Source organism: Caretta caretta, chromosome 9 (genome assembly GCF_965140235.1).
Source record: "Caretta caretta isolate rCarCar2 chromosome 9, rCarCar1.hap1, whole genome shotgun sequence".
NCBI classification, from domain to species: Eukaryota; Metazoa; Chordata; order Testudines; family Cheloniidae; genus Caretta; species Caretta caretta.
The window spans coordinates 19,401,945-20,555,377 of NC_134214.1; the positions used below are offsets into that span (position 1 = coordinate 19,401,945).

Consider the following 1,153,433-nt stretch of genomic DNA (forward strand, 5'->3'; position numbering starts at 1 on the left):
TGAAACAAGTTTTGGTTCTGTCTTTTAGTCTATGCTGTTATACTAACTACTGAATTGTGGCACAACTGAAAAGACTCAGCTTGATTTCTGTTCTGAGTGATCACTTTGAAACATAGTAAAATTACTAGTAGTTCCCGTTTTTTTTAAGAGATGGGTAATATATGTGTAAAACAAAATCCCTCTGCCCACAGAACATATACTGAGTCTGGGCAAACCCTTTAGCGGTTTTGGAAAAGTTAGTTTTGCATAATGTTTTATTACTCTAATTTATGCATGTCTCAGTTCTTCTAGGACCAGCTGGGAAGTGAAACAGGCATGTCAAAAGATCGTGCTTAAACCTTTTCTTATGGTATATTTGGCCTAATCAAAAGCAAGGAGCACTAGAAATTCCACGTGAAAGTTTCCAGCCCATTATCATAAACCTACATGATTGGGATGAACTTCGGAACAACTGTGTCCCAAACTTCTGACTTTGTCATTAACTTCAAAGGGAGCAGGATTGAGCCTCAATATTTTTTCTCCTCTGTTAACATCATGCTGCCTGTTTCCCTTGTTCTCTCTGGTAATTGAAATATTGCACACACCCCTTCTTTTGGTGAGGACATAATAGCCCACCTTCATCAGCTGGTCTTGTTAAGAGTTGGTATGGCAACCCCCATTTTTTCATGTTCTCTGTATATCTATATCTATATATATTATTAATGTATTTTACACTGCATGCATCTGATGGAGTGGGCTTTAGCCCATGAAAGCTTATGCTCAGATAAATTTGTTAGTCTCTAAGGTGCCACAAGTACTCCTCGTTCTTAGTTCTGATTCTGATCTCACACTTATTGGAGTTACGCAGGTTATCAGTGGGTGTAACTAAGATCAGAATCAGAGCCATTATGTTATATTGTCCTAAAACCCATGGGAAAGTGTTTAACTAGGAAGCCTCTTACTCAGAGCTAAGAAGCCTGCCCCAAGAGCAGGTCAAGGCTACACAGTGGTAAATACTCTGGCAGATGGTTTATGCTAGATTGCTTCCACCAGTGCTAAAACAGCTGTGAGAGAATATTCAGCTGTAGTCTAATATTTTCAGTGAACACATGGCTATGGAAGCAGAGCCGATTTTTTGCTTAAATGGCCAATTCAAAGAATAAAAGGATTTGACTGATTATGTAGAAATGTAACTTCAGAGATGCTTTGTTTCTCCACTTGTTTAGGGTGGAGGGATAGTTCAGTGATTTGAGCATTAGCCTGCTAAACCCAGGGTTGTGAGTTCAATCCTTGAGAGGGCAATTTGGGATCCTGGGCAAAAACTGGGGATTGGTCCTGCTTTGAGCAAGGGGTTGGACTACATGACCTCCTGAGGTCCCTTCCACCCCTGATCTTCTATGCTTTCAATTATGAGAATCTTTTAAGGGAAAGGAGAGAAAGTGTTTCAACTTTGACCATATTCTAACATCCCCACCAAGGTCTGCACCTTAGGTCACAAACTGCAGTAAGAGTACAGTCTATTTTTAAAGGGTTAATAAATAATTAATAGATGTTTTTAAAGATGTTACAGGCATGAATAGTGTTCGTGAAATAAGTAGAAGGAATTCAAGTTAGTAATAAGTACAACAATGTTGGGGTTCATTAAACAACAAACCAAATGACTGATCAAGGAATAAAACTTTAATAAAACAAATGGGAGGGTGCCTCTGGTGAACTGCTGCACACAGCCATGTGGTATTCCCAACCCCTGCCTTCAGGGCACATCTCCAAATTCTTGTATTCATAATACTGTCCCTTATGACGGAGCATCTCTAAATTATAATATTCTACAAACATCTCTACAATAAGTAGAGCCAGTGTAAGGGACTGCAGAAGACTTTGTTGCAGCCTAGCTAGGGAACTTCCGCTTTCTCGGAGCCACCAGGTTACCGTAGGACATAAAAATCTGGCTATAACCAGCTTCAGGCCGGTTGTCTTTGCCCTGCATGGCCCTTTGCCAGGTAGCAAAAAACCCCTTTAAAAAAGTACCTAATTATATATTCATGAGCTGTTTCTGTGCACTGTTTATTATGGCTCGCTGGTCACCCCTTTGTCAGACTCCGTCCTAGGCAGAGCTCCGGTGCGCTGGGTTCCCCGCCTCCATGACAGCAACGCTTGGAGTCCCCGTTGCGGGTGTGTCACTTACCTTCATTAAAGCCAATAACTCGCTGCCTTGCTATGTGTAGGCCTCGTTCTTTCAAAGCACTCCTAATAGGCTGCGGCCTAGCACAAAACAGCTGGTCAGGAATTTTTTGACAAATCATTTTTTTCATCAGAAAATGCTGGTTTGTTGAAACCAAACTTTTCCGTAGGAAATGCTCATGCTGATGAATTTCTCAGCTCAAAAAAAAGAAAAAAAGTTTTGACAAGAAAAAGCTTTGAAATTTTTGAAATGCTTCATTTCAAAATTTCTAGAACAAAAAATTCCAGTTTTCTGGTTTGAACTTTTTGTTTTAAAATTTAAACCAATACTGCTAAATGAATAAAAAACAAATACTCAAATTCAAACGGAAAATATTTGCAATGATGGACATGTAACATTCTTATTGACCCAACCTTTTTTTTTTTTTCTTCCAGATTTTCTGTTCATGAAAATTTGTGAGATTTTACCATGTTGTCCTAATTCAAGACAGGAACATTTCTTGAAATCTCAAAAATGTTTCTGGGAATGGAAAAAATGTTTCATGCCCTGCTCTAGCTTTAAGCAACCTATTAACCGGAGCTGGCAGAAAATTTCTGAATTTCAATTTGTCAATGAAAAAATGAGAGGAATTTTTCACAACAGTTTTGTGCAAAATTTTCATCCCATTTTTCAACCAGCTACAGAATTAATCTTTCCACTGGCTTAACTAGGCTTTGAATCAGGCTCATGTCAGCAAACCAAAAATAGAGCTTGTGTATTTTCAAGCAATGATTAATACATTGAGTTGGATTTGAGTTTGTTTTTAAACATCTTTTAAGAAGTTTTCCATGCATAGTCTGAAAATCCTCTCTGAACTTTCACAGCCATTCCAAGAGCAACTGTATAGCTGTCAAGGTTCCTTCCCCACTCTGAACTCTAGGGTACAGATGTGGAGACCTGCTGGAAAGACCCCCTAAGCTTATTCTTACCAGCTTAGGTTAAAAACTTCCTCAAGGTACAAACTTTGCCTTGTCCTTGAACCCTATGCTGCCACAACCAAATGTGTTAAACAAAGAACAGGGAAAGAGCCCACTTGGAGACATCTTAGCCTCCAAAATATCCCCCCAAATCCTACACCCCCTTCCTGGGGAAGGCTTGATAAAAAATCCTCACCAATTTGCATAGATAAACACAGACCCAAACCCTTGGATCTTAAGAACAATGAAAAAGCAATCAGGTTCTTAAAAGAAGAATTTTAAATAAAGAAAAAGTAAAAGAATCACCTCTGTAAATTCAGGATGGTAAATACCTTACCAGGTAATCAGATGCAAAACACAGAGAATCCCTCTAGGTAAAACCTTAAGTTACAAAAAGACACAAAAACAGGCAAAAAGAAAAGGAGTACTTGTGGCACCTTAGAGACTAACCAATTTATTTGAGCATGAGCTTTCGTGAGCTACAGCTCACTTCATCAGATGTATACCGTGGAAACTGCAGCAGACTTTATATACACACAGAGAATATGAAACAATACCTCCTCCCACCCCACTGTCCTGCTGGTAATAGCTTATCTAAAATGATCATCAGGTGGGCCATTTCCAGCACAAATCCAGGTTTTCTCACCCTCCACCCCCCCACACAAATTCACTCTCCTGCTGGTGCTAGCCCATCCAAAGTGACAACTCTTTACATAATCAAGTCGGGCTATTTCCTGCATAAATCCAGGTTTTCTCACATCCCCCCCACCCCCATACACACACAAACTCACTCTCCTGCTGGCAATAGCTCATCTAAACTGACCACTCTCCAAGTTTAAATCCAAGTTAAACCAGAACATCTGGGGGGGGGGGGCTTTGTTGCAAGGATAAGTTCCTGGGTTAGTGGTTCTGTTGTGTGGTATGTGGTTGTTGGTGAGTATTTGCTTCAGGTTGCGGGGCTGTCTGTAGGCAAGGACTGGCCTGTCTCCCAAGACTTGTGAGAGTGTTGGGTCATCCTGTCGGAGAACACACACCACACAACAGAACCACTAACCCAGGAACCTAGCCTTGCAACAAAGCCCGTTGCCAATTGTGCCCACATATCTATTCAGGGGACACCATCACAGGGCCTAATAACATCAGCCACACTATCAGAGGCTCGTTCACCTGCACATCCACCAATGTGATATATGCCATCATGTGCCAGCAATGCCCCTCTGCCATGTACATTGGTCAAACTGGACAGTCTCTACGTAAAAGAATAAATGGACACAAATCAGATGTCAAGAATTATAACATTCATAAACCAGTCGGAGAACACTTCAATCTCTCTGGTCACGCAATCACAGACATGAAGGTCGCTATCTTAAAACAAAAAAACTTCAAATCCAGACTCCAGCGAGAAACTGCTGAATTGGAATTCATTTGCAAATTGGATACTATTAATTTAGGCTTAAATAGAGACTGGGAGTGGCTAAGTCATTATGCAAGGTAGCCTGTTTCCTCTTGTTTTTTCCTACCTCCCCCCCCCCCCCAGATGTTCTGGTTTAACTTGGATTTAAACTTGGAGAGTGGTCAGTTTAGATGAGCTATTGCCAGCAGGAGAGTGAGTTTGTGTGTGTATGGGGGTGGGGGGGGATGTGAGAAAACCTGGATTTATGCAGGAAATAGCCCGACTTGATTATGTAAAGAGTTGTCACTTTGGATGGGCTAGCACCAGCAGGAGAGTGAATTTGTGTGGAGGGGTGGAGGGTGAGAAAACCTGGATTTGTGCTGGAAATGGCCCACCTGATGATCATTTTAGATAAGCTATTACCAGCAGGACAGTGGGGTGGGAGGAGGTATTGTTTCATATTCTCTGTGTGTATATAAAGTCTGCTGCAGTTTCCACGGTATACATCTGATGAAGTGAGCTGTAGCTCACGAAAGCTCATGCTCAAATAAATTGGTTAGTCTCTAAGGTGCCACAAGTACTCCTTTTCTTTTTGCGAATACAGACTAACACGGCTGTTACTCTGAAACAAAAACAGGCATATACATTCCATTCAGCACAGCTGTTTTACTAGCCATTAAACAAAAGGAAATCTAACGCATTTCTAGCTAGATTTACTTACTAACTGAACAGAAGTTCTGAAGAGCATTCCTGATCTGTTCCTGGCAAAAGCATCACATAGACAGACAGACCCTTTGTTTCTACACCCCCTCCAGCTTTGAAAGTATCTTGTCTCCTCATTGGTCATTTTGGTCAGCTGCTAGTGAGGTTATCTTAGCTTCTTAACCCTTCACAGGCGAAAGGGTTTTGCCTCTGGCCCGGAGGGATTTTATAGTTCTGTATACAGAAAGGTGGTTACCCTTCCCTTTATATTTATGACAATAGCCAATAAACCCATCTATAGAACATAAGAATGACCATATTGAGTCAGACCACTGGTCCACCTAGCCCAGTATCCTTTCTTCCGACAATAGCCAATGCCAGGTGCTTTTGGAAGGAATGAACAGAGCAAGTAATCATCAAGTAAAAAAAACTAATGCAGTCTTGGGATCCATCAGGCAAGGTATTTCCAGTAGAGATAAGGAGGTGTTAGTGCCATTACACAAGGCACTGGTGAGACCTCATCTGGAATATTGTGTGCAGTTCTGGTCTCCCTTGTTTAAGAAGGATGAATTCAAACTGGAACAGATACAGAGAAGAGCTACTAGGATGATCCAAGGAATGGAAAACCTGTCTTATGAAAGGAGATTCAAAGAGCTTGGCTTGTTTAGCCTAACCAAAAGAAGGCTGAGGGGAGACATGATTGCTCTCTATAAATATATCAGAGGGATAAATACCAGGGAGGGAGAGGAATTATTTAAACTCAGTACTAATGTGAACACAAGAACAAATGGATATAAACTGGCCATCAGGAAGTTTAGACTTGAAATTAGATGAAGGTTTCTAACCATCAGAGGAGTAAAGTACTGGAATAGCCTTCCAAGGGGAGCAGTGGAGGTAAAAGACATATCGGGCTTCAAGACTAAGCTTGATGAGTTTATGGAGGGGATGGTATGATGGGATAGCCTAATTTTGGCAATTAATTGGTCTTTGACTATTAGCGGTAAATATGCCCAATGGCCTGTGATGGGACACTAGATAGGGTGGGATCTGAGTTACTACAGAGAATTCTTTTCTGGGTGTCTGGCTGGTAAGTCTTGCCCACATGCTCAGGGTTTAGCTGATTGCCATATTTGGGGTCAGAAAGGAATTTTCCTCCAGGGCAGATTGGCAGAGGCTCTGGGGGTTTTTCACCTTCCTCTGCAGTATGGGGCATGGGTCACTTGCTAGAGGATTCTCTGCACCTTAAGTCTTTAAACCATGAGTTGAGGACTTCAATAGCTCAGACATAGGCAGTGGTTTGTTACAGGAGTGGATGGGTGAGATTCTGTGCCCTGCATTGTGCAAGAGGTCAGACTAGACGATCATATTGGTCCCTTCTAACCTTAAAGTCTATGAATCTAAGTGATCCATCCCTTGTCACCCATTCCCAGCTTCTGGCAAACAGAGGCTAGGGACACCATCCCTGTCCATACTGGCTAATAGCCATTGATGGACCTATACTCCGTGAACTTATCTAGTTCTTTTCTGAACCCTGTTGGCCTTCACAACATCTCTGGCAAGGAGTTCCACAGGTTGACTGTGAGTTGTGTGAAGAAATACTTCCTTTTCTTTGTTTTAAACCTGCTGCCTATTAATTTCATTTGGTGACCCCTTGTTCTTATATTATGAGAAGGAGTAAATAATACTTCCTTATTTACTTTCTCACACCAGTAATGATTTTATAGACCTCTATCATATCCCCCCTTAGTCGTCTCTTTTCAAAGCTGAAAAGTCCCAGTCTTATTAATCTCTCCTCATATGGAAGCTGTTCCATACTCCTAATCATTTTTGTTGTCCTTTTCTGTACCTTTTCCAATTCCAATATATCATTTTTGAGATGGGGCGACCACACTTGCACATGGCATTCAAGATGTGAGAGTAACATGGATTTATATAGAGGCAATATGATATTTTCAGTCTTATTAACTATCCCGTTTCTAATTATTCCTAACATTCTGTTTGCTTTTTTTGACAGCTGCTGCACACTGAGTACATGTTTTCAGAGAACTATCCACAATGACTAAAAGATTCTTTCTTGAGTGGTAACAGCTGATTTAGACCCCATCATTTTATATGTATAGCTGGGATTATGTTTTCCAGTGTGTATTACTTTGCATTTATCAACATTTTGTTGCCCAGTCACCCAGTTTTGTGAGATCCCTTTGTAATTCTTTACAGCCTGCTTTGGTCTTGACTATCTTAAGTAGCTTTGTATTGTCTGGAAATTTTGCCACCTCACTGTTTACTCCATTTCCAGATCATTTATGAATATGTTGAACAGTAAAGGTCCCAGTAGAGACCGCTGGGACATTACACTATTTACCTCTCTCCTTTCTGAAAACTGACCATTTATTCCTACCCTTTGTTTCCTATCTTTTAACCAGTTAACGATCCATGAGAGGACCTTCCCTCTTATCCCATGACAGCTTACTTTGCTTAAGAGCCCTTGGTGAGGGATCTGGTCAAAGGCTTTCTGAAAATTGAAGTACACTTTACACTGTCCACTAGTTGATCCACTCAAAGAATTCTAATAGATTGGTAAGGCATGATTTCCTTTTACAAAGACCATGTTGACTCTTCTACAAATCATGTTCATCTATGTGTCTAATAATTCTTTTCTTTACTATAGTTTAAATTTTTCCCGTATAGAAGTTAGGCTTACCAGCCAGTAATTGCCATGATCGCTTCTAGAGCCTTTTTTAAAATTGGAGTTACATTAGCTATCCTGCAGTCATTTGGTACAGAACCTGATTTAAATGATAGATTATATACCACAGTTAGTAGTTCTGCAATTTCACATTTGATTCCTTCAGAACTCTTGGAAGTTGCCTCCAAAGGTTAGACTACTAGAACCAACAAGCCTCCTACTGGAGATGGAGCTGTTCACCCTTTTTCAGAAATGTCCCTTTGTGCCCAGAGAAGAATTCTCTCCTTGCTACAGCATGTAAGATCCTTGTAAAGGACATTCTATTATACAGCTGAAACAAACTATTCCTTTTTCCCGCATAGGCTTAAGAAGAGACAGACTGCATTTGTACTGTATGCTAGGGGTGTGATTCCCCTGTATGTGTACACATACTCAGTCTATCTCTCCTTGAGCTAGAGTAAGTATAAAGAACAGCATAGCCACAGTAGCACAAGCAGCAGCAGCGGAGGAAAGGCTGAGCCATGGGTGGGTATGTACTTGCCATTACCTGTGCTACTGCATCTACAATGCTATTTCTTCTACTCATGCTAGCTCAGTGCAAGCTGGCATAAGTACATGTACATGAGCAGGGGACTCACACCCCTAGCTTGAAGAGTAGATGTAGGCACAGACAGTAAAGAAAAAGTGTTACAAGTTCTTATCTAATGTAATTTGAATGAAGTGATTAGAACTACACCAAGGATGAAGCTGTCTCAGAGCCACTAAGACAAATATACACTTAGTGTTCCATACTTACCTATATCCAAGCATATACAATAAGTATTCCAGGCCAGATTCTCAGCTGGTGTAAATCAGCATAGCTCCATTGAAGTCAACTGAAGCTAGATCCTGGCCTGGAGGATCCTGGAGGATCTCTCCTTCTACATTCCAGAGTCCTCCCCACAAATCACGTCAATATGGTAAGACCAATGTAGCCTTGCTGACATTGGTTGCCAGCACTCATCTGCCCTCTATGTCTTAATGGAGGAGACTACATAAAAACCAATTCTGTAAGGTGCTGGGATCCCTAAGCTTTCACTGAAGTCAACAGGAGTTGAGGACACATGAATTTTGAATGAGGAGCTCAGGCCCTGGCAAAATCAAACCCTAATACTACCTCAGGTGTCATTAACTTTTCATGTACCTTTCGTGGGGATCATCCTCAGTTCAAGGGGAAGCCTGTGGCTTAGTGTGGCTTCCTTAAACTTGGTGGAAGCCTGGCCCTGAGTGCCTTTACCACTTAGCCCATGGGATAGGTGTTGTGTGAAGGGTGAAAGTGGCCCTGCAGAGGAGGGGGATGTGACGGGTTGGGTCACAGAGACCCCCTTGGGACTGCCACATGATGTGCTGAGACTACCTCTGAGCCTGTTTTCCCTGGCAGCTTGGGACTTCAGTACCCTGTCTTGCTGAGCCAGACATGCTAGCCTGCTGCAAATACAGACCCAGATCTGAACCATGTCCTCCAAAAGCTGCAGACTTCACTGAAGATGGCTTAGAAAGTGTTCCTGTCTCTAGCACCCAGATACCCAGTTCCCAATGGGATCCAAACCCCAAATAAATCCATTTTACTCTGTATAAAGCTTATACAGGGTAAACTCATAAATTGTTCACCCTCTATAACACTGATAGACAGATATGCACAGCTGTTTGCTCCCCCAGGTATTAATTACTTGCTCTGGGTTAATTAATCAGCAAAAGGTGATTTTCTTAAATATAAAAAGTAGGATTTAAGTGGTTCCAGGTAATAACAGACAGAACAAAGTAAATTACCAAGCAAAATAAAACAAAACCACGCAAGTCTAAGCCTAATATAGTAGGAAACCAAATGTAGGTAAATCTCACCCTCAGAGATGTTCCAATAAGCTTCTTTCACAGACTAGACTCTTTCCTATTCTGGGTCCATCACTCCCCTCCCACCACCACCCGTAGTTGCTGTCCTTTGTTCCAGTTTCTTTCAGTCATCTCTTCGGGGTGGAGAGGCTATTTCTGAGCCAGCTGAAGACAAAATTGAGGTGTTTCCAGGTCTTTTTATATTCTCTCTCTTGTGGAAACCCCTTTGTTCTCCTGTGCAAAATCACAACAACAAGATGGAGTCTGTAGCCACCTGGGCAAGTCATATGTCTATGGCTGATTGAGCTTTTTGCAGGCCGATGCCATTGTTTACATGTTAGTTTGAACATTCGAGGAAAGCTCAGATGTGGATTGGCATCTCCCAAAGTCCATTGTCAGTTAAGTGTTTCTTGATTGGGCACTTACTGAGAATAGTCCTTTCTCAAGAAGCTGACCAAATGCTTCACTGAGGCTACTTAGAATCAAACAAGTACATAGCCAATATTCATAACTTCAAATACAAAAATGATACACACATACAGACAGCCTAATCATAACAAGCAAACTACAACCTTTCCATAGACACCCTACTTGGCCTCCTCTGTACAAGACCTGGTGCAACCCTAGGACCCTGGTTGCTACAATGATCTATACAGTCACAGTTCCTGTCAATAATGTCACAGGGGGAAGCATCTATGATACCTCAGGAACATTGAAACCTGGGTTTCCACATTTGTGTGGGCTGTGAGCTAGTCATCCAGCAGTGAGCACTAATATAAAATATACAATATGGGCAGCCTCCAGTTCTCTGTATTACAGTTGATTGAAAACTTTCTGTCAAAACTGGTTTTCAACAGAAAACTGTGTTTTCATCTAAATGAAATTATTTTTGCAAAAATTGTCTGCTTTCCTTGGAAAATGTTGATATTCTTAATTAAAAATGAATGCACCCAACCTAAAATATTTTGATTTGGATATGCTACTGTGGTGTCTCTAAGGAGTTGAAATTTAGTTGCCTCATGTCCCCATTCTCCTCTATGAGCCAGGCTTTCCAACCAGACTTCATCTCCCATGATGCACAACTTCGCCCTCACCAAAAGGAAAGGCCCTGGTGCATGATAGGTGATGTCTATAGAGGAGAATGGGTGCATGAGGCATCAGAACTATCACTCCATAAAAGCACCATAGAATTTCTGAATCAAAAAGTTTCAGGTTTTGGCTGAAACATATTGGTTTTTGATCTTATGCAAAAGAAAGAAAGAAAGAAAGAAAGAAAGAAAGAAAGAAAGAAAGAAAGAAAGAAAGAAAGAAAGAAAGAATCCCATTTTCTGACCAGCTCTACTCTGGATATTTCTATTTTCCTTATATTTTATTGAAGCTGCCTGTTGTCAATAATAACAAGCCCCACAGGATTGTAAATTTTCATCCCCACTTTCTCAGAATTTGCTGCTATGTTCCCAAAGAAGGATTCTGTCCTTGCTGCAAGCATTTGAGGATCTTATGTACATGGTAGAACTAAACACATTTTTCTACTGTGAGCAAGTGAGCTTCTAAACTGTGTATATACCTTCCATGCTTTAATTCACAGTGAGCACAATTCACCATGAGTAAACCAGTCAGAGAGGTTTATCCACTGACAATGAAGTCAATGGAATCCTCATGCTCACAAGGGCAGTATTTGGCAAAGAGATGCCAAAAGATCCTAACTAGATTAAATGTTGATTTTAATGGATGTCATAGCTTTGTCTCCTGGACATTCTCATGTTATTCCCTTATTCTCAATTGCCATTGAGCCATTGAGTGACCTGCGACAAGACACTTTATTTCTGTGTCTCTGTTTCCACTCCCACTCTTTGTCTATTTAAGTTGTAAATTATTCATGGCATGGTTTTCCCCTTACTATGTCTTAGTACAGTACCCAAAACAATGGGACTCTGCTGTCTATTGAGGCTTCTAAGAACTACCCTCATGCCAGTAATAAATAAATAATTATTATCCGAGGTTCTCAAAGCCATAGTTGTGTTCAAACAAAACATCTACACACCTGAAAATGATAAAAAAATTAAAATAAAGATTAATTCTTCTGTCAGTTATGCCTGTGAAACTTCATTGTTTTCAATGACAGCAGAATTTAGCCCCTAATGTTTAAATGAGGAATGCCCCTGGTTTTGTTGTAGTTACCAGAGCTTCATTTGGAGATTATTACCCAGCATTCTGGATTTCCAGCACTAATTATTGGTTTGTTAATCTGTGCTACACTGCAGGATTTATGAATTCATTGTGCCTCAGTTAATTCCTTCTCTATTAAAGCCATTTCTTTATTTGCTTTATTCATTTTTTTCATACTCACCCAGCAGTTAGGTTTTTGAATCAAGATTCATCTGCAGTGTCACTGCTGGTCAAGTCAAATATTGAGTATTATACAATAAATAGGAAAAATTAATATTTGCTTGCCTTTTGGTCTTTCTCATTCATACTTACCAAATTAATATTTTGTATAGAATTTTACATTTGGACAATACGATCGCCTATGATCTTAAAAGTTAAAAAGCCAGATGGTTTTGAATTCCGGTAATCCTCAGTCGTGCTCAATAGAATAGGATTTCTAGTCATACATTTACTAATTATCTCTGTGCAGCACTCTAGGTAAATTTTGACACAAGCACTTTAATAACGTAATTAAAAATGTATAACAGGATTAAAAATGAATTTAAAAGATATCATACAAAATTTCAAATTTGGAATACATTAAATGACTGGATTAAGGCACACAGTTTTAAAGGACCTGTAGTTAGTAGATTACAGGCATGTTTTGGACACTACTAAGACGTCATGAAAAATAATGCTAGCTTCAAATCAAGGAAAAAATAGATCTCATAATCTCCTGGGGATTCATTCATAGAGAGAACACATTTACTTTTGTTAGTATTTAGCACACTCTTGGTATCATACAAATAATGATCATATTTATTAATGGGCACGAGAAGGCAGTAGTAAAGTGGAATAAAAGAAGCTATTAATAATTTAGAAGTTGAATTTGAGGTAATGGAGAAAGAAAATCAGCTGTTGGAGTGTTTTCAGCATGCTGTTATGCCTACCTTTCATAGATTCTTGTAGTTATGTGGTTAATCCATATATTCATTCATGGTTAATCCATGGTTAAGGTAGGTCATTTGTGTACCCTGTTGCTACTCACCAATAGTATATTCATCCTACTTTGCTTAGGTCATGTACATTGGTGTCATTTAGCAGGTGTGCAACCCCCACACAGCGCAGACTTCCTGTTCAACACTGCACAGGGAGTGGAAGGGGCAGTGTAAGGATGGACTGTGTGGAGCATCTGCTTCTGCACAGATTCTTCCATGTTCTTCCTCTATCTTCAGGGAGCAGGTGTGTAAAGGTCCACAGAGGCTGCTTCAGCCGCTGGGCTGACGTCGCTTCAGTACAACAATTCTGCAGACTTGGGGAGGAGGGTCTAGATTGGGTCTAAATTCCCATTTTAATGTCAAGGTACAAAATTAGTAAATAAGAACTGGAAGGTTTGATGCTGCCTTCTTTATATACTACTAACATCCAGTATCTCCTACAGGAGCTTTAGGTGCACAGGAATGGAGGATCAGAACATGAAAGATAAAATAAATAAATGAAGACAGATCGATTAAGCGCTGTAGCTATTTATAGTTGGAATATTTGAATATGTATTCTTTAAGTACGCTATTGCAATGTAGACTCCTTGAGAACTCCCTTTATAATTTTTAATAGGTCAGAAAGGTCTATTTAGGGAAAAAATAAGCTGTTTTTAATTCTGCCAGCTTTCTATCTTGGAGCTGCCCTTCATCTGTGTATGTAACTGCTGTGTGAATCAACAGCAGTAAATGACCCTAAGCCTGTAAAGTCACACCAGGGCCCAAATATACAGAAGGGTTTAATTAGAAATTGCCAATGATAACAGACAAACATCTGTAATAAAACATCAAAGACAAAATGCATTTCAAGTGACAAGTGACAAAAAACCCATGTATAATTTATAATATTACTTAACATGCAGAACATCTTAGTTATTCTATTACCGTTTCCTTCCTTCGGGTGTCTCTTTGTGCCTGGGTGCTTTTTTGTACTGAGCAATGGCAATTCACTCCTTCTTTTCAGAATGTAAATGACTGAAAAATCCCTTTGTAAAAATACTTATCTTGAAACACTGGCTGAAACAAAAACCCAATCATTGTGCAAGTGAGATGGATTCAGTCTTTCCTGACTCTGAAAATTTGCTCCAAAGGCTCTTATATATTGCCAACAAGTCAGTTTTAAAAATGATGATCCAATAAAGATTCTGAGGAAAATTGGTAAAAAAATAGTACAATGTGTTTCTTTAAAATGATTCCTTTTCACTGACTTATTTTAAATTATAACATTTTGCTGCGAATGTAACTCTTGTGAATTTGAGAAATTAGTAGCTCTTGCTAGGACCAGATGCTCTGGAAATTTCCCACATAGGCACCAATTCAGGAAATCATTTTAAGCCAATGCTGAGCTATAGGAATATCTTTCAGTTCCATGGACTTCAATGGGATTTAAGCATATGTTTAAGTGCTGTCCTGGTGGTTTCCTGAATTGGGGCCATATTTTTCTATGTAATTTATTACTAATCTCTGCTCATCCTACCTTCCAAATCACTGGTTTTGTCAAGCATGGATCTCTATAGTATCTAAGCACAGTTATTTTTTTAAAAATCACGTCTTGGTTGTCTGCTTGAGGGAAAAATAATCTTATAGTGTACATAAGGTGTAGGATGATGGGGAAAAAGAAAATGGTGTGCATGACAATAACTCCTTTCTTGGGGGCCAACTTTCTCAAAGCTCGGTGTCTTGTGTTCAGTTCTAATATGAGCTTAGTCTGATCTCCAGCAATAGGGTGTTTCTCTGCCAGAGGCCCTCTACTGAAAATGTCCTTCCACAGCCTCGTGAGAGATTTATGCTTGTCTCCATCAGTAGTGATAGTGTTCTGCAAATCAAAGTGTTCTTAGATGATTGCACAGAGAGAGGCGGTCCCAGAGGTAGCCATATGCTATTCCACTGAAGACTTCAGAAATTAAGACTAGGACATTAGACTTGATGAACAGTTTGATGTGGAGCCAATTCAGACCACAGTTATCATGTCACTGAGCTGTCTTTCTCAATTCAATTTTCTACATGGCTTATATGGAAATACTAAAAATCAGGCCAAAACAGGACTGTAACCCAACTTCCCTCCCCCGCTAAAAAAACCCCTAAGAGGATGTTTTTCAAAATCCAGGGTGGGGTGGGTAGGTGTTGCTAGAACCTTCTGCAGCTTTTCAACCCAAATTCCCCTAATAACATTTGCTCAACAGAGAGTTTAAAACAAAGAACTATAATATCTTCAAAAGGAAAAAGAGGACATTAAAAAATGTGATACAAACCTTCAGCAAATGACAAAAGTCATTTCACATCTCTGTGCCTCTGTTTCTCCTTTGAGTGTCTTGTCTATATAGACTGAAAGCTCTTCAGGTCAGGTTAGACTGTCTCTTACTATATGTGTGTACAACGCCTTGACCAATGGGGCCCTGATCTTGGTTGGAGCCTGGAAACCCAACTGTAAAGCAAACAAACAAGCAAAAATAAATAAATAAACAATAGCCTTTGAAGAAATAGATACAAGCAGAATAAATATAATCCAGTTCCTAAACACCTGATATACTATTAAGAGTGCCAGCACTCTCTCAGCCAATACTTCTTTAGTAGCTCTCCTTCCATGCACAGTGCTTGTTGTGTGGGTTCTCTGATAGCTCTCTCTCAATGTAGAGCTTTGCTTATATGGGTTCTGTGTCAGCTGTCTTCCTCCATGTGGAGCTTCATGGGCTTGAGTTCCCTGAGCAAAGTCCATGACTCATTTTTATTCTTCCACCCTTACCTACATGGACATGGGTCTACCAGATACAAGCTATTACAAAGGCAACAAACAGCCTCTGTGGGCTCCAGAGAATCAATCCCAGCCATGCAGAACAACACCTCCTCCAGAGGAAACTCACTATAAGGCAAAAGTCTCATCTAAATTCCCAGATCTCCTCCTAGACTACTAAACCAGTGTGACCTTGTAACCAATCTGATTTTGTAGCTCAAGCCCAACTCCATGAAGCACGCTTTAGTTGTGAAGAGCACAGTCAGCAAGACTTTCCTAAAGTCACACCATTAGTTAGAATAATGATAATGAGACCTTCCTGTACCTGGAGGGGAATGCTGTAACACAATGTGAGGAAAAGAATAAGTCTAGATCTTGGAGTGTTTTTTCTGAGGGATATACACAGGGGTCTTCAAAGACTTCTGGAAATAGAGGCTTAACAACTCATTACTTTTGCTGCTCACCAGGGAAATATTATCTAACCAAATAAGTAGGGTTAACATATAAACATGAAAAATTCTCTCCTCTGGAAATCTGTCATATACCCTGGCCTGATCAAAAAAATATCACCACAACACAAAGTTTTTATTCTAGCTACATACCCAGTTCTTAGTTAAGTCAGACATCAGCCCCTCACCACATGTGAAATAGATCTCAGCACCTCCTTCTCGGGAAAACAGTGATATTACTGTATCAGTAATATTATACCTGTTCTGAAAGTTGCAGAATTGACTGAACCATAAAGTGGTTCATCAGGCTTTATATCTCCTTATGTTAAGGCTTAAGATCAAGGGCCAGATTTTGATACTTCGATTTGCAAGTACGTAAGGAGAAGGGGGAGTGCACAGAAAAGCTCCCTCTGCATGGTACATGCAACATCCTATTACAAGTGCTATCCCTGTTCCTGTAGGAGCTTCAGTAGGTGCCTCTTGTTGGAAAATGACGTTCCAGAAAGAGTGAAAGGGGCTGGGAAGAGCTCAGGAAAAAGTGCCTCCTCCACCCCCTTCCAAAGTAGGCTGCACCATCACATCATCTCCATGTGCACTTGCACCATTCAGGAAGGGATTGTGTCTCGGGGGTGGACAACCAGAAATGAACATTGGGGGATATTATAAATACAGGAAGTGCAACTTGCCTTGTCCATTACTCATGCCAGTGACTAAATGCCATGCTTTGGTCCCAAACAAAACAATAAGGATATATGTATAATAAAACAAAACTCACTTAAATGCTTCTCAAAGTATAAAAATAGCCCACTGACCTTTGACTGAGTTGTTATTAAAGGTTGTAATAAAAGTAGCCACATAGTGTCAGCTAGACGGCAGATGTGTTTTGGTTGGTTGGTTGTTTTTTTGCCAGCTAGCTGAGTACACTGGCCACACAGTGATGAATTACACTGAAGACTTCTTGTTTTCTTCAACAGCTACAGAGTCAATAAGAACATGACTGAGCATAAAAATCTGAAGGTTTGTCCCTTCAGCAACACACCTTTGCCACCTGTATAGACAGTCATCCTGTAATACTGCTGACACTCGGAGGCTTGCAATAATTTCCCCTGAGATATACCATGTGTTAGAACTCTGCTACCTTGTCACAATGACTATCCATCATGTATAGCTCAAAGTTAGTGATTTTCTGTTAAATCTGTATGTTTGTTTTTTGTTCGTTTGTTTGAATTCATGTGCCCTTTCATGATAGGTGTTTACATTCTGCATATGGATGTAACTAACCATTTGTTCTCCTGTAAAAAACCTACATACAATAAATATTCGGTACAAAGTGTATATAAAAAGAGATTCATATAAAATTAGATAATCTGAAAATATGAAGCTAAAAAGGAAAGGAAAGCACAATGTCACAGCGTAAGGAGACACAAGCAGGAGCTACATACGACAGGCTGGATTTTTAAACAAGTTCAGCTACCATTTGGGAGCAATGGGAGCTGCTGGTTGCTGAGCAGTTTTGAAAATATGGATGCTTCAAATAGGTTTCTAAAAGGGAAGTGAGCTCTTTTTTGAAAATCCAACCATGCAATGATTGGTGCTTTGTAAATACCTAAAATATATAGCTTAGATTGTAGTATATTAATTCATGATTTAAAATACTTAAAACTACCCTGAGAAAAGAAACCATGCTAAATATTGTGCAGAATATTTTTGCACTCTGAAGATGAGGAACCATAGATTGTGTCTAACATTTTCAAAAATGGGTCCCTAAAGTTAAGCTCCTAAATCTATGTTTAAACATTCAAATACAGGGTCTGAGTTTTAAAGTGCTAACAATGAGCAGTACTGATTAAACAGAAGGGAAAACTGGCCCTTATATTCTAAACAAAAAATACAGTTCAGAAACATAAAGCAGCAGATGATCAGATAGGTGAAATTTAGAATGAAGAATTATTCTTCTTTAATCGATAGGTTAATGATAAAGAGATAGATTTACAAAGGTATTTAGGCACCTAAAGATTAAGATAAGCACATAACCTGTTTAGGTGCTTTTGTAAATCCCACAAGGTGTCTAAGTACTATTGAGGTCCAGATATACCTTGTGTTTGGAAGAAGAAGGAGTAGATTCTTGATTTATGAAGAAAGGGAAAGAATTCCAGTTGTAAGGAGCAAGATGGAAGAAAGTAAAAAGATGGGAGTGGAAGAAATGTGTGGCAGATGGCATAATAGATATTAGAGTGGGAGCCTATTTCCTTGCATTTTACAGTGTTAAGAAAGCTCTGAATCAAATTAATTACCAATAATTATGACAGATTGCATTTCTTGTTCTCAGTGGATAAGACTCATAAAAAGGCTCGGCCCGTTGATACATATGCCAGTGTATACCTTCTGGCTTCTTTTTTTCCCCTCATCCCCTTCCTTTTCTTCTACAGGCCTGTAGGGTAATGCAGCGCCTAGAAATATGCCTCTGCATGGTGCTCCTTTAAGGAACAATATATTTTCCCTGGAAACATCAAGGCTATAATTCTCCAAAGTACTGGCGTCTGCAGGTCATAATTCAGGAAATGTTCTTATACCACATAAGTATGTTTCCTTTTCTTATTTCACCTTCAATAGAAATAGCTGCACATTTACTTTCTAGTGTTTGTCGTTGATGATAATTATCCAGTAATTGACCTACATGGGAGAACTATGCTTTTATATTTGTGTACAGCTAGTAGTTACTTAGGGTTCTTTATATTTCTGGAAAACAGCTATCAGACTCAATTTGTTTCCAGACCCATATAGAAATCCAAACTCAATTATAAAGACACATAAGAGATAAAAGTAGTATTTAATCCTGAAATATTTGTAATAGAGTTAAAGATTTAAATTAAGCTAAGTGATTTTGAGGTTTGCAATTTGGGAAGTAAGAAAATGTAATTAACATCCTAAGTGTTAATGGACTATATCTTGTATGGCTCCTGACTGGCAGTCAAAGATACGTACTAGATCTAGGAGAACTGGGAGAGCACTAGATAGTAGCCTTTCTTTCAGACTGTAACAAGCTTTTTGAGGCAGGGACTGTAATTTATTATATGTTTGTATACTGCATAATGCCATGGGACCCTGATCTGGTCAAGGTCACTGGGCATAATATTAATTAAAAATATGCTATAAACTCAAATTAAAGGAAATACTTTCATTGGACCTAAAGAATTCTGGGAGTTCAAGGATTTAGGAGTTGAAAAAAGGGATCCTCAAGACTCTCATAGGGCCCAAGGATTCTACCAAAGCTTTGTTTTTTTAAAAATTGATGGTGAAACTAAGTTTATATGGTCTGTATCATGCCCTGGCCACATATGGTTGTTTTAGCTGGGGAAAGGAAGGATTTCTTAGCCTATCCAGTAAGCTAAGATTAGTATTTTGTCCCACATCATTAGAATGAATATACATGTCTGTCAACTTCTACATCCAGCCTTAATATATATTGTTTTATGGACTTTACCATTTGATCCAAATTGTACAATAGCTAAAATTATTTCATATGGGTTAAGGTTAATTTTGCTATGTATTTAAGCTTAATCGTTAACAATTTCCTGGCTGATGACAGTAACAAGGGTCATAAGCCAAACTTAAGCCATGTCATTGCACTAAGAAGCCTAGAGAAAGCTAATTCACCAGTTAAATTAGGTTTCAGAGTTTCCAGCCTACTGGAAATCTGCTTGTATAAAAATCAGACTTTTAGCCTTAGTCATTTGGGTGACTAGTCTTGCATAAAATTAGCCTTAACTGAATATTCAAACTAGTAATGCTCAGGCTCTCAAATATTCTTGGGAAACAATCACAGAAGGATTGCAAAATACAATGAAGTTGAAATTTTCTTTCATATCTGAATGAACCTTCATTGAAAAAGATTCCTGTGTTATGCTCTTCTCTAATCTGGAGTACTCCTTGCTGGTCAGATCCTATTAGATTGTGAATGGGAAGATCCATTGAAGGTGTTATACCTAATTTTTTGATACTTTTTTTACGTGTTTACTTACTTTTAACTACTTACAACTTTTAAATTTATTTTGATGCAGTTAGATTAATGTCCAAATAATGAAGGAGAAAGTTGTATTTTCACTATTAGGTTGACTTTAGCTTATGGTAATATTTATGTCTGTGCAGAGGCCTAAAATCAGCTTACATTCCACTCAGGGCCTATTTTGAGCACTTAAGTGGTGCATTAGCCTTGAGTTGGCCCTCTGCATGGGGGTTAGTTTTGCCCAAAGTGAATGTCAAGTATAACTCAGACTGAATGTTATGTCACTAAGGAACTAATTTAAATTGAAGTATCTGAAAGCTCTTTAAAGATGCTTCTGAGGTAATGCCTTCATGTTTTTTACGAAATATGTTTATCAGGCATATAGTACGTCCATGTAACTATTGAACCCTTAACTAAGATGACGACTTAAACTAACACCATTCACAGACGAGAAGGCAGTTCAGAAATCTGGCTTGAATTCTTTTGAAGTTGTGGGTCAATGTCTTTCCATCTGTCTTTTCATGGCTAAAAATATAGGTTGTATAGTTAAAATGAATTTCAACATCAGGAAGCTAATCTAATACATTCTTAGGTCTCAGTGTTTCCTTTCATATACCTAGGTGCATTTTATAGCATCTCTTTGACATCCACCCGCTGTACTGCGCTTTCATGGAAGTAAGTATTTGGGCATTTTTCATGGTATGCAGTGAATACACAAAATAGCTTATACACTCTAAGCTCCAACAGTCATTTTGGCAGGGTTCTTCTGGTGGGCAAAGAAAGCAGAGTTAGGCCCCATGGGACTGGATTTGCATCATTTTTCCAATATTATGGATACAGATGGTCATAGAAACTAACCAGTATTCCCAGAATAGGGAATCAGTGGTAACAGTTACTTACTTTCTTATTGACTATTTCTTTATATAAATGAATTTATTGCAAGGTACAGTGCATATAAATATATCTTTTCAGACTTGCTGTAAATATATAATCAGAAAAATGAGTTTGCTAGTCTCAGCTCATGTAGTATTGATCAAATCTCTTCCTAAAAAAGCAAATACAATTTGATACAAGTTGCTATCTATCTATGCCTAGGAAAGACAAATGAATAATCAGCAGGGAGACCACATTTAAGTAATAAGACACAGCAGGACATGCCATCGTTACGGTAGACACCCTGAAGTGTCTTAATGTGATTATAATGTGGCTTCCTTAAACAAAACAATTATAACCATCTTAGGTAATATATTATTATCAATATTATTCAGAGTTAACTGTAGATCTGAGCAAATACATTTTTATTACACAACTTAAACATTGTAACATGCAGTTTTATAAGACATTTCCAAAACCAGTTTATCAAAAATCATTTCAATCATTATATTTTAAGATGTCACCTTAATTGAAATTTACAGCAGCCACACTATATGAAAATGATATTTAAAATACCACTACTTTTTATTAAAAGGTTGTTTAATTGTATTTACATAAATTATGCAAGTCCTGCTTTGCAATTACATATCTGTCATTGACACAATGTTGTATTTTTCCCTCTCACACTCCCTCACCACATGGCAGTAAAATTTAAAAACAGTTTAAATGAATTATTAGTGGCAGCATTATTTTCAAGACCCATTGAAGCTAATTTGAATATATTAATTATGTTTTCCTGAGTTAATAGTTGCTGCACTTGTGTTCTTTTCACAAATGAGAAAAAGTAATAAACAAAATATAAATGCACATATTATTTTTAATTCAATTTACATTTCTTTTCAGGTGAAAATGAACTTGTTAAGGTCAAGAATACAGTATTTACTTTCCTTCTGCATAGTGAAGATACATTTTTATGTCCTTCCATTTGCTTGACATTATTTACCTTGCTCCCAAAGTAGCTTGTGGAGATTTATGTTTATAATTTATGTTTATAATGATTATAAGGTGCCCAAATATTGTGATACTGGGGGTCACCTAAGATAGCTAGAACAAATCCTTTGGGTATTTTGCTTCCCAGATTTGTGTCTGGAAGGATTAATATGTGAAGTGTGCCTGGGGGCATAACATAGTCCTTTACAGTTGCACCTCTAAAGCCACTGAACTTAGGCTATGCAATGAAATTGTTGCTACCTGGCTTTTCAGATCTTCTTGGATTCTGCTGGTAACACACATAGGTGCACTATCTCTCTTCTAACACTTTTTCAAAGTAAATTTGGCCTATTTGATCCCCTGTGCAATGGTGCAAGGTACCGCTGAATGTGGACCTGTGTGATTGACATACCAATGTAGTATATGTTATTATAGGAACAGCAAGGAAGTTCATTCAACATTCATATTCTTTTTTTTGCTATAATTGTATTTGGAGCCCTGCTATTTTTAATTGGTATTTAAAAATCTATCATCCATCATTTTAAAAATACACATATAATTTGTTTTTTAAAATTGTTTATTTTACAAAAGATGTTTTTAGAGTACATTTAAACCATATCATTTACCCAAGAAACATTAATGGCTCCATCTTTTGTGCCAATACGCTTCTGAGAATTTTTAACACATATATTCCAATATGTAACCACAAGACCTTAACAACTCCATTTAGATAATAACATTAATAACAGTAAGGACCAGCTCCTGATGGATTTTCCAGTCTCAAGCAGATAGATGGAACTCATGTATGGTATATTTCATTTATTAATAACAGCACAAAGATGTTCTTGAAGTTGGCAGACACAAAGCATCAAAATGAAGCTGACATAACTTCCAAATGGCCAATGATTTAAAATTTGGAGAAAATAATAAGACAACTTATTTGCTGAGACCTTCTATGCTTCTGTTTAGATTTTTCACAGCCAGTTACTTATCAACCTAATAGAAATGCTGACATACACAGCCTTAACTTCTGTATCACCAGTCACTGCTCTAATCTAATTGATTTGTGGCTGTTTCCTTGGATGAAGATATAGAGCAGATGTACTTTCCAAAGTATCTTCACTTCTCCTCTAGAACAAAGAGGGTCCCCCAGGAGTGTTTGTGTTTACATGATTCATATAGAGTTTTATGACTTTTGTGTGCTTGTTAAATGAAAGTGCATCATATTTTATACCAACTTTACTGCTCCCTTATGAAAAGTTAGGGTATTTTCTGCTGATGGTACCCTTCAATGACCTCCATGCACAAAAAGGTAATTTTACATGTACTCACTCTCTTTACTTACATTGTGGTAGCAGCAGTTACTGTGTGGTATGTCAGGCAATTCTGTTGTCTTGTTTTTTTAAATACCTAAATTACTATGTAATATTGTTGAACATTTAGTGCCACTACATAATGCTGTATTTCCCCTCAATGTCTTGATTTGCAAATAACTTCAGAAAATAGCAGTACAGCCATGCTGCATTTACGTTTTTTCCTCTTCATCCATTTTCCTCATTGTGAAAAAAAAGAAACTACTGTATAGAACTGGAAAATGAAAAGCTGCAAAATATGCTCAAAGAACAAATATAATAAGAACAATAAAAACAACAATAATAACTGAATAGTGTTTCACGTAAAAAAATCCATTCTTTACATCATAGCAAGGTTTCCCTTGTGAAATAAAAGTACAATTTTGTCCTGATCCTTCAGTCCTTTCTTAAGCCAAATTCTCTCCGAGTAATAAATGTGTCTAGTGGTGTGGGAGGGCTTGCCTCAGAAAAGACTGCAGGTTCAAGCCTTTTAGTATTATACCCATTATAATGTGAAACTTCAACCACCATGCCCAATATCTGATGGGCATGGCTGATAGTGGGAGCTGTTTGTGGTTCCATGATCATGAAGTCCAGTCAAGGATCCGTTTGGCCCCTGCTTCAGTTTAGGGCATGAAGTTGCTCTAAATTACATCAGGATTGCAGTGGCCCAAGAGGGTTTCCTCCAGCCAAGAATTGATGAAGCACATTGGGTTCTGGTCATGTATCCTCCCCCTGGGAATGTTTGCAGCACACCCCTTACACCTGGATTTATACAGGAGGTGTCATAGCAGCTAACTCTGCTGGCCTTATGCCAACTAAGTACTTCCCATACTGGCACAAACTGGTTGTTTTCCAGATCCAGGATAGAGCCCTGAATCTTTCAAGCTGTAAGATGAAACACTCCCAGTGACGTTGCGGGAAGTTTCATGTGTGGTGAGGTACACTTCCAGAATCAAGTTTCAGAGTAACAGCCGTGTTAGTCTGTATTCGCAAAAAGAAAAGGAGTAGTTGTGGCACCTTAGAGACTAACCAATTTATTTGAGCATGAGCTTTCATGAGCTACAGCTCACTTTGAGCTCACGAAAGCTCATGCTCAAATAAATTGGTTAGTCTCTAAGGTGCCACAAGTACTCCTTTTCTTTTTCCAGAATCAAGCCATTGTTTGTTTATTTTGGACCCAGTCCTGGAAAGACTGGAAAGGTCCTTATGTTGTATGAGTATCACTGAATCACAGATATGCAAATATGAAAACCTGAAAGATATTTTATGAGAGAGACAACATGAGTGAGGTAAAAATTTTTATTGGATCAACTTCTATTGATGGAAGAGACAAACTACACAGAACTCTTCTTCTTGTCTCTTCATCCAACAGAAGTTGGTCCAATAAAAGATATTACCTCACCCACCTTGTCTCTCTCATATTCTGGGATCAACATGGCTACAACAACACTGGAAAAGATATTTTATAATCATGGGGGGAAGAGTGGGGGATGTAACAACATTTATGAATGTTTAAAACATGACGCCCAAAATATTTGAAGATTTGCCCATAAGGAAAGTATTCTATAGGGTGATTCCTTTGTATTTCTTGCAAGACTACAATATTTATAGACTCAGAACACATACTCTCTCTCTGAAATATATATTTTGAATCACATACATAAATACATTCCACAATCTAAGCAAGTGAGAACCCCTTTCTCAATTAAACCTCCTTCAGAAATTCTTTGTACTTCACCAATTAAGCTCATCTTTTAGTTTTCTTCCAACATTGAGTTATAAAGTTCAGTAAATAGAGAATGCAGAAATATAACAAGGATAGAGAAAATAGCTTCCAAAACTATTTTAAAACATTTTTAATCAAAACCAAGCAATAATAATAATCAATTTGTTTTATGGTATTTTTCATTAAACTTATATTTATTTGGAAAATGCATTTTTATTTTCCTCTCCTTTGAAAATGCCTGAAATGAGTTGCTTAAGGGCAATCAATAATTTAAGACACACAAATGTTCCACTCATCATTTTACTAGGAACAAGGATATTAATTATTATTTTTTTAATGTGAAGGTTGTTAAAAGTGATAGGCTTGTTACATTCACTAACAACTTAAAAATATGGCTCAGAGATGTTTTCATTTGACAGTATCTGTATTGAGAAAAGGAATCACATTTCAAATATTCTGGGATCAAAGGAGGTGGGAAATGAATGCAATCATGTAAGCTCTAAATTGGATTGTTATGGATTATTTTATTTATGTAAATATTGGTAGAGGAACAAAATTCACTGATATTGAAACACCTTCTACACAAAGTTGTTTTACAGGAAATAACAGCAGATTGTAGTGATGGAAGATGTAGTAGGGATAAAACTCTATATCTGCAGCATAGTGCTTAACAGCATTTCCACCCCCTCCCCCAAGTGCGCCATGTCCTCACTCCTCCTCCCCCACCCCCAGCCTCCTGCATGCCACGAAACAGCTGTTTGTGGCAGGCAGGAGGTGCGGGGAGGGAGAGGGAGGTGCTGATCTGCGGGGCCCACCAGCAGGCAGGAGGCACTGGGGAGGATAGAGGGAGCTGATAAGGGGGGGGCGGCCGGTGGGTGATCAGCACCCACCATTTTTTCCATGAGGGTGTTCCAGCCCTGAAGCACCCATGCAGTAGGCGCCTATGGTCACACTCCTGGGCTGGAGTTCCAAACATGGGTCTAGGGAATGGGACAGGGTCGGTTACAGCAGACCCTTTGACAATATTTGGAAGAAAAATTGATTATTGTCTCCTGGCAAGAAATAATGGTGTCATGCTGCACCAGCCAAGTAATTCCAAGGATCAGAGGAAAGTGCAGTGAACAGATTGTACTTAGTCTCATGAATTCTGTGTCCCTGGAGGTCGATCTCTAAGGATACAGGATCATGGGTCACCAGACCTGAAGACAAGAAAGATCCACTAATAATTTCCATAAGATCTGGTGTGCCCATCGGCTGAAGGGGGGGAGGTGCAAGGCATGGGCTACCTCAACATCAATGAATTTTTCAGCAGTCCCAGCATCAATCAGGGCCCATTGGAAAGGGATAGGCATGGCCAGAACCAGAATATGCATCTGCATGGGAACTGGGAGATGCGTGGAAGCCCCTCAGCCCTCAGTACCTGTCTGGGTGGTCAGTCGGGAGGCAGTACTTGAGTGGGGGAAATTAATGGTACCCAAGCCAGCTCTCCTTACTACTTGAGCTTGTGCCAGTTGTTACCCAGCAGTTTTCTGATTGAGCAAGAGGTGAGGGTGTATTTGGATGCCCTGCAAAAGAAAAACAAATTTTCACAACATTGTTGCTCCTTTTCTCCCAACTCAGGTCAGTCTTCATTGGCTCGGAGCTAGTGTATGGGGCTTTGGTTCAATGTGCAGTCATAGGGGTGGACCTGTGCATTTCTTCTCCTCTTTTCTCTCTCAAAGTTGGGAATCAATGTGGAGAGCTAGGCCAATGAAAGCATTCAGTTGGGAGGAGCTCTTGATGCGAGCCAGCTTGTTCTTCATCACTTCACTCAACCCCCACCAGAACTGGTGCAATTGGGCTGCCTCATTACATTCCACATCTCCTGTCAGTCATTGAAAGTGAGCAGTATAAATAATGGTGGGTCCCTGCCTTTGCTGAAGCTTCCTCAGTGCTGTTTCAATGAAATGAGCTCAATGCAGGTCATCGAATATAGTAGAGAATGCTTGCAAAAGAGTCTCCCAAATGTCAAAGCTGGGCTGCCTTGCTCCAAGAGGGGCAAAGTCCACTACAGTGCTTCCCTTGTAAGTAAGCTTACCACCAGTGCCATCTTCACCTGGTACCTGGGGTGTGTGCATGGACAGAGTAAGAAAAGCAAATGGCAATGGTTCAAAATCCTCTAAACTTCCAGCAATTGCAGTCAAAATGATCAAGTAGGGGGACTACAGGACCCTGTTCAGGTCCCAGTCTGAGTCTGGAGTGAAGCCACTTCTCCCTAGGAGCAAACAAGTTGTTCATGGGAAGAAACAAATTGTTCACAACTACATTGCAAGCTGAGGCATTTGGGTCCAATACTAGATTCTCAGTCTGGAGTTGGTTAACTTGTTCATGCAAGTCTAATGCCAAAGGGGACCATGAGGTAACAGCGAGCCCACCTTCTCCGTTCCAGCACTGTGAGGAGTGGGGATTAAGAGGCTCCAAGCAACTCTTAAGGAACTGGGATGTAAGCAGTCTAGCCTAATCATTATAGCAGGAGTTGGAGCCAGGAGTCGAGCAAAGGGTCAAAGCCAGAGTCAAAGTTGATTGTCAGGAGCAAGGCACAGAAACAGAAACCAGAGAGGAGGCCATGATCAAGTATGGAGAAGGAGAACCCAGGGTCTGGGAGCAGTGGTAGCAGCAAGGCAGGGTGACGAACAGGACAGGAGCAGAGTTGAACAGGGAATAGGGTTGGATGTAGATAACAGGAGACAGGTGAAGAGCAGAGTCTGATGCTGAAGTAGCAACAGGGAGTCTGCATAGTTGCTCAGACCAGCCACCTAAGCCATTTCCTGGCTTAAGTAACGTGTGTGAGCCAAACAGGTGCCCTAGGCAATAGGTGTCACAATGGCACTTTGTTTGTGGTATGACCTTCCAAGATTAGTAATGTGGTGCTTTATCTGTCTCCCTTGGTGGTAACAAGGGAGTCCTGGAGACTGAGGGTTCCCCAAACCCCAGGTTCTAGATTTGCCAAAACCAAGGACCCGCACCCTCGGATCCCTATCCCTGGATTCAATTCCCAGTTCCCCTACTCTGTGATCTTGTAGAAGCCACTTTACTGATCTCAGTTTCTTCTCCTACCCTTTGTCTTGTCTCTAGTTTATAAACTTTTCCTGTACTATATCTCGCTTTGTGTTTCTACAGTGCCTAGTGCAATGGGGCCCTGATTTTGGTTGGGGCTTCTAGGCACTGCTATTTTAATTGAACCCACCTGTACATTGATGTCCTGTTTGTATTCAGAGCCATATATCTCACCAAGCTTTGAGGTGTTTTTGAAACTTTGTTGTGAATTGAAAGAGAACAATCCTATGCAGCTGTTGGGGAAATGTTTAGGAGAAGTTGAAATTAAGGATTTCACAAAGTAAATGAAACATTTTGGTGCTCTGAAAAAAATTAAGGTTGTTTGTTCACATTATTTTCCAGTCTGTCCCTCTTCTACTGGTGTCTGGCCCACATGTAGAAATTGATGAGCACGCTACAGCCATGGCTAACAGAGCTGGGTTTTTTAGCTCATTCAGTAGACCTCATGCTTTAAGAACAAGAGTTCCCAGGTTTGACAGATATTGCAGCCACATACAGTATCTTTGGGGACCGTTGTATTAATGTATGAATGTTATGTCTGATTGTGTTCTATACCATGGGGGGGCAGTTACTACAGCTCCTACTCTTTTGGGGGGAGTAATTATGGTGAGTCTCTGAGACTGTAAACAATTCCAGAGTGGTATCACTCCTCGGAGTGCTTTGCATATACAGGTTCAAACTGGGTTTTCTAAAGACCAAGAGACAAAGAAAGAACTTGGGATATCTAAAAGCTGAGTTTAAACAGACTCAGAATCTTCCTTTTGATTCAGCAAACAGGACTTTTGGCCTAGGGTGGCCCCAACCTTTTCAGGAGAGTTGGAAAGACTTTGGCCTACCAGACTCTGCGTGTGGGAGACGGGTGATTCCTGGTACATTTAATGTGCATTTAAATTTGTTTATTGTTGTTTTTTATATGTTTTCTCTGATGCTTTTACCCTAAGAATAAATGTGCTTGCTTTGGAAGGGCTGTGTGGTAACTTGTAAATGCTGGTAAAAACTTTATCATTGTCCTTGGAAAGAAAGGAAAGAATCAGAAGCATCGCTGTAGAATATTGCAAGAAAGGCTGTTTCTGAGGTATTTCCTTCACAATAAAAATTTAAAAAATGCAAAGAATCTGATGATAAATTGCAGCCTAATCCTGCAAACCAACAGTTTCTGGTAGTTCAAAAAAGCTGTGGATAAACACTTAGGATAAGATTTTCAAAAATGATCTTTGTTAGTCCTACACCACTCCTTCTGAAGTCAATGAGATTTTTACCATTGACTTCAATGAGAGCATAGCTAGGCACATGCTGAGTGGTTTAGTAAATCCTGTCTCCAAATGTTTGGATGCTTGTCCAGATTAAACCATTCTAGAGCCCATCATTTTTGAGGTTTGCAGATAGCTAGCAAAAAACCCATTTGCAGACTTTATATATATGATTGTATGGCTATTGATTTCACATATACTACTGTAAACTTATGTGTAAATGGAATATTTTAACTGGAATTTGTGGTGGATCTTTTTTGTTTTGTTTTAGGAAATGTTTAGTAGAAAAGCATATCTTTATTTAACCAATATCCATTCCATACCCAGAGCAGTAATTAAACTAGTTAGCCTTTTGTGTTTGAGATTCATTTGATAAAAAACTTTTGAATATGTATATCCTGCATATTGAATTTTTGGCCAGTGCAGGCTGTTTGGCCAATGCAGTGCTGTCCGCAATAACATAAATTAGTGTAGGATAACTCCCCATGTAGACAAGCCCCTAGTTAGGGTAAATGGGCTTAGGTACAGAGCCACTACATAAGGATCTGAACTGATATTCTTAGTGCCTTATTGGATAAATAGTTTGTAAAATAAGTTCCAAGGCAGAAAACCATTTCTGAATTCATTCCTTTTTGTCCAACTGCACGGATGGGCTAACCTGATATAAAACTGTTCAGTGGAAAAAATTCACAGAGTGAAAGTGGTAATAAAATAAACCGTACATCTGTCTGTCTATCCATCCATCAACTCTATTTCTTCTTCAGCCAAAGGCAAAGAGATATAAAAGTCCCAACTATTGCCAAGTATTTCAGCAAGGGTGGTCAGCACATCTGAAGCACATTTACCATCTGTTGACTATTTCAGATTGAAAAGATAGCAGAGGAAGTAATCTAGAAATGTTCTACCTGTTACTAGAAATCAAGAAAAAACTAATGATATTTTATTTCATTTTTACTAAACAAAGACAACAAAAGGCTTTGAGGAAAGACTTGTATTGAATCTAGCAAGTTTTGGATCCTAGTGAGGTCCTTTTATAGAGCCTTTTAAACTTTATTATGAGCATTTCGGGTTTGAGCCTACACAGCCCAAGAGTGGAGTGGTGAATACGTAAGTGCAAGGTGAAAAGTGATGAACAGCACAGACTGTGCAAGAGAACCTGGCCCTGCATTCAAGAGAGTAAGTGGTGCTGCATGGCCTCCCGTTACCCCAGGCAGATAGCAGTAGTGAGGCATACAATGGGAACCCCTAGCAAAATAGTTCACAGAAACTTATGTCTTCTTAGATGCTTCCATTCTTCATTTACACCCAGACCCATTGTTACCATGCACATCACTAAGCCTGTAATTTTGTCACTTGTAGCCTCTACTAGTGCTCATGCTGGAGCACAACACCATTGTATAAAACACTGTGCAGAACACTAGGAATTTCAGGATCAAAATGTTAATGTTTTAGTGATGGCTTGATTAAGATAAAAACTGAATTTTCTTGGGCCATGTTCAGTATTTGCTTGTTGCATACATTCTAACAAACAAAAATTTCAAGAATGGCCTGAGAAACAGTACGTTATAAGCAAATGTTAGAGAACTTTTGCAGGGAGCAATTTTGAATTTGTAAGCCTGAGTCATCACCCCTGAAATCTGAGTGTAAGCATCATCCAGCCAGAAACTAAAAACAGTGCCTTGTGAATGATGGTCCTGACCCACCAAAGCACTTAAGCACATGTGTATATTTTTTTAAAATTTACATTCATTGAAGTTAGTACAATTACGCACATGCTTAAAGTTATTTACATGCTTATGTGCTTTCCTGGATTAGGTCTAATCAGAATTAACTCGTATATCTCAGATATGAATATGAAAAAATTGAAAGGAACAATCTACAAACCAAGAACTATTTAAAGAAAGCAATAATTTAAGATAGTGAATACATTCTAGAAAATTATAAGCTGCTTATATGGACAATCTGCACACACATAAAAATAGTCTACTTTTGATGAATACATTATTTACTGTGAAAAGAAAAGGAGTACTTGTGGCACCTTAGAGACTAACCAATTTATTTGAGCATAAGATTTCGTGAGCTACAGCTCACTTCATCGGTGCTTATGCTCAAATAAATTGGTGTTTATTGGTGCCACAAGTACTCCTTTTCTTTTTGCAAATACAGACTAACACGGCTGTTACTCTGAAACCTGTCATTATTTACTGTGTTATTTATTCAGCACTAGATTATAACCTCACAACATAGCTGTGAGGTAAGTATTGTAAAAATTATGTAATATACATTTACAAATAAACAAACTGAGGCACTGAAATTAAATGACCTGCCTAAAGTCACCAATGAAATTTATGGCAGAGCAATAGAACTCAGGCATCCTGACTCCTACTGCTGCACCTTAATTGTTAGAACATCCTGCCATTCTTCTTTATTTTGATTCCTTATCTTCCTGTGATTTAAAGTGGGTGGAACTAGTTTTATAATGTCTTGAAGAATGTGTGTTGTTCTCATCCTTATATTGTGTGTTTCTAATATGGAAACATTTTCCTTTAAGCTCAGGAATGGTAAAATGTCTTTTTTATATAAATCAACAAGACAGTAATTGCTCCAGTATGCTCTCTCCAAAACTGAAGGCATTTTAAGATTCTTTTGCTTATGTCCAAAGGCTTACAAAAGGGCACTGCTTGCTATCAGATAATTCTGACTATAATGTGCATGCAATATACAGAAAGTCCCACTCTAACTGCATATGCAGTAGCTGTTTATACTTTAACTAGTCAGGTTTTTGCAGTCAAAGTGTGAAATAGCTTTTCCTCTACAAAATTACTATTATGCCCTGCTCTCCACTAATGTGATTAAAACCTTGTAGTCTCATGTCTTATCTGAAAATTGAGACTAACAAGATGAGTTGGTGCAACTTGTCCGGTATTTGGCTGCATAAAAATGTCAGCTACTAGCACCCTACTTTAAAAAATAATACACAACAGCAAATTCACTGAGTGCAAACATGAAACTTCTTTTGCCGAAGGATTATATGTAAAAGGGTAAATAATCAAAGGAATGTTACAGTAGATTTATACTTTTCATGATGATCAAAAGCAAATGGGCACCAATTCAACAAGGAATATCATTACTATTTAAAAACTCAGGTTTTCAGCTGTAGATAAAATGGAAATGCCTCCTCCTCTGAGCTATGTCTAGTTTAAAATCCATTAGCTAATACTGCATGCCCTAAGGTTAGCAAGAGTAAAAAACTGAGGGTGGACTAGGCATTTCAAATGGGTTTTATGTATCCTCGGGTTTTATGTAGAATTCTCAGTTCTTAGATGGATATTGAAATACCTGGCTAATTGCTGGTACCACAGAACTTCTCCAAGTTAATCTGATTTACCCTACTCCTACAAATAAGGTTCTTGGCACCAAAACAAAATATCAATAAATTACAGACTAGGGCAATACCCTAGCACCAGAATTTAGCACTGGAGCCATAGTGTAAAAGAAAAAAGTGTAATATGAAGAGAGAAAAGAGAAGAACCAGTGAAAAGAACAACTCTTTCTCAAATGTATGGTTGATTTGTCCTGTGGACTGTGGACAGTCCTGTGGACTGTGGATCCCTTTGTCTCCAGGGGTTTCACCATCCCAACCCATTCAGGCAACTGGCATTCAGTGTGTTCTGAAAATGGGTCAGCAGCAGCTCTCTCACACACACATATGTTCAGATGACACAACAGTGCCTGAGACGGTGTTTTCTGGTTAAACAGGTTAAGGCAAAGGGGCAGACCCTCAGGTGGGTTAAAGCTGGCAGAGCTCCATTAGCCTAATTCTGCTCCCATTGAAGTCAATGAGTCATTGACTGCAATGGAGACAAAGTTAGGCAAATGCTGCACGCTTTTGAAAATCCCATCCATAGTGTCTATCATTGCGGTAGCCAAGCATTGATCAGTGGATCAGACACTTAATTTGACAAACAAGCCAACCGTTATACAAATGACATTTATGTACACAAAGGCTTAAAACTGGTGCATGCATAAATCATACACTGGAAAGTACAGAAAATGTCTTAGTTGGATAACTGCAGTTTTCAGCTGCAGCACTGAGCTGCCAATTTTTAGTGTGCAAATTTGATCAATTGAAATGTTGTTTAATGTTCTTCATTTAAAGTCTTCAATGAATTTTCTAGAATTATCCCAACATCTTTGCCAAGAAGCATTAAAATTTTTCAGTAAGAAACAGCCACATTTTCCATATTCAACTTTCTTAATTTACCATAAAGTTTAGTATCAGTACGTCCCTTCATGAAGCAAGTCACTCATATGTCATTTTTGTTTTATTTTTAGTTGTATTACATAATTCCAGCACTTACAAATCTCACTGTTTTCTGCTGTCTCACCTACCCTTTCATGGAATTGTTCTTCTTTGCTTATGAAATAGAAAACTGCCAGATTTAAGACCTCATTGCACTCAATATTTATATTTTAACAGATTGATTCTTCTAACAGATGTTAATGTAAGTGGTCCATCTTTTATCTCTTTTATTTCTGCTGTTCTATGAACAATGGAGATGGGAGCATTGATATTCACTTAATCTATCAATTTCCTTAATAGCACAAAAATACAGCAACACTTATGTCTTGTGCATTAGATACTAGACAAGCAACAGATATACAAACACAAAGAACACCCTACAACTCTGTATAGGCACCCATATACTTGCACAAAATGTAGTATTGTAGTATTCTAATTCCAAGTGGATATCTTATATGATTCACTAGTAAGTATCAGGGGGAGACAATTTCTGATAGTAGAGGGCTCTTTAATCTAGCAGAAGAAGGCATAAGAAGAGTCAATGGCCGGAAACCGAAGCTAGACAAATTCACGCTAGAAATAAGGTACACATTTTTTAGGGTAATTAATCATTGGAATGACTTACCTAGGGCCATGTTGAGTTCTCCATCACTTGAAGGCTTTAAATCAAGGTTGGATATTTTTCTAAAAGCTACAATCTAACTCAACCACATATTATGGTTTGATGCAGGAATCATGTGGTCAAATTCTATTGCCTGTGTTATGCAGGTAGTCACACTAAATGATCATGATGGTCCTGTCTGACCTTAAAATCTATGAACTGATGAGTTATTGGGGATTGACACTCTGAATGGCACGGCTAGTTCAATGTATCTGGTTTCTGGTGTAGAAGTATGTCCATTTTGGCAGCTGTATGTTCAAGATTGGTGGTTGGTATTCAGAGGGAAAATCTGCTTTATGAAAGAGAGAAATAGCTTTGCCTCTCCTTTGATCCCCTTCCCTTGCTCTCCTTTTTGTGCTTTCTTGAATGATTTTCCCTGTATCTGGAACTACCTTCCTAAATCTGTGCACGTAGGCTGAGCGTCTAATTTCCAAACTAATTGCCTTTGAGGACTTGGCCTGAGAGCCTCATCCAGAGCCCACTGAAACCAATGTGAAGGCATCCATTGTAATCAACTAACATTGTATTAGGCCCACAGTGCCCACTCTTTCCTTTCACAAATCCCAGATTCACAAACCAACACTAGTAATATTTCTACCAACCCATTCATTAAAAAGCAAAGCAAAGATGCTCTAATATAAAATATTCCTTTGGGTCTCTAAGTGCATTCGCTGTCTGATTTGATTGAGACTGTCCATTGTAAGCACCTAAGGGACAGGGATTATGTTTTCTTCTATGTTTTGTATTGTGCAGAACACACTGTTGCTACTTAAAAATAATGATAATACGGTTAATCCTAATACAACTGAACCAAACATTTAAGGTTCTGAATTATTCAAAAGTTTGTTTCTTTGTTTGTTTTCCCTACTTCCCAGACACTCCCCACTGCTCTCAATGCTCTTTTGAAAATCCAGCTGCTTACTTAGGTGCCTAAATGGGAGCTGTTGGGTGCTGAGTTCTTTTGAAAATCTGACCTTTACTGTCGTTCTATTTTATCTCTGAGTCTATGAGGCTTAATAGATTTTACCAGGCCCAAAACTTTACAAATGACACAAAAGACTGGTTTTACTAAAATTGAAAGACAAAACTTCAGTTATTTGCTTCTTGCCATTTTTTAATCAGCTTTCCCTGGTTGCCATTTTTTTTTTTTTTTTTTTTTTTGGCTGATGAGGCAGGGTGTTTTCATGTATCTTATTGCTCTTCCTGAAGTTCCCCAAAGTAATTTGGCTTCATGAACTGAAACTGGCCTAAGAGATGAAAAGAAGAAAACAGAACTCCAGGTTGTCATTTAAGAAAATAGCCTTGAGCATTAAAACATGTATGACTATACGGCTGTGCAGTGACATTTTAATTATGTCCAATGGCTTTTGTTGAATATGAATATTTGGTAAAAAGAACATAAATGTTCTGTGCTCATATGTGCAAGATACTATACTGTATACATGTAAACTAAGAATTAGCTGATATATAGACTACTAAACAAACACTAGAGAGACAAGGTGGTTGAGATAATATATTTGGTGGTTGAGGTAGTATCTTTTATTGGACAAACTTCTGTTGGCGAGAGAGTCAAGCTTTGAAGCCACACACAGCTCTTCACCTGGTCTGGGAAAGCAACTCCCAATGTCACAGCAAAATGCAAGGTGGAACAGATTGTTTAGCACAAGTAGTTAGCACATATTGTAAGGGACCAGTCAAGATAGAGTGGCCCGTTAACACCTCTGAAGTCATAAGATACAAAGTGGGGGTTAGAAGTTTACAAAGATGGTTGTAATAAGCCATAAATGTCTCTGTTCAGTCCATGATTTTTAGTGTGGAGTGGAGTAATAAATTTAAACTCCCAGGCTTGTCTTTTGAAAGCATTGTGCAGGTTTCCTTTGAGAAATGCTAGTAACACAACCTTAAATCAAATATCTCTTTGAGAAGCATGACAGCTGGGTTTTCTACTGCTGTTGTCACAGCACTATAGTATTATCACCTTTGTTTTAAAGAGTTGTAGAGTAGGAATGGGTTAACCAGTTCAGAAAAATACCATTGCACTGAGAAAACTTTCATCCACTTCTTTAGAAACAAAACTCAACCATAGGTTGAGAAGATTCTTAAATGCCTTTGTTCTCCCTCCCCCCCCACCCCCACCCCCACCCCCCACTTCTAATGTTTATCCAGAATTGGAACCAGAAGGGATAAAATATATCAAGAAAGGCTATTCCAGCTCTGACTGGCAAAGCAGGGTCCAGAAATCTTATGACAGGAACTTTTCTTGTTAGATACCCCTCCCAATTTTGCAGGGCCTAGAGATTAGGATAAACGCTGGAATTTCAGAGGCTTTTTGAAATGAAAACTCTGAACCTTTAAGTTTCATTCATCAATATTACTTTAGTGGATAAATTGTAGTAGAGAGGGATTATGCTTGTTAGTATTTCACCACAGTTTACAATGAGAACAATAATCTTTGTGATGTATGGAGGGAAAAGTGACTTCCAGCTGATAACAAGCTAAGAGGAGTGCAGATCCTTCTGGTTCAACCAGCGGTGAAAGACGAACTTTTAATTTGTCTGATTTTATGTACTGCTTCTGGGCCACTAGGTATTAGTTCCAGGGTGCAGAGGTGTATGTTCTGTAAACACAGCGAGAAGATTAGTAGTTTAAATCCATTTTTTGTAGTGAGGGTGGGGGTGGGGTCCAGTCACCAGTTAGCAGTCACAATGTTACATAAATAAGAAGCAAGATTTTATTGGATGGAATGGGGGTGCCTTATGAGTGGGAAACTTTTAAAGGAACTAAAAAGCACATGCTTTCTCTTTGACTATGGAAAAATACAACAATATTGCAGCCTATTTCTTCTCATTGCAGATAACCTATTTTAGTTCTTGCTACAATATGTGTGCATTAATCCTTTAATTTATGCATTTTAAAACTGTAATTGGCTCTTCTCTCTATCTCCAAAATTCCTCCCTGCCTCAGTGAATTTTATGTTGTCATGAAATTTCTTGTGGGGTTTATTTTTATTTATGTATTTTTCCTAATATCATGTATTGTATGTTTGTGAGAAACAGCCACCTGCTCCCACTGGGGAATAGAGTGATGCCTGGATGACAGATTCTAGAGAACACCTTGCAGAAGTTGAAAGTAGCAATTGCTTCAGACTTATTGCTTGTTACTTCTTGGTTGCAGTAAGTAGGACTGGCTGGAAAACAAGAATTCTGTTTTGTGAAATATTTTGAATTTCTGACATTTAATTTTTGTTCTGCAGCGGAATAAAGCTAGACTTCTTGCATTTTTTCACTCACACAAAAAGAGCAGAGACTTGAATGTCCCACATCCTAGTCTAACCACAAGGCTATTACTGGCTTCAGAGAAAGAAAACTGGCATTCGAATTCACCTTTGGAAAGTGTAGCTCTCCAGTTTGAAGGTTATTTGAGGAATTTGGGGGCTGAAGGTCACGGTTGGAAACTAGCAGGATCCGAAGCAATTCTAGGTTCCCACATTAAATGCTGAAATCTGCTAGCTTCACTCCACTATGAAGCAACACCTGAAGTAAGTGAGAATACAGAGACCTAGGAGAAAGGCTAATTACAACACCAGTTAGCCTATTATTTCAGCAATATATTGTACACTTCAGAGAGAAAAAAGTGAGAGAGGCTGAAGAACTTAACAGAGTGGATGGATCTTGGATCTTTTAATAGCCTCAAGAAAAATAAACTAACTGTGTTTTGATAGGAAGAACTATTTTTTCATTGTTTTTTCTGCATTCCAAATTTCAAAGCTCTTTGGAAAGTATCCTCCCCTCCCCCCATCTGTTTTGAAATATATCATTTTGCTCAGACATCTATTTTCACTGTTTCTACGTATCTGGAAGTCTCTTGTTTTGAAACTATGGGCTCAGAACAAGCAACCCAGAAGGTATCTGTGGGTAATAATGACTTGCTTGATTTCAAGATACATTTGTGAGCTGGAAGTTCTTTGCCTTGCTCAGTTTTTCAAGTGGTAAAGAAAGAACGGAGCCCAACGATGGCAGAGAAGTGCGATTGTATCGCCAGCATGTATGGCTACGATCTGGGTTGCCGCTTTGTTGATTTCAGGCCCCTGGGCGTTGGCGCAAATGGACTGGTTCTGTCTGCAGTTGACAGCAAAAGCTGCCGCAAAGTGGCTGTGAAGAAGATCACCATCAGCGATGCGCGGAGCATGAAGCATGCCTTCCGAGAGATTAAGATCATCCGCCGGCTGGACCACGATAACGTTGTGAAAGTGTATGAGGTGTTGGGACCTAAGGGAGCCGATCTGCAAGGGGAACTTTTCAAGTTTAACACGGTGTACATAGTCCAGGAGTACATGGAGACTGACTTGGCTCGACTGCTGGAGCAAGGAACACTGACTGAGGAACATGCCAAACTCTTCATGTACCAGCTGCTGAGAGGGCTGAAGTACATCCACTCAGCTAATATACTGCACAGAGACCTCAAGCCTGCCAACATTTTCATCAGCACAGAGGACCTGGTGTTGAAGATTGGCGACTTTGGGCTGGCAAGGATTGTAGATCAACATTACTCTCATAAGGAGGAGGGCTGAGAACCACTGAGGGATAGCCAGGCAGTATGATGCAGGAAACTCCACTAGCAATAAACGTTACAACCGGCTATAAAGATCAAATGACACTTGGGTTGGTTAACAAAAGATATACAAGGGGAAAGTGTTGGAATATTGAGCATGGAAATTTACTGCGCTGAGCTCAGCTGATGAAAAGCAAGTTTCAGTCAGAAAAGCGGTTTACTTCTGTCAACCCTTCTGGCTATCAAATGGAAAATGGGGCCTGTATATAGAGAGAGGGTGGCAGAAAGAATAACAAAGTCTGCATTTTCACTGACCATTTCCCTCTCCACCGATTGGTTCCCTGGATTCAAATTCAAACCCTTGGCAGTTACAGGAACAGGGCCTGGATCCTGTCCCAAAGAGACACAGTCACCCCACAACAGGGTCTAGCAGCTGGTGTCCTGGGGCACCCCAACGACCAGCCAGCCCCACTCCTCCTGGGTCTGCACAGGGATCTGGGCCATAGGGAAGGCGAGGGGCTTCGTCCCTGGGACCCTCACCCAGCTCACACAGGCCCTCAGCCTCTGAGGCTGCACCACCCAGGGTCTGACACCAGTTCTCTCTGTCTCAGGGTCTGGCCACCCCAGGAATGTCTCCCCATCGACCATCACCTTCCGCTCCCACTGGGGGTCCGAGGGGCCTGGCCCCAGGAAACTCCACACAGATATATAGGTTGGGGTCAGGAGTGGGAGCGTGTCCACCTCCCCACCCATCTGGCTGATGGAGACTATGGCCTTGGGACCCAGCAAGGGAGCTAGACACCGGGGCTTTTCTGCAGGGTCCCCTTGGTTCAAATCGCCAGCCTGCTCAAAGGCAGTGAGGTGGCATCCACACCCCCCCCCCTTAACTAGGGGCAGCAATTTAGTCTCGAGGTTCCCTGCGGAACTGGCCCCCCGGGATCTATCCCCACTCACCCTGGGGAGGTCCCCTAGGCCTCTCCGCCCCACCACCGCCAGTTCATGCTGCTGCTGCTTCTGCAGCTCTTTCTCGGGCTCTCGCTGTCTCCCATGGTCCTCTTGCTCTCTCGGACTCAGCTCCAATCCCGTCCGTCTCGATCCCCCGATGGGGAACCCGATCGTGAAGACCCCCATCTGGTCGGGGACAGGAGTCTTGGCGATGCCTGGCTCCCACTCCAGCTGCTCCCAGATCCTGCTATAGCCCCAGTTGGGGTCAGGAATCTGTTCCTTAGAGCGGTCATCCTCCTCCAGCTGCACGATTAACTCTGCTTTGGTGAACTTTCCAACGCTCAACCCTCTCTTATTGGCTAGTCTGAGATGAATTTCTGTCTGTGAGCAGATATTCTATTCTGGACCTGAGAAAAAAATTTCAAAAGTGACACATAGCCAAGAAAAGTTTTGGTTTTGACTAGTTGGTATTTTCTGGTGAAAAAATGTTTAGTCAAAAAATTCTTGACCAACTCTGATAGTCAGATGCTATACTCTGGGACCAGAGCTTAGTGAAAAATCACAGCTAGGAATTGTAATCTCTTACCATACAATGATGGTAGTCAAGTTAAACAGAAAAATTCTGCTTACAAATATTTATACATGAGCAAGAATGACTTTGTAGTGAAGATGCTAGGAGATCTGGGTTCAGACTTCCAGTATAACCTTAGAAAGGTCACCTCATGTCTCTAGCCTAAATTCCACATCTGTAAAAAAGGGTGATGATAATGATTCCTTTGTCTTTCTTGTCTATTTCAATTGTAAGCTCTTTGGGGAAGACACTGTCTCTTACTATGTGTTTGTACAATTCCCAGCACAATGGGGCCTCTAGCTGTTGTTGTCATGCAAAGAATAAATAATTATTATTAAAGGTTCTCAAAGCAATAACTTCCATCCATGGTTCTCTTCATACAAAACTTCCACCCCTAGCACAAGTGGGCTCCAATCTCAACTGGGGCCTCTAAACACTGCTCTATCACAAATAGTAAACTATTATAAAAATTATTGGCTCAACTAGTGTCTCTAGTATAACTGTGATTCACAAAACAAGAAATACATGTAATTCATGTCATATTAATACTGTGGACAGGTATTGTTAAAGCAAATTATATGAATTAAAATACTTTCAGTGGGGCAGGGTTTGTCTTCATAGTGTTTGTACTGTACCTAAATTCCACCAGAGCCTCCTATAATATAAATAATAATAACTTATATTCAGTAATAAATCATGAGAATGGTAAAGTGTTACCAGGTGTCAGCCGCAGCATGCCAATCAAAATATAAATCATAGCAAAATTATTGAAATTTCTCTTTAAATATAATAAGAGCAAACCATTTGTATGTCCACAGCACTTTTCATCAATGCACTTAAAACACCATGACCACATTTATTAATTTTGAAAACACTCTACTTTTATTTCAGAATAGTTTTTGGAATCTGAAGTAATTTTGTATAGCTGACATTGTGACATCATCAAGAACATAACCAAGATGTTGATCCTACAATGAGCTCTTTACAGGGATTTACTGAGCTCAGGACATGATTGGGAACCAAGGCAGGAGGGAAATGTTACTCAAGGATGGGGTTCTGTTACAGAGCTTTTCCTTTCTAGGCTATAGGTTTGAATCCTTCCAGATTCTTGAAAGCTGTTCTGTTGAGCATCCATCATTGTAGAATAGGTTAGACATCTAAGTCTCGATCCTAGTGGACTGTTGTCTGCTTTTCAAAATCACTGACATAATTGACACTAACTGGCAGCCTCATCAAGGAAGCAAAGATTAAATGGACACAGCAATTAAGCTACACTCTCACCCCTAAAGATTATCCCATCATACAGGGTTATAATGCACTGGCAAGTGTGGTACTGAGAAGTTTGTAGGTTTAACTCCCTGGTAGTCTGATACTTTTTAATGATCATTACGTGGAGTCCAAAATTAGACTCACGAATGAACATAATTAAAACAAGAAAATGGCTAATCAGGAAATAAATATAATACCCCTACTGCCGAGAGTATTAGAAATGCCACACTGCAGCTAGAATCAAGTCAGAGAAAATGTCACCTGAGCCATCCCTATGGCACATAAGTAGAATGTTATGCTGCTAATTGGGAGCCTTGAGTTCAAGTCTGGGAATTTGAATTCCATCTCGTGAACTATCGGATGGTAATCATATCGGAGCAGAGAGATGCTACTTTCCAATAGAGGGGCTACTAGCCACGTGGATCACTGAGAATTCCTTCCTGCTGAGCTACAGCGCGTTGGCATCTACTCCCAAGGATCCAAGCTGAAGTGAATTGTCAAAACAACAATTTCCAGCTGGCTAAAAGAGGGATAAAAATAGAGGGAGGAAAGAGAATGTTAAAGGTTATATAGATTCACATTTGCAGACCTGGAATAATGACAAGAAATTGGTGAAGAGCGTTAATGCTCTAACTAGGAATCACATCCTGGTGATTGGGTATTTTTCTAGTTCCTCTTCCTTGTATATTAGTATTAATTTGTTCCCTTTCATTTATTGGTTGCTTTATACCAAATGCTGGACACAGAAGCCAGGCTGTGTGCTGGTGATCTCCAAAGGGTAGCCAAGTGGGAAAGGAAACCTCCCCATAGGCCGCAGAACAGCTGCAAGCTGCACCTTCCCTGCTACTGCAACCCTGAAGCTACGATAGCCCATGTGTTTCTTTAGTCCCCATTCTATGGGAAGCAAGGGGGTTGTGGGAGGCTGGTAGAACTGTACAGCAGTGACTCTGTCAGCCTCAGTCCTTAGCAAATCCTTATCAGGGCTCACATTGTGCCCTAGCCCAACAATGTGAGATTGCACAGGTGCCCTAATAGAGGTGGGCTCCACACCACACGGGAAGTGTGCAATCTCTTAGCAGATCTCAAATCGTGCTGTTTCCATGTCCATATGAATACATATAGTCTTCTCCACTGACAACTACAATTTTTTGATCATTATAAATATGTGTACACACACATAACCATTCATGTATATGGCTAGCTTTGCAGAGACACACTAACTATAATTTTTGACAATGACACAGAACAACATTTATATACACTCTGTCAAATGAACTTTTTCCAAAATGAAACAGTTTAATGGTAATGAATTGTGAAATGCTTGGAAATCTTTTCAAGTTTCCTTATTATCCTTTTTTTTTTTTTTTTTGCAAATGAGCCTCTAATACTTGCAATTCTTAAACATTTATGGATAAACTTATGAATCTGCAAACACTTGCAAATTTCCCATGTGATCCTGTATCCCTGCATTAAACCTGATCTGGTTACTGCAAATGTCAAAATTATTTCTACTCTGCTGAATCAGCTTAAGCCTGTCATTGCATCTCAGAGAATGCAAAAATTAAAATGAATTTCTTGCTTCCAAGGTTTGCAACATGAAAAGCATGTGAAATGGGGTTTACAAACCTCATACTGACCATAGCAGAATAGATAGAAGAATCTTCCCTGCTTACAGGCAATCAGGCTGACCACACCCCCAGACAGCTGCTACAACTGGAGGCAAGCACCTACAGCTCTAACCAATAAAGGAAACAAACCCAGTCATAACAGAGGGAGAACAGAGAAAGAGAGGCAGAAAGGCCTGGAATAGCAGTGGGGTAACAGCCCTATGCCAGGATGCCTCAAAGAAACTGACAAGGAGCTAAAAGAAGGCTGCAAACTCTGGAGTTTAAGGGTTGATAGATTCAATTTAGGTTAAGAATATCTGGACTGATCTAATTGAAGTCAAATTGAAGGGGATCAGGGAGAAAGCTGGGACCTCTAGAGAGACTGCAGCAAGAGCAGTCAGCAGCATGTAAAAATGAACAGCACATGCACAGATGTTTAATATATGTCCTCCAGGGACTGTTTCCTGCCTTTTCAGGTAGTAGACTTAGTCTTCTCCACTGACCCTATAATCATTGATTATTCTTATGAAATACAAAAGAAAAGTTTCTTCTCAGGCCTGCATAGTGCTGATGACTCCAGTATGTTGGATTTCTTAGATGATGCCAACAGAAATTCAATGAATATGGCAAGCATAGTATATTGGAGCTGACATGTGTTATATAGAAATCAGAGGGGATTTTGATCCCAGGTACTAAGATGAGAGTTTTAGTAGAGATGAATGATCACAGAAACTCTTTTCCTGTCTAAATTTTTACAAGATATTCTTATTCTTAATCTGACCTCCTTCATGCATCACAAATGTAAAGTCAGATGTTTGATACTGGAAGACATAACCTACATTACTATAGAAGGTTGGGGTGAAGGAAAGGAGATTGATAAAGAAATTCACAACCTTTCAAAATAGCCTTGCAAGATGTCCTCCCTACTGGTTCCCACTCTCTTCACCCCAATTCTTTAACTGATCTCAGTCTTCCCCCACCCACTGGCTCCCATTTCTGTCTCTGGATTCCAGTCTCAGTCTCATTGTCCAGCCAGTTCCAGTTTCCCCATATCTGTCTCCCAGTCCTATTTTCCCTCTCCCCTTCTGCTCACCAATGTTCCCCCCACCCCCCACCCTGTGAGTCTGGCTCCTGTTTCCTCTGTATTTTAATCAAGCAGCTTCCTCTTCACACTCCCTGGACCCAGCCCGGGCACTATTGAGAGCACAGGAGACTTGTGGGCCCAAACACTCCTAGGACTGAAGCATGGAAAACAAGCTATTGTTATGTAACCCCATAGTATTGATTAAGTATTAGCAAAGTCTGAGGGCCAAGCAAGGAAGATAGCAGATCTAGTCAAAATTTCAACAAGGAAAATGAAGGGGGAGATTGCTGACATTGTGTTTCCTCATTTTTTAACCAGTTCTAGAATAAACTCTGTTTATTGGGACCAATATCCTACAGCCCAAGTAACTTGACTTGATGGGAATTCTTTGGGGAAGAGGGGAGAAATCCAACCCCCTGTGCTCTGGAGCTGCTTTGCACTAAAAATCTAGCTTAATAGATTCATAGATCTATGGCCCCAGACTAACTTCCACACCCCAGCTCTCACCTCTGTGAGATCCTGATTCAAGAAACCATCTCTATTCAGCATACTATTTTTGTTTATTCATATTACCATATGACTAGGACTCCTAGGTCCTGAACTGGGACCCCACTGTGCGAGGCACTATACAAACACAGAACAAATAGATAATCCCTGTCCCCAAAGATCTTACAATCTAAGTATAAGACAAGAGTGAACGGATGGAGGCAGACAGACAGATGGGGGAGTGCAAGGAAACAATGAGACAATATTGGTCAGCATGACAGACAGTGTCAAGAGCATACCAGCAGCCTAAACAAGGTTTTGTTTGTTTCTTTTTCATAGGCATTGCAGCAAAGGATAGTTACGGGAAGTCAATGGAACCTAGACGTGTGCTTCAATGCTGTCCTGAATGAGGGCCTAGGTATCAGAGACACACACCCTCGGTTGGTGGCAGTGAGATCAGCACAGAAAGAAATAGCCAACCAACAATTTCAGCATTTGGCTGGTGCTACTTATGACTGCTGCTTGCACTGTGTATCCTCACTCAAAACCCAGCACTTTCTGGTAGCCTCTGGTTGCTTTCTTTTGCATATAATTTTAGTCCATGTTACATGTGCATTGGTATAGGCAGCAAGCTGAATTAATTTCACTCTGGAGTCCTTGGCTTGGCTCTTTGTCTTGTGGATTCCAGGCCTGCTATTTTCATTCTAACATGAGCTGGGTTGGGGGAAGGGGAAAGTATACTGATTTTCATTGTTCTGAATAACGCTGTCATTCTATTAAATGTCAGGGACTTAGAAAGCAGTGGAGTTACCCCATATAGAAAGGAAGTAATCATAGAATCATAGAACTAGAAGGGTCCTAGAGAGGTCATCTAGTTCTGTTCCCTGTACTCATGGCAGGACTAAGTATTATCTGGACTACCCCTGAAATCCTTGTTTGTCTAACTTGCTTTTAAAAATCTCCAATGATGGAGATTCCTCAACCTCCCTTGGCAATTTATTCCAGTGCTTAGCCAGCCTGAGAGTTAGGAAAAACTTCCTAATATCCAACCTAAACCATCCTTGCTGCAATTTAAGCCCATTGCTTCTTATCCTATTCTCAGAAGTTAAGGAGAACAATTTTTATCCCTTTTCCTTATAACAGCCTTTTATGTACTTGAGAACTGTTATCATGTCCCCTCTCCGTCTTCTCTTCTCCAGACTAAATAAGCCCAATTTTTTCAATCTTTCCTCATAGGTCAGGTTTTCTAGACCTTTAATCATTTTTGTTGCTCTTCTCTGCTCTTTCTCCATTTCATCCACTTCTTCCCTGAAATATGGCACCTAAAACTGGACACAATACTCCAGCTGAGGCCTAATCAGCACAGAGTAGAGGGGAAGAATTGCCTCTCATGTTTTTCTTACAACACTCCTGCTAATATATTCTAGAATGATGTTTGCTTTTTTTGCAATAGTGTTACACTGTTGGCTCATATTTAGCTTCTGGTCCACAATGACCCCCAGATCCCTTTCTGCAGTACTCCTTCCTAGGCAGTCATTTCCCATTTTGTATGTGTGCAACTGATTGTTCCTTCCTAAATGGAGTACTTTGCATTTTTCCTTATTGAATTTCATACCATTTACTTAAGACCATTTCTCCAGTTTGTCTAGATCATTTTGAATTTTAATCCTATCCTCCAAAGCAGCTTGGTATCGGTACTGCAGTGGTGAATTAGGCCCACAGTCTTTCCATACCCCTGTGGACTGCTGTGTTTCTGAGAGAACATTGAAAAATGATAGATTCATAAAGAGAGCAAAGGTTGGGAACTTCCCTTTCATTTGACTTGATAATTATGAGCGATTCCACTCTGCCATGTTGGTAAAAAACCTTGAGATCCTGTGTGGGTGAAAGGAAATATATTAAAGCAAATTTCTTTCATTCATTCATTCGTTCATTCAAAAGTGCAAGCACCTAAAATGCTTTTGGGGAATCACAATGCTTGAAAGAGTAAAAATATCAAATATTCAATTAATTGTACCTCTGACATTTTTTGTGTGTGAATATTTTATTCCTCACACCGTGATTCCTCCAACTTTTATCGCTCAGATGAATCTGGGTGACAGAAACTGTATTTTACAGTGCTACTTTGGAGGTTTTCCCAGTCCCTTGGATGTCTCTTTTTTTTTTTTTTTTTTTTGTGTAACGTACCTAAAGAAAAAAATGCATATTCTTTAACGTTATTTAGGAGTTCAGGAGCAGTGGCACGAGACACAGCAAACAGAGCTGAAAACAGGGGAGTGTGAGTGGAGAGCTGTTGGGGGAGAAGGGAGGCAGTCCCATGTTCTTTAGGGGCAGTGAGTGAGTCTTTGAGAGTGTTAGTTTGGCTTGCTGTTCTGTCTTCTGTTTGCAGAGGCTGGCAGGAGGTCTTGTGTTGTGTTGATCACAGGGGAGCCCTGATTAGGGGGTGCGGTTCTGTAATGAGCAAGTTTATAAAGGCAGCTAAGCAGAGGCATGGGAGCCAGCAAACAGAGCTGAAATTTGGAGAATTTGAGTGGGAATTTGTGGTGTTCTGGTGTGTGTGTGTGAGAGAGAGAGAGAGAGAGAGAAAGAGAGAGAGAGCTGCTTAGGAGGGAATGCTACAACAGCTACAGAGGTAACAGTGGTAGTGACCCAAGGAATGAAAGAGACAATGAAGATGACTGGATGTGAAAGCTGCGGGATGTACATTATCCTGGAGGGGGTACCTGAAAGGTGCTTCATTTATATGAAATGCCAACTGATAGATCTGATGAAAAAGAAGAGCTGAGGTTTGGAGATGCAGGGAGAAAATATGGCTGACGTTCAGAGAGGATTTGAACAGATGAATGAGGGAAGGAGAGAGGAGGCCGAAGAGAAAACTCAAGACTTGCAGATGCATGATGTACCAGAGAACTGTGAGGGTCGATTGCTGGACAAGGAAAGTGGCCAGTGGAAGCATGTGACTTTAAGAACAAGCCAGAAGAAAAGACTGGCTAGCAAAGAAGAAACAGAGCTGAGGAACAGGTTTGCTGAGTTGAAAAATGAAGAGATGTGACAGGCAGTAATAGAAGGTGGGAAGGCACAGAAGAAGAGAGGAGTGGCTAGTCCTAAAAGAAGAGGGGATGTACCAACGTAGATTGCCAGAGTTTGGAGCTTCAGGAGAATAGAGGATGACTCTCAGAAGATTGCAAATGAGAACAAAATACAAGAAGATTTGCATACAGAAAGAACAGGAGGAAGGCTGGAAAATTGCACCAACACCAGGAAGAGGCAGGTCTATGGGTTTAGGGACTCCCTATTAAGAATAGACAGGCCTGTCACCAGAGCAGATCCAGAGAACAGAAGGATGTGCTGTCTACAGGAAGCTAAGATATGGGATGTACGTCCTGAGGCTGAAGAGGATCCTAATGGGAGCCAGAAAGAATCCATTGATTGTCCTTCACATGGGAACAAATGATACTGCTAGATTCTCCCTAGGATGCATTAGGGAGACTATAGCAGGCTAGGGAAGACACTTAGAGAAATGGAGGCTCAGGTGATCTTTCAGTGAGATTCTATATGACCCTAGAGGAGGATAATGAAGGCTAGACAAGATTATGATGATGAACAGATAACTCATGCAATGGTGCTATAAGGTCTTTGGGATGTTCAACCACTGGGAGGCATTCATAGACCAAGGACTGTCTTCATGGGATGGACTCATCTTGAGTAGGGAGGGAAACAGATTTCTGGGATGGAAGTCACCACAACTTATTAAAAGAACTTTAAACTAGGAATATAGGGGGAGATCATTGGGAGATGCTCATGAAATTTCCACACTGATTCTAATATTCAGCAGGAGAAAAATCAAGTAACAGGATACATAAATGGAGAAAGGAACAACAAAGGATAGGCAAGTGGACATCAAAAGGAAAGACTGGCATTAGTATTGGCACTAATAGTCAGGCAATATTGGCAGTAGATTGACTCTACCTAGTCAGGTGAGGAATCTGGGCAAAGTCAAGCAGAACCAACTAAGATGTCTGTACATCAGTGCAAGGAGCCTGGGTAACAAAATGTAGGAACTAGAATTACTGGTGGAGGAAGTGAAACCAGATAACAGAAACATGGTGGAATAGTAGGCATGATTGAAGAATAGACACTGAAGGGTATGTACTGATCAGGAAAGAGAGAAATAAAGTAAAGGTGATAGAGTAGTGTTGTATATTAATGACTAGGTAGACTGTAAAGAAATTAGAAGTGATGGAATGGATAAAACAAAATCTGTTTGTGTCATAGTGTCATTTAGAGAAGAAAGCTAACAGAGGCTTCCACAGAGACAATGCACAGACCCCAAGGATCCAATTTGGATATGGATAAAGACATCTTTAATATTATTAATTAAATAAATACTATTGGGAATTGTGTGATTATGGGAGGCTCTAATTTCCTAGATATAAATTGGAGAGCAAGTGCTATTAATAATAGTAGTGCGCTTCTGTTCTGGACATGACAACTGAAAGTTTTCTTCTTCAGATACTCACCAAACCAACAAGAGGTGATGCCATTTTAGATTTATAATTGGTAAGTAGCAAGGACCTCATAGAAGAACTGATTATAGAAGACAACCCTGGTTCAAGTGATCATGAGCTAATTCGGCTTAAACTAAATGGAAGGATAAACAAAAACAGGTCAGTAAGGCATTAGACACAATTTCACATGGGAAATTATAAATTAAATTGGAGAAGACTGGGATGAAAATGAGAATTGAAAGGGGGTAAGAAAATCATTAAAAGGGAGACTACAACAGGTTATGCTGAAAAGTAAACTGTCAGGCTGGAGCAAGATTCCTACTGGAATTCCATAGCGGTCTCTCTTGGGACCAATCTTATTTAACATTTTCATGAATGAGCTTGGCACAAAAAGTGGGAGTATACTAATAAAAATTCTGGAAGACAAAAAGTTGGGAGGTATTGCCAATACAGAGGAGGACCAGAATATCATACAAGACGATTTGGATGACCTTGAAAACTGGAGTAATAGAAATGGGGAAAATATAATAGCACAAAATGCAAGGTCATGCATTTAAGGATTAACAAACTTTTTTTTTTTTTTTTTTTTTTTGCTATAAACTGGGGACATATCAGTTGGAAGTCACAGAGGAGGAAAAAGACTTGGGTGGTTTGGTTGATCACAGGATGAATATGAGCCACCAATGTGATGTGGCCATAAAAAAGGCTAATGTAGTCTTAGGGTGCATCAGAGGTAAGATATTTCCAGTAGAGATAGGGAAGTCTTATTACCGTTACACAAAGCAAGAGACCTCATCTGAAATACTGTGTGCAATTCTGGTGTCCCATGTTTAAGAAAGATGAATTCAGATGAATTCAGACTGGAACTGGTGCAGAGAAGGATGATCAAATGGGGAACCTACCTTCTGAGAGGAATCATAGAAGTGTAGGACTGGAAAAGTTTAAATTAGTGTAAGTGGTGGATCCTCTGTAACTTGAAGTCTTTAAGCCATGATTTGAGGCAGTAACTCAGCCAGAGGTTAGGGGTCTATTACAGGCATGAGTGGGTGAGGTTCTGTGACCTGCAATGTGTCAGAACTCAGACTAGATGATCACGATGGTCCCTTCTGACCTTTAAGTCTATGTGGTATACCGTTGCAGTTGTGCTACTGTAGAGTTGTACTTTAGCCACTTGCTACAGCAACCAAAGGGGTTTTTCTGTCGCTATAGTAAATCCACCCTCTTGAGAAGTAGAAAATAAATTGACAGAAGAATTCTTCCATCAGCATAGACATGTCTACACTGGGGCTTAAGTTGGCTTAATCAGTTCCTTGGGGTGTGAATTTTTCACATTCCTGAGCAATGTAGCTAGGTTGAATTACATTTTAGGTGTAGCCAAACACACTTCCACATTTCTATGATGTAGGTAGGACTTTAGTTCCTTGAACTCCTTTCAGAAATCAGACATAAGTTCTTTATGTAAGTATCCAATAGAGGAGGGAGAAAAGAATCCCAAAAGCAGCATATAAACAATTAAGGTGATTTTTGAAGACTCAGTTCATTTTATCTCCTCTTCTCTTTTTATACTTTACACAATACACTCTCTAGTCTTTGTATTGTGTTCTCAGCCCTGTGGGAAAAAATATCCCATTCTGACAAAAATATGCTAAGCCACTAATTTTCATTTTGTGGGCCTGATATTTTTTACCAGGCCTGTAATTTTGCCGGTGCACCTGCAATTAATTATAGATGCAAAACTGGAGGTGATCTTAACTGCAAGAGCCAATACTTGCATTTTGATGACTTAGTATCTGGCTGTGCTTATAAATCAATATTCCTACATCTGAATGTTAGCATTTGTGTCTGCAATTGCTTTCTCAACTTGGCCCCAGAAAATTGTTGGCTAGGTTGGGTCCTTTTTGAAAATTTGAATTTAAGGTTCTTGGTATAGGAAAGTGCACATGAGATGAAAATAATCAGTATTTTGGAACCTACCACTACATGATTTTTGGTCTTGCCAGCAGTGGCAATCACTTCAAAGCTATGGATTCTGTGGACCTCCTCCTGAGAGCTTCTGAGCAACCCCTACTCCCTTTGGTCCCAATTCATTGTTGCCTACGGCCCCTTTGCTCAATTATAGCAATAGGTTAAGGTACCTCCAATTCATATCATAGGGACAGGAAGCTGTTCTGCCCACTCTACACATGCCCAAAGAGAGATAAAGTCTTAGAGGCCTCAGTCTGAGGGGCACTCCTGGAGTGGACGATGGAAAGCGTGGGGTGAGAGTCAAAGGTGCAGTTACTTTGAAACTGTGACATATTGATCTGACCATTTGGATAGTAGATTTTATGAGAATTCTTTATAATAGTATTTCTGTTCTCCCCTTTCTGGTTTGAGCTCCAGAAAATCTTTCAGATGAGATGGTGGGAGAGACCCAATTTCCAGTCTGTGTTGTGCTGACTAGGAAAAGCATCTTCAGGGAGCGTCAAAAAACACTACCATGTTTTAGACTGCTAATCTTAGCTTGCTTTGTGAGATGGGGCATTAGCACATTTATATGTAGATGTTCAGAGTACAGGTTTTCATATCTGTTTAATATCTGTGCAGCTAAAGCATCTCTTGCACATCTGTTTCCACCTTAAAGGTGGAGTCTGTTTGTCTGCCTGGGCTGAAATTTTAAATAAGTGGCCTTTATTCACATGTAAATAAGGAGTTTTTTTCTGCAGCAAGCCTGCAGGAGTGGACATCCATAAGAGTATGCAGCAAAAGAGAACCTGAGAATAGTCAGGAGACAGGAGGAGATGGGGTAATTGTTAGATGTATATTTTGGCAGCCCATAAATGTGATTTAAAGGATTGGGAATTTACCAGTTGATTAAATAATGTTCCATCTTTGATAGGGTGCATGTTGTGTAGGGATCCAGAAGAGAGGCAACTTAAAAGCTTCATAAATTGATGTAGATTTTATATTGTATTTCCTACTTAGTATTTTGTGGCTGCTTATTCGCAGTTCATTTTATAGACTGGCTAGAAAAATGACTCCTCAGATCCTCTCTGTTAATCTTTCATGATCATTTTGTTTTTATGTTAACCAATTCTTATAAAATATTGCATGCTCTTTATGTGCTTTAAACACGTTCAGCTTTCACTCTTGTTTATGTTGACACCAGAAGGCATTGCTAGTAATGCAGCCTTATTATACTGTGTGCATATATATACACACATCAGTTATTTCTCTTTATACAGCAACAAAGAGAAAAGATGATCGGTTTCCCAGTCATATCACTTAACCCTAAAAAGATTTGTGTTCTCTTCCTGACTCTACCACTAGCTTCCAACATGATCTTGGACAAGTCACATAACGTTTCTGTGACTCAGTTTCCCCAACTGTAAAATAAGGAATACGATACCTACACACAGGGCATTGTAAAGTCAAACCAATGAGTGTCCAGAATGTTACAGTTCTCACATAGAATACAGTGTATAATTGCCAAGTACTATTACCGGTATCTACAGACTGCAAGACATTTAATTTATAACCAGAGGATGAGTTTTTTCATAAAACACAGTTAATTGGTCAGCATTGCTTGCTTTCAATCCACTCTTCCATTACTGTGCTCTTATCATTAATTACACTGGGTTTTTTTCGATTGTGAAGCAGAAAGAACAAATAAGTAATAACTCATAATAATAATAGCTTATTTTTATAAAACATTTTTCATCAGTAGATCTCAAAGTGCTTTACACCAAAGGGAGGTAAGTATGATTATCCCCATTTTACAGATGGAGAAACTGAAGCACAGAGCATGGCAGTGACTTACCCAATGTCACTCAGCAGGTCAATGGTAAAGCCAGGAATAGGATCCAGGTCCCTGAGTTCCAGCCCAGTGCTCTAGCCTTTAGGCCACACTGTCTATCCATATCTGACAAATATTTAATTTCATAACTTGGAGTATCAGAATGAAAATAAGTAAAAAAGAAAAAGAAGAGTGAATATTCTGGAACGAAAATCTTGAAAATAAAATAATCTTCCAGGGAAACCTAATCATTTGGGATTTTTAAAGCTAATTTGGACAATGCATTTGTGCATGTATTGTAGGGGGAAATCCTGCACTGGCAAAAGGAGGGATTAGAAAACCATAAAAGCTTTTCCCCCTTTTTTTAGTTTCCGTGACTCTGGTTCTATGAAACATGAACCCAGTAACTCCTGTGTGCAATTCAAACCTAGATATGTGACATGGAAAACATCTTTCCTGTTCTTGTTGTTTGTTGTTGTTGTAACCACTATTTTCAAATCCCATAACACCCAATTAAAGCCATTATGAAGAAACCAAGCCATGAACTATAAAAAGCTCAAGGGGCGGTTTAAGGCTGGCAGATAACTGTAAGTGGAGCAATCCCTCTTGGTTGATGTACCAATGAGGAATCTATTTCCCTAAGTGGTCTTGTCAGAACCTTGTTACTTCCAGAATTGTCAGAATCTGTTCCAGGATTATTTATAATGGAAGACTTTGCAACCAAATTTCCATCTCAGCTACAGTAAACTGCACTACAGCAGCTGTACCCATACAATTAGTTGTATTAAATAATGGTCAGAGATGGATGCTAAAGCTGTCCTTTAAAATGAAGACTTCAAAACTAGTGAAGTGGAATGCAGTAAGGTGTGATTAATTCTCTGGCAAAGATTTTTCTTTATTAAGGCTCTAATTAGATTTTTTATATTTCAAACTGTCAGTTAATAAAAATATTAATATTTGATATTTATCTACTGCCAAATAATAATAGCACACACTAGCCCAACTCTGCACTGGGTTAGACTAACATTTCTATGATAAACTCTCTTCTGGAATTATAGTTTAGTTGTTTTAATTACCGTTGAGCTTCACCATGGCATAAACTACGTCAACCTAGTTACAAAAGGGATCACTTATATAGGTGCAAATCTACTGACTTCATCATCATTGTTATTCTTACAATAAGTGTGTGGCCAGGGGATCCAAATCAGGGTCTTATTGTGCGTGGTGTTGCGCATACCATAATTAGAGATGGTCTCTACCCTGCAGAACTTGCAACCTAAACTGACAAGACAGATAAAGGGTGGAATGAAGAAAGTATTCTCCCCATTTTACAAAGCTGGAGCAGCAAAGACAGTGAGTGACTTGCTCGAGGTTATCCAGGAAGTCTATGGCCAAGCTGGGAATTGAACCAAGATCTTCTGAGTTCTAAACCAGTGGCTTACCAAGAGATCATTGTTTCTAAGAACTGGAGTAGATTTACATACATATAAGGGAGAGGAGCTTCAGAGCTTATAAATTCGCTCTTTAAAAAAATGTTTAGGATAAACTGCTCCTTAGCATGAACTGGTGGCATTTGTTCGCTGGGATTTTTATATCCCAAGTGTAAAATTGTTAGCTTCTTTGAAGATGAAAAGAAGCTGTTGTTTATTCTGAAGAGCTGCTGTACAATAGCTACTTGTCATCTGTAGCAGAAATGGTAAAACTGATAAAACATTACAGAAATCTTCTGGTTCCAAAGTCATATTACACCTGAAGGACTTGTGGTTCCATATGATGGCAGTGGAAGTCATATGCTTCTGTTTGATGTCCCGGTGATTTCTTAGCCCTGGTCTACACTAGGACTTTAGGTCGAATTTAGCAGCGTTAAATCGATTTAAACCTGCACCCGTCCACACAATGAAGCCCTTTATTTCGACTTAAAGGGCTCTTAAAATCGATTTCCTTAGTCCACCCCTGACAAGTGGATTAGCGCTTAAATCGACGTTGCCGGCTCGAATTTGGGGTACTGTGGACACAATTCGATGGTATTGGCCTCCGGGAGCTATCCCAGAGTGCTCCATTCTGACCGCTCTGGACAGCGCTCTCAACTCAGATGCACTGGCCAGGTAGACAGGAAAAGAACCGCGAACTTTTGAATCTCATTTCCTGTTTGGCCAGCGTGGCAAGCTGCAGGTGACCATGCAGAGCTCATCAGCACAGGTGACCATGATGGAGTCCCAGAATCGCAAAAGAGCTCCAGCATGGACCGAACGGGAGGTACGGGATCTGATCGCTGTTTGGGGAGAGGAATCCATGCTATCAGAACTCCGTTCCAGTTTTCGAAATGCCAAAACCTTTCTGAAAATCTCCCAGGGCATGAAGGACAGAGGCCATAACAGGGACCCGAAGCAGTGCCGCGTGAAACTGAAGGAGCTGAGGCAAGCCTACCAGAAAACCAGAGAGGCGAACAGCCGCTCTGGGTCAGAGCCCCAAACATGCCGCTTCTATGATGAGCTGCATGCCATTTTAGGGGGTTCAGCCACCACTACCCCAGCCGTGTTGTTTGACTCCTTCAATGGAGATGGAGGCAATACGGAAGTAGGTTTTGGGGACGAAGAAGATGATGAGGAGGAGGTTGTAGATAGCTCACAGCAAGCAAGCGGAGAAACCGGTTTTCCCGACAGCCAGGAACTGTTTCTCACCCTAGACCTGGAGCCAGTACCCCCCGAACCCACCCAAGGCTGCCTCCTGGACTCAGCAGGCGGAGAAGGGACCTCTGGTGAGTGTACCTTTTAAAATGCTATACATGGTTTAAAAGCAAGCATGTGAAAGGATTACTTTGCCCTGGCATTTGCGGTTCTGCCTTTGCAAAAGGTTTCTGGGGAGGGCAGCCTTATTTTGTCCTTCATGGTAGGACACTTTACCACTCCAGGCCAGCAACACGTACTGGGGAATCACTGTAGAACAAAGCATTGCAGTGTATGTTTGCTGGCATTCAACCAAAATCCGTTCACGCGGTGGGAGGAGGCAAAATGCAACCTTGTAACGAAAGCACATGTGCTATGTATGTAATGTTAACAGCAAGGTTTACCCTGAAAGAGTGTAGCGACTGTTTTATAAAATGTGTCTTTTTAAATACCGCTGTCCCTTTTTTTTTCTCCACCAGCTGCATGTGTTTCAATGATCACAGGATCTTCTCCTTCCCAGAGGCTAGTGAAGCTTAGAAAGAAAAAAAAACGCACTCGCGATGAAATGTTCTCCGAGCTCATGCTGTCCTCCCACACTGACAGAGCACAGACGAATGCGTGGAGGCAAATAATGTCAGAGTGCAGGAAAGCACAAAATGACCGGGAGGATAGGTGGAGGGCTGAAGAGAGTAAGTGGCGGGCTGAAGAGAGTAAGTGGCGGGCTGAAGACAGGGCTGAAGCTCAAAGGTGGTGGCAGCGTGATGAGAGGAGGCAGGATTCAATGCTGAGGCTGCTGCAGGACCAAACCAGTATGCTCCAGTGTATGGTTGAGCTGCAGCAAAGGCAGCTGGAGCACAGACTGCCACTGCAGCCCCTCTGTAACCAACTGCCCTCCTCCCCAAGTTCCATAGCCTCCACACCCAGACGCCCAAGAACGCGGTGGGGGGGCCTCCGGCCAACCAGCCACTCCACCACAGAGGATTGCCCAAAAAAAAGAAGGCTGTCATTCAATAAATTTTAAAGTTGTAAACTTTTAAAGTGCTGTGCTTAAAGTGCTGTGTGGCATTTTCCTTCCCTCCTCCACCACCCCTCCTGGGATACCTTGGTAGTCGTCCCCCTATTTGTGTGATGAATGAATAACGAATGCATGAATGTGAAGCAACAATGACTTTATTGCCTCTGCAAGTGGTGATTGAAGGGAGGAGGGGCGGGTGGTTAGCTTACAGGGAAGTAGAGTGAACCAAGGGGCGGGGGGGTACATCAAGGAGAAACAAACAGAACTTTCACACCGTAGCCTGGCCAGTCATGAAACTGTTTTTCAAAGCTTCTCTGATGCGTACCGCGCCCTCCTGTGCTCTTCTAACCGCCCTGGTGTCTGGCTGCGCGTAACCAGCAGCCAGGCGATTTGCCTCAACCTCCCACCCCGCCATAAACGTCTCCCCCTTACTCTCACAGATATTGTGGAGCACACAGCAAGCAGTAATAACAGTGGGAATATTGGTTTCGCTGAGGTCTAAGCGAGTCAGTAAACTGCGCCAGCGCGCCTTTAAACGTCCAAATGCACATTCTACCACCATTCTGCACTTGCTCAGCCTGTAGTTGAACAGCTCCTGACCACTGTCCAGGCTGCCTGTGTACGGCTTCATGAGCCATGGCATTAAGGGGTAGGCTGGGTCCCCAAGGATACATATAGGCATTTCAACATCCCCAACAGTTATTTTCTGGTCTGGGAATAAAGTCCCTTCCTGCAGCTTTTGAAACAGACCAGAGTTCCTGAAGATGCGAGCATCATGCACCTTTCCCGGCCATCCCACGTTGATGTTGGTGAAACGTCCCTTGTGATCCACCAGAGCTTGCAGCACTATCGAAAAGTACCCCTTGCGGTTTATGTACTCGGCGGCTTGGTGCTCCGGTGCCAAGATAGGGATATGGGTTCCGTCTATAGCCCCACCACAGTTAGGGAATCCCATTGCAGCAAAGCCATCCACTATGACCTGCACATTTCCCAGGGTCACTACCCTTGATATCAGCAGATCTTTGATTGCGTGGGCTACTTGCATCACAGCAGCCCCACAGTAGATTTGCCCACTCCAAATTGATTCCCAACTGACCGGTAGCTGTCTGGCGTTGCAAGCTTCCACAGGGCTATCGCCACTCGCTTCTCAACTGTGAGGGCTGCTCTCATCTTGGTATTCATGCGCTTCAGGGCAGGGGAAAGCAAGTCACAAAGTTCCATTAAAGTGCCCTTACGCATGCGAAAGTTTCGTAGCCACTGGGAATTGTCCCAGACCTGCAACACTATGCGGTCCCACCTGTCTGTGCTTGTTTCCCGAGCCCAGAATCGGCGTTCCACAGCATGAACCTGCCCCATTAGCACCATGATGCATGCATTGTCAGGGCCCATGCTTTCAGAGAAATCTGTGTCCATGTCCTGATCACTCACGGGACCGCGCTGACGTCGCCTCCTCGCCCGGTATCGCGTTGCCATGTTCTGGTGCTGCATATACTGCTGAATAATGCGTGTGGTGGTTAATGTGCTCCTAATTGCCAAAGTGAGCTGAGCGGGCTCCATGCTTGCCGTGGTATGGCGTCCGCACAGAAAAAAGGCGTGGAACGATTGTCTGCCGTTGCTCTGACGGAGGGAGGGGCGACTGACGACACGGCTTACAGGGTTGGCTTCAGGGAGCTAAAATCAACAAAGGGGGTGCCTGTACATCAAGGAGTATTTCAGGCAGGACTGCACGGAGGGTTCCAATAAGAAATGGTGCACCTAAGTTATCGTTGTTATTGGAACAAGGAGGTTAGCCTGGCCTCTGATTGATACATGGCTAGATTTACCTTGCTGCACCTTCTCTGTGAGTGACTGCAGTGTGACCTAGAGGAATGAGTCCCCTAGACAGGGGAGGAGGCAAATGAGTACAAAACAAATCTGGTCTATTTCTTGTTTTGACCCACTCCATCTATCTTTTACATCTTTGGCTGGCAGCAGATGGTGCAGAAGGACTGCATGCCATCCACATCTCATGGCTGCTCGGCAGAAGATGGTACAGTACGCCTGCTAGCCATCCCCATCTCTTGCCTGCCTGGCAGAAGATGGTGCAATACGACTGCTAGCAATCCTCATCTCTTGCCTGCCTGGCAGAAGATGGTACAGTACGACTGCTAGCAGTCCGTATCGCCTGCCCGCTCACCATAAGACGGTTCAATAGGACTGACTGCAGGACTAAAGAGAATGACCTGGTCAAGTCACTCCAAATTTAGTCCCTGTGCCCATGTCTGCCCAGGCGCTCCTGATCGACCTCACAGAGGCGACCAGGAGCACCTCAGACATGACGATGACGGCTACCAGTCGTACTGTACCGTCTGCTGCCACAAGGCAAGGGGTTGCTGCTACTGTGTAGCAATGCCGTACCGCGTCTGCCAGCACCCAGGAGATATAGGGTGACGGTTACCTGAGCGGGCTCCATGCTTGCCATGGTATGGCGTCTGCACAGGTAACTCAGGAAAAAAGGCGCGAAATGATTGTCTGCCCTTGCTTTCACGGGGGGAGGGAGGGAACGGGGGGCTGACGATATGTACCCAGAACCACCCGCGACAATGTTTTAGTCCCATCAGGCATTGGGATCTCAACCCAGAATTCCAATGGGCAGCGGAGACTGCGGGAACTGTGGGATAGCTACCCACAGTGCAACGCTCCGGAAGTCGACGCTTGCCTCGGTACTGTGGAAGCGCTCCGCCGAGTTAATGCACTTAATGCACTTAGAGCATTTTCTGTGGGGACACACACACTCGAATTTATAAAACCGATTTCTAAAAAACCGACTTCTATAAATTCGACCTTATTCCGTAGTGTAGACATACCCTTAGAGCTGGTTACAGTGTTAGTGGCATCTGTTCCATTGATCTTACAATACGTTTTCAGTAAAAGTGTCTCCCCTGGTGCATAAATCAGAGTATTTCAAACACATCTGAAATAGCTGCAGCTACAACATGGTGTCAACCACAGTTTGACTTATTTCGATACATACACCATGACATTTACTCTGTAGTGATGTCAATCCAACCATGGGTGGGAGATGCTTTGTATGATTTATTTGCCATTTCAAAATATTTTATTAAGATTCTAAGCGTTTGGGGCCAACTATAATGGCTAAGCAAATTTTTGATTGTGACCTTTGTTATGCAAGTCTGATACAATCTCCACGGGTGTTACAAAAACTAAAAAATAAACAAAGGGAAAGATCCTCAGCTGGTATATATCTGCATGATCTCCATTGCCTTCCTTGGGGTCAGTGGAGTTATGCCAATTTACACCAGCGGAAGAAATGGCTCATTATTTGTAATGGAGAAAAAAATACATAGATATAGTAATGTTAGGTCAGAGCAGGATTTAAACTGAGAGTATGAATTAATGTAGCTTTTATTCCAAGTAACCCAATGGCTCTGTGGGACGTCCTAAGAGCCATTATCTGAGAAACTGGAAAGCTAGAGATATTTTATTTTGTTGATCCTTGAAATGGTATAATGCATTTAAAGTGGTGGTCCCCAAATGGTAACGTGCCCCCTATGGGGGCATGGAGGAATGTTCGGGGGCATGTGTGGGGCCTAGACCAGCCCCCACAGGAGGCAGGGAGAGAGTGCCATGCTTTTCCAGCCCCACTCCACCCTCAGACAAGCTCCATGCCAACCCCATTTAGCCCCCAGTCCTGCTCCACCTCCAGGCCAGATCCTGCTCCACCTCCAGGCCAGATCCACGTACAGTCCCACTCCATCCCCAGCCCCAGCTCCACTCTGCCCCCACCGGACCTCCGCCCTCCTTTCCTCTCTGCCCCCAGACCAGCTCTGCCTCCAGGCCCAGCTCCTCTCCAATCCCCAGTTCCACCCCACTTCACCCCAAGCTCCGCTGCTGAGCTGTGTGGTAATGGAGTGGGGGCATGAACAGATTCCATTAATGGCAGCGCTTAAATTCATCCAAAGCCCACCAGAGCAGAGTTCCGGAAAATATTTTCAAGCCTGTGGGAGCCCCGGCGCCTGATATAGGGCTAACGCCCTGAGCCCCAGTACCTACCATGGTGCTGAAGCTCGGAGCCCCAGCACCTCCCCCTGCGTGGGGCTAAAGCCCTGAGACCCCCAGCCCCACAGCTGAAGCCTAGGGTCCTGAATGGCACGTGGGAGGCTCTGGGAAATAATCTAAGAATTTTAGCCCTGGTTAATGGTAAGGGGGGGGAGGGGGCGACTGGAAAAGTTTGTGCACCACTGATTTAAAGACATAATATGAAGCAGCTGCAGTGACAGAAAATATTAGTTGTGGCTCACATCTTGGTTGTGAGTTAAATGCCATTATTATGTAGTTGGAAAATGGAAAAGGGATGAGGTGAAAAAAAAATTAAAAGTACAAGTCAGTCAGGAATAATTAGGAGGGTGATGACTGATGCCTTGATTCATGAGGCTCTGGTGAAACTAAAATTGGGTTTCACTTGTCGAATGACAGACATTAAAAATAGCACTGAGAACAATTTAATAATAAACATTAGGGCCAAAAAAAGAAGTGTTAGTGATCGATGGATTGAAAGACTAATAGCTTGATGCACCTCTTACACCACCAAGAATCTGGAGTAATTACATTGCTGCCTCTGGAGCTACTTTCGTTTTACTCTAGTGTCAGTGAAAGCAGAATATGGCCCGATATGTGCAATGTTAATGGAATCTGTTATGTGATGTAAGATGTACAGAAGTAGGAAAATTGTTAAATATCATATCCTTAAATGGCCACAAATAGGACTCTCAAACCTGGCCTGGGACTTTGTGAAAACACCCTGCAAATGCTACTTTGGCTGGGCAGTGAAATGTAGTTCCTCCTAATGTCATCATCACAGGAAGGGGGACATGAGAAGAAGGGAGCAGAGAGACAACAGAGCATGCGTAGGGGCAATGCAGCCCAAGTGGGAAAGGGGAAGAGAACGGGGGAAGAGAATAAACTAATCAGAGAAAATCAGAGGAAGGATGAGAAATGCTGTAGAAAGTGTAAAGAGGGGCAAAGGAAAAGAGGGAGATAGGGGGATAAGAGAGAAATAATTAGGAGAGAAGAGAGATGTTAGGAGGAAAATGGTCCAGGGACTAGGGAAGAAAGAGGGAAAGAAATGGAGATGCAGAACAATCACCGGCAAAAGTGGGTGATTCAGCAAGAACTAATTCAGGCTTATGGAAGGGTATGAACAACAAATAGGGACCATCATTTTGTTCTGTCTGTATGGCACCTTGCACAATGGGTTCCTGGTCCATGCCTTGGCTTCTAGGTTTTAATGCAATACAGATAACAAATAATAGCTACATTGCCAAATGTCTGCCTATAGCTCTCTTCTCAAGGGTTGCTACTGGGAAACACTGAAGCCAAAGGAACCTCCACTCCCACTACATTTCACAACAGGTTCCCATGGAAATGTTTCAGTAGGTGGGTCATGGATCCAGCATATAGAAATTTATCAATTGTTGGAACAGATTTCAAGCTGGCATAAGGCATGTTACTCCATAGATAATAATGGAGCTAGACTGATTTACAACAGCTGAGGGCTTGTTCTGCTATTTTCAGAGATATCAGATTATAAACAATTATTACACTCTTCAAAGCACTCAAGGAAAAATGTAGTGGAAATAACAAATGTCCATATAGAGTGAATCCATTTTGCCCCACAGTTCTGATTTTGTGAATTTTTTTAAATCGTTTAATTTAGTGCAAAGCTAATTTCCTTTTCTGCATTTATTTTTAAATTAATGAGTGACTCTTATTTCTTTTTACTCCCAGGTTATCAACAACAGCACATCCATTCCAAAAAAGGTTTAGACCTTTTATACCAAAGTTGTATAGACATGGAGGGATCACCAATGACAGGAATACTTTATAATTCTAATACATTATCTTACAAGCTGTCCGTTGCTGTCACTGCTATTGTCTAAACATTGTCTGCTTTGATTGTTTCTATTTACAAATTGTCCCTTCTGCACTAAAGTTTAAATATTCCCTGCATGTCTAGGTTTAATTTAATTAAACATCTTAAGCTTTTCAATAATAGCTGCCCTTTAAACTATAAATATATTGGGCCAAACCAAAGTCAATGGGGATTTTGTGTGTCTCTGTGCACAGAATATCATCAGTCAAATTCAAGATAGGCTTGTTGTATCATGACAGAGGTGGAGATCATGATAGCTATACCTCTCAGAGACATATAGGCCCTGACATGTGGATCATACCCCTGCTTCTCTTAGCTGACAAAAGCCAGGGAAGACCCCTAAGCCGGACCTGAATGAGAGCATTAGCACTGCCTATACAGAAGGCAAAAGTCTGGCCAGTCATCACTAGATCATTGATGGCCACCACTTGATTCCATGATCTTGCCAACTACTGGCCCAGCTCCAACCTCCCACTCCTGGACAAAGTCATTGAGAATGCAATGCAATGCCAAGGAGGCTCTAGTAACATCTTCCAACATCATTATTAATAGCACATCATCACCCTTAGCAGTAAGTCACCTTTATTAGTGCCAGTGCCCCTCCAGCCCCAGTCTCTTATGCCCAAATCCTCAAAGGTATTTAGGTTCCTAAGTTCCATGTAAATCAATGGAAGTCAGGAGACTAAATACCTTTGAGAATCTGCCTTGTGCTGGTCACTGGTGCTTAGGCACAGTGCAAACTCAGAGTACTGAGTTCTGTTCTTTGCTGCATTGCTTGGAGCCTATCTCTGTAGTCATTGTGATGGTAGGACTCCTCTGATGGTTCTAAACTGCTCCTTCAGCTGGCTGTGGCTCTGGCCTGCTCCTTAGGTTGATCACCTTGCCCTGGATCCAAGCTATGTTGAGCCTGCTCCCAAGCAGCACCAACACATGCTCTTATCTCAGCATGTATGTCCTCTTTCTCACCCTACCCCAGAGCCAGTCAATTGGCCAAGACTATTGAGATGACCTGCAGGCAATCCGCTGTCCCTGATCTGAAGTGATGTCCCTCCCCTCCAATGGGGAGGCTGGTTGGCAGCAGGAAGTTTGCAGTGGGTTTTCTCCTAGTTCTCCAGGGCCAGCTCTCCTTTCTGCATCTGCACACTTCCTCAACAACCCCAGGGAGTAGGATGACACTGTGGCCACACCACTCATCCGTGCTCATACTTCATGATTTCTCAGCAGATTCCCACACTGATCACAGATGCTGCTATCTCTAGTGCAAGACCTAGGAGAAGTGGATGGTACAGTACTAAGATGTATTCATGGCTCTTGGATAGATCCCAGAAAGTCCTGGTCTTCTTCTGCAAGAGCTTTTACCTGTAGAGTCCCGCATGTATAACCCTATCCCCTCTACTCTTCTACATATATGCAAGACCCTCAAAAGACAATGTGAGGCACTATGAGCTCCAGTGTTAATATGCCAAAGGCAAAGAGTTGTGCAGCTTCTCAGCAGACTCAGACAGCATCTTCACTCAGAGGTCCCAGAGACTAAATGAAATGAACTCATGGATGAAAAGCAGGTAAACTCAATCCAGGTAAAATAGGGATGATGCTGGAATAATCAAGAAGAAACCATTTGAAGAGCTAGCTGAAGTAATGACCTGCACTGTGGACATCTGTCATAAAAATAGCTCATTGTCTAAGGATTCTACTGTACCCTTTGGCCAAGATTTTGAGAGATATTTAGGCATTGTTGTGCTCAGTGTCACAATGCCCAACTGATTTAGGAGATTAAATCTTATGTTTAAAAGGGATTTAGGTACTTAGGAGTCTAAATCCCATGAACTGTTCATGGAATATAAACTCCTAAGTGCCTAAATCCCTGTTGAAAATTATATTTTGACTCCTATATCAGTTAGGCACTGCTGTGCTCAGCATCACAATGCCTAACTACCTTTAAAAATCTGTGCCTGTGCCTAAACATAGAGACTGCTACAACAGCAAGAAATGACTTCTTGAATTTCTTGCTAGTTAGGATATTGCTCCCATTCTTTTCTCTCTGGTGTAAGACCTGTGGGAGTAAAAGGAAACTATGGAGGAAAGGGATAGATACATTGAATTCTTTTGCTAAGTTATAAAAATTGTATAAATATTCCATAGAAGGCACTTTCTATCATTCCAATCCTTCATCTTGTCTGATCAGGAAGCCATAAATCCCACTGAAGTCAGTGAGAGACTTATATACGAAAGTACTGCAAGATCATGCATTATACGTTGCTCTGGCTCATATCATTCCAACTGTGAAAACAATGTTGACAAAAAGGAATTTTTAACTCGACTTGAACATTTGTTTCTCAGTATGGCTTGCATATTAACACTGGCACTTAAATCTAAGTAATCTGTGAATTCAAACCCCTCAGTGAGGTAAATCAACGGTGGACTTCAATCTTTACTGATGTCGGCTGTGGATAGTTTTCTGCAAGACTGACTCAAGTTGGTGAGGAGACATTAACTGAATGGTCTTTACTACAATGAAATGTGCTATAAGTGTGATTGTTTTAAATGGAAGCATTGATTCTGTACTTTATTCAGAGCACATTATTTTTTCATGTTAGTGATTTTCAACTTGCTTTGGGCATGAGCAGCCATGATAAAGTTGATTAATGAACAAATGAACATCCTCAAGGAATATTAGATCATAGCATCTCTAATATATATACATAGCACATCCATGATAAAAATCTGAGAAGCACTTGAAGCCAAAATTTTGTAAGTTTAAAATCAACTTTTTTAATGAAGATTGTACATTAACAGATATATCCATTGTCATTACGCTTGGAATAATAGTAATTGAGAGCCCAGAAGCACATTAGAATAAAACAATTGCATTTATTAAAAAATGTGAATTAGATCTATTGATATGTATCTATATGGTGCTGATAAACATGGGATCTAGATATTTACTTCCAGCTACTCTTAATTGAAACTACAATGACAAGTGCTAGTTTCAAATCACTTTCCAAACAATGCTAAATAAATTTCACCCATATTAAATCTCTGGGAGAATATCAAGTAAACACTCAAATAGTAAAACACAAGATAAAAGTGTGTAACTATTAGAACAAATGCCCATTGGCTGTACAAATGTAGGAGTCAAGACACTGTATCACTCTTTGTGGAAAATTCTGGCCCCATTGAAGTTAAAGGCAGACTCCCATTGACTTCAATGGGCCCTGGATTTCACCCTTGGCTTTTAGGAATTAACTTTTTCTTGGGTTTCCCATACGCTACAATTATCTAAATATGTATAAAGTGTTAATGGCTTAATTCTTCCACCTTTACTGATGTTGAGGAAGCACCTTACGCTACAACTCAGACATGCAGACATCAGTAGGGTTACTTGAAGAGTAATGTGATACTTGTGATAAGTAAGGAAAGCAAAAAATGGCCATAAATTATCATAGCTTCTGCTATACTAGCAAGTGTATAAGTATTGTGTATAATGATTCCAGGAATTGTTGCTAAAGTAGTAGATATAAGGACATTTTATAAACTTTTGTGATGTCTTTCAGTTATATGTGGGCATTGCTGTAAAGGTCACAGACTGCAAAGTTAAACAACAGCTGAAAAATGTAGTTAGCCAGTCACGTTATATATCAACTAACAATGAGTTATTGAGTCTTAAAATGTCAACTAAGTGCACTAGATGATCTGTTATGCAACTGCAAAAGGACAAATTCATCTCCACCTTAGAAGGCACCAAGTGGCTTATTGTACTTCAGAACCAGTTAGAATATGATTAGAAAATATTATAGTTTTGGCTGGTGAACTTGATGCAATGAATCACAGCTGATCCTTCCATCCAAATTGTGTTTCAAGGTGATTTTTTTAATCCCTTATTTGCTCATGACAGAATATAAAGTACTGAGTGACCTTAGCCACAAATTATATGTAAATACAGATGTATGAAGTCTGAGGAATTTGGAATAAGGTTTCCTCCATTTGCATGTTAGGTTATTGAGCTTTAGCAAAAATAAATAAATAAAAATAAACAAACATTGGAAATATTTTTGAGTTTAAGTGAAGTGAAAGGATCCTCTTTCACAGTTTCTCAGCAAACCTATCCCTTTTGAACATCAGTGGCCAGATGATGCATCACATTCTATTACATTGTGTCAGTTTAACTGGGTACGACACATAAATCCACCCATGCATTCAGGTAAAGAAATTAAAAAGACACATGGTGCACATGGAGAATTACATCTTCAGCATTTGTTTCATGCTTGATTATTTTTACTAGTAAATATTTTATCCAAAGTAACCATTAAAATGATTTCCTATGGAAAATTGCTTTTTCCAGTTGTCCACTTTTGAATCTTCAGGGCACCCATAAAAAGTGATGTAGCCTGGACAGCCCTCCTACACATTAACCCTCTAGAGTAGGGTTCATTGCTCCTGTTGCTTCCTAATGGAGATGCACCTGCATAAACACAGGCCAGTGGGTAAATGCCATAATTTGGCCACAAGTGATTTTTTTCTGTAGCCCTCTTACACAATAGTAAAAAGCAATATGATTTTCTTCTGAGAAGGCCAATGAAAGCATCCCAGAGTCAAAGCTGGAATTTCAACTCAGGAGTTCTTGGCTGTGAGTGCTGTGCTCCTTCCACCACTAGACCATGTTGCTTTTCCTCTAGCTGGCAGTGGTTATTTCTTTACTGGTGGTAAGGAATGTCTTGAGCTTCAGCTTAGCATGCTGAAGGAAACAAAGAATGGTATTTGGCAGAACACATTCACTCAGCAGATGAGCCCCTGAGTTTGAGAATGAAAGACAGGCTAAGGATTCTGCAGTCCCCAGGAATGATACATTAAACTGGGCAAAACAAACAAACAAATCAGTGGTTGATACTAGCCATAATCTGTTGCATAACTTTACCAGTCGTCTCTCCTTTTGGATAAACTGCAGCCTCACATGCAAAACCCAATAACAGGATGATGAGGTATTTTAAGAAGTAAACATACTTCCTTCGTTATGACTGTTGCTCTAAATGTCTAGTTCTAATCTTCTGCAAGAGCTGGTAAATGGTTCTTAAATTCCAATAAAAGAGAAGACTTGCTGATGCTGTTAGACCTGGAGCTTATCAGGGAAAAGAAAGAGCCAGCCTCAACTATTAAACCCACTTGCCAAGATGGAAACTCTTTTCCTTTAGTCATGCAGTATTTGGGCTAAGTGCACTGTTTTCCCATAAATCCAGCAAGACCCAGATTAGTTTTGCTTTGTTTTGAAAATCTACGGTTATTTCTCAGTGAGGATACTGCGTTATTTCTTGAGTTCTGGCATATAGTCTAAGGAGCAACCTACTGTACAAATCTTCCCGAAACAAGGAAGTGGTTGTGCATGTGATGACTAGATGATACTGCAGATTTAGAAAAGCTATGGCCTTAATTTATTTTCTTTTGTCATTTAGGGTCCAATCCTGAAGTTCTTTCTCAGGCAAAGGTCCCATTGACTGGAAGTCAAATCCAGAGAAAGACCTTATCAATAAAACACTTGGGGATTTAGCTTTGCTAATTATTCAGATAAGTCTCCCCATACAGTTTACAGAAATTGTGATAACAGAACTTATTCAAAAACAATGAAGAGTATTGTTGCTTAGTTTAGCTACCATGATATATGGTTAAGAATTTTACTCATAAATTCAGTACACGGTTTTCTCCACATTAAACCAGTTACAGTAATCTTATTTAATCATTATATTTAAAAATTTAAGCTATCAGTTCTATCCATGGATTTTATATTATATAAATTACCCTAAATAATAGAGTGTATTGGAAACTGGAGAGCAAATAAAATAAGTTAAATGATGCTTTATCTACAGTGAAGTGGCTTAAGTAAATGCAACTGTCTTGGTGTCACTGACCTAAATAGTACACATGTTCTAGCACATGTTAGACTTGGGGCCAGATCCTCACTGGTGTAAATCAATGGAGCTCCATTGAGTTCAGCTGAGGTATCCAGCTTATATCAGCAGAGGATTTGGTCCTTGAGTTTGAAATACTATGAAATGTCTCATGGGAAAAAATGAAGGGGCTAGTCAAATGACAGATCCTAGGAATGGGTAAAAATGTCCAATAGCTGATATAAAAAACTACACTGTAATTTCTACAAAAGCATATATGCCACTGATAACAGTAATAAATCAATTCATGAATAAATATCTAACATCCTTTTTTAAGTGGCATATTATAAGTACTCAGAGAAGGTGACTCTCTCTGGAGAGTGGCAAAATTAACAGTCCGCTGATTTTTTTATTATTATTATAATTATTTATTTAGGATGCTTTCTCCAATATGGATACAAAGGCAGATGTGGAAGAAACTTTCTAGTAACTGATATGGAAATGATCCAGCATGTTGTGAAATCATTATTGATTTCAGGTTAAATATGCTAAAAATAACAAAAACAACACACCAAATTTTAAATATTACATCTTTACCCGACAGCTTTTAAATCACAAATCAATAAAAAACAGCTTTCTAGATTTGGAGAAATTAAGATGAATTGAAAAAGATTCCAAGTATATATCAGTAACAATACCCTCATGGGGATGCCACACATTTGCCTCTGGATAAGTGGGCCATCTTCTGCACAGCTATTTGCAGGTTTTAAGCAAGGGTCATGGGTGATGGAACTACTGCATTTGGTGTGGGGGGGGGGCGGGATGCAGGAGAGAATGGTCTTGTAGTTAGAGCTCTGGACTGGGATTCAAACTATCTGGATTCAATTCCTGGCCCTACCACAGACTTCTTGCGTGACCTTGGGAAAATATTTCTGTGCCTCAGTTCCCCATCTGTATAAAGGGGTTACTTTTAGTAATACTTTTCTTCCATGCATTTCTGTCTTGTCTGTTAAGACTGTGAACTCTTATGGGCGCGGAGTGATTCTTATTATGTGTTCATATAGCGTCTAGGACAAAACAGACGCAATTTCAGTTGAGGCATCTAGGTGCTATGGTAACAGCAATCATTAAAAGGAGGATACATCCAGCACCAGGTTAAAAGGCACAAGGTGCCTCCATCTGGGGAAACAGTACCCACAAGAAGAGACCGGTCAACTTTACAGGGCTATCCTTAATGACTCATCCACACTAATAGAAGTGATGCTTGCAATCCAAGAGCCAATAGAACACACACACAAGGACAGTAAAAGCACAGTAGCAGTGACAGCCCAGCTTGGATGGCTGTATTTAAATTAACGAGCAGATTAAACTGGCAATAGAAAATTTAAATCTGGTTAAACAACCCTATGGCAAATATAGTAATAATAAAAATCTCACAAACCAACCTCTCCCACTTCATATGTTCATTGAATATGCCCTCTGCTAATCCCTTGCAGATAAGATTAACATCCAGCATACATTATCATTTAGCTGGGACTACTGAGCACTCACTTATTAAAAAAATATGCACAGAAGTTGCCCAGCTTTAGGTGGTAGGGGCCTGTTGCTATGGGTAAGGGACAGCAGTGATCAGGCAAGAGAGAGGCTGAACAAGCATGGAGATCTCCCAGGAACACAGTCTCTGTGTAGGAGTGATGTTGTGGAACTTTCTCAGATTTGTGACAGAAGGTTCCTCAGAAGGTTCCTCAAGGTTTCCATCTTTCTAGCTGGGGGGCAGGAACCAAGGTGCTTCTGAGAAGGGCAGGACCAGGCAGTACCTGCTAAGGATCTTTCCTATCTTTTTTTCTTTTGCCTGGTGTTTTCCCTGAAGTCTTTACCCTGAAGCTTGGGGCAGTCAATAAATACTCATGGACTGAGGGCCCTTGTCTCACCAGCAATGACAGTGCTGAGGATAAGCTGAGAACTCTGGCTGAGTCCTCCATTCCCCTAGGAGTTCCAGCTGATACAGATGTGTTCTTGTTGCTATGGCAATCAGAGCAAAAACAAGAGGTCCAGTAGTAGGCTTTAGGGCAGTTTCTGTCCTATGTCAGTGTTGCAAGTGAGGTGATAAAGTGTTTACATCGGCCCTCCTCATGCACTGTAGGAAAGACTGGCAGGGCTCACAAACCCCGTATGGGTTGCTTGCCTTTAAAAATTACTTAGTTCAAGTTGCTGGAATAACCTAAATACCAAGGGGGAAATATACACTGGAATGTAAGGAATCAGGCTTGCATCTTCCATAAACAATTGCAAGACTTCTGGGATCAATTTCTTGAAAAAATTACCCTTAGTGGCTTCAACCTGACCTTAGATGTTCAGGCACGCATTATCCTGACCTACTTCTGTAACTTATTTATGGCATACATTCATACAGTACACATGCACAGTAACTGCTTGTGTAAGCCACATGGTGATAGAGCTCCTCGTGCCATCCAATAACTCAGTTGACTCCTTAGAATCTGGAAGACGAAAGCTGGCAACCTGATATAGGTGTAGCATTAATCCTTTATTAATTTAAAATAATAATTAAAACTGGATCAATTCTGAAATATGATTTAGAAATTCCTGATTCTTTAGCATACGCCCTGGATCGAGTTGTCAGCTAGTAATGATATCAAGTCCTAGTCTGCAGAACTTCCAGCTCATAGTCTGTAAAAGATGTGGTTGAGTTATTGCTTCGTGCTGACATGTTCTCAGCTAAATCCTAATCTGAAATTTTGCTGAACAACCTCCTGCAGCCTTCAATTACCACTGCAGAACTTTAGAATTGGATCAGTGATGGCTTTTCTGACCAGAGGAACATGATGATGTGATTTTTATTGTACTCAGCCAGCCATGGAGTGCTAGGTTATACTGTAATGAGCTTTAATACTTGTTTTTAATTATAGCTTTACAGTAAGGTATAATGATCAATAAAGCAATGCCTCCTGCCTGAGTTTTATAAGAGATAATGACCATCATTTCTCTAGGAAGAACCACTGAATGGAAAAGAAAAAAGAAACACCATAAAACAAAACAAAACACCATAACCTAGCTGACCAAACTCACTTTACTTTTAAAGAAACAAAAGTTCTACAGTTTTCCCAGGTTTGCGATCATGAGTAGAGCTGGTTGAACAATTCGTTGAATTCAATCTTTTTTTTTTTTCCCTGTTTGCAAATTGTCTGCAAACAGGTCTTGATTTTTGCACATATTCTTTATTTGCCATTGTTCAACAGAGCTATTCCAGCTTTTGGGTTGCTTGTGAGCCAGTCTGCGGCAGAATTCATGTGATTATTACTCATTTGTAATTTGCTGTTCATGTTGTGTGATTGGTCACCCTGGTATCACGGAAGTGTTTCTCTTCCCTGTTGGGTAACCTAATTTTTATTAACAGTGCCTTATTAAATCCACTGTGGTTTTGAAACTCTCTAGAACAAAGAGGGCGGATTGGCTCAACTGCAGGAAGACTTTTGGGTTTTTTGGTTTTGTTTTTTTCTGAGAGGTATGCAGCACGGCCTGACAAATCCAGCTATGTGTGAGGCACAGCAGCAGCACCAACAGTGTCACAAGCATACAAAGCTAAATACCCATAAAAGGTCATCATCACCAAGCACGCTCTTTCTGAGGGCACATTCAGAAGGTAAGACAATACACTCCCCAATTACTGAATACTAGCTGGACAAATGCCCTGGTGCTTGACCTACTCTCTTTCCCCCATGTGAAGGCCAACGGCTTCTCAAAATGCCAAGAAATCCTTTTATTTCCAAAAGGCTATGTCAAATATATGTCCTGCACTAAACGTTGCAATTCAACAGCCTTCTGAGAGCTGTGAGGCTGGCGAAGGTACAACTAACCATAGGTATGTGGACCAGTGCTCCTAGCACTCACTGCATGTCTATCAGGGATCAGATCTGTACAGTAAATTTTTATATGGTCAATTGTCTTGTCTTCTCTTGTCTTGCCTTGTCCGCATTTCGAGTACCTGGTGTGGATTAGTGGTAGAAAAGCGCAGGAAAGAAAAAGCTGCGTGGGACCTGAGAAGAGAGGTATGGCTAATTTCCAATGAACTGTTTAAAAAGCAGATCCTCGTGAGCTATGGATATTAGGGAGGAATCATGGAGAGTTGCAATGAGGATTGTGGTTTGTACAGTATGTTGCTAATCATGAGTGATGAACACCAAGATGTTACATAAGGTATTATAACTAATCCCTGAAGTTTCCTTTAAAGCTCTCCCTAGGCTTTCAAGCTTAGCAGCCATTTTTTTATTTTTTTTTAACTGAGCTTGCTCAGCTCAACTGGCAGGTTTTTCCAAACCCTTCCATTTTAAGCCACCCAAAGTCATTCTGAAGTCAGGCTTCCCGTTTAGCTATAACAATGACTCTTCATATGAAAATGTTTCCTCTACATCTGAATTTTTTTACATAATATTAAAGGTGCTGCAAAGTTTATTCAAGAAATATTTATTATGAAAGACAGTTATGGTGCAAGTTAATATTCAAAATGCAACTTGCAAATTCCAAAGGTCTCAATCTGTAAATGCAGTCATTTAAAAAAAAATCTCTTCACATATTCATGTTGTAATATTTTACTCCTTATGGATTTTACCATGATCTGTCTCATGCTTTTTTTTCTATAAATATTGTCTGGCATCCCTAATACACTTCACTCTAAACAGATTTTCTTCATCAAACCAAACTTGGTGACTGACCTTCCTCAAAATAATGTACACATGGCTTGGCAGCAAGGGGACTATTCATGGTGGTAAGCACTATGCTCAGTAATAAGCTTTTGTAGGACTGGAGTCTTAAGCCTTAAAGGTAGCTCCCATTTGTCTCCCTAACCCTCGTCATTATCAGAGTGAATTGATACTTTTGGTATAATACCAGTTGGACATATTGGTTCAGTAAATACAGTAGGCTATATTACTAGTGAGCAACTTAAATCAAGTCACTGAAACTCACTAACGGAGCCTTATTGATAATTAAATGAGAACATTCACACAACATTGCCTGTATTGTCAAAGTCCTGTCCCAGAATTCACTAGACTCAATGTAAAATCTGGGATCGATTACCTGAGGTCAGTCTCTTCTCTGGTTGCTCCAAAGGCCTTCAAAGAGTCCTGTGGCACCTTCATTGAAGAGGGTGTTCACTCACGAAAGCTTATGCTCCAATAGGTCTGTTAGTCTATAAGGTGCCACAGGACTCTTTGCCGCTTTTACAGACCCAGACTAACATGGCTACCCCTCTGATAATTGACTCCAAAGGCCTGGTAAGACATCTCCAGGGCATTACAACAAATGCAAAATAGAGGCCTGTTAAGAAAGATAAATATATAGGCAGGATCCACATTGGGAAAGAGGGGCCAACAAAGCCAGGCGCTATCCTTGCACATGGAAGAGGATAGCCTTCTCTGTGGTTGCCCAATACCTTTGTGTTTAGAAGGATGCATGGACTCCAAAACTGAGACTTCCCCTAACCTCTCCTACCAGAAGGTAAATTTCTTATGGACATTTCTTCACTCATTAACCCAACCTGGCCTAAGATTTGGCTGCCAGAGGGTGAAATTCCTCAATGTCTGTTCATGGCTGTGTATACCAGCTCTCTGTAATGGATAGAATTAGAACTGCTTAACTGTGCTTTTGGAGCAAGAAGATCTACAGTTCCATCCCCAGTGGTATTGTTAAGTTACAAGTGACTATGGTGTACAGCATAGTGACAGCCTTGAAGCCCTAGGTGCCCTGTATGTTAACAACTAAGTTTATTTTCCTGTTGTGAAGTGACAATTGCTCATGGAGAATTGTCTGTATCTGTTTCATTGATTGAACTGGAAACTGTGTCTTTTGTCTCAGTTAAGTAGATTCTTGACTAGCAGATGTACCAGAAGTCCAGCTCCAGCAAGTTCATCTCAACAAGATGGCATCCAAATGAGCAGGTGCTCTGTCACTACCAATTCTGATCTCAGCTATACTGGTATATCTGTGCACTAACTCCATGACTACAGTCACATTACCTCAGACTTACACTGTCATCAGAGTGTTGCCCAAAGAGATTAAAGAGTTATTACGGTCGAAATCCCTGAAGCCTTCAAATTAATGCAGAATTGCAATAAAGATGTGAAACTATAAACAACCTACATTATGATTGTTAGAGAAAAGAAATATGAATCAAAGAAGACAGCATTACTGCTACATAAAACACTGGTATGATTCCAGTGCTGATCACCATGCATTAATTTTTCTTAGAACATTGGGAGACCCCAGAAATAATGTGACTCAAAACCTTAATTGACAAAAGAAATAGTTACTTTTACTGGATTAAAAAGATTACTTGAAGATCATCAGGACAAGAAAATTGATCCAAATAAATGTTACATGTTTGAACAAAAACGTTTATTGGATGTAATGTTTGCCAAAAAGTAATAAATTAAGGAGTAAGGAAAAAACCCCACCCTTTTAGGCAAAGCATAGTTCAGAAAAAAATATAATTAATATATGGAACCTGATATAGTGAAACTGAAGTAAAAATTCATACATTATTCATAGGCTCATGAATGGTTTTCACAAGACTACTACTATAGACAGAATCTGTCATGCCACTTTGGAAATGAATTAAGATAAACTGCCACCTGAGTTTGGAATGAGGGTATTCACACAGGGGTTTAATGTGGTTTAACTAATCTACTTCAAATTCATATCATTAGTTAATTCAGATTAATTTTCCTGGATGTCCCCATGTAGACAAACTCAAAGATGTTTTTCCATGCAATACTAATATCCACTATGCTGCCCAATATGATCCTTAAGCCTTTTCATCGGACAACTGAATATGAAGGCTATAAAATTTACTTTTTAAATCCATATGGTTCTTTAAAAGATTCTATGTGTGTGTTTTCACTATACAGATGAGTGAGCCACAACTGCAATATATAAATATCCTACTTCCTTTCCTCTTTGCCTCCAGGTTTGCATACACAGTTCTGCATATACAAGTTTGCATATACAGTTTTAGAGAAGCAAGTGCTGTCATTATGGAGTGGGGAAAATAATTATAAGTATGAAGAAAATTGGTTTTAGAGAAACATCAGACATCCCAAAGCTCAAATAAATTACTTATTGGTCCCAAATATTGTATCACATTAGCTACCTTGTGTACTTCTTAAAAAGGACACTGCCAGACTGGTAGGGTCAAAATCTGACCTGTACTATGTATAGAGGTATAAATATAGATACAGGCCCAGAGTAGACTATGTCCCACAATTGCTAACTCAATGTAATTTCTTTTGACATTTACTTGTTTTCAACAATTTACTTGATACACCTGCTTTCTTTATTTAAAAGTTAAAAAACAAAACAAATAAATAACCCTTCTACCCCAAAACATGCCAGCTGCCTCTCTGTCATCCAACAGTTCAATAACAAGTCGATCTGTGAACACAAACTATTTAGTAAGCAAACTGATTCCATTTCAAATAATTTAAGAATTTTTTTAATATAAAAAGCACCTTTATAAAATCTGCATAATAGTCCAGTTGTGAAGTGACTCACACCTAATATCTTAGCAATAAAATATTTCTTCCCACAATTGTGACCTAAAAATGTCAATGGTATCTACTAGCGGTTCATATGGTAATCATTATTATATACTGTTTGCACGATAGTAGCACTCCAAAGGCTACAATTAGGATTGGGACTCTGTTGAGATAGGTGTTATAAAAACACCTAGGAAGACATGCTTACTGTCCTGAAAAGTTTACAACCTGTTTTCATTGTGAAGTGTAATGGGGAATGTGTTAAATCTCTCTTTAAGACTGTGTTTCTCTTCAGTAGACCCTAGTAGCCAATCTACCTCTGGTGTAACGCCAATAACTTCAGCGGAACTTCATCAGGAATGAACGTAACTCTCTGTGTCAAAAAGACATTTTGTATTACCTTTAAATGTAGCTATTTTATATGACTGATAGATCTTTCAGACAGTACATTGAAACAGAGGTCCTGTTTCTTCTGCATGAACATCAGAAGCCTTGTCCATGTTAGAAATTGAGATGTGCTTTAAAACTCAGCCAAGCCCTTCTACCTTCATTTTACCTTAAGCCACTGTTGAACATTTTTTGTCTCCTGATGTGAAGCATCCTAGTGCATAGGGTTCAATACCAAATGCACCTTGTTAGATCATACTGTATTAGGAATTCAATACAGTTTATCTCTGTTCATACCAACCACTAAATCTGGTCAATCACTTTGCAGCCAGCAGCAGAGGCAGGAGCAGGAAGGAGCTTGTTTGATCCATTCATATCAAACATGGATCAATTCCTACATGGATTTAACATCAGGAGAAACCCTTTCTCTTGCCAAAACTGACATGGAATATTTGACCACTCTATCCTCAGATTTTTTCCCCAAAAAAATGTTTCCAATGCTGCTTCTTCCAGTTCCTCAAGTGATAGTAATGAAGGAAGTGTTAGTGTAGAGAGGGTTCCAGGAAATCACCAGTATCTTAAACACCATATCATCTAAAGCTGCTAAAGCAGATCTACATGAAACAGTGGTTAAAATGCCGGCAGCTACCAATGCCTTGACCACATTAGTGCCCTAATGTTGTTACCACCAGTGAGGCTAAAATTATGGTGACAACAGCGGGCATTTTGGGCAAAGAAGTCTACTTCAAGTAAGACCAAAGAGAAGATTATAAGCTCTTTGAGACCATCTTTTTGCTCTGTGTTTTGTTCTGGCCCATCAGATGCTCAGACACCATGTTAATAGGTGTGGCATAAAAATATATAGAGAGAGTATCCATATAGATAGTAGCCACTGAGTTCATTACAACTAATAATAACAATACCAGTGTTGCCAACATTAGTGATTTTCTTGCAGATCTTGCAATGTGCGGTATTTTTCCTAAAGTCCCAGCTTTTACAGACTTTAATGGAATTACATGATTTGGTGGGGTGGAGCCCCACCCTCTGAGAAAAGGGCTGAACCAGGCCAGAGAGGCTGCACGAACCAGCAGCCAATCAGTGAAGGCCTGGGGAGAGCCAATCAGGACCGGGAAAGGTCCTATATAAAGGCTGCCCAGTTAGGGAGTAGGGCAGTTTCTCCCTGACTGGCAAGGGAGGAGGACTGGCTCCTGAGTGGAAAGGTAGCACCGTGGACAGAGCAGTGCTGGGGAGCTCTGGCTAAGAAAAACCCCAAGCTGCAGGCCTTGCTACAAAGGGCTGAGCAGGTGCATAGGGAGAATAGTTTGACAAGGGGAGAGAAGGAGGGCAGAGAGGTTGCCGCTAGAAGGTCCCTGGGTCGGGACCCAGAGTAGCGGGTGGGCCTGGGTCCTCCCACTTGCACTACACCTGGCTGAGGAGGAGCATGGCCTGATACAGGCTGTGGCTGGCCCCTGCGACAAAGGGGCTAGACTTTGAGGCTGCAGTCGGCTGCTAGAGCTGGTGTAGATTGAAGACTGCTGATAACACCAAACCCCTGAAAGAGGGTGAGACCACAGTAGTGGGCACTGCCAGAGGGCAGCGTCCTGAAGAGGATGCTGCTGAGCGGGGAGCAACATGGGTCCCCGAAGCATCAGAGCAGAGAAAGGGCAAGGCAACACATGCAAAAGGTACTCCATGACTGGACAGAACTAATTCCCAGAGCAACAAGTGGGAGGTGCCAGCGGTGGTGAGTCTTGACCCTGTCAGACATGAACAGAGTATTTGGCCTATATTGTTCAGAAATGGATTAGCTTTGACAAAGATTTTGTGGGTGAGTTTAAATTCAAAATCTGTTCTTAAGCGCCATATGATTTAAATCTTATGTGGTGAACTGTTTTCACAAGATTTCCACCATTTTTCCCAGCATCATGATTTTCACTATTATTCTCATGGGATCTTGGCCATAGGCAAATGGGAACTGGAAAATTGTACCCTTTCAGAATTGGATCCAACCCTGAAACAAAATTGTGGTGGTAGAGATTCAAAGATGAAGACATGCAAAACTTGAAAGGTTTCAGATTCAAGGTTCTAACTTATCCTTGTATTCAACCTACATTTATGATGACTGTGTCATATCAGCAACTGTGTTGTTCTGGCAAAGGAACCAACAAAACTGCAGCTCAGGATCTTGGAGACCTAATGATCGTCTCATATTTTGTTACACTACTGAGCTAATTACATTTTTAAACAGCAGCTGTATACCCCTTTCCTCTTCTGGGAACTTAGATACACGTTCTTTCATTTCCAGCCAAACCTTCACAGTTCAATTAATCCCAAAGTATTCGAGAAACTATCTACATTTGCTTGAGTTGCGAGCAGCTTATTTGCTGAGTTTAGCAACGGGAGGCCTGAAGTCAATCAGTTCAGCTTTACCTATACATGGGAATGCAATACAGTATGTTATGAGTATGGGAAGGTAAATTGCCCAGTAAGGATGAAATATCTGATCAGGAAAATCTGTAGGTCAATTATCTCATTGTCTGCACATCAGCGGCAGAGCGTTGTAATTCATAGTATTTAGAATATTGCTCTGGCATTGTGGATCTGGGAGGAGGTTCTTGATTTCTTGCACATAATCCAACTTCAATCAATAATTATTCCCACAGCTGGATATTAACATGCATTCTCAGCTCAGGAGGTTTTCATATTCCATATTAGGAAATGTGTATCTGCGTGTAGAAGGGGATTCCAGAACAAAACATCCCACACATGATCTAAATTAAGCCAATGCAAGTTCTTAGTTTTTAACAAAAGTTGCATGTTCCACATACTAAACACTTATTTGTCTCCCTCTTCTTGTCTGTATTATTTATTAATCAAGCACCATCATTTCTTATTTTAAAATGCTTACAAGAATATACCACAACAGGGTTCATTCTCTATGAAGCCACCATGGGAACATCTCCCTCTTTCAGGCTTCTATTGTGTCCCAGCTTGATCCCCTAAATGCAACAAAGCAATAATGCCTCTTTCCTCTACTCTCCACATGGCTAAGCCAATTTCAGGTCACCAAAACACAGGGTATAAATATGAATTGAGATGGACTGTATAAAACTGTCTGAAATCCTCCTGGGGTTGTATACCTTTATATCTCTCCTTGGATTCACTAAATAGTCCTTTTTTTTGAGCTAGGTTTAATTGATATGGCCAAAACTCACTGCCTGGAAGTAAGGAAAACAACGACAAACACCCTACTGTATATTTTACAGCTAAGTCGTAACTGGAGAATTGCATTTTACGAGAGCTCCATAAAACCTCTTCATTGATTTCAGAGCTGTGAAATATACAGACTCAAAGTAAAAAAAAAACAGGAGTCATTTCCAGGCAATTGACATTTAGGGCTGGATTGTGCCTTTAAAATGCAGCCTTAAATAAGGAGCAATGCAGAGCCACACCTATCTCAAACAGATTATCTCGCTGGGCTCTGTATTGACTAGGGGGATTGAGTAGTTTGCATCTATTGTTATAGTCAGAGTTCACAATATATTACAGTCACGATTAGAGTTACTGCAGGTATTCACACAAGAAACTTTTTTTGAATGTGAGAAGAGCCGGAGATTCAGATTTGTCCAAGTGTAGTTTGAAGGTTGTGCTATACGGTGCTCTCGGGCACTCCTGGGAGCCCCTTGTTAAAAACCCCACCACCTGGTCAACATTTTCAAAACTTGTCTCCCTTAATCAATTTTAAGGCACTCACATAAAAGTGGCCAGACTTTCGGAGGTGCTGAGCTATCCAGGATAATTTCCTTTGACAACACCTCTGAAAATCAGGTAACTTAGCTTGGTACCTAATCATAGACATAAGTACTCAGATGCTCAAGTTTGAAAAATTCACTTACATCAGGTTTTGCCCTTATATTTTTCAGTGACAAAGTGTAAATATTTCCTGAAAGAGAAGCTTGATATAAGTTTGTTTGCCAAGTTGTCTTGTGCACTATCTTGCTTATGTTGAGAAGAGAGCAGTTTTGTTTAATCAGAAAAAGAAATCGCTAGATTCTTTAGATCTTAGCCTCTGATAAACACTGTGTCCTTGTATTTGCACATAAAGAGAAGAAGGTTAAGAGAGAAAAGTGTGTGGATGCCCCTTGTGGCTGTCTGCTGCATGGGAATCCAGGGAGGGAATGCGATCCCTACTCTATCTCACAGCTTTAGCGCCCCTGCTCAGAAGCAATTCATAGAGTGAGTGTGTGTGTTTGTGCATCTGAATTCATAGATGTGGGAACTAGAAACTGACTTGAATTGGATTCCGTTGTATACAGGGTTTACAATTTGGTTCAATGGCTCTAATCACCCCCGCTATACAAATTGTTCCAGCACACCTGCCCAAATTTCAAACTAAAAAAATTTTGTTGTCTCTAATTAAACAATTGGCAATAGTAGTATCAGTAAAGATAATGTCATAAAGGGGAAGGGAAACTACTTTTACCTAGTAAATACATCCCCAACTGGGTCACATTTAGCTTTTGTTGATTGTCAATAGGGTTGCCAATTTTGGCTGGACATATTCCACATGACATAATCTTTAAATGAAGATTAATCCTTAATTCCCGGAGACTCCAGGACAATCCTGGAGGCTTGGCAACTGTAACTGTCAAAGAAGTAGGTCTCAATAAGAAATCGTTAACTAACTAGTCCTATGATCCTGAAATGTCTTCTCCTCTCACATACATATTTTCAGCTTGTTAGAGTGGCAACATGACAGTAAAAAAGAATGGGGTGTATTTCTGCTCTTGTATAGTAAGAATCACATTTAGATGGTCTGAGTCAAGGTTTTATAGTCAGATAACGGAACAAGGAAAATGGCCTTCTTCTACGACTTACCAAATAATAAAAGGAAAATCTAAATAGCTAAGCTGGATATAAGGGACTCTGCAATGCTTCACTGAATATTAGAAAATATGGCTGATAATGCCTGCTTTTTCTTGGTCTCATGTCTTTCTAAATAAACAAATGACCAAATGTTAGAGGTGATCTGACTTTATACTGGGTGGAAGTGTGTGTTTTCACCATTATCTCCTTTACTGCTTCATATATAAATCCAAACTGGATAGCATCCAATTTCTCATCACAACAGCCTCTGGAAATGAAAGAGCCTGAATAGAGGAGGAGATGAGCTGCTTTAAATGCTTTTTCATAGTTTTTCTCACTGCTATGAAAGCGCCATTAGAAGCTGCAGCTTGCTTGTTTTCTGACTCTCTTCTAAAGTATTGAACATATAATTGCACTGAAAACCTGGGAGGAGGAAAGTATCATTGTAAATCAAATATGGAAAACACATTTTGTACTTTCTTGAGAAATGCCCACTCGATCATTATTTATTCAGAAGAAAAGGTGTCTCTTTAAAGGGGAGGGTGTGATTAAAATGTCTGAATGTCTATATATTTGAATAGATTAGTCCTTCATAAGCTATTGTGTGAGTCTATTTTGTACTGTGGAAGTGCTCTGCCTGTATTTTCTGCCTTAGCCACAATCCCCCATTACCAAAATATAACAAACAATTACCTTATTGCTACATAATTAGAAGTCTTATTTTATTACCTTTAACTGGCGTATTTACCTTTGCTGAGATAATGAGGTGGAGAAACAAAAGCAGCAATGAGGGAAATTTGCGATATAATTGTGATCTTGGATGCACAGGACATAGTGCAGTATATTTAATGTATGCGTATGCTGTAAGTGGTTCCAGAGGCTTTGGTCTAATATCTGATGTTGTCCAAAATCAGAGTCTCTCATCTGTATGAGAATAATTGTTCTTTGAAACAGCTGGACATGGTCTTAGACCTTGCTGTTAATGCATGTATGATGCCCATCCTGTTGGCAGACACACTGGAGACTGAAGTGAGGTGCTCCAGGGCTAAAAGAATGAACTGCTACAGCTTGAGGTAAAAAGCCAAACCTCTGTAGCTAGGGGCTGTACCAGCTCATGTCCTCTGTGGAGCGGCAGAGAGAGGGACCCATAACACACACACTCGCCCGTGGGTTACATATGCGTTTAACAAAACAAAACAAAAAATCCCCCCCCCCCAACTGTGGATTCTACATATTTTAAAACTCACTCTATTCTTGTTTTCTCATGGGATAGCCGCTTTCCCCAGGACCTGACCTTGTGAAGTGCGGCAAGCCGCTGGGGAGATACTTCCCACACTCTGTCGCAGAAGCCGCTGATGTCAGAATAGATCAGCCTTTAACCATGATCATATGACAAGAGTGAAACTCTGTGCAGTCCTGCTCCCTGTCATGTGACTAGGACCAGGCAATAAAGATCACTCTTTTTCTTACTCACTACCATGTGTCACACCATAATTCATACACCTAGGAATTGAGGGTGATGGGCACTTTTTGGGAGGCCCGCAGCAGCTTCCAGGATTCAATCTAGGTATTTGCATGGCCCTCATCACCACAGCATCTGAGGTCCTGTCACAGGAGACAAATATATATAATTCCCAGTAAGTTTAATGGGTATTAGATTTGTGCATTAGGCAGAGATTAGATTCTAGCATAGAGAGAGAAATGTGGATTCTGTGCATGTAAATACACATTTCTTTAGAGTCTCCTCTGTAACCATATTCCCTTGTCTTTCTGCCTGAAGTATTCATTATATCATGTAAAGATTAAAGATCCTAAATAGTTATTTTGAACCTCTGTCTGTTATATGAATGCTCCATCTCCTCATTTCCAATTTACTTCTGGAACCTCAATGAAAAATCCTTACCAGTTTATAATGAAGTAGATTCTTTAGATTCATATCCTGTGTAAATTTGTGAAGCCATGTATTTCAAATGGATTTCTTTCTGCAAGTGGAACACAGATAACATTGGCCCTCAAGTCTTTCTCCAGTTAAATCTGCATTAAAGTTCAGCGATACAAAAGTGGCATTTGCATGTGTGGCCTTTGTTTCAGAGATTGACAAAATAGATGGCCTTTCCAGAAAATGAAAAGTGACTGTGAAAAATGACATTGGGACTAAACACGGATTTTGCTCCCTCTTGTGTCAATGGGAGTTTCTCCATTTACTTTAATGGAAGCATAGTCAAGCAAATGTTGTACCAATAAAATAAAAACCAGCAGGATCTTATTAAAGGGAAAAAGGCAAAATACCACATTTATTGTGAATACAGAAAGAATCATAGTAAGCAGTTAGTTATAGTTATAACATTCCATTCAATCTCATATTTATTCACACATTCATTCATACAAACATACACACACACACACACACACACAGGTTCTGCAAGGTTGTTATCATAGTTACCAGCCTTAGAGTTGCTCATGCCAAGCCACTGGCCAGGTGGCCTGGACATGAGGAGGGAGCAGGGCCTTGTCAGATGCTCATCTGATGCTCCTGGAAGTTGGTTTGCAGAATCAGACCCCAAAGTTCTCACTTTTTAAAGTCTCCTTTTATAAGAATTTCTTCCTAGGCCAGTCTATGGGAATTGCTTCATCATGCTGTTGCTGAATCAATCAGCAGATGGCACATTCCTGACGGCTCCGTGCTGCTAGATGTTATCTTGTTCTTTGGTTCTCCCATTCTTGAGGCTGTTGGGTGGATTCCAGTCTGCCCTCCGGGGGTCCTCTGGTTATTTCCACTTGACGCCTTCTTCAGCCGATGGACGCTGGATTCTTAGGCTGGCACCTCCCTGATCATTGTTATTAGCCACACCAAGCATCCCCACATACATCCTCTATCTCTATTTTAATCACAATTGTTAATACAACAAAAGGGCAGGGAGTCTCTGGGTGCTGTTTCTGTTGTTAGAGTATTGCTTTGAGTCTCTCTCTCTGTGAATTGCTTTGAGAATAGACTCTGTCTTTGGATGTACTAACACAATTAGCAGCTTGCAAGTTTCACACATAGAGGGAGAGAAACAGTACCAAAAACCAAGAGACCTCTTAATTAGTAATACCCTGGAATTTAAACTATGGGGAATCGAACTCATTTGTGATTTTAATACAGAACTTCTTTAATATGATCCAACACCTATTGTGTGGAAAATCACTTGATTTTTCATTCTGCCTCATCAGTACAAATTTTGCACTCATGGGGTAAACTCCCAAAGCCCTTACTCAGCTTTCATTCACCCTGACTCATGTAAAATTCCTACTTATACCAACAGTAAATTTCACTGTGTAAGATAGGATGGAGTATAAATTATGTAGCCAGTGGTCCCTCTGAGATCTGTATATGGAGAAGTCGCTCCACTCATGGATCCTACCAAGCCCCCATGATAGGAAGAAGGTCAACCATCTCTGTGCAATTGTGCAACTCCCCATTAACCCTATTCCTGAACAGGTGAAGGGATCTCCACAAGTCTGTACCTATATGTGGGCAGACCACAGTGCTGGAACAAGAAAAGGAGTACTTGTGGCACCTTAGAGACTAACCAATTTATTTGAGCATAAGCTTTTGTGAGCTACAGCTCACTTCATCGGATGCATACTGTGGAAAGTACAGAAGACGTTTTTATACACACAAACCATGAAAAAATGGGTGATCATCACTACAAAAGGTTTTCTCTCCCCCCACCCCACTCTCCTGCTGGTAATAGCTTATCTAAAGTGATCACTCCCCTCACAATGTGTATGATAATCAAGGTGGGCCATGATTATCATACACATTGTGAGGAGAGTGATCACTTTAGATAAGCTATTACCAGCAGGAGAGTGGGGTGGGGGGAGAGAAAACCTTTTGTAGTGATCACCCATTTTTTTTTTCATGGTTTGTGTGTATAAAAATGTCTTCTGTACTTTCCACAGTATGCATCTGATGAAGTGAGCTGTAGCTCATGAAAGCTTGTGGCACCTTAGAGACTAACCAATTTATTTGAGCATAAGTACTCCCTTTTCTTTTTGCAAATACAGACTAACACAGTTACTCTGAAACCAGTGCTGGAACAGAATCCCTCTATTTATGATAAATAGTTCCCCAGTAGGTGGTGCTATAGTATGATTGTATATTGGAACTGAGAGAACTCTACATTTAGGAAGTGCTTGATGAGGGAGCACAGTATATGTGGAGGAGGGAAGGAAGCCTGAATGTTGCACTGACTTGTTGTTTTCTCGCTTTGGGTTTGCACAAAGCACATCTCTCACCCCATGGAGAATCACCCCATGGAGAATCCACTTATGAGTAAATACAGACTCAAACTGTATTAAGTCCTGAGCAGATCCCCATGGGGCATCTGCAGGTGAGGGAAGAACTGGCAGTACAATTCCATGAGGAAGGGCAGGGAGTGCAGAATCAGTGGCACAAAGCCCTGCCCGTCAACAAGTCCTTGAGACACTCAAGGCTCTTGGTAGGATACATCTTCCTTCAAATCCCTCCTTACCACTCACCTACAGAATCCTTAATGATCATATAACAATTGATTTTCCCCTTCTCTTCTCTTCTTTTCCTATTCCCTTCCCTACCTCTTCCCCCAATTAAAAATTATACAATCCATCTAACTTATAAAGCTAGACCAAATCTTTACCAGGTTCATTTGCTTGTATATCACATCTCCATCCCCCATCCTTTGTCTATAGGTTTGAAGCCCTTCTGGGCAGGCATTGTGCATAGAAAAGAGACAATGAGGCTGCAATCCCAATGTGGACTTTTGGGAATTATAATAATACATAAGCAGTCTGAATTCTTTATTTGTTTGGGTTTTTTTGAGAGGGCAGGGGGAGAATTCCATCCTCGATGGAATAACTTGGAGGAGAAACCACCAGGAGTGTTGGGGCTCTTAATAAGGACTTCAGGATTAGTGCTAGAAAGACAGACATTTGTAACGAGCTCTGAAAATTCAAAATGCCACAGAAGTGCTAACAGTTTTGATAATGATGCACAAGACAGTGCGGAATCTAGTTTGATTTTTCATAGCCATATTAGCTCTGCAGTTCAAACAATAGCAAATAATTTTGTATGTGCATCAGGACTTGAAGATGTTATGGGACTAGATTTTTCAAATCTGGATGTGTGCAGCTACACACCTAATTTATGCACATATCTAATGGTACCTTGTGCATTCTGTGTATTTGTATGTGAACATGATCACCAACCAGATGGCTTTTTCCACAAGATGGTCAGTTATACAATTTATGCACAAAGTCATAATATTTGCCTAAATTAGGCATGTACAATTGTGAGCATGAAATTATTTTAAAATCTAGCCCCCAGAAGTACTCTTGTGTAAAACGGTGACTTTTTCCATAAATACATTCCTGACTTTAAATACACTTTTTAAAAAATTTGGAAAGTGCCATTTTAATATCAGTTACATCAATTTCATTTTTTGAACATCTGGACAGAGTTGCCAAGGCTATTCTCAGAATCTAGTGGCCTGGATATGGAAGACATAGAACCTGGATCCAAGAGATACTGCCTCACTTTACTCACTAGAAAGGGTGTGTAGCTGTGGAAGCCAATGCAGTAAATAAAACGCTAGACAGGGATTTTTAAAATGGGCTTTTGTGCACAGATGTGAAGTTTCTTTGGAAATACATGTAGGATTCTTTTTTCTCTTGTGCTTAATTTTGGAATCTAGTGAGGAAACAAGGGAAATATTTATTCTTCCATCTGTACACCAGACTGTCTGAGTTTTCAACAAAAATCGCAAGCATTTTCAGGTGGAACGGTCCCCTGACACTCCCAGAAGCAATTAATGTTGTCTGTTTTTGTAAATGTTTTTCTGCCTATGCCTATTTGTCATGGGAACTATACAAATATCATTTTCAGGGTATTTTTCAAGCACTGACTACTTATCCCAAAGTTGCTGAGCGACTAAGAGATGGAGAGATCATAAAGGGTCTTGACATCATGACCTGTATCCATGCCATGCTGCTAATGAGCATTATTCCAGACATAGGCTAGAGTAATTTGCCAGCTTGACAATGCGGGAGCAAACAGGTAGGATGCGGGCGACCCATCACTGAATGGCCCTGTCATTTTCTTTCTTTTAATAGAAAAAAATTACTGTGGACCTCTGGGTATGAAAAGCCCTAAACTGATGTTATTGGCAGAGTAGTCTCTTCTCTAGCTGACAAAGCATGTGGTGGATATCAGTGAGCTAAGGAAGGTCTTTAAAGTGCTATAGGCTGGAGTTTGGATGTGTTCATGAGCGAAGAAAAACAGTATATGATAACATTTGCATTTACTACACTTTATTATTAGCATGGAAGCAGAGACAAATGGCATAAAAACAAGCAAACAGAAAAACACTTTCCTTCTCAAGCAAGAGAAATGGCAGGTAGGAAAGAGGTAGAGAAGAAAATAAAGGCACATATATATGTTAATGTTAGTGTTCACTGATTTTCTTGGCTGACTTCCAGACCACTTCCCAAACCTCCAGGTATCTTTTCAAAATGACTGACACCTAATACTTAGGCCAGCAAGGGAATAACCCTTCCTTATATTAAGATACTTGAATTGCACTCTGAGTATGGTGGGTGGAATTAGGGACTCCTTTCTGAATGCCTTGAAGAATTGTGATTAGCCCTGGAGCAAAGGAGGCCCATAGATCAGCAGTTAAGGCAGTAGCTTTTGTTTAACTAAGCCCTTCAAGGAGGTTACAAGTTTTGGGATTTACTATATTTAATTGTCAAAATAAAACAGACTTTTTGTGCTTAAAATATCATCTTAAATGTCACCCATTTTCATAAATTCACCAACATTTGCTGAACTTTTCATTTTCCTTTTGGACAATGACAGCAACATGCAAATTTGTCAGAAACAAAGAAAGGGAAAGTGCAGTAGTTGAAGAGAATGTGTGTTTGTGTTTTATTCCTAAATATTTAATAGTGCCAGCAGTAATGCACTGTAGTGTTTTGGCATTGTGTAATGTTTTGTTTGCTTGTGTAGGTATAACATGTAAGCAGTTTCTACACCTGAGTAAATCAGTCAGTTTGAGTGAGAGAGATGAAGGCAGAACAGCAATGATATGCACAAATCTCTGAAGAGACATGAACATTTTCCCTACATGCCCAATGTTTTTACAGTGTTCCTCAGGCTGAGTAGCTTGCTATCCAGACATATTCAAATCATGCATGTTGCTTTAGATATTTAGGCTTACTGTATAATGTCTGTGATTTTATGTAATGGTATGATGCCAAGGATTTAGGAATCAGATGCTTTTGGTTATTTTGCAAATCTAAGTGGATAATTACATCATTTAGCCTATATATCTGTCTGAGCAAATCAGAACCAGAGACACAACATGAAAACCACCTTTATTCACATAAAACCGCTAAAAATCATTTAAAACTATTACAAAAGTTATAAAATTACAATATATACACAAGACACACAATAAAGCAAAACACATGTTATACCAATAAAATAAAAACCAGCAGGATCTTATTAAAGGGAAAAAGGCAAAATACCACATTTATTGTGAATACAGAAAGAATCATAGTAAGCAGTTAGTTATAGTTATAACATTCCATTCAATCTCATATTTATTCACACATTCATTCATACAAACATACACACACACACACACAGGTTCTGCAAGGTTGTTATCATAGTTACCAGCCTTAGAGTTGCTCATGCCAAGCCACTGGCCAGGTGGCCTGGACATGAGGAGGGAGCAGGGCCTTGTCAGATGCTCATCTGATGCTCCTGGAAGTTGGTTTGCAGAATCAGACCCCAAAGTTCTCACTTTTTAGAGTCTATTTTTATAGGAATTTCTTCCTATGCCAGTCTATGGGAATTGCTTCATCATGCTGTTGCTGAATCAATCAGCAGATAGCACATTCCTGACGGCTCCAAGATGTTATCTTGTTCTTTGGTTCTCCCATTCTTGAGGCTGTTGGGTGGATTCCAGTCTGCCCTCCGGGGGGGGGGGGGGGGGTCCCTCTGGTTATTTCCACTTGACGCCTTCTTCAGCCGATGGACACTGGATTCTTAGGCTGGCACCTCCCTGATCAGTCAGTTATTATCCACACCAAGCATCCCCACATACATCCTCTATCTCTATTTTAATCATAATTGTTAATACAACAAAAGGGCGGGGAGTCTCTGGGTGCTGTTTCTGTTGTTAGAGTATTGCTTTGAGTCTCTCTCTCTGTGAATTGCTTTGAGAACAGACTCTGTCTTAGAATGTACTAACACAATTAGCAGCTTGCAAGTTTCACACATAGAGGGAGAGAAACAGTACCAAAAACCAAGAGACCTCTTAATTAGTAATACCCTGGAATTTAAACTCTGTGGAATCAAACTCATTTGTGATTTTAATACAGAACTTCTTTAATATGATCCAACACACATCTTAAGACAACATCAAACATGGATCACTAAAGCATCGTCATCACCAAGTTCACTCAAAATGTGGTTAACAACCCAGGTCATCCAAAAAGTGTCCAGGTTTCAAGTCAATATATAAAAAGCATAATCAATCTGCACCTAGGCCACAAAGCAGTGTGCAGAACAGCCCAAGTTCATCATACCACTCCACCCTGGGCCATTCTGTTCTATGAGATGTCAAAATAGCTTGTTTTGCCTGACCCAGCAAAAAGTTAACCAGCCAAATATGAGCACGGTATCTCACCTTGAGATCAAATTATTTCATCAGCTGAGACAAGAATTTGGACCCTCTGTCCATCAGGATTTCCCTCAGGATTCTGTCCCTGGTGAAGACCTTCATTAGCTCGCCCACTATTGTGGGCGCCTTCATTGTATGCAATGGGATGGCCCCAGGATACTGGGTGACATAGTCTACATTCACCAGTATATTCCAGAACCTGGACACACTCTTCTCCAGAGGTCCCATCAGGTCCGTTTCTACACACTCAAATGGTATCCCCCCAGGGCAAGTGGGACCAGGGAGCCTTGCACATCCCTTTGGGCTCTGTCAACTGGCATGCAGGGCATGAGGCACAGAAACTGTGTACCTCTTTGTGGATGCCTGGCCAGAAATACCTGAGGGCTACCCATTGCAGCGTTTTCTCTGTCCCTCAGTGTCTGGGCCAGATGTAATAGCACCCACCAGAACATCCTTGGAACTAATAGCTGCCGCAGCATCTCCTGGGTTTAGGGGTTTTTCATCACCCACTACAGTCAGTCATTGTGGATTTTGAAGTGGGGTCCCTGTGGTGTCTGAGGGTCCCCTCCCCTCACGGGTAACTATCTGTACCCAGGCACTACTTAAGGTCTGGTCTTATCGCTGCTCCCTCACAAAGTCCCCATTGTCTGTCAGCCATTCTTGGCCTATCTCATCTAATGCCTCCCTATCTTAGGGGCCCAACAACAGTGTCTCTGCCTGTTCTGAGGGACCCCTTGCCCAGGTCCTCCATCTCTTCTCAGCCCATGACCCTTCTACTTTCAGGCCTGAATTAGTTTCTGTGGGGCGGTTGCTGTTCCTTCACTTCCAGATCTCCCCAAACCACATCCAGTCCCATGCCAGAATTACAGGGTAGGAGAGGTTGGTCACTAGGCTGAGCAAGCACATTTCCTCATGGCCTTCTACTTCGTCACCAGATAGGGCTGAACGTCTCTATGGGGATTGCACTAGACTGTTCCAAACAATAGTCTGGCTCCACCCAGTGTCCACAAGGACTGTTATCTGGGTGCTGTTGACCTGCACTGGTAGCAGTAGCTTGGGTGAGCCCCTCTTCCGAGCTCAGGGGCCTGCGGTCCACACCTGGCCATAGATACAGTCCCTAAAGGGTTACTCCTGCCTGAAATACCCTTCCTATCTGCACTTGAAGCATTGGCCTTCCAGGGCCCCCATTGGTGTGCTCCTTCCTGGGACGATAAGGCCCCTGGGTAGTGTGTCTTCCTGTCCCTGGGGTTCTCAGTCTCTCTTTCATAATGCCTCAGTACCCAAGTTCTTCCCTCTTGTTGGAAATACCTCCCAGGGGGTTGGTCAGATCAGCAGTCCCCATTCTTCTTGCCTCACCCAGCCTCTGCTGGAATTCAGGGCTTTAGTACTGGGGCTTCCTGGTCTTCCCTTCTAACAGGACCTCGTCAATGCCCACATTCTCCACCATGCGTTACTGGTTGGCTCTAGGCCAGCAGTACCGCCTTATCGTGATACTCCAGGGCACAACACCTAATGGCAAGAGTCCAAAGGTCAATTTACCTGGCAGTTATAGTTTAGGGTAGTGTCTCCAACTGGCAAGAATCCAAAGGCCACCTTGCCTCGCGGCTATAGTTCAGGGTAATGTCCTCTATGGGTGAGAATCCAAAGGTCATTTTGCCAAGCAGATATAGTTTGAGGAAATGTCACCCACTGGTAAAAGTCCAACTGTTGCTTTGCCTAGTGACTATAGTTCAGGGTAGTGTTGCCCACTGATGAAGGGTGTGGATAGGAGAAACCAGGCCCACCTTACTCCAGCAGGTTCCAATCCAGGACCCTTCAAAACAGTTGCCCTTGCAAAGGGCTCAAGGCCTGATGCCTCTAAGTGCACTCCCTGGGTCACTTCCTATGCTTGTTCCAGTCCCTCTAATGTCGATATGGGTTAGACTTAGGGTCCCTCCTGTGTTCCCCTCCGATCAGTCTCCAGAGTCTCTTTCGCTAGCCACATAGAGTTGTCACCCTTAACTCACATGGCCAACAGGCTTCCAGTGGCACTTGGATATGAGGTTTGGTCCTGGCAGACCTTGGTGGCAAGAGACTGCTACACCTGACTGCTCTCCTCTGTCAGCCCAAACTGAGCTGAGTCACTTCCTTTTAAATGCTCTCTCCACTCAGAGCATGACCAGCAGAGTTGAGGAGGAGTGGCCTTTTGGGCCCAGAGCAGCTCTTTAACCCTCATGTCACTAGTATGGGATTGGTACACCCCATCACACACCCCTAAAACACAGAACTAGCAAGTAAAACAAAACAAACACAGACTATCAGAAACACAGCTAGTGCACGTAGCACATACCAAACACAGCCTCACTCTCAGAAACTCCCACAGTCCCAAGAGAGAAAAATCATTGGTTGGAACAGTAAGGACAATCAGGGCTTACAAATGTCCTCAGGCAAGCCAAGGTCTTGATCCTTTTCATACGGGTATAACACACATTGCAACGAAAGTGATATCAGATGTCTCAACAAAAAATAAACTTTAAAAAAAATCAAAATTCTTGGGTATCAGCAACTTCACCCATAACCTCCTTTCTTAAGTAAGCAGGTGCCTCAAGTTTCTCTGCCAGCTAAGCCATTGACTTTGCCATAATCCACCAAATATTACATTTTTGAGGGTTGTAAAACAAACAAAAAAAAGGAAATATGAACGCTGAATAGTATTTAGGGGGAAATCATTTGTGCTGGGTTATAATTAGCTAATAATGTGGCTGCACCCTAAGATCATAAAGAGGCAGGAGCCAATAATCAACAGTGCAGAAGTCATTTGCCAAATTCAATGTAATGAAAAACAAGGTAGAGTCATTGTGTGTAGCCAAAGGAAAGCCATATGATACCTTCATCATTGTGGCTTCCATGCTGACACTTAAATTCCTTAAATAAATGAATTTGATTGAGATGAGCCTGAAGCAATTCAGCCACCAACTTCTCTAGCAGCTAGCAAGGAAACAAGATAGGTCAGCTAGAGAATGGGAATATTTCTTAATTAGTGGTGAACCCCATAGAAGCCTAAAAACAGATGCTGCATGGCTAGAAGCTAGAGAGGCACTGACAATGATGGTAATGATGAGACCCATAACTACAAGGTTCTTTTTGAACAGCAGCATTGTCCATGGGTCCAGCCTCCAGATGGTTTATCTCAGCCCCAGGACCTCATAACGTACACAGGAAATGTTTGAAAATGAGACAGTCCTATCAGAATGTCATACAGAGAAAACATACCCAGGAAATGACTGACAATTCTGTAAAGTAGAATCAACACTAGAAATGTAAAAATGGAGACAAATAGAATTTATACAGTGTAGCTAGGCTAAACTAGGCTCAATATTTTCTTTGTAAAATACCTGCAAAGTAGTTCAAATAGGACAAAAGAAAAACAAACTGTCATTTTAATCTGTCATTCCATGTTTCAGAAGAGAAACATGCAAAGAATCAAGGGACAATTATTACCAGAGAAAACTAAATTACTGTACAACAATATTTGGAGAATGAAAAGCATCTTTCTGTCATACATGTAACACATTTTCAACATCATGAAGTGTTTTAAAGATATCATTCACAGACCATTGAAGTTAATACAAACCTGTTCATTGACTTTAACAGGCTTTAGATAAGACCCTAACTTCCCATCTTGACATAGGGCTTGTCTTCATTACAGAGTAAACTTGGGCTCCTATTTTGTTATCTTTCAGAGGAACAGCCGTGTTAGTCTGTATTCGCAAAAAGAAAAGGAGTACTTGTGGCACCTTAGAGACTAACCAATTTATTTGAGCATGAGCTTTCGTGAGCTACAGCTCACTTCATCAGATGTTTACCGTGGAAACTGCAGCAGACTTTATATACACACAGAGAATATGAAACAATACCTCCTCCCACCCCACTGTCCTGCTGGTAATAGCTTATCTAAAGTGATCAACAGGTGGGCCATTTCCAGCACAAATCCAGGTTTTCTCACCCTCCACCCCCCCACACAAATTCACTCTCCTGCTGGTGCTAGCCCATCCAAAGTGACAACTCTTTACATAGTCAAGTCGGGCTATTTCCTGCATAGATCCAGGTTTTCTCACATCCCCCCCACCCCCATACACACACAAACTCACTCTCCTGCTGGTAATAGCTCATCTAAACTGACCACTCTCCAAGTTTAAATCCAAGTTAAACCAGAACATCTGGGGGGGGGGGGGGGTAGGAAAAAACAAGAGGAAACAGGCTACCTTGCATAATGACTTAGCCACTCCCAGTCTCTATTTAAGCCTAAATTAATAGTATCCAATTTGCAAATGAATTCCAATTCAGCAGTTTCTCGCTGGAGTCTGGATTTGAAGTTTTTTTGTTTTAAGATAGCGACCTTCATGTCTGTGATTGCGTGACCAGAGAGATTGAAGTGTTCTCCGACTGGTTTATGAATGTTATAATTCTTGACATCTGATTTGTGTCCATTTATTCCTTTACGTAGAGACTGTCCAGTTTGACCAATGTACATGGCAGAGGGGCATTGCTGGCACATGATGGCATATATCACATTGGTGGATGTGCAGGTGAACGAGCCTCTGATAGTGTGGCTGATGTTATTAGGCCCTGTGATGGTGTCCCCTGAATAGATATGTGGGCACAATTGGCAACGGGCTTTGTTGCAAGGATAAGTTCCTGGGTTAGTGGTTCTGTTGTGTGGTATGTGGTTGTTGGTGAGTATTTGCTTCAGATTGCGGGGCTGTCTGTAGGCAAGGACTGGCCTGTCTCCCAAGACTTGTGAGAGTGTTGGGTCATCCTTTAGGATAGGTTGTAGATCCTTAATAATGCGTTGGAGGGGTTTTAGTTGGGGGCTGAAGGTGACCGCTAGTGGCGTTCTGTTATTTTCTTTGTTAGGCCTGTCCTGTAGTAGGTAACTTCTGGGAACTCTTCTGGCTCTATCAATCTGTTTCTTTACTTCTGCAGGTGGGTATTGTAGTTGTAAGAAAGCTTGACAGAGATCTTGTAGGTGTTTGTCTCTGTCTGAGGGGTTGGAGCAAATGCGGTTGTATCGCAGAGCTTGGCTGTAGACGATGGATCGTGTGGTGTGGTCAGGGTGAAAGCTGGAGGCATGCAGGTAGGAATAGCGGTCAGTAGGTTTCCGGTATAGGGTGGTGTTTATGTGGCCATTGTTTATTAGCACTGTAGTGTCCAGGAAGTGGATCTCTTGTGTGGACTGGACCAGGCTGAGGTTGGTGGTGGGATGGAAATTGTTGAAATCATGGTGGAATTCCTCAAGGGCTTCTTTTCCATGGGTCCAGATGATGAAGATGTCATCAATATAGCGCAAGTAGAGTAGGGGCTTTAGGGGACGAGAGCTGAGGAAACGTTGTTCTAAATCAGCCATAAAAATGTTGGCATACTGTGGGGCCATGCGGGTACCCATAGCAGTGCCGCTGATCTGAAGGTATACATTGTCCCCAAATGTGAAATAGTTATGGGTAAGGACAAAAGTCACAAAGTTCAGCCACCAGGTTAGCCGTGACATTATCGGGGATAGTGTTCTTGACGGCTTGTAGTCCATCTTTGTGTGGAATGTTGGTGTAGAGGGCTTCTACATCCATAGTAGCCAGGATGGTGTTATCAGGAAGATCACCGATGGATTGAAGTTTCCTCAGGAAGTCAGTGGTGTCTCGAAGGTAGCTGGGAGTGCTGGTAGCGTAGGGCCTGAGGAGGGAGTCTACATAGCCAGACAATCCTGCTGTCAGGGTGCCAATGCCTGAGATGATGGGGCGCCCAGGATTTCCAGGTTTATGGATCTTGGGTAGTAGATAGAATATCCCAGGTCGGGGTTCCAGGGGTGTGTCTGTGCGGATTTGATCTTGTGCTTTTTCAGGAAGTTTCTTGAGCAAATGCTGTAGTTGCTTTTGGTAACTCTCAGTGGGATCATAGGGTAATGGCTTGTAGAAACTCGTGTTGGAGAGCTGCCGAGCAGCCTCTCGTTCATATTCCGACCTATTCATGATGACAACAACACCTCCTTTGTCAGCCTTTTTGATTATGATGTCAGAGTTGTTTCTGAGGCTGTGGATGGCATTGCGTTCCGCATGGCTGAGGTTATGGGGCAAGTGATGCTGCTTGCACCATAACCTCAGCCATGCGGAACGCAATGCCATCCACAGCCTCAGAAACAAATCTGACATCATAATCAAAAAGGCTGACAAAGGAGGTGCTGTTGTCATCATGAATAGGTCGGAATATGAACGAGAGGCTGCTCGGCAGCTCTCCAACACGAGTTTCTACAAGCCATTACCCTATGATCCCACTGAGAGTTACCAAAAGCAACTACAGCATTTGCTCAAGAAACTTCCTGAAAAAGCACAAGATCAAATCCGCACAGACACACCCCTGGAACCCTGACCTGGGATATTCTATCTACTACCCAAGATCCATAAACCTGGAAATCCTGGGCGCCCCATCATCTCAGGCATTGGCACCCTGACAGCAGGATTGTCTGGCTATGTAGACTCCCTCCTCAGGCCCTACGCTACCAGCACTCCCAGCTACCTTCGAGACACCACTGACTTCCTGAGGAAACTTCAATCCATCGGTGATCTTCCTGATAACACCATCCTGGCTACTATGGATGTAGAAGCCCTCTACACCAACATTCCACACAAAGATGGACTACAAGCCGTCAAGAACACTATCCCCGATAATGTCACGGCTAACCTGGTGGCTGAACTTTGTGACTTTGTCCTTACCCATAACTATTTCACATTTGGGGACAATGTATACCTTCAGATCAGCGGCACTGCTATGGGTACCCGCATGGCCCCACAGTATGCCAACATTTTTATGGCTGATTTAGAACAACGTTTCCTCAGCTCTCGTCCCCTAAAGCCCCTACTCTACTTGCGCTATATTGATGACATCTTCATCATCTGGACCCATGGAAAAGAAGCCCTTGAGGAATTCCACCATGATTTCAACAATTTCCATCCCACCACCAACCTCAGCCTGGTCCAGTCCACACAAGAGATCCACTTCCTGGACACTACAGTGCTAATAAACAATGGCCACATAAACACCACCCTATACCGGAAACCTACTGACCGCTATTCCTACCTGCATGCCTCCAGCTTTCACCCTGACCACACCACACGATCCATCGTCTACAGCCAAGCTCTGCGATACAACCGCATTTGCTCCAACCCCTCAGACAGAGACAAACACCTACAAGATCTCTGTCAAGCTTTCTTACAACTACAATACCCACCTGCAGAAGTAAAGAAACAGATTGATAGAGCCAGAAGAGTTCCCAGAAGTTACCTACTACAGGACAGGCCTAACAAAGAAAATAACAGAACGCCACTAGCGGTCACCTTCAGCCCCCAACTAAAACCCCTCCAACGCATTATTAAGGATCTACAACCTATCCTAAAGGATGACCCAACACTCTCACAAGTCTTGGGAGACAGGCCAGTCCTTGCCTACAGACAGCCCCGCAATCTGAAGCAAATACTCACCAACAACCACATACCACACAACAGAACCACTAACCCAGGAACTTATCCTTGCAACAAAGCCCGTTGCCAATTGTGCCCACATATCTATTCAGGGGACACCATCACAGGGCCTAATAACATCAGCCACACTATCAGAGGCTCGTTCACCTGCACATCCACCAATGTGATATATGCCATCATGTGCCAGCAATGCCCCTCTGCCATGTACATTGGTCAAACTGGACAGTCTCTACGTAAAGGAATAAATGGACACAAATCAGATGTCAAGAATTATAACATTCATAAACCAGTCGGAGAACACTTCAATCTCTCTGGTCACGCAATCACAGACATGAAGGTCGCTATCTTAAAACAAAAAAACTTCAAATCCAGACTCCAGCGAGAAACTGCTGAATTGGAATTCATTTGCAAATTGGATACTATTAATTTAGGCTTAAATAGAGACTGGGAGTGGCTAAGTCATTATGCAAGGTAGCCTGTTTCCTCTTGTTTTTTCCTACCCCCCCCCCCCCAGATGTTCTGGTTTAACTTGGATTTAAACTTGGAGAGTGGTCAGTTTAGATGAGCTATTACCAGCAGGAGAGTGAGTTTGTGTGTGTATGGGGGTGGGGGGGATGTGAGAAAACCTGGATCTATGCAGGAAATAGCCCGACTTGACTATGTAAAGAGTTGTCACTTTGGATGGGCTAGCACCAGCAGGAGAGTGAATTTGTGTGGGGGGGTGGAGGGTGAGAAAACCTGGATTTGTGCTGGAAATGGCCCACCTGTTGATCACTTTAGATAAGCTATTACCAGCAGGACAGTGGGGTGGGAGGAGGTATTGTTTCATATTCTCTGTGTGTATATAAAGTCTGCTGCAGTTTCCACGGTAAACATCTGATGAAGTGAGCTGTAGCTCACGAAAGCTCATGCTCAAATAAATTGGTTAGTCTCTAAGGTGCCACAAGTACTCCTTTTCTATTTTGTTATCTGTAATGTGGCTCCCATTCACACACAAAATTCTCTACAGCTATTTTATCTTCACCCAAGAGGTCTCCCTGACACTCTGAGCTGCTGGTCTTTTATCAGGACCTCTTCAGGACCTGAAAGTTAAACTCAGTTACCAGGTCTGTAATGGCTGCCGAGGGAGAGAACCTCCATACAGAACCCCGCTACACAATCTTATCTTTTTGTGCACACTGGAGGATGGTCCTGGCTGGTGCCACCAGAATTAGAGACCTCCTGGACTTTAATCTCAGGGACTGGGGAACCCCTCAACATTTGGCCAGCACAGGTGGCTTCCCACTCTACGTGTCCCCTGTTGTGTGCTCCAGGAGGTGAAGGCAGCCTTGCCTCCTGCTTCTTCCACTTTCCTCAAGCAGGCCCTGTGGAATGATGCTCCTTGCCCACCCCTCACTACTGGCCCTCTGGAACTTGTCATTGGAATTCTGCTCTGTGAGCCTCCTTGGCTGTCACCATCCATGACATCAAGCTGGTCTGCATCTGAAGCACACTTAAAGGACATTTGTACCACAGTTGCCAACTTTCACGTGGTAAATAAGCACCCCGACTTTCACAATAAGCCCAAAATCAAGCTAACCCCATTACAAAACAAGGCCAAAACAAGCCAATCCCTAAGAACCCCAACACTCTCTGAATAGATCCCTCCAACGTGCAGTCTTGGACTGTGGTGGGCCCGCTGTGCACCCCTGACTCTCTCCCCCCTTCTCCCTGCTTGCCAGGAGCTGATCAAAAAAAGAAGCAACAAGCTACAAGCCAAACAAGCAACACACTACAAGCCAAAAACTAGCCAACAAGCCAAAAAGAAGCCCAATATCTGCATTTTTTCCCCCCCAGGTTTGGCATGTCTGATCTGTACATGCGTGTGTGTCATACCATCCACTTCCTTGTCCTCATATCCCACCCTGACACCAAGTGTCAGGTCCTGTCACCCCAATCCCTAGTCAGCAAAGTTGTGGAACCTCCTCTTCAACCTCCTCCTGGCATTGGCCAAGTCTCTGGGAGAAGGAAGCTGGATGGTGTGGGGATACTCTGTGACTATTGCAGCCTGTGACTAGTTGGGACCCTGTTGTGCACAGTTGCAAAACTCACAATATAGAAACTCTTTTATATTTACAAATATAGTTTATTCATACATTTAGCACAGTCACAAACACCCCAGTTTTGTAAGATAGATAGAGATACTACAGAATGTACAGCTACACACACCATCCCTCATAGAACAACCTGAAATGTTAGCTATCATCTTTCTCATCACCACCACCACCTTCCCCATCATCACTGGTGACCATCATTCTGGCACCTCCCAAGGACTACAGCTTTCTCTCCTACTGCCCCTAGGCTGGGATGCCACTTTTATAATGTGTTACGCTGACACCGTTATGTTCGATGCATATTCAGTAGGGGATTTTTTCCTTTCTCTTATTTGTATTTCCTCACCTCACTAATGTTGGAGAGTCTTTTTCCTATAGGTTAGTATATCAATTATCTCAACTTATTACATACGTCAATTCGTTACCATGGCCCTTTTGTGGTTAGTTATCACATTTCTTATTTCTGTCCTAACTGGTTATTTTGGTTCTTTCCAAGTTCTAAGTTGTGGCGTACCTGTTAAGTTTGAAAGGGTATGAACTTAAAGGCCCTATGCCAACCTGATTTAATACATCCTCTATGTTAAAGGATGCAGTCATACATGGACCTTATGCTTTGGCTCTATTTATCTAGGTGAAAGGTCCCAGACATAAGTATGCTAACTTTACCTTAGCTCACCATACAGGAGGTATGGCCTGCAGGTCCCTTGTATTACAGCCAAAATATACCCTAATATAAACCTATTATAATAAAAGAAATAATCAAACCTATAAGAAACTTATATATATATATATATATATATATATATATATGTATGTATAGGCAAGCAAGCAGGCTAGCCTTAAATGTATCTCATTTGTACATGTTATGTACGTCAGTTCATTGCCCGGGCACTTCTCTGGTTGAATTATTTACCTGTGGTCAGAACTTCCCTTTAAAAACTATTTTCAGCTTCCCCAAATATTTGGGGGTTTTCTGTTGGGCCGTTTATCTGTTCAAAGATCACAGGTCTCAAGCCTTATGCTAATTTGCTGAAGCTAATGTCTTACAGGATACAGGCCTGTAAGTTTCTTGCATTACCGCTGAATATAATGCAAAGCAGAATATAATGCAAAGCAGTAAATATGATGAAGGCAAGCTAGCCCACTGCACTACAGTAGCGGTGAATATAAAAGCAAACTAGCCCACTGGGCTACAGAACAGAGGGGCAGCCTAAATATTTTAAATCAGAATTTACTTCAGCAACTGGCTTATCACACAGTGGTGAAAATGAACTCACTGGGGGAAGGGCCAGAATAAGGGAATATGGGGCTCCGGACACATACAACTCTGTCACTCCCATCTTGAGTAGCACTGTTAGGGATTTCCCCTCCCAGAGAGTCAAGGATAGTGGCATTAAGCCCTCTTATTCCCCTGAAGAAAGGCAACATCATCCTTTCTTGTAGATGCCAGAGTAGTAGCAGGGTTCTCCTATGCTCCCCAGAGAGGTAGGAATGGCAGCCAGGAATTAGCCTATCACTCACACCAGTAACTGTCATATAGCTATGTCAAGGTTCTTTCCCCACTCTGAACTCTAGGGTACAGAGGTGGGGACCTGCAGGAAAGACCCCCTAAGCTTATTCTTACCAGCTTAGGTTATAAACTTCCCCAAGGTGCAAACGTTACCTTGTCCTTGAACCCTATGCTGCCACCACCAAGCGTGTTAAACAAAGAACAGGGAAAGAGCCCACTTGGAGACGTCTTCCCCAAAAATATCCCCCCAAGCCCTACACCTCCTTTCCTGGGGAAAGCTTGATAAAAATCCTCACCAATTTGTACAGGTGAATACAGACCCAAACCCTTGGATCTTAAGAACAATGAAAAATCAATCAGGTTCTTAAAAGAAGAATTTCCCTAAAAGAAAAGGTAAGAGAATCACCTCTGTAAAATCAGGATCATAAATACCTTACAGGGTAATCAGATTCAAAACATAGAGAATCCCTCTAGGCAAAACCTTAAATTACAAAGACACAAAAACAGGAATATACATTCCCTCCAGCACAGCTTATTTTACCAGCCATTAAACAAAAGGAAATCTAACGCATTTCTAGCTAGATTACTTACTAATTTAACAAGAGTTGTAAGGCTGCATTCCTGATCTGTTCCTGGCAAAAGCATCACACAGACAGACAGACCCTTTGTTCCCCCCCTGCCCATCCTGATTTGAAAGTATCTTGTCTCCTCATTGGTCATTTTGGTCAGGTGCCAGCGAGGTTACCTTAGCTTCTTAACCCTTTACAGGTGAAAGGGTTTTGCCTCTGGCCAGGAGGGATTTTATAGCACTGTATACAGAAAGGTGGTTACCCTTCCCTTTATATTTATGACAAGCTACATAGATGGGGCAGGCCTGCTGCACTCTTCTCCTCCTACTCACAGAGATCTTTGTTGGGGTTAGTCTTGAAATTAATGTACAAGACAGTTCCCGCCTTCAGATCTATTGTTTCAGGCTGTCTGCAGACTCAGGCAGTTGTCACTGTATCTGTTACACTGAAGTCTAATTTTCAAGGTTTTTTTGTAACCAGAAGAGTTGAAAAAATAAAGCTGAAATTCTGCAGTTATCACATGACTCCAAGAACTAGAGTCCTAGTCATGGTTTTATCATGTCCACGCCTAATCTGGTCCTGACTAGGCTTGATTCTCTTCTCACTAACACAAGGGTAACTTGATTTCAATGGAGTGTCTCCTAATTTACAGTAGTGTAAGTTATATCAGAATTTGGCCCACTATATTCAAGTTGCAGTGGGGGAGGTTTAGATTGGATATTAGGAAAAACTTTTTCACTAAGAGGGTGGTGAAACACTGGAATGCGTTACCTAGGGAGGTGGTAGAATCTCCTTCCTTAGAGGTTTTTAAGGTCAGGCTTGACAAAGCCCTGGCTGGGATGATTTAACTGGGATTTGGTCCTGCTTCGAGCAGGGGGTTGGACTAGATGACCTTCTGGGGTCCCTTCCAACCCTTATATTCTATGATTCTATGATTCTATATTTCTATTGATGAAAGAGCCATATTGAGTAAAACTACAATATTTTTAAGGGATACTTAAATTTCACCCCTAATTTAATTTTTGGAAAAAAAAAAAACAAGCTATTGGAAAACCTAACGTCAGTAAAAATGGTTCATTTTTTTTTAAAGACCTTCCAGAGAAAGGAGTTGTTTTATACAAATAAACATTCCTTTACAACATTTGAAACCTAAGGGTTACAGCACTAAGAACCTGAAAGTGAAAGGTCCAGATCCACAAAGCTATTTAGGTGCCTAAACACCATTGAGGATCAGGGCCAAACTGAAGAAAAGTGAAACTGACTACAGTGTTTCCCATTGTTCAGGCTAGCAAAAAAAAACAAAAAGCCAAAACAGTGGCAAATTGGATTTTTAAAATTGTTTGACTTTTAATAACTGAAGGTGGTTTTAGTACAAAAGTAAATATTATGTTTACAACATATGATTTCAAGGTAGATTGAAAGAGTCCCTTTAAATGCAGTCCTAGGAATTCTGTTTTTAAAATGCTTTCTGCAGCATCATGAGAAAAAATTGCTGATTATTTTAAATCAAAATGTATGCCACATAAGTGTAGCTGTTTAACACTGCTGTGTATTCTATCAGTTTCCTCTGTGATTTCTGCTTTGAAATCCTTTTCATTTCCCTCAGCTTGCACTGCTAATTTTAAAGTCAAGTCTGAACCTTCAGTGGATTATTGCAATAATCAGAGCATCTGAAAGCCACTAAATGCTGAAGAGTCTTACATTTCCATCAAGACTTTTAACCCTATATAGAAAGATTTGTGTTGTTTTTTCTGTGTTAGCTAGTGCTATAGATTTATTTGCTGAAAAACATGCTTGATATTTTTAACAACGGGAGAACAGGTTGTGTTTCTTGATTTGTAATTATTGGGTTAAGTTTGCACAGGGGATTCAACATAGGAGGCTCGGGTGGTTGGGATTTAGAAAATGTGTTGTAAATTGGAAATCAGCTTTTAGATGAGAAGGCATGAAGGATAAAAGGCAGGTTTCCGGGGACAAGTAAGTGTTTGAAATTTGTTGTGTCAGCTAAGAGGGAAATTTTGGTAGGAACTTTTCCTTGCTTACCTGCATGATTTTTCTTGGGAATTGAAAGTGAAAGAAACAGGAGGTTATCTGCCCCATCCTGAGAATATATGGCAATATTTGCTGGTATTATAGTGTGGAACAACAAACTAATGAGAGAATAAGAGATGTGTAACAGGCAAAAATGACACTATGGTTACCCTGACCTTGTTAATGATGGCTTCAAAAGTATAATTGTTTATTGCTATTTGTATATAAAACCCCATCATTTCACTTGACAAATAAATGGAAGTTTCTCTGATTATACCCATTTGATTTTTGCTTTGTTTTCTCTTGTAAGATTCATAGAAATAGAAAGGTCTCTTATTCATTCAAGTCCATCATCTTAACAGTGGAGGATTTTTCCCTGCATTAATGTGTTTCATAAGGAAGCAAACTTTGCTCAGTGATATACCTCTGGCTTCTTAATATTTTATTCTTCCTTTTTATTTTATTGCATGTTAACTCTTTAGTCAGTCTTTCATCATGTGCTTGGGAGAAGCTGATTTATAAATAAAATGATTATTTTTACTAATTCTGGAATGAGATCTCCCAGTAGCACAGTTGAGATTTTTGTATGGAGTACTATTAAGCCTAGGATTTCAGTGTGATTCCTTTTAAACAAAGGCTCCTCTTTTCATCTTCTGCCCCTCTCTCAGGGGAATAGGGGCATCCTGAGCGTGACCATGTTGCTTCTTGCATCGATGCATAGTTCTTAATTTGAGTCTTGGACACAACGGACTAACTAAATGGAAAATGTCCAACGAAGTATTGCTTCAGAGGGAGATCGATTCGGGGATCAACACGAGTTCACAACTTGCCCTGGCCAATAGGCTGAAGTAATTTCCTGACACAGGACACATATCTACCATTAATACCAGGAACTGTGTGTCTATAACAGCTCTGAAACATTGTCACAGACTTTGGGTCAAAGGAGATTTTTATAAGACGGCATCAGACGTACAGTATGCATACATACAGTTGTGACACTTGGCAAGGAGTCGAATGCTTCAAAAGGGGCAGGGAGGCCTGGTAATGAAGTGGGGGCATGGTTCCACAGCCCCCCCATCCCCACCCCAGCCTGGTCAACCACCTTTGCTGCCACTTCTGAAGCATGGCATGGAAATTTTGGAAGAAATTTGTCTCCTTGAGGCAGAATTGATCACAAATCCTCACTCAAGGCAGTGTGACTCTGAATTGCCCTTAATGCAAGACAGTACCTAAGAGGGACAACTGATCACCTAAGGGCATTAATAAGGCTGGAACAGTGAAGCCCCAAAAGTTTTTGAGGTTGCCATTGCACTGCTGTCCAATGATAAACTAACCAGCAAAAGCAGGCAGGTTCCCAAGAATGACCGAGGGCAGAGCAGTCCTTCCCTTAATGAGCAAAGGTCTCAACAAAGCTTCCTTTCTCCTGAATTTTAATTAGCAGCGCACGGACTATCTAAAGTATCTAATGGTTGTTGTCATTTAAATAACAAATAACTAGAAACCAATAATATTTGTGTAAAGCTGAATTAGCTGTTGAACAGGAGAATTAATGGCACAGTCATCTGTATTATACCTGATCACTCATTGCGGAATACATAGGTGTAGCCTTGGAAGGATTCGTCTTTTATTGGAAAATGTCGGTAAGCATCAATTTCACCACACAAACACATGAAAAAATATTTCCATTGATAATAAAAATATACATATAGGCAAAGTAATAAAAATGCTACTTGAGAACATCTTAGAGTTTGATTTAAGGATATTTACTCTGTATATTTTGCCATGTGATGTTGACAATTTCTGTTTTAATGGGTATAAAGATTTAATTATTTGAATCTCAACATCTACTGTCAATAAATAATTATTGTCTCCCCCCACAAGATTTCACACAACTGTGAAAGTGTAAATCAAGAAAAAAATTTAAAATGCTAAAAAATAATCAATTTGCCATTCAAATTAGAAATTAATAAAATAAATTTGCCAAACCTACATATGTGTTTGTATACACACACACACCAACAACTCAATTTATTAACTTCACAAAATAGAGCACACTAATTAGCTGGGTTCTTTTGTATTATGTTTGGCTAATAAGTTGCTATCATCATTATCACATAAGAAAGAAGCACCGTGGATGTAATATATGCTTTTGATGAAACTGATGTTTGGGCATTTCAAAACTTAACTGCTATTCAAATGTCAGGTTTGTCATTCCCACTTCCTATAAAGAGAAATTAGTCAAAAATGTGTTCTAAAAATTATTTTCTATTAATAATAATAATAATAATAACAATAATATTACTGTAGCACTTTGTCATGAATCAGTACCCCATTACACTAGGAGCTGTACAAATACAGAACAAAAAGACAGTTTACAATCTAAGTGTAAGACAAAAGACAGCAGATGGAGACAGACAGACGAAGTACAAGTGAATAAACATGGTAGTCAATGGTATCAGCTCAAAAGCAGCCTAATTCTTGTATAAATCAATAAATGGGTTTTTTGGTAGGTTAGTTCTTAAGAAAAAGGTGGAACAATGGACTGATGTGTCCTGGAAACATTATAAGTGTCTTCTAAATGCTCCCTCACTTAAAAATTGAACTTTGGATCTAATCTTCACGTTGGCTGGCCTGCAGCTCCCCTTGGTTTCAGATAGAGTTATGCGTGCTCAGCCCCTCTAAAAATTAGGCTCCTGGAGTGTTAAAGTAATAAGTAAGGCTGCATGAGGATATCCTTATCTGCCTCATTTAAGCAAAGTGTATTGATCACTGCCAGGATTCCTAAATTTGCACCTGAGTAAGATTTGATAGTGGTGGAGATGGGTGGGAGAGAGATGATATCCAAAGGAACTGGGAAATGTGCTGGCTGCAACCTGAGAGGGGAATGAATGTGGGAGGCAGTGAACTGGTCATGCAGACCCAGGAAGAAGAAACACCAAATGCCATTTGAAGGGACCACTGGGCTAATGTCACAGCAAGTGAATGGAACCTCATCTCCATCCCATATTTTCCTCCCTGTTCTGGGTCTCACTCAGAATTAGCCAAGAAGAAGTGGGGAAGAAGAGTCCAACACTGCCATGCCATGGGTACCATCATGAAAGAATGCTGCCTACAATTTATTATTTGTTTTCAAATATTTAATCTGGATACCTATTAGAAGCTGAATTTCAGTACAGCCCTAGGTTTAATGGGCCCATTTTTTACTGCATCATTTACAGTCCAGATATCATTTAGCTGAACAGGCGACAATAAAATTTTATAGATCCGTTTGTTTTGCTGAAGAAAAAACATAACTTCATGGAGAAAATTCCAATGTTTGTATTTTCCATTTTTCTTAGAATCCTTGTTATGGTGATGTCCATTACAGTAGCAGCTGGCAACCCCATTTAAGGATCGGGGACCCCAATATTGCTAGGCACTGTATAAACATATAACCAAGTTAGATATTCCCTGCTGCTGGAGTGTTTATAAAGTAGGTGTCAAAAGATGCAATGAGATAGGAACAGAGACAAATTAATATTTACTATCTTTGCTTTGTGAGTGAAACATCACAGGAAGTTATAAAATCATTTGTGATTACAGTTACATTTGAGAATGAAGTATTTATTGGGTCAGCAATAAATGAGCAATTTCGGGCAACTGTATTTATCATTCTTATCAGAATTCCAGGAACACTGACCCATTACATAACAGAAAATGTGGAAATGGTAGAGGTGCTTTATGACTTCTTTGTTTAAGTTTTCACCAAGAAGGTTGGTGGTGACTGGATATCTAATGTAGTGAATGACAGTGAAAATTAGTTAGGATCAGAAGAGGCTAAAATAGGGAAATAAGTTAAAAATTACTTGGACAAATTAGATGTCTTCAAGTCACCAGGGCATGATGAAATGCATCCTAGAATACTCAAGGAGCTGACTGAGGAGATATCTGAGCTATTAGTGATTATCTTTGAGAAGTCATGGAAGATAGAAGATTCCAGAAGACTGGAAAAGGGCAAATATAGTGCCCATCTATAAAAAGGAAAATAAGGACAGCCCAGGGAATTACAGACCAGTCAGCTTAACTAGAAGATAATAATGTGACAAGTAACAGTCAGCATAGATTTGTCAAAAACAAAACATGTCAAACCAACCTGATAGCTTTCTTTGTAGGGTAACAAGCCTTGTGGAATGGGGGGAAGCAGATATGGTATATCTTAATTTTAGTATAGCCTTTGATACTGTCTCGCATGACCTTCTCATAAATAAACTAGAGAAATGCAACCTAGATGAAGCTACTATAAGGTGGGTCCAAACTGGTTGGAAAACGTTCCCAGAGAGTAGTTATCAGTGGTTCACAATCATGCTGAAAGGGCATAAAGAGTGGGGTCCTGTAGGGATCAGTTCTGGGTCCTGTTCTTGTCAATATGTTCATCAGTGATTTAGATAATGGCATACAGAATACACTTATAAAGTTTGTGGTTGATACAAAGCTGGAAGGGGTTGCAAGTGCTATGGAGGATAGGATTAAAATTCAAAATGATCTGGACAAACTGGAGAAAAGGTCTGAAGTAAATAGGATGAAATTCAATAAAGACAAATGCAAAGTACTCCATTTAGGAAGGAACAATCAGTTGCACACATACAAAATGGGAAACGACTGCCTAGGAAGGAGTACTGCAAAAAAGGATCTGGGGGTCATAGTGGACCACAAGCTAAATATGAGTCAATAGTGTAACACGGTTGGGGAAAATAAGCAAACCTCATTCTGGGATGTATTAGCAGGAGTGTTGTAAGCAAGACACGAGAAGTAATTCTTCTGCTCTACTCTGCACCATGTAGGCCTCAGCTGGAGTATTGTGTCCAGTTCTGGGCACCACATTTCAGGAAGGATGTGGACAAACTGGACAAAGTGCAGAGAAGAGCAACAAAAATGATTAAAGGTCTAGAAAGCATGACCTATAAGGAAAGATTGAAAAAAATGGTTTTGTTTAGTCTGGAAAAGAGAAGACTGAGAGGGGACATGATAAGTTTTCAAGTATGTAAAAGGTTGTTACAAAGAGGAGGAAGAAAAAATATTTTTCTTAACCTCTGAGGATAGGACAAGAAGCAATGGGCTTAAATTGCAGCAAGGGTGGTTTAGGTTGGACATTAGGAAAAAATTCCTAACTGTCAGGCTGGCTAAGCACTGGAATAAATTGCCAAGGGAGGTTGTGGAATCTCCATCACTGGAGATTTTTAAAAGCAAGTTAGACAAACAAGGATTTCAGGGATAGTCAAGATAATACTTAGTCCTGCCATGAGTGCAGGTAACAGAACTAGATGACCTCTCTAGGACCCTTCTAGTTCTACAATTCTATGATTACTTCCTTTCTATATGGGGGTTTAGGTTGGGCATTAGGAAAAACTTCCTAACTGTCAGGGTGGTTAAGCACTGGAATAAATTGCCCAGGGAGGTTGTGGAATCTCCATCATTGGAGATTTTTAAAAGCAGGTTAGACAAACACCTGTCAGGCATGGTCTAATTAATACTTAGTCCTGCCTTGAGTCCAGGGGATTGGACTAGATGACTTCTCGAGGTCCCTTCTAGGTCTATGATACTAATTGAATATCATGATTTCAAACACATGAATGAATAATCATTTGCTCTATTTCTTTTTCGAGTCTTTGTTTCAACCCTTCCACACACCTGAAATTCTGTCTTTGACACCATCACGTGTGTACAGTCGAGGTATTTCTTTCCAAATATATCTAATAGGTACCCGAGCATAGCGTTAAGAGTCAATAAGCTGCTGAAGGTGACAGCTTTCTGGTGAGACATAAAACCAAACCCAAGTTTATGCTTGTGAAAAATCCCATGAGACTTTTTACAAGAGTAGCAGAGTGAGCCAGATGTCCAGGCTAAGTGGAATCAATTCTTATGCTCCACGTGGTATGCACACCCACATATTAATAATTATAAACCTTGAGGTGGCTCCAGCGGCAGCTGCAGCAAGGGTGATCCCTCCGAATTTGACTTATTTGGGTTCTGGAAGGCAGAACTGCTGCAGAGGCATGGGCCTTCTAGAGAATGGCCCAGGTCTCCCACTGACTCCCAGGTTAGGAGCAGATCCTCTATCATTCCACAGGGTTGTTTGGTGTACCCAGCAGCCTATCCTGCAGAGAGACAAACCCTACCCCAGTGAAGGAACAGATGCATAACGCTGAGGTTCAGGGAGATTAAAAGACTTGCGCAAGGTCAGACTGTATGTTAATGGTAGAGCAAGGAGGAGAGTTTTGACCCCTAGTACCGTGCTGTATGGGTCAATAATTTCATTTCAAAGGCTATCTTTATGTTAAGTCTTTCCAAACTCTCCTGTGTTATTTCAGGGTGACAGCAGTGTGGTGAGGAAAGTCACTCATCTATTTCTATTTGCTTATACTAAAATGATTTGTTAAAAATACTTCATAAACAGGAAATGTTGAGAGTTTGTTCCACAAATAGAAGAATCTGTATAGGATAAAGTGTCTCATACATTGCTGGAGAATTTTAAAAATAAGCAAGTAAATAATCATAGACCATAAAGATTGATTTTGTTTACAGTTATAATCCCTAGAAAAGCACAGTGCAAAATATGATTTGGATTTAGTTCTTATTTATATATTTGGGCAGAATTTAAAGTTGTACACAATTACTGGCACTTTCCTAAAATATGTAAATATTTCATTTGGGTTCCTCAAAATCAACCAGACTTACACAATGACATCTGACCTTTCATTTAGATGCTAATTTTCATGAATGGCCTTGAATTACTTTCACAAATAGTCACAAAAGTGACACACAGTGTCACTTTTTATTTACATTTTACCCCTGCCAAAGAGTAAAGTTTTAGCAGGGTTCTCGATCAATTTTTTTCTAGCTGACAAATCTCTTTGTCAGAATCTCTTTGGTGAAAAAAACGAAGTCCAAATATACCTTTAGAATATATTTCATCATTATTTTGCCTAATGGAAAAGCATGCGTTTTGATAGCAATCTTAAATTATTGCTGCCTTAGAGACAAATTCTTTGCTTTATTAGGGATTTGAACATTAGTTGATTAGTGGTGTAAATCCTGAGCAGGAAGAGCAGTCAAAGCTTGCATTTGGACCATTCATTTAATTCACCACTGAATAATTGGCAAGCATTTATTCCTTTAGTCATTTATTGTTTTGGGGGGGGGTGTCTATATATATATATATATATATATATATATATATATTCCTCTCATATCATGGAGTGAATTTGGTTATTTTTCATGCTTTAACTCTTTTTTTTTTTTTATTTAACAGACACGTGGCAATAAAACATATTAGGTTATTCTGTGGATGATATACATATAGTAAGAAAATTAAGGATTTGGGGGGAGGCGTTGTTTGTATTCAACTGAATCCACTTCTAAAATTAAAATTTACTTGGGAAAGTAAAAGGTTACCATATGTGTCTGATTTTTCAATGACTCACTGTCTATTTATGGTACCTGAATTATGTTGTAATATGCTGAGCTTGGTTCTAATAACACTGGAGGATCTTTGTGCTCATTTTTCAAGCAAATTTAACTGATTTTAGCTGAGGATGAAATTCTGGCCCTTGAAGAAAAGTACAAAAGAGAAATGTCTGTATAGCTTTGTGACTCTGTCAGGGCAGTAGAAATTATATTTCATTCTTCCCTTTGATTTGAATTTCATGGCTCTGACAAGGGGTTTCCATATATGTGTTTACAATCCATGACTAACTTATGCCTTTGTCTACATATGAGTCTGTACTGAATCACTTGTGTGCTTGCTATATGCCTCATTTTGCTGTCCAGAAGGGAAGGGGAAAATCATGTTTTAAGTGCAGGGCTGATATAAGCTCTTCAAACGCATAACTTTTCCAATTTTCACAGCCTGACAGGGTGCACCTGAGAGCAAAATTTGACCCTAAAAGTAGAGATTGTATCTTGTGTCTCAGCAATACTGACTGCAGGCAGCAATGGGCATGAGGAACTCAAGCAACTATTCAGTTAGAGAGAAAAAATGTTCAGCCTTTAGTCCTGTACAAGACCATGGAAACCACAGAAAATTGTTTTCTGCAATTTCTGTAGTTCAGCACAGGCTTTGGGGTATGATAGTATTTACGATTAAATCAGATGCTTGGAGATGAAACAGTCCAAAAGCAAATCTGCACGCCTTTTTTTGTTTGTTTTACATTTCTGGGGCATTATCCGGGATAACTATTTAGCCCTCCTGCTTCTCCAGAACTGACTACTTAGGTAGCCTGCCAGGCTATTGAAAAAGTATATTGAAATCCTGACTGGTAAAATACATTCTGAGGCAGCATCATAATGTTTATATGGATGGGCAAACTTTCCTCATTCCTACAGGCCCAATTCTTCTCTCACACCAGTGTGAATCAGGAGTAATTCCACGGCAACCAATGGAGTTACATTGATGTCAAACATGTATGATAGAAGAATCAGGCCTTCATGACTCTGCCTTTTCACCAACTCATTTGCCATAGACAGCTATAGGGGAATGGGGAAAGGCATCTGGGTAACAAAGCATGCAGTCTCCCCATGATTTTCCAACAGGGGAAACAAGTTCCTCTTCAGCAAAATTAGCAGGTGAGCATGGAAACTGAATGGCCCATGTGAGGAATTTTAAATGCAGCATGTGTGTTTGAAGTGCCCCATCTCTGCCTGATGACTGCTTTGTTGAAACCTTGTCAACCCCAGGGAAGAGATGGAGGCTTCACTGGACTGAAAGCCTGATCTCTTGAATCTCACACTTCACCCAGTTACTCCTGTAGGGAGCCCAATAACTTGTGTTTGGCTAATACATATTTTCCTGAAAGGCATCCAGTATACCTCTTGTGGAGCTGGTGCAGATGCATTTCCCACTTCCTCATCCCATTACTCGCTGCCTCAGATTGTCCCTAGCACTCACATTATGGGTTTAAATCATCCCTTAGACACATGGGCACAATTCCCATTGGATCTGATCCAAAGTCCGTGGAAGACCAGAAAAGACTCCCATTGACTTCAGTGGGCTTTGGATCAGCCCCACTGAGTCTCAGAATTCAATAGATGTGTCCTATATATTGAGGGCAGACTTGGGGCCTGTCCCTTTAGTTTAGTCAATAGTTTGGGGATGCAAGAGCATTGTTGTCTTCATTTCTTTGGCAAAGAACACACTTCAAAGGCAATTCTGTCTCAAGTGCATTTTAGCAGAAAAAAAACCATAATGCTACAGAGGACAAAAAAAAAAAAGAGTAGTAGTTTCCAACAATGCATTTTGTGTCACAGAATATTCTCATGCTAACGTCTTTAAAATCTAAACTGGAATGTGAAAATAGATATTTTTTTTTGAAGTACTGTTTTAATGAGGTGTTTAGTTTAGCACATTTAGTTTCTCCAAATCACCTCAAGGGGATTCATATGTTAACAAACTACCCAGCTATTGTTTATGAAATCAGTCTAGCACAAGCAGCTCATCGTGTGCAAAGATTTAAATGTTCCGTTGTCCAGGCCATTGCACTCTTTCATCTGCTATTGGTTATTAAAAATAAGCTCACTAGTTAATTTTCTCCATGAAAATAAAATAGCAGCTGGTTTCTGATTCCGTGGGAAAGGAGAAGGATTGAAATCACAAGATGACCTAATTTTAAGCAGTTGATGAAACATTTTAGGGTGGCAACAGGAATGAAGTGCATTGAAGAGGGCTTATGTTTTGAATGATAATGGTTTTATAAACATGACTTGATATATTTCAAATGTTTTAATTCGATTTTCTTAAATTAGCCAGGATTTGCTCCTGGCAATCAATAAACTGCTTTCATGTTAGGGATGCCACTTTACATTCTTGGAAATAAATAACTGGGAGGTGGGCATCATTTTTGGTAAATAAGGACCAATAGCATCAAAATCAAAGGGAATGCTTGCAGATGAATGTACTCCTTGCTATGAGTAAGGGTGGCAGAATCTAGCCCACAGAAACGACCATGCACATGTGACATTCTAGAGCTCCTTTTATCCTCTGTAATTCCAATTTCTAGGTAATTTAACCATTGAAATATTTTGTTTTATTTCTTTCATATTTTTAACCTCCTAGTTTAATCGCTAACCTAACAGCAACCTCTGGTGGCAGATAGATGCTGAGCTCTTAACTTTGTCTTTACCTAGTGTCTTACCAAGCTGGGAGAGCATTTGATTACAATATGTCTGCAGTTGAAATAAAGATTACACTATTTCTAGTTTTCCTCTCCCTCCCAAGAAAAATTATGTATATTAATTATGACAGATGGTCTTTTGTCTCAAACAGTGTATTGCATCAATCAACCTTCTGATGATTGTGTGGTCTCTAATAATTGTAGATTCATAAAAACCTGAATAGGTTCTACAGTGTTCATAAGAGTATGTTGTATCAAAGCAAGTATTGTCATGAAATCTTTCTTAAGACCCAGAATAAATGTATACCTCAGGGTTTCTCAGTGTATATTTATTAAAAGATCATAAATCACAAACAATAAAATTCATGTGAAAGCCTTCACACTGGCTAAAACGACCACCTGAGTTGTTTGGTTAGTTTTTAATTTAATGTAGTGCTCTGGAAAGTCATGAAATGTTTAGCCCTAGAGATTGTTCTCACATAGATCTGTTCCACAGATAAATAATCTATTTAGGTACATTACTATTGTATCTGAGTGCCTTACAATCTTCAATGTATTTATCCTCACAACACATCAGTGAGGTACAGAAGTGCTGTTATCCCCATTTACAGATGAAGAACCTACGCACATGGAAAAGAAGTGACTTGTCCAAGGTCAGACATGAAATCCGTGGTGGAGCAGGTATCTGGGTTTCCTGAGTCACAGTGGTATAATGCAGTGAGAACCAGAGTAAGCTTCATTACCCAACCCCATCAGCTTGCTTTATCTCTGATGAAGATGGACCAACCTTAGGAGGTGGGTGATAGTTAATGTTCTACACCAATTGAAATCTCTGTTGATAATGACATCCAAGGTGACAATTACTGCCACCTGCAGTATTGGTGTATGGGATGTGGCTATCTGTCTGCAAAGAACTGGACTGAGATCACCAATTTGTTTCAGATAGGCCATAAACAGCAATCAGATACAAGCTTTTGGTCACTAATGACAATGTCCGGATTTGAACCGGTAACAGAGGTCAAAGGCTTTGTTATGCCATTACCAATTCACAAGGTCCCTACCACCAACTCCCACTTAGCCTGAACATATGGAAAGTAGATGCGGATTGTGTGTAATTGTAAGTTACTAATTATATATAGAAAAGTTAAATGCTGCTATGAAATGTCATGCACAAAACAGGCTCTATGAAGTTACATGGAGTCATTATGATTATTACATATATATCACCATAAAGGCTGTGTAATGTACTGAAGAAGAAACCATAGATGCTGTTTTGTTTTGCAGTATGTAAATGTTGAACTAGAATGAGTGAAGAGATGAATTAAATGATCTTCCTTTGCTAGTTTATTAGTTACAAAAGAATGTGTTTCTTTTTGGATGCTGAATTTGTAGGGTCATATTATCCCCTTGGTCACAGAAGCTGTTGGTCACAGAAGCTGTGAAAACCAACAGATCCAGTCCAGGGTGGCTTGGAAGTGTTGCTGAGGTACCATAATTCTCATCCATAGTCACAGTTCAGGGCAACTGCACCTGTATTCCCTTTCTTTGGTCAATCAAGGGCACCCACTTTTAGGCTTTTGGCTCCCAGCCATCACCTCTCTTGGGTGGAGACCCATGTCTCTCTTCCTCCTCCAGGATTTTTTCAGGCTGCTCAGTTCCCTGCCTACTCTGTTATTCCCAGCCAGCCAGACTGACTAAACTGGCCAGCATCCATATTTTTGGGGTCTCTCTTCAGTGTAATTACCCACAGTTATAGGTTAACACACAACTCTTTCTAAGCAAACACATTTATTTTTAAGGTTTATTCTTAAGGCACTACATAGAAAACATATTAAAAACAATAAAAGAACCTGTTAATAAGCTTACCGGAGGTCGGTCTCTCTCTCTCTCACACACACACCCCAACTCCAGCAAGGGCTCAGATAGCAGCTAGTCTTCAGACCAGTCTGTGATTACAAGTTCATAACAGCTTCAGCTCAGAACAAGAACTCCCATGCATAGGTTAGTCAATAAAGGAGTCTTTGGCTTCCTAAAGGAGTGATGCTGCCAGGGGGAGGTTAGAAATTGGGAGCCCTGCAGATGGGGGGGAGGGATAGCTCAGTGGTTTGAGCATTGGCCTAACTAAACCCAGGGTTGTGAGTTCAATCCTTGAGGGGGCCATTTGGGATCTGGGGCAAAAATTGGGGATTGGTCCTGCTTTGAGCAGGGGGTTGGACTAGATGACCTCCTGAGGTCCCTTCCAACCCTGATATTCTATGATTCTATGCTCAGAGCCTCCAAGCTCATAATCTTGTGAGTCCTGTGGTTCCTTCAAGATCCAGATGTGGCTATTAGGGCAGGGATTTATTACTTTAATAGTAAGAAAACCCAATCTTAGCAGAAAGAATTCATAGGAAATGCCATGAGCACAACGAGCCACATGTACAATAGGCCACATAAGGAACAATATGGCCTTTAGAGTCCTAAAATGTTAAAGTCAGAAAGTTTGAAGAAGTGAGGTTGAATTTTCAAAAGAACTCAGTGTTGGCTTAACTCTGCTCCAGCTGAAGCCAATGCTGAAATTTCCATTGGCTTCAATAAGAACAGAGTTAAGCCAAAGCTGACAGCTTTTAAAAATCCCATCCATACCGTATAACTTGCACTAGGGAACATTTACCCACAATGTAGTCTATTTTTTTTAATTGCTATTAATTTTTGTCCACTTCTGCTACAAAATCATGCTAAATTCATCAACATTTTCCACCAGAAAGTCCACAAAAACAGTCCATGGAATATTATGGAAGCCAACTTTGTAGAATTCGTCAAATAAGAATGTGAACAGTGCTAAGAGATACAAATTCACTTTTGCTTTGTGGTCACTTCACACTGTACAGCAATTGGCACATTCTTTTTTCTATTCCTCATTAGGTCCATAAGCTCTTTCTTCTAAGGAAGCCATTAGACCCTCTTTCATTTAAATATTTAACCACACATCTTCAAGTCACAGATGCATCAGGGTATCTTTTTTGATAAAATATGAACTCTATTCCTGTATCAAAATAAAATTATAGTGCACTAATTTAATGACATAGCTCTTCCTTTATATGGTGTCTGAAAATAGGTCAGTAAGTTTCCAAATTACCCCAATAACTTCTGCTGATTGTGCTTATTTGTTCTAATTTATGAATAGATCTGGTTGAAATGTATCAGGGAATTCCCTGCCTCAGATTCAGAACAAGCTTCATTAGAACACCTCAGAATGGAAATTTTGTCTTGAGCACAAACACTTGACTCCAAGAAGGTCTGAGCTGCAGTTTTGTATAGCCACATGTAAAAATTATACATGCTGACACCAGCATCAAGAAAGGATTGTGGAAACATTTTCCCTTCCCACTCAGACTTATGATTTCAGCACTTTTCACCATCTGGTGAAAGACTTCAAAGAAGAAAATAATCTTGCAATGTTTAATTTTGCTATGTTTTTGGAACATTATTTTAATGATCTTTTATGTCATTAAGTATGATTACTTGTCCTCCAAGGAAGTTCCTGTTTACAGTGAAAGAGTATTGGAGCTTAGCCAGATACATTTTAAACAGAATGGTACAAAATACTACATTTTGTTATAAAAGCTCAAATACAACATTTACAACATGGAAATGCAGCTAGCATTTTGCATTCTGATGGCTTTCTGTTTTGATCTTATTGTAGTGTTAAATAAACAAAAATGAATTAAAGCATAATTATGAGTTAAATTTTACAGTATACCAAAGAAATGGAGGACCTAATTGAAAGGGGTGGTAGTGATGTAATTGTCAAATTGTTTCTATTTTCATATTGCTTATTGTTTCCTGGAGTCAGTAATGGCATAAGGCAAAATGTATTCCGCACTAGAGCTAGACAGATAGGAAGGAATATTATTCATGAACATTTTGTGGATTCTAATTAGAATTTTTTTGCAACAGCATTCACTAGCTCTTTCCTTCTCTTTTTTGTGGACATTTGTACTAGCAAATATTTGTTTCCAAGAATGTATGTAGAAGCAGAAAGTGTCACAAAATTTTATTTGCAATAGAAGTGTCATATAGCCATTTTATTTGTTTGTTCTAATGAAGGCCATTCTCTCAGCATTGTTTGGAGCAACTGGTGGGTTGGTGTTGTACAGCTATGTGAAAGATGATGGACACATAGGCAGTAATGTCAGATGCAAACTGGTATCCTGCCACACGTGTGGTATCCTAGCTTCAAGTTTCTCTTCCTAAAGCTGGGAGGAACAATGATGGCAAGGCCAAAGTCTGATAGGCTGTCCCACAAGGACCTCCCTAACTCTGAAATGTTTGCACATTGGTGATGCTGTGGCAACTCCCTTCACGTGGCGACTCCGTTCATGCCTTGCTTTTGGGTCATTGCTCTGTCAAATGTACTAAGCCACTGCAGCCTCTGTGTCAATTTTTAGTCTGTTTCCAGTGGCTTAATATCTCTCTCTCCATCTCTTTGGCAGAAGGATTTTTTTAAAAAAATCTGGGGGCCACTTTTATAGCAATAATACAAAGATTTCCTGCATTTCTAAATTGGTGGTTACCTATCCACTCATCCATTGATTTTTGAGTCAGCACCAGACCAGTTTTCTTATATTTATTGTGTAATATTCTACACTTTTCCAACAGGTAGATATTCCAACACGTAACAAATATTCGCATCAAACCCACTGAACTTCAAGTGTTCATTAAAGGGCTTCTTTCAGGAAATGTAGACTGGCAAATTCAATGAATGTGCATGGTAGATACAGTATATTATTGTATGTGGGAAAGACAGTCACCACACCAATGGACACTGGGCCTGATCCATCACAACATTACTCCAGTTTTACACTTGTAATTCCATTCAGTGAACTTACTATGACATAAAACTGGAGTAATGCAGTGATGACTTGGGTCCATGAAATTCTATAGTATATAGGCTGAGACATCTACCACAACAGTTCTTCTTATTTGGGACACAGAATTCTCAAAGAAGCAGTCATAGCACAAGTTCACAAACAGCTGCCAGGCTGAAATTTGTTTGTATAAAAATTCAGCAATCAACTTTGGAACCAAGAACAAATATGTAAAAAATATGATCTGTTCCTGGAAAATTCACACAGACAAAAGGGCTAAATCCATAGAATAATTTGAACATTACAGCCCATTCTACCCTCAACAACGTATCATTAAATCAAACATGACAATCAAATTCCTTGCATTTCATCAGATTAAGGGAATCTATTCTCCCCTTGTTGAATATGCATAGCTCCCATGAGCACAAATGAGACTTAAATGCATGCACTGGAGGGAGAATAGATTCCATTAAGACCCCAACCCTTACTCACATGAGTAATTCCTATGCATGTGAGTCAGTGAGACTTCTCATGCATGTAGGATTACTCACATGAGTACAAACTGCAGGATCAAGCCCTTAAATAGGTAATATCCAAATTCTAATCTGGGATTTAGCATTGACCACTATGCATAAAAAAACTACTAGCTAACAGAGCTGTGCAGGGGTCAGAAGGTTAAAGGACTTCTTCGGTCTTCTAATTCGCTGTTTGTTCTTCAAACAGCCTGTAGGTGAAGTTGCAGAGTGATGTGATGCTCTCCTTCCCCTCTCAGTGCAATGGAGCAGAGCATCTATAATAGTGCTACTGGCCTCTGCTGCCAGCATCTGAGTGGGAGAGAGAGAGAGAGTACTGAAAATGGGTCTCCCGACATTACGGCTTCAGCTAAAGGAATATTTAATCCTTGAATCTGACTTGGAGAAAAAATAATCTTTCAATTTTATTTTTAAATGTAGAAAGAAGATATAGTGTAAGGCTCTGTCCCCACTATAGTTACACTGCTGTGGCTCGCCCAGATTTATCATCAAAGTATGGCTAGCAACAACCATGGTTAAACACAGTTGTCTTTAGTACGCTTTCAGCTGTAGTTTGACGAGAGCCTAGATCTGAAAATGTGAGGATTGTACCAGTGCATTGGACTGACAAGCATACAGAAAGCAAGTGCATGTAAAAACATGAATAGAAATTAACAATATGCAAATTTTGCACTGCTTTAAGTGCTGCTATCTCTTAGCTCTTTATAAAATACTGTAGACCTCATTTGATCATATTTTTAGCCTAGGCAACTAATTTTTAACTAGAGAACTATTTTCTGTCTTATGTCATCTGCTCCCCCTCCACTGCGGGCCCCTCCACCCCTCGCCATATACAACAATGGCCTGTAGGTTTGAGCCAATAATCACAGTTTTCATTAAGCTAATGATGCCCAGAACTCAATTATGTGTGTGTTATGCCACACAATATGTGCTGCAGATAATGTAATGTGTGCTTCTTTTCATACCAAAAATCTCTTAGAAACACTGAGACCACAAGCCCAGTTCTCACAGTCCTGGGTTTACAATGCAGTGTACACATACCACAACAGCCTGAAGGTAAAACCATGAATCCATTGAAGTCATTATGAATTTTACCATTGTCTTCAATGGGTAGGTCTATACTCTATGGTCAGCCCAGATCTTTGGGATATGAGCTTGTGGACTTGGTGTTTCCAAGCCCATGCTTGAGTATCCACACTGCATTGTAAACCACAATTTTCCATTACCAGACCTAGGTCTGGCCATGCTCATGCTTCCATACTGCAGGCTTTTTGAGTCAGGTCTGCGATTTGATCTACATCCACACTGAAAAATGGCAGAGCTTAGACCCAAGTCAGAGCAGGACTCGGGCTCTGACCCATGTCCCTAGCAGGGTCCTAGGTCATAAGTGCTTGTTGATCCGAGTCAGACTGATTTGTGTGTGGATGGAAGGGGGCTTGGGCTGAAACCTGAATCAGAGTAGTGCAGTGTAGACATACCCAATGGGACCTGGACTTCATCCAGAGTAAAGAAGGGGCCCGATTCTCTGAGGTGACAGAGATCTGCTCAGCCAACAGAGGAGAGCCTAAGAAGAGCCAGTTATGGCTCCCTGCTTCTCTGCCTAATTCTACCTGAGCTCCAACCATGGCATTCAAGGAACCTAACTTCTAACCTACAACCACTAGCTACAGTCCCAAAGGAACCATCCACTAGCTGAGGATTACTGCACTGCACTCTGACACAGACTCTGGTAAATACCCTATGCTGTGGTAGTGCCCACCTGAAGAGATACAGATGTTTTCCTCTCCCTTAGCATAGCCTCAGCATCTACTCCATAGCCCATAACATAGCTGCTTCTCTCTTCCTCATCTGCAGTAAAGATTGGAGCCAGATAAAATTAAAGAGGAGGAAGGCCATACATGGATCATGGAATTTAGCCTAGAAAAGTTAAACTATATTTATAATAATTTCTTATTTATTAAATACTTTTGATCCCAATGATTGTACATACAGGATTCTCTTCACCCACTGATAAAATACATTGCCATTGTGTGCAGAAATGGCACGCAGAGTTTTTAGGAGTAGAAGGATAGTAACTACAATGAACTCTTCAATTTGATAATGGGCTTTTCAATCCAGCTGGAATGGAATGGCTGAAAACTGAAGCTCGACAAATTCAGACAGGAAATAAGGCATAAATTTTTAAGTGAGGGTAATTAGCTATTGGAACAATTTACCCCGGGTCATGGTGGGGATTCTCCTTTACTGTAATATTTAAATTAAGATTGAATTTTTTTCTAAGCTCTAGGAATTACTTTGGGGAAGTTCTGTGGCCTTCATTATACAGGAGTCTGACTAGATGATCACAGTGGTCCCTTCTGGCCTTGCAATCTATTAATGAGAATAGTAACTCTAATTTTCTGAGACGTAATCCAGTCAGGAGACTGGGGCTAACAGCCTTTGTCATAGAATCCTCAATGACCAAAGAAGTCGAGGACTTTTTTTATATATATCCTCTGAAAGATGATACCTCCAGTATCATTAAATCAATCATCAGCACCATCATGCTCACTATGGTGTTTCTTCAATATGAACAGTAATACTTTGGTCCTGAACCAAAGAGATCAGGCCAGTGCCCACCTATACATTACATTTTATCTCATTCTCCTTTTATTCAATCAACTTGAATTTAATCCAAGATACAAGTGTATATGGAGGGCATAATATCATGATCTCTAATTTAATTGAATGGGACAAATTCTGCTCTAGTTTACAGTACCTGGTATACACAGGTGTAATTATGGGAGACACTGCAGCTTCATCTCTTTCTCTCTCTGGCACCCATCATCTTCCGTATGTTGCGCATTAAACCTCTGTAACTGAGAGCGAAATTTGGCTGTAGGTAGATACCTGTTTGTCAAAACATTGCTGTTGTGTGATTAATGATGTGACCTTTCTTGCCAGCAAGTGTGTTTCTGATTGATTAGTGAAGATGAGCTCAAGTATGAAAGCATGCCAGTGTTAACCTGATACAGCCACAGGCACTGTGAATCAAGTAATTTTGTTTATTTTGAACATCCTGTTAATGAAAAAAATATTCTAATCCAAACAATGCATTTCCTTCAGCTCTCGCCACAACAGTATTGTGCTGCTTGAGAAGAATATGCTTCAATTGTCCCTGTTTTGTTCCTAAAATAGAAAAAAAAAAAGCAACCAAAAATTATTAAATATACTCCTTAGCAATTGTTCAGCTACATTCAGTGTTAATTATTCAATTTCTTTGGATTATTTTTTATCAGGTAAAAGAGAAGAGAATGGAATCTTTTCACTCCAATGTTCATTTCTCAGAATGCTGGCACAGGTGGAGCTAAGTTTCCAGAGCAAGCTGCAATGTGCGCAATAATAACTGCACACACAGATAAGGAGAAATATTTTCACAAAGGCAATCAGAGTGACTGTTGTAACTGAAGAGAATAAGGGGCTGTTTCTTTTTTATATGTGCATTTTGACACCTCACTAAGCACTCATTTAAAGACCAAACTGTGGCTAGCTTTGTCTAGGTGAATAAGAAGGGAGTGAGGATACAAGTAGGTTTCCCCAGAATGCACATTCATAGCCATGCATAGGGGTCAGCTAGAATGTGGCTGGGAAGCGGAGCCACTGCTCCATGTTAGCGCAGAGGGGGATGCACTCATAGCCTCCATAAAGGGGGGTAACGCCATGAGCTTTTAAGCAGTTCAAACAAATTCCTAGGCATTAACTTGATGTGCTGTGTACCACCCAAACAATCCCATAACTTTATTCTGGGGATTCCTCCCCTTTTCCTGTTCTTATTATCCTCTCGTGTTTTCTCATATTGTGCTCAGTTTAGGTTGTAGGGTAACATTTTCAAAAGTGCCTAAGTCAATTCCACAAATGACTAAGACACTTAAGAGTCATGGAACATAACTTCCTTAAGACACTAAAGTGCTTTTAAAAATGTTTTCTGGAAGCTCTTTTGAGCAGGGATGGGGTCTTGGCTGTCACGTAAAGCATCGTGTACATCTGTGGTGCTGTAGAGTACAGCTGTTAAAAAAAAATCATCATCTCAGCTGAACCAAGTTGAAGCAGAACTCCATCACACACACACTCTCCTACTTGCACTGATCTGCTTCCCCCAACAAGCCCCTAGACCACCTTGCCTTTAGGAGACCTCTTGGGGGTAATGATGCAGACTACCTGGCCACCACATCTTCTGGAGGCTGTTCAAGATAATATAGGTGCCTGAGTTCTGTTGGGAAGAGGGAACGAGGCAGGAAGGGACAAGTGGCAACAGGGACTGCTTTCATACAAAATAAGTTTTGCAAGGGTTTGTTTCAAGTTTACTTACTATCACAGGGAGACTGGCCCTTTAAGGAAAGACAGAGTTCAGCCTACCTTTGACAGAGCCTACTTGCAGAGGTGATACATCGGGGGAGCATTCGGAGTTATGTGCCCCACCAGATTTGCGGCTTGGCTTGTACTGAGCATACTCACATGGACTGAGCATGCTCAGTAGCACTGCTGAAGCTGGCTGCCCTTACTCTGCCCTCCACTATCGGCAGGCACAGGTTGTCTCTGCCTACTTGCTTCTCCAGGTGGACAGAATGAATTAAGCTATGTGACAGATGATCATGCAACTAAATGAGGCCTCTGGGGGGAGGGAGGGTTAGAAAAACAAAAGCCCATGGACAGTTGGGGGAGGGTGGGTGCAGGAGGTAGAAATCTGAGGTCTATGGATAGCCAGGGGAGACAGCCAGATGCTGGAATAGGGGGCAGGGCAGGCCTTGCATCTTCTCTGCTTGCTCCAAGAGTAGGAAGAGACAGTCCCTTGGGGAGGAGGTGCTGGATCCAGTTTCAGACTCTACACATCCCGAGGGAGAAGGACTGTGACACTTCTCATGGAGGAGCAACCACAGAGAACTACAGTCAACAGATCCTCATATCAGAGGAACTGGGCTCAGCTGGAGTCTGGGCAGAAGAGATTTTATTTTGACTCTGAGCAGAAAGAGACTTTATTTTGAGTGTACTTGGACTTAATAAAGGAGATCCCCATCGGAGGAATTTAGTCTTATAACTTTTGGACTGTTCTTAAGGAGCCCAGAGGATAGGGAAACTGGCAGGGTGCTGCAGATCCTAGGCCACAGGGGATGCTCAGGAGATGGCTAACCAGTTACACTTGCCATTTAAGGGTTCAGGCAAATCCAGAAGCCATGCAGAACTGAAGTGCTGTGTACTAGGGTGAACCTCAGCTACCAGCTTTAGTTCACAAAGACATGGGAACTAGTATGAGTAGGATTTGCAAAGCCCTAGTGTCTAGTAGATCAGACATGAATAAAGTCTGCTTATATAGAATTGACATTAATAAATATAATTCACCTGTAACTGTATTTGTTAGGTTTGATTTGATCTGCATTGTCTTATTCTTTATAACATTTTTATACTAATTTGTTTCTTTTGAAAGTGTGTATTTTGTGTCAGCTGGTTGTGGGATTGTGTGTGTATGTATGTTGATTTACAACTTTAATCTCATTATGTTAGTACATGGGAAATTGATCTGAGTTAGCAGCTTTTTGTTTTCAAGAATGGGAGTTGCACAGCTCAGGCTAGGGAGCCTACTTTCTATGAAAGGAGAAAGAAGAATGTGACAATTATAATGGTCTCTGTCAAGACAACTGAAAATATCACTGTGCCACATGATCATATTTCTGTCCTTGTCAGGATACCTTGGTGCTGGCCTGATTCAAGGAGAAATTAGGACAATCCTGCTGGAGTAGACATGCTGTTTTGTCAGTTACTAATGATCCCTGGTGAAGATGAGGGGAGGGGATTAAAGAGAAAACATGTGCCATGTTATGATACCACAGCAAATATTCCATTTATATGCTGTTTATATATGATGCATCACTTAATTATCGTTACTATTTATTACTTATTTTATTATGTACGTCATTGAGATATCTGCACAAACTTCAGATCAAACCCAAATAGCGATGTGCCTGACTGAGTTAGAACCACCTTGACAAGTCCTTCTATAGGAAGTGAGAAAGCAAAGAACCAACCTGTGTGTGTGTGGAAGGCCTAATGGAGGAATGGAGTAAGAGAGGAAGGGGAAATGACTAGTATTAATACTATTCCTTCAAAAGAAAATTCCCTTCCCCTCTTTTCCATACCCAACCCCTCCTCTCATCTTTTTTTTTATGGATGCTTTGCCTCCTCATCCTCTTCCCCCGACCTTGTCTATCCAATTGAAGACAAGGGTGCTTATGCCATATTCACCCTATGACGCTAAATGAGAACATCCTTAATTTACAGTCCGTAAAGTATCCATCAATTTCACTTATATTGCAACTGGAAGTTGTTGCACAGGAACCATGAAGGAAGTGCTTTCTTTGAAAAGCAAATGCAGGTGAAGTTGAGACAGTAGGATGTTTTATGAGTGTGAGCCTACAAAAGTCAAAAATAGATAGTCTTGATGAGGAGTTCAATGTATATCTTCTCTATAGATGTGCAAACTGTTTGGGTTAGTTCCTATTTTACCCAAACCCATCATTCAAAACTCGATTTGCACCTGAAACTATTTTAGAAGTTCAAAACAATTTCAGTCAAATCCTGTTTATTTGTTTCAGTTTCTCGCTGCCTCCGTATTTATTGGTTTCAGCTAGAATCAGGAGGAGGAATAAGGTGATACCATGTGAAGAGCTTTTCTTCTCAATATTTCTGACCTGATTGAAACCAGGAAATACTGGATCTCTCAGGAGAAAAAGCCTGTTATTCTAAGATTTCCAGTTTGATTTCATGGCCAAAGAGCTTCAGGTACATTCATACTGGGGGAAAATAAACATCCAAAAGTTTGGATTTCAAACCATCAAAATAGCTTGCAGCAACTTCTATAGGGGAATGGCCCAATAATTCTATTTAAACTTACATGTCTAACTCAAAAACGTCACAGGAATGAAGGGAACCCAACATCAATGTGAGTTCAGGATTCACAGCCTCTTGCAAGAGAATGCTCCCAGTACCCTTCCTGCCTTAGTCAGGAACAACAGAGCAGGCTGATTCCTTAGTCATTAATATCCTCCCCAGAGAACATAAAGTTGTCTCTTACAATGGTGTTAAATGGTATAGGTCAAGATTTTCAAAAGGGAGTAATGATTCCATGCCCAACTTGAGACACCCCCGATTTTCACAAAGTATTGAGCACATTGAAAATCAGTTGCCTTTAAGGTGTATCAATTTGGGCGTCCAAAATCATTAGTCACTTTTCCTTAAATTGTAAGTTCTTTAGGGCAGAAACTGTGTTTGTTTAGTGTCTAGCACAGTGGGGTCCTGATCCAGGACTGGGCTCTTAGGTGTTACCATAATACAAATAATAAATAATAATAATAATAGCTTTTGGAAATCTTGACCATTATCAATAGGATTTGTTCTTATTCCTTTCATTAGAGTTACATTTATCTACAAAGCATTACTAGTCGAATCAAAAGACTATGATATACAAATAAGGAAATTACTAGTAAATATTACATTATATCATGGCAATTTGGCCTACCTCCTTGGGCTCCATCAGCTTTAACAGACAGCATGGTCTTCAAATCCATGCAAATGTCTGGCAGTGTGATATCCAGCCCCGCTACCTGCTGGTCTCTCTTTTCTCCTTCCCATCTACAGAGTGAGATTTTGCCACAGAACATTCTGATTCTGACCCTGTGGAAAATATAAATACTGAGTTTATTTGAGTCAGAACCTTGGATTTCAGAGGTAAAGGACCATGCTGTCCTCCCTGTCTCCCCGAGTGGGTGGATGGAATTCATCAAGTTCATAACAGTCTGTCAGTGTGTGCTTGACTATTACCAAAGAACAGTGAGGGCAGCATACTTCTCTGTTTCTTTAACATGAAGTGCCTTGCTCCTGGTATCTATTGCGCTTGTGGCTTTTGACTTTTCCCTGCACCTATATGTATTACTAACTTGATGGATGAGGCTGCTCCATGGATTAGTGGACTAGCCATTTACTTCTGGAGACCTGAGTTAAAAATGTTTCTTAAGTCACAGGTGATAATGACTGTGATGTCCTCTCATCCTAAATTCCATTAGCACACATTATAATACTAGGTTTCAGAGGAACAGCCGTGTTAGTCTGTATTCGCAAAATTTCTGTGTGTATATAAAGTCTGCTGCAGTTTCCACGGTAAACATCTGATGAAGTGAGCTGTAGCTCACGAAAGCTCATGCTCAAATAAATTGGTTAGTCTCTAAGGTGCCACAAGTACTCCTTTTCTTATTATAATACTAGCACACCGTTTAATGCAGTTGTCCATCTATGCTCAAGAGATACCCCTCCCTGAATTAACAATGGCCTGGTACCTCAGAAATGAGGTGTATTTACAGAGCCGTATGGTGAGGCCTGCACAGCACTTGCCTCAGTAAAACCTGACTCCAGCAAGTGCTCTTCACCCCTCATTTTTGAGAGCTCTCCATTTTTAAAAAAGAATTATTGTGAAATAGCTCCAAAAATCCCAATAACAATAACAAAGTTTCAATATTTCTCTTTTTAGTCCGTAAAAAACACTTTCTTATGTTATAAAATATAGGTGCTTTGAAGGATAAACTTGTTGTTTCCTAAAATAGTCCTCCTGACTACATAAGCAAACAGGTGCCAGGCATTCGTCTTTCATAGATTCATAGATATTTAGGTCAGAAGGGACCATTATGATCATCTAGTCTGACCTCCTGCACAACGCAGGCCACAGAATTTCACCCACCACTCCTACAAAAAAAACCTCACACCTGTGCTATTGAAGTCCTCAAATCGTAGTTTAAAGACTTCAAGGAGCAGAGAATCCTCCAGCAAGTGACCCGTGCCCCATGCTACAGAGGAAGGCGAAAAACCTCCAGGGCCTCTTCCAATCTGCCCTGGAGGAAAATTCCTTCCCAACCCCAAGTATGGTGATCAGCTAAACCCTGAGCATATGGGCAAGATTCATCAGCCAGATACTACCGAAAATTCTTTCCTGGGTAACTCGGATCTCACCCCATCTAATAGCCCATCACAGGCCATTGGGCCTATTTACCATGAATATTTAATTACCAAAACCACGTTATCCCATCATACCATCTCCTCCATAAACTTATCGAGTTTAATCTTAAAGCCAGATAGATCTTTTGCCCCCACTGCTTCCCTTGGAAGGCTTTTCCAAAACTTCACTTCTCTGATAGTTAAAAACCTTCGTCTAATTTCTAGTCTAAATTTCCTAGTGGCCAGTTTATATCCATTTGTTCTTGTGTCCACACTGGAACTGAGCTTAAATAATTCTTCTCCCTCTCCAGTATTTATCCCTCTGACATATTTATAGAGAGCAATCATACCTCCTCTCAACCTTCTTTTAGTTAGGCTAAACAAGCCAAGCTCCCTGAGTCTCCTTTCGTAAGACAAGTTTTCCATTCCTCGGATCATCCTAGTAGCCCTTCTCTGTACCTGTTCCAGTTTGAATTCATCCTTCTTAAACATGGGAGACCAGAACTGCACACAGTATTCCAGGTGAGGTCTCACCAGTGCCTTGTATAACGGTACTAAAACCTCCTTATCCCTACTGGAAATACCTCTCCTGATGCATCCCAAGTCTTTGTGTAGTCCCCAAAAAACTTCACTCTTACGTAAAATAGCCCTTAAGGCAATTCCATCAAAATAAAGAGTGCTTATTTAAACTTGGAATCTGGAAGACTTGCAATGAAGAGTGCTTCTGCAGTACTGTTAAAAACTTTAAATCTGGATTTTGTGGATTAGCCAGTCAGTCCTTTAACAATGCTCTGTAATCTTCTGTATAAACAGATTCAAAATGTGATCTTGATTCCTTGTCAGGAACTCTTTTGTGTTATGTCAAACTAACAAAAGGTACTAAGGAATAAACGATCAACCTACTTAAAGCAATGAGAGGAGGAAAAAGTTCAGAAGGGGTTAAACTGAGAGAGAAAGAACATGCAGAGGTATAATAGATGACAATAAGATAAATACCAGGTTCATGCCAAGAAACTTCAGAATTTACATCAGGTACAGTTGCTTGTGAACCACAGACACTTAACCATTCACCTCAATCTGCCAGCTTCATTTTGGGCAATATGCTCTGATTCAAACTGATGGCAAGTATCTGAGCCAAATAAGTGAATATTTTTACTAAATGTTGTCTGTCATATCATGTTGTTTTGCTTTGGCTTCTTTGCCGTATGCACTAGTATGACGTGGTGCAATCTAACATGATGCGTCATAAGTGACTTAATGCAACATGACAGAAAAGCATTGCTACCATTTCAGAATAAACACCTGCTGAAAGCAGTTACCGAGCCTGCTGAAAGCAGTTACATAAGATGTGTAGCTTGGGTACCAAGAGAATATATTGTGCTTTGCTACATGTAAATCTCAGATATATTCCATAACACACTCCTTATTTTTTCTCTTTTACATCGCGGAAAGTCTCTCCTCTATATTTTTGCCCCAGAGGAAATAGTGTGTGTATAAAAAAAATCTACTCAAAATACAAATGGAGACACATAGGGAAAAAGCAAGTATAACAGAATGAAAATATGTGCAGTGCTGGCAGCAAATAATACAGCTACCCATTAGTAGTAATATACAAACAAACAGATTTAAAGAAGGGAGGAACCTCTAAAATTGCCCCACTCTTGACTTGGAGTGTCCAAGTCTATGGATGGAAGACTAAATTGGTTACCATACCCATTGAGGTCACTGATCTGAAATTGCCAACACTGATCAATGTGGTAACTGTCTGTGATGTGAATGCCTGTCCACTGGGAACTGGCTGTGACCACCAAACGCATGCCACATTTGCTATATAAGAGCTAGGTCTTCTTCTTCTTCTTTATTAAAGAACATACCTTTTTTAGGCCAAAAAACAGCCCTCAGATTGTCACTGACCTTTGTTGCACTCACTTGTTGATACTAGTGGTATCTGCTAATCCCAAAAAACTTCAGGATGAATTTTCTGTGCTGTGATTCTTTATGCCAGGTTTTACCAGTATTATTACACACTGAAGTGGTGGTGAACAAAATGGGCATGCTAGTGACCTTCGGCTCATCAGATCAGGAAAGTAAAAAAGAGATGGTTTTCAGAAAAGCATGAGCTTAGCTCACCAGGCTGTCTTCAAAAGCAATAAAATTGTTTTTGAGGAGGCAGAAAAGAGGTATGTGTAGGTAGAAGCAATGAAGAGGGCATTTGCTGTGTTCTTTAAATATCTTAAATCCTTTGAAGAATAACCTGCAACTGTCAGTGTCTACAAACAAGATTTCTATCCACAATATTTCCCCTTCCTTCCCAGGAATGAGAACATCACACCTGTGTATTATGTGCTGTACTAATTAAAAATTTAAAATGGGTATTTACTAATATGGACCTGATCCTACAGTCAGATCCATGCAGGTGCAGTTGTTTGTCCATACAAGGTTAAGGCTAAAGCTTGGTAATAGGAGAATGGCACTTTTCAAATTAATGAAAATTAAATGTTGCATTCATGTGTAGTGCATATATATGTAGAGCAGCCATGTAAAATTGTTACGAAAATTTACCAGCCTTGGCACAAACTACATTATTCTGCCTTTTATTACGATGATTGAAAATAATGAGAAAACTAAAGATATTTGACTCACTGATCAAAAAATACATAGTTGCCTCAAGTAAGCAGAATTTGCAAGACCGATTTAGAAAGATATAGATGAAGGGCCAAATTCTGCTGCACCTATTTACACCAACAGACAATTTGGCATATAGAGTCAGATTCTTCTCTCACCTGCTTCGGTGGAGTTACTTCTGATTTGTACCAGTATAAATGAGAGGAGAATTGGTCCCATATTGTGTTGGTAGATAGTCAGAACTCCTGACTTCTGTTCCCAACTCTGCCACTGACTATCTTCGGGCAAGTGGTTTGATTGCTCTGTACCTCAGTTTCCACATCTATACAATAGGGATGATGATGCCTTTCTTGCAAGATTGTTGTGAGGTGTAACGAATTCATGTTTGTAAAGTGGGTTGACGTCCTCCATTGAAAGACTGTGTAGTGTATTGATATTGTATGAAATAAGTAAAATATAAGGTATACAGACCTGGTTCAAGCACTTCTGAGGTCCCCTGCAAAGCCATGCATTTAGGCTCCTACAGCTGCAAGGCAAAAGTTTCACTGCTCAGCAGCCCTTTCCCATTTGCTGCCAACTGCTCTGAAATGTTAGGATGGGGTCTGGAGGGAGAGATTCAGTCCTGATGGGACTCAGAGGGCTGGAGGGGCAGCCCAAGAAATATATCCAAAGCTCATGTATGTGTTTCAGATGGGGCCAGAGGATCTTGTGAGACAGGCAGAAGGGGAACCTTCAGTGTGCCCCAGGCTAGCTAGGGCTATGATAAATGAGAAGACATCCTGATTTCCCAAATGGCTGAAGCTATTTTTACCACAGAGCTTTGTCAGCTCACAGCAGTTGGAACTCCACAGCATGCAGCAGTGAGGCGTGCACAGTAAACATCACACTAGCATTGCAAGCTGTCCCTGGTGGGGCACCACTCCCCCGGCCCCCAGCACGATGTGCACACACATACACAACAAGCCAGGGCCCCTTGTACTTGCAGGTTGTCAGCTTGTCTAAGCCAGCCCTGGAGGTAACACAGGCAGAATGAATATTAATGTACATAGTGTTGTAGTTCATAAATGTAGCATTCAGATAATCTGGGGTTTGGGCTTTTTGTTTTGGTTTTTTTGGTTTGTTGTTTGTTTTTTAATAACTAAGCTATACAATAGCATAAATTTGATAGCACCGCAGGCCAGATCCCGCAGTCTTTCCAAATGCAAACCTTCTTTTGACCTTCGATTGAAGTTAAACACACACAGAGGGATTGGGCAAAGCGGATTTTAATTTTATATTAAAAATGGGGACATTGTCGACAGTTTTTATAGCGAGGCCCTGAAGAGTTAGTTCCCTTGCTATGCCAGTCCAACAAGCTGGCAATCTATTTTAATGTAGTTATTTGATTCTGCATTCATTCTTTCATTCATTCATCTATTCAGTCATTCATTCAGACACTCGTTCTTTCATCCCTGTCCTTTTGCAGGAAGAGAACATAAGCCAGTAGTGGCATACTTCTCCACTGTTCTGATTTACACTGATGTCTCTGAATTTGTATCAATAAATCTCTTTGGCCCTCTTCAATCTAGCATTATCCCTCATTAACGACGAGGGTTTAAAAAAGAGATTAAAAAGATCAGATTTTTTTTTTAATATCAATTGTTGTGCCATGATTAAAGTGCTGGGGATTTGTTATTCAATACCTTTAATATTTATGGCTCTCTGGGTCTTTATAACTCATTTTCACAAACCAGCCATGATTTTTATGAGTGTGGCCCACTGGTTGCCCTGTCAGCGTTGAACAATACAGCCTTAAGGTACACTAGCAACAAGGAAATAAAGAAGAATCAGGTAATAACAATATTTAGCATGTAGAGAAAGCTTTTAAATCTTCTAGGTACTCTGCAAACTTTAATCCTCTGTGAGGCAGGTATTATTATTCATATTTTACAGATGGGGAGACTGAGGCAGAGAGATTAAGTGACTCACATAAGATAATGGAGAAAATCACTGCTAGATCTAGGATTAGAAATTGGGATTTTCTGGATTTTAGGCCTACGCTTAGGCTACTAGAGCACACCACAGAGTACTAATTTGATAAGAAAATATAGTCGTCTCCATCATTGTGTGGCACACTGCATTGGAAAAGAGCAAGTGTTATGCAAAGCACACAAAGTACACTGAATCTGCTGGCCCCTAGGTAAGCACAGAGAGATGTGCATCCTGATCTGGGGCTGGTGCTTTGCTACCAAAGTGGGCATGATTCAAGACAATAGAGGGCTACTCAGGGACAAATGGACCGTGTATCCAGTTCTCTTTCTGACCAGGCGTACTATCTACTGTAAAGAGTGGACATGGTCCAGCTCGCTGTAAAGTTGCACATCTGACTTTGCTGTTTCTACAGGACCTCAGCTCATTGTCTTGTCAAGAAGGTGTTCTGCAAAGCTGCCCACAGTGCTTGTGGCCTGCTGTGTGTTTCTGTTATCCAGCAACACTGTGTTGGTACCCAAGATCATGATGCCATGAGCCCACAACTAGCTGTGAATGGTGTGGCCTGTCCACTATTTTATAGTGGCTCTCACCGCACCATCTGGTTCAGTAATGACTTCCTTGGTAGTCCTCACTAATACACATCCCCCTGTATTGCAAATGGACACTGTCTCCATTAGACAGCTGCCTGCACCCTGTTGCCATGGGGTCTACTGTCCTATCATCACAGTTTGCTCCTGGATTTTGCAGCCACTACTAGCTACAATGCTTGCCAGCAGGAAGGAATGCATAGCATGGACAGATAACTCACTGTTGCTCTCTTCTGATGGACATCACTTCTGTTTGATGAGGGTCTGATAATTAGAGAGCATTCCTCTGTTGTAGAGCTTTTTGGAACCTGACTTTTCCCCCGTTAGTGCTTGGTTCCATTGGAAGAGGGGGAAGGGCAGAAGCAAGGGATGAGTAGCCCATTAACTGTGAAGAAAGAACATACAATTTACACTTTCTCGTCACTGAGAAGGAATAATTTACATAGAAATCATGGCTCTGTTATGTCACACCGGGGTGCGGAGAAGTTAACATACCTGGATGCAGTGGGTATGGCAACTCAAAAGTAGGGTGTGGCCAAAGGACAATCTCCAGGCTCCTCCCACTAATAATGACTGTCCTACATAGGGTGTTGCAGGAGGAGTACATGTGAAAGTAGACAGAGACTGCCTAAAAGTACCAAGCAGTACAAACTGTGACTTGAGCATGTGCAATGGAAGGCAGGGAGATAGCTTTTGATAGACACCTGCATTCCACTTGTTGCTGCATGCAACTCTTAAATACTTCTCTCTTGGGACCCCTTGGTCCTGCATTGGTATGTGTGGCAGCCCATGTGATTGCTGCTTTGGATGCATTTCTTCCACATCCCTTCACTATGACCAGTGCTTCCTTTATTCCAGAGCTTGCTTGGGCTGAGCACCAGCACCTGCTACTTGCCTCATCAGTTATGAAAGTAAAAAAAAAATTGCTTGAGCCCCAGCGCCTCTTTCATTACAAATTAAGCACTGACTATGATACATCAGACCTGGGATTTAATGGGAGCAGGAGCAACAGCATTTGAATGAGTCAAAGTATATTTCTGTGCATGCTTGTGTGCCTTGTTGGTGCTTTTTTTGCACTCAAGGGGACAATAGAACTATCTATGAGAGATACGTGGCAATGGTTGGGATCTCTCTATCACTCTCAGGGCCAATATGCACCCCTTATTCACATTTGAGTAATTCTTACAAATGTGAGAATTCCCACTGAAGAACACCGAAGCCAGCAGGGATTACTCACATGGCTAACAGTTGTAGGATCAAGCTTTCTCCTTTCCCATCTCTCTCAAATACATTTACTTAATGTTTCAGACAACTTGCAATAGACAGGTCCCAAACTGTGACCTTAGAAAGCATTTGGCAACATACTAACACCTTAGCTATCTGTTATTACAGGGAATAAAGGCGTTTTAAGAATAAACTCCATTAACATGCTCGTTTCTATTATATGCCCCCAAAACACTTCAGTTCTTCCCTTTGGAATAAAAGCTGGACACCTTTTGTATACAATTTAGAATTTTTCATGAACATGACCTATGTGTGTGGGGGAGAAGAATTCAGTCTGCAAAGAGGTATGTTTACTTACAGGTTTCAGAGTAGCAGCAGTATTAGTCTGTATTCGCAAAAAGAAAAGGAGCGTGGCAACTTAGAGACTGACCAATTTATTTGAGCATAAGCTTTAGTATCCCGTCACTAGATGTCTCTGTGCGCTGTTTAGAATTCCAGGCAGGGTGTGGTTCTTGGCAAATAAAGAAGAGAAAGCTGGAATTCAAGCAATGTGGAAGTAGGTTATTTTGTGGCTGAAGTTATAGTTTTTTTGTTTAGTAAACATCTCCTGCTTAAGAATAGTTGTGATTCCATATGCCATACCACTGATCTGCATTTGTTTGCCTACTTCTCTGTTCACTCGGTTCAGAAACCCAACATCATTTCAAATCAGTACCAGCTTTACAATGGCGCCATGGCACCAGGCCCATGCTCAAAAGGGGCCCCGGCCCAGCCCGCTCCACCTGTGCTGTGCCCGGAGAGCTGGCTCCTCTCTGCCCCTTGGCTCCTCCCACCACATACACTACTTGCTCCTCTCAGATGTCTGGCCAGGGCTTCTCTCTGCCCCTAGCCCTGCCTGCCGGCCCCTCCCTGGCCCCTCCCCACTGCTTGCTCATTTTGGCCAGCTGAGGACTCCTCTCTGCCCCCATCACTGGCAGGACGCTGCCAGCAGAGCTGGGGAAAGAAAGGAGCCCTCAACTGCTGCCACTCTGGGCCAGTGACTATACTCTTTGGGCTCCCCAGAGGCGGGCCTGCCTCTCCCTGCAGCTCTGCAGAAGCGGTAGGCTGGCGAAGTTGGAGGCTGCCTCCCCGCCCACTCCCCCCACCCCCGCCCATGCAAGGAAACGCTTCCTCCACCGCAAGCACCATCAGTGCCAGGTGGTAGGACTGGGTGGTGCCCCAGGGCACGGGGCCGCTCTGTGCTCCCAAGCTTCAGCACTGTGCTGGGAGGGGGGATCCCTGCTCTACACTGGTTCGGCAGGGCATGGGGGAGTGGGTCTGTGGGCAGGATGCTGGGATGTGAGGAGATGGGAGGCACTGGGCCGTGGGGGAGGTTTGTGTATTTTGGGGTGCTAGGCAGTGTGGGTCTGTTGGGGGGCGCTGTGTAGTTGTGGTGGGGGGCCTGTGGGGAAGGGTACTGGGCAGTGGGGGTGGGGGAAATCTGTGCATGTTGGGGTGCTGGGCAGTGGTGGGGTCTGTCTGGGGTACAGGGCAGGGGTAGTGGTGTTCAGGGCACTGTGTGTGGGGGCGGTGCTGAGCACAGCGGGTTCAGGGAGTGCTGGGTGTAGGGCAGGAGCGGCTCTAGGCACCAGCAAAGCAAGCATGTCCTTGGGGCGGCACAATTCCAGGGGCGGCATTCCGGCCACCCTTTTTTGCTTTTGCTTGGGCAGTTGCACTCTCGGAGCTTGGGGCAGCAAAAAACCTAGAGCTGGCCCTGGTGGGGGGGGCTGTGTGGTGCGGCATGGACCCACTCCCACGGGGAAGGGGCATGCCAGCAGCACAGGGCTGCGTGGGCCAGTTTGTAAACAGTGCAGTCACACTGGGCGGAGCGGAGCCGCCCTGGCCCTTCCATGCCCCTGGCCGGCCCCTGACTCCAAGGTCCAATCTCCCTGCGCCATGTTCCATTGCCCCCATAGGGGCCCACAAATATGTTCGGAGCCGGGCCCACAAAAAGTTAATCCGGCCCTGTTTCAAATACATATATTCTCCTACTTTAAGTGAATTTTTGTACTTCATTCTGTGACCTTGTTAAGGCGTTGCAGCTAATGGTTTGCTTCTATAAATTCAGAAGACCCCTGCCTTTTAATAGACCTACATAGGGCAATAGGCTGTTGATGTCAGAGAGCATTAGGGTTGCCAACTTTCTAATTGCACAAAACTGAACACCCTAATCCCACCCCTTACCCGAGACCACGCCCCTGGCCCGCCCTGTCCCCGAGGCCCTGCCCCCCACTCACTACATTCCCTCTCCCTCAGTGGCTCACTCTCCCCCACCCTCATTCACTTTCACTGGGCTGGGGCAGGGGGTTGGGGTGTAGGAGGGGGTGAGGGCTCTGTGGTGGGGTCAGGTTTGGGGTGCCGGAGGTGGCTCCCAGGCTGAGGCAGAGGAGTTCAGGGTGTGGGCTCTGGGGTGGGGCCAGGGATGACTGGTTTGGGGTGCAGGAGGGGGCTCTGGGTTTGGGGGGGGGGGCTCAGGGCTGGGGCAGAGGGTTGGGGCTCAGGGTTGGGGCATGGGCTTACCTCTGGTGACTCCCAGTCAGCATCACAGTGGGCGGGCTGAGGCAGGCTTCCTGCTTGTCCTGAGTCCACACTGCACCCTGGAAGCAGCCAGCAGGTCCAGGTCCTAGGCGGAGGCGTGGCAGGCGGCTCAGCGTGCTGCTCTTGCACACAGGCACCGGCCCCCCCACCCCAGCTCCCATTGGCCAATGGGAGCGCAGAGCCAGAGCTTAGGGCGGGAGTAGCGCATGGAGCTCTGTGCCCTCCCTCTCCCCTTCCGCCTCACACCTAGGAGCTTGACCTGCTGGCTGCTTCCGGGACACAGCATGGAGCCAGGACAAGTAGGGACTAGCCTGCCTTAGCTCCTCAGCACTGCCGACCGGACTTTTAACGGCCCAGTTGGCGGTGCTGACTGGAGCAATCAGGGTCCCTTTTCGACCAGGTATTCCAGTCGAAAACCGGACACCTGGTCACCCTAATTAGAGCATTCTGTTCTGATCCTGTCTGCTTTTGTCACAGTGTTGTCATTTGAATCTGGTGGATAATAAGCTTAAAAAATGATAATGAGATAACAGGCTATTAGAGATTTTTCAATGTCTCTGTGTTACTATAAATAAACGTACCTGTGAAAACCAGGGTCTCATTTTGCTGTAGGCAGGTAAGAAACAAAGAACAATATTTGACAGAGACAGACCCAGTTGAAAAATGTGGATCCAGGTTCAGATCCAGATTTCAACCCCCACAAAGTTACGGGGTTGTATGGATTTGGGGTTCCAGATTGTGCCATCTTTATTTTAATATTTAATCCATGTATTTGTAAATTGGGGATTAAATGTGTCGTTTTGGTAGGAACAGAAAAGCAGATCACCATTTTTACAGTTTAATTTAAATCAGTTTTGTAGGCAAGGGATCATAGGGACAGCAAAGGAAGAGCATCATTTCTTAGACTATTCCCAGTAGAGTATACCTGCTCCCATGCTGGCATTCTCTTAGAGCGACCCTGTTTGTAAACATCACAAGTATAACTCTTACATTCAGGCTTACCAGCCTGTAGAACCTGACATGTGAGGGTTTGTGTTTGTTTGTTTTTTAGGAGTCCTTATTCACCAAGTTTTCAATATGGTTTTAGTCTTAATCTAGTCATCTTTGTATAAAATGGAAAAAGGCTTTTGCTAAAACTAATTTGTTTAAGCATCCACAACCCTGTAATCCATATTTTATAACTAAATCTACATATATCTTAGTACTTTTATAGCCCCACCCCCCCCATTACTGTAGTATCTGAGTGCTTCACAGTCTTAAACGTATTTACCCTCATAACACCTATGTGAGGTAGAGCAGTGCTGCCTGTTATCCCATTTTACAGATGGGAAACTGAGGCATAGGGAGACTAAGGCTCCTATAGGAAGCGTGTGGTAGAGCAAGGGACTGAACCTAGGACTCAAAAGTTCAAGACTAAACCACTGGACCATCCTTCCTGTGAATGTGTTCTTCAGAGCTATACAGAATTTCAGTTTTATCAGCCCCTTTAAAATAACTTTTAAACAGTTAGAGGCCCATCAAAGTCACAGCTAATGAGAAAACAGAAAACATTTCACAGGAAAAATTCATGAGCTTGTTAACATTTTACACATTTTCTGACCAGATCTCCAAAAAAAGGAGTACTTGTGGCACTTTAGAGACTAACAAATTTATTTGAGCATAAGCTTTCGTGATCTAGTTACATTTTGAAATGTAGGACTTCCTTTTTGAGGGAAACATTAGGATCTAATATTATCTTCTTTTCTCTTTTTTCACATGCATTGAAGAATCCTCAAGAGATTTTTTTTTCTCTCAAAGCACACTAGATGCAGCCAAATAATGAAAAAATCAACTTCAAAACTATATTGGAGAATAAACAGCTCAAATTGTATTGGCTCCTATTTGTGGGGTCATAATATTCAGTACTTGTAAATATTTGGGTGGTTGTACTGTATTCATGAAATGTTTGTTCAAATTAGAAATTTCTACTGGAAGTGCATTACTTGTCCTTTGGTATTTTCTTTTTTAAAAGTTTCACTCATCCAGTTAGACCAGAAACAAAACATATATTTTGAATGACTGTTTTCTATGCTTTTCTAATACCAAATATTTAATATAATTGCTTGATACTTCACAATTACTCTATAGACTGTTAAATGTTCACTCATTATATATTTTCAACTACAAAATGTATTTACAAAACACAAGACTAGTTTTCAAAACATTTACTAAACAAAAAAATCAAATTCACCAAATGTTGTATTAGATTAATACTATTCAGCCAGCCTTAATGGTAATATTTCATGTCATGCATCAGGTTTATTCCTGGTGCAACTCCAGTTCTATCAGAGAAGTTACAGAGGGCTGAATTTGGCTGTAAGACCTATTAGTCTATGTTACCCTCTCCTTTGAATGATATTTATTTTTTCACATAGCATCCTGTTTGCCCTGTGCACACTACAGCTGCATATTGAAGCAGCACAGAAAAGACTTTGGGGATTTCCCTACAATATTACCGAAATCTCTTTCCTGGTTAGTATTCTGCACCACCGTCCCATTTAGCAGACATTTCCCCTTCTCCAAGATTTCGATAGGCTACATTTATCTGCATGGAGCAGCAATCAACATTTATTTGCCCATGTATTTATATAACTCGAATCTTTCTGTATCTACTGCCTCATTATTTGCTGTTCCTCCATCTGAAAATGTTGCTCTTTGTGCCATCATCCAAGAAATACCGTGTTTATGTGTGTGTGTGTGTATGCATGTGTGTGGAATATATGATGGTGTGGTGTGAAGATGTTAACAGTATGGTTGGAAAATGTTTACATTACTCTGGGAAAGCCATAAGCGTGTTATTTCTGTCAGCCCAAACAGAATCTAGTCGACCCTCTGTTTAACCCCATGGGATACTTGGTTTATGTCACATGTGTTACAATTGTGGATATGTTTGAGAGTTTAAAAAAAAAATTATTTGAACTATTTTTTGTATCCCTCCACTTGTAAAGCCAGTCTGCCTTTGAAACATAAAATCCTATTCTACAGACCTTGGAGGAAGAGAGAGAATATATATAACAAATACAATTTAGTAACTTCTAAAGGTGATCTAAAAGAGCTATATTATATATCAAGAGATCATGAATTTAGTGTCTGGTATTTTATGACATACCTAAGAAAAGAATTACAACCCTTGTACCACAGACAAACTGGGATTATTATCTTCTTTCCAGGAGTATAAAGCACCCATTTCTAGCCATGATGGTTTCAGAGCTACTGTAATTTACATCTGTTACTGGCCCAGAATTAATTATTACCCAACCTGCACCAGACCAGTATAATTTTGAGGGTCAGTTTCATAGTACGTGGGAAAGCAGAGTTTATATATAAACTACTTACCTCAAAAATGTTTTCCATATATATATATATATATATATGGAAACTCTGAAAATTGTTCAAAGATCTGGAAGGTCAGAAATAGATTCGGTAGAAAGGTATTAGTTGGCAGAGTACAGGTGATTCATACATTGTAAATGTAACTTATCACATATTTACCACGTGGATGATATCACCATATATATGTAGTATTATTATCCTAACACACATATGCAAACAATCAAAACTGGGGGCAAAATCCTGACCCCATTGAAATCAATGTCAAATCTCCTATTATTTACAAAGGTGAAAGATTTCACCCTGGGTCTCTTCCATCATTGATCTGGGTATTGTTTTGCTCTAATAATAATGTATTTCCAGAATGAAAGATGAAAAAGATCACTCTCTTGGAGCAAATTTTTCACACAGTAAGCCAAATTTGATTTACTTAGTACAGTGTTTCTCCACCAGAGGATTGCGACCCCAAACAACAGTCATGAAAAGTAATCAGAGGGATTACAAGGCATGTTGAAAATTGTATTACAATGTAAGGCATAGAAAATCCAGCTGCCCCACTCCCCATACACCTTTCCCCTCCAAGGTCAAGTATTTTCTGTCAACCTCTCAAAACACACACACAGATAAATTATGTAGGCTTATCATTGCTATCGTTGATACATTTTTTACGCTTACTTTTATAATAAATGTGAGGAGTCATGAAAATATTTTACTTTGTATACAGGATCTGAACAGATTGAGAAACACTGACTTAGTCTTTCTATAAATTTGTAAATTAAATATCCATTTCTGTCTGAGGCCAGTCTGTTAGTCATGCTGGCCTTCCTATCGTAGAACAGTTTGTTACCATAATCATACTGTTCTTTGTCTAATGTCTAACATATAAACTCTCAAAGTGGTTTTAAAATACAGCTCCCATATTCTGATGTTGAACCACAGAATGACTTGTTATAAGCCCCCAATTCAGCAAAGGATTTAAGCATGTGCTTAAATCCGTTGATTGCACTTAATCATTAAGGCCTCGATCCTGCTAATTGACATCATTCAGGAGAATCCCCACTGAAATCCATGGGGCTCCCCCTGGGTGCAGGGGCCTGCTTATCCAGAATAAATTGCAGAACTAGGGTTTCAGAATCTAGCCCCAAACCCATTAAAGTCAATGGAAAGACTTCACTGACTCCAGTGGGCTTTGCTCCAGGCCCTTGGAGACCAAAACATAAAGCAAAATTCAGGGGCTGTGAGCCCCATGTAAACTTGAAGAGAAAAAGGGATTGGGGGGAGAGCAAGTAAGTTTTCATACAATTCCAGCGACAGTCCCTGTCTATACATAGTCTTGGATGGATTCGATTTTTATTGTTAAATGTCAATAAATGTAGATTTCACTGTAGAAACAAGCTGATGAAAAAAATAGTTCCACCAATGATAATTGAAGTTTACAGCTAGGCAAAGTAAGAAAAATACTGCTTGAGAAATAATTAGAGTGTGATTTAAGGATATTTACTTTTTATATTTTGACATGTAATGTTGACTATTTGTGTCATCAAACTTTTTGAATCTTAACATCTACTGTCATTACATAATTACTGACACCCCCATTCCCAATAGTCTGACACCCCCCACTCAGAATTTCCCACAACTGTGAAAATGTAAATGGCTAAAAATAAATTTTAAAAAGCTTAAAAATCCATCATTTTGTGCACTGTGAAAATTTAAATTTATGAAAAGCTTAAAAATAAACATTGATATTATCCATCTAAGTTAACAAAAAAATAAAAATCTAATTCTGCCAACTCTAGCTGTATCGTATTTTTTCTGATGACACCATACCTAGAATATTGTGTTCAGTTCTGGGTGACGCAATACCAAAACGTAACATATAAGCACACTGTATGGGACTGATGGAAGCTCAGGAGCAATGATCCATGGGTTTAAAGGATTCATCTATTATGTGAGATAAAAAGAGTGACTCATGTAAAATATGTGTAGCTTGGCTAAACTACCATGAGGAGAGGACATGATATTGGTCTAGCAGTGTCTGAAGAGCCAGCACAATGGAGAGGAGGAATTGTCTGGGTGCTACACAGAAGTATAACTAGGATTAGTGGGATTAAAGGGAAAATACAGTTGAATATTAAGAAAAAAATATTTCCCAATGGAGAGAATATCTACACAGTAGACTACAATAGCCTCCTAAGGGAAATATTAGAAGCTGTATCATTTGACATCTTTGGATATGTTGCAATAAAAAACCCGCAGCACCAAGTTCAGAGCCTTGTTCAGCTGACTCAGACTCCTGGGGCTCAGGCTGCAGGGCTAAAAATTGCAGCATAGACATTTGGGCTCAGGCTGCAGCCCAGGCTGACAATTTCAGAGCCCCAGCTCCAGCCCAAGCCCGAGCCTCTATGCTGCAGTGTTTAGCCCCTCAGCTCGAGCTCTGCAAACCCGGGTCAGCTGACTTTGTACAGCCACAACCATGCTGCATGTCTTTTTTTATTGCAAGGTAGACATTCCTTAAATGCTAGAAGCATCGGCAAAGAATTAGAAAATATACTGTGGGATACACTCATACAGCTATAGATAGATGGATTGGGTAACCTAAAAGATCTTTATTTAATTTCTAATCTTTATAATTGTATGTACTTACTTTTAGGGGCTATTTCTATTCCAATCCCTCTCCATCTTTACATAAGATCAGTTACTACAGTCATGGGTTCACTAGAAATGCACACATTAGATAGGGTTGGTAGATAGATTCGATAAAATATAAAGATTGAATTCAGGTTCCATTTTATGGCCAGGTTTTGAAAATTCTTCCACACCAAGCAGAATTTAAAAAAATCCTGGTAATATATTTGTCCTGTACTTGTACAAAGTAGCTCAAGTACTGCTTTTCTGTAGGAGTCCAGCATTATGGTTAAAACTCCATAATCTGATCCCTTGAGATTTTTCCAAATATAATTCTTACATTCCAAATTGCCTTTGGGATAAACTCATTCAAAGTAAATCTGTCAGAAGGAAAATTTGAATGGGTTTCCCAATCAGATCCCAAAGGTACAGGCGGTGTCTGATTCCAACTGTGTCAAATACATGGTATTAGCAAAAATGCTGCTGCAAAACAGGATGTTTAGCATTGCAAGGGTTAGCAGCAGTAAGGCAATCTGGTGGCAGTGAAGTGGCCAGGAAAGCTGGTTAGTTCATCAGGGCCTTTAGGAATTGGAGAAATCATTAAGTTTGGCCTTTTATTAAATCCTCTGTGCTGGCCTTTTAATATTCGCAGCCTGTTTCCTAGATTATCTAAATCTTAGTTAGCCCAGTCACAATGTATTTCTGTTTTAAACACACACGATTGCAGCTTTACATTCTTGTTTCTCTTGGTATTAGAGACCATTCATCTTTACATTTCTCAGTGGTTTAAAAATGAAACATTTTTCTGAACCATTCATTCCAGGCTCACTTCATTCTTGAGTTCCCATCAAAGTCAACAGGTTACACTTCAATGGGAGCAGGAGTTCTATGTCCTCAGACATGCCTGCAAGTCACAGCCCTGCACTGGGGGCAGTGGAGAGCTGCACAATCCACAGAGAAGTATCAGGAGTCTTTCTCCGTACACCTGAATGTGCACCCTGGAACTCCAGAAGGCAGAGGCAAGGTGCCTACTGCTGCACCTGTTCAGGAAGTACATTTTCTCCACTTCCTACAGTTGGCCAGCTCTGCTGGCTGGTGCATGAGTGGGTAGAGCTGTGACCCAGCCTCCTCCTTGTCCCTCCATGCCTGGGAGTAGGGAAGGAGCAGTCACAGAATCAATCATAGAATCATAGAATATCAGGGTTGGAAGGGACCTCAGGAGATCATCTAGTCCAAGCCCCTGCTCAAAGCAGGACCAACACCCACTAAATCATCCCAGCCAGGGCTTTATCAAACCTGATCTTAAAAACTTCAAAGGAAGGAGATTCCACCACCTCCCTAGGTAACACATTCCAGTGCTTCACCACCCTCCTAGTGAAAAGTTTTTCCTAATATCCAACCTAAACCTCCCCCACTGCAACTTGAGACCATTACTCCTCGTTCTGTCATCTGCTACCACTGAGAACAGTCTAGATCCATCCTCTTTGGAACCCCCTTTCAGGTAGTTGAAAGCAACTATCAAATCCCCCCTCAGTCTTCTGCAAACTAAACAATCCCAGTTCCCTCAGTCTCTTAGTCATGTGTTCCAGTCCCCTAATCATTTTTGTTGCCCTCCACTGGATGCTTTCCAATTTTTTCACATCCTTCTTGTAGTGTGGGGCCCAAAACTGGACACAGTACTCCAGATGAGGCCTCACCAATGTCAAATAGAGGGGAATGATCACGTCCCTCGATCTGCTGGCAATGCCCCTACTTATACATCCCAAAATGCCATTGGCCTTCTTGGCAACAAGGGCACACTGTTGACTCATATCCAGCTTCTCGTCCACTGTAACCCCAAGGTCCTTTTCTGCAGAACTGCTGCCTAGCCATTCGGTCCCTAGTCTGTAGCAGTGCATGGGATTCTTCTGTCCTAAGTGCAGCACTCTGCACTTGTCCTTGTTGAACCTCATCAGATTTCTTTTGGCCCAATCCTCCAATTTGTCTAGGTCCCTCTGTATCCTATCCCTACCCTCCAGCGTATCTACCTCTCCTCTCAGTTTAGTGTCATCTGCAAACTTGCTGAGGGTGCAATCCACGGCATCCTTCATTAATGAAGATCATTAATGAAGATATTGGACAAAACCGACCCCAGGACCGACCCCTGGGGCACTTCACTTGTTACCGGCTGCCAACTAGACATGGAGCCATTGATCACTATCCGTGGAGCCCGACAATCTAGCTTGCTTTCTATCCACCTTATAGTCCATTCATCTAGCCCATACTTCTTTAACTTGCTGGCAAGAATACTGTGGGAGACAGTGTCAAAAGCTTTGCTAAAGTCAAGGAACAACACGTCCACTGCTTCCCCCTCAACCACAGAGCCAGTTATCTCATCATAGAAGGTAATTAGATTAGTCAGGCATGACTTGCCCTTGGTGAATACATGCTGACCGTTCCTGATCACTTTCCTCTCCTCTGAGTGCTTCAGAATTGATTCCTTGAGGACCTGCTCCATGATTTTTCCAGGGACTGAGGTGAGGTTGACTGGCCTGTAGTTCTCCAGATCATCCTCCTTCCCTTTTTTAAAGATGGGCACTACATTAGCCTTTTTCCAGTCATCCGGGACCTCCCCGATTGCCATGAGTTTTCAAAGATAATGGCCAACAGCTCTGCTCAGTCCCTGAGCTCCAAATAGCACTAGTACTGTAGTTGTGCCTGATCCTTACTCTTAGGACTATGCAGTGGGCACCTTTCTCCACCTTGCATGGTCTAGGTTTCTGCACACAGAATCAAGGAATCAGACAACAGCAACAAGTGTTCAGAGCACCAAGAGCACTCCTTTCAGCCTGCATCCTTGACCCAAAACCTCTCCCCGTATTTCTTCCAGCTTCAGCCACCATGATTTTAGATGCTGCTTCAGGTTGCATCTCTCTCTTTGGCTTTCCCAGTTTTGTCCATTCTGCCCTCTCTCTCTCTCTCAATCTCTCTCTCACACACACACACAAACACACACACCCCCAATACTCAGCAAAAGCTCCTTAGTGGGTTAACATATTCCTTTTTGTCTTAGGTAGGAGCTTATGCTTACAGTTATGTTAACTGAAGGGTGAGTTCACATCTATCTGTCTCAATGGAGTTTGAAGTCAACCCATAACAAGGTTTCACTCAGCTCATAATGTTACTCTAGAATGAGTAGGAACAAACTGAAGGCTAGATTTTACCTGGACTTTAGCTAAGTACGAAAAGAGGCAGCAGGGACAAGAAGCTTTAAACTGCTCATGTAAAGGATGGGCAAAGAGATACCACTCCCTTAACTTCCACACGGGGCAGTGAGGGGCAGAGACTAATTCTACCTTCCCGCCCTACACACCTTCTAGGGTACTTGTTTCATTGCTGTTGCCACGCTCCAGTGGGAATGCAATAAAAAGTCTTGTGTTACTGTATATGCCCAAGCCAATCACGTAGAGCTAGAGAAGTGCAATGTTAATGGAGCTTGGAATGTCAGGAGCCAAAATCCCTATAGCTGCTTGTTTAATGTATATATTTTTTAAAAAAATAAGCTATTTCCCAGGTGAAATTTATCACTGTTGAGTGATGCCAACTCCTATCAGACCCACTTATGTCAACATCATGCATTTACATGAAAAGGAAGTCAAGTGAAATTCCATGAGAATGAAGTTCACCTATTGTTCCAAAGGATTTAGAATAAACGACAAAGTAAAGAGCAATCACCGAACAGCTGAAAATGTCTGGAGATTCATGGCAGCGCTATACACAAAGAAAAGTAAACAAGCATGGCTTCATTACACAGTTCACTACATTCAGCAGCTGATATGCAATCCCTATTTCCTGGTCACATACAGTATCTCATCAGTGATTTCAGCCCAGAAAAGCCAATAAAATGAGAATGTATTTTGCCAAGGTGAAGTTTTTAAGAGTTACAATTTTAAGTTTCCTATTAGGGATAAGGTAAGACTTATGGATGATATACTGATGTAGAAATCTGTTTAGACAGTAAGGGGTTTTTTTGGCTTTAGGCTGAAATCAGAAGCTTGGTGTAAAGAAAGATTGTTAAAGGTTTTGCAGTACATAAAATAAATCCAACTTATATTTTCAGAGAACCCTCTGGCTGTATTAGAGATGATGACAGTGACAATGAAAAATTTTTGCTTATATTGCTTATATTATTTTCTCATTAACTTGAGTTTTAAAGGAAATCATATTAGTGCCTCCAGAGGATGAGCTATATAAACAAGGACTACAAATTTATCTGTGCATTAAGATAAATGCTATGGTAACAGGTTTGATTGCTGTGGATGCAATTTAAAATCCTATAGGGTGTATTATCCTGAGATAATCACACCCTTGACTCCTTGTATATATCATACCTCTAATCCTGTGGGGCTATGGCTACCAAATAATATCCCTTCCGCCTATCTCCAGATTGTCCTACTACAACTAAAAAGTATCTCTTTCAATTTTAAATAGAACACATCAGTTACGTAATTGTATTTTGATCACTATGAGCTGCAAGTTACTGTGTGGAAGCTGACATCTGGAAAATGTATGAAGAAAGATGGATCTACCCTATTCGATGGCAAAAAGTGGTTCAGCAACTCCCTCAATATGAAAAACATTTTTAATAAAATATTAGAATTCAACATGGGTCTTTGAAGTCAGATGTCATTTCTCTACCAGTGGTCAATATGTGGAATGAATAAATATCTCTGGTCTGACCAAGCCAGAGGGCCAAAGGTGGCTTTAAACCACTTTTATGCCACCTCCTCCCCCTGGTACCCTGGGGCCTTCCAGCTGCCAGTCTGGTCCATGGTGTAAAGTACAGCAGCCTCAAGGTTGCTCTGAACTACATTAACTGTCAATGATTTCAGGGCATCCAGGGATTGCTGGGGTGTAGAGATGCCTCTGGCCAACTTCTTTTCTTTTCCCCAGCCCCTTCTTTTCCAACTTCTTTTCACACATGCCCCACTCTGCCCATGACATGTCCCCTATGACAGGGCCTATCAGGGGCAGGTAGTGTAGGAATCAGTTATGCCGGCTCTGTGTCTGCTGATGACTCCCACACACAAGAATACCCAGCAGGGGAGATACTGCCCAGTTTCTGCCCCTTTCTGCCTTTGTCTATGAATAATAATAACAATCTAAGAAACTGAGAGTTAATGGAGGTGTGTTCCCCAGTCAGGGACTGATCCATAACTCTGAGCACCTGTTAGAAGATTCTCTGCTTCCAAGAGTCCCTTAAAGTGTGGTTCTGTTCTGAAAAGTGACTCTGCACAAATAGCATTGCAGGATTTCATGTGTACTTCCACCCCGGCATATCCAAATTAACTCTGCTCAGTTTACAGATAAAATGCATTGGTGGTGGTGTGCACGCCTAATTATGAACTTAGCGTTATATCTGAAAGCCAGCCAGTGCTCTTTCTGTCTCTTGTATCATTAGCAATAAAGATTCTGGAACTTAGCTGACAGTTCTGTTGTTGATGCATGGGGTCATCTCTCTCTTAAAGCCTGATCCATCCCCTACTGAAGTCAATGTGAGTCCTTCCACTGGATTCAATGGGAGCTAAATCTCTCCCTTAGCGGTGTAGGTTCTGCAATGCTAACATGAGTTCCCACCAGCAAAACCTGTTAGTCACTAACTCAGAAGACTTGACTCTCAGTACAATATGTGGGTAACAAAATTGTTGAGTTAGCGGGTAGTATATTTGCTAACATTTTTCCCAGTACACTATAATGTTATATAAAAGGATTTTTTTTCTTCATTTTGTATAGATTAAAAAATGGGATTCATTCAAATTCATCTCAAATAAAATGTTTATAGAAGTCATGTTTGTAGCCCCCATGAAAAAAAATGAGCTTGAAAGAGAATTGTCATGGTGCATACATGACAGCTGTTCTCACATCTCCCATTTTCCCCATCTCCAAGTTTCATTGATCTATTAAATGAGGTTTGCAGGTTAAAGGAATTCTTTTTTACATACCAGGTATATTTTGCTCTTTACAACAAAGTAAATAGCGCTTGTGGGAAGTGTACACGAAATACTGATACCTGTTCTACCTGTGAAAGAGCTGCTGTGTGTAACAGAAAGAATGCTACATGATGTGGTAGTTATTATAGCAACCACACATTTTAGCTGGTTACAGCTATAAATAGTTCTGTAACAGATCTTGCAGCTCATTACTCAGTGCAGATATTGTTGACCTGAGGTAGCTTTATTGACCTTTTATGCCATCTTTTCCTATTTTTGTTCTTGAGTATGAAGTAGTTGGATGCAGAGGCTTCTACATAGTTCTTAAATACCACGTTCACTTCTCTGTGTCTACAAAATTTGTAAATCCTTGCCTTTAATAAATTAAAGGGTGCCAGGCACCAGGACCCAGTCTTCCCCAGTTCATTTTGATCTCTCTTCATAGCCTTCATTGACTGAATTTTCAGTATTTGTTTTGATCTATTGCTCATTTCAACTGGGAGAGGGAATATTTTATTTTCCACATCACCATATAGTTTTCCACTTATGCTTATTCCATTATTATTGCAAACTCATGAAATTATTCCTTAATGTCCTTCAAGCTTTGCAACTAAAGATTAATCACATCTCACTCTCACTGGTTAAGTTTGCAAACAAGACACAAAGTTGGCAAAAGCAATAACTTTGCACATAGTGAAAAAAGGAACGTGTTAGGTATAAACTTCTACTTTTTTTTTTTTAGCCAAAATCTCTCTTCTCCACTTTTTCATTGCTTTCTTCATGGTGGACAGAGGGTCAAGACTAATCGTATTCTAGATTTCAGGCTTTATACTTTGTTCTATGTCAGCTTTATACTATCATCAGTTCTTTTTTTTCCACTAAAGTCCAACATCAAACCAAAAATCATTTTTTCATCTATTGTAGTCTGAGTCAGGAGACCTTTACACATTTTAGTGAATAACTGGATAATGCTATAACAGGATCTTCTAAGTAGATGAAGGTGACGGATTGTCGTAGCTTTTCAAACCAGAAAAGGAGAGATGGGTCACCAGAACCTTCAAACATTCACATGGGCCAGCAGAATGCTGCAAACCTCATTTGGACAAATTACATATGGGAACTAAGGAACAAATCAATTATCATCCTTGGTGGATTCAGTTCTTTTATTTGTAGTGTTCATAATCCCAACCTCCAGTATTCTACTTCTGATTTTGAGCAGTTTTACATTTTGAAGAAGTCCTTTTAATTGTAAGAAGTAACTTCCACATAAAGTGCTGCTGCTAATGCATTATAAACTTGGATTAGCTTAATTAGAGACTTCAGAACAAATTAATGATGTTTTAAGCACTCAAAACAAGCTAATTATTTTGTATCATATCATTGTTGCTGACATTCCACAGTCCTGGGTTTCTATAAGGTAAATATTCAATACAGTGCATGGGAGGTAAGCAGATTAAACTAACAAAATTTTTTGATTATGTTGCTTCAAAATGCCTACTTCCTATATGCAATAATCATTGCATACACATTGTTGGTCTACTTAATCCATAATTCAGTATTATTTGAAATGTTGCACCATGATGCATTTGGGACGAAGTTATTAATATGATGGCATCATAAAGCAAAGTTCTGATAATTTTTCTGTAATACTATTTCAGAAATGTTTTGCAATTTCAGAATTTAAATTTATGCCCTTCACTTTCTTACTACCAGCTTGTGTATATGTGTTTAACAATATATGTTCAATACTGTTAAATTAATAAAAATGAATATATATGACCTGATCTTCCAAGATGCTGAGCTCTCTCAGCTCCTCCTAATGCATCACTTTCCATTGATCCATGTATTGCAACTCCATTGATGCATTAACTCTCATTCATACGTTAGATACTGACCTGGAAGTCAATAGGAGTTGAGAGTACCCAGCACTTTGAAGGACCAAGCCCACAAAGTCCATATTTATTTTCACAGCATATTTATGGTATTGATCCAGCAACTTTCCCTGCTTGGGCAGACCCCATTGACTTGAACAGGGGATTTTCATGGAAACAGTTGCCTGGGGCCTATGTGAGCATGTCATGTAAATACCTTATGTAATGAAATATCTTCTATTTAGGTGGGTGCAAGGATTTCTGGCATCTTATTCTGATAAACTGTTCTACTTTCTTTGTTTTTCTCTGCTTCTCTTTGTATGTTGTTTATTTCTTCTTTACAATCATCTCTTCTCTTTTTTAATTCCTATGTTCTACTTTTCGTTTTCTAAACTTTTCATTTTTATGGCTCCTCAGATTATGGGTTCTCCTCATTCCTTCACACAAAGGGGCTCAAACACATACCCATGCACAATCCCTAGGAAAGGATTTCATTGGTGTGTTAGCAATTAGCGACCTGATATATGCTGACATGCCGTCTCTTTTATTGCCACTGGATATGATTTTTCTTAGATAACTGATTTTCATTAAAAGATTTTGGATATCTAAATGGAGTCTGACAAACTTTCAACTCTGCCGTGAACTGGTGCATTGGCCCTTGTCCACCCTGAGTTTCCTGTGCTGTTACTTAATATATTCCTTGCAGTGCTGGCTCCAAGAAAAAAACTCAGACTTTAAGGCCAGAAAAGAGCATCATGAACATCTAGTCTGTCCCCTAGCACATCACAGGCTACAGAACATCACTCACCCATTCCTATAAAAGGCCCATAACCTATGATAACAAAACAAAAAAGAAAAATGTACACATTTATCTCCAGCTACAAATACAAATGGCTGACAGAGTGCAGCTGCAGTCCTATTAAGCATGCATTTAGGTTCTACCCCTGGTTATTGTCAAACCAAAGATTATTAAGCCTCATTTAAGAGTTAGTGCCTTTAAAAGAATTCTTCTGAATGGAAGAATTTGTCTTAAATGAGGGCCTCTTAAACTGAAATTTAGATTGACAGATTTCAGCTCTGCAGTGACCTGGCTCTGGCCCTTTTCCATCTTGAATTTCCTGCGGTATCATCTTATCTCATCATGGCATGGTAATGCTAGCTCCATAAGAAACCTTCCATAGAAAATGAGAGTTCATCCATCTGTCTCTTCCTGAAAATACTCATGAATAATGATACATCACATCACTAGTCAGTAAAAAAGAAAACAGCTATTCCAGAAATGGGATTTTGATTTAAGTTTGGTATTGGGCACTTCCTTCAGGCTGGATTGTCCCAAGCCCTTACAGGAAGATTAAGGAGGCAGTCACAAAGATACTTTTTTCCCATTCCCATGCAACAGCAGAGTACAATTGCAGTTTTTGTGCATGGAGGCATGCAGGGACCATTCCCTCTATCCGTCAGAGGATTTCCAGAAAAGCCCAGTCTCTCCCAAAGTTCCCTCAGAGGAGATGCAATTTTATACCATTCTGCAAGAAAGTTAATCATGGGGTGGGTAGGAGAGGCAGCATATGTATGTATTTTACCTGGTTTAAAGTTTTCTTCTGATATTCCCAATATATGACCTTTCTGCCATTGAATTTTTTGGCTTGTCCTGTATATTTTTATCACAAAACAAATACTGACCTGCATTTACTATCCAGGCATAAATATTTCCTGTTCCACAAAACCAGCTTTGCAGCCAGCCCCAGTATATCTGCAGATGAAGCAATTACACCTTCTAAGCCTCTGATTGGAATTGTGAGCCCAAGAGAACACTATGAGTTAAATATCTGCTTATTATGATTGCACATTTCACATGATAGAGGTGATTTTTGTATTATGTTCTGGTACAGCATTCTCCACTGTAGTAAAGTCTCTAATAAATATCATATTCAGTAAGATTTGAAAACCATTCCTGTGAATGATAAACCTTACTTCATATAATCTATTTGGTGATATGTGTTTGATATGACATTATATAGACCAGCGGTGAATATAGCCCATTTGTTACCCCAGCATCTGCATCATGTTAAATATCTTGATTAGAATTAAGCACATTTTTGGGATAGGTCATAATTAAGTTTAGTCAAAAATTTTCTACTGAAATGGGGAGGGAGGGATAACTCAGTGGTTTGAACATTGGCTTGCTAAACCCAGGGTTGTGAGTTCAATCCTTAAGGGGGCCATTTAGGGATCTGGGGCAAAAATTGGGGATTGGTCCTACTTTGAGCAGGAGGTTGGACTAGATGACCTCCTGAGGTCTCTTCCAACCCTGATATTCTATGATTCTTTTCAACAGAAAATTGGGTTTTCAACTAAATGAAAATTATAACAAAGTATCTACTTTCCTCAATTTTTATTATTATTTTTTGTTGGGAAACTAAAAACCTGCAAATCAGAAATTCTCACTGGACCCAGAAAGTTTGCAGGCCAGCTGGCAGAGAGCACAGCTACAGGTGGGCTAGCCAGCCATAAAGAGAAACTACATGCAGTGAAGCAGCTATGTACCAGCTGTTGGGGGGAGAGGAAGATGAAGAGCAGGAGATTTGGGCTGGGTGGGGAGGCTTCAGAATCACACCAGGAAAGCCAACTTTGCCACAGAAAAATTCCAAAACATGGGGGAAGCACTGCAACACTTGTGTCAAAGCAGTTCTTTCCAATGTGCCAGATTAATGCCAGATGATACAATTAATATACCATCCAGTGCTTTTAAATTTAAAGATCAGATGGCTTCAAAACAAATCCTTGGATCTGAACATTTCCAGACTTGGGGGAAGTTTGGATCCAGGACTGAACTATATACCACTTGGGACCATTTCTAATTAAAAAAGGTATTCAGAGACACGATATTATTTGTAAAAATAGACATTGTTGGGACAACAGAACTTTATTCATGCTAAGTGCTCCAAGTAATACCAAGGAAACATCAGTAGAGCCCTGATCATGTCTACATCGCTGAGGTCTGTTGGATTTGTTTTAATATTTGTCTTTCAATTATCACCTTTCCAAAGAGAAAAACAGTTGAAGAGGTCAAAAGAGGATACTGATATACTCTGAATTAAATGGACTTGATTCTGATCCATACCCATTTCACACTGGTGTAACACCACTAACGTTACATGTGTCACTCCTGATTTACGTTGGTGTAAGAGAGATTAGAATCAAGCCCTATGTATGTTTTTTCTATTCTATCTGTAACCATGTCCAATGAAGGAGAACTTGCAGCTGCTCCTGCTGCTGCTTTCTGTGATCTGATCCTAATGACTTTCTCCACAGCCTTCTTCAGGAAAAGCAATCTGTTTGTTGATTCTCATTGCCAACTTCAGAACAATCATTTTGGCACCGTGCTATAATAAAAAGATACCCTTCTTGCCTCTTTTCTGCACCTCATCTATGCCAAAATGCACAGCACAAAAGTGGGCTGTGTTTTAAAAATCCAAACTGCAAACATGTCAAAAAGTAACGTTTGATCTGTACTAAACATAAAGGTACATTTGCTCATTTCACTGCAACCTACAATGTTGCAATTACTGCAACATGGTATAAAAGAGGAAAGAAGGAATCAAATGGTGAGGCAGAGAGTGGAAGTGTAGGTAATGACTTAAGCTCTAAGAGAATAAGTACTAAACCTGAGAGTGCATGCTGCAGACTTTTAGGAGGAGAAAAAAAAAAGGAGGAAGAAGACATAGAGGTCAAGTTCTCTGAACGTAAAAAAGGAATAGCTGCAACTTGGGCAGTAGAGATGGGGGAGAAAAAGGAAAGTGAATGTTTGAATAGAGACTGAGAGTGGCTGGGTTATTACACATATTGAATCTATTTCCCCATGCTAAGTATCCTCACTCCTTCTTGTCAACTGTCTAAATGGGCCATCTTGATTATCACTACAAAAGTTTTTTTCTCCTGCTGATAATAGCTCATCTTAGTTAATTAGCCCCTTATTCCACCTTTTCATGTTCTCTGTACGTGTATATATATATCTTCTTACTGTATGTTCCATTCTATGCATCCGATGAAGTGGGCTGTAGCCCACTGAAGCTTATACTCAAATAAATTTGTTAGTCTCTAGGGCGCCACAAGTACTCCTGTTCTTCTTAAAGTTAAACAAATTCCCCCCTTGTCTTCAGTAAAAAAGGCTTCATAAATTCAATCACCTCAAATATCCACTGGGAGGCAACAGGGGCCAGAAAACCTGAGCTCTATTCCCAGGTCAGCCACTGGCCTGCTGTGTGGCCTAGATAAGTCACTTGTTTCCCTTCTAGCCCTTTGTTTGTCTTGTCTATTTACTCTGTAAACTTTTCAGGGGATGACTGTCTCTCACTATGTGTTTGTACAACATAAATCTCAGTTGGGACCACTAGGTGCTATCATAATATCAGGTGCTGTGGTTTAGTCATCCTTGAAATGAGATCTGTTTGAACTATTAGTTATGAATAAAATTCAATACAAATGTATCCCCTTTGGAGGCTAGGGTACTGCTCACAAACCAGTCCTGATTTCCGAGAAACAGTTGTAGGATTCACCAAATGATTTACATCCTGTTTTGTGAAATGCTTCTTAGAATAGTGAATGTTTTAAATAGTTATTATTCTTTTTGTGTCTAAGTCACATGGCATTTTTTCTGTTCCTTGATTGGATAACTGAACAGGAGAATAATTAATAGAATTTTTGGCTGAATAACCAGTCATACTAACCTTCTTGACATCATGGTTTTAACAAATGTTTTATACATACCTACCCTGTACCCAAATACTCAAGAGTAACATATAATGTCACACCATAATTCATAGGGACCTGAACTCCATGTCTTTTATTCATGGAAACATTCCAAAATGTGTTTTTAACTGTTCATCCCGTTCTAATTGACACTTACCATAAAGATGGAGCTGGTTACATTCCATATTCTGGCACAGTAAGAAGAAAAGCTTGAAATAAGCACCTAGGTTGTCTTCTTCTGCACAAAAACATTCAGATGTGGAAAAAATAAGTAAAAACTTTCTATATTTTAACTCAGTTTATGTTAACTGTGGTGATGAAGGAGAGATTAGTGGCTGAAATGGGGGAAATGAGTGTGGAGTCTCATCTGTGCAGAGCTTCAGGATCCACAGCAAATCCCAACCTCAAAATTATTGATCTCAGGTCATCTGCATGAAAGTCCAGCTCCTCCATGAGGCTTCCAGAGTTCCCTTCCTAGCTGGCAGCAAGGTGGATCATCAGCAGTGTCAATATTACCACTGGGGCCTCACTAAACCTGCACATCAATTCCCCCAAAGGTAGGGACAAGACCTGAATCAGAATTAATGCTTCACTGAGCTTTTAAACATGATGGTCTTGATTTGCCTGGAGAAGATGCCAGAGAGAGCAGTTACTTCCTAGATTTGTCCTGTTTACCAAACAACCTCAGACCCTGAGAAATATATTGTTCACATCAAGTGCCCTCGATATACAGAGAAGAGCATGTTGCATAAATTCTATTCTCTTCCTTTGTACCCCCTTGGCAAAATTGCCCCCACTAGCATCCACAAACCCTTCATTCTTCAACTGCTATTTAGAAGGTACCACAAACTTGTATGAGAATGCCAACCAGGCAAAGGAAGAAACCTGAACCATGGTGGGAGGATGAGTATGACAAGTCAGGAGGATCAACAGTGATACCTATTAAATGCTCTCCTAGGTCAACTGAATTGTTCCCACATGCTAAGAACATGAAGTAACGTTCTGTAGTTTTTCCTTCAGTTTTGAAGGGGAGAAATCCTATCATATTATTTCATTTATCAGAACATGATCTACATATATAGAGTTGTTTTTTTTTAAAAAAATATTGAATGTTTCATTCCCTGCCTCCCACACAGAAAATTTCCTCCTTGACAGTTCTTTTTATCACAGTTTCTAGGACAAAATCAATAATTGATCATCCTTGTAATCTTTTGTGTGTGTGTTGTTCTAGGTAAAATTAAACCAGAGCAATTTCACACATTCCAGTAGGTGTTTTTTATCAATAGCGTATAAAAGATGAAAATCCAGCCAAGTAATTTTGTGATGTATCATATCCTGTTGTCCATTATAATGGTTTTGCCAGGTTTTTCTAATCTTCACAATTGTGCTTTATTACCCTCAAATTTGGTGCGAATAATTCTATTGTAGATGGCAATGTTTCCTGATGATATGAAGTGTTAATATTTATTATTAGATCTTCATAAATTATGTCCTCAGTCATTCATCATGCTCCATTTCCTGAGTTCAGGAGGTGATGAGGCATTGTTCTGAAAATTTCAGGAAGAAACGTTAAGGTATAGTGAAGAAATAAATGGTAACAACTGGCAAGATATATTTCAGAGGAACAGCCGTGTTAGTCTGTATTCGCAAAAAGAAAAGGAGTACTTGTGGCACCTTAGAGACTAACCAATTTATTTGAGCATGAGCTTTCGTGAGCTAAGCTCATGCTCAAATAAATTGGTTGGCAAGATATAGTCTATATCCACATACAGTACTGTGTATTTATACACATATGAATTTTGAACCTCATTTGTTCATGTTTCTGACATATCAATAACCAAGGACAAGATTATAATGCTTTGTCGCTCAGTATTACTCACATAAAAAATATAAATTTTCATTAAACACAGTTAATGAAGGGTTTGTTAACCATCTTGAGGTAAAGCTGAGAGCTATCCACTGTACTAAGGACCAATTTCAAGAAAATTACTGCTGTTATAATCCCCAAAATGAGTTGAAAAAGATTTTTCACCCCTTCAAGAAAAAAGTGTCACAGTATATGGGCCTATTAAAATTTAGCTACAAGATAGCTCTTGTGGAAAGGTAGTCATGTAATAATAATTACTACCAATTTCTGCATCAATCAAAATAAGATCAAGCTCCTCTAGGCTTACTATCAAGCGGTAGCCTCATAAAATTACTTACCGGTACTTATATTTAAGAATGAACATGTTAGTTGATGCTGCAGCAAAGTAGTTAATTAGAGTGGGTAATTATTTTGAGGAAATTACTGGCATAACTTAGTTGCCTGTCACAGGTGCTCAATTGCGGAGTCAATCAGTGATATGTAACTGGTATTTTTCCAATGATATGTTGAGCAGGAAACCACAGCAAAACTTCCATAAGATCACCATAACTGGATGCCAAAAGAATGAGGAGTACTTGTGGCACCTTAGAGACTAACAAATTTATTTGGGCATAAGCTTTCATGGGCTAAACCCCACTTCATCAGATGCATGCAGTGGAAAATACAGTAGGAATATATATATATATATATATATATACACACACACACAGAGAACATGAAAAAATAGGTTTTGCCATACCAACTCTAAGGAGACTAATCAATTAAGGTGGGCTATTATCAGCAGGAGAAAAAAAACCTTTTGTAGTGATAATCAGGATGGCCCATTTCAAACAGTTGACAAGAAGGTGTGAGTAACAGTAGGAGAAAAAAATTAGCATGGGGAAATAGGTTTTACTTTGTGTAATGACCCATCCACTCCCAGTCTTTATTCAAGCCTAATTAATGGTGTCCAGTTTGCAAACTAATTCCAGTTCTAAATGTCTTTCTAACTGATATGCTTTAGCTCAGACAGAAATTATGGGCTTGATACAGAAATTACTACCTTAGGTTCTATGGCCAGTGTTATGCAGCAGGTCAGATTAAATGATCAGAATGAATCCTTCTGGCCTTAAAAATGTATTGATCTGTGAACATGGCCCCATATTTCTAGAACTGGTAAGAAAAATACAGGAGAAGCAGTCTTTTTTATTATAATAAGAAAGGAATTTGATCAACATAGGATTAAAAATACAGGCCAAAATCTTCAGAAATGAGTTTGTAAAGTTAGGCTTCTAAAATAGGTAAGTAGGTTCCTATGGTCTGATTTGAGTCAATGGAAAGTGTAGAGCCATTAACTCAATGGCAGGTGTAGATGCTCTAAAAATCAGTCATTTAGTTAGGTGCTTAAGCATGAATTTAGGAACCTAATTTAAGACTCCTATTTTGAAAATCTTGGCTAAACTCAACTTGAAGGACAGACCTGTGCAGAGGACAGAAATTCCATTCTGTGAAGCATTTAAAATTTGCCTCTGTTCCAAATTGGAATGAAACCCCAAAATTTCAAAATTCTTCACAAAGGAAATTTCAGAAAAAAAAATAAATTGTTTTGGATAATGTTTTGATTTTATTTTGAGTTTTTATTTTTAATATAATACAATTTTAAAAAAAATTAACTGAAGTCACTCAAAAAAATGAAATTTTAATTAAAAAAAATGTTGAATTCTGATGTTTTTACATTGTTGGAAATCTTTTTCCTGTTTTAACTCCTACATTAAATTTTGGCAAAATCTACATGATTTCACAAGGCATTTCACTTTTGACAGAACTGCATTGTCAAGTAGAAAATGGCTCTGTCAAAAGTTTTTCCAACCAGATCTAATGAAGGGATTAAACTCCGCCTAGTCAGTACAATGGGAATTACCAATTTAACACAACATATTGTTTCTGTCTGTCTAAAGAGCAAGAATGGGGAAGAGGAGGGAGAGATGACAGAGTAGGTTGAAGAACGGCAGGAGAAGGAAGGAGGAAAAAATTATCTCTGTATTATGGAGGAGTACAGGACGATATTAATGCATAAGCAAATGAGGCACACGCATAGGGCTTAAATTCAGAGGAAAGGGAAACCCCGAGAGGTGCTGTCACCCTGTACGCAAGGTTACAACACCACTCACTCAATTTTGACCCTGCCACCCCTCCATCATAATGGTGGTCAGGCCAAACCTGAGCAGTGCTACAACCCTGTGCTCACTTAGGGCCAGTGATAGGTTAATCCCACCCTAGAGGCCTGTTTCTATAAAGTTTTCATTGCCATAAATTTAGGGTGATCACTCTGTCAATGAAAGGGGAAGCCATGTGAGCTGTCAATAAATACTTTAGTGTCCCTATACACTTTCCCATGATTTGTTTCTCCAATGTGCAGTCTAAAACTATATTCTTCTGATACTGTTCAGAGTTTACCCTTATACTCAGTCTTCCTCTACTTTTCTCTGACTGAGGCACATCAGTTGCTATGGAAACCATGATGCCATTGGCATGGCGGGCTTCACGATGTCCACTTGGGCAGCAGAAAGTCATCTGATGAAAGGGTTTCTCCTGTATACTATGCTGAGTGGAATACAGGCACTCATGCCATGTTATTCATGACCACATACATATAATGTACATCAGTAGTGATCCACAATCTGGCCCTCCAGTCTCAAAACTATAGCTGTCCATTTGCACTGACTATCAACTGGAGACGTGTTCCTTGTGTCAGGCCCTGCAATCTCTAAATAGAAGCGTCTGAATCAAGCACATTGCTGCAGGCAGCACCTCCTCAACTACCTCACAAAACTGTCCCAGCAAACCCAGGAGCAACAATGCTGTGAGCCAGCTGTTGTCCTTTATTTACTGCAGTTGCTCAGCAGCTCCTCTGCTGGCTTCCTATAGTACAGTAGTGGAGGGAGAAGAGAATAGCTTTGGCTGCTTGATTGTCTACATTCCTGCCAGGATGGGAGAGCTACAGGGATAGCAGGACAGGAGCTGAACTAAGCCGATGAGAGCGCTTAACAAAGGAGGTCTGTCTTCCCCAGCAGTCGCCAAGGAGAGGGAGAACAGAGGATAAGCTGAGAAATAACAACCCAGTACGGCTCCCTGATTCTCTGCCCCAGCTAGCAAGATCCAGCTACTCCAATTCCCCACCTTAGAAAATATCCCTCTCTGCTCTCACTGTACCAGGATGTGAGGAGGGAAGCTTAGGAGCCAGCCACACCAGCACCGTGTCCACTGGTGAAATCCCCATCTGGCGATCTGTGGGTGGTTCCTGCCAGGTCCACCCTTACGCAGACTCAAACTACGCAGCTGCGTCGGGCAATTTCCCAAATTTCCTGGTGCCCGACGCAGCTGCGTGCTGCTCCAGCAGCCAGCCCGATCCCCCAGCCGCCTGAGCCAACCAGGAAAGCTGCCCCCGCCCCTGCTCCGCCTCTTTCCCAGAGCCCGGTCCCTGCTCCGCCCCCGCCTCGCTTCTCCCCACCCCTTCCCCTGAGCTACAGCCTGCGGGGCTGCAGCAGGGGTCGCGCGCGTCCTGCACTCACCGGGCGGCGGGAAGTGGAGCGACCCCGCCCCAGCCCGCTCCGCCAGTGAGTGCTGGGGGGCGCCCCCCCCCCGCTTCTTCCAAGTCCCAAGGCTGGGAGCCACTGGAGCGGAGCAGGCTGGAGCGGGTCGGGGGTCGGGCCCATCCAGCAATCCCTGGGCGGCGGGAAGTGGAGCGAGCCAGCCCCAACCCCTCTGCTCGGCGGTTTCCCCCCTGACCTCCAAGCCTGCTCCGCAAAGGCCTGGGGCTGGCCCCCGCCGCCCCCCGCGAAGGCCTGGGGCACCAAAATGTCTAGGGACGGCCCTGGTTCCTGTGCCCTTAGTGCCATCTGCCAGCCAAAAAGTGCAGGGCAGGGAATCTGCTCCAAGTTGTTGACTGTGGCTCTTCGACCTTTTTGAAACAATATGTTTCGCTTTCAAGCTAAGAAATGCAGTCAGCGCTGCTCTACACACACCTTGCCCAGTCAAACCAGGCTAATAGTTGTTAAGTGTATATCTTTTGGGGCTTAGTGCATATTTATGGGCATCTTTAACTGCTTCTGCAATCTAAATATGAATGTCATCAACTGTATGAGTGTAAAGCACCTGCTCCTGTTCCCACTAACATCAATTAAAATACCTCTTGAAGTCCGTGGGGGAAAGACTCAGCCCATAATGTGCATAAACTGGACAGCAGTACGCTTCTCTTGAGCACAGGCTTAAATACATTGCTGCTGAGTCCTCTCTTTGTTTTGTAGTCAGCTCATTATCTGACATCTCTTAGAGGAAACACTGTTCATTGACATGAATTTCCTCTCCCAGAGACATGCTTTTCTATGCAGGCATCTCATAAGTTAATGTAACTCATTTCAGTTGAACATTTCCTGAACAGCGTGTTTATTTCAGAGAAGGGATATTTATTTGGGAACAGGAACATGCACTTATAAAGCAAGAAGAGTAAGACCTTTTAAATGCCTTGCCTGAAGCAATCCATCTCTTTAACATGTTTGCTCTTGAAACAAGTCTGCAAGGATTGTTTGTTATCATTTGCTGTTGGAGTTCTAGCCATTTAAGGGGCTTATTGGGCAAAACTGTGATCTTAGATCCACACATAGATCTACACAGAGTATTGAATGTTGCAATCCCAAACAAACAGCTAATCTGCTTGTGTTCTGCTATCCATCCCCCTCACAGCCAGATCTTCGGCATATTTGGCTGAAGCTCACTGACCTTCCTTACACAAGCACATAAATTCAGGTACAAACATAAATAGACTTTGTGTAGGTGATGAAGCTTCTTTGTAAATCCAACACCAAACTATGGGCTAAAATAGCACTTGCTTCCCATTTGCATCTTCTGTGAGGAGATTCTTAGGTATTAATTTCATGTATGTGTGGCCCTCCTTTCATCCCCTTTGTACAGATGTATTTCAGGCTAGCACAGAGCCCGCTTTCCTGGCGCACATTGGTGCAGCTTCCCTTCTTCATAGCCACTCTGCCCACTTATTTCGCCTGGGGACCTACTGAAGCTCTCTTCACGCATTTGTGACTGCCAATCAATTAAGAGATGTTGCTGGACCAAATTGGGATTTTCTTAAACCAAACTTTAACGACAGGTTGTATACAAGGAATACAAGTTTGTCTGAGTAAAGCATGAGTAAAGAATAAGGACCTCAGGATTTACTCCAAGTACATAAACCCATATGACCAAACTTCAATTAATTGATGTTTAGATGGGTCACCCAAATATATTCATTTCTTCACTTCCACCCTCGTTTTTTTGGTCCTGGGTGGAAAAAAAAATGTGCTCATGTAATTAGACACTCTATTAAAATTCAAACACATAAAGAGCAGAATTAAGAGTACATTGGTTACCACAATTCTGGCATTTCCTAGCTTCTTAGTGCTTCACTTTACAACCCTTAATAATGTTCTTTTCACGTAGCTTTTTAGATGGATTATAGGTATTGATATATGTATGCAATACATTACAGCAAATCTTGGTAATATGTCCCAATTGCTTCTATACCAGAGGTTTTGCATAATTATGGTCCTTTGTCCTCCCAATTATATGTAGCAGGGTGCCTATCTATTATTTGATAAGCAATCTTTACCAGATATTGTACAGGAAAAAAAGAAATCCCAGGTTTAACAGCTCAAACAAAAACAAGATCAAAATAATTAGGTAAAGTCCTCTGCACATGCACTACATCCTAATTACCAGCATCTGATTTGAGCAGGTGGGTAGTGCAAAATCTCCCATGTTCAAGAGCATAAGTCTTCATCCCTACCTTTCCCTTCCTCCAATAGCCTTCACTAAGCTTCCCTTTATTTCTGTGCCATACATTGGGTCTTACCGCTCAGCATGGGATATGTCCTCTGCAGAGTAGCCAGCCCCAACAGCTTAGAAAAATCAAGGATCAGACCTCTTGAGGAAACAGTAAGAATACCGGTAATTTGTTAATAACGGATGGAAATAATTTGGGTGTCACTGTGTTCTGTTCATAAAGGGCTAGGCAGAAGGCCAGATTGTGTGCCTAGACAGAGGAGTAAGAGGAAGTAAGACAACATTTGAAGCCTGCACACAGACTACCTGGATCTTGGATCAGTGCACGCAAGATTAAAGGGGGTGTCGCATCTGCTCCTTCCTGCAGGTGGGAGGGAGTGATAGTGCCTTGTCTCTGCATTCCAGCATGCCAGCCCACAGACCTGGGCCAGTACAGGGAGGTGGGTAGTTATCTATGGTTGGCATAGCCCAGCAGCAAATTACTACCCCCCTGAACCAAGGGAGGAGCAGGGAAGCAATTCAATGATTTGCAGTTCCTTCTCTGCATGCTCCTGGACAGCACAGCAATGCACTGTGGGAGATAATATATCCCTAAATATTTAGGGGGGAAAAATCAATCCCTCAAAAGAATAAAATCACATACGGGGGCAAAGTTAGAGAGGATCTGAAAAGGTGTGCAAGTAGGGCGGTACCCACCAGTACGTAGTACCGGCAAGAGATTTTTAGTGGGTACAGGGTACCGGAAAGACTTGGGGCTAGCCAGGGCTGTGCTCTACTCCTTAAAGGAGCAGAACGTGGCTCCAGAGAGCATTCATTCTTTAAATGGCTTTAACAGCACAATGCATATGTTAACAAACTTAAACAAAGGCTTTGTTTAAGTTTGTTAGCATACGTATTGTGCTGTTACGTTGGTCAGGAGTCATCAAGAGGGGAGGGATTGCAGGGTGGAAGGTGTTTAAACAGTGGTTTTTATTCTGTTTCACCCCATTGGTCTGAATTATCCATGACATCCATACTGCATCACATCAAGTCCAAATCATTAGAGGAATGCCTCCGCTTACACTGACCAGAGGATGTTTGGATTCTGATGTTAGCCCAGTTTTGCAGCCTTACAGATCAGGTGTTGTCCCCAGTGTACACAGAATTCTTCCTTGCAGCCAAACTAGTCTAACATGCATTTTGTTAACTGGAACTGGAGCAGCAAAACAACAAAAACAAATGCCTCATTTTCCAGCTTTGTAGGTGAGAGAACTATAAGTGAAATTATAATGCCGGACGCTGATGGCCTTAAACCAGCTGCCTCAGGAATCTGCCAAGAACTTTGCTGAAACTATTTTCCTCATCTTAGCAACGGAGCTAAGATTTATCACACATCTGCCCACCTTTATTTGAATGAAGCTCCTTCTCATCTGACAGCTCAGATATTGTCAGTTTCATCCAGAACAATTTAAAAACTTGGAACCTAATCCTGCAAACCTTTAATCATTTGATCAATTCCATTGAAGATAATGGGACAATTTGCATGACTATGGACCACTTTTGTGGACTGGTAAGAGTTTCAGGAGTTAAAGGAAGTTGAATCCCCCATTGAAATGCAATGTTTGGGTACAATACCATAAAGCAGTTTAGAATACAGTTGTACTTAAAATTTGTCTTTTAATAAGTCATAAATATGCTGAAATGGCTCCTCACCCAACTCCCATATTCCATATAAACAGATTGAATACTACATATGTGGGGAGAAAGTGACTAGTTAAGCATGTTGATGTTTCTATTTACAAAGGGGAGAGTTGGAGGGGACGGGGAGAGCGTAGAGGCCCCGGGGTGGGGGCAGGGCAGGGAGGAGTCACATGGAGGGTCACGTGGGGAGGTCACGTGCCCCCCCTTGTGTCCCTCCCATGAGTGCAGTACCAGCAAGAAATGGTTTCTACTTGCACCACTGGATCTGAGATGAGGAAGAGAAGAAAAAAATGTTCTACCAAGCCCCCAGACTGGTGTTCTTCAGTTACAAACTGAACAAACGAGCTAAATTCGGTGCCACTGAAAAAATTACAAGCAGAGAGACAGGTAACATCTCCCCACTGACAAAACGGTAGTATTTGGCATAGCAGCCCTTACACGACCCATTAGTTGCCATGCCTGGGGCTTGTGTTGAGGATAGAATCAGGGAACACCACATCCAGCTACCTTCTAGAACATGCCAAGCAATGAAAAATTGGAGGAAAAACCCTAGCAGCAAGGCTAATGCTCATGTGGGCATTTGTCATGGTGACACTGATGGTACTGAAAGTCTTATATTGTAATGATTGTTTTACAATAAAAATTACTCCAAATGCTAGGTCAGAAAATATGATTCAGTCCATCAAATCACTGTCAGCTGTAAATTAGGTTGACCATCCCTAGGCAATGTGGAACATAATTGGCTTTGCTCACTGCTTGTTTTATTTTTATCTGTTCTGTTCAAGCCAAAGTATTTGCTCACTTACTTTGGTGCAATCTGAGAGAAAGTTCACTGACTCAAAGATTTACTCACTATTTACACCCAAGTTAAATGGGCATAATTTGGATCTGCATTTGTAAATTTTCTAGTGGGTATCTTTGGTTAAAATAAGCTACTTAGAACTAAATAAAATAATAACAAAACCTCTAACATATGAATTTGGTGGGAGTCTCCTGCTGAAACAACCTTTAAATTGCAAGTTGCTATGTTGTTGTTTGGACTACATGTTACGCAGCTGGAATTTGAGGGGAGGGGGAATCTTCTTGTTTCCTTTCTAATCCTTTCCATCTCACATTAGCTTCAAAATCTGTTGTAACTGATGAGGAGAGGGGAGAAAATACACATATCTAACTCCTTCCCCTTGTTAAGGACTGCTCCTTTTAACATCTGCAAGATGCAACATGACACCTTGACTTTCCACAAAGCTGTAATACACTATGGTAAGATTATGATGTTGCAATGGCTTGAAATAACCTTTGGTAGATTTTAATGGTCATGCAAGACACTTGAAACCAGGACTGTCATTTCCATGAGTCGGCAACTTCTTTTAAGCCCCTCACCATATGTTGTGTTCCTTTACTCTTTGCAGTATATGAGGCCAAGAGTTTGGAGACTATCTTTGTTTTCCTAGGTGCTCCCACACAATACTTCCAGGCCCTGCCCTGTCAGGGCACAATGACTCCTAAGGAGAAGAAATTCATAGAAAAAATTAATATAGCCTAGATAACTTCCATGAATTGGGGGGGAGGATGATGTGTGTTACCCTGGACCCCACTGCTGATGCACCCACTGTTCCACTCACCTGCCCTGACTCCCCCTACCCCCAAACTAACTCTACAGCTTCTGGAGAGCCATCTTCAGGGTATGGGGAGCAAGGAACATGGATAAGGGAAGAGTGTGCAAGGAGTATCCCCCCACACATGCAGAGCTAAGGGGAGATATGATCTGACCTATGTCTGTCTCAGCCCTCACACAGCACATTATACAAAATAATATGGGTGTGGATAATAGCCCATAGGAGTAAATTAAATTTTTTTAAATACATTAGCAAAAATCAAATAATTCAAAAAGGATGGATGAACTGGAGATACAAGTCAGTTATTAAGAGAATAAAGAAGTAAAAATTCTTTATGAACTAGCTTTGTCTTAGTTTTACATACACTAGCAGATAGTGAAAACCTGAAGCCAGGAGCAAGAGGGTTTTTTTGCTAGAAAAATTAAGTGTGCATTAATGATCCAGATCTAGTGAGAATGTGCATTATTATGACTGCCACCATAGGCACAACTGTATGAAGCACACACAAACAAACAGAGTCATATACAAAGAAAGAAACCTGTTTTGAGGATACCTGCTTTATTCCATTCAGTGTTTTCTGATAGATTGGACTGGAAATGGAGCAACTGTCTGCTAAAACTGGAAGTCCAGCTCACGCAGAAGCTGTTGCTTTCTCTTCCTCCCAGCGCTGGGAATAGTGTGTGACTAATTCCAAAAGGCTGCTGCTGCTCTGGGATCAGCCTTCTGAGCTTCTAAACCTAAATTGCTCTGCTAGCTATAACCTTCTGAGGGTAACTGACCAACCTCAGCACTGAGAGAACAGGACATGAAAGCGCCATCTGGGGGAGCCTGAAGGCTTTTGCAGCAAACTGGACCTAGCATGATAATTATGGTGCCGTTTGATATTCACCAGTATTTTCAGAGGTTGGAAAACCCATGTTCTCACTTTACAATTAAAATCAGCTTGCACAAAGCAGTACTCTGGTGTTTGTGGTATGTGTGTGGGCTCTTTCCTTACAGCTCTCTGCTTAGGGTCCTGCAACATAAATAGTTAGCCACCCACAAAGCTGGAAGTGTAAACAGTGACTGTTTAACAGTGTCAATATTGTTAATTATTTTTCTGCAAGAGCAGAAAGAAGGGGAAAACACAAAGATCATCAGGGTTTCTATATCTAAATTGTGTGTGTGTGTGTGTGTTAATGACTAATTTATTCCTCTGTACAAACAAATAGAAATGATGCAGTTTTAAAGATGTTCCAGCAAATATACATAGCAAACCCATAATTCATGGTGTGTTTGATATTTTTGTAGTTTAGTACTATATTATTGCAAATATGTTTCAATTAGGTTTGCCATGATAAGGTTTTCATATGACTTTGTGTTTAGTATTCCAATGAAAGTCCTGTGGATTAGTGCCCCCTGAAATCTCTCTAAGCAGCTTTCCCTAAAACGAGCTTTATATGGATAATTTGTAAAACTGCATGAGATAAAACATTAATTATTGCTATAAAATAGAATTGCATTGTTTTGTGTAAGGCTAGTGTAATGTGCATTTTAAAAATTAATTATATGTTATTTAGAATGTTGATACATTAAAAAATATATAAAGAAATTTGAGAGGTGACACTGTTTTAAATTGTAAAATGAAAACCAGAATGCAAAAGCCTATATCCTTTTCTATTCTCTTTAATCAGTCCTGGTGGACCTAATTCTCCACTGCCTTGTATAATTATTTACACATGTGCAAGCTGAGTGTAAAATGCTGCCATTCTGACCCAGTAGTGCTTACCTGCTTTGCACAGGTGCAAGGCAGGGGAGAATTGGGAAGGTATGTGTGGCCATAGAATGTTGGCATTTTTGCAGTTCTGCTGCTTTCAGGAGTTTGCTTAATTTGGTTGTAGTTAAGCATACAGTTTCTGTGTGATTTTCAGTTATAGTTTTTTAACTGGACATTACTGAGCTGCAGGTCCTGTGTGTGAGTACAGGGACAGAGGATTTGATTTTGACCTCACACCACTGTAAATCAGAAGTAACTCTGCTGAAATGTGAAGTGGCTCTAATGTTAAACGGCAGGAAGGGAGATTGCATGTCCCAACAAAATAGCTGTCTGACCTTGCACATCCTCACAAATGAATGTATTTTACGTTATCAGTTTTTAACTAATTGACAAAAGGCTTCTGTCACGAAAGATAAAACTAACTGCCTGGATAAAGTTTAGTGGGTAGGAAACTGGACTTGGAGTTACAAGACTAGGGTTCTATTCCCAGTTCTGCCAATGAGCTCCTGTGGCACTTTGGTCAAGTCACTTCACTTCTCTGGGCTTCTGTTTCCCCTCTTCCCCTCCCGGCCTTCAACTGTCTTGTCTTTTTAGATAGTAGTCTTCAAGGCAGGGACCATTTCTTATAATGCAATTGCACAGAGCCTATCACAATAAGGCCCTGCTCTTAGTTGGGATTCCAGTGGTAAAAAAGTGACAAAAGACCTAAGCAGCTGTCATGGGCTGAAGCAGCTCTACCTAAGCAGAGCCTAGCTAGAAACACAGCAGCACTGAAAAAATACCTGACAGGGAGACACTATACAAGTGTAGAAGATATTCTGATAGTTAAATATTCATGTGGCTTTACTAGAGAAGTTGCTAAACTTAGGTCTCCTATATGGCACACTGGAAATTAATAACAAAATAACTGCTCTTGAAACTAATGAGCTTTGAGGTTCAAAAAACTTGTGAGAGACCAGAATCAGGCTCTGGGTGATCTCTTGTATGAATACAGTGCCAGAAATTTTTAGTACAAAAGAGGATGACCATATATGCATTCACATAGATATTTATTGACATTGAAAGATTTCTGGGGTTAGGGATGGCCTTTCTTATTCCACGTTTATAAAGAACCTAGCACAACAGAACCCTTGTCCATAACTGGGGCTCTTTGGCATTTCTATAATATACAATCAATCATCATGGCAAATCATTTTCTTGCTCCAAGCTGGCCTCTGCAGATGAGTGCTGCAGCTTGCCTGGTGCAAGAGATAATTGCTGTAAATTAATTCACTCATTTTGTAAACCAGAACAAAAGCAGTTAATATAGCAGAATATAATGGACACTGAATTTTCCCAGTTCTACAACACATCTTCTGACTTGAAACAGAGCAGGTATTATTATTGTACCGGTTATAGTCTAGCAGGGGGAGATCAGGCCAGCCTATGTTGAGTAGCACCTCCATAATCAGTGAGCTATCTTGGTTCCTCAATCAGACTACTCAAGGAGTAAAGGGCTATTCAATGTGAGTAAGCATAGCTGAGTCTGCCCCAGAGTCCTTTCAAAATATAACAGATATCAATGATTGCTGACTGTTCAGATGACAGATATGATATATTTAAGCTCTTGTATTTTAAAATAATATCTGGTAATTTCATTTACGATTCCATTGTATGTTTTATTTACACTGTTCCTCAGCAGTGTGATTGCTAAACCTTTGACAGTGCAAGACATAGTATGTTATTTGATGCTTGGGCACTGTATACCCCACAAATTAATGAATTATATACAATTTATTCCTTGGATTTTGAGATTAGTTAAATCAACAGATAACAGGATGTTTCATTTCTCTTTTAGAATAGCTAATAAATAATACATCAAAGGTACTTGTGCATTTCTGAGTTTGTTAAAACTTTTATAATACAGCATACCACTGTTTTTCATATATTAAGAATGCAGACTTTTTTTTGTTTATCTTTAGAGTTACCAACAATTATGATTCTTTTGCAAGTCTTACAATATTTGGTACTTTTCTTAAAGCCCCAGGTCCTGGAATCAGGTTATTACATAAGTATTTCAGCTTTAATTTTTTTAATGTAAGTTTCTAGCCTTAGGGTTGCAGAGAAAAGTTTGCAAATGTGAACCCTAAAGCTCAAAAACCAGAAGGCACTTAAACTTTTCTCTGCAACCATAAGGGCTAGAGATGTACATTTTGTATATTTGAAGATTTTAAAGCCAATCTCAAGATTCTGGAGGGATCTAAATCATGATTTTTGAATGCTTGTTGTTTAGCGTACTGTATTATTTTTTAATGTTGTTGTATCTACTTACACTCTGTACCTATTTTTCATGCAAAGTTCCTATTAATTTTGATTGCAATTTTGCATTTGTAAGGATGGAATGTGGGATCATGTACATTTCATTCCTTAATGTATAGTGAATAATGACTGCTGAGAGTGACAAACACTGGGCCTGATCCTCCATTTCAATCATCTTCTCATTAAATTCAATGGGAATTTTGGGAGCAAAAAGAATACAAGATCTGACCCCTTTCCCTCTCCCCACCAAAAACAAATAAACAAAAAAACCCATCAGACAACAGAGAAGAATTCAGTATTACTGGTTACTGCTTGTAGCATATGGGTATATGGACAAAATATTAAATGCAAGATTCAGTGAGGCTGGAAAGATCAGAGTTGAAAATATTTCATATTTTTTCCCAAAAATCTTAGAACAACCTTTTTTGGTGCCTGGTGAAAATTATTGCCGATTATAGGTATGTCATTTAAAATCAATTATTTTATTTTTACTTCCTTTGTCATTATGAAAGAAGTCATTCTTTTCTTCCATGATAGAGTTTCTTCCTATGAGCATGTCCATTTGGGGAAGTTCGTGAATCAAAACAATGGTTGCTCACATTAATCCTTTTAACAGAATGTCAAGGTATATATTATTTAAAATGTCATAAGACCAAGCAAATTAGTAAGCAAATACATTGATTATTTGAATAAATCTAAAACAGTTTTTCTCCAGTATCCTCCAATTTGTATTAACTTAAAGCACCTTCTTTGAGACAAGAAAGCTGGAAATTATTGCCTTTAGGTTTAAAAGTATTGTCTCAAAAGCATGATTATGTATTTAGGCATCGATTGCTAGAAATCTGAATACTATGGTGATTATTGTCAAATATTAGATGATATTCAAGGTGCTAAGCACTGTTTCTTCGCTCTTTTACCCAGTTTTACACCAGCATAACTCCTTTGACTTAAATTATTCCAGTACAAGTTAGGTCAGAATTAGTCAACCTCTCTTGATTTTCAAAACCTTAATGAGCTGAGTTGATGTCAGATCAGATACTACTGCCTCTGTATTCAAGATCAGACTCTACTATAACAGCTGTGTCATCAAGAACAAGAGAGGAGGGTGAGCCTTGCAGGAGAAGGTGACATGAGCATCTGGCCCATGACCTTCCATGAGAGATTACAATGACTATTCATCTGGCTGCCTTTGGCATGAAATATAAAGCCCACATCTACATCCTAGCTTTTAATAACTTCAAAGAGTAACTAAGTCTAATAGAAGATTCTAAAAGAAAGAAGAGGGAGAAATGGAAGAAGAGGAAAAGAGGGTAAATCTTATTACTTGGCCTTATTTAAGTCAATGGTGAAGCTCCAATTGACTTCAATGAGGCTAGGGTTTCACCTATATGCCGGGAGAAAAGGAGGAAAGAATGAGAGATTTAGTGTGTTTAATCTAGTTCCTTAGTCTAGTTGCTGACTTTAGATAGTTCTACTAAGTAGTTCAGACACCCTGGTGATTAACATGATATAAACACATAGATTATATGGATAGCTGGCCAAATAAGTGTTTTTTCTCACAATCCTCCCATGCAATATACAGCAAATGTTGGGCTGTTTCATGCCATTTACTCCAATGAACATTTGAAAAAATGTCACTTTGGCCACTGTCCAACAGGTCGTTTGATCAACTTCTTATGGGTCTGATACTGTACGCCTGAAACCAATAGGAATTTTGCCATTAAATTCATTGGGAGTAGGATCAGGACTGATCAAAGTAGCAATTCCCCATGTGTTGGCAATCCCTTGGAGTTCGAGGATAATTGTCTTCCAATAAAATGATTGCCGGTTATCGCTAGCAGATTGGCAGGTGACAAATGAGGCCTATCCAGGATTAACAGACCTTGTCTTAGTGAGGGCAGACATTTCCCAATGGAAGGGGTTGATTTGGACTGTTAAATTGGGCTGCAGCCCATTCTTTCCTCCTTTCCTTTTCCAAATGTGAGCTTTTCTTGTCATATGAGCAGCAAGTGTCTTTCTTCACACAGTATTCAGCAAGACAGAAGCAGCTTCTATCAATATACTTTGTAAAATTATTCATGTTATGGCGTAATGCTGGTGAATTGCCATGACATGATCTGTTCATGCTGATATTTCTAATTCTGGCAACTCTAACTCTAACTGATGCCTTGCAAATCTGTACTGTTGATTCCAGTGCATACTCTTGGGCAATCTCTATCTTCATATACTCAAATGAAGCAAAGAAAGTGGTATGCACAAAAGACAGATTTATTGGTGAAAAGCACACTCCGCACTAGTAGTTGCAAATAGAAATCACCACACTTAAAATAGATACTTGTAGAAATAATCTGATAGTACATGAGTACCCTGGGATGCTGGATGAAATCTTCTACTCGGAGGGGTCTGAAGATAACATTCCACATTGCCTAAGTATCTTAGCACATGAGCAGGGCAGTAGATCTCATTTTAAATCCTCTTCTTCTTGCCACTTTGATATTAGGTCAGTGGTTCTTGCTGTGGAAGGAATTTCCAAATCTACATTCTTCCTTCACACCAAAGGTGGCCAGATAGCAAGTGTAAAAAATCAGGACAGGGGAGGGGGATAAGTACCTATATAAGACAAAGCCCCAAATATTGGGACTGTCCCTATAAAATTGGGACATCTGGTCACCTTATTCACATCATCAGTGTTCAACCTAACTCAATATATCAGAATTTGTATTTGTGTTGCAGGGAATTAAAACTGCCCTGCTTTGGCTTCACCAAAGAAGATGCAGTACCTTGGCACAAATGTGGTTGCGGTTGACATGCTGCAGAAATCTCTATTTGGAGCATGAAAACATCTGAAGAAGCCACATTTCTGCATTATAACAGAGAGAGTTCATTATTTCCGGGAACACCCTAAGGGAATTATTTGGCTTTTGATCCATGCATGAAATTTTCCTTGCTGTCACAGGAAACTGTGTATGCATAACCATGACTGCATATTACCCTAATAAAGGTAAATGAGAAATTCACACATAAATTGGAGGGTGTTTTCTGACATTGGCCAAAATAAATATTTGGACACTTTTAAAAAATGTGGGTTGTATGCTGAGGTGGAAACAAGTAATTTATCTGTGCCTAATATAACAGAAAAAATATTCAAGACTATTGTACCATTAGTTAAAAATTGCTCCTGAAATGTTCACTAGGTCTGGATTTTATATATTATGTCCCATGCATCTGTTGACCATGTTAGCTAATTTTGTGTACCTTTCTCTTTCTTTTGTTTACTATTTTTTGTTTTTATGTAAAATATAAATACATAACAAAAGAAAACATGTATGAATATATACACAAGATGGAAGTAGCATATGAATAACAAAATTCAACATTCACTATTTGCAAAACCTGGAAGAAACACAACAAAAACAAGCAAACAAACCCCTGAACCCATAGAGGTCGTGCAGGATATTAATGATTAAAGTGACTAAATAGATAAATAAATGCAAACATAACCTATAAGTGTTGGGGACTAATATACACTATACTACAAAAGTATGCAATAGTTCATGTCTGACCAGACACATTATTATTTTTTCCAAGTATTTCTATTAGACAGAGTCTTTTTTTTCCATTAATGCCATAGTAGAGAGCTCACTAAGTCAGTCTGTGTATGAGGAAGGAATTGCAGATTTCCATTTTCTCAGAATAACTCCTTTGCTATTAAATAGTTACTACAATCCATTTCTTAATGTTATCTGGTAATATCACCTCCTCCATCACTCTTAAAATACACAAGATTGGAGAAGAAAAGATATTGACACTTAAACTTTTTGAGAGAGTCCTGAATGTGGTGTTCCAGAACACATGCATCTTTTGACGGGTATAGAGGATGTGCAAAAGATTGGCAAGTGGCCTCTTTCTTAAATATAATATTGCATTAAATAACATTTTGCATTCATAATTTAATGGTGTTGGCTGTTCAGTTTGAATCCTCACCATTTTCCCCTCTTACTCAGCTCTTTTTAATATTCACACATACCTTCAAATACTTTGCAGCAAACAATCCCTATGGCTGTAAACTGATTTCATGTAATTTGTCTAAGGGTCCCTGTGTGTGAGGGTTTTTTGATGTAAAATACATGAAAATTGTCCTTAAATTCAACATAAATTAGTTTAGGACCTGTAAATTAGTAGGTAATGTGTGATAACTTACATTTCTGTACCTTTGATCTCATAACAGAAGTACACTGCATGTCATTCTGCTATATCAGTTACGATGGATCTACCATGAAAAATATAGTAGATTGGTACTCTGTAGGGTAATGTGTAATTATTTGCTAATAACTGAATAATCATATAATTATAAAAATTATAACTTGGATTTCCAAATGGCCATTAGGGAACTAAGTACCCAAATCCTAAAGAATTTCAGTGCGGCTGGATACCTAACTCCCTTAGAAAATCCCAAGTTTATATATATTATGTATAATCAATATCATATGTGTTCATAAATATTTATATAATTAAACTAATCTGTGTTTGGATTTATAAATGAAATGTCAACCTAGATATCTGTACTGTAGAGTGCAAAGTGCAAAGAGAGCCTTCAGTTGAACAAGGCTGAAATAATCTTAATTTAGGGCTTTACCCAACTCCTATTGAAATCAGTAGAAAGATTCCCTTTAATTTCAGTGGAAGTTGAATTGGGTCCATAAGGTCCAGTTTTTCTCACCTTGAAGTCAGTGGGAATATTTACACTGACTTCAGTGGGTTCGGGACTGGAGGATTCAGTCCTTTGTGTCTGACCATATATGTCCCACCACCAGTAGCACAGTTCATTTCCACTTGAAATTGATTTGACATGTTGGTATAGTAGCAAGGAGATCTTGGTTTCTAAATTAGGATTAGACCAGTTTGTCTCAGCTTCTGGAATAAATGTTCTTTCCCGCAGTAGTGTGGATAAATCCCATCGGCTAAATTCCATCTGATAAATGAACTAAATAATGTTGAAAAAGCAGGTTTATACCATACAAAGTATTGAATGAACATGTTATGCCAAAAACATACTGTATTGTGGTTCTTCTTTTTCAACATCTTCACTAGAATTCCTCAGACTAAACTATCCATACATACATGACCCTAAAGCCAGTTTTCCCCTCTGAGGAAACAGAATCTATTTTAACTACATTTTTCTTAACAGAACAGACAAAGTGGTATCTTACAGGGCAAATGGATGGCTCAGTAATGGACTAGTAATGGGATTTGAATCCTTTTACCTCTTCCTCACTGGTTTGAATTTAGCCCAGTCTATAGTCACTAATGACATTAACATGTGGTTGCTGTTTTGTGGCCTGGGAAAAGCACTGGTGGTCTCCATCTAGGAATTTCTCCTGTAGCTGATCTCATTAAAAGTCATGCAACTATATTTCAATGGGAGAGGGATCTGGCCCTGAACTCCTAATGGAAAGATGACCGCAGCTTAAAATCACCATGGCAGTTGGCACTAACTGACACCTGTGTTAGCATTCTCAGGAGAGAACCCAAAAACTGAGTGGACATGGAGAATAAAGTGTGCTCTTATCCCCAGAGGTAGGTCCCTCCAGGAGAATGTTGAAGCACACTGCATGGCTTAGGGAAGCTTGCACTGTCCCTATGGTACCTGGTCTGTGGATAATCAGAGAACTCCAGTCTCCAAAGCTTTCCACCTGATATCTTTCCCAAGCACTTTTACATGTGGAATTTGCTTCACAAATTAATAAGCTTCGCAGCCCACTTGTGTCTTTTTTCACCTCCTCCCACTTGGGATACAGCATGTTCACTTGGCCTGATGAATCTCTTCTCAGTACTGCTCCCACTCTATGTCCTCTCTATGCAGACGGTGCCTGTGTAAGATGCATACCACACGGGTGGTTATAAGTGATTACTAAACAGAAATCCACAAAGACCCTGAAACACTGCATGTGCTTATGGTTGTTCCTAAATTACTGCTAAATAAAGATCTACACAATTCTTGCAAAGCCTAAGCTGCATGCTGGTTTTCCAAAATATAGAGAAAACTAGACAGATGATCTTGTATATAATAGTTACAGCAGCTATGAGTTTCCCTTGTCCTTGCACTGTTTATTGCGTTCACCCTGGCCACAGCTTGCTGGAGGGAGAGGAGACTATTAAACCTCGGAATATTTCTTTCTAGTCAGGCGGAGAAAGCTTGGTAGAAAGCTCCCTCTTTTTCCCAAGCATTGTCATTTATGTAGAGGATCTATTAAAAAGGGAACGAGTTGGTTTACACTGCAGATTGAATGAAGCACTAAATGACTGCATTAGAATGACTGCAGTGGGGGAAATGGTCGCATACAGTGGAAATGTAATGTTGCAATGGTACTTTTCAAAAAGGTGCAATCATTGTTCAAGTACCCTTCTCTAATTTGTCATAAAAGTTGTCCACGGCTTCTTCTTTTGTTTTTTTGTTTTTTGTTTTTTGTTTTTTTAACAAGGGGGCATTTTACCTGCTGCAGCTAAGGTGAAAGAATACGCTGCAAATAGATATCAGTCAACCTCCACACAAATCAGATCAGATGCTCTTTACCTGAGTCTATAGCCCTAGGACTGGGTTCGATTTTTGCAAGGAAGCAGCTCATTTACCAGTCAAAATCCAAATACTAAAAAGGGATAAGGGAAGGTCCCAGTCTAGGCTACATCGCTCTGCCATATTCTCCTGCCAATCCCTGAACACGGATCTTGTGCTGAGCAGGTTGTATGTCGACCAAACAAGCAGAAACATAAAAGCATTTCTGCCTTTCTTTGCTTGGGCTGAGATGTTTATGAAATGACCTCTGGGCGATTTCCATTTCCCTGTATTGAGGGGGAGATAAGGTTGAAATTCTTGTGCGGGGGGGGGGGTGGTTATCCTTGTTTCTAGTTCATCAGAGAGGTCGCTCTCACTGCGTTGGAACAGGAGCTAAACATGGATCTGGTAAGTATGATTCCGATCCCAGACGAGAAGTTCTCCTTTTCATAACAATCTCTCTAGCACAGGCTAGTCACAGCCGCTGATAAATAACATCGAATCCCCTTTTCGGTTAATTCGTGGCCGTTAAGTAGCACTTTTGCAGCAGGTCTGTCTGGGAAGGCGCCTCTGTCTCTCTTCTAAGGAATCTCCCCTCCCTCCTTGAAGATCCCCCTAGCCAAGCAGCGCGGAGTTGTTACCTGACACGCTGCTCCCCACGCTGGTTGATTGCCATCCTTAGCCTTGTGATTTGACTGCAGTACCCTACATCGAAATTGCAGACTTTTAGCATCTAGAACCCTAGGGATTGTCCTCCCCTCCTCCTTCCCCCCTCTGTGCCATTTCGCCGCCGGGTCGGTGCTGGGATAAAGCAGCTGGAGCCACCCACCCGCGGGACACGGGTAAAGGATACAGTGGGGCTGAAGGGAGATATCCCAGCTCCAGTGGACTCAGGGCGGATCCAGGCAGGGATTGCACTGTGTGACATCCTATCAGGAGGGGGGAAAGACATGCAGCAGGAGCAGCCCACCGCTAAACTCCTGGGGACCAAATCCTTTACTGCTGCATCCGAGAGGACTCCGATTTAAAATAAAAAGGGGGTGTCCTTGGAAGCTTCGACCCGACAGCGATTGAACCTGGGAAGATTTGGCTCACAACGCTCTGTACTGTGATACCGTAGGCGCCATGCAATGCTTATCTATTTGTATTCAACCACCATCCCCCCCTGCCCGCCCCGCCCCCACCTCCCCAATTCATCTGCAAAACTTGAGGGGAGAACCACTTAAACGGATTACAAGCCTTCTTTGGTGCCATTGCTGGAAGTTGCTGGCCGGGGGTGGGGGTGGGGGAGTGAAAGTACAAGGTTATGGCATTAGGGATGCAATACATCTTAAAGAGTTCGCCTGACGTCGCCTACCCTTTCAGAGCAAATCTCGGTAAGCTTTTAGCACTCCACATGGATCGGTGCTAACCGCGATCGTTTGCTACTTTCCTAATAAAAATCATTAGCGCAGGATAACTTCGCCTGATTTGCAGTGTTCCGTACTTGCAAGCGGCCTGTGAAAAGATCTATTGATATGGCAACGTGGTGTGGGCAAAAATACAGACCTTTTGTGAATGTATTTCAAACCCCAGTGCGTCGCTAAGGCAGCTGCGAAACAGAGACCCCTGGCAAGAATAACAGACATTCTCCTACAATCTGCTTCGGTATTTCTTCCCTCTTATTTCTTTAGAGATCTAATAAAACTGTTTTCACTTTCCCACTCCCCCCCACTCCCCCGACCTTTTTAGAGGTATCAAGTGCATTTCGCCTGACGGCTCCAGATTTTGCTCCTGCAAATAAATGATGCAGCGTTTTAATTAGCAAGTAGTGCTGCTTCCATATTGAATAAGTTTAACGAGCGCTTGAGATGTTTAAAATAACATGGGGGATGTTACTGATCCGACAGGTATGGGGAGCGGTCAGGGCGAGAGGAGGTGGTAAAGGAATATGGATAGCTCCTGGCCTTATTAGCAGAGTGGGCACTAGCCTCCTATTTGGGAGTCGACAGTGAGTGATCTGTGCTCCTGACAGCCGGGCTTCTTGCCTACTAACTTTTTTATACCAACCTGCTGCCTCTTCAAGGATTCCAGCCAAGCCTCTCTCCGGCAAGCTTACCTACCCACACATTTGGAGCGGAGAGGGGGACTTGTTAGAATAACAATAAGAAAAGGAGTACTTGTGGCACCTTAGAGACTAACCAATTTATTTGAGCATGAGCTTTCGTGAGCTACAGCTGAAGTGAGCTGTAGCTCACGAAAGCTCATGCTCAAATAAATTGGTTAGTCTCTAAGGTGCCACAAGTACTCCTTTTCTTTTTGCGAATACAGACTAACACGGCTGTTACTCTGAAACCTAGAATAACAATGTTAAAGGTTTGGTTTAAGGCTGCTGTGACTCTCTGGACCCAGGGGCTCGTGGCTTCCAGAAGGGATGGTAGATTCGCCACTTGCTTGGAGGCTCGCTTGCAACTCCCAGCAGAGGTGGAGGGCAGAATGCCATGCCCATTTCAAGTTAGGGAGCGAGCCCCATCCCTGGTGAATGTAGAGTGTGTCTCCCATGTATGTGCATGTCATGGGTGTGTGAACTGAAGGAGTGAAAAAAACCAACAACCCAGCCTGTGCAATAAAGTGTACGGGGTGGATTGCATCTCCCTGCCCTAGCTACGTTGCCCAGCGCTGGAAAAAATATATCAGAATTTAATCTTTGAAATGCACAGACAGGGACTGAGACGTGCATTACTGACCCAATAGCCCCTCTCTTGCTTAAAAAGAACTTCGCCCTGACAACCGATCTTGCCAGCTAAATTTCATCCAAGGGTAAATTTGGACAGAGTCTGGAGTCTCAGCTGCAAGGCGCTCCCTCCTTGTGATCTGTTACCGGCTGGTAGCTCTTCACTAACAAATAATCTACTCCCGCCCACACAGTGTCACTTTCCTTCGCCCCGGTTTCTCAGCAAAACTGTATTACCTTCTTGCTGCCTCTGTCGTGTAAAGATGTCAGCTGAGTTGTATTCTCTTCCCGGATCCAGTCAGCATCGGGCATCATTTTCTTCTCGAGCACACACACACACAAGCCCAAAGCCAGACCGAAAAATCTTGCGGCCGTTAAGGAGTTAAATCCTCCTCTTCGCTTTTGATGCCTTGCTCGGTGACAGAATGCAAAATGTGCCGTTGTTACCCAAGTGATTCCGGGTCTCTTCCCAGCGATTTGCTTTGCCTCCTTTTAAAGCTGGAAGCGAGCAGGAGGTTGTTGGATCCTGGGGAAGATTGAAAGCTTGAGTTGCAGCACAACAATAAAAAAAAAAAAGGGGGGGGCCGCTCGTGGTGCAAAGGGATCAAAGAGAGCGAAGAAATGCGAGGGGAGAGGAGCCACCTTGTTCAAGTCACCCAGGCTGGGGCTTCCCGAGCTTTCACGTTGGGACATCCAGGTGTGATGGAGAGCGGCTACCTACGGCTCTGCGTAAACTAATCAATTGGCTTTTTGCAGCAGTGTCTGTGCGCGGAGAGGACCCTGTCTGGGGGGCAGCTGCCCAGAGAGACACTTCTCCCCATGATCTACCCGCAGCACGAGCGCCTTGCTGGAATTTGCAGTTGGCAATCGGGGGCTCTTTTTCCTTGAGAGTTGGGGTGAGGGGACCGTGGCTCGTTTCTGGCGGCTGCTCCTTCCTTCCTCGTTCTTCTCGGCTTTCCCCAGTCTGATTATTTCCCACTCCTCCCCCACCCCACCTTCCCATCCCCCATCCCCCCCCCGGAAAAAAAAAACTGTACAGTCAGGGCTTCCCAAATGCGCGCCCCCGACCTGGTGCCAAGCGCGCCCCCTTCATTTGTTCCCCTTCTTGAAGCTCATTTTCATGACGTGGAAAAGCCTGATCCAGGGCAACAACAACAACAACACACACACACACACACACGGAGAGAAAGAGAGAGAAGCCCGAGATTCTCCGCTGTGATTGAGCCTCCCTCCCAACGATGTGCTGGTGCCCAGAGAAAGCAGCAGCAGCAGAGCTGGGAGCCTGCAGCAGCCCCCTTCTCCTCCCTCCTCCATTGAGTGTGCCAAACAGCCGCTCTGCATCCTAAAGAAGCTCATTGAGGGGCTCATTGCATTCCCAGCACGTTTCAGGCTTGCTTGCTTTTTTTTCTTTTTTTTTTCCCTCCTCTCCTTTTGCCTCAGCCTCAGCAGGAGTACAGAGAGAGAGAGAGAGAGAGAGAGAGAGAGAAACCAGCAATCCTTAAACTCGAGCTTTTTAAAAATTCTATTTATTTATTTATTTTAGATGTGCTAAAATCTCTCCTGCAAATCGGTAAGTACAAGCGTTCTGGGTCCTCTTCTTTCTGCCTAGCTTCAAAGACACCCCCACCACCATTATCCCTCCCCCCCCCCATCATTTTTATTATAGCCCTTGCAGAACAGAGAGAACTTAAGTCGCTATTTTGCAAGAGAGACAGAGAGGACTGACGGATACTGCAATATAGCTCTCCTTTCTCTCTCTCTCTCTCTCTCCCCCTTCTTCACAATTAGATCATGATTTTAATTGCACAGGATATTTCTCTTTTCTCCCCTTTCCTACAGCTGAGGGTTTTATTTGCAAGTTGATCCTAAGGATTTGTATTCCTTTCCCATTTCTGTCCCTAAATGCGTCTTTCGGATTTTAAGTTTGTGTGGGGAAAGGGGGTGGGGGGAAATTCTCTAGCTGTACATGGGTAAGGCAAAAGAAAAAGGTCATTTTTATTGATAAATTAGGATTAAAATCAACGATCTCTCTGGACATTTTCAATTGGTATTTCACTGACTCAAGAAGGGCTGCATCACCATTATTATTATTATCATAATCATTAACATTTATTTATCCCCAAACGTTTGAAATATCTGGCAAAAGGAAGGGGGGAAACTGTATCTTGGAGAGCTGCATCTCATTAGTACAGTATTTGTTTCCTTTGACTGGAGAAGAATGGTGTCTTCTTTTTGAAAGGTAGACAGTACAATAGATAATTTATCAGCTGGTGTCAAGGTATTTTTCTTCCACTTTCAGCTTTTTAACCGGGTCTCTTGGTTGGTCCTGGGGGCGCAAAATATAATAATCCAAACCAGGCTGAGCATTTCAATCCGAAATGCTTCTTTAGCTGTCACTTCGCCTTAGATCTGATGATCGCATGGGCATGTGCTTTAGAAAGATTAATCATCTCTAAATGCTTTAATCAGCTAAAATGACTAATATGTAGTATGTATTTATCCGATAATATACCAATAGCATTAATCCATCAGTGTACCTGGAAGTGGGAGGTTTTATTTTAAATCACGGTTGTTAAGCATTATTAAAGACACTGTGAGAATTTCTAAAGGAAACTGTTAGATCAGGGACATTTACAAACCCTGCAAATTCCTGCAAACTTCCATATAGAATATACTGAGCTGGTGCACTGGATATCGGACCATTGCAATCTAGCAACTTTGGGAGGGTTTTTTGTGTGTGTGTGTATGTGTATATCTAAAGGATGTAGCATGATGCTGGTGAAAGATACCCACTGATATTTTCTCCTGTAATTAATGCAGGTTATGATGTACACACAGGTAAGCCTGCAAATTAGTGTTTCTCTAAACACTGGTCATGTGGTGAAAAATATGTATATATGTAATACGCTCAGTCTATATGTTCATTTGCTATATGGTATGTGCATGCTGTTTTCATTATAGATGCCATTTACTAAATATCATAGGGGAAGGGAAAATATGGCATCTTATGATTAGAGATTTCTATAGCTCTTAAGTCTGAAACCACCCTTGAACATCAAGCACTGCTAGAGTTTGTTTTGAACGTCTACCCAAAAATTGCTGAACTTTCCAGGAGCCTAATAAAAGTCTAGCAAAAATGGAGTTTATTAAGAACAGTGACCTGACTAAATACTAAAATTCTGCATTCTTATTTCTGTTACAGTTTTGTAATCAGCCACAAATGATGAAACCTTCCACAGCAGAGACTCTTCATAAAGGAAGGATGTTGTGGGTAATTCTTCTAAGCACAATTGCTCTAGCATGGACTACACCAATTCCCTTGATAGAGGACTCAGAGGAAATTGACGAGCCCTGCTTTGATCCATGTTACTGTGAAGTAAAAGAGAGCCTTTTCCATATACATTGCGACAATAAAGGATTTATAAATATTAGTCAGATAACGGAGTCGTGGTCAAGACCTTTTAAACTTTATCTGCAGAGGAATTCCATGAGGAAATTATACACAAACAGTTTTCTTCATTTGAACAATGCTGTGTCTATTAACCTTGGGAACAATGCACTGCAGGACATTCAGACAGGAGCCTTCATTGGGCTCAAAGTTCTGAAGCGATTGTACCTGCACGAGAATAAATTAGACATTTTCAGAAACGACACTTTCCTGGGTTTGGAAAGTCTGGAATATCTGCAGGCAGATTACAATGTCATTAAACGGATTGAAAGTGGGGCATTTCGAAATCTGAGCAAACTGAGAGTCTTGATCTTAAATGACAACCTTATCCCCATGCTTCCCACCAACCTATTTAAATCTGTGTCTTTAACTCATTTGGACTTGCGGGGAAACAGGTTAAAAGTCCTTTCCTATCGAGGGATGCTGGATCATATTGGCAGGAGCCTGATGGAAATCCAGCTGGAGGAGAACCCTTGGAACTGTACCTGTGAGATTGTGCAGCTGAAAAGTTGGCTGGAGCGCATACCTTACACTGCCCTTGTGGGAGACATAACCTGTGAGACCCCCTTCCACTTCCATGGTAAGGACCTGAGGGAAATCAAAAGGAGTAAACTCTGCCCCATGCTGTCTGACTCCGAAGTCGAGGCCAGTCTGGGGATTCCTCAGTTGTCATCTAGCAAGGAGAACGCATGGCCTACGAAGCCTTCTTCCATGCTATCCTCCTTCCATTTCACTGCTTCCTCTGTTGAATACAAAACATCCAATAAGCAGCCCAAACCCACCAAGCAGCCCAGAGTGCCCAAACCTCCCCCTACATCCCGAGGCCTGTATCCTGGGCCAAACCAGCCTCCTATAGCTGCCTACCAGACAAGGCCCCCGATTCCCATCATATGCCCTACTGGGTGCTCTTGTAGTTTGCACATCAACGACTTGGGCCTGACGGTCAATTGCAAGGAGAGAGGATTTCACAACATCTCCGAGCTTCTGCCCAGGCCCCTGAACGCCAAGAAGTTGTACCTGAGCGGCAATTTGATACAGAAAATCTACCGCTCGGATTTCTGGAATTTTTCTTCCTTGGATCTGTTACACCTTGGGAACAACCGTATCTCCTACGTGCAGGATGGGGCTTTTATTAACCTGCCTAACCTGAAAAGCCTGTACCTGAACGGCAATGACATCGAGAGGCTGACTCCAGGCATGTTCAGGGGCTTGCAGAGCTTGCATTACTTGTACTTCGAGTACAACCTGATCAGGGAGATCCAGCCCGCGGCCTTCAGCCTCATGCCCAACCTGAAACTGCTCTTCCTCAACGACAACCTGCTGCGGACCCTGCCCACCGATGCCTTTGCGGGCACCTCCCTGGCCAGGCTCAACCTGAGGAACAACCACTTCCTTTACCTGCCCGTGGCCGGGGTGCTGGAGCACCTCCACGCCATCGTGCAGATCGACCTCAAGCTCAACCCTTGGGACTGCACCTGCGACCTGGTGCCCCTCAAGCAGTGGATCGAGACCATCAGCTCGGTCATCGTGGTGGGGGACGTGCTGTGCGCCAGCCCGGAGAACCTCACCCGCCGGGACGTGCGCTCGGTGGAGCTGGAGGCGCTGTGCCCGGAGCTGCTGCACGCCGCAGCCGCCTCGCCCGCCCCGCCCGGGGGCAAGCCCAGCCCCACCAGCCCCTGGGCCTACGAGCTCTCCCCGGCCGGCGCCGCCGCCGTGCCGCTCTCCGTGCTCATCCTCAGCCTGCTGGTCCTCTTCTTCTCGGCCGTCTTCATCGCCGCGGGGCTCTTCGCCTTCGTGCTGCGCCGGCGGCGCAAGAAACTGCCCTTCCGCAGCAAGCGGCCGGAGGCGGGGGACCTGAGCGGCATCCACATGCAGTGCCACCGCTTCTTCGAGGAGGGCGGCCGGGGGGCGGGCGGCGGCGCCTCGCCGGAGAAGGGCCACCCGGCGGGGCACGTCTACGACTACATCCCCCACCCGGTGACCCACATGTGCAACAACCCCATCTACAAGCCGCGCGAGGAGGAGGCGGAGCGGGAGGAGGGCGGCGGCGGCGGAGGCGAGGCCGGCGAGCGCCTGGGGGGAGGCGGGACGGGGGATCCGTTCGCCGAGCCCGGCCACCAGGAGAACAGCACCCACTACCGGACCTTGCTGGAGAAGGAGAAGGAGTGGAGCCTGGCCGTGTCCAGCTCCCAGCTCAACACCATCGTGGCCGCCAACCACCAGCACCACCACCACCCGGCCGGCGGCGGCGGGCTGGCGCTGGCGGGGGAGCTGGCGCTGGCGCCGGCCCCGCCCGGCTTCCCCCACGAGAAGAACGGCGGGGTGTTGCTCTTCCCGCCGGCCGGCGCCGGGCTAGACAGAGAGCGGCCGCCGCCGCCCTGCACGGTGGGCTTCGTGGACTGCCTCTACGGCACGGTGCCCAAGTTAAAGGAACTGCACGTCCACCCGCCGGGCATGCAGTACCCGGACCTCCAGCAGGACGCCAGGCTGAAAGAAACCCTTCTCTTCTCGGCCGGCAAGGGCTTCACAGACCAACCCCCCCCAAGCGAATACCTCGAGTTAAGGGCCAAACTCCAAACCAAGCCGGATTACCTCGAAGTCCTGGAGAAGACAACCTATAGGTTCTGACCAGAGAGCTTTTCTTTCCACCCCCCGCCCTCCAGTAGCGCCCCCGGCCCCCCCTTCTCCAGCCCCCGTGCAACCGCATGCTGAGAATAGAGAATACAGCTGTGTGCTCTCCCCCACCAGAGATGTGTGTGTTTGGAGGAAGGGCCGTTCTCAGATCATTAATCAATGAAGTGCCTTCGCAGACTTGCCAGCAGATGTTAATCATTATTTTTTTATACTGAAACTGAGACTTTGACTGTGCCATGTCTAAGGTATATTATTATTAATTATTATTATTATTACTACGGGGATCTTTGTATTGATCCTAACTAAGTAAATTCTATGTCTTTTTTTTTCCGTTGCAGTAAACTTTTTACTTTATATATATATTTTTTCCTGGGGGGGGGTAGGGGGTGATGGCATTTTGTGGCTTTCTTTCTTCTTGCCCATCATGGCACAGATCCTGTACATTTATTTAAAACAATCAAATGCAGTTTGCTGCATGCCTGGAAACTGCAAGAGGGAAAGAGGGGGGTGGGGCGGGGGTCTTATTCGAATGTTCTCTCACTCTTGTCTCTCTCTTTCACATGCACACACACGTAGACGCGTCCACGCAGCTCCCCATCCCAGCCGCCGGTCGGGTCCCTAGCCGCTCCGATCGGCTCCCCTTCCGTTCCGCTCGCCCTTCCCCTCCTCTCCTCTTGGAGGGGGGATTCCATTTCCAGTGTGAAGTCATCCGAAACAAAGAAGCCCATTGGATGTAACCACGTGGCTCACGCACACACACCTGGGGATGATCAATTGCACTTCATGACGCCATGAGTTTTTGGAGGACATCCGCACTTTCTTATTAAAACAGACCCATACAACTATACAAAAATAAATAAATAAATTACTGGGTACCTATCACTAACGGCTTTGTAGGAAGCACTTTTAATGTTTTCTCTCTCTCTCTCTCTCACACACGTACACACACACAAAGATACAAACAACAATGTGCATATATTTATTCTGTAATTTCAAGTGAATATAAATTGTAAAGGTAATGTTTAATCATTCATTGTACAGTGATGCGTCTGGTATAGCTTTCCTAATAAAAAGTTTTGAAAAAAATACATATAGATATATAGAGGATACAAAGCTTGAACCTAACATTTCAGTTTACTCTCCCCTTACCGATGATTACTTCTCTCACCTTACTCCTGAAAGCTATTTTATTAATCACCGTTCAGTGCACTGTGTGATGTTAACAGGGAAAAAAAATCTGTTCAACTTCTGCCACAGTACCACTTAGGACTTTAAAAAATCCAATTTGAAACCTGTTTTTCTTCCACATTGCACTGTAACTATGTCAGAATTTCTTTTATTTCAAAATAAGCAGCTGAATTAACCCAATTTCTTCTACTAATATTGCTAGTAGAATCTAAGTTCTGCTACAACCTAAGAGAAAATAAGGCATTAGTATTACAACTTTTCAGTGTTTAAATTCACATCAATTATAAAAGGAAATAAGTAGAGAGTGGAGAAAGGCTTAGATGTAAATTTGAATATTTGATACAATTGCGCTTGGAATGTTCTTTCCCCTCGTTTGAAAAAGACTGAAACAATGTGGGAAACTCAGGCCCAATAGCTGACATTTGCTGGGTCTCTCCCTTGCCTTGCTGCAATCAGACTAGGGGGGTCAGGCTGATTTTACAAAATGTGTGTCATTAAAATGATGCTGCAGACTTGCCGCGTCACCCAGTTTACAACCCACTTAGATCTGAACAAAACCAAAGAAAAACGGATTTTTCTTTTAGGGTACTGGCTGGTATCTTGTTCCTGGTAGATCTGGATTGACACACGGAAAAAGCCAAGGGAAAGCTTTGTGGTGGGGGGGTTTACACAATGTGGCCAGTAGATGGCGCCGGAACTCCAGCGATCGCAGCAAAGGCTGCAGCTGAGTTGTGCCGCCCGTCCAGTACTTTCTTCTTGGACTCCTGAGTCTGCCCTTAATAGCATGTAATCGTTACGTTGAATGTAATTCACCAGACGTCACTAATGCCTTACATCAAGCTAGGAACAAATTAAATGGGAATGTGAATGTCAGCTCCTTAGCCGTGCAGTTACGCAGGAGAGGCCCTGTCCTAAAGATCTCAACTAATGAATTTTATATAGAAATATCAAATCAAAAATATATTTTGTGTTAATAAAAACAACAATCATGGCAGTTTATCAAGGTAAATTGAAAAATGTTTCCACTGCATTAAAAAAACCCCTGTATCTAATGTTCTTGTCCCTTTGGGCATTTGTTATGGGACTATATGTCCATTCATAAGTTGCAACTTTTTGGATTGGGTGAGGAAAGAGAGCCTATGTTTGCATGGACTGATGTGCCACATCCATGCTGCTACATTCATGCCAGCTGCCCTGGTCAGGAAAGGCTGCTTCCCTGTCTCTTGTGCAACAAAATTATTCCACCCAGCACATTGTATTCCAATGGATTTAAAAGGCGGATATTCTCCCGGGATGCCCCTATTTACAGCTTTGGCAGGTATGCACAGTACTGGCTCTCTCTGTCTCTGAGTGTCATGTGGAGGAAGTAGAAAACATTTTCTGGGAATCAATAGTAGCCCTCTGGACCATAGAGATAATGGGGTGGGGGGAGAAGGGTGCAAGGGAACAGCTTCAAAAGTCTGTAAATCTTTGCATCACCTCCATATTATTGGTTAATGTTATGAACTGCCAAGTTGCCAGATCCCTTTATAGTATTGATGTTGGTTTCATTATTTCTGCATTCAGCACTAATCTGTTTTTAATGGATATTAAAAAAGCATGCAGGTATTTACAAAAAATAAACATCAAAGTGCAAGGCCAGATCCTTCTGATGATAATCATTATAATTCCATTGATAATGCTGCAGCATGCAGAAAATGGAGGATGATATGTCAGGTTAAAGTACAATCCCTGGTGTGACTGTTGCTGTATACATTTGGGGGGGAGGGAAGCAAAACCTGAGTGTTCATAAATCATATCAAAGTGTAAGCCAATCATTATAAATAATGTTTATATTTTATTTAAACTACAAAAAGGCAAGAGCATCTTGACTTAAATAGAGGTAGCAATTTCACCTGCAAATGGTGAGGGAATATATTTATTCAGTGGAAATAAATTTATTCTATGAGAATGGAATTTTGTATTAAAAGAGAGAATTTTTTGGCTTAAATTGAGTTATTTTTTTCATTGTGTAGGAAACATTATCTTGTGCATTATAAACTCTTTGAAATCAGTGGGGGGAGATTCTCGTGGAAGTGTTCAGAATATTTAACTGTGATATCTAATGTGTAATATGATGATTCTAATTTTATTTTATTGTGATAAGCTGTGGATGGGTGGATGGTAAAATTACTGTCCAGTTCAGAAAACGAAAGTGGGTCTATCCTATCTGATCTGGTGAAGGGAGACTATTCATATCCATCAACCTGAGTGAACCTAATTAATAGCAAAAAGAAAAGGAGTACTTGTGGCACCTTAGAGACTAACCAATTTATTTGAGCATGAGCTTTCGTGAGCTACAGCTCACTTCATCAGATATCTGATGAAGTGAGCTGTAGCTCACGAAAGCTCATGCTCAAATAAATTGGTTAGTCTCTAAGGTGCCACAAGTACTCCTTTTCTTTTTGCGAATACAGACTAACACGGCTGTTCCTCTGAATCCTAATTAATAGGGATTATTTATCATTATTAGCAGTATTATTCATAAAATTGATACTATTTGGAAGGAATGAAATAAAATAAAATTATCCACATTCACATAAGTGATGTTTAATGGAACAATATTTTAAATAAAAATACTTTTTTTAGCTTAATTCAGTATTGTATTGACAAGTAGTTGACATCAGTTTAATGTATGTGCTGATGCTCAGAATCTTGTGGTAGAACATTCATCATACAATTATTTTTATTCACTAATTTACTGTGTTGAAATTCTTCCTACAGGTGTAAAGGAAAAAAGGCCAGGTAAGTCACAGTCATAGCTTATAATAAATGTTTAGCTAGAAAGGGAAGATAACTAAATTTCAGGGTTCTTCCCCATTTCCCAGGACTTTTCACACAATTCTTACAAAGAAAATCCCACTTAACAAGAAGTGTTTGAGCCTGGGAAATAAAAGGTCTTTCCTACTGCATCAACAGAACAGAAGGTGTTTATTTCTAATGGTATGAATACTCTTCTCCTAATGCAAAATCTGAGTTCAGTAAAGTGTTCCTTCTCTAAAAGTCTGTCCTTGTAAGCCAAAAAAAGTGTGTTATAGTTAATATTTCAAAGGGGTCGTTTATGAAGGATTTCAGTAGAGTCGCTTGCCTGAAAACAGCCTTTTCAATTCAAGATTATGTCAAAGTACTTTGAACGAATATTGTATAATTTTATTATTTCTTTGTTTATTTTATTTTTTGATTGCAGTTCATTTAATTTTGAGCTAGAAATGTACAATAATGGTCAATTTAGTATTGTTAGCTATAAACATTTAAGTCAGTGGCACACAAAACTCACTAAAAAATGTCCTCCTGAACTACCATAGGTTTCTCAAGCTCTACTGCACGTAACCAAAAAGAAAAGGAGTACTTGTGGCACCTTAGAGACTAACAAATTTATCTGAGCATAAGCTTTTGTGAGCTACAGCTCACTTCATCAGATGCACTCAGTGGAAAATACAGTGGGGAGATTTATATACATAGAGAACATGAAACAATGCATCCGATGAAGTGAGCTGTAGCTCACGAAAGCTTATGCTCAAATAAATTGGTTAGTCTCTAAGGTGCCACAAGGACTCCTTTTCTTTTTGCGAATACAGACTAACACGCTGTTACTCTGAAAACTGTAAGGAGAGTGATCACTTAAGATGAGCTATTACCAGCGGGAGAGCAGGGGTGGGGAAGGAAACTTTTTGTAATGATAATCAAGGTGGGCCATTTCCAGCAGTTGACAAGAACCTCTGAGGAACAGTGGGGGGTGGGGGTTCAGCAACCACACACCACACAACAGAACCACTAACCCAGAAACCTATCCTTGCAACAATGCCCGTTGCCAACTGTGTCCACATATCTATTCAGGGGACACCATCATAGGGCCTAATCACATCAGCCACACTATCAGAGGCTCGTTCACCTCCACATCTACCAGTGTGATATATGCCATCATGTGCCAGCAATGCCCCTCTGCCATGTACATTGGTCAAACTGGACAGTCTCTACGTAAAAGAATCAATGGACACAAATCAGATGTCAAGAATTATAACATTCAAAAACCAGTCGGAGAACACTTCACTCTCTCACTTCAATCGATTACAGACCTAAAAGTTGCAATTCTTCAACAAAAAAACCTTCAAAAACAGACTCCAACGAGAGACTGCTGAATTGGAATTAATTTGCAAACTGGATACAATTAACTTAGGCTTGAATAGAGAGTGGGAGTGGATGGGTCATTACACAAAGTAAAACTATTTCCCCATGTTTATTCCCCCCCCCCACACTGTTCCTCAGATGTTCTTGTCAACTGCTGGAAATGGCCCACCTTGATTATCACTACAAAAGGTTTTCGTGATCACTCTCCTTACAGTGTGTATGGTAACACCCATTGTTTCATGTTCTCTATGTATATAAATCTCCCCACTGTATTGTCCACTGAATGCATCCGATAAAGTGAGCTGTAGCTCACGAAAGCTTATGCTCAGATAAATTTGTTAGTCTCTAAGGTGCCACAAGTACTCCTTTTTCCAAATACGGACTAACACGGCTGCTACTCTGAAACTTAACTCATGAGTGATATGTAAATTAGGGCTTGCTCAAGTAAGTAGCCACATTGACTTAAGTAGGACTGTTTGCGTGAATAGGGTGTACAAAATGTGGCCTTCTATGTGTAGGTGTACTGGGTGTCTCCATTCCTTAGCTGTTGTGAGGTTTATGGCTAAAGTCCAGCTTCCTTCAAGCACCTGACAAGTGTGAACATGATGAAGAATTGCAATTTGTCCAAAGTTGTCTGTTTTTCTAACATGGAGTTGCTTATATTGTTGGAACAATTAGAGCTCTGTGAATTTTCATATTTTAATTCTGAGAGTATTCAAAAGGTAAAAATAACCCTCTTGGGAGTATTCCCAAATTTGTTCCTGAGTGACACTTTCCTATAGCTATGAGAGTTTTCTAGTGAAAATGACCAGATTTTTCCCATGGAAAGATATGATATACTGTGAATTTGCTGAATACACAAATTCACAACTTTTCCACACTAAATAGCAGCTTTTTTAAGTAAAATGACACTTTTCTGTCTTCTGGTTTCAGGTACGTTTGAAGCAAGTCTGGAAATGATTTTATTTCCCCTGAAAATAGGATTTTTCAGGTGGTGAGAATTTCTTCACATAGCCCTGCTATTCCACCCTGGCTTATGCAACTAGGGCCTGATTTAGAACCGGTTGAAGTCAGTGAAAATAACCCTATTGACCTCAGTGTGCTTTAGAACAGACCCTTATACTGGATATCCACAGTGGGTGTCATCCTACTCCCATTGAAGTCATTGACTTCGGTGATGCAGTTTTGGGTTCAGTGTGCCCAGCTGAAGTCAAATGGAGTTCTGCCTGTATAAAGAGAAAGGGCAGGTCTGCATACAAACTTGTACCACTTGAATTAAATTACTTACCTAAAACTGATGATGTTATTTTGCTGTAAATCTCTGTGTGAACAAAAAAGTGGCTAAAGTCAATTTAGGAAAAGTTTTTTTTTACCAACAGACCAGCATTAGTCAAATTGATTTTAGCCATTTTTATTCTGAAATATGAGTGTTTACACGCACTTCTACTAAAATACCTGAATTGGTTTTAGGAAAGTGAAATTGGTGCAATTCAGCCAGCCTTTGGGGGTTGAGGCCTAATATCACAATGTTTATTAGCTAGCCAAGTTCATCACATAATGTCTGCTATTTAAACATTTGAAAATACTGTATTAGTATTGTTAGTACCTTATTTTTTTTACAGAAGTTGTGAAATTAAAGGGACACTGTCAATTAGTTTTTTATATAGTTTTTTTATTGGTTAATCTTCGTTTGTAGCACCCTTTAAGGATCTCAACATTTTCTTTCTCTCTTACATGTTTTCTACTTTAATTTAATTAAACTCTGTATGTGTGTGTGTGTGTGTATATATATATATATATATATATGGGAGATATTCATCACCTTGCAAGCGTCAGTAGCTCCGTTTAATCTTCTGTCTGTGCATGGATTGCATCAGGAGGACAACTGTAAGAATGGAATTTTGTTGGTTACTCGCCTTTTGCTGTGCTGAGAGTAGTAGGACATATTCACCGGTGTTTTGTCAAATTGGCAGTTATTGTGGTGTCTTTGAAAACAAAGACTGAGATCATTCCTTCTCTGGGAAAATTGGTGGAAGGAAGGTCAAGCGGGAGGAATGTCCTGTAAGGGTCCTCTCACAGAGTTCCCAGCAGGTCGTTCTGTTGGGAAAACTCCCAAGGACTTCAGTGGATCAGGCCTATATCTGGGTATGTTAATAGTTCCAATCTAAACTGAAATTATGCCTAGATACTACAGAGAAGCCTATGCAGAATCAGGATGTTGGGTTCTCCAAATAATAATAATAATAAATACATTATTTGTAAAATAACAGAGCACAATGATACATAAAACATGTCAACGGTTCAGAATCACACATTGCATTTTTAAGATAATAATTGTCACCTCACTTTTTAAAATTTCCTTCTTTTCCTAGTAGTAAATGTCTTTAAATATTCATAGAGCATTTCACATATTCTGTTAGTTAAAGAAACATTTTAATGTACCTAAGGGACAAATCCTCCCATGTCCTTCCACCAATTGCACAGGAAAATCCTGCTAACTAACTACATATGTATAGCATATAAGGTAGCACCCTTTCCAAAGAGAGATCCACTCTAGTGAATTTGGTTTGTAAGGGTTGGAGTTGGGCTTGAATATGGATCACTTTGCCTGAGATTCGTGATCTGTGCCCAGATATGGAGTAGGCAATAAGAGTTTATTTATGAACAGGGTTATTCTCTTTTTTTTTCCAGTTTCACCTTGATAGGAATTTTGTAGGTATACTGAAGTTAGTGGGTATTTTATGTGCTGAGGAACTGCAGGATCAGTTAATGGTATTTGAACATAAATAATTTAAAATGAAACAAATCTACCATAGAAGTAATTGTACTAGAGGTGAGATTGTTTACCTGGTAGGCTGTGCAAGTGTTTTTTTATTTAATTTTGCCAGCTATGTTCTCCATTATTATTTGCTATAAGAAATTTTGGGATAATTGGGGTTCAGCTGTTCAGGACTTACTTGTATTCATTTATTTGGTCTGTTTAAAACGAACAAACAAACAGAAACAGCCACACCAGCATATTTGTAGTATAACATGTAAATCAAACAACCTAACTAGTTTTAAGATGGACCTTGACAAGTTTATGAAAGGGATGATATGACTGGATTGTCTGCGAAAGTTGGGGATTGGACTTGATGGCCCAGGGGGGTCTCTTCTAGTCCATTGTTCCTATATCCTAACCAAGAAACCATATTTTTAAAAGTTTTTTTTTAACTTAGTGGTTCTTACTTTTTTCTTTGGAGATCTAAGGACCCGATTTGCATAGGAATTGCCACACTGGACCAGATTTGAGACCCATCTAGACCAGTATCCCGTCTCCGACAGTGAATACCATCAAATCTGACCCTTACTTTGGTGCCTAGATGCGAGCTGAATTCTTTTGAAAATCTGGCCCTTGTTATAGTTGAAGAGCACTTAAAATGTTGTCCCTGAGCTCTTTGAAAAACCTATCACTATGTTTCTCTCATGTTATTGGGACTGCTGTGCATGGGCATCCTAAAAATCTTCCTGACAGCATAACTGAAAAATACACACAATCCCCGCATTTTTCTAGATTAGACAGCATGGATTTTTCTCTGATGTAATTTTACTATGTTTGTCTGCAGTGTTCCATAAAGCCTGGTTATATCTGAAAATGGGCATAATAGGGTTGTTGTAGCTGTGTCAGTCCCAAGATATTACAGAGACCAGGTGGGTGAGGTAATATCTTTTATTTAGACCCAGCTGCTGCTGGTGAGAGAGACAAGCTTTTGAGCTTACACAGGAGCCCTTCTTCAGGTCTCTCTCACCAGTAGAAGTTGGTCCAATAAAATATTAAGTCACTAATCATGTCTCTCTAATGGGTATAATAGTCAGTCAAAGAAATCTGGCATGTAAAGACGCTACGGTATCTGACTGTAAACAGGGCAAGTGATGCCTAGTCTTTGCTAGCTAGGCAGCCTTCACTGAAAACATCTAAGGCTCTAATTATAATATGCACTCAAAAGCACCCACTAAACTTTCTGTCTTTTTTTCAATTTCCCTCCCATTTTTCAACCAGCAATGGTGAGAAATGTATGTATAATCACTTCAGAAAACCTTCTCAATTTGAACTCTAATGGACTGTGATCTTGCTGCTATTGAGGTCAATGGGAGTTATGCCATTAACTTGATGGGTAGCTGGACCAAGCTCTGACTAGTAGACAGTACCAAAATGCAAAATGTGAGCCTAAAAACAAAATTGTTGTTGAGTTATAAGACTCTGAAAGTCTCTAATGAGAGATAACATGGGTGAGGTAATAGCTTTTAGAGAAGTCGGTTAGGGAGTGATCGTTTTTTGAAAAATGTTTGCCCATGGGTGATAGGATGTTTTTGTCTTTTATCATTTTTCTGTGTGAGCTTATTAGGAGCATCGTGATTGTCTGGTTTCACCCACATAGTTGTTATTGGGGCATTTAGTACACTGGATGAGGTACCTCACGTTTTGATAGGCATGTGTAGGACCCATGGATCTTGAAAGGTGTGTTGTGGGGGGTATTGATCATCATAGCAGTGGAGATACGTCTGCAGGTTTTACATCTGTTGTTTTGGCAGGGTGTGGTGCTGCTGCTTTGAGTTGGTGTGTCATGGTCTGTGGGGAGCTTGCTTCTGATGATGAGCATGGTGAGGCTGGGGGCTGTTTGAAGGTCAGAAGAGGGGGTTCAGGAAAGATTTCTTTCAGGATGCGGTTCCCACTGAGTATGGGTTGTAATTATTTAATGATACCGCATATGGGTTCCAGTGTGGGGTGGTAAATGACAACTAGGGTTGTGCAGCTGAGGGTTTGTTTTTTCTGTATAGAAGCTTGTTATCTCAGGGTATATGGTATTCCCAAAATATCATAGCCCATTCCATGATGCAAGCTACTTCTCTGGTGAAGTGTCCTTGTTTGGTGAAGGCAGTTCCATACTTTCATCTCAGAGCATATTCTGTAATATCTGAGTGGCGGGCTGTAGATAACAGATTTCTTGATGTGTTTGGGGTGTTTACTGGATGTGAAGGTGAGTGTGGTGATCCATGGGTTTCTTGTATATAGTTGTCTGTAGGGTTCCGTTGAATCTGATTGTGGTGTCCAGGAAGTTGATGCTGGTGTGGGAGTGTTCTAGAGAGAATTCTAGAGAGAGTTTGATGGATTGGTGGTGGTTGGTGAAGTTGTGGTAGAAATCTATGAGGGAGTTTAGCTCATCTGTCCAAAGGATGAAAATATCACTGATGTACTCAGGTATATCATTGCTTTTGTGATTCATTTGTCCAGAAATTCTTCTTCAAGATTGCCCATGAAAAGGCTAGCCTATTTGAGAGCCATCCTAGTACCCGGGGCTATTCCCATCATATCTTGTAGATATTTGAGGCAGGCAGCAATGCCGTCATTGTGAGGGAGATGATAGCCATGGGGGCAATATAATGTTCTGAGGGAGTTTGTTAATGTTACAAGAGTTTCTGGGGGAAATCAGTTGTGTCCTGGAAAAGGACCTCTGTTTCTTAAAGCAGTTAAGCAGATTTTGTTCTCTACTCTGTGAAAAGAAACAGATATAATTTTTCAAGCCAAATTTCCAGGCACCTTCCAGTTTGTTTGTATTCAAAGCATTTCCATTTATCTATTCGGATGTACAGATGGGCATTTATAAATGTAAGTCGGGCAATGGTGCATCCAGTTTGCTCATGTAAGAGGATGCATTTTTAAATTTGGCATGTGCAGAAAACAAGCCAGTTAAAAATATGACAGTGCATGCCAGATTTTTTGGCAGAGTGGTGCTTTACATGTACAGACTCCATCCTGCAAGATGTATTACCTGGGCTAGCCTGCCTATGCACTAGTTCTGGTGTGCAAGCAGGCTTCATAGGGGAACAGCGGTAATTCCACATTTTACAATGCCTTGTATGCCGCCAGCACATCTGCAATCTATCCACAGTGTATTAGAGTATTCAAAGAGCTATATGGGATATGCTGGATGCATAGGCGGCGAGTTCTATGGGCCTGGGGTGCCTCGGCAGCAGGAATATTCCTGGCCTGGGGCCCAATTCCAGCAATGTTTGAGGCCGGATCTCTCCCTTGGTCCTGCCTTCTGCCCCCCGGGCGCTCCCCCCAGCGGTGTCCCCCGAGCGATTCAGAATGGGGCCCCCACCCATCACCGGCCTCGCAGCGGAGCTGAGCAGCTTCCTGCCTGCTTGCTCCGCGTGGCTGCCGGCCCCTCCCTGCGGCCCCTGCGCGGGGTGGGTCTGTGTCTACGCATGCTGTTCCCGCCCCAAGCACCTGTGCGGCCAATAGGAAGCTTCAGGGGCAGTGCCTGGGGGTAGCAGCGTGTGGAGGCCCCCTGGTCTGCCTGCCTAGGAGTCCCAGGTAAGCGCCGCAGCCTTCCCCCCCCCGCCGAGCCTGCACTCCCACCCATTTCCCGCACCCCCCCTCCCGACCCCAAATTCCCTCCCAGAGCCTGCACCCGCGCCCCCTTCAGAACTGGGCTCCCCACCAGCAGCCGCCACTCTCCAGCTGCCCAGCTCTGAAGGCAGCACCGTTGCCAGCAGCAGCACAGAAGTAAGGGTAGCAGTACCGCAACTCCCCCTACAAAAACCTTGTGATACCCCCCCCCTTTTGGGTCTGGACCCCTACAATTACAACGATGTAAAATTTCAGATTTAAATAACTGAAATAATGAAATTTATGATTTTTAAAATCCCATAATCATGAAATTAACCAAAATGGATTGTGAATTTGGTGGGCCCCTACCTATTGTATGTTAACATAGTGCAGCATTAAAGCACACTAATGAAACATTGTCAGGAATCAGGGCCTGCAGCAGAGCTAGTCTCCAGACAGCCTCCTCAGTACAGCTTGCCTGCCGCAGGCTTCCTGATTAGCCATGCCCCCGATTGCTTGCAGAGGCCAGCAAGCTGACTCTTAAGCCAGCTGTAGCTACAGCTTGCTGGCTTCTCAATGTTCATACCCACCGCTGTGCCCTTTACTGTGATATCTGGTTCCTGCTGCTCCTGCCTTTCCTCTAGTCTTGTCTCTGTCCTGCGCCTGCCTTGAACCTTTCCTTCCTGATACCCTACTTACTTCAGTTCCTGCTCTCCAATTTGACCCTGGGCTCTGGCTCCTGGCTATGGATTCCAACTCAGCCGTCAGCCAGGTATCTGATTTCTGCCTTCTGGTTTGACCTTTGCTTTGTCTCCTTTCTACTGACTATGGCTCTGACCCTGACCACTAGGTCCGCTGCCCTCTCTGACCACTAGACTACACTGCCCTTGTTCCAGTCAGCTGACACATTTAGTGTGTGCCAGCAGGATGCACTAGACCAATTAATGTGCAACATGTTTATGTGTTTTAGGAATCACACCCCCACCATATAGACAGGCCCTGAGTGTAGAGATGAACTTTGCAAAGTTCTAGTATGTTCAGATCTGTGGTTTTGCTTTGATCCAGTATAAATAGAGCTGTAAAGTTTGGATCGAAAGCTGAACATCTCCAGGGTTTGAATGTAATGTTCTGTTTTGCACCCATCTCTATTAGAAACCTTACATTCCTAGTATATGTAGGTACAGGAAACCTCTGAGGCATACGAGCATTTTGGATTCTCACATAGCAAACATAAGAGTGATAATAGCAATACATCACATCTCCCACTGCTTCGGATTTCATCTCCCTGGGTTCAGGGTGTTCTCCAGCCCAAAACATGGTAGCCTTTGAACTGGTTTTGTAACACTTAAAAATATGTATTTTAACATTGTGTGTTTATTTCTTCTCTTTTAATTCTAGGTATAACATTTGTTAGACTGCATTCCAGGTAAAATGGGGAAAATAAAATACTTGCCTAGTAAGAGGGGTGTCCTAGTTAATTAGGGGGAGAATTTTCAAAGGCATTGATATTGACTGTCAATAGAGTTGGGAACCTAAATATTCTTTGTACTTTTGACAATCTCCCCCTTAACTTTTGTAAAGAGTTTTGATTATAAGTGCTAAATATCTTGATTATTTAGATTGTTGTAGTGCCCAGAATATGCTAAATGCTTTCAAAAACAGAGGAAAACAAACTCCTTGCCTCAAGTAAATGACCCGAAGTGTTGTTATTTAGATTGAGTGACAATAAAGGTACCATGAAGCTGGTCGGTCAGATTGTCAGATGATGTATAGCAGTGGAACTCCATTGACTCTGCCCATTTATACTAGCTGAGGATCTGGCCCTTAAGTTGTGTTCCTTTTAAAATCATTTCATTTTCATTGTTGTAGCAATTGCACGCGATGTACTTGAGAGAATTCCCAATTCATGAAGGAACTGACCTGGACTCATTCAGGTCAATGGGAATTTTGTACTTGACTTCAGTGGAAGTTACATCAGACCCAGAGTTTTGCAGGATACACTAATGTGAAATGGTTCCCTAACTGTGCAGTGGTATTCAAATAGAGCTTACTAATAATAATGCTTGTGTAGTAAATTGAGAGCCGAAATAATGATTACAGTATATTTATAGCAATGAGATTTTTAAACAGATACTGTGGATGCAAGGAACTGACTAGAGCAGTGGTTCCCAAACTTGTTCCACCGCTTGTGCAGGGAAAGCCTCTGGTGGGCCAGGCCGGTTTGTTTACCTGCCACATCCACAGGTTCGGCTGATCGCAGCTCCCACTGGCTGCGGTTCGCTGCTCCAGGCCAATGGGAGCGTCTGGAAGCAGCGCGGGCTGAGGGATATACTGGCTGCTGCTTCCAGCGGCTCCCATTGGCCTGGAGCAGCGAACCACGGCCAGTGGGAGCCACGATCGGCCGAACCTGCGGACGTGGCAGCTAAACAAACCGGCCCGGCCCGCCCGGGGCTTTCCCTGCACAAGCGGTGGAACAAGTTTGGGAACCACTGGACTAGAGGTCTGATCCTATGCCACTGAATTAAGTCAATAGGAGATTTGCCATTCATTTCAGTAGGAGCAAGATTAGGTGCTATAACAGCTCACTTGGTTAATGCATTCATAATATGCTGCAGTTTAAAGGCAAGGCTGTAAGGTAATGTTCTTTTCAAGCAGCTCCCTAAGCCATCTACTTTAAATGATTTCTGATCACTAAATTGCCACGTGCTTTATGTTGGATTAAAAGTAGGTCACAGTAATGACAGGATTTGTCATTGCAAGTTCAGCTCCCATGTACTAAAGTCCATGGCATAATCTGACCACATACTGTGGCATGCATAGCAGTCTTTGGGTAAGTGTCACAGACAAAATGAGCTTCTCAGCCTTTAAATAGAACAGACCTTCTATTTCATAAAAAGAAAAGGAGTACTAGTGGCACCTTAGAGACTAACCAATTTATTTGAGCATAAGCTTTCGTGAGCTACAGCTCATTTCATTGGATGGCTACTAGAGTAGCATGAATCTGTCATGCTGCCAATCTGTCACCATTTGTAATGGTATTAGGGGGAGAAAAAAAGGGGGGAGAAGTGGATTATTTCATTTTCAGTCTTTTACTTCCTTCAGTGCAGAAAAAAACACAAACAAATTAATCACAGACATGAAAACAATTCCATGGGGTTTTAAAATATGCTTTATTTGATGAAATCCTTCTTTCAAGTTTTTTTGTTATGCTTTACCTTATTAGTCTGTCTGAGGGAAGCAAGCATCTTATGGGAAAGCAGTTTACAATCTGTTTTTACATAAATGTTACAGTGAAACTTTGTGTGATATTTAGCAGCCTTGTTCAAGTAAAATATGTCATTTCAATACAAATGTCATGTTTTTATGCAGAAAATGTGCTGAATGCATACTCTATATTTTGGGCAAGGAGAGTCATTTGCTATGTTTGTGTATATTTACCTAAGTGGGGACTGCTGCAGAAGGGGAGCAGAAAAATCTATTATTGTTTAATCAACTCATACATGTAAAATGGCACATCTGAGTGCAGTATCTCTTGGCTATGCAAAGTTACATCATTTTCAAATAGGCCACTTTTTTAGAGGGAAGCATCAGATTTATAGCACACAGTTAGATGAGTGCTGCTCTGCTGAGCACCTAGGGTACTCAGAGGGTTTGGTAAAATGGTGGGCTTGTCTATTTTCTTTGCGTTAAAGAAGATGCATAAACTTCCATGTCCTTTGGAGAACAGTTACTTTCACAAGAAGCTCAGGTTTTATGAGCCTGTTGACTATATTCTGAAATTTGCAAATCAGATAGTTCTGTGTGGTTAATTCTGCATCTCCCAAAGCCGGTATAAAGGAACCTGATTATGAGATGAAATTCACCTTTTTGCAGGGGCTCACAAACAAAGCCTATAGATCACTTAAGTCCTACTTAAATCCTGTTTTGAAAGCTTAAATAGTGCTTAGGTCTTGCAGGTGTACCATACAGAGTCGAATTAAATCCAATATAAATTTGGCTTAGAAATAAATTGTTCAGTTCAAAAATGCCTTGAATACAAGAGTCTTGCTGTTCTCTTTAATATTTAGAAAATATACAGTATGTTTTCAAGATCAAACATACAAGACCATGTTATTTCTGTAGCTAGACATACAAGTAATTAACCCATAACTATTTGACATATAGGACTAGATCCACTGCTAGTATAGATAAGTGCAGCTCCATTGACAGGAGTGGAGCTATCCTGATTTATACTGGGTGAGGCTCTGCCGAAAAGACATTTAGCATCAGTCTTGGTATGCCTAGAGTAAGCCCAAGGTTAGTAGAACTCAAGTTAGCAGACCCTGTGTTTGTTAACCTAGGGCTTCAGTGTCTACACTCATTTGTAACCCCAGATCAGGAATTGTTGAACCCTGAGTCCCAGCCTGGGGCTCCAGAATCTGCACTGCAGTATGCGGGCACAAGTCCAGCCACCCATATCCTAGTGTCCTCCCAAAATGTGCCCACTGTAGCCCTTTGTTCATGTTGCAGTGTGGGAAAACTTGAATGTCCAGAGGACAAAGAATGTCAGCTCATGGGATTGTGGGATACTCTTGGCAAACTCCCAGAGCATGAGTCCAGTGGTATTGCATCTACACTGAAAAGCAATAATAGGACTTGAACCTTAAGTCCCAGCTTGACTCAGGCTTGGATCCTCCATTTCCATGGGATCCTGGGACCCTGGGTCCGAGCCCTGGGTTAGCACTATTTGTGTGTAGACGGAAGTAAGGATAGACTTGAGCCTGAGTTTCGGTGGGCTTTCATTGCAATGTAGACATGCCCTCTGTTAGTGTTAATAAGAGTCTGTTTGTCATTCTCATGGTATGATAGCCTTTTGAATTTGCATTACATTTGGTGGGATTTTATGTGCAGCCATTAGTGTTCTTTGTTAGGGTGTTTTTATTTTTAAACAATTAATTACAAAGGAAGAAAGAGATGAAAGATTGTGGGCCAGATTCTCACTGGTGTAAATTGGCAAGTTAATGGAGCTGATTTACACTAGCTGAGATTCTGACCCTATAGGTAGCTATTCTCCCCGGACCACATTGGAGGTTGTTGTACTCATGGGAATGCAGTAAAATAAAGCTTTTGTTGCTTTGTTGCATACAGAATTGTAGAAAGTCAAGCTATTGACCAGCATGTGAATAGCTCATTAATCCTCCACAAAGAGTGTACCAGGTTTATGTTTGATTTTTTGCAAGACTATTCACTCTGACTTAACCCTGCTCATGTCCTTCTGGGTAAAAATAAAAGAAATGCAAATTATCTGATTCTTACCTTTTATAAATGTTACTTATGCCAAACCTTAAATTAGTTGTTAAAAAGTCCAGTGACGTTCTAGTAGAATACGCCATTGAAAAATTACAGGGATTAGAAATCGTATGATTTTTGTAAAGCAAGATGTCACCAAGGCTGGTGTAAAAGAATAATTTTTTGTTGTATCGTTTAAAAACATTTAATGACTAAGCAGGTTGTTGAGTATTGGCCTTTGTTGTTACAAACATTTACGTCATTTTTTTTTTTAACTCCTATCTTTAAAATAGAGTAGATTAGATATGGGTCTTCTGGCACAGGAGCTGAACTCGAAAGACTGCAGTTTTAATGGTTATAAAGGTAGCTAATGAGCAAAGAATGAAGTCTTCTGGGAAGTAACGAGAATATTGTGGGGCTAGTACAGAACTGAATGATATTCTGTATATGAACGTTGCCATCGTCTGTATCTGAACGCAATGCTTATTTTTTTCCTTTGTCCCTCTTAGGGCCTGGAAGAACCACCATTACACCACTTTCCCCAGATTTTTCAGTCTCTGATCTTCAGGCTAATGTTATGGTCACAAGCCATTATGGTACAAAATATTTAATAATGCAGTTTCGCAGGCACTGATTCACCAGTATAGCATCAAGTAAAACAAAAATATAATACCAATTAAAGCAAAGTGACATATGTTGAGGTGTAAAACAAGCCATCAGACTGTCAGTATAATAAAAGTATAATAAGAGTGGTATGTAACATTTCCCAGAAAAGAAGAAGAAAGATAGTCCTGTGGTTGGGGTGCTGGCCTGGGTCTTAGGAGACCAGTTCCAGTTCCATGCTCTGCTACTGATTTCCTATGTGACCTTGAGCAAGTCACTTACTCTATGTACCTCAGTTCCCCATTTGTAAAATGGGAATAATAACATTTCCCTACCTCACAGGGGTGTTGTGAGGATAAATACATTAAAAACTGTGAGGAGCTCAGATACTGTGGCGATGGAACCATTTAAGTACCATAGATAGAAAAAGTGAAAAAAAATATCTGCCATTTGTTTCCTGCTTTAGCAGGAGATTTTAAGCGGTGTGTAGCTTCTACACAAATTGTATATTGTATGAGTCTGAACTGTGTAAAATTGTGTGTGTATAAAGATGCATTTTGGGCTATGTAAAATATATGAAAGGATTCATATTGCTCTAAAAATATGCTGAAGAAATATAATATTGAGACTGAGTGGGAAAAAGCTTAGACATTTCAATAACATGGTGATGGCCACAGTATGAACCTGAATAGAATATAGAGCATGTTGGAAATTTTTTTCTTATGGAAAATATTGATGAAGCTGAAATATATGTTTTCATTAATATTTTCAGTGGAAAAGTTACAGTTCTTATCAAAAAAACTGAAAACCCCAAAACTGAAATTTTTGAGACTTTTGGTTTTCCAACAAAAATTGAATATTTTCGAGGAAAGCAAAATCTTGGTCTTTTTTTCATTTTTTTGAAAACGCTTTTTCTTAAAAAAAAAAAAAAATGTTTAATCAGAAAATTTTGTACTAACCCACGTCGAATTTTTCTGTAGAGCTACGATCAACATTACAAGTCAACTATTACCAGGGTGAGGGATGGGAAACTTTAGTCCTTTTGTGCTTTATGGCACCTGTCAAATCCATAGTTGGCAAAGGGCTTGGAGATGCAAAAATCTAATTCAGTGACAATGAATATAGATATAGTCAACGGGTGGTTTATGAGTGCACACTCCAACTGGATAGATGTCAGCACCTTCATTGACTTTGTCCCTTACTACACTGGATTATTACCAAGGTAAACTATAATTTGAACTCATCTTTCTTATATTCCATCTTGTCCCTATTAAAAATAATAATACACATAAGAAAATGTAAGTACGTGACGTGTAGCTGTAGGAAAAAGGCAGCAACGCTGGTTTATGAACAACCTTTTCAAGTGATAAGAAACTATAAAACCAGGAAGGGATTGAGCAGATGAATGACTTAAAACACCAACTCTTTTTCGTACATCTGCAAAGTCCAGATCTACCAGATATTGCAGGTTTTTATTGTTATTGACGTACCAGCATTCTTCTTTGACTGATTGCTCATGTGCATTCAACAATAGGTTTGCGTGCTCGCCACGTGCACTGGTGCCGGAAGTTTTTCCCCTAGCAGTACCCATGGGGGAGCTCCCCTAGCGACCCCTGGAGTGGCGCTGCTATGGCGCTCTATAAGGTGCGCTGTGCACTCCCCCCTCAGTTCCTTCTTGCCACTAGTGAAGGTGCTTTGGAACTGCTCTGCTCCAGCTCTCTGTTGAAGCTTTACATGTTTGGACTTTGCTTCGTTCGTAGTTAGTTAGTACCTGTAGTTTTGTTTCGTTTTTTTAAACGGTAGTACAGTTAGAATAGATAAGTGTGCCCGGGCTGGGGTATGCCCCAGGCTTTAAGTCGTGCGACACTTGCAAAAGGCCTATGCCCATAACTGATCTACACACTGACTGGTTACGCTGTCTAGAAACCCACCTCCGCGACGGCTGCAAAATTTGCAGATCTTTTAAGCCTCGGACCAAGAAGGAGCAGGACATACGGCTCTGAGCCATATTGATGGAGTCGGCCCTGACCCCGACACCGCTGCGCCACTCCGAGTCGGCACCGAGCACTGGGGCATTGATGTGTGGCGACCCAGCGGTGCCTTCCACCAGCTGGCACCACTTCCCATCCACGGGACACTTTAAAAAGATGAAGAAGAGATTTTCTCCCATCAAGACACTGCGGCAAGGCTGTGGGTGAGACTAGACCCACGTTGTGCAGCTCTCCATCCCCATCAACTTTGTGGCCTTTGATTCAAGCTGAGACAACCTCCCCGGATGCCAGTGGCCACATACTGGTGCCCCCTACGCCGGAGGCCCTACAGGCGGCTTGAGACATAATGTCTCTACCGATACCGGTTGCACCGACACCAGAGGTGCCCCAGTCCAGAGGCAAGCTGGCACCACAGTCGCCGCCCAGATGGTACCGCTCATGGTCGAGGGAAGGTTCCCGACGCAGTGACCGTACCACCTGCAGCCCACACCGGTCCCCGTCGACCCCCACCAGGTTCTCTGGCTGAGTGCCAAGTGTAGGGGATCCAGGCACCACTCCGTCTCGAGGGAGCGCGGACCTCAGGATCAGAGCGTGCTCCACCAGGACCGGGACAGATGGCACCGGAGGTCACTGTCTCTAAGAAGCCATCGTAGCCCCTTGTGGTACTGACATCGACGCTGCTCACGCTCTTCTCCCCGGTCGAGGTCCCCGACACGGCACCACTCCCGCAGCCCCAGGCGTAGATCACCGGCAACTGGCAGTCGCAGATCCGCCCGTCGGAGCCATTCGCGGAGCAGCCGTTACAGACAGTACTCCTACTCCTCCACGCTAGGATCACGGTCGTGAGCTCGGCACCACTCGCAACGACGTCACTCATCCCGATCTCGGGTAGCAGTCAATCGTATGCCAACCTGGCCTCCCTTTAGAGTTGACAGTTGGTGAGCCAGGCGAGTCAGGCGGGGCAGCCTGCTCGATGGTGCCGCCGCAGGTGCAGTGACACCAGGCTCCCTGGCCAGCACCTGGTACCAGTGAGCTCCGCGGACCCTGACGCAGCCCCAGGTGCTGGCTCGCTCGGTGGCTGGAGCCTCGGAAAGACCGTCGGCCGCCCTCTCTCATCCCCCCAGGAAGGGGTCAGTGGAGTGCTCTTCCCTAGTTCCACGCTCAGAAGGGGACCAAGTGTTGGGACCTGCAGCGCCGGTGGGGACACAGAGTACCACACCCCCATCCTCCTGTCCCTCAGGAGGACACGAAAGCCCACTAAGAACTTTTGAAAAGGATGGCCTCAAGCCTCAACCTACAAGCTGAGGAGGTGGAGGAGCCCTCGGACTCCCTCTTCAATGTCCTCTCAGCTACAGTGCTGGCTAGGGGGCTCTCCCTCTCCACGAAGGGGTGGGAAAGATCTCAAATGCCCTGTGGCAGACCCCAGTTTCTTTGCCCCCCATCTCTAATAGGGTAGCATGAAAGTATTTCATGCCCACCAACGGGCACGAATATCTATCTACCCACCCTGCTCCCAATTCCCTAGTGGTTGAGGCAGTCAACCATTAGGACCGTCATGGCCAACCTGCCCCTACCCCTAACAATAAGGACTCGAGAAGACTAGACTTGTTCGTTAGAAAGATTTCTTCTTCCTCGAGCTTCCAACTGAGGGTGGCGAATCACCAAGCCCTGCTGGGCAGATATGACTTTAACTTGTGGGGCTTAATGCCCAAGTTTGTGTACTCCCTCCAGGAGCGTGATAGGAAGGAGTTTAAGGCCCGGGTAGAGGAGGGCACAGCTGCCGCCAGAGCGGCCCTTAAGGCGGCCTCCAACACTGTGGATACGGGTGCAAGGACTATGGCCTCTGCAGTGTCCATGAGAAGGGCATGATGGCTCCTATTTATCTGGGTTGTCCAGTGAGGCACAGAACTCCCTGCAGGACCTTCCATTCAACGGCAAGGCCCTGTTCGCAGAACTAACAGACGTGAAGTTACACTGTCTCAAGGACTCCCGCACAACATTAAAGACTCTTGGTCTCTGTGTCCCGGCCCTGGCCAGGATCAAGTTCAAACCGCAGCAGACTCCCAGCCAGGCCACCCACTCCAAATACGAGTCCCCTTACAAAAAGCCAAGGGACTATAAGAAGCTCCCAGAGCAGCAGTCTCAGCCTGCACCCCAGCCTGGGCCCTCCAAGGGCAAGCAGGCAGGTAAGCATCAGTTTTGATGGGACGCCCGGGGACGACTTACCAGTTTGTACCAGGGATCCACCTGACCTGCCCTTCTCCAATCATCTATGTACTTTTCTCCCGGAGTGGTCCTGCTGACCTCGGACTGATGGGCCCTCAACACTATCTACTGAGGCTATACCCTCCAGTTTCTCTCTACCCCACCCACCTGCCCTCCCTCCCTGTCCTTCTTCAGGGACCCCTCTCGCAAGAACTTACTCGAGCAAGAGGTGAGGCGGCTCCTTCTCTTAGGGGAAGTGGAGGTAGTGCGGTAGAGTTCAGATACAAGGGATACTACTCCTGCTATTTCCTTATCCCAAAGGCAAAAGGGGGCCTCAGGCTCCTCCTGGACCTGTGAGGCCTGAACCAGTACATAGTAAAGCTCAAGTTTCACATGGTCTCTCTGGCCTCCATCATCCCCTCCCTGGATCCTGGAGACTGGTACGCCGCCTTCAATCTCCAGGACGCATACGTCCACATTCACATATTTGAGGGCCATAGGGGTTTCCTCTGCTTCATGGTAGGACAGTAACACTACCAGTTCACCGTCCTCCCGTGTGGCCTCTCAAGAGCACCCAGAGTCTTCACAAAGTGCATGTCTGTGGTAGCGGCTTACCTCAGGCGTCTTGGGGTCCAGTTTTTTCCCTACCTCAACGGCTGGCTTGTCAAAGGCAGCTTCAGATCACAGGTACAGGACCATGTAGCACTCTTCATGTCCACATGCACTGCACTGGGGCTGCTGGTAAACAGCACCAAATCCACGTTGGTGCCGGTGCCACAAATATAATTAATTGGCGTGATTCTCGATGCAACATCGGTGAGAGCCTCCCTCCCACTGGACAGGTTCAGCACCTTGAGGGAGCTCATTGGGGTGGTCACAAGGTTTCCCATGACGACTGCCAGGGTGGGCCTCCAACTCCTGGGTCATATGTCGGCGTGCATGTACATGGTTCATCACGCCAGACTCAGGATGCAGCCCCTTCAGCTCTGGTTGGCCTCGACAATCTCCCAGTCCAGAGACAGGCTGGACAAAGTCCTCACTGTGCCCGAACCCGTGCTAGCCTCCCTCCGCTGGTGGCCTACCCCAGGGAACATGCTCCAAGGGGTCCCGTTCAGGGGCTAGCCCCCGACTGTAGAGTTGGTGTCCGATGCATCAGACTTGGGGTGGGGAGCCCATGTGGGAAACCTCCAGACTCAAGGTCTGTGGTCTGTGCAGGAACTAGCCCTGCACATAAATGTCGAAGAGCTCAGGGCGGGCCGAATAGCCTGGGTGTCCTTTCGCTCGTGCCTGGCAGGAAGGGTAGTCAGAGTTCTCACGGACAACATGCCCTCGATGTTCTACATCAACAGGCAAGGCAAGGTCCGCTCCTCAGCCCTCTGCCAGGAAGCCCTCAAGCTGTGGGACTTCTGTATAGCCCATGATATCAACTTGGAAGCCCACCACTTACTGGGTGTCTGAAACTCTTGGGCGGATCGACTGAGCCAGGACTTCTCCTCTCAGCACGAATGGTTGCTGCACCTGGAGGTGGTGCACAAGATTTTCCGAACATGGGGCACTCCCCAAGAGGACCTCTTCGCGACCAGACAGAACTGCCAATGTCCTCGTTTCTTCTCCAAGGGGGTCCTTGGCACGGGCGCAATTTCTGATGCCTTCCTTCTGTCCTGGTCAGGTCAGCTTTTGTATGCCTTTCCCCTGATTCCGCTGATCAGCAAGGTGCTGGAAAAGAGCAAAACGGACGGAGCTTGCATCCTTTTGATTGCCCCAGTATGGCCCAGACAGCACTGGTACGGGACTCTCACGAGCCTGGCAATCATCCCCTGCGTGGCCATTGCCAGCCTGCCTGGACCTTCTCTCTCAGGACCAATGTTGTCTTCTTCAACCCAACCTAGCAGCCCTCCACCTCACAGCGTGATTGCTCAGTTGAAGTCATTGCTCGCCATTGAAGTCAGCGGGATCCCTTCCTTTGACTTCACTGGGCTTCGAATCAGGTTCTTGTTGATTACTGTCAATCTGCCTCACCCTTTGAAAGGACTGGAACAAATAGAAAATGGATGGAATGTTACTTCTAAATTAAAGTTGTATTTCCGAGTGTTAGGGGGGAAATTAACTTGCAAGATATTTAAGAAATCTTAGCAACAGTGGTAGCTTTTTGTTAAATTTCCTAAAATGGACCACCAGGAAAGACACAGAGATATTAGTGTATGACAGCTGTGCTATATAGAAAACTATCTTTGATGGAGAATGCATTTGATGAGGTGTAAATTCACCAGTTATCCTGAAATGAAAATTCTGACATTTGGCTGCAACCTATAGTAGTGAAGGGACAATTTTGTCGATAAATCAGATAGGGAACTATGCATGTCCAGGGCCTGATCCAGAGTCTTTTAAGGTCAGTGGAGAGATTCCTCCCAGAAAGCTAAATACAAGACTCATTTAGGTGTTTACAGGTTCTAGTACAGTGGTTTATTACGATATAAATACCACTGCAAAAAACTGCTAAATCTAGCAAATAAAATAAAAGTGACTGAGGCATATACAAAGGTTTGACATTATGAGCTTAAACTTGGCTGGAAAATGACAATCACTGATGAGATATACTGCAAATGATTTAGAAGGACGGGCAGAAGTTAAGGTACAACCCTATTTTTGGTGGCTGCTGATTTGTTAGATCCTGGAAGAAAGGTTTAGGGAGATACTGGTATAACACCAACAGAGCCCCAGTCGTTGGCGGGCGGGATTGAACCTGGGACCTCTGGAGCTTAGTGCATGAGCCTGTACGTCATGAGTTAAAAGCCAGCTGGATCTTAGCTAAGGCTGTAGAGCAGACTCATTAGTCTCTAAATGGTCTCGGTGCCACTAGAAGGGACAGAACACCACACTCAGGAGGTGTGTGGGTTGCACTGGGAAAATGTGGAGTCATTAGAAATGGAGGTTGGAGTTGTTCCAGGGAATAAAGCAACTATATGACTCAGTCAAGGTCACTTGACACATTAACACAGTGACTTGACTGGAAAATATTAAAATAGTGTAATAGAAATGTAAAAGGATTAGCATGGTTATAATAGGAGATTTTTGCTGATCAGACATAGATTGGAGTCAGTAGAGGGTAAAAAAGTTACATGTATGTTTGTCAGGAGCCTGGATGGCTCAAGGAGAAGGTAATGAGATTCTGAGTCTTTCACTTACAGATAACTTAAATTGTGCCTAGGTTGGTTACTGACTGAAAGTCAATACCATCTGAAAGCTCTTTGGTGGCCTATGTGAAATTGGGTGTCAGTTTTGTTTCATTCCCAACTAATTAAAAGCCTGGCTCTGAAGAAAATGCAGGTTCTCGGTGCCTCTGAAGATGAGGTCCTAAGGGTCTCAAGTTGGGCACCCCAAATCAGTGACTACTTTTGAAAAAATGGTCCAAACGTTTGATCCCTTTTAATTTGTGTTAATACACTTGAAAACATAAATCCATGTGGTTGAAAGGAACAAGTATTTGTGCTAGACTTCTACATTAGAAGGCTGTGGAGAGACTTAAAGATTGTCCCCTCCCCTCCATATACAAACAATGTAAATTGACACAGTTATATTTGTTGTGTGTTTCAATATATTTCTGATAACCCTCTACAAAAAATCAGTAGACCAGCATTGTACATAAAGGTGCAGTAATAGAGAAAAATAATCTATTATTATGTCTGACGATCAAGGGTCATCCAAAAATGGCAACACCGGCTTTTAATGTGGACTCAAAAAATGTTTGATAAACAGATTGATTTACAAGGGAAGAATGCAGTGTTTGAGAGAAACAGTAACATAGACTGAATATAGTCCTAGGAAGATGAAAGAGGAAGGGTCAGCAAAAGGAAACCATGTGGGTGATAGCAAGACACGTGCTGAAAAGAGCTGCATTATATCACTTTTATTCATCTTGTATAGTACTGAACTTAAAGGAGGTTGTATCATTTCCAAGATAGCTAGCATGGCTGATGATGAAGTTTGGACTTTAAACTCTGCAGCAGAACACTGAAAACATTCACAATTATATGCACAGATTGGGTTTATGGGCAGCTAGGTGACTCAAGCAGTTCTTCCTAAAGAAGCATAAGGTAATGAATCTAAGGTAGGAAAATTAGAACAGAGACCTAGATTTTCGAAAGCGACTGGTGCTTTAGAGTGACTCCATTTTGCATGTCCAACTTGAGACAAAGTGCTGAGTACCCAGTATTCCAAAATCAGATCCCAAATCAGCAGTCACTTTTGAAAATCTTGATTAGAGGGTCAAGCTACCTTCAAACTATAAATCAGATGTAGAAGCAGCCTGTGGAACTCTTCCTGCCTTTTTCAGCAAATAAGATACTGGGGAGCAAGGCTGAGGTGTTCAGAAGGGTTGTTGCCCATGGTTTTTATAGAGTGATCTGCAGAATACAAAGGCTGAAGAAACTTAAAAAAATGGGAAAGGATTAGGTAGTAATTGTGTATGAAAGCATAAATCAGCACTCGTTACTGAGCTGGTGGGGTGTGTTAGAGACTGGGAGCCAGGAATCTCTCGAATTCTCATCTAGGCTCTGATACTGATTTGTTGTGTGGCTTTTGGCAAATCCCTTAATCTCACCTCCCTGTTTACCAATCTATAAAATGCTTATCTCACTACCACAAAGCGGTGGTAGAAATGTACAGTGATCCTGCCTTAAAATGTATGTGGAATATTATATATAGCACTGTGCAGAATATTCACAAAGAAACTCCAAACCACACACAAAGTTCTAAACTTTTATTAGGTTCACCGGAAGGTTAGCATCAGGGAAGATCTGGATCTGACCTGATGAATATCGTGAGCAACACTGAAAGAGGAATCACACGCAGGAAGTTTTGGTGTGGACTGATCCTTTAAAAGCATACTGTTTAGCAAAGGAAATAAAAGTTCCCATTTTTAGACATTGAGGGAGGGCTAAATTAACTCACAGGGTCTGATCCTTCCCAGTAAGGATTCCAATGGGAATAAAGGGAGTTCAGCACCTCGCAGGATCTGGCCCTGAGATACTTCCAATGTACCTGGCTATAACCTAGAGCAGAATTTAGCTCTTTTTCATATATTAAAAAGGCAAGATTTGTAACCATTTAGGATTTGAGCTAGTAAAAAGTGGTGCCCGTGGCTGCTGCCCCTCAGAAGCCCTGTGGTACTCCCTACTCTATAGCCATGCGGGTTACATTCTGCTGAGAGAGAGCACATCCATTATGCCAAGTTTCAGAGTAACAGCCGTGTTAGTCTGTATTCGCAAAAAGAAAAGGAGTCCTTGTGGCACCTTAGAGACTAACCAATTTATTTGAGCATAAGCTTTCGTGAGCTACAGCTCACTTCATCGGATGCATCTGCCGTTTCCACAGTATGCATCCGATGAAGTGAGCTGTAGCTCACGAAAGCTCATGCTCAAATAAATTGGTTAATCTCTAAGGTGCCACAAGTCCTCCTTTTCTTTTTGCACATCCATTATGTGACTGTTCAAGCTTGTCTTCCCTAGGGAGATCCCATGAATCACCCATCCCAAATGCTATAATATGGAATCGCACCCAGAAAGAAAAGAAGACTATGGGTCCTAACTTAACAACCCCATATGAGCTGTGATAAGGAGCTCTGTCAGAGAAAAGAGAATGGTAAATTTCAGAGTAGCAGCCGTGTTAGTCTGTATTCTCAAAAAGAAAAGGAGTACTTGTGGCACCTTAGAGACCAACCAATTTATTTGAGCATAAGCTTTCGTGAGCTACAGCTCACTTCATCAGATGCAATGAGCTGTAGCTCATGAAAGCTTATGCTCAAATAAATTGGTTAGTCTCTAAGGTGCCACAAGTACTCCTTTTCTTTTTGAGAATGGTAAAGTCTCACTGAGGTGAAGATCCCCACTGTGAATCTTCAGAAAACAGAGATTGTTTGAGGGTAGGTATAAATGGATAACAGGTTACACCCCATCAAGAATTGCGGTGGAAAGATCCTCCTCACTCTGACAATCAGATGTGGGCCATACAATGCTGTGGGAGGGCTCCCACCCCTGTCCAGAGACTGGGTCTTGGAATCTGACCTCCACCAATTTCCCCAGGGCTGGAAGCGTAAGCCACTTCACAGAAAGATGTTTTTTTGTTGTCTGAATCTTTTTTTCCTCTGTTCTTGGAGCTGCATAGCCGGTGGGGACAGACAAGGGCATGTTTTGTTTTAGGATAGTAACTGGCTCATGCATTGTCAGCAACAGGGAGAGGATGTAGCCCGGGATAGGGAATTGCATTGCTTGAGAGCCAGAGATCTCTCAACCACGTTCCCCATCTTCCCCATATCCCTATTCTACATTCCAAGCAGCTCTATAACTTCCCAGCATGGAAGTATCCTGTTCATATTTATCAGCTTTATATAGCACGTCCACCTTTCTTCGAGATTGGTTGGCTTGCACTTTCGGCCTGGGACCTACATGGTATGGTAGGTGTGACCGGGGTCATAGTGGGGAGCCAGCTGTGGTCACTCAATTAGGGTGAACTGCAAAGAATGGGGCAGACAATCCCCATAAAGCTGGTGGATATTCCAATACTTAGATTCACCAAGCCAGCATATAACAGCTTCTTTATTACCTTTCTGGTTACTCAGAAGTCCAAATAACACAGTTCCCTAAGAGTGATCCATTCTCAGGCCTCCATTCAGGTACCCACGTCAAATATGATGAACATTTCTGTAAATCTTATTTCATCATATAAAAGAAAACATTCTACCAATCCCAAAGGATTGGATACATTACCTCCCAGGTTAATGAACGTTTCAGATCATAGAATCATAGAATATCAGGGTTGGAAGGGACCTCAGGAGGTCATCTAGTCCAACCCCCTGCTCAAAGCAGGACCAATCCCCAATTTTTGCCCCGGATCCCTAAATGGCCCCCTCAAAGATTGAACTCACAACCCTGGGTTTAGCAGGCCAATGATCAAACCACTGAGCTATCCCTCCCCGCCAAAAGCCCTGTATCTAATGTTCTTGTCCCTTTGGGCATCTTACCCAAATACACACTACAGCCAATTCTTATTAACTGAACTAAAATTTATTGAAAAACAAAAGAGAGAGTATGGTTAAGATCAGTATACATACAGACATGAGTTTAATTCATTGAGGTTCAGCTTCGCAGCAGAGATCGTGAGCTTTGTAGTTGCAAAGAGTTCCTTTGAATTCAGTTCATAGGTCATAGTCCAATGTCCAAATCTCGTATTCAGGGCATACCAGCATAATTGGGACCTCAGTCTTGCAACTCAGACTTCCCCTGATGAAGCCTAAGGGCTTGTCTACACTGGCAATTAACAGCGCTGCAACTTTCTCGCTCAGGGGTGTGAAAAAACACACCCCATTAACGCAGCAAGTTGCAGCGCTGTAAAGTGCCAGTGTAAACAGTGCTCCAGCGTTGGGAGCCACGCACCTCGTTGAGATGGGTTTTTTAGAGCACTGGGAGAGCTGCGCCGGGACCACACAAGGCATGTTAAAGCGCTGCCATGGCAGCACTTTAGCGTTGCCAGTGTAGACTAGCCCTAAGCAGATCTGAGATGACAGAATCAGGACCCCAGGATCCTTTATACAATTTCATGTCTTTTCACAAGCTGGAATTCCTCAGGGAACAAAAGGTAATTAGGATGACTTTGAAGGAGGTCCATCCTTAGTACTTAGCTATACGAATTAACATAAGGCCATTTGCTTGTTCCTCCACCATTCACAGTACATTTCAAAGAGAGATGAATACTGAGATATCCTGTGTTTACAATTCATTTACATGATAGGATGTTCTTTGGACCTCTGAATTATCAGAATAAAGCATAGACAGGGACTGTTGATCACATTGTCCACCCTACTCATACATATGTAAATACACAAAAACACAAACATTATCTCCCCACATATCTTCTGTGGGTTATTTATTTGCAGGATGTTTAACCCTTTCTAGCCATGCATAACAGTAGGCTACATGTTATTTTGGATGGATAGATTCCTTAAGATCTAGTTTAACAGGAGTATTCAAATAATTTTCTATTCTATTTTCTATTACAGTGTATTACTGGCAGTGTGTCTTTGCAGAACAGATGCGTAATAGGTGAAGACTGAGTAACTGAAAAGAGCTCAGGAGTCTTGACTCCCAGTTCCCTGATCTAACCACTATTCAATACACCCTCACTGGGAATATTCTCAATATACACAAATGTATATAACCTGAATTCACTTTTCTACTTATTGTAGCAGGAGACACTTCATATTAAGAGTCACTTACTGTAACTGATCATAAAAGGCTAGAACTCTAGCAACATTATTGTGAACCATCCTTTATATGCCTTTCATTACATACAGATGTAGATACCATTTACAACTCAAAATACATGCAATATAGATTCATGAATTATAAAGCAAATGATGCAGAGTAATGAGAGACATGTCATTAGTTTCTGATGTGGTAGCCAGAGCGGAATAAAGCAGAGCTTTTATTTACTATCTCAGCAGCTGTACTCATTCTAGATAACAGCACATCACTTTGCTTTACTCTGCAAATAGGAATAGAAACATTTCTTTGTAAGAAGGAACATGTTAAGAGAATAGCATGGCCCAAAAGGGCATAGGGCTGAAATTCAGGAGACCTGAGTTCTGTTCCTGGCTCTGCCTCTGGGTTTCTGGGTGACCTTGGGCTTCACCTCTCTGTGCCTCAGTTTCACCATCTATAACGTGTATAATGATACATCCTTTGTAAAGCACTTGGAGATCAGCAGATGTGAAACTCTATATAAGGGTTTCAGAGTAACAGCCGTGTTAGTCTGTATTCGCAAAAAGAAAAGGAGTACTTGTGGCACCTTAGAGACTAACCAATTTATTTGAGCATGAGCTTTCGTGAGCTACAGCTCACTTCATCAGATGTATACCGTGGAAACTGCAGCAGACTTTATATATACACAGAGAATATGAAACAATACCTCCTCCCACAATACCTCCTCCCACATCCCAGCAGGACAGTGGGGTGGGAGGAGGTATTGTTTCATGTTCTCTGTGTATATATAAAGTCTGCTGCAGTTTCCACGGTATACATCTGATGAAGTGAGCTGTAGCTCACGAAAGCTCATGCTCAAATAAATTGGTTAGTCTCTAAGGTGCCACAAGTACTCCTTTTCTATATAAGGGGTAAGGACGAATGTTTAATCTTGTTACAGGGTATGCTGGTATTTTATGGCCAAAGGGGGAAATCTAAGGGTCTAACCTACCTTAGTCAAGGAGTTTGGGGGCAGTCAGAGACCCAGAGAATGGACAGAGACTGCGTGATGAAGTAGTGATGTGGTAACAGTGGGGGTGGGGGAAACAAACAAACCAGGCTGTTGTTCCTTTTAGGGCCTTGGATCTGGAGCCTTGTAGTGGTGGGGCTAGGCTCCTCTCTCAGCCAACCAGGGCATGTTCTGGGAAGAAGGGCAGCATGTGAGCTGCTTTCCCTCCCCCACCTCAGAAGAGGGCTACCTGCTAACCTCTTCCTGGTCAAGGGGAATGAGGGGCTATGGGGTTTTGTTTTGTATTTCTTTTTTTCTCCCCCACTCTACTTCCAAGCTGTGGGTGAACACTTGAAAACTGCACCCCTACAGAGATACCTGGGGGAAAAAGCTCACTTTGTCATGAAGGTTTTGTTTCAAGTTTTGTCCGTGTGGGTGGCAGTAATTTAAAGCGTCAGCCAGGGGAAGCTGGGTCAGTCACATAACTTAACATTTGTTCGTAACGAATTAACATTTGTCTCTCTTGCTGACTGAATGGCTCAAGTATTAGGAATGGCTTAGGATTTTAAAAAACAAACACACCTCTCCTAGAAAACAGCACATACCTGAAAAGGTTACCTTTTTAACACCACTGTGCATACTAATGGAAGGGTTTAGGGTAGACAAGCCCTTAGCCTCCCCACCCGCTCTGTCTGCTGGCTTCAAATCTGGACCAATATCATTACTGTTTTTCATGGTTATTTCATGATGTATGTGAATAGCTGTTGGTCTGTCAAGTGTTTGTGAACAGCTGTCCACATCACAAAAAATACCATCATAATTTTGCACTGCTTGGTGCCATTTGGCTAGAACTGAATTAGCATGGAAACAGTTCTATCTCACCTTGAGTGAAATCCACAGCTGCTGCATGGGTCCTGCTTTAGCCTCGAGTCCCACACATACAATGTGCTAAGCCAAGAATATTGATGGAGCATTTTTCCTCTCAAATCACAATCTTTACATTAGATTACACATTTTACACTGATACTGTAATATAGTCAATATAACTCCAGTCTCACAGTCATTCTTATTGCTTAGTAGTCTCAATTTATAATACTGGGCATTAGAACTTTCTGCGATAAGCAAACAGTCTTATATTGAATAAAAGTGATTTTAACTTAAAAAAAAAAAAAGCCCACTCCTTTGCTGCAAAGCATTGGCTTTTCAGGGCCAAATTTTCCAAAACATAGTGTCCACTTATAAACTTACCCTTTGCATGTGGAATGTTCAGGACACAAATGATCAAACAGAGATTTTAAAATTTGGTCTTGCATGTTGACTGTGTGTTCAAAGCTGTTTGCCACAAATAAAGGCTATCTAGAACCACTCCTGAAAATGTGGCCCTTAAAGCTCTGAAAAAAAACTTTAATCCTGACCACGTGGAGCTACATTGCCGGAAAATTAGAGACACCAGGGTAAAAGTACCTTAGGTTCATCCACACTACAGCTTTCACCATTGCTACCACCATTTTCACCACTAGTACCACTGTACTAGTGAATTATGAGTCCCAACCTTTCCAATGCAGACACACCATTAGTGGCTAAGCGTAGTCAGACATTTTACTGTACCTCTGGCTTTTTCTTTTTACAGTGGAGAATCAATATAGCATTAAATAAATTGGGGGGGAGGGGTTCTGGTTGATGTCCAGTAACTTTGCCGCAAGTCAAAGATTAAGGTAGCGGCTGTGCAATTTTCCACCCACAGTTCTGGCAATAGACACAAATAAATTAATTATGATTGTCACATGCTCTAGCTACAATAATCTCAGTGCTAAAGGGTCATTCTCAAACTTTCATCTTCTGAGTTGCAATTGTTCAAGTCTGTTGTCTGCTCAAGGATGATCAGCCAGTTTTGAGTATGGAAGCAGTGACAATATGTACATTTTGGTCATATGCACTCTCCAAAAATTGAAACTGAGTGGAAGTTTCAATTTTGGGGAGTGCATATGAAATGCTTCATTTACTATAACCTCGCTGAGAGTCCATGGGATGTGTGAAGGTGCACATGGATTGACGCAGGCCTCCTAGTGATTAGGCAGGTAATTTTGTTGTTAATTGGATTAATGACTTCTTGGAGGTCACAAAAAGACAGAAGAGCATACCATGTCTGAGCACTCCCAATGGTTTTACATGGCCTTGGCAGCAGGAAGAGGACCTGATTCTGTAGAGGAAACTGCAGTGCACAAGAGGGAGGGAATACTTAAGAAAAGCTCTTGCATCTGTCTATACTGCCACATCCCAAGCTGCTCCACTGTAAAGGCTTATTTGGCGTTGTATGACATGTTCACATTCCACCCTGGAAGCTGGCCACCTACTGAGAATCCGTGGGTGGGCAGACGCAAGACCGTCCTCATCTGAAGGCCCCTCCCCACAGCCTAAGGGGAGGAACTACTGGACCCAGATTTCAAGTAAATATGGGGGACAACTAATGTCAAACAGGGACAGGAGTGAGGGTCACAGGGTCATAAGTAGGGAGTCAGATGGAGACACCAACCCCAGACAGCGCCCCTGGCTCATCGAAAGCATCTGGGGAGCCAGTGGATGCAGCCCAGAGAAACTTTGCCCAAATACATGAGCAAAGGGAGGAGCGGAAATAGGCCCCACAGTTGCAGAGCACCTCCCCGTCTAGCATCTTCCTCCTGGTATGGTGGCTGGTCACCTTGGCCAGTGCTAGGAGGAGGTTGACGAGGAGGTCTCATGACTTCATGGGGTCACTAATAGGGTATGCAAATATCAGGAGGCGTGGAGAGAAGTGCTGTCAGAACCTCAGAAGAAGGCTCTAGAAGAGCCAGAAAAGGGGCTGCAACCTGGCGCACTTGATGTAAATGTGTGCCAGGGTTTCCTTTACACTGCAAAAGGGGCAAGAGTCAGGGATGGTGGTGAACTGCACCAAGTACACACCCATGATCTCAGTCCCACCAAGGAGCAGCCGATTGATATCCCTGACAGGCCAAGGGACCAGGAATACAGCTGCTGAGGCAGAACAAGTGGCTTCCTTGGGGTCTTATTGCCTGGAACACCACAATACTTTGGCTGGAGACAGCTTTTAGGAGATCAGTTAAATGCTGTATCACAAACTGCAGTACAAAATAATAAAATATTTCTAAGTGAGCCTCTTGCAAAACAGGTGTATAATAAACAAAGATTGATAAAGAGAACAAAGAGCCCATTCTCTTGCTATAGTCACTAGCCACTACTTTCTCACTAGGCACATAATATACACAACTTTATGAAATCTGTATTGACCCATGTATTTATTGTGGCTGGACCCTTTTCCAGTTAAATGTCATGTCACTCTTACAATTAAAAAATACATCACCAACAGCATTGATAACTGCACTCAATATGTTTTTTATGTCCATTAAGGGCACACCTGAACAATGAAACTGACTCATGAGCTATAGAAATGGCTGACCAAGCAGCAACTTTGTTACAGCCACACAATTGACTCTAAACCCTTAGGCGGGAAGTCCTGGCAGCTGAAAAAGTCAGGAGCCCTCAGTTGTTTGCTGCTTCTCCTTTTCTTTCACTCAGGTACACCCATACAAGACATCCTGCAAGACTTCCCAACTGATCCACTGATTATTCATGCCCCAATGTCTATAAGGAGTCCTTCGCTACTGCCCATGGCAATTGGTGCCAACAGCCCTTCTCCCTAATTGGAAGAGCTACCTTCTCCCTAATTGGAAGAGATGGGATCATCCTGAAAACAAACCCTTATCAGCCAATATGAGGACTTGTTATTCTGTGTGAGGAAATGTGTCCCTGTCTAGCAACTGCTGCAGTGCTGGGAGACCTGGTAGATCTATAAGCTGTTGATCCCCTTTTGCCAGCACCTACTTCCACAAGATGCTCCCAGTCAGATTGTCTGGCATTCTCTATCCTTTTATCTACCTACCTACCAACCATCCATCCATTCGGGACCAGAGATCTAGTTTAAAGATTCTTGAGAGCTTGTCTACATGGGATATTAGTGCGGCAAGCCAGCTACTGCAGCATAGTAGCTTGCCGCACAGTAACAGCCCAGGTGGACACTGCTACGGCACACCAAAAGTTCCATAGTGTACTTTGATGTACTTCCATTTTAAACAGCAGTACGTCAGACCGCACTAAGTAATTTTTAATACACTGTAGCAGTATCTACGCAGGATGTTGCCACACTGTAGATTCACACCCTGAGAGTCAGACAGTATGAGAGTTAAACAAATTCAGGGAAGTCAGAGACCTGTGGCTAATGATCAGACACCTCATGGAGGAAATGAAATCTCCTCATGGCTGATGCCTCTCTTGGTTCTGACCACTGCAGGGGCCACAGCAATATTTTTGACCAAGGTGGAAGAGTGAGCTGGAAACAGATAAATGATTATTAGACTGTGTCTACACTACAGATTAATTCGGTATAATTTACGTTGCTCAGGAATGTGAATAATCCATGTCCCTGAGTGACAGAAGTAAGGCCCTACCAAATTCACGGCCATGAAAAACATATCACAGACCATAAAATCTGGCGTCCCCCCGTGAAATCTAGTCTTCTGTGTGCTGTTACCCTATACTATCACAATTTTATGAGGGAGACCAGTTTCTCAAATTGGAGGTCTTGACTCAAAAGGGAGTTGCAGGGGGGTGTCAGAAGGTTATTTTGGGGAGGGGTGGTATTGCCACCCTTACTTCTGCACTGCCTGCAGAGCGGGGCGGCCGGAGAGTGGCAGCTGTTGGTCAGGCTCCCAGCTCTGCAGGCTTCAGCACAGAAGTAAGGGTGGCAATAGCATACCTGGCCATCCTTACTTCTGCTGCTGCCTTCAGAGCTGGGCTCCCAGCCAGCAGCCACCTCTCTTCAGCTGCCCAGCTCCAAAGGCAGCGCTGCCGCCTGCAGCAGTGCAGGAGTAAGGGTAGCAGGACCGCAACCCCCCTTACAATAATCATTTGACCCCCCCCAACTCCTTTTTGGGTCAGGACCTCTACAATTACAACACCATAAAATTCCACATTTAAATAGCTGAAATCATGAAATTTACTATTTTAAAAATCCTATGACCATGAAATTGACCAAAATGGACCATGAATTTGGTAGAGCCCTAGATATAAGATAGACTTACCTAAGCACTGGTGTGGACAGCCGTATATTGGCGGGAGAGCATAGCTACCTTCTCTCATAGAGGCAGGAGTTATTAAGCAACTGCAACCGTGCCGCTGTAGCTACTGTAGTGTAGACATAGCCTCAGTCTGCTTTTACGTATTTTAACAAGCATGCATTGGATTGGATGACCAGGTCATTGTCCTTAAAGTGGGCGAGAACAGCATCTGCTCTATTGTTCAGTTCTTTTCGGGCTGTGTTTGTGAGTGTCTCTGGTCAAGTGCATGTACTGTCATCTCCAAGACATAGGGAAAGCCAAGATGAGATCCGTGAGAGCCCAGTGAATAATGCTGAGTCCAAGGATACAGACATCGATTAGTAGGATATCTACTGTGTTTGTATTCAGACTGACAAGACCTATGAAAGAAACAGTAAATTATAGAAACTAGGGGGTAGATGTGGGAAAGGAGTGGGAGGCTTGTCATTCCAAGCTGTCGGGGTTTGTGTTTTTATTTGTGTGGGGGAAGGAGAGGGGGTTGGAGGTAGGAAAACCGTGAGGACATACTTAAAAATTGAGGTGATCCAAAGTTCATTGGCCCAATGCTTGAACTCACTAATTAGATAGACCAGCCAAAGCCACTGCTGTTGCCACCTAGACCTGGAATGAGTATGAGTCAAGTACACGTGTGGAAGGCCAAAACTTTCCAAAGGACAGTCCCCGGGTCAGAAAGGAACAAAAAGCTCCAGGGAGGTGGGAGCAGTTTGTGCTGGAGTGTCAAGAGACTGGGAAGTATAGATAGTTTCACAAGACTATGATGTGGTAGTTCTGTTCCTTTCAAGCAGGTTGAAGGAACAGAAGCAACTTTACCCTGCTGGAGCATAGGGGGTGGGAGCAGGAGAAGTAAAGAACCAGAGCTTTGGGCCTTTAGAGTGGACCAAGGAGAGGGTCAGGGTGGCAGTGGCTTGAAGCAGCAGAGAGATCCAAGCACTATGCCTGCTACACAGAGATTGAAACAGTTTTACTAGTTGTAAGGGAAAGAGGAGAATCCCCAGCACAGCTGATCTTAGGAAAGACTAATTGTGAAGGCAGGAGCCAACAGCTGGGCGGTCCCTCCCCCCCTGGCCCCGACCAAAAGAAGATTGCCATTGTTGGATGGATACCATTTGATATGAGGAAGGCCAGGAGTCACTTTTCCTGCTGTGCACTACGGTTACCCTTCAGCTTCAGATGCAGGTACATGTAGGGTAGAGTCATTAATTATATATGGAATTATTAAGAATAATGAGAGAGATGACATCTCTAGTCTCTCATTGTATTCAGAGCTTAAGGCATAATAATTCAGCTTCTATTTATTCACTCAAAGGCTGTGCTCCTTTTAGAGAATATCAACACTTAGCTTTTGTCTTCAAATAGGAATAAAACAGAAAATGCTAAGAAACAAGCAGAGGTAAGTTTAGAAGGAGCATTTTTATTGATGTGATTAACACTGAAAACCTACTTCTAAGACCAACAACATAATAGCTGTGTGGTAACTCAGGGGACTGGATAAATAACTTTTCACCTTTCTTAATAAATAGTAATTATATGATGTTTTGTTTTCAGAGTACTATAGAAATTAATTAGACATTTCAAAGTGGTAGCTGTGTTAGTCTGTATCAGCAAAAACAACAAGGAGTACTTGTGGCAGCTTAGAGACTAAGGGTATGTCTACACTACGGAATAAGGTCGAATTTATAGAAGTCGGTTTTTTAGAAATCGGTTTTATAAATTCGAGTGTGTGTGTCCCCACAGTAAATGCTCTAAGTGCATTAAGTGCATTAACTCGGCGGAGCGCTTCCACAGTACCGAGGCAAGCGTCGACTTCCGGAGCGTTGCACTGTGGGTAGCTATCCCACAGTTCCCGCAGTCTCCGCTGCCCATTGGAATTCTGGGTTGAGATCCCAATGCCTGATGGGGCTAAAACATTGTCGCGGGTGGTTCTGGGTACATATCGTCAGCCTCCCGTTCCCTCCCTCCCCCCGTGAAAGCAAGGGCAGACAATCATTTCGCGCCTTTTTTCCTGAGTTACCTGTGCAGACGCCATACCATGGCAAGCATGGAGCCCGCTCAGGTAACCGTCACCCTATGTCTCCTGGGTGCTGGCAGACGCGGTACGGCATTGCTACACAGTAGCAGCAACCCCTTGCCTTGTGGCAGCAGACGGTACAGTACGACTGGTAGCCGTCATCGTCATGTCTGAGGTGCTCCTGGTCGCCTCTGTGAGGTCGATCAGGAGCGCCTGGGCAGACATGGGCACAGGGACTAAATTTGGAGTGACTTGACCAGGTCATTCTCTTTAGTCCTGCAGTCAGTCCTATTGAACCGTCTTATGGTGAGCGGGCAGGCGATACGGACTGCTAGCAGTCGTGCTGTACCATCTTCTGCCGAGCAGTCATGAGATGTGGATGGCATGCAGTCCGTCTGCTGCCAGCCAAAGATGTAAAAGATAGATGGAGTGGGTCAAAACAAGAAATAGACCAGATTTGTTTTGTACTCATTTGCTTCCCCCCCCTCCCCTGTCTAGGGGACTCATTCTTCTAGATCACACTGCAGTCAAGGTGCAGCGAGGTAAATCTAGCCATGTATCAATCAGAGGCCAGGCTAACCTTCTTGCTCCAATAAGGACAATAACTTAGGTGCACCATTTCTTATTGGAACCCTCTGTGAAGTCCTGCCTGAAATACTCCTTGATGTAAAGCCACCCCCTTTGTTGATTTTAGCTCCCTGAAGCCAACCCTGTAAGCGCCCCTCCCAGCGTCAGAGCAATGGCAAACAATCGGGCATCTGAGAGTGCTGTCCAGAGCAGTCACAATGGAGCGCTCTGATGGGGCTAAAACATTGTCGCGGGTGGTTCTGGGTACGTGTCGTCAGGCCCCCGTTCCCTCCCTCCCTCCGTGAAAGCAAGGGCAGACAATCATTTCGCGCCTTTTTTCCTGAGTTACCTGTGCAGACGCCATACCACAGCAAGCATGGAGCCCGCTCAGGTAACCGTCACCCTATGTCTCCTGGGTGCTGGCAGACGCGGTACGGCTTTGCTGCACAGTAGCAGCAACCCCTTGCCTTCTGGCAGCAGACGGTGCAATACGATTGGTAGTCGTCCTCATCGTGTCCGAGGTGCTCCTGGCCGCGTCGGCTGGGAGCGCCTGGGCAGACATGGGCGCAGGGACTAAATTTGGAGTGACTTGACCAGGTCATTCTCTTTAGTCCTGCAGTCAGTCCTATTGAACCGTCTTATGGTGAGCAGGCAGGCGATACGGACTGCTAGCAGTCGTACTGTACCATCTTCTGCCAGGCAGGCAAGAGATGAGGATTGCTAGCAGTCGTATTGCACCATCTTCTGCCAGGCAGGCAAGAGATGGGGATGGCTAGCAGGCGTACTGTACCATCTTCTGCCAAGCAGCCATGAGATGTGGATGGCATGCAGTCCTTCTGCACCGTCTGCTGCCAGCCAAAGATGTAAAAGATAGATGGAGTGGGTCAAAACAAGAAATAGACCAGATTTGTTTTGTACTCATTTGCCTCCTCCCCTGTCTAGGGGACTCATTCCTCTAGGTCACACTGCAGTCACTCACAGAGAAGGTGCAGCGAGGTAAATCTAGCCATGTATCAATCAGAGGCCAGGCTAACCTCCTTGTTCCAATAACAACGATAACTTAGGTGCACCATTTCTTATTGGAACCCTCCGTGCAGTCCTGCCTGAAATACTCCTTGATGTACAGGCACCCCCTTTGTTGATTTTAGCTCCCTGAAGCCAACCCTGTAAGCCGTGTCGTCAGTCGCCCCTCCCTCCGTCAGAGCAACGGCAGACAATCGTTCCGCGCCTTTTTTCTGTGCGGACGCCATACCACGGCAAGCATGGAGCCCGCTCAGCTCACTTTGGCAATTAGGAGCACATTAACCACCACACGCATTATTCAGCAGTATATGCAGCACCAGAACATGGCAACGCGATACCGGGCGAGGAGGCGACGTCAGCGCGGTCCCGTGAGTGATCAGGACATGGACACAGATTTCTCTGAAAGCATGGGCCCTGACAATGCATGCATCATGGTGCTAATGGGGCAGGTTCATGCTGTGGAACGCCGATTCTGGGCTCGGGAAACAAGCACAGACTGGTGGGACCGCATAGTGTTGCAGGTCTGGGACGATTCCCAGTGGCTACGAAACTTTCGCATGCGTAAGGGCACTTTCATGGAACTTTGTGACTTGCTTTCCCCTGTCCTGAAGCGCATGAATACCAAGATGAGAGCAGCCCTCACAGTTGAGAAGCGAGTGGCGATAGCCCTGTGGAAGCTTGCAACGCCAGACAGCTACCGGTCAGTTGGGAATCAATTTGGAGTGGGCAAATCTACTGTGGGGGCTGCTGTGATGCAAGTAGCCCACGCAATCAAAGATCTGCTGATATCAAGGGTAGTGACCCTGGGAAATGTGCAGGTCATAGTGGATGGCTTTGCTGCAATGGGATTCCCTAACTGTGGTGGGGCTATAGATGGAACCCATATCCCTATCTTGGCACCGGAGCACCAAGCCGCCGAGTACATAAACCGCAAGGGGTACTTTTCGATAGTGCTGCAAGCTCTGGTGGATCACAAGGGACGTTTCACCAACATCAACGTGGGATGGCCGGGAAAGGTGCATGATGCTCGCATCTTCAGGAACTCTGGTCTGTTTCAAAAGCTGCAGGAAGGGACTTTATTCCCAGACCAGAAAATAACTGTTGGGGATGTTGAAATGCCTATATGTATCCTTGGGGACCCAGCCTACCCCTTAATGCCATGGCTCATGAAGCCGTACACAGGCAGCCTGGACAGTGGTCAGGAGCTGTTCAACTACAGGCTGAGCAAGTGCAGAATGGTGGTAGAATGTGCATTTGGACGTTTAAAGGCGCGCTGGCGCAGTTTATTGACTCGCTTAGACCTCAGCGAAACCAATATTCCCACTGTTATTACTGCTTGCTGTGTGCTCCACAATATCTGTGAGAGTAAGGGGGAGACGTTTATGGCGGGGTGGGAGGTTGAGGCAAATCGCCTGGCTGCTGGTTACGCGCAGCCAGACACCAGGGCGGTTAGAAGAGCACAGGAGGGCGCGGTACGCATCAGAGAAGCTTTGAAAAACAGTTTCATGACTGGCCAGGCTACGGTGTAAAAGTTCTGTTTGTTTCTCCTTGATGAACCCCCCCGCCCCTTGGTTCACTCTACTTCCCTGTAAGCTAACCACCCTCCCCTCCTCCCTTTAATCATTGCTTGCAGAGCCAATAAAGTCATTGCTGCTTCACAGTCATGCATTCGTTATTCATTCATCACACAAATAGGGGGATGACTACCAAGGTATCCCAGGAGGGGTGGTGGAGGAGGGAAGGAAAATGCCACACAGCACTTTAAGCACAGCACTTTAAAAGTTTACAACTTTAAAATTTATTGAATGACAGCCTTCTTTTTTTTGGGCAATCCTCTGTGGGGGAGTGGCTGGTTGGCCGGAGGCCTCCCCACCGTGTTCTTGGGCGTCTGGGTGTGGAGGCTATGGAACTTGGGGAGGAGGGCGGTTGGTTACAGAGGGGCTGCAGTGGCAGTCTGTGCTCCAGCTGCCTTTGCTGCAGCTCAACCATACACTGGAGCATACTGGTTTGGTCCTGCAGCAGCCTCAGCATTGAATCCTGCCTCCTCTCATCACGCTGCCGCCACCTTTGAGCTTCAGCCCTGTCTTCAGCCCGCCACTTACTCTCTTCAGCCCGCCACTTACTCTCTTCAGCCCTCCACCTCTCCTCCCGGTCATTTTGTGCTTTCCTGCACTCTGACATTATTTGCCTCCACGCATTCGTCTGTGCTCTGTCAGTGTGGGAGGACAGCATGAGCTCGGAGAACATTTCATCGCGAGTGCGTTTTTTTTTCTTTCTAAGCTTCACTAGCCTCTGGGAAGGAGAAGATCCTGTGATCATTGAAACACATGCAGCTGGTGGAGAAAAAAAAAGGGACAGCGGTATTTAAAAAGACACATTTTATAAAACAGTGGCTACACTCTTTCAGGGTAAACCTTGAAAGTTAACATTACATACATAGCACATGTGCTTTCGTTACAAGGTCGCATTTTGCCTCCTCCCACCGCGTGAACGGATTTTGGTTGAATGCCAGCAAACATACACTGCAATGCTTTGTTCTACAGTGATTCCCCAGTACGTGTTGCTGGCCTGGAGTGGTAAAGTGTCCTACCATGAAGGACGAAATAAGGCTGCCCTCCCCAGAAACCTTTTGCAAAGGCAGAACCGCAAATGCCAGGGCAAAGTAATCCTTTCACATGCTTGCTTTTAAACCATGTATAGCATTTTAAAAGGTACACTCACCAGAGGTCCCTTCTCCGCCTGCTGAGTCCAGGAGGCAGCCTTGGGTGGGTTCGGGGGGTACTGGCTCCAGGTCTAGGGTGAGAAACAGTTCCTGGCTGTCGGGAAAACCGGTTTCTCCGCTTGCTTGCTGTGAGCTATCTACAACCTCCTCCTCATCATCTTCTTCGTCCCCAAAACCTACTTCTGTATTGCCTCCATCTCCATTGAAGGAGTCAAACAACACGGCTGGGGTAGTGGTGGCTGAACCCCCTAAAATGGCATGCAGCTCATCATAGAAGCGGCATGTTTGGGGCTCTGACCCAGAGCGGCCGTTCGCCTCTCTGGTTTTCTGGTAGGCTTGCCTCAGCTCCTTCAGTTTCACGCGGCACTGCTTCGGGTCCCTGTTATGGCCTCTGTCCTTCATGCCCTGGGAGATTTTCAGAAAGGTTTTGGCATTTCGAAAACTGGAACGGAGTTCTGATAGCACGGATTCCTCTCCCCAAACAGCGATCAGATCCCGTACCTCCCGTTCAGTCCATGCTGGAGCTCTTTTGCGATTCTGGGACTCCATCATGGTCACCTCTGCTGATGAGCTCTGCATGGTCACCTGCAGCTTGCCACGCTGGCCAAACAGGAAATGAGATTCAAAAGTTCGCGGTTCTTTTCCTGTCTACCTGGCCAGTGCATCTGAGTTGAGAGCGCTGTCCAGAGCGGTCAGAATGGAGCACTCTGGGATAGCTCCCGGAGGCCAATACCATCGAATTGTGTCCACAGTACCCCAAATTCGAGCCGGCAAGGTCGATTTAAGCGCTAATCCACTTGTCAGGGGTGGAGTAAGGAAATCGATTTTAAGAGCCCTTTAAGTCGAAATAAAGGGCTTCATTGTGTGGACGGGTGCAGGTTTAAATCGATTTAACGCTGCTAAATTCGATCTAAAGTCCTAGTGTAGACCAGGGCTTACACATTTATTTGGGCATAAGCTTTCGTGGGCTAAAACCCACTTCATCAGATGCATGGAGTGAAAAATACAGTAGGCAGGTATATATACACAGTACATGAAAAGATGGGAGTTGCCTTACCAAGTGGGGGGTCCGTGCTAACGAGATAATCCTCAGTCCTCACTTACAGACAGCCCCTCAACCTGAAGGAAATACTCATCAACAACTACTCACCACACAACAAAAACACTAACCCAGAAACCTATCCCTGCAACAAACCCCGTTGCCAATTCTGTCCGCATATCTATTCAAGAGACACCATCATAGGACCTAACCACATCAGCCACACCATCGGGCTCATTCACCTGCACATCTACCAATGTGATATATGCCATTGTGTGCCAGCAATGCCCCTCTGCCATGCACATTGGCAAAACCGGACAGTCTGTATGCAAAAGAATAAATGGACACAAATCAGATGTCAATGTTCAAAAACCAGTCGGAGAACACTTCAATCTCCCTGGACACTCAATAACAGACTGAACAGTGGCAATTCTTCAACAAAAAACCTTCACAAACAGACTCCAACGAGAAACTGCAGAACTGGAATTAATTTGAAAACTGGACACGGTCAAATTCAGCCTGAATAAAGACTGGGAGTGGGTGGGTCACTACAAAAACTAATTTCCCCCTACTGTTACTCACACCTTCTTGTCAACTATTTGAAATAGGCCACCCTGATTATATCAGCCTCATTACCACCACAAAAGCGATTTTTCCTCCCTTGTTATTCTACTGTTGAGAATAGCCCACTTCCACTTTAATTGAATTGTCTCGTTAGCACTGACCCCCCCACTTGGTAAGGCAACTCCCATCTTTTCATGTACTGTATATATATATATGTACCTGCCGAGTGTATTGTCCACTCCTTGCATCTGATGAAGTGGGTTTTAACCCAAATACGAAAGCTTATGCCCAAATAAATTCGTTAGTCTCCTTGGTGTTTTTGCTAATTAGACCTTGTAACACACCTTGAAGTTCAAGCCTGACACAAAATTAATATTCTAGGAGACTGTTTCATGACCTATAGGGAAAAAAGTTATGGGTCTCTGAGCAGTTCCTCCTGTACAGGTGTCTTTGTCACAAACCCACCTATATAACTGTACATTTATACCTTATAATTGGTACCTGTTTGGAAGTTTCAGCACAGGCTAAACATGGGAATCAACTTGGAGACTGAACTACTATCTCATTTTTCAAAGCATTTTGTCCAAGTCAGGGCTGAGGCATGATGGGGAAGCTTGCACTGTACCTGTTCTCTGTTTGTTTAAATGTTGAATTTCAGCATGCAGGGTTATCAGGTCAAAACCACTCGTGAGCTTTGGATAACAAGTTATCTGTGCATAACCATTTTTTAAATTAAAAATCATAATTACAAAAATCCTTCTAATAAAAATATATATGTAATTGTGTGGTATCAGAAGTGACACTTCTTTACCATATAAAGAAGGGACATACAATTACCATTTGTGGGCGTGTAGGAGAAATACACTAACAACTGGTCTTTAACAGTAGCCACGGTAGTCAGTGCCATGTGACTCTTGAGACTGGCACCAGAAAGGAAAGCTGAATCTCTTACCACCATATGTTTATTATAACATTTTGGTTCATAGCCTCTTCACATGATTCAGTTGCTTTCATATAGCTTCCTTTCGTTAACTAGGAAAAATTGTCCCATTTAGGAGCCAATTTCTGTGACCTGGATATGAGTGAAGGTCACCAAAGATATTTCATATTGGAGGTCCACATGATCATCTCTGGATCACGACAGGATCACTGTGTGATTGCTCTGCAATTTTTTTTTTAATATGGCCATTGGACTCTAACCACGGTCTCTTATCTCTTATTTATGTAATAAATATAGAAGCAATAATAAAAAAATAATCTGTCAAAGAAGAATATTTCAGGTGTGTTATCAGAATGGACTCTGACTCACCAGTAGTAGTTCGAGTGATTGCTCACGTGCATTCCATAATAGGTGTGCGTGCTTGCCATGTGCACCAGTGTCGGAAGTTTCTCAACCTAGCAGTTCCCATAGGGGAGCCCCCCTAGCGACCCCTGGAGTGGCGCCGCTCAGGCGCTGCGTGCTCCCCCCACCCTCAGTTCCTTCTTGCCGCCAGTGAAGGTGTGTTGGAACTGCTCTGCTCCAGCTTTGCTGCAGCTTCCCTCTTGGACTCTGTTAGTTCATAGCTAGTAGTACCTGTAGTTAGAAGTAGTTTAGTTTAGAGTTAGGTTAGTGTGCGTGGGTCTGGGCATGCCCTGTGCTCCAGGCTTTAAGTTGTGCAACACTTGCAAGCAGCTGATGCCCATGAGTGATCTGCCTGCGGACTGTTTACGCGTTCTGGGGGAAATCCATATGAGTGATTGCTGCAAGATTTGCAGATCCTTCAAGCCTTGGACCAAGAAGGAGTGGGACATTTGGTTCAGAGCTATTTTGATGGAGTCGGCCCTGACCCCGACACCGTTGTGGTGCTCCAAGTTGGCACCGAGCACTGTGGTGTTGGTGCGCGGTGACCCTTCGGTGCCTTCCACCAGCCGGCACCACTCCCTGTCCACAGGACACTCCAAAAAGGCTAAGAAGAGGTCTTCTCTGCGGAGACACCAGAGCAAGACCAGGGGAGAGACTAGACCCGCATTGGGCAGCTCTCGGTCCCCATCGGCCTCCTGGCCTCCAACTCGAGTTGAGCGGAGTAGCCCAGCACCCTGCTCCATGGGGTCCCGTTCAGGGGCTGGTCCTTGTCCAAGGAGCTGGTGTCCGACACGTTGGATCTGGGGTGGGGAGCCCATGTAAGGAACATTCAGACCCTACATATAAACGTCAAGGAGCTCAGGGCGGTCCGTCTGGCATGCGTGGCCTTCTGCTCGCACCAGGAGGGCAGAGTGGTCAGGGTTCTCACGGACAACACGGACTCGATGTTCTACATCAACAGGCAAGGCGGGGCCCTGCTCCTCTGTCCTCTGCCAGGAAGCCCTCAGGCTGTGGGACTTCTGTATAGCTCACGATATTTGCCTGGAAGCCCACCACTTACTGGGTGCCCAGAACTCTTGGTTGGATCGCCTGAGCTGAGACTTCTCCTCTCAGCATGAGGGGTCACTACACCCAGAGGTGGTGCACAGGATTTTTCAAACATGGGGCACTCCCCAGGTGGACCTGTTCACGACATGGCAGAACCGCCGGTGCTCCCGCTTCTTCTCGGGGGGCAGGGGGGTTGGGCATGGTTGAGCCCAAGGCTTAGCACCCTCATCTGTCAAGGTGTGCTTGGTGGCCATATTGGCCTTCCACCTGCTGGTGCAGGGCCACAAGGTGTTCTACCATGCCATGACTCGCTGATTCCTTAAGGGTTTGGATCGTCTCTTCCCATATGTTAGGTCCCCAGTCCCGCAGTGGGACCTGAACTTGGTGCTGACCAGGTTGATGGGTTCCCCGTTTGAACCACTAGCTAAATGCTCCTTGTCGCACCTCTCGTGGAAAGTAGCCTTCCTGGTGGTGATCACATCTGCTAGACGGGTCTCGGACCTCTGGGCCCTGACCTTTCAACCCCCATACACGGTGTTCCATAAGGATACAGTCCAGCTCTGACCATATCCTTCATTTCTCCCCAAGGTGGTCTCTGCCTACCATATGGGTCAGGACATTTTCGTGCCAGTCTTCTGTCCCAAGCCCCATGTGTCCAGTGAGGAGTGCCGCCTTCACATGTTGGATGTGAGATGGGCTCTGGCTGTTTACCTGAAACATATAAAGCCATTCAGGAAGTCCTCGCAGCTGTTCATTGCTTCGGCCAAACGCATGGGAGGTCAGCCGATCTTCACTCAGTGGCTCTCCAATTGGATCACCCATGTATTCACACCTGTTACAACCTGGCGGTAGTCCCCCCACTGCCGATTGTGAGGGCACACTCGACTAGGGTGCAAGCCTCGTCGGTTGCACTTTTGGCCTATGTTACCTAAGTTACCTTTTCTGTAACTGGTGTTCTTTGAGATGTGTTGCTCATGTCCGTTCCATGCCAAAATATTGCTCGGGCATGCAGTAGTGAAATCAGGAAGGCCAAATCACACCTGGAGTTGCAGCTACCAAGAGATGTTAAGAATAACAAGAAGGATTTCTTCAGGTATGTTAGCAACAAGAAGAAAGTCAAGGAAAGTGTGGGCTCTTTACTGAATGAGGGAGGCAAGCTAGTGACAGAGGATGTGGAAAAAGCTAATGTACTCAGTGCTTTTTTTGCCTCTGTCTTCACGAACAAGGTCAGCTCCCAGACTACTGCACTGGGCAGCACAGTATGGGGAGGAGGTGACCAGCCCTCTGTGGAGAAAGAAGTGGTTTGGGACTATTTAGAAAAGCTGGACGTGCACAAGTCCATGGGGCCGGACGCGTTGCATCCGAGAGTGCTAAAGGAGTTGGCGGATGTGATTGCAGAGCCATTAGCCATTATCTTTGAAAACTCATGGCGATCGGGGGAAGTCCCGGACGACTGGAAAAAGGCTAATGTAGTGCCCATCTTTAAAAAAGGGAAGAAGGAGGATCCTGGGAACTACAGGCCAGTCAGCCTCACCTCTGTCCCTGGAAAAATCATGAAGCAGATCCTCAAGGAATCAATTCTGAAGCACTTAGAGGAGAGGAAAGTGATCAGGAACAGTCAGCATGGATTCACCAAGGGCAAGTCATGCCTGACTAATCTAATTGCCTTCTATGACGAAATAACTGGTTCTGTGGATGAAGGGAAAGCCGTGGACGTTTTGTTCCTTGACTTTAGCAAAGCTTTTGACACTGTCTTCCACAGTATTCTTGCCAGCAAGTTAAAGAAGTATGGGCTGGATGAATGGACTATAAGGTGGATAGAAAGCCGGCTAGATTGTCGGGCTCAACGGGTAGTGATCAATGGCTCCATGTCTAGTTGGGAGCCAGTATCAAGTGGAGTGCCCCAGGGGTCAGTCCTGGGGCCAGTTTTGTTCCATATCTTCATAAATGATCTGGAGGATGCCGTGGATTGCACCCTCAGCAAGTCTGCAGATGACACTAAACTGGGAGGAGAGGTAGATATGCTGGAGGGTAGGGATAGGATACAGAGGGACCTAGACAAATTGGAGGATTGAGCCAAAAGAAATCTGATGAGGTTCAACAAGGACAAGTGCAGAGTGCTGCACTTAGGACGGAAGAATCCAATGCACCGCTACAGACTAGGGACCGAGTGGCTAGGCAGCAGTTCTGCAGAAAAGGACCTAGGGGTTACAGTGGACGAGAAGCTGGATATGAGTCAACAGTGTGCCCTTGTTGCCAAGAAGGCCAATGGCATTTTGGGATGTATAAGTAGGGACATTACCAGCAGATCGAGGGACATGATCGTTCCCCTCTATTTGACACTGGTGAGGCCTCATCTGGAGTACTGTGTCCAGTTTTGGGCCCCACACTACAAGAAGGATGTGGAAAAATTGGAAAGAGTCCAGCGGAGGGCAACAAAAATGATTAGGGGACTGGAACACATGAGTTATGAGGAAGGCTGAGGGAACTGGGGATGTTTAGTCTACGGAAGAGAAGAATGAGGGGGGATTTGATAGCTGCTTTCAACTACCGGAAAGGGGGTTCCAAAGAGGATGGCTCTAGACTGCTCTCAATGGTAGCAGATGACAGAACAAGGAGTAGTGGTCTCAAGTTGCAGTGGGGGAGATTTAGGTTGGATATTAGGAAAAACTTTTTCACTAGGAGGGTGGTGAAACACTGGAATGCGTTACCTAGGGAGGTGGTGGAATCTCCTTCCTTAGAAGTTTTTAAGGTCAGGCTTGACAAAGCCCTGGCTGGGATGATTTAATTGGGGATTGGCCCTTCTTTGAGCAGGGGGTTGGACTAGATGACCTCCTGAGGTCCCTTCCAACCCTGATATTCTATGATTCTATGATGCAGCCTTGCCTCCCATAAGTACTGTGGCTGGCTCTTCCCTGAGTCTTTACAGAGGGGTGGAAGTCTTTATCGCCTCCAGTGCCCCATACAGCTATATGAGGGCAGGGCACAATCTACCCCATGTTATTTATGGTGGGTTTGATTCTGAAACTCTTATTTACCTTACTCATACACGTAAATTACCTTTGTAGCCAAAAGAAAAGGAGTACTTGTGGCACCTTAAAGACTAACCAATTTATTTGAGCATAAGCTTTCGTAAGCTATAGCTCACTTCATCTTTTTTCTTTTTTCTTTTTGCGAATACAGACTAACACGGCTGTTACTCTGAAACCTTTGTAGCTAAAGGTATCAGCACAAAGAATTGCATTCACAAAGCTGCACATACATAAACAATGGTGATTTTGAGACAAATCCCACAGATTCCATACAGCATCATATATCCCATCAACTGTTTTAAAGCAAAGGACACATTTTGACTCTGGTGTATTTTTTCCTAAATAAATATGCCTAATTTGAATGAATTAATTTAATATAACTATGGAAATTACATACTCTGCAGATGAACTTCCAAAGGCAGATGAAATACTGGATGGGCTGTCACTGTTAAAAGTTTGTGAATTGAACAGAGAAGCATTTTGGCAATGTTTGTTTTTGATAAAGCTATGAACAGTCTAATTTACATAGTGATTTGCCCATGTTCACTTGCAATGATTTTTTAATGTTTACTTTTTATAATCATTGTAACCTGAAGGGATGCGAAGATATTTCTTGACATTCTGTCATAAACTGATAGCAGTTCAAAGAGAATATGAATATATAGCCACATGTTTCCTGAAATACTGCCCTCAAGGAATTTAGGAAACATTCTAGTATCCATCTGCAGAAGTGTGTCTTCTCAGATTCTTGTGTTTTATTTCACTGGGAACTCTGTGATAGATTTTGTGCAAAAACAACCTTTTATAACTATCCCCAGATCCTTCTAGTTGTTCAAAAATTTTGGAAAACATTTTCTTCACAATTATCATGCAATAATGATCATCTGGTGGAGTGGAGGGGAGGGATATTACTAATCAGAAAAAGTGTGCAAAAGTCCTCTGACTTGTCCTCGTCATGCTGCTGCTTTATAAATGCCATCTCTCCCACTGTGCATTACAATAATCTCGTGGCTGCTCTAAGTAACTCAGGCCCCTAATGGCCTCAAGGGGTTGGAATCAGGATCCCCATGGTCTAATGGTGTATTAACCACATGTCCTCTACCATAGCCCCTTTCCCCCCTCTATGCTGGAATGTGATGTGTGAGCCTCTGCATCAGCTTTAAATTGCTGAGAGGATTATACGTCAGGATACCTTCCTCTTCTATCTCCAGCAAGGTCCTACACAGGAGTTTACTAATGCCTTTGGCATGACGTTGCCTGACATAGCAATATCTCAATTGCCACACCCCAGTTTTAGGCAAAATCACACTGATAGGGATAGAGGATGGGCACACTTACAACCTATGTTTTAAAATAGTATTTTTAGTCTGGGACATTGTGGAGATGGATTAGTGGGTGCAGTCATTTGACCATAATGATTTGGATGGTAATGATTTGGAAAGGAGCAAAGCAGGGATCAGGGAAGACTCAGAGGATAATTATGTGGTTGGTGGGTGACCAGGACCTAGGCAGCTCTCTTAGTTGTAGGGAAAGAAAACCAGACTACCATTTGGCATGTTGAGAAGGAAGAGTCAACAGGCTTTGGGCTTCAGGTGCACAGGGAGGAAGTATAGCCACAGAAGACTCCTAGTAGTGTTCTTTGTGGAGAAGAAAGGTTAAGCATTTCTCCTCCCTAATAACATCACATGAAGGCATCAGGAGATCTTATTCCTTAATATCACTCTCATGAGCCCAAGTCCCCTGTGAAAAGGGAACCCTTTGTAGGCTACAAGGGGATCTCCATTGGTTAAAGAGGAACTACCCTCTCAGGACCAGAAGATGACTCTGTAGCAGTGGTTTTCAAACTTTTTTTTTTTCTGGTGACCCAGTTGAAGAAAATTGTTGATGCCCGTGACCCAACAGAGCTGGGGATGAGGAGTTTGGGGTCTGGGAGGGGGCTCAGGGCTCTGGCAGAGGGTTGGAGTGTGGGGGTGAGGGCTGCGGAGTGGGGCCAGGAATGAGGGGTTCAGGTTCTGGGAGGAGGCTCTGGACTGAGCCAGTGGTGCCAGAGAGGGGTCAGGGCTCTGGGCTGGTGGTGTAGGCTCTGGGGTGGGGCCAGGGATGAGGGGTTTGGGGTGCAGGAGGGGGCTCTGGGTTGGGGGGAGGCTCAGGGCTGGGGCAGGGGGCTAGGGTGTAGGAGGGGGTCAGGGCTCTGGGTGTGGGCTTTGGGGTGGGGCCAGGGATGAGGGGATTGGAGTGTAGGAAGGGGCTCTGGGTTTGGGGGGTTTGGGGCAGGGATTGGGGCACGGGCTTACCTCCAGCATCTCGCTGTCAGAGGCACAGCCAGGATGCAGAGGCAGGCTTCCCTCCTGTCCTGGCACCGCAGGCCATGCTGCGCCTCGGAAGTGGCCAGCAGGTCCGGATCCTAGTTGGAGGTGCGCAAGCAGCTCCACGCAGCTCTCGCCTGCAGGTACCACCACCGCGACCAGTGGGAGTGTGGAGCCGGTGTTCGGGGTAGAGGCAGTGCGCGGAGCCCCGTGGCCCCACTGCCTTCGAGCCAGACGTGCTGCTGGCCGCTTCCAAGTAAGGACTACTAATTTTCTACCAGTTGTTTTTACTGGCCAACCGCCAGGGTCCCTGGGTGCTGAGCAAGGTGACCCAGTGCCTTGCATTCCGAGACCCAGTACTGGGTCGTGACCCAAACTTTGAAAACCACTGCTCTATAGCTGCAAAAACCAGGAAACTCTGAATGCCTCTCAGAAGCAACAGCCACAGAGATAAATTTGTGTTGTGTCAGGCCTCAGATATGTTGCACTGTGACATATTAAACTTCAGAAGAACCACATTAGTTCTGGATATGTTTGTCAGCCTTGGTTGTTAACCTTTCAATTCCTTGCTTTTAACAGCCGGGATAACAACCTTATTAACTTACACCAGAATGTATTCAGAGGGATCATATTCTGCTACTTTCTTTCCTCATCAGACTTGGGAAAATGTTCTTTAAAATATTTGTCCTGGGGTGGTCTCATAAAAATATTGACTTAATTACCTAGCTTTTTATGAATTTTTTAAATGATATCTTTATTTATAAATCAATCAACATTCAGATGGTAGTGGCTCATTATGGCATCTTTTTTTCTTTAGTGTCAATTTGTTACATTTTCTATCTTCCAGTCATGTGTCCCAGTTTCTTACTGTTTCTGCTCCTTTTTCTTGTCTTTTCTTTCTTTCTCCCTCTTTTGCAAATACATGGTTCAGAAAATTATTAGAACTGATAAAAAATTTTCTGACCAGACTTTTTTAATGAAAACTTCCTTTTGGACCAAAATGAAATTTTTTACAAACTACCCCCCCCACATTTTGGTCATATTTTTTTTCATACTTTCAATGACAAAATTCTTTTTTTGTTTTGTTTTGTTTTTAAGAAACTTCATTTTGATGGGGGAAAAATCAGTTTCTCCCACTTTTTACCTCCCACTCCATTTTTTTATGCAGAAAAAAACTCTCTCACTTAAGCAAGCCAAAATTACTTGAAATAGTTTGGAAAAAAACCCATTTGTTTTGATAAAAAGAAATCATGGAAAATTTTGAACTAAACAAAATGTACAGTGACAGAAAAGATTTTCAGCATAATATATTTAGCTTTTTTTTTCTTCCCCTTGGCCAGTTCTACACATTTAAGTAAATGTACTTATCCTGTTGAGCATTTGATGTTAATCAAGCTCTCTCACTGTGGCCCTGACTGTAAGATCCACTATACTATGCCCTGGTCAACACTAGGACTTTAGGTCAAATTTAGCAGCGTTAAGTCGATGTAAACCTGCACCCGTCCACACGATGAAGCCCTTTATTTCGAATTAAAGGGCTCTTAAAATTGATTTCCTTACTCCACCCCTGACAAGTGGATTAGTGCTTAAATCGGCCTTGCCGGGTCGAATTTGGGGTACTGTGGACACAGTTCGACGGTATTGGCCTCCAGGAGCTATCCCAGAGTGCTCCATTGTGACTGCTCTGGACAGCACTCTCAACTCAGATGCACGATTGTCTGCCGTTGCTCTGATGCAGGGAGGGGCAACTGACGACACGGCTTACAGGGTTGGCTTACAGGGAGTTAAAATCAACAAAGGGGGTGGCTTTACATCAAGGAGTATTTCAGGCAGGACTTCACGGAGGGTTCCAATAAGAAATGGTGCACCTAAGTTATTGTTCTTATTGGAACAAGCAGGTTGGTCTGGCCTCTGATTGATACATGGCTAGATTTACCTTGCTGCACCTTCTCTGTGAGTGACAGCAGTGTGACCTAGAGGAATGAGTCCCCTAGACGGGGGGCGAGGGGGGTTTGCAAATGAGTACAAAACAAATCTGGTCTATTTTTTGTTTTGATACACTCCATCTATCATTTACCTCTCTGACTGGCAGCAGACAGTGCAGAAGGACTGCATGCTATCCACATCTCATGGCTGCTCGGCAGAAGATGGTACAATAGGACTGCTAGCCATCCTCATCTCTTGCCTGCCCGGCAGAAGATGGTACAAGAGGACTGCTAGCAATCCGTATCGCCTGCCTGCTCACCATAAGATGGTTCAATAGGACTGACTGCAGGACTAAAGAGAATGACCTGATCAAGTCACTCTAAATTTAGTCCCTGCGCCCATGTCTGCTCAGGCACTCCTGATCGACCTCACAGAGGCGACCAGGAGCAGACGGCTACCAGTCCTACTGTACCGTCTGCTGCCACAAGGCAATGGGTTGCTGCTGCTGTGTAGCAACGCAGTACCGCGTCTGCCAGCACCCAGGAAACATATGGTGACAGTGAGCTGAGCGGGCTTCATGCTTGCCGTGGTATGGCGTCTGCACAAGTAACTCAAGAAAAAAGGCGCGAAACGATTGTCTGCCCTTGCTTTCACGGAGGGAGGGAGGGAACGGGGGCCTGACGATATGTACCCAGAACCACCCGTGACAATGTTTTAGCCCCATCAGGCATTGGGATCTCAACCCAGAATTCCAATTGGCAGTGGAGACTGCGGGAACTGTGGGATTGCTACCCACAGTGCAACACTCTGGATGCTTGCCTCGGTACTGTGGAAGCACTCCGCCGAGTTAATGCACTTAATGCACTTAGAGCATTTTCTGTGGACACACACACACTCGAATATATAAAACCGATTTCTAAAAAAAGACTTCTATAAATTGGACCTAATTTCGTAGTGTAGACATACCCTATGTGTAATCAGGGTCTTAAATGGTGGTCCATTAAATGATGGTGATGAATGTGACTAAATTGGGGAAATTAGGAGGGGGAATAGCGAGCACTGGATTGGTTTTCATGGCAACATCTCTACATTTTCCTCTCTACCTGGTCATGACATAGTAGATGATATCTCCTAATTGTCATGTGCATGGTTTGAATGTAGTTTTAATGTTATACATGAAGTTTCAAGTGCTTCAGAATAAAAATGCTACTCCACGATTCTAAATAGAAGGAAAAAGTCCCTAGGACATTATTTAGAAGTAGCCCCCTCACTCTCTATAGTCTGTTATATAAAAAGGCATTGCATACATTTGGAAGGTTCAATTCATCTTCATGCCTCTTATTTTTTTTAAAAAAATGTTTGATTTCTAGATGTATTTTTTTCAACAAAAACACCTTCCCATACTTACGCAGTTTTTTGTTTCCATCTTCCAGTAGGGTACAACAGTCACCATCAGACTGCACAGATCATATACTCAATCTGACAAGATACATCAGATTTTGCAAATTCAGCTCCTGATACCCGAATTGAGTATGCTACATCTTTGACTTAAAGACTCCACTGTGCTTTTAAACATACGATAGTCAGAACAGTGTTCAAGCAAGAAAACCACAGAAGGAGCACAATGACAGCTTTTTGAAACATGAGCCATCTCAAATTGGTCCAGGTCAATGAGCCTATGGAAAGACAACATAAATGTACAGCTCACAGACTACTTACAGTTATGAAATGATTTGATGAGAATGGTGAACTTGGTGCCATTTGTTACAACTGCATGCCTTTCAGTAGTAGTGTTTAATCTCAGATTGCTCATTATGATAACCAGTATATTTCTGGATGCTCCTGCAAATCAACGTGATAGTGAGGTCCTGTTGTCTGAAGGATTTCGTCATAGGTAGTCAATGACCTGCTGTCAATATTATCACAAGATGTTACTCTTTAAGACTGTTAAGCACTCTTTAACTTACAACTCATAAGAATCACAAGATATGGTGACTGAATATATAGAGTGAAATCTCCAGTTGAGATTTTCATAACCAGCTGGGGGGCTTTCACTATACAATCCTCATTTATTTCAATAGGAGTTGGGTAGCTAAATTCCATAGGTACTGATCAAAGCATTATTTAAAAGTCAGTCTTCTTTTGACTTCAGCATGACCTGGATCAGGCCCATACTTGGCTTTGAAAATCTCAACATCTAAGTAGGAAAATGTGCAGTCAACATGTATATGTGGTCTGGCTGGCTTATACAGGTTTCAAATTAACACAAAGACTGCATGGTGTATATTGATACTAAGACCCCTGATTTGAATGTCTATGTTCTTAGTTACAATGAAAGTTCTCTTCTGCAGACTAAACAAGCCCAGTTCCTTCAGCCTCTCCTCGTAAGTCATGTGCCCTAGCCCCTTGGTTTTTTTTGTTGCCCTCCGCTGGACTCTCTCCAATTTGCCCACATCCTTTTTATAGTGGGGGGCCCCAAATTGGATGCAATACTGCAGATGTGGCCTCACAAGTGCCGAATAGAGGGGAATAATCACTTCCCTCGATCTGCTGGCAATATTCCTACTAATGCAGCCCAATATGCCGTTAGCCTTCTTGGCAACAAGGGCACACTGCTGACTCATAACCAGCTTCTCGTCCACTGTAATCCTCAGGTCCTTTTCTGCAGAACTGCCGCTTAGCCAGTTGGTCCCCAGCCTACAGCGGTGCATGGGTTCTTCCGTCCTAAGTGCAGGACTCCACTTGTGCTTGTTGAACCTCATCAGATTTCTTTTGGCTCAATCCTCCAATTTGTCTAGGTCATTCTGGACCCTACCCCTACCTTCCAGCGTATCTACCTCTCCTCCCAGTTTAGTGTCATCTGCAAACTTGTTGAGGGTGCAGTCCATCCCGTCATCCAGATCATTAATAAAGATGTTGAACAAAACCGGCCTCAGGACCGACCCCTGGGGCACTTCCCTTGATACTGGCTGCCAACTAGACATCGAGCCATTGATCACTAAATTATTTAAACATATCTCTGTAATTTTCTGGAATCAAGTCTAATTTTCTGGAATCAATGTTTCTATGTTTCAGCTAAACTTCTGTGCAATAGCTTGTTCTGCTAACTATTGGTGAACAACATGGATTGCATTCTGGGAGTTAGGGTTTTGAATTGGTAGACAAGCCTGGCTATTATTTGTCAGCAGTTAACTTTTTTCTGTTAGACTGTGTCCTGTCTGTTCCTTTGACTGTTCTATTTGTCCCCTTACAATTGAGCAAAAATTCTGTAGCACCATGAGCATGGTAAAATAAAAGATTAAAGTTAACAAACAATTTATCTGTTGTCAAGCAGACGATTTTTAAAAGTAAAAGCATTGAGCACAGGTACTTGGGGTTGATGCTATGATATATAATTTAAGTGTCTGAATGAGAAAAAGGTCAACTATCATAATTATCCCCAGGAAGGAGAGTTTTTATTAATGTTTAAGAAATTTAACAGAAAAGTTCAAATCACATTTCTAACTTTAGAGCTAATTCTGGTTAAACTGTCAGTTAGCAAGGCCCTGTATTAAATTATTCAAAGCTTCTGTAGCTGTTACAAAATCACCTTTGCAGAATGAGAGAAAATTGCCACTTTCTGGTAAGCCTTTGCATACTTACCGGTAATTCATTAGACTTCATAGTTCCTTGCTGATAAACCAAGAACATTATGCTAACTTATTTATTATTATCATACCCTTTCCCCCTTGTTTTCCTTATTTTCCTTTGTATTAAATAACATTTAAAAGGTAAATAAATAAATCTAAACTTTCATAAGGGGCCAGATAAATTTTGTTAGCAAAGCAGTACAATTTCAAAATACATCATTATTAATTCATAATTAGTATTGCTTAATTATAACTTATGCTAACTGCCATGATTATACCGTATTGCTCTGACATCTGGTTTGGTTTAGGTTAAAATCAGTGATTTAGAGGAAAAATACTTTTCTTTTTTTGACCTGTGCCTTAGGCTATGTCTACACTGGTGCTTATGTTGGCATAACTTATGTCGCTCAGGGGTGTGAATAAACCACCCCCTTTAGCGTTGCACTGACATAAGTGCCAGTGTGGACAGCACTGTGTCGGTGAGAGAGCTGCTACTGCCACACACTGAGGTGGTTTTATTATGCCGATGGGACAACTGTCTCCCATCGGCATAGGCAGACTTCATGAGATGCGCTGCAGCAGCGTTGTATGTGTAGACATGCCTTTAGTCTCCCTACCTCAAGACAGACAGACGTTTTTATTTGTTATAAATAGACTAATCAAATATACTCTTAGCTTTATATAAGAGTACAGGGCTCCTTTCTGAAAGTTGCATTGCTGGTACACCTAGAAGAGAAGAAGAGTGAACTGTTGGGCGTTTTCCATGTGCAAGACACCCAAAGAGGTCCTCTTTGGTGACTATCTGAATTTGTGTGGAGTTTTTTTAATTACAACTGTTGTAAGCTCATCAATTTTGTTGGTCTGATCTGGGTTATATATGTGGGCATATGGTAGGATATGACCCACTATTGTCACCCTAACTTGTGGAGGATGGCAAGAAGGTAGAGTTTTGCACGGGGGAAACACAAATCAAGTCTTTGATGTAAGATCTAGTGCATTGGCTATATCTAATATGTAGCAACAATAGCTGGCCGCCACTACAACAGGGACTGTATGTTGGAGAGCTGGACAGGTTTAGATTAGAAGATTGAAAGTGAGAGACAGACCAAGCCAGACTTTTCTACAGTAGAGGAGGCAGGTTCAGCCAGACCAAATGGATAACCATGAGTTTGTGGGAAAACCTTTTCAAAGGCCAAACCTCATGGCTATTTCTGTAAAGGAGAAGAGGAATCTTGGTTACATTACACATGAAAGATTGTAGCAGTGAACCGACTTCAACATTTGAAGCCTGCAGGGTTCCAGGTTTATTCTGGTCCCCACCCATAATGGATCCACTACCAACATAGTGAGAGCGTTTTGTGGGTTTATTTACCAATAAAACTGTTGTTTTGTTCAGAGGGTATCCATGTGTTCCTGGAGTTGGTTTAGGATAGATGCTTGGCGTAAGGACCACCACTCCAGCATTCCTCATTACGTTTATAAAAGATGTAGAACAGAAATCCTTCAAACTGAAGTTAAGGGGTAATTTTTCACAGGTGGGCTGTCACCCCTTGTTCAGAGCCAGGATTTCTGAAACCACTGACTACCACACTGTCCACTCTATAGGGTTAATAATAGATCATATCACTTCATTCAGTAAATGTTCTTAACGAAACAATACAAACTCTAAAAATAAATACTTCCCAATTTACTAGGTCCCTAGGGACCAGTTACTGTAGTCAGTATCATGCTAATTTAAGGTATATGGGAACTTCCGCAAAAAACAGGGTTGCCACTTGTATACAGGTGACCACAAAAGTATTTGCCACATTGCCTTAGGTCTGGGTTAGCCTTTCCCATTCTCTCTGGGAACCTAAACACTCCTGTTTGTTCCCCTCTTTGTAGGATGACTTTTTTATAATTGAGGAACCCCTGGTTCTTCTTAAGAGAGCTCCAGTTCAGCTCCTTATTTCCTGTGTGTTAGGTAAGAGAATTCAGCACCAACCCACCATATGAACAAAGTGCCCCCTAGATACTTTACATTGGAAAGGATCCAGTCTTGTGCTATACAAAATACGCAAAAAGAACGAGGAGTACTTGTGGCACTTAGAGACTAACAAATTTATCTGAGCATAAGCTTTCATGGGCTAAAGCCCACTTCATCAGATGCATGTAGTGGAAAATACAGTAGGAAGATATATATAGATATATATATATAGAAAGAGAGAGAACATGAAAAAATGGGGGTTGCCATACCAACTCTAACGAGACTAATCAATTAAGGTGGGCTATTATCAGCAGGAGAAAAAAAACTTCTGTAGTGATAACCAGGATGGCCCATTTCAAACTGTTGACAAGAAGGTGGGAGTAACAGTAGGGGGGAAATTAGCATGGGGAAATAGTTTTTAGTTTGTGTAATGACTCATCCACTCCCAGTCTTTATTCAAGCCTAATTTAATGGTGCCCAGTTTGCAAATTAATTCCAGTTCTGCAGTTTCATGTTGGAGTCCGTTTTTGAAGTTTTTTTGTGGAATAATTGCGACTTTTAGGACTGTAATTGAGTGTCCAGGGAGGTTGAAGTGTTCTCCGACTGGTTTTTGAATGTTATAATTCTTGATGTCTGATTTGTGTCCATTTATTCTTTTGCGTAGAGACTGTCCGGTTTGACAACAAAGCCCGTTGCCAACTCTGTCCACATATCTATTCAAGGGACACCATCATAGGACCTAATCATATCAGCCACACCATCAGGCTCATTCACCTGCACATCTACCAATGTGATATGTGCCATCATGTGCCAGAAATGCCCCTGTGCCATGTACATTGGCCAAATCAGACAGTCTCTACGCAAAAGAATAAATGGACACAAATCAAACGTCAAAAATTATAACATTAAAAAAACAGTTGGTATATATATACCTGTATTTATACATCTTCCTACTGTATTTTCCACTGCATGTATCTGGTGAAGTGGGCTTTAGCCCACGAAAGCTTGTGCTCAAATAAATTTGTTAGTCTCTAAGGTGCCACAAGTACTCCTCGTTCTTTTTGCTAATACAGACTAACACGGCTACCACTCTGAAACCTATACAAAATATGGTGTCTAGTTCAAGTAGCCACAAACTCCTCAAACATATAATCTAGGGGCACATTATATTATTATTATAATAATGAGTCCAACCTCCCCAGCCACTCTTTCAATGCCCTTCATTGGCACATTAGTTAACATTTTGTTCAGGTTTTCCTATTCCTGATTAACAATTTCTTCCTTCGAGTCTCTTTAGGTGGGTCTTGGTAACCCTTACACAAACACACACACACACACATGAAGGAACAATTATTGATTGTTCTTCCCTGGGATTACCCCAGATAAATGAGGCTAGCAATAGTGTAGATAAGAGGGGTGTGGGCGTTGCTTCAGAAAAGTGCAAATAAACTGGTAACAGAATTTATTGTGTTTTTTATGTCAGTGAATTCTACAGCTAAGAACAATAACTTTATTTTTGCTGGTCTGTGTTTTTGTTGTGCAGTTTGGTGTCAAGCACAGCAAACACCTTTTGCTGGAGATATATGAAACCAAGCTGGTTTTTTAAAGACACCTTTCCCCTCCATTTAATGTATCATAAACTCCTCTTTTTGAAGAAAGAAAAATATTTGGACAAGGTAGAAAAATGTGAAGGAAAAAAATGAAAGAAAAAGACAGACTTGACTGATGAGCACTTTTAGATACCCCCTCTCCCTCCAAAAAAGCTATTTACTAGGTTTCATTCTGAATACCCTGTGACATGACTATAAAACCCATTTTTTTTCTTCAGCACCCCTTGCATCCATTTCTGAGATCTATATCATTCAACCTATGTTTTAGTCTCTGTCTGTATGCTTACATGGCATTTTCAGGCTCAGTTTTTAGTTTGAACTTTCATTAGTCTGCTTTTCTGGTCTCAATTTATTTCCCTTTTCATTCTTTATCCATCTGTGTGTTATCTGGATTTTTCTGCTTTCTGTTTCTGGCCCACTGCTCCAGCTCTCCATAGCCTGTGACACTCTGATCAGAGACTCAGCTGGAGCATGAAGCCAAATAAGTTGCAAGACCATTTAGCTGGCATGCTGGGTTCAGAGCCTCAGTCACCCAGCAAGCATTTGATGAAGAGAATATTGTTGGCTGGTAGCTATAGCATATTGTCCTAGACTGACAGTCAATAGAACATTTTCCCCTCCCCAATTTGCTCATTATAGTGGCTACTGTGAGAGTCTGGGGCATTTAATATTAAAGAGAGTTGCTGTAGTTTGAATCCAAAGTACAGCAGCTCTGTATGAGGGAGAGGGAATTGTGATGGAGGGTCTTAAAATGAGAAAGTGGGCTGACATCTCCTCTAGCAAATAATTTGTATAAGAATATACTTGCACTGAGAGATTCATTGTATGGAAAGTGTAACGCTTCAACTGCTCAAGAATGAATAAGCCAGTCTTTAAGAAGGGGGTACAGCCAATTAGTTTATTTTATTATTCATTTATCTTATGTGACAGGGTCAGGCCAGATGGCTACAGGAGAGTGATAGAAGGTAGATATATTAGCCCCAGGTTAAAAAGGTCCCTTTTCCCTGGGTAAAGGTAACAGAGATGGTTCCAGAACAATCAGGAACTTTCTGGAAACAATTAAGGCAGACAGGGCGATTAGAACACCTGCAGCCAATCAAGAAGCTGCTAGAATCAATTAAGGCAGGCTAATCAGGGCACCTGGGTTTAAAAAGGAGCTCACTTCAGTTTGTGGTGTGCGTGCGAGGAGCTAGGAGCAAGAGGCGCAAGAAGCTGAGAGTGAGAAGGCGTGCTGCTGGAGGACTGAGAAGTACAAGCATTATCAGACATCAGGAGGGAGGTCCTGTGGTGAGAATAAAAAAGGTGTTGGGAGGAGCCATGGGGAAGTAGCCCAGGGAGTTGTAGCTGTCACGCAGCTGTTACAGGATCCACTGTAGACAGCTGCAATCCACAGGGCCCTGGGCTGGAACCCGGAGTAGAGGGCGGGCCCGGGTTCCCCCCATCCCTCCATCCCCCCAACTCCTTACTTGATACTGGAGGAGATGAACTGGACTGTGGGTTCCACCAGAGGGGAAGGTCTCTGGCCTGTTCCCCGATCCACTGGATCAGCAGAGGCTGCGGGGATTGTTCTTCTTACCTTCCCCATGCTGGCCAGTGATGAGGCTAACTGAGTGAATGCAGATTTGAGCCACAAAAGTGGCCAAACTTAGGTACTGCCGTGAACCTCTGAGGCGAGAAAATCTGCCAATAAGTGCAGGACCCACCAAGGCAGAGGAGGAACATGAAGTGAGCTGTAGCTCATGAAAGCTTATGCTCAAATAAATTGGTTAGTCTCTAATGTGCCACAAGTACTCATTGTCACATTTAGTTATATAAGTAAACTGAATATGGCTAAAACACAAGGCCTACACAGGCTGAGACCTGTAAAATTTTAGTGTAGCCATACTAAGCCATAGGCTTAAGAATGCTGCACATGAGTGGGTGACCCAGGAATAAGGTCACAAGGTTACAGAAAAGTGGATTACAATAGACTGTAATATATTGTCCAAGACCAAGAGATGCCCGATTGTAACAATCTCTGAATGTTTGAACCTGACCACAGGTGCGTAGATGCTAATGAGAATAAGAGGAACATAAACTATGAGAAAAGGGGATGTCAATATTCATGGGGTGTGGGAGTACAGGTAAGGAAAAGAAGGTTGATACCTTCATGCATATACATAAGGTGTTAGGTGTAGTCAGAATTACAATATAAAGAGAGGTTTCTGAGTAGCAGCCATGTTAGTCTGTATTCGCAAAAAGAAAAGGAGTACTTGTGGCACCTTAGAGACTAACACATTTATTAGAGCATAAGCTTTTGTGAGCTACAACTCACTTCATCAGATGCATGCAGTGGAAAATATAGTGGGGAGATTAAAGATATATAAAGAGAGATATAAAGAGAGTTCCCTGGTTGGGTACAAAGTGGGAAGATCCACTGGAAACCCCAACAGAAATCATCCCTCTACTGATGATCATCTGGTGAAAGATCCATCAGACTCTAGAATATTTTTGAGGATGTGAGTATGACTACAGTTATACCTCTTGCATGATTTTTTGTAGAATTTATATATGGATGTGTAATTGTAACTTTACTACAAATAACACTTTGTATTTATGAGTGTGTTTGTAGTCACAGTCCTTGGTCTTTGTATTCCTGGAGTCCAAATTGGAGACAAGGACCCAGAGGTGATTTTCACTCTGTTGAGCTTGAAACTGTAGCAACCAGTGGTATAATACAATATCATTAAATTCACTTCAAACAAAATACAAGGCTACAGTTAAAAGCAAGCTTTGTTAAAGAGCATTGAAAATCTGAATTGCCCTCGATAGCAACAAAGGAATAGGGAAAGAGCCACAAGATATAAGAGTTTTCTACGGAAGGAGTAACACTTTGTTACTGGTTTCAGGTTTAGAAGAATTTGCTTGATGTATGATGGATTTGGATTGTCCTGTAATAATTTATTAATACTGTATCTTGACTGGGTTATTGTAATGTTGGCTGTGTGCGTATATGGAGTTAATTCTATTGTAGGATCATCAGGAGAAGCACTCAGGCAGAAAGGTTTCAGAGTAACAGCCGTGTTAGTCTGTATTCGCAAAAAGAAAAGGAGTACTTGTGGCACCTTAGAGACTAACCAATTTATTTGAGCATGAGCTTTCGAAAAGCTCACGAAAGCTCATGCTCAAATAAATTGGTTAGTCTCTAAGGTGCCACAAGTACTCCTTTTCTTTTCTCAGGCAGAAAGGAGAACAATAGCCCTGCCTCTCAGCAAACACCCAGGACTCCTGACTTGGACCTTTTTCTCTTATGTTTGGTTCCTAAATTTGGTTTGAGAAGGATGTTGTAGGTCACTGATTTCACTGCTGGCCACAAGCTTCTGAAGAACAGCAAGTGCTGAAACCCAGCTGGACCTGATGGGGTAAGCATGGTGATCCACAAGGTACTGTAGGCCAGGACTTGGTCTAAGAGTAGGAGAATCACAGGATAAGGATTCCACCCTAAGGAGGTAAAGGAATAAGTGGGGATGAGCTAAGGGGTGCAGCTAGCCCTGTAACTGTGACTGTAGAAAGTGAACATTGATTCAAATCCAGGACAATTCAGAAGTTGGTACAGCTTCCTAGTGTGTATGTAAGCGTGCTGTGAACATTTTAAGCCATGTCCTCAGCCAGTGTAAATTAGTGCAGCTCTACTGAAGTGAATGGATTTATGCTGATTGATACCAGTTGAAGATCTGGTCCTTTTTGTGGCTGGCCATAGGCAAAAAACCTTTGTACTACTCAAAGTCCCTGTCTAGGCCATGATATGCTGATCTTGCTCAGTAACATTTGCAGTGTTACCAGCTCTGATGTTTTATTTAAACTCCCAGCTCCTGGAGATAAATGATTACATGAGAATCTCAGTGTTCATTTAATAAATAAATAAAACAAAAGTTTCTAGCCCTCATGTTTGCAGAGGCAACCTTGAAAATGTAACCTGAATAGTACTTAAAGGATCAAAAAACAGAAGGCAAATAAAAGCACCCACCTTGATTATTTTAATATCTGAAGATTTTTCAGCCAATCTCATGATTTTCAAACATGTGGGATAGGCAATAATTCATGTGTACAGTCTATGCTGAAGAAAGCAACATCGGGAGAGGCAAGTGCTGCGATAGCTGTTGTAAGTATAGTGGTGACCATGTCAATTAGACTGTCACTATGAGAGTGACTATACTAATATAGGTGGTGGGCCTTTTAATGTGCCCAGTGTCAACTAGAGCAGAGGTTCTTAACCTCTTTCTTTCTGAGCCTCCCCCGTTCTCCCTGCCCCCACCAGTGCCACAAAAACTGGTTTTCTGTGTATAAAACCCAGGACCGGTAGCAAGCAGGGCAATTGCTTGGGGCCTCACACCACAGGGGCCCCCATGGAGCTGTGTTGCTCAGGCTTCAGTTTCAGACTGGGTGGCAGGGCTCGGGGGCCCGGGCTTCAGCCCCATGTGGTGGGGCTTTGGCTTTCTGCCCTGCATGGCAGCCCCCCTGAAACTTGCTTGCAGCCCTCCCCAGGGGACCCTGGACCCCTGGTTGAGAACCACTGAACCAGAGGTTTCCGGCAGCTTGATCAGTCTGGGCTTGTCTACACTTAAAGGGCTGCAGCAGCGCTGCTGTAGCCCTTCAGCGAAGACATTACCTATGCCGATGGGGCGGCTTCTCCTGTTGGCATAGGTAACCCACCTCCCCGAGAGGCAGTAGCTATGTAGACAGGAGATGCTCTCCCATTGACATAACACTGTCTACACCGGGGGGTAGGTCGATATCATTGCGTTGCTCAGGTACGGATTTTCCACGCCCCTGAGTAACGTAATGATACCAACATAAATTACTAATGTAGACCAAGCCTAAGTGTGAGCTGACTGCTCATGCAGTTAACATCTTTGCTGTGCCTTTTCTCCTGACCTTGCTGCCTGCTGGGTGCTTACTAAATATTATAGAGACAGGAAAAAACACCGAGTCCTGGCACTGATGATTAATACCTTTCAACTGTGGTGTATTAAAAATACCACTGTTCCATTGTTAATTATTTTTCATCAAATATTTGTCACGCCTGAAGAATTTTAAAGTAATGAAAATTATTATTAATGCTACTACTAATAAAAATGGCTGAGAACCAGTTAATAAGGGCTTTGGATCTGCTTTGTTTCAGTAGCAGAAGAAGCACAGGCCCTGCTGGAGGACCATCTGCAACAAGAATGAGGCAAGTCAGAGAAAAAAGTAAGCTAGGGAGCTTTGAGGAAACAATGCAAAGGGTCAGAGCTGTGACTTCACCAAAAGGATTCAGTCAGAAACGTCTTTCCCTCACTCCAAAAACTGGGGAGGGCCTGGTTATTTCAGGTTTGGGGCAATAGTCACCAGAAAAAAAATACAGTGGCTTGGGTAATTATGATTCACAAAGATCCTTGAAATTAAGATTTAATAAGACATGTATCAAGCGCTATTTAAGCACCAGTTTTTGTTAAATCAAAGCAAGTCCTGTTACAGTTGCCAACTCTTGTGAATTTTATCTCACAAAATTTGATGTTTTTCTTGAAGTCACATCTTCTGGATGCATCTGGTGAGCCGAGAATCTTAGCTTTTATTGTAAAAGAATAATTAAGTATCTAACCCTCATGGTTAGGGAGAAAAGGTTAAAAATGTTGATCCAAGTACATCCTATGTGCTTAAAACCATTCTCCGCCCCCAGATACAGCATGATTTTTTAGCCAATCTCAGTTTTTGGGGCCTGATTCACAATTTATTAATGTTGGGCGTATTGTTGTTCTGGGGGTTGGGTGAAACCTTATTGAAGCTGGTGAGTGTGACAGCTGGCTTTCATTCAGGATAAATGACAGGTTTCAGAGTAACAGCCATGTTAGTCTGTATTCACAAAAAGAAAAGGAGTACTTGTGGCACCTTAGAGACTAACCAATTTATTTGAGCATAAGCTTTCGTGAGCTACAGCATGTGAGATGCATCCAATGAAGTGAGCTGTAGCTCATGAAAGCTTATGCTCAAATAAATTGGTTAGTCTCTAAGGTGCCACAAGTACTCCTTTTCATTCAAGATAAATGTAAGAAGCAATTAAGCTCCTTTGTGGAATAGATAGCTGAAACAATAGGTGCCAGCCAAAACATAGGCTACATGCAAAGCTGCTGAGGAATCTGAGCTGTGGGCAGAAGGATTTGATTGGGGCTGAATGCAAACACAGGATCTAGATAGTGTTGGATCTGTGTGAGAGAAGCAGATAAAACACCACAGAAGTGTGGAATATTGAAAATGGTGTTAAAATTAAAAGCTGTCACTTAAACTTATGAGGGTTTTCCTGGACCTGCTTGCAGGCTAAGGGGCTTTATCAGGAAGTGTGTGATCAGAGTCAGATTGTGGAGAATCAGTGAAGTGAGCTGTAGCTCACGAAAGCTCATGCTCAAATAAATTGGTTAGTCTCTAAGGTGCCACAAGTACTCCTTTTCTTTTTGCGAATACAGACTAACACGGCTGTTACTCTGAAACCAGCCTAGAATAGGTAGATTGAGTTGTACCTCTCTGTTTAGGGAACAGCCTGCTTTGTCTCTCTGTTTTAGGGTTAATGTGTGTTGTTGAATTCTAAGAAACAGCACACATTGCAACCTTCCACCAAAAGTACTATACGTTTTATCTAATTTCTCACTGTGTATGCCATGAACATAGCAAGGAACCCCAGAGAAGCACTTGTTGTATGACCCTGAGAGGGAGGTTTTGGGTAGAGTACTTTCTGGAAAGGGGCTTCAGACAGTAGGCAAAGAAACGGTTTCCTGATTGATTTCTATGGTGTTCTGGGAAAGAGGACTTTGTATGTTCTTTGTAAATAAACAGGATTGAATTAGAGAAATACCTGACTCCAGCATCAATTGCTCATCCTAACGGAAGCGATCTTCAAGACCCCAAATTAATTTTTGACTAACCACTCAGGCCAAACAGTATTTATGTATCTACAATTCACAACATAATCATCTGTATTCCTAATAATTGCTATAATCAGCCCAGCAGCTTTAACTAAAATGAAGGTATTATGTAACCTACAGGTTCAGGTTGTGTAGTTGTTTAAATGAACAAAGATCTATACTAATTATATTGCCTTTTACAGGAGTTTGAGCACCATGTCATTTTGAATCACTACTGCGCTCTTTGTGTCTTATCTTTTAGCTCAGCCACCAGACCAGGAAGGACAGGGCAAAATAACCCATAGCCCTGTAACCCATATTCCTCCACTGAGGGTTGCCCCCAATAAGAACACAGATCAGTGCTAATTATTTAATCAAAGGTCTGTACTAGTTATTTTGCACAAGGTGGAGGGGGGATTTGCATACAGGGCTGACAGAGGGGCAGGACAAGATAATCTGGTTAGGTGGCTCTCATAAACCATAGATGTCTGTTCTAATTTATGCTGATTTCAAGCCCCTAGGATTGGAGGAGCACATGGTTGGTTTGGTCAGTTTTGCCCCACTTCTCCTACCCTACTGATTGTATCTCAGCTATAGCTGAGGCTCTAGCCCTGTGTCTCTATCATTCTTACACTTTCCTCCAATGTAGTTCCATTTCCTGGTCTCTTCCTCTTGGTCCTCTGCAGTTTTCGTGACTTGAAAATTCCCTCATCCTAGCACATTTTTAGGATGGCTGAGATCTCTAATAGTTGCTAGTGGCACCTTAAAGACTAACAGATTTATTTGGGCATAAGCTTTCGTGGGTTCAAACCCACTTCTACAGATGCATGAAGTGGGTTGTTTACCCATGAACTCTTATTCCCAAATAAATCTGTTAGTCTTTCAGGTGCCACCGGACTCCTCTTTGTTTTTGTGGATACAGACTGTTTTTGTGGATACTACCCCTCTGATACATAGTTGCTAGTATCTACTAAATCTTCACTCTACTTGGGTAAATCCTCATTGTTTTCTTCTTGTCCCAAAGGGTTTTTCTTAACATTATAAGTCCTCCTGTGGACACTGTTATTTGGAAAAAAAGTGGCCTATTATCTGGTTTAGTTTAATTTACTTTGGAAGTTAATTAATGAAACTGACCAAAGGCTGCTCTTATTTCAAATGACAGTGTCCACAGGGAGAATTAAACCAGTGTAACTATAGTGGTATGAATCCACATCTTACTTTATACCGGTATAACTTCCCGTATAGACAGGTCCTCAGTCTCTTTCTGAGGCTATATCTACACAATGGACCTTTCAGCAGCACAGCTGTACTAAAGTCTCCCATGTAGCTGCTATATGCCGAAGGGAGAGAGCTCTGCTGCCGGCATAATTAAACCACCTCTACCAAGTAGGAGAGTGTCTCCCGCCGACATAGCGCTGTCCACACCGTAGCTTTTGTCATTCAGGGGGGTGTTTTTTTCACAGCCTTGGCCGACAAAAGTTTTACCAACAAAAGCACTACTGTAGACAAAGCCTTAAAGTCTTTTTTTGGTCCATGCTGACATTCATTGGGCTCTTGACCAGGCATCAGGAGCAACTGTAAGTGTTGCAAAGCCAAGTGATGGTTTTCCTGTACCATAAACCCCTTGTCTGTCTTTGTCATTGTATCCTCTCAATCTTTCTCTGTCTCAGAGTTCACCCATTTTAATTCCTGCTCTGCCTCCTCTACTTCTCACTGTTTCTATTATTCCTCCTTTCTTCTGCCTTCTTCCCATCTCCCCTCACACATCCACACCCTTTTTTGCTAAAACAAAACAAAAGTTTGGGCATCTAGAGGGGAATGAAAGTGATAAGTTGCAATCAGAGTGTTTCTGACCTAATGGTTTTCAGTTCTCCAGTGACACATTGTTGCTTCTGTTGGCCTAAAGCAAGAGGGCACCTAATTACAGCTCACCAAATAAGGTACAGTACAAGCTGCACATTTAAATGTCTCTGATGTGCTGCCAATGTGCTAACAAGGGGATTCCACAAAGAAACATTTTCCTTTAGGCTATGGTAGACCTCGTGTCCAGGCTATGGTAGACCTTGTGTCCAGACGCATGTACTCACAGCAAGGGGTGTGTGATCAATGGGGAATCTATCCCTCAGCCCCCTGCAAACAAACTCTCATAACCACAACCAAAGAGGATAGCAGCACTCCCTTTCTGGGCAAAGAAGTCAAGCTGCACTTTGATACTTGATATTCTGTTAGGAACGCTCTCCTGAGTGTACAGTATGAGAGTGTGGGGGATATGTTTTGAAAATACCACTCCTTTGGTGCAATCTATCTACTCTCTATGAAAGGGTCATATTAACTCTTTTGGGGAAGTTCTATGGCCTGTGTTATACAGTAGGTCAGATGATCCAATGGTCCCCTTTGGCCTTGGAATCTATGAATTTCGACTTTCAGAAATGTTTTTTTAATGAACCACAGGAATGAATCCTCTCTGACAGGGGATGATTGAGTAGTGTCAAGAGAGAGAGACAGAGTGAGTCCATCAGAAACAGCAACATCACCTTCCCTTCAATTTGATTGTGGAATTTTATCAAGAGGCTCCCAGGAGTCCTGAACCAGTTTTTGTGCATCTTCCTCATTAATTTTCCAACTTGTCATTAAACTCTTTGGGCCAAATTCATGCTCAGTATAAGTCATCTTGAAGGCAGTGGAGTTACAGCAGGGATGAATCTTGTCCATTGCCAATAATATATTCATTCATTCATATAAGCTACACTTTGAGGTTCCAACAGTACTGTTAATTAGACTCAGTTATCCACCTGGTACATTTAGCATATCTATTTTATGTCACGTAGAATCATTTATTAAAGAATGCCATTGCCCCCCCCCCCCCCCCGAGCCTTCCAGGCTAAGGACTAAAGGAGCTCCACAGACACTGCACCAAGGAAGTTGCAGAGCTTCCTGGAGTTTCAGAGAGGGCAGGGGAAACGTGGCTGCTGTGCTGTACCTCACTTTGGCTGAGTTCAGCTTGTCCTCCCTTCACACAGAGGACAGCTCGTCTGCCACGTGGGGAGGGGGGCACGACCCATTATCACCAAAGCGCTTTTTGTGCTTAAAGTTAATATGCACAATTGTTTGCAAGATTGGGGCCTTGGATTGTGTCTCCGTCTATAGTGCATGATAGGCTTTCAAACTTGATTACGGGCTTTGGGTGCTGTATAATAATTAGCTGAGCCAATAATTGACTTTTTTGGTTCAAGCTGAAACGATAAACCATTCTGTTTTGGATCAAAGTTTGGTTTTGGTTTGTTTGCTTTTTTAAAAGTTTGTTATGTCGTCTGGTGGGTTTTTACCCTTTTTCATTTTATTTTTAAAGAAATCTAGCTACATTTCTAAATGAAACATCTCAAAATGAAAAGTCAAAACGTTTGTTAGAAAACGTTTCAATGAGCTGTTTTGCCCCCCCCACACACTTTTATTTGGCTGAAACTATATGCCAAAATTGGCCTGAATTCAGGAATGGTTTTGTTTAATCAAAAAAAAAAAAAAGCCTAAATAAATAAAAATTCAACTAGCTCTTCCACTACCACTATGAATAATAGTAATAACAGCTCAAAAGTGCCTGAAATTATCTTGCAAAAATTTTCTACATTTAGTGTTGTTTTTTTTAGATCACTTCTTGACAGACACCAGACATGGAATATTTCTGTGTGTGTGTGAGAGAGAGAGGAAAATTGTGGCACAGAGCAGGAAGGTGTTTCAGCTTAAGTTACATCAGTAGTTAATGGCAGAGCTGGGACTAGAACCCAGGTGTCCCAACTCCCTGTCCCTTGCTCCAAACACAAGTAATCATTGCCTCAGAGTATAAAATGGGTAACTAGACAAAGAAAAATCTTCTACTGATTTTGAAATGACACAGAGGACCTGACTGGTGATGCAGAAGGTGGGTGGGGACTAGATTCTGCAGTTGACAACAGAGTTAATCCTCACATACGCACAACCCGGACAAAGCTTTCTCCTCTTGCCAGTGCTCCTGGGGTGGGGTCACTGCGCATGAGGTTCTTCAGGACTGACTGTAGAAAAGTGGTTAGCCATCTTCCTTTCTCATGAGCCATGACAGCACATTAACTCTCTATCTGCTGAACCAAGCTCCCAATGTTTGTTTCAGTGTTACAGCCATTGTTACAGTGCATAAGTTGGCCCTAGTTGGCAGGCTGCAGGCACAATGTACATTAAAGAGTGGTCAGTCATATGTACCACATTATTGATCAAAGTGGCACTCCAGTAGCCATTCATCTTCATCCAAAAGTGTTGCCACACCCAAGAAGTCACTATTGGAGGTACTTGAATAAATGCAGCCCTAGGGTGGACCGTAGCCAGCTGACAGGTTTTTAAAGGTGTTAAAGCTGTCTACACTAGTTTTAAAAAAATGTATTAGTTAAAGCATGCTAGCTAATACCTTTTAAACCACAGCCTATTTTCCTACTCTAGATATACTCACAAAGTTCCAACAGTTCCAGTCACTGAATGATCAACTCTTAATTCCCTAAAACCAAATTAGGGCACAGCAGAGTCCATGTTGTTCCAGTTCTCAGCTTCATTGATTTCTCAGGGTTTTTTAGGTTTCAGAGTAGCAGCCGTGTTAGTCTGTATCCGCAAAAAGAAAAGGAGTCCTTGTGGCACCTTAGAGACTAACAAATTTATTTGAGCATAAGCTTTCACGCATGCATGCATCCGATGAAGTGAGCTGTAGCTCATGAAAGCTTATGCTCAAATAAATTTGTTAGCCTCTAAGGTGCCACAAGTACTCCTCATTCTTTTTTCAGGGTTTTTTTACTGTCTCAGTCTATCTCTATCTGTAATCTTCCCATTCCTGCAGTTCAACAGTGCATCTCAGCCTGAAATGCTGGCTGCTATTATCCTCAGTAGATTTATGGAAATATACTCTGCTGGGGATTCTGAGTGGTTAGCCCTATTTCCGGTCCTCTTTTTCAGTTCCTGCTGTGTTGCTCATGCCCTCAAATGGCTTGGAAAATGTTCTCCAGGAAATTGATCCTGCAAGGTACTAGCACTGTGTTCCAAGTCAGGAAAGCACTTAGTCATAGGCTTGAATTGACTGCAGTGGGGCCACTGACATGCTTAAAGTTAAGCACATGCTTGCGTGCTTTGGTGGAAGAGTTCTCAGAATCTTGCAGGATCAACTCACGTTCAGCTAAAATTAAGTTATCCATCCAAAGAGATATAGAGAAACTGTTATGCCCTAAAGCAGAGCAAAAGGTTATATTTTTACTAACCCGAACAAAACTACTTTGAAAAGTCCACCTGAGCTTATACAACTAATACACAGGAAGTGTGTTACAATAGTACACACAGAGAGAGAGAGAGAGAGAGAGGGCAAGACAGTTGAATGGATTAGAAAAAGCCTGCATTTCCAAAGCAGTGAATCTGTGTGAGTGTTGACACTTTTAGACTGAGATGGATGGCTACTGGAGGACCACAGTGCTGTGCCTGTATGACGGATTCTCTTTCCTTTAAGTGCTGACTAGTGAAAAAGAGAAACGTTCCGTTCGGGCTCTGTGGGGAAATGCTTCACTTTTCAGTGGTTGCCACTAGGAGGTGGAATGTTCAGTAGACTGATTAAATAACACCTTTTAATTCGCAATGTGCAGTGCATTCAGCATGCACTGTAAAATACGTTTTACCAGAATAGACAGAAACTCCTGTTCTATAACTGAAATTTGATTTCAAAGGGAGGCTTCCGAGGGGGGGAGGGAGGGGAGGGAGGGGGGACAAAAACCCTTCACATGTCTTCTCAGTAAGAAAAACAAGTAAAAGTGCGTCCCCTACAAATATTTTAGTGCATTTCCCCCCCTGTAAGCTTTGCTCTTTTTCTCACTCTTCGGATATATATTGTGTCTTATTAATTTACAGATGATTCCTGAAAAAGTTTTAATGGTCAAAATCTTATTAGCTTTACAGTGTTGTATGCAGCGTTATTGTAGCCATGTTCACCACAGGCTATCAGAGAGACAAGGTAGGTGAGGTCCTATCTTTTATTACACCAGCTTCTGTTGGTGTGAGAGACAAGCTTTGGAGTTACACAAAGCTCTTCCTCAGGCCTGGGAAAGGTACTCAGAGTACATAGGTGCCAATTTCTCCTGGCGTCCGTGGGTGCTCGTGCCCTCCCACCCCCACCCCCGACCCTGCCCCTGCCCTGCCCCCATTCCAACCCCTTCCCCAAAGTCCCCACCCCAACTCTGCCCCCTCCCTGCCCCTATTGGACTCCTTCCCCAAATCCCCACCCCGGCCCTGCCTCTTCCCCGCCTCCTCCCCTGAGTGTGCCATGTTCCCGCTCCTCACCCCTCCCTCCCACAGCTTGTTACCTGTGAAACAGCTGTTTCACGGCAGCAAGCGCTGAGAGAAGTGGGGAAGGCGTGCTCAGGGAGGAGGCAAAGGTGAGCTGGGGAGGCAGGGTGGGGAGCTGCCGCTGGGTGCAGAGCACCCACCAAATTTTCCCTGTGGGTGCTCCAGCCCCGGAGCCCCCACGGAGTTGGCGCCTATGTCAGAGTGATGCAGCTAAATACAAGATCAAATGGACAGATTTGCATAAACAGGTTAGCTTGCAGCCTAACCTGCACAACACTTTCAAAAGATGAGCCTGGGAACTTAAATTCATAATTTTGCTTGACATTAAAAATCATGGTCTTAATAAAGACACAATATGTAACCCACTAACCTCCCCCCACTTTTTTGTCCTATGACTATTAGGGTGTTAACATGCCACTTCCTGTTGCATGATTCCTTAGAGTATGTGCTAATTACTTATGATACCACTGACTTCCTGAGGAAACTACAATCCTTTGGTGATCTTCCAGAAAACAGCATCCTAGCCACTATGGATGTAGAAACCCTCTACACGAACATTCCACACAAAGATGGACTACAAGCCATCAGGAATAGCATACCCGATATCATCATGGCAAATCTGGTGGCTGAACTTTGTGACTTTGTCCTCACCCACGACTATTTCAGATTTGGAGACAATTTATACCTTCCAGTCAGTCATGGTCACTCAATAACAGACCTAAAAGTGTCAATTCTTTAACAAAAAAACTTCGAAAACAGACTCCAATGTGAAACTGCAGAACTGGAATTAATTTGAAAATTGGACACCATCAGATTAGGCCTGAATAAAGACTGAGAGTGGTTGGGTCATTACAAAACCTAAACCTAATTTCCCCAATACTAATTTCCCCCTATTGTTACTCACACCTTCTTGTCAACTGTCCGAAATGGGCCACTCTCATTACTTCAAAAGTTATATTTCCTCCCTTGGTATCCTGCTGTTAATTGAATTGTCTCATTAGACTTGGCAAGGCAACTCACATCTTTTCATGTATTTATACCTGCTCCTGTATTTTCCACTCCATGCATCTGATGAAGTGGGTTCTAGCCCACAAAAGCTTATGCCCAAATAAATGTGTTAGTCTTTAAGGTGCCACAAGGACTCCTCGTTGTTTTTGCTGGTACAGACTAACACGGCTACCACTCTGAATCCTACTTATGCTAACCAACTGTTTGATTTTACATTTAGCTGTGAGTCTGAGTACCATCCCCAGACATGAGGAAGAGCTCCATGTAACTGGAAAGCTTGTCTCTCTCACCAAGTTGGTCCAATAAAAGGTATGACCTCACCCACTTTTACAGTGTGATTTTTAAATAGCTTTTTCCAATTATGGAACACTAAGTGATTTATAATGTGATGAAGGCAGAAATAACAGATAAGAAAAATGACGTTTAGATGAAAACTAATTGAATGGTGCAGCAAAAAACTGCAGGCATGTCACCTGACAAGACGTGTTGTCTTCAAGTTGTTGCTACTCTTCTACTTGTGTACAGTGATGTGAGTGATATCTCAGAAAATTAGAGACTAACCAATTTATTTGAGCATAAGGTTTCGTGAGCTACAGCTCACTTCATCGAGTGAGCTGTAGCTCATGAAAGCTTATGCTCAAACAAATTGGTTAGTCTCTAAGGTGCCACAAGTACTCCTTTTCTTTTTGCGAATACAGACTAACACTGCTGTTACTCTGAAACCTGTCAGAGAAAATTATTATTATTAATTAACTAGCCGTTCTCTGGCTGCAATACACATTCAATATCCATGGCAGTGTTGTTTGCACTGTTGTTGTACCCATGTTCACCACAGGCTATCAGAGAGACAAGGTAGATGAGGTTTTATATTTTATTACACCAGCTTCTGTTGGTGTGAGAGACAAGCTTTGGAGTTACACAAAGCTCTTCCTCAGTCTTGGGAAAGGTACTCAGAGTGATGTAGCTAAATACAAGATCAAACAGATAGGTTCGCATAAATAGGTTAGCCTGCAGGCTAACCCGCACAACACTTTCAAAAGATAAGCCTGGGAATTTAAATTCATAATTTTGCTTGACACTAACAATCATGGTATTAATAAAGACACAATCTGTAACCACTAGCCCCCCTCCCCTTTTTTTGTCCTATGACTATCAGGGTGTTAACATGCCACTTCCTCTTGAATGGTTCCTTAGAATATGTGCTAACTACTTATGCTAAACTATCTGTTTGATTTTGCATTTAGCTGTGAGTCTGAGTACCATCCCCAAACATGAGAAAGAGCTCCGTGTAACTGAAAAGCTTGTCTCTCTCACCAAGTTGGTCCAATAAAAGGTATGACCTCACCCACTTTTACAGTGTGATTTTTAAATAGCCTTTTCCAATTATGGAACACTAAGTGATTTATAATGTGATGAAGGCAGAAATAACAGATAAGAAAAATGAAGTTTAGATGAAAATGAATTGAATGGTGCAGCAAAAAACTGCAGGCATGTCACCTGACAAGAGGTGTTGTCATCAGGTTGTTGCTACTCTTCTGCTTGTGTACGGTGACATGAGTGATATCTCAGAGAAAATGATTATTAAAGTAACTAGCCATTTTCTGGCTGCAATATACATGCAATATCCATGGCAACCATTTTCAGTGCGAAGAGATTGTGCAATCTGCCTGAGAGTATACGTAAGTACCTTCGACTGATAGACTAGTTAACAGATAATGCAATAAACTGATAGGGGCTCAATATAAAGCTGGAGTTTTCAAGTTGAACCTTCAGTGCCAGAGGGCTGGAACAAGAGCAATGCATAGACGGTGAAACAAAGGGGTTTTGAGGTATGTGCTTTTATTCCTGGGTTTCAAGTTTCAGGAAATCCAAGCGTATATATCACACAGTAGGATTTGTACCGTAAATCCTCATTTTCAACTTCTGCGTCCCTGAGAAGTGCAGAGTTTCAATACCATGTTTCATTCTGTGTTCTTTGACAAAACCTTTAACCATACTGTAGATCTCAAAATGTTGAATGTTGCCTTGCAACGTTCCTGATTGATATATTTGTGGAAAGGGTTAATTGAGAACTTCAGTTAGGAACGGTTGGATTGTAATTTCTTTATTGCATTGAGCAATATGGTTTTCAATATAATAAAACAATTGCAGGCTGAAAATACAATATTCCCTGGGAAGCTACCAATGTTATAGTATAGAAAATGTCTGGGAAACCTATATACATATGTAAAATATGAATGTATTGTGCAGTTTATAAAAGTATCTTTGATTATATTTTGAAAATTATATTTAACTTTATCGTAGCTTTCACTTTCCCTTGAAGACTGCTGCTGAGTTGAGACTGGTCTTTCTAAATGAGTTAATAAACTACCTCTTCATTCCTATGACTGTGAAGTTATTGAGTGAGTGGGGGAAGGGCAGGGCACGTTACATGGAGGCTGCAGGGGAAAGAGCATCAAGCTTAAACTGTTCTGATGTCAAAAAGCTTTTCCCCCAGTACTGCTGATTATTGGAACACCTGTATAAGTGTTTTAAAAGATCAGTGCAATGAGCAGTACTACACTATTTCCACTGGCAAAACTGCATTTTGTTCTTATTTTAACTAAATAAAAGAAAGTTATTTCTCTGTGTTTAAGCCAATTTTGTCAGGTAAAATGCTTTTAAGCGAATGAAAAATGCAGTTACTGTTGCTGGTATATTGATCTGGAGGTTGCAGATGTTTTAATGAGTTTTATTGCTGGCATACAGTTAAACATTAATGGTACCATGTTGTTCTTCACATGAGATTGAGCAGTTGGCTGTGCAGCCTGAATATTTCAACAGTAAGCCCTGGTCCACACTATAGAGTTAGGTTGAAGTGGGGCAGCTTACATTATCTAACTTTGTAAGTGTCTATACTAAAATGCAGCTCCCACTGATGTAACTCACTCAGTACACTGACTTAATAATTCCATCTTCATGACAGACGGAGCGCTTAAGTCAATGTGGTTAAGTAGACTCAGTGTCAGTGTAGACCCTACATCAACTGTTGTTGCTTTTCAGAAGCCATCCCTCAATGCCCCACACTGACAGGAAAATCGTTGCAAGTGCTTCTGGTGAGGATGCGCATCACCAATACAAGCAGCATAGTGTGGACATGCAAAAGCAGTTTAACTACTGTGGTGACTGTACATTAATTTTGTAATATTGACTTGCCCTAACCGTTTGTCAATTATAGCACTTTTCCTAACTTTACCAAGTGGGCTCTCTGTCGCTCTGGGTATCTTGTCAGATCAGCTGGTACAGTCACCCGTGCAAATCAAAAGGTAAAAGATCAGCTATGCATACTAAAATATTAATACAAATTCTATAGATAATCATTTTGAATATTGCATACATCTGTGTCAATAGGGCATGCCTTGCTCTGCTAGTGTGGACTGTAGTAAAGAAAAATTTGAACATAGAAACTGAGTCACACAAGGGAAATGCATGAATTTTATACAGCAATTTTGCCTATAACCCCACCCACATTATCTGCTTTTGGTATTACAAGCTCATCTCTCTGTCCTTCTCAGTGTGCTACACCAATTTAAAATGACAGTAGTCAGTTCTGCCTTCTCAGAATTACACCACTTAAGTAATTACACCAGCTTAATTCACAACAGTTTCCCCTGACTTACTGATCTGTAACTTACACCACCATTTATGTCACCATTGATCCATAGTATACTTATTATTTCCACTATACATGGAAATATATAATAGAGCTCTTCAACATTTTTTGTCAATTTTTTTGGCAAAATACACCCTGACAACTTTTACAAGAAAACTTCACATTTTGTGGAAATATTGGGCAGTCTTTGTCCCTTCTTCCACACCCAAAACTGAAAACCAAAATTTGGGGCATTTTGTTTGTTGAAAACTTTAAACAAAAAAAAGTTCCTGGAAAGTTCAAGGAAAAGCTGAAAAGTGTCATGGAAAAATTTGAATAAAATTATTTTTTTTTGTTTCCCAGAAATTTGTCACAGACAATTTAAATACACTTCCCAACCAGCTTTAGTAACTTATTCTGTTTAATCGAATCTGAACATCAGAATATTACACTTTGTGAGGTGTGGTTGTATTTTAACTTCTTTGGGCAAAGGATTCATTCTTAAAGCAAATATTTGCTAGATATTTACTAAAAAGCACATTCCTGAAACTTTTTTTATGTATTTATTTTTTACAATGGTGTTTATCCGTGGCTAGATGGGGAAGAAGAAGTTCAGCGGATTAGAGATCTCCCTGATTGTCCTATTTTGTTTGGTGGTGATTGTAGCCTGCATTCTGGTGGCACTTTTAGCAACAGGACAACCTGGACTCCAAGGTAACAGTTACTATTTATCATGATTATTGTAGAACTCAAAGGTCAAACCAAGAATAGTCCCTGAATTTGAATTGCTCGAAGAGGGAATGTATTAGATTTGATTAACAAAATGAACCATGGCATTGACTCTTAGTCTAATCAATGCCCACTGAAGTTGATAGGAGTCTTTCTAGAGGACGATGGATCAGGCTTATAGACAAAATTCAAGCATGAGAGCATGTAACGCTCCATGTGTTTATATGGTGTCCTTCACAAAATCAATTCTTTTGTGTATAGATGGTAAACTCTTTGAGATATAGACTGCATCTCCCTGTGTATTGGTAGTGTCTAGCACTATGGGGCCCTGATGCTGACGAAGCACAGTGGTTTCTCCCTTTTTATAGATAATGTTAATATTTATAATGAGTAAAAAAACTAGAAAGATTAAGAATTTAAAGCAGTTGAAAGTAAATGCAACTCCTCTCGTTCCAATACCTGCACTGTGTATTTCTTTAAGTTACTTTTTTAATGAAGAAAGTGGAATTTCAATATTTTGATTAACAACTAATAGCTGTCCAAAAGAGAGAAAAAATTTAAGAGCTCTTCATGTGTTATGTCAGCGAACAACTCCATGGAATCGCTCCAGCTGATATACTATGTATGTATAATATGTACTGTGTAGAAATGAAAGACTTCAAAGATTTTGACCCATTCGATAACTGTATTGATAAGATGCATTAATATCTTATCAGATGATTAAATATAGTTTGGTCCTTTGATTTAAGTCTCCCCATGTTTTATACTTTTAATTAATTAGTTATATCATTTAGAATGGCTTGTAAACCCTAATTTGTAACTAAATGCAAACTGATTTATTTTTTCAGTGAGATTCTGTTGTGTGGAAGAAAATACCATAAAAGACAAGAGTTTTCTTTTAATGAATCAATAAATTAGAAGAAAATTTGGTTTAGAGTTAGGCTAGCATACAGAGCCAAATGTGCAAGGAGCCTCCGTTTTGACATGGCCACATTTTGCATGCATCCTCAGTTGCATGTGAAGACTGGGTAATCAAGCCCACAGTTTGTGCATGCAAATGGCAGTGTGTATAAAAGGAAGTGATAAATTCTAACACAAAGTGAATGTGCTCAGGTATTGGGAGTACAGCTGCTCGCGGCGGCAGATACTTGCATTTATTTGTATCAGCTTTTGGACGTGAACATATCAACCTGACATAGCAGTTAAAACAAACAGACAAAACCCCACTGTATAAGGCTCAAGTTGGAATAATATTTGTAGGCCTCAGTTTAGAACTTAATTAACTAACTAAATAAACTGAAAAAAGGCTACAACTTCCAATGGGCACATGCAACGCCCCTTATCCAGGAAAACCTGGATTTGTGCTGGAAATGGCCCACCTGATGATCACTTTAGATAAGCTATTACCAGCAGGACAGTGGGGTGGGAGGAGGTATTGTTTCATATTCTCTGTGTATATATAAAGTCTGCTGTAGTTTCCACGGTATGCATCCGATGAAGTGAGCTGTAGCTCACGAAAGCTCATGCTCAAATAAATTGGTTAGTCTCTAAGGTGCCACAAGTACTCCTTTTCTTTTTGCGAATACAGACTAACACGGCTGTTACTCTGAAACCTGTCACCTGGCAATGGAGGCTCTTGGACTTCTCAAGTTCACTAGTGACTAGAGCCCCACAAATTTAATTATAAAAGTATTCATGGAACATCTTCATATCCCTGGGATATTTGTGTCTCTGAGGATGCCCAAACTCTGGATACTGTGGAAGAAAGCATATACAGGGTAGGAAGCACATATAAGAGCAGCAGAACAATATCATGAACATGGACCAAAGTCTCTCCATTTTTAATACCTGGTGAATTTTAAATGAAGCAATGTGTGATAAAGGCTACAGGAGTTCTTTGAAACTTTATCACATTCTGCATCTTTATTTTCTGCCATAACATTTAAAAAAGTTGGGTATACCTAGGAAGAATTCTGTGCTGTCTTGCGTCTTGTGTAGTTATATACACCTGAGAGAAGTAGGTCCCAAAATGATTACATCAGAATGGCAGTGTTTTATGCCTACTTTGCTTAGAGGTACATGTTTGCACAAGTTTGACGGTACTGGGGAATCAGGCCTTTAGATTTAAATGATTTAAAAATGTAATTAAGCTATTTCTATAATTCAGCACTATTAATAATAATCCATTCATTTTTAACAGACTTTTCTCCAGACTGTCCAGCAGTAAACGTCGCAGAGAGAATTGACTGCATTCCAGATCGAGTGGCAACAAAGGTCTGAAACACATACATGAGGTTAATTAGAAAATGGGCCAAAAACAATGAAACGTGAGATTTGACTATAAAAACAACCTTGTGGACACAAGGAAAACTCAAGCCTGTAATCTGGGAGCTGTAGGATGGGATTTTCCAAAGCTCTCAGTGCTGGCTTACCTCTGTTCCCTTTGACATCTGGGAGTTTTGCTACTGATGTCAGTGAGAGCAAAGGTAGATCCACACTGGGTGCTTTGGAAAATCTCACCCGTAATATATAATACAACCTTGCTCTGCTGAAACCATTCCTTCCTTCATTATCTGAAATTCACATATTAACATTTATAATGGCACAGTCCCTGGATAGGCTGCCGCACCTTAAACCCTCTTCCAGTTCCCCTCCCCCTGAGTGCAACCTTTTCAAGTGGCAGGCTTGTGTCTTCACTTCTCTTTGGGGTGGGATCCCACAATCACACCACTCTCCAACAGGGTGTCCAGTTTACAACCCCTGTTTGCCAACTGTGATACCTAGAAAGCCCAGTGGACTTGGCACTAGCAAGAGATCCCCTTCAGGAGCCTGTAATCAGTAGCAATATGCAGTGGTACAGAAACAGCTTCTCCAAAACAAAGCATGATTTGTTTTGCCAGTGCTCACACAAAGGGTATTAAGATAACACAGACCTACATGCATACCATCTTACCTACTCTTGACATTCCTCTCCAGCCCCCAGCTAGACTTGATTTAGCCTTGGTATCTCCTATTCTCTTGGGAGCCAAGTTACAGCCTGGTTGCTGCAGACCCTGGCGCTCAGTCAATCTGAGTCAGCTTTTGTAGCAGCTGACAACTTCCCCCCACCCCCTCTGTAAGGCAGATCTTTTCACAGATCAGGGTCTTTTGATCATCTCCTTCTCACGGTCACCTGATTGGAACTGAGGAGTTCAGGTTGATATTTCAGGGCTATAAACCAGGCTAATGTGATTTGAGGGGAAGCTCCTTATCTAGGCCATTGTTTTACCCTTCCTGCCTATCTCTTTGACCACCCCCTTTGATTTGCCCTGCATTCAAGCAGGGTAGGATCACACAGATACACTGAGGGGCATCTGAAATTTATCAAAGGTGATGCAAATATTTTCCACTGCTCCACAAGCTACATATGAGATTTCTGAATCTGAATCCTTCCTATGTCATCAGATATCACTCAGAGCATGAATAAGGCTTTCCCTCTCTGTTTATTATGCTGCTTGCCAGAATGGTTACCTTGTTTTTCCTATAACCTAGCTTCTTTACAAGAATAGGTTGTTGACCTGTCACTGAACCCCCAACCTGGAGGATCAATGGACTGCTTTTCATCTAGTACCTACTTTTTGACCTATCTTCCGCTCCCCCTAGCTCAGTCATTGGAACATAGCAGTCTTCCTACTGTGTCAAGGTGCAGTCCCTAGGGCAGAATATTAACATCTGATTAACTATTAATCTTCTCAAGACGCATCAGATCTGCATCTTGTGTGCCACAGTTTGCTTCCATATCAAGTTTTTAGTCTCAATTTCTCTCTCTCTCTCTTTTCAGATGAGCACAGAGACCTTCCTGGTTAAGAATCTACTTAGATACTTTTCTTATCCAATGGAAATATTGTCATTTCAGTTTTTCTATCCTTGCCCTTAAACTCATGACTTTCACTTTTATTCCTCTTTAAATGATATGTTCTTTTCAGATAGAAGCTGGTGATTTGTATTTTCCTTCCTCCTGCCCCATCCAGTGGGATTTTTTTTGTATGTGATGGCTAATTGCAGCCATTTAAAAAAATAATCAAAATATCACTAACTTGAGAAAAGGAGTACTTGTGGCACCTTAGAGACTAACAAATTTATTTGAGCACAAACTTTCGTGAGCTACAGCTCACTTCATCGGATGCATGAAAGCTTCACGAAAGCTTGTGCTCAAATAAATTTGTTAGTCTCTAAGGTGCCACAAGTACTCCTTTTCTTTTTGCGAATACAGACTAACACGGCTGCTACTCTGAAAACTGACATGAGAGAATTCCCTGATGAGTTCCAAAGTTCACAGTTTCTAATGCTCTTGGTATTTGATAGCTTGTATTATACTATATGGTTCAATAATATCCCACAGGTAAACATATTGTACTCCCCTGTTCTTTCACTGGGAACAAATTGGTTTCCTATCTTGCTCAAGAAGTAGGGCACAATATAGGTGCAGTCATGCAGATTACTTGAATCTTTAAGTGGTACCTTTGATCTAATCTTCCCATGTTAAATGGTGCACTCATCCTTCAGTAGGAGATGAATGCATGCATGCAAGCAACACTTTGTTTACTGAGAGTCCCATGGTAAGTCTAGGGTTCTATTTTTTCCCCACTGTGATTAGAAGGCTCTGTTTGAAAACTAAATAGAAAGGATTTGAAAGGTGAGAACCAATGCTGAGCCAAAGATTTGGATGATTATGTTGTATATGTGATCCTTAGGCTTCTCTAAGGTACAGCAATTTTTTGATCTAATATCCTTTTAAATATCTCTAAAACTGGTAATAATAACAATATCAGAACAATTCATTTATTTTTCTATAGTACCCTAAAATGAAGTATCAGCAATAGTGTTGAATCAAATTTTTTGTATGAGAAATGTTTGATAAGGAAAGTGGCCTTAAAAGAAGGGATATGGATTAAAAAAATTTCAGTCCACACCCTTGAGCGACTGTGCAGACAGCACTATGTTGATGGGAGAGCTTCTTCTGTCGACACAGTTACAACTCTCAGGGAGGTGGAAGTATCTATGCTGATGGGAGAAGCTCTCCCATCGGCATAAGTTGCGTCTTCACTAAGCGCTCCAGGGGACAAGCGCTTAGTCGGTAACTGCACTTAAGTGAAGCAAGCTCAGGGAGAGGTTGAAAACCAACAGAGCAATTTAGATTCAGAGATGAATGGGAAGCCAGCAAAAGCAATGGAGCACTTGGTGATATAAACTCTGTTATATGGAATCAGGTCTACCTATCATAATGTTGCTGAACTCTGCAGTGACAGCTGAAAAGTATTCTAAAGGGATTTGTTAGATCTGGCTGGAAAACAGAAAACCACTTTCATAAAATGGTTTCCATTTTATTTAATTGAAATTTCATTTTTGTCAACAGAAAAGGAGGACTTGTGGCACCTTAGAGACTAACCAATTTATTTGAGCATAAGCTTTCGTGAGCTACAGCTCACTTCATCGGATACTGTATGTATGCATCCGATGAAGTGAGCTGTAGCTCACGAAAGCTTATGCTCAAATAAATTGGTTAGTCTCTAAGGTGCCACAAGTCCTCCTTTTCTTTTTGTGAATACAGACTAACATGGCTGTTACTCTGAAACCTGTCATTTGTGTCAACGTTTTTTCACCAGCTCTAGGATCTGTTAGGGTAGATGGGCTGTCTAATTCTGCTACTAATTTTCACTGATATTAGTTTAAAATATCAGTAGTGCACATGACCCAAGTGGTCAGTTACATCCGTACTGAGAAAAAATATGTAGACATCAGAAACAATATGAAGTTACCCAAAACTGCTTTTACTTACAAATGTATAGCGCTGGCCAGGCAATCTGTAAAGAAATTTATTTCTAACAGAAAAGCTATTCAGGCTAACATGCACACAGAGCTAGAGTATATGTTTATGTCACTGCATTTTATTTTTAGTCAAATGAAAACATTACTTCACTGAGGGTTTTGGGTTAACCTGAAACATTTGTATTTTAATTCAGCTACCAAACTGAAAAATTGGTTATTCACGCAACTCTACTCATGATTCAGATCAAAGAAACAGAGTTACAGACTTATTAGTTCACAATTTACTATATGATGTGGGCTGATTCCTATCCACCCACATCTTACAGTAAATTAGGAACTAATAAGTCTGTTGTTCTGTTTCTTGCTGAGAGTTTGTGTGTGATTGGTCCATGAACAGATGAGAAAATTTGTCAATTGCCAGAATTATTTGTACATTTTTTTAATTTTGGAAAGAAATATTACATTAATGGAAGGCAGATGAACAGTGAAATATTGTGGAATGAGTATTTCCTCATTTATGCTGATATCACTGTATTATTTAGCACAAATTTAACAACAGAAAGTGTTATGTTTATGTGAACTCTCCATTTAAAAAGTACAAGTCTTCCATATTAAACTATCAGTGGGGAAAGGTCAAGAAGGTTTGGAGTTTAGTTTTGGTACAGAAGTGCATGCAGATGTTTTGATACTTATCTAAACCATGAGTGAAACTATTGGATCTTCCTAAATGGGCTAGAAATCTGATTTAAAAAAAGCTTTCTTGACGTATTTCAGTATGTTCACTTCTGGTCCCAGCTAAAATTTGGAAATAAATACAAAAAATCATAAAAAAAAAATAGTATCCAAACATTTCAGAACCTTAAAAAAGTCTCCCTTGCAATGTGGTTCTCAGAATGGGTGAAGAGTCAGACTTCCTAGTTTTTCCTGAACTAATTCACTCATTTTTACCTTGGATCTAGAAAAGCCATTCTTTGCTTCTATCATGTTCTTATACAGTCAAACAACTATTGATTTCCCCAAAGAGGAGTGCTTGTGAATGGTATAACAAAATTTGCTGGTATTTGAAATACACATCATGCATGATTTTCATCTAGATGGTTATTTAACTGGGAATTGGTCCTGCTTTGAGCAGGGGGTTGGACTAGATGACCTTCTGGGGTCCCTTCCAACCCTGATATTCTATGATTCTATGATTTGGTGCTAATTGGTGCTGTTAATATAATCAAGTTCTCCTTGCCTTTGAAACAGAGCTTATGTACACTGCGTGGCTGTTGCTGGAATCCACAAGATGAAACACACATACCCTGGTGCTTCTTCTCCAAGAGTCATGGGTATCAAGTAGAGGGAGGTGTGAAGCAAACAGATACAGGTAAGTAGCAAGCTGTGCTCAAGCAGTAAAGTACATCCTTGGTGTCCAAGTTACTGTTAATGTATACTCTTTAACAATATTCTCTTTATATAAAGTTTTCCCCCATTGATGTGATACATTTCCAAAAAATCTGGTATTTTTGTTGCAGTGGCTGGGGCTGATCTCTGCCTGCTCTTTGATCTATCTTGAATTGTGTCATAATAACTCTGATTCCTATCCACCTTGGAGGTTCGGTTCCAAAAAATAAGGGATGTGTAAAACATTAGAATGTGTATTTATTTATAAATAACAAATGTAATGGCATCATCAAGGTGTTCATGTAGCCCATTATGCTTGTCTATATCAGTTACCTGCATCATGCAGAGGGTAGAAGTACCTACCAAGGCAGAATCAAGCTGGCGAAGGATACTTGCCATCTACCCAGAGCAGGGGGAAATGTGAAGCAGATTGTGTCCTGTTCCTGGGGCACTGCAATGACACATAGCCCCATGCCCAGGGTTTGTGGCAAAGCCATAATTTAGCCCTGAGTAATTCATGACATGGTGGAAACCCTTGTCCTTTCTTGCCCAATCCCCTTCACTTGTTACTCTCACTTGCTGCATCATGGGTAAAGTTAAATAGAAAGCTCCCTGGAGGAGGGGCCATCTAAAGGCCATCTCTTTGCATTTGTGCTGTAAAGTTCCATGCACCCTTTTGAGGTCTATATAAATATTTTTATATATGAACCTACCATGTAGATCTTTATAGTAATGTAATGATTTTTATAGTAAGACTTTTCAAAGGATGCACACCAAATGCATTAATCCTTAAGGATTCTATAGCAACTGTGAGATGTAGATCTCCTTTATGATAAAAGGTTTAGAAATCCTGACCCAAGAAAAGTTTAAAACAAAAACAACAACAACAAAAACTAGGCATGTTTAGTCTTGAGAAAAGAAGATTGGATGGAGGTGGGAGGGACCTGGTAAGTCTTCAAATACATTAAGGCCTGTTACAAAAGAAGACTGTGATCAATCATTCTCCATGTCCACTGAAGGTAGGACAAGAAGTATTGGGTTTAATCTGCAGCAAGAGAGATGTAGGTTAAATATTGGGTAAAAAACTTTCTAACTGTAAGGATAGTTAAGCACTGGAATAAGCTTCCAAGGGAGGTTGTGGAATCCCCATCATTGGAGGTTTTGAAGAACAGGCTAGCAAAGCACTGGAGAGTGAGGGTCTTGGTATCCTTGGCCCTGCTTCAGGACACTTCTAGATTTACATTTCTGTGATTCCATGGTGCAATAAAGCAACAATATAATATATATATATTTTTTCTTGTTAAGGTTTTATGGCTAAGTTAAAGAGGCTGCCTTCACCTTCCCTATTTGGAAATGATATTAACACTGTCCAGCTCACGGGAGAATATCAGACAACAAATCGCTTCCGGTTCAAGGTTACATTGTTTCTTATGCTGTTTAAGATTAGTGTTTTACACTGCTTCATAACACTGGAGAAGCGAATGGCAGAGGAGATTGGTAGTGTTTCCTTTTCTCTCCAGTCTCTGCTTGTTCTAATTCATCCTGAAGACTGTCAGACTGCTTTCCAGAATCATGCTCTAGCTGTTTTACAGCACACCACAACACTACAGCAATGTGGGAGAGGTAGTAAATAACAATACCATATCCAATTGGAATCTGAATAGTTAGGATTATTAGCCAAGTCTGTTTGACCAGGGCAGGGAAATTGACACTCTTACCCCCACTCTCCCCAGAGGCACCAGCTTCCTCATTTCCCCTGGGGTGCTCGACCCCGCCCCAGGCCCAGCTGCCCCTCCACCCTTCCCCCAAGGCCCCACTCCAGCCCTGCCTCTTCCCGCTCCCACTCCTCCCTGCCCCCTCTTCCTGCCCTGTTCCGCCCCCTTCCTCAAGCGCACCCCGCCCTCACTCCGACTTCTCCCCCACATCGCTGGGAAACGCTGTGAGGAAGGGGTAGGAGCTGATCCGCGGGGCCAACAGTAGGTGCTGAGCACCCACTATTTTTTTCCGCATGGGTGCTCTGGGGCCAGAGCACCCAGGGAGTCAGTGCCTATGCCCCCCATTCCCCTCCCAAAAAAGCACGGGATCTATAGTCATCAAAAGTCCTCTGCTGCTTTGTTTTTCCATCTCATTTGAAATGAAGAACTGGGTAGTGGCTCAAAAACAAATGTCTGAGAAATACTGCTATAAACTCCCCATTATTCCTAAATAAAAATTCCAGTGGTGTTGAGATTAAATACAGTCTAAGAGTAAATATAAATATGTTAACAACTGCATCATCTTCGGCTGTATAGGGTCAAGTCTGGTTAGTATTTAGAGGGGAGACCTCCAAAGAAAAATTGGGGAACTATAGTAAGCATTGTTGCTTATTCAGTGCTTAGCCCCTTATTCTGAAAGTCAGTACTGAACCAATTCCCCAACCAGCCAATGAGTTTCTAGAAGTGCCATCTTTTGGATGAGATATTGAATCCAATTCTTTATTACTTGTAGTCATTAAAGATCCCATGGCACCTTTCAAATATTAAGGAACATTAGCCATGTAGTCTTAGACAAATTTCTGGTAAAGTTCCCTTTTTAGTTTCAATCAAATACAAGTCATTTTTAATTTTTTGTCCTAACAATTGCAGACCTCCGCCAACACTAGGGTTTCCAGAGCATTCTAGAGGTCTGCAGGGAAAATCCATCAGCCTATGTGGAAAACTGGCTCTGACTGGCTGCCTTTCCCACTCCTCCCACCTCTTGGGGAAGCAATTACAGGTGGCAGTTAGAGCTCTCCCACATCCCTGCAGGAGTTGTGAGAGGTTTGGGGGTAGCAGAGGAGAGGGAGCTGCTGATACCATTTTTACAAGCGGGAAACTGGGAACAGAATGAGCTCAGCAGCTTATGGCATCTCTGCTCCCTCCACTCCTCCCTTCCTGTGAAAAATGGCTTGGCTCCCTTCTGCTCCTGTCTCCCCTTTCCTCTTCACTGCAACTCCAGACCTAGGAAAAGGGTGAAGAGCGCCTGGTGCTGTGCCACCCTCCTGCTTCCCACTTGGGCCTAAGAGGAAGATGAAGAGCCCCTCAGGTTGTGTTTCCCCCGAAGGTTGAAGCGGGGGTTTAATATCCCCTGGGGGGCTTCAGGGAAACACGTGCTAGGAGGCAATATGTGGGACTGGAGTGGAGCAGAGTTGATATAGGGCTGGGGAGCACAAACCTAATTGGTTTGGGGTTGGGGGCACAAATATAACTGATTTGGGGCTGATGGGGCCAGAATTAATTAATATGGAGCTGGAAGGCACTTGACTGATGGTAAGGTACTAGGGGTACACAATTAATTGATGGGGGGCTGTGGCACAGGCACATAGAGGGCTAGCGGCAGGATAGGGTGACCATACATCCCATTTGGGCCGGAGCAGTCCCTTTTTAAAGCCCTGTCTCGGCCGTCCCGACTTTTTTTTCAAAAGGAGGCATTTGTCCCGTTTGCTCTTGCTGACTTGATCAGTTGATATAGTTAGTTCAATACATATTGTGATTCAGGAAAATGTTCTAGTAGATAAGTAGAAGTTAATTTTTGGACCTCTAATAATTTAAATGTAACTGTTTAATCTGTGCAGATCACTGATCCTAATAAAAAAAGATTTGAAGTTCCTCATGAGAATGTAGAAGCTTTTGGTGGACCCGCAGCCTCCAATTTAAAGTATAAAGTCGATATCATTCAGAACCCTTTTGGTATCACTGTGATGAGAATGAGCAGCGGCACAATGCTGTAAGTAATTTTTGTGCTTTTTATAGATAACACTACAATAGGTGTTCACCCTGAATGCTCAAATCATGTAATAAAATAATACCTGTTAGAGATGGAATGAAGACTCCAATTAGGCCATCTAGTCTGTTTCTCTGCCACTCTAGGTTTGTTCCTTGTTTGTAGTACTACTTTGTCCAGTTTAGCTAAGGATCACATGTGCAGATAAGGAGGTGTGAGGTCTTTGGTCAAAAATACCCACATAACTGCACATTACTGACCTTTGTGGGCATAATTACATTCAATTATACACACAATCTGTGTACTCAGTCTAGTGATTTGCATGGGCAAATGTAATCATGTACTTTTGCATAGTGATTTCAAGCCTTTCTTCGAGAGATGTAGCTATATTTTCCACATTTACCTTTTTTATGTTGTTTTTAAATCCAGCTGAAGAATTTTCAGATTTGACCACAAGCTTGAACCAGGAAATATAGGAACAATTATATGCAACTTCCCAAGTTGCAGCTAGCATAACTTTTTGGACTATACTATGTGGCTGGACATTGTTGTCCCACTTTTGGAGTAACACCCTTGAGCTCTTGCCAGAGACAATTAAGAACAGATTCAGCAGTACAAGGAAATCATACCTATCTGATGGGAGGCCTTTAGAAGGGGAAGGGGACAGGTGCATCTTTTATCCCTGGTTGTTCAAAGGGAGATGGCTGGAAGACTCTTGCCTACAAATGCCAGAGTGTGCAGGACTGGTAATGAAATCTATTAGTTCTTGGGGCAAAGCACCAATTTTTGTTAACTGACCGATCAAATAATTCTGTAACGGAGATCAGCCTGGGAGATATCCTGAGGGCTTATCTACACTTAACATGCTGCAGTGGCATCGCTCTAGCACCTCAGTGAAGATGCTACCTAGGCTGATGGGAGGGCTTCTCCTGTTGGCGTAGGTAATCCACCTCCCTGAGAGGTGGAAGGTAAATCAGTGGGAGAATTCTGACCTAGTGCTGTGCACACCGAAGGTTAGGTCAATTTAACTGTGTCGTTTGGGGTGTGGAATTTTCACACCCCAGAGTGATGTAGTTATATTGACCTAATTCCTAGTGTAGACTAGGCCTGAGATCCATTTAAAATTTCTCTCCTGGCTGACATTAAGCCAGGCAGTGAAGAAGCTTCCTGCCACTTCAGGACATAGGGTTGTAATCTGAATGGATGGAGTCATAGGGACAGGGGTAGGACTGGGTAAGCGGGTAATGCTGGTTTAAGGAAGCATCCCCTTATTACAGGGTGTTTTCTTAGTATTGCAAAGGCTAGCAGACATGATGGCTTTTTCTGGCTAGACAAGAGTCCTAGCTTGGATACCATGGTGATGAGGGCTGTATCTATAAAGAGTAAGGATTCCTCAAATCTCTTTAAAAATAGATGTAAGTTTATTGGCCAGACAGTTAAAGTCTCTTATGTCTGTTTGCATGCATCTGTAACCATTGTGGTCTCTGTCCTCAGGGAATTACATATACTAATTACTTGCTTGGGCCCCAATCACTAAGGCATGTGGTTTGGTTTAAGTATGTGAGTTATTCAGCTGGCTTCAGCGGAGACTATTCGTGCTTCATTTTAAGCACATGCTGAAGTGCTTTGCTTGGACCCAGGGCCTGGTCGGACCCAAAGGAGACAAGGAAGTGTAGAGGGCCCTGCGACATTCCACATCAAGCTACAGAGCAGGCTTCCACAGTGGAGTGAGAATTTCTTTTGAACATAAAGCCAGGGGAGAGGGATTTTAAAAAAAGAGAGAGAGAGAGAAAATCCAGCCTTCATTATCTGTCATAATGAAGCAAAAAAAGGGCAGAAAAACATTTTGTTTCCTTTTCAGGTCATCTTCAAAGTGTCAGACAGAGGATGACACATCTTCACTGCCTTTTGTGTTCGCTGATATTCAGTTAATCTTTAACAATTTTGAGTTGGGTAAAGGCAAATTAAGGGGTGTGAGGAGGAGATGGAAGATGCAGAATTCTAAGTAGTGATGCAACACAGCCTGGATATTTCAGAGGAAGCTGTGAGTGCAGGAGCTGGAATTGTGCAACCAGCAAAAGCAGGAAATGTACTACAAAATATAATATTCATGAGAACATAACGGACCTCAAAAGTTCCAGTTATATCATCAGAAGGAACTAAAGGGATCGGTTTACATTTTGAGAGGCTCATTCAATTTATAAACTCTTTCTAGAGTTTTCTGGTTCAACAGTGTTACTCATTTGCTCACAGTAATATTTTGTCCAATATGTCAAAGGTTCAGGCCCTGAATCATGCAACTTCCACAGGCAAAACTCCCAGTCAGGAAAAGAATTTTGTTCTGTAAGGGGGTGCCTCATAAACCTTTGTTTTACATCCACATTAATTTATTTTAGTTCTCATGTATTAATTTGCTTTTTTTTATGTTAAAATATTTCACAGAAGATCTAAACAGAGCCACTAATATTCTTGGGTTCAGCAAAGCTGCGCTTGGTGCAGAACACAAGTGAAGGGCATGAAAAGATGGCCGTAAACTACTTTTGAACTCATGGTCCTGGCAGTGGATTGGTCCCTGGTGTAAATTTCATAGAGTTAAAGGCCAGAAGGGATCACCTAGTCCAGGGGTGGGCAAACTTTTTGGCCTGAGGGCCACATCAGGGTGCAAAACTGTATGGAGGGTTGGGTAGGAAAGGCTGTGCCTCCCCAGACAGCCTTGCTCCCACCCCCATCCACCCCCTCCCACTTCCCACCCTCTGACTGCCCCCCTCAAAACCCCTGACCCATCCAACCCCCCCGTTCCTTGTCCCCTGACTGCCCCCTCCTGGGACCCCATGCCCCAAACTGCCCCCCCGGGACCCCACCCCCTACTCTACCCCTCCTTCCCTGTCCCCTGACTGTCCCCCTTGACTCCTATCCACACCCCTGCCCCCTGACAGGCCCCCCGGGACTCCCATGCCTATCCAACTGCCCCCTGCTCCCTGTCCCCTAACTGCCCCCCTGGGACCTCCTGCCCTTATCCAAGCCCCACCCCTCCCCCTTCCACCCCCTTCAATGCAACTCAGAGCAGCAGGAGTTTGCAGCCCTGCTGCCCTGCCGGAGCCAGCTGTGCTGCCCATGTGGTCGCGTGGCTGTGGGAGAGGGAGGACAGCAGGGGAGTGGCCGGGGGCTAGCCTCCCCGGCCAGGAGCTCAAGGGCCAGGCAGGACCGTCTCACTGGCTGGATGTGGCCCACGGGCTGTAGTTTGTCCACCTCTGACCTAGTCTGATCTCCTGTATATCACAGGCCATTAAATTTCACCCTGATACCCCTATATTGAGCCCAATAACTTGAGTTAGATGAAGCTGTTGTGTGCCACAGGCAAAGAACAGGACAGACCGAGCTACCACCATTGCCTGAGGCTCCTGCAATTGCAGGGACTGAACTAGGTGAGGTATGCCCAGGTGATTGATGTCTAGACTGCAGAAGTTGGTTAAAAAATGTCCAAGGTTCCTGCCAATCTGTCCTGGGGGAAAATTCCTTCCTGACGCCAAATCCAGCGATCAGTTTGACTCTGAGTAATGAGCAAGATATACCAACCACGCATCTTAGGCTATATCTACACTACACACCTGTGGCAGTGGCATGTAAAGTATGCATGGCTACATGCTGCAGTGAAAAGCAAGTTGTGTCACACTGCAGCATGTAGATATACGTGTTAGTGATATCATGGGGGCAGGCAATGGGGAAAGATTAGCCTTTCCCCGCTGCCGGAGTCTCTTCCTGTGGCAGGGAACGGTTCCAGCAGAGGGGAAACAGTAGGACACTACTACACTGCTAAAAATAGCCGTGTACATGGAGAGGCATGATTTGGGTGAGTTGAGAGTCATGTAGGATATGTACCACATGTCTTCACTCTACTAGCCTAAGCAGTCAATCACTGTCTACATTGCTATTTATATCCAGGCTAGGGGGGCTACTTGTGTACATCCTCTACATGCCGCCAAAAGAAGCGGGCAGTGTAGATGTACCTTAAGAAAGAGAATTCACAGTATCACCTCGGAGCACTGGTCCACCTTGTCTGGCTTCCAGCCTCCAGCTGTGTAGCCTCAGGAGTTCAGGGCAGCTCTAACCTATGCCACCTAATTGTTCGCAAAGGAATCTAGCCATGTCTCCTCTCCCACAACATAACCTCTCTGCTGGGGGTGGGGTGGGGTGATATACAGCTGGCTAAACCAGCCCTATGTCCATAGGTGCGGGAACTAGGAGTGCTGCGGATGCTGCTACAGCCCCTAGCTTGAAGTGGTTTCCATTATATACAGGGTTTACAGTTTGGTTCAATGGTTCTCAGCACCCCCACTGTAAAAATTGTTCCAGCACCCCTACCTATGCCACCGGGGGATTCTCCCATACAGGGAACCTTCATCTGCCCATTTAGGGGAGCTTTCCAGCCCATTTGTGCCACCAGTGAGAGAGGGCAACAGCAGGGGCCGGGAGCCAGCCCAGTGCTTAATAAAATCACATATTATATTATAACTGCATATTATGGAATGTGCTTGTTACAAATAGTTTGAAGTTCTGAATTACCAAATTATATTGTTGCTGGGCATCTGCTGTCTAGGAAAAGCTGGTGCCAGTCAACATTGACTAGGTGATATAAAAATGTAGATAAAATGTGTTTAAAAGTTCTTAAGCCTATAAACACATTAAATACTTTGATCCCCCTTATTTTCTGAAAATGAAATTTACTGCCTAACTCTGAAATCCAGTAGTAGTAAGTGTCATGGCTAATGTGCTTATTAAATGAATCAAAGAATGATTACCTGTCAAAAGCTGGGGTTGTTATCAGTTATGAGTTGGGGTTGTTATCAACTCTTCAAATTTAATTCATTGGCTATTAATCTTAAACTATTATTAGTATTGTTTACCCAACTGAGGTTAAAATCCTCCAGAATGATCAATTCACCACTATTAAATGCACAATAGGCGGATTTAATATTCGATGAATGGTTGATGACTGCTTGAATGGGGGCATGGCGGGGGACTGTAAAACTAGTTCAAAGGGAATGTGTATGGAAAAATCACATGAATTAAACACTGCTGAAAGACTGCATAAATTGTCTTTCACTGTTTTGTTGCATTTACCATAAATACCCACAAAAGGCAGGAAATTCAGTTACAGCTGACTCCTGTACATGATTATCTAATCACAAACCATTGTTTAAAAAGGGGCAGCTCCTCAGCTGGTGTCAACTGGTGTAAATCCATTGAAATTCCTGGAGCTCAGTTGAGCTACACCAGATGAGGACCTGACTCAATAATTAAAAATAAAAATCTTCTTCTTTGGGGAAGGAGGATAAGGAGGGACCAATACTTGTGACTTGTAATTTACTTTTAAAATAAAAATAATTAGAGCTAGTAACCTAATAACTTCCATCATCTTTCATTACCGTAATAAGTCCCACCAATTAATAATTGAAACTTCATAGGCCAATAACTACCACTATTGTCCCAGACAAAATGCACAAAGCACTGGGCTAGTTCATTAACAGTACATATTTTGTTCCCATGGAATCATTAATATTTATAAAAATCTGTGAATATGTGGACCAGAACCTTACTGAAATCATTAAAGCTATGCCAAATTCCCCCCAGCTAAGGATCTGGTCCACAATGCCCTATATTACTGCACAGTATTGTCATGTTATATATTACTGACAAAATAGGGTAGAGGAAAAAATAAAAAGATCAAAATGAAAAGAGCCCAAACTCTGTCCATTGTACTGACTTATTTATGCATCATTTATTCTTAATTTCTAATACAAAGTTTAATATTCTAATATTTGACGTATACAAAGTACTGCTTTAACTATACCAGTATAATTAAAGAACTACCATCGCCCTAGTGTGTAAGCACTTATACTGGTATGAATTACTTGACTTGTGCCTCTTTTTATTCCACGCGGAATATAGGGCTGTCACCACTGCCTCTATCTTCAGGCAAGTCTACACTACAAATGCTGCATCAGCACAGCTGCCCTGCTGTGTCGCTGTAGTGCTTTGATGAGGACTCTCCCATAGACTTAGCGACTCCACCTCTGCGAGAGGCAATTGCTATGTCTGCGGGAAAAGCTCTCCCACTGACCTAGTGCTGTCTACCTGGGTGGTGAAGGTCGGTATAACTCTGTTGCTCAGGGGTGTAGATTTTCACACCCTGAACGATGTAGTTCTACTGAAGTAAGTGTGTAGTGTAGATCTGGCCTTGGACAGTCTCTTGATGTAGTCTTACCTTCTTCCCATGTCATTTTGATAGCTGTAAATTCTGCTTCTTCTGTGCATTTCCATGTTATGCTTGGTCTACCTCATCACCTCTTGCCCTGGGGGTACCCATCCAACGCCTGCCTTGTTAAGTTAGTCGGGCCTTTCCTCAATGTATTTCCAAGCCATCTTCGTTTGTGAGGGATTTTTGGCCTCTGATACTAAGGATTTGTCTAAGGCGTTTATGAAAACTCAGGTCTCCTAGTTTCTGTGCCATGCAGTAAGACAAATTTTACAATGGTGTTAAATATTCAAAATGGGATGAGCCGGCATCTCTCCTTCTCCCAGAGGTCTCTCGTTTTGCCAGCTATGTCTCAATAGCTCCCCAATATTTTTAATGTTTTAGAAATAAGGATGCAAATTGAATAGCTTAGCCGCTGCTTTGTCCAAAAATCGCGAAGGGATTATGAGAACAGTCTAATGGATTTGGAGCATTTAAATATCAAGGAGCAAAATTCCATTTCATAATCTATCCTGCGTAAGGAGCACACCAGGGAGGGAATTATGACTCTGAGAGCCATAAATCTGACCCTGACCTGCTTCAGATTTGTACCAGTAGTGAATCATTTCCCCCTCCATGACAGCATGGCTGCGCTGGCCAGCACAGCGGGGGCAGAACCACAGCTCTGCCCAATTCAAATCTCTGGCTGCTTACTCCATGCTCACCTGTGCAAGAAGGAGAATAGCAGCCCATACAGGTTGCTGTCCCTGTTCTGTACTTGGACCTCCTAGGTACATAGTCCATAGAGGGGAATAGGTTATCTGAACCTCAGTGGGTTAGTCTCTTCCTGGGGCTTGTGACAAAGCCCCTAGTGATAGCTTATTTAAGACTGTGGTCTGTACTCTTTGTTAAATATTGTTTTTGTTTGTTTGTGTTGTACTAAAAAAGAAAGAGCCCTAGAGGAAAAAAATCATAAAACTGGCAGATAATACATGTGTATTATGGAGACATAGCACATAGCTTTGCCATAGCAGTCCTTCCATGTATCAGTAAGATAATGTGGGTTTTTTTGTTTTGTTTTTTACACTGTTTAATCAGGTTCAATACTAGCATAGGACCACTTCAGTATGCTGACCAGTATTTACAGCTGTCAATCAAACTGCCCACTGGAAACATTTATGGAATCGGAGAACACGTCCACACACAATACCGGCATGATGTTAACTGGAGAACATGGCCCATCTTTACCAGAGATGCTTTCCCCAATGGAGTAAGGAATGATTAATTTATTATGCTTTGGTCTTAGCAAGTGGTTTCTGAGAATTAAGAGTGATTATGCATTAAACACATTTTAAAATGTTGTTAGTTTTTGCTATCCACGATGGATTGGATATTTCTTAAAAGCCAGTCATTAGCATGGTCTGGCTGAGCTTTTCTTTAAAGACTTGTCAGCCACACAATGCGGTTGCTAAATGCTAGATGTTACTAATTGGAAAAAAAGCCTCACAAAAAAGTTAGAAATATTTTGATTTGTATGTTTATTTGAAATGTTGAGAATCAGTGGGTAAGTTGAGAAACATTAATATGAGTCTTTAGTTTCAACTACTAAACTAAACAGATAACAATATGTTCAAAGAGGTGCTCCGTGCAAATAAAGATGACACATGCATTCTCAGTTTAATGACAACAGAGTTAAGCATATAATAGTAAAGTTTCATTTAGAGGCTGAATCTTTGCAAGGTAAGTCATGGATGTCAACAGCTATTTGTTTCCAGTCCTTATTACTGTCTGCCCTGAATCTTGGTTTCCTGGACACCCATTTTCTAATAAATATAACTGAAGATTCTTGCTAGCAGCTTTGAAACCCTCTAGGCTTTGTTCCAAGCTTTATTGACACTTGCACACAAAAGACGAACTGTACTGCACTTTCAGATTCCTGACCCACAATGCCTTATTAACTAAAAGGCTGCTGAGTATGAGTGGTGTAAAGTCAGCTGTGCCAAATAAAAGGTTCTGATTAAAAAAAAATGATATTCATTTTCTGATTGTCATTTTTTCTGACCATATATTCCCACACTTAACCTCATCTGCTCTTCTGGGGGTGTAGACATTCATATCTCACTGTGGTGGTGGTGTTTCTTGGTATTTGTTCTCCCTTACCATAAACCTTTGAACAAGGGGAAATGGCTGCAAAGGATTGTAAGCCCTCTAGTGAACTATTTGCAAATAAGCAGATAAGGATCAGATAGGTGTTGGTACGTAGACAGATTTTAACCATTATGGATCAACAGAAAAATAACTTATTAATGAAGGACTGCTTACTAATAACAAACATATCTCTTGCCATATATAAAATCTTTTAGGCTTTGTCTACACTGGACTTTTGTCAGTAAAACCTTTGTTGTTCAGGGGTGTGGAAAAAAAGACCCTCAAACGGCAGAAGTTTTACCGACGAAAAGCACTGGCGTGAACAGCGCTTTGTCTAAACTAATCAATATAACTTTTAATGAAGACCATTCATCATTCTGGCCCAATTCAGCAAAGCTCTGAGGCAGGTGCTTAATTTTAAGCACATGCTTTGCTGAATCAGGGCCTCTATTGAGTATTCAAACCTATCTCTTTGACTACCAGCCTTTAAGGAAAACCTTACCTGTTTGCAATTAGTTCAGATTTTGAAATCTGTGGTCTTGATCCAGCAGTTGTAATTCAGGCAGAGCTCCCAGTTGACTTCAGTGGGAGTTTTGTCTGAGCAAGGAGTGCAAGATTGGGTTGCTATACAGCTAAATTATGGCTGTCCTGCATGAGTATACTAGAGGAGGAGTCAGTGCATAGAATCCTTTCCCCCTCATTGCACGGTACAGGTGGCAGCCATTATTTGGTCACTTAGGCCTCAATCCAGAAAGGGACTTAGGTGTTGCAATGCTGAGCTTTTTAAGCACCTATACATTGCCTATGGAGAGAGAGATGCCTGAGAAGGGGATCCAGAAAAGCTAGCACACTATGTGGGGAGGTGCCTAAGCTATCCAATGGGAGATGCCGGTGAGAAGGGTGTGTCGTAAGCTCCACCTCTCTCAAAGTTTGCTGCCTATGTTTCCTTGCAGTCAACTGCTGGGAATCTCTCTACTGGAGTTAGGCGCTCTTGTGAGAATGGCTTAGGCTCTAAAAACAGCCTCAGTTCCTGCCTAGCTCCTCACAAAAGTATGTGTGTATGTGGGTGTTTATGAGGGAAAGGTGGAAGAGGGAAATAGTGGTCTCCCTATAACTTTTAATTTAGTGGCTAGGGTACTTATCCAAGATATGGGAGCCCCAGTTCAATTCTCCACTGTGCCAAGGGACTGTAGAGTCACACTCATTTTTTCTCTGGCCCAATAAACATTTTAATAGTTATTGAATACAAAATAGAACAACAGAAGATTGAGGGAGGCCCACCAGAGAATATCGCACTGTCCCAGGGTTAGGGCACTCATCTGAGAGGTAAGAAACTCCTGGCAGAGTGAGGGAATTGAACCATGGTGTCCCACATCCCAGCTCAATGCCCTACCCACTGGACTTAAGGTTATAAATGAGATTGTCTCTTTCTTCTCTTCCCCCCATCCCCCTAGCTTTTGTGTGTGTGTGTGGTTAGATGTGCTCTGAGCACATCTATTGAATCAGGCCCCACAGGCAAGACTGGCAGTGCAATGCCTTATCTCCACCTTGTCTGTGAATCACAATAAGGTTTAGGCATGAGAGAGGCATCTGGAAGCTCACTTGAGGTAGTAGTGCACCTGTGCACAGGCAGAAACTTAGGTACCTAGGAGATTTCTACAGTGGAAATGTAAATGTAAGTGCCTGGTGAGCTTAGTCACCTAAAGGGTTAGGTGGCAGATGAGAAGGAGTTTTGTAGATCACAATAGTACCTACATTTGGCCTTAGGCTCCTAAATCCCTTTGTGGATCTGGGCGTAAGGGCCAGATTTCAAAAGGTGTTGAGGCACCTAAAGATGCATATAGGTCCCTAGGAGTTGTTTCAAAAGTACCAGTGGAAATTAGGGGCCTAGATACTTTTGAAAATATCACTAGGCACCCAACTACCATTAAAAAAATCTGGTCCTAATTCTCAAGCAGAGGCAAGTGAAGGCCAGCCAGTACTGACTGCAGCAACCAGGCCATAGAGAGGGTCTGGAGGTACGTCCATGGCCCCTCTCTCACTGTTCTGTAGGGAGTGTAGCTACATCGGTGGAACAAATGTAGCAACTGCTTTCTCTAAGTATTATGTAGGACCAGCTCTGAGGCATGCCTGTTCTTCTAGTATGGTGGTTTAATTTCCCAAGGGATTTGGGTGGTGGTCTGAATTATCCTTCACAGGAAGGGAGAAAAGGGGATTTATGACAGACTAATTATGTTTCGGTAAAAATACGTGTCACAGGACTTCCTGCCCTCACTCTACCTTTCTGCTGCCTTACTTTTTCCATTATCTGTTTCCTTTGGAAGCTGGTCAGCCTTGCGGGAATTAGGTAGGAGGAGCTAATTATACACAGGTGAGGTCTAATTACTACAGACGCACTCTCTTTGTAAACCCACTCAGCAAAACCACTGTGACTCAGCGAAACCACAAGTCTTGATTTTGTTTTGCAAAACCAAAATCAAGGGTAAGGCATGTCCCTTTACACATTTCAGTGGCAGTTGGATAAATGATTCTGGTTTTGGTTAATCTCTACTAATTCTACAGCCTGCTATTTGCTTCACTTTGATTCTTGGTGGGTGGAGCTGTGGGGCCAGATCTTTACTTGTGTTAACCAGCATAGCTCAATTGAAATCAATGCAATTAACTGATTTCCTTTTCCTGAGGATCTTATCCACAGTGTCGTTTGTGCTGATCATTCTTTTGCAGGAAAGGAGGACGACTATGACAAAGTCTGTTATCAGTTCACAAGTTTTTTTTGTTGCTAACGATAGAAGAAACAAATATCGGTAGTCATGTAATTAAAAAGAAACAAAGCTCTCTTATTTACATTGAATACTTATGGATATATGTACGCCCTGAATGGCATGTGAAGTATATTGTCGAGTTGATGTGCACATATAGCTCACAAAAACATTATTGGGATGCATGCATACTTATCAAAAGGTCTGTCATGTCTGTCTACTTATTTTATCTGCATGTTTTAAGCAAACTGTCTGTGTACTGATTTTCCATTTATTGGTGAATAGAAAACATCCCCGTAAAGGAGAAAAATGCAAGAAAATAGGAAATAAAAATATAAGAAAAATTCAGGGGTTTTGTTTGTTTCTTTAGCAGGTATGATCAGCAGTTTCAGTTTGAATCTCTCCAGGAAATTTTCAAAATGTATCAATCTGTGTGCCTATTGGGTTTTAATTTTCTTCTTTTCCTTCTCTTTTATTTTAAGGGCACTCATAACTTATATGGAGCTCACACTTTCTTCTTGTGCTTGGAAAATAACAGTGGAGCCTCTTTTGGTGTGTTCTTAATGAACAGTAATGCCATGGGTAAGAAAGACTTCTCTATAACTATTTCTAACTGCTACAGCTTAACATTAAAAAAAAAAATTATCTGCTGGATTGCTACACAGTGAACCAAAAGTCAGTTGATTTAAAGGTCAGAATCAGGCATGCGTTTTTAGCACAGCTACACGTGTAAAACTTGACAGGAAACTGTGTCTTTAAAAATATCAAGCAGCAGCTATATATAATAATAAAGATAGCAATGTTAAATATACTTAAGGTGAACAATGGCTACTCTACAACTAGCTTTAGGATCACATATAAGGCCCTACTTCCACAATGTATTTGCCTATGGCTGGAGCCCTTTTGAAGAGTATAGTGCTCTGTGCAGGTATCTGCCCATGTGCAATGCATTGCAGGATCAAGGCCTCAATTGGTAATGGACAGGTCATGAAAGGATCATAGTGTTGCTTTTCATTAGATCAACATACACAACTATCCCTGCTTATCAGAACTGTCTAAGTCTTTTGAGAAGATGCATTGAAAATCTCATGAGAAACGGCTTCCTCACTGGCTTTCTAGAGATTCCCTTTTCTTTGCAAAGGCATGTCAAATAAAATAAAATCTGAATATTTCACAACTTCCATTTGGTTTCAAGTGATGATTTAGGATGTCCTTGTTTTTTTCTGAACTCATTTACTTATCCTTCATGCGAACATTGAATGGATACATTGACTGTTTAGCTAATGTTTAAACTTTCCTCTATAATTCCTTTTCTGACAGAATTTGTTCTCCAGCCTGCCCCAGCAGCAACTTACAGAACAACTGGTGGAATTCTAGATTTTTATGTCTTCTTAGGAGACACTCCAGAGCAAGTTGTTCAAGAGTATGTAAAGGTATGTTTATATCAGATGAGGCAGTACTGTAAATAATGTAGGTGCTGATAGATACTCTCTAGCATGATCACAATATATTTAGTCATTTTGTATTTGTTGTGATTATATTGCAATGAAATGTTTCAATGGATGCTTAAAGGCATGTAACAGTCTGTAAAGAGAGCGCTGCCCTTTGTTCCGTGGCCTTTTTCCCATAGTGTAAAGATTCCATTATCAATGACAAACCGCCAATGCTTCTCTAAACCTTCCGTAATGCTAATAACAACATTAGCCATTATTTTTATGTGGTTTCCCTTTGTTCAGATCAACATCATTTTCAAGGAATGCTCTTATATAACATAAAATGCCTTTTGAAAACTTAGGGTAGTTGTAACCATGTCACTCTCAGGATATTAGAGAGGCAAGGTGGGCGAGATAATATCACCTTGTCCCTTTTGAAAACTTACTGAGGCAGTATAGCCTAGTGCACAGAGCTCTGGAACTGGGACGCAAGAGTGCAGGGTGACCTCAGGCAAAGCACTGGACTGTAGAGTCAGTCTCCCTGTTTCTGTGACCCAATTAATATTTAGTTCAGTTATTTCAATTATTTAATTAAGGTAGAAGACTTCAATTGGAGAGATGGAGGGAGACTCACGTCAGAATATTCCATAGCCCAGTGGTTACAGCACTCACTTGAGAGGTGGCAGATCCCCATTCAAATTTCTTCTTCTCATCAGACAGAGGGGGGGACTTGAATCCATGGTGTTCCATATCCCCGGTGTGTGGAATAAAGGATATAAGGAAGGGCTGCCTCCTTCTTCTCCCCAGCTCTCTGTTTTGTGTTGAGTTAGGTGGGCATACTATGGGATTGGGTCCTAGATGCAAGTTGGCTAAGGACCACCTATCTTCCCCTGGTTCATGGATTGCTAGCGGATATAGGCACCTCCCTGCAGCCTGGATTTAGGCAATCATCTCTGTGAGAGGGTTGGGGTTTAAGATATGCCTCCCCTGTGGCATCTCCCACTGGTTACCTTAGGCAGCTCCTCCCCTATTGTGCTGGCTTTGTGGATCACATTCTAAGGCATCTAGGCACCTAACAAAGGGCTGGTCTATACTACACAGGTCGATGTAAGACATCTTTTGTTGACCTAATTACGTCAGTGTCTACACTACAGCCTTCCCCTCACTGAAGTAAGTGCCCTGCTACACTGACATAATTCCACTTCCACAAGAGGAGTAAGGTTTATGTCAGTGTAGTTAGGGCGACACAGTGTCAGTGTAGATACTGTGTTACTTGCATGGGCTATTGGCTGTCTTGTCAATTTCACAGCTCCTGGGCAGCTGGGCAGCTGGACAGCTGGACCCCCCCTCCTGGCTGGGGGCACTGCAATACTGAGTGTTGCAATGCCTAAGTCCTTTTGTGGTTCTGGGCCCAAGTTCTATTAATATTACTTATCCACGGTAATACAGTCCTAAAATCCTGACTTCTCATATGCTCCAGTATTTTAATGTACACTTGCTGTCCTTTCCATAGTGATACTTCTTCCTCTATAGTTTGTCTTTATGACTTAAAATCTGATATCCCTCTTCAATAATTAATTGGTTGCATCTCAAATCATAATTATTATTGTTATAATTTGTACTGTGATAGTGCCCAAAGGCATAATTCAGGATCAAAGCTCCCTATTAGGTATTAGGTGTTGTATAAGCACATAATAAAAGACAATCTCTACCCTGTAGAGCTTACAGTCTAGTTTAAGATAGGAAACAAGAAGTGACTGTAAAATTGAATAAGGGCTAGAGGGAGAGGGAAGATGAGTAATAGCTATAAGGATTACGTGGTCCCATAGTACTAGCAATATGCACAACTTCATTGATCCAAATAATTTAAGTTTGTAGTTTTTAAAAGTAAATATGGAAAAACTTTACAGTTGTAACCGCATAATATCCATTATGGTTCCAAGTGCTAGACATGAATCAGAGTAATTTATAAGCACTTTCAGAGAAGTAAAGAACTAGGGAATCCTGCACTGACAAATGACATATACAAATTGAAAATGCAAGGCCCCCTTTTTTACTTAATTTTCATTTCTTAACTTTCAGCTGATAGGAATGCCTGCAATGCCTTCATACTGGAGTCTTGGATTCCAGCTTAGTCGCTGGAATTATACCTCTCTTGATGAGTTGAAAGTTGTTGTAGCAAGAAACAGAGCAATTGGGATACCCTATGTAAGTAAAATATTTTTTTTGGGGGGGGGTCGATTGGGGATGCTGAAGCAGGTCAGGAATAAATCATAGGTTAGGATCTACTTTTACAGTCCTGGAGTAGTTTATTACAAGTTAGTTCTGGTTAACATATAGAAACTGCTGTTAACACACCTTATAGAGACTTCGGTATCTTTGAGGACTTTTAATGTTAGATTGAGAGTCAAAATTGGGGAGGTTACAGTTATTATTCTTTGTATTACAGTAGCTCAAAAGGTATGTCTAAACCACCTCCCAGACTGGGGCAAGAGACTCCGGCTTGCTGGGCTCATGTTAAAAATAGCTGTGTTGACATTTTGGCTTGAGCTTTAAAGCTAGGAATGGGGCTGGACTTCAGAGCCTGAGCCACAACTTCAGAGCACTGTCTAAACAGCTATTTTTAGTGCAGTGACATGAACCCCCTATGTGGACCTGGCCTGAGAGGCTCAGCAGTGTAGACATACCCTTAAAGGCCCCAGTTGAAATCAGTACCCGTTTGTGCTATTTTAAGACATGCTAAGAGACAGTTAGTGCCTCAAGAGATAGACAAAGGAAGCACTGTTATCCCCATTTTGCAGATGGGAAAGTAAGATACATGCTTACATGCTGTAGTACACCCAGAGCTAGCGCCTAGCATACTTGCTGCTCCTTTGTAGAGCGTCACTGAAGTGTGTTACACGGCACATTCCCCGTCACCACCCAGAGCTGTCCTACCTTGCAGTGTCAGAGACATACAGTCTTTACAGCTGCCTACTTTTGTTGAGGGATACTATTGTAAAGAGAGATCCTAAATGGCAGAGATGTTAGCACCTAACTTCCACTGAGTTTCTATGGTAGTTGGGTGCAAAACTGCCATTTGTACCTTTGAAAATCTCCCCCATAAATTTCATCGCTTACATGATCTCTGTGCTGCTCACAGTTAGTATGAAAATTAGCCAAAGTTCTTACTGTCTATCCATAATAAAATAACAAAAATAAGTTTACTCCAGAGTAAACAGAACATAATCATATGAAAATACTCAAGGCCCCAGGCTATTGTTTCTAATATACAAAATAAACTATGCTATCTTTCAGGAAATTCAATACACTGATATTGACTATATGGAGGAGAAGAAAGACTTTACTTATGACCAAGAGAAATTTAAGGACCTTCCTAAATTTGCTGTGGACCTACATGACCACGGACAAAAATACATTATTATACTGGTAATGAACTAATTAACTATTTCACTTTACCACTGAAACAACATTGCTATTAGAATTACTTGTACAGTGTAGTTGCATCATACATGCATTTGACTTACGTGAATTCAACTATACGTGCTTGGCAAAAAAAGAGAAATAACAATAACTCACAATGGTGGAGTACTGTACAGGAGTCAATGGGAGAGTGCTCGGGGGTCAATTTATCGCATCTAGACTAGACGCGATAAATCGACCCCCGCTGTATCGATCGCTGCCCGCCGATCCGGTGAGCATCTTGCCACGCTGAGTGTGATTCTAGTATTTAAAGATACATATTTTTCGTACAACATGGCCCTAAACGCAAACCAACTACTTCATCTGGTGCTCAGCCGAAGAAACAGCGATCTGTTCCAGTGCTGGAGGAAAAACTGGCTGTGCTGGACTTAGTGAGAGATGGTATGTCGGTGTCCAACGTGGCAAGTAAATATGGCTGCAACGTATCTAGCATCCGTGCCATCAAGATTCAACAAAGAAATTTGTCAAGCCGTGGCATCAAGTGCTCCAATAACTGCTAAGGTGACGAGCCATGATAAGAGTTTAGCGAAGAATGAAAAGGCATTAAACTTATGGCTGGAAGACATGAACTGTAAATGTGTGCCTATCGATGGCAACACGTTGCGAGAAAAGGGTCTTAACCTCTATGCGCTGTTGAAGAGGGACAGCCTTCTGATGAGAAGGAATTCAAAGCCAGCCAAGGTTGGCTTAACAGTTTTAGGAACCGCTTCAACCTCAAAAACGTGCAGACTACTGGTGAAGCTGCATCTGCCAATGAAGAGGCAGCAAAAGCCTACCCCGAAAAATTAAAGAAAATGATAGAAGAAAAGGGCTATCTTCTGGAACAAGTTTTTAATGCTGATGAGACTGGGCTCTTCTGGAAGAAAATGCCCAACCACACTTACGCTTCAAAGCAGCTAAAGACCTTGTGACTGTGTTGTTTTGTGGCAATGTGGCTGGGCATTTAATAAAGCTGGGCTTCCTCTACAGGGCTGCAAATCCCCGTGCCCTAAAAGGCAAGAACAAAAATCTCCTGCCTGTGTTCTCGCAATCAAATAAAAAGGCTTGGGTGACAGCAGCATTATTTCTGGATTGGTTCCCCAAGTGTTTCATTCCAGAGGTCAAGCGGTACCTCGAAGAGAAAAGACTTGACTTTAAAGTGTTGCTGATCGTAGACAATGCTTCTGGCCATTCTGAGGCACTCCGGTTTGTGCATAACGACGTTGAAGTCATCTTTCTCCCTTTTTTATTCTTTCATTCTTCCATCTCTCTCTCTCTCTCTCTTTGACTATACATGATTTTCGCCTTATGCACTGCCTTTAGAACCTAATCCCCGCGTAAGATGAGACTCCACTGCATACAATAATTGTTTATTATTATAATTTGTGTAGATTGTATGTACTGTATATATCTATTGCCTAATTCTGCCATGCTTCAGAAAAATGGAAGAGTTTACCAACTCTCTCTTGTGTTTATTTTTATTAGGACCCTGCCATTGCCATCTCCCCTCTCCTTAATAAGACTTCATATCTTACCTATGAACGAGGAATGAACAAGGCAGTGTGGGTAAATGAATCAGATGGACAAACAAAACTCATTGGAGAGGTAACGAGCTACTTATGGAAATTGCAACCCCATCTGTACTATGTGTTGTCATAGCAGATAAGGTTGGGTCACTGCGTTTGTTACAAACTCCATTTTTAAAATTTTCAGTAAAAGTAGCTGTTCACAGAAATTGTTTTATAAAGCTGTATCTAGGAATGTAAGGTGTATTCGGGTTTTTTTTTAAAGACTTTTATTTACACCGTTAGGTGTTAAAAGGGGAAAAAGTGGGATACAGGGGCGATTTTTCTGAGGCACAAAGGACAGTTTGGCAGCCAGCTGCTATTGATTTTTCAATGGTATTCGGACATCTGACTTCCATTCTGTGCCTTTGAAAATCTCCAGGATCATGGAACGTGAAAAAATCACTTAGAACCACCTTTGCCTCTTCCTCCAATTTGTCTCATGCTCATGCTTAGGGCAACTGAAGATTGAGCCAATTGTGTGCACAAATTGATGTTTCCAACTCATTACATTTTTTGCTTTAGGTCAATGGTAAGCAACTAAATCAACTACATATCAGGCATGTCAACATATTTTAAATAGTCTAAAGAAATAATAACACAACAAACTTTCACAGTTGTTAGCCTCTATCGCAAAAAGAATATGCATTTTTAAATTGCCTGCATAACTATTTACTTGATATATGGACCATTACATTCTATCAAGTCGATAATCTGGTTTTAAAAACTCCCTGAATAGGTATTTATATTGCAGACCCTAGTAATTCTGAGAGCTGTTTGAAGAAGTTGGGCTGATGAATCACATTTAAAACACCTAATTAAGCATTTACATGAGCCCATAACAGCTATGATGTGACAACTCTCATATATTTCTATGAAACATGTGCATTACTTGAAGAAAAGACAAATACCACTGAAAAAAATCAAAGGAAATTAAAACGACTCCCTCCCTCTAGCTGTTCAAAATGTATATAATATTAATAACAAGGAGTCCGGTGGCACTTTAAAGACTAACAGATTTATTTGAGCATAAGCTTTCGTGGGTAAAAACCCCACTTCTTCAGTTAAGAAGTGGGGTTTTTACCCACGAAAGCTTATGCTCAGATAAATCTGTTAGTCTTTAAAGTGCCACCGGACTCCTTGAGGTTTTTGTGGATACAGACTAACATGGCTACCCCCTGATACTCATAATACTAATGTTGTGATATAGGCTAGTGACAAATGTGATGCGAAATAAAGGACTGAATCTCAGATTTAGCCTGACTTTCTTTGTTTTTGTTGTGATTGGGTACAAAACTTTAAAATACAGTAATTGGAACAAATTTTATGAAATACATATGATAAAAATATTATTAAGGAGAAAAGAAATGTTTTGAAGTGAGGTTTTCTTGGTTATATAAAATGCAGTGTAAGACCCAGTATTGTTCTCATTGGACTCTTGCCATTCATTTCAATGGAAGCGGGATTAAAGGCCAGATTTCCAAATTTTGCCTAAAGGTATAAAATTGGCTAATCAGACTGGTGCCTAACTCCCATTGAAATCAATGAAAGTTAGATGCCTAACTTGCTTAGGCACTTTTGAAAATACCACTAGGTGACTCTCTGCATCTTTAGACAAGATACCTTTGCAGATCTGGCCCAAAGTGCTTGGAATGTATGTTATACTTATTCTTTCTCATTCTTTGAGGTCAATGCAGTTACACACACACAGAGTAAACGTAAAGTATGGCTTATTATAGTGAGGAAGAACAATTGGCTCAACTTCCACATCTAAATTGATGCAAGAACATGGATATTCTTAGATGCTAATGTTCTCCTTCACCAACTTAATTCTTGATGATTGTATTTTAGGAAGCTGCTCCCAGAAACCGGCACAAAGCTGCTTCAAGGGTTTTTGCACTATTATTTAAAAGTGCACTTCAAATGGAAGTGGACTGCCAGGCAAATGAGGCTGAAAAAATGTATGCGCACACAGGACATTTACTCTTGGCTTCAGTTCTGGCATCCATTATAGCTTCTTTGAAATGAGAACTGAAAGAAAAAATATAAACTACTAATCATTGAAAGTAGAGTTTGAAACAGTTTTGAAGATCGCCGTGTAATTTCCCCCCACCTCATTTGGAGAACAAAATATTCCATTGAGTTTTCTGAGATTCTTACAGGACTAGATCCAAACATGGTTCAAATTATGTCCTGGGGAGAATTATTAGAAACTAATGGAAATGTTTGAAATAAATTATAAAGCTAAATCTTTCTTAATGGAATAGCCAGTTTAACCAGTTGCTCTTTACTTTCTTACACTGTAGGTGTGGCCAGGACGGACTGTGTTCCCTGACTACACCAACCCAGAATGTACCAACTGGTGGGTGGAAGAATGTAAGCTCTTCTACGATCAAGTGAAGTATGATGGGATTTGGATTGTAAGTCATTCACCCTTTTTTTTCATATGAAGCTAGTGAGAGTTTAGGATGAAACATCTTTTCAATCTCATCTCTTTGTACCGTAGGGATGTTTCTTATTAAAAACTAAAATAAAAATACTACTTATTTCCTAATCTCTTAACTGGAGAACAAAACACATTGGGTGAAATCCTGGCCCCACTGATGCCATTGGACTTCATCCAATGTATTTAGTGTATTTATATTTATGGATGTTGTCACGGTGCATCTAAAGTAACTTGACTTTGTCATAACTGTGTAAATGGGAGAGGAAGCTTCAATGTCTGCAAAAAATGACGACGACGACAAAAAACCCTACCCTGCCAAAAAATATTAAAATAATAAAGGAGGGAGAGTGAATGAGATTTCTTGCCCTTTTTAATAACTCTTCCAAACCGGTGTTACGAGTGTTACAATGCTAACGATATTTTCACCTCTAGTGAAAAATGTGGTAGGCTGGTGAAAAACAACTTTTAACTGACCAAACTTGTTTTTTTATACTCTCAGTCTAGGAATGAGCAAACCAAAGTTTACTGAAGTAAATGGGAATCTTTCCATTGACTTCAATGGGCTTTGGATTATTAAGTACCAGTTTAGCTACAGTAAAATTCTCTCTCTAACACACACACCCTGACCCAGCAAAGCACTTCAGCATGTGCTTAACTTCAAGTTTGTGAATACTCCAACTGAAGTGTTTTGCTGGAATTGGGACCCCAGCCTCCAAACTTTGGCCCCAAAATAAACCCTCACTTCATTTGAACATTCAGAAATAATATTTGTTTGTTCTTTCTTTCATTATTTCACATTCCTGCATCCTGTTTTCTGGGCAGGAGTGCAAACAGAAGTTACAAGTAGTTATATTGCAGCATCCAAAATTATGCTAGGTACTTAAAGGGTCATTGGGTCATGCATGACCGAATGAAGGGGCAAAAAATAAAATCTGGAAGTAAGAAGCAATCAGGCTGACTGTTAACATGTCAGTGGGTGTAGTATAGAATAGCAATGGTAGTCAATCCACTGTTTAAAGAGGAAAATCCTTTTATCCATATTTGTTACTTTCAGCCACAGGGATTACTGGGAAGTGGGTTCTTATAAAAACGTTAAGCAACAATTTTAATCTTTCTCTTCCTTGCCCATAACAAGCTAGTACACTTCAGAGAAAAGAGTCTAAGACGTATTGCAATAATAACTAACAACCTTAAACTGCTGATTTCAAATTAGAATGGTTAATCAATATTTTCTAAATCAACAAATGCTATTTCAATTTTCTTGCAAATCAGTTTTTAGACAAATTTCTACCTGGCAAATGATATAGTTGTTTAAACTGGAATTGTGTATTTATTTGTGGAGATTCACTGAGAGTTAACACACTGCCAAGTTTATAAATTTGCTGTGTTCTTCCATGCATAACCTTTTGCATAGTGAATTTAGGGGTACATACAAAGCCACAGTGCTGTGATGTCAACTAAAAATCATGTCAGTCACCATCTATAGGAAATATTATTGAGGACATCTTTAACAATCTCGAGCTACACTGCAGATTTTGACAGACAATCACAAAATACCCTTCCTGACCCTTCGTCTCTCTCAAACTGTATGGCATGGAGCCAACACTTGTGCTGAAGGTACCATGAAGATTTATATATGGAAGGAAAAGGTTATCCTTAGACTTTGGTTATTCTTTCATGTTCCTATCTCAGGGTTCAATTGTGCCACCTTTATTTGCCTGTTGTAGTTCTCATGGCTAGATTCTGGTTGTTCTTTATGCAGGCACAGAGTGAAGAGAGGAGGCAAGGAGCTGCCTGTCAACACTGAAATAGGGCCAGCTAAAATTATGCCCCTTGCACATCAGTGAGCACAGGGCTGATTCTGGGATGTTCCTCCAAGGCAGGCACCTTGCAATGCATCCACAGATAGGTGGGGAAGGGAACTGCTGGAGCCATGTCTCTACTCCCATGTGCTGGCCTGTGGAGCTGGCTAGCCACATGGGTGGGGGAAGAATGCTGCACCATCACAGGGGATATCAGTTCATGATCCACTCAGCACGCCAAGGGGGCAAACTGTGATCTGCCCCAGTGGACCTTCTGGAGTAGTGAGACTCCATTCTGCTCGTCGGTGCAAGGCTCTGCCTTAGCTTTATGCATGTAGCTCCATTGATTTAAATAGAACTATTGAGATAGTGAAGTGGTCATCAAGGATTTACCAGGATTTTTCCAGTATTATGGGTTGCACCCATGCTCCACCCCTCTCTTATTTCCTGTTTGTGGGTGTACTGCTTTCCCCTCTCTGCTCTGTTAGGTAGCCAAATAAAGCCATGGGTTCCCAGCCTTCAGTACTGCAAGTAGAGTGTTTCTGTTATGCACTAAGCAGTCCCAGTACAAAAGCTGGCAGAGTCAAAGTTCTATTCAAAATGGGAAAGAGTCAGTTGAATTTTGATTTTTGCCCTGTTTGAGCTATCACCCAGTGAGGTATGCATACATTTCTGCATAAGCTTATTACTGTCTGATACTATATTAAAAATCAGCAAAAACCTTTTCTGATCGTACAGGAGGAGTGCTTAAAAGAGGGCAAACCACACATTTTACAGAGGGTCCTGTGTGTGTGTGTAGAGGATCTGATTCTCATAATCTAGAATTATATTTATAGTCTCTCTGCTAAGTGGTAGTAGTTGTTGGGACATTGTAGATCAGTCCTCTGATGGAGCAGAAATATGTGAGTTGCTATTTTCTTTGAGTAAGTGGTTTCTTTAACATCATATACCCACCAGTCCTTGAACAAAAATGGCCAGAAAGGGCACACAAATGCTGCGTCTTTTAGCCCAAACTTCAGTTCCTGGTTCTGAGGAAGCAACTCTGCCCCAAGAATTAACTCTATAGAAATTAAGTCAGAGACCAAACTGGCTTGTGTTTGTAACAACTGCTTCCCACCCCACCCCCAAGAAATGACATCACAAATACTTACAACTTCACAGCATTTCTTCAAAGACTGCACACTGGGTACTCAGCACATAAGGTCAAAACAAACCACTCCCCCCAGAATGAACAAACAAAAAACAAACAAAAAAAAATAAACAAAACCCATGTTAGATTATGTGTAACAGCACCATCTTCTGGAGACTACCACCATAATTCATTTTTAGTAAGCGGGAAGGTTAATATGGTGGCAAATTGTTCCCAATATAAATTGGTCTATAATGCTTTATGCTCCTTTAGTGTTGTGGAACCAGTTCCTTTGTATTCTGCAATCCCTTGAAACAAAGAGATGTTGCTTTTGAGCAATTTATGAAAAACAGACACTTTTTGATAATATGCTTTTAAGTGTCTGTATGAAGGTATTTAAAGTCTCACTTTAAGATTCCTTTACATTTCCAGAGAGTGGTGATGTGAATCAGGCCTTATATGTTTGCAAAATTGAGCCCTTTTCGTTGAGCCCACCTTTCTTCCATTTATTATTTTCTCACTTCTTGGATGTATTCAGTCGATAAAGCCTCACAAAATTGACCTATTCCTTTTTCAAGAGAAAGTACAAATGTAAAAGCAATTAACCTGTACACGCTGCTATTTAATAAGTCACAGAAACCTTTCCTTAATATACAGCGACATGTTAATATTTGATTTGACTACAATGTGTGTAACTCCAATTAATGTAATAGAATAAGATAAGATTATACATGGCCTGATTTTGACCTCACAGGCACTCATTTCACACTGGGGTTACTTTTTTGACTTTATGTTAGTTGCTTTGTATTTATACCAGGATACATAATATCATAGACAGGCCCACTATCTTTTGTATGTTGCAAAACGGTGGGGTTTATAAAAAAGATTTGTGTGCTTTGATTCAAAAAATTCTTTATGTAAGTTCGTGCCCAATTCTTTCAAATGTCCAGTGAGAGACAGTGCATTATGAAGTGTCATTCTGGGACTGGATCTGTCACAGCTTGAAGTGAAATATAATGTATACATACCATTTATATCAGTGGTTTTCAGCCTGTGGTCTGCAGACTAAGATTTTCAAAGGAGTCCACACCGGCATTTGAAATGTTTTAAGTGTCTGCAAGTAAAAAAAGGTTGAAACCCACTGTTTTATACTCAAGTATCAGGGGGTAGCCGTGTTAGTCTGTATCCACAAAAACAACAAGGAGTCTGGTGGCACCTTAAAGACTAACAGATTTATTTGAGCATAAGCTTTCGTGGGTAAAAAACTCACTTCTTCAGATCTGAAGAAGTGAGGTTTTTACCCACGAAGTGAGTTTTTTTCCCACGAAAGCTTATGCTCAAATAAATCTGTTAGTCTTTAAGGTGTCACCAGACTCCTTACAATTTTATACTGATCATGGGTGCAGTCTTGCAAATAAACAGCTGAGTAAATTTGCACAAGGTACTATGGAAGGGCTCACATGCATAAGTCTCTGCAGCATCAGGATCCATATTATTATGTGGATAAATGGGTATAATATTCTATCTATACTATCTATACCTTAGGTGGTGAGTCTTTAGTTAAACTTTTTTTCCCCTTTCCTAAATGATCCGATGAATAAAATATAAGGATTTCATTAGGGAAAGATATTTAAGCAAATCCTATCATAGTCTACATTTTTTTTTTCCAGGACATGAATGAAGTATCCAGCTTTATAAAAGGTTCAGTACTTGGCTGTCAGCAAAACAACTTAAACTATCCTCCTTTCACTCCCAGTAAGTCTATAGTTTTTAATCATATGGCAAAAATCCAAGTGTGTGTGAGATACAAGTAATCAATTATAATGAGATGAGGGAAATTTTTACTTTTTTTTTTTTATGTTTTATGTTCTAAACATTCCTAATGACAGAAAAGATGAGTATATAGTATGTTATTCTCAGTGGCTTAGGTACTGTTTCCAGAACTCCTGAAGGCAAATGGCTTTTTCCAGTAAAATGTTTAATCATTTTTCAAATTATTAGCTGCATTTGCTAAAGTAAATGTTGCCATTGCTTTAATTAAGTCTAGCAATAGTATTGATTTTCCTTTATCATTAATAGCTTTAGGCCTGTAAGCATAACTAAACTAGAATTCTAATGTTTTATCAAGCAATAACTTTTGTAGGCCTGTCGCAGATCCAATAGTTCAATAATTTAGGGTGAAGTTGTGCAATCTTTCCACATGCTTGTGAGCGGTTGCTCACAGGAGTAGTCCCATTGGCCTCAGTGCATCTGCTTGTGCAAAGAAGTGGTCAGCAAGGCGATGAAGGGCTGCACCATCTAGTACTTAGTGCAGAATTTTAGATTCGTCTGAAGGTAAAAAATAGCTTTTTTTTCTGATCACACATGGCTCTAATGAAAAGAGTGGAAAGATTTCACTCTGTCAGAGATACAGTTGTAACCTGTGTGGGCATTTTTCCAGTGCAGTATTTAGGAGGTGGGAAAATGGGAAAGAAACAAAGAGCAGGGAATGTCTGTACAGAGCTGATTGGCACTTTGCACTCTAGCAGAAGCAAGGGACAGTGCATGGCCGTGCTGCTCTGTGAGCAAGACAGGACCCAGACTGCATCTCTGAGAGCTTGCTTCTCCCTCCCTACTGAGGAGACCATGCACCTGTGCTGGAGAAAGAGTAGCAGCGGAGCAGTGGCTCTTCCCCTCTTAGCAGGATTTAGCAAAGCAAGTAACCCATGCAGGGAAATAAGGAAGCTCCTTATGCCTCCTTACTCCGCGACAAAGGCATGCAATCAAGGTGACAGTTAAGCCCTTACTGAGCTACAGTTCTAAGTGCCGGAAGGCAATGACACTGAAGAGAGCTGGTGGCTACTATTTAATATTACCTATAGAAATATGATAAAAGATTTAATAATTTTATGTCCTGAACAAACTGAATCAGATTATATATCAATTCACTAAACTCCACTCTGATATAAAAGCTGCATTTATAGAAGCGTTATAGGTAAATGGGTGAATTGTTCAGGGTTCGCATATTGAGTGCCATGAGGTGTAGGGAGCTCCAAAGCAGGAAAGTACCACAGTTTAAACACTGATGAATAAAGCCAGTGTACCTCAATCTAGCTTAACCTACTGTCATATGATGTGATATTTACAAGCACCCATAGTTTCATTCTTGAAGCACTGTGATGAATGTAAATACTAAACAAAAAGGGCCCCTCCATTTTGTTATGTATTAACATAAAAGATTGGAAATATTCAAAATAAAGGCGTACTCCAGTGTTGTCATATCATTTTCTAAAGGTATTCTTGATGGACTCATGTATTCAAAGACACTTTGCATGGATGCAGTGCAATCCTGGGGAAAACACTATGATGTTCACAGTCTATACGGCTATTCCATGACCCTATCTACTGATAAGTAAGAACTGCTTTCTAATAATTGTTACGTAAAGGTATACTAGGTGGCCTAAAGTTGCAAAAGTGATTAGTGATTTTTAGGTGCCCACCTTGAAACTCTTTAAAGGAGTCCGATTTTCAGAGATTGTTGAGCATCTGCCCTCTGGGAAATCAGGTCCTTCTATGGTTTCTGAAGCTGGGCATCCAACACTGAAGCACCAAAAATCACTAGCCTGTTATAAAATTTAGGACGACGTGGCCGGTTTGCTTGTAGAATTGGTTAATGAAAGGAAGACCCTGCATTACTATTTAAAGTTCAACTCAAAAAAAGTCTTAAAATTTGTGTTGTCTTTAAAAGTGCTAGTGAACTGCCAATTTTCAAAGTTGGTGTAATTTCAAGACTATTTCAATCAAGTTTATTTCAATTTGAAGAACAAATAAAGCCATGGTTCTAGTCCTGACTAACACAGCCTAATGGACCATTATCCTGGTAGATAACTGTCTTCACCTCGTCCCATTTTGCATCTAAAGTTTCCAGTAAGACACACATGTCCTGCATGACAGATTTTGAATTGTGGAGTGTTAGAATAGAGGAGCTCTCTCTCTGTGCTTTGTTCTCTGCTTCTTTAGGAAGTGTGGTTTAAAAAAATCATAAGTTTTCAACATTTCCTTTCTCCCTTGAAATTCCTACACTCAAACTGGTAACTAGTTAATGTGTTGGACCCTCAACTGATCTAAATTGGTGCAGCTCCACTGAAGTAAAGCCAGTATATTCAAGTTGAGTATCTGGCCCAAAGTTTAGTGGGCTAAACAGTTTCAGAAAGATAGCTCATTTGGAGTTAATATCAGAAGCTCAGCTAAAATATATCTGGCTAACTGGAAGTGAGACAACATCTCTGGGCCTTATTATTTTTATGAATTAATGAATTTTAATTAGCAATATGGAAAACAGATAATCTATCAGAGTTCAAGTACACTTACCATGTGGTATTAATTCCAGTTTCATTTAATTTTCAGAGCTATACAAGCTGTTTTCCCTGGAAAAAGAAGCCTTACGATTTCTAGGTCTACTTTTGCTGGATCAGGAAAATACACAGGACATTGGCTCGGGGATAATGCTGCTACATGGAATGATCTGAGATGGGCGATAACAGGAATGCTGGAATTTAACCTCTTTGGGATACCTTATGTATGACATAGTTATTTGCGATAACCCTTCAAAGCAACAGATTAAGAATTAACAATGCAATCTTTTCATCTAATTGCTTGTTATCTAATCAAAACCAATATAAATCATGACCTTGTTCTTTAAAACATAAATAGTGATCTGCAGAAGTCCAGAATAAACAAACAAACAAACAACCCTCATCTGCCATGTACAGCTTTACACAATTGGCTGGATTAATTATGAGGCTGTTGTTACTGATTTTTGCCCTCCTCTGAAGTATCAGGTGTAGGCCACTCCCATAGCTGGGTTTCTGACTAGATGGACTTATGGTGTGATCTAGTATACTACTCCCTATGTTTCAAGCTATCTGTCACCCTTTATTATTGTTTCATCTTCAGTCATCAGCTCTATGAGCTGACATTATACAGTGTTTTGCCACTGCATTGGCAGTGGGATAGGATTGCTCATTTATAAATGAATGAAATGGCCAAATTCCATCTTCAGGATTTGCATTTCTGTGATTGTACTGCGCTGCCATCTTGTAGACTGCTTAATGTTATTTATTTATTTCTTAATCATGTATTTATGGTGGCACCCACTGTGTGTTAATGTTTTCCAAACATTCACGAGTGGTGCTCCAAGGAGCTTGTGATCTAAAGACAACAAGATGGAGGTTAGGGAGAAGGGGAATCATAATAGCCAATTTAGATACAAGTCAACTTCATTCACTGTAAACTGACCGATGTGACTACAGGTTGCTCAGTAAAGCCCTATGTGTGCAGGTACAAAAATACTCCAATTATTGTATTTAACACCAAGCCACTCCTTTCCCCATCATGCCATTCTCTTCCCTTTTAATTTCCCACTAGTTCCTTCTGATGCACCTTTCACACTGAAATAGGAAAAGGAAGGTGTTTTTTTAAGATGGTGGACTAATTTCATAGGTGATGTGCAAGGTAGAGCCCTTCACACTTAGTTGGGCTCCATCAGAACTACTTGGAAAAATACTTCGTATTACTGCTACCAATGTGCAAAAGAATGTAAGGGTTCGTCTACATGGCCCTGCAGTGTGGACTACTGGGGGTGTGAACTGCAGTGCACGCTAAAATGTTTCTCTGTAAGTGCCCCATGTAGACTCTGCGAGAACTGAAAAGTACCTAGTTTGTGTTAACATGGTCTTGTTTGAAATGGGACTTAAGTTTCTTTATTACATTATAACAGTTGGGGTATAAAATTAAAACAAGTTTAAAAGACACTTTGAAAAATATTACAGCATTTTTTTTAAAAGGAGATATACCTGACATCCCACCTTCAAATAATAATCTTTGATAATGGCTGTGTGTTATTCAGAACAGAAGCCATTTGACAGCTTTGGGTCTGAGTAAGATCAGATCTGAAAGAAGAAAGATGTCAGGCAGAAATATGGTGAACACCTCTCTCAGGTTTGCTATTGTGACAATTAAGGATATGTTGATTATTCACTGGAAATTATACCTTTCACTTTGCATCTCATCTTTGTAAGATTGGTAGTATGCCAATTAAAAAATATGTATACAAGCATATGTGAAGAGATGTGGTATGCTGTGTAATACATATAGGGTATATACAGTTTTTTGACACATACACTATTTGTGTATAATTTTTTAGATTGGTGCAGATATTTGTGGCTTCTTTGATAATGTCACAGAAGAACTTTGCAGGCGATGGATGCAAGTTGGAGCATTTTATCCATTTTGCAGAAATCACAATGCTGAAAATTATGCGGTAGGTTGCTAATACTCTTACAAAATTCCATAAAGCTATCATTACATTACCAATTTCCTACTACTGTTGCATCAATGAACTTACAAGTAGACTACCAACATTCCGTGTCTCCGCTAGCACAACAGAACTGGAACAAATCCACTGTAATGTAATTGTTTCCATTGTCCTTAGTTAATATTTACTCAGTCATTGAAACAACTGTTGTCCTACTAACATAGTGTAGGCATTCTGTCTCCTGCATTCTAATACTCTGTTCGATTCGGTTTTCTGGTCGAAGTGAGCTATATAGTTCACTGGATTGTAGTTTAAATTTTACATTCGTAGGCTGTCTTAATGAAATTCTAACTCTAAAAGATTCCCCTCCGTTGGAAATAATTGTCTGTACTGTGCCAAGTTCACCAGTGGCCGCAGCAGCTGCAACTTCATTGTGTCACTGTTCATGTGGACTCCAATGGAGTTGCAGCTGCTTACAGTGGATTTGGCCTACAGTGTTCTCCACAACATGTTTCCTTCTTCATGACAACAATAACAATCCAACCTTTATTTTCAGCCTCAGGATCCAGCTGTGTTTGGGGCAGATTCTGTTTTGGTGAGATCATCAAAGAACTACTTGAACATTCGATACACTTTACTGCCCTACCTCTATACCCTTTTTTACAAAGCTCATACACAAGGAGACACGGTAGTGAGACCACTTCTTCACGAGTAAGTTCACTGATCAAAATATGCATAAACGGTATTTTTTGTTGGGAAGAGGGCATTCAGTGGGGCAGAGTTTGATGCTATTGTATACATCATATTTATACACATTTATAATGCAATAGCTTTTAAGAAAGATCAATCATAGATCATTTCTAGTTTCCTAAATTATTATCATTTGCTCTAACACCTGCTATGAACAGTATGACATGTCAGTGGTAAATAAGGAAATGGCTTTTTGGCTGCGCATTCTAGAAGTTCCATTTCCTAGCTCTTAAATTCTTTAACAAACTATTTCTAAACAGGAAATATATGAAAAATATGATTATAAACTAAATAAGGAAACATGGGAATGTATTTCTGGCATTTGCTAATTTTCTTCATATGGAGATAAAAACAAGGTATAGTGTTATAAATTTCCAGTGATCAGTGTTGCCATTCTTCTGTGCCGATTCTAGGAAATATAGTGTTACCTATGGCAATAAACAAACAAAATAAATACTGCTACTTTCTCCATCATTTAGGTTCTATTCAGATGAAGCAACATGGGCTATTGATCGACAGTTCTTGTGGGGCCCTGGTCTTCTGATCACTCCTGTACTGGACCCAGTATGTTTGATTATATATTAAAATCTATCTTATTAACTCTTAATTGAGCACTGACATTCATATGATTTAGGACTCAGTTTTGCCTCTAAACGTCACTGCATATCTCCAATATTTGTAACAGCTAATATAATGGAGGGCACCCTATTGTCTTTACATTAGACCATTTGTCTGCTTGGATTCTTCCATGCTGCAAAGAATACATCTGACTTCTGGCTGTTCTCCTTGTAGCTGATAGCAGATCTCCAAAAAGATGTTTTAACCAGAGTGAATAGGTTTACTAACATACACATGTTGACCAGATAGTTTCATCAAGTAACCAGTGAACCATGACCTAGTAGAGCGAACCTAAGTTATAGCTAAATTAATGCAGAAACACTTATGAATGTGACCATTCACAAGCAGGTAGATAAGAGGGACCAGGACATAATACAATTATTTGTCAAGCCATGTTTCTAAAATTCACAAGCAGCTTCTCTTCATCTCTTTGTAATTTCACTGGAGAACACCAAGATCATGGATTATTCCTGTTGCAGTGATGACCCTCATTAATTCAAAATTTCCCCTTTGGCCCTCAGTCTCACATAGGCAATCACGTTTTTCAAGCTCTATCATAATACACTTGTTAAATGTACAAAACAAGGCATATCTGAAAAGAAATGTCTGGTACAAAGTAACACAAAAGGAGACTTTGGGGTAATTGTGAATATCAAATAAGACATCAGTTTGCAACATGATATGATAGCAAAATGAGCCAGTGTGATTTTTGGGCTGCATACCCCACAAAGGTATCCTGTCATGGAGCAGTGATGTAACAGTCCCTTTATGGTTCTGATGTGACTTTGCTAGGATTATTGTATGCATTTATCGGTACCTCCATACTACTAACATTTTAACAAGTTGGTGGGATTCAGAGAAAAGGAACATTGATTAGGAGCTAGAGGACTGATTTATGAAGAAAAGTGAAAAGCAGGAACTGTGCATAGCTAGGCTAAGCAACATTTAAAAGGAGCTATGATAATAGTCTACAAACATCTGACGGTGTAGATACCCCAGAAAAATAATTTAGTTTGGTACAAGGGGATATGACTAGGAGAAGTGGGATAAGAGAAAGGAAGAATTGAGGCTAAATATCAGGAAACATTTCTGATAGTGACAACTACTGGATTGTGGGATAATCTACAAGGAAAGTGACAGAAGCCTCATTGCATGGCACATTTAAAATGAAACCAGATAGATCAGTAATAAGCCTACTTTAGGGCATAAATCTTCATTGCACATGGATGAACAAGGACATTTTTTTTCTATTCTAACTTCTGTGATACTGTGGAAAAAAAGTCTTATACGTTGATCAGACAATTAGAGAGAAAGGTCCTTCTTCATAAACAAAAAATCAGAACAAATATTATTGAAATTGTCTTGTCAGCTTGAAATTGTCACTTTGGAAATGCTGCTTTAGTTACTATTTGATTTATTTGTCTTCAAATATGAAAGATGTTTCTTTATTCTCATTTCAGGGTGTGGAAACAGTGACAGCGTATATTCCTGATGCAGTATGGTATGACTATGAAACAGTAAGTAAAAGCATATAATAATGCTGGGCTGAGTCCATGTCTGTGTATTCTTCTCAACATTGTCCTCTATGGATTGGGTTGTGATTGTTAGATGTGGTAGAGGAGATAAACATGAAGGAAGCAGAAAGTTGAGAGAGAGAGAGAAGGGAGGAATGGAGGAGAAGATGGAAGAGAGATAATTAAGGGAAGGAGGCAGAATAGACAGAGAGAAAGGAGAAGAGAGAGCTCGTAACAAATATTAAGCAAGGTTTATGTTTCTTCTACATTCTATACAGTGCTCTGAACACCACCATCAGTAAATAAATAGTACAATATAATAATAATAATAATTGCAGTCTTTTCTGGGCATTCAAACACTGGCATGTTACCCTTATTTCTAAAGAAATTAAGTTAACCACTTCTGTGCCAATTCTTTTGCCTGTTGGCTGGAGGAAGAAGGTAAGGTTCTACCCTATGCCTGACACAAGACAGTGTCTACTTTCAGCCTTCCAGGATGAATTGGCCTTCTTTTGTGTGTTGATCGTGCTGGAATCAAAAAGTAAACTTTTTTTGTTTGGTGTTGTAATCTAAGGTGATTTTCTGTGGTAGTAGGCAGACAGTGTCTGAATAGACATTTGTGTATTATAACTGGAGAAATCAGGAGAACTGGAATGGAAGCTCAGGATGTGAGAAACCATTCTCTGAAGTGAGTAATGTAAAATACCCATTTTCTCTTCCATTCCCATAAATTAGGGTAGAAGAGAAGTATGGAGAAAACAACAAGCACAGATGTATCTCCCAGCAGACAAACTAGGACTTCATCTGAGAGGAGGCTACATATTTCCTATTCAGCAGCCAGCTAATACAACATTGTACAGGTACGTTTTATGGCTGAGCCCTGTGATCACACTGCTCTGTAATGTGATTTCAGGAGTGGGCTCAGAATTGTCAGATTTCAAACCATTGGGTGTATCATATGGGAACGTCTGAAGTCCATTGCATCCTACGCTCTTTACTCAAGCTAAAGTCCCACTGTAGCCAGGGGTACAGGATCAGTACTTCAGTGGTATTTGGATCAGGTCCTGAAGTTCTACAGTCAAACATATGGCCCAGTTTGCTTGTCAGTTTGCACACACAGGGTTAAATTGTAGCTATGTCACAAGTCATGAGTAAGTATCAACACATAGTTGAGCTGCCCGAGGAACAGACTAGAAACCAGACTAAGACAGAGACTCTCAATCTGGTCTCTAGGTCCCCCTTTGCTTCAGAGAAGTGGGGGTAAATAGTCTTCACCAATTTGTCCCACTCCCTGCTAGCCCATATGTGTGATTAGCAGCACTGTGGAGAATACTGTCGTCCATCTCTACTACTGTTGAAAGGGATGATCCCTTGTTGCCCTGTCTGAATATGAAGGATGAGTTGCTCAGACTGATTATTGCCTGTGGGACAAAGTGCGGATGTTAGACTAAATTCCTTTCTCAGTGTATATGTGGAATAACTGATTGATACCCACGTAATTAAGAGGAAAAAATGGCCTGTCCTATTGAGTTTAGTATTTAAACTTTGAGATTGGTAATAGCTGAAAGCATTGACATACTTTCATGATTAATGAAATAATATGATTACTGGTTAATCACATGTTAATTTTGTGTAACGATTTTTAGTCCTGCCACACATTTTCATCCATTTCCGTGAAAATGAAAGGCAATTTATCCAGGTGAAAAGTAGTTTAGAGAAAATCTGTTCTGTTGTGAAATTATTAAAAGCTCTCAGCCAAAAAATGGTGAAAGGAAATCTGTAAAATTTTGTAAACACAAAACCTCAGTTTTTAACATGAATCTTTTGGAAATGAAAATTGGTAGCATCAATATTTTTTCAAGATGTATCAGTATAAACAATGTCTAGATATCTTTTATACTCTTCAGAGAAAGTCTTTCATTTTACAGCCGCAAGAATCCGATGGGACTCATAATTGCATTAGATGACAAGGAACAAGCAGCTGGAGATTTATTCTGGGATGATGGAGAATCTAGAGGTAGGCACATTAGATACCCGTAACATTTGAAGTATTAGTATATTTGAAAATAATGATCTTAATCTTTTCATTGGTTTCATGGATCAAGTATTTTATATTAAGCAAATTAGTGGTATAACTTGAAAATTATATATGTTACAACCAGGGGGCCCAGTCCTGCAAATTCTTACTCATCTGAATAGTTCAGTGAGACATTAGTGAGGGTTTGGATATGCAACCTCAAGTGGAGAAATGTAATGTTCTATTCACAGTGAAGGTGCTGAAAGGCTTGTTAGAATTGTTGTTTATTAACACTTTAAAAAATCCAAAGTTGTATACCACATTGCTGAGATATTTTTAATACACTAAGAGGTGAATTCTACTCTCAAATTATCTGTTGTAAATCCAGATTAACTCCAGTGGATGCAAAGCTAGCTCGGGTACGTCTACACATGCTGCAGTCACGCATCTGAATTACTGTGAACATACCCTTGGATATGGGGCTAAATACGGAAAGTGATAAAGTTGAGTGCTAAAAGTGAGGCATCTAAATCCATCTTTGATTGAAAATGGCCTCATTTTCAGATGTACTGAGCACCCAGTGAAGCCGATATTTTGCCCTATGTACTGAACTTTATGCTTTTGCTGTCATAAACAATCAAATATTTCATCACTGATAATGTTAATAAGCCTTAATGCCTTCTAGGGTTGTTGCTGTATTGTTGTTGTAGCACTTGTAGCCACTAATCACAGCTGAGGGTCCAGCTGCTCTGGATACTGTAAACACACACAACAAAAAGTAGGAGGATCTAAGTGCACCAAAGTAGCAGTTTTTTGTTTAATAAATGTGAATCAAAATAATAATTTATATATGTTTTCATTTCTATCAAATGGCCAACTCAGCCAAATAAAATATCTGAGTTTTATCCCTTTAAAATACCATAATGAGTCATGATAATGTTGAGATTAAAGCTAATTTGGAAAATAAAAGGAGTTTGGAATTTGAATTGGCTATGATTTCCAGAGGCGCCTAAGGAGTTATGCACCCAAATTCCACTGAAATTTAATGGGATCTGGGCACGTAAATCCTTTCTTTGACAATCCCAGCCTTTGTCCTTTTTATTATACTTTTGTTAGACAAACCAGCAAGCAGTTTAAACATTTATTCCAAAATGACTTCCTGAAGACCTTTTATTGCACACTCAGGCTTTTATTAAAAAAAGATTTAAGGACGTGATCGTTTTTATTGTTTGTTTGTAACCTGTTGTAGCACCTTATATATATGTAAAAAAGCTAAGGCTGTGGTTTATGGCATATGCCCATTAAAACTAATGTATTTCAAGAATACCTGGTTTTCAGGAAGTTCTGACCTTACATTTTTAATCCAACAGCCTCATGCTATCCATAGAGAGAAGGGAATAGCAAAAGAATTTGAGCATGATTTAGCCGTGCTGGATAAATTTAAGAAGGAATTTTACGAGAAGTGTCTCAACAATAAGGACTTATGCGTAATGGAGATGGTCAAAGCACCACCGCGGTGGTCAAGAATAGATTACACTATGTCATTCCACTTATGTTTCATCTCTAGTCCTGCAAAATATGGCCCTGATCCTGCAAACACTTGTGCATTTGAGTGTTTTTATACACAATTCTCACTGAGTGAAATGGAACTTCTCTTGTACATAAATGTTTTCAGGGCTAAGATCTAAAGGTGGTGGGAAGGTTATGTAGGATTACTCGTGTTAACTATTCTGATTTCTGTCTATGATTCTGTCAGGTACTGACTGTCTAGTACTGAAATTCATTCTAACCTCTATGTTCAGATAGTGTATATCTTTTGATCTGTAAAACTGTTGAATATATCATCCTTGACCTCTATAAATGTGCTCAAGTTTGAGAACTCAGAGAAAATTTAAATGTAGTCTCCCTAATAAACCATCTTCAAAAAGATTCTGGGATTCTGCTACTGTTCCCCTGCCACCAACTCACCTATTCACACATCAGTTTTTAATTGAGAGGGAGATGGGAGAGGTCCCCAAATGGTCCACACTAACCCTAAACTTCTCACTGAGTGGCAGACCTAATTGTGAGGAAAGACCAGAAGGTGCTGCCCATCTGATTCTCCCATTGTGGGACACTTGGCTGGCTACATCATCCTAACTTCTCTCTCAGTCCCAATTCAACAGTACTGCCATCGTCCTAGGAGGTCTGCCTTCCTTCATATACTTGAGCTGTGAAGGGCTCGGATTCTCTTCTGGGTTTCACTGCTGTCCCTTTCAAGTATAAAGTGCCCAGTCTACAATTCCCTACTATCACATTGTACTCTGTAAATATTAGCTCAGAATACTGAGTCTCTGTGTCCTGATATTGAAGAATTGGGGTAGTAAGGGGAAGTTTTTCACTATCTCAAGTAGGAGGGCACCGTGCTAGCTGGATGCCAAAAAGTGGGGTTGCTTGTGCTCAGAAGGATTATTGTATGATGATTTTGCTTTATATTGTTGAAAGTGTTTTTTAAAGATCTATGCAATAATAGATACGTATCCTACTTATAGAATCCAGCTCTTATTGTTTTGACTCTACCAATCCTGAGTCAAGCAAAACCTTTCAAACTGTCCATGCTCTTTTCAGTCTCATGAAACTCTGGGCTGCCTTAAAGAAAAAGCATTGTGATTTGGCTGATAATTGCTGCAATAAATATCGGATGCCCCTGGCAGTTGCTGATATTTCTACAGAGGGAACATGTTCATTTTCAAGATCTAAAATAACTCAGATTTTATTGTACTAATATTGAGAAACAAAATTATATGAACTGTTATGATTTTTTGATCATTTTCTAAAACAAGTCTTCCTAAAAGCTTATGAGTAGCAATCTTCCTTAGAAATTGTTCACAATTTACTAGCAACCACAACCTTCTTCATGTCTGTCTTTTTTTTTAAAATCCAACACTGAAGTGTTTAGTAGTCAACTCTTACATTTGCTGCCAGTGAGGTATTTTATTCCCTGTTTCATAACTACATTATGTAGAGTATAAGTATAATAGATAAACTCTTTCGATAATAGATAATTGTTCAAAATATTTCAAGGAGTTAGCTTTGAAATATGTACATAAGGTTAAAAGAAAGTGTATACAATCCTTCTGGCAAGTAGCATTTTACTTACAATGCAGATGAATATCAAGTTTAGGCTCTCTTTATGCCAATTGCATGGCAAGGAACAATGTTCAAATAATGTTATTACTTTTGCAAAGTCAAACACTCAAAAGTTAGGGAATATCAGCACTGAGATGGCGAGTACATACACACACACTCACACGCACACACACACACACACACACACACACTACACACTGCACCAGCTGCACATGCTGTTTTTTTCCCACAGGACCCCTGCCTTGTTTATATCCCGATTTGGTGAAGCACTTAACCACTTACAATTAAGCATTGTCTTTAAGCATGCTTTGCCTTAGAGCATAATGACTTTGTAGTCAATGTTTCCACAGGTTTGCCTTTACAACAGCTTTTTCTGTAATCATTCTTTAACATTCTGCTCTTTAAAAGGAATAGAAAAAGAGCATGCGTTTAAACCAGGTCAATATCCCCATAATGTAGGATCAGTTACATGAACATCAGGGTGTGCAAAAGAGTTTAGTAAATCTTCATTTGTCCCTCATTGGAAGCTATGCAAGACAGGAATTATGTCTTTATATCAGGTTTCAGAGTAACAGCCGTGTTAGTCTGTATTCGCAAAAAGAAAAGGAGTACTTGTGGCACCTTAGAGACTAACCAATTTATTTGAGCATGAGCTTCCGTGAGCTACAGCTCACTTCATCGGATGCATACCGTGGAAACTGTGTGTGGTTTTTGGAGGGGGGTGAGGGGGTGAGAGAACCTGGATTTGTGCAGGAAATGGCCCACCTTGATTATCATGCACATTGTGAAGAGAGTTGTCACTTTGGATGGGCTATTACCAGCAGGAGAGTGAGTTTGTGTGTGGGGGGGTGGAGGGTGAGAAAACCTGGATTTGTGCTGGAAATGGCCCAACTTGATGATCAATTTAGATAAGCTATTACCAGCAGGACAGTGGGGTGAGAGGAGGTATTGTTTCATGATCTCTGTGTGTATATAATGTCTGCTGCAGTTTCCACGGTATGCATCCGATGAAGTGAGCTGTAGCTCACGAAAGCTCATGCTCAAATAAATTGGTTAGTCTCTAAGGTGCCACAAGTACTCCTTGTCTTTATATCAGTTTGCACAGCACCAAGCACAATTGTGTCCCTATCTTGACTCAGGCCTCTGGGTGTTACTATAATAATAATTTAGCAGTCTATTGGTTTCTAATTGTGACAGAATCCTATGCTCAACTTGTCAGTAATGCTGCGTAATATCTGCACTGTGCTTAGAAAATGTTCATTTCTCTCTCAATATTTTAGATACAGTGGAAACTAAAAACTACGTTCATTACCAGTTTTCAGTTACCAATGTAAGTAATTTTTCATAATGTTATTTTCATTGTGTTCATTTTAATCGGTAATGTTTTCAGTTAATCAGAGCATCATGTTTTGTTGTTTGTTCATTCGTTTTTTTACTAACTTTTAGATATCATGAAAACACCCATATTTCCTGATAGATAATAAAATTGACATACAACTATTTATCAAGTAGTAGAACTGCAAGATGATGATTGCCTTCAGCTCTCAACATACCAATGGGAGTTTTGCCTGAGTAAGGGAGGAGATGCAGTTCTATTAAAAATGTAGTCGTTGGCTCTATAAAATGTATTTTAATTTATTTCTGCATAATTTTGGGGGGGGGTTAGACTCTAGATGGATATTCTGTCAGTAGAAATAAATGTAACTATCCCACATGTATTTGCTAACAAATAATACTTTTATTAGGACAGCAAGTCTATGATTTCTTACACATTAAAAAGAGTCATAAAGTCTGCACGTAAGGCTGAATGTGTCCATTCTGTGGGGATGAAGAACTAGGGTAGGGAAGGAATGTTGCATCTACTGCATCATTCACTCCTTCCTTTGACCCCACGGAAGCCCTTTCATGCGTTCTCCATTGGACTTGGGTCTTTAAAGGGAGTGGTGGGGCCAGGATCAGAGCTACTGTATACAGCATTGTCCCCCTCAATGCATGGGGATTCCAAACCTAGATAATTCTGATTGGGTAAGAATTAATTCAGGTGGTGTTCCTTTCTCTACTGTGCTGAAATTCACCCAGGGGAACAGCTGGTGGAGGGGAAATTCACAGGAAGCATAGGAGTGGAACCGTGAATACCTTCATAGATCTGATTATCATTTTTCTTTTCCTTATTCTTAATCTAAAGTATTTTCCCTACATCAGTGGTGTATAGTGAAGCCAATGAGCTGGCATTTTAGAGGTGTCAATTTTTAATTTTTATTATAAGGAGTGAATGTCAGCAGTTTAATTAGGCTGTCAGTACATAGATAGTTGATAGTCTCTTTTGTCTCTTCTAGATTTAAACAAGAATTTTTAGCAGCTATTTAATGGTTGCATTCAGTTCACTCAAAAAGAGAGTGAATAAAGTTAAAAAAATCCTAATTGTCTCACATAATAAGTCTGTATTATTATTACAGCTACCATGACACTGACTTGTATAGAATTTAACAGTATCCTTTCCTGGTGACTGAGTGGTTCTGGGGACAGGTAACAGGATGTAGAGCCTTTTACTAGTGTGTCATCTGTTTGATACTACCACAGCTCCGTTGTGACTGAAAGCTACTGACTGATGGGAATGTGATAGTGTAAATGTCTTAATGTTGATTAAGTGACATGAGTGGAGAAAGAGTGCACTAGGGGTGATTTTTTATGGTGTGAACTAAGTGGTCGCCTTGTTTGCATTCTTAGCGGAGAGGCCAAGGACCTGATGTGTGCAGAGAATAAATTATGTAACTGGTTCCTTCAGGTCATAGCTGAGATGCACTTCATAGAATCATAGAATATCAGGGTTGGAAGGGACCTCAGGAGGTCATCTAGTCCAACCCCCTGCTCAAAAGCAGGACCCATCCCCAATTAAATCATCCCAGCCAGGGCTTTGTCAAGCCTGACCTTAAAAACTTCTAAGGAAGGAGATTCCACCACCTCCCTAGGCAACACATTCCAGTGTTTCACCACCCTCCTAGTGAAAAAGTTTTTCCTAATATCCGACCTAAACCTCCCCCACTGCAACTTGAGACCATTACTCCTTCTCCTGTCCTCTTCCACCACTGAGAATAGTCTAGAACCATCCTCTCTGGAACCACCTCTCAGGTAGTTGAAAGCAGCTATCAAAACCCCCTCATTCTTCTCTTCCGCAGACTAAACAATCCCAGTTCCCTCAGCCTCTCCCCATAAGTCATGTGTTCCAGACCCCTAATCATTTTTGTTGCCCTCCGCTGGACTCTTTCCAATTTATCCACATCCTTCTTGTAGTGTGGGGCCCAAAACTGGACACAGTACTCCAGAGGAGGCCTCACCAATGTCGAATAGAGGGGGACGATCACGTCCCTCAATCTGCTCGCTATGCCCTTACTTATACATCCCAAAATGCCATTGGCCTTCTTGGCAACAAGGGCACACTGCTGACTCATATCCAGCTTCTCGTCCACTGTCACCCCTAGGTCCTTTTCCGCAGAACTGCTGCCTAGCCATTCGGTCCCTAGTCTGTAGCTGTGCATTGGGTTCTTCCGTCCTAAGTGCAGGACCCTGCACTTATCCTTATTGAACCTCATCAGATTTCTTTTGGCCCAATCCTCCAATTTGTCTAGGTCCCTCTGTATCCTATCCCTGCCCTCCAGCGTATCTACCACTCCTCCCAGTTTAGTATCATCCGCAAATTTGCTGAGAGTGCAATCCACACCATCCTCCAGATCATTTATGAAGATATTGAACAAAACCGGCCCCAGGACGACCCCTGGGGCACTCCACTTGACACCGGCTGCCAACTAGACATGGAGCCATTGATCACTACCCGTTGAGCCCGACAATCTAGCCAACTTTCTACCCACCTTATAGTGCATTCATCCAGCCCGTACTTCTTTAACTTGCTGACAAGAATACTGTGGGAGACAGTGTCAAAAGCTTTGCTAAAGTCAAGATACAATACATCCACTGCTTTCCCTTCATCCACAGAACCAGTAATCTCATCATAGAGGGCGATTAGATTAGTCAGGCATGACCTTCCCTTGGTGAATCCATGCTGACTGTTCCTGATCACTTTCCTCTCATGTAAGTGCTTCAGGATTGATTCTTTGAGGACCTGCTCCATGATTTTTCCAGGGACTGAGGTGAGGCTGACTGGCCTGTAGTTCCCAGGATCCTCCTTTTTTAAAGATTGGCACTACATTAGCCTTTTTCCAGTCATCCACTTGTTGGATGCTGTGGGGAAAATGTCTCTGTTACTTGTGATGCACCTGTTCTGGGAATCACTGCATAACCACAGGCTTATGTTCAGGGCTATCAATCTTCCATAGCCCTGAATCCACACACAAGCATTGCTGTTTTTGCATAAGTAATCAAAAGTTTATTAGTAATTAATATAATTTATTTAATAATCATTTACTCTTTGTGCTTACAAAGACATTGTAATCAAGGGCATATTTCCTGCTCTGATTGAAAGTCAATAAAGAGAGGTTAATTCATTGCATAAAGCTGCCATGTATCAATTCAATCAATAATGGAGAACATCTAGTTTTAACAAACAAATAACTGACATTTTATTAAACAGGTAAATTGCTAAGAAAATATAGTTCCCTGTTCAAGAATGCACCAACTATCTTCATTTCCCTAGTACATTTGTGCTGCAGAACATAAACTAGGGGTGAAATCCTGGTCTCACTGAAGGTAATGAGAGTTCTGCCCTTGACTTCAATGAGACCAGGGTTTTTCCCTACATAGTCAAGGTAAATACATCCGAATCAGAAATGCTCTCCTCCTCTCCACCGTATGCTTTCCCAAAGCGAATGTGGAGCTTGAAGTAAATGGAGCTATGTGGGAATCTGGTCCTTTAAAGTTTAATTGTTTTTTTTTAAATAAACAAAGAATAGTGAACCTCTGTTTTATTGATGGCTTTTCCCTCCCTTCTGAACTCAGACAGCTGGCTATACTCTGGATCTGATATGTGGGTTAGGATTGAAGCTGAGAGGGTTGGGTATTATAGCCAAAGATGGACAGATCATGGTGAGGTTGGAGATGCTGAGATTTATAGTGCATTTCAACCTTCACAAGAATGATTTTTCTGAGTGTATTTATGATTTTATGGTTGCAATGACAGCCAAAGTGCTATCCTGGTGGTTGTTCCACAGCCACCTAGATGATGATGAAGCCACTAGATCTCGTGTTTGTTTTCAATTCAGTGATTCAGTCAGTGGAAGCTGAAAGCACTCAGCACCTGACAGAAGACACTGACGTCTCTGAATTGGGTACCTGCTGTGACTGACTAGGGTTCAATCCTGTTGTATCAAAGTAAATAGGATATAAGTCAAGAGTGCCACCTCAACACTTCAGTGACTCATGTCCCTCATCTGCTCTTTCCTTATTTCTAAGAAAATAAATGTAAAAAAAGTAAAAGATAAGATTGAAGTACATTGTACAAATTACAAGAATGAAACATAGTGTTCATAATATAAAATTTATTTATGTTAAACATATGTTGCTTTATAGACCATGGTCTTTAAGAAATATCCAGTTAAAGAAGATACTAAGGGGAAGAAAAAAAAAGTGTGTGTGTCATTTTATAAATTGCATTGTAAAGAATTGTGTCGAAAAACAAAACATGACTCTTTCCAGTAAACTGTACAGACTGTGTGACAATATAATCTGAATATCTTGTCTTTCAGAATAGTTTAAAAATGAATGTTTTGCACATGAACTACATCGATCCAGACAACTTAGTGTTTGAGGAAATCAAAATCTTTGGATTGCCTCTTCAACCTACAATTCTTACTGTGTATTTAAATAGTGTGGTGCAGAATTCTCTTCATAATATCAGCTATAATCCTTCAAATAAGGTAAATAATATTTGAATTCAGGGACAGAACCATCTTAAAGAATTTTATAAACTTTCTTTCAGGTGGTTAATAGAATGAAGTCCTAGATGTAATCATGTATAGTAAATCTATTTTGTTGCAGAATTAAGGCACTTAAAGATACAATTGTGTTATGCTCAAGTATATAAAAAATGTATGCCAGTTTTGCTCTCAGACACACACTTACAACTCTCAGTTGCCAGTAGAAGTTGTGTATGAACCCCAGATGGCTGGATTTGACTTAAAGAGTAGAGTGTCATATTTGCACAAGGTAAACAGTATTTGACATTAACATCCATGCTCAAAGGGTCCCTTTAAAAACTAAAATGTGCGTGGCTCTTAAAGCTTCTCAGGCATCAGTGCCACGAGCACTCCTCATCAGGATGAGTTCTGAGTGGCGGCCACATGGCAGGTGTATGTGCTGAAGAAGTAGTCAGTTTAAAACCCCATTGAGCTGCCATTCATGACAAATCTCATGAAGGAACTTGAGGATCCTGCCACTGCTGTGTATCTGGTTTCTGCACCATCTTTTAACTATTACAGGTGATTGTGCTAAATTAAAATGATAGAAATAAGACAAATAGCCCCAAAATTGATTATACTAATTGTGTCTATGATTAGACCCTTAAATCCATATTTAGGCACCTAATTAACAGTGGTCTTATTTTTATTCATTATAAACTTCAGTGGAAGCTGTAAGTACTGAGCCACTTTTATTTACTTGCTTAAGTATTAACTTAGGTGCTTGTTATAGAATTCAAGTCTGAAAATTTTAGCTTTCACTCATTTTAAAAATATTAATAAACTAAGTATTCATGGGGTAGATCCTCAGCTGGAGTATGTTGTCACAGTTCTGTTAATGTCAATAGAACTATGACAATTTATACTCAGTGAGGATCTGCCCCTATATGGGTTGAAGACAACATTGGCTTGAGGTCAGTTTGAATAATTGTTCTTTGTTTAATTTTTGACAGGTTACCCATGTAACTGGGCTTAAACTTGAATTAGGAAAATCATACTTACTGGAATGGAATCAAGAGTTAAATAACAATGAAAAATTTAATTGTCACCCTAGCCCCAGCGCAACACAACAGAATTGTGAAGCCTTGAACTGTATCTGGAAGGTGAGGAAAAATGATTTCTCTAACAGGGAACAAGAGTAAAAAATTAAGAAACTTTTATCTTTTTCCTTATGGTTTGCTGTGATGAAAAAGATGGATCAAGGCAATTTCAGAAGGGAATTAGTCTGACAATTTTCTCCTTTTACAAGACTTCTTTAAAACAAGGGGCCACATTGTCAGCTCGTGCGTGATATCATAGCACTGTTGACTTCAATGGAACCAGGACAGTTTGGAACAGCTGGTATTTGACCAACATATATTAAAAATAGAAGAAGATGTGGTATTCTTAAAAGACAGGGACAAATAATACTTATAATTATGCAGAATAGATAGGACTTTATAAAAGCTTCCACATACAGCTCTTCCCCTGCACTTCAGCTCAGAGTGCCTTTTGCAGGTCAATCTGCCTTCGTCTGCCTTCGTCAGCAATAAAACAGGTTCTAATTAAAAATTAGCTCTACTGGAACATGAGATCTGAAGAAACCCTTGAACTTTAAGGAAGTTTTCATCCAGTTTTTAATTTAATGACTTGAATCTCTCTTTGTAAAATAGATCCAGACAGGATCAGCTGATATGAAGTTCTTCAAACTTGGGTGACTTTCTTTTCTGGATCTAAATCTATGCTTTAAAACTTGGATGCATCTCTAGCTCTGAAGTCTAATATTCACTGCAAGCCACTCCTGAGAACATAACAGCCATGATGGCTGATGTGTTTACCTCCAGTCACACTGGATACTTGTAATACAGCATCACTATGTGAAATGCTTTGGGATGATGAACATTTGAAAAGGCCTGTCTGTCTCTGTGTAAAATGAAATTTTATTCCTGTTCTGAGCTGGGACTTTTTTTAAAAAATAGAGACTCTTAATCTTATCAAATTGTGCATTGTGCAGTTGAATAAATCTCCACTGGGAATTGGGATGTGCCCAGCAAACTTATTTTCACTTGAGAACAACTAGACAAGAGTTTGAAGCTAGGTACCCAGAGGTGAAAGTTTACTGCATTAAGCCACATCAACAGATGCAACCACAGACTGATTATTTTTGGATGTTCATTTTCAGTTAGAGCAGGGACCTGGAAGTCATTTGCTGTCAGTTCTAGACAATAACTAGGCTATAACCCTGGATGGGAATTTTAAACATTTTTCTAGAGAATAATAATAAGAATTAATTAATAATAAAAGCCTTCAGGGAGCAGCCACCCTGATATGCCTCTGAAGACCAAAAGAAGACGGCGGGGACACTTGAAGATGTCCTCTTGAAGACATCCAATAGTAAGGATAGAGATCCCAGCACCATGTGGAGGAATGGTGTGTCAATTGTATGAACAGCAGCTGCCCAAGACTGCATATCTTTGTGGAATTAGGCTGAAATTGAAAGGGTGAGGTCGAACCATCCCCTCTTAATTTTGAATGGATTTGGGTTTCTATCTAAATTGTTCATACAACTTTGCCTGAACAGTATGAATGCATTTTTAATAGATGCAATATGCTATGGAGTTGAAAGGATTGATCGCTTCCTCTTTGCCGAACACTCTAGTAACATTAACCTTTTCAAGGAGCTCGACATGAAATAGTTTCATGTTAAAAATAGGAGTCTTGTGGAATTCTCTTTTAATAAGGTTTAAAATTCAGGTTCCCAAATTCTGTTTACTGATCTACAATATATTTGAATTTTCAGCCTGTCTCCACTGGTAATGGTCCATCCTGTTACTACCCTTCTGACAATGGTTATTCTGTCAGGCAAATTACATACACCTCTTCAGGTTTATCAGTGAACCTCAACAGAAATGGTAATTACGCTAACCGTGCTAAGGATTCTACTACTCCTATCAATATACTTCGCTTGGATGTGAAATATCATGACAACAATATGCTGCAATTTAAGGTAAATTCATTCTGAAATTGTTGTGAACTGAGATTTTCCATTGGTTAAGTTTTTTTTCTTATATAAATTATGTTTTTTTAAAATCAGTTGTCTGCTTTTTGTACATTGGTTGACTACCCTGACTTTTCCACCTGATGAGGTAGGTTTCTTCATTTAGCTAAATAGCTGTTATTTGGGTTTAAGCCAAATCCTCTCCTCACAAGAGCTTATGTCCTAGTTCTTATAACTTAATCATATGTAATAGTGTATAAGCACCCAAACAACCAATCAGAATTTGGAGAATCTTGAGGAACTTTATCATTGGGGTGTAAGTATTATGCATTAACAGTAAGTATTACTGTAGTTATGATAACTTTTGTGCTAATGACACTTATAAAACTATATTCTAAAAATAACGTTAATCAATTATTAAAGTGATCATATTGCATAATTGAATTCACCTACTAAGACAAACTATAGAATAAAGGGAACATAGACTTGGTATGTAAGCATAGCAAAAAACATAAAGCATTAACAAAAAACATATAAAGGTGGCTTAAAAGTGTGAAAAAGTGAAAATCCTCTTTATTATGTATAAAAATAAATTCGGGGCCACATTAACCAACAGTAATCTCTTGAACAAAACAAAAGATTCTTCAACCTTCATTGCTTCTTATATACCAGTCCATATATCTATTATTTTAATTATAATGATATAACTAAGAAAACTGATAGTGAAAGAGAATGCCTTACCCAACACACTCACACTACAATTCTTTATCTGTTTTAGCTAAATGTTTGTTCAAGTCTTTTAACTATATTGGTTGCATTTGGAAAAGTTTGTGAGAAATCTTCCTCTGTTTAAGGTTCTACCAGTCTGAGAGGTGTACCCTGTAATTAATATGGGGAATAGTGATTGAACTTGTAATATTTCTAAAAAGCGATTGAACTTTTAAGTGTCATCAATGTATGGATCGTTTGAATATTTTATATGCACTCAAGTGAACTGATTTCTGCTTCATAGATTTATGATTACAACAATAAAAGATACGAGGTTCCAGTACCACTACATGTCCCTAGCAGTCCTACAAGTACATATGAGAATAGACTCTATGAAGTAGCGATTCAGAACAATCCATTCGGCATCCAGATTCGACGCAAAAGCACAGGGACAGTTATGTAAGTGAATCCTTTTCTTTCTTTTTTTTTGCTCTAGGTAACATTTTTTATTTTAGGTTGAGTCAAACCATGTTAGCTTCCACTGTATTGTGCTAGGTGTATTACCTCTTGTTTTCTCCCCCTAGTGGTAGCAGTCAGACAATGACAGCCCCTCCTTTTGAGATATGCCTAACCATTGACCACTTGCCTCAGTTAATAGCCTAATAGACTGATTGTTAATGGACTGAACTTCTTAGGGCTAATAGCATTGAGGAACATCTCTTTTCCTCACCAAATGGCCAAGAAGTTTCCCTTATCACCTCACATAATTGGCTATTGTAAGTTTTAGATCTCGTGGTAGAGTGACTCTAATGACAGTATTTTATTTCCCTCTGCAATCCCATGTTTCAATTGAATAGAATAATTAGCAGTTTGCTTTTGTCTTTGGCATGGGTAATTGTTGGTTATGACAAAAGATGTTCAGCAAATCTTATTGCTTGCCTGGTGCTGTGATTTACTTTTCCCCTTAGCATCAAGGTTGTGATTGTAAGATATTTTTACTTGCAACTTTCATCTCTTGGTATGAGTTATGATTGATTGATTTTTGTTTGTTCTGTTTCTTTTTGTAAATGGACACCCTTTTGCTTACTTTTTGTATGTGCTGGGGGTTTTGTTTGTTTGGGTTTTAAGCAATATGGTTCTTCAGTAGGTGTCCCCCCACATCCCCTTTCCTCCAAGACTGAAACTTTCAGAACAAAGGCAAGTGGCCCTGACAGCAGTGGTCAAAATTGCCTCTTCCAATCAGTGCACTTTCTGCCTTTCTATTTGTTTGTCTGCATGTTAATACCAGTCAATAGGGTATTTTAACTTCTCCCAGGGAATTTGGTGTAGTTTCTCAGCACCTGCAGCAGTTGGGAAATGGGAAGATATCTGTCCAGAAAAAAGGCATCTACCTAAACATAGGCCAGAACTGATAGGGATTGGACAGTGGAAAGACCAGACCCCATCTTTCCAAATGGGAAGGGGATGGTGACTGATGCAGGTAGCCCTGATCAGTAGGTGTGGTTGTTTTGTGGGCCTTGTTACTTGCAAGGTCTTCAGACAGAACATAAAATTTGCCTGAATTTCCCAGATGTGAAAGAAAGTTGAAGTAGCCTTTTGAGACCATCTAAGCATTCCCACTTTTTACAACAGCAGGATTTCCTGCCCTAGGGTTAGGAGTTATTACTTGTCCTGTACATGTTGACCTGATACTATTCCAATATCTAGCCAGTCAGTGTAATCATTTGAGTGTGTGCTCTTTCATCATATGTGCTAGGTGGAAGTACCAAAAATGTTGGCTTATATGTGAGTAAATTGCCTTATTCTAAAGTACCACATCTTCTGGTGAAAATTTTGTTTGTTTGTTATATGTTGCTTTTTATGTTTAAAACACAACATAAGAGGCTAATTAATTAAGATGAACTATTATCAGAAGGAGAAAAAAACTTTTGTAGTGATAATCAAGATGGCCTGTTTAGACAGTTGACAAGAAGGTATGAGGATACTTAACGGGGGAAATAGATTTGATATGTATAATGAACCAGCCACTCCCAGTCTCTATTCAAACCGAAGTTAATGGTATCTAGTTTTTTTTCTCCTGCTGATAATAGCGCATCTTAATTAATTAGCCTCTTACTCCACCTTTTCATGTTCTCTGTATGTGTGTATATATATATCTTCTTACTATATGTTCCATTCTATGCAGCCAATGAAGTGGGTTTTAGCCCACGAAAGCTTATGCTCAAATAAATTTGTTAGTCTCTAAGGTGCCACAAGTACTCCTGTTCTTTTTGTGGATACAGACTAACACGGCTGCTACTCTGAAACATTAAATCTTTTGAATTACGGATGCTGATACAGCTGTTCAAAGCTGATACACACTCAAATGGAGAGACCTTACACCTGAGACTGAGACAGACCTAGAAGTGTAAGCACTGAGAAGAGAGGAGAGGAGATGTTTTCTATGTAATGTTGCTTCTAGAGCTGTTTTCTGGAAGATGCACATAAATGCGATAACTAAGGACTTAGTCTAATGCTGTATAAGTGTAATGGGGTACACTGGACCTTTATGGCAGGGGAGGATAACCCTCTTGGTCCACTACCCCGTTCAACAGTCTTTTCCCCCCAGGGTCGTACCTGGGGGACAGGGGTTTACCTTTAGTGGGCAAAGGGAGGAAAACGTCTCAGGAAGGTGCCAGGGATTGTGGAAAGCAACCGCAAACAGCTGCCTCTGTTCATGGTCTGAAGCTGGCATTCCAAAATGAAGAAGTGGGTTTCTGATCCCCTCCTTAACACTGAAGAATGTCTTGGGGTTTGCTGTTTGCGACTGTCGTTCAGACTCTGGCAGGGTTCTGGGAAGAGGGTACAGTACATATCAGACAGAGACTCTCCTCCTTGTTCCTAGCTGTTGCATTATATTAAAGACAGAGGAAAATATCTAAATATACGATTTTCATGTAAAAATTTTCCATTGTTGCTACAAGGGTGAAATATGTTTAAAAAGGGGAACAAAGAGGACCCTGGGAATTATAGCCAAGTCAGCCTAACTTCAATGCTAGAAACAAACTGGCACAAATTATTAAACAATCAGTTTGTAAGCACCTAGAGGATAATAGGTTTATAAGGAATAACCAGCAAGGATTTTTCAAGAACAGATCATGCTAAACCAAGCTAATTTCCTTCTTTTACTGGAAAAATGGCATAGTGGATATAGGGGAATCAATAGACATGGCATATCTTGACTTTTAGTAGGGTTTTGACAGTCCCACATGACATTCTCTTGAGCAAACTAGGGAAATGCAGTCTAGATGAAATTATTATCAAGTGGGGTGCACAACCAGTTGAAAGACCATATTCAAAGAGTAGTTATCAATGGTTTGCTGTCAAACTGGGAGGCCATATCCAGTGGGGTCCCACAGGGGTCAGTCCTGGATCTGGTAGTAGTCAATATTTCTATTAATGACTTGTATAATGGAGTAGAGCATGTACTCATAAAATTTGCAGATGACACCAAGCTGGGAGGGGTTGCAAGCACTTTGGAGGACAGGACTAAAATTCAAAACAATCTTGACAAAATGAACTGGTCTGAAATCAACAAGACAAAATTCAATAAAGATAGGTGCAAAGTACTTTATTTAGGAAAGATAAAATCAAAGGCCGAACTCTTAAATGGGGATAACTGACTAGGCAGTAGTATTGCAGAAAAAATCTGGGGTTATGGTGGGCCACAAATTGAATGTGATTCAACAATGTGATGCAGTTGTGAAAATGGCTTATGTATTTTGTAATACAATTTGTTCTTTTAAGGTACTTAAAATTGAATTGTAGTGAATGCTTGGCCAACCAGAAAAAACCCCATTCATACCATTCCCTAACCATTTGCTCTCCTGGAACTGCATAATTATTCAGAAGATCTATTATCAGATCATAATCAGATTAACAACAAAGAATGAATTGAATTACACTTCATTTGCAATGAATGAGATTCAAAAGTAGATTTTCAGCACCGGGCAAAAATCTGATATAAAAATAATGACATCTTCTTGTTGACTAAATCACATGTGGCACCAGGGGTTGGACTGTAGAGGGGGCAGATGGGGAAGGTGATCATATTGTTTCAAGCAGCTCCAGCAAAATAAGCTCTGCCATACATGTTGACAAAATGAGAGGCTACTTACAATAAATAGTTGAAACACCTCACTGAAATCGATGGCCTCTCAGAGCTGTTGTTTCAGGCTTTTTGCAAATTTTCGCACACATCTCTGCATCAGTTACATTTGGTTCACATTTTTAATGTGTTCTTTGCAACTGTAACAGTAAGAGACATCCTTTTTTTGTAAAAGAAAGGTGTGTTACTGGAGGACAGGATGGAAACTTCAGTACAGTATAGCGCAGTATATGGACATGTACTAGCTGTTTCTGAGCCCTGCATAGCACTGAAAACCTCTAATCCGCAATATTCTCTCTTTATTCTTTCCACCCTTTACTGATGATAATGGGATAATTCTCATTCTCTTTCAGTTGGGATTCTCAGGTACCTGGCTTCACCTTTAGCGACATGTTTATTCAGATTTCTACCCGTCTGCCATCAGAGTATATCTATGGACTTGGTGAAAATGAACACCCTATGTTTCGGCGTGATATGAACTGGAACACCTGGGGAATGTTCGCCAAAGACCAGCCCCCTGGTGTAAGTAGAAACAGATTTTGTTTTTTCTCTAAGTAGCTTTGCTTTCTTTGCTTTATATGCCTCTGGGTCTATGTAGCTTGCTATTCACTTAAACTGAATCAAGGCAGACACTTTTTGAGAATTTAATGTACAGTCCACTGAATTCTGTCTGGGGGTGGTGGGCTCATTTTGGTTATGGCTTGTAAGACAGATCCACAGATGTGAATGAGCTTCGACCATACAGAAACTGAGGAGGGGGCAAACGTGGCATTACACTACATTTGTGTTCCCCTGGCTTGGCGGGGAAAGACAAAAGGTGTGACTAAATATGCAGGCAGGCCCAGCATTGAGATCCCATATAGCTCTGTCAGTCCTGATTTGCAGACTTCATATCTCAGTCGTAGGCCTTTGAGTTGAGAGACCAGTTTTAGTGCTCATCCAAAGGTCATTGAAGTCAATGTAAAAGTCCCGTTGGACACTAGATCAGGCCCAGGAAGTACTGTAGTTTATGATATGGAAAAATGTGTTTCAGGGAATAGCTTATGGCCATCTCTAATCCTTTCTTTTTAGTTATGATCAAAGACCCTGATTGGAACTCAAGTCTTGATGCAGACCTGAACAGTGGCAAATGCATCATATGCAATAGTACATATGGTGATGTGAGGTTTGCAACCCCTATAAAGTGAACAATGAAAGTGGTAGCATATTTTTCTCAGAGCTGTCCACAGAATGGATATTTTGGTTCCCTTGCAGTTCTGAAAAATCAGAAAAAAATTGTTTCAGGTAGAACTTAAATTTTTTTTAAAATTTCAGCGAGTCTAAAATTGTGGGTTTTTTTTTTTTTTTTTTACTTTGGGTCAAACTAAATGTTTCGTTGAGCTGAAACAAAACTTCAGTTTGCTGAAGATTTTCTTTTACATTTTTTAAAAATAAAGTGAAAGAAAGTTACGAAACAAAAGTGTTGTAGACTGAAAAATCAAAAGGTTTTGTTTCAAAATTTTGAAACACATATTTCAATTTTTTAAAATTAAAACAATTCAGTGAAACTGACATGAATCTGTGAAACTTTTTGGTTTGCTGAATCTGCATTTCCCTCCCCACCCATCAGCCAAAAATTATAATCTACCTTCAATTGCTCTGTAGCATTTCTTTCCTATATATGCTGCTTCTCCACAACTCCAGTCACCACAGTTATAGTCCCCTAATCATTACAGTTTCAGCTATAATGCCTTTCAAATAAGAGAGTCACCAATGTGGATACTGATTACAGAACAAAACTGCTTGAAAATAGGAGTGCTTTGTACTGGGAAAGGTGTTTCATGTTATCAATAGTTATTCAGGGATCTACAGTAGTCCAATTTTTTTTTTACTCGATTGCTCTCAAACATTGAGTACAAAAGTGTCAAACTGTTGAAAATAATCTTTCTGTAGGAAACTTAAATATTTACCTCAGTCTGTTTTAGAAGTGTGTGTAGGCAGAGGAAGAGATTCTCTGATAATTCTTTTGACCTTATTTGTCCAATCATATATTATGATCACTATAAATAAATGGAAAATATATGAATATTTTGGGTATTTCTATAGTAGAAAATTCAATTATTTTTATTTATTTTGCAGTACAAACTTAACTCTTATGGTGTCCATCCTTTTTACATGGGCTTAGAAAATGATGGAAATGCTCATGGAGTCCTCTTGCTTAACAGCAATGCAATGGGTAAAAAAAAAAAAAAAATCACAATTTTTTTTATTCCTGAAGTGTTTTCATATATTGTGTCCTTTTCCTTAAAGAGTGGATTATCTAAACATTCTCTTTTTGCTTTCACTTTCTGGGTTTTCAGATGTCACATTCCAGCCAACTCCTGCTCTGACATATCGCACTATCGGAGGAATTCTGGACTTTTACATGGTGTTGGGCCCAACGCCAGAGCTTGTTGTTCAGGAATACACTGCAGTAGGATTGATATGATGTCACAATTAATTACATTTTTTGGTCTTGATATCTTTTATCATCAGATTTCAATACTATATTTACCCCTATTTTGTTGTTGTTAGCTGATTGGACGACCGGTCATGCCACCGTACTGGGCTTTGGGATTCCAGTTATGCCGTTATGGATACAAAAATGACACAGAAGTCTCTGACCTGTACGAAGCAATGAAGGCAGCCCGGATACCTTATGTATGTTATTCCAATTAAATTAGAGTTCAAACAGTAGCATACACTTTTTCAGACCGTCCCCTGATGAAAAGGAGAATAAAAACAGCCACTGTAGAATAGAAACTAGTGTATGCACTAAACTGTAATTAAACTTCTTTGTTTACTCTGAGTGAAATAACAATAGTGCTCTTTTTTCTTTTTATTAGCTAGACCTTATTAGTTGGAACTATTTTGTACTATTGTATTTCATATTTTAAAATCTTATTAGCTTATATAAGGCATGGTTGCAATTAGGAAGCCGACATAATTCAAATGTCTGTATATTCCTGAAATATGGATACACATTGCACCCGCTTTGGGATCAGTCCTACGTTCCCTGTGCTCTTAAAAGTCTTATTGAGTTAGTGAGAGTAACGGAGGTGCAAGGAATACAGGACTGGGTTCATGGTGCAGACAACTGGGGCACTGGCTAGATTTAGCCTTTTGAAGGCAGGATCGTCTTGGGCTGGGGAGTGGTGCAGCTGGCGTCCCTGTTAGGAATTTTTGTTAACTCCCTTGGGCTCCACAGATTGAGACTTTGATGCCATTGTGGAAATTATTTTGTACCTCCCACACAGACATGGCTTATAACATTTTTAAAAAATGCTGTGAGACAAACAGCTTTGGTACATAACTTATACCCCAACTCCCTTGCATTTTCTCATATAATTATCATTTGCATTACAGTACCACGTGCAGGCCCCAGTCAGAAATGGGGCCTCTTGTTGTGCCTAGGTACAATGGTATAATGTTATAGAAACCAGTAGGAAGGATCAGGAGATGGAGGAGGGAAAATGCAAAATATATTCTGTGTTACATTTTTCTACTCTAAAGTATCATTGAAGGACCGTGGCTGGGCACCCACACAAAGGGATCTTCAAAAGGACTCACCATAATGATCCATCAAGCTGAAGGTGTTTCTTCACTTTATGATGCAGATCAATGCATGACATGGAAGCCTCTCAATATGTGACCCACTGATGTGCATGTCCATTTTCCTCACTATTTCATGGCATTGACACCTACCTACCCACTCACCCACAATAAAAATGGGAAATTATTCTTCTCTAGTGTATAGCAAATTTTTCTAATATATAGCAAACTTCAGAATGAGTTTAGCTGATAAAAGGTCTAATTTCATAGTGATCTTGATTTTTGGAGTGTGTAGGTATGTTCATGTGACATCCTTTGTTTTAAGATACTGCAGCTTCCAATTTTACTTACAGAAAAGCAGCAGCTCTCTTAATTTGACTGCATTGTTATAAATATATACTTAGCAAAAATGATTATCACTTTACATCCATTCTTTTTGTGCACTGCAGGACGTACAATACGCGGATATCGATTACATGGATCGGCAATTGGACTTTACCCTCAGCCCAAACTTCACTGGACTACCAGCTCTGGTTGACAGAATGAAAAAGGAAGGAATGAGATTCATCATTATCCTGGTCAGTGTTGAGATCTCCTTTTTTCCTTTGCCATAGATCACCAAGCTACATACTTCACCTAATACTCTTGATGTGTATTAAATTGTTCTCCATACAAATGTAAAATTGTATTCTCTTTAATTTTAGGATCCAGCCATTTCAGGCAACGAAACCAATTATCTAGCCTACACAAGAGGTGTCCAGGAAGATGTTTTTATTAAATGGCCCAATAGCAGTGAAATTGTGTGGGGAAAGGTACTGTTTTTAGATTACTTGATAAAACCAGAGATGTTATTTCCAAATATGAATCATATTAGCATGGTTAAGAGGTGATTTGATCATGGTTTACAAGTACCTACTGGGGAAGAGATTTCTGATAGTAAGCAGCTCTTTAATCATCTAGAAAAAAGCATAAAACGATGCAGTAATTGGAAGCTGAAGCTGGACAAATTCAGACTAGAAGTGAGATGCACATTTTCAACAGTGAGGGTAATTAACCAATGGAACAACTTACATGGGACATGGTGGATTCTCACTTGAAGTCCTGAATTTAAGACCGGCTATCTTTGTAAAAGAGATGCTATAGCAGACACAGAAGTTATGGTCTTGATGCAGAAATAATTGGGTGAGATTCTTCAGCCTGTGTTATGCACAAAGTCAGACTAGATGATCATAATGGTCCATTTTGGCCTTAAAACTCTATGAATCTGACCTTGGAAGTAACAAAGCAAAGAGAACAGTAAGCTATTCCATAAGTAGGTGAGAGATCTTATTTTCATTGGTTGCCAGAGTTTTCTTTTAATAAAAGTATTTCTTTTAAAACTAAATTCCAGTAGCAAATTAAATAGGAATTCTCCTACAATAGCCATTTGTATGTCTTGTGCATGTTCACCCCACAGCATAGCTGCAAAAGTAAAGTCCTCTTGGGAAAAGATCTACAAATATTAGCTAAGTTCACTGACTGGATTCTGCTGGTGGAAGCCAGCTGCAGGCTTCCAGCAGCAGTATGCCCATGTGTAGCAGAATTGCACTGGAACAAGGTGTCAGCACCTCCGAAGCAGTTGGAGGGCCCATGTAACCAGAAAGTGGATAGGACCATCCAGTGGGAGACTGGGGCCAGGACACCTGAGATGCTTTGATTCAATCAGTAGCGTTGGCGCTGCTATTTAAAGTTGCCCTCCTGTTAGGGAGGTCAGTGGCACTATTACTTGCCCTCTTACAGGGTTAATCATCATCTGGTACAGCTGCAGACAAGAAGCGTGCAAATGTCACACCCATGTATCTGTGACCCAAACTGATCCCTCCAGCTCTGTGGATAGAGAGCACAGCAGCAGATCTTTCTGGAGGGAAACATGCAAGATATAGGTAATCATGGGGGTCAGTATAGCTGGCTGCTGAAGGGGTAGGCCAAGCAAAGGAGGAAATGGCTGGGTGATGGACAGCGTTCTGTGGATATGTCCCACTCTAAAGCCACAGCAATTTCTTTCCTATTTATAGCTGACTGCCACAATATCAACGTAGGCACTTTTCACTTCCACACTGTGGGATTATCCTACTGACAGTAATTTTCCAGTGCCATTGGCTTATTGAGAAGCCCTTGATCCTGTCAGGGAACTGGAGAGGCAGAGTAGGAAAGCTGGGAAGCAGTATGGAACTATATTGTTTCACAACGATGGCCATGACCTCTGGTGATTTCCCTGGGATCTGCATGGATCTGGTGGGATCTGTGGGCCTAGGTGTGTTTTGGGGCTGAGTCTTTAGTTCTGAAGGGGAGCAAAGTACTTTCCTACATTCTCTGTGAGATTTCCTCTGTTGGAGACATCATGGCACTCAGTGTGCCTTGAATGCTGTTTTTTTTATGTATTACCACAATTAAGCCTATGCCATGCGCCATGCAGTGCCATTTATATATTAGAGAGCCTAAGGGCTCGTCTCTAATAAACAAAACAGAAATAGCTCCATGTTCTAAGGAAGTCCAAATCTTCAGTGGTGGAAACAGAGCACAGAACACAATTCCTGTTAATTATATACCGTACTATGTTTGAGCTTGGTTCAAATGAGGTTCATGTTTTTCTGATGACAAATGGTGCGTCATTTGCAGCAGAACAATGAAAAAGTGAATCTGGTTATCCATCAGCTTTAGGGATGGTCTGCATGGAAAGGGTCATGTGTGGTGGGACATGGTCTCCATGAAAGCAATTAGAGATGAAGGGAGGATCAGGAAATCTTGTAGAGTGTGATCAGGGTATTTCTTTTGAGCAACAGCTGCTTTGTTTTTTAGAATTCCATCATAGTGCCTAAAACATAGTGTCTGTCATAAATTTTGTATCAGCCTGTGTAACTTAGAAGGATTGTTTTTTAAAATATCCTTCCTCTCATTAGGTTTGGCCAGATTTTCCCAACGTAGTTGTTAATGAATCACTAGACTGGGATACTCAAGTGCAGGTAAGTGTATTGCATTCCTATAATGATGTATTTTGATTGCTTAATTACATCTATTGGCAAAAAGAGGGGGGTATCAAGTTATTCAAGGAAAGTAGCAAAGCAGTTATCAAATGTAATCTATTTTAACAGATAAGGTAGAGACATAGAAAATGGGTAGCCAAATCTGCTATAGCCTCTAAGAAAAAAACATAAGACCATCTGGAGCCTTTTACAAGCTCCCGAACATTTTAAAGTTAGCAATGCTTCTTGTTCTAATGAGAATCTTTGTCATGCATTGTAAAAGGGATTCGTGTTGTGTCACTTTATTTCTTTCACAGTAACAGCCGTGTTAGTCTGTATTCGCAAAAAGAAAAGGAGTACTTGTGGCACCTTAGAGACTAACCAATTTATTTGAGCATGAGCTTTCGTGAGCTACAGCTCACTTCATCGGATGCATCTGATGAAGTGAGCTGTAGCTCACGAAAGCTCATGCTCAAATAAATTGGTTAGTCTCTAAGGTGCCACAAGTACTCCTTTACTTTATTTCTTGTTTCTTTATACTTCATTGGAAAAAATAAGTGTTTGCCTTGCAAATCTTCATGCAGTTAATAAAATTCAGTGCCCTAATGTGATGTTTGTTTCATTTAAATATTTTATAAAGCTTATCCTACCCCATCATGTGCTTAAGGCTCGACCCTGCGACAACACCCTTAGTTGACTTCAGTAGGAGTTCAGGGCAAACTACTTCTTGTGGGATTTGAACCCAAGCAAAATTAAGATCTACACTCAATTAAGAGTAAAATGGTGAACTAGTCAAAATATTAAAATTAATATGATAAATGCATATAATTTCAAAGCTCAGACCAACTATTAGCTATGAAGTCTCCCATGTATGTGGCTAGATTATAATCCTCTGTTGTCCTCACATTCATTGAGAACATCATATTTTTCCCTATTCAAGAATAGTCTCACTGAGTTTAAGTTTTGCCTCTCTAGGCAAATTATCTTTCTGAGCCCTAAGTAACCAGTATGATCAGATACAAACTGATAAAAAGGTGTGTGTTATCTAGGGATTAGAGCAGAGGGTAAGAACCTGATTTTCATTTACATTAAGTCTAGTTATGCCATTCTATTTCAGGGGGTTTATACTACTGCCCATCACCATAATATCTGAGCCATTGGTGCTCATTTATGCTCTGGCAACGTAAAGGGGTTTAAAGTGAGTGTACATTTCTGATCTAAGGCCCCTTGTTACAGCTAGAGTATTGTAAAGAAGTCTTCATGTAAATGCAAATGTCAGAACTTTGAGGTTAGTTTCCGGGCTCTGCACTGATTTGGAGTGGTGTTCGTCACAATTCACTCTTGACTTTCTGTGTCTCAGCTTACACATTTGAAAATTCCAGAAGTGGTTAAACTGTACTATGGAATACTGATCCACATTTATTTTTAAAGAAAAACCTAAAATGCATATTGACATATAGGCTTTCTTATTTTTTTATGTTTCTATTATAACTCAAAAATAACCACACCATTTCTCCAAGTGTTACAACCCATATAAAAGTAAAATCTTTTAGTCCATCAGCATGATAAGCATCACAGAAAATGGTGTTTATAGTTAGAAGTGTTCAAACCATTACCTAGGAAATCAGAAACCATGCAAAATTTGCATGGTTGGAAATCCAGTAATTCCATCTCAATAATACGTATCTTTCTCTCTACGTTGTCTGTTACTTTTACAGCTATATAGAGCTTATGCAGCTTTCCCAGATTTTTTCCGCAACACCACAGCTCAGTGGTGGCAAAGAGAAATAAGAGAATACCACGCTAACCCAAATCAACCAGAGAAAAGTGTGAAGTTTGATGGCTTGTGGATTGTAAGTGTATATATTTTCTCTGTTTTATAGCTAGGTTTTTTGTTCATTTTTGTTGTTTACCTTTGGTTTTAATAATTATAGGAAAATCTTGCTGAAGTAAAAAAGTATTTTAAATTACTGAAACTGTTTTTTAGTGTGTCTATGGGTTGGTTCTAAATCTTGAAGAATGTGGAGATGTGCCCGACTCTCAAAGTTCAGAGCCAGTTCTGGATCAAAACTTCCCCGAAGTTTGGCCTGTTCAGATTCGGGGTTTAGGGTTTGTGCATTATAGAGATGGGGCCAAGCAGGATGTTTATATTGCAGGTCTACACTCCCTCCAATTTGGTAGGGCTCATGTCCAGGGTTTTAGTTTGGACCCATTGAAAAATAACATATTGTCTTGATATAACTGTAGCAGATTAGCTCTATAACCTTAGTGGCAGAGCCCAAATTACCATGGAAACCTGCATGTTAATCCCACCTGTAAATTCAGTGGGTTTGCTTACTTGCTGCTGTGTGTTAAGGACAGTGGGTTGGAGAGACTTCTTCAGTTTGTGATGGATCTGCACCTGCCTCTCCCAGCTCCATTACAATGTTCTCTCATGCCATGGTCTGGTGTGGTTGTTGCATGTGGCATATTGTGCTCTGATATGCAGTAGAATGATCACCCCATCATTGCAGTAGAATGATCACCTCACACAATTATGAAGGCTACACTCTCCCTCAGCATAAGAAATGAAAAATATGGAAGTTTATCTGACTGACTTTTCCCATACTACCTTGTGCTTCAAAGAATTCCTTTATAAATCCAATCATGCCTAACTCCTTTTTACTCCCATTCCTCTCAGAAAGTAAGCATGAAGAAGTTCAGTTGAATTTGTTAGGAATATGTTACTGATGGTCAAAAATTAGCTGTTTTGTTCATACAACATTATCTGCTGAAGAGCAAGTCCTAACTCTTTTATTATTGATATATTTAATTTCATTACTTAATTAACATTATCTTGATTCCCTCCCCCTCTACCCCACCCCCATGTTTAAAATATGCTTTTAGGATGATTTTTCTTGTAAACACTTGAAGTCTCCCGAACAGTTTGCTACGACTGCCATTTCTGCAGGACAACTGCAGAACTATGCTAGATGGAGTGTTTTGTTTGTTTCTAAAATGGAATAGACATGCAATAGCTATGGGAGATATCTAATGTTAATATATTGTTGTCTCAAAGAAGAGAAGTGCCTAGGCATCCAGTAAAATGTTTGGTATCTTTCAATAATGCCACCCGTGTTGTATTTATTTAACCAGTGGACAACATAATGTAGCAACCAAGGCCACACAAACTATTACACGTTTTGAAGGTCAGAGATGAATAATTTAAAATGAGATCTATGTAAATAATAATTTATCTATGTACAAAACCTCTAATACATAAGAGTTTGTTTAAAAATTAGTCCAGTACCTTCAATAATCACCATGGGCCACATCTCAAAGATCCCATCACAGAATTTGTTATTTCCCTGGAGACTTTCTATACCTGTATCTATGCTTTCATTCTAGGAAGCAGGATATTAAGGAAGTTTCCCAGCAGAGACTCAGTTAATTTATTCAGTTGGCCCTCTGAAAAAGAAAAAGAAACATTTAGGCTGGGATTTCTCAAAATACCTAAGGAAGGTAGGGGTCCAAATTTCAGTGGGATTTGGCCACCCAACTCCATTAGAGTCCTTTAAAAATCACAGCCTTAAACTCTAAGGGCTGAGTTCATCTTGGGCTCTATACCAGTTTCTGCTGGCATAAACCCTTCAGCAAGATCCTGACAGTCTGTCACTGGGGAACTGCCACAAAAGAATGTGGCTGTAATCTCTGCTCTGCCAGAGTCATGCAGAAGGCGGAACACATACCAAAAAGTAGGCATTACTTGATAAGAAGAGAGGTGTCTGTGTTCAGAGGATGCATTGATCCACTGCATTAGATCATCAACCTCTGCAGGCAGCACTCCTGTGTAGTCCCAGTGACAAACTATAGCACCAGCTGGAAAGCACATAAATGCATATTTAAATTTAAGCCCTTTCTCACAATATCTGAGTGGTTAAGGCACTCAACTGGGATGTGGCAGATCACCTCTGTGTCTGATGTGGAACAGGGATTTGAACCCTCATCTCCCATTTCTCAGGAGAGGTGCCCTAACCACTGCGCTGTGGGTTAGGTTTGCTCAAGCTTTCCTGTTGAAACTGTTCCACAGTATATAAATAATAAAATAGGCATTGGGCCAGAGAGAGAGTCATTCTCATTCTATAGACAGGCCATTGGTTAGATCACTGATCTAGAATCTGGGAAATCCCCGTTCAAAATCCCTGTTCCAGTGACTAAGAAGGAGCTTCCCAAAGGTCTCTGTGAATTCAGAGGATCTGCCATGGAGGAAACTATTCTGTCAGTATCTTGGTAGCTCGGTTTGTCAGTAGATCCATTGTAACCTTGCATGTTCAGGGGGTTATAAATTGAGCATAAACAAACTGTTGCATATTAGATCTCAGTTGGGTGCATTGTTTTTCCTTTCCTTTTCTTTTTTTACAAATATAAATTTTGATCACTATCATGTCAAGAAAAGGTAAATTGGCTGAAACACTAATGTTAAAAAATGCAACTGTAAATGCTCTTGAAGGAGTTTTATTATGCATCTCTTTGCAAAATAGCATTTAATATGTCACATAATTGAAACAAACAAAATTCATTTTAAAATGTTCATTTTTTCTTAACGTTTTTAGGACATGAATGAGCCAGCAAGCTTTGTTCATGGAGCAGTTGAAGGCTGTAGAAACCAAGAGCTAAACAATCCTCCCTATATGCCCAGTAAGTATAGTAACTATCTTGTACTTCCGTAAGTGACTCTATTTATTGCATCATTCACTGAGACTTCATCTGGGGCCAAAATTGTCAAACTCTGATGCCTTATTTAGTAGCTAAATAAAAGGGGCTTGATTTTTTTCAGAGATTCTGTGCATACACAACTCCTGATTGCAGTGAGGAGATGTGCTTGCTCAGGATTTCTGAAAATAAACCCACTTTTAGTTAGGTGCCTACATAACATAGATTTAGAGGCCTAAGTGTCGGCATGTTTGGAAAAAATGTCTCCAAGCATTTTGATCAAACTGTCTGTAGATTACTTTGTTTTTCACATGAACAATGCAGTTCAGTTTCAAGTATTTAGAGAATATTTTCCCTACCTCCTACCTTTAGCAAAAGACTTGATTTAAACAATTCAATTTAAAAATCACAGAGCGTGGCTTGGGGAAAACACAGAATTCATAATAAAATAAATTTTTTCTTCATTCCACAGTTTAGAGACTTCAGGGTCATAGCTTGTACACTATTGGCTCAGTTTGTGCTAGAGCCATTGTAAAATATGGGACTTTAGCAGAGAATACCTTAACAAGTAATTATCCAGGAGGATATTTTCAAAGGCACAAAAAGGTCCCTTTGAAAGTTCTTTGTGCTGTTGAAAATTTTCCTCCTAATGTTCTACTCATGTAAGACTACTATCATGTTTACTTCTTCCTTCACTGCTTCCGTACACAGTGTCTCAATATTAATTTTTGTAGTTGTCCCTAGCTTAATACTTACAGATATTTTCCCATTATTCAGGTTATATGGATGATGTGGAGAGATGCTTCTAAAGATCTGCAGCATCCTCTGAGTTAAGAGATCCTGTTCATAAAGGCTGAGAACATGAGATTATTATAGTAATTTTGTAGCTCCAAATTAGTATACAGGATTATTGGGAACAGCTAGTATTCAAAATCTAAATTGTCAGAAAATTTAGAATGGTATTCTTACAGAAAACAAAGCAAAACAAAACCACAATGCACAGGCAGTTAAATATGGTAAACAATTTGGTATGATTTAATGATACAGATATTTAAACTTCCTTCTCATTAGGGTTGGAATCACAGTCACGTGGGTTGAATCACAAAACCTTATGCATGGAAAGCGAGCAGTTCCTGCCAGATGGAACCCCTGTTAGACACTATGATGTGCATAATCTCTATGGATGGTCACATACAAAACCTACCTATGAGTAAGTTGTTTTATTCCCCTCTCCTCTTGAGAAGCTACTCTTTTTGTTGTTCCACAATAATCCAGGCACCTCTTTACTGACAGTAATAGTTGGAAACAGTTAGCAACTGGAAATTTTTAAAAATACAACAAAGTATAAACACCGTCTCTGTAAAGTTTACAAACTTATTGGCCAAGTTTTCAAGGGCATACGCTCAATCCGATAGCTTTTCTCTGCCTGTCTGTCTTATATGTACTCAATAACTTTTGAAAGCCACATCCAATCAATTCCAAAATTTCAAGGAACATTCTAGGCATCAGTGAGAAATACCTATCAATTCTGGGGAAATTGAAAAACCAAAAGAGTGAAAATGCAGGGCACATGGAGCCCCTTTCCTCTGTTTATCAGAGCCACAGCTTTAAGCACCTCTGCAAGAGTCTGTAGACCAAAGAATGGGTTGATGACACCTATTAATGCCTTCCAGCATAGCAATACCCCTATCTCATCTCTGTCTATCCTCCCAGTAGAGATTAACATGTTGACACTCTGAAAGAGTTATCTCCCAGACAGAATGAAGACAAATAATTGTGTGAGGGGAAGGGGTTTTGTGGGGGGTGAAGTGCAGGTGTGTACACATGGCCTGGAGGGGGAGAATAGGAGGCCCTGGTGTCCGTGTGGAGGGAAAACAGGAGGAAGGAGGGAATGGTGAGTTCATACAGAGCCCATGCCATGTGGCAGGGGATAATGGGAGAATAGGGGCATACAGAGCCCTGGACATGGGGTAGTGAGCAACCCTGGTGTGGGGAGAAAGGGAGAATTGGGGCACATGCAGAGCTGCAGGCTCTGGGGTACTCTGGTGGAGAGGGGTAGTGAGGGAACACAGAGCCCCTGCCGGAGAGGGAGGGAATGGGGGACTCAGAGCCCCAGGCATGAGGGAGGGAGCAGAGGGAGTTGCAGGGACTCTCTTCAATAGAGAGAGATGCGAGGAAGGTACATAGGGAGCTTGTGGAATATGAATGGAAGCAAGGAGCCCCTAATGGAGGGAAGCAAGGAGCCCCTAATGTGTGCAATGAGCTCAGCCTACAGACTCTATGAAGCGTGTGACCCTCTGTTATTTTTTTACTTTGACTTAGGCAAAGTATGCTTCAAATTAATGTTTTGTGTCCAGCTATTTATATCTCTGACCCACCTTATTATATTTAATTGATACTCTCTCTTTTTTGTCTGCTCTTTGTTCCTGATTTGAAAGATGAATTGTTTCAAATATATAAGGAGCATGATTGATTGGTGATGTTGAGTTTAGCGGTAACCTGGAGACTTTTCTGGCTTTAGTTGTGTCACCAGCATAATATATTATGAGCTCAGTCTTCACAGCCACAGCAATGTTCTGACTTACTCTGGCTGGAAGAGTTTCCTAGACACCGTGCTTCAGCCCTCTCTTTAACATAGCTGCCATTTTCAGTTGCCACACTGAAATGCTCTCTTCCCACCCCAACCCTGCCATGACCATAACTTGCATGTTTTCTTTTGTGTCCAGGATGGACTGTCCCACAGAAGGGGCTGGCATAAAGCGACTATGGCAGCTTTGCCAGGAGAAACTTCAGTTGTGCAAAGCAACTGTAAATTTGACGCAGCCGGTGCCTCTTTATAAGGGCATCCTCAGTGTGGCAACCTTGGCAAAGGTAAACAGGGTGCCCATAAGCCTGGCTATCCTCTGCTGCTGTAACAGTCTTTTGGGGGCTGTTGACAGCCAGTGTAAGTTAGATCATTCCTGTTTTAATATTAAAGTTTGGACCAGCATAGTGTTTGAAGGGGTGTAGGATCAGGGTATTGTAAATATGAGTTAAAGCCACGTTTGCATTCCTTACTCCCACACTGGGCTGACTTTCGTATCCATGGGTATATTAGCAGTTGAAGGTAGCTCTATAAGGGAAGAGTGGGGGGAAATACCTAACAAATCACTGCTTGTATTCTGCATCCATTTTCAAGTCAACCCCATGCATGTGCTGAAGATGAAGAATTCACATTCATATGGCTGATTCTCTCACCACAAAAAGAAACACAGTCTAACGTGTAATGAAGCATGCTTTGTTTTGTATTTCTCTCTTTTTCCTCTTCATAGTTTCCTTTATAGTTTTTCTCATATCTTTCTGTTTCACACATCACACTTCTGAACCTTCTTGCTTGGCAGTATGTTTTTCATCTAACATGAGGTTTACGCAAAGGGCAGACCGAAAGGATCCAGAAACAGCTTGTAAGAGCACAGTTAATTGGAGTTAGAAGCTGGAAAATGTAACACATTTTTCATGCAAGTACCATACATGTTAAGGACAAATGGACTAGGTTTATGTTCTTGTCTCATGACAGTGTTTGCCTAGTGCTAATAGATGAGAAAAGAGGGAAAAGCTGTAGGCTTTCAAGAAGCTGGGATCTCTTTCCTATGAGCAGAATTTCAAGTGACACTGTTGTTGCTGACTTGCACTGTCTACTGGAAGAAACTAGTGTTCAGCCAAAGCAGGTATTGTAATAGAAAACCAAAACAAGCCTCTTTCAGAACCTTATCTGAAACCTGATCACCTGTGCTTTAAACAAAATATAGTCCTTTCCTGCATACTGTACTTTTCTATTGCTGAGTGTTACATCAATGGGAAACAGTCTTACAAGTGTGTGTGTGTGTAGGTACTGAGTGAAAGCTGTTTATTCCTGGAAAACGTACCTGAGATATTAGGTGTACAGTAAAGTAGCTTTGTATTTCAATATGCATAATGCATAACAGGAAGTTGAAAACAAAAGATAGATAATAATAATTAATAAAAATAGGTACGTACACAAGGTTTACAGTGTCTACACTCTGGTCTATACTAAAAAAATTACCTGTATTCCCAAACCACATCCAGATCACTCGAGTCAGTGACCAACAACTTTAGGTCTCTTTTTTTCTCCTGGCCATTTGACAGGTTGACTTCTTTCCTACAGCTTTTTTAAAAAGCATCCAGTCATACCATTTCCTTGGACAAACCTCTCTATTGCCTTTGTGTTCTCTTTCTAATTCTGTCCAGTCCATGACAGACCTTCTCTGAAATAACTGGAGGTCTTCCAGCAGAAACCTAGGCCTACTCAAAAATCTCTCTGGGAGATAGAAAATCCATATCTCCCTATCTTAGCCAGCCTCTCACAGCAAGGTTGATGACTCACCAGACCTCTCCACCTCTCCATAGCAAGGTGGGAATGGTGCTATTCTTTCTTTTCTCTGCAGTGACCATACCTGAGACACTCTGTCTCACTGAAAAAGTTTTCTCTCCTGTCAGGTGACCTCTGAAAGGTCATCAGGGAGAGTACTGAAAGAAGTGGTACTTTCTCTATCTGAGGGAAAGGATGGCAACCAGAGCACTGTCTCTGCTCTTAGCTATGGAGGGAACCAGCTGCACCCCTAGCTTCCTCCCTCTTATCCACTCACTTCTGAAACTCCTAGGACTCTCCTTCCTTTCCACCAACTCTACAACCTCCTTACCTCCTGATAGACACCTCTCATCTGTAAAATGGGGACAACAGCACTTCTTTACCTCACAGGTATGTTGTGAGAATAAATATATTGAAGATTATGAGGCATTCAGCTACTACCATGATGAAGGTCATATGAATACCTATATAGATGGATGGTACTCTGCCACCCACTCACAGAGGTCCATAGATACCCTTCCCTGCAACAGAGGGTTTTTTTAGCGGAAAAGGAGAATCAGTCCCCCATATTGCTATGCTAGGCTACAGAGGCTTCAGGCATGCAATGATATGGTTACTTGAGAACCTCAGCATTCATTTAAAAACAAATAAATAAGTTTATAGCACTTATGGTTGCAGAGAACATATGAAACCATTAAGACTAAAAAAAGGCAAAAGATCAAATTTATTATTTTTTGTAGATATTGGGATTTAAAAATAATTATTACGTCTTTACAAAATATTGTTTTTAAGTCTAGCTTTAGTCTAGCCTTGACAGAACAGCTAAGCGGAAGATGGTAGCAAGATTTTCTCTGTGTGTGTGTTCTAGCTCTAACTACTCACTCTCTTTCTCACTCTCTCTCTCTCACGGCCAGCACAGTTTCTCCAACCAGGGATTGTGTGTCACTAGTAATACCTAGAAGAATGTCCAGCTCTTGCCTAGCCAGCTTGAAGGAGCTGGAGGAGTAGAGAACAATAAGGAGAAGGGGGCGACAAGATGGCTGCCACAGGGCCTTGTGTAACTCATAGCCAGTGGGTATGTCTACACTGCAACATTCCCTTCCCCAATCCCGTGGGAGTGAGTCACAAAGCCTGGGTTCCAGCCCAAATAGGAATGTCTACACTTGCTATTTTCAGCCCCATAGTGTGAGCCCAAGTCAATCAACCCAGACTCTGAGACTCTCTGCTGTGGGTTTTTTTCTGCAGTGTGGACATACCTGGTGTATGTGGTGATCTCCTCTGTACCTAATCTGCAGAGGCTATGGGTCTGTTAGAACCTTCTGCTAGTGAGTTTGGCTCTTTGTCTAAAGTTGTAGAGACTTCTGATTTTTATTTCAGGAGATCCCTGATTCAGTCTCTGACATTGACCAAGAAGGCAGCTGTCATATTTGCTAAGAGGGAATTAAAGAGGTCAGGAGCTATAGGAGGAAATAGCTGGGGACCCAAAGGAAACAAACTGAGGAGGGGGCAGTGGCAGAATGGGAGACTCTATGTGGCAGGAGCCTGTGATCCTTTTGGAGAGGTTTGCAGATTACTTTCTTTTTCAATTTGTGTCAGTCCTTCCACACTTCGGTAAGTTGTATTCACAGAAACAAGCAAATCCCTCTCACTGAAATGTGAGGCTGTTATGAGTGTATGTACTTTTAGTGTGCCAGTATTTTACTAATAGCTGAGATATATCAATATTGTCTCTAGCACAAGTGAAGATGGGAACTGAACTCATTTGGACTGACAAAAGTGAGGCCTTATAGTAAAAAGTTTGAGAACCACTGATACAGTCTACTTGTTGGACTCTTGATTGCTTTTATTCACTCCTATTTTATTGCTCAGTTACTATGATGATTGCACCAGACAGATAATCCTTTTCTTTTGCTTGCACCAACCACTTAATTCGAGACAGCGTGCCCATGAGTGTGTCTTACCGAAGAGGATTCTGCTCTGATAACTGGAATCTGAAGCAGCAAAATTGTTTTGTGTCCTTCGGAATTTTTTTCAATTGCTGAATTTAATTCTTCAAAAGAAACTCAGTGTCTTGGTTTGAGTCCAGCCGTTTCACAATCACCCTCTCAGAGCAGATGCGATTTTCAAGTCACGTTTAAAAAAAAGAGTTTATCCAAGTCTGATATTACAGAAGATTATTTTCTCATTTGCCTGGCAGAAATTAGTTGTACACAGATTCTAATGACTTCATCCATATAATTTTTATATTGTGCAACCTTAATTGCTGCCTGGCTTTATCAGAGAAGATGGTCATGTTGCTATTCCTAATATAGTTTAATTTTAGATGCCATCAAAGGTTTTCTTGTCCCAACACATTCAGACTCAACATGCTGCATTTTCAACTGAGATACCTATTATGAGACAGCTACCAAGGCCATCTTGAGACAGTGCTCTGCATTGTAAACAAGATCAGTCAATCATGAAAGTGCTCACTCTGCTGCTCATTTACAAGACGGGACTATCCTCAGCATTTTGATCAACTGTTAAGAGAAGTAATTACCCAACAATAACCTAAGTAATTAAAGTAATTAAAATATGAAATAGCCTTTTTCTTCCAGGTATAGCTGTGATGGACTGCTTAATTATAGCACTGATATTGTTTTGGTCTTATGGTATATATCAAGCTACGGTATGTGAATTTGTCATTTTAAATGCAGGGCACTGTGTATACATTCTTGAATTAACATCCTTCACAAAAAATAAGAAATAATATTAAACAGGGAAATTAGTGAACTTTTTATGTAAATGATATGCATAAGCCTTTCTCATTAACAATTTATTTTCTCAGTTCCAAGACGAGAAATTCCTTATTATTATATGTTAATTTATTATATGTTAATTCCTTACTGAGTAATATCCTATCCTATTTTAGATAATGTCTGATCTAATGATAATATATCTAGGTTGTTTCATTTCCAATTCAATGAGCAAGCAAAGAACAGCATTTTTCTATGGGCCTTAATGACCTTAAAGCCCTTGGTAACTTTGATATTACCATAAAGAAAGAAAATATCAAGGCCACTTGAATTTTTGACTGAGTGGATGTTATATTTGGAAGTATGCCAGTGCATCACTGTCAATCAAGGCACTCACAGAATTGCTGACAGGACAGTAAGGAATTTCTGATTCTTATACTGTCAGTCAAACCAAAGTACAATTTGGAAATTGTCTGTAGACCAGTGGTTCCCAAACTTGTTCCTCGGCCCACGCCGCTTCCAGCAGCTCCCATTGGCCTGGAGCAACGAACCGCAGCCACTGGGAACTGTGATCGGCTGAACCTGTGGACACGGCAGGTAAACAAACCGGCCCGGCCCGCCAGGGGCTTTCCCTGCACAAGCGGCGGAACAAGTTTGGGAACCACTGCTGTACACGATAACTTAACACTGATGGGAATATTATCATTGCTTCTGAGTATTAAGGATAAAATTAAATGTAGTGATTTTTTTTCTGTTTTTAAAAGGTTTACCTGAACAGCAGAAATGACAAAGATAAATGATAGTTCATTCAAACACTTCTTATACTTGAAAATATGGTCAAAACATCTATTTAAAAATCTTAAATGTTCCAAATTTATTTTCTATGCCAGCATTAAGAAGTGCCATAGTAGTACACATGGGATCAATCAGAGTCAAGAAATAATGATGCAAAGTACAATTTTCTTATCAGGAGGTTCAATATTGCTTACATATATGAACCTAATGAATGATGTTTTCTGGCCATCATTCTGGAATGGCTTCAAGTTAGACTATATCATACAGCACCTGCACAATCCAGGGGCAAAATTCTGACATTTTCTCAGGGAAAAGAATGGGACAGGGGACTGGAGCTATTTCCTGAGCATTTTGCCAGAACAGATCAGACACAGGCAGGAGGACTCAGGGAGAGGATGCTTACTGCTGTTTCAGAAATTGAGAGCATTTCCTCCCCAAGGACCATCTACTTGACCCCACAAGGTGCACAGATGGATCAGGGCCCTGGCTAGCTTGACCCTTAGATAGCCGAGTTGTCTCTACTCTACCCCTAATGCTAAGGAAATGCTAGCTGCAGCATTCTTACTTGGTCTTGCGTGATACAAGATGGAAAGGTAAAGCAGAGATGATCTTGGTGCCTTTCATACTCCATATGGCAGCATCAAAATGTATTGCCCTCTGTATTGTGAAAAGGATTAGCCAAAATGTGTATTGCCCTCCGTATTGTGGAAAAAAAGTAGTCTTGCACCTCAAGAAGTTTATAGTCTCTATTCACAAAACTGGGGAAAGAAGATTAAACAGAATACTCTGTAAGAAACTTCAGGATTACAAAAGCATTTCAGCAGAATGAACCTCTAAAACATATAGGCAATCAGTAATTATTTACGCTAGCGTACTGCCTGGCGTTACTTTTTCAATAATACTTTCCTAAAATGTAAGTACAAAAGTACTGACAATCACAACCTCCCCTGTCTTAAAGATACTGTCTTAAAAATGAGTTCTTTTTATTTGTCTTCTGGTTTTTAAACCTTTGTGGTTTCACTCGGGTCACATTTTTTAAAGCTTTTCTCTGCAACCACAAGGGCTAAAAATGTACTTTTTTTTTTTTTTTTAACAAAAGCAGAGATTGTCACATAAGCATTTGTTTGTCAGAATTGGGTCTTTAAGTAAAATATCAAATATCACAGTAAAATCACAAGAGTTGGCCACCGTGGTACAAATACTTATTGAATGGAGCAGCAATATTGAAGTTCATTTTTATCAAAAGATGAGAAAGCTGGGGCTATAAAATCATATTCTTTGGATACCTGAGTTGTGCATTTTAAGTCACTAAGCAATAATTCCTAATATGTTACTGGTTCATGGAAGAATCTGCTGGCACATCGTTATTCAGGGATTAGAAAAATAATAGTATTATGCGTATATGTATATCACCTTTTTATTCTGAAAAACCCAAAGCACCGCACCAATGAAATTCATCCACATTTGATATGGAAAGGTGTAAGATTAATTGGTATACAGAGCAGTACACAAAACCTGGGGGGCAAGAGAGACAAAGGGCTTACCCTGATGAAAGTGACATGGGCTTATCAATGTCTGCAAAAAGCAGTCAAGATCTCTCTCTTTAAACTGGCATCTAAAAGTCCTGCATAAACTGTAAATTGCATGGAACTCAGTTTCTCTCTCTCTCTCTCTCTCTCTCTCTCTCGGATAAAGGGCTGAGCTGGGCCTTCTAGAAAGTTTAGGTATTTCAAACCTGAGTCTTAGACCCCCTAAATCATCACCAAAAAAGGCTCGAACTCTTGAAAAAAACTGAGGACAAGTATGCCTGTCCTCCACTTTACCATTGCCTCTGTCCAAGCTGTAACTATTCTGTGAGTAAACAAGAGACCTTAATCTCCATTCAGCAGGACTCTCTAGGCAGTGGCCTCCAAAACAGAGTTTCCATTTACGATTTTGTAGCACTCCAATTGTAACTTTTGTTTTATGTAGTTCATAGATTCTAAGGCCAGAAGGAACTATTTTCATCATCTAGTCTGACCTACAGTATAGCACAGGACATAGAGCTTCTCCAACATAATTCCTGGAGCAGATGTTTTAGAAAAAACATCCAGTCTTGATTTAAATATTGTCAGTGATGGAAAGTCCACCACAACCCTTGGTAAATTGTATCAATGGATAATTACTCTCACCATTACAAATTTGCGCCTTATTTCCCATCTGAATTTGTTAAGCTTCAACTTCTAGCCATTGGATCATGTTACACCTTTCTCTGTTAGATTGAATACCCATTATTATACATATGTTCCCCATTTAGGTACTTATAGATTATAGTGAAGTTAGCCCTTCTCTTTGTTAAGCTAAATTGATTAGGCTCCTTGACTATCACTATAAGGCAAGTTTTCTAATCCTTTAATCATTCTTGTTGCTCTTCTCTGAACCGTCTTATCAACGTCTTTCTTGACCTGTGAACACCAGAACTGGATATAGTATTCCAGGAGAGGACACACTAGTGCCAAATACTGAGGTAAAATAGCCTCTCTACACCTACTTGAGTTTCCTCTGTTTATGCATCCCAGGATTGCATTTGTTTTTTTGGACGCAGCCTCATACTGGGAGCTTGTGTTCAGCTGATTATCCACCTCAGCCCCAAATCTTTTTCAAAGTCAGTGCTTCCCAGGATAAAGTTCCCCATTGTGTAAGTATGGCCTACATTCTTTGTTCCTAAATGTATACATTTATATTTTGCTGTATTAAAACACGTGTTGTTTGCTTTTGCTCAGTTTTCCAAGTAATCTAGATTGCTCTGAATCAGTGATCTTTTCTCATCATTATTTACTACTCCCCCAATTTTTATGTCAGCTGCAAACTTTTCCCAGGTCATTGATGAAAAAGTCAAACAGTGTAGAGTCAAGAAACAATTCCTGCAGAACTTCACTGGAAACAGATGTGCTTAATGACAATTCCCTATTGACAGTTACATTTTGAGACCCATCAATTTGCCAGTTTTTAATCCATTTAATGTGTGCTATGTTAATTTTATATTGTTCTAGTTTTTCAATCAAAATGTTATGCAGTACCAAGTTAAATGCCTACAGAAGTCTAAGGCTATTATGTTAAGACGGTTACCTTTATCAACCGAACTTGTAATCTCATCAAAAAAAGATGTTACATTGGTTTGATAGGATCTATTTTCCAAAAACCCATGGTGGTTTGCATTAATTACGTAACCCTCATTTAGTTCTTCATAAATCAAGACCTGTATCAGCCACTCCATTATCTTACCTGGGACTGATGTCAGGCTGAAAGTCCTATGATTACCCAGGTCATCATGTCTACCCTTCTTAAATATTAGCACATTAGCTTTCTTCCAGTCTTCTGGAACTTCCCCACTGCTCCAAGGCTTATTACAAATCAGCAATAATGGTCCAATAGTCCTCAGCCATCTCTTTTAAAACTCTTGAATACAAGTGATCTGGACCTGCTGATTTAAAACTACCTAATTTTAGTAGCTTCCGTTGAACATCCTCTAGAGCAGCGGTTCTTAACCTTTACTGCAGCCTGTACCCCTTTGGTTCTCAAAATATGTTCTCGCACCCCTTATCAAAAATCATTGAAGTAGGTCAGTTCTTTAAACTTAGATATGTTTATAATCATTAAAAATGTATAATGTTAATAAATACGTAGGTTTGATGAAACAAAGTAGTTGTACTTACGTGCCTGTGCTTAATTTGTGTTTTTGATTATTTACCTTCTAAAAAAATCTGGCATGTCTCGCACCCCCAGAAAGGAAACCTAGAGGTTCTCTAGGTATACTAGTGGAATGAAAAGAGTGTTATCATCACCATACGATGACACTTCTCCAAATATAGAACAGATATATTAATGGATATTTCTGCCTTTTCTGCATTACTATTAATAATTCTACCATGTCCATCTAGTAATGACCAATGCCATTTTCAGTGTTCTTTTTGTTCCTAATATATTTAAAATACTCCCTATTGTCCTTAGCTTTGCTGGCTATAAATTTGTCCTTGTGTCCATTGGCTTCTCCTTATCAGTTTTCTACAGTTTCTGATTTCTGATTTATATTAATCATTATCCACTTCGCCTTTCTTCCATTTTTTATGTATTACTGTTTTTTTTTGTTTTTTTTTTTAACAGCTGCTTTCACTTCCCCTCTAAACCATTTTTTAAAACCAGCACAGCCTTATTCCTCAGTTGTGGGATTGTTACTTTTTAAGCATCTGGTAAGGTGTTCGTAAGTGATTCCCAATTATTATTCACATTTTTCTGATGAAATTCCCTCCCCCCCAGCTGATTCGACTCATAATATTCCCCCCCCCCCAGCTTTCTGAAATTGGCACATTAAAGCACCAAGCAGATATATTAGTAGTCTGAGAGACTGCTGAATTGGAATTAATTTGCAAACTGGACACCATTATTTTAGGCTAGAATAAAGACTGGGAGTGGATGTGTCATTACACAAAGTAAAACTATTTCCCCATGTTAATTTCCCCCCTCTACTGTTCCTCACACGTTCTTGTCAACTGCTGGAAATGGCCCACCTTGATTATCACTACAAAAGGTTGGTTTTTTGTTTTTGTTTTTCCCTCTTTCCTGCTGGTAATAACTCACCTTACCTGATCACTCTCATTACAGTGTGTATGGTAACACCCATTGTTTCATGTTCTCTGTGTATATAAAATCTCCCCAATGTATTTTCCACTGCATGCATCTGATGAATTGAGCTGTAGCTCACGAAAGCTTATGCTCAAATAAATTGGTTAGTCTCTAAGGTGCCACAAGTCCTCCTTTTCTTTTTGTGGATACAGACTAACACGGCTGCTACTCTGAAACCTGCCCTTAAAAAACAAAGCCTTTAAAAGTAAAATGTAATAGCCAGTCATAGACTTTCAGGTTAAATTAGATTTTTGTTACATCACATATAACTGATGTTCAGGTGTGTATTGGTGTCAATCTTGCAAGGTACTGAGGATTCTCAACCTAATCCATCAAGGCAATTAAGCACACACTTAACTTTACACATTTTAGTCCCATAAAGAAATTTTCTTGACATACACTTTATGTTTACAGCATTATGTGCAATTTCCAAGTCACTCTACAAATAGAGTAACACAAGCAGAGTATGAAAGTGTCTGATAATACATGACAAAGAAGTAGAAGATACTGGAAAACTTACTGTTTATCTTGGAAGAAATAATTACAATGCATTAGTCTAGTTTAATTACTATGGTAATTTAAGTGACTTGTGTGTTTTTACTGTAATTATAATGTCACTAAAGCTGTAAATTCTGCAGAAGAAAAAAAATAAACAGTGCCTTATTGAAGCAGCTGTTCAGGCTATTATTGTGCAGATAGCATTAGAAAGCAATGTGATTTAATCAGAGTAGCTTTAAAACTAGTAGTTTATTATTTTTGTATAATGATTCACAGTATGTGTTTGTTCACATTGTTACGTAGGATCATAGGAATTGTCCAAGGAGGTCAGACCGGTGTCCCAACTACTCTATCAGAACAGAGGCCAATATCTGAGACTTCAGAGGAATATTCAAAATGGACAGTTATGCAATAACCAACCCGGAGGGGAAATTTCTTCCTAACCTTGTCAGCTAGTAATTGGTTTGCCCTAATGCATCTGTGTTTAACATTGCAGCTGCTTGGGCTCTGTGATATCTTGCGGTAATGATCATAGGTTTTAATGCATTGAGAGGAAGGAGGCAGGATTGGACAGGCTGCCTCTGCTGGACAAGATGCAGGCACCCTCTTAACAGCCCAGGCTGGGCAGGGTCACCTCAGCCCACCTCTCCCAGCTGGAAAGGAGGCAGGCAAGACTGAAAAAACTAGATCCTGGGGCTAGCAGCCCTCCTTGCCCATCTGAAGGAGGGGAGTTGTCTTTCAGTTTCCTTAATGAGTGATTTTTGTCAAAAGCTTATTGAAAATCTCAATATTTTATACTTACCAATTGTCTTTTATCCATTTTTAAACCCCCCAAAGAATTTTAGTGGAGTGGATTGCAGAGGCACAAGACTTTCTTTGACAGAAGTGTAGCCACTTTTCAGCCTGAGTGGCTAGTAAAATTTCAGGGCCCTGGGTATATTCCAGTTGAAAGTGGAAATTGATGGAGTCTCGTATTCTCTTTGATGCAATCTTGTTTATTTTAAAAGTATGTATGAAGTTCTGCTTCTCCAAACACGGGAGGAAAAGAGCAGTTTCTTAGCTCACAGCCCCAAGACTCTTTAGCCAACAAACCCAAAAGCTATCTCTAGCTTTTTCAGGGTGACATTGTACTCACAGGCTACTTCTTGGCTTTCTTGCATTTTGCCTCTGTCTTTCTTTCTGTTCTTGTCTGTTGTTAGTTTGTGTTTTCTCTCACCCACCTACCACCCCCCCCCCCCCCAATCATGGATCAACGCCCAGCGGAGCCCCTGCCCGTTGTGCTAGTTTCTAGGTAGAGGCTAATTGGCTTTGTTTTAGGCGTGACAGCTTAACTGTCTCTTAGAACTGTCTTAAATAAAGGGTCTGTGCACAGTGCACACATTAGTTTGAACAAGGTTTTAACTCAGTCCACAACAATGTTTCACCCAGTTCTTGTCCTGATGTCATGTTTGTCTGTGAATGTTTTCAAAGTTGTCTTTAATTGTTTCCAGTTCACCTAATACTAGGTCACTGGTATGTATTTCCATAGGGACCGTGCATCACCTCATGCATTCAATCTTACAGATATTCACAAGATTTTCTTCCCTCCAATTCTCCTGAATTCTAGCTGGTTTTAATGTGAAATTCCATATTCTAGCGTCCTCTCTTTTGGCATTTACATTTCTGACTGTACCTTAGCTTTATTTGCACTTGATTTTCAGTTTTTAAATGTGCACAAGTACATCAGTCTGAATCATAATATATTCCAGTGCAAACGTGAACCCTTATAACTTCTGAAAACATTATTTTAATCTGGTTCTTATATTTATTCATAATACCAGTAACTACATGGTTTTAACTTAGATATCAAAATATAAGAAAATACTTTTATTTTCAAAGGATATATAAAATAAAATAAAATACTTTTATTTTCAAAGGAAACCTTATGTAATATATTTTTTATTAGAACAGTTTCTTCCACATCTAATTTACTATTCTTTGTATTTTCAATGTTAGTGCTTTACAGAGCACCACTAGTGAACGTGGAATTGTTGTCACCCGTTCAACGTATCCCTCTAGTGGAAAATGGGCTGGACACTGGCTTGGCGATAACACCGCAGCTTGGGATCAACTTTATAAATCTATAATTGGTATGTGGAAGCAATAGGATTTACAGTCAATTGATCCTATGCAGTAACTTACTTCTGGACACGTTTGTCTTTTACTTGCTTTTATTAGGCTTAGATCAGAAGAAATTTAATTGTAGGCAATACAAGCTGCTCAATTTAACAATCACCATTCGTGTTTTAATTGCTTGTTTTTTAACCTTCTCTTAATGGGTACTAAGCAACTCTTTAGAATTGATGTGCTTACAAAATAGACATTGGGCTTGATCCTGGAGGTTGTTGAATGCTATCAACTCCCACTGAAGTCAACTTCCCTTTCCCCCACAAAATGCCCACCCATTACTTTTAGCCTTTCCCTGTTGACCCCTGGCCCTAGTGATTCTTTCTTTCTCTCCCGCTCCTCGCCCAGCTGCCTTTATATGCTCCTGCTGAGCCTGCTGCCAGCATATCCTGCAGGGGGAAGAAGAACAATATGTCAGAGAAACTACAGAAATATATTTATTTTCATTCCTTTCTGCTAAATGAATGCTGCTGCAGGTGGCTATTAGAATACCAAAGAAAATAGCAGTAAATAAAGTCACCTTACTTTTCTTGCAGGTATGATGGAATTCAGCCTTTTTGGAATATCCTATGTAAGTTAGTGTTGTTACTACACATTTAAAACATCATTACCTAAGTGCAATAATCTACAGCTTTAAAATTTATTCTTTTAAACCTTTCAGACTGGAGCAGATATTTGTGGCTTCTTCAATGATGCAGAGTATTACATGTGTGCCCGTTGGATGCAGCTGGGAGCATTTTACCCATTTTCCAGAAATCATAATACCATAGGCACGAAGGTGGGTCATAGATTATTTTTATTATTTACTGTACATCAGTAATGTGCTTGGGCTACATAAGATATGAACAGCCCCAAACTTGAAGAGTTCACAAGCTAAAGAAAACAGATACAAAGTAGGGAGGACACACTGTGAAAAGAATGCTTGTTTTTAAATGTTGTCATCATTATTAACTCACTTATCAGAGGAGAAATAGTTCTAGCTAATGCTAGTATTTACATTCTGTGCACCGGTGCATTTCATTTTCAAAATGTGTTATATGGGAAGTTGAAGCTAGACAAATTCAAACTGGAAATAAGGTGCACTTTTTAAACAATGAATGTAATTAACCATTGGAACAACTTACCAAGTGGTGTGATGGATTGTATATCACAGGCAATTTTAAAACCAAGATTAGATTTCCTCTCCTCCCCCCCCCCCAAAGATATGCTTAGTTCAGAGGAATTAATATGAGGAAGTCCTAATGTCTGAGTTATACAGGATGGCAGACTACAATAGTCTCTTTTGGCCTCGCAGATTCCATGGTATTCTCTGATATGGCCTCTTGTCCCACTTTTGGTTCCTGTTTACTCCTGTGACCATTCATGAAGCTGTAAAACCCATATTTTGGGTGTGGTTTGCATCAAGATTCAACTAGGAAAAATTAAGTCTATTTGAACATAAACCTTCTGGAAATTCATGTTTTGCAGACTGGTTCTGACACAAAATATTTGTGACCTAGCTTTCAACTGATCTTGGAAAATTTTGTGCCTTAGTTAATTTAGTTCTCTTTTTCTCCCTCCCAGTGTTGGCCCACCAAAACCTAGTGACTCAGGCAACCAGTACATTGGTATTTAATGTTAGCTACACTGAGACATTGCTGTGAGGATACAGACTCTTAATTACACATAGGGTGACCAGATAGCAAGTGTGAAAAATTGGGATGGGGTGGGGAGTAATAGACGCCTATATAAAACAAAGCCCCAAATATTGGGACTGTCCCTATAAAATCAGGACATCTGGTCACCCTAATTACACATGAAACTTGTTTCACTGTGACTGATATAGAGCAATGTAAATGGTACTCTCATGTGCCAGCTGGGGCTACTGAGCTCATAGTGATTGATCCCCAGGGCTAGTATATGGTGTTTACACGGTCACCTTTCATGGGGCATTTGCCAAGAACTGTCGCTGGGTCCCCTGGGTGCTGCCTTGGCAGAGCTGCACAGTGGATGTGCCCATCCTGGCTCCCTAGACATGCTCTAAGTTGCTGCAGCTGTGGGAGTCCTTTGTGCGCGGCGTCACTGCCCACTGCATGCAGGTTTTACACCATTAAAGGGCCTGCATCCTGATTTATGACAATGAAGCCAGCATATTCTAGGATTGAAGCAAGCTCATACATTTTTTTTACTTGCATGCCTTTAAAACAAAATCTGCACCTACAATGCTCAAGTAAGGTTTTTGTTTGGTTTGTTTTTTTCCTCTCTAAAGTATACTTAATGAAGTAAGAATGACCTTTGTGTTCTCCTCCCCTAATAGTTCACAATTAGAGGACAAATCAGAACATGGAATAGTTTAATAAGATTGTAGAGGGAGAGTACAAATTTATTCTACTTTGCATATTCTGCCTCCATCTGCTACTGTTGTTAAAGAATAAAAAAAAATAATTGTGTAACTGTCAGACTGTTTTAGCTAAGGAATGTACTGCGGAAAGCTGTAAAACAAGATAAGTGGGAAAACAAAAAATAGAAACAGTACTTATGTCCTAGTTAGAACTTCAGGTCTAGCAGAGTCGAGCTATTTATATGGCATATATCTAATGGATTAAAGTCTCCTTTTTAAAAACAGTGTGCTTTATCTTGCAGCAGCACACCTTTCAATAGGCCTTTTAAAACCTTTAAAAATGCAGATTCAGGGTTATCATGTTGCTTCCATTCTTACCCAAGATATTTGCCAAGGTATTGTTCAGTACATTTAATAAAGATTGAAAGTGCTCCCTGACATCACCCATTAGTGCTCTTTTTACTTTTTGAAAGTCCTGAGTGCTGCCCTGGAGGAAAGAAGGATAATAAATTATGTACAACACAATGTGTCATACATTCAGGGGAGTTTGTATTAAATTCCCCCCCCCCCCCCTCTGTCCCCATGGCCTCACTAGAGTTTTCAAGCTTTTCTTCTAAGCTCCTCTAGTTAGGGCCCACAGTGACACCTACTGTTACTTAATGTCACTTTGTCCTTAGGAGAGAAAAGCACTGCATTTTAGGGAGAAAAAGAGTTTACATGACCTAGTCCCAGAAAGACCTTTTCAGCTAGGAATAGTTCATTATGTGGACTTTGATTCATGTGTTCAATTATTGATGCTACTACCACACAGCTCATAGGAATTTACAGTAAAAGTATAATATAAAGAAGATAGGAAACATGCATATTAGTCCCTATGTAAATATTACCAATTGTCTCAACTATCTTATTACTTCAATTTTTAAAAAAATGCTAGGCTTAAGTCAGGGAAATAGCTACAAAAGGTAAGGCTGTGAAAAATCCTTTAATATTACTCTTTGGCAGAGAACTGTTCAACCAAATGTCAAGTTGGTGGCAAGTTATTAATATTAGTTATTAATTTAGTTATTAATATTAGTTATTAATTTATTAATTGACAGCTCCCTCCAAAAAAAGAGTTGCCAATGGAAATGTTCAGGGAATCAAAAATATAGCCATTCTCTCAGGTTATAAAACAATAAAATACTACCAATATCATTGTAAGTGGCTGTGAAATAGATGCTTTTATTCATAATTGTGGGTTTGGTGCAAAAGCTGGATTTGAATCAATATAGATATAACCAGAGGTTATAATAATTGTAATTTAAATGTAATAAATTCCATGAAGAATCAGTTTCTCTCACTTCCTTGTGAAGGTCACTGCAATCACTGCCATCATCTAGGGCCAAACTTTCCAGCTGGCAAACAGTGTATGAACAGTGTATGTCCCCCAAATGCATATACATGTGTAAACAGGAACTTGCATGTGCAAATCAGGTAGGTTTTGCCTGATAATAATAATGATATTAATGATAATAATGCAAATCTCTCAGGTTATAAAACAATAAATTTATTTAGGATTTTCAGGAAGTGCTAACGTACCGTGGAGGATCAGGTCCATAATGTGCTTCTAAAATTACATAAATGAATAATTAAAAACAAGGAAGAAAGGTGAAAAGGGGCATGAGAGAGATTCTGCAGTTGAGTAACAGTTTCTTTCCATTTTTAGAGGCAAGATCCTGTGGCCTTTGATGAACAATTTGAAAATATTTCCAGAGATGTACTCAATATAAGATACACACTGTTACCCTATCTGTACACTTTAATGTATGAAGCCCACGTTCATGGTAGCACAGTAGTGCGTCCTGTCCTCCATGAGTAAGTATGACAACAGTTTGTTTTTTAACTTAAACTCATGAGTTTTCCTGAAATTAGCTCAAAGTGTACTCTTCTGCTTTTTTTTTTTTTTTTTTAATAAGAATGTTTATTCTAGTATTTAGGGATATTTGGTTCCTTTTTTTTTTTCGAGAGGGCAACCTGGTGGCATGTAATCCCACATCTTCAGGGGTAGCTTGAAGGTACTAAGTTCCCTCTCAGTTCCTATTGAAGGTGTCAGCAACTCATAGGCTTGGGTCCATTTCTTGTTTTTACAACCCTCCCTGGACTCTCGTGTATCTCATTGACCGTTATCTGTTCCTCTTCCTACTCCTTGTCGTCTATAGTGATTTCCCTCTCTCTCTCTTCATACCATCTCACAATTAGGTGCTACTATAATTCTGCTACTGGCGGAGTCCTCTTCTACATATCTCCGACCACTTTTAATAGTTTTCCTGTTCCTTTCCTTCTCATGGACTCTGTCTTAATTCAAATCCTAGCTCCGTGAGTCAGGCTAGAACCCATTATATGGCTCTATGCAAAACTCTAAATTTTGTCTCTGTGTAATGTGTGTCCCAGTTTTAGGGGTTAGTCTTTACTGAGTAGATGGGAGTGCTGTCTGTTTTAGAGGGTGGACACATGTAGTCCAAAATGTCTCAGAATGGTTAGTGATATTGGATAACTCAGTTTTGGATGCTCAGCTTGAGAAACCTTAAGTTTTCAAAGAGTGTGCGCTCAGCCCTTTCTGAAAATCAGGTCATTTAAGGTATCTCAAGTTAGATATCTGAACGCTGAGGTCTGGTGTCTACAGCCAAAGTTACACCAGTTTAACAAAAGACGTGATTTTTAAACTGATTTTGCTTATCTGGTGCAACTGTCTGTGTGGATAATCTTAAATTGATTAAAATCTGTAGTATTCACCTTTTAAGTTTACAGGTGCAGACTAACTCAATATGAGTTTCAAACTGACATAAGTGTGACCACACAGTGATTTGCCTGATTTGACTAAATTCTTTTAAAAACTAATTTAGGTTAAAATGTGTGCAGTCAAGTGACTGTATTCTCCTGAAAATCATGGCCATGATTATTAAAAATGATCATCAAATTGACCAATGGCAGGAAGATTGTACCAGAAGCTGGTTGATTGTTCTTTTCCCCCAACCACCTCTGATACTACTATTGTTCTTGTTGCATTTGTTCTGAAAACAGAATAGAGAAAAATTAAAAACAAAATAAAGATCACATTCTGTATTGTAAATTATCAATGGTTTATAAAGGGTTAATAGATTTATAATATGCTACAGATATGAGTTATATATCTTATCATTTGTTATATGCACATCAATAGAAGGTGTTATAGATGATTTTAAACAACCTATTGACCTGTTGGACTGTGCATATATCTATAACAATTGATTTACCATTTATTAATCATTCTTTAACCCTTTATTAACCATAATTGGTATGAATTGTGTGACCAAAAACCCTTTACATTAAAGTAAATGGTGATTGACTTAACTGTTCAGCTCCAGGATTTCCTTCCTGAGGCACTGTATCTTCTGGACATTTGACTGGGGATGGTGCTGCTCTGCTCTAAAAGTTGCAATCCAGCTCAAAATATCGCAAAATATTTTTTCTGGATTCAGAAACTTAGCATTATGGACTGAGAGACATGAACTATGTAATTATTGCAGTGTAATTATGTTTAAAGTATAGGACTTCCCTTGAGTTTTCAGATGTGAGTACATTTTGATTTTTGAAGGGTGGGGAAAAATAAGGAGATTGATCATTTTGTAGCTTTCAGCCTTAACTGACAGTAATATACTCTCTCCTTAACACTGGATTTTCAGCATCTATCAGAATAGATTAGTGAAGTTATCCATTCTCTTACTTCAGCATTAATTTCTGTCAAACACTTTATTATAGTTCTGTGGAATAATCACAATGAGGAAATTGAGTCACTGTTTCTCCTTTTACAAACCTTCCAATCCCAGCATTAAAAAATGTATTATAGGAATCATTTCCAAGTTTAGCAATAGATTTAGCTGGTTTGCTTCAGAATTTGTAGATACTTGGTTCTTACCATTTCTTTGGCCTCAAGATAAATGAATGTTTTCATTGGTGTCCTTTAGAGATGGTAAAATAGACTGAATACAATAACAACTGATCTAAATCTTATTGTCAAAATCAAACTGCATCCCAACTTTGTAAAGGTTTAAAAATATTAGGGCTAGACTGTGACCACGTTATTCCCTTTGATGACTATAACTCACTTGAGTAACTCATTGACTGCAGTGGGGCAATTTATGTAAGCAGTTGTACAACAACGTGAGGAAGAGATTCTCAGTCTGGCCCTTAGATAATATTACTATTATTGTGTTAAAAATGAAAGTGACTAGAAACCAACCTTTTTAGTTTCATGATCTAAACTACAACCTATATGAATAGTGGTACCTTACACTTCTATAATGTCTTTCATTGGGGATCTGTTAACCCTTGGCATATATGAATTGATCACATGAATAAGGAAAAGTAAATTAGATGTTTAAAATTGCTCATTTTTTAATAATCTGAGTTATTAAAAGAAGTAACATAAATAAGGTTGGGATGTGTGTGGTGGGGATAGATTAAATTTTTAACCACCAGTGTACTTTAAGAAGGAAACTCTCTTGAAAAGATTAATATCATATATGTAGTAATGATTTTACTGCTTTAAGGTTTGTGGAAGACAAAAAAACATGGGATGTATACAAACAATTTCTGTGGGGACCTGCGCTGCTCATTAGCCCTGTACTGGAGGTAAGAATTTAGATATTTAGTTATATATGAGAGTACTTTTAGATATACTTTTTTTTTCTTTTTTTTCTTTTTGCTTTAAAGAAGATAACATGTATGTGTTTCAATTCCAGAATGCTACATCAGTGTTGGCTTATATACCCAATGCACGCTGGTATGATTATTACACAGTAAGTAACATAAATGTTTTCTATTGATATTCTAACTAATAGTAAGAACTGTTAGCAGAATAATCTGCCAAAGGTGGTGGTGGAATTCCTCACTTTGTGTGTTTAAATACAACTTTACACTATACTTTGTTTATATTTTTCATGCAAACTACATCCCCAAGTGTTTTTATAGACTTAAGAGGTACAAGAAGGTGAGAGAATTAAATGGAAGAAAAACATCTAGCCAATAACAAAGAGAGGAGTACGAAGGTTGTGAAAATTGGCAAGAGATATAGACCTTAACATCAGCAGCAGAATTACAGTAACACATAGTTGTGAAATGGTTGTTAAATGGTGTGGAATGAGAGAGGGGAGGCCACTGATAGCTGAAGAGGAGCAGGAAGGGAAATAGATATTGACAAGGTGGTTGGGATAGGATATGGAGGCTTTTAAAACCAAGGTTTTGTTGGGAAATGACATCATTTTGGAAATGAAGCTCTAGACCTTGGATCCAATCCAGTAAGCCACTGAGCATCAATAGGAATTGAGGGTACTTGTCACCGTCAAGCTGCCCCTGTAGATGTCAAGATAGGAGTGGGGATTACAAGCCACCAGGTTCCCCCATAGAGAGATAACAGAACTTGTGTGCACAGTTAGGAAGGCTCTGGTCTGACCTGAATTTTCTCTCCGATTCTTCCAAACTATTCACCCAGGTTTGCAAACCTGGTCAAAAAGTTCACACTAATATGGTGTGTTAGCATAGTGTAACTTAACTTTGTTACAAAATTTTCACCCAACGCCTACTTATGAGTGAGCTAAAAGGTCAGGTGTTTGAAAGTCACAAACATGTTACATTCTCAAACACCTTTTGCCCCAAAATACTTCTGTTGATTTTTAATCCCTGAGTTATTCTATCTGAGGTCTTTGGCAAGAGAGCAGAAGTGGGGCAGCTTTAGCTGCATCTGCCTTCTGCAGAGGCAGGAAAAGACTGGGAAGAAAGAAGCTGGAGAGACAAATAGGCGGTAAAAAAGGCACCAAAATTGCAATTACTTTGTGGTTTAGCTCCTTGATCTGTGCCCCACTTTGTTGCACTTGAAAGTCCACTATTTTCAAATTTTTATTCCATATTTTGAAGAACATGGAAATGACAGCCCTATTTATACATTTAAATCAATATTTCTGTGGCAAAAAGTAATTAACATATTTAGGATCTCCTTCCTTGTTCATTTACATTAGTATGAATTAGAAGTAACTCAGTTGAAATCAATTTTTTTTTATAGGAGGAATATATTGGTTTCAAGGGACAGTCCTATAACCTATCAGCTCCTCTTGAACATATCAACCTTCATATCCGCGGAGGTTACATCATCCCATGGCAGGACCCTGCTAATAATACCTTTTACAGGTACTATGAAATTAACTGGAAAAGTTAAAACTGGTTTATTTTATTTTAATGGGAGCTCTTTGAAAGCTGCTTAGTGGTTTGGAACATTAAAGACCCAGTTAAAATGGCCTAGAGGACAGATTGCAGGTGAGGTATGAGATGAATTCGATTGATCATATGGTTGATGAAAATGAGAGAAACAGAGGGGGGGAGAGAGAGCCAATCTAGTCCAAGGATGTTTCTATATAGCTTAAATAGTTATGACTCTGGAGAAATAGACAAATAGTAATGTGTTTGCTGACAAATTTTTTTTTTTTTTTTTTTTGGTAGCCGACAAAACTCAATGGGACTTACTGTTGCTTTAGATGATAATGGGTTCGCTCAAGGTCAGCTTTACTGGGATGATGGGAAGAGCATTGGTAAGTTTTAATAGTAAATTGAAGTGAGAAGATTTACTTACATCAAGAGTAAAGTTTCCTAAATTGCATAAAGTTTTTTTCCTTCTACAGTTTTTAGGTTTGAATGTATAAAATGTCATTTTTATAAAGTATTTGATGTGCAGACACTTGTAGATACGTGTATTTCAGTATATACAACAAATTTGCAAACACTTATACATGTGCATAGTACTGTTGTATTCAATGGGACTATACATGTGAATATATGTACCTATACATGTGTTTGCAGGATCTTAGTCATAACTAAGATCCTGATAATGCTGTCCTATTAACCATGCATATGTGGATACCTGAACCTGCTCAGAGCCCCACTGAAGTTAGGGAACTCCATATGAGCACGGGGGTCTCTCCCATATGTATGCTATACATTTCAGGATCAGGGCCCACAGCTGGAAAGCTCTAAAGAACAGTGTTTGAAAAACAAAAAGTCAAGTTAAACCCATAGAACAGTACAATAATATTGATTTGTCTCAGTAAAGTCCTATAACATTATTGCTTTCTGAATTCAAATTTTTTACACCTTAACTTATGCCATTAGACTTAGTTTGGTATGTGTAATAAGAGAGATCATGCTATTTCCTCAGAATTTTGCAAAATCTATGGTAAATATAACCATGTGAGTTAAGAATGAAGTGAGAAGTCTGAATTGATTTTCCTAGTGTTAGTAAATTTTAAAAATATATCCATCATATCAGGTGTGTACCACACACTATGCACAATAAGTCTCCTCTGAGCTTTCAATTGCTCCTTTGGCATCCTTAACAATCTCAGTAGAAGTGCGCAGGGTGCTGTCAGCATGCTATGAGGTGCACTGAAGTATGCCAAGCTTTGAGTGACTCGGATTTGGAACTATTTACTATGTTCATAGAGTTAATCATAGCTTAATTAAATTAAACTAGCTTGCAAGGTGCACTTCAACCATCTCTCAGTGATCTGTTTTTCAGAAATCAGGAAGTTGCACTGACTCTGGTTATCTGCATTACCGTGTGGTAGTTTAGATCCCAATCTGAGGCTTATAGAGAAAATAGACACTGTTGTTTTCAAAAGAGACATTCCTATCCATCATGGTAACGTGTAAATGGATAGTGAATAAAGTAGGAGGTGGGGAATTGCTGATGTGCCTCGAAGGAGGCTCACAAATCCTTAAATCTCTGTCTGAAGCATTAGGAGCAGTCCTCCCCTGACATTTGGGAGATGACTGAGAAACAGGAGCCTATGTACTGATTCTCAGAGAGTTGTTAGCTTTACTTGTGATTTGAGGTCTCCAACTCCACAGCATGAGACTTATCAAAGGGAACATTAACGCTGATATGCAAAAGTCTTTTACAAAATATAGGGAGAAATAAGAAGCTGATTGACGCTCAGTCAAATATGAACTTACTGACCTGACCCTGTGCGTACTAAACTTCTTTCCCTCTGTCAAATGGGGTGGATAGAAATTTGGAACTTTCATTACATAACTTTGCCCCACCCAAACATGGAATAAATAGTCTTCCCCACAACTTTTTTTTAATTCTTATTGCTTATTGCAAATAGATTCTTCCTTTCAGTGCCCATCCTTCAGACACACTCTTCCCCTGGCCCCAATAGCCTTTTTCCCAGCACTTGCTTCGTTTCTCACTGAGTCACAGTTCTGTGTGATCCCCTCCAATCACCAGGCCCAGATCCAAAGGGTCCAAGAATCCTCTTCAGGTCTTAATCCAGGAAAGTACCAGAAGCATGTATGTCACTATAACTATATGAGTAGTCCCATTGAAGTCAGTGGAACTACCCAGGTACTTAATCCAGCCTCAGTCTTCCCTTGCCCTTACTGCTAATAATTAAGGCTAAGATTTTGTCACAGATATTTTTAGTAAAAGTAACAGACAGATCACAGGAAAAACAGAAAAAGTAATAGAAGCCATGACCTGTCCATAACTTTTACTAAAATACCCCATACAAAATGGGGATCTGTGGAACCCCACAGTACTTCAAGCGGGGCAGCTGTAGGGACTAGGAGCTGTCTGTAGCAGCTGGAGCTGTGGGGTATCCCTGCTGCCTGCAGCTCCAGGCATCTCCTGTGGGGGCTGGGAGCTCAGGGTTCCCCTCCACCCATGGGGGCCAGGAGTTTGGGTTCCTCTGCAGTACCCCGGAGCTGCCCTCCACCTCCTGCAGCTGCAGCAGCCGGGAGCTCGGGGGTTACCTGTCAGGAGCTGAAAGGGTTCCCCCGCTGCCCCCGGCAGCAGGGAGCTGGGGGGTTCCCCTGCCACCCGTGGCAGCAGGGAGGGGGCAACAGAGGTGGCAGGGGTAGCGGGTGGTGGGGGACCCTGCAGCTCCCGATCACCGCAAGCTGAAGTCACGGAGACCGCTGGAAGTCACGGATTCTGTGACTTCCGCGACCTCCATGACTAAATGACAGTCTTACTAATAATGATGTACCCATATGTAACCTGGGACAGAATAAACCAAATAAATTGAATTTCATTTGGCACAGCTGATACTTAAAAATAGTCAAACCAGGTTTTGAACATTTGTACCACTTTTTTTTGTTAAGATTTTGAATGTTGACTTTAGAAACAGAAAACTTTTAGAGCTTTTTCTCTGACTTAAACAACATATGTTTCCATTGAGGGTTCTAAGTGTGTTTATTATGGAAACAGTAGCATGTTTTACACATTAATACCAGAAATATATTTAGAATAATTTTTGTTTTAAATGGTCATGAATATTCACCAAAAGAAAATTATAGTGGGATACCTTTTACTCTACTGCTTTCTCATTACAGATGCATATGAACAGGGTGCTTATCTGTTAGAAACATTTAATGCAAGTCAGGTGGGTATCGGGTGACATCTTGTTCTTGTGTTATGTATAGGGGTTATTAACGCTTCCTTATTGATTTTCTCCACACTGTTCATGATTTTATAGACCTGTCATATTCCCCTCCCTCCCCACTGCCACATACCTTTAGTCATCTCTTTTCCAAAGTGAACAGCCCTGATCTTTTTAATCTCTCCTTTTATGCAAGCTGTTCCACACCCTTAATCATTTTTGTTGCCCTTCTCTGTTCCTTTTCCAATTCTAATACATCTTTTTTGAGACTGGGCAACCAGATCACCATGCAGTGTTCAAGATGTGGGTGGGTGTTCCATGGATTTACACAATGGTATTATGATATTTATTGTTTCATTATCTATTGCTTTCCTAATTGTTCCTCAGATTACGATTGGTGTTCATAAATTAGTGTTCAGCAAACTCAGATGTAAACATGGGGTAATTTCCTTAACTTTGGGTGTTATAACAGAGATCTTTATATCTTTTACCTTATATTTAGTGGTGGGCTCAGGCCAGAATTGATTACACTCAGACTTTCAAAGAGAAAGTTTGGTTCACAATCCAAACCCAGATCATGGTTCCTAATGTCACAGCTGGTCTCACTCTACAGTGAGCTATATCAACATCCCAGTTCTGAACACTTGTAGTTTCCGGGGGTGGTGGTGTAGAAATGGGAGTGAGATAAGCTGTTGTATTGAGATTGTCTGTAATTGCATTTAACATGCTATATTTTATATGAATAAATTGTAATAAATACATATTTAAGAAGTATTGTGAAGCTATTTTAAATACTCTGTTTGATAGTGAATCTATATTTCATAAAATTTATTTGCAAAACTTAAACATTTACATATGCAGAAATCAAAGTAACATGAAGGCTAATAGTACCATTTTGTCAGCTGCACTTTCGCTGTCATTTTACCAATCTATTTAAATGAGTACATTATAGCTCATCATCTCATGCATATTTTTAAAAGCAACATGCCATTAAACACACACATCTACAAATTCCCTGTGGTATAGAGAAAAGCAAATGTATATAAAGGAACTCATCCAACTTGAAATATAGTCACATTTTAAAAAAAAGTTCTCGGTGCTTTCAGGTAATATGCCAGCCCCTACATTCATATGCCAGTTTTTATTGTTTGCTGCTGTTGTAGCGGTAATTCATAATGCAGGGGGTGAAATGACTTATGGAATCTTCCCTCACATAACCTGAAGGACCAGACAAAATTGCTAACCCTGCACTTCCAGAGTACAGAGATGGCTCCTTTCTAGCATTATCTGAGGCACAATTCAACCCATATGTGGTGGGGAGGGGACGTGTAGTTACACAACTCAGACCCCCTCCACGCTGGTTTGCAGGGCTGAACAGCTCTGGAGCAGGGATAGTGATCTGTACACACTCCCTCCGAGACAAGGGAGTTCTTTGTCACCTTGTGCAAGGCTGTAATTGCACAGAGGAGCCCAGGATTTGGCCCACTGATTTCAACAAGAATTTTGCCTGATTAATGATTGCCTGAAAAGTGAATGAGCTATTTACATACAGATGTCCGTGGCAGAGCAGGGAATGAACCTAGATCTCTCAGATCCCAGGCTAGTACCCTAACTGGTCATTCTTCCTCCTTGGAAGAAAACAAAAGGGAAGTAAATAGATCTATAATTACACTGAAATTAATCAAGAACTTGAGGTTACTGATGTTCCAAGCCTTCCCTCACCTTTGGATCTGGATTTTACCTGTTATTACAGACTGTATTAAAAGCATGTGTATACTGGAGCTGGAGGAGTGATTTCCAGCTCGGGTAGACACCCCTCTGCTAGCTCTGATGGTGTTAATACACTCTGAATAGCTGTCTTAGCTGCAGCTGCACAGGCTGAGGGAGGGGCTAGCTGCCCAGAGTATGGACCTAGGTTTGATAGAGGACTGTGCTTGGGATCGCTAACCTGTCCTGCTGCCCATGCAGTCTCAGCAGCAACTATGCTGCCACTTTCAACACACTAGCTCAGTCAGAGCACAGCAGGGTGGATACGTCTACCCAAGCTAGAAATTAAACCTCTAGCTCTCCGATAGTCTCCTTAGTGGCGTGCGTGCAATCTGACCCAGCTGGAGCAGCAATGCCTCCTGGTGCTCTGCACGTGCGTTTACTGCTCCACTTCTCACAAGGGTGTACCAAGTGTTTCTTTCTCCAGCTGGTGTGTGAGGAGGAAAGGAGAGCCCAAGGCCCTGCTGCTTCCATGCTGCTTTGGGGTTGGTTTTTCAATAGGGATCCCTAGCAAGGAGCAGTGTACACTTAAGGGAGGACTGCGGTTGTGGCTGCCCTCTGTGAATGTACAGAAGGGAAGAGGAAAATGCTCCTTCTGCTTTCCCCCTTAATATTTAGTCCTACGCGGAGAAGCTACATTTTGATGCATATGTGTGTTACATACAGGTAGGTACCTGTTGCATAGCCATCCAACATAAGAAACACATAAGTGGGCCTGGAAAGAAGGAACTGCATGATTTTTAGTCTGATAATCAGGGATAAACGATCATACTTCAAGACACGTTTAGATGTCATAGTCAATGTGATGGCAAGTTGAGACAATATGAATCTAATATATTTTGTTGTCTTTTCAGAGTGTTTTAGAGATTAAGGTTTTGAACAATGGATACACTGACCCAAACAATTTAAAATTTGATGAAATTAAAATTTTGGGAGTTGTCAGAGGACCTTTAGCTGTTACAGTAAAACAAAATGGCGTGACAGTTCCATCTCTCCATAATGTCAGCTATGATGCTACAAAAGAGGTAAGCAGCTAATTCAAGGGTATTAAGCCATCTGCCAAATAATATAACCTTTCTTCCTTAAACTTGGCATTGAATCAGATCTCAGTTGCAATATTAAGTCCTATATTTTTTAATAAATTCAAAAATGTACCACTAATGAAATATTTGCATTGAGAAATCAAACAACCTGGAATTGTTGTATGATGTTTAGTAAATAATACAAAATGTAATCAAACAAGGTTTCAATTTGACAGGGCAAACAGGAAAAGAAAATATGACAGAGCGTATGTGCAATATGGCTAAGTTATTGCTGCAGTAAAATCCTTAATCTTTGGAAATTCCTAACTCTGAGTATTTGATTTTTTTTCAACCCTCCTAAAAGCTTATTTATGCCCGAAGAGAACTGAGAGGGAATATAGCATCTCCAACAAGTACTTACTGAGAAGCTAGATGGTTCTGTTCTTGCCACCCATTTCCTTCCTCCACCCTTCGCCTGCCCCTGTATAACTGTAAACCTTTTTTGTTGTGTTTTGTCAAATATAGGCTATATGCAGTTCAGGGCAAAGACCCTACCTCTATGGGTTAAGTCTTTGCTCCACTAAAGCCATTGGCAAAACTCCCAATGGGCCATGATTTGACCCTGCATGTTTTTGTGAAATATCCAACACGTTTCTTACTGTCTCATAAAATAATAAAAAGATGTCCCAGGACTAACAAATCTCCCCTGTGACTCTGTCATATGTATAATTATGGGGAAGAAGTCAGTATTAACTATAAATAATAATTGAGTCAAGCACTCCTAAATGCAATTGAAACAAATCCTGAGTATCATGGTGATCTTCAAGACACGTTCCTCTGAACTGCCTTTCAAATATAAACATAACTCCTGTAGCTGCTTTTAGGGTTTCCACTCTTCTGATGGAAAAATGCAAGGTTATCCCCACCCCCAGCTTATTCCCAAGGCTTTCTACAAAACTGTATCTTTTATTAAGTCTCTTGCCTTTCTGCCTTGCGCCTGAAACATACAAAAAAATCTATCATATTTAGCTGTGCTATCATTCCTTGGATGGGAAAGCAGAAATTCCTGTGCACAGGTGAAATCAGAATGGACTCCAAGCTTTTAAAAAGAAAGAGCAGGATCCTGATCTTTACAGGGTCCCTGGGAAGCCCATAGTTTGGAATTCAAAATCAGTGCCATGTTAAAATAAGTCACAGATAGTGCGAGAGCTGAAAAATGCAACGGCCTCAGGTAGATTTGTTGTTTTTTTGTTTCTGTTCAAAGCTCCTGCATATTACTGGCCTTCAGCTTGAATTGGGGAAACCCTACTCAGTTGACTGGTCTTCACAGGAGTCACTGGTTGAAGACAATGAAAAATTTAACTGTTATCCTGACTCAGGTGCATCACAAGAAAATTGTACTGCTCGTGGCTGTATCTGGCAGGTAAGCAGAAATGATTTGTGTGAAGCAAGAAATAAGGACACTGCTTTAATGACACTAACTTAATTTATCTAAACTAAAAGAGTTGCTGACTAGGGTTTTTAAGTATTTGATGAACTTGCAGAATTGTTTTAGCAACACAACAAAATGTTTGAGTGATGAAAATAAGTCTGACTCTATGGATCAAGGTTGCCACCTATTTTGGGACATTGTCTCTCAGAGGATCACTTGGCAGCTTGCTTATGCATGGAAGGCAGAATTAATCATCCTTACCACTTTAAGCATCACCACCACTATTGGGACTCAGGCTTTTGCCATTTTGCCATTGGGCTCTCTTTTTCCTCATCTGAAAAGACCAAACATAAAGAGGAAATCGGCTGACATCAGCACCCCCAAAGCTGAGTCTTGAGTAACTCCGAAGATGTGAACCTAAAGTTTCTACACTTAGTACCTTCTCAAGTGTCACTTCATCCCTATTCTATTTTTCTCTCTTTCCCATCCTTCTTTTTAGCTGTTTGATTCCAAGGTTGGTTAGGATAAGGAGGACAATGGTAATCTGTGTGCCAGGCAAAGATTTCAGTAGATTCTAATGGAAGTAAGATTGAGTCCTCAGTGAAAAGATCTTGTCGGTATGCTCAGTCAATGAAATTAGTAAGGAAATAAGGTGAATTCCCAGCCATTTCCTCCTGAAGAACAAAAGGCACTTCGTGTCATTTAGTGCTTCTTGATGTATGCTTGATTTCACCTCTCAAACAATGTTTGATTGTATACCTGTTCAGAGGAAGTTGCAAGAGTTTTTCTTGTTGTCATAATTTTTCTTTTTAATGGTGAGAAAAAGTGTATTTTTCCCCCATTCGTGTATTCAATAAAAGGTAGGCTTGCTTATCAAAAGATTTCAGACAGAGAAAAACCCTCTGGGCATACACAAAGCAAGAAAAAAATCTCACTCTGAAAATGAAAATATCAGAAAAAGACAAGGAATTTGACAGGCGGATTTAGAATAGTGACTGCTAAGCACCTGCATTAAATGCAGCATTCCTTGCCACTGCTAATATAATATCATTTTATAAACAAATGAGAGATGCTTCTATTAAAAATACACTTAAGAAAAGGAAAGATAAAGTTATCAAGCTCTGATGTTTTTTAAATGTAAATAAGTGATGATGAATCATAACTAAATCCCAGGAAGTTCTTTCTTCGTATTTCTAAACTTACTTAAATTCTCTGCATTGAAATTGTCAACTCAATGGGGTGTCCTCCTCCAACAGACCCCACTGTAATGACGGGAAGTTTTCTCTGATCTTAATTGCATAAATCATTGTGTTCTTTGTTAGGGTTCGTTTTCACACTGTTCAGCATTGTTGCAGTCACCTTTCCAAGCAGTTGTTCATGAGTTACCTGTTAAAAATGGGATTTTTCTGGAATTGTCTTTTACTGTTATTAAAATGAATGATCTCATTTACTGTTTTCTAATCTGCAATATGTTTTTCAGGTTGCCTCTAACTCCCTTGTGCCATCATGTTACTACCCAAGTAATTATGGCTATTCTGTCAGTAATATTCAAAACACCGCTTCGGGTCTTACAGCTGACCTCTCCAGAAATCTTAGTATCCCTGACCGCTATAGGGATCGTTCTCCCGCTATCAACACACTTCGCTTGGAAGTGAAATATCATGACAACAACATGTTGCAGTTCAAGGTAATTTCAGTCTGAATCTGTTGAGACAATCTATGCTGAGATTGGTGATGGTGATACTTTTTCATTTTTACTGAGCTGAAATGTGACTAGACCATACATGGCTACAGAGGAGAGTAGGAGAGAATAAGAATTGACCCATCTTTTGAATGGCCTATGTAAAGGCCGCCACATTTGAAACCCTGGTGCTCCGGGGCTCCCCATCAGATTCATCTTTCTGGGAGCAACTACATACCTGCCTCCTTCTAGAGAAGTGGCTCTCAACCTTTCCAGACTACTGCACCCCTTTCAGAAGTCTGATTTGTCCTGTTCCAGTTCACTTAAAATCTACTTGCTTTCAAAATCAGACATACAAACACAAAAGCGTCACAGCACACTATTATTGAAAAATTGCTTACTTTCTTATTTTACTGTATAATTATAACATAAATCAGTTGGAATATAAATATTATACTTACATTTCCATGTACAGTATATAGAGCAGTATAAACATGTCATTGTCAGTATGAAATTTTAGTTTTACTGAGTTGGTTAGTACTTTTTATGTAGCCTGTTGTAAAACTAGGCAAATATCTAGAAGAGTTGATGTCCCGCCTGCGTATCCCCAGGGATACGCTTACCCTGGTTGAGAACCACCGTTCTAGAGACTATTTCATTTTATTTTGTCTTATCATTCAAAGAGAGTGATCACGTTTTCTCTAAACTGCTAATGATGGCTTGCTGTGCAAATAAGTGGATCACACACTGCATTGTTTCGTACTGTTGCAGTAGCATGACATGCTGATTCCTGATCCATTTGACCTATTCCATATGTAATGTGGACATGTTGAATACTAGAAGTGGTGTGAGGTTCCATAGTGCTTATTCTCACCTCTTTGGGTTTTTTTTCTCAGTAAGCTCTTTTCAGACAGCTCAGTGTGTTAGTTGAGCTACCTAAGTTTCAACAAACACCAATGATGAACATAGATGTGCAGGGTTTTATCTAAGCACTGAGGTAATAATACATGAAGAACCAGTTCAAGCTGTGAGAAATCAGCATCCACAGGTGTAACCCGCATAAGGTGCCTCAGAGATGGCTCCTATTTGTTTACCTTATAAAGGACACAGGGATTGAGAGTGGACTCCTGTACATTATGTAAGGTGAACAAGAGCTTGAGCAAGGACTCTGCAGCCACTTACTTTTCACAGTTCAACACATGTGCAGCATCGTCTTCCTTAGCTGAACATTCTACTAGCTTAATTCTGCTGCCTTTAATCAGGCTGAGTAGTATCATGTTCTGCGACTCCTTTCATTGGGCCAGATTCTTACTCAGACTGAGTAGCACCTCACTCTCCAGTGAGCACTCATCCAGCACTCATCCAGTTGAAATCCGTGAGACTACTCAAGGAGTGAGAAACTGCTCAACAGAATTAACCAAGTACTGAAAATCCCTGTGCAAAATGTACTGTGTCTTTGTAGGATATGATAAAGATCTGAATTCAGTCTTAATGAAAGCCAAGTTTCATTAGAATACTCATTAATCAATGCCCCAATTAATATAAAAATGGTACACTCAAATGTTTGCTTGTATTAGTAACTAGTTGTGGAAAGGTCGTTGAACTCTATGTTAATACATATACCATCTTACCATGTATATAGCAATGGTATTAGGAGATTATTATGTTGGGAGCTTTGTATTTTTATAACATATTTGCAAATACATATCTCTAAATGCTTGTCATCTCAGTCTTTAAGTCAAAACCAAGGTATTCACTTTTAACCCAAAACATGAATTTAGAGGTAAGAAAGGTCTTCTACCAAATATTTTCCAACCTTTCATGTTTTTCTTAAACGTTGAGGGCTTTAGAGTGATAATAAAGGAAATTACTTTCCGTGAGCAAATTCTTTAGCAGAAGTAATCTGGAGGTTTTTACTTGCAAAGGGGCATAAAGAAAAACCCGCTTTTATGATTTTAGGGCTCCTAGTAAGGATCCCTAAGTTTTGCTCCTGAACAGGAATATCCTTACATTCTTTTTAAGTCAGGCCTCTTTCTAAAACATATCTTACCAAGTTTGTTCTCTTGAGATTGTTTTACCAGTGTGTTATGCTGGTGTCTTGTTCTCTGAAACAAGCATGTGTGGCTGTTTCTTTTGGACCCTGTGTATCCTAGATTTACAACGGGCCCATGTTCAGTACATTGGCAATTAGTCTCTCATCAAATATTCAATGTAAACACTTAAGAATAACTACCAGTTAGATACAAACACAAATTGAAAATATAGCATAAAAGAAAATAGTATAAATAGTTAAGCAATACATAAGTTATAAAAGTTGCATGTCTGAGCTTGTATAAAAGATGTTTGGATGTTTTATGGCCGAGAGAGGTATCATTTTTGACATTTTGGGAGCTTGTCACTAGCTGACAGGAAGCGGAAGCCTCCCGGAATTAGCCTTACATTTCACTTAATAACAGATGTAACCAAAATATAAGCAGGTGGTATTGCATTTTCTAAGCATGATGGGAATAACAATAATTGTAAGTACCTTTTAATATTCAGTTAACAGAGCAGGCAAATTGTAATAAACCAATATTATAAGAATTAATTATTAATTATTATTAATAAAGGTATTCTAATCTCTATAGAGGTCTATCTCTTAACACTGCCCTAATACTCTTAGTGAGTTAAGCCTGAAATCTTCAGGTGACAATTAACTGTCATTGATTATTTTAGCAGAAAGTCCTGCTAAAGTGCTTTATCCCACAATCACAAGCTACCTCCCACTTCCCACTTCCGCCAGCCTCCAACTATCCACTACTTAGCAGCCAAAACCTCCAGACTGGCCCCTGACATTGTCTACAATGCAGTTATTGAAGGCCAGTGCAGAAATTTTCTGGCATATTGAAAACTAAAAATGTAGAGGCAGCATAAATAAACTGTGAATTTAACATCAAAATAAACAACACAAAGGCTACTGTGCTGGTTGATTGTGTTTTTCATATGTAAAGGAAGCAGCCACACATTGCCACAAAATCCAGGAAAAAAAAGCCCCAGAATTTAGGTCCTATTTGTTGTCGAGTGCAGGGACCACAACTATAATGGTTGTTGTTACTTTCCCTATGATATTTACTTACATTCTTGAACATGACCACACACAGAAATAATTTTTTATTTCTCTTTGACTAAGGAGAACTTTTATTTAAAACTACAGTTGCAAGAAGCAGGTCTTATGTATTACACCTTCAAGACCACTGCCTTTCTTTTCATAGGTTTATGATGCCAACAATAAAAGATATGAAGTTCCAGTACCACTATTTCTCCCTAGTACTCCAACAAGTACAGAAGCAGGTCGACTCTATGAAGTGACCATTAAGAACAATCCATTTGGTATCCAGATTAGGCGCAAAAGCACCGGAACAATTATGTAAGTGAAAACTTTGTTTGCTATAGATGACATTTTAATTTTAACTTGTATGTTTGGTGGAAATCCCTGAGTACTGGCTTCGCCGTGGCACCTATAAAGGTGGAATAGCCTAACTGCCTTGAGTACAATCCCATCTGAAACACTAGGTATGTACTCGGGCAGCTAACCTGTCCCGTTGCTGGCATCGCTGCGGCTACACTTGTAGTTTTATCATGCTAGCTTGATGAGAACTAGCACAGGTATGTCTGTCTGAGCCGGAAATCACACCTGAAGCTCCAGTGTAGACATATCCTTAGAGGGAACATTATTACATCAGTGATAACATCCTCAAGAGCTTCCAGAGCAATTAATTCTCACTAAGAACTAAATCGATTGCAAAATATCATACTCATTCTCTAATCAAATTCAGAACAAAAAGAATGTGGTTTACAGATGCTGATTCTGAGCTGATACCTAGCTGAAAAGAGAGGCTATCCCACTGATGTTGGAGCTGTGGCTTAAACCAAATGAAGATAGCTAAACATTCTCCTTTGAGTGATAGCTAAACATTCTCCTTTGAGTGTCCATTTCACTGTAGGCGTATGTGCACCCAATGCACTTGCGTATGAGACTTCTGCCAGCAGTACCATTAGTCAGTATGTGTGCCCCTGCCCTTCTCGTGCATGGACCTGAGGGCATAAAAGGGACATGACTGCCACTTCCCTCTCAGTTCCTTTATACCATCTGTGGTGAGAGCTGGAGAGTTCTCTGTCGCTCTTGAGCCTCACTTAGCCATCTGTAAAAGAGATTTTCTGATTTTTGCATACTTCTAGTTCACTTCGTATAGTTACAGTTTAGTTAGTTAGCTCATGGTTTAAATCCAGGGGATTTTTGCATGGCAAAAAAAGCCAAAACATCTGTGTTCCACATGCACAGCTGTCATTGAGAGTTTCAAATGTTGCCTAATTCGTTTAGGAGAGGGACAAGTGGGGAACAAATGTCCTATCTGTTCCTCTTTCCCCACGAGGATGAAGAAACCAAGGAATTCCTGTCTTTAGTTAGTCTTCCTGAAAAAGCACCGTGTCCCTCTTAAGAGCCTGCCTCTGACCATGAGAGCAGAGCATTCCTCCACAAGGAGTGCCTCTCCGGGTGCCAGGGCTCCAAAGCCTGTTTTGGATGAGAAATGTAGATTTCTAGATCTAAGATCTAAGAAAGTTTAACAGATTAACCAAGAGAACAAAGAAAAGAATGGTTCCCCTATCATCTGTTATCCCTTCCTTGAAGGTGGGGGATTAGTACGTTGCCCTCCGGCTGCAGGATACATCCTTCCTAGCCACAGAAAGTATCTTTAATTCGTGGTAGGCAATATGCCTGTCAGCCTAACACATGTCCTGAGGGTGTTTATGGCAGTAGTGGCAGCTCATCTTCAACATTTAGGCATTCAGATATTTCCTTATTTGGATGACTGGCAGTGAGGAAGGAGTTTGCTCTCAGGATGTCCAAGCCATGTTGGTGTGCAGCAGGAAGGGCACAACCAGAGCTACTTATCCATGAAATGGAAAAGGCTCTCAGTCGGAACTGAGTCTCACCAGTTGTCACCAAGGAATCCAGACATTACGCATATATGAGATTACCTGCTATATTTGAAATCTCATGGTTTTCTCATCAGTTTTCTAAGGGGGCACTTAGCCTCCATCTCTGTGATACATCCACTGGTAGATGGGGTTTTCTGTCTTTTCGCATCTCTTGATGCCTCAGTTCTTAAAAAAAAAGGAGGACTTGTGGCACCTTAGAGACGAACAAATTTATTTGAGCATAAGCTTTTGTGAGCTACAGCTCACTTCATCGGATGCGTTCAGTGGAAAATACAGTGGGGAGATTTATATACACAGAGAACATGAAACAATGGGTGTTACCGTACACACTGTGATCAGGTATGGTGAGCTATTACCAGCAGGAGAGCGGGGGGGGGGGAAAAAACCCTGATAATCAAGTGATAATCAAGGTGGGCCATTTCCAGCAGTTGACAAGAAACTCTGAGGAACAGCAGGGGGGAGGAATAAACATGGGGAAATAATTTTACTTTGTGTAATGACCCATCTACTCCCAGTCTTTATTGAAGCCTAAGTTAATTGTGTCCAGTTTGCAAATTAATTCCAATTCAGCAGTCTCTCGTTGGAGTCTGTTTTTGAAGTTTTTTTGTTGAAGAATTGCCACTTTTAGGTCTGTAATCCAGTGACCAAAGAGATTGAAGTGTTCTCCGACTGGTTATGCTCAAATAAATTTGTTAGTCTCTAAGGTGCCACAAGTCCTCCTTTTCTTTTTGTGGATACAGACTAACATGGCTGCTACTCTGAAATCAATTCTTAAAAGTCCTCATTTGCATGTGCCCTGCTGTCTCTGATCCACTGCATGAAATTAGTTTTGTCCTGTTTGATGGTCTCCCCCTTTGATCTTTGAGCAACAACATCCTTATAATTGATGCTATCAGTGAATATAGTGTTTCTGGTAGCAGTCAGGTACAATCTGCCAAAAGGGTGAGCTTCAGACACTGTTAGCCAAGCCCCCTTTTAAGACATTTCACAAAGATAAAGTTTCTTTTAGGTCACACCTTGTTTATGTCTGAAGTTCCACCTCAATCAGATCATCAGTCTCTCTAACATCTCTTTTGCTTCCCCACGTCCCATCATTACTAAGCATACAATACACTGGGTTTAAAAACATCACTACCATTGAAATTAATATATAGATTAATTAAAGTTTCCTTCAGTTCTAAGAAACTTCTGAATACATATTTAGTGTTCATTTTAACTAAATTCCAGAGTGTATTCAATAATACCCAACTTCCTTGCACTCTGACACAGATAGTCTTCTAGCAGATTAAACAGTCATCCTGCACTTCATTAATAAAAGCAAATACATGGCTAATACACCAAATATTCTCTGTAACTTTCAAAATTCTCAGCCACTGTTGATATTTGTGTATCTTTCCAGCTCTTTACTGATGAAAGTTGGGTAATTCTTCTCTTTCAGTTGGGATTCTCAAGTACCTGGCTTCACCTTTAGCGACATGTTCATTCAGATTTCTACCCGTCTTCCATCAGAGTATGTCTATGGATTTGGTGAAACTGAACACGCTACGTTTCGGCGTGATATGAACTGGAACACCTGGGGAATGTTTACGAAGGACCAGTCCCCTGGTGTAAGTAGAGATGAAGTTTGAATTAGATTCTTTCCTAAGCAGCAATGATGTTCTTGGTACACATGACTTTGAGTTTTTTCCAGGGTGACTGTAGTATATTTTGTTTTAAAATAATGCAGGCAGTAATATTGGTGTATGATATGCCCTGTTCACAGATATCATTATCATTACAACAAACCAAAACTCAGTTTAGTAACAGTTAAGTTCCTATCAGGTAACTTGGGGTTTGGAAAAAAACTTCTCTTGAAACAGGTTATTCCATTTTGGATTAATTGCACTTTTCTCTGAAGCATGTAATATTTACCACATCTGGAGATGGGATAGCAGGCTATATGGGCCACTGATCTTATCTATGTCATGTCAATTCCTCTGTTTCTGAGGTGTATGTTGGTTTCTACAAGAGCTGAGCAGAATTGGAGAACTATTTTTGGCAGTACTTTTTGCCAATTTTCTCTCATCCTTCCCAAGTTCTGGAAATTTAACTTTTATTAACTTGTCAAGGTTTGATTATTTTGTTGAAGGCCACTTTGTGAAATACACTTCTAGCCTGAAATATTGTGGTTTTAATAGTTCATATAGACATGTCTTGGCAGCCGTTTTATCCCCTTTGGAAATTTGGCTTGTGTAGAGAGGACAAGGAGAGGGAGAGCAACCCATAGACAATCACTCTCACACGCCTAGTTAAAATATAGATTTTGGCCAGGTTTCCTGCGATGCTGGATGCTCGGAGCTCTCATTGGCTTTAATGGGAATTGCAGGAGGGTGCCCAGCAATTGTGAAAGCAAGTGAGATTGGGGCAGAAATGGTGAGGAACATAAGCACAATGGTTCCACCTCCAAGAGTGAGATGGGTTAGTACCAGGTCCTGCAATCCCAACAGCCCCGCACTACGTGGGCCACCCTGAGGCACCAAGATGTCAGCAGCAAGAAGCAGGGAGCAAGGAGAAGGCAATTGTCAGATCTCCCTGTGAGCAGAGCAGGCATGAGCTCAGATGGAGCCAGCCTCATATCACTGTAAGGCTGCTCCTATAAATGTGACTAAATGCTGGAGGACTTGGACATAATCCTGGGTGATCTTTTCTGGGTTAAAGGGGTACAAAAATGTCCACTCTTCCAAGTTCATAGTCTGGGGCTGCTGCCCAAGGTGGCCCCACTCTCTGAGAAGATGTAGAAGTGTGCCCGGGTAGGGCTTCTACCTGCAAACAGAAAGAGAAGTGGGTCTGTCTGGGGCCTCAAATGTAAATAGTAATTTCTATACACATATGTAAAACGACTAAGACTGATCACTAACTCAGCCTGACTTTAGAGACTAACAAATTTATTTGGGCATAAGCTTTCATGGGCTAGAACCCACTTCATCAGATGTATGAAGTAAAAGATATAGGAGCAGGTATAAATACATGAAAGGATGTGGGTTGCTTTACCAAATGTTAGGTCAGTCTAACAAGATCAATCAATTAACAGCAGGATACCAAGGGAGGAGAAATAACTTTTGAAGTTATTCCATGGGCCACTCTCTTTCCACTTCATTGGTTTTCTAGTTGTAAACTGCTGAGCTGTCATTGTTAAAAATGTGTGATAGGAAAATACATGTGTGGGTCATGTTATAGACTGTTACATGTTTCTCTCCTTTATATGCTTCTTCATCAGTCTAATGATGATATATCTTGCTGTCTTCTACCTACATAGCTGTACTCTCCTGACCTTTACAATTACACCTTTAGAACTTTTTGTATAAAACAGAAATGTCAAAAGGCCATTTGAATGTATCCATACAGTACAAGAAAAGTTCTTAAAATTTAAAATGTGGGAAAGGTATTTTATGAGAGTGGATTTATCAGTAGTCATTTAGGAATATTAGACCGTTTACTTGCCAGTAGAATGTTCACAAATATGTTCACCTCCAAAGTGAAACCATAACTTCTTTTTCTTGTTTTTGCAGTACAAATTGAATTCCTATGGTTTACATCCCTTTTACATGGGCCTGGAAAATGATGGAAATGCTCATGGAGTCCTCTTGCTTAACAGCAATGCAATGGGTAAAAAAAAAAAAAAAAAAAAAAATCACACAATTTTTTTTATTCCTGAAGTGTTTTCATACATTATGTCCTTTTCCTTAAGAGTGGATTATCTAAACATTCACTTTCTGCTTTCACTTTCTGGGTTTTCAGATGTCACATTCCAGCCAACTCCTGCTCTGACATATCGCACTATCGGAGGAATTCTGGACTTTTACATGGTGTTGGGCCCAACGCCAGAGCTTGTTGTTCAGGAATACACTGCAGTAGGATTGATTATGTTAAAATAAATTGTATTTTTGTCCTGTTTTCCATATCACCATGATTAAATAATGTTTTCTCCCCCCCCTATTTTACTGTTGTTAGCTGATTGGACGACCGGTCATGCCACCGTACTGGGCTTTAGGATTCCAGCTGTGCCGTTATGGATACAAAAACGACACAGAAGTCTCTGACCTGTACGAGGCAATGAAGGCAGCCCGGATACCTTATGTATGTTGATTACAGTTATAATTAGTGATGTTATTTGAATTCTCTAATCACAGGTTTGTTCTCTTGGGAAAAAGAAATGAGAAATCATTATGCCCTGTTCACAGATATCATTATCATTAGCCCAAACAAAAACTAAATTTAATCCTATCAGGACCAACTCTTGCTGTTCAGCCTGGAAAGAATGAAAGTCAGACATTATGGGGAAAGTCTGTATCATTCCTTGTCACTTTCCCATCACCTCCAACAGTGTTGATAAGGTTGTCCAACATACCATAAGGCGTTTGCTTCCATCTCCTACAGATTCTGAAGAGCAACACATTCTCTAACTTTATCCATATTGTGCCCTCATGCAGAACCTTAATAGTAGCCTCATATTCCCTGTATCCGTGCATCTGGCTGTCAGAATACATTCATTTGGAAAATTATTCTTCCTTAACATTGCTGAGATCACTGTTAAGGTTTCATGTAAGAGCAGAAATTGGATGAAGTCCACAGTAGGTCATATCCCATTACGGGCCCCCATTTGTACTTTTCAAGTAGTCTGTAAGGATGGAACCCACGTCTCTGGATCTAAAAGCATGAGCCTCTACTTTTTGAATTAAAGGACCAAGCACATTATCTTAGAGAAAGTAGCAAACTCATAAACCTCTATATGTGGTCACTAGGGGATGCATCTTTTTTTAAAAAAGCCATTGTGTGTTCTTAACTCAATTTACACTCTGTTGGTGGCCAGTGGTTTACTTCCACCTAATGTGTGGAAACTACAAATTGCAGAGCTTCCTGTAGCTGGGGTAGAAATCTGGTGGTGGGTCTTGTTATGGTCTTCACTATGAGTTTATCTAGTATTAGTTAACTTGAATTAAATAATCTGAGTTAAGAACACATCATATTGTCCAAGAGAAGACAAGGCCTAGAGTCAGATAAATAGCTACTGATGTTAGCATGGGTTATACACTTCTTCTGGGCAGGGAAGTTTATCCCAAATGTCAGAGGGCTACAGCAGTTCATCTCCATTTATGCATAGCCCCCACTCGTAACAATAACCCCAGTCAGTTTATTTACAGGATTGAATTCTTGACGTCAGGAGCTAACAGCACAAACTACTGCTTAAGTTAAAGGACCATAAAATTTTTCCACCGTGTCTAAAATGACAATTCTGGCACTACTGTTGCACCATACCATTTTGTTTTCATGGCATTCTCCCTGCATGAGAGAAAGCCCCAATTTATATCTCTCTTTACTTAACTTTATTAGCTGCTGTATAAGAACATTGTAAAAACATGTACATGGAAAACGGTGCTTCCTTCAAATCTTAAATTGTGCCTCTATATAAATATTTTGAGCCAACATCTTCCTGGTGCAAATCCACAACATTTATAATATGGGTGAATATGCAGAACATACCGATGAATCTAACCCAATATCTTTGCTTTAAAATACAGCATTTTGCCATTTTACCTTTGTTCAAGGCAACACTTCTTTTACTTTGATTGTTGTGTTTTAAATATTAGTTAGGCAAACTAATTCAGAAAAAAATAAGAACCCCAGATGTTACCATTTGAACATTCTGAAGTTAATCCAATCTTTCTAAAGTTCATTACGCCTTTGACGTCTAAAATAATTTCTAACCTTTTCTGTGTCTTGTTTTCACTTATTGCAGGATGTACAATATACAGACATTGATTACATGAACCGGAAGTTAGACTTTACTCTCAGCCCAAACTTTGCAGGACTTCCTGCTCTGATTAATCGAATAAAAGATGAAGGAATGAGATTCATCATTATTCTGGTCAGTAGTTTGGTACTTTTTTCTTTACTTAGTATACTTATAGATAGTGAAATACCATAATTCACTTAATGAATTAAATAACGTACATATTTGTTCCTTAAAATAACTGTAAAACTGGATTCACTCTGTATTTTAGGACCTACCCATATCAGGCAATGAAACAAATGATTATCTAGCATTCACAAGAGGTGTGCAGGATGATGTCTTCATCAAATGGCCTAACAGCACTGAGATTGTCTGGGCAAAGGTACTGTTGTGAGAACTAGTTTAAAAATGAGGAGTGGATTTCAAAATGACTGTTCTGAGTAAATTGCATTTTTTTTTTTTAAATTGAGGACTATCTTATGTGGAATCCTCGAGCTTTGCCTGCCACCCCTCTTGTTAAGTGTATCTGTGCTACCTCTGGGAGAGGTAATAGTGAGATAATTTAGCCTGTAGTGCTATCACTATAATAATGTTATTCAACTGTATCCCTTTTTTTCTTAGGGGAGGGGTGTGCATGTTCATAGAAGGAATTTATTTTGTACAGTGCTAAATGTACGTACACTGCAAAACATGTAATATTTTCTTTGCAGTTGTGTGTGCACTCTGACCTGCAAAGAGTACATTTTAAAAGCTGTAGTATGTCTCAGAAACTACATAAAAATCAATTCAGTGTAGCTTAATTTCTTTTCTTCCCTCCTTTCTCTTTAGGTTTGGCCAGAATATCCTAATATAGTAGTTAATGATTCTGCAGATTTAGAAACACAGATCCAGGTATGTACGCTTAACACTTCTACCAGTGTTCCCTTCAGCCCCCTCTCTCACAGTTTCTCCACCTCAACCTGCTCTACTTTCCTTCCTTCCTTCCTTCCTTCCTTCCTTCCTTCCTCCCTTTCTCTGGTTTTCCAGTTCGCTAATCACTCCTTGCACACCCCCACACCACAGATTTTCTTTTAATAGGGGAAAAAACCATGGAACTAAAATGACATTTCAAAAAGTCCCTCTGCTTGTGTGTTATATTCCTTCCACCCTTTTTCTTATGGACTTAAACTGTAAGATCTTCAGGGCAGGGGCTGTCCAGCACTCTGTATAGTACTGATGAGACCATGTTCCCAGTTGGTCTGTAAGGCTGTAAAACAAACTGTAAATAATAAATAATAGTTGTTATTAAATGTACTTTATATACTAGTCATCCTACACCTACACTTTGTATAATAAAAAAGAGTTGGATAGTGAAATCTTACAATATTGGGAGCGTTGAACAGCCGTAGGATTGTTAATGAGGACTATTACTAATCACATACAGTGTTGGCTATGAAATGCCCCAGCCATTCATATGGTGTAATCCCTAGTGTTTCTCACACTCCATTCATTTAGATTTTGGTTCCCCCTAATTGTACTGGTGCTGGATAGAATCCTATGGAAACACAGAGTAAAATCCTGGCTCCATTGAAATCAATGGCTTAGGATATGTCTGCACTAGAGCTAGGAGATGTAATTTCCAGATTCATAGAATCATAGAATATTAGGGTTGAAAGGGACCTTAGGAAATCATCTAGTCCAACCCCCTGCTCAAAGCAGGACCAATCCCCAGTTTTTTGCCCCAGATCCCTAAATGGCCCCCTCAAGGATTGTTAATTTCTGTTAATTTCCTTTGGTGACCCTTGGTGTTCGCATTGTGCGAAAGTGTAAATAACACTTCACTTTTTCTACACTATTTATGACTGTGTAGACCTCTATCATATCTCCCTTTGTCTTGTCTCTTTTAAGCTGAATAATCACAGTCTTTTTTTCTCTCTCTCCTTGTATGGAAGCCATTCCATACCCTTGGTCATCTTTGTTGCCCTTCTCTGAACCTTTTCCAGTTCCACTATATCTTTTTATTTTCCCTGATGAGGCGACCAGAATTGGACACAGTATTCAAGGTATCAGTGTACCATAGATTTATTTAGTGGCATTGTATATGTATAGTTGGGATTATTTTTTCCAGTGTGCATTACTTTCCAAAGTTGGGTTTCATCTGCCATTTTGTTGTCCAGTCACCCAATTTTGTGAGATCCTTTTTTAACTCCCCAGGCTCCTTTGGACTTAGCTATCTTGAATAATTCTATATTGTCTGAAAACTTTGCCATTTCACAGTTATTGGTCCTTCTCTCTTATCCCATGACTATTTAGTTTGCTTAAAAGCCTTTGGTGAGGGACCTCGTCAAAGGCTTTTTGAAATTCCAAGTACACTATATCGACTTGATCACTGTTATCCACATGTTTGTTGAGCCCCTTTAAGAATTCTAATGGAACGGTGAGGCATGGCTTACTTTTACAAAAGACTCTTCCCCCCAAAATTATCTTTATCCAGATTTGTTGCCCCAAAAGAATAGTTTTATTTTGGGTATCTCCCCCACCTCCTCTGCAGTGAAAACTGATGCAAATAGTTCATTTAGTTTCTCTGCAATGGCCTGATCTTCCTTGAGTGATCCCTTAACATCTTTGTCATCTAATGGCCCCACTGCCTGAATGGCAGGCTTCCTGCTTCTGATGTACTTACAAAAAATCTTACTGTTAGTTTTTACATCTTGAAGAAGTTGCTTCTCAAATTCTTTCTTGGCTTGCCTTACGATACTCTCACAATAAACTTGCCAGAGTTTGTTCTCCTTTCTATTTTCCTCTCTTGAATTTGACTTTCAAATGTTAAAGGATGCCTTTTTTACTCTAATGGCCTCCCTGTCTCTGCTGTTTAGCCATTGTGGCATTCTTTTGGTGCTCTTCCTCTCTCTTTTTTATTTGGATTATGCATTTAGTCTGATACTCTATTTACCTGAGACTATTTACTTTAGTCTGAGACATGTTAACTTGAACAGTTAACAAAGAATACGAGCTTTAGGATTGAGTTTCATACCGCTGTAGGCGCATATTAACAATAGATGTCTGTAGTTTAACTGCAATCTTAGTCAGTGGTTTCATTTGATTAGGTTGTTAAATCAGTTGAATACATTGATATCCAGCACCTGTGTCTCTTTTCATATATTGTATGTTACTATTTTAGCTGTACAGAGCTTACGCAGCTTTCCCAGATTTCTTCCGCAATTCTACAGCACAGTGGTGGCAAAAAGAAATAGTAGAATTCCACACTAATCCAGCTAATCCAGGGAAGAGTGTAAAATTTGATGGCCTGTGGACTGTAAGTGCATGCCTTCTCTTGTTTTGGTTCTTTGTTTAGTAATACCCCATGTAGGAGATTTGTTACTGGTTTCACACAATTCTTACTATTCTAAGAAGGCTTCAGTAACTTTTATGCCACTAAGTAGTTCATTATCTTTAATACCATGTTGACTGCTCCTTCATCTCAATGGCTGAGCCCACAATGAGGAAACCTGAGTGTTAGCCTCACCAATAAGTTCAAACACTACGTATCAGCTTAATGCTGTTTGTTTTGGGGGATCTGTACCTGACGGCCACATTTCATAATGCTTTCTGTGGGAGTTATAGGATCGGGTCTGACTTTGTGGTGAGCCAGTATAAACAACTGTGGATGAAATGCAAGTTAGCAAGAAGGTAAATCAGAGCACTAGTTCTAGCAAAGTAATCTAACACCTGCTCCTGCAAGGATATTTCCCAGTTGTGTAATCTTTGTGAGTCAATTTAGTGCTCAAAACAGTTGGGGTTAAAACAAATTGACTTCATCGAGTTATTGTTTCGTTGGGCACTGTGTAAGCTTCCTCCCATCACTATCAGTGCACATCCGTCCCTGTGGAAAAGTTAAATTTCAGGTTATGAAATTGCCCAAAATGCAATAATGTAGACCACCTAAACAATTCACGTAATATCTTTAGATGTGATGAGTGTACAATGTATATCCACATATACTAAACGGGCCGTATCAGTCAGCATTGTTTTGACAAATAATGTTCTCTTAACAACTCCTCCCAAAATCACTGCAAAAGATCATCTTGCTTTCTAAATAATTGTAGCCACCCAATGTAAAATATCTGGGTTAATGTATTATTACCATGAGGGAAAACCTGCTGTTAAGAAAAATCTGTGTTCCTGTAGTTTGTTTTATGTAAATGGCTGATATATGAAATTTTGGGGTTGAGTTTCAAAGCTGTCTAGGGGATTATGACACACACTAGTTTTATTGGAAGATATGTCTAAATTCCCTAGACTCCTTTGAAAATCACAACTTCAAGAGATTACAATATGTCTGGCTTTCATTTATAGAAAATGTTACTCTGTAGCCATCTCCTAAAGAAATATGTCAACACAGAGATTTCTGAGCTTATTAATGCAGTACAATAATGATATGGCAATTAGGATAAACACCATCAATATCATTATACTGTACTTTGACAAGCGGTGAAAAAATCTATTCCTGGTCTATTCTGTGTTTCTGAATCCAGCACAAATGTCTGTGTGTTAGCGCGTATAAAATGAATGACGGGGGAGCATTTTGGATGGATCGAGTAAAATATGCAAAGTGGAGCCTGTTGAATAGTAAAATGCTTGACTGGTGAATACAAGGACAGAGTTCAGATTGCAGTGATCTGTGGGGACATTTCAATGGGCATATGGCGCTACTCAGCATGCATATGGATAACAGAATTGGAGCTGTGTGAGAAACATGGAACACGTGCAGCTTCTAGGCTTAAAGAGTGCACCCCTCTGCCCTGTTTAGTGAGCTTCTCTCTTCCCCAGGCTGATTCAGAAATGTCACAGATGTACTCCACAGGGAGTTATACAGCCACGTCCATAGCTTCTCAGCCAGGAGCCTGAGAAGTAGGGGCCTTTAGTGTATGGAAATAAAATGCAAGTTTGGGGAAGCACCCTAATTAATTCAGTCAGAGCTCGGGGAGGCCAACAGCTAGTGGGGAAAAGAAATAACATTCGTAACAGCACAGCATTTGTCAGCAGAAGGGTTCTGATGAATTTTCCATTTGTATTCAGTTTGTGTGTATATTTGCTTCCTTGTTTGTAAGTAGGCATATTTTTCCCTTAGAATTCAAACGGGCAGATTTAGGAAACTTTAGTTCATTGAATATCTGAGTTGACATTGGTTCAGGACAAAGTTACTGAATATTTGTGTTCTTTTCTTAAATATATATATATATATTAGGACATGAATGAACCAGCAAGCTTTATTAATGGAGCAGTTAATGGCTGCAGAGAACCACTTCTAAACCACCCCCCTTATATGCCAGGTAAGAAATCTTGTCTGTAGTTTGCACTCTTATTACCACGTACATTGTTATTAAATCATACCCTGTGTCACCCAGCAGAAAAGATTTGTAAACTGGATCCTTTATTATTAATGATTCTCTGTGGGCCAAAAGAAGAGAGTTTATTTGGTCCAACCTTGCATAAAATATTCAGCATTAATTTATTTTTTCATATTAAAATCCAGGATTGTAAGCATCAATAATAATATTTTACTTAAGATTACTTCCTATGATATACTTTGGGGCTGTAGTTAAAAATCTAAGGAGAACATGCAAACTAAGGTCCCGATTCCGCATACTAAAATGGTACTTTTGTCGTGCGGACAATGGTAGTTGGTACACACTCATATCCAGTTTGTAATAATATTGTGGCCGTGAATTAGTACACAAGAGTGTTGGACGTAGATAGTATTTGGAGACAAATTCTCAAAAAATTGGAGTAACACCATCAAGGGATCCATCCTGCCATCATTCTACTTGAGGAACTACTGTTGCCAAATTGCTGGGAAGACATGGCCCTAAATGTTCTTGCCAAAATATATCAGGACACAGGTAGTTGAAAGAGGGCAGTAGTAAAGGAAAAATGGAGGTTTAAAGAGTGAGTGACTTACCTGGTTTCTTGTTGGCACTATGTTTAATGGTTTGACTTTTAATCTCCTCCTTGTTAGCTTTGGCAGAAAAGGAAAAAGGGCTGAATCTTGTGACCTTGTGCATGGAAAGTCAACAGTTCCTGCCAGATGGGACCCCTGTCAGGCACTATGATGTACATAGTCTGTATGGATGGTCACAGGCAAAACCTACCTACTAGTAAGTCATTTTCACTTTTTTATTCTCAAAAAACTAGTGTCTTTGCAGCCAGATGGTGGTCTCAATTACTGAGGTGTAAACCCTGAGTATTTTCATTGATATCAGTGGAAGTAGCTTCAGTGGCATAATTGAGCCTTACCCTTGATGATCTGCAATTCCATCATTAATAGTTTGTTGACTTCCATGGGCTTTGGATCAGGTCCAAAAAGCTGGTTGCCATTTTCTAATACCGCTACCTTGGACATCTGAAATGTGGTCCCAGCAAATACAGCTTTATTTACCAGGGTAAAAGATGGCCATTGAGTTTCTTTTTGCACGCCAGTGATACAGCAGGTCTGTAACAATTAAATTGCCTCTCCTGTTTATGTGCTTGGAAGAGAGAATGGTAATCCATACCAAAATATGAAACTTTTGAAGTTTGTATAACTTTAACTTGCAAAGCTCTTTGAGAACTTCAAATAAAAAATACTACAGAAGTGCAAGCGATTAGCACTGTTGTTAGTTCACTGTGTAGTATGTAATATAACCACAATACAGCATTTATAAAATGTTAGTCTAGTGTGAAAAATATTAAGGGCCAGAGTGTAGGTGTGCAAGACATTATGCCCCTTCTCCCACTCAGTCCCAGAACAATCTGAATCCTTGTGCTCCCAGTGCTTCATCCTGAGAGGGGCTGAGCACTTCACAGGTTTGTTCTGGAGAACGCTGATGCTGACTGCAAAGGCAGCAGCCCCAACTCTTTCCCCACTGGCAAGTAGTTCTGATCTAGGTCCTCATCCTAAATCATAAACATTTATGCACATAAGTAACTTTACTTTTGCAACTAATTCTTCTTAACTCTATAGAACTACTGACAGTAAATTTAAACATGTGCATACATGGTTACAGGATCAAGGCTTCAGAAGCTAAGAACTACGTTTTCCATAGAAATGTGGTCTCTCCATTTGATGTCTCCTAATTAGGTATTTTACAGAAGGGATTTTTCCCTATGATTGCCGCATCTAATGTGCTTATGTTTGTATTTTTGATATCAGTGCTGTACGCAATGCCACAGGGGAACGTGGAATTGTTATCACCCGATCAACATATCCCTCTAGTGGACAATGGGCAGGTCACTGGCTTGGAGATAACTATGCAAGATGGGACCAACTTGAAAAATCTATTATTGGTATGAGGAGTAACTTATTTTAATGGCCCTCAAGCTTCAAATCATCACAGAGGAAAAATGTCTGCTGAAGCACAATTGCTGCACTTAGAGTTAATTTTGTTTTTCGAGCTATTTCTGATGTTATCACTATTTTCGATATAGGGAGTAGCCCTGAAGCCTGAATGAACTTCTTAGGATTGCCCAGTGTAGAACAACTCTCCTTATTGATGAATAAGTAACATCTGAGCAACCTTGAAACATGTTAAGTTGTATCCAACCTGAGCTATTGTTTTAAACAAAATTAAACATCTCTTTGTCAGATAGACTAAGACAGCTAAGACTGGCTGTTCAGTTGATGCTACATGTATTTAAAAACACACCAATGAAGGTACAACGTAAGGAGCGGAAATATCAAGAATCTCCACATTAGCGTGACCAAAAGATCATAGGGCACTCAGAGAAGTGATTAATTAAGATCAACTGCATGAGCTTACCACAGAACTACAGGAAATCACATTTCCTGTGACATACAGCCCACGGTTCTATGCATATAGTACAAAATCAACATTTGGAAAACCACTACATAACCAGTGGGACACTGGCTAGTCTCCAGATGCTAACAGATATGGGAAAACTGCGAGGTGGTTTTGTACTGGGACATGAGAGAGTTTCAGTAAGAGAGGGACAAATCCTTGGAGCTTGAATAGGGATGCAGAACTCTTTTTATTGAGTCATCCAGACACCGGGTAATTGAACCATGCATAAGAGGCAATGGTATTTTTGCTGAATCACTGCAAAGTTGTATCAAGTGTCTAATTAGCTTCAGTGTAGGGGTGTAAGCTCCAACCTATGGCGCTTTCTCAGGTATATGGATGTAGAAACAAAGAGGGATCAGACCCATAAGGAAAACCCTAGAAACATTCAAGCTATGAGGGCTTAGGCTGAGGTTTATGTTGTGTTGTCATGTAAACTACCAAGAAAAGCAACTTTCAGTTGTTGTGTAAATTTGGATGATATCACAGCAAGAAAGTGGAATTGTGCCATTTTACAGTTTTGTATCATGGGGAAGTGGGACCAAGACAGACCTTGTCTGTAGGGAATCCCATCTGGCCCCACCTCCCCTTCTAAGAATCCCTCCTTATTTGGCCTGACAGAGAAAGATGCAACTGAAGAGTTTGTCTTATTTATTTCTGGATTTTTTGGCAGGTATAATGGAGTTTGGCCTCTTTGGAATTTCCTATGTAAGTTAAGCTATTAGTTAAAAACATTTAGAATAGGAATTTAATACCATTCTAATCATCTACAGTGTTAAGTTCTAATTACCTTTTACATGCTTTTAGATTGGAGCAGATATCTGTGGCTTCTTCAATGATACAACGTATGAAATGTGTGCCCGCTGGATGCAGCTTGGATCATTTTACACCTATTCTAGAAATCATAATGTGATAGGAACTATGGTGAGTTGACGGTTCTCTGTAAATTATATGCCACTGAGATTAGTCAATTCAAATACCATTATCTACAGTCCCTTTCCAAGGGAGTGCTCTGTAATAATGAAAGGATGATTCACCCTAAAGTAGGTCCTGATTGAGCATCCATGGAAATCAATGGAAACAATCCCATTGACTTCACTGGGGCTTGGATCAGAACCTACCTCTCAGTATCCATTACCACAGTATCATGCCTGCCGTTTGGCTGTCTGGAAGGGAGCTGACTTCATTTCCCAGGAAGCCAGCAGAGCAGACTTCAGCTATAACCAGCTTTATTTGGATTTGCTTTGGACCCACAAAGATGCATGCTTTACTTTACTCAGTTTATTGGAGTTCTCTAAATGTGCTGGTTTCCGTCTAAAACTTTTTGTTTGAACTTTAGTCAATAAAGCCAAATTCTGCTATTGGATGCCCACATGCATTTCCCTTTGACAGGAAGATGGGTACAAGAGAGATTTTACAATACAAAGAGTAACCCTGTTTTATCTTTATTTTTAGAGGCAAGATCCTGTTTCCTTTGATGAAAAATTTCAAAATATTTCCAGGGACATACTCAATACAAGATACACACTGTTACCTTATCTCTACACTTTAATGCACGAAGCCCATGTTCTTGGTAGCACTGTAGCTCGTCCTGTGCTCCACGAGTAAGTATTAAGCGTTTGAAAGCAACGCTGATACAGAATAACTGAATCGTTATGAAGCAGGAGTTGAGTCTTTGCCCAGTCATAAACCTCACGCATGTTTTTTTCCCTATGACCTGTATGACACTATGAGTACATTCCTTTCCATAGCCCTTTGTCCTTCTCTGTTCTGACTGGCCCTTCCCCACCTCTGACTAATTGGGGATACAGTAGCAGACAATCTGTCCCTTCCTGTAGGGAAGTGCAGTCTAGATGGCATGAGCTGAAAAAAGGGAGTTTATCCAGCTAATGATGCTCTTACAATGGCACATCAGTAACTTTAACCACCTAGAAAAATGGTGTTTCACTTCTGTATGGGGGCCTCCTGGCAAGTAGAATTGATTGGCGATAGTAACCTGACTGTGTGCCCAGAATAAAAAATAAGACTGAAAAGATTAAGCTGTGATTGACAATGTTTCCATTCTTTTAGGTTTGTGGATGACAAAAAAACTTGGGAGATATACAAACAGTTTTTGTGGGGCCCAGCACTGCTGATTAGCCCTGTATTGGATCAAGTAAGCATTTCAACATTTATGTTCTTTATGGAATGAACATTTCAAAGGGAGTTTATATAAACATTGATTTAAGTTTTAATTCTTATTATAAGTATGCTTTCCCATTTCAGGGAGCTACAGAAGTGAATGCTTATATACCCAATGCACGCTGGTATGATTATTACACGGTAAGCAACTTAATTAAGAGTGTTCTTTGTACAATAGACCTTTTTAAAGAATTGGATCCTAGAAGGTGCTGAGCACATCCTTAGAGATACTGTACACCTTTAATTCCCATTGACGTGAGTGCCTCTCAGACTGCACTCAGCAGCTTGCGTGGTCAGGCCCTAATATTATATTCCAGTTATTTTAAAAGACACTAAACTCTAATTGAGCACCCAAAACTTAGGAAAGGGTCAAATAATTGTGACCAGCTAGGACTGGTCAGATATTATTTGGCAAGAGTTGCCATTTTTAATAGAAAACTTTGATTCATTCAATAATATTTTGTTTGGACAGTTCTGCTGTCACCATTTTAAAATGGAACTGCTGAATATATGGAAATGCCAGAAAAGCAAAGGTGTTTCAGAGTGACTGTCTGGTTCCCCTTGGATAACACATCATTTTATTTTGAGTTTCTTCATTGCTTTGCCTAATTAACTAGCATTGGTACAATGAGATATGTGTGCATGTATGCACATTGCATGATAACAGCTAGCTCGTGCACCTGGTATACCTCCTCTTTGTCCTGTGGCTGAGGAACCTCACCTCTGAAGTGTCGATAGTTTGCAGTTAAAGCACCAGAAAAGTTTAAAACAAAACAACAACAAAACCAACAGAAAGCAAAAACCAAAGTACAGTGCTCCTTATGATATAACACATGAATCAAATCTTTACTTAAAGCTACAGCACAGTTTATTAACATTGCATCACAGATGGATTTGGAAATGGCCATATTTACGGATTTCCGTTAGTGTTTCTGTGAGTTAATTGTATAAAATGATGTGTATGTGCATCACTGCTTGACTTCCCAGGCAGAGGAAAGATGTATTGTACATTTGTAAGCATTCAACAGAATTTGTATGCCTTCCTGCTCAAAAAAATCTTCCTTTACAGGGAAAATATCTTGGAGTAAGGGGACAATTGCAGACATTGCCAGCACCTCTTGAGCATATCAATCTTCATATCCGGGGTGGTTACATCATCCCCTGGCAAGAACCTGGTCTTAATACCAATCAAAGGTAAATGAAGTAAATTGGAGTGTTTCCTTTAAAACAATTTTACAGTAATTTTTGAAAAACAATATGCTAGCTAATATTTTACCCAATATTTAACAATTTTCTACATGGGAATTTGAACTGATCTGTTAATTTGTAGCTTGGAAAGTGAGTGATGTTTATTTACTCAGCTTTTGAGACCTCAGTGAAATGGATGAGATTTTTATCCTTTGTAGGACCCTTATTAGCAATAATACAGTAAGAGAAACATATTTGTGTGTTTCTTTATTTTATGCTATGTTTTTCTTTTTAAAGGACACACTTGGCACTCCCCTGCTTCCAACCATGTTTCAGGGAGTTGTGCATACAGAACAAAGGCTGCATGAGCTTCCAGTTTGTTTGTTTGTTTGTTCTTTATTGTCTTTCCCCATAACTCCGAGCTTGGAAATTATGGCCGTGATCCCGCATCCCTTGAGTGAATAATGCTGATATTCATGAGTAGCCCATTGACTTTACTCACGTGTATAAGATTACTCAGATGAGCAGGAATTGGCAAGAATTAGTCCTAAATAAGAATAATATTGCAATTTCTTTTTAAGTACACAGTCCCTGCTCAGTCTAATGATGTAATGGAAAAGTATATTAATACTGAGAATCAAGTTCATATATTTGTAAGTGTGTGTCAGGGAATCCAGAAGTCAACTTCCAGTTGTCACAATATGTACAGCTGTGACTCCAATGAAAGGAGGAAAATTAATGAGTTTTCTGGCTTCCTTTTTATTTTGTAGCCGACAAAACTTTATGGGACTTACTGTTGCTTTGGATGATAACGAGGTCGCTCAAGGTCAGCTTTACTGGGATGATGGAGTAAGCATTGGTAAGTGTGATCACTTTTGGTATAATATCAAAGATGGGCTCCACTCCTGCAAGTGACAGCATACAGGTGAAACAGGATCAGGACCAAACTGATTTCAACAGTTAAAATTTTTTAAACTAAGATGTTTGACATATTAGGGGCCATCTCTTCAGAGGTGTCTGAAGGTGGGAGTATAGGTGGCTTTCTGCTCCCTCCTTCCAGAGGCTGATTTGTGGATGTTCCTAACATTCACCAGTTGGAACAGCCTCCAGGCTATTTGCTGGCCCCAAATGGTCAGAGAACAGTGTGCTCTAGCCACATTTCCTTTCTACTCTTTGCATTACCCTGAGTACCAACTATTCATGGGTGGGGGTGCAAGGCCAGGAGTATGTTGCTTTGATTTGGTATATAAACCTAGGGCTAGTTTGTACCCAGCCCTGCAGAGATGCCTAAGGCAGGTGAGTGCAAGGAGCTATCCACCCACCTCTTGAGTTATTTCCTAGATTTGTACATTACCATGAGGTCCTTTAATTTAATTTGAAATAATGAATTGCCAAAAATCCCTAAGACCTAATTATTTCCTTATTTAAAAATCTACAAACAAGTTTATTTTGAAAATTTGTGCAGAATTCTAGGTCTGTCCACTGAAATACGATAGTTCAAACTTGGAACAAATTTGTACACTAATTTAACTGTGTTATTTATAGAAATAGGAGAACAGTGACAGGTGTTATGTGATTGTTCGATTGTACCATTTAAACTGAAAACAGGAAAGAAAACTTAGGGACAGGTATTGGTTTTGTAAAAGTTTAGCTGCATTAATGTTGTTGTTTTATCTTTTTTTGGTAGTAGAATAGATTTCATTCTACCAATTTTTTCCTTCTTTTATAGACACATATGAAAATGGTCATTATTTCTTTGCAACATTTGCCGCAAACCAGGTATGTATTTATATATATTTTGTCATTTTAAGTTCCTTTTTTACCTCCAAATGAAAATTTTTCAAGACTCAATAGTTTTATTTAAAATGATATCTACAATCACTCTTTTCCCCCCATTCAACTGTTTCCCATTGTATCCATACCATTCATTGCAACATTCCTGCATGTTAATTATATCATAGAAATGTAGGGCTGGAAGGGGCTTTGAGAGGTCATCCAGTCCAGCCTCCCGTGATGAGGCAGGACCAAATATACCTAAAGCATCTCTGACAGGTGTTTGTCTAACCTGTTCTTAAAAACCTCCACAAATGTGGATTCCACAACCTCCTTTGGGAGCCTATTCCAGTACTTATATTAGAATTGTTTTTCTAATATCTACCTAACCTCTCTCTTGTTGCAGATTAAGCTCATTACTTCTTGTCCTACTTTCAGTGGACATGGAGAACAATTGATTACTGTCTTCTTTATAAGAGCCTTTAACATATTTGAAGACTGTTATCAGGCTCCCCCTCCATCATCTTTTCTCAAGATTAACTAAGCGAGGTTTTTTTAACCTTTCCTCATAGGTCAGGTTTTCTAAACCTTTTATCATTTTTGCTGCTCTCCTCTGGACTCCCTCCAATTTGTCCACTTCTTAAAATGTGGCACTCAGAAACCATACACAGCTGAGACCTCACCAGTGCCAAGTAGAGAGGTACAATCACCTTCTGGGTTTTACATATAACACGTCACAAAATGATTTAGGCTTTTTGTAACTACATCATATTGTTGGTTCATATTCAACTTGTGATCCACTGTTACCCCCTGATTGTTTTCAGCAGTACTACTGCCTAGCTAGTTATTCCCCATTTTATATTTGAGTGTTTGTTTTTTCCCCCTTCCTAAGTATAGTACTTTGCACTTGTCTTCACTGAATTTCATCCTATTGAATTCAGACCAACTATCCAATTTGTCAAGGTCACCTTGAATCCTAGTCCTGTCAAAAATTCTTTCAACCCCTACAAGACTGGTGTCATCTGCAAATTTCATAAGCATACTCTCCACTACATTATCCATGTCATTAATGAAAACGTTGAATAGCACTGGTCCTGTGCAGGAACCCACTAGATACATTCTCCCAGTTCAACAGCAAACCATTGATAACAATTCTTTGAATATGGTCTTGCAACAAAGTTTTGCACCCACATTAGTGTTTCAGCTAGACCGTACTTCCCTAGCTTGCTTGAGAGACTGTCATGGGGGACTGTGTCAAAAGCCTTATTAAAATCAAGCTATATTACTTCTGCTGCTTCTCTCCATCCACAAGGCCAGCAATTCCATCAAAAATGAAATTGGGTTGGTTTGGTATGATTTGTTCTTGACAGGTATTGAAGTTAGGCTGCCTGGTCTATAACTCTCCATGTCCTCCTTGTTCCCTTTTTTAAAGATAGATACTACATTTTTCCTTCTCCTGTCTTCTGGGACCTCACCCATCCTCCATGAGTCCTCAAAGATATTTGCTAAGGGTTCCAAGATTGCTTCAGTTAGTTTCTGAAGTACCCTGCGGTGAATTTTGCTGGGCCTTGGTGACTTGAATACATCAATTGTCTTGTGATCTGTGCTGGGAAGTTTGGATTAGAACATTCAGAAAGAGCAGCTCAGTCCTGGGAGGAACTGTCCTGTTAGGAAACAAACATTTTATGTTCCCTTTGTTCAAACATGATGAAGCCCAGGTGTGATAGGATAAATGTTCCCTAGCCCCCAATCAGGCTTCCTCTGGAGTAGTCTTATGAGACTGGGAGTGATCCCAATGAGAAACTTGCACAGTAGCTCCTGGTCTTGAAATTCAACAGCTGAAGAATAAAGCTATCAAAGTCGGGTAAAGGAAAAGGAGAATTACCAAGGATAATATCATGCCTGTCTCCTGTCTTATACTTCTTGGGATAATGAAAAACATCAGTAAGATGGTGAATGTGAAGTTTTTGCAAACTGCAGCAGAAACAATACTTGTTGTATGCCTGGAACAATGAATAAAAAGGCTGCCTCTCCTATAAGATATTTTTATCACCCAGGCACACAAAATGTTCTACATGCAATAAACTCACTTCATAAAACCAGTGAATAAAGGAAGACTGGAAGGCAATCGTCTACTTTATTAAAGCACCTAGTGAAAAATTTTCCAGATGGTAAGGAAAGAAAAGTGAGAAGAGGGTGGAATGGAGATGATTCTTATGGCTGAGATACTCAATTCCTTTTTGAATTCTGCCATTAGCCAAGAAAATAAGGAGAAATAAACATTAGAAATTAATTATGTCAGCTCCTGTTTCTGCAACTTAAATAAGGGTTTGTGCTACAGAGTACTTGAGGGCCAAATCAGACATGAAATTAGAAGATCCTATTCTATTGGCAATGAAATTGCAGTAGGTGTGAATTTGGCCCATGGTCCCTGGATGCTTGGTTTAAATTGCTGTACATTACTCAATTTGGAAGATTATCTGTGTTACTGTTTTGATATTACTACATTTGATTTTTCTCCTGAATTTTTGTCAATTTTTTCAGAGTACTGTTAATATGAGTGTGCTGCACAACAATTTCCTAACTAACACAAATCCTTTGAAATTTGGCTATATGAACATCTGGGGAATAGGAAGCCAACAGATTACAAATGTTACTGTCACTTATGATGGACAGACACATGTGATTACTAATTTCACCAGTAACCAAGAAAATCAGGTAGGTGAAAAATTTAAAGGTTTGGTTACAATAAAAATTCTAAAGTCTATTAGTCTGCTTGTTCTCAAGTACTGTTATAAAAAACCCTTCCTGTTTAGTCTATACTTCTGTGTATTCTCACTGTATGCATTTTAATGTATGTTCCAATAATTTAAAGTGCTGGATATAAACCCAAGACAAAGATATTCATTTTAGATTGAAACTGCATTGTTAAATCTCCCTGTTATGCCTAGGCAGTGCAAATAAGCTCTTCCAGGCAGGAAGTGTCGGTTTTCATTTTGCACACTCCTAAGCATAGCATCAAGGCTTACATAATGAATTACATCTCAAAAAACCTACATTAAAAGAAAGTAAAGAAATGCCAGAATTAAGGCTGATCCCACAACCTTAATCCGACCCTCTTTTTATTTGCATTATGATACAGCCTTTAATTACAGAATCACATACTGGTTTTCTCCAGGACCCCTGCCTCATGCACTGAATGGTTAGTTATTCAATGTTTCTCTTTAATCCTCCATATTCAGTGTGAGCCCTCAGGCACACCACCCAAACTCTGCACTGAATGCAAGATTATATATTTCCTCATGGCATTTCTGCGGTGCTGTCACCATGGTATTTGTGGGCCCAGCATCATACATACATTTTGTGGCAGAGAGGGTTAGACTCCAGTTCCTTAGGGAGGGAGTTGCAATGGTGAGTCCCCAACACTTCTCCAAATCTGGCCCCAGGTATCTCACACTGGACATCCAAAAAATGGAGGAATTTAGTGGCTCACTGAAAATGTTTGTTTAGGTGAAGACCAGTATCACACAGGAATTCAGCACGCAAGACAGGGATGGAATCGAGTTTTCCAGGATAACATGCAGCTGCTTTAACCATGGAACCATCCTTTCCCTTCCTCCAGTCTCCTGCCTAAACACCTTCAAACTTCTGCAATTCTGCAACAAATGATGCAGAAAATCTACAGACCTCATTCACATATAACCCTGATTAATTCCAATAGTACCATATATCTTGTGCACTGAATGAGGCAGAGTCCTGTGGGGAAAAAATGTGTGATCATATAGTCAGACTATATCATAATGCATGTGTACAAGTGGGCTGAATTAAAGCAGTCTTAATTCTGGCATTCCCTAACTTTTTAGTGCTGGACTTTGCAACCTGAAGGTTTTGGGGTAATATGGTTCTTTGGATATAATTTACTAATTTCAAGCAAGCAAGCAAACAAATTGGAAAAACAGAAAATCCATTATGTAGAACCATATGGCCTATAATTTGGATCATCAGCAGGGCTAGGACCTTTTGATCAACAGATTATTTGAGCTCATGGAGTAATTGTAGCAGTAATAGGCTCTTGTCCTCTTTTGTCAACCAGTCACTAAAGAGGGGGTGATACATATGCTTTGCCAGTGGATTTCACAGATAGCTGATAGCAAAGAAATGTAGAGGCTCAAGAATCCTGAATTCAAATCCAGGTTCTGTAGGGGAGTGTGTTTTAGTGGTTATAAAGTCTTCTGCCTCTGTGCACATAGTCTCTCTACTTCTATTCACCCCAACTGTGGACTCTATCTCCATCTCCTCCTATTGACTTCCCCATCCTGGCTCCTGATTCCCTGCATCCCCACTTACTGTTCCTGCCTCTCTCCTCAGTCTGTCTCCCCGCCTTTCTGGCTCCTGCCGCTCTGCTCCTATCTACCCCCTTCTTCCCCCCAGCTCCTACAGAGGCTCAGATATTAAAACACACATTCAGGGTTGGTAACTACCCCTTATTTGGATTTATTTGTGTTCAAATGACATCCCTGATTTAAGGCCCTGATTCAGGAAAGCACCTTAATTTTTTGTAAGCATGTTTTTAATTTTTAATGCCTGCTTTAGTGTTTTCCTTATGTAGGGACTAAATAAATCAAAGCTATTTGTTTTTCCTTTTAAAAAATACTTTTCCTCATATTAGAAATTAATAAAAAGAAAGTAGAATTCCAGGCATTGTGGATTCATTACCCTTAGATTAATTTGTCTAGGTCTAGTATTCACCAACCCATTTTCTGTGCAGTGACTGCTAGGTAGCATGCTTTGTTGTTTACTTATACCAGGCTGCTCTTGCTTCCTCTACAAGTTTTCATTTGATTCCTTTAATCTAACACCTCTCACAACTGAGCTAAGCTCTCTTTCAGCTCCTTCTTTTCTTATTTTCACTGACAGCCTTTGCTGCCTTCTGTTCATCCTATGCTGCTATCAGTCATGAGAAAATGCTTTCAAGGGTTCTACCCTTTCCATCTCTTGAACTACCTTTAGAAAACGAAACATTTTCATGCCACCTCTATACACTGTAATTTAAAATGGATCTAATCTTTCCTGCCCTCTACTTTTTTATAACTAGAGATATTTTCCAATGAAAATTGAGATAATCTCTCTCACGCTCTTCCCATATAACATTTCAAGCAATAAATAAAGTTCTCATGACTTTGAGAACTTACCCACAGCGCAGAGGCAGTTTCCAAGAGTTTTAATTAAAGCTAAGCATTTATTTAGGTTACAGTGTCCTATCTTCAACTTGAATAGAATCATTCCTTTTCTTGTGTTTAATCTTTGATCATCTACCTACCTTTGAACTTGAATGACTGTCCTTTCCTTGTCCCATTTCTGCTGTCACTCTTGCATAACGTTAACCTGATAGAATTCCACACAGGTAGGGCAACCTTTTTCAAACAGGGGTGTTTTTACTTGCTGTGTTATTAAATATAGCCAGTGGTACAGGAGTCTGGAATACCCTGGTGCACTAAATGTATAAATTTTCTAATTAAAATACCTTAAGGAGAAAGAGATACAACTTCTGAACCTAACTCTGATCTTCCAAACTGCTTATTACAATTAGACTGCATACCTAGTTTTCTATCTAAAATTGAGTATTAAGCCATAACTAATACTATCTGCAAGGCTGTTGTAGCTATGTTGGTTTCAGGATATTAAAGAGAGAAAAGGTGGGTGAGGTAATATCTTTTATTGGAACAATTTCCGTTGGTGAAAAAGACAAGTTTTCAAGCAACAAAGAGCTCTTCTTCAGGTCAAGAGAAGAGCTCTGTATAACCTGAAAACTTGTCTCTTTCACTAATAGAGGTTGCTCCAGTAAAAGATATTCTTCTTCGAGTGCTTGTTCACGTCCATTCCACATTAGGTATGCGCGTGTTGTGTGCACAAGTGTCAGAAACTTTTTCCCTTAGCGGCTCCTGTCAGGCCAGCGGAGCCCCCCGAGTGGCGCCACTGTGCCGTGCCTTTATACCCCTGCTGGCCCAAGCTGTTGTCAGTTCGTTAACATACCTATTGTGGACACTTAAGTCATTAGGTGCTTGGAGGCTTCCAGCATCCGCCCCGGGCCACAGGGCATGCTGCAGGCCCACAGCTTCAAGGCTTGAGCCATGTGCCGCAAACCTATGCCGGTTAGTGACCCCCACGACTCGTGTCTATGTTATCTGGGGGACAGACATCAAACTGAACGGTGTAGGATTTGCAAGGCATTTAAGCCTAGAACAAGGAAAGAAAGAGACTTTCGTCTAAAGCAGCTGTTAATGGTGGCCGCATTGCAGCCGCCGGGCCAGGAGCGCCCAATGCTGGCTCAGGCTTCCTCGGTGCGTAGTGCCCCAGAGCCGTCAAGAGACCTGGCACCGGCTAAGCACCGTCAGCCCCAGAGTGCCAGGCTAGGCCCCGGCACTGCTCGTCCTCCGGGTGCGGCTCCTGGCACAGCCGAAAGGAAGGTGTGGTCATTCCCCGCACAGGAGGCAAACTCCCAAGGTACCGAGCGCCAATAAGAGCGGGAAGGCCGTGGTACCGGTGCTGAGACTGGCAGTCCGGCAGCAGAAGCCCCACTGAGCCCAGACCTAAGTGAGCTCAGTGCAGACGATGGGCTCGAGAGCATAATGGATCGGCCCTCTACGCCTGGCACCTTTGAGGCTGCAAAGGACCTCATTGAGCTGTCGGCGGGTGCCATCGAGGGGTAAGCCGGCAATGGTGTGCCGCTCAAAGACACCGTCCCGGCACCGCTCCCGGAGTTGGTCCCGGTCGAGCTCTGACTCTGCAGACTCAACAGTTGCCAGTGGCCCAGAAGGAGGTTACAGCACCAGCAGTGGGTTGGCACAAAAAGCACCGGAAAGGGCATGCTGCTCTCCAGCACCACCCAGAGACCGGCACCGGGAGGAGTTGAGACGGCCCTCGCCAGAGGACTCCCGCAGACAGTCCTGGTCTAGGGAACGCCGGCACTGGTCCCGGTCCTGATCCTGGTCCCAGGGATACTGGTACCGCTCCCGCTCCTGCTCAGCCAGGAGCCGCTCATTCTCCTGCTGACGCAGATCGTTGGCACCGCCATGGCCTTCGCGATTGCCATTGCCGCAGTCCGGTGCCGACTCCGGCCGCTATAGCTACCAGCACTGGGCCCCTATCAGGAGCGCCAAAGGGCCCCATCTAGGGCAAGTTACTCGGTGCAGTGGTCCCGGTTCCTGCACTAACGCCAGACGGTGCCGGAGGCTACAGTATCCAGGCCTCCAGCATCCCCCCAGGATAAACGGGAGAGACTGGCACTGAGTCCGGTGCCGTCCCATGGACTCCTGCCCCAGCCTGAGCCGGAGGCCCCTCCCACGGGAGAAAGGGAGCAGGAGGACCAACCGAAGGGGGTCGAGCAGCAGCTAACCTCCTCGTCTTCCACGGATGAGGCGGAGGCGGGTACAGAGGTGTCCAGCCCTCCACCGATAGACCATAGAGTCCACCAGGAATTGCTGCTCAGGGTCGCCCAGAACTTGAGGTTGCAGGCTGAGGAGAGGGTTGAGCAGGAGGACCGCATGGTGGACATTTTGAGCCCTGAAGGTCCATCCAGAATAGCGCTCCCGCTCATTAAGACCATTCAGTCCTATAAGACTATATGGCAGACCCCGGCCTCCAGCGCTCCAACGGCCAAGGGAGTGGAGCGTAAATACTTTGCCCCTTCTAAGGGCTATGAGTTCCTGTTCTGCCACCCGAGTCCATGCTCCCTAGTGGTCTCCGCGTTAAACGAAAGGGAGTGCCATGGAAAGCAGGCCCCGGCCCCTAAGGCCACGGAGGCGAAACGCCTGGACCTTTTTACTCATCTGGGGGCCTTCAGTTGAGGATTGCGAACCAGCAGGCCATCCTCAACAGGCACAATTTCAACTCCTGGGTGGCAGTGGGGAAGTTTAAGGACAACCTCCAGCAAGGTTCCCAACAGGAGTTCACGGCACTGGTGGACAAGGGCAAAGCAGTAGCCAAGACCTCTCTCCAGGCCTCCCAGGATTTGGCAGATATGGTGGCTAAAACAATTGCATCAGAGGTGATCATGAGGCACTCGGCGTGGCTCCAGGAGTCAGGCCTGCCGCCCGAGGTCCAGAATACACTCCAGGACCTCCCCTTCGAAGGGTCCGGGCTCTTCTCAGACAAGACAGACACGAGGCTGCACAGCCTCAAGGACTCACGAGCTATGCTTAAGTCGCTGGGTATGCACACCCCAGTACCAGCCAGTACCAGACTCGCCATAGGCATGAGCCTTACCATAGGTGAGGCAGGGATAACAGGCGACGGCGCAACAACAATGGTAACAATAATGCGCCGGGCCAGAACCAAGGCCAGCACAAACCCCAATCGGGCACTAAGCCAGGCTTTTGAAGGTGCGCTCGAGGACAGCGTACCAGACCAGTCACCGGATCCATCCCTTTGTTTCCTGAACCGCCTGTCCCGTTTCTCCCGTGCGTGGTCCACCATTACGTCAGACCGTTGGGTCTTACGCATGGTGCGGAACAGGGATTTGCTGCAGTTCGCCTCCCTCCCTCCCCACCCCCCGTCTCTGTCCCTCTTCAGGGACCCCTCTCACGAGCATCTCCTAGAGAAGGAAGTCCGCTCGCTGCTAGAGGTGGGGGCGGTAGAGGCGGTGCCGCACAGCCTGAGGGGGAAGAGGTTCTACTCCTGATACTTCCTCATCCTCAAGGCCAAAGGGGGCCTTTGCCCCATCCTAGACCTGCGTGGGCTCAACAAGTTCCTGGTCAAGGCCTGGTTCCGCATGGTCTCTCTGGGCACCATCATCCCTTCCCTGGATCCGGGGGACTGGTACGCTGCAATCGACATGAAGGATGCGTACTTTCATATCACCATCCACCTAGCACATCGGCGGTTCCTACGCTTCACCATGGGCCAAGAACATTACCAGTTTGCGGTTCCCTTTTGATCTGGCTGCGGCCCCAAGGGTGTTCACGAAGTGCATGGCGGTGTGGCAGCCTTCTTATGGAGGCAGAGAATCTGGGTGTATCCGTACCTCGACAACTGGCTCCTGGTGGGCTGATCCGAGGCGGAAGTGCGGGGCCATGTGGAGGTGGCCTTGAGATTGTTCCGCGAGCTAGGGCTCCTGGTCAATGTCCCCAAGTCCACGCTCGTGCCCACGCAGACAGTGGAATTCATAGGGGCAGTCCTGGATGCGGTGTAGGCCAGGGCAAACCTTCCAGTGTCCTGTTTCCAGGCTATCCAACAAGCGGTGGCCTCCCTGTGCCAGTTTCCAACGACAATGGCCAGGTGCTGCCTGCAGCTGCTGGCCACATGGCAGCATGCACGCACGTGGTCAGGCATGCCAGACTGAGACTCAGGACTCTGCAGGCGTGGCTTGCTCAGGTGTTTCGCCCAGGCAGGTACACAGGGACCCCCTGGACTTGGTAGTGACAGCCCCAAGGGATGTGCTGGACTCCCTTCTGTGGTGGCAGTCCCAGCCTGTGGTTTGCGAAGGCATCCCCTTTGCCGCCCCACAACCGGACCTGACGCTGGTGATGGACGCATTCGACCACAGAAGGGGGACACACCTGGGGGACCTCATGACGCAGGGGTTGTGGTCCGGAGCAGAGCGGTTGCTCCATATGAATGTGAAGGAGCTCAGGGTGGTTTGTCTCACCTGCCAGACATTTCACACCACTCTGAGTGGTCACAGTGTGACAGTTCTGACAGACAACACTACTGCCATGTTTTATATAAACAAGCAGGGTGGGGCTTGTTCCTCGCCACTCTGTCGAGGCGAGGCTCTCCTCCTCTGGGACCTTTGCATAGACCATGCAATTCACTTTGAGGCTTATCTCCCAAGGGTACGAAACAAGCTGGCGGACTCCCTCAGCAGGTCGTACCCCATGCACGAGTGGACGCTCAGGGCGGATGTGATACTTTCGCTCTTCCACAGGTGGGGGTTTCCCCGGGTAGATCTGTTTGCCACCAGGGCCAATGTTCAAAGCCCGCAGTTCTGCTCGTTCCAGGGCCGCAGCCCAGGCTTGCTCGCGGACGCGTTTGCGATCCCGTGAAGAGAGGGCTTGATGTATGCCTTCCCCCCGTCCCCTTGATGCACTAGGTCCTGCTCAAGGTGCGCAGGGACAGGGTGGAAGTGACCCTCATCGCCCCAGCGTGGGCCCACCAGCACTAGTACACATCACTCCTAGAGCTGTCGGTGGAGGCCCCAGTAGTCCTGCCCCTCCACCGGGACCTCATTACACACGACAGTGGGAGGCTTCTCCACCCCAACCTATAGTCACTGCACCTGATGGCGTGGCGGTTCTGTGGCTAAATGCCCTGGAGAGCCAGTGCTCCCTTCCCGTGCTGCAGATTCTGCTTGGCAGTAGAAAGCCCTCTACCAGGGCGGCCTATATGGCCAAGTGGAAAAGGTTCACGTGTTGGTGTGAACCACAACAGGTGCGGCGGGGCCAGGCCCCAGTGCAGGCCATCCTGGAGTACCTCCTGCACCTCAAGCAGCAAGGGCTTGCCCCGTCCTCACTTAGGGTGCACCTGGCGGCCATCTCCACCTTCCATCCGGGGTTCTCGGGTGGCTCGGTGTTTTCCCACCCAATGGTGGGACGGTTCCTTAAAGGGTTGGAGAGGGTGTTCCCATACTCCCGCTCCCCAGTCCCTCCATGGAACTTAACCTGGTCATTTTTAAACTCATGGGACTCTCTTTTGAGCCCCTCACTACCTGTTCGCTCCTCCACCTTTCCTTGAAGGTGCCATTCCTGAGTGCCATTACCTCGGGCAGAAGGGTGTCCAAACTGAAGGCCCTCACCTCTGAGCCACCATATACAGTATTGCACAAGGACAAGGTGCAGCTCCGGCCGCACCCAAGTTCCTCCCTAAGGTGGTCTCCCAATTCCATATGGGCCAGGACATTTGTCTGTCCGTGTTCTTCCCGAAACCCCATACGGACCTGAGTCTTCGCAGCTTGCACACCTTGGATGTGCGTCGAGCACTGACGTTCTATTTGGAGCGCACCAAGCCTTTTCGCAAGTCTGCGCAACTGTTTGTGGCTGTAGCCAAGAGGGTGAAAGGCCTCCCAGTGTCGGTGCAGCGGATTTCGTCTTGGATTACAAGCTGCCTCCGGGAGTGCTATGAGCTCGCAGGTGTTCCGGCCCCGGCGGTCACGGCCCACTCAACGAGGGCACAGCGACTTCTATGGCGTTCCTGTCACAGGTCCCGATCCAGGAGATCTGCAGAACAGCCACTTGGTCCTCGGTGCACACCTTCACAACCTACTACGCGGTCAACCAGCAGGCCAGAGAGGACGCGGCAATTGTCAGAGTGGTCCTCTGAGCAGTTGTTCTGTGACTCCTACCCTCCTCCAGAGGTAAGCTTGTGATTCACCTAATGTGGAATGGACGTGAACAAGCACTCAAAGAAGAAAAAACAGTTACTTACTTTCTCGTAACTGTTGTTCTTCGAGATGTGTTGTTCACGTCCATTCCACCACCCACCCTCCTACCCCTCTGTTGGAGTCGCCGGCAAGAAGGAACCGGAGGGGGTCAGGCCGGCGGGGGTATATATGAACGGCGCAGTGGTGCCACTCGGGGGGCCCCGCCGGCCCGACGGGAGTTGCTACGGGAAAAAGTTTCCGACGCTCGTGCACGCAGCGCGCGCGCACCTAATATGGAATGGACGTGAACAACACATCTCGAAGAACAACAGTTACAAGAAAGTAAGTAATCTTTTTTTTTTACCTCACCCACCTTATAACTAATGCTGACAGTTCAATGGGAAATCTGTTTAAATGATTAGTTATCCTGTGTAATTTTGAAGTATGTAAACTTTAAAACAAAAAATGCTTTTGAAAACTTAGCCTTTTTGGTTCATTAGAAATCTGTATCCTTCCCTAGGCTCTTCCATTATACATAGTTTACACAACATATAATACTCAGTCATGTCTTTTAGACCAAGGTCCTGCAATGAACTCCAAATGGGCTTAACCTCTGTGGAGCCCTGAGTGAAAGCATGTCAATAAACCGAGGACTAGTTCCACAAAGGGGACTTAGACTCAATGTTGCAATGCCTGACATTTAGGCACCCTGCAGTCTAGTGGACTCTAGAGTCCCAAGTTAGGTACCCATGCTCCCTATACAATGCATGGGGAAAGTTAGGTGCTCTTCAAATAAGGATCTACAAAAGCCAGCAAACTGAATGTAGAGCCACCTAAGCTAGCCCGTAGGAAATGCTGAGGAGAAGGGTGAGCAATTAGGCTCCCCCTCCCCACAAAAAGGGAGCTAGGTATTAAAATCCAGGTTGGAGGGAGGTGCTACCCTCTGCTTTGGATTCTCAGCTCCAAACTATCTCCTGGAATTAGCTGCCTTAGCCATTTCTCACCAAAAAGGAGGAGGAAATGGTGGTGCCTCCTGTACTTTTAGCCAGTGGTTGGGCACTCACCAAGGATGAGAGCGACTCAGGTTCAATTCCGTCCTCTGCTTTATATAGAGAAAGGAATTGAATTTTGGGTCTCCACCCCCTGCCAGGTGAGTGCCCCAACCATTGGCCCATGGGGTGTTCTGAGATGGGTTTCTCCCAATCTCTCCTGTTGAAGTTATTCCACTGTGTGTAAGAAAGAGTCACTGGACCAGAGAAAGTGTGAGAATGAGACACTCAGGTGAGACTTGGGAGACCAAGGTGCAAGTGAGCTAGGCAGGAAAATGCTTAGTTTAAGAATCTTGTTGGGACGTACACATGAGCTGGGAGCCAGGCATCTAGACTGAGGCATCTGTGCATATGTTCACTGATGGATTTTTAAATACTTTAGACACTTTACTAATGAAAAAGTAGGCACTGAGGGGAGTTTACCAGTGGAAATCTATGTGCGTGGGGACTTCAGACTTAAGTGGCAGCTGAAGGGGTTTTTTGAAGAACTAGAATTTAGATTTTGGTGCCTAAAGTGACAGTTTGGTCACTTAAATCCCTTTGTGGATCTAGCCCCAAATCCTTAAGAATGACTGGGCTGGGCTTCCCTCCATTGTGATTGCTTATTATATACATATATGTGATTGTGTTATTATATACTCATACCCGTTTTCTTCCTTTGACCTCTTCTCTACTTTCAGGTGCTACAAATTGATTTTACTGAGAAAATATTCAGCATTGAAAAATTTACACAACTTACATGGACAACAAGCAATTAACCATCGGTGGGCAAGAGGCAGTTTTAAAGCATCTCCACAGGCATATTTTCATCAGCTGTTGTATTTTGTTCAGCTATACTAATAGCGAAAAAAACAAAGAACTAAAAAAGGTCTATTGTGCATAATACTGCACTAAGACATGTAATTTTGCCTGTGCCACTTAATTCTGACATGATTAGTACGTATGTTCACTTAGCTTGCTCACATGGATACCAGCTGATTTTGGAACATACATATCATATTAATGAAAACATGTTAAGATTTCGCTGAGATCTTTTGCTGAGTAATAGAGAGCTTAATTTTTGCAGGTTATTGAGGTGTCCCCTTTAACTAAAGCATTGCCTTGATTTGGGCAGGCAAGCAAAGCACCTTCCCCATATTAATAATGTGGTTCAAACAAACCCCACATCAAAGCTTCTTCTATCACTGGTGTTGAACATTTTGAAGTACCAGAAGAACCACAGTTCCCATGGTATTTCTGGTAAGGAGACACCATGGGAGGAGACATGTAAAGAAAAGTGCCCAAACGCTCTTTAAAACAAACGAAAAAACCAAGTCTGCAGCCATTAAAGAAAAACCTCAGAAATATGAACCAAGTGGCTAATTCATCACTGCAAAACAAGCTTTTACACTGAACTGGCTATCTCAAGTTAGCTGTCCTGCTGTAAAATCCTCGTGGAGACAATGTTGTAGTTTTCAACTTGATGCAGTGAGTCAGCAGAGATCCTAGAATAATAGTTCTGAAAGGTGGGAACTGCTACATTCAGCTAAGCCACTTGCTGATAACTTTAAATGGTTTCATTCCTCACATAAAAAAGGAGAGGGAGGGTTTCAGAGCTGCATGGCTGTCTATGACAGGTTTCAGAGTAGCAGCTGTGTTAGTCTGTATCCGAAAAAAGAACAGGAGTACTTGTGGCACCTTAGAGACTAACAAATTTATTTGAATCTATTTCCTTAAGTTAAATATCCTCACACTTTCTTGTCAACTGTCTAAATGGGCCATCTTGATTATCACTACAAAAGTTTTTTTCTCCTGCTGATAATAGCGCATCTTAACTAATTAGATTCTCACAGTTTGTGTGGTAACTTCCAATTTATCTGTGTGTGTGTGTGTGTGTGTGTGTGTGTGTGTGTGTGTGTGTATAATCTTACTATATGTTCCATTCTATGCATCCGATGAAGAGGGCTGTAGCCCACGAAAGGTTATGCTGTAATAAATTTGTCTGTCTATGAGCGACACTTCATTTTGATGCTATACATAGATGGCATTTGGCTGAGCTCCATTGCTTCATTGTTCCTCCCAGCTCAGGAAGGAGCCAAGTCAAAGGAAATTAGCAGAGCCCATGGGCACGTTCAAAGCTGCACTAGAAATCCAAAAGAGCTCAGAGCATTTTGGCAACTCAGATTGGTGGAGCTTAGTTTGTGCAGAGCTTAGAAGAGCACCTCCATCTTTTTTTCTTCTGTTCTCCCTTCCAATGAGGAGCCAAGAAGAAAGGGGAACAGAAAGTGTTTGTGGCAGTGGTGGAGGGGACTGGAAAGAGAGAAGAGCACCTTTTACAAGATTTCATCAATGTGAGGTATAAATATTAAAGAGCAACAGGCAATCATTGATTATTAAAGACCTTTCACAAAAAGATGATTATTAATAGCAGAGACAGTGCACTGTAACACTGAAGAAATGAGAGACAGTGTCTTTTTGAAGTCTAAATTCACACAAGGGACTTAATCATTGCAATGCCTAACTTTCAGGGGCCTTGCCAGCTAGTGGAATTCATAACCCTGAGTCAGCTGTGCAAGCTCCCTATATCATGCACAGGAAGATTCACAAAATCCAGGCTAAGCCCGACAGTAGGAAAAAGGGGTGTGAGCTAAGCCTCATCCCTCAGGGCATTAGGTGCTTATTGCCTTGTGGGCTCCACAGTCTCCTTGAGTTAGTTGTAAAGGCATCACTGCAGAGACCAGCCAGGGTAGGGGGAGAAAGTAGCAGCAGCTGCTTCACTTATAACCTTTAGCATAGGTACGGGCAACTGTTGACGCGCAGCCTGCCAGGGTAAGCCCTCTGGCAGGCCGGGCTGGTTTATTTACCTGCCATGTCTGCAGGTTCGGCCGATCGCAGTTCCCACTGGATCACTGCTCCAGGCCAATGGGGGCTGCGGGAAGCGGCATGGGCCAAGGGATGTGTTGGCCGCTACTTCCCCCAACCCGCATTAGGCTGGAGCGGCGAACCACGGCCAGTGGGAGCTGCGATCAGCCAAACCTGTGGCCGTGGCAGGTAAACAAACCATCCTGGCCCGCCAGAGGGCTTACCCTCGTGGGCTGTGTGCCAAAGGTTGCCAATCCCTGCTTTAGCCTAATTCATGGTTTCTATTTGTACAAGCCTGGTCCAGTGGCACCGGGACTAGCACCAAAGCTGCATAAAGATTTAAATAAATGGCCCTTGCCCCTTCCTCTGCACTCTGGGAGACTCTGTCTTGGTTAGCAGGGAATTAAGGGGGGGAATAAAGTGTTCCCCTTTGTGAGGGCTTCCATGTGGCAGGTGGGTGGGCAAGTGGCACTGAGGTAAGCCATTGGCCCCTCATCATCTGGAGGAAGAGATATAAACCACATCCTTCCAGCCTGAGCCTCCACCCTCCCCCGTCTCCCCCAAGTCCAAGTGAGTGTCCACTGCAGGTTCTCGGAGTGGGGGGAGCGGTCAGTTCCCTGATAAACCAGGCTCAGATGTGGACATCAGGGAAGGCATTGACTAAAAGAAACTGGAGAATCGGGTGTGAGATCCTAATGAGTGAGGCGACAATCCCATCTTTCACACCCCTTTAATTGTCATGCAAAAGCAATAGGATTGGACCAGTTGTGGAGGGGTGACTTGCACTGTACTGCCTAATACAGTATTGCCTAAAAGTTGTGCAATAAGTGAAGGTAATAAAGTTGTGACCTCTTTAAACCACTTTCCTTGCATCTTGTCTTTTTGCCTGGCTGTCAGGGACAAAAAGAATATTTGGGCTAAACATCAAGAAAAGCTTCTTAACGGTAATATCTGCTAGACTGAGGAAAAGTTGCCCAAGAAAAGGGGTAATGCTCTGGCCCATGGGAAATTTAAAACTAAACCCAAAAAGCCACTAGAAAATACACAAGAAAGAAACGGCGTCCATTGATATATGACCACCTGACTTGTATGATTCTATGCTATTGCTCCCACGTAAAGACACATTAAGGAGGCTTTTCTTTCCTGCTAGGAATCAGACACCTCAAAATAAAAAAATGTGAACCAAACATAAAAAGCTTGCAGGGTGACTACTTAATTGACATTTTCACTCTGGGCATTTCAAGTGCCTTTTTCTCTTCAACTCCTACTGGTACCGCAAACTTCCTTGTGGTAATGTAGGGGGAAGAAAAATGCCAGTCACATCCATTTGAGGTTCATCAACCTTTATCTACAGATTCAAAATATGATTGTCCTAGTCACAAACAGCTGATGAAGTGTTGCGACACAAAGAAGCCAGATATAAATACAGCTATCCACTTGCTGATAGTTTTAACAGACAGCATAGTTGGCACAATGGTAACATGACACTAATCTCTGACAGTTATCAAGCTTTAGGCAGTAAATATAGGGATTGAGCAAACCGTGCTTAACTAGCATGGCTTCACAAGGGTCTTACTTTGGTGGGCGAGTGGAATTCACAACCCCAAGTTAGGTACCCAAGCTCCCGGTACAATGTGAAGGAAGACTTCGGCACCTAAAAAAATGAAAGAGCGGTGAAGCTGATAGTAGCACTTATCAAGCTGAAGCTAGAAATTGTAGCAAATTGATATGGGAAGCAACGGGACACAAGGAGAAATCTATGGTCAACAGCGTAAAGGACAGTGGGGTCAAGGAGCGCAAGACTGAAGAGAGTTGGGGGTCATGAAGGGTTCAGTGAGGGTGAGTATTAAAGATCTGAGGCCATGGTACGCAAGTCTGGGGAGAGTGGGGGGTCGTGCAGGAGTCACAGATGATAAGTATGGCTGCTGGCAGGGTCACAGGGAGTCAATTAGGGAGTCTCTGGAGAAAGGGGGGTCATGTAGGGTTCAGTGGGCCTGAGTAGCAAGGCGGGGGAGTGCGAGTCAAACGACGGCATAGTGAGCAACAGTTGTGATAATGAGGATCACACAGGAGTCGGCATCATGAGGGAGTGGGGGGGGGGTCATTTAGGAAATGGCTGGTAAAAGTAGGGTCATGCAGGGGACAGTAGGGCTATCATGTCAGTGGGGGCACAAAGATCACAGAGAGCACAGCTGAGGGTTATGTGGGGGAGAGGGGTAGTTAATATACTGTTAATGCATGTCAAGGCAGTGTAGTCATGCAGGCCAACACTTGTGACAGTGAAGATCAGACGGTCACTGATAATACATTTGGAGGCCAATGGTGTCATGGGGGGGTGGCGTTAATGTAGTATCTGGAGGAAACGCATTGATGCAGGGGTCAATGTGGTTGACGAGCAAGCCATTGTGGTCAAACGTGGTCATGGAGAGCAATAGTTGTGATAGTGAGGCTCACATAGGGAGGTTACATCAGGTCCTGGCACTCAAGGCTGGTGGGGGCGGGGGACAGGAGAGAGTTACTGAGGGCCAGTAGCAAGTATGCACTCTCAGAAGGTCATGGATAGCAAGGCTGGGAAGTAGTGGGGTTCATTCGTGGGGGGTGTCACTGATCCATTTGGAGGCAAACACAGTCACAGAGGGGACATTTAGGGAATGGCTGGAGAAAGTGGGGGTCATTCAGGGGACAACAACGCTAAGTATCAAGTTGGTGGGGGGGGGCACACGGGGCATTAGAGATCAAGGCCAAATGTAGTGGCGGGGGTTGTCAATAAGGCTCAGTATCAAGGCAGTGTGGTCCACGAGGTGGCAGTGAGGGTCAGGCAGGGGGATCAATGATGTTACTTTTAGAGGCAGTCAGGGGGGTCAGTAGGCGAATGCCCGGGGTGAGCAGGGTCACTGAAGCTGAATATCATGTCAGTGGGGTCATGGTGAGCAAGGTTGATTGATGGTAGTGGGTGTCATGAAGGGGGTCAGCGAGGACCAGGAAGTGGGGAGGGGCTGGGGAGGGTCACAGGAAGCAACACTTGTGGTACTCAGGACATGGGCAGGGTCACTGCTGAGATGTTTGTAGACTGCCAGGATCACAGCGGGGTCAATAAGGGAGTTTCTAGCGAAAGAGGGGTTATGTTGGGATGTGTCAAAGAGACTAAGTATCAGGTCAACGCGGTCACACAGCATCATGGAGTGCAAGGCTGAAGACAGCGGGTGTGTGCGCAGTCATTCATTGGTCAATGGGCTTCAGTATCAAAGGGCTGGGGTGGGTGCGCAAATGAGGTCCTGGAGAGCAACAGCGGTGAGAGCAAGGATCACACAGGGGTCAGTGATGATAAGTTTGGAGGCTGTCAGGGTCACAGGAGTCAGTTAGGGAATTGCTGGAGGAAGCAACATCATGCAGGCGTCAAAGAGGCTGACTAGCAAGACAGTGGGGTCACATCGGGTCATAGAGCTCAAGGGCGGTTAGTGAGGGCCAGTAGCAAGTAGTGGGGGGGTCACACGTAGTATGACTGGAGGTGGTCATGCAGGGGGGGAATCACTGATAAGTTTTGAGGCTGTCAGGATCACAGAGGGGTCATTTAGGGAATGTCTGGAGAAAGTGAGGTCAGTAAGGGTGAGTCTTAGGGCACTGGGTCTCTAAAGGCTGCAGATTGTCAGTGGGATCACATGGGGTCATGGCAAGCAAGGCTGAAGGTAGTAGGGGTCTTTACATCAATGTCTTTGAGTTCTTTCAAATTAGTCAGAAGATCTCTGCCATGTTCTTTGAAATCAAATTAATTAATTTCTTCTTTGAGTGGGTTACTGATCTGGTGGATAGGAGAATGTGCTGGACATAATATACCTGGACTTTAGAAAGGCTTTTGATGTAGTCCCACATGACATTCTGCTAAGTAAGCTGGAGAAATGGGGGATTGGCCAAACTACAATTAATTGGCTACATAATTTGTTAAACAACTGCAAACACAGTAACCATTAATGGAATGATGTCAGCTTGGAGGGAGGTCTCCAGTGGGGTTCCACAGGCATCTTTTCTGGGTCCTGTGTTGTTTAACATCTTTATTAATGCCCAGGATGTGGGAATAGAGAACACAGTGATCAAATTTGCAAGTGACGCAAAGCTAGGGCGAGTTGACAACACTTTGGCAGACACAGCTAAAATTCCAAGTTGATCTTGATCACTTGGAGAACCTGGCTATCACCAACAAAATGAAACTCAACAAAGACAAAGTCAGGTGCTGCACTGATGGAAGAAAAACCAAATGCACAGGTATAGAATGGGAGACGACTGGCTTGGCAGCAACACTGCTGAGAAGGATCTGGGAGCTGCGGTTGATCACTGCCTCAACAGGAGTCAACAGTGTGATGCTGGTGCAAAAAATCAAACGCAGTTTTAGGCTGCATTAACAGAAGCGTAGCAGGCAAATCACGGGAGGTGCTAGCACTGTCCTACTGGGTGCTGGCTAGGCTTCTGCTCGAGTAGTAGAGTGTCCTATTTTGGTCACCAATGTACAGAAAGGATGGAGAATAACTGGAAAGGATTCAGACGTAAGCGTCAAAGATGATCAAAGGGATGGAATGAAAACCAAAGGAACAAAGGCTGAAGGATGGGTATGTTTAGTATGGAAAAGAGGCGATGAAGGGGGTACACGATAGCGGTCTTCAAATACTTGAAAGGCTGCCATAAAAAATGGAAAAAATTGTTCTCTCTTGCCAAAGAGGGAAGAAAAAAAGGCAATGGTTTCAAACTACAGCACAGCAAATTTAGATTAAATCTCAGGAAAAACTGCCTCCCTGTAAGAACAGCAGGCCAACGGATCAGACTGCCTCGGGAGGTTGTGATAACTCCTTCACTGGAGATTTCCAGAAGGAGGCTGGATAGTCATTTCTCTTGGATGGTTTAGAAACAACAAATCTCTTGGCAGGGGATTAGACTCGATGAATCTTTTGGCCACTCCCAACCCTATGATTGTATGATTCTAGCTAGCAGTGAGGCTCCATACTCACCTGTTTTCACTCCATGCATCTGAAGAAGTGGGGGTTTTACCCATGAAAGCTTATGCCCAAATAAATCTGTTAGTCTTTCAGGTGCCACTGGACTCCTCGTTTTTGTGGGTACAGACTAACACGGCTACCCCTCTGATACCGAGTACTCAGTTACTCAATCTGATAATATCTCTCTGCTTTCCAGATCTTCTTCACTGACAGTACTGCCCTCTGCTTCGTCACACACTTTGAATCTGCACCTCTGCTTTATCTGCAGATTGCACATTGGAGAAGAACTGTGCTAGTCTCTGCAGCTGGCAAAATCAGGAAGTAGTTTCTCAGTAGAAATCATGTGTAAATCACATTGGCACATGGCCTCAGTACCCACCCAATGGAAATATGGTGGTTTCAAATTGTTTTCAATTTGAAATATTGATTTCATTGAAACTAAAACTTGAGATACCATTTAAGAAAGTTAATAAAGAAGCAAACACACACTGATTAGAAATATTGACAGAAACCCCAGCAGAGCAAATTGATCAATTTTCCTGGCTCTAATTTTAAGCTGCAGAAATACATGTGATTTTCATAGGTTTAATAAAAATCTGTGAGTATTTTCACAGAGGAAAATTTTGTATTAATTTTTAGTGGCTGATTTTCTTATCTCAGAATAAATCAGGAATGTCTCTACTGAAGTCAATAAAATTACACTGGTGTAAAACCATCATAAAAGGAAACTCAGGCTGCCTAGTTCCTTTCTTACTGAGAAGTATCTTAACTTTGCCCAAGAATTGGCATGAGCTCATCTCTATACTGATTAAACTTCTCCCTAAGGTCAATATTTCCATTACAGGAACCTATGCTAGAATTACATATTCACTACCTACGATGTACGTGGCACTGGGTAAATATAAATACACAAAAATTATACCAGCCAAAAGGGAGGCATTTTGTGTGTGTGTGTGTGTGTGTGTGTGTGTGTATTTATATATGTGCCCCATATATGTGAATTCTTTCCTTCTGTAACCAGGAAGAAAAAGAAGAGATATGACCATTTTTGTACTGTGGTGAAAGTGTATGGAGGAATTACCCTTTGCAGACAATATATTCCAACCAACTTTCATAGAGTCATAGAATATCAGGGTTAGAAGGGATCTCAGGAGGTCATCTAGTCCAACCCCCTGCTCAAAGCAGGACCAATCCCCAATTTTTTGCCCCAGATCCCTAAATGGCCCCCTCAAGGATTGAACTCACAACAGTGGGTTTAGCAGGCCAATGCTCAAACCACTGAGCTATCCCTCCCCACCAAAACAAGTGGGTGAAGCCATTTGGTTAATGAAAACCAGTGCTCCAACTTTATTGAAAGCTCTTCGACTGCTTGGATTGTGGGTGGATTCATATCACTATCTGTGGATTTAAAATAGTTATGATGGACACACTCAGCAAAGGAAATAGTTTTCTTCTGCTGTATATTTATAAACTACAAATGTGGCCTTCATGGGTCATACGTATGTATGTAAAGGGCTAAATCATCCATACACTTCCATCACAGCATGAAAGTGTTTATATCTACCTTCATCCCCATTCTCATTACTGAAGGGAAGATCTCACTTCCCTTTTGATCCCTATATACAAATGATCTAGATATAATCTTTACTCCAGCAACTAGAAAGAGGAAAAGAACCAATCTGGTTACAAACATTTGTATGCTTATGGTGAAAGACTATGGCTGTTTAACTTGTTGAAGACTGTGGGTATCTATATTTACAGAGAAAGGTATGTATACAAAATACATATTCATATTCACATTCACATCTTCCCAAACATCAGTCTGAGTTTACAAAAAATATATTTTCAGGGATAACTGAACTTTTTTTGAGTAAACTACCAAAGTTAACAATCTGTGTATCTGCAGAGTAAAGGCTCAAAACAGCACACCCTTAAAACTTTTGTGTGAGTTTCGACTGTTCTCAGGAAAAGATTACAAAAATATATAAAATGTAAAAATTAAAAAGTATTTTCAAAAGCCTTTTGAGGATCGCAAGTATTTTTTTTAAAGTTGCTGTTATTTTCTCCAAAATCTTTTCCTGTCTCTCCTCCTCCCCCAAATTCCAATAACCCTCTGACCTTCAAAGTCAGAAGTTGCTTTGCAATAATTTACCAAGCTAATTTTAATTGAGAATAGCTTGGCTACATTATTTTGTTCCTCTTTCTCAACAGAGTGGACTCTAGCTAGAGAAAAATGTGTTACCCTCCCAGGTAAAAAAGTCCCAAGAGTATTGTCAGACTAATTGTCAATGGCAAAATGTTAGAAGGAAACACAGAAACATCCAGAAGTTCCAAAGCTACTCAGGAGAGGGAGTAATATAAAAAAGCTCCCTACCTTCCGAGTTCTCCAACTCTTATCGTTCATCACTCCCCCACTAAACCACTGACAAGAATTGCTACAGTCACATTGGAGGGGAGACAGAGGGCTCCTAGTCAAGTCCTATTTTTTTATTTCAATAAAAAAATGACTTTTATATGAGAATGAAGATGAAGGGAGGAGTTAAGTCTCATATGACCAGGCACCCCATCCCTTATTATTGTTGATGTTTGTATTTCTTGCTGATTGAAGTGGGAATGTTGGAAATGAACAGGGGTCCTTAAAATTCAGGGAGACTCTCTGTGGGCAGGTCTACAATACTGCTTAAGTTGATCTAATTTACATCGCGCAGGGTGTGAGAAAGCCCCCCTCCTGCCTCTCGATTGACACAAGTTTCACGCTGTCCAAACCAGCACTATGTCAGTGGGAGATGCTCTCCTGCCAATATAGCTTACGCTTCTTGATGAGGTGGAGTAATTATGCATATGGGACAGCGCTGTCCCATCAGCGTAATGTGTCTTCAGCAGCCATGCTCCAGCGTCACAGTTGCATCAGTGCCGATGCACTGTTGCAGTGTACACTGGCCCTGTGCATTGTAAGTCATTAGCCATATGCTATCTTATTCTTATCCCTGACTGAACTTCATTTTGGATGCATTGGGCAGGTGAAATTTCCTCTTTGGAAAGGTTATGCAGACCTTTCATGGTTTTTTCCCTGCTGGATGTCTTGTACCAATAGGAGAAAGGTGGTCTCGGGTTTAAGACCCATGCCCGGACCTTAGGAAAGCTGAACTCTATCCCTGGCTTTGCAACAGGCTGGTATCTGCCATTGAACAAAAGAGACTGGGATTCTTAAAAGCGACTTTGCTGGGAGCAGAGTTAGGCCAGTGCTGAATGCTTTTGAAAACCGCACTCTTTGCACTTCAATTTCCTTACCCATAAAATCTGAATAGTACAATTACTTGCCTACCTTACTGAAGTGTTGTCAGGCTAATTCACTGATGTCTGTAAAGTGTATACAAAACTTCAGATGAAAGGCATTGCATAAGCGCACTGTTTCAATATTTCATACTGTATAATTTAATATTCCAGATTCTTTTAAAAAAATTATTATTGAATAAAATAGCTGTAGCTTTTGTTTGTTTGTATGGCTACACTATAAGAGGAGGTAGAAATAGGGATTATTTTTAAAAAGAAAAAGTATTCCCTATTATAACAAAATAATTTCATCTACTCAACAGTCTTTTTTCAGCGTCAACTTTAGAAGTTGTATGTATAAATGTATGTATGTATACTGGATAATGAAAGAACAGCTTTTCAGAATATTTTCAGAAACACACAAAAAATTACATAGCTGACATTTTGACAAATGATGTATCAGACAAGATCTGGTCATGGAAATAAAGATGCTGGAAAGAGTGACAGTTTCTCTTCAGCTAATTGACAACATGGGAAACATACACATCAAAGGAAGTATGTTATGATATTGCTCTTGTGAATATAATCTGTCAGAAAATGCAGACTGTTTATTAGTTAGAAATAAACATTCATTTTAATCTTCAGCATCATACGGGCGCACTTTTGAGAAGGAAATGGAATATAGCTTTAAATCCCAGCAGCAAGAAGTGTTCACAGAAACAATGAACACCCTTTTGAAGAGCCTTTAGAGAGCAGTGATAAGATCTAAAAAGACAGCAATTTAAATATTTTTACAGCGCGGCAGCTTCCATATTTAACAGTTTAAACAGCCAAGTTTAAACAGCATATATTACAGGCAAAAGGATTATGGACATGTGTACACTACAAACTTAAGTTGACTTAAGTTAACATACAGCCACCACAGTAATTATGTTGGCTGCGTATGTCCACACTATGCTTCTTGTGTCAGTGGAATGAGTCCTCACTTGCAGCGCTTGCATCAGTGCAGAGAGCAGTGCACTGTGGGTAGCTACCCCACAGTCCAACTCACTGCAAGGTGTTTTGGGAAGGGTTTGCAATGTCTCCTGAGAGCAAAACATTCTTGCAGAGTGCCCGGGAACATGGCCGGAACGTCCCATGATGCAGTCTTCTCCGTGCACTGATTTCATCTGCATCCCATAATATTTCAAAGCTGTTTTCAAAAGCCTAGCAAGGTCACACCACCACCATCTCTAGAGAAGCATGGATTTTACACAGCTCTGCACTATCGTGGGGAGTGTTGCAAACACCATGTGCCTTATCCTGCAGTATTTCCATAGCCATGAGAGGAGCCATTTTGCGGAACATAGCAATTTCCTTCATTTGCGGCTGTGATTGTATGCGCCATCCTGCAGGATGGCATGGCAGCGATAAAGCACGGCCCCTGACACTATGTGGGATGTATGTGGCGAAGGGGCAGAAGGGGATAGAGTGGTGCTGGAATGCAGCTCTGGACAGGTGTTTCATCAGAAGGTCAACCAGACACCTCAGCATGTCTGTTTGGTCCTTCAGAATCACCATCTTCTGCTGTGTGTCATGCTCATTCTCCTGAGCTTTTCTCCTGCTGTTAATGTCCATTTTTCCAAAGAAAGCAATCCTCCATGCCCTCTGCTCAGCATCCACTGTTCCAGAGGCATGATTTTTTACAAACATGTCATTGTGCATTCTCTTTCTTCCTCTCCTTGTCTGGCTCAGACTCTCCACTGATGTGGAGGGAGAGCTGAAGGCACATTTTCAGCTGCAAAACATACAACGCACAGAGGCTATAGTGCAGACTTGCTATATTGAAATCACTCCCCTGAACCCATGCAAGGGTAAAGCAGTACGTTTTCATTTCTGCCAGGGAGTCATTGAATCAGTTGGCTGTCCCAGCCATAGTGAGTACGGCCTGGGGGCAGGGAAGAGGTGAGCTGGCACAATCCTTGGGGAACATGCCACAAAAAGAAGAAAACTGCTTTCACCAACGTAGTCACCTTGCACCAATAAGATCTATAGGGCAGGAGTTCTGAACCTTTTTCTTTCTGAGCCCTCCCCTCCCCCCCAACATGTTATAAAAATTCCATGGCCCACCTGTGCCACAACAACTGGTCTTCTGCATATAAAAATCAGGGCCAGCGTTAGGGGGTAGCGAGCAGGCAGCTGTCTGGACCCCCCCACAAAGCTACATTGCTCAGCATTCAGTCCTGGGCAGCGGGGCTCAGGGCCCCAGGCTTCAGCCCCATGCAGCGGAGTTTCGGCTTTCTATCCTGGGCCTCAGACAGTCTAACGCTGGCCCTGCTTGGCAGCCCCTCCCCCCCCACAAACCTGCTCATGGCCTCCCAGAGGCCCCGGACCCCTGGTTGAGAACCACAGCTATAGCGTATTAGTTGGCGTCTCAGTGAGAGGGCCTTCCCCAGTTAGATTAAGTACATGCCCAATCTCTTCCCACCTTGTTGACATAGACCTGTCGCTGCGTAACACCAGGCTTCATTGAACCCGTGGTTGGGGGGTTGCGATCACAGTTTTCCTTTTCCTAGATAGGCTGCCCTCCCAGACTAACAGGCTCTAAATGCACTGAGCTATTTGGTAATTTACAAGTGCCAGATACCCACCTTTTACAAAAATGCCTCTGCCATGTGAAGGTAAGTAATGGGGAGTTTGGCTGTCAGAGGTTATCATAGATGCCAGCCTTTCACAGGTGTTGGGAGCTCATCCCCAACCTCACCCCGGCTATAACAGTCCTTTTGGGAGCTTGCTTTCTAACATCATTATGTTTTGTAGCGCCCAAAGTTCTCGGTACAGAGTGATGTGCGCACATTAAACCTTGTTTCCTGACTCTTGCATTTTAATGTACCATTTTTGGCATGGAATACCAGTTGGCATACAATTTTTGGCATGTAATTTAGCTGTAATTCAGTGACAAAATATTTTCAAAGGGTCATGATCCTGACCAAATGCTCAGTAAATTCAGGGGGAGAAGGATGAACACTAATATAAAATGTAGATGTGTTATAAATCTAAGTAGTGAAAAGTATTTAAATTATATATTGTTTTCATTAGTGTCGTCATCTGCATCATTGACAGTTGGTGTGTGTTTGTAACCAAGGGAACGCTGTCTTCACTTATTAGAGCAAAAGTGTTAAAAGCCAGACCCGATGAACAGCCAACTGCAAACATCCCCGATGTTGCAACTCATTATTTTAATCTCAAAACTCTTGATATTAATATTTTTACTCAAAGCCCCATCTTGTGGAATTAAGTGATATGTAAGCGTCTCACTTTCTTTAAAAGAAAAGTGGATGCAGAAAAAAAGTATAAAAATGTAAAAAGAAAATGAGTACTTGTGGCACCTTAGAGACTAACCAATTTATTTGAGCATGAGCTTTCGTGAGCTACAGCTCACTTCATCGGATGAAGCTGTAGCTCACGAAAGCTCATGCTCAAATAAATTGGTTAGTCTCTAAGGTGCCACAAGTACTCCTTTTCTTTTTGCGAATACAGACTAACACGGCTGTTACTCTGAAACGTATAAAAATGTGACTCCCTCAAGGCTGAAAAACCCAGTCTAATAAAAAGAATCCCACAACTATTATTTCTAAAAATCTCATGATTTCTACGTGAATCTCACGATATTTTGGAGCCTGACTCATGATTATTTTTTTGAATTGCTTTGAGATGACAATACTGCATAAGAGTGGGAGAGGAAGTGATAGTTTGTTAACTGACTAGTTCATGGATTGTTGGTTTTCTCCTAACGAAGCACTATTTTCAGGAATATTTGTAACGCGGCCATAAAAACAAACAGTAATCTGCCTATGATGAACATTTAACATGCCAAGTTTTTACAAGTAGATTTTTTTTTTTGTTTACAAGGTTAAAGACAAAGTAGGTTGACAACCTTTAAACAAAACATGAGCGGAGAGAAGAAAAGGCTTTTACTGAGTTAAAAACATCTAAGTTTTTATAAATTAGAATAGCAAATTGCCTAAGCAACCCGTAACAGGGGTGTTACGCAAAATGTGCAGACAAGCATTGCTTCCACACATGAGTTATCTGCATGTGCAAAGTAGTTTATACACAGAGGATGGGGGTTTGCAGGGATTTAATATGATGCCCTTACTGTCTGAATCTAAAAATTCTGGTTCTTTTGGTATTTAAAATATTGGTGAGATACTGTGGTTTACAAAGAAACAATTAGGCAGGTATAAGAACTACTGTATAAAAAGGGTTTCAACTCAGGGTACATCCATCATAATGAATCCAAACTAATACTGTGATGGATTTGGAGCTGTTCTGCAAAAATAATGTCTAAATACTGCATGTTAGCTGAGGTATCAGGATGTTTACTGTCTGAATATGTGGAATATGACATGCTTCCAGGCCTGTATGCACCTCTGTACTTTTGTGGTGTCTCTGAGTACACAACCACAGGGGTCAGGCTTCGTACTTTACCTACCCGGGGTAGAATTTCAAATTTCTCCCACTCCTAGACCAGGCCCTGTGTATCAACAGTTTTTACCCTGAGGTTTGATCTCCTTCAGGCACTTGCAATTCTTCTCTTCTGTAATCTGTGATCAGTGGTATATAATGACAAATTGGCTTTCATACCAAAAAAAAGTATTTTCTATTTTAGCAGTAGGAACAAAGCTTTTATAGAATAAGGAATTTAAAACAAGTCTCTACACACGTCTATTTTATCTAAAGCCCTACCATCCTTTAAGAGGGACTTAGGCAGGCAAGCCCTATCTATGTCTTGTTTCCCCAAACAGCTCCCACCTCTCAGAATAGGAGCAGAGGGAAGAGAAGGATTTTACTGAGTTAAATATTTTTAACTTTTTACAAATTATAATAATATTTGCACCTATGGGGCAAATTGCCTAAGCAACCTGTAACAAAAGTGTTATGCAAAATGTGCAGATGTGCATTGTTTCCTTATAACTCTGCATTAGCTATTTGCATGTACAGGTGAATACAGGGTTCCTTTTTATCCTGGCCAAGTTATTTCATCCTTCCGTGTTCACAGGCCTATTCCTGCCCTGTTTTCAAATCAGTTTTGTACATTAGCTGAAGAGGAGGCAAAACTGCCAAGGAGAATAGATTCTGGCATTGTCTGTTAACAATTCTTAAGTGAGATGAGAGGTGGCTATTTTGCGCCATTCATTTCCTTCCTGCCTGTTTTTCAGGACAGCTCCCTAATGCAATATATTGATATAATAAACACCCCAGAACCCAAGCCAACATACAGTATTCAAGCAGTATTACAAAGCAGCTCCAAATCCATCACATATAAAAATGGTTACTAGCACTGAGTACGTTGGGCCAGATTCACCAGTATACTGTGTGTGCTTTGCAGGGGTGGAGGAGCCCATAACAGTCAGAGCATACTAGTGAATTTGAAATATGTGAAATAGTGGAAGTGTAAATGTATAGTTGGTAGCAGTTCACCTGTGGTGCTGAGGATCTTGTGCCAACCCTCTGTGACCCTTGAGCACTGCATAGGGAGTCAGAAAACTGAGCACATTCCCACTGTCTATTACATAATAGTTATGTGCAAGCCTATGGAGAGCTGGCATGGAAGGCATTTTTGGGCTGGCTGGTGGTGGGTCCAAAAAGATTCCAATTTGCACGAATACAATAGCCCCACATTCTTGCCATGGATTGAGGTGAATTTCACCTCCCCAAGCTCTCTAGCTCAGAGTTTGAATACCTGGGCTTTAAGTGGTGGGCAGGTAATGTCACCCCTCAGTAACAATATACACAATACACAACATACTTTGACTGATCCATTGATTATAAGATCTCATCTGAAAAAAAAAAACAAAGAAAAATACTAACAAATAACCCACGTGCCTCTCCAACTATCCACCCACACTATATGAGGCTGATTGAACAATTATTTCCTTAAAAAAAAAACTGAGTTAAAAGACCTGAAATAATGCAGTGAAAATTATATAGCAATTACCATTTCAAAGTCCATTCCTGCAGGGCATACAGATTTCCTGCAGGGTAGGACAATGCTTTGCAATAGAGATTCCCTGCAGGACTGAACTGTGAACTTTTCAGTGATTTCAGAAACAGATTGATAGAGCCAGAAGAGTTCCCAGAAGTTACCTACTACAGGACAGGCCTAACAAAGAAAATAACAGAACGCCACTAGCGGTCACCTTCAGCCCCCAACTAAAACCCCTCCAACGCATTATTAAGGATCTACAACCTATCCTAAAGGATGACCCAACACTCTCACAAGTCTTGGGAGACAGGCCAGTCCTTGCCTACAGACAGCCCCGCAACCTGAAGCAAATACTCACCAACAACCACATACCACACAACAGAACCACTAACCCAGGAACTTATCCTTGCAACAAAGCCCGTTGCCAATTGTGCCCACATATCTATTCAGGGGACACCATCACAGGGCCTAATAACATCAGCCACACTATCAGAGGCTCGTTCACCTGCACATCCACCAATGTGATATATGCCATCATGTGCCAGCAATGCCCCTCTGCCATGTACATTGGTCAAACTGGACAGTCTCTACGTAAAAGAATAAATGGACACAAATCAGATGTCAAGAATTATAACATTCATAAACCAGTCGGAGAACACTTCAATCTCTCTGGTCACGCAATCACAGACATGAAGGTCGCTATCTTAAAACAAAAAAACTTCAAATCCAGACTCCAGCGAGAAACTGCTGAATTGGAATTCATTTGCAAATTGGATACTATTAATTTAGGCTTAAATAGAGACTGGGAGTGGCTAAGTCATTATGCAAGGTAGCCTGTTTCCTCTTGTTTTTTCCTACCCCCCTCCCCCCCCAGATGTTCTGGTTTAACTTGGATTTAAACCTGAAGAGTGGTCAGTTTAGATGAGCTATTACCAGCAGGAGAGTGAGTTTGTGTGTGTATGGGGGTGGGGGGGATGTGAGAAAACCTTGATCTATGCAGGAAATAGCCCGACTTGATTATGTAAAGAGTTGTCACTTTGGATGGGCTAGCACCAGCAGGAGAGTGAATTTGTGTGGGGGGTGGAGGGTGAGAAAACCTGGATTTGTGCTGGAAATGGCCCACCTGTTGATCACTTTAGATAAGCTATTACCAGCAGGACAGTGGGGTGGGAGGAGGTATTGTTTCATATTCTCTGTGTGTATATAAAGTCTGCTGCAGTTTCCACGGTAAACATCTGATGAAGTGAGCTGTAGCTCACGAAAGCTCATGCTCAAATAAATTGGTTAGTCTCTAAGGTGCCACAAGTACTCCTTTTCTTTTTGCGAATACAGACTAACACGGCTGTTCCTCTGAAACTTTTCAGTGATTGTAACTCAGTGCCATTTCTCAAAAAGTGCAGCAGACCCATGACACCCCTATGATCCAACCCTGTGGGAGACAAGTACAGGCTCACAGCAGGAGTGTTTGACAATAGAGGCAGTGGGGTCAGCAGGAATTAGAACTTTGAAAATGCTTATTTATGTTAGAATAACACCAACAAAAGCATTTTTGAGCAAATTCAGCATATAAAGGGGCTATCTGTAGATATGACTTGTAAGAGAAACAAGTCGTCTTTAAGCCTCTCTCCCCTTCTCCTAATCAAAGCTGGCATCCCAGAGGTGATCATTCACCATAGATCTTCACATGAACAAGAATATCCATGTCCAGATCTCAATCCTTCCAAGAGAAATAGGGATAAGCCTCCTCTGCAGTACTGTCCCCGTGTCAGAGCCAGCAGAACATCCACTGTGGGCAGAGCAGTGGCCCTTGAGAATGGCCACACCATGGGAAAGCTAGTGCATCTCCAGGTTGAATTACCTTTTCCATAGCCCCATCTGTGCAGTTCCAGAAAGCGTGGTTAGTCGGGAACACAGAGGTCAGGGAGCCAGTGTGAAAGCCTCCAGTGTTTTTTTTTTTTTTTCAGAATCCATGCAAATTTGAGGTATTGGGCAGATAGAAGCAGCAGGTCTAGCTCTTGGTTTACCTGCTTTATACCATGCTCATCACCTTCAAGGATTATTTGTCCATTTACCTCAGCTCCCTACCTCCATGAACAGCACTATAATTCTGCAGAGGGAAGAACTGTGATGTATTCTTCTCTCCTTGGGCAGTGGGTTTACTTGTCTTTTGAACAGGTGGGTTGATTAGATAGAAACTCAGGTTGGCCTTTTAAAGCTTTCACAACCCAGAAGGATGGATTTTACACACACACACACACATACCCTAAGTGTAATTAAACCAGTTTACTAATTTCCTCAGTGTTCTACAGTTTAAAGTTCCACTTTAAAGAGGGCTTAAAGTCTCTCCTCCATGTCATTTTGAGTATTTTCTCCATGCTGTTATACTGGATATACAGAATGACATTCAGCTGCACATAAAGCCATAATAAGAAGATTCAAAGTGAGAGGGGGGAAATGGAACACTGAATGTGATGCACCTGGAATACCTATCATCAAAGCAACTGGTGCTTATCTTCTAATTGAAGATGATCCTTATTGATATTGTGGAGAGCTCACATCTATAAAGACTGTGTTTTCTCAAAGGGAAAATGAACCCTTATGAGTTAGAACTAATCAAAAACAGTGCCCTACATGACTCAGACATTTTCTGTGACAGAACTAGGACTTAGATATAGAGATAATGGCACATCTGCTGTGAATAGAAGCCTGACAGAAATAAGTTCCAAGAGGTGAACAAATTAGAACTAGAAACTTAAACTTCAATTGTACAGCAACATCAACTGAAATATATATCCAGTGATTTTAAGAATGATTTCAATAAGAGGTACAAGCCTTTGAGACTTGTATTTACTTACAGAAATATTAGATTATGCTATCCACAGATCTATGTGGGCTTAATACGATAAGTCAGTTTTCAACAGAAATAAATCCAACTCTCTTATCACTAGCTATTGTAAAGTGTCTCCCCTCTCTTTCTCTTTTGTGAATCACTACTATTCTATATGCTGACTATAAAATGAAAAAAATTGTTTTACTATCATATATGCTTAAAGGAATCATCATAAGGAATGTGAACATCTAAAAATATGGAAAAATCTACAAATCCATCGTGGAATCGTCAAAAATAGCCCCCTCTTTGCAATAATACAATACGCCTGGGTTTCATGAAGACATTCAATTGGGGAAAAAGAAAGCATGGATTGCAAATGAGAGGTAAATAATATTCAGACTATATAAAATAAAGCCAGATATGCTATAAAGATAAAAATAGAAAAGATAGGACATCCTGGGAATTCCAGAGATGAGACTGGCTCACAAGTTTCTTTTAAAGTAAATAAAAAGTTTACCAACCCTATAGATACAATGCCCATTCAAGTTTCCACACGTCGCTCCAGAAGAATTCTAGGAAGGAATGGTTTCAGAGTAACAGCTGTGTTAGTCTGTATTCGCAAAAAGAAAAGGAGTACTTGTGGCACCTTAGAGACTAACCAATTTATTTGAGCATAAGCTTTCATGAAAGTGAAGTGAAGTGAATGATGAAGTGAGCTGTAGCTCATGAAAGCTTATGCTCAAATAAATTGGTTAGTCTCTAAGGTGCCACAAGTACTCCTTTTCTTCTAGGCAGGAAGGCATTGTGTTTCCATGTGCAGGGCCAGTTAGACTGGCAGAACTGCAGGGTCTCAATGAGACAATGGTTTAGGGAGGAGGGATTTATTAGATTTATTAGGAACTGGGGAAACCTTTGGGAAATGGGGAGCCTGTACAGAAAGGATGGGCTCCACCTAAACCAAAATGGAACCAGATTGCTGGCACCTAAAATTATAAAGGTCCTAGAGCAGTTTTTAAATTAAGGGCAGGGGGAAAGCCGACGGGTGCAGAGAAGCAGGTGGTTCAGACAGAGACATCCCTTAGGGGAGGATCTACTAATGGAGATTCTCTATGTCCTAGTAAGGAGGAGAGGATGGAAGATAAAATACAGGTAGGATCTGATGAGAAACAGTCAAATGGAAAAAAAGTCTCATTCAATTACATCTTGTAATGGGAGACAGATGAAAAGTGACACATTTTCAAAGTGCTTATATACCAATGCTAGATGTCTAAATAATAAGATGGGTGAATTAGAGTGTCTCATATTAAATGAGGATATTGATATAATAGGCATCACAGAAACTTGGTGGAATGAGGATAATCAATGGGACACAGTAATACCAGGGTACAAAAATACAAAACAGGTTGTGGTGGTGGGGGAGTGGCACTATATGTAAAGTAATGTGTAGAATAAAAAATCTTAAATGAACCAAACTGTACCATAGAATCACTCTGGATAGCAATTCCATGCTTGAATAATAAGAATATAGCAGTAGGGATATATTACCGACCACCTGACCATGATGGTGATAGTGACTGTGAAATGCTCAGGGAGGTTAGAGAGGCTATTAAAATAAAAAAAAAACTTTAATAATAATGGGGGATTTCAGGTATCCCCATATTGACTGCGTACCTGTCACCTCAGGATGGGATGCAGAGATAAAGTTTCTTGACACCTTCAATGACTGCTTCTTGGAGCAGCTAGTCCTGGAACCCACAAGAGGAGGGGCAATTCTTAATTTAGTCCTAAGTGGAGCACAGGATCAGGTCCGAGAGGTGCATATAACTGGACCACCTGGTAATAGTGACCATAATATAATTAAATTTAACATTCCTGTGGCGGGGAAAACACCACAGCAGCCTAACACTGTAGCATTTAATTTCAGAAAGGGGAACTGCACAAAAATGAGGAGGTTAGTTAAACAGAAATTAAAAGGTACAGTGCCAAAAGTGAAATCCCTGCAAGCTGTATGGAAAGTTTTTAAAGAAACCATAATAGAGGCTTAACTTTAAGGTACAACCCAAATTAAAAAAACATAGGAAGAGAACTGAAGAAAAAAAAAAGCTACCGTGTCTAAACAACAAAGTAAAAGAAGCAGTGAGAGGCAAAAAGGCATCCTTTAAAAAGTGGAAGTTAAATCCAAGTGAGGAAAATAGAAAGGAGCAAATGAAATGTAAAAATATAATTAAGAAGGCCAAAAAAGAATATGAAGAACAGCTAACCAAAGACTCAAAAAGTAATAGCAAAACTTTTATTTAACTACATCAGAAGCAGGAAGCCTGCTAAACAACCAGTGGAGCCACTGGACAATTGAGATGCTAAAGGAGCACTCAAGAATGATCAGGCCATTGCGGAGAAACTAAATGAATTCCTTGTACTGATGTTCAGGGTAAAGGATGTAAGTGAGATTCCCAAACCGGTGACAAAGCTGAGGAATTGTCCCAGACTGAGGTGTCATTAGAGGAGGTTTTGGATTAATTGATAAACTAAACAGTAATAAGTCACCAGGACCAGATGGTATTCACCCAAGAATTCTGAAGGAACTCAAATGTGAAATTGCAGAACTACTATCTGTAGTTTGTAACCTATCATTTAAATCAGCTTCTGTACCAAAGGACTTGAGGATAGCTAATGTGATGACAATTTTTAAAAAGGGCTCCACAGGTGATCCCGGCAATTACAGGTCAGTAAGCCTGACTTCAGTTCTGGGCAAGCTGGTTGAAACTATAGTAAGAAGAAAATTGTCAGACATGTAGATGAACATAACTTGTTGGGGAATAGTCAACATAGTTTCTGTAAAGGGAAATCATGCCTCACCAATCTACTAGAATTCTTTGAGGGGGTCAACAACCACGTGGACAAGAGGTATCCAGTGGATATAGTGTATTTAGATTTTCAGAAAGCCTTTGACAAGGTCCCCCACAAAAGGCTCTTAATCAAAGCAAACTGTCATGGCATAAGAGGTCCTCTCATGGATTTGTAACCAGTTAAAAGATAGGAAACAAAGGGTAGGAATAAATGGCCAGTTTTCAGAATGGAGAAAGGTTAATAGCTTTGTCCCCTCATGAGTCTGTACTGGGACTAGCCCTATTCAACTAATTCATAAATGATCTGGAAAAAGGGGTAAACAGTGAGGTGGCAATATTTGCAGATGATACAAAACTACTCAAGATAGTTTAGTCCCAGGCAGACTGTGAAGAGCTACAAAAGGATCTCTCAAAACGAGGTGACTGGGCAACAAAATGGCAGATGAAATTCAAAGTAGTGCACATTGAAAAACATAATTCCAACTATATATATAAAATGATGGGGTTTAAATCAGCTGTTACCACTCAAGAAGGAGATCTTGGAGTCACTGTGCATAGTTGTCTGAAAACATCCACTCAATGTGCAGTGGCAGTTGAAAAAGTGAACAGATTATTGGGAATCATTAAGAAAGGGATGGATAATAAGACAGAAAATATCAGAGTGCCACTCTATATGAATCCATGACATGCCCACATCTTGAATACGGTGTGCAGATGTTGTCGCCCTATCTCAAAAAAGATATATTGGAATTGGAAAAGGTTCAGAAAAGGGCAACAAAATTTATTAGTGCTATGGAACGGCTTTCATATGAGGAGAGATTAATAAGACTGGGACTTTTCAGCTTGGAAAAGAGACGGCTAAGGGGTGATATGATTGAGGTCTCTAAAATCATGACTGGTGTGGAGAAAGTAAATACGGAAGTGTTTTTTACTCCTTCTCATAACACACAAGCTATGGGTCACCAAATGAAATTAATAGGCAGCAGGTTTATAAGAAACAAAAGGAAGTATTTCTTCACACAACACACAGTCAACCTTTGGAAATCTTTGGAACCTTTGGAAATCTTTGCCAGAGGATGTTGTGAAGGCCAAGACTATAACAGGGTTCAAAAAAGATAAATTCATGGAGGATACGTCCATCAATGGCTATTAGCCAGGATGGGTGGGGATGGTGTCCCTAGCCTCTGTTTGCCAGAAGCTGGGAATGGGCGATAGGGAATTGATTCCTTGATGATTACCTGTTCTGTTCATTCCCTCTGGGACACCGGCATTGCCCGCTGTCGGAAGACAGGATACTGAGCTAGATGGCCCTTTGGTCTGACCCAGTATGGCCATTCTTATGGTCCTCCTGTTGGTTTGTTTTTAGCAGCTGTTGAGACAACCCCAGAAGTGGGTGAGATCATTCCTCACAGTTAATTATGTAGTGTTTCTGAAACTGAGTGGAGTCAATCTGTGTATACAAAAAGAAAAGGAGTACTTGTGGCACCTTAGAGACTAACCAATTTATTTGAGCATAAGCTTTCGTGAGCTACAGCTCACTTCACTTCACTTCACTCAGCTAACTTCATCGGATGCATCTTTTTCTTTTTGCGAATACAGACTAACACGGCTGTTACTCTGAAACTTGTGTATACAAAGTAATTTACAGTGCAAATAATTTCCGCAAGGCATAACATTACCACATCTATGGCAAAATAGAGTTAGGTTCTTTTCACTACCACCATAGCAGTGGGATATGGTTGTAGGAGTTATTTGAGACCTTTTGTGAGATAAGCAGGGCGCAGGAATATATCTTTTATTGGACCAGTTTCTATTAGTGAGAGAGAGACAAGCTTTCAAGATTATACAGAGCTCTTCTTCAGAACTGGGAAATGAGTCCTTGTGTATCAGACAGTGTTCTTTGACACCATCAACCAAAGTTTTCTTTCCTCAAACTTTCAATGATGTAGGCTCAGATAATTGTATTTTACTTTGAAACATCTTTGTGTTCTACATGCACTAAAAAAGTCTTAAAAATCTGCATCCCTACATTTTTTTGTAATTTTATTACTCAAAAATGTCCCAGTGGTTTATCATTCTAAACAAACAAACAATCACAAACTTCAGTGGAAACCTTTAATGCAACATTTCAGGCTGGGATACATTTTTATTGCTATGTTATAAACCATACAAAATATAAATTGCTATTTGAAATGCTGACATTCTTTTCAGCCTATGTTATCTATGGATTATAGATCTCCCTAGTGGATTTGATGTTTTTGTCTAAGGAGTTAGATGGGGATTGAAATAAAAAAGTTCATGTGTGTATAGGAAAGAATTCCTGAGTTGAAGGCATATTTTATTCATAGATGAAGGATATAAAGTTTACGGAGTGTTTTCCTCAATCTCTATTGTATATATTATGTTCTCTAGTCACCATAGACTTAATCCAGCTCCCATTGAAGTCAATAAGACCTGAATAAGACTTAGTTCTGGACTCTTCTGATATATTTCCCATATATCATCATCTCACTGTAAGGAGTTCCTGCTTTTTTTTTCCTCTCCACCTTCGCCTTTGAGTACACTTTTTAACATCCATTGTACATCTGGAAGAGAAACATATGAGGAACAATTTGCTTTATTACATACAATATATGCCATATGTATTAAACATTTTATAGATTTATGCAAACTGTGGAAGAATTAGGGATTACAATTTGGAATTCTCTGTGCAGGCCCATCTTTTATGCACTTCATTTCTTTTGCTGAGAACTTCTGTTTAGTTTCCTGCAGGAATAATCACAAAATATTACTACCTATTCCTTATCCACAGTCATAATATGGTAAAAGTCTGAATGTTTCCCATCAATGGGCTAATTTGAAAGGAAACATTTATAAATTGTTTTATATGTTAAAGTATTATTTTTCTCACAGTCAAGAGTCTATGACTGATGATGAAATATTAGGGCTTTCAATGTCTTAATTTATCCATCATCTTTTCATAACAGAGTGTTTCATATCCTCCAGAGCCTATCATAAACCATGCAAAACCTACTTGAACTTATGTGGGTGGCAGTTAAAAATAACGAAAGCTTTCCAACTAACTTCAGCTAGGCATTGTTTTTAAATGCTTTCCACATACACTCAAATAGGTTTGGACTAGTTTAGGGTAGGCACAAATGTGAACAAGGCTTCTGTTCCAAAAAGAAGAAAAATGAATTACTTGTGCATGTTGAGAGCTTTTGCTGTATTAAAGATTTGTGTTCTTCTTCTGACAATGTATCAGTTTGTTTTCACATCACACACCATGCACAGTGGTAAGAAGGGGATCACATGAAGTATAAAAAAAAATGTTAACTTTGTAGCACAGGTGGGCATGAACTGAACCGCCAGATCTCAACACCTCAAACTTGGGGGATGTGCAAAATCTGAACCCAGATCTTCCTGGACTCTTACCTTTAGAATGCCCCAAATTAAAAAGAAAATTGATCCAAACACCCTTCATCTCTGAAATCGATACAGCTCCAATTTCTGGTAAACATACCTGCATCTTTCTTCTGAACTGCCTAAAAACAGGGGATGCCAATAGAAGAAAGTGACACAGCCTTTGCTGTACTAAAAGCACAGTTTTATCTCTAAACAGACACCTGAATCTTTAGTAGGTGAAGGCATTATCAGGCATTTGTGCAGCAGCAGGAATAAGAATAAGAAGAGGAGAAGGTAAGGAATTCTTCACCTATAAGGATATGGTATAACACACTGACACTCTTGCTAACTGATAAATGCAACAATTAAAGTTTTAAAGAGAGAAAAAAACAATTGTAATGGTTTTCTTGGCATCTTAAATAGTGAATAATAGTGTAATATGTTCTATTTAATTTACTTAGCTGTACATAAATAGCTGCTGGTATTATTTATTACACTAATAACTAACTAACAGGGGACCAAATGCTGTTTCTCTTACTCACACCAGAAGCACTGCTGTATGACCTTCAGCTGATTGAAATCAAGGCAGTATTTGAATTAGTAAAATAGTCCTCAACCAAAAAACAAAGAAACAAACAAAATTTTCAATCAGAAAATGTCAAAATGAGATGCTAACATTTTCAAAACATTTATCCATTTTTTTCCCCCAAACAAAACTGTCAAAATAGGATTTTGTGAACAATATTCTGTTTTGTTGAAACAGAGTTTTCCAATGGAAAACTATTTTGATGAAAATTTCCTATCCAGCTCCAGACATCACTAAAATTATGCAAACGTGTCTAAACATTATATAGAAAATAATCCTACATTAGTAGTGGGATGGACATCATGCGGGACTTTTTGATCTCTAATAATGATTGGTTGATTTTTATTTATAAGCAATGGGTTGCTAATGTTTAGCCACTGTTTATCTAATATAGATCAAGAAAATATAAAGTTGTGTACTGCACATCTCTCTACAACTTATCTAGAAGCTGCAGAACTAGAATTGCTACAGACAGTATAAAATTTTGAACAAAGACTTAAAGTTAGAACAAATTCTGTTCATCTTATTCACAGTAGTTGTTGCACTTTCTTGCATTATGTTCTAAAAGTGGTCAGGTTTGGGCTGCAGTGGATTTCCAGTGACAGCATATTGCAGATCCATGAACCTGCCACAGAGATGCCCCTGCCAATAGCTCCCCATGAGTTCCACTCATAGTTGTAGGTAAGAGGCACAAAGTAGAGAAGTCATTGGAGTAACAGTTTTATTCTGGTTTCTCTCTAGTTTTCTCTCTAGTTTTATTTCATACGGTTTTACACTGGAGAGTCCATGCCAATTTTGCCTGCAATCAACTAAAATTTATTTAAAATTCATTTTGGTTTGCAAGTCAAGAAAAAGGATAGAAAAGTGGAATAGGTATTAATGGAACCTTGTAAGACATCAATGACTGCCAGCAACCTTTACTTGATTGAAAAAGATTTAAAAGAACAATATTTTATATTTTCCCACATTTTTGTTTGTTTTTGCCAAGGACAAAATTAATTAAACTATAAAAAAACTGGGAGAATTATTATTACTTATCAGGAGAAAACTTGATAAAAATATATTAGATAAAGAAATTAAATATAGGGTACCATAAAGTTAAAAGTTTGATTTAAACCAACAAAACCATGGAAATTCCATGGTAAAATTGGTGCACCATCTTAAGTTCATCTAGTTTAACATAGGTATTATGACCTCAGAACAGGGAGTTGTCTTCAAAAACCATATGTGCTACAGAAGGTCTGTTCAAAATGTGAATCCCATAGAAGATTTAACTTGGGATCCCTTGTCTTTTGTCAGTTTAAATCAAGGTCTTACTGTGCAACAGTGTGTGATGTGTGTGGGTGTTTACACGCACACACACAGATAGCTAGCTAGCTAGAAATATATGTTAATCACGCTGCATGAAAGGGAAAAAACAGGATGGCAATTCACTATTTTCTGATGTGAACAATGACTGACTAGAAATACTGAGTGCAGTTAATGTGCTGCGAATAAAAGATGCATCTGAGTGTGAATTTTTGTCTTCCTTAATCATAAAATCCCTGTCAGTTGTCAAAATGTCAAGATGTTTTGACTTCACAACAAATGAGGAGGTTGAAGCTTATAAAATAGCATGAGAATAGGAATACAACAAAACCCTTGATTTTCTGTACATTTTTTCTATTTACTTAGATCAGGTATCCAAAAGTGCAAATGTCTGTCTTTTCCGTTAAATTATTCTCTGCAAGACTATGATGTCAGACACTTGTATTATATTAAATCAAGTATGTGTGTGTTTCCAGGGTGGTGGAAATCAAGTACCCATTGAGATATGGGGTTCCATTTTCACAGCCTAAACTTCCGATAATCACAGTATCATATGAAATCATCCACTTTGCATGTATGCGCAAAACAGTCCACCAACCACCAATAGACTGGTGATGTATTTCAGCATACACCTGTATAATCATGTTGAACCATATACCTGTATGCAAGGATAATACCCGCTCATCTACAACAGTGTATATTCAAATATTGTTTGCAATAACACATTTGTGATAAACAATGCTGCACCAAGTACGTATATACCACACCTAAAACAAATATACTTACTTATGTAAGGTTTCAGAGTAACAGCCATGTTAGTCTGTATTCGCAAAAAGAAAAGGAGTACTTGTGGCACCTTAGAGACTAACCAATTTATTTGAGCATAAGCTTTCGTGAGCTACAGCTCACTTTATCGGATGCATACTGTGGAAAGCACAGAAGATCTTTTTATACACACAAACTATGAAAAAATGGGTGTTTACCACTACAAAAGGTTTTCTCCCCCCCCCCCCCCCCCACACTCTCCTGCTGGTAAAGCTTATCTAAAGTGATCACTCTCCTTACAATGTGTATGATAATCAAGGTGGGCCATTTCCAGCACAAATCCAGGTTTTCTCTCCCCCCCCCCCCCCACAAACCCACTCTCCTGTTGGTAATAGCTTATCCCCAGGGTTGGATTTGTGCTGGAAATGGCCCACCTTGATTATCATACACATTGTAAGGAGAGTGATCACTTTAGATAAGCTATTACCAGCAGGAGAGTGGGGTGGGGGGAGAGAAAACCTTTTGTAGTGGTAAACACTCATTTTTTCATGGTTTGTGTGTATAAAAAGATCTTCTGTACTTTCCACAGTATGCATCCAATGAAGTGAGCTGTAGCTCACGAAAGCTTATGCTCAAATAAATTGGTTAGTCTCTAAGGTGCCACAAGTACTCCTATACTTATGTAAGTATATTTACTGGTGTTGTTACCTGATGATATACCTATAACAATAAATAACCACCTTTTACACAGTTTGGCACAGTGCAGGACTTGAGCAGGGTGGTTTTATTCCTTGTACACTTCTGACTGATAGAGCTGTGTGGTTCAGTTTGAACCCTTGTCTGAGAACAGCCTCAGGTCTGCACCAGCAACATCAAGTACCAACCCCACAAAGGAACTGGCAAAAAGCAGCAGTGCTTTAGCCATGCCCTTTCCCTTGACAACTGCCTTGACTCTCTGAGGGGAAATGATGGAACCAGATGCTGAGATAACACAAAGGGGCTGGTACAAGATTGGGATATGTCATGTTAGCTACACCTAGACTACATCTTTTTCTAGTCAATTCTAATATGAGAGAAACCTACTTAAAAGGGTAATCGTTTTGTATGGACAACTTTTAGCAAACAAATAAGCACAGAAATATGGTGTGTTTGTTTCGAGGTTACATTAGTGATCTTTCCTGCTCCTTGACTCATCCTTTCAAGTAAGACAACCAACTCTACAAAAATAAATTTGATACAGCTACTGGCAGCTTTCAGGGTGGTTTTCATTTGCAATCTAACAAACAATGGCTAACACAGCAGTGAGACTGCAAGCTTTTCCATGCAAGCCCACAAGGAATTGGTCACTAGAGTTTAAGTCTTTAGTGGACATCTTACTCTAGAACATTCACATTTTAATGCTCATTAATCTGAATAATGATTACAACCAAAGCTATAGAGTGGCTCACAAGAAATACATCACCAGCAAAGAAAGGGAAATAAAATGGCAGAAAATATAAGGGAAATTATTTTTCAGGGATTTGTTTGTTAGGTAAAGACTTCCTAGATGTAATAAGTAGGACATATGTACTAGAAAGCCCAGGTGGGCAATAGATTCAATAACGGGATGACATGGCAACACAACATGGGAATGAAGCATATTTACTCTGACATTTAGAAATAACCAGATCAGATAGATAGATAGATAGATAGATAGATAGATAGATAGGAAGGATCTGGTTATTTCTAAATGTCAGAGTAAATATACACACACACAAACTGATTTCTGGGAGCTGTTAGTAAATCCTAAATTCAGGTGAACAGAGGACAAAATGTTCAAGATCCCAAGTCTCTAACAGTATACTGGAAGATTTTAAGAGTCAAATGTACTCTGCAAAACCAGTACAGGGAGCTGATCCTGTAACTGCTACTGAAGTGAGTAGTCTCACTGAAGCTTTTCTGGCATCCACAGCTTTTCAAGTATGTCACACTAGAAGTCAGTACACCTGCATATCTAAGCTGATATTTTTCTACACTCACTGTTTTTCAAGTGTTTCAGGAACTAGAATAATTGATTTGTTCACAACTTAAGAAAAAAGGCTCCGTGTTCACGATTATCCAAAATCATGACTCCCTGTTAAATACCAGCAACTGTCCAAATACAGCATCTGACATAATGCTGTGTAGAAAACTGCAGACATGGAGTACTTAGTGATTTCATAAGCATACTTAACTTTGCTAGATATTTGTCCCTTAACTTTTTTTTAACATTATATTACAGGACTAAGTAATGGCAAATAGATATAGGTAGGACACAGTGCAAGTTAATTAAGGAACTGTTTGTGAAGGTCTAGATTACTTAATAACAATTTTAGGAAGGCTTTGGCAGGGCCACGCAGTTAGCACATGCCCCCATTCCAATCTCCTTTCCTCATCCCACTCCCTATTAGGGCACTTTGCAATGGATAGAAATTTCTCACTCCACCCTCAAGTAGGTTATCTTTCTTTTGCAAAATATTCCTGATACCCCTTTTCTAAGGATCCCATCCACGAAATCTAGCTGGTCTAGCTGCCTTTCTGCAAAACTCAGGCATCTCAACTTTTAAACTGTATTCACTCAAAAGGTACGTAATATCATCTTATGCTGCACAGAACATCTATTTGTAGTTAGAAAATGAATTTTGCCCAGATTGTCCAAAAATCCTGACAATTTTCCAGGGGAACCGTTTGCATGATCGGACTCTTTAGTTTGTGTATCAGAGCCTTAGTATATCATGTTCGCAAGTGAAGCCATGAAGTTCCATTGTAGAAGAAACAAAACATTTGTAACCATGTTTCACTTGCTGCTAGACTCAACGTAAGAAAATACCAGTGAATGTCAACAATTTGCCAAAAGTAATAGAGAAATGTAAATTAAATTAAAGAAAATATCATTCAGGAATCCTTACTAGTCATGGTAAGTATTCATAATGTACACTATGGGCCTGAATTTCAAAGGAATAAAGATGCAGTTAGGTATTTAATGGCATTTTTAGAAGTGCTTAATCAGATCAATTAACTCCCATCAATTTGAATCAGATTAGGTACCTAGTTGCATCTTTAGGTGCCTTAATACCTTTTGAAAATGTGACCCTATATTCAATTTTCAACTCTGAAGAAATCCTTTTGAAAGTGTAAAATGGATCAACATAAGATCGTGTGAACCAAATTCATTGATGTGTAACTCCACTGTAGTCAATGGTGTTAAAGAAGGCATTTAAGAAGATTCCCTTTGACTTCAATTAACTGGGGATCAAGAGTAGAGGACCTTCAAAATCCCTAGATGGTCAGTCTGTAATGGTGACGTGGACAGTACATACATTTATTGGGCTGGGATTATCACACACATGTATAGAAGGTATGCTACTGTTAGCTTTTTTGTTATTCTCTTTTCCATTTGTAATAGCTAAACAAGCACGTTTGCATAGCAGAATTAAGAATGCCTTTGTTTCAGTCAATTCTTTCCCCCCTTCCTTTGAAGTTACTTTTTAAAAGTTATAGCTTGCCCCTGAGGTTCAGAACTGAGATGGTGTCCCTTCAAAGACAAGTTAATGGAATGGGAAAATACATGCAGTACTTTATGAAATAAAAATAAATTTGCAAATATGCGCTTTTTTGCCACAAGAAGAACAAAATATTTGTATAGCAATGGTCAGGTTAAATTATTATTTTCACGGATAGGCTCTGATACTGCTGAAATACAACAAGAATAAAAATCGGTGTCTAATTCTATAACATCCCATAATTTCAACAGGGAGTTATTTACAGAAGATGTATACTTCTATTTGGAATACACATCTCCACTTTTCCTTATTGTTCTGGACATTTCACCCAGTAAACCATTAGCTTCCTCTGAGGAGAGAAGTAAATAGCACAATTTGTTTTCAAAGATGACTAGTGGTTTGTGAAATGTGAAAAAGTTCATGGTAAATGGGCAGAATGTTAGGAATAAATAAGAAAAAATGGGGCAGCAGAAATAAATCTTTTATGATGACTTCTTGTATTCATTTAAATGGGAAGAGTTCCTTGCTATGCCTACAGGTGACAAGAAGAAACAAAGATTGCTGGTTCCTGAGAAAATGACTTTAGTACAGAGGTAATTTCATAGGCAGGTTTGAAATGTAATCTTGTAAACTAAATTTAAAGAAAAATGTAGAAACATGAAACTTTAAAAACAATGGACAATTTAGTGAAATTATATCAACAAGGGGAGACACGGTATTTTGTAGCCTGTTAAACAAGCAAATTGCTTAAAACATGCAAGTAAATGAAAGAGGAATATAAAACCTATATCTCAGGAAGCTATAAGTCATATTCAGGCAGGAGCTTAATAGCCCCTATTGTAGCTGCTGCAAAACAATTTAGAATATAACCCTATTTTCACAAGGATTCATAACCCCACTTTCCAAAACATACACCTTTTCGAGGAAATATTCCACGCTTGCTTTGGCCCTAGGCGAGTTTTTCTCTTCATAGTTAGAATAAAATCCCATCTTTCAGGTGTTTGAGTTCTCAAGTTGAAAATTAAAAACAATATCTAACTAATACAGGACCTGATTCCACCAGGACCAGATGGTATTCACCCAAGAGTTCTGAAGGAACTCAAATGTGAAATTGCAGAACTACTATCTGTAGTTTGTAACCTATCATTTAAATCAGCTTCTGTACCAAAGGACTTGAGGATAGCTAATGTGATGACAATTTTTAAAAGGGCTCCACAGGTGATCCCGGCAATTACAGGTCAGTAAGCCTGACTTCAGTTCTGGGCAAACTGGTTGAAACTATAGTAAGGACAAAATTGTCAGACACATAGATGAACATAATTTGTTGGGGAATAGTCAACATGGTTTCTGTAAAGGGAAATCATGCCTCACCAATCTACTAGAATTCTTTGGGGGGTCAACAAGCATGTGAACAAGGAGTATCCAGTGGATATAGTATACTTAGATTTTTAGAAAGCTTTTGACAAGGTCTCTCACCAAAGGCTCTTAAGCAAAGTAAGCTGTCATGGGATAAGAGGGAAGGTCCTCTCATGGATTGGTAACCGGTTAAAATATAGGAAACAAAGGGTAGGAATAAATGGCCAGCGTTCAGAATGGAGAGAGGTTAATAGTGGTGTTCCCCATGGCTCTGTATTGGGACTAGTCCTATTCAACATATTCATAAATGATCTGGAAAAAGGGGTAAACAGTGAGGTGGCAATATCTGCAGATGATACAAAACTGCTCAAGACAGTTAAATCCGAGGCAGACTGTGAAGAGCTACAAAAGGAAAAGGAGTACTTGTGGCACCTTAGAGACTAACCAATTTATTTGAGCATAAGCTTTCGTGAGCTACAGCTCACTTCATCGGATCCGATGAAGTGAGCTGTAGCTCACGAAAGCTTATGCTCAAATAAATTGGTTAGTCTCTAAGGTGCCACAAGTACTCCTTTTCTTTTTGCGAATACAGACTAACACAGCTGTTACTCTGAAACCAGCTACAAAGGATCTCTCAAAACTAGGTGACTGGGCAACAAAATGGCAAATGAAATTCAATGTTGATAAATGCAAAATAATGCACATTGGAAAATATAATCCCAACTATACAGATAAAATGATGGGATCTAAATTAGCTGCTATCACTCAAGAAAGAGATCTTGGAGTCACTGTGGATAGTTCTCTGAAAACATTCACTCAATGTGCAGCAGCAGTCAAAAAGGTGAACACAATGTTGGGAATCATTAAGAAAGGGACAGATAATAAGACAGAAAATATCAGATTGCCTCTATATAAATCCATGGTATTGCCCACATCTTGAATACTGTGTGCAGATGTGGTTGCCCCATCTCAAAAAAGATACATTGGAAATGGAAAAGGTTCAGAAAAGGGCAACAACATTTATTAGTGGTATGGAACAGCTTCCGTATGTGGAGAGATTAATAAGACTGGGACTTTTCAGCGTGGAAAAGAGAGGACTAAGGGAGGATATGATAGAGGTCTATAAAATCATGACTGGTGTGGAGAAAGTAAATAAGGAAGTTTTATTTCTCCTTCTCATAACACACGAGTTAGGGGGTCACCAAATGAAATTAATAGACAGAAGGTTTAACACAAACAGAAGGAAGTATTTCTTCACACAACGCACAGTCAACCTTTGGAAATCTTTGTCAGAGGATGTTGTGAAGGCCAAGAATATAACAGGGTTCAAAAAAAGAACTAGAGAAATTCATGGAAGATAGGTCCATCAATGGTTATTAGCCAGGATGGGCAGGGATGGTGTCCCTAGGTTCTGTTTGCCAGAAGCTGGGAATGGGCAATATGGAATGGATCACTTGATGATTACCTGTTCTGTTCATTCCCTCTGACATTGGCCACTGTTGGAAGACAGGATACTGGACTAGAGGGCCCTTTGGTCTGACCTAGTATGGCCATTCTTATGTTCTTATTCACCATTAGTGTTACTTCTTGAATAGGCAGTAACTTAATGTGAGGAAGGGTAATGGACTCTGCCCCACAAGGACTTCATTGGGAGTTTGTCCAAGCAAAAACAGAGGCAAATAAACTGTTACTTAGTGGTTTAATTTTGCTTACTTTACCAGTAGAAAGGTACTCGATATTTTCCAGAAGGTTAATTGCAAGTATGTGTTTATCAGTGCAATTCAAGAGGAAGAAGCAGCACCAAACTTTAGGGACAATATGAAAAGGTTATCACTACACAAATCATGCCTCTGAAATATTGGTTGCTATCTGCTAATGGGTTTTAAATGGTTTGAATATGTCATGGCTCAGCAAGATTACAACATTCACAACAGAGTATACAGTAATTTCACTTCTAAGATCTCTAGCTACACAATCAGTTGATCACTGTTGCTATTCTCTTATTTTTCTTCTGCATCCTTGATCAGGACTCACAAATGAATGAGGACAGATGCAAGGATAGATTTTAAGGGACAGGCTGCAACTTTATTAAAATTTAACATCAGAAAGGGACACTAGCTGCCCACGTACCCACCCCAGGGATGTACATGGGTCCAGCACACGGTTCACAAGGCATTTTTCATGGAGTCCATAACTCAGGGCAGAGTTTGCACAGCTCACCCCAAGGATTCAGTGTGCTCTCCTGGATCCTCTCACTTTCCCCTTTGTGAAGGGGACAGAAGTTACCAAAAGAGGGACCCCAGTTTGCAAGAACTTTTCCCCATAGACCTGGAGTCCACCACTGAAATTGAATGTCTCTAATTGTCTAGTTGATAGCCTTTTAGCCACAGTGGAAACTAGACACGAGTTGTGATGACTTAATGTTCATACAATTCCTAAATTTTATATCTATTTAACCTGTGTCTCTATAATGCTATGAGGCATGTGAAAAAACCCCCATGAGGCCACAGTGAATTTTCTGTAAGGTAAAGATACTCTAACTTTCACAACCTTTCACTTTTCTGTTAGATGCTTTTCCTGCTAGAACTCTCTTTTAGACCCCATCACTTGAATTAAACCAACTGAAATTCCCTTAGTTTCAGTGGGCAAAATTTAGAGGTGATGTATACGTAAGTCAGAGCGGGGAGTAAGTTGCATTTTGGCAAGTAGCAGCTTTCATATCATCAGAAACTCGTTTTGAAAATATTGAAGGAAAATATTTTATTTATTTGCTGGAATATTCAGTAAGGAGATACACTCCGTTGCCGGTGTATGCAGTCCAGTACATGGCCACAAAAAGGGTGCACAGACCTGGTGCTAGTTTTCTGGACAGGGGTGTACATCTCCCTTTATGAATAGTATGAGTACATAATAAGCTAGCATATTTTGTTTTAGTTTAGAGCACCTGGTAGAAAAAAGTCCTGAAAAGGGACAGAGTTTTTAATTTCACCTGCAGTGATTAGTACCGTATTTTTCTTTAGTCAAACAGTAGACCATAATTGAAAAATTGATAGACATTTAAATCTTTTTTAATTACCTCTCTATGCAGCATTGAAAGAATGGGTGGTGAGGAGATGAAGAAATAATCAACCAGTCAAATCACAGAATGCTGGAAAGGTCAGATTCTTACAGCTTAAGCACTGTGATTTACAAGAAATACAAACACATTACAATTCAGAAACTGCTTCTTTTTGACAGAGATTTAATGAGAATGGAGAAGGAGAATGTAATCTGCACTCAAAGCAAACGTAATCTGCACTCTTTCTACAATGAGAATATTCTGGTCCTCTTTAAATGCCCTTCTATGTAGCAAACTGAGCCTCCTAATCTGGACCATGTAGTAATTTAATTGCTGAAGGAATGAAAAATTAGTGATGGTTTCTGTAATGTATGAGCACCTGTACATGAGGAAATGGACAAGACCAATCTTATTTTTATACACCAGACAATTATTAGCTTTCCTACACTACTGATCAATAGTGCACTTATTTGAATTCTTTCACCCTTATTAAGTTTGGGGCTCATCTTTATAGGCTGAAGTGGCCTCACACGGACACCACCACAGCTACTATATCTGGGTATAGCTAAATCACCCCTCTTACCCTTGAAAATGAAGACTATTGTTGGTGTTTCACCTCCGTAACTCCTCTTCTTCTTCCTTTGTTTCTACAGCTGCCCCCATACAGGGAACAGTCCTTTCTATGCAAATACTTTTCAGTAAAAATATAACTTCTCCATAACCGGCTGCTCCCTGGGAAAACCCACGGATTGCTGCCTATGTTTGGCTATGTAGGAGATAGAGTCACTGTAGTTTGGAAGCCAGGCACTGAACGTCCACATTTTATGATATTAGTGGCCTTCTGTATTATTTACATATTCATGCACTGTTTCCTTGTTGTGCACACTTTATTATTTTTGCAGGAGCAATAATAGATTCATTTACACAGGAGCTGGCACAGAGCAGATTGAGGAAAAAAGCCACAAAATTATTAATTAATTTTATGGTAGTGTTATGAGGTAATTGGAACAAAAAATAGATACGTCTATTAGCAGAGCTGTCACCTCCAGTATTACTCGTTGGACTGCTTGCAAAGTTTTAAAAGGAACGGGTGGAGAAGAAGGATTATGCACATTTTTTCACTTGATGGAGTTGCTATGAAGCAGTTTATTGTAAAATATTGCACGCTCCATTAACTAGCCCCTGCACAGATATGGAATCTCAAGGTGTACTATGCATCTATTATGCTCATTATAGGCTGGAGCAGAAGTCCTTGCACAGCTGCACAGGGCTCTATAAAAAGCTTCACTCTTATGTAGCTTACACAGAGCTTTGTCAAAATAGCAGCATTGCTGGGCTACAGGTGCTGCTAGTTCCCTGGTCTCCAGCAAAGAAAGATATCAAGGAGGATGGATCCGGATGGATCCAGATAGGGAAGGGCCAGAGTTATGGCATTGTCCACCTACAGTACCCTCCTGCAGAGAAAGGCTGGTGCATTCTGTTGGATGAAGCAAGTCACCCACTTCCCATGCACTATGAGTAGCCCTGGAAGAGACTATACTAGCCTAAGGCACTGACTTGCCAGTGCTGTTCCTGGGCTGTGCAATTCCACACTGCCCCTACTCAGGGCTATAACAGAAATGCCAAAATCTCACCCTGTAAGTAAATCCTTTGCAGAAGTCACAGTCTATCAAAAATGTTCCCAATGTTAAATGTACCAGGGTTAAATTCTGCTCTCAATAAGACTGGGGTAACTACTGAAATTAGTATAGATTTTTTTCCCGATTTACACTGATGAAACTGAAAACACAATTTCACCCCAGATCTTTAAAATAAAAAACTGTATTTTTCAAAATTCTCTGCTTTATATTTTGGGTTGATTTGGACTTTGGAGTACAAAGGTAGACTACATGAAAGAATGGAACAGAAAAAAATATAATTAGATTTTAGGTAACCGTGTTGGTACCCCAAAATATTGGTAGTAAAGATACTTCTGTAAGTGAACACAGCAATTGTTATGTTTTCAACCATAGCTTTCACACAGGCTTGAGTATCAGAATCTGTTTTTATTGACAAAGAATGTTAGCCAAGGCATCATTTAAAAGTACAATATGTCACTGCGGTTTAAATGGGCCAAAAATGTAACTATCATTGTAATAGAATTAAACAACTAGATAAAATTTATGAGCATGTGGGAAGTGACAAAAACATTTATTAACGAGACTATTCCTGTGAATGAATTGTATTAGGTCCTCTATCCTAGATTTGGAAGTAAGATTTATAGACGCTCATAGTTAATGAACCACAGACTAAAGAAGCGTTTCTCAGCCTTTTTAGATTGGTGGTCCCTTTTTCTGAAGTTAAAAATTTCCCCAATCCCTTTACATTTTACAAAAGTAACATAAAAAATGTATCAGTGAGAATGATATGCCTATGTAATTTATTTGTGCATGTGTTTTGAGAGGCTGACAGACAGTACTCAACCATGAATAGTGGGGGTATATGGGGAGTAGGAGAGCAAGTTTTTCTTTGTTTTTAATTGTAACTAAAGTTCAACACTTCATGACTACTCCCTCCCTGCTTCCCCCCACTCCATTGCCTTTAGTGACCTCCCTGGAGGTCACTGATTGAGAAGCAATGAACTAAAGAACTCTACAGTGCAAAAAAAAAAAAAAAAAAAAAGGCATTTGTTTTGCATAATACTATAATGTGGACTTTTTGTTTTGTTATAAATTCTGTTTTCTCATAATTTATACCCAAAACAGAGACAAACATATTCACAGGGCAGCACATCACACAGTTTTGAAGACTCTGGGTCAAATTCAATAATACTGCAAAGAGGAATAATGCCACTGATTTCAATGGAACTGTGACTGCTAATGCCAGGATGAATTTGACCCACAGAATTTATGACCATCATGCCATGATTTCAAACAGTATAAACTAGACAAAAATGAATCATTTAATCTATTCATGCAGTATCCTCAAAAACAAATCTTCACCCAATCTATTAACCATCATCTACTGTCTGATGATTATGTTGGATGTTTATAAATATAAAGGGGCACATTTAGCCTGGAGGAACAGGTGCAGTTCTCAAGGAGGTTTCTGGGACAGGCTGAGTATGTAAATTCAGTCATTTGGTCTACCCCCAACTCCCACATTTATGTAAACTCCACCACCATTTACATTCATTTTGTGACCAGGAGGAATTAATCCCTGCCCTATAGACCCTCTATGACACTTACAAGCAAGTAAAAAAGGCCACAGGAATACCCCCCATTCATGGAAAACCTCAGTGAAGGTGGATTTTTGGAGACAAAGGCTCTGGTCATATCAAGGGCAGGAAGCGGATTCCCCTCTATCCCTGTGCTAGCACATGGATGAACCTGGCCTATGATATCCTAAGTTACACAATTGTTTATGTCACCACTGAATTTGGCAAAGATAAATATGTCGTTTCAGTCACTTTTACATTGGAGGATGATGCCTTTTTCTGGTCAGGATTCCTATGTGCTAAGCTAAGCAGTACTGCTTACACTCTGTGAGTGGAACTAAAGAGTCTGGTTTCATCCTGTGTGAGTAGAGATGTCAAGTGCACACTATACAGACCCAGCCAGGAATATTTGCACTCATGGCTGTAGAAGGCCTTAGGCAAACAAACATGTTTCTTCCCTTAGTTCAAGAGTCAGAAGTTACTTTCCTGAAAACCTAGTTCCTTACCCCCATTGAATCAGCAAATGAGCAACTGAGGCTGCAGTTGAGGAGTAGGTTGATATGGCACAAGACTACGAAGGAACAATGGAACTAGATGTCAGTAGAAAAACTGAGGGAATAATCAAAGCTCAATAAAGAAAGGATGGTCCACTGGTCAGGGTGTTAGGCTTAGACTTAAGGGAACCAGTTTCAACTCCTTGCTCTTCTACAGACTTCTTATATTACCTTAGGCAAGTCACTTTTAGGGCCAGATTTTTAAAAGGTATGTGTACTCCTTTCAGTGCTCCAATACCGAATTGACTTACAAGCCTAAGTCTTACTAACCGTCAGCGAGACTTAGGATCATAAATTAGTTAAGGCTTAGTCTCTTTATGCCTCAGTTGCCTATCTGTAAAATGGGGGTAACAGCATTTCCTACCTCACAGAGACATTGTAAGGAAAAATACATTTAAGATTGTGAGGTAACCAGATGCTCGGGGGGCTAAATAAGATTCTATATATAGATGTGGAACCTAACCCCAGAGAATCAGACACAGGTTGATAGCTAACAAGTTCTCAAATACAATTTAGTTTTCCAAAACTATTTTTATGATCAGAGATAGAACGACTAGGACTGTAGGCTCCTTTTTTTTATTAGTGAACAAATACAATTAAAATTTGAAATATAATTTGAATTCAAATTTAAAATTTGAAATATAATTTTTTAGACAATTAAAGGTCAGCTTGCATCAAAAATCCACATTTTTTGTATTTTCAATGCGAAATATGATGATAGCATAGAAATTTAATGAAAAGCAAAATTTCTGAGTCAAGAAATAGCCCAGAAAGATACTACAAAAATATTGACATTACATTTTACTGAAAACAATTTTTCCTTTTCTCACAGCTTGAGGTCTTATTTTACCTGAACTACTTCACCTCTCTAATCCTATCCTTGGAGATGAAATTGAAGCCATCTACATTAGTTTATTTCTTATGAAACAAAATACTTTCATTTCCATTCATAGTTACCTTTTAACCTTCCTGGATGCACACACATTTTCCCCTGGTTACACTCTCCCATCTCTAAATGAAAACAGAAAATAAAAGGGAAAAAAAACAATAGTGCATGGTGAAATTACCTTTATCCTCACATGTGATGTTAAGAGAATACAGGAATAGTCTTTACTACCAGTTGGGTGAAAATGCTAGATTTACCAAAGATGGCTTATGAAAAGCTGTAAATTACTTTCCTTTAGGACAGCTTGGTTTTCTGCACCCCCCGATATTCTCAGCGTTTGTCTCTGCCACACGTTTTAGGGGTTTTCCACCTTTAAGCTATGGCCATGTAGGATTTATGCCAAAAGGTGCTGCTGAATCAGCACAGACCTTTGCTATCCTAAGCATCTCCTTTCCCTGCCAGCACTGTTTTAGGTAATGCTGGCTTATTAAGGGTCCCTTCATCAAGAGAGAATTGTGATGACATTGGCCACTGGGGGTGGTGTGTCTGGATGTATTTTACCATTCACCCTGGGATGAATACAGTCCACTGCCTCACTCTGGGTTTTATGCAGTTATGCTCCAAACAGCTGGAAGTGCATTTAAAAAAAAATCTTCTGAGAATTTAAATACATTAGACTAATTAAAACTGTTGTACTTGTTTTGTGAGGCTCACTCTTATCTACATGATAATGATTTTGGCCTCAGCTGTTTGAGAAGTGTCTGTGGGTGGATACGGAGAGTGATAGATTCATAAAATGCGCCTTAAATGACTACAAAAGGCTTGGCACTGCTTTGAATCATCCATCTACAGTGCCGCATTATTCAGAAAGTAATGCAACCCTGTAAATAATTTAAATGTACTTTTAAAATTTCTGAATGCTCCAGCATCTCCTCCCTCCCCGCCATATACTCAGAAAATTGATTTGACTATGACTAGACCTATGTTCTTAAATCGTGTAATGTTAATGTAGAAAAAGACTTCTGACAACAATGAAACTGGAAGCATTTCCAGCAGACTAGGCTTTGTGGAAATGAGATAGCAGTCTTCAAAGTTCCCAAGCCAAAGAGAGTCAGCTCGACAAGGAAAAAAGTATCAAAACAGGGGCTGAGGGTCCACACATTTTTTAAAAAAAACAGTAGCAAAGTTAGTGAAAATGGTCAAATAGATTAGAATACATTTTTCACTTAAGAAAACATCAAGCTGTCGTTTGATAGGAAAGTTGTCCTTTGATAGCAAAGTTAAGCTGAGATCATCATGAACAAACAGATACAAGATATTTTGAACTCCATAACAGTGCTACCGCATCTTAAGAACATGACATCTCTGGCAGTTGCTCTGATTGATGGCTGGTTTTGAGAGGGAATCATGAAGCAGAATGTTGACAGCATCAGATAAAAAGAAAAATCTTGGTTTTGGCTTCCTGACCCAATTTTTCCTTCCTTTTACAATTCTTCACTATATCTGCTTATGACAATATCATGCTCATAAGACTAGCAAACTTGAGGCCACTTGTTGCTTTCTTTAAGGTAGTTTCAGTACTCATACTACGACAATATCAGGTTAGTTCAGTGCTCACACAAATGACACAGCCTTAAGGGACATCCAAGGTTGCACTACAGTAATAATAAACAATAATTCCTAGTTCTTATGCATTGCTGCTTCCTTAGTTTGGCATGGAAAATATGTCTAAGCGCTGGGGTCTGAGAGTCAAACTTGCCTATTTAATGCATTCTCAAGAGCAGTCTGGACTGTTTCTCCACAGGGCAACATGCTTCTGAAAGATGAGCCGGACGATGCTGTCATATATAATGCAACTGAAGAGAATGTAATTACTTAACATTGCTTAAAAGGCTGCACATCAGAAAGCACAGGAAATATATGCAGAATATGAATATGCACAAACTGCATTACGGAGCAATCTAAAAGATATGCTCATGTTACTGGAAAATTTTGTTACAGAGAAAGATGGAAGCTAGCATAATAAAACTAAGACACCCATCCTCAGCAATCATATCCTGACAATTCAGGAACTGGCATTCCTGTTCATCCAGCAAGAACAGATCAAAGGCCTACTCTTCCTCTTGTTGAAACCAATAACAAATAACAAAACTTCCAATGTAGCAGTAGCAGGATTGGGTCACTGATGGAAATAACCATTTTTTATCCAGTCTTATTTATCCCCCTTAGGTCTGTGTTCCAGTGTGATCTCTAAAAGAACATAAGAGCTGCCATACTTGGTCAGAATATCTTGCCCAATATCGTGTCTCCTACAGTGGCCCATACCAGAGCTTCAGGGGTAACATACAGAATAGGGCAATTATGGAGTGATCCACCCCTGACTTCCACTGCTGGCTTCTAGTAGTCAAAGTTTTAGGGTCACCCCAAGCACGGGGTTGCATCTCTGACCATCTTGGATAATAGCCATTGATAGATCTATCCTCCATGAACTTATCCAGTTCTTTTTTGATCCAGATATACTTTGGCCATCACAACATCCCACGGCAATGAGTTCCACAGGTAATTGTGCATTGTGTGAAAAAATACTTCCTCTTGTTGCATATTAGCTTCATGGGATGTCCCCTGAGTTTTGTATTGTATGAAAGAGTAAACAAGATGATTCTTGTTTCCACATCATTCATAATTTTATAGAACTCTATCATATCCCACCTTAGTCATCTCCTTTCTAAGCTAAATAGCCCTAATCTTTTTAGTCTCTCCTCACGTATATCCATATATCCAACTCACAGTTCTACTAGTTTCATATCTTGGATTCTGTATTCGTTGATATATGGTGGTGGGGCACTGAGATTTTCAAACCTTTGCAGAATTAATGGAAGATAGATCCCTAAATCTCCCAGACTGCCTCAATTTTAGGTTTTAGCCAATTATTGACAAACAAAACTCTCTCATTCTGTTGCTATGGAAAGCACTTCAGATAAGGATAAAATTTTTCAGCTCCTATATACTTACACTTGATTTATCAGTCAAACTAAAAAGAGTATGTCAGAATTTGAGTGGTCATAGTATTTCAGTTGGCTCAAACATTAAAAGTTTTGCTTTATGTTCATTATTCTTTTTTCTGCCAAATGCTACTGACTCTATTCCTTATTTATTGCCAGTAGTTTCTGAATTTAGTGACCTCTTGGTCTACCTCATTAATTAGAGAAAAGCAACATTTTGCCATTGTCTAGGAATTGAATTGGAGGGGTCTTTTCCAAAATGAACATTTGAAATGACTCAGTATTTAACAGCAAGGAATACATATAAAAGATCTTCTCAGGCTACTTACATCTCACTATCACACTCAGATACTTCATTTTCAAGTCACCCAAAACAATTATGGAATTCTCTAAACTACCCAAGCATAGTCACATCCTTGCTGATCAAAAAGCAATGCATTCATGTTGCTTGTTTTCAAGAATCTAGTCTCACAGTGCTTGTGATTGTTAGTAGACTAAAATAGGTCGGGGAAGTCATTGCCAGTGCCCTTTCTGGAACTTCTAAGAGCAAAGCAACAATTGCAATGATAATATAGTCATTCTTGTTTAAATTTCTAATCATAGCTGCCCCTTCTGGTCATTATTATATTTTAATTAGAGGGACTATATGGTAAAGAAATATATTTTAATAAATATTTATACTCACAATTCCCTCTCTACGAAACTTATTGTTAAGTTTTAAGTGGGGCTATTCTAGATGTCTGGAGTAAGAAACCACTCAAGATGAATCCAAGTGGCAGAATATGGCCCTTAATATCTAGATGATATGAGTGACTACATCATCACTTGATGATTATCTGTTCTGTTCATTCCCTCTAGGGCACCTGGCATTGGCCACTGTTGGAAGACAGGATACTGGGCTAGATGGACCTTTGGTCTGACCCAGTATGGCCATTCTTATGTTCTTACAATAGCAGGAGATTAAGACATTCTTTCCTCTTCAATTTGAGCAGTCCCTGCCAATCACAAATCAGCAAAAGTTATTTTGTAGATGGCTATCACCACCTCCTGCTGAGGACATTACCTTTTGCACTGGCACAAAGGAAGTATGTTGGGACAAGACTATGGTTCTGTTTCCCTCAGTTCCCCCGCCATCCTCATACTAGTTTATTATAGCTAAGGACACTGAGTTCAATGATCAAAGTGAACCATTCTATACATGTTCTCAAGAGTGACCATCTATTGTGTGTGTGTGTGTGTGTGTGGAAGAGGAACAAACTTCCCACCTGTAAATGTAAACAAACTTGTTTGTCTTAGTGAGTGGCTGAACAAGAATTAGGACTGAGTGGACTTGTAGGCTCTAAAGTTGTATATTGTTGTTGTTTTTCTGAGTGCAGTTACATTAAAAAAAAACACCTACATTTGTAAATTACACTTTCAGGATAAAGAGACTGCCCTTGTATAAGATGAATTGAAAAATACTATTTCCTTTATCATTTTTACAGTGCAAATATTTGTAATAAAAATAATAATATAAAGTGACCACTGTACACTTTGTATTCTGTGTTGTAATAGAAACCAATATATTTGAAAACGTAGAAATATTTAATAAATTTCAGTTGATATTCTATTGTTTAACAGTGCAATTAATCACAATTAATTTTTTTGAGTTAATGGCATGAGTTAACTGTGATTAATCGACAGCCCTAGTTGTAATGCGAGTAATGTTCCTTCCATTGCCCCAGGAAGGAGTAAAGGGAAGTAGTAGCAGCACAAGAATGAGTATTCTCTTGTATTCTCTCTCATAGTGGTGATTCTCCTGGGGCAGTCAGTGAATCAAAGAGCATGGATGTGAGGGGAATATGTTGGGGTGGAGATCCCCCCCACCATCACCTGCTGGATAGCAAGTGAGTGAGTAAGGATAGAAAAACTAGAAATTTGAGAAAGGACCTCTTATAGATGACAGATGTTGACAGATCTGAGGAGTAGGTCCTGGTGAGAATACAATAAGGGTATAACTGTGATTTCTAAGAGAAATTTCCATTGAAAACTTTAAACTCTAGTGATGAGTTGATATTTAGGACAAATGGTTCTAGTCCCTCCTCTGGCATTGACTCACCATGTGTCCTTGGGCAAGTCACTTTCCCTCTCAGTGCCTCCTTTTTCCAATGTGTGGTTTGGGGACAATCATGCTTGCTGCCATTGGCCAAACACTTTGAAATCTACAAATGGAAAGCACTGTATTAGTACAAGCCTTTTCAAAAGTATCTTTCATAACAAAAAGGAGGCTATAAACTTTTTTACCACTTTAAAAAAATCAGCACAGACATTTACAGGATTAATCACTGTCATTTTAAAAAGTTTTAAAACTCCATTAGCAGAGTTTATAAGGTTCACATATTGTAGCAAATCTCTCTAAAATGTACCTTTCAACTTTCATAAGTCTTCTCAAAGACAGTATTTCCCATGGAGGTCATCAGAATAACACACATTTTGAATTCTTGACTTAGCTATTTTAGATAGAGATCTAAATAAAAAATTTTAAGAAAGGACTATTCTTAGCGTGAAAGCCTCTCAGTTTTAAACTCGTTTGAATCTCCTTTTTTTCTTAACTTCAAACTTTAAGAAAATGAAATTGTCCCCTGTCTAGAGAGTAATTACAGGTACAAAGCAGTTTTTGTGCACCCCTTGCTCTCCAGGACCTTGAGGTATAAGAGTCACAAACACTTTTGTGTACTAGAAACACAGTTACAGCCTTAACTATGAATCCACTAGCATGGATTTATGATATAGTGGTATGGAAGAAAAACATCAGTTTGATTAAAATTACCCACTTTTATTGAATTCTCTTATAATGAACTTTCTCCAGCAGAACAAAAATCAAATTATGGCAATCTAAACTCTTCCTATAGTGAGGAATCACTAGCAACATAATGGATTAATGTCTTCAAACTTAATGTTCATCATCTGTTCTGCTCTAAGTTATGAATGCAAAAATAACATTCCCCAAATTATACCAGTAAAAGTAGGATGTGAACAGTTTGAATACATGTATTCCTCTTGCTGCAATGCAGCATTGCTGTCCTCATGCTTCACATATAGTAAAATATATAATTCTAATATAATTAATTTTTTTCTTATGGCTTCACTATAAGATTCCCCTTTTCTGTACACAATATAGATAGGATCACAGATTCATAGATGAAAAGGTATCTTAGAAGGCACTACAGAGATACAGTGTTACGTAAATATATTGGCAAAATTTAGAAGCAACTTTTCTAACATGTGGAAAACAGAGATCATTTTTATAAAGGAAAAAAAATATATGCAGAGAAATTCTATTTCTTTTCCTGACTACAAGAAACTGTATAGATCCATTTCAGCCCTTGCTATTTGACTTTTTCCTGACTCTGTTTCTTGACTTTTGTGAATTACAGTACTTTGAGGATTTTAGAAATATAGTAGCTTGAGGTTTCTACAACCTGGTGAGCAATAAGTGACGTGACATTTAAAATATGATTTATTATATTCCTGAATTACACATACATTCATCTTAAAACTGACACAAACCTACAGGTTTTAATAGAATTTGTGTCAGCTGGTATAACAGTTTAGTCAAGAACATTAGTCTATATTCTAATACCTCTGCGTTTTGGTGAATTTCATTTGACACTGTCTAGTACTACAAACTTTGTAGAGGTTTATCTGAATGGGAATATATTTAGTAGCTAGGGCCACAAAAGCAGCCTTCTCTAAAAAATCCTCAGTTGTACAAAGCCCTCTGGTATCTGAAAAAAAGGGGAGTCTACCTTAGGTGAAATAAGAATCCAGATTTTTTTTTTTTTAAAAAGTAGCAACATGAGGTGTTTAGTCATCAGGGCCACATTTCCCTCCCCCCCACTTCTGATCTTGGATATAAGATTGTGACCCTCACAGAGCACACAATGCTACAGTCATCGGTCACTCCACATATGGATTGGGGTTAGCTGTGCACGTAACTACACCTGAAGACCATTCTCAAATATCAATGAATGTAGAAGGTGGTTGCTCAACTGCATCTCACAGGGATTGTGCTACCACTATGTTCTATGCTGCTTTCCAGTTTGTTTCTTGTTACAATACCAGGTTTGGCTTTCTACAGATCCATTCCTAAGTGATTTTGAATGTAACCCTGTAATGTAACCATGTAATGTGGTGTCAGCAGCAACAACGGCCAGGTTCAGTATCTAGGGGTTCATCCTAACATTACAAAACAGAACTGACTCAAGTCCCCATCCAATAATTTGGAAAACTAAACACCATCCCTGGGTGCCTCAACAAGGCAAAACTTCCCCACTCACAAGCAGAGTGTCTGTACATAACAAAATAAATGTTTTAATAAAAGGGAGAGGGAACTCAGCTTTAGTTTGGGAAAAAAAAAACATTGCAACAATGATTCAAAAGCACAAACCATAACGAACCATAACCACAGTATGTTAGGCAGTGGTCTTTGCCTCAGTTTCCCACCTTGTGGTGTGAAAGTCCGACCCACGAATGCCCTTTTAAAAAGGCACTTGCCTCTCCCTCTGCTGTACATTCACAGCTATCAGAGGCTGGCAAAGTCCCAAAATTCAGGAGTGAGTTCATGTGGGTTTGCATCCCAGCCCTTGGTGTGGGAGGGAGGCTGAGCAATTCCTCTGCTGTTGCCACTGCCCACTGTTTCTGCTACTTCTTGCCTCTCACTGTCACCTTTGCAGTGTTCGCGCTAACAATCTATGCTGCCATTTGACTACATCTCTCTGAGTAATATCATGCAAGATGAATTCAGAAGAGACACTCAAGCTAATAGTTCCCAGGTTTAACTAGAAGGAGACTGAGGCAAAGGATTTTCAATGAATGGCCCTTTACTCTGAAAGTCTCTTTCCCAGTTCGTCTGACACAGTTCACTGATCTTCAGGACACACTCTCTCTATATCTTTGAGGAGGAATGGTTTAAAATAGTACAATTGTGCCTAAAATTTTGTGCTCATAAGAGTTACTTGTGGGTGCAAAGCTAAGAATTTGAGCTTTTATTTGTCTTATTTGTGCTCACATTCAGATGCTTAGAGATACAACTGCTCAGATCTATGGCTATAGCTGAATTGTATGTACAATTTATACCAGCAATTCAACTGCAAGTGCAGATTTTGCAGTGCAAGTTGACCCTACAGTGAATGAGGTCTCCGACTGAAGAGTCACCTAGTATGTCATTTTATACTTCCACGTAATTGTGCAACCATCTGCAGTTGAGTCCACACGGAGAGAGAGGGAAAATATGCCTGGAGCTTTATTTTGATTGAAACTTGAATTTTTCCCTCCCAAGAAAATGAATGCATTGGAAAAATCTGAATCGTCAAATGAAACCTTTACATAACAGACGAGGAAAACAGATGCTTCACAGGCAAGAGGTACAAAGATGTCCTCACACACTTTATTTTGAAATGTAAAAGTATGTTAACTACAAAGTTGCATAACCTCCCATTTCTGAACACTATCACTGGGAAATTAAATCTTATTTTAAAATCTGTACTTTCTCTTTCTAATAAATCTCATTTAGTTAAAATTGTGACAGAATTAGAACTCTGTTGCCGAGAGTTAACTTGGGAAGCAAAGGTTATTTGCTGAAGCAGCAAAAAAGTAAACAGAATGTAACAATGCTATGCTGAAGCAGTATATTATATAATCCCATATTGGTATGGTGGGAATAGCTGTGTGCACCCTCTGATTTATGAAGTGCTATATGTAGAAACAATAACGAATAAAACTAAGAATTATTATGAATGATAGTTTCTATTTTATTAGCTTTTCATAATTATAACTTTATTAAATTAATTGGATCCTTGTTGCTTACACTTAAAACAGATCAATATATGTCTAATTTTATAAGTTTTAGTAACTTAAATAAACATTAAAATAGAATGATAAGGACAGAAAAAATAAAAAGCAAGATGTTATAAGATTTCAAACCTTCCTCCTCCCCCAATTTTTGTTTTTAAAATGGAATGATCATATACTATGGTAAAGTTTTATACAATTAGTGAAAATATTTGCTTTAACAATAAAATTTGACTCTTACCTAATCCCATTCTGAAAAGATAACTATGATGTTAATAATTAGGTTCAAATGTCATTGTAGAACTGGATCATATTAGAGTCATTCAAACTTCTGAGACGTCCAATGAAGTGAACTATAAAGTCAACTGCCTACCTAGATAAATATATGTTTAAAATATCAACTGACTCAAAATTTGTCTTTCTAGTAATTTTTTTCGATGGTCAATGTTACATTGATCTATTCAAACACAGGCACATCCAAATACTAATACCAAAGTATCATCCCTAAATTAATTGCATTCACAATCCATTAAAAAAGTTTTAATATTTCTAGTAACAGCTGATAACCACAGGTGTTAAATAACCTTACTTTGTAATTACAACTAACATACTTTGCCTAATCAACTATTTTTCAAGAGTATCATCATTTATCAACCTTAAACTGAGGTTACATTGTGAAAAGTGTGCCTAAAAAATGGCCCCTTCGTGCTCAACAGAACTGTTCCCTTTGTATATTTAGTCATATTTGTAGATTTCAGGAACAAAAATAAGTTTGTTTTGTTTTAAAACTACCCTTCATTCCTGTCATCTATCAGGGCCAATGCCATTAACAGAATGAGCTGGATTCTGTTCCTTCTCATGCATCGTTAAAACAATTTTAGAGTGAATCAATTATACCTAAGCAACACACTGACGGCTGCAGAAGTGTAAATTAGGGCAGAATTTGGCCTACAGAATCTTTATTAATGATGATTATAATCAGAAGGAAAGAACTCAGCTTGACTTTCTGATCCCAGCTTGAGTTATCAGGGTTGATATTTAGAAAATAGTGTTTAATTCTAAAATGATTTTTATATGCAATTTTGAGAGACTATGAGCATGGAATGGCATGTGCTTTCTCACAGTGTCACTTTTCAGAGCTCTACTACACTGTTATTTTGATAATCTGATATATGCAATCTGCAAGAAACACAGATTGTGCATCTTTACAAAAATGTGAAGCTTCGCATCTTCACAACTTTTCTTTCATCTTCCTAAATTTGATTGCAATCATGCTCTGACATATGAAAAAAATAATTCAATGGGACTGCCCACATTTGTGAAGTTACTCACGTGTGTGTTTGCGGGATCAGTGCCTTAGAACATTAGCTCAGAGATAAAGATAAAGTTTTCCTCTGTTTTGAAAAGCACCATGCAAAATATAACTAACAATATTATTAATAATACTTCTCTATATTAAACTGAGCAACTGTCAAGCCTAAATTACTAGCATTTTCTTACAATCAGGAACACAGTATCAAGGACATCATTCTTTTCTTCAGAGAAAACTAAATATCCCACACATAGAGGATAGAAAATTATTTTATTTTAGTTACTTATCACTGAGACTGTGTTTCTGAGATACCTGTGTCTCTACCTAGTCACACTTCATGACTGGAGCAATCATCTCAAGAAGTAGGTGGAAATGTCAAGTTTTATGACAGCAGACTTCCCTGACTGGAAGAGAAGGAGAATATAGGATCCTGCTCCAATGAGGTCCTAATATTAACGATCAAGGTATGCCCTAAAATTCCCTCTCACTTAAAAGTGATGTAGTCATGGCTTGGTAATCACTGACAGAATGGCTACTTTGTTGCTGTCATTACTGGAGGGGAACAAGAGAAAAATCAGAGGGACAGTGTTTGTCTGACAGAGGATCGGAGGATTGAGGTCCGATATTTATAGGTCCCAGGCTTCTACTGCTTTTCCTGTATTACCATAGACTGGAGGGGACTATGGAGGGGGAATATACCAGCTCTGTAGTTTTAACAGATGGCAGAAGTCTTGTGAAATAATGGGATAAACCAATACAAACACTAATTATGGTTCAATCTACACACACACACACACACACACACGATCTACCTTTTAAACCAAAGAATTTTGTTTGAAAGATCAGCTTACCTCTTTGCTAAGGAGCATATTTCCAGGATTCAACCTCACTTAGATGAAGTCATTTGTAATATTCATCCCAGATGGTCCTTTGTTTAATTTTGTGTCATTTCAAACCAAGTAAATTATGTGATTATGAACTCCGTGTACCCCCCCCCACAACATCCCATGAGCCTAGTTCTGTCCACAGTTATGTGGGTACACACATTTTGACCATATCGGGTGATGAACTGCTGTCAATTGAAGTCAGAACAGGGTCCCAGACATATTATTTGCACCACCTATGTGGTCATGAGAACCAAAGAATACACTCCTTTATTTGTGTAACTATGGAATAAACTTAAATTTACAGCTTTAACAACATATTTTATATTGTCACAATTATTATGGTATCTGAACACTGCACAAGCATTAATGTATTTGTCCTTACAAAATACCCCAGGAGGTAGGCATGCTATTATCCCCATTTTTCAGAAGAGAAACTGAGGCACAGAGACACTAAGTGACTTGCCCACGGTCATGCAGAAATGTTGTGACAAAGTAACGAATTGAACCTCAATCCTCTTTAACCACTGGGATGTCCTATCTCATCTGTATGCTTCCTACCAAGCCATCTCTGCCCCAGCATTAATTTTGACTTTGAAAATTTATACATTTTGAAACGAACATTGTAAAAAGAAAGAACAACCCTACCAAGTTCTTTCCCCCAGAAATTACAACAGCACAACATTGGGATATATATTTTTTTCCCTTGAAAGTATTTGAAGATGATTGTCATCTTTCAACAAGCTCTATTAAGTTAATATATATTTTACTTTCCAACTATTTGTTGAGAATCTGATTATTAAAAATTGGGTTGAACAGACAGAAGGATCATAAAACAGTACTTAACAGTTTTTAACACTCTCTACATGTTTCAAAAATTATTTTTTTTAGCTATGTCATAGAAAAGCTTTGTAGGTATGGGGGGTGGTGAGATGTCTATGCAATAGGACACAATGCAGTCATCCCCAAACCTCACAGTGCTGCTCACAACCATATCATGGAGAATCATAGAATATCAGGGTTGGAAGGGACCTCAGGAGGTCATCTAGTCCAAGCCCCTGCTCAAAGCAGGACCAATCCCCAGTTTTTGCCCCAGATCTCTAAATGGCCCCCTCAAGGATTGAACTCACAACCCTGGGTTTAGCAGGCCAATGCTCAAACCATATAGTTATATGTCCTTTACATGTTAAAAGTCATTGGTGCCTTTTGAATACACCTTATCATGAGCTTATGTTTATCAGATTTCATCTTATATCAAATGTACACAAGCAGTACACAAGACACTTGAAAACTCTAACTCCAATTTCCCTGCTTTTAGAATATACTGTGTTTTATTTTATTTGTTCCTTTCTTCGGGCATCAAATGGCCTGATATCTCCCATTGAAAGACTACAGCAATGTCAGATTTCAAGAGGTAAATCAAAACACAAAATGTGGCTAATCAGCAATATGGGTTGTTTGAAAACATCACAAGTAACCGGTTGGCTAAGCTTCAAAACAATTAACCTATTTCAATATTTTAATTAACTCATCTCAGGGTACATCTGTTTTGATAAAGTTATGTATCAAATGTGGCTATAAAATAGCAACATTTGCAGTTGCCTGAACAATAGACTGTTATTCAAAACTGCCAGAGATATTTTATTGTTTTTCATTATAGTTATAAGGAAATATTTTTTAAAAAGAAGGTGGGTGATGAAGGAAAATTATCTGTATCTGACGTTCTCTTAACACAGGAATACTTTTCTAAATACACATTTGCTCATGATTTAGTAGCGAATATCTTAAGGAAAAGGGAATGGTCTGGGGTTGGAGCTACAGTAATGAACATGGGGCAAAGTTTATTAAAAATATATATTTAAAAGTATGATCATTGTCTCAGGCCAAAGCCTAGCCCCAATCTGCAGTCTAAAAGAATCAGGCATCGTGTACTGTGGATATCTATGGCGGGGGAGGGAGGAAGAAGTCATGCTGGGAGGAGGATGCCTTTCTGCGGACCATGGAGTGACACTACCCCACCATGGGCTACTATTACAGCCATAAGACTATCCCTGGAGCTCCTGCGCACCCCACCTTGGAGAGGTAATGTCTTATGGATCTTTGTGGGCTTAGAACTGCCAGCCTCACTACTGTGCCTTGCTTGTCATGCCTCTAAATCTCTCTTGCCTGACAGTGCACCATAGAGCTAGAGTGTTTTGCAGATTGTCCCTACGGGAACCTCCCCCCTGCCAATCCTGCTTATTCTCATCAACTGGAATTCAAACTGATTCAGTTACTTATGGAGACCTCAGCAACTATGGATGTGTCAGTGGGACAGAAAATAAGGCAGCTCCATATACAAGAAAGGAACAGCATGAGGCCCCCAGTTGAGTAAAGAACAGATGCCTAATTTTAAGCATATAAATAATACCATTGCCGAGCTGTGGCCTGAGTGATACACAGCACATAAAGAAATAGGTCCCTTCTCTTCCTGAAAATCAGCATTGTGAGAGGAAAAGAGTAAGAGCTTTTTTTATTAATGTGATGTTTTTAGATAGATGTATAGGAACCACATATTAAAGGACTGGTAGTTCAAATCTTTACTGATATGGGCAGACCCATTGACTTCAATGGGACTACTTGGAGGAATAAGGACTACATGATCTGGCTCATTGGTACTAACCATGGCTCCAGTCCTGTAAAGAGTTACACACATGTTAAAAATTCATGCACTGTGATGGGTCCCACTGAAGTTACTGAGACTCCTCATGGTGCATGAAGTTTTTGTGGTATCGAGACTGATGTGTGTCCATTATCAAACTGGCTGTCTTCTTCATCAGACTTCCCAAGTTTTGCATCAAGAATGTCTTATCTACAAAATAATTCCAAGAGTTCCTTATGTTGTTTATATGAAATGTATTGAAAATAAAATATTACTTTCTTCAACATTGTCAACCTTAAGTTAAAAAAAAATTGCCCTCAAACTACTGCCTGCAGTGAAAACAATTCACACCTCATCACCACTAAAAAAAATCAAACATCTGCATTCATGTTAATCCAGCACCTTCCTTCAGCTATCAACAAATAGTTCTTCTCTTTTTCTTGGACCAAGTAATGGGGCAAATAGTAATGCAACAGCTGGCCAAAATGTAATTTAAAGAAAATATTCTAAGGTTTACAAGGGATTAGAAAACTACTGTGGTAGGCAGTGGAGAAGGGAATGATAATGTCATGCACATAGCAAGTTATTTGATTTTCAGTGGGAATGAACTTGGCCGTAATATCAGCAGAAGGAGATGGAAGTGGTAAGGTGCTGGCAGGAGTACAGCAACCCCTGTGGGGTGTCTGTCTACAACGATATAGCTATAACCACAGAGACTGAAGCAGGGACTGAATGGCTATTAGTTGCACTGAAGAAACTAATCAATGGGAATTATAAAGTTTAAAAATCTTCAACATGAAGCTGTCAGGTTGCTTAAAGGCAAAATAGGAGGAATAAAAACTGTGATGCGGGCAAATATTTTCCAGACTTTATGCAACAGACTAGTTAAATGCCTGGGGGAAATTGTAGTATGTCCGTTTTCAGAAAATGAAAGTAGTAAAAAACTTGAACAAACCATAACAGTGAGAACAGGAAAAGTTAAAGTTGGGTATGAAAAAACTCCAGAGTATTGTGTTTAACACAAAAAAAGTGCCTTATAGTATAACCATCTACGTACAACACAGAAACTCTGTACTATAATAGTGCTCCTATGATAGAGTCCATGGGGCAAAGACATTCCCTTACTAGCACCATATGAAAATGCTAGAAGACTTCATGGGCCACATCTTTGGGCACTAATAAGTTAAAGTGACATGAGAGATGGCCTGATTTTTCAGCCAGGGTTTAACTAGGCCTACCTTTTGCACCTCAGTTTTGCAAGTACAAATAATTATGGACTGTAGTTATCTGACCATGAATTGCAAGTTCAGTCAGGAACTGTGATGTCTAAATGGCCTAAATTGCACATACAACAATTTGTGCATAAATATTGCAGATGCTTGAAAAGAGATGCCAAGTTTAGAAAATATGGGCCAAATTTTTCAATAATACTGTATTAGAGTGTGCTGGTTTCATGAGTACACAGGCAATGTTGATGGAGGCGATTAAGATGCACAGGCATGTTCTACAAATGAATTACACGAGCAAATACCAAATCAACTGATCTATGATGAGCTAGCAGATGAAAATGTGACACAAGTAAAAAGGCAACATTTTAAAATTGAGAAGAGCTTAGGAAAATGAATTAGCAACTAATACTATGGTTTAATTTTAGTTTTCAATTTATAACAGTGACCTGGTTCTAGGACCTTTTCTCAATGTACTACTCTGCCTTGGGCCATCATCTCCAACCTTTTGATAATTCAAGTCTAGGTCTTTTTTCATTTGATGGCGTCTTGAGTCTGTGGCCTAGATCCACAAAGGACTTAAGTGTTGAGACACAGAGTGTCACAATGCTTAACTTTTAAACACCTAGAAAAATTACAAGAACACCACTGTGATCCACAAAACCTGAGTTAGATGGCTAGGCTCCCTATACAATGAATAGGGAGTGAGATGCCTAAGAATATGATCCGCAAACCCAGCACACTCGGCAGCACTCTGCCTAAGATAGCCAAAGGGAGATGCCAATAAGCGGGCTGCGTCCTAAACCCTGCCTTCTCTTGGAAATAGGTACCTAAATCTAGGCTGCAGGGAAGCACATTGCTCTGCTTGCAAACCATAAACTGGGGAAGATGGACATTCCTTTGTCTAACTTGAGCTTGGGGCCCAATGCAGCAGGTGTATTGTGCTCACAGGCCATTTAATCCCCCACTACAGCTGCGAATGGGGCAGCATTGAGGAGGGAGATATTCCTCCAACTCCTTTTTAACCTCTAGTCCAGTGGTTATGGCTCACTCTCTGGAAATAGGAAAACACTAATTCAAGTCCCTCCTCTGCCTGGTGACAAGGACTTGAAAGGGGATCTACCACCTCTCCAGTGCATACCACTGGGCTATGGATATTCTGATGTGGGGCTCTCTTAAATCTCTCCATTGAAGTTGTTCCACTTTAATTAAATAAGTGAATAATTTAACACCAACGGGGCCAGAGAAAGAGCAAGAATCACTCTATTGCCCAGTGGATCGTGCTGGGGATTAGGTGGAAGATAGGCATCAGGATGCCTAGAGGGAGGCAGCAGTGCACAGACTAAGAGGCAGAAACATAGGCACCTAGGGACATTATACTGCAAAAACGTAGGCATCAAGTGAGTTTAGGTGCCTGCAGGGTTAGGTGGAAGCTAAGCAGGGATGTGGTGGTTTGTAGTCACACCTGAAAACAGGACTTAGGCACTTAAGCCTGAGGGCTAGGCACCCAAGTGCATTTGTACAACTGGACTTTAGACACTTCAGAAATATTACTCTGATATTTTTGTGACTCCAATGAGCTCTTATGGGCTCACCCTTTAAGACTGCAAAGGACCTTCCACTAGTACAGAATGCTTGCTTAGGGATGTGAACCATGAACAGTATGTTTTGCCTGTTCTCTGTGAATACACTGACTTCTAATTCCTTTGGGATGCAACTCAAGGTATTGATGTTATATAATTATATTGTTTGCATCTTTCTTACCTGCTGGGTGTTTCTGCTTCTAGGTCTGCACTTCCAAAACTAGAGACAAAATGTTCAAGCAGTAACAACCACTGGAATTTGCTTTGTTGGTCCAGTAGAATTCAAGTATTTTTTGTTGACTTCCAAGGCTTTGAGCAAGGTTCATCTTTTTACTCAAGCTTTTGCTTGTGAAATGGAGGAAGTTGGATTTTTTTTTCCCCTGAGGGGGGAAATGAAAGATGGACTTTTGTTGCTTCATACTGGTACTTAATTTATAAATCTCAAAATGAATTAATCCCTAGGAAATTATCTGTGTCTTAGTTATTTTTTAAATACACATGAATTATTAGGCATCATAGAGGTCATGGTGTCAGGTGTACTATATAGATCATTTTATAATACACTAATTCCAGTTGCATTATAACTCTGGCCCAAGAACAACATTAACAGAGGTATGGTTAAGAGTTTAAAAAGTACTGACTGGAATTTAAGGCAATCAATGCTTGGGATCAGGGGATAATAAGAACTAAGGAGATCAAATATTTGTAATATTTGTGGCAGAGAGTTTAATGTAGCAAAAAGCACAGAGTCCCAGGGAGAAAGGAAAGCAGAGGTTTATGAAAAAGGCTTATTTCCGCAGCTGAAGTTGCCATGATCTTCTGTGCTTCAGAGCATAGTGAGAGAAAGGATATGAGCAGTGAGAATTTTTATAAAAATCAAAGTTCAAGAGATTTATGGTACTTATAGGTTTCAGTCACTTTATCTCTAGCAAGTGCAAGCAAATAAATAAAGCACAGGCCATTGTGCAAAATGGAAGCCCTTCTGGCAAACAGGAATGGCCAGAGCAGCCCATTTGTCTTGATTATTGGGTGCAAATTTCCACTCCCTTCCAAGATATTCTTTTGTGAATACCAAGGCCTGCTAATGCTAAGGTTACAGTTATGTTTTGTTATTTGCATTGCAGTGGTGCTTAACGGCCAGGGCTCCATTCTGGGAAACTTTAGAAACAACAATGGTCCCTGCTCTAAAGAACTTACAATCTAAGTACTGTATAAGACTATAAACAACAGGTTGACACCATAAATAGACAAGGAAGCACATGGAAACAGAGACAATATTCAGGTCTTTGACAGTTTAAACACATGAAGTTTTACCTGGAACTAGAGGTCAAGGACTTAATGTTAAAGAAGTCTCCTGGATTCACTTAAAATCGAGTTTAACTCTGAAAAGTTAGTATAAAATGGCGTCCTGGGATCCCACAATTGCCTTGCCATGATTCCTGTATCAAATGTGTTTAGAATGTTTTTGTGGCTACCTGACCTGCAAACTGAATCTGGAAGGTGAAAGTGAAGCTGGGTTTTTCACTTGTCCAATAAGGAGGCCTATTTATTGAGTCAAGCCCAAAGTATTTCATCCTTGAAGGAAGGCTATCCTTTCAGGCTCTTGGCATAAAGACTGTGTAGATGGAATGTGCTCTCCCTCACTGAAGCAGCAAAGGCATATGCTTGTCAACACTGGGTCTTTTTGCACAGGTGCACTTCCACCATTAATATTGAAACCAGGGAGGCCAAGAAGTGAAAATCACCTTTTATGCTAGCGCAGAGCATCTCACTAGGGTTTGCCTAATTCCACCTCCCTTGTACCTAGGAGGCCTCTTGCATGCTTGGTTTCAGTACAGTTATCCAAATAGAAAATCTGCCTAGAAAGGCCAGATATCCCATTTAAATTTTCTATTAGTTTACAAAACAATACATTTGGGATTCTTTTCCTCTTTCATAAATATTACACAAAGATAGCTATGGAAAAGCCACAACTGTCCCTATAATTTAAATGGCATCTTCTGTCCTGAAATTGGATGTGCTGAAATAAACCTTCAAGTTCCCCGCTTTCCATTGCCCTCCTCTACAAAATCACTGCCAGCACTGTAGATTCTGTAGTCCAATCTCTGAAAACCTTCCAGTCTCATATGTAAGGAAAAAGCAGTTTGTTTATTAAAATCCAGTTCCCATGTTGGAAAATGAAGTGTGCGCATTCCGCTACAAACAGGGATTAACAAACGTCAGGTAGACCGTAACTCATATTCATATTACTGGCATAGGTAAAGTCAGTCCAGTTTTCACCTTGGAACTGTTTATGTGTGTAAGTGTGTAACAGTGTGTATACAGGCTGAAAAATCTAGCACTTTAGTACCCACGTTTATACTAGTATGTTTTATTTTCCTGTGATTTACTAGAAAGCCTAGATACCTCATTATGGTGGTTTCCATTCTCAAAGACCACTTTGACTCAGGTTTTAAGTAAATCCCTCAGTTTAAAAGCATTGTGAGCACACACACAGTGTGCCTACTCCCTAGGCATATTTTCCCATGGTTTCATTGCTCTAAGTATTATGAGCAATATCTTCATGTTCTTCTGTTACAGCTCTCAAAAATATAACAAAAAAGATTTTGAAAGTTTCTTTGAACTTCATAAGTCAATGATTTTTTATATTAGAGCAATAAAGACCTCTGGGAAAGAACTTATTATGAGTACTGTGTCAGCAATTTTAGCTTATTACAGATGGCTTACTCCCCCCTTTCCACATAACTATTTAATTAATTTAAACTAAAGAGTGTATAATTTCCTGGCTGATAGCAGCCCTGAGCTTTTACTTGGAGTTTTTTAAACTGAGATTACAGCCCAATTTAGAAAAGGACTTCAACAAGGAAAATAATTCTTAAATGCTGCTGAGCAATGTTTGCAGTCCATCATTTTATTAGGAACTCAGCACCAGACCACATCTTCCAGAAACCATTTCTGGGAATTTAAACTGCTTTTAGTGTTATGTTAGACCCCAGAACACAATTGTAAGATATTGGTCAGTACGACACTGGGAATGAAATAATATTTTTCTTTATTAAAAAAACAAAAAAAAAAGTTGTAAATTACAGTTATACCCAAACAGTTATTCTGTAGCGATGATATGCCACTATGGAAAGAATATGGCTCCCCATTTGTTTCTTATTAATGGTGAGTATCCCCAGAATATCTACATACCCATAAGTATAGTTCAAATTATTTGCATTGGATTTCTGGGAGTGGCATGTGGCAAAATCCCTCGTTTAATACCGGATATCAATTCTAAATCCAGAGAAAAATCTCCAGATTCAACCTCTCTCTACCTGAAACATATTTAGAGACTATATAAAAAGAAGGGTTTTTTTTCTCTTTGTCTTATAATATGTTTCAGGTGCAAAGCTATTCTCAACACTGCTTGTTAGAATAGTGAGAGGATGGCAATTACCACTATTATTTGTACTGTAGTTGTACCTAGAGGTGCCAATTAAGGATCAAGGCCCCAGTGTGCAAGGTACTATATAAACAAGTATTAATGAAAAGACAGTCCCTTACCCAGAGAACTCATATTTCTAGGATTATGACAAGCCACAACAAGTAGATAACACAGACAAAAGCAAGGATGAAATAACAGTGAAATAAATGTTAAACATAAAAATCTTCACTCTCATCTTGATATCATAATACAGCCCTGCCACTCACTGACCTGGCAAAAGATTGTGCATCCTGTGACCCCATGCAACCTTCTCTGTACATAACCCATTTACTGGGACTTGCAAGTTGCTTGGAAACTTCAGAATCAGGCAAATTGGTTGAAAGTACAGCAAAGAACAGAATTATCAGACACACAGATGAACACGATTTGTTGGGGAAGAGTCAGGATAGTTTTTGTAAAGGGAAATCCTACCTCACCAATAGACTAGAAATCTTTGAGGGGATAAACAAGCGTGATCCAGTGGATATAATGTGTAGATTTTCAGAAAGTCTTTGACAAGGTCCCCCACCAAAGGCTCTTAAGCAAAGTAAACTGTCATGGGGTAAAGGGAAGGTCTTCTCATGGATCAGTAACTGGTTAAAAGATAGGAAACAAAGGGTAGAAATAAATGGTCAGTTTTCAGAATGGAAAGGATAAATAGTGGTGGCCCCCATGAGTCTGTACTGGGACTAGCCCTATTCAACATATTCATAAATGATCTGGAAAAAGGGGTAAACAGTGAGGTGGCAAAAATTGCAGATGATACAAAACTACTCAAGATAGTTGAGTCCAAAGCAGACTGTGAAGAGTTACACTGGGATCTCACAAAACTGGCTGCCTGGGCAACTAAATGCAGATTAAATTCAGTGTTGATAAATGCAAAGTAGTGCACATTGGAAAACATAATCCCAATTACACATATAAAACGATGGGGTCTAAATTAGCTGTTGCCACTCAAAAAACATCTTGGAGTCATTGTGAATAGTTCTCTGAAAACATCCATTCAATGTGTAGCAGCAATCCAAAAAGCTAACAGAACGTTGGGAACCATTAGGAAAGGGATAGAATCATAGAATATCAGGACTGGAAGGTCATCTAGTCAGGGACTAGGTCATCTAGTCTAAGCCCCTGCTCAAAGCAGGACCAATCCCCAATTTTTACCCCAGATCCCTAAATGGCCCCCTCAAGGATTGAACTCACAACCCTGGGTTTAGCAGGCCAATGCTCAAACCACTGAGCTATCCCTCCCCCCAAAGATAGTAAGACAGAAAATATCATATTGTCTCAGTATAAATCCATGGTACACCCACATCTTGAATACTGTGTGCAGATGTGGTTGCCCCATCTCAAAAGAGATATATTGGAATTTTAATAAGATTGGGACTTTTCAGCTTGGAGAAGAGATGACTAATGGGGAAATGATAGAAATCTATAAAATCATGACTGGTGTGGAGAAAGTAAATAAGGAAGTTTTATTTACTCCTTCTCATAACACATGAGCTAGGGGTCACCAAATGAAATTAATAGGCAGCAGGTTTAAAACAATCAAAGGAAGTATTTCTTCACACAGCACAGTTTACTTGTGGAACTTTTGCTAGAGGATGTCAGGAAGGCCATGAGTATAACAGTGTTCAAAAAAGAACTAGAGAAATTCATGGAAGATAGGTCCATCAATGGCTATTAGCCAGGGCAGGGATGGTGTCACTAGTTTCTATTTGCCAGAATCTGGGAATGGGCGACAGGGGTTGGATTACTTGATGATTACCTGTTCTGCTCATTCACCCTGGGACACCTGGCATTGGCCACTGTCAGAAGACAAGATACTGGGCTAGATGGACTTTTGGTCTGACTCCGTATGGCCGTTCTTAAGTTACCTGCTCTTTTAAATGGATTGAGAACTGAGATACTGAGAGATTAAAACCCAGATTTTTAAACATATTTAGGTGCTGCTCTGCTCAGTTTTGCAGCACCTAACTAATTTAGAATATAATCTTGCAATCCCTACCAGATTTACGAAGTAAAACATTGGTGAACTCAGGTAGAGGATAGGTATTGACTTAATCAGTTTTGACATGCAAATTTGACCTGGGAACTGTCATTTTCTCCTCAATGCTAATTATATAACATGAGAGAGTGAAAATGTGTGTTATCATTTTCCCTTTTCAGAAGCTTTCTAAAGCAAATATGCAAAATAAGTGTTACACGAGAAAGCTGTCACAACACAGCAAATACTTTTTATTTAAAAAAGTAGCCTACTGCCTCTAAATCACACAGCAACTTACTCCGGGGGCATTCTGTGTCACTGCGCATGTGCAGAATTCACACCCCCACAGATTCCTTTGCTTCCTTGCAGAAAAATGACTTCTGACTGGGAAGGGAAGGGAAGCTGCAAGAGTACTTATATGCCCATCTTTCTGGAAATGGTCAGTAGCCAATATAAATTGTGAGTTTGATTCCCCAGCCCTCACTTGCTCTTCAGTTGCCTGTGTTGTAACACTGAGCATATAAATTCATATATTTGTTAACTAATAAGTAGAAATTAAGCGTCAAACCTAGCTACATTACTATTACACAAGAGGGTCTGGGGATTTTCTCCAATGCTCCCCACTCTTATTTTCCACCCATTGTATTGTAATTTAAATAGATTACGAAAATAATTGAAACCAGAGTGATTGTATTGCGTTATTCTGACAAAATATGCAGAATTTTGCAGAATTTAAAAATATTGTGTGCAGAATTTTAAATTTTTGGCAGGAGTAAGAGTAATATTACTAGGAGTAAGAGTAATATTGTTGCATCTGGAAGTACTGCCAGCTAACAAATGTTGTTTACCCTAGTGGCTACAACTGTTTTTTGCTGAAGTCTGTTAAAAATCACAAAGACACACACACACACACACAAATAAAAATGTGATAATACATTACAATCAAAAGTATTTGGAGATCACCTAAACATAATTCAAATAAAAAATAAAGAAAAACTTTTCAAGGCCCAACAGATGTTTATGAAGTTTTTATAATCTATTTTAATAATTGCTAAGTGAAATTACATGTCTGCTTTCTTGTTAAATGAAAACTACTGCTTAACATAAGACTGTTACCATTAAATTTTAACTTTGAAAGGTGCAATTTAGCCAGTCAGATATATTCTTGCTTTGCACCCATAAGAAAAAAATAACCTCTCCTTACAGGCCAGATATAATAACCCTTAGTACAATAAAATTTGACTCCTTACTAAATTACAGTATCTTCTAGGATTGCAAGAAGAAATTTTCAATACTGCTCAAACTAGAGAAAAATCACTTTTCTTCATGTTTTGACCCACACAAAGAAATTCTATTCTCATTTTATTGACTGACTTCTACTTCAGTTTCAATAGAACTAGAGACCAAAATTCTCTAGTTATCTCAAAGGATAGTTACAGCATAAGGCAGTATTAATGTACACTTCCCCACATAGTCTTGGCAGTATGCTTCAACGCAGATCTCAAGGGATGATTTCCAGGTAATATACTGTCCATGCCTTTGTCTGTAGCCTCAAATTCTTGGTCTTTTGCTTCTACTTTAAAGAGCAAATTAAAGTCAACAGGAATTAGCAAATTTAAAATTCATGAAAGGACTACATATATAACCCCCACACCCTATAATCAGTAACTTATGGAACTCACTTCCTTTATATATCACTGAGGCCAAGATTTTAGTAGAATTTAAGGAATACTAGACTTCTATAGAGATAGAGAATATCCTGAGTTATACTTGATAGGATAAAAATAGTAAGTAATGTCTCAAAACATAAGATAGCCACTAACTGGCCAGGTTAGGAATAAGCTTTGCACAAAGGCAAGTTATCCCCAACAGACTATTACTGGGCTTCTACTTTCCTCTGAATTTTGTTATGAAAATCTATTTCTATGCCTAAGTCACAAATATTTTGAGTTTTGCTATTATTCATTGCAAAAGCACCAGGTTCACTGCAAAAGTGACATTTTCCCTTACATTCAGATTTGCAAATATTAATTAAATTGATTTTTAAAATGTAAATACTTGCAAACTGTTACTTTCACACAGTCTTCAGAGTTTGTGATGCAAACAACTTTGCAAAGCAGCTCTGATTCACTCTGCGTATAGGAGAGACTGTAAAATAGAACTAATTCTGAGGCAGAGTTTTCCTTTTCATGGAAATAAATGAGTAATGTACACCTTTTAAAAAAAACTATTCAACAATAAATACTAACATTGCTAGTATAATGTCATTTAAAAGTTCTGCAGTGTATTTGCAGATCCAAGGTTCCATTTTGTTTCAGAAAAAAACAGAGTTGCGCTGCCTCATGGAGAACTTGGGGACGTGCAATTCCTCAGGGAGGTACAGTTGTTTCTTGACTGGCCAGGTACGTAGGCAGACATTGCTCTTTAGGATACTGAAATCTGCTTCAGGCCAGCCAGCTGCTTTTAATGCCAGTTCAGGGAGGACAGCAACCAGAAGGACTCCAGTTGGTACAGACTTCTTTGTGGGTTATCCAAGGGGAAAGGAGGCTCCTTGTACACCCTCTCTTTACTGCCATGAACCCATGCAAAGACCTGTCAAATGCCCTAAAGGATATAATTACATCATTTAAAAGAAATGTATGCTATTAACATAACTTGCTTGACTGATTCACTCTTATCACACATTTATAGCAACATTACATTATTGAATACACTGTGAGAAGAACACTTGACTTGTTCCCCAATATAAAACATGATCTTAATCATTTCAGCAATATATGTGCTGCCTGTAAAGTCATGGACATTCTTCCCCAAATCTCCTACAATCATAGGTCCTGGAACTAGGGATAGTGGGGATGCTCTCAGCACCCCTACTATAAAAATTGTTCCAGCACCCCTGCCTACAATTGTGTGTGTTTATATACACACAAGTTCTATAAGAAGCTGAGGTTTAGAGAACATTACTGTTGTATGTTTCAGCGCTCAAAGGTCAGGAAAGGGCAAAGCTGAGGATGACCTTAATCTTCCAAAGCATTCCCCGGATACGCTGACTTGTTTTGTCACCTTCACTCATTCAGAATGCCTCCTCTTCTGGGTTCAGTTGACTTGGTCAACTTGGTAGAGGACACCAAGACCTCAGGTTCTGAATCTCAGAACAAAAAGTGTCTGCACCTCTGTTCCTCCTCTGATTCTCTCCTCCATCAAATGATCTACCCAGCTGTCACTTCAAAGATGTCATGAGCCCCTTACGCCTGAACACTTTCTCCTAACACCATCAGCATCTTTAGAACTCCACAGGTGCTGTTCAATCAGGGGGTCAAGAGGAAAGGAATTATCCACATAGCTCCATTTTTTAATCCCCTCTTCTCTCACCTTCACTTTTCTTTTCATTTTTAATGCTTGGTTGCTTCTTTTTTCCTGTGCTGACCATGAGAGAGAAGAGAAAGTGTGGCTCCACCAAAATGCATTCAACTCTAGATGAGAGCACAGACAGGCACCTCTTTAGGGTAAGAAACTTCACTTAAAATTTATTGTTCAGAATAAAGATCTCTTACTAAATATTTCATAAGCGTATTTATGCCTTAATGTTATAAGATTTAAAAAAAGCAGAGGATGAACTCTACTACCTAGATTTCACAGTGTAACTAAGGGTGCAATATTGTTTTTGAAACCACTTACCAAGTTAACCCCATTATTTGTCATTACACAACTATACCCTCTGTAGGTCGTTACTGGCAAAACACTGAGTAGAGCATAAAAGAATAGGATGGGATTGTCATAGGGAAAGTTAGGTTTTTGTTTTTTCCTTAATAGGCAAATCTACTTCCAATTTTGTAAAATTAAAAAAGTGTAATCTCAACAGCATAATAAAATGTTTTGTTTTTGATAGATTGGTTAAGTAGTATTGAAACTGTTATGACTAAGAATAGCTATTTAAAAAAAACATATCCGTATTTTGAAATAAAAGTTAGACAACACCAGGCCGGGATTTTTTTCCAAAACTGACAAAGTGCACAGTTTTTACCCAAAGCAAATATCAACCTCGGTAACACACACACACACACACACACACACACCCAAAAATAAGAAACCAAACCAGCGTAAACAGTTTCTTTTTTTCCATATGAGTACTTGCGGGGGGCAGGAAGGTGGGGAGACACAGAGAGAGAGAGAGAACAGAAAAGGAAACTTCACTGACTTTTGTACATTTGTCTAGTTCATAGGCACTTAGTGACGTTTTGGCCATACTGCAAATCCCTCAATATATGTATTGTAAACTTTTTACAAAACACTGTGTAGTAAAAAAAGTTGAACTGCTAGATTTCCAGATTGTTTCTTTATTATAGTTTTAGAAAACTTAAACATAAACATCGTTAGTATTATCCCTTTGTAAAGCAAAATTGTACCTCCCTGTTGCTCATCCCCAAACTGCAATGATATTTATTGACTATCCATAAGCAGTGCATGAAGAGAAAACTCTTGACCTACTGGTAGTTTAATTGCCATTGACATACACAGAAACTGAAATTTGAAAGTAGTTATCTTTTAAAAGCCTTACTACTTTTGTAATTTTTGCTTTTCTGAGCACACATAATGTAGGTCATCAGTTACCATTTTTACAGGTCCCGAATTGGGCTTCATCTTATCAAATTTCACTAGTTAAGCATAATTCCGCCTTACTATTGCAGTATTTAGCACTTATATAGTGCTTAGATCTTCAAAGCACTATACAGACGTTAGGTACTTCAAAGGAAGTTCAGTAGGAAAGACTCAGAATGCTACAGGAAGGTCACTCAGTAGGTACTACTCTTCCATTTAAATTAATGTCAATTAATGCTTCAGTGTGTTGTTGGATTTTGGAGGAGACAAAACCAAGGTCTTACACACTTGTGGTCTTCAAAATACAGTGACATTCTTGATTTTGCAAGTAGAGAGATTTTAGTCCAGTTACTAATCTACATTCCCTATGCAATTCTCATTTGGCACAGTATTCAGAACTTCCTGTCCTAATCCGTTGCTGGAAGGCACCTACCACATTTCACCCTGGTGGTGCCTGGCTGTATCTCTCTTGTGTGTGAAGCATTTCCCAATACTGGCAAAGAGTTGCACTCCAATGAGCAACACCATTAAACAAACAGGCTCCACTCCACTTTCTGAATGGATACATGGTAGAAAACAGGCACCAGTACACTGCAATTATATAGTGCAGGGATTCCTGATAATGTCCCAATTCTCACTCAAGTAAACTTCCCACTTACAGCAGTGTCTGATTTGTTTGAATATGAAATAGAAGATAAGTCCCATAATTTTGTTAAATAGTACAGAATTGCTTGGGTTGGGTTGAGCTGAAATTTATGGAATACTGAAGTATTTTACAAAATTATAGGCCCAATGTGGCATTTCTGATTTAGACAAACCAGTTAAAATTACTGGGAATTCCCTGCCTGAGGAAGATTAGAGCGTTATTAAGAATCACATTCTATAAATGTAAGATATTAGTTATTTAAATAGCCATTCATATTACATTAGACTAGTGCACTACATTAATGTGATGTGTCTTAAATATAGAAGAGTGTGCGCCAGTTCTTAAGCCTAGCAGCAGCTGCTGCTCAAAGCATTTGCTTATGGCTGCAATAGCTCCTCTGCCTGCTTGTTCCCAGCCTTGTTCCAGCCCTGCTCCTGCCTTAGACCCAGCCTTGCCTCATCCCTGGTAACCAGACTCTGATCCTTGTCTCTGACTTTGGCTCTGACCCTTGGTTCCTATTCCTGGCTACTGACTCCTGCTCCAACCCACTCATCATGACTCCTGCTCTAATCACTTGTCAGAACTGGTCATGTCCCAGTCTCTGACAGTTTAAGCAGCCTATTCCAGTCTCTCTCTGATGGAGATAGTGGGAAACCTATACATCTTGGGAGTCCAGTTTGCCACCTTGCAGGGGCGGCTCCTTTGGGTCACCGAGAAATCTTCCAGTTTGGGCGAGTTCCATGTATTGCATTCATCAGTTCTCATTGGCATCCCCAGGCTCATCATGCACAACCCATGCATCCACTGGTGGTCAGGAACAGTAAGTTTTGACTCCTGTTTTGTAGACACTCCTGTTTCCCAAGAACTGATCTGTGATCAGCAACCTTTTGAGGCTTGTTTGCTCCTCCAAACAATTCAGAGACATGGAGGGAGGATCAAAAGGTTACCCTGACAATCCCCACAACATTCCCAGTGGCTCTAGGGATTCTTATTAAATATAAGCACTATGCTGATGTATTTGATAAAAAGAAAGCCAACACCCTACTACCCCACTGACCTCCAGCAGAGGTTTCCTTTTGGGTGCGTTTACTCCATTTCCAAACCTGAACTACAAGTACTCCAGAGCCTTCTCAAGGAAAACCTGCAAAAGGGGTTCATTTACTCCTCTACATCCCGAGACGGGGCCCCAATCTTCTTCACGATGGAGAAAGATGGCTCCCTTTGGCCTTTGTTTGAATTACGGAACTCTGAACAAGATTACAATCTGAAACCGCTTATTAACAAGCTGTTTGAAAGATTCCACTCTGCCAAGATCTTCACAAAGCTGACCTCTGAGGAGCTTATAACCTGGTGAAGATCTGTGAAGATGACGAATGGAAGACTGCCTTTTGTACTAAGTACAAGTATGTAGTCATGTTGTTTGGGTTCCATAATGCCTCAGCAACCTTCCAGCATTTCATAAGTGACATCGTTAGGGACATGCTGGATCAATTTGTTGTCATTTACCTGGTTAATATCCTAATTTTCTCCTAAATTCAGGATTTCCATCATCAGCATTACCACCACTATCTTGGAGGGACGCCACCAAAACCCCCCTCTTCTCAAAGCTCAAGAAATGTGAGTTTGATAAGGACACAGTGGATTTCCTAGGATAGATCATCTCACCCAAGGGACTCACCAAGGACCCATGTAAGGTGATGGCAATAGTCAGCTGGGCCACATCCAATGTCAAATACAGGGTGCAGTGATTCCCAGGGTCCACCAGCTTCTACAGGTGATTTATTAAAGGATTCTCTAGCCTGGTTGCAAACATATCAGTGCTCCTGCAAAAGGGGGCCTGGTTTGCTTTGATCATAGAGGTTCAGTTGGCCTTTGAACAAATGACGGAGGCATTCACCTCAGCACCGATCCTGACTCACCCAGACCCCACCAAACCACTTATGATTGAAGCAGATGCCTCAAATTTTGCCATTGGTGCATATTTATCTCAATATGTGAGCCCCTCTGCAACCAACTCCACTTCACTCTCAGAAGCTAACCATGTCAGAATAAAACTATATTTTTGGGACAAGGAGTTACTGGCTGTCAAGGTGGCTTTTGAGGAGTGATACCATCTCCTAGGAGTCTGATTGTTGGTCCAAGTCCTAAAGAAACAAAAACCTGGAGAACCTATTGACTGCCAGAGGCCTTAACAAATGCCAGATCCATTGGACACTCTTCTCTCGCTTCAAATTTGTGGTAACATATTACTCAGGGACTAGAAAAGTGAATGCAGATGACCTATTGCATAAAGATGAATATCTCAAATCTGGCAAAGAGCCAACTGTACTGTGCTCTAGTTATCCATCTTTGTCAGTAGAATGATCAAGATCAGTCTGATGTCCTCCATCCACTCCCTGCTCCCCAGTGACCCATTCTCAACCCAGATCCCCCCAGTCCCTGAACTATGGAGGTACCTGACCTGACTGAGTTACAATTATGGAACAGCCTTCTCTATCTCAAGGGTTGTATTTATGTTCTGGAGGGACATCCCAGGCTCCAGATATTGAAACTATGCCATGATTTGCCACTTGTGGGACATTTTAGCCAGTTCAAAGATATATGGTCTCTGATATATGATATATGGTCTCAAGGAACTTCTGGTGGTCATGCCTACAGGCTTACATTAAGAATTACATAAGATCCTGTAACCTCTGCACCCTTAACAAGAACCCACAATCAAACCCCCTAGGTCTCCTCGAGTCTCTGCCCACACCTCAGCAGTCTTGGTCTGACAGAGTACAGGGTGTGAACAGGTGAGTCTGCACTTTGATCACTCAGATGTTAATTAGTTCCCCTTGATAAAACTGATGGGGATAATTAGACAATCAGGCTGGCTGGTCTGATAAAGAGGCAGGGAGGAAGCATCAATGGTTGGGGCGGGGAGGAGGGTGAGGGTGAGGGTGAGGGTGAGGGTAAGGGTAAGGGAAGGGAGGGGAGGGGAGGGGAGGGGAGGGAGAGACGGAGACGGAGACGGAGACGGAGATGGCGACGGAGACTAGGGCTAGTTGAGCTCAGTAACACGAAGGCCTGAAGGGAGGAGAACTCTGTTCCCCTGAGGTCCTGGGGAGAAGGCCAAAGTGCTGTTGGCACTGGCAATAGACTGTTGCACAGGGATTGTTGTAGAAATGGTGGAGGGAACTTAAAATAAAAGAATATGGTGAAGGCACAACCACTGGATTCCCTGCAGTTTCTGTGGGGAGAAGGTGGGAGAGGAGCCACACCTTGTAACAGTCTACTATATCATCAATGGACTTCATTGGAGAACTGCCATGATTCCAGGTAATCCTGGTTGCCGTTGACCTCCTAACAAAGATGGCACACTTCATTCCATGCCATACTGTTCCTACTGCAAAGGAGATGGCTCAGCTCATCCTGAAAATGTCTTCCAGGATCACAAATTACTAACAGGTGATGTATCGGATGTGGACCCCAGTTCATCTCCTGATTCTGGCAGGGATTTCTCAGACTCCTTGGCATCAAGTACTTTGCCTTATCCACCTATCACCCACAGACTAGTGGGCAAACAGAGAGAGTTAATAAAATCTTGGAGCAAACTCTTTGCTGCTTTCCGGGTTTCTATCCAGATGACTGCTCCCCACCACTGTGATATGCTGAATTTGTGTATAACAATGCAATCTATGCCCCGACCCAACATAGCCCATTCTTTGCAAGCTATGGCTTTCACTGCCCCACTTCCACACAGACGTACCCATCAGTTGCCTAGTACCAGCCACCATGGATTTAGCCACAGTGCACCAGGAGCTCAATGTACACTTGTAGTCTGCCAAAAAAGCCTATCAGTACCACGCAGACCAAGATCATCATGCTGCTCCCAATTTGGCTTCAGGGGACAAGGTGTGTCTCTCTGCCCACAACCTTAAATCAAGCCACACATCTAACAAACTAGACTACCAATACCTGGGCCTCTGCAAGATTACAGAATGGGGTAAACCAAATGGCCTTCAGGTTACAGCTTCCAGAATTCTTGAAGATCCACATCGTTTTTCACATCTCACGTTAAAGCCCAACACTGAGAAGATGTATCTAAACTGCTCCAACCCACCACTGCCACCCATAACTGTCCGCAGACAGGAGAAGTACTTGGTCTACCAAATCCTCGACTCTCTGGGTATTAGGGGAATGCTTTAATTCCTGGTGGACTGGGAAGGCTAAGTGTCTCCTGATAAGTGTCTCAGGAACGGCTAAAGAATATTAGATAGTGGCTTGTTGCTGTCTCTACTGCTACCTTGCCTCACTGCAGGTAATCTTGCTCTGATTTCCAGCTCTGATTACTGATTCCAGTTCTGACTGTTGGCTCTGAGTCTTGATTTCTGATTCCTACTCTGACTTTGGCCCTGGCATTTAGCCCCCTAACTCCTGCTGTAACCACTAGACCCAATGTCTGTCTCTGACACAGTCCTGTGCAGTGGAGATGACCAAGCTGGCATCCCCTCTGTACAGAAGGGAGTGAGCTGTTGACAAAACATTTGTCACTTAGAACTGCTTGGCTCTAGAATTTGTTCCCACTCCCCTCTTATTCCAAATAGCCCAGGTTTGTTGTGTGCAAAGGGCCTATGGGGAAGAACTGAAGGTATGAATATGATGGTGTGGGTATAATTTTCCCAGTTTTAATTATTTTACTTGTTAAATTAATTTTGTGATGGGAGGGGCTTTGTTATGCCCCTGGGTGCATTATTCCTTTGCTTTAATTTAAAGTACATATTTGTTTGGGCTCCTAGAGCTGTGGATGGTGGTCTGATTCTCCATTCCATTACTCCATTTTTACCTAAGTGTAACTCTATTGTTTTTAATGGAGTTAAACTGGAAAAAAACTGTTGTAACAGAATGGGGAATCAGGCCCAAAGTCTGTTTTGTATTTGAATTGAAATAAACAATTAATGGAATTGAAGGACACTCCTGCTTCTTAAGACCACAAGAGAAATTCATTTTGCAGATTTTTTTTCCCAGGTACAACCCTGCAGGTGTTAATATGCAGCAACCAGTATTCTGCACTGATTGCAATCCAAATGCATTCTATGTGATATTATGCAGCAACTAGGAACTTAACTTGTGCTACTAATGCACTTGTGAGGGAGCGGGGGACCCTCATTTTCCTTGCAGTACTAGATAAGTAGCTATGGATTTCCTTAATTTGACTTAGTTTCAAACGTAAAGTTTAAAGGATAAATAAGATTGCCTAACAAGAACATTTCCCTGCACACAGTCTGTCTAAGCATGCTAAAGATATATTTTACCTTAATTTAAATGGAGAATACTTGATTTGCAATCCATTTTCAGTGTGTGCTAAAAGCTATTTGGGCCCTATATGCCTTAATATAACTTTAGGTAAATTGCTTTTTTGTATGGTAGCCAGGTGCCCCTTATTAAAAAGAAAAACTAGCCCACAACTCAGCCAATAAGAATGCAAGAATGGCTTGGAATAGGATACAGATTTCCACTGAAACTGCATTTTAACATTGTTGAACACCTGCTGGTCCCTCAAAATAAATTACTGGCAGAGACTGTATTAGAGAAGTTGTGCACACCATATTGAATAATAATAACTATAATTTCATAGTGATTTCACAGTGAGCATTCAACATGTACCACCCAAGGAAACGATTATAATACAATCTGTAATTGCTGTTACTGTCCCCTACTTTGAATTTTGTTGCTCTTGATGCTACTATCGCATATTAGAAAAAGGTTTAAGTGAATGTTCCAACCTCTTCTTCCACTTTTGTTGCACCTCAATCAGGTTGACACATAGTCGGATTGGGATATAACCAATGATTGAGATTTGACCAACAATTAAGTAGATGGATCTCAGATAAGTGTAGAGAGGATTAAGACAGTATGATAAATATAATCAATTAGTAACATTGATATAACACGATACAATTACTGTATTTTTGTTGTGGCAAAAATATTTTAAAAATGTGATTAGAAAATGAATATAGAAAAAAACTTAAGAATTATGCAGGTGTCCATGGGAAGCAGAGAAGACTGTATTATGAATTTTAAGGGATCCTACTGCTCAAATATCAGACATTGATCGGAAAGAGGTGTCAATGTAAAGGACATGGAAAGATTGGTCTCAGGATATTAGAGTCAAGAAGGGTGAGGTAATATCTTTTATTGGACCATCTTCTGTTGGTGAGAGAGACAAGCCTTCGAGCTATACAGAAGAGCCCCAAAGCCTGTCTGTTTCACCAACAGAGGTTGGTCCAGTAATGGAAAGAAGGGTCATAGAATCCCAGTGAGGAAGACAGTGGTCATGCAATTACTTATCTCCCATTTATAGTCTTTTCATGAGGACAAGACATATATCCTGCAGATAATGAGAATGAAAAGAGAAATACTTTATACAGTCGCTGAACTTTTGGTTTTCCCTGATTTTAGTCTAACAACAAAGATCATAAGAAAACAATTAAGTGTCATTAAAAGGAATCTTTAGTAAAAAATATGAATGAGGCAATGTTGCTGCTGTAACCCTGCTACAAACAGGATTTTTTGAAATGACAGAACATGCTTCATTGGGTATGAAATAGTGCGCAGTTGTGAAGAGAAGAGAAGAGAAGAGAAGGTAGAGCTATATTTGGAACAGCTTTGAATTGGGCTGCACTTTCATTTCAGTACAGTGAAACCAAAACATTTAGACTCAAATGAAAGATTAATTGTATAAAACAATTATTTTCAACACTGAAGGATGACATTCTAAGTCTAAATATTTATATAGTAAGTTTTAATAACCACATTTCCAGAAGGGACGGGGGTAAAGTTATTTACATTCTGTACGTCTGTTACAGTGGTTGCCCACTCTTTTTTGTTCCGGGGTAGGTCTGATGTACACTAGTTTCATATACATGACACCAGACTGCCATTTCTGGTGCATTACTGTTTCAAAGCAATTCATCCCCACTTTCCCTGATTTCTTTCTATTGATCTTTCTACAGTATATTACTTTTTAGCTGAATTAGTTTGAGCTGCTGTTTAGAGTTCCAGTGTGACCCACTTTGAATCCTGTAAGTAAATGGAAGCAAATCCTGTTAAGCAAATGCAGAGTACAGCAAGACCATACTCTATGACAATGCTGATTTACTATTGCATGTGTTTGCTCTGTACTGAAAGACAGCAAAATATTTTTAAAAAATGAAATTGAATCATGATCTTAAATAGTATGCTAACTTTTCAAAGTATTGCAACCCAAACATAAAATAAAAGGAGCATACTTTTCAGGTACAGAAAAAAAAACGTATATAACATTTGCATACTGGGTCCAAATGCTGCATTCAGAAGCAATGTACATTTCTGCAGTAGAAAAACTGCATTATTACATTTTCCACATATAATTTTAAAAGGAGAAGTGTCTGGGCTACCTATATTATGGCTGGGTAAATTTAGATTGCTGAGAGCATCAACGAGGAATTATTTTTTTCATATTACATGGAGATATGGAAAGAAATGAAGAAAGCTTCATGTTATTAATTTTAACTCTGAACGCTTGTATTTTATGCCATCTTATTTAGTTAACTTATAAGTATCATTACATGACTTGCCTTGGATGTACACAATTAGCAGAGTTACAAGGTCATATTGAATTATGCACTGCCTTTATGCACATTGAAGCTTTAGGAGCAAATAATATAGTAAATTGTTTTGAAATGTATGCGTCACCATGACTTTATCATACTGTATCATCACCTCATTCTAAGGACCAATCAGTTGATCTAACAGAATTGGAGATACTATTAGTAAACAAAAGGTGAAAAGCTTGAACTGGATTTTTCATTTCAAGAATGCTAATAAACTTCTGAGTAGCACAGTACACAAGTCAGTGACCATGGCAGCATAGTAATTGGGCTTGCGCTGATATGCCTATAGGCCTAAACAATGTACAGGGATCGGCAACTTTGTTCTTATCTATGACTGCTCCGATACTGACTTCCCTGATACCGCTGGGCAAAAATCACTTAACCACCCTTTCTTTTTCCTCATCTGCAAGACACAGGTAAGTCTTAAAAGATATTTGTGAAAATTAATTACTGTTTTAAAGAGTTTGAGAAGAAAGCTGTTATATGGCCAGTTAGGTCAACTGAGTCCAGAGTGCATTGTGGGAGATGTAGTCCTTCAGTGAGTCTGGCCCATAGGAGATTATGTGGGCCTGAATGAAAATTCCCAGAAGGCAATACACTAGAGAAATGCAATCATTGATCTGACTCAAAAAGAAGCCTTTTGTGGCATCTCACCAAAATGAAACTAAGTCCTTTGATTTGAGGAATGTCACAATGTTTTGATCAAAATATAGAAATGAAACTGACATTTCCAAATTTAAGATTTTTTGGAATTTCAACTTTTTATACCATTTCAGGATGAAAAAACAAAATGCTGTAATATTGGAATCACCTGTGCAATGGAGATTTCAAATTTTGCTGGTTTGTAGTGGTATGATGGGTATTATTGAAGGAAGTTTAGATTGTTGCTAGTTAGACCCCTATATGCTGGTATTACTCTGCATGTGCTCTATGTATCCAAATGTATGACTTATTGGTTAGAAAGCCTGCTAAGGAAAAGAAGTATTTTAATTAAACTAGCAAACATAAGTTAGTCTAGTTTTCCTGTGTTATTATTCCAAAAGAATTCTGTATAAATTTTGTCAGTAGTAATGTGTGCATATGGGATCCACAGTTGCCAACTTTCACGCAGTAAATAAGCACCGTGACTTCCACAATAAGCCAAAAATCAAGATAATCCCATTTCAAAACAAGGCCAAAACAAGCGAATCTCTGAGAACCCGAACTCTCTATGTGACTAGATTCCACCCGCGTGCAGACTGGGACTATGGTGCTCCCGTGACTCTCCCACCTTGCCCCTGCTTGCCACTTGTTACTGCTTGCGGGGAGCCAATCAAAAAAAAGAAGCAACAAGCAACAAGCCAAAAAACTAACCAACAAGCAACTCACAAGGCAATTAAGCCAAAAACAAGCCCAATTTCTGGGTTTTTTTTTTCATGGGTTTGGCATGTCTGATGGGATCATGTATTTTTTATATAATATGCTGATGACTGGAGCACACACTCTCTCTCTATTTGTGCACTACTGTGTTTTTGTTTTAATAAAACAATGTCTCCCTAAGCAATGATTAGTACGTGTAATTTTCCAATGCAAACTTTCCTATTGGAAGAGAATTACTGAACAGCTCTCTCCTTTATACTACTTATTTTTCTCTCTTTCTGAGCTTCTTGAATAGTCTCCAGGGCTTTCTCTTGACTTGAGCAACATCAGCAGTGGATCAAACAAACACGAAGATTCTCAGAAGAAAGTTATCTAAGTCATATATCTCCTAAATTCAGATACCCATCCAAATAAACTTCAGGAAAGCAGGTAACTTGACCCACCAAGTATTCACCTAACCAAAACTTGGTTCAGTACCTTTATTAATAATCTAATTTTGAATGACGGGGCCTAGATAAAATGTTGTCTCATTTTTCAGATCCATTGTTTTAACACAAACAAATATACACTCTGTAGAAGGGAAAAAAAACAACATCCCTCAGGACCTAGCAACAATTTTTTGCTGGAGGGAAGTGATATCCTGGCTACACTGAAGTCAATAGAGCCAGGATTTCATCCATTGTTTCCTAATGATGACAAAAACTTTCTCTACATGCAAAACTTTACTCCATGTAAAGCAACTGACACATGCCCTATTCTACGTTATGGATCTCATATTATCTACATCTGGTCTGGAGGTGCTAGATGGCAAATATGGCATTAATGACTCATTCTCATGGCGATATGAAAGCTGTTGCATGCAATCAAAAGTGGTCAAATAATACAAGATGTCAGCAATCTCAATCTCAGCACCTTAAACAGACAAGCCATAACTCCAGCTCTCTGTGTCTCCCAATACTAGATTTTATGAGATGTTCTACCATTCTTCACAAGGGGCTAATGATAGTTTTAGATGGAATTACAAAGACTTAAGATTTGGAGTTGAGACAAAGTTTTAGGGCTTACGTGCTGAGCTCCTGCAGCTCCAGATAAAAACTGGAGTTCTGCATGCCCAGCACCTCTGATAACCCCTGTCCCCTAGGTTTTTGCAGTGAGACCAAAATTTCATATCAACCTGAAAACTGCGAAATTGCTTGTAATGTCCTATGTTTATCATCTCACACCATTTGCTATCATGATTTTCCTTCACAAAATACTAATTTGAAATGTTTGTGCTAGACAAGGAATTTAGTTAACACAGTGGTTCTCAACCTTTTCAGATGTTTGATTTGTTTGGCGTACCCCAAGGTTCACCTACTTAAAAACTACTCGCTTGCAAAATCAGACACAAAAATACAAGTGTCATAGCACACTATTACTGAAAAACTGCTTATTTTCTTATTTTTACCATCTAATTATAAAATAAATCTATTGGAATATAAATATTGTCCTTACATTTCAGTGTATAGTACATAGAATAGTGTAAACTATTATCTGTATGAAATTTTAGTTTGTATTGATTTCGCTAATGCTTTTTATGTAGCCTGTTGTAAAACTAGGCAGATATTTAAATTTTTTGATGTACCCCCTGGAAGACCTCTGTGTACCTCAGAGGTACGTGTACCCCTGGTTGAGAACCACTGAGTTAGCATATTTAGCTATTTGATTCCAGTGATATGTCAAGTTTGCTGTTCCAATGAAAGTTCTACTCCCCAGCATGAAATAATCAAGATGAAAGGCACTATAAAAACAGCTCAACCAGTTAAAAACTAAAGTGCGGTACAAAGATGCCAAATGCTCACTCTATACAAACACGCCAGACTAAGCCAGCTATAACTAGGCAGGCAGAAAAGAGCCAATAAACTGAAATCAGGTGTGAGACCTGCACTTTTCTATAGAAGTTCCCATGGTGTTTTAGCTTTATCATCATGTTGAGCAGGGGGTTGGACTAGATGACCTTCTGGGGTCCCTTCCAACCCTTATATTCTATGATTCTATGATTCTATGTTAAATCTATTGTACTTAAAATAGGATAAAAAGGGGTCATCGAATCAATAAGAAAATCAAGTGCATTGGGGAATCCAGCCAAAGATAAGAACTCTCCCTCACTTTCTCTTGGTATCTATTAAATTTTAAAAAAAGGATGTATGACTCATCACAATAGTCTGAGGCATCTTTATACACTAGCTTGCTCCAATCTCATCTGTCATTCTGTAAAAAGAACTGCACTGCTTCCTTTCAAATTGATGGAAATATCACAAAGCCAAGCTGAAACTTTTTGCTTCATTCAAACAACATGACTGTAAAATCCTGAAATTAAAGCTTCAGACCAAATGCTATTATCTCTGGGGGAGCCATAGGGCTATACTGGAGACAGGCAAGAGTAGTCAAAATGGACAGAGGTTGAGAAAGCAGCTAAAATGGCCAGGGAAGATTCTTGGAAAGAACTGGAAAGAGACAGAGTATTTGGAAGGCTCTTGGTAGCACCAGAAAAGCTTTCCATTCAGAACTGAAGTCAAGCTTAAAGATTTTCGGTCTGAAGCTGGATTTAAAAGTAAAGGCTTATTGTCAGATCTTGAAAGCATGACTTTCTAGGTCCTAAAAGCAATTCCATTTAGGTAAGTTCCTTTGAACCAGTTCAGAGTATGAGGTTTGTCCATCATATTGTTTTGTTTCACTTCTCATTTGCATTTCTTGTAAAGAAATGACAGGCATCCATGCAAGAATGGGAATCGTCCCAAATTGTCTTCCCCACTGTGCAAGCTGCAGGACTGGTTTCTGCAGCCCACATCTAGCACGAACCATGTAACTTTAGCAGATTTCTGCTACCCATCCCATCAAAGAGCCTGTGCCTCTGACTCAGCCCCTACACCCTGTGACTAACTCCAGTGGGTCCCCATTATCAGGTGACTCTGGCCTGCAAATACCACTAGAAGCTTCCTGAAGGGATCTTCCTCATCAGAGAAAGGGGGACCACGGAGTCCTTAAGGCTCTCTGAAATTCAAATCTCTGCTACGCATCAGGCAGAGGGGGGAATTCAACCTGTCTTCCCCATCCCAGGTGAGTGCCCTAACCACTGGGCTAAGACTTATATAGTAGTCACTACCACCGCCATGTCTTCACCCAGGCATCTTGTAAATGGCACCTAATTCCCCTTGTGTATTTAGCCTGGACCACCGCCTTCTCTGCCAGGATGATGGTGGGCGGATTTTGGCAAATTTGTGTCAAATTCACAAATAGTTTCAGGTTGACCATAACTGCATTTTTGGCCACTAAACAATTAAATTAAATAGCTAGACAAACCTTAAGCTAGACAAAGCCTGCGTGCATTAACTCCATGCCAAACTTGAAATTGAAGCCTTCACTCAGCTACTTGGTCTGTGTGTTAGTTAAACCACCACTGGAGCTGAGGGCCAAACTAGCTATTTTGACACTAAAGAAAAACCTATTTGAATTCAATTTATGGCCCTACACCCCTTTCTTGAAATAGAGTTAAAGTGTTAGCTGCTAATGCCTTATTGCCAGCAAAGGCATCTTGGGCCACATTTTCAGCTGGATGACACAGCTGAGCATACCTCTAAAATTATGCATGAAAATATCCAGTGTTTGTGTTTTTATTCTTCACTCATGTGTTTGTATTGGTCACTCATATGGACATGTGAGCAAACTTCAAATATTTCCATGCATAAAGTAAGAGTGCACAACTTTAAGGCTTCACCTATGCAAGCTTAACTTTGAAATTCTGGCTCCTGCTGTCTTCACAAACTAGTCTAATTCTACACAATGCTAGATGAAGCTACACTTTCCACATAGGGTTAGTGGTTTCTCCAAAACAAAACACAATTATTTCATAACTATTACTTTTTTCCCCATTACACAAGTCATTGTTTCACGATTTAACAACTATTTAATAATAAAATGTGCCCACAAAAGTTAGTTCACACTTTTCACATTTTTCATTTTAAAACACTTTGAAACAAGAGGAATAAATATACATTTGCAAAGGCAGCCAATATATTCTAACTATTTAAAGATCTGAGAGTGAATAAGTAATTAATAAATTTGACTTCTATACAACTGCGTTCTGTGGTCAAACCTTGACAACTCTGAATCATTGAGTGAAATAAAATCTGTGCACTATGCATAATTATCTTATAGAGCTGACTAAGAAAATTAAAATTCCTTTTTTTAAAAAGAAAAAATTAACCCTGCATGTAATGATATTCACTGAGTTTTCACTTACAGTCACTGCACAGGATGGTTCCAGATACAGTTAGAGACCTGGAGTAAAATACTGGCCCTGTTGCACTCAATGGAAGTTTTGCCATTGACTTCAAGGGGGCCAGGATTTCACCGTTCTTTGTTTGTTATAAAAGCTTCACATATGATAGAGTTGAGTCAAATTCTCCATATGAAAAAGTCCTATAGGATTTAATAAAGAATAGAATTTTTATGAATTTGTAAACCAATCTATATAATTTATACCAATATATATAAAGCAGATTTAAGATGGATTTGATGCTTTGGTGGTTTTTGTTTTCATCTTATTCTAACTAGCTACTTTTGTTCTCATAGGACTTTGTGCTGCAATAGAACATATTATACCCAGTTACCTCACAAAGAACTTACTTGTGTGTGTTTTGTCCTCTTATCAAAGTATTTTTCCCTCTGGAAACACCCACAAGTATAAATTAAATAGAACTACAACAAGACAGTGCTCTGTGGGGAGCTCATTCCCTGTCTCCTCTGAGTCTGAGAGTCTGACACTGACAGGGAAAGAAGTAACCCATAAAAGGAACTCTCATGTTTCTAAAATCATTTTCTCCTCTTGGTATAGCTCTCCAAAGCTCACATCTCAAAGAAATTACATTTAGAATGAGATAATGACACAGTGATCATGCTATGAACATTATCTCCTTGTGTTAGGAGCTTCTGGAGGCTTCCATGCTAGGAGCAGTTTGAATTTCGTTGGCAACTTTGTGGAACATTTTTTAAAGTAACAATTTCTTTGGGAACTCAGCATGTGACCAAGCAAGGTTAGAGCCTTACCCTTATTGAAGTTAATAGGAGTTTTATCTAGGTACAGGCTGTAGGATGAGATCTTTGAAGAGCTTCCAGGCTTGGAATGGGATTGCTCAGACAATGAATCTCTGAAACATGCAGGATGGAAGCTCTCTAATTCTAGAATTGTGTAGATTCTAGTTTAGAATCTACACAATAGAGAATAAAGCTCTACATTACAGGATGTTTGATTTAATTAGAAATGTAAAGGAATTTATGGCTTCTGGGTGATTGTCTTTTCCAAAGAGTTTTGTTGTTATTGACATGATCAAGCAGTACAATTGGCTGAATATTTTTAGAAGTAAATTCACATATATAGATTTTTTTAAAAAAATCATTTCTCTTTTACTATTTCATTTAAGAGGAACTGGTGTTAAAAGTGGAGTCTTTAGCTACTTGCTAGAGAAGGTAGAAGTAAGATAACTACATGGAGAAAAGGAGTACTTGTGGCACCTTAGAGACTAACCAATTTATTTGAGCATGAGCTTTCGTGAGCCACAGCTCACTTCATCAGATGTGTACCGTGGAAACTGCAGCAGACTTTATATACACACAGAGAATATGAAACAATACCTCCTCCCACCCCACTGTCCTGCTGGTAATAGCTTATCTAAAGTGATCAGCAGGTGGGCCATTTCCAGCACAAATCCAGGTTTTCTCACCCTCCACCCCCCCACACAAATTCACTCTCCTGCTGGTGCTAGCCCATCCAAAGTGACAACTCTTTACATAATCAAGTCGGGCTATTTCCTGCATAGATCAAGGTTTTCTCACATCCCCCCCACCCCCATACACACACAAACTCACTCTCCTGCTGGTAATAGCTCATCTAAACTGACCATTCTCCAGGTTTAAATCCAAGTTAAACCAGAACATCTGGGGGCGGGGGGTAGGAAAAAACAAGAGGAAACAGGCTACCTTGCATAATGACTTAGCCACTCCCAGTCCTTCAAGGTTTTAATACATGAGTGTCCTACTGCTGATTTTCTTATCATCAGGAAGAGTCACTTTATGCAACTTCCTTTTCCAGTAGGCCTTGTTCTCAACCCAAGAATGCCTCTCTTCCAGGTGGAAAACAAAACAAGAACACCACTGAGGTGGACCATGACAGTCTCTTAAATGGGCAGTACATCCTGTAACACTGACATTTTCCTTGAGTTTGTGTCACAAACTTTGAAATATTTTCCTTATCTTGCTGAAATTCGTATCCATATACCAATGGCTTCCCACCTCAGCAGTCACAATCCATCTTTAGGGACTGAGCCTTCCCTTTGAATTCAGTGAAAGTTGGAATGGGCCTTCATCATATTTACCTGCCTTTTAAATGTTTAAGGGTGTGGAATGAACTGGCTCAATTAGTCTTACTGCAGGAAATAGGAGCATACATTCCCATCCCCTGTCACTCTTGATGGTGCTTTATCAGTCTCAGGACTTGTCTCCACTGCTAATAAAAATGTGTTTTTAATCTCAGGGTAACTAATGCATGTGAGCTATCCTGAAGTAAAAAGATAATGAAGACAAGGCATTTTACCATAGGGTAAAGGTAAACTCACTGAGGTCAACCCCACCTGAGGGTAGAAAGCTGACTTTGGTGAATTTACCTCAGAATAAAAATAAAATGCCTTGTCTTTTTACTTCAGGATAGCTCATGTGTGTTAACTATACCCATCATAAAAGACTTTAAAAAATAGCAAGAACAAGGCCTCTGAATCCAATTAAAGACTGCCTTTCTGGTTGCTAACCTCTGAGACTGCATCCCTGTGCCCTACTATCCTATTAAGAATTCCATTGTTTATACTTTAATTCTAAATTCCCTGACATTTACAGTCAAAGCCAAAACCTTAAACACTATCATCAGCATACAGTGGTTTCTGGTATATGCAGTATCTACTGTATGTAGCCTCTTTTGTTCTTTTTAAGACACATTTCACCAACGTATTTTATCACACTACTGTTTTACTTGCTGAAATCTGCATAAGAATTGGGCAGAGTTGCCTCTCACTATAAGTCAAGTTTAACTTTCAGAAAATTACCTTTCTATTTTTCTCATGACTATTTGCATTTGTAATAGAACTCTTGGCATGAACAGCATGGTTGTTGATATATTTCTGGCTTTGTAATTACACTAGGAACATGAACAAATTTTGTTTGGGCCAATTTTAATAGCCTAAGGCTCAAAAGTTGTTACAGAATCTTTCTTGTACAACAAGAGATGTAATAAATTTGCTTGTAATCAGATTGAGAAATACATGTTAAATACAATCTTTGTATATCACAACTATATTGGTGTCAGTTAAAACCTATTAAGTTTACCAGTCACTATTTTCTCTCTCTCCCTCTCTCACACACACACACACACACACACACAGCTTTTGACTGACACCAATAGAATTGTGAAGTACAGATTATATTTAACACATATTTCTCAGTCTGATTACAAGCAAATTTGTTACATATGACACATAGGCTAATTATTCTCTAATATAACTCCAGCGATTCCAAGCTTTTTGCATCAGTGATGTTCTTCTGACAGTAGCACAATGGTGGATGGGGGTACTGGTGGTTGAGACCAGCCAAGCAGAAATATTCTGCACAGCCAGTACTCTGTGGGAAGGATTACAGGCCCACATCCTCAAAGGTATGTAGGCCCCTAATTCTCATTGAAATCAGTACGCCTGATGCTAATAGAGGTGTATATGTATTAAAGATAGGTGCTGCAGGATACATGCTTATGTGGATTCAGTGGCACAAAATCCTCACACATAAGAATTCCTAGCATATATTGTGGTTACTTAGGCCATATCTACACCAAAAAAAATAGGTCAACCTGACTTACATAGGCATGTAGCCACTGCATTTATTAAATTGTTTGTGGGCGCACACACGTGGCTCATTGTGTCGGGGTGCACAACCTCACCAGGAGTGCTTGTATTGATTGTATTGTCAGCGTCTGGTATTGTGGGATGGCTTCTGGAAGCCAGTAACAGTAGATGTACGCAATGCAATGTTTACTCTGACACTGTGTCAACCTCATTACATAGGCTGACTCTACAGGTCAGTTAAATTGGTTTCGAGATGCACTTACATCAGCAGGAGCCAAATTTAAGTGAAGTCTCTTCCATAGCTAGGTGGATGCAAAGCAGATTACTTCAAGTTAGCCATGTAGTGTAGACCAGGCTTTACTTTGCTGGAGGAGGACAGGGGAACACGAATTTCAGCCAAAAAGCATTTTTGTATATTTACACACTCATATCTTCATTTATCAGTTACAGCATGGACCACTGCATGATCGATGAGGCTGAGCAGTCTGTTACAATCATTCAGGGAGCTAGCTAGGTCTTCATTTATACTTTAATAACTTAAATGCCAAGGTTCTTATGCATAGTATGATTGTACAAAAAGCCAACTGATCAACAGCGCTGAGGGGACTACAAAGATTTTCGACAACCGGAGGAAGAGATATATACACTTATAACTCAGACAGGTTGTGAGGCTTGTCTAGATGTAGTGCAGTGCTTCATTTCTCAGTCAGCTCCCAAATATGGTAAGCATGTCTAAATGATTATTTTAAAATGTTTTAGTAAGAAAAAACCCACCCAAGTTTTCATGGTTTGCTTTGCAACTTAGTATTTTTTTATTTGAGAATGACATTCAGTAACTTGGATTCTTTCCACCTTTAGTTTTGGCTGTACAACTGATCAAGGTGGGGGGCGGGGAAGAAAGATCCCCCCCCCCCTTCTCGTAGTAAAGAGAGGCCTTAGAGGTGTTATACAAAAAGCTATCAAAATCTCTAAAACCCAGAGACTCCTAAAAACCTCTAAAAAGCACGTCTTTTCAGAACACATCTTTCTTCCCCTGCTCAGAAATTGAATAGGTGACCATTGTATTTGGTGTAAGTTATTGGTTAGTACACTGCAGTATGTACAGACAGGTAATTACAATATTTCCCAAATATAGCACATGCTGCCTGGCTTTCCAAAAATAGAACTTTTGTGCCTTAGACATGGAAACCCACACACACTTGCATGAAGTTCTAGGGGAGTCCTCTCTGGCCTTTTACTGAAACATTTTCAAAATTAAATTAATTGCAAAGACTTTGAATAATGTTAGTGAGGAAGAATGTAGGGAAAGATGTTGCTTCTTTAAATAAAGGGGGAAAACCCTTTTTACTCATGTTTTTTGTGCAGATACTAATCTCCCAAAGCTCTTGCCTTTTGTCTAGATCAGTGGGTAGGTCAGGCCCTACTTATCAAATAAATTATTTTCCCAAAAATATGCCAATATATATATCCACCTCCCAAAAAGGGGAAATCATGTATAAAGTTATGTGTGTGAACCAAATGTTCAATAGCATATTTCAAATTATCGCTTCATTAATCTCAGTAAGAGATGGTGGCAAGACTAAATTATTTCCCCCCCAGACTTTATTTTACTATCATTTCATCTTCCTACCATCACTCCCAAGGTGTGTTTCATAATCTGTTTGCGTCTTTATTGGGATTAATGATACAATTCACGAGAAAAACACAATGTTTCCCTGATATTTCCCCCTTTCTATTGCTAACATCTGTGTCTTTCGGTAGCAGTCTTAAACTGAAGGTGAGACTAAGTATTCTTTAGTTTGTGCTTCAAATTTTAATTCTCTGGATTACTTAGAGGACAATGTGAAAAAACATTGCTCAGGAATGGATTATAACTAACTCTGATTGCACTTTTTTTACTAGTTAAAAAAATCATTAACCTCTAGACTTCAGACTAAAGACTGGTATGCAACACAATCAAAATACAAGATAAAGAGGCACTAAGTAGAACTCCTGGGATCCTGCTCTGTGGGTTGCATTATAAGTATATAAACAATTAGCCATATGATTTTTTTTTATTAAGAGCTCATGTCTTTGAAGGCCCTTTGTCTATTGGTTTGATCATGGGTCTGAATAAGCAGAGCTATGGTCTAATCTCAGCTCTAACACTTATTTGCCATGTGGCTTTGGATAACTCATATTAACCTCTATGATACATTTACCCATCTGTTAAGTAGAGAGAATACTCACTGTACCCTCCCACGGGCGATTGTGATCTTAACTAAACTTTCAGTTTGTCCCCCAGTTATTGTAGTGGCACAAAGGAATAAGAGGGTGTAAAGTGTCCTCTATGCTGGCTACCTACATCCTGGGTAGTTACGTGGGAGGGAAAGCAGGATGCATAGAGCCACTCTGTTACCACCTCACACAGACGGGGGGAAGGGGTGACAGATTAGGGCAGAGACTTCGTGTTGACGCTGCTCCCTCAATGCCCCTGCTAGTGGTAGATGTGCTGGTACATTGGGGAAGCATATATGAAGCATACATGAAGCATGAAGCAGTGAAGCATACACTGAGTCTAGAGCTAGTGCACACTACTGTCCCCAGACCATCAGGAGATTAGAAAGCAGATTGGGACTTTGTCTCCCTCCTTGGCTGCCGTAGTGGCAGCCTAACGATGTGCCCTTACACAAAGCCCAAAATTAACTCTTGATCTAACTCTTAGTAGATATGGGGGGAGATTTTCAGAGGTACAAATAGCAATTTGCATCTAATTGTCGTTGACTTTTCAATGGAAGGTGGGTACCTAATTCCCTTTGTGCTTTTGAAAATCTCCCTTTCTAAAGCATTTACTTGCCCTCAGTTGGAAGGTGGTACGTGAGCATTAGCTATTCCTGATTCTTTCTATCACTTGGACTTTTTCTGCCCACAGAAGGTTTTTGAATTTCTTTGTCACACACAATGGGTGGTTTGTGAACAGTTTACTGTTATGAACGAGATAAAGCTATATTAGAGTTGTACTTGGGGAAAACCAACATTCACAATAAAACAATGGGATTTATGCAGAGAAAAAAATGTAAAAAGCAGTTGTGTGTCTAGGTTAAGTCACTGAAGTAGTTCATAAACTTTTACTTAGGTTAGGCCCTCCACATTTCATTGTGATCCAAGGAAGTAAGTAATTGTCATACTTTCATTAATTCCTGAGTGACGGTGGATGTGCTGAAAAGTTAATTTTAAAGATATCTTAAGTGTGGGCCTTCATGCCAGTTAGTCTAGTACCAGTTTTCCCAGCCTTAGTCTAGTACCAGTCTGATACCAGTTTTCCCAGCCTGGGTCTGACACACATCCTGTGTTTGTGTGTATTACTGGAGTACAATTGCCATGATGTTACAACAGTAGATGTTTGCAATGCAAGTGTTGTCATTCATTAAACAGACTTAACTAAAGTGGTAAATGCATGGCTGAGAATTATTTTTTTTTAAACCAAAGAAAGTTAAATGGCCAAAATCTGTTAACAGAGAGTTCAGGTTGCCCAATGATGTCCAATGGCTTTCCAGAATGCGTAGAGTGGTGAAACAAATCTCTGAAAGTCAGGAAGTACAAAGAGAAGGTAGCCACTTCCCCCCTCCCCTGTCACTACTAGTTTTCTGCAGACTCACAAAAATCACCACCTGTTTTCACCCTTAGACTGACTCAAATCTACATCCGAACACCACCCATGTTACTGATCACTGTTAAAATAAAAGCACACAGACTGCTGTACAAGATAGGAGTGAGAGGAGTCTCTTTGAAAAGGAAAATGTTGTATTAAATAAAGTAGTCCATCATAGGGCAGTATTCACCCAAAGTAGAATCAAGTATAAATATGAGTGTGAAGATGAATTCTCAAGCAATCTTTTGTACTACTGAGCAATAATAAAATACCAAAATCCAGTTCCATATTATTTGTGCCAATTTTTTGAGTACAGTAATCTGTAGCCTGAGTACAAATGGCTAAAGAACAGTACTGCCAAGTCAAAGCCATATGGACATTCTTGATCATCATCCTCAAGATAAGAGCTATGTGTTGGAGGAGAAAGAATCTGTATTGGAGGAGAATTCTTCTGTGTGTCTTCGTCTTTTGACAGATAGCTATATTTTTCCTCTTTTCCATTGAGGTTAGATCTTTCTACATTTTGTTCCTTTGAGACTCATCGAAAGAGCCAGGCATGTAAGGATATCAAGTAACAGGAGATAAAGAATGGTTCCAGCCCAGGGAAAAATCTAAAAATATACATGACTAGCTTCTTTGGTCCTTAATTGAGTAATACTATCATCCTGAAGTTGGTTGCATACAATAGTAAATGGCTGCAAGGTGCATGTCTTGAACAACTGTGAGGAATCTCCATTATAAATGTATTATCTGCCCCTGTGGTACTCATTGTGTTTTTTCAATTTAAACAAACACAATGCTAAAAACTCCTTGCGCCAACATTTTAAACACACTGGAATGGCAGAAAGCAAATGCTTTTCAATAGTAGAGCAGGGCCTTTTAGAATATGGTAAAACTTTATCTTTATAAGTGCTCACATGTGTTCTGTTTTCCTTTATGAAGCTACTGTATTGCAATACTAATCCCATAGTATGAAAAGAAAGTTCCAGAGCTTACTTATTTCCTGGTCAAATGCTCATAATTTGCAAGTGCTAAGGTTATTGTAAACACAAGGGGTCTAACACCTTGGTTTCTGTTAGGAAGATGGGCGAAATCATACACCCCCTATAGCACTTTGTACAAACTTTTATACACAGGTGTAGAGCAGAGGACAGCCGTCAGCTTGACCGACCTCAGGACTACCCAGGTGTTTTGGGGGTCCAGGGCAAGATCTGAAACTGAAACAAAATTACTACTTAGGGGAGACCCAGGCTGGGGGGTTTGGAGAACAAACCCATCCTATCTCACCCACAGTGGTGGCTCTTATCTTGCAGGGCTGAGTCTAGCTCACCACTCCAGCTGGGCTTGGCTGTCCCTCTGTCATGATGGAGGAGCAGCCAGGCCAAATTTGAGCAAGTAGTGTTGTGACCTAGTGTGCAGGATTGCAGAGCCACCCAGATCACAGCACCACTCACTTATGGGCCCTCTCAGGGTGTTGCTTGATTGGGCATTGGTTATGCTGATCAATTAGAAATGCCAATTAACACTAATTTGGTAGGGTCCTGTCTTGTGATCAGACCCAGAGGTATTAGATTTATTATGAGAATCCCGGTGTGCATGAGAGACATACAATCATGCTTTCTGGAACCAGAAACTTAGCTGTTTGCAGATTCAGGCTGTCATCATTCCACCAGTTGCACTTGGTCAGCTTTTTCAAGATTCCTCCCCTGCAATTATGAAATCTGGAAACAATATGTCATCTCTTGGCTCTAAGCCACTGTGGGTCTAAGCATGTGCCTAGAGGGCCTATACAGCCTGAGTTATTCTCACTTTCAAGAGAATTTCACCACAGATCAAATATTCCAGCCCTAAACTTATGAAATAGAAAATTGAGCACATGAAAGTGGAATGTTATAATAGAAACTATTTTACCATCTTTATTATTAACTCCCCCTCCTCCCCAAACACCCCTCATAGTGGTGTGACACAGCTATGCTAACAGTGGCTGTTCTCAACTTGTGCTGAGTCTGCACTTTAAGTCAAAGCACTTTCTTTGAATTACTTACAGAAGGCATATCCTCAGGCAGTATGAATTTAGCATGATATGGAAGCATGAAATTGTCAATTGTGGTACAAGGTCTGAAGTAGTAAGGTTGGATCTTGCCAGAATGTATTATTAAGATGACCACCACCTGGAATATTTATTTAGGAATAAACAGTTGTAGTATGTCAAAAAATCTCCCATTTAGCTATTATACAGTGCTTTACAAAAATAGGTAAGTAGTATCACACTCAAGAATGGAAACATAAATATACACAAAAATGTAGTCTGTGATGGTTCTCGGAGTGCCCAGGACTGAGAGTCACCTTGTTATCCTCCAGGAGATGGTGCTTAACTGGGTGTCATCTCCCTGACACCTCCAGCCTGTTAGCCACCCAATCAATCTCCTGTGGGCTATGCCAGCTCTCACTTTGCCTTGCAGGTCAATAGGTGCATCCCAGTCCCCAAGCCCTTTTGAAGCATTCTCCTATAGTGTTCATCCCCTTATCCACTGAAAACTCAGAGTAATACTAGGTATGCTATCCTGAAGTAAACAGTGTACACGCCAGCTCGAATGATTCAACTCAGGATCAGCTCCTTGTATAACACCAGAGAACTGAGATAAGCTTATAGAGAAAGCAATCATAAGTTTATCAAAGATCAAAACTGAAGAGATAGTGAGATTAATGGAAACAAAAGGATTACATATAAACCAGAACATCTATATACGCTCTCCAGAGCCTAAACTAAACTTACCAGGCAAGCCTCTGGTCCAGACCAGCCTTCTACACAGGCTAATTGCAAACTTATTTTCAAGAACATAGGCACGCTACCTGTTTACTTCCTAGGTGCAGGATAACAGGTAATTTCCTTGTCCCCTAGTTATAGCCCAGTAAACCTCTGAAGTGCACTCTCAGATAAGGTATTTTTCCTCCTGCTGTTCTTCTCTTCCTGTTAAATCTCACAACCCTACAGTTACATTTAGCTCAGACTAGTGATTGTGAATGAGACAATATTCAATTTACATTTCAATAGGTAGATGGATACACATCTCTGGTTTGGCAGGAAACCAGTTTTCCACCTCTGCTTGGGATTAACACCTTGATATAAACTATAAGAACATTTCCATATATATACATACACACACACAGACACACAAATTCTTACATAGATGTTACGACAATATGCATAACCATTGTGATACTGACATCTTTGAAATCCTGTATGACATTCTTTGGTGAAGAAACCTATATATCCCAGAATCAGGATATTATTCTAACCCCCTTGCCAGTTGACATTGAAGTGTTCATAGTCACAATCTGCAACAACCTAAACTAAATATTTGTCTCGAGGATTTGCAGTATAGCAACTATCATAGGAACCCTATTAATACCCTGCTGAAACAAATCTGAATGTAATTTGAACTCCATGGGGAATAATGCCATTTGCCTTCCTATTTACTGCTTCACTGTAAGTGCTCTGGAGTAAGACTTAGTGCCAGCCATCTGGTCTCACAATCAACTCCCAGAAACTGAATTGTTTTTTTTTTTTGCCTTTTCATTTTTATTACTGTTGCAGATATTAAGTCACAAAACTCATGTTTCATAAATAGGCAGAATAAATAACAGGCAAAATGCAAGTATTTTTTTTAATTGGTGATAATCAAATATTTTCAGAAGTCTCATTTTTGCCAAACAGGTCCCACAATACTTAGTTCTGGTCATTAATAAAAAAATGTATGATAAGTTATTTATGTAAGAGGAAACAATAAGGTCCCAATTGCCCCCTTGGATGGATTAGTGTAATATTTAATGAAGTTGATAGGAGCCAAGCATGTACTTCTGTGGGGACAATCGTGTCCTAAAATTATAGTATGGCTACCATGTGATAGGGCAATATACACTAGATTGTATGAGAAATTACACCAAGTATTTGTAATGCTCCTACTAAACCAATAGGTATAATGAAAGTAATCTCACCCAAATCCTTAGAATCATCAGTTACTTGTGAATCATCATTTTATAATCACGTTACCTTTAATGAAGCTTTCAAGGGGTAGTGAAAGTCATTCCTTTTGTGCTGTGAGTGGGGAAAGACAACATCCATAACTATTCCAAGTGCTGAAAAAATATTTGGACTGGAGGAAGGTTGGTAGATTAAAGTTACTGAAAGCCAATTCTATTAAAAACTCTATCTTTTAATCTTATCAACAATGTCAAATTAAATTTTCTTTGGAAACTCCCCTGGCATAGCAAGAGTTTAAAACTAGGGCTGGTTTCACTGTTAGTTATGTTACAAAAGAAGCTGGGGAACAGGAAGACAATATTGAGATTGGTGATGTACATTATAATATTGAAAGTGCAATCACGGAAAGTGATAGCATTGTCTGTTTGCCGATAATCTTAAAGCTTTTAACCAGGGGAAAGTTAGATGCTATGCAACACAGAGAAAGCTACAGGACTTTTATCACCAAAGCAATAAAGGATGCTGACAATTTGGAGAGTAAGTGGACTAAACTAGTAATACGCTTAAGTACCAACAGCAGATAGATCACGCAGTAGGGGATAAAGTAGACTGAATATGCACAACAGCAGAAATTTAAAAGATAGAAGCTTTAAAACTGGGAGAAATACCAAGTTTCAATAAACCAGAGAAATTACAAACTGTATCCATTTTCATCTGAAAATAATGGTGTTTCTTGTGAAAGAAAATGGGCAAAATATACCCTGACCTATATCCCAGGCAGTCACATTGATATCAGATTTTGGCCCAAAGTGCTTCAAAGTAGAGAATGCTGTGAGCACAAAAGTATGAAACAGCTATTTGAAACAAATCCTCATCTGCAGCATAGACAATGAACCACGGCACTCTCAAGATTATGAAAACCCCTCTACTGGACAAGGCAAAAAGTCCCTGAACTCCTCTTCTGCTTGGGGTATTCTAGAACTTTGACTTAGATTAATAAAACTGTTCATTACCTGGGACTATCTACATTTTAAAGGTCCATTCCCTAACAGGTCCCACCTCTCCCCACCCTACAATCTTTATAAGATCCTGGCCACTTAAAGGTACCATTGGGCTGCTCCACCTAATATTGTAGCTAAACTCGTCAGCTGAGCCTGTAACAGACTACTATATGAGGACCCCAACAAACGACCTATCATCAGACCTGTAAGGAGAGCTGTCAGCTTGGGACAGGACACCTCCCACCATCCAAGCCAAATGTCACATGTCAGCCAGCTCTCCCCTGCTAAAAGCAAAACCAAGATTACTTAGCTGAGAACGGAAATGATGAGAAGTGGAGGACACTGCTTCCAATCCCCTCACAACTGTCAGAAGTCCTGTCATGTGCATCTCCCTGACTGCCATTGCAACAGTTCTTGGTGTGCCTCCCACAATAGGCGTGCCTGTTTTACCACTGCCCACATTGAATAGGAGTGATTTTTCTTGTTTCGGCTCATGTATCTTTCTTACAAGAACCACCACAGCCCCCAGAACTCTCCCCTTCAAAGATAAAATAAATTACCCACATAATCTGTTTGAATCCCTATTAATCAATCCCCATTAATATACAGACTATCATATCAAGATGCTGGACTGTCACTGGAAACATTTTATTGCCTACAGAGTTCAGGAAGTACCAGTGTTAGAAGGGGTAATGATGCCCTGGACATTCTACTAATACAGGCCCTGTCTGCAGCAGACATACCCAAGGTATCTTTGAGAGAGCTATCTTGATCAATAGCAGTGACGCTGCAGCAGCATGGGCGGTAAGACAGGCTGTACAACAGCACCCTATGTATATACACAAGCAGCTAGCCTATGCTGCTGCAGATTCCTTGCTATTGGTATTAAAGCTAGCAAGATCAGAGCTAGCTTGGGCATGTCAAAACATGCTGCCGTCAGACCTCTGATTGCAAATAGGGATCCAAATACTTGCCCTAAATACTGACCTTTGGACCAATCTAAGGTATTTGTACATTTTATCATCACAGCAGGCCTGTGAGGTAGAAAAATACTATTATTCCCATTTTACAGAGGCAAATATTATTGTGCTCAGTGGTACCCATATATTAATAAATAAGCCAGAATGACCAATTCCTATATTTGACTCTTATAAACAAAGAACATGTACTGATGAAATATTGCATAGTAATTTCTATAGTGATAGCAAAACAGATTAAAAAATGGCTTGGTTGTGAAGCTTTGTCAATTTTTTTTGTACTAGGCTCTGAAGCTGTATTTCTCTCACACCTTCTATAATTGCTACTTCTACAGCTTGGCTTGGAGACTTAAGCAGGTCCGATTTATAGGCTGAATTTATGTAAATTGATTCACTAAATGTGTAGACTACAATGGATTTTAAAACAGTAATTAAAAATCCACACCAAAAAAGGCTATTAATTGTTCATATGCTCCACTACATAGACTGAGCCAATATATTATCATATCATTATCACTTGCCCGGCCTGCTTATGGGTCAGCAGAATTGCAGTCAAGGAAGAGCAGACACTGCACCCTCTATCTTGCCCCGGGGTAGCCAGCACTGTAACACTGAGAGAAGAGGGGTGAAGGTGGGTGGCATCATAGCACCACCCCAGCCTTTGCAGCAGGACAATAGGATGAATGTAGTAGCTTTCTCGTGCTTCCCCCTTCTCCACTCCAGGGCACTGCAGCTCTGCACTGCCCTTAACTCTTGGATATGCTCAACAGGAACAGTCTTGCCTTTAGTGACATGACTAAATATAAATGTAACTGAAGAGCTCAATCATACATGGCATCTCTAGTGCAGGATACTTTGAAGAGAGACTATGTTGTTTCTTTGTTCAAATAGCATTTACCAGTTGAGCTCTTTTCCAGCCAGCAGAGCTAACTTTGCATCATTAACTTGGTAGCAAGTAAGAACAGTGGGTTTAGAGTGGCATCATGGGTCCCTGCCTCCTGGAAGCCTAAGAGGGTTAGCATTGTTGTAAGGAGGGAGCTTTCCATACCTTCTCACTTTCACAGCTGAATTTCTCAGTCACTGTTGAAGAGCACTGTAATATTTATATGAAGCTCTGCCAAGCTTAGCTAACCCTTGTTAGTTTAAAAATTGGTGTGGACACATCATAAGGGCATGGTTTTCTTAGTGCAAGCCAGACCAGAAAGCCTAAAGAGAAGCTTTGCTCAGAATGGTCTCGCTTAAGACCAAGTGCACAGATAAAAAGAAAAAAAAGATACACAGTAAAAAGATACATCACAACAGAATTTTTAAAATATCAAAATTCCTATATAAGCACTGAATGAAACTTTGAGTTGGTTCTTAAATTATCTGAACAAGTTTATCCATCCTATATTTTAAGTTTATCCATCCTTAAGCAATAAGCCATGAAATATTTCTTGCAGAGTAATTACTGACCTTTGGAAAAAGTAACCTGCTGTGAGATTGGAAAAGTAAGCTGGAGGAACCTTCCTAAATTATAGGTTACACATTCAGCAAGCCAAAAAAAAAAAGTTTAATTTTTCAGCCTTAAGAAATTTAAGGCTAATCCTTTCGTCTCATAGTTTGGTTAAGAATTAAAGTTCTAGGATGTGTCCAGTTTTCCATACCAATACGTCTTCTGAAGTAAATACAGAAGCTCTATAGCTTTACTATAAGATCTTTTAGATTTACTACTACTCAAGTAGATCTCAACTCTGAAAAGGCACACACTTAACACACATCCTGAGTTTTAAGCATGGGCAACCCCATTACCTAAGTGCATAACTCTTTTTTCAGGATTGGGACACTATTTTGTAAAATGCTCTGACTGTTGAGAGTCAGATATACATTGAGCTAAAGCAATTCTACATTTGTCATCCATTACTCTAAAAAGGTAGAAGCTGTTGAAGACCTGAAGAGTGTGGTTGTACCTTTTTGAGACTATAAATTAGGTTCAAGTCGGCAAGGAATACAATATTGTGATGAAGCACCTGTAAATACCAGGAAGGAAAAAGAAGTGAAATGCCAGTGTTAGTCAATCAATAATAGATAAATATGTAAGAACATAGGTCAAGGGGTAGCTTTTCTTAATTGAAAAGAATGAAGTGATAAAGTATGGGTGAATTCTCAGGAAAACTATGTTAAAAAAGTAATATTTGATCCACTTTGTTAGAGCTACAGTCAAGGGTGACAAAGTCTTTTATAGCACTCTGAGACAAAAAGCATTAGCTGAGGTTTATAAGAGTGTCTTATAATGGAAATGTGGTCAGTCTTGAAGAGGCTGTTAAACTAAGATTACAGTAAACTGTGCTTCAAACTGTGTGAAGTCACAGGAAGTAATCAAAGCACAGTGCTCAGTCAGAAAAGAAATTCCACCAAGACATGTATTTTTTTTTTTTTTTTGGTAAGTGTGGTAATTCTGCCATTCTAGAGATAAGAGAGAGTCAGGATTTGTCCCATCAACATGAAATTGTTGCTACCAAAGACTTGATCCCATCTTTGACAATTGAGTACACAACTCGTGATCATCATCGAGGATTCTCTGTAATCCATGAAAATGGGCATTATGAATGTGAAGCTGTCTACTTTGGATAAAGACTATAACATTATGGGCCAGACTGAACCCATTCTTCTCAAATGTGAGCAACAGTTCACAAGAGTAGCCCCATGGTTTTGCATTGTCAGCCAGTTTGGATGACATTTGTTTCAGTTGAGAGGGCCATCACTACACTGATGCAGATCCCATGTCCCTCTGAAGTCCTACTCTGAGGACATAAATGCTGCATAGCCCACTTGTTGGTCTCTGGAATTAATTTTGCCCTTTCAGAAATTATTGCTTTGGGGCACTTTTGTGTCTGCCCTGCACATGAAACTCCCAGTAGAATCAGTGGGAGTTCTGTGAGAACATGGGCTTTGTACTGACTTGCATGTGTATGGAGATATTTGGGTAGGCATACCATAGAAACTGAAAAAGATAAACAAGCAACCTTCTAAGGGCTTGATCCTCCTTTCATTGAAATCATAGGAGATTTTCCATTTCCTCCAATCAGTTAGATTAGGCCCCAAATCACTAATGGGAAAAATACATACTAAAGAAAAATATTCTGAAATTATGGAGCATGGATATCTTTCAGAAGAAATTATACTGGAGAAAAATAACTGAATAAAAAAGTGTTTTTCAATATAAGTTTCTATTGTAAATTATCAGGTTTCTTGGGAAAGGTTGTTTTTAATTACAAATCTTGTATATTCACACAAGTTGTTGTGTATTTATCCCTCAACACAAATTGAAGATAATTACTAGATAGGATTAAATGTAAAAATTGGGTAACTTTCTGGAACCTGTAAGTGAACAGTGGTTTTTTCCCCACTCTTGCATCTGCAACAACACTCAGATTGAAAAACAAAATGATTAACACTAAAGTGTAATTTTTCTTCTGAGCTCTTAAAGCTGAAACAGTACATTAGACTGGATGAGATATTAAATGGACTAGATTGAGCATTAATGGACATTAGTAAAAACAGAAGTACTCTACAAATGGACAGTCATGTTGTACTCTAATGGAATCACATTTCATCACTTGTATCAAAACCAGAATAATTATAAGATGCTGTAAATGAAATGTATATCATTACAAGACAAATTTATTTTTATTGCCTGGTAATCCATATTTCATTTTTTAAAAGAGTAATCTTTTCTATTTTTGAATTGGTTAAGAGGGGAACTTAATTTTTGTAATAATCTTTATAAACTTCTTTTGTTGTTTAGCACCATCTCTTGATGAGTTTAATGTCTTTTCTGTTTATTATATCAGAAAATTATATTTGACTTTTAGCTGCAGAGTTTACATGGTACATAGAATTTTACTTCAAGGGAACATAGCATCTTTATACAAGAGCCATGTTTTCAATTCCCTCTGTGATTCTGTAATATCTAAACTGTATGCAGAACCTAGCAACATTTCTATGGAAAAGATCCAACAAATTGCCTATTTTCTCTGCCTTTCAATCTCTTTCTTTGTAATGGAATTAAGGCTGAACATCTGTGTCAAGGGTTCTTTCTGATGGGCTTCCTCTTTTAAGCTATCTTAGTTGGTGTGCCTGGAATGGACCATGCTGAGAATGCCACGCTCAGGGCAGACTGCAAGAAATTGGCAGATTGCAAGAAACTGGTGATTTATACTACAATTAGATTCACCAAACCATTAACAAAAAGAGCTTCTGTAGCACCACACTGGTTAACAAGATGACAAAATAGACCCCTTTAGGCATTCCAGCCCTTGGTTCCCACCCAGATAAATTGGTCTTATATAATAACCCCATTCACCATATACGAGATTCTATCAGTCCCAAGGGATCAGACACTTACCCCCCCATCAATGTGTATCTCAGATCTTCCCCAAATATCACAGTCAGCCAACCCTTTGTAAACTAAGAATTTATTAAGAGAAGAGAAGTTAAAATGGTTAAAAGATCATACACATCAAAATTATTGCAAGGTCCTTAGATCAGGTTTGTAGCAGTGATGGAATAAACTGCTGGCTTGCAAAAGTCTCTCTGGTAACTTGCAAAAGATTGGAAGGCCCTCAATCCATTGTTCAAAATACTCTTTAGTTGTAAATGCACAGTCCAGAGAATTGGAGCAGGAATGAGGCAGAATGGAGATGTCTCAGGTGTCTTTTACATCCTCTGCCACATGCATGGAAAGTTACTGTCCCAAACAAAGCCCAAAGCCCCTATAAATGGAGTCCAAGGTCACATGTCCACATCACATGGCCTTACATGTTTTGCTGAATCACAGGGTGGCCATTGGCTCCTTGCGGTCTGAGGTGTCCTCAGGAAGAGCAATCTGGAGAATCGATTCTTCTTAATAGCCCATCAAGCTTGAATAGTCCATTCACAATGGGTTCGTGAGACTGGATGTAAACTATCTTGTGGGTGTCACCCTCCCCACCCAAGAACAAACATTTGAGGTACAAATACGTAGCCAGTATTCATAACTTGAGATACAATGATACATGTAGGATAATCCTGGTTAAATCCTTGACAGATAACTTTTCCATTGACACCTTACATGATACATGCCCTTTAAAAAACAAAAAACCCTTTCTTCAAAGATCAGGTTTTCTAAACCTTTTAGCATTTTGCGGCTCTTCTCTGAGCTTTCTCCAATTTGACCAGAACTGGACAGAATACTCCAGATAAGGCCTTATCAGTGCCAACTAGAGCAGGACAAATATTTCCTGTGTTACATATGACACCCCAAAGTGATTTAGCCTTTTTTGCAACTGCACCACATTGTTAATTCAAACTCAATTTTTGATTCACTATAACCCCCAAAATCCTTCTCAGCAGTACCACCACCTATCCAGTCATTCCCCATTTTGTAGTTGTGCATTTGATTTTTTTCCTTATGTGAAGTACTTTGCACTTGTCTTTATTGAACTTAATCTTCTTGATTTGAGACCAATTCTCAAATTTGTCAAGGTCATTCTTAATTCTAATCCTGTCCTCCAAAGAGCTTGCAATCCCTCCCAGCTTGGTGTCATCTACAAATCTTAAGTATACTCCCTACTCCATTAGACAAATCATTAATGAAAATATTGACTTGTACTGGATCAAGGATTGTTCCCAGTGGGACCTGACTAGAAATACCCTTCCAGTTTTACAGTGAACCATTGAGAAATCCTCTTTGAGTACACTTTCAACCAATGGTGCATTTACGTATATTGGTCTAGATGAAACTATATTTCTGTAGTTTGCTTTGAGACTGTCATGTGAGATGCCATCAAAACCCTTATTAAAAAAAAAATCAAGCTATCACATTTACTGCTTCCGTGCCCCAATGCACTAGGCTGGTAACCACACCATAGAAGGAAATTAGGTTGGTTTGGCATGATTTCTTTTTGACAAATCCATGCTTGCTATTCCTTATAAACCTATTATCCTCCAGGTGCTTAGAAATTAATTGCTTAATAATTTGTTCCAGTATCTTTCCAGGTATCAAAGTTACGCTGATTTGCCTATAATTCCCCAAGTTCTTTGTTCCCCCTTTTAAGGATAGGTACTATATTTGCCCTTCTCCAGTCTTCTGGCACCTCACCTGTCCTTCAGAAGTTCTCAAAGACAATTGCTAACAGTTCTGAGATTGCGACAGATAGTTCCTTAAGCACCCTCTGATTAATGTCATCATGCCGTGCCAATTTGAATACATCTAAATATTTAACCTGTTCTTTTGGCCTGCATTCCTTCCCCTTTATGGTGAACATTCATTGTGTTAAGTATCTGGTTGCCACTAACCTTTCTAGTGAAGACTTGATATGAGTTATTCATTCTCCTTGCCTGCTAAGGAGAGGACCTGTACTATCCTTCATAGTTCTCTTGCTCCTAATATATTTAAATAACTTCTTATTGCATTTTATAAGCCTTACTAGACGTAACTCATTTAGTGCCTTTGTCTTTCTGATTGTGCCTACATGCTTCTGCTATTCTTTTGCGCTCCTCCTTTACATTTTTCCATGTTTCCACTTTTTGTAGGATTCCTTTCTGATTTTCAAATTAAAGAGCTTTTGATAGGAAGACTAGTAAGAGACATATATGGCTCTTTTCTTTGCATCAGGATAGGCTTCACTTGTGTTTTTAATATTGTCTCCTCAAGAAACTACCAGCTCTCCTCAGACTTTCTATTGAATTCAACAAGCTTTGGATCAGGCCCTTAGGAAAACAACCCAAAGAGGCCTTCTCCACATGGAAGCTGAGTAGAAAGTAGTACTTCTGTTCCCCTGACTGAAAGATCTATGTGGCCAGAAAGGGAATCACCTCCCCTGCCCCCCAAACACTGGCCAAAAGAATTAAACTTAGAAGCCATTTAAAAATTTGACCCAGGGTATCTTTAGTGAGGTTTTGTAACGCTGGTTTCTGCTAATACCATTAATTTACTTATTTTGACTAATTTGAAATATTATAGAAAATAAACTAGTAAGACAAAGCATTTCAGGTTACAACTGCAGATATTTTCTGCCTCTCTGGTACATGCACCATTTGAATTCACCCATCATATTCACCCTAAATTAAACTTTAGATTCTTATGAGTAGAAGTCCTAGCAAGATGGAAGAAGAAAGATTTATACACTAGCACTTGAGAAGATATATTACATTTTATACAAAACCAGAATTCCTTTTGATAGGAAAGGTCATTCAACACAGTCCTTCTGTCCCATGTTATTTATGCTTATGGGCCAGTGCTTTAACAATGGAGAAGAGGGGGAGTGGTACCATTTTAGCATACCGCAACTCAGTTACATTATTTGTAATTGATGCTTTGCGCTTTCTAAGACATATTTTTCCCCTTATAGGGCCCACAAAATAGATCCTCTTTGTTCATGTTCAGTTTCACTTTGCTGAGAGTAGTTGGCAGATAGATTGAGTAAGCACAATATGTTGTGGGTTTATTCAAATACCTGTCAAGGAGCCAGCAAAAAGTCAAGCAAAGGACACAGGGGTAGGAATCAAGTCAAGCAAAGGACACAGAGTAGCAGCCGTGTTAGTCTGTATTCTTTAAAACTATTTCCCCATGCTTATTCCCCACCCCCCACTGTTCCTCAGACATTCTTGTCAACTGCTGGAAATGGCCCACCTTGATCATCACTACAAAAGGTTCCCCCCCCCCCCGCTCTCCTGCTGGTAATAGCTCACCTTAAGTGGTCACTCTTGTTACAGTGTGTACAGTAACACCCATTGTTTCATGATCTCTGTGTACAAATCTCCCCACTATTTTCCACTGAGTGCATCCGATGCAGTGAGCTGTAGCTCACGAAAGCTTATGCTCAAATAAATTGGTTAGTCTCCAAGGTGCCACGAGTCCTCCTTTTCTTTTTAGAGGTGGGAATGGAAGTCAGCGGTGTGTTTTAATTCCTTTTTACTACATTGGGTTATTAGCTTAAACCTCAACCACAGGATGACACCATCTTGGCTATTTTGAAAATCATAATACTAAGGGTGCACAACAGCTTGAGATTACAGGTTAGACACAATTCTAGTCAAGGTTTCTTTCTGCAGGCACCAATTTTCAACATGAACCACAGTCAGTGACAGAATGGTAAGGTTTAGTGAGTCTTCCATACACGTATGCTAAATGGGAAAGGATGAAGCAGCACTGACTTCCTGTCAGCAAACAAGCAAGAAGCCATCATTTTTTTCAGCAATTTCCAACTGCAAAGATTTGACTGTGCCATAAGAGTTCAGTTCTTAACCAGTACTGTGCATTCCTAGCACCACAGGCTTAAACACCCTCATGCTATTCTGTATGTTGGGAATGTCAGTACAATCAAAGAGGTAGAAGTTCCAATACAGAGCGTATAGCTTGATGTTTATTTTAATAGGCACAAAAATCCCAGGTTTCAGAGTAGCAGCCATGTTAGTCTGTATTCGCAAAAAGAAAAGGAGGACTTGTGGCACCTTAGAGACTAACCAATTTGAGCATAAGCTTTCGTGAGCTACAGCTCACTTCATCGGATGCATTCAGTGGAAAATACAGTGGGGAGATTTATATACATAGAGAACATGAAACAACGGGTGTTACCATACACACTGTAAGGAGAGTGATCACTTAAGATGAGCTAATACCAGAAGGAGAGCGCAGAACCTTCCCAGGCAACAGCGTGCGGAGACTTAGCTGATCTTTTCGGGGTCTGGAGTTTCCTGGTTTCCAACCCTTTACATTCGAAAAACGACTGTCGCCTCCTGCTCTGGAGAGTATGTCAGCGTAGGTGGTAGTTCAGGAGAACCCCACAAATCTCAACGCAATGGAGGGCGGTTTGCTGCGAACCGTGAGGCGCAGCTATAATTTTGTTTTTCAACACCGAAGTGTTGGCTTCTCCCACAGCGTGTTTTCCAGCCCAGTCACCCTGTGGGGCAGGGCAGCAGATCCTCTTGGTCACCACCATATAGGTGGCGATCGGCGGGCACCGCGCGAAGGTTAATGATCTGTTGTTCTCGCTGCCCCAGTAACTAGACCAGAGTAGGAGGATCAGTGGCGAAACACGTCTTTTCCCCCTAAATGGTGTAGACTAGTGAGAGAATCAGCAAACCTCAAGAGGAGAGGTGCAACCTCCTTATCCAGCCGGAGCCCCGGCCGCTCGGGAGGAGACAACCCCCCCTCCTCAACGAAGCTGCTTCTTCCTGCCTCAACAGCCCGACTCCCCAAAGTAGAACACCTTAACCGCTCTCCTGCTGGTATTAGCTCATCTTAAGTGATCACTCTCGTTACAGTAAAAAGAAAAGGAGTACTTGTGGCACCTTAGAGACTAACCAAATTACAGTAACACCCATTGTTTCATGTTCTCTGTGTATATAAATCTCCCCACTGCATTTTCCACTGAATGCATCCAATGAAGTGAGCTGCAGCTCATGAAAGCTTATGCTCAAATAAATTTGTTAGTCTGTAAGGTGCCACAAGAACTCCTTTTCTTTTTTAAAAAATCCCAGGTAGGAACATAGTCTTATCTGCTGTTGGAAGTTAAGCCAGTCTGGGAGATGACAAGCTAGGTCTTGTCTAAGGAGTCACTTACATTGCTTATGCTTGTGAGGGGCTTCATGTGTCCCCATTTTTCCCTGCCTTTTTTTTTTTTAAGTAAACAATTTCTAACAAAAATCAATAGGGTTCTACCCACTGATACCCAGAACATTCCCTGAAGCTTTGAAATTGATCAGATCTAATGTTCTAAAGTTATTCCATTAGGCAAGACATATACACACACACACAGAGACCTGCCATTGAGTTGAGTGTAAGGCCTTGTTTTACTTTGCAAATTATTGAAAAGAAGAGGCATCAAACCAATTCTACTCAGGTAGAACACCATCTTTTGGAAATTAATTTATTTAGTCATCTTCTCCCTTTGTTTCTATGATGTAATTACAAAATAAGATGTTGGACATGTGTAAATCATTTTGTCTGTCTCTGAAAACTATGTACAAACACTATGGTTTTACTGCTTGCACAGTAATTTTTCCAGTTACATTCCAGCACCACACTTCCCTACATTAGGAAGGAAGACAGAGACAAGTTTCTGCTTGGTTTATGTATTACATATGTAATACACAATACATACTGTATGATTAATTTGAATAACTGTCTCATTTAGAACATAATGTTAGTGTCAGTCCAAAAGTCATTCATTATTTGGCAGGATTACAATAGGATCAATCTCACTGGTCAAAGATGAGGAACAGAACTGTTCCGGGATGAGAAACTCCCTCTTGCAAAACAAATACATGAAACTACAGTATTTGAGACTCATAGCAAATTCTTCAGAAGTTGGACTCAGATAAGCAGAGACAAGTATGGATTCAACACAGGGCTCCTGGTTTCTAATCTGGCTCAGTTTCTCAAATTGGCCTGGAGGCAGCTAGTAACTTCAAACACTATTAATACATTTAATCTTTCCATGTGTCAATGGAAATATTTACTTCCCTCACAGGGAGTTTTGAGGATTTGTTAGATAGATGTACTATGTTTTGAAGCTATAACATGATATTTAAGTGCTCATTTGTCTTCTTCGATGATTATACAAATATATCCAGATTCCTTTGTTCTTCGAAATCAGGCTGCAAACCTCACCAGCATAGACTACATTGTTAGATTCATTAAATGTGTGGACATTGCTTTAGTTGGAAGTACGGTGCTCTGTCATATTTAGATTTTTATTTCCTCTGTCAACTGAAACCAGGAAGTGTAAAAGTGATACCTAACACTTAAAGACAAAAGGACTAGATTATGCCATTTCAGCACATTCTTAAGAGGCATATGAAGTCACACACCACCCCAGGAAAAGCACTATGAGGCATTTTGCGTTAAAAATATCCATTAGTGAAGGCTTATTAGTATTCCACTCACCTAAATGAATCTCCTATCCCTATTCAATGTTTACACTAGCCACTTCCCCTGGGGTTTGCTGATACTATACTTTTCCCCCTGGGATCCATCCAGGCTCTACAGTTCTCTGAAATCCCAAGAACAGCATTCCAAGTTTTTTGTGAGCAAGGGAGCGCCACACCCTGTTCAAAACACATTTTACAAGGCTGAATCCGACCTACTTCCTGGAATTTAGCTTTACTTACAAAAATAAGTCAAAATGAACCACACAACATCTAGTTCAAGCTGGCTTCCAAAGTGTGGCTATGCTCCGGATTCGATCCATATTCTCACTTCTTTCTCTCTCCGTTTTTGACCCAGTTCCCCTTCCCTTTATAGTTAAGTGGGCTAATAAACCACCTGCAACAGTGAGTCAGCAAAACACTTGGCAATCTTGGTATCAAATGCTATCTGTTACAAGACTGCAGTGATCCAGACTGCAGCCAGGTGGTTGCAGGGTCCTTTGGGGTGATACTTCTGAGAACTGTACCTCAAATGCTTCCCTAACATGCGTAATTACTTAGATTGTAAGATCTTTGAAGCAGGGATTGTCTTTTTGTTGTGTTAGTACAGGGACTAGCACAGTGGGATCATGGTCTATGACGGGCTCCTAGTCACTGCCACAATTAAATAATAAATACTTGTTTACCTTTTGCTGAAGATCAAGATTAGTACTGATTTAAGAAGCAATGTATCTTCTTTAGGGACATGACCACCTGTACCAGGACTTAATAAGATTTGTCCATCTACATTTTTCTATGCCTACCTTAGCCATCCTCTGCTAGCAATACAATCCTATTTGAAGACATTACAGCTGTAACAAATAAGTTGCAGTATACATATTTTTACCAGACTGGTAACTGTTTCATATACAAATTGTTCATTTGCAATTTGATCAATTATATCTTAATCTGCTTTTTTACCCATGTAACAGTTAGAAATCAATTAAATGTTCTTTTGCTGAACTACCCTTCTCATTAAAAATATATTCCATGCCTAAATGGTTATCTTTAAAATGATATCCTTCCCACTTTGGTAACAATTGCTCCAGAACAGAGCAGATTAAGGATAAATCAATAGATTTTTCTTCTATGCTTGGAAAGTGAAGACAAAATTAAGAATAAATTGTCCTTAAAAAAATGTTGTGGTTTTGTCTCAAGTTTACAGCAAAGAATATCAGTTTGAAGAAATTTGATAATTTGTAAATAAGTTAACCCTTTTTAAAAAAATTAAGGTATTTAATCCCAGGAAATCATAAATCTAGATAAAAGAAACCTCTGAAAATTCATGCGTCTTGGAAGTTTTGATACCAGTCTGGGTACAACAAGGGTAATAGATTTTATATCCTGTTTTTATCTCTGTTGCTCTGCACTGACTGATGTATGTTCTTTCTGAAGATGGAGACTCAAATTAGGCATTCCTTTGCTTATATCACCTGTGAGTCCCAATCCAGAAGCTGTTCCCAGAGCATCCTAAAAAACAACCAGAGCAGACGGTGGTGCCTCCCTGTAGGGGCAAGGTTGCGGAAGATTGGCAAGGAGCTAAGTGGTGGACTGAGTCTGTGACTGGATGTAAGTGGAGGATGCAGGCAGTTTCAATGAACTTTGTCCGACAGACCCTGCCAAAAGATATTGTAGCCTAGCTCAGGATATTTTTGCCTGTAAATAAGTCAGTTTATGTAATAAGCATAAATCATATATATATTTAAGAATGTAACCAGCTGTTGACCCCATGTAACCCTGAGAAAAGCGCGAAGAATATAGCGCCGCAGAGGACTCACCCCCTCCCCCGACACACACACAGTGGAGTCCTGCCTGGTCAGCTGTCCCGAACGGCCAGAGTCCCCTGCAGCCCCTCCGCGCGTCCTAGGGGCTCCCTGCACAGATTGGAGCGTAAGTTCTTCCTTCCTTCAATAAAGCATAGTTTACTATTCTTAGGCCTGAGTGTCCTCCTTTTGCTGGTATCTTCCTCCCAGCCGTTGCAGGCACACTCCCTTTATGACTTTTAACCCAGTGGTTAGAACACTTATCTGGGATGTCAGAGACCCTGGTTCAATTCTCCCCTCCTCCTCCCCCCAGTAGATGTGGACAATGGATTTGAATTTGCGTCATCCCCTCCTAAGAGTGTGTCCTAATCACTGCTATGGCGTATTCTGGGGCACATGTCTCTTTCTCGCTGTTGAAGCACTTCTGTTGTATATAACTAATTATATGTGGAATGGCCCATAATGCTTGAGAATGATGCTATAGCCCAATGGTGAGGGCACTCGTGGGAAATAGGAAATCGAGGTTCTAGTCCTACTACTCCAATTGAAAGAGGAATGTCTAGTGTGATCTCAGTACAGTTGTTGAAAGTTGCAGTATGCAAACTCTACTGGCAAATGTAGAGATGTACCTACCAGAACCACTGGTAAAGAGCAGTGAGGCTACTTGCCTCATACAGTCACATGTCAGGACCACGCCAGGCCCCCGTACAAGGGCCAAAGGTGAAAGTTTCCTCTACATCCGCTGGTATCTACAGTCTGGACTTTAAAGATGTAATGTAACATGTAAATAGGCCCATCTGCTAGCTTTTAGTACTTTAACATTTCTGTGACTACCGCGTATCTTCATTATAATAAGACATGAGTCAAAGGGCCATCTCCATTGAGGGTCTATGATTCTGGAATGTTCTTTGTTTATGCCAGAATTCATCTGTGGAATTCTTCAGAGGGCAAGATTCAAAACAGAAGGCAGCCAGTTCACCCTGAATGGCTTTACTTGCTGTGAAGTAGGCAAAAAGAGGTAGGCAGACTGAAGAATCAGAAACTAAGAAAATGCTGGATAAACAAATACAAACTTAATAGACTAATACTAGAAAGCCAACAAATACAACTCCTCTCCACCCCCCTCCAGGTCACACACATTGAATGAACCTTGCACAAGGGATAACACTCAAAATGCTGAGATAGTTAAGACTGCTGAGTGCTCAGTGGCAACAACTTCTGTCTTGATGTGATAGCTTTTAGTAGGGGATGGTCTTATCATAAATAAGGAATAGTAGTGATTAGCTTCATAATGTAGCAATAGGATGGCAATGTCTGAAGAACCACTCAGTATCTATGTAATGGAGCTAATGCAGATCCACTCACTGTTTCTTAGCTCCTGATTGGGGCAAGAGTCCAGGTGCTTCTGGAGCAGATATCAGGACAGATGGCCTCATAGATTCAAACTTTAAGGTCAGAAGGAACCATTGTGATCATGTAGTCTGACATCCTGCACATTGCAAGCCACAGAACCTCACCCACCCACTCCTGTAACAGACCCTCAACCTCTGGCTGAGTTACTGAAGTCCTAGAATCATGGTCTAAAGACTTGAAGTTACAGAGAATACATGATTAACACTAGTTTAAACCTGTAAGTGACCCAGGCCCCATGCTGTGGAGGAAGGCGAAACTCCCCAGGGCGTCTCCCTATCTGACCCAGGGAAAAATTTCTTTCCTACCCCAAATATAGCAATCAGTTAGACCCTGAGCATGGAGTCATGACCACCAGGCAGATACCTAGGAAAAAATTCTCTGTAGTAACTCATAGCCCTCCCCATCTACTGTCCTGTCTCCAGTCGCTGGGGATTTTTGCTACTGGCAGTCACCGATGACCACATACCACTGTAGGCAGTCCCATCATGTCATCCCCTCTATAAACTTATCAAACTCATCTTGAAGCCAGTTAGGTTTTTTGTTTCCACTACTCCCCTTGGAAGACCGTTGCAAAATTTCACTTTTTGGTGGTTAGAAACCTTCACCTAATTTCAAGCCTAAACTTGTTGATGGCCAGTTTATATCCATTTGTTCTTGTATTAACATTGGTACTTAACCTAAATAACCCCTCTCCCTGGTATTTCTCTCTCTGCTGTATTTATACAGAACAATCATATCTCCCTTCAGCCTTCTTGGTTAAGCTAAATAAGCCAAGCTCTTTGAGTCTCCTCTCATAAGGTAAGTTTTCCATTCCTCGGATCATCCTAGTAGCCCTTTTCTGCACCTGTTCCAGTTTGAATTCATCTTTCTTAAACATGGGAGACCAGAACTACACACAGTATTCCAGATGAGGTCTCATCAATGCCTTGTATAATGGTACTAACACTGACTCTGTACTTTGTATATCCCAGATTTTATATGCAATCATTTATACCTTTAGCATATCTATTACCTGCTATTTCAAGTGGTCTGTGGCTGGGTCCCCCCCCCTTGGATGTCTACAAATCAAGAGAATAAATAAAATATTGGCAAAATTGCTACCAAAAAGCATATGCGGAGGGTGATAAATGTGATTTGTCTGATGTATTAGGGAAATGGTACATTCATATTTCAACATATTTATTACAAGGAAATATGGGTTGAGAAAAACTTTAGCTCCTATCAGCAGAAATGCATGATAAATAAACTAATTTCTCTAATGAATGACATTACATAATACGTTAGGGAAAAAGTTGCATTTCCTATTCTTTAACTTTTGTTGGAACAAGCAGGAGTATATACAAACAGAAATATGTGCATTGAGCTAGAATATGGGAAATAATGGTTTGGTCCAGCAAACCACTTAAGCATGTGCTTAATTTTAATCACTTAAATTAATCAGATTTAAATTTAAGCATGTGTTTAAATGTTTTCCTGGATTGAGGCCTAATGAAACATTAGCCACACAAAGCAGAAGGCCTTCACACCAAGCTCTTATTTATGCTTCATTAAGTTCCATAATTAATAAGATATACAAGAAAAATAGTAGGTGTGACAACATCCTTAGAGTCAGCATATTTTTTAAATGGTGACCACATAAAACACTTTATGGTTTGCAACTGATCCTCACAGTGATTTTGTAGGGTTACCATATTTGAACATTCAAAAAAAGAGGACACTCCATGGGAGGGGTATTTACTTGCACCCCCTCCCCTACCCACCCCCAACTCTGCCCCCTCCCTGCCCCATTGGACCCCTTCCCCAAATCCCTGCCCTGGCCCCACCTCCTCCCCTGAGCGCGCCATGTTCCCCGTCCCTCCCAGCCACGTGAAACAGCTGTTTTGCGGTGCAAGCACTGGGAGCTAGGGGGAAAAAAGCAATCACTCAAGAGAGTGCCCAACATTCACTCTCTTTCTTGAATGATCAAGTCTTCTTTGGGGAAAAATAATAATGACAAAATCCAGGACATTTTAAGATATTTAAAAGTTCCTCCAGGATGGCAACTTAAGAACCAAAAAGCCGGGCATGTCCGGGAAAATACAGACTACGGTAACCCTAGATTTTGTTTTGAAGAGAAACTTGCAAAGTTTCTATGCTCACTATTGGACTGGCCCTACAAGCATTATGCATAAGAATGGTCCCTATCAGATTAATCCCTCTGACCTCAATGAGATTGATTAAGATGCAGAATCATTAGCAAGAGTGGAGTGGGGGGGGAGTGGGTGGGCGGAAGTGCTGCTGATCTGTATTAATTCCCAAACTATAAAGGTAAATTTTCAGTAGCTGTGTTGGCAAGTTACTTGCAGAAGACCAATTCATTACAATACTTGAACTTGTCAACTACAGCTTTTTAACAAGCCAACCCACGCACCCACAATGATTCTCAAAAGAGCACTTACATGACTGGTTAAATTGATAATTTGCCACATTAGATCACTGAAGAGATTCAATGGTTCTCTCAAAAGATGTACTCCCTTAAAAACCTTTTAATGAGTCTATGTAAAGTTCATCCAAAAGACATTTTACAGGATGTCTTTATGATCTGGGGAAATTTAAAAATTGCAATTAATTCTTTGGATAAACATCTTTTGTAAGACAAGAGTCAGAACTTTGTTGTTTTTTGTATTGTCTAGAGGTACAGAAAGTATAGGGGTCTCATTGATTGAGAGCAGTAGTTCCCAAACTTGTTCCGCCACCTGTGCAGGGAAAGCCTCTGGCGGGCCAGGCTGGTTTGTTTACCTGCCGCGTCTGCAGGTTCGGCCGATTGCGGCTCCCAGTGGCAGTGGTTTGCTGCTCCAGGCCAATGGGAGCTGCTGGAAGTGGCGGCCAGTATGTCCCTTTGCCCGCGCCGCTTCCAGCAGCTCCCATTGGCCTGGAGCAGCGAACCGCAGCCACTGGGAACTGCGATCAGCCAAACCTGCGGATGCGGCAGGTAAACAAACTGGCCCAAGCTGCTAGGGGCTTTCCCTGAACAAGCGGCGGAACAAGTTTGGGAACCACTGCTTTAGAGAGATTAATTATGGTGGAGCATTGAGACCGTTGTCAAAGATGCATCAGAATTTGAGTTTCACAGATATATTGATATATTAAAAATATTTGGTACAAATAAAATTTATTAGTACAAATAAAATGTTGTACTATAAATAGATCAAAAAAATTTGTCTTTCAAATGCTGTTTGGATATTTTGTAACAAAAAGGAGTATTTTTACTCCATATGATATCCAATGTATATAAATAATGTTTACAAAATCTGATGACAAATCTTGTATTTGTGTTGTATTTTGAATAATCTGCTTATCTAGATGAATTCAAACAATCAAACCTCCTTAATAGAAGCCTTTCCCTCAGTGTAAGAAATATATAAATGTCCTTCCTAATGAGACCCTAAAGAACAGAACTTTATCAAAGAAAGTCAGTCATATTTCTTTTGTAGCAAAAGGAAATAATTCAGCACTTGTGACTGGTTTGAACCATATTTCCACTGTGAACTTCTTCATAGGATAGGAGTAGACAGATTTAGATAACGCCATATAGGTGCCTTGGGCTCTCTGTGCAATAAAGCTACACTGCCCAGACAATAATGTGGATCTGATGAACCAGCTGTCAAAAAAAAAAAATGGCCAGCCAGATCCAACTAAAATACCAGGATTGGATAGGGTACTGTTTGAACAGGTGCAGATGCCACTGACTAGAACACTGGCCACCTATTGAGTGAGAGTTTCCAGTTGGATTCGATACGGATTAGTCATACAATACTTCAACCAACTGAATCATCAATGATCAAGGAAAAACCATTACAGGAAAGTATGAATTCTACTCTGAAGTATGTCAACTCCGTTTGATTATTTAGTATTTATTTCCAGTGGAACAGTGACGTGTGTGTGACATATCAGGATCCTTTCATAATCTAACTGCAAGTCAATTATAAAATAAAATGCTAAGACTTTTCTTGAGAACTAAGTGCGGAAGGGACCAGCCGATCACCTAGTCTAGCCTCCTGTATATCACTGGCCAGCAACACTACCCAGGACTCACACACACTAAACCCAACAACTGGAATGAAACCAAAGTGCAATAGGGGAAAAATAGGAGGGACCAAGGCACACCAATGTCCAAGGCACCTGAAATGGCAGGGAAATAATTAAGTGAGATATACACAGATAATCTAGGCAACCAACTGCAATCCATGCTGCAGAGGAAGGCAAAACCCACCCAAGGTCACTGCCAATCTGGCCTGGGGGGAAATTCCTTCCTGACCCCACCTATTCTGATCAGTTAGACTTTACGCATATGAGCAAGAACCAGCCAGCCAAGCACATGAGAGAGAGAATGCTCAGAGCACTGATCCATCCCATCCAGTGTCCCATCTCCAGCTGTGGCCATCCCTGTTGCTTCAGAAGAAAAAAAGATCAAAAATGACCCCAGAACACATTTGGGGTGAGCCATGGGGCTGCTGCCCCCTGCCCATCACAAGCACTCAAATTTGTCCACTTTCTCTCAAAACTAATCAGCCTCCATAATTGGGATGCTGTTCCAGAACCTCATTCCTTTAATAGCGAGACACCTTCTTCTAATTTTCAGCCTGAATTTATTCATGGCAAGTTTATACTCATTTCTTCTTGTGCCAACATTATACTTGAGCTTAAATAAATATCTTCAGGAATCAGGACCCTGTTGCTGACCAGGCAGGAGAGCCCAACTTCTTCCCTACAGCAACCATCCCTAAATCTCAGGCAGAAACCCAGATTAGGATTAGCTTCAGTCCCATGGAGGGAATCTCAGCTGCAAGATTTTTTTTAAAAATAATATATTATTTAACCTTTAATGTGTTTAATTATTAGGGCTCCATGTCTGTCACGGCGGTCACAGAAGTCACGGATTCTTTTCGTTGCTTTCCATGACCTCTATGGTTTCTGCAGTGGCCAGCATCACTGACTCCAGGACTGCCCAAGCAGCTGGCTACAGGGCCAGCTGCCCAGGTGGCCCCAGGAACAGCCACATGGCTGCTGCCCATCTCTGCAGCCAGCCGCACCGGCTGCTATCCAGAGAGGTCCCCCGAGCAGCAGTCCTGGTGCCGCTGGCCCACCCCCCATCCCCAGCAGAACCCCCCTCCTGGCCGCTGGTCAACCTCCCTCCCAGCAGTGCCCCTCCCCCCAGTTGATGGTGTTGCTGGCCCGCTCCCCTCCCCACCCCAGCAGCGCTCCTCCATGGCAGCACTCCCTGGCCCACACACCCCCAGCCCCCCCCCCCCAAGATTTAGTCATGGGTATTATAGCATAAGTCATGGACAGGTCACGCCTGTTAATTTTTGTTTATTGCCAGTGACCTGTCCATGACTTGTACTATAAATACCCATGACTAAATCGTAGCCTTAGTTATTATGATATATGGCTGTGCTAGCCTTTGTTCTGGGTGCCCCAGGACCTCAGCCATTGTAGGTGGATGTGAGCTAGAAGTCTTTCCTAGGCAGAGGTCTCCACCTGCCTCCCTTCCTACATCAGCTCACATGGTCTGTTCACACCAACCACCCTATATACTTTTCCAAAATGGCATCTACTCTGTCCGGGCAATCAACCTCCATCTCATGCTAAAGCCATGAATACTGACTGTTTTCATGACTATGCCATGCAAGACACATGCCCATGGACTTGTTTTCCTTTCCCCTTTCCTCAGTTGGTGTGCCTGGCAAACACGGGCCTGTTACCCCAAGACCCCACTTTCCACCTCAAAATAGCAACTGGCAGTGTGATTCAGCCACAGTCTATGATACCCCATGCCATATTTCAATGAAGAAAATATTCTTTTGTGTGAAATGCAAGTGTACAAGACAGTGGTTACAGGAAGAGAAGTTTGTGTGTAATGTTCTTACTCTGCATGAGGTAGATATTGATAGTGCATGCCTGTAAAGGCACAAAGAGCACAGCTTCCTTGTAACATGAATTCTTAGGGACTGGTAACAGTGAATGCTTCAGGCCATCATTGCAGAATCCTATCTTTTTTTCTTCTCACTATCAACATGTCTGCAGGGGACATAAGTAAAATCTAAGGCTGGAAATTGCTCAGTGTTTGTTCAGAGATTATGAGGAATAGCTGCCCACCAGTATAGCTCACAACTCCCTTCCACTCCTGGAACACTGATACAAAACTGCAAAGCCAGACCAGGAATATAATACCAAACACCATCCCCAGAGTTGCAACGTAATTCCCACTCCACCCCATCCCATCCGCAGCCTCCAATGTACCACAGCATATGTTTCACATGCAGAAATCCAAATGCACCCACTATTTGCCATCTCAAAGGTTTCCCCAAGACTGGGAAGAATCTCAGTGACGTAAAGGCAGAAATGCATGTTAAAAAATGCTGTCACAGCCTCATTGTTCAGAATATTAACAATAACTACTTGCCACTTTTTAAATACCCAATAACGGGGTTCCACTCACTACAGGTGCTCCTCCTTGTGGGTAGGTCTGGGAACTAATTCTCACTCCATCTCACACTTCCTGCCTTCAGTTACTAATGTAGTGACCCCTCTCCCTCTCTTCGTGACTCGGCTGTCTGGCCAGGTCACTATATAAACCACCTCCTCCAGGATAACAAAGTCAAAGTGGACAAACTGTTCAGACACTGTTTAAGGAAGTGTTCTGTTCTAAGTCTAGGTCCAGTGCCATTTTCCAAGTTGCTGGTAGGGAAACCCAGACACTCGCACTACTCCATGTTCCAGCCCAAGGACCCTCTGACTAGCAACACATCTCTGTTAAATTCTCAGTTGCTGTTTCCCTGAGCTCCTTCCTACCTCCCTCTCTATCTCCTGGCCTAACTCTGGGTTTAATAATGGAGCTTTCTCTGCTCCCTCCCAAGGACTACTTACCCCGCTATGCCTCTTGTGAGACTCCCTAATCCAGGGCAGAATCCCAGGGTTTACTCTTCCCCTGGATCTCCTCCGTGTCCCTAGCTAACTCCCTTTTCCTTTAGGGAGTAACTACAGACCCCCTCCCTGTGCTCTCTTTCTGTTTTTATAATCCTATCCCGGATCCTCCTCCAGCTGGGCTTCATCTGCCATTAGGCCTTATCAGTCCCTGGTTCCCCTCCAGGTGCAGCATCTAAGTTTAATTGACCCCTCCTGGCCCACAATAACCCACTCAGTGCTTGTGTGGCATGGACACCTCCTCACATACCCCCACAACTATAGCACCTGCCCTGGCCAGATCCTTCAGAACTGCTGTTTTATCAGTAGCAGAATAGCTGGCAAACCTGAGGGGGAAAAAACAGAAAATATCTGATGAAATATTTATGGACATCTTTATAGAGATTTGCTCGAAAAAAGAAAAAATGCAGAGAGGTGGAGGCCGTATATGAGGACCAAGAAGGAATCCAACAAGGAGCTTTCCAGGGAGATTATTGCAATGACAAAGGACTGCAAGGTAGTTGTTAGGTAAAGCATTGCCATGCCTAAAGCCACTATGGAAAAAGACAAGGATATACAGGAGCAACTGTGACTTGCTTGTTATGGGTGTGGTGCACTGCATGTTGGTATCCTGCCACTGTAACTCTGGGGCTAGTTCTGCACATATTTCCAGAAAGGTTGCCTTCCTCATCCTGAATGTTTTTTGTCACTTCTGGTCATCCCAGGTATGCATAACAATCCTGTCCCACCAATCTGTTCTGGTTTCCTGATGTTGTACACTGTAAGGCTGCTCTGGAACCAGTCCATACTATCAATTGCTCAGTGCGTCCCGCTTCTTCCTTGTCCTCAACCTGGCTCAGCTGTCACCAACACCCTGCTGCTGAAGGAGTTCCTACTGTTGTCATATCATAAGAACACAAGAATGGTCATGTGGGTCAGAACATTAGTATCCTGTCCTCCAACAGTGGCCAATGTCAGATGCTTCAGAGGGAATGAACACAGAGGGAAATTATCTAGTGATCCACTCTTTGTCAGCAAGTCCCTATATCTGGCAATCAGAGACGTAGGGACATTCAGAGCATGGGGTTGCATCCCAGACCATCTTGGCTAATAGCCATTGGTGGACCTATCCTCCATGAACTTATCTAATTGTTTTTGAAGCCTGTTATTCTTCTGGCCTTCATAACATCTCATGACAACAGGTTCCACAGGTTGACTGTGCTTTGTTTTAAATCTGCTGCCTATTAATTTCATTGGATGACTGCTGGCTTTTATGTGAAGGGGTAAATAATGCTCCCTTTTTCACTTTTTTCACACCATTCATGATTTTATAGACCTCAATCATATCCCCTCTCAGTCATCTCTTGTTTTAGCTGAACAGTCCCACTTTTTAATCCCTCTTCATGTGGAAGTAGTTCCATTCCCCTAATCATTTTTGTTGCCCTTCTCTGTGCCTTTTCCAATTCCAATATATCTTTTTTCGAGATTGGGCAACCAAAATTGCATGCAATATTGAAGTTATGGGTGTACCATGGATTCATATAGTGGCATTACGATATTTACTGTTTTATCTATCTCTTTCCGAATGGTTCCTAACATTCTTGCTTTTTTTTTTGACCTCCATGGTATATTGAGCAGATGTTTTCAGAGAATTATCCATAATGACTCCAAGATCTCTTTCTTGAGTGGTAACAGTTAATTTAGACCCCATCATTTTGTATATATAGTTGGAATTATATTTTCCTATGTGCATTACCTTGCATTTATCAACACTGATTTTCATCTGCCATTTTGTTGCCCAGGCAGGCAATTTTGTGCAAAGAGTTACAAAGGGATCTCAGTCTGCTTTGGCTTAGCTATCTTGAGTAATTTAGTATCATATGCAAACTTTGTCACCTCACCATTTATTCCTTTTTCCAGATCATTTAAGAATATTTTGAACAGCACAAGGTTTCAGTGCAGATACTTAGGGGATCCTGCTATTTACCACACTTTATTCAGAAAACTGTCCAGTTATTCCTACTTTCCCCCTGTCTTTTAACCAGTTACTGATCCATGAGAGGATCTTCTCTCTTATCCCATGACTGCTTACTTTGCTTAAGAGCCTTTTTAAAGGGACCTTGTCAAAGACTTTCTGAAAGTCAAAGTACATTGTATCAACTGGATCACCCTGGTCCACATGTTTGTTGACCCCCTAAAAAGATTCCAGTAAATTGGTGAGGCATGAGTTTGCTGTATAAAAGCCGTGCTGACTCTTCCCAACAAATTGTGTTCATCTATGTATCTGATAATTATGTTCTTTACTATCGTTTCAACCTGGTACTGAAGTTAGGCTTACTGACCTGTAATTTCCAGGATTGCCTCTGGAGCCATTTTTAAAAATTGGCATTACATTAGTGTTTCTCCAATCACTGGGTACAGAAGCTGATTTAAATGAAAGGTTACATACCAAGTTAGTGGTTCTACAATTTCATGTCTGAGTTCCTTCAGAACTCTTGGGTGAATACCAATTGGTGTTGGTGACTTATTACTATTTAAATTATTAATTTGGTCCAAATCCTCCTTCATCAACACCTCAATCTGGACATTTCCTCAGCTTTGTCACTGAAAAATGGCTCAGGCGTGGGAATCTCCCTCACATCCTCTGCAGTGAAGACCAATTCAAAGAATTAATTGAAGTTGTCTTCCCTGAATGCTCCTTTAGCACCTCGATCACCTGATTGTTTGGCAGCCTTCCTGTTTTTGATTAACTTTATAGTGTCTTTTGCTAGTCGCTCTTCAAATTCTTTTTTTGGCCCACCTTATTATACTTTTACACTTTACTTGCCAGAGTTTATGCACCTCTCTATTTTCCTCAGTAAGATTTGACTGCCAATTTTTAAAGGATGACTTTTTTGCCTCGCACCCCCTCTTTTACTCTGTTGTTTAGCCGTAGTGGCATTTTTTTGGTCCTCTGATTGTGCGTGTTTTTTTTTTAATTTGGGATATACGTTTACTTTGGGCCTCTATTATGGTGTTTTTAAAAAGTTTCCATGGCTTGCAGACATTTCACACTTGTAACTGTTTCTTTTAATGCCCATTTATCTGGTTCCTTATTTTTGGGGCAGTTCCCCTTTTCAAAGTTATATGCTACTGTGGTGGGCTTCTTTGGTATCACCTTCTCTCCCCCTGCCAAAACGATGTTATATTTAATTACATTATGGTTACGATTACCCAGCAGTTCAGCTATATTCACCTCTTGGACCAGATCCTGTGCGCCACTTAGGACTAAATCAAGAATTGCCTCTCCTCTTGTGGGTTCCAAGACTTGTTGTTCCAAGAAGCAGTCATTACTGATGTCTAGAAATTTTATCTCTGCATCTCTTCCTGAGGTGACATGTACCCAGTCAATATGGAGATAGTTAAAATCCATTATTATTGAGTTTTCTATTTTTATAGCCTTTCTAATCTTTCTGAGCATTTCACAATCAACATCTTGATCAGGTGGTCTGTAGTATATTTCTACTGCTACACACATCTGCTCAGTGGTGCAGCTGGTGAAGTCCAAAGCCAAATTCATACCATTTTGAGTGCTAAAATACAACCTAAGCAGCCTCTGCATATTAGACATTGCCAGCATAGTGGTGTGGAGAGTTTTTGTGTCCACGCTTGCCGAAAGCATTTTGAAAATGGCACCAGACTGCCCAAAAAGGAAGTACAGGGCAGAAACAGATAAATCATGGGATTTTAAAAAAAATATTTGAACTAGCCTGAATTCCTCTATGTGTACAACAAGAAAAATCCCAGAATGCACACTACTTAGCAGCAAAGCAAAGGAACATAGCATACCATTCTAGAATGCCAGGCATAGGATACAGTCAGTTCACAGCAAACTGCCTGTGTGTGTACACAATGATGTGCATTGACAAAGGGCACACTATCCCGTGTGCATTCTATCACTGTGGCTTGCATAATGTGTATTACCTGGTTCTGCAAAAAAGTTCAGATTAACACCCCACCCTTCCTGTAGACAAGCCCTCAGTTTTTCATGATGTCTCAACCAGAATTCATCCGTGAGCCATGTTGGGTTTTTAACTAATACTAACTGGAAGCAAGATATCATAGGAACCGAAAGACAATTCTCTTGTTACTGTTACCAACATTGAACTCAATTTATGAAATGTGGACTACAAAATCTATGCATAGTCATGCATAGTGGAGTTGTAATGATAATTACAGCTGAACTCAGTAGTGTATCTTGGAGAGAAGAAAACAGATGGAAGGTTTGATTTTAAAAGTTCTCTCACACTGGCTAGTTGCATGCTGCAGATTATAAACAAAAAAAGTTAGATTACAAGAAGTCTAGAAGAAGATTTTGTATGGGAATTTGGTTTCAGCTTGGCTGTGGTTATCAAATTTTCCAAGGGTAAACTCTCCTCAGCCTAGCCCTAAGATTCAGCTCACTCTGCTGAATCCTCTCCCCCTCCATGATATGGACAGAGATATCAAAAGAGGGATCTCAGTATGCTAAGACTTCAGGTCTCCCCTTTTCCCAAGGCCCAAGATCCACCAGCAAAATCCCATGTCTCTTACTTCTGGGAGCTAATGAACTGTTCCTTACTTTGTGTTTGTACAGTGCCTAGCACAATGGTACAACATTCTTGATTGTAGTGTGGTTGAACCTACAAGCCCCAAATAAAATAATAATAATTGTAATAATAACTAAGTTAAGACTTGGATGTCACTCAGATTGCAAGACCAGCCATTACATGCATAGCTGCTTGTCAGTTACTTCTTTGGCATGTAAATGATCCACAGGAGACAGGATAAGCTTTTCTACTACTGTATCTTCACTCATAAGCAACACATCTACAGATAGCCTTGTTCATACATTATTACTGTGCCCATCAGCCTTGTAATGTTTAAAATAGGTGGAATACCGGTACATAAATAGTTTATATTGCCAGAAGAATACTGAAAAAAAAATTGCATTTTAGTGAGCCATGTAGGGACAACCCAGAGGGAAATTCTACAAGTACACCAAAAAAGAAACATTCTAATTATACGTGAAGTAATGGGCTTCAGACTCGTTGCTTGCTTCTGCTCATCTATGATTGAAAAAGGCACTGTGCGAGAGTGAAAACAGTCACTGCTGGGTTTAGTAACTTACAGCAGCTTAGCTTTAATGACAGCAAGATAAACAGATATCTTAAATCTAAGGGGCTGACCAAATATGTACATTAGGAATGGATTTTAAGTGAGGTTAGCTAACTGAATTATACATTCTTTGTACCTAGTTTCTTCTACCCTATTTTGTTTCTCAAAGTTCTCAAAAAATAACCAAGTTTGTGTTGCTAATGGCATAACACTTGAAGTTACAGTTTTGACATGCGGCTATGGAGGGGAAGGGGGAGAATCCTGGATATCTTAGACCACACTGGTCAGGTTTACAAAGCTTTACAAGTATCATGTATGATACAAGATGTCATAAATAAGTGGTCTTGCTAAAAGACTAATTGTGCACTAATGAAGATTTTGAGATTTCAATTTTTATCATGGTACAGTGGAGATTATGCTATGATTTAGAGTAGTAATGATCAACAAAATCCTACCCAAAAGAATTGGATTAATGAATACTGTTGGTGTGGGTGTCAAAAAGTTATGTGCTTCTATTGGCAGAAAGCCTGAAAAGGTTAACAAAAGAAATGGGGATGCAGCTCCAGCCTACCATATGTCTGCTACATTTCTGTTCTTCAGAAACATCTGTGTTTGTAGAGAACAGTTCCCTACATGTCCTGTAAATAGAGATTTCACAAACTTAGTTTAGATAGTATTACTAGTAAAGGGGAAATGGGCTTAAAATAATGCCATCTAGGTCATCTGAATTCTTTGGTGTTCCGCATATTGGTAGAGATCCCCAGCATGAAAATGCAGTCCAAACTTTAGGCAACGTATGCCTATGGAAATTCTCTTATTACAGATTTTACACTGACATTTATTTATCCTAAAATATTGCTGCCTGAGAAAAAACAGAATAAATTACAACATGAGGTTGAGTAGAACAGCATTCAAGGTGATACAGTACTATGGTGTTCCTGATAACACTATAACCATACAAGTCTTATCTCATCTGATCTTGGAAACTAATCTGGTTTGTTTGTGGCTGGAAGAGCACGATACTACATGCAGTCTTCTAACCAAAGATGATAAAATATTACTGAACATGAACACATTTTGTCAGTTGCACACATATTGTAGTGGATCTGACTTTAAAAAGCTGCTTTAAATATTACATTAATGAGCTTCTGAACTGTATTTCTTAAACTGGGTTCTGTGTATTGTGATGGTAGTAAAGACAAGATGCTTCTGGTTCCATTACATTCTGAATTATATACATATTCTAGTAGATTTATTTAAACTCAGTGTTTTTCCCTCTGTACGTGTAGCGAACAAATACAGAACTATACTGCTACTCTTTCAGATGCTAGAAGGAAACTAGTCTTGGACTCTACTCACCATTATAATGTTTAATATTGTGAATACATAGGAGAATGGGAAAGTTAAGTAATATCCTCTGTGACAAAGCTCTGTCCTTGCCTCCGTGGTTCCCGCATTTCCTGGTGGATTTCCCTAGCCTCAGGGGCTCACTGTGACCCTCCACGTAACCCTTCTCTTTCTAGAGACAAGGGTCACAGTCTACTGAGCCATTTTCATCATAAGCCAGAAAGGGGGGTGAGGAGAAGTTATCCTTCCTTGCACAGTCTCTGTTGTCTCCCAGTCTCAGTGATTAATCAGGGGGCAAAGGGTGGGGGGAGCCCAGGCCCACCTTCTACTCCAGGCTCCAGCCCAGGGACCCTAATAGTATCAGCTATGGTAGCTGACCTTTTAGAAACATGGCATGTACAATTCCCTGGGCTACTTTCCCCACAGCAGCCCTCACTTCCTCAAGCTCCACTTCACCCTTACCTCAGGGCCTCCTTCCTTGTGCCTGATATGGTGTGTACTGCTCAGTCTCTCCAACAGCACAACTTCCTCCCACAGCTCCTGACATGCACACCCACCTGACTAACTGGGAGGCTTTTAACTAGTTTCAGCCAGCCTGATTGGCTTCAGGTGTCCCAATCAACCTAGCATTTTCCCTGCCTTCTGGAAAGTTCTTAATTAGCCCCGGGGGTCTTAATTGACCTGGAGCAGCTGCCATTTCACTTATCCTGGTACCAGGGATTTGTTTAGCCAGGAGCCAATATATCTATCGCCCACTACTTTTATATAGCCATCTGGCCTTGCCCTGTCACACCTCTTACATTTTTCAGGTTGTTATATTCTTTTCTTGCTTGATTCTCTAGGACTGCAATGATAATAGTCACATATAGTAGTGGTTAGTTAACCTTGTGTTCAGCTGATTCTGATAAAAACTTTGCCTCTTTTGATCAGTAAGGAACAATGAAAACCCAAATAAATAATGCTTTCACCATTTAATTAGTGCAAACTCTCTTTCAGCTTCTACCTGACAATCCCAACCGCACAACTGGCCCATATAATTCAGCATCCTGCCCCTGATAGGAAGTTACAAGAAACTCTGTAGTAGAAAATTATGGAATAACCTACCTGTGAAAGGGTGAACTGACTGCTGGAATGCTTCCTCATGGCCAGGTGTGGTGGCTCTCTCCCCTCATCTGGTGCCCCCTTTTAATGGGCACTCTTTTCCTCCAGTGGTCCACCTCTTCCCAGGACTTGGCCCTCTAACTTGGTCATGATTTAAATTCATGCCTTCTGGGGTGGAGAAAAATGCCAACTAACCAATATCCAAGAACTTGTATCAGGTCTTCAGCTCCAACTTTGGGCCCCATGGTACTCACTCCTTTTTCTTAGACTTTCCATCATTGTTGTCCCTTTCTTCAGCCTCATGCCACCATTCCCCCTACCAGTGACTGGTAGGGGAACCCAGGCCCTCCCACTACATCACCAGGGTTCCAGCTCAAGAACACAATAGCAAGTAGCCAAGGGGTGTTTTGTCTATCTCCTTACTGCTGCCTCTCTGGGCTTCTTCCTATTCAGCCTTTCAGAAGCCTTCTTCCCTGCAACCTCTCTAGGTTCACCCTTCTCTCAGGGCTGGGATTTCCAACACCCTCCTCCGGAATCACCTAACAAACCCAAATCAAAGGTACAAACTGAAACCAACTTCCACCCTCCTTTGGGCACCCTCCTTTAATGATTCTTAAATTTCCCCTGCTGTTCTTCCACTGAACACCTCCCAGGACTCGTTCACTGGAAGTCTAGATCATCCTCTTTAATCAGGGCTCACTAGTGAATCCTGCTCCACTCCGAGTGCTTGCTTCATCTCTCTCTGGGCCTCTTAAGAGACTTCTCTATTCAGGAAAAGATCTCCCATATTTTCTCCTCGACCCTCCCGGTACCTACTCTCTCTAGTCCCAAAGAAAGAAAAGGAGTACTTGTGGACCTTAGAGACTAACAAATTTATTTGCGCATAAGTTTTTGTGAGCTACAATTCACCTCATTGGATGCATGCAGTGGAAAAGTGATGAAGTGATCTGTAGCTCACAAAAGTTTATGCTCAAATAAATTTGTTAGCCTCTAAGGTGCCACAAGTACTCCGTTTCTTTTTGTAGATACAGACTAACACGGCTGCTACTCTGAAACTAGTCCCAAAGAGTGACTAGAGATTCTCCTTGCTGCTCCCTTCTACTGTTAATTTCCTCTGCTTACAGCACTACCCAGACAATCTCTGCTGGGTTTCATCCTCAGCTAAGCCTGTTCCACTTTCCAGGGACAGCTTGGTATGTTAGACAACTTCTTAGGACCATACTGACCTTTTTGGAGCCTGAGTGGGGTACACATCCCATTACACTATCCTTAGAGATTTTTCTTCCTAACCATATCAATTAGTGGTTGGTTTATGTCCTGAAAAATGAGGGTTAATGGTGCAGATCTGATTCACATTGCCTTTAACGAGAGCTGAACCAAACTCTATACCTATTATACATTTTTTTTTATCTCATCCAAAACAACTATGGAACATTTTCATTACCATATAAATGTCTAATCCTTTTCTGAATCCTGCTTAGCTTTTGGCTTCTTGTGATATCTTGTGGGAATTAATTTCCACAGGTTAATTATGTATTTGTTTATTTTCATTAATTGTTTAATCTAGCTGTCTTTCAATTTCATTAAAAGTCCCTTGATCTTGTATTAAGACAGAGGGTAAGTAGAAACACCAGATTTACTTGCCATTATTTGTATACCTCCATTGTGTGCTGACTTAAATATCCCCTCTTTATACTAAACTGCCCCAATATTTTCATGCCCTTCTTATAAATGAGCCATTTGTGCCATTTACCACAATTAAAACAATTAATTTTGAGAAAAAACAGACTATTAAAAAGGAGAATTCGGAAAGGAAACCAAGAAAAAAGGAAGTAGGAACAACTGTGTCCCCTCAGTCTCTTAGTGTAGCTTAGGATCTCTATTCTCCCTACTTTTCCTCTGCTCGGGAGCTTCCACCTGGCAGTAAATCTTACAGATGTTACCAGCCAGCTAGAGTGAAATTAATGCTTAAGATCTACTGATGTACAGTCTTTTTTTCTGCAAAAATATTGGGTTTATATCCAGTATAAATCCTGGCTGGTTGGGGTGATTCAGATACATAGTTACAACAGAATCCTATGGAATTTCTAGGCCTCTGAGCCTGGTTTCTTTATCAAGAGAAAATTAAAAGGAAATTGAGAAGAACAGGGAAAACTGTAAAAATAAAGCAGGAGGATGAAGAGAAGAAACTTCTTCTGGGATACTGTGGGCCAGACCACAGCCTTCAAAAATGTCTAGCTGCTTACACAGCTCCAAGGTACATATGCATTTTACTATTTAGATGGAAACAGTCTTTACCGGAGCTTTAACACATCAATATTTTAATAGTACCAATATCAAATTAATATTGCAACAGATATGGATGTTTCAAGAAGTATTTTCGTTGCTTAAGATAAAACTTTTGCAGGCATATCTCCTTTCATCGGGAGAAGCTTAGTGAGGGACAAAATTCTAATAGGCAATACAGAATTAAGAAACAATAATAACCTTCCATCTTCCATTTTAGTGAGGTGGTTCCTTTACATGATTTTGGGCCACGAACCCAGGAAATAAATTACTCAGTGAGTTCAGCCTCTTCCTCAGCTCACAGAACTTCCATGAGCAAATTGCAGTTTCCTTAAGTTTATTCCATACTTGAATTTACAGGACGCATTTGTGTGTGCAAGTTTTAATCTATGCCTTTATCACAGATAGTTCACTGCAATTATCCGATAGTTTATCTTCAAAATTCAAGCTGTGTTGGTTAGTAGCGATCAGTTGTAGAAGCCACATATTATTGTTTCCACTTCCTGATTAGGGAGCATAACTCTTATTAGCCACGATCCTGCACCATTTAAGTCAATTGGAGTTTTGGCATTGACTTCAGTACTTGTAGGAGCAGGCCTATAGTCAGGAGAAATGCTTGGAGAACTTTCTGGGACTTCGAATCTCTCAGGGACAGTCTAAGTTACGAAGAGGTTCAGATAAACACAATTAGAGATTATTTTTTTAAAAAAAGCTTTGCTCAAGGAGCCGACTCTGTCCATAAAGTATGTAACCTCTGCATGTTACAGGGCAATGGCTCATGAGAACACCTTGCACCCTACCAGTGGCTGGCTTGGTAAGGAGTAGGAGTGGGTCTGATATATCCACATGCTTCTTAAATTCCAGACACTCCCTCCTCCAGTGAAAGTGCATTGGAGCAATGGAATGAATTGTTTCTTGTCTCCAATACAACACCCCAGCCCACAACATTTTCACTCAAATGTCTGCTGGGTTAAGTATTTGAACCTCTCATATTCTTACTGTGTTGAACATTGCAGTGTCATCTGGTACATATGTAAAACCATATTTCCTTCAGAGTAACTAAGTGCTGTTTGAAAGACTGAACTATTAGATACATTTCATAAAATCTTAATTCATGTTTTGAACAATTGATATGGTCAGATGCCACACCATGGGACAATAAGGACCCAATCAAACTTGCAACCACTGAAATTCCAAAATGAGAGCAAACTTATAATAAATTTAAAAAAATCAGGACACCATCTTTATACTAATACCATCACATTTTAATACCCATTAGGGATGCGTGGAACATGATCTCCAGCATTTTGGTGTTTCATGATATCACACAGGCCAACATTAAACATTGGACAGTTACTGTGGTATGCTACATCCTTCTGTACAGGATTGCTGGGAATGTTGTTTACATTTATTTGACCTGTAAACTGTGAAGTTTTTAATGATAACCATTGTATTAACACACCTGAAGCCTGATCCTACAACCACTTTGGCATGCAACTACTTTAGGGCAGAAGGACTTCCACTAAAGTCAATGGAAATTCTCATGTGAATAAAGTTGCTTACATGCCTAAATGCCTGCAGGATCAGGACCATCATTTTTATTACCTGCATGGAGATTTTTTTTTTAAAAGGTATCAAGATTTTCTCTCTTTGCGAGGGGGGGAAGGGGAAAGTAGCATGAAAAAAAAAGTATCAGGGAGGCTTTGTGCTGATCAGAGTACCCTGAACAAGTTAATTCATTTTCAAATAAATGGCAATATTTATTTACATTGTCAAGCTTCTTATAAGTGGATATTTAAACTATACCTGGCATGGGGTCCGCCGCACTCAGCTGTGGTCTGGGATGCTCTGTGGGGAAGTCAAGGAGAAGAAAGAGTGACCAATTAGATGTGAAAGGTATGAAGTAAGACACTGCTAATACAAAAAGAAATTATGAAAGTAATACATGGAATTTATGCTTGAGGGAGATAAAATATTAAAACTTAATAGTGGGTGTCAAATGTAATATTTTAATTGTTACATAGTAAATGGCTGACATATGTAGTAGTAATGAATAACAACACATTTAGATGATAAATGACTTGCTGAGGTAAAAAGGGTGTGAATATTAATATCAAGGAACTCTTACATTATGCAGTTGCCTTTTCCACGTTGTGGAGTCCAAATATATTGCATTATTTTGGAGAAGTGGATGGAATGTGTTTATTCAGATAATGCACAAAAGATCTTATTTCTATTTATATTTCTGTACTGTCACAGGGAACATACTCAAGGTTGATAAATCCAAACTTTGAACTAGGTTTTTCTTTCTGATCTTTCTATTTGCAAAATGTACAGTATTATTTTCATTTTAAGTTTATATATTATTTTAAGTGACTAACACCATGACTTAGTCTCCTAATTAAGGCCCTCATTCTGCAAATGATTATGCACCTCTTTAACATTAGGCCAATGTTTGCAGTACTGGGGCCTAAGTTACCTGATTTTTCCAAAGGGTGAACACCCAACAGTTCCTATTGACTTCATTATGGTATTTGTGTGTGTGTGTTGTTGTTTTTTAAAAAAAATACCTCATTAACTACGTATTACTATTAAGGTCACAAATATTACATCTTTTGTCAGTCAAAATATATTCTAAACAATATGGTTCTGGGCCATTAAGCTCTATGGGAGTTTTCACTGGCTTCCAATGAGCCATCAGGCCCCACATCCTTTTAATTTTAATAAAATACCTGAGACAGTTTTAGTTAAAAAAGCAATATTTTCAGTCATAAAATTTGCATATTTTCTGTATTATTTAAGGGCCCAGTTAATCTGCCATTGAAGTCATTAAAAAAATCTAGAAAACTTACATATTTTGGTAAACTGAGGAATATTTTACATTGCATGTATAAGATTATGTCTACTTAACCGTTTTTTCCTGGTTGCTTTTTTGGGGTGGGGTGGAGGTAGAGGTAGAATGTGGCCTAACTGAGTAAAATACTTTATAGGACTGAAGAATGATTTCTGCAATTTCTCCTCCATTTTGCCTCCTCTGCAGGTCAGCCTCTATCCCTACCTACAAGCAGTCTCTTCTATCTTGTCTCTGCTTGGGAGTGTCAAAAAGATGATCTGACCACTCTGATACATCCCACTTTGAGTCCAACACCTCTTCACCTAGTGCTTCATGAAACAACCAACTTTTCTCCATACATTTTGATGACAATAGTTTTTATTTCTCCATCCTCCCAAGCCAAGTTACAATAATATTCTGATCATAGTGTTTAATGCTACAGCTCTTGCCAAAAAATTAATTGCATTCATTGATGCATCAGAAACAAAAGCAGCATCTAAAGACATTTTCCTTAATATTGGTTTTATCTTTTTGCTTTTCACCAAGGTCATTGGGCTCAGATTGATTATTATGGATTGTCATAAATATAAAGGGAAGGGTAAACCCCTTTGAAATCCCTCCTGGCCAGGGGAAAGCTCCTCTCACCTGTAAAGGGTTAAGAAGCTAAAGGTAACCTCGCTGGCACCTGACCAAAATGACCAATGAGGAGACAAGATACTTTCAAAAGCTGGGAGGAGGGAGAGGAACAAAGGGTCTGTCTGTGTGCTGCTCTTGCCAGGGACAGAACAGGAATGGAGTCTTAGAACTTTTAGTAAGTAATCTAGCTAGGTATGTGTTAGATTATGATTCCTTTAAATGGCTGAGAAAAGCATTGTGCTGAATAGAATAACTATTTCTGTCTGTGCATCTTTTTTGTACCTTAAGGTTTTGCCTAGAGGGGTTCTCTATGTTTTTGAATCTAATTACCCTGTAAGATATCTACCATCCTGATTTTACAGGGGGGATTTCTTTATTTCTATTTACTTCTATTTTTTATTAAAAGTCTTCTTGTAAAAACTGAATGCTTTTTCATTGTTCTCAGATCCAAGGGTTTGGGTCTGTGGTCACCTATGCAAATTGGTGAGGCTTTTTATCCAACATTTCCCAGGAAAGGGGGGGTGCAAGTGTTGGGAGGATTGTTCATTGTTCTTAAGATCCAAGGGTCTGGGTCTGTAGTCACCTAGGCAAATTGGTGAGGCTTTTTTACCAAACCTTGTCCAGGAAGTGGGGTGCAAGGTTTTGGGAAGTATTTTGGGGGGAAAGACGCGTCCAAACAGCTCTTCCCCAGTAACCAGTATTAGTTTGGTGGTGGTAGCGGCCATTCCAAGGATAACGGGTGTAATATTTTGTACCTTGGGGAAGTTTTGACCTAAGCTGGTAAAGATAAGCTTAGGAGGTTTTTCATGCAGGTCCCCACATCTGTACCCTAGAGTTCAGAGTGGGGGAGGAACCTTGACATGGTGGCACAGTGGTGGGATTAACCTGAAATCATCTGAGATCCAGTTGAGATATTTTGAACTAGAAATACAGATTTTAAAAAGGAAATGTTTTTTTCTTTGGAAAGAAAGTCCAGAAAGCAGCTTTGAAACTGAAAGCAGCTTGGTTTCTCTCTGCTTTGTGGCCAAGCAGAGACAAAAGGGGATTATCTTGTGAATTGCAGGTTTTTTTGCCTGGAGGCAGGGTACTTAACTCCTGCAGGGAAATTCACAGTCTTCCATCCCAGAGGTTTTTTTTTTTTCTTTTCTTCCTAAAAGTAAATAGGGGGTGTGTGTTCTACCCATTTGCTTTTTCTTTGGGCTGGGTAAGCAGGTTTCCAAGCAGTTGGAGGTTTTTTGCTTTAATTTGGGCCCAGAGCAGAGACAAGGGAATTGTCTTTTTCTGTAGGCTGACAATCACTATCAGAGAATAGGTATTCTATTGCAGCACAGCAAAATTTTACAGCCAAGTTTTGTTTGTTTATTTCTAAACCTCAGGTGTAAAGTTAGTTAAAAACAGAGAGGTTAGAATGACCAAATCCTCAGCTCGACTACAGCTGGAATTAGCCAAATTTCAGGCTGAGGAAAGACAAAGGGAACATGAAAGACAGATAGAACTCATGCGGCTCGAGAAGGAGGTACAGGAGGCTGCCCACAAGAGGGAAATGGAGGCAAGGAAGCATGTGGAGGAGGAGAAGGAAAAAGAGAGGAAGCATGTGGAGGAGGAGAAGGAAAAAGAGAGGAAGCATGTGGAGGAGGTGGAGAGGATAAAGGCCCAGCAGAATATACCAACAAACCCTAGCAATCCTTCTCCAGGTACCACTTCCCATCCCAGAAAGTTCCCCACCTACAAGGCAGGTGATGATACTGAGGCCTTCTTAGAAAACTTCGAAAGGGCCTGCCTTGGGTACAACATCTCTACTGACCAATACATGGTAGAGCTGAGGCCGCAGCTCAGTGGACCCTTAGCTGAGGTGGCAGCTGAAATGCCTAAAGAACACATGAACAAGTATGAACTGTTTAAATCCAAGGCGAGAGTCAGAATGGGGATAACACCCGAGCAGTCTCGTCGGAGGTTCAGAGCCCTAAGGTGGAAACCAGACATGTCATTTACCCGACATGCCTACCACATTGTGAAACATTGGGATGCCTGGATATCAGGAGCAAGTGTTGAATCTCCAGTAAATTTGCCCTTCCTAATGCAAATGGAACAATTCTTAGAGGGTGTTCCTGAGGAAATAGAAAGATACATCCTAGACGGGAAGCCCAAAACTGTAATCGAGGCAGGAGAGATTGGAGCCAGATGGGTGGAGGTGGCAGAGAAGAAGAAAACTGGTCGCAGTTGGAGTGGAGACCAGAAGGGACCACCCCAGACCACACCCTATTACCGGGGGCCGCCCAAAGCCCCACCTACCTCCCAAAGAACCCTCCAGACCCCTTATCGTCCCACCACCCCGTTCTCCAGCAACCCTCCTCGCCCCAGTGACCCGTCAGCTGGACGATGTTTTAAATGTAACGAGCTGGGGCATGTAAAGGCCAACTGCCCCAAGAACCCCAACAGATTACAGTTCATTGCACCGGAATCACACCAGAGGTCCACAGGCCCAGATACCTCCCAGATACCCTTGGAGCGGAGGGAAACTGTGAGTGTGGGCGGGAAGAAGGTCACCGCGTGGAGGGACACCGGAGCACAAGTGTCAGCTATCCATGCTTCCTTAGTGGACCCCAATTTAATCAACCCAGAGATCCAAGTGACGATTCAACCCTTCAAGTCCAACTCTTTCAATTTGCCTACAGCCAAGTTGCCTGTCCAGTACAAGGGCTGGTCAGGAATGTGGACTTTTGCAGTCTATGATGATTATCCCATCCCCATGCTGTTGGGGGAAGACTTGGCCAATCATGTGAAACAGGCCAAGAGGGTGGGAACGGTCACCCGCAGCCAGGCTAAACAAGCCGTGAGGCCTAGCTCTGTTCCGGAAACTTCTATCAGGACCCAGTCAGAGGTGATGGACCTGGACCCCAGGCCAATGTCTGCAACAGCAGTAGTGGATCCAGTCCCAGAGACCCAGACGGAACCAGTCCTAGAACCGGAACCAGCTGAACAACCAACACCAGACCCCGTGTCAGCACTGAATCCAGTACTTGCAACCTCAACAACAGAGGGCCCCACCGAACCTGAACTGGCAGCAGCCGATAACCCGACCCAAGAGGCTCAGCCGGAGCCTGAATCCCAACATAGTGCACCAGCGGAGAGCGGTTCACAGTCAACAGAAACAGCTCCATCCCCTATATCGCTTCCAGAGGGACCAAGCCTAGGTCCACAATCCCATGAGGAACTGATGTCTCCAGCATCAAGGGAACAGTTCCAGACCGAACAGGAAGCAGATGAAAGCCTCCAGAGAGCTTGGACGGCGGCACGGAGCAACCCACTGCCTCTCAGCTCTTCTAATCGATCCAGAGAATTAAAGGTTTGTCAGTTTACAGCCCAGGGAGGAGACGACGCTGAGTGGCCTGAAGGTGTTTACTACGAAGGGAAATGTGCTGGTGGTGTGGAAGAGGTGAACCTCTCCATGACCCTTGGGCATATGCAGCGACAGCAGATCCAGGAGCTGTGCACTAGCTATGCGCCAACGTTCTCAGCCACCCCAGGACTGACTGAACGGGCATACCACTCCATTGACACAGGTAATGCTCACCCAATTAGGGTCCAACCTTACCGGGTGTCTCCTCAAGCTAAAACTGCTATAGAACGGGAGATCCAGGATATGTTACAGATGGGTGTAATCCGCCCCTCTGAAAGTGCATGGGCATCTCCAGTGGTTCTAGTTCCCAAACCAGATGGGGAAATACGTTTTTGCGTGGACTACCGTAAGCTAAATGCTGTAACTCGCCCAGACAACTATCCCATGCCACGCACAGATGAACTATTAGAGAAACTGGGACGGGCCCAGTTCATCTCTACCTTGGACTTAACCAAGGGGTACTGGCAGGTACCGCTAGACGAATCTGCCAAGGAAAGGTCAGCCTTCATCACACATCTCGGGCTGTATGAATTTAATGTACTCCCTTTCGGGCTGCGAAATGCACCCGCCACTTTCCAAAGACTTGTAGATGGTCTCCTAGCGGGATTAGGAGAATATGCAGTCGCCTACCTTGACGATGTGGCCATATTTTCGGATTCCTGGGCAGACCACCTGGAACATCTACAAAAAGTCCTTGAGCGCATAAGGGAGGCAGGACTAACTGTTAAGGCTAAGAAGTGTCAAATAGGCCTAAACAGAGTGACTTACCTTGGACACCAGGTGGGTCAAGGAACTATCAGCCCCCTACAGGCCAAAGTGGATGCTATCCAAAAGTGGCCTGTCCCAAAGTCAAAGAAACAGGTTCAATCCTTCTTAGGCTTGGCTGGTTATTACAGACGATTTGTACCGCACTACAGCCAAATCGCTGCCCCACTGACAGACCTAACCAAAAAGGAACAGCCAAATGCTGTTCAGTGGACCGGAAAGTGTCAGAAGGCCTTTAACAAGCTTAAAGCGACACTCATGTCTGACCCTGTACTAAGGGCCCCAGACTTTGACAAACCGTTCCTAGTAACCACAGATGCGTCCGAGCGTGGTGTGGGAGCAGTTTTAATGCAGAAAGGACCTGATCAAGAATTCCACCCTGTAGTGTTTCTCAGCAAAAACCTGTCTGAGAGGGAAAGCAACTGGTCAGTCACTGAAAAAGAATGTTACGCCATTGTCTACGCTCTGGAAAAGCTACGCCCATATGTTTGGGGACGGCGTTTCCACCTGCAAACCGACCATGCTGCACTGAAGTGGCTTCACACCGTCAAGGAAACTAACAAAAAACTTCTTCGGTGGAGTTTAGCTCTCCAAGATTTTGATTTCGACGTCCAACACATCTCAGGAGCTTCTAACAAAGTGGCTGATGCACTCTCCCGTGAAAGTTTCCCAGAATCAACTGGTTAAAATCGTCCTTGAGATGTGGAAAATATTGTTAGTCTTTATGTACTTGGTAGTATATTTAGAGATGCATGTGTCTTATTAACTCTGTTTTCCTAGAGCTCCAGGAAGAAATCCCAGCCAGTGTTTCACCCTAGCTGAGATTTGGGGGGCGTGTCATAAATATAAAGGGAAGGGTAAACCCCTTTGAAATCCCTCCTGGCCAGGGGAAAGCTCCTCTCACCTGTAAAGGGTTAAGAAGCTAAAGGTAACCTCGCTGGCACCTGACCAAAATGACCAATGAGGAGACAAGATACTTTCAAAAGCTGGGAGGAGGGAGAGGAACAAAGGGTCTGTCTGTGTGCTGCTCTTGCCAGGGACAGAACAGGAATGGAGTCTTAGAACTTTTAGTAAGTAATCTAGCTAGGTATGTGTTAGATTATGATTCCTTTAAATGGCTGAGAAAAGCATTGTGCTGAATAGAATAACTATTTCTGTCTGTGCATCTTTTTTGTACCTTAAGGTTTTGCCTAGAGGGGTTCTCTATGTTTTTGAATCTAATTACCCTGTAAGATATCTACCATCCTGATTTTACAGGGGGGATTTCTTTATTTCTATTTACTTCTATTTTTTATTAAAAGTCTTCTTGTAAAAACTGAATGCTTTTTCATTGTTCTCAGATCCAAGGGTTTGGGTCTGTGGTCACCTATGCAAATTGGTGAGGCTTTTTATCCAACATTTCCCAGGAAAGGGGGGGTGCAAGTGTTGGGAGGATTGTTCATTGTTCTTAAGATCCAAGGGTCTGGGTCTGTAGTCACCTAGGCAAATTGGTGAGGCTTTTTTACCAAACCTTGTCCAGGAAGTGGGGTGCAAGGTTTTGGGAAGTATTTTGGGGGGAAAGACGCGTCCAAACAGCTCTTCCCCAGTAACCAGTATTAGTTTGGTGGTGGTAGCGGCCATTCCAAGGATAACGGGTGTAATATTTTGTACCTTGGGGAAGTTTTGACCTAAGCTGGTAAAGATAAGCTTAGGAGGTTTTTCATGCAGGTCCCCACATCTGTACCCTAGAGTTCAGAGTGGGGGAGGAACCTTGACATGGATCATTTCAATTGCCGTGAGGATGAGGACTCTTTTGGAATACCATAGCTCCTGATCTTCTAGACCCTGACAACTGTCCAAAGTCTCTTCTGGTTTGATGAATAATTATTATTTAGATCATGGTAGAACCCAAAGTGTTCTAGCACTTTCAACACACAGAAAGTCACTACCCCAAAGTGCACAGCATCTGAACAAAGACAAGGGATTAGGATACAACATACTAGCAAAGCGATCTGCATGAAGCTAGACATATGTTTTATTAATTATATGTTGGCTTGCAAATTGAGTGTGGCAACCCACATAAACTTTCAGGTACTGATACAGCAAAGTACTTCAGCATGAAGCACTGGAATGGGTTACCTACGGAGGTGGTGGAATCTCCTTCCTTTGAGGTTTTTAAGGTCAGGCTTTATAAAGCCCTGGCTGGAATGATTTAGTTGGGGATTGGTCCTGCTTTAAGCAGGGGGTTGGACAAGATGACCTCCTGAGGTCCCTTCCAACCCCGATATTCTGTGATTCTATGTGCCTAATTTTAACAATCTGAGTAGTTCCTTTTGGTATAGTCCCTATTGGGACTACTCATTATTTATTATTTTACTAAATCAAGGCCTTAGTTATCCAGGAATATAAATGACAGTGCAAAAATGAATGACCTGTTCATACAGGTGAAACATAACTTAAAAACTGAGTATATGGACGTTTGGCATTATTGCTTTAAAAAACTGTCATCCATTTTGGCTGTTCCTCTTGAAAGCAAAACAAGATGTGCCGTGTGCTGTAAATAATTAACTGGCATTATTCTCAAAATAAAGAGCTGCCTCAGATAGGTCATAACTGTTAAAATAACAGTCCCATAAAACTACAAAACTGAGGTTTCTCCTGACTTTATCTTGGCAATAAATAATTTGATTAGTTAGCAGATTACATTTCATATGGCAGTTGTGGAATATTGTGAAATCGTGTGTGAATATTTGAGTCACGTCAAGCAGAAAAATACCCTTCGCTGAGAGCTTGGTGAATGCCACTATGAGCTTTGAGATTGACTGCAAGTTTGCATACAGTGAGGTCACAAAAGAGATAACTGTGAAGTTTGGCATTATGTGAACCAGTGAATATTAAATACACTAATATGACATTTAAATTGATGAACAATGTCTGTGTTTTATTTAAAAAAGTTTTCCATTTAACTTGCATATGCTGTCACAATTCCAAAGTGTGAAGGTTTGATAGGTGGATGGACCAATCTTTGAAAGATGGATGATGAACAAAGCAGAATGTTGTACAGCAGGGGCGGGCAAACTTTTTGGCCTGAGGGCCACATCGGTTTTCCAAAATTGTATGGAGGGCCGGTTAGGTGAGGCTGTGTCTCCACAAACAGCCAGGTGTGGCCCAGCCCCCGCCTCCTATCTGATCCCCCAACTTCTCGCCCCCTGACGGCTCCCCTGAGACTCCTGCCCCATCCAACCCCCCAGTTCCCTGTCCCCTGATGCTCCCCCCAGGACTCCTGCCCCATCCACCACCCCCCTGTTCCCTGTCCCCTGACCACCCCCAGAACCCCCACCCAGAACATTGATTTTTGAGAATGACACTTGTGATTATTTTCACAGCAACAGCTATAGAATCTACAGGAACAAGTTTTACTAATGTAATTTAACTATCATTGTATCTCTTATTTTTCTTCTACTGTTATAATTACTTTTAGTAATTAAGAGAAAACTGTGTTGACTAATCAATATGGTCTAACATTTAAAATTTCTCTTTGACCATTCTAGTTTCACTTCCCCAAGGCACAAACTTTTTGCCTTTGGAGGGTACGTTTCCACCACCAAGTGATTTAACCAAGAATCAGGGAAAGGACCACTTGGTGTTCCTATTTCCCCAAAATATTCTCCCAAACCCTTGCACCCCCTTTCCTCGGGGGCTTGAGAATAATATCCTAACCAATTGGTTACAAAGTGATCACAGACCCAAACCCCTGGGTCTTAGGACAATAGAGAAATCAGTCAGGCTCTTAAAAGAAACAGAACTTTATTAGAAAGAAAAATGGTGAAAGAAGCACCTCTGTAAAATTAGAAGGGAAGCTAGTTTTACAGGGCAATCAGATTTAAAACACAGAGGATTTTCCTCTGGGCAAAAACTTTAAAGTTACAAAAAGAAAACCAGGAATACACCTTCCTGTCAGCACAGAGAAAATCACAAGCCAAAACAAAAGTAAACTAACGCATTTCCTTGCTAGTACTTACTAATTCCAATGGAGTTGGATTGCTTGCTTTCTTGATCTCTCTCCAGCAAGTATACAGAACAGACAGACAAAAGCCTCCCCCAGCCCCCTGATTTGAACGTATTTTGTCCCCTTATGAGTTCTTTTGGTCAGGTGCCAGCCAGGTTATCTCAGCTTCTTAACCCTTTACAAGTAAAAGGATATTGTGCCTTTGGCCAGGAGGGATTTTATAGTACTGTATACAGGAAGGTTGTTACCCTTCCCTTTATATTTATGACACGCCCCCCAAATCACAGATAGTGTTGGACAGCCAGTTCCACACTGGCTGTGATTTCTTCCTGGAGCTTTAGGAGACAACAGAGTTAATAAGACACATGTACCTTTAGATAAACTACTGACTGTATAAAAACTAACAATATTTTTCACATTTTAAGGACGATTTTAACCAGTTGATTGTGGAAACTTTCACAGGAGAGTGCATCAGCCACATGGTTAGAAGCTCCCGAAATGTGTTGTGTTTCTGTTATAATTACTTTTAGTAATTAAAAGAAAACTTTGTGTTGACTAATCAATATTGTCTAACATTTAAAATTTCTCTTTGAACAGTCTAGTTAAAGGAAGAACACTCCAAAACAGATCTCTCCAAAGAACAGATTTTTCCCTCTGGTGTCCATTGGCAGTTCCTTTCACTCCTGAGAACACAGTTTGCCGTTTATAAAACTAACCCAAACCAAACCAATTTCTGAGGTTCAGAAAAGTGCCATTAAGGACAGTGCTTCCCAATCCATCTCCCTTCTCAAATGTGAGTAGTGGTAGCACCAAGAAAGCCATATATCCTCTCCCTATCTATCATATCTATGGTGATAGGTTTTTTTGTGGGGGGGAATGTGGTGGTATGTGCGGGAAGTGACCTCCTCGTCTGATAGCAATTGTGTGACCTTCATCCTCAGTCTCTTAGGTACCATCTTTTGGGAGTCATAAGGTAGCACATTTCTTCATTCTGGAATACGGGGGACATTCCTGAGCTTTTTCCAACTGTCTGCCCCTTTACAGATAAAAGGCAATCTTGCACATATGTTCCTGAGTTCACTGCAGTATAGAGGAATCTCCAATTCACACAAGATCTATCCGCATTGTTTGTTGCTGCAGGTACCACAGTATTATTTAATCAGTCTAAATGTTCCCCTTTTTACATGCAGTTTGTATACATTATTTGTCCCTTTGCTTATTAGCAATGCAAAGCGGCAACCTACAGGGAGCTTGGATGACATTTCAAATATACAATATATTCAATTTAGGAAACATTAGTATTGTTTTTATTGCTCCAATCCTTTACAATGATATCTCAGCTCACTCTACAGTTGTAATAAAGGGGAAAAAAAATCCAAGATCAGTGTCAACAATTTACCCTGATTCTCAGGAATCAAAGATTTAAGTCCCAACAGTGTGAACTTAACTCTTCAGCCTTCCAAGGTGAATACATTGAATTACAGTCATTTGGCTAGATCCTGAGTTGGTGTAAACTTGACTACAATGAAGGTACATACCCAGTCTCAGGATGTAGCCCACCTCCCTATGCACAACCTAGTAGCTGTGTCTAAATGGCATGATTGAGCCGAATACTCATGCTGCACCTTGCAATGTGTACTGCCTTGCCAGTCAATGGGACCATTTGTGCAGTAAGGGCTTGGCCTGCAACCATTTAAGTCAATAGGAGAGTTGATGTCAACTGATGCAGGATCAGCCTTAAATGTATCTCAGCTTCCCCAATGCAGTGACATTCAGTAGTACAGAGGTGGGCAAACTACGGCCTACGGGACCGTACTGCCTGGCCCTTGAGCTCCCAGCCGGGGAGGCTAGCCCCCGGCCCTGCCCCTGCTGTCCCCCCCCTTCCCCGCAGCCTCAGCTAGCTGCACCGCCAGCGCTCTGGGTGGCCTGGCTGGGCGGCTGCGAGCTCCTGCCGCTCTGATCAACATGGTAAGGGGGCGGGGAAGGGCTGGATAAGGGGTGGGGGTACAGGCTTTTGGCGGGCAGTCAGGGGACAGGGAACAGGGGTGGTTGGATAGGTGTGGGAGTCCCGGGGGGCCTGTCAGGGGATAATACTTTATCTAGTAAATTCCTATTCTTTTCATTTTACTTTTAGCCCATTTAATGGGTTTTGATAATAATTAACCTTTTAAAACTTTTCTTCTTTCTTCTGTATTGTGACTAATGAAAATCCCCAAACCTACCACTTCTAATCTGGAATTATCCCTTCCTTTCTAAATTATTGGTTGCTTATTTTGCATGTCTCAATCCAATTATTCAAATGACAGTCAAACTTTCTTTATCCTCACTATCATTCTAGAATCAGCCTTGTTGTCATCATCATCAATGCTGGTAATAATTACATTGCTCCTTCCAAAAGTACCCTTGAGTCCCGTCAATCTAGTACATTATAAACCATTATAAGTCAATTTTAAATATTCTTTTTTTTCTGCACAGTTCCTTGAGAGACTGTTATTGTCTCTGTTTTGCGATTTAGCAAATTGCAATCTATTTAAAACATTCCAGTTAGATTTAGATGTCAGAATAACACGACGACAGCTCAGCTGGGGATAAAAGTAATAACATCCTGCCTAACAGAGATACAGTAAGAATGTTTTTGATTGCAATATTAACAACCTTGACATTTAACCCTCTAGACACAGTTATCCAGAAACATTATATATATAATTAGTTAGGGGGAAAGAGAGAGATCCGCCTTACAAAGCTACTGTGAAAATTTAGTAGAACGGGGAAAAGAAAAGAAAAGTCTGTGCTCTCCTTTATCCTGAAGATTAAAATAATAGAAAAAACTATCCTTCCACCATTCAATACAAACCTATTCTCTCTAAAAATTCTGGAAGAACTTTCAATGTTATTGTATAGAGTATGGATAATATTATGCAGTTGATGGACTAATCATACACTCAGTGTGCAGTATATATATAGTACATGTAAGCTATGTATAACTAAGCCTTCATTATTTGGTTGGCAGTCTGAAAAACTTCAGGGGTGAGAGAATGGATAGATCATAAATACTCTCTCTGGGGTAGAAGTATCATGTGAAATACAAATGACATGGCTGAACATTCCTTGATACTCACCTCTGAACAGGATATTTACTATACAGTCAATATTTATTTACAGCTCTTTTACTAATCTGATCTACAAATTTGTTTTAATTTTAACGCCTGTGAAAATGCTGCTTTCATCCTCTATGTGCTTTCCAAATTGAAGGCACTCATAATTTTACTGATTATAAAGGAGCCTTGCTCTGTTTTGATAGTGTTAAATTACTATTTAAACCCTTGAACTTAATATTTACTGTTAATTATCAACAATTTATCTTTTTATATTTATGGGCCAGATTCACAGTGTAAAGTGGTGTAGCTCCACTGAAACTAATGGTTTACACCAGCTGAGGCTCTGGCCCTTATACATAGAAATGTCACACCTCCATTCCAATCCTTTTATCATCAGTTCCCAAATCTCTTTTCTGTTTATCCTGTACTTACATTGAAATTAGTCTCCTTTCATTTTTATTTCTGGTATTTCATTGTTAGTAAATTTTCCCTCCCTTGTACTTCAGTACATCATCATCTTCAAACATATTCACAAGGCTTTGACTTGAAATAGGTTGGTGGTACATGTTACATCACAATTTTCACTTCTTGCACATTAGCAGTGAGACTTGAGAATATTCTTGTTTGTTTTCCTTTTCTGACAGATGAACAAATAACCCTTGCCTACTAATTTTAATGAGTACCTCAAGGCTTTTTCTATACAACTCCTCTCAAGAATTTTTAATCACTGAGATAAGCACTTAGTTAAACTAAGAAGGGTTTAAGTATTTGGATTCTTGACTGATATTCCTCTGGATTTCATATTGAGTTAGAATCTCTCTCTGCATATCTATATATGTGACAATATAGGAATAAAATATACTTACAAACGGAGCCACCCTTGGGAAGTGAGGGGTGAAGGTGGTGTAAGGTGCACAGCAGTGTCTGGAAGCAAGCTAGAACTTGACTGCAAGTGCACTGGGGAAGCATGCTCACTTTATGAAAAGGTTTAATATCTGCCCCACCCCAAGAGAACAGCTCCAGTCTGTGTCTGGTGCATAGGGAACTGCAGGCCTTGCTACACCCAGAGAGACCTCTTCTGAATCATTCAATCCTTCTGGCAATCCTGGTGCTCCTTCGCACTTAATGGAGCTACGCAGAGAGGACCCCTACCTGCTGAGGGGGAGAGGGGGGGGCACAGAGTGAGGGCAGCAGCTTCAGCAGATGTTACTGAGCATGCTCAGTTTGTGTGAACATGCCCCGTACAAGCCAAGCAGCAAATCTGCGGGGACACATGCCCCTGCGTGCCCCTCCACGCGTCGCCTCTGGAGCTATGCTGATTTACAAAAGCTGAGAATATAAACCAATGAGTGCACACAGACAAATTATAACTATGGCTGTGCAAGAGTGTTAGGAGTGATGAGACTCTCTGCCTGCTTTTTTTCCTACACAACAGTAAACCCACATGGGGGCAGAGGGAAATTGGGGCAGCAACCGAAAGTGGGGCAACTATGTGACTCTTTAAAATGGCAGCTATGTGACTCTAACCAAAACAAATGGGATGGTTCCTGTTGGGTAAATATTCACAGGCAAGAATCTAGCAGCTGCAGATCTCCTTTTACAACCAGAATAACAAACAAAGAAAAGCTATTCTTAAACTCAGTCTTTATGGGACTTAATAGAGTAACTCTCTTAGTGAAATCAATTATTTCACCAAATAGCTGCCAAATCTATCAAGTTTTCTGGCATTAATACAATAACTACACTAAGAAATGTGCATACCCAGGCCAACACACAAAGAAGCATTTAAAGAATCCAAAAGATTAATGCAGTCTTTGAAACAGTTTATATTCATTCCTTATCTTATTGTATTGCTTCTTGAGGTATGGAACAGTACTGCATATATTTACCAGTACCAGATGACAGGCCAGAAACAGTCCTCGCTGCTGTTCACATCTTTGCACCACAACATATGGCAGAAAGGTCTCCAGCAAAACAATGCACTCAGTTTTCAGAAAATAAATACTCACATGCATAGAGTTAAGCATCACATACTTAAGTGTTTTGGTGGGCTGGGCCAAAGAATTTGTAATGTTCTTTATTTAATGACTCCCGTAACATTATCATGGTCATCATCTCTTTACAATTAGTATACCATGAGCCACGTATGAGGCTTAAAGATGCCAAGCAATTTTTCCAAAAGTCTTATTCAGTAGCCAGATACAAAAGACACAATCAAATATCCTTCTTGCTGGCATAACTGATATAGATGCTTTCACTGATAATTACCTGACATGCAGTGTATGTACAGCTGACATCATAAGAGACACTATTTTGTTAACGGAAACCTTGATAGCATTTCATGTGGGAGCAGGTTAAGTGTTATTAATATCACCTGTGATGCCTTTTATAAAGAGAAAAAAGTCTGAAGACAACTACAGTGCAGAAATGAGGCCATACCATTCAGGAAAACTGAAAGTGACTGTTCAGGATTGATGTTCACTATTGAATAGTCATTTTAGTGAAGAGAGTGATATAAAAAGCTACCTTCAAGCTATTTCCAGAAGGAAGATTCTTTCAGGGGTTTTATTACTTTGGCAGAGAATATGGTGGAATAAGATTTGTAAACAAACCTATCCTGGTTTTGCCCCAGAAAACTCAAGATTCACTTCCACCTATGCCCTCCATGGAGGCCTGGGCAAGGAGGACCTCTTCTTTATTTCCCCTCTCTTAAATAGTTTATGCCACCTAATGTTCCCATAAGGGTGAAATAATAGAGGAAAACATTTAAGGTAACACAATCCTCTATAGCCCAGACAATGTATACCGCATAAACTTATTATTGTATGGAGAAGGAATGGGCAAAGGCATAGCTTGATAAAATGAGAATCTTCAATTTATCACAAGAATACAGCCCCATCTAAAATCCCACAGTTCTTGAGATCTCAGTACCCTAAGAGTCTTGTGAGTCACTTAAATATCACAATATCTGCATGAATAAATTCATTGTTCCTGCAAGTTCCTCCGTGGAACATATATTATGGAAATGCACTAAAAATCTTGATGGTTAGCAAAAATAATCTCAATTAAAACTAAGGATAATGAACCAAAAAGTAAACAGAGAAAGTTTTAAATTTAAAAATATGTATCCAGATATTTTAGGTTATGAAAATTGTGCTTTAGAAGATGCTGATGATGGTGGGGTCATTCGACCTGTAGAGAAGACAGCAGCCTGCCTCCTGGTCTCCTTAACCCCAATGCACTAATCCTCATCAATTAAGGGCGCCCAGGCATCTAAACCATAACTTTCTCTCAGAAATTTACTAATTAGATGAGGACCGCCCCTTTTTGCTGTATTATGGATACTGCTGGGAACAACAGAAATGCCAAATAACCAAAGCCTGAGTATCCAAAGACAGGTAAGACTTAGAGATTGCTGGGTTTTCTCACACAGGACTTTGCAGATATGATGGACTTTCTAACTACTGAAACTTGACCTTGTATCTCAAGATACATGTGAGTGCTCTAAAGATGCGGAAGAAGTCAAAGCTCATTTGACCTATTTGGATAACAAACTACAAACTGCAATCTGTAGGAGGTTAAAGCAAAGAATACTTCCTTAAGGGAAAGACTAACCAGTCTTGAGGAGAAACAAGAATATCTTGAAAACAGAGCACATTGGAATCATTTGTGGATTTTGGGGATTCCTGGAGAGCTGGAAGGAAAAAAACAACACACTCTCTGAGGTACTGGGTTTGGATCACTGTTTGCCTCTCCTGGAGGCTGAAAAGTCTCATCGAGTGGCATGGGCCAGAATGAGAGAAAACAATCATAACCCCAGATCCATAATTTTGAATTGCTAAGATTTAACAATAAAGTTAAGCTGATGTTTGCCAGGAGGCAAAAAGGAACTGAAGTGCAAGTATTTTAAATTTTCTTTGTATCCAGACTTCCCTGTAAATATAAGCAAGATGAGAACAGCATTTAAAGGCATCAAACGAACTCTCAGGGGATCAGATATGAAACACAGCCTCAAATATCCTGCAATCTTCATAATGAAGATGACAGACGCTGTGAAATACTCCAGTACCCCATTGCAGGCTTGGCAAGCACTACAGAAATTGAGACCAGATCTCACGACAGGTAACAGGATGATCCTCTCATAAAGGAAAAGAAAATGAAGAGTATAAGCCCTGAAGAAAAGGAACTGTGACTGGGAAAACCAGGCCACTCACGTACATATATTTGACGTATCTGATATATTTAATAATGTAATAGGGTGTAATCAGTACCGATAGACAAGATATTTAGTATAACTTGGTAATTAATACTCTCAATATATTGATAAGCCAGCATAAGTGTATCTATATAGTCATAACTATAATACTCTTATTGCCTTATTTCTCCTTACATAATCATATTTAAAAGTCTATTTATTTGTTTATTATATATACATGATGTTGATATATTCATAACTGTTTCCTTGGATGTTATTTGTGACTGCCTATATCACTTAATATGGGCTCATGTATATTTATTTTTACATTTCTATCTATACTGAAAGTTTATATATTTATAATATGTGTATGGTAATAATATATTCATATCTATTTATTTGCACACATATTCTTTATGTCACTTCATGTTTACCCTTTTCATTAGTCTATCAGTATAAATATTTATATACCACGTGCACATTAGCATTTATGTACTATATACTATTACTTATGCATTCATATCTATGAAGTAATAGGTTTCATTCATTTATTTACCATGGCAGATGTATGTATTTTGGTAAATATAGGTATGTTTCTGGCAGATTCCTAATGGATTCATATTGTGCCTGGTGGGAGAAAAGGTGGGTGTAGGCATATGCCATCTGGGATCTCAATGTGCCCATATTGGAAGTCTGGGATGTTAAGAGTAATGGGGGTTGTGTATTTTTTATTTATTTCTTTTACACAGAAAGGCACACAGAGGCTGTCAATCTACTGGGCATCAATTAGCAGTGGAACAACCACATGAACTCTAATAAGGTTTAGTCCTAGAATATACAGGGCTTAATGAACCCTCCAAGACAATCAAAACTTCAAGGCATTTAAAAATCAAATGCATGCCACATAACTTACCTTCAGGAGACCCATTTAAGGAATGAAGCTGCAGACAGAATTAAAAATCTGTGGGTGTGATATGAACATCGCTTTTCTTTCAACTCCAGAAGCAGGGGAATAGTGATACTAATCCACAGCAGCCTAACTTTTCAATTTATTCAGTTGTGGTCAGATTCAGACGGCAGATCCATAATAATTGAAGGCATTTTCAATGCTAAGAAATTAGTTTTGCAGAGTGTATATAACCCTAGTGGTGGGAATGCATCCTTTATTGCAGAAATAACTGTTATTATTTCCAACAGAGCTGATTCCCCAGTGGTACTAGGAGGAGGAGATTAGAACGCTGTCAAGGATAATATCCTAGACAAAAAACTCTGTGTTCTAGGTGAAAATCTGAGGCTTTTGTAAACCATCTATTATCCCTACTAAAGGAAATTGCACTAGTGGATATTTGCAGACTGAAGTATCCTACAAAGCGTGACTACACATATTTCTCCATGGTTCATGCCTCCTATTCCAGATTAGATTTTTTTAATGGATGTCTAAGGTGCTAGCTTCTGTAGGTTTGGAGGCACAAGTAATATTGTCACCTTTGATCTTTCTCCCATTTCTCTTCACACAGACACTGGTCAAAGTGCTAACAGATCCTCAAGATGGAAGTTAAATGCACCTCTACTTAGAGACCCTAAATTTATTCAGATGACTGAAATATCCATTACCAACTGCTTGAAGGCAAATACAAATACTGTCTCCTCTACAACTTTATGGGAAGCACTGAAAGTTATATTAGGGGGAGAATTCATAACATTGAAAGAAAGAAAGAAAGAAAGAAAGAAAGAAAGAAAACTTAATTCTTTGGCAGAGGGGGTTACCAAATTTGAAAAAAAAAAAAAAAAAAGAAAGCCCTCAGAAAGATGAGTTGCTATACTCTCTCATTACCTCAAAATACAAATAAAATGAATGTATTGAATTCAATGTGAATTCTTTCTTAATAGAGTTAAACAGAGGCATTATGAATGAAGGGATAAAGCAGACAAACTCCCAGTGAGAAAAATTAAAATGGCTTCATCCAGTAACACTATATCCTCTTTACTATAGTCTTTCTGTACTAGAACCTAATGAAATTCACAAACAATTTAAAGACTTTTATGAATCCCTTTACACATTTCAAGATGAGTTCAATTCCAATCTATCTGACCAATTCCCGGATGGACTACCTCTAAATACATTGTTGCTACTACCTCAAACTGATTACATGGAGGAAGATATTTTTCTATTTGAAGCTCAGAAGGCAACTGGATCATTCAACTCAGGCAAAGTACCTGGGTGTGATGGCTTTCCAACAGAATTTTATAACACATTTATCAATCAATTAGTACTGATACTGTCAGAAATCTACAGTAAATATTTACAACAGCAATAATGTCACCGGATATGCAGACAGCGATAATTACCCTAATTCTAATAAAATGATGTGTAAAAATGATTTGGACCTAATTTTCTGATCTGGATTGATATTATTTACAAACTACTCCTTGTTCTAACAAATGGTGCTGTTATCTCCTCCACTTTTCAGTGAAATTGAGGAACACATCTGGGATGCCCTCTATTGCCGCTACTATTTGACATAGCCATGGAACTGCTAACAGCATATATCAGCCAGACATCCTCCGCTGAAGGATTTACCATCAAGATAAAAAGTACAAGATTAGTGGTTAATGTGGATAATGTTCTGCTCACTCTCAAAAATCTCTCTTCTTCAATTCCACTGCTACTGTCTGCAATAAGCTAATTTGTGAGCTACCAGGATTTTGGATAAACTGGAACAAGTCTCAAGTTGATTAATATTTCTCATAGACCAAATCCATCTCAAGTGCAATCATTCTACTTTCATTCATGCAAAGAGATAACGTACTTAGGCATCAGGATATGATCTGCTTTATCAAAACTAGTATCCTCAAACATGGATGATATTCAGAGAAGTGACAAAAGACATGGAGAAATAGTGTTCACCAATATATTTATTGGGAAAGGTAGAAGCTATTATTGATTAATTAAGGACTAAGATTAACATATATGTCTAACTTAATTCCACTTAAATTTCCTGCTTCAATTTTTATAAGAATAGAGTTATTCAATAATTCTTGTGGAATATGAAGATACCACAGATATCCCACAAGATATTTAATAAATCTGCCCCCTCTCTCCAAAAGGGGGGGGGGGATTATTTTGATCTGTATTTATATTATCTGGCTTTTCAATTAAGATTTTTAATAAAATCATTCTGTCCCTCTAACACATCCCAAACACCCAGTGTGATTTGAGATTGAAGAAAATTAGTTAATCTTTTGCTCTCTCTCTGCACTTCCATTTAAAAAGCAAAACAACAACAACAGTTGCTTGCACTTTTAAGGAAAAAGGAAATATTTACCTGCTCTTGGAGTGTTCTTCAGAAAATCAAGTCCATTAGCACTTCTAATCTCACCAGCTATCTTTCCATGCCAATCTAGAATAATCCCAGATTTAAATCTGCTAATAGTTCAAAACTCAGACCCACTTGACTAACCAGGGCATATTCATCTTAAAGATATTATTGAATGGACAACTTGAGTTGCCTTCACATATCTTCATAATAAATACCAGTTACCAAGAAACCAAGATTATTCTACAGTAAACTGCTACTCAAAATTATGAAAGGGCTGAGGAATTCTTGGCAGGTTACAAACATCACATCACTTGATGTGCACCTTAAAAAGTATGTGAGCCAAAAACATTTTGTGGGTAACACATACAATAGCTGAACTCCTTGATTTAATCTGACTATACCTTAAAAGAAAAGTGGGGGAATGAGCTAAATATCTCCCCTTCCTCTAACAGGTGGAATAATATTTGGCAAAATATGCACAGAACATCCAGTTCTCTGTTTTTGCATTTTTTTTTCAGAAAAACAATCTAATTAGATCGTATTGGACTCTTGAGTGATTGCATAAAGCTGGACTTGCCCCACATAATAAACATTGGAGATATGACAGCTCCAATGCAAACTTGTCTCATGTAACCTTTGAATGTTAAAGTATATCCATCTCTTGGAAGGAAGTGTGTGGTATTCTATCTTCCCTCTACGTCAAGCCTCTGTATTTTGGGCATTCTGGAAGATTTACCCTGTTTACGTAATGCCAGCTGATGGATGCAGTACCCTTATAATGGCCCAAAGTGTCATTTTACAAAAATGGAAATCTGCTATTCCCCTCACATTCTTTGATTGTCTAACTGAGCTAACCAACACCACCCTCATGGAAAAACTGACATTAATCTATAGACACACAAGGTCCAACTATGAAGACACTTGGACTTTCATGAGACCATTACAAACTTACTCCAGGTTGACTTCCGACGTTTTTGTTTTGTTTTGCTGGGTGTGGGAAAGAGTTGTTACGGAATTTTTATCTTCTATATCTCAGGAGTATTTAGTCTATGAATATTTCTCACTGAGTTATTGTTAAATCCATACTCCTGCTGTGTTTCCTTTGTCATTGTATTTAAGTATGTCTCTATGGATATGTTAAAACTTCTGAAAAATATAAATTAAAAAACGTACTGTTGATAAGGAACTGTTTTGGGGGAAATAAGAGTACTAGTTAAGTTGTTCTCCATTCCCTGTACCAAAAGTTACAGTCTTCTGTAAGAAAATGCTGGGCATGGGACCTACCATAATTAATCGTTAAGACGGACACAATCCCAGTGCCACAATCTTGGTAAATGATCCCTTAACTAATCAGCTGTAAAGAGGTAGTGAAATAATCACAGCCCTTTGCAAACTGTGTGGCATAGGGTCTTTACCTAAGCACTCTTCAGAATGGATACTGCAAATGTCTCCCCCTGGCTGGAGAATTCTTGATGAACCCTTGATGAACTAGCAGACTGAATCTCCAAACTTTCCTTAGGTGAGTCACTAGAACTCTGAAAGTACCAGTGTCTCAGGGACCATGTGAAGTGTGGGACTGCATTGTTGTGATCAGTTGGCAACACATTTGATTAAGCATTGATTTTACCCTTAAGCTGGCTGATACTCTTTGTGCTTCTCAGATCTCTGTAGGGCTCACATTTCTATTAGTGTAAATTTTTATTTCATATGATAGGCAATGTGGAAATGTAGGGCAGAGTGCCAAAGAGTTGACAAAAATCATAGAAATGGCCAAGAAACATTTTATGAATAGAACCCTCAATCTCCATTACTAGCTGAACTATCCATTCTGTATTTGTTCATTTTGCAAAATAAATAAGTGAATAAAAAGTGAAATGTGTCCTGTTTCTTAGAGCTCTGACAACCTGCCAGGTAAGCAACATTCTTTATTTGAAAACAATAAATTACCAGGTGAACTAATTTAAACTACATTACGAATATAAAGGTGAAGGTAAAACATGAGCTTACAAACAAATACAGTAATGAAATACAGCATCAAGGCAAGGCAGATTTTCCTCTTGCCATTTTTATATAAGGGATATATGTTATGTCATGTGCTGAAGATGTCCGGTGGGAACTGAAATAGGTGCTACCACTTATGGCACCGTTCTTTATCAGATAGACCCAGGAAATGTTGCTTTGAAATCACTCACCATGTGACGACTGAAAATCCTGACTGCTCTCATCCCTGATCCCCATATTAATTCTTGGTGCCCAGCAGCAGCCAAGTCCAGTTCTAGACTAGCCATAGTGTACAACTGTGGCACCCTTACTTATGCTGGTGAGATTTACTCACACGATTACTCCAAAGAGTAAGGATAGTCCACTGGTTTGGGAGCTAGCATTGGACTCAGAGACCTGGGGTCAAGTCCCTCCTTCAGTGCAGACTTTGTGTGACTATAGGCAAGTCATTTAGGATCTCTATGCCTCAGTTCCCTATGTATATAACAGGGCTAACAGGGGTGTTATGAGGATAAATACACTGGAGGCTATAAGGCTTCCTACTATGGTAATAGGGGGAAGGTAAGTACTTTGAATAGTCAGTCTTCATTGGGACCCTCATATAAGTAAGTATTCCACAGCTTGGCTTATGGTCATAAGTAGCATTTAATCAGTGGAACTACTTGTGGAGTAAGATAGTAATAAGGGTGTCAATCTGGCTGTTAGTAGCTATAGCAGCACTATCTTGAGCAAAGGCTAATATTAATGTTTACTTCAGAATGGAGAGAAAGAGGTGATATTGGTATCTGAACACGAATAAACACATATTGAGCCAAATCCTGAAGTCCTTACACACAGCCAGATTTTTAAAGGTGTTTAGGCCCTTAAAGATGCACATAGGCACCTAATGAGATTTTCAAAAGTGCCTAGAGACCAGTTTCTATTACTTTCAATGGAATTTGAGCACTGGGGCACTTTTGAAAATCCCACTAGACGTCTATCTGCATCTGTAGGAACCTCAATACCTATAAAAACCTGGCCCATACTGTTTCCTCAGGTAAAGTTCCGAATGATGGGGAGTTATGTTTGAGTGAGAACTGACTACAGACTGGGTAAGAACTTCAGGATTGGGCAAACTGTCAACACGTTAGGTATATTGAGAATATAGCTTGGTTTTCAAAGTAAACCGATTTTATTATTTTGTATTAAAATGACAGAAAATATTCAATAGGTTCTAAGAATTGGGCTAAATGGCCTGGGACCAACAGGCTCTGTGTCATCAAGATGACCTGATATAACATTTCCATCTAGAATATTTGATTAAAATTGTGGTAACGCATGTAGTTACAATAGGATCATCTGTCTCTTGGGAGCAGATTGTGAACCCATACTCACACAAGAAATACCACTGAACCAAATACCACGGAAACTGCTCATGTAAGTGCTCAGCACTGTTTAAAAAAAAAAAGTGCAATTCAAAGTCTGGGCCTTGGTTAGGAATGTTGCCACTTCTGTTCTGTCAAAGCCCAGATTCATCCATTAGCCTCAAGGAAAGTGGAAGCCCTCCTTGGAGACACAGCACAATGCAATGAAGGACACATTCAGCTGCTTCATCATTGTCCCTTTCATTGTTTGCATCAGGACCCACCCTGCTCCATTTAATCATTTCCCACTCTCTTATCTTAAGAGATGAAAATTAAAATACAGCCCCATATACTTAAACTAATAGATGTGGTTTTTGCATGGATTTAACAAATTATGTTTCAGCATCTCCACTTATTTGTCTGTATGCACACTACCTTCTTCCTTTCCCAAGTTATACTCCTCGCTGACAATGGCATAGGAAACATTCCATTTGAGAAGAGAGGAACATACTCTTGACTTTCCTCTCCTCTCTCTGCTGTGACATCTAACAGTAATTGCCCTGAGTCAAATTAGTTTTCAAGTACGGTTTTGAACTTCTCACGCTGCTAAGACAAATAAAGCACATTAATGACATATTTAGACTTGGAAGGATTAAATTTTTTATCAGTAAATCAAATAATTATTGTCTGACCTTTCCATCTGACTCCCAATAATATCCTGTGACTGAAAAAGTTTAAATAAATAAAAATAGACAAAATACTTAGAAACACTGATGTTATCCACCAAAATTATAAAAAAAATAAAAATCAAATTCTGCCAAGCCTACATATACTTTCACTTTGCCTGTTGATTACTGAATAATTTTGCAAAAGACAGCCACTTACCAGTTCCTAAAAATGCCCCTTTCTGGGATTTCACTAAGTAAAAATAACAATGCATACTTTTCTTTTCCTGTGGGTTGATGCTCCATACCTTGTTCATAATTTATATTTTTCTAATGTGCTGTAGAAGGTTGCTATGCATATTCCAGACTCACTACTCTAAAATCTCTTCAAAAGGAATGCTGAAACCTTTCATTTCCCTTTAAGGGATTTTGTGTAGAATTAATAATACATATTAATAATTCACATGTTCTTTTTGCCAGCTGGTGGATGAGCCGTTTCCCTAGTATTAATGATATGCCTTAATAATGCATTTTTTATGTTGCCAGCTAGTTGATGGGAAGTTTGCTTATGAAATAATACACTTTAACAATCGGCAATTTTGCTTTGCCTGTGGGTTCAGGAGCAGCAGGTGAAAAGACTCACTGTATGCTGTAAATATGTACTGTGGACTTATTATGGGAACCATTGAAAGCATTTACCTACCTAGCATCTCTTTCAAAGCTATTTTAATGTAATCTGTGTATGAATGTTAAAAATGCACACCCCAAATTGCAAGTGTTGGAAATTGCTATTACTCTCTACTGTTGGAAATGTACAACTTAAAATCTTTCTTGAGCTTCATTAAATCAAAAGAAGAGTACAGTGGAGGAATATAACTCAATTTTTGTCTTGTTCTTTCCTGTAAATATCTCAAGATATTGTTTGTAAATATGATTGTGTGTGGGGGGGGAGTCCTCCTTCTCCTTTTTTGCTGTATTTCAGATAAATTGCTTACATTTGTCAAAAAACTAGAGGTTTGAACTCAGGAGTTCCATTCCATGGAAACTCTGTAACCTTACAGTCTGCTCTGAGTATTGAGCATCAAGTTAATTATGACTCGGGATCACTAGTTCTCTCCTATTGTCTGCTTGCTCGGGTGAGGAATACATTATTTTGCCACTTTCTGTGCCGCGGCTTACTCTCCCATTCTGCACCCAGCTAGTTACTCTGGATGTCAAGTAGGGAGCCAGAGCTAGGGGTTCGTTTTTCTCTCTGCCCCACTCCTATTCACATGCTTTGAGTGGGGAGTAATGAGTGAGTAGCTCCTGTTGTCCTCCACATGGCCACATTTACAATCTGAGCAGGGGACTTAGGGGGCCTTTACTGCCTGAACGTCTGAATAAGGGCTGTGACAATCTAGCCTCTTCTGGGAATATCCTATCCATGTCCCATTGCACCAAAGGTAGGATATTGTCCAGATCATCACATAAGGCCCTGTTATAATTCACCCCTGTTCAAGGCCCTCCACACCACTTCTGTTGCACAACGCCATGATGGATTTAAATGGAGCTTAGCTTGTGCATGGGATCTCAAGAGTTCCCTTTGTACAGAGGTGAATTTGCATGAACATTCACTCCAAGGGCATGTCCAATATTAAGATTCTCTCTCTCTCTCTCTCTTTTTCTTTTAAAACCAATGTACAGAATGTTTCCATTCCCTTTCCCCCCTTGAGGCTTATCATAAACCTGGTTAGAAATGTTTCCTGTGCTTAATAGTTTCTTGACTTCCCCCCCCTCTGTTATAGTGCACTGCATTTTTACAAAGCATGTGATAGAGTTATGTATTGATTCTCTTTAAAGCTGGCTTATGAGATGGGAGACAGATTTTCATTTGCAAGTAATTTCAGGGCCCAGGATTCTCTCAGTACATTAATAATTATAAAAGCTAGAAACCATCTACTGAAAAGGATATCAATATATCCACCCTAAATAATAAAACACAGTAAGTTTAATTGCTGTTTAATTGCATGATCTTTAAGGTTGCAAGCAATTTTCAAAACATATGAAGAGGTAGATGCAGTCATTCCAGAAGGAGAATACAAAAATATACAAGAAATAAAAGGAAATTGTTTTATCTGCCTTTGCAGTTTAACTTCAATTTATTTTTTAGTTAATGATGACAACTCCCCAAAAATCCAAGTACTGAGTGATACTAGAAGTGTCATTTACAATGGAGCTAAACAGTCCTTTGTCTCATTAATCATGGAAAAAACTGACAATAGAAAAATGAGCTGGCAGAGTGTATATTTCCCCTGCAGATCAGCTTGATACATGAGTAAGTAAAAACAGGTATTGGTTAAAACAAAAACAAAGAAGTGAGCTAAGTTCAGCGCTTTGTTGCTAGGCAATAGTTCCTGCATTTGGTACCTCTTCAAAAAGAAGTTATAGAAGCTTTAGAAAGTCTGTTTTTTAAATAAGGAGGAAGCGTCAGGAATAGTTATATAATAGCAAGTCACTTACAAAGGAATTATTCTGTTCTGTTTGGATTCTTATACAGTGCCCATCACTGGTATCTGAGCATGCATCCTCATTCTCCAGAATATCTAAAGTATTTCAGCTACTTTGTTGGCAGCAAGGACTTACACTACTTAATAGTTTCTTCAGTGGCCCAGTTCTTTTGTTCTGTGTACTATCCCAGAGCTGAGCAAACCATCATTTATCTAGCAAAACACAAAAACAGCCCTTTTAAATTTGTGGATTATTCATGCACAGTTTAGGATTTTCTGAAACGTATTCATCACTCATGTTTCATATTCATATTTGCTTTCTGCAAATAATCGCTTTTTGCTCTGCCCATTAAAATGCCTGCCAGTGAAGAAGCTCAGTAAAATAATTGTGGAAGGTGCACCAGAACAGGGCATGGGCACAGATGAAAGGGGATTCAACTGTGTTATTTAAGCTAATATTCACAGGAAATATTTTCAAGTGTTTGCTCAGGTCTATGCTCTACTTTCCTCACAAATGTAAGTTAGCAGTTGCTATATTACAACAGGAAATCTCTCCTAAAATTCCAGATGGATTATTCAATGATTTCTAAAACCTTTTTTTTCAAAACTGGGCATCTAAATTGTACCTGCAGATGCAGATGCAGACAGTCATCACGTTGGAACGAGTGAATAATCATGAGGAACAGGTAATTGTGTGTCAATCCATGTATATTTCATGAGTGAAACTTTGGGTCTATTTGTCAAAATGTGTCCCCCACTATTTATATCAACAACGTAACTGCACTTAAAAAATATATAAGCCTTCCTGCAGAAATGACTGTTCTTATTGTGCACAACTTGCATAGTGAAGATACAAGACAGAAGCGAAATGTCTAGTGTAGAAGTGGGTTTTCCATACAACATATGGAAAGTATCTTGATGTAATTGTGATAATAGTAGTGTAACAAATATTCTAAGAGTTATACAGTGTTTCAGTCATGTGACCCCCATCAATACTTACCCAGATGTTGTGAATCAATTTGTGCCAAGGGCAAGCTGAATTTTGTAAGCCATTTTGAAAAACAAATAGGGAATCATAGAAGAGAAGTTATTTCTGAAGCTTAAAAAAAAAAAGTACAGCAAGAGCATTAATAACCATTAGAAGATGACTTGTCCTGAAGTGTGCATTATCCATCACATAAGTGGTGGCTCATTTAGGGTTCAAGCCAATCCTGAGCATCTGAGGCCCACCACAGTTTACTAACACACCAGGACCTCCAAAGCTAAAAGCATGATCTGTTACAGCATGAGCTAACCAACGCAGGCTTTGCAGCTGGGGGCTTTAACAACTCATATCCTCTGTGGGTCAGCCCAGAGGGGACCTATAACACAGTTGTTTGCACAATATCCCAGCTTCCTTAATACCCTGTCCAGTTAATCTTTGTCAACTGTGTGTAAAAACTAGGATTATATGCAAAGGGTTATATACTGCTCTGGGCATTTCACATGTGGACCAAGGATAGTACAGGGATCTCATGTCTTATTCTTCATGCTCTCTGTAATACATGGATACAGAGATAAGCATAGTTACAGATGTGGTCATTTTGTTGGTGTCATGCAGGCTCACCACAGGATTACTGAAATTCAAGGACAATGATTTGTAATCCCCACTACCAAACATGAAACTGGTGAACAAAGAAAGCAAAATTAGAAAACTACTATAAACATGTGAGCACTGATTAATGGCTTGATCCTACTTCTATAGGTATCAAACACAAAAATTCCACTGGCTCAGTGGGAAGAGATGGGCATTAATAGCTGTCACTGTTTCTAAAACAGAAGATAGGAAGAAGGTCTCTTGGTAAAGACACTGGAACAGCGCAGGGGGACGGGGGAGATTTGTGTGTGATTTCCAGCTGTACCACAGACTCCTTGTGTGATCCTGGGAAAGTTATTTAATCAATCTGTACCTCAGTTCCCCTTTTCCTCCTCTGCTGTTTCTTGTCTCCTTAGATTGTAATCTTCTTGGGGCAGGAACTGCCTCATATTATGCGCATACACAACAACGAGCACTGATCTCTGTTGGGACCTCTGGACACTAATGTAATACAAATTATAATAGTCAATATCATCATCCGTTGGTGATTCATGATCATTCTGAGCTGAATTTGAAAGCTGTCTATTGCTACATACCCAGTGCTGGGATAAGCGATTTCCTGTTTTTTCCAGTTATCCTCTCCTGACATGGAAGGGCACTGGTCCTTTTGGAGCATTTCTCATTTGTTTGCTGGGTATTTTCATTAAGTCTGAGCCTCTATTCTCTGCTGTTTCTTCAGGGTCAATATGTTATTATCCTAATGGGCTATTGTCATAATCAATTATCAGGCATCCTGTCCTACCTTCCTAACTATATTAATATATCAGTATGCTGAGTTCTGGTAGTGTTGTCATGTTACTCTCATCCATATGCATTCACTTTCATAATGAAGCCATCTCTCAGGCATGGAGATGGTTTTCTGCGATTTATCCTGTGCATCTGTGACTTAAATTGCATTCCTACTATATGGTTTACATTATTACATTTAAGTAGCACTAGGTTTCACCCTCCACCCCTTAATTTTATTTCCCCAACTAACTGAATAAGAATGACTTTATACCTAACTTTTGTGGCAAAAAGAGCAGCAAGAAGAATTACCTTTTAAAATGAGAAGGTCATTGGACCTTTGGAATTGAATGATCAGTGATATTTTCATGGAGTGCAGAGGATGGGAGCCAGATTACAGGGGATCAACAAGAGAATTGGAGAGGGGATGTGTAGGCAATGTGAATAGTCGTTATATGCCTCAACTTTGTGAACAAAGGGGAGAGAGAGGTTGGACAGAGGTTAGACACAGGTGAAATCAAGGAAGGTGTTCTTCAAACAAACAGGACAGAGAGCATGGTTTTAGGTAGGTCAAGAGGATCCAGGGAAAACAGTATCAAAGGTAAATATAAAATAACTGGTGGGACTGATAAGTTGAGTAAGGGAAAAGAGGCCTAAGTGGGAAAAGGAAGGGATAGATTGAAGTAGTGATGCAGTGTCTGGGTGGTTTTCAGACACTGGTGATCTCCTTGAAGTTGAGCAGGTGTTATGGAGAGTCTGTCTCAGTTTCCCCTTTGCTCAGCCAATCACCATTTAGCCATGCCTAGGAGTTTCGTGTTAGGACTCCAGCCAGGTCCTTGTTAGTCTGTCCCCGCTTGGGGAAATCAAGAGTCTAGCAACCCTAGAGAAGGAGAGAGAGTCTCCAATTACCTGGGTGGTTCTGACTTATTTGCTCTAGAGGTTTAAGTAACCCTTCTGCTGGGGTTGACAGGGGAACCCAAGCCCACCCACTCCTCTGAGTTCCAATCCAGGAGTCTGTATGAAGCAGTTGGAACCAGTTTATCCCAGTACCTTACTGCTTCAATGGACTGCTTCCTACCATGACTCTCTAGTAGGCTGTTTCCCAGAGTAATATTCTGTGATCCTCTTCTTCTGGAGGTCCCACTATCTTCCCAATCTGTTGCTGAAGGACCCCGCTCTCTATAGTTCCTCAGTTGCTCTGCCAGCTGCTTCCCTTCTGATCTGCAGTCTTTTTATTTTCCCAGCTGTTGCAGGTTCACCAGTCACATGTTAGCTCATTAGCAGCTGGGACTTCATGGGCTCTGAACATTCTATAACATCCATAACATGCAGATAACTGAAGGAGGAATCTCAGCAGAAATCTGTGATGGGGAGGGGGGCGGGGAGGAGAACTAATGAAGAGAGGAGATGTGAAGGGTAGATGGAAGAAGGGAATTCTTTCCAGATTATTTCAATTCCATTTTTCAGGATTCTGAGAATATGAGGAGGAGTCTGGGAAGAGGGTTTAAGGAATGTTCAGGGCAAAGAAGAGTCAGAGGGCCATGGCAGTTGAGAATACCACAAATAATGGAAGGAGAGAGAGCAAACAAAGATTAGAAATTTGGTGTTGTCTTAAGACTTTCTCCAAAGACTCTGAATGATGCAGGAGGAGAGCAGAAATAGCGAGTACAAAGACAGAACCAAGGTGGGCATTAGAGGCATAGCCAGCATAGTGCAGAACCAGAGTGAAGGGTTGAGAAGAAAGACTACAGAGCTGAAAGTAGATAGATTACAGATCGGTGTGAGGGTTGAGCCTGGATTGAAAGCAATCCCCAAAGGGTGAAAGGAGGAGACATAATGTTTGATATTCAAGGAGGTATGTAGTGGAAAATGGCGATGAATAGGGTGACCAGACAGCAAGTGTGAAAAATCAGGACGGGGGAGGGAAGGGTAATGGGAGCCTATATAAGAAAAAGACCCCAAAATCGGGACTGTCCCTATAAAATCGGGACATCTGGTCACCCTAGCTATAAACAATTAAACATGTGGCCCTGCTAATAACCTAGCTCCTTCCTGACTCTCTACACACCATAGTGGGTATATATTTGTTAGGAAACATCGTATTGTTACACAGACCTTTACATCTGCCTATTTCTTAGTCAGAAGTTGGCTGAATGACAAGTGGATTTATTGACAATCCACTGTTGCCCACCCAAAAGCATCAATATATTAGCTTCCCAATAGATATGAAGTATGCAGAGGGTAAGCACTGAAGCAGTGTGAAACAGTCTGAAAACAATACTAAAATATGCCCTAATCATTTTAGTTTTGCATGTCAAAATGACTATGAAAAAGGACCTAACTCAGCAGACAGGGATGCAAATCAGCATATTTTAATATAATTTAGAGACAAAAGCAAATATTACACCAAAATTGCAAATAAAACAAATGGTGGGTCATGTGAAATCACACAATGAAATGGCAACGTTGTCTTTGAAGGACACAAGCCATTGTGGATTTCACACAACTTCAGTAAGTACCTACACTTTACAATTCCACAAATTGAAAGAAACAGCTCACTTAAGGCAAATTTACAACAAGCCTGCTGCCCACGTGGTCTAGAGAGCCCAACAGACACTGAAGGTAATTTTAAAATGAATGAGATAAACATTGATCAAGGACATAGTTTACTCTATAAAACTGAGGAAACCTTCCTCCCATTTTCACCTCCTCCCCCTTGCCCCCAAAAGCAAAGAAGATACAGAAATGAAGTTTATGGAAACTTACGCTAGGTGGGTTAAAGTACCAGGTAAGTGATCAGTCAGATTCGAGAGGAGTCATTCAACTTTACGTGGATGAGCTTTATTATTATTAGGCCAAACCTTGTTGTTGTGCTTCAGTATGATGCAGAATATGCCCCATTATTTTTATTTATTAATTGTTAAATTTTGATGTTATGAAAATACCTAATCAAGGGTGACGCAGAAACTACATATCCCCTGGAGTAGTCCCAGGAAACACTGTCACTCTGACACACTTCTCTGAATCGCAATTCATTCCCTGATTCATCTTGGCCCGACATTAGGGGGTGTCAAGGTTCCTCCCCCACTCTGAACTCTAGGGTACAGATGTGGGGACCTGCATGAAAAACCTCCTAAGCTTATCTTTACCAGCTTAGGTCAAAACTTCCCCAAGGTACAAAACATTCCACCCGTCGTCCTTGGATTGGCCGCTACCACCACCAAACTAATACTGGTTACTGGGGAAGAGCTGTTTGGATGCGTCTTTCCCCCCAAAATACTTCCCAAAACCTTGCACCCCACTTCCTGGACAAGGTTTGGTAAAAAGCCTCACCAATTTGCCTAGGTGACTACAGACCCAGACCCTTGGATCTTAAGAACAATGAACAATCCTCCCAACACTTGCACCCCCCCTTTCCTGGGAAATGTTGGATAAAAAGTCTCACCAATTTGTATAGGTGACCACAGACCCAAACCCTTGGATCTGAGAACAATGAAAAAGCATTCAGTTTTCTTACAAGAAGACTTTTAATAAAAATAGAAGTAAATAGAAATAAAGAAATCCCCCCTGTAAAATCAGGATGGTAGATATCTTACAGGGTAATTAGATTCAAAAACATAGAGAACCCCTCTAGGCAAAACCTTAAGTTACAAAAAAGATACACAGACAGAAATAGTTATTCTATTCAGCACAATTCTTTTTTCAGCCATTTAAAGAAATCATAATCTAACACATACCTAGCTAGATTACTTACTAAAAGTTCTAAGACTCCATTCCTCGTCTATCCCCAGCAGAAACCAGCATATAGACAGACACACAGACCCTTTGTTTCTCTCCCTCCTCCCAGCTTTTGAAAGTATCTTGTCTCCTCAGTGGTCATTTTGGTCAGGTGCCAGCGAGGTTACCTTTAGCTTCTTAACCCTTTACAGGTGAGAGGAGCTTTCCCCTGGCCAGGAGGGATTTCAAAGGGGTTTACCCTTCCCTTTATATTTATGACAGGGGGGAAGGCATTTATAGAGCTGGTCAGGAATTTTTCAACCAAAACCTCTCTGCAAAGGGTCTATTTTGACAAATTTCTCATTTTGAACTTTTTGTTTTGCAAAAGAAAAAAAGTTTCAAAGTTCTTGAATCATCCCATTTTGACCATTTATGAAAACAAATCTGATTTTCTGGTCTGAACTGACTTTTCATTTTGAAATCTAAACTAAGTATAACAAAGAAAAAAAATAACAAATGGTCAAAATGAAAACAAGTGTCAAAATTATCAGAACAAAGCATTTCAATTGACCCAAACTGGAATTTTTTTTGGATTTTTCAGTTCATATAATTTGTTGAGATTGACATTTTGTGTCAATTCAGCTCAGGAATTTTTTTTTTGGAAATCTTGAAAATGTTCATGGGACAGAAAAACTGTTTCCCACCCAGCTGTACATCCCTATACCAACAAGTTACAACAGCCAGGCCACTGACTTGCTGCAGTTCCACTCATTCCCTCCCCCTCCCTGTCCACCTGCTGTCGATGGAGGGAGGGAAGTGCATGTTGTGAACACTGACTGTCTCCTACATGCCTGGAGGTAGCCTGCCTCAGGGACTGGTGTAAGTGGAGTGCTTGCTCCCCCTTAATCCCTTACTCAATGTGTAGTCCAACTCATGACCTAGCTCTAATTGAAAAATTGCAGGAGCAGCTGCCAACTGAATCGGAGCAAGTGTAACAGCGGAGAAGGGGAGGCTTATTTAAAAGAAGACTCTATTCCAATAGGCTGCCTACAGGGAGTTAACTGGAGAGACCAGACAAAATAAGTTGGCAGCATAGTCAAGATCCTTGCTTTAGGATCTTGTCCAAATGTAAAAAACTAGGTCCATGAATTTCCACACTGTGGGATTCTGCCTAACGTATCTGCTGAATAAAGCTGTTTCGTCACGTCAAGGTTGTGCCATGTGCAAGCAGACACCTGAATTAAGCAGATATTTTTAAACATGGTGTTCAGTCTGGGCCCAGGGGTTTTCTTTTATTTCAAATGACAAACTTATTAGGCTGTAATTGGGGCACGGCATCATTTAAGGAGTAAATATGAAATTACTCTACATTTCGGGCATGAGATGGTGAAATCTCTGTGCAAAGCCTGCAGCTGAATTTGGAGACAATGCCTGAGGACCAACCTTTGACTTAAGAGACCCTAGCTGCAGCAGAGCTTATTCTTCCCTGTCTTCTCTTTTTGGAATAAATAAGTAAGCATGGCGGCTCAGAGCCGTGTGACACTGGCATAAGGTAAGTAGCTAAGGATCTATGTTGCTAATTGGCAGCAGCAAATCTTTCTACTTTAGGGGATGTCCTGCCACATAAAATATTATAGCTTGAATCCTTTGCCAATGCTAAACGCATTGCAATATAAAGCATATTGTACCTACACAAGAATAGTTTGGGTCCAGTATGCATTATGGACCTGATCCAACACCCATTGAAGCCAGTGGAAGTATTTCAATTGTCTACAACAGTCTTTGATTGGCCCCTTATGCCATTTAAATATTGTAGTCATATGCTTGTACCAATACCACAGGCCATTAGAGTATAATTTTAAAGACAGAGACGCAGCTGAAGTTTGAATCTAGAATCAGACCAGAACATGAACTTCCACAAAGTTTGTTAGCAAAAAGGGTGTTTTGGACCCTCTGTATCAATTCAGGCTTATACCAGTGAAGGGTAAGCATATGGAAACTGGTGTGGATAAAGTTCAGAGCACTCCAATCCAAACACCCATCCTACCATCAAAAACCCACCAAATCCTTTTGGAGGTTCTGAAACATCCACATATTTTTTTAAAAAAATTCTGTTTTCCAACCAGAGCATGAAGTTGGTCAAAAAGACAATACAAAAACCTGTTCTTACATTTTTCTATCTGATTAGCTCATATAAAAAGCTGAATTATACAGACTTCTCCGAAACAAACATGAGTTCTGATCCTTTTGAGGTTCATCCATCATTCTTTAAAAGGAGGCACCCAATCTGCTAAGGTGCTAAGGAAGTTGATTCCTAAAAGAGACTTGAACTGCACGGTTTTTACGACTACAGTAGAACCTCAGAGTTACGAACTGACCAGTCAACCACATACCTCATTTGGAACTGGAAGTATACAATCAGGAAGCAGCAGAGACAATAAATAAATAAATAAATAAATAAAACCCCCAGATACAGTACAGTACTGTGTTAAATGGAAACTACTAAAAAAAAAAAAATAAAGGGAAAGCAGCATTTTTCTTCTGCATAGTAAAGTTTCAAAGCTGTATTAAGTCAATGTTCAGTTGTAAACTTTTGAAAGAACAAGCATAATGTTTTGTTCAGTTATGAACATTTCAGAGTTACGAACAACCTCCATTCCCAAAGTGTTTATAGAACCTCAGAGTTACAATTATTTAGCAATTTTTATTCATAGATCTCAAAACACTTTAGTAATGTTGGTTTGACAATTTTAGCTCAAATTAATAAATGCTAGTTTAACCATATGACAATGTTTTAGAGAAAACTAAGGCTCGAGTGTTAATTGATATTTTTCTATTTGTCAAAACAAAGTGAACGTTAGCATCGTTTAATAACATTGGGCATACATATCTGAGAGTTTTCCATTGAATTAGTAGCTCGCTAGAAGAGTCTTGAAAAGAATACTGCTTAAAATGAGCAAATAGACGTCACCACTTTTTCTTTTTTTGCAGAGTTTTACAAGAATAATAATGTTATTGTTAATCCCATCAGTCCAGATTTGAAATGAACCCTAAGAGCCAGCAACGGAGGGAAAACTTTGCTTTAATAAGGTCACGATGCTTATCAGACAATATGCATATAGAAAGTTAAATTCTTAGTCCCAGACAGTATTTTGTTTTCTGTCTTCAAAATGATGACAAACAACAAGGAGAAGAGCATTTGTGTCTGGTGAGCAGAACAAACCCTTATTTTTATAAGTATTTTTGACCCCTGTAATTATTCACCTGCACTTCATGTTCACACCTACTCAATAAAAGGCAATAAGTGCTATACACTAAACTCCATTTATCCCTTTTAATTTGCTTCTAACAGATACGTCTATAGGCATGGTAATTTTCTAGAGATAAATAATAGAGTTTGTGTCACAATCTAGAATGTAATCACAGCAGAGCCTGTTAATTAGAGGAAGAGGGGGTGGTATATTATAATCTGTCAAAGCCACTCCTATTCAACTAAAATAATTTGAAATAGGAAAATAAGGAGAAAATAAGGAGACTGAGGTCAATGGGAGTTTTGCCATTAAGTTTAAAGGCGTCACAATGTCACCCAATGGGTCATATTCATTATACTTGTTTGAATCAGAACAAAACTCTTGACTTTAAATTTACTACAGATTTACACCAGTGTAAATGAATGCAGAATTTAGCACTATATCTAGAACACTGCAAAAGTGGCCAAAATGATTATTATATTGGGAGAAAGAAAGGAAGAAGATCCATTTTTCTATGACTTCCACTTTGTCAATAGATTCATTGCATAATGAAGGCCAAACTATCGTGCTACCAAATGATCGCTGTTCTGGACTAAATGTATCAAGAATGTCATAGTTTATCAAGATAAAAAGGCACAAGTTATGCTCTTTGTCACACTCGTGATTACATTAAAATTCAGGTTTCAGAGTAGCAGCCATGTTAATCTGTATTCGCAAAAAGAAAAGACGTACGTGTGGCACCTTAGAGACTAACCAATTTATTTGAGCATAAGCTTTTGTGAGCTACAGCTCACTTCATTGGATGCATTCAGTGGAAAATACAGTGGGGAGATTTATATCATAGAGAACACGAAACAATGGGTGTTACCATACACACTGTAACGAGAGTGATCACTTAAGGTGAGCTATTACCAGCAGGAGAGCGGGGTGGGGTGGGGGGGTAGAACCTTTTGTAGTGATAATCAAGGTGGGCCATTTCCAGCAGTTGACAAGAATGTCTGAGGAACAGTGAGGAGTGGAGGGGGGGAATAAACATGGGGAAATAGTTTTACTTTGTGTAATGACCCATCCACTCCCAGTCTCTATTCAAGGATCTACAACCTATCCTGAAGGACGACCCATCACTCTCACAGATCTTGAGAGACAGGCCAGTCCTTGCTTACAGACAACCCCCCAACCTGAAGCAAATACTCACCAGCACAAACACACTACACAACAGAACCACTAACCCAGGAACCTATCCATGCAACAAAGCCCGTTGCCAACTGTGTCCACATATCTATTCGGGGGACACCATCACAGGGCCTAATCACATCAGCCACACTATCAGAGGCTCGTTCACCTGCACATCTACCAGTGTGATATATGCCATCATGTGCCAGCAATGCCCCTCTGCCATGTACATTGGCCAAACTGGACAGTCTCTACGTAAAAGAATAAATGGACACAAATCAGACGTCAAGAATTATAACATTCAAAAACCAGTTGGAGAACACTTCAATCTCTCTGGTCACTCTATTACAGACCTAAAAGTGGCAATTCTTCAACAAAAAAACTTGAAAAACAGACTCCAACGAGAGACTGCTGAATTGGAATTAATTTGCAAACTGGATACAATTAGCTTAGGCTTGAATAGAGACTGGGAGTGGATGGGTCATTACACAAAGTAAAACTATTTCCCCATGTTTATTCCCCCTCAACCCCCCACTGTTCCTCAGACGTTTTTGTCAACTGCTGGAAATGGCCCACTTTGATTATCACTACAAAAGGTTTTTCCCCCCCGCTCTCCTGCTGGTAATAGCTCACCTTAAGTGATCACTCTCCTTACAGTGTGTATGGTAACACCCATTGTTTCGTGTTCTCTATGTATATAAATCTCCCCACTGTATTTTCCACTGAATGCATCCGATGAAGTGGGCTGTAGCTCACGAAGGCTTATGCTCAAATAAATTTGTTAGTCTCTAAGGTGCCACAAGTACTCCTTTTCTTTTTATTAAAATTCAGTAGGGTGGCCTAAGTGTAACTGAGGGAAGATTTGGCCCTAGTAGTTTATATATTCATAGCCAAGAACCTTATATGATCCCTTATGCCTTGGGATATCCCCCATTGACATCAAAGAGATTCCTTATGTATAACATAAAAGAATTTGACCCAGTAACAGGAGGGAAGTAGTTGTACATATTTTGAACAAATGATGCAACTAATTCACTGTACATGCTGTCACTATTCTCACAACCACTGTACATCTTGGGAAGTCACATCTTATTATGTAGGTGATGTGTCTTCTAATGGGAAAGAAAAGTGGAAAGGGAAAAGTTATTTACCTTCTTTTCATTCTTCTCTGAAGATATTATCTTGCAGGATTCTGATTCCTGGTTCTTAACTCCTAAGTATTACTTTTGTAGAGCAACCCTGAATTCAGCACTTTCAATGGAGCTGATCGTTTTCAATAGTGGCAAGAGGAAAGGCGGATGAATGGAAGAAGAAGTGTTTGAAGAAGAGAAGTGAATCAGCCACAATATGGACCTATTTTCTGGCAGTGTCTTTGAAACAGACAATGTTCCTGGCTATGAACATACTCCAAATGTCTAGTGATAAGGAGGGAAACTTTTCCATTAGCCAGTCCTCCTGAAGATCCTCACGTTCCTCGGCAGTGGCTGGCACCCTATGTCACCCTCACATGAATGCCTTATATGTGATTGTTCACCCCAGTTTCAGTAGGATTTAGATGGCATACTAAGCACCTAGACATCTCATCTACAAATGGAGCTTTTATATATTTAAATCAATCACACCTTTATACCACAAGCCATAACAAGGAAAAAATTGCAAAACAACAGTTTTAACAGCTTGATATCAAAATTATGTTAATAAATTAAGTACATAAAATGAGTGCCTTTCACCCATAGGTGAAGCTTCTATAACATACAAAGAGATGCTGTCCATAACTTTTAAAAAAATGTTTACTGTGTATGTACACAACTTTTAAAATAAGATTTTAGAGTTTGAGTTTCCAAAATGTTTTCCTTCTAGCTGGGGTTGTTATTGAATAATATATCATAAGAATGCAATTGCTCTAATGATGTATCAGTGTAATACATCATCACAAACACACTATCATCCTGATAATGTATTGCTCAATAACATGGTAGCAGCTGGCAAGAACATCTTCTGAATCCAATGATGTAAGTTTTATTATGTTTGTTTAATTCACTTTGTTAAGAACAAGGAGGAACGGATGTTACTCGACAGGCTGAGAAAGTGTGTGTACATCTCAAAAGTTATAATGGAAATTGGCAACCCTTCAGTATCTTGATTTAGAAGGATAGGATTTGCTTATCAATTTTCCAGTGATTTCCAGAAAATCTCTGTATCATGCCTCCTTCTGGTGTTTCAGTAAGTTTCAAATTGTTGCTGCACATCTTGGCATTCAAACCACAAGTCCTATTAATAAGGAACTCCCTATACTTTCTTTATATTTGCAGTTATTGTTTTAATTACAGACTGAGCTGCACTTAGACTCCTTTCAGTTCCTCTCGAGTCCACCCTTTTGGGGCCTTTACCCTTCTCTGGGTGGAACCACATGGTCCTACCATTCTTACACTGGGTCTCTGGGCTGCAGGCTCCGTGTTTACTAATCAACACAACAGATCCAATTCTGTTTGTCACCTGTAAGTGCTTTTCCACCAGGAGCCTGTGACAGCATTGATCAAAGTGACAAAAACATCTTCAAAACAAAGCATTATTTATTCACCTGCCATTACACAACATGCAGAGTAAAGGGTGAAAACAATAAGGGCCTATACACATTCTCCCCCTTACCTAAACTTTAATCATTTCCCGCTTTAGTAACTTCCATTCAGCTCTGTTACTTCCATATTTGGCCTGGAAGTAGCAGACTGTGTTGATGCGGTCTGTTCTTCTCTCTGTGTGTCTTCCTCCCACCTCCTCTGAGGCTCCCCGTGGACAACCCACTCAATCCCCCTTCATTTTCTAGCCTGGGGTCCTTTAATGGTTTAGTATGCTCTTTGATCCTGGGCTCAGGCCTGGGAAGGGAAGTCCTGCCAGCCTGGTGGGAGCAAGGTAGGGGCATTCCCCAGTTCATAGCTCTCCACACAGTTCCCTTAAGGAACCTCATCTCTGCTGTTATTTCATTTCCTGTTTGCGTCTTCCCAACAGTTTCCTTTGATTTAACTCCTTGCAGTCAGGCAGGATAATATCAAACAGGTGAACTGAGCTGCATAAGATGTTTATAAAAAGTAATACACATAACTCCCTCATTCTCTACATACTCATTATTGCAGTAAATATGTAATTTTGTATTTATGTAATTAGGAGATGTTAAGATTATTGGAATGAGTGGATATCACAAAGCTAAGGATCTGGCTTCAGATTTTGCATTACATTTAGAAGAGGAAAGAAATGGCATTTTGGCAATGCTAGCTTGATGGACTAGATAGCACTTAGACTATTTCTAAACAAGGGGAAATTGGTGTCCCAGAATTACAGAACAGAGGTGGTGAAGTGAAGGATACAAAGGGCAATAGGGACAAAAAGAGATTGAATATGCAGGCTGAAGAAGAGTTGTGGAAAGGTACAGGTAGCTAATGAAAAAATCCAGGCAAGAAAGATGGAGCATATAGGATGGAAGGGAAGCAAATTGAGAGCCAGAGGGGCATGGAGAAAGGAGCAGATGACAGTAACCAATGCAGAGGTGATCAGAGCTACCAGTCAGGATTTGGCTGCAGGGACTGAAAGAAAACATACTGCAGAGGAAGTATCAGTGAGGATAAAGGGAATCTAGCATAAAAAATGGAGCCATGGCTGGAAATGTGAGCTACAAGAAGGCAGGTGGAAGGCTCTCTCTCTCTCTCTCTCTCTCTCTCTCTCTCGATATATGTAGCTTGTAGCTCACATTTCCAGCCATGGCTCCATTTTATATATATCTATATATATCTATATATATATATATATAGATATATATATCTCGAGAGAGAATAAATTGTGGGGAGAAACTACAGATGTCACTTTCCTTTATGCTGAGTTTGTGGCCTTGGCAGGACATTGAAGAAAAGAGATCAGAGGCAGTTGAAAGTGCAGAGGGGAGAAGGAGTAGATGTGGACAGATTGATTTTTGGCAGACATTTACAGTGCACTGATTTCTGAATTTTGGAGGACTCCTGATAAAGGTAGTTGGTGGATAAAAGAGTTACTGGTGGAAAGAGAGAAACAAAATAAAGGTTAAGCAATATTACAAGAGGTATCTTTTTAACCAGATCATTCTGATGTCATCCAAAGCTGACCACCTGTGGTAGTTGAAGAATAAAAATGATTTTTTAAAATAAAAATAGCTTCATGGTTGAATGAACTGTGACCGGGTGCCTGGGATGGACTACGCTGCAAGAATCCTAGACAAATTAGAGGATTGGGCCAAAAGAAATCTGATAAGGTTCAACAAAGATAAGTGCAGAGTCCTGCACTTAGGACGGAAGAATCCCATGCACTGCTACAGACTAGGGACCGAGTGGGTAGGCAGCTGTTCTGCAGAAAAGGACCCAGGAAAGGACCCAGTGGATGAGAAATTGGATATGAGTCAACAGTGTGCCCTTGTTGTCAAGAAGGCTAACGGCATTTTGGGCTGTATAAGTAGGGACATTGCCAGCAGATCGAGGGACATGATCGTTCCCCTCTATTCAACATTGGTGAGGCCTCATCTGGAGTACTGTGTCCAGTTTTAGGCCCCACACTACAAGACGGATGTGGAAAAATTGGAAAGCATCCAGCGCAGGGCAACAAAAATGATTAGGGGACCGGAACACATGACTTATGAGGAGAAGCTGAGGGAACTGGGATTGTTTAGTCTGCAGAAGAGAAGAATGAGGGGGGATTTGATAGTTGCTTTCAACTACCTGAAAGGGGGTTCCAAAGAGGGGATGGATCTAGACTGTTCTCAGTGGTAGCAGATGACAGGACAAGGAGTAATGGTCTCAAGTTGCAGTGGGGGAGGTTTAGGTTGGATATTAGGAAAAACTTTTTCACTAGGAGGGTGGTAAAGCACTGGAATGCATTACCTAGGGAGGTGGTGGAATCTCCTTCCTTTGAGGTTTTTAAGATCAGGCTTGACAAAGCCCTGGGTGGGATGATTCAGTTGGGAATTGGTCCTGCTTTGAGCAGGGGGTTGGACTAGATGACCTCCTGAGGTCCCTTCCAACCCTGATATTCTATGAATCAGGGCAGACAATCTCCCCAAACTGGTGGTTTATTCTATAGATTCACCAAACCAGCAGCAAAAGAGCTTCTGCAGTACCACACTGATTAACCAGAAACCGAACACAGTGTCCCCTTTAGGCATTCCAGCCCTTGGCTCCCATCCAGACAAAAAGGTCTAACATAGTGAGGGTTTATTAAAAGCCTAATTAACTATATATGAGGCTCTTACTAATCCCAAAGGATCAGACACTTCCTTCAGGTCAATATGTATTTCAGTTCTTACCCAAATATCATGCTATTGGCCAATCCTTAGTAAACTAATTAAAGATTTATTAATAAAATAAAAGAAGAGTTATAAATGGTTAATAGATCATACACATACAAAATTATTGCAAAGCCCTTGTAGCAGTGATGGAATAGACGGCTGGGTTGCAAAAGTCTCTCTGGTAACTTCCAAAAGACTGGAAGGTCCTCAGGCCATAGTTCAAGATGCTCCTTTGAGTTGTAGATCCACAGTCCAGAGAATTAGAGCAGTAAAAAGGCAAAATGGAGGTGTCTCAGGTGTATTTTTAGTTCCTTTGGAAATTTACTGTGCCAAACAAATCCCACAGTCTCTGTGTATGCAAAGTTACTAGCCCAAGATGGAGTCCAGGGTCACATGAGCATATCACGTGTCCTTACATGGTTTGCTGAATCACAGGGGTGCCATTGGCTCCTTGCTCTCTGAGGCATCTGCAGGAAGACCTGTCTGGATGGGAACATTTTTTTCAATGGCCTACTATGAGAGTGGAGTGTACTTAATGGGCCATCAACACAGATTTATATCAGGGCTAGAAAGCTATCTGGAGGGTGTCACTCAGGAAAAAACCCACATGTTTAAGATACAGATACATAGCCAATATTCATAACTTTAGATAAAAAGATAATACATGGATTTAACCAGGATAATCATACGTGTTAGATTGTAACTTTTCCATTGACACCTTTGTATTTCCACTGACAGCTTTGTATAACATTTGTTGCAATGGTATAAAAATGGTGGCCACAATGATACAAATGGTAATTTTTCTTATAGCAAGCACCAAATGAATAAAATGATATTTCCCAGACACAGATGGAAATGGAAGGCAGTTTAATGTAGGAGGCCATCTGAGAGGCTGAAATGCTTTTATAATAGAGACAACAATATGTAATAAGAGCACAGTGTCGCATTTTTTGTCTTTGTGGGCCGCCTTCTTCTGAGTTCTCATTTTGTTTATTGTTATGGAAATTATTGATGCCAAATTTTATTGCTGTGGCATAAATAAATAAAAAGTTCAAGCTAATCGGAAATAATCAAATGCAGCACTGGAAGATTTAGAGGTTATTCAAATAGCAATCTTATTGTTTAGAAAGCCAGCAAAGTGGGATCAAACAACAGGTATGTTCAATGGTGTGGACGAGTTAACTGTGTTTTTTGATTGAGATTAAAGATAACAATGTAAGAGTTCTGGAATTAGAGATACGACAGATCAGAAATACCCTTAAAGTCTCACAATAACTGTTCCATTATGTTACATCATAAGTGACACTGGAGAAAGAAGATCAGATTTCAAGAGGGACATATACAGAAGCATGTCTAGAGGCTTAGACCCTGAACGTGGTGTGGAGAGAAACAGCAGAGGCTAGATAGACACAAATTGTTGGCCTCACGGTATGTTTATGAAAGCTCTAGTTCTCATGCCTCTGTCTCTGTCCGCATAAACACTATATCCAAATGAGAAATAATCCAAAGAGGAAACTCAGTCCTGAAATCTCAACATATTTTTTTCCTTTTTCCATCATTGCATTGCTTGCTTCTCTTTCTTAGTCTCTGTCTTGCACAGACATGCAAACACCTCCCCCCGATGCTATTAATTAGATGTAGCCTTTGTGAAAGACAGCCTGACTCAGTGGACAAGCCCAAATTTTTAAAGGACCAGAGAGTTTCATAGGAGGTCACATAAACACCACCCTACACCGGAAACCTACTGACCGCTATTCTTACCTACATGCCTCCAGCTTCCATCCACGGTACATCACACGAGCCATTGTCTTCAGCCAGTCCCTAAGATACAACCGTATTTCCTCCAATCCCTCAGACAGAGACAAACACCAAAAGATCTTTATCAAGCATTCTTAAAACTACAGTGCCCACATGGGAAAGTGAGGAAACAGATTGACAGAGCGAGATGGGTACCCAGAAGTCACCTACTACAGGACAGGCCCAACAAGAAAAATAACAGAACACCACTGGCTATTATGTACAGCCCCTAGCTAAAATCTGTCCAACACATCATCAATGATCTACTTCCTATCCTGGAAAATGATCCCTCACTCTCACAGATTTTGGGAGGCAGGCCAGTCCTCGCTTACAGACAGCCCCCCAACCTGAAGCAAATACTCACCAGCAACTACACACCACACCACAGAAACACTAATCCAGGAACCAATCTCTGTTACAAACCTCGTTTCCTACTCTGTCCCCATATCTACTCTAGCGACACCATCAGAGGACCCAATCACATCAGTCACACCATCAGGGGCTCCTTCACCTGCACATCTACTAATGTGATATATGCCATTATGTGCCAGCAATGCCCCTCTGCCATATACATTGGCCAAACCGGACAGTCTCTATGCAAAAGAATAAATGGACACAAATCAGACATCAGGAATGGTAACATACAAAAGCCAGTAGGAGAACATTTCAATCTCCCTGGACATTCAATAACAGATATAAAAGTAACTATCCTGCAACAAAAAAAACTTCAAAAACAGCCTTCAAAGAGAAACTGTGGAGCTACAATTCATTTGCAAACTTAACAGCATTAATTTGGGCTTGAATAGGGACCGGGAGTGGCTGGCTCATTACAAAAACAATTTCCCCTCTCTCGGTATTGACACCTCTTCATCAATTATTGGGAGTGGACCACATCTACCCTGATTGAATTGGCCTTGTCATCACTGGTTCTCTACTTGTCAGGTAACTCCCTTCTCTTCATGTGCCAGTATATTTATGCTTGTATCTGTAATTTTCACTCCACGTAACTGAAGAAGTGGTTTTTTACCCACAAAAGCTTATGCCCAAATAAATTGGTTAGTCTTTAAGGTGCGATCGGATTCCTTGTTGTTTTTTATAAGAGGTCAGCACTCAACAGCTGCATTTTCTAAACACTGCCCTAAAGTTATTTCCAAATACTTAACACCGGGCAAAAAAAATCTTTTAAAACATGGACATCTCGAAAGGACAGCAAAACATTTTGCTAGTGGTAGGTGTTACGCTTTTAAACACAAGCTACTAATCAATAGGCTTGGTCCATTGCTAGAACTGGGTATGCCAGTCTAATCAACTTTTGAATGACATGTGACACCATTCAGATCCCAAACTTATAACTTCCTAGCAAATCTGCAACACAATTATGTGATTGTAGTCTCTTTTCATGTCACAGAGGTCTTAGATAAATTCTTAGGGCCAGATTTTAAAGGTATTTAGGGGCCTAAATATACAGAAAAGTGCCTCGTGGTATTTTCAAAAGCACTGAGAGATCTAATTCATTCAATGGGAGGTAAGTGACTAACTCCCACTGAATGAGTTTGATGTCTAGGCCCACATTTTTAAAGGTATTCGAAGGTGTTGCTCTGCTCAGTGTTGTAAGGATTAGCCCTTACACATCTGCACAAGCACCCTTTTATCCCCTGGCATCAGTGGGTAAGCAGGCTCCTCAGAGCTCTTACTTCCCCAAAGCAGACAGGAACTGTGTGGAGCCTTGTCTCTCCTTGCTCAACACACAAGCCAGCACAGCTATACCAGTTCACAGAGTTTCAGATACTGCACCAGGTACGGGCCTGGCCAGGCTTACTTCTTCCGCAGAGCAGGGGGCTGATTGCAGTTCTCTGAGACATAATCTGCTTCCCACAGTGGTCCAGGGGCCACACAACTACCCACTGCCCCTTGCTCAGGGTATTAGCAAATGACTGTCTAGCCTCAAGTATATATGGATTATTTAACGGCTAATGTTGGGTTTTGTTTTGTTTTCAAAATGCTGTCACATGCCAGCGCACAGCATAATAATGCTTAATAGCCAACCTTATTATCAGTGTACTGATACTCCAGATTGGATTCTTATATTTCCTCAGGAAAGGACAAAGACTTCCTGTAATTTATATCAATAGTGTCCCTTAAAATTGTATAAGGCATATCATGTGCTTTAATTAGAATTCCATATTAAATCAAATCAATTCAAAGGCAACTGCAATTGCTCAATGTTTCCTGTCAGCTATTCAGTTTCGAGAGTTGTATACATTGTACTTTACTAACACTGGAGAATACTAATTTTCAGAGAGCTGAAGTACTGCTTCTACATATCTATCACTTTATTTTTAGACATGACAAAGTCTGGTGCACCAAATACAGTGGGCCATGTTTGGCTTTTCTTAGCCTAAAACAAAAGCAGGGACAGATTGTGAATCCCTTACTTTGGGTAGCAACTTACTATGCAAGTGGTAATCAAACCAGCAGGACCACATGCATAATAGACTACTATTTAGGATAAACAAGGTCTTACAATCTAGTCAATAATAAGAGAATAGATTTAATACATATATATATTTTAAACTGTCACCAACTTATGTGGTGATCAAGACTATGTACTTATCTTCAGCCCAATCATTTTGGGTAGGATATTCAAAAGCATTCAGCATTGAGGATAATGGTAAAAAAACAGATTCATTTCAGTGGAAGTATGTTTAGGCCCAAGCCAAGTGCTCTTAAAAATCAAGCCCTTTCCTTGCATGTTACATCTCTTTTCTACAGCTTGTATGGGTCTTTTCAGATTGCTTGCTTTTAAGGGCAGGGAGGGAGGGAGGGTGGGTAAAGATTTCAAAAGCATTTAAGGTCCAGATTTTTAAAGGTATATAGATATTGCTCCACTCAGTGTTGCAATGCCTAACTGATTTAGGAGCTTAAGTCTCATTTTCAGAAGTGACTTTGCTTTGTAGGCTCCTACATCCTCTTTGACTTTCAATAAAACTTAGGCTCCTAAATTTCTGTCACTTTTGAAAATGGGAATTAGGCATTATAACACTGAGTGAAGCAACACCTAAATACATTTAAAAATCTGGGCTGTAGATACTTTTGAAAATTTTACCCAGAGTCTTTATCTTTATCATGCTGCAGGCATAACTTGGTGTTACCCGTTTAATTACTTAATGTTTACAATATGTTTTGAGATTTTTGAATAGAATGTGCGGAAGTAGGAAAAAACCCAAGAGAAGTAGAACCATTCTGTAGCAGAAAGGGAGAATGGATTACAGGGAGTTCCCCAAAAAAGACAAGATGGAGCAAGTAGGTAGCCTAGTCACTGCCCCCTGAAATATCTATGAAGGCTTTCCAGGTCTCTACAAGACGGCACTAGGTAAGAGTTAGGGGAGAATCGTAATCAGATCTAGATGGCATTCATATTTGGGTGTTCTGATATTTCCCTGCACACTAGAACAAGAAATATGAGTGACCCTCAAGTCTGAAAAATGTTTGATGTCCCTTCACTACAGAATTCCCAGATAAGTAGCACATTTCTGATAGCTTATAGAGGTTGAAGGTGACAAATCTAGAGCTAAAAGAAAAGGAGTACTTGTGGCACCTTAGAGACTAACCAATTTATTTGAGCATGAGCTTTCGTGAGCTACAGCTCACTTCATCTGATGAAGTGAGCTGTAGCTCACGAAAGCTCATGCTCAAATAAATTGGTTAGTCTCTAAGGTGCCACAAGTACTCCTTTTCTTTTTGCGAATACAGACTAACACGGCTGTTCCTCTGAAATCTAGAGCTAGTGATATAAGCTCCATATATGACAATGGGCCAGCTTATACTGTAAAAACAAACCTGCCTTGGGGCCCAGTTACAGCACGGTTGTCCTCCACCATTGATTAAAAATGTTTGCTAGTGCAATGTAGATATAAATGAGATATTTTAATCATTTCCCCTAATCATTTCTATTGGGGCTAAGGATGTAGATTGACTTGCGAGCAGAGTTAAAACATGGTATACGTAACTACAGAGAGAGAGCAAATTATATTATCTGAGACAAGGGACAACCATGCTAACTGGGATTGAACTGCAGAAGAATCCCACGTTAGATGATCCAAGGAAAGTTATGGATGTGTTTACACGTAACAGAAACAAATAATCTGATATTAATTATGGATTTGCTAAAAGACGAAACTTGACAAATTTGTTCAATTTCTTTTAAGAGTTTACTGTTCTGAGGGACAAAAAAGAGGCAGTAGGTTTGATAGGATTTTAAATTCAGAAAACTGGTTTATACTGTGCGGATAATGAATGCCTGAGCCATAAAATCAGCAAGAAAGATAGAGAGATACAGGAATGCATTAAAATATTTTCCTATTTACAAAAAGCCAGAAGTGTTGCTATGTGGCAACATTTGAGAGTTGGAAAGCGGTAACAAATAAGATATTGCTAGAGTCAGCACATTAAAATCAGATTTGTTTTGTATGTAAATAACCTGGAGGACTTTAAGTTTCCAGACTAGTTTTGATGATGACACAAAAATAGTAGCCTCTTAGTAAAGTAGAATAGAACAACGAAACTCAAGATGACCTGAATAGATTTGGTTTATGGGCAAAGAGAGAACACAAGCTGTTCAGTGCTGGCAAAAGTAAGGTAATGAAGCTGGGAACCAAAAATAAACACAGAGCTCATTGTCAGATACAGAGACCAGAAGGGAGATCTTGTGGTGGTTTCAGATAATAAAACCATCTGTGCAATAGTAGGAGGTGGTACATTGGACAAACGAAAACATAGCATAAATCAGGGAAGTTATTCTGGCAATATATATTGAAGATTCATCTGGAAAATTATGTGCAATTTTGATTACCACATGAAGACATTGCAGAGATCAAGCAGGTGCAGCTCAGAGCAATCAATTTATCCAGGATTTTGGGGAGGGAATTTGAGTTATGAGGACAGATTAGCCAAACTTGGCCTCTAAACCCTAGAACAATGGAATATATGAAGGATATTTGCTAATATATAGGAGATCTTGATGCCAATAAGATGTTCTTAAGAGCAACTGATTAAAACCTTGTATGCCAAGGGGTCAAGGATGAAAGCTGTAGGTACCAGCCCTTACACAAATTTAAAAAGAAAATCTTTATACAAAGGTTGATTAAATATGACACATACTTCCAAAGGCATCAGTATAATGAAGCAGCATAAATCACCCAAGGTAACTGGTTCAGTTAGTGAATAAATGAAACAACAGAGCTCTGACCTAGCTATTTAGGACTGGAGGAAAGTAAGAAGGGCTTCACATAGGCACACATGAACATTTCAGGGACTAATTCCCATTGCAAGTCTCTAGTGTGTTCTTACTTTTATAACAGTGTTACTTTTATAACGATCAGAGTTACTCATATTGGAAGAGATGGTTTTTATTTTATTTAGACTTTTTTTAGCACATTTTAAGCAGTTGCCAACTCAATCTCTTCACACCCAAAGTTTACACTGTGCTGGATAAAGGTGGCAAAGAGGCAAGGGATGACAGGAGAACAAAGATAAAACTCCAGACTGAAGAATCTATTCAGGGCCTGATCCAACCTTCTTTCAGGATTGGGCACTTCAGGATCCTACATTCTTGCAGGTTGAGATCATTTTATAGTAAAATAGTCCACTTGCTTATTTTTTCTTTTTATGGAACACTAGATACATAGTAAAAGCAGTCAATCAGAGGTGAGGTGTGTCTGCCCAGAATTGGAGTATTGTGTCCATGTCTTGTATAGATTAGTTCCCTCACTAGCAAGTTTCGGTCAGTGCAGGATCTGCTCTCATCCTTATATCATCAAAAATCCATGTGCACATGCAATCATTACCAGCACATGCAATCATTACCAGTAAAAGTCTTGAACAAATGTTACTTTTCAGGCTTTCTGAGAGCCTTAGGGTTGAGACTTTGGTTTCCTTCAGTTGATTGCTGCATTCTATTTTCAGCAGAGCTTGTGGCCTTGAAAAAGCCAGAGACCTTGGAATCTATTATCTCTGGTAAGAATAATCAATTTTATCCATCACATTTGAAATTTGGTTTCAGCCGCATGTTTAATGATGGCTTCTCAGTGTGAATAATACATGCAAAATACAAGGAAGAATACTTAAACCGAATCCCCCCACCCACAAAATAAATTAAGTGAGGTAGGTAAGTAAGCATTGCCTGTTATTTTATTTTTATTCACATTCCACTTAATCGATAGCAGTGACTTTTGAAAATGCAGTGAATGGCTGGAAGTTCTTTAAAGGAGCTAAGACTTATTTCTTGCTCTCAACCCCCTTTATTGCTACCCATGTTGGAATTATTAAGAGCCCCACTCTTTTTGAAAGCATGAGTCCTACCCAAAACACGAAAAAGACAATCATATTTTAACAAACACTAATTAAATCCTTACTTATACTATAAAAATATTAACAAAAACCATCCTTATTTTATTGTTAATGACTCATGGTATTTTGGGTGGGATTCCTTTGGGGAGCTTCAAACTTGACTTCAAAGGGAGCAGAGCTAGGCCAATCCTGACGGCTTTTGAGAATCCCACCCTTCTTCTATATTTTTCAACTTTTATCTGAAGCCCTTGAGAATGATTCATTCCCTGATCCTGCAAAAGTGTTTGCAGGATTAAGGTCTAGCAGTCTTGATGATTTCAATCATAGGAATCACCTACTTATTTGGAATTACAGAACATTTTCCCTTAAATGCACAGTACACGTAGAGGCAGGTAAGTGGCTTCCTTTTGAATTGAATTGTGCTATTTAAACCTTGCTCCATTCTTTAAAAAATAGTGATTTGTATTATTAAATATGTGAAATATACTGTTGCATATAGTACAGACCTACAACAGAAAGAATCCTCTTGACAGAATCTAGGTCTTTAACTTGTTTCTAGTGTAATCATTAAGGACTAGATGGAGACATTTCTACTAGCCCTGAATAAGGGGCGGCCTGAAGCCGCACTGCCCCAGGAAGAACCCTGGGAATTAATTGCTGTTTGGAGTCACAACTACTCTCTTAACTCACTACTTGCTTCCTACTTTGTTACAGTTCATTACAGGGTGCAGCATACTCTCTTTGCCACAAACTCCACCAGCTCCGCTGGCTGGCTCATTGAGGAAGGGGATGAGGTTCAACTATCTACTCCTCCCTCCATTTTGGCCCCACCACATCCACTTGTTCATGGGAGAAATAATGGCCCTGCAGGTCATTCTCCATTACACGTCTAGAGCCTCATACAGGCTAAGGGACAATCTTGCCTTACTCAAGAAGCAGCAAAGCCTCTATTCTATTCTATTCCAGAGACAACAGGAGAGTCTGGAATATTCTTCTAGTCCTGTAAGCATCCCGTAAATCCAATTCCACTGGCACTGAAGGAGTTAAACTTAAAACAAATAAACAAATTATTAGCCTTTCTATATTTACATAACAGGAGTAACAAAAATGTGACTGGTTTCAGAGTAGCAACCATGATAGTCTGTATTCGCAAAAAGAAAAGGAGTACTTGTGGCACCTTAGAAACTAACAAATTTATTTGAGCATAAGTTTCGTGAGCTACAGCTCACTTCATCAGATGCATGTAGTGGAAAATACAGTGGGGAGATTTATATACACAGAGAACATGAAACAATAGGTGTTACCATACAGACTGTAGCAAGAGTGACCAGGTAAGGTACGCTACTACCAGCAGGAAAGCGGGGTGGGAGGGGGAGGAGAGTGGGGGGAACCTTTTGTAGGGATAATCAAGGTGGGCCATTTCCAGCAGTTGACAAGAACGTGTGAGGAACAGTGGGGGGTGGGGGAAATAAACATGGGGAAATAGTTTTACTGTGTGAAATGACACATCCATTCCCAGTCTTTATTCAAGCCTAATGTAATTGCAAATTAATTCCAATTCAGCACTCTCTTGTTGGAGTCTGTTTTTCAAGTTTTTCTGTTGAAGAATTGCCACTTTTAGGTCTGTAATCGAGTGACCAGAGAGATTGAAGTGTTCTCCAACTGGTTTTTGAATGTTATAATTCTTGACGTCTGATTTGTGTCCATTTATTCTTTTAAGTAGAGACTGTCCAGTTTGGCCAATGTACATGGCAGAGGGGCATTGCTGGCACATGATGGCATATATCACACTGGTAGATGTGCAGGTGAACGAGCCTCTGATAGTGTGGCTGATGTGATTAGGCCCTGTGATGGTGTCCCCTGAACAGATATGTGGACACAGTTGGCAACGGGCTTTGTTGCATGGATAGGTTCCTGGGTTAGTGTTTTTGTTGTGTGGTTAAAATGTGGCTTATCTTTCAAACAGAGGACAATACAATCCCTGTCCTCAAGGAGAAACAGGTTTAGATTGTATAAAACTCTTTAATAGTTCAGAGTTAACTTCTATTCTCCATTGCTTTTATTCAGTCTTAGATAATTACGACTCACATTTGGGTGAAATTGACAGTGCCAACCCCCACCTTTCAAAAAAATCATGCGTCAGGCCCCCAAAATCATGAGATAAGTTGAAAAATCATAACATTTGTTAAAAAAACCCATTTGGGGTTCTTTATATTTGCCTTCTTCTTTTTGAGCCTTTAGGGCTCATGTTTTCAAGCTTTACTCCATGACCACCAGGGTCAGGAAGTTGGTTATATTAACAAAGAAAATTGAGATCACAGCTCTTTATGATCACAGGAGTCCAGGACATGGGGCTTTAAAGAACACAAAAAAATATTGAAAGACCTGCGATAAAATTGCAAGAGTTGGCAACAACATGAAACTAATTTCTGGTGCAGAGAGTCAGCTGAAATAATTCGGCACCACTTAAGCCAAAGGTTTTCAAACTGGGGGTTATGACCCCACGGGGGAGGTCACAAGGTTACTACATGGGGTGTCGTGAGCTATCAGCCTCAATCCCCAAACCTCGCTTTGCTTCCAGCATTTATAATAGTGTTAAATATGGAAAAAGCTTTTTTAATTTATAAGTGGGGGGAGGATCACACTCATAGGTTTGCTGTGTGAAAGAGGTCACCAGTACAAAAGTTTGACTTAAGCCCTAACACACAAGGTGCATGAAAAGGAGGGCCAGGTGGCAAACACTCAAGATGCCTGTGCACATCTCTATGGATGTGCAACTTGTCTCTGTATCAGTCAGTTTGGGAGCAGCATAGAAGGTCACTTTTGGGGTAATCCAGGAACACTCCAGTGATGGATCAGAGTAGATTCCATGGATCCATGTTTACAGTGTTTTTTTTTAAAACAAACAAACAATGAAATCCATTATGCATAGATAATATATGGCACTGGCATCATAGATATCAGCCTTCAATTTAAATTTCCTTGTATTCTTGTAGTTTAGATTTACTTTAATGCAGCTTTTTAGGTGTGACATTATAAATCACACATTCTGTAAGAATTCAAATGATGGGGTTCTGTTTTATCTGTGAGAGGATTCATCGTGATTGTTCATTTCAGCAATTTATACACCATACTCTATGTGCTCTGCAGTTTCCATTTTTTCTATTTTCTAAGTTTATTTGTGAACAGTATTGCATGTTAAAAAAAACATTTAAAAGTCTTGCATGTTATCACAAAAAACAAGCTCTGACTTTTACTGGAAACTGAATCTTTCAGAGAAGTTCAGAAGGGTTTACCTTCTGCAGAAGAATACAAAAATTTGGAAGTGGTCTAGCCTAACAGGCACTGTTTCAAATATGTCAATAGTTAATATGAAAGTTGAGATCATGTTATTAACCTTTCTCTATGTGACTTTTGATAAAAGCAGTTATCTCAATATTTTTTACTTGTTTAGAACCCAGAAATACTGGAAGTCTCAGGATGGTCTGATTTAGCAAGGTATCAATTAGTGGATATTTCCAGATTGGTAGGTTCAGAAAAGTACTTTGCACTATGGGGTACTCCTTCTGAAGTTTACCTGTCACCAGTCATCAGCTAGTAGAATACTGTGTCTTACAGTGTAGCTTTGTGAAAAGAGACATAACAAGTGAGCCCAGGGATAAATCAATCTAGCTGCTGGTTTTGAACAACTAACAGCATCTTTGGAAGAAAGATACAGCCTGATTTTCCATTGTCCCATGTAATCACTTAGACCAGTGCAAAGCTGGTAGAGAACCCTTCCATTCTGAATTGGTAGCATGTTACACCCACTTTGTACTGTGTAAATGACTGCACCAGGTTCAGGGCAATGAAGTACCAGGCAAAGTCCAACACAATTGGAATTTACAAAAGTTAAAGTCTATTGAAGAAATGCTGTAGCTCTCCAAGCAATAGGAGGAATAATAGCCCGGAAAGATGAAGGGAAGCCTTAAAATGACTCAAAGGGCCAAATTCAGAGATGAGGATATACCTACATTAAGAAAGCTTGTGTCTGTTTTCCAGTATTGGTGCAACTGCTAGTTTTTGCATAGACAGCAAAGTAGACCGACCTCAGGTATTTTCAACACATTCTTCTTTTCACTCATTCTTTTTCTGGCTTATCTCTACTTAGATCTTCAGTGTCTCTTACTACATGTATAAAATGGGGCTCTGATCATGATTAGGACCTCTTGGGCTTTACTGTACTACAAATTAAAAATAATAAAAAGAAAATACACAAGGACCAAGAACAGATACTTGAAGTACGTCTACAAATATCATGATATATTAAAAATAGTTTTAAAAGAACAAACTGACAGAGGTTTAACAAAAGCCAGTCTAGAACTAGTCCCCAAAAGCCAAACACAGGAAGACTAGAAAGCAATAATGTGTGACTAATACCATTGAAAGCGATAGCAATGTCCAAAATAATTAGGAACAAAAAAAGAGTCGAGGTGAAGCAGATCCTGTACTTTAACAAAGGGAGAATAAGGAAGAATGAACAGAATCTGGGCTGGTGATATGAGGGAACATGACACATTTGAAAATCTATACATAGCAGAAAGCAGAGTTTACTGGATGCAAAAATTAGCATGGAGAAAGGGGGTGAGAAGATATGAGAGTGCAGAGAGTGGGTGTCGTGGCAAGAAGAACAAAGTGATATAAGGATGGGAACAAGAGTCTGCTGGAAACTGGAGATTCTGTTTTAGGTCACCTTCCCCTAAATGCTGCTGAATCTGAATCCCAATTAGTTTCAATCCAACCCTATGTGTGAACTGTTTCTATGGAATGACATGTACTGAATCAAGACTGGTAAGTATGTGTCATAAATATAAAGGGAAGGGTAAACACCTTTAAATCCCTCCTGGCCAGAGGAAAAACCCTTTCACCTATAAAGGGTTAAGAAGCTAAGACAACCTTGCTGGCACCTGACCAAAATGACCAATGAGGAGACAAGATACTTTCAAAGCTGGGCGGGGGGCGCAAAGGGTTCTCTCAGTCTGAGAGTTGTTTTTGCCGGGACCAGAGCAGGAATGCAGGTCAGAACTCCTGAAAAGGGTTAATAAGCAATCTAGTTAGATATGTGTTAGATTCTGTTTTGTTTAAATGGCTGATAAAATAAGTTGTGCTGAATGGAATGTATATTCCTGTTTATGTGTCTTTTTGTAACTTAAGGTTTAGCCTAGAGGGATTCTCTATGTTTTGAATCTGATTACCTTGTAAGGTATTTACCATCCTGATTTTACAGAGGTGATTCTTTTACTTTTTCTTCAGTTAAAATTCTTCTTTTAAGAACCTGATTGTTTTTTCATTGTTCTTAAGATCCAAGGGTTTGGGTCTATGTTCACCAATGCAAATTGGTGAGGATTTTTATCAAGCCTTCCCCAGAAAAGGGGGTGTAGGGCTTGGGGGATTTTGCGGGGAAAGACGTTTCCAAGTGGGCTCTTTCCCTGTTATATTTGTTAGACGCTTGGTGGTGGCAGCAATAAAGTCCAGGGACAAAAGGTAAAATAGTTTGTACCTTGGGGAAGTTTTAACCTAAGCTGGTAAAAATAAGCTTAGGGTTTTTTTTCATGCAGGTCCCTTCATCTGTATGCTAGAGTTCAGACTGGGGAAGGAACCTTGACAGCATGTGATGAATTCTGAGTAATTAAAATAGAATTTTGTCATCAACCATCCTTCTAAAATTGTAAAGAGTGTAAACCAGGAAACCAAATTATTTCTTTGCACTGTATGTCCTCCTCAGCCATACATGTAATCTATACCATAACATTTGCATGAATAATGAAACCACCAAATTTTATGCCTTTTTAATAATTAATTCATAAATTTGGTTTTAAGTTAAGGATAGCATTTGTTTATTGATCATGATGCATTATCTGCACACTGGAAACTACTAAGCAGTTTTCATCTCCTGTGCTATTTCTAAATAATTCAGAAAGTAATCTCAGTTGTTTTTTTCCTCCATTAAAGTTTGCATCTTTTAAATAGAAGAGGACTTACTGACCTGTGACAAAGGGCCACATGTGTTATCCTCATTTCTCGAAACAGCCCCATTGAAATCAATGGACCTATTTGTGGAGTAAGGTATTACTCTGATGAGCAAGGGTATCTAACCCTTCGTTTGTATGCTTATTGAATGCTGTAAACTTATATACTTAGCACTGATTATACTACTAATAAAATATAGATGTATATTTTACAGCAAAAACAATACCCTTACAAATAGCTTTTAAATTTCTTGTTAAAATGCTATATTCACATGATAATCTCTTGTGATATTATTTGTTTCGTTTGCATTAAACTTGGAACACTTCTTAGTCTTGACAATCCTCAGCATGACAACACTGGTGAAATTCACTTCAGGCGTCTAAACTGAACAGCTAATTTAAATAAGCAAGAAATGATAACTAAGTTGTAGCACAAATCCACATTCATTCCAAAGGTGAATTATTTTGAAAGGTACAGACAAAAACTATTCAGCCTAAAGATTTACAGGCTTATCCAGGGAATATTTTAATATTAATGCTTATCTCTGCAAGGTTAGGTTTTATTTCCCCTTTCTATAACGGAGTGGGGGGAAAAGGGGTAGAACAAACAGATGACATGGTGACATTGAAAACAAAAGGGGAAAAGGTTTAGTACAAATGGAATAAAGGGCATTACACAGAAATTAATTAGGAATACCATGTAATTTCTAAAAGACTACTACAACTTTTAAAGTACAATTCAAGAGATAATAGAATTAGAAGGGACTCACTGTGGGATTCTACAGAATGGAGGTAAAGAACTACATCAGATTTTAGAGGAGACAAGTTGCACCACATGAAAAAATGAATAAGGCTGTGTTGGTCATGGCAAACAGTGGAGTCATGGGGACATGTGAAGTGGGGTAAATTGGATCCCCTTACAATAATTTAGACACCTTAGGACTACTTATATTCACTCATGTGATGTGTAAGGGACTCTATGTTAGTGGAAGAAGGCGTAAAGCATGCTTCTTCTAAGGAATTTTCACTTGCCATTGAATTGTAGCGTTCCTTTAGAAGTTGCGTGGTGCTCTGAACTAACTTATATCATAACTTACACCTTCTTCCTTTTTCTCAGCAAGTCAGTTACATCAACTTAGACTTCCTTACTCATCAGTAGATTTCACGTAAGTAGGCCTAAAGGAATCTAACTTAGTCTAAATCAGTGTAAAGGGTTATGTAAGAGGGCAGCAGTGGTTGCCTGAAATATCATGCCCTAATTGCAGATGTTCCTCCTGCAGCGAAAGGCTCACACTGATTCAATTCACACACAAAGATAGATGACTCTTTACCCCAAGCTGTATATTTAGATATAAAGTAGGTGGGAGTGGCTTTCTGGAGGAGAAGATCTATTTATAGACTGAGCTATCCTGAATTAGTGAGAAGGTTTTAGCTGATCTTTCGCTTATTGGTAATTTCACACCTCAGGAACTGGCATTTTGATTACAGTGTGAGTGCTTTATTGTGGAACAGGTTGGAAAAAGACACTTTTTCACAGATTTAAGTTATTATACTTCATACATCACCTCTTACTTAGGTCCATGGTGTCAGTGGATTTTTTGGCTTATTTTGTTTTAAATAAGAATCCTTACACGGAAACTTTTTGTGTATAGCTAGATTTCCTGGTAAAACGTTGACCAATTTCCCTGTGAACTTTGAGAGCTATCTAATTAAATCTTTGTCCGTACAGAAGACTAGTAGGGATCAGGAACTTAATGATGACACTCTGATGACCCCCAAAACACAATGAGCTATAAGTGGTTATTTCCCAGACTGGCACAACTCTTCTAACCACAAGGCATATTTTCCCTCATCTTGAACAGTTAGGTTGATTCTGTATTTTAGTTCAGTCACACTATGCCTGTGTCCAACTATGTAGGTAGGTCCAACTAACTACCTATATTGGTTTAGAGCAGGTCAGGAATTTTTTGGCAACTTTATTTATTTATTTTTGCACCCAAAAGCCCCAAACTGTTCATGGGAAAGGGTCAGGTTGAGGTTCAACAAGTTCACACGCACACAAAACTTTCAGAATTGTCAAAAAAGATCTCATTTTCAAAATGAAAAGTTTCATTTTTTTCATTTCAAAATGTCTTCATTTCAAAATTTAACTTAATTTATATGAAAAGAAGATTAAAATCAGTGTGAAATATTTAGGTTTGATAATATCAAAATATTTTGTTTTACCTAAATCAAAATTTTGTTCATTTGTTAGATCATGAAAGTTTTCAAGATTTTAAATTTTCATCTCAGTTCAGGGCAGGATTTGTATGTTTGTTTTTGAAATCTTAAATTTTCATGGGCTGTTGTGGCAGGGCTCACTCATGCCTGTCGCTGCCCAAGTCCACAAACAGCTCAGAGACTTTTGTCCTGGTAAAACACCTGGTATAGTTTATTTATAATATTAATTTTCACCACTTTTATTTGCTAAATAGCCTCATCTCTACAGTCCTAGAGAGCCCTCAGCTCCTATGGCAAGCAGGGAAGAGCATTCTCTCCCCTTCTCTCTTTCTGCTTTGCCCTTCTCCCCCATCCTTCCTGTGCCTTTTGTATCATCTGTCTAATGGCCTAATAAGCTTCTTAGTTCTCCTCAGCCCATCAATTAGGCACAGCTCTTCTTAATAAGGTCTGGTTTGGAGTAATTAATTAGAGTTTCAATGACCAGAGTGCTGGACCCAGTACTCCGTCACAGATGGGAAAACCATTTCCTGCCTGCTCCTACTTTGGTTGCCATTAACAAGTCAATATTTATCCAGTTACCACTTGATGGTTTCTCCAATGCCACAATTATCTCCCCATACACAGAAGAGAAACATCTGCAGTATATCAGAAAAATATCAGGGCAGATGGATGGTTAGATATACAGTATTTACCCAGTTACTAATATCAATAACAGGTAAATCGTGAGTTCAGGGATGGCCACTCTCTGTCCAACATACAGATTGCTAATATAGCCATTAGCAAAACTTCCAGGTGTCATATACAAACAATAGCCACATATATCTTATGCATGGCATCTGAGGTTGAGTTTTTCAGGTTTACTGGATATTCAAAGCAAAACTGTCGCACTGCAAGGTCATATGAGCTATAACGAAATTATGGCTTACAAGAAGCTTTGTACACCAAATACCACATTAGCGCAGCCCCTTCAGATTTTTATATTTGATTGCTGGAGCTTCAGGAGTTCAAGCATATAGGATAACGCCCAGGGGCACTGGAACAATTTTTATAGTGGGTGTACTGAGAGCCATTGAACCAAATTGTAAACCCTGTATAGGATGGAAACCACTTCAAGCCAGGGGGCTCAGCAGCACCCCCAGCACCTCTAGTTCCAGCACCTATGATAACATGAGATGTAAATTGGATTCGAAGCTTTCTTAGGGAGGGCCCGTTACCCTATTTTTTGTACAACACTTAGCCTTGATGAGGCCTTAATCCTGACTGGGAGGTCTAGATGCTATCATAGGAACATACTAAAAACCCTTTATAGGAGGAAGCTATGCTGAAACTCCCATCTCACTATGTGGTGCTTGATAGCGCTCTGCAGGCAGTATTGCGCTATGGAGAAATGATGGCTATCCCAACCCCTGGAGAACGGTGGTGGTGGTGGGGAAGGGTGCTATGAAAGATTTTTAGCATTCTAGCAGTGGTGCAGGGAGGTAGGATGCCCATATTGGGCATAATTCCTCCTTGGCACTAAGAGAGGATTGTGCGGGGCCATGGCATATGCCATGACTTTATAAAGGTGTAGTCACTGCTTACGTCTCTGTGCTCCCCTGCCTGTGCTGCCTGGTGTTCAGACAGGCAGGGCCAAAACAACCCTATGTAGATATATTTCCTCTTGGCAGATAGCCACCATCAGCAGTTCTGACCAGCCTTCACACCGTGCTGTCTTGAATTATTCCTGCAACCTGCCCAGGTGTACAGGGATGAGGAAAAGGATATTCCTGGATCCACTTTCCCACTTCTAGCTCACTCACATGGGACCATCTACAACTTTTCCCTATATGCGATGTAGTTCCTTTGTAGGATAAAGTGAAACCTTAGCTCTGAACATTCTCTCTGTTTTTAAATCTACTCCTCACTATTGATTTAGTATAGTGAATTATTTTCTAATAAGTGAGACTGAACCAAAAGCATTCCTAGGATATGAAGGGGCCTTCAATTAACATCCCATAATCAGAGGAAGTTACTTCATGTGAAGTTTCTACATTCAGGGTATTCTGTTATCTGAGAACATTGTGTATAGTGTACATTATAATGGAATGTCCTTGCCACACAGGCTTTTCCTGTAACATTGATGGATTCTGCTCTAGTCTTTCCCAGATACACTCCTTTTCTCTGCATCTGAGCAACAAAGGAAATGGGAAAGATAAAGCCTTACAATCCTGCCAAGAGGGAAGACAGCAGGAGAAATAGGAAGAAGCAAACAATGAAATAAAAACGCTAACCTGTAAAATTTGGCAGGAGTAAGTATGAAGTAGAATTCAGTAGCTCCTGTGCTACAATGCAAAATAAAGTTATAATTACGTGATATACAGCCACACAACAGAATACAATAGCCAGGCCAGTATGACTGGGTTTGATAGATACTGTGGTATATAATATACAGAACTAAACAGCACATCACCATCAGATTTATAAAGCATCTTTTCACGGTCTCTTCTTCATAAGAAACTTTCTAGTAAAAACACACAATAAAAGACAGAATTAGCATTACAAATACATGTATTCTATCAAACTAGTATAAAAGCATAAGGCAACATTTCTGTCACCATTTCAGAATCTGTCATAAATCAGTCCCAGGTGATAACATGTATGGGATTAGAGTTGTGGAAAACCCTAATACAAAAGTCCAGTCTAATTGTTTCTGGTCTGCTGATACCTGAACAAAGTAATTGTCAGAAAAGAGTGAATAATTTTTGCTTATAAAAAGAAAATCTGAAGAATAAAGGATATAGTTAAAAAAGAATCAAGAAACTGCTTTATCCCCCAGTATTTAAAATCTTTTTGAAGAATGGGCAGAAAGGATGTTTTAAGTTCCGTAGATCAGCTTTTCAGGGTCCCCCTGTGGTGCTGTTCTTCTGGGTTCATTTCTTTAGATCCAGTGTACCAAACCCAAAAGGAGCATATCTCAACAATTTCCTACATGGGACTAGATGTGGAAATGGGAGTGACCCAAAACCAGTGTGAAAACCTAGCCCCTTGAAGGCAAAGGAAAGACTCCTATTGATTTGAATGGGGCCAGGATTTCACTGCTAATGGTCATATAATTAAAATGCAATAAATTCCAGTTGGATCAAATTTAAGTAGGACTATCAACCAAAAGCAAAGGCCATATCCTACAAGAAGCTGCCTCACCACCAGCCAATAGACTACAACATAATTTATATGACTACTAAGTCTCTAAGGCGAAGATGAAATTTATAGTATTAGATCTCACATTGAAATGGAGCAAACTACTTAATGGTTTCTGGGTAGCTACAATATCCACAGCAGCCCCCAGGACAATGAGGAGCATAATCCTGACCTTGCTGGAACTCTTCTCAACCCAGGGAATGCATCACTTTGAAGAAGCTACATACATTCTGTCCTGACATGAGACACTGAAATCTGGAAACAAAACAAAACATCTGCAAAGATTCCACGAACGGCTCAGAAAACTGTGAAATCCCCCATATGCCATGCCATACTTTTATTAAAACGCTATACTATGTAACAAATTGAGTCCTTCCTCACCGAGTAAAATACAATAGTACCGTTTCATGTTACATGAGATACAGCAGGATTTACAATAATACAAAGCACAAGCTAGCTCCAGACCTCCTACTTGGCTCGGCCTTTGAGGCCTAACACGCAAATGCATCTTCAAAAGTCAAAATTTAATTAAAAAAAATTTTCAGCTCTGTTTGAAGTTCTCTTTGGAGGTCATAAGTCAATTTAGCTGTTGCATTGAAAATACTATTTGCTACTACTGCAATGGATTAGACTTTCATTTATTTTTTTTTAAATCAATGCCAGAATTTTTTAAATTAAAACTATATGCACATTAAAAATAACATTGAAATGGGATCATGCAGAAGGTGAAATTATTCCTTTACACTAAACCTCACAGATTATGAAACTAACATCTTTTGTGCATGCACATTCAAACTGTGTATTAATTAAAAATAGGTTGTTATATTAACATAATAAAACTCAGACAAGGATGGCAAATTATGGAGAAAGCAGAACAAAGAAAAATTGGGGTGAAATCCTGGTTCCATTTGAAGTCAATGGAAGTTTTACCACTAATGTCAGTTGAACCAGGATTTCACCCACAGAGCAAAGAAGTTATTAAATTATATTCACATATATAGTTTGTAGCATGGCCTAATTATGGGATTCAAAGAGAAAACAGAGAAACAAACAAAAACAAACAACTGGAACGCCCAGCTCTATTGTCCCATGTAAGCAGAAGAGAACTAAAAGTGGGCAATACACTGGTAGAAAGCATGGATAAAGGAAGCTGTCTGCATGCTTTTGCCCTCCCCTCACCTCCTGCCTCTGCACCCATGCACACACTGCTACTGCAAGAGCTTATGGAATTTCCTCCATGTTATATAAGAACTGGGGGGGTGCTGGGGAAAAGCTGCATTCCAGGGCTTGTTTCCTTTGTAAATATGTGGCTATGTGTGCAGAAGTTAATGCAGCTAGAAGCAACATTAACTAATCCACTATGCCACTATAAGGGAGCATACTTTATATGTCCACTAAATAACAGCATGGTTCCATCAGGAAACTGCCCCAAGACAGAGTGGATTGGGAAAGAGCACTCTGGCTTTTCCTGTAGATCCCTGAGGTTTGAAGTTTCTACTCTATAAGCAGCAAAGCCCTCTGTTTAAAGGAAGGGTACAGTGAGAAATCTTGGAGGAGAATTTTGTGAGAGTTTTAGGAGTGCTTATCACCTCTGTGGATTTTCTCCTTGTGGAGAACATCTAGTCCTATTTTAATAGTAGGGTTCCCAACCCTCCCAGATTGGCTGGAAGTTTCCTGGAATCGGGCTTGATCTTCTGGAGACTGCTGAAGTCAATCCGGGAGGTATTAGGCCACTAAAAGTCCGGAGGCACAGCGAGGCTAAGGCAGGTTCTCTACCTGCCCTGGCTCCGCGTGGCTCCCAGAAGCAGAGAGCAAGTCCCTCTAGCTCCAAGCAGAGAGGTGGCCAGGGGGTCTCTGCATGCTGCCCCTACCCTGAGTGCCGACTTCGCAGCTCCCATTGGCCGGGAACTATGGCCAATGGGAGTTGCAGGGGCGGTGCCTGCAAGTAGGAGCAGCATGCAGAGCCACTTGGCCACCCCGAGCCTAAGAGCCGGACTTGCCAGTTGCTTCGGGGAGCTGCCCAGTTCCAGACTGCATCCCAACTCCCTGCCCCAGCCCGGAGCTCCCTCCCACACCCAAGCTCCCTTTCAGAGCCTACACCCCACACCCCAACTGAACCCCAACCCCTGCCCCAGTCCGGATTCCCCTCTCACGCTCCAAACCCTTCAGCCCCATCCCTCAGCCCAGAGCCCACATCCCCTTCTGCACCCCAACCCTCCACCCCAGCCCAGTGAAAGTGAGTGAGGGTGAGGGAGATCAAGTGATGGAGGGAGGGGGGATGGAGGGAGTGGGGGTGGGGCAAGGGCATTAGGTTTCTGAGATTAGACAGTTGGCAACTCTATCTAGTAGACAAGGTAATTTAGGTTCAGAACCGAAGTGTTCAACACCTGTTTCATTCCAGGCCTCTCTTGAAAACTGTATCTGCTCCACTGCTTCTTAAATAATATCAGAGGGACGATAGAAATTACAAGACAATATACAGCATCTATATTATTTAGTTCTGTAAATTATTTAGGCATATGGCTGTTTAGAGAAATGCTCTAATAAAAAATTCTGACTCCATGTAAAATATTAAATAAGATCATTTTGTGTATTATTTTTAATATTTTTCCTTTCTGCAATTTTATTCATACTTGTAATTTGAGCAGACTTAAGGCACCATCAGGAAGTTTTCCAGCAGCCCATTAATTGCAATGGATATTAACAATCAATCAGCATCCTCAAATTGTGCCCAGAGTTAACTAGTAATGCATCCAAATTTATAACACTGTTATATGCTTTCTTTAATACAGATTAATATTCAGCAGCTTCTAAATTATGTCCCAGACCTAAATTCACAACCCTTGGACAAAGATGCACTCAAACATTATGTGCTGTGTGGTACTTGGATAATTACCATCCCTACAGAGAATGTTATATTCTAGACTAGCTCTGTGGGATTACACAGCAGTTCAAACAGCTTTAAGAGTAGTGAACAGTGTTGGAGAAACAGGCAGTGAAGACCGAGACCAGATTTCAGTCTATTTCTCTTGAGCCAAAACAAAGTTTACATCCTAGCCCTAAAACGTCGTCAGTCCCAGATCCTTCTGTATCATCTGATTGGTAATACTTGAGAATATGAGAAGACAAGTGTTCAGTATTTCCAACTCTCATAACAATGTAACAATATTAGCCTGTTGAATTCAATTTATCTCTGAAAACTTTGAAACGACATTCACTTGTGCTGCATAGGTCATATTTAATTTGAGTTTCTGAGTGCCATTATGTCAGGGATTACAGTCATTTTAATAGATTTGTTTTATAGAATTTTAAAATGTTGTACTACAATGCAAATCTAACAATTTTTAAAAAGCCAAATGAAGCAAAGAAACTACCAGCTGACTCGTTTCTTGTGACTAAACGAATTAAAGATGTAGTAGTGATATCTTGCCTCCTTTGTAATGTTAAGGTTAGTCAGAAGAAACATTGAGAAAGCCTGATTTACATGCCTTTTTCAGTGACCAGAGTTACACCAGTGAAAAGCCACTGTAAATTGTATCAGAATTATTTATTTTCCTAACAGTAGTACCTAGCTTCTCTAACCCCGATTGAGGTATCATTGTACTAAATGCTGTACAAAGTCATAATAAAAGACATATCATGCTTGAAGACAGTCTCACAGTCTTCCTGTCTTCCTGTATTTTTTATTTATTCTTTGGTCAATGATTGACTAAGAAGAATTTTTAGAAAACTTCCTGTACTCTTACAAATAAGCTACTTAATAACTTGGTTCTTTGCACACATAAAATACTTTTATTAGGTAATGATAATCATCTTATAATAATCAGATGGGTTGAAAAGAAATCCTATTTGGTATAAGTGAGCATACTTTTACTATAGTATTCTTTTAAAACTTACATGGGGATTACAGTACATATTTACAACCATTTTGTAATGTATTCCATGATCTCTGGAGGCTCCATTAGACATTCGGTTGCATTTAATTTTAAAATATACCTTTTTCCAGAGTATTTGAATAACTAATGAAGCCAAGCAATTTCATACTTCTTTATTAATGCAGTTATACGTTTGGGTTTTAAGTTAAGGAGACCTTGCATTTATTGATCATGATGCATTATGTACATGATGGAAACTACTAAGCAGTTTTTACCTCCTGTCATTGTTCTAAATAATTCAGAAAGTAATTTCAGTTTTACTTTTCCATCAATGCTTACCCCTTTTAAAATATGAGGCTGACAATGTATGCTGTATATTAGACATAAGTGGGTACTAAACAGCCCGTACTACAGAAAGTGCACTGCAATATATAATAAGGAATGACTGTACAATCCTCAGCTTTCATAATTGCAGATGCTTTTGAAGATTTTCTTCCACATTAGGTTATAACACTCATTAGATACTGTGATTATTTCTCACATTTCTAGGCTAGAAAAAATGCAGAGTCGCTAGAGAAGGTGGAAGCATAATTAAATACAGAAGGCCATGGAATGTCTTTTTTTAGGACAAAATAATGTAATAGATAGGTTAATGCAATAGCTTTCAACTCTAAATATCAAGATTCAAGTTAAGTTCACAGATAAAAAGGATGCAGGTGGTTTTCCACAAGGCCCTAGTTCTGCAGTCCATCCCTATTTAGCAAAGTAAGTGTGCTTAACTTCAAGCATCTGCTCACGTACCAAGGGGACTTAAGTATATGCTTAAATGCTTTATTGAGCTGGGGTAGTAGCGTCTAATAAATGTCTGGCATTGGCAACATCATAAAAACCTTCATGCAGTTAGAAATTTTTTGAAGTCTCTAAATAGTGACATCCCAATCCTTGGGGCTCTGCAGTGGTTTGACTGTGTGCAATCAAAAGCAGAATCAAGGCCTATGAATTCTCATAGATCAGAACTGAAATATATGACTAGAGCTTCATAGGAGGGGAGGGGTATATAGTATCTATTATATTCAGTGGCTGTTCTTGAATGGCTCTTTGTCTTTCCTTATATTTTAACAGGAAAACAGATTTTTTTTTTTTAATTTATTGAAGGCTTATGTTACACTGCTGGCTAGTTAAATTGTGAAGTATTTGGGAGAAATAAAAGAAGGGGTCAGTACATTTCTGAAAAGTGTCTTGTTAGGGTTTTGAATAACCACAGTATAATCACATCAAATCTATGTGGTAACTTTCTCATAACATCAACCCATATTACAAAGATCATAGAATGGAAATTACCTTATGATTTGGGAAAGTTCTTTATAGGCTATATCCCTTATTATTCATATTAAAACACGGGCATCTCAATTATACTTGGGGCCATAACTTTCCACTCTGACACTTTTATGACTCTATTCCCATGAGGGTTCAGGAGACATTTCTTGCACCTAATGAACCTCTAATTTAAAGTTCTTCAAGTTTATCCAAAATGACTTGCTGGTACCACTCTGAAACTGATCAGGAAAATTTTTCTGGACCAATTCCACCCTGTAGTTGGTACTGCATCACATGAACATTTGTCAGGCGAGCAGAAACAGGAGCAGACCCATATCATCATACATTTGCTCTGTATCTCCAATGCAGTTTGGCAGCAGGGAGAGATGACAAGAAGCTGCCATTGCCAAATCCATGAAGGAGGCTTACAGTATCAGCAAGGAAGTTCCCAGAGTGTCTCGTGTGTCACAGAAGACTCTGAAATGGCCTACCTTGATTATCACTACAAAAGGTTTCCCCCTCCACCCACTCTCCTGCTGGTAATAGCTCACCTTAAGTGATCACTCTCGTTACAGTGTGTATGGTAACACCCATTGTTTCATGTTCTCTATGTATATAAATCTCCTCACTGTATTTTCCACTGAATGCATCGGATGAAGTGAGCTGTAGCCACGAAAGCTTATGCTCAAATTTGTTAGTCTTTAAGGTGCCACAAGTACTCCTTTTCTTTTTGCAAATACAGACTAACACGGCTGCTACTCTGAAACCACCCGTGAAACGGTAGCACCACCATCACTTACCAAAAAAGGTAGTGTGGACATAGTTATATCCCTGTCCACAGGGTGAACCCATACCCAGCTCAGCATATATCGACACTTGGTGCACGTATGGGACATGTGCTAGCAGTACCTGGAAACGTGCCCAAGAAGCATGCATGGGTAGACATAGCCTCCAACTGCTTTTTTCCCCAGTCACCCAACTCAGCCATTGAAGCTAATATCCTGGTGATAGCTGCTCCCCGTTGGGCAAAAAGACCCATTTAGCTTTAATGGCTTGTAATCACTGGGCTTGTGTCTGTAGGGAAGTTTGCTGAAAACTGTCTTCATCAATTTCAAGGGCAGATCATCTAGTCTGACCTCCTATATAGTACATAGAACTTCCCCAAAGTAACTTCTCCCCATTACATTCCAAACCTCTATCTCAGAAATCCCACACATAAAAACACATCTGGGGGTAAAGATCTATATTTCCCACCAAGTACTCCCACATCTGTCACTAGGGTTTCCAGTCCTGATTGGACCCTGCATTAAAAGAAAATTAAAGTGGCAAAGTCAAGCACTGTGTAACCTTAACTCAGTCCCCTTGTGCATATGTATGATATTACAGACTTTAATTACATGATCACATACTATTTTTTCCACATTTCAGATGGACCACCAGAGGTGGCTCTGGTGAAGATGAGTTAGAAAGTGTTTGAGATGAGGCAGGGTTGGGAGTCTTTTTGGACAGAAACCAGTCCAGCCCATCTCATTCCTTCTCTCTTTCCCCCATATGAACGTCTGATCTATTGTCCCCTCCTCTTCACATTCTCACTCATGGGTCCTACCTCCTCCATTAGGCTGGAAAGCAGTATTAACTTCTGAGAACAGAAATGAAGAGGAAAAAGTATATTGCTGGCACCACAAAGTGTCAGGAGGAGAAGGCCGGCCAGTACAAGTTCTGCTTACTAGAGTGGATATCTTTCAGAGTTTGCAGACATGGCTAAGAGAAGGTTTGACAGGTAGAAGGGAGAATGCTTAAACCATCTGAACCAAGAGGGAGAGCTCTCCCTGCATTAGCCATAGATGAGGGAGAGCTGTGGGAGAGCTACTCTCTAAGGCCAAGGAGAGCAGCTGGTCTCCTCCGCTTTTAACAAAGGAATGAGAAGAATACTCCTCCAGCTCCCATTAATTTATTCAGTGGGGTGGCATCTTGTTTGAGGGAGGGAAGTGGAATTCTTGCTGTGTGGGTGGCTGAAGAAAGGGGATGAGGCCCTTCTTCACATATTTGGCTCCTCTGCCCCAGGTTAGAGGCCTTGAAATGAACAGACTTCACTAATAGATCAGAAACAGGATTCCTACCCCATCTTTGACCCCCATGGGTCATGTAATGATGTGTAAAGGGTACATATTTGGGGCTCAGTTGCACAAATCCTTGAGTGAGGTTCTATGTGCAGCTTCTCTGCTCCAGGAGAGTTCTGGCACCCTGTCTCCCAGGCCTCCACTGATATGTAGTGGAATCACCATCATTAGATCCACATGCTCCCTCTATGTGCCTGGCCAAACTGACTGGCCAGTGTGCAGTGGAGATGATCCTACCAATCCCCTAACATTCACTGTCCCATTTGGGACGCTTTGAGTCTCCAAGGGCTGGGACTGCAGCTGGGTCTGTCCCTTACAGAGAGGATCCAAGAGGTGGAGATGACTCTTCGCACTCTTCCCACCATCCTGTGCACACATGCAAGGGGCAATATTGCAATGTGATTTCTGCAGTGAATTCAGAAGAGAGTGGATTAAGGTTAATTCCCTATTGAGCAGGTTTTGACATCACTAATTAAAGTGTAGGAAGACAGCTAAAGCTTCTAGTATACAACCTGTAGAAGGAGCAGTATGATTTTGCTGAGAATAAGACATTCACCCTTGGGGTGCGGGTAATGACTGTAATGAAAATGAGAAATGATAGAAAATTAAACCAGTCTCATGAAAGCCTTAAATTTGTCATCTGTTTTCTCAGATGTTTTATTTCCATAATCTCCAGAAATGATGAGTGAGTGTTTCTTATTTCTATGCTGCTCTGGTACAGCACTAATAGCTGCTTAAAAGCATTATTACTAAAATACATTATTCCTAGCATATGTTACATTTCAAGCTAACCGAATAGTTAAGCTGCATTCTAGCAAGTTCTGTGTATGAATGGTTTTGTTTGCTATAAAATCTTTTTACATGCACCACCCAGAACTAGTAAATTAAGTAAATAAATTTTCAGGATTCAAACATTTTACCGCTTCCAATACTTTTGTAGCAATTGTCATTTCAGGCCGTATTTATTATTTATTAGTATAACTTCTCACTGTTTTTCATAAGAGATCATTAATATGAGGAGTCGATCAAAACCTATGCATGTACACTTCAATTAAATGCATCAGTATAAATGCATAATAATATTTTTAATTATTTTCTATGTGGATTAATTTAGATACAATAGCCATATATTTCTCTGAGACAGAATGAACCAATATAATTTTCTTTGGGAAAGGGAATTCTTTCAGTCTCACTGATCGAACAAATTCAGTACATTTAGTCTCTATAAAAAAAAAATCTATCCAGCCCATAATTTCCTCTGCAGTTGTGTAGTCCAGACGAGCTCCAGATACACAACAACTGGTACGTATTTCCAGAGGATAGGTCCCTACAGGAATGCAGCATCATAAAGCAATTTCAGAATTATACAGATGTATAAACATATCCCACCCTACCTGGGACGGAGTCTGTGACTACATCTAGGGTATTACCCATGGACACCAACCAGGCCACTGGGAATTGCATTTGGAGATGCACAGAGCTTGATGAATGCAACATACCTCTCCTGACATCTTAGCCAAGTGGAAGGGGAATAGAAAACAGGGAGGGCACTGTCACCATGGTTAACCTGCACTCCACTGGGGAGGCAGTGTTAAGGGGGCTACATAGCCTGAATCATTCTCCCACATTTACAGTTCTGAAACAGAGATCCTCAGCGCATGAGATGAAAAGCAACCTGTGGTAGACTGGTATAATGTCTGTACAAGTCTCTATCATGTATGCTCCTTCCCTTGACATTGCAACCACCATTTTTAAGAATGTGACCCACATTTTGAGTATGTAACACTAACAGCCTAAAAACATCAAGGACAGACCATGGAAAGGATCAGCACTAGTTTCAAGGTCTAGGGAAATTGGACTGAAGAGTCCGAAGGAGGGGTGCCAGAGAGGTGGTCTGCACCTTGAGATGCTCCTTAGAGGCTAGAGCTAGAAACAGTGTCTAGACTCTACCCAAATTGAGCTGGACTGGAAGTACATGGGTTCCAAAGGTTGGGTCCAGTTATAACAGACCACTGACCATCCACTACAGGAACTCAGTCAAGTCTCTAACAGGGCCCACCAGGCCAAAGATTTCTCTTTCCTCAGTGAGTTTTAAGGGATGGAGAGAAGAGGGATCTTCCTCTCTGCCCATACACTTAAACAGCACGCTGCATTCTCTGCAGCCCGAACACTAAGAAGAAAGGATGTGCTGAGAATAGGGAGCAACAATTCCTTGGAGTTGGACTTTTAAAACATTCTCACTTTGCTCTTGTGAGGCTTTCTGTAGGAGAAATTATGCTGGTGCACTGAGAATTTATATGGTCTTTCACATCCCAGATGGCTAAAAACTTTTTTGGCTGAGAAGTGCCTTTAACTAGGAAAATGCAACAATCCCATTTGTTCACTCATAGAGGCAGTTTAAAAAAACAAACCCATCACCACATACATATTGTGGTGATACAAATGTATTATTGCCCCATTGTGGGAACTTGCAGTGGGTCACAGATCATTATTTCCATTGGAAGCAATATCTTTTAGCCACTATTAAGTCATGCCGATATGGTGTATAAGATTTTTTTTGTCACAGTAGGAAAGCAATCAACACTATCAACCCCTTATAAAATAAACCACAGCACAATTAGAATGCTTGCTGCCACCAGATCATACCACTTAAGGGTTATATCCCCACTGTAGCCATACCTACCCATTAATGCTTGCATTTGGGGCTCAAACAGGACATGTAGCCAGAGGAATAATCCCTTCTCATTTGTATTCCTTTTGGGCCTGATCCAACACCTACTGAAGTGATTGGTAGATTTTTCATTGACTTCAATGGGCCTTGCATCTGGACTTCTATTCTCTGTACAGCACCATGTGTTAGTCTCTAAGGTGCCACAAGTACTCCTTTTCTTTTTGCAAATACAGACTAACATGGCTGCTACTCTGAAACATGTAGTAAACTGGTTGTTACATTTTGGCAAATGCTATTCCTAATTGTTGCTGACTTTGAGCCTAGGATGTGCTGGATCTTTAGAAAAGCTTGCTGCTGGCAGGTCTAATAGATATATTTTTATGCAGACTGGAGTCTTACCATGAAATTGAAGGTGCTGTTCAACGTTCAGAAAAGTAGTGCAGCACTTGTTATTAGCAAACAGCTAAATGCACTACTGACATCTGTTTGATATCCTCGTCTCCAAAGAGAACATGAATCTATAGACAAAAAGACTGCTGCTCAGCTTTACTGTCAGCTTATCATCCAAGAGCTGTCACTTAGTGTATATCCTTGAAATGCCCATGCAGTATGTACTCGCTATAACTTGTAAATTACAGTACCGCAACCATGTGTCTGATGAGAGCAAATGCAGAAACTGGAAAGAGTCAGAGTCTATAACAGAAATTCTCTATTTGTTAAGGGGCAAATGATTAGACGTGTTGAGTACTGGCTGAGCACTTTTAATGGCAATGGTTCTCTCCTTAGATGTAGCTTATAATTACTATGACAACTCTGCTTTGTTATTTATTTCATATGCTTCCTTACTGTACAGTCTACTGACTCTAGACAATTGGGGCTACATCTTTTCTGATAAAACCCATGTAACAAAATTGCTCACAATTGAAGTACTACTGAAAACATACCTTTTCATAGTTTTCCATGAATTTTGAAAAAACTATAATAATGCCTTATACACTGCAAATGCAGAGTAGCATAGAAGTCAATGGAATAAATACAGGTGACAAAATGAACGTACCCAGGTACAAACAAGATCTGGATTTTTCCCTTAGTGATTGATCCACACCATGTAGTACCAATGGAATTATAATCCTGATACGTTTTGAATATCATGCATACATCTATGCACCTAACTGCAAATATACACCCTATGATTCTTCAGCCTTATAAGTAATATATATTTATAATAATATCAGTTTTAGATAGATTACAAGAAATCAGCCAAAAAAGCTTGCAATCAACAGACTTAACTAAAAAAAATATTGTTGCATTGTACTAAGCTAACCGGAACCTCCTCACAGCAAGCTAGTTGTATTATTTTAAGAGATTGCATCAGAGCTGATAATGTAGTCACGTGGATTAAAAGTTGATCTTCCTATTATCTTTCAAATCCTAAACCACAAATGTTCTTACTGACTCATATCTCAGAACACTCATTTCATCATGGTTTTTATAATATCATTTGAAAGGTTTAGGACTTAGCATAATGAAAAGGCATGTGAGAGACCAAAAATGAATTATACATGGAAAAATTGCATATTAACTTGAAATGTTTATAAAAGTTTCCAATGTGACCTTCTCAGAAAACATAGAAAGTAGCCCTAGCAAATCTAAAATAATTCTTTCCCTCCTGAAGGGAAGCTTCTGTTTAACCCTCCTATGTGAAATGTTTATTGGGGGGGTGTGTGCGCATGCAAGTGTGCAAACCTCTAAGCATTCAATCTTTCCCAAAACTCAGACAATTTAATACACTCTGAATAGAACAATGTGTCTCAGTCTTCTTTTGCCTAACTAATCAATGCCATAGAGTTATTTAATTCCTTCTGCTACACTATGTATATGCTGCAGAAGAAACTTTATTTTATTTCAGATAGAAGGGATTATTTTTTAAACAAGGATTCCCAATCCTACTTGTTTTGTGCATTACCCATCTGACTGGATTGTTACCAGAAGTGATTTACCGATCCAAGAAAAGAAAAAGACGATTCAACAAATCGGAGGTTGGGTTTATTTTTAATTGATTTGCATTTGCAATAGCCATCCCATCTAACTCTAACTCTGTATGTCTTATTAAAAATATATATAAAAATAAAGGTTTCAGAGTAACAGCCGTGTTAGTCTGTATTCGCAAAAAGAAAAGGAGTACTTGTGGCACCTTAGAGACTAACCAATTTATTTGAGCATGAGCTTTCGTGAGCTACAGCTCACTTCATCGGATGCATGAAGTGAGCTGTAGCTCACGAAAGCTCATGCTCAAATAAATTGGTTAGTCTCTAAGGTGCCACAAGTACTCCTTTTCTTTTTATAAAAATAAAGGTTTGTCATTTGGCCAAACTGTGAATGTAAAAAAAAAAATTTTTAGTAAATGTTTATTAATTATATTAGTCAGAGCAGATCCCTGAGAGGCTCTGATTTATTTTGGGTTGGATATTGCACTTTGTACAAAAGTATATTGTACTGGGGAGAAGGGGAGGGAGGGATTTTTTTTTTTTTGGTAAATGTTATTTTATTTGCACAGATGGTTTCTACAAATCTGGTACATAATTGGTTGAATCAAGTGAGGTGAGGCTCTGTTCTCAACTTGATGACACTTCTGTCTGTCTGTAACATGATAACTTTTGAACACCACAGCTGATCAATTCCAAAATTCCATGGAAAGGCCTAAGCAGAACCCTATTGATTTTGGTGAACACTGAAAAGCCCAATTTCTGCTGTTGTAAATTACAAGAAAAGCAGCTCACAGACTGCCCATCTAGTGCTGCGTGCAAAGGGGATCTCTCTGGTGCCCTCTGCTTCTCCTTACAAATATCACAGGTAGCACCTTAATATTGCCCTTGACTGCTAAATTTGTCTCAGAATTTGTTATAGCAAGTAATTACCAATGTTATTTTCCAGCTTACCCAGGAAGCAACAGACCTAATAAACCTGGGATAAAATGATGCAGCCTGGGATTCTAACAAATATAACAAAGTTGCCAATTTCTTTACTAACTGTTTCACAGTATTTCTGATTGGTTGAGCTGAAATGCATAAAAGACTTAAAATAAAGGCAACTGTCAAAGAGCAAAAATGTGATGTGCAAAACATATGATACATTGTTAGGAACTTATTTCCAATGGATGCTTCCAATATTAATAATGAATGCTAATGAAAATGATGATTATCATGGAAGACAATAGGAATGACAGAGTAAAGTTTCACTGCACTCAAGATGTCCTTCATTCCCAGACCTTTGTATAAATTAGTCCTATATTTTATGTAACTTTTAAATACCATTTTGGAAACTTATTTTAATGAACTTGTCAGTAGTGGATGATCACATCCAAAAGAAAAAGCAATACTGAAAAGTCATATTTTTTTAAAGACCTTTTTCCAGTTGCTTGTTTTTTGCATATCATAGACTCCTATACTTTCTGTCTCAGAAATATTTTCACTATAGTGAATAGTTCAATATATGAAAAATTAGTGATTACAAAGGAACTTGAATGGCTTAAGAGATTGACAACGGAATAAACAGAACATTTCATTTCGAAGTTGTGAGTTCAAATGATCACAATTCATGAACCAATCAAAGCTGTTTGGTAGCCTATATATGAAGTGAATGTTATATATGAAATGAATACATCATTTCTGTTCTTTGTAGACAGACTTCACAAATCACAACCATATTTGGCAGGGTTACTGATAATCTAAGCAAATGGACCAGGAGCTAAATTTCATATCTGGGGAAACTTTCACTGCTATTTCCCGTGCAACACAAATGGACAAAGAATGTTTCACAAACCGATTTAACTGAAAATTGTTTGAGTGCTTGGTGCATGTAAAACTAGTGGGCAAAATTTCTCAGGTGTAAACACATCAGTGAAATTATGCCCCAAATGAATGTGCTCCCTTGATTACAATGTACCTTATGAGACACAAAGTGTTAGGGAACTTCCTATGATTTCCACCGGTGAATGTGAAATTCTTTTGATCCCAATTAGTTAATGGAGAGAGAAGCCATGTCTTTTGATATATTTACATTTTAAAGCAAACTGTTTATGATAAACATCACTACAGAACTTTGACTAATGTCGTGTTGGAGGTATTATGGTAATAACCCTATCAAAGCTTTGGATTCACTGCTCACCTTGATGACTGCTAAGAAAATAAATAAGGTGGAGCATGCATCTTTGATTTTCCAGGATCTGCATGGTGAAAGCAGACCACAAAAAATGAGTAAAGGGACTCATATTTCTAAGTAAATCTCCACAGTGAAGGGGCTTTTTTTGTTGTTGTTTTTTTTGTTTGGTTTGGGGTTTTTTTGGTAATTTTACCAGTTTAGTTTTGTGTACTGAAGGAAAGTTTATATTTGAAAGATTTGACAAGTAAACTTCAGAAGAAAATTAAATCTGCATTACTGATTTAGTCATTGAGAATGCAGCTTTGTTCTGTTTCAGGAAATACTAATCACTGATTAGTTAACAAGGGAAAATAACTCTGTATGATGGATGAGTTATTGATGATATATTCTCCATCTTCTGCAATAAACTGATTGTTTACCCACATACAGTGACTGAAGTAGTGCTCACTAAAGTCAATTACAGTTTTGCATTGACTTCAATGGGAGCTGGTTTGGGTCTATAGAGGAGATTAAAAAATAAAATTAAATAGATTTTTGATGTGCTAAAATTGAGTTATGAAAAGGGGCAAGACAGAAGAAAAAACTATGAATGATGAATGGGGGATTCAACACCTGTAATTTTTTGTCTAAAATTAACATATCAAAACAACAATGGAATCCTAAACAAAGAAATATCCAGTGAAAGGAAAACTAGCTAAGACTGTAGGGTTTTACAGTGCAGCTCTGTCCCTGGACAGCTAGTTGTTAAAAAGACAGTCATTAGTCCACCCAGCTTTAACGGTCCCTAGTTGCTGCACTAGTTGCTGTGTCCCTAGTTGCTGCACTTTTTTCAAACACAGGACTCATATAGGTCCTGATCCTAGAAACACATGCCCATCGATAATGTTAAGGACAGTGGGGCCATTGTCTTCCTTTATGAAAAGAAGGACAAAGGTTTTTTTCAACTTTTTTCAACGGTCCCTAGTTGCTGCACCTAGTTGCTGTGTCCCTAGTTGCTGCACTTTTTTCAAACACAGGACTCATATAGGTCCTGATCCTAGAAACACATGCCCATCGATAATGTTAAGGACAGTGGGGCCATTGTCTTCCTTTATGAAAAGAAGGACAAAGGTTTGAGACAAAAGCCAAAAATCCTTCATGTTTTCTGAAATTAATACACTGAGTTGTTGCCAACAGCAATATTTTTTTCACCTCTAACCTCTAACCCTTGAATACGATGTTTGTGCCAAATCATAAAATAAAATAATGAAGCTATCAAAAACTAAACCACATCAAACGAAGAGATCTGAGAGCATATGTTTGAGCACCAGAACTAGTGAATTAAGTAGTTTCAACTCATCTCTCAAGGGTCCTATTATTAAAAGAAAATAAATTACATAGTCATATCAAGTTATTTCCACACTTACCAGTAGTATAAATGGGGATTACCATGATTCCTGATAAAAAGTGAAGATATGAGATGAAGACATTGGCCCTGATTCTTTGTTGCCTCCAACCTGTTGTAGACATTTACACCGTGTAATATGAAGGTGTGTGTTAAATGTTTCCCTTCTTATCAGAGAACAGAAAAGGCTGGTGAATGGTTTAGTGACACTGTTCAATACTTCCATGAAGGAGAGCTTTATTTTCCAGTCTATAGCAAGTGTTTTTGGGTATGTGGCAGGTGTTGCAGAGGGACTTGCAGCTACATGGGCAGAAAGTCCCAGTGTAGATGTACCACACTAGTGTAAAATTGAGGCTGTACAATGGGAAGTGGGTAAATTGCCCTGGTGCAAGATCTATTTTACTTGCGCAGTGTGCCTGTATTTGGGTTTTGCACAGGTAATTATACATCAATGGAACAGGTGCAAATTACCCTAATCAAGACAACCTCTTGCCTTACACCATAAGAAAGCAGGAGCTAGGAATGCTCTAGAGTCCAAATGTTCTTTTCCTTGGGAAGTGAGAAGGGGTGACTGTAGCAAGGTGAGACTCACTGGCACGGTGCCTCCTGCTGGTCATCTTGGGAATTAGCTCTTCCAGCCCAGAGCACCCTCTGAAGGCCGGTGTCTTGCCTGCCTTAGGGCCCCCACTGACCCCAGTGCCCCTTTATCTCAGGGTTCTGCCCCAGCAGTACCCCCACACTCTGGGTCTCCTCTCTCTGGGAAACCCCCAATGCTCTAAACCCATCTTGCCTCAGTGGCTACTGCCAGTCATCATCTAACCCCCCGTTCACTGGGGCAGACTGCAGTGTAATGGCTACTCGTCACTGGCAAGCGGTTAGGACCAGTTGCCTCTGCCTGTTTCCCGGCTGCCCCTCTGCAGCTCCAGTACCTTTCTGGGCCTTCACCAAGGCCTGCAGTCTGGTGGTTTACCAGGCTGGAGCGCCCCAACTCCCTTTGCCCTTCCCCAGCACTGCTCTGCTTCGGTACCTTGCTCCCAGGCAACTAGCCCTTCCCAGTCCAGGGCTGGAGTGAGACTCTTTCAGATCCTGGCCTCCAGCCCTCTTGTAAGGGCCAGCTGGGCCCTGATTGAGCTGACCACAGCTCTGGCTGCTACTCCAATTAGCCTAGCTTTTCCCAGCCACAGCCCTCTGCAGGGCTGCTTTTACTATTGGCTCCCCCAGGCAGCCCTCTCCCAGGAATGTTTTAACCCCTTCAAGGCCAGAGCGGGATGACTACCCCGCTACAGTGACACATTGCCATTCAGAAGTATTCCCTTTAGAAAGTTTAGAGAGCCAAACCAACCAGCTTCAAGACCCCGATCTGTGTCCACAACTAGACATATGGTGGTCAAAGTGGGACCTTGAGATGAGCAGTTAAAACTGAGAAGAGCAATCACAGAGGCTCAAACAGGGATGTAGAGAAAAAATAAACAGCTGAAGTTATTGTTTGAGCTGGGTTATGATAGAGGCTAAATTTTTGTCACGGATATTTTTAGTAAAAGCCATGGAGCAACAAACAAAAATTCACGGAAGACCATGACACGTCCCTGAATTCACTAAAAATATCTCTGACAAAAGGGCAAGCAGGTTCAGCACCCATTGCTACTGGGGGTCCCGGGTCCCCCACCACTGTGGTGGGTGGAAGCTCTGTGATATCCCTGCCCATGGGGCTAAGCTGCTGCGGGGTCCCCTCATCCCTGGGGAGCTGGGAGCTTCAATGTCCCCCAGCCATGGCTGGACAGCTCTGGGGAGTACCCCCACTTCACTCCCTGCCATGGCCGGGCAGCTGTGTGTGGTCTGCTGGCTGCCCACCGTGACTGGGCAGCTGTGTGATCTGCTGGCTGCCCACCGTGGATGGGCAGCTGTAGGGTCCACCGGCTGCCCACAGTTGCAGGGTCTCCACACCAGGGCTGGGGCTGGGAGCTGTGTGGGCGGGGCTGGCTGGGATCTCCAGCACCAGGGCAGAAAATGTCATGGAGGTCAATGGAAGTCATGGATTCTGTGACCTCCGTGACATTATCGTAGCCGTAATTGTGATACTTAAAGGAATGGTGCAAAAATATATATAGCAATGTCAACCCTCCGTTAGATAGCAGGAGTGATAGACTACAGGACCTACCCATGGGATGGCAGGAATCTGCATGGGCTGCAGAACTCAAATATAAGGATATATCTAGTGTGTTCATCTCTGATTATTAATGTATACATTACTGCTGTCCAAGGGCAGCACTAAATAACACGGTCTGTTCCTAAGGAGTTGCAATGTATTTAACTGATGGGCATCTAAGGCCTGGGCTACACTGCAGAGGTGGTGGGGGGGTTTCGAACTAAGATATGCAACTTCTGCTACGCTATTCGCGTAGCTGAAGTTGAAGTATCTTAGTTTGAGTTACCTGGCCGTCCTCAAGGCAGCAAGTCAGTCGCGGCAGCTCCCTCGTCGATTCCGCTTACTCCTCCTGCTGAGGTGGAATACAGGCATCGATTCGGGGATCGATTTATCGCATCTAGTCGAGACACGATAAATTGATCCCCGATAGATCGATCACAACCCGCCGAGCTGGTGGGTAGTGAAGACGTATCCTAAGAATATCCCCTATTTTAGCTGGCTAACTGTCACACTGCTGAGTTTTACATCCATATAGCGTGTTAATAAAAGGTGGCTTGTAGTATTCACAGAAGATTAATTAAAAGCTATTCAAACCATGGCCAGGAAACTGGGATTTACCAGAGACTGTTACAGGTGAAAAGTGTCAGCTAATGGTTTAGGTGTCAAAGGAATACTCTACCACTCAGAATCTAGTTTAGGATTTATTAGCAAATACTCTCCTGTCACGACAGTGCCAGGTAAGTCCTCGATTAGATGGTCTTGTTGATTGTAAATGAATTCTGTTTACTCATGCTGCAGCTGAGTTACCTGGCACAAGAAAAGTTGGCTAACCAAACCTTAACATTGTGATCATGAGGTGCCTGTGTGACTTTTAAGATGGAAGAACTGGAAATATGTATCTTTTATCATGCTGCCTCTGTCTCATCTTCAAAGAAGGCCAGAGGTGACTGCTGGGATGAACAGCTTATAAAAATAAAACTCACATTTCACACCAAACAGATATCCTGAAAATGGCACTGTAGAGTCAGAAGGATGAGGACATGTGATGTCTAGCTCTATTATACACAGAATGTGAACAGAGCCCTGGAAAATGGACATAGCTGAGAAGTTAAAATATAAGACATATACATTTAAGAGAAGCAGACAAAATATATGGTCAGCAAAGAGCTGCCAACATGTGACGCTGACTTTCAAAAAGAGGTCTAATGATCTGAGCATAAGCCTGGAATTCCTCTGTTCCAATCCAACTCCCAGTGTGGGTTTGGGCAAACCACATCTACACTACCCGCCGGATTGGAACAATCAATTTATGTTTGATCAATTTATGGCGTCTAGTGTAGCTGCGATAAATCAATCCCTGATCGCTCTGCCGTTGACTCCGGAACTCCACCAGGGTGAGAGGCGGAAGCGGAGTCGATGGGGGAGTGGCGGCTGTCGATCCCACACTGCGAGGATGCGAAGTAAGTGATTCTAAGTTGATCTAAGATACATCTACTTCAGCTATGCTATTCTTGTAGCTGAAGTTGTGTATCTTAGATCTATCCCCTGCCCCCCGCAGTGTAGACCAGGCCTTAGTCTTTGTACCTTATTTTTCCCAGGTCTGAGATGGATACAACAACTTGGGGACTGGGGAGCAAACCTCATAGAGTTTGGGAAACCTCAGACTACTTCTATTTGAAAAACCTATTTGAATTTTGTGGAGTTGTTTTTTCCTGTTATTGAACCTTCCCCTTTAAAATCTGATTCAGTTAAATGAAGAAATATGCTCTTTGTGCTAAAGGGATGCCTGTGCTATAAAACTGGAACAACAGAACACTGCCCAAAGCTACTCTAGAAAAGAGGGTACCCTAACTATCGTACACACTCTGGGTGAAATCCTGGCCCTACAAAAGTCAGTGAAAGTTTTGCCATTGATTTCAGTGGGGACAGTATTTCACCCACTGTTCCCCCTTCCCCTCAGATCCCATCTTCTTACCAGTCTCTTTGCAAATGTTTCACTTTCACCCCTTATTTCCACACTGCCCTTATGGTCACAAATAAGAAGCAACTCAATAATACCTGAGTTCAAGCTGCACTTCCAAACCCACAATATTTGAGTAGGTTTGAAGTAAGCCAAAATGAGTTATCTCATCCCTAATAACAGTAACTACTTACAGGGGTATTGAGAGAATCAAATGTTTGTAAAGTGCTTTGAAGATGTCAAGTGCTTATTAATTATAAGTTAATTTGAGTAAGAATTATGCTTTGGTAAATAACAATAAATTATTAACATAGCTGAAGGGCACTTTGGAATGAGAAAACTTTAAAGAGGATTGTTGAGATTTATTACTTAACAAGCTTTGTAAAAAAAAGAGAAAGGCTGGTTATGATGCTCAGTGAACTCACACCTGAGGGAGATTCTCAGACACACAGAGAACAGAGAATAACTGTGCTATTCCTCCTTCTTGTTTGACTTTGTTTCTCTGTTGGCTTGCTCAGAGCTTGGCTTGAGAGAAAAAGGGCTATATTGCTGTTGAGAGCAGCTCAGATTTTAACATTCATATATGTGGGCTAGGAGTGTTTTAGAGGCAGTGCCTGAGTTCCTGGGAGAAATGGTTGTCCTGAATATCTCACTATAGGTGAATTCCTTCTGGAAGCCACATCTATTGTGCAGGTGGAATGATGGTGGCCCCAATATTGGTCATGACTGGCAAAGTGTAGTGAGGAAGCATGGTCCAATTGTTAGGGTGGCCGAGGACTTGGAAGACCCAGTTCATATCCTTGGTCTCCCATTGAGTTGCCCAAGGTTACATAGGAAGTCTCTTAGGGCCTGATCCACAAAGGGACTTCAGGCCTGGAGACACTCAGCCTCATTGCACCTAGAAAAATCACAAAAACACTACAATCTACAGAGCCTCAGCTAGGTCCAAGCTTCCTATACAATGCATGGGGAGAGTGTGCTGCCTTGCCATATGATCCTGAGTGCTAAGCAGGGAGCTGCCTGAGCTAGCCAATGGGAGATGCAGATGGAAGGAGTGTTTGCTAAGCCCTGTCATTCTCATGAATATAGGCACCTAAGTTTGGGCTGCAGGGAGGTACCTTGCTCTGATTACTAATCCACAACCAGCCACCCCTCTCCTGAAGTCAGGTGGCTTATGAACCTTAGTTGTTTCTTGAGGTAATGAATTAGCCGCCTTGCTCCACACAAAACCACTTAGGGTCTCACCTTATAACTTTTAGCCCAGTAGTTAGAGCATTCAGTTAGGATGTGACAGACCCAGCTTCAATTCCCCCCTCTGCCTCACAGGGAGAAAGAATTTGAAGAGGTCTCTCCCACTTCTCAGGAGTGCTCTAACCACTGGGCTATGGGACAATCTGATGTTGAGGGGATCTCCCTCCATCTCTTCTGTGAAAGCTTTTCCACTGTGGATAAATAATGAAACAGTGATTGGATCGGGGGCTGGACCTATGGTCTCTCACCTCCCAGGCTATACAGCCACTCTCTCTCTCTGGCTCAATGACTATTTAAGAGGAAGAGACCCCTTCTAGCAGAGAGGGGTGGGGATTTAACCTGGGTCTCAGACATGCTAGGTGAATGCAGTAACAGCTGGGCATCACCAGCTCCTCCTCCTCCTGCCAGATTTTGGACAGGAATCAATCCAGTAGGTGGCCTCTGAGCACCCCTACCAGATCAGGTGCCACATGTGACTTAGGCAGCCAAATACCTATGTTTGCCCAATTTGTAAATCACTCTGGGAAGAGGTAGGTATTCAGATACCTAGAGGGAGGCAGCAATACATAGGCCCAGACACAGAAACTTAGGCCCCGGGTGATTTTGCCCTGAAAACTTAGGCACTGAGTGAGTTTGGGGGTTGGCAGGAGTTTTGAAGATCACAGTGGAGCCTGAAACTGGGACTTAGGTGCCTAAGTATCTTTATGCACCCCACCCTTAGTCCATCTATGCTCAGATGCTATTGTAATGGGAGCCATCTGAGTGCTTAAGATAAGTGTAATTAAGTCCCAGTCCTGTATCAGCATCTGCTAGCAGAGACCCCCTGCATATGCAGAGAGTCTCTAGTGAAGTCAAAGGTCTCCACCATGGCAGTGCAGGATGGCATTCAGAGTAAGGCCATCTTGAGGCCCTGACAGAGATTCCCAAATCTGTTGCTCAGAATTAGAGAGAATATGCTGCACTGTGTCATTGCTGAATGAGTCAAATTTATAACAGAGCCAGCAAAATACCCAATAAATTTTTCCAGTTTTAATATAAAACTATACTTGGAAAGTCAATATTTTCAGTTGCAAAACAATTAGAACTATCATATTTTACATGTAACCAAATGAAACCATGAAAAAGAAGGATTTTTATACAGTGTATGGGAACAATCCAAAAGAAAAAATAATGCCAGTCTTCTGAGCGATGCAAGCCCCTTCAGCATCATGGATGCTGGATCTCCAGAGGGCTAACCACATGCAGTGCAAAGGCTGTCCTACAATGGAAATCAACTTTTTTTTGCAGTGGAGAGTGGAGGATGTAGTGGGGTGGAGAAAAGTTAGGTCTCTTCTCCTGCTGTTCCTACTGACTACAAGAAATCCCACAGGCCCAGAGCTGAAGTAACTGTTCTGAGGCAGGGAGATCAGATCAGATCGTGGCATCACCTCTGAAAAAAATTCCCTGGAAGAAAAGCGGGGAAAGCTTCTGTTTCCAGTTACCAATCTGCTGGGCAAGGGGAATTGGTTCCTCAATTACCAGACTATGGTGTTCTGGCTCCTATATTCAGTTCCCAGAAAGAAATAATGGGCTTTCTTTTCTCCATCTTTCTTCTCTGTTTCCTCACCTAGCTAGGTCCTTGGACTACTGTCAAGGTTCCTTCCCCACTCTGAATTCTAGGCTACAGATGTGGGGACCTGCATGAAAACCCCCTAAGCTTATTTTTACCAGCTTAGGTTAAAACTTCCCCAAGGTGCAAACTATTTTATCTTTTGCTCTTGGACTTTATTGCTGCCACCACCAAGCGTCTAACAAATATATAACAGGGAAATAGCCTGCTTGGAAAGTCTTTCCCCCCAAAATCCTGCCAAACCCTACACCCCCTTTCCTGGGGAAGGCTTGATAAAAATCCTCACCGATTTGCATAAGTGAACACAGACCCAAAACCCTTGGATCTTAAGAACACTGAAAAAGCAATCAGGTTCTTAAAATAAGCATTTTAATTGAAGAAAAAGTAAAAGAATCACCTCTGTAAAATCAGGATGGTAAATACCTTACAGGGTAATCAGATTCAACACATAGAGAATCTCCCTAGGCAAAACCTTAAGTTACAAAAAGACACAAAAACAGGAATATACATTCCATTCAGCACAGCTTATTTTATCAGCCATTTAAACAAAACAGAATCTAACGCATATCTAGCTAGATTACTTGCTAAATTCTAAGACTCCATTCCTGTTCTGTTCCCGGCAAAAGCATCAAACAGACAGAGAGAACCTTTGTTTCTCCCCCCTCCAGCTTTGAAAGTATCTTGTCTCCTTATTGGTCATTTTGGTCAGGTGCCAGCGAGGTTATCCTAGCTTCTTAACCCTTTACAGGTGAAAGGGTTTTTCCTCTGGCCAGGAGGGATTTTAAAGGTGTTTACCCTTCCCTTTATATTTATGACAACTAGTGACCTGAATGAAGCTGTCTGTCAAGGAGATTCTTCTCTTTTCAGGCTATTTGACATCATTTTTTCCCCCTGGCTGTTCAGCTGTCAGCCAAACATGGAAGCACCTGTCCTCTTGCTGGGCTTTTTCCCCTGAACCCCCAATAATTACATATGGCTAATAAGCTGGACAAAGTCCATAACTCTGCTTCTGGTGGAAGGGGGTTGTTTGAAATGACCACAGCTCCTCAGTATTGGCAGCAGCCTCCATGGCTAAAGATCCTGGGAAGCATTCAATTCCTGAGTATCTGCAGGGGTGATATTTCCATGTACAGGGCCCCCAAATCATTGTATGGTGTTATTTCTAAAAGGATGCATAACAGAGGTTCACTCTGCTTTGCCATTTTAGTTTGAACTTTAAACATTTCGATACATTTTAGGGATCTTTTCTTCCCTCAGTGCATTTTTCATGTAACTGACAGTAATAGTACTGGATGTCACACATTCTCCTATCAAGGAAAGGATAAAACCCTTTTGTGTTTTTACTAGATATTTTCAAAAACAGTAAGTGGAAAGGTTTTATACTGAAGGTAAATGGGGATTTCACTGATTTACAATTCTGTGTAGGTATCAGGTGGATTGTGCATTTATCTTTTGGGCAGTGTAGCTTATGGGCAGTGTAGCTTATTGGAGCTTATTTACCTTTCTCTATATGCTCACAGGAAATTATTTGAGACACTGGGCTATCATGGTTCTACAGAAAACTGATTATTAACCCTTGTGGTTCAATAGGAGGTTTTTCCATTTTTTGTTGCCAAAAGCTCAAATTTTAAACCTGGAATTAGTTAAGTTTTTCTTCAAGAATCTTCAAACAAAAAAGGTTACTGATGCTGATTGTTTGATGTGTATTACCCCATGCTGAATAAATGATGCCTTTTTAAGACTGTGGATTTTCAAAGTAAATGGGCTGTTGGGATGTTAGGAGAGGATAAAAATATTTGTATGAATGATACATGCAGTATATTCTAACAATTTTTAATCTATTTCATAGATACTAACGTCAGAAGGGACCATTATGATCATCTAGTCTGACCTGCACAACGCAGACCACAGAATCTTACCCACCCACTCCTGCAAAAAACCTCTCACCTATGTCTGAGCTATTGAAGTCCTCAAATCGTGGTTTAAAGACTTCAAGGAGCAGAGAATCCTCCAGCAAGTGACCCGTGCCCCATGCTACAGAGAAAGGCGAAAAACCTCCAGGGCCTCTTCCAATTTGGGGTCCCTTCCCGACCCCAAATATGGTGATCAGCTAAACCCTGAGCATATGGGTAAGATTCACCAGCCAGATACTACAGAAAATTCTTTCCTGGGTAACTCAGATCCCACCTCATCTAACATTCTATCACAGGCCATTAGGCCTATTTACCATGAATATTTAAAGATCAATTAATTACCAAAATCATGTTATCCTATCATACCATCTCCTCTATAAACTTATTGAGTTTAATCTTAAAGCCAGATAGATCTTTTGCCCCCACTGCTTCCCTTGGAAGGCTATTCCAAAACTTCACTCCTTTGATGGTAAGAAACCTTCGTCTAATTTCAAGTCTAAACTTCCTGGTGGCCAATTTATATCCATTTGTTCTTGTGTCCACATTGGTACTGAGCTTAAATAATTCCTCTCCCTCTCCGGTATTTATCCCTCCGATATAATTATAGAGAGCAATCATATTTCCCCTCAACCTTCTTTTAGTTAGGCTAAACAAGCCAAGTTCCTTGAGTCTCCTTTCATAAGACAAGTTTTCCATTCCTCGGATCATCCTAGTAGCCCTTCTCTGTACCTGTTCCAGTTTGAATTCATCCTTCTTAAACATGGGAGACCAGAACTGCACACAGTATTCCAGATGAGGTCTCACCAGTGCCATGTATAATGGTACTAAAACCTCCTTATCCCTACTGGAAATACCTCTCCTGATGCATCCCAAGACCGCATTAGCTTTTTTCACAGCCATATCACATTGGCGGCTCATAGTCATCCTATGATCAACCATTACTCTAAGGTTCTTTTCCTCCTCCGTTACTTCTAATTGATGCGTCCCCAGCTTATAACTAAAATTCTTGTTATTAATCCCTAAATGCATAACCTTACACTTCTCACTATTAAATTTCATCCTAGTACTATTACTCCAGTTTACAAGGTCATCCAGATCCTCCTGTATGATATCCCGGTCCTTCTCTAAATTGGCAATACCTCCCAGCTTTGTATTATTTCAGATCAGTCTTTTATCTTAAAATGCTTAGTATGAAAACAACGAAAGTGATAATGAAATATTCAGAATCAGATTTTTTTGTAAGGAAGGTTCTATCATTTGTTTTTTACATACTTAGAGCTATAAAAGAAACTTACGAAGTATCATATCAACTCTTCCAATTGTTATTTGCTTCTAAAGGCATTGCTAACAGACCAAATGTCAGATTTTTAAAAAGGTATTTAGGGAGCTAATACCCACTGAAATCAATGGGAGTTAGGCACCTAAATACTGGAAAATATCTGGCCCCAACATCTTACTAGGGGTCAGAATCCACTCCCATTGAAATCAACGGAAGCTTTGCTGCTGATTTCAAAAAGAGCAGGATTTAACCCTTCAGTGCAAGATGCAAGTTTGCTCAAGTAAGGACTCTCAATAGGGAGCTCAGAATTTGTTTCCCCATGATGTTTGGTGTTAATAGCAGAGCGTGCACTAATATTTTGATAGTTTCAGTTATTTATGAATTGTGTGTATGCAGTACAGGTATTAAGGTCTAGGGTCAAAGCTTTAAATTATAGTTTCTTCTGTGCTGAACAGAACAAATAAAATCTCAAATGTTATACTGATAAAAATCTTCTGCTTCACTTACTAAGCATCCCATCTAAAATACATGCCTGGTTGGTATAATTCATGATCTAATCAGAGAAGTAACATGACACAAAAGCCTATTTCCTCTGTGACAAATATAAATTGCCTTGTGATTTTATAAAGTATAACTAAAATGGTTTACCAGAGAATAAATGACACAGTAGATTAATGCACTGTTTTCCTTCACTCTTGTGGAGTGAAATCAAGCAATACAATTTACCAGAAACCATTTAAACCAGAGGATACAGAAATCATCATCTAAAACAATGGAAATAATAAAACCTAATAATGCTCTTCAGAAAGTATATTCAATAAGCTGAGATAAAGGTTACTGACACTTCACTGTAGAGATAAGGAGCTGTATCCTAATTTTGAAATTTCTAGACACTAGCTTTGGATTTTAAAAAGAAAAAAACCCACATCAATATGTAACCAGCTTCTCAGTTCATCTGTCTCTAACCTTGAAGGTCATGACAATAAAATGTGGTGACTAGCTGGTTTTTTAAAATTTACCACTCTGCTCGGCTTAGAGTTCATTAATGCATTATCTTGAGTATTACAGCTGCCTGATGACAGACCAAACAACCTAAATTGGCTGTTAACTCATATAGACTTGATGCATTCTAAGGATGGCAGCAAATTAAATGAAAGATCAGTGACATTATAAAGTTTAACTTGATAAAACATCCACCCAAAGTTTTTATATTGTTCTGTATTTTCTTTTCTAGTCAGGAACTTCGGAAAATGCTGCACAAAGAGAATATTTTGTTACTTGAAAATTATGGGGGGGGGGGGGAAGAGAGAGAGAGAGAGAGAGAGAGAGTGAGTGTGTGTGTGTATTGTAGTAATGCCTATGATTCCTAGTCATGGATCAGGATCCCATTGTACCCGGCATAAACATAGGACAAAAAAGACAGTCCCTGCCCTAGGCACCTTACAATTTAGGTATAAGACAGGAGATAACAGGTGGAGAGACAGACAGACAGACACACACAGACAAGTACAAGGAAACAATGAGATAACATTGGTCAGGATGATAAGCAGTGGTCTCAGCATACCAAGCTGCTTAACGGTTGTCAGGTTTGTTGTAGGCATCAAGAATTCCAAGAGTTTTAATGAGGGGATTTGCAGGAGGGCTTTGAGATTAAACAACTTCATTTCTATTTGGATGGATTCAAATTAAGAAGCCACACTTGAAAGCCACAAAACTAATAATACAATATAGAAATGGTTGGTGGAGGATGACTGTAGTTTATACATTTCTTCCGTGACTCTTTGCTAGTTTCTTTATGCTAGGGATAGTCCTGAAGAAAATTCTGAATCTGAACTATGGGGAATTATAGATCTATACCCAAACTGGCCCTTCTTTTTCTAATGGGCACACCTGACCCCTGAACTTTAGGAAAGTTTGAATCAGATCCGAACTTTGAATTTTGCATTGTTTGTCCCTTTCTATTTTATATGGCAGCACAAGATGATGAAAATGTTGTTAGTCTGGATTTGTATTTTGACTCTGATTGCTGTGAGCTGTTTGCTCTGCAGGAGCTGAAACAAACAAGCTCCTCAAAGCTTACAAGCTTTCTGATTATTCCTCTGGTGTGATCACTTTCCATCAGAAATGTGCCCCCTGGGTATACAATGAAGAGAAAATCTGAAGAAAACATTCATGTTTGCACCAGTGAACCAAAGATAAATTTGAATTTTTACAAGAACAAGAGCCAACAGAATCACCAAAATGAAGGTCATACTTAGAATGAGATCACTGCATCAAGGGTTTGTTCTGAATGTTATCTGTGTGTTTGGGGAAAATGTAGGAAAAGGATAAAACAAACATGAACTTGAACCAGTCAGTGCATTAGGTCCCAATCCTGAAAAGATTTATGTACATGCTACCTTAACTTTACTACCACGAGTAATCCAACTGATTTCAATGGCACTACGCTTAGAATGTAACAGCAGAAAGTGGGTTTAGCACGACCCCTCCTTCAGAACTTATATTTTGTTTTTAAGTACATATCTTCCAACAACTGGGATGAGAAAAGAACACCATTCTAGAGTCTGATTCTGTCATTTTGAAGGTATCTTTGTTATCAGGGCACTAGGTTTAATATTGCTTTTTCACCCATTATTCTAGTGTACAAACATATCTCGTATATTTGATCAGATCTGTGTTTCTCCCAAAATGGCCAGTGTTCATCCAAATATGTAGCCTAGCCATAGTTGTGTGTTTCTCTTTACTGTCAGTGTGCCTTACTGAGCATTCTAGGGACTGAACCTTAGTTATTTCCTCAGTGGAGAAAAAATGTGAACTAGGAATGAAGTTCATTTATGTTTATACTTGTCAACTGAGTGTAATTGCCCAGACCCAATGAGCTGATTAATGTTTTGTAATTCTCTTTTGTTCTGTAAATATATCAAGTATTAACTTATGCCCTACAAAATGTGATCACATGAGTCACCATGCATTTTAAAGAGGTGAGCGCCATGCAAGCCTAATGCCACCTCTGGATTCCCCTACATCAAGGGACACCTCCAGCTACCTCTTTAGGAGAGCCTTCTGGTGGATTTGTGCTGCCTCAGGATCTAGTCCAAAGAAGTTTTAGAAGATGGAAGAATTCAGGTGAATCAAAATATTAGTGGAATAGCTACTGACAATACATTATATCGGGGTGGCCAACCCGTGGCTCCGGAGCCTCATACGGCTCTTCAGAAGTTAATATGCGACTCCTTGTACAGGCACCGACTCTGGGGCTGGAGCTATAGGCGCCAACTTTCCGATGTGCTGTGGGGTGCTCACTGCTCAACCCCTGTCTCTGCCATAGGCCCTGCCCCAACTCCACCCCCTCCTCTGAGCCTGCCATGCCCTTGCTCCTCCCCCCTCCCCCACGAGCCTCCTGTACACCATGAAACAGATGATCAGGAGGTGCAGGGAGGGAGTGGGAGGCACTGATTGGCCGGGCTTCCGGTGGATGGGAGGTGCTGGGAGCGGAGCAGGGCGGGGCACGGGGAGGGAGGGAGGGAAACTGCTGATGCATTACTGTGGCTCTTTGGCAATGTACATTGGTAAATTCTGGTTCCTTCTCGGGCTCAGGTTGACCATTCCTACATTATATGTTTCCAAAGGAGACATATTAGGTGCTGGTGATGTCCAAAAGTTCTATCCTCTAAAATGGTCTACAATTTCTGTACTTGTATGCTCTCCTTCCCTATATATCGAGTAATATTGGTAAAAAAAAATGATGGACCAGCTGGACTGACATATTAATTCTAGTCCACAGTTTCACTGAGTACTAACTACAATTCCTAACTGACTTCCCAGTGGCTTTGAGGAAGCTGGGTTCCCACATACCAGGAGAGCACAAGAAGTGAAGGTTTCAGTGAAGGTTTCCGTGACATTCATCTACATGATGCTGGCTATAATTCCACAGTACTGGTTTTCAGGAACAGGTTACTGAGCTGCAGCTTTCAGAATGAAAAAGCAACAAGTATGTCATACAGAAATGCTGACAGACATTTAGTTCTGTGAGCTAAATCTGAATGAAAGAGATGAAGATTCCCTTTCAGAAGTCCCTAATCATTAGAAATTATCAGCATTTTCTGTATTTGGATTAAAATAACTAACCCACAAAAATGGTTGGTTTTTGACCAGCTTTACTAATAATTAATGGCATTACCAATTATTTTTTACTACATTCATTTCTAGAACACCCATCATGGAACAATCAGCACATCAGGATTCCACAAAAGGAACAACAAATAAAGGTAGAAGATGGTAAGCACCAGTTAGATAGTGCACAGACTCAAAGAGCCCATATCCTATGACAGAAGCCAAAACAGGATCGAGGTGAAGACTATTTCTTCCAGTTATGGCCAGCCCTGATCTAGCAAAGCACTTAAGCATATGCTTAACTTTAGGGAGTATTTAAATACACGCTTTACTGAGCTGAGGCCTTATGATGTTTCCTTTGAAGATTAGTCATTTCACTGCTCTTAGATTTTAACTTGGATGTTGCAGCTGGGACATTACCTGATATATTTAGGTTCTTAGAAAGTGTGACTTCTATGTGTACTTTACAAATGTTTATGGTTCTACACAGAAAGGAAAAGGGCTATGCTTTCTAGCTGATACTGCTTATATTTGACTGTATTTATATTTATCCCTTTAACCAATTTCTTCCTTGTTGATTATAATAATTTTAGATTGATACACGTTTTAGCTTTTCTTGAGGTTGTCTGATTAAAAACCAGCTGTGAGGGGAAAGCAACCTGTATTTACACGGGAGTTTAATTGCAAGCTTTATGGAACAAGGATCTGTAGGAGAACTCACCTGCCACTTAAAAGGGCAAAGGGAAACAACCAACACAGAACAACATTTCCCTCAAAAGTATAGAATTATCTCTCTTTATAATTGAAGGTAGGGCCAATTCGTTCCCACTGTAATTTGATGCATCCATTGATTTCAATGGTGCTACGAGAATTTACACTACCAGTGAATTTAGCCCGTAAGCTCTTAATACATTTCACTGCTGAGATACATGATACTTTACAAAACATGCAGAACAAAAACATTTCCTACGATCAGAGAAGTAATATTTAACTCTGTTACTGTAAGGTATATTTAGCCATAAACTTACTCTAACATGCTGTCTTTTAAGTGGGTAGGTAGATATCCACTCCTTCCACACTGCATTGTTGCAGAAAAGTTACCTAACGATACTACTTTATGCTTAACATAATCAAATTAATTAATGATAACTCAAATAGGAGAAATATGGCTTCTTTTGGATTCATTTTTATCAGCATTGTCTTGCTTATAAATATAAATTTGTCATTGGCTTTAATCAGACCTCACCTCTCAGACCTGGCAAACTGTTTTTTTCCCTTTGGGGCAGAGAATGGGGAGAATTGATTTTATTACCCCCCAAAAAAATTGCAAAAGGGGGGAAAGGCAGATGGTTTAATTTCCTCCCACTTTTCTCCTCTGGCATTGTGAACAAAAAAATATCAGGCTAGAGCACAAAGTTTATTTCTATCACTTCTTCTAAATCCACACTACTCACCTAACTCCTCATGGGAAGAAGCCATCCTGACTTTACAGGATCTCTGGCACATCCCACAAGCATTATTAATTTTGAGGAAAAGCCATATAGAATCAGGAATCACACTATAACAGGGGCGTAAATTAATATTCAGGCACATCCTGGCACTGGGGATTGTGAGGAGCATAACCTTCCCTGGCGAGTTGGGGCATATAGCCCAAGGCTTCAAGGAAAGGGTCATTTGGCGTTTGGGGGCAAAGGGAGAGTTCCAGGAGGCTGCAGTACACACCTGTTTATGTCATGGCTGCATATCACATATTGACTCAGGAAAAGTAGGTAGGAGAAAGGAAGGCTGAGGGTCAGAGGAGGCACCCTTTACCCTTCTAACAGGGCTCATGAGTCTCAGAGGACCTTCCTCAACCTCACTAAGCTTCAGATCATGCAGAGGTGATGGTCTACTGATGAAGCCATCCAGGGATTCTGTGATGAGCTGCTGGGGGAAATAGATTGAATCAAAGATGCCATGCCCTCTCCATTCCACTCAGGGTCACTTCTGCACTTGACATCCTTGCCACTGGATCTTTTCAGTAGACCCTCAAGGTAATGTTTATCATCAGCCAGTCCCCCTTGTGCCTGCAGGATTCTAAATTCTGTGATCTGTAGAATTATAGATCCCCTAGTGATAGACAGAGCTATCAATACTAAAGCAAGCAGAAATTCCCATCTGTACTGGACTTGTGAACTGCAACTTTCTTTCTCTGAATGGACCAGGGCAGAGAGTGAATCATCATTTTGTCACCGTATTCATACAATATGTCTGTGATGGCATGCTATCTTAAAACATCCCATGATTCCTATGTCCTGCCACTGGACTCAGCAGTATGCAACCAATTCATCACCTGAACCCACAGCATCTGCTTGTGTTGGTTCCTAGGTGTTGGGTAGATGGGTTCCTCTTGCGTCCTTCATCCTTTGTCATCTTCCCATCTCCTGCACTTGCCCAAATCCGTGGGTTTGACCACTATCCAGGGGTATCTAAGGACAGTTTTCTACACTGTTCAGCACTAGACATTCAGCCCTGAACACCCAGCACATTTTCATGAGTGCTTTTAAAACTCACATTGAGTGCTCAAGTAACCTGGGGATAGCCAAACACAAGCTTAGAAAATCCCCTAGGTGCCCACTTGAATTTCTAGATGAGGGCCCAAATGTCTATTTGCATATCCCCATGCTTTTGAAAATGTTGGTCTTGTATAGAAACCATCTTTTAGCTCTCTCACATTCCTCTCCTGCTCATGCATGCACAAGAAAAGACTACACTCCACCCACGAGACAACACTCACAGTAGATTGAAGATATGGTCATCATGCACCACCTATATTCAGCTTTGAAAATTCCCCTTGTTCTCTGAGTACACCACAATGAACACCCAAATCCTTCCCTGACAACACAGAGGAAGCTCTTTGATAATTATTCCATATAGGTACATTTGCAGGAAATAAAGACTCCCTCAGACCTTACATGCTGAACTCAAGGATGCTCTATTTTTGTACAAAGCTTTGCATAAAAGTAGCCCTGCCCTCCCCTTCTTCACTATATCCTAAATTCCACTCTCATCTGCCTGTGTCACTCCTGTTTAAATTAAGAGACCTCCTCGTATGCAAATAAGGACATAATTTGGCCCTTGATTTATCTTCTCACATTACTGTGTTGAGAGGAGTGTTTTTAAATCATAAACAGTAGCATAGAACTAAAAGGTAAAAAGAAGAAAACGTTCAGTACCTGACTTACATTACCAATTGATTTAACACGCATCAGATACGACATTTCTGGACTGCAGAACTGCTCACAGACATTCACATCACATACAGAATGCATTGATTTGCAGCCCTCATCATCATTTCCTATCACAAGAATGAAACACTTCAAGTAAAAAACTCAAGGCTCAGCAATTGACCATGCTTTAGTCAACATGCTGCTGAGATCTGTTCAGAAAGTCAGGTTTCTGTAGTGCTTTGCAAAAGGATGGCTATTTTCAAAGGCAAGGGGAGCAAAGCCATTTCAATTATATTTGAAAATGTGTAAAGATTTAGAGGAAAAAATTAAGTCAATTGGGCTAGGCCAGTTCACACCACTGGAGGAAAGTTTCCCATCCTACACAGTGGTCATCAGTGCTACCACAGCAAAATTACTGCACATGCGTTGATTGAAAGATAAGATGCTGCTAGATATTGTGAGTATGACAGGTGTTTTTTGCTCTTTGGTAAGGGCAGTATTGCACATGGAGAAGATGTACAGTAATATTGGCTGAAAATGGCTTGTTGAGTATTTTATTTACTTGAAGCAAAGATTACATGTTTATTGGTGCCTTCCTACCTCTTTGTAGGGCTCCTCAGCTTCTGTCCCCTTTGTTTGCTAGGGCATTCAGAAGACTCATCTGTTCCCCAGCTTCTCCTCCTTCTGCTGGGCCCACTACTCTTTCCTTCCCTGCCCCCACTCTTAAAGGAGTAGAGACTCAGGGGCTGCACTGCTCGTTATTTCCCCCCACCCTCCTGTGGAAAACCAGCAGGCTCTAGGGACTGTTCTACTCCCTCAGATCCCTCTTCTTCCATCCGTTACCCTTCCCCAAGTTTCTCTCGTACATTATGACAAAAACCATGAAAAGAAGAAACAAGGTCACTTCTTTTCTCTTAATTATTTTTAGTGTTTGTTAAGAAGTAAAGTTGACTTTAGGATGAATAAGTAACAAATTACTGAGTAATTAACTACCTTTACTTACATTTATTATTTTAGGTAAAAGGAACATTTGTAACAGAGTAAAGAAACAATTTTTCAACTTGAGAAATAACAGCACCTTCCTTGCTTTAAAATATCTTTGATTGATATTTTAAATGCACAGCTGTTAATGTTAAAGATCACTCCAAATAAAATGTCCATTAGTGTGAAACCATTTCTGTACCTACTATTGGAGGCCCTAGTCCAGCAGGGTACTCAAACAGGTAGCCTAGTTTAAGCAGGAGTAAATCCTCTAATTTCAGTGGACTACTCACATGCTTAAAGTTGGGCACATGCTTAAGTAGCTTGTTGAATCAGGGCTTTCTAGTGTATGCTGGACATCTGCAATGAGTTCTATCGGGTTTTCTTTCTTTGAAGAGACATTTTGAAGAGAAGGTGATAAGAAATCTTTCAGTGCTACCTCAACTTTTTATTGTGCTGAAGAGGTTATTGAACATGCTTGAGATGTCAGGCAAAAGTATTTTCTTTTTGATAGTGGTAGAGTTACCCCATTGACTGGTTTAACTAACTTAAAAATGGATCATTTCCCCAACTGAATACATTGTATTTGTTCTGATTTGACAGACTCTGTGTGGGAAGGAGATAAAGAGATTTTGATCTAAAGGATTTGTCTCTGTAGCTCCTGTGCAAGAAAAAACAACTGCAAAAGAAAATTCAAGAGATCACTCCATGTGATTTTCTGGGTGACTTTGAGATGATCAAATTAGTTCTCTCACCTGACAAAAGAATAATTATTAAATTATGTAATGGACATGGTTTAAGCTGATGAAGTAAGCCAACATGGTCATGAATAGCTGGAGCTCTCCTTCCCCTATCCCAATTATTTATTCTTAAAACAAGTTTTCCAAAAACAAGAACTTAGATTAGTTTTTTTAAAAAAAAAAAAAAACTAAAAGCCAAGAGGTATTGTTCTAACCAAGCAAAGCCCGTGCCTGATTAACTGCCATGAAGATCTGTGCTCCTTAGCATTCAGTCCTTCACTGTGATAAAAGCAGCTGAAAAACTTGCACAGAGCCAAAGCTCTTGTATTGAGAGTGTTTGCTGTGCCTTTTTAGAAAGTCTTTCACTTAGTTAAGTGAAATGTATACATTACTCAACAATATTATTTTTATTTTTTTACAGTAGCACTATGTGGTAAGGGCTTTCCAAATACTGAGGAAGGATGGTCCTTGCTGTGAGGAGCTCGGTAAGAACAGATGGAGAAGCAGACAGCCTGAACCTCTATGTACTCATTGATCTGAGCACTATGGAATGAGAGTGGTGAGGAATTTAGCAAGAATGGCTAGATTAGGATTGAGGGGTTATGCAGACTCATGCAATACTGCTTTGAGGGTGACCAACTCTAGGCATCCAAGTTTGGAAACATTGGTTTTAGCATCTCATTGCCCTTGGTCAGGAGCCATTACTTATTACCTTAACCACCCCAAACCTCTCCACCTGTATGTGATCAGGCTGCAGGAGAGTTCAGCATGCATTTTAACTCTGCTGCAGGATTCAGAGTAGGGCTGCTTCATTCTGTTATATGGACCTGAATTATTCTGATTGTTTTTAAAAGATGTGTTGTATGAGGAATCATCAGTATGAATGTTGTGAATATAGTGAATTGGATTTATCACATTAAATTTGATTTAAACTTTATCTTTTCAGCTATATAACGTAATAAATGTTGCCCCAGATATCCAAATGTCACTGGAGATTAAGTGAATTTGGGTTAAAGGGAATTGTAATGGAATTAATTGACGTCAGAGGACATAATCCTGTGTTGGATAGCCATTTCAGATAGCAGAGTTGAGTAATCAAGGTAAGAATAGATCATACAATGGTTCCATGTGCATAACTCGTATTGAAATCAAAACGAATTTAAGGTACAGAAGGACTATAGGAATGATGCCTTTGAATGTAATTTCTTTAAATAATGTTGTTAAGCTGTTTATGTGTGGCTAACTTTCCCCCCTTTTTTTGGGGGGGGGGAGGCTTTTGTGATGGTCACCATAGTTATTAAAGTTTGTTATCCTACAGTTTACCTTATCAAAATAATGTTTTCTATTGTATATTTGTTGTAGATAGAAGAATGTACTCTTTTTCCTTCACAGTTGCAAAGAATAGGAAACAGCCTGTAGAAAATGAATAAAGCATTGTTTCGGATACAAACCATTTGAGAATAGTTTAAGTTTTGGGCTCTTTTAAAACTTATATCAGCTCCCTAATTGTTATATTGCCCTTGGACTGAACTACAAGAACAATATAGATCAAGACATTTTCAAAAGTTCCATCTGTAGTACTAATGACATAATAAAACAATATACAACTGAACAGGGGAAAGCAATGCATTTGTACATTCACTGAACTCAAATGGAAAAAAATCCAATTGAATTAAGAATAGAATATTCTTGGTTTATTTAACTCTCAAGAGGAGACTGCTGGTGCCAGATCATTGGACAATTTATTTTCTGCTCATGACATCAGCTTTGGGAATGAGAGCAGAGGTCAAAAACTAAGAATCATTCTGGATGGCAGTCAAAACAGCACTTGTTATTGACTGAAATACACTATACAAAAACCACAGTAAAGAAAGATGGCTAATGTAACTGCACTACATTACTAATTTGGACCATCTTTTCCACATGCCAAACATTTATTGTGTTGTACTCTTATTTGGACAGTGGAAATAGGTGGTGTAAGCTATCGGATTGTATCTAGTAAATTAGAAAACTACAATGGGCTTGGGAATCCAGTCTGTCTGTGACTTCCTAATAAATCTGTAAATCAGGTTGTCAGATGCCCATAGGCGAGGGGGCTTTCTGTAATTTGATACTGAAGGTCATATCAGTACTTCCATTAGAAGCACCATTTCTTCACTTGTTTACAGTTCAGTCATTCCTGTGAAATAAATCTGAAAAAGTCTCATCCTATTGAATTTTTTTAAAGGTATCTATTGATTTTAAAATTAAATCTCACCAATATAAAACAAATACTTTTTTGATTGAGGTCCCAATCCTGGAAACATGCACCCACCTGTTGAATTTTATGCACATGAATAATCTCTGACTCCAATGGTACACTATTCATGGACATAAAGTTAGGCACATAGTAAGTGTTTTCAGGACTGGGGCCTTTAGAAACAATCTTGAAATCAGATCAGTAGCACAGACCTAGAGCCCCACTGATTTCCATTGATGCAGCTGTTAGTTTGTTTAGTCAGTTCTCCTGTAACTCATCTTATTCCCTTTTTATTAAGAGATAAGGAGATTTACAGACAAAATTAATATACAAATTATGTGAAGATAGAATTTACTAATCCCCTGCATAGAGACATGTCCACTCTCAGTTTTCCCTTGCTCTTGTGGTAGCTTGTGATTTTTTGTGCTTTGGCCCTCCAGCCACACTAAGACATCCTCTTCTTCTATTGTAACATGACTCCCAACACAAAGCAAAATACGTCCGAGGGCTCCCTGGGCCACAACCTTCATCTTATAAATCCAAGTTCAACCAACTGTATTACAGGTTAAATAGTTCCTTGGCTCTTCAAATTCCTTTATCTCTGGGTCACAGAGGTGTTCTCACCATCCTCTAGGTGGTATCATGCGGGCTCATACCGTCAGCCTTCTACAGGTCCTGCTATTTTAAAGTACAGAGAGAGCCACTGCTTAGAATTATTGTCTCTATTCAGGCCATCTTGCCAGCCATTTCCCAGCACTTTTCCAAACCGCTGTTCTTCTCCAGGCCTCTTCCTTGGGCCTCTGTGGAGAGCCCTAAACCAAGGTCTTGCTAGAACCTGATATATCTCTTAAGAGAAGGCTGCCTCTTTTGGATCAGACCTGCTTTCAGCATGTGGTCACACAACCCCTCCCAGTCATGTGCTCACTCTATAGATTACAATACCAGAACCCTTGGCCGTTAGGGGGTTTGCCCATGGTTGCTCAAAAGACTACCCTGTTACATTATACAAGCTGACAAAGATGAAACAAACTGGGAAACTGTGCAACTGTGCACCTGATAGAGATGCAGAAATAAATCCTCAGAAAAATGGCACTTATTGGTGGAAGAGTCAGCTCGTTTCTCTGTTTGGATGCTAGAGATCATAGCATTGGGGCAAACATGACAAGAGGAGGATCCATTGAACAGGAGTTCTGCCCCTTTTCTCAATCATAGATGATTTTCCTCAGGTTCACTGGACTGTGTATTTGGATGCTTGCCCTCTTCGACATAATATCTATCCTTGTTAAGCCTCATGTTGATTCCCCAGCATTATCTTCTCGTGACCCCTTTACTGAGTGAACAAGCATAATCGTAAAAAAATCAGGGCAATGGCCAGCAAGGAGACACTGACAAATGGTTGGGGGACTGAGCATGAGACTTTCTGGGCCTCGGTATAGGTGAGGTACCCTTTCATAAGTAACCCAGGATCTATTTGGAGCTCAGAACACTATACCACTGTCTGATTTATGCCAATGGAACTCCCCCTATTTGTTGTTATGGCATATGCTAACCCCACTATTCCCCACAGAGAAAGTGCTGTAGCTCAGAATCAGATTCCTGACATCGATGCAGGTTTCCCACACTGGGATGAATTTGGAAAACAGGTGACAAATTAGAGTACCTATTACACATATTGGTGTAGGTGGGCCTAAGCGGCCCAAACCTAAAGTTCCATCCCCTCAAATGTTCGGGAGGAATGACTGAGCCCAGTAGGCAAATGATTGTGGGGGAGGGGCAAAAATGAGAAAATTAGGAGAGGAGCAAAGGTCATAGGGCCAAGATGAGGGATCCTGGGGTGGGTGGGATGGCACAGAGGCCACAGAGTATCATGGGCTTAACAAATGTCTGTTAGTGCTGACAGTGTTGAGAGCTGCCAGAGGAAGCCATTTGCTGTGTACAACAAATTATATTCATCCTACAGAACCAATAAACTCATAAACCATGCTACATATTCTTGAGCATCATGTACCAGCAACACCTTACCTATTAGTTAGTTATTTGCAAATACACAGATATAGAACACTCCTGTAAGAGGTAGCACCAGCTTTCTCATACTCTAGTACCTTGATTATTTTCCTCTTTCCTCTTATATTGCATCTGTGTACAAATACATAACTATTTGTGCATCTACCAGTTGATGCTTTTAAAAAAAATGCATATGAGCAGCCAAGCTGTCATGTGCATCTCTACAGTATTATGCTTTAACAAATCCTGTGTGATGGAGGAAAAGTATGGTAAGGAAATGGAGTTAATTCTCAAGCTTGCAAGAGGTTACTAGTTGCAGGCCCATCATTGCACTTAAGCCAATGTTCACTGTAGTTTGACAAATTTAATCTGATTCTCTCCGACCATCCAGTGTGGTTTGTAAGCTGTTGATGATAATGGAGGTTAACTGTGTTCTATGGCCTGTGATGAAAATAGCCCAACTCTGTATGACAGACTTCTGGTTTCCATGCCTTATTAATCCATTTGAGGCTCCTGTTTTGAAAGGGCAAGGAACTGTGCCATCATACAACAAGTCTAGTGCTCTGGAAAAAAGTGCATACTTATATATCCTTCGGGAGCTACTCAGCAGTGTTGATCCTGCAAGATTTCCTCCAAGATATATATTTTAATGGGAAGCTGTTTACATTTAAATGTATTGAACTCCTCCTTGAACCTTGAAGGGTATATAAGATTATGCTAATGTGACTTGCCAAGAAAATGTATTAGAAATACCTCAAGCCAACACAATTCAACCTCTCTGGATTAAAAAAAAAAGTGCATCTCATATTTCCCCAAGTCATTAGTAAGATTGCCAAATCTAAAGGTTTGATATAAACAAAATGATAAATATCTTCTAGTTCAATAAATCTTGATATACTTTTTAACAGAATGAAATATAGTGGTTACATACTGTGTTTTTTCTTTGAGATAATTAACCTTATGTTTGCTGGGTAAATGGAAAATCATTCTTGCACTGTTTGAAAGAATAATCAACACGAAAGGTTTGAGTATCATTGCCCACAAAAGTTTTTTCCAAACTCAGAGACTATAGTTTTTTGCTACTAGCCCATCTATTTAGACTTATCTTAAATTCTCTTCTATCTAAAGAGAGATCCATTTTTTTTGTTGACCATTGACATCACTATCTATCATATTGCTGACATTTTTTGTCATCTACATTTTAGAAGCTAGGCAAATGTAAATTAAAGTAAAATCCAAACCATTCTTGAACCCCTGCTGAGCAATAATATTAGAGCCCTGGGCTTCATAGATTTGAGAGGTCCTGAGAAGTCCCCTTATTAAATCATTTAACCTTGAAAAATACTTTAAGTAATTTGTCCCCACTAGGGTAAAGTTGAAAGATACAAATTTAAAGCTTAGTAGGGAATAAGGAAAGAGGACTCATGAAAGTTGAAGACTTCAGTGAGTGCAACCTTTCCCCTTAAGAAAGGAAGAGTAAAGATAAGGCCAGATTCTGCAAACATTTAAGTAGGTGCTTAACTTTATTAACATGGGTATGATTCCATTAATTTCAATGAGACCATCGATGTGGGTAAATTTAAGCATGTATTTGTTTTCTGGATTGGGGCCTAAATGTGGTAGTTTATTAGAATATAATCAACTATAAAATAATAGTTAAGAGAGATGCATGAGGGTGAAATTTGTCCTATTGTGCTCATTTATAAATGATTGTTGATATTACAGCATTCTTCAATATTGTATTATTAATTCAATAGTTCTGTAGTAGATGATGTAGATGTGCTGGAGGGTTTTTGGTGGTTTTCTTCTGTTTTGTTTCTGTGGTTTCAGAGTAACAGCCGTGTTAGTCTGTATTCGCAAAAAGAAAAAGAGTACTTGTGGCACCTTAGAGACTAACCAATTTATTTGAGCATGAGCTTTCGTGAGCTACAGCTCACTTCATCGGATGCATACCGTGGAAACTGCAGCAGACTTTATATATACACAGAGAATATGAAACAATACCTCCTCCCACCCCACTGTCCTGCTGGTAATAGCTTATCTAAAGTGATCATCAGGTGGGCCCACCTGATGATCACTTTAGATAAGCTATTACCAGCAGGACAGTGGGGTGGGAGGAGGTATTGTTTCATATTCTCTGTGTATATATAAAGTCTGCTGCAGTTTCCACGGTATGCATCCGATGAAGTGAGCTGTAGCTCACGAAAGCTCATGCTCAAATAAATTGGTTAGTCTCTAAGGTGCCACAAGTACTCTTTTTCTTTTTGTTTCTGTGGGTTTTCTTAGATGGAAATGACAGCCCTTATGGGAAAGTTCTACAGAATTTAATAAGGGTTAAATAGAAATTCAGTAGATTTTCTGTGGATACAATTCTAAAACTGTATAAGATGCGGTAGACACTGATATTCTTTTTTATATATTGTTAACCTTCCTATATAATTCTACAGCCAGGAATATGATTTTCTATTTAATTTGATGATACGCTTAATACTACATGACCTTTCTGGCCAATCACATCACAGTGCCACAGCTCAAATTTTGAATATTCACAGTTAATGCTCAGTGTAAAACAATGTTAAAAAGATATTCATTTATTACATTTGAATAATTAATAATATCCAGGAAACCCAAATCTGCTTGTAGATATTCCACATGCACAGAAAGAGGCTAAATCTGACAAATTATGTATTGTGCATTATCCCTAACCTCTAATGACACACCTTTAATTCTATCTAGGATTTAGTCTTCTTACTTCCCATTGGCCCAACATACAGTACAATATGTTGCTAAGCAGAAAACCAAATTTGAGAACCTTACCTTGCAATGATCTCCATTAATCAGTTCTCCCCTAGGAGCATCACACCAATGATGCTTTCAACACCTGGGCAAAACAAAGCATGTGAATGCCATTCACATATCCTTTTGGTTTACCCACCTACACTCACATAGGTGAGAGCAAAAGTTCTGGTTGCTACTTTGAGGGAATTTATAACTGGATTATATATGTGGAAGGGTAACTGAAATGAAAGGTTAGTGAAAGCCTTTATGACATCCTCTCATGTGGGCCAACATCTTCCTGAGACACTCTATTTGTTGAGATGTAGACACATAGAGCATATACTTTGATCAGGGCCAATGGAAAGACAATCACCCATGCTTTGATCAAAGGGATCTCTCCAGAATATTTTCTCTAAACAAACATCTTTTAAACCAAAAAATTAAACAACAAACAAAAAGCACTTTCCATCAGTGAGACTTCAAACAAACACTCAAGACAGTCATACAATTCCTGTAAAAAAGAAACAACCTGTGGTCACTGTGACTTTAACTTTTAAGTTAACCCTTGCACACAATTAATTTGCAGCCTGAGAGAGCTCACTTTGGAGAAAACTTCTTTTAATGGAATGAGAATGGTCTGCCTTTTAAAAAACAAACAAACAACACAACAATGTTGCATATATACAAATACAGACACTATTGTGACAAACTTCCTCCTCTACCTTGGTGGGTCGTGTGCTTATTGGCGGATTTGCTCACCTTGGAGCTTCTCAGCAGCCCTCAGTTTGGCCTTTTTCATGAACCCACAGTCCAGGTCAACTCCTCCTGTGTCTGACCAGGAGTTGGGAGGTTTGGGGGGATCCCAGGCCAGCCCTATACTCCGGGTTCCAGCCCAGGGCCCTGTGGAATGCAGCTGTTTAGAATGCTCCTGGAACAGCTGTGCAACAACTCCTCCTCCCTGGGCTACTTCCCCATGGCCTCCTCCCAACACCTTCTTTATCCTCACCATAGGACCTTCCTCCTGATGTCTGATAACACTTGTACACCTCAGTCCTCCAACAGTATGCGTTCTCACTCTCAGTTTCTAGCACCTCTTGCTCCCAGCTCCTTACACGCACACCACAAACTGAAGTGAGCTCCTTTTTAAACCCAGGTGCCCTGATTAGCCTGCCTTAATTGATTCTAGCTGCTTCTTGATCGGCTGCAGGTGTTCTAATCAGCCTGTCTGTCTTAATTGTCTCCAGAAGGTTCCTGATTGTTCTGGAACCTTCCCTATTACCTAACCCAGGGAAAAGGGACCTACTTAACCTGGGGCTAATATATCTGCCTTCTATTACTCTCCTGTAGCCATCTGGCCTGACCCTGTCACACTATATAATTTAACGATGTCAGGAAGTCTCACTATAGGAACTTCAAAGGGGTGATAAATCCCCATACAGAGGTCTTATAATAACTTTTGTTATTGTTTCTGAAACAATCTATATTTTCTTAGTGTTTTAAAGGAATATACTATTATAGTGAATAGGGATTCTCTGTCAAACAGCAATTTTCAAAAATGCCATTACTGTAGCTGGATTCTATGTTAATTATATGTTAACAATGTAACAGTTAAAACAATTATTGGAGTCACTGCCAGACAAGTGAAAACAACATTTAAAGTGGGAACTGGCATTGAGACTAAACTTATAAATATTCCATGTAATTGGTACAAGCCATCTTTTGTGACCATTAACCTCTGATTTTCAAATTAGTTCCAGATGGGTGCAGACATACAATTATATGGAGAAAATGCTAATGGAAAATGTCTAAATATAATTTAAAGTGGAGCTTTTACAATCTCAACAATGTACAGACTTCCATGATTTACTCATATTTTCTATACATCTGCCATTCAGTGTGTTTGATTATTCAACAAGGGGAAGCTGCAGAAATAAATCATACTCACTCACCTGTTATTGATGCATTCCACTCATGCAGTATACCATTATTGTGTCAGAAATCCATGCGAACTCTTAGAAACTAATTAGAGATAACAGGGGTTATTAGCCATGTAGCATTTAACCACTGTTTCTTTATTAAAATATCTTCTTTTCCCCTTTTCCAGGTCATTGCTCCAGCGAACTGTGAGAACTTATTTTAGCATTCAGATCTCAGAGATATATCATTTAATCATCTAAACAGAAGTTTTCCCTTAAAAAGGAGTATCCACTCTCTTACACATGAAATAATATAAGCATGGACTTTTATACCCTAAGTAGGAATCAAACAGCAAACTCTGTACTGTATCAAAAAAGTGACCTCCTTCCATTTTACTAAGTTTTGTACATAACATATTGTAAAACTGTAAGAGACTAGTAATCTTGTTTGGTTTGTGCGGAAATAAAATAGGTCATGTACATCACACTGTTTTCAGGGTTTCAGAATGCAAAAATAGGTCAGGTGACACCAAAGCATGGTACACAACAGTCACATGACACCGCAAAACAATTTTTAATAAATGTTATAGAACCAGTATTCAAAAGAGAGAAATTAAGAGTTATAAAATGTTAGTGTGTGTTTGCTGAAATGCAAAGATGTATACACTTTTGTAAACTATTTATGATCAGTCCTATTAATCCATTTTTATTGGGACATTGTAAGTTTAGTGCATTTTAAACAAACATGTCACCAGCAACACTAAAATATTTAAGCTGAAAGAATTTTTAAAATCCAGCTGCCTTTTGACTCTTTATGGCCTGAAATAAGTGGTTGTGGTGGGAACTAATATTAATCTGGGAGCAATAACTTTGGTAAGGCAGTTCTTAAGTGCTGCCCTCTGCAACATGGCTTGATTTTTATTTATTTGTTTTTTTATTTATTTTGCTAGGTCTGTGAACCCTTGTGATGCCCCCACTTTGAGCACGCTATCTCTCAAGCTTGGACATAAAGATCATTTAAGACAGTTCCACATTTAGGTTATATAAGGTACAATGTTTAGATAGCAAAATTCTTAAAACCAACTTTCTGTTGGATTGTCTTTTAGTGCATGAAAACATGTCAAAGGTCTGAGAGTTTGTAAAAGGTTGTTTTTACAAAAATGTACACTTGAGGCCAAATTCAGCTGACAATGTCTCTTTAAAATCAAAGAAAAGTTGAATAAGATAAATTGTCCTTACCTATAGTATAAAAAAATTAATAAGCCAAAAATAATGCCATTACAATAATGTTGCAATTCATACACATATGTCACTTGGGATCAAACATGCTTCTATATGATATAAACAATAGATGGTGATAGGGTCTTGTTGCACTAAAGAATATATCAATCTGTGTATCCCTGCTATGGACTTTAGTCCAGCTATGGACTGGATCTTGAGAGGTGCTCACCCTCAGCTGACCAGCACCTTAGATCAGAGGTTCTCAAACTGAGGGTCGTGACCCCTCGGGGTCGCAAGGTTATAACATGGGGGTGTTGCGAGCGGTCAGCCTCTACCCCAAACCCTGCCCCTCCTCCAGCATTTATAATAGTGTTAAATGTAAAAAAAAGTTTTTAATTTATAAAGGGGGGATATCTTAATAAAGTTTGATATCTTTAGCAATCAAGATTGCCGTATATTGACACAGGAGAACTCTACTCCCACGCACAGCATTGAGGGAAGCAAATGAATAGTAACTCCATACAAATCAAGCCCTGGGGACAGCACAGACAGGAAAGGCAGACATGTGGTTTACTTCTCACACAGCATAGCTGCTAGCTCTTCCACACCAGCTTTGTGCCTTCCACAGTGTGTGCAGAAAAACAGAAATAGCCAGCCAGAATAGAGGGTCAGGAAGCAGGCACTGTATGTGACATGATCCCATATCCCCAAGTCATGTGGCTGTCTTACTGCTTTCTATGGTAGCTTAAGATGTTAGAGTTAGCATTACTACGTACTCCCTGTTGTGTTTGGGGCAAGCCTTTGATGGGTTTGACAGAGTAGGAAGACAAGACAACAGGAATATGGTTTAACTAGGCCTCAGCTTTATTACTAACACATCTGGGAACTATCCAGTAATAACTCATCCAGAGCGGTTCATCCTTCCTTTATACTCTTTATCACCTGGAGCAAAACTACTGCTAGCCCCCCAACCCTGCTAACCAGGTCCCAGCACCAATCCTGGGACCCCACTACCCTCCCTCATTTGACCATTAAGGGGGTAGGGGAGAGGGAGTTGTCTCCTAACTGTACCAGCCATTAGGAGTCCCAACCCATTCCCCAATCTTGAGGAAATGTCTTCTCCTAATCTGCTTCCAATTCTGGTTTATCAGGGAACCAGTGCCTCTATTAAATGAGTACCTTCACTGGGCACCTGCCACTAGGAGGCACCAGCAATTTACTTGGTTGACTTCCCCACGCCACTACGGGATTCCCAGATTGTTACTCATCCCTTCTTTAATAGTATCCACAGTCAGATCCACTCGTTAGTTGGAGAGTCTGCTGCCTCTTCCTGGAATAACTCTAGCAGTGGATATGTAATTTCATGATAAGCAGTCAGCCGCCTTTTCCACTCACATAGTTTAGATTTACCCCTCTCGCATGGCCTTGTCTATTCACAAAGGCTCTGTGTATGCAGCTTCTCAAACCAGGTTACAATTACCCCCGGGAAAAGGACCTGACTCCAGCCACTCCAACTCCTTTGACCCATTCATTTGAGCCTGAAAAAAGAGATAAACAGGAAGAATTTAGGACATAGCCACTGAACTGTCCTCCCCAACAGAGGCCTCTTTTATTCATTTGGGTGGCACCATTGATGGGAATAACCCACTGAGCTCCTACTCCAAGATGTGACATGGATATAACCACTCCAGTCTGGAACAAATAGGATCCCAGTTCACCAGGGGAACTTCAAGAATAGGCACTCATTGAGATTACCATGAACTGAAATTTCATTTTCTGAAGTAACTCTCTTCCCTGGGGGGGGGGGGGGGGGGGGAAGGAGAAGAGTGCCCTAGCACTAGCAGCCTCCAGACTAGGCAAGTCTGTATTGCTTTGACTGGGTACATCTCAGCCTCCCCACACTCTTGTAGTACTATGACTTACCTCACCATCCCACAACTGGTTTGTTGACTGTCTGAGAGTCAGGGTGTTAGATCTCTCCATTCACATTGCAGATCCCTAAACTCCAAAGCCATATCTAACTCTTCCTTTGCTGACACTTTATTACCCCTTAGAGAGACCAATAGTGTCACTAAAAAGTAATACCTAGTATCCACATGGAAAGTATGCTGCTCAGTAAATAAGCCAGTGCAGGAGGGGGACAGTTTAGAGATGTACATTATTCACTTGTATGTATCAGAGCCATTAGTTGAGAACAGGGTGTGGGGGAACATTTAAATATCTTTTGTTATTCGGATTGTTTAAATACAAATATTTCTCTCATTTTCATGAGATTTTACAGCCTTTTCCATGATAAAGCTAAATACATATAATTCTGATATTTCTTACAATTGATTTTACTTTTTTAAGCTGTGACAAATAGGCCAGCCTACAACCTACTTCAAATGAGTGTACAAGTGCACTTGGTATACATTATGTTGACTAGCCTGTAATCTCAAATGGGTCTTTCCTTTGTTCTCATTTTGTAGTAACTACAGTTTCTTTGATTTTCTTGCTCCCAGGCATTTTTGAAGGAATTTTTCCTATCTTTCAAAAATTCTACACATTCCATTTATTGGCTTCTCTAAACAACAAAGCTATTTGTATTGCATTTGACAGAAGTTTTTTTTTTTGGATGCGGCAGAAATTATATAAAAGTATAATAAGTGCTATTAAAAATCTATCCTCTTAAATGCTCCACACTCCAGACAGGAACATTAAGTCTCCTCATATAGGTTTGCATTCATTGAATGCAGTAATAGTACCTATTTTCCAATTTTACGGTCCACTGCATCCCACAAAATATGATTTGTGGGACTGCACCAAACCAATCCATGTACATGTACAACTTTCCTCAATCCACTAAAACTTTGATATATAGCCTAAATGAAATATTTGATTTGACTCTCTCAGAATTGCAGTGCTTCAGAGTTAAACCTTAAAGAAGTCATGTAGCTAATTTTACTATAAACATTTCGTTTTAAACTCTGTTTCTTGCTGATGTACATTAATTTTTCACATTACTGGTTCTGATCAGTCTCACAGAAGTGCAAACTGAGATTTTCAGTTCACTCAAATCTTCAATAATTTTGAAAGTCCAGTTTTCATATGTCAAAGTCCTAAAATCAATGTACTAAATCAGTATCACTACATGGCCCTTCTTCCCTTCCCTACCATTGGCTCAAACATATTATATTGGGACTTAGGAGACTCATTCGAAACAGATTATTAGTTTTAAACCCCCTTCCAGCACCCAGAAATGTTGCACTAGCCTATAAGAATCCAGAGAGCTGGAAATGAAGAAAATAGACAAACCCTGTTATCACTCAATTTTGATCAGCCAGATCACACTTTTGATGAATGAACCAATGTGATTATTTCGTGCTCTACATAGAAAATTGGTTTTATATTCTACACTGAATGATCAGTGTGGCCTTTGAGTTTAATGTCAAAATTACTTTAACTCAGAAAGAACACTCTCCTTCTTAACAGACCCCTCCTTATTTCCTCATCCCAATTTCTTTATAATTATTCAAATGTCAATCCCCCTAATTTATTAATTAAACATTAGAATAACATAGATGGAACTTCTTTTAACCCCTTTGCTAACAAATGCATCACATTACAGTTGCCTGAAAAAATTAAAATTAGTCCTTGGTATTACAATAGTTCCATTCTGTTTTTAAAGAAGTTCCAATTATTTTCTTTTCTTATCTGGCTCTTTTGTAGCTTAACAATTCATCATATTTTCCACAAAGGCTAATTTCCAGTTTTTGATGCATGCACAGTGATCCCAGTGGGATTTCATTGAGATCCCCCATCTGTACATCCAATGGTGGAATGTGGCCCTTCCTATAAGCCCTTTATGCACAGACTCTTGTAGTATCAAAATATAGCCACCTCAGAATCCTCTATACGCCACTGATTCATCTCTAGAATCCTTCCCAAATACTCAGAAGAACACACACAGATCTGCATTTTATATCATAAGAAATTTTAGGATGAAAAACAGCAAAAGTTCATCCATTCCAACACCTTTATACATAATACAAATTGCATATAAAAGTCTGCTCTCCCGCTTTCTGACTATTCCTTGAATCTTCCTCATTACCCCTTGAAAAACAAACAAATAAAATCTGAGTCCATGTTCAGCTCCCGTTTGCAAAAATGAATCTCTTATTGCACCTTTGAGCCAAGAGCAGGATTTAGCCCAAGTTTCTCCAGAACATATTTAGAATCTTTGTTTCAATCACTTATAACAACAACATAATCATATTATAACATAGTTTTTGCCTTTGAAAGAAATAAAATCCTGAGTGCTTGCATAAGACTATTGCCTTCTGCAGTCCTTTGCTGTACCACCTGTATGTATAGCTATAAAATCTTGCTGTAATAAGGTGAGATGAATTGCACACAATTTAAAATACAGTCTGACTGTTGCTAAATTGATACCCCTTTGCATAGTACTAAAAATAAATCCCTCTAAGTAATATCCACTTTCTGTATTTGTACTTAGAATCATTTTTAATGCCATTGAGCATTATGCCAAAGGTTTTATTTTCATTCTATCCTCCAGAGTCCCAGATGTTTCTCCTGCTGGAATATTTTGTAGCATATGAGTGCTGAGATTACTGTTTATTTCCTTTCTCTATTTTCACCTCATATTTCTCTACTGTTAATTGCATAAGTCACTTATTTGCTTGTCTCCTAGCAGACCCAACAAATTCTCAATTCCATCTCACCCCACCCCTCATCTGCTTCCTCCTTTGCACTCATAGTCCAATGTCAAGCATCCCAGCAGTTAATCAGCAGTAAATTTTCTCTCCCAAATACATGCACCTTTCTGAGGTCATTGATATAGAACATAAAGTGAAGGCAATTGGTTCTGATTCGGAACATTGTTACATCCCCACTTCCTTTCAGTACGATCTGCTTCCACTTATTTTGTCTTTCCTACAAAACCCAGTTCTTCATCTGCTGAAGTAGTTTATCTCTTTCCATATTTAGGGGCCATGTAGATACTGTGTATTACTGTGCTAATTTAATGAAGACGAAGTATATCAAAAACTTACCATGTGTCAATTTTCTGTTGCTTACTTTAAAAAAAATGTTTGTTTCATTAGGGATGACCTGCTGTAAATGCATTTCTGGATGTGGTTAGTTTAATCATAATTTTGAAGATGTTCTCTGCTTTCTGTGCTTTTTAAGAATTTCTGATATCTTCGCAACTTATATCAAGCATTCAGGGTTTAGAGTTTTTCTGAATCTTCTCCAGATCGAGTAGGTATTATATAACCTTCTCTCTGACCAATTAAATGTATTTATTTAAGACTTACCTACCTCTTTGACCACTTTTTTCAAAATCTGAACCAGGACATTTTAATAGTTTTTGGACAATAATTTTTAGATCCCCTTTCCTAACAAGATCTTGGGTTTTTTTTTTTTTTTGTTTGTTTTTTTTATCACTTTTAGTTTTATTCCCACTGGAAAATTTAGGTCAAATTCTAGTCTTTGTTGCTCATCTTCCTTTTAAACACAGATAAAGAATTCATTTTTATTTTATTTTCTTAAGCAATGCCTACCTTTCTGTCTATAAATGTCACTTGCCATTTTTAGGAGGTCCTACTGCTTCCCTCACTGACTACTTGGTTACGTACTTGAAATATTACCCGTTTTTACAGTCTGCCTTTGGTTCTGTGCTGTAGCTTTTTGTTTCTTACCATCTGCTAAACTATTTCTTTCCTCCTCATTCCAGATTTCCATTCCTCTTGTGTACCTGGGTGATGAGTCTGGATTAAAATTGACACAAACTCAACATTTGCTTAAAAAACAAAGAGAAAATAGAGAAAAATAAAATAACTGACAAGCCAAAAATATTATTTATCCCTCACTTGACTCTCTCGCTTAAAGTACAGTTTGCACATTATTACCTCTTATAATAATAATATGGAGATATACCTATCTCATAGAACTGGAAGCGACCTTGAAAGGTTGTTGAGTCCAGTCCCCAGCCTTCACAGCAGGACCAAGTATCGTCCCTTATTTTTGCCCCAGATCCCTAAATGGCCCCCTCAAGGATTGAATTCACAACCCTGGGTTTAGCAGGCCAATGCTCAAACCACTGAACTATCCCTCCCCCCCCATTATTACCTCTTGATATTGCTTTGACTCCTAGATGGCACATAAACATTGGATATTCATTAACTTATCTTTTACAAAAACTTTGTTGCCCTTCTCTATCTCCTTTCTACTCCTATTCTATTCCCCTACATATTATCAGTTTTTCTAAAATTTGTTCCATTGAAATTCAATATCTTTATTCTATTTGATAATAAATACTTAAACACTTTTCCATCCTCAGAGTATTTTACAAATATTAGCTATTTAATTCCCACATTATGCCTGTGATGTAGGTACAGAAGAAGACATGAAAATGTCACAATTTGCTATTACTATACAGGTACCAAAGGCACCTCCTAGTTTAGATATAGCAGAAATCTCTGAGGGTATGTTTACACAACTATTAGTGTACCTCCCAACCTGAATGGACAGACACGGGCTAGCTCTGCTTGAACTAGAGAGTAAAAATAGATGTGTGGCCACTCTGGCAAGAGTGACGGCACAGGCTAGCCACTGGAGTATAGAGCATGCTTCCCAGCCCCAGTATGCAGACAAGCATTAGCTCTGCTCAAGCTAGTGGGCACAATTCTTCAGGCATCAGAGTAGCCATCCAACTGATCTCCTCATCCTCTCCCCTTCCCAATTGCTGGGAACATAATAGTAGATGATGTTAATTTAGCAACAGTGGCCTTCTAACCTCTAACACCGAGCACAAATATCTGGAATCTCTTCTCGACTTCCCCTCCAGACTAGCACATGGCCAGCTAACACAGCTTTAAGCATACCAACCTGCATCTTACTAGGGTTTTCCAATAGTGTTCAACTAACCTGACTGAGTTTAAATAATTGAAAATACACACTCTTTTTGCTCATCAAGACAGGGCTTGTTCAGTTAATCACCAATTCAATCAACCTCCTTAAGGAAGCAATATGGCAATATTAGACTTCAAATAGAAATATTTTTACAGTTTATTAGGTTTCTGAGATGACATTACTTGAGTCAGTATTGAACTATTTTAAAATTCATGGTCATTTCTCCAAATATAGGATTTCTGTTAATCATCCTGAAATCATCTGGTCAAGCTGATCTGCAGTTATATCAGGGATTCATACATGGCCTTTTTAGGATTTCTGGTTATCTATGGAAACACTGTAGAGCATCTGACTTAATTCCTTTATCACAGTGGTGGCTATTTGGCAAGTTAAATTAGATCCTGTTAGAGTGTAAGCTCATCGGGACAGGGACTGTCTTTGTGTTTCGTGTTTCTACAGTGCCTGGCACAATGGGGTCCTGTTTCATGACTAGGCTCCTAGACACTATTGTAATGCAAATAATCCATGTCATAAATATAAAGGGAAGAGTAAACCCCTTTGAAATCTCTCCTGGCCAGGGGAAAGCTCCTCTCACCTGTAAAGGGTTAAGAAGCTAAAGGTAACCTCGCTGGCACCTGACCAAAATGACCAATGAGGAGACAAGATACTTTAAAAAGCTGGGAGGAGGGAGACAAACAAAGGGTTTGTGTCTGTCTGTATGCTGCTCTTGCCAGAGACAGAACAGGAATGGAGTCTTAGAACTTTTAGTGTAAAGTTAGTTAAAAACAGAGAGGTTAGAATGACCAAATCCTCAGCTCAACTACAGCTGGAATTAGCCAAATTTCAGGCTGAGGAAAGACAAAGGGAACATGAAAGACAGATAGAACTCATGCGGCTGGAGAAGGAGGTACAGGAGGCTGCCCACAAGAGGGAAATGGAGGCAAGGAAGCATGTGGAGGAGGAGAAGGAAAAAGAGAGGAAGCATGTGGAGGAGGAGAAGGAAAAAGAGAGGAAGCATGTGGAGGAGGAGAAGGAAAAAGAGAGGAAGCATGTGGAGGAGGTGGAGAGGATAAAGGCCCAGCAGAATATACCAACAAACCCTAGCAATCCTTCTCCAGGTACCACTTCCCATCCCAGAAAGTTCCCCACCTACAAGGCAGGTGATACTGAGGCCTTCTTAGAAAACTTTGAAAGGGCCTGCCTTGGGTACAACATCTCTACTGACCAATACATGGTAGAGCTGAGGCCGCAGCTCAGTGGACCCTTAGCTGAGGTGGCAGCTGAAATGCCTAAAGAACACATGAACAAGTATGAACTGTTTAAATCCAAGGCGAGAGTCAGAATGGGGATAACACCCGAGCAGTCTCGTCGGAGGTTCAGAGCCCTAAGGTGGAAACCAGACATGTCATTTACCCGACATGCCTACCACATTGTGAAACATTGGGATGCCTGGATATCAGGAGCAAGTGTTGAATCTCCAGTAAATTTGCCCTTCCTAATGCAAATGGAACAATTCTTAGAGGGTGTTCCTGAGGAAATAGAAAGATACATCCTAGACGGGAAGCCCAAAACTGTAATCGAGGCAGGAGAGATTGGAGCCAGATGGGTGGAGGTGGCAGAGAAGAAGAAAACTGGTCGCAGTTGGAGCGGAGACCAGAAGGGACCACCCCAGACCACACCCTATTACCGGGGGCCGCCCAAAGCCCCACCTACCTCCCAAAGAACCCTCCAGACCCCTTATCGTCCCACCACCCCGTTCTCCAGCAACCCTCCTCGCCCCAGTGACCCGTCAGCTGGACGATGTTTTAAGTGTAACGAGCTGGGGCATGTAAAGGCCAACTGCCCCAAGAACCCCAACAGATTACAGTTCATTGCACCGGAATCACACCAGAGGTCCACAGGCCCAGATACCTCCCAGATACCCTTGGAGCGGAGGGAAGCTGTGAGTGTGGGCGGGAAGAAGGTCACCGCGTGGAGGGACACCGGAGCACAAGTGTCAGCTATCCATGCTTCCTTAGTGGACCCCAATTTAATCAACCCAGAGATCCAAGTGACGATTCAACCCTTCAAGTCCAACTCTTTCAATTTGCCTACAGCCAAGTTGCCTGTCCAGTACAAGGGCTGGTCAGGAATGTGGACTTTTGCAGTCTATGATGATTATCCCATCCCCATGCTGTTGGGGGAAGACTTGGCCAATCATGTGAAACAGGCCAAGAGGGTGGGAATGGTCACCCGCAGCCAGGCTAAACAAGCCGTGAGGCCTAGCTCTGTTCCGGAAACTTCTATCAGGACCCAGTCAGAGGTGATGGACCTGGACCCCAGGCCAATGTCTGCAACAGCAGTAGTGGATCCAGTCCCAGAGACCCAGACGGAACCAGTCCCAGAACCGGAACCAGCCGAACAACCAACACCAGACCCCGTGTCAGCACTGAATCCAGTACTTGCAACCTCAACACCAGAGGGCCCCACCGAACCTGAACTGGCAGCAGCCGATAACCCGACCCAAGAGGCTCAGCCGGAGCCTGAATCCCAACATAGTGCACCAGCAGAGAGCGGTTCACAGTCAACAGAAACAGCTCCATCCCCTATATCGCTTCCAGAGGGACCAAGCCTAGGTCCACAATCCCATGAGGAACTGATGTCTCCAGCATCAAGGGAACAGTTCCAGACCGAACAGGAAGCAGATGAAAGCCTCCAGAGAGCTTGGACGGCGGCACGGAGCAACCCACCGCCTCTCAGCTCTTCTAATCGATCCAGGTTTGTTATAGAAAGAGGACTTTTATACAAGGAAACTCTTTCTGGTGGATACCAGGAAGACTGGCATCCTCGGAGACAGTTGGTAGTTCCAACTAAATACCGGGCCAAGCTCTTGAGCTTAGCCCACGATCACCCTAGTGGCCATGCTGGGGTGAACAGGACCAAAGACCGTTTGGGGGGGTCATTCCACTGGGAGGGAATGGGCAAGGATGTTTCTACCTATGTCCAGTCTTGTGAGGTGTGCCAAAGAGTGGGAAAACCCCAAGACCAGGTCAAAGCCCCTCTCCAGCCACTCCCCATCATTGAAGTTCCATTTCAGCGAGTAGCTGTGGATATTCTGGGTCCTTTTCCGAAAAAGACACCCAGAGGAAAGCAGTACATACTGACTTTCATGGATTTTGCCACCCGATGGCCGGAAGCAGTAGCTCTAAGCAACACCAGGGCTAAAAGTGTGTGCCAGGCACTAGCAGACATTTTTGCCAGGGTAGGTTGGCCCTCCGACATCCTCACAGATGCAGGGACTAATTTCCTGGCAGGAACTATGAAAAACCTTTGGGAAGCTCATGGGGTAAATCACTTGGTTGCCACTCCTTACCACCATCAAACAAATGGCATGGTGGAGAAGTTTAATGGAACTTTGGGGGCCATGATACGTAAATTTGTAAATGAGCACTCCAATGATTGGGACCTAGTGTTGCAGCAGTTGCTCTTTGCCTACAGAGCTGTACCACATCCCAGTTTAGGGTTTTCCCCATTTGAACTTGTATATGGCCGTGAGGTTAAGGGGCCATTGCAGTTGGTGAAGCAGCAATGGGAGGGATTTACACCTTCTCCAGGAACTAACATTCTGGACTTTGTAACCAACCTACAAAACACCCTCCGAACCTCTTTAGCCCTTGCTAGAGAAAACTTACAGGATGCTCAAAAAGAGCAAAAAGCCTGGTATGATAAGCATGCCAGAGAGCGTTCCTTCAAAGTAGGAGACCAGGTCATGGTCTTAAAGGCGCTCCAGGCCCATAAAATGGAAGCATCGTGGGAAGGGCCATTCACGGTCCAGGAGCGCCTGGGAGCTGTTAATTACCTCATAGCATTCCCCACCTCCAACCGAAAGCCTAAGGTGTACCATATTAATTCTCTAAAGCCCTTTTATTCCAGAGAATTAAAGGTTTGTCAGTTTACAGCCCACGGAAGAGACGACGCTGAGTGGCCCAAAGGTGTCTACTACGAAGGGAAATGTGGTGGTGGTGTGGAAGAGGTGAACCTCTCCATGACCCTTGGGCGTATGCAGCGACAGCAGATCCAGGAGCTGTGCACTAGCTACGCGCCAACGTTCTCAGCCACCCCAGGACTGACTGAACGGGCACACCACTCCATTGACACAGGTAATGCTCACCCAATTAGGGTCCAACCTTACCGGGTGTCTCCTCAAGCTAAAACTGCTATAGAACGGGAGATCCAGGATATGTTACAGATGGGGGTAATCCGCCCCTCTGAAAGTGCATGGGCATCTCCAGTGGTTCTAGTTCCCAAACCAGATGGGGAAATACGTTTTTGCGTGGACTACCGTAAGCTAAATGCTGTAACTCGCCCAGACAACTATCCAATGCCACGCACAGATGAACTATTAGAGAAACTGGGACAGGCCCAGTTCATCTCTACCTTGGACTTAACCAAGGGGTACTGGCAGGTACCGCTAGATGAATCTGCCAAGGAAAGGTCAGCCTTCATCACACATCTCGGGCTGTATGAATTTAATGTACTCCCTTTCGGGCTGCGAAATGCACCCGCCACTTTCCAAAGACTTGTAGATGGTCTCCTAGCGGGATTAGGAGAATATGCAGTCGCCTACCTTGACGATGTGGCCATATTTTCGGATTCCTGGGCAGACCACCTGGAACATCTACAAAAAGTCCTTGAGCGCATAAGGGAGGCAGGACTAACTGTTAAGGCTAAGAAGTGTCAAATAGGCCTAAACAGAGTGACTTACCTTGGACACCAGGTGGGTCAAGGAACTATCAGCCCCCTACAGGCCAAAGTGGATGCTATCCAAAAGTGGCCTGTCCCAAAGTCAAAGAAACAGGTTCAATCCTTCTTAGGCTTGGCCGGTTATTACAGACGCTTTGTACCACACTACAGCCAAATCGCTGCCCCACTGACAGACCTAACCAAAAAGAAACAGCCAAATGCTGTTCAGTGGACCGGAAAGTGTCAGAAGGCCTTTAACAAGCTTAAAGCGACACTCATGTCTGACCCTGTACTAAGGGCCCCAGACTTTGACAAACCGTTCCTAGTAACCACAGATGCGTCCGAGCATGGTGTGGGAGCAGTTTTAATGCAGAAAGGACCTGATCAAGAATTCCACCCTGTAGTGTTTCTCAGCAAAAAACTGTCTGAGAGGGAAAGCAACTGGTCAGTCACTGAAAAAGAATGTTACGCCATTGTCTACGCTCTGGAAAAGCTACGCCCATATGTTTGGGGACGGCGTTTCCACCTGCAAACCGACCATGCTGCACTGAAGTGGCTTCACACCGTCAAAGAAACTAACAAAAAACTTCTTCGGTGGAGTTTAGCTCTCCAAGATTTTGATTTCGACATCCAACACATCTCAGGAGCTTCTAACAAAGTGGCTGATGCACTCTCCCGTGAAAGTTTCCCAGAGTCAACTGGTTAAAATCGTCCTTGAGATGTGGAAAATATTGTTAGTCTTTATGTACTTGGTAGTATATTTAGAGATGCATGTGTCTTATTAACTCTGTTTTTCCTAGAGCTCCAGGAAGAAATCCCAGCCAGTGTTTCACCCTAGCTGAGATTTGGGGGGCGTGTCATAAATATAAAGGGAAGGGTAAACCCCTTTGAAATCTCTCCTGGCCAGGGGAAAGCTCCTCTCACCTGTAAAGGGTTAAGAAGCTAAAGGTAACCTCGCTGGCACCTGACCAAAATGACCAATGAGGAGACAAGATACTTTAAAAAGCTGGGAGGAGGGAGACAAACAAAGGGTTTGTGTCTGTCTGTATGCTGCTCTTGCCAGAGACAGAACAGGAATGGAGTCTTAGAACTTTTAGTAAGTAATCTAGCTAGGTATGTGTTAGATTATGATTTCTTTAAATGGCTGAGAAAAGAATTGTGCTGAATAGAATAACTATTTCTGTCTGTGTATCTTTTTTGTAACTTAAGGTTTTGCCTAGAGGGGTTCTCTATGTTTTTGAATCTAATTACCCTATAAGATATCTACCATCCTGATTTTACAGGGGGGATTTCTTTATTTCTATTTACTGCTATTTTTATTAAAAGTCTTCTTGTAAAACACTGAATGCTTTTTCATTGTTCTCAGATCCAAGGATTTGGGTCTGTGGTCACCTATGCAAATTGGTGAGGCTTTTTATCCAACATTTCCCAGGAAAGGGGGGGTGCAAGTGTTGGGAGGATTGTTCATTGTTCTTAAGATCCAAGGGTCTGGGTCTGTAGTCACCTAGGCAAATTGGTGAGGCTTTTTACCAAACCTTGTCCAGGAAGTGGGGTGCAAGGTTTTGGGAAGTATTTTGGGGGGAAAGACGCGTCCAAACAGCTCTTCCCCAGTAACCAGTATTAGTTTGGTGGTGGTAGCGGCCATTCCAAGGATAACGGTTGTAATATTTTGTACCTTGGGGAAGTTTTGACCTAAGCTGGTAAAGATAAGCTTAGGAGGTTTTTCATGCAGGTCCCCACATCTGTACCCTAGAGTTCAGAGTGGGGGAGGAACCTTGACAATCCATAATAATAATTAATACAATAATTTATGGCAAAATCTCTTAAATTGCTTTTCACCTGAACATCTTCATCTTCTTGCAGTTCAGGAGAATAGCTTTAACAATAACAAATGCTTCACAAATTCTGCAGTTAATTAAATAAAATAACCTGTCTGCAAATTATGAACAACAACTTTTAAAACACAGTATCTACTTTGTATATGCAAATATAGTACACATTCGGTTCATTTCCCCCTTTCCTCCTGTAGGTGGCTACAACAATTTCTTTCTTGGGAGTTCTTCAGTCTGGGGTCCTGTAATCCTTCATAATAGTTATCTGTACTTCAGCCTTCACAGCCCATTCACTGAAATAAATGATTTCATCTTTCCCAGTTTGTGCAGAAACAATACTTTTTTGGAAAGAAATACATCTGTAAGACTCTAAGCTTTTGGAAATTCTGACTAGAAAAAAATGTATTAAAATCTTCAGAGCTAAGACCACTTATACAGAAAGAGAAAGAAAAAGATTCATAGCATCCTCTGTCTCATACCGTATATAGATCCTTTGCCTACACGGATCTAAAGGGACATCTCAACAGGCAGGAACCAGGTCAAGAGTAGCACACTTTCTATTCAGAATCGGCTTCAGAAGGAACACAAAAATAACTATAGTGCTGTAGCATAGTGTACTACCTCCTGGGAAATTAGAACTGGAATGATATGGAATGATTTTGTATGAGGCTGGGTAATTAAAATAACAGATAAATTGATAAATTTAATAAATTAATTATTCTTGTTAATGCTATACGGCACAATCTTGCAAAGCTTTACTCATGGGAGTAAGAAATACATGCATGAGTAAAGATTTGCAGGATAAGCCCACACTTTGGTTTATTTAATGGTTATTGTAGGGGTGATGTTATACCCCAATTCAGATCCCTGAACATATCTGCTAAATAAACTAGTAAAGGTATTACAGGTACAATATTACTTTCCCAGCTCAAATCTGGAATAAAAACTGCAATATCATCTGGTCTATGAAAATATGACCTAGGTTCATTGGAAAATTAAAGATTATTTCATTTAAAATAAAAACAAGTGACTCCCTATGCTATGTTTCTTAGACCATCTGTGTTCCTTATGTCTGCCCTTTTAGACTTTAGGACAGGCATGTTCTTTATCATTGTGTCTTGTACAGTACTACAAATATAGACCGTGCTTAGCAAAACAACAAAATCCATACACTTCAAGAAAATGTCTAACATTCACAGGCAGAGTTCTGAAAGCTACCCAGGAATGTTGAGGGAAACCCTGGTCCTGCTGAAGCCAATGGCAAAATTCCCATTGATTTGAATGGTACCACAAGTTCACAGTGAGATTTTTCTCCCCAGGATAATTATTAATTATTATTATTATTAGTAGTAGTAGTAGAATAGTTGCACCTAGAACCTCCTATCATGGATCAGGAACAAAAAGACAGTCCTTGTCCCAAAAAGTTTATAATCTAAAACAAGAGACAACAGATGGATACAGACGGATGGGGGAGTACAAAGAAACAAGGAGACAAATATGGTCAGCATGGTATGTTATGGTTTCAGCACAACAGCAACCTAACCATTGTCAATGTTTGTGTAGGCCTCATGTCAAAGCAGAGTTTTAAGGAGGGTTTTGAAGGAGGATCATTAGTTAGTATAACACGTGTCTGCGTAGACATATATATTTTAAAAAAGATCATTTGATGAAAATGCACATTTAAAAAGGAACTGGTCATAAATAATTGTTTCAAGCAATAAAACAATGCAAAGGTTGCTGGTTAAGTGACTACCCAAAACCCACGGAAATCAAAGGGTTCAATAGGCTCTAAACAAAATAATCTGTTTATTGAAACTGTTTATACCTTTAATCCTGTACAAGTTCATAGCAGAAATGTGCAAGGAATAAAATCAGTGATACTATTTTCTATCCATGAATTTCCCTTTTATGATTCTGACCCTTTGTGGCTGAGTGTTATTTATTTCTTAGTGATGCCATTCAATTAGACTCTATGCACAGATCTATATGGTAAGAAGCACACAAACTGAATTGTTAGAACACTTGAAAGATTTGCAATTGTGACTTACATTTTAGACAAAAGTAAAAAGCAGATATAGTCTTGAAATGTGTTTCCCAATAATAATAATTCTAAAAAGCATATGAGGCCAGAGCCCTAAGGAAATAAAAGAAAATGCCTACAGAACACCCACAGCCAAGGTTGTCCTTCCAGTAGTATCTAATCCCTGGTGATAATAGCGATTAGAATACTACTTAGCATTTACACAAGGCAGACAGTACTAAAACCCGAGGGTTTTGTGAGAACAACTCCTATCTGCTTCCCTGGATATGTTCTTGGGTTTTTATGCAGTCCTAGGGCTACAAAAAATACCAGGCCCGGAACTTGTATAATTTTTTGACTGGTCAGAAGTGTAGTGTAGAAAATTTTATGCTGAATTAAGAGATGTATACATTTGGACCTGGAAACATTCATAAGAGACTTTCAAAGATAAAATGGAGGTTTCTGCAGTTTTAAGGCCTGTTCTTGATGTCAGTGAAGTCAATTTTAATTGTATGCTATGGGGGCATTAGAAAGCATTAAGAGTGGTTAAGCAAAACAACCATGCTATACAACTGGGCTGAAGCCAGCCCAAAATTCTGAGATACCAAAACTTAATGGGCTTTGTCTAATAAACATTTTTATGGGCATATCCATCAAAAAGATATGATATTCTCTCTTTAAATACAACACAAGTCCTCTATTTTAAATCTCTCTTCATACTAATGATTCTCTAGATACATCTTACTTGATCTGTTTTACCTGCAGTACTTCCCCCCGCAAGCTTTCACCCTTTCATGCCAATGGCAAGATCTTTCCTTCCTCTCTCATAACAATCCATACTTACTCCAAACAGTAGGAAAGATTTTCAAAAGTACAAATATCAGTTAGGCACCTAACTCTCAGTCTCCCCCTGCATCCATTATGTCCAGCTAGGCAATTCATTGCAAAGTAAAGTTCAAAGGCAAGAGTAGAAGTAACTGGTATTGATGCTAGGGATGAATGCTGGTGTCCTGATCCTGCCAACAGATTTTACACCATATGAACAATAAAGTTATGGAACTTCTTTAGATACATCAGCATTGATCAATGTTCATTTTACAGAGGTCACAAACATACATGAGCAACATTTCAGTGAGGTTTCCACAAACCGTTGAAGAGTTCACTTGCATTGCTTATTCAGAAGCAAATTCATAAATCTTTCAAGGATCATATGTCAAAATATACAAAATAAATATCCTTAAATCTAACTTTTTTTTTTCATTTTGTCTACCGGTACATTTTGATTATCATCGACAGAAATACTTTACATCGGTTTGTGTGTGTGTGTGTCACAAACTCAATGTTTATTGACATTTGACAATAAAAATTAATATTTTCAAGCCTAAATATTTTTAATCTGAGATTGCCTTTCTTTGGGTCTGTTAGGTCTATTTATTTTCTATCACAATTGATCAGCTTGGAGCAAGGTAAGATACTAAAGATATTTGTACATTTAGGTAAAAAATGAAACCATTTTAGAGAAACCTCCCTAATCTGAAAACAATACCACGGTTGGAGACTGAAATATATAATATAGTGAAATATTAAAAATTCTCTCTGTTGATAGATTTCACACTCCAACAGGCTCAGTTTACAAACACAAAAAGCAGGAAAAAAAAAAAAACTAATACAGCCCACAGATAAGGACTGATCTAAAAAGTCAGATAGAGACTTGAAAAAATATTCTTAAAGAAAGTGAACCTGAGAATTGACAACACCGCAAATCTCCTTTCAAGATCCCTTACCCAATGTGTTTGTGTCACCATTATATACAGAATTTTTCCACTGTGCACACGGTTTCTAAATTATATATGCCACAAGGCCTACAAACCAGGAAAAAGTGTTTTGACATATACCACTCAAGTGTGAAAGTAACCTTTAACTTTAGTGGTTTATTCAGGAACTATGCTAGTGTTTTTAATTAGCTAATGCTTCCTTAAGAGCTGCAGTCCCCCCAAAAACATAATAGTTCCATAAAATGGCTCTGTTTTAATTTCTCTAGCTTTAATGTAGCACACAGTACCCAATTCTACATCCCAACTGTAATTAGCAAGGATAATTACAAAAGCTGTATGAATAGTAGTTGCAGATGCTATGATAAGTATGTTTAGTGTAGTCCTATGTACATTACCAATATTACAAAATTTATTATGAAGAGACATCAGTAAGGACTAAGTTCGAGTGCCATTGAATATATATATAAAAGTTGTGTGACAGGAATCTGAGTAAGGGCTCAGTGATATACATTTCCCATTTTTAAAGAGGTAAATATTCAGAAAGCCATAGCCTCCACTTTGTAAGAAACAGGTAAAAATATACAGGAAAAGGAATTGGAATTTTGTATCTTATTGTCATGTAAACTTGTATTTCTAAATAAAAAAAAAATTAAAATGAACAATTGCCCTTTCAAAAGAAACAGTGTAACCTACCCTGTAGAGACCCAAAAGGAGCTCGGGCTTTTCCAAACCTAGTCTGCTTTCATTACATCTCCTCCTAGGATCCTTCTTTGGAATAATGTTATGGGAGTCTGAGACATCAGTTATCAAAGGCAGTTGTTGCCATAACAACTAGGGAAACAGTGACCCTCCGCAAGTATACAAATGAACAAGAGGGAGGGAATGATGAGTGGCTGATTATTTCTAATGTCCCAACGTTACTGCTTAGGCAGGAGTATGGGATAGCAAATGTGCATTATGCAGGGAGGGAAGGAAATCAGGCTTTTCCATTTTCCCCATATTTCCTAAAAAACAACAAACATGGGAGATCATTATCATTCCACACATATTAATCATTGGCTGAAATTGGGTTCAAATTTCCCATGGCATAATTACAAAAGAGGGTTCTGAATAAAGGCGAGACACTGAGTATAGTCCCTGTGAAACAGAAAATTCTGTCACGATCTTAATAATTCTCTTGCTATTTTGAGACCTTAATAATGTGTTATGATGCAGTGGTAGTGAATGTCAGTTACTTTAGATTAGCACTGCTATGTTGAAAGGAAATGCCTGTTTATCTGCATGCCACCCCAAACATATTAAAGCAGTGTAGATGGTGAACAGCACAATACATAGACAGCTGCTTTTATTTTCATTTCACAAGTAATAAATCCATATATCAATGTCCTAAGTCAGGGGTTCTCAAACTGAGGGTCGGGACCCCTCAGGAGGTAGCGAGGTTATTACATGGGGCATCGCAAGTTGTCAGCCTCCACCTCAAACCCCGCTTTGCATCCAGCATTTATAATGGTGTTAAATATATAAAAAAATGTTTTTAATTTATAAGGGGGGTCTCGCTCATAGGCTTGGTATGTGAAATGGGTCACCAATACAAAAGTTGGAGAACCACTGTCCTAAGAGTTCATATTAAAGCCAGTGCTGGCAAGAAGAATCTGACTTTTCCCTGTACTCCATTTAGCATGGCCTCAAAAGCAAGGGCATTTAATTTTTTGTTTTACAACTCAGTAAAACTTGTAGAGTTGCATGCTCATTTATTCGTGTCTTCCCAAATGTCTTTGTAGAAGGCAGAGGGAAATAGATAATAAAGTTACATTCTTAAATTATGCATTAATGAAATTGACTTCTTTAAATGAGAACAACTCCTCCTTTTAAATTTTGACACGATGGATAGCCTCAGTTACAGCCAGATTAGTGGCAGAATTCTTTGTGAAGGCAAGGTGTTCTTTTCATGCAAAGGATCAATGCCTCAATGGCTGGATAATTTTGCCTGAGTGCAAGACTCTACCCAGAATGACACAGCACAGACTGCACCAAAATATAGGTCCAAAAGCATTTTCTGTTCATTGACATTATTTTTCTCATTACACAGTAGTCATTCTACTCAAATTCTTTGTGTAGAAGAACAGAAATAGGTCCTGACTGAAGTTTTAATTATACCTGAGACATAGTTAAAATGCAAAAATATATTAAAGAGAAGTTCTTAACAAATATGGAGAAACACACAAAAAATCCACCCTTTAGTTAATATCCATACTTACTACTGAGAAAGAAGTTCCTAGTGTAAATTAGCATAGCTCTATTGACATGCAGTGAAAGGGGTCTATTGTTGCACCTGTTCATTGGGCTGATTCAATAGGAATTCCACATGTGGAGGAATGGCATGATTAAAACTGGGCCTATGCTAGTGACTGGGAGAAAATCCTCAAACAACCGTACCTCACAGCTCTGGATGGAACATGTAGAAGGCTGTAGTGTTCGAGGCCTCAAACTTTCAATGGTTATGAATAAGTCTTAACTAAAGTGGCGCTACTACCTCCCTATAATATTTTTTCCTATTCTGATGCCCAAATCATGCTGCTTCCACCTCCGGAATGGTCCCACTGTACAAGGCAGGGATTGTGTGTTGGGCTGCTGTGCAGGGGCCATGCACTCCTTACACAGAGTTCAGCTCCCTGGAGCCTAATACACGATAACACAAAGTTTGAGAGTTGGGCTGGGGAAGGATCAAAAATGTACTGCTATGATGCTCCTCCAGTCTCCTTTCCTAGAGGGGAGAAGGGTATGGTAGAGGCATGCACGGCTACCTCAGCCACTGGCTGGAGCCAGTCTACGTGATTGTGGGGAGGATTCTTTCCCCCCATGTATCTATCCACATCCTGGCCCAGCTACTCATGCTAGGAACTGTGCAGAGGATTGGAGTCTAAATGCAGACACACACAGTCATAAAATTACCTAGTACAGTTTTTCAGAACATTATCAGGTGTGCTAATTCTCAACTGATGTAAATCAGAAAAACTTCACTGATTTTCAGTGAGAGGCCCACTCCTGCATCTGATCTATTTGGGGAACTTCTATTAATTCAATGGGAATTCCACTTGGGGAGGAACTTTAGGATTGAAAGTGGACCTATGCCACTAAAAAGTTGGTAAGTCGTCCATGTCTCCTTACACTGCCTCTTCTGCCAAAGTATGTATTAAGAAGACAGGCCTATAAATTTCAGTATTTCACTAATTTATTTGAAGGAGAGTGCCATGTCTTGCATCGTCTATACAAAGTAGGCTTATTCATACTGTCTATCACTGAACAACTGGATGTACTAAATCTGTATTAAACACAGCACTTGAACAGACAAAGTCAATTTTTCCAGAGTTGGCTACCCAGGTGGTTTTTTGGTTCTCATTACATTAAAGGGTCACTGAATGATTGACCTTTCATCATTCAGATATTTGTCTACTAGAACTATGGCCATGGCTGTGCTGCTGTATTCTAAGACGAAGATGAAATAAATATATTGTGTGTAGGACTGATTGCAGTGACTCATGCTCTCCTAACCATTGCTGCCACCAAGTCACTGTTTCTTCAATCTGTTTTGCACTCAGCTGGTAGGCAGTTTCCCCGAGAATAGTGCAGAGGTTTGTTTGAATATGGCATTGTCTTAGATCACTTCATTTCCTAAAATCCAATAATCTTTGTCTACATGCTATGAAAGGTTCTCTCTCAACACAGGATATAGATGAAGTAATTTTAATACTGCATGTCTTTTCCTGGCAAGCATTTCACTGACTCTGGAGTCTGTGGCCAGCTTCAAAGTCATGCTGTTTGTCAAGACTACTGCAGCAGCACCACCTTTGCATTCAGATTGTGTTCACATTTGTTTGAGCAAAAGGTGCATGTTTCTGATAAGTGGAATCTCTTAACTAAAGCTCACAATAACAGCTCCAACCTCCTGAGTAACCACCTCACCCAGGCAGAGGATAAAGCTAAATTGAATGACACATTCCGCTCCACAGTCTCTGTTGGCTTTCTACTTGCAGTAGATTGGTGCATACTGAACAGCTCTATTTTCCAAGGATCCACTATGATATGGTACTGTAAAATTTTATTAAATCTGAACTTTCTCCTTAAAATAATTTGACATGTTTGGGTTCTGCAGCTGAGTCAGGTTTTTCTAACGGAATTGGAGACACCTTTTAATTCTGCATCATATTTCCATGCCTACAATTTTCATCATAACTCATATCCTGCTTCACCTCAAAGATTAAACCACCCAAATGAAGAATCCATGAAAAACCGTAGTGCAGGAAGCTGCTGAAATAACATATGTGGGATTCATTGACTTTCACAAACATTTTCTTTCCTTTTAATTTAATCATTCAATAGTTCTCATGTTTGTCAGTTTATTTACTGTAAAAAAAGATTAGCTCCCATTATTTTAGGCATTGTTTAAACACATCCCTGCCCCAAAGAGCTTCCAGTACCAACAGACAAAGGGTGAGGGGAAACAGAGGCACAGACAGGTGAAGTGACTTTCCCAGGGGCACCCAGTAAGTTAACAGATGAGCTAAGACTAGAGTCCAAGTCTCCTGCCTCTCAGTCCATTGCCCTATACAATAGATCATGCTGTCACCTCATACATACATTAATAATTCTGGGCTTTCCAAAGTCTGAGTCTGAGTGAGAGACAATCCTCAAAGGGACGATAGTGGGGTATGATTATCATTCATACAAGAAGTTTGAAGAGACTTAAGTTCTCTCACATGTGGTGCGGCCTCAAAACAGCAGCTTTCTCCATTAGATTCAGTTCAGTGCTTTTCCATTCAGTGGCTCTAGTTGGCCCTTGGCAAATAAATAGTAAAACAGCTAGTTTTAGATACTGGCTTGGTGGCAATACCATGCCATTACCACTGCAGTTGAGAAGCTAATTGAAGTATGACTGGCAATAGATGCTGCCGTTGCTGTACAATTTCTAAAAAAAAATTGTGTTCTTAAAGCTTGCAAAATGATATCAGATAAATGACAAGCTGTCATATAGGTAATGTGACACTAACTAGAATAATGGTCTGGAACTCAAACCAAAATGCTACCCGTCTCATTTAAAATGAGTTGTGCTCTTTCATACATTTTAGGCAGCTTGTTGATATAGTATGTCAATATTCTCAGTTTAAATTGTCATGCAGAGATATTATTTTTCTGGAGTTAATGTGACATTCCACAACGCCTTCAGATTAATTAATTGCCATTGAGATGGTAGCAGGGTAGAAATAGGTATGATCTTTTCATTAAATCTTGAATAATTGACAAAGAAACCTTAAGAATATCTTAAAAGGAAAGAGCTTCTCACAACTTTACTAATGGATAGTTGACCTGCTATTTTTGTCACAAAAATAAAAACCATGACATTTTGCCCTCTCTTGATTTCAGCTTCATGCTTTTTGGGGGAGTTGAAGAGTGGGAGGTATGTTAAATAAATAATATACCAAAGAACTGACAATGTTAACTATCAGCTCCACACAAAATGCAGCCGTCATTTTAAACTCACTATTCTTGAAAGATATCCATTATTTTTGTGATTTTACAGCTGCATAAATAAAATGCTTGTATTTCAAGAAATCGGTCATCTTTATTGTGGTTTTATGTATTACTTTAACACTAAGCAGTTAAGCTTGAATCTTTATTGGTCTGATCCAAAGCCCAGTGAAGTCAATGGGAGTCTTTCCAATTTTGGATTAGGTCCTATGTGAAGCTCAAATAACCATGACTCAAATTGGCTCTTAGGCTCTTGGCACTTCATATGTAGATCTTCCTTCATGTGGGAAGCAGCTGTTAAGTTAGGCAAAATCAAAGAATAATTTCCTCCACACTTCACAAAATAAATCCATTTTGAAATGTCTTTGGACTTTGGTAATGTGTTTGACTCAAATTTGGTAAGGGATTTCCCATGCCACTTTTTCTTTAATAAAATAAATTAAAGAACTTTCTCATGAATGGTGCAGAGAAAATGAACAGGAAAGTGTAATTTACCCCTTCACATAACCCAATGAAATGAATAGGCAGCAGGTTTAAAAAAAAACGTAATAAAGTACTTTTTTGTTTTGAAGACACAATACACAGTCAACCTGTGGACCTCATTGCCAGGGGATGCTGTAAAGTCCAAAAGTATAACTGGGTTCCAAAAAGAATTAGATAAGTTCATGGACACTAGGTCTACCAATCTGGGTTTCCCTAAACCTCTGACCCCCAGAACCTGGGATTGGATGACAAGGAATGGATCACTTGATAATTGCCCTTTTCTATTCATTCCATCTGAAGCATCTAGCACTGGCCACTGTCAGAAGACAGGATACTGGTCTAGATGGACCATTGGTCTGATCTACTATGGCCATTCTTATGTTCTCATGTGTTAGATTTATCTCTCAGTACAGTGTTAGACTCAAGTCCAGCAAAGATTTAGACACACACAGTTTTATGGGCTGTGAATAATCTCATTGAAAGTCAGTGGAATAAAGCTAAAAGTGTGTAGATTTTTGTAGGATTATTGCCTTAAAATTAAGAGGTTGTAGTAGTGTAAAGCACCTGAAATCCTTGCTCCACTGTGGGGCTCAGATAGGCCATAACAGACACAAATCAGCCCTGCCTGGAGAGAGGTATGGCCAGATGCCAAGGTTTTGTATTCATTCAGCAGAAAGCTTTTTCAGGTGGAATGCTTATGGATTTTCAGCCACAGTTTAAATATTTTCTTTTACTTGCAGGGGGAAGAGGGAAGCAAGGGGTTGGGGGTGCAAACAAGACATGTCCTTTCCCAGGAGCGAATCCCACTACTTAACTTACCCTTCTCCTCAACTGGAGAACCTGGAGGCAAAAGTCAATTGTGCAAGTTTCCCTCTGCTGTTTTGTCATGGTGGGATTCAATGGTCTCTCAAATGGCTTAACTGCAGCAGTTCATATCAAACTTAGTACTTTGCTGGAGCTTCTGCAGTACTTACACAAAAGTACACACTTCTGAAACCATACAGGCATTGAACTCTCTCTCTTTTTCTTAGCTATAAGAATATAGTGCAACCAGGTAGAAGTACAGTAGAACCTCAGAGTTACAAACACCAGAGTTATGAACTGAACCACACACCTCATTTGGAATGGGAAGCACGCAATCAGGCAGCAGCAGACACACACACACACACAGAGCAAATAGTGTACAGTACTATGTTAAACGTAAACTACTAAAAACAAAGGGAATGTAGCATTTTTCTTCCGCATAATAAAGTTTACAAGCTGTATTAAGTCAATGTTCAATTGTAAACTTTTGAAAGAACAACTATAACATTTTGTTCAAAGTTATGAACATTTCAGAGTTATGAACAACATCCATTCATGAGGTGTTCGTAACTATTCAGGTTCTACTGTACTGGGCAAGCCATGAGATACCAAAAAGTCTGAGAGAGCTTTCCTTGGAAAGCAATCAGGGGATAATTCTGATGAGTTGTAGGCGATTTACTCATAGCAGCAGCACTCTGTTCTTCAAAAGATATAATGAGAAGACATGCAATTGTATCCAAATATCCTCAAGGTTTGGCATGTGTAATTGGTGCAGATGAATTTTTACTTCACTGTGATCACCATGAACATCAGTGTCATGGTTTTTGTGGCTTTTTTTGATGTTTTAAGGAATCTGTGGTTCTATTTCTTTATGACTATGTTGTACTGAAACCCCCTGCTTGGACTGAAGGCGGCGTTCAAAAGCCAGGCAGTTCAGTCAGGGACTGATCAGCCAAGGACTGATCAGCCAAAGAAGAGGCTGTACCCTTGGAGCTCCAGGGGACTACTGGACTACTTGTGCAGGTGGGCAGGAGAGACCCACTCTCCGGCAGTAGGAATGAGAGCTGGGATGAACAGATAGGAGAGACCTGGGCCTAACTACTGGTCCCTACGAAGTTTCATGGCAGGTACTGCAGCTGGCCAACCCTGTGAGGGACATCTCAGGTGGGAGAAGACCTTGGACTGAGTTATGCTCTGATTCTACTGACTTGGGGTGCATGCAGAGGTCAAGGGTGCACCCTGCCCTGAGGGTCAACTGTCAGAAGCCCAGAAACCCCCAAAGCCCTTTGTCAAGGTTCCTCCCCCATTCTGAACTCTAGGGTACAGATGTGGGGACCTGCATGAAAAACCTCCTAAGCTTATCTTTACCAGCTTAGGTCAAAACTTCCCCAAGGTACAAAATATTATTCCACCCGTTGTCCTTGGACTGGCCGCTACCACCACCAAACTAATACTGGTTACTGGGGAAGAGCTGTTTGGACGCGTCTTTCCCCCCCAAATACTTCCCAAAACCTTGCACCCCACTTCCTGGACAAGGTTTAGTAAAAAGCCTCACCAATTTGCCTAGGTGACTACAGACCCAGACCCTTGGATCTTAAGAACAATGAACAATCCTCCCAACACTTGCACCCCCCCTTTCTTGGGAAATGTTGGATAAAAAGCCTCACCAATTTGCATAGGTGACCACAGACCCAAACCCTTGGATCTGAGAACAATGAAAAAGCATTCAGTTTTCTTACAAGAAGACTTTTAATAAAAATAGAAGTAAATAGAAATAAAGAAATCCCCCCTGTAAAATCAGGATAGTAGATATCTTACAGGGTAATTAGATTCAAAAACAGAGAACCCCTCTAGGCAAAACCTTAAGTTACAAAAAAAGATACACAGACAGAAATAGTTATTCTATTCAGCACAATTCTTTTCTCAGCCATTTAAAGAAATCATAATCTAACACATACCTAGCTAGATTACTTACTAAAAGTTCTAAGACTCCATTCCTGGTCTATCCCCGACAAAGACAGACTATAGACAGACACACAGACCCTTTGTTTCTCTCCCTCCTCCCAGCTTTTGAAAGTATCTTGTCTCCTCATTGGTCATTTTGGTCAGGTGCCAGCGAGGTTACCTTTAGCTTCTTAACCCTTTACAGGTGAGAGGAGCTTTCCCCTGGCCAGGAGGGATTTCAAAGGGGTTTACCCTTCCCTTTATATTTATGACACCCTTGCTGGTCCCTCTCCTGATAATCAGGACATCATTCAAAAGGATCAAGATGAACCTGGCGGGTCCACTAGAAAAGACAATGACCAGCTACCAATATATCTTGGTGATACTGGACTACACTAAACAGTACCTGAGGCCATATCCCTTCAGTCAGCCATTGCCTGGTGCATAGCACCTGAGTTGCTGAAGGTATTTGCTAGGTTCAGGGTGCCTAAAGAGATCCTGACAGATCAAGGGACTAATATGATATCCAAGCTGATGCAAGAGCTATGGGCCCTCTTGAAGATCAAATCACTAAAGGACATTGGTCTAGCACCCCCAAATAGATGGACTGATTGAACATTTTAAGAAGACCTTGAAAGGGATGCTGTGGAAATTCGTAGCCAGGGACCTGCGCCATTGGGACCAACTACTTCCCCCTCTTGTTTGCCATTCATAAAGTACCACAAACATCAACAGGGTTCTCCCCATTCAAACTCTTGTATGGATGTCAGTCCGAAAGATACAGGCTTCCTCCATGAGAATAGGAGGAATAAGCAGCCCTGAAGCACAATGTGGTCCAGTACATGATCCGACTGCAGGAGGACTTGGAGAAGGTAGGAGTGTTCACCCAGGAGACCTTGAAGAAAGCCCAGCAGGAACAAGAATGGTCTCATAACAAAGGGGCCCAGACAAGGGAGTTTGCACCCAGGGACCGGGTTCTACTCCTCCTCCTCCCATTGGCAGTATCAAAACTGATGGTGAGTGGCAGGGCCCATTTGAAGTAGTGAGAAGGGTTGGGGTTCTCAATTATGTGATATTCCAGTTCAGAAGATGGAAGGAAACTCAGGTATATCACGTTAACCTGCTCAAAGACTGGGTGCAAAGAAGAAGGCCTTCTGACAATGCCAGATCCACCAGAACCAGAGTTGGGTCCGCAAGGAGTCTCCAACCACACCTACAGATCAGTGACAGTGGAGGAAGGACTCCTGCCTGAGCAAGAACAACAGCTAAGACAACTGGCAGAAGCCTTCCAATCAGTGTTTTCTGGGCAGCTAGGTCATACCCACATGAAACAGCAACATATAGGCACAGAGCCAGAGAAGATGATCTGGGAGAACCCTCACTGGGAGAACTACCAATGAAGATGTGGGAAACAGTCTACCAGGTGATGTTAGAAATAGGGGTTGTCGAAGAATCCAAGAGTGACTGGCATCATGTTAGTGCTGAAACTCTTGTCGACCCATTTTTGCATTGACTGAGTTAGGGTTAGGGTGTTCCAGTGCCTGATGGACCAGGTGATACATCCGCATCGAGCATATGCTGTGAAATATATAGATGACATTGTCATGGATAGTCCAAGCTGGGAAGATCAGCAGAGATAAGTTTTGGCCATACTGCAGGCTCTTCAGAAGGTGGGGCTGATGGTGAATCCAACCAAATGCTGGCTGGCTGGGCGGGCGGGAGGTGAAATACCGAGTGGGAAGGGGAAGCCTGCGGCCACTCATGGACAAGGTACAGGCCCTGGCACAATGCACAATGACCAAATGACAGGTATGCTCTTCCTCAGACTTGCAGGATACTGACAACATTTCATCCTGGACTTTGTTACTATTGCAACCCCCCTGACAAATCTGGAAAAGAACAATAGCCCCCAAAAGATTCCATGGTCAGCGGCCTGCAAGAAAGCCTTCCATGAACTAAAAGAGCAGCTTAGTTGAGAGCCCATGCTCATCCACCCAGATTTTGCCAAGAAGTTCATGCTCCAGGCAGATGCCTCAGAGGTGGGTAGGAGCATGGTATTATCTCAAAACATCAACGGTGAGGTACACCTTGTAGGACACCTCCTACTCAGTCATTGAGAAGGAAGCTCTAGCTCTGAAATGGGCCATGGACATACTGAGATATTACCTGTGGGGCAACCCCTTCAAACTAGTGACCGATTGTGCCCTGCTACACTGGCTGAACACTCTGAAGGACACCAACCCTAGGATCACGAGAGGGTACCTTTCATTATAACCATATAATTTTGAAATCCTTCACTCGGTCGGGAAGGACAATAAGAACACAGGTTTCTTTTCAAGAGATGAGGAGGTGAAAGAATCACAGAATGGCACCCTGACACTGGCCCTGAGGTGGAGGCTGTATAGACTCCTCGCTGGTCAGGAAGGGGTTAAGGAAGAGTTATGGGCTAAGGAGGCCCCACCTTTAGTGCTTACCAAGCATGCTCAGACTGAAGACAGGGTTCAAAAGCCAGCCAGCCAGTACAGTCAGGGGCTGACCAGCTAAGCAGGAGGATGTACCTCCCAGGGATGACCAGAGCGGATCCCAATAGGGCCAGTGAGCAGAAGAGACCCAATACCCAGCAGCAGGAATGAGAGCTGGGAGGCCAAAGGCAATGTTTCCCAGAGTCAGGCAGTGGCCAGATCAAACCTGGACTGGAGTACTAAGTGACCCAGGGAAGCTGACGAGACACCCTATAGAGCAGGTGAACAGCCGAGTCAGCCTTCCAGGGCCCTGAGTCGGAACCCAGTGGAGTAGGGTGGGCCCAGGTTCCCCTACTCCTGCTCACCCATTGGGCAGGACTGCTGCTGCTGGGACTATGACTGCTAAGTAGGGATCCCTGCACCAACCCTGACCCCTGATCACATATGCCATGCATGATTTTGTACTGTTTGTGTTGACCTTCAAGTTGAATGGATGTCAGTATTCCATTTTTCAAAACTATTTCCTTTTCTATGTAAACTATTCCAATCCCCTCCCAACCCAGCTCCCTTATTTATACACATTTTTAAGTCTTTTATTTTGACTGACGCTCCAACACAGTAAAACAAAACTATTATTTTTACAGTTAATGAAGACTAGACATTACTGATTAACAACAATTCTGATATACAGACTACATACACTAGTTCACTGAGCTTTTATTGTTTATTCAGTTAATCAAGTGTTATGTTTTTATTCATACAAAGCTGATGCAGTGAATCTCTTAGAAAAACTTGGTAGAATTCAACTTGTACAAAATTCCCTTTCTACAGGATCATTTGTAATACCTCACATAGATAAATACATGCATATTTAGTCAACTCTACCCAGTGATAAGTAATTTTAATGAAATACTTTTCTGATCTCCATTATGTAATCATATGGGGACCACAATTCTGGCATAATGGTAATGTTTCTAGGATTTCAAGAAAGATTTGGACTTTTAGCTTCTCTGGTCTAAATAGTGACTTGTTATCTTTGAAGGTGCAGCGAAAAAAGCAGCTTAAAATTTACACCCTAAGACTATCAGTGCAGAGTTGTAGTTCAATTTCCTAAAGGGTTTTTGGAATAAATAGCAGTCAGCAAGCCTCCCATAAGAAGGAAAGCTTCGGTACTCATGTGCTTGTTGGACAGTAAGTATTACCTAAAAAATTGAGGGCGTTCCTAAGGGTCATAGAGCACTCAGTTCCACAGAATATGCTACTTTCAGCAAATAATCTCTAAAATGCTTTGGACAGTGGTAAAATAGTAAGAATTTTGTTGAGAGCTGCATATAATCAAGGACTATAATCCTTTTGAGGGACTCTTACCCTAAATCTACAAAGAGGAAAAGTGGTGGAATTCATTCATCTTTAGCAGAAGGGGAACATTTGCCTTTTCTCATTTTTGAGTAAACCTGGTCTATAAATTTCAAAACCCTTGTTGGAATATAAATAAATTAATAAAAAAGTTTGTGTGATCAATGAGATCTTGAATATGTTTTCTTTAAAAAAAGAGAGAGAGAATTGAGTCAGTTGAACCAGTTACATATGATTTTTCCAGCTCACCAAATGAGTGATCATAATGAGGAGTTAACTATAAAATCTAAATAAAATGCAGAACATTCATTACAACACTATTTCAAGGTTACACATCAGTGACCATAAGGAGATCCTCTCTGAATCCTGTATGAGCCATTTTCATTGAATCTTGCAATACAAAATGGCATGAATGTTTATGTGAAATTACTGAGTTAGAAAAAAAGAAACTGGGAAAAAGAGACCTAGATTACTACTGTAGGATTAATGATATCCCAAATTATAATCCTAACAAATTAGAAATCTGAGAATTCCCCATCTAAATGCTTCTGTAGTTATCATGGATTGAGATTTCCTATTGACCTTGAATATAAAGGCTACTGAGGCTTTACGGTGAAATCCCAGAACATTTAAATCAATCGGAGCTTTACCCCTGATGTCAATGGGGCCAGGATTTGACCCTCTGTCTCAGTTCCCCATCTGTAAAATCAAGATTGCAATATTTTTTTCTCCTATCTTTGTCTATATTATCTATTTAGACCATAAGCTCTTTGGAGCATCTTCCAACATAGGTACATGAACCTACCTCAGTGGAACTGTAATTTCAGTTGGGAGTCACTTGGCAATACTGTAACATAAGAAAATTGACCTTGCCCTTCCTGATTATTTAACTGAAACAGTTTTGAGGACAAAAGGCATAATATCCACTGAAACAAAAAGGAACTGTATGTATATGGAAAAAACGATCAAACCCCTGTACATTACAAAACAATACTGACAAATGAGAGAGTATTTGGGAATAATTTCTTGAACACAGTTGAATTTCCTCTTGTCTTTTATTGGGTTTCCCCAATTCTTTCTTTTCTTAATTTGTGCTTTTCTAACCATTAAATAGAACTGTTAATAGAGGAGAGCATGTAAAGCACATCTGAGTGTCTTTTACCCCATAACAAAGTTCTACATTGTCTATATAGGTCTGTTATCTTTGCCTCAGACTGTTTAGTCTGCATGTATTTGTACGACTGAAAAACCAATACAAGAAAGTACCATAGCAACAAATGAACTAAATGAGGCCAAGCATCTTAAATATATGTTTACCATAAAGTGAAAATCCATGCCTGAATTTCCTTCTTTCATATTTCAGATGAGTACTAAAACTACATGAATTTTCCACCAGAAATCACTAACTCACTCAGCATCCTATCATGACTTGTTTCTCTATATGCTAGATGTTTCACTAAACTGAGCTTCACTGTTTATTAAACTGAACTCAGTGAGAGCTGGAAGAGTGCTCAGCACCTCACACAAGTAGGTACCACTTTTGTGCAACATTTATGCTTTGACACTTGAATTTAAACCATTGCTTCCTCATAAGGGATTATTCCTGTTTGTCCGAAAAAGAAGGGATTAAAACTGAACAACCTTCATTGTCAAATTGGAATGGAACATTGCATTCTGCAGGGAGGTGAGAGAATGCACAGAGTTCATTAAATAATGTGAGTAGTAATGAGGGTTTACAGAAATCAAACAGTGTGTTAGGTAATTGTAATGTTGCTTTGTGGTAAACCACCTGTCAGGAAGTACTTCCAGCCGAAGGCTCAATCTGCTACAATGCCTCCAGATGATTTCTAATTAGTGTAAACTTCATCTGTGGCATGTAACCGACCTATTAAAAAGGTTTCTGTGGTTTTTGCAATTTCTTATTCTCTTCTTTTACTAGCACTTCTTTTAAATGGCTGTTTCTGTCTGATTCTCTGAACGAGGCTCTTTGGCTGAAAGGAAGTACAAAGAGAATCATATCAAATACCTCTGAAAAAACTGAAACTGTCAAAAAAAGATTTTAAAAGAAAACACGCCCCCAAAATCTGTTTAGTGTTTGACCTTCAGAAAAAAAAAGTCAATACTGTAGATCTTTGAACATTGCCAAAAAAAAGTTGTTAAACATTAAGATAGTAGTACAAAATATCATCTCGTAGTGACTACATATTTGATAATATATCGTTAAAATGGAAAGTAAAAAAAAAAATCTGTCTGCAGTAGAAGGGTTAAAAGCCTGATCAAAAGCACTTGGAGTCTTTCCATTGGCTTCAGTGAACTCTGGATCAATCAGACCCTAAATAAACTACATAGCTGTAATAGAGTAGAACCGATAGTATCTCCAGAATTGTAGCAGGTAGAAGCAGCTCAAAAAGAAGTTGAGTCTCTTTAGCTTAACAAAGAGAAGGTTAAGAGGTAACTTGAGCAGGCTCTAAACCTGCATAAGGAATGGAAATTTAATAGACAATTCTTTAACCTAGCAGGAAAAGGTATAACAAGATCCAAGGGCTGGAACTTGAAGCTAGACAATTTCAGACTAGAAATAGGGTGCAACTTTTTTAACAGTGAGGGTGATTACCCATGGAAACAAATGACCGAGGGTGGTGGATGATCTCCATCTCTGGGATTTTTCAAATAAAGATTGGATTTTTATCCTAAAAGAAATGCTCCAGTTCAAACAGGAATTCACTCAGGAAAGTCCTATGGCCTGTGCAATACAAGAGTCAGACTAGAAGATCACAATGGCATCTTTTGGCCCCAAACAATGAATAAAATAGTGGGAGAGTTGTCCTAGGGCCACAAAACACAGGGAGGGGATCCATTTTCTTTCCAAATGGAAGGTGATTCACAAGAAAATCCACCCAATATCTCTGTGTGTATAAAACAGTTGTGACAGAACCGTGGTATTATTCAGAATGCCACATTGACTTTGGATGTATACATTATCTTCCCCAGTGATATGTTTTACATACATTGAAAATTATTCATTTATTATATTATAACAGTTGGGATGATTCCCTTATTTGGCAATTTTGCAGAATTTGTATCAGCACATATATGATTCTGCTGTTAGAACCTCAGCCCTGGTCCCAGACACACATCAACCCATACCCTCCTGCAGATCAGCTCTCTTTCTTCATTCTATCCCTGGCTGCAGAGACTCAGAGATATCCTCCAATTTTTGGCACCTTGCTGCCACATGCTTCCTGCCACATAGACCCTCTTCCACTGTCCTTCAGCCAAGTGGCTAACTGTGTCAAAGACTAATTTGTTTTCTAGCAGCCACTTATCACCATTCTCCATTGCCCAACAGTTTGAACTCTGGATTTATCAACTCTCCCTCCCCTGCATTTTTATTACTTTACTATTTTCTTAAAGCACATACAAGCATCTGGGACACAGTCAAATATTAAAGGAAGTAAAACAAAAACAGACCCAGTGGACCTCCAATTATAAACACACTCTTAGAATGGTAGAAGAAGGGAGGAAGTAATGATCAGACAGACTGACCTAAGAGAAACACCTGGCATCCTGAATGCTGAAAGAAAGCAACAGAGGGACTCTGGAAAACAGCGTAGCTCACGAAAGCTCATGCTCAAATAAATTGGTTAGTCTCTAAGGTGCCACAAGTACTCCTTTTCTTTTTGCGAATACAGACTAACACGGCTGTTCCTCTGAAACACTCAAGGAGTGAGTTCCATAGACATTATCCCTGAACTAAACAGGCCCTGTCCTAGGCCTAATGAAATTAGAAATCTGTAAACAAAGCAAGAAGAATATATCTAATCTCTCTTACCTTGCACCTCAGAATATAGATTCCAAACATTTTGAAAGAAAATTAAATTACATTTTTGAGTAATGGAATCCACATCCCTTGCAGGGAAGGACAAAGCAACTTGGATCAACCTGAATACAAGCAAAACTGATTCTTCACCTGTATTAGAATCTAATTAATCCTTTTTACAAGTTTGAAAGAGCTTAGCTAACCCTTTGCATGCCTGTGCACTCCTTATTTTGCAGGATCCAGAATTAGTAACTGGGAATTAAGAGAACAGCTGTTCTTATGGAACTTCAGGATGCATTGAAACTAGGAAACAGAAATCTCACAAGAAGCCTGATCTAGTGAAATTTCCAGATCAGAAAATGAATGGGATGTGTAGATAAGCATACAAGTTTTGTATAGCTTGTCCAAAGAAGGCCTTCATACACCACATGTACAATCACATTGAACTCAAACACAGAATTTGCCTGAAAAATCTTGAATACTGATGATGATGATGATGATGTGTTAAGAGAAAAACAAAGTCTGAACTCCTCTCAGCACGTGTTTGTGCAGCTATATATTAAAAAATATATATATCTTCTGACTCAAACTTACCAATTTGACCTGGAAATTGTTTGACTTAATAAATATGGAACCCCATAATGCTGTTTTTACTGAGTCATTTTCTAGAGCCTAACGGCACAATAAATATGAAAATCTAGATATTCTAATACCTGTGTAAGACTGAATACTGATAAGTGCTGAACATACAAATAGCTATGTACAGGCAACAGTAGAGGGAAAATAAGAGCCTTTCTTCATCTTTAGAAACAAAAATCAAAAAACTTTTAGGGTACTGAGTTTGCTTAGAATGATTGGTTATGGTCATTAACTCAAGCTGCATAGTCACTATCTTCTTTGATCAATTATTCTGCAACTGTGCAGATAGTATTCTACATCATCTTTCTATTGTTCATTGCTTGATGAGCTATAATTTTGTGCTCCAATACCATTCATTGTTCAGAGAAGTTAGAACAATGATGTATTGTAAAGTCTCTTTACAAGTCCTCTGGAATTCTTCTGCCAAGCTATAAAAGGATCTTTCTGGGATGGTGAAATTTCTTCTAACTCAATGGTCTGTGCTCGCAAATAATTAAATTTAGTCTACAAAATAGTTAAGTTTGAGCCTCCATTTCTCAGAAAATGGGTTAGCTGCTAAACGTTTTTCAAGGTGTAATCTAATGGGAGTCTTCACATCCCCCAAACTCCTGGCACTGAAGGAATTTTGAATCAGAGCTTTTGCACAGAAAATGAGCAGATAGTATAACGACCTCAGGATTCATTAAACAACAAGCCAGCGAATGAGAAAAGAATAAAACTTTAATATAACAAACTTGAAAGCTTTTGTAGTGAGCTGCTACACACAGCCATGTGGTGTTCCCAACCCCCGCATCCTGGGCACATCTTCAAATTCCTATGTTCATAATACTGTCCCTTATGAGGGAGCGTCTCTAAATTATAATCTTCTACAAACATATCTCTACAGATAGTGCCAATGCTGTACATACTAAGTGATGTATCTTTAAGTAAAGGCAGTAGCAGTAACGGAAATTGGTTCTCTGGCTCTTTACAAATGAGTGCTGTTATCGTGAGCCAAAGGAACAAAGAGAACTTTACAGCCTCTAATTATTTTACAAGGAGGAAAGGCCATTACATAGATCCCTTTAAACAGTCTTAGAACAGGTATTTGGTTTTCAATCATTTCAGTATATTCTCTATTTTTTTTTATTTTGAGAACTTAATACACAGTAACTATTGACATGAAAACGTGAAAGAGGAAGCTACCATAGAATGACCTCTAAAGTCAATGAGCCCATAAATAGAAGACATCCATTAGATTGGAAATTCTGAAAGTTCAAGAAATGTAAATGAAAACAGAAATTTCTTTTTTGAAAAACCTGTCCATTTCCAGACCCCCTGGGTGATTTCAAAATAGGCAAATATTAAAAAGAAAGTAGCAACAGTTATTTTTGCAAGTCAGGTACTGATCTCCCTGAAATTGATATTATTAATTGGGTTAGCAGGAAGAGGAGTGTTTTATTCTTGCTTTGTCAAAAGTCAGGAGTAAATTATTAATGAAAAGATTGTTACACTAAATTGCAAGCTCCCTGGGGCAGGGACAGTCTTTGTTTTGTGTTTATATGCTGCTTAGTACAATGGGGTCCTGGGCCATGACTGGGAGTATGTCTAAACTGCAGTCCCTGGGTATGATTGCTGTTTGAACTGACACACCTGAGCTAGCTTTAATCTTGCTTGCTTGGGTCCTGGAGCAGTGAAGCTGCAGCAGAGTGCGCTTCAGTGAGGATTGTATAAACCTGCCTAGCACCCCAGGTAATTATTCATGAGGCTACCCTGCACTGAAGTCCCGCAGACAGAGATTCGCTCTTCTGGCACTAAAGCTAGCTAGATTAAATCTAGCTTGGGTATGGCTACTCTGGCTACAAATCACACCATGTGATTGCAGTGTAGACAAACACTGGGTGTTTAAGCACTAACACAAAATAATAAAGATAGCATCAGCTACTCTCCTCATAAAAGTTCATAGCATTCAACTTTTTAAAATAATCTTTCCTGTTATTTGGAGCCTCAAATCTCTTATGTTCCTACCTAATATTCAAACAAAGGCTTTAGGGAGCATTGAGAGGTCACAAAGTGGCTTTTGGCACTTTCCAAGAGGACTACCCAGTTATTTTTTTTTCTGGCACCTTCTTCACTTTAGATATATTCACAAAGAGAGACTAGAAGAATGATATTTATTGCCAAAACTCATCTTGTTCATAATATTAGTTTGTTCCTTGAGAGACCAGGAGGGTAAGGTAATATCTTTTATTGGACCAATTTCTAAATATTACCTCACCCACCTTCTCTCTCTCTCTCTCTCTCCGGAAACAACATGGCTACCACCATGTTTTGCATGTTCATGGTTGATAACCAAGAAATTACTATAATTGTTTGTTTAAATACCTGGATCCACTTGAAATCAGTGTAGAAAGAGGTCATAATACAATCAGCCCAGATGCATGAAATCTGATAGAGCTGGCAGATGCCACCTGCCGTAGATACTCCTAACTTCTGTCTTCTCATAAAATACCCACTGCAATTAGTCTCCCTGACAACCCCATACTTTCCTAATCTGATCCTTCATGTGGGTTGAAGGCTGGTGATCTGATGTCTGCCTTACCAACTGTGGAACACCACTTAATCTTTTGAGGTGTCCAAATGACTGTCTAAACCATCAGGATCTGCAGAGGGGAATCATTGAAGGGTCATGTCTCTCCTCAATCCATTTGCAACTGGGCTGAGCAGAAATTTCTTGCCCCTGCTTCCCCCACTCAGTAGATTAGCGGGGGGGGGGGGGGGGGGAGGGGAGGAGAACATGCCATGTCTTACTGCAGCTTTATTAAACCAGCTGCAGATAGCTAGGAAGGCCCAGCATTAAATTCAATTAAGCTTGTTAAATGTCAACCAAAGGGGCCTCTCATCATTACTAGCTGGGTGAGAAAAATATCAATGTGGGTTGTTTTTCTCAGGAGGAAAGGGGTTTTCTTCCTCTTATGTGATCAGTGATAATGAGCCCTTAATCATTTTTAATATATATTTTAATTGTTTTAAATATAATCAGACTTCAAAGCCCTCCATGGGTCAGCATCAGGCCTGTTGCCAGCCCTTCCTGTCCTGGGACACACAGTGACTCTCGGCGCTCACACAGTAGAATTCCCTGAAATCACATGTAATAGGAACTTACATACCCGAGCTAGGAAACAGGAACCTACCTGCAAGAAACAGGAACTAGAAGAATGGGTGAACTCACATTTGCCAATTTCAAACCTACTCAAACATCATGGGTAAAATACTGGACTCACAAAAGACAGTGGGAGTTTTACCATTGACGTCAACGGGATCAGGATTCCACTGCATGGATTCAAATGCTGGACTCAGAATTAAGTATTATTGAGTTCCTATTTGGCTTATGCAAGACTGAAAATTTGAGGGGTGGGTGGGAAGAGAGTGTGTATATGTCTAGTTAAATTTAGATACAGCATGTATACACTGTCCAGAACTCACCTGCTTATGGCAGCATAGTATTTGGGAAACATTCATTTATGCATGATGACACATAGCACAGACTTCCCTGAAGGTAGCCTTAAAACAAAAGAATAATTCTTGAAAAGAAATATGGGTTTAGACGACTGGGAAAAAAGACTCAAACTCAAACTAGTTTTGCTAACACAAATAAATGCTCATGAGGTTTGTCTAACACTAGTAGATAGGTGGTGATTGTCCTACGGCAACTCGGCTATAAAGAGTGATAAGGGAAGATTCTGTAAGGCTTGTGAGCTGGCGCCACCTAACGTACATCAATCATTTCACACAGTGGACTTGAATCATCTTGATTCATATTCAGTCACTTCACTGTGGGGATCGACCCCTTTACTCATACAAGGGGGGACTCAGCTAGTTCTGTGGTATCATCCTCCCTGCCAGCCTTGTGCAGGGTGCTCAGTGCAGGCCAACAGAGGAACAGGATGGAGACTTGGTTGGCCAGAGCAAATACATATTCTCTCTCCTGTCAGTCCCATGGAATGTATCCCCACACACAAAAGCAACAACAACACAGCCCCTGAAAGATAATGGTGTTGCCCAGCCAGGGTAGTGGTGGGAGTGTCATGGGAGACAGAGCTGATGTAGAGGCACAAGGCCTAGTCATGGATGTCTGTAGGCTCTTGTGCATCTGTAGTAATTAGTGGTATTTGTAGGTGGGCCCAGTCTCCTCTTCCATGAGGAGAGCAACCCTGTCCCTCAGTAAGACAATCGTAGGGAATCTCCAAGAGCCTCATGGAGATTTCCTCCCACACCTTTAAACAGGAGAAGGAATGGCCTGGACTAATATTTGATGATTAAATCTGCAACATGTAAGTATTTCTCTGCACTTATGTACTGGGGTCCTTTTCAAAGAATGGTCCAGATCCTCTGCTAATGTTAACAGGCATAGCTCCATTCAATAAATGATTTATACCATTTGAGGATCTGACCCTCTATGCTGACCTACTTTATTTGAGGGGCTTCTAGGACTTGAAATACAATTTTGCTTGCAGTATCAGTCCAAGGGAAGAGGAAGCAATTGTTTTCATTGATAACCAGAAGTGACAGTTTTCATTTACCACCGTACCCCATTTGCCAGGGTTATGTGGGAAAATACTATTGCGATATTGCCTCTGATTCAACTAAGTTTATGAGAAAACTATGTTTGAGGTTAGGCAACAGGTTATATGTCTGAAATCCGTAGTTTGAAGAGATGGTAACATTCTATAGTTTAGATTAAAATTTGTTTTAATTAGAAGGGTGACTTTGCCTTACCCCGCCTCAAACTTCCCAGAAAAGGTAATTTCCCCTTGATATTTTCATGCAGCATTTATAGATATATTTTCGGCCCAAATTTGAGGTGATTCCGACAAGACAGTTTTAAGCTATAGGACTTCAAACAAAACTAAATGATAGTCATAATATGAAAATCTATTTAATACTTCTCTGCCACACATAGCTTGCCTGAGAAGCTACAATTGCAGTTCATTTTAAAGATCTTTGTAAGACGTAACACACAAGATCAATTATGAGACAGGGAAAGGAATTATTTGGAAGTTATTCATGGCTGAGTTAGTCAGAATGGCCAAATCTCTGCCAAATCCACAGAAGGCAAATCTGAAACTAAGAGCAGGAGTCTAGGGTACGAAACCTGTAGGAGCAGACAGGCTGGGGAATAAAGAGCAAAGAAACACACAGAGTTTCTATATTACTGAAGTTCTAAAGCTCCCCACTCCCTTGCATTCTTCCATCCACATGCCCTGCAGAGCTTAGGGTCTCTTCAGGGTATCTTACTTCCAAGTGCCTGTTCTTAATACATAAGACCTTTTAAAAAACAAACTCCATCCCCCAGCATTACCCGGAAGACTAGGTTCAGAATACACATCAGTAACTCGAGGATAAAGAAACAACAACAAAAACTCAAAAGTGTTGAAGTCATGAAGAATCAACCATTTGAAAAATCAAGGAATTCAGAGCTCAAGGTAAACCACAATAAAAGAAAAATGAAACATTTGAAAGCATGGAAAACAATAAAGCAAAATGACAAGGCCAAGTAGAGTATTTTTAAATCATAAAATATTTGTCATAGTTGTTTTGTGTAAAGAGGCTATCCTAAAGGTAATCCACATAACAGAGCAGAGGTATTAAATAACATGCCCTACTCCTTATCCAACATTTTAAAGAACTCCACAAATAGTATCACAATAAGACACCAAAATACTATATACATAAGAAATGTATCTTGGCAAGCTTTGAGATCTAGATGGCATAACAATGGGACACTTCAGACTATTCTTTAGAAGATATAATAAAACAATCGAATGTGAATGAATAGAGTATCCATGACTCCTTTTACCGTATGTAAAGTTGACAGCTTGAATAAAAGACAGACCTGCACAATACCTTCTATTTAAGGGGAGATATCAAGTGTGGAGAAACCAAGGTCAAGTTTAAGACATAATATTTAATAGTAGACAAAGACTTCTGCTGAATACTTCTATAACAAGAAGTTAGAGGAAAAGCATTGTCAATAGAGTTTAAACATTTAGCTTGACCAATAAGAAAAAAACCCTTTACACAATGGGATGCAGCCTGGTAACCCTACAAAAACAAGCCTACATTTAATTCAGTGAGAAGTCTGCTTGAGTAAAGAGTGCAGCATCACAACCAGCATATTATGAGTGTGCTCAATAAACATGTAAAGGTACATTTTAAGCTGGCACAGCATCCAAAATGAAGATATATTTTGTCACTAAAAACTATTTTAATAAAAACTTATTTTTATTGCACATAGTAGCATAGCAGCAGAACATGAAGAATTTAATTGGTTTCATTGCAGCTAATTATTGTTGTTATGATTGTGTCTATGGGCCCAAACAAGGTTGGGGGTCATTGTGTTAGACACTGTACAAACACATTGTTACAGACGTTCCTTGTGCCAGAGACCATATAATCTAAATGGACAATGCTGACATACACTGGGAGAAAGGAAATACCTTAATAACCTAATTAGGCTTGTTTAGCCTAACCAAAAGAAGGTTGAGAGGAGATATGATTGCTCTCTATAAATATGTCAGAGGGATAAATACCAGAGAGGGAGAGGAATTATTTAATCTCAGTACCAATGTGGACACAAGAACAAATGGATATAAACAGACCACAAGGAAGTTTAGACTTGAAATTAGACGAAGGTTTCTAACCATCAGAGGAGTGAAGTTCTGGAATAGCCTTCCAGGGGAAGCAATGGGGCAAAAGACCTATCTGGCTTCAAGATTAAACTCGATAAATTTATGGAGGAGATAGTATGATAGGATAACATGATTTTGGCAATTAATTGATCTTTAAATATTCATGGTATATAGGCCCAATGGCCTGTGATGGGATGTTAGATGGGGTGGGATCTGAGTTACTACAGAGAATTCTTTCCTGAGTATCTGGCTGATGAGTCTTGCCCACATGCTCAGGGTTCAGCTGATCACCATATTTGGGGTCGGGAAGGAATTTTCCTCCAGGGCAGACTGGAAGAGGCCCTGGGGATTTTTCACCTTCCTCTGTAGCATAGAGCATGGGTCACTTCCTGGAGGATTCTCTGCACCTTGAAGTCTTTAAACCATGATTTGAGGACTTCAATAGCTCAGACATAGGTGAGAGGTTTATCGCAGGAGTCTGTGGCCCGCGTTGTGCAGGAAGTCGGACTAGATGATCATGATGGTTTCTTCTGACCTTAATATCTATGAATCTATAATTTATTGATGGGAAATGGACAAGCTAATAAAGTGACTTTCCAAGATCACACAGTAGCAGAGTCATAACCCCAAATTTCCTGAGTCCTAGTGCAGAGCCTTAATCAGAAAACCTTGGAGCTTTCTTGCTCTGATGGTTTCTAATGTGACAACGGTGTAAACAAACAATATTTGAATCTGGACCAAAAATAATAATTGGATACAATATCATATTAAAAACTGACAGTTTTGTGAAAGGATCATGTGTTACACTAAACAGATGTCATGTATTTGAACAAATTCAGCAGCCTTTTACTGAGATGGTGTATTAGAGACCAGTGTATAAAAGGGATTTGGCTCCTACAGTCTTGTAGAATCTAAGTCAATGATTACATTTTTGTTGTCCTCTGAATAGTGGATTGGCATCTTTTTCAAGTGAAGACTGTCAATGTTTTTGAATTATATTACCAATGCAGTGTAGATGTAAAAATACAGCTGAACTAATCTGGGGTCACTATCTTGCAGTAGCTTAAGAGATATCTATTGACAAGCAAAATGATTTTCTGTCAGTGGTCACATTTCATCTGAACCTGCTGATAATAACCAGAAGGAGAAATAAGCAAGTTACAGGCCTATTCTGACCTGTGTAAATCTGAATCAACAAAAGGCCAATGCAGATGTACTGTTTGTTAACGTTCACTATGCTAGAATTTCTAAGATTATTGGTATATAAATGTACCAAGACATCACTGCTTGCTAAACATATGCACAAATATGTAGCTGAATATCTCTAAGTATGGAATATGGCTATTACTCACACAAAAGTAATGTTTACTTTTTAAATAAGACTAATACAGAGAATCGCCAGCCTATATCACTTCAAGTCATTTTGGTAACACACTATGATGCCGCTTCATTCTGTCACAATAATTTCTGCTGTGTGAACATATTTATTCTAGCTTCAGATGCATAAAACTCACAAATAACCTACAAACACACTTCACTTACATAAAAGGACTTAATCCAACACCGATTTAAGTCAACAGTGAGTGCTGGATCAGACCTGAAAGAAGTAATCAAAACTGCCGGGTAGAACAAAAATGTTGGCACAGTGTTTTACGAAATAATTACAATGACCAACTCCCATTAAAAATGTGATAATTTTTATTTTGATCTTTCATTTAACTAGATCAAAACTGCAGGCAACAAACAATTAGCTAGAAATAACTCTTGCTCTTGATTTTGATCACATTAGATACGTAAGAGAGAAGTGACAATACAATCATTTCCTACATCACAATATACAATTTCAGGAAGGAGAGTTTTTTGGTTTTCATTTCTTCTTCTTTTTTTTTTTTTTAAAGGAATGCACCAAACTCTGATCATTTATTTAAAAATATTTCCAATGTTTTGGTTGTAAAGGCTTTTAGTGGAAGTCTCTCAAGTCTGGAAATCATACTCCCACTTCAACAGAATCATCTTTAGAGTACTATACAATGCATGTCTATTTACACAGGGCTCTATGGGGCCATTTAGTCTCATAGCTGAAAATATTAATTGATGCAAAACTCATCAGTGAGTACTAATTCAGTGAGTACTTTTGAGGATTCCCCTCTTTCCCCCCCACCGCCACACTCTCTCTTTCTCTCTTAATTACCTGGATCCGTTCCCCATGTCTCAGCTCTTGTAGTATTGTCTAGTGGACCCGGCTGAGAACTTCCTCACCCTGATATGTGCCAGGAAAAGCGGAAATTGTTATAGCTGCTTCAGCAGCTCATCTCCTTGAGTTCTCAGGTCCCATATGCAGTGCTGGTCTCCAGGCAGCCCCAATGGCCATTCTACACTTCTGGCTTCCCTCCTTCATTCAAGCTGGACTCTAGCTCAGTTTCCCAGCCCCTTACTCATGGCTACATGGAACAATGCAGAGTGTAGTCTAATTAATTCCCCTTTTTGGGGAAAACTGTAGAATAAGAGGCAACTGCAGACAGGGTACAGAAGGACAGGGAGAAAGAAAACAAATAGTAGGTGTCTGTCTACAGCAAAGTGGTGAATTCTGTGGTATGCTGGAAAAATACTAAATTCAGTGGCTATGGAATTGCAGTCTGTAGGGCCACAACTGAGAGAAATGGGGCAGTTCACACCTCAGAGCTATGGTTTCATGGACACTATAGATTCAGCAAGACAATCTTACATCAGTTTACACTTTATTCATGTTTTTGAACTTTCCATCACTACCATTAAGCCTATGAACATAAATGTTTAAAGGAAAGCTGAGATTTGGGATTCACAATTCTGCAGCAATGGGCAAATTCCACAATAGATTTGATGGCTGTGGAAGTGGACACTACACAAGGGCCCAGGACATATGCTTGATAAAAGACATTGCCTATCTAATTCAACTATAGACCTGTTCTTGCTTCCATTGAAGCTTCAAATATTTGTGTTCCTGCACGTATTATCCTGGAGGGTGAGGAGGATGCCCAAAGCATGGCCCTTCGGAACAATGAGCTCCATCGAACCTGATTTCGGAGAGGATGAAAATGTGTGAATAGTGATGCTGATGAAGAATATATATTTTAACAGGAACACATTTCATATGTTGGTGCCCTGAATTAAAGAAATCAGCACTGATTTTTTTTTATTGCACAATTCAAAATGTTGAGAAATATGGGTATGTCAAGTGAAGTTGTGGAATTGTGGGTTGGGCTTGAGTAGAATTGTGCCACTGCTTCTACCCCTACTCCTTCCTCTCCATTCTCCATGAAAATGTATGTGACATCATAACATATTTATTTCATTATCTACAAAATTTTACTAACAATTATAAGATGTGGGGAATGACAGGCTATTATGATCTGCACCACTTCCGTTAGAAATGTTATTGTTTTCCTGACTTTCATGAGGATGTGATTTATATGGGATATTTATTCTTATCTGTGGAGAATACTTCAAAAATCATACAGCTTTCCTAGCCTACTTTATCTTTATTCTGCCAGGGGAAGGTCATCTCATTCATTTACATCGAAGAAACCAAAGTCAAAGGTGGAAAAACACATACACAACACACAAGCACACTTTTAAATAACTCGGACATCTAAAACTCTGTTTTTGTTCTAGTTTTTATTTTTACTGTCTTTAGGGAATATTCTGAATTATGCACATAAGAATAACAAAGGACATGAATTTAATTCTTTATTAGCAACCTAGTCAATATACCTTGAAATAAAGGGACATTAAAATATTACTAGTAGTATCATGGCAAAGAAGCAAAAAGATGGATTTTTAAAAGAAGAATTTTGGCTGAACATCAGGAAAAAAATAAATTCCAAAACAGAGGGGTTTTGGTTTTTAAAAATTTTTTGGAACAGTCTCTCAAGACAAATCATAGATGCCAAATCACGTTAGACATTTAAAATTAGATTACCCAGACCTTAACACATGGGGAAATATAATATGGTACATTCTCAATGTGTGGTGTGTACACAATATGGGCTGTGAGCGGGTGGCTGCTGAGTCACATACAACCAGTCAAGGGAAAACACCCATCAAAAAAAAACAAACAAAAAAACCACAAAGCAAAACAATGTGGGTCTTCCATTGACTTCAACAGGCATCGAACCAAGTACATATACAGTAAAGTTTTACAGGAGCTAGGACTCAACAAGAATGAGCCAGAGAGAGAGAGGCTATTTCTATCAGCCTGTTAGTGTGACCTCAATTGAATGCAAATTTTGACAGAGAAAGTATTTAAGGACATATAGATAAACAATGATTGGGATAAAATACAATATGGTTTCATTAAAGATCATGAGATACATACCTATCTTTCTTTGAGAAGATGACCAATTTTCTAGAGGACAGAAATGCAGTAGATCTAATCTACCTGTGATACAATTCCAAATGGGAAATTATCGGTTAAACTGGAGAAGCTGGAGATTAATAGAAGAATCAAAAGATAGGTAAGGAACTGGTTAAAGGGGAATCTACATGAAAATTCATCTTTCATGAAGTCTACCAGGCTAGAGGGAGGTTACCAGTAGAGGAAGAGTAGAGTAGGTTACCAGTAGAGGGATCAGTCTTTGGACCAATCTATTTTACATTTTTATTAATAACCTTGGCACAAAAAGTGGGTGTGCGCAAATAAAATGTGCAGATGACACAATATTGGGAGGGACTGTCAGTATGGAGAAGGACTGGAATATCATACAGGAAGATTTGGATGACCTTAAAAACAGGAGTAATAGAAATGGGATAAAATTTAATAGTGCAAAATGCAAAGTCACCCACTTAAGGACTAACAGTTGCTGCTATAAACTGGGGACTTCTCGGGATTTGTTTGCACTTGAAATGCTGCAGCTGCTCTACTTAGCATTTCAAGCATAGACAGTACATATGCTGATCGGAGGGGTTGTCCCATCAGCATAGGTAATCCACCTCCCTGAGAGGTGGTAGCGAGGTCAACAGAAGAATTCTATCAATTTAGCACTGTTTGCAAGGAGATTTAGGTCAGTTTAACTAGTTTGCTCAGGAGGGTAGATTTTTCACAACCCTGAGCAATGTAGCTGGCTCAATCTAACTTTTTAGTGTAGACCAGTCCTTAGTTGGAAGCAATAGAAGAAAAAAAAAAACTTGTGTGCATTGGTAAATCAAAGGATGACTATGAGATGCCAATGTGATGTGACCCATGAAAAAGGCTAATGAAATCCTAGGATATATCAAGGGAGGTACTTGCAGTACAGATAACACTTATTACCATTATATAAGGCACTGGTGAGACCTCATATGCAATTCTGGTCTCCCTTATTTAAGAAAGATGAATTAAATTGGATCAGGTACAGAGAAGGGCTACTGGAATGATCAGAGGAATAGAGAACCTACCTTATGGAGTTTGGCTTGTTTAGCCTTACACAACAAAGGCCGAGGGGAGATAGGATTGCTTTCTATAAATATATCAGAGGGATAAAAATCAGAGAGGGAGAGGGGTTAAGGCCAATGTTGGCACAAGAACAAATGGATATAAACTAGTCATCAGTAAGTTTAGGCTTGAAATTAGATAAAGGTTTCTAACCATCACAGGAATAAAGTTCTGGAACAGCTTTCCAAGGGGAGTAGTAGGGGAAAATAAACTTGTTTCAAGACTGAGCTTGATAAGCTTATGGAGGGGATGGTATGAGGAGGATCCTACAATGGCATATGGCCCATCTGCAACTGCCATTTGCAAATATTTCCAATGGCCAGAGATGGGGGCTCTGAATTACAACAGAGAATTCCTTCACAGGTGTCTGGCTGGTTGGTCACCCCTACATGCTCAGGGTCTAATTGATTGTCATATCTGGGGTTGAGAAAGAATATTCCTCCAGATCAGATAGGCAGAGAGTTTTCACCTTCTTCTGCAGCATGGGGCCTGGGTAATTTGTTTGTTTGAATGAGAGTAAATGGCAGATTCTCTATAACTTGAGCCTTTAAATCAAGATTTGAGGACTTCAGTAACTCAGCCAGAGGTTATGAGCCTATTAGAGGAGCGAGTGAGGTTCTATCACCCCCCAGTAGACTCACTCTGTACCCAATATTCCCTGTTCAACACCCAGAACAGTTTCCTGCCATAAGCACAACTCAACAATCCATTCTGGCTGCACTATGACTTGTGCATTGAAAATGTAAAATGAGATAAAATAGTCAAGAACTTCTAGGCCACCTTTGTGGTTTACTTGATCCTACACCAAAGACATGATGCTGAATGGGCATTTTCACATTTGACATAGCAGCAACTGATATCCCAAACCCAGCTTAAATCTTGGTGTAGTGCTGCTGACCTTTTTCCACAGCCCAGGAAGGATTACACATCATCATCAGATCTCTTCCAGGCCTTTCACTCAGGCCATGGATTGTTAATTGAAACAGAACCACACAAAACAGACCTATTCCACTAATCCACACAGGCTGCAAGGGACCAAAGGCCTTTTTCTCTTCTCTAGGACCAGTCACAGGATCAAAAAGTTCCCCTCTAAGTAAGATTTCTCAACCCTTTATAGGGATCACATGACACTTTCCCAGCTGGGCCTGATTATTGAACTAGGCTGTGGCCTCAGGACACCTGGCCCTTAAAGGGATAGACTACCCTGTTCTACTTGGCTTCAAGACTGAGATGAATGAGAATCTGGATTTTAAGAGTGAGAGTTCTCATTCAAATCTATATCTGACATAACTGCAACGGGAATACAGAATACGATTGGCTAAGCACATTTTAGAAAATACAAATGTTCCTTCCTCAAGTTTGCTCCAACATGGAACTCTCTCATTAAAGAACCTTAACCAGCCTTCAACTATCCGATGCTTTAAAGCTGAAGTATATATTAATATTTAAAAACTGATTTAAATTATATTACACTGCAGCTCCTCTTTATTTGGCACTTCACACAAGGACACTTGAGGAATTATGCTACTGCTGGAACGTGTGGTTAAATGAATCAAAGCACACCATAAATTGAAGATTAACAGCCAGAATATTACCTTGGACACATATTTTGAAAGAACCTTATTTAAATCATGCAGTTTGAGGATCATGGTATAAATCAAAATTGTTTATGAATATTTATATGGAATTGAATTAAAATACCTATTTCTCATCCAAGATCAAGTTTTGATCACTGTGCAATGAGTTACAGTTTATTTTTTCAGTTTATTTTTACAAGATAAAACTTGGATAAAAATGTGCTATGCATTCTCAATTAAAAGTACATCATGCAGTGAAAACAATGAGGAATCCTTGTGGCACCTTAGGACCTAACAAATTTATTTGGGCACAAGCTTTTGTGGCCTAGAACCCACTTCCATGCAGTGAGTTACAGTTTATTTGTTCATGTAGTTTTTTTCATAAAAGGCAAACTTTCACATCAGCTGTTTTGTCTAACTCTTCACTTATGTGAAATGTTGTTTGTTCACTTTATTATACAACATGCAGAAGCAAATAGGCATAATATGCATGTTTTCCTGTTCACTCAATTTGGTTCTGACTGAAAACCTGCTGAAGTCAATTGGAGTCCTTCCATTGACTTCATTCAGCTTTGGATCAAGCCCTATCTGCCTCATCATGCAAACTAAGCGTAACCCCCAAGGAGATTACCTAGATTCCTGGGGCTCTGTCTGCTGGCAGCTCAGGGAGAGGCACACTGTCTCTGGTAGGGAGTGAGATTCCCCCCCCCGGGAGTTCAGGAAAGGGGAGAAGCTATTTTTGAGTCAGTCTGGAGCCAGCCAGGGCAAGGGCAGGACTGGCTGTGTGGGGAGCTGCTAAGTCCCAGGCCTGCATGGAGGGTTGCCCCTGAGAACCGGCCTCTATGGACCTGAAAGCAAGATCCCTCACCTGGGCTTTTCCTTCTCTACTGATGATTTCCAGTTTGTAGAGTTTTGCTGTTAAACTTTCCCAGCAAGGCTGAGTTAGCCCTCCAGCTCCCTAGGTGAGACCAACCACCACATGGTTAGCTCTGCTCTGTCTGCTAGTTCAGGGCTGCTGCCTGGGTGTGTGTGTGTGTGCTGGGCTAGAAGACTACAGTTTGGATTTTAGGACAGCTGTGTGATCTTCACTTTGAGCCCTGCACCTCTTTGTGGAGAGGGGAAATCCTGGGACTGAAGCAGCCTAATTCCTGCCTGAAGAGGATCCGTGCCAGCAGAGATCAGCCCCTCTGCAGTGACTGAGGAGTCCAGAGTCATTCATGGAGTTTGTGAATGTATCATCTTTTAGTCAATCAGGGAATTTGTTTTGGGGACCCCTTACTCCCTGAACTGTGCCCTCAAACCAGGGAGTAAGGGTTTAGGGATTTTATAACCTGCTGCATATTAAACCTGTGGAGCGATTTACCTCCTTCTTCCCTTTGTGAGTCCTTTGAGCTGTACTGAACCCAGTCAGCTACACTGCTAAACTACTGCAGAGAAGAATTTTGTGGTCATAGGTCACCAAGGGTCCCAACAAAGTACATGTATCAATGGGACACCAATCTTACATTTGCTACAATCAAGTCACGTGACTGGGGAAAGACACCAATATTATCAGCGTGGGCACCAGTGAACCTAAAAATAGTGTTTTACCCTGTTACATTTGTCTCCTGTTTAATATAATTGTGTTGAATATAGTGTGTGTGTTTGTGTTATTTCTTGGAAGTCTCCAACTATCTGGCAAGTAAGTGGGAATTACCCGTGGTTAGAATTTTCCTCCCAAGCTGCCCTGGTGACTCTGCCAGGAAGGAGTGAGGGGGTGGAGGCACTGCCAAATAAATTCATAGGAAAAAAGAAAGAAGGTACACCCCCCTGAGTGGGTGGCGGAATCCAGAAGAACCCAGACCTGTCCATCAAAACCTGTAAGCAGATTGGCATTAAAGAAGGTAACCGGGTGGAGAGGGGCACTACATAAGACAATGCATCTTTATCCCCGCTGTGCCTTTGTAACTCATTAAAATGCATGAGGAATGACTCGTGTTTGAATGGCTATTTGGTTAACACGGTATGGGTGGCCACCTGTTATAAAGGCCAAAAAATGGAGTTCCAATTGCAGCTGTTAACAGGTTTTATTGTAGAATATTCACATTATAAAGAAGATGGTAGGAATATTTATTTCCATTCAAATTAAAATACCTGGTTCTCATGTGAAATGAAGTTTATAATATGTAGTGATTATCTCCACAGTTTGATGTCTTTGTCCTTCCTTAGATAAACAGTGAGTATTAACACATCAATGCTAGCTATCCTTTGACTTCACTAAGATTTTTATCACCTCCACCTGTTTTTTGGGCCTCTTTTCAGATTTCCACACTAGACGGAGCAGACATTTTAGAGGTATTTAACTGGCTACAATTTCCTGTCCCTCTTCCTGACAGACAGTAAGATAACCTGTTTTTAAAAACCCACTTCATCGATATTCTGTGCTTTTACTGACAGCTTTGTGCAGCTGCCACTCCACACCCAGAGACTGTAGCAGCCAACTGGTTTCCTTTTGGAAATCCCTCCACTAGGAGAGGCAAGATTTTAAAGTAAAGCTGTTACAGGGCTCCATCCAATTGCCCCTCTACACAGCATGAGTCTGCAGCTGTTAGCAGGATGTTCCCCTTGGACCTTGACTTCCTGAGTCTGGGGAAAGAGGAGCATCATTCAAAGTAAGGCTCCTATGGGCTTCATACGGCTCAATGCACACAGCCTGAAACTGCTATTTTCATAACTCTGGCAGCACGGTAGCATCAGCATCACTTCTCTTCTTTGGTTTTCCTCTGACATTAATACAGCACATCTTGCCTTTCACATCATGGACCTGATCCAAAGACCACTGAACTCAATGAGAGCTTTGGGTAAGACCCCTGTCTCCTTGCAGTGTGGCTACAATATTGTGGTGCCTTTTGTTTTCTGTATACTGTACATTTACTTTTCTAAGAACTCTGTGCAGCAAAGTTGAGCAGCCGTTTTGTTCTTAAAGTTATTGCAGCCTGTAAAAGGTCAGCAAGGATTATGTTTTCTCATGGAGACATTAGATTCCAGAAAAAAAAAAAAAACAACATAAGCTGAACTAAGTAATCACTGAAGTACATGAAAATATATCTTCTAGCGTCTCTCAGACACCACTATTATTTCACTTCAACTATCATATCTCATGTGGGCCATGCTGCCTGCCAGAAAATATCGTGGCAAAAACTGAACTTTCATCTCTCCTACTGAACCCTCTTCTTTTTCTCCATTGTGGTTGACAACTCCACTGTCAGATGCTGGGGTGCAATCCAGAAGGCAACCCCTCACTTGTTACCACCTGCCCCACAACTTTGGGTGCATCATAATGCTTTGCAGTTGTAGTTCCCAAGAGGGGCCACTCGCAAACAACCTAACAGCATGCAGGTCAGTCCATGTGTGTCTGTGTATAGCTGCAACACTGGTCCAGCAACTCTGACCTCAGCAGCCTGTCAGCAACACTCCAGTCACACTCTGGGGCTTCCAGCAGCATTGGATACTACTTGCAGGGTGGCCCCACCACACACTCCCATTCTCAATGTTTCTACAAAGTGTGTGTTCTGGACAGTGCCGATGTTAAATGTCATTGCCCATGTAAAGCCTCAATATTCAACAGTTGGCTGTTTTAACTAGAGTTACCAAACAGGTCAGATTACATACAACACTGGATTAGTTTAGATTAAAAATGAAGCAAGTTTATTTAACTACAAAGAGAGGTTTTAAGTTAGAGTATTAAAGTCAGAAATGGCGACAAAAAAACAAAACAAAAACTACACAGATAAAATACTTTCAAATAGCTCAAACTTAACCAACTAGACTTGGTTAAAGGTAAAATTCTTACCACGTTCCCACAAACAGAGCTGACCAAGTTCACAGGTCTGGATCTCCCCGCAAAGTCAAAGGGCTGGTTCCTTTGTCATTTTAGATGAAAGATGAATTGGAGTGTTTTTGCCCCTCACTTTTAGTCCAGTCACCCTTTGAAATGCATTTTCCTGAGGGTTACCCCTAGTTAAAATTCATTCCAGCAGTGAGGAAGGAGACATGGAGTCTCACAGTGAACGAGGTTCCATACCAGCGGTGGGCAATCTGCAGGCCACGAGACAGTTTGTTTACATTGACCATCTGCAGGCACAGCCGCCCACAGCTCCCAGTGGCTGCAGTTCACCGTTCCTGAACGATGGGAGCTGTGGGAAGTGGCAGCCAGCACATCCCAGTGGCCTGCCGCTTCCCAAAGCTCCCATTGGCTGGGAATGGCGAACTGTGGCCATGCTTGTGGACGGTCAATTTAAACAAACTGTCTCACCGCCCGCCAGTGGATTACCCTGACGGGCTGTATGCGGCAGATTGCCCACCACTCTTCTATACTGTTTTCTAAAATGCAGATCCATCTGTTCCTGCCCAACTTCTTTGCCAAAGAATGGCCACTTTACAGGTGATTGCCAATCAACTTTATTGACACCTGGCTAGAGGCATTAGCTTATCCTTTGTCTCTGAGAAACCGGTTTGCCCTCCTTTTCCCATCCCCATCTTGTCTGGTAAACATATTATAGTCATAATTTCAGTTTATGTTCATAACTCTTAATTTGCATTTTGTATGTACATTACACAAGAATACTGATTAGTGTGTTATTAGCTTTTAAATGATACCTCACAAGGCATGTTTTGCACAAAAAAATACTGCAGTAGTGTGCAGGGTGTGAATACAGGGGTGGTTTCAGACACATCCACTATCTTCTTTTTCACTCAACACACAACTTCATGACTGCCCCTTATCTTCTCTCCCCTCAGAGTCAGGCTGTCAAGTTTTGTCATTTTTCCAGCTAGAATATTTCTAAAATCCATCTTTCCCTCTCCATAAGCTAATATACTGTTCCACAGCTGACTTCTGTCATCTGGCCTATCACATCCATTTTCTCCAGCTCTCATTTATCTCCTCTTCAATCTATCATTCAGGAAGTCAAATGATTCTTCTCTCACATTGCTCTGATCACTTTACCCCACAGACTTCCAGTCCCTATTTTTTTTTTTTTTTTTTTTTTAAATATACCACTTGAGGATCTCTCTCCAATGAAATCCTTGATGGCCTGCTTAAAGAAGTTTTAAATACCCTTTATGCCACTGGAGAGGTACAAAGGGCACTTAGAGATGTACAAAGATTTGGCCCTCAGTATTATGCTTTTACTTTAATTATCCTATTTGTTAGGGTATCTTCTTACCTGCTATAGTGATAACTAACTGTCTGTAGGATATTATAAAATCATAGGATAAAAATAGAAATTCCCTCTAGTTTCCTAACTTTTATTTCCATGTCATGTTTGGAATAACTGCAACCTCATCAGGTGCTTGCAGGCAGCTGACAACTGTTTAAATGAAGCCTTGCAAATAAATTGAAAAACCAGTATAGGAGGAGTTGTAACACATGTAGTTTTTTTGAATATCTGAAATGACAAAAGCCTATGCAGAAAAATTGAATTTAATTAAAGGCACTCATGCAGATTCTTAGCCTTATAAATCTGCAAAGTCATTTCCCCTTCAATTAAATTAGCATTTGTCATTGCATGGAAATAACTCCCTACTGATCAGGTTTGCCAATACTGAACAATTAGGAGAAATACATAATACAGTATTGCAAAATATTTCATGTTAGAGTATCTTAGTAGAACCAGTGGATCTGTGCTGCTTACCATCCACATGGGCAATTCCCTATTGGTAGTTCAAAAAGTCCCTTAAGTGTTTAAGTAGAGCCACATCAATCAGCAGGGCTTCATGACAGAACATATACTGTGATTTACACATTCTGGAAATATATGAGGGAAAAAGGAGTACTGGACAGTTTGTGAACTGCTGATCTACAGTGTGTAGAAATAAGTAAAGAAATAATTTTAAAATGTAGAGTAATACATATGGGGAAAATGTGGAAATTCATGTAATCAATGAGAGACAGAGAGAGTTGAACAGCAGTAATAAAGAAGGGAGACTCAGTGGGTCATGCTGGACAGCAAATTAGACATAACTTTGTGTGCAAAGGGTTAGTTCAGTGTGGGGGCACATACATAAAAGACTACTATCATGAAGGGATGTCAGAGTTTCTCTCTCTCTAGCTCTTGGGTGACCACCCCTCATAATGGCCACTTGCCAACAGCCTATGTTCCTTGCTATTAAATGAGCTACACCAATCTACATCTGAAGATCCGGCAGATCATGTTCAGTTCTAGCCATCCCAAAACAAAAAAGCTTGTGGGGTTTCAGAGAACAGCAACAGATATTATCGTGCGACTGGAGAGAACATGGAATCCTATTTTGCCCTAAATAGCCCCCTTTTCTCCTCCATCTTCTGACTGAACGTGTATGGTTTGTTCATAGATTTTGTAACTTTAACATTTGCTATTTAAAATGAATCAATTGTTGGAACAATTTTCAAAACGGGGTAAAGTGCTTTGAACCCAACATTGGAGACACAAACCTCAAGGTGAATGAATGAATGAATGAATGAAGGAAGGAAGGAAGGAAGAAAAGGAGTATTACAAAGCAAGATGTATTTTAAATTGCCCTAATTATAAGCTTGTTGTAACAAGCATGTGCATAATAGTAATACTAACAAATGCATTTATATTTGACTTAGCAAGTTGACTGACAAAACCAACTCTGACTCACAGGTTGGGACTGGAAAGTAAAGGCAGATTTATTTTCCTGACACCCTCAGGCTTCTTGGCACCCTACTAGGGGGTCATGACCCCGAGGCAGGAAACCCCTGCTTTAAGCCACACTGCAACTTTCAAATATCTAAAATCAAGCAAGCATGAAACAATATATCACACTACTGAGCATGTGTCCAGGTGCTGAACTGCAGGAAAAACTGGGCCAGTAGAGAGGGCCCACTGACACAGTAACATACTACTGTCTTATATAACAGTAGCACGTGAACAGCAGTTGCCCTGCGCCAAAACCAACAACACAACATTTCCTCTAAAGTTGATACAGCGTATTTTTCACAATAAGATTATGTATTGCTGGAAGTTTAAACAGAAGAAAGTGAAACACATGCTCACTCATGTATGTGAATGTTAGGATACCAAATGAGTGTTCAAATGTTTTGTAACACTCTAGACGGAATATTTTAAGGCTGTGGAATGCCTTGTGGGTGCTGAAGTCTAACCCTATAAGGCAGAGAGACAAACCTCCTCCAGTTTGAATGGCAGCATTTGGCAAACATGGCAAATGAGCTCCTGGGAATGATGCTAGAGGGGCCAAGCATCCCAGCAGGCTGTCTTCCTAAAAGATATGCTCTGTTAGTTCAACCAGAAGTTATTAAGCTAGGTGCAAGAATCACGGAGTGAAATTTTCTAGACCATGTTATTCAGCAGGTCAGACAAGGTGATCATAATGGTCCCTTTTGGCCTTAAACAAAAAACAAAAAAAACTATCCAACGCTGCATCTAATGCAGCGGCTAATGGTCCAAATAAAATGCAGCTAATGGCAACCAAACGTTCTTCGAAATTAAGATAAATAAATAGGTTTTACAAAAACAAAAAACCCACAACTCAGCCAAACAATCCCCCCAAATAAATAACCCTCCCCTCTAACACGTTAATTTAAACGTATGTTAACATAAGTGTACATGATGCAAAGTTTTAAAGTCAGCAAGACTGCTTAAAATACCACGAGATGATATATCCCTGCTTGTGCACAATATTGACAGGGTTGCAACACTCTGTGTGCATGGAGTATGGGGATTTTGCATAATGTGTAGTGGAGGAAATGTGAAGGATCATTTGCTGCAAATGGTGACAATTTATAAACCCACACAAATATGCATATTGCTCATTACCAAGAAACATTTTTATTTAATATTTAGAACATTAATTATGTTTTTTTTCTTCTGTCCCTCAGAAAATCCCTCAAATTAACTGTCATATGAACAAATTTTTTTTTTCATTTTTACAGGAAACAAGTTTTAATGCACAAATTACAAACAACCTAAGATGAGTAGAGAAATAATTACATGAAGTTAAAAGAAAAGGAGGACTTGTGGCACCTTAGAGACTAACAAATTTGAGTATAAGCTTTCATGAGCTACAGCTCACTTCATTGGATGCATTCAGTGGAAAATACAGTGGGGAGATTTATATACATAGAGAACATGAAACAATGGGTGTTACCATGCACACTGTAATGAGAGCGATCAGGTAAGGTGAGCTATTACCAGCAGGAGAGCGGGTGGGGAGAACCTTTTGTAGTGATAATCAAGGTGGGCCATTTCCAGCAGTTGACAAGAACGTCTGAGGAACAGCGTGGTGGTGGTGGGGAATAAACATGGGGAAATAGTCTTGAATAAAGACTGGGAGTGGATGGGTCATTACACAAAGTAAAACTAAGTTAATTGTATCCAGTTTGCAAATTAATTCCAATTCAGCAGTCTCTCGGAGTCTGTTTTTGAAGGTTTTTTGCTGAAGAATTGCCACTTTTAGGTCTGTAATCGAGTGACTAAAGTGATTGAAGTGTTCTCAGACTGGTTTTTGAATGTTATAATTCTTGACATCTGATTTGCGTCCATTTATTCTTTTATGTAGAGACTGTCCAGTTTGGCCAGTGTACATGGCAGAGGGCCATTGCTGGCACATGGCATATATGCAGGTGAACGAGCCTGATACTGTGGCTGATGTGATTAGGCCCTATGATGGTATCTCCTGAATAGATATGTGGACACAGTTGGCAATGGGCTTTGTTGCATGGATAGGTTCCTGGGTTAGTGGTTCTGTTGTGTGGTTGCTGGCGAGTATTAGCTTCAGGTTGGGGGGGCTGTCTTTAAGCAAGGACTGGCTTGTCTCCCAAGATCTGAGAGAGTGATGGGTCATCCTTCAGGATAGGTTGTAGATCTTTGATGATGCATTGGAACAGTTTTAGTTGGGGGCTGAAGGTGACAGCTAGTGACGTTCTGTTATTTTCTTTGTTGGGCCTGTCCTGTAGTAGGTGACTTCTGGGTACTCTTCTGGCTCTGTCAATCTGTTTCTTCACTTCAGCAGGTGGGTATTGTAGTTGTAAGAATGCTTGATAGAGATCTTGTAGGTGTTTGTCTCTGACTGGGGGGTTGGAGCAAATGTGGTTGAATCGCTTGGCTGTAGACAATGGATTGTGTGGTGTGGTCTGGATGAAAGCCGGAGGCATGTAGGTAGGCACAGTGGTCGGTAGGTTTCTGGTGTAGGGTGGTGTTTACGGTGCTAATAAGCGATGATCACATAAATTTTCAAAAGTGGCCAGTGACGCTGAATGCCTCCACAAGTAAGATAGTTAACCTAACTGGAATGGAGTCTGAGCCAGTGTAGATTTCCATAGCACCGTTCAACGTAAGTACTAGGATGCACCTATGACAATATACAGCAGCTGAAGCTGTTTTCCTTCCCTGTAAGGCCATGTGAAATACCAGTGCATAACAGCTGTCTGGACTTGTTTGAACAAAACCTGAAGAGAGAAACCTTATGCTTTACAAGTGTGTGTAATTAATCAACATTACATGTTATATTAAGTGTAATTATATATTATGAAGTCAAGTGGGCTGCTGTTCAGATTAAGGGACTAAGTCCAGATATCCTAGTTCATTTTGCCCTGCCAATGATCTGCTGTGTCATCTTGAGCATGCCACATAACCTGTCTGTGCTTCAGTTTACCCAGCTGAAAAATGGCACCAATAATATTTATGTACCTCAAAAGGTTATGGTGAGGCATAAATAGTAAGAGTAAATTTTTATCATCACTGAGGGCCTTTTGGTGTCAACTCAGTAAGTACATAACAGTTTAAGATTTTAACATGATTTATCCATTATCTGGTTGCTCCAGATTTAAAGCTACTCATCATTCACCCAATGGGTTAGGTCCATTGCTGCTCATGACAGGCTATTTCCAGTTGGGTATGGGGGTTGTAAAAAAAGTCTCGAATTAAAAATGTATGCTTTTCTACCAATACCTCAGCTCAAGTCCTACTGTGAAGTTTGCATCACCAATTATAAGACAACATAGTTTACTGAAACATATGTTTTTTTCTGGAAGATTTATTGTTTATCTACAGATACACTTTTTTGAAGGCTATTGGGTACAGATCATTAGCAACCCAAGATGTCAACAATGCCTCTATACTCAATGTGCTACATACATTTTGACAAACAATTAATCAGAACTCTATATTGCATCTGGCTCATATTTACAGCCAAAGAATGAATTGGGTTGAAAAATCATTTGAAAGGGATAATACTTCAACCTGATGACTTTGTAGTTGGTTTTGTTTTCCTGAAAGGATTCTGCTAACACATCATGTTTGAGAGACCAACAGACACTGAATTTATGAGCCTTTAGGTAAACAAAACATATGGTGCTTGCCATGTTCCATCTATTTCATAATCAGTCATTTAGCAATAAATGCAAAATCAAATTTGGAAAGCTTTTCATGACACACCATTTGAAGAGATCACTTATGTTCTTAATTTTGACAAATCTTTCATAGTGAAATGTTTCTTTGTTGTTCTAGGAGGTTTTCATTAACCCCTGTTGACATTGAGACCCAGGACTTTTCAATGACTAATATGGATACAAAATGCAATATAGCTTTGCTCCTGGAATGACAGATTTGCTGCAGACATCAAACAATTGAAATCTGTTTCAATTGTTCTTTTCATCTTTACATTTTCTTTAATGTCAGACAAAAAACTGCACTTGTTTGCCATATCATTTTAGCTGGAATGGCCACTATAGCGTTATTTCATGTTCAAAATCCTGATCCTGCAATCACATCAATGGGTCTCCACATGGCCACAAAGTCTGCCTATGCACCTCTGATTACAGAATAGGGGACTATGCCCAAACGTACCTAAGCTTTAAGCATGTGAGAAGTCCATTGAAGTCAATGGAACATCTTACATGTTTAAAAGTTAACCATATGATTAAGTTCCTTGCTGAACTCGGGCCTATAAATGTATCAGGCTATATGCATCAAATAATGCCAAAAACTGTGTGTGGATATGTCCCTTGGAGGACAAGAGGATGCTTGTTAAACACACAAGCACAATTCCATGATACATATTGGAGGTTACCATGCTGGCCCTGGCCTGTCTGAGATCCATTTCACAGGAACGCCTCATCTAGATCCCCAAGTATCAGAGTATTTGGTTTTGCAGAAGAATGAAAAATAGGAGCGGTTTTCATTTTTCCCCACAAGAGCTTAGAACAGCCCTATAGTCTACTCCCCAAAAGTGGTAAGTTCTTTTGGGGAGTAGACTGTAGGGCTTGCCAAATGTGGTAAGTCCCCATTCAGAAGTGGTAAGAGGAAAAACATGTCTTTGCTAAGAGATTGGGATGGGGAAGAATAGGTCTCTTTTTCACCTACGTTCTTAAGGTATTTTCCTTCTCCCTAGCTTCAGAATCATTTAGCAGTCCTCACTGAGAGGAAGCAATTAGCCTGCCCTACAAACTAGATAACTGCACAGTAGGGGAATGAGAGGAAAGTGAATACAAGGAAACAGGGGACCCACCCCTTCCCTGAGAAATCAGTTCTGTTTTCACAGGAAGCATCACATTGACTTAGTTCTTGTAGTCCCCCATCCCTTTCTTTTCTGCCTCTGCAGTTTAATTTTCAGTCTATGGGAGGAGTTGGGAGGATTACAAACCTGGTTCATGAGAGTATGACGTTCCAAAGTTTTGAGGCATCCCACACACACTTAACTCAGGCCTACATTTTCCAGACCCTATTACAGTAACAGCATTCCCTTCCTGTCAGAAAAGTAAAAAGGCACCACAAAGTCCAATTTACATAACTGAATAGGTTTTCTACTACTTGGTAGTGCATGAAACACATAGTAATAGACAACATTCAGGCAGGAATTTTCCAGTGATCATATCTGCCCCCTAAATTCATCACATGGATTTAATTGGGGGCACATTCCATGACTACTCTGGAAGGTAGAGAATACCAAGTAATGGCAGCATCTCTGGACCTGAGTAGCAATTAAGATTACTGCTAGTCATCCCACAGTCAGTCAGGGATAATCATTTGTAAAAATAAGCATAGTGTCTTTTAGGGACAAGACTTCTTTGCCGCCTGCAGTCAGAATACAAAGCAAAAGCTGTTTGATGGAGTCTGGGAAAGGAATCCTCCCTGCAGACCACACAACTGCTCTTTAGCTATTTTTGTGCAGTAGCCTGCTCCCCTCCCCCCAGCCGAGGATTCTGTGCTCATTCTCTTATGGGTGCGTCTGGCTGGTGGATCTCCACAGATTCACCCACACCATCCCTCCCAAAACGCTCCCTACCTGCAAGGAGCCTCTCCATAGTACTTCGCTGCCCAAATCTTAGCTCCCCATGCAGCTGACCACACTGGTTCCACTGAGTTCTGGTCCAGCCACAGCTGCTGAAGGACTGGGCAAGTTTTGCCCACCCCTCGGGCAGTTGAAAGAACAGTTAAATATAGTGCTTACTTTAACTAAGCTTTGCAAGACAGGTTAATGCATTAATATGAGAAACAATGGCTACCCACTACTCTGAATATATTTCAGAAATGGAAACAAAAGTAGTGACATGAACAGCTTCCTTTATATCAATTTATTTTTATTACTAGGATGTAGAACGAGAAATTAAGATGTGAAAAAAAAAAATCAATTGAAGCATCTTAACTTTCAGACTAGGATCTTTAGCTGGTGCAATTTGTGCAACATGATACAATAAAATAAATTAGAGCAGATAGTTTTGTAGTTCAGCTCAAATGCATTTAGAATATGGCTCATATAATAGATCAGAAAAAACCTTCTCTTCAGTCCTTCAGCAACAGAAATGTGGAACACAAACAGTGGTAAATATCAGATGCAAAATCAAACCAATAATTTTGAAGGAAGTTTTGTTAGCACTTTTATTGTACTGATTATCCAAAAAAAAGTTTAAGTTTCAAATATAATACTTTGTTTCATTTAATTTGTCTTATAGGTGTCTAGCCAGTTAGATAGTTGTTAAATGCTTTGGATCTCTATAAAGATATTTTTGGGCCAACCACTTTGGAATATTTCAATGGCGAGTAAGTAGGTATTGAAAAACAAAAATCAGAATAGATCTTAAATTAGCGTGAATTAGCATAGCTCCACTGACTTCAGAGTTACTTTAATTGATACTCGCTGAGAATCTAGACCACCATTTTTATACGTTTATGGAAAGAATTAATGGAGCAAAGGAAATAGTTTGCATCTGAGCTCTTTTAAAAATTCCGATTTGAAAAATGATAAAGCATGCAATTTTTCAATGTGAAAAAAAGTCTTGTCTTTCTCCTTCCTCATGTTACCCTGATATCCCACCCTGGTGTAAATACCTCTCTCTGTCTCACACACACACACACACACACACACTCTGGAATTGCTAAAGTCTGTTCTTATTGATTTCAGCGGGAGAAGAATCAGACAGTATTAGTATTACCAGTACTGTAAAGAATTATAAAAATCCATGGTTATATACATAAGGAACATTTTGACTAGTCAATTCATTTTGACTAGTCAATTCACAGTCCTTATCTCTCCGATTCCAGACAGGGACAACACCTCGTATATTCAGGTCATTTGGCCCTTTCATTCCCATAATGGAAGTTGATACTCTTTTAGCTATCCAGACATCTGTTGGAAGAGTAATGCAACAAAAATCACAAAGTGTCCAATAAGTTCTTTGAATGTATCGGCGCCACCTTTTGAAACAAGTTGTAAGGACTAACTAGCTTTCATTTTAGATTTGATTTTAACAGGGAGGAACTGGTTGCAAATCTTAAGGTTGAAGGCAATTTGGGCTAAAGTGATTATGAAATGATGATTTCATGATTTGAGGAAAGGACGGAATGAACCCAGAATAAGAACAACGGGCTTAGAAAAAAAAAATCAGACTTTAACGGACTCAGAGAACTGGTAGGCAAGGTCCCATGGGAAAAAGTGAAAAGAATTGAAATCTAGCAGTTTCTCAAAGAGGCATCAGTAAAGGCACAACAGCAAATGACTCAAATGTGAAGAGAAGAAGAATAGGAAGAGGCCAATAGGGCTCAATAAGGAGATCATGGATGACCTGAAAACTAAAAAGGAATCCCACAAAAAGTGGGAACATGGACAGATTGCTAAGGATGCAAAAGAATAGCACAAATAGATAGGGAAAAATGAGAAAAATTAAGGCACAAAAATGAGTTACATCTAGCAAGGGACATAAAAGGTAATAAAGAGGTTCTTTACATACATTAGGGGTGGAGCAAAAGAAAGAGAAAGAGCAAGGAAAATGTACATCTAATACTTTGTGGAATGAGAGCTAACAGATGACAACTTGAATGCTGAGGTGTTTAATGCCAATTTTGCTTCTGTCTTGAAGAAAAAGGTTAACAGTAGTTGAATGAAAAAGTAGTTAACTAACATTAACACAAAGGGGGATGGAATAAAAGCCAGAATAAGGAAAGAACAGGTTAAAGAACATTTAGATAAGTTTGACGTATTCAGCTAGGCAGAATCTGAATTCACCATAGGGTACTTAAAGAACTATCTGAAGCCACCTCAGAACTGATAATTATCTTTGAGAGCTCAGACTACAAGTGAGATCCGAGATGACTGGAGAAGGGCAAACAGAATACTTATCTTTAAAAATGGCAAGGAGGAGGACCTGGGGAAATTATAGACAAGTCAATCTATTCGAAATGTGGAAAGATATGGAACAAATTATTAAGCAATCAATTTGTAAGCACAGAAAGAATAATAGGATTATAAGGAATAGCCAGCATGGATAAGTCAAGAACAAATCATTACAAACCACCTATTTTCCTTCTTTGACAGGGTTACTGGCCTAGTGAATATTGAGGAAGCACTAGATATATCTTGACTTTAGAATGGCTTCCTCACCCCTATTGTTCCATAGGACATTCTCATAGACTCATTTCCCTATTTTGCTTAAGAAATTATATTATAATGGGGTCTAGATAAAATTACTATAAGGTGGGTGCACAACTGGTTTAGAAAGTGAACTCAAAGAGAAGTTATCAATGGTTTGCTGTTAAACTGGTGGGTCTTCACAGAGGTCTGTCCTGGGTCTGGTGGTATTCAATATTTTCATTAATATGACTTTGATAACGGAGCGGAGAGTATGCTTATAAAATCTGCAGACGACAGCATGCTGGGAGGGATTGCTAACACTTGAGTACAGAATTCAAATTAAAAATGACTGTGACAAATTGGAGAATTAGTCCGAGTTCAACAAGATGAAATTCAATAAAGACAAGTGTAAAATACTTCACTTAGGAAGGAAAACAATCAAATTGCAAAATGGGGAATAACTGTGTAGATGGTAGTACTGCTGAAAAGCATACGAGGGGTATACTGGATCAGAAACTGAATATGAGTCTACAATGTGATGCAGTTCCAAAGAAGCTACTATTCTAAGGAGTCATATGTACACAACATGGAGGGAATTGTCCTGATCTATTTGGTACTGGTGAGGCCTGAGCTGGACTACTGTGTCCAATTCTGCTTGCCACACTTCAGGAAATGGATACATTGCAGAGTCTGGAAGAGATAGGGTGACCGGATGTCCCTATTTTATAGGGTCAGTCCTGATATTTGGGGGGTTTTCTTCTATAGGCGCATATTACCCCCCCCCCACTCCCGTCCTGATTTTTCACACTTGCTGTCTGGTCACCCTAGGAGGAGAGCAACAAAAATGATAAAAAGCTTAAAAAGCCTGACCTATGTGGAGATGTTAAAAATGACATAGTTTAATCTTGAGAAAAGAAAACTGAGGGGAGACTTGATAGTCTTCAAATATCATAAGTGCCATTATAAAGGAGATACTAACTAGCCATTCTCCATATCCACTGAAGGTAGAACAAGGAGTAATTGGCTTAATATACAGGAAAGGAGATTTAAATTAGATATTAGGAAAAAAACTAGGAATAGTTGAGTACTGAACATGCTTCCAAGAGAGGTTGTGGAATCCCCCTCATTGGAGGTTTATAAGAACAGGTTAGACAAACACCTCTCATAAATGGTCTAGGTCAGTGGTGGGCAACCTGCGGCCCATCAGGGTATTCGGATTGCGGGCCACGAGACATTTTGCCAATGTTGACCATCCACAGCCACGGCCCCCCGCAGCTCCCAGTGGCCGTGGTTCACCATTTCTGGCCAATGGGACCTGCGGGAAGCGGTGGCCAGCACATCCCTGCAGCCTGCCATTCCTGTAGCTCCCCCTGGCTGGGAACGGCGAACCGCAGTGACTGGGAGCTGTGGGGGGCCGTGCCTGTGGATGGTCAACGTCAGCAAAATGTCTCACGGCCTGCAATCAGATTACCCTGATGGGCCGCAGGTTGCCCACCACTGGTATAGGTATACTTCGTCCTGCCCCAGTGCAGGGCTGGACTAGGTGATGGCTCAAGGTCCCTACACTTCTAGGAGACTGCGACTATGAGGCATTGCTTCCAAAGGAAGATTGAAGCCATATGCCCTTAACCTCCTTCACAGGCTGCCATTTTTACTTGCCTGGAAGCCATAGCTGTCCAATGGATTAGGCAGAGATCCTAAATGTTTAAATTTCATGAAAATTCAAAGTTTCGTGGATGCAAAAATCACATTAAACAAATTTGCTCAGTTCTGTACAACCCAGGTGTAAAGACTGTCCCTGTTAAAAATACCCCACTCCATCTACAAGATCAACATTCAGAACACAAGGCAATGCACTGCTCAGAGGAAGAAGTAAACTTATATTCATTGGAAGGTTGAAGGGAATGTTTTTCTTGGTTTATGGTTTGTGACACTATGGGAGTCTTTAGAAAGGTTAAAGCCTATGGCTGAAAACCTATCAAAGTTTTATCATATGAGATCTTCCATGTCAGTCCTCAATCAGTCTCAAAAGGGTTGGTACTACGTTAAATGCCCTTTACTTCACATCAGGCTGCAAATTAAAGGATTTATTCTCTCTATATTTTTAGATTATTCAATCTCAACTCTTTTTTAATGAGGGGTGTATTGTAAACAAACCTTATTAAAAGAGATGAGGTTTTATCTTAACTTTAAGCAGTTTTTTGTTTGCAAACCTGCTTGTATTTTTGAAGGAGACCAAAAGCCCAGATACTCAGAAGGATTTAGGTACCCAAATCCTATTGATTTAAATGGTTAAGTACCTATTTTGAGGATCTAGGCCATAGCACTTAAATCAAGCTAGTGTTTAAGGTCTAAGGTAAGAGATTCCTGCTCTGGCAAATCTCAAGCGACACATGTAATCAGGGCTCCCTTTCCAAAGAATTCAGTAAGTCTATAAAATGTGTGCACACATCTGTGTGCCTGCAGCCATACTTAAGGTTATGGTGGGTAGTACAAGGAGGTTTTGTCCATACTGCAACTGTGAAGTGTTTAGAGCCTGATTTTCAAAAGTCAAGTATCCACAGACCCCACAGACCTCGGTAAGAATTGTACATACTCAACATTTCTCTAAGTCAGGCCCTTAAAGATTTCGGATATTTCCAGAAAATTTAAAATAAAAAAAGATTAATAAAACAAACCATGGCCAAGACACACTGTCTTTTCCTGCTCCCTTCAATGTCTGCTCCAGCCTAGCATTCCCATTCATGCTCCCTCTATACCCCAAATGTCCCCTTCATCTCCTCTTCCATATTCCACCAGTTTTCTGCCTTCCTGAGTCCATTTCTGTCTTGGCCCCCTTCCCCTCTTCCATGCCTTCGTCAGACATCTTCCCTCACAATTTCTTTCCGTCTGTTCACCTTGATCCATATGCCCGCACTGCTGGCTCAGCTCAACAGTGGCAGCAGCACAGCCTAGCATTGACAGCAGGTCAGTTGATATCTATGCAGGCTGCCAAACCATTTTAAAATATTGCTGTGTTTTCACACGACAAGGGCTCTGCATAGTGTGGCATGGGCCAGTGCCACAGGTAACAGGAAAGGGAGAATAAAAAATCCCCCAAAACCTACTAACATAAGACACAAATACGGCTGAACAGAACATTTATCTGCCCTTATTCAGCGTACAGGGGGATTCAGGATCACAGCTACCTCCAATCTGATATCCCCTTCGGCACTCCCAAAATACATGAAAATTACAAAGAAAGAAGGATTTTCTTCAGTGGGGGTAAACAAACAAATAGCCCCTTAAATGAAATAGCTCTTTTAAGCAGTATTGCAATTGTCCTAGGCACCACAGGAAGGCAAGACACCTGGAATGTAGTTTAACTAGGTCACATCTTGATTAATTAAGATGTATGGGAGCTATCTAGCAGCAACTTGTCCAGTGCAGGCTTTTCTTCTTTGTAATCCATACCACCTAGTAGAGGGCTATTCCCAGACCCCCTGTATACTGTGAACCTGATCCTAGCGCTGCTGCTAGGACTGCAGTGCCCTCCCCTCACACAAGGATTAAGAGAGTGGGAAAGGAAGTGCGGTTTTCTCTCTGTACCAGACAGAAGGAGCCCCAGTCCCATTCCCGACCTTCTTTAGGAACAGCCTTCTCCTAATCCCCTTCCAACTCTGGTTTATCATGGAATCAGAGTTTTTATTGAACAAGTACCTGCACTAGGCACCTCCCAAGCGTAAAATTTATGTTGTTGCAATTTAGCAGCCCAGGGAACTTGGGTGTACATTGAGAGGAAGAGGAAAGAACCCACCCAGCCCAGGCTCAATCTGGCAGTAAGGGAAAAGTTCCTTCCCAGGTGAGTAATATGATCAGGGCAAGGTCCCGAAGCCTGGTCCTAACTCTACTCCCACAAGTAGGGGAGGGAGGAAACTTTTTCTAAGGGCATAACTCGGTGCACCAGACAGGGGGCAAGGGCTTATTAACCCACTCTTGGGTATATGGGAGCTAGCTGGCTAGAAAAAAAAAAGGTGTTACATAAGCCAAGGAGTCCCCTCCTCAAGCCCAGAGGAAGGAAGGGGCAATCCTTAAAGGGGCCATAGGTTTTCTTTCCCTACTGGCCCAGACAAAACCTCCCCACATCTGAGGCTGCAGGAGGTGGGGCCATTCCATGTAAGCAAGATGGTCAGTTTCTCAAGTCCTCCTTGCTTCTGGGTTTGGCTCCAAGATGGCTGAGCAAGAAATTGCCCTGTTCCCTTTGTCAGCCCTTCTACTGTTTCCCCTTTTGGACTGTGTCCTAATGGACTCAAAGAGAAGCAGAAAATAAATGTCAAAAGAGCAGCTGGGCTCTAGAAATCTGAACATTTTGCTAAAAGAATCTAACATTGCCTGTAACCTGAGTTCCATAACTTAGCATTTGTAATGTAATTAATCTACAATCATGTCAACGTGAACACATGGTGTGAGTGGGAAGCAAGTTAAATTTGTCTGTGTGATGAGAGCTGAGAGGCATGTGCCAAATATTATCATCTGCCTTGACAAAGAACCCTCTAGTTTAGCGTCACTGCTGAATATCAAGCTGAGAAATCTGTGATACTTTGTCATTGAACATCATGGAGTGCTATATATTGTCCCGGATATTTCCTCATTCAGCCGCAGGAGTGTATATAGCCCTGCATGTCCACTGCTCTCTCTCATTCCTTCTTAACTGAAGAAGTTGGGATTGTAGTTGAAACAAGTCTGTTTTCTGCTTATGGGGCATTTATCTGAACCAAACCCAAAATTTGAACCTTATTGTGTTGCTTCATTATTTACCTCATTATATTCCTTAGACTTGACATACCATTATTTCAATCACTGATCACTAGCAGCAGGTCCCTGTTACATTCCTGATATGGCTTTGGCAATTTTGAATTAGTTTTGTACTATGTCATCTTGTCTTCTTATTTGCCACTTTTGTTAAGCTTGGCTAAGCTTTACATTAATTTAAAAACCCTAAGTTGCCAGATGGGTTTTCATAGGCACTCAGCTCAAATATTTTGCCAATTTACTGCCCACTTTGAAAGTATATTTAAAAGTGAAATTCTTCCCTTGCATTATTTTCTCTTAAATTGGATGTATTTGTAGTCTTAGAAATCGTACATTGGACTGTTTCTTAGCTACCAAATTCAACTGTCACCATTTCAGGAAAATATGAACCTTTTTATTGCATACATTGTCTAGGTTCTAGTGTAATGCTTGAATAAGTCAAAATTCAGCAGACCACACCTTTCCAGTCCCCTTCAGCATAGTTAATCAGTACATTTTATTGTGGGTTAAAAATTAAAACTAGAGTATTTTTCATTACCTATGATTTTTAATAGCATTGTGTCACTGCTTCCTGCTGAACTATTATGGTCCAAATGTGTCTCAGATGTCTAGTTACTTAATTATGTTTCTGCATACTTCATTTGCTACAGTGAATTCTAAACCATCTAGCTGTCTATTCAATGATTTCATTATTTTCTATAGGACCTTTAGCTTTGACCCTAAGAGAAGCTTGTAGAAAGACACCATATTCACAGTATGCAACATTATACAAGTTACGCCTAGAGAAGGAAGGTAATTAAAATCACTATTTTCTATTTAAACCAAATACATATATACAAACCTAAGGCTAGAGGGAAAAAAACAACCCACCTTATCCTTGCAGTGCTTCTATATCTGTAACAGATAAGCCTGCTGGAGAAAAGCAAAATCAGCCTTTTTGAACTTAAAAGCATAACTGAAATCATTACTGTTTAACAAGTTTTAAGTACACTTGCTAGTAAAAGCTGGCTTCAGCGGTTAATGAAGTTATGAAATTCAGGGGGAAAAGTCTTAAATCACACTGCAAATGGATTTGGTTTAAAAGTAAATAAAATGAATATAACAAAAAAAAAACCCTCTTGAAGCTACAGCATTATGGTAATATGGATGTAATGGCTATATTATATATGGATGCATATTCTGCAGGTGTGCAGTATTCTCCATGCCAGAACACAACCAAATTCTATGTGGCTCTGTGTCAGGTGGGTGTGGGTGTTGGGAAGGTAAGACGTTTCCCCACACATCAAGAACGGATGTGCTTTTTCTGAAAGACATGGCTTACTTCAACCACTACTACTGGACATGAAGGGGGAATTAGTTCAGGGAAGTCCTGTGTACTGTTATGTAGTAGCTCAGACTATCAGATCACAATGGTTCCTTTTTGCCTTAAAATCTATCAATTACCTACTGACATCATCATAAGGGCCAGCCACAATTGCAGCACCTGTGCTGCGGGGAGTACGGTGGCATTCTATTTCTACTTCCTCAGTGGAGGAAACGGATTCAGTGGAAATCAGTGGAGCCAGAGATATCCTCCCCACATACACCCCATCTAAATAGAGGTGTTGGGCCATATGTAGGAATGGAAATAGGTTACCTGCTATAGGGATGTGGAGGTGTGGGGTGCTACTTCTGCACGCCAGGCTGTCTTGCAGATATAATTGACTCATTATTACAAAAGTGTGCCATGATGCAGTGTCAACAAATAGGTTGTAAAATAATTCATTTTGCTATGGTCCTTACTAGGTATAAACTAGTTAAGTGTACAACATACAAATGGCAGGTGATAATTTCATTTAATTAGAAAAAGCAAAATGTGTGTGGATTCCAGATAATTATGAACTAACTGCAGATTATTCATGCAAAGTTCTTGAACAGTATGGGAACAAATAGACAGATCTCTCTTTCGCTGACACTTTTTGTAAAATGCCCTCATTCTACAAGGAGTCCACCAGAAATCGTGCCTAATTTTAGTCCCACTGATTTGCAGGATCAATACCTAAGATAGTGACATCATAATTAGTGAATAAAAGATTTGCTACAGTGGAAGCTTCCAAAAGAATCTTGATGCTGAAACGTGGGCTGGAAATCTCATAAGACCGGCACTTACCCAATTTCCAGTACTTTATGTTTCCATTCGTAGAAGAAATACCATGTGCCGAGTCTCTCGTTTAAAAATAAGAACCTTTGTAACTTCTAAGTCAAGTCAGAATTCTATGAATTTCTAGAGTTTAACTGTACATGCATGATTCACTTCCCATGCACATTTTGTTAATAAATGGGATACTTTGAGTACACATGCAGAAAGCCGTGAACATCAGGTATTTTTGTCCTAGACCAGCTCTAGTGAAATTAACAATAAGCTAAGGCAAACTGAGATCACTGATAATGGTGATGCATGTTGGTTAGAAAGACATTACACAATGTCCTTACAGTTTAACACCATTAATCCTGCTGAATTATTGGAATTACAAAGCATTTAATACAACCCTTCATGATATCCTGTTTGAAATCAGAAACGATCTTGCCAGTGGTATACAGTTCACATAGTACACCATTTTAGCTTGGATATATATCTGGACATTCAGTCTGAATACCTGTATTATTTAAGAAACAAAACAATAAGTCAAGTTCAAGCCATTCATCAAATTAATATTTTTTTCCCCTTTCCTTGAGAACAAAAGTTAGCCCTAGGTGCTTCAAATGGTTCAAAGTTGAAGAAACAAAACAAAAAAAACAAAACACAGTTCAACTTGAATCCTCTATAATTCCCAGCTGCTTGAGGCAATCAGGCAGTTTCAAACAACTCACACACACACTTAGCACCATTCTCATTAGCTTTGCTCTTATGATTGGTGGACTTGTTTCATTTCCATTATGTACATGGGAAGAGACGGACTAAGACCCCAGTCATGCAATTGACCATACATGGTCTGCATTCAGAGTGTTTGCTGCCACCCAAGGACTACTGATATTCATGGCAGGCAAGAAATTTACAACATGAATCCCTCATAGAGTTTCCTTTTACTTGTCCAAACTATCTGATCTGTAATTTAATGGCAGGATTAAAACTCCAACTCTTGAGCAGAGATCATGGGAGCTTTAATGACAAGAGTCAAAGAGTTGGGGTTTATGTTTCATTTGATCACAACACCTCTAAGAGTACAACCCCCTTTCACACAGTGACCGTTGGTTAAGTACAAGCTCAAGAGAATGCCAATTTCTGATTCACCAGTACCACCCGTAAGGCTATTAGTTCTAATAATATCAAATGGTTGATGTACTTATTTAGTCTGATATATATCAGGACATTATAGTGACAGTTGCTTGATATACAACTATTGAATAGCTAAATTTTGCTGGACTTAGAAAAGAGATATGGTATATTCAACAATCAGAAAAAAATACCAGAAGCACTGGAATGCAGTACTGTACATATGAAGAATATGGCACTTTCACAAATGAACAGCTGTATGGTTAGCTGGAGTTTTATAGTGTAGCAGGAGGGAATAAAGGTTTATTGTCTGACTCCAATTTCATTGGGCCCAGTGGTAGCTGCAGTAGAAAAAAAAATATTTCACCATCTCTTACTCTCTCTTTTTTTAAAAGTAGAAACTGGCCTGAAACAAAAGGATTTTCAAATATTCCTATAGACGAAGAACCCAAATCTGGATCTAGTTCTGATTTCCATAACTAGTTCCTTTCCCTGTAATGAGCCAAATCCAAATTCTGGATCCTAATACTCCTGAAATTAGGAGGAAAAGGGTCCAGGGCAGGAAGGAGATATGATCCTTAAAACCCAGATTTATGTTTTATTTGCCCATCTCTAGTTTTAATACTTAGCAACTACTCTATCACCATATGGGTCAAACTTATCCATCTACGTTGGTCTATTCCAGCGTACAATCAGACAGAGGGACCCCTTTGTGTTAGGAAGTGCCTTGGGGGTTCTCAGACGCTGCACCTTCCCATCCATAGGGGGACCCTGCACCAACCCAACACAGTGAAAACAATGGGTAAAGCTGGCTAAGGAAGAGAAGTGGCCAGAGGACAGGGGGGACAATCACAGTCACTGGCAGTAACTTAAAAAAAATAGGCTGCACTTTGGATTTTAGTTGAATAATGATCACACAACAGTGAACATATCAAATCCGCAGGAAGAAATGAATGTACAGCTTCGTTCCAGAGGCCTTTCCCCTTCTTTTATTAGCACTAACAACAATAAAGCTACTGTAGGGTTGATAGCCAAGCACCAGATGACAAATTCATGTGTCATATTTTGCACATTGTTGGAAGTTACTGATGGAAGAGTTTGTTAAGAATAATGAAAGTACGAAAAAGATCCTGGCAAAGGCTCATAAAAACAAACCAACCAACCACTCTGGCCTTGTTGCTATATCTGTGATGGACAAGCCTAGAAAGGTTCACTTCATCTAAGCAACAGAGACAGAGAGTGTGTGTGTGTGGGGGGGGGAGGAAGAGACAGGTTTTTTTTTCTCCAAATTTATCCAGCCTACTTTGCAGGTTAGAATTGGGCTACTAGAGTTTTCCTGTGAGATTTCTCCTGCTTCGATCTGGTCTGGGGATATACCATGAAAATAGCCTCTCATGAATAGCTACTGCCTCAATAGCCTAGAAACATGACTCCAGGCCAACACAAGGATAGTGAAAACAGCTACCCCTCTAATTAGGGCACAGAGGGTCAGGTTCACAGAAGGACTTAAGTCCAACATTTAGGCACTACTGGCATTCATATCTCCTCCCCCCACAACTGCCACCTAAAGTCTGGAGGAGCCTAAATTCCCTAAGCACCTACATTTTTGCCAACACACCTAAGTTTCAGCCACCAGCTATGGCCACTGTTGCCTCAGGCAAGTTCCTGGATGCCTCTCTCTCACCTAAGCCCCAACAGAACTCTCAGGCTAGACACTGCTGGGTCTTACCTTGCCTGTGGGGCCCAATCTGGTAGGCATGCTCTAAATCTGCCTGATTCCAGAAAATACAGCCAGGGAGGAGAAATTGGTGGCAGCCTCCCTCATAACCTTTAGCACAGGCATTAGGGTGCTCATAAAGGATGTGGGGAGACTCCAGTTCACTTCCCCTCTCCCTTTGCCTGGAAGGCATTCCTCTGCAGCATGGGCCATAGGTCACTTGCAGATTTAAAACTAGCGTAAAACAGTGAATTCTCTGTAACTTGAAATCTTTAAACCATGATTTGAGGACTTCATTAACTCCGCCAGAGGTTAGGAGTCTATTATGAGAATGGGGGAGGGGGGGTGAAGTTCTGTGGCTGACAATGTGCAGGTTAGACTATATGATCACGATGGTTCCTTCTGACCTTAAAGTCTGTGAGTCTAATATCTTCATAAAGTATTTAGATAATGGCAGAGAGAGAGTACACTTATAAAGTTTACGGACAATACCAAGATGGGAGGGATTGTAAGTGCTTTGAAGGATAGGATTAAAATTCAAAATGATCTAGACAAACTGGAGAAATGGTCTGAAGTAAGTACGATGAAATTCAATAAGAACAAATGCCAAGTACTTCACTTACTAAGGAATGATCAGTAGTGCACTACAAAATGGGAAATGACTGCCTAGGAAGGAGTACGGCAGAAAGTGATCTGGGGGTCATAGTGGATCACAAGCTAAATATGAGTCAGTGTAACACTGTTGCAAAAAAAGCAAACATCATTCTGGGATGTATTAGCAGGAGGTCATAAGCAAGACAAGTAGTAATTCTTCCACTGTAGTCTGTGCTAAGGTCTCACCTGGAGTATTGTGTTCAGTTCCTGGTGCCACATTTGAGGATGGATGTGGGCAATTTGGAAAAAGTCCAGAGAAGAGGGACAAAATGAATCAAGGTCTAAAAAACATGACATATGAAGAAAGATTGAAAAAAATTGGGTTTGTTTAGTCTGGTGAATAGAAGATTGAGAGGGGAACACAATTTTCAAGTACATAAAATGTTGCTACAAGAAGGAGGGCAAAAATTTACTCTCGTTAACCTCTGAGGATAGGAGAAGTAATAATGGGCTTAACTTGCAGCAAGGGAAGTTTATGCTGGACATTAGGAAAAACTTCCTGTCAGGATAGTTAAGAACTGGAACAAATTTCCGAGGGAGGTTGTGTAATCTCCATCACTGGAGGTTAAGAATAGATAGACAAACACCTGTAATAACTAGACCATTCCTGACATAGTCCTGCCTTGAGTGCAAGGGACTGGATCAGCTGACCTCTCAATGGCCCTGTCAGTTCTACACTTCCGTGATGGGCTTGATGTAGCAATTACTAAGTGAAGTTCTATAGCCTGTGTTATGCAGAATGTCAGACTAAATCATAATGGTACCTTTTGGCCTTGAAGTCTATAAATGTACATTAGTGTGGTCCTAAATATCAAAGAATGAGTACATGGAAATATGCACAACTGTTGTCTGACCAACTGAGATGAAACAGCAGAGAATAAATAAAGCAATTATTCAAAATGGAAGAGAGTGACAGAACCCTTAGAATCATAGAATATCAGGGTTGGAAGGGACCTCAGGAGGTCATCCAGTCCAACCCCTGCTCAAAGCAGGAGCAATCCCCAATTTTTGCCCCAGATCCCTAAATGGGCCCCTCAAGGATTGAACTCTCAACCCTGGGTTTAGCAGGCCAATGCTCAAACCACTGAGCTATCCCTCCCCCCTTGCTCCCCTACTGTTTAAAGGATGTAGCCTAATGGTCATTATAAAGCAATAGGAAGATTACTACATTCTGTTTCTAATGGCCACTTCAGGGTCTAGCCATGGCACGGGTTCTCCACTGAGAGCATACCAGAACTCATCCAGAGCAAGCTACATGGAATACTATTCCTGCTATGTATGCATGTTACACTTTTACTTTTAATTTAGGGTGGACTTCAGAATTAGCCTTCCTCAGTCCAATTCAGTGACTTCAGCCGGGTCCCATTGGTATAAATGAGAGCTATGGTGACCAGATGTTCCAATTTTGTAGGGACAGTCCTGATATTCAGGGCTTTGTCTTATATAGGTGTCTATTACCCCTTACCCCATCCCAATTTTTCACACTTGCTATCTGGTCATCCAGATGAGGGCAGAATAGGACCCTTATTTTCAAAATCTTCCATGCATTTGCTCCAGCCTTCCTCAAACTTTATCTCCAAGTTCAGAAACCATGGTGATTGACACATTGCAAAACCCCAGATAACCAGAAAAGTAACTTACTCTCTCCCCACTTCCCTTCCTACTCATCCTGCTTGCCTAGCACATTTTTTTTGTTCCTTTACAGTCTTATCAACCTCAGTATGAGAGCCTTCTCCTCTACAACTCTTGCCGTTTTTAACCATCTTTTTGTCTGTCTTATCAACTCGCCATCCTTTCAGCAATCATCTCACTTCTTAACTTCTCTCTCCCTCTGCTTCTATTTGTTATTTAACTCTAATTGAATTAGTTCCATAAACATTTTGGGATACAGTTCATATTATACAAAGTAAATTGAACTGAAATACAAGAATAGAATAGCATTATGTGCCTTTGAGATGAAACTGTTATAGGAGGAGCACTTTTATCTGGAGTACTGTGCAATAGCAAATAGAATTTTTTTTAGTCTTTGTATCCCCAGCCTGTTTCTGAGTGGATCTATTCTCTGACAGAGAAACACCTCAGTATTTTCTGAAGATTTACATTGGCTTAGTGAGAGTAAGCTACACGTAAGTGCTTAAGAGTATTCCTTGTATCTTGCTTTATTTCCATTCTATGTCTGAATACATACAGTACTCCCAGCAGGGACTCTTACATCTGATTTTTTTTAAAAAATCCACACAAAATGCAATTTTAAAGGAAAATCTACTCGTCAGGGTATCCGGTTGCTCATATGGAATAATGGGATTTCTAAGGTACTAACTTCAAAACAATTTAGATCAGATGAAACACAGCAAAGTAAAGATGTTAAGTTTAAAAAGGAAGCATTTCTACAGCAACTGTAATACCTTTGTGCTATTTTACTTGAATGGAAGAAAAATACTTGAGGCACAACAGAGTGAGTGAAAGGGATACACTGAAAGGATAGAAATGATCAAATTGGATAATTTGAAATATTCCTATGAAGGTTTATCATGTTAATTTACAGTCTATTAATACAAACATATCTTTGATGACAATGTTGCATGTATTTATATACCAGCGGTCTACCAACTTGATCAGATATTCAAGAAATATTGCATACATGTAATGATTCTATCCAGGATAGAAAAAAAAGAGCTATTTCTGAACATACTACAGGCCCATGCCTCTGGAATTATATTCACATAGTCTTATTAGGGATGATTATACAACTCTGAATGTCTCATTTGTACATCTGATCTGGCAACTACCATGAACCAAGAAAGCTTTGCTTTTTCAAGCAATCCTGCCTGAATTATAAACCCCTGAAAAAGCACAAACCAATTTTTTTTTAGAACATTTTGACTGACTGGTGTTGAGATCTTTTGAGAAATCTAGCTTTAACTACAAATTGTGGGGCCTCATCGCCTGTGAAAAATCAGAAGTATTTAGCTGTCTAAATATGACTTTAAGGGGTCTAATTTTAGGAACTCAAGTTTGACTTTTTTGGCTTTAGTGTTCTTCCATCAGTATTTTGGATGCTGTACTTTTATTTATGTATATAGGCAGTTCTGTGCTTCACAGTGTGCACAGATGACTACCTGGTCATACAGGTGCCAGAAACTGGATGGGGTGGGGTGACTGATAAAAGCAATATCTGCAACTATCCAAACCATTAGCATTTAAGCAAAAGATCATGGAGAAGTAGATTACTTATAAGCAAACACTGGTACAGATCAGCAATCCAGCACCTTCCTGTGAGAGTTTATACTGTAGGTATGAAAGAGAAGTTAAGTAGTAAAGGTAAGTATTACATAATGAAGTTGGAGTGCAAGGATTCATAAATTCTTGGTCAGGTTTTGCAAACCAAGTGGGGTGGATTCAGATCCCCCTGCATTTCAACTAAACTCCAAAAGACTGGGCTCAGATGAACAGCAACACATCTGGCCTCTTTCTAGTTGGCCCATCTCTAGAAAGAAGAAACGTTTCTTCTTTCTAAGAGAGACTAAAAAAAGGTCTGCTCTTGACCTTGTAGAAACCCATTCATGACTTTCCAACTCTAATGAATTATTTCTCCACATACAGCACAAACGTTGGTGTTTTAGCTTCATGACCTCCCTCTCCAAAATCAGATTCAGCTGCTGTAAAGAGATGTTGGCCTCTTTGTTAAAAACTGTTACACACACACGATGCAGTTCTTTGCAGCAATGTCCAAAAAAAAAATCTGGATCATTTAGAAGCCCTAAATTTGTCAGTTGGCATGCTATAAATTAAAAAAAAAAAACCTGATACTTCAAGAAATGCTTAAGGAATTGGTATTCAAATTAAGAAAGCCCAGATAAGGTGATCACTCACTTGAGAGCATCTGCAGTACAATGTTCTAATATTTTCCAAATCTGACATCCTCATACCTTTGTAGCTGGAAAAGAATATGGCCTATGGGAAAATACAGAAGGGTATCTCAAAGAGGATTGATTAGCTGTATAATAATATTCCCTTCTTCAACACAAGGTATAATATAAAACTATGTTCCATCTGACTGATGGATTGTGAAGCAGATATTCTAATTTTGATTAAAGATTCTATTTACTCCAAGAATGGGAATGTTAACTGGAATGCTTAGACTGTATTCTTATTTGACTAATTACAGTAGGAATCAACTGGAGGCAATATTCTTCTATTCCTGTTTTTAACTGTTGTGTAATGTTGTACACAGTGTGTGAGAGAGAAACGGGTCCATATTCTATCTCAACATTGTTTGCATTTGCCAAGGAGGTTGAAGTAACTCCAAAATGAGTTGTTTTGTATCTAATGTGATTATAAGAAGGGGAAGTTCTCACTTTGCTTTGGCAGAGTATTCACATATGATATATAATCCAAACTTAGGCAAAGGCTCAAAAAAAACCCCAAAACACCCCAAAACAAAAAAAAACAAAACAAAAAAAACACACCAACCCCACAAGTTTTCTCCCCAAATTTGGCTGTTTGTTAGGTTTTCCTAGTAGGGCCCTTACTGTTCTCATCTCTACTTCCTGTGGTTCCAACGCACTCAAATGTCTCTTATTCTTGTTGACTGAAGCTAAATCCAGTGATTAAAAAAAAAAAGTCTCATGTTTCTTTTTGTGTGGCACAAGTGGCAAACACCAAGATAACTACAAACAAATTTGCCCTAAATTCTTTTGTAGATTCCTAGAGTCCACCAGCAGTCACTACTATCCCACTACACCGTTTGACTAAAACAAATAAAAAAATCTCTATAATTATATAGCATGCCACTTCCTTTTGGCTGTTCTTGTCCTCATCTGGACGCACCTGGAGCCCTGTACATTTCCTTATAAACTCCTATGCTTCAATCTGAAAGTTGTTATATTTCATGTTAATTTCCAAGGTCAAAAACTTTCCACTGTATAATTTAGTTTCCTTTACTAATGCTGATGACACTGCAAAATATTTACTCTCTGCTCCTTTTTCAATAATTTATACTGACAACCTACATTCTGCAATTAGGCTGAAGGAAACTCACGTGTATCCTTTAATTACACAATCCAGGGGCAAATTCAGTGCTGTGCCTCTCGTGGTGTAGCAGAGGGAGTATTACCCTAATTCTGTGCTATTCGGGGGGTAGATAAAGCCCCCGGTACACATTGGAGCAGCTCCTGGGGATGCTCGGACTTTTGGCAGCCTTGCATAACTTCCCAGAATAGCCAGAGCACAGAGAGATCCAGCCATTCCCCCTCACACCCTGACCAATCCAGCCATAGCCAGGAAGGATGGGGTATCTAGGTAAGTCTTATGCTCTTCTTGCACTGGAGAAATTGCTTTCTGGAGGGGGGGGGGGCATTCTGCTCTTTAGATGTGAGAGGTCCAGTGGCCAGAATCTACCATCATGAGTTTAAAATCATCTCTCTTTGTATGGAATCTTCACTTAAACCTTGGAAACAAAAGTATTTACTTTCATTTTTACACTATTTGAAGTTTTAATTATGACTTCTGTGGCTCAAATATAATGTGAATGAAGCTAAAGAGAGAAGTTACGTCTTCAATGTTTCATTATATGTAGAGTAGTTTAAGCAGATTTACTCTATATATTGAGGTGGTTCTGCTCTGGGGCAGAGATCTTGTCTCAGCTATCTAAACATATAATAACTGGAATGAAAGGTTGAATTCGTTTATTATTTTGCCTTTCTATATATCCAGTACCTGGAACAGTTAAATACATCTCTGCTTCCAATTTTCTATTACCATTTGAGGGGCCTGCATCCAGAAACAAACAGGTGAGAAATGCCTTCCCCTACATCTCTTCTCCCAAAGAAGTATCAAGATTGCCATTTCCATCATTTGTTTCAGGCACCGGGATTTTTAATCTCTAAATAATTGAAATCGGAGTGCTATGTCCATACTACATCTTTCATGAAAATGTCAGTAGCCACTGTTCTTGATCTCTAAAATCCATTAAGAAGGCCCTCTAAACATTCTGACATGGCATTATGGAAGGTAAATACGACCTTTATGTGCACCTCACATTCACCACTTGTGGGGACAAGTTTAGCACATTTCAAGGACAAACCAATAAGCTACTTATGGAAAACTATGAACTCCACAGCGACTGACACACACTTCCTATTAAAATAGTGAAGTCTCTTTAAGGTATTCTTTTTCATTCTGTCTTCATGTGTAATATTTAGAAATATATTTTACTCTTTAATCAGCCTTCTTTGATTCTTTTGCAATATTTTAGAACAGCATGAAATTGCTGCAATGACATCAGAACCTAAAAAAAAAAAAAGAGAAACATCTGAGCTTTGAAACAAATATTCCCTACAAACATTTGAGTGGCTTTATTTAATTTGAAAGCTGGGGTGGGGGGGAAGCAGTCTAAATTTTATATTTTTAAAGCATTTTTTTGAAAATATCACTTTTAAGTAACAGCAGATAAAGCATTTCCATTTTTGGAGTTGATAATTCAGATTTCTTTAACACTCACAAACCATAAGATGGGAAAGTATTCAATATATCATGACTCAGTCATTCTGAATATAATCATGTTATATTTTAAGAGTTTGGAACGTTAAGCATTTGTGGTTGTTATAACTTTCCTCTCACTCAGTGCTGATTTATTTGGATCACAGGTTCCTAAAAACATGAAATTTCATTTTCTTTTGTCAAAAGGAGGCAAAAGAATAATGGGACAACTGGAAAATTTGGCTTACTAAACACTTCTTCTATGCCATTTATAGCTTTAACAAGAAAGTTCATGCTCAAGTGATCAGTGTGAATCATAGAACTGGAAGGGACTTCAAGTAGTCATCTAGTCTAGTCCCCTGCACTTGTGGCAGGACTAAGTATTATCTAGACCATTCCTGACAGGTGTTTGTCTAACCTGCTCTTAAAAATCTCCAGTGATGGAGATTCTACAACCTCCCTAGGAAATTTATTCCAGTGCTTAACCACCCTGACAGTTTGGAATTTTTTCCTAATGGCCAACCTAAATCTCCCTTGCTGCAATATAAGTCCATTGCTTCTTGTCCTGTCCTCAGAGGACAAGAACAATTTTTCTCCCTCCTCCCTGTAACAACCTTTTATGTCCCCTCTCAATCTTCTTTTTTCCAGACTAAACAAACCCAGTTTTTTCAGTCTTCCCTCAGAGGTCAGGTTTTCTAGACCTTTAATAATTTTTGTTGCTCTTCTCTGGACTTTCTCCAATTCGTCCACTTCTTCCCTGAAATATGGCATCTAAAACTGGACACAATACTCCAGCTGAGGCCTAATCAGCACAGAGTAGAGGGGAAGAATTGCCTCATGTTTTTCTTACAACACTCCTGCTAATATATCCCAGAATGATGTTCACTTCCCCCCCCCCCCCCAGCAGCGTTACTCTGTGGACATATTTAGCTTGTGGTCCACTATGACCCCCAGATCCCTTTCCACAGTACTCCTTCCTAGGTACTCATTTCCCATTTTGTATGTGTGCAACTGATTGTTCTTTCTTAAGTACTTTGCATTTTTCCTTATTGAATTTTAGCCTATTTACTTCAGGCCACTTCTCCAGTTTGTCCAGAACATTTTGAATTGTAATTCTGTCCTCCAAAGCACTTGCAACCCCTCCCAGGTTGGTATCGTCCACAAACTTTATAAGTGTACTGTGTATGCCATTATGTAAATTACGGATGAAGATATTGAACAGAACCAGACCCAAAACTGATCCCTGTGGGACCCCACTCATTATGCCCTTCCAGCATGACTGTGAACCATGATAACTACTCTGGGAAATGGTTTTCCAACCAGTTTTGCACTCGCTTTACAGTTAAGGCTATGTTTTAGTCACAAGTATTTTTAGTGAAAGTCATGGGCAGGTCATGGGCTGTAAACAAAAATTCATGGGCCCCGTGACCTGTCCATGACTTTTACTAAATACCCGCTATGACTAAACTTCGGTGGGCAGGGGGGGAGAGAGAGGGGAGGCAGGGATGCTCTGGGGGGCCAGTCTGGGGGGCTGAGGGAGGTGTGCAGGACCCCTGATGGTGCTAGCAAGGGGGGGGGGGTTTGGCAGGGGCTTCCTACCCAGCTCCTGGTCCCTGCAGCTCCTAAGCAACAGAGGCAGGGGCTAGGGCAGGAGCTCCTCCGCTGCTCCCACCATAAGCGCCGGCTGCTGTAGCTCCCATTGGCTGGGAACCGCAACCAATGGAAGCTTTGGTGGTGGGGCCTGAGAGCACTTGCCGCGCACAAAACTGAGACAGCCCCCCCTCCCCACCTAGGAGCTGGATAAGTAAGGTAAGTGCCCCCTACACCTGCAAAACCCCTACCTTTGAGCCCCCTTCCACACACCCTAACTGCCGCTGCTGGCCACCGCAGAAGTTAGAGGTCACAGAATCCGTGACTTCTGTGACCTCCATGACAGACTCACAGCCTTACTTATAGTAGCTCCATCTAGGTAGCATTTCCCTAGTTTGTTTATGAGGTCATGTGAGACTCTTTCAAAACCTTTACTAAAGTCAAGACATACCATGTCTACCACTCTTCTCTCCCCCCCCCCCCCATCCACAAGGCTTCTTATCCTGTCAGAGAAAGCTATCAGGTTGGTTTGACATGATTTGTTTTTGACAAATCCATGCTGACTGTTACTTATCACCTTATCTTCCAGATGTTTGAAAATTGATTGCTTAATTATTTGCTCCATTATCTTTCCAGGTACAGAAGTTAAGCTGACTGCTCTGTAATTCCCTGCGCTGTCCTTATTTCCCTTTTTATAGTGCCATTTTCCAGTCTTCTGGAATCTCTCCTGTCTTCCATGTCTTTTCAAAGATAAATCGCTAATAGCTCAGATAGCTCCTTAGTCAGCTTCTTGAGTATTCTAGGATGCATTTCATCAAGGCCCTGGTGTCTTGAAGAGATCTAGTTTGTCCAAGTAATTTTTAAGTTGTTCTTTCCCTATTTTAGGCCCTTCTGATCCCAACTCATTTTTACTGGCATTCACTATGTTAGACATCCAATCACCATCAACTTTCTTCGTGAAAACTGAAACAAAAGTCATTAAGCACCTCTGTCAATTCCACATTTTCTGTTTTCTTGTTACCCTTTATGTCTGTACCTAGTTTGATTTCGTTTTGTGCCTTGGCCTTTCTAATTTTGCCCTCCATACGGGTAGTCTTTTTAATTTGACCTAGTTTCCACTTTTTGTGGACTCTTCCTTCATTTTTAAATCATTGAAAATCTCCTGGTTAAGCCAGGGTGGTCTTTTGCCATACTTCCAATCTTTCCTACGCAGTGGAATAGTTTGCTATTTTGCCCTTAATAATGTCTCTTTGAAAAGCTGCCAACTGTTTTCTATTGGTTTTCCCCTTAGACTTGCTTCCCTTAGGATCTTCCCTACCAACTCCTTGAGTTTTCTAAAGTCTGCCTTATTGAAATCCATTGTCTTTATTTTCCTGTTCTCCCTCCTACCGTTGCTTAGAATCATGAACTCATCATTTCATGATCACTTTCATCCAAGCTACCTTTCACTTTCAAATTTTCAACCAGTTCCTCCCTATTTGTCAAAAACAAAAATCTAAAACAGCTTCTCCCCAGGTAGCTTTCTCCACCGTCTGGAATAAAAAGATTGTCTCCAATACATTCCAAGAACTTACTGGATATTTTCCCCAACAGAAGTGTAGGTAGTTGAAGTCACCCACCACCACCAAATCCTGTGCTTTGATGATTTTGTTTAAAAAAAGCCTCATCCACCTCTTCTTCCTGGTTAGGTAGTTTGTAGTAGACCCCTACCATGACACACCCTTTTTAAAATCCCTTTTATCCTTACCCAGAGACTTTAGACAAGTCTGTCTCAACCTCAGCCCAAGTGTATACATTTTCAATGTACAAGACTCCTTTTTCTCCCTGCCTGTCCTTCCTGAGCAAGCTGTACCCTTCTATACCAATATTCCAGTCATGTGCATTACCCTACCAAGTCTCTGTGATGCCAACTATGTCATAGTTACGTTTATTTACTAGCATTTTGAGTTCTATTTATTCCCCATAATTCTTGCATCAGTATACAGACATATAAGATAATGATCTGATTTCCTGCCCTCCACCCCCAGTTCTGACTTCTCTCCTTTATCCCTGCTATAACAGCCCATGCTCCCATGGGGCAGCGGGGGGCCATGCCTGAGGATGGTACATGTCAACAAAATGCCTCGTGGTCTGCAATCGGATTACCCTGAAGGGCCGCATGTGGCCTGCAGGTTGCCCACTATTGTTATCCGGTGTTCTGTCTTGACGCTTTTCCTGTTCAGTGTGTGAGTGAGGAAGTATCTTTCCCAGTGTCTGGTTGAGAAACTGAATATGAATGGGAGCTACTTGATTGAGATTTGACTTACATAAAACATAGGCGATGGCATTAGGATGGAAAAAGAAACTGGAATATATGTTTAGGGTTCTACCTGTCCCTTTGACAGAAGGTGTGTTCTTGCCTTTTTTCTTTAAGGCCACATTTGCAATTTAGGAGTCCAATCAGATTAGCTCTTATTGCTGAATGATTGGATTTCAATAGTTTTCAGGGACACTGACACTTTCTGATGCAAGCCTTCACTACCTTGATTCATGTCTCTCTCATTTCAAGAGTAGATTACTGCAATTTACTTCACTTAGGGTTACATCTTAAATCAATTATGAAACAACTATAGAATTAATTGGCCTGCTTGTTAAATAGGATCTTTCAGTGAAAGAGCACTACACCCTTGTTTCATAATCTGTATTGGCTACCTGTGGATTTCTGGGTGGAGGTTAAGGTTCTGGATTTGACCAATGAAGTCGAAAGATTAGGATCTTCCTTATGGGAATCTTCCTTATAAGGCCATAATATCACAGTTGAGGCTTTCCAGCTAGAGTATCCTCAACATAAATTAAAAATAAAATACCAAATAGTGTTCAGATGGAAGCTAATGAAAACCAAGACCACATCTGCCCTTTCAGAAAGGGACTGTCTTTTGTATAGTGAAAAATCCAGCTCTCTTAGGTTTTCACAGACTAGACCCTTCCTGTTTTCGAATCTAGGAGCATTATCTCAAGACCATCTCATTGGGACATATCAAAACTACTTTCTTCTAGCCCACCCCATCTGTGGGCTTTTGTTGTACAGAAGAGCTTAGCCATAATGGCACTTACATAGATAAAATAACAGAAAATAGTTTATATTCCAGATAGAGCTGTGTGTCATAATTAAAGAACGCTCCAACACACTTTGGAGTAAGGCTTTTTGTTAGCAGGTCTTGGATGTTTCTTCCCCAGACCATCTGTAAACAAATGCAACTTTTTCTAAGTCTCAACCACCAACAGCTTAGAAGTCTCATGGATTTCAAAACCATAAAATCTGTTTAATTTCTACATTTGGTTGTACTAAACAAACTTTGTGTGTAAAATAGAATTATATATCCTGACTCCAAAAAGTTCTCTAAAACATCCTATTCCAAACACTGAGTCATCCAGTCTCTTGTCTGACTATAAAGAGAGACACTTTTATAGAAGACAAATGAAAAGAAAACAATTTTATGACTTCTGAGTAGGAAGACGTTACAATGTATTATCCAATGTGTCTGAACGCTCTTATGTGTAGGAGTATATATTTGTAAAATAGTGCAAAATAAAAAGTCAATAAAAACATACTATCAGGAGTTACTAGCTGTAGTACACTATGTGACTAAGCTGGAATAATTTATGCAGTGCCTATTTTAGAAACTCAAAGTGCTTTGAAAGCCTAAATAAGTCATAACTACTGTATGAAAACAAAGTTAGGGTCATTATTTGCATGGATTAGTCCTAAAAGACATGCTCATATAAATTAGTACTTGCTTACTAAATTAGTCAAGAACAATCTCATGTAAATATTTTGCTGTCCAAGAGAAGTAATCACTGAGATTAGCATATTGTTTAATAATTTTTAAGGGGCTGTATAGCACACCTGTCAAAATAAGATGCTGAGAAGAAAAAAAAAACAAACAAAAAACAAAAAACCCCACTGCCATGAAGAGGCAGCTAATCAAACAACAAACAACTGGTCTGGTATTCTAAGTTTCCAGAGACAATGAACCAGAGTTTAAGGTTCCCCGGGACATCATAATATCTCTTAGCTACTCTTTTGGGTTGCGGGGGAGAGAAGAGAAAAGGGGAAGCAGAGAATAGTCTTGTGATCTGTTCCTCATAAACCCACATTTTCAAACAGCATGTTTCTGGCCTGAAAAATAAGCCTGTATCTACACTTGTTTATGCACATAAACCCCACATTTGACCTTGCAAAGGTGATATTTGCTTGCGTAAATGAAGCAGTTAGGCATGCAGTCACCTGATCTGTGCATGTACTTGTCCATGAACATATACCGGTGTTGGTTTTTGTGAGCAAACAGATTTTGCATGGGTACAGAAAGATAATGCAATGACTGATTTAGTCTAATATGACTAGAGAACATTGAGTGGAGAAAATAGCTACTTTATAATTTAACTACCTTTATCATTATTTAAAAGATCAGTGTTTAGACTTTCATATTCACTATTACATAATCATTTGTGAATAGCAGCTTGTGTTTTTTTTGTAATCCTACTGGACTCCTGGAAAGCAGTTATGAAACCGGAAAGCAGCTGTTGGTAATGAGTTGCTCATAAGAAGGTGAAGAGACAGACAACTGGTCTGACATCCCCAAAGGGACTAAGACAAGCAGCTCACTAGTGCAGTACGGTACAGGATATAAAAATGTATTTTAAAATGCAAAAGTCTCAAATTTAGCCTTGTGTCAAGGTTCTTTCCCCACTCTGAATGCTAGGGTACAGATGTGGGGACCTGCATGAAAAACCTCCTAAGTTTATCTTTACCAGCTTAGGTCAAAACTTCCCCAAGGTACAAAATATTCCACCCTTTGTCCTTGGATTGGCCGCTACCACCACCAAACAAATACTGGTTACTGGGGAAGAGCTGTTTGGAAACGTCTTTCCCCCCCAAAATACTTCCCAAAACCTTGCACCCCTGCTTTCCTGGGGAATGTTGGATAAAAAGCCTCACCAATTTGCATAGGTGACCACAGACCCAAACCCTTGGATCTGAGAACAATGAAAAAGCATTCAGTTTTCTTACAAGAAGACTTTTAATAGAGATAGAAGTAAATAGAAATAAAGAAATCCCCCCTGTAAAATCAGGATGGTAGATACCTTACAGGGTAATTAGATTCAAAACACAGAGAACCTCTCTAGGCAAAACCTTAAATTACAAAAAAGATACACAGACAGAAATAGTTATTCTATTCAGCACAATTCTTTTCTCAGCCATTTAAAGAAATCATAATCTAACACATACCTAGCTAGATTGCTTACTAAAAGTTCTAAGACTCCATTCCTGGTCTATCCCTGGCAGTATTGACGGACAGACCAGACCCTTTGTTTCTCTACCTCCTCCCAGCTTTTGAAAGTATCTTGTCTCCTCATTGGTCATTTTGGTCAGGTGCCAGTGAGGTTACCTTTAGCTTCTTAACCCTTTACAGGTGAGAGGATTTTCTTCTCTGGCCAGGAGGGATTTTAAAGGGGTTTACCCTTCCCTTTATATTTATGACACCTTGTAATAGTTTATATTCTCAAAAGAACAAATGTCTTTATCTGAAGGATCCCACTTCCTGCTACTGAGTACAAATCTGATTCAAACCTCTTCCCCATCTACGCTATCATTTTAGCATTAGTTTTCAATCCCAAAGTATAAAAGATTCTGTGGGTAGTAGTTCATGAAGGGAAATAACTAGTTTGAAAATCAGGTTTACCATTTTTGAGGTCACAATTTGACACCTTCAGTGAATCATGACTGCAGTTTTGCTCTCGTGCTTCTTTCTGGCAACTCATTGTGAGAGCAAATGCAGACACTTCATGCACACTTCATTACAGTTGTAAAAATGCATGTATGCATACACGTATATACACAGCATGCTTTTTGGCTTGTTTGCATTGCCAGATACCCCAGGTGTGGTCCCCCCTCCCCCAAAAGTTAACACAGTTTGAAAAGTTATTTTTATTTATACACCCACCCATCCCTGCCCAGTTTGCATGGTGGGGTTTAAAAAAAAAAAGAAGAAGGGATCAGGTAATGCAAACAATGACAATGTAATGCAAAAGGGGCAACTAAGGATTCTCCCTGTCACAGGGCAAAAAAGCAGGCACTGCCAGCTGTAAGCGATCCACAACCTGTACTCCTCTGCATAGGGGTGGTTTAAGGGGTTGCAAAAGGGTGGGCCCTGAAGGGGACAGAGTATTGTGACAGGGTTTCCAGGATGCAACCTGGGACACAGGGCTCAGCAGTCCCACATCCACCGACTGGGGCTGGCCCTCACATTGATGCTGATGTCAAGTTACAAACTTCTGGCAGGTACTGCACTTTGCACAGCCATCGCCAGGCTGGGACACACCCAACTGAATGAAATGAATGCTCTCCCAGCCACTCAAACCAACAATAGAAAGGCCCCAGACAATTCCCCCCAGCTCCACACCTGTACCGTCTTCCACAATTATATGGCAGCGGTGAATATGGGGGTTCCAGGGAGCTACTTTAGAGTACAGAGTATCACAAAGTATGACACATTGCTGGATAATGGTTAGTACAACAGTTGGCTAGTCTACATTAACTACATCACAGTACAGCAGGGCTACTCGATTAGAGGGAGGATTGTTTTGCCCCCTGGCTGGCCCAGAACTGGGAAACTAGAAAGGTGGTTTAGAGCCACTTTCCCCTGCAATTCCCCTCTCAGCTGTGCCAAGTGAAAATTCAGCACAGCTGAAGATTGAGCCTTGAATGTGTAATGTTTCAAGTGAGTGGGGAATGCTGTGAAAAAGGCATGTGGGAGGGAGTACAGCTTACAGAAAATCCGGATAAAAAAATTCATCTCAGATATTGTGACCAAGTAATTTTTGCCTCTTTCATTAGATCCTGAGTAATATGAAAAGTGCCAATGCCTGACATTTCCAAAGAGCAAAAGCTCTGACCACTTCATCTTCACAGGGGCTTCTGAGCAGATTGCTGTGCAATTTACAGTTACCTTAGTAACATTAGACAGTGTGTAAACTTGCAAACAGTTGTTGTGTCACCTTCCCAGTCTGCTGAAGTGTCCAGCTAAGAAGGCAAAACAACAGAACAACTGCAAGGATATCACTCAGATGCACTCTCTAAAATCCCACTGAAGTCAATACAACTACTCTCATGAGCAAATGATTGCAAGAATGAGACCCTGTTGTACAAACGCATGAAATATACATATGTGCTAAATCATATGCCAAACACCTTGTTTTACAGGACAGTTGTTATGGGATTAACTTTCTGAATATTTTGCAAATATCATAGGAGAAAATTGCTTACGGCATTCCAGTGAATAGATAATGTGCATGATCAATAACTCAATACATACTATTAACCTAAGCCAGCTATAGGATTGCATGGGTAATCGAGCATACAATTGTTAGTCTCCATTTTTTAAATGGAAGTGTTCTGGTCTGATGAGAGACCTATTATAAAAGCAACACCATTTACAAGTCTTACAGTTATCTATAATCAATTTGGGGAAAAAATCAATTTTAAGAAAAATCAGGGAGATAATGAATCAATTCAAATTATTAGTTACCATACCCTCGGCGTCCCAGCCAAGATTGGAGCCTCATTGTGCCAGATGCTGTACATATATCATGATTTAAGTGGACAAGATAGTATTTCCTTTCTCCCTCGCTGTATCTGTTGTTCCTATCTTATAGATGAAGAACTGATGCCCACATGGGTCAGATTTTCAAGAGTGCTCAGCTTCCTGCAGCTACCACTGTTCTCAGTGAGAACTTCCGAGCACTTCTGAAAGTGTGGCAAGTTTATTTAGGCGCTTGAGAGCTGATTTTTTTTTGGGGGGGGGGGGGGGATCTAGCAGACAAACCCACCCAATGTCACATAAGAAATCTGTGGCAGAGCTAGGAACTGAATTCCTATCCCCTGAATCCTAATTCCCATCGAGTCACTTAACCAAAAGGGAAAGGTTCTCCCTCTGTACTTACCCCCTCTCTGAACATTGCACGAGATGTGTTTTGAAACTTCAAGTGTTGCGTTCAAACTGCATAATTGATAATACATTGCTTAAAGGAGAAAGTGTTTAATGTTGGATTTGTTATAAAAATGTTTTAATAAATCCAGAACCTGTCCACTATATTGGTCTTTTACAAGATCTAGTACAGAAACAAGGAGTTTTGTCATGAGGGGAAAAAAAAAGTAGTACAGGAATTGGATTGAGCTGAAGAGGTATGTGGTGGCCCCACTGGTTTCTGCTGATATTTAAGACTTCACCTGTCAACAATTGAGGGATGGGGAAGGATTTTGCCCTGCATGGTTGTATTATAAATGGAAAGAGCATAGGGTCCCATTCACTTACAGAGGAGAGGCCATAGTGTGAAGACAAATCTCTCTACAAGTGGGGAGGTCATCCAACCACAGGCTGTATACCTCCTGCCCCAGAGGGGATAGCTCTTTGTAGAGGCATGACTACAGTCTCCCCACCACCTCCGATGTGCTGGCAGTTACCAATGTAGATGTAAGGAAGCCAGAACTTTTTGTACCTTTTAAAAAAGTACAGTGCCACTGTCGTGAACTCTCCCCCAAAGTGCCCACAGTGTTGTGCCTTATTTTGGATGAATGCCTCCTCCCACAGCACTTGGGTTGCTGGTGTTGCCCAGGACCCTGAATCCTGCCACCTGGGGCTAGAACCAAAGCGTGGGCAACGAAGCCAAAGCTTTGAGAGGGCCCCTGTGGCATGGGGCCCAAGGCAACTGTCCAGACTGCTACCTCCTAATGCTGGCCCTGGCTTTTATATGCAGAAAACCAGTTGTGGCACAGGTGGGTCATGGAGTTTTTTACAGAATGTTTGGGGGGGCCTCAGAAAGAAAGGTTGAGAAACCCCGGTCTGCCTGATGCGGTTTTGGATTATTTTCAGTTTCAACAGAGGTACGAGCTGCCATCATTTTTTCCCTCTGTGAATTAGTGTCCAACTAATCATGATAATTTTCAAAAAAGGAGGCCTTCATGAAAAAAATCTGTATATTGGTACGTCCCACATTTGTATGAGCAATTGCTACAACTGTGCCTGAGTAGCAACCAAAACTACATGCCAGAAAACAAGGCTCCTAACATTATCCAATATCCATACAGAATTGCAATTAATAGTTGACATGATTAATATAATTAAGGTTTCAGAGGAACAGCCGTGTTAGTCTGTATTCGCAAAAAGAAAAGGAGTACTTGTGGCACCTTAGAGACTAACCAATTTATTTGAGCATGAGCTTTCGTGAGCTACAGCTCACTTCATCAGATGTATACCGTGGAAACTGCAGCAGACTGGGAGGAGGTATTGTTTCATATTCTCTGTGTGTATATAAAGTCTGCTGCAGTTTCCACGGTATACATCTGATGAAGTGAGCTGTAGCTCACGAAAGCTCATGCTCAAATAAATTGGTTAGTCTCTAAGGTGCCACAAGTACTCCTTTTCTTTTTGCGAATATAATTAAGTTCACCCATACACACTATGTTCCTCCCTCTGTACCAAATCCATAAATGATAGGGATCTTTTACAGCTCCCATCTTATAAAACTAGCTCTCGAGCTCAAACTTTGAGACTTGTACATTTAGTGCTGGAGGTCCTCAGTTCCATCCCGTGTCAGCCAACATGAGAGTGCTCTCTCTCTCTCTCACACACAGTTTTGCCAGAGAACTTCAGCCCATGCATCTTACAGATGTGATCCTAGAAGTCAACAATATAGTTAACAATTTCACTTCTGATCACTCTGGGATTAATTGGGCCTTTAAGCATTATATTTAGGGCTGCAGCAGTAGTGGTGGTGGTGGTTCTGGGTTACATTACCCCTGCAGGAACTCCCAGCTTCACAGGGGATCATGCTCACTACTACAGAAGATAAGGGGGTACAGTTTATGATGCTCACGTGTAGTTGGCCAGGACTGCTATCCAGTGAAGGGTGTGAGGGAGAGAAGGAGCAGGACCATAGACACTTCCACCTTACCCTTTATTAGGAAAAAGGATTGCAATTATGAACAACCCAAATAGGAAAAACAAAGAAGATTCCTTGCACCTTCCCCATGTTGTGGACCTGCACATGGCTAGTCACAACCCATTTAAATGTTTGATGAAAGTGTTTAATTCTGAACACAGAGGAACCCGGACCAAGCACTTCCAGACTTAGAGAAAGTTTGGATCTAGATCCAGATCTCTCTTTGAATTTAAACTGTCCTGATCTATAAGATGGAATGATCGAGCATCCTGAACCACGCATCTTCAGACAGTGCAGCTTGGGCCCCATCTCTGATACTGCAGACACTAAAGTTCACTTGGCAGCTAAAAAGACAGTAGGGAAATGTACTTGCAATCTTCTCCCTCAGGTCCTTATGCCGCTTATGTCAAAAATGACAATGTGTCACTAATGGGGCTGCGTGGTAGAGCTGGCCCTGCTGCTGCCCATTCTGTTCTTTGTGGCTCAGGAGGGGATTTCTCTCTCCAGTGCTGCTTGTTACTGATTTAGTGACAGGGTAAAAGGTTTTGGTGCCCAAGGAAAAACGCTGAAATGTTTAAAAATTATATTCAACTAACTATCCTAGTTTGTCTTTTGTTCCTTGATGATATTCATTGGTTTTAATGATTTGCTTACATTACATTAATCTCTCCCTGCTTCTCCTTTTAGTGCCTGTCACTTTCACTGTCTCTTTGCTCCATGTCTTAGCCTTTGCTTCAGGCACTGTGCCCCAGCACAGCACTCCAGCAATCACTCCTGTCTTCCCCACCCCCTCCGTCCATCTGCCATGGTCTTTGGACCTTTCCCCTAGAACAGGCTGTCTTCCTTCCCTTCAGACCTCCTCCCCACCTCACAGCCTGCCCTGAGCTGGCTCCCACACTGCTCCAGCCACATTTCCTCCATCTGCTGCTGCTGACAGTTCACAGGTTCCTTCCTCACTCTGATTATTCAGCCCTTCTTGAAGCACAGTTTCTGTCCATGATTGACAGAGGGCACTGCTCCTGCTTTGACAGGCTGAAGGCAAGGTGACATTGTGAGATTTGGCCTGCTACGTCAATGGACGTCTGAAAGTAGCCACTAAAGGAGATACGGACTGCCTGATTTAGGTTAACAGTGGTGTTATATTTAACTGAAAGATGGAGCAAGTGGGAAGAATTACTTGAAAACAAAATCGCTGATATAAAACCAATTTCTGTACATGACCTGTATGCCTTCCACTCTGCTCTACCATCTAAAAGAGAAATGCAACCACCCTAGAAAAAGGTCAAGGAATCACATATGTTGTGGAAGAATTAGGCAGAAGTCCTGGGGTTGAAATTCAGCCCTCCCCAATACTGAGACAGGGTACAGAGCTGCACTCAAGGAGCGCTACAGCTCCTGTGAGGTATGCTACCTTAGAATCCATGTAAGTGTAAACCCGGTGTGCCTTCCTTTGCCCTGCCTCCAACCATATCCTCTCACTGGTCTATTCAGAGCCAGCACAGCACCCCAGGGCTGCTAATGGCCCCCTTTCTTGTATGCTGCACATAGGCCTACTGCAGCTACTTAAGTGTATGTGTGTAGCGGTAGAGGGAGAGACACAGACATTCAGCTACTACAATAATAGAAGCAACATTAAGGACCCAGAGAGACAGACCCCTGTTTTGGATATCTGATACCCTTTCTTTCAGTTTCTGAGCTCTCACTGAGCTCTCACCAACCGAAGTTGGTCCAATAAGACATCACCTCACCCACCTTGTCACCCTTTCTTTTAAGGCTTCTGCAGAAAGATATTCTGCATAGTTAATTTCTTGCCTCCTCTACAGAAAAAAAAAGAAGTCATTTAAAACATGGTGTACTCCAAGTACTCTGCTGGATATAAAAAGCATGTTGGGTAAAATGTTTAACTACCTAATAAGGTTTGCTCATAAACCGCAGCCTTTCAAATTCTCACTCTCCCAACCATGGAAGTGAAAGTAAATTACTTTCTAGACCTAGCCCATGTAGTAATTTTTTTTTTTTTTAAAAAGAAGGTTTCGTTCACAACCACAAAACAGCTGCCATTTCTCATCACCTTTTTAAGGGAAGTAGCCAAAATAATGGGAATCCAATCTGATTTACACACACACAATATCCCTGGCAGAGATTTTCTATGACAACTTTCTGTGCACAGCATCATTTCCTCCTGTTAATTTATAAACCGACAAACAGAATTCTAAAATGGAACGCCAGTAAACTTTTAGTTGTAACAGCCACTTTAATATAGAAGCTGCATGAGGCTACGGGGCAAGTTTCCAGCCATGTGCTGTACAGAGTATATCTGCAAATCCTGCACCAAGTCACAAAAACAAACAAAAAAAAATTGTGAACCTCATTGCCTGTTTGCATATTTAGTTGGTCGACTGGCCATGCAAATACAGATTTTTGTACACAGAGTAGGGTGTGTGTTATGGCTTCAAAACACCAAGGCACTGAGAGAATGGTATTACTAACATAACAAAATGAAAAGACATAGCACAGTGCAAAGACACAGTCACATGTAGGTCTGGCTGCTTCCCGCTCTCACTTGCCACAGCATACTATTGCATTAAAATGAGAATCAGGTTTTTTTTTTTTAGAATGCCTTCTCCCACTTTTGTCCGACCCAGAAGGGACACCATTTTCTAAGGCAAAGGCCAAGTCAAAAATCCATGCTTGTCTCTCCTTCAAATTCAGCTGATGCTACCTTTTATACAGATGCTGAACAGAACTGCTACCAAAGCACTGAAGCTGGTGCTGGATACTGCAGCATCTTTTGAGCAGCAAAGGCTGATGTGAAACCGGCATGGGATGTGTTCACAAGTTCTGTAGTTATTCATTTCCTTCTCAAAAGATTTCAAAGCCCTGATCCTACTCTACAGAGTCCTTAACAGGTAGGGATCTAAGTTGTCTAGAGACCGCCTCATTCATGAAGCTGCACTCCATAGGGATGACGTAGCTGTAGAGACCCAGGATTTCTATTTGCAGGTGCTGTAGGAAGAACTGTACTGGCTGGACCTCAGCAGTGATCAGAGTGAGCACACAGCCGATTGTTTAGATGAAAGTGAATACTGAACTGAGCAGCCTTGCCATTGTGGATTGCTCCTCTGTGGCCTTTTCGGATGGTCTCCTGCATCGTGGATCTGGCCTGATTCCTTTAAAGTCCCTGTGTCTTATGCTGCTACCACTGCTCCCGCAGAAGAACAGCCTGCATCCATTGCTGGTGTTGAGCTAGCAAACAAACTGCTTCCTCTGTTCTCTGGATCTGACCTGCCCCATGCCTTCACATTCCCTCCTTAATGGGAGGAGCGCCACAGGACCCTTGCAAGTACACCAGTTAGTAGCAGGGCTAGTTCCTCCCATACACCCACTAGTGGCCTCAGGTTACACTACAGAGAGTCTACCTCAGTTTCCCCTCTTGGAGTGCTTAAGAAACTCAATCACTTTTATTCATTCCCATCCCTTCTCAGGTTTTGCTTTATTAAGTTAACAAACTTGCCAAATAAAGTCTTTAATTCCATCCAGACAGCTACATAAAACAAAGGTTTATCTTCATCCTCCCAGACCTTCCTGCTTTGGCAGACTACTCCCACACCTTACCTGGTTGGAGTCTCAATCCTAACTCTCAGATGAGGATTGCTCACTCCTACTAATCTCTGAGTTTTACCCTCCACCCTCTTCATTATAGCCTCCTGTGTTCTTTATAGGGCAATCATGCTGATCTCTCCCAGGTGCGGCTTATTCTGTAATCAGGGTTGGCTAGCCCAAGCCTTTCAGTCCTCAGGGGCCCTCAGGGGGTGAAAGACCCTGTTACACTTCCCCAGATGTACTAGGTGAAGTTAATATAGCTCTCTGGCTCCCTTTAGCTCTTTCTAATCCTGTGTGGGGTGTATACACTCCATTCCACATACCATTTTGATAAAGGCTGTACCTAGGAATGTCTGTAAATAAATTGTTATACCAAATAAACACATAATTAAAAACATATAAATTCACACTTTTTCATTAAGGTAATAGAGAAAGAAAACACTATTTAGTTACAAACTATAATTCTCTTAGATGCCAAGAGATAAGTGTCTTAAACACAGTTCAGATAAAACCATCGCTGTCACTAGCTGAGGATTTGGCCCATTATGTATAAAGTTCACTTACACTAAAAGTATTTGGTGTTTCATCCACTGCAGTTTTAATCCCCCACATTAACTTTTGTGGCTCCCAGGAGAATTCAGTTTAACGGACTGTCTTGTGGCAGAGGTCCTGGGACTCCTGAGTTCAGTTCTGTTCTGGACTTCCTGTGTGACTTTGGGCAAGTCCCTTAACCTCATGGTGCCTCAATTCCCCATCTGTATAGTGTGGAAAACACTCCACTCCCTCACAGTGTTGTTATAAAGATAAATACTTGGGAGGCACTCAGATACCACAGAATTGGGGACTATGTAAATAAATATAACAATAATAGGTTTAACTACCCCAGATCTTCCTATAATTCATTTGCCTTATTATTCATTGTCCTGCATGTCAAATCTTGTAAATGACTACACACAGTGGCTGTAAAATACTAATATTTTGATCTGGTAGCATTTTACACATAGTTTGCCTTCACTTGGCACTCTTGTACAGGACTACAAAAAGTACAGGGCAATAGAGAATCAGACCACTAGCTTGTAACTAATCAATTACAGAAATCTTAGAACTAACAAGCCAGCTTTCTTATAACCAACTGCATGCAGTATTTTAAGGCAATGATCTGTAAAACAGCAGTATGTGAGTCATGTAGAAGTTTGGCTGCTTCCTCCTTTGCCCTGAGTCAATTCCATCCCCACTGACCCCTGCTGAGACTCTTGTGGTATTGGTTCCTTCCCCTAGCATATGGCTACATGGCCTGAGCAGAGCACATTTAACCCTCCTGTTGCAGACAGATATTTTGCAGACTGTCACATAAGCACATGTTTATGGGTGCACACCTGTTATGTCCATGCCTGGAAATCTGGCTTTATACTGAGATATTTCCATAGGCTCCCTGACCCCAAGAAATAATTGGGAGCTTGATGTGACACTAGCCTAGAATTTGTGAGGGGAAAAAAATCACAATTACTTTCCTTTCTTGTTAGTCTCTACAGCGTGCCACCAGTCTGGGAAGACGGAATGAGTGTATCAGGATTCTAATGAGACAGCCAGACTTGGGAAAGAAGTTCAATTTTCTAGCCAGAAGTCAATATAAAGCTCTGACTAGCAGAGAGTGAAAGAAATAAAAAGTGCAGATGGTTTCTGTTGGTCAGAGGAAACTAAGCTGATACTTGGGGGTTCTGGATGCATGCTCCTTCCCAGCAAATGTCACATAGACAGTCATACTGGTGCTTAAAATTAAAGTTTAAACAATAGCAACAGCAACAACAAATAACCTTTAATAACTGTGTCATATGGCCAAATACCTGAATAAAAATGGAGAGATGTAATGAGCCATCCTTTGTTACACATACTGAAGAACTGCAAAGAAAGGAGTTTTGTGGGATTTTCATGACTGTTCTGCTTTTTACATTTTGTAAGGAATTTGTTTTCCATTTATTGTAGTTCAGAATAAGAATAGGTTTCAGAGTAACAGCTGTGAAGTGAGCTCTAGCTCACGAAAGCTTATGCTCAAATAAATTGGTTAGTCTCTAAGGTGCCACAAGTACTCCTTTTCTTTTTTCAGAATAAGAATGCTATTGCATTAAATTTTGTTTTCCTTTTTCTTGACATGGGGTTGCTATTGATTTTCTTTAAATAATGATATTAATAAAATAATCACCATTATTTATTACCAAGCCAAAGAAAGGGCAAAGAAAGAGGACATCGGTGACAAGGACAAACATTTTCAAGGAAGGTTACTGCCATCATTTTTGAACATGTGAGTCACACTGAAGTCATTCGAACTAGAGAATTAGGCCATAAGTGTGTCAAACTTCCTCAGACATTTCTGTCATGTCGGATAAGAGTTTTCTTTATTCAAATATAATAGATTATAGCATGTTTACCATGTTTTGTACTTGTGTATTAAAATGATTATGATAATGTCCTACATATATTATTCTGATGAGTCTTTTTAATTAGTTATAAATTTTTTATCATCTAAAATTTGAGCTATATGGAAGATATTTCATTTCAGACCTGAATTCTTACAAATCCTGTGGTAGTCAATTTCTATAGTTTTGCAATAGGCTGGTCAAAAAATTTCCTTCAAAACTTTTTTCCACAGAAAATTGGGCTTTTTGACTAAACAAAAATTTTAATGGAAAGTGTCTTATTTCTTTGAGAAAAAAATACTTTTTTGTTGAAAAACTGAAAACACAAAAAGAAGCAAAAATTTAGGCAAAAAAATTACTGTTTTTTCGAGTGTCCATATTTTTTGGCCATTTTTCCCCATCATTGGCAGTTTTCACCTTTTTTGGTATGAAGCTTTCCAATATAAAGTTGAAATTTTCTGTGGAAAAAATCTGATCAGCTCTACTTTACAATAAATTAATATTCAGAGGCAGGGTGGAAATAATACTACACCTTGAAAGATAATGATGTACTACTCAATTAGGGGGTATTTTAATTCAAAAGCATTACGGATTTAGAACATTTTATTCACCTAATAGTAAAATCACTCATTATAGGCTTAAATCTTCAACCCTTACTCAGGTTGAATAGTACTTCCTCACTTCCACTCGAGTTTCAATCAGTAGCCTAGCAGAAAACACATTCCGCTCATCACAGGGTCTCATGACAGGTTAGAATCATTACTATGCACTACCCAGTTACTTTCAATTACTACTCATGTGAGTGAGGACTATAGAATTGGACCCTATATTTGAATTGTTTAAAGTTATAGCATTTTTAATAGCTAGTTTAAAGCAAAAGGAGAGGACATCAAAATGACAATTGACACCAAGGCACTTATGGTTTACAACTCTTGTATTGCAAGTGAATCCTTGGGCCTTCCTACTTCCTCCCTGATATTTAGTTATTTGAGATGAAGAAAGTCAACCTCTTTCAAAAAAGAGCAGTTATAGTTAGCATTATTAATGAGAAACAGCAGGCCTCTCTCTCTATTGAAGGCTGCAACCCTGTTTTCATTATAAGCATTTCTCACTGAGTTCACCAGAGGGCTTCAAGGAAGAAATTAGTTTTAAGCCATGATGGAGGAAATAAGTTTTCAGGAGGAGTTTAAATAAAGAGAGGGGTAGTAACTTTGAGCACCAATACAGCAAGGAGTAACACACAAAGGCAAGAATGTGAGAAAAATACAAAAATGAGTGGTTAAGGGGAAAGTTTGGGGCAGGGGTGAAAGTAAGCTAGAGGACTTACCAGTATGCTGGAGTCCTGAGCAGGGGGTGTGGCCTCAACCGGAAGAGGCAGGACCTTAAATCCACTGCGGTAGTGGCAGCTGGGAGCCTGGAGCCCTTTAAATCACCCCCGAGCTACCAGCTGCAAAGGCAGCTGGGAGCCCCGGGGCTCAGGGGCAATTTAAAGGGCCCAGGGCTCCAGCTGCCGCTACCGCAGCGGAGGCCCAGGCCCTTTAAATCACTGAGGAGTCCTGGGGTCTCCCGGCTGCTACCGCTACCCCGGGACTCTAGGCTCTGGTAGAGCTTTAAAGGGCCTGGGGCTCCGCTGTGGTAGCAGTGGCGGGGCTCTGGCGGGGATTTAAAGGGCCCCAGAGCTCCAGCCCCCGCTACCCTCCCGGGGCCCTTTAAATCCCCGCCTGAGCCCTACTGCCGAAGCCCTGGGGTAGCGGTGGCGGGGCTCTGGCGGGGATTTAAAGGCCTGGGGCGGTAGCAGCGGCTGGAGCTCCGGGGCTCTTTAAATCCCCGCCAGAGCCCCCCCACCCCTACCCCAGGGCTCGGGCAGCAGGGCTCGGCGGGGATTTAAAGGCCTGGGGCGGTAGCAGCGGCTGGAGCCCCAAGCCCTTTAAATTCCCGCCTGAGCCCTGCTGCCCAAGCCCTGGGGTAGGGGTGGGGGGGCTCTGGCAGGGATTTAAAGAGCCCTGGAGCTCCAGCCACCGCTACTGCCCCGGCCGTTTAAATTCACACCAGAGCCCCGCCACCGCTACCCCAGGGCTCGGGCAGCAGGGCTCAGGCAGCAGGGCTCAGGCGGGGATTTAAAGGGCCCCGGGGCAGTAGTGGCGGCTGGAGCTCCGGGGCTCTTTAAATCCCGGCCTGAGCCCTGCTGCCCGAGCCCTGGGGTAGCGGTGGCGGGGATTTAAAGGGCCCCAGAGCTCCAGCCGCTGCTACTGCCCCAGGGCCCTTTAAATCCCCGCCTGAGCCCTGCTGCCCAAGCCCTGGGGTAGTGGCAGCGGGCCTCTGGCGGGGTTTTAAAGGGCCCTGGGGCAGTAGCGGTGGCTGGAGCTCCGGGGCCCTTTAAAGCCCCGCCAGAGCCCCGCCGCCGCTACCCCAGGGCTTTAAATTGCCCTCTCGGAAAGCCAGTCCTGGTACAGCGCACGGGCTCTAACCGATAAGCCGTACCGGGCCGTACCGGCTTACTTTCACCTCTGGTTTGGGGTGAACAGGAAGAAACCTGAGCAGCAATATAGCAGGGCTGAGTTGTTTAAGAGTGGATGAGAAATATATGGGTTTCAACGTGCAGAATGCAAGAAGAAACCAAATAAGGGAGTTGATAATAGAAGTGAGTATGGGAGGTTAGGTCATATATTTTTAACGTGGTAGAGAAAGAGTATAACGAGCTGTGGCCATACTGTGGATGTGTGGGGAAGAAAGAAGTGAATTGAATGGATGATAGGCAGGATAGAGTTATAGTGACTACTGAAAAGGGAGAATGAATGGAAGAAAATAAGGACTTTTTTTTTTAAACAGAAAGGCAATCTTAGAAGACAAGATGTAAAAATGAAACATAACCACCCAACAGCCAAAATAGACAAGAATCAGAACATTAGCTACATGTTGTCCGATGCATGAGCAGAACCAGCAAACCTCTTTGCTACTTAAATCTTTCAGCTCTGTCTTTCCTTTAACGGTATATGGTACACTATGGCCATCATCTGGAAAATGTAAAGCTATTCCTGTAGGTCTCCAGGTATCCTTCAGAGTTTGCAGGTGTCCTGTTAGGCAAGCCAGTGCACTGTAATGGAGATTCCCATCAGGCACCTATTGACTCTACAGGACCTGAGGGACATGCATGAATGGCTCTACTCTTTTCAGTCATAGACACTGTACCTAAAATAATCTCTGTACAGGTACGGCCTTTAACACTGATGACTATATCCATGATGCGTGGCTCAACATTCCCATGACCCTTCTGACTGGCCCAAGGAGAGAGGCTTTCCCAGGCTCAATGATGGCAAGTCAAATGACAAAGAGCAATAGAAATTCTTAAAGGGCTCTACTCAGTATGTATTAACTGAGAGATTCAGCAGGACCTTTAATTAAAATGTTTGTCGTCAGTGTCTGTAAGTGCTGTCCTATGATGATAGGACTATCACCTAGTAAAAATCAGGTTGTGTGGCATGGTAGCTTTCTCATTTCCTTTCCCCCTGTGTTAGCTGCTGTGCATTCCTATACACTAGTACTGAGAACATCATACAGTAAGCTTAAGAGATGGATATATGAGCTATACAGAGAACACTTTTCACCCTCACAGAAGAATGATAAATATTAATGAATAGAACTGCAAGAGGGGAAGGTGTCTAATGGGGACACTCTAACAAATCATTGTCCTTCAGGCAGACAGTGAGTATATTAATGACACGCATGGACAACTGGGACAAGAATCCTCATGTTTCAGGTTTAAAATTATGTGTTACCTCATAGTCTAAACAAGATCTCTCTGGAGGCCCCTATTTTCTCTGTGTACCATCCATGAGAATGTAACATCATGCATATACATATAGGTATGTGCACGTATACACTCACAGTCAGAGTCGCTATAATGTAGTACCTCAAGGATCTGAGTTATTTCATGTTTTATTTAATATCTTCGTTAATGGGGTAGGGAAAGGGAGCAACACATAATATTCACAGAGGATGGTAAATTGGTCAGGGATGGTGTCCCTAGCCTCTGTTTGCCAGAAGCTGGGAATGGGCGAGAGCAGGGAATGGGTGACAGGCTCAGCTTCACAAAGCCCTGGCTGGGCTGATTTAGTTGGGGTTGGTACTGCTTTGAGTGGGGGGTGGACTAGTGACCTCCTGAGGTCTCTTCCAACCCTAATCTTCTATGATGGGATGGATCACTTGATGATTACCTGTTCTGTTCATTCCCTCTGGGGCACCTGGCATTGGCCACTGTCGGAAGACAGGATACTGAGCTAGATGGACCTTTCGTCTGACCCAGTATGGCCGTTCTTATGTTCTTATAATCAACAGGCCAGTATAACTTTGTAAAAAAACATAATTAGAAATAAATATTGAGTGAAAGGGAGGAAATTTGACAGTATAGACCTGCTGTAGTGATGAACAAATTAGATACAATATTGCTAGATTATTAGTTCAATCAGCATGGCACTGCAGTGCAATAAGGCAGCAAAAGGACTAATGAAGGGAATATTGAGCTATATCAGCAAAGCTATCACACCACACAGCACAGCTGCAATAAATCTATCTCTAAGCCATATTCAGCATCTCCCTTGGGACACTGAGCAAATCACTGTCCTGTCTCAACTTCCATTTCTCTATCTGTTAAATGGGAGCAATACCTATTCTCAAGGAGTGAGATGAGTCAAACTGGGCTTTTCAGAGGGATCCAATGGAGCTAAGTTTCCAGTCCCCCTTGAATTTCATTGCCGAACTCCCTTTGTTCCCTTTGAAATTCCTGGTCTTCACTTGTCTTCAAAGTATTTTGAAGGTGATATAAAAGTGTGAATTTGTATTTATTCTACTTTGTTTATTGTAGTGTTTGTTGCAGCTATGTTAGTTTATCTGTTTTAAGGAACAGAGAACCTTTCAAAGGTGCATGAGAAAACAAATTGGTAGAAATTCAGATAAGCTGTGTTAGAGCACTGCTAATTTTTAAAATTTATTTATAGGGGATATAATTTTGACCCTTTTCCAAAGATGCTGATATCAGTGATTATCCAGGGTGGCTGTTAACATATACATTCACCGATACAGAACTTGATATATTAGTTGAAGCGATAATCCAGTGAGAAGATTATTTATAAGGGAGTGAACAAGGCTGATAAAAAAAAAAGATGGATTGCATTCAGTGCTTCACTAACAGGATTAAGGTGAAGTGCTGAAGATATCAAAAAGAGATGAGCAACTCTGAAGGGGAACACAAAAATGAAGTTACACTATCTATGGCAAGAAAGCATTGTTGACACTTGACAGAAGAGTGCTCTTAAGTCTACCAACTGTGAAAGACACATGAACAAAAACTGCAAACTGCTATGTAGGCTTCCAAAAACGGTGGGGTTTTGACTCAGTGGCATATATAAGATCAAATACCTATTTAGCTGAAGTTTTGTCTTTATTCTGTTTTCTTTTTTTTACAATTGCCAGTGTGATATACTTTGATATATTTTTAAATAAGTTACAACACAGTCTTCTAAACACTGAAAACAAGTCTTAGTAAATTATGAACAAAAAGGTGGTGTAGTAGAGGAGGTTCTTCAACTGCAAGCCCAACTGCAGTAGTACAAGGGTTTAACCTGTAGATCAGTATGCCAGGAATCAATATGAAATTGAAGAAAAATATTCCATCTCTTATGCAAATGAGGTTCCAAAGGCAGCTTCTAACCAGACCAACATAGACTCCTTGTTCTCAATTGTTGAAGAGCACAGTGCAAGTCAAACCTAGATTTTCAGACTGAGAGAGAAGCCATAAATAAAGATTCTGCTCTGGGTAGGGAGATAACCTCAGTCCATATGCAAATGAAACTGCCTGTCAGGCTCCAGACTGAAATGGCTGTGTTGCATAAACGAATACAGAAAAAAAGTGAGAGATTTTCATTTGATTTGAACTTCAGATATTCCATGTGTAATAGCCTTATAATCAAGTACTGCCTGCTGATGGTGGCACTTTAAATCATAGTTGAGAATTAATGGTAAAACTTATAGCACAATTGACTCATCATGAAAAACACTCTGTGGATTGAACAAAAAAATTAGTAGAGCAATAAGAAAACACAGAGACAAAGGCCATACTCTAAAGCGATGGAAAAACTCTTCTGTTGTAGAAGTAGCGGTAAAGGGGAATTCAAGTTTCACTCCAAACAAATTCAGTTTTATCAATAATGCAAATGATAGTCTTCTGATCTCCTTAATCCTCCACGTAGTGGAAGGAATATAAATACTGTAAGATTTTCAGTGGTTTAGTGGAATGGTCTTTCACCTCTGGAAATAAGAGTTCAAATCCTTATTAAATCATATAAAAAGGAGGAGATTAGTGGCCTGATACTTGTCCTTATTTGATCATCTCGCAAAATAGAGCATGACTGAAAGTCCTTTTCAGAGAGAGAGAGCAAGAGAGAGAAAGAACTGGAATGGGGCAGTTTGCGGTGGAGGACAAAGGATATTGTCTACACTTCAAGCTGGAGATGTAATTTCCAGCTCAAGGAGACAATTTCACTAGTGCTCATCAAGCTAGTGTGCTAAAAATAGAGTCTGGCTGCAAGAGTGTGAGCAGTGAGTGGCGGGTTAGCCGCCCCGAGTACGTACCCATCCAAGATGCCCATCCCACCATTCACACTTCTGTGGCCAGACTCTATTTTTAGCATGCTAGCTCAATGAGAAGAGGTGTGTCTCTTCAAGCTGGAAATTATCCTCCCAGCTGAGAGTGCATACACACCCTGTGATTTGTTGGCGGAGCTGAGAAACTTGCATAATATGCAGATTCAGGAGAACCAGCTGGAATTTTTTTATTAAATATATTCACCCCTTTAGGGTCTATCTTCACTTCAAACTAGTGGTGTGATTCCCAGCTTGCGTAGACCTACTTACAGTAGCTCTCATGTGAGCTAGCATGCTAACAGCAGTCATGTAGCTGCGGTAGCATTGGCGGCAGCAGCAGTGGCTTGGACTACTTGCCCCAAGTGTGTATCCATGGGGTGCAGGTGGGTTTATACTCGGGGCAGCTAACCTATGCCGACACTGTCCATGCTACATCTTTCTTTTTAGTATGCTAGATCAAACGACAGCCAGCATAAGTATGTCTGTGTGAGTTGCGTAGATGTAGACTCAGTTAAAACACTGCGGTTTTTTCCAAATATTTCATTGAAATAAATGTATATTTTTTTAAAAATGAGCCTAGAGTTAGGCTCCTAAATCCATATTCAGGCACTAAAAAAGTGTCAGATCTTCAAAAATGTTAAGAACATGATTTCAGAGGGAGCAGGTGACTACTTAGCGCTGCTGAAAAATAAGGCCAAATGTTTGTGTGCATAAATATGGTTCCTGTTTTTGAAATCAGACCTTTAGTTCATGGAATTGTTGCAATGAGAACAAAAATTCTTTTTTTGATAACAGTTCTTGCCCTTCTCCCAAGACTACTAGCAAAATTAAGTACAAAATCATTCATCAGCCCAGAACTTGCATTTGTCTATGGAAAAATACAATTCAAACTTCAAATATTCACTTCTATTCTATTTTTGAGCGGGCTCCAAATTTGACAGAGCCATTTCTTCACTTCCTAACAATATTTTCCCACTTGCAGACCAACTAATTCTATTAGTGCCTTACATTCCTTACCACTAATATTCACTCAGAGCCTCCCCCCCCCAACACAAACAACAAGCGGATTCCTCTAACCAGCAAAATATTGACACCATAGAATCATAGAATCATAGAATATCAGGGTTGGAAGGGACCTCAGGAGGTCATCTAGTCCAACCCCCTGCTCAAAAGCAGGACCCATCCCCAATTAAATCATCCCAGCCAAGGCTTTGTCAAGCCTGACCTTAAAAACTTCTAAGGAAGGAGATTCCACCACCTCCCTAGGCAACGCATTCCAGTGTTTCACCACCCTCCTAGTGAAAAAGTTTTTCCTAATATCCAACCTAAACCTCCCCCACTGCAACTTGAGACCATTACTCCTTGTCCTGTCCTCTTCCACCACTGAGACTAGTCTAGAACCATCCTCTCTGGAACTACCTCTCAGGTAGTTGAAAGCAGCTATCAAATCCCCCCTCATTCTTCTCTTCTGCAGACTAAACATAAAAGTCAACTCAATTCACTAAGAAAAAGTTTCTCCATAGGCCTCATGAAATTCACTGCCATAGGAGGTAAGGATACCAGTATAGAGTCTATGGCCCCATGTCTATAGTTTTGTTTGCATGTACCGTGCTGACATTCCCAGGGTTAGTTTCTGCATGCTGCTGACTGTAAAGTGATTTTTTTACTTATTGTGTTATCTGTTACTAGTAGCTGAAAGCCCATGCTGTTGCATCGGTGTTGAAGTTGGGCCAAGTAATTCGCCATCTCTGTGTATATATAAAGTCTGCTGCAGTTTCCACGGTATGCATCCGATGAAGTGAGCTGTAGCTCACGAAAGCTCATGCTCAAATAAATTGGTTAGTCTCTAAGGTGCCACAAGTACTCCTTTTCTTTTTGCGAATACAGACTAACACGGCTGTTACTCTGAAACCTGTCATACAATCAATGAAATCGTTGCATGTAAATTAGCTACAAAGTACAGGTGGTGACTGGTTATGTTATCTTTGATATCATGATTGTCTAAGACTCTTAATATGCCTTACTGTATCTGTAAACCGGACAAGTGTAATTCATAAAATCAAAATGACTGAGAACTTAAAAATTGGATGGTAGGGTGCAAATCCCACTGACGAGTCAAGCAAGTGATATTCTGAACAAGAGCTCTCAACCATGCTTGTAGCTTTTTTCATCTCTTCAGACAGACTCAAATATTCTGGGCTTCAGAGTGACACACAAACAGGTGACAGTCCTGGAATTGTATTGTATAGATGAGGTGTAGGCTTCCCATTAGGGCTTTGACAGGTTCTGACAGAATCCTTAATGCACCCAAAATACGATTCAAGCAAACTTTAGTCGATTTAGGAAAAAAAACTGTTACCATACTGCTAGCAGAGTGAGATCCCTAGAGTGAAAAGTGACTTGGCCAACTACTATGGAAGAAAGGGACAGGCGTTCACAGTTAAAATTAGAGGTGTCAAAAAGCCAAAATATACTATTTACTACTTATTCTTTAAATTAATTTCAGAACAGTCTAGTTCCAAATAAATTTTTCATGTGTACTTCAATGTCACAGGGTAATTGCCCAAAATAACCTGAGCTAAGATCACCCTACCACAAACTACCTAAACATTAATGAAATGTTTCTGTAAATTACTTCCACTATACAGGTAATTGCAATGTATTTCCAGTCCTACAATTTTAGGAAATTCAATCTCACACACATACATATACAGTCTATCTAATGCTATCCAGTTGACACCTATCTAAGAAAAACACAGGTTAGGGTGAAGTTCATGTTCCTTATGAATCGACCAGTGCCACAAAGGTGACTTTAGAACTGCTTTTGCGACATGCTTTCACTTAAATTATAGGTAAACATTTCTATTCTGCATTGTCAGAGGCTGGTTATTTTGTTTTCCAGTTACCTCCCTGGGATTTCACACAGTTTCTTGAGATTACCATGTGGGAATTTTTTTCTCACCTGTATGCTTTTATTAAAACATTTTAGGCAGAAATGTTCATTTTTTTCCTAGAGACAAGCAAGTTAAAAACAGCATGGACATGTCCATCTTTGGAAATGATTCTGAGCTCTGGCTAAGACATAGCAATTTTGCAATCTCACACAGAACCCTAAGGAAAGAGTTACCCACAAAAAGTCCACTCTTTTGTATTGCCCAATATTTGCCACTCGTTCTGTTTTGCAGCCTTCTATGGTACCAGGGGGCTGAAAGGACTCAGTTGCTTCTCAGATGGGTGATTCTTCCCTTTCCTTTTCATTTTTCTCAGCCCAGTAGGGCTTCTTCAACATATATGACTCACACAAGTGACAACAAAACAAAACAAAACTAAAGGTCTGCCCACATGTAAACATTTTATCTAGAACAAAGGCCACATTTATGAGTTAGCCACTTACTGATAAGAAATGAAGAAAACCATTGACTCTGTAGAGTCACAACCTGGTCCTGCTCCCTCCTTGGCTCTGGGATGGAAATAATCAATACCATAAGAATGTGTGGCACAGCTTGCTTCCATGGTATTCCAGTTCAGTTACACTATCTGATGTGCGGGGTATGGAGCCTTGATGCTGCCCACTCCCAACCCCTGCTGTCCCTCTCCCCTAGATTCCCCCCCAATCACTGTGCTACCCCAAAATACTCTGTGTGAGCATGCAGCAAAGGTCACTGTGGAGATTGTGGGGAATTTCTGTATTGTTTTTATAAAAAACTGCGTGACTCCGTATACCCACTTACTGTTGTGCTGCAATCTACCTCTTCTCAAAGATTTAGCTTCTTTCCTGAGACACTCCTTATGCTACGTAGACAGAAGTGATACCTGAGGATCTCCCTCTGAATGGAATTGTTGTTAAAGATCACCAAGAACTGAAGAGGCCTAACCCTAGAAGAACAATTTGCTAGCTCCAATCTGGGTGAAAATAGTTTGACCCCAGCTGGTCTGTAGGGGAGTTAGGGTTTGAAGGAAGGGGTGAGAGGCCACCATTTGACTACTAGACCAGCTGAAGCTGGTTGCAGGGGTCAGAGAGGAAACACCATGAGCTTGAGGAGTGAGGCTCAGGAGAGGGAACTTTGAACCTGAAAGGGCACCAACCCAAACCCCAAAGAACACTCAAGCATGGTGAGGAAACTGAGACAGGGAATAGCATACAGATGTTTATTGTTTTGCTTAGATCAGTATATCTCTTGTGCTCTCTAAAGAAGAGTGATTGTTTTAGAAATCCTTTTGTGTATATGTCTGTTTGCTTCAATTATCAGGAGTCCCTGAAGGTTTAAAATATAAACCAGAGTGTGCACAAGGGTGGAGTTCTGAGGTGAGGGGTCCTTAAACTACTAGAGAATCTTGTGAGGTTCAGCATTGGTCTTGGGGTCTGGGCAGCTGGACTGCAGGATCCCATTTCTTAAAAGGGCTACCAGACAGACAGAGTATGCCTAGAGGGCAAGGAAAGACAGTGTTGGAGCCTACTAAGACCAAAGGCAAACTTAAATACACAGATCAAGCCTTGGAATCCAAACACAGCAGCCTGGCGAGTGTCCAGAAGAGGAAGCCCAACAGGGTTGTAACAGTCACATTATACATTTTAATGCAGCTTTCTAATCATTGCCATATAGCCCAAGTCCCTCCACACACACAAAATGTTCTAAAACAGAAATAACCCATAGGTTGAATAATCTTCATTTTCCTCTTTAGAATGACATTTAAATGTCTATAAACATTCTTTGCTGGTTTTAGGTACTAATGTAATTCTTTTGGAGTTCTGTTATTTTATTGTAAATGTCTTTCATTACTACTTGTTCTTTGGTGTGACTTTTTCTTGTCCTCCGTGAGTGGGGTGACCAGATGTCCCAATTTTATAGGGATAGTCCCGATTTTTGGGTCTTTTTCTTATATAGGCTCTTATTACCCCCCACGATTTTTCAGATTTGCTGTCTGGTCACCCTATCCGTGAAGATATATTTTTGGTCTCTGAGACAAGACACTAGGGTGCATGATCAATATCATGATTAGTTTTGGCCTAATCATTGTGTTTCTTTTACTTTGGTACAATGCGTTATTCTATGCCTATCATTTACTTGGGATTTGATGTTGAATATACATGCTCCATAAAAAATTAAAAACCTTAACACTAGCACATAACTAATTTTTGCATTTCAATTATTTTGTTAGTAGCATGCACTGGCTTGAAAAAAATTATTTGGAAAGAAAAATGCAGGCCTTATTTTCAGCTTGTATTAGCTATTTTCCAGTTAATCAAGTCCATACTGTCCAGCAAGAAATACTAACAGATGAATCATGTAAGGAGTAACAAGAAGTAATACTTTCAGTTCCCATTAGTATGCTAAATAATACATGATAAATACTTCCACATAGCTGAGAATGGCATTCTTTAATGGCCTTTACAGACATATGGTTAAAACCCTGTAGGGTGACTTATTTGAATTTAGATTTACAACATCCGGTATGAAAATATAGTTACAGCTCAGTTCATTGTTTAAACATGGCAGAAATTGGTCTCATAGAAGAATGGGGTCAGTCCTGCAAGCCTTATTCACAGTGGGCTTCATTGTTCCTTGTAGGCCCAGCCCAGAGTGAGGAGCTAGGAGCTGTCCCTATTGCCACACTCTTTTCTTGGGTATAGCTTACTACTACTCCCTGTGTCGCAAACCAGCTCTGCTTAAGGTTTCATTAAGTGCACTGCTCCTCACTCTGCCTTGTGGAATACCTTCCTTTACTGGGTGCAGTGATGCCAGACTCAACATCCTGTTCATTTCCTTCTCCCACACTCATCTCAGTTCCTCCCTCTTGCTTGGAATCCCAATCAACTCCAGTGCAGAAATTCCTTGCCCCCATCCCACAGCATTCAATTCCCTCCAAAAACTCACTAATTCTGTAATGCACAGACATTATCAGTCTTGTAAATACCTTCTCTGTCACACATGTGGGAAAGACGGTGAGATCAGGAAAATATTAGCAACAAAAACCCAACCCAAGTTAACAGCTTTCTAAGGGTTGCAGCAGGGCTCACATGTCAACAGAATAGCTAGTTATTAGATAAGGTGTCAGTAAATGATACTCACAAATATGGCATCGGCTCCTGGGTTTGTAGGACCAATACAATTTTTTTTTTGCTATGGATTACAAATGGCTTCTCCTGTGCAGCTCTTTCATTAGAGCTCTTGAACTGATTATCTCTGGGTGCTTATTGGTGTGTCTTTTAGGTCCCTATTCTGCACTGAGAATGACTCATGGACATCATTGCAGTCGGGCTATGCGTGTGGTTCTCAATGCAGGACAGGGCTTTTTACTGAAATCTCCAAGGAGCAGGAACTGTCTATATACCCATGCCTTGTACAGCACCAAGCACACTGTCCGTACCCAATGAATAATAATAACGGTTACTTGAAAGATCTAAAAGAGCATTCAGATAGGAAATGCTCACCATTTAGTATCTTAGGGCTTGTTTACATGACAAGTTACTGCAGCAAGCAGGGGTGGGAGGTTGTTAATATACAACACATAGGCTTGCCACGCAGAAACGTCCCATGTGAACACTGCCACAGTGCAGTGAATGTTGGAGTGTCATTTAATGCTAAACCACATTCTGGGACTTTCAGCTTGCTGCATCCACACACGACATTACTGCATGGCAAGCTGGTGGTGCTCTGTAGATTCACACAACTATGGTTGTTATGCAGTAACTTGTCATATAGACAAGCCCTTAGAGTGCAGCTCAAGGGAAAATTTACAGAGCCACTTGACCTGAATTATACACTCTATTACAAGAGATGTCTTTGAGATTTATAGCATGGAAAACCTTTACATCTTGGATCTTTAACATTAATATTCTGAAAATGAACATTTTAGGTAGGCTCAGATATTTATTTCAAGCTCTACCCATTATGATTCTTAACACTTTATTAAAGATCCTATAAAATAATTTACAAGATACACCTGGACCAATGAATGGACCAATGGACCAATGAAAGACCCACGAATAGAGAAACGCATCTGGCACTCACATGGAATTCCACAGGGTCTATCCACAGTCAGTTGCAAGATCAGGCTTTTATAGGAGATGGTTTGTTGTGAAGTGGGGAATTCTGAATACATATGGCAGAACTTTCATAGATTATTTTCACTCAGAAAGGAGCAAATTGGAAAACATTACAGGAATATAGAGAATAACAGGATTAGAAGTATTGCTTGGTATTGATAAAACGGATCACTACCACTTAGTGCTTATACTATGGCTACTATTGCTAAGGACTGGAAATCGGAGTATATTGGTCTTTTAATAAACAATTCACTAAAGTGAGAGACAGAATTTAAGATAATTAGTTTTAGAAAGAATTTCTTTATTACAGTTCTACAAACAGCATTTATTTGTGCAGGAAGAGCCATTACATTACAGATGCTCCCCAGGTTACGCAAGACCCGATTTACGCGAATTCACACTTATGGAAAAAGTTCCATAAGCTAGAAACAAGGTTTGGTTTTGTTTTTTTTTGCGTAACGTTCGGGTATATGTTTCCAACTTATGCAAAATTCGAGTTACGCAAGGCTTTCCAGAACAGAACGATTGTGTAAGTCGGGGAGCGTCTTTATATAAAGAAAAAATATTGTCTAATGTTATCCCAAACTAATATATTATACTGTAGATTTAAATGAAACTTACCTGATCCTGTGAACAACCAGTGTACTGATTACGTTCTTTTTCACTGTAACCTGCAATTAAAAAAAAGTTTGGGAAACAATAAGAAATCAATTCCTATATTTTCCTATGTTAGGTTTTCTAGCTAGATCCAGTATTGGGCCATACATTGGTCATTCTTAAAAACAAGTCAGTCTGCTTTTAGAGACAGATATTACTGGTTTCAGATATGTAAGTATAGGACAGAACTGAGGTCTGGTCAAAAAATTTCCTTAGAAACTTTTGATGGAAAATTGAGTTTTTGATCAAAGAGATTTCATAGAAAGTCTGCTTTTTGGAAACTGAAAAATGTTGGCCAAAACCCACAAATGTTTTATTTTTTCCAGTGTTCATCCATTTGTTGTTGTTTTTCAGTTTTTGGCAACTGAAGACATTTCAATTTGAGGGGGGCTTCTGTTTTTCAATGAAAAGTCAAAATTTTCCACGGCAAATTTCAATTTTTCTTGTATTCTGCTGAGATTTTCTGCAGAGAAAAAATCATTTTATGACCAGCTCTTATAGAGTATTTTAAAACAAAATTAGTTTTTAAAAAGTGAGATGATTATTGTTGGTCACTATGGCTTTCTTCCTGTTACCTACTCACACTGGCTGAAGAGCCAGCTACCATAAGGCTTATTAGCAAGTTTAGTTGTTTCAAAAGTGAGTTGCTGCAACAGAACAAGTAGCAGCTCTGACACAGTAAGTGGCGGGCATAATCCAATAGCAAACATCAATCTGTGCCCTAGTGGCATGAACTTCATAACCAAAAATATGAGGAACATATTTTCCCTGTGGAGACACATGACATATAGGTCAAGACTTCAAAGTTTGGCACTCCCATAAGACCTGAGGTACCAGTGGTGATAAACAAATGCAGTGGGGACAAGCTGCAGAAGTAAGACGTTCTGAGGATGATGAAAAAGGCAGAGGAAGAAATTTAAATATCGTTCTGTGGCAGGAGGCCAACATAGTTGGATTGAAATTGTACAGTTCTAGATTACGGTGGAAATGAGCAATCCCATGTAAAGGCTTTCAGGTGATCAGCATATTTTTCCACTGCTTTGTTTGTAATGGCTTGTGCTGAGACTAGACTCTACTGCTGTATTTTGGATAGCAGAGTCATACACTGGTGACTAGTGGCCTGGTTGCTGGTAAGCAGCTAGTCTTTGTCTTTGAAAGCCCAAGTTATTGAGAAAGAGATTTTTAAAACTGTGCAGCAAAATAACTGTACTGCGTGGTACCATACATGTTTATCACTTCTTTCTTAGGTGCTGACTTTCTGCTCTCATCTGGAATGGTGGCAGATATGCAGGGTAGCAGCATCGTGTCCCTACTGTTGAATGGTTCTAAGAAACCAGCCACCCATACCGGGTGTTGAGAGAGAATGAGACTTGTATGTAGTCATACAAGAACAAAGATCACATCTACCAAAGGATCACATACATGAGCTGGACATAACACATGTAAATGATCGTGCAATGAACAGAGCAGATGTTTGGCCCAGTAATCAGCCATCCAACCACATCTCGGCACATTTGTTCTAAAGCATGTGAAAGTGTTCAATTTCCCATACCTCTCATGTGAACATGTGGAACCCTCCTTTGTTTGCCACCCCCCCCCCTTCCTTTTCCATTTTCTTATGCACTTTTCCACCTCATTGCTAGATATCAGTGCACACAACAATATCTATGACAAGATTAATATAACTGTCGCAGGATAGTCACCCTGCTCCTGCCCGGAGGGGTTAAAAGCAGCCCAGGAGAAGGCTGCTGCTGGGGAAAGGCAGAATGGGGAAGCAGTCCTTATAAGAGAGCAGTGGGCCAAGATCAGACACTCTCCCACTAGCTGAGGAGGGGGATGGACCCAGCTGCCTGGGAAGCCTAAAGGTAGTGGAGTAAAGCAGGGCTCGGGAGATACCTGGGGAGCTCTAGGCCAGCAACTCCCCAGGCTGGAGGTACTGGGTTGCAGGGAAAGGCAGCAGGTCAGAATCTCCCTTGCCTATGATGACTGGCTTGTACAGACTGCATTCGGCCCCAGTGAAAGGGGGCTAGATGGTGACTGGCAGTAGCCCATAGGCTGAGGCAAGGTGGGGATAGAGGGTGGGGGTTCCCTGGGGAGGGGAGACCCAGATCTGTGGGGTATTGCCTGGAGGGGCAGCACCCCAGATAAAAGGGCACCAGGGTCCGGGAGGGACATGGGGGCCAGCGGTAGTGAGGCACCAGCCTGCAGAGGGTGCTCCAGGTCAAAAGAGCTAATTCCCAGGATGACCGACAGGAGGCGCTGCAGCAGTGAGTCCCGCACTGCCACAATAAGTAACAATTATACTAACCCCCCTGAATTTTAAGAGCAATGCACATTTTAGGTATGTGTACACCCCAGGTCACACAGGTTGAGACAATCAGAAAGTAGTTCTTAAAATAGACAGCTGCTTTGCCATTGTTTTATAACACTAACAGGTTATTCATTAAAAGAACAAGTCCATAATCTGTCTCATTATTTTTCATCATGTTGCCTCAGGGCCAACCAAGAACGGGACGCCATTGTGCTATGCCTGGTACAGGCACAAAGTACTAGACAGCCCCTGACCCAGAGAGCTAACTATAGAAATAGACAAGACAGACAGGTGGGGGAAGGGATATAACGCACAAGCAAAGCAAACAATGTGACACCAGCAAACATCATGTTAGTTCCCCATTTTTGAGGGGGAGGAGTTACTTAGGGGGCATAAGCTAATTGGAAGGACAAGGGAAGGAAAGGGGGTGAGGAGCCAGGTTGGGGAGAAGAGTGTAAGAAGGGTAGGTCTGGACTGAAGCTGAAGTGAAGAAACTGTGAGGGAGAGGGTAGGCGCAAACAGCCCATCAGCACACAGCAGAGAAAGTCCAGTCAAAACTGTAGAGAGTTCTCTGAATGTCCAGAGGTCCTTGCTGTGGCTGCTCCTGTTTCTACCTGCAAGAGTTTCTGACTGGCTCCTCTCTGCACATTTTCCTCAAGGCTGCATGGTGGGGAGACAGCACCTGGTTCCTAGTACCCCCAGAGGTACCACCATTCTAAGTCCAACCGAAAGTTGAAGGGAGGATCTGGCTGGACGTCATTTTATCCACTATGTCTCCAGTGCAACACTGACTGCTTTTGCTAGTTCTGCAGCTCCTTCTACTGACTGGGGTCTCTGGCTGGTTCCTCTGCAGTTTCCTGTGTGGAATGGGAGGGTCGTGGTGTCCCCAAAGAGAGGAGGGTTCACCTGCACAGTTCTGGGTCAAAATGGCTCATTTTGCCATTCTCTCTCTTGTAAGCCGAGCTGCTGCTATTGCCAGATCCAGTCCCCACCAATAAGCTTTTCTGCCTTCATACTGTGCAATCTACCTTCTTGCCAAGAGAGCTGCTTTCTTGCCAAGAACAACTACATCTCCTACCATCCCTTGAGGATTCCTAGATCTTACCTTCAAAGAAAGCAACAAAGTGGATCAGAAATGCGGTAGTTTCTGAGTCTTGCGTGCTTATGCAACAATAGTAATAGCAATACATTCATTAAGTGTATATGTTTATATATTAGTAAATTAGCACAAAGTGGCCTGGATCCTGTAGTCATCATGCAGTCAAAATATTACTCACTTCAAGTAGGAACTGTCCCTGTGTATTAGGCCCTTTACATTTCCTATGAGTGCCTTTGCTTTTACATTGCGTGTATTATAAAACCAATATATACATTTTTAAAGCTGACTTTATGTATTGAGAGAGAGAGACTATTGGGTCAGCTGCTTGTCATAATTTAGGATATGTAGTAGACTGAAATAACATCATTTCAGTATGATTTATCTTATTTTAATATTTGTTTGGTTTAATCAGATAAGATTTAAAATCAAGGGAGTTATTTCAATAAATTGTTTTTGAGTGCATCAATTTAAACAGAAGCCTGACAAATGGAGAACAGAGCCCTCAGTAGCTGGAGAACAATACAACTAAAAATTGCACATTGTGGAAAAAAGTTAGGGAGAAAAGAAAAGAAAAGTCTAGGATTACTTTGTTTGAACAGTTCCCAATTTTAAAAAAAATGGAGAAATGCATCTTCAAAGAGTTTTGAAAAGGCAAATACTGTCTGTTCAATCAACATCCATGATCAAAGAATAATAGAAGTGAAAAAAAAATGTTCAGACCCCAGATGACTGAAAATGTACATCTTTAAACCCATTTGATTCTATGTCCTTATCATAATAATTAAAATGAATTCATTAAAAATTGACAGTGGTAACCTTTTAATACATTGCTATAAGATTTAACCATTAATTTCAGAGTATTTCCAATTAGAGGTTGGATTATTTTTTTAATAATATTTTAATGCCATTTCTTATTACAAAAGCAGTTTCATCTTTTTATGGTCTGTGGAGTATTCATGGAGAAATTTGTATAGTCTATCTAAAAAACACGGCATGCCTGAGATGTGGCATGGCTGTTTATCTTCTGATTATCATTAATTGGAACATTTACTCGATAGTCTCAATATGACTAAATGAATGAGGTAGCTTATGTGGTCTTCATGAAGAAGTATGACTAAGTATTTGTGATCTCACATAAATGATCTTGAGTAGGCAATAATTGCAGCGAATATGCATTTTTCCCTTGAGAGACACTGGAAATTCACTAGTGAAATAATGGATTAGAGAGCAAATATTTCATTTAAAAATGTCCCCTCAGTTCATACGTGCATTAGTCATTGGTCTAAAAACACCCGTGGTGTGGTGAGCTATTTTCTGGATACCTAGGTAGACATATACTTGGTTAACAAAAGTGCTTCAATATTCTGGGTTTCAGTTTCCTCACAACAAGCATAAACACCAGTAAACAGTTTTCTTTACTGAAACTAATTGTATTTTCCTAAAAAAGGTCATAGGCCACTGAATTAATAATGTGTTTTCACTCATTATTTCTCTCATGTCGATTTCTTGCACCTGTGTTGGTTTCACCTTGTTTTCTTCTGTACACTATGAGAACAAACAGGAGGTTAAGGACTAGTTTGCACTCCTGCCTAAAGGGGATATGCAGGGGTGTTTCAGTAACTGAACCTAAAAATGTACTCTAATTTGAACTCAACAGGTAAAGGTTCATGAATTGTCACAGTGACCTCTTACATAAAATGTTTAAGAAGATGCAAGGAGGAGACAGAGAGACTAAATTAATCTAAACAAAGATCTACATCCTTGACCTCGAGGGATCACCAACAATGACTGATACCAACCAAGGACTACGTTAAGCTCATGTTTGGTAAACAAGGGGAGTGTGGGACAAGAAATTAGGCCTAACTAATGGACAAAATAGTGAAGGAGGGTGAGCTATTCTGCACATCATGCCTTTTTTGTGGCCCTTAAAAAGACATTTTGGGGGAGAGAAGAAAAGAGGGCTTCATTGTGACATGCAGACCTTGACACATCAGTGGGGATGCTTGTACCACCAAGCATTCCAGCCTGATACATGTCTTCTCCGCCCTCATGTGTCCTCATAGCAGGTTGGCTGGAGTAGCATTCCTCCCCACCCCCGTGGAACTTTCAAGTACACCGATACAGCCACAGGTCTCCCAAAGGGGAAGAAGTCTCTCTTTAGTGTCCTCTGAGGTGGGCTTCACTAGTCTTCCTATGGGGCACGTCTGTCCTTTCCTTCGGGCTTGGATCCAAAACAAACATTCTCTTAGGGCATGTCTGCTCTGCAATTAACACTTGATGCTGGCCCATGCTGCAGAGCAATAAAATTGAAGTGTAGATGTTAAGGCTTGGGCTGAAGCTTAGACCTTGAGACCCCATGAGGGGTGAGGATCCCAGACCCCACCTCCAGCCTGATCCTGAACATCTATGCAGCAATTTTATAGTCCTGCACCCTGAGTGCAAAACAGGTGACACAGGCTAGCTGTGGGTGTTTTATTGGAGCATAGACATACCCTTATTCAGGTGTTGCTCGCTCTTGGGGTTTAACTTCTCCACCCCAGTGGCTGCTCCAGCTAGTAGGCTTGCAACTCTGCAGACAAAGCTCCTTTCAGGCTGAGAGACAGAGCTCCTTGCTTCTTCCTGGCCAGTCAGCCTGAATTTTGTCTTTGGTGCAGCAGCCTCATCATACAAGGCTGTGACCACCATTTTCTTCATTATGTTTAGCCAAGTTTATTTTTTCCATGTTTTTCCATCCTTTCACTCAGTCCAGTACCTTTAAGGAAACATAGCAACGTCGTCTTTGCACTGTTCCATTTCCATGATATTCTCATTAGTCCCATTCAGGAAAAAAAACAAAACAAAAACCCCAAACTTTGATTCCAAGAAGACTCAGATTTCCATAAAGTAACATTCCATAGAATACTGCCCACAATGCCACAGAACATGATCAACAGTTTCTTTGGTTTTGCACACATTACACAGCCCACAGCCTTGAACTGAGCCAGACTCTCTCCTTTTATTCCCCATCCAGGTTTGGCTTTGGCTACAGGTATAGCAGTTTGGGGCTAGCTAGGCCCATAGGACAACCTCTTCTCCGCTGGTGTGGGGCCTCTCTGCCCCATCACGGTCCCTTTCTTTTTCACCCATTTCTCCCTCTTCTATGCACACACGTTATCGTTACTCTGTCCTCTTGCAGCTTTTTACCTGACCCTGAAATCAGATGCAGCACATGGTAAGATGAGACAGCCCATCGAACTCTGCTCAGCCTGAGAAGGAGCACTGAACAAGAGAGACTGACTACATGAACCAAATGACGTCCCTGACTAGTTAGGCTAGCTGGGATTCAGAGAGCAACAGCTGCCATGGCCAACCTGCCAGCACAAAGCATCTGTCTATGACTCACTAGCCACCCAATATCCTCAGAGCATCAACAAAAGCCATTTTTCTTCTCCCCCTTTTATGTTTGTCGGTTTTGTCAAAAGCAGGAGAGTGAGTATTATTCCCAACTCAGATTTGGGCATGTTCAGTCTACAAGTATTTTCATGTGCACATTCCTTTTAGAAAGAGGCATAGCTCAGAAAGCAAAGTAAAATGCTCCCACCATTTGTCCAGTAACACCTTTTGTAACTGTAATCCGTGCTCTGTCACAAGTCCTGTAAACATGCCAGGGCAAGAACAGTGCTTTGTATATTGCTTCTCTGTATATGATTGAGAATATTTTTTTTAAGATGGAGAAACTAAATATGTACCATAAGTGCAGTAGTAAAAATTAGAGATGATTCAAACTCCTTTTAACAATAGCTAATGACCCTTGCTGAAAACCTTTTACTTTAAAATTAAATGTAGGATACAATGTGTAAATTTTCACATTCATCTGGTTAGCCGCAGAAATGTGGGTCTGATGGTTGAAACCTATATTTGGCTCTTACCCTGTGAAGGGACTTGCAGTGGGTTTTAAGGTCAATCCAGCACTTTCAGGATTGAACCTTTATTATCAATGGCTTTTCCTTCCATAACCAGAGTGACCATTACAATGTTACCTGTCCTCCTCTTCCCCATTCCTCCCAAAAGAACAAAAAAAATCAACACACACACACAAAAGAAAGAAATAGAAAACGTAACAATCCTAATGGAAACAATGCTTTCTATGACCCAAAAGGGGAAAAGAACCATACTCCAAAAAGTCTCCTATGACAGAGAGGTAGACGTGTTAGTCTGTATCATCAAAAAGAACAAGGAGTACTTGTGGCACCTTAGAGACTAACAAATGTATCTGAGCATAAGCTTTCATGGGCTAAAACCCACTTCATTGGATGCATGCTGTGGAAAATACAGTCGGAAGATTATATATATATATATGTGTGTGTACACAGAGAGAACATGAAAAAATGGGTTTTGCCATACCAGCTATAACAAGAGTGATCAGTTAAGGTGAGCTATTATCAGCAGGAGGAAAAAAAATCTTTTGTAGTGATAATCAGGATAGCCCGTTTCCAACAGTTGAAGAAGGTGTGAGTAACAGTAGGGGGAAAATAAGCATGTGGAAATTGTTTTACTTTGTGTAATGACCCATCCACTCCCAGTCTTTATTCAAGCCTAATTTAACGGTGTCCAGTTTGCAAATTAATTCCAATTCAGCAGTTTCTCGTTGGAGTCTGTTTTTGAAGTTTTCTTGTTGTAGTTTTGCGACTTTTAGGTCTGTAACCAAGTGACCAGGGAGAGTGAAGTGTTCTCTCACTGGTTTTTGAATGTTATAATTCTTGATTCTGATTTGTGTCCATTTATTCTTTTGCATAGAGACTGTCCGATTTGGCCAATGTACATGGCAGAGGGGCATTGATGGGACATGATGGCCTATATCACATTGGTAGATGTGCAGGTGAATGAGCCTCTGATAGTGTGGCTGATGTGATTAGGCCCTATGATGGTGTCCCCTGAATAGATATGTGGACAGAGTTGGCAACGGGCTTTGTAGCAAGGATAGGTTCCTGGGTTAGTGGGGTTTTTTGTGTGGTATGTGGTTGCTGGTGAGTGTTTGCTTCAGGTTGGGGGGCTGTCTGTAAGCAAGGACTGGCCTGTCTCCTAAGATCTGTGAGGGTGAGGGATCTTCCTTCAGGGTTGGTTGTAGATCCTTGATGATGCGCTGGAGAGGTTTTAGTTGGGGGCTGAAGGTGACGGCTAGTGGCGTTCTGTTTCGTTCTTTGTTGGGCCTGTCCTGTAGTAGGTGACTTCTGGGTACTCTTCTGGCTCTGTCAGTCTGTTTCTTCACTGCAGCAGGTGGGTATTGTAGTTGTAAGAACGCTTGATAGAGATTTTGTAGGTGTTTGTCTCTGAGGGGTTGGAGCAAATGCAGTTGTATCTTAGAGCTTGCTGTAGACAATGGATTGTGTGGTGTGGTCTGGATGAAAGCTGGAGGCATGTAGTTAAGTATACGGTCAGTAGGTTTCCGATATAGCGTGGTGTTTATGTGATCATTGCTTATTAGCACTGTAGTGTCCAGGAAATGGATGTCTTGTGTGGACTGGTCCAGGCTGAGGTTGATGGTGGGATGGAAATTATTGAAATCATGGTGGAATTCCTCAAGGGCTTCTTTTCCATGGGTCCAGATGACGAAGATGTCATCAGTGTAGCACAAGTAGAGTAATGGCATTAGGGGACGAGAGCTGAGGAAGCGTTGTCCTAAGTCAGACATAAAAATGTTGGCATACTGTGGGGCCATGCGGGTACCCATAGCAGTGCCGCTGACTTGAAGGTATGCATTGTCCCCAAATGTGAAATAGTTGTGGGTGAGGACAAAGTCACAAAGTTCAGCCACCAGGTTTGCTGTGACATTATCGGGGATACTGTTCCTGACGGCTTGTAGTCCATCTTTATGTGGAATGTTGGTGCAGAGAGCTTCTACATCCATAGTGGCCAGGATGGTGTTTTCTGGAAGATCACCAATGGATTGTAGTTTCCTCAGGAAGTCAGTGGTGTCTCAAAGATAGCTAGGAGTGCTGGTAGCATAGGGCCTGAGGAGGGAGTCTACATAGCCAGACAATCCTGCTGTCAGGGTGCCAATGCCTGAGATGATGGGGTATCCAGGATTTCCAGGTTTATGGATCCTGGGTAGCAGATAGAATACCCCTGGTCCGGGTTCTAGGGGTGTATCCGTGCAGATTTGTTCTTGTGCTTTTTCAGGGAGTTTCTTGAGCAGGTGATGTAGTTTCTTTTGGTAACCCTCAGTGGGATCAGAGGGTAATGGCTTGTAGAAAGTGGTGTTGGAGAGCTGCCTAGGAGCCTCTTGTTCATATTCCAACCTATTCATGATGATGACAGCACCTTCTTTGTCAACCTTTTTGATTATGATGTCAGAGTTGTTTCTGAGGCTGTGGATGGCGTTGTATTCTGCATGGTTGAGGTTATGGGGCAAGTGATGCTGCTTTTCCACAATTTCAGCCAGTGCCCGTTGGCAGAAGCACTCTATGTAGAAGTTGAGAAACAACAGTCTATTTTATGGGGAAGGCTCCCAGATGGTATGATGATGAATTAGGGCTATATCTATATAACTTATACATTCTGACTGAGATTATGAAATTGTATTATGAGAAACTGATATGTTATGAGTGCCTATATATATTTGGATCCATCAATGCTGACCAGACAGAGACAATGAGAAATACTTAAGATTAAGAATGATACTTAGACCTCACACAGGTTATGCTAAAAAGCAGCTCAAGCATTGGAAAATCCATTTTTACTTAACTCCTCTGAAGGGAACGCAGGAGCAGTGGAAATTTACTAGGAGTAGAACAAAAGAAACAGTTGAGCAGGAGGGGTTTAAACAAAGAAACACATGAATAGGGGGCTAGACAGGAAAAGGAAGCATAGAGAAGGAGAGAGCAAGGTCACAGAAGCTGTGTGAGGGTTCCAAGGAGGGAGAGGTGGGCAGAAGGGGGCAGCATGTAGCAGCCTCCATACTCCTGAACCCAGATGGATTCCAGAGGACTCTGGACTTCTCACGAGACTCATACTCCAACACAAAAAATGCCCTGAAGTGGTAAGGAAACTGAACACTAAATGCATACCCTGCCTCATTGTTTTATATGGTCTGTACTCTTCTGTGCTTTACATGATCAAGTATAAAAGAGCATAAAGGTGTTAAACTATCCAAAGTTATGTTTGTAGTGACTGCTTCACAAATGCTGCATGCACCTGAGAGAGAGGGAAACTGTAAATAAGAAGCTTCACACCTTTTGGGTTGAGTTCTGGGAGAGGGATGTGTTTCAGTAATGGGTGAGCACTGCTCCTGTAACCTAGAGCAGGTGGGCTGAGGAGCCTCATATCCAAGAAGTGATAGCAGATAGAGAGGCAGTGCCCAGGAAGTGTGCCATAGAGGCCAAGGGAGGAATGAGTGCTGCACTCTACTGAGATTCCGGAAGCTTAAACACATCTCAGGGGATCCAGAGCACAGAGGCCCTCACAGCACCTAGTGGGTGGCTACAAAGGAGGTGCTTTCTAGGATCTGTGACAACAGGTAGCAGCATAGAGCCCTAAAGTAGACTGATATTGTGTCAGCCAGCAGCACATATCTCTAGTGATAGTGGATGTGGAAGGGGAAATCACATGTCCTCCCATCCCCCAAATGAGAGATTATTTTAAGAAGGTTTACTCACATAGCCTCTGGAGTCAGATCTTTCTTAATAAAGGATTAACTCTAAGGCTCATTTTTGAGACAGGCAAATTATGAGCCTGATATTGTGTAAATATGTTTAATGTACTCTTCATTTCACAGCAAATTTTTTCTTGTCTCCTTTTTTATCCTTGCATTTATATACAAACTAGGGCTGTCGATTAATCGCAGTTAACTCACGCCATTAACTCAAAAAAATTAATCGCGATTAATCGTGCTGTTAAACAATCGAATACCAATGGAAATCTATTAAATATTTTGGATGTTTTTCTATATTTTCAAATATATTGATTTCTATTACAACACAGAATACAAAGTGTACAGTGCTCACTTTATATTATTTTTGATTACAAATATTTTTCACTGTAAAAATGATCAAAGAAATAGTATATTTCAATTCACCTAATACAAGTACTGTAGTGCAATCTCTTTATCATGAAAGATGAACTTACAAATGTTGAATTATGTTAAAAAAATAACTGCATTCAAAAATATAACAATGTAAAACTTTTGGAGCCTACAAGTCCACTCAGTCCTACTTCAGCCAATTGCTCAAGCAAACAAGTTGGGTTACATTTGCAGGAGATAATGGTGCCCGCTTTTTGTTTACAATGGCACCTGAAAGCGAGAACAGGTGTTCGGATGGCACTGTTGTAACCAGCGTCGCTAGATATTTACTTGCCAGATGTGCTATAGATTCATATGTCTCTTCATGCTTCAACCACCATTCCAGAGGATATGCATCCATGCTGATAACTGGTTCTGCTTGATAACAAACCAAAGCAGAGTGGACCGATGCATGTTCATTTTCATCGTCTGAGCTAGATGCCACTAGCAGAAGGTTGATATGTGTGTGTGTGTGTGTGTGTGTGTGTGTGTGTGTGTGTGTGTGGTGGTTCAGGTTCTGTAGTTTCTGCATCAGAGTGTTGCTCTTTTAAGACTTCTGAAAGCATGCTCCACATCTTGTCCCTCTCAGGTTTTGGACGGCACTTCAGATTCTTAAATCTTATATTGAGTGCTGTAGCTATTTTTAGAAATCTCACATTGGTACCCTCTGTGTTTTGTCAAATCTATAGTGACAGTGTTCGTAAATCAAATGAACAACATATGCTGGGTCATCATCCGAGATACTGCTATAACATATGGCAGAATGCAGGTAAAACAGAGCAAGAGACATACAATTCTCCCCCAAGGAGTTCAGTCACAAATTTAATTGACGCACTGTTTTTTTAATGAACATCATCAACATGGAAACATGTCCTCTGAATTGGTGGCGGTAGCATGAAGGGGCATATGAATGTTTAGCATATCTGGCATATAAATACCTTGCAACACCAGCTACAAAAGTGCCATGCGAATGCCTGTTCTCACTTTCAGGTGACATTGTAAATAAGAAGAGGGCAGCATTATCTCCCGTAAACATAAACAAACTTGTTTGTCTTAACGATTGGCTGAACAAGATGTAGGACTGAGTGGACTTGTAGGCTCTACATTTTTACATTGTTTTGTTTTTGAGTGCAATTATGTAACAAAAAAATCTACATTTTTAAGTTACACTTCCACTATAGAGATTGCACTACAATACTTGTATGAGGTGAATTGAAAAATACTATTTCTTTTATCATTTTTACAGTGAAAATATTTGTAATAAAAATAATATAAAGTGAGCACTTTGTATTCTGTGTTGTAAAAGAAATCAATATATTTGAAAATGTAGAAAAACATCCAAAATATTTAAATAAATGGTACGCTATTAGTTTTTTTAATGGTGCGACAGCCCTAATACAAACCTTTATAAAATAATCTTCAACAAAAGATTAATTAACAAATAATAAAAGGGCTGGATCCTGAGGTCCTCAACTAGCTTCTGCTTAGTCTTTTTTATTCCATATTTAGGCAAAGCTTTCTTTGGGTATAAACATTCCTCTGGGTCCCCACTACACTGGAATTAAACATGAAAGGGGCTGGGAACCACATCGGATTGTCTTGGTAGATCTTTTACTTAATGGAGTTTCTTTGTACAGGGTGGAGTTTGTGTTCCTCCCCTTCTCCACACACATGTGGAATAGGCCAGGCGTTCAAGCACATAAAACCTGCTAAATCCATCTGTGCTCAGTCCCCATGTTTCTGAAATACCTCTGGGGCTACTTGTCCCCTGACTTCCACAGACATTTGGCTCTTTTGGACTCTCCAACCCTCACTTTTCCCAGAAACACCCCAGAGCAGAGGGTTCTGCTACCTGGAGAAAATGTGCCCAAAGTTTAATAACGATTGAGTCACTATTCACTTTTGTGCAGTCTCCTGCCGATATTGGTGCAGAGATTGTGAATGTCTTTCCTAGGCCCCAAACTGAATTCTTTCTTAAAGAAGTGTTTTCTCTTTGAGTAACAATGTTTGGCACTTACCCAGCAGTGAATATTCATTATTATTCCTTTCTCCTTATGCCTGTTGTCATAAAGTGAGCCCGTGGCAAAGCCAAGAACGGAATCTATCAATGAGATTTTTATTCCCACTCTAGCCCCTTTTCAAGGGTAAAGCCCTGGTTCTGCTGTGGTAGGACTCCACAAGCATAAGTTTTGTGGAAGATAGCTATAAGCAAGACTATCCTCCTAAGCCCAGGCTGAGGTGCTGCGCTGCAGCGTGCAGAGCTGGAGAGATTCCAGGCACCACTGCAGATTGGGAGAGTACAAAGGTTACCTAATGCCACTTTAGCCTCCCCTAACCCTGAGCAGTGAGTACAGTACTTCACTTCAGAGAAGCACAGCACAGACTCTCAGCCAGGTCTCTTAATTGCCAGCCTAGTGACATGTTCATTAGACCATACTGCATCCCTTAAAAAGCAGCAGCTAAGTAAAAAAGCACTCTGGGCCAGATATGGTGCCCTTACAATGAGTGGCAAACCTCTATGATTTCAGGAGAGCTCTTTGTATAGAAAGGGGTCACTGACAGTAAAGGCAGCAGAACCATCCCTACCCAAGTGCTAAGTGGTGCCTCTGAAATGTACAGTAATGATTTCAGAGTGACAAGATGATGTTCCTATTAACATGCCGATGAGTACACATGAGAGTAGGTGGATGACATAAGCATATTTGTGTTTGCCATCAGTGTAGAAGATCAGCTGTTATAGTACCCTATGCATTGAACTTTTTCAGTGAAACAAGGAATCAAAGGGCTGAATCCTGAAATTCTTCTTGCATGCACTTGAGTTCGTATTAAATAAAATGTGTTGTAGATGCATTTTAATGATTATCTGCTCACAGGTTTCTGTTTAAGGGTATTTTTTTTTAAAGTCCCCTCCTAGAGAATTTATCTTTTTACAAAAAAAACCTTACTCCAACACAAGCCTATTTTAGGCTATTGCTTATCTCCAAGTCTCCAGTTATCCATTTTGTGCTACCTCTTGACAATTTCATGGCATGGAGCGTAACAGTAGTGCTGGAGTAACAGGGCTGAAAAACTGGTGTCTACTGATCGTGACAGCCCTCCACCATTCTTTTCTCCAAACACTGTTTCAAGGATGGGCAAGTTAGATTAGTTACTTTCTGAAGAAGTGTTTGATCCAGTGTAATGAGTAAAACATTACTGCACTTAAATAATCACTGAAAGCAAAGCCCACTGTGTACCAGTATCAGCCTTAATGAATATTAATTGTATTAAACTGACAAGAAGCTTCAGTAAGTAGAACCAGGTCTTGTGCTTGATTATACGGAAAACTATGGTCATTCATTGGCTGCATGGATATGCATGCATACAATTTAAAGTGTAGTTTAAAGTTTAAAATTTAAAGTTCAGTTTTAAAATTTTAGGAGCCTGGTTTACGGTGTGTGTGTGTGTGCAGGGGGATGTTTTGTTTTCTAATTTCAAATGGAATTACAATACAATTCAGTTACATCATGTGCATGCAACTTCAGGTAAGATAAAGCAGAAAGGGATCCCTTCCTGCAAACTAGCTTAGTGCCATTTATCAAGTTAGACAAATGCAAGCATGACCATGAAGCAGCCTCTTTTTTGTGTGAGGGAGGCTCTTTTCAATTTGTTTGAAGGGGGTGCATATTTCATTTCCCGCAGTTTTAAAATTAGAACAAGTAGAATAAAAAGTTGTCAGGATCCTGACAAGGGCAGTCAGGACCAAAGATCGAAACAGGGTCAAACCTGAGACAAAGAGTAGCAGAAAAGTTCATAGTCAAGTTCCAGGCTAGGGTTAATACCAAGGATCAGAGTGCAAGTCAGGTTTCAGATCCAGTCCAGGATGCGAGGTCCAAATCAAGCCAAGGTCTTGGCCAGAATTTAGGAGAAGGAATGGTCATGGCAGTCATAGGAAATCAACACTGTTAGCTGGAGGCTTCCTAGATGCCCCTTGGAAGACCAAGTAGGCCTGTTACTCAAGGAGGGGGGAAAGACAATAACAGAAAGTGTGGAAATGGCAGAGGTGCTTAATGACTTCTTTGTTTCGGTTTTCACCAAGAAGATTGGTGGCTATTAGACATCTAACATAGTGAATGCCAGTGAAAATGAGGTAAGATCAGAGTCTAAACTAGGGAAAGAACAAGTCAAAAATTACTTAGACAAGTTAGATCTCTTCAAATCACCAGGACCTGATGAAATGCATCCTAGAATACTCAAGGAGCTGACTGAGGAGATATCTGAGCCATTAGTAATTATCTTTGAAAAGTAATAGAAGACAGGAGACATTCCAGAAGATTGGAAAAGGGCAGATATAGTGCCCATCTATAAAAGGGGAAATAAGGACAACCTGGGGAATTACAGACCAGTCAGCTTAAATTCTGTACCTGGAAAGATAATGGAGCAAATAATTAAGCGATCAATTTGCAAACACCTAGAAGATAATAAGGTAATAAGTAAGAGTCAGCATGGATTTGTCAAGAACAAATCATCTCAAACCAACCTGATAGCTTTCTTTGAGAAGGAAACAAGCCTTGTGGATAGGGGGGAAGCAGTAGATGTGGTATATCTTGACTTTAGTAAGGCTTTTGATACTGTCTCACATGACCTTCTCATAAACAAACTAGGGAAATACAACTTAAATGGAGCTACTATAAGGTGGGTGCATAACTGGTTGGAAAATCATTCCCAGAGTGTAGTTTCAGTGGTTCACAGTCATGCTGGAAGGCCATAATGACTGGGGTCCCGCGGGGATCGGTACTGGGTCCAGTTCTGTTCAATATCTTCATCAGTGATTTAGATAATGGCATAGGGAGTACACTTATAAAGTTTGCAGATGATACCAAGCTGGGAGGGGTTGCAAGTGCTTTGGAGGATAGGATTAAAATTCAAAATGATCTGGACAAACTGGAGACATGGTCTGAAGTAAATAGGATGAAATTCAATAAGGACAAATGCAAAGTACTCCATTTAGGAAGGAACAATCAGTTGCACACATACAAAATGGGGAACGACTGACTAGGAAGGAGTACTGCAGAAAGGGATCTGGGGGTCACAGTGGATCACAAGCTAAATATGAGTCAACAGTGTAACACTGTTGCAAAAAAAGCAAACATCATTCTGGGATGTATTAGCAGGAGTATTGCAAGCAAGACATGAGAAGTAATTTTTCCACTCTACCCTACAATCATTAGGCCTCAGCTGGAGTATTGTGTCCAGTTCTGGGCACCACATTACAGGAAAGATGAGGACAAATTGGAAAAGCCCAGAGAAGAGCAACAAAAATGATTAAAGGTCTATAAAACATGACCTATGAGGGAAGATTGAAAAAAAATGGGTTTGTTTAGTCTGCAGAAGAGAAGACAGAGGGGACATGATAACAGTTTTCAAGTACATAAAAAGTTATTACAAGGAGGAGGGAGAAAAATTGTTGTTCTTAATCTCTGAGGATAGCACAAGAAGCAATGGGCTTAAATTGAAGCAAGGGCGGTTTAGGTTGGACATTAGGAAAAACTTCCTAACTGTCAGACTGGTTAAGCACTGGAATAAATTGCCTAGGGAGTTTGTGGAATCTCCATCACTGGGGATTTTTAAGAGCAGGTTGGACAAACACTTGTCAGGGATGGTTTAGATAATACTTAGTCCTGCCTTGAGTGTAGGGGACTGGACTAGATGACCTCTCGAGGTCCCTTCCAGTTCTATGATTCTATATGGGGCGAGGAGCCAATCGGGAACCCTGGCATTGCTACCTATTAGACCCCTTGAGTTTTACATTCAATGTCAATGTCACTTCTTGGTTTCTGTAAATTTTAGAAAAATCACATTAAAATTTACACTTAAATTAAGCTCATGTAAACCCTGCTTCCATCATGATTAATGGGTAAAAATGTTTCTACAACAGTGACATGCAGTATAATTAAAAAAAATATTAATGTCTTTCTGTATTGAATCCTCAGTATATCTTAAAATGCTATTTATCCTCTAGCTCTTCAGTTTTCGTGTGCTATTTCAGACCTTTAATTTTCTGCCAATTAAACAGCACTGAAGACAACCAATTTCATCCAGATGATGTTAGCTGCATTTGCTTGACAACTTATAAAGTTAATAAAGAAGTCTGACCTTCATATTGCAGAGAAACATCAATCCTTCCAGTAATGAGCAGCCCTTCTCCTGTGCACAACTTTACAAAATGACAGCAGTTTCTTAAGTCTTTCAGTGTTTTTAAATATTGCAAAGCTCCTTTAATGAACTCAATAAGTGGGCTCAAACATCTAAACTGAAGCAATAACAAACCAGACACCAGGAATTTGGCTGTGCTGAGATTGTCATTGCTGTTCCAAACTGAAAATGAAAAGCATAGCTGAACAGACTTTCAAAGTGCGTGATAGAGATTCACTTGGTATACACCATATAAGGTCACAATTCAGGAAGACCCCTATTCAGGAGAGTATTTAAGCACATATTTAACTTTAATCTTAATTTAAAATGTCATGCTTAAGTCTGATGTCATGTTATTTTAGGTACACGTCTGCAGAGCGGATGGGATTGGCCACATAAATGTGGGTAAAGCAGGCTGGGGCCTGGGACACATGAATAGAGCTGGGCAAAAACATTTGGACAAAACTTTTTTTTTGGCCGGAAAAGGAAATTTCAGCTTGAATGAAACTGTTCATGAACTTATGTCAATTTGGGCCAATTGTTTCAGCCAAAAGAAAAAAAAAGATTGGAAATGTCAAAATGAACATTATCAAAATAGAACAGTTTTTTAATTTTTTTGGTTCGATTCAGAAAACAGGTAGGGAACTGGTGGTGCCCTGCTCGTATACAAATCATTAGAGCACTTACATCGGATATGGTTTGAATCCATGCTCTGGAACACAGATTGAATCCAGATCTCCCCCATTCCTGGCAGGGGTGATTTAACCACTGGGCTATTAGGTTTTCTGGAGTAGGCTGTTCTCAGTCTGTCCTGCTGAAAGTTTTCCACTTTGTATGAAATACTTTAATAGCCACTGAGGCCAAGAGAGGGAGTGAGAATGACTTCTGCAGACCAGTGGCTAAGGCAGGGTGCACACTTGTGTTCTAGTGCTTGCTCCAATGAATATTCAAGTACTGATACAGAAGAAAAGATGTCTATATAGAAACAAAAAGTCTACTTCGGCTTATTGGCTGCTCCTAATAAACTGCTGAATAGTCACAACATTCCTAAAATAGAATACTTTGACAGTGTTGTGTAATACTGCTCTCCTTCACAATCTTTGTGTCGTGCAGTAGCAAATCCTTGTAGGCCAGCAATACATTGCAAACCTGTAATGACTAAATTGTGATGGATAATATCAATTTACAAGCAGTGCTGTTGCCACAATATCCCTTAGCAACAAGATGCATTCTGCAAGGATTTCCCACTTGTGTGGTGATTGCAGTAATAATGATGAAATTGTTTTGAAAGTATATCTAGAAGTCTAGCTTTCCAGCTGAGACTGGCAACTGGAGGAAATAAAACCTACTCTGGAACTTCTAATGCAGTGCCAAAGTTTAAAGATTAACCCCAAATGTTTTAATATGTTTAATTAAGAGAAGCCAAAAGTTTATGACAAACTTTCACTCTGCCTAATGGCTTCATTACTACTGCAATTGCGTGAAACCAAATTGCAGTGGTTAATATTATGCTACAGTGCCCACTGGCTTTCATTACATATGTGGAAAAATTCAAATCAATGACCAAGGCACTAACAGATCTCAGTTTTTTTATCCTCTGCTCTAGGGTTGTTGTGGACAGTGTCTAGCCAAATCCATAACTGCAGCAGCTCAGTGTCTGAGATTCTCTCTAACCTGCATCATTCATAAGGTCACTTTTTGCAGACAGGGAATCAAATGAAAATATGCTAGGATTTTGCAATGTGATCGTCATGGTTCCCTTCCCTCCCATTAACTTTCCATGTAAACAACTGTATGGTGGCATTCATAGAGAAAGGTCATGCTTCATTATAGGGGAAATCAAGACTACTCTGTAACCACTGATTAAGTGGGAAGAGAGATCAAACAGAATGAGCACCATTAAAACTTGACACTTCCTACTCTCAGAAATAACCTATGTCTGTCAATGTGCTGTATTTCCTGTTCTAAGTATAGGGGGATATCACAAATACCACAGCAAAGCTAAGTGCAGTAAAAGTTCATTCCTTTCATGGTGCCCTCAACTATTATTATTATTATTATTATTATTATTTATTATGGGCCAGATGGTATCCTGTGTTGTCCCCCTGCATAGGGGAGTATGGAGTAGTAAGGTGCACCCTTATTTCCCTGCACTGGGTTACCCAGACTGGGGGATAACTGCTTGGGGGCAGAACAGAATCTACAGAGCTGCAACAGCCCTTCCTGCATATGTAGGTGTGAGTGAGTAGGAATGCGTGAAAGTGGCGGGAGCACTGGGATCTGCCCCAGTGTGCTCTGAATGGTGCACCCGGGGATGCAAATTGTGGTAGCTTGAAGGCAGGTGTAGGGTATGGCCCCAGCTGAACACTGAGGGGGAGCAGACACAATTTTCCTCTTCATCTGCTCCTTGGGCAGAGTCACAAGGTGTTGCTCCGTAGACTGGGCTCATGGCAAAGTCACCACTGAGCCCTATTTTATTGTCCCAAAAGCTGCAGTCAGTTCTATGTGCTGCACAGAGTAGACAGCTCAGAGTGATCTGAGAAGACAAGTCAGAAAAACAATAACAGAAAAAAATGGAACAAGATGCCATGAGGAATGAGCCTTGTTAATTATTTTAATTTCTTGCTTTTATTCCTGAAATGGAGTTTCTCTTTCACCTTTAACTATTCACTGTAGCCAAAGAGAAATGCCTTTAATGCTAAAACAAGAAAATACAGAATCCCTGGTGCTATCTGCAACTCTGACCTATCACAGTAAATAAGATTAGTATAATATAACTCCTGCCAAGTCAGGCCACAGGGCTTTTGAACAGAGGACAATCCCTCTGGCTAGCTCTGCTCCTCCCTACCTGCCACAGTGGGTGGGGGAAGCTTGGTTTGTGCTGGCTTTTAGCTCTTTAAAGATATTTTGCAATTATTTAATTGAAATTATTAGTTATTTACATAATATTTATTATGTGTTTGAGCAGACTGGGACAATTAATCTAAAAATGTAGCCTTTGCTTTGTCTGCATGTCTAGAGTAGCTTTATAGTAATAATTTCAAAATATCTTCTCGGTGCTGAAGAACAGTATGATAAGACCAAAAGGCTATGAAACAACATATGTTTACCTGGTCTATGTCTGTTTAAATTCAACTGACAGCTCACCAAGATTAATTGTACTGTCTGAAATGCTACAGTGCTTCACTATAGTTCTATTACTCTAGACAGAACAACATTAATCTGTCTAATTCAAAAACAGCTTAAAGTAAGACTTAAGAGTTGAACTGCACTGGCAAATGGAAGTCTTGGGTGTTTGTGTTGCAAAGGTCTCTGAGCAGTTTATAATCTTATATTACATTTTAGCAAACAGTATAGTTATGGCTGAGTACTTTAGGTGCCGTCACTTTGTAGCTAGACACATTGGGGCAGGTTGAGTAGGAATGACATTCTTAACTCTTAAATATTTGTACCTTCAGTCTAGCCCCTATTATTTTTATTTATTACTTGCTTCCATCTTTGGCTATAATGTCTAGGTGAGATACAAACATAAAGGGAAGCATAGCCCTTATGCAGAGAGCTTACATTCTTTTGTATTTCAAATTAGAAATGATAATTAATGTAACATGAGTTTTCCAATTTGATTTCCTGATATATGGCAGTTTTACAAATGAGAAATGTACTATAATAAAAGGACTACAATACAGAAAATTGAATGGGAAAGCCAACTATCAGTATGATGTCAGGCCCATGGATCTTTTGAAACAGGTATTGAATAATGTGAGCAAAGCCAACTGGTTAAAATTGAATACCATGACAAGCTATTACATTTGCTAGGCTCTTAAATATGAATACAAATGCCGTAGTGCTCTCTGTCATTCATACTCCAAACCCCCTGCAACTGGAAGACAATATAATTGTTCTAAAGAACTAATACAAGGGAGCGTAGACTTTGTTATATGGTGTGGGCACAAGAGATCAGACAACCAACCTTTCTAATCTGGTATCCTGCCCAGTGACAATAGTCAGAGAATGACGCTTCAGTAGAAAAGTGATTGTGAAGTTACTTTCCCCAACTCTTTTTTTTTTAAAGAGAAAGAAATGTATTAAAAATAACAATGCTTCCTAGACATCTGGGGGATGATGCCTTATTTAAATGTGGTAGAATTTACTTGAAACAAATTTAGTTTAAAAATATACAATTAGACTGCAATTCTCCATCTTTAAGTTGGATGTACTCCATCTCTGAGTAACAGGAATTAGCTGAAAAAGCATGATAAATGGGGGTCAATAGGATAATCCATTTTGGTTTTTCATAATATCTCTATACAGAACAGAAATGGGTCACTTAAAAGGAAGCAGCTGTAAGAGTTGGAAGTTGAATTTGGTTATGTATAATTAGTAAAGCAGACCATATTTTAATTATATGTGAATTAAATGAATAAGAGCACCCTACGTGTGACGGAGAGTACAACAATATGAAAAGGAGTAAATGACCGGAACTTACTTTTATGAGTTCATACTCACATATGCTAACTCACAAAAGGTTGGACAAACCAAATGCTAGTTTTGGTTATTCAGCACATACTGTGTGTATCAAAATACAATAATATAATAACCAACCTCAGTAGCAATTTGATGGATTTGAACTGATTATTAAAGACAATCTCCAGTTTCCTGAGCCATTTAGTTCTCCTGCGCTTTAGATGTTTAACTGGGGGAGATGAGGAAGACTTTTGTTGTTTGTAGAGAGATGGAAACAGAAGCCTTTATTTCTTTCTCATTTCAGATCCAACTTTACATGCATTTGTTTATTTGAACTCTCTGAGCTTTTTAGGAATGCCCCATGGGCAGGTTGTACACTATTAGAGATCTGTGTTGCTCTATTAAAGCATTAAAACATATCCAAGAAGCTATCAGATCCATTTCACATTCATGCCAGGCAAATTAGCACTTGGGTCAAAACTCAAACACAACTCTTGATTAAACTTAATATTGTGGTAACTATGCACTTTTCAGGAAGACTTGTAAGCATTGTTTCCCCCTTACTAAATTAGTAATGTCCTTCATGCTATTCTAGATACACACAAAATAATTGTCAGTATGATTCAGAGCACCATATATTATTTATTGTTACTGTTGTAAAAATGTTAAAGAAATTTTAATTAAAAAGACGCTAATAGAAAACCTGAATGATTGAACACGGTCAAATAGGTCAATTACTGGGCACATGCTCTCTTACGGAATCTAAATTCTTCTCTTCAGCAAGGTGATGTAGAATAAAGCATATAGATACATATTTGTGACACTAAAATTTTATCCTTCCCCTTCAATCTACAAACCAATGGCATCAGAGGGTAATAATATACAGAGACATCATCATGATGCTTGGTTTCTGATCAGTTGGGTTAGGTAGTATTTCTGAGTAGTGCATTTTTCTCCATCTTTAATGTCTCTGGAAGATTGTAGTTGTCAAAATGGGAAAAAGTGCCATCAACTGAACTCAAAAACTTAATTTATTTTTTTGATAGAGGGTAACCGCTGACCTGCTTCTTAGGATCAGTTTATTTTTGATCTTCATGAATAGGATGCTTTCTAGTTGCCAGAATGATTTACTGCACATGCTGCTAAGGAGGCACACTTTTTGAGTTGATGTTTCTATTTTTTGTTACCTCTTTGTGCTAACTCAAATATGCCAATTGTCAGCGTACTGTCTGCACAGATACAGTAGGTGTCTCTTTCATCCTTGCCCATTTGTCCTGCTGCAATAATAGGTCTTTAAGCATCTCTTTTAGGACTCTTTCTTTTAGGAATGTACAAGTTAAGTATTGTGCTCACCACAACCTAAGTGTGGTTGGCTTTGTCTTTCCGGCAGTAATGAAAGCGTTTGTGGCTTCTTTGAAGTTCCCCTACTGCCTTAGGCTAGAGGGGAGGGCAAACAGGACAATTACCTGATCAAAGTACAACTGGATCTACTGGCTCAGTTGGGACACCGACCACCATGCACATAAGGGGGAGGATATTTATATCCTATTCCCTCCAACCAGACCCCTTCTCATCACAGACCAGTGGCACTCACCCTCCCACATGTGGGATCATAGTAGGACTGGGTTTTAGGATCTGCTGTAGGCATTACACCATCACTTCTTTTCTTGTGTGTCTGGAAAGGAATTTTCCCTCACTAGCAGATTGGCCAAGCAAACATAGTTGTTGGTTTTTTGCCTTCCACACAGCAGGTCAGGAACCTAGTGGGACAGATAATGAGGAGGGCCCTACCAAAGTCACAGCCATGAAAAACATGTCACAGTCCATGAAATCAGACCTTCCCCTGTGAAATCTAGCTATTAGAGGGGCAGGGGAAGGGCAGAGCTCGGGGCACTCCACCAAGAGTGCCTATTGTTCACCAGGCTCCAGCTGCTAGTCCACCGGGCTGGGGAAGGACTGAACTTCCTCTTCCCTTGCATGGCTACCTTCGGGGGGAGATCAGGCCCACCTCCGTGTACCTTCATGGCTGCACTGCCTTCAGAGGCTAGCTCTGAAGGCAACTGCCACAGGGCTTCCTGAAGCTGCGGGAGATTCCCATAGGTGGAGGTGGGTATAATCTCCCCCTTGCTGCTGGGAGTGCCCCCACCAGGGCTCCTAGCTGCTAGTCCCATTTGTCACAACTTGGCAGCTGCCCAGTACAAGTACTTGTAGCACAAAAGGTCTGGCTCCCAACCCTCCGCCAGTGCCTATATGGTCTCCAGAATTTCTTCTACTTCCATTTTTATCCCCACGGTTTGCGAATTATTGCTTATTATGCCTGGATTCAGTTGAAGCCAGTTAGTTTTATCCATGCTTCAGTCTCTATTAGTGGGTAAGTTGCTCGCCCACGTAAGCCTGGTCTGCAGTTTTTAGTGTAAGAGTCGAAGTATTGCAGTCATTGCATGGTCTACACACCTACTGAAATCCAGTGGAACTTTGTACACATTGGGCCTCCTCCCCCCCCCCCATAAGTGGATGATGCTTATGCCTTAGCAAATGGGTTTTGCAGCTGTAGATCTGGATGTGCAAATTGACTAAAATGTTATGGCTTGAAAAATGCATGCAGGTGTTCGCAGACACAATGTTTCATATGGGCAAACTGTGGCTGGACAGAAGCCCTTTTGAAAATGTGGCTAATGACCGCAAGAACTATTGGAGAAGGACTACAGTCTATATCAGTTAGTTACATTATATTGTTTTAATAATTTTCTCTTCTATAGTTTGTGGTAGCGTGAAAGTGTGCCTTCCAAAAACCGTCCCATTTTACTATTAACTCACACAATGACAGGGATATTGTTTCCCACAATGGCACACCTGAAAGCAGCGTAAGCCTTAAGTTTGAATTTTTCAGCCCATTTCGTATAGCGTGAGAATAATCTTAAATCCAAATCTACCCATGCAAAATCACATGGGGTTCCTATGTAAGGCAATAAGAGCCCACACTGGAGACCTTTAACTATTATTTCTCTATAAGAAGTTGAGTGACTTGAACTTTAGTCACATAGTAGGCATTCATATCAGATTTTTAGTTCATTTAGATTATCTTCCTAACTCTGTTGGAATCTAATGTGCACTAAATCAAGTCAGAAAATATATGACAGTTCAGTGTCTGTTTTTTACTGTATGGACGTCGCCAAATTATATCAAAATTTCTCAGATCCTATTCTAAAATACTTTTCAGTAGGATAGCAACAATCAATATGAAACTAATAATAACAGAACTGCATTAAGGGAAACTCTGAATTCATGTTTTGCCCAGCAGATATCTATCAATTTTGATAGTGTTCTAGGCATAGTATCTAATATCATTTCACACTATGTTGCACAGTTTCTCACCAAGTTTATAAAATTGCCTTATAAGACAATACAATACAGAAGGAAATAAAAACAGCTAAATCATTCAGTAAGCCCAGTGTATTATTTATTTGTTATTTAAGAATGTGTTTTGATTGGTAAAATATGACAACAAATGTTTGCTGCTTGTTACACCCACTGATGGATAACCTGCCACAAAAGATTCTTACATTTGTCTCCAAAGGCTATTATACTGGTGATATTCTGTACTTTTTTGTTAAGAACATACTGTTACTTCAGTGTTATACAGTCATCAGCAAATTGAGAACTGGAAAAAAAAAACTATTGGAGTGGAAGACCCCCTGCCTGTATGCAACAGTTTATTACTGTACCTTTTCTTTTGCCATCTCCAGTAAATGTTCCAGCTAACGGAGATTCCATCATTTACCTTAGGAGACTGTTCCAGAGACTAATCTCATTGTCAGTGAATATGTTGGTGGTGACATATCACATACAAATGCACTATCTATGATTTTTTATGATGATTCATTCACCAGTATAATAGCCCTTAGAGACAAAGGTAAGATCTAAAGTTTAAGCACAGGATAAAGAAATTCATGAGTGCTAATTCTGGCTATGACACTGAGCCCCTCATCAGCCTTGGCTAAATCATTTAAATGGGAAACAGTAGAAGAGAAGTTATGGGTACAGTGCCTTACCAGAAGTATAGAGACACAATCCCTGCCTCAGCCGAACAAATGACTGATGCACTGAGTGGGAGGGCGATTTAGGATTGAGGAGAATATTCCAGACATGGGGGAAGACACTGAAGCATTCAGACATTGCAACAGAGGAAGCAGAACTGGTAGAGTGTAGGCTTATGTGGATGGGTGGCAGGATGACATAGGGCCTGGATTTATACCCACAAACAGGTTGTTCATAGATTCATAGTTTCCAAGACCAGAATGAACCATTGCAACCAGCCTGTCTGGCTTCCTGTATAACACAGGCCACCAAACTTACCCAAAATAATGCCTGTTTTAAAAATGGTCTGTGATGGAGAAGCCACAAGAACTCTCGGTAGATTCTTCCAATGGTTAATTGCTCACACTGTTAAACATTTTAGGAGTGCAAGTTGTTAGGAGTGCAAGTACACAGATTGCTGATTTACAAGTACAAGCATGGGCAGAAATTTTTCCCATAAAATTGAGTTAAACTTTTTGACAATTTGGGCCACATATTTGGAGATCTCCAAAAGATTGGATGAAATTGAGGTACATTATAGGTAAAATTTAGAAAAGAGAAAAAAGAGGTGAAATTAACATTTACAATTTTCCAGGATTGTACTCAGAACACAGTTTCAGTTATTAGGAACATAGTAATTGCTCTCCTCCATCAAACCTGATGGATTGTTTAGTCTGGTATCCTGTCTTTGACAGTGACCAGTAAAAGATGTAAGAAAACCCATAATAGAATAAAAGACCCATATAGGGAGTTTAGTTTATCTAACTCTGGATCTTCTTGTTAGTCATATGAATGTAATATAATCCTACTAAGGTATTGCTCTTAATGCTATCTTGTGGCAATCAGTTCCAGAGGTTAATTAATGTATGCAATGCATAATTATTTCCTTTTATCTATTTAAAAGATGTTACCTTTTCATTTCATTCAACGTCCCTTTATTTGTGTATTACAAGAAAGAATGAAGAGGAACGTGGTTATCCTTCTTTATACCATTCGTTATTATTATACATACCTCTGTTATTCCTATTGTATTTATCTGTTCTCCAAACAGTCCTACGTTTTCAGTCTTTTCTAACACATTTTGTGGTGTGTCATTTTTGAGATAGGATGCCAAGAATTGAAGCATATTTCTGGAAAATTTTTATATAATAAATAATAATATTATATTTTAGGAGTATTTAAGAACATAAAAATGGCCATACGGGTCAGACCCAAGGTCCATCTAGCCCAGTATGTGTTCTTTCTTGACACTTGTCTAAAGTAATAGCAATAGCATATTTTAGTCTAAATCTGAAGAAACTGGACCAGATCCTCAGATGGTAGAAATCAGAATAACTTGATGGAAACCAATGGAATTATGCCAATTTATATCAATTGAATATCAGGCCCATATTTTTATACAATCTCTGAATTTGTATTTTATGTAATTACAATGAATTGTAGTAGACTCTACTGATAAATAATATGTGTGGCAAATCTATAGCACAATACAACATGTTTAACAAAATATAAAAAAAAAGAAGAATTTGGAGTCAGTAGAGCAGGCTCTGTGGTTTATGAATCTGATGTTATGATGCCAAAGAAAGTGATTTAGTATAACTATTCTCTCTGGGGCTGAAAAAGCATTGATCCTTCTGCACTGCTCTGAATTTACTTCTGGACAATACCATGCTTGTAGTGATCTATCACTCGTGAAAGTTTCTCTAATAATGTATTACTGAAAAAAATGAACTGTCCAAAAGTAATGGGTCAAGAGTGTACTACAGTGACACTAGTGCTCACAGTACTATAGCTGTCAGGATTTCCATTATAAACCCCTATTTCCCAGAGTTTACAACTTAGCTATTAAAAGAAACACCACTCTGAACTGAAATTAGACCTACGAGATCTCAGCAAAAGAACAAATTGTGCAAGTTTTAAAAAACAAAATATATTTGGTCCTATTTGAGTTGCAGAAATATACAGAAATAAAAACAAGCAGTATAACCCATTCTTTGATCTCATTGTTCCACTTTAACAATACATCTAGGATGTATGTTCTTCCACTGATATTCATGCTTAACTGAATTTTACTGTTAATCGGAATCATTCTGCCTCCTTACTATTAAGAGAACAATTCCTCAAGTCTGGAAACTATAACATAGACTAATCATTTTAGATCTTTTGTGAAAAAAAGGTATATTGAGATATTAAAAGCTCAACAAATGCCTAGTACACATTTTCATAAGGATTGTTCCTACAGATAACTGTACTTTTAATTGCATAGCTACACAATAAACTTAAAAGGCTCAAGCTGTAACCCTTTCCAGTAAAAAGCTGCCTATATACTGACAGAGTGGGTAAAGTGAGTACTTAGAGGGGTGTAATGCCTTACTTAAATGAACAACTAAGCTAATAAATAATAAAAGAAAAAATCCTGCTTGTTGTGTGTCTTTTATCAGTGAACAATGTGTCTGAGACAAGGCAGGCAAGCCATTCAGAACTCTATGGGCCAGAAACACTTTGCTTCACTTTCTGTACTAGAATAAATCCCAATGGTCGTTATAAAGGATGGTTGGATGCACTGGTAAAAGATGTGTATTGGGATGTATACAGGTCAGCTGTAGTACCCAGGAAGCTGCGTCTAAAGAACCCTCAGGCTTATAGCTGTGACTTGTGGGTCTCTGAAGAGCAGAATCTCTGAAGAGCGGCTGAGCAAGAATTCTTCCCTCTCCAATTAGTTTGGGTAGGTAATTTGGAAAGAGGGAGATACCCAAGATTTATCTGTGAGGGCTCATCTATTCAGGTCAGGTGTCCTCTGTTCCTCAGCAAGCGAATTAAAGAAAACTGCGAAAGGGAGCAAAATTTTAAACCATGCTCCTCTCCTTAGATGCTCCTAATGGATAGAAACCTAAGGAGTAAATTGTAAAACAAAGGTCTGATAATGCTTCAGAGTTTATTTAGGCATTATAAATAGATAGTCTGAGAGAAGGAGATGGGCAGCTGATTCCATACAGCAATATTTTCATTCTGAGACAAGAGAGCCAGAAATTGCATTTAAACCCCCCAAAGGTGGTTCCCCCCTCCCTTCTTCTTTCACTCTAACTACTTGTGTTGTGTATCATTTCAACTTCATTGACCCCAAGTCTCACAGCTCATATGCCTCCTTATGAAATACAGCTTTAAAATAATACATAAAGGAAGGCTTCATCCTGCCCCAGATACATACTAAGAGCATGCTCAATCACTTATTTTGCAAGATGAGTAGTAATGTGTGGCTGCACATCCAAACGCTGGATTGATACCTCAGCCATACAGGACCTTTTTGTGAAACAGAGACTACAGGGATTATACGACTTTATGAATGGATTCTGCTGATGCTTTCATAGGATTTTAAAACTGTGCCTTTCAATAGTTACAATCCCTCCCTCTACTCCCCTCTTCTATCCTAAATAGAATTATTAGACACAAAACTCCCACATTCAGACTGGAATGCCTTTTGACTATCTCAACACTATAGATATTTAAAACGTTACATTTAAGCTTGTGATACACTATAGCTGCTTCACGAATTAATAATCATAAATAAGTTAGTCACATACTGATGCAAACAAAGTAAAAAAATGTAATTCTTCTCGGTTTACAGTACCACCTTCTTGAATATCAGTTTATGAAACATATTATACTCATGTGAAGTGGAAAAAGTGGGCATATCTATATCATTTTCATTCCTGTAATATGTGTATAGCTCCACTGCTGTGCATAATGAAGGGGCAAAGGAAACAGTTGTATAAATATGGCTGAGAGATCAGAAGGATGTTTCTAGTTGTGCTGTAAATATGAGCAGCATAAAATGACCTAAAGAAAAAGAGATGGAAAAGACTAAAGTCATTTGTCCACCCCTGCCAAAACAGGAACTGCCCTGCGGTATATGGAGTGTTTTGTTCAGTTTAGTTTTAAATGACTCTTGTGAAGGATTTCCACCATTACCTCTGAGAGATTCCACTTCTCTGTACAGCCTTATAAATCTCCTTGTTAGGAAGTTTTTCCAGATATTCAACCTAAATTTTCCTTTTCTCAGTTTCATTCTATTACTTGCAGTTTTCTTCTTTTGGGTGACCCTGAACATTTCCTCTCTGTTGGTGTTTACACACTTTAAAGATTTGAAGATGGCTATTCTTTTTTCATTTGGTAAAATTATGCATATTTAAACTCTAAGCATTGTTGGCCAATACATGTTATACATATTACACACCATATTATTATGTATTACACATTATATTATATATAAAGTTAGCACAGAACTTTATATTTGAATGGCATTATGCTGACTCTTGTTCACTCATGCTAAGTATCCCATAACATTTTGCAAACCTGAAGTCAGCTTAGGCACCAGCAAATGTGATATCTGTCAAAATCAAGATACATTCATTCAATGTCCTAGTACAGATATTATCATAGGCAAGTGCTTTGGAATGTAGTATCCAAAATAGAGTTAAGAAAACAACAACTTAAGGAATGGTTATGAAATGGTGGGTTAGCTTTTAGTGACATATAGAGGGTTTTGTAACTTGTAAAACCTTACTAAAAAGGTAGCTAGTTTAAATGCATATATCTACAGCACACCTTCTGTGTAACGTGAATATTCAGTGAGATAAGAATTGCTTCCCAGAAGGAAGATATGTACATCTCCTTTTCCTATTGGTACTGTTTTGTCTTGAAAAAGTATATTCAGCTGAATTTGGTTATTTGGTCTCAAATATTTTTCTTAACGAACTATAAGTATAATCAATCAATTGGCTGTACAATTAAACAACAGGGTCAATCACCCTATAAACAACAATTTTTATTCCTCTTATCTGAATTCCTTTCAGTTTAACTACATCTTTCTACATCACCAAGGTGCTCAGGGCTGGCATTAGGGGGCAGCATGGCAGGGCTCGAGCTTGGGCTTGGGCTTTAGCTATGTGTGGCAGGGCTTGAGCTTTGGCAAAAATCCAATGTGTGAGCAGATAAGGGAAGCAGGATGAGGGCCCACTCCTTTATTTTTGCCCTGGGCCTCAGTGAGTCTAGCGCCAGTCCTGAAGGTGCCCAGTCTATATACAGGGTGAAATACTGGCTCTATTTGAAGTCAATGGAAGTTTAGCCATTAACGCCAATCAGGCCCAAATTTCACACTGCAGAGCAGAATCCCTGACCCCATCTCAACTCAGACATTACCATCTATGACTACTGTTTATATTCTCCTGTCCAGTTACAGTCCATGTCAGAAGGGCCAAGAGCCACATAGCTACTTAGGTACCTAAACCCCAGACTTAGGCACCTAAATCCCAGTTTTGGCTTCACTGCAGTCCACAAAACTCCTGTTAAACCCCACAGGCATTTAAACTCACTGGTGCCTCAGTTTTCAGGGTAAAAGTTCCCCAGGCAACCTACACTTCTGCCTCTGGGTATGCACACTGTTGCTCCCTCTAGTCCTCTGAATGCCTGTCTCCTGCCTAAGCCCTAGAACAGGGGTAGGCAACCTATGGCACGCGTGCCAAAGGCGGCACGTGAGCTGATTTGCAGTGTCACTCACACTGCCCGGGTCCTGGCCACCGGTCCAGGGGGCTCTGCATTTTAATTTAATTTTAAATGAAGCTTCTTAAACATTTTAAAAATCTTATTTACTCTACATACAACAATAGTTTAATTATATATTATTGACTTATAGAAAGAGACCTTCTGAAAACATTAAAATGTATTACTGGCACGCAAAACCTTAAATTAGAGTGAATAAATGAAGACTCGGCACACCTCTTCTGAAAGGTTGCCGACCCCTGCCCTAGAATGATTCAACGGGGGGGAATATAGTCGTTCATCTTCCTATGTCATTTGTGGGGCCTGATACCATAGGTGTGTTCAGAGACTGCCTACTGGATTGGGTCTCAAACAAAATCTGGCAGGAGGAGATGGGATGTGGGGGACCCAGGTTAAATACCACCTCTCTGCCAGAGGAAAGTGCACTCAGCACTGAGCTATGGGATATGCTGATGAGTGTGTGTCTCCCTCAATCTGTCCTGCCGAAGCTGTTCCACTGTGGATAAATAATGAAAGAGTGATTGGAGCAGAGAGGCTGGACCCAGCTGGGTGCCGTAAACACTGGGCTACAGGGCCATTCTCTCACACTCTATCTCTCTGGCCCAATGACTGTTCCACCATGGTCAAATACATAGTCATTCTCATAAGAAACACCTTAGGTGCCTAAGCTGCCTGTCTCCAGGAGAGGGATTCCCATTCATCTAGTGCTAAACAGAGATGGACACCTCCTTGCAGCCTGGACCTCCCTAAAGGGGTTTCCCCACCATGCAAAAGGACATCTGTTGGAAATAACTGTTTTGAGTTATGACATCAGGGTATGTTAGTGACCGTCTCAAAATCAGAAATAACTAAGGTTCTCTTTAAGCTCCACTGAGCAAAAGATTTGTCTTCATTGACATCAACAAGACTACACCTGTGCTTAAGTTCTTTTGCTGAACTGCGGTTTAAGTCTCATAAGTATGTATAGTCATCTCAAGAAACATGGAAAAGGAACAATATAACAACCAAATTTAGAGAGTTCTCAACTGACTTTCTGTGACTGACTGGGAAAATCATTTCACTCCTCTCTGCTTCTGTTTCAACTCCCTGCCTAGAACTATCTTTGTAGTTCTTTAGAGCAGGGACTGCCTCTTAACACATTTGTACAGTTCCTAGCATAAGATTCCACTCATGTCTGAGGTCTCTAGGTCTCTAATATTGTACAACAGTAGGAATGTTTGTTTACTGACTGATAGGCAAGATCTGTTTTGCTTATTATGTCCACCTCATTATATATGCATAGCCAAAGGCTATTTAACTTGCTGGACTCAGGTGACCTTGCACAAGTCACTTTACTTCTTAGTGCTTCTGTTTCCCTATCTATACTTTCCTCCTTCATAAGGTGCTTTGAGGTCTACAGATGAATAGAACAAAAGAAGATAACTAAAGATATCATCATATATAGTACTAGTAAATTATATTAGCGCTGCAATATGATCATCAAAAGTAGTAGGATGGGATTGTCAATTACTGAGCAGCCCTTTGCACTTTATAATGCACAGATGGCATGTAGGCCATTTCATCAGAGTCTGCCCCCTAAAATACAGTAATTTAAAGTATGATTAATGTACACTAATGTAACATTACATTAATGTAATCTTCAAAAGAAATGCAGTAGGTTACCACTAAAAAGGTGACTCGGTCTCATAGGGCTGATCCATAAATAAAAATAAATAAATAAAATATGGATTATTTATGTGAAGTACTTCATGAAAAACTTTACAATTCCCTGAAGGCACAGACAGTTTTGTGGTTACTTAACCAGATTTACTTTTAATGGAACTCCTTAATGCCACAACAAAGTTTATTGATCTTGGTATATCTGAATAATTTATGAGGACAATAAAATACTTTATTTTCTCGTACAGCTTTCAGATGCTGCATCACACAGATCAAGTTTTCAATCAGATTCATCATTTTAATTTACAAGATTAAAGAATTATACTAATTCAAAATGTCTCACTGGATGTTATAAAAGCCAAAAATTATTCTAAATTACTATTTTTTTAAGAAGACCTTTATATGTGTATTTAAAAAGTTTCTCTACTTAATTCTTGCAGCAATTATCAGATTCAGATTTTGGTTCCCTCCTGCCCTCTCCCCCCCCCCATAAACCTTTAGTGGCCTTTACTCAACTGTATTTTGGAATAAAAAAAATAGTTCATTTCAGACATAAATTTTCAGGTATTTGAAGTTGTAATCGTCCTTGAGGAGGAAGAATTATTTAGAATAGAACTCATGGAATAGAAATTAACAAAATGAAAAGTTTTTAACACTGATTTTTCAGGGTAAACTTCCTAATGAAGAAAGCTGTTAGACTATGATATAATCTTCTAAAATGAAGTGGTAAAGACCCAGTTTTTTTAAAAGCAATTAAAACTAAATAGGACAAAGCACTGGGAAATATTGTGAAAGGGAACAGCTCTACTTTGACAAAGCAGTAGACTAGACCAGTGGTTCCAAACTTGTTCCGCCGCTTGTGGAGGGAAAGCCCCTGGCGGGCCAGGCCGGTTTGTTTACCTGCCACGCCTGCAGGTTCGGCCTATCACGGCTCCACTGGCCGCGGTTCGCTGCTCCAGGCCAATGGGAGCTGCTTGAAGCGGGGGCCAGTATGTCCCTCGGCCCACGCCGCTTCCAGCAGCTCCCATTGGCCTGGAGCAACGAACTGCAGCCAGTGGGAGCCACACTCAGCCGAACCTGCGGACACGGCAGGTAAACAAACCAGCGCAGCCCGCCAGGGGCTTTCCCTCCACAAGCGGCGGAACAAGTTTGGGAATCACTGGACTAGATAATTAAAAACATATTTCCCATCTCTAACCCCTCAGATGGCTCTAGGATTTTTTTTTATACAGGATAAATCTCTGCTGCACTCATCACAGTGAACAGTAAACTGTGTGGCTTCAAACAAGACGAACAAACACTGAGATCCTAGTTAACAGCAGTATAGTGCAAAATGCATCAGTCATAATGTTCCTAACAAATTATTAGGCACAAATTGGTGTCTGCAATCGGTACTCTCATTATTAGCTTTAGGCAGTTTTAATTTTGAAGAATTAGTTTTTGATGAATTTGCTAGTCCCTTTCTACTTTATTATACCAGATGTTCCAAGTACTCAGATAACAATTTTCTAAAGATCCAGATTTACTGATAATTCTACTACAAGTGGAATTGCTTGACTGATATTAACAAAGAGCTGGCTTTCAGTTATCGCTTCAAACTATGTTAGATACATAATTAACCATCAAGTAAACAAGAGTAATTATTTTATAATAAGCTCTGCATTTTGATTGGCTCACATATTCAACTGCCTTAGGGGATTAGAATAGAGATGGAAAGAAGGGAGCTACATCAAGGGGCAAGGAAAGAAGGGGAAAAAAGGCCATACATGTGAAGTCATCCATTTTAAGGTTAGAAGGTGCACAGCCATATGCTATGTAGAACACTGAACAGTGTGTGTGTTTGAGACGTAACAGGAATGACCAAGTAGGAGCTCTGTTTTGATCTCAGAGAAAAGACCAATAGCAAGAAGAGAAGGGAACCTGCTGAGAGTACTGGTTATCCTGCCCTTTTGCCAAAGTATTTGTTGTAGAAGGTCATGAACAGAGGAAGAGGCTTTTTGAAGATCCTTCAAGCCAGAGGATGGAGCTTTAGTAGGAAAAGGGGTCTTTGAAATTGTAAAACTGCCTCTACTATGACACTGTTACATTTCACGTTGCCACAAAATATTCTTACCTAATATACTGCGATTAAGTAACAGTCTCATTGTGGTCTATCTTAGCTTTCTTGACTGGCTATGCTTTAGGAAATGCTCTAGGACAGTGGCCTAAGACACCCATGATGCATGCAGTGGTTAAGTAAGATGGGGGACACAGTGTATCTTGGGAGATGGTCCAGTCAGGGAGTCCAGCCAATAGAGAAGAATTGAGATAAGAGGCACCCTAACTTAAATTCCTATGAGGCACTTTACAGCGGCATTTACTGATTCAAAATTTTCAGCTTTCAAATGAAAAACAGTTGTTTTTCAATTTTCCATGGAAAATTTCAATTAAAACCAAATTTCAATTAAAATGTTGATGTTTTGTCTGCTAAGTTTGAAGTTCAAATATCAAATGTTTTTTTTCCAGTTACCTTTTTGGAGGGGAAAAAAGCATTTTTGAGTTTTCAGTGCCATGGAAATTTCAGTCCAAAAAGTGACTGTTTCAGAAATGCAATGTGTGGGGGAAAGGTATATAACAGAAACTCCTTTACAGCCTCAGTTATAGCAATGCCTGCTAAGCTATATACATGGCTTAGTGGTCAGATCATTGAGAACTAGTTGGTGATTCATTCATGACTTTGGGCAAGTTACATATCGTCTTGGAACCCAAGTCAATATCCAGTTGTACATTCAGGTAAAAAACTGCCCTGCCTTAAAAACTGAAAGTTGCACCTGAGCTGAGTACATTACCTTCAGAAAATCAAGTTGAATAGAAAACAGCCTTTCAAAATGCCATCTCCCTGTCAGTTACAAATTAAGAATATTGATGTCCTGGACAAGATAGTACTGACAAACCTGAGTTTTTTAACAACAGTGCACTCACTATTTCTATTCCTTGTTAAGATTATAGCTCAGGAGTCTTTCATTGTTCATTCACTATGCCTTGCAGTAAATCTTGAAAAATAGCCCATATACTATACAGTGTAGATTGCACCAGAGCTGGTAATTACTCCTTTCACAAATGGCAGCGCAAAGTTTTGAGAAGTATTAATTTAATATAGCACTGTTCCACTGAAGGCTGTGTTTTCTGAGTAAATATAGTGGTAAAAGACGGATTTTGTTCAGCCAATATTTATTTCAACAAGTCAAAATAAAACATATGTGGCAGATAAGAGGGTCAGATTGCTTCTTCTATCTCATTTTACTGAGCATTGACGTATGGAAGCTCAGAGTATTTTTTGCTTAAGATAAAACTGTCTGTGACTGACTATTAGCATTATTACTGCATGATAGATATTCTTTGTATGTGCTTGCTTAATTATTCCATCCTATACTGTGAGCCAAATCCTCAGCTGGTGTAAATAAGCATATTCCAATTTGCTCCAGCAAAGGATCTGGCCCCACAGGTATTAATAATGTAAACTTATAAAGGCATGTTTAGTTTCAAAATAAAGTATCCTCTCAAATAAATACCACTTTCAATAAATAAATTATCTTCAGAATAGTTTGTGATCTCCAATATCTGTGAGTTATGTTTATCTGGTTTTCCAGTGTAGCTTTTGATCTGTGCTTACTGAGTGTGAGCAAAGCATTCGAGTTCAGTCATAACCTACTTTTATTTTGCACATTTTACTCTGTCTTATTTTCCAGATGAGACGCACAGGAAATATCTTTGTGTGCAGTTCATTTTTATCTTTGCCTTTTCTTTGTCTTTTATTTGAAGACATGGTTTGAATGAGATAATTGAAAAGAATATTTTTATGCTTCTCTTGCAGCGTAACTCAAAAAAAGAATGTTTCCTTCTACTGTACAAAATCTGAAAGAAGCAGAGGTTTTGGGGCCTTGCATGCCTTGGCATAGAAGCTAAGTATATTTTGTTGTTGTATAGTATCAGGGGGTAGCTGTGTTAGTCAACAAAAACAACAAGGAGTCCGGTTACCCACGAAAGCTTATGCTCAAATAAATCTGTTAGTCTTGAAGGTGCCACCGGACTCCTTGTTGTTTTTGTTGTTGAATGAATCCCTAGGGAATCAAAGATTCCAACTAAATTATCTAGTTATTATTTGTTGTCTTTGCTGTTGTAATGTTTAGTTGAGCTATTTGCTTTAATTTGCTCAAGAGCTTTCATTCAGCAGCGGTCCATTTAGTTTCTCCAACCAATTGTTCAAATCCCTATATAGATCAAACACTGGTGGAGATGGCAGGGAAAGGGGACAAGAGTTCAAAGGCTTCATTGAAATAGCTACAGATTTTTTTTTCCAAAACCAAACTTTTCTAGTAACTAAATATTTTTGATGTATTTAAAAATCAGATTTAATATTGATAATCCAGAGCATCATCAATTGATAAGGTGGTGGTGTGATCTTGGAGTCTAGTGCCAATATTATACCTGTGTCAGTTAGAGTAGTGCTAGCAAAGTCTGGTCAGGGTTATAGCCGTGCTTCCATCAGCCACCATTAAAAGAACTGGGTTAAAAAGAACTTTGCTGAATATGTCTGCCCACTGTGGGTATGATCCCCACATGCAATGAAGCTAGACCATGTACGTAACACCACCTGCCACTATATTGCATGATTCCTTAAGCCTACCAACTTCAACAGCCTCTTGTCAGAAAACACAATGGGGATAGTCATGCCTAGTGGTCAGAGCCAGAAGTCCAAACTGGAATTAGCAGTCCAGCGCAAGAGTGGACCAAGAGTAAGGCTGGAGCAGGGCCAGAAACAGGGCTGGAGTGGGAGCAAGGCTGGAGCAGGCTAAGGCTTGAGGAGTCAGTTACCACTGTCAGGCAGGAGAGAGTTCCAAGGAATGACACTGAGCAGACAGAGCTGCTGTTCCTCCCATGGAGTTTATATACCTGCCCTGGGAGTCTTCATACCAGGTCCTGGCTTGCAGATTGGCTGGAGCCCAGCATAGGAAGTTGCTAGCAGAGTTGAGTGCACAAGGCAATGCACAGATCTAAGACATCCGATATGTGATATAACATGAACATTGAGTCAACTGAAGTCATGACAAAACTTTCTTGCCACTATTAAACCCTTAACATTGTCACCCAAACAGACAAGGAAAACAAGAGTAGAGAACAACCCTTTAGCTTGCATGCCCCAGCTCGCTCCAGTTGAGTACCTACCACTCAGTGCAGATCAGACCTGGACTATATGGAGTTGCCTTAAATTGATTCCGCACTGGATCTGGCCAGTCTAGAGACGCGATGATTAAGTTAAGCTACATCACTGGCCCAGATACTTGTGACTGTGACAGAGAGCCTCAAAATATGAAGCATCTGCTGCAATACCAGCAGCCTGAGCACAATTGCTCTCCCTGGAACCTGGCAGAGTGCAACGATCAGGCAAGTGCATGTGCATGGCTGGAAACAGTATGAGGACATGACAAGAACATGAATGACTTAACTTAGGCTATGTCTACCCTACTGTGGTAAGTTGACCTATGTTACGAAACTCCAGCTACGTGAATAACATAACTGGAGTCAACATACCTTAGATCGAGTTACCATGTGGTCTACACTGTGGTGGATCGACGGGAGAAAAATCTCCCATCAACTTACCTTAATCTTTTCATTGGGGGTAGAGTACAGGGGTCGACTGGAGAGCGATCTGCAGTTGCTTTGGCGGGTCTTTACTAGACCTGCTAAATCAACCACTGATGGATTGATCTCACCAATCCCTGCTGTAGTGTAGACCTGCCCTTAGTGATGTTACTAGCACTGCCTGCAGGGTTTGGAGGTTTATGTACTCAATTATGTCAAAATTTTAGGCAATATGCTCTCCCTAAAGGACATTCCTTGAAAGAAATTTAGATGATACATGGTCTAAAAGTAGACCACATGCATGTGATTTCAGTCTCTTGGTGAGACTGGGAGGCTGGTGTATTCATGCCTTCCATAGCTTCCAAGAACATCTATCAGGCAGCGCTTAATTGAAATTTTTCAACTCGAAAAAAGTTAGTGGTATTGTGATTCTATTAAAATGTTTTGGGAAAGCAGTTGGATTTTGTTTTTGGACAAATTTAAAATGAAAAAAAAAATCAGCATTTCTTTTTTCAAATGTGTGTGAAATTTTGGAAAAAAATGTTAAAAGATTTTGTTTCATGTTAATCAGAAAAATTCTATATTCTCTGACTTTATTCTCATAACCCCTTTTTGCAAGTAGTAAGTGAGACACTGCCTTCCCCCACAATGCACAGAAACTAAATGTACTTTTTGGTCCAATAAATAAAATAAATGTCAATAAAAATCGCTTAACATTTACTCAAAACCAAAAGTGTCATAATAATTGTGCATTATATTAAAAACAAATGGGTTTATTACCTACTTTTTCATGAAATATAGTACATTTTTACTACCATCCCAATACAAAGAGCTGATGGAGGGCCCTAGTTCTTGGTACCAGAGCCACCAAAACAGATGAGGATTCCCATCTTGGTTGGGCACAGTTTGTGACTGGCCCAAGGACTAGTCATAAAATATATCTCCATCTGGTTAGTAGGTGCCAACAGACGCGTACAGTCAGAACTTTTGTATAGATGCTGGTAAAGTCTCCAAGATGTGCAAACACAGGATCCAGTCCTGGACCACTTTCTCATCAGGAAACATAGATCTTTGGCTAGCTGGCTTTTATGGTGCTGCCACCTAATTCATGGGTGACCCATGTAGCAGAGTGAAGGGATTAAGACAGGCCTACTCCCCAAAAGTTAGTTTATAAAGAATGCCTGTCCTGGACATTAATGAAAAGAGATTATTTTTAAAGTTACATCCAATCTAACTAGTTATTCCCAAAAATAAGGTGTGTATTGTATTGTATGCCTGGGGATGTAGATCTGAGATTTCCAGTATCAAGAATGTTCTTTGTGTGATTGCCCCAAACAAAAAACAAAAACATCATATAAAATGTTTCCAATCTGTACAAGGGCCATTTCTTTCCTTCATTGTCCAATTTAATTGTATGTTTTATAGCTGGTAGTCAGCCTGGTTAGAAATAGCAATGGCACTAACCTCAGGTGCAAAATAGCCTCATAAAATAATGTTGTAGTGAAAATAGGCTTGATTTATTTCACCGAGATTGTAAGTCAAGTGACAGAAATATAAACTAGTACTAGATTTTGTCTTTCCACTTCGGTGTAGTGATGTGAATGGACACTGTCATAATAGAATGACTGGGGATGTTCTTTTGCAAGTGACTGATTCTCTCTGCACTCTGCATGGAGTCAGGGGTGCCAGAATTGAGTGGGGGTGGGGTGGAGGGACCAAAGCCACTTATGGGAGCAGGGCCTTGGGGGAAAAGGGCTGGTGTGGGAGGGGTGAGAAGGCTCAGTTTGGGCACCTGTGCCCTGCACTTTTAGGGCACTTCCGCTGCTCCTGCATGGGTGTACCTTTCCTTGTCAGTGTTCAGACTAACAGAACATAGTGATACTGTAGCAGCCAACCCCTCTTCAAAATCCAAGAACAGAGGTGCTGGAACAATTTTTATAGTGAGGGTGCTGAGAGCCCGGGAACCAAACTGTAAACTCTCTATACGATGGAAACCACTTCAAGCCTGGGGGAGCTGCAGCACCCAGAGTTCCAGCACCTGTGTCCAATAATATCTTACCCTAACATTACTTTCCCTTCCTCTCCTCTCCCAATTTCCATCTTTAAAATTCAGTTAAATAATATCCAAGCTACTGTTTTTGTATTAGGTATAGAGAGATGACTACATGGCATTCTGATGTGTGCGGTACATATGTTTTATCTGCATGAGTATGGGATGGCCATATTATTTATGAGGGCACGAAACCACAAAAGAATTATGCAGCTAAAAACTGAGAAGAAAAAAAAAATATCACTCCATTAGTCTGTGGCGCTCACTGCCACAAGATACCACTGAAGCTAAAAGCTTAGTAGATTCAAAAAAGATCAGAGATTGGTACAAATCATTAGAATATCCAGAGTTATAATAGCAAATACAAGAGTTTTTGGAAGGGATATAAACCATGAAGCTTTCCAATATACCTTCATTAAATGAGATATGGTGCCAGCAAAAATTTTATACCATACCATCACGTATTTTCTATATGTCCTGTATTTTACTGAAAAAGTATGCGTTAAAAATTAGGGTTTTTTTTTTATTTATTTTTGGTACTATTTTCCTTATCCTCATGTCTGTAAATCCACATTCACACTCTAGTGCTCATCTACATTTTGTTTCCTTTCTTTTGCACAAAAATCTTCACCATTTTTGAACTTTTCTTCATTCAGTTATTCCAACTCCCGCTTTGCCTGTTCTCATCAACTTTGATTTAGCATAATAGTAAGAGATGAGATGAAACCAGCTAGAAAGTATTAGGTTTCTCGGCAGGAACATGTTCTTGGAGGTACCAGTTGCCTAGCCCTGCTGCCATTTATTGAGTTTCACACACATTCTCCAACATTTTACTGGGTATGTCTATACTGCACACTAGCCCTGGATATGTGGGACCCATGTTTGTGGACTCTGTTTCCAAGCCCATGCTTGAGCATCCATATTGCATTGTAAACCTGAGTTTACAATTACTGGACCTGGGTCTCCAGCTGTGCTAATGCCTTCTTCTGACTCGAGTCTGTGGTCTGACTTGTGTCCACACCATAATATGACAGGGCTTGGACCCGAGTCACAGTGGGACTCAGGATCTGACCCATAACCCCACCAGGATCCTAGGACCTGGGTCCTGAATGCTTGTTGACCGGAGTCATACCGATTTGTGTGTGGATTGAAGGGGGGGGCTTGGACACAAACATGGGTCAGAGCCCAGCCTTAGTATGCAGAGTAGACATATCCCCCCATTGCGGCTATAACCAGAAAATGTTGTTGACTCCATACATATTGATCTGCTTCCTGAAAGCTACGTGAACCACAGCAATCTTATTCATGAAAGGGACAGGTCACTGCAGTCCACCTGGTCCATTCTTATTCATAGAAAAAAGGAAAAAAGAAACTGTCAGCAATTAGGGGGAAAAAAGAATCTTCTCCATTGAGCTGGTAATTTCAGATGCTGAGAGGAAAGGGTCTCACTGCCGCATCTGTCAACATCTCTGCTCCCAGTCAGTTTGCAGAATCACTCTTCCCCCTTCCAGTATTCAAAGTAGACAACCCTGAGCCATCACAGTTTAGCCACGTGCACAGAGCCATGGTTCTCTCTGTGGCATCTCTGGCAACTGTGTTCCCTGTTGAAAGGTGGAAAGCATATGAACCTTTAAAGACTAAAAATGTGAAAGTAGGTACCTACCAGGTGGGTTGTAGAGCCCTAAACTTCCAAATCCACCAAACATGACTATTTGGGAGCCACATAAGGTTGGGCCAACACAAGTAACCTGAGTTTTCCCCCATCTCTAATTAAATATATGGCCCAATGTAGCAAAAGCAGTGGCCTGCAGACTATTCTGCCTTTTGTTTTTAGCATTTAACACGACAAGCAACAAATCTCTTGCACTTCCAGCCCAGAAAATATAAAAGCCAGTTTTTGTCTTTGCCATAGCCAAAAAATTTCCCCCTTAATTAAGTTTTTAGATTTAACCTAATTTCACATTAAAACACGCATTGCAAATGGATCAGCTGGCATCTAGTATTATAATATACTGCAGGTGAAGATCCAGTTTGGCAATAATCCCCAGGAATGCCAAGTCCTTCATTTGTGAGTTTATATGCCTAAATACTGATTTAAACAAAGAGTGACAACGAAAGGTACTAAATGTGTTGTTCCCAAATGCATTATTGCTGCAGGCTCCTTGAGGTTTTGGGGATGACATGGGAGCGCTGGTCAAGAGAACCTTCTCAGCAACAGACCTTCCATTTCAGGATAATGGAGATTAGAAAGAAATTAATCTCAATTTTGTTTTGATTCATAGAAATCTATTTTCAAAACTATACAATTTTCATAGCTATTGATCAGCATTCAGAATCTGCACAGTGCACACTTTAAACCCTCATGGGTTTGTGCTAACAATGTCATTCCTATGCTACAGCATATTTCCAGTATTTAGGACTTGATGGTGTTACCTGTCTGAAGTTTAGTAATGAACAGTTCTAAAATAAGACATGTAAGTTTTCCAAGAACTACTTATTTATTTTTTCCCAGTGGCAAAGCAATTGAGAATGTACATTATTTTTTGTTTTTAAATATGATCCTCTTCTGCATTCTTGCTGGGAATTGTCCTTGTATGTTTCTGCCAGGATTCTACGTCTCCACCGTATTATCATGTCTCTTGACATCATTGTGTTTGTGGGTGCAAATACTAGCAGTCATAGAAATATCAGACTGCATGTTCAGACTTTTAAAAGGTATTGCACCTGCAAAGTCTAAGCACAAGTAGGTCAGTTATATACTCTGACAGCTCCCCTGGCTCCTAAATGATCAATGGGGAACATGTGGCAATATGCAAAACTTAGTAAACGTAACAAACCAGTTTTTGCAACAATCTGGTGAGTTCTTTTTTCATAATTCCACGTTAGAACATATTGGTGACAGCGTGTGTACAATACACTTTGGGGTCTATAAACAGATAATCTTCTGTCACACTGCATTAAGTTGCTCATGAACTATTTCTTACACGAAACAAGATGTTTTGTCGTGCCACATAAAATCTATAAGAATGTGAGCCATTCAGTCAAAGTCAGAAATATGTTGACCCACATGTGTTATACCTCTAATATCACCAGGCGGCAGTGTTTCAGAATTTAACTAGCCAACAATAGTACATGGTATTTATTCATAAGAGTAAAAGGTCAGCGGAGATGTGAGGGTCTAAGAGAATGGATACTAAAACATTTAACTACGAAAGGGGCTTGGAAAGCATTGTGCAGGTTATGCAAGACCAATTGCTGAAGGAAAAAAATCTATAATATCTAGCAATTGCTCATCACTAATCTTAAAAAATGGTAATTTTCCATATAAACAGATAATATGATTTCTTACATACGCTCGATATTCAGCCATTTTCTCCAATATTACAAACATTGCTGGGGATCAGAGTAACTGCCATAAAACACTTAAATTAGCATTGGGTTTGATAGCTATTCACCTGCAGTACCCTACTAAAGGATTTATACCATCACTTCTGATTTCAAATTGGTTAACATCACAAAAATTACCATTTCTTCTGTTTGTGAATAAGAGATCTGAGCCTCTTTTTTTTCAGTGTCACTGATTGGTTTAGTCATAATTTGTTTCACCATAATAAGAATAAGGTCATTTCTAATTCTCCTGATTAGAAAGAAAGACAACTTCACATTTGTTTCTAAGTTACACCACCACCTTAAAAGCTCAGGTGCGTTTTGTTTTTTTTTATTGCTTTTTTAAGGAAATGGTCTGCCAAGCACAGTATTGATCTGTGATTACCTTTTTTTATTCATTATATTTGCTTTTCTTCCATATCCTCATTCAGGTTTTTTGTGTGTGCATTCTATCAACAGTCTCTCTGAAAGAGCATCATTATTGTTACCCAAAACTTGAAATATATTGGACTAATTTACTCATCCCTTTACTACAACTGTCTGCCAACCCCTAATTGCTGCCTTTTTGTCATCCTATTTCTCCTGTGTTATTGCTTTCAGTGTAATTACTCAAATTCATACCAGCTTCTTCCCTTTCCTGTCACTTCTTATGGAGCATAAAACTAGCAATGAAACAAGGACAATCTCTCTTCTTGTTCTATAGTAGCTAAAGAGGACTTTAGTGTCCAATTATGTCTACCTGTCACCTTCCAAGAGTTGTGAATTCATTTGAAATTACCTCTAATTCTGAAGGGGAAAAAAAAGCAACTAATCATGTGTTTTTGCTTTTAATACAGTTACCGTGGATGGAGATTTTCCAAAGGCTTATTTGAGGATATATTTGGATTGATCCACCGGCTGCTTTCCAGACCTCTCAAACTAAACAATAGGGAAATGGTGGGTCTTTCTATTATTTATACTACAGTAGTACCATCTGGCAGGACCCTGTTATTCCTGGGACTCTACTTACAAGTAGTAAAAGACAGTCCTTACCTCCAAAAAAGCTTGCAATCTAAACAGACAAGACAACAGAAAGGGGAGGTGGAAGTCAGCTGATCAATAGGAGAACTAGGACTAGAACCCATTTCTCCTGATTGCCACTTCAGTGACCTGTCTCCACTGGAACATCATGCATTACTCAAGTCATTTCTGCTTTTCTGTCCCCTCCCCCGCCTTTGCCAAACCCCCTAAGCTCTAAAGAGGGACAAACAGAAGAGTAGGAATCCCCAGTTGGCGGTTTGTGTTTAGTCTTGTGCTACTTTTGTGGTGCTTGAGCAGAACAAAGGGAATGGAGCACATAAGAGTATCTGCCTCGTTTAGTTTTAAATCAGTGCTCTATCACAAAGGTTTAACACTGGAAAGGGATATCAAAAATAGCTATTGTGTAAGATATTACTACAGAACTGTAAGCAAAGGAAGACTCATTTTATCTTGTGCTCCTTAAGAAATGGGGAGACTATTAATCTCTACCTAATGGAGAAGAAAGCACAGACATGGGATTATTTTTAAAGTTTCTAAGAAACTGTTTCATGCAAAAGAAAGAAAAACAATTTGGAACCTAATTTTAGGCCACAAGTTTTGAAAATGGTATTAACACAAAGTGCAGATACAACTACATTATATAAAGCAGTGGCCTTACGTTTCCCATAAAACAATTACATTTGTCTACACAAATTTGGCCACCTAGTTATCTGTATTTCACCTTAACTTGTCAGGTAACTAATTCCTCATAGAGGCCATGGAGCATTTCTATCAAGAGCTGCATTTCATTTCCTTCAGTATTACAGTAAACGGGGTACTCTAATTAGCATTCCCTTAAAGAGGAGTCTGAAGGCAATCTTCTCTGGAAGATTTGATGAAACCAGGAGAGATCAATATCAGAAAGTTTTTACAAATGCAATCCAGCTAGGTTAGCACAGATAATATTAGGACAACTAAGCTCTAACTATATAAAACATGACAAATGCAAGAAAATGAGAATGCACTTATAAGGGTTTCCATACTTCAAGTTTTAGTTGCCAGACGAAGAGAAATTTCATATACATTTTTCATATGAAAATAAAGTGAATAAGAATGAAAAGTGTTTGGCATTATTAGAGTATTTTTAAAGCATAGATAACAAATCATATAATGTTTGCCATTTCAACAAAACTCTAAAGACTAACTCAGTTTCCTTAACTGCTTCTGAGTTCATAAAATAAATATGGATGAAGAATACCACATTACATAAAGAAGCACAACATCTCTTTCTAGCCCTTAAAATAAATGTCTTTGGTCCCTGGTTGGAGGGCTTACATAATAAATAATAATAATAAAACCCAGTGTATTTCTCTTATGGTAAGGCTAGAGGCCACTCCTGAGATTGAGTCAGGAACGGTCTCTTACTATGTGTTTATACAGCCCCTAGTATCAGAGAGATTACACATTTAATAGAACCATTAGAGCCATCAACAACACACAAGTGGGAGAAACGGGAAAAAAGTCTAGGGAACATTATTTTCTTACTATTGCTTTCACATATGGTGGGTCCAGAGCTGCAAGATGCTGAACACTATCAACTTTAATTTCAGCCATTAACATTGTTTTTATTTTATATCTCTGTGTCACAGCACCTTGTAGAAGCAGGTTTTATTTTTTCCCCCTAATGGCGTAATGCTAATTGAGCTAATTGTCTAAATTTGATTACTCCTAGAAACCATTATCATCTGTGGGGCATATGTAAGCTGTTAATTTGGGGTTTTGTTTGTTTTTTTGTTTTTTAAACTTTTCATCCTGAGAGGATATAATTATTTGTTTGTTTGTTTTCCACCTTCTTCTGCAAGTGTCAGAGAAAAAATTACAGAACAAAAACCATAAGCCCTGTAGTAATTTTGTTTTAATTCTGTAAAACAAAGGCAGCAAACAAGGCACAGCTATGATTGGACTTTATAAGACAAAACTCTTTCTATCTCACAACAGGCAATGTTGAGTGTCTATACTTTCACAACATGTTTGTTTCCTCTCCTGCCCTCTGGATGGTGCCAGACACGCTCAAGTATGCAGGTGTTATCATGTTTCCTCTTAGTTAGAGATGAGCCTGAGAAGCTTGGTTTGGAATTTCCTCAATATTTGGGGTGCTTGAAGCTGGGATTTTGGTTCAGGCACTCATGTTGTTCAGGATAACTCTTGCCACAGTACTCACATCTGTACAGTGTGAAGGCCAGATTCTGAGGTCCTGACTTCAATGAGTGTTCAAGGCAGTAAACACTAGTCAAAGCTGCCAATTTCTGACACAATTGCACCTTTTGTGATCATGGCACCCTCTACTGGATGCAGCCTAAAAAAGGCTACAAGCCCTAAAAAGTCTATGCAGGCATGAATGTTCCATAGTTTACCACCTGTGCTCTACCTCAGTAGCTGACAAATAGAAGGAGGGAAGAAAAATCTCACAAAAATAATATTTTCAAGCTTCTAAGAGAGTTTTAAAAATGGAACAAATGAAAGCCGATTAATTACAGCAAACAGCACTTGGCAGTGTCCATTCCATCTGATTTTTCTATTTGCCTGAATGTTTTACAGCCTTGATCTTACTATGTGTGGGGGCCTTTGTTTGTGTTTTTTAAATGTATTTAGCAAATGTTCACCAATTAAAAAAAAACCATACATTTTCATTACACAAACTTCAGAGATGACAAATTTTCAAGAAGCCTTAATGTCATCACCTTTCCTGGTAAGGCACAGAGAAACAGGTGTTTTTAAACACTTGTGATTCATACTGTATAAATCAGCACCAGAGAGAAAAGCAGTGACAGCTTCTGCAGAATGCACTGATTCTCCTTGCTAATGAGACTGACTGATAACTCCTATATATGCTAAATAACTAAACCACACAAATGTGAGCCCGGGTCTTTAAATTATATTTTTGGACATAGCTGACTGGCAAATAAATTTGATTTCAAATATTTTGGAGCAGATTAGTTGATAGTAAAACAGATCCTGAATGCTAATGATCTGTGGCTATATATATACAGAGGATGAAAATTTATTCAATCCATAGGGAAAGTGTCAGCTTTAATAAAGCAATGTCATACTCTATCTCCCCCATAGCTGACCAATCCTGACATGAAAAAATTATAATAATAAAAATAAAGAACGTTGCAGTTATAAATAACTTAAGACTGTGCTATGTGATTTCCAGCTGGGTTGGGAGGGTGGGGATTAAAATATATAAAGTCGCTTTTTGGAAGAATCTACTGAGAAGGGAATCTTTGGAAATCATGTAACCTATATGCTATTATTGACTTGCAATTTCTTCCTAGTCGCTGTATACCAAACTGTTCAAATTACATTTGTGTGGTGGGAAACATTGGCATTTCAAATAGCATAGGCTTCTGGATTTAATGAACATGACTTTATTTGAGAAAGCATTACAAAAGTTAAAAAAAAAAAAAAAAAAAGCTGAGCCCTGTGGCCTAACAGTAATTCCACACACTGTCAAACAGGGACTGAGAGTTTAGGTCTCACTCGGCCTTTTACCCCCAAGGCTAAAAGGGTTTGGCAATGTCACAGAGTCTCTGCAAACCCTTGGTAGGTGGAGCAGTTATGAGAAAGGGAGGATCAGGGTTACAATAATGCCATGGGGTTACCGAGGACGGCTGTGCAAACATCTTATCGTTGCCGGTATACAGACATGCTGGAACTAACCATTTTCTTGGGTTAACCTAGGTATTCAGATTTTTTCTGTGATGTTTCCCAAGGTTACCCAGGGTTGTGAGGCACCTTGCAACCCTGGGTAAGGAGTGACAAAGCCTTGTCTGTGCCTGGCAGGCATCAGTTCACTGACTCCATCAGTCATGGGCAACACAAGCACTCTCCTCCCAGCCTACGCAGCCTCTACCTTCCCTCCGCACACAGCAACTCCCAAGCCCACTGAGCATCCCCCAGTGTTTCCCGTTCCACTGGACACGCACAGTATTTACAGATAAGCTATTCCAAAGGGGACAATAAACCTCAGCTTACCAGTTTCACCTCATTATCACAGCTCCACTTTAAATCACAGCACTTCGATAGGTTTATTTAACAAAAGATTTCAGTAATAGCAAGTAGGTAAGAATATTGGAAACAAACTGGTTACACCTAAAATAAAGTCATAATATGCCTTCTTGAGCCTAGGCCTAACTAAGAAGACCCTCTCCCATCTCATTAAAAGGTTAGCTCACTCTATCCCAGTGCTTAACAGCAAGGCTGGCTGTGACCCTCCATTCATAAGACAAGCATACTGGCAGCTTGTCCCCTAGCTGAAGATACAGTGTGTCTCCTACCATGCTTCTTATATGCCAGACTAATTCTTTGATCTTAGATCATAAACAGGATATGTCCTGCTGTGTGTTCCTTCCTGAAGATTTTGTCATCTCTTGTCAACTTTGCAATCTTGATCAGCTAGTTGCTTTGTATGTCATTGTACTTGCATTGTAGACGCACAATAGACAATAACCAGCCAGAGAAATAAGTGTAATACCCCCTGCCTGTCCAGAGCCTGTTTAATCACTTAATCATGTCATTTTAATCATGTCCTTTTGCTTCATTAACACTTTTTCTACCATTCTTAGCTTCTAAAGTCTATTATCAGCTTCCATAAATATTTATTTTTATAGCTGCTTTCACTTCCCCTTCTAAGGCTATGTCTGTGCTACAGACTAAGGGTGTGATTCCCCTGCTTGCATTCACATACTCGCATTAATTAGCAGGAGTAATAAGGAGCAGCATAGCTGCAGTAGCACAGATAGCGGCAGTGGTTGCATGACTTAGCCATGCCAAGTAGGTACCCGCTAGTTTCAGGTGAGTTTATACTCTGCACAAATAAGCCATGCCTCTGCTGTGACTGCCCATGCTACTATGGGTCCTCTACTATTTATATGCATGCTAGTTTGATGACAGCTAGCACGAGTACGCGATGCAAGCAGGGAAATCATACCCCTATTTTACAGTATGGACATAACCGGAGACAGGTTGGTATTTTTAGCCACTGTAGCCTTCTTTCTTAAATTTAAGATTGTGACTTTCTGGGCATCTAGTAAAATGTTCTTAAACAGTTACCAATTATCAGTCATTTTTGCTGTTTAAATTCTCTCTCTCAGCCAATCTGGTTCATAACTGGTATCAGCTTTGTAAAATTGGCTCTTTTTAAAAGCACCAAGTATATACATTTTCCTGGTTGGGATTTTATCCTGCTTGTGTGTAACAAATGTACCCAAGTCGTGATCATGTGCACCTCAGCAATCATTAATTTTTAAATCTTTATCTAATATAGAATTCCCCCATGTTGGATGCAACACTTTTGGGGTTAGGAAATTTACATCTATAATTTTTAGATATTCAAAGGACCTTTTAGTACTGGCAGCATCAGACTTTCAGAATATGTCACTCAGATTGAAGTCTCCCATGATAACAGGTTTTTTTCCCCTCCTACACATTATAGATGAGTGCATAAGGAATTGGTTATCCTATTCTCCAGTGTGATTTGGTGGTCTGCAGCAGACACCAAGTAGTACCCCACTTTGTGGTTTATCTGGTTAAAACATTGATCCAAAAGCACTCAAGATCATTTGCTTCCAAGTTGTCAATGACTCAAAACACATAATGCCATTTTAATAGAGTTCTTATTCCCCCTCCCATTTTGCCCCCTCAATCCTTCCTTAATAGGTTATAACCAGGGATTCCAACATTCAAGTCATGCAAATTTCCCATCAGGTTTCAGTAATACCAACCAGGTTGAATTTATGCTAATAAACAAGTAATTCCAATTCCTCTTATTATTAAGTCTGCTAGCACTGTTGTATAGACTATTAAAAACAAACAAACAATCTTCTCTTCACGTCTCTTGGTGCCTTGATTAATTTTATTCTTGGCATCTTGATTTTTGTGCTGAATGAGTGCTCATTTCTTCCCCCTTTTCACTCTCCCTCTTGTTAGTAGTTTAATATGCTCCTGTCTAGTTTTGCCAGCCCGTACCCTAGAAGATTAGATAGCCTCCATCTCAGATCCAGCTGTCCAGACCCCTCTCCCTATAGGTACTGGCCCACTGTTCCACAAAAACAAAGCCTTGCACCATGTGCAAACCTTAGAACTTAGTTCCTTCTGTGCCACTGACATACCCGGCAGTCCAGTTCCTCCACTGATTACAGTAGCTCATTAGTTGCAGTATTTCTTCCCAATGATGCCAATGCATTCAGTATCGTCTTGTCACTGTCTTCTGCCAGTTCTGCCTTGCTTTCTCTTCCTTCTCTCGGATACCCAATTAAATTCTTGCTTAGCAGGTCTCCCATCTTCTATATCATGTCCATATCCCAAACACCTGAGCCTTCTTTCTTCAATGATATTTTCTAACCTGCTCTGTCAGCTCCTTTGCTCTCGCATTTGTTATTTTGCCTTTCCATTAAATGTGTAATATCTTCCACAACCATCTGTGATGGGCAGCCTCCAAATCTCTTTTATCATCAACTCATGAGCCAGGTATCGTCACTTCACACTAGCATGCACAATACAATCACAGGGCATAATCTGACCTTTAGGTTGGTATGGAGACCTGTGTTTGACCAGATTCTGTTCATCCTTGCAAAAGTGGTATTTGTTATTCCTAACCTCATATGAATATTTTTAAAATTGCAGCCATCTTCAAATGGCATCACTCTCCCCAGATAGCAGAACTCTTCTACTTGTTTGATTTCTTCTTCGTCAATGTTCACCTTTGCATCTGTTGTCCAGTTTCCTACTTTCATGATCTTGGTTTTCTCTGTATTTACTTTCAGTCTAATTTTTGCTGCTTCCTGTTCTACCTCTGATGTAAGGACAATCAATTAAGTCCATATCAGAGACCTAGTAAAGCAATGCCTTCAGCAAAGTCAAGGTCATGCATCTCATCTCTGCTCATCTCTTTTACACCATTCATGATGCCTTTTGTTGCCTGCTTCATTATCCAATCTATTACTAATCCAAAGAGGACTGGTGATAAACACCTCCACCCAGTCTAACACCAGTCACGCTATCTAACCACTCACCCAGTCTTGTATCTGATCTTACTGTGCATCTAATTCCATTATATAACCTCATTATGTTGGATCAGCTTTGTCTGGTATCCCTAGCTTCCAGCCAAATTCTTCAGCATCTCTCTGTAGACACCATTGAACACTCTCAAAGTCAATACATTTTATTAAGATGGATTTGAGCCAAGCAGTACCTTTTTGGAGGATCTGTCAAAGAGTGACTGTCTGTTCACAATGTGATCTACCTGGACAGAATCCAGCCTGTTTCTCTCATAGTATTTCATCCACTGCCTTCTTCATTCTATTCAACAGTAGTCATTACTTTGCCTGGGACTGATAGCAGTATAATACCTCTCCAATTTGGGTATGGAGTATTGTTCTTTTTAGGCAATGCCATGATGCCATCTTTCCAGTTTTGTGCCGCTTATTCTTTCACCCATATTTTGTTAGAGTTTTGTTAACTGCTCAGTTAGAATTTTGTCTCCCACTTGTAGCACTTCTGCTTGAATTCTGTCAACCCCAGTTGCCTTCTACCCTGGTTGAGGCCTCTAATGACTGCTTTAATTTAATCAGTGTTATTGGTCTCACTTCTATTTCTTGTTTATTATTGATATGTCTCTCAAACTTGTGTGTGATCATCCCCTCTGGTCAGTTTAATATGGAATGGAAGTGTCCTTTCTATCTTGATCTTCATGCATATTCAACATCCCTCCAACAGAGTCCCTGATGGGACTCACCTGTGGTGGTCTGGTTCTTTCTGAAAGGTCATTCACTATTCTATAGAACTGCTTAAAGTCTCCTCTTTGTGCTACTGTTTTTCTGCCTTCTCCTGAACCCAGGCATTTCTATCTTGCCTCAATCTCTTCATTTCTTTGTCTTTTTCTCTGCATCTTGCAACCACCCCTAAGAGTTCATCCTGTCTTGCACTCTTCCTTTCTTTACTTCAGAGCTTTCGGTGCTGCCCACGTTACACATATAATCCATGCATCTTTCTTCTTCCCTCTTTGGAGGTTTGCTACCTCCTCTGTTGTCTCGACTAAGTCTTCTTCCAGTTTGACTGTCTCCCAGACTTGCATCAGCCTGGTCCTGTAAAACACTAGAGTGGTTGCTAAATGCAATCTGATCTGTGTTTCTTTGTCCTTGAGCTTCTCTATTGCTATGACACATTTTGTCCATCTTCATGATCGGAAGTTGAATTTGGTTGTTAAATATAATGATCTGAGCCAACATCTGCTCCTCTGCTGATTCTGACATAGGTCAGAGAAGATGGCTGTCTCTTTGATTGACAGTCAAATTGTCTGGTGATCTCCATGTGAACTTGTGAATCCTCTTGAGAGTGCCTTCTATCTTTAGGCTGATTTGAATCTCTGTGGTACAGAGCCATTTACCATTATCAGTTTAGATGCCTTTCAGTGCTATGCACATGACTCCCTTCCAATCAGTACAGTTGTTGCTGATTTGTGCACTGAAGTTGCCTATCAACTTGATTTCATGGTTAGGTATTTCATCCAATAGTTGCTGAACACCTGCTGTGTTTGTTGGTGCATATACTTGGATTAGTGTATATCTGAAATGTCTTATTTGCAGCCTGGCTGTTATTATTCTGTCATATACTGGCTCTAAAGCCAGCAGGGTCTCCATTGTGATGTTATCTAGCATAATTCCTACAACTCTTTCATACATTCCTCCTCCTGGGTGTGAGATTGTAGAGCCATCAGACACCACTTTGTCACTTCCTGCCCATCTCATCTCAATGACACCAAGTATATTCAGATAGAGAAAAAAATACTCTCATGTAACCTGTGTCAGCTTTCCCATACTATGCAAAGTAAATACATGCCACATACCTAATTTGTACAGATTTGGTCATAAGAATTCAATGTCTCAAGATCTCAGCTTCCTTTTGGCTTTCACTGAGATCTGTCATACTTGGGTTTTGAACTCCATAGGCACTTACCAGCCTCCTGTTTGTTTAACTGAACTGCTTCTACTGCAGTATGTCTTTTTCCTGACTAGGTTGTAAACCTAACTGCAAAGCCCCTCTTTTGTCCAACTTAGGACCGGCATTGTTGTATAAATACCTTGGGTTTGTCACTATATAATTTTTTCCAGCCCAGAAACCTTTTTGAATAGTAGAAGTTCTCTATTGTGACAGTCACTTTATATTCTCTTTTGACTCTTCGTACTTCAAAAAGTTAACGCGTAAGGCATTCTATTGCTAGTTTCAAGTGTGCAAATACACTGTTTGAAAAAAAAAAACTTTACTGAAAACCTGAAGATTCAAGGTCATAAAATAATAATAAAAAAGCCTGCATTGATTTCAAGCTTTCTACAAGTTTCATGAAGAGAAAAAAATTATCCAGTACAATGGAGAATTATTTGAATGTACAATAACTGCTTCCAAGAACATTAGTTCTAAATACTTTTACAATTGTGCCAACTGACTGCTTCCAACTCAATACTTCAATTATAGAAACAGCGTAAGAACAATGTCTTGGGTATAGTCTGATGTACGCTATTATGCTCTAAAGGGTGCCATTATTGTTAGCTTGTGTGGAGAGATGAGTAGTCACGGAAACAGATGAATATCCTTCAACCACACTAAACCGATTACAAAGCTATTGTTGTTTGAGGCTAGCAAGGAGAATAGATTAGTTCATATACCTTTGCACCTTTCCTGATTTGGGTTCAAACCAAGTTCAAAGAAATGCAATTGAAATTGTGTCTGGTTTTGTAACTAGATCTGTATAAACTTCCAAGCTCCAATGGAAGGCTTTAACCCACCGAGAAGAATGTTTCTGTTCTATTTCTAAAGTGCCATAGATGCTCAGCAGCTTACTTATTCTGTACAGGAGTCTGAAAATGTGGTGTGCAGTCTACGATACTAATATCATATATACAAATAAGCAGTTTTATAGGCATTTGCAATGGAACTTAAGCATATGCTTAAAGTTAAGCAGGTATTGAAATGTTTTTCTGCATTGGGATAGACTTAAGTGCCTTCTGAATCACGACCCTAGTCATTCAAGAATGCTAGGTGGCAACTGATGCATCTAGCAGTGGAATGCTTCCTCCATGAGGGATTATAGACTTCATGAATATACCAAATCCAAAGTAATCTGATGGCACCTGTTACATGTACACACTGTACCTCCTCTTTAAAAAAAAAGACCTCAGTATGAACTATAAAATACTTCACAATGCACGCTGCAACAAAACTAAAGGAGTACCTTAGAGACTAACCAATTTATTTGAGCATAAGCTTTCGTGAGCTACAGCTCACTTTATCGGATGCATACTGTGGAAAATACAGAAGATGTTTTTATACACACAAACCATGAAAAAATGGGTGTTTATCACTACAAAAGGTTTTTTTCACAACCCAGTATTAATGGACTCCAAATCAATTGGACAAAACCAGACATTAACAGTTCAGGAAGACAAATATATTTTTAAAATGCTATACCATTTGATTGGAGAAACTGGCATTCTGGCTTGATAAAGTAATTGTAAAGCGCAGTAGTTTGTCTCTTTTCCTCCCCTGACTATAAGGGATTTTTGTTTATTTGGTTTTGTTGTGTTTTTAAATACAGCAGAGTATTCCTCATTAGAATTGATAGGCCGGAATGAACAACTAGGAGTACCACTGTATCTGTTTGATGCAGTTTCCTCCTAAACAATGCAATAAAACCATCGCTGGTCATAAAGTAAGTGATTATCTTTATTTAGATCCACAGCGTGCTTTACACGTTACAAGCCACAAAGGTGAATATATCCCCATATGAAAGAACCGAGAAGACAGAACATGCTAGGCAAATCAAAGAGGGAATTTATTTATTTATTTATTTATTAACTCGCAACTTGTGAATGCAAAATAAGGTCATTTGAATGAGGAAAGTGTGATGCCTTTGCTAAGAGGCAAATCTTGGGATCATGGAAAAACAACAAAGAGCACAGGCGCCGACTTTCAGCTTTCCCTGGGGGTGCTCCACCCCACTCTGCCCCTTCTGCCCCCACTCCACCCCCTTGCCCAAGGCTCCACCCCCTCCTGCCCCTACTCTGCACCCTCCCCCCAAGCACGCCCCCACCCTCGCTCTGCCTCTTCCCTCCCACTCCCCCCAGCGCCTTCCACCCGCCGCCGAACAGCTGATGGTCATGGCTGGTGGGTGCTGAACTATTTTCCCCCCATGGGTGGTCCAGCCCCAGAGCACCCATGGAATTGGTTCCTATGGCAAGGAGATGGGGTTGGGAGAAGGAAACAACCAAGACTGACATGGTTAGCAGATCAGTGAGGGTAGTAGTCAAAAAGAAATGCCAATAGAGGCAAAGATGTAGATTATGTCAGAGCGGTGCAGGGTCTTCAAGGTGAAACATACACAAAAATCAGGTAAGATTATGATGAAAATTAAAAACATTCCATGAAATGGTTAGGAGGTGTGGGTGTCAATTTCTTGGGAAAACTTTCCGTGAGATGTTCAGTTATTATAAGGTGGCTACATTATGTATTAATGTTTAGATGTAAAAATTCCCTCACCCTTTAGGGCTGTTCACTGATTTAGTTAAGGATCATTAGGGACCTGATCCTGCAAGGTGCTGAGCTTGTATAACTCCCTGGTGAATGTGTATTCCAGGTCACCCTCTGTGCCTAGAGTGCAAAGGAGGGGCGTCTGTTACAGCCCCAGCTGGAGTGGCTTGCCTGTTCAGCTCAAGGTAGAGCAGCTCAGGCTCTTAGCTCTGGAGGGCTCCAGTTCAGTCTTGGGCATGTTGGCCAAGATGGCAGCCATCACACTTGCGGTCAATGGCAAATAAGAGAATCACCGCACCTCAGAAGATCAAGACTGAGAGATAGTTATAATACGTAGAGTCTCCTGCAGCTTATGTAGAGCTTTAGCCAACGCCACTGATGTCAATGGGAAAAATATATATATATTGCTTCCTGTGCACTTTGGATCGGGCCCTTGATGATTACATAGATTTCTGTCGTAGGCCCTCCGGTACCATGGCTAGTCAGCGCTGGCCCACATGACTGCCTGACCCTAGAAGAAACTCTTGGGGTAAACCCCACCTCTGTGGTACAATCTTCCCCTCCTGTCTTGGCATAAGTCAAGAGCTTTGCTGTATGTTTATAACAAAGAAAAAAAAGACCTCCTGGAGATATTCTCCTCCATTCTCTATAGTTCAGTCTTTCTTAATATAAAATGTCATATATGCCATAAGTTGAATACCAGTGCTTGCCTAACAAGCACAGTAATGTTACCTCAATACCTGTTTAACCAGGACCCTACTGGCTGGAATCAGTAAAAGCCTGTGCCTGATCCTGCAAGGTGCTGAGCACCGGTGACTGCTGTAGGAGTTGTGGATACATGTCCCCATGGATTCCAAGCCAGTGAGAATACAGGGCGTTCAGCGTTGGCAATGGACAGCACCTTGCAGGATCAGAACCCCTGTCAGCTGCACACACCTCCTCCCAAATTGAAACAGATGTTCATGTAAAATAAAATGCTACATTGGATCTGGTTACTGAGGTTTGAAAAGTATTAGTATTTTAGGCAGTGCAATACAGGCAGATTCAGGGACAAGAATCTAGTCCTAAATCTATATGTTCTTAGTTTCATCCCATTACTACTCACATTTCCTTTATTATCCTCCTAACTGATGCCTCCCAAAATGTATTTTCTTTAAATAAGCTCACTATGTAAATTTCTATGACAATTGAAGAGAGAAGGTAAGTAAGGTAATATATCTTTTATTGGACCAACTTCTACCGGTGAAAGAGACAAGCTTTCAAGCTACACAGAGGTCTTCTGAAGGGCTCTCTAGAGCTTGAAAGCTTCTCTTTCACCAATAGAAGTTGGTCCAATTAAAAGGTATTCCCTCACTCACCTTCTCTCTCTAATATCCAGGGACCAACATGGCTACAACACTGCAAACAACAATGTATGATAATTGAAGTCAGGTGTCCAATAAACAGCCACTACAAAGTTATGGGTTCTGAAATATGGAGAGTGAGATTAGAAAACTAATTTTAAGCCATTTCTTCATTCATTTTTCAATACTTAAACAGCACATCTTGTGTTGTGTAAGAACCAAACGATGGGTATTGATATGCTTTACAGAAAAGACAAAACAATCTCAGGTTTTAGTATTGCTGCCTACTTTACTTAAAATCCATTGACCTAAGGTTTTAGACAGGGAAATTACTGGAGCAAATATGTACCCACATGAGGATGTGTTAAATCCAGAGTTCAGAGGATCCAAAATTATCATAAATATATTTACTTTTCACTAGGACTGCATGAACCCATTAGGATTTGGTTTGCAGGGCTTGGAAAAAAATCATCCATTACAGATTCAATTTGGAGACTTAAGTTTCTGAACTCACAAAGGAAGCTGAAGGGGGCACCTAGACTTCTGGGAGTTTAGAAGTGAGGCCAGATTTTGTGGGACACATCTGTCTGAAGGTTCAGGGGGTGCTGAGAATGCGGCCATGCTTAAGAGTAAAATAAAACATTGTAGGGGCTGTCCCCTTAGACCTTCAGCAGTGCTTGTGCCCCTTAGCAGTATTGTGACCTAGTGGATTGAGCATTTAACTCTTCAATCCAATCCTGGCTTTGCTACTGACTCACTTTGTGAACTTGGCTGTTTTTGTTTCCCCAGCTGTAAAATGGGGGTAGTAGTTCTTCCTGTGCCCCACAGGACTGTGGTGAGGATTGATTATTGTTTATGGAGATCTCAGGAAATATAAAACTGTTTGTTAGTGTGACGATGCTGGTTCTGGTGGGACCCAACTGAGAGTGCCAGTTCTGGACAAATTGCTTAAAGCAGGGCAGTTACAGCCCAAGGCTGGGGTTCCTTTGCACACCAAGGCAAACCAAACCAGCAAAACAGAGAAGACTTCAGTTTTGCCCCACTGGCTAACCACAAGTCACACAAGCAATTCCCTTAGATACTCCAGTTTCCCAGTATCACCACGAGTGCCACTCGTTATGGGGACAAATGGTTAGGAAAACCAATACCCCAGTAAAAGAAAAAAGGTTCTCCCGATCCCAGAGGACCAAGCCCCAGACCCAGGTTAATATACAAATCAGATCTTACCCACAAATCACGCTGTTGCCAATCCTTTAGAATCTAAAAATCTAAAGGTTTATTCATAAAAGGAAAAAGATATAGATGAGAGAAAGAGTTGGTTAAGTGGAATCAATTACATACAATAATGGCAAAGTTCTTGGTTCAGGCTTGTAGCAGTGATGGAATAAACTGCAGGTTCAAATCAAGTCTCTGGAGTACATCCACAGCTGGGATGGGTCATCAGTCCTTTGTGTAGCGCTTCCATTTGTAGCAAAGTCCCTCCAGAGGTAAGAAGCAGGATTGAAGACAAGAGGGAGATGAGGCATCAGCCTTTTATCATCTCTTGCCATGTGGTCTCTGATTTCTTTGTCCTGAGGAAACGCTATCCAGCGCATGGCATAGAAAAACCTTAGAGTTCTGTCCATAGGCAGGTTCCTGCATACCTTGCTGAGCATAAAGGTGTATCTGCCTTTCTCTCAATAGGTCAGTTGTATATTTGATGGGCCTTAATGGGCCGTCAAGCAGGCTAGGCAGAGCTGACACCAACTGGTCTGGGATGTCATCCAGAAGCATAGCATAAGTTTGAAATAGAGACAGTAAAGAGCCAATATTCATAACTTCAACTACAAAAATGATACACACACAGATAGCATAATCATAACCAGTAACCCATAACCTTGTGTTAGACACCTTATCTGACCCCCTTTATACAAGATTTGGTGCCACTACAGGACCTTGCTTACAACAATGATCTATACGGTCACAGGTTATGTCAGTAACGTCACAGTTAGGCATTATAAATGTGTTAAGCAAGGTTTCAGTTTCAGAAAACAACTTAGTTATGGCTCTTCTTTTTAAGGTATTGTAATAACTTAGGGTGTTGGAAAATAATCTTATTTTCTTTTAGGGAAATTCAAATGTCCGCTGACAGATTAATGGCCAGTGGCAGGCAGCGAAGGAGATGAAGTGGGATCAGGTTGCTCCAGCCATCAGATTTACCTAGAAAGCATGAAGAATTTTGACATGGCTGTAGTCTGCATTTCTCAACACGAAACAACAGCTGTCAGGGGCTGGTTGAACAGCTGAACAAGAAATAACCCTCTAACACAGTGGTTCTCAAACTGTGGCTCGGGACCCCAAAGTGGGTTTTAATAGGGTGGTCAGGGCTGGCGTTAGAGTTGCTGAGGCTCGGGGCTGAAGCCGAATCCAAAGCTGCACCACTCAGGGCTGAAGCTGAAGATGGAGGGCTTCAGCCCTGGGCGGTGGGGCTCAGGTTTCAAGTTCAGCCCTGAGCGGTGAGGCTCAGGTTATAGCCTCCCAGCTGAAGACCTCTGGGTTTGGCTTTGCCACCCCACCCCACCCAGGGAGGAGCAGCTCAGGCTTCAGTCCCCCTTCCCAGGGTTGTGCAATAATATTTGTTGTCAGAAGGGGCTTGCGGTGCAACGACGTTTGAGAACCGCTGCCCTAACATACCAGGGAAGGAGGGCAGAAAGAGGGTTTCTATGAAGCAGGAGTGATTCTTTGAAACAGCCCTGTGCAGCATTCTAAATTTCTGAGTTTCAGTCTTCTGAAGTGCAATATAATCAACATTTAACTGATTGCAGGGGACCTTTTCTGTTGACAGTATGTACTTCTGTGCAGAAAGTGAAAATACACAAATATTACTCCTTTCTAAGAAAAAAACCACCACACACACACACACACACACACAGTGAACTTAGTGCTCCATAAACATACCAGATCAACCATCCTGGAGACCAAGGTCCTCTGTTCCCAGAATAAGCAGGCCTGAGGGATTTTTCAAAGGTGCTAAATCCCTGCTTCTTCCACTGACATTAGTTATAGCTGTAGGAGTTCTGTGCCTCTCAAAAATCAGGCCCAGGTTTCTCCAAACTGCCTTGCCTCATCCCTGTCCTCAAGGAATCAGTTTTAGGCCTGAAAGAGTAGTTCAGTCTTCTTGATTATTAAATCCTTAGTCTTTCTGCTGAAATGCCCAACAAGTCCACCAGTTGGTGCCACCATCAGTGGGAATTTGCATAGTGTGGACACCTTTGCTAAGAGATGGACCAGAGCATACCAGGTATTTTAAATACACAGTGGATTCAGATATTTATTCTTGCTCAAAGTAACAGAATGCAACTGTTTAGTGCAATGGGGAGCACATGGTCAACAATACAGCCTAAGTGAGCTGCTATGCATACAAAATAGGAATTGTTATTGAAAGTGCAGAAAAAAGTTTTTTTTACTAAAACCATTTGAGCTGTGAATGATATTTCATTTAAACTCAGTAAGCTGTCTTACTAGTTAAACTTTCTTAGAGTAGATTCCCACTTCATTTGAAATATGCTCCCCAAAAGTGGCTCAAATTTCAACACAAAGAGTGGTGAGGTTGGGTAAGAGCATGTGCTGACTGATTTAAGGGCCAATTGCACCAACAGAATGTAAAATTTAGGGCCACAAAGTGCCATCAGCCCCGAAACAAAAATTCTCCGTGATTCTGCACATGGGTGGAAATGAGGCAGTGCGTGACTGCAGAGGTCTCTCACATGGATCTGATTGGAAGATGGGGGCCACATTTCAGAACTAGAAACAACATATTCAATGTACATCCAGTTCTATTGTGTCCTATAGGAGCCTTAGCATTCCATTGTGGTAGAGAGTCTGCCAACATTTCAGTTATAAATCTTTGTTTACAAGGGTGTACAATTTGGCTTTAAAACGTCTCACTGGACACAAATGCAACATACAAGGAGTCAGTGAAGGATTAATGGATTTTTTTTTTACTTGCTTTGGGAAAAATGTTATTTTTTTCACAATGGTATCTGAGTTAAAACGAGTTCAAAGAGAGAGAGAAATGACTCATCACTCATCAGACACTTTCTGTGCCTCTAGAACTCAAAAGCTGACAGTTTTCATCAAAATTTTCAGAACCAGAAGCCTAACTGTAGGCTGCTAAATTCTGATGTAGACCTCAATTTAAGAGGACAGTGAGAGGACTTCAAGACAGTTGAAGTCAATGGGATTTAAGCATATGCTTAAGTGCTTTCCAGAATAGAGGCCCTGAACTCCTAAATAAGTGGGCCAATTTTCAAAAAGGCTAAGCAGAAAGCACTGTAACTGAGTTCATTGGAAACTGCTATGTGCTGCGTGCTTTTGGTGGGAAAAAACCCCCACAACCAACTACTTAGGAACAACAATTAGCATTTTCAGCCTAATTTCATGTACCCATTTTTGAAAATCTTGGTCTTCTTTTTAGAGAGCCTTTTTCAGATGATCTGTCCACTTCCCCTCTTGCTGTACTCACTGCAGTGGTTCAGAAACATTTCCATAGATGCTCAGAAATTACCTACATTCCCCTATCCACACAATTATTTCTTGTCCCTCCCCAATGCAGTTCCTTTCCATAGCTGTATCAGAGGATACAAAACATTTATTTACTTTAAATCATGTATAGTGCACCTATTACCATGGCATCTAGGCTCATCATAAATAGAAACAAACAAACCAGGTAAGAAAAGATAAAGCTATAGATTAGGCAGGAAGTTATCTGAAAGAATGAGACTATTTAGACTTATTGGGACAGATCTTCCATTCACACAGATCAATTCAGGGTAATTCCTCTGACTTAATTCAGTGGTGGGTAAAAACAATGTAAAGGAAAGGATAATTTGACACTCAGATGCTTATTTGCATGCATAAATACATGGCATTCATGCAAAAAAAGATACATGCAAAGTATGTACATGTACAAGATGGAGGCCTACACAAAATTTAACTCAATTTTTTTAAGTGATATTGGCACATTACCACTAAAGATTTAATTATTTTTAAAAAAATCAGAAGAGTTTGTACTGATTGTTTATATAGTTTTTTAAATATTCATGATGTCTTATGTTTTAATTATGTGGATTCTTACTGAAGGTCTACCTTCCCTGAAAAATCTTGGGCTTTTTCAAAAATATATTCTAAGTTTACCTTGCTGCTAGAAGTAACAGAATGCCTAAAATCAAAATATTATAGCAGTTTTAAAAAAGCTTAAACTTAACGCTGATAGAGGTCTGAAGGAAACCTGCTGTCACCTACAGTACTGTCTGCTTTGTAATGAAAACGGCACAGAAAAGCAATTAAAAATATTAGCTCTACTAAGGATTTGTTTCTCTTTTAACATCTTCACATTGTGTGTTAACACCCCAACAATACAGAGATTTAAGTTAATAAGAGAGAGGTGAGTGAACAAACAACAAATAATGTCACTGATAAAGTTAACCCCTTTTTCTCCTCACACAACTCCCACCAGCAGATCTTGATATTGATCATTCTTCTAATTGTTGCCTATGGATTGCCTGTGAATGATGCTTTGGGAGTATTTGATATGTGGTATTCAAGCTTTTGATGGTTGACTGGTTCTATAAGTGATGTGCATTGCTTCTGGTCTTTCACTGGAGGCTTGATCCAGCAATGTACTGAGCACTCTAGTCCAATCCAGCAAAAGACTTAAGTATGTGCTTGTCTAAGGCTATGTCCATGTTGTTGGAAAATATCTATTCTTGGAAGCCAACTATTCCTGGGAAAGAGTGGGTTTTGATCGACGTCCCATTTCAATTTTTTTAAAGATTTTAAAATTGTAGAACACACCCATTTCAACGAGTTGGAAATGAAAAAAGTTCCATTTTTCATTCCAATATGCTATAATGAAACAAAATGTTTCAAAACTGATCAAACTTATCAAAAAAAAGCTTTTCCAATTTTTCATTTGTGACTTTTTGTCCCAGGATGGTAAAAATTCATAATCTTGAAATTCTCATTGGTTGGGTAAACCATTTTCTACCCAGCTCTGGTTACATACAGTGGTAGCCATTAAAACATCAACTTCTATCCAAAGTTAGCACATCATGGTGTCAGAAACTGCAGTCTCTCTCTGTGTGTTTAAAATAGGTGTCTGATGTCCACATGGTAAACTGGTAAGTGCTGACCACCCTAAAACGGTGATTCCAATGTTTACATTGGATAACATACAAATTTATACTTAATATACAACATTTCTTTTTAAAAAAAGTGTTTTTCCCTGTGAAAATCCTGAGATCTGCCTGCAGAGGATTCCATTTGCACATAACTTAATAGAGGACAACTCAAGACAGGGTCGACAATTAACTTAAGGCTGGCTCCTGAAATGAGAACTGTGTGGGTGAACTCCCACATCAGAATCCTGCTTACTTTAACAAATCTTCAGGAAACAGTATTTGGGTGGTAAACCAATACTAAGACTGAATGGATAATATACCTCATATAGTCTATGAGCAGAACATTTTAGCCAATAAGTCTTGGGTGGACATATTTTAAGTGGCCTAATTCAAAGCTTCTTTTGAGTCAAATTCAAAGTCATCTTTCCATTGACTTTCATGGACTTCAGATCATGCCTTTAATGCTTAACCTCTCTTATTGCTTTGAATTTAACTGGCATATTTCAGATTCAAAATTCCACTCTCTCAAAAATATGGGGATGTTTAGATTCAGGAAGAATCATAGAATCATAGAATATCAGGGTTGGAAGGGACCCCAGAAGGTCATCTAGTCCAACCCCCTGCTCGAAGCAGGACCAATTCCCAGTTAAATCATCCCAGCCAGGGCTTTGTCAAGCCTGACCTTAAAAACCTCTAAGGAAGGAGATTCTACCACCTCCCTAGGTAACGCATTCCAGTGTTTCACCACCCTCTTAGTGAAAAAGTTTTTCCTAAGGAAGGAATGCAGAGTACTAAAAAATGCAAGCTGATTTAAATCCAAAGGCATAAAAAGGGCAGTATACTGAGCAGAACTGCTCACTCAAATCTGAGATGCAGTGTCGGTGTGAGTTCAAAAACTTTTTTAAATTGGGTCATACTTGTTCAACTGGAGACTGTGATGGTCAACAAAACCAAAGAGAATAGTAAAATAAATGCAAAGTTCATGTAGCAGTGGATATTGCATTTAATTTACTTTGCTAATGGCTATAAACTGCTATAGATCCTTTACAAGTAGCATTTCATAATGGATAATAAGTAATAACTGGTGCTGAAGGTGACACTGACAGTTCATTTGTCTGTAATCAAAAAAGAAATACCACTCCATACGTTGCAATTATTTAATATTAAATGTTCATGACTTTAAAATGTCATATTTTTAAAGTATAAAAATAAAATTTTAGTGCTATTTTAGTGCATACTTTTACTAGTGTGAAAATATAATTATCTCCATTCTCCAGGGCTCAGTATCCTCTAATAATGTACTGCAGCCATTCTACAATTACCATAACCTGACTTTACAAATGACTGTTTGGAGATCGTGGAAAATATCCACATTTGAGTCATACAGAAATGCTCAAGTGATGAATTATCCATAGTGGATTTGAGATACCAGCATCTATGAATTATTCATATTATTCCTGTTAACTGACTCTCCATTAAATATACATTCACAATATAGACTGGATAATAACAACTAATTATTCAACACAACAGGATTGCCAAAAGGGTTTAACAAAAGGTATCGAATATCTAACCCTAGCAAGATAACCAAACCAAATATGAACGAGTTTGCTAGATGTTGTATCACAACACTGTCACATTTAGAAGATCTCAGAAACACACACACAAAACGTGCACTCCAGGTGTTCATTCTTGGAGCTGAGACAACAGGAAAGGTCTGTTCACATGTGCAAGCAACTTAAGAACCCTGCACTCCAGAAGTCCATTCCCAGAACACTAGTTAGAAGGTGCCATCTGCTGCTCCAGGCAGCATTGTTCTCCCACCATCTTCACTCCAGGGTCTGGGTACCTGGAATGATGCTGTAATGTTCTGACACTTATGTCATGGTGTTGAGCTGTTCTTGGATTTTGCAATTCAGTTTTCTGAATTCTGTAGCTAAAACAAACCCCACATTTCTTCACTTTCATCTGCTCCTGGTTAATATACTTCTTAAAATGTTATATTGTGTATAGTCTTCATACAGTATTATTTCAACTCATGACAGGCTACAGTGCAGGCTTTAATATAGTGGCAAAAGTATTGGAGGCTCTAGGACTGCACCCAGGGAATCCCTCTGTTTCCCTGAACACAGTAGGTTTTAGGGGTGGATCAAGAGTAGCAGAGGAGTGGGGAAGCATCAACTGTCCTGCTATTTCAGCCCTGAGACTACAGTTTTGATTATGGGACAGCTGCACTTTTGTTTCATTGCCTGGAGGAAGTGAGAGAATTTCTTCCTTCTTAGACCCCAGTAGATCTCCTTACTTTTGCTGTGAGCAAAATTAAAAATTTGGCTCAAGAAATGGACAGCACTGCGCCTCCTTTTAGATCCCTTGTACATTAACTGCACTTTGAAAAGGAGTACTTGTGGCACATTAGAGACTAATTTATTTGAGCATAAGCTTTTGTGAGCTACAGCTCACTGCATAGAGTGGGGTGGGAGGAGGTATTTTTTCATGCTTTGTGTGTATATAAAAAGATCTTCTACACTTTCCACAGTATGCATCCGATGAAGTGAGCTGTAGCTGACGAAAGCTCATGCTCAAATAAATTGGTTAGTCTCTAATGTGCCACAAGTACTCCTTTTCTTTTTGCGAATACAGACTAACACGGCTGTTACTCTGATAACTGCACTTTATAAGTCAAATCTTTTTTTGTATTTTATCCTTCTATAATTCATTTCTGCTTGTCAGTAAAACAAAGGTCTCTCAATGACTGTAAGAAAATAGCTCCTCTGTTTTACTTTTATGTTGATTGCATATTACAATGATTGGCACTCTATTTGTAGTTGGAAATGGGTACATATCATCAGTCTCCAAATATAAGTGGAATCTAGTTGGGCACTGCCATCTTGCCCCAAACACCTAGATGTAAAGTTAGCGTGGTTAGCAATTAAAGAACAAATATGTTAAAAAGTCTATCCCCCCCTCACCCCCCAAAAAAGATCCAAAGTCAATTAGTATTATAATCCTGCTGGGCTGGTACAAAGGCAATGTTGAGGTTGGTTGGCAATGAGCCATAATGGATGGTTTTAGTTTCTCTCTTTCTCTTTTATTGCCTGTGGACATTAGACTTAATACAACTGCTTGAATTTAGAAGTTTACTATCAATAAAGGTGAACAAATGTTTCTGCCCAGCAGTCTTAGACTTCAGACTAACTTTATACATCTAAGTAGTCTTGTTGGTCTTACTGAACTCAAGGGGCCTACTCACATTCATAAAGTTACCCATGTACAGAAGTGACTGCCGACTCAGACCATAGCTAAGACTGGACTCTTGCCTGAAAACAAGCCTTGTAGCTTTATATTTTATGTTTTGAATGTTATGAATTTATGTTATGAATAGGTAGGAGACACAGGAGTCCAAACTGTTTGTACAGAGCCCAGCACAACTTGGCCTTAATCCTAATTGGGATTTAATAGCTTTACTGCAGTAATCATAGAATATTAGGGTTGGAAGAGACCTCAGGAGGTCATCTAGTCCAATCCCATGCTCAAAGCAGGGCCAACACCAACTAAATCATCCCAGCTAGGGCTTTGTCAAGCTGGGCCTTAAAAACCTCTAAGGATGGACATTCCACTCCCTCCCTAGGTAACCCATTCCAGTGCTTCACCACCCTCCTAGTGAAATAGTGTTTCCTAATATCCAACCTAGACCTCCCCCACTGCAACTTGAGACCATTGCTTCTTGTTCTGTCATCTGCCACCACTGAGAACAGCCTTGCTCCATCCTCTTTGGAACCTCCCTTCAGGTAGTTGAAGGCTGCTATGAAATCCCCCCTCACTCTTCTCTTCTGTAGACTAAGTAAGCCCAGTTCCCTTGGCCTCTCCTAAGTCATTTGCCTCAGCCCCCTAATCAATTTTGTTGCCCGCCACTGGACTCTCTCCAATTTGTCCATATCCCTTCTGTAGTGGGGGTGGGGAGGGTCCAAAACTGGATGCAATACTCCAGGTGTGGCCTCACCAGTGCCGAATAGAGGGGAATAATCACTTTCCTAGATCTGCTGACAATGCTCCTACTAATGCAGCCCAATCTGCTGTTAGCCTTCTTGGCAATAAGGGCACACTGCCGACTCATATCCAGCTTCTCATCCACTGTAATCCCCAGGTCCTTTTCTGCAGAAATAATAATTGTTAATATAGGAATAATTAACATTATAGCTCATTTTAACACTGTATCATCCTTTGGGTCTCAGTTTAACCCCCAGTTACACAAGTGAAATTCTTATTGGAGTTCTTACTGAATAGGGTCATAGGTATTTAAAACCCTTGGGATTGGTTAGGCTCCAAGGTTTAGAGGAAATGCTGGGAAGGAAGGAACGTTTCTGGCTAAATCAGAACTCTTAAGAGACCCCAATTTCATCGCATTCTGTCTCCCCATGACATGAGCCCCCCAATATGGTTTCCCTACCCCATCTGTTGGATCCCAGTCTATTCCTCAGATCAAGAGACAATAGTGGAGAGATGGAGCACAGCAAGAGTCGAAGGTGGTTGGGAAAGAACAGGTGTGCATCAAGAATGTCTATGTGGGGAGGTGGGCCTGTCAGTAAAGGAAAGTTAGTCAGGAAACACTTAACTGATGGAGGAGGCAATATCCTCTCTCTGGTTCTCAAAGGTGGGATGGAGAAGTGGGAGGGCATTTAGTTCTCAGGAGGTAGGCTTATGCTGGAAAGGGGGCTGGGGATAGACTGCTGAAGCCACATACTATTGCTGTGCAAAACAGCAAAGCTACAGAACTTTACAGAGCAGCAAAGCATCAAGCTCAGAAATGCTGCGTTTTGCTAAACAAATCAGTGCTGTTCTGAACCAGGAAAGTATCATCATTGTCCCAGAAATGTACCTTCATCTGAACAAGATCCAGAATTTCAACAAATTGAAAGATTGTTGCTTAAAAAAAATAAATAAATAGGGACTGTTTTTCGGGGCAAGCAAAGTCACAAAAGTTTGGTTTGTTTTCATGAAATTGGATAATCACTCCTTTTAAAACAAAATATGAAAATCTTATTATATGACAATTGAATTTCACTGCAAATATTTCACCCAGGGCTAATATTTCTAAGTGATGTAAGGGCTAAGTAAACAGAGACCATAATTGACTCTTTAGGCCAGTGGTGGATAATGACAAATGAAGTTATTTTAAGATATGCCCTTTCTTTGTGGACATGGGTGACTGAACAATAGTTAGTATTCTATACCTGTGAATGGCTCTTTCCATAAAATCTCAGCTGTGATTACATTCTTGTTAATACTACTACTAATGCAACAATAAAACTAAACCATAGGACACACTTTGAGCCCAAGAGCCCCAAAAGTGTGGAAAGTGAAAAAAAAAGTTCCATTGTGGAATGTTCCCTGCAGCAGTGAATCTCTACATTGCCACAAGCATGAGCCAGTGTCTGCAAGGCATAACTGAGACAAGTTAATCCTTTGTGAAATATGATCTCCAAAGTATACTCTTCCACATAAAGGGAATATGATGATCCTGATCTCTTTTAGATAATCTTATTTAAAAATGTCAATCCTGAAGTTAGTTGGATAGTTGTTACTTTCATAGAAGCCAGTAAATCTAAGGTAAGATACAATTTAGACATTTCAGTAATACAAAACTAAAAGCGACCTGAGCCTTCTGTGTCTCTTGCTTCTCTAGCTTTGCAGATTATCACTGATACAAATCAATTCTAATAGTCCAAGACTACATAATAATTTTGTAAAACAAAACTATGGCAATTATTTATTCATCATAATTGAATGCCTCAGAACCAAAAAGCACATTTCGCAGACTCGTCCTACAGAATAGTAAATTACTTTCCTGGAACCACTACAAAGACCTGAATTAATTACCACTGAGATGCACATTAGCGGATTAGTATGAACTTTCATTCTGCTTTCTGAGTTAATTGACTTTCAGAATCTGACTATGACCTTATTTTAATTTGCATGTTAGAAACCTGTATATTGTTAAAATGTAAGCCACCATTAGATAATGTACCACTTTAATATCGTATTGAGATCAGTGACATCTTAGCAGTATGGGTAATGATACTGTGCGTAATCTATACATAAAGCAATGATTCACAAAGCTACTGATAACTTATACAACACTTAGTACACACATTGAAAATACTTTAGGGATTTTCTATTATTTATTGAAGCACCTATAGACCCAAACAGTACTGAGCCCCCCATTATGCTAAGCACTCTACAAACAGGTCCCTGCCCTGATGACCTTACAGTCTGATTTGAGAGGAGATGCAACAAAAGTGAGAATGACAAGCAGAAGTAAGACAAGGGGAGGGAGGATATAGGCAACAACAAAGGGTCACACTGTAACAGAGGTGTCTGTGGCACAGCTTGATGGTCTAGAGGATTTCCATTTGTCCATAGTGATCTACAAAGCTTTTGTAAATGCATGAAAACAGGTTGCTTAAAAATCTCAAATCACAGGTAGACATTAGAATTTTTAAATAAATGATTGAAAAACAATCCTCTTTTCACTTCTCTGACTCAGCTGACTTCCAGATTCTGTGCTACTCCTGTATCAGGTGCTACAACAAACACTATTACCTGTGCAATATTTGTGCAAACACGATGACATTTTTAATAGAATAGAGCTATTGTACTTGAAATATAAAAATAGGGGTTAATAGGATGAGCAGGGAAACTTCAGGTGAGGGATCACATGATAAATATTTCTAAAGCATGATCATTTTTTATGTTATAATGCATCAAAAAAAGAAATGGCTCGTGCTTGATGATTTTTTTAAAAGAAATCAACTGAAAAATTTTGAACACAATCCTGTGAGGTACTGAGCACCCCTGGCTTCAATCATTGGAGGCAGTCAACTCTTTGAGAAGAACACTTCACATATCAGAGTGGACTAGAAGAGTCTTGGGTGGGACACAGATCTGCCATGCTCACCATGCAAGGAAGGGAATTTATACCCTCTTCCTTCTGGCCAAAATCCTCTCTTGACATGGATATTACTATACCTCTTTCTGAAGACCAGGTACTTCAGAACATGGCATCACTGGTACATTGCAGGCTGTCACGATCCACCATCTCTGGTTGCTTTTCAGGATAATTAGTAGGATGAAAGGGTACCCAAAACCTTGTGGCAGGTTCTTAGTAAAGATGTTGTGAGAGGGCTGGTCATGAAACAAAGGCCTCAGGGAAGATACCTGACATCCCATCAGTATTCAGAGGCTGAGAGGTTTACCACAAGTTCTTCACCAGATGTGCAAAAGCATCCAGAAGATGGCCTTGTTCAAGATCGCATTCCTGATAGCATCTTTTGAACCATTTAGAATAATGAACCGGTGTGTGGGTTGGCAAGGGATACTCCAAGTAGGGTTTTGATGTTCAGGGACTTACGGTGGAGTGAATGATTGGTTATCTTGACTCTGAGGATGTGAAAAAACACATCAGTGAGGGCAGCCAAGTGCTTCAAGGGGATGGTGAGGCAGGAATTTGCTCGTTACAGGCATTAAGAATTTATATAATGAGGCCAACCAGATATGGGTTCCTTCTTTCTTCCTGATGACAGAGGCACCCCACAAAAGTTGGTGGCTATTTTGAAGGTGGGTCTTACAATGGCAGTGTTCTCTACACATGAATTTGGGCCCCACTTGTTCAGGATCAAGGCAGCAACAGCTGTGGCCCAACTAGGACCAGAGGTTTTCAGGGATACAAGTGATTGAATATTGACATTCAAATAGACACAGGACATATGTGAGGCTCCAGGTGGAGACTCAGCATCTAGCAGTGTGAAGAGTTAATTTTACTATCTATCCAATTTGAGGAGCAAACGAACAGATCAGCTGAGAGAGTATGTGGATCTGAGGATGAAGTATTGTGCACTGGGCCCAGAAATAGGTGGCCAGTTCACCTGGAGATTTTTAGCTGGGTCTCAGTGGTGATGCAATGTGGAGTTGGACTGGAAGGACGGCCATAATCTGGAACTAGCTGATGCCCCTTGTACACACCTTAGCAGTCAAAGAGCAGACACTGATTTGTGAATTTGCAAGGGGGTTGACTTATGATCAGGGCTAAGAGGAATTTGGGACAGATACAGAACCTTTTGCCAGAACTGATTATAATTTGGTCCAAAATGAGACAGCAGAGGGTATGGCAGGGAAGGTGGCTAAATTGTACATGAATGGGGTGGAGTGGATGGGTAATGTCCATTAGGACATTTCATACTGGGTTTAGGTATGCACATATCAGACTGGCAGTAGTGATGGAGGTGTGCATACCTTTTTAGCCAATATTAGGGAGGTAATTATTAACTATCAGGAAACTCATCTTGGGACTGGGAAGAAGGCAGACCCAGTGCCTGGATCTGGAAGTGGATTTAGAGGAAAGCACTTCCTAGGGAAGCTGGAGAAAGGGAATTGGGGTTCTTAACATCTCGTACAGCAAGGACCTAACCCCCGCCCTTTCCCCATGCTTTAGATTTCTTGTCTCAACTACTTCAACCTCCTCTTCTCTGGCTACATCCAGTCTCCTTTTCAGTCTACACAGATTGCTGCTGCTGCTGCTATAGTTGTTTTCCTCTGCTGCCTGCTTACTATGTCCCTCTCCTCTTCATATTCTTCCAGTGGCTTAATTTTACCATCCATATCAGATCCAGGCTTATTGTCCTGCCTACAAAGCCTTGCATAATGTCTCTCTCTCATACACCCTCCCTCCCACCTGCACCTACATTTTCTTATTTCTTCCTACTTTTCCTCCCCACCCCCCATTTCTCATACTTCTTTAAGAGCTTCTAAATGTCCCTTCTGTATCCTTCTTCCACTCTGGTCACTCATGCTACCTCTTGTACCTGGAACACTCCTCCCCACCTTTTGCAAGCAACTTCCTTCTATCTAAACCCTTTTAACCTTAAGGGAAAGCCAGCTAATTTAACAGGAGATACTAGACAAAACCAAAACTCCACCCCCATTTCAGATTAGACCCTCAGCCAAAGCTTTACGTATTGGAACAATTTGTTCTGTTTTGGATTTTAAAATGTAAAGCCTCTTGCAGAAGGGACTTTGAGTCCCCGAGTGCTTGGTGCTGTACAGAGAGAGGAAGGCAATGCATCATCAAAATACAACAGACAATCCTGAAGGATGCTGGGACTTATAGTGCCTGCACTACAGTCATATTCCAGAAAAATGAACTGCAAGAGCAAGAAACCTTACTATACTGCACCAAATAGCAGGAAACCAAACAACAAGCAATGAGGTTTAATTAGCTCAGGGAGGTGATAACAGAATATAGCCTCTAGGGTGCCGATTTGAATCCAGACTGGGTTGGTAGTGATTGAAAATGGTTAGTATCTGAGGGCTGAGAATTAGCATATATCAAATGATGTGAACCTTTCAGAGTTTTAGATTGAGGATTTCATTGTACCCTTCATGATTATGGGTCTAAAAAGGGGATATACAGTAACAACTCCTACTACTACCAACATCTAAGAGAACATCTCCCCTAGCTCAAAGGGTATTGCTCCTGGCTGAGGATTCTCAGTACAAATGCCAAAATAGAGCCATTTGCCTGTTGACACCAATTCAGTAGTTCTAACTTCTGATTGACAGTCTGGTACACCTGAATTACATAAAAAGAAAAGGAGTACTTGTGGCACCTTAAAGACTAACCAGTTTATCTGAGCATAAGCTTTCGTGAGCTACAGCTCACTTCATCAGATGCATACTGTGGAAAGCTTTGTGCAATTTTTATACTTCAAGTGAACTTGTATGTAGTTCCATTTTAAACTGGGGACAATTAATGACTTTGCATCAAAAGTCACATGAAGTTTTCAGATATACATGGTTACAACACAAAATCAGGTGCAATTTGGTGTAATCAATTGACTTATTCTGAAACTCAAGGCAAAATTCAAGTAGTGTGAATCAGCATAGCCTGAAACTGAACCAATTGTTTTCCTAAATGTCTGAAAAACCTCTGAGTTTAGTGCAATTGTAATGACACAGTGTCACTGGGAATGGTACACATAATTAGAAAGCACTACACTGCTCTTTATCCATCTGTGATAATAGTCTTCAATCGGTATAGGTAGGCACTTCACACAACTCAAGAAAACTCAATGGTAGATTTGTAAGATAATGCCATAGGTGGCTTTTCAATTGAAAAAGAAACCACCTGCACGAATTTCCTCTTCTTCCAAGTTCTCTAATCTGAATACTGGTTGATCATGTAGCTAGGAGCTGAATTTTCCCTTTCACCTTCAGTTCAACCTCCTTTGCATGCAATTTTGTTAAGCACCAATCTGGTTACCTGGGGTGGGGAGAAACATTAAAAAAAAAGATCTTTTAATCTCTTCATAATATTGTCACTGTACCAAATGTAGGAGTACCATTCTCTTTTGTAAACTTCCACTGAAATAAACATGACTCAGCATGAATGCAACCTATAATTACAGAAAAGGAGTACTTGTGGCACCTTAGAGACTAACCAATTTATTTGAGCATAAGCTTTCGTGAGCTACAGCTCACTTCATCGGATGCATTCAGTGAATGCATTCACTTTCCACAGTATGCATCCGATGAAGTGAGCTGTAGCTCACGAAAGCTTATGCTCAAATAAATTGGTTAGTCTCTAAGGTGCCACTAGTACTCCTTTTCTTTTTGCGAATACAGACTAACACGGCTGTTACTCTGAAACCTATAACTACAGAGTTCAGTGATGGTAAGAGCTCTCAGCAGCTTCTCTAATTACATTCTACCCAGCCAGTGGTCAGTACGTTTAATGCAGACTGCAAGGCATAGAACAATAGAGAGGCAGGAGTCTAGAATGTTTCCTTCTAAATCATACACCATCCCAAGCTGATACTTGAATTCTCAACATTCTTTAGTCATCTTAAATTCATAAAGCTTTAAGGATTTTGGAATACAGAAACCAAGCTAAAGGTTTGCACAAAGGCTGACTGTAGAGATGAATGATTCACTCGACAGCAGGTCCTGAAGCATAGATCAAATTTTAATACGTTTTTGACTCTTTTCTAAATATCATTCCCTAATGACACTATTGGAAAGATGCTGTTTCTCCTGTCACTCTCTCTTGCAAATGTTCAAATGCTAAACACACAAAAGATTTGATAAGCTACCAAATGAGTCTTCTTTGCTAGACAGATTAAAATGCAAGACAAGAGCATTTTGCTGGTTTATTTTGTTGTGTGGATCTGCAGTAGCTGCTACTGCTTTCAACTATTAAATGAAGTATTTTTCTGAGTTTCAAGATAAGCTTAATTGACTATTGAACTAGACCAATTTTTTCAAAAGTGCTTAAAGTAAATCCATGTGACAGCACATATATATGAATGACCAGCACAATTCCTCACCTCTCCACTCTATTCCTCCCAACTAAAACCCTACTTTTTCCACATCCTCCCCCACATCCATTAGCACCTCTTCTGGCCCATCAAAGATTTACCCACATGCCCTCTCGCCCACCAAGCCCCCAAATCCCAATTCAACCCTTCCTCATAATGTCTTCTACTTGGCTGCATCTCCCTTCACTTCCCATGGTATTGCTGCAAGTTGCCATGGGGAAAAGAGAAAGCTAAATACTGGAGAAACAGGGGAATGATTATGAAAGCTTGGACCCTAGAGTGGGGTGAGTGAAACTGAGTATGAAGGAAAGACCAGACCCTCTGCTACACTGGCACTTGGTGGGTTCCACCAATCGATCAGCCTGTTCCTCATTGCACTAAGGTAGCAAGTCCTTGATGGGCTGATGCCTTGGCACAGAAACACTCGGGACTTTCCTCATACTCCTGTCTAGTTCGCTGGAGAGCTGATGCACCAGTCCTGGGGCAGTCCTCAGTTTCTCTGTGGGAGGTATTGGTGTATCACGGTCTTCTCATGATGCTGCTGTCTCTTGGTGGGCTGGGGAGCAGAGGCAGATGCTTCAAGGGAACGCTTCAACCTTTGAAGCCTGAGAGGAAGTTTAGTGACTTTGTGCTATCTCCCAACTGGTAATAAAGCCCCAGTCTGGACAACCCACAAGATAGAATCTTCTCTGTGCGCCCGGCATTTCCCTGGTAACCTCTCTCTCAGTCCCTGTAACACCCTGAACAAGCCCTCAAATCTTCTACTAACTCTCTGGTTGCCCACCATATCCCTGTTCACCCTATCACGTCCCTCCAAAGCCACATCCCTTCCTCAGAGCGAAACCCCCTATCTTCCATCCTGCCTTCCTGTGCCATTGGGGGCATGTGCAGAGCTCAGCTAGTGAGTCAGGCAGAGCTGGCTGGAAGACTTGGACAAAGACAACATTTTGATGAAAAATGGAAATTTGCATTTAATCATTTTAGTTTGATTGAAATTGTATCTCTATTCAGGGAGCCAGGCTGAGAGCAGCAGGTAATGGAAATAGCTGAGGGATTTGAAGAATTCTATCAGCTAGAATTGTGAAAATCAATTATCTTTTTCTGAGGAAGGGGATTAACTCTGTGTTTCATCTTTAAAAAATGTTCAAAAGTCACCTATGTCTGATACACTATCAAAGTGTGTGTGTGTGTGTGGGCGGGGTATTGTTTATTGAGCTAGAGAACTCCCCCCCATCAAAATATGAAGAAACAGGACCAATTTTCAGAAAGGGACATTTTAAAATATTCCCACTACAAAAAAACATTCAAAAAATTCAAGGGGAGATTGTCAAGAGCACGAATGGCAGTTAGGTCCCTAACAGCCATTTGTGCCTTTCAAAAATCTTCTTCCCCATCTACTTGTCCGATGAAAAGTTATTATACCAATATGGAGACCAATTCAATCCTGAAAATGTGAAACAAGAATTTACATTTCAAGTAATATCCATAACCGTTAACTATGGGGCTGCTATCCATGCCTCAATAATACAGAAAGAAAGAGAAAAAAAATTACAAAAAAATTGGTGTTTTCTAGTAAACCTTTTTGCTCATGTTTTAAATAAAGCAGATTTCACTTTGCTCAGTTTTTTATTTTAGCACTGTACCTAACAGTTATATGTATTTATAATATTAAGTTATAATAGAAATCATAGCTGAGTATTATAGACATTACAATATCACCAAAGTATCACTGCATTCGGTGGTAGTACATAACACATTTCTTCTTCCCCCAACCACCCCAAAATCCAAAGGTCTATAAATTATGGACTAACAATTTAGAGGGTTAAAAATGTAACATGAATCAAAAATCAAGGGAAACAAAGAAGGAAGGACTCATTGTCATGCTCCTTTGAGGATCACCTCTTATTTAAAAAAAAGATATTATATTTTGCAAATGGGAACAGCAACAAAAACACTCTCTGGCTGCCAATCTGAATAGCAGTTTCAGCCTGAGGTAAATATTAAGAGCTGAAGGGCTTATAATGAATGCTAGCTGTGGTACTGCTACTGGGCAGAGAGAGAGAGATGTAACTGGTGTATACATTTGGCAGGAAATCAAAGACCCAGGACTCCTATGACAAGATGATAGTTCTTGCCAACTTACTGCCCGGGGTACTCTTGCCATGTGATATGCTTTTTTGGTGAAGGCAACACTAAATAAGATAGATAAGCCAAGAGAACCCAGCATGCATGGGCAAATCACCAAACATTTGAGTCAAAGAATACAATTTTTCAAAATAAAATAACTTTTTCACACAGTGCCCTGCTTCAAAGACTGAGGAGGCCTCAATCTTTCCCTTTTACCCCACTGGAATGTAGAGAACCTTGACAAAGCAGCATCTACTGAGATAGTCTTAAGTCACCTGGGAAGCTTCATTTAGCTCCAAGATGTTACCCTAGAAATGGAAGAAAGGCCATATGGGGTAAGACCAATCGAGCCTGGTATCCTGTCCTCCAACAGTGGCCAATGCCAGATGCTTCACAGGGTGTGAACAGAACAGGCAAATATTCAGTGATCCATTCCCTGTTGTCCACTCCCAGCTTCTGACAACCAGAGGCTAGGGACACCCAGAGCCTGGGTTGCATTCCTGGCCATCCTGGCTAATGGCCGTTGATGGACCTATCCCCCCCCCCCCATGAACTCATCTAGTTCTTTTTTGATCCCCGTTATAGTCTTGGCCTTCATAACATCCCCTGGTAACACGTTCCACGGGTTGACTGTACATTGTGTGAAGTTCTTCCTTGTTTTTGTTTTAAACCTGCTGCCTAGTAATTTCATTGCGTGAGCCCTGGTTCTTGTGTTATGTGAAGGAGAAAATAACACTTCCTTATTCACTTTCTCCACACCAGTCAAATTTTATAGACTTCTAACATATCCTCTCTTAGTCATCTATATTCCAAGCTGCAAAGTCCCAGTCTTTTTAATTTCTCCTCATGTGGAAGCTGTTCCATACCCCTAATAATTTTTGTTGCCCTTTTCTGAACCTTTTCCAATTCCAATATATCTTTTTTGGGATGGGGTGACCAGATCTGCATGCAGTATTCAAGATGTGGTCATACCATGGATTTATATGGGGCAGTATGATATTAATTGTCTCATTATCTATCCCTTTCCTAATAATTCCCAACATTTTGTTAGCTTTTTTTGACTGCCGCTGTACGTTGAGCAAATATTTCCGGAGAATTGTCCACAATAACTCAAAGACCTTTCTTGAGTGGAAACAGCTAATTTAGATCCCCATCATTTTGTACATATGGTTGGGATTATGTTTTCCAATGTGCATTACTTTGCATTTATCAACACAGAATTTCATCTGCCATTTTGTTGCTCAGTCATCCAGTTTAGTGAGATCCCTTTGTAATTTGTTGCAGTCTACTTTGGACATAACTATTTGAATAGTTTTGTATCATCTGCAAATTTTGCCACCTCACAGTTTACCCCTTTTTCCAGATCATCTGCGAATATGTTGAATAGGACTGGTCCCAGTACAGACCATTGGGGGACACCACTATTGACCTCTCTCCATTCTGAAAACTGACCATTTATTCCTACCCTTTGTTTCCTATCTTTTAGCCAACTACCAATCCATGAAAGGACCTTCCCTCTTATCCCATGACAGCTTACTTTACTTAAGGGCCTTTGGTGAGGGACCTTGTCAAAGGCTTTCTGAAAAATCTAAGTACACTGTATCCACTGGATCCCCCTTGTCCATGTGCTTTTTGATCCCCTCAAAAAATGGAACAGCTTCCGTATGAGGAGAGATTAATAAGACTGGGACTTTTCAGCTTGGAAAAGAGGTGACTAAGGGGGGATATGATAAAGGTCTATAAAATCATGACTGGTGTGGAGAAAGTAAATAAGGAAGTGTTATTTACTCCTTCTCATAACACAAGAACTAGGGGTCATGAAATGAACTTAATAGGCAGCAGGTTTAAAACAAACAAAAGGAATTATTTCTTCACACAACACACAGGCAAGCTGTGGAACTCTGCCAGAGAATGTTGTGAAGGCCAAGACTATAACAGGGTTCAAAAAAGAACTAGATAAATTCATGGAGGATAGGTCCATGGATCATTAGCCAGGATGGGCAGGGATGTTGTCTCTAGCCTCTGTTTGCCAGAAACTGGGAATGAGTGACAGGGGGTGGATCACTTGATGATTACCTGTTCTGTTCATTCTGTCTGGGGCATCTGGCATTGGCCACTGTCAGAAGACTGGAAACTGGGCTAGATGGACCTTTGGTCTGACCCAGTATGGCCATTTTTATTTTTATAATTTTGTGCACAGTGTGATAGGCAGTTAATAGTCTTTTAGAAAGGTAAAATTAAAATAAAGTTATAAAGGCTCATTAAGGATCAAAATAGATAATATGAATAATTATAAAGAGGTAGGAGGTTAGTTGCACTGGACTGCTCTATAAAAAACAGCAAAATGAAGAACTGAATGTCTAAAAATAGTTTTTTTTCCAATGGTACTAAAACATATTCCAGTAGTGTAGAGTACATAATGGATTCACTAGATTCTGCTCTAAAGGATTTATCAGAAAAATCAGATAAATATAGTTAGAGACGTGAGTAAAAATATAAAAATGTCAGCAAGAGTTTTCAAATAAAAATCTAAAACTGAATTAACACCAGACAAACAAAAAGAAATAAAGCATACTACTTGCTTGATTAAATGACACCACTAAATTACTTATAATGAATTCCATAGTACACATAGTATTAGAGACGATAGTGATTTATTTCAAAAAAGTTACCAAATGGGTCTTATAGTTAACATTGCCTGCCGCTATCAAATATCATATGTTAAGCACTGCTATTCTAAAGAAACACATTACAAACCTCTCTATTTGCATTATTTTTTAATACCAGTCAGTTGGGCTTAGTTTGTAAAACTCTGCATGTTAGATAGATGTAAAAATACTGCAGAATGGGCACACTTTAATAAGCCTTTTGTTTGCTGGTTTGGGGGAGGTTGTTAAATATTTATGCATGAATATGTGGATCACTCCATTTTAATAGCCCATTTGTAATTTTGAGTAGACAGCTACTTTTACGCCCAGGCAAGTGTGAACAAAATAGAGGCTTTACTCATTATTGACAATGTGTGTATAAATTAAATGATATGATGTCCTTTCAATGAACGTGCATAGCTCTGGGAGTTAAGTCTGAGCAGAAAGAGGAGAATGTACCCCTGTGGTAATTTGGTGGTAATAATAATTTATCTTAAAGTTGTTAAAATGTTTGAAGTAAGGGAAAGGGGACATTTATAAGGATGAGATGCAATTATCCCAGAAGGTACAAACTTATTGGAATATCAATGCCTTTTCAGACTTCAAGGAAAAAGATTTAGAAAAAGTTATGTTTTGCTTGCACTGGTTAAACAGATAAGAAACAGTCGGGTTTAACATTGTTCCCACAAACACTTGCGACAGCCCACATGAACTTAGAATGTACTCCAGTCTTTAAACCTTTAAAAGGTATGCTTTACACTGTTTTGACAAGATACCGTACCTGAATGATCATCAAACCTGTTGCCTTTTTACCAAGAGTTGACAATAAAGGACATTCCAGAGGATGATGACAATTCCATAAGGCACCTTGACAATTCTGCAGTTCCTCCTTTTGACCCCAGCCAGTGACCAGTTTATACCCCAAAGCATGAGGATTGATAGCCTTTTCACAATATTTTTTCTCCTAGCTACCGAGAACTAAACATTAGGTCTGGCTGTCAAAACTATACCTTGTGATCTTAAGTGTTTCCTGAGGAAGCATTTCTTGTCAAATGAGAGTTGAAGGAAACATCCGTTTTTTGTTGTTTTTTTTTAAATGCAGACATTCCCTCATTCATGTGTATGCCAAAGGCAAAAAGGGTAGGCCTGTGGAAGAACAGCGATAGTAGAAAGAGATGAAGGAAGGAACGGGGGGAGGGGACAGGGGGGAGAGAGAGATAAGTTACTAGAGTGAAAAAGAACAAGATAGACATGAAGAACAGAGAAAATAAAATATAAAAATTTTGGATGAAACTTTTTTGAAAAAATTATATTATAAATTTTGACTCAGGGGTCAACTGAAACAATTCAGCAAAAAAACAAACAATCTAAGCAAAAATATCCTATTAATTGGTAGGTATGGTATACATATAAAATAAATGGGAGTTAGTGTCAAGAAGATTGTAGTGACTCTCACCAATGAGAGCAACAGAAAACAACTGAATGTATTTCTCTCTCTTTTTTTAAAATTTTTAGCTACAGAAAAATGTTACTTCAGTTCAGCAGGTGGTACATCTCCCCCCCTTGATTGGTGGTAGGTGGGGGCTGGCTCTGGGTCTTCCTGCAATGGTGGTCTTGGGCATCCCCATCTCTCAGTATTTGGGAGATGGCTCCTCCTACAGTCATAGCATTTAAGGCCAGAAGGGACCACCAGATCATCTAGTCCGATCTCCCTTATATCACAGCCCAGCAGCACCAGCTAGCACCCAGACACTAAATCAAACAATCTCACTTCATCCTTCCCTCACCTCTCTCTCTTTACAACTAGCCAATGGTCACCTCTTTCTGGGTAAATTACATCATGGTGCAGATTGGCACAAAAGTATTTGGGAAGGCCCCTGATGAAATAATGGAAGAGAAGAGACGATTCATTGAGGTTTAGGGGTCAATACAAATCCTTCTCTTTGAGCTGGGCTTCTATTACAGGGGTTTTGGGAATCAACTTGGCAAACCTTGTAGGTGAACATTTCTCTCAAATAGTTTTACAAACAGTAAGCTCAATAATACAAAAACAAAATGCCGACTCAACGGGGTAGCTCCTGAGTTTTCTCCAAAGTTCTCTGCACTGACTTTGGGTCAGCACAAAGCCTGCTATAAAAGCCTTACGCTGCTTAAAAACATCATGTTAATTAAAAAAAGTTCTTACCAATAGTTTCCTATTCATGTAATTTCTAAATGAAACATTTACGCTCAGCTGATTGACTAGGAATTATGCTATCTATAATCTAGCATATTGAAGGATATATCAATTGCCTGTTTAGGGTCAGACAATAAATCACATCTTTAATTCCATCATGAGCAGCTACTCAAATGTGTGTTCTCATTGGCATCAGTGGCTTGATGTTAAGAAGTGCTAAGCTACCCACAAATCCCATGAAATCAAGGGGAGCTGCTTATCTTTGAAATTAAGGTGACTTTCATTTAGGTGCCAAAATATAAATCTATGGGTGATGTCCTGGCCTCACTAATCAATGGGGGTTTTGCCTGACTTAAATGAAACCAGGTTTCACCATGTATCTAACAGTTATGCACTTGCATTTGAAGATGTTTGCCTGTGTCTTCATTCACATGTTCATTTGCTGAGGTTTTTGTTTTTGTATTTTTAAAGAAAAGTTAACCTTCAAAATGACACCTTGTCCTTTCCCCTTTTATTCTGACCCCTGTATTAATCACATCACTCATGAGCCATTTTTTCCCCACAGGTACATTTAGATGTACCAGACCAGCTCAGTTTTATTCTCCTTCTGAACTGAATGTCTATAAATGGTTATTGCAGATAGCTATGCATCATTTCAGCAATTAATTGCTTATTAAATTCTTGGTTTGGTGTGGAAATAATAGAAGATTTCTGCAAAGGCTGATGTTTGTGATATTAGCTGACTGCAAACTGTTAGAAAATGGAGAGTAATGATTTTGAATTAGAATCCACTGTGACAATTCTTGCATATCCTAATATACTGCAAGTAATTGGTCTTAAAGCTGATGGCTGCCACGAGACTTGATTTAACCATAGCTGTATATTATATCAGCATACAGAGTATTCACACAAGTTCCACTAGTTACCTATCCAGAGCCAAGGAGACTTGTAATTACATTTGTCCTCCAGACAAGGAGTGTCTTTGTTTGCTTGTTTGTAATAAGTTGGTTGTTCTCTGGAATTGACCCTGAGAGTGAATAAATTCCACAACGGATAGATGAAATGTTAGGCTTAGGGCTGTAAGCACCCATTGATTGATGACAGAGGGCCCTTGAATTAAGAAGTACAGGTATAAGTGACGGTATAATTTGGCCCCAAATGTATAACCTTGGGGAATTCATCTATCTATCTTGAGAAAACCTGCTACTGAGGCTCAGGGAAGCTGAGAGATCTAGAATTGAAGAGAGAGATCTGTATCTAGAATAGAAGTCTGCAATCCTCCTTTTCATTAGTATGTCTAAAAGATTCATTAATCTGTTTTGGGTCATTTATTTCTTTGAAACAAATCACTGCTGATGCTGAGCACTCTGAATGATCAGAGAAGGTACTTAGGGAAAAAAACGACTAGGTCTATATGCCTGCCAACAAGGATGTGTTGTCTACAGAATATTTTCTAGTGCTTTGCCCTGCCTATTTTCCAAAGGAACAAGAAACGGACATTAGTTATACCACAGTCTTGTACATCTCACTTTCAGGGTTATTTTCCCCATATTCAGCTAAACATTAACTTTCTTATATTCATCCTATAGCGTTTAGTTATAATCATGCATACAAAATAATTCCTTTACATCCATATGGTTTACACCTTTCAATTATTTGCAGACAGCTAGTATGTCCACCTTAGCCACATCCAAGCCACAGTACATAATACTTCTCTCATTTAATCTATCCCTATAATTCCATGCCTACTCTTAGACAATTGATTATTTTTGTTGACCTTCTCTGAACTATTACTGTGTGATGTGGCATATTTACTAACAAATGGTGCATCATCCCTTTGCACGGATAAGACCCTGGGCATATTACACTTGCCATACTCAGGCCCTGTAGCTGACTTCTACAGTCCAAGGTAGATGTTAAATTAAAAATCAGACTTCCCATCAATTCCTGAAGTAACCAGTAAGGGGGAGATTTTCAGAGGCACAAATGGGAATTACGTTCCCAAACTTCCATTAATGTTCTGCCTTTTATGCCTTTGAATCTGTGCCCCTAGTTGAATAATCTTAATTCCCTGTGTTTATACTCTTTTAGGTAGAGATAGTTTTTGTTTCATGTTACAGTGCACCATTCTAGCAGAACAAAGCAAATGATCATGGCAATTCATTTATTTAGATCAGTTTCCTCAAATTTATTCACTATTTCAATTTTTACTAATAAATAATTTAATCTTTTGCACTCTACTGGTTGTAAATGATTGATAGTTGAGCTGTGTCATTTAGCTGTGATTGCTGAGATAAGTATATCAAATGCCTTTCTTAAATCTAAATGCATGTCAGTCATCCACAAATTTACTTTTGGTAAATATGTTGTAAAATAGATTACATTTGTTATTCCCTTTTTCCAGTAATTTTATATAAGGAAACCAATAATAATCAAGTTTGTCTGTCCAGGGTCTCTCCTCCCCCTCCCTCCGAGGTTGTCTTACCCTTAGAGTTAGGCTTAAAGGAAAGTAAGCATCAGAATCACTGTGCTTTCCCTTTTTTGAAAACTGGTATTACATCTGTTTTCCTCAAAGCTTTTAGTGCCTTCCTAGTTGTTCATTTTTCAATATTGTCAATAGTAATAACTCTTATGATCCCACGTCATCTGGACTGACTGATTTGCAGAATGTCAATTACTTAATTTGTACGTAAATGTCTGTTTTGTATCAGTGATTATTTTAGCAAAATCTTCCTTCCTTAGTAACGGGTCAGATTTTCTTTCCATAGATTTCTTGATGAAGGCAGATTTTAAAAAACAAGCTTAGCATGCCAGTCATTTTTGAATAATTTATTTACCTTCATCATTTATTAATGGACGTACTTTCTTCCTAATACTTCTTTACTCCTGTTATATTTGTATGAAAAAGACTTCCTCATCTCCCTTTAATCTCCTATAATAAATAATAAAACTAACATTTATTATTTGTTATGTTCCTACATGTATTCCAAACATTGTTTTGAAGATCTAAGATGTTTAGAGATCTGGGAGACATATTGTAATATCTTACCCAAAGTAGCTGATTCAGATAACCAAAATCTCAAATTTCAGAGTAGCAGCCATGTTAGTCTGTATTCGCAAAAAGAAAAGGAGTACTAGTGGCACCTTAGAGACTAACAAATTTATTTGAGCATAAGCTTTCGTGAGCTACAGCTCACTTCATCGTGCTCAGATAAATTTGTTAGTCTCTAAGGTGCCTCAAGTACTCCTTTTCTTTTTGCAAAATCTCAAAGTAATTAATGAACTCCAGTGATGGGTAATGAGTATTGTTTCAATGAAAGTGTTCTGTTAGAGGTAATTTCTTCCCCTTTTTCTCCTTTTTGAAGAAATCCCAAAATCAGCTGTGAAAAGAATAGCAATCATCCTGGCAGCTCTGCAACTTGGATTAGTTTCTGTCTGGTAAGTGCATCTGTATATTGAATAAATTATTTCCTGGGATTATGATGGAACATTAGTAAGTGACCAGGAAATAACTAAATACCATTTTCAGGGACAACTCCCTCTAAAGATGCATCACAGTGGATATAGATACATACACAATTTAAAATATCAGAAATATTTTCTTCGCCACTAGTGAAAACAAGAAGTTGTCCAGAACTGACTTTTCCCCTGTAACTAACACTGAAGAATAAGAACCCACACTGGATATGAAAATGCGAATAAAGATGTGTTTACGCTTACTAATTTCTGACACTTTTCCTATACAGAGGAATGTGAACAATTAAAGTAAGTTGCTGATTTCATAGATACTTCGGGGTAGCCTCATGACATCACCTAGGTCATCTTGTTTCGAAGTTAAGCATTTTGGACATTTAGGTGGAATAAAAAGCCCTTAAGTTGTCCACTTTACATAGCATATTTAATTGAACATTTTTTTCTGAATTCAGTATAGGCTAAACAACCAAGATGTCAACTGATTCAAATTAACTTCATCATTGTTGTGTTAACTAGTGAACTTTATCTCAGGGATCTAGTTTGGAAAGCATGAGTGATGTAACATATACAGTGCTAACTTAGGATGCTGTTAACTAATGAATACACCCTCATAAACCCAGCTGTCACTGATTTTGGCTTTCCCCCCCCTTTTTTTTAATTGGAAGACCTTACCATAACCCTTATTAAGAGACGGTTGTGCAGAAGTCAGGGAGTTGAGAGAACATTTACAAATAGGGACTCTGCTGTCTCATTTTAAAGCCATAACTCTAAATCTATGTTGTGGTCTAATGCTTGTGGAAGTTTATAGAACTAGAGAGAGACAGAGAAGCCTTCCAATCTTCACTGTGTACAGTGATTTTCCAAATTTTAATACATAATACTGCATTACTTCCATAGCAGTTTTCTGCCTCCATAACATGGATATAGTCCCATTTATATCCTTGTACCCAAAACAATTTGGTTTATTTGGAAAAATGGGGGAGAGGAGGAACAGAATTAATAGACATAGATGGCAAAATCCCTTAGAAAGAGGAGTAAGAGCAGTGCCAGATTACACATTTGTGGGGCCTTGTGCACTGTGGCAATTGGAACTCCCCACCTCTACCTTCCCTGCCTCAGGGATGTGGAACAATGAGCCCACCCTCACTCATCCTGCAGTTTCTCCTGTCACACGGGGTTGACCCAGCTCCCTGCTCTGACCAGTTGGTTCATGACAGAGGCTGCAGGCAGGGCTCTCATCCCAAGATACCCATCCACCCTCACTCTTCTTGGTCCTGGGTTGTTTTTGTACATGTTATGGTTCCACACCACCCCCTACCTTTTCCCTGATGGTAGGGGATCTCTGAGATATGGATCCTGTGCAAATGCATTGAGAGCTCATTGGTTAATCTGGGCCTGAGCAGGATGGCTCCCCATTTTCCACTATTAACAACGCTGATCAGATTGAGGCATGTAGGACCAGATCCTCAGCTGGTGTACATTGGCATAGTTCCATTAACATAAATTGGTGTCAATTTACACCAGCTAAGGATCTGGCTTTTTAATTAATTATTATATAAAGTCCCATAATAATGCATAGATTACTGAGCTTTTCATCCTGAAGGATCCCAAGTACACATCCATGGAATTCAGAAGGGTTTGTACTCAGTCCAGCTAGTCCATGCCACAGTGAGTATGCTACTATTTTTAGCGCACTAGCTCAAGGAGAACTAGCATTATGAGTGTGTCTGCTTCTAGTGTAGATGTACCCTTACTATATTATGTCCAATTTAGATAGTAAACTTTTCAGTACCCTTCTGTCATCATAGAAAAGAGAGCTAAGCAGAGAGAATGGGCTATCAGGCATTATATAATCAGATAATAGAGACCGGACAAACTATGACTTAGTTTCTAACCTCCACTTTGTAGAGCAAGGAAATTGGGAACTAGGGGACAGGGAGAGAAAAGTCACCAGCATCACATATTAGCTGACAATCTCTTAGATCTTTTTTCATTCAGGTCCAGAGTGGGCATGGCAGTGAGAGAGCACTGGCTCTGGTGCGTGACCACCTGACCATAAACAAGGAAATGCATCCATATGCATCCTGTGAGACCTCTCAGATGTTTGATACTGATCATTATTAAATACTCCTGTTTCATTCCAAGAAGCTGTAAGTAGATAAATGGAAATGCCCTGAAATGGCTCTGGTTCTTCCCTCACACTGAACCCAGTGGGTTGTTATGGACAAATGTCCTGTGTCCGGGACAGACAGGTGCTGTGTCCCACAGGCTCCATCCTCTCCATATTATTCAGCATTTGCCTGGAGCAGTTAGGAGAAGTAGTGAGACAACTCAGGTAGTCTGCATGCTACTGAGCCCAACAAACAAACAGCATCACCTTCCAACTGTCTCAGTACTTAGCCAAAATCTACACCTCAATAAAGAGTAGCTGTGCAAAGCTGAACACAGACAGGATTGAGATGCAGCTGATAGGAAAAGGGACTAAAAGGGTATGGTCGATACTGATGCTGGGAGACAGTCTCGCAGCCCAGGTTGTCAGAGTCAAGTTAGCAGGTCTTGGGCAAGCATGCTAAAAATAGCTGTGTAGACTTAGCTTTGATGTTTGGGCTTGGGCTCTGAAGCCCACTCTTCCATAGGCTTCAGAGCCTGAGTGCCAGACTGAGCCATACACCCATGCTAGCATGAGACCTGTTAACACTAGTCTATTGACACAGGATGCAACTTGCTCCCAGAAGTTGTGTTGGCATACCCTCAGAGCTCAGGATGTGGTCTCTGACATCCTCATTATCGATGACATCTACACTCAGAATATAAAGTTGGTTCACAGCCAACATTTGGGCTTGGGCAAGAGCCTGGGCAAAGAGTCACACCCCACTCCCTTTCATTTATTATACAATTTATCATTCTATAAGTCTCCCTAAAAGCTGTGCATGCATTGCTGGAGAAAATCAGACCTGACATAGCAAACCAGCAGCTAAATGTAAGAGCACAGTTTTCTAAAAACATTTTATTTAGATTTGGAATGGAAGGTAATAGACTGTAACGTGCAGTGTGACAGAAAAAAACAATAGACTGCCACACACAATTGCCTGGATTTACAAATACATACCATATAAAATGTACATAGCTGGCTAGAATTATAGTACATTAAAAAAAAAACCCCACACAAAATATCCTTTGTGAAAGTGTCAGGATTAGTTCTCTCTTCATCATATTTAAATATGAAACTTCCAAAAGTAGATCTAGGCTTTTTCTGAGGCAAGTATGCAGAAACTACAATGTAGCTATTAGAGCAAAACAGAATTTTCGTTCTCTGGACAGCAACAGCTTTCAAGGTTTCAACGTTTGTTTTTGTTCCACACTTGCATAAAAAGGAACCCTTTCAAACATTTTTTGCAAATACAGTTGTGTCAAAACATCTGTTTTAGAAATACTCTCACCCTGTGTAGTCTCGTGATTTCAGCACTGTCCTGGGGTCAAGTTCCTACTCTCCCAGTTTCAGAGCAGTTTTCATGCCAGATCACTGCGATTCAGGCACAACAGGGACTCTAACCTGGATCTTCCACACCCTAGGGCACTGCCCTAACCACCAGTCTATGGATACACATTAGCTTCGATAAAATGGAATTTCATCACAAAACAGTCCAGCCAGCACTAATAGGTTGTTGAGAGACTTTGGAAGCTAACTAGTAATTGCAGGGTCTTTCCCATCCATAATAATAGCATAATACCTTGCATTTAAATAGCACTTTCCATCTGACTATCGCAAAGTACATATATTAGTGAACTAAGCCTCAAAACTCCCCTCTGAATAGGTAAGTATTATCCCCATTTTACAACTAGTGAAACTGAGGCTCAGAGAGGCTAAGGGGCAGATTTTGGAAGGTATTGTGGCATTCGTGTGCTCAGCAATACAATGCTTTACTGATTAATGAGCCTAAATCTCACATTCAAGAGGGGTTTAGGCACTTACTCAAAATCTTGTCATTTGATGGGATGTAGGTTCTTGAGTGTCAAAAATCTCTTTTGAAAATTAGATTTAGGCTCCTTAATCAATTAGATGTTGCAATACTGACTGTAGTTACACATTAGTACCTTTGAAAATCTGGACCTAAATGGCTTCCTCAAAGTCACACAAAGTCAATACAATTCCAATCTTCCAACTTCAGTAACATGCTCTAGCCACTAGACTACAAACTCTCCTTTCTACAGTGAGTCTTGTCTTTTTGCTTATTCTATCCTTTTTCTCTTTTAAAAATGCTACCATTATGGAAATTTCATTATCATCATGAAGGAAGCCTATATTTAAGCACTGTTAAATGTTTGACAAATCCAGAAAACCAAGGAAATTCAGATTTAAAGGTTGGAAATCCTGGCTGGCACCCCAACCTTACTGATATTGCTGTAAACCTCGTTGCTTTTGTGCATTGAATTCAAACCTTTTACTTTACTAAATGTGGGGTTTTTGTAGTTAAATTATAGTAACAAGTGCTCCAATTTCAGTAAAACCCACTACCCACAAGATTTGGATTACTAAAATATAACCTAAATCCTTTCTGCTGCTGGTGTGTGCATTTGAAGATAAGTGGCAGGGTGAGTAGGCTAATAATGTACTGGAATCTCCTATGGATAGTTCAGTATCTCTAATTTTATTGCAACTTTTTTTCTCGTTAAATTTAGATTAATGGAAGGAAATGTATTTATATCTATTCTGCTGTTTAATTTTTTAAGGTGTGATGAGAACTCTACACATGTACAAGTTGGAAACACTGGACCCAATTCATTCCTGGGGTAATTCCATTGATTCAAATGGGTTAACACTGTGGATGAATTTTGCCCCTCATGTTTAAAACATAATGTCAAAGGAATTAGAACTGGAAATGACCCAAATAGGTCATTAGTGTCTCTCACTGTGAGCACAGGATTATTCCCTATAGCACATTTATGCTTTGTTCAGTATACTTTTAATGAGATTTCTACCACACAAGAAAAAACAAGTAAGCAAATAAATACCTTGCTCTAGTTGTTAGAATTAGCACCTTAAATTTATAAAGGTTAAGAATCATAAAACTGAGCACCAATGTCATCAAATGGAGGCGCCCCCACCTTTAGCAACTAATATAAAATATGCTAATTCCAGTTTATGAAAGGTTTTTTTAAAAAGGGTGTTAGCAAAGGTGTGTTGCAGGTAAAAATACCCTCGGGATAGACTTTTTTGATATTTTCATTTAGTTTCTCCTAAAAAACCCAACACGTTGTTCAGCCTCTAAAGGCTGACCATAATTGGGCAGACCTCCAGTCCTTTCTCCTTGCAATCAGACATAATTGGTAAGTAGTGTCCACCTTGGAAATTGGGAAGCAAGGATCCACAAGGGATCTAGTGCACTCCCCTTCACTCCCAGGAGGCAGGGAGAGAAGAAGCAAAGGACTTGCTATTCTCCACTCTACTTTATGTGGAGCAGCAGTAGTTGGTTTGTGCATGAAGACAGAAGAGTCTAAGTGGCAATCAGAAAGGAAGGAAGAGGAATGCCAGTTTCTAATGGGTTATGCAGATGATTTGTAAAAAGAACAGGAGTACTTGTGGCACCTTAGCGACTAACAAATTTATTAGAGTATAAGCTTTCGTGGGCTACAGCCTACTTCATCGGATGCATAGAACGGAACAACTAGGAAGTATATATATATATATTTATACAAACACACATACAGAGAAGGTGGAAGTTGCCATACCAACTGTAAGAGGCTAATTAATTAAGATGAGCTATTATCAGCGGGAGAAAAAAAACTTTTGCAGTGATAATCAAGATAGCCCATTTAGACAGTTGACAAGAAGGTGTGAGGATACTTAACATGGGGAAATAGATTCAATATGTGTATTGACCCAGCCACTCCCAGTCTCTATTCAAACCCAAGTTAATGGTTTCTAGTTTGCATATTAATTCAAGCTCAGCAGTTTCTCATTGGAGTCTGTTTTTGAATCTTTTCTGTTGGAAAATTGCCACCTTAAGTCTTTTACTGAGTGGCCAGAGAGGTTGAAGTGTTCTCCTACCGGTTTTTGAATGTTATGATTCCTGATGTCAGATTTGTGTCCATTTATTCTTTTGTGTAGAGACTGTCTGGTTTGGCCAATGTACATGGCAGAGGGGCATTGCTGGCACATGATGGCATATATCACATTGGTAGATGTGCAGGTGAATGAGCCCCTGATGGCGTGGCTAATGTGATTAGGTCCTATGATGGTGTCTCTTGAATAAATATTTGGACAGAGTTGTCATCGGGATTTGTTGCTGATAGGTTCCTGGGTTTGTGTTTTTGTTGTGTGGTTGCTGGAGAGTATTTGCTTCAGGTTGGGGGGCTGTCTGTAAGCGAGGACTCGTCTGTCTCCCAAGTTCTGTGAGAGTGAGGGATCATTTTTCAGGATAGGGTGTAAATCTTTGATGATGCGCTGGAGAGGTTTTAGTTGGGGGCTGAAAGTAACAGCTAGTGGCGTTCTGTTATTTTCTTTGTTGGGCCTGTCCTGTAGTAGGTGACTTCTGGGTACTCTTCTGGCTCTGTCAATCTGTTTCTTCACTTCAGCAGGTGGGTATTGTAGTTGTTAGAATGCTTGATAGAGATCTTGTAGGTGTTTGTCTCTGACTGGGGGGTTGGAGCAAATGCAGTTGTATCTTAGAGCTTGACTGTAGACAATGGATAGTGTGGTGTGTCCTGGATGGAAGCTGGAGGCATGTAGGTAAGTATAGTGGTCAGTAGGTTTCTGGTATAGGGTGGTGTTTGTACGACGATCGATTATTAGCACAGTAGTGTCCAGGAAATGGACCGCTTGTGTGGATTGGTCTAGGCTGAGGTTGATAGTGGAATGGAAATTGTTGAAATCATGGTGGAATTCTTCAAGGGCTTCTTTTCCATGGGTCCAGATGATGAAGATGTCATTGTGCTTGGTGTTGCACAGATATATAGTAACAGACATTACCTGCCTCAAAGAGCTCACAATATAAATTCTGAATATGACTTTCCCAGCCTTAAAACTGGTCCTTGGCAAAGTTCTTAAAATATTTTGAATAAACTTCATTCAAGTTTTCTAGAAAAAGTGGTTTGGGGGATAAAATATGGCTTAAAAAGGTGTTAGAATACACTTTACCATATGTTTAATATCTGCTTAAAGTGGTTTACGTCCATCACCTGAAATAGGGGCAAAAACACTCTCAGCAGGCCAAAGACCACACCTGCAAACTTTGAAATGGAAATGATCCCTTTGAGGATTTTAGGGATGTATATGTCAAAATGGGTCTTAATGGAAAGCAAATCTCAGCCGAGAAGCAACCAACAATTGATAATGCTGGAAACCCAATCTTCTTCTCCGTTACAGCAGTTAAAAATTAAAAGTAACTCAACTTTATCTAACGCTATTGCATTGGGTTTATACCCCCTCAGGGCAAAACTGGGAATGAATACTAAACATAGGCCAGTTGCTCAACCAGGGTAAATTGGGATAGCTCCATTAACCTCAGTGGAGCTGCACTGGTTTACATTAGCTGTGGATGTAGTCAGGAGTGTGTAATTTGTATACCAGATTAGATCACAGTGCACCAAGTCACTCTTCCAGGAGTGCAAAAACATCTGTGTAAGCGGTAGAGAACTCCCTTCTTTTAACTGACTTTTTAAAGGTGTCTGCTTTTATTTTTTGTAACTGAAGGGATGATACTGTTATAGCTGGACCAGAATCCCTCTCCTTTGTGGCTAATGGAAGCCAGTATGTTTATTTTCAAAGAGAAAACAATGTACTACAGGGAGTATACTTGATCTTTCAGTATGGTTCCATATCACCTTTCACATATTGTGTACCAGGAAAAGTTTGTATCAGTATTGCTGCTTATTCCACTGGCCTTCATCTTTCCCCTTTCTTTTCTACCACCAGGCTATAGGCCCCAACCCTAACCAGGGGAGGACTATTTTCTAAGAGCCATTTTAAATATGCAGGTTACAAAGATGTTCGCCATCTTTGACACAGCTGTCATTTCCTTGTTGGAAACCACACTGAAGTAGCTGGTCATTTCTTTAAGAAGCATGGGCATTAATTTTCTTGCTGTTACACATTGTCGCCCGGGTGTGTGCTTGAAGATACTGACTTGCCTAATTTTGAGCAGGCTTTTTGGTGGAGAGTTTAGTCATTGCTTAGTGACTTTGTGGAAATGTTAGCATGCAATTCAGTCACTTCAACCTCGCTATTCAGAAAAAACTATCAATATATTTGGTATTTATCTGCCCCACATGTGGCAATTTTATAAGTTAGACTTAAATTGACCTTCACTATTCAACTGTTCACAAGTTTGTCTACATTTTCATTCATGAATCTATTGAATAAACAAAACTATGATCATTTACCCAGAGCCAATACATTTACTACATAGGGTCTGCCCCCATCTGTCATCCACTTCTGTCTCACATTAGAAATAGCATTCTACACAGAAAAGCCTACATTGAGGAATACTAGTATTGTTAAAATGATATGCAAGTAGTATATTGCACAATTAAAAAACAAACAATGTGCCACATATCTTTATGTAAGGGCACTGTTGCCCCCTTACTAACATTCAGTGGGGGTGTTTTAGTTGCTTGCTCCCAGTACTAAAAGGGGAAGGATCTATGGGAAATCAGGACCCTGAGACTGATAGTCCCTAGGAGCAATGGGGAGAGGCTAATGCTCCAGGTCAGCCTGAATGACAGGGCGGGCAGGCTAATCAGGGAGTCAGGAGGCCAGGGAGGTCCCATCCTCCCTGTGAGCTGGAATTGCCTGGGTCAGACAGAGTGGGGCTGAGCTAAGGAGAAAGCAGGGGCCCAAGCTGAACTGGGGAGCAGGGCTGTGCCAGATCCGGAGGGACCAGAAAAGCAACCCAGAGAGAGCAGACCCTGTCCTGGGAGCAGAGCTGCAGCCCCAAAGCCAGAGGCACAGCCCAGAGAGAGCAGACTTGCCCTGGGAGGAGAGTTGTAGCAACCAGAGCCAGAGGGGCCAGAGAAGCAGCCCAGGTAGCTGGAGGCAGAGCAGCAGCCGTGCTGAGGCAGAGTGGAACTGAAACTAAGACAGAGTGGAGCTAGAGATGGAGCAGTCCGGAGCCGGGCGTCGTGAGCAGCTGGGGAGGGTGAGGGGGGACCCTGGGCAGTGGGCCCAGCACAGGGAGACGCCTCAGCCAGGAGGCTCTGCAGGCCAGACTTGCAGGGGGATTGGTAACCCTGACAGGGCGGGGGCAAAGCTGGGAAGAAGGGTCCTGCCACCTAAAGCCTGAGAGCATGTGGCCACCACCAGAGGGAGTGTTCAACCCACAGCATCCCTGCAGCACAGTCAGGGCCTGAGAAGAAGGCCTGGGACTTACAAGGAACAGACTGTGAACTGCCCAGACATTCCAGAGACACTGTTTGTGATGTTCCCTGCCATAGAGCAGGTTGATGTGTTTCCTTTAACCTTTCCCATTTTCCCTTATTCTTTTTAAAATTAATTGTTGATTAAATAACTTGCATTTGCTTCAGATTGTATGTAATGATCAGTGGGTCAGGGAAGTGCCCAGTGCAGAGAGAGTACCCTGGAGTGAGGACACCCTAGCCCTTATCCTCGGTGACCACAGCAGGGTTGGGGGTCGAGCCCCCCAGGAATCCTGGGCTCAGCCTTGTTGGGGTTACGAGGACACTGCTAGACAGGAGAGCGGAAGAGGAGTCCTCAAGGGCAGGGAGACCACTGGGTAAAAGAAGTGGGAGCGAGGGTTCAGATCCTTTCCCTAGCCCACGTCACCGGGGTAGTGCAGAAGCCAGGAAAGTTCCCCACAATAGCGGGACTATTCCCCCACTTACAGTTATCTAAGTTATTGCCCACAAGCTGGGTAAAGTACATAATTACAATGGACCAAATCTAGCAATCCTTACTGAGGCAAAAATCCCAAAGATTTTGATAGCTTTCCTTTGGTATGTCTAGAGCCAGGACTTCAAGATTTTGTCAGTATTCATCCATTCACTAGCTCCATTTATGGACTGATACACTGTGAAGCATTAATTACTAACACACACACACAACCCACCCCCGTCTCAGTCAGATTTGTGAGTTTCAAAGCCATAATAGGCTTCATATGTAGTAGCTGTCTGCTCAGACTTCTAATTTGTTTCCTACTGGGGAGGATCACCTGAATTTCCTTGATTAGGTCTGATAGGATCATGTAGAAGATTCCAGAGTGGTCTGATTTATTCCATCATCTCTGCATCTTGTTTTAAAAACTCCCACTTGACTATTCTTCTCGCCAACAAACTAGCAAATAATGTACAGTAATATATATGTATAATGTTTGTGTATCCTATCAATATCCTTTAAATTAGTTTTAAAATGTCAGACTGCTTAGAGACAGCAAGACAAAGTCAGAACTGAAGATGCAATAAAGAGATAAACATCAATACAAACCACAGATCAGTGGATCTTAAATTTTTGAGCTCAATAAGAGAGTTATGATATCCCATAGGTGGCATTTTATTGTTTGTTTGATGAAAAGTTGAATCAGTAGGCATTGAATATGAGACTGTGGGAACCATTTGCTTTACTGGGTTCACTGAAGCAGATAAAATGCTGGTTGTTTGTATGAGATTTTTCCTATTTTTTTTTAAATGGTATCCCTTAAGAGAGTCACTTTACTTAACCATCACACATCCTCTCTTCCAATAGCCTGCCTGCCACTGCCTGGGAGTGTTGCTCTAGGAGAAAGCACAGAGATCTCTTTATCTTCATATCCCCCCATATAAGTGGTAACTATAATGAATCTACATTTCCTGAGTGCAAGGATTGCTAATACTAATGCCAACACTGCATGGTTCAGAGTGGGGTGGGGCAGTGGTAGGTAGGGGTTAGTGCATGTTCAACTTTCCGCACAGGTGTAGCAAGTGTGTAACTCAGTGCTTTCCCCCAGCACTATTGGATTGATTCTGCCTTAGGAGGCATAATACATCTCTTCACCACTCAGGTGCTTTCTTGCATATACACACATTCCACTTTATCCAAGAGCTATATTTTGGCCTTAGATTTATATGGGAACAAAACGCAGCAAGGAGACCTGTGTTATAATAGCCCTTATTTTGTGGATCACTGTGTGTAGTTTAAGAATGCAAAAATGTTTGGAATGCTTCCCCAGTTGACGATTACAAAGAGTTTAACATCTTTATAGCAGAAATTCTGTTTACAAGCCTTGTTGGAAATAGGAGATTAATGAAAATATGACCTTAAAACTAAAAGAACTGTAGGACAACTGTAAAGTGAGGATGACAAGTTCAATTTGCAACTGATACTTAAGCCAAGGGATATGATTTTTCCTTCAAGCATCTCTACTAAAAGCTAAAATATTTCTGAAATTATATGATATTTAGATTCTGTTTGGAAAGGTCTTTCTTTCATTTGGGAAACTGCCTCCACTGAATCAATTTTAAGCCTCCAGGCAACTTCCAGTATCAAATACACAGGTGTTATATAATTATCTTAAAATAGTTGCAAGTGAATGACTAGAGAAAATTAGCCTTCGTGTCTAAAAAGAGGCAATGTAGTTGTAAATGGTAAAACTGCTCAGGAACTCAATTGTATCACATACCATGCATACAGGTATAGATGCTTCCAAAATGCATCATGATGTGTTTTGTTCTGCAAACTAAATTAATTCACGGGGAAAGTCTTCCAAGAGTTGTAAACCAAACTATAGGGTCATGGATCAGCAAGCAGATTAAAAGTGTCCATTATAGTTGCTTTTCAAATAAGGCAGCCGTTGAAATTCTTCTTCAAATCACCTTAATAATAATTACCATAATAGCCAAACTACAACTGCTCATAAGTGATCACCATTATAAATTGGTATTAAGTCTGCAAACTACTACCACAATGAAGTGACTTTTTTACTGCTGCTATTAGTCAAAATGGGCATCCATGGCACAAGTGGAATTGCCATTAAAATTAATAGCATTTCTATAAGCACAGAGCAACTGCAGAAATAGACCATACATGAGAGGGGTAGATGGTGACTGGAAGCAGATCTGTTAGGGACATTCTGCTGACGATGACATGTGCAGTCCTTCAGCTTTTTGTATAAAATGTCATCCTATTTTATATGAATTTGGATTAGCCCTTTGAACCTTGTGGTTTGTGGCAAGATACTTAGTAGAAATTGATAACCTGGTTATGATCCGAGACATTGATCATTGTGCTTAGAACTGGCAGACATCTGGACTAATTCCTAAATTATAGAGGGTCGCAAAAATGCTTGTCTCTACAAAAGTATGTCTGTTACACACACACCAAAATTTTCTGCCTTATATCTGCATGTCAGACATCTCAAGGACTCAGTCCATCTTATCATAATATTCATTCTTCCATTCTGTCTAACTGGGAAGGGTTTGGTACGCGAAGTTTATTCCCCATGAGAGGACTATTTTACGCCATTTAGGACACACTGCTAGAAACACTGTACCTATTGATTTCTGTGCACCATTTGATATCCAATAAATCAAGTCCACAAGGAAAAATAAGAAACTAAACTAAAGATCAAACATGCTGAAGAGAAAAAAGGGGGAAGTGATGACAGTATATTAAGGACACCTGTACTTCTCTAAAACTCTGAGTCTTTTAAACAGGAGCATAAATAGATTTTAAAAGACTTCAGTCTAAGTATTAAGACTAGGATAATGTATCATAGTGAATGCTGAAAGTACCAACCTGCCCCACATTTGATTCTCCTACCATAAAAGTAAGTAAAATTAGACTGGTATATGCAAAAATCTCTCCAATGTTTTGAGAGCTAGCATACTGTGTTAGCCTGGGGTGGTCTATTCCTGGTCTTTGTATTTGTTTGTCATTGTCAGAGGAGAAAGGGACATAACATGCACCCATCACAACAACTTGTGTCAAAAACATACAAGTGGCAAAACTTTGTACTCCTGATTTAGGCAAAACTTTGTGCAAGGCTTTTGCCTGAGTAAGGATTCCAGACCAACGCCTATAATAGTCAGATCATTGACCAAATCATGCTGGACTTTCTCATATGAGTAGGCTTTTCTCTCCTGACACCAGTGGAATTAAACATTGAGGAATTTAGCCCTTAGATTTATTAAAAATGACCAAATACATTGGTCCATTGGAGTTTGCCTGAGTGAGGTCTGAATAAAATTTGAGGAAAGGGCCTCACCATTTGACTGCATATTACCTTATATCATAAGTTTTTACATGTAATGACTCCAAACTCATTTATTTGGAATGTTTCTCTTTTCAAAACCATTTGGACCAAAAGACAAGTTTTGGATATTGCTCCTCCATGTTTAGCCATTTGTTGAGTATTAGGGTCTGAATCTGCTCTCACTTGCACTAATTCTGGACTTTCTCTCTCTTTCATGGTCCATGTCCAGGTTCCTTACTTACATAGGACGACCTTTAAATCAAGGGAGGCTAGGCATTATAGACAACTTGTAGATGTTGAGCTGGGCACTTCATCATCAGACATTGTCTGTGATACTGCCTCACAGTGTGGGAGGAAATCAGGCCAAACCAATGCTAGATTATGGCAACTCTGGTTGAGCCTGAGAGTACCCCGTTGAGCATGGTCAAGGATCTACAATCAAGTGGACAAGAAGGCAGGTGCCATGATAGACTCGTGAATTTATTGATGAAAATCAGGAGTAACCCCAATGAATATGATGAAATTAACACCAGGGAAATTCAGATCAGAGAAAAGTGCACTTGTAGCTCTCAGATTCTCTCCCCAAACTATTTTTGTGACAATAAAATTACTAGAGATCTTTTCTGGTTTTACCTGTAATCCCCTCTTGGAGTTTACCAGCTCTAGACTGAGCCTTTAGGGAGTCATAGTACCCTATAGACTACAACAATAATGGCTAACTTAGCAGAACATTTTGACACTATTTCTCATCATAGTGGATGAGAGTCAGGGGTGGGGACAATGGACTAGAAACTCCTGCTGAGGCCTATAAGGCAGGTTCTGCATGGTGACATGGACCAGAAGTTTGCCGGGCCAAAAATGAGCCAAGGCTGCTCAGGTTCCTCAGCAGGAGGAAGCAGTGGGTTTAGAGATAAAGAGATTAGTTTTAATTTCAAGCACTAAGTTTGGGAGCTGAAAGAGAAGCTGAATAGCTCAGGTAATCTCTGATTATCCCCCCTACCCCACAAAGGGAGTCTTTGAACAGCTGTGAGATCAGGCAGTGCCAACCCTACAAAGACCAGCATCCAGAGTGGCAGAGATCTGACCTTGTACTAGTTACCAAAACCTAGCCAAGTCTTCCACGGGAATATAGACCTGTGAGTGAGGAGGGGACACTGCCCCCGCAGGGGCAAAGACATCATAAGGAGAGACTTTTTGTTGTTGTTTAAGCTGGCCAATGTTCACAGCACTCATCTTTGGACACATCCCCAGCCTACCATTTGCCAGGGAAAGGTGTCAAAAAGGGGATGGGGGGAGAGTACTTGGAAATTTGTTGATGTGTTAGTACTTAGTTAACCCTAAGCCTTTCCTTCCTCAGATCTTAGTTTCCTGTTCCCAATAAAGACCTTGTTATGGGGTTCACTCACCACTGGGACATCTCCTTGTGTCTGCATCTGGAGAATCAGCTTTCATCCAGTCTGACACCTCTTTTCTCACACTATGGCCCCCCTCAGTCTCCAGGACTTACAGTGCTTTCTCTTTGTGCCCTCCGCTGCACAGTCCTCCTGTCACATGGTATCAAACTCCCACCAGATCCTTATGCTGATCCAGACAGTCCTCCAGTCCAGAGCCAGGTCCTGATCCACTTTCCCAGCAGCTGCTGGGGAAACCTGGGTTCATCCACCACTCCAGGGATCCTACATCTAGCAGCTATGGTCCGTTGCTGTTTCCCTGGACTCCTTCCCACTTCCCTGCTCTATCCTCACTCCCAGGTTTGCCAGCCCAAACTCCCTCCTGTCAGGGAATCATTATAGGCTACTTGTTTCTTTGACTTCTTGCCAGACTCTCTGTCCCCGGACACCCCTGCCTTCTGCCAGGGAGTGACTACTTCCCTAACAGTACCCTTATGTGCTCAGCTTCCTCCTTTTATATAGGTTCAACCTGCGACTTCCTATTTGGGATCCATCTTCATTAGGGCTTTTCCTTTAAGCCTAAATCTTCTCCCAGGTGCAGCCTACCATCTTAATTTACCTAATTTAACCTGCTCTGCCTTGTGTGGCATAGACAACCCATCACAGTCCCCCTTTGTTATACTGGAATTTGGGGTGCATCATTTCTTCACTGGGGTTTGTGTTCATGTCCTTTCTTGTGTTCTGGGTTTTACAGCAGCGGTAGCATTATTCATTTCCCTGAGGGATTGCACTTTGTGTGTCTTGGAGTCACCTTGGGCGGAGAGACCAGGCATGACAAAAACAAAACAAAAAACAAAACTGAGAACCCAACCCATGTGAGGAGAGAAATCATTCCAAGTAGCCAGCACCAGGGAAGGTCTTGATCCATATCTCAGGGAAGGGGCTACATAAGTATTAATCTATTCATAAATATAGACTCTAATTTTACGTCTCACAAATTATAATTTGAGGAAGCAAAAAGAGAAAGTATTGACCTAGGAAAGAACAATGACACAGGTGATTGTCTTGAAGATAAGGACAACAACAAGCTTGTCAGGCATCCTCCAAGTCAGCCCAGTCCACTGCCTTCTGTGTCCAGCTGTCTTACAGCTAGCTGTAGCTAAGAAAATCAAATCCCTGTTGAAAGTTCTTATTTTATTCAAGACAGAGTGACACATTCTAGCCCTGCTGAAGTCAATGGGAGTTCTGTGATGGACTTCAGTGAGGCTATGAGTTCACCCACAGAGATTGGATGAAACCTAAATTTGGGCCAGAACATACAATCCTTATAAGCATTTACTCACTTGAGTAGATGCACTGCAACCAGACACATTACTTAAGTAGGTAATGGGAGTACAGGTTGCACAATGTATACCAGGAGAGATTTTCTTGAGACAAAGTCTGACCCAAAGTCCATTTTAATCAATGGAAATATTCCTATTGATTTTATTGGGACTTTGGATAAATTTCATATAGAAGGAGGGATTTTCGTCTTTACATTCCTATAATTTACAATCTCACATATTTAAAAACAAACACGCAGAAAATGTGCTCGCAGACTGAGCTCTTGTATACGTTTGAGCGAGCTGTGAATGGCTGCATCCATGTTAACCCCCTAAAAATTGGAGACTAATACAAATACGGGTTTTAAAAATCATTCAAGAGAAGCTGAAACCTTCATGACGTAACATGCAGGGCAGATGGGTTTAAAAAAGACAACAAATCAAAGTCAGATTATGTCAAGGGAAGTTTGGCACACTGAATATTTTATAGACAGTAATTAGTTCTGAATGCCATAGTGCAGTGCAAGAAATATAGGCCTAATAATATCAGGCAGGTCTGAAAAAGTTAGCCATGCATTAGAACTTGCAAGAGAGCCTGATTTGTAGTGTCCTTCTGATACATTTAAATGTCAAAAATGCATAATTTATGAATTCAGCTGTTTAGAGATTTATTCTTTTCCAGATTATGTATACTAAAATGACCAGACTCTCTGTAAATTATGTTCAATTTGTAGTGGGTTACTCATTTGAAATAAAGTGAGAAAATGAGTACTTGCTATTCATTTCACATATCACAGAACAGATGGCTTCAGTGTGCTTTTACACTCAACATGAGGATTTGGATTTGTCATCAGTCATTGATCATCTCGATTTCACACTCCACATGTGCTTTATTACTTAAATGTTTTGGTCCTCAGATACAAGATGAGTGGCACTGAAGTATAAGAAAGGGTGTTGTGTTTTTAACAATGGCCATGGAAGTTTTAAACACTTAGCAGCTGTATGCTGCTCATGAGATGACTCACTCACTCACACTGGGTGAAGGGTGACAGCTCTATCTACAGATTGATGCATAGAATAAATTAGCATTGTTTTTAATTAGAACTTGATCACTAAAGCAGCAGTTCTCAACTAGGGGTCCGGTGCCTCCTGGGGGGCCCTGAGCAGGCTTCAGGGGGTCCACCAAGCAGGGCCAGCATTAGACTTGCTGGGGCCCAGGGCAGAAAGATGGAGGAGCCCCACCGCATGGAGCTGAAGCCCGAGGCCCTGAGCCCCACCACCTGGGGCTGAAGCCAAAGCCTGAGCAGCATAGCTTGACGGGAGCCCCTGTGGCATAGGGCCCTAGGCAATTGGGGGCACAATTCCACCCCCTCCCCCCCTATTTTTTTTTTTTTTTTTGCTTGGGCAGTTGTGCTCTTGGAGCAGCAAATTTTTTCCTTGGGGCAGCAAAAAATCTAGAGCCAGCCCTGCCTGCTTGCTACCCCCCGACACTGGTCCTGGCTTTTATATGCAGGTAAACAGTTTTTCTAGCATGTTGGAGGGCTAATTTTCAGGGTTTTTCCTCATTTGACTGTCAGTTTGAGTCATTAGGATCCAGGTTTTAAAGTACATATTATTCATTCCAGGAAGTAGGGATCGGATTCCCTCAGTCATTTAAACCCATCTAGCTTCAGACACTTTCGTGGAGTTCATCCCAATTTACACAGTAGGAAAGGAAACTCGGGCATTAGCAGTTCAAACATTGGCTGCCAAGCCATAAGAGATGAATGCGCCTCATTGGGGCTTCTGAAGGATTTCTTGCTAAAAAGACTGGGCAGAGCTTTATTAGGGGCTCTCTGATACTTCCCCCCTCCCCCCAAAAAATCCAGATTGTCTCCCCCTACCCCCACTTTTAGTACAAACACTTGAATTTTCATTATGTTCCTGCTGAGAAACAGTACACAGCACACGTTAATGCTTTGTTTATAAGAAAGCATTATGAAAGCATAGCAGTCTGGCAAGACACTTCTTTCTGATACATTTAATGCCATCCCTCTCTCCACTTCTAGTGCCGTGTATGTTCTGTAAATCTCCAAGGACTCCACGTTTTAAAAGCATCTAGTCATGCCAGCACAATTTCTTTTTTTAATAGGATTTTTAGCATATGTTTACAGATCCCGAGAACTATACCCCTGTAAATCACTATTCCCAGTAGGGAGTATAACAGCTTCTTTATGCTCTGAAAATATATTTAAATACACACACTCAGCTGAAACTTAAATGGTCAGTCCATACAGCATTGGGCTCAAAGGCAAACTAGTTCCCAGAGCACATCATCCAGCTTTTTTAAATTTTTCTTGAAAGCAAGTTGGATGCAAACATTTAGAGTTTAATATGCAAACCAACCCCCCCTTGGAAACTGAGATTTTCTTCTCTTGCATTCAATTACAATCCCCTCCATTGTGCCTACATTCCATTTGGAGGATCTGAGGCAACTGTATTTACTAACCAAGGTGTTACACAGCTCCAGGAGAGGGATCATTCCCACAGGAGTCAGAGGTCTACCTGGTATGTCTCCCTCTTCAGATTCATACGGGAGGAGCGGCATACATTTGCTTTCTCCCTCCACCTCTAGCCAGTAGTGGTAAATTTGCCCAGATGGACACAAGTAGCTTTCACATTTGTGCAGTGGCTCCTGGGGAATCCCAGCTTGAGTGTTTAGGGCACCTATATGAAGAGGGGTTTCATAACCGAGTAGGGTGTAGGAAGCCCCAGAGCAAGAGGCTCCACAGGACCTCTGTACAAATGGATGCTGGCAACTGAACTGCTCAAACCCTTCTCCCATCATTCCCATGATAAAAGAATGTGGGAAAACTTGGCATTGGTATCCTTTACTCAATTCCCCCCCCCCCACAAAGCCCCCTCTCACCTATTCCCTCCTCCCCCCCAAACACACACACAGTGTGTAGTGGGGTGAATAATTGGCTAATGGATTAAATATGGAGTTCCAACATTCTATTTTAGGGGTGTGCGTATACACACACATTCAGACATATACATACATACACACTCCCCTTTACTATAGTATTCAAGAGCCACACACAGTCTACAGTGTATTTATACTCAATGCCTCTCTGAGGAAGGAAGAGCTATTATCCCCAGTTTACAGCTTTTAAACTGAGTCAGAGCAGATAATTGAAGTTGGGTCTCACTAGGTCCAGGCTAGTGCCCTAAACTATAGGCCAATCTGTCTCTACAGTAAACAGGGAAGTCTTGCTTTCTGAAAAGTGTAAATCAGAACCATCAGGCTATTTGAATGATCATGTGGTAGAGCTCCAACCTTGTCCCCGTGGGTCCCGCGCTTCCAGGCAGTTTATGCTAGCCTCAGAGGCTCACTGCAACCCTCCACATAGCCCTTCTCTTTCTAGGGCCAAGGTACAGTCTACTGAGCCCTTTTCATAAGACAACAAGGAGTTTGGTGAGAGAACTCTCACAGTCTCTGTTGTCCCTACGGGTTTATTTCAGAACAGTTTAGCCTCCTGTCCTGACAGGAGCCTGTCTTCCCCTCCCAGAAGGTGTTTCTGTAGCGGCAGTCTGGGGGGGAACCCAGGCCCACCTTCTACACCAAGTTCCAGCCCAGGGACCCTAATGGCAGCAGCTTTTGGCATCCAACCTTTCACCACCAGAGTTGCTACATTTCCCTGGGCCACTTCCCCACAGCTCCCGCGCTTCTCTCTCAGTGCTTTCTTCACCCTTACCTAAGGGCTCTCTTTCGAGTAGCATGAGGGTGTCTTCACTACCCAGCCCTTCAGCCATACTTCCTCTCATCTGGCTCCCCTTGGCCTGGCTGGAGTGAGCCCTTTTATAGTATCAGAGGGGCCTTAATTAGAGTCAGGTGTTCACATTAGCTTAACAGCCTCACCTAACTCTTTGAAGGCTATTTGGAGTCATGTGTCCACCCTAGCCTGTAGCAGCCCCTGCTGTGGTCAGGCAGGGAACAAAAAACTGCTTATCCAGTGGCCAGTATCTCTGCCTTCGACTACTCTGCTGTATCCAACTGGCCTGGGTCTATCACAATTATAATATATTGTTCTATTTAACAAAGTCTACAAGGCATCTTAAAACCTCCTTAAGGTCATGGGTTTGTCCTTTCTCCTTTTTAAAAAGGAGAATATTACATATTTGCAATCTCCTTTGTGTAAGGTAGGCTGATTCTACTAAACCAAAGAACTATCCCTTATGAAAGAATAATATTCAAACAGAGAACACTGTACTGCCATCTGGATACATTACTTAAGACACACGTGATGTGGGGCACACTTAGCCTTAGAGCACCGCACTGCATAAAGGCATAACATTGCCATTATCTGAAGCCTCCTGCAGGCCATTCTTCCTCTCACAGGGCCTTCAATATCTCAGTCCTCCAGCCAACTTACATAAAAGTTCACTCCCTTTCCAGGGGAAGAGGTCCAAATTCATGTTCAATGCATGTTCAAAATAAATCTTTAGACTAATAACTTCTGCTTTGCCTCTTGGGCTACTTCTCCTGGCCCTTGCAGATTTTCTTTTACACTGCTTCCTCGCAGCAGGTTTCCCACACTGCCTCCCTTCCGCAGGGACTCTGGCAGTTTACTTCAGGGGTTACCTGTCCCCACTTATAAGCCATTATCTCAGGACATCACCTACAGGAGCCTAACCTCCAGGTTTCTTATACCCATTGTAGACCCAAACTCATGATTCCCACAACAGGAGCCTGCTTTGCTCCCTCTGGGTCCTCTAGCTGGCTTCTCCCAGGGGAGGAGTGGAAGAAAGAAAGAAAGAGAGAGAGAGAGAAAAAAAAAACCCTCTTTGATCCTCTCTCTGGGGTCTTTTCTCTCTCAGAATGCTCTTCTTCTCAGAGTCTAACTATATGACTCTTGAGTTTGGAAGCTTACACTAGCTCTGCTCTCTTCCCAGAGCCTAATGATGCATCCAACTGTCTCCTTTTCCAGTCAGTGCTCGTTGGGGCTTTTACTAACAAATCCAAGCCCTCATTCAGGGCTTGACCCCACAGAGACCTACTCTACCTCCAAAGGCCATAGCAGCTGTGAGTTTTCTCCAGCTTTCACCACCTTCCTGCTTACCAACTCACTCTTCTTACTTTTTCTAGCAGCCTCATTCTAGCTCAGTTATTCCATTACTGATTAGCTAAAGGAGAAACACCTGGAACACCTGATTATTCTCAGGTGTAGCCCACAGGTTCAGCATGGGCCAGTTAGGTCCTGATCCTTCCTGAAGGGTAACTAGCCCCATGACAGCAAGACACTGAATTTTGCACAGACAGGGACTATCTGGAGAAATATTAATCTGTTTGTACATGTTCTGGGTCACTTCATCCAGGTAAATCAACACAGTTAATTCAAGATCAAGCAATAAACAAGCTGTAGGTGATTGATCTTCAGGCAGAAATATGGAGATCAGATGGAGTGTATTCTATCGAACTTCCCATTACTCAAGTGATCTAGTGTATTATAGTATCTAACCCTAATAGGTCTGTGTGGAAGACAAGAAATTCCTTACTGGAAGCATGTAGAACAGGCTCATTTTTGGAGTGGGGAACTGTTTTGCAAAAATTTAAAGTAGATTTTTACAAATACAAAGCTGAAATTTCAGTGGGGAAAAGAATTCTCCCTCCTTCCCTGCTCTTCCCCCCCCCCCCCCCCCCAATGGTAATATTTGCCAGGAAAAGTTTGCCTCAGATCAGAATAAAAATAAAATTAAAATGCACGATTTGTTCCATAGCAAAAGTTTACAGTTTTGATTGGTGGATATGATATTGTTTTGACCAGGATGAAATTAATGAGCACTCATTCAAAATGTGTGTCATAAATATTAATGACAGAAAAGCTGGCAGTTGCTCAGGTTTAATATTTTTCTGGCAAAACTGAAGGACAGGATAAAAAAGGTAAAGATGAATGTAGTTTTTAGTGTGCTATTTTTGAGGTTGCTTATTCTGCAGTTATTTAGGAACAAAGTAAATTGTGTCTTAAATATACAATATAGGTATCAGTTGATCAGAGGTTTAAAAAAAATGTCTTACAGACTCACACAATAGCCCTCCAGCTCTGCAGATTCCAGACTGGCCTTTTGTCTTTGGTACTATGCAGAATTCATCATTTTCATAATTGGTTTTAGACCAATTATGTTTAAAGACATCTCCAGGCTGATCTGGATTTGAACGTGTGAATCCCAGAAGATATGTACATTGGACTAATTCCTGGGCCACTGGAAAAAGCCTACAGATGAGTCTTGTACAGGAGATATTTGCAGAGGTTTGGGAGACAATATCTTCCAACCCAAAGTGTGGAGCAACAATCGAAATAGTACTCAGATGCTGTAGCAGTTTGGGGCAGTGGATCCATATAGCTTGGGTTGCCCCCCCACTTTAACTGCATCTCTGTGATTCTGCAGATAAAGCTGCTGCTGATTGAGGTCTACTTCATGGCATGTATGGGTTACAGAATCCCCATGCACAGAATCACTGCAGTTCTGCTGCAGGGAGGGCTTTCCATCCCCACGTAGTGATTAGGATGCAACATTTGTCCTTTGATGCATCTTCCACATTTACAAAGATGAAGTATTGTGCATAGCTGGTAAAGTCAGTTTCAGACACTTGTAACTCGTTTTTTATTGTGAACTTTCCCCCAAAACCTGCCACAGTCATTTGCCTTCAAGGAGGAACTAGTCTAAATCTAGTACAAGTTTCATGTTTTGTTTTTTTTTTTAAATCCATTACTGAGCTAGTCAAGCCTCTAAAATAACATTTGTTTTAATAAATGGGGGCATGTGTTTTTTTCCCACAGGATCATAATAATTCAGAAATGGCTCAGCCAGTTTTGTTCAACCTTTCCCAAAGGTTCACCTCTGAATTGAGTTTAAATATGAGAAATTTCAGACCAAAAGGAATTACTTTTTGTACAAAGGAATGAAAAAGGTGCTTTAGAATGTAATGACATTTAGATTTTGAATGAAGTGACTTTCTTACCCTATTTTTAGGGAAGCCATAATGACATTCCCTTCAACAGAAGAACCAGGAAGCTTGCAGCTCTGATTGTTCAGAAAGCCAATTTGTATCCCAGATTATTTTAAAACACAGTATCAATTGCATTTGTAAATTGCTATATGTTTCCAGCTTCCCTCCCTGTTTGGGATATTATAAACAAGCATTTCCATTTCAGCAGAACTTTTGCAGTTCACTTTTAATGAGTGTATGACACCGGAGGGCAAAATTGTATATAGATTTGGAAACTCTAAATTGTCTCCATGGTTTCCCCAGGAAAATATTATAAGCCTGATTTCCCTGGGCAAGTGTATTAGAGAGGCATGCCATGCCCAGTGCTTTAGTTCTGGGATAGAGGAGGAATGTCCCACAGAAATTGTCATTTAAAAGAGATTACATAACTGGGATAGCTGTGAAGGAACTCCGGAGTCCTCTAATAACAGTGATAGAACAAGCAGAACACAGGGTATTTTGTTTTTAAGCATTGCATGGACTATATACATATACAGCCATTAAAAGACAGCTAAAGCTGGAGCAGAGGGCACCAGCCAGCTGGTGCACAGTACCCTACACAATTGTAAAGGACTAGGGCTGTGCATTGGTATAGTCTGTTCAATGGTACGAATGAGCAACATTGCATGCAGAACAAGGGGTAATAGACAGAATGAGGAAACCCTTACACTTACAAACATCCATTAGATCTTTCATATCCATAAAGAACAGAAAGGTCTCATCTGAACCCACACAGTAAACTTTTTATTTTCAAGGGTGTCATGGTATTCTGTGCCTGATGCATAGGACACTAAGGGCTGTACAATCACAGTCTTAGCTCCATCCTCCAGTTACCTAGTTCCTCCCTTTTGCAAGACTGTAAAATTCTCCTCTGTGCTAAATCCTTAAGGAATTTATTTCTCCTCTTTTTCTAAAAGAAACTCATTCATTCATGTGAATGGGAACATTGCATGCAGAACAAAGAATAATAGACCCCCCCCCCAAGTGATTAATCTGGTCTACTCTCAAACACAAATTTGTTGTGATATCTACAATCATGCCCTTGATGTTCTGTTTGCTGATCAACATTACAATAACACTGAGACATTTTTAATATCTGGAGATAAGCGTTAATCTTTTCTCTAAATATAAAGCATTTTATCTAGTTATTATGACACTTCAAAACAGCACAGGCAGATGTTAGAGAGTGACACTTGAGATGAGAAATAAGAATTGTCTCTTGGTTTTTTAAGTTAAGTGCTGTTTAATGAAATCTTCCTTATGAAATCTCTGATGCTTCATGCAAATACTACACACATCTGAGGACTGACTCATTGTTCCCTGGCTCATTCACCAATCACTGTACACCCACTCTGACCACAACCTTACCCGCTTCAGCCAGCTCCACAATCATTCTGTAACCTCCTATATGTCAACACTCACGACTTCTAAACTGCAGTCAGTCTCCTTCTACACCCCACTCACTTTTTTCCTTCTGTTTCTCTCTTCATTTTGACTCCATCAGATTTCTGTTATCTACCTTCCCTGACAGCTTTGCTCCATTTCCCCATGACAGGGTCCATCTCATTACACCCCAACCCAGGCTTATTGCCAGTTCTGCTTCCTCCATTCCTGCTCCAATGCATCCAAGAGAAAGTCCCATGATCAAACAGACTTTAAACTGGTTGCAATTGTCTTACTTCTCATTTCAGGTTTCACTCTCTTTTTCCCCCAAGGAAAGTTTCAAATTTTCATTAAAAAATGGAAACCTTAAAAACTGAAAATGTTCAGCTGGAAGGAAGTAAAGGAGGATCAGTTTTCCACTGAAATTTTTTGATGTCTAGGTTTTCTGTTTTCTGTCAGGGGACTAGGTTGTAGGAAATCAAGCCTAGTAGTCAAAGTCCAAATGCCAGAGCCCAAAGTCAAAGCAAAGTCAGAGCCAACGTTCAGAGCTGAAGGTGAGAACCAAAGTCAGAATCTGAATGCTAGAGCCAAGGTTCAAGATAGAACTGGAACCAGCAATCAGAGCTGAGGTTCAGCAACAGATTACCTGAAGGCTGAGTGCAGGGCTTGGAGTGAGACAAAGAATCCACAGGCACATACCTATTGAATTACCAGCAAGCTACTGCTGGGCTTAACCAGGCCTGTTAGTATCCTCAGTCAATCAGGCTGGTGGTCCACTCAGGTAGCCTACCTGACCCTTCAGGCTGTCAGGACCTTGAACAGGTGCAGACCCTTACTCCTGACACTAACAAAACACTGACATTTTCAAAGAAAACAGACACTTTCCATGAAAGTTTTTATTGTGTCAAACCCCCCCGCCCCCCAAAAAAAAGAAAAAAAGAAAAAGAAAATTGTCTCCCATTCTCATTATGAGTTTGTTCTTTCGTCCTTCAGCTGCTTCCTGGTTGAGCAGCTCTACTCCTCCACTGTAGATGAGCCACACACTGGCAATGCCAGTCATCTATCCACCACTTTTCTGACCTCCTTAACTCCTCCCCCTTCAGTCATTCTTTCCCTCTTTGACAAAAAATTAGTGATTTATTCAGAGAAGATCAACAGGATCTCTCATGACCCCCCTCTCTGCTACTATCTCCGCCTCCTTCTCCCCACTCACCAACACTAAAGTCTTCAGGCTGCTGTTCTCCTCTGACCCTGCAATCTGTCCCATTCACTACCTCCTCTCCTGCCTCCTGACCTCCCTTGCTCCATTTTCACCCCTTCACTCACTTGTCTTTTCAGCCTCTGTCCTCATGTTCTTTTCACCTACAATACAACCATATTCACAATCATTAAAAAAAACCCACAAACCCCTTGTCCCCACATGCAGCTCTAATTGTTTTCCAATTTCTTTTCACTCCTTCACCTCCAAACTCTTTGAATGTGTTTCTATTTCTGGTGTCTCAGGTTTCTCTCTTCCAATTCCATCCTCATTCTCCTTGATTCTTTCTTAGACATCATCAACCTGCCCTTTCTCAAAACCTTGCCATCCCTTGGTGTCCTTGATTCCACCCTCTCCTAGTTCTCCTCCTGCCTTTCTAGTCATTCCCCTACTGTCTTGTTCAGTGGGTATCCCTCACCGCTCTCACACTTTCTATGGAGGTTTCACAGGGTTTTATACTTGCCCCCACCACCATCCCTTTGAACTCTCTCTTGAAGTGATTGTATCCATTTGCGTGGCTTCAGCTACCTTCTTTATTCTTGTTACTCACATAGCTACTTCACTGCTTTTGACCTGTTTCCCTTTGTTCAATCCTGCATCTCAACCTGTCTTTCTGACATTTCTTCAAGATGGTCTCACTGTTAATTTCAGCTGGCCAAAGTGAGCTCTTCATCTGCCCTCCCAACCCTTTCCCTGTAACTCTTGACAATACCACAATCCTTCAGGTCACTCAGGTCCACAACCTGCATGTCATCTTTGTCTCTGCCCTCTCTCTAGCTTTACATATCCAGCCATAATGGAAATACACCAGGGCTGAATCTACTTCAGAGAATGTCCTAGCTTTCTATGTATCTTGGAAAAAAGGATTAAAATGTTAAATGTGTTCTCAGAGTGCCACTTTCCAGTTAGATCGTTGTTGGTTGATGTTGCTGCAATTCCCTGGCAATTGCCATGGTCTTTTGTAGATACTGTTGCCAAAACAGATAAGAGCATTCTTTTTTGTATTGGTTTGTTGTATTGTTAAATGGAGTTTACCAGTTTGTATCCTATATTTTCCTCTTGCCTTTAGGTGTTGTCACACGTCCAGTGTTAGGTTTGCTGTCAGTCTTTCTGGGTGAATGCACTTTGCATTATTTGAAAGGGTGTTTTCTCCATTCCTAACCTGTCAGTTGACACTCTACAAAATCTGAGTTACTTCTGTATATGCACTATGTGGCTGTGTTGACCTCTGGGGCTCTCTGTGTTCTGAACTGAATACTGATTTATATTATGCATTCTGAAACCCATGAGAATTCATGTAGTATCTATGTACCCTTTCCCATTATTTGGACTCCAGAGGCTGTTTTATTTTTGGTCTTCAGGGGTTGCATTTGGGGAATGTTAGTATGCGTGTGTGAATGCTAGAACTGCAAGGTTGATAGGAACTTACTAGAAAAGAGTCAGAACTAAAATATCTCTTTCTATCAAGTGCCATTGTGTAAAGTAAATATGACCACAGTAAGCAGGATTTAACTGGACCTGCCTGGTACCTGAGAAAGTCAGTGTAACTTATTTATAAGCTTACAGTGATGCATTGCCTAACAACAGTTGCTTGGGGACTGGATCAAGTATTGGTTTTTTTTTCCATAATTCATCATTGCTCATAGCATAAAAGGAGAGAAAAACAGAACTTTGAAAAAGGGAGGTGGGAAAGAAGATCAATGAGAAGAAAATATTGTTTCTTAATTGAGTAAAAAAAGTGTTTAGGACAAGGACTTTAGCTGTTTGTTTATGACAGTATCTACGCTGTCATTCTCTGTAACATATTGCTGCTCCATTTTTTTTTATATTTCCATTTGATTGATTCTGAAGATTTGTTCCATGTAAGTGCTCTAAATTATTTCCTGTTTTATGCCAGTACGAATCTTCCCATTGGGCTGGGAAAGTGAGAATTATGTTATGTAGGATTGTTAGACTACTTCTCAACAGCACACACACCACACAACACGTCCCTTTTATTGATGTCTTTCAGAAATGTGCTGAGTACTACATGCACATAATATAATGGCATTTTATGGGTTTGTAAATAGGTTTTAACTTCCTGAGTCTGTGCCCAATACCGTTTCCATCACAATGCAATATCCTCTTCCACAAATAGCACTTGTCTTAGCATACTGTTGATCATGACTGGCTTTTTCCTTATTAAGGCTTGTTGACATAAATACTATCTAATGAATTTAAAACAGCAGAATGTCAAATATAGCATCCAGTTTGTGTGCAGGGTAGCCAAGTATATAAGTAATACATTTGCATTCATATTTACCTTTTTACACGAATTAAAGTCTCTTTTACTTATAAATTGGAATTTTTTCACTATATTTGAAGTAAGTTTTTTGCTGTTGTGCATTAGAAACATTATTCAAGCTGTTGTACAGCAAGTCAAATACTGCATGATGCATTCAACCATCACTAGTCTGTAGGCAGTTCATAAATTTGTGTAGATCAAATCATGTTCTCATTTGGAAGCAACACAAAGTTTAGTTGCAAAAAGAGCTAGAAAGCCTGCAAGGTAGATAGTTTTAATTACCCTCTTTGTGACAAAAATATCACACAGTTAAACATCCCTTTAACTGTAATGGGAGCACACAATGCTCTCAAGATTATGTCAATATAATTCCAGGAAGATATCAAATTAATCTGTCACTAACAGAAGAAATAGAATGAGCCAATGCCCTTTTCTCTGTTCGTAATCTTTCTTGTTTCTGATATTCTGTGTATTCTCCCTCTTTTCTGATACAAGCTGCTGCCCTGCTCTCCAGTTCTCATACTTTTTAATTTTATAAATATTGATTTATACTATCCTATGTGCGAAGTTCTGTATTAAGACTCTGATCCAACGCTCCTTACTCAGACAAATTAATTTTGCCCAAGTACGGAGCACAGGACTGAAGTAGTCCCTGAAATTCAAAGCTAGATATAGATATATAGAACTGCCAAATACTCACAAACATGAATCATGAAAGCTAGCTGTGGATTCTTACTTTGAAGCATTTTGCTCTATGTCAGTTACTAGGTGAACTGGACCTCTGACTCCTCCTCATTGCTTCAAGCGCAACCCATTTAGGTCTTAGGCCTCAAGCTGTCACCTCTATTTTGAGGTAGAATCGCATGATTCCCCCATTCTCAGAATGAGCCTTAACCACAATTTATACCCAGGGGACTACATCTATCTCAGCCAGTCTGCCCGAGGTTACGTCCACACTTCTGGGCAATGTGAACTACAGGGGTTTGCCCTCTAGAGTGCACCAAAGTGTTGCACTTTGCTCTATGTGGATGCTGCTGGCATGGACTAAAAAGTAAATAGCTTTTATTAGTACAGTCCTCCAACTATGTTAATAGGAACTAGGTACTTTTTAGTTAGCGCCAGTAGTCTCCGCCCGGGGTAGTTACAGTGCAACACTTTGGTATGTTCCAATTTACATCCCCATAGACCATACTGCAGCAAACTACAGGCAAACCCTTAGGCTCTGAAACTGCAGTTCTTTTCTCTTTGGGAGCAATGACAGTGGTTAATATGGTGACCAGACAGCTTCCTTAAAACAAAGGAAGCACTAAATGTGTTCAGAGCAAATATATCTTAAAAACAATAAAAGAGACCATAATCACGTCCAGCTTACGAGGTGTTTAATCATCTTCCACATAGGGACCTTGGTAAGTCTCACTTCTTCTAGACTCCTCTGCAGATCCAATATCTATCTCAGCTTGGCTCCCCTGTAAGATCTCATTGAAACTCCCTGGACAGCCCCTGGTGACTCACTCCCCTTCTTTTCCTCAAAAAGCTTTTTAACTCTTTGTAGTCCTTTGATCTGGTAACTCCCAGTTTGGGCAAAACAAGATTTGTAACTTCATTTGAAGCTAACAGCTTGCTCCAATGTCTTTCAAATGTGTGCTGGGGTGTCCTTATATCTGGGTCTATTGTGCTGCTGATCTGTTTGCTTTTCTCATAGTCCTCTATTAAGTTCAATCAATTCAGTCATACAGGAAATTCTGATATCCCCTAATACTTACACAGTAACTTCACTGAATAGATAACTTACAATATTTGTACAATGATTACATCAGTATTTATAAATTAATACCTAGCAATTCCACCTCTGTCACACTATTTCTCATATTTCATGTTCTATTACAATGATTCCTAGACAAAAAAAAAACAAAAAACTTTGTTCAATTAAATTTTCAGTCACATGCGAGGATTTAAGTGTGTATTGCATTTCAAGAACGTCTGTGTTAAAAACAATCAGAAAAGTTAACCAAGAAATTAAGAGTTAAGAATGTCCTTTGGGATAGGGTCCAGAGTGACCTAGACAAATTGGAAAATTGGGCTAAAAGAAATCTGATGAGGTTCAACAAGGTCAAGTGCAGAATGGACGGAAGAATCCCATGCACTGCTACAGGCTGGGGACCAAATGGCTAAGCAGCAGTTCTGCAGAAAAGAACCTAGGGATTACAGTGGACGAGAAGCTGGATATGAGTCAACAGTGTGCCCTTGTTGCCAAGAAGGCTAACGTCATATTGGGCTGCATTAGTAGAAGCATTGCCAGCAGATCGAGGGAAGTGATTATCCCCTTCTATTCAGCACTGGTGAGGCCACATCTCGAGTATTGTGTCGAGTTTTGCCCCCCCCCCCACTACAAAAAGAATATGGACAAATTGGAGAGAGTCCAGAAGAGGGCAATGAAAATGATTAGGGGGCTGGGCACATGATTTATGAGGAGAGGCTGAGGGAACTGGGCTTATTTAGTCTGCAGAAGAGAAGAGTGAGGTGGGATTTGATAGCAGCCTTCAACGACCCGAAGGGGGTTTCCAAAGAGGATGGAGCTAGGCTGTTCTCAGTGGTGGCATATGACAGAACAAGGAGCAATGGTCTCAAGTTGCAGTGGGGGAGGTCTAGGTTGTATATTAGGAAAAACATTTATACTAGGAGGGTGGTGAAGCACTGGAATGGCTTACCTAGGGAGATGGTGGAATCTCCATCTTTAGAGGTTTTAAGGCCCGGCTTGACAAAGCCCTGGTTGGAATGATTTTGTTGTGGTTGGTCCTACTTTGAGCAGGGGGTTGGACTAGATGACCTCCTGAGGTCTCTTCCAACCCTAACCTTCTATGATTCTCAAAGGAACTGATTCTCATTTTAACAACCTTAACTGTGCCCCAGTAGAGTAAGCACAATGTACCATAATTAAAAAAAGAAGAGAGAATATGGAAAAAGGTTGTTTTTCTTTTTAGTTGGTTTTATGGAGTTTGCCTTACTGTTGAGAGACATGTTAAAGTTTACAGGAGATAAAGAAATATATGGCGGTATAGTGAAACTGGTCATTAATGAGATGATTTAGAATTCCATGGGAGAATGTCTTTCAAAAGTTTTATGTTAACTTGAAGCATGAAGGAGGGCAAATAAATTAGTAAACATTAAGTACACAAATTTATTGCCCATAAGTTATTAGTTAATTTATGTACAACATAACTAAGTTTGTATGCATACAAAACTTGTGTAACATACTGGGGAAACATCTGTATTATCTTTTATATTATGTGTGACTCTGTTTCCTTGTTCAATTTAGTATTGTCACCTGCTGAATGTTGTGAGGAATCCAGGACAGATAAAACAATGACACAGAAAAGACAGTGTCTCAGGTTCAAAGGAATCAAGCTGATAATTGCTGTGTCATGAACTGTGGGAGGAGAAACAACCAAACTGGCTTTATCCAGGACAGGAAGTTAAACCCTTCCCAAGGCCACGCCTGAGCTCAAACAACCCTAACCAGTTAAAAAAGGGGCCCTAGCAGAAAGGGAGGGGTTTTTTGAGTGAGCTGAGAGTGACTGGCCTGTGTGTGTCAGTGAAAAGGCTGACAGTCTGACAGACACAGATAGAAGGCTATAAACAGTGTAGAATTTTATTCCTTATTCCCCATCCAAGTTAGGAGGTTCTGCCTAAACCATGGATAGAAAGGGATAAGCTTAGGTGCATGTAGGTCTTTGTTATTTTAAATCTACCTTTCTAAGAGCATTGTACCTTTTAGGCAAAATACATTGTGCTTTGTTTTTACAGATGCTGTTTCTGTATCACTGCAAACTATTAAAGAGAAACTTTTGAGGGGTCCAACCCCACTTGGACCTGTTGAATTAGTCACAGTTAGTATCTAGGCTGTAGTCTGAGAAGAAGCAAATAGCAGAATGCCACTCCAGAAGAGGTAAAGGCCCAAGGCCTGATCTCTGGGGGGGTGCACTCACAGAGACCCCGAGTTGGGACAGTGGTGCAGTTTTTTCATTTATTCTTTTAATATGTGTCGGCTTATTGTGATTATACATCAGTTCACTTGTGTTGGCCCTGAACTGAACAGTGTTAAAATTATAGTTTTATCTGAGAGAGTGTTAATAATGTGTTTCAGAAAGGCACCTTAACACTTAATTTCATGGCCTTTTAACTTTATTTTAAACCTATATATCCCATTAAAGTTAAATCACAGATATGGACCAGAAATATTAACTCCAGTTTCAGAAAAGTTTAGATTGAGACCACAGTCTTCCTTTTTTAAAATGAGAGTTTAGGTCAGCAGCATTCTATTGACACCTATAGTACGCTTATCAGAGACAATGGCACATTGCAATAAAGTATTCATAATTTTTCAGCTAGGGAAGTCCAGCTTGCTCTCTTTTTTATTTTTAGTTTCTCCTAAATTTTGGACTTGTGATGAATGCTTCTATTACCAAGGACATGGGTGGCAGGTATCATAGGCTGGGGGAGGCTATGCCTCCCCAAATAGCCTGGCATGGCACCACCCATGCTCTATCCCAAGGCCCCCTCCTGCTTGCCCTTCCCCCTTTTCCCCAGTTCAGGCAGGCAACTCATCTTCCGGGAAGTGTGCTGGGTCTGGTGCTTGGGTGGCTGGAACTTAGGGTGGTTGGGGCCGCCCAGCGTTGGGAGGGGCAGGGGGAGCCCTGGGCGCTAGGGCCATGCTGCCTGGTGCTCGGAGGTCTGAAGGCACTGGTGCTGTGCACTGCCCACCCCCCGCGGCTCAGGAGCTGTGGGAGGCACATGACGCTTGCCCAGCATTGGGGTGGGGCTGGAGGCCATGGGGAGGAGAGAGGGCTCTGGGCTCCAGTGGGGTAAGGAGGGGCAGGCCCGACTGGGGGCTAACCTCCCTGAGCTGGAGGTTCACCCACCTTCCATGACCAAGGGGATTTAGTTTAAGAACCGCTTGTCAAATTCACTTCAAATTTGGTAGAAAAGAAATCTACAGTATATGTCCATCCATCAGAATTAACCTGTTAATTTTGAAGCTGATATGACTTAGGGGTAATTTTTAGAAGGGAACCAAAATCAGGGTTATAATGGAAACTCAGCGGCAACAATAATGCTAGAGTTATTTCTACAGCACCATAATACTTAGCAAACTTAAGTGATTACATATGTCGGGAGATCACTTTCTCTGCTGCTCATGGACTGGACAACCCTCACATTAACCATTTTTTTTAGTGTGTAGCTTTGTACATTAAACATTTTTACAAAATGCTTCTCCAAGAGAGAGTATAATATTAATATATATACACACACATGTGGTGAACTTTGTATATATAAAGTTTGGGAAAGAATCTTACCATGAGAAATGTACCACCCCCCCCCCCCCCCCCGCCGCCCTTTTTTTCAGTAGTCTGAGTTTAAGCCGGCTCTCTGGCTTGTCTGTTTTTGTGCCTTTTAGTCAATCACTTCCTTGCTTTCGAAGCAACAGACCTCGTCGGTCAACAACAAAAGCATCAGATTTATTAGTGAAATTTAGCTGATTAACCTGAAAGGTTTTGCAAAGAATAGAATGTCTTTCATCTGTTGAGATTCTTCATCCATAAAAAGAAAACTACTACACTTATTTTAGAATTTGAAACAGGTGTTAAAATCAATGACAGATGCTTTCCATTTCATTTTCTAAAAGGATAAAAATATGTATTTTTTTCTGGTATACAGGGCCATAATCATTTGTATCAGATCTCTCCTCTTCCCAGTGTAAAAAGCCCTTAGAAATGAATGACAAGCAGATGGCATATCATCTCAATTGGAGATTCTTGGATACTATTTGTCAGTCACTGAATGCTAGCAGAGAATGTTTCTTTTTTTGTGCGAAAGTGAATAACCTGTGTGGTTTGCGGTCTGCTCTGATATTTAAGGGCTATTGATAAACATACTATCACCTTAAATCATGTAGCTATCACATTTATATTTGAGTTACAAATGTCATTGAGAGGCATCATTTGTTTGACCTTCCTTGCTCATGCGAGCTCAGTCTTGCATTCTGCATTTTTGCTGTTGTGTGTACTATCGTGCCACCAGTCTTGCTTGACTGCTGTACCAGTGTATGCGATTACTGTCACTTTGCAACTAGTGTTTCTTATCCTACACCATATGCCAACAGATGCTGCCTTATTATCCTGCTTTTGCTTTTTTACTGTGCTATTACATTGACTTGTTGCAATTATTGCCAATAAACTGCTGTTTGACAGTCCCATTTTCCTGAATTATGCTACTAACTACCAGAAATGCTACACTGTATTTGGTGTATTTGGATCAATGTCTCCAATTCTCTCTGTGAGGATTGCTCATCCGTCTTCAGGGCAAGAGACTTACTAGTGAAGTAACTAATGTCCAGTGATGAGGAGAGTTATATTTCCAACTAGTGTCCAAATCTCTGAGTTGAGAAACCTGGAAAGCACTATTCCTACTGGAATTACTGGAAACCAGAAGTATTAACTGGCAGCATGCATATTATGCTACTACTCTCCCTCTGCAGTGGATGTTTTATGCCATTGTGACTCTGTTAAACACATGGCATAAAACATCCACCGCGGATGGAGATTACAGAAGAAACCACCAGCTGTCAAATAACACATTTTGTGCTTTTTCCGTGGATTATCCTGCTTCCAGATAGTTCTGCTATCTATCAGGTACCAAAACAAAATAGTTGGTTCATTGTAAGAAGAGCTCTAATCAAAGCAAAAACTTTCCCAATCCTTGACACACTGTTAATCACTTATCTGGGGCTTTGTTACTATCTGAGCAGATGTCTAAAGCACAAATTCCATGCGAGGAGTCCTCAGAAGTTTGTATTGTTCCTTTAGCCCGAGGGACCAATATTTAAATTTTCTTTATACCAAGCCAACTCAGTTCTTATCACAGTTACACAAAATCTCCACCTAATTCAATAGACGTAAATTGTCTGAATCTAATTAATCCCATAAAATGATAAATTATATTTTTTTAAATTTGTACTTGATAGCCAAATGCCTATAAACCATATTAAGTGGAATAAATCAGATGCCATCTGTGACAGAAAGCATACTGAATAATACAGATTAGATACAAATCATATTGAGCTGAACAAAACATAACAGATTTACAGTCTATAATACACACTGAAAACCTGCTAACATAGATCAGTTCTGTCATATAACTGATTTTTCATCCAGAGTCCAGGAGTCCAGCACCATTTTGACTCATTTAGCGGATCAGTTGCATGCTGCCCCTGATTTCATGCCACGATGATTAAGGATGAAAAATATCAAAGAGAGTTGGCAACTGCAATAAATCAAAAAGCTTTGCTTAACTTTGCTTTAAATGGTTGCAGAAGAAAGAATTACATAAAAATAAGACAGTTCAAGTGATGTATAGCAGCTTTTCTGAGAAAAATGTCTGCTGTAATATCTGTTGGTCTTCCAATTTCATAGGTAAGATGGACTTCAGTACGTTAGACACTGTAAATATTACAGGCTGGACTCATTTGAAGTGACTTTTGGGGGATTATAGACTAAAATTGTGAGCCATGTAATTTGCCACAATGGATCAGACCATAGGTCAATCAAGTCAGTTTAGGTGTTTTCTTTATGTTGTATTATATGCATTACAGCCCCATAACAGCAGATTTTAAGTACCTTGCTGAATTTGGTACTAAGGCCCACATTTTAAAATGTCTGGTGCAACTTGTGACATCTAGATATCTTAAACTGGGCACCCACATTCTAGGGTTTTAAATCTGTAACTCTAGTCTAATTACCATTACTGGCAGTGACCATTTAGTAGATGCTGAGTACAATAAAACAGAGGCATGCATAGTCAAAATCCCACTTGTTCTTGGATTGATTTTTGTTTTTCAAATGTCACAAACCAACAGAAGAAATCACAATGGAAGCTCTTACTCTGCCCTTAACTCACCCCACTGTGCTTGACGGAGTACATGTATGGATGTTGGATGATGTATAATGGATGTAGGATGAATGTGCAGCATATAGGCCCTCTGCATATCTAGCTGTCAAGGGCTGGACTACTGCCACCCAAACCCCACTGCGGTAAGCACAAATGCTGCTGCTGCCGCCACCACTTCCCCCATTACCAAAGCAGGTGCTTGTACCAGAACAGCTTAAAAATTGTAAGGAATAAAACATTCCTTGTGGCATTTTCTCAATTATATTAAAAGCTTCCCTCAAGGGAGGGGGGGGGGAATGCAACATTTACAATGGTTTTCAAATATGGAGCTCTGGAAAAAAATTTTTCACTATTAAATCTTATCAATTCAGAGACTCTAAAATCAGAAGCTCCCAAGGTCTCATGCTTGTGTAGTTCCATTTATTTAAAACGTAATCACTGACTTGAAGAAAGCATTGTGCTCCTTTCCCACCAGGGCTGACTTGAATACTGCTGCCTTAAATGTACTTTGCTCTTTTGTTTCTTTTTAATAAAGTACCCATAGTGGTTTCAATGTGACTGATGGTGGAAAGAGGGTTTTTCATTGTGATTTTATTATTACTGAGGTAAATGTGTTCTGGGACAAAGGTTGACTTTCTTAACTACTTATAGATCCTCAAGGTTTTCTCCTTTTCTGTGAGTTTTTATTTGGGAAAGATAAATGCATTCCTAACCCCCCCGCCCCCCCCACCAAACTATTATTTTAGTGTATTTAATACATATCCCCAAAAAAACCACAGCTGCCAACTCATGCAAACAACAAAGCAATGCCAGGTTGTAATCATATTAATTTGCTTGCATGTTACATCCCTGTCCCCAATCCTTCATCTGCTTATTTTTTTGTTTTGTTTTTTAAATAGAGTGTGTACCCTCTGGAGCAGCGATTTGCTCTTTAACTGTGTTTGGGGCTGTGAGGGATGTTGCACAATCTAGATTTTAGCTCAGCCATGAAAAACCATGGACCGTCTGACCCTCTGTTTCTTCTGCTTTCCAAATCAGACACGTTACTTCGGTCAATCACAACGAACCTGGCAATATTCATATGTTTCTTTCTCTCTACATTTTTATAATGAAAGACATGCTCATGTAAAATGGTATTTAATAAAATAATACTTTAGCAATAATACTTGCAATATATTCAAAAGCTTTAATTTTTTCCACTCTCAGAAACAGGCATAACGCTTCTTTTGGTGCTGTTGCTCATTGTCAAGAAGACAGTCTTCACCAGTTACACTTTAAATGCAACCACAAATAGCAATCCTTTCTTTTGTTATAACAGATCAATGGTCACTAATTGGAAACTCTTTCAAATATTTTTTTCCCTCTGTTCATTTCTAATCTAATCTAATTTTAAAATTAAACTAAGAAAGCACACTGTTATTTCTAATGGGAGTCTTTCCTACCAGTGAGACTTTTGGGCATTATGCTATTTCTTTTAATATTTTATTAAAAAAAAAGAAAAACCCAGGCAAAAAGCATTGCAGAGACTGCTGTTTTGCCAGACTAACTGTCAGACTCTAAGATGCTGATTCTGCTATAACTGGGCACAGGGGTCTGCCGCTAAGGAACACATCGCAAGATTGAGGCCTAACTGGGATCTTCTGTTTAATGTTCTTCTCTCTGTAGCACTCATGTGTCTTTCAATTTAAGAATTCCTTTTTAGAGTCCCTGGTCACCTTTGATTTGTTGTTGTTGTTGTTGTTAATTTCATAGAATCATAGAATATCAGGGTTGGAAGGGACCTCAGGAGGTCATCTAGTCCAACCCCCTACTCAAAGCAGGACCAATCCCCAACTAAATCATCCCAGCCAGGGCTTTGTCAAGCCTGACCTTAAAAATATCTAAGGAAGGAGATTCCACCACCTCCCTAGGGAACGCATTCCAGTGTTTCACCACTCTCCTTTCACCCTTTGATAGTTGAAAGCAGCTATCAAATCCCCCCTCATTCTTCTCTTCTGCAGACTAAACAATCCCAGTTCCCTCAGCCTCTCTTCATAAGTCATGTGTTCCAGTCCCCGAATCATTTTTGTTGCCCTTAGCTGGACTCTTTCCAATTTTTCCACATCCTTCTTGTAGTGTGGGGCCCAAACTGGACACAGTACTCCAGATGAGGCCTCACCAATGTCGAATAGAGGGGAACGATCACATCTCTCGATCTGCTGGCAGTGCCCCTACATATACATCCCAAAATGTCATTGGCCTTCTTGGCAACAAGGGCACATTGTTGACTCATATCCAGCTTCTCGTCCACTGTAACTCCTAGGTCCTTTTCTGCAGAACTGCTGCCGAGACATTCGGTCCCTAGTCTATAGCGGTGCATGGGATTCTTCCGTCCTAAGTGCAGGACTCTGCATTTGTCCTTGTTGAACCTCATCAGATTTCTTTTGGCCCAATCCTCCACTTTGTCTAGGTCCCTCTGTATCCTATCCCTACCCTCCAGCGTATCTACCTCTCCTCCCAGTTTACTGTCATCTGCAAACTTGCTGAGGGTGCAATCCACACCATCCTCCAGATCATTTATGAAGATATTGAACAAAACCGGCCCGAGGACAGACCATGAGTCTTCAACTGAGTCTTCTGTAATATTTTAGGGTGGGATTTTCAAATGTGTCTAATTGACTTAGAAGTACCAGTCTAGAGTTATGCTTCTAAGTCACATCCCTAGCTTTCTGCCTTAAAGGGGATAGGCTAATGTTATTTTAAAAAAAACTCAAACAGGGACAAATCCAGCTCTGGTATAAAACACGGGAAATTACAATGATTTAGGATGAGTTCAGATGTCTTTATATTAGGACAGACTGTGGCTTCAAATCTTTTGTTTACAGGAGTTCTTAGGACTGAACTAACTGTAAGTTTGACGCTCTCTGTAAAAAGATAAACATAGGAGAATCTTTCGCATTGTAACAAATACCATTAATGAAATATTAAAATTTCTTAGCTCTAACATGATTTTTCAGCTTATGTGGCAGTAGTGACATACGTCTCCTACTTAGAACTTCAGTCCCCAACCTGAAAAATGAAAAGGAGATTGGAGACTGGTTCAAAAAAATAAATATCTAAAATTAATGTAAATAGGACAAAAAAGTGTGATCATTTGCTCAAAAGTCTATTTCACTCAATATCAAGAGATCAAAAAATCTGAGCTGGGATAGGAATAAGAAACATAAGTTGTAAAGTAGACACGTAACTAAGAATTAAACCAAAATAGAACAAAAGACAACATGGGAAATGGAGAAAATAGGCAATGTGCAAACAAACAAGTAACAGTTGGAACATATACTAATTTTACCCAACTCATAGAATTCAGAGGACTAAATAATGCACAATTTTTTGGCAGTTTGTTTTGTTTTAAGCTTCTCACAAGAGTATAGAATGCTTTTGGGGAGGGGGGATTACAGTCTTTGTCCTCAACTGTTTCAGGTATTGATTGTTCAGAGCCAGACAAACTGGGAGTGTTCATTTCTAAAACAAACATGACCAGTAAATTGGATGCCCATCAAAGGCTACAAAAATTCATTCTCTTTCTGAAAAGGTAATAAAATGCAAACAGTGATGTAGCACACTTGAGATCAAGGAGGGAAATGATCACACATAAGCACAATATTGTGACATGAATATGCATCTTCCTGTGATTTTTAGCATGTAATTTATAAGAGATTGGTCGTCACCCATTTCTAGATCCCTGGCCCTATCTTCCTTTCCAGTAAGATGCATGCAGCTGGTGTCAGTGTTTGCCTTCTGCTGAGCTTTTGCCACTATCGGAGAGGCAAGTTGTCTCAGAAAGGTGAGCTTCTCTTTACACTATCTCTCTGAGTTATATTTTATTTTACATGATTAAAATAGTGTAAATTCATGGACTTTCAAACTTTTTCACGGTGTGCACCACATTTCAATAGACAGCTTGTCTCATGGGCAACTTCCTTCATATTCACAATCATATAACATTCCTGTATAAGCCACAGCAAATATATCCATGGAAAGATGGTATAAATCAATGGGCATTTTATCATTGACTTCAAGGAGAGCAGAATTAGGTTAGCGCTCTGTGCTTTTCAAAATCCCACCCTTAACATATATTTGTCTTACAAAGGAATACTTAGTGGATGAAAATAAGGAAAAGAAGCCAATGCCCTGTGACCAGACAGTTCTCAATGGAGCACCAACAACTTCTCCATGAACCACCAGTTCAGTCTGGGAACCATTGGTTTATTCTTCAACCTCTCCTTCTTTACGTCAGAGATTCTGACTTTTTCCACACTTTGCTGGACTTCAGCACTTTATGGGTGCTTTACAACACAGTGTGTCCCTCTGACATGGAGTAACTGTAAGTTCTGTCTGAAGATACAAGTTTAGTGAGTCTGACTGTCAGTCACAGAAGTTGTGTAATAAAAGGTATCTTCCAAAAAGTAAAGTAGCATTGGTAATTCCTTGTAGAGTCTTGTATTAAAATAATTTGTTGTTTAAAAAAGATCTACAATGAGTGGTTGTTACAAAGTGGGCATATGATACTAGGTAAACCCTGTTTCAAGGAAATGCTTTAAAGTTAACAAAATAAGCAGTTTTCAACAGTCCATTTTAGTTTTTAAGACAGAATATTTAAACATGTTGTACGGGGAGACTTTGGCAAACCAGTAAAGTGCCTGAAACCACTATGGATTATTGCTAAAAACAGCCAAGTCAGCAGGCTGTAAATTAGCCAAGTCAGCAGGCTTAGCTTAACCAAGGCGGGGGGGGGGGGGTGCCACAGAAAGGGCAGCTTGACCCCACATCCTTCCTGATAAGAATTGTGTTGATGTTGCTCATACATACATCTTAGAAGAGCAGAATGTGTATTGGGGCCTCAAGACTGCAAACTCTGGAAAAACCCACACCTGGTTAATTGATAATCAGAAGGAACCTCTGGGTTGACTATTGAAACTGCTTACTTAACAAGTTTGCTTTAAGGGACATGTCATTCTATTACTAATGTATAAATAAGGGGAAAAAGTTTGAGGGAGGGGGACTCTTCAGGACTGGACTCTCCCTCTGGATGCATCTTGTGTTCCTCACTAGCAGACGGGCTGCCGCCGTGCCACTCGAGAGCCACACTCAGCTTTGGTAATTATCAAGGGTTGGGGATGTTTTACTAACCTGTTGCAGACATGTGTATAAGTGCTTGAGACTAAGTAAAGTTTAGCTTTAAGTGAAAGCACTCTTGTGTTGTCCTGTTTGTGCCAGCCATCTAGCGGTTGGACGGTCGTGTCTCCCCTGATTTATTTCCTGACACCACCTCACACAGAGTAAAAGTTAGCAAGAGCTTTGGGTTGAAAGAACCCCGGATAACAATGTGGCATGTCCTTTGTGTTTCATACCCCATTAACCACTAAGATATTGACAAATCTTTGTTTTCTGATTATGTGAGGGTTTGATCCTTTGCCATCTGACACATCTTTACTCTCTCGATGATTAGTGATAATGTTAATGAGCCTATGACTTGCTCGTCAATATTTTTTATAATTTTAATCAATTGAGAAGGAACAGATACTATTATGATAAACATAAGGAGTGGCAACACCCTTCCAGTTATTATGTGTTGAGGCTCAGATAAAATAGACTGAACTCATTGAAGTTAGAAAGAGAGAAGTTGATGTGTTCATGATTACACAGAAAGTTTACTCCTGAAAATCATGGTTAGATGATGCCATGCTCAATGTTAGATATGCTGCAGCTGAATCAGCGATGGTACAGATTTATATAGAATATATAAGCACATTATTTGCACTTATGTGATGAGGATTCTTTAATACTGATCCTTCAATCATATTTATTTGTATAAATTCAAGAACTTGTGGATGGATGGATCTGCCTTAGCGAACATGCAATTGTGCAGTGGAAGTTACAAAGATGAAAAAGAAATAATCAATATATCAGTGGACTTCTACCATGCAGCTTTAAGTTTGACTAAATACTAGAATTTAATGCAAGTATTGATATATAATGAACATTTAAATACTATGACTATGTCAGACAAATTTCCACTGAAGCTAACATATCCTAGATCAGCTCTCTGTGTGTAATTATGCATAGACAGCAAAATATTTAGATCACAGTCTAATGATGATTAAAGTGAATCAATGAGCAATAAATGCAGTAGAGGTTGCATGAACCACCACTGGCCATTAGAGTAATAAAATCTGGAGTTTCTTTGTCTCCTTGCCTCTGTCTGGTTCTCTTTCCTTTTACTGTTCCTTTCTACTTATCATAAATTCAATGCCTATTGATTAATTTTGCCTGAATAACCACCTGTCGGTAAAGGTACCATCGCGTCCCACACTAGAGTAGATTTAGCTTTCTTCTTTCGTGATTAATATGTTGTAGTTCCTTCCTGCCCCCCAGAACTCATTGAAAGGTGAAGTGTATGTATAATGCTGCTTTAATTGCTTACCATAAGCACAGAAAATGAAGTTTGCATAAACGGATGATCTATAAACAGAAGCTGTTCATTCAGTATTTGGGCAAAACTCATGATCAGATCAGGAGGAGTTTTGCCTCTGTGGGAAGAAATGTTTATATTTCATGCTGCCCAGGGAGTGCCTTGCTGAATTGAAGCCCTGAAGAAAGAAAAGGGGAGAGATTCTGGAAACCTGTTTTCCCATCTTGTGATAAAGTCCACAAAAGGGAGAAGAACATTTTGTCTAAATAGATATTTCTATAGGAAAATGACAGTTTTGGGGGGTTTTATTTGGAAAAAACCCAAAGAAACCATTTTTGAAAGTTCAATAAAAACATTTTCAATGCTAACTTTTAAGCTTTATGATGAAATTTTCATGGGGAACATCGGTTTCCCAACAACATGGAATTTGGTAGGATCTGAGCTGCACAACAGTGAATGTTGTAATTATCCCAGACCCAGAATGGTTATTCTGTTATAATATCCCAGAATGGTTATTCAGAAACCATTCTGAGGACAAAACCCTAGGTATGTTATGCTAAAAATTAAATTTTGAAAGAAAAAACTGAATGTGATTGTGGCAATTACAAACAGTGCCTTTTTTAAACAAAGCACATTCTCGGTCACTTTTCCCAAATTAGTTTTGGTCTAACATCAAATGTCAGCTCAATGTCCATTAAGAAACAAGTTGTGTAATAATCAAGGATAACATAGGACTGAAGCATCTGCACTTAAAGCTTCTGGATTTCAATTAACTAATTAAAAAACACTTGTCAATGAAAAAGAAGGGGCCTTTTCAATTGGATTGTGTGTGTGCTAATCAATACCTTATTATCTTTAGCCACAATAGCCTGTTCCTGGTACTTGTACCACAGAAAAATAATCACAGTGGAGTAGACAACACCTTGAACACAATGTGCTCAGCTGGAGCTTGAGAAATTTAAGAATTGTATATTAGTGAAAAATACAGGCAAGACAGACAACCTAGAAATAAGGAGAGACAGACAGATATCTGGAAAGAGATAATAGATGATCTTTCTCTCTTATCCCAGAGCATCTTTGCAGACAGAAAGAGCAGTAGAGTGTCACCACTCATTCTTGTCCATGGCTTGTCCTGTCCTCTCCTGTCCATCAGATACTACTCAATAAAAATGAGACAAACAAGCATACTTGTTTCTGATCAGAAACAACTCTGGGTTTCAGAGTAACAGCTGTGTTAGTCCGTATTCGCAAAAAGAAAAGGAGTACTTGTGGCACATTAGAGACTAACCAATTTATTTGAGCATAAGCTTTCATGAGCTACAGCTCACTTCATCAGATGCAGTGAGCTACAGCTCACGAAAGCTTATGCTCAAATAAATTGGTTAGTCTCTAAGGTGCCACAAGTACTCCTTTTCTTTTTGCGAACTCTGGGTTTGTTGGCTTTGGTATTATCCATGATCCAGTAGAGTGATTAATTTAGAAATTATTCCTATTTCTCATTTTCAGTTATGTGTCTTGGGTCTGAGAAATGACCAGTGTACTAAATGGTTTATATTTAGAGACATATTTGAAAATTCTGTAGAAGCTAGTGACTTAATAGTGGAGAAAATGGAAGGACAGACCTGGTGGAGTCATTGGTAGCAAAAATTAAAAGCTTTTGTATAGAGTCCTAGGCACATTGCATCTCCTTGATGTGCTCAGGAATGTCAACTGCACTCCTATTAACATTAATATGGAGTGCTGAATGAAAACGAAGGGGAAATATGTCAGAAAGGTTGACTTAGTCACTAAATCTAAAGCTAAATTACAACTGTGTTTTTTCTGTTTCACCTTTTAACAGAAAGATGTGTTTATCTTAATAATTCTCAGTTTATATTATGTAACATGTTTTATGAAACCATAAAAAAAGATCTGCTATATATAAACCTAGCCTAGTGTATTTTAGAAGGATCATTTTAACTGCTATAGTGTATATTTCTTTATGGAGAATATATATAAAGTAGGGGTCCTGATATCATAATGATAATGATAGAATATCAGGGTTGGAAGGGACCTCAGGAGGTCATCTAGTCCAACCCCCTGCTCAAAGCAGGACCAATCCCCAAGTTTTGCCCCAGATCCCTAAATGGTCACCTCAAGGATTGAACTCACAACCCTGGGTTTAGCAGGCCAATGCTCAAACCACTGAGCTATCTCTCCCCCACATAATGTGAAATCTCAGGTAATCACAGCACATGCTAGAGTAGCACCAAAGTGCCAGATCTTTGCTTTGAGTCTAGTCCAGGGCAGGCTGTGATAACCAGAGACATGCTCGGTCAAGTCATTTGTTTTGCTCTTGTCCCATTCCTCTTCTCATTTCCTTTCTGATCCTTACTGCATATTTTTTATTATGATTATTCCTGGATATGGCACAGTCACTCACTGTCTTTAAAGACAGTGCACCAGACTCCTAAACAGCTGCTGTTCCCATGACTCAATATTTTCCCAGCTTCAATCCTGTTCCATTGCTGACACAACCCTGATAAAAGCACTCGGTGGTGGTAGTGGTGGTGGTGATGATGAGCACTGTGATAGCTGCACAGCAGACATTGGACCCACAGTCCATTTTTTGGCAGTTAATTAGCAGCTCTGCTATACACATACACAAAAGGGAAAGTTTTAATTAGGCTCGTAAAGGAAGCTGGAAAAATTGGCCAGGAAAGTAGCTTCTCTGTGCATATAAGTGTAGGGTAAACTTAATTATAGCCAATAGAGAGAGAGTGATGCTAAAACCTAACTGTACTGCAGGAGGTTAAGAAACGGGCTGTGTGACTGTGACCCTAAAACAACCCCAATGCCAGATGGCATTAGTAACTCACCCCTAATACTGGCGGATTGTGTAGATGAGATGAAAAGTGACATATATACTTAAATTGCCCCAGATCCCTAAATGGCCCCCTCAAGGATTGAACTCACATACATGAGATCACTTTCTTCCTGCATGTAGCATTTGATACAAATCTACAGACATTTGCAGAGAAACAAAATGGAGTTGAGAAGCCAGGAGGGTGAGAAATAGCTTAAATGAATCTTAACCACAGAGCCATATTCTGATCACAGTTATTAGAAGCTAGCACATGTGCTTGCCAGAATACTTGGGGAAATTCTGAGCATAAACTAGAGGAGCCCAAAGGCAGCTTCAACTTGTTTGACCATTACTAGTGATATATCAATACATGATGGATGGGGGATAGACCCTGGCAGCATTAGAGGGTTGTGTTTTCACATGGATAAACTGTCTGACTGATTTCTTAATTGTCTAAGGCCAGGATTGGCAACTTTTGGCACACGGCCCTTCAGGGAAATCCGGTGACAGGCTGGGATGGTTTGTTTAGTTGCAGCGTCCACAAGTTCTGCCTATTGCAACTCCCACTGGCCGCAGTTTGCCATTCCAGGCCAATGGGGTCTGCAGGAAGTGTCATCTAGCACATCCCTCAGCCCAAGCCCCTTCCCACAGCCCCCATTGGCCTGGACCAGCAAACCATGGCCAGTGGGAGCTGTGATCTGCCAAACCTCCGGACGCTGCAGGTAAACAAACTGTCCCGGCCTGCTAGCAGATTTCCCTGACAGGCCGTGTGCCAAAGATTGCCAATCCCTGCTATAAGGCAAACCCAGGCTTTTCTTCAGAATTTTGGTCCAATAGTTGTTACAACAAAAATTTGTGCTCAGGGAAAACCAAAATGTCTGATCCATTAAATCACTGTAAATCTAGAGTGATGCTATTGACTGCAATCCAGCTGTTCTAGATTTACAGCGGTGCAGGTCTGTAGTGACATAACAGAGATCAGAACCTGGTACAATATAAAAATGTGCAAGAAGAATTCCATTCTGTACTCTTGCTTGTATTCCTCTGTGATCTGTGTACACTCACATTGGTCAATGTAATTTAGCATTCAAACACTGAAGTCACTGGAAAGACTTTCCAATGGCAGTGAGTAACTGCTCATTTTAATAGAGTTATTTCTAATTTAGATCATTTGAGAACAGAATGAGGGTCAACATATTTTTTCTATTTTATTTGTATTTTGTGGGTCAGATCCTCAAATGGTGAAAATCTGATTTCCACTACATGAATATTTGTAAGCATGGTGAAGTGCTAGAAAGCAGTGGCCAAAATACAGTTAATAGTTTATAGTATGTAGTGTACTGTAATGGAAAGGTTTATACAGGCATGTTGTAAAATCAGATTTATTCTTAGCCAAAACAAATAATACACAATACTTTTAAATTTTAAACAAGTCAGTTATAAATATGCAAAGTGCTTTTGATTATGAGACCTGGATAACTTCCAGCTCAATAACATTTTAACATTATTGTTCTAAGTAGCCATAAAAATAGATGAAATCTGGAATGTTTATTTTAAGACTTTGGTTTCCAGTCAGTTTTAAATTCTCAGAATTTAGCTTTCAAAAAACTCTTATGACCCAAGTAGCAGTGTTCTATTACTCTTTGATTACACAGATCTCTAACAAGTGGTGCTGCACTGAGCTTCATTTAATACACATTGTGGTTACTGACAGCTTCAGCCTCAAAACTATGAAGGTTCTGAACCTGGTCCGGAGCCTGGTCCCAATGAAATTAACAGCAAGACTTTCTTTGATTTAACAGGAGGAGAGACAAGAAAGAGGAGTTTTGAACCTAATTACAAAGAAAGATAAGTGTGAACTAGAAAAAGAAAAAAAACAACAACAATAACCTTCTTATGTAGCATCTCCGTTATTGGAGGTTTGGATTGATGGTAGCCGATACTGTACGATACCCTGCTAATCTTTGTGGCTGAATAATCCTTTTGATCCACCCAGCTCTACATTTCTTCCATTCTCATTGTCCACACACAATCTTATTTTTCTGCCTCATGTTCTTCTCTCGTCAATTTTCTCTTCCAGTACCCATAAGCATGCATCGTTCACTGAACTTGTTTAAATATGGCCTGCAAATCAAATCCCTCTTTTCATAAGATCTGACTAGCATTTGCAGAGTTCCAATAATCTCCAATACTTTTTCATTAGTTATGGGATCTATAATTTCCAGAATTCTATAATACCACAATTTGAAGGACTTTTTTTTTTAAATCATCAATTGTTTGAGTGTCCATGTTTCACAGCCATAATTTAACACAGAGCAAATGTAATTTTAAGTGCTGGAATTTAGTTTTCAATTTTTTGTCCCTTCTCATCAGATGTTTGATCTTCCAGGATGTCTTTCATTCTTGCTATTCTAGTGCTGACTACAATATCTGATCTTTCATCTTCTGTAATGATACTTCCTAAGTAGCACTAAGAGCAATCTTAGCTGTCTGTAAACCAGGTCTTTAAATACACAGCATTCCACTCCTTTGAAAATATTAAATAATGTATAGCTTATGAAAGTTTCCAGAGACTAATGTCTTCTCTTTAGCCTAAGATGTCTAGTGCAGATGGTTTCAGAAAAAGCTTCTCCACATCACCCTGTTGATGTAACTGCAACTAGGCTAAGTGGGATGGGGAGGTGTTTCGATCTCATTGCCCATTTTGCCCTTGGTTTCTCTGCTGAAAACAGTGGTATAAATTAATTGCAAAGTGTTGTGTAATGTAGACCCTCATTCATTAGGAATTAGACTATCAGATCATTTCCAATTGACTACTGACTAGAGAGTTCATTTCTAATGGCTGATAAATCCCAAGCCATTCATGTAGTATCCATAGCTGCTGCTGTCACTCAAATTAAAAATATTGGCTCAAAAAAAATCACCAGTCTGCTTCAGTTTAAGAACCATATTCTTTATAATCTTAGGGCCAACATATGGTTTTGCCACAATGGGTGAACTAAGGAAGGAGTCCCATGAGAAAGCAAGGCTCTTACCATGATTCAGGTACACTATCTCCATTTTCCCCTGAACCTTTAACGGTGCTTCTCTGAGTCTTTTATCTCAGTATCCTGCTGTGCACTTCCAGTGGCTATTCCACCTTGCTTTTTTTAAGCACTGAGAATTTCCCAATGTTCATTCAAAGGGAGACCCTCACATCTAAATCACTTGAAGCTCTATGATTGGCCAAAAAGTGATCAGACACCTAAGAAGTGTCCTGATACTGGATGAAAGTGTCTTGGATGAAATTAATTCTCTTTAAATACTGGAAATGAAAAAAACCCAATATAGTGCAAGGAAAATATCAGACACTTTTAGCTTCAGTGGAGTGAAATATAGTAATGAGAACATTTAGTTTTCACTGTACCAACTAGGAGAGTGAACGGCTGGATAGGGCACCTTGAAAGGCAATAAAAGCAAATTAGCTGATGAAATTACTTTCTGTAGTATGCTATACAACTTTTTTTCCAGCAGTAAGTCTATGTTAGGAAAGAAAGAATGACAGAAAAAAGAAATTAATCCTGTATTTTACCGAACTGAGAAAAATTCCTGTTATAGAACAGATGCATCTGAATGAAAGCTGCTACTTCTCCCTGCATACGCTTCCTTTTTCCATCCAGAAGATTCTACACTCTCCTCCACATCTCAAACATCCAGCAGAGTGAGCATATTGTCTATACAGTTTGGATGCTTGGAGTTGAATCACATTCTGATTGTTAAAAAGGTTAAAAGATTCATAAGGATCAAAGTTATTGTGTAGGAACTTTTCTCCCTGCTCTCCAGTTCTCATGCAGGGATTTATGCTCCCTTAGTTTCTTGCAACATCGTGTGTCGTAGAAGGTAACATCTCAGCAGGGTTAGTCCAGACTACATTACTAGAAGGAGTATAATCGCATGCTTTATAAAGTTTAGTTTCAGGATTGGATCCTCAGCTAATGTAAATCGGCATAGCTTTGTTGAAGACAATGGACCTATGGCAATTTATGCCAGATGATGTTCTGGCTTTGTGTCTATACAAATTTGCAGAATGTGGGCTGACAGCATCACCACCATACAAATTAAGACATTTTTCATCCTTTCCACTATTAATTGTGGAAAGACACACAAATGATTCCTCTTGATTTTAAGACCTAGTAAAGCCTATTTTTCTACCCAAGAAGATAATATATCTATATGAACTATATTGTATATAGATGCCCCATGAAGTAAGTGAGGAAACCCCTGAGTAAACTACACTCGTATACAAACATACAGGCAGTACCATTTCAGGTTGGGGAGGGGGAAGGGGGAGTAAAACCTTCCTTCAAGTGAGACTACGTGTATCATTTTTTACTTCTGCGCCTAGCCCAGTGTCAACACTGAAGACAATGTCATGTATAACTGGTCATATTATAGAATCTGTCCATGTTGCAAATTTTCGTATTGTGTCAAACTATTCATCACAATTTGGAGGAACACAGGGACAACTATGATGGAAAGGACAGAAAAAACAAAACAGGAAGAACTGAGACTGCCATTGAGAAGTTATTTAATTCTGCCTGTGGAATGGCAATAGCTTCAAAATTTTAAGCCTCAGGATGGTGGTCATCTTGTACTTGTAGTAAATTGATTGATCTCACATAGAATCTAGAAGCCCAACATTTTCAGCCCTGGTGTGACTCAGTTGCCATGCTGTTCAGAAAGTAAATCTGCTCAATGTACAGATCTGACCCAATGCATATGAAACAAAAGTCAAGCAGGCAGCTTTTCTTGTGATCTACTGGTAACAGGACTCTAGCAAAATTGTTCCATTGCAAGCACCTCTCTTTTGAATTTATGTCGGGGGGGGGGGTAGATGAGACTTCTAGTACTTTAGATTTCCAATGGGGGATACATGTACACCCTTATCTATACTTGTATGCAACACCTAGGCTTTAAAGTTGTATTATGCATTGATTAACCAATACTGTGACTTCAAGTGCTGAGCATGTCTGTCTGAGCCTATTTAGCCGATTTGATGATCTCCCACTTTCTAGGTCTTTCCTCCTGCAGAGGAGTGCACTTGGTCTTGCCCTCTCATGACTTAATTTGGTAGAGAGTTTCTCATCTAGCATCCCCTGCTGACAGCCATTCTGACCCTATGGTGGTTTGTCTCTTTTTGTGACTCGGCCCTTTGTCCAGGTCACTTTTAGTCCCATCCTTCTAGGATAACTGAAAATCCAACAAAACTTTAGTCCCACAGCCTCAAACTAGGCTTTTAGCCCAAGTGCTAACTCAGTAGTCCTCTAACCCCTGGTCTCTAGGTCTCCACACCACTGTTTGTAGGGGCCAGTAGGTGAACCCAGGTCCTCCCTCTTCTCCGTGTTCTAGCCCAGGGAACCTGTAATAAGCAGGCAAGTGTACCTAAACAGTTCCCCCAATTCTTCCCATCTCAGCCTATCTGCAGGCCTTTATCACCAGCTCCTTCCTGGGCTCACTGTGTACCTGCATTCCTCTAAGGCTCCACCCTTCTTTCAGGGTCATGGCTTGCAGGATTCTTCTCTAGAGTTCTCCAAGAAATACTAAATCAAAAGTACAAACTTAAACCACTTCTGCCCTTCATGGGTGTGAACTGAAGTTCACTACATTTCCATAATACGCTACTACTCAAATGAACACCAACATCAGAGGGTTGCCGCCCTAATGTTTTGTCCGTTTTGAGACCCACCACAGGAACTAACTCCCCTTCTGTTGTTTTTTTTACCATTTCTCCTCTCTCCTGGCTTCTATCAGACCCTTCTCATCAAACAGGAACTCCCAATCTACTTTCTTAGGTCTCTTCCTTAACTCTGAGCTTTCTCAGTCCTTTAAAGGAAACCTCACTCCTTTTCAGGTGAATCTATTAACTAACCATAACACCTCTCCAAGTGCCACACATGGGTTAATTGTATTTTCAGGCTCCTATTAGGCCTTTCATTGTATCTCCTTACCAAATAACTCAAATTAAACTAACCATAAATGTTTTCATTCACTAGTTAATAAATACATACGCCAATAAATACAGCTCTAAAATTAAGGGGGTAGGGGAAATCTGTATATGTATACCAATTGCACCTACAATAAAATACATCTAATAAAAGTAATGATAAATAACTTTTTCGATTAGATACTGTTACTAAGTTTAATGTTCTTGGATGCTATTACAGTAAGAAATGCTAAATATTGAAACCTTCATCAAAATAGCTAATTCATGTATAAAGAGTGTAAACTTCATTTCATTGCTGCACCAGTAGTTCTCAATCCCACTGTGGAGAGAGACCAACTCTCAGAAAAAGAGAGCAGTTCACTCTCCATACCCATTGAAAGGCCTGGTAACAAAGGTCACAGATTCATGAGGAGATAAATGATTACCACCCAAATTATTATGTAACTTTTTAATCTGTACCCTAGATTCCTTTTAGATTCTAGGTGTAGTTGGTAATGACCTCTAAAGCCTCAAGTAGCCCTATCAAGGATGGGCGATCTCACCCGTTACCATTTATCCAAGCTGGTGAAAAGTTTTCCCATCAGAACTGTTAAACAAAAATAATTTTAGTAAAAAACCCTAATTTTTGTTAGTTTTTTTTTTGTTTTATGAAAAGTCAAAATCTTCTGTGGAAAATTTCACTAGAAACTAATTTGTTGAAATTTTCTCTAGGGGGGAAAAAACCCACCATTTTCTGATTAGTGCTACTCCCAAATGCAAAAATGGTGGTGCTAGTGTCCCATAGCAGAATTTTCTGGTTGGAGGGCCCCAAGCTTTGGAATTCACTCTTCATGCAAATCTACCTGAGATAAAAGGTTATGACTTTAGGTCAGTGCTCAAGTTGAACAGTCTTGCTGTATTCCTGCTTGTGTGTTAAACTGTATTTCAAGCACTTAGCAGCCAAGCCATTAGGCAGTCCTGAAGTTAACAGACAAACAATATTACTTTTGGACATTGTATTAATATTAACTGAATGCAAATTGGCAACCTAGATGCCAAAGGGTCCATAAACACATCGATGTTTTTTGTCATCCAGGAACCTGAGACTTTTTAAAATACAGTCCCAATATAATAAAAACTGGTATAATATTTAAGTCCCACTACAAGGGGACAACACTATTTCTTATAGATTTTCAATAATGTATCAGCTAATACTTTCTGAAAAGAAGTGTTGGTGCTGACCTAAAGTAATTCATGAACATACTTTACAATTTAAGGACATTTTCTGCTATATGTATCAATGTGCGTCACATCACCCCAGAGGCCTCTTTAACAGCTCTGTCAGTCTTCATACAAGATGTAGTGAAGATGTTGGTTCAAACATTTTAGATTCCAAAATTAAAGTAATTTATATTGAAAATATATGGTTGCTCTTCATACATGGAAAAATCTCAACACTGTGGTAACCTAAAGCAGCACACATGTGCATAGGAATTGGTGAAACATTCCCTCTGTACTATCAGTGTCTTGTAAAACCATATACCATATTGCAATCCCTCAGTTCAAATCAGCTGCTCACTTCCTGAGATTTGTCTGTATCACCTGAGGAAAGATCAAGCCTGACCTGTTCATCTAACGAAACACAGCTTTCACACACATACTCTAACAGAGCTTTTATAATACTTTAAAAAGTTGAAAAAAGGGATGAACAGCTATAGTTTGAAGCCAGCTGGTAACCATTTCACAGAAAGAGAGAATCTTTTATACTTACTGGCCATGTAGGCTACAGAGACATTAATGAGGATGGGCACCTTGGAATTACAACATACTGATGTTAACAAATGATCAATAAATAATGACGGGAAATAGTGTAGAACAGTACTTCATGCTCTGATTGACTAGGCATCTATGTGTTGACAGAGTTTATCTAGACATCATGGTGCCTTGATTATATCTGTGCAAACAACTGATTTTTCAGTTAAATGGCTGAACCAAAATCTAAAGGTATTTCAGGTCCAACAAAGTCTTGCATTTAGTTTGAGGTTTAAAACATTTTAAATATTAAAATTGAAGTACAATTTTAAGCAGTCATTTTAAATCAAAACATTTCATTCTGAAAACGTTGAAATTAAACACGGATTGTGTTTTCCACTGAAACTATTTGCCAGATTAAACATGAATTTGCAAAATATTTGGGTAGATCCAAATCTGCATTTTTCTGAGAAAAAAATTCTGGCCAAAAATTTCACTCAGCTGTAGCTTTGAAAGAACTCAAATCATAAGAAAGAGTGGCTATTTACTCCTGGGGGAATTCTGCACCACTGCACGTGCATCAAATTTATCTGTTGTCCACAGATTTCTTTGTTTACCCACAGAAAAATGACTGCTGATGGGAATCAAAGGGAAGCTGCAAGGGCAGTCACTTGCTCCCCCCTGCCAGCTGGGAACAGCTGGAGGAGACATAAATCATGTGGTGATGAGGGGGCTGTGTGCACGTGCGTGCGGAGATGTCCCTCTGGCTCACTATGGCGGTGTGCCCAGCATGGAGGGGCAGGGCTTCGGGATGTTTGGAGGTAAGTGAGAGGCAGGCTTTGTCCTTTCAGGCAGAGCATAATGTTGCAGTCTGCCTGCTTAGTTGTTCCTATTGTTGTTAGTGAATTCCCCCAGGAGCATAAAACAGGTATAAAAATTTTAAGGCTCCTTTACATTACATTTACATAAAGGAGACTTATTGAAAATGACAAAAAGGCCTTTTAAATGCTTATTGTACTTTAGGGATTAGAACTGGTCTGCTTTTTAGGACTGAAAAAAAAAATTCCTTCCAAGATGTGTTCCATGAACTGTTTACTACTGACATTTCTGAAGATAAGCATTAGCCAATATACATTGTGAGTTTGATTCCTCAAACACTCACTTGCTCTTCAGTTGCCTATGATGGAATAGTGAGCAAATGGCTGCATGTGTTTGTTGACTAATAACTAAAACTAAAGGGTCAAACGTAGCTACATTACTATTAGACAAAGGGGGTTTGGGGATTTTCACCAATGCTTTCTCATTCTCCATCCATTGTGTTTCAAATAAATTACCCAAATAACTGAAACTGGCATAATTATACTGCATTATTTTGACAAAAATGTCTAGAATTTTAAAATATTGTGCACAGAATTTATTTTTTTTCGTGCAGAATTACTCTAGCAGTAGCTGTTGAATGAGACTTCATTGGGGCCTGATTCAAAGCCCACTCAACTCAATGAAAAGACAGACATCAGTGGGGTTAAGATGAGGCTCTTAGTTGACCCAGACTAACATTTTTATTACTTTAACATTCTTATTTTGGGATAACAGTCGATATAAAACATCCTGAGGTGTGAATGCTTATGTCTGATAGAGCATAACATCCTGCAATGACGTAAAACAAATTAAGGCCCCCATTCTGCAAATGCAGCCACAGCCCTGACCCCATGCAGATCCCCAGGAAAGTTGAGGGCTCCATGAAGGCTGCAGGGTCCACTGCCAGGGATCTGTCTGCAGGATCATGGCCTCAGTGGCCACATACACCTTAGGAAAGAGAATGAGTTGGAGCCTAACCACGTCTCATAGCATATTAAAACCACGGCTATGAAAATAGTATAAAGGTGAGAACAAAAGTTAAAAAGTACTTATAGAAGGAAGTCAAGAAATACACATACAAAAAAAACAAGCAGGGCACAAAAGTTGTGTTAAAAATAAATTATAGGAGATTCCATGGAAGTGAAAGGGTACAATATGGTCTTTAAAGGTTTTATTAGAGTTGCACCTGGCAGCAGTAACTGTGATATACTTAGTGAATTTCTGGACTAATAATTTATTCGACAAACAATTCAGTTTCAGTTGACCTGAAACTATTCGTGAATATGACAGGTTTCAGAGTAACAGCTGTGTTAGTCTGTATTCGCAAAAAGAAAAGGAGTACTTGTGGCACCTTAGAGACTAACCAATTTATTTGAGCATAAGCTTTTGTGAGCTACAGCTCACTTTATCAGATGCATACTGTGGAAAGTGTAGAAGATCTTTTTATATACACACAAAGCATGAAAAAATACCTCCTCCCACCCCACTCTCCTGCTGGTGATAGCTTATCTAAGGTGATCACTCTCCTTACAGTGTATGATAATCAAGTTGGGCCATTCCTCAGGCCCTACGCTACCAGCACTCCCAGCTACCTTCGAGACACCACTGACTTCCTGAGGAAACTACAATCCATCGGTGATCTGCCTGATAACACCATCCTGGCCACTATGGATGTAGATCTACACCAACATTCCACACAAAGAACACTATCCCCGATAATGTCACAGCTAACCTGGTGGCTGAACTTTGTCCTTACCCATAACTATTTTACATTTGGGGACAATGTATACCTTCAGATCAGCAGCACTGCTATGGGTACCTGCATGGCCCCACAGTATGCCAACATTTTTATGGCTGACTTAGAACAACGCTTCCTCAGTTCTCATTCCCTAATGCCCCTACTCTACTTGCGCTATATTGATGACATCTTCATCATCTGGACTCATGGAAAAGAAGCCCTTGAGGAATTCCACCATGATTTCAACAATTTCCATCCCACCATCAACCTCAGCCTGGTCTAGTCCACACAAGAGATCCACTTCCTGGACACGACAGTGCTAATAAATGATGGTCACATAAACACCACCCTATACCGGAAACCTGCTGACTGCTATTCCTACCTACATGCCTCCAGCTTTCACCCTGACCACACCACACGATCCATCGTCTACAGCCAAGCTCTGCGATACAACCGCATTTGCTCCAACCCCTCAGACAGAGACAAACACCTACAAGATCTCTATCAAGCATTTTTACAACTACAATACCCACCTGCGGAAGTGAAGAAACAGATTGATAGAGCCAGAAGAGTTCCCAGAGTCACCTACTACAGGACAGGCCTAACAAAGAAAATAACAGAACGCCACTAGCCATCACCTTCAGCCCCCAACTAAAACCCCTCCAACGCATTATTAGGGATCTACAACCTATCCTGAAGGATGACCCAACACTCTCACAAATCTTGGGAGACAGGCCAGTCCTTGCCTACAGACAGCCCACCAACCTGAAGCAAATACTTACCAGCAACCACATACCACACAACAGAACCACTAACCCAGGAACCTATCCTTGCAACAAAGCCCATTGCCAACTGTGCCCACATATCTATTCAGGGGACACCATCACAGGGCCTAATAACATCAGCCACACTACCAGAGGCTCGTTCACTTGCACATCCACCAATGTGATATATGCTATCATGTGCCAGCAATGCCCCTCTGCCATGTACATTGGTCAAACTGGACAGTCTCTACGTAAAAGAATAAATGGACAAATCAGATGTCACGAATTATAACATTCATAAACCAGTCGGAGAACACTTCAATCTCTCTGGTCACGCGATTACAGACATGAAAGTTGCAATTCTTCAACAAAAAAATTTCAAATCCAGACTCCAGCGAGAAACCGTTGAATTGGAATTCATTTGCAAATTCATTTGCAAATTAACTTAGGCTTGAATAGAGACTGGGAGTGGCTAAGTCATTATGCAAGGTAACCTATTTCCCCTTGTTTTTTCCTCCCCCCCCCCAGATGTTCTTGTTAAACCCTGGATTTGTGCTGGAAATGGCCCAACTTGATTATCATACACATTGTAAGGAGAGTGATCACTTTAGATAAGCTATTACCAGCAGGAGAGTGGGGTGGGAGGAGGTATTTTTTCATGCTGTGTGCATATATAAAAAGATCTTTACACTTTCCACAGTATGCATCCGATGAAGTGAGCTGTAGCTCACGAAAACTTATGCTCAAATAAATTGGTTAGTCTCTAAGGTGCCACAAGTACTCCTTTTCTTTATTCATGAATATGACTCAGTTGAGATGCGGAAGAGCCAGGTTCCATTCTCTGTTATGGAACAGACTTGGTTTTGAGTTCTTCAGTTCAACAAAGTCTGAAAAATTTCACTCATTTAGACAAAAATTTCATTTATTGGAAGTGCCACCACCACAGCAAACCAAACCAAACTACAGATTGGCCCAGCTCTAGGTCTGCGGAGGGTAGGGTTTCCCAGGTTAGGATTCAAGTGGATATAGCTCTCCCAAATAGCGTTCAGTTTTTGGAAAGTAGAGCCCCCAGGTTAGGGTAAAAAGAAAAGGAGTACTTGTGGCACCTTAGAGACTAACCAATTTATTTGAGCATGAGCTTTCGTGAGCTACAGCTCACTTCATCAGATGCATACCGTGGAAACTGCAGCAGACTTTTCAGGTTAGGGTAAAAATTGCAGAGGGTAGGACTACCTGGACTAGGATCTGGGTTAAGATGTGAAGGCCTCCTGGGACTAGAGGTGCAGGTTTCAGGCTGCCTCACCAGATTAGGTTTATGGAAGATAAACATCCCTGGGTCAGGGTTAGTATTGTGCCATGTAGTGCTCCCCAAGGTAGGGTTAGGGTTGAGGAATGTAGAGCTCCATGGACTATGGTTATGGTTGAGGTGGCTAGGACTCCCTAATCTACTTTTAGGAGGCTGGTAGGTAGGGCTCTTGGGTTTATGGTTAGGTTTGGGGCAGGTAGGACTACTGGGACAAGGGTTACTCTTGTGATGGAAGGACTCTCTGTGCTAGAGTTAAGCAGTAAGGAAGGAATGGAGCATGGCTTCAACCCACAATATTCTGAGTAACAGTTAACACCCTGATGACCACTTTATAACAATATCGAGGCTTAAATCTCTGGAAGAGGGAGTTGTCTGCGTTCCTTTTATGAGCTCCCTATGTTCTAGGATGGGTGTAGATGTGTAAACAAACAAGTTGCACTAAAAACAGACCTTGATACTGTCACTGATTTCTCCTTCAAACAGGAAGCTGACCTGCAAGACACCTACATCTGAAAGGATGACACTCAGAATAGGCTTTAAACTAGCACTACTAGAGAAATACATATCCTGCTGAAAACAGATGTTTTCAATGTTTTTTCAGGCAAATATAAGCTAAAATCATTTTATTCTGTAACAAGACTAATCTAAGATTCCTAACAGTTTTTAATATTTTTAGTGGGTGTCTTATGAGACAACTGCTCTGTGAAATGCAGATCAAGAAAACTCATGATTCTTTTTTATGACTTCTATGCTCTATAAACTATGCTAAAACCACTAACTTATTTTGTTGTTTTCATTTCACAGTGCCTTCGTCTTCTACCTCCTGGAAACGATCAGAGCTAGAAATTCCAAACAATGAGAAAGTCTATCACAGCCAAGAAATGGAAGTGGAGATTTCATATTCTTGTAAGATTTCCCACCAAACTTTCCCACATTCAAGAGGTTGGGATTAGCAATGAGCCTGAAACAGAATTTCACTGTTAGAGCGAAAGTGGCCCTACAAGCAGCCCTTCTGTCAGTTTCCCTCTTCTGGTGGCCCCAGTGACTTTGGAGATATCACTAGCACTTGGCAGGGTCAATTTATTACAAAAGTCACAACCACAATCCTCCAGCATAGTCTGAACAGTACATTGAATATTTACCAACACAACAGCCCAGCAACACATCAGGTACATACCCAAGTGTCTAAATGGACTGAGACACACCAGAGAAGACTCTGGAGCCTCACCACAGCCCCACACCCTTACTTTCATCACCTATGGGGGCAGCCATATCCTCCTCATTAACCCAAGTTCAAGTGCCCCTGGACTGGAACAGGAGAGCTAGGCTCAATTTCCTTTTAGGGGCCAGCTACTTTACACCCAGAAATGCATGGAAGCTCAAGGTCCCTAAGCAAGTGATTGACTAAGCACAGAAGTAGTCCTGTTGATGCTTATAGTCAAGAACTTTGTTGAAATGGGGCCCATACCTATCTTTCTAAAGTGGCATGCTCTGGGTTGTGATAAATTGCTTTTCCTATATAGCAGCCTGACAATAAAATGCCTAATATCACGGCAATAAAATTCACTTAGCTTAATGGTCCTAGGAAACCTGAGCTCTGGTCCCTTTCAGGTATAAATATTCTGGAAGCATGGAATGCTAAGTGTCTCATGCTTGCTGCTCCTGGCCCCAGGGGGATACGGTTTCCATTTGTATCTAACAATTGGAAACATTTTTAAAGCTGCAGAAATAGTAAATTTGCTAATGTTATAGGGTAATTACAATTAGGACAGTCATAAATTATAGCTAATTTAAACATAAAAAGCATTTGGAATCTACAGACACATGGGTATTTGTCAGCGTTAAGCAGCATAGCTATTTTCCCATAACCTGCTGGGAGACCCCACATTCTCACTGACCTTTGCATGCAACCACCCCTTACAGAAAGCTGAACACACTTATGAGAAGCTATGGAAGCACCCTAGCTATTTAGTCACTATCATTTAACTCTAGTATTCTCATCCCAGTATTTATGCTTCTGCATTAGGAATAGTCAGCACACCCTGCCTAAAATAGCACAACTTTTGCAATATAAATCTATGCATTTGAATCCTAGTATTCAGGACCAGCTAAATGACCCTTTTTAGCTTCAAAATTATATGTTGTAAGTAGAAGCTGTATTTACTGAGAGTTTAGCATGTTCTTGAATGTGTTTTAAAATCATTCTATAAATGTCCTTAAGAGAAAAAAAAAAACAGTCATTGTGACCCTTCTGAAGACAATCAAGACCCAATCGATAGAGTTTGTTTATGCAGGTTTCAGAGGAACAGCCGTGTTAGTCTGTATTCGCAAAAAGAAAAGGAGTACTTGTGGCACCTTAGAGACTAACCAATTTATTTGAGCATGAGCTTTCGTGAGCTACAGCTCACTTCATCAGATGCATACCGTGGAAACTGCAGCAGACTTTATATACACACAGAGAATATGAAACAATACCTCCTCCCACCCAACTGTCCTGCTGGTAATAGCTTATCTAAAGTGATCAACAGGTAGGCCATTTCCAGCACAAATCCAGGTTTTCTCACCCTCCACCCCCCCCCCCACAAATTCACTCTCCTGCTGGTGCTAGCCCATCCAAAGTGACAACTCTTTACATAATCAAGTCGGGCTATTTCCTGCATAGATCCAGGTTTTCTCACATCCCCCCCACCCCCATACACACACAAACTCATAAACCAGTCGGAGAACACTTCAATCTCTCTGGTCACACAATCACAGACATGAAGGTCGCTATCTTAAAACAAAAAAACTTCAAATCCAGACTCCAGCGAGAAACTGCTGAATTGGAATTCATTTGCAAATTGGATACTATTAATTTAGGCTTAAATAGAGACTGGGAGTGGCTAAGTCATTATGCAAGGTAGGCTGTTTCCTCTTGTTTTTTCCTACCCCCCCCCCAGATGTTCTGGTTTAACTTGGATTTAAACTTGGAGAGTGGTCAGTTTAGATGAGCTATTACCAGCAGGAGAGTGAGCAATGATGGAAGATGTAATGTAGCATCCTTAAAACATCACCCTAAAGATTCAAGATATCCGATTCAATACTATAGATCAGAGGAAGTGCAGCATTTTGCCTTGGCTATGCAATTCAGATATTTATCACCATGTCATCTAACCCTATCATAATCTATACTACAGTTTCCACAGTTGCTGCCACCAGGATAGCTGTGTGGCTGGTGAAGCATTGCTGCAAAAAGTTTGCTAGTACAGGGGCAGACAGAAGGTAGGAATTGGTCAGAAACATTCAGACTTTTTGATATTTGAATGGAACCTGAACTCAGACTTGTGGTTTGCCCAGAACTACTGCCTTCAGATCTTGCTAAAGACAAATACATAGAAGAACATTGTTAGAGTTTGAAACCTCAAAAATCATGAGGCGAAGTTAAGTTGTGCTATTGAAAACATCCCAGAAATGCTTTGCAAATCTATGCGCCTAATTGATTTTTATGGGCCGTCAGTTTTATTTGTTTTTCCTTGTGCAGCTCCTCCAGAAAGAACGTAAGTGAAGAATGGTAGTAAAAGCAGCAAGTGACAATTTCCAAGAGAAAGCAAGAGAGGGATGATTTACTGAGATCTATAATGAGAAATAGACTCCTAGTTTCACAAATTCAGAGAAAGTACTAGTCCTGCATTTACCTCAATTGATGTCATCTGCTGAAGTACCATGCAACTCTCAGAGTCCATCCTTTAGGGCAGTGGGGGGGGGGGGGGGCAACTTGTGGCCCGTGGGCTGTATGTAGACCATCAGGGTAATCCACTGGGGGGCCGTCATTGGCCGGGAATGGTGAACCACAGCCACTGGGAGCTGTGGGCAGCCATGCAAATGTAAACAAATGGCCTGCCAGCGAATTACCCTGATGAGCTACAGGTTGCCATCACTGCTCTAGGGACTCATTTTTCTGATCTGGTGAGCTTTTCCCCTGCCTCTGTCTTGTCATTGACACCATTTCTCTCATGCTCTTTCCCCTTCCCTGACCCCAAAATTCAATCTGTCTCTCTATTCCTGATTGTTAATTGTAATTTTGATGCTTTTTGTGGGGCTTATGTCATTTAAACATTTTATGTGATTAACTGTATCCTTCTACTGTATCCTTTTATGAAGTTTATATTTAATTCCTCTTTGCAGTATGGAGTTTACAGAAATGTGCATGGTGAGCCCAGATTTTTTGTCATATATATATATATATATATATATATATATATATATATATATATATACACACACACACACACACACATACACACTTATTCTCAGTATCATGATTGGACTTATTTGCATTAGATGAATTTTTCCCACCAAAACATCACCTTCTATATGTTAACCATTCTATAAAGTTAATTTATGCTATTTTAATGTCATATAGAATAGCTAATTTTTAGACTCTCCAGTTGTTCATTTCTACCAGTCTGAATTTAGTTCATTTTCATTAACTGGGGAGTCATTGCATTCTCTCTCTCAAACCACATTAACTGGACAGATGTTCTGAAATAGGTTAAAAATCATCCAATAAAGTGCTGATGCAGATCATCAGTCACAGCACTGCATCCATCAGTCTTCTCCACAACCCAAAACAAGCTCAGCGACAGCAAAGTGTTCGGCAGTGATGAACTGACATACAGGGCAATAGTTCTCCCTCTCAGATTCATTTCTTACAATAACTTGGAAATAGTGAGAGGTTTCTTTGCTCGATTAGAGGCTGGAAAAAAACATCAGTACTCAATAGGATTGTCCAATAAGAGGAGGAGAGGAAAGGTGAGGAGTTATAATAATGCCTAGCTCTTATACTTTTCAGCATTAGATCTCAAAGTGTTTTACAAAAGAGGTCAGCATTATTGCGCTAATTTTACAGATGAAAAATAGAGGCATAGGGAGGAGAAGTGACTTGCCTAAGATTACCCACAAACCAGTTCAAGGCCTGGAATTAAACCGAAGTCTCCTAAGGTCCAGTGCCTTATCCACTAGGCTACTCACATTTAACAGATGAGACTGCAAGAATATAGGTGATGTGATTCTCCCAAATACACAGAGGAAATCTGGACAAGTCTGGAATAAGTTCCAGAGATCTGATCCTCAGACAATGTAAATTGATCTAGCTTCTATTGAATTCAATTGAGATAACTCATTTTACACTCGCTGAGTATCCGGCCTTAGTCCTGCTCCTGGTCCTGTCCCTTAAAACTAAAATGGTCTTTCCTCCCCTATATGAAACCTTGCTCGCTTAGATATCTTGTGCAGCTTTAGAAACTAAGCCCTTACTAAGGCACCTGAGGCCATAAATAGCTGTTTTATTTGTTTGTGCTACTTTTGTTTTGGAGTATATTATGATTTCTTCCTGACCAATCAGGCTTAAGGAAAAACAAAAGCAGACAAAAGCCGTCTCTTTTTGCTCTCCCCAAACAGCTATGTCAACAGTGCAACTGTTCAGTAAGGAAGGCAGTCACTACCCAGAGTGACATGCCTTTCAGAAAACCCATGTCCCAAGTGTCTTCTCCTCATTGATGAGGTAGTGTCCCACAACCTCCAGAAGGTTAGTGCTCTGCCCAGACTGAAATTCCACCACATCTCTCAACTCCAGTGTATTAGGTAGATTCTAATTTAGAGCCGCACAATTTAAAAATTCAGGTAATCAGCAGTTGCTGAGATATACAATTCAATTATTCAATTGTTCAAAAAGAACTATTATAGCTTTCCCCCAGCTGTTGAAAGCCTGCCTTTGACCCACCTTGTTTCAAGTTGGTTCTTCCAGGTCAAAGAGGCTTAATGTGGCCTTCTGTTTGTTGAGTTGGGTTAATTTCATCAGCATCCTGCAATTCTGACACTAGTGTAACAGGGGTATCTGAAGGAATGAGGTGATACCATTGTCTAAAAATCCAACAAACTGTTAATGCAGCCAGAGCCCTCACACAGCAGCACTTCTTCCATATAGCTAGCAACAGGCAGCACCATCTATCCAAAGCCTGTCCAACCATGCTCACCTGCAACTCAGCTAATGCTGGTGTAGTTCATTACCATATGGATAGGCAAAAAAACCACCTCATGGACCAACAGTCAGTAAATTCCATCACAACATTCATGCAATGTCACAGAATCAGAAGTGTAGGGCTGGAAGAGTTGAGAGGTCATCTAGTCTAGCGCTCTGTTTTGAGGCATGGCCACATATACCTAGACCATCTCTGACCAGTTTTTGTCTAACCTGTTCTTAAAAATCTCCAGTGACAGGGATTCCACGACCTCTCTTGATAAGTTATTTCAGTAGTTTACTTATCTATCCTTATACTTATAAAGTTTTCTTAGTATCTAACCCAAATCTCCTTTTCTGCAGATTAAGTCATTCTTGTCCTGACTTCAGTGGACATATAAAGAGGACAGTGATCAATTGTTCTAACAGCCCTTTTTTTCCCTCAAGACTAAACATGCTCTGTTTTTTCAACCTTACCTCATAGGTCAGATTTTCTAAGCCTTTTATAATTTTTGTTGCCCTTCTCCGGACTGTCATTGTTCAAGGCAACTGCACCTTTATTCCCCCATTGTGGTCTACCAAGGGCACCTTGTCCAGGCTCCTGGCCCCTCAGTAGTCATCACTCTTGGGCAAAGATCCACATCTCTCTCCCTGACTGGGCTTTTCTAGGCTCCACAGTACCCTGCCTACGTGTGATATTCCCAGCATGCCAGGCTGCCTAAGTGGGTAAGCGTCTGCACTTGGCTTTCTCTTCAAAGACTATGAACAGCTATAATTGGCCACAATTACAAGTTACCATTGAGCTATTGTGACACTTGCCACAGATACCCAGGGTTGTGAGGCACCCAACTACAATCAGCCTTTACTGAGAGGAAGTCTCGTTTGTGCCTTCTGTAGATCACCTCCCTGACTTCACCAGTATCTGGCAACACACGTGAACTTCCAGGCCTCCGCAGGCGTTGCTCTCTCTGTACAAGTTAGAGATAGGCACACACCAAAACCTAAACCCTCCAAGCATCCTCCTAAAGTGTTCAGTCCCTGCTTCACTAAACACTCTCAAATTTCCTATTCCCAAAGGAATACACACCATTTTACTAGGTTCAATTTAGGATTACCTTTCCACTTGACACAAACATAGATGTTCTGGTTTTCACTATACATACTATCAACAAATAGAGGTTCAAATGAAAGAATACTGCAAATATATTGTTACATATAAAATAAAATCATAACACTTTTTAGAGCCTAAACTTAACTCAAGACATTCCCATTTCCTACATGGCAGTTTAGCACAGGTCCTTTCCCAGGATTTCCAGTCAGGTTTGCTGAGATCCTCCTTTCATAAAGTCAAGATCACTGGCAGCTTGTCCTCAAATTGGAGGATGCCAGGGTGTCTCTCCACATGCACCTTCAGATATACCAGACCTTTGATGTTCCCCTTAAAATAGGGCTTCCCCATCCCCGCTCTTTATCTCTTCCTGTTAGTTCCCTTCTGAAGTCTCTGCAAGGTCTTCATTAGCACAACTCAGTATTCTAATAGACTTCTGTTGAGACACAAAATACACAATGGTCCACCAGAGAGGTAAGTATCTCCCACCTCCTGTCTGGAGAAGTGAGTCTCAAGTTACACTACCTTTACCTACAAGGCCTAGAGAACATAAATGGAAAATATGTAAGGAATGTATATACGCTAACATACATCTCAATGATTATGAAGGCAAGTTTGGTAAATGCTTTCAGTAGAGACCTTACATGACCTCTTGGGATGAGCCCAGAGAATCACTTTACCCCTATGTACATCTCTGCCAGTTGACATCAAGAGGTCCTTGGGTCACAACTATTTCTAAGCAAGCAGTTTATCCTTAAGATGAACCTTTACAGAGAAAACAAAACCCTAGATTCATGCTAATAAGCTTACCAGAAATCATCCCCCAGCTCCAACAAGGCATCTAGTAAGAGTCAGTCCTTCAAATACCACAAAGGGCTTTTTCCTGTTGTTACAAGTTCACAGCAGCATTTCATCAGAACTAGCACCCCCATGAGTAGGTCAGTCTTTCCTTTATTCAGCTTGGGCCTTTGACCTTGATATTCCAGGAACAGTTAATCAAAAGATAAGTTATCTCCACAGGGGGTAGCTTCAAAAGTTGGGTTTTTTTGCATAACTGAAGGTGGGGAATTTGCATTCAACCACCCCTAGAGATTCCCAGGCAAACCACTTGATACTGTTTGTCCCATAAGTTCATTATTGTATGACATGGTCCTCTGAAGCTCATAACACTTCCTGGGGTCACATCATACCTCTTGGGGGTGGGAGTGGGAGGTAACAAAAGCCCAGCCCAAAATACATAAATTTTGCATTTAATGCACTAGACTCCAAAGATACTTAATTTGATTCAGTAACTTTTCCCCCCAATGATATTGCAAGAAATTGCCATATCTGTCACTGACTCTCTCCAGTTTGTCCACTTTCACCCAAATTGCCTTCAGATTCACAACCTATTCCTCCCATTAATCAGAATCAAATCTAAAATGACTGTGCCCCAGTTATTTCCTCCACCACCAGAAACAAATAATTTGCCCCCAGTGTATTCCAAGAACTTATTGGACATTGTGTTTTGCCATATTATTTTAACTACCAGACATTTGCTGGAAAAGTCCCCCATTACCAGCAGGTCTTTTGTTTTGGATATTTCTGTTATTTGTTCTAGAGATTCCTCATCCACCTCTTCCTGATTTTGTGGTCTAGCATAGATCCCTACCATAACATCACCCCTGTTTTTCCTCTTTTATCTTCACACAGATTTTCAACTTGTCTGCTTCTTACCTCCTTCTAGACCTCAGAACAAGTGAATATATTCATCATGTATAATGCAACATCATTTCCTTTCCCCCCCCCCCCCTCTGCCTGTGCTTCCTAAATGAGATATAACCACTTTATACCAATCATCTAAATGACTGGAATCCAAATGGTAGGTATTTTGACAGCCTATTTCAGTGACCAGAAGAAGAGGGAGGAGTTTGGTGGGAAATCTGTTTCCTCACTTTACCAGCTATATGAATGTTATATGATCAAAGAATAAAATGTAGGCATCATGAGTTTTGAACTAACCCATCAAAAATAGCCTTAGGAAAAATTTTAATCTCTCAATTTCATAGTAAGATGTTCAGGACCATTTAACTTTTTTTTTAAACCCATGCTGGAGTAAAGTGAGGTTTTTAAGCCTTCCAAGAGCACTCAACATTTTCAGGCAAAATCCCAAGTATTTAAAACAGTGAACAGTGTAGATCAGTTATCGGCAACCTGCAGCTCGCAGGCCACACATGGCCCATCAAGGTAATCCATTGGCGGACTGCCAGACAGTTTGTTTGAGGCAACCAGGCCTCCCGCAGCTCCCAGTTTTTGGGGAGTTTGCTGTTCCCGGCCAATGGGAGCTGCGGGAAGTGGCATGGGCTGCAGGGACATGCTGGTTGATGCTTCCCAGAGCTCCCATTGGCTGGAAATGGTGAACTGTGGCCACTGGGAGCTGCAGGTGGCCATGCAAATGTAAAAAAACTGTCTGGTGGCCCACCCGCAGATTACCCTGACGGGCTGCGGGTGGCCTGTGGGTTGCCCACCACTGGTGTAGATTTTTCTAAACATAACTTAAAAAAAATCGTTTGGCTGCTGGATATCTTTGACAAGACCACTTGCTGAATCAGCAGTTATATTCACTTAGAATTGTTGAATACGGCTGCTGAATATCATTTGCATAATACTATATAACTTCTTGTATATAGATGAAATTAGCTTTGACAGCAAGCTGAGAGATGAAGTATTGAAGTTTAGAACAGGCATCATCATCTTGATCAAATTTCACATGTATTTCTTGAATGATATGGTCCAAGTACACGATATAAACTGCCGTTTGAAATAACTTGTCTGGCATGTGCACAGAATTGTGCTGACTTGTTAACTTTGCCTCTGTTTCATTACCATCCGAGGGATCAAAACAGGAATTGTCAGCTTCCTCAGGCAAACATTTTTACTTTCCGAAAGATCTAACTAGCTTCATGCTCTTAGGATTCTGTCGTCTTTGGTAGTTTTTAGGCATTCTTTTACAGATTCAGAAGCCTCAAACTGATCAATATTAGATGACTACAGGACTTTACATTGTGGCAGAAGTAACATTACAGGTTTCTAAATAAAAAGTGCCCCAATCAAACAAGCACAGAAGGTGGATGAACCCAATGTTTGTGCTGCCAGACTAGTTGCACAGCCTGTGCCTTGCACAAAGTAGTCGATTCCGCTCGAGGGGGAAAACGGTTCCTGAAACTTAAGCACCACAGTATGACTTTTTGTCCGCTTCACCATGCAAAAGGTTTTCAGTTGCATTTTATTAGAATCAGGGATTAGCACCTCAATTTTCAACTTTATTACACAGTTATTGTGTCAAGGAAAATGAAAGGGTGATTTTCTTTTTTTTGATTGAACCAACTGTATTGTATGCTCCACGCGTATCATTAAGAGCTAGATTGAGGTGCTCAGTATAAACCTTGAGCTCTAGGTCTGGTTCTTTTTGAAATGTTCGACTTGTTTGTCATCTATAGGAAGGGCCTGGAGACTGAGGAGCAGAGTTTGAGCAAATCCATGCTTTAAGAAAACTGTCCACTGCAGGTATTTATTTATTTTTTTAATTTCTCTGTTGGCTGAAATCCTGTTTCTTATTCACAGGAGTAGTCCCACAAGGTCAAAATGAGCAACACTGTCATTGAATTCCACTCCATTGATTTCAAACATCTTTTCCTGTCCCTCAGTTGCCACTGTTCTGTCTGACTTCCTCCAGGAAACTCCCATATCAACTGCACTATTAAGTCTCCACTAGCTTGGTTCAAGGTGGGCCTATGGGGGAATAGTCCCGAGTACCCAGAACAACTACAGTAAAAAGATTAGATCCGGTAAAAAAAAAAAGTGTATTTTTTTTAAAATGCAATTTTTCATAAAAACACCATTTTGGTAATAGAGTTTTTAATAAGCTAATGCATTGATACAAATGTTCATCAACATTTTTCAGGGTTTGTTTCCCCCAACATTTGAATTTTCTATGAAAATGTTGTAAAAATCAATTCAAAACATTTCAATCAGCTCTATAAATTAGAACTTGTCGGATACACCATAATTTCCTGTGATGATTACATTTTATAACCATATCATAAAAATTACAAGGGGAACTCTATTTTTAAAAGTCCTGAGGCATGGGAAACCAGAATTTAGCCAAAATCCACTGTGGGAGAAACAAATGTTAAGATTTAATAAAGTTCCTCCTGATTCTCAATAGGCAGTTCAAAAACCCCAGGAGTGTAGTGTGAATCCACAGAGAAGTAAAAGTTTGTCCTGCTCTGCTTTGTAACCACCCTTGACAGCATTCTCTTGAAATCTTTATGTATCATTTTAAACTACTCCTCAGTCTAAGGCAAAAATCTACAAATATGTGCCCTCATGTATTTCTGGAACATATTTCAAGACTATAGGGAGTGTTTTATCTTGTGCCATCACAGTTCTATGGCATTTATATCAGGTGACATGGAGACCAGAAAAAGAGTTTCAAATTAAATAATACAGTACAGCGTATGACAATTTGATGTGTCATTTTTAGAGGAAGTAATGGTGATTTAAGAACCTTCGTTAATTATTATTCAGTTTGAGTATGAGCTCCACAATTTGGTCCCCAGATTTTATTCAGATTTTACACAGGCAAACTGCCATTTTATGCAGTTTGCCTGCATAAAAATGGAGTAAGGATGCAAGTTCCCTCTAAGCTACAGGGCCTTGCAGCTGCCTATTAAGCACTGCAACTCTCCCTGCCGCCTGTCCCCAAGCCCCAGACCCACCTGGTCCTGAACCTGCCATGGCCAGGGGACAGGCACCCCCCACCCCAGGTCCCAACCCAGCCCGGACCTGTCGCAGCTGGGGGAGAGGTGCCTCTTCCCCGAGCCCAGGTGCTGCTGTAGGGAGTCCTCTCTCTTCACCATAGCCCTGGGGAGCCCCACTGCACCCCAAACCTCTCATTCCCAGAATCTGCACCCCCAGCCAGAGCCCTCACCCCCCTGAACACCAACCCTCTGCCCCAGTCCTGAGCCCCCTGCCACACTCCGAATCCCTCTGCCCCACCTCATCCCACAAATTTTGTTATGTGCACCAATATGGAGGTGATGTGTGACACATCACCTCCATATTGGTGCACATAACAAAAATCATTCTGCACGTGGGTGGGAAAAATTAGATGTAACACTGGTAAGGATCACCAGCATTGTCAGGAGGAAATAAAGCTCAAAGTCATGATGGAAAGTTCCTGCTCCAATTTTGGATTTATTCTGTGTAGGGAAGTATTGGTCTTGAGCTCTAACTCTTTCCTGTACTGAACAGGAATTAGACTGTCTCCTTTTACTGCTCCTTAAGTGTTTGAGAGAGGGAATTACTTGATCACAGGAGAGAGAGAAAAAAAAAAGATTAGGGGTCTATTACAGTAGGTGGGCAGGTTGAGGTTCTGTGGTCTGCAATATGCAGGAGATCAGACTAGGTGATCATGAAGGTCCCTTCTGACTTGAAGTCTATGAGTGAAAAATATAAGCTATGCATTTACCAAGCAGCCTAAACACCTCATTACATAAGGAATGCATCTGTTTGCTGATCACATCTCAAATACAATTAAAAATACATGTTTGTAAGTATGTATTATTTATTATACTGCAAGGTAGCCAGTTCAGGGATGCTTTCAATTAGGTATTTATTTAACCTATTAGACATTGTATCACTGTACATATTTATGTAAGCAAGACTAAGGCTACAATTGCATCCAATGAAGTGAGCTGTGGCTCACGGAGGCTTATGCTCAAATAAATTGGTTAGTCTCTAAGGTGCCACAAGTACTCCTTTTAATTTTTTCATGGAGGTCACGGAATCCATGACTTCCAGAGATCTCTGTGAATTCTGCCCCTGGGGCCCTGGAGCTCAGAGCCTAGGGACCCTGGAGCTCCCAGTCTCCAAGGGCAGTGGGAGCCCCCAGAGCTTGGAGTGGCCCCCACAGCTGCCCAACCTCTGCAGGCGGTATGGGGACCCCGCAGCTGAGCTCCCCATTTTGTCAGGGATATTTTTAGTAAAAGTCAGGGACAGGTCATGGGCTTCCATGATTTTTTTCTTTATTGCCCATGACCTAACCATGACCTTTTCTAAAAATATCTGACAAAATCTTAGCCTTACACATTACCATTTCGGGGTGGAGGGGAGGAGAGTCTGTCAGTAGATTTCCATTTGTAAATAAACTTCTGGGGATACAGTGATAGTACAGTTGAGAAGTTTTGGCTTGCACTGTAAAAATCCAAGTGAAATTCATGCCTGGTATGGAACGTCAGTGGACAGCGCTCTGCACCACTTAAGACATGCAAAGACATTCTCCAAGTCTTGGCAACGTGAGCAGTCATGCAGGTCATTCCTATACACCCCTTGCAGAACAGGCTTCTGTGCAGGTCTATCCGGAGCTATAGAAGGCATGTTTCAGGGAGATCCCATGCAACCAAGGTAAAGTAACTAAGCTAGTCCATAGGTTGGGGTAGCAGCTATAGTGAAGGCTGCACAGCATCCCAACCACCTGGCCCTGAGGTGGGAAGAGGCTTTTACCACCCCACACTCTATACATGTAGAGTCCAAATACTGAAGCTTTATGTGGGTAGATTCAATTTCAGGCTATGTATGATACTGTATAGAAATTAAGAAGAGCTGTATCACAATACACTACATGGAAGTGAAGATCTCACAGAAAAATCAGTGTTTTCGCCTGAAGTCTTACCACTGTAGCACAGCACAGGAAACATGGATACCATTACGCCTTTAGATTTATCAATGTTTTTGCAAGAAAAATAAGTCATTGCTCCTTCCTAATTTTCAGTGACACATGCCAGAAATTCTTGGCTGGAATTTTCAAACAGTTTCCTAAATCCAAATGCTTAAGTAAGTGGCCTGATTTTCAAAAGGTGCAGAGCACCTGCACTCTCAATTTGGAAATGTTAGACCTTGCCTTTGCTTTGTAAGAAAGTTATCAGGCACCTGAGTCAGGCTTGGGAGAAAAACGGAGTGGTATGTGAAAAAAAGAAAAAGACTTTCTTTCAAGAGCTCAGGAGCAAACCAGTTGAATGATAATATGGAAAATTACATGACCATATTTTATTATATATAATGAAGGTGGAAAGAGTTTTAGATGTTGCTGCCTAAATCCCAAGGTAATTTATCCACTGGTTAACAATGTTCAGTAGGAGATACCTCTAGTGAAATATAAATCAAAGGAGAGTCAAGAGAAAAGCTGCACATCTTATACAGTAAGATTGCTGAATGGGAGTTACATATTGTTGAACATAAACAGACATGGCTGAATGAGAAAAATGATTGGGGATTTAAAACAGCAGGAGTTTACTGAAGGGATACACAAAATGAAATAAGAGGCACAGGGACATTATTGGTAAGGGATTATGGAGTCTTGTAAAAAATTATGCATATTGAGATGATACAAGAGACACAATTTGTGTTGAGAGTAAGGACAAGAGATTTTTCTAATATTTGGTTATTGATCTCAAGAATGCAAATAAATATTCTCACAAATATGAGAAGCAAATAAAGAGGAGTCTAAATATTCTACATATTTACTAGGAGTCAGATTCTTACTCATGTGGATCCATAGTTGACTCTGGCAACACTCCTTTGATCTTAGTGGGACTAACAGTGGAGCCCAGTACTATACAATAGGACTAAGGAGAAGGGAAAACTGGCCCAAAAGCACCAAGTGAGATTTTGAAAAACATCTTTATCTTCCTGAAGAAAACATTAAAAACATTTGTTCCAAGATTGGGTCTGGAGTAAACCGAGACTGTTTATTACCCACATACATTAATCCTAGATTAGGAGGCAGCCAAATAGGGAAAATTAAATAATCAAACCTCCCAACAACAGTAGGGAGATCAAACATCTCACTTTGAGCAGGAATATTTACAGTATGAGAGAGAGTAAATTCTCCAATCCTTCTTCTAGTGGGAGTGGCTGGATTCATAATTCTCCCACATAATTTCTACAAGAGAAGCTTTAAGTAGAGGAATAGGAGCAATTGCATAGCAGCAGTAGCCATGCATGAACTTTTAAAGCACCTTTTTAGTTTTAAAGCCCATCACCTTGAAAAAAGGTATAAACTCCTCAAGGAGATTTTAAAACGAATCCATCAGCTAAGTATACATTAATACCATTCTGTTTTATAGTCTATTACTCTCACAATTAGATATTGTTAAAAAAAAAAAGAATTCCTAACCCATAAGAAATCAAGATTTCAAAATTTGGTTTTATCCCAACATAAAAGTGGAAATAAGGTTGAAACAAGACATTTATGTAATTTCCCATTGAACAGTTTGACAAAAGTCGATACATTTCTGAGAAACATTTCAGTTTTGTGAAGTCAGCATTTTCCAATTGAAAATCTTCAGAAGGAATAATTTTCAACCAGCTCTACCCATAATATACATATTCTGAGTTATGTTCTCAGCTGGTATAAATCAGTGGAGCTACACTGACTTCAGTGGAGTTATGTCAATTTATGCCATCTGAAAATCTGGCTCTCTTTTTAGTGCTGGATCAAAATCCATTCGTGACTACAACAGTTCATGTCACATTGCTTCCACACTAATTATATTCTTGTCACCATATATTCTGGGCCAAATCCTGCTTGCCTTGCTAACACAAAACTTCCATTAAACTAACAGTTTGGAGTAAGGTGAGCAGAATTTTGCATCTATGAAATATGGCCAGTAATTGTTGGTGAAATCTCAAATGCCTGCCTTATAGCCAGCATAAGGTGATCTAGCACTTTAACTGGCCTCCCTTTTAGCGACCTTCTGAATCTCAGTTTTAAAACAAACTTCCTAGCAACTAAGTTTCAACTTGGATATTGGGTTATGATAAAGTGAGGTCCCATCCAGAGGTTTTTCAAATGTCACCTTGTTTTAAAGAAATGTAATAAGGTGAGGTCCTATAGACCAGTTTGTCTAATTATGCGCTTCCCTTGAATGAATGCCTCATTCCTCTGCTGCATTCTGGCAAGATGAGAGTTCCTTTGCTTGCAATCTGATGCATAAACTACAACAGTAAAATTTAAAAGGAACCAGGGCGGGAAGAGGCGGGGCTGGGGAAGGGGTGGAGTGGAGTGGGGGCAGGGACTGGGGGAAAATCGAGTAGCCCCCAGGTAGAGTGGAAGTCAGCGCCTATGATGGACCTAATCCAAAAGTTGATGAAAGAATCTCACAGAAGGAGCTCATCACCTTCTGTATCATGTCCTAATAACACCTGGATGCCCAGTCCTCTGCCTGTATATTAGAATTCATCATTTAAATATATGGCTTCTCTCCTACAGCGGATACTGCACTGATGGACCCATGTACCCACACCAAGTCCACTGTAGTTGTAGGATGAAAATTACATGCATCAAGCAACAACCTGTATTTTGTGGTCTGCTGGTATTTACACTTTTCCTTATGTTTGTTACTATGAGTATTTAAATTTATTCCAGATATACTGTTGATTTCTTTCGCTATACTTTCTGCTGTGGAGGGGAGCGATTTTATTTGCAATTGGCTTCTGTTTATTTTAATTTATATTTTTCCCTTTCTATTCAAGCTCTGCATGCTATTTCTTGTGGTTTATATATGTCTGTATATCACCCTGAGAAGTCATTGATTCAACAGATTTATTTTGTTTAATAGAGTTCCACTACATTATTTTCTGTAATTTTAGGGGCAGAATAGAAAATTGATTGCAGGTCTGTTCTTTTGGCATACTGTAATTTATATTTTTTGTGCACAAGAAGCAGCTTTTTCTGACAGGTTTATTCTTTTAACAGGTATTTGTTTAAGAAGTGAGTTGAATTGTAAATGTAACAGAGGTACAGATATATTTAATGGATATAGCAAAAATCCCAACTGCCAACTAGTGGGAGAAAAATGCTATGTTTAATAACTGTGGTAGAATCAGATGGCAGTATTTCATGTTGTAATGAGCCAAAGCCCAAACACTACTTTCAAAAACAGATGAAGAAAAACCTAGGCCCCACTGAAGACACTGGAAAATACCCTTTGTCTTCAGTGGGGTCAGTATCTCATGCATGAACTCGGGGTGGAGCGGGGTGGGGTGACGGGAGAAATTCAGTATATTTTAGGATTTGCCATAATAGCTAAAATCAGTCCCTAAGCAATATGAACTCAGATCCTGATCCATTTTTATAACGAGTTATACCAAGCCCAAAACTGAGAACACCTCCAAGCTTTGCGGTTCACAATCCAAAGCCAAATTTTGTGGCCTGAGTTCATCTACGAACAAGTATTTCCATAGGCAGCTTTACATCATCCCCAAATTCTCTGTTGCAATCTTGGAAGCCCCCTGCCTCCCTGACCCTCAACTCCACTGTTGGTTTGAGGGTTGCCAGGTGACTTCTTCTCTGCTTCATGATTGTAATGTTTTGGTACAGTCATGTCATAAAAACTAAGTCGCCCATAAAATATATTTTATTAGTACAAGATGAAAGCAGGCTGAGTTTGCATTTTTATTACCCTAAAATAATCAACTTCTTGTGGAATATGATTTTAAATTGAAGGTTTAAAATATGGAAGTGATTATTTCAGGTTTCACTATAATACATGTTTAAATATTAATACTATTTAGCTCTTCTCAGTAGACCTCAGAGAACTTTGCAAAGAGGGTACTGTCATTCCCATTTTAAGAAGGGGAAACTCAGGCATGGGAAGGGAAATCAACTTTGCCCAAAGTCACTCAGCAGACCAGCTACAGAGCCAGGAATAGAACCCAACTTTCCTGAGTGTCAGTCTAGTGCTCTAGGCCACAGTGCCCCTTTTGTTAGTGACAGTGTTCATACATCATTTTTAAACACTGACCAGAGGTCACTGTAGTTCACATGACCTTATCTCGTTACATCATCTTATTATAAAGAGAGGGCAGAAAACATTTTATTGATTTCCAGACAGTATTTGACAGATTTCCAGAGGCTTAGTGTGACAGATTTCCAGAGGCTTAGTGTGATGAGACGTTGATAACTATTTCTAAGTTCAGAGAGCTGTTGCTCTCTGAATCATAGAAATGTAGGGCTGGAAGAGACCTCGAGAAGCTGAGGTCAGCTCCCTGTGCTGAGGCAGGACCAAGTAAAACTGGACCATTCCTGACAGGTGTATGTCCAACCTGTTCTTAGACACCTCCAATGATGGGAATTCCACAACATCATTGGAAGCCTACTCCAGAGCTTAATTACCCTTATAGTTAGAAAGTTTCTCCTACTATATAATCTTAATCTCACTTGCCATAGATTAAGACCAAACACGCCTAGTTTTCTTAACCTCCCCTGGACTCCCTCCTATTTGTCTGCATCTTTCCTGAAGTTTGGTGTCCAGAACGGGACACAGTATTCCAACTGTCGCCACACCAGTGCCAAGTAGAGTGGGACAACACTCCTGTTAATATGCCCCCAAACAGTTAGTATTTTTTTGCAGCTGCATTACACTGTTGACTTTCAATATGTGATCCACTGTTACCCCCACAGTCTTTCAGTAGCACTTCCACCTCACCATTTATTCCCTATTTTGCAAGTCTGCACTTGTCTTTATTGAATCTCATCTTGCTGAATTCACACCAATTCTCCAATTTGAACTCTAATCCTATCCTCAGAGTGCTTACAACCAAAGTGCTTGGTGTCAACTAAATTTTATGAGCATATACTCTGTTATCAAAGTCATTAAAGAAAATATTGACTAGTTCCAGACCCAGGACTGACCCCTGTGGGACCCCTGCTAGATAGGCCCTTCCAGTTTAACAGTGAATCATTGAGAACTACTCTGAGTATGGTCTTTCAACCAGCTTTGCACTCATCTTGTAGTAATTTCATGTAGACCCTTTCCCTCGTTCGCTTGTGAGAATGTCACGTGAGTGTCAAAAGCCTTACTAAAAATCAAAAAAAAAAAAATCACATTTACTGCTTCCCACCATCCACTAACACAGTAAGCCTGTCAAAGACTAGCTTTCTAATGACTTAGAAAAGCAGCAGTGTGGCTCCTGTTTACAAATGTTTTCGTGTCAGCCTTATAAACAATATAATAAACACCAACAAGCCCAAAAATAATAATTCAGATGGAGGTTTATATTACTAAAAATGACAACTGGCTAAACTGTTGCTATGTGGGGAAAGGAAGGGAAATAAAACAGATTAGCACAGAGAAACAAATGAACGAAGGTGGTTTTTGTTTGATTTGACAATCAATTGTCTGGAAAGCTTCCGAAAACACTGTCCCCCCCCCCCAAAAAAAACCAAACAAAAAAACAAAAAGAAAAACTTGAGACTCAGACATCAGAGAGGTTAGAAATAACGCTGGTTTTCTTATTAAGATGATCCAATGTTTCCTTGTGTTAACCAATAGACGGGCATGATCCAATTTTAATCACTGTGTTCAAATGAATATACTCTTTTTACCTACTTTAGAGACTTAATATTTTTACTGACTTATGGGATGAAGTCCAGTCGTTCATTCCTGTTGCAGAGTTTAGTTCATAGAGAAGACCCAGCAAAGCTTAACTTTTTCCAACATGCACAGAAACTCACTATTCTTCCTGAGCCACTTCATCTTCCTACCATGTAAGTACACTAAACAAATCCATGTCTAGTTCTTAGTCATCAGTTACCAATCAGAGATTCACAGAACAAATTTACGGTACTACATACTCCAATTCATCTCACTTCCAGTATAAATTCAATGGTCCAAATCCTCTGCTAGTATAATTCCATTGCTGGAGTTAAACAAGCAGAAAATTTGACTCAGCCTTCTAAAGTTTCACACAAAATACCTAAATAGTCATCTTATCTTAACCCCATGATCAGCAATGTGTTAATTGTCAAGGAATTCCAATCACTATTCCCCAACAAAGGGCATAAATCTTGTCAGTCTAAATGGAAACCTCAAGGCGAGGCATGAATGAAGCATGAAACAGTGTTCTCATTATACCAGAATTACTTAACTCTGACAGAAATCCTCTTTTACACTCTGCAGAAGGAACACAAACAAAAATTAAGTATTTAAATGTCTGCTCTAAGATGTACAAATGTTCATCCTCCACCTATTTCATTTGGTGCATGTTTAACGTTGTCAACTATTGAATAACTGCAGTGAAGCAAATGAATGGTGTGCAGCTGGTGAAGAGCCAGACGACAGTTTCTTCATTATGAAATTATTGACTTCCTCTGACTCCACAGAAATCTTCCTTTCTAGACACACTGACACTGATGTCTGCAATACAACAGATTTATCCTTTTCAGTCAAGGCAGCTCTTGTATGACTTTCTGCTACATCAATCAGCTTTTGCCAGATTGGCTTCCCTCATTTGGGGACTTCATTAGCTACAGTCTTAAGTGCTTTGTTTCCTAGGAGGCAGTTCACAGTGTACAGTAAGGGCAGTGTGTACATCACCACCTTGATGGGGTGCTTGAGTGCCCTGAGGCTCCAATTCTGCCATCTACTCCATGTATAATGTGGAACTTATATCTACATGAAGCCCCATTCAGAGTAAGGGTCCTCCATGCATGGAATAGGTTCCAGGATTGGGATCTGAGTGGAACAATTTCACAATATGGAAGTATCTTAAACTTTTAAAGGATTTTCCTTTTTCAATGCAATTAACTTCCTTTGATCAGTTAGTACAACAAAATCTTGAAACAGTCTAGCCAATTAGCTGTAATCTGTTGGCAGAACTGAAGATTTTGAAGGTACATTAGTTGATGTCATCTGTTGAACAGTTGTTATCCATTAAACTATACATATTGCCCATAGTCTATTGGGATCTATAGTGCTGTAAAGAGTAATCATGTCCCTCTCTCAGGAATGTCAGTTTTATAGAACTAACCAAAACCCTTACTTGTTTTTTATTCAGTCAAAAATAAATTGATTTCAATAGGAATTCTGACTGATTAAGCCTTTCAGAGTTTGTCCCCAGCTGGTTTGTTTGGTCTTCATTAATTCAAGCTCACTAATATTGCTGACTGAGCCCCAATTTAGGGAAGCATCCTTATTCAGGACAGCACTTAAGTCTGTGCTTAAAAAGTTAAACATGCTTAAGTGCTGTGCTAAATAGGGATGAATTCAAGCATGTGCTTTGCAAAATTGGGGCCATGTTTTATGGAAAACCCACCATATTTACTAAGACATCTTTCAAGTTCATTTTAACAATACCTCAGCCTCCACACAGCTGCTCTGAGGAAGAAGGCTATTACTAATTTCAACTAAGATTTCTAGCATGCATCCTTATATTACAAGTTTTTGTATTTGAGTAAGTTCACTGTAGCTAGTGATACCAGCTGTAGTAGAAATTGGCTTCTCCTCATTATCTAAAGAGGCATGTCCCCTGATGTTAGTACCTCTATTGATTCTACTTCCTGGGCCAGCTCTGTAGCCTCCCTTAGTAGCAGGGGTTACTAGAAACTTCTACTACTATCTATACCATATTGCAGCAGTCCTCCTTCATTTCCTCTATTTGCACTGGTTTCAGAGTAACCGTCATATTAGTCTGTATTCGCAAAAAGAAAAGGAGTACTTGTGGCACCTTAGAGACTAACCAATTTATTTGAGCATAAGCTTTCGTGAGCTACAGCTCACTTCATCGGATGCTTATGCTCAGATAAATTGGTTAGTCTCTAAGGTGCCACAAGTACTCCTTTTCTGTTTGCACTGATATCATTAACTGACAGCATCTCCATACATAAGCAGCAATACGAGTTTAGTAAGAATAGCATACAAGAGGAACAATACAACAGATTTGTGACACAACTGCAATAATAGTGGGTGAGCTATATCACTAGGACTAAATTCCCATATCTGAAATTATATAGCTGTTGATTTAGCACTTCATTCCACGTTTGTATTATATATAGCCCCATTGATCTTAATATTTGTCCTACACTATCTTGACCTCAGATTTTTTTGAGCATCATCTCTGCTCGCTAAGGGTCCATTGCTCTAAAAGGGTGAAATTCACAAAGATCATAATCCATTTAAATCCCATTCATACCAGCAAAATAAGATTTAAGTCCCATATAGGCTTTGTGTTGTCCTCTGCATGGAAGTGAAATTCACCCAGAGGGCTTAGAAAGCAATGTTTTAATAGATCAAATCAAGCTTTAGAGAAAGTTCTCTCCTATATTTTCAGCCAAAGTATATAATACCTAGATTTTACAATCAAAAGAGAGCTAACAATATAATCCTGAAATTCCAAAAAGAGTGGTTTAATTTTAGGTTTTGAAAGTAGTTTCAATACATAAAATAGAAAAGAACAAAACTACTTGAAGATGATTTTGCACTTTGACCAAAGGGGTGTGTTTTGTTTTTAAAGGCAAAATGGTTTAGATAATGGTATAAGAATCACCACAGTTGTTTGTATTAACTCTTTTTTAGAATATTCTTATTTAGGAGTTAAAGGAATGCTAAATTCTACACTGGCTCTTGTACATGCCATGAGCAGAAACATTAGCAATTGTGAACTTCATAGTCAAGGAAAAGCTACACATTTATAGTTGTCTGTCTTTTGAGTGAATTAAGCACCTCATATTCAAGGCACCTTATTTGGCTACTGTGTCCATTAGCCTTGTCTGTGGCAGCAACAAGAGTTAATTTAGTTTGGGCTTTTTAAGAGCTTTGGGATGCAATAATAGTTTCTGGATATAGCAATTCTTACATTGTAAAAGATAATACATAATTCAAGAGACTTATGGATCTCTCAGGCTTATAAACAAGCCCTAGAATTACAGCTTTTAGCATTCAGATATTTTAAAAAGAGGGAGAGATTTTCATTTAGATGTACAATTACTATAGATTTGTACAGGCAGGATGGGAATTTAATCATTGACTTCAGTGGGAGAAGAGACCAACTCTAGGTGCTTTTGAATTCACTCTTGTAACATTTAAGTACAGTAAAAACAATGACCACTGTAATTGACAATTCAGCTTGGATTGAAGCCAGGTGCTGAGAGGGACTGTGCTTCAGAATTCACTTTAAAGCCACCAGGCCCCCTTGTGGAATGTGCATGCTGCATCATTCACTAGGTTGCTGGAACTTGTTCCTTCATAACCACCCAGTTCTTTAGGCTGATGTAGGAAGAGTGGCTTCAAGGCCCCCTTTCTCCCTCTCTATGCCCATCCCCATTAGGATGATTTGTGATGGGCCTCTTGATTTTTCTCCCAGCACGTGGATTACTATTGTGCTCAGCTCCCATGAGTGAGGAGTAATTGAAGGGCTAGGCTCTTTAAATCATCTTCCTACACTCTTGGGGTGAAACCCAGCTACATGAAAGTTAAAGGGAAGTTAGTCAATTACTACAGCTGTGTCCGGATTTCATCTATGGTTATAGTTAGACACACACTTGCCCAGTATTTGTTAATATTGGTATTGTTGCATCAAAAAACAAACAAAAAAAGGCAGCATTTGACTACCTACTAATGGTTTCCAATGACTGCAAAGATCTTGATGCACAGTAATAATGTACCATTTGTTACTTAATTATAACCAAGAGGCAAGTGCACATAGTTATACTGATTATTTATCAGTGAGAAGTTGATGGCTTTAATAGGCTAATAATCTTATAATGAATGCAGTTTAATTATATATATGGTGAAGCTGTGTAATTGCTATTTAGAGTACAGTATAATTTACAAAGGTGGAAAGCTACAGACAAAACAGGAAAGCATGTTTCTACCGTATTCTTAAAGGGAATCTTAGGTCACTGAGTATTTGTTATATTGAACCTCTGTTAAGTAAGCTGTGGGTCAGCTACAGTATATGGTAATATTTATAGTAGATGTATCTTTTGTGACAGGGTCGTGCCAGATGGCTACAGGAGAGTATTTTTTTTTTTTAAAGCAGAAAAGAGTTTTATTTGTGTAACACTTACAAAGAATCACCAAAAGGGATAAAGCAAAACTATGCAACAAAACAAAAGCAAACGCAAGGTATGACACAGCAGCCTTCAGGAGGGAGAAGTGTTCAGACTAGCCTGGGCCCAGAGCTGGGGGGCTTCCTCGACACTGATGGTCTTCCACTCCCTCGAGTTACCTAGTGCCACGCCCAGTGTCACCGATTATTCCTCTCCTGAGAGTGCCCAACAAGATGGGCACGGCTGCGGGGTGGGTGGTTTGGGGGTGTGGGAAGGTGACCCATGTGAGATAGGACCCCTCCTAGGTGACAGTGATGATGGTGTCCACAGCGGCAACGGCTGGGGTCTCTCGCTCTTCCCCTTAATCAAAGGGTCAGACGGAGGGAACCAGAGGGGGTCACTGAGCAGAGAACCTCGGACAGAGCCCACCGCTCCTCGAAGGCATCAAGGGAGTTGGTGGATGCCGCCCAGAGGAACTCCACCCGGATACGTGAATGTAATGACGATCGGAAGACAGCCCTACAGTCGCAGGACGCTTCATTGGCCAGCTTCCCCTCTCTGGTTTTATAAATGGCTGTTTTAGCTAGGGCTAGGAGGAGGTTAACCAGGAGATCCCGCGAGTTTGTGGGGCCATGGATGGGGAGTGTGTAAATAAAAAGGTGAGGGGAAAAGTGTAGCCAAAAGCATAATAAAATATTCATGAGGAGCCAGAAAAGGGGCTGCAGCCTGGCACAATCTAAATATATGTGCGCCAGGGTTTCCCTCACGTTGCAAAAAGGGCAAGTATCCAGGATGAGGGTGAACCGCATCAAAAACACGCCCGTGCTCACAGATCCGTGAAGGAGCCACCAACTAATGTCCCCGACGGGCCTCAGGACCAAGGTGGAATACAGGCTGGCCCACCAGGGCTGCTCACCCTCCAAAGGTGGCAGGAGGTCCCGCCACTTTGTATCGGGGCGGGACACCAGGTGGGGGCGTGAAGGGTGTGAAGCGTGAGTGTGTATAGATGTTTCCGTGGCGCGATTTGGAAGCTGACTGGCTGCAGTTCATGCAGGGGCCCAATTGAAAGGTCCAGCAGGCCTGGGGTCGAAGGTGGGCGGGGTGCGCCCTCGCACAGGGCTCGATTGAGATAAGCCTGAGCAGCGGGCGTCAAGGCGGCCTTCACCTCCTGAAGTACACGCCGGGGGGTACGAGGTCTGGAGAGCCCCATATGCCGAGCGAGCGTCAGGGGATCCAGCCAGTCTCCCCGGTTGTAGTCCAGGAGGTCTCCGACTCTCGTGACTTCCGCCAGGACCAAAATCTGGCGCACCGAGCTGGACTCCGCCACCTGCAGACAAAGCTGGGGGTTGTGTAGCAGGGGCTCCGTGAGGAGATCTGCTCCCACGGTGGCTGCCACGGACCTAGTCATTGAAAACAGTTTCCAGGTCCGGAGGAGGTCCTGGTAGAAGACTGGCAGCCTGGAGAGGTCTCGCGGAAAACCTCTCGGACAGAGATAAAAGAGCTGCCGGTCGTATCGGAGCCCTTGGAAGCGGCGCAGGAAGGCGTGCGCCAGAATGCTCCACGTCGAATTACCTGCACTATAAAGGAGCCTCTGCAGGGCCTGGAGGCGGAAGACATGGACCCGAGTGTGCAGACACTTCAGGCCCTGCCCTCCTTTCTTCAGGGGTAGGTGAAGAACCCCAACAGGGGCCCAGTGCATTCCTGACCAAAAGAACTCTAGAATGGATGTCCAGAGGTTGGTCAGGAAACCCGGGGCCGGGACCAGGGTGTTGAGCCGGTACCAGAGCGTGGACAGGACTAATTGGTTAAGCACCAGTGCTCTCCCTCGGAGGGAGAGACATCGGAGTAGCATCATCCATTTCCGGAGCCATTTCTATCACCCTGTCTTCTAAATTTTGCCAGTTCTCCGGCAGAGAAGGGTGCGTGTCAGAAAGGTAAACGCCTAGGTAGAGCAATGGACCCGCGCTCCACCGGATGGTCTGAAGCGCGGGTGGGAGGGAGCTCACCTGCCGCCAGTCCCCCACCGCCAAGCCAGAGCTCTTGACTCAGGTGGAGGAGGCTGCCGAATAGATGGCCTAGCAAGCCTCCACCCACGCCAAATCGCCCGGGTCCTGGACCACGAGGAGCACGTCATCGGCGTACGCCGACAGGACCAGCCGCAGCTCCGGCTCCCGCAGCACCAACCCTGTCAACCTCCTTCGGAGGAGACAGAGGAAGGGCTCGATCGCCAGAGCGCACAGCTGGCCCAAGAGGGGCACCCCTGCTGTACTCCTCGCCCAAAGCTGACTGGTTCGGTCAGGGTCCAGTTGAGCCTAACCAGACACTCCGCGGAAGTGTACAGCACCCAGAAAAAAAAATCACAAACTGAGGTCCGAATCCAAACACCTGTAGAGTGCTCAGGAGGTACCCATGGTCTACTCTATCCAACGCCTTCTTCTGATTGAGAGACAGGAGGGCAAACGACAGACCGTCTCTACGCCTGAGTTCCAAAAGGTCTCGGACTAGAAATAGGTTGTCAAAATGCTGCGACCGGGGACAGTATAGGTCTGGTCTGGGTGGATGATGTCTGCCATCATGGACCCTAGCCACAGCGAGATTGCTTTCGCTATGATTTTGTAATCCGTGCTAAGGAGTGAGACGGGAGGCCAGTTTCGTAAATTGCAGAGGTCCCCCTTCTTCGGCAGCAAGGCGAGCACCGCTCGCCTGCACGACAGAGGGAGGACCCCGCTCTGCAAAAAGACTCAGCCCAGACAGTAGCTAGGTCTGGGCCAAGGATGTCCCAGAACGCGAGGGAGAACTCCACGGTCAGCCCGTCCATGCCCGGAGATTTATTGGTGGGCATGCGACGGAGGGCTTCCGAGAACTCGGCCAGGGTGAGAGGCAGCTCTAGTCGGTCTCGGTCGCCCACGCTGACCGTGGGGAGTTCCTCCCAGAGCACCCCGCAAGCGCCAGGATCGGTCGGATCCGGGAAGAAAAGGCTCATGTAGAAGTCATGGGCCCTCCCACACATCTCCACCGGATCCGTGAGGGGGGCGCCGTCTTCTGCTAGAAGGCAGGTGATGTGTTTCTTGGCCCCCCTCGTTTTCTCCAGGGCGTAGAAGAAACGGGAGCTGAGATCCATCTCCCGAAGGAGGTGGATGCGGGATCGAACAAAGGCACCTCGGGCCCGATGGTCCTCGAGGGCCCGGAGCTCCTCCCGCTTCTCCCGGCACGCTCCGCAGAGGAACGGGTCCTCGGGGCTGGCGGCCAGACGCCTCTCCATCTCTAAGACCTCCCGTTCCAACTGCTCTATGGCTGCATTTCTCCGTCTGCTGGTGCCCCGGGTGTAGTCACAGCAGAAGAGCTTGGTGCCCACCTTCCCTAGATCCCACAATCACTGTGCCGAGGGAAAGGCACACCGCTGCTCTTGCCAGGCCAGCCAAAACTCTCGGAAGGACATCACGAAGCCCTCATCCTCCAACAGGCTGTTGTTAAAGTGCCAATAGGCCAGCCCCGGCCTCTCTGCATGGAGGGAGGCTGTTACGGTGGCTATATGATGGTCAGAAAATGGGGCTGGCCGAATGTTGGAGGAGTGGGCCTGTGAAAGATGGAAACGGGATAAATAAATACGGTCCAACCGAGAGTGGTGTGACCGATGGGCCTCCACCTGGACAAAGGTGAACGTGGAAGTGTCATCTGGGTGGTGGTCACGCCAGACGTCTACTAGGGAGTGATGTTCGACTATTTCTCGGAGAATGTTCGCAGCGGCCAGGCTCAGCTCAGCCCCTGAGCGGTCCCATTCCTCGAGGGTGGTGTTAAAGTCCCCTCCCAGGACTAAGCACTCGTGAGAATCTAGGGTGCCGAGGAAGTCGGACACCCGCTGATAGAATTGTGGCCGCTTCAGGCTCATTGTCGGGGCACAGATATTAACAAAGTTGACCACGAGCCCCTCCATACGGACTCGGAGATGCAGCAGGTGGCCCGGCACGACCTCAGTGACCCCTAGCACCTCGGGCCATAGGTTGGGGGAGAACAGGGTTGCCACTCCAGCTCGCCGAATCGTGAAGTGGCTAAAATAGACCCCGTCCTCCCACTCCAGCCGCCAGCTGTCTTCGGCAGTCGGATCCGTATGGGTCTCCTGCAGGAAAACTACAGAGTACCCCCCTTCCCGAAGGTAAGAGAGCACCTGGGACCTGCGGAGAGCCATCCTACAGCCCCTGGTGTTCAAAGTTGTGATAATGAGAGGCGTCATGCAGAGGGCTGGGGGGTGGGGGTTCCTTATTGGCGGGGGTGTTTGCGGCCCCCGGCGGGTCGCGCAGCAATCCGTGACCCATCCCGTAAGTGAGTAAATCATTATGGAAGCCGCAGGCCCGCCCGTAGGCCGCAGCACCGTGCTTTCCTTGCCCTCTACCCTCCTTTATAAGGGCCCTTGTGGCCTGGAGGAATTGATCAAAGTCCCCCCATAGCTGGAGAGCTAGCTGTACCCTGTTGCGGGAGCCACGGATGTTTTCTAAAAACTTCCGCAATGCATTTCGCAGCTCATGGGGGAGTGGGGTTGCAATTTCCGGGTTATTCCCTGGTGGGGCTCTTGATACAGCCTCGTGGTCCGCTGAGGCGGGCAGGCAGGGTGCGGACCACCGACGGGGCATCTGACAGGCTAAAGTTATTAGGTCCATCTCACGCCTTGGGGTAGAAGGGGATGGCGGAGGGAAAATTGCAGCTCCTAATGGGTCGTGGCAGGAAAATGCAAAGGCTGCTCCCTGGGGGGAATCCACAAAAAACAGAAAAGAAATAACCCAGGGGCAGCAATAGCATTGCAGGAGGAGGTGGATTGGGCAGGGACAGGGGTGGGGGCAGGGGCAAAGGCAAGGATCTGGGCTTCGGGAGGCAAGCAGCGGAAAGGTGGTGCCTCTTGAGCAGATTCGAGGGTTGAGGGGTGAGGGAGGGGGCTCCCAGCGATGCTAGGCGCAGGCTCTGTGGTGGATTTGGTGGCCATGGCAACAGGTGGTGGACCACCTTCTGTAGGGTGCCCGCCCGGGAAGGCGGTTTGGGGGAGGGAGCATGGGGAAAGGGGGACTGGGGTGAGGTTGCCCAGATCGAGGCCAGCTGGCAGTCGGTCATCCTCTCCTTGGGTGACCGGGGTCAAACCTAGGGCCTCGATCTCCTCATACATGGAGGAGAGGTCGTCTTCTGCCACCCCGGGGGTCTCTCCTCTGGGGCCCGCCTCGACGGTCGCTTCAGGGTTCGCGGGGGGTTCGGGTGGTATCCGGGCGGAAGGCGCTTCCTCAGGGGTCTCGGAGGGGAGGGTCTCCCGTGGAGGGGAGATTCTACCTTCCAATGCCATTCTCTCTTCTCCTCCCAACACCGGCAGATGGATCTTACTCGTGGGCATAGCGGAAGGCTCAGTATCATTGCCTCCCTTCCTGGTCTTCCGGGGGGCCTCCGCATCGGATGGGTGCAGCAGAGCTCGAGCCTTCCGCTTGCCTCGCTTCCCCTGGACTAGGGTCCAGCCCTCCATAGCGTCATCTGGGGGTTGGTTAGCAGGGGTCCTGTCGGGGGGCAGAGGCAATGGTTCAGGGGTTCGGGGGGGGTAATGGTGAGGCAGCATGAGGGGCGGGGGGTTCTCCTTGGGGCGGGCCCTCTCCTATGCCCGGTAATATCTTTGCTGCACCCTCCTCCATAGGCTCTGCTGGATTGTTAATAGCAAGGGTGGGACTCCCTTGCTCGTCTGGGCATTGCAGGGGAGGTGTCTCTTGGGCCCGGACGGGAGCAGCGGTGGATCGAGCAGGAGGAGAGGTGATTTCAGGTGCTGGGCGGCCAGGGGTGTCGGCAACGACAGAGCCGACGTCCTGCCGGGTTTCGGGGGGGGTCTTGGGGCCCCTCCCCGCTGGGTCAAAGGGTAGTCTCTTCGGACATGCCCCGCTGAGCGGCAGAGATAGCACCGGGCTTCTCCCATGGAGGAAAAGACCCGATAGTGGGCTCCCTGGTAGGGGACTAGGAAGGACCCCTCGAGCTCCTCTCCATCACGCGCCGCCGGTGGCGGTAGAAACTGCACTTGCCGGTGGAACAAGAGGACGTGACGGAGAGTGGGGTCCTTGCAGCCCAATGGGAGAGGGCTGATGACAGAAACAAGTTTCCCCAGGGTGGAGAGAGCGGGTAACAGGGCGGCATTGGGTAGAAAGGGAGGGACGGAGGTGAGGACTAGGCAAATGCCCAGGTCCTCTAGCGGCTCCAGGGGGACAAACACCCCTCCCACCTCCAGGCCCTTCTCCACCGCCTCCTGGGTGGCAGCCTCCGATGCTAAGAAAAAGACGAACTTCCCATACATTTTGGAGGCTGCCACAATAGCCGTGGGTCCTACCACCCTCACCAACGCCTGCATGTAGGTCTCCACGTGGGGCGAGGTGGGCACCAGGAGGCAATGGACGCTGTGCTTCCTGGTCATGGTGGGAAAGGGGCCCCGGCCTCTATTGATGGTAGCGGAGGCGGTGGGTGGGCGGGATGACAAGGCAGCAGGTGTGCGGGGGGCTGCCACCGCCCTGGCATACGTCCTGGGGGCCGGGGGAGGGACGCTCGCAGAGCTGGTGGAGGGAACAGCAGGGAGGGACGCCATGGTCCATGACAAGGCCACAGCGGTGGGGGCAGCCCCTGCCATGGAGGGCCTGGTGGTTTTAGCAGGGCCCTTTCCTTTCTTCACACCCTGGCCTTTCCGGCCAACTGGGGGGGGAGGGGTTTCCTGGAATCTGGGGGGGAGATGGACGTAGCAGCATCAGTAGTCGCCCCGGTGCCTCCTACTGCCGATGCCCCAGCGGGGGCAGTGGCAGGTGTTTTGACAGCAATGGTGGGGGGGAGGGCTTGGGGGTTGGGCAGGGGTGGAGGTGGGGGGGCAACTGAGATTGTTAAAGGGGCCTTGCTCCTCTCATTCCCTGCCATTGTGAGCAGGGAGAGACGGGGAGACACCGGAAGGAGGAGGAGGGAGGGGGAAGCGAAGTAACCGCTCCTCCCCACTGGGCTGCAGGCGGGGGGGGATGCCGAGGGGGTTGGACTGGGGTGGGAACAAAATCGGGGTCCAGTAATAGGGGCAAGCTGTGGGATAAGCAATCCGGGGGGGGGGGGCGGGGGAGACCCACACACGTTTGTCCAAAGAGTCTCGGTTGGTCGGCTGTTATGTCCGGTCCAAAAGGCAAAGTTCAAAGTGAACAGCTGGATCCGAAGGGAGATGGCAGGTTGCCAGCAGGGACGGACGGCGGGGGGGCCGTGACAGTTGTAGTAATGGGGGGGGGTTAGGGACACCGATGGATCGGGGGGGCTCCACGCCACATCCCGTGCCGCCACAAACACAAATAACCACAGTCAAACTCCCCCCCCCCACGAGAGTATAATTCAGAAAATTACTCAGTTTTACGGCCCCCTTCACGATGATTTATAGCTTCCCCGGATTATTTCTCCTGTCTTCTGACATCTTCTTCTCCAGCTGAGTTGGCTGTGTTCCAAGGCTTCCGGCATGCTGAGAATGTTGTAAAGTCCGAGCTGCCAGCAAAACAGCTGGGTCTGTGGGTTTCCACTCCCCCCTCCGGACAGCAAAATCGGCAATCTTCCCCCCCCTCCTCCGGGGGCTCAGCTGAGGCAAATAGCTGCACCCGAAAGCAGGCGTGGGGGGGGCGGGTGCTGGCGGCAAGCTGAGGGCCGACAGCACGTAAACGGAAAAAAAAAACAGAAATCAAAACAAAACAAAAAAAAGCATCTGGCCCGGTCGGGGGCGGGGGGGAGGACGACACTAAGGCAGGTGCAAAAAGTAAGGGGGCTTTAGGAAAGAATAGAAAGCAGATAGCTGAGGAGCAAGCAAAGGACGTTCCGTTTCCCAACAGGGAAGGTTCCAGAACAATCAGGAACCTTCTGAAGACAATTAAGACAGGCTGATTAGAACACCTGCACCCAATCAAGAAGCTGCTAGAATCAATTAAGGCAGGCTAATCAGGGCACCTTGGTTTTAAAAAGGAGCTCACTTCAGTTTGTGATGTGCGTGTGAGGAGTTGGAAGCAAGAGGCGATAGGAGCTGAGAGTGAGAATGCATACTGTTGGAGGACTGAGGTATACAAGCATTATCAGACACCAGGAGGAAGGTCCTATGGGGAGGATAAAGGCGGCGTTGGGAGGAGGCCATGGGGAAGTAGCCCAGGGAGTTGTAGCTGTCACACAGCTGTTCCAGGAGGCACTCTAGACAGCTGCATTCCACAGGGCCCTGAGCTGGAACCCAGAGTAGAGGGTGGGCCCGGGTTCCCCCCAAATCCTCCCAACTCCTGGTCAGACACAGGAGGAGTCAACCTGGACTGTGAATTCAGAAAAACGGCCAAGCTGAGGGCTGCCATGAAGCTCCAAGGCGAGCAAATCCGCCAATAAGCGCAAGACCCACCAAGGTAGAGCAGGAACTTTGTCACACTTTGTGAACACTTTTTTTACCTATATATGCATATTCCAGTAGTTACAAAATAAACATGTGTTAAAAAGCCTCTCCCAAGCACTGAATCTTGTCATATGATATCTTAGACCAGGAGGGGGTTCACTCACCGCTGTGGTGTCGCATCCTGGTTGGTCTGGGAATTAGCTCCTTCCGGGTTCAACATCCCCCTCCATCGCTCATTCAGGCACCCTCTCTCGGTGTGACTCGGAGTGCTCCCTCTTCACAGTTTGGTCCTCCAGCCATGTAACTACTTGTTTTGCCTTTCCAGGGGTATCAAAGTCCCACAGGACAAACCATTCCACAGTCTTCAAATCCACTGCCCTAACTATGCCACTTCCCCAGTGACTGAGAGGAGAACCTGGGCCGACACTCTGCTCCAGGTTCCAGCTTAGAGGCCCTCTAATCAGCATTTAAGGTCTACAGTGTCCCACCTTGCAGCCATTTCCCTGATCCTCTCCCTTCATCCTCTCTCAGGCTTCTACACCACCACCCTTCTGGGTAAACTCTTTCTGCAGGGCCTGAATCTCCAGGGTTTCCACTTCCGTCCTTCCCTTTCTGATGCCTAGAGAGTGACCATAGGCTTCCTCACTACAACCCTATTCTGTTGCCAGCTTCCTGGCTTTATAGTAGCCCCTCCTGTTCCTTGTCAGGTGGGCTCCATCATCATTCAGGGATTACTTAGGCCACTAATTCCCCTCAGGAGTGGTCTATCTGATTAACTGGCTCCTTATCAGCCTCATTAACCCCTGCTATGCTAGGGTGGGGTGAACAGTGCATCACATACAGATTTTTTTTTAAACCCTCATTCATTATAATCTGTTTGAACAACGAAATTAAATATTATGGGCCAGATCCTCAGCTGGTGTAAAGCACTGACTTCATCTGATTTACACCAGCTGAGGATCTGGCCCTATAAATATTGTTTTGTGGGCTTGAATTCTAGCACCTATATTACATGGAAGTCCATGGTCCTATCAAGTGTGAACAAAAATTGCATCAGGTACCATATACGGATACCTTACATGGATGGGTACTTTTCATAATTTACCCCAATACAGTAATGGATTAAACATGGCTGCCAAACAGTTCCTGTTCACTTGTCAGGATCCATCTGCCTCTCTGCTTACATGCTGAAGCATAATCCTTCATTCTGAGGTGGATCCACAATATCCCCAATGAGAGCCAATGCCTGCACTGCACAGTTTGGCCCTTGCATTATCCAGTATGATAGAGCATAATATAAAATCCTAAGGCTGGACACTTAGGGCCAGATTTTTAAAGGTATTTAGGCAGCAAAGATGCAGATAATCATCCAGTGGTATTTTCAGAAGTGGTTAGCCACCTAACTCCCATTGAAATCAATTAAAGTTAGGCACCTAAGCACTTTTGAAAATCTCATACATCTTTAGATACCTAAACATCTTTGTCACCCTATCCATTTACATTTATCTGTTGGGTCTTTTAAGCCAAAGAGTCATAATTAAGATCTGAAAGGGATGAGGATAAATCCTGAAGAGATTTAGGAAATATTTCTTGCTGCAGGGAGCAATTAAAATCCAAATGAAAAGAACAAGCCATTAGGAATAACTAGTACAAACATCCTTAAAGACTAATTAGACAAGTTCTATATTTAGAGGAAAAACAACATTACAGCATAATTGCTGCTGCACTTTAACAGAGGGAATGGACTTACATGGAACCCTGGCTTCCTTCTATTTGAAACTTTCCTTCATTCCTCTGTTCCTGTTTAACACCAGAACACTGTTATACGCAGCATAGCACATTTCCCGCCCCTTCTTCCCCCCTCCCAGCCCCCGACATCCATTTGAAAAATAAAAACACAAAAGGCATTAACTGAGCAGGTAGAAAATCCTTTGTCGCTGAGCCAAATTAAAAGATGGACACTAATTTTCTGACACAGTAGGAGCTCTTCATAGAAAAGAATAGTTTTTGAAGCTCCATTTTCCTTTGTCAGCTCATGTGCCATAGATATACTTCCTAATTATAACTTTTAAATCACTTTAATTATGGAAACTAAAAAGGGCTATTTCAAAAATGATTCCCACACACATTAAAGGGTCAGTAAAACTTGGGGCCATCAAGCCAGTTTATGAACAATACTGGACATGAGGTGTCGCAACAACAATAATTAAACTATAATATCTTAGTGTCAGTGTCTTCCTATAAGTTTGTTATCCAGCACAGTGGAAATCTGACCCCTGATTGGGTCTTTGGGTGTTATTGCAATATTAAAAAATAAATAACTAATCAATACTTTAGCAGGGTCTGCTGCAGTGGGAGTAGGGGACGGTGTGATAAAATTGGGCCAGCCAGAGCCACTTCTTCCCCAGTCCCTCCCTCCCTCCAGCCTAGGGTGACCAGATGTCCCATTTTAAAGAGACAGTCCCGATATTTGGGGCTTTGTCTTATACAGGTGCCTATTATCCCCCACTCTCTGTCCTGATATTTCACACTTGCTGTCTGGTCACCCTACTCCAGACCCAGAACTATGCAGGGGATATGCCTGCACCCAAAGAAAAGAAAAGAAAAACCTCTGGAGGCATTCAGATCCATGTTGTGCTTCTCTTCCCCTCACCATGTAGCCTTGGAGAAAAACTGAAGAGAGGAGCCAGCCAGAGATTCCAGCTGGTAGTAGCAAAAGCAGCCAAAGCAGAGACCTCTGGACACTCAGAGAACTTTCTACAGTTTTGACAGGACTTACTTGGCTGTGTGCCAATTGCCTATTTGCTCCAACCTTCTCCTTCATTGTGTTTTCACCTCCATTTCATACCACCCCTTCCCTTCTTACCATCTTCTCCCTTGTCCTGTCTCCCTCAGCTCTCTTCCCCCTTTTTATTTCCCATTCAACTGACCCTTCTTAACTAATCCCCCCACCAAAAGAAAAAAATCATGGAATTAACATGCACTTGAGTCCATCTCATTATTCATTCAGCTTGTGTGTCATACTCCTTCCCCAACCCTCTGTCCATCTTGTCTGTTTAGATAGTAAACTCTTTGGGGTAGGGGCGACCATCTTCTACTTTGTATTTGTTCTGTGCGTAGCCCAATGGGGACCCATTTTTGGTTGGCCTTTAGGCACTACCATAATAAACATGATTAATAATAATTAATAGGTAGAGGGCAGAGTTGAATCCATTAATTTTGTATTTGATTCACAAATAGATGAGGACTATTGGTCAGTTCCAGATCAAATTAATCAGAAATCTTGTGAGAACGTGTGATATTTTGGCTGAAATGGTGAACATTTCATGAGAGGAACTGATCTTATCCATCATCAAAATGGCTGAAATATTACAATAGCAATTGAGTATGATGTGGCTACAAAGGTGTTTGCTTAAACCTAACAAAGAGCCTCGCAGCTCACAATGAGAGAGTAAACCCTCTCATAACTCAACATCTGTCATCACTCCTGTGATAAATAAAGGGGGGGATAGCTCCCTTTGATGGACCCCCAGCCAGCCAGTTAGCTGTAAAATCCCTCTTGGTAGCTGTTCTTTACTTGCTTTACCTGTAAAGGGTTAAAAAGTCCCTCAGGTAAAGAAAAAAAAGTGGGCACCTGACCAAAAGAGCCAATGAGAAGGTAGAACTTTTTAAAATTGGGAAAGAAACTTTCCCTTTGTCGGTTGTCTCTGAGCTGGAGGAGCTGAGCAGCCATGCTATAAGCAGCTTAAGCCAGGTATGATCATAGATTATTAGATCATGCTTAGAACTACTTCTCTGAATTCCAAATGTGTAAGTAGATCAGAATGTTTAGTTAGACATGATTAGGGTTATTTCTTTTAGGCTTGTGAACTCCTCTGTGCTAATCCCAGATGCTTTTGTTTCCTTGTAACCTTTAAGCTGAACCCCCACAACAGCTATTTTGGGTGCTTGATTTTTGGAATTGCTTTTTTAAAATCTAGCAAAAGTCTAAGTTCCAGATGTATTTTCTTTCTTTTTTTTTTTAATACAATTTACCTTTTTTAAGAACAGGATTGGATTTTTGATGTCCTACGAGGTTTGTGCATGTTTGATTAGCTGGTCGCCACAGCTAATTGCCTGTGTTTCCTTTCTCAGCTCTTCCCCGCACTGGGGGTGAAAGGGCTTGAGGGTACCCCACAGGGAGGAATTCCCAAGTTCTCCTTCCTGGGTTCAAAGGTTTTGTGTTTTTTTTTTTTGTTTTTTTTTTGCATTTGTGTGGTGGCAGCATTTACCAAGCCAAGGTCAGAGAAAAGCTGTAACCTTGCAAGTTTCATACAAGCCTGGAGCGGAAAGTATTAATTTTTTAAAATCCTTGAGGGCTCCACTTCTGCACTCGGAGTGACAGAGCTGGGATTCAGCCTTGACAACTCCCTAATGCTTTTCTTGTTTCATTCAATACTTCCAACCTCAAAAACAACAAAAATAAATAAATCGGGAGGCCCAACCTCCCCAGATTTGACCAATTTATCTAGCCTCGTTTCAAGGACAACCCAACGCTAACTGTCACTAGCACACTGTTTAATTGGTATCTTCCAATCTGCAAACCATGCAGGAACATTTAGATCCAAGAGGGCATATACAAGAGAAATAGCACCACACTGTGGTTAAAACAAATACACTATCTGGCCAAAATAACCTGGGCAATGGTAACAAATGCCTTTGTACTAGGTTTCTCTGCCAAACACCTGGATAAGGTTCCTTAACTCTCCATAGACCAATCAACAATGTTTGCATTTGAAGGCACCTTGCCATATCTTAAAAAGGAAAGCACTCTAGCCAGAGACTCTAAAAATTATGATGCAAATAAATATGCTTAGAGTGTCTGGTCAGATGGCTTGCTACAGGAGATATGGTGAAGAGCCTACACACACTGCCTTGGCTGACGAGGTTGAAAATGTGTAATTGGAAAGACAACCGACTGTACTCACGTAAGGTTGACTGAAATATGTTCTACTCACATACTTTGCCATGTTTTCTTTTTCAGCTATGTTATGGTCTTATTAAATACCCCCAATGGACTTAAATGTGCTTAAAATGATTTGTAAGACGTTACAAAGAAAATATCTAAACAGAAAAAATGTTTGAAAAAAGTATTTTAGATTCTTTTCATATACATATTTTATTAAAACAAAACCCTTCTGTTCCTTTAAGTCTGAGCATTAACAATGAGACCATTTCTCTTTGAATAAAGGCTTACGCACTCTTTACTGTGCGCCTCACTGAATCTCTGTCATCCTAACCCCTTTTAGGAAAATTGGACCAATGGTCTCTATATCGCTGCTTTTTTAATGGGAGAAGCTGACCTATAGCAGAATTGCTAGTTGACTTTATAAACATTACAGAATCCTTATGTTATCTTCATCTTCAAAAGGTTGGACAGTTCAACAAGAAGGTGTGAGAGAGATTTTATACATCTGATTGCATGAGGCATTGATAGTTGCATCACGCATAAGAGTAATACTGTACTTCCAACACAATAATGAATACCTCCAAAGCAACCATTTTGGTGGATCTGAATCTTTGGTTTTAGTCTGTCTTAGATGAATATTATTCATATAGACAAGTACATTATATTGTCTTTGTTTCAAGGTAATTCAGGAAAACAAGATTAAATCCAAATCTGTGCCATGTATCATATGTCACCGTGTCTCTGATTTAGACTGTATACTTCCTGAGGTAAAGCCCATTTCCCCCCACTCGATTGGCATAGCACTGGACACAATGATCTGGTTGAATAAATAACAACACAGAACACTTACTCTGAATAAATTAACAGTAAATTCAACAAATTGTTATTTGCCACAACTTTGGAACTAAATTTATTTCAGTCCCCAGTATGAGGAAAATGAGTAGCTTGGAAAATGAGATTTAAATGAAAATAATGACAACATTTTATTTCTCACTTCTGATATAAAGAAATGAAATCCCTGTGCAGTATATTGTATATGCCTGAACAACTGAGATAGGACTAAGGTGATACTACACAATAGCCAAGCATACTTATTAGATGGAAAAGCCAGCTGTATTTTAAGCATTAAGTCACTTTGGATGTGTCTACACTGCAATAAAACACCTGAGATTGGTCTCCGTCAGCTGACTGGGGCTTGCAGGGCTCAGGCTGGGGGTCTGTAAAACTGCAGTGTAGACATTTGGGTTTGGGCTGGAGCCAGGGCTCTGGAATCTTGTGAGGCAGGAGGGTCCGAGCCCAAGCCCCAATGTCTACACTGCAGTTTTATAACCCCCTCAGGCTGAGCCCCATGAGCTGCAGTCAGCAGACACAGGCCAGCCACAGGTGTTTTATTGCAGTGTCGTATTGTAGTTTAGAGAACTTTCTAAACAGAAGGGAAGAAAGGTAAAGTATTTGTGTTAATGTGTTTGTCCAATAAGGTTAGATTAAATGTTTTGAATTACTACAGAAAGTTGTGAATGATGTATGAACTGAAAACTCCCTGCCTATGGCTGTCCACAAGTTATGCTGAGTGTTGTGTTCTCAAATATACAACAGAATCAATCTTGAAGAATGTAATATTAAAGCACCTAATGTTCTGCTTTACTTTTGATTTGGGCTCTGAAAAAGCTTTTACCTAACTGGTGACAAATATAGTAAAACAAAACAAATCTCCAGAAAAGCATAAATTATGTAAAGGAACACTACCAAAGGATAGGCCCCAAATTTGACTTACAAAAGGAAAGGAAAGGAAAGGAAAGGAAAGGAAAGGAAAGGAAAGAATTTACTGCTTTTGAATACTGCTTGATGAAAACCAGTTAAATCCTCTATTTATCCACAAAACATGTACAGCATAGACAAAGTTCCTCTACCCTATTCTGAAGGGATGGCTTCTAGGACTGCGAAGGGAATTTATTTGCCATGTTCAGTCATTTGTTGGTATCTCGGACAATTAACAAAAGTGTTGATTAGTGCCAAATGTCATAGAAGTTCTGGGTTTTATGATATGAACATGTATTCATTAAAAGCTAGAATAAGCACAAAAATTTAGTGCATATGGGTAAGAAATAATTATTAGATCGTAATAACTTTTGACCACTACCAATTTGGACTGAATTTCTCAGTATGAAGTAAGGATCTGAAGGTGAAAAACCTATTTCCTATTACAATTCCCTTGGGGCAGGCTCAGAACTGTTTAATCATATAAATGTGAAGTTCTCCATTCACGTGTGTGTGTGTGTTTACACATGATTCTACTGAATCAGTTTGGAGGTGGTATACTGAGTCTCAATTCTTTCCTTGTGGTCCTCCTGAGGCAGTGCTATTACACACCACCGCAAGCTCAGGGTATTGAGTAAAGACTGCTGATAATCTTTATCCCATGCCACAATGTATTATATGTGAAAGGTTTTGGGGAAGGGGGAGCAGGCAGAGGTATTCTGTTATCAATAATGTGATTGTGTGTGCGCGCACGCATGTATGTGTGCATAATGTACAATTCATTACATGGTGCTATTCCAATACCTGTTTAAACACACATTTTTGGAATGTATTACTGCATAAATAAGGAGACTGCCCTAAAAATAAAAGAGGCCAGATTTTCAAAACTTTGAATTTGGAGATACTACGACTTATGAGCACAATGTTATGAACATCATTTTGTTCATAAGAACGGCCATACTGGGTCAGACCAAAGGTCCATCTAACCCAGTATCCTGTCTTCCAACAGTGGCCAATGCCAGGTGCTTCAGAGGCAATGAATAAAACATGTAATCATCAAGTGATCCATCCCCTGTGTTGCCCATTCCCAGCTTCTGGCAAACAGAGGTTAGGGACATCATCCCTGCCCATCCTGGCTAATAACCATTGCTGGATCCATACTCCATAAGATGCATACGGACGTAGAACTTGTATGTGCAACTGACTGGGGATGCAAACTTGGGCATGCAAACTCAAAAACCAAACTGAAAAAAAAAAGAGGGGGAAAAAAAAAGAGAGAGAGTCTAAGTAGAAAGCTTTTCCATTGTAAAAGTCACTTAGTTAGAAATGTCTATTAGTTGTTTCTGTTTCTCCATAGCAATTCACATGTAGTCATTAAAAAGTCAACATTTGCCAACTGTTACCGTACAGGTACCACAGATATTTCCTATTTTAAGTATGGGAGGAAACTGGGGTTCTCTGATTTTAATAGCTGCTAGTTCTGTTGACACTTTAAAACACTACGTTTTTGCAAGTTAATTGACATTATTCCTATAGCTGAGCAAGCTTTATTGATTATATTGGTACACAAAGAAAAATATTTTGGGAAGATAAGGTGTTCTGTAGATTGAAGCTTTTACGTCCAGCTGTGTTAATTACAGCTTGTTTGGGAGAAAAAAGAAGAAGAAGAAAAAAATCAATGCTTGCAAAATAGGAAAGTGCAAAAGGCCCTAATCTTTGAGGTCCTTAGACATTTGTGAAAAACTATGAGTGCCCGGAAATCCCACTGAAGGAGAAACAGGTTGAAAATGAGCACAGAAAAGAAAATCTTTTCAGATATGCGTTGTGTGACTCCACTTACATGATCCTTATCACAAATGTTGTATTTTTCATAAAGTCAGGAACATCGCAGACATCAAACCTCTTTTGTTTTAATTCTTCTCCTTTTTGTTTATAATCCTATCACTATTTCCAGAACATTACTAGCAAGCATACTTCCCAAGCTGCCAAGGACCTCATCTCTGCCTGACACAGACCAAAATGAGAGTTGAAATATATATGGGAAACAAATGCTGAAAGAGTCATTCCTATAGTAAAAATAATAGTTTGTGTAACCTCAGCTACTTATTCCTTTATTTTTTATGTGAATAACTTTTCAACTGCAAAAGTGATAGGATACCAAAAATTTGTGGAACAAAGGCAAGTGTTGGACAAAAATTACTGCCATTCCATCAAATGAGGAGTATTTGAGATGTGTGTTAGTAACAGGTCTTTACTTTTTTAATGCCTATTTTTTTAAATTATATTTCATTAGCTTGATGAGTTGCTTTCTTAGGTATTGAAATTACCATTTTTTTTATTCCATTGATGAGATATGGAGTGCTGCACATAGCAGCATAGGTATAAAAATCATTAGCATCAGAAGGAGTGTATAGGAATTTATTCATGCAATAATGAGTGTGCTACCGGGTAGCAGATTTATTCAGACAAAGTGTCTCCGTGTAGTGTTTTGGGGTCAGACAATGGTTTTGGTATGGTCTCATTTTTTCTGACCCAGTACTGCAGTCAAACCTTTTTTCTTCTGCTTCGGGAGGATTGCTTGCCACCTCTGAAAGTTTCTCACTGCCTTTTCCCAAAACTTCCGTTTGCTCTACAATGACAACCACATGAAAGATAAGCCTATGCATTTTTTTTTCTTTTTATGATTTTACAATTCAATAGATGTCTTTGCTCCTTTTCTAGAATGTGTCAGGTGCAAACAGATAAAAGGCTCTTGTATTCAAGAATCTCCTCTCTTTCAAACCTAAGTCCTTAAGAAGAATGCTTCTCCATTGATCAAGTATCAGGACTAAATTATTTGCTCTGCAACTTGGTTATTGACTTTATTGAATAGTAATTACATCTATAACTTCACCAGCTGTTTGTAGCGAATGTCTGCATGTGAAAATCAGGTGCTTCTTAATGTGGCTCTTTGGCTGGCTCCTCTCCACCTGCCTGATGAAACAGCTTTTGTGCAGTATAGATAACTCAGCTAAAATGTGAAAAGCTTGATCATTTTCAATAGCAATTGGGTTTATCACAGCATCTCCTAGAACATGCGGGAAAATAGTAGTTATCTGTGTGTTTAATCTCCATTAATGTACTCAAAATATATTGTAAAAACAGCACAATCAACACGTTTCTTCTTGTTTATTGGAGTATGGCCCCAAAAGCATCAGACTTTTGAGTTTGTCCCCACAAAACTAGTGCTAGCCCCAACCTGGATCAAAACGGAATCATTCAGCATCCAGCATTCCTTTGTTTACTCTGTTGGGTTACTAATTCTCACCCTTGTCTCCTTTTGCAAAGTCATAACATACTCGAGAATTAAGGTTGAATCTGCTTCAAGTGTGTTTGTCAATACCATTTCCAGAACTTGCATCCATAGTGCTTTTAAAAAGGACCGTGATGAGGCATCATTCTACTTAGCCTTAACATTTTAGCAAAATGATGTAGTCAAGCTTCAATATCATGAATGCTTTGGATCATATAGTATTCAAATAATTCTAATTTAATCTAATTTAATTCAAATTTAAAGAGTAATTTTATTTTCACATTTATGTGTACACACATGAATCTATTTTGTGAGTACGGTGCAGTGGCCCATTTTAAAATTAAGACTGGTCTGTATTATGAATAATTACAAGGAGCTCATCAACAAGGTTTCTAGATTCACAGGAGATTTCAATGACATTCAAATAAGATGCAAACTTTTAATGTAGGAAAGCTAATTTTCAAACGTGGCCATATGAGTGACATTTTGAGAAAAGGAATCTGTGAGCCAATTTCAGCACCCAGTTATAGGAGTTATACATCCTATTGAATTCTCCATGGATAAATTTTCAAATGCACATAAAATAACACACAAGAGCCTCACTGAAAGTGAAGTGGGATGTAGGTTCCTAAGTAGTTAAGTCACTTTTGAAAATGTCTTAAGACATTAGGTACTTTTGAAAATTTTACCCTGTGTGTGAAATATGGGTTCACAATGGCATTTTCCATTACAGATAGAATTTTCAAACAATTTAGGAGCATATATCCCATTAATTTCAGACAAAGGGTAAAATTTTCAAAAGTGCCTAATGTCAACTGAAATTAATGGGATGGATGCTCCAAAATCACTTACGTCCTTTTGAAAATTCCATCTTACTTGTTCATCTCTAAATACTCTGTTAAGAGCACAGCGGACTATCACAGGTGAATATGAAATATTTTGATGTTTAAATTCCATAATAAATTGTGTTTATCATTTGAATTTTACTGAAAATTAGTTATGAGAAATGAATAGTATGCATCAATATGCACTCTTTGAATGAGAGATACATGGAAATCACTACATGAAATAAAATGTCTTTAGGAACATTACACTACACATTTAATATTATTAGCATCATAAATGCCAATTGATTTTTTTATTTCCTTATATGTAAGTGAATTTAGTGCCTACATCAGACAGACAGTCTTGAAGACTGAAATATTCTACCTATGTGCAGAAAAAATGCAGCACAAACAGCAGTAGTGCAAGCTTTCAAACAAGCCTATAAATGTGTCTCAGCAATGACCTGAAAAGACTGCTGTTAGCGGAGAGCAGATACCGAATACAATACCTACACTTTAGCCTTCCTTCTGAAACTGCAAGGTAATTCAGTCATGATATGGACGCCAACTTTCTAGAAGGGGATTGAGACCAGCAATCATCTGACATAAATCCATGAACAGCTATCAGAAAATAATCTCACGGGGCTCAGTCCTGCTCAGTGCTCAGCACTCCAGCCCTGATCCAGCAAAGCACTCAAGCATGGGCTTAGCTTTCAGGTTTGAGTACTGCTATTGACTCCTATGAAGCTATTAAAGGGCTGAAGAGTAAGTTTGTGGTTAAGTGCTTTGCTGGATCAGGGCCAGCGTGCACAGCACTGTTCAAGTTCAAGCCTTTCGGCCTCATCTGAGCCATCTTCACCAGGAGGCTGGAGAAGTTGAAGGTTCTAACTTCTATTACCAACTCTCAGCCATTCAGCCTCCTAGTGATGGTGATTTTTTTTGAATACCATTTATAACGGTGGTGATGATTTCATCATTAACATGTATGGAGGATTATTTATCATTATGTATTGCTGTACACCCACTGGTCAGATATATAGGTGGGATTCTTCAGTACTACAAGCTCTGCAAGGATGGAGAGCATTGGAAATCAATATTTAATGGCTTCAGTAGCTCTTCATGGTTTCCAGGGTGCAGGAGCCAGTGCATTACATCTTCCTTGTCTCATGACTCACTTCCTCTTGTGGAGACATTGCTTACGTAGACTATTAGACATTAAGAAATCATATTTTTGTTTTGCCTCTGGGCTGATGGCTACACTGCAATGGGACACAGAAAAACTGTTGTCCAGAATACTTCTTCTGTGGATTTGGCTTAGTAGAAATAATATACATTAATTATGCAGATGTTCCTCTTTACTGCAGGTTGATCAGCTGTTTAGTCGGAGTAAATACAAAATCCTTCCTTGTGGAGGTTTAGGGCTCACTTCCACCTGCACCATTTTGGAATTTTACATGATATAAAATGTGGTTTCTCAATTAAAAAACAAAACAAACACAATCAATGGACAAAATTCTGTTTTCAGTTACACTGATGTAAATCCAGAGTAACTCTATTCACATTAATGGAATTATCCCAGATTCACACAGCTATAACTGAGAACAGAGTTTTCCCCAGAATGTATTAAAAATGTGCAGTTCTTTAGCCTGTGGGTGGATAAGCAGTTTGAGCAAAAGAACCAATTCTCAGTTCTCCTCCTCACACCAAATTGCATATCAAGAATTTGCATAAGAATAATAAGCATTCTAAGCTACCTTTGAACTTCACCTGTGGTTTCATGAGAAGTATAGGTAAAAAAAACACTTTGACATCTTCTAACTCAACTAGTACAAAAATACATTGTTATTGACATTTTAAAATTTGCCTATAGGTTAATCAACTCTTTGAGATGGAAAACATCTTCAGAGTTTCCACAGTGCAAGTAAAAGTCCTATATATGATGTTGTTAGATATAAGCAATCTAGGACTTTTATTTGTTGATACCAAAGTAGAATGGGTGAGAGAAAAGTCAGGTAAATGAGGGTGTTTGGTTTTGTTTTGTTCGTTTTCATTTTCAACAAGCATGAATCTCTAAATCAGTGGTTCCCAAAAATTTTACTAAGGCACCCCACGAACTGCATTTGTCTTTTTGGGACACCCACCATTACATCTATATATAGGAAAAGGGGAGGGGGAGAGAGACAATTTACTTTTTTAAAAAAATCTGTGCAACAGAAATATTGATTTTTGGATTAATTTGATAAAAACATTACTGTAGCCAACATACCACAGTATTGTGTTCAGTTAAACCAAAATTAGCCACTAATTCAAACATGAAAGAAAAAAAGAAAAACAGCAGAATGTGCTTTCCACACTGCAAGACCTGTTCATAATTAATAAGAAGGACGTCATTGAGTTGCTTTGTATATATTTAATTTTGGGGCAGTTTTGGAGGTGCAGAGTCTGAGATCATTTTCAACAAGAAATTTGTTGTATAGTTTGGTCTTAATTGTGGTCAGTGTGGAAAAGCTGGTCTCAGCTCTCTAGACCCCTGTTCCCCCTTGCTTCCCAGCCCCATGCCCCTTGTCAGCTCCCCTCACCCCCTTGATCTTACTCTCCCAGCCCTGTTCCCTCCTGCATCCCAGACAACACCTCTCCCCCCACAATTGGGCTGCAATCACCACAAGGCTATTGACTGTCCTCTGGCTGGCTCCAGCTACTTCCTCCAGGCTTCTCCTGCCCAGATCCCACTCCACATACCACTGCCTGCTGCCCCAGGCCAGCAGAAGTGAGAGTACTGGGGGAGCACTTCCAGGACATGCACTGGGTGGGTAGTGACATGGGAGGCAGTGACAGGCACTGCAGAGGTGGAAGAGGGCTTGAGGTGTCTAAAAAGTTGGTCCATGGCATAAACATAAATATTGCTATCACATCCCGGATGATCCATTTGGAACCTTCCCGCAAACCACTGGTGGGTCATGACCCAATATTTGGGAAACACAATCTTAAGAGAAACATTTAAACCTTTCATAGTAAACTAAAAATTATAATACCACCTAACTCCTATATAGCACTTCTCATCAGTAGACCTCAAAGGATGTCAGTATCATTATCCCCATTTTACAGATGGGGAAATATACCCCCTTTGATTGTGTATCCAAAATAATCTTCCATTAAAGAATGACAAGCAAACTCAACAGGACAATAATGGCGCATCCATCTCAAATATGGGTTATATCTGCAACCAAAAAAAGAAAACTTTTAGCATTTTCATTTGCCTTTGCAGTTTTACTTCTGAAATGTTCGATATATTTTTTTCCCTCTAGGGACCAAAATATTTCAGCCTTGACAAGAACATAAAAAAACACAATAACTGTTATATTGGGTCAGACCAATGATCCATCTAGCCCAATATCCTGTCTTCTGACAGTGGCCAGTGCCAGGTGCTTCAAAGGGAATGAATAGAACTGGCCGTCATTGAGCAATCTATCCCCTCTCCTCCACTCCCAGCAAACAGAGGCTAGGGATACTCAGAGCATGGTGTTCCATCCCTGACTATGCTGGCTAATAGCCATTGATGGACCTGTCCTCCAGGAACTTATCTAGGCCTTTTTTGAACCCTGTTTGTAGTTTTGGCCTTCACAACATCCCCTGGAAAAGAATTCCACAGGTTGACTGTGTATTGTGTGAAGAAATACTTGCTTATGATTGTTTTAAACCTGCTGCCTGTTAATTTCATTGGGCAACTCCTGGTTCTTGTGTTATGTGAAAGAGTAAATAACATTTTGTTATTCACTTTTTCACACCAGTCAAGAGTTTATAGGCCTCTATTATATCCCCTTAGTTGTCTTTTTTCCAAGCTAAAAGTTCCAGTCTTTTTAATCTTTCCTCATATAGAACTGTGCCCTTCTCTGTATCTTTTCCAATTCCAATATATTTTTTTGAGATGGGATGACCAGATCTGTACTCAGTTTTCAAGATATGGGCATGCCTTGGATTTATATAGAGGTATTATTATATTTTCTGTCTTATTAGCATATGTAGCATATTTTGATGAAAAAAAAACTGTTATTGAAAATGTTCTGACATGCTCTCGTCCCGTGCTTTCTCATGATGTATATTTTAAGATATTTTCTAGAAGTACAAAGCCTGCAGCGAATAACAATGTCAACGTTGTCAGGTTATACTGAAGCAAGAGCTTTGACTTAATGTAGCTCACTGATGACAGAGTGCATATTTTAAAATAACAACAAAATAATGTTAGCCAGCTGTGAGCCTAATGAGCTAAAACAAATCCACGTTCTTCAGGTACAACTACAAGAGCTCATTCATCAGAGCCTGTATCTTTGCCAAATGGCTTGACTCTGCTTTTGAATGAACAAGAGAAATATGAAAGCTCTGCTGGTGTTGCTTCACCCGCACATAGACTTACAGAGAGGTGGCATCATCATTTCTCCAAAGCGGAGAGGTATCTAAACTTTATCTCAACTTATGGAGAGTTATATTGAATCTGTGATACAGTGATTTGTAAAATACGTATGTCAGTATATAAGTATAACAAAAGCACCTTCTGAGAATAAGTTTTGTTCTAATTTACATGAAATAATAGCACAGTTGTGGATAAAGGAGCAACATTCCTTCAAAACAAAGATGGGCTTTTGAAGATGTGATTTTTAGCATGAGGAGCAAAATGCAGTAAAGGACTTGCTAGTCTAAGAAAGTAAAATAAACTGAAACAAAACCTCAGTAAAGTATTTAATGCCATACTCTAAAGGGATGTGGGTAAGTGTCAGAATTAAGCTAAATTAGTTAGAATGTCCATTTTTTTTCTTTTTCATGCTGATGAGCTATTTAGCTTTGCTCTGACACTCTCTTTACTTTACAAAGTCTTTTTTCTCAGTATTTTAGTAGTAGAACAACAACATGCTATCATCAACATGGAGAGTCACTGCCTGACCTCAGGACATTTTTTTTTTTTGCATTTAAATACTGGAAGGTATATTTTATGTTAACGAAACAGCCAGGTTATGGAGAACTCATAAATATGCATATTCTTTTTCTAAGGATTTAGTTCAACTAGACTGTGCTATGACATAAGCACCTTCTCCTGAATATTGAAAGCACCTTTTACCAAAATAGCATAGCAAATTCCAGCTTTACTGAACATTTAATATACGTTGCTGGCAGCAAGAAATTTTTTTAGAGGGATTTTGACACTTTGGAGTTAACATTAGGAAAGTCTTTAAGTGTGACAAAAGAAAACAAGGTTGCAATTCTTTTAGAAATCTTATAGAAAAATACAAAATCAAGCCATGAAATCTTAAATTCAAGGAATAAACAAATGAGATTTATTTCATGCTATACTTTACTTTGCAACACTTGTGATATTAAAAAAAAAAAGACACCAATCTCTTCCACTGTGTGACATCCATTGTTAAGCAGCAGAATTAATTTGGATGCACTCTAAGCATTAAATCCTATTGGATTATGGAAAGATAATTCCACGTTTTTATTTTACTGGAAACTTTATTTGACATTGAGATCAGCCAGATAAAAGGAAAATCAAGGGCATACATTTTAAGTCTGTTAAACTGATATGTCTTTCAAGAAGACTTAAGGAAAGTGTCGTCCAATAGAATTTTTATGAAGATATTCTCACAGAAGTGATATGGAAGGGAAAAATTAGCATTTAGATTGAGGTATATTGAAGAGCGAGAAATACAGCAAACTTTGCAAGCATTCTTCTTTTTTTGATAGGAAGACTTCAGTGGTGAAGGTACAATGGTCACAACTTAAGATATTTAGGGCTCAATTATATGTGTTTGCAAAGCTCATTCATGCTTTGGAAGAGGATGAAGCATGCTGTCCAAGCAGAAGTAGCAGAGGGCAATGTGCCTATAAAAGACATAATGCCTTCTGGGCCCAGGGGAAAGAATCCCTCAGTACTTTGTAGCTGTGTCAGAGGTGAAAACATACCCATCATGCAGGGATGAACTTAGTCTCATCCATGCCTAATTTAGATAAGACTCACCCCCTTTGGTCCTTAGCACAGCTGCCAGCATTACTGACCTTCCATTTGTGCCCCCTTGTGCTAGGACCTAATTTATGCCTGCCTCCTGTAATGTGTGCACTACATGGGGTAAAAGGCTCTTTGTTACACATGGATGCACCCAAGAAGGAGGTAATTAGCTCTTCTAATCCTGTCCGGCTTTCATTTATGATAAATGGGTGAAACTATATCCCTGTGCAAAGTCCTAGAAATAATCCTTGAGCCAGGTAACTATGGGGTTTCAAAGGGAACGGTATCCTCCCCAACAATTCAGAAGGCAGGGACAGAGTATATGCACAGTTGGTCTGAGCCATTACTATAACTCAGAGAGATGGGGCAGAAGTTTGGCCTTCTTAAGAGGAGTTTTTAGCCAGTGAATAGTTCTTGACCTAATGATCACATCCCTGTGTAAGAGAGACCCCTCCAACTGATGCAAAAATGATATTATTAAAATTATAACTTTTGATTAGGTTGTTACAAATATGTTTGCATCTTTATTGACTATTAAGATGTAGTTGTAAGTATGTTATAACCAGGATGCTTGAAATATAACAATAGATATTACGTTTAGCTAGTTACTTTGCAACATATTAATGTTCATCAAAGGAATTTTAAGAAGTTTCTGTCTCATCACCCAAGGACAAGAAATGCCAGGGAAGAAAATCTCAGCCTCACATATTTATATTCACTTATTCGTTATTGAAATTTGTGCTTTTAACAAAATATTTAACAGAAGTTTAATTGTCATAAGAAAAATTGTAACTCTAAGGAATTTATCTCAAGAGACAAACCTAAGAATGTCTTATCTAGATTTGGACATCTCCTTTTTATACTATTTCAGCTTGATGCAGAGTTAACCCTTATTTCAAGAGGACAAACTATGTAAAACATTCATGTTTTAGGGACAAGACCCCACTGCAAAAGGAATGTAGGGTGTTATCAGAGTAATAAATCTAAGTAAAGCCACACAAAGAATTCTAGAAATAGCCTAGTTGAAATTAATTTTATAATTACTCTAAAAACTTCATTCAGAAAAGCCTCTAGGAAAAACATGTGTATTTGGAAATGTTTTAATTATCTTGATATTAGAGAAGAATATCTTAAATTTAATTTTGTTTTGATGAGATTCAGGTCTATGCAAGTATTCATAGAAGCAGCAAAGGTTTCAGAGAGCCTGTTTCCAGTTTAAAAATTCCTTTTGTGTTTTCTAACTTCTTTAACTGCCCTGCTAAAACTTAACCAGCCTTGTTGTCAGACTCTGAGTAATGCTCTTATTTCTGAATATAGCATACTCAGGATATTTTATTATCTCTTTATTTAGAGTAATAAACCACACACACATACCCCAGAGTGCCTCAGGATGCATATACAAACATCAAAATAAGCACAACAATACAAATGTAAATCATGATTACTTACTTTTCAGAGCTCTCTTAGGCCTTCATTAGTTGGTCCCTTGTGGGAATCCTTCTCAAATTATTGTATTTTATTTTTTAAATCCTCAGCTTCATCGATCTACAAGGCTGAGGTCCGCATAGTTTCCTTAATGATGACCCATCTAATGAAAGCTGGGATAGCATCCCAGAGATTTCCATCTCTATAGAAAAGTGGTTAAAGAACAAGTTAATTTTCATTATGTGGGAAAATTCTTCATCCGTTGAAAAAGAAAATGTTCTGTTACTGATTTTTTTTAAATTCTTCCTCTTGTGGCATGCATTCATGGAATATAACATAGGCAGCATTCATTCTCCACCTCTCTGACCTTAGCTGATTAATTCTGCTGATGCCTGTTTGCTGAGGGTGAAATTCTCATCTTCCATCCAAGAACAATGGGAACTGGGCTTCTTGCAGGTAACTCTGAAAAAGAGGACAGTTGGACTAACTGTAGCCAATTAACACAATGGCTGTCCATGGAGCTCTAGCACAGGCCACAGCTTCCATTCTAGCTTCTGGGGTGGTTTGTAGCTGTTCTTCCACGGCCCCTATGCAAAGTCTGAGGGCCACTGGAGCTGCCTACGTACAGAAATGTGTCAGACAAAAAAAAAAGGCAAAATAGCATTCTTGGCTCCTATTTCACCAAGATGTGTTTAAATTATTTTATAAGCCTGTTAGATTAGGTATTGATTTTAACATGTTTTGGCCCAGGTTTAGCTAATACCTAATGTTCTCTGACTAGACCTAATGAAGAGGGAAATTAAGTTAAATACATCTTCTTGTATGATAGCACAAGAAACGGACCCTGAGTCTTGTGGGAAACTTACCCTGAGTGAAAGCAGTTGGGGTGTGCCCTGGGGGAATCTGCCAGGCACCAGCAGTTTTAGTCAGTGAAGGCTTTCTATGGGTCACCCTGAATCAACACATTCCCAGCAACCCAAGCCACTTCCATTGCTGTGCTGGCTGGCTCTGGGTCCCCTCAGCAGAAGTCATATTATGGGGAGTGCGTGCCCCCACTCTCATCCCTTTAACAGATATTCTCCTTCAGTGGCCCTGGGCTTGGGCTGTATCAGCTTCTGACAATTTAACCCAAGGCCAAATCTCTGTCACTGACTAATTTGATGTTTCCCCTGCATGTTGCAATAAAATATCAGTATGATACCTTCAGGGTCTCCCTGTTCCCTGTCAATTTTCCTTGTGTAATGGCAGGAGAAAATAAAGAATATAGTTTACTTTTGTTTTGCTCTCTTGAGAAAAAGCATGACCTAATCATGGAAAAGGAGGGGTAGGGGGAGACAATTTTCACCTTCTTTTAGAAGACAGCCTGCTTATAACAAAAGATTTTGTTGTGCTCTAGGTGACAAAACGTTTATTCCTTCCCATACAGGGCCAATTTCTGATACCACTTTACTGAGCAGCACCTTATTCCACAAATACTGCCTATGGTGGGGCGGTGCCCCACTCCCAGGCAAGATTGGGCTGAACCAGGCCTGAGAGGCTGTGCAGACCTGCAGTCAATCAGACAAGCCCTGGGGAGAGCCAATCAGAGCAGGGAAAGAATCAGCCAATCAGGGCCAGGCTAGGCCCTATATAAAGGCTGCCCAGGAGAGATGTGGGGAAGGTCTGTCTCCTGAGCTAAGGAGCACAGCACAGCACAGCACAGCACAGCACAGCACAGCACAGGCTCCGGGGAGCAGAGGAGAGCTCCAGCTGATACCTGTCAGACTGTGGGCCCTGACCAGAAGGGCCTAGAGGGTGCAAGGAGCCAGAGAGGAAGTGACCCAGGGAGGACAGACAGATGAGGGGAGAGAAGGAGGGTGGAGAGGCTGCTGCTAGAGGGTCCCTGGATCGGGACCCAGAGCAGTGGGTGGGCCTGGGTCTCCCCCCTCCACTTCCCACTTGTACTGCACCTGGCTATGGAGGAGTGGCTGTGACAAACTGCAACCGGCCCTTGAGCAAAGGGGCTAGCCTTTGGGGGTTATGGTTGGCCACTGCAGCAGGGGTGACCTGGAAGACTGCTGGTAACCTCCCTCCCTCCCCTCCACCCCCGGAAGGGGCTGAGACCAGAGTGCTGGAAGGCAGTGTCCTGAAGTGGCTGCAGAGTGTCCTGCAGAGGATGCTGCCGAGCAGGGAGCCACGCAGGTCCCAGGACAGCAGAGCGGAGACAACAGATGGGACACCACCAGCAGAGGGTGCCCTGCAGAGGACAGAGCTAATTCCCAGATGTGCCAGCGGGAGGTGCTGTGGTGGTGAGTCCCAACCCCGTCACACTGACATGACTATTATGGACAAATATTTGGGAACAATCTGCAGAGATATGGACAATTTGGCAGAAAGAACAGGTGGTATCATTTTAATAAGAAAGAAAAATGATCCTGGCAATTAATATCTGCAAATTTAAGGAAAAATCTAGACATATATTAACTGAGGGGGAAAAGTCATAAATCTAGATATTGACATTCTTGTACTGAATGGCACATTATTTTGCAATTACTCCAGCTGGTTCTGGTATTTTACCACGCAAGTATTCTCTTTTAAACCAGCGTGACTAAGTGCAAAGTAAAATACTACTCACTGTCAGGGCCAAACTAATGCAATCTGGTGCCCTAAGCAAAACTCACCCATGCACCCCTGTTATAGCCCTGCCACTCCTTGAGGTGGTTACAGGTTTCATATAAATGGGTAAAGTCCACTCCTCTGAGCTATTGCTTCAGGCTGTCTCCAGGCTCGGTTATATGTGGTGCCTCTTTATAGGCTTTTCTTTGCATCCATGAGGATGAGAATTTTTTTTTTTTTTGGTTAAATGAAAGCTGAGATTCTGATTTTATCATGTAATTCCAGCAACTGAAGCCGTAGGTATGGGTCTAGAGTGCCTATCATAGAATCATAGAATATCAGGGTTGGAAGGGACTTCAGGAGGCCATCTAGTCCAACACCCTGCTGAAAGCAGGACCAATCCCCAACTAAATCATCCCAGCCAGGGCTTTGTCAAGCCTGACCTTAAAAATATCTAATATCCAACCTTAACCTCCCCCACTGCAACTTGAGACCATTACTCCTTGTTCTGTCATCAGCTACCACTGAGAACAGACTAGATCCATCCTCTTTGGAACCCCCTTCAGGTAGTTGAAAGCAGCTATCAAATCCCTCCTCATTCTTCTCTTCTGCAGACTAAACAATCCCAGTTCCCTCAGCTTCTCCTCATAAGTCATGTGTTCCAGTCCCCGAATCATTTTGGTTGCCCTCAGCTGGACTCTTTCCAATTTTTCCACATCCTTGTTGTAGTGTGGGGCCCAAAACGGACACAGTACTCCAGATGAGGCCTCACCAATGTCGAATAGGTGGGAACGATCATGTCCCTCGATCTGCTGGCAATGCCCCTACATATACAGCCCATATACAGTGTGCCATTGGCCTTCTTGGCAACAAGGGCACACTGACTCATATCCAGCTTCTCGTCCACTGTAACCCCTAGGTCCTTTTCTGCAGAACTGCTGCCTAGCCATTCGGTCCCTAGTCTGTAGCGGTGCATGGGATTCTTCCGTCCTAAGTGCAGGACTCTGCACTTGTCCTTGTTGAACCTCCTCAGATTTCTTTTGGCCCAATCCTCTAATTTGTCTAGGGCTCTCTGTATCCTATCCCTACCCTCCAGCATATCTACCTCTCCTCCCAGTTTAGTGTCATCTGCAAACTTGCTGAGGGTGCAATCCACACCATCCTCCAGATCATTAATGAAGATATTGAACAAAACCGGCCCCAGGACCAACCCTTGGGGCACTCCACTTGATACCGGCTGCCAACTCAACATGGAGCCATTGATCACTACCCGTTGAGCCCGATAATCTAGCCCACTTTCTATCCACCTTATAGTCCATTCATCCAGCCCATACTTCTTTAACTTGTTAGCAAGAATACTGTGGGAGATTGTGTCAAAAGCTTTGCTAAAGTCAAGGAACAACACGTCCACCGCTTTCCCCTCATCCACAGAGCCAGTTATCTCATTATAGAAGGCAATTAGATTAGTCAGGCATGACTTGCCCTTGGTGAATCCATGCTGACTGTTCCTGATCACTGTCCTCTCCTCTAAGTGCTTCAGAATTGATTCCTTGAGGACCTGCTCCATGATTTTTCCAGGAACTAGAGGTGAGGCTGACTGGTCTGTAGTTCCCCGGATCCTCCTTCTTCCCTTTTTTAAAGATGGACACTACATTAGCCTTTTTCCAGACGTCCGGGACTTCCCCGGATCGCTTTGAGTTTTCAAAGATAATGGCCAATGGCTCTGCAATCACATCCGCCAACTCCTTTAGCACTGTTGGATGCAGCGCATCTGGTCCCATGGACTTGTGCTCATCCAGCTTTTCTAAATAGTCCCGAACCACTTCTTTCTCCACAGCGGGCTGGTCTCCTCCTCCTCATGCTGTGCTGCTCAGTGCAGCAGTCTGGGTCAGCTGACCTTGTTCACGAAGACAGAGGCAAAAAAAGCATTGAGTACATTAGCTTTTTCCACATCCTCTGTCACTAGGTTGCCTCCCTCATTCAGTAAGGGGCTCACACTTTCCTTGACTTTCTTCTTGTTGCTAACATACCTGAAGAAACCCTTCTTGTTACTCTTAATGTTACTCCTATGCCTTAATCCATCCCTGCTCACTACAATAAAGCCCCATTAACTGGGTTATTGAGAGAGAGCCTGGACAAAATCTCTACAACATATTATTATAAGGAGAAGAAAAAGATAGACCGAGTCTAATAGGGCTTTTCCATATTCTGTGTTATAATTTTGGGAAAGTTTTTTATTTATTTTGAAGTTCCCTTTTTCTTATTATGTCTGCAGAGGGCCCCTAGCCACAGGGAAAGTAGCACTGTTCAGCAGACCTGGTGGGGAAATAGCACTTGGAAATCCCATGCAAGGGGATGCAACCCTCTTCTGTGCTTGCAGAGCTCTCTTCTGTGGCATTTCCATAAACCAGGTCAAAGAATGGGAAAGATCATGCAGGTGCATCCACAACTATATGGCTCCATGATGTATTCCTCCTGAATAAAAGGAGTGCAAGTAATGAAGACAGTATAGCAACCCAGAGGCTTGGCACAGGATGGGTAAGATCTGTCTTTCTAATGCATCTCATTATATGTATTCCTTTTTACTTCCTTTATTATTGTTGCTACAGCACAGCCATCATAGGTAGCCTAAAAATAAATATCCGAATGAAACCAACCAAAACAAAAAGTAACCTTTTTTTCTCTCTCTCTCTCTCATTCTTATATATATATATATATATATATATATATATATATATATATATATATATATATATATATATATATATGAGAACATCTTTGTCCATCAAAGAACAAATAATTCCTAATGCATAATGATTTTGTCTTCAATAGAAGTAGGAAAGAAAAGTAAAGAGAGAAAAAGAAAAGAGATGACTGGCAAAAGTGGTAGGAACAGCAAGCAAAGTATTTTGGCTAAAGCTTAAAATGATACCAAGATTTAGCTGAAATTTCAAGCAGTTGCAGAGATATTGGCATGTAACTAGACATCAGCAATTTTTGAAGAAAGGGAAATATAGTTACAGATGGCATACATTGAAATACACTAAGCTGGGATAGATGAAGACTACTTAAACCCATGCAAGAAAATTGAAACAATAAAATCTTTTGTGAGTCTAACATTCCATTCACTCTGGAGAGAATGTTTCAGATTATTCTGAATGTGTCTCTGAGTATTGTGTATAATGCAGTGTGATAAAATGAGTTCCAATGATCCAATTAAAAGAGGTTAAGATCATCATTGATATGGATTACTCCTTAAGGACCTTCTCATTTTAATTTGCACATGCAAAGTGGTTTAATTAGTAATTCAGCATAATTTTTAAGTCCACTTTATGCAAATATTGGTCAAATGTAAAAGTACTTTCAAGAATTCAACTACAACAAATTAAGGGTGATGTAATTTTTTTTTTTTTTTGGTGTGTGGTTTGTTTGGGAATTTTTCTTTGTAAGATTTAAAGAAACTCTAAGCCAGTACAGAAACAGTGATGGTGATTTCGTAGGCAGCAACTAGAAGTTACAGAGAAAATGATTGTTATGAATCATAAAAAAATAACTCTCTCCAGATACATGTAGTGGGCCAAATAGTACAGCTGCAGAAGGCCCACAGTGTGCCTTCAAAGCCGTGTTTCCGCTGTGTGGGGGCTTGAGAAGCAAAGAGCCTACACAAGAGAACTTAGCACGGCAGGCCGATGTACTCAGGCAGCAAACTCTGCAGTGACTCTTTCTTCAGAGAAGTACCATGGTGCAGGAACTGGGAGACTGTGGGCATGGTAGAAAATGGCCAGCATGTCCACTCAGTGAATCACAACTCTATGTAGGGGCAATGTGGCCGTCAGCAAGCAACACTGTAGCTATAGGAGATATAACAGTAGCTAAAGTCAAGTTAACAATATGCACCATCCCACCCAGTGGGTTGGATAGGAAGATTCCTTCTCTTCTGCCATTCAACACCCATATAGTTTTTATGATCCTTTTACTCAGACTCTACCTGGAGTATTAGAATATAGCCCATATTGCACAGTTACACAACCATATATTACATCCATCCACCATTGTTGATTTATTAAACTGCTGCTTATATGATAATAGATGTATGCAATAGGGAACTATAATTAGAACCAGATCGACCCCAATGCCTGCCTGAATTATCTGCACTGCTGCATATACTTGGAATCTAACATCCGTCTTTTGTATACTAGAGTTGCTTTGGCATTTGTGAAAAAGAGAACAAACTAAGCGGTAAGAGGCAAGTTATATAAGCTCTTAGGACGGTGTACAACTGTTAGCAGATGGACTAAGCCACAAGCGGTGCTTCTATTGTTTCTGGATAGTAATACTATCTTTGTTCTCAGTACAGCTATTGAATAGGTCATGGCAAAGTTATTGCCTTCCTATCTACACCAAGTACACTCTTCCCTGTCTCTCCTAAGCATTTTCTCTCCATGAATATTAATAGGGAAAGTCATACAGAGCCTGTTTATTTTGATGCCTTATATAATTTCTGGAGGTTGCATCGTGCCTTCGTTGGTTTGCTTACTACTAAATAGCAGCAACAGAAGTGTTTTGTTCGTTTTTCCCCTTTTAAACACATGATTACTATTTTCGTGTCTAGCCTGAGAATGATAACAGCCCTACACACACACAGAAAGGCTTGCTGAGCAGGAGACGGGAAATGCACAGCGCACACTAGTCTTAACAACACACACAAAAATGAATGTGGGTATTACAGCAACTGCTAACATGGTGCAGCTACATCATTGGCAACAACAGTATATGCACTGCAGTAGATATGACTCAGCACTGTTTATCACCATGCCAGGTAAAGTTACTCTGAGCTGATTTTCATTACATGGCGGTAAAAACTCCATAAAGCCCTAACAATGCTAGCAATTTAGAACCAGTGCACCTGCATCATTGCTGGCGCACAGGTACTAATTTTCTAGTGTAGATGCACCCGCTGTTGGTTGCATGATCCCTGAACTCCTGCTTATAAAGTCCACACAATTTGATGGAGGCAGGGGGAGAAGAGTTCATTTGCTATCTGTTAGTTCCGTCTGCCAACTCTTGTTCATGTGGACTTTAAAAGTCCCTAAACTGTCACTGATTTAAATGTGACTGTCTGGAAAAAAGAATTTTAATTTTCAAAAAAACGCTGCAGTTTTGGAATTTGTTTATGTTGTGGTGTGGAATGGAATGGAGACCTTTCAAACTGTTTTACAACAAAAAACAACTTTCTGAACCTCTTCCCTGCCATACCACATGCATTGATTTGTACACTCTAATATATTATCATTATAGTACTGAGGCTACACCTCTTACTCACCCATACTGAAAAGTCACTATTGATTTTACGTTTGGCCTCAAAAGAAAACTTTGAGATCCTGAAATGTCTTACCAGGACATGTAACTTTCCAAAGCAGTGTTCAAATATGGAATAATGTGATAAATGAATGGCCAATTCACTCTGATCGATTGGCTGCCTATAGGAACGCTGCACAAAATCTTTCAGGGCTCAGTAAATATAGATATTGATAATGACAAGATGTAGATAAAGACAATGCCATAGACAGAGAAATACATCTATAGTTATAAAACTTGGCCAGACAACTGTTACATTATCCATGGAACTGAATCACTGTCCTGGCTGCTAGCCCAGGAACCAGATCTTGCCGTTTATAAGAATGGGTCAAAATGTCATAATAATTGTTTTCAATTCTCTCTAACCAAGTCCCCATATTTATTTTTATCAGCTAAATGTACATTTTATTGATTTAATTCGGTGGGACAAGATTCAGTCCTGGGTTACAGAGGTTTACGGTAGTATATCTCAAGGTGGAGGGGCCTGGAAGTAGAAAAATCTGCATAGAGTGTCATTATGGTGGATCAAGGGGCCTTGAATCTACCTCTTGACCAGTGAGCAGGGTTATAGACAACTAGTACCAAGATAGCCAGGGTGGCTTGAGGATTCAGACTAGGGTAGCCTGACTGGTGGGGGTCCTATAGATATCGGACTGAAAATTAAGGCTGCTAACCCCAGCAGAATCTTTGAAAGAAGACAGTGATGTTATAGTGATTTTTTCTCACACAGAAGTATACTTCCCCAATGAAGAGCTGTCAGAGGCTCACCTGAATCTGTTTTTAATATAGCCCAACATTTACAGACCTGTAAACTAGAATCTCAGCATTCACTTTAAGTAGTCTGAACCTACTCAATAATTGTCATTTTGTACTGAGCTCATGTCATAAATATAAAGGGAAGGGTAAACCCCTTTGAAATCCCTCCTGGCCAGGGGAAAGCTCCTCTCACCTGTAAAGGGTTAAGAAGCTAAAGGTAACCTCGCTGGCACCTGACCAAAATGACCAATGAGGAGACAAGATACTTTCAAAAGCTGGGAGGAGGGAGAGAAACAAAGGGTCTGTGTGTCTGTGTAGAGTCTGTCTTTGTCGGGGATAGACCAGGAATGGAGTCTTAGAACTTTTAGTAAGTAATCTAGATAGGTACGTGTTAGATTATGACTTCTTTAAATGGCTGAGAAAAGAACTGTGCTGAATAGAGTAACTATTTCTGTCTGTATCTTTTTTGTAACTTAAGGTTTTGCCTAGAGGGGTTCTCTATGTTTTGAATCTAATTACCCTGTAAGGTATCTACCATCCTGATTTTACAGGGGGGATTTCTTTATTTCTATTTACTTCTATTTTTATTAAAAGTCTTCTTGTAAGAAAACTGAATGCTTTTTCATTGTTCTCAGATCCAAGGGTTTGGGTCTGTGGTCACCTATGCAAATTGGTGAGGCTTTTTATCCAACATTTCCTAGGAAAGGGGGGGTGCAAGTGTTGGGAGGATTGTTCATTGTTCTTAAGATCCAAGGGTCTGGGTCTGTAGTCACCTAGGCAAATTGGTGAGGCTTTTTACCAAACCTTGTCCAGGAAGTGGGGTGCAAGGTTTGGGGAAGTATTTTGGGGGGAAAGATGCGTCCAAACAGCTCTCCCCCAGTAACCAGTATTAGTTTGGTGGTGGTAGCGGCCAATCCAAGGACAAAGGGTGGAATATTTTGTACCTTGGGGAAGTTTTGACCTAAGCTGGTAAAGATAAGCTTAGGAGGTTTTTCATGCAGGTCCCCACATCTGTACCCTAGCGTTCAGAGTGGGGGAGGAACCTTGACAGCTCACAAACTTAGTTCTTTACTAAAGGGATATACAAATAAATAGAATGTACAATTACATGAATAAAGAAGAAATTAATCAGTCTTCATGGTAAGCCCTCTAGTTTGCCTACGATAAACAAGTATACCAACTACAGTGGTTTTGCACTATTCCAATTTATTCACACAAATGCAATAGTAAACATAACTAGTATATAAAGCATCAGATACATATTGTACCTTGACACTAATTCATACATAGGGACAGATATCCCATTGTCTGACTTTCACATTTTTTGGTTGACTGATAAGTATAAGAGTATCTTACTGTGATGGTAAATTCTGTATATTCAGCGCTGTGCTGCTAATTTCCCCTTGTATTTTTATTGTGTAAGTTAAATAGACACTTGAAGCTGACATAACTCTTAGAAATGAGTTATGCAGGTTATTATTGTTAGCTATATCCATGACATTCCTGTGTTTCAATGAACTTAAATTGTTTGCAACCCATTCAGGTTGAATATTTATAACTACAGTATCTGTGTAATAAAACCAAGAATGCATCAAAACCTGAAAGATCTTGTGTTTTTATTACAGCAATCTTAAGAGTGCACTGTCATTCTTTAAATGAGTTTTTTAAAACTTTTAAAAAAATAGTTTTCCTATTAATCATTTCACCACAGAAACGTAAAACTGAAAATCTCTTTGCAAATTAACCTTTTGGTATTTATGCAGCTGTCTTTCTTCTTATTATATATTACTTGTATTATCATAGCACCTATGAGTCCCAGTCATGGACCAGTACCTTATTGTGCTAGGCACTGTACAAGCAAGACAGACAGACAGTCCCAGTCCCTAGCCCAAAGAGCTGACAATCTAAATATAAGACGAGACAACAGATTGGGATGCACAGATAGATGGAGTACAAGGAAACAAGAGAGTACTGGTCAGCATTGTAGGCAATGGTTTCTTCTTGTTGCTTCTTTGCATAGAGAATGAAGTCCATTTACTGTCATCCTGGATGTCTCTTCACATGAGCAAGCCTGGCATCATTAACAAGTTCATGCCCTGCTCCACAATCCTATGTGCGTGCATCCCCTTTTGTACCATTTTCTTCCATCTGTGCATTAAAGGAACTGGATATTTTTGTCTGTCCTCAAAATTATGTAAATATTATTAAATATAGTGCTATTGCTCAGCCACTGAAGTCCATTGCAAAGTCCCCATTGACTTCAATGGGAGCAGAACTGGGCCTTTGTCCAGTATGTATAGTAATGGTTAATAAAGGCATTAGTGAACACTAGGTTTAATCTGTTTATTTGGTTTATTTGCACATGACACATGGAAGAAGGTCCAATTTCTTCTACCCTCTCACCTTCACCTCTCTTCTAATCCCTCTGAGCCAGACTATGCTACCATTACTCACAGTGAGTGGTACATTTTTCTCTATCTTTGTAGAGTGGAAAAGGCAATTGATGGACATGGGTTGAATGCACGGATAAGGAGTTTAAACTTTTTATATGCTTAACAAGAGGAAGGATTTGGCGAGGAGAGGGATGTGGACAGATTGATGGGTAAGAAAGATAATTTTAAATAGTTGTATTTTGGATGGACGGTATGTTACTGATATGGGAATAAGGGAGGCCCCAAAGCGCGAGTCTGCTCTTTCCAACTGAAGAAATCTCTACATTTAAAATTGCTTGACAATGGCTCATCATCATGTTTAAAGAGATTTCCAACTTCTAGTGCACTTAAAGAAACAAACAATGCACACATAAGTGACTTCGTTCAATCACCCAGGCCTAAAACTGAAAATAGTTTTAAATTAAATGTAATCGAGGGTGAAATCTGGCAGATGCAATACTTCTGAGTCCAAATTTTTCTACATAATAGTTCACTCCTGAGTATAATCTGTAGTAAAATATGAGATATGATTTTTACATGCTCTAATCTATACAAGATAATGAAAGATATTAAAAATTAATTGTATTTAATAAAATTTCAGTTTTACATGTCCCCAAACCCCTGTCCAGCTTGCTTATTTGCTTCCATGCTAAATACTGTAAGCTAAAGCAGTAAAGTGAGTAAGCTTTCCAATATGCAAAAGAAACATTAATAAACTGGATTTATAAAGAAGCAATAAAGGTCACACATTCTTCAGAGATGCAAAAAAAAGTGTTGCCTTTAGTGAACTCAGGAGAGTCTTATATACCAATGATTGCCAACAGGTATAGTGAAAGGAAATGCTGACTGTTTCATGTTCACTGTACTGAGTGCTGATCCATAAAGTATAATGAAAAGCCAAGGGAAAACAAGTTCAGAATTATGCACTGAGAAGTAAAATGACTAAATTACCACTATGACTGGACTGGTAAAATTTAATCCATTTCCTTTTTAATTATAAGAAATCATTTTCAGGTTTGCAGATTTTTGTTTCCATGAACAAGTTGCATTTTTGTCCTTTTCTTTCAATTGGAAAAGAAAGTAATTGCAACATTTATTTCTGCAAAGCAATGTTTTGTCACAGTGAATAGTATATAAACTACTAATTATGTCAGGCAATAATGCTGCAAAGTTGCAGAAACATATATTTGCTGCTACTAAGAAGCTGCAAGGAGCATGCCATGACAATGGGACAAATTCTGCCTACACTTCCATAAGCTCAACTCTCATTAAAAGTTCTTCATGTGTATAAGGAAGAATATGGCCTTATCCATTGAACATTTAACCACCTTAAATTATTTACCTATCTATTTGTTAATACCTTAAGTTATACAGATAATATTAGAACACTTTAAAAACTTTGAAATGGCTTAGAGATTTCGATATGAGCAAATGTAAAGCAATTCATTCTAGAAGGCATTTTTTTCTTATGGCTTTTGGCAAGCATCTGGAGGTTTCTCACATTTTCTTGACACTCAGCAGTAATCATCCATTGACATGAGGTAAGCCAATCCCACATGAAGCATTTTCAGTGACACCATCGTGTTAGACATTAGTAGACTTTGGCCCTTTTTTTTCCCCTTTTTTTCTGTTTTTACACATTTTTCCTAATCCGATTGGAGATTAACTCATGCTGATCCAAACATCCCCATTGTTTAGTGGGATATTAAATGAAGGGTTTTGGTTTGGTCCATTATTCAGAGAAGCCATTTCTGATTTTCCCCATATTTCAAGACAATTCAGACCTAGGTTTTCAGTTTGGACCTCTTTTTAAGATGATTGCAAAATTTGGAAATGAAGTTCGGGGGAGGATTTTCCCACCTAAAGGTTCAATCACTAAAGTTTATGTAACTGACAGGGTTTGATATTAGACACGCAATAAAGAATAAGTCAACAATTGCACAAGTGAGTTACTAAGGGTGGGATTCACAAGAGGCATTTAGGCACCTGACTCCAACTTTTAGATGCCACTGGCTCCCAAAGCCCCTGCTCAGTAGCTGCCTAAACCTATATGCACCTAAATTTATAGATGCCTTAATTTCCAAAGTTCCTAAGGCTTTTAGTGCTGGCCATGCACACAGATGTTGAAATAGTGACACTGCCCAGGGGAGTGATAACCACTGGGCTTAGGGCCATAAGGAGCACCTCCTCCTCCTCCTCCTCACTTTTTCTTGAAAAAAGACTAATCTGGTTTAGACAGCTAACTCTAGAAGAAGGTTCATGGATGTGAATCCCTCTGGCCTTGAGGGGCCAGATTCAGGCCATATCCCTATGGCCAACATTTCTTATTCGCTTGCTTAGGTGACTCCCCTCCCAGCTTGCTGGCTTTGGTGAATTCCCTTCCTAAATACTTAAGTGTCCCCATACATTGGAGAGGAAACTGGTTGCCTACTTTAGGGTTGTGAATTCCACTAGGCAGCAGGGCACCTAAATGTTACCATTGTGAATCCTACCCAAAGCCTCTAGAAAGATACAAATGGCTCAAATCCTTGGAACCTATGGAGCTGTTGAAACTATAAGCACTATATAGAATGAAACTGCTACATCATGAACTTCAGAACAGAATTAGGGGGGTATATATATGTCAGGATAATTTATCCTAAGACTAAGAACTTTTTGTTTATAGATATAGCTTGTGTGTCCACCTACATCTATGTATTAAAAACAACTTGATAACCATCTATCACAGCTTTTATATTTATTTATATAGTAATACAAGTATTGCAAAGGCAGTAGGTTATCTGCTCTATTTTCCCTTAACAAATGGAGGGGGGGAAAGAACTTCCCACTGCAATTACTGGAATCAATACAAGTACAGAGGCAACCTTTATATAAGACTCCCATTGAATCTCAGCCTTACTGCCACTTGTTTACTCACATATTTTCATTCGAAAAATATAGCTAAAAGGAACAACATATTACAGTATTATACAGATGCCATAACAAAATATGATCGGGGAAACAATAGAAACAAAATGAAAAATGGCAAGGGTTTAACAACTTAGAACTGGCCTTACACATTCCTACACAGCAGAGATTTTTTGCTAATGCAAACACAATTATACAACAAATCTATTACCTGAGGTCTGAAGTATAATTTATTAAATGTCCCTGGATTAAGTGGAGTACCAGTATACCAGATATGCATAGTAGGCACAAATTATATTCTGATGTCAAAGTATGGATTATGCATACACCTTTCATTGCTAAGACACCATTAGGAACATCTTTAAGCGTTGTTCAAAAGAGAAAGCTAGCAGAGTCATATATTTTAATTAACTTTATAAAGTCAGAGTAATAGGGACATGATTGTAAGAAAAGTAGCTAACAAAACTCCTTAAATTAAAAATCACTTAAAAAACTTAAAACAACACCTTTGGCAAGGTCAAAAATAGACTAGGGATGTCAAGCGATTAAAACAAAATTAATTGTGATTAATTGCGTGATTAAAAAAGAATCATGATTAATCATGCAATTAATCGTGCTATAAATCAATAATTGAATACCATTTATTTAAATATTTTTGGATGTTCTACATTTTCAAGTATATTGAAATTAATTACAACACAGAATACAAAATGTACAGTGCTCACTTTATACTTGTTTGATTACACATATTTGCATGGTAAACAAACAAGAAATAGTATTTTTCAATTCCCCCATTACAAGTACTGTAGTGCAATCAGTTTATCATGAAAGTTGAATTTACAAATGTAGAATTATGTACCAAAAAACCTGCATTCAAGAATAAAACAATATAAAACTTTAGAGCCTACAAGTCCAGTCAGTCCTACTTCTTGTTCAGCCAATCACTCAAACAAGTTTGTTTACATTTGCAGGAGATAACGCTGCCTACTTGTTGTTTACAATGTCACCTGAAAGTGAAAACAGGTGTTCGCATGGCACTGTTGTAGCCAGCATCGCATGATATTTATGTGCCAGGTGCACTAAAGTTTCATCTGTCCCTTCATGCTTCAACCGCCATTCCAGAGGACATACATCTATGCTGATGATAGGTTCTGCTCGATAATTATTCAAAACAGTGCGGACGAATGTATGTTCATTTTCATTATCTGAGTCAGATGCCACCTGCAGAAATTTGATTTTCCTTTTTAGTGGTTCGGGTTCTGTAGTTTCTGCATCAGAGTGTTGCTCTTTTAAGACATCTGAAAGCGTGCTCCACACCTCATCCCTCTCAGATTTTGGAAGGCGCTTCAGATTGTTAAACCTTGTGTTGAGTGCTGTATCTATCCTTAGAAATATCACATTGGTACTTTCTTTGCATTTTGTCAGATCTGCAGTGAAAGTTTTCTTAAAATGAACAACATGTGCTGTGTCATCATCTGAGACTGCTATAACATGAAATATATGGCAGAATGTGGGTTAAACAGCAGGAGGTATACAATTCTTTCCAAGTAGTTCAGTAACAAAGTTAATTAGCACATTATTTTTTTAACGAGTTTCATCCACATGGAAGCATATCCTCTGGAATGGTGGCTGAAGCATGATGGAGCATATAAATGTTTTGCATATCTGGCACCTTGCAATGCCAGCTACAAAAGTGCCATGCAAATGCCTGTTCTCACTTTCAGGTGACATTGTATAAGAAGCAGGCAGCATTATCTCCCATAAATGTAAACAAACTTGTTTGTCTTAGCGGTTGGCTGAACAAGAAGTAGGACTGAGTGGACTTGTAGGCTCTAAAGTTTTACACTGTTTTGGTTTCAAGTGCAGTTATGTATTAAAAAAATCTACATTTGTAAGTTGCACTTTCATGACAAAGAGATTGCACTACAGTACTTGTATAAGGTGAATTGAAAAATACTATCTTTTATCATTTTTACAGTGCAAATATTTGTAATCAAATATAATAATATAAAGTGAGCACTGTACACTTTGCATTCTGTGTTGTAATTGAAGTCAATGTATTTGAAAATGTAGAAAAATATCCAAAAAATATTTAATAATCTCAACTGGGATTCTATTAACAGTGTGAGTTATTATAATTTTGTTTTTCATCATGATAAAAAAAATTGAGTGAATTGTGTGAGTTAACGGAAATTAATCGACATTCTAAAACTAAATACTCCTGGTGCATAGAACAACGAGAGACAGAGTGTACTATCCTGCTCCCATTGAAGTTAATAGCAAACTCCTTCAGACAAATGTCCAAAAGCTAACATCATAAAGCCATCACATCTGAAATCCTCTCAGGTTTGGAAATGAGGATAGAGCTCTTGTAGGACACTGGAATCTGAATGTCCGCTAAGTCAAAGCGAGAAAGTTCAGAGGCACATATATATTTTAAAGGTTAACTTCTCTCATTCCTTGCCCTAGGGGCACATGACTGGTTGAGATAGCTGGCTTTAGTCTAATGCAGTTTACCTCCAAATTACACCAGCTGACAATCTGGCCCCATGGAGCTGTATGAAGTCTAGGTGAGGACAGAATCTGGCACCTTATATCTGTTTCCTAACCTACAAAGTGGGGATTGAGGGGACATATTCAAAGGCAAAAAAGGATGACTGGCTCACAGCCCACAATGATTTTCAATGGGAGTTTGGTGCCAAACTCCCATAGTACCTTTGAAAAACTCCCTCCTGCTATTTATCTGCTTCACAGATATGCTATTGGGATTACATGGTCAATGTTTACATGACTCTTTAAAGATACATAGCACTTTACAATTACTAGCTAATCATCTTCCCTTAGTAGAGCTTTTCTTTCTCTCTGACAAAGTTTATTCCTGACTAGACATCCAACCACCAGTCATGTTCAGCCAGGAAGCAAACCTTCTCAGTGAGGATATGTCTACACTTAAAATGCTGCATTGGTGCAGCTGCACTTTAATGAAAGCACTCTACACCAAGGGGAGAAAACTTTCCCTTTTGATATGGTTAATCCACCTCCCCAAGAAGCAGTAGCTACGTTGAGAAGAGGAGCTCTCCCACTGATATAGTGCTGTCTATATGAAGGGGGCGGGAGGATAAATTGGTATAACTACATCGCTCAGGGGTGTGGATTTTTCACACTCCTGAGCCACATACTTATACCAATATAGGTCTACAGTGTAGACCAGACCTTGCTCTCTGGACAAGTGCAGAGTCCTGCACTTAGGACGGAAGAATCCCATGCACCGCTACAGACTAGGGACCGAATGGCTAGGCAGCAGTTCTGCAGAAAAGGACCTAGGGGTTACAATGGACGAGAAGCTGGATATGAGTCAACAGTGTGCCCTTGTTGCCAAGAAGGCCAATGGCATTTTGGGCTGTATATGTAGGGGCATTGCCAGCAGATCGAGGGACGTGATTGTTCCCCTCTATTTGGCATTGTTGAGGCCTCATTTGTAGTACTGTGTCCAGTTTTGGGCCCCACACTACAAGAAGGATGTGGAAAAATTGTAGAATGTCCAGCGGAGGGCAACCAAAATGATTCGGGGACTGGAACACATGACTTATGAGGAGAGGCTGAAGGAACTGGGATTGTTTAGTCTGCAGAAGAGAAGAATGAGGGGGGATTTGATAGCTGCTTTCAACTACCTGAAAGGGGGTTCCAAAGAGGATGGATCTAGACTGTTCTCAGTGGTAGCAGATGACAGAACGAGGAGTAATGGTCTCAAGTTGCAGTGGGGGAGGTTTAGGTTGGATATTAGGAAAAACGTTTTCACTAGGAGGGTGGTCAAACACTGGAATACGGTACCTAGGGCAGTAGTGGAATCTCCTTCCTCAGAAGTTTTTATGGTCAGGCTTGACAAAGCCCTGGCTGGGATGATTTAATTGGGGGTTGGTCCTGCTTTGAGCAGGGTGTTGGACTAGATGACCTCCTGAGGTCCCTTCCAACCCTGATATTCTATGATTCTATTGCGAGGTGACTTGATTACAGTGTAGAAATACCTCCCTAGGGAGAAAATACCAGATACTATAGGGCTTCTAGAAGAGAAAGACATAACAAGAATCAATTGCTGGAAGCTGAAGCTAGACAAATTCAAATCAGAAATAAGGCACATGTGTTTAACAATGGGTGTTATTAACCGTTGGAACAAACTACCAGTGGAAATGTTGGATTCTTCACCTCTGGAATATATGCTTTAGTCAAGCACAAGTTATTGGGTTCAATATGGGGGATAACTGAATGAAATTTAAAGGACTGTGATACAGTCTAGAAAGTAAGTCAAGATGATCTAATGGTCCCTTCTGGCTTTAAACCTTATGAATATGAATTATTATGGTTTGCAACATAGAGCAATCACATAGACACACACGCGCAAAGCAAATCATTTGATGAAGGTGAACCACAGGAAAAGGAAGGTAAATTATGGGACCCAATCTGCCTCTAGCTAAGTTCAATGAGAGTTTTCCATTGACTTCAGTGGGGTCAAGCTGTGATACATGGCTGTTTAAGATTAAGATCAGGGGTAGTGTAGGTATCTACAATATAATATGCTGCTGTGAAAATCAAATAAGCGTTGCATTAATATTTGGGACTTGGTATTCTATAATAGTAGATTTACTGTCTCTGTAATGGTTGCTTCACAGATATGGAAAGAGACATATACTTTTGTGTGTGGTTGGAATTGTGTAAAGAGCCATCACTGTAGATTTATCTTCTGCATATATTAGAAAAATACATATATAAAATGTGGCTTTGCATTTTAAGCTGTACATTTTCCTAGTTATTGAAAAGCAGGGAAAGAAGACCAGAGCATTCTACCATCATATAAAGACCACAGACATTTGTTTTATATATATGTATGTGTGTGTGTATGTATATATATATACACACACACACACATATACATCCACAAAATGTGGAGCTACGCACAGGTATACATCTCTACTGATTGTGGAAGAGTTGGCATTAACCTGAATCTCAGTCACCATGTCTTCCTCACTAAAGAACACTTATGGATGAAATGTAACATGACAGACTGACAATATCCTGGACAAACCTTATGGAAAAACTGTACTGAATTAAGTTTAACCTTATTGAATTAGGGTTAATACTTTGGGGGTGTCCATTGTATTAAAAATGCAATTGTGTATGTTTTATTATGGAATTATATATATCTTGTTTAGCAGGAAGAGGATATGAATGTACTTCCTCTGTTATCAGCCCTTTGAAGCCACCTTCTGGTGAGGTGTGCATATTAGAGTGATCAGATTTTATAGGGGTCTTTTTCTTATATAGGCTCCTATTACCCCGCCACCCTCCATCCCAATTTTTCACGTTTGCTGTCTGGTCACCCTTGTGCATCTCCTAGTTCAATCTGGATTCTCCAGAGACACACAGACAAAGAAACGACTTTTAGATTAAAAGCCTGAGTTTAGGCTCACCCAGTGCCTTCTTCCTGTTCCAGCAAATGGACAGGACCCCTGGTCCACAGAGAGCCACAATCCTTAGTGGAAGATGGGAAGGACTGGGCCTACTGAGGCCCATAGGACTGGGTACTTGTTCTGAACTGAAGCTGTGATGAACTTGTGACCACAAATGAAACCCTGTGTGTGGGGTGTTGAAGGAGTACTCCTGTCAGAGTCCATGCTACAGTTGAGAGGGTGTCTGAGTTTATTAGCATGCATGTAAGTTCTTTTATTGTTTAATACATATTTTATCTCTAGTGCTTTTTACCTTAAAAATAAAATAGGCTTGCACAGAAAGGCTTGTGTAGCAATTACGTTGACAATCACTCTGGTATCAGAGTGAAAGCAAGTAAGGCACCTTGTCTCTTCTAAGAATAACCTGGTGGAGGCAGGGACCTGTGTAGCCTGAGACTACGTTGGTCAGAACAGAGTAAGATGCAGGTGTCCACCCAAGAAAGACAATGTCAGGGGACCTGTAAGCCTGAGCATGGGTGCCCTTCACAGGACAGACCACTGAGATGCAGTTGCAGTTGCTTTGAACTGTGCCAGTTACGGCAGGGGAGCAGGACTGTCATGGTTTTATTTTGATTCCAGAGCAATATATGGTCCTGATTTGGCATTTTGTTGCATATGGGCAGACTGATCCGGCATTCTGTTGCAAAAGAAAATAAGCTAAATACACTGTAGCAATTAGAACAGCAGTTGTTTTCAATACAATAGATAATGATTCCAGGCTAGCACAACAATATTGAAGAAAGCCAACTCTATTAGTACAGTGCTTATCTTACCTTATTTTCTTTTTTACATTTTGCTTGAAGTAAATTTCCAATTTTTTTCCTATGTGAAATTTGCAGATGGATTTTTCAGAATTTTTTGGTTTTGTAGGAAATTTAAAAAATGTTTGAAATCCAGTTTGGAACATATCCAAAGTTCAAAATTTCCTGCAAAATGGAAATTCCGAATTTTGATGAGCTTTTTATGTTTTCTCTTCTGATTCTTTTATGGAGTTGTTGACCTTCCTCGTGAGCTTCTGGTATAGACAAATGCCAGAAATAGCTGCTCCTTTGTCTGTTATTGTATGGCTATTTCTAAGGTCCTAGAAATCTTTGACCTGTAATATTTTCAGGTTATACAACCAGGCTAAAATTATAGCTCCTCAAAAGTTTTAAATGATGAAATTTCAATGAGCTATTCCAAGAATAATACCAATGTTCATTCATAGGCTTAACACAGAAAAAAATCAATAGAAGTTTCATATTTGATCTTCGAATCACCTTTAAATTAAATACAATTTGGTGAAATTGCTTTAAAAATGGTGCTTAGATGACCAGAGGATTGCAGTTCATATCATTCTGCAGTACAACACTGATTGAGTTACTCTAGGGGAAAATCATATTATCTCAATATGACATGATGGATGATTACACAACTTTGTGTTTCAAAAAATACCTCAGCAAAAAACTAATAAGGAGATTCTCAAAAAAAATATTAAATTATTTCCCAACAATCTAATACCATTCTGCTGTTAACTTTTTCTTTTGATAATCACATTTCTGAGTTTGAGGAAGAAATATGTAGACAGAAATAACAGCATAGTGTTTTCAAAGAAAATACCTTGTGTCTGAATTCAATATTCACTTCCTCAGGAAGGTCAATGCAATTCTCGGAGACTGTTTCTGTTACAGTCAAGGAATAAATATAGGTGGATAATATAAAGCATAAACTGGAAGGTGTGGCAGGGTTCACTCATCAGGAGAGAGCCCCCTTGCATTGGTGCAGGATATTGCTACTATCTTTGGCTCCAGTACCTCCTGTTGGCTCCCTGCCTCTGGCCCCAGGTCTTTTGTGGCTCAGTCCTCTGGCCAAGTCACCTAAGTTCAGACCCTTTCTGGGGCACATAAATGAGTCCAAATGCCACTGAACAGTTCTCCTACCCTCTTAGGCTACTGAAGTCTTTTCTTCTCTACTTACACACCCTATACAGGGCTTCCCTTGCAGGAGCCTACACTGTTCTCTCCATTGTCTTTGTCTATGTGGCCTAACTCTGGGCTTCTATCAGCCAAAGAGGCCTGTCTCCTCTGCCAACTTTCCACTGTTTACTTGTCATGAGTTAGCTCCGCCCCCTCTGGCTCTAAGCCAATTAGCTATTCACCTCCCCAGGTGCAAAGCATGACTCACCAGGCCTTTGTCAGCCTTGCAGGTGATAGGAGTTAATTCCCATCACAGAAGGTCATGGAATAAATTAAATCAAAGATCGAGCCTGTCAATATTGTACATTATGTTGTAGACAAGACACAAGTTGTGTAAATATTGTGTTGATTTAAGAACATTATTTTCAAAGACCTGTAGCAGTAATAAGATTCATTGGCATCCTAATGATGATATTCTGGTTCAAGTATTCGGGACAGAGGGAGTTAACTGTTTTCTCAATAGATCTTCTGCCTGGCAAAGCAGGTACACTTCTTAATTATCATTCAGCATACATCACCTCCAAAATAAATTAGCATCATGCACTAGCATCCAGGCAACTGTTCATTGTATATTTCAGAATGTTTTACGTTACAAATATGGCTAAAAAGATCATCCATCTTTTACATATGAGGAAGCAATGCAATCAACCATGTAGACTCAATTTGATCAAATTACTCATTATTCTCTTATTGAATCTCTATGTTATGTCATTTTTCTTCTCTATCTTTACATCTAAAACTTTACTCCCGCCTTTAGTTATCTCCAGCCTTGACTATTATGAGTCTCCTTTTTTTTTTCCTTTTTTTTGGGGGGGGGGAGGCGGAAGGGGGAAGAACCTCTGAAGTTCTCACATCACAACCTTGAAGGATATGGTATTCCAAATATAAATTTAGGGAATACCTACTCAACCACATGATTCTTATATATCAGTAAAAGACTTTTTAAATCTTTAATAACTAATTATCGATATGTAATTAAGTACATAATACAACTAGAAGAAAAGTGACCAAACATATTCAAAGGTTATTTGTCTAATCTGTGCAGGGAAACAAATTCTTGAGTTTAGTCCAAGCTCTGTTCCTGTTTTTTCTATTTTTGGTCTCCTTGCATTTGTTACAAAAATGAAAGGCAAACTGTCATCTTTGCACACAGATGTTCTGAAAACAAAAACATAGTAACTTATAACATCTCTATGTCTTTCTGAGGAGGTATTATTCTTTAGACTTTGATCACTGTAACATATAATGAGAAAAGTGATTGGGATCTGTCTCTGAGCACAGAAAATTAAGGATGGCTGAAACAAATCAGTTATGGGAGTATTATTTTTCTTTGCAGTGTCCAGCTCTTTAGACCTTGAAGTACATATTTTGTGTACACACACACACACACACACACACACACAGATTCCTTCATTTCTCTCTACACCATTTTTTTTAACCGGCACAGCCTTCTTCATTTGTGACATTTTGGGCATCTAGTCTGCGCATATATGTATACGTGCGCACACACACAGGGGGAGAGGGAGAGGGAGACTGATAGTAATGAATATAAATCAGAAGTTAGGAACTGTAGAAAATTGATACAGGAAACCAAGGCATGCAAAGAAAAATCTGCGACCAACAGGTAAGGACAATAAGGAGGTTTTTTAAAATATATTAGAAACTAAAAAAAAGAAATCCTGACAATGGTATTGGTCCATTACTTAGATGGCAATGGTAGAATTGGCAGTAATAATACAGAAAAGACAGAAATGTTCAATAAATATTTCTGTTGTGTATTTGAGGGGGGAAAAACAGATGATTCAGTCTATCTCATGGAGATAACACTCTTTCCATTCTACTAGTACTGCTGGATCATGTTACATAGAAGCTACTCGAGTTTGACAATTTTAAATCAGCAAGTCCAGATAAATTGCATCCAGGAGCTTTAAAAGAGCTGACTGAAGAGCTCACTGGCTCATTAATGTTGATTTTCAATAAGTCTTGGATAACTGAGGAAATTTTAGAAGACAGAAGAAAGCTAGGTGTTGTGCTAGTTTTTAAAAAGGGTAAATAGGATGACTCTGAGCTGGTCATCGATCCCGAGCAAGATAATGGAGTGGCTGATAAAGGATTCAAAGAATAAAGAACTAAAGGAAGATAATGTAATTAATGCAAATCTACATGGGTTTATGGAAAATAGTTCTTATCAAACTAACTTTTTTATGAGATTACAAATTTGGTTGATAAAGAAAACTAATGAAATATACTTAAATTTCTGTAAGGCATTTGGCTTGGTATCACATGGCATTTTTAATTAAAATAACTAGAACAGTATAAAATTAACATGGCATACATTAAATGGATTAAAAATTGACTAACTGACAGGTCTGAAAATGTACTTAAATGTGGAATCATCATTGAGTTGGTCTGGTTCCAGTGGGGATTGTTTCTTAGGCTGAGGCCTGATAATGTTTGCAGATTACACAACCCCCCGCCCCCCGCACCCCACCACCACCACCAAATCATCACTGATAATGTTTGCAGATTGGGGGAAGTGGTAAATATTGAAGAGGACCGGTCACTGACTCAGAGTAATCTAGATCACTTGGTAAAGTGGACACAAACAAACAGTATACATTTTAATACAACTAAATGTAAATGTATAAATATGGGAACAAAGAATGTAAACTGTACTTACAAGATGGGGATCTATATCCTGGGAAGCAGTAACTCTTATAAGATTTGGGGGGTAATGGTGGATAATCAGCTGAACATGAGCTTCCAGTGTGATGCTGTGGCCAAAAGAACAAATGAGATCTCGAGTAGGAATAGAGAGGTTATTTTCTCTCTGTATTTGACACTGCTGGAATACTGTGTCCATTTCTGGTGCCCACAATTCAAGAAAAATGCTGATAAGTTGGAGATGGTTCAGAGAAGAGCTACAAGAATGATTAAAGAATTAGAAAACATGCATTATAGTGATAGACTCAAGGAGCTCAATCTATTTAGCTTAATAAAGAGAAGGTTAAGGGGAGATGTGATTACAGTTTGTAACTACCCACCATAGAGAACCAGTATTAAATAATGAGCTTTTCAATCTAGCAGAGAAAGGTATAACACAATCCAATGGTTGAATGTTGAAGCTAGACAAATTAATATGGGAAATAAAGCATATATTTTTAATAGTGAGAATAATTAACTATTAGAACAATTTACCAAGAATCTGGTGTCCATCACTGACAATTTTAAAATCAGGTTTGGATGTTTTTCTAAAATATATGCTCTGGGAGTTATTTTTGGAATTTCTATTGCCTCTGCTATACAGGAGGTCAGACTAGATGATCACCATGGTATTTTCTGGGCTTAGAATCTATGAATCAAAGAACCTCAAGCTCATAGTGTTGATACACTCGTAGCCTCCACAGTTACAGATCTCTAGATAGCTTTCTGTCCTGCCTGCAAAATGTAGAAAGCTATTTCCTGACCCTGTAGAGTCATTTACTAACAGATGAAATTATAGCAATCAATCACTTTTGACAAAGAAATTTTGAAGACTCATGCTTTGACAGTATAGAAGATTTTCTCCTCTGCATTATAATATCCAAAAAATTCCTAACATAATTTCACACATCCCTTATTTGCCTGCCCCCACATCTTTTCAATTGTTGCCAGCACTGTGGCTGAACGTTAAAGATAGTTACTTTATTCTCTGTATTACTATGTGCTGAGTCACTATAACATTGCCGTTTAAGAGCCATATATAGAATATATTTTCTTTCAGATTGCTGCTAATGATGCAGTCACTAAATGTGAACTCACTTCAGTACCAAAGTAGCCATCCTGCCATACAAGCTGTAGCTGTTTCTTCTTACATATGATGTTCCTGCTTCAACTGATTTGGAGGGAAAAAAAGGTTACTTCTTTGGCACCAGTCTTATTATATTTCAGCTCAATGCCAGCTGCAGGGTTATTTATAAACATACACAAGATGGACCACATCCAACAATTCCCCTGCTACCTTCAAAGCTGGCCTTAACTACAATGAATGCCCTATGGAATTTTCTGTGAGTGCACCTTGAACTACTAACTCTCATCCTGAGACAGTTTTGTCAGCACCCTATGAAGAAGGGAGGAGGGAATTTTAAATTTTCTCTGGTGTTGTTGAGCCCTTCCTCTTTCCCCCTTTTCACAGAGTTTCAGTAAGTCTCAATTAAATGAAGTTCTCAGTAGCTGAGCTTTTAAATTTGTTCAAATGCACTTTCTTTCCCTTCCAAGTTGTCGTCATCTACAAGGCCACAGAAAGCACATATCAAAGGTCAGCAGCTCTGGTTACTTTGCAGTAGGTCTCCAATCGATATAATCTGCATTAAAATGCATTCTGCTACACTGAACTGTGTACATTTTGGACAGTGTCCAATGTTAAATTTATTATACTTTTACCATGTTCACCATCATCTAACAGATTGGAGCGGGCAGGGGAAACATATAGACACACAGACACCAAACTGAGACAAGCTGTTATTGCTAAATACAGCAACCCAAAATCAACAAAATGTATGTGTATATATTTTAAAATTGAGAAGCTTATTTAAAGCTGTTGCCTTTCTAAGGAAACATTCTGGTACTTGAAAAGAGTGATAGAGAACAAAGCTTTTGTGGAGACACTGCAGGCGTATTGTATTTATACTACTAATAATAATCTAGGTGCCATTAAACTCTGGAACAGCCAAATATTAATATCTTATTATCTGTGTATCTATCTCTATTGAGACCAAACGTTCAGTTTCTGAAATATTACCTCCATCAGCATGTTGATCTAACTATGTGTATCTAGTAAATTTGGTTACTAGAGGAAAGGAAATAAAAATGCAGCAACTGCTAGTTAAAGGAAGTTACAATTTTTTCATTTCCTGCAAATAAAACGTAAGAACTACTCCTCTACCCTATTACTGACTCATAATAACAAAGAACCAAGTTCTACCACCCCCTCTCATCCTGGGTAGCACCTCACTCCATGAGTAGTCCCAGTGATTTCAGTGGAGCTACCCACAGAGTAAGGTACTACCTGTTGTAAGTAAAGGTGGCAATATCTGCAAACTCATGTATGCTTGAAGATTGAAGAAAACAATCAGCTTCACCAGTTTGTACATTTTCTTTTTATACATTATAAAAAAAAAATTCCTGGACACCTCAGGAAAACTGGACAAGACACAAAGAATGTGGTTTAACTAGGCCACAAATATATTAAATTACATATCTGGATACTATCCACAATAACATGTCTGATGGATGCCATCCTTTCTTTATAATCCATTCTGCATAGTAGGGGACTACCCCCAACCCCCTCTTCATACCATGAACCTGATTATATCACTGCTAGGACACCAATGTCCTTCCCTCATACAATAGTTAAAAGGATAGGGAAGACAAAGTTGTTTCCTTATTATACCAGACATTAGGAGCCTCAACCCCATTCCCTACCTTCTGTAGGAGAAGCCTTCTCCTAATCTGCTTCCAATTCTGTTTTTTCAGGGAACCTGACCCCCTATGGAACAATTAGGTGCAGTGGGTACCTGCCACCAGCAGATGCCAGCAATTTGTTTAGCTGCCTTGCTTCCCTCCCTTCCCACTCACTGTTGGATTCTCAGATTGTTAACAATTCACTCCCTACGAGTACCCAGAGTCATATCCACTCCCCAGCTGGAGAGGTGTGCCACATCTTCACTGAATAACTCTGGTATTGGGTATGCAATTCCACGTTGGGCAATCATTAGTCTTTCCCACTCCCACAATTTAGCCACCAGCCAATTTATTTCTCTCCAGCAGCTCCCATTCCCAGACCTTCCACTGCAGCATCTCAGGTCAAGTGACATCAGCTTGGGAAAAGGCACTGGATCCACCCCTAATCTCTTTGACCTAACACTTAAATCCACCATTTTACTAACTCTCTACATTGATTCCTCTAAGCTGCACAATGATTCATTCATTTGGCCACTCCCTGGCCAACAAATGTAAAAGGGGATCTGCAGACGTGCCCCCTTCCATTCATCACAACTCTGAGTTTTCTCACCACAGAAACCCAACTGTGAATTTCCAAGGAGAATTGATCATCTGCCTTTGGGCCAAATGCAGAACACTATACCAGCACATCTAGCCACCAATTCCTATGACTTGGCAGCTGCCATCCTCAGTCATCTCAGACCACTTGTTCCTGAAGGAAGGGATAAACAGAAAGAGTTTAGCACATTTATACCACTGCCTTATCATTCCTGACAGGGGGTCCCCTACCCTGCTGTGCATTCAGATGCCACCACTGGCAGGCATAAACCACTGGACTCATACTTCAAGATGTGTTGTGGATGTATCCACACTAATCCTAAATTAATGGGATCCCAGTTCACCACGGGAACCTCAAAAATATACATGCTTTGATATTGACATGAACTGCAATTTTATTTTCTATAGTAAACTCTTTCCCTGTGAAGAAAGGTGTCCTGGCATCAGCAGCCTCCACACTAGGCAGGTCTGTTCTGCTTTGACTGGGCATATCCCAGACTCCCATAGTACTATGACTTACCTTGCCACCTCTTATTTGCATTTATGATATTCAGAGAATCAGGCTGTTGGATATCTCTCTTCCCTTTGCAGATCCCTGAAACCAAAGCCCTATGTAAATCTTCCATTGATGGCCCCTTAACAAACTGATCAAGAACACCCCATCAGTAGCCTAACTAGAACCTACTACCGAATTAGATCTCAGGTCCAATTCTGGAATCTAATTCTCCCTTCAAAATAAACCCTATTATGCTTATTCAGGAACTGTCCAACACTCAAATTCTCCATTTTTTGATTTGCTCTCAAAAATAAATTGGGTCTGGCATGACTGAAAAGGCCACCAACTGCAAAATACCCACGCAAAGGGCACCCCTTGAAGTGTGAAAGTAAAGATGGTCAAGCCTCTATTTCATGCAAAATAATCTTCTTGGATGCCCCAGCCATTCTAGCCAGCTCCCCAAATCCTGCCAGTTTATTAGCTGAGAGTAGACATACATGCCTCTCTATCTAACTCAATGTCCAGATAAGCCAGCCTAGAGTGTGTATGTGTGTGTGGGAGGGGGACTTTCTGTATTTCTTTTTCTGGAAGTCCTCCCAACCTACCAGACAACCTGAAATGAGGCCAACGGGCCTGTATCTTCTCTTGAATCCACCTTTTCTGCAAATAAAATATTATCCAGGGGGCCCACGACCTGTAAGACACAAACCTAGTCTGCATACCAATGTCCACCCTGACATCTATACTGAACCTTTAGATGCTGAGCATGACCATGAGCCTTCATGGCCTTGGCCTTTGCAAATAACTTGACCCTCATAATAAAAACCAGCAGATTAGCATCCGACGAGTACAGGGAATAGTCAGGAAGCTGCTTTATATTAATGTCACTCAATCTACAAGTTTTCACCATGTCTAGAGAAGAATGCAGGCAGAATAAGAGAGACATTATTCCAGGTCCTTCCCACCATTCACTAACTTCCTCACATGGGGTCATGATCCAAGTGGTGTTCCCCAGATACCTTTTTGGGCATCCACTTCAAAAGAGATGGTTAGTGATCCACTATCCTGAAAGGTCGTGAAACTTAAAAAACAAATAAAATATCTTTCCTCTTAATATGTGATGTAAGTCTGGAATCATTCCATCCAACCTACCTGTTTATATGATAGATATCTTTAGTGCTACTGAACACTGTTCCTGTGCTATGCTGAGCTTTGCCATGGTAACCACACAGGAGTAACCATAGCACCTGTAGCTAAACTGCAAATGATGCCATTCCCAAACTTCCTCTACAGGTCCTGCACCTAGATGGCAAGCCTCTAACTGACTCCCACCACCTCTAATGGAGTGTCACCTCCCCTGGGGGCCAGGGCAAATGAGCTGTGTGGGGGCCAACATTTTATTTTATTTTGTGTATCTGAATCTACATTTGCATAAGTTCCAACAACATTTGCTCTTAGTGAAGGATCAGAATATCTGTTTGCTAATATCAGGTTTCTGGTTTGCCTGCCATGGAACATATAAACCATTCTCTGTGCAAAGGATAACATCAGATGAGCCAAGGACAGCAGTCTAATCAGAGATCTATATGAGCCTGGTTCCACTTCATTCCTGTGCAGATTGCCAGCATCAACATAAATTCCTACGAATGGACCCATGCTACGATCCTAAAGATATTATGTGCCTGGCAAAGTAAATTGCTGTATTTTGACAAGGCCGAACCTCCCTGAAAACATGTCTGAACATAGCAGGTGGGTAGCCCACTTTCCCACCCTCAGGTTAGTCAGTCTCCCTGCCCTTCTTATGTCAGTCAGCCCAGCCTTCTGTCATGGCTTCCTTATGCCATAAGGTGATTATTTCTATATCTATTGCTCTTTAAATATTATCTCTATCAGTTTTGAGAAGGCAAACCATGACTGGAGCAGACACTCTTGTTTAAGCCTCCTTCACTGGAAGCCTGGGACTGTTAGCTGCAATGACAGCCACCACACTCTATGATCCTTCACACAGGCACAGCCTTCTCAATGGCCTTGGCACCTGTACCTACATTCTCACTTGAGCTGGATTTAAAGGTGTTTGATATGTAATATTCTGCCTGCTGGGGAAGACCTATACTCTGTTGGCTGCTGCTACTACCCTAATCTTGCCCTCATAGGGCCTACGCCCAGATTCCACCAAAGGGGCATTTGCATTGACAAACCCTTAAAGAGGCAGCGGAAGCCCATGGTGAGTGTGATTTGAGATGCAGCTGACTGGACAGGGTGTGGCATGCTGTGCTTCTCAAGGCTGAATTAAGACAGTGAAACACAGAGGAAGATTGTTGGCTAATGACTCCTGAGTGTTGTGCTCATGTTCATTTCAATGTGACTTTAAGGTGCTTTATAATAACAACAACAACAACTCCATAATGTCTGTGTAGTAGGACCCAGGAAATCCATAATTCCATCCTAGCCTGGCAGTCCAGCTGCAGAAATGGCAGCACCTGGATCCTGCACCATAGGCTGCAGCTAGCTCCCGAAAAATCTCGAGAAAAGGTGAATCCCTCCAATACCCAATATTTGTGTATTGGTCCAAACTCCTGCCCAAGGGAGACCTTATTGGAACCTCACCTGCTGCACATGCCCTCCGGCTACCCTGACTGCCTCTCTGAAGATGATTTCCAGCCCATCCTTACTGGACCCCCCTGCTGGTCACCCTGCTGCATCTCCCTTTGCTCAGCTTTACTTCTTGGTGCAAACTGGTGCTGCCAGGCAAGTGGAAGGAATTATAAACTCTCCCTTTTGGGCATGCAGGAGCCAACAGGCTTATGCTGTGCCCTTCTGTCCAACCAATCAGCCCATCTCCTCCTGTCTTCAAGACCACAAAGGAGGGGAGGAGAGGGTACAATCCTTAAAGGGGACAGAGGTTTCTTTCTCCTGCTGAGCCAACCTCAGCCTCCCCATTTCTGAGGCTGTGGGATGGAGGACATTCTTGTTCTTCGACAGACAGCTAAAGATTCAACCATCTCCACAAGGGCTTGAACAACAGTAACAAAACAATTAAATTGCTAGAACAAATGGCATATCTACGTATTATAAAGGCAGAACAACTTATTATTCACATTGTGATAATCAGTTTTTTTGGAAAATACATGTGTGTGCAGATTTAGCTGAGAGTTTCTTTATTTGTACTTCTGCCAATTTTGGGTCAGTGGTTCAATCAATACTTATTTCCAAATATGGGACAATTCCAGGATGGATGCTAAAACCCATTGCTTTTTTGAACACAACATAAACCCAGGTATAGTCTGAGATTTGCAAAGCACGGTAAAATCATAAGACTATAGTCAGGTTCTGTTCCTGGTTTTGCTGCAGATTTATCCTGTTACCTTGGACAAATAACTTCTTTATGATTAAATGGTGATGACCTACTTTACATGAGTGTGGTGAGGTTAAATATATTAATGTTTGCAAAGCACTTTGACAAAAGCTGCTAAGGAAGTGCAAACTATTAAATTAAAAAATGCTGTTAGAGAGGATCAACATTTTTGAATTTCAAAGCTTTCCAATAAACAGGGACACATTTTCTGACCAACTGTTATCACATATTAGAATTTTATCAACTTTTTAGATGAAAAAGCCTATGTAAGTGAGTGTAATTCATTCATGGTTTTAAAAGACACAGTCCTCCAGAGGTGTTAACAAATCCACCTCTTGTCCCTGAAAATTAGATTTTTACATGTAGATTTCTGAGCTGGCTGTAAATCTCATGTAAGTGCAGAACTCCCAATTAACTATGCATCTAGAGGGCTCCTGTGCATTATCCAAGCAAGGTATGAAATAATATGCATTCATGAAATGTGGCACAAGTGTTTCTGATAGCTTTTTAATGCAAAGTTTGTGTTCTTGATGCAAGTAACTGGATATAATGAGCAATGCCAACCCCCTTCCAGTGTCATTCCCCTCTTATATGTGTTTTGTGGCACTGTCTCCTTTTATTATATGTATATAAGTTAATCATGTTTTTAAAAGATTAATGAAGAACCAATTCCAACACTGAAAGGCAAGAAGAAGAATATATGGAATACAGATTGTATACCAACAAGGAAACTGTTAACTATATGTTTATAGCATCTGTGATGCAGTGGTGATTGTATTGTACACTTTAACAAATGAATAGGTAACTATGAGTGAATTACACTTTTGTAATTTGTCACTGTTTTCAGCACATGGAGTACCACTGCCTGCGGACAGTTAAGTTAGACTATGTTTACACTAGTGAGTATAACTGTGTAATAGTGTAACCATGTAATAGTGTAATAGATAGTTAAGTTAGGGCATGTCTACACTAGTGAGTGTAACCGTGTAATAGTGTAACCATGAAATAGTGTAATCGCTCTATGTCGATGGGAGAGAATTCCCCCGTCGACAAGTGGCGGTAGTTATATTGACAGAAGAACTCTCCCACCGACATAGCACTGTGCATATTATCACTTATCCTGGAGAAACTCATATCGCTCAGGGAGGTGTTTTTTCACACTCCTGAATGACATAAGTTTTGCCAGCATAAGTGGTAGTGTAGACATGGCCCACGTCACAACAAATGCTGCAATTTGCCTATAGTATGGATGTTCTGGGTGGAATCTACTTCATCTTTGTTCCTTTGCCAGACTCTTCAATGATTTTCAGAGTTCAAATTCCAACTGCTCTCAAGTGATGGGGTAAAAATGAACAAAGGCATTCACATATGTGTAAATACACAGCAATGAGATAATTGATATACTGAAGCATTTGTTATTTTCACAAATGAAATAAGAACTTTATGTTTCTCCATGGGTTCTAGTCAGGACGTGATCCTGTGAAGTGGCCAGCACCTACTAAGTGGCAAAGAGCAACTTCAGTTCCTCTTGTAGTCAAGATATTCTATATAATTTCAAAATTTTCAGTGCTGACAAAATATTATCTGAAATTTATTAGGGGTGGGCTTTTCAAAAGGGCTCAGCATTGCCCTTATTTCTGTGTTCAGGGATATCAATGGGAATTTTGTTGAAAGCATTTGAAAACCCTACCCTAATAAAGGACGTTCCCACTATCTGTGGGTCGATGGTGGGCCCTGATCTTCTGTGGGACCCACTGTGGCATTCCTTTCTGGGAAGCCAGGGAGGTGCAAGAGTGTGTTTCCTCCTTCTCCCTTGGTTCCTGCCCTGAGTCTTTTCTGCTCTGTCATTTTCATGTCAGTAATATTGTTCTGGGTTACCCACTCTTGAGTCTGGGACTCATTTTGCACACATGCATCCCACTTTGGATTTACCCCCTAGGAAAGTGATTTATATCCTTTTGTATGTCTACCTTTGACATGGGTCATTATGAATAATAAACAACAACACCACTTTATGTTTATATAGGACTTTTCATCACAGAAAATCCTGTGAGTCCTAATGGGCCAGAATCTCTTAGTTACACTGGTGTAATTCAGAAGTAATTGCAATAACATCAGTGGAGTGATTCCAGGGTAAAGCTGGCATAAGAGGAAAGATCACCAGTCCCTATAAACATAAACTGATATATAACATACACACAGAAATCATTTCTTCCACCATGGACAGGCAGCCATGTCACAGCTCTGGGGATAGTTGAGCATCTGTTCTCTTTCTGGTCTCTCTGAGAGCATCCAGGTTTGGGCTTCTTACTCATACCTGTCTCCATCTGGAATCTTGCAGTTCTTCTACTCTTGGACTGGGACCTACGTACACTGCCCTGAGCATAGTAACTACTTATCTGATTGGGTTTCAAGCACCTGCATTTTCTCCCTTTGGGAACCTGTGACCAGTGATATTGCCCAACAAGCTTCTTAACACAAAATAGTTTGACCTAGTTGTTAGAACAAAATATTTGAGAAAAACAATTTAAAAACAACCACCAACCTGCATGTATGTCTAGCTTAAGGTCTTACCAATCCCATGATGGCCACCTAGACAGATGTTCTTCAGATGCCCTGCCAGATTCCTGTGGCTTTATGGGATTCCCAGTCTTGTTTTCTCTGACCTTTCTTGAGATAGTCTGTGTTCTTATATCATCCACCCACATCCTCCCACAATTGTCCTCTTGGGTTCTGTCACAAGATTATGTAGGCTGTTGAGACAATTGAGCTCACACATTTACCAGAATAGTGAGCTCAACAGTAAAAAGTATGTAAAAGTTCATAAAATCTTACAATAATTTATAACATCAAATGTTAATGGGAAACCGTGCAAAAGGGAGACAGAAAAATTGAATTAGTCTAAACAAAAAAAGCCCAAACTGATTTAATTCAAGGACTGTGTTGAAATTATGCTTGTTAAAACATGAGATGTTGAGCTACAAGTTAATGAACCAAAATTAGGATGTCAGATATTAGCCTTAATTGGTGAACAAAATATGAGGGGATGGGCTACTCTACCCATCACTCCCTTTTGGGGTCCTTTTTGTGGGGAAAGTGAGGAAAGAACAAAAAGAAGAACAGACAGGCTACCGGAGCAAACTTCAACACCTTGCCTGCCACCCCCACTGACTCCTGGGATGCCAGATTTTCATTATCCTGATCCCGAGTGGTGTTGTCAGACACTGCAGGTCTCCAACCCATACCTGTGGGGTAGCCAAATGGGAGCCTTACTCTTTGCACCCCAGTGCAGACAGGGAAATTGAAGGTGATGTCCTACAAACAGAGGCTATACCTGCTGATTCAACAAGATCAGCTGGCTAACAGCCAATTGCTGATTGGTTACCACCTTGCATAGAGCTCCCTGTTCCTGCCACACCCTTGACTGATCAATTAGTTGCTAGGCCTGCTGGTGGCCAGACCCCTAAAATTAAATTCCTGACTCCTTCCCACTCCTTGTGACTATTACCTCTCCTTGCTCCTTGTTCCTGATCCCAGTTATTGACTCCAGTTTTGACACCTGGCTCCGACTGCGGTTTTATACTTGGCATGGCTTCTAGCCCAGACTCTGACTCTCGTTTGACCCTTAGTGTGACTCTGACTCTGGCTTGACCCTTGGATGACTCCTGACCATGACTCTGACTCTACTCTGGCCTTTGACCACATATGGGCTCTGTGCATGAACTGGGCAGTGCATGAACTGCAGGCTGGGGGAGGCTAGCCCCCAGACCCGCCCCTTCCGCCAGAGGCCCCCCCTTCCATGCACACCCCCCCCCGCTGGAGTCCAGCGCGCCCCCCACTGCGGCCACCGCCCCCGCCCCAGGCTAGCCCCCCACCCCCCAGATCCAGAGTGCTGGGAGGGTGGGCGGCGTGGCCCCAGCTCGAGCCAGGGCCACCGCACAGGGGGACTGGAGCCGCACTGCCGCACGCAGGAGGGGGGAGAATTTGTTAAAATGAAAGTCTTATTTAATACTTGACATTTCAAATGCTTTAACTGTTTATCCTTCTTTTCTGTATCTTTAATAAAAGGCTAAAATGACTTTTAATGGTGTGTTTGCTAAGCAGGCTGAGGTCTCTCTATACTAAGCCCTGAACCTTGTTTAACACTGTTTAATGTTAGGCAATGACTGAGGTAGCTTAAAACCTTTAGCATATATATTCGATCTAAATTAATACAACTGGGCCCAGACCCGCCTGGTCAAATTGTGTGCTGCTCAGGATAAGGGACTAGAGCCATTAGCCTTAATGGCTCTGACATTGTATCTTAATAACACTTAAATGGAAACTTTTAGGTGACTGTTAAAAAGAGCCTCCTCCTTCCTGCCCTAAGGAAGCTCCACTATCCGACAGCCCCCTAGGATGAAATATACATCCCCATATATTGTACAGAAACACCATGCCAGTGGCAGATCCAGATAGAGGATTAATAATTATTTAAAAGCACCTACACGTGTCACAAGCTGCCTCTGGGGTGAAAGGTGGTAGTTGTTTACAAGCTAAGAGCAGAGTCAGGAGCAGTTTAATTGCAAATGGAAGGGAAGGGGATTTTAGGTAGGCAGAATAAAGGTACCCAAATTGAAATTCAGTTCAGCAGCAAGGTTAACACCATTACTCTGATGATAACTGCCACTGGATATTTTGTGACCACCACTGGCGTAGATTTTTACATCTCATCCAGCACAGGCAGCGAGGTGCCCCTACCTAACACTATTTTGCTGTCAGTGATTCAGTTTACTCAGATGAAAGAGTGCTACCTAATGAATCACCAGCACTATTCCTGTAGCAGCACTTCGTAACAAGTACTGCTCAAATTTTTGTTCTTCAGAACCAGGTCTTCATCCATCCCTGTGAACTGTTCTGGGCCCCTGAGGTTTAACCAGCAAATTATGCAGGATCCCACCATATGGAACTTTATTAATGACTTTCTGACAATTCAAATACATTACATCATATGAACTGCCATTATCACTGTTGTCCAAACATCAGGAAGGTTAGTTATGCAAGTTCTTCCTATTATTCAAATGATTCTAACTTCTTTTCTAACATTCCCTTCCCTGTGGTTTCCACTATTTTACATGTCACAGGAACCAAGCTGATTAGTATAAGCACTATTTTTAACTGGCACATGAAACTGGTCAGGTTTAAATTGTTAGCTCCTTCGTAAACCAGCTGTACATTTAAAAGAGCTTCTGTAAAGAAGCTTATATACCTGTGTTTACAGCTTTTAGGCTGCTCACCTCAGTGGAACTCATTTTATACTATTGACGTTGAACAGACAGAGCTATTGAATGGGATCTGAAAATAATTCTAACGTAGGGTATCCACAAACTGAAAGGGCTCCATTACATTAAAAACAGGTCAGTGAAATCATCTGAACAATTACTGGAAGTTCAATACAGTGAGCCACTGTGTGACAGATAGGTAGATCTTTCCTTTACTGGGTTGCTGTTTAAAAAAAGCATATGTGAATGGTTCTCATAAAACCAGCATTTGATGACAATGGTATTGTGAGCACTGAAATTAGGGAAGTTAAATGTGGTTTTTGAAGGTTATAGACAATCTCAATCATATTTATGTGTGTATTCATTTGCATCTAATAGTCACATCTATATATTACAACATTTCAAAGAAACACTCATTTGTTTTTTAAAAGAGGTGGTCTGAACTGTATTTGATCAACTCTACAATGCTACCATTTTTTCATAAATAATGTATTTGACATGTTATTTTGCTGAATTTGACAGCTGGATGGAAAAAAAATAATCAAAGTACTAAACATATAATATTGACAATATTAATGGTTTTTCAATCTGTTGAGCACTAAATAAATGAGAGGTATAAAATAACAGCCCCAAGCACCAAAACATTAGGCTGTTTTGCACTACTCCAACAATGCAAAGGAGCCACAAACCTAACAATTGCCTGAGTAAGCTAATTTTATGTCTTCTTTATGTTGCAGAAGCAGTGCAAAGGCAGAGTGCATTTGGTCTTAGATTTTTCCATAGGAATGAAAGTGCCCCAAAAAAACCAATTCAATGATGCAGAAATATCTATAACCCATGACTCCCTATGCACCTGAGTAATGATATTCATGTGATTTGTCCACAAACTCCAATAAAATGGAAGTGTTTGCAGAACTAGCATTTAAGTTGATTTCTTCTGAATGGATGCTTCATGGAGTTAGCTCCACTTCCTCTTGGAGAGACCTTCCTTTATGGAAGGTTTTAGAAAGGATATCACAGGACAATGAAAAGGCACATTGATGTCTGAACCACACTCCACTGACAAATATCTAGCAAAGCTGAGTTCCATAGTGAGCAGATCCAGAGGAAAATTTTACACATTTAGAACACAGTGACTAACCAGCCACTACCAAACCATTTCTCAGACTTACTTCAAGAAGATGATGTAAGACAAATACTATTCAAAATACATTTTTTGGATCCCCGAGAACTGGACAAGGTGTTCCGGAGAAGCTGAGTGGAAAAGGGATCAGAGAAAATCCAGCATTATGCCCTATTCTCTATAGACTACATTGTTTCCCAGGTTTTGTTTGCTTTGGAAAACTTAAATTAGATTCAAAATTAATTTTCTATTTGGTTTATCCCCAGTGTAAATGAAAATGTAGAATATTTTTAATCCTATTAGTAAAATGATGAGGAGGCTTTCACTAATTTTCTTCCTTGTTTGTAGCTGAGCTTCATCCTGTTTTTGGAAGGCATATGAAACATTTAGGGAATCTCCACCAGAAACCACAAGATTTCTCAATTTATTTGTATGCAATAAAAAAAGGCAGAAGAACAAAATAGATGAACATATTTTCCTGTGCTGAGTTACACAGACTTTTGGTACCATGTAATTCACCAGAAATTTTACTGTTGCTACCTAGAAATTTGACATGTATTTCATGATTATTTCTTGTATTAAATTCAAATAGCTCAGCAAAAGTATTTATAATACATAAGACGACAGGGGTTCAATTCTGAGAATGAGGCCATTCTGCTCCATGTTGCATTCTGAATTTGCACAAGTTTTTCTGCTGTTTTTATACCCATTGTCATAGTCTCTGTCTTAGAACCCCTCTTATATTTGTTTAAATATATCTTCATTTAAAAATTCCTTGTTTTATGCTGTTGCAACATTCTGCTGGCTTAGTGACAACTTTTTCTTTCTTTTTTAGAGCTCACTCTGTAACAACATAATGTTCCTAGATATTCAATCTGACAAGCTAGATCAAGCATGCTGGTTAAACAAGAGTCGTCAATTTGTGAGCTTTGGAGAACCCGTTCATCAAAATTGTGAACCATTTGTATCAAACATGAGATCCCAAGATTTCATGGGTAAAAAGGAAGGCTAATAGTTTTGCAAAACTTTGTTATGCTCTGACCTGCAATGCCAAATTTATTTAAAACTCATATTAGATACATCAGCAAGATGTGTCTGATAGAGGAGTACTTCCAAAATCAAGGTGCTGTATTTTCAATATACATTCACAGTCATGTTTAGAAAATCAGGTAAAGGATGATAGCACCAGTCAAAATGAATCTGAGTGTGCAGAACAACTGATGGGGGGAAACGAAGCTTGGTGAAGGTGAAAGTAAGTTACAGGATATATGTACTACTGCTATTAATTTACAAATTAGACTCGACAAGATGCCAATGTAACCCTTTTCTCTGTTACATAGAGTACTTTTTCCAAAGGACAAGCTTTGTCAATGTAAGAATTTCCCAAACATCTCAAGGTGCACTGATACCTACAAAAATTCAATTCACTCTCATTAAAAATAAATTTCAGTCCACAAACAATAAAGTTTAGAATTTGGGGTGGAAGTGGTGTACTTTAAAATCCAACTGGTTTTGTTAAAGTACTTTTTTTCAGTTAGCCTGGGCTCTGCTCTTATCTGTTTGTGACATACCAGGGTACAATCCAGATCAATGAGTAGCTGTGTCACCCCTTCCCTGTAACCTGGAGTGCCCTTTACAAGTCTCCAATCTGGACTACTCACAAAGAGCCTCCAGCATGTAAGTAACTCCCAGCTATGTCTGTGTGTGCTGCAACCAGAGAGCCACACCTTGGCTCTTACCAGCCTCAAAGATTACCATAGGGTGATCCCAACACACTCTCAGCCCCGTATTTTCCACCCAGAAAGGTATGTCCTGTACTGCCCAGTCCTCTCCTGGACAGTACAAATATATCAAATCCGTTATTCCTTTAAGAGAATAATATGCACAAAAATGGTTACCCCAAATGGAGTTACCCAGACACTTGAAATTGAACAAGAGATAGATTTTAAGTGAGTAGAAGTAATGAGGCACACAAGTCAGAAATGTTTACAAGAAAAATAAAGATAAAACACTTACTGGTGCCTAACTTAACATACTATATTAGATGCAAAGCAAAATTTTCTCACCACTTGCTTTTAGCAGTCTTACTCACCAAACTCTTTAGGTCAGGATCCCTACCCCAGCGTCCACTGCTGCTTCCTTTGTCTTTTCAGGTGCAGAGAATTGATGGGCAGGGAGAGAAAGAGGAGTCCTTTGGGTGTTTTCCCATTCTTTTTATAGTTTCAGTTCCCTCTTGAAAAAACATTTCCAGCTCAGACAAAAGTGACAGGCAGTCTGTGTGAAAGGAAACTCCATGCTGTTTCTTTTACATTCTCTTACATGCTAAAATGTAGATTTTTGCCCTGTCCCCTTTCCTGCCAAAGAATGGCCAAAAGGCCCATCAGCCTTGTTTACACCTGGTTGAGATATCAGCCTGCATTTTGTCTCTGAGGAACTGGTTTGGCCACTCCCCACACTTATCTGGAAAACATACTTAGTTTATAACTTCACATATAACACTGCTATATACATTTTGCCATGATACTGTCGATGAGCAAATTGTGAGTTTTCAATGATACCTCACAAGGCATAACTTATTATTACAATAGTGTAACAGGTGGGAACACAGGGGTCTGTTCTGTCACACTGATGTTTCATGATTCATTAGGTCCTTTGTTTTTGCTTTACAAACTACTGTCTGAGGCAAAACTAGGCTACCTCAGCATATAGTTGGCATAACACTGCTTGTTTTCAACTTGTAGTAATCACCGTTGATTTTCAATAAAGTCTTAAACATCCAGTTCAGATCTTCTTACCAAAATATACATTTATAATATTCTTCCGTTCACCAGAAAAAAAGTGATATTTACAAAATAATGAATTAGAGATGATGCTACTAAATAATAACTTTCACATATGTAATAATAACTTTCACATATGCAACAATATCTGTTTCATATGTAGATTTCAAAGCACCCTACAAATATTAGAGGCAGATGGTGGCTGGCTGTAAACTGACACGCAGATAGGGAGAGTGCACAAGAAAGCCTCCTCACCCCATTCTGCAACCCATATTGAATGCACCCAAAAGCGGCATTGAGGAGATGAGGGCTCCATCCCCCCAACTCATGAATCCCTTGCCAGGCAAACATGGAGATCAACTGCACCCAAGGAATACGTGTAGATGTAGGACTGCTGCCTCTGGGAGCACCCCATTTTCCCTTTAGCAGCTCTAGACTATTCCTAACACTGTCTTACAGTCACAGGTGATTCCTAATTAATGAATGTGTTACAGTTTGCTTAGGAGGCAGGTAAATATGAATACAGCCATTTTAGAGACTTAAAATTCAACCTGTCTTTCAGAAGAAGTATGCCTTCTTCTTCTTTTCTTGTTTTCCTTTTTTCTTTTTTCAACAAACAGAAACTCAGTGATATTGAGTCGCACCTCTTTAGTTCAATTACCAGTCCCCTCTTGTAATCACCAGGTCACCCTGTCTTTCTATAGGGTACATGAAATTAAATATTCTAGTAGTAACCACTTCCCCAAACTGAGTTTTAAGGAACTACTGCAGAGACAGCTTGTTACAATACATGAGCACAAAGTATTACTTTTATCATGTGTAGTCTCAAATGTAGAGGGAGCAGAGCCATCCCAGCTAGATTGCCATTTCTGTATCCCAGCAAACAGCTGTTTCTGAACAACTAAGGCAGTGGCTTCCTCCCTCATGAAACTGAAAATGTTGACCACCTGATGAGTTGTAGCCTCTATTAGTCAGGCATATAGAGTTTAATATCTCATCCAAAGTCAAATTTTTCCTGCAGCACAGCAAAACTAGCTGCTCCTTAAGAAACACTATTTATGTCCATTTTTAAAAAGATGGTTTCTCAAGTACCTCTAAATACAGTCCTGTGGCCCTCGTATTTTCTCTTTTTAAAATGAATGTCTTGGCTGTGTGCTTAGCTCTTCCTTACACATATGAAGTACAGCAGGCTGGAAGTATTCATTAATAAGAGTTTGCAAGAGTCAGTTGCTTTACACTGACTTTTCCTTTAAAAAAAAATTAATATAGATCATTTTAAAAAATGCTTACGATCCCGATTAACTGTCCTTTCTATTTATTATTATTTTCACCTTGAAATAGGAACCATAAGCACTTTGATATATGGATCAAAAGTCTGTCTAGCTTCAATAAAGTTTTGTAAGTCTCTGTACCCTTTGGTAATTTTCTGCTTTTCAACTCCTTACAGTCAGCATTTCTGAGTAAGTCAGAGCACATACCCCATTGGACTCTTACATGAACAGTACACTAAAGGGGATTTTTTCTCTTTTCTCCAGGAGAGGAACAAAGGTTGTGTTATAAAATTGTGTTAAAATCAGGGTATGACCCTTTCACCACTGATACTAATAAGTTGATCACCATAGGTGGGGTCAGGAAGGAATTTTCCCCTAGGTCAGATTGGCAGTGAACTTAGGGTTTTACAAATACTATTGGCCAGATATTGTGCCTGGCCACTACATGGATACACAATGAGGTGGGGGTAGGGTGATACAAGAAGCCATCTTGCATTTCTCTCAAATCCAGAGCTCATCCACAATCACAGTCCCTACGCTCACTTTATCACAAAGACGGCATAGTCTAGTACCATTAGTGATTGCAATAATCCAAACAGGGGCAGAGAGGAGACTGGCCAGGGACTCATCTTCCATTACACACTGGAGAGTTACAGAGAGGAGTAAATACTGCAAGCCCTGAAAGCAAAATGCCTCCTGGAGCTCCTACTGTCACCATACAGCTGCATATCACTTTAAAGTGAATGAGTGCCTGAAAATCATCATAAAGGTGATTAGGTTACCTGATCAGTCAACATGCTAGCAGGTGTTACTCATTTTCTGTAACTATGCCTTAAATAACCATTGCTACAGACTAGATCCTTGATTGAAGTAAATCAGCATAGCTCCTGTGGAGTTAATGGAGCTATGCCAATGTATATCAGCTGAGGAGATAGCCCTATATTACATCTTCTAATTACAATCTGATTTATATGCTTATAAACCGGATTTATATCATTGTTTGTAAGCAATGCATCAGATATTGCAAAGATAAACTGCATTGTGATGTGACTTCCTTTCCCATATCACCACTCTGTCTGCAATGGGAGTGAAATAAACCCCTACACACACGTGGCTATTTTTCATTTTGAACTAAAAAAGTTGACATCTCAACAGCAGTATCAGCTCCAGTGACCTCAAGAACGCCCGTCACAGACCATCAGTCTCTGAACACCTGTCACGCTGGGGCTTTGGTGAAAAAATACCAGAGAGTCAACATGGTCAGCATAAGAAACTTTTCTATTGGCTTTTTCTTTTGTTTTATATCCTCATCACTCAACCCTAAAATGCTAAAATTCCAGCAAATACTTTGGAAGTGGAGCAGCAATGTTTGCTAACAGAATGCTCATTTCCTTTAAGTACTTCCATCCAGCCCTGAAGAAATAATCACTTTACAGAAGCTAATAAAGAATGGATTAAGCCACAGCTTTGAAGAATTCATCTCAAAAGGGCCCTGAAACCACTGTCTAAAAGCAATATTATCAGTATTAGAAGCTGAAAAATTATACCAACAGATCTAGGTCAGTGCATTATAAGAAAAAAACCCAAAAAACAATAGAACTGGTGTCAGAAATATTACCAAAAAGCTGCCTCTAGTAGTCCGGGGGGATTTAAGTCATCAACTTTGTTTTCATTTGAAGGGTTTGCAGCATGACTGAATGTAAATCTGTATCCTTGTATTTGAGATTTGGTTCAGAAGGGGTAGCTCGGCTTTGGTGTTTCAAGCTAAGGATGCAGTACCACTGTAGAGATTTTCAAATGGTTTTCACTTACTGCGAACACGACTTATATATATATATATATATTATATATATGCACACACACACACACACACAAAACCTTCATCAACATGTATTCATCTTGATGTAGTGCTACTATATGCATAATAAACACACACTGTATAATCAGAAAAAAATACACAGTACATGATGTCAAGTGTCAACGGGTAGCCATGTTAGTCTGTATCCTCAAAAACAACAAGGAGTCCGGCAGCACCTTAAAGACTAACAGATTTATTTGTTCCAATCTGGAGAACAGGATGGACACACTGCGGTTGAGTGTTCTACCATACCATCCTGCACTGTCCAGGTCCAGGTTCCTTAGGGAGAGACTGCAATTCCCAAAGGCCCACTGACCTCACCCTAAATGTATGACAATACTTAAATGGAACAATCTGAGCAGAGGATGTAAGTTTGGTGGATCACAAAGTGAAGCAAGGTCCTTAAAAACTCATGGGAACAAAGTCTCAAATGTGTAATGCTAAAATAGAATGAATTTTTAATAGTAATACCTTTAATCTGTGGAAATCACCACCACAAGATAACAAAGAGGCTAATTACTTAGTAGGATTCAAAAAAGATTCAAGCTTTATACGGATAATGAAAAATATCCACAACTATGCTAAACAGGACAAATATTTACAGTCCTTACTCACAAATCCCTCAATGACTGAATTTTGGCATGAGAAGGGCTACATTATTTGTTCCCATATATTAACAATTAACACTTAGCACTTACAGATCATTGTTCTTTTGAGGGTGTCAACATGATTAACAAACATCCATGGATAGTCTCACAACAGTTGTATCGTATTTATTCTTTTTTTTTTTTTGCCTTGCACTTTTTTGTACAATGAACAAAGCCTGAGTTGAGTAGGATCAAGCCAGTACTCTTTGGCCAGACACTATATAATTGCAAATGTATTGTAAGAAAGCTCCTTATGGTAAGAATGTTTAAATTCATAGGAACAGTTCCTGTTGCTGATAATGTAAAATGCTAATGTTGAGCTGAATTAGGACAGACATCTCCATTCATATTCACAATGTACTCTTGTGGTACACTCCTGGCTAAAGAAAGCACATAATTGCATTGATTACAAACCATTCTGTGATAAATAATGATGTTATGCACATATATGATGTTATGTGCATTTACGATGAAATTCAATATACTTTCATAATATCAACAACATTAACTGGTTGTTCCCCCCCAAAAAAAAAATCTGCAGAGTGATATATTTAAATGGCTTCAGAAATCACTCACCTAGTATATCCTTGTGAACTGTTTTGTTGATACGGTTATCAATGCTGTGTGACGTGAATTAACTTCTTGTGAACTTAGAAAATGTTCCCTCATTAATGCATGAGTACTGGGTGATGAATGGGATGGGTGGAGAAATCTAATGCAATGCATGACAAATACATGATGTGTAAGCTTTATGTTATCCTCAATATTCTTCCTCATACAGAGGGAAATTATTGTCCCTGGCACAAAGTCAGAATAGATGTGCTTGGAAGGTTGGAGTCTTCTCTCCCCTCAACTCAGAATAAGACCAACAATATGCACATAGCTGTGCAGCCCAGATAGGGTATTTAGACAGTGAGTAGATCTATGGAGTTCACAAACTCTCTGCTCAGGAACGACCCTAAATTGCTCCTACCTCTGCTCCCACACAGTGTGCTGCAACAAAGCTCAGATCTGTCTGGGAGTTATGAGGTCTCTCGTGTATTCTCTCTACAGCCTGGCTCCCGACAGTGCAGTATGACAGCAAAAGCTTATGAGAATGTGCTATCTTCCTCAACAAAAGGAAAAAATTATCAGGTGTTTAGAATGTTAACCAGCTAGAAGAGAGGGAGATACAGTAAGCAGCTGCAATTCTGTTACAAAACGGCCACCTTAGGGCTCCCACTGTTTGCCTCTGTCAAATTTAAAGGGCCAGGCCCTGGAAAATGATGCTGAGAACAATCTCTTATAAATGGTCAGACTTTCAGTGAGAAGGATTAGTAGGAATTAAGTAGTCACAAAGAAATATGCTTCTGTGGGAGGGGTAATGCTAGTATTTTGTATTGCACCTCCACAACTTATTATAATTGCATGTATTTCTAAGATACCTGTGTATGCTTTATGATGTTTTGAAATAAAATTTCTCCCTCTTCCTCAAAAGTTGCTTACTGAAAGGGAAGAAATTCAGGACGCTCTACTGCCATTTTGGCCTGGCATGGTCCCTTTACACTGAGGAGAATTTCTCTAATGACACATGTACATTCTTTACTTGTTTGTAGTTTAAGAGGATTCCATTACCCTCTCTGGATTAGTTCATAGTTCTAAGCAGGGGACATTTTAAAGCAAATAGATACAGTGTAAACAAATCTAACCAATGCTGTTAACATATATGTCCAAAATGAAATATCATCTTCAAGTTACAGATCAGATGGCAGTGCAAGAGCGGTTGGATCATTTAAGGATAAATACTGCCCTGGGGAGCAGAGGTGCAGTTCTGTCAGAGAACTCCTGCAGGTCATGTAAAGATTCATAGGCTATACCAAGGCTCCAATCCATGGAGAACATTTTGCATTCTGATCAACAGCCACATGCCCACTCCCCACCTACCACCTACAGCTCATAGATTTTAAGGCCAGAGGGGACCATCATGATCATCTAGTCTGACCTCCTTCACATTGCAGGCCACAGAACCTCACTCACCCACCCACTCCTGTAACAGACCCGTAACCTCTGGCTGAGCTACTGAAGTCCTCTAATCATGATTTAAAGACTTCAGTTAGAATCCAGCATTTACACTCATTTAAACCTGCAAGTGATCCATGCCCCATGCTGCAGAGGAAGGCAAACCCCCCCAGGGCCTCTGCCAATCTGACCCAGGGAAAAATTCCTTTCTGACCCTAAATATAGCTTGCTGTGGATGGCAGCAAACGATCTAGCTATCTGGTCTAGGAAAAAAAGACATACTTCCTAGGACCATTCCTCCCTGGGGACCTCGTGTGTGTGAGCATCCAGAATTAATTTCCAAATGCATTTCTGTGTATGAGGGAAGCAGGGGATACTGTACTGTTGGCTACATGGGGTACAGTGGAGGAGGACATACTCCCTGTTCCTTCTTCTTTCCTTCCAATCCATATAATTAGAGCAGAGAAAAAAAGTAAACTCTTAATCAGAACCATTTTGTTTATTATAATCTGCACTCTTTCAATTCCCTATCTTCCACCAAAAACTTTCAAGAATTAAATGGCTTATTTATGTATTAGCCAGATTTGTGTCACATACTTGGCTGGCAAAATGGGACCCTAAACTATCATTTTACCTCCATATGCAAGGTTAACTCCAACTGATATTAGTGAGAGTAATGAGTACATAGCATAGGGGGAATAGAGCTGTAAAGGATCAATCATATGATAATTTTGTATGAATAATTCCAATTGGAATCCATAGGAGATTTGCATGCATAGGGATTATAAAATGCAGCCCATTATATTAATGAGTTTCTACAGAGTCTTAAACCCACACATGCTAGAAGAATCAGAGTGAAGGTTTAAAATTTTGGTTTGAATTTTGGTTATGATGTCTAGTCATTGAAGTTTTTAATCCTCTCTCAGGGGGCTTCAGAAGAAAACTGAATCTGTTTCACACAGTACAGTATTGTGTGATATGCAATACTTAGGCACAACAGGACATTCATACAGATAAACTTTAAGTCATAAGTCTCAGTTTCCTAACTTCAGTGGATAAAGCCAAACCCTCAACATTGTTTTAACATAGTTTCCTGCATATAAATAGTCATTTATTGAAAGTGAGACCTAAATTTTACCACTGGGAATGATTATCTCTCAGTTACTGTGTCTGCAATAAAAAGCATCTAAGTTCAATATCTTTCTTTCCCCCTGCAGACATTAATGGATACTGGAAACCACATATCTAGCAACTGTATAATTTAATTCTGTGTACTATTGCAAAAGGTAATTAAGCATCTTTGGGGGAGGGAGGAGCCAATATAAAACAAGTTGTATAGGTAAGGGAATACTATTTTAAAAAAATCAATTGTTATCTGAAACACGGGAAGCTCCATTTTAGAAATTACAACAAAGTGAACTGCTGGTAACCACCCGATGTATATCCATTTCTCAATATAGTATAAGCACTTCCAGTTAGAAAGGCAAGTCATTCATTATAAAATGCCCCCAAGACATATATTTTCTCCAAGTGAACTCCACATTCCTCTTTTGCAAAGTAAAGCAATTTCTGAAATAAGGAGAAACGCTTAGCAAGAGAACTAGTGGCTTTCAAAGTTTATATTGAGACCAGTATTTATGGGAAGATAGCAATTCTGTATATCATTTAGGATTATCATTTAAATTTGTAAAATAAAAAATCATTAGTTGAAAAAATAACCTCCTCTGCAGGACTAACTGTATACTGCACTGCATTCATTCATTTCAACAACAAGGATAGAGCAAGGTTAATAGCATGAGGGAGTAACTTTGCGGGGGTTGTTTTTATGTTTTATTTTGTTTTTTAATGTCATATATTTGATCCATTGGTACAGGTTCTAATTTGTGTAAAATGCCAGAATGTTATGCAAAAGTTTGGCTATAATTAATGGAAGAATAGCCAACATATATAGTAATATTTTCCCAATGAAATAGATTTCCCACTCGGGAAATTAGAGTTTTGGAAATTTTGCAGGTTAGATACAGACAAGATCGTTTTCTAAATTGATTTTTTATATTACTTTCCATCAACAACCCAATAAATTATAAGTGGATTGTTAAGGTTTACCTTTAGTAGGGGGCTAGGAAAACTGATGCTCAGCACTAAACAGTGCAAAGAGACATTGCTCTTAAAGGTTTTCAGAGGGATTAGGTGTTTGACGTCTCTGCAGAGCTTTGCTCTGTAGTGGCTGTCTAAGTGCATTGGAAATCTGGACTTTTGCAAAACTGTGACAGAACTTTCATTAGTTTATGTGCAATATAGAAGCCTATAATGAGTTCATTTTAAGCTTTTCTATTCTAAGAAAAAATATTAACACCCTTTTTTCTGAAGTATTCTTCCACATCTATTCTTACAGTAAAGTACTGCACCTCATTGGGATTTATGTATTAGCAGGAAAAATCAGTTACTTTAAAAAGAAAAGTCTTCCAACTTTTCCAAATCTTCATCTGCCTTCTGATTCACACCCCAATTCCAATCCCCATTCTCCACCACCATGCCACATACACAGAGATCCTGGCTTGTTTGTTTTAGTTATTAGTAATTATTTGTATTATGGTCGTGTCCAGGGTGCAAGAAAGAACTAAACCTTTGTGTGCTGAGCACTATAAAGCAGCATAATAAACAGTACCTGCCCTAAACATCTTACAGTCCACATAAACAAAATAGAAAAAGGGTGGGGGATAGGGATAGAACATACAGACAGTGACCCTTTGCAAATGTCATGTTAATTTTATGATTTTTGAAGGGAGGGGTTCAGAGGACATTTGCTAAATGGAAAGAAAAGGGAATGGAGATGGTCCATGGAAGGGATGGGGATAAGGCATAGGAGGAGGAGGAGTGAATGGAAGTAGATTGAGGTTAAGGTGAAGAGAGACTGATGGAGGGGGTCGGAGAGGGTTGGAGCAAACAGTATAGGGGAGTGAATAGCTAATGAAAATTGTAGAAAACAGCCTGATGGCATCATCAATATCCAGTGGTCCCTCCTGCAGAACCTGCTGCTGTGTCTGCTCCTACCAGCTTCAGTTCCTTTGGTTTAGGGGCTTTTTCCTCCCTGCAATTTTTCTTCAATAAGCCTAAACTGCTCGGGAGATGGGTCAGATGTGCTTGGCTCCATTCCTTTGCCTCCTGCAGGAGCACCAACTGTGAACACCCAGCTTTTCCCCTAGCTGTCCTGCCCCTGCTCAGGCTTTGTTAAAACAGATTGGAGGAGGATATGTGGAAGAGGCATGTAGAGATGCCACACAGTGCTCTCCACATAACTGAATCAGGAGCAACACCTGCAAGGCAAACTTTGCCATTCCTTTTGGCTATTCTGTCAAAGATACATTCACTGAGAACTTCATGCGGCCAGGAAGCAAAGGGTTCATTTGTCGTAAATAGGCAGGTATTTTTACACTATGCATAATTTTTTAAGAACTTAATTGGTGTTTTAGGTCCCACTTCAGCAAGATGCTTAAATACATGTAACTTTAAGAAAGCGAGTACTCCATTGACTTAAGTTGGACTTCTTATATGCCTAAGTACCTTGTCGAATTGAGGCTATGGTCTGAGCAGCTTCACCATAATAAAAAAGACCATTATTTAATACAATCTCACTAAATAGAGAGGAAATTTTTTTCTTTATTAAGTGCTGACTCCTATCACAGACATGAACTCTTTATTCTTATTTATTAAAAATGCACACATTCTGAGTTCTAGGTGCACAAACATAATATGTAAATAAAAATCATTATTATTCCCAAAATTGGATGAACATCCAAAACTAAAAAAAAAACTCAACAATGATGTGGCTCCAAAACTAAGTCTCTTCCTTCACCTACTCCCATCCACTGAACACTCCCAACAGTTTATTTTTATTATTATTCGTAATAATAGTAATATTACTTGTATTCTTGTAGCACCTAAAGCCCTCAGTCAGGATGAGGACTCGCTCATACTAGGTGATGCCAAACAAGCAGGAAGAGCTAGTCCTTTCCCCAAAGGGCTTATATCGTAATTACAAAGAAGCATGTCCTGAAGATCAGCATATTTGGGGGATAGGGTCATGAGCCGGGGTTGCTCTCGGGCCCCCTGCCAAGGGCAGGTGGAGGATCTGAGCTCCCCAAAGTGGCTCGGGCTCCTTAGGCGGCTCTCATCAAGGCCCATGTAATGGGGCTCCCTCATCACTATGGCGCCTCCTGCTGGTTGTCTTGGGAATTAGCTCTGCATGGTAGTGTGCCCTCTTCAGGTAGTGCCTCACCACTGTCACTCCTGTTCTAGGACCCACATCTCTTCAAGGACCACAGTGTCCTCTTCAGCGACACAGCCCTCCAGCTCAGCTGCACACTGTGCACTCCGCTTCTGGGGGACCTGCAGTCCACTGTTCAGCCACTTCCCTTAGTGACTACTGCAGCTAATTGTCTGGCCACTTCCTCATGGTCTCGGCATCCTTTTTCCCCGTGCCTCAGGGCCTCTACCTGCAAACCCCAGCAGCTAGCTAGAAGCTGTCTCCCACTTCCCTGGTCCCTGCTAGCAGCACTTCTCTGTCCAGGGTGCTGGAAGTTCTCTCAGCCCTCCAGAGATGCAGTCCTCCTTCCCTGGGCTCCAAGCAGAGAACTGCCCTCCGCTGCCCTGCCCCTTAGAACCCAGTGTGGGGCAGGTGCCCCATTACAGCCTGGCTCTGGATTCTGGCCTGGCTGTGGGCAGGGCCTTGGGAGGAGGAGAAGCAGCAAGGGCTAGTCCATAGAGGGGGTGGGACTCCTGCATATATCCTGCTTTTGACTTTTGAAAAGATGGTCACCTTATTGCCTCATCCTTAATGTGAGGTTGGTAAACCCAGTCACAACTGGGTTAATACTGTATAAGCTGAGAAAACATCAACAACATTGAATATGACTGGTGCAAGAGTTTCAAAAATAGAAGCCCAAACACAGGCTCCTAAATCCATGCTGAGGCATCTGCCCCATTTGTAAAAGTATTGGTAAGTGGGAGCTACTGAGTGCTCTATATTTTTGAAAATGGAAAAAATGGCAAAGGCCAAACTATGCTCATATTAAAAAGGGTGGGGCATGGCTCCTCTGCACCCCGTCCCCATCCCCAGTGCTGGCACCATTGGGCTGGGGTCAAAATATTGATTTAGGAGTCTGGATTCTACTCCTATTTTTGGAAATCTTGGTCTTGATTTGTTGTCATGTTCCGCTTCCTTTGTGCTGCATCAGTGGAGAAATAGAAGGTGGAGATTTTCAAAGACACAAATAAGCATTAAGATCCCTACTCCCATTGACTTTCAGTGGGAGCTGGGCACCTAAATGCCCTTGTACCTGTGGTATCATCTTAATTGGGACAAAAACACAGGCAAGGAAACACAGTAATCAATGCATTTCTAGATATACCAGCAAAGTAATACATGTGTGCTGTGTGTGCATAAACAATAGAAATAACTTTCAGAAAACAGCAGAAAATGCTATATTTATTTCTCTCTCCTATTTACATAACCTTTGCTATCAATGGAGCCTGTGATGTAGGACAGGGGAAATGAAATCTAGGCTCAGTGTGGCTAATAATCAAAACAACAAAAGATAGATTTTTCTTTCTTCTTTTCTTTATGCTAAGACTGTATTTTGAGATGACGTGAAATCAGTCTGTCTAGTTGTGAATGATATATGAAAGGAAAAATCCCTCCTTGTTGCATAGAAACCACCACTGCAATGAGATCAACATGCTATGCTATTTGCTGTGTCCTTTAGACCCCAGACGCACAATATTCAGCTTGGATCTAGGTGGTCTATAGAGCCCCAAATATCAATTAAAAATAAAGAAAAGGAAAGGAAAATGATTTTTATCATGTTTTTAATAATTTTATGTCTTTTTATTTTTTATTTATTTTTCTTCTGTTATGTCTCTCCCCTTTTTGTAGAAAGACCTGAGACAGTTTAAGATTTTGTACGGATACAATATTCATTTTTTCCCAGCCATGGATAACATTGTAACAATGTCTTTCACGCGGGAAAAGCATAGAAAAAATTATATGATAGTAAGTAGTATCCATACAACCCTATTGTAAAACATGTTTTATCATGTAAATTGAATATAATGTGCCTCAAAGGAACTAATAGGACTGTTATAAATAAAACTGAGCAAGAAGCAATTAAATAAAATATTGGTAATTAGGTACACAGAATTGGGACATCAAACATAAGAGAAGTGATACTTCATGACCATTTTCACAGGCCCAGATTCCGACACCCTTAGTCATGTCGAGTACTAACTAAGTCTGCTGCATTTGCTGCATTGTTCAATACAACCAGGAAGCGGGTCACAGAAGCAGAGCAGGAGTCCTGTTTCTGCTAAGTATGGGGAACAACATGGGTAAATTGGCCAGGTAGGTTGCCTGAGAACAGTGTACCAGACAGAGTCTGGGGCAATGAATTTCTGAAGCTACCTGGCACACAGAGAGGGAATGGTTCTGAGCCATGCTACCCCAACTAAATTGTGTGATCCTCAGCCTGAGGTGTGGAGTTGGGCCTCCAAGAGAACATAGCAAAAAAAACCATAATAAAAAATAACTGTTGAAATTAATTACTGATTAATTTTACATTAATGAATATTTTCCCCTGTAAGGCATGTTTTTTGTAAGTGTGGAAGGGATGCGAAGAAAAGGTAGTTCATGGAGACAGAATAAATTACCTTGCAGAACTGAGGGGTTCTTGCTTATGAGCAGAGGGTTGCTCACTGCACCTGGCCCTATTGTGCTGTGGAGTACACAAGGCCCGGGATGTAGGTAGGCAATTAATATTATCAGGCAGTACATGTGTTCAAGAGCAGATTATTCCTCCCTAGGAGACAAAGACGTGGCCTTCACCACACAACAAAAAACCACTGAAAACTTGAGAAATATTCAGTGCTGTGCTGCTTTAGATTAATGCCTACCCTCGGGCCATCCCATAATTTGCCAATGTTCTTATCATTGCGTCCCGAGAATGGAAAAGAAAGAAGAGAAGGAAAATGAGAGTTGTGCTCGTGAACTTGGAATAGAAAGATAAGTGAGAGGAGACAGGCAATCCTACCAGGGCAGAAATCATGCTGTGTCCTCTTCTTTGTCTATTAAACATGATCACAAATACAAAATATTTAGTCCAGATTAGTATTATTTGTATTGTGGTAGCATCTAGAAGCCGCAGTCATAGACCAGTACCCTGTTAGAGTACGTGCTGTACAAACGCAGAGCAAAAAGATGGTCCCTGCCCCAAACAGCAAATGTAGTGATGATGAAGATAATCTGAATGATTACGTAGATTCAGGAGCACATAAATTCTTCTTAATTTCCCCCTTTCATATCCCCACCCCACCCCAAATGCTGGAAGTATTAGAACATCTACTTACTGTATTTAACCACTTTTAACTTTGGTCCCGTCCTGGCCAGAATCCAGCAGTGCAGAGGCTTGAAAAATAACAAGAAGAAATGGGGAAATAAACCAGCTCAATCTTCTTCTTCCCCTTATCCCACCATCTGAGTTTGGTTTGTTGTGCAAGCATCCACCCCCTTCATCTGCCTGAGGCAGCACTAAAGGTCCATTTGCTTGCCATCTTCCTTGATGCAATCCATCTAGTAGTTCCTCGAGGTCCCTCTCCTGCCATGCTATCTTCTCCAGGTCCCCTTCATTCATCCTCTGTAAAAAGAAAAGGAGTACTTGTGGCACCTTAGAGACTAACCAATTTATTTGAGCATGAGCTTTCGTGAGCTACAGCTCACTTCATCAGATGCATACCGTGGAAACTGCAGCAGACTTTATATACACACAGAGAATATGAAACAATACCTCCTCCCACCCCACTGTCCTGCTGGTAATAGCTTATCTAAAGTGATCAACAGGTGGGCCATTTCCAGCACAAATCCAGGTTTTCTCACCCTCCACCCCCCCACACAAATTCACTCTCCTGCTGGTGCTAGCCCATCCAAAGTGACAACTCTTTACATAATCAAGTCGGGCTATTTCCTGCATAGATCCAGGTTTTCTCACATCCCCCCACCCCCATACACACACAAACTCACTCTCCTGCTGGTAATAGCTCATCTAAACTGACCACTCTCCAAGTTTAAATCCAAGTTAAACCAGAACATCTGGGGGGGGGGGGGGTAGGAAAAAACAAGAGGAAACAGGCTACCTTGCATAATGACTTAGCCACTCCCAGTCTCTATTTAAGCCTAAATTAATAGTATCCAATTTGCAAATGAATTCCAATTCAGCAGTTTCTCGCTGGAGTCTGGATTTGAAGTTTTTTTGTTTTAAGATAGCGACCTTCATGTCTGTGATTGTGTGACCAGAGAGATTGAAGTGTTCTCCGACTGGTTTATGAATGTTATAATTCTTGACATCTGATTTGTGTCCATTTATTCTTTTACGTAGAGACTGTCCAGTTTGACCAATGTACATGGCAGAGGGGCATTGCTGGCACATGATGGCATATATCACATTGGTGGATGTGCAGGTGAACGAGCCTCTGATAGTGTGTATTTGCTTCAGGTTGCGGGGCTGTCTGTAGGCAAGGACTGGCCTGTCTCCCAAGACTTGTGAGAGTGTTGGGTTATCCTTTAGGATAGGTTGGCCCCGCAACCTGAAGCAAATACTCACCAACAACCACATACCACACAACAGAACCACTAACCCAGGAACTTATCCTTGCAACAAAGCCCGTTGCCAATTGTGCCCACATATCTATTCAGGGGACACCATCACAGGGCCTAATAACATCAGCCACACTATCAGAGGCTCGTAAACCAGTCGGAGAACACTTCAATCTCTCTGGTCACACAATCACAGACATGAAGGTCGCTATCTTAAAACAAAAAAACTTCAAATCCAGACTCCAGCGAGAAACTACTGAATTGGAATTCATTTGCAAATTGGATACTATTAATTTAGGCTTAAATAGAGACTGGGAGTGGCTAAGTCATTATGCAAGGTAGCCTGTTTCCTCTTGTTTTTTCCTACCCCCCCCCCCCCCAGATGTTCTGGTTTAACTTGGATTTAAACTTGGAGAGTGGTCAGTTTAGATGAGCTATTACCAGCAGGAGAGTGAGTTTGTGTGTGTATGGGGGTGGGGGGGGATGTGAGAAAACCTGGATCTATGCAGGAAATAGCCCGACTTGATTATGTAAAGAGTTGTCACTTTGGATGGGCTAGCACCAGCAGGAGAGTGAATTTGTGTGGGGGGGTGGAGGGTGAGAAAACCTGGATTTGTGCTGGAAATGGCCCACCTGTTGATCACTTTAGATAAGCTATTACCAGCAGGACAGTGGGGTGGGAGGAGGTATTGTTTCATATTCTCTGTGTGTATATAAAGTCTGCTGCAGTTTCCACGGTAAACATCTGATGAAGTGAGCTGTAGCTCACGAAAGCTCATGCTCAAATAAATTGGTTAGTCTCTAAGGTGCCACAAGTACTCCTTTTCTTTTTGCGAATACAGACTAACACGGCTGTTCCTCTGAAACCATTCATCCTCTGTATGTGTCTGAACCAACGGATTTGCACTTCTTGGATTTTGTCATCCTCATCACAAACTTTGATTCCATCCTAATGTTTTCATTTCAAAATTTGCCCCTTTGTGCAACTTTTTTCTACCGTTTGAAGATAGTGCATCTTGAACACCTGTAGGTGTTGAATCTGCCATCGTTTTACCACCCATGCCGCTGCACCATACAGCATAGCAGGAGGTGCCCGTGGTCTTTACAGCTGGGCTTTTAGTCTCAGTGGCTAATGCTTGTAATACACAACAACTGAGGTGTTATTCCACACTCTTCCAGCACTCCCCAGTCTGGACTGTATCTCACATTCAAACTTTCCATCTTCTGTGACCCAGCTGCTTAGGTACTTGAGCTGGTCCATCTGATTTAGTCATGCTCCAATAATGTCTTTATACCCAGTTTCCATTTGGTACCTCTACTGATTCACATGACCTCAATCTTAGTCATGTTCATTTTCATCCCATGCCAGTTTAGTTGGTCATATTAATATTTATTATTCCTCTAGGTCTTCTTTTGAGCATAACTTTATTGCTATGGCATTTGCATATAGCAACTTTTCACCTTTTCCCATCCTAAATTCTGCTGATATAATCAATATTAGAAACAGCAGCAGACTGAAGGCCAATCCCTGGTGTAGTTCAACTTTAACATCAAAGGGGCTTTGTCATTTCAAAACATGTTCAGATCACTGTTTTAGCTGATCTATATAGGATAGTCACCATAGTTATTAAATCCTCAGACACTCCATATTTCTTCAACACTGTGTCCTTTTGTCCCCTTGATCATATGTCTTTTCTAGGTCTATAAAAACCCAGAATCTATCCTGTTGGTACTCTAGCCGCTTCTCTTTCACTTATTGAGTGACAAACATGGCATCTGTAAAACTTTCTCATCCTTTCCTAAAACCAAAATGTTCTTGTTCAACGAGGGGTTCCACCATACTCCTAATCCTAGCATTCAAGTTGCATTCCTATATCTTCATCCCATGCAACAATAGCTTTACCTCTCAATAGTTTCCACATTCAGGGATGCTTCCCATCTTTTGTATTGGGACTAAAATAGAATTGCACTAGTCTTTAAGAATTCTCTTGTCTTGCCAAATGGCTTTAACCACTCAGCTCATCCATTTTATCCATCTTTCACCAAGACTTTCAAGACGTCTGTTGTCACTTCATTGGGTCCTGTGCCTTACCATTCCTCATTATCTGCACTACATTTCTCACCTTTTGTCCATTATGTGAGCCTCAGATACCACATTAGGATCACATGTTGCAACTTTTCCCTAAAGGGGCTTGCTTTATTTAAGAAACTCTGAAAGTATTGTTTCCACCTCTCCTTCACTTGTTCAGGTGTTACTAGCAGCTTTCCTTGGTCATCATTTACAATTATGGATTTTGCAATACCATCCTCCTTCCCTTTGCATCTCATTTTTGCTAGCTAGCTATGGATAGTTTGGATAGTGTGTACAGGTCATCCAAGGCATTCTTTTTGGCCTTCACTGCCCGCTCAGCAGTTCACTTTGCTTCTTTGTATTTAATTCGCTTTGTATTCAAGGGGTTCATTTCTTTTTCTTTATGTGCCATTTTCTTGTTTCACACTGCTACCATCAGTCCACCACCACTCCACTCTTTTCCTTGGTTTTCCCCATCTGCATCATCTATGAACCTCTTCTAATGCTGTAATTCATGTTTTTTGGAGGTTATTATCCTCCTCCTCAGCCATTGCCAAATTTGTTTTCAGATACTTATCCTGTGCTTCCATAAACTTCTCTGATGCATTTCTCCTTAACTTCCCATTGCCCAAACTTTTATAAATAAGATAAAATTCAAGCTTGAGGTGGTAAAAGTTCAAGTTGGTTTTTAATTTATACAAACCAGTTTGCTCATTCCAGATCTTAATTAAAGGAAATAACCTGACCTAGTCAATGCCCCCATAATATTTATATTCTGCTATATAAATTGGCACTTCAACTTAAAAGGTAGGTGAAAGATAATGTGTCAGGATACAAAACTCATTCATAGATAAATAGATAGATATAGACAGATACAGATATACACACACACACACTCAATTCATGACACAGACCAAATCCAATTAGATTTTGAAGTGTCCAGGGGATTTACACTGGTAAAACTGAGAATGAATTCAAGAAAATTACAAGAAACTTCAGACAAGACTATAAACAACATTGCTTAAAATCACAGTCTCCTTTCTGACTAAATGAAGCTAAAAGGATAAATCATTTTTAAGTATAGAATAAGTCAATTGCATCCCTGGATTTTCCCAGGACAAATGACCTACTCTAAATGCCATTCTTACTGAGTTCCAACAAAGATAAAGAATGGGAGTGGTTGATATATCTATATATCTTGAGCAAGAGTTGTGAGCTAATAATTCATTTAGTTTGGACTGGAATGTTAATTGCATATGCTGAAGAGATGAATTCATGAAATCTGCTTTTTGTGGATATTTGTAACAAGCACTTGCACACAATGAAGTGGGGAACTCATTTGTGTGTGTCATCTATAACTTTAGTGATTTCCCCCCCCCCTGCATTCACTGTCATACAACTCAACAGATGCTGTAAGGTTACTTTGTCCTTCTAGAGGACTTAGAAGGGCATACAATTGCACATAGTTATAAAAAAAGGGAGCTGTTTAAAAAAAATCTGTTTTTATAGAGTTGAAACTGATGCAACATACATTTATTTATTTCTAAAGCTAGTCCTTATCAATGTCTGATTTGTCTCTTTCCAATGCAGAAAGATAAAGAGACTCACTGTCTTTTCAAGGTTACAACCATCACAATTCATTCCAGATTTTTGAATTGTAACAAGTCACATCTGCACATTCAGTGACTGACCATGATTTATCAGAACAAGTTGTAACTCCATACCTATTGTATTGTCTGATTTATGGAAGAGCAGTATAATGCTATCTGATAGGTGCATACAGCTTTTGAACTTCAGTGGGAGTGTACTTATGTATTTTGAAGGCAGAGTATAGCTCTTATTTTATTAATTTCTTTGGACACTAAGGACTAGACTCACAAAGGGACTTAGATGTTGCAGTGCCTTTCTTTTAGATACTTATAAAATAACTAAGATTCACAAGGCCCAAGTTGGGTGCTCAGCTTCCTATACAATGATAGATGGAGACCGGTGCCTAAGAGTGGGATTCATAGAACCAGAACACTAGGAACACAGTGGCCTAAGCTAGCCAATGAGAGATGCCAAGAAGAGGAGTGCATCCTAAATCCTGCCCCTCTCTGGATAAACCATTAAAGAGTAATTGAAACAGGGGGACTGGCTCCTGGGTTGCCCACTTCTTGAGTGAGTACTCTAACCTCCAGGCTATAAAGTCAGTCAGTCTCTCTCTCTCCCTTAAAACCCTGACATTAAATAGTTAAAGTATTAATTATTTATCCCCAGTGGAAAAGCTTCAGTAACAGAGATTGAGGGAGCCCCACATTACATTATTCTGTAGCCAATGGTTTGGACATGCACCTGACAGATCCCTTTTCAAATCTCTGCTCCTCATCAGCTGTAGGGGGACTTGAACTGAGCTAAAAATTATAAAAGCAGTTCCTCTTCCCCTCCCCACCCATGGGGCTATTTTTTGTGGAGTTAGATGTGCATGGAGCATGCCTACCAGATTGGTCCCCACAGGCAAGTTAGTCAGAGGAGCACCTATCTTTATCCAGTTTGAGAATTGCACTGAAACTTAGGTATCTGATAGTCTAGAGTGAGGTTGCAGTGAACATGTCCAGAGGCAGAAATATAGGCACCCAGAAAATTTTTACTGCAAAAACATAAGCCCCTACAGTGTTAGCCGGCAACTGAGCAAGGGTTTTGTAAATACTAATGGTGCCTAAATCTGGGATTTAGGTGCCTAAAGTGGCAATTAAGTGTCTAAGTCCCTTTGTGCATCTAGCCCCAAGTGATATGAGGTGCCACCTGCTTTAAACAAAGTTTCCTTCAAACTGCTCCTGAAAAGATAAACTTTTCTATCTGGACTGTCAACAATTTTTGCTCAAGAGATTTGTTCCACTTCAAGCTTGAGTAGTCACCTGATGTGTTATATGTTTGAAATATGTTGCCTATGTCTATATTAGATTATGAATTCCTTGGGCAAGGAGGACTATATCTTCTGATGCATTTGCTTAGTACCATAAAAACAAAATGAGCTCAATGTGTAATAATGATGATACCGCTAGACAAGTGTCCAAACTACCCTCTGATCTGAATAGCTCAGCACAGCATAGCTTTGAAACAAATCTATAGACCTTTTCATTGATAACAAAGTCCATCAATATCTCCAGACCCCAGCTATGAATGACAAGATTTAAGAGAAAATAACACAATAGTTTTGCCATATAATTGCTGTCATAAATATAAAAGGGAAGGGTAAACCCCTTTAAAATCCCTCCTAGGGAAGGGTAAACCCCTTTAAAATCCCTCCTGGCCAGAGGAAAAATCCTCTCACCTGTAAAGGCTTAAGAAGCTAGGATACCCTCGCTGGCACCTGACTAAAATGACCAATGAGGAGACAAGATACTTTCAAAAGCTGGAGGGAGGGAAAAACAAAGGGTCTGTCTGTGTGATGCTTTTGCCGGGGACAGAACAGGAATGGAGTCTTAGAATTTAGTAAGTAATCTAGCTAGATATGCGTTAGATTATGATTTCTTTAAATGGCTGAGAAATTAAGCTGTGCTGAATAGAATGAATATTCCTGTCTGTGTGTCTTTGTAACTTAATGTTTTGCCTAGAGGGATTCTCTATGTTTTGAATCTAATTACCCTGTAAGGTATTTACCATCCTGATGTTACAGAGGTGATTCTTTTTTACTTTTTACTTCTATTAAAATCCTTCTTTTCAGAAACTGAATGCTTTTTCATTGTTCTTAAGATCCAAAGGTTTGGGTCTGTGGTCACCTATGCAAATTGGTGAGGATTTTTACCAAATCTTCCCCAGGAAGTGGGGTGCAAGGGTTGGGAGGATTTTTGGGGGAAAGATGTTTCCAAACAATGCTTTCCTAATAAATAAACCCAGATAAACGTTTGGTGGTGACAGTGGAAGTCCAAGGGCAAAGGGTAAAATAGTTTATACCTTGGGGAAGTTTTAACCTCAGCTGGTAAAAGTAAGCTTAGGTGGTTTTCATACAGGTCCCCACATCTGTACCCCAGAGTTCAGAATGGGGAAGGAACCTTGACAATTGCCTTTATGATTAATGCCTCAGGGCTAAATTTTCAGACCAGTCTTTACTGGCTGTCCTTTTTGGTTCCTGCAATTTTTGTGAGGACAAACAATGCCATAAACAATTCTGGGCCCAGAATTTTGTGCAGAAGCACAATTCTTGTCACTTAAAAAGCATTGTATTTGAAGTGCCTATTACTCATATATTTAGACATATAAAACCGTAACTTGTAACTGCAATTATTTGTGCCCAAACCAGGAACCCTATGTTTGAAATTCTAGACCTCAATATGCATATGGGCAACCTCCTGGTTCCACTGAAATTAATGGCAGAACTCTCATTGACTTCATTGTTACCAGGATTTCACTCATAATTTTTATTTTAGTTTTTTTTAATTTTACACTTTTATACTGTTCAGTATGTGTAACTATTTTATTTTCTCTTTAGATCCAATACTCTGTTAGAAACTCTATTATGATTATTATTTTATTATATTAGTAACATTTGATTCGGTCACATCAATTACTGTAAGTGCCTTTCCTCCCTTCCCTCACTCACAAATTAGCTATTTAGCAAAATATATTGTTAGCTTATTTTTCCTTTTTTCTACAATTCTTTAATATTATTGCACCTTACCCTGAGCTCTCCCTCATATATTCTATTCGCAACAGCTTCAATATTTGTGCCATTCCCCAGACTGATAGATGAAATTTCTGAGCAAGAAGTACTCTTCTGTCTTTACTCATAACCTCAGAGGATAAGATTGGTTGTGTCGGGGGGGGTGTCTCTTTCTCTCCTTTCCACTTTCATTTGGGAGTCAGGTCCTTGGTTGGGTTCTGTGTTCCTCTCCTCCTCTTCCCTCCCCTCTATAGAGTATCTGGCTGGGGGTTACTCTGTCTTTCTGTCACTCCTGAGATGCCTACATATGGACTGGCTGCCAGCAGAGTGTTAATACAGTTCTTCTCTCAGCTAAATAATCTTTTAAACCAGGTCTGTTATCTCGCTACGCTGTCACAAATAAAACCCCAACCAGCCAAGTTTCAATCCTTCCTATTCCTTTAGAAAGTCCTTGGACTTGGATCAGTTACACCCACAGGAATAAATTTGGCAAGTTTTATTTATGTACCTGGAACAAAATAGAATATAAATGCTGCAGAAATACTACACATAGGGACCAATAAATATACCGAGATATAGAATATACAAAGCTGGCTTCTGATAACGGATGCCTCTGCATCTATAATTACACCATTGTGTCAATTTATTGGAGTTTCCAACCATATGATATGTAAGATTACCCATTGTTCTGAGACACTGAGCACAATAGGAAGAGTTATGGTCAAGTGATAGCCCTAACTCTCTGGATTTCCTTCCTTAAGTCCCTTTAAATCAAATCCTTCTCATCATTCTTCTCATTTTTTTCAAACATATTTTTATTGATTTCTTTCCTGTGGGAAGAGACAAATGAGTGCAGTTAATGATTCAGTTATACTGTGGAACTCTCACAGAGGAAAAACTCTTTGATTGCTCTGTCTGTTGAGCAGTAACTGGAAACTTAATGTATTTCATGTACACCATGAAAGCAAGAAATTGTGTATAGTACTCAGTTAGGGCCTCTAAAATACTATCAGTGGCAAATAGCAATGGGTAAGTCAGAAGAAACTCATGGGTTTCTAAGGAATTTTGTTAAGAACCCAATCATAGAATATTAGGGTTGGAAGAGATCTCAGGAGGTCATCTAGTCCAATCCCCTGCTCAAAGCAGGACCAACACCCACTAAAACAGTACTTTCAGTGCAACATTTTTTTAATCCTGGTTTATATAAAATGGTTGCTGTTGGAGATTTCTAGAATGTGATATTTCTGGTGTAAGCAGCAGCATTAAAGACCTTAGACAGGTTTACATTCCACTACCAGTGCTGCTGGGACCTCTTCAAACCCCAGTACGTTTTGAAAACATTGCGAACAAAGGAGGATTTGCTAATGGACAGTCCACAAAATGGAACATTAAAAAAGTGGTTGGATACTGGGTTTTTGGCTTCAACTCATTATTCTCCCTCTTTATCTCTTCAGTTCTCTTCTTGTGTGCCACTTCATAGTTGCGAGAATGGACATTATTTCTTAGTGTGTACTTTTGAATAAAAATTCACATCTGAACTAGGTCAGAAGTTTAGAATGGCTTCCCGCCGCCCCCTCCCCCCAGCTTTGTCATGAAACAATAGAATTAAAAGAAGCCTCTAAACTGGTGAAACTTCTTCTTGAGTCCTTCCAACACAATCATGTGTTTCCCCAGTGTTGGGCACATGATATTGCCTAGTCTGAAGCAAGATCTTTCCTAGCAAGATCTTGCCTGGTGCGCACTTCCTCCAGGAGCCAGCAGACCAACAGATATCTACAACTGAACTGGTGGATCTCTAAAGATTTAAGATGACAGGTTGCTATTGTTAACCTAATAGATTATTCAGGAAGAAACCTTTCCTCTGCAATCAAATTTCTAAGAGAGAGTCCTGAATATAGGTTGGCCATCTTTAAATATGTTGCAGCCAACATGGTGATGAGAGCAGTTGCCCATCACAGGGTAGAGCCTGGAGAAACTGACATGATGGAAGGTGATAAGTAAAGCTACCAAACTCTGGATGTCTAATATGAAAGGCAAAATTCCAGCATTACATCATCAGAGATTGGATAGTCATCTTGGATATAATGGACTCCTGGACAGAAATACTAGAATATAAGTTTAAATTTGTCAATCAATCAAGGCCTTAGATAACTTTAAAAATTAAAATAAAATGGGAAAATGCATCTGATAAGCTACTTACATTGCAATGGTATCCCTTGAAAATATTGCCACATATCATGATATACAACATATACATTAGGATTGTTAAATGCTTTTTCAGCAGATATACAGTATACAACCAGAACACAGAGGGAATACAGGAATAACTACAACTGTGCCAAAAAGAAAAACAAATCAGATATTCCAGGTTTTGCATAATGCCAATCTGCAATTATTTATTGAACAGAAGTGAGTCATTTTTATGGGCTCATGAATGAGACTATAGACCTGAAGTGTGCTACCAACTTTCAAGTAGGTATATAAAACACCTTGGTGCATCTGCCGTCCAGTTGTACATCAATAGCAAATTATATAAACTACAGTAAAATAGTTGTTTAAATTAGAGAAATGAGCCTACAAACACCCAAAGGAAAAGAAAAAAGCCACTTATCACACAATTAACTCTAAAAGCAAATATATTAACCCAGTTTCAGCAAAACATAGTTGAATTGTCTTTTGATAATTTGTGTAATTAGTATGTCCTTGGATTTTTTAAGTTTTATCTTCTCTCTCTAGGGTACCATTATTGGAAGAAAATGAAAGCAAATTCCTTTACTTTGCCTTCCAAATCACCACTTCTTGTTACCACTGTTCTGGAGGAAGCTTTACCAAATTAGACACTTTGCCACCATATATTCTTCATTGTATCATCAAAATGAGCTGGAAGGCATAACTTGTGTGCCAACTTAAATCATGACATGCTGTCTTTCCCCCTTTCTCCACCCTCCATTGGGAAAATAAAAACTTAAGTTAGATACATCAAGAAAAAGTTTACTAGTAATAGTTGTCTTGCTCTCTCAGGGTCAGATTGTGATACCCTTTCTCAGATTTTGAATAGCACCCTGCACTCCTGGTAATTCCATTGAATTCGGTAGGACTTCTTGTGGAATAAGGTACTAATCAGTATGTGCGAAGGTGTCACAATCCAGCCCTCAATCATATTGTTTCCTTGTCTCTCTAGATGATATTACCTGCAGTATGTGCTAATACAGTACATTTCAGGGCTTGCACTCCGTATAGGTTTATGTTTCAGCTATTCCTCATGATTTACCTGTTAGAGATCCTGAAAGCACTTAATGCATTACTGGAAGGTGTTCAGATGATTCAGTGATGAAGGTAGTGTAAGAACCAGAATAGAAAACAGAAGCTGCAGTGACTTTCTTGGAGTTCCAAAGGAGCAACTCTATTCTCCGACACCTAAACTCAGTTCAGTCCTGTGGCTGTTGACCCAAATCTGGGTGGGGGAGAGGATATCTCTGGGCTTTGACCTCTTCTCCTGTAAGCACACAGAGGTTTTTCCTCACATCTACCAAGGATAAGTGGGAGGCCGGGGTCAGAAAATTCTTACTTTATTCTAGCATTCTTCCTAACTTTAACTCTGGTTTGTTCCCCATGACAACAAACCAGTAGCCATGTTTATTTTTTTGTCCAGCACTAATGAAGTCAGGGACAGAGCAGAGGTAATGTGGCTCTACTAATCATTCCCAGATGAAGTGGGTGTACTGAAGTAGTTAGGAGAGCCTTCATAGACAACCTGTTTGAATCTAGCAGGTCCTTCTGGGGCCACTTGTTAGGTTCCTCATCATTCCTTTAGCAGTACCAACAGAGTTGCTGCAGGAACAGTGACTGCCTTAACAAACACCATTTTCAATAACAGCTCTAACCAGGATAAAAGAGAAGGAGCAATAGCAGGTAGGAAGAAGAAAAGCAATAATAAGTAACATTGACAGAAGTGGTGATGATGAGGAAAGGGAAAGACCTGACAAGTTACAAACTGAGCTCCCATAGCCACACCAGCAAAATAGAAAGGTGAAAGAAGGGCAAAGAAAACAAGAGGGCCAGCCACCCACAGCAGTTCCAGGAAGACTAGAGGGAGAATGGGATACTAAACAACAACAAAAGTCTGTGTGGTGAGGAGAAGCAATAATGTTGATTAAAGACCATGTTGATGAAAATTCTTAAAGCACTGGACAGGTATCCACAGGTTGTAGGGTTCGGGGGACTGGAAAAGTTCCTTGGCTGAAGAAGTCTGAGAGTTACTGAATTAGTGGATTGCATGGTAACAAGAAGACGGATCATTCTTTGAGTCTCTATGAACAGTAACTGTGATATTTACAGCTCCAGTTACAATACAGGAAACTGTGAAAGAAAAGCATGAATTATTACCTGTAACCTCCTACATGAGCAAGAAACAGCGTTGTGGCTAGAAATTAGGTATTTATATATGTGAACTGGATTATAGTATTGGACCTTACTCATGCCGAACATTCATTCAATCCTTTTTTTCCCCTTCATGAAAATACAATAGAAAGAGCACAGGAATCTCTTTTCCACAGTAGATATGAAACAGAGGATGCAGAGTTATGGGCTCTACGGTTTTAAATTATATTCCAGAAACTCAAGATGACCTACTTTTTGCAAGTTGTTGCTAGTTAGATATGTGCCACTACTGTAGTTTCATTTTATCTATCATTGGCTATCCCAAATGTCAGACCTACAATACATTTGAAGAGTAATATGCAGTATAACCATTGTAATTGCAGCTTCCAGTTACCAGGGAGGCATCAGAGTACTACACTTATGAAAATGATCTCATCTTCTCTCATTCTCTCTTTAGATGCTCTAAAGAAGCTGACACAATACAGTTTTCAGGTATACATCTTAAACTGTACTCGCTAGCAACATTGAGACCAGTCTATATTTCCATTACAGATTACCATTTCTGGGGTACAGGGAGAAGTTGTTGGTTTACGATCTAGCCATGAAAATTAATAATTGTTGAAATCTGACATGCTGAGGTTTGGCAAATTTAGCACCTATTTGGCGTCAGTTGTTAATAAAACTTACATAGGGTATTAATTTACTATTGAATAAGACTCTTTTGTTATTAAATAGTGTAAATAGCATAAATTGAAAAGCCAAAAACTATACTTGCAAAATAACTGTGGGGGAGCAGGGCCTAGTGGTCCCCCAAGAACTCCCAAGAGAGTATTGAGCTGGAATGAAGGAAAATACATGTAGGGTTTATTATTTTTGTATGGATTTGATTAAGTATAAAGCAATGACGTTAGACATCCATGCAAACTATTATATGCTATTGTCATAAATATAATGGGAAGGGTAACAACCTCCCTGTATACAGTACTATAAAATCCCTCCTGGCCAGAGGCACAAAATCCTTTTACCTGTAAAGGGTTAAGAAGCTCAGGTACCTGGCTGGCACCTGACCAAAAGGACCAATAAGGGGACAAGATACTTTCAAATTTTGGGAAGGGGGGAGGATGGGGAGGGAAGGTTTTGGTCTCTCTGCTCTGTGTGCTTGCCGGACACCGGTCAAGGAAGCAAGCAATCCAACTCCATTTGAATGAGTAAGTACTAGCAAGGTAATGCGTTAGCTTATTTTTGTTTTGGCTTGCGATTTTCTCGCTGTGCTGAGAGGAAGGTGTATTCCTGGTTTTCTTTTTGTAACTTTAAAGTTTGGCCCAGAGGGAAATCTTCTGTGTTTTTTAATCTGATTGCCCTGTAAGATTATCTTCCAGTCTAATTTTACAGAGATGCTTCTTTTACCTTTTTTTCTTTCTAATAAAGTTCTGTTTCTTTTAGAATCTGATTGGGGTTTTTTTTTAGTGTCCTAAAAAAACCCAAGGTTGGTCTGTGCTCATCTTGTTTATTCTCAAGCCTCCCCAGGAAAGTGGGGGCTTGGCGGGGTATTAGGGGGCAGTAGGAACTCCAAGTGGTCCTTTCTCTGATTCTTTGTTAAATCACTTGGTGGTGGCAGCGTATTCTCCAAGGGCAAAAACTTTGTGCCTTGGGGAAGTTTTACCCTAAGCTGGTAGAAATACGCTTAGGGGTTCTTTCATGCGGGTCCCCACATCTGTACCCTAGAGTTCAGAGTGGGGAGGGAACTCTGACAGCTATATAAAAAGTTAAACTAACCCAGAAGGCTTATACCTATGATAGAATTCTGGGAGTGGGTATGTTTAAGACACTGCATATTTGGGGGGGGGCAGCACTGGTACAGGGATCTAAGGCAGGAGGGCTGCAAGGCCCCATTTCTGTGAAGGAGTAACAGAACTAAGAGGTGATGCAAAGGAAATGTGACAGAGAGGCCAAGAGAAGAAACAGTGCTGCAGCCTGGTGAGATCCAGAGAAGCTTAAAACAATCAGGGATCCAGAGGCTGGATCTGGTGGGCTACAAGCAGGGGAAGCTTGACCCTATCTGAGACACATTCTGGGATTCCCTAGGGTAGAATCATTTCAGAATGCCTTGTGTGACTCTGACTCAGAAAAGCTGGAGAACACCCAGAACACAGTAATGTGCTAAAGTAGCCTTTCTCCATATTTCTATTGGTCTTCTAGTATTACCGATGTAACTTCCACTGAAATCAATGGAAAGAGGCATATTGATTTACATGGGAGTTGGATCTGTTCCATGTTGCCAAAAAGATACAAGACTCTTAGGCACATTGGATTGTCTATGTATGGACACTCAGGAAAGCTAAGATGAATTAACTAAAAGTGTGAAGTTAAAGTGCATTGACTTTCTTGACTGTTCCAGTGTAAACAAGCCTTTAAGAGATTTAAGAAGACAGATCCCTACATGGACATCTTACAATATAGATGTCTGATTCTTCTACTCCTTATTCATGTGATTTCAGAGGGACTACTAGCCTCACCCTAATTACCACTTTTTATTTGTTTTTCAAACCATACTTATTTTTCTCTCTCTTTTAAAGCCTTGCCCGTTGTAACTCTGGCAGATCAGATACCAGCTCATGCCACGGTCCCAGGCCTCACTGAACACTTGCAAATGCATAGGTAGAAACCAGTCTTGGTTACCTGTGTGCCAGTATTATTAAAATAAATATTAGATGTAAAGCTGATAAGAATGTGTTTTGTGTTTTATAAAATGCTTGTAGACTGCTGCATGCATTGTTCTCACTCAGCTATACCCCATGTTATAAACTGATAGCAAGCATTTGCATTGTAAATGTCTGTAACTATGTAACTCATCAAATAGGGAAAAAACCTTGTGTAATGCAAATGATGATCTCTAACAAGAAGATGTTAAATCCTGTTCATTAAACGGAAATGAGCCATTATGCAAGATCAAGGATCAAAGACTACATTAAGTACATTCCTTCCCTCGCGAACTCCATGAAGAAGGGACCTGTTACTATGAGCTTGATTTTTGAGGGAAGAAGATGTAAAAATTCCTCACAAGGAAAAATGATCATCTCTTTGACGTTTGAACACTCACAGGTCCAGAGACAATAAGCTAAAGCAGACATCTCCAGTGTCAATCTGAGTCCACACTGAAAGACATTGTGAATGGACAGATTGCTACATCTGTCACCATTAGGACCCATACATAGTAACTCATTTGTGTGTATATGTTTGCTTGCTTTATGGTAAATAACTCATTTTTTTCCGAGTTAGTAAATCTTTAGTTTATTACAGGATTGGCTACAGGTGGTGACTTTGGTGTAAGATCTAGGGTACCAATTGATCTGGAGTAAATGACTAGTCTCTTGGGACTGGAAGCAACCTGAATATTTTGTGATTTTTTTTTTATTTTATTTTATTTTTTTGTGTAAGTGAGCATTTATCGCTAAGTACAGCTTGTCTGGGCGGCAAGATAGACTGGAGAGCCTAAGGGGACTACCTGTGACTTCATGGTAAAACAAACAGGTGATACTCATATTTGTTACTGGGTTTGTGAAATCTAATTATAGAACATACCACCAGTTTGGGGCTGTTAGCCCTGTTTTTTTTACAATCTGCTGTGAGGTAGGCACTCATGGTCATGAGCCACTCCAAACAGTGTGTCACCTGTCTTTGTGCTTGTGTTGTGTTTTTAACCTAAAACAAGAGCAAAGATGGCAAGAAATACTTGAAAATAGTAGGATAACTAAATATAAATAGGTTTCAGAGTAGCAGCCGTGTTAGTCTGTATTCGCAAAAAGAAAAGGAGTACTTGTGGCACCTTAGAGACTAACAAATTTATTTGAGCATGAGCTTTCGTGAGCTACATGAAAGCTTATGCTCAAATAAATTTGTTAATCTCTAAGGTACCATAAATATAAATAATGTGTATATATACCTTCCCACAAACAGGAAATATACAGGGTTCCACAGCATAGTTTCTGAGTAATTTGAAACCTGGATTAATGCAATATTACAGTCCTTAGAACATTAATGCAAATGACTGAGTTAGGAATTCTGGACACACAGCCTTGGGCACCGATATTAGTATTCACAGCAAGAATTTTATAAACAGAATTGCACACTAATAACAAATTTTCACACTGCAGACTGCAACTGCTTGATATAGGTCATCTTTCCGTTTTAATTTGCATCATCATTTTTCTAAGACAAATCAACTAGTATTAGGTTACATTTGCATGAGAGCTATGTGAGCCAATCCAAAATGGCTCAAAATAGGTTTGAAAGTGTTTTTCCAGGATCTGGTTTGCATGAGCAATCTCACTGTTAACAACTCCAGAGAATTCAGGTTTGATGGAGTCATGCCCCTTTGTATAGGTTTGCATAGGTTCTCTGGAACCAGAAATAGGAATGAGCTTGTCCTTTAAAAAAAATACTACAGAACTGATTTGTTACACATCAGTAACACTGTCAACCAGTAGTAGACAATTACTGTACTGAGATTTTGAAAAAGTTGAGACATGGGAGAATTAGAGAGATATAATGAACCAGAACTTCCTTCCCCACTCTCCTTTTCATAACTCTCATGTAGGGCCAGATAGAACTGCAATCAGGAAACTAGGTTGAAAGTTCCCATGGATGTTTGTCCATTGTTCTTAATTCTATTCCTGTGTACTATATTATTCCATCCTCCCTTCCACATCCATCACTAGCCTCTGAGTTGTCTAAAACTCCAGCATCTCTGAGCGAGTCCTTCATGGTCTATGCCATTTTCTTTTTCTCTTTTAGCCCCTTCAGAAAGGAAACCAAGTTAAACATCACACATATGAAGCCCTTCTATTCTTTGTTCAGAAAGAGGATCATAGCACAGTTGACTGGCTATATTGCCCTTGGATCCCTCAGTAGCCATCTCCATCCCAGAATTTTTTTTCTTTTTACTTCTTAGCAGAGCTGGGCAGATGCTTCTGCTGAAATGTAACCTTTCTTTTTCAAAATATTTTTTGTGTGAAAAGACTGAAAGTGACCAATCAAAATTTACACAATGGCAATGCAAAACATGAGAACCAAAACTCCGGAGCAATTAGGAGGTGTGTTCTTTTCTACATAAAGTTTCTGTCAAAAATACTGAAAAATGAAAAGCTTCAAAAATACTTCAGTCTTTTCCTGAAAAATGCCATTTTCATAATAATGGAAATTGTTGAAAAATTTAATTAATTTAAATGTCAAAATCTGAAACTTCCATTTTAATTCTTTTTACATCATAATTTAAAAGTTATTTTGAAGAAAAATGCAATGAAAAACAGAAAGGCTAGCAATTATGTAGCATAACAGAACAGAAATAGAGATTTCTTCTGCTCCTTCTCTATGCAACTTTGCCAATCTGTTTTTGTACTTTCATAACACTATGGTTTGGGTGACCTGGGTGCGTAATTTAGTACCAACAAGTTTGCACATTATCCAGTCTATGATATTGCAGGCATAGATGTCTGGGGATTTTCAGGCAGATTAATGCTATTATACATAAAAAGGTAAAACGGCATCAGTTTATTAAATCTTGCATACTCTATCATAATTTCTTTCCTATTTAGAGAAAAAGCTTAGCCAGATATTATCTAAATGTATGGCTTCACCTCTTCCTTGAACAAGAATTTTATGTTCTGTGCATTAGAAGGTTATATAACACTTCCACATTATTAAAGGATTTACTACCACTGAAAGAAACTTCTCTGCTTATGCTGAATGCTTCACATGCTGATAGCAACCCAGGCAAGCATGAATGTCTGAATGCTGTTATAATAATTGAAGGAATAATGCTTAATCAGTTTGTAACCATGAAGGGTTTTAGATGACTCCTTTCAAAGAAGGATCTCTAGTTAAGGATATAGCAAATACTGTACAGAACTATTATTTGGTACACAGAAGATTTAGAACTAAATGAACCCTTCCTCAAAAAAATAAAAATAAAATAAAACCAAGCAAACAAAAACCCCATAGCCTATGTTTTGAAAAGTGACTAGTGATTTTTGATGCCTCTGTTTTTGGGTGGCCAACTTAAGTCAGCTTAAAGTAGCCTCATTTTCAGAAAGTGTGGATGGTCAGCACTTTCTGAAAATCCAGACCCCTTTCAGGTGAGCTGAGAACCCAAAATCACTACTCACTTTTGAAAATGCACCCACACCCTGTAGCCTCAGAGATGGTTGGGGCTTTGTCTGGCCTAGTAGGGAAAGAGGGTTCTGTGGCTTCTTTAAATGTCTACCACCTGCCCACCTCCTTCCCTCCACCTCTTGGGACCTAGTTTCTTGTGGGTCTGGGAAGAGGAGTAGCCTAGCTGATTCACTGGTCTGAGGGGTGTAGCAAAAGCCCATTGCTCCTTGCACCCAAGGGGATGGGCATACAAATCTTTTCCCATCAACTGAGGCACTATTACATTCCCAGAAGAGCAGCTCGTACCCCAGGGATTCCTGTAGGACTGGGTTTTGAGGTCTGCTGTGGGAATTGCACTAGTCATCTTTTTGAGGCTGGGAAGGATTTTTTCCCTCTTTTTGCCTTCCCTCAGCAGCCCAGCTTCTTGGTTGGTCGAATAAGAGGTAAAGTTCAAGTTGTTCAAGTTCAAGTGGATGAACTTGTTCAATAAGGAGTCTTGTTCCCTATAAACCAGAACTAGAAGTGGAATAAGAGGAAGGCATCTCCTAAAGAAGTTGTGGAACAGGGCTGGGACTCCAAATGTCTGATACAGCAAGGAGCGTTCCTCGACAGCTTGTCTCTTTCACCAATGGAAGTTGGTCCAATAAAAGATATTGCCTCTAGTATCCTGGGACCAACACGGCTACAACAACACAGCAAACAATAGGCCTTGGTTGTTTTCCTGAATTCATGTAGCACAAGTCAAGTTGAATAAAACAGTATGTTAAAAACCCAATTGTTAAATAATTTAGTTTGTAATGTCTTCTCATATCTGATCGGCAGTATTGCTCTAATATCAATGTTGCTTTAAAGCAGTTTGATAATTAGAACAAACACTGCAGACTGAATTCTCTAGTCTGTAACATCAGTGACACAATAGTGTAATTCCACGAACATCAGTGGAATCACTCTGTTATAAAACTGGAGTGAGGGTGTGAAGAATCAGGCCTATACTTTTACCACTGAAAGATATTTGCTGTCTACTTTTTCTTTTTTCATTGGATAATATATCAGATATGACTTTAGGCAAAATGATCTAATATGCAGCTTTTATCTAAGTGACAAAGACTGAAAAACTGTTTTTAAGGAATAATGTACAAATACTGTAATTATTTATAGTCCAAGGATAAAATTTCCAAAAGTACCCAAGTGAATTATGAGTTGTCCCATTTCTGAAAGTGACTTAGGCACTTAGGCTTGTCTATAATATCTCTGGGCAAGTCAGGATGTGACCCTACAGTACACCAGTTTACCATCCAGTAGTTTGCTGTGTGGACACTATTACAATGCACTGAAAGTCCCAGAGTGACATTGCTCTAGGACTTTCAGTGCTCTGTAGCAGTGTCCACGTGGGACATTATTGCATGGCAAGATGGCGTGCTATAGGTTCACACTTGATTTGCTGTGCAGTAGTTCACACTCTGGCTTTCCATACAGTAACTTGCCAGGTAGACAAACCATAGCTTTCAGTGAAACCTGCAGAGTTTGCGATTATTTTGTGGAAGACAACTCCAGAAATAAGACACAATCCTGCACCAGAAACTACCATCATGGACTCCTGCACCCAGGTAGAATCCTATTGCTTTCATCAGCTCTCTGCACCGCAGCAGGAGTCCCTCATAGAGGATCATGATGCAGGATTGGTGCCAGAGTATGTTCATACATTACATTTCAATAAACACTCTCTATAAAGGGGTTGCCTGCTCAGTGCTGGCCCATGGCAGGCATTGAACTTCATGACCCACATTCATACTTGGTCTTCTCTGATTACAATCAAATGCAAAGCAAATGGTTACACTTGAGTAAGTCAGGATTAATTCTACTAAACTCATTTGAATTAACTACGTAAAACAAGTGCAAATGAGGCCACAATTCAGTTCAATGAATCTGCTATTATGAGTAAGTGCTGCAGGATCAGCTCCTATATTGTCAGCTATGTTCTCTCTCATTTCACTGTAAATATGATATTCAGATGGTTGCATTCATTCATGTAATTTTAATATATATTTCCATGGAAAGTTCACATGGGCCATAATTTATTATTTTCATTCAACCAAATATTTAGAGTGATTGACATCAGTGTTCTGTAATCTTTCGGGGTGCATGTCTGCTGCCTGAATCAGTGAAGGGGAAACATGCTGTCAACAGTACAGAAGAACACTTGAATTATATCACTGCATTTGTGGCCTTTCCATTTAGGGCCAACTGCTTTTACCATTACAGGAGCCTGATTTTTTCCAGAGGTTCTCTCTTGACCTTTTTGGCTCAATTAGTGACAATGAAAAGTCTTAAGTGTGATGCTCTTAACAGCTTATCTATTATAAAAGGTGCCCAGAGTGCACATCTCAAAAAGGACTTATGATCTAATGAAATGCACTGATTGTAATATTCCATGCAACTCCCAGAGTGCTAGGTGGTCACTTAATACATAAATACAGTAAGCCTTGTAACTTGTCTTGAAGAAGACTCATGCATTTAGCATTTCCTAGTGTGTCCACCAATATGGCAATGGCCACATGTGCAGAAGAAGGTCCATTAGTATTTCCATTACAGTAGCACCTAGAAGCCCCAACCAGGATCATAGGCCCATTGAGCGAGATGACATACATACACATGGTATTTGTAATTGTATGAAATGTAATTGAATGAAATGATCTTAACATGAAGAAAAGAGGAGCCAAGGTTACTGTCGGCTGAATCTTGTGGTCCAACCAAGGTACACTTAAAAACTTTGTCACCTTTATGCTCCTTTGATCCCAGGGTTGATAGGGTGCCTAGTACAAATTAAATCAGGTATTAAGATGGAGGAGGCTCTGCTGTCCCTTGCATGGCATCCAACAGGAGAAGGATAGAGAAGGATACCTGGCTCCTTCCCATTCCCGTCCCATCCATGAACCTCCCCATTTCTTCAGCCCTGACCCTCCTACAGCCAACGAATCCTCTGTGACCGAAGAGTCAGGGTTAGGATTTGCCCCTTCTTGGTTAAGATTTATCTCCAGATAATGTATGTCACATCATTTTGATGCTTCCCAGAGAAAAACTTCCACACCAGCTCTCCTAATTACTTACTTTGCCTCCTTCTCATACTCTCTGACTTGCATTGTCTTAAGTGCTTTCCCCCTATACTTGGAACTGCCTCCCACTTCCAGTGCCTCTCCTGGAAACCCATTTATTTCACAAATGCTTCCCAGGTTGATCTCACCTACAATGTCTCCATATCTTCACTGCTGCCCAATGCATCAACTTTGTGTGATAGGGTAGAAGCTCCTCAGGGCAGGATCCTTGCCCTGGTTTTTTTGTTTGTTTGTTTTTTTGGTAGAGCACTACATACATTTGATTGTGACCAAGTATCTTAGGGGCATAGACCTTGCCCTTCACATACTGCTAAGTGAAGTCAGAGGAGGTTCCCAGCTAGAAAGATGGGATAGGTCTCAGTATGGAATAGGAGATCTTGGTGGAGAATCAGCTGAGAACTACTGGATTGGGATGGAAATGGGTTTATAGTAACTAAACTGTTTTGGAATTTTATTGGTTATGAGATCTTTATTTTTACAGTGTGTTATGAAACGTGTGTTATGGAAAGATGCTGATGCAAGTGTGTAGTGAGCTTAGCCAAGGTTGTTTTACTATTATCTGATGAGAATGTAAGATATAATATACCAAAACAGGAAAAGGACATTAATTGTATATGTAAGGAACAGGACTACCAAATCTCTAATCCCTTGACACAAGACTAGGTAATATTTTCTATACAATATTTTGTAAAGAATGCAAGGAACTTTTACTGTGAGAAGATAAAAGTGAATCAGAGGGTCTGATTTTACTCTAGATTATGAACTTCTTATTCACACTGGGGTCCAGGGGGCTACTTTTGTGAGTAACTGCTCACTAATGCGAGAAACAGGACCACCATCAGGCCCTATACGCTCACTCGTAACACTCATCATTCAATATCTTTCTTTCTTAAGGCAAAAATGAATTTACTTTCTTCTCTCCTCTGTTTATTTTTAGTTTTGACATGAAAGTCAGACCATCCTGACACCACATGGTAAGTTTTACAAATTAGATGTTTCATATTTCTGTTTAATGAGGTTCAATTAATTCATTGATCACAAACTTCTTTGGTAGGGAAAACTAACATTTACCTTTTTTTTTTTGGGGGGGGGGGGGGTTCGCCCAGCAGCCATGCTTTGCTGTGGCAGTGTCTGAGGTGGAAGCAGAGTGTGTTAATTATGCATTATAGTGAAGATTTTAATAAATGCCATCATTAACTGTTCTTTTATATTTGATGAACTAATCAATATTTTCTCTCTTAGAGATTATAAAGTCATTCAGCATAAAGGCCCTTCATGTGTTTCTGCTATGGCCTTTACTTACAAACCCCTCCAGGTAAGTATTCATTATGTATTTTTAATCTTCTCTGGGATATGATGTACATTGCACCATTCCAAAAAATAACTGCTCACTTTTCTTTTTACCAAACAAAATTACATATTAAGAGCCTGATCCAGCAACTGCTCTATGCCTGGGACAGTCAAAGTTGGGGAGTTCTGGACCCTAAGCACTTGTGTAACCCACTAGTCAGTGTGCATTACATGTCCCTTTCTGTGCCCCATCTACAGAGGATGTGTGCCCAGCCCCCCTTGACAAAGACTGGCTCTTTAGCTCAAGCTGTAGAAGACTCACACATTTAGCATTGCCTAGTTTGTCATCCAGCCTTTCCGTGCTGCAGTGAAAGGCTCCGGCAGTGAGGAACAGATGAAATTTTTCCCCCATTGTCTCCCCCCGCCAGAGCCTTTCCTTTGTTTGCTGCAGGGAAAGACTCCAACAGCAAGAGGCGGCTCTGGCAGTGGGGAGCTGCTGAATCTTTTCCTCACTGTGTGTCTGCTCCCTGCCAGATTCTTTTCACTTAAGATGTAGTTACACTCCAGTGTGGATGCAGCAGGCTTTTTTCTGCATTGTGTAGCTACACACATTCTAGACACGGCTAACAGTGGTGAGCTGGGAAAACACAGTCTTAGAGGGAATTTACAAGTGGGACTAGCACTGATGGGAGAGGGCAGCAAGGACAAAAGAGACTCCAGAAGTGGGCCTGAGAAAAGGCCAATCTGAAGGCGGACAGCCTTAGGAGCAGATGAGATGGGAGGATCCAGACTAGGAGCAAGGCTCCAGAGACATAACCCCTGAGAATCAGTGTTCTACAGAGAATGGACAGCTGAGGAGGATGGATTCAAACTTCAAGCCTGGGGAAGTGGCAGACATTGCTTTTGTGGTGTTTTTATGTATGGGAGAAAGTATGGGTCCTCTACTCTGACAGAAGAGGGGAATGGAAAAGAAGCCCTAGAGGGATGGAGGACTTCACATTGATGATTACTGCCATGGGGGACACTGTTTGGAATATTGACCCCTTGGAAAGGGGGTGGGACACTATAAGTGACCTGGCCAGATGGCTGAGTCATGAGAATAAGCAAACCAACACAGCGCTGGAACAGCTGTTGGCACTAAATGAGAAAAGCCTGCTAAACCATGCCCAGCCGCAAGGGGCTGGGCCAGTGGTGAGTCTACTTTTCTACAGAATTCTAGATCTTACTTCCGTTTTCTCATTTAGGTGCAAGTGATGAATAGAGTTGTTGTTTTTATCATGGGCAGCCTTTAGGAACAGTCATTGAGTAGTTATAGTTTAACAGGTCAAAAGCTGTAACTCTTTATGCCAATTTCAGCCCACTCCATCAAATCCCACAATCGTGTCTCCATAACCTCCAACCTTGATTGTAGACATTCATCGTACTTGGGCATGGAACCAAAATTACTTTAAAAAAATTAACTAGTGTAGAATAAATCATCGTGGCACAAGACAAGACAACAAGACCACATCACTCCTGGAGAAATGACTACTATTCCTGAAATGGCTACCAATCAGAGGTCAGTTCTAACATCTGAGCTCATATTATCAAAGTTCTCAATAGGCTGGGCCCTCAGATATTTCCTCTTAATGGCAGGCCTGTGCTTGGTGGACTCTCTTCTACAAGTAGTATGGATGGTCACAAACTTGACCTCCCTCAGGATGAAAAGCAAAGATCTACTTCTTCACCATAACCTTCCCATAATGTTAATCATGTCTTAAAGATACCCCCCAAAAAAGCACCACTGTTTCTACACTCAGCCTCTTATTAGAGTATGGGAGAGAGAAATGAATGGAATTTCTAGGCAGCTGTTCCTTTTCTCCTAGAAAGAGTATAGAGTAGAGAACTCAGGTCTGCATACAGACTGATGTTATTTTGTAGGGCACTTAGATACCATGGTGATGAATATGGCATGAATAATGAGATTAGACAGAAAGGCAGGCTGATTGATGATAGCATCCACAATTCCCACTGAAATCAGCTTCTGGGATCACAGACTTGCTCTTCACCATGGTTGTCTATTTTAATGCTATCCCTATATTAAAGCTGCTGCATTCTGGCTCCCAACTCCAGTGATTTTTTTTCTTAAAAAATAACCAAAAGCAAACAAATAAAAACACTAAGGACAGATTTTTAAGGCATTTAGGCACCTAGTGAAATTTTCAAAAACACTTCAGCCCCTGACTCCCATTGACTTACCAACTGATTTTAGTGCATATGACAACCTGTTAAACCCCTGATACCCCAGTCCTGAGCCTTTCCTGAGATCGACTTTAACAAATTTCCATTATGACCTCTCTATAATTGTCATAAATATAGATTCATAGATACTAAAGTCAGAAGGGACCATTATGATCATCTAGTCTAACCTCCTGCACAACGCAGGCCACAGAATTTCACCCACCCACCTTTCTGTATACAGAACTATAAAATCCCTCCTGGCCAGAGGCAAAACCCTTTCACCTGTAAAGGGTTAAGAAGCTAAGATAACTTCGTTGGCACCTGACCAAAATGACCAATGAGGAGACAAGTTACTTTCAAAGCTGTGGGGTCCGGGGGCAGACAAAGGGTCTGTCTGTGTGATGCTTTTGCCGGGAACAGAACAGGAATGGAGTATTAGAACTTGTTAGTAAGTAATCTAGCTAGAAGTACGTTAGTTTTCCTTTTGTTTAAATAGCTGGTAAATAAGCTGTGCTGAATGGAATCTATTTTCCTGTTTTCGTGTCTTTTTGTAACTTAAGGTTTTGCCTAGAGGGATTCTCTATGTTTTGAATCTGATTACCCTGTAATCTATTTACCATCCTGATTTTACAGAGGTGATTCTTTTTTACTTTTTCTTACTTAAAATTCTTATTTTAAGATCCTGATTGCTTTTTCATTGTTCTTAAGATCCAAGGGTTTGTGTCTGTGTTCACCTATGCATATTGGTGAAGATTTTTATCAAGCCTTCCCCAGGAAAGGAGATGTAGGGCTTGGGGGGGGTGGGGGGAAGACGTCTCCAAGCGGGCTCTTTCCCTGTTCTTTGTTTAACACGCTTGGTGGTGGCAGCATAGGGTTCAAGGACAAGGCAAAGTTTGTATCTTGAGGAAGTTTTTAACCTAAGCTGGTAAGAATAAGCTTTGGGGGTCTTTCATGCATGTTCCCACATCTGTACCCTAGAGTTCAGAGTGGGGAAGGAACCTTGACAACATTATTTGTAAAGTACGTCTCACTCTTAACTTAAAGAGTTGAATCCTTGTCTCATTGACATCAGCAGCAAAACTCCCATTGCCTTCAACAAGGTTAGAATTTTACCCAAACTGCTTAACTATTGACCACAGGGGACCTCTGTTTTTTTCTTTATACACTTTTATCTACCATTAATGCAGTATTCCATTGAATTCCATATGTACCATTAAGATCATTTACAGTCACCTTTACTAGCTTCTACAGGGTAAAATATTTTTTTTCTCTAGGTTAACAAGTTTATTTTGAATAATACTAGAACTTCAGAAGTAGGAACTAATTTTGTAATACCCAGATCCAAAGTTTATGAAGCAACTACTAATTGAGCTTTTTCTAATGCTACAAAAATATCAGTATGAAGAGACTGGTATTTGCAATTTCCCCTTAAAGACAGAGTTTTATTTCTGAGTACTCTCTCTGGTTTCCTTGCTAAAAACCCAGTAAGCTACTAGGACAAAATAAAACAAAAATAGCTATCATTTCAGGGCTAAAAGTATTCCATTGAAACATCACTCTCAGTAATTTCTGAAAAAGTCCTTCCTATATTCCAGATCAACATTATTCTAAGTTAGTGCTTTCTATAAGCTGATGGCAAATACATTTATTGTAATGGGGGGAAAGCACAAAGTAGTATTTTTCCATGTATTCAAATCAGTAACCGTTTTGCAATTACATCTATTTAGATCCTGACTGATCTAATAAAAATGAGTTATACTGCATGTGCATAACTAAGACACTTCTCTGCATCATATTCATTACTAGACAGCTGTCTGAGTATCAGCACATTACGTTTAGAATGTCTCATTGCCACAAGGAGCAGATTTTATTATGCAAAAAAATATATAATGAAATACATATTAAATATTTGGAGTTGCTGGTAAGACCTCATGATGTATGGTAGAAGTCAAAGAAAAGACATGAAAGTTTGCAGGTTAAAAGTACAAAACAAATCTTGAGTAAGAAATCTTTCATTATAGCATCATGTGTACCTTACATCACCTAGAATGGGCTGCATTTCAGTGTTCTCTTGAGCAATTCCTGTATGGTTTGGAATCCTCCATGCAATTCATAAAGGGGAAGATTTTCAAAGGCATGAGTGGGATTTGAGCACCCAACTCCCTTTGGTTTTCAGTGGGAAATGGGTGCAAAACTTCTCTTTGTGCCTTTGAAGATTAAAAGAATAAATTCTGTCCTCACCTCACTGGAGTGGAGGACACCTTCTGCTGTGCAACATGTTGGATCAGAATTTGGAGACAATTACCCATGAGGCTACACAGTGTTCAGCTCTGGTGCATCTCACTGCCTAGCTCCATGCAGTGGGAACTTGGAGGTGTAGTATAGATATGTACAGACCCCTAGTATATTACCAAAAAGTGAAAAGGTCCACACCAATCCAGAGAGCAAAGCTGGAGCATTCCACTCTATTTTAATATATGTGAGGAGCTGCATTAAAATAGACTGTCTACTTAACCAACAGCTCCAGTGCTCTGGCTCTACACTGTGCCATATGCAAAGCTGTGGCATAGAGCCCAGAAACTAATCCTACAAGTGATTATTATTGTTTATGGTTTTGCTGTCTACAGTTCAAATTAAGACAAAAGCAGCTTTCATTCTCACCAGTGAACTTTCTGTTGCATTCACATTTTTTTATAATTGAAACTAATGACAAGCCCCCTTCCTCCTGCAAACCCTCCCCCCCAAAACAAAACAAAACCCCAACCCTATCAGCTGCTATTAAAATACCTTTCCTCTCTGCAAGAGAGAAGAAAGTGCAGCGATACCAACAAACTTGGTATGAAATCAATTCTTCACATTGTGCACAAATAAAATATGAAATACAAATATGAATGTGTACTATTGTCAATGTAAGTTAGAGAAGGATGAAACATTAGCTTATCTCCATTGTTCCCAAAAGCTTTTGGAGTTAAGCATGTAATAGCCACAATAACAACTTGTTACTTCAAAGGAATTATATGAGGCTGCACAAGCACCGCAACACTGACTGTAACCTAAATCGCAAAGTTACAAATTATTAACAGCTGCAACCTTAACAGCAGCTTCCCACCCCCCTTACCAGAGTCATTTTTTTCTGGGCACTTTTTGCAACTGTAGATTAAGTAAAATAAGCAAAAAGTCTATTATTACTGTATTTTATTATTATTTATGTGTATTGCGTTAGCACCGAGGAGCCCTAGTTATGGTCCAGGACCCCAATGTGATAGGTGCGGCAGAAACACAGAACAAAAAGATTCTCTGCCCCACAGACTCTACAGACTAGGAAAGCAAAATGCGAGCTTCCTTATCTTTTCACTGCCATCCCTGGCAAGTGTCTTACTTTACCCAGGGATATCCTCAGGTTGTTTTTTTTTTAAACTGGGTCCAGAAAGGACAATCTACTCATGTACCTGGCAATAAATGACAATCTCTGAGGGGGACTGCTGATATCCAGTGAACACGTTCTGTCCTCACAATGTACTTTGTTCAATGGGGCCTCTCAAGAATAATGGCCCAGGAGTTGTGTGTTGGGTATAACTATATTTTCCAGGTGCTGAAGTGTGTTTTCACGAGGTGAGTTTCATTAAACCAGTGGGAGTTGCATGGAAACATCCTGTGCAATGCTTTCAAAAATTAAGATGTCAATGTATACTTCCAAAGTATTCATTATTTATCATGGGAAAAGCAAGGAGGAGCGCTTTGGATTCTGAGAGCACATATTCCATAACATCAATTTTTACAAGTTACGACTGCACTTGTGGGCTTGAGCCAAAGTCCGCTGAAATCACAAGGTGACTTTCCACTGACTTCAATGAGGTTTGAATTAGGTTCCCAAGTGACAGCTGCTGCAATCCATTCAAAGGGGTGCCATTGACACACGGTCATATTGACTTTTCTGAGCAGAAAGAAGTAAGCTTCAGTATTCTTCATGAGATTGGACAGCACTATTAAACGTCTGATAAATAACAGTGGTGCACGAATGCTTGCCAGCATAACCATGGAACGCAATGAGAGGCTGAGGGTGCTGCTGTAATCAAAGAGAACATGTCAATGGATGAGACCATTAACATGGGTTTGTTCGGGGTCCTTCTGTGTGTCTGTGAGACGAGTCTGCATAGGATTGGTGTGTAAAAAGGACAATAGAGTGAGAGGAGAAATTGAGCATCACAGATCAGCACTTTCATAATTTCCAAATATAGCATCAGAAAGACTAAGAAGAGGAGGAAGGAAGTGATTTTTAAACCAAGCAGAGAAGAAAGACAGACTACAGGGCGGGGTGTGTGTCTTGAGCACTGCAATATTCATACAATACACCTCACAAGCAAAATCAATGTAATAACACTCTTGTCAACAGCTTTTTGATCTCCAGACAGTATTGTTGTGTGTCTAATGTTTTGCCGCTTGCTTTTCAATAATTTACTGGTGCTGAGGCTTTGTTGAGGCTCGTGAGCCTGGAACACTTGGAGATTCTTTTTATTAGAGATTCTTTACCGGGGGATTGTCTCAAGTTTGAAAAGCTCAAACTTCCAACCATCCAGTTCCTGTAATTAATGAAGAATGCACATTCAAAGTTGTAATTATGAAATAAAGCTGAAAAACTTTAAAAGTGTAGTGGCCTACCCCATAAATCTAACATGTTCTTCATGGACTAAAGTGGCTTATATTTGAGAATGCTGAAATGGGGGATGGCTAATGGAAGGGAAGTGGAAGAATCGCGGATGTTACATTAATATTTATTCCTGTCATAAATATAAAGGGAAGGGTAAACCCCTTTAAAATCCCTCCTGGCCAGAGGAAAAATCCTCTCACCTGTAAAGGGTTAAGAAGCTAAAGGTAACCTCGCTGGCACCTGACCAAAATGACCAATGAGGAGACAAGATACTTTCAAAAGCTGGGAGGAGGGAGAGAAACAAAGGGTCTGTGTCTGTCGGTATGCTGCTTTTGCCGGGGATAGAACAGGAATGGAGTCTTAGAACTTTTAGTAAGTAATCTAGCTAGGCATGTGTTAGATTATGATTTCTTTAAATGGCTGAGAAAAGAACTGTGCTGAATAGAATGACTATTTCTGTCTGTGTGTCTTTTTTGTAACTTAAGGTTTTGCCTAGAGGGATTCTCTATGTTTTGAATCTAATTACCCTTTAAGGTATCTACCATCCTGATTTTACAGGGGGGATTTCTTCATTTCTATTTACTTCTATTTCTATTAAAAGTCTTCTTGTAAGAAAACTGAATGCTTTTTCATTGTTCTCAGATCCAAGGGTTTGGGTCTGTGGTCACCTATGCAAATTGGTGAGGATTTTTACCAAACCTTTCCCAGGAAGTGGGGTGCAAGGGTTGGGAGGATTTTGGGGGGAAAGACATGTCCAAACTACCTTTCCCAGTAAACCCAGTTAGAGTTTGGTGGCGGCAGTGGATATTCTAAGGACAAAGGATAAAATTAATGTGTACCTTGGGGAAGTTTTAACCTAATCTGGTAAAAGTAAATTTAGGAGGTTTAAATGCAGGTCCCCACATCTGTACCCTAGAGTTCAGAGTGGGGGAGGAACCTTGACAATTCCAAAGAAAATCCCAATTGTAGCATACAAGTGTGGAAAAATAAACAAATAAATAAATAAAAAAAATGCCACTACTGATGCACATAAGACCACAACAGAGGGAACCACACACAAATGTAGAACTTGCATGCCATGTAGACTATAACAATAGTATATTGTAAATCCCAGTATGTGAGAGAAATACCATCAAATCTTCATATTTTGAAGATAGACGTTCTTTGACTTAGCAACACCTACTGTAGGTCTCCTGATGTTTGATTTACTTTGGATGTGTATTTGAAACAGATGCCTCTAGTATCACTATCTTTTCCTTTCTATTTTAGCAGTTGTGAATAAGCAGAGAAGTTATTCATTCAAAACAAACTTCTTCTCATACGTGTTTTACTGTTGGAGATGTTACATTTACATTGGGATTCATTTTGGACCAGAACTTTACTGGGACCTACCTCAGTGCATCTCAGGTAGTGGAGAGGCAATAGTTTACAGTTTGATGGAAGCACTAAACAAATTCACTGTAATGATAGTTGCTGGATTTTTCCCTAGGCAAAGAAGAACCCGTGATTGAAAGAAAAAATGTGTTCTGTGAAGATTAAAACCTTCACAAATCAAGTGTATTAAATGTCTGTACTGTTTGGCAGATTTATGCATCAATTCTGGAATAAAAGGAATATTCATAGAATATCAGGGTTGGAAGGAGGTCATCTAGTCCAACCCCCTGCTCAAAGCAGGACCAATCCCCAGTTTTTGCCCCAGATCCCTAAATGGCCCCCTCAGGGATTGAACTCACAACCATGGCTTTAGCAGGCCAATACTCAAACCACTGAGCTATCCCTCCCACCATATTAATGGATTCCCAACATTTTCTCTCTTACAACTTCTGTGGCTGTGGGCGAATAGTCCATGCAAAAAAACTGAGCTGGCCTTGAAAAGGCTGAACTAAATAAAACTTGAATCATGCAAATTTAGTGGGCCAGCGTCCCATATTTTATATCCGTGTAAAGCCAAAGTAAGTCCTCTTTCTGTATAGTCACATCACAGCATTCTGATAATTGTGTTGTTGTGTTTCATCACATCATCATCATATTGCACTGTGTCCTCAGTTCCTCAACACAAGGAGGAGAGGTACAACCATCCCTTGTAAGGAGAGTGATCACTTTAGATAAGCTATTACTAGCAGGAGAGTGGGGTGGGAGGAAGAATTTTTTCATGCTTTGTGTGTCTAAAAAGATCTTCTACACTTTCCACAGTATGCATCCGATGAAGTGAGCTGTAGCTTACGAAAGCTTATGCTCAAATAAATTGGTTAGTCTCTAAGGTGCCACAAGTACTCCTTTTCCATCCCTCAAAGAGCATTCTGCTCTAACAATCCAACCATGGGCCCTGGACTAAAGTATGAGTTTGGGATTCCAAACATTGAGTCAGCAGCAAACTCATTCCAATTTTATGGGTACATCCAATGCTGATATTCTGTCACTTTTCTATAAGCCAACAAAGAATTAGAAGAATTTCCTGTTTGTTGATGTGGAATAACTAACATTCTGATGCTTATTCCTGATGAGGACATGCAGAATTTGGCACTAGAATTGTAGACATGTTGCATATACTGTTATCACAGATACTGATATGAACTCAAAGAGAACTCTGGATTCTTAGCAACTGAATAAATTATTCAGATGTTTAAATTATATACAAATATATATATAGGTGCCCAGCTTTAGGCAACAATTTTTTGTCCATCGTTGACAATAATAGCACACAATTGCCCACAAGTAGTGGTGATGTAAAGCTGCTAAGTTAATGCAGGCCTACCATGCTCACCTTTCATGCTGTGAAATCTCCTTTTGAGGGGGATTTCAAGGGAAACTGGAAACAGATGTGCAGAGGTTCCAGAACCAATATAGAAGTTAAGACCTCCAGGCAGATGGCCTTGGCTTCTGGTGGCTCTGTGAGAACTGGGGTTCTTGGTTCCAAATCTCCCACTTATTATCTGGGGAAAGATACCGCTCCTCCACCAGAATCCCCTTCTAAGGATTTTCTTCCATGGACCGAGCAATTTGGCTCCTTCTGTATCTTACGTAAGCTGCTTATGGGCCAGGTGCCAGACTTTTAAACGTATTTCAGTACCCCAAAGTATAGATGAGCACTTAGTGGGATGTTTAATAGTGCCATGATGCCTAACTCTCATTTAAATCAGTGGGAGTTAGGCACCTAGAAGTTTTTGAAAAACCCACTAGGTGCTTATTTGCATCTTTAAGCACCTAAATATCATTAAAATTTAAATCCTCAGATGGTATAAATTCATGAATCTCCACTGATGTTAATGGGGCTGCACCAATTTACACCAGCTAAGAATCAGGCCACATACGTTTAAAAAGAAAATGACATGGGGCTAATACAGCCTATCAGCTGAATGTACCATGTGGAAAATTAGAAAGAGTATTTTGTCAGAAAGTCGTTAATAGACAAAGAGCAAATGGGGAAAAATCTTTTTTAAATTAAGAAATAGTTTCTGCATCTCTCAAAGATTTGAAACAGATATGTCATAAAGAAACGTAGTTTATTTAATAAGCACAATTACCCAATAAAAACAAGTATTTCCCCATTACTAGCTAGCACTTTTCTACTTGTCAGTTTGTTTATATATTTAGGCTTATTTATTTAGAAGCAAATTGATTCTTACTGAATTTGCCTGCAGGTACTGATCATGTTCATTTCAAATATTAATGTAAAATGGGTAATGCAGTGAAAAATAAAATGACAATAAAGTACATAGTATGGGAATAAAGCTATTAATTATGAATTTCAAGTGCTCTGCAAAGAATTTAGTTACAAATCTTAGCTATTTAGTAAACTCCACTTAAACTAAACAAAAGGGAACAAACCTAGTATTACAGGACTCCAATCTTCATAGTGAGATGGACAGGGATTGCCAAGTGAGTGCAAGGAAATACTGACAATACTCTACTACAAAGCCAGTATTTCAAACTAAAGGCTTGTTAGCTTTCGCATAGTGGATCAGATATGACACTTGTGTATATTTCATATTTTAGCTTTTATTTCTTGTATTAATGGGAAAAAATGCCACAGTGTTTTCAAGATGTTATGCCATCATAACCCACTGTAGCAATTTTCATTGTTACAGACTTTAGACATTCTTAAAGTATGTTACTTTCTACTGTCTCCCCTTTCTGCTTGAAAATCACAATGAATGTTGTCCTTCTGCTGATCATTTGGCAGAGTGGAGTTATGAGTGTGCTAGAGCTAGTGACCCAATCTTGCTTCCCCAGAAATCAAATGCAAAATTCTCATTGACCTCAGTGGGAGCAGGATCAGGTCCTAATTACTCTGGGGGGAGGAGGGGGAATGTGGGTCTTATCCAGTAGTATTCAGGAATCCCAGCCTTGGACCGATTACACTAGCCTATGTATGAGCAGAGAACAAAAAGACAGCCCCTATCCTGAAGAACTTACAGTCTAAGTAAATACTTGTTCTACCTCTGAATTGTAAGGACTCCTATTTTGGTAGTAGCAAAGCCATCTATCCAATAAGAGCGTCCATTGCAAAGGAGAGCCTCCATTGGCCACTGGGAGCTGCACACTACCCACACAATTGGCTCTGTCCTCCCATGCCCCAGACTGCTAATGATCTCTAGCAATGAAGGCCAGCATTCCTGAAGTAGTATTTGGCATTCAGGATTGCAATGCACTGTCGCTGGTGCTGTCTATCATGCAGTTAATCTTCTGCGTGCCTCCTCTTTCATTAGCCTTTCCAAGTGCTTGGTTTGCTTGCTAACCCCCAGTTTTATCTTATCCAATTACTCTGCTTTCTTGTTCTATTGTACTTTAATTTTCTTTCCTCAGTTATGTTCATCTCTCTTTCATCACTTGGCTGCCACAGGTTCACTACTATATAATTTACTATGTGACCTTTTATTTTAGTACGTATTCCTCATCCCATTATACCAGACTGTCTGAACCTACCTTAGGCTTCTTGAACCCCTCTGCCTTATAATAATATTTTATTGCTCCATACGATGTCTTCTATACACTTTTTTATCACTAATAAAATATTAATCTTCTGCCATACAAATTTACTTCCCCTGAAGTTTTATTTATGGCAATTTTGCATAACATTTGCAATTCCAGACAGGAGAGAAGTTGTTTGAGCAGCACAACGGCAAGATGTTGACAGATGATATACTGATATGAATAACACTCACAGTGAACAAAAGATACTTGGGTTGGGGGAGAGTAGGTGTTAGAAACAGGGCCTGTTATTGCATCAGGGAGATAAATAGACTTTGGTGACATGGCCACATTTTAGGCCACTATTTAGAGAACTCTAAAACTAAGGCATTTTTTTAAATTAATGAAAACATTTTACATAAGTGCCAGTACATAAGCTGTCTAATTAGATATATCCCTGTAAAAGCAACTTTGACTGTGTATAGTTTGTCCACAGTGTGATTAAGTACCTAGGCTCACATCAGAGCAGGATAGCAGTTGAGTGACCAAGTAAGGCCAACACTCTTAGTTATAATATTTTCCCACAGATAATAATAAAGTTAGCTGCAGTTGTGTAGTCTGTTCCCTGTCTATTTGGACTGGCCCTTGGGAGAGGTTTATCTGAGACAGGACACACACAACACACAGCATTTAGGAAACAGCATCTTGAACCACAGGGATCAATGCTGAACTCTTTAGATGGAGGCATATGAGAGAGCGGAAAAGAAGACAGAGATGAGTTGCCAATACCTAAAGTACATGATTTAGATCATATATACAGGGCATTCAAGTTCCAGTGTCTCATTCCCATTACAAAGAATAAAGACAGAGAAACATCAGAGATTGTAACAGGAATACGTGAGATGCGCCTAAGGTTGGGTGGATCAAAAAGTTCTGGTGGCCAGCTTCCCGCAGCTGACAGTGGATCAATTGGTCCAGATGTAGTGTTTTGTTTAGTTTTTTAATCTATAATTGTGAAGAGTTAACAGGGGAATCAGAAAGTCAGACTTAGTACAGTCATGTCATACTATTGGTGCATAAGGTTATTACTGCCTTAGGGTTTCTAGTCACAAGATCCTTCCAAAGATGCATCTTTCTTCTAAGAATTGTATGCACCTACCTGTGGTCATATGCTAATGTACCTGTTGTGGATGATTCTGCATACATCCATGCACCTACAATTGTTGCTGTGGATGTGTTGAAAATCAGATTGTTTAGTACTCTGCTGTGTCTATGCAACTCCTTTGCCTTCTAATTTGTACAAACAATGGAATTCACTTATAACCACACTTGCTTTCTTTGCCATATTCTCATTCTGACTTAGTGTGCATGTCGCAGTTCTGAAAATATTGGTGCCTTGATGTGAAATCTGAAAAACAATCTTTAAATCTGTTTTGAAAGTGTCATTGCCTTGGTTCTGCACACAGAACTGGTCCAGTGAAGAGCTGCAACATGTACTTAAATGCTTTGCGGGATCCAGCCCATAATCCCCCTCTTCCCACAGTTGCAACTGTGACTGAAAATCCAGCCCACAAAGTTTTTAAAAATGTCACTGAGAAGTTAACTTTATGTGGAGAGGAAAAAAAACCCACAATTTGAAAAACATGTACAATATGTATCCATGCCTCTACAATAGATATAGCTTTGTAGGATTAAACAAATGACAGGTTTTGTTTGCAGTTTATATTGTTATAAAAGATTTTATAACACTATTGGTGGCAGAGGGAGGGAAAGGAGATTAGTACTGTCATGGTTTGCTTTTAAGTCAGATATATTTTTGGTGCAAGAGGAGTGTGATGGGTTGGATCACAGAAACCTCCTTGGGACTGCCAACTGATCTGCCGAGACTACCTCTGAGCCTGTTTCCCCTGACAGGGGACTTCAGTGCCCTGCCTGGTTGTGCCAGACACGCTAGCCTGCAACAAACACAGACCCAGGTCTGAACAACGTCCCCCACAAACTGCAGGCTTAACTGAAAACAGTTTAAGAAGTGTTCCTGTCTCCAACACCCAGATGCCTAGCTCCCAATGGAGTCCAAACCACAAATAAATCCATTTTACCCTGTATAAAGCTTATACAGGATAAACTCATAAATTGTTCACCCTCTATAACACTGACAGAGAGATATGCACAGCTGTTCCCCTTCTCCCCCCAGGTATTAATACTCTGGGTTAATTAATAAGTAAAGAGTGATTTTATTAAATACTAAAAGTAGGATTTAAGTGGTTCCAAGTAATAACAGACAGAACAAAGTGGAACAAAGTTTATCCCCATTTCATATCACTTAATAGCCAATTACAAATAACAGGAGACTAGCAATTGACTCCCTTTCCATTCCTAAACATTGTTTGCAGTTTTGTAGCATGGACTCCCCCCCGACCTCCACTTATTTGGAGGAAATAGCCACTTTATAATTATTATTGGGACAAAGGGATCATTTTTATCATGTGATTTTTTAAAATGAGATATGCTAGAGCTTGACAGAACCCATGTGTTTTTTTTAATTGCATGTTGTTTAATCATGTATATTGTTTGCTTTCTACTTCTTTTAATATAAGCTAGGATACGTTTCAGCAAAATATGGTCTTTATTAGAAGAGCATTCTGTTTTTCTGTACTTTCCGGTAACAGCAATGATGTCTAGTTTGAATGACAGTAGTGAAAGATTTTTAATTTACTTTGCTATCTTGACATTTGGTTTTAATGTTGCTTTGTGATTCGTTAACTTATTGTATTTATTATATACAGTCTGGGTTTTTTTCCCCTATGGATCCTAATGATCTTTGTGAAGACATGATTCAACTCTTCTAATTGGTCATAGGCCGTGGGCTACTAGATGGGCTTATTGGAAATATAGTTGGCACAGGTACCTCACCTAGCTATGATCATCTATGAGCATTCCTTTTTTGATGAACTGTTGTCAGGGAAAGTAGGTTGGTCTTTTTCAAAATCTCATTCCAAACTGAAGACTTTACTCAGTCCACTGAGTGCTCCAAAAGTACTCCTGTTGAAGTAGATTGGAGTTCTGCCTAAATAAGGACTAAGGAAAGACTTCAAGAGTCTACCCTACATCACGATTTACCCATATTGGCAATGCCATGAATTGCGCTTCAGAGAGCAGCACTGATTTTAAGAGGTAAATGGATACTAAGTAGATATCAGCACATCTAGCAGAAAAGCCTGTTGCTCTTAAGCCAGTTGAAATTGTATCTACTATCCCATATCTATTTTCCCTTCACTTTAAAAGGGGTTCACTTTTGAACTGTATCACAAAGATGTCTGAATCAAAACATTGACTCAGTTGCTAAAAATATGAAGATAAGCATCAGGGAGCAATTACCTGCTGTCATCATACAGGCATTCTTGTATACACAAGAATTCTCTCTTGTTAAGTAGATTTAATAGAAAAAACTCATGAATTATTTTCAAAGAAATACATTCCTTCATGATCATAAAAGAAATCATGGAAAATAACTGAGACAGAATTCTAGATATGCTATAATAAGAAAGTAATGTGACTTGCCACACAGTAAACCCAGGCTGCTAGCATGACATATATCTCCCAAGGGAGCACCAATGCAGTTTACATCACATCAAAGGAGCTTTTTCCTTGAGAGAAAGCACTATTACGGGCCTGTGTAACTCTTTCCATTGACTTTTGGATCATGCCCAAGTGAAAGTGAGTGTCCTGGAGAAGCAGGACTGCAGGCCTGAATTTGAATGTATGAGACAGACTCGCAAAAGAAATAGTGGGCTTGTTAAAGCGGGAAAACATATGGAGCTGCTTATGGGTAAGCAGAATAAGTGAAAGGGGGAAGTATCTGTATGGAGGAGATCAGGCCACCAGCAGCCTCTACACTATGATTTTGATGTCTTGGAAAGGAGGTAGGAAATTTGGCCACCATAATCCTCCCTTAATATAGCTGGTTGATGCACATAAGCTGATGTGCATCTTGTATATTTCCATACCTATCTTTGTAATTTTATGTCATCTTTCTTCTTTGTCATGAGAATGAGCCATTGGAACTTTTGTGCTGGTGTGTATATTTGTTCATACATATACACGTGCTTCCAGTAATTCAACAGAGAGCTTTTTTAATGCTCCTTCCCCCCACTCCCGTTCTAATCAGTACAGCCCCGAAGCTCAGACTTCTTGTTCCAAGTTAGTGGTTTAAAACTTTAGAATCAACCATCTCTCAAACTCAAAAGAGTTTTAAACTTTTTACAAGGCCAGTATAAGACAGCTTTGTAACAGGAGACCCATTTATCATGAATAGAACATGAGAAATTGAAAATGCGTTGTATGGGATAAATGTGTTTCTCATCCAATTAAAAAAATAATAAAACATGCCTATTTTAAAAATCCCAAACCTTTTGACATTAATCCATCATTATCTATGTTTACTGTAATAAAACATATTATGCATAGTAAAACAAGTACAATCCAGTTGAAACTACTGAAGTAATAGAATGAACTAACTAAGGGAGGATTTGATAGCTGCTTTCAAACCTGAAAGGGGGGTTCCAAAGAGGATGGATCTAGACTGTTCTCAGTGGTACCAGATGACAGAAAGAGGAGCAATGGTCTCAAGTTGCAGTGGGGGAGGTTTAGGTTGGATATTAGGAAAAAATCTTTCACTAGGAAGGTGGTGCAGCACTGGAATGGATTACCTAGGGAGGTGGTGGAATCTCCATCCTTTGAGGTTTTTAAGGTCAGGCTTGACAAAGCCCTGGCTGGGATGATTTAGTTGGGGATTGGTCCTGCTTTGAGCAGGGGGTGGACTAGATGACTTCCTGAGGTCCCTTCCAACCCTGCTATTCTATTATTCTAACTATATGATGAACACTCTTTCCACTAATTTAGAGTATAAAATCATATATGAAAAAAAACATCAAGTCCCTTGAAAAACCTTGCTTCACTAAGCACAAGAGTATATCCATTATTTACATAGGAAATATATTTTTACAGGTCACTTGAACAATGATCATCCTTAAGACTTACTAAGAGTTATACAGAAGCTGCTTCTCAACTGAGTCTTGAGAAGAGAGACACTTTATAAAGAAAAGACACTTTTATTAATGTTTCAGAATATTCATGATAGCTTTGTTTACACCAGTTCTCTCCTTGCATCTGCGCAACATTTTGAAATATTTGTTTAACCAACTTACCATTTTGAGATGCCTTTAAATACCATATACTGTTAACTTTTAAGTATATTTAGGTGGTAAGCTCTTTGGACCAGACACAATTTTGTATGTCTTGTCTGACATAAAAATCTAGTACACTTTTAGATACTATAAATAAATAATTTACTTTTGAATATTAATGATCCCTCCTATGTTAGAAGGGATTAGTTTTATGTAATTACATTTGACTTCCATGCTTTATTGAGTTTAGTTTGGAATAAGTTTCTTAATGCACTATTGGCTCAGATTTGATATCATGCTTATTTTCAAATCCACCAGACCAGCCAGAAAGATGACCCACTAACTTCAATAGGACTAGCCATGTATTTAAAATAATGCATTTGCTTCATGATTTACTGGATCAGGGCACAAGGAAGGGGAGAATCAGGCCTATATACTGTAGTGACACAGAGTGGTCAGCCACATGGTATCTTTGCATACAAGACATGTACCATTTCACAAATACATATAAATCCCATATACCAGCCCTCCCCACCATCAAAAAATCTTAGTACCTAGCAAATTATTGCCAAAATATGTGTATACCCAAATGCCAATTTATATTGTATCATTTCTGCTCTATTTACACATTGTGTACAACAGGTTTTTTATTTTGAGTAGTTGGAAAGAGTCAGTGGGACTGGAGGGACCTCAAGAGGTCATCAACTCCAGTTCCCTGAATGCCAGGAAGGACTAAGTATTATAAGTATTTGGGGGAGGGATAGCTCAGTGGTTTGAGCATTGGCCTGCTAAACCCAGGGTTGTGAGTTCAATCCTTGAGGGGGCCATTTAGGGGTTTGGGACAAAAATTGGGGATTGGTCCTGCTTTGAGCAGGGGGTTGGACCAGATGACCTCCTGAGGTCCCTTCCGACCCTGATATTCTATGATTATCTAGATCACTCCTGTCAGGTGCTTGTCTAACGTGCTCTTAAAAATCTCCAATGATGGAGATTCCACAACCTCCCTAGGCAATTTATTCCAGTGCTTAACTATCCTGACAGTTAAGAAGTTTTTGCTAATGTCCAACTAAAACCTCCCTTGCTGCCATATAAGCCCATTGCTTCTTGTCCTATCCTCAGAGGTTAAGGATAACAATTGTTCCCCTCCTCCTTGTAACAGCCTTTTATGTACTTGAAAATTGTGATCATGTCTCCTCCTCCCCGCCCTCCCCCCCGTCTTCTCTTCTCCAGACTAAAGAAACCCAATTTTTTTAACCGTCCCTCATAGGTCATGTTTTCTAGACCTTTGATCATTTTTGTAGCTCTTCTCTGGACTTCCTCAAATTTGTCCACTTCTTTCCTGAAATATGGCACCTAGAACTGGACACAATACTTCAGTTGAGGCCATATCGGTGTGGAGTAGGGAAGAATAATTACTTCTTGTGTCTTTTTTACAACACATCTACTAATACATCCAAGAATTATTTTTTTATTTTTTTGGCAACAGTGTTACACTGTTGACTCATATTTAGCATGTGATCCACTATGACCCCCCAGATCACTTTCTGCAGTACTCCTTCCTAGGCAGCCATTTCCCATTTTGTGTGCATGCAACTGATTGTTCCTTCCTAAGTGGAGTACTTTGCATTTGTCCTTTTTGAATTTCATCCTATTTACTTCAGACTATTTCTCCAGTTTGTCCAGATCATTTTGAATTTTAATCCTATCCTCCAAAGCACTTGCAACCCTTCCCATCTTGATATCATCTGCAAACTTTAAAAGTATACTCTCTATGCCATTATCTAAATCATTGGTGAAGATATTAAACAGAATCAGACCCAGAACTGATCCCTGTGGGACCCCTCTTGATATGCCCTTCTAGCATGACTGTGAACCACTGATAACGTGGGTCTGTGAATGGTTTTCCAACCAGTTATGAACCAACCTTATGGCAGCTCAATCTAGGTTGTATTTCCCTAGAGAAGCTTTACTGTACTTTTCTTTGTGAAAAGGTTAAACTTGCTACTAAATTACTCCAAGATAATCATAATAGTCCCAATAAATTACTTCTGTCTGACTGAAGGGTAATTTAATGAAAAGAGAATTTCTCAAACAAAGAAATTCAGGGTAAGAGTTCATTCTACCCTTTCTTCCCAGGTATTATTCTCTTCTCAAAGCCTGCTGTTTTGTTTCCTTTCGTTCTTGTGTTTTATCCTCACTTGCACTGTGGCATAGTGGCACAGAATGACCAGGAAATAATATTTGGGGTAATGCTAAGCAGTCATATTTCATGACATTATTTCTAGCACCAGACATGCATCATACAGCTTTCTGAAGCAGCAAATATGTCAGGTTATTTGATTTAACTGTGACTATTTTGCTGGTAGACATAGTTACTTGGGTGCACCAAATATTTCATACTTCACTCCTAACACTTCTTATCAGTTGTTAGACTCTCTGCCAAAAGTTTGCCCAATAAACACATCACTAGCTATGCCCATACTATCTTAGTTAGAGAAATGTTTGCACCTATTCACTCTGACCTCTTTTTCATCCAATAATATATCACTCAAAACCAAATAATTTCCTCACAACTATCTATAGAATGGCTCAGTTTACATAGCAAAGATACTGTTAGCTGTTTTGAACTTACGGCTCCTCTACATAGAAAGCTAGTATGTGGCAAGCCAAGGTGTGAATCTACAGCACACTAGCTTTCCACACCCTAACTCACCATGTGGATCCTCCTGCAGAGCACTGAATGTCGCATAGTACACTTTGACAAGTCATGTCATGACTGTCATGCACTGTAGCAGGATCCACACAGCGAGTTAGTGTGAGGCAAGCTAGTGCACTATAGATTCACAGCCTGGTTTGCTATGTGCTATCTTGCCGTAAGTAAGCCTTTAGTAGGGGCCTGTAGAGAGTAACTGTGTATCCTGCTGCTACTTTGGACTGCTCAGATGGTGTTACCATGGGACCACAGTAGTGCCCTTGTTTATTGCACTATATAGTATTTTCCCCATAAAACTTATCTAGATGCACTTAGAAAATGAACAATTTTGGATGGAATACTACCTTTTGCAGAGAACCTCTAGAAATAGGGTGACCAGATGTCCCAATTTTATAGGGACATTCCCAATATTTGTGGCTTTGTCTTATATAAGTGCTTATTACCCCCTTACTCCCTGTCCCGATTTTTCACACTTGCTGTCTGGTCACCCTATCTAGAAATCTTATCAGCTACATGGTATTTTTATTCCTCTGGACTGAGAAATCAAGGAGATATCCATGTTGAATGCTTGTGTATGCTATTAAATCTAATTCCATTTATTTATTTCTCCTTTTCTTGTGAAATCTTTTCAAGGGATCCAATCACACCCCCTTTAGAGAAAGTGAAAAAAGTCCCATTGATTTCACTGGGATTTGGAAAAGACCCTAAAGCAACAGCAAGTCTATGGATTCTATCATTTGTACTCTATTGTTCTGTCCTGTAGAGCAGCATCTGCTCTTCCTATAGATTTCTGCACAGATAAGTAATTGGAAAAAAAAAAGCTCTCTCTTACACCTCTATTAAAATATCTGTAGTCTTTAAGCTTCAGGAATTTGCAACAAAAATATATTTTACTTACCAGAATTACTAAATATGCAGTGGCAATTTAGGACATCATACTTCAAAGAAAATAGCACTCTCAAAATTTTCAAGATGGAATTATAATACTCCTTTACACACGCTAAAGCAAGGGTACAAACTATTATTTCCTGCAATAATGAAACAATAAGCAAGGAGAAAATGTTCAAAGGAAAACTCTGATTCAAGCATCTAAAATGTTCATTTTCATTTTAGTGTAGATAATTTTTGCTTGTTTAAAGAAAGAATATAAATGTCATTCCACTGAGAAATTATTTCTGATCTTTGGTATAATTTAACTATAAGTCTTAATCAAGGAGGATTATTATAGCAAATAGAATCGGGTCGGGGTTGTGATATGTCTAACCTTTAGTGTTTAATGCCATGTCTAAAAATATGATTAGATTTGAAAGCATGGAAACTGATAAGCCACTACCTACAATGTCTCAATTTTTCATAATATACATAAACTTGAGTAGAGACAACTTTGTAATCAAGATTGATACTTTCTTACAAATGCCATATTGATCAGCACAGTGAATGAGCGCTAAAGAAAACACTTCCTAAACATGAGGCATAACTTTAAAACTCCACATTTCAACAACCAGTGATGGAGGAGGCAGAGGTAAAGTCACCCAAATTACATGACTCATAATAATGAATACATTAATAGAAGACTAATAGCAAGAAATAATGCTAAGAATACCTTGCACTTAAATTTCATTATGAGGTCTCAAAGAGCTAATTACATTGTATGTATTAAGTCCTATAATTATTTCCCTTATATTGTAGGGGGAAATATGAGGCAGAAAAAGATTATTTAAGCTCCAAATTGTCCCCTAATTTGAGGTATCTCCATTTTTGTGTGCACTGCTTGAGATGACTACTGGTTTCCAAAATGTAGATATTGTGCATAAACTTTGTGTCTCATTTTCTCGACACATCTGGGAACAAATGGGAATAATAATACTTTCTTACTTTAGTTTTTAGAAAATGCTTTCAGATTCTTCAGAAGAAGTGTACATTATCAGTTTTACGTTACTCAGAATAAAGCCAGATACATGGCTAAGTATTGTTAAGGAGAAAAAACAAGAAGAGTATTTTCTGTCTCATCAACCTTCACTTAGTTCTATACCTTCTATCATTTTCATCCAACTTTTTATTTACCTGCCCTTCCTTTTTCTTCTTTCCTCTTCCTATGCAACCTTTATTTCTCCTTTGGTACTCTAAATACAGAAGGCATGGAAACCTTTATATAAAAATAAACAACGGAAGAATATTTCATTCTTCAGGCATGCAACTATGCTACACAAAGCCTCATTATGGCCCTTTTGATCTACCATACATTAAGAAATACAGACTTATCAAAAAATGTTTGGCTGCTTGTTATACAAGCTATGTTTGTACTCTATTAAATGATGGTAAGTGTGCTTTGCGGGTTTCCAATTATTTAGACTAAAGTACAAATATGTGTTGTTAATTGGTTAATTATCCTTTGTAAACAGCAAAGTTGGCTTTCAGAGATGTATGCTGCTTTTTAAATGCTATGATCTTTTAGAAAATCTTATTTTATTTGGCTTGCAATTTATTTTTATGATCCATAACTAAACATGATTTTGTAATTCATAAAAAATGTTAAAGAACAAGAGTGATAAATTGGAACTGTGGAGTCATGAAAGTTGCATTGATTAAACCTTGAAAAAATATGTAAAAATAAGAGTGTGATTGAAACCTGGAAGAGCATGTATATTTAAAATCAAACAAACACTTAAGATGAGGACTGGCTAATGGTAGTTTGGGGAAATTTATTCTGGTTATCCTTTCATGTGCTATGAACTGTTGCTCTGCACCAATAAACAATTGCTGTGTTTCACCCAAGAGATGGTTGCACTTCATTAATGAGAAGAGTGCTTCTGATATAATATGGATTATAATCCATATTATAAGGAAGAAACCCCTTGTTAACATTTGTAAGGTGCTTTGTGAATCTTTAGGATGAAAGATGTTGTGGGTCTTATCCTGGGAGGTGCTAAGACATAGATAATGTTGATAGGTGTTGGTGCTCAACATCTCCCAGCCTCAGGCACCATGTAAAGATAAAGTTGACATCCTTGTTGAAACTCTCCAGTTCCAGTGGCAGAGGAAGCTTACTGGGCTGAATCTTGGGTGGGTGGCAAAGGAGGGGAAAAACAGTAGCAGTATTGCAAGCAACCCCTTTCTCCAATCTCCTGTAAATGAGCTTTCCTCAACCTGAGCAATGCCGCAATAACAACCTTGCACCTGTGCACTGAGGTGATTTTCTGTTTGTTTGTTTTTTACCTTCCATCTTCAGGTTGACCTTCTCCCCATAATAAATCAGCTAAACACAGAGCCAGTTTGCTTGACTTCTAGAGCTGTAAATGTTGTCTACTGTATCGAGACAATAGTAATGGGGGGGCAGGGCACGCGAGACAGGAGACTTCAACTGTTTGAAGGCCTGGCTGGCTTCTTTCAGGTAAACATCGCAACGTATGAATGCTTATCCTAACCTCAGTGTGAATAAGCTTGCAATCTGTCAAAAACAGGTTGTCTCCACAAATTTATCAGCAGGTTTGAGTAATATCTTTTCTCCTGGGATTTCTGTATCTAGTCCAAAAGGAAAGTAGGAAATGCAGAAGCACTCATAAAAATAACTTTTCCATAATCTCCCCATTTTGGGTGTCCTCTCCCAGGCAGTTACTTCAATATCTAGATGGGAAAAGCCAAGGAACTGTGTTGCAGAGGCACAAGGCCTTGCCTTTTTGGATAGTTTTCTGGGTCTCTAACCATAGAGATCCCTCCTACAAAAGTCTTACCTAAAGTTCTTCAAGACCCAAAGCATAGAGATATAAATATCTCCCCCTCAAAGAGTGTAGTCTCCAATCTGACCTATGGCCCCAGAGATGTGGCTAGAGCAACACCCAACACATTGCCCTTCCAAACACTGCTATTTAGGGCACTGCTCTAGTCATATGTCTATGGCCACAGGTCAAATGGAAACTTCACAAGGGTTATGCAAAGGGAGAGACTGGGCAGGAACCAGCAGTAGAGAGGGGAACCAGAGGAGTGGAGGTGCAGACTCAAGAGGAACATGGGGGAAGTGCTGTTTGGGATGAGGGAAACTTGAAGGGGAAGGCATGGAAAGCAGGGGAATGAGAGAAAATTCAAGGGAGGAATTATGGATTTGATAAGCAGTAAGAGCAGTGAAATAATGGATGGGGGAGCAAGAGGACCAAACTCATGGATTTGACTGTGGAAATTTGTGCAAGTGAGCAATGCAAATGTGCCAATTATGCAAATTGGGGTACTGCCTCATTTCCATAAAGACTGCAGATTTACAGCCAGAAGGTATTGCTGCCAAACTCAAAAGTAGTTTCAGGTTCTGTTCACTTCCAGTTTTGGAAGAAGGTTCAGATACAGTGTTTGTTAAAGCAGTTTACCCATCACTTACAATAATGAAGATATTGTAAACTATATATTTGAATACATTATAAACTACCCATGTATCACCAGGAGTACAGATAAAAATGCAAAGGTTACATCCTACAGGCAGGGATAATGGTCAGAGATACGGGCATGCTGAATTTCCCAATGCTGTTATTTTCAAGCCAGGAGTCATCTAGTTCACAGATTCTCTGTGGGAGGGTGGTTGATAATCAACATGATAGTTGATTTCTGATTTAAAGTAGCTGAGCAACCAAACTCAAATGAGAGTCTTACAATAAAATGAGTGGGGGGGCAGGGGGGTAGGGGCAGAAAAGCACTGAGAAGTGTCTCAAAAAGCAGAAGTAGCTTTGTAGACTGGATACAATGAAATTGGCTCCGTGGCTGAATGCATAGAGTTTTGCCAGGCCTCACAAAGCTCAGTTACTGGCACTCTTTTTGTTCAGGCAGAAAAGGGAAGACACAATTTTTTTCCTCGGTTAAATTCTTTCCAGAAAATATATCCATATTCTTTTAAGTAGCAAAAATGTGCTCATAACAAATGGTTACTTCTGATACTTACCAAATTCTGTTAATTTAACCAGAAGCAAAAAGGATTTATAATAGACAATCAGCATATTCATAAAAAAAGAAACTGGTGTACTTTTCAGATAACCTTAAATGTCACCAAATTGCTCAGTAAAGCTACTGTGTTCTGAAATAAAAGTCTTAGTGTAAGTCTTTCTGTGGAACTGATATTAATTGGAAGGGTTTTCTTTCCTATAATGTGGGTCTTGGTAATGCAATGACAGAACATTTGCTTAATCTTCATAATTCCACTATAATTATTCAAGAAATTTCTATTGCTATTGTTCTAGTGGGCTTCAGACTAATGATCTGATTGCAGGGCTTTTTGGTTAATAGGATGGGACCAGAATGCATCAATAACCAATAGAATCAAAATAGTGCAGTAACAGAACCATTAACATGAAACACAAGGAACGATCCATCTGTTTAACACATCAGTCTTTTGAATTTAGAAAATGAAGCTATGTGACTGAATTAAAGATTAGGTTAGGATAGTCATAAAGTCCTTAAAAATTCCAGAACATTAACTGCTGGTAAAATGGTGATGTCATGCATGACAGACATTTGAAATCAGGCAGAAATCCCAGAATAAATTGGTAACTGTACGATGTGCTTCTCAACCTCTTAGACAGCTAATGGCTGACCTTTGAATCATGTTGCAAATTACTAGAAATATTTAACAGTCACTTTTATGGCACTCTTACAGATAGCCTATCTCCAGTAAAGATTTATGTTCTGTATACAAGAAATTCTCCAAATTTTACTCATAAAAAGTGGAAAGTAGATATATGTAACGTCTATGGTTTTTTAAATCAATAATGTCTCATCTTGTGTTGATAAATAGTATACTCCCCATTGTTCTACCCAAGGGTAAGCATAAAAAGAGCAATACAGTTGAGTCATTGGAAAACAGGAGGCATTTTGCTTCAATGCCCATATTAAAATTGGAATTCCGTCATTGCTTTTGCTCGTATTCATACCATATGTTTTCATCACCTGTATTAATTATTGCAATAAACTAATACTCACAGACACATTGAAGGCAATGAGATTTGGAGGCTGTTCAAAATGGAGGGGGAAAATCCACCAATCATCCCAAACGTGAACAAGCTGAAGTGTAATTATTATGACATTTAGGGTATGTCTACACTACGGAATAAGGTCGAATTTATAGAAGTCGGTTTTTTAGAAATCGGTTTTATAAATTCGAGTGTGTGTGTCCCCACAGAAAATGCTCTAAGTGCATTAAGTGCATTAACTCGGCGGAGCGCTTCCACAGTACCGAGGCAAGCGTCGACTTCCGGAGCGTTGCACTGTGGGTAGCTATCCCACAGTTCCCGCAGTCTCCGCTGCCCATTGGAATTCTGGGTTGAGATCCCAATGCCTGATGGGGCTAAAACATTGTCGCGGGTGGTTCTGGGTACATATCATCAGCCCCCCATTCCCTCCCTCCCCCCGTGAAAGCAAGGGCAGACAATCATTTCGCGCCTTTTTTCCTGAGTTACCTGTGCAGACGCCATACCACAGCAAGCATGGAGCCCGCTCAGGTAACCGTCACCCTATGTCTCCTGGGTGCTGGCAGACGCGGTACGGCTTTGCTGCACAGTAGCAGCAACCCATTGCCTTCTGGCAGCAGACGGTGCAATACGATTGGTAGTCGTCCTCGTCGTGTCCAAGGTGCTCCTGGCCGCGTCGGCTGGGAGCGCCTGGGCAGACATGGTCGCAGGGACTAAATTTGGAGTGACTTGACCAGGTCATTCTCTTTAGTCCTGCAGTCAGTCCTATTGAACCGTCTTATGGTGAGCGGGCAGGCGATACGGACTGCTAGCAGTCGTACTGTACCATCTTCTGCCAGGCAGGCAAGAGATGAGGATTGCTAGCAGTCGTATTGCACCATCTTCTGCCAGGCAGGCAAGAGATGGGGATGGCTAGCAGTCGTACTGTACCATCTTCTGCCGAGCAGCCATGAGATGTGGATGGCATGCAGTCCTTCTGCACCGTCTGCTGCCAGCCAAAGATGTAAAAGATAGATGGAGTGGGTCAAAACAAGAAATAGACCAGATTTGTTTTGTACTCATTTGCCTCCTCCCCTGTCTAGGGGACTCATTCCTCTAGGTCACACTGCAGTCACTCACAGAGAAGGTGCAGCGAGGTAAATCTAACCATGTATCAATCAGAGGCCAGGCTAACCTCCTTGTTCCAATAACAACGATAACTTAGGTGCACCATTTCTTATTGGAACCCTCCGTGCAGTCCTGCCTGAAATACTCCTTGATGTACAGGCACCCCCTTTGTTGATTTTAGCTCCCTGAAGCCAACCCTGTAAGCCGTGTCATCAGTCGCCCCTCCCTCCATCAGAGCAACGGCAGACAATCGTTCCGCGCCTTTTTTCTGTGCAGACGCCATACCACGGCAAGCATGGAGCCCGCTCAGCTCACTTTGGCAATTAGGAGCACATTAACCACCACACGCATTATTCAGCAGTATATGCAGCACCAGAACATGGCAACGCGATACCGGGCGAGGAGGCGACGTCAGCGCGGTCCCGTGAGTGATCAGGACATGGACACAGATTTCTCTGAAAGCATGGGCCCTGCCAATGCATGCATCATGGTGCTAATGGGGCAGGTTCATGCTGTGGAACGCCGATTCTGGGCTCGGGAAACAAGCACAGACTGGTGGGACCGCATAGTGTTGCAGGTCTGGGACGATTCCCAGTGGCTACGAAACTTTCGCATGCGTAAGGGCACTTTCATGGAACTTTGTGACTTGCTTTCCCCTGCCCTGAAGCGCATGAATACCAAGATGAGAGCAGCCCTCACAGTTGAGAAGCGAGTGGCGATAGCCCTGTGGAAGCTTGCAACGCCAGACAGCTACCGGTCAGTTGGGAATCAATTTGGAGTGGGCAAATCTACTGTGGGGGCTGCTGTGATGCAAGTAGCCCACGCAATCAAAGATCTGCTGATATCAAGGGTAGTGACCCTGGGAAATGTGCAGGTCATAGTGGATGGCTTTGCTGCAATGGGATTCCCTAACTGTGGTGGGGTTATAGACGGAATCCATATCCCTATCTTGGCACCGGAGCACCAAGCCGCCGAGTACATAAACCGCAAGGGGTACTTTTCGATAGTGCTGCAAGCTCTGGTGGATCACAAGGGACGTTTCACCAACATCAACGTGGGATGGCCGGGAAAGGTGCATGATGCTCGCATCTTCAGGAACTCTGGTCTGTTTCAAAAGCTGCAGGAAGGGACTTTATTCCCAGACCAGAAAATAACTGTTGGGGATGTTGAAATGCCTATATGTATCCTTGGGGACCCAGCCTACCCCTTAATGCCATGGCTCATGAAGCCATACACAGGCAGCCTGGACAGTGGTCAGGAGCTGTTCAACTACAGGCTGAGCAAGTGCAGAATGGTGGTAGAATGTGCATTTGGACGTTTAAAGGCGCGCTGGTGCAGTTTACTGACTCGCTTAGACCTCAGCGAAACCAATATTCCCACTGTTATTACTGCTTGCTGTGTGCTCCACAATATCTGTGAGAGTAAGGGGGAGACGTTTATGGCGGGGTGGGAGGTTGAGGCAAATCGCCTGGCTGCTGGTTACGCGCAGCCAGACACCAGGGCGGTTAGAAGAGCACAGGAGGGCGCGGTACGCATCAGAGAAGCTTTGAAAAACAGTTTCATGACTGGCCAGGCTACGGTGTGAAAGTTCTGTTTGTTTCTCCTTGATGAACCCCCCCCGCCCCTTGGTTCACTCTACTTCCCTGTAAGCTAACCACCCTCCCCTCCTCCCTTTAATCATTGCTTGCAGAGCCAATAAAGTCATTGTTGCTTCACATTCATGCATTCGTTATTCATTCATCACACAAATAGGGGGATGACTACCAAGGTATCCCAGGAGGGGTGGTGGAGGAGGGAAGGAAAATGCCACACAGCACTTTAAGCACAGCACTTTAAAAGTTTTCAACTTTAAAATTTATTGAATGACAGCCTTCTTTTTTTTGGGCAATCCTCTGTGGTGGAGTGGCTGGTTGGCCGGAGGCCCCCCCACCGCGTTCTTGGGCGTCTGGGTGTGGAGGCTATGGAACTTGGGGAGGAGGGCGGTTGGTTACAGAGGGGCTGCAGTGGCAGTCTGTGCTCCAGCTGCCTTTGCTGCAGCTCAACCATACACTGGAGCATACTGGTTTGGTCCTGCAGCAGCCTCAGCATTGAATCCTGCCTCCTCTCATCACGCTGCCGCCACATTTGAGCTTCAGCCCTGTCTTCAGCCCGCCACTTACTCTCTTCAGCCCTCCACCTCTCCTCCCGGTCATTTTGTGCTTTCCTGCACTCTGACATTATTTGCCTCCACGCATTCGTCTGTGCTCTGTCAGTGTGGGAGGACAGCATGAGCTCGGAGAACATTTCATCGCGAGTGCGTTTTTTTTTCTTTCTAAGCTTCACTAGCCTCTGGGAAGGAGAAGATCCTGTGATCATTGAAACACATGCAGCTGGTGGAGAAAAAGAAAGGGACAGCGGTATTTAAAAAGACACATTTTATAAAACAGTCGCTACACTCTTTCAGGGTAAACCTTGCTGTTAACATTACATACATAGCACATGTGCTTTCGTTACAAGGTCGCATTTTGCCTCCTCCCACCGCGTGAACGGATTTTGGTTGAATGCCAACAAACATACACTGCAATGCTTTGTTCTACAGTGATTCCCGAGTACGTGTTACTGGCCTGGAGTGGTAAAGTGTCCTACCATGAAGGACGAAATAAGGCTGCCCTCCCCAGAAACCTTTTGCAAAGGCAGAACCGCAAATGCCAGGGCAAAGTAATCCTTTCACATGCTTGCTTTTAAACCATGTATAGCATTTTAAAAGGTACACTCACCAGAGGTCCCTTCTCCGCCTGCTGAGTCCAGGAGGCAGCCTTGGGTGGGTTCGGGGGGTACTGGCCCCAGGTCTAGGGTGAGAAACAGTTCCTGGCTGTCGGGAAAACCGGTTTCTCCGCTTGCTTGCTGTGAGCTATCTACAACCTCCTCATCATCATCTTCTTCGTCCCCAAAACCTACTTCCGTATTGCCTCCATCTCCATTGAAGGAGTCAAACAACACGGCTGGGGTAGTGGTGGCTGAACCCCCTAAAATGGCATGCAGCTCATCATAGAAGCGGCATGTTTGGGGCTCTGACCCAGAGCAGCTGTTCGCCTCTCTGGTTTTCTGGTAGGCTTGCCTCAGCTCCTTCAGTTTCACGCGGCACTGCTTTGGGTCCCTGTTATGGCCTCTGTCCTTCATGCCCTGGGAGATTTTCAGAAAGGTTTTGGCATTTCGAAAACTGGAACGGAGTTCTGATAGCACGGATTCCTCTCCCCAAACAGCGATCAGATCCCATACCTCCCATTCGGTCCATGCTGGAGCTCTTTTGCGATTCTGGGACTCCATCATGGTCACCTGTGCTGATGAGCTCTGCATGGTCACCTGCAGCTTGCCACGCTGGCCAAACAGGAAATGAGATTCAAAAGTTCGCGGTTCTTTTCCTGTCTACCTGGCCAGTGCATCTGAGTTGAGAGCGCTGTCCAGAGCGGTCAGAATGGAGCACTCTGGGATAGCTCCCGGAGGCCAATACCATCGAATTGTGTCCACAGTACCCCAAATTCGAGCCGGCAACGTCGATTTAAGCGCTAATCCACTTGTCAGGGGTGGAGTAAGGAAATCGATTTTAAGAGCCCTTTAAGTCGAAATAAAGGGCTTCATTGTGTGGACGGGTGCAGGTTTAAATCGATTTAACGCTGCTAAATTCGACCTAAAGTCCTAGTGTAGACCAGGGCTTACTGTACATCACTTAAAGGGTATTTTAGAATTGCTTCTTGATTGAAAAATGCTGCTTAATTAATCAGAAACACATCAAGCTAAGAGTACTAGTAAAGTCAGAGTGATTGACGCTGTTTTTTGTCACTCATTAGGTACCCTTCATAAATACAGACACACCCCATTGCTGGCTATATGAGAGATGGTGACATATGGGAGAGAGAAACAAATGACAGAAATGTGGCACAGACAAAGTGTGCTGACCATACATTTTTTTTTTTTGGTGACCTAAGTTATAATGGGAATTAATTATCTTTCCACTTGTGATGGGAAGATGTTGAAACCTTTAATACCCCAACCTACCTGTGGACATTCTACAAACTCCTCTCAGATCAAAATGTTGTCCACCAAAGTGCCATGGTTTGATATAACAACATCAACTAAAAAGCATTATAGCCCTGTGCTATAATGCTATTCCTTTTACAGTGATCTTTAGATGCTGTCCTTTCAAACATGGCTACATTCACAGCAATGCGACTAGGGAAAAAGGTTTGGGTCAGACAAAACAAACCCCACTGCATATGAATTCCCCTTCACATACACAGAAGAAATCCTTTCCTTGAAGCTGCCTGGCACATTCAGGCATTCAGATACTATGGTATAAGAACCTATATAGAAAAAGGGTGTAGTTGGGGCTAGGGTTCCCCCCATACACAGATTGTGGAGGACTGATCTAGGTTATTTGTTTTTTGTTTTAAATGGGATACAGGAGAATTTGCTATTCTAGTCAGAAATTCAGAAAGGCTCGGCCCTGGAGCTAATCCAGATTTTTTCCTTTGGAAATTTTTGATGAAAATCATGAGGCATTACCATAAGACTTTGGATGACAGTAGGAGTTGTCTCAGCTGAAATATTTCAATGAAAAAACAAAACTTTATGCAGAAAGCAGATACTTTTGTTTAGTCGAAGACTCAATTTTCCATATAAAAACACTTGTGACGGAAATTTTTCAACCAGTCTTACTCAGCACCCAAATTTCAAAAAGAGATTGGCTCCCATTTGAGCACCTGAATATGTGGCCAGGTTTCCAGAAGATCTAAGCCTATTAGTTTCATGTTGGTTGATGAGCTCTTTTGATTATCTGCCCCAGCATCACAGTGGGAATTCCTAGGTGCTGAGATCATTAGAAAATTTGCCCTTATTTGGGTGCCTACATGTTCTGAGCTCTTTTCAAAATCTCGCTTCTCTTGTGGATAGTGAGCACTTTGAAATCTCACCTTTAGCTCCTTTGAAATCTGGCCCTATAAATATATTTTAAATTAAAAAAAAAAGTACCCCACTACACTTACTGAGAAAACAAGAAATGTTAGGGTGAATGTTTAGCTCTATACTTGCAAGAGCAGAACACATTTAGCTTAATAATGAACGGTTCAGTCGGTATCAAAATACAACCAATGATATACTGCAGAATGAACACATAGTGCAGAGAATTATGGAAGTCATTAAGCACGTTGGAAAAGATCACTACCATTGCACTACCCATGCAAGCCCCTATCTCATGTGAAATTTACAACATTGTCTTTATTTACAGCATATGCTTCCCAGGCAGGTAACTAGCACAGGCGTTTTCCATTCTTAAATTGCTTTGTTTTGCTCATAAGCATTTATCCACTCTAGGGGCCTATCAACATGATTAGGTCTCCTCCTTGTCTACATTTTGCATAATTCAACAGAGAATGACATATGAACAGTGGAAATGCCAAGCATATAGTTTTCTGAGTTCTCTCCCACCATGCCTTTTCAATTCTTGTTAAAATACATAACTCTACACCCAACCCTCAAAGTGAAATACTTGAAGGATGATCTTATTAATCTCTCACATCACTTGTGTAGAAATTCCACCGTGAAACATATTTTTCATGATCTAAAAGCAGCTTTGAGTAATAAAAAACTACCAGTGTCCCAACTCACTGAGTCACCCTCCTGTGTGGTATAGCATTGTTAGTGTTCTGCTTTATAGCCCAGCCACCAGATTGATTTAGTGCACTCAAGTGTGAACAAACAAGCAGAATTGTGTTTTCCAGATTTAAATCTTTGAGTAATAATGTCTGTAGTGTGTTGAAAATCTGTTTTATTGAAAACTGAATATGTCAGCTCAGTCATCACTTTAATTTGTTTCAAATGATTTATTGGAGTTTAATGCTTTTTCTCTTACTAGATTTTTATGTATTTTCTTGATGAAATGAAAAGCACCGAAGCTTCAACTTGAAAGAAGAGTTTCATCAATGTGTCAGTAGTGAGCACGATTTTAATAAAACACACTTTGGGAAAGTTTCTTGCTGAAACACTTTTTAAACTTTGTGAGGGCAGAATAGGGGCGATTGTGGGTGTGGGGAGATGGGAAGTAAAGTAATTATGATTCAGTGAAGCTGTTCTTTATTACTAGTTGCTTTCCAGAATAGAATATCTTGAACTTCTGCATGTTGTGCTTAAGTAGTTCAGAAATCAAGTTCGCTCCCCCTCAAATTCACATAAACCCCTTTGTCTGGCTATGCCGGCAGGAGGACAGGAGATACTGGATGTGGTTTTAATATACCTGGAGAGCTTCTGTCAGTCCTCCCCCCTACTTTCCCATCCTGGTCCCCAGCCCACCCGCTGCTGGGACCTTATCATCCCCCCTCAAATGAGGGTTAAGGTGAGCTATAAAGGAAGCGGTTTGGCTATCTTCTGTGTCATAGGAGCTCTGAACCCCCCATTTCCATTCCGTTATCAAATACCTCCTTCAAATCCTTTACCAGTCCATTTATCTAATCGTTGTATCCCTTCCCTTGGGCGTACCTGCACTAGACAACCGCTCCACAACAGCAATGAGTTACAACATCATAGCCCAACTCCTGTTCCATGTTTGCCCCCAACTAAGTCCCTCCTTCCCAAATTCAGTGTGGAAAAGGCAAAAAACCCCACTTCACCTAGGCTAATCTGGCTGTGAGGGAAAGAAAGGAGCGACTAGCACAGTGTCCATGGTGGATCCTGACCAAACCTGGTATTTCTCCACTTCCATGGGTGGAAGGCTGGGTGCTGCTCCACCTGGTCCAGGTAAAAGAGGGTATCTCTTGCCTGGCAAGTACTGGTATAACCTCCCCTCTCTTCCACTGCTCAGAGGGATGGGTCAGCGTGCCCACACTGACTTACTCTGTGACTGCTGAAAACTCATTCCGTGCTTATCCCTTAAAGAGGCATACACCTTCCTCCAGAGAGCCAGACAATGCCCCCTCCCACTTAGTGTGTGGCACGGTCATGATATTAAAACCTACCCTGACACAATTCAAAATGATGTTGTGATTTTCATTAGAAACGTGGTACATTGTGACAACTAGAATAAACTTGTAAATTATCATTTGTAATTTCATTAAAAGCCAGTGGTGAACTCAAAATGAGGTTTCATCTGTGCCCTCATCATGGAGATTGAACATTCTCAGTCCATGGGAGACTGCAAACAGGCTTTTGGCTATGCCACACCGTGACATGCAGCTTCTGTACATGCAGCTGCAGTGACAATGAATAAAAGGGAGGAGAAATAGAGGACTAGATCTTCAGGTGTAGTTAAGTTTCCTTTGCACCTTACACTGGCTTAATCAGCCATTCACTCCCCACCTCCTCATATAGGTGTGTAGGGTAAGAAGAGACCCTTTCAAATTGGTGAAACTGAGAACATCTCTGCAATAGTAGTTTTTTTTTTGTGCCAGGGGCTTGTTCAGGCCCTGACTGCATTCCAGATCAGGACATTTGTTTTTTCCTCCCTTACTCAGTTGCACAGCTGAGGATCCAGTCCAGAGAAGTCTCCACAGTAAATGACTTGTCAGTCTCACCATTTTCTGGATGCACTTAAACATAGGGAATATTATTTGCTAATTGTCTTGTAGTTGAAATTTATCTGGTATCTCTATCCCCTTCCCCAAATGTGATTGAAAGCTGGAAAGTTTGAAAGGTGTCAGCCAACAGTAAAATCTCAAATTCCTTTCGCAGGCAGGTATGCTTTTAAACAGCTGTGAAAGACTGTCAAGTTATTGTGGGTCAGTGTGAATCACACAGGTCTGTATGACTGACCTAACCTTATGGGAACTGCACCCTTTACATAAAAGGCAATTCTGCATGTCCTCAAAGAGAAGAATATAGAGAACATTCTGCGCTCTTGGACACAGGTTTCCCTCCAGAGTAACGTTGTCTACAATGTTTCTTTGAGTTTAAATCCATGTAAGTGAGAGCTGAATTTGACCTGTAGACTACATTTTAATTTTAAAAGTGACTTTTTTTTATGAAAGTGTGGCATGCAGATTGGGTATCATCAACTGCACTGGTTTCAGAGTAGCAGCCGTGTTAGTCTGTATGAGCAAAAAGAAAAGGAGTACTTTTGGCACCTTAGAGACTAACCAATTTATTTGAGCATAAGCTTTCATGAACTACAGCTCACTTCATCAGATGTTTTAATTTCCAAGTCCATTGATTTTGGCCAAGATGGCTTTGTAAAACTTTTGGAATGAAACCTATGTACTTAATCACTTTGTGTCTGATTCTTGTAACCTTAAAATGACTAATGCCAGCAGAAATAAGCCATTTCCTTGACCCCAAATTTTGCATATGTTCATAAATAACCCTCTTTATAGGCTTTAGGGCTACACAGGTGCTCTCTTTGAAAGAGAGATTTCAAACATTCAAATGGATGTCAAAAAGGTCAAATAAAAGGAGGTCATGGACTATCAAGAATATAAACCAAGTTTTAAAATCTTATTTCCCCAGCATTCAATGAGCTGTTGCTCTAGTTGCAGATTATACATTCCTTTGGTATTTATTGCAATAACAATCATGACCTTTCTTGGTATTAATGAGAATATAATGTGTACTTACATAGAAATTCCATTATAATTTAGAAAATCATCTGCCTCCCAAAATATACAGTATGCCAATATCAACATTAAAATGTTCCAAAACCTAGCTGAGTCAAAACGAACATAGGAAACTTCTACATGAGATAAGTAAAATGCTAAGTAAGAACAGCACCCAAAAGAGGAAATAAAAGAATATTGAAATAATGAAGGCACTTTCAGTACCCCATACCTGCATCACATCTCAATGAAAGTTCAAGCAAGGTGAATTGGCAACATGATGGCAAATGAAATTCAGTGTCGATATATGCAAAGTAATGTATATTGGAGAGGAAAATTTGACCTACCAGACTGAGTTCTAAATTAACTATCACCTGAGGAAAATATTCTGGACATGATTACTACTGTTCATTGTGCAACTGCAGTTAAAAAAGCAAACAAATTGGTAGGATACATAAATAATGGTATGGACAATCATATAGAAAAGATAACACCATTATATAAACCAATGGTTCACTCTCATCATCTGGAATATTGTGTTTAGTGCTGGTCAACCCACCTCAGACAGATAGGCTGAATTAGAAGGGGTTCAGAGACTGGAAATGAGATAGATTACGGACATGGAAAAAATCATATGAAGAAAGATTTAAAGGATTGGGATTGTTGACTTTAGAGAAGAGGAAAAATAAGACGGGACATGATTAAACTATGCAGAATAACTAATGGGATAAAAAAGGAAGCTTCTACTATTCTCCTAGTCTCATAATTCAAAAATTAGTGGGTATTCCCTGTAATAGAAGGGTAAAAAATTGATAAAAGAACATTCTTTTTTACACAATACATCTGTAGAATGCAATACCATAGGATAGCATTAAGGCCAAGAAAGTTGTAAGACTCAAAGAATGATTGCACATTTATATGGATCACCAGATTAGCCAGGGCTTCAATATAAATTTGTAGGGGACAAAAAACCTCATGTTTCTGGGTTTAACTCAATTTCTAATAATTAGGGATTAGATATTTTCTGGATGGCAGTTTATCTAATATCTACCCCATTACAAGATTTTTTGCACCTTCTTCCAAGGCATCTAGTTTGTGGACACAGTCTGATATAGTACACTGGACTAGATTAGACTACAGGTCTAATCCAGAACGTTTATAGTGCCAACAGCTTTTCCATGTGATAATGCTAATCCAGACGCTGATGTTTCAATGTTTGTGTTTATTGTAGCTGAGCTGGTATTTGTAAGACTGGGGACTTGCTCACTATAATTCAGAAAACAGATATTGCTATACTAAATCTAGAAAGCAAACATGATTGCATTACAACAGGATGGCATATATGGGGTACCCATAGTAATAAGTCTATAACTTTCAAAATTATCAAATTAATTATATATATATAATTTCATGATTCTCAGAACAATAAATAAAAATTAAACAATCTTTTTTTTTAACAAAATGTCTGAACCGTGCCACAAAGGCACATGTGTCCAAAAATTATACCTAGGGCATCTGAAAAGTGAGAAAAGGGTAAGAGGGACTTTCTAAGACATATGGCCACTTGTTGGACAAAAAGAAGGGCTGGGAAAAAGGAAGAGCACACAGTCTAACATGGACTTCTACCTGACACAATGTCACAGGCTGGAGAGTGGCCACCTCTCAGATGTATAAGGAAAAGTAGGAATACAGTTATTACTACTTTTACTCAAAGTGAGAGTTGTGATGGCAGCTGAGATACCGATGGTGATGGCAATGACAATGGTTGGGGCAGCACAATGACTTAATAGACGCTCATTGGACAACAGAAGCATCAGACCATTTCTGACCTGACTGTGAACTCTACACAATTTTGCATATATACTTTCTGAACATTCTGGTTATGTGTGGGGGTGAGGGTTGCACATACCAACAACGGTAACCCATCCCAGAGATTTTGCACTAAAGAAGTTTGAGACTTGTATTTCCATAAAAAAAATTCACATCAATTATTTTTTATGAAATAATGAAAATCAAGGTAAGTGGCAGCCGTGAGATGAATGTAGTCTGGTTTAGTCTCTTTGCAAGTCCCGTTCTCCAGAGGGAACCCCTACCGGCAACTGGCATGGCTTAAATTTCTCTAAAAGCTACAATTCAGCTTCCAGCTTCCTAAATAATGAAAGACATAATTAGTGGTGGAAGGAATGTAGCTCAATATTGCAGCAAGGCTGTGTACAGGGAGGGTAGGATTTAAACAATAAAACTAATTCAAAAGAACTTCAAAATGATTTTTAAATTTAAAAAAACCCAATTAACTTCATCCATTCTATTGAATGGGTGAACATATTAAACAACTCCCTAGCCTCTTCTGAGCAATATATCCCTCCCTCTCTCCCATACTTTAACTCTATAATTATATCTTTCCCATAAGTAAACATAATTAAGACTTTATCATTTTAAAGACCTAGTAAAACATACAAGGAACTTGGCATTTGTTCCCAACCTCTGGTTATAAGACAAGTTTTGTGAGGTGTTGAATGCATCCAGTGGAATCGGGGAGAATTAGCACTGTGTAAGATCAGTTCCTATATTTTCTTACATTGGGTGGATGTTTACAACACATTGACTTTTAATTTGTAAATAGCATAGATTGAGCCTTTCCACAGTGTTCTGAGTCTGAGTCACTCTGCTCCCTCTTTGCAACTGAGGTGGGGAGTAGTTTGCTACAGGTTTTTATTAGGTATAGCATAATTCCTTCTCCTACCGGGCCAGTGCATTGGTAGGGTAGATACAAGGATTTGTGTCTCAGACATGTTTAGTTCAGCTCATTTAGAGGGCAGAGTGTTGGTGAGGCAAAGGTTCATTTATCACATGGCTATAGCTAGTATCTACAGCTGTCTCCATCATAGGAGTTATTGGCTATTAAGATCCAATTACAACAGCCATGTACCTTCAAAGTCTTCATTCCTTCATCTGATGCCCCATTATAATTTTTCTGAACTTTCCAGTCCATTCATTCCATTATACTTTGCCATGGATTCACAGTACCTGAAATGACTCCTGGCTAACGTATTACTAGAAGTTGCTCAGATTCTATAGTGATGGCTGAGGTATTAGAACCAAAAGCAGAATAGAAATATTTCATTGTGCTATTATGTTAATACAGTCCTGCCAGTTTTCAACAATTGTAAACATTTGGCAGTTTACCTACAGAGATACAGTTATGACTGAAAATAGTTATTCAAATTGAAGAACAGATACATAATTAATATAAATGCTGCTACTATTAATAAAACATGGACAATATTTACTTGTTACCAGTTTAATTAGTCTGATAGTTTTATTCATTTTACCAGGAGGTTACATTTTCTACCACTGATTGTGGATGGTAATGTTGTCTGCAATTCTGAAAGTTTATGGTCTGGACACACAATCTGTGCTGCATGAAAGATTTTTTGATTCTTGACCACATCATGAATTAAAATAATTTTATCCCACTTCTGGATAAATATAAAAATTGTCAAGGTGCGTTATTTTGAGCTTGCTTGATATGTGAACGGATGTATTGTTTACTTTCTTCTTCCCACACAGCCAAATGTGCAGCCTGAGTTTGTGCCAGATGATAATGAACTTTACATTGTGTTAATAGAGATCTCAAATTGATTCAAAAGGTAAACGGATATAGTTGAGGTTGACCTACATAGTCAAGCAAATGCTGTCTCTGTTGATAAATTCTTCAGACAATAGCGTAAGTACATGTTCAGCTGTCAGTAAGAAAGGCTCTGTGTAGCAGCAATATGGTGAATTACATCGGAAAGCTACAATAGAAAATTTGTCTTCTATGTTCATCTGCTGCAAAGAGCAACTGTTGACAGAAAATAGGGGAAAAACTGTAATCAGTATTCACTGATATGCAAAAGATATTTTTGCAGATGAACCAATGTGTATCCTTGAGCAATTCCCTTCCAGCTAAGGCAGGAACCTCTTAAGCCCTATACAAACTAGAATTTCTGTGTTCCCTTTACACTTAGCTACTTAGCTTCTAAACGTAACAATAGTCAACCCTGGAGATGACAAATGATCCCTTATTCAAGATGAAGGATCTAGAGCTGATTGAAACATAAGTGTTTCCCATGCAAAATAACTCATTTTCTCTCATAATTTTTGTATTTATTTTTAAAAGAAATTAAAAATTTCATTCCACTTCTATTTGAAACTGAAAATTTCATACTGAGTCATTTCAGAACTGAACATTTATTTACTCTTGATACATAATTTTAAAATGGCTTTGTTTCAATTCATTAGAATAAAAAAAGAACAACATTTGTGTGTCCCTCCCACAACCTTCTCTCCTTTTCCCTCTCCTTTCCTCTACTGGGGAAAAATGAGAAAAGAAGACAGACACAAAAACATTGAAAACCAAAGCCCATTTTTGTTTGAATGCGAATAGAATCAATGATGAAAAATTGAAAGGCCATTTATGTTTTCAAAAATGAGATAAAAATATTTCAATTAGCTCCAGAAGGAACAAAGTTTCCTGTCAAGTTCAACATGTTATTTCCTGCCTCTGTAACAAATGGAGTCCTGTAAGACCCAAAGGACTTGTACTGCATTGATGAATGGAGGACAGAGGCCTTCAATTGATGGTGAGGTCTGGGCCTTGGTTTGCTTTTTTCCCCCTCTTCCTTGAAGAATCACTTCAGTCTTGCCAAGGTATATTTTGAGCCAGCATCTCTTGATCCAACTGCTAATCTCTTGCAGGTATTGTTTGAGAGTGTATGTTCTTAGATTGTGCCCACTACCATAGTATCTGATGCACCTATTTTTCTCTATTCCTATTATTTTTATAGGGTTGTTTGCAAAAGACTAGGTTGAAGAAATAGGTTTTAAATTTTGTTCTGAAGGTGCCAAGGTTCATCATCATTCCAATCTCTTCTGGAAGCAAGTTCCACAGTTATAGCAGTCTCACAGTAGAAGGTGGTAATTCCCTTCTTCCAGCAGAATATGGCTTCTGTCACCCTAGCTATTGCTGCTTTAGACACAGGCACTCTCAACGGAAATGGTAGTATATGCCTTACCATGGAACTGTGATATCTTTGTGATCTGACCTCATTGAATGGTCACTTACAAACAACTAGTATTTGAGCAGTAAAGAGACCTTTAGGTTCCAGAGGAGAAATCCTGGCTACACTGAAGTCAATTAAAATGGGATCAGGATTTCACCCAGTATTCTTGATGTTCAAGTTCCCATTTGCCAGCTTCATAGTGTATGACAGTAGTACTCAGTGTCCTTGGCCAGAGTGTTGGTACTGAAAGGAGGTAGCTGAGGAATGCAGGGAAGCAATGTATGCAGACCAGTGGATTCTTTTCCCACTAACTCCCACCCCCATTTTCAGGACGTAAGTGTAATTGTTCAAACTAGCCTAGCAACCATATCTCTGTATGCTGTGAAACTATCCTATCTCAAGTAAAATAGGATGAGGCCAAGGTTTAGGTTCATCTCTATTAGAAATAATGAAAAATATCATTTCGAAAAGGTCATTTGGTTTCCTCCCAACCAGATGGAATGATGGACTGTAGACTGGAACACAGCAAAATGATCACATCTTCCACAAACTATTTGTTCCAGACTGTGCTCATGCATCTTCATGCCTTTGAAACATTTCATTATCAACCTAAAATTCATAATATTTTTATGGAAGAATAAACCTCCATAAAGAAGTCTCCCAGACCATTATTAAACAGAAAATTAGGAACACTTAATATTAATCATCACTAATATCACCTTTCCACTTTCCCCTAAATTAGAGCTTATTTCAACTAATCAAAGGGAGGGTTATATTAAAGCTGCTTGAATTGACTTGGTAGCTGCTGTAGTCTCACCTCTTCAAATCTATAACCTACCTTTCATGTCTCTCCTGGGAAATGTTTCTATTAACCCAGAGATTAATACCACTTGGCTAGCGTTCTCTCTCCTTGATCATTCTGCTACTGGGTAAGTAATATATTTTAAGAATGCTTCATTACAGCACAACCCTGTTATCCGAGTTGACAAGAAAACTACTTTGGGGGCCTTTTGGCCACTTATAAGGTATTAATAGAATTAGTGACTTATATGTAAATGACTAATTTGCATCCTTTGCAGAACCTTGTACCTATTTTAAGTTGCCAAATAATCATTTCCATTTTATGCAATTACATAGCTACTTATGTGTTACATAAAATTGAATCAATTGCTTTAAATGTTGTTGATGTTGCTACTGTATCATGAATACTAAACTGGGATTTATATAGTACATTTTAAAAAAACCCAACACCGTAGAAGTTTGGGGTCCAGATTTATTGGTATTGAAATAACTTTGGAATTGTCCCTTAACACTAATTGTCATAAATATAAAGGGAAGGGTAAACCCCTTTGAAATCCCTCCTGGCCAGGGGAAAGCTCCTCTCACCTGTAAAGGGTTACGAAGCTAAAGGTAACCTCGCTGGCACCTGACCAAAATGACCAATGAGGAGACAAGATACTTTCAAAAGCTGGGAGGAGGGAGAGAAACAAAGGGTCTGTGTGTCTGTCTATAGTCTGTCTTTGTCGGGGATAGACCAGGAATGGAGTCTTAGAACTTTTAGTAAGTAATCTAGCTAGGTATGTGTTAGATTATGATTTCTTTAAATGGCTGAGAAAAGAATTGTGCTGAATAGAATAACTATTTCTGTCTGTGTATCTTTTTTGTAACTTAAGGTGTTTTGCCTAGAGGGGTTCTCTATGTTTTTGAATCTAATTACCCTGTAAGATATCTACCATCCTGATTTTACAGGGGGGATTTCTTTATTTCTATTTACTTCTATTTTTATTAAAAGTCTTCTTGTAAGAAACTGAATGCTTTTTCATTGTTCTCAGATCCAAGGGTTTGGGTCTGTGGTCACCTATGCAAATTGGTGAGGCTTTTTATCCAACATTTCCCAGGAAAGGGGGGGTGCAAGTTTTGGGAGGATTATTCATTGTTCTTAAGATCCAAGGGTCTGGGTCTGTAGTCACCTAGGCAAATTGGTGAGGCTTTTTACCAAACCTTGTCCAGGAATTGGGGTGCAAGGTTTTGGGAAATATTTTGGGGGGAAGGACGCATCCAAACAGCTCTTCCCCAGTAACCAATATTAGTTTGGTGGTGGTAGCGGCCAATCCAAGGACAACGGGTGGAATATTTTGTACCTGGGGGAAGTTTTGACCTAAGCTGGTAAAGATAAGCTTAGGAGGTTTTTCATGCAGGTCCCCACATCTGTACCCTAGAGTTCAGAGTGGGGGAGGAACCTTGACACTAATATTCTCCGGAAACAACAAGATAATATTCCATCAGAGTTAATGAAATTTTCCTTCACAGTAGCTCTCACATAGCATTTTTACTTTATTTTATATAAAGCCATGTAGACTCCTATCTATCCTTACCCTGCCAGTTTTGTTGTACATGTAAACATATTACTCATCTATTTCTTTTTTAATTGCTCTTCACTACAAATTGTGTAAACCTAAGTTTGTTTTCATATCAGTACAACAATCAGCATTATTTAATGGATTATTGCTAGGTTCAGTCTATTATTTTTAAATAAAACCATTCATACTAATATGAACACCAGTCTTAAAAAGACAGAGTGATGATAATTTATTGTCAAGAGATTCAAAATTAGGTTTGAACTTTACTAACTATTTTGATTAGGACCATATTTTCAAACATGTGCATGCCCCTTAAGCACACATCCATCATGCATGCAACCCATGACATATATGCACAGATATCAGGGTTTGCACATGTAAATCAGATATGCAAGAAAATGTAGGCAACTGTTCTTTGGAAATTTGAGCAGTAGATTTCACAAAATGGCTAAATATGGCTTGTTTTATATTTAACATTGAAGCTCAACTTAAAAATATTTAAAATGCCTAAATTTTGCCTGTGGCAACATAGAACTGGTAATTTTGGATGAGCTAGATTTTTACCCGGAAAGCTCCATTGAAGTATGTGGGTAAAATCCTGACCATTGAACCCAATGGAAGTTTTGACATTGACTTACTGGGGCCAGGATTTCATCCAATGAATCAATGCAGTTTTGTTGATTAATTCTAGCTGAAAATATGGTCTTTAGTTCTGACCACAGTGTAGGCGCTTGTCAATACATGTGTATGCAAATTCTACAAACTGGCTGCTTATAACCCCCCACGTATATTGTATAGATATTTGGGAACCTGGTTTTGAAAAGTTGGCCCTTTAGTATCTAATGATGTTAAAAAAGATGCTCTGAACAATGTTTTGAGAAACAAACATATCAGCTATTTGGGTCAGGAACAATATTTTTTTATACGTACAGTGCCTAGCACAATGGGGTCCCGAGCCTTAAACTGGTAGCCTATGTGCTACCACAACACAAATTAAACAATAATAATAATAATAATGATTTAATTGAATCTTGCAGATACTATTATACTAAATGATTTCTTGGGAAAAGGCTGCAGTTTCATTGAAAGGCAAAATATGTAGCTCCGAAAAGAAAAACTTTAATTATATGATTACTGATAAAAGATGTCCCTGTTCCAGTCTCTCTCATGCCAATATATATGAGTCTCCATCACGCATGCTGAATTCTGCTTCTCTGCTTTTGATAGTTGAAAACAATCAGAAAGTGGGAGAAAGGAGATTTTTTCTGATTTCTCAAAATTTCTAGTTTTCCACAGGAATTCCAGTTTTCTGGCATAAAAGTTGGCTTTGACTACAGAAAAAAACTGCATAGAATATGCTGATTAGCTATATTAATAATGTTGATTCACACCAATTGGTGTGTGGGTACAAATCCCTTGCTGGAAAATACATTTCTTGAAAGATCATAATGTTTCAGACAACATTTAGTCACTTCCAGAATTAACGTGATCCTGGAAATGTCAGTTATTGCAGACTTGCTGAGGTTTATATATTGGGGGGGAAAGCAAGGTCTTGCCTAATTTAACATTTCTAATAAAATTCATGCCAACAAGCTATATTTCTAAAAGCCATTTAATTGTTTCACAACTTTTTTTTTTCTTTTTAATTCCAACCACTCTTTTTTCAGTAATTGTGTGGCCCATGAAGTTGAGCATAGATTTACTGGAACATAGTTTATAGGATTTCTTCTTCCACAAGATACTCATACTTTAACATGAAAATATCATGTAATATCATTTTCCATTCCCTTTTAAGTACACATAAACACCACCCTATACCAGAAACCTACTGACCACTATTCCTACCTACATGCCTCCAGCTTTTACCCAGACCACACCACACGATCCATTGTCCACAGCCAAGCTCTGCGATACAACCACATTTGCTCCAACCCCTCAGACAGAGACAAACACCTACAAGATCTCTATCAAGCATTCTTACAACTACAATACCCACCTGCTGAAGTGAAGAAACAAACTGACAGAGCCAGAAGAGTACCCAGAAGTCACCTACTACAGGACAGGCCCAACAAAGAAAATAACAGAACGCTACTAGCCGTCACCTTCAGCCCCCAACTAAAACCTCTCCAATGCATTATCAAGGATCTACAACCTATCCTGAAGGACGACCCATCACTCTCACAGATCTTGGGAGACAGGCCAGTCCTTGCCTACAGACAGCCCCCCAACCTGAAGCAAATGCTCACCAGCAACCACACACCACACAACAAAAACACTAACCCAGGAACCTATCCTTGCAACAAAGCCCAAAGCCAACTCGGTCCATATATCTATTCAGGGGACACCATCATAGGGCCTAATCACATCAGCCACACTATCAGAGGCTCGTTCACCTGCACATCTACCAATGTGATATATGCCATCATGTGACAGCAATGCCCCTCTGCCATGTACATTGGTCAAACTGGACAGTCTCTACGTAAAAGAATAAATGGACACATATCAGATGTCAAGAATTATAACATTCATAAACCAGTCAGGGAACACTTCAATCTCTCTGGTCACTCGATTTCTGACCTAAGAGTGACTATTCTTGAACAAAAAAACTTCAAAAACAGACTCCAGCGAGAGACTGCTGAAATGGAATTAATTTGCAAATTGGATACAATTAACTTAGGCTTGAATAGAGACTGGGAGTGGTTGAGTCATTATACAAAGTAAAACTATTTACCCTTGTTTATTCCCCCCGCCCCCCCTTCCTCAGACGTTCTTGTTAACTCCTGGAAATGTGCTGGAAATGGCCCACCTTGATTATCACTTCAAAAGATTTTCTCTCCCCCCACCCCACTCTCCTGCTGGTAATAGCTCATCTTAAGTGATCACTCTCCTTACAATGTGTATGATAAACACCCATTTTTTCATGGTCTGTGTGTATATAAATCTCCTCACTGTATTTTCCACTGAATGCATCCGATGAAGTGAGCTGTAGCTCACGAAAGCTTATGCTCAAATAAATTGGTTAGTCTCTAGGTGCCACAAGTACTCCTTTTCTCATAGCACCACAGATTTCAATGGGCCTATGGACCAGATACTTGGCAGATGTAAATCAGCCCAGCTTTACTGAAATCAATGGACCTACCCTAATTTATACCACCTGAGGCTGTGCCCACAAATTTATTTTTATCACTAAAATTCTTAAGTATTAAGGCTTCTGATTTCTGTTTCATTGCAGTGCAATGTCCTATAGAAATAAAAGACTGTCTTTGCACTTCTCTGTTCTAGTTTTATGCTAGACTCAAGTCTAAATCACTTTAATTTGGGGGGTCAATCAAATGTTTGATTGCTGCAGCTGCACCTTTTGTTTGTTTGTTTCTTATACCCACAAACGTAACATAGAGTAACCCTGCGTTATTATGAGGCACCACTTCAGGATGAGACAGATGTCGCTTTAGTTGTTTCAAATTGCTCATTTATAGTCTCTCACTGCTGCAGACGATTATATAAAACGTGGTATAAATATGAAAAGCATCCATATACATAAACTGTTTGCTTAGGCTAAAGTTTTTTTCCTGATTTGATCTTTCTGGAAAGAGTTGCTAGTCGCTGAGACAATTACCACCCTCATTTTTAGTGACCTGTTCATAGAAATGCTTTTCCAACAGCAATGTCTAAATGACCGAAGCCTGTTCTTCCTGCAATGGTCTCCCTACTTTGGGCTGGGGTAAGGTATGTGGTGCTGCCCCATGTCCACTCTGCAGCCTGGCAGGGAGGTGTTCTGTCCTCCCTTTCCTTATGCAGATCCTCCTAAATGTGCATCTGAGGCAGGGCAGTTGGGAATGGCAGCTGTTTTTCTGTGAGGACTACAGTTCTTCATCTTGACATGTGTGAAATCCACATTTGGAATAGACACAGATTATACCTTCCCAACCTAGTGAAGTGGAGAGACAGATGCTGTAGTGAAAAGGGTGGGCCTGTTCATACTCTTGAAGCACCTCTTACTGGCTTTGCAACACAAGGTTACAGCAGTTGTGGGAAATCTGCTTGCCAAGCCCTCCAAGTTATAGATGAAAACACTTTGTCACACAGAGGCAGATGGTACAAAAGAACAGAGGCAAAAGTGAAACTCCCACAATCTGTTTCATAATGAAACAGTCTTAACTGTAGTTGTAATAAATTAATCCTGACCAGATCTGGGGAGCTTTTAGATAGCCCGAACACATTCATGTACCCAGTACTGCTTAGGTTGGCATAAACCGTCACTCAGAGATGTGAATAAGCCACCCCCTTAGGTGACGTAAATTACACCATCTTAAGCGCCGGTGTGGACTGCGCTATATCGGCAGGAGAGCTTCTCCCGCCAACATAATAAAACCACCTCTGCGAGTGGCAGTAGCTATGCTGATGGGAGCGTCTTCACCAGATGTGATACAGTGGTGCCGCTGCAAGTTCTGTAGTGTCATCCCCTAGTTAGCATCCTTGCCTGTTCCTCTGCTCTTTTCAGAGACACAGGCAGGCTGAAAGAGAAGACTGAATGATGGAAACATATAAGAACTGTTGGATGAATGAGCAGAAAATAAGAGCCATGTCCTGGCATCATTAGCATCCTGGGAATCAAATAGGACTTTTTTTTTTTGCCTGAACTTTGGTTCAATCTGACCTTTGCACATCTTTTACTTAAGATGTTAAAGGAACAGTAGGAAGTTGTAACATCTGCCAGGAATATCCTGGCATCAGCCTGCCCTTAGTGGCACATCAGCCTAGATCCTCAGCCTGCAATTATGTCAGCTCTCTTCCAAAATAATTCTTATGTAGAATGAGGAAGTATGAACCCCAAACAGCTGCTTCTTAGTACGTGGAGAAAGGAACCTAAGAGACAGAGGGAATGATATTCACTGATGCACATTTTTACATCTGAACTATTATGTAAGCAAAAATGTGTTCATGAACTGGAGACAGAGTTTGAAATGCTTTCCTCTCTCCATTTTAAAATGGCATTATAAAATGCAAGTCTCACTTCTTTTTCAGGAATGCCTGAGAGCGAACACTACAGGATGGCCTTTGCTTCAACAGTTACCATCTGCTTGACTTAAATTAGAGCTAGAATGGAGGAAAGGCACTAAAGCTACCCCTCAAGACCTACTTCTATGTCTGCTAGAAAATAACAACTTAATGATGGGCTGAGGGGCAAAAGGGGATACTGGGAATTTACATTATTATTAATTATTCTTATTATTTAAACATTGAAAATGTATACAACCATGCAGAGACTGGGTGGGTGAAGTAATATCTTTTACAGGACCACTTCTGTTGGTGAAAGAGACAAGCTCTTGAGCTTACACAGAATTCTTCTTCAGGCCTGGACAGAAATGCTGATATATAATTGTATCCCTCCCCCGCCTCAAATGCTATTTGTCTTTTTACATTGTAAGGTCTTCAAGCCAGGGATGGTGTCTATAGTGCTGCCATGGGTGAGGGTAAGGAATACCTATGAACAAAATCTTATGTGTCTTTAAAAAAAAAAAGTTTAATTTGGGACCACAAAATCAAATGCCTTAATCAGAATCGTATTGGTTTTGTAGGGTATCACTACAGAGCAGGGCTGAGGTTGTTTGAGTGTCCTAGGTTTACCTTAACATATGTATAATTCTTTTAATCATAAACTCAACTCTGAATTTCCTGGGATAGTACCACTTCATTCCAAGATAAATGTGACATCTTGACTCTTAAGCTACTTCTAGTAATGCCACATCTTGACCTGTAAGCTACTCCTCTCAGACAAAAGTCCATTTTAAGTTAATATTTATTCCCATATTAAAAAAAAGCTAAGAGCCTGATTGTGGTCCCCTGCCGTGCACTCCTACAGGAAACTAAAGGTCCCCTCTTATTCCCCTGCACTTTCTACATTTACTGCAGGTAGTAAAGCAGGAGGGAGGGCAGCTACTCCTCCTGAACCATTACTTTTCTTCCTGCATCGGTGGATGGAGAGTGGGGCTGGGGATGAAGGGCTCAGGAACTAAGCAGAGCCTTGGCCCTTCCCATCCCGCCCCATCTTCAGCTAGCACAACTGAGTTGGCAGTAAGCTGAACGCAAAAAAGAGTTGGACCAGGTAACTTCCCTCCCAGGGCAAGGGGGAAAATAGGGACTGCATGGTGAGTCGGGCTATGTCTGCACTGCTATGAGGAGGTGTGACTGCAGCACCTGGTCAAAGCTAGCTCGAACAATAATAGCAGCGAAGCCGTGGCAGAATGGGCAGCAGCGGATGCTAGTCCCTCCTGCCCACTGCTGCTGCTTGAGTCGGTCTACATGTGCTGTAATCCCACCACCCAACTGGAGTATAGGCATACCCTCTAAATCTCAGTTTGGTCCCTGCCCTCCTTTCGGATAGCACTGTGATGCCCTGGGCTGGTTCTAGGGGCAGGCGAGCAGGGCAGTCATCCTAGGGGACAGCTTCTAGGGGGTGCTGAATTGCTGTGTTGCTCATTTATTTGGTTTTTTTTTTTTTGCTTGGCCCCTCAGGGTTGGGTGGGAGTGAGGGAGAAAAAATGCTTTCCGTCTTAGCCAGCAAAACAACTAGGACCATTCCCTTACTCAGGGCAGGCTGTAAGAGCACATTCTCTTCCTAAACATATTGCTAGTAACAAGATGCAAACTCCTTAACTGAGCAATCTGCAACTGCCCTGTACTGCTTGAGCGTGACGGACTCCAATTAATTGAAACATCGCTGTTTAGTCCAGCAGAGGGTTTTGAACTGTGCGATGAGAAATTCATGATTTTCTGCAAGCCAACTGTTTTGAAATCTTTAACAGGCAACTACAATTTAAGTACCTAGTTCAACAGGTTTATGATGATTGACTATCTCTGCATCACAGTGATAGCACACCTTCCCTAACACTGAATAAGGGTGATTGCCCATCACCCTGAGGCACATTTGTAGGAAGGAAATAGAGCATGCAACTAATCCTCTCTAGACTAGTGCTGGTATTTCATTTGAGGAGATTTACTCCATGCTCTGTTTCACCCCTCTTGAGAGTCAGTTATTTTAATTCAAGAGATTTGTGTCTTACACTTTTTCTCCCTGTTAAGATTTGGGTCCTTTAATTCTGAAGATTTGTTCTGCTGTGGCTTATGTATTCTTTTATTTTCTTCTGTGAACTCTGCATAGTCATAGTTTAAACAAATACGTTCCATGTTTATTTAGGGTTACTTTTAAAATCTGGAGCCTTATCCTCGGAGAAGCCCAGCACCTTTATCTCCCTCTGTCAGTCAGAGCTGAAGATGTTCAGTACCTCAAAGCATCAAGGTGAAATCCTGGCCTGATTGAAGTTTAATGGCAAAACTCTGACTTCAGTGGGACCAGGGTTTTACCCATTGCTATCAATAGGTATACTAGAACAAATAGCAGTAGAATAGATAATAGCAATATTTTATAAAAAGATGGAATTGATGATCCCTCTGATTTATAATTATTCTAAGCATTGTTACAGTTGAGGACATGTTGATTAACACAAAACCAAACTATGAAGGAATAGGATTGCTGAATAAATTTTATCAGTAAGTTTCTGTTCTTTGTTACATGACAGATAATCTCACCTTCTCTCCTCATACATATAATATACAGGTGCTGGTACTAAGGGTGCTGGGGGTACTGCCGCACCCCCAGCTTGAAGTGGATTCCATTATATATAGAGTTTACAATTTGGTTCGACGGTTCTCAGCACCCCCACTATAAAAATTCCAGCGTCCCTGTACACACGCCATTACCATTCATGCTTTACATTATCCTGTGTTTCATTGTTTTTTTTTCCCCTCCTTTCTCTTTTCCTTACATAAGTTATGTTACACCAGTTCTCATGAGGGGTAAAATTATATCCAGGACATCAGAGCTAATTATGTACTGCTGCTATTACAATACTTCTATTTACACTTTAACTTAACCTTTTGATGCCAGATTTTCTACTTTTCAGGAAGCATTATACAGAGTTGTAGCCTTTTTTGTTTGGTTGGTTATAATGAATTTAGTGATGTTATATCACCATGGAGTTTGGCTCTGGTTGCTACAGTTTCAAGCACAACAGAGTGAAAATCACCTCAAATTTCTCAAATTTGGAGACTTCAGGCAACACAAAGACCAAGGATAGTGACCACAATCACAAGTACAAAGTCTTATCCATGCTACAAGTTTTAATAAAACAATAAGTAAAGTTACAATTACCCATGCATATAGAAATCCTACAAAAACCCATGCAAGAGTTATAACTGCAGTCATCCTCATATCCTCAAAGATATTCTAGGGTTCAATGGACCACTCAATAGATGATCATTTCTAGATGGATGGTTCCTGCTGGGTTTTCCCATGGAGTTGTCCCTTGCATCTTCCCACATTTACCCAACCATGGAATCCTCTTTTATATTGCAATTCTGACCACATCTAACGCAGTATTTATTTGATGAAAGTATCAACCCTCTTTTCCTTATATGTACTTTCACACCCCATGAATATTGGGGTGCCCCATTTTTCATAGGTTGTTTTTAATTTCTCTTATTCTCATTAGCATTTATGCACCACATCTACCCTGAGGTCAGGAGAGACATTTAAAGATATTACAGTCGGGTGTATCATGGTTTTGGACAATGCAGTGTGGTCTACTGTGATCCACTTTTTGTAACCTCACCTATTGGCACAACTTTAGAGTAAACTTATGACCTTACTGGCTTTGGGTTATTCCTCAGTCACCCACTTGTGTCAAGCATTCGTAAGCCTATAGCCTAGTATGGCTAAACTAAAACCTTACCGGTCTCTGCCTGTAGGTCGTATGTTTCATCCAGGCTTTACTTACTTACCCAATACACACTCATTACTCTTAAATCCTTGTCAGATTTATACTTCTATAATCCTACAATTTAAATCTACTTAGCATATATTGATTATATATGAAATAGCATATGCATCAACCATAACATCACATAAAACAATGATAAATGGATGATAAAATGAACTAATTGGCTACAGAATCAAACCCAGGGTAACTGAGTTTAAATCTTATTTCTTATTAAATCTTAGTTCTTATTAATTAGTTCCCAGTCACTGTCTGAGAGAGAAATACAACAGAATCATTACATATTACAAAGGTTTACCTTTAATGTAAAGAATACCTTTTAAATAGCACTTGCAAGATATTTAAAGTCACTTCAACAACAGCTATTAGGAAATAAGATGACCAGTGAAATTCTTCCCGTATAGACTGTCACCCACTTTCTGATTCTTCTACAGTATGTATAACCCTGCATCACAAAACAGAGTTGCAGTAGAACATTTACTCTCCGTTGTTTTAGCACACACTTATATGTACAAAACAGCTCCCCTAGAGATCATTTTCTTGACTACCATGTGGCCATGTATAATCTGAATTTTCAGAAACCACAAGGAAACTGCAGAGTTTGAGAGTCCAAAGCCAACATTTTTGCCTTATTAGCAAAGAGAAACACTGGATCTTTTCTGCCAGCAGCACTTGGTCCTCTGCTGAGGGATGACTTGCTCTATTTAGTTTGTCTGGTCTGAAAGGAATCTTGCCTGTATCCAGAATATTACAGGTTTCAGACACAGCCCTGGCGGCAGACACATCCTTCTGGCCTCATGTTTTCCTTCATCCAGTCTGAAGGGAATTCCCATAAGTATATAGCTGTATTTACCTATCAAAGAGCTCCTGAGCTAAAGACATGTTGAATTTCCTGTTCTTAATGGTGGCTTCTACACTGGTTTCAAGCAGCCATCGAGCTTGTTCAAAACCTACCAGTGTCATCTCTTGTGGATTTTTTTTCTGGTCACTTGTAGCTCTGTCCCAGGTAGCTCCCTATCTGCTCTGCAATGCAGCACTCCTTGTCTTTTCTAACACGGTCCTCTTCTTTTAAATGAGGGCTGAGCTTTTCCAGAGGTGCCAATGAGAAACTGGAGTAGTTGAAGTGTAGGAAAGAGTTGGAGAGGTGATTCACCAGGAAAGGACAATATGATCCAGTATGGTCCACTGGGCTAGCTATTGGGAGCTTCAGCTGATTAGCTCAAGAGACTACACTACTTCCAGGGAAGTGTGTATATTTGGAGTTTGGATTTAGGGTGGGAATGCCTAATTTATCCCTAGGATTTAACGAATACTTATTGAGGTTACAGGAACAAACCATCCTGATGTGTAGAAAGAATAGTAAATATGGCAGGCAACCAGGTTGGCTTAACAGTGAAATCCTTGCTGATCTTAAACACAAAAAAGAAGCTTACAAGAAGTGGAAGATTGGACAAATGACCAGGGAAGAGTATAAAAATATTGCTCAGACATGCAGGAGTGAAATCAGGAAGGCCAAATCACACTTGGAGTTGCGGCTAGTAAGAGATGTTAAGAGTAACAAGAAGGGTTTCTTCAGGTATGTTAGCAACAAGAAGAAAGTCAAGGAAAGTGTGGGCCCCTTACTGAATGAGGGAGGCAACCTAGTGACAGAGGATGTGGGAAAAGCTAATGAACTCAATGCTTTTTTTGCCTCTGTCTTCACGAACAAGGTCAGCTCCCAGACTACTGCACTGGGCAGCACGGCATGGGGAGGAGGTGACCAGCCCTTTGTGGAGAAAGAAGTAGTTTGGGACTATTTAGAAAAGCTAGACGAGCACAAGTCCATGGGGCCAGATGTGCTGCATCCAAGAGTGCTTAAGGAGTTGGTGGATTTTATTGCAGAGCCATTGGCCATTACTTTTGAAAACTCATGGCAATCGGGGTAGGTCCCAGACGACTGGAAAAAAGGTTAATGTAGTGCCCATCTTTAAAAAAGGGAAGGAGGAGGATCCGGGGAACTACAGGCCAGTCAGCCTCACCTCAATCCCTGGAAAAATCATGGAGCAGGTCCTCAAGGAATCAATTCTGAAGCACTTAGAGGAGAGGAAAGTGATCAGGAACAGTAAGCATGGATTCACCAAGGGCAAGTCATGCCTGACTAATCTAATTTCCTTCTATGATGAGATAACTGGATCTGTGGATAAAGGAAAAGCAGTGGACGTGTTATTACTTGACTTTAGCAAAGCTTTTGATACGGTCTCCCACAGTATTCTTGCCAGTAAGTTAAAGGAATATGGGCTGGATGAATGGACTATACCGTGGATAGAAAGCTGGCTAGATCGTCGGGCTCAACGGGTAGTGATCAATGGCTCCATGTCTAGTTGGCAGCCGGTATCAAGTGGAGTGTCCCAAGGGTCGGTCCTCGGGCCAGTTTTGTTCAATATCTTCATTAATGATCTGGAATATGGCGGGGACTGCACCCTCAGCAAGTTTGCAGATGACACTAAACTGGGAGGAGTGGTAGATAGGCTGGAGGGTAGGGATAGGATATAGAGGGACCTAGACAAATTAGAGAATTGGGCCAAAAGAAATCTGAGGAGGTTCAACAAGGACAAGTGCAGAGTCCTGCACTTAGGACAGAAGAATCCCATGCACCGCTAAAGACTAGGGACCAAATGGCTAGGCAGCAGTTCTGCAGAAAAGGACCTAGGGGTTACAGTGGATGAGAAGCTGGATATGAGTCAACTATGTGCCCTTGTTGCCAAGAAGGCTAACGGCATTTTGGGCTGTATAAGTAGGGACATTGCCAGCAGATCGAGGGACGTGATCGTTCCCCTCTATTCGACACTGGTGAGGCCTCATCTGGAATAGTGTGTCCAGTTTCGGGCCCCACATTTCAAGAAGGATGTGGAAAAATTGGAAAATGTCCAGTGGAGGGCAACAAAAATAATTAGGGGACTGGAACACATGACTTATGAGGAGAGGCTGAGGGAACTGGGATTGTTTAGTCTGCGGAAGAGAAGAATGAGGGGAGATTTGATAGCTGCTTTCAATTACCTGAAAGGGGGTTCCAAAGAGGACGGCTCTAGACTGTTCTCAGTGGTAGCAGATGACAGAACAAGGAGTAATGGTCTCAAGTTGCAGTGGGGGAGTTTAGGTTGGATATTAAGAAAAAAAAATTCACTAGGAAGGTGATGAAGCACTGGAATGTATTACCTAGCGCGGTAGTGGAATCTCCTTCCTTTAAGGCTTTTAAGGTCAGGCTTGACAAAGCCCTGGCTGGGATGATTTAGTTGGGGATTGGTCCTGCTTTGAGTAGGGTGTTGGACTAGATGACCACCTGAGGTCCCTTCCAACCCTGATATTCTATGATTCTATGAATGCACAAAGTTGACATTTAGTCATTTTCCCACTTCAGACAGTTCTGTAACCATTACTCCAAGTTCAGTACATTGTAAACAAATAGGTTAATGACAATAACTTCAGTGTTGGTTCTCACTTTGAGTTTTATTTGTGACTCTTGTTAACATTTGTGAGTTATACATGCCTTTCGGGGAGGACTGGTCCATTCAAAGCTTACTGTCAGCATTCTACATTTTACCACAGAGCATAAAATAAATGAAGCAAAACTTCCATGTTCCTGAGGTATACATAATAGTTATAAATAAGAATTTGATCTACCACTTCTTAACTATTGGTATTTTAAAAGCCATTCTTTTCCTCAGGAATGATACACTGCGACATGTAGTGAAAGTCTCTTGGGGTTGCAGAATTAACCCATCATTAGTCTGATCCAGTGCCCATGGAGGTGAATGAAAGGACTCAATGGACATTGTATCTGTCCCTTTGGACTACATTAATAGTTCTGAAGTACTCAAGAGATCATAACGCACTATATGCTCCCTTCCATTACACACAAAAGGGACCTAAGGCCACAAGAAAGGATAGAAAGGCCCCAAGACAGTCAGAGGAGAAAGAGTAGGGGTTCTGCTCTATGTGCCCTTCCCTCCTTGGAAGCCAACAGAAGCTCCTCCATGTGGTAAAAGCTCCATGGATTTGGCTAGAAGGAACACATCATGGTCAGACAGCAGCCCGAATGGTACCCTTTCCAAATGGCACTGTAATTAATGATGAGCTCACCAAAGTTATCTTCCCACCACAGCATCTGCCTGTAAGCAGCAGACATGGAGAGAAAAAAGACAATGGGAACATGTCTTGTATGGGCACCATGCTATCAAAGTAGAGGTGGGGAACACTCCGAAGGGACAGATCCTTAACTGCACCTGCCCAAGAAACCACATGTGCAATGCAAATAGGCTTTATGGGATTTTCAAGCCTTGCCCTTTATGGTTCCCCAAGCTTTGCTCATTTCAGAAGATATATGGATGAAATTCAGCAATAGGTGCCCAGTGAAATTTCCTGTAACCTTTTCCTCCCTTATTCGCCAAGATAGGAATATGTGGCTCCATCCTAACAAAGTCTATATTTAATTAAATATCTTCCAAACAGTATAATACATTGTTAAAATAATAAAAAGGAAGATCCAGCTCCCTGTAAAATTTTATATTCTGTTTTCATATAACAGTAGCAGATGTGCAAATGTTTGTTTACTCAGTTCTAGATAGTAGGCATTTGCTAGCAGATGCATGAAATTAATTTCTGCCCGAGTATTAAAAATCATTTCCTTGATTTAAATGTCTTTTTGATAAAGAAACAGTGTCATCAAGCAGTTTAGCTGATGAAGCAACACAAATAGAAACACTGTTTGCTATTTTAAGATTGTTATTTCTGTTTGCTTAGATTGCATAGTCTGTCTTTCAGAAAAACAAATAATTATTTGTATAATCTCCCATCCAAACATTTCCCCTTGAATGTGTTCTCAAGAGCAATATGGGCAAGTTATTTATTCAACTGTAAGGAAAATCCTATTAACACCAGACTCCAGATAATTTCCACATCTATCATTTAGTTTAAAAATGCTTTTAGGACTCTCCATTTTTTTTTTTATTTGGTTGGTTAGTAGCAGCGAACATCTGGAGAAAAGCTGTTCACCAAACGGTCAGTAGTTACAGTTCTATTGTGCTGGGCTGATGCGTGTGTTCATTAATATCTTTATATTTACATTTCCCCTCATATAGGGCTAGATTGTATCTGTAGACAGAGCCGTGCATAAGGGGTGGGACACAGACACACTAACCCCAGGGAGGCACCAGTAGGCAGTGTGTCAGGGCACCATTCCTCTCAAAATCCACCCCTTCTAGGATTTAGAATACTCTCCCCATATGTCAGATGAGCTCTTCTGGCCAATGCATGGGAGGTGGAGATAGTAGGCAGAGATCCGGCTCTCCTCTCTTCACTTGCTCCTGGTGCCTCCTCGCCCCCTTCATGAGAACATCTGGCATGCAGCCCCCTGAGCTGTCCCCAGGTAGCTCTAATGTAGCCATTTGAAGGTTGGTAGATCCATAGGCAGTGAGTACAATAGGCCAGGGACTCCAGAGAGGTTACTGATGAACCCAGGAAGCTGACTAGCAGATACTGCCTCCTCAGCCGCCCTGGAACCTGCATGACACATATAGAAAAAGCTCAGGTTCTTCAGGAAGAGCATTTGCTTTTCCCACGGGGCACCTCGGAGTCTCAGTAGGGGAGGCACAGAATGGCTGGGGAGGCTCAGGCCGGCCCAGGGCTCCTCCAGCTGCAGGGGAGGCGGTGGGGTGGGGTGCTTGGGGCTTCGGCCAGCCCAGTGCTCCTCTGGCCGCCACAGAGGGACAGTATGGGGGCTTGGGAGCAGGGCCATGGGCAGAATAAGGGGTTGGGGGGGGATAGCCACCCTGAAGGGTCGGTCCACCCACCACCCATAGGGAGAGCCTTTGTTTCGCCAACTCCGCTGCATGTGATATGGGACTAGAAGAATGAGGGGGGATTTGATAGCTGCTTTCAACTACCTGAAAGTGGGTTCCAAAGAGGATGGATCTAGACTGTTCTCAGTGGTAGCTGATGACAGAACAAGGAGTAATGGTCTCAAGTTGCAGTGGGGGAGGTTTGGGTTGGATATTACGAAAAACTTTTTCACTAGGAGGGTGGTGAAACACTGGAATGCATTCCCTAGGGAGGTGGTGGAATCTCCTTCCTTTGAGGTTTTTAAGATCAGGCTTGACAAAGCCCTGGCTGGGATGATTTAGTTGGGGATTGATCCTGTTTGAGCAGGGGGTTGGACTAGATGACCTCCTAAGGTCCCTTCCAACCCTGATATTCTAGGATTCTAGTCACAATCTAACTATTTATGGATATGCTCAGAATCAATGCACACAAATCATTGAACCTCAAAAACAAAATAAAAATCCCTATTGAATATTATAGGAAAGTGAAGGGAACTAGCTCTTGGTTATGGGAAAATTAGCAACTTCGCAGCTTGAAATATTTCCAAGATCAAGAAAGCAAAATTGAACTGTGCCGACTGAGTCAAACCAGGATGCACCGCTCATTGGCAACAACACCAGGAAAGTCACATAACAGAAGCCGCAGCGGCAATGCTTAACCCTATAGGATAGTGATTTTCATTCTTGAACAGCAGCAAGTCTCCTTGACAACAGGGATTCTCAGTGCCACGGAACAGAAACTCACATATTGAGGACAGCAGCTCTTATTACTAGCAACAGCAGGCTCTCAGCCTCTGGTAACAGCATACAATCATCTGTGGTGGCTGTTTTTAAATCCCTCTAAGATTTAGTCTCAGGAGTAAGCAGTTATTCTCAAAAGCAAGCTCCTTCTCAAGGCACTCTTTTCCACTATAGAGTCCCCATCTCCAGATCTCTGCACTTTCATTGATGCAGCTGTTCTGTCAGCTGGCACAACAGGCTCTCTGTTCCATTTGTACACTCAGTACTACACACCCAGTTCTACAGCTCCTCAGAAAGGGCAAATTCAGGTACTGAAACAGTAGATGCACCAAAGAAATCCAGGTCAATCCGCTAAGAACACACTTAAAGAACACCACCTAAGGTCAGCACCAAACAACTCTGCCTGATTAATGCTGCTGTAGAAGTGTTGGCCCTGATTCTTGGTTCCATTATGATCACTCTGTGCTGCTCCTTTTAGACAGTTTGGCCTTAAAATTGCCATAGCTTGAAGCAGCATAAAGCTGGGTAATGGTTCTTGCCCCATTCCCCCTCCTCGAGGCCACCACAGGACACATCTTCAGGGATATGTGATTGGACCCCTCCTACACCTCAGGGATCCCAAGCTACCATAGTGGCACCACATGTAAGCTAGATCAGCCTGAGGACTGCTCTGATTTGCACCAGTGAATTGCTCCAATTCAGAACTCTCTCGGGATTAGGGGAGTGAAAAAATGACTTAAAGCCAACTCTGCCTGTTGGTGGCCCCAGCTGCTTGCACACGTGAGTACTGGGGCCAATGTTCCCTCTAATTTTTTCCAATCTATGTGCAGAATGAATTTTGTTATGTGCACCAATTATCGAGGTAATGTGCAGATGCGTACCACCAGTAAAACAAAAAACCTAGATATAATATATATTTTTTAAAAGTTATCATAGGGATAATTACTTCAGCCAGGACAGGTTAGGCATTTTAGAACTCACTACACAAAGAATTAAATTTAAACGTAAGAGAGAAATAAAAATTATGAAATACACACACCAGTCAAAAACGTCAAATTACAGCACTTTGAAAGAATAACATTACAGAGAATATATGTGCATTGTCAATTCTTGATACTTCCTGCAAACAACACCACCACGAATGATAAGTATGTGTTGGGAGATGAGTGTGTGTTTGTATATATATACATAGATATATGTGAGAGAGAGACAGTGTGAGACAGACAGACACCCACTGATGCCAGTCTTACTGCTGCCTTTACTAATCCTCAGATTCACTGCTTCACTACTGTTTTGTGTACCACGTGCTCGGTAATAATATGGGAGGGCAGGGCCGGCTCTAGGCACCAGCAACACAAGCAGGTGCTTGGGGCAGCACATTTCTAGGGGCGGCATTCTGGCGCCGGCCATGCTGCCCCTAGAAATGTGCCCCCCACCACCCCAGCTCGCCTCCGCCTGCTCCCCTGAGTGCGCCACCGTCGTTCCGCTTCCCCCCCTCCCTCCCAGGCTTGCCGCACGTGAAATAGCTGTTTCGCGCGACAAGGGAGAAGCCGAGCGGCGGCGCACTCGGGGGGGAGGGGGGCAGCGGTGGTGAAGCGGAGATGAGCTGGGGCAGGGAGCGGCTCCTTAACCCCCTCCGTTATTTCCTGCACTCCCCCCCACCCTCACTCACCTCCACTCTGCCTGCTCCCCTGAACGTGCTGCCTCTCCCTTGCCTAAGAGGGAGGGTGGAGAAGCAGAGCAGCGGTGTGTTCAGGGGAGCAGGCAGACTGGAGATGAACTAGGGTGGGGGGTCACGGGGGGGGGAGAGCCACAGGAAGCAATAAGGGGGAGAAATGCAGCACGCCCAGAGGAGGAGGCAGGGCCGGGGATTTGGGGAATGGGCGGAGTTGGGGTGGAGCCAGGAGCAGGGGTCACGAAAAAAACCGGGGGCGGACAAAAATTTTTTTGCTTGAGGAGGCAAAAATCATAGAGCCGGACCTGTGAGAGGGCTACATGTTTTGAAAACTAGCCTGGCTCTTTATTAAGAGAACTATTAACAGAGATGCTGCAACTGCTAGTATTCTAGCCATGTGCATACAGAATGAATAACTCGGGGTGGCCAACCTGAGCCTCAGAAGGAGCCAGAATTCAACAATGTACATTGCCAAAGAGCCACAGTAATATGTCAGCAGCCCCCCAGCAGCTCCCCCAACCCACTCCCAGCATCTCCCACCCATCAGCAGCCCCGCCAAACAGCGCCTCCCCCTCCCTCCCAGCGCCTCCCGATCAGCTGTGTCACGGCATGCAGGAGGCTCTGGGGGAGAGGAGCAAGGACTCTGCAGGCTTGGGGAGGGGGTGGGAAGGGGTGGAGTGGGGGCCGGACCTGTGGCAGAGGCAGGGGTTGAGCAGTGAGCACCCCCCGGCACATTGGAAAATTGGCGCCTGTAGCCCCAGCCCCAGAGTTGGTGCCTATACAAGGAGCCGCATATTAACTTCTGAAGAGCCGCATATGGAGGATAAATGCATTAAAGATGGTGAGGTATCTATAATAGTTACACAGTGATGTGCTTATAATGGTAGTTTCCAGGACAAAGGAAAGAAAACGAACTATGCAAGCCTGTGAAGCTCTATGAAGATTTTAGCTCTTGCATTTACCGCCTAGTTTGTATGATTTCCAAAAGTTGCATTCCTTGTTTTCTCCTGCCTTCTCATTTCTTTTCACATTGTTTTGCTTACCCACAATGCTAAACCCTGCTCCAGCAATTATAATAGAACCAAGGGAGAGGACAAAATCCTCTTGCCTTGCAATGGTTTCATACTACGGCTTACAGAGGTCAAACTGCAAGGTCTGGTTTGTTTATTTTCCCAAAAGCCTTTTAAAAGTTTAAATTGTTCCTGAAATACAAAAGTCTACTTCTTAGATACATTTCAGGATATCCTTACTTTTCTAGGTAAAATATCGAATAGTACAACCATATGGCCCTCCATATATAGACATGAGAATGATGGGTTCTCATTGTGCTGGGATCATCATACATTAACAAGAGAATTAAGCCAATTCAGCATAAATTGCTTGCATGTGTCTGATCCTGTCCTTCCTATTATTATATCGTTATGTATCAGATGGCAAATAAAAATGGGTCCATTGCTTAAACCCTTAGCCCTAATGGAGTCATTATTACACAGACTATTTCAATTAGTAGGAATTGCATGATCTGGCCCGACATTGGGTAATCAGTAAAATTACATATTCAACCAGGAAATTCTACCCGTTAACTCTGTATTATTTTTATTGGCCCTACATCTGTTTTTGTGTGTGCATATCCTGCTTCTAGTACAGTTTCATTTCACTTTCATATAAAATTTATAAAAAAATAAATTAAGCAATTTGCTTAATTTCAAATGGCAAAATAGTATTAAATCATTAATCAAAAATGTTTCAAAATCTGAACATTTCGCCTGTAAATCTACTGATTATAACTAGTATGCCATGTAAATTAATGAAAGTGATGTATAATTAGCTGTCAATGGGAAACTGTATTTGGTAAATGGGATCATAAAATGCATTCATTTTTAAAAGAGATGTTCTTTTTCACAAAATCTTCTTACTGCTCCACAGTTCACTGGAGCCCCCTGCAGTCTATATTGTCTAAAATAAGAGATGGACTCTACTCTGCCAAACAAACAAACAAACTTGTTTATCTATTTATATACTTGTCCTTTTCCCTCTGAGTTATAATGCTGAGTCTAGTTTACCGATAAACTAAGTTAATTACTAACCTCACTGCAGGGTTATATTAATAAAACTGACTCTATACAACTCCTTGCATCAGAGGATCTCAGAGCACTTTAGAGATTTAACTGAGTTTCATAACACCCAGCTCTGTCCCTGACTATAACTTGTCCACTGAATCTCTGTGTTCACTTGCTCATGCACTAGTGGCTCTGTCACTGGGTTAGGCACTGTCCCACAGAAGAAAAAAATACATAAATGTACCTTCACTAAAATTTTATGAGCCATTCCTAGTTGTCAATGTGACAAAATGGCTCTTCCAGATGAGTGATCTAGGTATGGCAGGAGTTCTCATGCCTGAGATTCTATATAGCATATTCTACTAGGGGCTTCAATTCCAAAAATAAGATTTCTTCTCACAGTCTGGTAGGAACAAAACAGCACTGAGGGTGACGTTTAAAAGTGCACTTAATTAATCAGCACATTTACAGCTCAGGTGAGTGATAGTGCCTTTACAGTAATGGAGAAGGGATGAAGTAACTACCTCCCTCCTCTGAAGCAGGGGAGGGAAACAGTGACTGAGTCACTATTCATTTTATGGGTGCTCCTAGGGTGGTGCAGTTATGCTCCACCTCTCACCCAGCGCAGATTGCAAAGAAAATTGAGTAAAGCCACTGAACTTGGTCTAGAAAAGTATCAGTGGCACCTTCCTGGTCCAGTTAGCCCACTTGTGGCATAGGGGTGAGTCTCCAAGAGGGAGAATGGGAAGTGTTTCTGCTTTTGTTCTTCCCAGGGCCGGCCTTAAAGATGGGTGATCAGAATGGCCACTCTTGGTGCCAATATTTTGGGGCAACAAAACACATTTGGGGATGCTGAATCCCCCTTATTTTGCTTGTGCCTTTTGGCAGCGGGGAAGGCGCTGAAAATATTTTCCACCCTAGGCGACAAAACAACTAGGGCCAATCTTGTTTCCTTGGGAAGTTTTGATAGGAAGAGTCTACTTCATTTGCCACTGGGCTCCACAGGCTGCTGAGGAGGTCTGCTGAATTTCCCTTTCTAGCTATCTGTCCACATTCTGGCCTGTGTCACCTAGCTGTGTCCCCGCTCATAGGTTGAAGCTGGTGTAATCCAGGCTGAATCTGGCCCAATAAATGATGACTGTAGGAAAAGGTTAAATCAAACCTACTTAGAAATTATTTTAGTAAAATAAGTTTTATTGAATGTGAACTTCTCCAGTGCTTGGCAACACCTTCTATTACGATTCTTTTTTAAAATGCTTTAACAATTGAAGCAATTAAGCATGTCAAGGCTTACTTTATGGGATCATTTACTCATGCGTCAAGTGTGTTGTGAGGTTATCTGCACAAGGCATGTTTTACTGCCTTATGAAATCCTCCATATTGTGTCTTATTGCTTTTATAATATGGGATTCGTCTTTTTCACATGTTTTGGGGGCAAAAAAGTGTTTTGGCACTGAAGACAACATCCACAATGCCTTATTGCTTGCCACCTCTTATAACTTGCTATCCATGATAATTTAGCTACAATTAGAAAAACAAACTGTAGCTTTAAAAATACACTAGTAAAAATAGTTAAAAATGTATTAACATGTATAAAAGATTTATCTCTCTTTTCTTATGCCTCTCTATTCCATGTGGGATACAGTGCCTTCAGAATTCACTTCCATCTTTCCCAGTCTCCTGCTGCAGTCTTAGTTTTCAGTTTTATTTTTATTGTGTTTCTATATTATTCTTGGTCTAACTCATCACCTCTTGCCATGGGGGTTCCAGTCCAAAGCTGGTCTTGTTATATTATTTAGTTCTGACCTCAATATATGTGCCAACCATCTCCATTTTCATTCCATAATATCCTATCAGTTTCTGTTTTGTCCTCCTCTAGAGTTCTGTTTGTGATTTTTTTTCTGTCCGTCTGATATTGAAGATTTGTCTAAGGCCGCTGTTTATGAAAACTTGGAGTTTAGATAGTAAGGTCTTAGTAAGTCTCCAAGTTTAATCACCATATACTAAGACCAGCTTTAAAATTATGTTAAATATTTGAAGTTAAGTTTGGAGGGATAGAGTTCTGTTTCTCCAGATTGGCTTTAGAGTTGCAAAGCCATGTCTGGCTTTCACTATTCTGATTTGAATGTCTTTGTCCATTCCACCTGTTGTATTTACAATGCTGCCAATGTTAGGAAAAAAGGGTTTCCCTCCCATCTAGGGTTGGGACGGTAGCCTTCCCTGGACTTCTGTATTAGCCAAACAAACACAGAGTCAGGACTCTTAGATAAAATGAGGCACTTTAATGCTAGCAAGTACGACAGCTGAAGGGCTCACCAATTCCTACACAGAGGAATATGGCGAAGCCCAGAACAAAGAACAAGGTAGAGCTTTAATAGCTTGGTTCAACATACTTTGTGATCTCTTCCAGTTCAAACCGGTGAACCCCTGTTAGTCTGAGTCCTGAGGTATGAACATGGAGGCCCATCTGCATAAGGAATTCCTTCCCCAAACGGGGAGTACAGGTTACACATAGTTCAAATTCTTTCTACCCATAAACATAGGGAAAGGACAGATAAGCATAGAAAAAGGACAGAAGCCTAGCTTTACATGATTACAGGGTTGTTTTCTGGTTCTTTTCTTTATCACCAAGATATGTGAAATATCAGACCTCTTCTGTTTCAGTCCCAGGAAGTGTTATTAATATTTCTTCTTGTGGTTGATTCTCATGGTTTTAGTTTTCTTTGTGTTGATTTTCAAACCTACTAATTGTGCACAGGCCTGGAGGACATTTATTTTGGCTTGCATGGATTGATGAGTTTGGAACAGCAAGCTGACATCATCAGCAAAAAGACAAGGCCTAACTTCTGTTGGAAAGTCTATTGTATACCCCTTGATTGTTCTGAAGTTTCTTCTTTACCAAGTCCACTACCGGTAAAAAGAACATGGGTGACATAAGACAATCTTGTCTGACACCTGTAGTAACCTCAGATGGCTTAGTCAGTTTGCTGTTATAATTTGGCATGCCATTTTCATAGACCCCCAGAATGATGTTCACGAAGTTCTGCGGGTTTCCATAGTGGCATGGCAATTTCCATAAACCAGCTCTATCCACTGTATCAAAGGCTTTTTTGGAAATCTATAACATTCATATAAAGTGTAACTGCCATTTGATTGGCAGGGTTGCTATTTGATCTATATGTGATGTGTCCTGTCTTAACCCTGCCTGTTTGTATCGTAACCTTGAATCTACCACTTTCTTTATTCTGCCTAAAATAATCTGTGTAAATATCTTACTTGGGGTAGACAGAATACCCCTCTAGTTTTCACACTGATAAAAGTTCCCTTTCTTTAACAGTTTAATTATATTCCCCTTTTTTTCCCCACTTGTTTGATATTTTTATTTCTTCCCATATCTTTTATAAGAGGCCTATCAAATTGTCTACTCCATTCTTCAACTCTGCCTCAAGAACCTCTGTTGGAATGTTATTCACCCTGATGTCTTTCCACCACCCTCTGTCCCTTTACTCGGGAGATAGGTCCTAGTTCTACATCCAGATCTTCCCTTTCCACTATATCTAGAGGATTGGCCGCTGGCTCACCATTCAGTAGTTGATTAAAGTACAGCTTCCATTTTTGTATTTGTTCTGATGTCTTTCCTGTTAAGTTGCCCTTGTTATCTTGAACCAGATAGTTGGTGTTTGTTTTTTTTCCTGAAAACAGGTGTAATGATGTTGCACAATGTCTTTATGTCACTTTGTGCTATAGCGGTCTGTGCATCTATTGCCATTTTGTCTGTAAGGTCAAAAAATTTGACTGACAAAATGCAAAATTATAAGCTGGGAAATAAATATTGTTTAGCATTTGTACTGTGGTAGTGCCGAGGAACCCCAGGACCATGAACCAGGAGCCCCCATAGTGCTAGATGCTGTACAAACACGGAACAAAAAAATTATTCCTACCCTGAAGAGCTTACAAGCAGTTTCAGTGATGATGATATTGTCCCTATTCTCAGATATTTCTTTTTTCTTGGCCTGTTTCACTATTTACAAACTAAGAGCCCAATCTTATAAACCTTGTCTCACACAAGGATTACTCAAGCAAACAACAGATTGCAGGATGAGATTCCAAAACATATGCATTGTTCAGTAAAGTCAAATCCAATTGTAACTAACAGACATAATTCAAAATTTGAGTTAAGGGCGGGATATCCAAAAAGGTGGGTTAAAGGTGCTACCATTTCTGCATTTTTCTTCCTTTCCCAAGCAGTAGATGATTTAATTTACTGATGTGCCTATACCAGTGGTGCTAGATGATTTAATTTAGCACACTGATTAGTGGTTAATTTATCAGAACTGAAAAATGTGCATTACTAGAAAGCTATTTAAATAAAAATTAATTTCATATTAATTCTTATTATATGAACCATCCTAATAAAACAGGATAGGTGTGAGTTATTATTTGCTAGCAAACACGTTATAAGAATGAAGTAACTGTCCCTCTCTCTGTTAAAATTCTGTGTATTGTGACCGGGCAAGGCCAGATGGCTATAGTAATGTAATGGGAGACAGATATATTAGCCTCAGGCTAAACAAATCCCTGTTACCAGGATAAGCAAATGGCAGCTGGTACAGGTCAATTAAGACACATGGGGTCAATTAAGATCTTTCCAGAAGGCAGGGAGGACAGCTAGGTTGATTGGGACACCTGAAGTCAATCAGGGGCTGGCTGAAACTAGTTAAAAGCCTCCCAGTGGACGCGCATGTCAGGAGCTGTAGGAGGAAGTCATGCTGTTGGAGAGACTGAGCAGTACAAACTATATCAGGCACAAGAAAGAAAGAAAGGTAAGGGTGAAGTAGATCTTGAGGAAGTGGGGGCTGCTGTGGGAAAGTGGCCCAGGGAATTGTATGCGTCCTGTTTCTAAGACGTCAGCTGCCATAGCTGATACTATTAGAGTCCCTGGACTGGAGCCCGGAGTAGAGAGTGGGCCCAGGCTCCCCCCTTTGCCCCCGATTAATCACTGAGACTAGGAGACAACAGAGACTATGCAAGAGAGAGTGGTTTCTCCTCAGCTTCCTTGCTGGCTTATGATGAAAGTGGCTCAGTAGGCTGTGACTCTTGCCTCTAGAGAGAGAAGGGCTATGTGGAGGGTCACAGTGAGCCTCTGAGGCTAGTGAAATCCACTAGGAAATGTGGGACTCATGTAGACAAGGACAGAGGTTTGTCACAGTATAATATATATATATATATATATATATATATATATATACACACACACACACACACACACTTCTGAATATGAAAGGAGCTACAACAAACTCTTTCTAAAAGCAACTGAGAAGGAGATAGTGGGAGCACATTTGTATACAGAAATAAGGACATAAGTACCACACCTTCAGAAAATTCAATGGGGCATTGTCTTTAAATTCAATCTATGTCTAAGAATGAAGGAAAGTCATATAATCACTTGTAAAAATTAGTTCAAGGTTATCACAAGTACATCATAGTACAATTTGCCTTTTTAAAAAAAAAAAAAAAAAAGTCATTAGCTGCAAAGAATGAAGGGACCTTTTAAAATAACCAAATTGATCAAGTCTGCCTGAAGATCCTTTGAATAATTCCCTCGCTACTATACAAAGGAACACAATGCAGAAAACAGAGACAAGCTGACCAGGATACTCAGTTTAGGTCACAATCTTTGGAGAATCTACCCACCAGTCACTCAACAGTAAATGACTGAACACAGCAAAGCTACATATAAAAGGGTGTATATGGAAATTGGACGGTGCTAAACCTGAAAATACAGCAGAAGCAGTACACACTCTAACAATGCATGTAGCAAACCAGCAGGCCTTGTTTACCTGCAGATCTGAATGATTTTTAGGAACTCATGGAATAGGCAGTCCCAAAATAACACATGCCCAGCTGAATTGTTGCTGCATGTACAATTAATCAGTGGCCAAATCAATGAACACATGAGTATTACAACTTACTGGGGTCATTTCCCACCCACCCCTGTTTTAGCCTCAGCAACAGGCAGTCAGTGTTCTTCCCCATTAACCTGTCTCCTCTCGTGGACAACTGACAATCTAAACACAGCTTGCAAAAATCCCACTTTGCAGCTAGTGCTCTAGAGGAATAATATGACAAGTACTGAGCAGCTATTTCCTTTGCGCTCACTCTTGTTCTCTCTGTTGCCCTATCTCCTAGCTAAGTGTGGTACATGCTACCAACAGGGAATTGTATTAATGCACTCAAACTTGAACATTGTCTTAGTTTGAAATAGGGCCCATGTTTAACCTGTCTTATCCTAGCAACAGTCTGCAAAGCACATTAGGCTCCTTATGTACAAATGATGTAAATCAGTAATATGATTTCTGTGCTGTACAGCTCCTAGCATGATGGGGTCCATGACTAGGACTCCTAGGTGTTACAACAATATAAACAAGAATAGTATTGCCCACAATTAAGCAAATTTGAAACTTTAGTGATTTTGCTAGTATTGGCATCCAAACACATGACTTGACCCTGCAGCTACGTATTTCAGGAGAACTCTAGCCCTAGAGAACATATGCAAGTCCTGGGTGGCCTGACCATCCCCTCCTGTTCTAACTCTCCTTTCATGTATATTGTTTAATGTGGCCATCAAGAAGCAGTGACCAAATTTTATTTGCTCCAGATCCGCTTATGAATTTATGTAATGTAACTGCACTGATAAATTTTAAAGGAACAATTTACTTTGTTTATTCATCAGTCTCAAATGCCAATGTTTCTGCCTCACTTCCTTTGTGAATGTGACTTTAGTGCTTCTCGGGAAAGCCTGACACAGTTAGACTCAACCAAGCATCTATACAACACTAAAGCAGCAGATGCCTTAATACTTGGTACTGCTACCTGCAGGAATGAACCCTATTACAATAGGTCTAAAACAGCAAGCATAGCTTTGTCATTTGAATTTGCTCCATATTTAGTACTATTTAAAAGGAAACAAAAAAGATGTATGCTAGAGAAATATTTAAGGGGAACAGAGCTTCAAAACGTTCATGTGAGTGATTCCCTCATATTTCAAATAAGTATGTTGCAGACAGCCGGCACACCCAGAGAAAGCACATGGAAGCGTGATTAGGATTTTGGTTTGAGTTCTGCACTGACATTTCATTCATCTCAATAATCATTCGTCATATGTGCTAGAACTAGAGGTGCTGCGGATGCTGCTGCACCCCCTGGCAGGGAGTGATTTCCAGCATATACAGGGTTCACAGTTTGCTTCAATGGCTCTCAGCACCCCCACAATACAAATTGTTCCAGCACCCCTGTCACTGGTGTATCATTAGTGTGTTATTTGCCACAAAGTCCCCTTGTACTATGGTGCAAGTAAAAGAGATTCTGTGAGTCCTCAAGACTCCTAAAGAGACGAATATTCCGTGACTTTAGAGGCAAAGCCTTTGTTAGGCTATTATCTCAAATGGTATTTAAGGGAACTAAATTTAGATCAAGATTGAAAGGGTCCTCAATTTTTATGAATCATCTTTTAATGTTTTCTCACCATGGGCCAACTCCTGAAACTCTTACTCTGTCTTTATTGGGGTGAGATTTACCTGTATTCAGTTTCCTACAGTATTAGGCTTAGACTTGCGTGTTTTGTTTTATTTTGTTTGGTAACTTACTTTGTTCTGTCTGTTATTACTTGGAACCACTTAAATCCTACTTTTTATACTTAATAAAATCACATTTGCTTATTAATTAACCCAGAGTAAGTAAGTAATACCTGGGAGAGCAAACAGCTGTGCATATCTCTCTATCAGTGTTTTAGAGGGTGGACAATTTATGAGTTTACCCCATATAAGCTTTATACAGAGTAAAACGGATTCATTTGGGGTTTGGCTCCCATTGGGAGCTGGGTGTCTGGGTGCTAGAGACAGGAACACTTGCTAAGCTATTTTCAGTTAAGTCTTCAGCTTTGTAGGCATGGGTCAGACCCTGGGTCTGTGTTGTAGCAGATTAGCATATCTGGCTCCACAAGGCAGGGTTCTGGAGGCCCAAACTGGCAGAGAAAATGGGCTCAGAGGTAGTCTCGGCAGATCAGTTGGCAGTCCCAAGGAGGTTTCTGTGATCCAACCCATCAGGTGACAATCCCCAGGGGGGTCTCTGTGACTGAACCCGTCACATATACATATATCAAAAAATAAAATATTTGTCTAAGATTTTCACAAGCAGGATGTCTCATTTGTTGGGTGTCCATTCTGTGACACCAGTTTGATGAGTTTTAGAGAAGGGTGTTTGCACTTTCTGAAAATCACGGTGTCTGAAGTTGGCCTTTTAAATACCACTGAAAGCAACATTTACTACCTGAAGTACCAATGGCACTTTGGAAGAATATTCTTATTATGTTTATAAACATTTAGGCAGAACAGCTAGGGTTTTCTATTACAATGCTAAAATGATATGTGCCAAGATTTAGTTTATCAATGAACCCTTTCTCACATCAAGCATTTGCTACCATATTTGCAAAAGCCTAACAGCACAGGTCATAAGGCTGATGCGAAACAAAATCTCAGAAACAGGAGCTATTGTAAGTTAATGGTCAACACATTTCTTCCCCAACAACTAATTAAACACTCATTTGCTGGAAGAAGTTCATAACGTGGAACTTAAAAAAAAATGATCAGCTGAATAAACAAAAGAAAAAACTGAACGATGTTTCTCAACCAAGTATTATGTCTTTTCAGCTTTAAAATGGAAACAGAGTTGCTGAGTATTCAGGACGTTAAGGGCCAGTTACAACTGCAGTGCTTGTGCTCACTGGAGCACAGCAGCTGATCTCTCTGCCTGCCAAAGGATGCAAGGAAGGGAGGGTAAAGGGCAGGCCCCTCACCACAGCTCCTCCTCTGTCCGAGCCACATAGCAGTCATGATACATTTGGGGGACAGGCTACACCATCCTAGAGATGAAGCCTCGCCAACCCCTATCCACATTGCTGAAGGGCTGTGTGTTTCTGCATTGCATTCCCCTTCAAAGCTCCCCCTGGAGCAATGTGTTTCTCACACTGCTGTCAATGCAGCATTTTGCTTAAAAGGCATGATCTAGCCCTAAGCCTATACTTAATGATCTGAAAGCATTTTAAACAAAACACCCATTTTTGGACAAAAATGGATCAGTGATATTTTCATACTTCACGCAAAGCTACATAAATCATTATCACCTGTTACGCTCACTATTGAAAAAGTTCATTTGTGTTAACATTGTTAGCTGTTAAACATCCAGCAGGGCACTTTAGGATGTAATTGACTGAACAGTACAGAGAGACATACAACAGGTGATTACAAAAATGGTCGTGGGCAGCACAAAGTAACATGGAGGTGAGTGTGATCAACATAAGCAGGGATCACAGTGTACCAGTGGTCAGCAAGCACAATGGCAGAGATTTAAGCAGGGATTGGCAGGAGAACAGTGAGGTGGTCTTGCAGATTTTTATGGGGATACCTTCAATGGGACCAGGATTTGGCCCAAATCATAGATATTTGTAGAATGAGCTCTACACAACTTTGAGTCCCTCCCCTGAACTCTATGATAGAATCCCCAAACTGCTGTTTGACAAAACATGGTCTACATTTTGTCTGTGCTTTCTGTAAGGGGTTAAATTGACACTTCTTATCTATAAGCCTAACTTCACAAAAAGATATTGAGATATGTTGGGCTGTGGGAAATGCATCTTGCAGTGAATGTAACAGTGGTGGATTTATCTGAACTGTGATCTGAATCACTTAACCATGAGTATGTCATAATTCTCAAAATTCCCTCCAGAGGTATTCTGCAACAGAGATGGGTATATGATTCACTGCTAATTCTGAGAATGGTGAATAGAATCTGTTTGCTATCAATGACCTTCACAGACTCCTACCCTGTTGGTGGTTGTACCAATTCACTAGTTGATTTCATCTGGCAAATCTGTTGGATTAAATAAAATGGCTTTCTGAGCTAAAACCAAACGTGTACCACAATGCTTTTAGAGAGCGTTTCTCTTTAAAAAAAATTACTGCTTTAAGTATGTCATATCACTGGACTATAAATTTCAGAACTCAAAAAGTGTGTAGAAAATGTTTAGTAATATACCACAGAAGGATTAAAACAGAGTATTGCCAAATAGAAATACCATGGTGATCTGGGATAAAGTTCAACCTTAAGTTTACTACGGGAAAGTATTATCCCATTTACAAGACCAAATACAAAGAGATTCTCCCACTTTAAAAGAGCAAGAGCTTTATATAGTACAAGCGATGCTTCATGATTGGATAATGCTCTAAAAATGGTCTCTCCCGAAAGACTACCGAGGATCAAACGGATATAATTAAGTGAAAAAATCTAAGTAGTTACAGGAAGAGTTTAAAAAGGATTGAATCATAAACCACCCACAATGGCCAATGACATATTCTATGCAAAAAGGCTGAGGTCACATTAGTGTTCTTCTTGGAAATCTACTGTAGGTTGTCAATGAATGTAGTAAATTATATTTATGAGACGATAAAATACCATATGATGACTCCAGCCTTTAAAAAGGCAGAAAAATGAAACAAAACGACTGTATTTCAGAACAGGAACACTAGATACTGACTGGAAAACATAGTTGGTAAAACCCAAAGGTGTGAGACTGTTTCTCTCAGCTCCATGTGCACAGAAGAACCTCTGTGCATAGATCTCTCTCCAACTCCCAAAATAGAAGGGGAGAGAGGGCCAGCCAGCCTTCTGGGAATCTTCCAACCCTACTGACTTTGCAAAAATAGTTCTGTACTAGCAAGGTTGGGGGTGGGGACAGCGGGAGGATATGCAAACTCGGTGGGCTGTGGAAGAAGTCAATGAGGATTCATATTATCCACTCTAGTGCACCAGAGACAAAACACAGTTTGAGCAACTGAGCTGTGCATTGGGGTGATCTATGGAAGTCTATGGGAAAGGTCTTTGGTGATCAGTGCTACAGAAAACCCTGAGATAGACAGACAGATCTTTCTGGAAAGCCAGCCCACTATCAAAATCCCTCTCAGCAGCTTCATGCATAAAGTCCGTGTGGCCTCCCCATCTCATATTTCTTGCTTATCAGAATCACACCGGCATCTGATTCTTTAAGAAATTAAACTCGTGATATACTCAACTAGCACTATTGGGGGGGGGGGGGGAGGTTAGGGAAAAAAGTAAGTACAAATCAACAAGGCAACTATATTCACTGACAGATTACCTGGCAGAAGCAACAAAAACATAATTCAGTGCAACTTCAGAAATTGTGTTTAAACATAGCAATGTGTATTAAAAAATGCCAACTTTCTGAGAAAAGAACAAAACCAAAAGTAGTTTGTAAAAGGTAACTGTGAATTGTGTATTGCTTTATTTTCTGGTGTTAAATTCACTCCACCCACATAAAGACAGAATATTCAGAGTGTGGCGGGACAAAGGAGATGAACTCCACCTCCCAAACAGATTGTGCAGTTGCTGTATACAGCTTCTATTTCATCCTCTGATGACATAAGAGTATTTCCTCTTTGGGTTAGAATTTCAGCTGCAGTCCCTTTGTACCAGCTGTGAGAGATGTTAGGGTCACTGAATTCACATACATGCAAATGTGTAGCACCTCCCCAGACTTTCCTAGTGTCCACTGGAATAGATATTACGTCTACCCAGTTAAATCAGGGTAATGAAGATATGAACCTTTCAAAACTATGATGCTCCAATACCCCGGCCAGAGCCCTGAGACACCCACATTTATATAAGCAAGACAAGTTGTAACTGGCCACATCTTCTCTGCCTAGCATCATGTACAGAAATGCTACTCTCAGTTAGTGTATGTAAATGTGACAAGATTTTTTTTTAAATGTCACCTCAACGTATCATATTGCAATGGCCTAAGTTTTCTAGTAGTAGTGACTCAAGCAGGCCCAGATTCATATATTAGAAAAGAGAAGGTTTACAATGCCCTAAAAATTCAATGAACCTAAAAGCCTGGTCCTGCTAATTCCACAAATTACTCCCACCATTTTTGTTATTATTTATTTGTATGAAAGTAACATGTAGAGGCTTCACCTGAAATCCAAATTGCATTTGGAACTGAATAAACATGTACTGAGAGACAGCCTGGTAAAAGTTTTTAAGTTATTATAAATATAAATTTTGCTTGGACAAATACCCTAAGATAAAAATTGGCTCAACGGATGAAATCCTGGGCCCATATAAGCCAATGGCAAAACTCCCATTGACTTCTGTGGGGCCAGAATTTCACCAAAGAATGAATGGAAAAATTAACCCCAGGTGAGAAATTCTGCAAAAAGCCTTGTGCAACATTTAATCCCTTACTGTAGGGTTTAGGTGTAGTTTAAATGATACGGAGAGCCTTCTCAGTCCTTTCCATAGGGATCAATTTCACCATCTGTAAACAAAAACCTGAACAAAAGGTAACAGGTGACAAGGAGTAATACTGGCTATCATCTGTGGTGCAAGTAAGAGGGTACGGTCAGTTACACAGCACCATTTATTGTGGGTACGCTCTACTGGAAAGACACATTTTCAAGAATGAACTGTAGAGCCCTGCGCGGATCCAAATTTATACTGGTGGATGCGAATATCCGTGGATAGAAATTGGTATCTGGTGAACCAGAACGTTCTCCAAGGAACCACAGTTGCAAAAGAAGCAGAACCTTGGGCCACTGCTCCCAGGCGCTCATGCCGGCAGCTCCTCCGGCACAGCTGTACCGTCCCCAGCCCTTCCATGCAGCTGCATCTCCTATCTGGGGTCTGTACAGCCCCACCAGAGGACATGGCTGGGGGTGGTACAACCGCGTGCCGGAGAAGCTGCCGGGCAGGGTCCTGGGAATGGTGGCCCATGTTCTGCCCCTTTCGCCACTGTGATACCCAGGAGAGCGCTGCAGTTCAGCAGGTTTCTATCCACAGATATCTGCATCCACATATAAATTTGTATCTGTGCAGGGCTCTAGTCATGAAACATTTTTTGTGAAGGGGGGGGTGGGGCAGGGTTAGGGGTAAGTACTGTACCAATAACAGTTAAAAGCTATTTGCACCACTGGTTATCATAGGTCAGGACAGAATCTTTTGCCTAGAGTTATAGGCAAGGATAGACTCCTGCATTGCACAGAACCCCCTGGGGTTAGCACTGCAAGTTCCAAAACTCTTATTTGGTGCTTCTAATATTGCTTAATCCAAGTTACCATTTGAATCATCATATGAAGGAAATCTTAATTATCTTGCCTCGCTTTTATTTCAGAATATTTGCTAGCAATCAAGAGTGATGAATATTTGCTAGCAATCAAGAATGTTGCTATCCATGTTGCTGAATATAAATCTTAGGGGTTAAGGACTATATAAATGGTGAGATTTATTCAGAGTAAGTAGATCTTTTTATACCTTACCCAAATGAAATACAAGAGAATCAAAATGTGTCTGTTATTTGCTACTCTTAATTTTATTGAGACTTCACACTGACTAGATCATTCCTCAAACTTTTTCCACAGATGATATACTTTTACAGACTAAAACTTTTCTGGGGTCATAAAAGAAGGTTTATTTTTATTACTAAACCAACGTTTTAATAACTTCTGACCATGTAGTAATGCTATTGCATTTTATTCATAGAACTGTTTTGATTCTGAAGTCCTAAATTGAATCTATAAAACTATTATCCAACTAGCTAGCAAACAGCTGACTAGAAAGTCTCTGCTGTAGAGTGAATGAGGTCAGATGGGAGAGAACACAACAGAAAAAAAAAGCAGCAGCATTGCCATCTGTTAGTGATTGGGCTGGTAAACAAACTATTTAAAAATCCCCATAAATAGAAAAACCCTAATTATTAGAATGATGGGAGAGTGATCTTCAAATTAACCTTTTAAATCAAGGCTGTAATAAAACATTGCAGTGCTTATTTAGCTCTTTTAATCATTAATATGCCAAAAGACACTTACAATTGATTTTAGGCTATATCTGACCTCCAGTAAACATAACAAGATTAATGATTCCATCTCCCCCAGCTGTGGGCGGAAAAAGGTAGTTTTGCAAAATTTTGCAGAACAAATAAGTCTCCTCTTTCCTATCTACAGCTCCAATTAATCGGTACTAAATTGTTAGGGGGGATATGACAGGTGACATACTGCATAACAAAGGAACCATGCAATTTATACAAGATTTCTTTTGGTACAATGCATCAGACCATTGAAATGGTTAAGTAAAAATAAGAAATTTGACCAGAGCTGATCAGAAAATATATCTACAATAAATTACTGAATTCTAATTTTAAAATGTTATAAGCTTGAAATTGGTACAGCTTATGACTGGCTTCTTGCAGCTTTTTGTTTCCAGTAGCAGCTATACTTCAATAATCATGCAACTATTTGCAGTTGCCATAAAACTGTTGTCTACCTGTGATCACATGCTGGTTCAATTTTCCAGCTCAAAATAAGGTATAATGCTTTCAGTTCACGCATTTAGAATGGTCTTCTTAACCACCATAAGAGCCAGGAAGTTCCCAGAAGAACAGCAGCACAAAAAAAATAAATAAAAAAAGAAGATATTGTACAAAGGCTTGGCAAATTCTCTTTATTTTTTTTACTGACTGCAGAAACAAGCTACAGAGATTTCAGCAATCCCATGAGCTATGAACTTCTAGACCATCCTCTTTATTACAAGAAAACAAATCATGCAACTGGAATTCTCCTATTCAGGTCCTCTTGATACATCTATCCATATTTCATAGCAGAAGTAAGCTTATCACTAAGGCACCAAAGATATTATATTCTCAGGCCATTTATATGCATAGATCCCTGTATATGTTAAAATACATATTTTGGTCCAGATTACGTTGTGCAAGGGGAGTATCATATTTTAATTACTACACTAATTTTGCAGAAGTATTAGGATAAAAATGATTAAAAAGAAAACTGATGCTAATGATCACAATTCTTTACTTTTTCCTCTTGTCCCTCCATCAGTGATCAAAACAGGATTCTAGTAGCCATTCCTCTTTCAATCCATCAGATATATATAATTTATTATTTGTATTACAGAATGGTGGAGCCTTAGTAATTGACTGGGACCCCATAATACGTAGCACGCATTTATTTAAATTAACCCCTACAGTCCTATCAAATTTAGTAGAAGTGAAGCCAGACACACTTCAGGTGAAATCCTGATCTCATTGAAATCAATGGGAATTTTGCCATTTATTTCAGGGGGCCAGGATTTAACCCCCAACTACAGTGATGAGAACTAAATACATATCTAAAGAGAATCTACAGAAATTTTATAAGATTTTATACTGATTGCTCTAAAACAGATAATTTTAACACAATTTATTTTCTGTCTTTTTAAAACCATTCTAGGGAATTCTAAATCAGGGATATAACTCAGTTAAATTCTGTAGAATGGTACAAAATATCTAGAGAAAGATGATAATTTTCTATTTAATTATTTAGGATTTCTCCTTAAGGAAACTGGCCCATGCCTAGAATTTAACTTAAAAAGGTCATCTCTAGGAGTGAAAAGGCAGTTCTCTTAACATGACTATTCAGTCTTTGGCATTACCGGAACCCAATCACCTCAACGAGATGGCAGGATCATGCAAAGCAACAAAAAGAATATGAACGGAGACCAGCTGATATGTAACAATGGAGGAATAGCCACATTGGATCAGACCTGAGGTCGATCTAGTCTGGTACCTGGTCTCCCACAATGGCAGCACCAGGTGCTTCAGAAGGTGTAAGTAGTAAAATGTAGGATATTCTGCCTCCCACTTTAGGTCTTATCCTGATCTCTAATTGTGGTTGCCTCAACACCCAAAATACATAGTTTAACATCCCTTGCAACAAACGTGTTAGCATTAACTGTTATAACTCTAGATACACTTATGATTATATGTATCAGATCATTCAATGTTTAGCACTTATTTAACATATGCAGAATATATATATAATACTGCACTGAATTTTGCCAGCTGGAGTTCAAAACAAGGCTTTTTATACAAATATCCACATAGTAACATTTCATCTAATGATACACCTTAAGAACCTTTTCTGTATACAGATGGTTTTCTCATTCTAGGTTGATTTTCTTACTGGCTTTCCAAACCTTTGCAGCTCCAGTTTTCTTGCAATTTTGTTCCTTCATGCTCTTTCCTTTTTTTCTGATAACGTCCCCCCCCACACACACACTCACTTTACTCCTGCCCCTCTGCCTGACACGCAAACAACTTCGAAGATTCCTGTTTTCTTTGGTCATTTGAAACCAGGCTCACTGTAGACCAAAGGCTCCCCTGCCTGTGAATAAACTCTAAGCTTTGTTTTAATTATTTGCTTTCTGAGGAAAAAATTACATTTGCTGAAAATAAACGGTCATATAATGTCATCCAGTTTAATTACTATGGTGGCAGCACACTGTGATGTAAATTAGAGGTACTGAGATTAGCAACATGCTGGTTGGTGAATAATGGGTTACTTTACTTGCTTTTTTAGCTGGATGTATTCATTCCCTTTAGGGGATGATTTCACTTCTTCACAAGCTGGTTCATTATGAGGTGATCTTGAGGAAATAATTAATCTTTCAACATAATCTGTGTATTTAAATGATGAATATGCCTTGGCAGATTCTTCTCTGATTAATTAAAAAACATCTTTTTTTAAAAAAAGGTCAGGTAAATCAGCATTTATAACAAAGATTTGCCTTAGCAAAGGCTAAACTGTCTACTTAATGCCTTCCTCTCTCCCCTTTTCTGGTTAACAATTACGGTAGCAATGAAAAGGAAATAGCAAAACATTAATTAAGCCTTTGATAGCTACAAAGGAAAAAATACAGCAATCAAGTATTTCCAATAAAGTAAATACATTTTTAGACAGAAATGTGAAGAACATACCTAAAAAAAATCCTCTTAGCAATTATGTGTCAGCCAACAATATATCATTGTACAGGTTATATCTAATGAAGGACTCATGATTGCAATGCCATTCAAACTCTGGGCCACATTCTGGTACACTGTCAGCGAGCAGCACCTTACTCTGAGTAGTCTTACTGATTTAAATGGAATCATTGGAAAAGTAAAATACCACTGCACATAATATAGCTTAATCTAGCTCATAGTTTTACAATGTCAGCATATATTCAAGTTAATTCCATGTGGATAAGATTCAGAAGAGAGCTACAATTAGGATTTGAGATCTGAAAAACATACTTTAAAGTGAGAGATGAAAGAAGTACAATCTCTTTAGTTTATTGAAGACAAGGTTAAGAAGTGACTTGACCACAGTCTACAAGTACCTACGTGGGGAAGAGAATTCTGATAGCAGAGAGTACTTTTATTTAGCTGAAAAAGGCATAACAAAATCCAGTAGCTGGAAAAGGAAGCTAGACAAATTGAGTGTAGAATTAAGGTGAACATTTTTAACAATGAGAATAATTAGCCATTTGGAAAAAATACCTTGGGATGTGGTGCACTGTCCATCACTTGCAGTCTTTAAATCAAGTCTTTCTGAAAGATAGGAGTTTCTTTGGCCTGAGTTATGCAGGAAGTCAGACTATTATCATAATGGTCCCTCCTGGCCTCTTTTGTACTAATGCCATCCCCCGGTGAGGCCCATATGGCCCATTTTTGCTATCACATTTTGTAGTTTATTGGAGAGTAAGTGAATCTTGATTTTCCATGCCCAGACAATATTGTTACAGGGCAGAGGAGCTCTGGAATGTTCAATATAATGTTGTGCAATCCCTCTCCTCTGCTCATTCCAGTTCATCTGCTCACCTTAGCATAACACAATCACAAAGGTAGTTTACCTAGTGCAAACGTATCCAACATAATACTAACTGCATCACAAGGACTTGTCACCCTCCAGTGTCAAGGAAAGACTATACAACTGAGCATCTCACCAAGTTTAAGTATGATCATTACCATTACACACATGAATTCTCACTGGTTTCCATGGTAGTCATATCCTACAGAAAGGGCTGCAGAAACAGGGCTGTCAATGCTGGTTGGACATATTCCTAGAGGTTTTATCACATGACAATATTTAGTTAAAGATTAATCTTTTATTCCTGGAAAACTCCAGGACAATCCTGGAGGGTTGGCAAACCTATGCAGAACCCTATGTTGGCAACCCTATGAGTACATGTAATAAAATATATTGCAAGTGTATTTCTAATGTCATCATATTTTCAGACATGACAATCATGAAGTTCTTGTTAGAACAAGAACTTAACAATATGTTAACATGGTCTTTTTTGTTGGGAAAGTCAAACATGATTAGAGTTGGTTGAAATATTTTACTTGAAATTGTTTCGTGGATTAAACAAAAGTTTTGACAGAAAATTATCTGCTTTCCATAAAAGAATATTGACTTTTCCGCAAAAAAAAATGGTGACAGGTTTCAGAGTGGTAGCAATGGTAGTCTGCATCAGCAAAAACAATGGAGTCGTCCTTTTGGCACCTTAGACTCCTCATTGTTTTTTCAACAAAAAACGGTTTTCCCATTTTCATTTTCTGAAACAAAAATCAAAATTTTCCAGAGGATGGAAAAACAAACATTTTCAGCTCACTCTCCTAGAAAAGAATAGATCTTTGTTCTCTTTATACACAGTTGTACTCAGTAAAGTATTTTCTCTAGCCTTGCATTTCAATTAAATTTAACATGATCTTGGACAGGGGTTCTCAAACTGGGGGTCGGGACTCCTCAGGGGGTCAGGAGGTTATTACATGGGGGGCGCCGCGAGCGGTGAGACTCCACCCCAAACCCTGCTTTGCCTCCAGCATTTATAATGATGTTAAATATTTTAAAAAGTGTTTTTAATTTATAAGAAAGGGAGGGTCCTGCTATGTGAAAGGGGTCACCAGTGGAAAAAGTTTGAGAACCACTGATCTTGGACCTTAAATTTGGTACTGGTGACAAGTATTTTTTTCTTACTCATGTGGGTAGGACTATATTGAGTTATACTGACATTTTTTAAATGGAATACATGAGAGGGAGATCTCATTGAATAGGAATTTGTTTACTCTGTTCTTCCCCTCCCCCTCATCACCTTTCTTACCCTTTCTCCTTGCGATTAGACATAATATTTCACTTTTAATAATTCTCATCTCCCCCAAGTCATTTTAAAACCAGTTTTAAACTGGTTTTAAGAACTCCAGTAAAAATGTGTTTTCTTTCACAGCTGCTCTCTTTTACTGTGCATGAAGTTAGCTCTTTCTTTGATTGCAACACATACTGTCCTTGCTAACTATTATATTGTTAGAGATCATTTTTATTACAAAACAGTATTTTGGTGGAACAATGGTGTATTGTGATATGACAATTTTATAATAAGAAAAAATGTTCTGCTTTCCTCAATATGCTAAGTAATATGTATATTTAATTATCTCCTGGGAAAACATACCACTGCGAATTTACATTTTTTAGTATTAAACATATTCTAGGGCTTCAGGAATGGCCCTTTCCATCCTAACAAAACTGGTTGAATGGCTTAACTGAACTAGCAGTACAGAGGATGTAGAACTACATTTTCAAAGGGGCTTGATTTGCAGAACATGCTACCACCACCTGCCCTGTGAAATGCAGCCACTTTAAGGTATTTCAAGTTGGGCACCCAAGCTCTGCAGCATTCAAAATCACAATTCATAGCCTTTTATGTCAACTGAATTTTAAGAGGTAATGTATTATGTATTTACTCATTCTAATCATAATTAGACAGTTTTAAATATTCCATATGCATGAGGTATGCAGTAAGCAGCAATGCAAAATAGCTATATGAATACTTAGGCCTGTTTACAATGAGCCTTTAAAAGGCACTGAGAAGTTGAGGTCTCATATGACTGTGCAGCTGCATAGATCACATGCAAAATCAGTTGTGTGTGTATGAGATGGGTAATTGTGCGTACAATTTCCAGTTGTATGTGGGAAACTAACGCTGGTGCAGATCTAGCGCCCAGATGCTCAGCACAGCATAGCTAAGGGGAGGCATGCATATACTTCTGATTCTGGTCTGGCTGTTGCTGGTCTGGCCCCATTTACATCAGCTTCCCATACCCCAAGGAGCTGATAAAGCTTGGCAGGGAAGCACTGGCTGGGACTTTCTTCCCCTACCTGGGCCTATACACCGGCAGTAGCAATGGCAACCAATGCATTGGCTCTGTGTTACAGGAGAATTACCTTCACTGGCTACAACAGAGCTGCATCCATTTACTCCAGCAAATAGATTGGCACAATATCTAGAGCTGTAGAAAACAGGCCTGATTCCCAACTACCTGGCATCTTTTTCAGTCACATCCATCCATGCAAACGGAGTGTAAAATGTTGCCAAGTTACATTGGAAGCATTTTGCATATGTATAATTCACTATACATGGTGAAAGGATTTAAAGAATCAGGCTTGTAGGGTGAAATCCTGGCCTAAATAAAATCAAAGGGATTTTTCCCAATGTGGTCAATGGAGACAAGATTTTATCTATAGTTCTTATCAATATGTCTGGATTTAATCCATAGTCTTCATAATTCAAACTGTATTACAATACATGTCAGCAGAGCAATATAGCGCAGAGGTAGCAACATGCAGTACAGCAGTAGTGCTATGCACTGTAACTTTGACCTTTTTAATGTTCAGTATTTTGACTGGGTGACTGTTCTACTCCTTTATGTGATTACTTAATTTTATTAATCTGTAGTATATAGTGTCATGGTCAGCTAATTAAATTAGAGCATACAGCACAGGACACAAAGTATCACAAACTTTCAAAATGTAAAAAATCAACGAGAACAAAGCCCTCTTGGACATAAAAATTCAGTGACGTCATGCCCTTGAGAACGGTGATAAAAGGAGTAGAAAGTCATTCAATAGTGGGATATTCTTAGCTCCAGGTTGATGACAAAATAGAAAAGAGAACTGACTTAAATCATTCGCATTTAAATCATAGTACACAATTCTATCATTCTCCTCAAATGCATTATCGAACATATTAGAAAATGCCACACACAGACACCCTAACATTTTACGTACACATCTTGATTCACAGCAGGAAGTGTGACAATAAGTCAGAAAGGTTCTGTAATTCATCATTTTGTCATCACCATCATTTATTATCTTACTTTAATTACATATCAATGGGATTCCTGAGAGAATATATGACTGAGCCTTAAATTGCAGGAACATTCCTGGTAGTGTTTGACTCTAACTAGGTTGCTTGCTCTGTTCTGTTTTGCAGGCTTTTCCATGTGCAAACTATGCCTTCACTATGTGCACTCAACTTCACACATGCTTAATAGTGGATAGGTTTGTGATAATTAACAGTAAGCTAGATCCTCCACTGGCATAAATTAGCATAACCAATTTACAACAGCTGATGATCTGGGCCACTTTTTTTTTCCCTTCAGTGCATTATTTCCATAATAGAACAATGTTTTTATAATATTCTATTCTAATTAGTTACCAATGTTATGATCGAAGAAGGTACCATATCATGCTCAGGTTCACCAGCCTTTTTATTTCTTTACATACACGTTACACATAGCACATGCCAGTAGTTTGATATATTTGAAAGTGTAAATCTGTCAGAGGATCTAACACCACATTTCTCCTGTATTCATGTAGGTGACATGCTGTCTGATCTATAGTAGCAGTACAAGTGAATCAGTGAATTATTCTATTAATGAGTTCCTCCATATCACGATTAACGATCATTAAATGCAGGTGTTAATGGTGCTCACAGCCATTTTCATTGTGACTCCATAGTCAGCATAGATGAACTCTCTTATATTTATATTAAAGGGTTCTTAGTTAGAAAAAGTTTGACCCCAGAATACAAATATCACCCTGTTTGCCCTTCTCCACCCTGCTTGGGGAACCCATCTCAGATGGGATGGGAGTGCCAGGGAAGCCCACTCTTCCACTCTCTCTGAGCCTTTCCCCTAAAACTGCCCTTTCAGCCTGCCCCAGCTCCCTGTCTGCTTCTCCCAGCTTACCAACTTACCTGATTTTTGGGGATAGAGGCAGTGACCCTTCATCCTCTTCCTCATAGAGTCAGAGTTTAATGCCATAAGAGGCCACTAGATCATCTAGTCTAACCTCCTATATATCACGGACTACCAATACCACCCATCATCTGCACACTAAACCCAGCAACTGAAATTAGATCAAAGCATTACAGTTCACAGGAGATTTTTATGTGCCACACGCAGAGAACAGGAGCGACCAAGGTTCACCAATTCCACAGGCCCCTGCAGAGGCAAGAAATTGGTTAAGTGAGACATACCTAGATGATCCTGCCCAAGGCCTCACGACACAGAGGAAGCTGATGTCCTGATGTCTGAGTTGGATGGCTGGTATCCTCTATCTTGAAGGCTCTTACAAAAATGACTGAATCCCCTTCTTCTCTGGAGGGAAAGAAGTATGTCCACCATCCCACACGTTTTAGAAAAGCTCTCCAGCACAATACTTTTTTCCCCCCTTAGTTTCAGAAAACTCTGGAGTTTCCCTATTCTAGGGACAATACAAGGGCCAGCCAGGTCAGGGGGGGACCAGGAGTGTTTCTGTATAGTGATTCTAAGGGCTACAGTGGGAGCAAGCGGAATGAGGAGGCATTGCACTTTTTATACAAGTAGGATCTTAATTCTACAAGCCCCTTCAGAACATGGAACAAGGAGAACAAGACATATGCTCCAGTATGAGGCTGTGAGTGGTGATAAGTGAAAGAGTAAGCACATTTCCATAAGTTGAGTGGCAGAGTCTCTCAAGCCCCTCTTTCACCCACTGTTTCACTCTTGGGATGGTGGGGAAGATGTGGTCAGAGAACAGGCATGTCTGAGGAAATATGGGTTTAATGCAATCCCCAACATGCAAATGATGCATTACACTATGGTCTTGTTACTAGCAAGGAGTTACTCAGCCAGCATACCGCACCACTCTTGTTAAGGCAAGATTGAGCTCCCCTGAGATTCCTGTTCTTGTCAAAGTTTTCCCCAGGCTTTTGCAATATGCTGTGAGACAGTTGTTTGTCTCATTGCTGTGTCTCTACCTCTGAGGTGGCTGCATTTTAGCGAAGAGTGAAGTAATTCTATCCTGTATGCAGTTTTAAAGTACTTTGGGATCCTTGGTATTGTAGAAGAAGTACTAGTTGACAAATAGCACCTCAGAAGTGCTATAAAAATGAAAAGTATTCTTATATTATAAAACAAAGCTCTGGAAACTGGTCAAAATTTGTTTAAAATTCGACTGCCTTTCATCTTCCCATGATTAAAGTCTTTGTACAACATAACTGGCACCTTATTATCTGTAGTCAGCAAGATAGATACAAACCACACAATGGCTGGAAAAGAGAAATGCAGAGCTCTTTTCAATGTCAGAACCAATTCACGCAGACTTGTAGTAGGGCCTGAGTTTCAAATAGGTGGGGAAATGACAATCTTTCTTTGACAATCTAATTTTGAGCCAATAGGGCTGACGTCAAATGATTTCTCACACACACACACGCACACGCACGTACGTTTCTTCACTGAATTGCAGCAGCTTCATATAAACCCTATAGGCATCAGTGGTATTCAAACCCAGACCACTAGAGCTAAAGGTCTAGCAATTGTAGTTGGAACTAAATAGCGGGTATTTCTACGAGCCATACTGAAAGCTTTCACACAAAACGTGGTTCAAACTCCAAATTCACCAGTGAAAAGCTGTGTCAAAATATGTATGATATTCCAGGTAGGTCAACTACAAATGTGCAAAAAGCTTTGATGGACATTTTGAGAATACAAGATTTTCAGAAAACCCTTGCAGCTTTACAAATGCAAGTCAAACTTGAACCAAAGCTGCTTTCAAGTACTTTTATAATTTGAGCTGCACATCTGACAGTAACCAACATGAACACAGAATACAAAAAACCTCTGAAAGTCAATAATTTAAAGTTGCAGTGTACAACCCTTATCCAAAAGGACCAATAATGAAATCCTCGTGCACATTTATTTTATTTTACATATATATGTAGTATATTTATCAGTCTTTTGTTCCCAGTTCCTGTTAGTTGTGGTTCAGATGCAGTAGTCAACCATACATAAACACACTGTGAAGAGCAGAATGGGACGGGGGAAGATAGTAGGATAACAAATCAATTCTTTGCTGCATGCAACAGACAGACAAGCACCTCGTCTTTGCTTTGTTTAGATAAAAGCAGCTATGCAAGTGAAAAAGAGAAACATCTTTTGAATTGTTCTTTAAAAATAATCTCACTCTTGCACAAGCAAAGCACAGGAATCAGAGAAGAGCTGTAGATTTACATATTATGTTTTTTTGAATTTCAACGTGTGCGTTAGATGTGGAACTAGCATGGTGGCTAGCTGATCAGTAAGAAATTAAATGGTTTCCATTTTACATATTATATAGCAAAGTATTTGTAAAGGGTTATTATATTTGGTGTTGGGAAGATTAACAGGCCCAATTCTGAAACTCTTGCTCAATTTCATGAAAAAAAAACCAATCAACTAAGGGTTCAGAGATTGTTACAGTTCTATGGTAACAATAACTATATTCTCTCATTTCTCTAGTGGAAGTTCTGTCTCTGACAGAACCAGTGAAGCGCTGAGCATGCATTTATCTGTACACGCAGGATTTCAGTGGGTAGACTCTCAGTTGTGTAGCTACATTACAAGTGCATGCCTCATAAATATATTCATACCCCTACATCTAAATACCCATTTTATATGTAAATACCACTAGAATTGGCCCTCAGTCCTTGAGACATCCAGCTCCCCGAAAGAGTCTTGGGACTAACTCTACCACCCTTATTCATACTTCAGTGGAACAACCTGCAGAGTAAGCCATGATCAGTGTGTGTAAACATGGCCCCTTGAAAATATGCAAGTGTTAAAGAACATTACTCTACATACTTCTGGTACCTTTGCTTCTAGGCTCAATAAAGAAGTTCTCTTAATATTGTTTGATTAGAGATTGTGCAAATATTCTGAAATGCTTAAGGCACTATATGCAAGAGCTATTTCAAGAAGCCTTAAATTGGGGAATTAATAAAGCTAATATGTTTATTGCTGATAGCCAATCATGTTGCTTTCTTCAGCAATAGAAGAAGATAAAATATTTGTTCTTTTGCATCCATTCCCACTATTGATATATCGTTAATGAGTGAAATAGGAACAGGAAGGGACACTGGGCTGTTTGAAGTTCTCCGTTTACAACATGTTTCTAGCTTACAGCTATGAATTGTCAAGAGATAAAGCTTTTCTTGATGTAAAAAAAAAAAGATATCTTGAATCATCGTCTAGATATATTAAGGCATATGTATCACCAGTCACAGTAACTGTAACTAGAACTGCATTTAACATTCACCTCCTTGGATAATATATGTTTTATTAGCCAGCCAAACGATTCACACTTACCTCCATGTCCAAACTTGGGACACAATTACACTAGCTGTATTACACAGACCACAACTTAATACCAGGACAGCTATATTAGCTATGGAATAGATTGTCAATAATGGAAACAAGATAAAAACATGGTAGCTGAATGAGAAGTTGTGTCAGCAGATGGTGCTTTTTTCTTCATCCATAAACACAGGACAAATAAAATGGACTCAGTGCAGTTTGATAGTAAGCACTCTCAACTCCCTTTGCTTCCAATGGGAATGGAGAGCCCTCTGCTCCTCTCAGGAGATGCTGAACCTTGCAGAATTGGACCCTAGCTAAAACATTTGATTGCATACAAAACAATTATTTGAAGTTACTCTGTTAGCCTGAAATCCTCAGAAAATCTGCATGTTAAAAGAAATCCTTTATAGGCACTTGTAAAACCTTCTGGAAGCAGCTGGTACCCTTAATAGTTCTCTTTTAGAATACAGAATGTAAATGTATGGCAAATTTACATGACCATTTTGAAACAATTTACTTTTTCTGTGAAAGTGTCTTGTACTGTATTTGTTTCTTGAAATAAATCAACTTAAATGACTTTTTCTGAAACTAGAGAAACAAGGAGAAAATTCTGTACAATCAAAATAAAACTGCATACAATTGGGTTTGTGATTGTTTTGTCACATTTTTTGAAAAGTTAGCTTGTGCCTGGAAAACCTATTTACATGAATAAGTGACTGGCAATCTAATGTTTTCATGTTTTGCAGCAAAGCATTTTAGAAACTGTCAGAAACCCAATGGCTAAAAGTGGTACATAAAACCTCCGCTTTTTAGTGCATCAAAGAACAGAAATTTGTAAAGAAGAGGAAAATTATGGGCCAGATCTGGGCCTTTGCTCACCCCACCTACCTCCCTTTCTGCAGATTGAACAGTGCAAAGAGGCTGTAAAACTGGCTTAGACAGCCACCTTAGGGTTCCCCTGGCCTGGAGAATTTCTGCATAGTCCTCATAGTTGGCTCTAAGACACCCCCAGGGATATGTATGTGTCAGAACACATTGAGGGTTAGTGTGTTCCTGGCATCTTGTTTCACTCTAACCGTTGCCCTGGGCCACCATTACTATCCAACTCCCTAGTTCCCTAGTTCTAGATCAACCATGGATTAAGAAAGACTAATCTAGAAGTGGCTTCACTTCAGGGAGGCCTTACATGAGTATGTATGCTCACACACACACACACACACATATATATAGTAAAGCAATGCAAAATTGTACAGAATTAAAAATGCCATATAAATGTAAGACGTTTTTAAGATCATCATCTAATTCAACATCACTGCTGAGCAAGATGATGGAGATGGGGCAGATTTTAAGTGTACAACTGCATGCCTACTGTGCAAGTTCAAGTATAACAATTACATGCCTAAAACTTTTTGGAAATCTGATTGATAGCTACAGCAAAATTCAGGCAAATATTACAGATTGACTTTTGCCCCCTTTTTTCCAACCCTTACCACATTTCTAAAAATGTAGTTTTACTTTTACACTGAAATGTATGAAATCAACATAATATTTTAAATGCAATGTACTGCACTAAATTGGATGAAAAGAAAAGAAAAGAAGAAAAAAGAGTTAATCTAATTAAAAATAAAAATAAGCATTCCTCTTTTTTTCTGTATATGAAGCCAAAATGTAATTATCAAAGACACGCTGTACTAGGTGTTGTCTTTGCAAATGTATGTGCCCAGCATTGCGGTCTGTTTCCTAGTATTGTAGATATATTTAGGTGTCCATTTGTAAACATTTTATTTCATTGATTTTCAGTGTTCAGAGTCAGTTTCTAAGACTTTTAAATGGAGTTAATTAAAATCCATCAGCTTAAAAACAATTACCTTCTTTTCACTTTACAATAATTTTAATGGCAAAATGTTTGGTAATTTCAGGTCATTAAAAGAAAGTGCAAAGTAATTGGGAGAGAAGGTATAGTGGTTTAAACTTACCTCAGAGAAAGCGTGTTAATAAAAGTACACTAATACATTAGTTTAGGCGAAACTGAAAGCAACTAAGTAATGGTCATCTATGTATATTTTATTCTGACGCAAATGAAAGCTGGTTTTGGTATTCACACTTTTTTATGTACTGCTGTGAATTCAGCACAGAGAGAGATAGTAGGTTGTAGAATAACTTCCCAAGAAAAGTGCTGGGCATTCCATCATCTGGACACTGAAAATTACAGCAGATACAACACTAGAAAAATGGAGTACGGTGTACTGTCATACACTGGCAATGAGATGGAGTGGTCACAACACGTCTTGTCCATTCCTATCTTCTAGGATTCAAATACAATCCTGTGACAGTTCTTTACCATCACAAAGGGCTGACTCTAAATAAAAGTAAAACTGATCGGTCTAGTTTCAAATACAATAAAAGAAGGTAAATGCTAGCTCTATTGCCATCTTTTGGAGATGCGAAGCCCAAACGAAAGTGGAACAAAGAAAGTTGTGTTAAACTGAAGGGTCCAGGCTTGGAGATTGTACATTCTCTGTGTACCACAAAGCACTGCTGTATGATGGTTCTCTGTGATCCTTAACCCCACTAGAGTTTAGGAGAAGTTATGGAGCAGGTGTGCAGTTTGTTGCTTGTTGGGGAGATTTCATTCCTCTACAGCTATTGTGAAAGTGCCCAGAACAAATCTCATTTCTTTGTGGGGGGGACTCAGATTTGATCATAAATGGTTAAAGAGTAAGTTAGTTTTTAGGACTATATTCAGTTCTGAACATGGTAAAAATTTACAGGGTTAAGGAACATTTGTAGAAGTTCACGAATATGGTCAAGATTCTGCCATTAAAGTGAAAATGAATCTAACTATGGAACAAACAATGCAAACAGTCATGATGACAAATCAAGATTAAGAAGATAAAACATTCATTGCTTACAGCTCAGCATCCTCTTTGTCAACACTGTGAAGCTGTAGATAGCCTGTGAAATCAAATCCAATTAGGGAACACACAGTGAAAACTCAAAACCAAACAAGCAGGCCTGAAGACAAGATATATACCTAAATATATCCAAAGACTGAAATCAAAGAATGTGAGGAGGAAGAGAATTCCATCAATAAAGCCATATCCAATATACCTCTTCCCCACTCTAAACATGGAAGTTTTCATAAAGTCATAGAAGGGACCACTAGAACATCTAGTCTGATCTTTTGTATATCACAGATCACCAATGCCAGCACATGCACACTAAATCCAACAACTAAATCCTGGAAGGGCAGACAGTACTCTTCAAACCTGGGCCTGTTTCTCCTTCCATGCAGAAACAGGGCTCAGCCTCCTCTGTGCCTACTATCCCCCTTCTTTTGGGCCTTGCAAAGGCCCCTCTGTTAGTGTAAGTGTCTGTAAAGGGACTGGAAGAAGTGGATGAAGCTGGGGGAGTAGAGGAATGCATATTATCCACCTTAAGGCTTCACAGAGTTTCCATGGCTGTATCATCTTTTTCCACAAGCAACCTTTCACAGTGAGGATCCCCTTTTAACAGGGTTCCCAAAGCAGCTCTGGCCCGTCCTGATACCACAGATCCAGTGGAGCTGTGCTATAGGAGGACAGGACTTTTGTGGAGGCACAGGGTTCCTCATCCAGATATCACTGACCTCCCACTGCTGCCCCATGATCCACACACATACAGGAGCTCTGAGCATTTGGAGGTAGATAGCAAAGCCTGTTATGTGAAGGTGCTAACTCCATCCCACCACATACCTAACCCATCAGAACATTATGGGGAATGTCCTCAAGTTTCCCACCAGCTGAGCCTCCTCACATGTGTTTTACTGCCAGATAGGACGATATATCCCACACCCCAATCCTACTGCCCTTTCTCATGCAAGGCTGCACACTGGTTTAAGTTTTAGGGTTGCAAGTTGGGACCATTGTATTTTTGATCTGTTATTGGATTGACTTTGTTTTATACAATGTGTTTGGCTTTTTTAGTTTGCTTGTTTTGTTTTTGTTTTTTAAATGTGTAGGATTCCTGCACCTACTGTTTGAGGACAGGAACAGTCTTTGAATAAAAAAAAACCTAGATAATTAAATATAGGGACATAACAGCTCCTTTTCAAATGGACCTATCTATAAAATCCAGGCTTCAGAAGCAGAGGAGATCCCACAGACAGAGTGCATCACGATGCAAGTGGTAGAATCTTTAAATCAATCTTTTTCTTTGCATGAAACCAACCAAGAGATCTCTCAATAGAGGAGTAATGTGATCAGGAATTGTGTTTCTCATGAACAATAAGGAATTGAAAGATATAGCAGTGAAAAAGAAAGTCAGAGTAGAGACCCAAGCAAAATTTAAAATAAAAGAGCACTATAATCCTGGCACTTCCAAGCACTGGAACTTTATTCTTTTGAATAAGCCTCATTACTCTAATTCCACATTGTAAAACAATGTAAAATGCTACCTTCTTTAGGGAAACATTTATAATCAAAATATAAGGAACTTCTTTGTCTTTCCAAAAAATGTTGTGGAGGAAGCAATGTAGAGTCACTCAAAACCTGCATCAATATGATCTACATGCCCTAAGGAGCATACTTTCTCAGCACTTTATAACGTTTTTATTAATGTTGACAATTAATTAAAAAGTATTTTCAATGTTTCTATTTTATTAATAGACCAACAAATGAGCTCTGTGGTTGCCAGTGTAATGGCCAGTACTTAAGCTGATGTAAACCAACATAGCTCTATTGATTTCCGTGGGCTTTTGAGGCTACTGCCTTTACATTTACTTCTACCAGAGTTTAGAAGTATCACAACTCCTATATTCTGCAAAGGATGGCTAACAAAAACTGCCAACTCTATAGCAACGTTGGACCTAACAGAATGGTAGGGAAGTGCATGTCATCAAACACAGGATGAAATTGTTACCTTAGCTGTAATGAGTCACTGATCTGGTAGCTTCTCAGGAGAGTCTGTAACTGTTGACATATAGGATGGGGAGACCTCCTATCTTGTTTCTGAAGACCTCTGATGCTGCAGATTTGTCATATTGTTCCAATACCCTATGTGACAAAGATATTTCCTGATTATATTGTAAAGTTTTGGATGGAACTATTATACTGAATAGCTTTTCTCCCCATAATATAATATTAATTGCATGAGAATGACATTTTCCTTAATCTAGAGAAACTGCAGAAACTGAAATAAATAGGATGAAATTCAATAAGGACAAATGCAAAGTAGTACACTTAGAAAGGAATAATCAGTTGCACAAATACAAAATGGGAAATGACTGCCTACAAAGGAGTAGTGCAGAAAAGTATCTGGGGGTTATAGTGTACCACAAACTAAATATGAAACAACAATTCAATACTTTTGCCAAAATAGTGAACATCATTCTTGAATGTACTAGCAGGAGGGTTGTAAACAAGACACAGTAATTCTTCCACTCTAATCAGCAATGATAAGGCTGCAACTAGAGTATTGTGTTTAGTTCTAGGCACCACAGTTCAAGAAAGATGTGGAAAAATTGTAGAAAGTCCAGAGGAGAGCAATAAAAATGAGAAAAGGTCTAGAAGAATATGACGTGTGAAGAAAGATTTAAAACAAACAAACAAACAAACAACATTGGTTAGCCTGGAGAACAGAAGACTGAGGGGGGGCCTGGTAACAGTTTTCAAGTACATAAAACCTGTTATAAAGAGGAGGGTGATAAATTGTTCTCCTTATCCACTGAAGATATGAAACAAAGTAATGGGCTTCGATTGCAGCAAGTGAGATTTAGATTAGACACTAGGAAAAACTTCCTATCTGTAAGGGTAGTTAACCAGTGGAACAAATTATCTGGGGTGGTTGGGGAATCTCTGTCATTGGCGGTTTTTAAGAACAGGTTAGACAAACACCTGTCAGATATGGTCTAGAGATAATACTTAGTCCTGCAGGGGGCTGGAATAGATAACCTATTGAGGTCCCTTCCAAGCCTACATTTCTATGATTCTATTCTATCACATTGCAATCAAAAACTGCATTAAAAGAATGTTAAGGTTGCAAAACCAAGCACTCAAAAGTTAGGAAATGCCAGAATTCTCTTTGCCTGTTCAACCTTGATTTGGTCCATTTGTGTGTCTGCATTATGATACAGTCATAAAGTACGTGAGCACATACTATTTTTTTCCATAAGACTCCTACCTCATTCAGTGAATGCATAGTTATCGAATAAAATTTGTTTTTATCTAACTGTTGCAATGTGAGGTCCCAGAGTCTATTTTATGTGCAAACCTTGCACTGAATGCAAAATTATGAATGTCCTCATGTTGTTTCTATGGTACTCACAACACAGTGTCTGAATGTTTCCCACACTCTGTGTGGCTCAGAAGTTTGTCTCTTTCACCAGCAGAAATTGGTCCAATAAAATATATTACCTCACCCACCTTCTCTCTCATACACATTAATGAGCTTATTTTCACAACACCTTTATGACAATAGGTGATTATTACTCCTATTTTACAGTTGGGAAACTGAGACACTAGGATACTAAGGCTGAAATTGTCAAAAGTATCTACTAATTTTGGGTGCTCAAATTGAGGTGTCTATGGACCGATTTTTCAGAGGGCTCTTGAAGTTAATAGAGCTATCCTGATTTAAACCAGCCAAAGATGTGACCCTTAATGTGTATATATATCTGAAAGAGGGAGGGGAGAGAAGGTACATGAACAAAGGAAAATGAACCTCCCCCCTTCCACCAAAACACAAACAAGAACATGGTGTCTCTGCTTATATGTTGTATCCCTTTCCACCCCTTGTTTATTTAGATTGCAAGACCTTTGGGGCACAGATCATCTCTTATATATATATTTGTACAGCATCTAATATATGGCACCCTGATCATAATTGGGTCCTCTATTCATTACTGTAACATAAATAATAACTATAGCAAATGTCACCAAAGCTATTTCTAAGTTTATGCAGTGTGAAAGTAAGGTTGAATACCATAATGTATCCATCAAAGTCAATGACAAACAAGGAATATAGATAATGGTATTGAGATAGTCCTGTGAGCTACAATTCATTCTTTTCCGCATATAGAAAGTTAGAGGACATCCATTCTAAACCATAATGTCAAAGTCAATCATGCAGCGAAGGGAGAGTCAGCACTGGGTCAGTAGGTACTAAAAAATAGATGTGGGAGTTGTCAGCATAAATGGAACACTAAAGCCTATGAGCATGAATAATAGTGCCCTAAAGAAGCATATAAATACAGAATAGAATGGAAACCAAAATGATCCCTGTGTGACTCTATGAGCAATTTGGGACACACTAGAAGCATAAGGACAAATATTGCATAGTGAGAATTAGCATCTCAAGCAGGCCAGTGTATTACCAGACTTAATACAAAAATCTCAACTCATGTAACAACCTCATGGCCAATAGAACAAAATGAACTGGAAAAAATATATAAGCTCCAATTCATGGACACAACATACTGAACTATGGACAGGTTATCATATAGTTGAATAAGCACAGCATTGTCTATTAGCAGGCCATATATTCACCACTTATCTATTTATTTACATTTTCAAGGCTGTACAACAAATCCCCACAACTCCCTAGTGAAGGAAACAGGTGTTTTCCCGTTTTTTTTTTTCCAGTTGGGGAAACAGAGACCAAGCATTTATGTTCTTACTCAAAGTCACACTGTGAAGCTATATTGGAAGTCAGAAATTTATGGCTCCTAGCCTGCTGCTCTGTCCACTAGAGCATACTATCAATTCTACTACTTGTGAACTGATCAGATGCCCCTAAAGACAGACAGCAGACACACTCTCAGCAGCACTGAACTCTATAAATAGAACAATGAAAAGGAGAGAATGATGATCAAGATTTCTTAAAGATCATTTAAGACCCTTTCACAACACAGAAGCCTCAGGAAAAAGTGATATGAGAATTTAAGGAGTTCAAGCTGACTTAAAGCAACCAGGTTTGCCAGTGAATCCATGATTAGGTTTGTGGTATTAAACCTGAGAATTTATTCCATCCATCTGATCAACAATATCTAAGACAAATTCTTATATTAAGAAAGTGTGGGGGTAGCAAGGTAAACCCCCAGCAGTTGAACTTCAGAGGGAAAGGCGGCAAGAGGGGCAACAGAACATCCTCAACAGAGAACCTGTGGCTGTGTAGATGTTCCCGCTTATGATTCTTCTGAACGTAAACATGGCAGACTTAGGAAACAGTGCATGATAAAGGGTTTTTTTTTGGTTGGGTGTGAGTGTACATAGGCTATTTATTGTCGTGGAGGCAAAGTAGAAGCAGGGCAGCACAGAGAGTTCTTTGGGTTAATGGCCAAATGTTGGCTATAGGTATTTATTGTTTGCTATTTTGCAGAAGCAACCAAATGCTGTTTGAAGAGCACAAATTAATGCCTATCAGGTCAGTGGCACTCAAGAAGAAAATGAATGGTTCTAAACAACATAGCGTCTGGCTGGCTTCAGCTCATATCTTTAACTATAATGCTTATACTGTATTCTACTTAGTTCATCCTTATCCTTAGTTTCTTCAGTTGTAAACTGAAGAGATACATCCATTGCCTTTCAGCTGTATTCTTAGAATCTCCACTATGCACTGGCCATCATACATGACAATGCCATCAATAAGGCGGTTTAATGCAAAATGGTGTTGATCTAATGACTAGAAATCAGGTGCAGAGATGGGGTAAGTCCTTTGCAGAAGACAGGTCATAATGAGTCAGATTCTGATACCCTTGTTCAGGCTGAATAGTACTTTATATCAGATATGGTCCCATTGAACTCAGCGGAACTACTTATGGAAGAAACTGCTACTCCGTCTGATTCCGAGTGTCAGAATCTGAGGCAACTATAGCAGAATATTTTGAAATGATTGTAAATCAGGGAAAAGGACAAGAAATGAATAAGAAAGCAAAAAATTAAATGATGAAGCAGAGAAGAGCGTGCTAGTGAAAGAAGAGAAGACCTAAGGCTATAACCCTGTCAGTAAAAGGGGACTTGATACAGATCTGGTGGTGAACATGTTTAGGTTTTAAAATATAATCGAAATGCTCTTAAGTTAATTCATTAGCAAGTGATCAAAAGAATCAACGTGATGAAAGTCAGTGAACATAACATATACACTGTAGGTAACCAAATCTAAAATCAGTTCAAAGAATTCCCCAGTGGATTTCAGTAAATTAATACATAATGTTAAATGGGTGATTAATAAGTGAGAGTAGGAAGACTAAAGAAAATGACATGAAAAGACAGGGTGCTAAAAAAAGAGAGAGAAAAGGTTTGTCAAAGACAAAAATGATGGACAGTTGTAATAACCCTATCCAACAAGTAGCTGAACAGAAATCTACCAGACAAACCTAATTAACAGGAAATCTGTTATAAATTCCCTGTGAGGCAAAATTCAAGACAAATATCTACAAATCTTTATCTATCTTCGGTACTTATAGAGACCCTATTACTGTAGTGTCCAAGCAGTTCACATTTTTATTTTGTATTTATGAAGGGTTCATGCAGGGTTCATGCACCTGAAAACATTCAGGGCACACCCTGAGTGTTGTGTAGGAGCAGTGCACACACTGCTCCTTCCAAGGACATGGACCATGGGAAGTCGCCCAGAGGACATGAACCGTGGGAAGCTTCCTTGGACTGGGCTCAAGGCCTGAGAACAAGGAATGTAGTAGATAGAAGCTGGTAAATAAGAATATTAATCAAAGTCATATCATTCCTTTTGTTGTTTCTTTTTGCGGTTGGAGTATGTAATGCGCATGAGTGGAGAAAGAATAAAAGAGAGGGTGGAAAGCCGACACGGTGGACCTTCCCGCTTGCTTGCTAAAAGCTTTGTCTGTCTTACATTTGAACCACACAGTATTTATCCTCAACACACCTCTACGAGGTAGGACATTGTTATTCATCCCATTTTAGAGATGGCAGACTGAGGCACTGAGAAGCTAAGTGACTTACCCAAAGTCACATAGGAAGTCTTTGGCAGAGTAGGGACTTCAATCAGAGTCTCTGAAGTCCTAGACTAGTGCCCTAACACCATCTTAAGATCATAAGAACAGACATACTGGGTCAGACCAAAGGTCCATCTAACCCAGTATCCTGTCTTCCATCAGTGGCCAATGCCAGATGCTCCAGAGGGAATGAACAGACCAGGTAATCACCAAGTGATCCACCCCCTTTCACCCATTCCCGGCTTCCGGCAAACAGAGTCTAGAGACACCCATCCCTGCCCACCCCAGCTACCTAAGGGCTTGTCTACACTGGCTCTTTACAGCACTGCAACTTTCTCACTCAAGGGTATGAAAAAACACCCCGCTGAGCACAGCAGGTTTCAGTGCTGTAAAGCGCCAGTGTAAACAGAGCACTAGCACTGGGAGCTACGCCCCTCGTGGAGGTGTTTTTTTATAGTGCTGGCAGAGCTCTGCCGCGACTACACAAGCCACGTTAAAGTGCTGCCATGGCAGCGCTTTCACATTGCCAGCGTAGACTAGCCCTAAGAAAGATTTCCAACATGGACGTTTCTCAAGGACTACTTACTGGTTTTTCCTCATGCTAAAATTAACTTTGCACCATAGCCAGCTTTAAGACAAAATTCTCACCTTATTTGTGTAGGTACATGGTGGAGCCATTGTTTTAGAACTAGGGTGATAAACAAATATGTCTCTCCATCAGTTCTGTTTCTACCAACTTATATTTGTGGCACCTCCTACGTTACAGTCCCAGGCAAAAACAGAATTATCAGACACAGATGAACACAATATATTGGGGAAGAGTCACAGTTTTTGTAAAGGGAAATCATGCCTCACACATCTATTAGAATTCTTTGAGGGTGTCAACAAGCATATGGACAAGGGTAAGCCAGTTGCTATAGTGTATTTGGACTTTCAGAAAGTCTTTGACAAGGTCCCACACCGAAGGTTCTAAAGCAAAGTAAGCAGTCAAGGAATCAAAGGGAAGGTCATCTAATGGATCATTAGCTGGTTAAAAGATAGGAAACAAAGGGTAGAAATAAATGGTCAATTTTCACAATGAAGGGAGGTAAATAGCAGGATTCCCTGAGGAGCTGTACTGTTCAACATATTCATAAATGATCAGGAAAACAGGGTGAATAGTGGGGGTCACAAAATGTGCAGATGATACAATATTATTCAAGATAGTTAAGTCCTGCGCTGACTGAGAAGAGTTGCAGAGGGATCTCACTAAACTGGGTGACAAAATGACGGACAAAATTCTGTGTTGCTAAGTGCAAAGTAATGCACATTGGAAAACATAATCCCAACTACAGATAGAAAATTATAGGGCCTAAATTAGCTGTTACCACTCAATAAGAGATCTTGGATAGTTGTCTGAAAACATCTGCTTAATGTGCTGTGGCAATCAAAAAAGTAACAGAATGTTAGGGTTGGGATAGATAAGACGACAGTAAGTATCATAATGCCTCTATATAAATCCATCATATGCCTACACCTTGAATACTGTGCACCGTTCCAGTTTCCCCATCTCAAAAAAGATACATTAGAAACGGAAAAGGTACAGAGACAGACAGCAAAAATGATTAGTGATATTGAACAACTTCCATATGAAGGGAGATGAAAAAGATAGGCGCTGTTCAGCTAAAATGACTACTAAGGGGGAATATGGTAGAGGTTCATAAAAACCATGTATGGTGCAGAGAAAGTAAGTGTTATTTATTTACCTCTTCAAATAACACAAGAACCAGGGGTCACCCAATGCAATAAATAGGCAGCAGATTTAAAACAAATGTAAGGAAGTGTTTCTTCACACAAGACAAAATCAATCTGTGGAACTTATTGTTAGGGGATGTTGTAAAGGTCCAAAGTATAACTAGGGTTTAAAAAAAAAAAAGGTAAATTCACAGAAGATAGCTAATAGCCACTGATGGATCTAAGATTGTTAGGGATGCAACCCTATTCTCTGGGTGTCCCTAAACCTCTGACTGCCAGAAGCTGGGGCTAGACGACAGGGCCTGGATCAGTCAATAAATGATGTGCTCTGTTCATTCCCTCTGAGGCACCTGGCCCTGGAAGACAGGGTCTCCCACGGTCTCCCACAGTATTCTTGTCAGCAAGTTAAGGAAGTATGGGCTGGATGAATGCACTATAAGGTGGGTAGAAAGCTGGCTAGATTGTCGGGCTCAACGGGTAGTGATCAATGGCTCCATGTCTAGTTGGCAGCCGGTATCAAGTGGAGTGCCCCAAGGGTCGGTCCTGGGGCCGGTTTTGTTCAATATCTTCATAAATGATCTGGAGGATGGTGTGGATTGCACTCTCAGCAAATTTGGGGATGATACTAAACTGGGAGGAGTGGTAGATACGCTGGAGGGGAGGGATAGAATACAGAAGGACCTAGACAAATTGGAGGATTGGGCCAAAAGAAATCTGATGAGGTTCAATACGGATAAGTGCAGGGTCCTGCACTTAGGATAGAAGAATCCAATGCACCGCTACAGACTAGGGACCGAATGGCTAGGCAGCAGTTCTGCGGAAAAGGACCTAGGGGTGACAGTGGACGAGAAGCTGGATATGAGTCAGCAGTGTGCCCTTGTTGCCAAGAAGGCCAATGGCATTTTGGGATGTATAAGTAGGGGCATAGCGAGCAGATCGAGGGACGTGATCGTTCCCCTCTATTCGACATTGGTGAGGCCTCATCTGGAGTACTGTGTCCAGTTTTGGGCCCCACACTACAAGAAGGATGTGGATAAATTGGAGAGAGTCCAGCGAAGGGCAACAAAAATGATTAGGGGTCTAGAACACATGACTTATGAGGAGAGGCTGAGGGAGCTGGGATTGTTTAGCCTGCAGAAGAGAAGAATGAGGGGGGATTTGATAGCTGCTTTCAACTACCTGAAAGGGGGTTCCAAAGAGGATGGCTCTAGACTGTTCTCAATGGTTTCAGATGACAGAACGAGGAGTAATGGTCTCAAGTTGCAGTGGGGGAGGTTTAGATTGGATATTAGGAAAAACTTTTTCACTAAGAGGGTGGTGAAACACTGGAATGCGTTACCTAGGGAGGTGGTAGAATCTCCTTCCTTAGAGGTTTTTAAGGTCAGGCTTGACAAAGCCCTGGCTGGGATGATTTAACTGGGAATTGGTCCTGCTTCGAGCAGGGGGTTGGACTAGATGACCTTCAGGGGTCCCTTCCAACCCTGATATTCTATGATTCTATGATTCTATGACAGGATACTGGGCTAGATGGACCATTAGTGGGACTCAGTATGGATGTTCTGATTTTCTTATTATTGCTCTCTAAGGTAAGGTGGGTAAGAAGGTAACTCCCCAATCCACATTAAGGGAATGAAAATAGAACAAAAAACTGATAGCATCAGGAAAGGTACAAATAGGGCTTGATCAGTGACATGCACTAATCGGGAAGAAAAAAATGTCATCGTAAAATAGCATAGCATGAGTATATAAACTAAAATGAACAACTGAAGCAAAATTGCTATAAAAATAATCAAAAGAAGAAACAAGTGTTTATTTCCAATAATAATGCTGAAGTCAGATAATAGCAGCTGTGGCTTCCCTTAATCCCAAGGAGTAATCATTCACACCCCTGAAGAGCAGCATCTCCTCCTGGAAGAAGTAAGTTTCACGCCTGTAGAATGGCATCTTTCATACACAGGGGGACAACAGGTTTCATACACACCAACTGTAAATAAACTGTACTCACCAGTGGAAACCATTGATAAATTAGGGTCATGGATTGTCTTACTCACTTGCAGCATTAGCCCTTATCATTTAGCTCTATTCACCAGCTGAATCTACTCAACTCTCAGTCACTGCTTTTCACACAATCAAAGTTCCATATTACTTTTTTCCTTCACATTTCCTGCCCCCCACAATGCTTTCTTCTTCCTAGTGGGGATGTTTGTCTAAGTGCTAATGCCACAACCTTCTCCCTCTTCTTGTAATGTTTCTTCCTGAGAGATTTTAGCACCCAGCTCCATATCTCCCTGCCGAAAGCAATTTAGCTGCTCATATTGTGATTGCACTGAAAATGGTGATTGCTCATATGGTGATTGCATCTGTACTGTGACAATGAAGAACACTGACAAACACAATTGACTGACAGAGTCAGTGACAATCAGCCTGAAAACAAGCAAAGAAAGCATAGCTCCATGTTAACAAGAACATTCAGAGGCAGTATTGCCAGCCCTTGCTATTGAAAACATCTTATACCCAATCTTCCTGTCCAGGTTGCTGCTGCAAGCTGGAGCATTAAATGTCAGTAAAAGGTGCCAAAGTGTTTTAGGATGTGTGCAGTAAAATCTTCATATCAAATTTTGCTTGAGTGACAGCCAGATACCACAGGGTCTGTAAGAACATTTACAGTAACAACTCACTGTTAAACTTCAGCAACACACCAATCATCCTGCAATCAATAGCACAGGTTCTTAGCTCATTTTCAGAAAACCAACTTTTCATATAACTACAGCAACAATCTCCATTTGAGCTACAGTCAATATCACAAAGCTCTACAGCATACACACTGAACTTTTAAGTGAAAATAAGGCCTTATGGTTACTCGGCTAACTCCATCCCTTTCTCTCTGAGTGCCCCCTCCTCAGGTCTTGGTCCTCTAGCCTGTATCTGTCTCAGGGTGGAATCTCTTTCTCTATTCTTTCACTTTTGAAGTGCACCTACGCTGCAGTCAGTGGTGTGATTTGCAACTCAGGCTATACAAGCAACTATGTAGGCACGTGTGCGCGTGGGGGGTGGGGGCGCGTGGGGGGCAGGCTTGGGTAGCCCATGCCACCACATCTCCACCTATTTTTAGCAAGCTAGCTAAATTAACAGGGAAAGTGCTGCAACAGATAGCTTAATTTGCATAGTCGATTTACCCACAATTCCTATAGTAACACATGGTGAGTCACCATAACTAAACATGAACTTGGATGGGAGATTTGTGGGCTCCCAGAGAGGCTCTAAAGGAAAGAGCTCTTGCTTTTTCCCCCTATTTCCTGGCCTATTTCTAAGCAGCCAGGACTCTACTCAAGGGTCTTAAGGACTCTTTGTTTCCTTCCCATGGGAACTTTGTTCAAAAGATGATACAGAAGACAGGAGCTGAGTGGGCTCTGGTGAGCTTCCACCTACCCAGCACCATAACACTACTGATTCCTTCAACTGGATTAGGCAACAGCACCTCCAGGCAATATCTCCCTTGGAACTGGAGACAGATCTGTAGAGACACTTACTACTCACTGATGAAAACTGGGTGGGGTGAGTGGATTAGGTGGTGTGGTCACGGGTCTGGGAGTGTAGAGGTTTATTTTACTCATTATCTGCATATCTAATTTGTTGTTGGGTTTTCCCAAATTCTGTTTTCTCTAGCAAAGATATCCTTGTTTGTATACTCTCAGAGTGCTTGGGAGTAGAGAAATGCTGCCTGTTAAGAGAACCTGGAAGGGAGTGCTTAGTTCCTGGGGTGGGAGCTTGAGATAGTTTAGTTATTTGTCAAGAGAGACCCTAGATACATTGACCCCGGCGGGGCCCTGATTGGTGCTGCTGCCTGCCTGCCAGAAGGGTTATATGTATAAACCATGACACTACAAAAACAATTTAACACCAGGAGCTACAAGTATCCTACATTAGCATTTGGGGAGAGAATAGGGCCCCAAGGGGACATTTTTTTTCAGATTTCTAATCTCATCAAAAATTAAATTAATCTAAAACGTTTATGGAATCCATTTTATCCTTATGGAGAAGTCCTATGCAATTCCATAGAACTTTACTGTTCTACAGATGTTCTTGAACTATCCTATAAAATGAAATTAAGAACCCTATCCCTGCTATATAGCATGGTTCATAAAGCCTACAGAAAGAGCATCATTGTCTATTAAATTCTATAGGTTTATAGAATACTTTTGAGAGAGAGACGAGAGAGAAATTTTCAGTAATTAGAGAACAAGCACATCTTAAGCTTTCCAGTTAAAAATGGTTTGAGAAAGAAATACGTAACATGTTTAAGATAGGCTACATTTGAATTGGGGGGCAGTATTCCTTGTCTTATCACATTAAATATTAGCTAAAACACAATGCCAGGTGCTATTCAAGTCATGTTTACATTTAATGGAAATCAAGATTTTCTATTGTGACTAAGAATGAGGTTTTATCTTTTACATATCAAATATATGGATTGTGTAGAAAAGGTAACAGAAGAAGAAATTACTTTTCTCATGAAAGTTAAATAAATGTATTAATTTCTTGCCTACAAATTCTGAGAGTAAAATCATGATATGAGATTTTTCTCATGATATGAGAAAAAATGATAAGAGATTTGAAACATGGAAACCCATTTTATCCAATACTTGTGGAAAATTAAATGGAATATAATTTGTTTCAGACTTTTTCCTACTACAAATAATCCATGACATGTTCCTGTCTGCTTGTTCCAAGTCACAGCTATGTTCCTTCACATGAAACATGAGAAAAAAACACACACGCATATACACATACACACTGAACTGAATAAGTGTGTGTATACACACACACACACACACCATCTTTTCTTTGGTCCCCTTTTAAATTTTCTAGAACTCTCAGCTGCGTGGACTTTTCACTAGCCACAGAGATACCATAATAAAGTACCTACAGTAACTATATGTGTACAACACCTCTAGAAACCACCAGAAATGTAGGTATGTATTTGGATTGCAAAATCTGGCCCAAAATGTAAGACATTGCAGCGGCAGTGGCCAATGATGACCCATACAAGTGCTAGGTTAGATAGCTACCACTTCATTTCAATGTAAAAGTCAACAAAAGATGCCATCTAAATATAATGTATCCCCGCTGCTGTGGAAAGAATGGAGGTAAAAAAATGCCCTGTCACTGACTTGCTTAAACCCAAAGTGGTCTAACTTCCCAGAGTCAAACAAGTTCACTTCCAAGTTCCAAACATGACCCTGATGAAGCTGTTCAGGTCCAGAACACCAAGCCCTGTGCAGGTTGCTGCACAACAAACTCCTGAATCTCATCATGAAGCCTCAGGCTTTTCTAGGAATCTAATGTCCCAAACCTAGAAGGTGGGGTAAGGATTAATTTGCAGAAAAGAGCCCTTTTCAAATTTATTTTATCGCCCAAACTTCACTCCCCCCCACAAGAATTCTAACCCCAAAACAGGGACTCAATCCCCTGCTGTCAGAACAAAGCACCAGAAGTATCAGTGTGAAAGAAACACACTTTCATTGATTTCAACTGTGAAAAATACATGCATATTTTGCATTGAGTAGCTCGTGTCATGCAGTGCAAACTATACAATTGCTTCCAAGTCCAAAAGTTACCTCCAGATTCCAATAAACCCCATGACATTCTTGTCAACACCACAACCCCACAAACACACAGAAATAACAGTTGAACTTGGCATTGCATGTGCAGTTATGACCGTCTAAAGCAGAGTTGATGAGATATTTGTAGTGATGTGGCTAGAACATGGAGACACATATTTCTGGCCAATGCTGACTCTGAGGCTCTGGGGTTGACCAAAGGAGGACGACCATCGATTGGTGGGCACTGCAACACAATCCCTGTGATGTAGCCCATTTTCCTGCCCCTGTTCACCCATAATTCAAATTTGGCCAGGAAGGCCATCACTCCATTGCTCTCTGATGGATTGGAAACTAAAAAGATCATCATCATATCTTGATATCATAACTTGATATCATCTCAAGTGACCTTTAGCTTCAGTAGTAACAATTATGGGCTTGTCAAGGTTCCTCCCCCACTCTGAACGCTAGGGTACAGATGTGGGGACCTGCATGAAAACCTCCAAAGCTTATCTTTACCAGCTTAGGTCAAAACTTCCCCAAGGTACAAAATATTACACCCGTTGTCCTTGGATTGGCCGCTACCACCACCAAACTAATACTGGTTACTGGGGAAGAGCTGTTTGGAAACGTCTTTCCCCCCAAATACTTCCCAAAACCTTGCACCCCACTTCCTGGACAAGGTTTGGTAAAAAGCCTCACCAATTTGCATAGGTGACCACAGACCCAGACCCTTGGATCTTAAGAACAATGAACAATCCTCCCAACACTTGCACCCCCCCTTTCCTGGGAAATGTTGGATAAAAAGCCTCACCAATTTGCATAGGTGACCACAGACCCAAACCCTTGGATCTGAGAACAATGAGAAAGCATTCAGTTTTCTTACAAGAAGACTTTTAATAGAAATAGGAGTAAATAGAAGTAAAGAAATCCCCTCTGTAAAATCAGGATGGTAGATACCTTACAGGGTAATTAGATTCAAAACATAGAGAATCCCTCTAGGCAAAACCTTAAGTTACAAAAAAGATACACAGACAGAAATAGTTATTCTATTCAGCACAATTCTTTTCTCAGCCGTTTAAAGAAATCATAATCTAACGCATACCTAGCTAGATTACTTACTGAAAGTTCTAAGACTCCATTCCTAGTCTATCCCCGGCAAAGCAGCATATAGACAGACCGAGACCCTTTGTTTCTCTCCCTCCTCCCAGCTTTTCAAAGTATCTTGTCTCCTCATTGGTCATTTTGGTCAGGTGCAAGCGAGGTTACCTTTAGCTTCTTAACCCTTTACAGGTGAGAGGAGTTTTCCTCTGGCCAGGAGGGATTTTAAAGGGGTTTAGCCTTCCCTTTATATTTATGACAGGCCTTATATTCTATTTAGGGGGTGTTTAATACATTACCGGGTTAAGCATTTGTTGGGCATAGTTATAGACTTGTTGGGCTCAATAACCATGTGTGTCTTTTATTGTCGCCTACAATAGACAGACTAGAAATGCTCCTCCATACATTCTGTTAAGGATAAAGCAATCAGCTCTCATCAATCTAGAAAAATGGGGCTAGCTGTGAAGAACATAGAAACTAAGCTGATCCCTCATGCTTGCGATGCTGGTAGACCTTCTATATGAAAAAAGTAACTATAGGGTTCTGAATGGATTTTGGAGATGCCTAGCTGGATGGAGGCATGGCTAGAGTGTGGAAATCCCCAACCCTGAGAGGACTTACCTGAGACTATTTTTATCTAAAATGTTGAGCCTTTATTTCTTTAACTAAATGATCTACTCTATTAATTTGGAGGAAGTAGTAGACTCATAAGCCTCTTTCCATAGATCATCCATGAGAGGAGGGGAAAACCCACATTCTGCCCCCATAGATCACAAATTAATGCTGATGCTATCCATATTAAATTATGCTCGTTCTCTCTGTGTCATATGAACAATTCCCTATTCCGAATTCTGAAGGGAATAAAGGGGCAGCTCAGGAAACTTAATTTCTTGCAAGAGCTTTGCTGCTATAGACCTAGACAGGGGACAGGATGCAAGCAAGAGGCACAGAGACAACACACAGATGACCAAACCTGTATGAATGGTGTTGCAACAACAGGAATTGCAGCAGGCCTAATTCCTGCTGATTCACAAAGCGAAATCCATGAGCTGCTTCACTCTGCTTGGACTTGACACATGTTCTGGCAAAGTTTTTATTCAGAAATATAATTTCAGAGTCCTAACTGGGCAGAGATGCATCAGTTGAAGAATATACACCACAAGAACGGCTACAATTGTATGAAATGTGTGCTGGAGGGACTTTCCCACAGAGCCATCTGAGTAAATTACAGAGAAGAAATTGAAGGAGTTGCTGCACACCAAACATCAAACCAATCAATACAGAAACTTTAAAACATCTTAATGAAACTTTAAAACATCTTAATGAAAATGTATCATAACAAAGATAACTGTGCAATATTTCAGCTTGAGCTTTTAGCTGCTGTTCCTGACTACTGCCAAAAGTTATGACCAAAAACACTTCCCAAAAGGGCTAGATTGTGTACTTGGGTCTACTTAGTAAGGGACAGCACTCAGCTAGGACACCCAAGGAAGCCAAGATTTTCAAAAGCAATTAGTGATTTTGGGTGTCTCAATTTTTGTGTGCTCTGATTAATGGAGCATGGGTTTCAGAGGGCAGGTGCTCTGCACTTTCTGCAAATCAGGCACCTTTAAGGTCTCTCAGGTTGGGCAACAAAAACCAAGGAACTCCAAATCATTAATCACTTTTAAAATCTGTCAATTTGAGGGGGGAGGGGAGGATAAGGGGTGTGATTTACCTCAGCCCTTTTCAAGATGTACCTTACTCCACCCTTCATAACCAGACAGCTCCAATGGCCAGCTGATGACCCTTGCTGTCCACTTGCATTCTTGAGAACCAAGGCAGCAATCTACACAGTCCTAATATGACCATTCAGAGGGACAGGAGAGGATATTGTTTCTAATTCCTCTTCTGGCCTACATTACAACTGACAATCTAGACGATTATAAGTAGTCTACTCTGTTGTCACTGCATATAGATGTAAGCAGTGTCAGGATGAGCTCCACCCTGACATCTGGTGGTGAGGTGTGGCAAGTTGTGGAAAAGAACTTCAGGGGCCGATCTCATTTGCATAGGCACACCCACCACGCCTAGAATGAGACCATAGCTGCCCAAATGGTCACTTTGGCTGCTGTGGGATCCCCAGTGTCTCTGTTATTGGGGCAGGACGAATAAATTGTTATTACCCTGATTATGGGAACTGTGCTTGGAACTGTACGTGGCCTTTTGTTATGATGGAGGGATTCACCATCAACTAAGTAGCACTCGCTAGGCAAGGGTCATGGGTTCCAAAACTGTGTGAATGGAGAGAGGCTGGGGACAAGTACTAATACTTGGTGGCATGGGCCCCTTGGTGAGGGCCTTACATGCTAATTGCACTTCCTCCTCTCTCTACTGTGGAATATCAGAGCTAATTTTGATTTCATTAGAAGTCTAGTTATAGGCTGCTGAGCTCATTTTGGGCTGACAGTGCACCAGCACTGGGGCTCCCCTACTACAAGCTGAATTCACCTAAGAGCTGAAATCACTGAGTGTTGTGTTAAGTAGTGGGGGAGCCGGAAGATATATTATGGAGCAGTTGGCGGGCCGGCTGGGGTGCCTTGCGGACCGGCTGGTGGAGCTGCTTGTGGGCCGTGGAGCGGAGCGAAGGAGTTCGTGGGGCGGCTGGCGGAGCGGGGCGCAGCTGAGCGAAGGAGTTCGTGGGGCGGTCAGCTTCAGATCATGTAAGGTGCCTCTTACCCCCATCCCATTTCCACCCAGGTTGGGAGGTAAAGCTCCGCAGATAAACTTTCGAACTCTGGGGCTGCCCTGACCAGGGACAGAGACTTTTGGGGCATTGGACTTTTGGGACTTTGGGTGATTTGGGGTTGCTGGACTCAAGAACCAAAGGGAAAAGGGCATGCCCCAATTTGCTTGGGGTGGGTTTTTGCTCATGGGTTTTGTTATGAATCATGTTGGTGGTGTTTCCCAAACATAATGCCACATTGTTTCTCTCTGTTATTAAAAGGCTTTTGCTACACTCAGACTATGTGCTTGCGAGAGGGGAAGTATTGCCTCTTGGAGGCGCCCAGCGGGGGTGGTATATATTTGTCCCAGGTCACTGGGTGGGGGCTCGAGCCAGTTTGCATTGTGTTATTGGAATGGATCCCCTAGATATTGAACCCAGCCCTTGTTGCTGCTAACTCTGACGGGCAGAAGGGTTACATATACAATCTCCCAATAAAGTCAATAGCAAAACTCCCCCTTCACTTCAGCGAGAAGGATGTGGCCATTATTTGGAACAAGGCAGCATTGTTTGGATCTGGGAGTTTAGTTCAGCCCATTATAGAAACAGGAATGTTTTTGTAAAATCCAAATCCAGGATCTAGGTTCTTATTCTGACCCTCATCCTCCTGGAGTATTTGTTTAGGCCCTTTTCTATTCCTTATGTATAACACTGAAAACTCAATGTGAAACAGTGGATTTGCTGAGTCTGGCTGAAGAGGAGGAAAACAAATCATAAATTGTTAGATGAGTAATGCAAAAAAGGGGGAAATAACAGAGAAAAATCCCATTTAGAAACTAGCAGGGAATGGGGATGTGAGAAGCCCTGGCTGGCTTCATGCAGGGAGGAGGATACCCCTGTCAGCCCCACAGCAAATCTTCAGCCTACTCTTTCCTCCTCTTTATCACACAAGTTGATCATAGTGTTAAGACTTTCAATTGTGATGCAGTACATTTGTCAAGAACAGAAGATAGATTTCCTGCATGTGGCAGTTCATATGTTTCTTTGCCAAATACTTTCACCACTTTCCTTCTTGGTTGTGTAATTTATTTAGTTTTCTAATTTTGTAAAGTGCCTATCCCTAGCAGCTGTGGGTACCATGACAGCAACTACAAGATCATAATCATAAGAATTTTCAATAAACTATAAAAAGCCAGTCATGTCCAGTCAGCTCAACCCTGAAGCAAAACAATCAGAATAATAGAGTAAACAAGTCCCCTGCCATAGCTCATATCCACATTCACTCCCAAATGCCAGATAAACAAATGGACTAACACAGCATGCTCTGAAGGTCAATAGATGTGAGCTATTTGGACCAAAGTGAAGTGAACTGTTGAGCAGAATCTTCTTGGATGAAGATTTCCTGCAACCTCCACTCTTTTAAATCAAGGTGCACTGGATGGAACATGACCATGACTGCACCCAGTGTTGCACAGAGAGAGATGTCATAGGTGTATCTCAAGCCATTTAGGGATATACCACTTAAGAACCAGGATTCTGAATTCTGCACCAGGTTCAATTTCCAAATGAATTTAAGGTGTAGCCTCACGAAGTGCACCAGAAGTCTAATCACAAAGAGACTAAGCACCCCATAAAAGAGACTCCTTACAACAGATTCTCTGATTCCCTAATACAACCCACTGAGATCTCTCAAACAGGACAAAATAAAACCACTCAAGAATAGCCCTATTCAATCCACATGTGTGCACAGGAGAGTCAACAACACTTTATGGCCAGTGTGAACATATTCAGCTTGACAGATCTAATATAATCATAGAAATCTGATCATTACCCATCTAGGAGGAGATTAATGACTGAAGCTACATGGGAGGTTTCTCTGTTATCACATACCCATATCTGTAACAAGATTAACAAAGACCAAGGAAATGTGAGACAGTTCTCTGTGTCTGGATGTCCCACCAAAACCTTCTCAATAATCTTATCCTAAAAGGGAAGTTTCAAGACTCGTCAATAGCTAGTGTGACAAAGCTCCAACCTTGTCTCAGTAGGTCCCGTACTTCCAGGCAGATTAGGCTAGCCTCAGAGGCTCACTGTGACCCTCCACGTAGCCCTTCTCCCTCTAGAGGCAAAGGTCACAGCCTACTGAGCCATTTTCATCATAAGCCAGAAAGGGAGGTGGGAAGAAGCAACCCTCCCTCACAGAGTCTCTGTTGTGTCACAGTCTCTGTGATTAATTGTGGAGACTGGGGGAGCCCGGGCCCGCCCTCTACTCTGGGACCCTAATAGTAGCAGCCCGGGACCCTAATAGTAGCAGCTATTGGTAGCTGATCTTTTGAAACAGGACAAGTACAATTCCTTGGGCCACTTCCCCACAGCACCCCCCACTTCCTCAATATCTACTTCACCCTTAGTCGTGATAGGATGTGCCTTGTGCCTGATAGGATTTGTACTGCCCAGTTTTTCCAGTAGCACAGCTTCTTCCTACAGCTCCTGACACACATGGCTCACTGACTAACTGGGAGGCTTTTAACTAGTTCCAGCCAGCCGTTGATTGACTTCAGTTGTCCCAATCAACCTAGCTATCTCCACTGCTTACTAGAAGGCAGCCGCGTAGTCAGGTGGAGGGAACAGGGGGAGCGATCCAAAAAAAAGGCACCACCCACTGCGGCGCTTTTACTCACCCAATGACGCTCCGGCGGCAGGTCCTCACTTGCTCCGGGTGTCTTCAGCGGCACTGAAGGTCCCGCCACCGAAGACCCGGAGCGAGTGAAGGTCCCATCACCGAGGTGCCGCCGAAGACCTGGAGTGCCGCCAGGTGAGTAAAAATGCCACAGCGGGTGGCGCCTTTTTTTTGGATCACTCCTCCTGTCCCCTCAACAGGGGAAAATTTAAAAGGTGCCAAGAAATTGACTAGGTGTCACTTGTGCTCAGTGGGGGAGCAGCCGCTGCCTCACTCTCCCCATAGCTATGCCACTGCTAGAAGGATCTTAATTGGCCCCAGGTATCTTGATTAACTTGGAGCAACTGCCATTTGGTTACCACGGTACCAGGGATTTGTTTAACCTGGGGCTAACATACCTGTTCCTCACTACTTTCCTATAGCCATCTGGCCTTGCCCCGTCACACTTGCCTCAGCCTACTAGCTCTTTTTCATGCACCAATCACCACTGGGTATGGGGTGTGGGTGTGTACACACATCATGTCCAGTACCTGGTGGTGATTGGTGCATGGAAAAGAGCTAGTAGGCTGAGGCTAGCTATATATATATATATATATATATTTATATATACACACCCACACCCAGAGTCTAAACCAGCTGTGGAACTAGTACTTTCCCACTGCTCTTCAAAAGTTAGGCGGGACATGGATCCAAATTAGAGGTGGTTCTCTGCAATTCACCTAACTCCAATACGTCAGATAGCAACAGCAGATGACTCTCAAATAGAGAGGATTTAATGTTTTCGCCCTCAAGATATTATCTTAACCAAATTACGGTTAGAAGATTTTTTTACTTTAATTTAAATGGAACAATTGACGAGGTATACCAGTGTGAGCACACACATCCCAGATACTTGGAGTTTATCACAGGTTGAAGGGTGAACATTTATATGGGAAGACCTTGTTTAAAAAGTTGCAATACATCACTGGGTTCTGCACTTGAATTCACCACCCAGCCTGGCTGGGTTTGCTACAGCTTTGTTGCTCCATGTGGCTGGCCTGCCAGCCACAAACCTAGAATAGGGGTCATTTTACAACTGCACCCCTATGTTGGGTTTCCTTATCCACTACATAGATCCAATGACCCCTCCCTTTGCCAGCATCAACACTCCATTCCACACTAGCAAACCTGGAGCTGACAAGGAGCACACCTTTCTGGAATGCAGCGGGAATACAGGCCCCTTTTTGCATCCAGTCCATATGATGAGTCGCTCACATTAACAAATCAATGTCACACTAAGGAGATAATTAAAGGAAAAGGAACAGATTTTGCTGTCTGCCACAGTGATGTAAAACTAGAGTAACTCCAGTGAAGATATAGGTGTTACTCTGGATTTATATCACTCTAAAGGACAGCAGATTCTATCCTAAAATATAGAACAGCCTAACTCATTTTTTTAAAGTAGCAATTTAGTCATTCAACAGGGGGTGGGGGACAATTCACCTGACTTTTATTAGCCTTAGCTGAGAGACTGATTGCAAAAATTTAAGCTGCTAAAAATGTTAAAGGAGACCATCATTCCTAAAGAATCTTTGCAGTAGATGAACTAAACAGAAAGGAAACTTTCTATTGTAAGTCTGGCACGACAGCTTTACTTACCTTCATTGATTATGTAATAGTAGACTGCCACATGCACACTAGCCACTATTACTATTGAAGCCTGCGATCGATGGTAGCGCCAAACTGAATTTTTCAAGCAACGCACTCCTGGGTTTATTATTCCTTATATACAGCCTGCCTTTAATTTTTAAATGATTCACTTCCACTTATCAGATATACACAGGTACACCACAGACCTGAAAATACTACTAAAGCTACTTAAATGAGTTGCAGAGTGGATTGAAATTTTTATTACAATGCATTGGCTCTGCTTATACTGGCTCATACTTAGGCCTTGGTTACACACAAGCTTAACTTTTAAAATGTGCAGTCCCTTTGAGTTCAAAGGGTGTGTCCACAGTAAACAAAAAGTGTATTCTTACCTCACATTAGCTGACAAATGGTAACTAACAGGTGGTAACATCCTCGTGAAGAAAGTGAAGACAGTTCATAGTTCTCATACAAGTTAGCAGGTTGAGATAAAAGACTGTGGGCTTATCTTTACTACAGGCTAAATCGGAGTGGTCGTGATCAATGCTCCTTGGCGGGTCTGGTGAAAATGCGGTAAGTCAACAGGAGGGCTTAATTAATCTACTTCAGTGAGACGTGGAAGCTATGTCCACGGGAGAGCATCTCCCACCAATACAGTGCGGTGTCAACAGTGCTTTAAGTCTATATAAACTATGTTGACTTAAATTATATAACTTGAGTAACTTAACTAGTGTAACTTACATCGACTTACTGTGTTAGTATAGACAAGGCCTAAAGCAGATCCTAGGGTTGTATTAACCACCTATGCTTATTAGCCCTACAACTGTCTTATCTTCATGAGAATTTTACCTCATGTTAGTTACCACTTGTTAAGCACTTTTTCCCCCCTACCCAAGACAAAGTCAAAGTGAGTAAAAAGAAAAGGAGTACTTGTGGCACCTTAGAGACTAACCAATTTATTTGAGCATGAGCTTTCGTGAGCTACAGCTCACTTCATCAGATGTTTACCGTGGAAACTGCAGCAGACTTTATATACACACAGAGAATATGAAACAATACCTCCTCCCACCCCACTGTCCTGCTGGTAATAGCTTATCTAAAATGATCAACAGGTGGGCCATTTCCAGCACAAATCCAGGTTTTCTCACCCTCCACCCCCCCACACAAATTCACTCTCCTGCTGGTGCTAGCCCATCCAAAGTGACAACTCTTTACATAATCAAGTCGGGCTATTTCCTGCATAGATCAAGGTTTTCTCACATCCCCCCCACCCCCATACACACACAAACTCACTCTCCTGCTGGTAATAGCTCATCTAAACTGACCACTCTCCAAGTTTAAATCCAAGTTAAACCAGAACATCTGGGGGGGGGGGTAGGAAAAAACAAGAGGAAACAGGCTACCTTGCATAATGACTTAGCCACTCCCAGTCTCTATTTAAGCCTAAATTAATAGTATCCAATTTGCAAATGAATTCCAATTCAGCAGTTTCTCGCTGGAGTCTGGATTTGAAGTTTTTTTGTTTTAAGATAGCGACCTTCATGTCTGTGATTGCGTGACCAGAGAGATTGAAGTGTTCTCCGACTGGTTTATGAATGTTATAATTCTTGACATCTGATTTGTGTCCATTTATTCATTTATTCGTAAGTTGAAAAGTGTTTGCAAGATAAGGCCCCTCATGAAATGGTGCTCTAGGAGGTCAATTTACAGATACTTTAACCACAACTCACAGTCATCTTATTTGAATGCAATTGTACTAATGCCAGGTATTACTTTTGCAGACAGACACAGAGGGTAGGATAACAGATACAACATGTTTCCATTTCTGCAGAAATTACCATTCTGCCAAGTGGTCACAAAATCATTCCCCCCCTCCCAATTCCCAAAATAGCCATTTTCCCCTCCCATCTTTCTATGTCCTACAACTGGTCCACCTGATATTTTTCCTCCTTGCCTCTTTATTTCTCAGTAGCTTCTGCACAAGGGAAAAAAAATGCTTTTTCTGTGCTTGTGCAGAGCTATCACCCTTAAAATACAACATGGAAATCAGTGAGAGGAAAACTTCTGAATTTGGATTCAGGTATAATTTACGAGTTTGAAAACAAATATAACTGAATCTAAACAGCAGCCATTTCACTTTATTGTTGCAAAAAAAAAATGACCTGGAGTTCTGCACGAGTCTAATCCAAAGCTAGTGAATGTCCTTTTATATCCCTAAATCAATGTTAAATTTGCTTATGAGAGCAGGTGCCAACTATGTGCCAGATTCTCAGCTGGGTGTAAATCAGCTTAGCCCCAGGGCCTCTATGTCTTTGTGTTTAAAAATCAGCGTATAGATGTTTCAAAACCATTAATTCTCTAGGACAACACTGTGATACAGTGTTTTTACTTGGTATTTCATCCATGTTTATGAGAGAACTGAGAAGTCTGGTTGCCAATATTGTGTATTCTCCTCTCTATCATCTTGCAAGGTGACCATTAACCAGTTCTATAAAATTAACATTCTTTATTCTTGTAGGTAGGCAGTTAATAGTTTGTATAAAGTTAACAGTGGTTCCTTGATTTTCCAACTGAGTTCTGAGGTGTTCTACAGTGATTTGTAGATACAGCACCTGATTTCTGACAGTAGCCTGCTTTAGTAGCAATTAACTTAGAAGCCATACATAAATATCTCAAAAGGTCAAAGAAGGACAAACTGCATTGACAGTAAGTCTCAGTGAATGAAGGTGTGTACATCACTCCAACATGAGCCACTAGCAACTTCATATTTTCCCTACTGTGTATATTAAAACTGTACCAGAAAAAAAAAACCCATCAATTTTGTAAATCAAAGACTGGAAGTTTATTTACAATAAAAGAGTGGAGGAAAACACACAGGGAACTAGCACTAACAATAGTAATTACAGAAAATTCTATAAAATCTCAGCAGTAAGCAGAGCGTGCCAAACAGTTACCTTATCTGAGGACTCTCTCTTATTCCTATCTACAAAATAAGCACTTTTATAGCCGTAATGCAAGTTCATTGAAAAGGAAAGGACCTTATCTCCTATGTATAAGGAAACAATCCCCTATTTCTCATGTCAAGGCTTCCTTATGATTTATGTGACTTGGCTAAACTGACGATAATGCTCCTATAACTCCTATCTCAGGTTCACAGGTCTCAGCTACAGAGTTGCAATGAAGAATTCACATTATCTCCCAATTCATTCAAAAATTGTTTTTATTTCATGAAGACCAGAACCTTGTTGAAAATCTCACTTCCAAAACTACAGCTCCAAATGGAATCCTCTGAATAAGAGCATAATGGACATAGTCCCAGGATGGGTACAGGAATATTAGAGGTATCATTCAGAATTCTGTTCTTAGCCTTTAGCCATCATCCTCCATTCTTGCTCAGGGACAGCAGCTGTTCTGCAGTATTTTCCCACTCTAAAATTAGTGGATTTTCAATTGGAAATCCATCAGAAAGATGACTGGTACTAAGAACAGTTTAGCTTCTATACTGTTGTTCTACTTGACTCAGAAAATGCAATGGTTTGCAGCTTTGACCACACCAGCGGTGGCAGCACAGCTAATGACTGAGCCGGACTGTGGTGCAGGAAAGAGAGAAGGTTCCAAAATCCGTTGCTTTTCCCACAGATCTAAATGCATCAGCAAAGTCCATGGCCCCCAGCAAGTGGTTGCAAAGTATACGGTCAGAATTATGCACTCTAGTCTAGTGGATAGAGTACTGGACCAGGAGTCAGGAATCCTGAGTTCTAGTTCCATCCCTACCATTGACCTGCTGCATGATCTTGGACAAGTCACTTCACCTCTCTGTGCTTCTGCTACCCTTTGCACTTTGTTGATTTAAATTGTAAGCTCTTTGGAGCAGGGACTGTGTTGTACTATGGTATGTATTTGTACAGCACCTGGCACAATTGGGAGTCAATCCTGGCTGTGGTCTCTAAAGTAGTAAATAACTGTAAATTTTGTTTGGAGAGCCTTAAAGAAATACTTGTTTTATGCACTGTATTGTGATTAAAACTCAGTTTATTACAATGGAATCTACTTATACTGAACAAACATATATATTACACACACACACCTTCCTAGGTATGAAAAATGTTAAATGTACTCTGTTTTTCAATTATGTAAACTTAAGGAGCATCTACATTTAGTCAAATTAATGCCTTTATTCTTTTTTCATCCATTATTTGGGAAAAGGTGCTTGAATGCACAGCAAATGATAGGCCATTATCTGAGCAAGGGCAGCATTGTTACAGTTCAGAGCAACTGCACCAGCTTTCCCCCTCTGTGGTCATTTGAAGGCACCCAGTCAAAGCTCTTGGCTCCTCAGCCAACACCTCTCTGAGGTGGAGGCTTACTTCTCTCTGCCTCTTGGCAGGGTTTTTCCAGGCTGCACAGTGATATTCCCACCAAGCCAGACTGCTTCAACAGGCCAGCTTCTGTACTTAACTTTCTCCTTGAAGGCTATGAACAATGTAATTACCAGCAGTTATTAATTATCTCACAACTTCTTATAAGCAAGCACATTTATTCTCCAGGAGATTGCATTATAGGGAAAACAGATTAAAAACAATAAAAGTTCATTTACATATACTAAAAGCATACTGGAAGTCACCCATCAGTCTCACGGGGTCTCAGTAGGCCAAAGTCCTACCGACCCTTCCCAGGAAGAATTGGGCCCCTCCTTGGCAAAAGGCCCTGAGTCAGTTTAAATTCAGACTTTTTAATCAAAAAGTTCACTTTGGATGATTCAGTTTGAACTCATATATGTGAGCCTCTTTCTGGAGGTATTACAACCTGCGTGAACTTGCCTAATCACCTACCACCCACCCACAGGCTGTTCTTATTCCTGTAGGAGCTGTGGCAATCTTTCACCAAGGAATTACATACAATCCCTGGCCCCCACTGATAAATAAACTTGATACAGTAAGATTCCCAAAGATATTGCAAGAAATTGCCATATCTGTCAAAAGCACACACAAGCCCTGGGGCCTGATCCTTCTCTTCCACTGGTGTAACTCAGGAGCAATTTCACTCAAGTCAATGAAGCTGCACCACTTCAGTGCAGGGAAGACGCAGTGTTCTCTCAGTGGAGGGAAGACTCAGGAACATAGTGTTCTCTCAACAGGATAACACATATCCAACTAAACCTGAAGAGAACATGAGACGGACAATGATAGGGAGAAAAAAAGGAAAGCATAAACGGAAACCTAGATTATATTCACTAGCAATTGGCAGAATACTCACATTTATTTCAATATTAATACATAACTAGTGATTTGCCACACTTCAATTTGATTTCAGAACATTAAAAGCAATGTACACTGAATAATTTAGACTTTTCTAATTTCCCAGAATGGAACATTTCCCAGAATGGGACATGCTTTCATGAGGGATGAACTGAAGAATTGGTTTACATGGTATAAATGGACTGTGGTAAAGGAAGATTTCCAAACTCAGCACATCAATACACTTTAGAATTTCAGACTTTATATACATTGTTTTTCTTATTTTTCTCTCATGTAAATCCCTTGTTATTAAACCACAATGATATTCAATTACTATGCCAGAAGAATCTGGACCACTGGAAGGAAGCAAGCAAGCAAGCAAGCAGCATCTAATATGGAAAAAAAAACAGGCTTCAAAAAATTAGACAAGCAGGAAAGAATAATAAACCTGTTCCTTAATTATTTGAAAAAATAAAACAACCAAATGTAATATAAAACAATTAAAGTCTATCCAATTTTGATTATTAGCATCACAATGAACATTAAGAAATTATAGCCATATTTCAGAGCCAAGGGAATTATTTAACAAACAATAACATGCTCCTTGGGTTTCCTTTGTATGCAAAATGAAGGTGCAATCTGTACAAAAAATAACTAATCATCTGAAATTGCACAAATTCTGTGGCTTCCACATTCTTAAACCCAGCATTTTAGATGCATCAGTGTCAGAAATCAACTTCATTTGGAAGGGCTGGGGAAGCAGAAAGATTCAGTGAAATAAAGATAAAATCCCTTGTTCTGATTAGCAAGTCAGATATAGATTGGAGTAGTTAACATGAGAGAGGCAGAGAGAAATGTGTTGCTGCTTTTCCCTTTGAAGTATGAGATTTCTCAGGTCGCTTTGCTGGAGAGCAGAATTCAAGAGAGGAGAAGATCTAAGATGCTTAACATGTAGTGCATTAGAGGCTTAAATTTTTGGATTTCTAAACCTACAATCAGTACTAATCAGGCTATAAAACTTATTAATGAAACTAATTTACTAGTAGTATTAGGAATAATTATATAACACCAACAGCATGTTAGGTGTTTTTCAGACACAATAATTAATGTGCCCTAGTATAACACTTTACATGTTCCAATTATTTGTACCCAGAATGATGGATTAAATTTGTTGCTGTCTTGAAGAGAGGGGGCAGGCCATACAAAACACTGATCCAAGGGCTAGATGAAGCAACAACATGAAAACAGCCCTTCTTCGTTAAAAATGCTACGGAAGTCCAACCGATTAAGCACAGGTAGTAAAATAGTTGGTCTCAAGTTGCAGTGGGGGAGGTCGAGGTTGGATATTAGGAAACACTATTTCACTAGGAAGGTGGTGAAGCACTGGAATGGGTTACCTAGGGAAGTTGTGGAATCTCCATCCTTAGAGGTTTTTAAGGCCCGGCTTGACAAAGCCCTGGCTGGGAGGATTTAGTTGGTGTCGGTCCTGCTTTGAGCAGGGGATTGGATTAGATGACCTCCTGAGGTCTCTTCCAACCCTAATAGTCTATGATTTTATGAAATGAAGCCAAAAGGCAGCTCAAAATAGAGAGCCCAAGATCAGGTGCCTTGAGGCTGCCTGCAGGGCGTCAGTTGAGAAGGGATGATGGGAATGTCATTCCCTTTGTTATAATGAAGTGATCAATTTGATAACCACTGAAGGAGGACAGAAAGGCAGGGGTGGTTCTCTGCATTCATGATTACCCTAAGAAACCTGGATTCCTTCCACCAAAAATAACAAAGAGCGGGTTGCTATTTTTTTTCTTTTACTCTCTGAATCTGGGATATATAATAAGTACATTGTGGGTCAGCCCCTGAATGAGTCAATCACTAATGATTAATGCAGAATTGCAGAGACAAAATCATACCATTCAGTTTCATACTGCAGAATCCTAAATGACAAATCTAAAATTGGAAAGTGAATCGTCATTTCTGATTAAGGGAAATAGCATGAAATCTAATAATTTGTTGGGGGTTATTCCCTAAACATAGCAACCATGGTTGATGGCTTGTGGACTTGAAGCTATAGTAGTTATGTACCTAAGCTGCTTAGGCACTTTTGAAAATTGCAGTAAGTGCCTATCCACATCTTGAGATGCATAAATATCTTTGAAAAATCTGACCCTAAATCATTACTCATTGTGAGGAGGATATTACAATCTGCCAGTGTATATGCTGTCGAAAGCTGCAGAGCAATAAAACATAATGGGACAAGGAATAGCAACAATTGGAAAAACAAGAGGCTGGCAAGAGGTATTTTGAACAATCTATGGGTTCACACATCCTCTTCCATATAGGAACATAAGACTGGAAAGGACCTCCCAGGTCATTGAATCCAGACCCCCGCTATTGTCTCAGAATCCAGTTCATAAACTTATGAAGTGCCATTTTAAAACCACTTAGTTTTTTTTGCCTCCACTACTCCTTGTGGAAGGCTGTTTCAGAACCACACTCACACTCTCCAGTCTAAAACATATTCATGCCAGTTTTTTTGTTCTTGGGCCAACCTTGTTCTGTGGCTTAAATAGCTTGTCTCTGGTCCTAGTGTTTTCCACTTGGTGTATTTATAGACAGCAACCATATCCCTCCTCTCAGCTTTCATTCTGTTAGGCTAAATAAGCCGAGTACTTTTAGTCCCTTCTTGTAATATAGGAAACACACATATTAGGCATCTGAGCTCCTTTATGCTCATACACATTGGAACTCCAAATTTCATGAGGTTGACTCAGCAGTCATGCAGACTGCTGCCCTATATCACAAGTGGGAACTTGTTTTGTCCTAAGAAAATTCAACATGATATAAATTCATATAGCAGCCTCTTCCTCACAGAAATTTTAGGCATGGTTTCTTAAGATGTCTATTATGTTTAAAACACTAGGCACTATAGAAAAGTGTTGCTGCTACCTGGTATATCATATAGCAGTTTGTCAGATGTAAACTATCAAAAACTCGAGAGCCTCTGTTAAATCAATAAAACGAAGATAAGCACAGAATAATAAAAATATTATTGTTTGGGGGAAAAAGTTATTGTTAAATGTGCTCACTGTTTGGTTGCTGGGTACCTTTTGTAAAGCTGCTTGGGATGCAAATACCCTTAGGCTTCTTTTCAATATTCTTGAATCAGAGGAGAACCACATGTTTAGCTTTTCTAGTCTGTATGAAAAGCTGTAGCTTGAAAATGTCATGTTTCCCTCCCGACACCATTTCTGAATCCCAAGGTATTAGCAAACATTGGCACAAATTCTGCCTGTGGATGGGTGCACAACAAGGTACCCACTCAACTCAATTCTGGTGGACATTCAGAACAATCTGTATTATCAGAGATGGCCAAACCTCCAAAGATTCTCACTGGTTCAATACAGATCAAGACAAACTCAGTGGGAGCGTGCAACAAGGACGTTGGGCCTTTTTCCAGTCACTGAAAGTTCTAGGACACATTTCAAACAAACCCTTTTATTAGAAGCTCAATTTGCTAAATAAATAATGCCTGCTAAACACTGAGAATTGATATTAGTGATTAGAATGCAAACTATAAAAAAATGAAATATATTTTAAATGTTAGTATTATATCATATATTAAGTATTTACTTACAAAATAATACATCATACAATGCAAGTTATAATGTAAAAAGATGCACTGAAAACATGTAAATGGCACCCAAACTGGTTTATTAATTGGATGCTCACTCTACAGAATAATTTGATATAAAATGAATTTTGCAAATCTAAGTAGTGTGAACATAAATTTCTCCAGTGCATGAAAGAAACAATAGGTATTGTGATCCATCAGTCCAATTTAGTTCTGGAAGCAAAGAGTACATCCAAAATCCCCTACAATATCCCAGGTAAAGATGCTATCATTTATACACAATGTGCATATTCAGAATTATAGTCATAATGCCCTTAAAAACTGTCAGCTGTAAGCAGCCATAATCAGAACTTGTACAGTTTCCCAAATCATTATTCTTATTTAGACCACTCTGTAATCCATCAAGATGTAATTTTCATAATTTTGGAGATGCAGAAATCCATTATTCTGTTTAAAAATGCAAAATGAATTCCCTTTCAAATTATAATAGGATAGTAGTTTCCCAGCCAATCAGAATGCAGGAATGCTGTGCAGTTTCTGAAGACTAAACAACAGTTTATTTCACAGCTAGGAAATTTCCTGAACTCAGGTTCGGTCTCATTTGCATAATCAGTATAGATTTTTTTTTAAATACAGCATGCTGTATTATGCAAATCTCTGTGCTCTGATTAGCTGATGGTCATTCTTAGTCAATTATCATTCTTTGAATATTCATATGTATCTACTCTGAATATTGTGACCCTCTGTTTTGTTTGACTTCTATGCTCAGTGCTCAAGCTGTTTGTCAGAAATAAAGAAACCATTTCAGTTTCTTACTGCCTTCAGGACAGACAAAAATGTTTCAACATTTACAGGAAAGGGGCAAAAAGCAAAGACAATGGGTCTGTCAAACTGCTAAAAGGAAAAGTGTGGTGGTGGTGGGGGGGGGACTTTAAAACCCTTTATTGAATTTCTCTCCTTCAGGCCTGCTCCTGCTCTGACCACTGATGTCAACAGTTTTGCAGTTGATTTGAATGTAAGCCAGAAGTCTTTCAGATAGGTAAACAGTAACAAGTATTTTAGGGAGAGGTAAAGCCTATGAAATGTTAAGACACTTCTCATTTTTTTATGTTTTCCCTTTTATAAAAGAAAGAGCATTATATTTGGGTACATATGTGGATACATATTTTAAAATATCTGAGTTCTTTCTTCTGAGTTACAAAGACAGAGGCCAGATTTATGGGCTGCCTAGCAGATTGTACATTCACTTTCCTTGATATACTGACATAAAGTCATTGTGTACATTCAGCGGAAGTCCAGTTCACAAAGGTTGCACATGCATTTTTCAGACTCATTTAACTGCTTAACTATCAGAGCACTGGCCAGGATTTTTTGAGAAGCTGCTATATATTTCCTCATCATACAACACTATATTCCTTCATATCTCTGCTGAGTGAATGGATTGATCCACTGGCCTCCATTTTGCTTCACATCATCATTTATCAACCACTCACCACAGTCACTAATTCCATGCACACACTCACCAGCAAATAAATCATTTTCATGTGGCCCTGTGTCACATGTAGGGATGGCTCCCGTAGAACATTGTCTCTGTACACCGCTTCTGTATCTCGTTGTCTGACCACATTCTAGACAACATGCTACATTTTAGGAGGCTGTGCGTGACACATGGCCAGAAAGGATAAATGATCCAGATTCCACCTTTAGAGGCATGTTAGAAAAGTATGTAAATGGTAATTAGGACCATTCCATGGTCAATAGGCTAGAACTTTGAAATGCAAACCTATAAGAAATTAGAGGTGATACTAATTGTATGTGTATACTCATATCTTCTTAAATGTTAGCCATGTAAATGGACAGTTTCTGTCTGTCACTATAGCTATTGATTCAGAGATCAAAAGGGAATAGTAACAGTTAGATGAATCTTGGGTGAAATAATGTCATTGTCTAGATGTCTCTTTAAAGTTTGTGATAGACTGCCTAATGGATAAATGGTCTTATGTTAATTTGTGTAGCTAATTACCAGTGATGCTTAGGAAATAGGTCTACTTCAAAGTCTCTGTAATGGCTTAGTGTTCGCCGAAGGACTCCAACCTGTCAAAGGCGGCCTGGAACTGTATAAAGATGCTTTGGGTCCCAATCCTTTTTATCTTAGATCTGCTTGATGCTTCGTGCAGGGGAAGCTTAAATAATAAGACTGAGATCTCCAGTCCTAATCTGGATTCACCCTGAATATGAACATTGGACCATAACCTATGGACCAATTCTGAAAAGAACTCTTTGCAACTAGAAAGCTCACCGTCTCTATTATGAATCTAATCTTAGAACTGTACTCCTGTCTGTATGTATACTGATCTTTTAACCAATACTCACTCTCTTTCCTTTTTTACTAAATTTGTGTTTAGTTAATAAGGATTGGCTGTAAGCATATATTTGGGTAAGATCTGGAGTATTCATTAACCTGGGAGCTAACGTGTCTGATCCTTTCAGATTGGTAGAACTTTTTAATATGACAAATAAGATTTTCAGTAATCCTCATCATATTTGACTTGGGTGTCTGGGTGGAAGCCTAAGGCTGGGTTACTTTAAGGGAATGGTGTTGTTTGCTTCTGGGTAACCAGTGAGGTATTATAGAAGCTGTGTTGTGCTGGCTTGGTAAATTTAAGTAGTGGAATGTCCACCATCTTTGGGGATTATCTGCCCCATTCTTTGCAGTTCACCCTAACTGAATGACTTCAGTTGGCTCCCCTAGAATCCTGGTCATACTATGATATTTTGAAAGCATCTCAGAAGAAGAGATTGTTCTCCTATTGAGCTATCCTGTCCCACACTACACTCTCTTCCCTTTTGCTTCTCATGCTAACTCTTAGAACACGCAATGTTATTAGCACTGGCTTCCTCGTTCTGTATGTCCCCCCTGCCTCCTAACTGCTAAACTTCTAATCACATAATGCCAGAGGATATAGGTGGGGGGAAATTTTGGTGTGAGTGGCCTTGATTACACATCCATATGATGATCCATCTACGTGTGCTCAGATTCAAATGAACAGCACCTCCACCAATATTCATGTAAAAGAAACTTGTCACAAAAGACTCAACAAAAGAGGATACAATGTGTGTGAATTAGGAGTCATGATTCAGATTTAGCAAACATGCTTGCAAACAGATCTTCCCATTATTCAAACAGCTCAAAAAATTTGAACTATAACTAGTTACATACTTCACAAGCTTAATGAACTGAAGTTTGTAAGGTGTTTTGAGCTACTCAGATGCAGTGTACAATCTAAGGAAGTGTAAACTCATTATTACACAGACTAAATGAGATCAGCAGTGATGTAAATTAGGGCTGTCAAGCGATTAACAAATTAATCATGATTAATCCTGTGATTAACACATTAATTGTGATTAATCACTCTGTTAAACAATAATAGAATACAATTTATTTAAATATTTTTGATGTTTTCTACATTTTCAAATACATTGATTTCAATTACAACATAGAATACAAAAAGAAAAGGAGTACTTGTGGCACCTTAGAGACTAACCAATTTATTTGAGCATAGTCTCTCAGGTTAGTCTCTAAGGTGCCACAAGTACTCCTTTTCTTTTTGCGAATACAGACTAACACGGCTGCTACTCTGAAACCATAGAATACAAAGTGTACAGAGATCACTTTATATTTGTGCACTTTTGTGATAAAGAGATTGCACTACAGTACTTGTATGAGGTGAATTGAAAAATACAATTTCTTTTATCATTTTACAGTGCAAATATTTGTAATAACAAATTAAAAACCCATAATGCTTTATAGAAATATGCTTATGAATGTAAATATGACATAACTGGAATATGTTTTTGCTACATATGCCATGTAACATATCTTTGAAAAGATTATGTTCTACTGAATGTATTCATCCTATTCGTATGCATGTATCATTTTTTATATCTGAAGTTCTAAGCGTTGGCTCTATGCTTGTATTTAAAGTGTTTGCTGTGGAAAGCACCTAAAACAGATTTGGTCAACATAGCGTGAAGGGATTATTCAAGGAATTGGGAGTACTTGGCCAGCAATGGACCTTGATAGACGCCAATCCACATCTGAGCTTTCCTGAGAACATTCAGGCTAACACGGTGTCGACCTGTAAAGAACTGAGTCATGCATGGACATGTGACTCCAAAACCCCATCTTCTAGTTGTAATTCTACACAAGGGGAGACAGGAGTTTCCACCCACAAGAGAGGCTATATAAGCCCCTGGGAAGCCCCTCCATTTTGTTTTCAGCTGGCACAAATGATAGCCTCTCCACCCCATGGAGATGCCTGAAAGAAACTGGAAAAAAGAATAGTATCTACAGGGGTGTGAGTGATTGCTGGACCCAGACTAGGAGGAAGTCTAGTCTGTAAAAGAGGCTTATTGGAACATCTCTGATGGTGAGATTTACCTGCATTTAGTTTTTACTGTATTAGGCTTAGACTTACTTGCATGTTTTGTTTTATTGTATTTTATTTTGCTTGGTAATTCACTTTGTTCTGTCTGTTATTACTTGGAACCACTTAAATCCTACTTTTTGTATTTAATAAAATCACTTCTTACTTATTAATTAACCCAGAGTAAGTATTAATACCGGGGGGAGGGGGACAGCTGTGCATATTTCTCTATCAGTGTTATAGAGAGCAAACAATTTATGAGTTTACCCTGTATAAGCTTTATACAGGGTAAAACAGATTTATTTGAGGTTTGGACCCCATTGGGAGCTGGGTATCTGAGTGCTGGAGACAGGAGCACTTTTTAAGCTGTTTTCAGTTAAGCCTGCAGCTTGTGGGGGATGTGGTTCAGACCTGGATCTGTGTTTGCATCAGGCAAGCGTGTCTGGCTCAAACAAGGCAAGGCACTGAAGTCCCAAACTGGCAGGGAAAACGGGCTCAGGGGTAGTCTAGGCACATCAGGTGACAGTCCCAAAGGGGTTTCTGTGATCCAACCCGTCACACAGGCAATATCAATTGAAGCTAAAGTCTGCAAGAGTAGTCTTCTTGTCTTCAAATGCTCAATGGGACTATGCATGATAGTAAAATTAAGCATGTAAGTAAGTGTTATCAGACTTGAGACCTTAATGCTCTGAGGTATTAATCTCACTCTGCATGATATAAGTAATTCTCAATAGAAGGGCAACTGATCTTCTAGAGTGTACCAGAATCACAGAAATGTAGGACTAGAAGGGACCACAATAGGTCATCTAGTCCAGTCCCCTGCACTGCAGCACAACTAAGTATTGTCTAGAGTCCAGACCATCCGTGACCGGTGTTTGTGTAAGCTGTTCTTAAAAATATCCAATGAGAAAGATTCCCCAACCCCCCCTAGGTAATTTATTCCAGTGCTTAACCACCCTGACAGTTAGAAAGTTTTTCCAAATGTCCAACCTAAACCTCCCTTGCTGCAATTTTAAGACCATTACTTCTTGTCCTGTCCTCAGTGGATAAGGAGAACAATTTATCACTCTCCTCTTTATAGCAAGCTTTTATGTATTTGAAGACTGTTCTCAGGTCTGCTCCCCCCGCCCCCGTCTTCTCTTCTCCAAACTAAACAAACCCAGTTTTTTCAATCTTTCCTCATAGGTCATGTTTCCTAGACCTTTAATCATTTTGTTGTTCTCCTCTGGGCTTTCTCCAATTTGTCCACATCTTTCCTGAAGTGTGGTGCTTAGAACTGAACACAATATTCCACTTGTGGCCTTATCATTGCTTATTAGAGTGGAAGAATTATTTCTTGTGTCTTGCTTACAACCCTCCTGCTGATACATCCCAGAATGATATTTGCATTTTTGCTACAGTATTGAATTGTTGATTCACATTTAGTTTGTGGTACACTATATCCCCCAGATCCTTTTCTGGAGTACTACTTCGTAGGCAGTCATTTCCCATTTTGTATTTGTGCAACTGATTATTCCTCTCTAAGTGTATTACTTTGTATTTGTCCTTAAATAGAATTTCATCCTATTTAATTCAATCCATTTATCCAGTTTCTCAAGATAATT

At 40.5% G+C, this 1,153,433-nt stretch overlaps 3 protein-coding genes, 3 long non-coding RNA genes and 1 pseudogene across 16 annotated transcripts; 4 read left to right on the forward strand and 3 right to left on the reverse strand.

Moving 5' to 3' along the window:
* Positions 1-37,742: 37,742 nt before the first annotated feature.
* LOC142073162 (mitogen-activated protein kinase 4 pseudogene) lies at positions 37,743-39,238 on the forward strand (annotated as a pseudogene).
* A 79,406-nt stretch (positions 39,239-118,644) lies between these two features.
* On the reverse strand, positions 118,645-181,477 carry LOC125642466 (uncharacterized). Of its 4 annotated transcripts, none has more exons than XR_007358415.2 (7): positions 181,384-181,477; positions 180,553-180,841; positions 156,176-156,256; positions 135,214-135,389; positions 133,853-134,016; positions 126,983-127,137; positions 118,645-122,601 (listed from the first exon to the last, which is right to left on the reverse strand). It is a non-coding gene; the product is annotated as an uncharacterized LOC125642466 (long non-coding RNA). The 4 variants fall into 4 exon arrangements; XR_007358416.2 differs by lacking the exon at positions 181,384-181,477 and adding an exon at positions 180,958-181,302; XR_007358414.2 differs by lacking the exon at positions 181,384-181,477 and having other exon boundaries at positions 118,645-119,724; positions 122,192-122,601; positions 180,553-180,691.
* Positions 180,919-189,575, forward strand: SLITRK3 (SLIT and NTRK like family member 3). 5 transcript variants are annotated; one of them, XR_007358413.2, is made up of 3 exons: positions 182,606-183,153; positions 183,518-186,642; positions 186,974-189,575. XR_007358413.2 is itself a non-coding variant. In XM_048863881.2 (2 exons), exon 2 carries the CDS (start codon positions 183,536-183,538, stop codon positions 186,389-186,391), a length of 2,856 nt encoding a protein of 951 aa, XP_048719838.2. In that variant the 5' UTR covers positions 180,919-181,012; positions 183,518-183,535; the 3' UTR covers positions 186,392-189,575. The 5 variants fall into 5 exon arrangements, 4 of the variants coding, with proteins under 4 accessions (XP_048719838.2, XP_048719836.2, XP_074988240.1 ...); XM_048863881.2 differs by lacking the exon at positions 182,606-183,153 and adding an exon at positions 180,919-181,012 and having other exon boundaries at positions 183,518-189,575; XM_048863879.2 differs by lacking the exon at positions 182,606-183,153 and adding an exon at positions 181,747-181,885 and having other exon boundaries at positions 183,518-189,575.
* A 38,420-nt stretch (positions 189,576-227,995) lies between these two features.
* On the reverse strand, positions 227,996-229,559 carry LOC142073261 (uncharacterized). The gene is made up of 2 exons (XM_075132647.1): positions 228,926-229,559; positions 227,996-228,537 (listed from the first exon to the last, which is right to left on the reverse strand). Exons 1-2 carry the CDS (start codon positions 229,503-229,505, stop codon positions 227,996-227,998), a joined length of 1,122 nt encoding a protein of 373 aa, XP_074988748.1. The 5' UTR covers positions 229,506-229,559.
* Positions 229,560-263,270: 33,711 nt separating this feature from the next.
* Positions 263,271-410,248, forward strand: SI (sucrase-isomaltase). 2 transcript variants are annotated; one of them, XM_075132140.1, is made up of 71 exons: positions 263,273-263,477; positions 265,876-265,993; positions 268,209-268,282; positions 273,065-273,185; positions 274,508-274,617; positions 276,795-276,946; positions 284,277-284,448; positions 288,568-288,667; positions 289,406-289,518; positions 291,601-291,726; positions 292,816-292,947; positions 294,466-294,585; positions 296,852-296,965; positions 301,593-301,677; positions 303,196-303,313; positions 304,309-304,480; positions 306,107-306,223; positions 306,774-306,928; positions 307,447-307,531; positions 309,046-309,102; positions 309,835-309,959; positions 311,028-311,116; positions 315,526-315,575; positions 319,942-320,112; positions 321,105-321,254; positions 322,931-323,137; positions 324,141-324,295; positions 328,337-328,505; positions 330,102-330,198; positions 330,323-330,435; positions 330,537-330,662; positions 332,003-332,131; positions 332,258-332,365; positions 334,493-334,555; positions 336,274-336,408; positions 339,148-339,232; positions 340,319-340,457; positions 354,302-354,435; positions 355,009-355,043; positions 355,134-355,250; positions 358,498-358,646; positions 361,361-361,442; positions 361,553-361,609; positions 362,869-362,993; positions 363,303-363,391; positions 366,195-366,244; positions 368,863-369,033; positions 370,295-370,453; positions 371,943-372,149; positions 375,395-375,549; positions 378,562-378,730; positions 380,672-380,768; positions 380,901-381,013; positions 381,114-381,239; positions 382,900-383,028; positions 383,165-383,275; positions 383,722-383,784; positions 386,054-386,188; positions 388,121-388,205; positions 388,892-389,030; positions 390,065-390,198; positions 391,384-391,418; positions 391,518-391,634; positions 392,166-392,314; positions 392,781-392,865; positions 392,976-393,032; positions 393,961-394,085; positions 394,850-394,938; positions 395,809-395,858; positions 398,397-398,570; positions 408,938-410,248. In XM_075132140.1, the coding sequence occupies exons 2-71, from the start codon at positions 265,876-265,878 to the stop codon at positions 409,013-409,015; spliced, it is 8,142 nt and encodes a 2,713-aa protein (XP_074988241.1). In that variant the 5' UTR covers positions 263,273-263,477; the 3' UTR covers positions 409,016-410,248. The 2 variants fall into 2 exon arrangements, with proteins under 2 accessions (XP_074988242.1, XP_074988241.1); XM_075132141.1 differs by lacking the exon at positions 386,054-386,188 and having other exon boundaries at positions 263,271-263,477.
* A 22,853-nt stretch (positions 410,249-433,101) lies between these two features.
* On the reverse strand, positions 433,102-949,457 carry LOC125643082 (uncharacterized). 3 transcript variants are annotated; one of them, XR_007358581.2, is made up of 6 exons: positions 949,313-949,457; positions 754,854-754,903; positions 536,055-536,096; positions 454,736-454,838; positions 449,707-449,760; positions 433,102-433,585 (listed from the first exon to the last, which is right to left on the reverse strand). It is a non-coding gene; the product is annotated as an uncharacterized LOC125643082 (long non-coding RNA). The 3 variants fall into 3 exon arrangements; XR_007358580.2 differs by lacking the exons at positions 754,854-754,903; positions 949,313-949,457 and adding an exon at positions 661,175-661,258; XR_007358579.2 differs by lacking the exons at positions 754,854-754,903; positions 949,313-949,457 and adding an exon at positions 554,077-554,241.
* LOC142073266 (uncharacterized) lies at positions 882,057-915,932 on the forward strand. Its single transcript, XR_012670067.1, has 5 exons — positions 882,057-882,141; positions 894,639-894,836; positions 899,486-899,587; positions 909,267-909,333; positions 915,101-915,932. It is a non-coding gene; the product is annotated as an uncharacterized LOC142073266 (long non-coding RNA).
* Positions 949,458-1,153,433: the final 203,976 nt, after the last annotated feature.

Bases quoted from the DNA above. Each gene is read 5' to 3' on its own strand.
- SLITRK3 (XM_048863878.2), top strand. From the start codon at position 183,130: ATGCAGGTTATGATGTACACACAG. The intron at 183,154-183,517 runs GTAAGCCTGCAA...TTTCTGTTACAG, and splicing joins AGGTTATGATGTACACACAG to TTTTGTAATCAGCCACAAAT.
- LOC142073261 (XM_075132647.1), bottom strand. From the start codon at position 229,505: ATGCAGAGCTCATCAGCAGAGGTGACCATGATGGAGTCCCAGAATCGC. The intron at 228,538-228,925 runs GTGAGTGTACCT...TTTCTCCACCAG, and splicing joins AGGCGGAGAAGGGACCTCTG to CTGCATGTGTTTCAATGATC.
- SI (XM_075132140.1), top strand. From the start codon at position 265,876: ATGGGGAAGAAGAAGTTCAGCGGATTAGAGATCTCCCTGATTGTCCTA. The intron at 304,481-306,106 runs GTATGACATAGT...ATAATTTTTTAG, and splicing joins ACCTCTTTGGGATACCTTAT to ATTGGTGCAGATATTTGTGG. The intron at 332,366-334,492 runs GTACTGTTTTTA...TCCTCTCATTAG, and splicing joins GTGAAATTGTGTGGGGAAAG to GTTTGGCCAGATTTTCCCAA.